At 40.8% G+C, this 1153433-nt stretch overlaps 8 protein-coding genes, 2 long non-coding RNA genes and 2 pseudogenes across 14 annotated transcripts; 7 read left to right on the top strand and 5 right to left on the bottom strand.

Annotated features, from left to right (window-relative positions):
- Positions 1-99767: 99767 nt before the first annotated feature.
- On the top strand, positions 99768-100099 carry LOC119823891 (annotated as a pseudogene).
- An 81332-nt stretch (positions 100100-181431) lies between these two features.
- Kcnq5 (potassium voltage-gated channel subfamily Q member 5) lies at positions 181432-701082 on the top strand. Of its 5 annotated transcripts, XM_038342679.1 has the most exons (15): positions 181432-181832; positions 520329-520419; positions 567154-567280; positions 595025-595200; positions 595464-595589; positions 612698-612808; positions 620844-620939; positions 630844-630938; positions 633511-633537; positions 638594-638650; positions 642361-642581; positions 680706-680814; positions 696650-696781; positions 697961-698087; positions 699907-701082. In XM_038342679.1, exons 1-15 carry the CDS (start codon positions 181432-181434, stop codon positions 700867-700869), a joined length of 2859 nt encoding a protein of 952 aa, XP_038198607.1. In that variant the 3' UTR covers positions 700870-701082. The 5 variants fall into 5 exon arrangements, with proteins under 5 accessions (XP_038198607.1, XP_038198608.1, XP_038198610.1 ...); XM_038342680.1 differs by lacking the exon at positions 633511-633537; XM_038342682.1 differs by lacking the exon at positions 638594-638650.
- A 28230-nt stretch (positions 701083-729312) lies between these two features.
- LOC119822623 (glutathione S-transferase A6) lies at positions 729313-749892 on the top strand. The gene is made up of 7 exons (XM_038342058.1): positions 729313-729450; positions 734834-734941; positions 740310-740361; positions 741593-741725; positions 744699-744840; positions 745558-745689; positions 749562-749892. Exons 2-7 carry the CDS (start codon positions 734855-734857, stop codon positions 749682-749684), a joined length of 669 nt encoding a protein of 222 aa, XP_038197986.1. The 5' UTR covers positions 729313-729450; positions 734834-734854; the 3' UTR covers positions 749685-749892.
- A 3863-nt stretch (positions 749893-753755) lies between these two features.
- LOC119822332 lies at positions 753756-758312 on the bottom strand. The gene is made up of 2 exons (XR_005286773.1): positions 758097-758312; positions 753756-755212 (listed from the first exon to the last, which is right to left on the bottom strand). It is a non-coding gene; the product is annotated as an uncharacterized LOC119822332 (long non-coding RNA).
- Positions 758313-758395: 83 nt separating this feature from the next.
- LOC119822331 (glutathione S-transferase alpha-3-like) lies at positions 758396-778290 on the top strand. Its single transcript, XM_038341450.2, is given in 10 exon segments — positions 758396-758539; positions 767382-767489; positions 770328-770377; positions 771759-771893; positions 773315-773399; positions 773401-773457; positions 776004-776019; positions 776022-776107; positions 776110-776136; positions 777956-778290. Coding segments are annotated over 9 exon segments (663 nt in total). The 5' UTR covers positions 758396-758539; positions 767382-767402; the 3' UTR covers positions 778076-778290.
- Positions 778291-834486: 56196 nt separating this feature from the next.
- Tmem14a (transmembrane protein 14A) lies at positions 834487-853349 on the top strand. The gene is made up of 5 exons (XM_038342927.1): positions 834487-834710; positions 841053-841138; positions 849198-849299; positions 849911-849998; positions 853087-853349. The coding sequence occupies exons 2-5, from the start codon at positions 841069-841071 to the stop codon at positions 853124-853126; spliced, it is 300 nt and encodes a 99-aa protein (XP_038198855.1). The 5' UTR covers positions 834487-834710; positions 841053-841068; the 3' UTR covers positions 853127-853349.
- Positions 853350-866416: 13067 nt separating this feature from the next.
- On the bottom strand, positions 866417-867224 carry LOC119823852 (annotated as a pseudogene).
- Positions 867225-871478: 4254 nt separating this feature from the next.
- On the top strand, positions 871479-875124 carry LOC119822250. Its single transcript, XR_005286758.1, has 3 exons — positions 871479-871562; positions 874266-874400; positions 875018-875124. It is a non-coding gene; the product is annotated as an uncharacterized LOC119822250 (long non-coding RNA).
- A 25191-nt stretch (positions 875125-900315) lies between these two features.
- On the bottom strand, positions 900316-934874 carry LOC119822842 (glutathione S-transferase-like). Its single transcript, XM_038342445.2, has 7 exons — positions 934719-934874; positions 915347-915449; positions 911539-911590; positions 908505-908637; positions 905090-905231; positions 902390-902521; positions 900316-900608 (listed from the first exon to the last, which is right to left on the bottom strand). The coding sequence occupies exons 1-7, from the start codon at positions 934721-934723 to the stop codon at positions 900438-900440; spliced, it is 738 nt and encodes a 245-aa protein (XP_038198373.1). The 5' UTR covers positions 934724-934874; the 3' UTR covers positions 900316-900437.
- Positions 934875-1008669: 73795 nt separating this feature from the next.
- Tram2 (translocation associated membrane protein 2) lies at positions 1008670-1082371 on the top strand. The gene is made up of 11 exons (XM_038343327.2): positions 1008670-1008901; positions 1047903-1047966; positions 1066390-1066499; positions 1067000-1067116; positions 1072066-1072124; positions 1072801-1072885; positions 1073388-1073458; positions 1074749-1074853; positions 1075131-1075274; positions 1076099-1076262; positions 1077444-1082371. The coding sequence occupies exons 1-11, from the start codon at positions 1008782-1008784 to the stop codon at positions 1077515-1077517; spliced, it is 1113 nt and encodes a 370-aa protein (XP_038199255.1). The 5' UTR covers positions 1008670-1008781; the 3' UTR covers positions 1077518-1082371.
- Positions 1082372-1086856: 4485 nt separating this feature from the next.
- On the bottom strand, positions 1086857-1126304 carry Efhc1 (EF-hand domain containing 1). Its single transcript, XM_038343204.1, has 11 exons — positions 1126120-1126304; positions 1121657-1121878; positions 1117444-1117731; positions 1116619-1116768; positions 1114738-1114930; positions 1106285-1106505; positions 1104355-1104495; positions 1100092-1100305; positions 1099329-1099485; positions 1088447-1088657; positions 1086857-1087022 (listed from the first exon to the last, which is right to left on the bottom strand). The coding sequence occupies exons 1-11, from the start codon at positions 1126246-1126248 to the stop codon at positions 1086951-1086953; spliced, it is 1998 nt and encodes a 665-aa protein (XP_038199132.1). The 5' UTR covers positions 1126249-1126304; the 3' UTR covers positions 1086857-1086950.
- Positions 1126305-1138934: 12630 nt separating this feature from the next.
- Positions 1138935-1140013, bottom strand: Paqr8 (progestin and adipoQ receptor family member 8). The gene has a single exon (XM_038343933.1). It carries the CDS (start codon positions 1139994-1139996, stop codon positions 1138935-1138937), a length of 1062 nt encoding a protein of 353 aa, XP_038199861.1. The 5' UTR covers positions 1139997-1140013.
- Between the last annotated feature and the right edge of the window lie 13420 nt (positions 1140014-1153433).

Genomic DNA, 1153433 nt, shown 5'->3' with positions numbered 1-1153433 from the left:
TCCTAAAGTGCAACCTTTCAAAACCTTCATTTTCCACCCCTGTGCCCAGTGGGAGCCTTCACTTAGGGCTTTTATTTCATTGTATGAAACACTGCCATTCTTTTGAAATGTCAGAAACTTGACAATCACCATCTAAGCTGTAATGAAGCTAAGAAGAGAGGCGACAATTGGGGGACAAAATAAGTGCTAGAAGTCAGCAATCAATGGAAAGTGCTCAGATCATTATTTGTGTCTGACAATAAGGCTCAGCTGTAAGTCCAGTATGCGGAGAATAAACATTAACTTCCATTCTAGTACATTGTAACCTCGCAAATAACCATTTACCTCGAATCTGCTCGACACTATGTTGGTGGATAAAAACAAAATAAATGAAGCCTGTGGAGAGGCCAAATGCAAGCTACGAAAAGAAAGTTATTAGAAAATACCTTTAAGTGATCTACTAAAATGGAGCAGATGGTATGAATGGTTGATTGGCAACTATTAAGCAATATACAGGGCAGAATAGTAAGCAGCCATTTGAAAACTGTGATAGCCAGCTTGGAAGCAAAAAGAGTTAGAATTAGGAATATGTCTTAGCCAGGGTCACTTTGGCTGTGATGAAACACAGTGACCAAATTAATTGGAGAAGAAAAGAGTTAATTCAGCTTAGGCTTCTACTTCTATCCTCAGGGGATGTCAGGACCGGAACTCAAACTGGGCAGGAACCTGGGAGACAGGATCTGATGGAGAGACCACAGTGAAGTGCTTCCTACTGGCTTGCTCAGCCCACTTTATTACAGAGCCCAGGACCACCAGCCCAGAGATGGCCCCACCCAAAATGGCCTGGATCCTGCCCATCAATCACCAATCAAGAAAGTGCCCTATATGCATGATCCTATGGAGTCATTTTCTCAACAGAGGCTTCCCTCTTCTCTGATGAGTTTAGCTATAGCAAGACATAAAACTAACCACTGCAGAATGACAGGGTCTGTATGAAATTGGATAATTCGTAATACTTTCCCTCTTTAATATTCAAAGCAGATATATAAAAACTGGCATGGGAGAGTTTGAGGAAATTATATGCAAGACTTCAGAATGAGATCAATATAAAAAGGAGATGATCGAGGGATGTGGTGGGGTTAGACTACAGTTGCAGTGCTGCAGATGGTACTCACATCCCTGGGCATCTGCTGTATGCCACAGCGTCTGCTTAGGGATCCTGGGACATTCGCCCAAATTTTTGTGATAATCCTTAAAGGCTCTCATTGTTACTACTACTCTGCCCACAGGGCTCTTTTCTGGGATCTTGCTTTCTGTTTAGTATAAATGAACGATTCCTTCATCTGTCTTGTAAACATCAGAATAAACATTAAGACCTATATTAATTATCTTTCAGAAACTCTTTTGGAATTCGGCATCTCGGCATGTACTTGTAGTTCCAATCGTTTGGGAGTTGGAATAGGAAGAAACTTGAGCCTAGAAGTCTGAATAATATTGTAGGATATAGGATATTGTAAAACATCATCATCAACAACAAAAAAGCAGAACAAACAAATGAACTGAAAACCTGATGTGCTTACTATTTCTAACTCTATAATGGAGCCTTTCTAACATTTTGTACCTAACATCATTTTTCTTTGTTTGCTTAGTGGCAACCCTTATTTGCTGTGTTATATATAACATAGATAAACAGAGTAATGTCTAGCCGGACATGCAGTGGGAGGTGTGTGGAGGAATTTTTCTGTACCTCATATGGTTTTCTTTGTTTCTGTTTGTTTATTTTAAACTGGGGTTTGAAAGAAAGAAACTGGGAAATGGAATGTGGACTCTCAGAACTCAGCCAGCCTCTCAGGGACCAGGACCAGATGCAGATACTGAAAAGTGTCTCCACTGCTCTGGTCCAGCTATCAGGCTTCCTAATTGTTCCAGCAGCAGATGGTTGCTTTTCCCAGGGAATGGACCAGAAACTGCTAGGTGCCTCTTCAATATCTGCTCTTCTCCCTATTGGTAACAGAGATTTGGTTTCATTTAGTCTCGGGCCACGAGCATGTAGAAGAAAGCACTTGCCAAGCTAGTTGGACTTTGCACCTAAGTAAGACCACCGAGATGATGTGCAGTTGTGGGTGGGACTTCAGGTAATCCTTCTAAAGGAACTTAAACAGCTAGACTTAAAACAACACTTTTCCCTCTCCCTTCCCCTCTTTCCCTCTACTTTGTCCCTTGCTTACTTCTTGCTGGAATTTGGACCTCTTCTTGACTCTTCTGATTTGGAGGTTGGCAACGATGTTGAAAAGAGGCTGTATTTGTTTTAGAACTATGGATGGATGTCCTTCACTGGGTGTTTTGTAGAAAAAAATGCTACCATAACTCTTCAAGTACCCTGTTAGCGAAGGACAGGGGTAAAATGCCTTTGAAGACAAGCCATGTGCTGATGCAAGGCAAGCTTCAGGATGCTCAGTTGAGTACCCACCGGCTCTGCAGATGTCCTAATGAAGCTAAGTAGACACATGCTGTGCTGTAGGCCGACATCCTGGTGGTTTACAGACTAGAAGCACAGGCTTAGAAGAGACGAGCTGAAATGTGTGGGGAAAACATCAAATTTGAGAATGAAAAAAAAAAAAAAATGAGTCCCCAGACAGGTGTTCTCATTCTCACAACGACTAATTACTGAGAAATTTCTCAGACATAGTTCTCTTCAGACTAAATATTGCCACAACTGTTGTCAATCTGCCACTTAGGAAAGAGGGACCAATGGGCCTGACGTTCATAGACTTTATCCACTTTTCCATTCATGACAAAAATATTAAACAATGTGTCTTATGTTTGAGTCGGTACAAAGAGAAACATATTATAAAATTATGTATTCTAAGATTTTATTTTCTCTAAGCATTTGTTCTCTCCTGATATTTTTATGTGCGTATGTTTACATGTATATGCAAGAGTGTGCAGGTGCACCAAAGGCTAGCAGCTAGAGTCCATGTGTGCGGCACACTGCTTTGCATTTCTATTGTGATTTATTTCTGAGTCAGAGTCTCTCACTGAACTTGAAATTCACCAATTTCCCTGGACAACGGGACAGTGAGGCCCCAGAATCTTTACATCTCTGCCCTGTCAGCACAGACGTTTGTTCCACATCCAGCTCAGCTCCTGGGATTAAATTCCGGTCTTCAACCTTGCACGGGAAGCACTTCATTGTTTAAGCCATACCCCCAACCACTTCTCTTCCAGTTATAAAAGAAAAATATTTCAAGGGCTCCCGAAAATCTGGTGTATGGTATATGCTGTGCTTCCTAGGTCTACTTGGCAGGTAAATCCTCATATAGTCTACTTTTTAAACAAGGAGTCTCTGTAAGTATTCTTACAAATTAAAAAAAAAATTAAAATTACCCTTCCCTAATAACATTTTAACATGAAGAATTTACTACCTTAATGAAAAAAATAGCAAACTTTTCATCTAGCTTTGTATTGGAATTAATTAAATTATATAGGACTCATTGGTACATTTGATCAAACCCAATCTATAAAGCTTTTGCTGAATCCTAATTGAAGAACAAAACTCACAACTTTTATATCCCTTTATTGATTACTGGCCTAGTTCATGCTGATTCTTCTGTGAAAGCAGATTTTCATAGAAACATTTTTATGTTATTAATGTCTATTTATAGTAGCAAGAATTCACATATTCAGCATTCCTAAACTTTTATAAGAAGTTAATATTTCACATTCCTAATATTCTCATGGTTTTCTTCCTTTCTCCTTTTACGAAGTATTCCAGAGAGCTGGACATTTTTACCATTCTTCTTAGAGAGATCTTTGAGTTTTCTTCATTGGTTGTACCAATAAACTTCTCAAATATTTTTCGTTTCTGTTTAAAGGAGCCCTTTCTTTCATCTTGGCTCAGATGTTCTGAGAATGTGACTTAATAGTCCTCTATTTATAGGAAAGCCTTCAGATAATGAAATGAGTTTACCAAGAGAGGATGGAACAAGGGATAGAGAAAAAGAGCCCTGGATTTCTCATTTGTTCTATTATAGGTATTTATCATAGTGCCTACCTTACACAAAATGACTCAGTGGATGTTCGTACACTGTGTGGTTACAGCTTCTATATGGTAGTTACACACAAACTTACAGTCTACAACAGTTGATTCATTTCATTCCCTTCCTCCAGACTCTTGAAGCAGAATGTTTGTACCCACTCCCGAAAGTGTGACTGAAGACAGTAGCTCTCCTAACAATTTCACTACTATGTAAGTTTGTGGAAATTAAATTAGAAACAAAATATGTTTAAGGCCATTTCAATACTAGCCACCTACTACTGTCTGGTATCTAGTCTACTTTTTATCCATATATGTTCACTAAAAATCTAACTTGAAAAGAAGTTAAAATATCCTGCTATAAACCGCAGTATCTGTAAATGTCTATGATGGTGTGATGACTGCCACAACCTTGGAAGCTCCTGGAAGATGCACAGAGCGACTCATACTGCTGAAGTTGTAAGTCACAAACAATCCCACACCAGTTTGGAATTATGATTAATAGAATGATTATTTATTTGAAGGGGAAAAACTTACAGGTCACCATCCCAGACAACAGCCCTCTGTGCAATCAGGAAGGGAGCCTAGTCGCCGGAAGCAGAGCCGGAAGCCAGAGCATGAGTGGAGGGAAGTGGCCGAGTTTTTTAAAGAGAGAGACCACGCCCCAATGGGCTGGTATCTCAGCGGCTATTGGCTGAAGGAGCAGAAGGAGCTCCCGCAACATACTGCTTACTTGGTCCATGCGCCCAACTTTCCGTACTTTAAGAACTAATATATTCCTCAGATGATTTTTATTATTTATACAACTTTTGGTATGGGTGTGATTGCATGAAGTTTTAGCAAGATATTTCATCAAAATGAATCTGGTTGTGTGATAATTACAATACTATTTTGTAATGCTCAGAATTTTTACCATAATTATAAAATATTATTACATTTTCAAAATCTATATAATGTATCTTGATGATACATTCAAAGCCACAATTATTCTCTCACAGGTTTCTTTTATATTTATCTATTTTTATATAGATTCAGTATATGAGAAAAATTTATAATGCTTGTCGGAGTTTGAGTTATTTCATTTAACATAATGATCTTCAACTCAATCCATTACAATGTAATTTTCTTTCTCTTGTAACTAATTACTACTCCATTGTGTTTATATACTCTATTTCTTCAATCCATTCATCTGCTGATAGCCACATTGTTTGGTTCCATAATGTGGTTATTGTGAAACATTTCATAATGACCATGGGTACTAGGTACTCTTACTGTATGCTGACTTTGATTCATTTGGGTATGTGAACATCACAAACATCACATTCAACCTATTTGTGCATACATACAATTAATGCGAGTTCCTTTAAAGAAAAATTGTCATAGTAAGAATGAATGGAGAATGCAGAAGGTAAGTGAGGAGGCCATGTTCTGCGTGGTATCTCAGTTGGATGTGATTTAACTGTGTTCTCTAGAATGCCCAGTTGATTGGTGGGTTGGTATGAGGATGATGCTATTACAATCTGTTATCAAGTTTACATGAAAGGGTGAAGGGGGGTCTCTGGGGTTGTATTTCAGAGGCAGTTCTTGTGATGTGCAGGAAAGTTGTCAGAGAAGGAACAAGCCTGGTCTTGTGTCCTCATTCAGCTTTGTTTAAGATGCTCTTCATAGCTGCTGTCGACATCCCATCATATTGTCTGCACCATGGAGTCTTAGAGTTAAAAAGCACTTTTCTTGCATCCTTACCCTATACCATGTTGACATTCAGCCTCCAAAGCTGTGCACCAAATAAACCTCTTTTCTTCATAAGTGCCTGTATCAGATATTTTGCTTTAGTGACAAAATCTGAGTAATATAGATGGGCATAGCTCATTTCCTTTCTACTAATAATTTAACAGTTGAGCTGTGTCAGCCATTGGAAGATGAGCATCCTTCTGTGAGCTTTAAATCAATGAATGAAAAATGGCAATTCAGAAACACTACAGGAAAAATCTGTATTAATTGTGTATCACCTTTGCTTCTTCACTGTGCCTCATCTTTCCTCCTCCCCACCCCACCTCTCATTTTTGTCTGTTCTACTTCAGTTATTAGTCTCTCGAAAAGATAACTCTCTACTCGGGCCGTTGATGAAATTCCACAAGAGTCACAACATAAAGAGAAAATGTATCTAGATTTTCTAGGAAACTGAGAGTCTAAGGACTATGTTCTTAGAAATATAAAAGATAGCATAGCCGGGCGGTGGTGGCGCACGCCTTTAATCCCAGCACTCGGGAGGCAGAGGCAGGCAGATCTCTGTGAGTTCGAGGCCAGCCTGGTCTACAAGAGCTAGTTCCAGGACAGGCTCTAAAAAAGCTGCAGAGAAACCCTGTCTTGAAAAACCAAAAAAAAAAAAAAAAAAAAAAAGATAGCATAGAGTTCACACTTATTTTTATAAATTTATTATCTCTGTTGTGAAAAAATTGATTGGGATTTATTCTAAGTGATATGCAAGAATATTGCATAAATGTCCCTCTAGAGTAAGTGTCCCATGCTTGTAACTGATTGCTCTTTGTGGGTTTCAAGAGCAACTTTTTATTTGCAAACAAATAATAGCTTTACATTGCTTCTTATACAATCCAAAGACATTGGTTTTCAAGTATGTGCTGACAATATGTGAATAGAAATATAATGTTATTAATGCCATAAATTAGTCAAGGGCTTGTTTGTTATTTTAATCAATGAATATGCACATATCAATTATATCAAAGAAGGGATGAGAGAGAACACTTGATATTTAAAGTGTTTTAAGCTATAAGAATATAAGGATCACGCTTGTGTAATATACACCTGCCCATTTAACATCACATATAGATATCTAAGTATGTGAGGTAGAGGAGATCATGCATGTTACATTGGCATGTTGTTAAATAAATAAATATAATATACATATAATATATGTGTATAATTTATAACATGGTATTTATTCATATATGTAAATAGTTGTATATAAATATATACATCTCTCTAGATATACTTTATCTCTACCACAAGGTGGATAAGTAGATACTGACATTTTTCTCTAGAGAAGTGCCTTCCAGTTCTTTCAGAGATAGTGTTTTGAATTATTAAAGAGAACACTTCACATTCTTATTTGAATATCTTATCTGCAAACAGATAAATTGGGCACCACCATTATTCCACAGAATTTCTCATATTGCAAATGGAACATAAGGTTCTTTCTCTGCTGCATCTTTGATAGCATTACCAATAAACATTAAGTATATAACAGAAAGAGGATCAAAAGGCTTAGTTGATTAAATATGAATAAGAAAATTAGATGGAGCATAAGTTTAATAGTGATAAGTATCTCTTACTGATTATTTTCAGTTCTTAAACAAAGTTGCTCTTCAAATTTTTCATAATTAAGCTTTATTACTCAAAATATGCAGTTCTTTCTATTCCACAATATAATTATCAACTGCTCTGAATATAGATGTATACTTATTTTCTCTTCATTTAAACAAAATTTCTTTAAGTAAAAGACTTTTAAAAAGATATACACAACTTAATTTTATAACTGAATTCTTCAAATCTAAATAAAAATCAAAAGATTCAAATCTCACATGGCTAAGGCTTAGCATAAAGATTTCTCCTTTACCCCTTTTAGAAAGCTGCTGTAAAAAATATCTAAATGGGCTTCTGACAGGATTTTCATTTTCAAAACAAAAATATACATGACAGTATTTTCATTACTGTTAATATTGAAAATATTGGTGTCTAAATATTTGTACTCTGGAGAAACATTGAATGGAAGTCTGACTAAATTAAGAGGGGGCAAAATATAAAACATGTACTAGATTTTTTAAATTTCTGAATCAATCAACATTTAATATTCTTTGTAGAGTTTCATTTATTTTTGCCCACTGACATTTAGGAAGAAATTTAAATTGAAAAACAAAGTGAAATAAATATACCAAGGAAAATGATCAATTTAATAAAAGTCTTAATTAGATGATTCATGAGGACTCTACTTGCTCCCACCCATGGGTGAGTCAATAAATAACATACTTGAGAGCCTTTGCGTAAATAGTGTGTTGGCACCAGCGGGAGGTAAGATTAAAACTAACTCCTGGAATAGGTCTTGGCAGTTTCCTCCTCTGAGGCTACGGGTTGGTGTGAGTTGATGCAAAAGTGATTCTATGCAGGACAGTTTGTACTTTGAGTCTGCTCTGTTCTTAAATGTGAAAATATTGATGTTGCTGTGAACACACGAAAGAACATCACTTGAAAACAGTAAACATTTTAAACTCTTAGAATTATTCCTTGCTTTTGCCCTTCAGTGGAAATTTTTACCATATGGAAACAAAATATTGCCAGGCAAAGACAGGCTAATGAGAATTAGTGTTTGCCTCTTGACTGTTTTGAGAATAAGCATGGCCTCAGTTGACATTTAGAGTTGTTGGCAAGCCCTATCAGCTAATAAACAGTGGACATCTACAAGGTCAGACTCTCTGAAGGAGACTAGACTTAAATCTTAGTGATAATTACTCCAGAGGATCTCTTCTACTTAGAAAGACATAATTTCCTTCAGAGTAAGCCATTTCTAAAGCATTAGTCATTATTTCTCATTTGAAAGGACAACTGGAATCCATCTTTTCCTTTGAATGCCTTCACCTTGCCTCAACATTGCAAGCAGATGCCACTAGCTGCTGACACCTACAGAGATAAACCAAGTTCGTCAGTTTATCTTCTGGATTAAGCAGAAAGGTATAACCCATTGCACTTCCAAATCATGCTTCTACTTAAAATATATATTGTCAATTTTCTCATGGATTTGACCACACAGTCTGTATCCCAAGACTGATCATTTATTATCTTTCTGATAAGTAGATAAAATAGATAAAACCTGATGAAAGATTGTTTATCTTTCTGATAGTGTAAATAAGTAAGAACCAACCTACTTTTAATTCTCTGAAACATTAGAGGTAATAAGGTTTTAGCTTTGATCTTTTCAAACACTCATGCCTATTCATGACATTCTAAAATTGAATTGTGCCACATCTTTCTACATTCAAAACATTGACTTATTTTGTATAATTTAGTAATTCTGTTGGAGTGATTAAAAGTTTTCTTCTTGAAAAAAAGGATCACCAAATAATCTTTATACTTCTGGACACCTTTCAATGAGAATGTGGAAATTTGAATATCAAAAATCGTATCTCCTGGAACTGAAGAGTTTCATGTACAGATTTCCTCTAAAGACTTATGAAAACATCTGTAGAAGCCTTCAGAGTTAATGATGATGAAGGACTGACTCAAATAACACTTCTCAAAAAATAATAAAGAATGAAAAAGAATACAGTGGTTTATCTGATTAAAAGAAAAAGAGATGGTTTCAGAAGTGAATTGGTACAGAGGACAATAGGAATCTCTAAAAACTTTTTTCTGGGTTCATACTCATGTGGGTTCTTTGATGAAGGAAAGTTGACTATATCGCTCATACCTTCTTCCAATGTCAACATACCTAAGAACTTTGCTATGTATGGACAGTTCTGATGCTACTACTTTTTTCAACCTTCACTCAATCATTGCAATTAGATAAATATAAAAATGCAACATCCTCTTAGGCTTAGGTCCCAGTGACATATTCCTCCTCAAAAGCTCAGGATGCAAACTTTCCCAGACTGAAGAAGAGGAAAAAGTGAAGCTGCAAGCAAAGACTGAAGGCATTTTCCAGCTTCTAGGGACAGAAAGCATTTACCTTCTTGGGAGTTTTACTCCCATCACATCACACACAGTATCATTTTGTATAATCCCTTACATGTGAAAGATTTTTAAAGGTCAGACATGTAGGTGTAACTTTACAGATGTGATAAACCTGATTCTCAAGCACAAGAAACTATTAGTAAAGCTATTGACTACATTGAATTCATTTTTATTTCTTAAACACATGCAGCCAAAAAACAAAAGTACTATTTCTGTTTACATATATATATATATATATACATATATATGTATGTATGTATGTATGTACACACACACACACACACACACACACACACACACACACATATATATATATATCACTTGTAAACTTGTAACTTAGGCCGGGCAGTGGTGACACATCCCTTTAATCCCAGCACTCGGGAGGCAGAGGCAGGTGGATCTCTGTGAGTTTGAGGCCAGCCTGGTCTACAAGAGGTAGTTCCAGGGCAGGCTTCAAAGCTACAGAGAAACAAGAAAACAAACAAACAAAAAACCCACAAAACCAACTTGTAACTTGAATTCAATATTCAATCTTATTTTATTCAATTTATGTAAATGCTTGTATTAGGATAGCCTATAATTGCCTTTGTGTGAATGAAGTCATGATACTCCTCCCCCTCTTCAATGAAAACATATAACACTGCTTTTGATTACTTTTACTGAAGGTAAAATAACTAGAATACCAATTTAAAAAATACAAAATAAGGGAACTTATGCATACTACTAGATATATGCATTTTAAGTAGTACATAAAAATATCATATTACATGAGTACTAAATTTTCATGGCTTTAAAGGTCTATAGAGATCATTTAATCCTAAAATGATAAATACACTATCAATATTTCCTCCATCAAACAAGGCAGACAGGAATATATTCATGTTAGCATATCTCTATGAAAAATTAACTTTAGAACTCTATGCTCATCCAGATGCACACAATTGCTCCTCAACTCATGTAGATTTTTCATGGAACTCTTATTTATTCTAAGGACTATGGAACCTTTCTGTGCTTTTAACACTGTGTTAAGTGCTGGGATGAGCAATATGTAAACTGCTGTGATTTCCTGTAACTTTCTGTCTGGTGAGAAACACAGGCATTGACCTTGCTATTATACATTTATACTTATTGTACTGAACTAATACTTCAGGACACACTGAAATTAAGTTATTGCAAGGGAATGTCCAATGATCCTGTTATATTGTCTTAGAGACTCTCTTACTTGTTCTGGATGTTTTAGGCAGTTGCGTTTGAGATTAGTGTAAAAATGCGAAAGGGTGGTCTGCATCATATGCATCGGCATGTGATAATCACTCATGTAGAGCAGAAAGAATGCAGTTAAGGGGCAACTGTGGATCATGCAGGGAATCTTAGACTGCAAGGAATTAGTTTTTATCCTAAAGCTAATTCTAAAATGACAGGCTCACTGAGAGCCTTGTCAGCTTGGTTGCTCACCTTCCTGGACTTAGGGGGAGTTGGGAGGACCTTGGACTTAACATAGTGAAGGGAACCCTGATGGCTCTTTGACCTGGAGAGGGAGGGAGACGGGGTATGGGTGGAGGGGAGGGGAGGGAAGGGGGAGGAGGAGGGGAGGAGATGGAAATCTTTAATAAAAAAATGAGAAGAAAAAAATAAAATTTATCTTAGAATAGGCTTCAGCAAAGGTTGGACAAAGACAACATGCTCAGATACGCATTAAATGGACACAGAGACTTGTATTAAAGATGTGAGATGGTTAGACTACCAGAGAAGGCACGTAAAAGCTGGTGGTATAATGGGAGTTCTCTCAGAGAGACAATATTGGAAAAAAAGAATAATGATTTTGATTAGAAGTAAAAGATTAAGTAAAAAAAAGAGAATATATATATATATATATCTATACAGATATAGATATATATATATATTTCTTAGGTGAATTTTTCATTCTTACTATGCATGATATCTTCTGCTATTTCCCTATAACAATTTTACTTTTTTAAAGCATTGGCTTGTCATAGTAATCTTTTGCCAACTTGACCCAAACTAGAATTACCTTGAAGTGAGACCTCAGTTGAGAAACTGAATCCAAACCATTGATATGTATTCATGTCTGTGAATTAATATGAGAGTTCTCAGACCACTGTGGGAGGTGTCACCCCTGAGCAAGTTGTTCTGAGCTATGCAACAAAGGAGGACGGACAATCCGTGTGGAATAACCCTATAATCATAGCTCTTAGATGGTTCCTGCCTCTACTCCTGATGGAGTCAGTTCTTTCTCAGATTTCCCTCAGTCATTGATTGTGATCAGGGTGTGTAAGTCAAACCCTTTCTTCCTTTGTTTGTTTGATTTTTTCTTTCTTTCTTTCTTTCTTTCTTTCTTTCTTTCTTTCTTTCTTTCTTTCTTTCTTTTTCCTTCCCTCTCTCCCTCCCTCCCATCCTCCCTTTCTCCTTCCTTCCCTCCCTCCTTCCTTCCTTATTCCCTTTCTGTCTGTCTGTGATAATTATCATACAACAGGGAAAACTGTGGCTGTCCATCATCTATGCTGCCTCTAGAGACCATGTTGAGGTCTGTGGTTCATGCAGCCATAGGAGGCCATGTAGACGTACATGATCTATGCTGCTGTCTGAAGTCATGTTGGTGTCTATGTCCAGTGTTGTCGCCTCAGGCCAGGTTGAAATCCAGTACCTGTGCTACAGCCAAGAGCAGTGCTGGCCCCAGAACCTGGAACCATGTGGAGGTGCCTGATCTGTACTGCCACTGAGAGGAAATGGCAAGGGAGCTTCTTTTGCAGTGGAATTAATGACTATAGACTTACAGTTGAGAATGAGATACATACAAGGCTTCTGTGTCAACTTTCTTTCCTACCTCTACCTCCACCTCCTCCCAAAATTAATAAGAAGCAGTATTGACAGGAAGACATTGATGAGAACTCTTAAAAATTGGGATAGTAATCCTGAGGATAGCTCTTCATAGTTGACAGTTTCTGGCAGGGGTGGGGATAGGGAAAAACTCAGTCTTTGTTTAAAGGGGCTGGTCACTGGGAGTTGGACCATGCTCTAGTAAGAAGATGGGCAACACAAACTGCACTTGGTATTTTTCTATTCTTCTTCTTTTCCTGGAGATAGGTCACCAGGGAGGGAGTGGACCTGGGAAGACAAGGAAGTGAATATGATCAGGATGCATTAAGTGAAACGCCCAAATAATTAATAAAAATATTATATTTAAAAAGAGAAAGAAGAGACAAACCCAACCAAGACATTGCAGGAAACTGTTGTCTGACTTTATAATTATTTTGGCGATCCCCTACCCTGAAATATTTACCATATTTGTTTCATATATGTTTTCAGTCAACCATGTTTGGTTAATAACTAAGATACTTTAAGTAAACATTTTTGTATAATTTTAGGGCTGTTTGAGGCATATCTATTTTCCTAAATATGTGGTCTATTTCCTAAATATATGACCAACAGCGCCACTATATTTTATCAATGGTAAACAGTTCTTTTATGATCAACTCACATTGAAATCCTGAAAGCTGCTGAATGACCTGAAGCGGCATTACAGTCCATGGATTGGTGGTCCCCACAGTGGTCTTCAGGTCATCTAAATGGTAGATTCAACCCACTTTGCCTGTTATCAAGAAGCCAGATATTCAGTGGTGCTTTTTGTCTGTCAGATGTGATTTTGTTTTAAATTTACATTACAATAAAAGCACACAATTCAATTAAAATAGTAATTTTTCCAAAGCACTCTTTTACATGTGTTTCTTTGCTCTATAGGCAAGTGCATGTATGTGCATGCATTCACGCCATCTCTCTATTCACCATGTGGATCTTGAAGTTCAAACTCAGGCCTTCCGGCTTGGCCGCAAACATCTTTATCTGCTGAGCCATTTCACTGGCTCTGGGGATAATTTTCTTAAAATAAAACTAGTAATAGAATAAATTCAAAGCCTACAATTGAAATCATTGCAGGACATTAATATTTTATTTTTTATTCAAAAGAGTTTTAATATTGCGAATAAATTTCAAATATCTGTCCCATAGCCATGACGTCTCAGAAGAAATTCAACATTTTTTAATGAGTTCAGTGAACACGTATCTGTCAACTTGTGTTCTTTCATGAAAAATAACATTATAATCCATGTGTCAACATTACAGTGACCCATGAATGAAAGATGATCTATCGTTTTTCTAAGTGAAAGATGATTTTTAAATATCGAAAGTATTCAGAAACATGAAGAAGTTTGTCAGTGCTCTGCTCTAAACACATTAATTCTTTTTATAAAACCGTGTTAAAGGAACTACACCAAAAATGGGCATATTTATCATGATATATGTCTTCACAACTAAGGTTGCCAATACCTTAAATCATGATTTTTAAAAAGTACACTTATGTAAATAAGCATTTTGCACTTAAATTATTCATTTATTTCAAACTGAGATTTAGCTGTGTTGAGCTATTTGTCAAAATTAAGTTTCTATCTCTATCCTCCTGCTAAGTTTAGTGCCACAGCTGCCATGGAGCCTAAATTTGAACACACAACTTTTATAAGTGGGACATAGAATGCCGCTCTATAAGTAGAATATGGGGTCCTCTTGACATGTTTCAAGGCCATAAATTCCCTTCCTATATATAGTAATTCTACTAAAACTGAAAAGTTGAGAATGTTGTATAGATTATGCTATTATGTATATGTGTATATGTATATGTATGTATATACATATAAGCTTTTTTAAGTATTTGATAAATTAGAGAATTCTATAAGTTAAAAAACTTCTTTGTTGCACAATTTCATACTGTTTGATGGACAGGGAGATGTTTTTACATGAGAAGACCTTTCTGCATGAATGACACTGATATGCAGGATCAATGAAGTGTTCTCATAGGGAAAGCAGGGTTTTCAATAGCTCTGCCCACCACTGGGGGTGGGTGTCTGAATTAAGAGTGGCACGGAAGATGGTAGCTGCAATGGGAATGTCAGGAGCTGGGGGCCAGAAGGAGAATGGCATTAAAGCAGATGTCAGAGTATAAATAGAGTAAGACAGACATCTAAGAAGTGTGGCAGAGGCATGACTGGTTTGGGTATATGGGTCAAGAAAAGGTAACAAGTGTATTAAGGTGGTTGGGATCATGTTTTCATTGTCAGACAATGGGAGGATAGGCAAGGAAGGACAGGGTACCAGAATGAATTCTGTGATGATTCAGAGACTAGGAATATGAATCTACACTATGAAGATTTAGGTGTGTACATATCAAGGTATATTCTATAGAAACAGAACCTCCAAGAGTATGACAAGGTAATCTCATTACTTGATGAGATTATGTAGAGATCTATGGTGTAGTTCTAGTCAGAAAGTCTGAAGCTTGTAACACAAGGAAAACCTACAATGTGGTGACAGTTTGAAGTCTGGAAAATATAAAAACAGAAACAGCTTAAAGATTTTAAACCTAAAGACAAGCAGGAAGTGATCCCTCCCCCATGCGTATATGGGAGCAAGCATTTTTGTTCTACTGAAGTCTTAAGCTGATTTTCTGAAGCCCACTCACATTAAATAGGACATTATGCTTTCTTCAGCTTCACTGACAGTGCTTACTCTCATAAAGAAAAACACTTTTGGACCTTCTTAGAATAATGTTCAAACAAATATCAGAGAACTCCTGCCCTCATTAAATGGGTATGAAATTAACAATCATAATGTGGGTACTTGAGTATATATGTCTAAAACATCTAAGACCCTAAATATTATTGTGCCTTAAAACTAGCAGTCCTTGGAGAAATGGCTCAATATAGCGTAGGTTGGGAGAGTATCAGAATCCTGAAACAGTTTGTTGTGGCATAAGGTGGTGGGGCAGGTGACAGAAAGATGTTAAAGGACAAAAAGCAAGATCAAAGAGGCTCCCATTAGTCAAATCTAGTACAAATTATAATGGTAATATGTTATAACACAAAATAAGAACTCATAAATCTTTATTCATGAAAGCGAATGAGTTCATTGACAGTAAAATGAGAAAACAGGCATTTACATCATTAGAAACTATGTTCTCACTGAATCTGAAATAATACAGAAAAAAGTTCTAGGCTCTAATGGGGAATTCTGGAAGACACTGATGTAGACAAATAGAAAGCATTCTCAGTAATAAGACAAGCAGCATCATGTATTGGCTGATAGGATGCAATAAGATGAATGCAGTATAGCATTCCAACAGGAAATCAAACAACACGAGGAAAGATAAGGTGTGCTCATATTGAGGGGCATTCTAAAAAATACATGATTTTCTTCTTCAACTATGTCAGATTGATGATTTCAAGGAAAATGTGAAGACTTAATACTACACATCAAAGAAAAACAGATGTGGCAACTTAAATCAACATTTGATTTGGAACTGGATCCTTCTGCTAAAGGACATTATTTGAGTAACTGATACACAAATTATCTGTAAAATTATATAACAATAGTACAAATTGTATTAATTTTTCTGACATTGAGGGCATGTGATAATATAAAGTAACAACTTTGCTTTAAGAAATATTTATTTGTGCACTCCTTATGATCATTTTATTCTCATATACAGAAGTAAAAGATCTTTTTTTCTGTTTCTACAGATTTTATCTATATTTGAAATTGCTTAAGATATACTTGTTTTTTTTTAATGCTTTGGGATTAGAATTCTCAGTCTCATGTCTACTCACACAAGTGTGATATGCAAGTGATTACTACAGCCCTGATCTTATAAAGACTGTGTATGAAGTTTTAAATCTTTATTATTAAACAACCAAGTAGAAGAAGTTGAATATATGTAGACACGGGGAGTACAGTCTCATATTTCATCCTTGGACAGGTCTCTCTTTTTATAGGGACTGTCCCCTATATGGTAATCATGTTTGCTTAACAGCATCCATAAAACTGCCTTAGCAATTGTTCTCACCTATCAGTTTTATAGCTATTAAGGTAAAGTACACTCAGTCCTTAGTTACTATCTCTGAAACTTATATACTTCTGGGCTTTGCTGCCTGGAAACTTATATCTTTCTTGACTTCAAACCAAACTTTCCTCACTCTCCTCCTACCTCTCCAGAACTTTCTTCTTAATGCTGTCCTTAGACTCCCTCCTGGTAGCCCCTAAGATCCAGATGTCTCCCTGGGCTTCAAATTCATGTCTAATTAAGTCTCCATTATGCAGTTCACTTGGGTAATCTTTTAAAGTCTTGATTATCACCCATGTATGGATAGCGCTACATCTCTTTTGTAGATAGTTGTCTTTCTCACGTACAGTCCTAACGACCCCTCTGCCTAGTAAACACAAAACCAAGACACATGGTTTATAACTCTCATGGTTTTTGGTTGTTCTTCTTATTCGCTTGCTTTTGTCAACTTGGCACAAGCTAGAGTTATCAGGGAAGAGGAATCCCAGTTGAGAAAAGGCCTATATTAAATTGCTTATATCAAGTCTGTGGAGAGGGGTTCATTTACTTGATTAAAGACTGATGTAAGTAGGCCTGCCTGAGAGGACAGTGTCAGGCCTGAGCAGATGGTCCAAAAATATAAAGAAAGTAGTCTGGGTAAGCCAGTAAGCATAGGTCCTCCATGGTTTCTTCTTAAATTCTGACCTCAAGTTTCTGCACTGACTTTGTGACATGAGAGTTGTAAGATTAAATAAAACCCTTCCTCACCAAGTTGCCTTCGGTCATGATGTTTTTCTCACAGCAATAGAAAAGCCCAAGAGAGAAATTGGTACCAAGTTTGTGGGATATTGCTGTGACAGACTTGACCTTTGTTGGGGGAGAATAGAGGAAGGGATTGAAACATTGATCCAGAAAATCCCTTGAGTGCTCCAGAGGATAATGGCCTATTGTGGGAACTTGGAAGATAATGCTGAAAGCAATGATAATGATGGCTGTTCAGCTTCAGAAGGATATTTGATAATCTCTTAAAAATTCTATTGGGTCCACTCAATTTGTTGTATTAAGAATGCATGGTTGGGGTTAGCTGGGGCTGAAGAATCAACTGGGATTGACAAGAGAGCAGAACCACTAAAGTAAAATTTGTGCTTTTCTTGGTCAATTGATACTAGAAATCTGGGAATGAAGAATTAGCTGTGATTAAGAAGATATCAGCAGCATATCCTCAGGGTTAGCACACAAAAGCTGTGGTTCATAAGATGCCGAGGCTGTACCTTGCACTAGCACCCAAATTTGTTAATAAGTAAGTTTCCCAGATGATACTGGTTTTGAAGGCATGAAGGGGTCATGGAAAGGAGCTGAGGCTTAGCACTGTAAAAGGCCATGCCAGACACTGGTAAAGGTACAGCCACACTAGAAGTAAAAGACCTGGGAATGTAAGAGTCATCATGATAATTTGAGACTTGATACCATGAGTCAGGGGCAGAGTTCCAGAAGAGAGCCCAAGGATTAAGAAACAGGGCAATTGTAGTGGAGGCCCCAGCATTTTGAAAATTCCACTACCATGGTAAAATGTCAAGAAAAAAAAATAAGGTTTGAAGTGGAGCTGGAATTAGCCTATGACACAGGCTATGTGCACCATGCTATGAAAGACAAACCAGAAAGCTAGAGCTACACAGGCCCTTTGGAGACCAGGAGATCATGAGTGAACCCCAGATGTCTCATACTGAGCTTTTTACTCTGATATACTTTTGTTTAACTTTGGTCTAATTATAACTGTGCCAGGCTCTTACTTTTTGAAACAAGGATTTAACTTGTTTTTGATTTTAGAGGAGCCTATAGTTAGGAGACTTTGGAATTTTAGGGAGACTGGAAATTTAGGGAGATTTTGGATGTTTTACACACTTTCCCCATTGAAAGAGACTTTGGATATTTTGAATAATTAAAAGAGATTGAAGTTGATAAGTGTTCAAATTCTTAAAGTCTATGAGGCAGTTAAAATTCAGAATATGTTTTATAATGAGATAGTGATACTATATGAAATCTTGAGGACAAATAAGAAAGCAAAGTTTTTAGTTCAATAGTGATACGTTTGCTGTGTGTCAAACTGACAAGAAGAACATTGTCCTGATTAGTTTTTGTGTCAATTTGATACAAGCTGCAGTCATTTAGGAAGAAGACATCTCAGTAAGAAAATACTTCCATCCAATTCACCTGTGAGGGCATTTTTCTGATTAATAATTGATTATTAATTAACTAAGAGGACCCAGTCTACTATGGATAGTGCTATCGTTGGGCAGGTGGACTTGAGTTGTATAAGAAATTAGGCTGAGAAAGCTATGAGGAGGAAGTCAGTAATATGCATCCATGACTCCTTCTTCAGTTTCTGATTCCATGTACTTACCCATGTACTTACTTATCCCTCAGTGATGAAGTAAGAGACTTGTAAGATAAAATAAACCCTTTCCTACCCAAGTTGATTAGATTATGTGTTGGGAGCCTTGCAGCCCAGTTTTGGATCAGCATAGGAACACTTCTCCAACGTGTCTACATGAGGCTAGACCCGTGGAGATAGTCTTTAAACTCAGCAATGACTGGTGTACCTCAAGACAAAGCAGAATACTGTTAGGACTATACAGCTTGCACAGTCTCGTCTCTCTCATAATGCCTATGATTCTTTAGGCAGTTTATAGTTTTGCTTTATCAGTCGCACTTGGGACAGATGTGATCTGTTGATGGAGGTTGCTGCCTCACCTGGTCCTGCAGCTATTTAGCAAAAAGAAACACACAGAGGTCTATATTAATCATAAACGGGTTGGCCTATTAGCTCAGGATTCTTATTAACTCTTACATCCTACATTAACCCAGAATTCTTGTCTGTGTCAGCCACATGGCTTGGTACCTTTTATTAGTGAGGCATTCTAATCTTGCTTCTTTTTTTGTCTGGGTGACGACTGCAGACTGAGTCTTTTCTATTCCCAGAATTCTCCTGTTCTTGTCACCCTGTCCTCTACTTCCTGCCTGGCTACTGGCCAACCAGCATTTTATTAAAACAATACAAGCAACAAATCTTTACAGGGTAGAAGACCATTGTAGGAGTTTATGGCAAATCACCGCATTTCTGTAAATGTGCTTTGGTAAGTTTTACTCTATTATTCTTGAGGATGTGCATCTGTTTTTGTGCCCTTTCCCTTTGTAAGGACAGGATATGCCTGACTCAATATTTTACAAAGCTACGAAATTGCTGAGCATCGCTTTTGGTTTAACAGTTATTTTGATGCATACCTTGGGAAAAAACATATTGGCTTTTATTCTGGAGGTTAATCCTGGAGGATGGTAAAAGACATGTTTGTTTTTGAAGTATAAATAAAGGCAGCTTGAGCTATTCAGGGTCATTCACTTGTGTGAAACTAATCTGGCAGTCAGACAGTTCTTCTCGCCAACGCTCCTTCCCTGTGTTAGGACCTGAAGGCAGCTGCAGTGGGACTGTGGCAGTTACTGTTTTATCACAGCAGCACAGCACACTAAGCCAATAACTATCCCACCACCACTCATAGCTTCCTTTCAGTCTCATCATCTTTACTCTTGGTATCAAATGCATTGAAGTTCTATGACAATGCCATTAGTTTTAAAAGCTAGAAAATATTTTTAGTCCCATTTCTTTTGTCTTTCTTTACTTTATACTAAGAGTTCCTGGACACTTATCATTTCCATAAGAGTGAGTTTTATACTTGTATTCCTTTAGGCCTCCATTGTCATGGTGGCAATTAAACTTAAAAGTCTTCAACGGTTATCCAACTCTCACAATAAAGGTAACTTCCTAACTCTGCCTCACAAAACTCTGAGTTACCTTATCCCTCTCCAAATCTCCCAGCTCATCTAGCACCTCTGTCCATTCCTGCCAAGCTCCTTGACTGTAGCAGGTCTCCCTGATCATCAGACACACTGTGTTCAACTTGTGGGTCAACTTCTAAGCTTGTCTATGTGACTAGAGCATTCCTGCCATTTATATCTCATATTAAATAGCATCTTAGCAAAAAGATTTTTGTGATCCCACAGTGTTCTGTAGTTACTGCATCTCTTGGTCATAACTCACATTAGTGGTCATCATTGTTGGATAGTTATCTTAATTATTAATTTATCTTTCTTTAATCTATGCAATCCAGTCACAAAATGGTATCCTTATTTAATTTTTCTCTATTTGCTACAGGTTTCAGGAAATGCTACTCAAAAGTGTTTGTTGAATAAATAAAATTTACCACTTTCAAAAGGATAAATACTATCTTATTTTTCTCTTTGTCTTGTGTAGCCTTTTATACTAAAGGCTATAACTTTACTAATTCATTGAAAAGACAGTTATTGGATTATTGTAGGTGGAATTTTTGTCAGGAGTGCTGGCTCCCCAATAAATTTACAGAGACTTAATATTAATTATAAATGCTTGGTCGATTAGCTTAGTGTTGTTATTGGCTAATTCTTATATTTTAAATTAACCCATATTTTTATTCAACACTCTGCCATTTGTCAGTACTTTCTTTCAATACATCATTTTCATCTTGCTTCCTCTGCGTCTGCTCATGACTTCCCAGACTCCACCCTTCTTCTTCCCAGTGTCCTCTGTGTCTTGCTGTCCCACCTAAACCTCTTGACTAGCTACCAGTCAGTTAAATCTTTTATTAACCTGATTAGAAGGCACCTTGGCAAATATACACCTATCCAGTGTATAAAAAATTTATTTCATAACAGGTTATTTCTATATCTGAAGCACCATTTTATGGTTTCAAGTAATAAGGACACAGTTCAGTAAGAAAACTTGCATTCTACTCAAAAGATTACAAGAATAAAATTCCAATCAATTTGTATCAGGTTGCCCAGTTTTACAGAAACCCACTTTACTTTGATAATATCAAAAAATTCCAGTAACAAAGGAACTCTAGCACTCTTTTTTATTTTTTATTTTTTTATTTTTTTTCCATGGTTTATTTTTTTATATTTAAAAATTTCCATCTCCTCCCCTCCTCCTCCTCCTTCCCTCCCCTCCCCTCCACCCATACTTCCCCCTCCCTCTCCAGGCCAAGGAGCCATCAGGGTTCCCTACTCTATGTTAAGACCAAGGTCCTTCCAACTCCCCCCAGGCCCAGGAAGGTGATCGACCAAGCTGAGAAGGCTCCCACAGAGTCCGTCCATGCAGAAGAATCAGAACCCAGTGCCATTGTCCTTTGCTTCTCAGTCAGCCCCCACTGTCGGCCACATTCAGAGAGTCCGGTTTGGTCGCATGTTCCATCAGTCCCATTCCAACTGGAGTTGGTGATCTCCCATTAGTTCTGTCCCACCGTCTCCATGGGTGAATGCACCCCTCACGGTCCTGACTTTCTTTCTCATGTTCTCTCTCCTTCTGCTCCTCATCAGGACCTTGGGAGCTCAGTCCAGTGCTCCAATGTGGGGCTCAGTCATTTTCTTCATCTATCGCCAGGTGGAGGTTCTATGGTGATATGCAAGAAATTCATCAGTATGGCTATAGGAACTGGCCTTTTCAGGCTCCCTCTCCTCAGTTGCCCAAGGAACTAACTGGGGGCGTCTCCCTAGGAACCTGGGAACCCCTCTAGGGTAAAGTCTCTTGACAACCCTGCTCCCATATCCACCCTTCCTGTATCCCAAGCATCCCATTCCTCCGAGCTCCCCCCATTCTCCCCCTCACGCTTTTCTCTCCGCATCTTCTCTTGGCCGCGTCTCACCCCACCCTCAAGTTCCCAATTTTTGCCTGGCGATCGTGTCTACTGCCAATATCCAGGAGGATTACTATATCTTTTTTGGGGGTTCACCTTCTTATTATCTTCTCAAGGATCCCAAATTATAGGCTCGATGTCCTTTAATTATGGCCAAGTCCCGAATTTTTGCGCGGCAAACTTGTCTACTTCCAATAGCCAGGAGGATAACTATGTTTTTCTTTGCTTTCACCTTCTTATTGTCTTCTCAGGGATCATGAATTATAGGCTCAATGTCCTTTATTTATGGCTAAAAACCGATTATGAGTAAGTACATCCCTTGTTCATCTTTTTGGGTCTGGGTAACCTCACTCAGAATAGTGTTTTCTATTTCCATCCATTTGCATGCAAAATTCAAGATGTCATTGTTTTTTACCGCTGAGTAGTATTCTAGCATGTATATATTCCACAGTTTCTTCATTCATTCTTCCACTGAAGGGCATCTAGGTTGTTTCCAGGTTCTGGCTATTACAAATAATGCTTCTATGAACATAGTTGGACAAATGCTTTTGTAGTATGATTGGGCATCTCTTGGGTAAATTCCCAAGAGTGGAATTGCTGGGTCCTGGGGTAGGTTGATCCCGGATTTCCTGAGAAACCACCACACTGATTTCCAAAGTGGTTGCACAAGTGTGCATTCCCACCAGCAATGGATGAGTGTACCCCTTACTCCACAACCTCTCCAGCAAAGGCTATCATTGGTGTTTTTGATTTTAGCCAATCTGACAGGTGTAAGATGGTATCTCAAAGTCGTTTTGATTTGCATTTCCCTGATAGCTAAGGAGGTTGAGCATGACCTTAAGTGTCTTTTGGCTATTTGGACTTCTTCTGTTGAGAATTCTCTGTTCAGTTCAGAGTCCCATTTTTTAAATGGGTTAATTAGCATTTTGAAGTTTAGTTTCTTGAGTTCCTTATATATTTTAGAGATCAGACCTTTGTCAGTTGCAGTGTTGGTGAAGATCTTTTCCCAGTCAGTAAGCTGCCTTTGTGTCTTAGTGACAGTGTCCTTTGCTTTACAGAAGCTGCTCAGCTTCAGGAGGTCCCATTTATTCAATGTTGCCCTTAATGTCTGTGATGCTGGGGCTATACGTAGGAAACGGTCTCCTGTGCCCATATGTTGTAGAGTACTTCCCACTTTCTCCTCTATCGGGCTCAGTGTGTTCAGATTAATATTGAGGTCTTTAATCCATTTGGACTTGAGTTTTGTGCATGGTGATAGATATGGATCTACTTTCATTCTTCTACAGGTTGACATCCAGTTATGCCAGCACCATTTGTTGAAGATGCTCTCTTTCTTCCATTGTGTACTTATGGCTCCTTTATAAAAAATCAGGTGTTCATAGGTTTGTGGGTTAAGCTCCGGGTCTTCTATTCGATTCCTTTGGTTGACTTCTCTGTTTTTATGTCAATACCAAGCTGTTTTCAATACTGTAGCTCTGTAATAGAGTTTGAAGTCAGGGATGGTAATTTCTCCAGAAGTTCCTTTATTGTATAAAATTGTTTTGGCTATCCTGGGTTTCTTGTTTTTCCATATAAAGTTGCTAATTGTCCTCTCAACGTCTGTGAAGAATTTTGTTCGGACCTTGATGGGGCTTGCATTGAATCTATAGATTGCTTTTGGTAGAATTGCCATTTTTACTATGTTGATCCTCTCAATCCATGAGCAAGGGAGATCCTTCCATTTTCTGGTATCCTCTTCAATTTCTTTCTTCAGAGAATTAAAGTTCTTTTCAAATAGATCCTTCACTTCCTTGGTTAGAGTTACCCCAAGATAATTTATGCTATTTGGGGCTATCGTGAAAGGTGATACTTCTCTGATTTCCCTCTCTGCTTCCTTATCCTTTGTGTATAGATCTAGCACCCTTTTTAATATCACAAGCAGTTCTCAGGGTAAGTATTAATAGCGTCTTAAGTCACGGGTCCAATTCTTGCAGCAAAATCCATGGTTGAACCTTCCTGCTGTATTTTTTTTGCCGTTCTTCACTTTTCCTCACAAAAATAATTTCCTCCTGTATTCTAACAAATTAACCTTGGTGGAGGTAACTGACCTGCAATTGAGAGTTGGCGTGTGGAAGAAATTATACTTCAAAACAGAAAATGAGGAAGTATTTTTTTTAAAAAAATCTGAAATCTCACAGGTTTTTCTCTAGGAAGAAAGGCCCTATTGTAGCCATTTCTTTTTATATTACTCAGCCTGACACATATCTTCCAAACCGGAAAAATATATATTATCTTATAGCATAATCTCCCATGGAACTGCACACTTATTACTCACAATGGAAATCCAAAAACATTTTTTTAAAGGAGGAAAAGTAGCTATTTACTTCCTATACTGGAAAGAAACCTTGTTTGTGCAGAAGACAGCTGTCATGGCTCTTATTTTACAAGATTGATTTCTGTCAACAAAGCACCAAAATGGATTTGGCTATGTGAAACACTCTCCACAGACAACTCATTGAAACCATTTAGATGGAAAACTTTAAGTCCCTCACAAAAGTTCCAAATCAGCCGCATCCCTGAGTCTGATTTATTTAGTTAGAATTTTGTCCAAAGTACAGAGATTTATCGCTGTTAAGTTTCAACTTATTATATTTGGCCCATAATTTCAGCCTGTCAAGATCTCTTAGAATCTTGGTACTGGAATGTAGTCTATTCAGTATCCATGCCAACTTAATGTCAAGTGTATCTTGTTGGAGTATGTTCTCTATCCTAACATAAGCCACCAAAGATGGCTAACAGACAAGCGCTGTTTTTCTACAGGATTCAAAGAACAAAAAGGAAGATGAGATCACCAAGTGAGACCTATAAAGACAAGTATCTTTTGATTCTGAGCAAAGGTCTTCACGTACAGGCATGTCTCTCCTCTTGTTCTTGACAGTTCCTACACTGCTTATTTTGATTTGTGGGTTGATATGTTGAGAGAATAAACACTGAAGTAAGTGGGAAACTTAAAGGTATTTTAATGACTGAGAGCTAGGATATGGAAAATGAGAAGCCAACGATATTAGAATGGTACACTGACTCTTAGGGTCTCACAACAGCACAGATGCATTTGCAGGCTTTTGGTATAAATAGTTTTGTGCCCCGTTTATTTTTTACTTACCTGGAGCTAGCAAATGTAACCTTATATTGAACTTACAGTTGCTTTCTCTGCGAGGATTGGTTCATTCAGTGAGAGAGTAAGCAGTGCAGTGAACAGCCTCCTCACTACTCACAGAAACTCCAGTGAATACATCCAGCAAACATAAGCAATGCTTAAATTTAATCTACTTTCAGGGCATTTCTCTAGTGAATTAGTCACAATACTACTCAAGGGAATTCCCAACAGCAGAATTACTGCTTTACTCTCTGAGTTTATATGAGCTTTGCTTGGTTATTTTAGGAGACCTTTTCCTGGTATTCTCCATACCCTCTGTCTTCCCTACTCCCCACTTCCAAGGGATTCCCTGAGCTCTAATGGGAGGGATTTGATGGAGACATTTCCTTTAGAGTTGTGTGTTTCAAGGTTTCTCTCTCTCTGTGTAGGTCTGGCTGTAAGTCTATTTGTTCCTATCTGCTGCAGGAGAAGCCTCTTAAATCATGACTGAATTATACACCAATTTATAGGTATAGCAGAATATCATTAGGATTCATTTCATTATTACATACCATGGCTCTAGGTCTTTTTACTGTTCCTCAAATGTCCTTCATTTCTGCATGACTTTACCCTCACTCCTCTCAATTGAATCTACTTTCTCCCTCCTCACCTGATTCTCCTGTTCTTATCCCTTTTCCTACTCCTGCTCCATTCCATCCATTAAAACTTATTCTATTTCCTCCTCCCAGGGAGATCCATGTGTCTCTGTAGTCCCATCCTCTATGCTTATCCTCTCTGGGTCTATGGATTGTAGCTTGGTTATTTAGTTAAAGGCTAATATCCAGATATAAGTGAATACTTGCAATATTTATCCTTCTGCATCTGGGTTACCTCACTTAGGATAATTTTTTTTTTTAGTTTCAACATTTTTTTCTTAAAATTCAATGATATCATTTTAAAATTGATTTTATTTAGCTATATTTTTCTTTGCTCCTCTCTCTTCCTCTCCCCTCCTGTTCTACCCCACCCATGATCCTCATTTACTCAGGAGATTTTGTCTTTTTCTACTTCCCATGTAGATTAGATCCATTAGAGTTCACTTTGTTGTTTCGGATCTCTGGGATTGTGAATTGTAGACTGCGTTTTCTTTGCTTTATGTCTAAAAGCCACTTATGAGTGAGTAGTACTATATTTGACTTTCTGGGATTGGGTTATCTCACTCAATATGATTTTTTCTAGATCTATCCATTTTCCCACAAATTTAAAGATGTCATTTTTTTCTGCTATGTAGTAGTCCATTGTATAAATTTATCACATTTCCCTTCTACATTCTTTGGTTGAGGGGCATTTGGGTTGTTTCCAGGTTCTGGTTATGACAAATAATGCTGCTAAGAAAATAGTTGAGCACATGTCCTTGTAGTATGATTGAGCATTTTTTTGGGTATATACCCAAAAGTGGTATGCTGGATACTGAGGTAGGATGTTTCCCAATTTTCTGAGAAATTTCTATACTGATATCCGAAGGGGCGGTAGCATTTTTCACTTCAACCAACAATGTGGGAGTGTTCCCTTTACCCCATATCCTCTCTTGCAAAAGGTGTCATAGTGTTTTTGATGTTGGCCATTCTAATCAGGTGTAAGATAGAATCTCAGAGCTGTTTTGATCTGCATTCTCTGATGACTGAGAATTTTCTGATGTTGAGTATTTTCTTAAGTGTCTTTTAGACAGATTAATCTGTTTAGAGTTCTCTGTTTAGGTCTGCACTCCATTTTGTTATTGGATTATTTGTTCTTTCGATGACCAATTTCTTGAGTTCTTTGTATATTTTGAAGATCAGCCCTGACTGATGTGGGGTTGATGAAGATTTTTTTTTTTCTCATTCTGTTTCTGCCATTTTGTCTTATTGACCATGTCCTTTGCTTTACAGAAGCTTTTCAGTTTCAGGAGGTACCATTTTTTAATTGTTGAATACTGGGGTCATATTTAAGAAGTGGTCTCCTGTGCCAATGCGTTCAAGTGTACTTCCCACTTTCTCTTCTATGAGGTTCAGTTTGGTTGGTTTTATTTTGAGGTCTTTGATCCATTTGGACTTGAACATGGTGATAGATATAGATCTATTTTCATTCTTCTAAATGTTGATATCCAGTTATGTCAGCACCATTTGTTGAATATGCTTTCTTTTTTCCATTTTATATTTTTTGCTTCTTTGTGAAAAATAAGATGTTTTTCGATATGTGGATTGATATCCATGTCTTTGATTCTGTTCCATTGGTACTCCTCTCTGTTTTTATGCCAGTACCAGGCTGTTTTCAATAATGTAGCTCTGTAGTAGAGTTTGAAGTCAGGGATGGTGATGCTTCCAGAAGTTTCTTTATTGTACAACATTATTTTGGCTGTATTGGGATATTTTGCTTTTCCATATGAAGTTGAGTGTTGTTCTTTTGAGGTCTGTGGAGAACTTTGCTAGGATTTTGATGGGCAGTACATTGAATCTGTAGACTGCTTTTGCCATTTCTAGACTATAGATTGCCATTTTTACTATGTTAATTTTACCTACCCAAGAGCATGAGAGATCTCTCTATTTTCTGGTGTCTTCTTCAATTTCTTTCTTCAAAGATTTAAAGTTCTTTTCATACAGGTCTGTTTGGTTAGGATTACTGCAAGATATTTTAATGTTATTTGTGGCTACTTTGAAGGGTAATGTTTCTCTGATTTCTTTCTCAGCACATTTATCATTTGTGTAAAGGATGGATAGTGGTTTTTTTTAAGTTAATCCTATATCCTGCTACATTACTGAGGGTATTTATGATTTGTAGAAGCTCCTTGGTATATACTTTAGGGTTGCTTACGTAAACTATCATCTCATCAGCAAATAGTGAGAGTTTGAATTCTTTTTTGGTTTGTAACCCCTAGATCTCCTTTTGTTGTCTTATTTCTCTAACTAGAACCTCAAGTACTATATTGAAAAGATATTGAGAGAGTACACAGCCTTGTATTGTTCAATGGGATCACTGGGAGTTTCTCTCCATTTAGTTTGATGTTGGCTATTGGCTTACTGTATATTGCCTTTATTATGTTTAGTTATGTTCCTTATATCCCTGATCTCCAAGTCCTTTATTATGAAGGGATGTTGCATTTTGTTGAAGGCTTTTTCAGCATCTAATGAGATGATCATGTGTTTTTTTTCAGTTTGTTTATATGGTGGATTACATTGACAGATTTTCATATATTGAACCATTCCTGCATCTCAGGGATTAAGCTGCATTGATCATGATGGATGATTTTTCTGATGTGTTCTTGAATTTGATTTGCCAGTATTTTATTGAGTATTTTTGCATCAAGGTTCATGGGTGAGATTTGTCTGTAATTCTCTTACTTAATAATGTATTTGTGAGATTTAGGTTTCAGAGTAATTGTAGCCTCATAAAAAGAGTTTGGCAATGTTCCTTCTGTTGCTATTGTGTGGAACAATTTGAGGAGTATTGGTATTAGTTTTTCTTTGAAAATCTTGTAGTATTCTAAGATGAAACCAAAAAAAGCTGGTCCTGAGCATTTTTTTTTTTTTTTGGTTGGAAGACGTTTGATGACAGTTTCTTTTTCTTTATCTGTAATATTTCCTTTTAATTTGTTTATCTGGTCTTGATTTACCTTTGGTAAGTGATATTTATCCAGAAAATTGTCCATTGGCTTTAAGTTTTCCAGTTTTGTGGAATACAGGGTATCCGAATATGACCTGGTGATTCTCTGAATTTCCTCCCTGTCTGTTATTATGCCCCCCTATTTCATTTCTGATTTTGTTAATTTGGATATTCTCTCTCTGCCTTTTGATTACTTTGGATAAAGGCTTTGTCTATCTTGTTGATTTTTCTCAAAGAACCAACTCTTTTTCCAATTGATTATTTATATTGTTTTTTGTTTCTATTTTTTGTTAATTTCAGCTCTCAATTTGATTTTTCCTGACATCTAGTCTTCTTAGATTAATATTCGTCTTTTTGTTCAAGAGTTTACAGCCGGGCGGTGGTGGCGCACGCCTTTAATCCCAGCACTCGGGAGGCAGAGGCAGGTGGATCTCTGTGAGTTCGAGACCAGCCTGGTCTACAAGAGCTAGTTCCAGGACAGGCTCCAAAGCCACAGAGAAACCCTGTCTCGAAAAACCAAAAAAAAAAAAAAAAAAAAAAAAAAAAGAGTTTTCAGATGTTCTGTTAACTCACTAGTGTGGCATTTTTCCAGCTTCTTTATGTAGGCATTTAGTACTATGAACTTTCCTCTTAGCACTATTTTCATGTGTCCCATAAATTTGAGTATGTTGTTTGGTCATTTTCATTGAATTTTAACAAGCCATAGTTGTTCATTGATTTCTTCCTTGGCCCATTGATGATTCAGGTGAGTATTGTTTAATTTCCATGTGTTTGTGGGCTTTCTGGAATTAGTGTTGATGTTTAATTCTATTTTTTAGCTATGGTGATCTGATACACTGGGTTATTGTTTTTTTTTTTTTATATTTTGAGGTTTGCTTTGTTACCTAGTATGTGGTCAACTTTTGAGAAGGTTCCATGAGGTGGTGAGAAGAAGGTATATTCTTTTATGTTTGGATAAAATGTTCTATAGATGTCTGTTAAGTCCATTTGAATCATAACATTTTTTATTTCCCTTATTTCTCTGTTAACGTTCTGTCTGGCAGACCTGTTCACTGGTGAGAGTGGGGTGCTGTAGTCTCCAACTATTAGTGTGAGGAGTTTAACATGTGATTTAAGCTTTAGTAGTGTTTTATTTACATATGAGGGCTCCCTTGTAATTGGGACATAGATGTTCAGTATTGAGATTTCCTCTTGATGGATTTTTCCTGTGACTAATATGAAATGTCCTTCTTTTTCTCTTTTGATTGATTTTAGTCTATTTTGTTAGATATTAGGTTAGCTACACCAGCTTGTTTCTTAGGTCCATTTGTTTCGTATCCAATCTGTTAGCCTGTGTCTTTTTATAGGTAAGTTGAGTTTGTTTATATTTAGGGATATTAATGACCAGTGATTGCTAGTTCCTGTTATTTTAATTTTTACTCTTGGTGATGTTATTGTGTGTGTTTTCCCCTCTTTATGATTTGTTGTTGTGTGATCATCTATTGTCTTGTGTTTTTGTGAATGTAGCTGACTCCCTTGGGTTGCATTTTTCCTTCTAGTACTTTGTGTAGGGCTAGGTTTTTGGCTATGGGTTAAATCTGGTCTTGTCATGGAATTTTTTTTGTCCATCTATGTTGAATGAACATTCTTCTGTGTGTAATAGTCTAGGCTGCCATCTGTGGTCTCTTAATGTCCATATAATGTTTAACCAGTACCTTCTGGCTTTCATTGCTTCCATTGAAAGGTTTAATTCTCAAAGGGATGCCTTTATATGTTGCTTGACCTTTTTCCTTTGCATCTCTTAATATTCTTTCTTTATTCTGTATGTGTTTACTGCTGTTTTTATTTTTATGTGGCAAGAAGACTTTTTTTGGGATCTATTCTATTTGGTGTTCTGTAACTTTCTTGTATCTTCATATACATATCTTTCTTTAGGTCAGGAAAGTTTCTTCTATGATTTTGTTGAATATATTTTCTGTGTTTTTGAGTTAAACTTCTTATTCTTCTATCCCTATTATTCTTAGTTTTGGTCTTTTCATATTTTCCCAGATTTCCTGGATATTTTGTGTGAAGTTTTTGTTAGATTTAATGTTTCCTTTGATCAATGGGTCTATTTTCTCTATTGTATCTTCAACACTTGATATTCTCTCTTCCATCTCTTGTATTCTGCTGTTTATGCTCACATTTATGGTTCCTGATTGTTTTCTCATAATTTCTGTTTCCATTTATGTTTTTTTATTGTCTCTATTTCATTTTTCAAGTCTTGAATCATTTCTTTTATCTGTTTGATTTCTTTTCCTTGGTTTTATTTTTAAATGAATTTGTTGATTCCTTCCAATTTTTTGTTTGTTTTTTTCCTCCATTTCTTTGAAGGAATTTTTCATTTCCTCTTTAGGGACCTTAAACATCCTCCCAAAATTATTTTTAGGTTGTTTTCTTCTGCTTCATCTATATTACGTTGTTCAAGTTTTAGTGTTGTAGAGTCACTAGCTTTTGTTGGTGTTGTGTTGGTTTGTGGTGTTGAGTGTGTTCTTACCTTTCCACCCATCTTTTCCTCTGATTGATGTAGCTGGGGCTGTGTCTGTAATGATCAATCTTCCAGATGCCAGTGGATACAATGCTCAGATAGTTGCTCCTCATGATGCAGTCAGGGTTATGGTATTAATCACCCCAGAGGTCATTCACTGCTCTGCAATTCCAGAGGTTGTTCAGGGCTGCTCCCATTGAAATCATTGGCTCAGGCCAGGCCAGGTCCTGCAGAGCTTTCTGACGCAGGCCTGTTCTCTTGGTATTTACTCTCTTGCATCTGCTCCTGTGGAGGCTGCTGCCTCTGGTCTGCTCTGGTGGATATTGCTAGCTCAGGCATTCTCAGGTGGAGATCGCTGGCTTGGGCATATTCCCATGAATGTCCCTGGCTCAGGCCTGCTTCCGTTGAAGTCCCTGGCTTAGGCCCAGTACTGCAGAGGTCTCTGGCTTAAGCCCAGGCCCACAGAGGTCTCTGACTTGGGCCTGCTCCCTTGGCATTTGTTCCCTTGTACCTGCTCCTACAGAGCTTGCTTGCAAGGGCCTGGTGTGGCAGAGTTTACTGGCTTCGGCCTGCTCCCTCGGAGGTCCCTGTCTTGTGCCAGGTCTCACAGAGGTCTCTGACTCAGGCCTGCCCCCTTGGCAGTTGCTCTCTTGTACCTGCTTCTGTGAAGGTTGCTGCCTTGGGTCTGCTCCAGTGGAGGTCACTGGCTCAGGCCTTCTATGGTGGAAATCACTGACATGGGCCTGTTTCCACAGATATACCTGGCTCTTGCCTGCTTTTGCAGAAGTCTCTGGCTTGGGTCTGCTCCCTTAGCAGTTTCTTCCTTGACACTGTCATTTATCTTAACAGTTGAGTGATACTCCATTGTGTAATTGTGCCACATTTTCTTTATCCATTCTCTTGTTGATGGGCTTTGAGTTTGTTTCTAGTTTCTCACTATTATGGGTAAAGAAGCAAGCAATTGCTTCTGTAGTAGGATGAAGCATCCTTTGGGTATATGCCTAAGAGTGGTACAGCTGGGTATTGAGGTAGATCAATTCTCAACTTTCTTAGGAACTTCCATATTGATTTTCATAGTAGTTATATAAGTTTTCCCTCCCATCATCAATGGAGAAGGACTTGCTTTGCTCTACATTCTCACTTCTATGAACTCTCACTTGTATTGTTGGTATTAGCCCTTCTCACAAGTGTAAGATGAAATCTCAAAGTAGTTTTGTTCTGCATTTTCCTGATGGCTAAGGATGTTGAGCATTTCTTTAAGTGTTTCTCAGTCATTAAAGTTTACTCAATTGAGAATTCTCTGTTTAGATATGTACCACATTTTAAAATTGGATTATTTGTTTGTTTGTTTTTTGATATCAAGATTCTTGAAGTCTTTATGTATTTTGGATATTAGCCCTCTATTGGATGTGAAATTGGTACAAAAAAATCTTTTCCCATTTTATAGGCTGCTACTTTGTTCAAATGATAGTATCATCCTTACAGAAGATTTTCAGTTTCATGAGGTACATTTTAGTTATTGTTGATCCTAGTGCCTGCATTAAGAATGATCTATTCAAAAAGTCCATTCCTATGCCAATGGCTTCAAGGCTATTCTCCACTTCCTCATCTATCAGGTTCAGTGTACCTGGTTTTATGTTGAAGATTTTGACCCAGACCCATCTTGGCTTAAGAATTTCTAAGGTGGTTAGTATGGATCTATTCACATTGTTTACATGAAGCAATTGGTTGAAGATGCTGTCTTTTTATTCCAATGTATTTCTGGATTGTTTATGAAAAGTCAGTTGGACACAGATGTGTGGATTTATTTCTGGATCTCTAATTTGATTGATCAGCATGACTGTTTTTGTGCCAGTACCATGCTGCTTTTATTACTATGGCTTTGTAGAACAACTTGAGATCAGGAATGGTGAGGCCACCCACAGTTCTTCTGTTATTCAAGATTGTTTTATCTGTCCTTAAAAATAAACAAGGACATAGGCTATAGTCTTAATTTTGTTCTTCAATGAATCTTGCAGATATTTCTGCCAACCACTAAATTATTTTCTTCACTGTGGTTTCTCTAGTCCCCTGTACATTTTACCAACGCAATTATCTCCATGAATGTCAAGGTCAAGTATAATTCTTCCTTAGTTAAGCGGATCATTGTTGTCCTGGGGCAGTACTGTGGTGGTAGTTACAGTTGACGCCTGCTTTAGAGACCTATTCAGTCCTGTCTTTTTATTTTTATTTTATTTTAGTTTTAAGATTATAGTATAACTATATAATTTCCCACATTCTTTTCCTCTTCCCAAATACACTCGTAAGTCCCTCCTTGTACTCATTCAATGTCTTGGTTCTCTTTCAAATTCATTTCCTGCTCTGTCTGTATATCTTATTGCTGTGTATGTTTTCAGGGCTGACCATTTGGTACTGGATAAGCAATTGCTATGTTCTTCCCCAAGGAGGATTGTTTCTTCTTGAGTGTCCTAATTATGACTCTTGATTCCATCTCTATTTCACAGACAGAGGTCTAAGATCATATAACCTGAGGCTATGAAACTTCTTCCCTTTTCTTTCCTCATGCCCCTTTTATTATTCTAGCACTGGAGTGTCTGTGAATGTTGTACTCTCCTTTATGAAATTATATGTTGTTTTATATATGTGGTTTTTATATAGAAGTTTACTTGGGTAATAAGGCCCAAATGCTACATCTTTTTTTGTAAATGTTAACTGTTTTATAGATATTTAATAAATGATGAAGAAACTAATGAGAATGAGCAATAGTAATGTGGTATCCAGCATTCCAGAAGGCATGGATTAATTACTTCAACTGCTAATGTATCTGGCCTTATGTAAATACTGGAGGGTCAGGAAGAGGTCAACAGGGATATCTGGGCAATCTTCAGATAATTCCTTACCAATTTTAAGCATCAATTCATTTATGTATTCTAGTTTCCAAAAATATAAGTAATAAGTTCAAAGCCTGGGAAATAGATAAAATAATGCAAATTATATTTCTTATAAAATGACAATAGCATACTGCTATTTTTCATGGACATGTGTGCACATACGAGCAGTAAATAAAAGCACAGCTTGTTCCTCAAAGGGCAGTCCTATTTGTCATCTTTTGTTACTCAACATTATCCTTATGATTCTTCAAAAAACAATTAGATAAGATGGTGTCTTATTTAGCTAGAGTATTATGTTAGCTTATATAAGGTAGGTTATATCTCTATTCAATATTTTGAAGTGTGATCAGAACAGGTTAAAATTTAATGGCTTTTATTTGTATTTTAATATCTTCCTGTGTTGTTTGCAGAAGTTCTTATTTCTTCTTCAGTAACTACACCATATTTCAGAAATATACTATAGGTGGGAACAGTCACAATTTATACATTAATGGAGTAAAAAATACAAGAAATGGGATTATTTTATACTTAAAGAAATATTTGGCCAATGGTGTATTATAACTCCTCTTTAACCACAAAGTTAAGTTTAAATTTTATAAGCTTATTATTTTAAAAAATGTTCATTAGCAGATGAGAGATTTTAATAAGCTTTGAGATGAATTAAAGTAATGAAGAAGTATTGCTGAAATATTTTAGAGGAAATGTTCAGCCTACAATTCACACTAAGTCATATGTCTAAACTCTGGCACAAATCTTGGGAGCAAAAATGCTGTATTCAATTCAGGGCAGTTACACATGGGACTAAGAAATGGGAGAAAATAGAATGCCTATATTTGGAAGAGTTGACTGACCCTATGTATGTATATCTTCCTTCCTCCAAGAGAAATAACTTTAAAAAAGAACAAGCTCTGTTTTTGAGATATGAAGAAATTTCTTCCAGGAGCTTGAAAATTCCCAAAGTACATAAGTTATTCAAAGTTTCTCCAGAACAAGATTCTCAAAAGTAGAATACCTTCTCTCTCTCTCTCTCTGCTACTCAGTTACTCAAAGTAAGTTCTTGCTATCAGCATTGTTTACATATAGAGAAATAGATGAGACCTCTACAAGATTATGGTAAAGATAAACACATTTAGAACTCAGAAGATCAAAAATATCAAAATCAAAAGAAGTTACTGAGTATCCAGAACAATTAATAATGATAGATTTTATCTGGATTCCTTAATTCTGAAAAATTGATGTTCTAAATATGGAGAAAATGGTATAAAACTGGAAAGGGACAATCACAACACCTACAAAGGAATATACTAAGTGTGAGTACTTTTTTCTGTAATATATTTTTATTGACAACAATGGACATTGTAAGATGAAGGAAGGATGTTCATGGCTTACATGATGATTTCAATCATATAGATCTTTATATAAAATTACTATACATGAGTCAATAAATTATTTTTAAAAGCTTGATGTATAGGAGGAAGGTGAAATAATCTCAAACCAAGAGGTGAAGAGACGTTTCTAGACACTAGATGCATACTGGATTCAGAGAAGTACAGTGTACTAGGAACAGAAAGAAGATAGAGGATAAAACAAACCCTATAAATTGGTTCAATAAATCATATCTCACAAATATAGACTGATAAATGTCATACATGGTCATTTTTGACAGCCATTGTTCCTTAAGTAAAATCTAAATCAAAACACAATGAAGATTGTAATTTGACTTACTAATAAAAATGACTACTTTGTATATTTATTTTTTTCATGCATAAGATTCTGAAAGATTAAACTTTAAAATTTAAATATTATTGATAATTTTTTCTTAGAACCAGTACTGTAGCTCAGGGGTATAACAGTTGCCCAGTATGTATGAAGCACTGACTTTAATGACCATAGTGAAAAAAAAATTATAAATGTTTTTCACTGAGATGACAAATGTTTTCTGGTCTATTACTCATTTCCAGTGAGCATCTATCAATTTATGCTAAAGCTGCAAATCAATATTCGGTGGCTGTACAGTTTGGTTCTCAGAAAGCTGCATGCATCCTTAGCCCTCTACAGTGTTGTCTCAAGTTCTCCGGAAAATTTCCTCTTCAACAGATACCTCTCTTGTAGCAAAAGTCAGCAAATGCCTTGTTATTATCCATTCTTCTCAAGCCATTTAAAATTGTTAGTGATTCCCCTCCTCTTTACATCCTTTCTCCTTTGACTTCTCTGATACTACGGCTCCGCGTGCTTCCTTCCTGCCATTCTGCGGCTGTCTTTGTCTCGTGCTTTTCTCCTTGGCCTGTAGTCTTAGTGTTTTCAACATTGCATTGAGTTGAGAGTAACTTGGTTTTAGCTTATGCTGAAGGCTCTTTTCTTGGGATTCACCACTTATTCCTATTAACTGAATGGGGTGTCCATACTTTTGTTCAGATTTTTCCTTTTGTCTCACAAACATTAAAAATCTTTTGAGACCATTTTATTTTTTTCCAATGTTGCATTTTATTGATGATTTGGGAAGTTTACATCATACATTCACAACACACTCATTTCTTAGTTCGTCGAGATCCACCCCCCGTTATGGCAAAGAAAAAATCAGTCTAATTTGTGTTGGCCACATACACACTAGAGCATGGTCAGCCCCTTAAAGGGAACTGAGTCCTTCTTTACCCGCTCCTCTGCCAGAAGCCTCCAATTATGCAGAGCTATATTTTAGCATCTTTAACACAACTTTTAAAGTATTCTCGTCAATGACTTTCTGTCTAGGCTGTTACTGTTCTAGGGGTGATATTATAGGTTGTCACAGCAGCCTTCTCTGTCCCTCTTTCTCAACTGTATACCTGCGGACATTGATATCATTGCAAAAGAAGATTCCTTATCCTTTCCAGTCAGCGAGAGCACTGACAATGAATATTCACATGGTCCCCAGCACCAGCACATGCCGCGGACCTCAGTCCAGTAGCAGGACAGATCATGGAAATCAACACGGCTCTCTGCCACCACAGCACAGGCCACAGATGCCATCCTAACTCTTGGAAGCAGCATGGGCCAAGGACATCAACACGGTTCCTGGGACGATATGGGTCACAGACACCAATGCCATTTCCAGTTGTAGCCTGGCCTATGTACATAAACATGGTCACAGCAGCATGGCAAAGAACATGGACACTGATATGGCCTTCAGGTGCAACATGATCCACGACATCAACATGATTGCAAGTGGCAGAACAGACCATAGACATCTGTCTGGCTCTTGGTGGTGAAAAAGGCCATGTACATCAATACAACACATGGCCGCAGTAGGACGAAGACCCCAACAAGGACCCTAGCAGCAGCTTCATTGGCAGTGTAGGCCACTCACATCAACATAGTTCCTGGCAGCAGCACTAGCCAAGGAAATAAACATAGATTTAGTCAGCAGCATAGACCAAGGACGTCCATATGACCTTTGGTGATAGGTAATATAGGCCATGGACATCTGCAGAGCCATCCACTGCTGCAGGACCATAGATATCAATATGAACCTTAGGCTACAATGTGACTGGGTCAGCAGAGCACAGATATCAATGTGACCTCCAGAGACAGCACACACCATTGAGGTCTTTTGTGTTTGTCTAATCCAGAAAAGGAACTGTTTGTTTAACTCAGATATCCTGTTGTTGCTCAAAACCAGTGCAATCAAGTGGCTGGGCAGTCAGTATTTGGATTGAGTCTGCACAAACTCCAGGCTTCTGCACACCATCCTGTTGGCCCTGCTCAGTAAAGCCATGTTGCCCCGATCCAGTTCACCTCTCTCCACTGCACACTCACCATTCTGTTCCCACATCTCTTCCATCTCTTCATTGCATATTCAGTCATCATAGTGACTCTGGAAACTGCAGTGTGTCACATCGTATTTTCTTATTTTACCCAAATAGCTTTAACTGCCAATATTCATTGCAATGAGTAGTTGATCTGATGCAAGGATTCTTGCATCTGGAACATCTAAATACTGGAAGATAGCTGAGACTCATCTCGAATATCCCATTGATGCCCATAGTCGGGATGATGTTGGGCTTAGGCAGGAGGTCTGGCAAAGTTTCCATGTGAGCTCCTGGCTTAGCAGCACGTCTCCACAACCTCAGCATCTGCTGCCCTTGTCTCACAATCTTAATACCAAATCCCAAACAAATAAGTTCATTTGTTGAAACTGGTTGACCATTTTCATCCTTGCCTCCACACAGATAGAATTCATTAGAAATTCTTATGTCAATTTTGTAGATTTTTCACTCTAATTTATTCTACATGGGGTTGGTATAACAATACCATTCTTACTACTCTTGGGTTGACTCCACCTCAACATTTCTACCACCACGGCCTTTGAACAAGTCTTTCTGTAAATCTCCCATGCCTCTCGTGGTGACAGAATGTCTTCTAAATGATCTCCCAGTATCTACTCCTCATATAAGTCCCATGCTATCATTATACTCATGAGTGCTGTAGTGATCTTCCTAAAATGTATACTTTCCTTTCCAAACATATTGAATGTGTATTGTATTGGTTACTTTTCTGTTGTTGCGCAAAACATCATGATCAAAAACAACTTACAGAGTTAAGAGTTGATTGTACGATTTTGTTCCAGAGAGACAATCATGCTTCCATCATGGCTGGGAAGTGTGACAGCAAGCAGTAGCCATGGTGCTTGGAGCAGAGAACTGAGAGGAAGCACACATCTTCAATTACAGTTTAAAGTAGAGGAAATAGCAGGGAAGTACGCCAAAGCTTTCCTCAAATGACATACTTCCTCCAAAGCTGCACCTTCTAAATCTTGTGAAGCAACAGCACCAACTGTAAAGCAAACATTCAAAAACAGGTGCTCCATAGAACATTTCTCATTCAAAGAATCCCATCTCACAATAGCTCCCAGGGAAAAAACTCTTTAGATATGGGTTTTTGTGCTCTTTTCCTTTATCCTTTCTTCCAGTGAGAACTCCCCGTTTTCCCTCTAACTCCTGTATCCTGTTTGTGTTTATGCAATTTCCAATAAATACCAGAACAGACCAGTTTCCAAAGTGTTTCTGGTACCTTCCACTTCTACTTGACTCCTTCTACCCATCTTTCTGTGTCAGGTTAAGCCCTTCAATGAAGGCTCCATACTTTCCCAATGCTCTGACAACATAATAGACACCAGCAAATTATGGGAGGAAGCGTGTATTTGGGGTTCAGCTCTTCAGGGTATTCTAGTTTAACATGGGGGAACAGCATAACATCAGGCAGCGGTGGGCTAGCATGTGTTTGAAGAATCATAAAGTAGCTGGACAGACAGCAGTAGTCCACCAGGAAGCAGAGACAGGACTCTTGTGCTCAGTCGTCAGAGGCCTTCATAACTTACATCTTACAACCAGTTACTGTGTGCCCAAAGTTTCACAAAGTCTGCAAATTACTCTTCAGGCTGGGACCAAGTATTCAAAGAAACAATCCTGGTGCACAGGTCAGATATACAAACCATAATAGTTTCTGCATCAAATTTATATTTTTGATTATGGCAAGTTTCTTCTGCCACATTTTGACATCTTCATTGAAGGACATACATTTCTCATTCCTACGAAATAGAAGATGCGTGTTGATTTACAGAGAAAAGAAATGCTGAGGTCATATCCTAATAATATGATACAGCTTCATATTACCTTAGTATTTAACACAATAGTTAGCTGTTGTGTAATAATACAGTTAAGAGAATGGATAGATTTTTACTAAAAATAAAGTAAAATCTTACTCTTGAAATCAGAATTTCAGATGTATATAAAATTTAGTAGCTAAAAACTCAAGGTTTCATCATAAGATTTTTCAAAAGTTAGCATTCTAATACTAGAAAGTAAAGTGTTAAATTTTATTTAGTCAAATTATTAATTTAAATTATTAATTATTGATAATTATGGGACAACTGATTATTAAAAGTTCAGTGACAATGCTCTAATCTAAGACAAGAATGACTTTTTGTAACATATGACATGCTAAGAATGACAACAAGTGCACTTGTCCTCAACATCTAAATTACAGGGTACTTTGTATTAACATGTTCTACATGGAGAACTTTTCATGAGGGAGAGAGAAATGAATTTGCTATTGCATCATCTGACTTTGGCTTCCCTGTGGTTAATTTTCACCTAACAGTATGTGGTAAAATCAAATGCAGTTTTCAGTCATTCTTGGCTGACATGGTTGTTTAAAAGAAGGCTACCCGCTGGATTGGGAATGAAAAAAGTATTGACTGAATGTAGCAAAATCGATCTTACCTTTTAATGTTTTACATCTGTTTATTTCCTACTACATTTCAAATGGGTTGACTGATTTTTATAAAATTTCCTTCACTTCACTTTTAAGCATCAAGATTAAAGGAAGGCCAATTACAAAAGAAAATTTCCAATATGCAAGGTTTTTCTCCAAGAAGCTCTACATCTTTGTATGAGATAAGAACATTTTTTGAGCACAATTATAAAATAGATCTAATATATGTGTCCTCAATGACAGCATATGTTTTTCTTCTAATTTCCTCTCTGTATTGTAGCTTTTCCCATGAACAGATCAGGCACATTTCTAGTCAGAACTTGAAGGTCTAGCTTGTTCCTGCCTCAAAAGCGTAAGCAACAACTATAAGATAAGTATGCAGTCACAGATGGAGGCAGGTTTCCTGTGGAACTGTGAAGCACCCCAAGTCCCTTGTTTTATTTGTGGGCCATTATGTTAAATTATTCATGAAATCATGGGAAATAGAGTTAACATGTCATTGATTTTTTTCATCCCAAAATGAACTAAAAAAAATATACCTATCTTGTTAATCTGAAAATTGTAAGAATTCACAATTTTAGAGTAGGACACCTGATATATATTTATGCTTGATGATGATGATTGCTAATTATTGATGTCACTGGTTCCCAACAGACAGTGTCTCCCATATCATCCAAATAAAGCAAAAAGCAATCATATTTCCTTTAAAATGTTGTTTAACATATTTCTTCTTATTGTTATTATTATTATTATTAGTAGTAGTAGTAGTAGTAGTAGTAGTAGTAGTAGTAGTACTTTTGTGAGAACATATCAGAGAAATAATCAGACATGGAGAAATTTTTTGGCACCTATACTTCAGACAAGAAAAAAATTTAATCTAGAAATCCACCTCCTCCTCAATATATGGGGCAATGAACTGGAATGTTCTCAAAAGAACAAATATAAATGGTTGATAAATATTTTCTAAATTGCCAAACATTTGTAGTCATTGGGGATATGCAAATGAAAGCTACTTCAGGACTCCATCTGATCCCATTCAGAATGGCTACCACCAAGGAAATAAATGGCAGCAAATGGTGGTGCAGAGATAAAAAAAGAGTGGGGAACCCTGATGGCTCCTTGGCCTTGAGAGGGAGGGAGGGGAGATATGGGTGGAGGGAAGGGGAGGGAAGGGGGAGAAGGAGGGGCGGGAAGGGGGAGGAGGAGCGGAGGGAGGGGGAGGAGGAGGGAAGGAGATGGAAATTTTTAAATATAAAAAAAAATAAACCATGAGAAAGAAAAAAAATTAAAAATTATAATTAAATAAACAGAAACTGTATTTACTGTTAATAGGGGTGTAAGCTGGTGCAGTTCCTATTAAAATGAATAAGAAAGTTTCTCAGAAAACTAGAAATAAACTACCATATGACCTCGCTAAACCACTCTTGGGCATATAACAGAAGACTATAACATAACCTAGAGACACTTGCATACCTATGTTTATTTCTATACTTCACAATCACAAAGAAACAGAATCAGTCTGAATGTCTTTCAGTAGATGAATTAATAATAAAACCATGGATCATATATATAGTGTAATTTTATTCACCCATAAAGAAAAAATGAAATCTTGAAACATGTAGGAAACGGGTGAAACTAGAAAATTTTATACTAAGTGAGGTAAACCGGGCTCAGATAGAAGAACACCACATTTTCACTCTCATATTCAGACCCTAGTTTGAGATTTTAATATGATTGCAATTCTGTGGAGCTGAGTGTGATAAAGTATGGGAAATTATAAAGGGGTCCACAGGAGGTGAAAGAAGCATTCTGGGATGGGTGTGGGGCAGAGTAATCTATTGCCCTGGAAGTGGGGGGAGGGAGTTGGAGGCAGAAAGGTGAAAGCAGGGAGAAGAGGCAATGAGGTGGAGAGGAGTGAACAAGGAAGTTTGACACAGACTAAGTGCTTGTAAAGCAGCCATAAGGAAACTTGTTACTCTGAGGACTGCATAAACAGTGAAATCTAATTCAATAGGATGGAAACCATAAAACCATTAATCCTTAGCTAATAACAATAATACACAAGTTAGAATAAAATGTTATTCCTTTTATATTTTCTTTTTAAAATTGATGATTTTTCATACAAATTATTGTCATTATGATCCTCCTTTATCTCCCCACCTACAAATATCTGAAACCTGCCTTGCTATCTGAAAAAAACAAACAGGCACTTATATAATAGTAATAAAATTGATAAAACAAAACAAGCAAACCTGGATAGGAGAAAACAAACAAACCACAACAACCAAAGAGCCAAAGAAAAAGTATAAGAAACACATAAAGTCAGAGGAATTCCTACTAGCAAATACAACAGTCCATAAACACATGAAATTCGAGACTATAACATATATGTAAAAGACATGACGGGTAAGAAAAAAATCCAGACCAAGCATTATGAGAGGAACAAAACAAAAATAATAAACAGAAAAAAACTTTGAAATTAATTGTTTTGTTTAACCAGTCTACTGCTGGGCATGGAATGTGGTTTCTGTAATCTATGAAACTAAATTGGAGAAACCGATATTTCATTTTTCAGTGGTTATCATTTGGATATAGCGACTGGATTAGGGATGGGAGTTTATGTCCACTACTTTTTTCATTACGGGAACCCTATTTGGCTCAGAAATGATCAGGCCCCACGCATGCTGCCACAGTCTCTGTGAGTTCATATGTACATCAGTCCTGCTCTAATCAGGAATGAAGGCTCTAGGTAGGCATCAGCTTAAGTTCCTCACTGTCAATGAATCCTGTAGGTATTATCTTCAGCAATAAGACTTTACCATCACCTTGTGGAGAACGACCAATATCCTTGGCAATATCTTGGGTTGTTTATGAGTTCCAGTGGGGTACCATTTGGCCAACATATCAAATTATATCCCCCCTCCCAACGGTGATCCAATCCTTCATCCAGTCCCTTATTCTATACTTAATGATGTGGGATTCCCCTCTCTATGCTGCGAATACCACTGGTTAATAAAGAAACGGTCTTAGGCCTGTGATAGGGTAGAGTAGAGTTAGGAGGTGAAAAGTAAACTGAATGCTGGACTAAAGAAGGCAGAGTTTAGGGAGAAGCAATGGAGCTGCCACCAGAGACAGATGCACTGAAACTTTGCTGGTAAGCCACTACCACGTTGCAATACACAGATTAATGGTGATGGGTTAAATTAATATGTAAGAGTTAGCCAATAAGAAGCTAGAGCTAATGGACCAAGCAGTGATTCAATTAACACAGTTTCTGTGTGGTAATTTTGGGAGTCTGGGCAGCCGGGAAACAAGAAAGGGGCCTCCCTACTACAACTGAGCCTCTGGTTAAATGGACTATAGCCCGATTGTTGAAGACTTGACAGCTAATGCCAACATATACTTTAATACATACCGTATTTGTCTTTTTCAGTCTGGGTTATCTTACTCTGGATGATTTTTTTCTACTTCCATTCTACCTGTGAATTTCATGATTTCACTTTTATAACAGTTAAGTAATATTCCATTGTATAGATGTGCCACATTCATTTAATCAATTTGTCTATCAACAAACATCTAGTTTGCTTCTAACTTCTGGCTATTATAAATAAAGCAACAATAAACATGGTTGAGAAAGTGCCTCTACAGTAGAATGCATTGTTCTTTGGTATATTACAAAAAGCGGTATAGCTGAATCTTTAAGTAGATTCCTAAGGAACACCTACACTGATTTCCACAGTGTTGCTCAAGTTTATACCCACATCAGCAACAGATAAATGTTCTTCTTACCCCATATCCTCAAAGAATGAGCTGTCATTAATTTTATTGATCTTGGCCATTCAAACTAGTGTAAAAATGAAATTTCAAAGCACTTTTTATTTGCATTTTCTTGATAGATAAGGAAGATGAACAATTTTTAAGTGTTTTTCTGCTCTGTGTGTGTTCTCATTTGAGAACACTCCGTTTAGATCTGCCTTCTTTTTAATTGAGTTATTTGTTTTCTTGCAGTGCAATTTTTCTTTGGATGTTTGTAGAAAGAACAGCGGGCTGCGTCCTGCCACCCAGCTAGCTTTACACCCGAAATAATTACATGGAAACTGTATTCATTTAAACACTGCCTGGCCCATTAGTTTTAGCCTCTTATTGGCTAATTTTTCACATCTTGCTTTAACCCATATTTAGTAATATGTATAGCACCACAAGGTGGTGGCTTACCAGGAGAGATCTTAACCTGCGTCTGTCTCAGAGAGGAGAGGCATGGCAACTGACTGAGGCATCTGCCTCACTGCCTTCTTCTTCCCAGTATTCTTTTCCTTTTACTCCACCTACCTAATTTTTGTCCTATTAAAGGGCCAAGGCAGTTTCTTTATTAACCAATGAAAGTAACACATAGACAGATGACCTTCCTCCATCAGATGTTTTAGAGACAGGGTTTCACTGTGTAGCCCTGACTGTCCTAGAACTAGCAATATAGACCAGGCTAGACTTGCTCACAGATATCTGCCTGCCTCTTCCTGGTGATATCTCCTGGTGATGAGCTTAAGGCATGCTCCCCCACTACCCAGCTGATGTCCAGTTTTAGATATTACCCTTTCTAACGTGTGAAGTTGGAAAAAAAACAAGTAAAACCTTTTCGCTCTTGTCAGGCTGCTACTTTGTCATTGATGGTGTTTCTCCTGCTTCACAAAAGCTTTTCAGTTTTATGAATTCCCATTTATAAATTGCTGTTGTTAATGCCTTGCTATTGGTTTTCTATTCATAAAGTATTTTCCCATGCCAGTTGTCCAAGACTATTTTCCAAGTTCTCTTCTATCAGATTGAGTATATCTGGTCTTATGTTGACATGCTTGATCCATGTGGGCTTGAGTTGTATGTTGGGTGGTAATTATGAATCTACTTGCATTCTTCCAAGTGAAGCCATCCAGTTTGAACAGCACCATTTTTAAAAATGTTGTCTCTTTTCCAGGGAGCATACATGGCTTCTTTATAAAAAAAAATGTGTACAGTTGTATCTGTTTTTATGCCAATACCACACTATTTTTATTACTATAACTCTGTAGTATAATTTGATGTCATAGATGGTGATACATTCAGGAATTCTTTTATTATTCAGCATTGTTTAATCTAACCTGGATTTTTCACATTTCCATATAGAGTTGAGGGCTCTCCTTTTAAGATTTGTGAAGAATTGTGTTGAGATTTTCATGAGGATAGCACTGAATCTATAGATTGCTTTTAGTAGGGTGGTCATTTTTGCTGGTAATTGTGCTGATCCATGAACATGGGAGATCTTTCCATCTTTCTATGTTGTCTTCAATTCTTTTGTTCAATATCTTAATTTTTTATTATACAAGTCTTTTACTTGCTTGGTTAGAGTTCCCCCCAATTTTGTTCTTAGGCTACTCTGAAGTAGTTATTTTCCTGATTTCTTTCTCAATTGATTTGCCATTTGTATAGAGGAAGGCTACTGCTTTGGGAGTATTAATTTTGTATTCTGCTACTTTGCTGAAAGTGTTTATCAGCAATAGAAGTTACCTGGTACTAATTTTAAGCTCACTTAAGCATACAATCAGATCATCTGCATATAAAATACTTTAACTTCTTTCTTTTATATTTGTAACTCCTTGATCTCATGCAGTTGTTTTATTGTGCTAGCTGACTTCAAGTACTTTACTGAATAAGTATGTTAGAGCAGACAGCATTTTTTGTACCTGATTTTAGTATAAATGCTTTGATTTTAATTTAACTGCTTTGAGGTTTTTGCTATTTAGGTTGACATTGGCTGTGAGCTTGCTCTTTTCTGGCTTAACTATATTGAGGTATGCCCAGTGTATTCAGTACTTTTATTATGAAGGGGTGTTTGATTTTGTAAAAAGTCTTTTTTTTTTCAACGAATGAGCTGATCATTTGGATTTTGTCTTTCAGTTTATTCATATGGTGGATTATTTTTTTTATCAAACTTGTTTGTTGAACCTTCCCTGCTTCTTGGGAATGAAGGCTACTTGGTCATAGTAGATAATCTTTTTATGTGTTCTAATATTCAGTTTGTAACCATTTTATTAAGAAGTTTTAGATCTATGTTCATAAGGGAAATTGATCTGTAATTTTTTTTGTTCAGTTTTCATGTGGCATAAGGATCAGGGTAACTGTGGTCTTATTGAAAGAATTTGTCAATGTTCCTTCTGTTTCAATTTTTGGAATAATTAGAATAGTATTATGTAAACTGAGGCTGCTCATTTATTCCTGGGCACCCAGGCCCAAATAATCACACAGAAATTATATTAATTGTGACACTATTTGACTGATGTCCAGGTGTATTTCTAGTTAGCTCTTACATCTTAAATTAACTCATTTCTATTATTTTATATTTTACCATGGGGTTTGTGGTTTGTTACCTCTTGCTTTTGGGGCAGCTGCATGGTGTCTGCCTCCTTCAGCTGCTACATGGTGTCTCCTTGACCACACCTACTATTTCTCTATATCTCTTCCAGCCTAGCTATATTGTGCCCTGCCATAGGTCAAAGCAGCTTTATTTATTTGCCAACAAAAGCAATACATATACAGAAGGAACCCAACACCAGAAATGTCACTCATTCTTCTTTGAAAAATCTGGTAAAATTCTGTACAAAAACCATCTTATTCAGGCTGTTTTGGTTTGGAGATTTGGTTACTTCTATTTCACTAGAGATTATTGCTCGATTTAAATTGTGTATATTATCTTAATTAACCATTGGTAAGTGGTATACATTAAGAAAATTATTTATTTCTGTTTGATTTTCTATTTGGATATCCTTGGTGCCTGTTGTTATGCCCCATTTTTTGTCTCTAATTTTGTTAATTTGAATCTTCACCCTCCACATTTTAGTTAATCTGGATAAAAGCTTGCTAATCTTTTTTTTTAATTAAAAATTTCCACCTGCTCCCCACCTCCCATTTACCCCCTCCCCCTCCACTCCCCTTCAGTCTCCTGTCCAGAGAGCAGTAAGGGTTCCCTGCCCTGTGGGAAGTTCAAGTTCCTCTCCCCTCCATCCAGGTCCAGGAAGGTGAGCATCCAAACAGGCCAGGCCCCCTGCCAAAGCCAGTATGCATAGTAGGATCCAAATCCAGTGTCATTGTCCTTGGCTTCTCAGCAGCCCTCATTGTCCACCATGTTCAAGGAGTCCAGGTTTTATCTCATGCTTTTTCAGTCCCAGTCAAGCTGGGCTTGGTAAGCTCCGAATAGATCAGCCCCACCATCTCAGTGGATGGGAGCACTCCTCACAGTCCAGACTTCCTTGCTCATGTTTTCCCTCCTTCTGCTCCTCATTTGGACCTTGGGAGCTCAGTCCTGTGCACCAATGTGTGGTTCTGTCTCTATCTCCATCCATTGCAGGATGAAGGTTCCCTCACGGTCCTGACTTTCTTTCTCATGTTTTCCCTCCTTCTGCTCCTCGTCAGGACCTTGGGATCTCAGTCTGGTGCTCCAATGTGGGGCTCTGTCTCTATCTCCATCCATCGCCAGATGAAGGTTCTGTGGTGATATGCAAGATAATCATCAGTATGGCTATAAGATCTGGACTTTTCCGACTACCTCTCCTCAGCTGCCCATGGAACTAGCTGGGGGCATCTCACTGGATACCTGGGAACCCCTCTAGAGTCAAGTCTCTTAATAATCCTAAGATGGCTCCCTTAATTAGGATATATGCTGCCCTCCTCCCATATCCACCATTTCTATATCCCAAGCATCCCATTCCCCCAAGCTCTCCCTATCCTCCCCTTCACGCTTTTCTCTCCCCATCTCCCCTTGTCCCCAACCCACCCCACCCCCAAGTTCCCAATTTTTGCCCGGCAAACTTGTCTACTTCCAATAGCCAGGAGGATAACTATATGTTTTTCTTTGGTCTCACCTTCTTATTGTCTTCTCAAGGATCATGAATTATAGGCTCGATGTCCTTTATTTATGGCTAAAAACCGATAATGAATGAGTACATCACAGGTTCATCTTTTTGGGTCTGGGTTACCTCACTCAGAATAGTGTTTTCTATTTCCATCCATTTGTATGCAAAATTCAAGATGTCATTGTTTTTTACCGCTGAGTAGTACTCTAATATGTATATATTCCACAGTTTCTTCATCCGTTCTTCCACTGAAGGGCATCTAGGTTGTTTCCAGGTTCTGGCTATTACAAATAATGCTTCTATGAACATAGTTGAACAAATGCTTTTGTAGTATGATTGGGCATCTCTTGGGTAAATTCCCAAGAGTGGAATTGCTGGGTCCTGGGGTAGGTTGATCCCGAATTTCCTGCGAAAGGCTTGCTAATCTTGCTGATTTTCTCAAAGAAGCAACTCTTTGTTTCAATGATTGTTTGTATTGTTTGCTTGTTTCTATTTCATTGATTTTAGCCTTAGGTTTGACTATCTTGCCATCTCCTCTTTGGGGACGTTATTTCTTCTTTTTATTTTAGAAATTTTAAGTGTGTCTTTAAGTTACTAATATGAAATCTCTCCAGCTATTTATTGCAGACACATAGTACTAAGAACTTACCTGTTAGAATTGCTTTCATTGTGTCAATATGATTTCATTTTTATTTAATTCTAAAACTTCTTAATTTTTCTCTTTACTCACTTTTTCCATTCAGTAGTGAACTATTCAGTTACCATGAGTTTGTAAGCTTTTTGTTGTTTCTGTTGTTGACAGCCAACTTTAACCCATGGTGGGCAGATAAAATTCAGGGTGTTATTTCAATTTTCTTGTATCTGTTGAGACATGCCTTGTGTCCAAGTACAGTCTTCCTTTCTTACTCCATCTTCTTGTCTCATTGGGTAACACCTGAGTCAGTATCTCTCTGGAAACCAATTTAATACTTTCAAATCAACAATGTCTCCTAGATTCTGCTTCTTGGTCTTCAAATCAAATGTGATATTTTAGGAGATGTAAGAAAATCTAACAACTCAATTGCAAAAAAGGAAAGAAATACCATTCCAAAGGAAAAATAAATCTAAACAGGTATTTCCTAAAAGAAGACATAAAAATGATGATCAAATGCATTTAAAATGTTCAATGTCAAGGAAATATAAGCCAAAATCGCAATGAAATATCACCACCTACCATTAAGAGTGATTATTATAAAAAATTAAACACAGAAATCATTGGTGAAGAAGTGTAAAAAGGGGAACATTTGCACACGGTCGGTTGAAATCTGTATTGAACTGCTGTTAGAGACAACAGTATGAAGTTTTCTTAAAAATCATTAAGAATAGGGGGCTGGAGATATGGCTCAGTAGTTAAGAGTTCTTGGTATTCTTCCATAGGACCTGAGTTTGTTTCCAGGTATCTACATTGAGCAATTCACAACCATTTCCTCATCCATCTCTGGTAGACCCAGTGTCTCTGGCCTCTGCAACCACTTGAACTCACAAGCACATGCCCACATTCACAAACACGCACACACACACACACACACACACACACACACAGAGAGAGAGAGAGAGAGAGAGAGAGTTAATTAAATAATAAAAATAAATATTTAAAACTGATGTTCTCCAACACAAACAAATGATATGTATTTATTTAAAGGATAAGAAATTATTATCCTAGTTTCCTATTAAAGTTTTATGAGGCTCATGTGTACAGATATTCAGCCTGTGTCTTTTACTTTGGAATTCTGCAGAAATGAACAGGGACTTAAATCTAAATTATACTTCTATATACCTATAACAACCAGATGAGATGTGACTTTAAAACTACATAAAGGCATGTTTCACAATATATGTAATAATGCATTGATCTTTTCCATCATTATTTCATGTCTGTACTTTGAACTGTGCATGACTTATCCTTCCAAATATTTTCTGAGAAATAAAATATTTGTTTTCTTTTATCTTTACAGGTAAGTGTGGAGCAAAGTCTTAGTACTTAAAATTTCCAGTTTGTCTAGATTTAATCTGGTGTGATGTGAGATGCATTGAACTAATCTTCATAATTTGAAAGTCAATTGCTCATGAGCAAAACAAATTTTATGTTCATTTTAGCATTTTAAAACTTAGGTAAATAATTTAATAGGATATTTCCACCCAAACAGTGCTGTTTTATTTTGGAGTAAACTATATTTTAACACTATTAATGCACTGGCAGTTGGAATTGTTTTTTTAAAAAATCACCTTTCAGGGAACACTGCATTGCTGGTGGGAACGCAAGCCGGTAAAGCCCCTTTGGATGTCAGTGTGACAATTTTGCTGAAAATTAGAAAACAACCTTCCTCAAGACCCAGCAATACCACTTTGGGGTATATATCCAAAGGATGTACAATTATACCACACGGACATGTGCTAAACTATGTTCATAGCAGCATTGTTTGTCATAGCCAGAACCTGGAAACAACCTAAATACCCCTTGACCGAAGAATGGATAAGGAAATCTGGTATATTTACACAATAGAGTACTATACAGCAGAAAAAATAATGACATCTTGAAATTTGCAGGCAAATGCATGGAGCTAGAAAATATCATATTGGGTGAGGAAACACAGACCCAGAAAGATAAATAAAGTATGTATTCACTCATAAGTGGTTTTTAAACATAAAGCAAAGACAACCAGCCTACAAATTATAATCCTAGAGAACCTAGACAACAATGATGACCCTAAGAGAGACACACATGGATCTAATCTACATGGAAAGTAGAAAAAGACAAGTTCTCCTTAGTAAATTGGTAGTATGGGGACCATGGGAAAGAGATAAAGGGAGGAAAGAGAAAGGGACTGGAGCAGAGACAAGTATTTAGCTCAATAAAATCAATTTAAAAAAGAAATATAAAAATCACCTTTTGTATTATGCTCTTTTTAGAGACCATTAAAGACATTCTACCTAGCTCAGAGCACTAACTATTATTATAAGAAACAAATTAATTCACTAATTTAATTTATCTTTTATCCCAGACATCTTGTTAGGGGTATCTAGACTACTCCACTGATTTTCAATTTTCTTTTATATATTTTCAGCACTCTATTATATTTTTCTTAATGCAATTCCAATATATTCTTCATTAAATTTAACTCTAGAGATTCTCTAGTCTTTAAGTTGTCCCATGAATAAGACATTTCTCATAAAGCTAATGACCCAATCCCATTTAGGAATAATACTGCTGTGTGAAACTGACCTCATGAGGGTCAGGTCCTGGAAAGCAGGGCCTGCTGACTTCTTATGGATCAGGGGACTCTGGGTAGCAGGGACTCTGACTAAGTGGATTTTTAAGCACACTGAGGCAGAGCTTTTTGACCTGTGATGGCAAAATTGCAAAGCAGGGTGAGAGAATCTCTTAAGCCGTCTTGGGCAAGGCTCTAAGAAGGGGATAATAACTTCTTTTTATACTTTCTCTTTTTATATATAAATTAAGTTTATTCGTTGATTTTATGTCTCATCCTGCAACATGATTGATAAAAACCCAGGGAGAGATTTTGGCGTTCAACCTGAAGATCAGAAAAGCAAAACAGCCAGACAGCCACTGGCTCTTACTGTGACCTCGATCTGAAATGGCATTTTTGCCTCCAGGAGTCCTCAGAATGAGACTGTGTGTGAGAGCTCTCTCCTTCTGTCTTGTATTCCTCCCTAATGCTGGAATTAAAGGCATTCACCACTACTGCCTGGTTTCTATGGCTAACTAGTGTAGCTACTGGGATTAAAGGCATGTGTCACCACTGCCTGGTCTGTAAGGCTGATCAGTGCAGCTGTTCTCCTCTCTGAACTACAGGCAAGCTTTATTTATTAAAATACACACAAAATATCACTGCACCAACCACAATTTCCCCTCTCTCATACCCTTCCATTCCATGTCCCACCTCCCCCCCCATCCACTCCTCTTTGTTTTTGTTCAGAAAGGGGCAGGCCTCCCATGGGTATTAAAAATGCATAACCAATAAGTAAATAAACATAATATAGAATGCCTACACATAAGTAGATGGATCTCTTTGGAAGAGTTTGATTATGGAATAATAAACCTTATATAATAATAAAGATAATAGCTATCTTTAAAAGTAAATAATAACAGGCAACATTAACTTGTAAGTTATGTTTTTAAACACTTTAGAATCTAAGGAGAGAGAATCAAGTAGTTCTCAACCCCCTCCCCCCCAATTTAAAGAGAACTTTTATGCCTGGCAATTGAGCAGGCAACTGTTTGTCCCTACAGATTCTATAACCAGGTCTGCAGTCCCCTTTCCAGTCCACTTTTGTCAGATACTAGAGAGACAAATTATTTGTAGGATGATGATACTCATGGTGTATGAATCATATTCTTTTTCTCCAGTTTCTGTCCAGTAATACTTTTCCCTGGCATGAAACCTAAGCTCAAATGAAAGAAAAATCAATACATATAAATAGCTATTGTTTGTACATTAATTGGAGTTCTGGATGTGAGACATTCTTGCAAACTGTCCTGTTTATCCTGACATCATTCCTACTAAATGGTAGTAGCCCTAGTCCAGCACATTGAAAAAGAAAACATTCATGGATTTGAATTTCTTTTTTTTTTTTTTTTCAGACAAGGTTTCTCTGTAGCTTTGGTGCCTTTTTTGGAACTAGCTCTTGTAGACCAGGCTGGCCTCAAACTCACAAAGACCCTCTTGCCTCTGCCTCCCGAGTGCTGGGATTGTGCCACCACTGCCCGGCTGGATTTGAATTTCAAGCAGGTATCTGTGCTACACTAGTGGTTGTTTCTTATGAGAACTCAAATAAGGAGTTTGTTAGGACCTACTATCACTGATATTAGCCTCACACTTTTGTGATGCTCCTCTATGGGTGAACTCAACCAACCTCTCTTACGTGCCAAAACTGAACGATAGAACAAAATCTGAATGCAAGATTCTCAGGATACAAATTTGCCTTTGACACCAAGATCAGACCTGCTCGTTGGAAGAATCACTTTAAAGCATCTCCAATTTTGCTTTAAAACTTAATTTTGAACTGTGCTAGCTAGTGCTTTATCAACTTGACACATGCTAGAGCCATCTGAGAACTGACACTCTCAATTGAGAACATTCCTCTGCAAGATCTGCCCTTAGGCAAACTACTGAAGGTATTTTCTCACTTAATAATTGATGTGGGAAGGTCCAGATCAATGTGGGGATTGCCACCTCTGAGTGGGTGGCCCTGAATGTATAAGAAAGTAGACTTATGAAGTCATGGGAAGCAAGCCAGTAAGCACTGTTCCTTTATGGCTTCTACTTCAATTTCCGTTTTCAGGTTCCTTTCTCCAGGTTCCTGTCCTGACTTCCTTTGATGATGGATTGTGATGTGCCACCTGAGACCTGAAATAAATCCTTTCCTCCCCAAATTGCTTTTTTGTCACAACAATAGATACTCCAAGGCAATGACAAAGCAAATTTATTTGCTGAATGTGACATATATATGATATATATGTATATATCATATATATATATATCTCATATATACTATATGTAATATATATGTTAACATATTATCCATGCTATGATATTTGACCAAGAACTATAAAACATGGTGACATAAGTAATATTTTGTGTTGTTATGACTTTCAGATTCTTACTGATGTTATTTTTTCTCTAATGAGGTCACAGAACAGGGGTTCAGGTAATTCTTCCACAAAGCCACATGAAAATGATAGTCTGATTGAGGTGGTTGTAAATGTTATTTAATAATTATCAGCTTATTTGAAAATAATTTATATTATAAAGGATAATAAAATGTGTCCAATGTTATAAATATGTAGCTGACACAACAAAAATACTAATAAATTATACCTGTCAAAGTAATGTAAATATGACCTTTCAAATGTCTCATAATGTGTAAGTAGAAACTAAAACGGAATTGATTGCAGTGTTTTCTTTTCTGGGGAGAGACTCTAGAGTCAGGGAGCAGAAAGAAAGAAGGAGGTAATGTGAAGTTCTCTTCCCTTGCGGCTTCCTATGGCTATGGAGGATGCTGGCCAAAATTCTACTCTTAATCAGGAGACAGACTGATTCTTAGCATGTCCTATATCATCCTAGAAGGAAAAACACAGGCCTGACCTTTAAAACTCTCATATGCATAGCACAAAGGTGCTGTCCTTTGACCCCAGTTGCACTCAACCCTTTCAATGACCCCTTTTTCTTATGACCAGCATCTCTACTGTCATTAGAATTTCAAGGGTAGCTGCCTTGCTTTTTCTGTTAATAAATGTACACCCTTCACAACATGCACATATGCACCTCAAACCAGAGACAAACCAAACTCACACTACCTTTAAGAGACTTGGATTCTTGGTATCATATTCCCATTCCCAATGACATCTTTGCATTATATGTAAATTTTCCAGTTTGAACATCCATGGAATTTCCCTCTGCTTTCAAGTGTAAAACCAGGGCTCATTCCAAAACTTGTACAGACACATGCTCTTATGTGAATCTCAGATCAGGGCCACCCCTCCTTCTCTTGGTGTAAAATGCATCAATAAAGAGAGTAGTGAAGGGTCCCATTAGTCATCATGGTCCACTAAAAGTGGATGAGAATACAATAATCAGGAGAGTTATGGTAGAGTTCTGACAGCAAATCATTCTCTATTCTTTCTACTACCAGTTCTCAAGGATATTTCTGTGTGTGTTCCTAGTAAAAAGCTAATCTCAGAACAGGGAATAGCTGAGACAAATCTAAGTCCAATTTACCAAAATTAATGTGGATAAAAGAGAATACATAATTAGGCCTGAGTATTTATTATTTATTTGTTCATTTTTTTATTTTCCCCATATTCTCTTTCCCATTGCCTTTCCCCAAACCTCTCCCACCACTACCATTTGACACCACAATGATAGGCTGTGCACAATCCTCAGTCTTGTGATCTAACAATGACACACCATTATGAACAATTTTCACGGTTCAAATTAGAATTCATTTTTAATGCTAAACTTTTTATAAAGTTGGATATATATATATATATATATGCTTCACAGTTTGAATATTTTAAAGATTTTAAAAATTCTTTCTTTTTAGATTTTCAGATGAGATTAAAATATAGTTACAACAGTTCTCTCTCAAAATCCTAGCGTATACCCCTCCTTTCTCTTTTTTAAATTCATGGCCTCTTTCTTCTTTAACGTTAGTATGTACATATATGTATATAGGCATATGTATGCACCTATGTGCACATATATATTTTAAATAATGAGCACAGTCTGCTCACTTTGTGTAATGTCACTTATATGTTTGCTATCAGGGTTGACAATTTGTTACTAGATAACCAATTGTGTACTCTTCTGTAGAAAACACCATTTCTCCCACTCTCAGCTACCTGTGGTTCTTTGTGTAGGGCTGAGTCCTCCTGGGCTTTCCCAGCCTGCATTAGCAGGCCTGTTGTTGTTTTGCTATTCCTCATCTCATGCTTATGCAGTCATGTTGGGGAGAGTTCTAGGCTTAGCTTCTGACATTCATAGGAGACACAATCTTACAGCAAACTCCTTCTTCCTCTGACTCTTTTAATCTTCCTTACCCTCTTGCCCAATGATTTCTCAGCCTTAGTCTTAGGTGTGAGAATTGTATTACAAATGTATCATTTGAGACTGGGATCCACAATTCAGCATTTTGATTGGCTATGGTTTTCTGTACTGGCCTATTTCTATTACAGAGAGAGGTTTCCTTGATGAGGCATGAGAACTACACTTATCTGTGGGTATAAGAACAAATATTTAGAATGTAACTAGAACTTGTTGATGGCTTAATAAGGTAGTGACAATAGGTTCTCCCCCAAGATCCATGACTTCACTATCCCTGGGTAGTTTGTTAGGTTTCCAGTAGTAGGCATGATTTCCCACTTGTTGCACTGATCTTGTGCCCAGTTGTGGAGTCTTTGTTTACTGGCAAAGGTATGCTGTGATAAAACACCATGAATGCTTATTTTGCTATGATTCCATATTACAGTTCTTTTTAAAAAATTGTATATGTGTTGGTATTTTGCCTGCATTTATGCCTGTGTGAGGGTATCAGGTTCCCTAGAACTGAAGTTACAGACAAATATAAGCTGCCATGTGCGTGCTAGGGATTGAACCTAGGTCCTCTGGAAGAAGAGCAGTGCTCTTAACCACTGAGCCATCTCTCTAGCCCCTCAAGTTTATTATTAAAAGGACACTGGATAGGAACTCAAGCCAAGCAAGAACCTAGAGGCAAGATCTGATGCAACAGCTATCAAAGAATACTGTTAACTGGCTTGTTCCTCATGGCTTGCTTTGTCTGCCTTAAATAGCACCCAGAGCCACCTGCCCAGGAATGGCACTGCCCAAAGTGTGCTGTGCATCTCTAATCATCAATCAAAACAAACAAACAAACAAACAAACTTTTCAGGCTTGTCCACACACCAATCTGGTGAGGGCATTTTTCAACTGAACTTCTCTCTTCCAAAACAACTCTACCTTGTGACAAGTTGACATAAAGCTAGACAGCATACAGAGATGAGATCTACACTGTCCATGACTATCCTATTTAGGACAACCATGGAAAAGAATGACAAAGAGGTATAGCCTGACGATGCTCAAAATTCTGGGAACGTTGGCAGGTATCTTGAAAGAGCATAGGGCAAAAAAGAGAGGGAGGGAGGGAGAGAGGGAGAGAGAGAGGGAGGGAGGGAGGGAGGGAGGGAGGAAGGGAGGGAGGGATTACTAAAGAATTTATGAATGCCTTTTTAGGAATATGTAGTAATTAGCCCTTCACTAAATGTGCTATCTGGCTAGTATCTCCCCATTTAAGCAAATACATTGTTTCTACTCTTGGAACTGGGCCCTACACCTTAAAAGATATCTGTCCAATAACCTTCTGATTCTCCAGACGAAGTTGAGTATTGTTCTTTTGAACTCTGTAAAGAATTGTGTTGCAATTTTGATGGGGATTGCATTGAATCTGTAGATTGCTTTTGGTAAGATTGTCATTTTTATTATATTGATCCTACCAGTCCAAGAGCATGGGAGACCTTTCCTTCTGACTCAAGAGAATAAGTGGGATTTGAGCGTTCAGCTGACTCTCACCCACCATATATGACAGCAAACATCCAAAACCAAGCATATCTCTAAGGAAACATATTCAGTTCTTCATGGCTTAAGAGAAGAAACTCCTCCATATGTTATCAGTTCAAGTACAGCATTGTCAGTCAGGTTAAGACAGCAGAAAACAAAACTGATCTTACTACACCTACTTTTAATTGATGCTACTAGGATTTACTTTTATTGTCTACACTGCCTGCTATACTTATTTCCTTTGATGACATGAATCAAAGACTTTATATTAAGGCAAAAATCATAATGTGAACCTCTTGCCTCAAAATAGGAACTTATCTTTACAGGAGTCAGACACCAAATCTTCATTCTGGCAAGAAAAGAGCTAGAGTTTGTTTCAGTAGAAGGTGTGACAGTGATTGATAGTAGATGGGAAATATTTATGAAGAAGAATCTAGAGTTCCCAAATAACTCTTTCCTCACATTTCCCTGAGCCTCTTGAGAAAGATATAATGGTGATTGAGCAAAGGAAGCTATTAGCAGGCAGGATATTAAGAGAAGAGCCTTGAAATATGACTTCTTAGAAGAATTGATTACTAATAGCCTTAACGTTAGAACGACATTCAGTGCATTTCAGTTATGACTTCCAAAAGGGAAGCTTCTCTTCCTCTTTACATATAAGAGACCTTAGGATCACTTTGTTCCTGTAAGCAATCCTACTTCAAAAGACTCAGACAAGCTTAGGACTCAAAGTATTTTTCTCCTGCAACAGAAACATGAAAGGTTAAGGGGAGAAAACTATTTCCTGATCTAAGTGCTTTTCAAGTCTGGGGACAATTTCTCTTGATTACATTTCATTCTTTACAGAGTTTTTCTCACTGGCACCATCCTCTTAATTCTCAAGGTGTGTTATATTTTTTATTCAGTTTCTAATTCTTTAGCCCTTGTCAGGAAGAGTTATCAATCCCAAACATGTTGCTTTCTTTTTTGCAGGAGTAGAGAATACTAAAACCATTTCGTTGTACCAGGTGGCAAGAACCTTTCAAACTATAGTGCACTGTTGTTTATAGAAGTTAAGTCACTAAGGTTGGGGTCATACCTCAATTGGAAGAGCACTTGTTTATAATGCATGAGGCACTGAGTTTCATTCCTATCACTGCAAAAAATAGTGTGACAATGTACAACTCTAATCCTGTCACTTGGGAGGTGGAGGAAGGAGAATCAGGAGCATAGTGCCAGGCACAACTATATAACATAGCATGTTCAAGTCCAGTCTGGCTGATTGAGACTATCTAAACATAAAGAGGAATAAGATGATAATCACAAAAAAGAAGGGGGAGGAGGAGGAGAAAAAAAGAAAGAGAGAGAGAGAGAGAGAGAGAAAGAGAGAGAGAGAGAGAGAGAGGTGGGGAGGGCGGAGGGGGTCTGAAGGAAGGAAGAAAGAAGGAGGAGAAAGAAAGAAAAAGAAAAGAGAGCCCAGAAGCTAGCCCTCGAAAGAGCAAAGTACGAAGCACTGAAGGAAGGCGCAAAGCCTAACGAAAAAAGGCTGAGGCCCCCAAGAAGACCGAAAGAAAGGACGACGTCGACGGAATGAGGACGGACTGCTCCGCCCAACCGCGCCCCGCCTGCGCCGCACTCCGCCCCTTCCTGCAGGAGCACGCCACGCACGTACCTCCGCGCGCGCGAAGAAAGAACGCCCTCCCGCCCCCCCGGACTGAAAGAGAAAGTGAAGAAAGAATGGGAAGGACGGAAGTAGCGAAGGAAGGAAAAGAAGGAAGACAGGAGGAAAAGAAAAAGAAATCAATCAGGCCATTATTATACAAGTTTTCTTTATATGCAATGTTGACTTTATTCTTCTTTTCATTTCTATATATGGTGTGTGTGTGTGTGTGTGTGTGTGTGTGTTGTGTATGTGTGGTGTGTGTGTGTGTGTAAGGGGATATATGAAACTAGTTACCTGCTGCACATAGGTTGATTTGTACATGAAGCCTAAGGTAGTTTGGGGAATCACCTTGATCTTTACTTCATCCCCATAATATGAAGGCAGGTTTCTCTCAATCAAATGTAGAGTGCATCAACATACAACAAGGTTGGAGAGTTAGCTTGCTCTGTGGAGCCTGTCTTCAGCTTCCAAGACTGGAATTACAGGTGGGCAGCCATCTCTCCATGTTATTCACATGGCTTTGGGGGATCTGACACTTATGCCTGCACTCACAAGCCATTTCCCCACCCTGCAAACCTAACTTTATTCTGATAATACACTTCAAAAATTCTATTCCTAGTTGTGCTTAGTTACACAAAGTCAAGTAATGTTTAGATAACAAATGCTATTTCCCCCAAATTACTCTCATCCTTGGATCCCTGCCTTCCCTTTAATTGTGACTATATGAGTAACTGTGGCTCTCATCCAGGATGCCCGTATATTTCCAGTAACCATTCCTCACAGTGCGTCAGAATGCTTCCTCGGAAACAGGGAACACTAGTCCCAGGCATTGTCTGCTTAAATTCTGCCAAAGAAAACTGATGCCCCTACAGGGTGAAAACAGCACATGGACATGCCACTTACCATGACTCCCTCTAGACCCTCACTCTGTTGTTCAAAACTCCATCACCCCCAAACCCCGATTGCTACGTTTTTCTAGATCACCAGCTATTTCAAGCACCTTCTGGAAGGCCTTTCTGAATCCCTTTAAATACCATAAAACAGAAGATTTCTGGTGAATTCTGATCACCACATAATTGCACGTGACCACTTGGACTCTGTCTCTTCTGGAAACTTAGCTTCAGCCACAGGAGTTCTCTTGGTAAATGTATCTGTCCCTTCCTGATTAAACTCATATTCATCGTAGCCTAATAACTGTACCCAATAGCTGTATAATTTAACTCTTAAACTCAAGCATATAACTTTGAATTCTGACCTCCTACATTGTTTCCATATCTATCCCAATATTCACTTATGTTTTGTTTTGTTTTAGATAAATGTATTATTGACATTGGTCTTGAACTCCTAGGCTTATGCGCTTGTCCCCAGACTTTAGATTTGAGAGTACAGTTGCATACCACAAAACCGAACTATGATTTCTGCTTTGTTACCCAACACATTAATTATCTTCTCTGGTTTAAAAAGAAACCATTGTATTGAACTGAGATGCCGTTGATACTTTTCTGTTCACTGAGGCTGCTGAGTAGAGCAGTTGTTTGGCTTAGCCTGTTCTCCTCTGAGTGTTGCCACTGTAGCCCAGCTGCTACAGCCTGGGCTTCATAAGCAACCACTCCTTTCAGTTGTTTTCTTTAACTTGGGGAGACACTGAAAAAATCTGTCAATGTTTCACCAAGTTCGAAAGAGACACATTGTCTCTTACGACAGGTCTTTAGAGGCTTTACCATGCAATCCGTGTAACCTGAGTTTGATTCCTGAAATCCAGATGAAGATGAAAAGCTAGAACTGAACCCACAAACTTGTCCTCAGACTTCACATGCAAGCAACATATACGCATGGACCCTAGCTCTCAGACTCACATACATTAATCCTAAACAACTTTAGTAAAAACAAAATTAATAATGTCTTATGCACAGCAGCACGGTTTCACTTAGGAACCGTGTTCTGTTTGTTTATTTCTTTGTTGCATAGCATATTCTATACATATATCTATATCTATATCTTTGGTGCCCTGTAGTCTTATATGAAGGAAAATAATCATGTTTGACTGTGAGGCAAATTCTGTGTGACATCAGGCAATAAAACCAGAATCAGTGAGTGGAAGTGTTAAGGCGGCAGGTGCTGGCTCATTCTGAGGAATAATCACAGATAATGTGATGGCAACACCCTGCGTGGAGTCATGATTTAGCAAACATGTTAAAGGCACTGGGAGGCTTGAGATGGAGCACTTGTCTAGCATGCCCAAAGCACTGAATTTGGTCTTCATCACCACCAAAATGAATGAATAAATAAGGAATAAATATATTCCAGGTGTTGCAGTGATTCAAGCTGCTGGTGTGTGGTGTTTATGCTTAAAGGCAGTGTGAGTGTTTCAGAATGAGTACAGTGATGCCTGCCTATAATCCCAGTACTTGGGCAGAAGGCTGAAGCAGAATGATAGCTCAAGGTCAGTTTAGGTTACAGAGAAAGACACAAGTTTTGTTGTTGTTGTTGTTTGTTTTAAATGTTAACAAGTTACTTCAGGAAAGGAAGATAAAATGTAGTCACAATAACGCTGCTAAAATATACTCCATGTCTGAGAAAATAAAAGGGTATTCTCATTCTGGCCACTATCCATCTCCTTCCTTGTCCCATCTCGATCTCTCAATCTAGTCATACTCCTCGCTATTTATTAGCTCTAAACACATTCACACCATGAGGCTACGTTTCACGTTTGATAATCTTAAACGGTGAGCATTTTGGCAGAGCACAGTGGATCAGCAGAAAGGGGAGGTTGAAGGAGGGGGATGTTGGGAAGCAGCCTGGGTTACACAGAGAGTTGCAAAAAGAAGTATGAGCAGCAAAGTGAGACCTTGAATAAAAATAACAACAAGAAGAAAACTGCAAGAAGCTCAAGCATTTTTCTAAATTTTCTGATTAAAATGCTGACAAACCAATTAAAAACTTCTTGTTAATAAAGGCTAAACCAAAGCAATAAACACTCATGTTTAATAGCCAAGTATCCTTTACATCTCATCAAGGAAGCAGTCAAATGCTTGTACCAACATGTACAACTAACACAGAAATCAGAGTCACCTCCATAAGACTGGAGAGCTGACATGTGTCAAAGGAAGTCCTCTAGTGTGAAATGAACTACCATCCTTGTTTATGCTGAAGTACTAACAATAAACGTTCTTATTCTCCTCTAGTAAGAATTAAAATAGGACAGTGACAATTTTCGTTTAAAACTTGCCTACTTTAGTAAAGAACTTGGTTCACAAAGCTTGGCTTCCATTTATATTTAAAATATTCTAATTGAAAGAGAAATGACTAGAAGATTTCAAAAGCACAACTCAAGATGCAATTATCTACAGAAACAATAGCAACAGCACCAATATAGCCAAGGCAGTGCAGCAACAAGCCTTGAATGGCAGCTTTCATTTTAGCTCATTGCTACTGCCTGCATCTTGTCACCAAATTAAAATGTAATCAAGTTTTCAAAAACTGTCAGAGCAACATCTGTTGCCAAGTAATAATTTATCAGATCTGGAAAGTTTATGATACTTACTTCCAATTTAATTGAAATTAAATTAGGTTGTAGACATATATACATACATATATAAATAAATATCTGGGGAGTCACATATAAGAAACCTTAATAAGAACCTTAGCACAATCTTAGCAAATGTAACAATCAAAGTATTATATCTAAGGTTTGCATCACATAATTTGTTTAAAGGAAAAGCTTTCAAATGTGTAAAGTCACATCGTGGCAGAAATTTATCTGGGATTTTGAAAGGCCATCTTAGACTCAACTCTGTACACTAAAGACAGTGGTAAACTCAAAGAGAAATCATTCTTTGATATGGAAACTTAGAGAAAAGTTCTCACAAACAAAAATCTCCAAATATATCATTATCCTACCTGTTTAAAAAGTCTCTTATTGGTGCTGGAGAAATGACGCTGCAGCTAAAAGCACTATCTGCTCTTCCAGAGGATCTGAGTTGTATCTGAATACCCAGACCAGGCAGCTCACAGACACTTGTAACTCCAGTTCCAGAGGAACTGACACCACCTTCTGGTTTCTATGAATGACTGCATTCATGTGCACATGCTCCCACACAGACACACATGTATGCACGAAATTAATAATAAAAATAAATCATGAACTCCTTACTGAATGAGCAGAAGCTACAGCTCTTACTCCCTGATATTGTTCTTTTGCTGATCCTAGAACACACTGGAAGAATAGCATCTGTTTGTTTTAATGCGTTATAATGTACTTGGAGGACCTTAGTCATTGTGACCTATCATTTTCTTAAGCTCATGTTTCGTACAGATCCATACAAAGAGAAACAGAAAATGTGGATTTTCGCAACTTTAAACAAAATAACATTTGTTTACTAATATGGGGGACTAGTCATGCTATAACACACATACAAAGATCAAAGGACAGCTTCTGTCACAGCTTGCCTGGGGAAGACAGAGGACAACCAATGTGGGTTATTAAACTTGGGGCATCAAGACTGTAGCTGGTGCCTTTATACACAGACCCATCTCACCCTTCAGTTTTTACAACTCTGAAGCCCAGTGTTGAGTCTCTTTGTAGAACTAGTTCTGTTTGACAATGGCCTTCTTGTGGGTTGCCACATATAAACAAGGGTTCTTAAGGCTAAGGGGATAGATCAGTGGGTCAGAGCACTTGCTACACAAACATATGAGGTCTGAGTCTGAGTTCCAACCACATGTGGAAGAATCTGGGCATGTCTGCACATGTCCTTAAACAGAGCATTATGAGGGCTGGAGATAGAATGGTTGCCAGGGTTTTTTGCCTTCAGCCTAGTGCCTGGTATAATGAGAGGCCCTGTGTCAGAGGAATAAAGCAGAGAGTGATAGAATGGAATATCCATACCCTACATCTTCTGATTGCTTCTCTGTGAAGAACACATAGGTAGACAAACCTACACACAGATGAGGGCATATACATAGAGAACACAGACACATACACACACACACACACACACACACACGGGTGTATGGTATGAATTTAAATTAAATCATTTGTGGCTTATGATGTTGTTTCACTTCCAAAGTCAGTTGGGATGTTTTCAATTGTTCTCCATGTTATCTTTTGAGGCAGGGTCTCCCACTAAACCTGGAGTTTGCCAATCTGGAAGGACTAGGTAGGTAGCGAGTCCAGGGATCCTCTTGTAAACACCTTCATAACACTGTGATTAAGGTGCACACTGTCATCCCTGATTTTTTCTCTTTTTTTCATTAAGAGTCAGACATCAGGTTCTCATACTTGTACAGAAAACACATTGCCAACCAAACCATTTCACCAAGCCATAAATTTGGATTTTAAAATCGATTTTTATTGAAAATGTTTAATAGTTGGATATCATTTCACCACCTTAAGAGAATGAAAGGGTTTGATTTTTCTGCTAGCCATGAGCTTTTAGCAGTAACTAAATTGCTTCTAATAAAATCTGTCTTTCTGTTGGCCACTTGGATGAGACTGACAATATACCAACTATGCAGCCACAGCACTGCCTTAGTGAGAATATACTATAATCTTGGCTGAGATTGTGCATATCCTAAATAAACATTAATTGGATGTATGCCTTTCAATTTTCTTGGTTGAGTCCAAACCATTATAATCAAGTATTTTTTGCACCTTCAGTAATTTGTGCTTCTAATGCTATGTCATCATCCTTAAAAATTTTTGACTACAGAATACTTGTCTATAAAAATCTTCTGTAAACTAAGTTAGTATGGGTCTGATACAAAGAAAAATTATCATGGAGCCATATGTAAGAGCATTTACAAGTATATTCATTAATATGTGGTGTATTCATTAATATAGGATGCACTTACAAAGCTAAAGCTAGGGGGAACTCATCTGTGGTGAGATGAGCAGATGTAGCAACTTTTTTCATCACTTGATTAAGACACATGCATGTCTGTGTGTGCACATACGTGTGTGTGTGTGTGTGTGTGTGTGTGTATGATTACTCAATCTGTAAGTCTTGACTCTGAAGAGTCTGCTCAGAAAAGAGACATTGCAAAGCAGAGTTTATGTTAAATAACAGATTATTAAGATCTATAAAGATAGTCTCGTTTAATAATGGAAGAACCTACAAATATTTTGTTATCCCTTAAGAAAGGAAGGAGGGGCAAGTGATGCTATCCAGCCTGGGTTGAACCCCTCCTGTTAAATCCTGAGGCTAGCCCTCAAATATTATCGACACCGTGAGCAGTTTTGCAAACTAGCAGAAAGTGTTATGAGACTGTACCAGATTCAGAAGAGCAAGATGCAAAAACAAATGTTTGTGAGCCTCTTGGGCCTTGTGTTGGGACAGGGAAAGTGGATGTGTGTTTCCCGAGCATCACCTTTACTTCACAGCACAACAGCATGACTGCCATGAGGAAGGTACCACTCTTAAAAGTCTCCATTCTGGCTACAAGATGCCTGTCAGCTTTGTCTTCAAATCTGAGCATAACCACACACTATCAGCAAGTTCGTCTCCCAAATATACTACCATATTAAAAGTTGCTTTGTGTCTAGATACTTTTTGTAAAACTTCATTCTTTGGCAGTACTGTATAGGATGATTATTACTTGGGTTTAAGCTCTATGTATTTTCCCAGCATGTTGCACTTAAACAAATAAATTGTAATTACTTTGATAGGATATATGGCTTATGTTCAAGCTGCTGCATTAAACCAATTAATCATCAAAACTTTTTTGAATCTTTCCTTTTCACAAGGGGGAGACAGATAGAATTCTACCATTACCAGATGGGGAAAGGGAGGACATATTTCCAGGTAGGGAATGCCACTGTGGTATCAATTGTCAGGGCCCTGCCTTGACAAATTTGCACATTCCAAGTTAGGAGTCTGAGGTTTAGAATTATTAAGGAAAGGGAAGAGAGATTTGAGAGAAATAAGAGACAGAAACATAGAACAGTGCTGGGAGGGACATTCAATAAATACTGTACTGCCCGTGTTTATTTTCCATATGCTTATATTCTTCACCCCAAAATGGGAGTGGGGAGGCAACAGACTTCATTAACATGACACAAGGAATAGACTTTGGTTTATTCGTTTGGTCCAGGTAGAATAGATCCACCTCTGTATCCAAAATACTAATTAACCACACCTTTGGTTAGGATCTCTTGTTTGTAGCCATACCTGTTGTAAACAACTTTAAAAGAGCAAAAATAAGCTCTTAGCAAAAATAAGACTTAGTGACAGTGAGTGATTAGTAGATCACTAACCAAGTTCAAATTCAGGTCTTCATTATCTGACTGAGATCAAAGAATTCTCAAAACAGTGAACAAAGATTTAAGTTTTCTTATCGATCTCATATTCTCTCTCTCTCTCTCTCTCATCTCCTCTCGCCTCTCTCTCCGCTCTCTCTGGTGTGTGTGTGTTGTGTGTGTGTGTGTGTGTGTGTGTGTGTGTGTGTATGGCATGTGTGCATGCATGCTTGCACTGTATGTGAGGCTACACCTGGAGCTGTAGCTACAAGTGTTTATGAGCCACCTTAGTGCTGAAACCAAATCCCAGTCCTCCACAAGGTAGAAAGTGTTTATAACTGCTGAGACATGTCCCTTCCCAGTTCCTACTGAAGGTTTTGACTTATATTTTCCTGTAATCAGGAAGAAGACAAAGACCAAATATACACTCTTTCTTCATGTCTGCTCCTTCACACCTGGCCCTGGCTATATTATTTGACTGTATCTTTGCAAATTCCCTACATCTTTTGTGACACCGTCTCCCAGGCTGAACCTGTCCCTTAGACTTTGCAGTCTTCTACTTTTCTCCTGTTGCCTCCAATTCAATCTCACTTTACCTAACCTCTTTATTTTCTTTTAGTAGCGTGATTTCAAAAAGCTAATAAGGTAACTTTAGGTCCTTCTTAGAGAATTTGGGTCGGGAATGTGTACTGGATAAAATACAAACACACCTTTTTAGGAAAATTATAAAAACTAGGCTTGATTGGGAATTTTTGTCCCAATAAGATAACCAATATCCCAGTGCTTGGTATCTCCAAGATCAGTTGGTACAGAATGGGAAAAGGTGAGAGAATGGTGAGAAACTGTCTCCTCCCATGGCCAGTGTATCTAAGTGGATAATGATGATAACAATGATTCTAAACATGCCATGCACATCACTGGAGCAAGAAAAGCTTCTGGACCATTTATTCTTGGTCTTACTCAAATTCTACTGGAACCCACTGCATTTTTCTCATTTGCGTATAACTTGCATGCTGCCCACAGTATTCAAATATTTCTTTCACCAGGCCTACATACACAGACACATTTAATAGGGCTTTTGATCTTGGTGTGTAACCTTCTGTAGCATTGGATTTTTGTTGCTTGGGGGTTCAGAAAGAGTGTAATCTGGCACACAATATTCTGCTGTATCTGTCTTGAATTTGCACAGTATTACAATTATCTACGCCACCAAATGTGCATCTGTGTAATTGGCAGAGAGACTTGAAGTTATTTACCTCAAGGAACTCTTTTGAAATGACCGTTTCTCCTTTAAGACTTAGAGATCTGAAGTCAGTAACAAGGACCAAGCACTGTCCTTCAGTGTGGCAGATTTGATGCATCTTCCTCACTTCTAATGCCCAATTAAAGTGAATGTAGATACCCTCTGAGAAGATTTCTGTTTCTGAGAACTTATTAGGTTTTCCAGAGGCTTCATCAATATTGTCCTTGACAATGATACTTTATTACCAACCATGTTTGTAAATAGACTTCAATTTTAATAATTTATTTCTTCAAAATTAGATTCTTTTCTGTGAATAAGGCATCTCTGCTCAGTGACAAGGTCTCAAACGAGTGGTTGCTGCAATCCATTCCAGGCCTTAATATAGAGGGAGGGGCCTCATGGTCACTTAAGAATTTAATCCTGCCATTTCTGTACAGATCTCTCATCCTGACTAATTACCAGTCTTTATCAACTTGTATTTGTGTTTTTTTTGTGACATATTTTTCCAGAAATTAAAGTGGATATTTTGTTTTGATTTTATTTTTCATTTGACATACCATCCCCAATTTTTCCTCCCTCCCCTTCTCTCACCACCCCATGCCTCCCCTCTTTCCACCCCCTCATCTGCTCCTCAGAGAAAGTAAGCCTTCCTTGGGGAGTCAAAAAAGTCTGGCATACCAACTTGAGGCAGGACCAAGCCCCTTCTCACTGTGTCAAGCCACGTCATGCATCTGGGATAGGTCCTGGTCCCACTGACAGTTACCCCCAACAGATCAAGCCACATAACTGTCACCCACATTCAGAGTGTCTAGTTCAGTCCCATACAGGTTCCCCAGCAGCCAGTCCATAGTCCATGAGGTCCCACTAGCTCGAGTCAGCTGTCTCTGTAGTTTTCCCCATCATGCTTTTGATAGCATTATATCATATGACCCCTTGCTGTGGGACAATGGTATTTTATCCTGTCACCTGTATTATTTTTAATAAAATGCTTATTGGCCAGTAACTAGGCAGGAAGTATAGGTGGGGCAACCAGGCAGGAAGTAGCTGAACTGTTTGAGCTCAGTACAGTGCTTGGCTGTAAGTCACTGTATCTGCTTCCATCAGTTACTGGATATAGGTTCTATGATGACAATTAGAGTAATCACTAATCTGATTAAAGGGGAAGGCCCATTCAGACACCCTCTCCACCCAAATGAAAGTTTTAATATTCACAGGTTTAAGTGAAGACCAATGATTCCCTAAAGGCCCTTTTCAAGAACCACAAGGCTATAATGATACATTTTACATACCAGGATGTTTTGGGGTGTATAAACTTACTAACTTATTGAACATTCACATAAGTCTAGATAATGAATATTTCTACAGGACATGTTATAGAAAATGTGCATACTTGCACATTTATAAACAAGGCTAGTTGGAGAAACAGAATTAAGGATTTGTACTCTTTTCCATTTTTCTACTCTCAGTTCATATTATATTTGATTTTGACATATCTCAATATATTTATAGCACAGAGGTAAATCACATTTGGGAGGAGGGAGCAGATGATTGAACCTCAGGTTTTGTGAAAGCATACAATTTACCATTTAGCTACATTTCAAATCTGAAATTTTATAAGCCATTTGGTGAGTTTCTTCCTTTTCCTTAGAGTTTTTACATTTGGTATGCTTCTTCTCTTTGTATCTGTGTCTTTCATATTCTCCTAGTCTTTTGTAAAAAAAAAAAAAAGTCAATCATTATTAGGGAACTGCTAATTAAAACAACAGGATGCTAATACTGAATTCCTATTAGCGTAGCTGAAACCCAAAGCCTGACAACAACATTTGCTTTTGAAGATACAGACTGCTTGAATTCTCACGCATTACTGGTGGGATTACAAAATACAGAGCCACTTTGCAAGAAAGTTTGGAGATTTCTAACAAAGCTGGACAGTTTTACAAAATAATCTCATAGCCATGTGCCTTGGTGTTCACCTAATTGTCTTAAAGACCTGTTCCACACAAAATATGCCATGTGGCTACTTATTGAAGTATTATTCATAACCACCAACCATTGTAAATATTCAAGATATGTTTTAATAGGTGATTGCAATGCAGTGTAACTGGGCATTGGAATTTATATGACTTTGATATCCCTTAAAAATCATGATGAAACTTCCTTGCAAAGTAACAGTTTCAAAGCAGCCCTTATGAATAGGTTGGGCTTTGCACTCAGGAAGGTATTTACAACATACTCCACCATCATGGATGACATATGAAATTCTAATGCTGTTTCTCTGACTTGTGCATTGGGCTTGCTCTTCTGCCCAATGTTGTGACGCAGCTAGGAGGCCCTCGTTGGTTATAATGACATGTTCTTTGAGAACTCAGCTTTTCAGAACCAAAAGATAAATGGACTTTAAGGGTTTGTTATTTCCCAGATTTCTGCAACTTTGTTTGAGGAGCAGAAAACTAAATAAAGAGCAACATTATTCAAATACTAACTTTTTTCTCTGTGTGTGTGTGATAAGTGCATATATGTGTGTGGATATATATGTCCAGGAGTGTGTAGAGCCCACAGAGGAGTTCGGGTGTCTTACTCTACCATCCTCCATCTGTACTCGTCAGTGTTTTTTAAAGTAAAATCTTTATTAGATTTATATAGATTTACATCATATGTGCTGGGTAGGCCAACCATGACTGCCTTACACTGGATAAACAGAGAATCTGGTAGGAGCTCAGTCCACAATGCTGGTTGTTTCAGCTGTCTCACTCGGGACCAGAAGTCATGAAGTATGCCCGGAGAGCTGCTGGTCTTTAGTCCTTATTATAAACCCAAGGAATCTGGTTGTACAATAAGCAAAGCAATGACACAGGAACAAGTTAGAGGAACTTTCCTTTAAGAGTGAAGTCAAAAATTCCATTCCCTTTTTTATCTCAGCTATCATCATTTACAGTTAGTATGCCAACTGCACATAATCTGACCCAGAAAGTTCCCCATGGAGTGCCCAGTGGCTTTAGTTTTAGTGTATTCTAGATCCAGGAAAACTGGCAGTCAAGATTCACCATATCAAGTCTGCCTTTGGTCCACTTGATATCCAATCACACCTCCTTGTGTCATGCATTATTTCCAAACGAAAACAATAATGAGGTCATAACTCTGATTGGCACAGTGCCATAATCTGAACAAGAAATGCACCTAGTAGCTCGTGTATTTAAACATTTCATTCCCTGGTAGTAGTGCTATTTATAGAGGTTATGGAGCCTTTAAGACACGGAAACTTGATAGAGGAAGTGTGTGCCTAGCATGGTCTTTTAAGGGTTTATGATCTTTCACCACCTTCTGTTTGGTCATTCTGCTTCTTGTGTGGATAAAAGTGTGATCTTTTTTCCTGTTCCTCCTGCCATACCTTGCCTTCCGTTATGAATTCCATCCCTCTGGAACCAAAAGCTCAAATAAGCCTTTTCTTCCTTAAGTTGCTTTGGTCACAGCATTTTGGCAAAGCATCAGAAAAGCAACTGATAAACCTCTTATACCCATGATGTGCGGGGTCTCTCTCTGAACCTGGAGTTAGCTATTGTCCTAGTGAGATTCCCATGTCTGCCTTCCATACTTGTGTTACAGGCATGCGCACAACTATCCACAGCCTTTTCTGTAGGGGGTAGGGATTTGCACTTGGATGCTTGTTGTACAAGAGCTTTTACTCCACAAACTGTGTCTCTTCAGCACTCAGACAATATTTTATTTACTAATTATATAACCTAAGACAGGAGCCTCAAGAAAGTTATATCTTTCTGAGCTTCGTACACCTTGTAAATTTAATGAAGTTCCCATGCCTTGCAATTTTCCTGAGCTTCCTAAATCTTTCTGACTTTAGGAGGGAATGTTTCAATTAGAAGGCCATAGCTTTACAACGGAAGTAATTTTTAGATTTAAAAAAAGTGCTCTATAGGAGAACAACAAAAATTGTGCATATGTGTAGTAGTTGAATTGATGAACTTGCAACCTGTGAAAGAACAAGCTTTGATCCCTATACAAACACAGATAATTAGACAGTTAAGAAATATGTGGTGGGTGGTAGGTGTTTGTTATTGTTTGAATGGGAGGGAGGTTATAATTATGCAAGAGGAAATGATGGAGTGGTATGTAGTAATGAATTAGAGTTAGGGGTTTGTGAATAAGAAATAATTTTTGCAACACACAAAAAAATAGTTCTCTAGAAGAATAGAACCAAGGGGACTTATTAAGTGAGCTTTGAAACAGTAGCAATGGCCAAAGCACACTGGAGACACTGAGCATAGAGAACCCAGCACTAAACCCTTGAGACTGGTTGCTTCATGAATCAGAGCATTTCCAGAATAGCTGTCCTTCAATAGACGTTGCAAAAGCCAGTAGTCATTCAGCCCACAAGGCAGGATGCTTCAGTAGTCCGTCTTGTACCTGGGAACTTGAAGAACCCCTGGGCCCTTTTCAATGATGAAAACTTAGAAATTCTGGCTCTATTGTCAACAAAAGAATCAGTAGCAGTAGCAACTAAGTAATAAATCAATTCAGTGGGAAAAGAGGACGAGCAAGCAAAAGGCGAGATCCACTTCCTTCTGCAATACCCTTTCCTGTCTGGGCTCCCACCAGAAGGTACCAGTCACAACTGCGGTGGGCCTTCTCACCTCAATCAAGATAATTAGGAAAATACTTCAGAGAGTCTCCGTCTTCATGTGCTTCTGATTTGTGGCAAGTTACATTAAAACCAATTGTAATGTGATATGCAGAAATTTGCAAATTTATATGAAATATATGTAATATTTATATGAATATAAATATGTGTGAAGCCAAAATTTAGGAGCCTAGAAAAATACAACCTCAGTAACCTTGACTGGGAACCACCAAATGGGTGAGGGCAGAGGCACTGTCAGCCATAATGGATTGAAAGAAATAATACAACAGAATATTTACTTGATATGAAAATGGCTAAATACATTATATGAGAAAAAGATGCAAATCTCTCTGGCAGATGTCTCCAAGCAGTTCATATGGTCAGCAGCACAGCTGCTTAATCCTTAATTGTGGGACACACATAGTAATATTATTTCTAAGAGAACACTGTGAAAGTATATATCTGTTATTTTACAGTAGAGACACTTAAAAATCCTTGTATTAGGTGCTCAAGTTTAGCATCAACAACTGTAACAACATTGGGAAACAAATAAGAGAATTCAAATCAAGTATGAATTTTAGATAATGATAATGTATCAGTATTATCAAATTATTATAGTAAAGGCTAATCTCTATGTAGGAGATCAATAAAAGAAATACTGTGAGCCGGGCGGTGGTGGCACACGCCTTTAATCCCAGCACTCGGGAGGCAGAGGCAGGTGGATCTCTGTGAGTTCAAGACCAGCCTGGTCTACAAGAGCTAGTTCCAGGACAGGCTCAAAAACTACAGAGAAACCCTGTCTCGAAAAACCAAAAAAAAAAAAAAAAAAGAAATACTGTGAAAATAAATGGAAACTGTGGATGACCTTTAAGATTATCTCAATTTATGGGGGGCGGGCAGGGAAATGGTTCACTGGGAGAGTGTGCTGCTCTTGCAGAGGACCTGAGTTTGATTCTGAGAACCTAGTGTGTGTGTATGTTTATGTGCTCTATAAGTTCTTGGGAATTATTGTCACTTAATCCAAACATCTGGTACCTTATAATGCTTTTCTTCTCTATATTTATAAAATACTGTCTAGTACTGCTAAACAAGGCTTCCATTATCCACAAAATATTTACTGTTTTTATGAGCAAAGAACATAAATAAAGCTCAGAATTTTTAATGCTGGGAATTGTTTTCATTGAAAGAAGGAACCTTTTTTTTTTTTTTTTTTAAAAAAAAAGGTCCTCTAAAAATATATTTAAATTGTCCATTACTAGGCACATTTTTGCAAAATATAAAATATTATTTGACATAATTTTAAGACTGCATCTGCTTCTTTTTAATATGGAACTGTTTCTGATGATATTCTCATCATTTAATCTCTGCTCCACTGTGTGCTATATTTAGTTGTGGGCACTCTTACTTTTTAACTTTGAATTTCTGTCATTGAATAATAGTCATTTCCTCACATTTATAATTCCTGAGGCTCCCTGAACTTTTAAAGTATGTTAATTTATATTTTCAGAAAGATGGATAGTTTTGTCATTTTCATATCAAGTAAATGTTCTGTTGTATTATTTCTTTCAACCCATTATGGCTGACGGTGCCTCTGCGCTCACCCCTTTGGTGACCTTTCGCCCTTTAATTGAAGCCAATAAACATATTCTCCATTTCACCTGGACATATGATTATTCTCTTATTTTGGAAATTTTAAAAATCGATTTGTAGTTCTGGTTATTTTGGGCTCATATTGCTAAAAATATATTTGTGTATGTGAGTATGTATATATATATGTATTCATTTATTGCATAAATACATATTAAGTTTACCTTTTCATATAATATATTTTGATCATATTTCATCATCACCAATTTTTCTGAAATTCTTCCCAAATACTGATCTATTCAACTTGATTTTCTCTTTGAAAATAAAAAACAAAGGAAGGAAGGAGGGAGGAAAAGGGAGGAAGAAAGGAAGGGGGAAGAAGAAAGAAAGGAAGGAAGGAATGGATGTAAGGAAAACACACAATTAAAAAAAAGCTGAGCAGTGGTGTTGCATGCCTTTAATTCCAGAACTAGGGAGGCAGAGGCAGTCAGAGCTCAGTGAGTTGGACACTGTTCTACAAAGTGGGTTCTGGGACAGCCAGGCCTGTTACATAGAGAACCCTGTCTCTAAAAACCAAACAAACTAACAAACAAAAATAAAAATTCATTATGACAAAAATACTAAAGCAAAATAGCACACACTCTCACATACACACACATATACAAGAAGATAGAGGAAGGGAGTGAGAGAGGAAAGGAGGGAGGTAGAGAAGGAAGGGAAGGAGGGAGGGAGGGAACAAAGGAGGAAGGAAGGAAGGAAGGAAGGAAGGAAGGAAGGAAGGAAGGAAGGAAGGAAAAAGAACATGGAGTCCTGTTGGTATTGGTCCTGCCCTTGAGTGTGGTTGATATTTCAGTGATGCTCCATTGAAGAAAACTGATTTTCCCTTTCCTAGCAAGTATCAAATGCAAGTAGCTTGTTAGTAGTATGACACTGTATCCACTCCTCCTTATCAGTGCTGGTATTTTGTCTGGTTTGAACATGTGCAAGTTTGTGTATGCTGCCACAGTCTCTGTGAGTTCATATGGGCATCTGTTCTGTTATCTAAAGACACTGTTTCCTTGGAGTCATTTACTACCTCTGGCTCTTGCAATATTTCTGCCTCCTCTTCTGTAAAGATTGTTGAGTCATGAGGAAACAGTCAATAAAGACATCCCATTGATTAATGAGTGCCATAAAGTCTCTTACTCTTTATACATTGTCAGGTTGTGGGTCTTTGTGCTCATCTCCACCTACTGGACTAAGAACGTTCTCTGATGAGGAATGATGATGTTCTGCTCTATGAATATAGCAATAAGTCATTAGGTGTCATTTTATTGTAATATTACTTTAGCAGACTAATAGTAGTAGGTTTACCCAGAAGATCTATCATATCTGTCAGTATATTTTTAGTACTTTTCTATTTTTCTGAATTTTAACTTTTTTACTCTTTAAGTTTTTCATTTACCCTGCATACCAACCACAGTTTCCTCTCTCCCCTGTCTTCCAATTCCCTAACCCAAACTCTTGTCTACACACCTCCCAATCCATTACTCCTCCATTCAGAAAGGTATAGACCTCCTATGGGAGTCAACAAAGCATGGCATATCATGTTGAGGCAGGACCAAGCTCCTCCCCCTGCATCAAAGCTGAGTATAGCATCCCACCATGGGGGAATAGGTTCCAAAGAGCCAACTCATGTACCAGCGACATGTCCTGATCTCACTGTTAGGGGCCCCTCAAACAGACCAAGCTACATAACTGTAACCCACATACAGAGACCTAGGTTGGTCACATGTAGGCTCCCTATTCCAGGGTCTTGTGAGTTCCCCCTAGCTTAAGTCAGCTTTCTCTGTGGGTTCACTCATCATGAATTTGTGCCCCACATACAAAATCCTTCCTCCTTCTTTTCATCTAGACTGACTCCCTGAGGTTGGCCCAGTGCTTAGCTGAGGATCTGCATCTGTTTCTATCAGTTACTGGATGAAGGCTCTCTTATGACTATTAGGGTAGTCACCAATCTGATTATAGAAGACCAGTTCATTTTTCCATTCCCCATCCCCTCCAATATGTCCTCCACCCCAGTTTGCCCATGATATCTCATCTATTTCCCCTTCCAAAGGAAATCTATGCATCCCTCTTAGGGTCTTTCTCATTACCTGGCATCTACTGGGCTATGTATTATAGCCTGGTTATACTTTGCTTTACATCTAAATACGTATGAGTAAGTACATATCATTTTTGTCTTTCTGTGTCTAGGTTACCTCACTCAGGATGATTTTTTTTCTAGTCCCATCTATTTGCCAGCAAATTTCATGATGTCATTGTTTTTATCCCACTGAGTAATATTCCACTGTTCAAATTTATATTTTCTTCATCCATTCTTAGGTTGAGGGGCATCTAGGTTGTTTCCAGGTTTTGGATATTTTACTTCTATAAACATAATTGAGCAAGTGTGTTGGATGTATGATTGAATATATGCCCAAAGTTGTTATATCTGGATCCTGAGGTAGACTGATTTTCAATTTTCTGGGAAACAGCCATATTGATTTCAAAAGTGGCTGTACAATTTTGTACTTTGAGGATGTTTTTACTGAGCATAGAAAAGGAAGGATCTTCCCACTCATGTTTGTTTTAATTAAATCCTCAGTTTTTCTCAAAGAATTGTGTGGTTAAGAGTTCTGACATGCTTACGAAGATGCAAGGAACATATCTAAACATAACAAAAAACAATATGCAGCAAGTCAACAGCCAACATCAAATTAAATGGAGAGAAACTCAAAGCGATTCCATGAAAATCAGTAACAAAAAGACTATTATATTTATATAATATATCAACTCCATATATATATATATATATATATATATATATATATATATATATATATATATTCAATATAGTACTCAAAGTCTAGCTAGAGCAATAAGGAATACAAATTGGAAAGGAAGAATTCAAATATTGCTATTTGCAAATGATATGATAGTATACATAATTGACCCCCAAAATTCTACCAGGGAACACCTACAGGTGATAAATGTGGCAGGAAACAAGATCAACTAAAAAAAATCAGTGGCCCCACAGTCTGTCACTCAGGGCAGACTGAGAGGCCACTAATAGCGACACTGGGATTTGTCTTTGCTGTATGTACTACTTCTTGGGATCCTATTCTCTTTGGATGTCTATTTTGCCCAACCTAGATATAGTAGGGAGGGCCTTGGACTTTCCACAGGTTGGGGTGCATTGCCATCTTGTAGGATTGGGGGTTGGGGTGGCATGATGGATGGAGAGAGTGGGAGGGGACTGGGAAGAGGAGAGGGAGTTGGAAATTTTATTGGTATTTTTTATTTAAAAAGTATTAAATAAAAAGTAAAAAAATTAGAAACACTCTTTATAGAGATAATAAAAGGGCTGAGAATTAAATCGGAGAATCATCACCCATTACAATAGCCAAAAATAACAAACTATCTTGGGATAACACTAACCAAAGAAGTAAAATAATGTGGGATTCCCCTCTGTATGCTGTGAATATGTTTTATTAATGTTGGTTATTGAATAAAGCTGTTTTAGCCAATGTTAGCAGAGCAAAGCCAGGTGGGAAATTCAGATAGAGATATATAGAGGTAGTAGGCAGAGTCAAGGAGATACCATGTAACTGCAGAAGGAGACAGATGCTAGAAACTTTACCCAGTAAGCCACAGCCTTGTGATGTTATACATATTAATAGAAATGAATTAATTTAAGACATAAGAGTTAGTTAATAAGAATCCTAAGTTATTGGTCAAGCAGTTGCAATTAATATAGTTTCAATGTGATTATTCTGGTCAGGAAATAAGCGAGCAGCCTCCATTTACAAAATGACACCCAATGTGGGGCAACTATACCCACATAAAAACTGAGAGAGCTTGGGAAGGAGTCATAGACAAAAAGAAGAACATTAAGCACAGCTTCTTTGTAGCCACATTTTTTTCACAAAAGCTCTATTTGCTAGAGGCAAGCAGAGGTGTGGCTCCTTTAAGAAATGATGGCTTCCTGGTTCATGTTGGTAGCATGAACTCTGGCTCTTTTGGGAGGGCCTGCACTTAAATGGGCTCTGTGAGACACATGTTACAAATTGTTTAATGGCAAAATAGACCTGCTACATCTCTGAAGCTGGGATGGTGAGCATGGCTCTCAGAGGTGTGAGTGTTCCTCTGCTGTGCTGGATTGGGCAGGGCCAAAAGACCAGCCTTAGTTCTAGACATGCTGCTTAGTATTTCAAAAGTGTTCCTGGTAAGAAAATAATTACAGTTATTCAATAAAGACAGATTCAGGTGAAAAAGAACTCTGAGTGTGTCATAGTGTTGAATAAATATACTTAAGCTTGGGAGAGATAAGGGAAATAGTAAACAGTTATGAAAAGAAATAAATTTAAAAAATAAGACAAAGTCTTTTAAGAGACAGCAAAAGTAATATAAAAGATAAAGACACATATTAACAGAGTAAAAGTAAAAAGTAAAGCAACATAAAGAAAATACACAGAGAGTCTGAATTATATGTACTATTGTGTTTTCTTTGAAATTTTTGACTGCAGAGAAATATTTGATTCATGGGGCTGCTAAGCTAAATTAACAAATATTTTAAAGGTGTCTTGACTTCAAAATTTGGGTTTAAGGATATGTTGGCTTTGGAAAAGAGGTTCTACTGTTATTTCCACAGATGCTGAGAACCTATGGATTCCTTCCAGACTAATGTGGCTTGATGGAGCAAGACCCCACCAAAGGTCTTTGTAGACCCTAAAAATATGTCACCCAACAAATAGCAGGAAGCAGTTTGAGGAAAACAATGTCCAAATTCCCAAAATGATTGTTTATAAGTGTTTGCCTTCATTTAAAGGGGGATATGACATATAGAGATGAATCCTTTGGATTTTTATGGATCTTGGTCTACAGATATATGTTTAAGATTTAAGTTGTTACACTGTGTATATGTATTTCTGCTCTTGTTTAAGGTATTGTGTTTGTGCAGCTCATGTAATGTATAATTATGAAATGTAGGTTAATAGATAGTCATCTATAACTATCAAACTTTTAGTCATGTTAGGTTTTCTAGATATACAGAGATGTATTTCAGTAAGATAGATAATCTTCAACACTACAAAGACCTATAGAACATGATATTTAAAATGTTTTAAGAACTTAGTTTTTTCTTGACAGTGGGACATGTCTACTTCTAGCAACACCAATTACTTTAGAGAGGTTGATGGGCATTGAAGAAACTTGTTATGGAGTGTACCTTCAAGGTGACAAGGCTAGCCATTTGAACAAGAAACTGCTCTTGCCTAGGCTCCTTGGTGGTATGCTGTATGAACTGGACATGTAGGACCCACACAAAAATGACTGCTGATTTTGCCAAAAGAAGAGAAGACAGTCCTTTAGCGTTCCTGATTCATAGAAGAAACTGCCAGACATTCTGCAAGACAAGTTACCAATATATGCAAAAAAAAAAAAACCTTTTAAATTTCCTGCTTCTTGGAAAAGTCTGCCTGATGCTATGGGCTATAGACTGAAGATGGATGCCCTAATGTTACAGAAGAACTTTAGGTAACTATCTAGGCAGCGAAATGTCTCTGTCAATTCTAGAGTTTTGGAACTTGCTTATAATGCACTTCCTATTAATTTAATAATATTATATTTTTCTGGAGTCTTTAATGGAGTTGAAGTCTTGAAAGTATAATTATAATTTATTTATGATAAAAGGTAAATTAAATAAAAAACTTTAAATTCAGATACATGATAGAGTATTTTCCTTAATTTGCCAAATGTAAATGGACTAAATATTGTTGTGTGAGACAATTCTGTATTCTGTCAATTATGTTTTAAATAAATGTTGATTGGCCAGTAGCCAGGCAAGAAGTATAGGTGGGACAACCAGACAGGAAGTGGAGGCAGAGCAATAAGAACAGTAGTATTCTGGGAAGAGGGAAGCTCTCTCTGCAGTCCTGTCCAGACACCGAAGAAGCAGGATGTGACCTACCCTTCTGAAAAAAGTACTGAGACATGTGGCTAACATATCCTAGAATAATGGGCTAATATAAGTTATAAGATCTAATACAAAGCCTGAGCTAATGGGCCAATATATATATAGTCTGTGTGATTTTTTTTGAGGTCTAAAGACTGTGGGAACTGAGCAGGACAGAAACCCTAATAAGCAGGCCCTCATGTTACAATATTGCAACTATAATATTCTTGCTTAATAACTATTATGCTTATGTAATTTTACCATGTTAATGTTAAAACCTTCCTTTTAATTAGACAGAAAAGGAAGATGATGTGGGATTCCCCTTTGTGTGCTGTGAATATGCTTTATTACCATTGGTTAATGAATAAATATGTTTGGTCAATGGCTTAGCAGAGCAAAGCCAGGTTGGAAATCCAAACAGAGATATAGAGAGAAAGTAGGAATAGTCAAGAAGATGCCATGTAGCTGCAGAAGGATACAGGTGAATAGAACTTTACCTGGTAAGCCACAACACTGTGGCAATACAAAAATTAATAGAAATGGGTTATTCTAAGATGTTAGATTTAGTTAATAAGAAGCTGAAGCTATTGTTAAGCAACGGTGTAATTAATAAAGTTTCTGTGTGGTTATTTGGGTCTGAGTGGTCAGGAAATGAACAAGCAGCCTCTGTCTACAGCAAAAGACCAGTACAACTAGAAATTTAAGCCTTTGAAGAAAGAAATTGAAGAAGATACCAGAAAATTAAAAGATTTTCCACGCTCTTCAATAGGTAGGATCAACAGAGTGAAAATGGCAATATTACCAAAAGCAATCTACAAATTCAATGCAATACTGTTCAAAATCCTAACACAATTCTTCACAGATCTAAAAAGAACAATACACAACTTATATGGAAAAACAAAAAGGTAAGATAGCCAAAACAATCCTGTATAATAAAGGAACTTCTGGAGGCATCAGTATTCCAGAAAACAAGTTCTATTACAGAACTACAGTAATGAAAACAGCTTGGTACTGACATAAAAAAAAAACAGAAAAGTGGGCCAATGGAATCAAATCAAAGACTCTGATATTAATCCATACAGCTATGAATACCTGATTTTTGACAAAGAAGCTAATATACAATGGAAAAAAGAAAGTATATTCAACAAATGGTGCTGACACAACAGGGTGTCAACATGTAGAAGAATGCAAATCGATCCATATCTACCTCTATTCACAAAACTCAAATCCAAATGGATCAAATACCTCAATATAAATCCAGTCACACTGAACCTCATAGAAGGGAAAGTGGAAAGTAGCCTTGAATGCATGGACACAGCAGACCACTTCCTAAATATAATACCAGTAGCACAGACACTGAGAGCAGCAATAAATTAATGGAACATCCTCAAACTGAGAAGTTTCTGTAAGGCAAAGGACACAATCAATAAGACTAAGCAGCAGCCTAGTGAATGGAAAAAGATCTTCACTGACCTCACATCAGACAGAAGACTGATCTCCAAAATATATAATGAACTAAAGAAGCAAGACACGAAAATGCCAAAAAATCCAATTAAAAAATAGGATACAGATCTAAACAGAATTCACAACAGAAGAATCTCAAATGACCGAAAGATACTTAAGGAAATGCTCAACATATTAGCCATCAGGGAAATGCAAATCAAAATGACTCTTTGATACCATCTTACATCTGTCAGAATAGCTAAGATCAAAAACATCTATGATAACTTATGCTGGAGAGGAGGTTGAATAAGGGGAACTATTCTCTGTTCCTGGTGGTAGAGAAAATTTGTACAGTCACTTTGCAAATCAGTATGGCAGTTACTCAGAAAACTGAGAATCAATCCACCTCAAGACCCAGCAATACCACTCTTGGACTTATACCCAAATGATGCACAGTCATACTACAAAGATGTTTACTCAACTATGTTTATAGCAGCATTATTTGTAATAGCCAGAACCTGGAAACAACCTAGATGTCCCTCAACTGAAGAATAAAGAAAAAAATAATAATAAAGAAAAATTTACACAATGGGGTTAAAAGCAATGACATCATGAAATTTGCAGGCAAATAGATAGAACTAGAAAAAAAATCATTCTGAGAGTGGTAACCCACACCCTGAAAGACAAACATGCTATGTACTCACCCATAAGCCTACTGGCATGTATACCTTATATGACAGACATTCTGCCATCTTGGGGATGTATTTTATCTTTTTCCCAGGCTGAGACTAGATTTCACATTCTTGTCTGAAGAGATCAAATAGATTGATCATCTATGACAGCATCAATTTCCATGGAACATTGTGGTGACATCATCTATGTATAAAAATAGCTAAAATTAAGTAAAGCTGTTAAAGGATTAAATTATATCTATTTCAGGAACACTTCTATTTCTGGGAATTTGTGAATTTGGGGAGTTAAGACCAGAAGAAAATGATCCAAGCACTTCAGAAAAATGAAAAAGGCCTCGAGTACCCATCAAATCCAATCACTTCTCTCGAATGAAATGACCCCCCCAAATCACTTTTATATAGGAGAATGTACTCAATAAAAAAGTTTCCAGAGAGAACAATACTCTAAAAAACATGGCTGTAAAACTGACCGCTTCTGGTGATTTTCTGAGCTAGCCTGAGTCCACCTGACACATCCTTATTTATGGACACCCTCTCACCAGCTGTGCTCTCCACATCTGAAGAGACACACCACAGAGAGCTTGTAAGCATATTTTAGACAGTGACAATAATTCTCTCCATGGCCAAGGAAAAATACTACTACAGGAAGAGATAACAATGGCATACTTCTTTTGTTTTTTTGCTGCAGTCACTACGGCAAACCATCACACTGTCATACCTGGACCGCCCCGTTTAAAAGTTGGTTTTAAAAAGTCCAGCATTTTCTCTATCCTTTAAAACACCCCAGATATCTTTTACTTCCGCAGGTTACTGTTTTCAGGGCAATATTTGATACCAGGTGTTAAATCGGTCTGTAGCTCACTCTCAGACAACTAGATCCTTATTCTTCCCACCTCTTGTCATAGATAAGTTTTTTATGTTTTTGGTTCTCTAATTTTTTTTATTGTTTGATAACTACATCCATGTATATAATGAGTTTTGATCAAATCTACCCCCATTACCTTCTCCATACTTTTCCCCTACCACTCCTATCACTGTTCCCTCCTTCCCTCCCAATGCCACGTGAGTGCTGCCAGTATGTGCATGGGTGTAGGACTATCTACTAATCTACTTTCTATTGCTAACTTCTCAAGGAGCAGCGTCTGTTTTTCTTTGAAAACTCCTCAAGTCTATGCTCCTCTCACGATGAACCATCATCAACATCCCATTCAATCTCAGAAAATATATTTTCCAATCAAAGTTCAGAGGTATGCTAGAGGTATGCTAGGATGCGTTGATACTGTTGTACTTTTTCTTCCTTGGCTCCTTTGTGGACTTATAAACACTCCTAAGTGTTGACAACCAACTAAACGGTTTCTAATTCTAATACAGTTTCAGGATTAAGAGAAAATTTGAAGTAGAAACAGAGTCAGAAGTTAGGTTGTAGAGCTTTAAAGTTAACAGAGAAGCAGCTATGTAATTTTTCTAAATCATGTCATCTTTTTGTAGTAAGTACGCAAACATGTACTTCACAGTTTTAACCACTGTAAGAGTTTAGTGCGCCAGCATTTACAAAGTTACGCAAGCATCAGCATGGTGCAGTTCCAAAACAATGTATAATGATTTTCGTCTCTCTGTGCATAGTGTGAGTGTGGTGTATGTGCAAGTGCATGTGCAGGTGTGCCCGTCCATGTGATTGTCAGAAGCTGGAGGAGGGCCTTGGAAGGCCTGCTCTGGCACTCTCTGTCTTATTCATTAAGGACAGGATCCCTCATTGAGCCTGAAGCTAGGCTAGCAGGCACAAGACCTAGTGACTCTCCGATCTGTGCCCATGACAATGCTGGCATGGCAGACCATCAGGCTTTTATGTAGGTGCTGGGATTTGAAAGCAAGTTCTCATGCATGCACAAAAAGTGTCCTTACTCAGTAGCCCAGCTCCCCAACACTACCAAACATTTCCTGTCATGTGAAAGGAAACTAGTTAAGAAATCTTTCCCTTTCCTCCTCTCCATTTGCCTCTTATCATTTATTTGCTTGATCTCTCGATGAATATGTATTTATGAGTATTTGATAGGAATGTGGTCATCAAATTTTGGGTCTTTGGTATCTGACTTCTTTTAGCATATATCTTCAAGGCTCATCTATGTTAGGTATATATCTGTACTACAATTCTTTTATGACTTATTTTATGATAGGGACATACCACATTTTTGCCAGTATATTGGGTAATGAAAATTTGGATTATACCCATATTTAGCGATTATGCATAAATACTACTTTTATTAAACTCTTGTTAATTCCTGTAGGACCATAGGTTTTATATTTTATGGATGTAACTTAGAAGTGAAACTAGTAGGCCTATGGAAATTGTCATTAAATTAACTTTTTGAGTAAGTACCAATCATTTACAAGGTCAGAGCAAACCACACAGAGTATAATACCTTCGTGTACTCTTAAACAGTCATTTTCCTTAAGAACAATTAGAGCCATCTTGGTGGCTTGTGCAAACCATAATTGTGGTTTGCATTTGTATTTCTCTAATGACAAATAACACTCATTGAACATCTTTTCTTCTACGTTTTTTTTTTTTTTTTGTGGCTACTTGTATGTGTTCCCTGGGGAGTTTGAAATTGTAGTGAGGTGGTTCTTTTCTTGTTTGTTCTTTGTTCATTTTTGTTGCCATTGTTTTTACAGTAGTCTTATGCTTGTAAGTTTTTATGTGGACACCAGGTTTTTAACAGATACATGATTTTACATGATTACTGTAACCTGCCTTTTGATAATATTCCACAATGCTGAAGATATTTATTTTTTTAAAAGAAATTTTGATGAAAAACTCTGTATCTTTTTTCTTATGCTTTTGTATAAGACATTTTGTGAAAATTTATCTCAGTTTTTATCTAATTTTGTAGTTTTAAGTTTTTTTCTCTGCCTTTCCTTCCAGGCTTTTCCCAGACATTTATGCTAATGTGAGCTGTGTTAGCAGCCATATATATATATATATATATATATATATATATATATATATATATTATATATACATATACATATATACCTTTGGATAGTCTGGCTACTGCTATGTTTATAGTCACAGCACTGATTTCTACCATGAAAACCTTCTGTATTAAATAAATGATGAGTCCTTCCTAGTATACTTCAGCAAACTGACAATCAGGTCAAAATAGATACCCACACTTCTTAGAGACAATCATCTGCTCCGCTCTTTCCAACCCACAGGCTTACACAGGGCTTGTAAGATGTCACACTCAAGACTACTGAGCCAGAGGAGGTGGAGCTGAGTTAATGAAGAACTCAAGTGCCAAAAGACCTCAGTTTACCAGGTTTCAGTTAATTTTTTCCTTAATTTAAAGTTAAATTAATATCAACATCCCAATAACATGGCCTTACATAGTCTTTTCCACGTTTTCCAGCATTTCTATGACCTGATATGCTTTTGAAGTTTCCTTCTCTATCATATTGGGAGTGGGTAAACTATTGTTGGGGAACACTTCTAACTTCTTCATGTGAATGAAATTCATATGATTTAAAATAGAAAAAAATGCTAGGTGCTTTAATCTCAGCACTCAGTGGGCAAAGACAGGTGGATCTCTATGAGTTCCAAGGCAGACTGGTCTACATAGTGAGTTCCAAAATAGCCAGGTCTACATAGAGAGACCAAAATTTTGACTTGAAAATCAAAGAGAGAACAAAAGAAAGAAAAAAAAAAAGATTGCCATATTTTAATGGTGTACTAATATACTAGAAGATTAATAAAATCCATGAATAAGATAGTGCCCCAAACCTGGCCTGTGTCTGTAATGCTTTTGAAAACATTTTAAAACACCAAGGTTCTGGATTAGCTAACAAGGACTTGGTAATCAATGTCTGCTTTTGCTAACAAAGATTTATTGGAACTGCACCCATTCCTTCAAGAATTGTCAGTGGCTGCCTTTGAACTACCACAGCAGAACTGAGTAATTCCAACAAAGCTGAAAATATTTTTGAGAGAGAATTGAGTCCCTGTTATATATAGAAGCATATACTAATTTTGAGCATCTTTTACTTAAAAGAAAAACATAAATAGGATAAATTCATATCTGGCCTCAATATTGTAATAAAAAATTTAATTCCATGTGGAAATAATGATAATTTCATTTTCCAGGTGGCTCTGTCTGCAATTCAATCTTTGTGCATGGTTCTGAGATTATTAGTATTGTTTGTATAATACATATTATTCTTTCCATATGATTCTATACTGAAAACTATTACCTGATTATTGACAGAGGATTGATTGTTAAATCATAGAGCCTCAAATGAGATATAGTAAAGAACGTGGTGGAGCAAGCATTTTTGCAGTAAGTCCTTTGGGTATATTCCTATAAACAATACAGCTTGATCAAACTGTAGCTCTGTTTCCAGCTATTAGAGCATCATGGAGGAGGGAGCATAGAAAATATAAGAGGCAGAAGGTAAGGAGAAGGACTCTGAAATGCTGTCTTCTGGAAATACCACAACCAGTGAGCCAGGACCACACAGTATGTGACCTGCAATAGGCCTACTTGGACTAGCCCTTAAGTGTCAATAATGAAACAGGGAGGGGCTTACATGTCCCTGTGCCTCTATACTGAACTATTGGCTACTGATATATTCTGGTGGTATGACAGTGATATTTTCTTCTTTGTACTCATGAGATTTCAATAGATAATCCCAAACTTCAGACCACACAGATGATCTGGCTAAACTCAATGGGTTTTAAGGGGAAAAAAATCAAAATGTAACAAGAAGACATGATGGGAAAAAAGGAACTTGTAAGGAAGAGGCGATGATAATAGATGTGGGGGGAGACTAGAGGGGGCAGAGGATTACAGATACTGGAACGTCCCTTACACACACATGAAACTGTCAATGAAGAAATTCAATAAAAGTTGCAAAAAATGTTCTGTTTATTTGTTACTAATGACATGTGCTTCAGGGGCTATGCACAGTAATATTATTTACTGGACAGAAATAATATTAAGATATTGTTGGTGAAAACACAGAAACTAACAGAGAATTGTCCTGGCAAAGTCATTGCAGCAGCAATTCTCTGTGATGCACTTCTAAATCACAGGACTTTCACTGCTGGGCAAAGAAATTATAGATAAACAAGATTTCTTACCACCCCAGAGAACACAGACCCGCACTAGATAGTGTTCTAGAAAATGCTTGAACTCACCCAACTAAGATCTAAAAGTAATTATCATACAAATAACTGATATATATATATATATATATATATATATATATATATATATAGTCACAAAGCTCTCGTGTATCGCTAGTTCATAAAAAGGTATAAACTAATAAGCTGTGTATTGTCTTCCTTAATCTTGAAGGAACTGTGATTTAATAAAACCCAAACAAGTTTCAGTAAGGCTCAAAATCACCTTCTTACAAAACAATGTGTTTTTACAACTCCTGAGGACACCACGTTACAACTCCTTTAGCACATCCTAAGGATGCCGTTCAGTACCAAATTAAATTCAAGACGGATGTGCGAAATTCCTGTTGGCTTGAAACATGGTATTCAGTTTCTTTAAGCATGTCCCTTCTAGAGATGTTACTAATAATTATTAAGGATGCTGTGTCTCTGGAATGGGATCTTTCTCTCACATGTCTGTGTTGCTTTCCAGACATCTCAGGTGATAAAATATAACTGGAATTTGCAGGGGGGTGATACTGTTGCAGAGGAGAAGCTAGCTGAAGCAAGCAAAACAAGAGACCTTAAACAAGGGATAACTGACATTAGGGGCACGCAGATGTTTGTATTGTTAGCCCTTGTTCAGATGTATTTTGAAAACCTCGGTTACCTGGCAATTCTTCTGCTCAAAACTGCAAATAATTGCAGAAGACATAAACTTAGAAAAGATAGTTTTCTATCTAATCTTTGGGCTCAGGGATTGCACATGTGTATTGTTCACGTAGTTCACTTTTATTTTCCTCACACTTATACGACACACTTAAGAACACAGTGACAACTGGAGGGGCATGGATCTGTGTTTTATCCTGTCAATCTTTTGCTCAGGCTAACTTCTTGTCTTCACCTGGCCTCCTCTGATGGGGAAAGGAACACAAATCTGTCTGAGTTTCAGCAATAATAAATGTTTAATGCCGTTGGTGCAAGGTCAGGATGGAGAGCTAAGAAATCTGTGGTTTGTTCGGGTAATATAATCATCTACTCAATAGAGAACCCAAACTGATATAAGTTGATCTTCACATGAAAGTCAAAATCACAGACTTTAAATATTTAAAAACAGAACCTACCTTGTGGTGGGTTATAAGGGACAGTTCCTTTGGGAAAGGCACAGAGAAAGTAATGTTAGGGGTCAGGTTTTCAGTATATGTACAAGTCAACTCTACATATATATATATGTATATATGTATATATATATATATACACATACACACAATATATATACATATATTATTTCTCAGGTATGTTCAACCATGTTTTTAGGCAAAATGTACAATATAATTGCCTTCTAAAGCTTTATGGTATCCAGTATAATCATAACATGGAGTCAGGTACAATTTTGTAATTAAGCAGAATAAAGATAAGATTTTTAACATCCTGAACTTTTAGTAAAAGTCTGATTGGGAAGTCCTTCTGTATATGCAGTGCTTTTATTGGTTAATGAATGAAGAAACTGCTTTGAGCCTATAGCACAGCAGAACAGAGCTAGGCAGGGAAAACTAAACTGAATGCTCTAAGAAAGAGAGCAGAGTCAGGGAGAAGTCATGGTGCTGCCACTGGAGACAGACGCCTGCTGGAACTTTGCTGGTAAACCACAGCCATGTGGAAATATGTAGATTAATAGAAATGGGTTAAATTAAGATGTAAGAGCGAGAAAATAAGAAGCTAGAGCGAATAGGCCAAGCAATAATTTAATTAATACAGTTTCTGTGTGGTTATTTTGGGAGTCTCGGTAGCTGGGAAATGAACGAGCAACTCCCTACAACAAAAGTTCATGTGTATTTTTTTCTGTAACACCAGATTACAATGCTCACAAAAGGCAGAATTTCCTACTATGACATCTACTATCAAACCAGGTATCCTACAGTGGAGCAATTACTATCAATTCAAATTTTCCTCTGAAAGACAAGTAAGTCATCAGAAAACTAAAATCTTTGTATGAAACAAATAAAGACATATAAATATTTCACAAATATGCTAGAAATAGACGAAAATATAAAATATTAAACCAGTAATCATCTTAATTTAATTAGATCTGTGGTAATTTAATAGGACCTAGCTTCAACTTGTGATGCTGGTTTCTGTAGTTACCAAATTGGGTGTACTTTTTTATATGATAATTTCAATATTCCTACTACAGTATGCTGAAAGAAGAATAAGAACAGAAAATCTTATTAATATAATTCTCTTGCTATATTCTTTAACAGATGCATTGAATTGTCATGGTCGTAGACCTCACAAGAAATATAAAATGCATAGGCGTGTCATAGGCACAGAGTTTCAGAACCAAAAGGAAATATTCTAATTTTGTTTTCTTTAGATGAGATTCTAAGAATTGCAAATTTAAAGCCATTGAGCAATTTAATAATTATTTCAACTGGAACACATGTGCTAATCAACACACACACACATACATACACACGCAAATACCTATATGCAGGCATCCTTATATGTAATCAAAATAAAAGAGTAAAATGCATGTTAGAAAAGTAGCCATCCCATGAGTTCACAGAATCTTTAAGCTATACCTAAGAATCTGTATGTAATTTAGAAATGCTATATTTTATTTCTCTGCTTGTAAAATCTTGCTTTCTCTTAACTACGAACATCACCCAATGTTCCCTAATTACAATTAAATTCTTAATGCTGCTCCTTATAGAGTGGGCAACATTACCACAAATGGTTTTTACCAATTCCCCCATCACTCATTTGTAAACTTTCTATTATCTGCCCTCCTCCTGTGACTAAATCAAACCTGTGAAGTCCCGCTGTGCAATTCTCCTTCATCTTGTATTGAAAAGTGCTCCTATTCCTGCAACCCAACATGCAATTAAAAATCTAAACTGCTAATAAACAGCATGGATCCCTAGGCTGGGAAGCAGCCCATCTGTGCAGCAAACACCTGGGTGTGAAGAGTGAAGCCTTGTCCTATTGATTCAAAAGCTGAATATAAATGGGAAGGGGGCCTGTGTAATAGCCTCTCACTCTATACACTCAGAGCTGCTAATAAACTCAAGCCCCACTCACCACCCTCCAGATGTGGCTTCAGTTTCTCTTTGGTTTTTCTTTTCTTTATTCCTTTTAAGTTAGGGCTTCTAGAGTTGGCAAAAACAGAAGAATAGGATGTCCCGTGTCCCAAACACCCTAAGAATTCTTTTTATTTCCCCCTCAAATTTAGTCAATCATCTTTCAGTTTCTTACGTCAGGCTTACTTGGACACAAGTGCCTATAAGCCATTTCTGAAAATAGCCTGGTCTTTTCTGTTAGTTAACATGAAACGCTCACATAGTTGAAGAAGAAGAGAGATAAGCCATGGCTGACTGAACAAGAACTGACGTTGAAATTTGCCAGATATAGCGTACTGGGTAGGCCACCAGTAAGCAAACAGTTTAAATGCTTCTGCTGGCAAATGCTTCACACTTTATAACTCATACTCCTCCTATCAAACTCTTCTACTCTTTCCTGTAGCATGAAATGGGTATGGCTGTGTTCCAATAAACATCAATTATGGAAACAAGTGTTAGGCTAGATTTGGTCCACAGGTTACAGTCTTTGACCAATGTTACAATTGAGTTGAGTCTAAATCTTGGTCTTATGACATTAAATTTGCTTTACTGGAAAATCAATTCAATGCATAGGATACATGCAAATTCTCCTAATTTGCCAAAACAATATGATTGCTATAGAACAGTTCTCAACCTGTGGACTGCCACCCCTTTGGAGTTGAAGGATTCTTTCACAGGGATCGCATATCAGACCCCACCTATCAGATGTTCACATGACAAAATCAGTTATGAAGTAGCAATAAAAATAATTTTATAGTTTGGGGTCACCACAACTCGAGGAACTGTATTAAAGGGTCATAGCATTAGGAAGATTTAAAACCACTGTTGTAGGAAATGGAAATTAAACTTTTTAAAACTGATAGAGAAGGGAGACGAGATTTAATATACAATAATTTTTATGTGAAACAATTTGAACTAATTAAATTTAGCACACAATACTATTACATAGTTCATACTACAGAGACATGCTGGCATGTAAGCAAATTATAACTTTAGATAAACAACAGAAATATTTAAAAGTAAAAATGGCAATACAGTTGGCATTTCAAAGATGGAAAATTTAAACAAGAAAATAACATTGACGGAGGCAAGGAGAAAGGTGTCTAGTTACACAAGGGCAGCTCAAAGGCAGACGAATAACAGGATATGGCTAGAAGGATAAATGGCAGAAAGGCAAGTCCTCTCCATGACTCACTGCTGAGCTGCAGCAGGGCATCAGAGCTGTCTCAAAATGGGAGACAAGGAAAGTGAATACGGCACACAAGAAGAGGGACAGAGAGAACCAAGGACCAAGCAAGAAGTAAACGGAGTGGTGTCTAGATCTTTGGCAAGATGGGTGGAAAATAGAAGCAGAGAGATTAGCTTTGTTTAGGATCACACGCCAGCAACCACTTGTTTACAATAAGAGGGTTAAGTCCAAGGCGAGGGTGTACCTGACGATGACAGGCAAGGCGTTTTTACTCTAAGTGTGGTTTGCTGTCTAGGGCTTTAGTTCGGTAGGGAGGATATAAGCATATATTTAAAATCAGTCATGCATGTGACAGCCAATGATGTTTCTTCGTCACTGCAACAAACACTAAACTTGAGACAAATAAAGATAGGCGAAAGCAAATTGAGTGGAAAAAATGCTTTATTAAATAAGTTTCTTTCCCCCCCCCCCCCTTTTCATCCGCATTAAGGCCAGAATAAACCTGTTACAATAGTAACTGTGGAATTGACTGAAACGAAGCAAAGCATTTACGGTCATTAGATATCCCCATGGCAATAGGAATAGACCACATACACCAAAGACTGGAAGGAAAGAATGAATAGTGAATTAAAGTGGAAATGCATTCTGTGAGCTCAGATTCAGTAAGGAGTTGTTGGGAGAGAAACATAAGATCAGACTTTGGAAATATCCAAAAGTCTCAGTTTGGTAGAATTTGACTTTTGGTAATATAAAGTTCTCCCCAAATTAGAAGACAAATTTGGAAGCTGCAGTTATTTGAGAATGGCCTCTTAGGCTCATATGTTTGAGCACTTGGTACACATTTGGGAAGGATTAATAAATGTATCCTTGTTGGAGGAGGTGTGTCATTGAAAGTGAGCTTTGAAGTTTCTAAAGTCCATGCCATTTCCAATTAACTCTCTCTCTCTTTGTCCCTCTGCCTCTCTCTCACTGTCTCTCTGTCTCTCTGTCTCTCTCTGTCTCTCTCTCTGTCTCTCTCTCTCTGTGTATGTGTGTGTGTCTGTGTGTGTCTGCTTTCAACTTAGAGATCAAGATGTAAGCTCTCAGCTGTTCCTGCATGTCTGCCTTTGTTTTGACGATGTGGGCTCTGACCTCCTGCAACTGTAAGCCCCAAATTAAATGTTTTCTTTTGTAAGTTGCCATGGTCATGCTGTTGGATCACAGCAATAAAAAAAGCAATTAAGACAGGCACAAGTACTCCAAGACAGGTTTAGCTACTGCCTGGTTATCATCATGAAAATGGTAACTGAACTCTCTCCCAGAAGAATTAATACACCGTGATCAACATAATGTAAAAACATCTCCAGCCCCTGTGTAATTTATTTTGGCATTTGTCACACTGAAATATATTAGAAAGTGTGTATTCTAATGAAGTTACTGCATATCCTCAAAAGAAAAAAATTTGTCTTTGGAGACATAATGACTAACCTTTGCTGAGTACTTCTTCAGCGTGAGGCACTGTGGCGAGTGCTTTGATATAAGTTTTACAGCCATCTGGGGAAAACACAACTATTAATAACTTTGATTTTACATGGAGGAACACAGGGCCTTGAAAGGTTAAGTAATCTGATAATGAGCACAGTGACTATGTGGTGATACAGACATTCTACTTCAAGCTGCCTCATGATGAAGCCTGAATCTTCTTCCCATTTATATGGTAAAGGAGTATCTCTGTGTTATTACTAAATACTGGTCACTAACCACTCAAAACAATAAGGTAGCCAGCTTTAATTCATGTTTGCACCTGGGTTCTGTAGATTAACTGTCCTATTTTGTGTGACAAGTACTTCCTTCCTCCTTCCCCCATTTTTGCTTCCTTCCTCCATCCCTTTTTCTCTCACTCTATCCCTGCCATGAGAAGACCTCTAGAAGACCCTCTTTAGTGATGGTTCTCAAAATTATTAGGCTGTTATAACTGGGATCCTGAGGAAAAGGTGGGTCCTCGCCTTGAAATTTAGATTTACTATCTCCATATCGTTGGAGGCCCTGCAATCTGCATCTTGACAAGATACCAGGATGAGTGTAAACACACAAAGGCACAATAAACTAAGTAAGTTTTCCATGACCATCATTTCCTTACACAGGCAGATGCTTAGGCCTGTTTCTAAGCAGTCTCCCAAAGCCTGCAAGCATATCTCTAGGGAGTCCATGCTGGGTAGTCACTGGCAATCTCATCTTGTTAGAGAAAATATATATTAGCTGTAACCACAGTTTGAGAGTATTTCTTCTTTATGAAATTATGAATTTCCAGGGATTCTCAGTTCTTCCCACATCCCTGAAGAAATGGAAATGGCATGGAAATTTTCACCTGGAACCAGACATGTTGGGGTACTCAGACACTGCTGAGTTTTCAGTATGCTTTAGTACCTAGCAAAGCCCATAGCTGAGCCAAAAGCAAAACAAAGCAAAAATCCAACCTAAAACTCAGTTCATTATTCGATGCTAAAAATGATGCAAACAGAAAGTGATACATCTAATGGAACTTCTATTAATTCTGAGCAGTCTCAAAAATCACCTTTCCCTGAATTCTTAATGAATATCCAGAAATTAAGTTTAGTTACTGATTGTGCCAGAGTTCTAACCTGCCAAATAATTTTGTTAATTGAAACCTAATTATATTACTTCTCACTCTTTCCACTCCTACTTCTAACCCCTACCCCTCCCATGTCCATGTCCGTCCTCTCAACCTCTCTCAAATTGTTAGCTTCTTTTCATTGTTGTCTCACACAGATATATGCCCCCCCCTCTCTCTCTCTCATTATTAGTTGGCAGTAGTTCTTTGTCTTTGTCTAAGGTAAAACCTGTTGAGATTACCCCATCCACATTATCATATTTATTGATATTGTCATTGATGAGGTCTTTTAAAGGCAGCCATTTCTTGAAGTGTCTCACAGCAGAATTCTTGGTCTGACGACTCTTACAATCATTTTGCTGTCTATTCTCTGTATTCTCCAATCCCTTAGTACAGGAGTTATGCTGTAGATGCGTCCATTGGGGACTAACCCCCACCCCCAGCCCATACACACATGTGTAGACAAACATGTCTGATCAATTGATCTCTGTATTTAAGTAGTTATGGTCTTTTGTGATGGTTTTCATTTGTTAAAAAAACATATTTTTTGTTGTGTGTGGGTTTTGTTGTTTATAATGAGTGGTAAGAGCTAACATATCTGTGGGTCAAGGATAAGCTTTAAAATTTGGTTAGGAGTTTTGGTGGTTCATAAAGTGGTTGTAGAAGGTCCTGCTCTTAGATCCATGACCCCAGTAAACTCAGAGAGTAGGGTTCCATGAAGGCTCTTCCTCCTGTTGAGTGGATCTAACATCTAATTAGACAACTGTTGGTTACTGCCAAAATAGGAGTGCCTCTATTGCACCTTTAGGAATATCTTGTATGCTGGTTGTTCATCTGGAATACTGATTGATTCCATCCCTTGGTGATTTATAAGGTACTTTCTGGTACTTTGGGAGCTGGAACACAGGAAACAAACTTTCAAGTTAAATCTAGCTTGAATCTTCAGAGTCCTATGTCCTAAGAATGTATTGCCTTCAGCAATATCAATTTAACTTTGATTTCTAAAAGACATCAAAGAGCAATGTTTATACCCTGTGCTCTTTTGAGAGTCTCGGGGACTACCCTGATCAACAGCTCATACTGAGGACTTTTTATGTCCAGCTCTGAGGTTTTCATTAGAAAGGTTATAGCTCTTGCAGGGAGCATTGTTTGCACAAGTGGCAGTGCACATAGCTACAACCATCTGATATTTGATAGAGACCAAAAACATACACTGGAGAAAAGACAGCATCTTCAACAAATGGTGCTAGCAAGATGGTTGACCACATACAGAACAGTGAAACTAGAATTTGTATATATCATCCTGTATGAAAATTAACTCCAAGTGAATCAAAAACCTCAAAATGAAACCTAAAATTCTAAAACTTCTAGAAAAAAATAGGCAGAACCTGTCAAGATACAGGTGTGGGAAAGAATTTCTTGAATAGGAGTTAATCTACCCAGGAGTTAAGGTCGACAATTGACAAGTGGAACCTCATAATATCAAAACATTTCTGTAGAGCTAAGCAAACAATCTAGAGAGTGAAGAAGAAACCCACAGAGTTGGGGGGATCTTTGTTATCTATACATCTGAAAAAGGATTAATATCCAGAAGATACTTTTGTATATTGAAAAATATATACCTCTGTAACTTGAAAAACAGCCTAGAAAACAAATGACCCTATTAAAAAATGAGATAGGAATGTGAACAGAGAGTTCTCAATAGAGGAAATCAAAACAGCTTAAGAAACATCTTGCAAAATGCTCATCATCCTTAGCAATTGGGGAAATGTAAATTACAACAGCTGAGATTTGATCTCACCCCAGTAAGAATCATTCAAATCAACCAAACTGACAACAAATGCTAGTGAAGATGTGAGAAAGGAAAACCCTCATTCAGTGCTGTTGAGAACACAAACCACTGCAGTCACTTTGGAAGGCAATATGGAGAATTCTCAAAAAGCTGAAAATAAATCAACCATATGATCCAGGTATACCAGCTTTGGCGTATGCTCAAAAGACTTGCTCAAAATGTCCTGCTCCACAGACACCTTCTCAGCCGTATTAACTGCTTCTCTGTTCACAGGAGTAGAGAAATGGAAAGAACCCAAATGTCCTTCAATAAGAAAAATGTCCTTGAAAATAAAGAATAATGGAATACTATTCAACTGTAAAGAAAAATAAAGTCATAAAATCTGGAGGTAAATGGATATACCTAGAAATATTATATTGATTGAGGTAACCCAGACCCAGAAAGACAAGCGCAACATGCCCTCTCATTAATGGTTCCTAGTTCCAAATACCCAGATGGGTTAACCACAAAAAACTGGGACAGTTATAAAGGGCCTTTGATAGGAGCTTGAGAAGAGAATACCAGGATACAGGTGATATTAAGAAGGAAATTAGAAAGGTGATGGAGCTCTAATGGGAAGAGCCGAGGGAGTTCAATATAGAAGAGAAAAGAGGGAATAGGAACAAATTACATTCAGATTTTCTGATACAGCCTCTCAAAGAACTGTATTATTTTATATTTACCTAAAATAATATACATTGCATATCAACATGAATATATATATACACATATATGTATGTGTGTGTGTGTGTGTATATATATATATATATATATAATGAAAGTTATAGACCACTTGAAACGTTGTCATAAGAGAATAAATTATACAAAGTATAAGAATGTAAATTAACAGGACTTACAAAATCACCAGTCATTATCATTCTAAGTTGTGTGGACACTCTGCCCAAGTAGAAGCTTGTAATCAAGTCAAGAGCAAACGTTGGTAAATAATCCAAGATTAATGTAAGCCACTCAAGTTTCAGTTCCAGTCCCTCAGAACCAGCGACTGTCAGAGATCAGAAGCAAATGAAATGGTTAAACTTTATTTCTGAAAGTGGTAAGGATTTGTTTATTTTTATTTTAAAATTAATCTTGCACAGGAGGTTTGCCACACCTGTTTCTATATCTCTCCTCCTTCTTGTCTAGCTCTGTCTCTGTCGCTCTCTCCTTGAAATTTTACATTTTTCACCTTCTAGTCCTGCAACTTATATCAGATAAGGCAGTGTTACTTTAGAAGGCTTCAGTCTGGACAGCTCACATCCAGAGTTCATGTTTATTTTATATCCTGATACAGAACGAGTGAGAGCTTTTTATTGACAAGCAAAACAGGAAAACAGAGGCCAAACACTAGTGGCCTCGAGAATAATCAGTGTCAAGAGGAGACAAAATTCAGGAAAGTAAGGATGTAATTAATAAATGAAAACAGGAAACACCAGTTGTTCACAGAAAATAATGATCCCAACCAAAAAGCTACAGGACTTTGAAAGAGCTACAAAGATAGATCCAATAAATTATGAATATCTGAAATTTGGCATGTATTCTTTAGGATCAACTTAATCACTTATAAATAAATAGCATAATTATTCTTCAAATATGAATGTGCATGTACACATTTTAGACAGAATTGTCAAAATGTACTTACAGCAATGTTAAAATAATTTGAGCTAAAATTATTTTATTTTAAATATTCAGTTAGAATCAACAAAAATATTACATAAGCTGTGCATTACTTTTCAAAAATCAAAAATAAACAATTTGACAAGTAAAAAGTACAGACTATATGGTCTTTAATGTATTTTTAAAAGTTATTTTTGAATGTAATAGTTGATACTAATAGACGCTGATTGCCAACTGTGAAGCTGGCTGGTCTTCTAAGCAAAATTAGCCCCATAAATCTTCATTTTAATCCTCAATGTTATTGATTATCCTTACAAAATTTATTGTGTTTGCTTATTCTTTTGTGTGTGTTCAGAAACTGATTTGTTTATAATGAGTGCCACAATGTGCACAAGCCAATACATGTGTGTAGAAGTCAAAAGAAGTTTCTTACCCCTTCAACTGTGTGAGTCTTGAAAATTAAACTCAGGTCTTCAGGATTGGCAGCATGTGTCTTAACCCACTCAATCACCTCATTGGCCCTCTATTGCTATCTGAGTACTAGCTAAAGATGGCTGATATCTACATTCCATTAAAAAATGAGCTTCCCAAGCAAACACAATTTTGTGAAGGGTTAGGGATATCAACATATGTGAAAGTATTTTTTAAAGAGATGATTAACATAAATGTCAGGATAATGTTACTTCTTAAAATAAAGGCAGTAGAATACAGTAAAAATACATGTGATGTCTTAGATCTGAAACCAAGTGATGGAGGAGGGTCACCTGTCTATGTGTTACTTTCATTGGTTAATAAAGAAACTGCTTTGGCCCCTTTGATAGGACAGAAAATTAGGTAGGCGGAGTAAACAGAACAGAATGCTGGGAAGAAGGCAGTGAGGCAGACGCATCAGGCTGACGTCATAGCTCTCCTCTCCAAGATGGATGCAGATTAAGATCTTCCCCGAAAGCCACCACCTCATGGTGCTACACAGATTACTAAATATGGGTTAAAGCAAGATGTGAGAATTAGCAAATAAGAGGCTGAAACTAATGGGCCAGGCAGTGTTTAAATGAATACAGTTTCCATGTAATTATTTCGGGTGTAAAGCTAGCCGGGTGGCTGGATGCAGCCCGCTGCTCCTACTAGAACCAAGTGATGGATGAGTATTCTATAATTAATCATTACTTACATGGTAGAGTAGCTATTTCCTCTGAATTGAAGCTTTTTCTCCTAGAGGGAAGCAGGAGGCCCATTAGAGTCAGGGAAATAATGAAACTTATGAGTTACAGAAAACTCAGAAACACACATAAGGCTCAGGAAGATAAGAAAGTTACAAGAGTAGCGAGTTGAATCACTCCTTGATGCTCTATAAAAAGTTCACAGTCCCTGCAGAAGAGGAGGGAAAAGGTTCAATGCAGTTGTCTGAGAGTTGAGCAGGGAGCACCAGGTATGCTTCTTTCATGAGTCACCATTCTTGCTGTGTTTTTTCATGACATTGCCCATGAATAATAAACGTTCCTGTGGAGAACTCCTTACGGGAGTTCTCTAGTTGTCCTTGTATGCCCAGCAGCTCACTAAGTTGGACTTGTGTGTAATCACTTCTTCAGTCTGCCATCAGGGGAATAGATGTCTGTTTCCATCTAACCAGGAGATGTTATATAACACATATACTGTATAGTTTACATGCATAGCATTTAAATATTAAATTTTGTATCATCCAAATTTTTTATTTTTCTGCCAAACTAAATAGGATGCAAATTCAGAAAAACATACTAGAATAACAACAATTCACATTTGAACAGAAGCTGTACGGGGAAAGCAAAGAAAGTATGTGCCTTGAAATAAATGCTTCTGTTGATTTGTCAAAGAAATCAGGCAAAGGATACCAAATATTTCTGCTTCATGGTAGTTTATGAATGAATGAATGAATGAAAATTTTACTTTTTTCCAAAAATAATGCATGACCAAGTTTCTTCAGAAAAACTAGATCTTACCTCTTTCGGCCATCTTGGCATCTGTGGAGGCCTGCTGGGAATAGGACTTCTAAAAGACAATTATGTCTGGAAGACTGTGGTGCAAGGCCACGTTTGCTGGCTATAAGCAAGGTCTCCAGAACCAGAGAGAGCACATGGCTCTCCTTAAAATTGAAGGCGTTTATGCCCGAGATGAAACTGAATTCTACTTGGGCAAGAGATGCGCTTATGTGTATGAAGCAAAGAACAACACAGCGACACCTGGAGGCAAACCAAACAAAACCAGATGGTGTGGGGGAAGGTAACTCGGGCCCCTGGAAACAGTGGCATGGTGCGTGCCAAATTCTGAAGCAACCTTCCTGCAAAGGTCATTAGACACAGAATCCGTATGATGCTGTACCCATCCCGGATTTAAACCAATGAAAAGTAAATAAATAAAAGTGGATTTGTTAAAAAAAAAAAAACACAAAAAACTAGATCTTACTTATTGGCCATGATATATCTCAATTTTTCCCTAAATACTTCCATGTCATAAAAAGTCAGTTAAATAAAATTACATCATAGATTGAATAAGCTAATTCATTGAAGAAATAACTGAATAACTACAATTTTCTAAAAGTCTTTAGATTGTTTTTGGAGTTGAGATTATGAAAATAGTTAAAAATAAAGAAGACTTTTTGAACAATAGCTTATGAAAACCTAGAAGAAAGGAGTTTCAGATATGTGTGTGTGTGTGTATGTGTGTGTGTTATCACAAAATCTTTTAAAAACTGCTGTGATTGGAGTCAAGTGTGGTGCATGTCTTTAATTAAACATTTTGGAGACAGAGGTGGTCTCTGTCTTGTCAATTGCTTGGTCTACATATTGAGTTTCAGGAGAGCCAGGGCTATGCACAGAGACTGTCTTAGAATAAACAAACAAACAAATACTTAAAATGAAATTATTGTTATGTTTAATGTCAGTTTGTCAGGATCTAGAACCATATAGAAAACAGATATATCTCTTGTCATTTTTGCAAAGGAGTTTTTAAGATTTAATTTAATTTTTGAAATATATGAATGTGTGCGTATGTGTGTGGGTGTGTATAGCACCCAAAGAGGCCAGCATATGGTATACCCCTAAAGGTAGAAAGGGAGCTGATTTGGGTGCTTGGAACTGAACTCAATTACTCTGGAAGACCATTAGGTACTCTTGAATGCCAATCTCCAACCCCAGTGAGAGTTTCTAGATTGGGTCAATTGCAGTGAGAAAGCTCTATATAGGCAGCACTATTCTAGGGGTTATGTTCATGAACTAAATAAAAAGAAGAAAGGGATTGAGCATCAGCATTCATTGTCCCCACTTCCCAGTTACAGATGCTATATCATGAGCCATTTCAGCTTCCTGCCTCCCTGCTTTTTCTGCCTCAATGGACTGTATCCTCAAAGTGTGAGCTAAATGAAACCCTTCATTTCTTAAGCTTCTTTTGACAAATATTTGTCACAGCACTGAGATAAGAAACTGAGACAATGATGCATAATACCAGATTAGACAGCATATAATTTTTTAGCAAAATAGTTTTCAGGATATATGGTTGATGATATTATATATTAAATATTTAGTATGTGGAGAATAAAATATGAAAATAGTTAATTCCACAAGACAGAAACATTATTGTTAAAATATTTCTCTTTGAAATTTAGGACTTCTCTTACGAGTATTGGAGGTTGCTGGGAAGAGTTGTGGCTTGACTATTATAATTTTATTATTTGTCCAATGTGAGAATACATTGCATGTGGTATAGTTGATAACAAAGAATAAGAATTTTGAAAACACAAAGTGATGCCCAAGGTACAGGAACTAATTAATAATGAATGTGCTTTGCAGATTCCTCAAAGGAAAGAATGTAGTCAATATACATAGAGAGTTTAAGCAGAAATTTATTTAGCAAAGCTAAGCACAGCAAACCCTCCAAAGAAATGGGCTACCCCAAGGTAAAGGGTCACTCAGTAGATACTACCATGTTGATTTTAAAGTTTTCGTTAATATTGTAAAGTTGGTGGTATGTGTTTGGGATAGCTGACTGTTTTCTCTCTCAAGTCATGTTGGGCTAAACATATCTTCCTTTTAGGGCATTTCAGCTCATGCATGCCCAGCAAAGAACAAAATAATGGCAGAGGAGTTCAAGGTCAAAATAAAAGTGACAAGTTCAATCCTTTTGAGAAAGTAGACGACACTTTGTTAACACATACATTTGGGAATATGCTTCAGTTTCTAATATAACCTAATTACAGCTTCAAGGAAATATGACCACAAAGGGCATTCTGACCGTAAGGGGAAAAAAGCTATCAAAATACAGCTGCAATTTTTTCAGTTGTCTCACATCTGAATTCTTGCCTGTTAGAAAAGAAAAACAGAGAGATAGAAGCTAGAGGAAATGACACTTAGAGATCAAACCATGCTGTTCACTAAGATACCCCTCGAATGCCCCTCAAACAGACAGCATTTGAGAGAGGATTTCTCTTGACTGCCCTCATCTCTATTTTGTGGATGGTATGTCTGTGAGGAAATTTTCCTTTGTAAGACCTCCCCTTGTCCCTTTGAAAAAGACACTAGATAGGTTCTGGCAGCCTCTTCCTCTGATGTCTTCCTTCAGGACACTAGAGAGGCACTCACAACCTCTTCCTCTGATGTCTTCCTTAAGAATCTGGAAAGGATCCTTTAAAAACATAACCATTAAAGAAGGAATCTCAGTCTTGGAAAGGGGAAGAAAACTAACTTACTTCAGGGCACCTGCAGCAAACTCAGAGAGCCTAATCATTGAAAGGGCATTTCACATTCAAGAGTAAATGCACTCAGCACATCTAATTGATCAACCTCCACACTTAAATTCTCCAGTTCTTTCCCATCATCTTTCTTCATTCCCAAACTCTCCTTGCCTTTTGTTTTTAGAAGAATTCAGACTAAGAATATTCTTGATATTGCAATAGCATTAAATAAAACTTTTCTTGCCTGTTTGATTTCTACAGCACAATTTTTACATAGAAAATGATTCCAAGATACTGGCAAAGACCTGGAAACTGCAAGAAACAAAGCTGTGTGCTAACAGTGTAATCAAACCAACATTTCCAAGTGTCTGTTAACAAGAGAAATAGCATTTACAGTCTTGAAGTGCCATAAGGCACTGGCACAAATGACTTCAGTACAGAGTTAAAAATATACATTCGTTTGAAAGAACTCAGAGTTGGATGCAAAAGGTTTACAATCCAGTGGTCCAAAAAGAATGTTTAAAACTCCAGCAGTCATAGGAGTAGAACAGGAAGCTTTTGAGAGAGTTGATGTAGTGACAGAAGCCAGTTATTAGAACATCACAGCAGAAATATTAGCAATAGCCTAGGATCCAATATGTTGAGCAGTTTACATGGACCATAAGCAATGGAAAGAATCACAGATCTTGACTATGCTTACTTCTTGATTAGGATGTTGTTACCATGGTGTTTGTGCTTGAGTGTATGTGATGCTCATGGCATTGCTAAGTGTCTCATATGGTTTGCACCACTTAGTGCTTCTAAAAAAGATGATATTAATATCTCAAGTTGTCTGATAAATTCAACTTCAAAGAGACCACACAGTCAGAAGAATGTGGATCTGACATTTAAACTAAAGCTGTTTTGGAAAGCCATATGCTTGTCTGATTAACCTTAGTGGTCTTTAGTTCTAGCTCAACATTACAGTTGCTTGAAGAGCTATTTAAAACATCAGTATCTGTATCCTGCCTCTAGAGACTCGGGTTTAATTTATTTACAATAAGACTCATGCATTAGTATTTTTTAAAAAAAATAAAAATTCAAATTAACCCAAATCATCAAGATGATTGTGATATGGAGCCAGTCTGGAGAACTGTTGCAGGAAGGTATTGTTTCTGTTCCTATCCATTCTGTGACTTCAATAACAGCATAAATCAATACAGAAAGACAACACTGGCTCTTCGCCACTTTATAACCTCTAACTCACCTCAGAAAAACAGCAATCTGACTTCAGAATTTGCCATCCATTGGAACTGCGGCAGGGTAATCTAACCGTTAGCTTCCATCTGACAGATCTAATTTTTAAATACTCTTCATCCCTGCATCATCAGACACCAGAAGAAGAATTCCACTCTAGAATCCATGACCCTGCCATTTTATAGAATATGCTATCTATTGAATTTCTCTGCGTTTTACATTGAATTGTTTTTTTTGATCCGTTGTTGCTTCAGCCTTCTACTCAGAGTTCTGTCTTCGCCCTCCACTTTTCTCACTAGTAGAGTTGTTGCCCTTCTGCACTTTTCTCAATCCACCCTCACATTATCAATTCCTTCCCCAAGAAAAACTACCACCACCCTTACACCACCAGTCCAATTGCTCTCTGTGACCTCAATCCAATATGCACATGGCCATTTGGGATATAACTTTTTTGTTGCAGACAAAGGGCTCCTGAACCTTAGAGGAGGTTACCCAGGAGCCAGCATTACTGTCTACAGGACTTGCTCTATCCAATATGTAAGGCTTAACCAAATTAGGAACCTCCTTAGCTCCTGGGGGTGATAAAAAAAAAACCACCACTCCTTGAAAGCTTATCTCCTAAGCCCCAGAGCATCAAATAAAAAGGTTTCTTAGGCTATTATTTTGATTTAATGTCTGGGAAATAGAGATTAAAGGAGACATGTTCTTGAAGTCTTTTGCTTGCTTTAGTTCCTGTATATTCTATTATTATGCAAGACACAAACCAAGTTGCTATTGTTACAGCCATAGCTGAATGACTGCATTTGTTTAATTGGTACTAAATTTTGTATAAAGAAGTTTTTTTCTACTTCAAATATTTATGTAAGACCGGTAAGATGGCTCAGTATGTAAAGATGCTTGATGCTGAGACTGACAACCTGAGTTTCCTCCCAGAAATCCACATGGTGGAAGGAAAGAACTGACTTCTGCAAGGTATCCTCTAAACTCCACATGTACACTATGGTTCTCACATATACACAATCTCTTTCCTCTCTTTCTCCCACTAAATAAATGAATGCAAGTATTAAGAAAATTAATATTTATGTTAAGAAATAAGATTTATTTTCCAATTAGTGATGTACAAGATTTCTCTACTGTATTTTTTTTTCATTTCTGACTTCACTCTTGTTAAATTAGTCTTGCCACTCTCAATAATGGTGGGTCATCACATATAAGTTCTTGGATTATGAAAAATAAATTTTATTAATTTTACCAGGCAAGGTATCAGTCACTATTCTATTGCTGTGAAGAGACACTATGGCCAAAGCAACTCTTATAAAAAATAGAGTATTTAAATTTGGGGGGTTGCTTACAATTTTAGAGATTTGGTCCGTTTTCATCATGGATGAGAACATGTTAGCATAGAGGCAGGTGCTAAAACAGTAGCTGAGAACATACATCTGATTTGCAAGCACAAAGCAGAAAGAAATCTAGGGGGAATGTGGTAGGTTTTTTAACACAATCCAAAGCCTGCCACCCCCCCCCCCCGTGACACACCTTTTCCAGCAAGAACACACCTCTTAAACAGTTCTATCCACTGGGGACCAAGTATCCACATATATAAACCTGAGAGAATCATTCTGAAAAACCACACTCTAGTAGGTCAGACCAAATGAATATTGCTGCATTCCATTCTTTATTTTTAACAGTCATTAATAAATAATAATTTAAATATGTATAAGATATAGCAGCTGACTCTATAACTGAAGCCCAAACTTATGCAGAATTTTTCCAAATTTACTTAGCAAATTTACAAGTACAGGGGTTGTTTTCTCAGTATAACTTATGTGAATGGATGCAATATTTCATTTATAATACAAGACAAATTCTTTGCATTTTAAATTAAGTCAAAAAATCCAATTAGGAAGTAATCATTCCATTACTGAATATATTAACTTTGCCATAATAAAATTATCTCCCTAGTGTTCGATTTTTAAATAAATTTCTGTCATTTTTTGTGTACAAATTAATATTCATAACGTGCATACTGGGCATCATGGATACAATGATGTTGAATAGACTTCTGTCTATTTGCTTTGTGAGGTTAATACAAAACATCAATTTCTCTGTGTGCCATGTAAGGCTTGTAGAAACTTGCCTGTGTACTCTAGAATTCTCCAATACCTTGCAATTTTTTTTATTTTCCATCTCAAGATAAGCTCTAAACTGAAAGAATCAGGAAAGATAATTTGTGATATAATTTATGATTGAAAAGCTTGAGACAAGAACTGAAATACATTACTTGTTGAAATATTCATCTTGTTTACTGAGAGTTAATGAGACTAAGGACGTTTCAAGTATAATTCAACTCTGGGTTATTCTTGATGTATCATCTAGATATGAAATTGGTGTTTTAAGATAGGACTGTCCTTGTCCTTACAAAGAGGAAACACTCTACCTAGTCTATAAACTGAATGTTTCAGGATAAATGCCATTCACTGATAGTTGTCAATTGAATTTGTGTGCAAGAGTTATAAGAAAGAACCAAAACAATATATCACAGACTAGTTCTAGTCAATGTTACAATTTGGGCACTTAGCTAGTGCCTTCCAAGACTTCTATTATCTACAAAATTTACCCTGACTAGTGTGATGCTATGTCCTTTTATTCCCAAGAGCTTGTGGGCTACAGAAATGCTAGTAGAGATAAGATGATCTGGAGCCATCATCAAAAATTTTAGCTTTCACTATCTAGAAATAGGATTATATTGAAATTAATGCTTTCCTGTGTCTATTCTCTTTTTCGTATTTCCTCAGCAGTAATATCTATAGTTATTAATATTGAAGAAATTATGGTTTAATATGACATCAAAAATTAACAAAAGAATCAGTTAAGTCTATGTGCTTTAAGGGCACAGATCATGAATGCTGAATCCCATGTGTTTATAGACAAGAATTTTATAACTGCGTGCTATGGAAATAAAACATCATGAACAAAAGAATCATGAGAAGTTATATGCTCCTAGTTTATGCTGGCATGACTAAGGTCATGGTGTTCCCTGGGAGAAGAAACATATATAGAGACCACCATCAACTGAAAAATTACCAAGTAAGTGACTGTCGACACACTGCCTCTGTACTAATCATGCATCTTGGACACATCTATTTAGAAGTTAGAGACCAAGCATCTCTGGGTTTCTTTTATTTTTAATTTATTATATTTTTTTAAAAAATACCAATCCAAGTTCCCATTCCCTCCCCTTCTCTGATTCCCTCCACCCCTCCCACCCCCCATCTAATCTTCAAAAAGGGTAAGGCATATTGCTTTGTGGAGGTCTAAGGCCATCCCTACTATATCTAGGCTGAGCGAGGTATACAACCAAAGAGAATAGGATCCTTAAAAGCCAGTACATGCAGTAGAGATAAATCCTGGTGCCATTGCCAGTGGCCCCTCATTGTGGCCCAGTCATGCAACTGTCAATCACATTCAGAGGGACTAGTTTGGTCCTATGCTTGTTCCTTCCCAGTCTGGCTGGAGTTGGTGAGCTCCTATTAGCTCAAGTAAACTTTTTAAGTGGGTGAACCAATTATGGTCTTGACGTCTTGGGTAATATTTTCATTTCTTCCACTCCTCAGCTGGACTTTGGGAGCTCAGTAAAGTGCTCCAATGTGGGTCTCTGCCTCTGTTTCCATCAGTTTCTGGATGAAAGCTTTACAGTGATATTTAAGATAATCATAAGTCTGACTAAAGGGCAAGTCAAGATTGGGCCCCCTCTCCTCTTTTGCTTAGGATCTTAGGTGGGGTCATACTTGTGGATTCTTGGGAATTTATCTAGAGCCAGGTTTCTGCTAACCCTATAATGGCTCCCTCAATCAAGATATCTCTTTCCTTTCTCTCATCTCAACTATCCCATTCCTTCAAGTTCTCCTCAACCATCTCCTTCTCCTCTTCTCTTCCCCTTATCCCCTCCTTTCTCCTTCCACCCCCATGCTCCCAGTTTTGTCGAATAATCGTCTCTGTTTCCAATTTCCAGGTGGGTTAACCTTATTACTTAGCTTCTCTAGGATCATGAACTATAGTTTCAATGTCCTTTGTTTATAGCTAGTATCCACTTACGAGTGAGTACATACCATATTCATATTTTTGGGTCTGGGTTACCTCACTCAGGACAATGTTTTCTAATTCTATCAATTTGCATGCAAAATTCAAACTGTCATTGTGTTTTACTGCTGAGTAGTACTCTAATGTATAATGTGCCACATTTTCTTCATTCATTCTTTGGCTGAGGGGCATCTAGGTTGTTTCCAGCTATGAACATAGTTGAACAAAAGCTTTTGTAGTATGATTGAGCATCTTTTTGGTATATGCACAAGAGTGGTATTGCTGGATCCTGAGGTATGTTAATTTCCAATTTTCTGAGAAACCACCATACTGATTTCCAAAGTGGCTGTACAAGTTTGCATTCCCATCTGCAATGGGTGAGTGTTGCCTTATTCCACATCCTCTCCAGAATAAGCTATTATTAGTGTTTTTGAACTTAGCCATTCTGTCATATGTAAGATGTTATCTCAGAGTTGTTTTGATTTATATTTCCCTGATAGCTAAGGATGTTAAACATTTCCTTAAGTATCTTTTGGCTATTGGAGATTCTTCTGTTGAGAATTCTCTGCTGAGTTTCATACCCCACTTTTAATTGGGTTATTTAGAATTTTAATATCTAATTTCTTTAATTCTTTATATATTTTGGAGATCAGTCCTTTGTCTGATGTGGGGTTAGTGAAGATCTTTTCCCATTCAGTAGGTTGCCTTTTTCTTCCTGACTATGTCCTTTGCTTTTCAGAAGCTTCTCAGTTTTAGGAGATCCCATCTATTTATTATTGCTTTCAGTGTCTGTGCTACTGGTATTATATTTAGGAAGTGGTCTCCTGTGCTCATGCATTGAAGACTACTTCCCACTTTCTCTTCTATAAGGTTCAGTGTGGTCAGCTTTATATTGAGGTCCTTAATCCATTTGGACTTGAGTTGTGTGCATGGCGATAGATATGGATCTATTTGCATTCCTCTACATGTTGACATCCAGTTATGTCAGCACCACTTGTTGACGATGTTTCCTTTTTTCCATTGTATAATTTTAGCTTCTTTGTCAAAAATCAAGTGTTCATAAGTGTGTGAATTAATATCTAGGTCTTTGATTTGATTCTATTGGTCAACATCACTTTTTATGTCAATATCAAGCTGTTCTCATTACTGTAGCTCTGTATAGAGATTGATGTCAGGGATGGTGATGCCTCTAGAAGCTCCTTTATTTTACAGGATTGTTTTGGCTATTCTGGGTGTTTTTTTTCCATGTTAAGTTGATTATTGTTCTTTCAAGATCTGTGAAAAACTGCATTGGGATTTTGATGGGGATTGCATTGAATCTATAGATTGCTTTTGGGTTTCTTGATGTTCTTCTCAGCATATTTCCTGGACAGTGGACAGAGTATGTGATGGAGTGGCTAGGAGCACTGAACAACATAGAATCCTTTTCATCACTCCTATTTGACAAGAGACCTCAATAATTAATTTTGCCTTTAATAATCTTAGTTTTTCTTCTCACTTATAATGTGAAAATAGTAATATCTAACCATAAATGTTGACAGAATTTATTGAGCTGTCATATGGAAAGAAATTAGCTCTATGTCTTATGTTCAATAAATATTCACATAGCAGTTAAATTCTAAGCATTTTTATATTTTTTAATGATTTTATTTTCTTTAGAAAGTAGTATTGTTAGGAGAGTAGAAAATGAGCTGCTTTATCTTAATATCTCAAATTATAGTTTCCTTTCTGCCAGCACTATATTCTTCATTTTTGATAACCTTATTAAAGAGTTTCTCTCATTCCAAGTGCATGGTTTTGTAAGTTCATAGGTTTTGATGAAGTTGCTCCTTTGATTACTGTTGCATTTCGTTTGGGGAATATATTCAATGGTTAATGGAAAACTTTAATCACTATATATATATATATATATATATATATATATATATATCCCTTTTCAGAGTTACTAGCTTCCTTTCTGGTGTTTTTGCAAACTACATAGTGGACATTTTATGGTATTTGGTCATTTGTATGCGAATCTCTCTCCTTTGATACCATATGAGCTCCTTGAGGGAGGAGATCGTGGCTTGCTCGTTATTATTAGCTTTAACAAGGAGAGAGGAAGCTTTAAAACACAGGCTTTGGGATAACAAATACTGTGAATCTTTCTGGCCAGTGATGTCAGTTGTATTAGGAGAAACACAGAAGACAGAAAATATTGGACAGACAAGCTTTTTAATTTTCTGTAGAAATACAGCAGCACACAATAGCTGCATCTGAAAGACCCTTTAAAGCATTATACTTCCAAGTGGCAGTTTTTGAGAGTTGCTTTAGGGCTCATATTTAATCCAGATTTTTTCTAAGTCTTTCCATATTAAATTATAAATATCAGTAAATGGTCTTTTTAATTCTTATAGTTTTTTTCTCTTCACATAAGAGAAAGACACTTGTAGTCATTAAAGACAATTCACTAATCAAGACTCATATGATAATGTTCTATTTTGATCCCACTTCTAAATTTTCAAGATACAAAATGAGTTCACTTAAAATGTGACTTATATTTCTAAAATGCAAAAAGATACATATTTTGTAATTACCATAATGCAATCACAATGACAGAGTGGTCAATGTCATTGTGAAAAACACTTGAAATTAATTCATAATTGTTGATACAGAAACATATAAATCTTATCTTTCAAGAAACTTAGTTTCTAAACAATTACTTGTGCTATTGCTAGTTATGCATGTACTTTCTTTATGTAAGTGTGATCTTTTTTGGAGGAGAAAGTTAAAAAAAATCTTTTTGAGGAAGTCAAGCAACTATTCCAGGAAGCCCATCCCTCCAGATCCTAAGGAAAGAGAACCCATGGTTTTTAATGCAACTCCCTAGCGATGCAGTCATCCTTCTAGAAAAGAGTGGTGGCTGAATAGGGAGCAGAGTGGTGACTAATTCTCTAAGTTCTCTACAAAACAATGCTTATACCACACTTTAAATGAATATACAAAGCATATTATAAATAAAATTGCCTCTTTTAAAACATATTTTAATTTTTTTCCTTAATTCTTTCATACATTACATCCTGATGAGTCCCCCTTTCCATTCTTTCCAGTTCTCTCCCCCTAACTACCCTCTCCCCCAGATCCATTCCTCCTCCTTTTCTCTTTAAAACAAGAAAGAGCCAGGCAGTGGTGGCACACGCCTTTAATCCCAGTAATCAGGAGGCAGAGGCAGGCGGATCTCTGAGTTCGAGGCCAGCCTGGTCTACAAGAGCTAGTTCCAGGACAGGCTCTAGAAACTACAGGGAAACCCTGTCTCGAAAAACAAAAATAAATAAATAAATAAATAAAAAATAAAACAAGAAAGAGCAGGCCTCCCAAGGATATCAACCAAAAGGAGCATCACAAGTTACAATAAAAACTCTTATATCAGGGCTTGGCAAGGCAACCCCTTAGGAGGAAAAATGTCTCAAGAGTAGGCAAAAGAGTTAGATACACTGTTAGGAGTCTTTCAAGAACATCCAGCTACAAATCATAATGTATGCAGAGTACCCAGTCAGGGTTTGTTATTGTTGTGTGAGTCTCTATGAGCCCCTATGAACCCTGATTAGTTGATTCTGTGGGCTGTGTTCTCATGGCATGGTGTTCTCACCATTCTGGTTTCTGCAATCTTCCCCTCCTTTTGTGGGGTTAGTCTGGCTCTGCCTAGTGTTTGGTTGTGAATCTTCACATCTGCTCGCATCAAGAGCTGGATGGTGCCTTCCTGATGACAACAGGGCTAGGAACCGGTTTATGAGTATAGCAGAATATCATTAGTAATTATTACATTGAATTTTTCCCATTAGTGTTTGGTTCTATCCTGGGCTGTACATCCTCAGTTTCCTGGTCATCTAGGCAATATGAAGAGTGGGCTCCCTCTCCTGGTGTGAGCCTCAAGTTGGACAAGTCTTTGGGTGACCACTCCAATAAGTTCTGCATCACCATTATTGCAGAACATCTTGGAGGCAGAAAAGACTGTAGGTCAAAGGTTTTGTGGCTGGCTTGGTGTCCCAGTCACACTGTTGAATACCTTGCCTGGTTTCAAAGATGGTGGGTTCAGGTTCTGTATCCCAGATTACTAGGTATCTTCAAAGGGTCACTTTCAAAGATTCCAAGAAGTTTTCACTGCCTTAGGTACCACATTATCTGTTGAGGTCTAGCCTGGACAACATTCACATGTTCCAGGGTAGGAGTGTGAGGATTAGAATTATTAAGCCAAAAGAACAGAGATATGAGAGAAATAAAAGACACACCTACAGGGCAGTACCAAAAAGGAAATCCAGGGAATGCTGAACCACCTGCATTTATTTTCCACATGTTTATATACTTCACCCCAAAAGGGGAGACAACAGACTTCATTAACGTGATATAACAAACAGACTTTAATTCTCCAACCTTTGGTCCAGGTGGAGCAGATCTATATCTATACCAAAAATACTCATTAACAACACCTTAGGTCAGGATCTCTTGTTTGCAGCCATACCTATTGTCGACAAGTTTGAATGAGTAAAAATAATCTCAGACTCTCAGACCTTTAGTCCAGATGGAGCAGGCTCACATCTATGGGTCCAGACAACCACCACCTCAAATGCCTCCATTTACAGTATTCTGTCTCTCCGTCTTCCCCTCACCAGATTCCTCCTGTTCCATTCCCTACTAATCCCCACACCTTAGTCCACTTACAAAATCTATTCTATTTTCCCTTCCAGGGAGATTCATGTGTCTACCCTACTCTTTGTTATTGAGCCTCTATGGATCTATGGATTATAGCATATATAAGTCTTTCACTTAACAGCTAATGTCCACTTATAACTGTGTACCATGTGTGTCTTTCTAGGTCTGTGTTATATCACTCAGGGTGATCTTATCTAGTTTCATCCATTTGCCTGCAAATTTTATGGTGTCATTGTTTTTAACAGCTGAGTTATACATCATTGTGTAGATGTATCACATTATTTTTTTATCTATTTTTTTGCTTTAGGGGCATCTAGGTTGTTTCCAGTTTCTGGCTATTTATGAATTGAGCCACTATGAGCATAGTTTAGCAAGAATTCTTATGGTAGGATGGGACAGACTTTTGCTACATGCCCAAGAGTGATACAGCTGGGTATTGTGATAGACTGATTCTCAGTTTTCTGAGAAATAGTTATATTGATTTCCAAAGTGGCTATACAAGGTTGCCCTCCCATCAGCAATGGAGGAGTGTTCCCCTTGTTCCACATCCTCTCCAACATGAGCTGTTACTTGTGTTTATGATCTTATCCATTCTACAGGGGTAAGATGGGATCTCAAAGTCATTTTGATTTGCATTTCCTTGATGTCTAAGGATGTTCAAATTTTATATAAGTATTTCTCAGCCATTTGAGAATCCCTTGTTGAAAATTCTCTGTTTAGATCTATGCCCTGCTTTTTAACTGGATTATTTGGTTTGTTGAAGTCTAGTTTCCTGAGTTCTTTATGCATTTTCAATATTAGGTGTCTGTTAGACGTGAGGTTGGTGAAGATCTTTTCCCATTTTGAAGGATGCCATTTTTGTCCTATTGATGGGGTCTTTTGCATTATGGAACCTTTTTAATTTCATGAGATACCAGTTAGTAATTGTTGCTCTGAATGCCTGTGTTATCTGTGTTCTGTTCAGGAAGTTGTCGCCTGTGCCAATGCATTCACTTTCTCTTCTATTAGGTTCAGTCTATCTGGTTTTATGATTTTAAATAAGCCCTAACTCCAAGTCCATAGCAGGGGTATAACAAGATTAACCACACATTATTCTGAAGATTAATGGTTTAAAGTAGATAATGGTTTCTGATAAATTTTAATGGGAATAAAATTTATGAGCTTAAATTACCATAAATTTGACTGTTCTTAGAAAGGGCTTATCTAGCCTCATAGTCAAAGGACATCATTACATTTGGCTTCTGATCCTTAAGGGTAGCTATTAAAATGTGGAACTTATAAGGTAACTGTTTTTCTATCTAAAGAATTTCAGGATATTCAACTTATACGTAGAAAGAAAATTGATTCTCATTTCAGTTACTCTTGCCTTCAATTCTTACATCTCTATTTTTTTTAAAAAAAATAACTATATTTTGAGTTTTCTAAAATAAATATTGGCTTTGAAAACATTAAATAAATGATTAAGTCCAAATTTCCCTAAAGAATTTACATGAAGTAATACTGCAAAAATAACCCTTTATGTGTTGGTATCTATGGGAAATCTATACTTTAGTGAAGAGAAATGAAGGGAAAGTTGATTAAGAGATGGGAACAGTTCGGAGAGGGGGTAAAGGAACAGGACTGGGAGAAAGGAGGGAGGGGAAACTTCAGCCAAGATATATTTTTTTTTCAAAGAAAAAGAATATTAACAAGAGAAAAGTACACAAATGTATTTAATAGAACTCCCCTTTCTTTGTGTGTTGTGTATGACACTGAAACCACACCTCAGGCCTTGTGCATTTAAAACAACTGAGCCACATCTTCAGACCTACTTAATATGCTTTGTGTAACTTTGGACCTTTTATAATGAAACAGAGAACCAAAGAACAGGTATACTTGTGTGTCTTTATGCTTAGATTTGATGAAGAGTGGACAGCTATGGAGACATATGTTTGGACAACGGGGACAGCTATGGAGACATATGATTGGCCAATGGGGACCACTATGCAGCTGTTTGATGGACAGCGGGTAATAGTAACAGACTGGAAGAAATTTAGCAGGAGCTGGGTTCCGATTTCTCTCTGAATTCCTGTTTCTTTAGAGGTAAGAATCTTCCCTTCCTCGGAGACTGCAGAGATGGCTCTGTGGTTAAGAGCGCTGGCTGTTTTTCCAAGCACCTGCATTTGATTCTCAGCACCAATGTGGTAGCTCTCAACAGTCTGTAACTCTAGTTTCGGGGGATCTGATACCATCTTCTAACTTTTTTCTTGTCTGTTATTAACTCTTTATTATTATTATTTTATTACTTTAAAAAAGGCCAATCTAAATTCCTATCCCCCCCCTCCCACCACTCCCCTCGCATTCCCATCATACATCCTCCCCCACCCCTATACAATCCTAAGAGAGGGAAAGGCACTCGGCCCTGTGGAAAGTTCAAGGCCCTCCCTACTACATCTAGGTTGAGCAAGGTATACATCCAAAGAGAATAGGATCCCCAAAAGCCAGTACATGCAGTAGAGACAAATCCCAGTACCACTGTCAGTGACCCTTCAGTCTGCCCCAACTGTCAACCATATTCAGAGAGACTAGTTTGATCCCACACTCATTCATTCTCAGTCCAGTTGCAGTCGGTGAGCTCACATTAGCTCCGGCAAATTGTCTCAGTGTGTGAACCCCTCATGGTCTTGACCTCCTTGCTCATTTTCTCACTCCTGCCACTCTTCAACTGGACCTTGGGAGCTCAGTCCAGTGCTCTGATGGGGGGGTCTCTGCCTCTGTTCCCACCTGTTGTTGGACAAAGGTTCAATGGTGATGTTTAAGATAATTATCAGTCTGACTTCAGGGCAATGCCAGTTCAGGCACTCACTCTCTCCTCTATTGCTTAAGTCTTTGCTGGGGTTATCCTTGTAGAATCTTGGGAATTTTTCTAGAGCCAGATTTCTTGCTAACCCCATAATGGCTCCCTCAATCTAGATATATTTTTCCTTGCTCTCATATCTGTCCCATTCCCTCGAGTTCTCCTCAACCCTCCCCTTCTCCCCTTCCTTCCATCCCCTGCCCCCAAGCTCCCAAATTTTGTTAGGTGATTTGTCTGTTTCCAATTTCCAGGTGGCTCTATACATGTTTTTCTTTGGGTTCACCTTATTACTTAGCTTTTCTAGTATCATGAACTATAGGTTCAAGGTTCTTTGTTTATGGCTAGTATCCATTGATATGTAAGTACATACCATATTCATTTTTTTGGATCTGGGTTACCTCACTCAGGATAGTGTTTTCCAGTTCCATCCATTTGCATGGAAAATTCAAGATGTCATTGTTTTTAATGCTGAGTAGTACTCTAATGTGTAGATGTGCCACACTTTCTTTATCCATTCTAGAGTTGAGGGGCATCTAGGTTGTTTCCAGGTTCTGGCTATTACAAATAATGCTGCTATGAACATAGTTGAACAAAAGCTTTTGTATTATGATTGAACATCATTTGGTCATATTCCCAAGAGTAGTTTTGCTGGATCCTGAGGTAGGTTGATGTCCAATTCTCTGAGAAACTGACACACTGATTTCCAAAGTGGTTGCACAAGTTTGCATTCCCACCAGCAATGGATGAGTGTTCCCCTTGCTCCACATCCTCTCCAGTATAAGCTATTTTTAGGGTTTTTGATCTTAGCCATTCTGACAGGTGTAAGATGGTATCTCAGAGTTGTTTTGATTTGCATTTCCATGGTAGCTAAGGAAGTTGAACATGTCCTTAAGTATCTTTTAGCCATTTGAAATTCTTTTTTTGCGAATTCTCTTTTTAGTTCAGTACACCATCTTTTATTGGGTTATTTAGAATTTTAATGTCGAATTTCTTGAGTTCTTTATATATTTTAGAGATCAGTTCTTTGTCTGATGTGAGGTTGGTGAAGATCTTTTCCCATTCAGTAGGCTTTTTTGTCTTATTGACTATGTTCTTTGCTTTACAGAAGCTTCTCAGTTTCAGGAGGTCCCATTTATTTATTGTTGCTCTTATTGTCTGTGCTACTGGATCTGGATTTATATTTAGGAAGTGGTTCCTGTGTCCATGCACTGAAGGCCACTTCCCACTTTATCCTCTATCAGGTTAAGTGTGGCTGGATTTATATTGAGGTCTTTAATCCTTTTGGACTTGAATTTTGTGCATGGTGATAGATATGGATCTATTTGCATTCTTTACATGTTGACATCCAGTTATGCCAGCACCATTTGTTGAAGATGTTTTTTTCACGGTATAATATTAGCTTCTTTGTCAAAAATCAGGTGTTCACAGATGTGTGGATTAATATGTATGTCTTCAATCGATTCCATTTGTCAACATCTCTGGTTTTATGCCAATACCAAGGTGTTTTCATTACTGTAGCTCTGTAAGAGAGCATGATGTCAGGGATGGTAATGCCCCAGGAAGTTCCTTTATTGTACAGGATTGTCTTGGCTCTTCTGGGTTTTTGTTTTTCCATATGAAGTTTATTATTGTTCTTTCAAAGTCTGTGAAGAATTGTGTTGGGATTTTGATGGGTATTTCATTGAATCTATAGATTGCCTTTGGTAGGATTGCCACTTTTACTATGTTGATCCTTCCTAATCAAGAACATGGGAGATCTTTCCATTTTTTGGTATCTTCTTCAATTTCTTTCTTCAAAGACTTAAAGTTCTTTTCTAATAGGTCTTTCCCTTCCTTGGTTAGTGTAATCCCAACATATTTTATGTTAGTTGTGACTATCGTGAAAGGTGATGTTTCTCTGATTTCCCTCTCAGCTGCTTTATCCTTTGTATATAGAAGGGCTACTGATTTTTTTTTAGTTGATCTTGTATTCTGCCACATCACTGAAGGTATTTATCAGCTATAGGAGTTCTCTGGTAGAGCTTTGGGGTCACTTATGTATACTATCATATCATCTGCGAATAACAAAAGTTTGACTACTTCCTTTCCAATTTGAATCCCCTTGATCTTCTCTTGTTGCTATTGATAGAACTTCAAGAACTATGTTGAAGAGATATGGAGAAAGTGGACAGCCTTGTCTTGTTCCTGATTTTAGTGGAATCGCTTTGAGTTTCTCTCCATTTAATTTGATGTTAGCTTGCTGTATATTGCTTTTTATTATATTTAGATATGATCATTGTATCCCTAATCTCTCCAAGACCTTCATCATGTAGTGGTGTTGATTTTGTTCAAGTGCTGTAGAAGGAATGGAAGTGCTTTTCGGACATCTAATGAAATGATCATATGGTTAATTTCTTTCCGTTTATTTATATGATGGGTTACGTTGACAGATCTTTGTATGTTGAACCAGCCCTGCATCACTGGGATAAAGCCTACTTGATCATGATGAATGATTTTTTGATGTATTCTTGGATTTGATTTGCCAGTATTATATTGAGAATTTTTTGCATTGATGTTCATGAGTGAGATTGGTCTGTAATTCTCTTTCTTGGTTGAGTATTTGTGCAGTTTTGGTATGAAGTTTGTAGCTTCATAAAAAGAGTGTGGCAATGACCCTTCTGTTTCTATTATGTGGAACACTTTGAGGAGTATAGGTATTAGCTCTTCTTAGAAGTTCTGAGAGAATTCTGCACCAAAACTATCTGGCCCTGGGCGTTCTTTGGTTTAGAGGTTTTTGATGACAACTTCTATTTCTTCATGGATAATAGGTCTATTTAAATTGTTCACCTAGTCTTGATTTAATTTTGGTATATAATATCTATCTAAAAATTGTCCATTTCATTTACATTTTCCAATTTTGTGGAGTACAAGTTTTTGTAGTAAGACCTACTGGTTCTCTGAATTTCCTTAGTGTTCATTGTTATGTCCCCCTTTTCATTTCTGATTTTGTTAATTTGGATGTTTTCTCTTTGCCTTTTGATTAGTTTTGATAAGGGTCTGTCAGTCTTGTTGATTTTCTCAAAGAACCAGCTCTTTGTTTCATTGATTCCTTGTATGGTTTTGTGTTTTTCTATTTTGTTGATTTCAGCCCTCAGTTTGATTATTTCCAGTCTTCTACTCCTCCTGGGTGAGTCTTCTTTTTTTCAAGAGCTTTCAGGTGTGCTGTTAAGTCACTAATGTGAGCTTTATCTGTTTCTTTATGTGGGCACTTAGTGCTATGAACTTTCCTCTTAGTACTGCTTTCATAGTGCCCCATAGGTTTAGATATGTTGTGCCTTCATGTATGTTGAATTCAAAGAAGACTTTAATCTCTTTATTTCTTCCTTGACCCAGGGGTGGTTCAGTAGCTGACTGTTCAGTTTCCATGAGTTTGTAGGCTTTCTGGGAGTAGTATTGTTATTAAATTCTAACATTACTCCATGGTGATCCAATAAGCCAATTTACTCCATTTTTTTTTGTATCTGTGGATGTTTGCTTTGTTACCAAGTACATGATCAGTTTTAGAGAAAGTTCCTTGTGTTACTGAGAAGAAGGTACATTCTTTTCTGTTTGGGTGGAATTATCTATAGATGTCTGTTTAGTCCATTTGATTCATGAAATATGTTAGTTCTGTTATTTCTCTGTTAAGTTTCTGTCTAGTTGACCTGTCCATTGGCGAGAGAGGAGTGTTGAAATCTCCTAATAGTGTGTGGGGTTTGATGTGCAATTTAAGTTTTAGTAATGTTTCTTTTATGTGTAATGTGCGGGTTCTCTTTTATTAAGGGCATAGATATTCAGGATGGAGACTTCATCTTGATGAATTGTTCCTGTTATGAGAATAAACTGTTCTTCTCCATCTCTTCTGATTAATTTTAGTTTGAAATCAATTTTGTTAGATATTAGGATAGCCACACCCACTTGTTTCTTAGGTTTATTTGATTGAAAAAACTTTTCCTAACCCTTTACACTAAGGTAGTGTCTGTCTTTGAGGTTGAGGTGTATTTTTTGTAAACAGCACAATGCTGGATCCTGGTTTTGCATCCATTCTCTTAGCCTGTGTCTTTTATAGGTGAATTGAGTCCAATGATATTAAGCGATATGGATGACCAGTGGTTGTTAACTCCGGTTACTTTTTGGTAGTCTTGTTTGTGTGTTTCCCTTCCTTGAGTTATGCTGGGGGGGTATCAGATGTCTGTGCTATTGTGGGTGTATTTAGCCTCCTTGGGGTGAGGTAAGGCTGGGTTTGTGGATATATATTGTTTAAATCTGTTTTGTCATGGAATATCTTGTTTTCTCCACTGATGGTGAATGAAAGCTTTGCTGGGTATAGTAGTCTGGACTTGCATCCATGGTCCCTTGGTGTCTGCAGCACATCTGTCCAAGACCTTCTGACTTTCATGGTTTCCATTGAGAAGTCAGGTGTAATTCTGATAGTGTACCTTTATATGTTACTTGACCTTTTACCTTTGCAGCTCTTAGTATTCTTTCTTTATTCTCTATGTTTTGTGTTTTGATTATTATATGGTGAGGGGATTTTTTTGGTCCAGTCTGTTTGGTGTACTGTAAGCTTCTTGTGCCTTCATAGGAATATCCTTCTTTAGGTTGGGAAAATTTTCTTCTATAAATTTGTTAAATATATTCTGTGCTTTTGAGCTGGAGTTCTTCTCCTTCTTCTACCCATATTATTCTTGGGTTTGGTCTTTTTGTGGTGTCCTAGAGTTCCTGAATGTTTTGTGTTAAGAATTTGTTGGATTTAATGTTTTCTTTTATCAATAAGTCTATTTCCTCTATAGTGTCTTCAGCGCCTGATATTCTTTCTCCTATCTCTTATATTCTGTTGGTTATATTTATCGCTGTAGTTCCTGTTCATTTACCCAGATTTCCCATATCCAGAATTCTTTTGGTTTGTGTTTTCTTTATTACCTCTATTTCAGTCTTCAAGTCTTGAACTGATTCCTTCACCTGTTTGCTTCCTTTTTCTTTGTTTTCTTGGGTATCTTTGAGGGATTTATTAATTTCTTCCAACTTTTTGTTTGTCTTCTCTTCCATTTCTTTAAGGGAGTGTTTCTCTTCCTTTTTAAAGGTCTCCCTCATTTTCATAAAGTTATGTTTAAAGTCGTTTTCTTCTACTTTTTCTGGATTAGGATGATCAAGTATTCCTGTTTTGTGGCTGCTGTGTTCTGGTGGTACCATGTTGCTTTTGAGGATATTGGAGGACTTCTTGCATTGACATCTACCCATCTCTTTTATCAAATGAGGCGGGCAGTGTCTTGGCATTCTCGTCCAATCCTTGCTCTGGTTGTCTGAGTACTTGGAAGTTTTTCTTGATCTACCCTCTTTTAGGTCCCCTCAGAATTGGAACAAGGTGTATTGCAGGGTTCCATGGACCTTGCAAGCAAAAAGGTGCCAGATATAATTTTTTTAAGGCCGAAGAAACAAAAACTCCCATATGACTACTGGTTTCCAACAATGCTTTTTAAAAGTATACTATTATAGAAAAGCAGATATTTGACAATACTTTTTCAATTTAAGAACAAAGAATAAAGGAAACAAAAGTGTAAACCTGAAATATAGTCAATATAAAACTATACATAGCAATAATTATTTTAAATGTCAGTGGTCTAAATATATCAACTACAGGACAGAATTTTTACATGCATAGTAAAAAGAAAGACTCAACTAAATTTTGAAGACAAGAAACCCACTTTACATGCAAAACCACATATAAACTAAAAACAAAGGCAGAAATAGTTATATAATACTAACCCTAATCAGAAAAAAAAACAAGCTATATTAACTTCAGAGAGAACAAATTCCACAGCATGGAAAGTTTCTAGAAATAAAGAACATTATGCAATGATAAATAGTCAATACTTCAAAAATATATAGCAATTTCCAATGTCTGTATACCTAAAATCAGGACACCAAAATATGTTAAGCAAAACCTGTGATGACGATAACTGCAGCCATAGTAGTGCCTCTTCATTTGAAATGAAAAGAAAGTAAAAATATCCCAGGGGAAAGCAAATGGAAAAACGAGGATAAGATTAGTAAATTTAAGGCCACATGGGCAGAAGAAAGGAAATAATGAACAATTGAAAATGAAACTGGCAAACAAAAAATAATAAATAATAAACCAAAGCCAGCTATTTTTCTAAGATACATAATATGAATAAGCCTCTAGCTAGACAGAGAACACAAGGCAGTAATTGATGGAGGAGTGTCTATGTGTTACTTCATTTTTAATAAAGATACTGCCTTGGCCCTTTAAGAGAACAGAAAATTAGGTAGGCGGAGTAGACAGAACAGAATGCTGGGTAGCAGGAGTGGGGAGCCGCTTCAGGCAGTCGCGATATGCAGTCTCCATGATTCTCCTCTCTGAGATGGACACAGGTTAAGATCTCTCCTGGTAAGCCACACCTCATGGTGCTACACGGATTACTAAATATGGGTTAAAGGAAGATGTGAGAATTAACCAATAAGAAGCTACAGATAATGGGCCAGGCAGTATTTAAAAGAATACAGTTTCCATGTAATTATTTCGGGTGTAAAGCTAGCCGGCGGCCGGGTGGCAGGACACAGCCCACCTTTCCCTTCTACAAGTAATAAATTAATAGAAATAAAAGTGGTGCCACAGCTAGAGATCATGAACTAAAATATCAAATAAACAATGCTACCAGTGTATCTATGCTCTCAGTTTTACAATCTAAAGTTAACATCCTTTTTCTCAAACCCATACAAGAAAAAAATACATCACATAAATAGACCTTTAGCAAGTAAATAAACAAAAGGAATAAAAAGAGCCTTATGAAGCATAAAACACTATTTACACATGGCTTTACCAGTGAATTCCAATACAAATCTAAAAAAGACATTTCTGGTGATCTCTTTCAGAAGAAACAACTGCAGAGAAACCTTCCCAGATCTCTCCACTATGCCAACCCTAGACCAAATCCAGTTCAAATACTTGATAAGAAAATTATAGGCCAATTCTCTTATCAGCATCTATAAAAACATTCATAAATTACGAAAACAAACCCCACTCTATTAAAATAATTATAACAACTAAGTGGGATTTATCTCCAGTGAGCAAAGCCATTTTATCACTTATCAGTCAGTTTTTGTGACCCACTGCACGGAAGGGCAAAACCAAAAAAATCTCACCCTTAAGTTCCTATCTAAGTCAAAATTATATTCCCAAACCACATATATATATATGTATATATATATACATATATATATATATATATGATACTTATAGTGATTTTATTTATATTTCCAAGAATGAAAGCTCCTGATAAGTCCATAAGAAGGTGAGTGATAAATCAAATGTGCTACCTCCAAACAAAGAAGTATCATACAGTAATAAGCTAAAAAATAATAATAAGGGAAATTAATTCCACTTAAAGATCTATTTGTTGCTTCATGGTCCAATTAAACAATTTTCTAAGAAGGGGAAAATAATGTAGAAAAAATTATGGTTTCTGCAGGTTAGTTTGTGGGATTATAAATAGAAGGAACTTAATTATTTTGGTTATTAAAACGGTTCTCTGTGGTAGATATATCATCACACATATTTCCCTAAACACACAAAATATAGAATACCAGCAGGAAACCCAGCATAAGAGATAGACTTTAGTCCTGAGTAGGTTCACTAAACATTGCTAGTTGCTCCATTGTGGAGGAGCCTGTACAGGTGTGGAGACGGTTGGTCCACTGTGGGTGGGGGGAGTGTACATGTATGGAGACGGTGGTTGGTCCACTGTGGAAGAGCCTGTAAATGTATGGAGATGGTGGTTGGTCCACTGTGGGGGTTGTACATGTATGGAGACAGTGGTTGGTCCACTGTGGGGGGGGGAGTGTACATGTATGGAGACAGTGGTTGGTCCACTGTGGAGGGGAGTGTACATGTATGGAGACAGTGGTTGGTCCACTGTGGAAGAGCCTGTACATGTATGGAGATGGTGGTTGGTCCACTGTGGGGGTTGTACATGCATGGAGACAATGGTTGGTCTACTGTGGAGAGGGGTGTACATGTATGGAGACGGTGGTTGGTCCACTGTGGAATAGCCTGAACATGAATGGAGATGGTGGTTATACAAAAATTCTCTCAAGTTTGCTTTCTCAAGTTTGCCTGTGGTCCTTAATGTTCTCTGAAGAATAAAAAATAAAATTCATTAGGAAGTGTTCTTTATTTTCTGTAGACTTGTACCTAAGAATCAGAAATGTTACTAAACTAAATGCAACAAAATTGAAAACAGTGACTTTAATACATTTGTATGCAAACATTCTACTTACCAGGTAAGACATAAAAATGTGGTTTCATATTATTATTCTCTAAAGAGTTTGCAGATTTTTGATTATTCATCACTGAATAACTATAAAATTGATGTCTGAAGTTGTATGCCTTTAATGTATTTGATACCAAAAAGACTTTTAGAATGCCATAAACAGAGGCCAGACAGGAACTCATGAATTTACCAATGTTTAACATGTTTTACATGTCAAAGGCATCAGTACTGTATGTGGAAGGCATAAAACCTGTGGGTGCAGCATGAGCTGATGATCAGTATCATTCTAACAGCACCCGGGTACTGGGAGCAACTGCTCTGCTTTTGCACACTGGTACAGGAAAAGTTCTTTCTCTTTGATGCTCGTTGGAAGTTTCAATCCCGAGAAAATTCTAGGAATCTTCTCCTTTTAGAGCTTTGTTCGTTTTAACTTTATGTGTATTTTACCTGCGTGTATGTATATGTACCACATGTATACAGTGCCCATAGAGACCATAGGGGGCGATAACTACCATAGAACTGGAGTTACAGGTAGTTATTAGTTGTCACATGGGTGCTGGTCACAGAAACCAGGTAGGTTCTCTACAAGAGCAGCAAGTGCTCTTAATCCCTAATCCAACTTCCCAGCTCCAGGAATTTGTCTTAAAGTTATATTTTCATAAATGTATTTTTTCTATAGAACACATAATATTTGGAAAGCTGTGCATTTGAATAAGAGAGCATTTTTATTAACAGACACTAAATGAAACAAAAGTATATTGCTTTACAATTGCTAACATGGATGAAAAGATCAACAGTGAAATTTTCTAAAACACACTATATTTTTTTCTCCAAAAATAGTTGATTGAAATAATATAAATTATAGGGGCAGAATAGATGGCTCAGTAGTTGAGCTTTAGTAGTTTTGCAAAGGAGCTGAGTTTGTTTCCAGTAGCCGTGATCACATTCACCAGCAACTCTAGCTCCAGAGAATCTCAGGCCCTCTTTATTCCTCCATTGACACCTGCACACACAGGTATGGGCACACACTCACACAGACTCAAAGAACAAACACGTGATTTAAGGTTTTTAGTTAAGTAATACATGGTATATTGATTTAAAAGTGAGTCATCTTGCTGGGCGGTAGTGGTGCACACTTTTAATCCCAGCACTCAGAAGGCAGAGGCAATTAGAACTTTGTGAGTTCCAGGCCAGCCTGGTCTACAGAGTGAGTTCTAGGAAAGCTAGGGCTAAGACTATACAGAGAACCGCTGTCTGCAGGTGTCCAAGGAGATGTCCCCAGCTTGCTCCTTGAGCAGCTGAGGAAAGGGGGCCTGAACTGGCCCTTTTCTATAGCCACACTGATGATTATCTTGCATATTACCATAGAACCTTCATCTGATGTTGGATGGAGATAGAGACAGAGACCCACATTGGAGCACTGGACTGAGCTCCCAAGGTCCAAATGAGGAGCAGAAGGAGGGAGAACATGAGCAAGGAAGTCAGGACCGTGAGGGGTGCATCCATTCACCGAGACAATGGGACTGATCTAACGGGAGCTCACCAAGGCCAACTGGACTGGGACTGATGGAGCATGTGATCAAACTGGACTCTGAACGTGGCTGACAAAGAGGGCTGACTGAGAAGCCAAGGACAATGGCAGTGGGTTTTGATTCTACTGTATGTATTGGCTTTGTGGGAACATAGTATGTTTGGATCCTCACCTTCCTAGACCTGGATGGATGGGGAAGGAACTTGGACTTCCCACAGGGCAGGGAACCCTGACTGCTCCTTGGACTGGAGAGGGAGGAGTAGGGGTGGTGGGGGGAGGGGAGGGAAATGGGAGGAGGGGAGGTGAAAATCTGTAAAATTATATAATTTAACAAAAAAAACCACACACACACACTCAGTATATACTGTATATACTATTTATTTATTTAGTGAGCATATTGGAATTGGCATCAATTATTTAATCTTTTCTTAATATTGGAGAATATTTAGGAAATGACATTTGGGTAACAGTTTGGTGGATGAACCTCCCGGAATGACTGTCTTCCTCCGTCTGTAAAATTATCCTGGACAGAATGTTTTCTGCATGAAGAAAATGAATAAGAATTATTATCTATCTTTACTTTACATCGGAAGCCAGATTTATTTTTAACTGGGTTATATATAAAGTTAATTTGACTAAAATGTTGAAATCAGTAGGCTGGTCAAATGGCCCAGTGGTTAAGAACACAAATTACTCTTCCAGAGGACCCAAGTTTGATTTCCAGCACCTACCATCTGGAAGTCCAGAGGAACCAATACCTTTGGCTTCCATGAACACCTGAACTCAGTGCATTTATGAACATACATAGGCATACACATACACATAATTAAAAATAAATTTAAAATAATCATACCATGACAAGAGAAACAAAATGCAATACTCATTATACTCATTAGTTTTAGAATGCACAGACAAGAGTTTTCAAGTAGAGTAGGTACAAGTAGAGTAGGAAAGAGGAGTGTGACCATGGGCCATGCATACAGAATGAAGATTGCTATGAAATATTCAGAGGATGCAACACTACAAGTAGATGATCCACATTTAGTGGATGTAGGCATCAAAGGATTCCATGTTCTGTACACCCCAATGCTCTGATAAATATACTTTTTCGTTATTTGTTATTTTCAATTACTAAAACAAAAGGAACCAAAAAGCTTTTCCAATTACATAATAAAGGCATGTCAATACTTATTAGAGTATATGATTTCATATAAATATGGGTTATTGATAAAATAGTGTATATAAACTAGTTATGAACAAAAAATTCAAAGAAAAATTACACTGTGTGTAGAAAGAGAAACAGTAACAGAAATACAGTTGCTTCTTTATTTTCTGCCTCAGACATTAGACTTGTTTTGCCTTTTTCTACGGTTTAGTTTTGTATTATGGTTACTTACAGATACCATAATTTAAATAATTTGGTGCTGCAGCAAATAGCACCTTGCTGAAGGAAATTACCAGGTAGGCACTAACAACATGGCTGTCTGAAACTTCTCTAGAAGCACTTTGATGTATCACAGAGAAGGCAATTACAGAGAGGAAATATGGCTGACACAGAGTGGGAAAAGAGCAGGCATATGTTTGCTTTCTTTTCCTTAAAGTAAACTGTCAGAAACCAGCTTCAACAAGTATGCCACTTACCTAGGTAGGGGTTGGGGATTAGAAAAATAAGTAAAGAGAACAAAGATGCAAGTGAAAATAATAAAATAGAAAACATAGGATAATACCAGGAGGGAGTTCCATCGAATACTGAAATTGCCCATAGTTAATTTTCTGTACACTTTTTGTTTGTTTGTTTGTTTGTTTGTTTGTTTTTCGAGACAATGTTTCTGTGTATCTGTGTATCTCAGGCTGTTCCAGATCTCACTCTGTAGATCTGGCTGGCCTCGAACTCACAGAGATCTGTCTGCTCTGCCTCCCTAAGTGCCTCTGTACACTTTTATATCCCAAAACAACAGGGGGACAAAGACAGAAGACTGCTTTAACATGTTACAAAGGACAGCTACAACAGTTATTTGTTTCAATACTTTGAGGCATCAAGTCATTAGCATTCTATTACTTAGACAGTGAACTCACTCTAGACCAGGTATCCTGAAGGCAGCCATTCCCAAGGTCAAACCCCCTACCTCAAAAGGAGTAGAAGTATGCTTGAATTCTCTGAAAAACCAAATGCACATCTACATTTGTTAGGGACCATGCTTTGACAAAGACACCACTTACCAGGGTAGAGGCATGAGGGTTAGAAAAATAAGTAAAGAGTGTAAAGACATGAATAAAAATAATAAAACAGAAAACACAGGAGGGCAACTCAGCGAATACTGAATGCTGAATTCACTGGCATTTATTTTCCATATACTTTTATATACAAAGAGGGGGATGAAGACGAAAGATTGCTTTAACCATGATACAACAGACAACTAGAACAGTTGCTTGCTTCAATACTTTGAGCCAGTAAGCCATTAATCCACAAGAAAAGCATTCTGTTGTTCAGGCAGTCAATCCACCCTAGACCAAGTATCCTGAAGACAGCCACTCCCAAGGTCGAACCCCCATCTCAGAAGAAGGAGCAGAAGTATGATGACCTTTGGTCAGTCAGGGAGAGAGTGGATCTACCTGTGTGGTCATCTTAATATCAAAAGGATCAAATAACCACACCCTAGGTCAAGATGTGCAGCCCTTGACTGTTGTCAACAATTTTGAGCAACCTCAAATTCTCTGACCTTCAGACAAGGTGGAAATAGCCTCACATTTTGGGGCCTCCACAGTAAGCAACACATAATGTGTTGTATGGTCCAAACAACTGGACAAATTTACTGGAAGAATGGCAAGAGCATAGATATAACAGCTCAGGTTTCAGAGCATTTCACAGCACCCTGGTTTCTGGAATGAGCACCATGTAGAGCTTTCTTCAGGTTTACTCAAAGAAGAATAATCTAGATGTTTCCTTTGAAGCTTGTAAATTCTTCAGAGTAGAAAGTACACCACGTGGAACTTGCAAATTGCATCATGCATCTTGTCTTGGGGAGGATCTATTCAGCCAGCATACTTCAGCTTTCAGATGGCTTTCTGACTCTGTGGAGCATCTCACAATGACCTTCATGATGGCTGCTTTGCTATCTTACTACCATATTAATGCCATCTGCTGCATGATTCCAGCTATTGTGTGGAAGTACTTTGGCTTTACAAGTGTTTATGAAACTTGGAGCTGACCCCATAGCTGCTAATTTCCACATAATTTACATGTGGAAAGAATCACACCTTAATAGATTCTGACGAGGAATAGTCTTGGAAAGTATTGTAGAAATGGTTAGCAACTATTGTTAGCTCAGTGATTTATTACATTAAAGTGTATGTTTAATGAACTCCATTTATTCTGCATTTAGAATGTGTGTGTGTAAGCACTTCATCTGGTAGGTGATTTAGCATTACCTTCATCTCTTTTACAGTAAAGGTATTGTCTTTTAGCTTGTTTAAACAAGTAATTAACCTCTTGGATTTGGAAGGAGCAAAAATAACTCAGTGGAAGTAGTAATGAATTTTATTGATGGAAAATCACACAGCTGAATTAATTAAAGGACTTATTTTTACCTTAAACAAGGAAATGGGACAGATACCAAAAGACATTAAAAGGCAGATGAACCCATTACTCAGAAGATAATTTCCCAAGATACACATTGATAAGCGAGTACTGTCAGTGGAAAGAAAATGCTGCTTGTGATGGGTTTATTCTGATGAACAGGGAGACTTATGTCCATCTATGCAGCACTAATTCCCCAGTCAGTCACACCCTTAGGAGGCAATGTCTTTTTAACTCTTACATATCTATATTCCTTAGATTACTTCCTTAGTGCTGAAAGATCTAGTGGGTACTAGATTAGCTGTGCATTGTGACTAGGATCTTCTGTCTATTGCAGTTTTAATTTGTCCCCTCGCTCTCACTCTGAGAGTTATTACTTCCTTTAAGACTGGAGAGACAAGGCATTAGCCAACTTCTCTGTTCAGCAGATGCTGGTCTAGTGTTGGTATTACCTCATCCTCAAAGTTCTTCAGATTGAGTGCAAAGACCCAGACAGTGAAAGGAGAGTCTTTCAAGTTCTCGTCTTGTGACCCACCTCATGCTTGCCACAGCATCCACGGACATACACATACAAACATGCACAGCAAATAGAATGTAATTTAAAATGAAATAAAAGTATCTGTGTATCAGAAAACTGAAGAGGATTGCCCCTGTCTATATCTCTTAAATGAGCAACTAGCATCATCAGAAGCATTTTAACTGCCTCTTTCTATAATCTAGATCATTGCTTTTCCTTCACGTTCACTAGAGACCACTCTCATCTGCCAGACAACTGGAATAGTCAGGAAATCTGTTCCCTAGAGTGTCTTAAAATCTTAGCTCTCTAAAAAGTACATAAGCCATTTGCTAAACATTGGAAACAAACCAGAATATATAATAATGCAAAATATGTTTAATTATGTATAAAACAAATCATAGTTTGCAAAATCAAAGTAAATTAGGAGCATTCAAGTGAGAGACTGCAAGGGCTAATGCAATCACAAACAGCAAGCACATTGTAAAAATACTTAGATTCAATAAATCCCTTCAAACTTAGTCATTAGGTAGCCTTGTCCAGCCTCAATATGAGGGCTTTCTCTTTGTATTTTATCTTGTTTTATCCTGTTTGACTGTCCTTTCTTAAAGACCTGACCTTTTCTGAAGAAGAAATGAAGGAGTGGATTTGGAGAGGCGGGGATGTGGGTGGTTCTGGAAGAAGGGGAAACTGTGGTTGGAATATATTGTAGGAAAGAAGAAAATATTTTCATTTAGTCATTTATAAAATAATCACTATGAAAATCATGTTTATATTTATCTTCTCAAAATTATATTTTATTTATTTATATTTGTTTGGTCTTTTTTAGTGTGATGTGGTGTGTGTGTGTGTGTGTGTGTGTGTGTGTGTGTGTATAGGTCACAAGACAACTTATAGAAGTGAGTTTTCTCCTTCCACCACGTGGAGCCCAGGGATTGAATTCAGATCATCAAACTTGGCAATAGAAAACTTAGCTACTGAATCATCTTGCTAGCTTTTTTTTCTTTTCTTTTATATTCACTAAGAATAGATGTTAATGTACATAGAACATTGAAATCCACAGTGTTCTGTTCAAATTACTTTCCTTCCTAAGAGTTCTTGTCATCTACCCTAAGGCTATCTGGAAAAGAGAATTTCTGAACACTTCTTTGTTTCTTTCTAAGGCTCCATACTTAGGACTACTAAAATGAAACTATTAAACACAGTCTGCAGGAATGTTCTTGTAGAAGACTCAAGATTGGCTGATGCAGCCATAACAAGCAGCTCACCACCTCCTGTAGCTTCAGTTCCTGGGGACCTGATACCCTCTTCTGGCCCTCATTGGAACACACACACACACACACACACACACACACACACACACACACACAAAAAAAAAAACCTGTGCAAAAATAAATGCTTAAAAGAAACAATTAGAAAGCTACTGTACTCTGCCCTAAATCTCCTTTATTTCAAGGTCTTTGCAGTTTCCAAGTCTTTCTTTATTTATTTTCTTGCCACTCTTCTGTATTCCAAATAATCTGATAAACCTGTCTTTTATCCAATGTAAAACTGTATTATAAGACTAAGCCATATGGATAGAGTTGATTCCTTGGAACTGAAACCCCCTACATTTAGAGGGTACACATAACCACAATGAGTCAGTCAGTTCATTATTACTTATGGGGCTTGTACATATTATTGATTCAGGCATGGTCACTCAACATTATTTAACATAGCACTGTTCTTGAGAAAGTGATAGTTGAACTGATAAAGAACACAATCTACCTACTTCTGATCCACCGAACTCTATAGCATATGCCATTTAAAGAACCTCACCCCCAAATATATGATGGCTACTTCATAAATCGGTATTAGACCAGACCATCACATGGGTTCCTGAGATCATCTTCTGCTATGCTTAAAGTCATGATCAAGAATAAAAAGCCCCAATTCTTTAGGCTTAGTTTTTTTTTTTGGGGGGGGGACTTTAATTTAATTCTTTAAGGCCTCCTTCACAACTGTTTCTATCATGGGATAATATATTGTCTAAATCCTTATGTACGTTGCCTCAAAATATTTTATTTTATTTCTAGGCACTATCTTAACACTCCATTTAGTCTTTCCTTCCTGCCCTGGCCTCCATATTCCTCCTTTAGACACCTTCCATTTCTATAGCCTCTGTCAATGCCTCTTCTGCCTTTCAGAAGTGAGGGTGGGGTGTCCTAAAAGCCTTCCAAACAGAGAAGAAGAAAAAGTCAAGAAATAAATTTATTCCAGCGAGGTGACTGCAGATAAAATTTTGAGAAATAAGCTAGTGTCAAGTAAAACTAAGTTTGGGATTTTGCTGTGATTGAAGCATGGATTGACTATTTTCCAGTCAATAGTGGTCTAACAAAACCAAAAGACCTTGGAAAAACCACAGTGATCACAGGAACAAACTGCTTCTGAGAGTCTTTTTAGTTTTTTTTTTTTTAAAAAATATATAATGAATACCTATCAAGAGATAAACAAGCGTCTATCAGCAGAGGCGTGAAAAGGCATCCTAGGGCTGTATTAGATTCATTCGTTGTTCAACTCTTAAAGTTTAAGTTCCAGTTTGATCTCACAAAAGCTCACACTCTGTTCTGTCCTCAAGAATTGGCAGGTCTGAATCTCTAGGCCTCAGAAAGAGGTTGGTTTCTCCAAAAGGATTTGAGTTTATGGCAATATAAGCATTCTATATTTATTAAATCAAGCATGCCCAACACTCTACACACAAAAAGTGAGATCGATCACTTGCATCTTTTATTCAAAAGAGTATTTTTATTTTATACAAATAATGCTTTTGCCTCTATGTATACATATGTACTTTGTGCATGCTTGGTGACCATAGAAGCTAGAAAAAGGCTTTAGATGCCTCCAAAACTAGAGTTTCAGATGTTTGGGAGCTCACGTGTAGATTTTGGGATTTAAACCCAGGTCTTCTTCAAGAGTATCTAGTAGTTTTAACCACCAAGCCATCTCTTCCAAAAATTGCATATTTGTTGATCTAGTTATTATAAAGAATATTGTTGATAATATCATAGATAATTTGATTTCCTTTATAATTAATTTATCTGATTATAATGTTTATTAATATATATCTAACTAATTCTTATAGAGTAGGAGGAGAGTTATTAGAGGAAAATATACCACCTGATTTGCTACATTCTAGTATCATGTAATATATAACCATTTAACATTTAGTATGAAAAAGTCATTTATAATCAGCTTTTTTAAACTACTGTCTGATATATGTAAAAATAGAAGAAATGGATAGAGAAATGGTTGAGAATTTAAAAATTTGTCCTAATTCTGCTGCATAAAAGAAAGACATCTTAACATCAAAGGTAGACATTACCTCAGAGGCAAAAGTTAGAAAAAGATTTTCTGATCAAGCATACCTAAGAAGCAAGTTGGTGTAGCTATCCAAATATCTAGCAAAATAGACTTCGAACCAAAACTAATCAAAAGAGATGGAGAACAGAATTTCATATTCATCAAAGGAAAGATCCACCAAGATGACGCCTCAATTCTGAACATCCCTGCCCCAAATGCAAGAGCACCTACATTTGTAAAAGAAACATTCCTAAAGCTTAAATAACACATTAAACTCCACACATTAATAATGAGAAACTTCAACACCACACTCTCTCCAATGGGCAGATCATCCAGACAGAACTAAACAGAGAAATAACAAAACTAACAGACATTATGATTCCAATGTACCTAAGAGATACCTACAGAACATTTTACCCAAACACAAAAGAATCTACCTTCTTCTTAGCATCTCATGGAACCCTTTCCAAAACTGACCACATACTTGGCCACAAAGTAAGTCTCAACAGCTATAATAAAAATTGGAATGACCCACTGTATCTTATCTGTATTTTATTCACCAAGGATTAAAGCTGGATTTCAACAACAGAAACATTAGAAAGCCTACAAACTCATGGAACCTGAACAACTCTTTGCTGAGTAACTACTGGGTCAAGGAAGAGATAAAGACTTCCTAGGATTAAATGATAATAAATTCACAATACCAAACTTATGGGACACTATGAAATTGATACTAAGAGGAAAGTTCATAGCACTAAGTGCCTTCATAAAAAAATAGAAAGATCTCATACTGGTAACTTATGAGGACACTGGAAAATTCTAGAAAAAAGCTAGGCTGTATGCTGGGAGAAAAAAGGGCAGAGTCAGAGAGAAGCAATGGAGCCACCAGTGACACACGCTGGGAAATTTAGCCATTAAGTCCCTGTCACGTGGCAATATAGAAATTAAAAGAAATGGTTTAAATTAATCTCTAAGAGTTATTCAGTAAGAAGCTAGAGCTAATGGGCCAAGCAGTGATTTAATTATTATGGTTTCTGTGTGATTATTTTGGATCTAAGCTATCCAGGTGACAGGGAACCAACATGCAGCCTCCTCCAACTGAAATAAAAAAAATCACCACATGGTCATCTCATTAAATACTGATAAATCCTTTGGCAAAATCCAACATTTCTTCATAAAAGTCTTGAAAAGATCAAAGATACAAGTGACAATCTAAACATAATAATAACAATAATATACAGCAAGCTACTTTCCAACTTCAAATTAAATTGAGAGAAATTCATAGTAATTCTACTAAAATCAGGAACAAGACAAGGTTGTCTACTTTCTCCATACTTGAAGTTCAAGTGAGAGCAATAAGAGAACTACAGAAATCAAGGGGATACAAATCAGAAAGGAAGAAGCTAAAGTATCTGTATTCGAAGATGATATGATAATATACATAAATAACCCAAAGAAATCTACCAGAGAACTCTAACAGCTGATAAGCACCCCTTTAGTAAAATGGTTGGACACAAATTTAATGCCAAAAATCAGTAGCCCAACTAATACAAATGATAAACAGGCTGAGAAAGAAGCGAGGGAATCAACACTCTTTACAATAGTCTCAAATAATATAAAATATCTTGGTGTAACTCTAAACAAGCAAGTTAAAAACCTATGTAACAAGAACTTCAACTCTTTGAAGAAAGAAATTGAAAAAGATATCAGAAAATGGAAAGATCTCTCATGCATATGAATTGGTAGGATAAAAATGGTAAAAATGGCAAACTTACTGTTAAGAAAATATAACAAAAGGGCAGCTCCACCAGCGCAAAGAAACCCAATTAGGTCAGATCAAACCAAATGAAAATGCCCATCATTCTATTAAGTACAATGCTCTCAGGTGGCTGAGCGCATGGCGGTGAGACAGGAAAGTGGGAAGCACATGCAAACCTAGAACCATGTGTTTATCCTTTGGAAGCCCACTTAAATACCCTGTGGAAGTGGTCCTCACCCACCCCCAGGGAGGGGTCAGGACCTGGCATGCTGGGATTTGGAGTCCAGACCAATATACTCCTAGGCCAGGGGCATTGGGATGGATGCCAGGGGTTAGAGGCTATGCTCCAGACTTAACACTTACCAAAAGCAATCTATAGATTCAATGCAATCCCATTAAAATCTCAATACACTTCTTTACAGACAGACCATGAAAGAACAATACTGAACTTCGTGTGGAAAAATGAAAAAGCCAGTATAGCTAAAACAATCTGTATAACAAAAGAACTCTTAGAGGTATCACCATTCCTGATTTCAAGCTATACCATAGAGCCATAGTCATAAAATGGTTTTGTATTGGCATAAAAATAAACACATTGATAAATGGAGTTATATCTAAGTCCTATATATAAATCATATGGACTCCAAATTTTCAATAAAGAAGCCAAAATTATACAATGGAAAAAAGGAAGCATTTTCAATAAATGGTGCTTGTTTAAAACTGGATGTTGAGATGTATAAGAATGCAAATAGATCCATATCTATCATCTCGCACAAAACTCAAGTCTAAGTGGATAAAAGATCTCAATATAAATCCAGATAATACACTGACTGAGAAACACTTAAAGAAATGGTCAACATTCTTAGACATCAGGGAAATGCAAATCAAGATGATTCTGCTATTCCACCTTCCACCTGTCAGAATGACTAAGATCAAAAACACAAGTGATAGCTCATGCTAGAGGATGTGGCACAAGAAGAATAATACCCCTTCATTGCTGCCGGGAGTGAAAACTTGTACAGTCACTTTGGAAACCAATATGGCAGTTTCCTAGAAAACTGGGAATCAATGTACCATAATACCCAGATATACTATTCTTGAGCACATTCCCAAAGGATGCTGAATCATACCACAGGGACACTGGTTCAACTGTGTTCATAGCAACTTTATTTGTAATAGCCAGAGAGTGGAAACAACCTAGATGTTCCTCAACCAAAGAATGGATAAGGAAAATGTGCTACATTTAAACAATGAAGTATGACTCAGTTGCTAAAACAATGACAGCAGGAAATTTGCAGGCAAATGAATGCAAATACTGATTGAGAAAAGACAGACTCAAAAAGACAGACCTGGTATGTGCTCACTCATAAGTGGATGTCAACTATACAATAAAGACTAACTATGCTACAATCCATAAACCCAGGGTGGTGGTGTCACCCTGAGAAGTATAAACAGAAAAAAATTCCTGAGTAGTCTGCAGGCAGGCAGGGATAGAAACAGGAATGATCAGCTTGGGGGTTGAGTTCTGAAAGAAACTCCTGGAAAGGGTAGGGGTTGCACTTCATGTTCCAGTAGAAACATGGTGCAAGGGATTTTCTAAAAGTCTACAAGATGACCCCAGCTAAGACTTCTAGCAATAGTAGATACACAGCCTGACAAGAGTATCCAGGAAGCAAGACTTTCTCTGGAGGGATTAGGAAACCAACCTAGCCACATACCCTTTGACCTGCTGCCTATCCAGCCTATTGGAAGTACTGGGGTAAGGGTATCAGAGATATAGAGGGAATGGTCAATAATGACTGGACTAGCCTAAAATCCGTGTCAGGAAAGTAAGCCCGCCACTGACACTGCCTGGAGTGCCAGGGTCCAGAGGCTGGATGACCCAGAGATGTAAGAAAAAAAAAACTAGACTGGAGAGAAAATACTGTGAATGTAATGATGCCTAACAAGATTCTGCTATACTCAGAGGTTGATGCCTACTCCAGTTCTCATCAGAGAGGGTTCATCCACCAACTGACAGGATCAAATGCAAAGACCCACAGCCAAACATTAGATGGAGGTCAGAGAATCCAGCAAAAGAAGGGGGAAAGATTATAGGAGCTAGAGAAGTTAAGGACACCACAAGAACACCCACAGAATCAACTAATCAGGGCTCATAGGGGTTCACAGAGAATGAGTCGACAACCAGAGAGCCTGCATGGGATTGACCTAGGCACTGTGCATGTATGTTACAGTTGTGTAGCTTGGTCTTCTTTGAGACTCCTAATAGAGGGAGCAGGTGCTGTTTCTGACTCTTTTACTGGCTTTTAGGACCCTACTCCTCATAACGAGTCACTCACCCAGCCTTAATACATGAGGAAGGAGGTGCTTAGTCTTACTGCAACTTGATATGCCGTATTTTGCTCATACTCACGGCATGCCTGCCTTTTCCTAAACATAAATGCAAAGGGATGCATTAGGGGTGGGGACCTAGAGGGAGTGGGAGAAAAGAAGTGTAAGGAGAGGAGGGAGGGAAAACTACTGACGTAATGTAAAATAAATTTTAAAGAAAAAGCATAAATAATGACATCTTGAAATTTGCAGGCAAATGGATGGATCTAGAATATACCATATTTACTGAGGTGACCCAGACCCAGAAAGAAAAATATAATACTTATTCACACATAAGTGGCTTTTAGACATAAAACAAAGAAATTCATCCTACAGGCCACAACCCCAGAGAACCTAGACAACAAAGAGGAACCTAAGAGAGAAATACGTGGATCTACACAGGAAGAAGAAAAAAACAAGATCTCCTGAGTAAATTGGGAGTGTGTGGGGGGGGGAGGGTCATGTGAGGGGAAGAAGGGGAAAAGGGGAGGGGTGTGAAGAAAAATGTATAACTCAATAAAAATAATTTAACAAAAGAACTAATTCAAAAGAAGCCTAAGCTGAGGCCAAATTTCACATTAAAAAAATAAAGAGCATGTGCTGGTCTTGCAGAGGACCTGAATTAGGTTCACAATCATTGTAACTCCAGCTCCAGGGGATAAACAACTCTGCCCTCTGTGTGCACTTATGTACACATAGCCCTCACATAATAAAATGTAATAAAAATAACTCTTTAAAGGAAGGAACAATTTGTATTATTTGAGGCCATGAAATCAGTTTTCCCCGTCCTAAAGAAAATATAGATAAAAGAGCAAGAATGGAAAAATGAAAACAAGCACCTAAAATCTCCATGTTTAATGTGACTTGTAGACAGATAGTTCAAAGTACATGTAAGACTAGCTAAACCTTGAAAGTAAAACATTTCAGACTGTTACCTGTAGCACATAAGAATTCTTGTTCCCCTTCAACTCACAAACACTCTGTCTTTTTAATTCGAGTCATTAAACCATGCCTTTAATACAAGTACTTGTGTGCCTGATGCTGGAGGAACTCTGTGAACTTGAGGCCATCCTGGTCTACACTGTGAATTTTAGATTAGACAGGAATACAATGAGACCCTATCTCAAGAAAAGAAAAATAGATATATAGCTATACTTTGTTTGGCTTTACTCTATGATATCTTCATGACTAGTGTTATTTTGTACCTTTCCTTGTTTTTACTTACTGTGTGAGTGTATTTGGTGTGCTACCTAATAAATATTCTGTCCACTTTAAAATTAAGACATATATTTTTCTAATTGTTGTATTTTGTAAATTCAGATTTTGTCTGTCCAGCTAGTGGTAGACAATAATTGAACAAGTTCTATCATTATTCCTTTAATTACATAAAAACCCCACCAACTTTTAGGTACTATTTCTCTGATTATGAATGAGATCAAACTCATTTCCAATGGTGTATTCCAGTTTTACAACAATGTACACTTGTATAGTTTTCCCTCTTTGAGCTGTATCTTTTTTATTATTTTGTATGATTAATTGTATATCAAGAACATTAGCTTTTCCTAAGCCATCTTCTACTCTGGGCTTCATTTTAAAAGATTTTTTTTAAGTACCTTGTTTTTGAAGAAGGATATTATACTATGGTTGAATGTGTTTTTCCCTTTCGTGGTTTGTACTTTTGGTGGTTTTTTTTTTTTTTTTTTTTGAAATACTTGTTCCTCAATCTCATGAGTAAGTTATCACTGCTTCATCCCTATATCTTTACCACTTTGTCTATCACTTTTGTGCTTCTTACTACATATGATAGACACGGTACAAGGGAGGGGCTCACCTTTATTTTTTTCAATAGTAATTACTGCACTGCCTCTTTCTATTTGTGTGTGTTTATGTGTATATGTGTGTGTGTGTGTGCATGTGTGTGTGAAGAGAGAAAGAGAGAGAGAGAGAGAGAGAGAGAGAGAGAGAGAAAGAGGGAGAGAGGGAGAGAGAGAGAGAGAGAGAGAGAGAGTAGGTCAGAGGAAAACAGGACAACCTTCAAGATTTGGTTCTTTTTTTCTATCATATGGGTTCCAGGGATTTAAACCCAGGTTGTCTAGTTTGGCAGTAGGCTCCTTCACCTGCTGAGCCATCTTGTTGTGCCTGGTTTATATTTTAAAGTGCTTTTTCCACTTCTTTATAGTCTTAGTTCAGGTCCTCTTCCATGCTCTACGCCTTCTCTGTCTTTTTGTCATGTTAGACTGTTCTGAAACATTTATTTTAACCTAGTATATTACAGATGACACATTTTCCTCTAATCTATTTCCTGGCTGCCAGTGAATTCTTAATAATATAGTTTTATGATGAAGAGGGTTTCTATTTTTTAGAACAAGTACATTTTTGTAAGTTTATAATTCTCAAGCAAAAATGTGTTTTGCTTGTAAGTATGCATAGTAATATTCTATTTATTCCATAACTTTATTTTTTATGAATTTCATCTGTTAGTTGGTGTTTAGCCTTGGGTCTTTTATCTCTGGTTCTTCCCTACTATGAGATTTTAACTCTTGCTGGACTACAGTTAAATAGAATTTATTGCTTTACTATTTTCAGGGCTTAGGATTTTCCCCAGAGCCTTATGGAAGGTAATCATTAGTTCCCTCACAAATTGTTGGCTTAAAAAATAATTTTTAAAATCTATCTCTTTGGCCCAAGAGACTGCCACAACCATAGCTCAGCTCCTTAAATGCTTCTTTGGGCAGACAAATATCCTCTAGGCAAACTGACCTCAACCTTGTGAACGCTCAGTTTACCTTGTGTTTTGACCAGATAGAGGTTTACTATCTGGTTAGTTCTTTGTGCCTTTCAGAAAAACTTTCAACATTTCATGTTTCCATTTTCATTATCATTTTAAGATGCTGAAGCCCTACTACATAGCCTTGGTGATCTTTGAGGGTATGAACAGTTAAAATAACACCAGTTTAGATTGCTTGTGTGCATGCATACACGCAGACACATACATGCTCCCATGCACGCAAGAACAAATACATAAATTCTACCCTGTGGGACGTTACCAAAGACTAACGTAAATGAGTAGAAAAAAGATGAGAGAACATTATCAGATCCAATTGGCCTATGATAACCTGTAAAATCAAACACACAACTACAGAGTCTGTGATTTGTTATTTATTTTTGAGGTTTTAAAAATTGGATAGAATGCCAAAACTTGGCACAAATACAACTAAAACACTAAATGAAAACATGAGGGTGAAGGAGAAGAGATTTCCTTTCCATATTAAGTCCATAAGTTCACTTACTACTGAAAGTGTAAGGAAATAGAATTTCAAATAATTTAACAACTGTTTTTTATTTAGTTTTAAAGTTCAAACCTTCAAATTAATTACAAGGGAAGGCAATAACTGAGGCTATTTTTTTGAGTGCCTCTTCAGCCTGCTGGATTTTGAAAAAGGTATGAAATGGAGTTTGGGAAGACAAGTGAGCAAGAGGTTAGTCATGCCCAGGGAAGCTCATGCCTAGGTCTACAGTTAATTTAAGACAGATAACCACAAGGCAACAGAAACTTCCAAATACAACAGATAAATGGACCTTAACTATGACTCCTTGATGAGCCTTAAGTGAAGAATTCGAGATTCCAAGCCCTTTTAGGAGTGGAACTATTATGAGGGCATTGGCAAGGAAAGGCATCTGTGCTATGTCTATAAGTAAATGGTGTTCAGTGTCTCCCCAGACAAGAAATTTGCTCACAAAGCTGCACGTCATCTTAAATACATGTAACCGATTACAGCCACTTAGGAAGGAGAAGGTCCAGGAGAGGAAGGATCTGTACATACATATGATCAGCATTGCCTCATTCTTCACTTCTTCTCACTTTCAGAGAAAGACAAATTAAGGTCTTAAGGTCTCCACGCTTAAAAGAATTAAAAAACAACATTAGAGTTGACTTGTTCAAAATCATAGCTACAATGATTGCCTAAAGATTCTGTATAGACTAGGAACAATCTCTCTTCTCAAGATACCATATTATAAATTTGAATTTTCGTTAGAGTCTCATTGAAGACTGCTTCTCAATTGTTTTCATTAAATATGGAATATATTTTTTAAATTTATATATTTAAATTTATATATTTAAAACAATGCACTACAGAAATATTAAGGCCACACTTCACCAAATATGTTTAGCTGCATGCAGAATAAAAAGCATAGCATCACCCTCATTTTATAGTCCCTTAAACACCAGTCTCTGACTTCATCACCCTCTTCATCATCCCGAGAATCCCAAACATCATCATATTTTACATATCGTTTTCCCCTGAATATTTTCAAATATGTTAACAAAAATATTTACATAAACTATAATATTTGCTTTATATTGGTCTATATATGGTCTAGAACTGTATATCAACAGAATTCTCAAACATACCAAATCTTATTTTTTTTCCCTCCTGGGGTTCATCAGTGTTGCATGGAACTGTGATTTATTCATTTTACTGGATTTACTGTTACGTAAGAACCCTCCAGTGTTTACTTAGGTTATTATTGCATAGCATCCATTTTCCCACTGCTAGCAAACAGAGCTTCTAAGAACATTTTTTTTTACATATTTCCAGGTATCCGCATGCATGCAGTTCTGGGAAATAGAGGCAAGAATGGAATTGCTAAGTCACAAGGCTTCTGGATCTTTGGTTCAATTGGAAAACACCAAATCCTCTTGAAGGAGGGTTCTGGGTTTTATATGAGCACTCCTGAGACCTTGTGGCTTGGTATAGAAAAGAGATTGTGAAGCCCTCAGATTTTCAAGACGACTGTTTCTGATATCTATAGATGAGCTTCTTATTGTGGTCTTGATTTTCATTCTCCCTGTTTCCAATGAGATTTAACAAACTGTACATTTACTGGCTTTCTTTTTCTCTAAAGAGAGATGGCTCTAGGTCAGTTACTCTACCCTCCTTTTTTCTTATATTGGGTCATTTGTCTTTTCTTGTAGATGTTTGAAATATTTTATATATTCTAGAGCCCAGCTATTCATCATGTATATAAAAGATATAAACATATAGTATAAATGTAAAAGCATTAATTGATAAATACCTTCTTCTAAAGTTTTATTTTTATGTAATTAATTTTATAAATATACTTTAAAGTATTTATCAATATTTTTATTTATTTATTTATTAAATATTTATTTATTAAATTTTTTCACCTCCTCTCCCATCCTTCCATTTCCCTCCCCCTCCCTCCACTTCCCCTGCCCCTTGCTCTCCAGTCCTAAGAAAAGTCAGGGTGCCCTACCCTGTGGGAAGTCCAAGAACCCCCCTTCCAGGTCTAGGAAGGTGTGCATCCAAACAGGCTAGGCTCCCAAAAGGCCAGTACATGCAGTAGAATCTGAGGGCATACTGAGAAGCCAATGATAATGACACCGGATTTTTATCAATATTTTTGCAGGACTTTGTTTTAATACACTCAGTGCATCTTGGGAGTGTCTAGTGTCATGAAGAACTTCTGATTTAGTGGACAGAGAGGTACTCTCCACACACTAGGAGCCGCTTTGTATATCATCTCTCCATAGCTGTCTCAATCTTTTCTTACAACTTTTTTTATCAGCACTAGTAGAAAATCTCAACTCCTTATCAACCAAGTGTGTATGTAATTCTCTGCATATCAGGGTGTTCTTTAAAATCATGGACTGATCAATTCATTGCACTCTCTGGTTGTTTCATATTATTTATTATATGAAGTCTATTCTTTTCAGGAATGTCTTGGATTCTTGGGGATTTTTGATCATTGATACAGCAATGTCTAAATTATGCAGTGTGTCACATCTTGCAATTGAATTAAAAACTAACAAGAAATTTGTTAGCATTGCCTAAAATTGTATTGAAATTACCAATTAATTAAAAGGAAAATATGTAATCTATAAATAATAAGGCGTGTCAACTCACTTGGTTAGGAATTAATTACAAGTGACAATGTACCTTTTCCTATTCATATCTTTGAGGCTATGCAAATCATTCTTGGTAAGTCTTTAATGTCATGATAAAACTTGTATTTGCTTGACTCCATTTGAGAACTCTTTGAAGCTGATTCTAAAAAATCTGAATGAAGGTTTGAGTTGCTCCATATACCTAGAAGTTATGATAAACTATTCAACCATTCTTTAGCAGAGTTTGCAAATTAAAAAAAAAATGCCATCTGTGAAAAACTATTAGTCTTGGACTCTGGTCAAGGAAGCAGTTAGGCTAACCACAGATCTTCAGTTTTTCCTCAGCTCATCCAAATCAAATTTCATCCCCAGCTGTGCTGCAGATCACTTGTTGCAACCCTTCTTCCCTGCATGTCCATTTTTAGTGGGTCCAACAGATCTTCCCCTCTGAGCCTCTTCCCCAACATATCCACTTTATCCTTGCCTCCGACTCCAGCAGGCTTTCCATGGGAACACACAGGCCACTCCAGCCAGGGAAGTAGGAAGGCTAATTGCATATCTTCACCTCCATACTTCAAGCTCAGTTCCCTATTCTCATTGCTGGCTCTTTGAGAGATCTTCTACTGTGACATCTCCTTGCTCTCTGCTCCCCATTTCCAGGATACTAAGAAGATCCTGGTGGAACACTCTGTTTTTCTCCCTCCTGTGGATCCTATTGGTAATCCCCTCTCAATTCATTCCCATTCCTACATGTTAGATCACAACCTACAAATATATTATGCCTGGAATCACTAGTGATTCCACCTATCAAGATCCAAGAAGCACCTACCAGATAACACACAGCCACCACACTCTCCAAAGAACCAGAGAGGACAACAGAAACAAGCAAGACAGTCAGTCACCCAACAAAAAACAAGATCAGATATCAGCAGCTAAAATCATTTCCAAAGCCAGATGGCTACAATGTAAAAACATAACCAATAATAACCAGAACAGTATGTTTTTACGAAAACAGTAGTTCTCAATCTCTAGATCACAACCCCTTTGAATGGGTAAAGACTGTTTCACAGGGGTCACATATCAGATATTCATATTATGATTCATAACAATAGCAACATTACAGTTATTAAGTAGCAAAAATAATTTATGGTTGGGTCATCTCAACATGAGGAACTATATTAAAGAGTAAAAGCAACTCCAAAATGTTGCAACATAGCTGAAACACAAGAAAAAGACTTTAAAATTGCCTTTGTAAATATCATAGAGGTCCTTAAAGAGGAAATGAAAAAAAATCCTTTAAAGAAATCTAAGAAACACAAATAAACAACGGAAGGAAATAAAACAAACAGTTCAAGACCTGAAAGTAAAAATAGAATCAACAAAGAAAACCCAAACTGAGGGCCATCTGGAAATGAAAGCTATAGTAAATCAAACAGAAACTCAGAAGTAAGCCTCACCAACAGAATCCAAGGGATGAAGGACAAAATCTCAGGTACTGAAGATAGATGACAGAAGAAAAGGATACACTGGTCAAAGATAGTGCTGAATCTAAAAATCTTCCTGACAAGAAACATTCAAGAAATCCGGGACACACAGAAAGCTCAAATCTAAGATTAATAGGAATACAGGAAGAAAAAGAAACCCAAGTCAAAGGCACTGAAAGTATTTTCAGCAAAATCATAGAAGAAAAATTCCCTAACCTAAAGAAGGGGATGGCTATTAAGATGCAGGAAGCATACAGAACACCAAATAGACTGGACCAGAAAAAGAAATTCCCCTTGGCTCATAATAATCAGAACACTAAATTTGCCAAAGGAATAAAATTTGCAGTGGTAAAATACCAAGTAGCACATAAAAGAAAACTAATGAGAATAATTCCTGCCTTATTTTGGGTACCCTAAAAGCCATAAAGGTCTTGACAGGTGGTCTACAGTCTGTAAGAGGGCACAAATACCAGCATAGACTACTCTACACAATAACACTGTTAATCACAATAAATGAAGAAAGCAAGACTTTCCATGAAAAACCAATTGCAAGGAATTATCTATCTACATCAGAAGGTGAAAGAAGAAAACTCCAACTTAAATGTGTTAACCACTTGTAAGAAAACACAGAAAATTCATAATCTCAGACCATCAAATCATAAGAGGGGGAAACACACAATACAAAGACACACATGCACATGCACAAGTGCACACATGCACACACACCACCACCACCACAAACAACAATAACACCAAAATAACAGTAATCAGCAAATACTGCACATTAATATCTCTCACCATCAATAGTCTCGATCCCCCAATTTAAAATAAAATAACACACAGACTAACAAAATGAATGCAAAAACAATCTATTCTGCTGCATCCAAGAAACATACCTAAACATCAAGGATAGACATCACCTCAGAGTAAAAGAACGGAAAGGTATATTCCCATCAAATGAAGTCGGGAAGCAACCTGGTATGGCCATTTTAATATCTGACAATATATTTGTCAAACCAAAACTAATCAGAAGGCCAAAGGAAGGACATTACATACTTATCAAAGAAAAAAATCCATCAAGAAAATATTACAATTCTTATTACCTATGCTACATACCCAAGATCACCTAAATTCATAAAAGAAACACTACTAGAGCTAAAGTCACATATCGATTCTCACACACTGGTAGTGAGAAACTTCAATTCCCTACTTTCACCAATGGACAGATCATCCAGACAAAAAATATAAACAGAGCCAACTTAAATTATAAAATCAAATGAACTTCACAGATATTTACAAAGTACTTCACCTAAATACAAAAAAATAAAGAATATGCTTTCTTTTTCACAGATATTTACAAAGTATTTCACCTAAATACAAAAAAAATAAAGAATATGCTTTCTTCTGCGAAGCACCTCATGGAATTTTCTCCAAAATTGATCACATACATGTACACAGCATGGTTCAACAAGATACAAGAAAATTGAAGTAACACCTTGTATCCTATCTGACTACCATGGATTAAAGCTGGATATCATCAACAACAGAAAGCTAAAAAAAACTCATAGAAACAGAACAACTCACTACTGAATGCAAAAATGGTCACATTTTAAATTTCACAAGAAATTTAAAAATGTTTAGAATTGAATGAAAATCAAGATACAACATATGTGAACCTATAAAAAAACATTAAGATAAGTCCATAGCATTAAGTTCCTATATAAAAAAGTTGGATAAATCACATATTTGTAACTTAATAGCTCACCTGAAGGCTGTAGAAGAAATAACATCCTACAAGGAATAATCTGCAAGAAATGATCAAATTCTGGACAGAAATCAATAAAACATAAACAAATAAGAAAAGCAAGCAAACAAAAAGAATGATACAAAGAATCCATGAGACAAAGAGTCAGTTATTTGAGAAAATTAATAATATTTATAAACCCTTATCAAAATAAACTAAAAAGTGGAGAAAGAATATACAAATTGAATGAAAACAGGAACATAACAACAGACACTGAGGAAATCTAGGGAATCATAGGATGCACTTTAAAAAGCTGTACTCCACTAAATTGGAAAATCTAAAGAAAACATAATTTTCTCAATTGGCACCACTTACCTTTTTTTTTTCTCATGGTTTATTGTTTTTTCTCATGGTTTATTTTTTTTTATATTTAAAAATTTCCATCCCCTTCCCTCTTACCAAGTTAAATTAAGATCATGTAATTGTGCCATTAATTTTTTGCTGTAATTTGTCCACTATACTTTGTTCTACTTATTTTCACACTGTATGCTAAAGTCAAGATAGTTTTCATTTTACTTTGTGATATTGGGTGAAAACTGAACCTACGATCTGACATCTACTAGCTTCCTCGAATAACTGGAATTACAACCCTGTGCCACCAAACTTGAAACCCCCCATAGAAGCTCAAAAGCCATATATTATAAATGGATCAGTAATTACCTTTTATGTTTTTGTTCATCAAATTAGAAAATGTCATAAAAAGCATGAAAAACTCAGATCAATTTCCCCAAAATATTACTAAAACAGCCTGAAAGTCACATAAAGAGCAATGAAATACTTCAGCATTATATAAACTATTGAAAACACAACTTAACAGGTTCTTAAGGCCTTCTTTAATGAAGCCAATATTGGTAATGGGTCTAGCGTGTGTTATGATAATATTGAATACAACTTATACTGAATCTATAGTCTTAACAAAAATAGTTGCATTTGTGTAGCTGCAAAAAATGAATACCAAATATGATAGGGATATGTTCAGTGAGACTGTGAAGTGAGGGGTTCCTCCCTGTATCCAGGCTCTCATAATTTCCATCTGCACCTATTTTTCCCTCAGAAACTTTGACCACTAAAGGTCGAGAAAGTTTGTCTTCTGTTACTTCTTCAGTCCAGGGATCAAATATCTTTACCTTTCTAATCTAAAAGGGATATGAGAGGATCCAAGGTCAGAGGTTCATGACTTGATGGGAATGTGGAAACAGGGATTCAAACCAAATAAACAATAAAACACATAGTAGACTGTTATGACTATATGACTATATGACTGCTTATGCCACCTGCAAAATAGAAAAGTCACTTTATCATGAGGTACCAAATAACCTTGAAGTTATTAAACACTTGAAAAATAAGGCAGACACTGACAGAGAATTTAGCACAGAAAAATCTTAGTTGAGAACACATTGTTGTTAGGTATGTATAGAATACAATTGCTGTACATATATTTCTACATATGTATGCATAGAATAGTGTACTCTAATTGTCTCTATTGATGTCACAGATCTCCCCTTTTTTGCTGTCACAATACCAAGAGCCATTATGTCTGGTAGAGAGCTGTGTTCGTCACCTTCCTTGTGAGCTTGTGGGTGAAATCTCACTGATGGGAAAAGGAACATACTGATTGCTACATGCAAATGTTATGAAAAAAACAGAACAGAACAATTTCAAAAAGAAATTGAATGATGGGATAGAACAGAAAGGAAATGGCATGAGTTTGTAACCGCTAATTATATGAACACATTGCCTAAAAGAAAAGCAGGAAGCAATCTAGAGCATAGAGTGAGATAACTGCCGTCCGTTAGAAATGAAACTTCTCTTGGTATTCAAGAAAAATGTCCTGGTTGCTGCTGTTATTTAAATAGACATTAAAAAAGCAGGTAAGAGGTTTAAGCAACCTTATCCTCAGGATGGTTCAAGGCCATAAAGACTCAGTGGGTATATATTGTCATAAAGAGATAACTTGTTGAATTTTTATGACCTGGCTATGGCTGACCTCTATATACTCTGAGGAAATTTCAGTAGGCATAAGATGACATTTATGAACTTAATATGGGCGAAAATCTGTCAATCCTATTCTTGAAGAAAAAGTGTCTGTTTTTGTACTGGGTTAGGAAAAGTCAATGGCTTAGTTTACCTCATGTTATTATAGAGACATTTCAACTAGGTCATGTGTAACTTTTGCATTGCAGACTTTATACTCTTTTTTATCCCAAAGGCACAAGTGACTGGAATAGTTAATATTTCTCTGTCTAGGTAATATGAGTCATTAAGTCCCTTAATACCTTTTTATCTATTTAGAAAAAAAACAAAATCTTATTGAATTAGCTATACTCTCAGAGTGGTCCATTTTTTTCCCTTCTTCCATATAAGATGGGCTGGATTTTCATTTGGGAAACCAATTTTAGAATGATATCTGTAGCCCCAAGCATTGCTGAAGCTCTTTCAGTCTATGTATCCTGGCTTTCTGAATTCAAGAGTCTAGCTGGGACTCTCGATGCTGTGCCTTGGCTTTCTGTTACGCATAAAGCAAAAGTGCCTTTTCACAAATTAGAAATGTATAAGTCTGAGGGAGTCAGTAACAATTCATTTGACTTTTAGGCATTCCAATCAATGTTGATCAATACAAAATTTGTTTTAAAGAAAATTATAGGAGATAACTAAGGTAGAGACAAAACATATATTGAAAATAAAGTTATTGCTTTTTGCCTATAACATCAAGAGTCCACTCACATACCTGGTAGTTCTTGGAAGCCGCTCAAGTGGTTCTTCTAGCAGCTACATTGGGCAGCATCTTTAAGGCAGCCATCATTGAAGTTGAAAAGTCATTCTTCTTTCCTAGGACAGGGCATTATTTCTTATGGAAATGTCTTTGTTTGTTTCCTAGAATACTGCCAAGAACAGTTATTTCTTCTGTCCTGGTCACACAGCTGTGGCAAACATGTCCCCTTAGAATCTTCTTTTTTCCCATCCGGCGTGTCCCTGGGGAAAGTAGAGTATTTTCTGTCTAAGGAAGAGTAAAGATATTAAATGAATTTGTTCTCATCTCAAAAATCACTTTTTCTTGCCCTTTTGGACTGCTTCAATTTAGTCTGTCTTTTTGAGAACCTCACAAGGCAAATTTAAGTTAGTGAGTCGTGTTTGAGGTCCTAATGTCAGCTTTTGCAACTTGCTCTCTGAAGAAGCAGTTGATAAGCAGAGGATAATAGTCCAGCTATTGTGAACTTCATCACAAGCACACCATGTTCCTTTGGTTTCCTGCTGTAAACCATTTTCAGTATGCATGTTGACTTACACATTCTGAGCCATGTTTAAGTTTTGGAGTTTTGTCCTAGCTTCTATTTTCAGCCTTTCAACTGTCTTGGGAAAATCTTTAGAATAACACTATCATCCTTCCACATCTAAAAATACCTTCTCTTCTTTACCAAAAGCTCTATCTCCTATCAATCGAGTTCTGTGAATTCTTTTACTTGATCCCTTATTATTCTCTGAATTTTCTTAAAAGCTTAAAACCACTTCATACTTCAGTGAAATGCAAGAAGCTGTATCTGCGATACGGGCAGAACAGGTTAAACGTCTTTGAGACATTTTCTTCCCTTACCAACAAATCCCAATTAACCAACCTGTTAGAGATTTGAGTTCAATTATAACAAGCACTCAGAAAGTAATTATGCTTTTTTAAAAAATCCATTTCTCATACAAACTCACCAAATGGTAAGATAAAAGCCTGGCATCCCTATCTTTACTTGGGGTCTGTCTTCATCCTTTTGTATTCCTTGAAAACCTTTTAAGGTAAGCACATTAATTACTCAGGGGAAGTTGAAAGCACAGAAATAAGTCATCTTTCCTTCTGTACTAGAAGAGCCTATTAGGGCCATCACCAGAAGGCAGTTAACATCTATGAGTGTGTAACTTCCCTCTGCAGCAGGAGTATTCTTCTCAGAAACCATCCATCCCATCAGGCAACAGGGCCTCCTTTGTAGAACAGAAATTGAGACAGTGATTTAAAAGATAACCTCTGACTAGTACTTTCCAGTTACATATGCTCCTTGTCCTCTATTTTAATTTCATTTCTCTATTTATATTTAATCTCATGTTAGTACCACCAATGATGGACCTAGGCCATCTTTGCTTCTCCTATGTGACGACAGTGATTAAATCCCCTCTTGTTAACTCTTGTCAGCACTCTGTTGTTTAACTGGCCTTTGACAGCAGGCGACCAAGTCTATTCAGGTGAGGTTGCTGCACTTGGGGCTTTCCTTCAAACTCTAGCTATCCTTCCTATAAACTAAAAGGAATTTGGGCAAACTTAACAGATTTTTAATCTCTGTGAACGGCACTTATAGGCCAATTTAGTAAATGCAAGCAATTAAAAATGATACATGTAAGTAATGCATAAATACACAAATGTGCATTTAGAAAAATAGATCAATAAATTGCAAGGGATGAGTGTCTGAGCTACTGGTTAGACAGCCCTCCTCCTTCAGCCTTATCCCTCTGGGGCACATCTTTTGTTCCACCCTCATCTACTGCGCCCCCACCAACCAGGCAGCAGAATCCTCCCCACCTACCTCTACCAGAAAGAGTGACCACCTGATCATCTCATTAGATGATGAAAAAAATAATCCAACAGTCATTCATGACTAAGGTATTGAAGAGATCAGGGAGACAAGGTATAAGCAGAGACTGGTTTTCATTCCCGGCCACTCAGACCTAAATAATCACACAGAAACTCTATTAAATACAACACTGCTTGGCCTTTTAGCTCAGGCTTCCTATTCACTAACTCTTACATCTATTTTTACTGATTTTATTGAGCTATACATTTTTCTCTGCTCCCCTCCCTTACTTTCCCCTCCCCTTCAACACTCTCCCAAGGTCCCCACGTTCCCAAATTATTCAGGATATCTCATCTGTTTCTACTTCCCATGTAGATTAGATCAATATATGTCTCTCTTAGGATCCTCATTGTTGTCTAGGTTTCCTGGGATTGTGAATTGTAGGCTGGTTTTCTTTGCTTTATGTCCAAAAGAGACTTATGAGTCAGTATATATGATATTTGTCTTTCTGTGTCTGGGTTACCTCACTCAATATGATGTTTTCTAGATCTATCTATTTGCCTACAAATTTCAAGATGTAATTTTTTTCTGCTGTGTAGTACTCCATTGTGTAAATGTACCACATTTTCCTTATTCATTCTTTGGTCGAGGGACATTTAGGCTGTTTCCAAGTTCTGGCTATGACAAACAATGCTGCTATGAATATAGTTGAGCACATGTGCTTGTGGCACAGTTGAGCATCCTTTGGATATATAACCAAAAGTGGTATTGCTGGGTCTTGAAGAAGGTTGTTTCCTAATTTTCTGAGAAATCACCACACTGATATTCAAAGGGGCTGTACCAGCTTGCACTCCCCTAACTTTTACATCTTAAATTAACCCTTTTCTATTAATCTGTATATCGCTATGAGGTTGTGGCCTACCTGGTAACGTTCCCACATGTCCTTCTTCTTCGGCAGCTACATGACATCTCTTAGACTCTGCCTACTCTCTCTATATATCTCTTCTAGCCTGGCTATATTCTGCCTTTTCATAGGCCAAATCAGCTATATTCATCAACCAATAAGAGCAGCACATATACAGAAAGACATCCCACATCAACAAGGAATATAACTACATATAAAGGCAATATACAGCAAGCCAACAGCCAACTAAATGGAGAGAAATTCGAAGCAATTCCATTAAAATTTGGAAGAAGACAATGTTGCCTACTCAGTCCATTTCTATTCAATACAGAACTGAAAGTTCTAGCTAGAGCAATAAGAAAGCAAAAGGAGATCAAGGGGATACAAATTAGAAAGGAAGAATTCAGACTTTTGCTATTTACACATAATATGATAGTATATATAAGTGACACCAAAATATCTATCATACTCCTACAGCTGATAAACAACTTCAGAAATGTGGCAGGATTCAAGAATAACTCAAAAACAAAATCAGTAGCCTTCTTATATTTAAATGATAGAGGTCTGAGAAAGAAATCAGAGAAACATCACACTTTGCAATTCTCAAAAACATCATAAAATATATTAGGATAACTCTAAACAAATAAGTGAAAAACCTTTATGACAAGAACTTTAAGTTAAATAAATTAAAGAAGATATCAGAAAATGGAATGATCTCTCATGCTCAAATGATAGGTTTGATCAATATTTTGAAAATGGCAGTCTCACCAAAAGCAATCTACAGATTCAATGCAATACTCATCAAAATCCCAACATAATTCTTCACAGACCTTGAAAGAACAATAATCAACTTCATATGGAAAAACAAAAAGTCAGGATAACCAAAACAATCCTGCACAAAAGAGGAACTTGCAGAGGCATTGCCATCTCTGACTTCAGCTCTTCTATAGAGCTATAGTAATAAAAAAGCTTGCTATTAATATAAAAACATAAGCATGGATCAGTGGAATCAAACTGAAACCCCTGATGTTAATATACACATCTATGAACACCTGTTTTATGGCAAAGAAGACAAAATTGTACAATGGAATAAAGAAAACATCTTCAAGAAATAGTGCTGGCACAAGTGGATGTTGACATGTAGAAGAATACAAATAGATGCATATCTATATTCATGCATAGAACTGAAGTCCAAATGGATCAAAGACCTCAATATAAATCCAGGCACACTGAACCTCGTAGAAGAGAAAATGGGAAGTAACCTTGATTGCATAGCCACAGGAGACCACTTCCTAAATGTAGTATCAGTAGCAAAGACTCAGAAAGCAACAATTAATAAATGTGACTTCCTGAAACTGAGAAGCTTCTATAAGGCAAAGAATACAGTCATTGAGACAAACCACTTTCTACAGAATGAGAAAAGATCTCCACCAACCTGACATCTGACAGAGGGGTGATCTTCAAAATATATAAAGAACTCAAGAAACTAGACACCAAAATACCAAATAATCCAATTAAAAAGGGGATACGTATCTAAACAGAGATTTTTCAGCAGAGAAACTCAAATGGCTAAAAGACGTTTAATGAAATGTTCAACATCCTTAACCATCAGGGAACTGCAAACCAAAACAACTCTGAGATACCTTCTTACACCTGTCAGAATGGCTAAGATCAAACACTGAGGAGAACTTATTCTGGAGATGATGTGGAGGGAGAGAAACACTCGTAGGAGTACAAACTAATACAGCCACTTTGGAAATCAGTATGGTGGTTTCTTAGATATTTGAGAATCAATCTATTTAAAGACACAGCGATTCTACTCTTGATCACATACCCAATCATATGGATATACATGGATACACAATCATACCACAAAGACATTTGCTCAACTACATTTGTAGCAGCATTATTTGTAATAGCCAGAAGCTGAAACAACCTAGATACCCCCAACTGAAGAATGGATAAAGAAAATGTGGTACATTTACACAGCGGGGGGCTTTACTCAGCAGTAAAAAACAGTGATATCTTGAAATTTGCAGACAAATTGATGGAACTAGAAAAAAACAATGTTGAGTGAGGTAACCCAGACCCAGAAAGACAAACACAGTACCTGTTTACTGATGAGTGGATTTTAGTCTTCAAGCAAAGGATAACCAGGTTACAATCCACAACCCCAGAGAAGCTAAGTTAAAAAAAAAAAAAAGACGCTAAAAGGGCCACACGTGGAGGGCCCCAAGAAAGGGAAATAGTTAAGATCTTCTGAGTAAATTGGGTAGGGGAGTAGAAGAGAAGGGATGGGGGATTGGTACATAAGGGCTAGAGATGGCCAGATTGAGGGAGGGACAGAGAAGCAAAGCAATGAAAGAGTTATCCTAAAAGAGGGAGCCATTATGGTGTTAGGGAGAAACCAGGAGCTAGGTAATCCACAAGGATGTCTCCAGCTAAGCCTCCCAGTAATAGTGGAGCAGGTGCCTGTGCTGGCCTTCCCCTAAATACAGATTAGAGACTACCCTAATTGTCATCATAGAACCTACAGCCAATAATGGATGGAGGCAAATGTGTTGATCCATAGCTAAGCACTGGGCTGAGTTCCTGATAAAGAAAGAGGGGGGAATAACATGAGCAAGAGTTGTCACGATCACATGCCACAGAGACTGTTGACCTGAGCTAGTGGGAGCTCAAGGACTCTAGATAGAGAGCCGGGGATCCTGCATGAGACCTCTGAATGTGAGTGACAGTTATGTGACTTGACCCGTGTGTGTGTGTGGGGGGGTGTGGCTCTGGCAGTGGGACCAAGACTTATCCTGGGTACATGAAGTGGCTTTTTTGAGCCCATTCCCTCGGGTGTGGTACTTTGCTTAGCCTTGATACAGGGGGAGGGGCTTGATCCTGGCTCAACTTAATATACCAGACTTTGTTGACTCCCCAAGGGAGGGCTTATACCCTCTGAGGAGTGGATGGGGGTGGGATGGGGGAGGTGAGGGACAGGAGAAGTGGGGGAGGGGAATGGGGGCTAGTATGTAAAATGAAAAAAAAAGAATAAAAAAGCATCCAAATTGGAATAAAGGCAACTAGTATGAGTAAAACAAAACAAATAAACAAAAACCAAATTGCATTGTGTGACTTGTCAATTTTAAATTAGTTGATGTTATTTTTTACCGTAAAACTAAACAACCACTAATTCTAAATTTCTATAAATAAAGTTTGCTTTTCTTAGAAAGAAGACAATAAAGCTAATAAGGATCATGTAGAGACCAGGTAACCATTTAAAAGGTCCAAACATGGAGCTAGCTATGAGAACTTGGGTCAAACCCTTTCCTAATGTAGGACTTAAGTCACAGAGAAGGAATGTCCTGATGGATGAGAAGATCTCTCTCAATCACTTTAGGCCAAAGAATTTTTACTTTATAATTTATAGTGAGGCTCGGATATATTTTCTGTGCCTGCTTTTGTAACTAAAATAATAAGGAAATGAAAGAGATTTATTCACCAAAGGTGTTTATCAAAAGTCACAGAACAGATCTCTAATATTTAAAATATTGCTGACTTCCCTACCTGGATCAGATACCATCGTTCAACTAGTATAACTTTGGGCACTCATGCTGGGTTCCCAGTCAGGATCAACAACATCAGTCCACCCAGTAGAGCCATTATGCAGGCCTTGAGCATCCCCACTGTCTTAGGGACTGCTTTCCACCCTGAGACATTCTTAGAGACCCGAATATGCGTCATTGCATTTCTTGACTGCATCTAAAAATTGACATGAAGAACAACTGGGTTTTAAACTCTTCTGAAACAAGAACACATGAAATCTAAATTCAACATTTGGGGGTCTTGAAAAGATATGGAGACTCTGTCCTTGGAACATTATTTAATGAGAACAAAAAATGAGAAATTGGGCTGGAGAGACAGCTCAGTAGTTAAGAGCGTTTACTGTTCTTTCTGAGGACCTGGGTTCAATTCCTAGCATTCACGTAGTAGCTCCATCTGTAACTTCAGTTCCAGGGTATCTGGCATCCATCCTCTTCTTGCCTTGAGGACATGGGCACACATGTGGTACTCAGCGACAAACAGTGGAAACACACATATACATAAATCAAAAGCAGTATATCTAAAGCAATTTTTAATAGGAAATCTGTCCCATAAGGAGAAAGGCTTGATTCTGTAAAAAACAGGTCTGTAATGAAACCCAGACGAAGAAAGGCCAGTAGGATTTTCCATTGTCTAAGTCTATAGCTCATAAGAATGCAGTTACAGTAGGCACAACAGCACATACATGGGGAAAACAGGGATGCCTCTAAGACTTCAGGATAAAGAATACAGAACAGGCATTCCCAATGTGCATTTTCATCAAGAGGGAGCGGCTCTGGGAGCAGTTGCTTTTGCTCTCATCCTTGGCAAGGGTGGTTTATGCAATTGCCTTGAGTTGTTGTGTTGGAGGCATGAGAGTCCCTAAAGGTCTTGGTGCATCAATCATGCTAGTGACAACCTCCCTCCATTATGGATATCTCTAAGGGGATTTCAGGTTTGGTGCCAGAAGCACTCGTTCACACTGTCACATGTAAGTCAAGGTTAGAATAGGGTAGCTGAATACTAAGTCAGGGACAGTTGTCAATAGTGTTTCTGATGGGTCTCAGAGACATCCCCAAATAGAATGTTAATGGCATCAGAGAAAAAGCCACAGCATTCAAGGTAGCCTGAAGAGTTCTTTTTCATGGACCTCTGCTCAGCTGAAAGCAGAATCTTGGGCATGCCACGTGAAAAGAATGAACCAGTGTGAAACAGAGCTGGAGTCAGCTCAAAATAGAAAATTTCTCATGGAGAGAAACACACGCACACACACACACACACACACACACACACACACACACCCAGAAGCATGAGTATAGACTTCTCAAGAGGCACACTTAAGTCCTTGGAGGTAGGAGTATATTCTATTCTGGTGATAAGAAAGCATTTTTGTCTCTTTTTATTCTACCATTCTCTCTCTCTCTCTCTCTCTCTCTCTCTCTCTCTCTCTCTCTCTCTCTCTCTCTCTCTCTCCCTCTCCCTCCCCCCTCTCTCTCCGTCTCTCTCTTTCTCTCCCTCTGTTTTTTCCTCTATCCTTCCCTATTTCTCTTTCTTTACTTACATAATTCTTCATCAACTCTTTGGAAATTTCACATCATGCATACCACTCCTGCTCACCTCCCAGTCCCTCCACATCCTTCCCACCCCACACCCCTGTAGATGACCCCACAACTTAATAACAAAATAAACAAACAAAACCCTACCCCACCCATCTATATCTCTCCAACACCTTTTTATTCATTCTAGTGGCATCAGGAGCTGCGGTGTGCTATGCAGGATGCCCTATTGTCCAATCAGCCCCACCTGCAAATGCTCATTTCCACGTTCAAGGCTTCTGGCATAAATCCCTCTTGTATATGCCACTGCTGCCCTGAGTTATGGAGATCCTGCAGTTATCATTCCACAGGAACAGTCCCTTCTCACCCAAGGTTTAGGACGTCTGTCTGGGAGGTAGCTGAGCACTTCCGTCTGGGCCACTGGGACCACTGGGCCACAGGCACCGTTCCCTCAGGTGAGGGGCAGAGCCTCTTTCCTAGGCTCACTCGTTAGGCCTTTAGTGGTACCATGGACCATGGACATCAACACAGACCCTGGTAGGATCACAGATCCAAATAGGGTCCTCAGCTTAGATGTCACCATGGCCCTAGGTGTCAGAACAGGTCACTAGATTTGTTTTGTTTTTGGTTTTGTTTTTGTTGTTGTTGTTGTTGTTTTAAGACAGGGTTTCTCTGTGAAACAACCCTAGCTGTCCTGAAATTTGCTTTGTAAACTAGGCTGGCCTCAAGCTCACAGAGACATGCCCACCTCTGCTACACAAGTGTTGAGATTAAAGGTATGGGCCACCACTGCTCAGTTTACCATGATCCTAATAAATTACTTTGTAATAAATGGGTGGCTGCATTGGCACCTTGGATGGAATGATAACCGGTTAAAATAAAAGTAGGAGCCATAAAGTTTGTGTAAAAGGGTTAAAGAATTTCTTCTTTCTGTAAATGAAATTTCTGTTTAGGTCCCTACAAAAACAGTTTTATAACTGAGAAGAGAAAAATGCTAAAGCAAATGTTAATTGTGTTGAAATCTTTGATTCTCTGCTGGCAAGTGAGAAACTTCAGCTGGAATTGTGGAGTGAAGGACTCCTCTCCTGTCCCTTATTCCCATAATTTTCCTGCTTTTCTGGTAATAATTTTTCTTACTAAATATTTACTTATAATCACCAATTTAAATGTAATTATATGGTATTATAGTCCTATTCTTTTACAATATGATATTGTTATTATTTGAGAATTTCATACATACAATATATTTTCATCATACCACCTATTCCTGCTCCTAACTTTTCCTAGGTCCATCCCACCTTTCATCTCCTTCCTATATTTATGCCTTCCCTTTTCTTTTTAGTAATTCATTGAGCCCAAATTATGTTACTCATATATTCATGATGTAAGGCCATTCACTGGAGTGTAGTTGACCTATCAGAAATCAATTACACCCCTAAACAAAATTTACTTTTCATCCCTAGTAATAATCACTTGTCTATGTATGGCTTCTTAACTATTGACATTCCACACTGTAATGTTGATGGGCTTGATCTTGCTTAGACCCTGTGCAGGCAAGCAGTTTTTGAGAGTTTATGAGTGCAGTGATCCTGTCACACCCAGGATACATTGCTTCCTTCTAGTGTTCTCCAGACCTTTGGCTCTTCAGGTCTTCCTATGACCTCTGACTATTCATGATAGGAAGTGTGATGCAGATGTTTTGTTTATGGATGAAAATTCACAGACACTAATTTTCTGTACTTCGGATACTTCTGAGTTTCTTTGTTAATCACTATCAGCTGCAAAAACATATATCTTATGAGGTAAGAGAGATGCACACTAATCTATGGATAGAGAGATAAATTTTAGAGAGCAATTTGATCCTATGCCCATTTAGTGAAATAGCAGAAGTAGTAGATTCACTCCTGGGGCATGTAAGGCTTCCAACTATGTAGATAGATTTCTAATACCAGGAATGCATTTCCTCTTGTGTAATAGGATTAAATCTAATCAGAATGTGATTTGTTCTGCTATAACATCTATGCCACTGTTATACCCATGGGCATATCTTGTCACACTAGTCATGATTGTACAATGCCGGGCTCACAACTGCGTAAGATGATTGATAGTTATTTTGCCCCAACAATTTGATAGACCACTTTCTGGCAATAGTAAAGCTAGCTGTCAGAAAGAAATCTTCCCATCATGACTTCTCCATGTCCTATGAACAAAGTGTACAGGGTCTTACCAACAGGTCCTAGTAGACAACCAAGAGCAATTCCATTTGTGCTGTGGGATAATGCTCTTGTACACTGTAAAGATTTGTCACTCACATTGGTTTAGTAAAATGCTGATTTGCCAGTAGCCTGGGGAAGGAAGTATAGGCATGACAACCAGATTAGGAGATTTCTGAGAAGAGGAAAAGAAGAGTTAGTCACAAGCAACACACAGAGGAAACAAGATGAGAATGCCTCACTGAGAAAAGGTACCAAGCTACATGGCTAAACATAGACAAGAATTATGGGTTAATTTAAGTTGTAAGAGCTAGTTAATTTTAAGCCTGAGATAATAGGCCAAACAAATTATAATTAATATAAGCCTTTGTGTGTTTATTCAGAACTGAAAGACTGTGGAACTGGGCAGGACAGAAACTTCCATCTACATAATTGTCTATATTATTTTGTGGGTCTCAACTGTACCCATGACCAACTCATGGATCGGTATCCAACACCTAGCACTGAACTTTTTATTTGAAACTTCTGACTTCTGGTGGTATGGGAAAATTGTCTGTATTCTCTCAATTATATTTTAAATAAATGCTCATTGGCCAGTAGCCAGGCAGGAAGTATAGGTGGGACAACCAGACAGGAAATAGAGGTGGGTCAATGAGAACAGAAAAATTCTGGGAAGAGAAAGCAGTCTTGGCTTAGCCACAGAAGAAGCAAGATGTGACTGCCTTGCTGAAAAAGGTACTGAGCCATGTGGCTAACATAGACAAGATTAATGGGTTAATATAAGTTAGAGTTAATAAGAAGCCTGAGGTAATGGGCCAGTCAGTTTATAGTTAATGTAGACTTCTGTGTGATTTCTTTGGGACTTAACAATTGCGAGAACCAGGCAGGACAGGAAAACTCAGTCAACATTCTGGTATAAGCATTATTCCCTGGGTAGATTAGATCCAACTGAACAACTTCTTTGTATAGGTTTATGTGTGTATAAAGAGTGTAAAAATAATGACTTCCACGTGGCTTTTTCAAACATTCTCCACCACTTTCACTGCCCTATCTATCCTGTTTTAACCCTTGGGAGACATTACCTTTTAAATTGAATATTATGAATATTTACCACTTTTTCTACATTTTTTATCTTTCATGTATAACTGGTTGTAAATTAGATGGAGTACGTATTTTTAAATTATTTTAAGGAAGTACTTTTGGGCTATAACTACTTGTAGTTCAATTGTTTTTCTCATCAAAATATGGTTTTCTTTTTTATTCTTCAAAGTTATTCTTAGCTATGTTTGTAATTCTAGATTGAAATGGGTTTCCTCTCATCACAAAGGAAAAATACCACCTTTTTGTTGTGATTTTGTTTTGTTTTGGCTATACTTGCTTTTGCTGAGAAATCAACAGTCATTCTAACTACAGTTGCTTTTTCTGAGGCTGTTGTTCTATTTTGCATTGTTTCCTCACTTTTTTATTTGTTCTTTAAGAAGGATATCCAATGCCTTCCGAACATATTCACCCCCAACTCCTTCCAGATCCTACTCACCCTACTTTGTACAGTCTTTTTTTTAATCCACAAAATACATTTTGTTTGCTCATGTATTTTTTAATGTGGGGTCTTCTCTTGACTATGATCAACCTAGCAGACATGGCACCCCTAAGGAGAACTGAATATCCTCCTAGCAGCTATAAGTTGTCAATAGCTCCTTAGCTTGGGGTGGGACGTCATATCTGCTCCTCTCTCCATGCTGGGATTTTTATCTAACTAGCACAGGGGCAGGGCTTGTGTATGCCTTGGGAGTTACAACCTTAGTGCACTGGAGTCTAGTCCCAATCTTCTTCCATCTTCTGCTTCTCATCCTGAGACAAGAGTCCCAGTGACATGCTCCTGCAGCCATGATCTCTACTGTGACTTCCTAGCCAGGATGAACTCTTCCTTAAAACTGTGAGTCACAGCAGTAGGGAAGTAATTCTTGAAGGCCTCTAGCTTGTTCTTACTTACAGAACTCTATTTCAATAGAACCCTATTTCTGCTTATCTTTTTCTTATCATCTCTTCTCTTTTCTGTATTGAGCCATATTCTTGGTGTACTTTACAGACCTGCCTTTTAGGTAACCATCATCCTAAACATCCTGAAATTGGATCCTTTCTTTTCCTTTTTTCTTTCTTTCTTTGTTTTAGAATTTATGTGTGTGTGTGTGTGTGTGCATGAATGTGTATGTGTATCCAATGCACATACACTTATCTGTTACTGACAACCAAGTTTAGGGCATCTTACTTGCTGTGGTGAGAATCTACCACTGAGCCATGTAGCTCAAACCCTTGCTTTTTTTTCACATTTTGAGACAGTCTCACTAAGTTGCTTGGACTGACCTTTAACTCACTCTATAGGCTGGTCAGTCTTTGTGGTTCTCTGCCCTCATCCTCCGGCCTTAATACTTGATATAATCTTGGTTTTAATTTCTGTGTTTAACTCTTGACATTTCTATTTTATTGATTTTTCAAGTTTACCTGTATAGTTTTAGCATTTTCATTTTATTATAATCCTTGCTTTCTTGAAAATAAAAACCAATAACTTTAAAAACTAAGTGTAACCATTTTATATTCTAACAAATCTCATGTCTAACATTTTTTCTTTGAAAATCTTTGTTTTCATAATTTTTTTTTTTTTTTTGGTTTTTCGAGACAGGGTTTCTCTGCAGCTTTTTTAGAGCCTGTCCTGGAACTAGCTCTTGTAGACCAGGCTGGCCTCGAACTCACAGAGATCCGTCTGCCTCTGCCTCCCAAGTGCTGGGATTAAAGGCGTGTGCCACCACCGCCCGGCTTCATAAATTTTTTATATGAAGAGATGATGACGTTTTAATTGAAGTAAATCATGTATGTACTTTGATCAGTTTTGCCCTACTGCCTTGGGTGTTTGCGATTTTGATGAGCTTTCATTCATTAGAGCTTTCTCTGCAAGTGTTCCTTGAGGGATGGCTGAATTTTGCAAGGACTGCTTACATGTGCTTTGCTGAGTTGTTGAGAACACAGCCAATGTGGGACAGCTCTGAACTAAAATACTACTAATAGTACTTTTTAAATTACCCAGTTGATGTGAATTCAGTCTGCAAATTCTTGTTTTCAGATCTATTAGGAATTATTAGTACACATACCCTTTCCCATAAATCTGTAAGGCAAGTAATTATTCTTCCAATCTTTTTCTTATTAGTCCTTTAATTGGAGTTTCAGCCACCTGAGGTCCTAGGCCGGGACAATCACTTATTAGAATCCACTTTAACTAGTTTTGTTATTTCCTATCGTCTGTCCTCAGACTCAACCCGATGTACAAATAGAATTTTTGTGTCTGTCTAAACACTAGTAAATATTTTCTGAGTGATATTTCCACTTCCCTGTCATCGTCATGATTTCATTAGGGCTTTTCTTCTAAGTTGGTTGGATCAGTGCATATTGTTCGCTGAGTGCCTGAAAGAGAACACTGATTTGGTGCTAGTGTTTCCTTCTTAAGCTAGGTGGCATGTGTGTCTGGAGTCACACGTGCATTCCGCCAGTAAGAACATATATGCTCTCTTCTTCATTAAAAATGAAAAATTTTCTACTTTTAACATAGGAACTGTGCCTGAAGATGAATCCTGTTTATTCAGCAGTATTTTGGGGTCTCTTCTATTTTCTGTTTGCATTGTTGTTTCCGACTCCATGAAAGTCCTCCAAGAGAACAGTCTATCTGGAGTCTGTGACACTTGACAGCTTCAAATAATGCTTTCTACTTTCTAGAAACAGAAAAAATGAAACTTAGAATGCAGAGATTGTGTAAGGCCATCAATTCATGAGGATTTTTTTTTTGGTTGGTTTTGGGATTATTTTTACTTGTCTGCTTATCTTTAAGTTGCACTCATTTGTGATTTACTGTTCTATTAAATAAATAAGGCACGAAATCATCTCAATGTCCCACGTGAGAAATAAATTTGTGTTTGGATGTCACCATGAGTCTACAATTTTTGTCCAGGGAAAAGCAACAAACACAATACCTGTGTGTGTACCACTTTAGTCCATTTCTCTGCCATCCTGGGAGAGTAACCACTGTATGTGATCCTAATCTCCTGTGGGTCAGTGTCAGTTCTGGATCACAAAGCATTCATGTGTTTGAAATATTTCACCACAAACTGACATCTGCAAACAGACTTGCAATATTTAAATATTGGCAAAAGCTCCGTTTGTTGAAGGCTAAAGTGTATGTGAAATTTTGAATAATTGCCTGATGCTCAAAATCAGAAATTTTATTCTCACTATTAAAAATATAATGGAAAAATTTAATTTCGGCTCAGGCTAAAGAAGGCAGGCAGCCAAATGACTGAGAAAACTTTAAAGCATCTGAGGTCTGTGCAGGGGCTCATGGATGCCACAGTGTTTGAATAGTGTGTGCAGCAGCAACAATCCTAATCTGGCATTATCCAGGTATAACCCTATTAATAAAATGTAATTTATTCATACACCTGTTAATTTTTTCCTAGTCATTTGAATGTGATTTCACGAGACTACTGACAGTGGGTGTGATTCTGCTTTGAGATCTATGTATGTGTGTGTGTAAGTGTGTGTATGGGCACACAAGCATATGTACCACATGTGTGCAGATGCCCACAGAGGCCAAAAGAGAGCAATGGATCCCCTATTACAGGTGGTTCTGAGGGACCCAGTATGAGCTCTAGGTATCAAGTTTGGACCCTTTGGGTTAGCAGCAAGTACTCTAAACTGCTAATTCTTCTCTTCAGCTGTTTCTTCATTGAAACCTTGGAGTTCACAATGTGTGAAGCTTGAACTCTTACAGTTTCCTTTTATTTCTGGAGGATGGTGCACCCTGACTTCTCAGTCTCTTTTGAGAGTTTATTTGAGCACTTTCCTGCTGTAACACCATGGGGTTGCCTGGATAAAGGCATGGGAAAAACCAGAAAATTTTTATTTAAGAATCAGGTTTGGAAATGAGAAATGTAAGGAAGAAGGCCAAACTCACTCTCCATTTTTCTGCTGAGGTGGTTGGCTTGGCTTTGTGAAGTAGCATTAGTTTTAAGGTCATTTGCTAGCTAGCTAAAGCATCATGATGTTGAAAACAATTGCAATACAGCAAAGAGCAGTGCTAGAAAATACTGATCGTATCTGTAACACCAATATTGTCAGTTCTATTTTTAGAGGGTTCAGTGTGCTGCTCCTAAATGCTTGGTCTTAGACTTGTCTGACCAGTCATGCTGTCAATAATTTGTTCAACCCAATGTTTTCTAAATAAACACATGTTAATTAGTTGGAGCTGCCTCATCCTGTTCTAAGGACTGGCACTGAAATAGAGTTTACCACCAAGAGCATTCCAAGTGACAATGGGGCCTCAATCAATTATGAACAGGAAATCTGATGACTTTTGATAAGTTATCTTCTTTAGAGCTTTGCTTTCTTGACCCAGGTGAGGTCAATATGCCTATTTAAGTCTGAACTCAAAGAAAATATGGAGTAGCTTCAGCAAGAACTCAGTAGGTAAAAAGCCTGCCACACATGCATGAGGACCTGAGCTTGGGTCCTCAACACCCATGTAGCAAGCTGGGCATGGCAGCATGTAATCCCATCTCGGCAGAACCAGATGGATGGGTCCCTAAAGCAACCTGGTGAGCCAGTCAGCTTGCCCCATGATCTGCAAGCTCGCTCCAGGTTCAGTAAGAGATCTCACCTCAAAAAGTAAGATAGAGAGCACATGAGGAAGACTCGCCAGGTTTTTCCTTTCCCTGTTAACATAGCCTTTGAGGTCAGAGTTGTTCAGGTTTTGTTGTAGGGAGCCATGTTGATGCGACTGCATGGGTATAACTTTCTGGCATTTCTAGGAGACACAACTCAAAGTAAACTTCCTGTTCCTCACTTTTACTGCTTTTGGAAGGGCGCTATGTGACGATGATGGGAAGGCCTGTGATGATGGCCTTAAAAAAGTAAGTAAAGCCATCATCTTTGGAGGCTGAACTAGACCCTGATTAAAAAAAAAAAAAAAAAAAAAAAAAAAAAAAAAAAAAAAAAAAAAAAACATAACCAGCTATCAGTTAACAATTCTATGGCTAGATAGATCAAACTCACTGGATTCTTCTGAAGTCATTCTTCTGAAGAAATTTTCAGTCAATAAGACAAGTTGCCTGCTGGCAAAGATCACAGTAGGGATATTCATTATTGTCTACTGCCTCAAAATATTGACCAAAGTATAGCCAGGGGCTGGAGAGTTGATAGAAGAGTGATATGCCTTTTGTCCTAAGGACTAATGCTATAAACAGAACTTCTGCCTGTGGTGTCTAGCACACAGAATTCATTAGAAACTAATAGACTACCCACCCACAGTAATTATGGCTGACAACAGCCTATTGAGCTCCCAAGTTGGCATCAATAGAAAATGGGCTACTAGAATAAACACCACCTTGTAGCAGTCTCTCCTTTTATATCTCTGTGTATATATGTGTGTAATATTTCTGGACGCGAGTATGTCTGGTTGTGGGTATGTGAGTATAAGTGTGGTTGTCCTCAGAAGCCAGAAACACTGGATCCCCATGCAGTTTGAGTTATAGGTGGTTGTGAGCAGCCTAATATGGCTGCACAGGAACAGCGTGGACTCTTAACCACTAAACCATCTCTGCAGCCCAGTGCACTCATTTTAAAGCTACTGGCCTGCTTAGGAACTACATTTAGAGTCAATGAAGAAGAATGACTCTCATCCAGAAATCCCCTACTGATATGTTAATTAAGGATATTGGTAGCTTTAGTAAGGGATTATGTCTTCTCTATGTGTTTGGAGAGTTGTACAGATGCCGACTTATCATGTGGATGGACTATGGTAGACATTGCTGATTTTCTATTAAATTCCTTTTTTTTAATAAATAGATTTCAATTATTTTTAGTATGTCTTTACCAAAATGGTTCGGTTTCCTTACCTTATGTACAGTTATTATGGTTGACCACTTGACAGCTCAACCAATGGTCTAATAGGTAGGAATCCCTAGAGAAAACCTTTTCTCTAAATAAAGGATAAAGGCCATTTTTCCCATTATTTCCACTGTTACTAGAATTCTTAGGGTCAGAGCTTTGACCCTGGCAGCTCTAACAGTCGAGGCTTGGCCTCCTGCCCTCAATAGGCCCTTTAAACACACAAGTAACAGGGAAAAGTAAAAAGGAATATTTATCCGATATAGTTACATTGGAATGAGGTTCAAAGTTCTGTGAACCTCCCTAGTCCATTTCTGGATCTTGACATGAGGCTTAGATTTAAATAGAAGACATGAGATGAACCTAGCTAAGCCATTCTGGTCAACGTGTGACCCTGCCTATCATTGTGTGGACTCTAGCATCTTCTTTAAAGGAGACTGACAAGTTGTTAGAACCGGATGAAGTCTCTTTCTAAGCATAAGCTCCTCCTCTGATTAGGGTCAGGCACTCAACCATTTCCTTCTCACAAGGAGATTGGGGGACAGGGGACTGTCATGGTCTTACTTCTTAGCATCTATTGTTTCAGTGTTCTAATAGTCAGAGGGAAGGGCACAAGTGTCCCTAGAGTGTCTTTATTGTCGCCGCCAGGACGGTGATATCACCTAGAAAGGACACAGAGCCATGTTATGACCATGCTTATCAATAATATTTAAAATGCAGAACTCTGATCAGAAAAGGGAGCTCTGAAAAAAAAGAAAGAAAAATAAAAAAGAAAAGGGTGGCTCCTCATGCCTTCACTGGTCTTGCATGCTGGACTGACTGGACCTCTCCGTTTAGAACAAATAGAACTTACTCAACACAGTCTTTTCTATCATGGTCTTTTCCTTGCCCTCCTCCAGGCATCTTTTAGTAAAATTTCTAAGCAGGTAATCTGCTCCTCCTCAGAGCATTTCTAGCCTGAGAGGACACTGTGCACTCATCCTAAAGATTCCCACTATTATAGCCAGCCGTGGTGCAAGTCCCCATTTTCCAGCTTTGATTTCATCAACCTGAGTAATCTCTTTATATTCTGGACTTTATTTTCATGCCTTAAAAATGGGAGGCTAACAAATGTCAACCTCATGTATTCGTTTTAAGAAAACTGAAGAAAGTGTATAAAAGAATACAACTCATTTTTCCCTAAGAAGTGTTAAACTTTTAAATGCAGATGGTTTTTCTCCTTTAGTTGAGAGGGATCTAAACTCCATCCTAACTCTTAACATTGGACAACATTGCTAAGTGGAAGAAAGTAGTGTCATAGTGCAGGGGAAGAATGAAGGAGGAGAACTCAGAGCAGAAACTTTCAAAAGGATAGCAAAAGATAAAGAGACAGATTACCTGCAGATGTGTATATAAATGTTTGTGTAAATTCATTTTAATATTTACCTTAGTTTTAGAGCTGCTAAGAACATGATAAATGGTATGATTTCATAATACTGAATTTACAACTCAATCATTATAATTTATAAGAAAAAATAGTGTATATATATGATTAGCATATGCATATATATACATATATATATATATATATATATATATATATATATATAAAACAACAAGTTATGGTTTCTAATTTTCTCCAAAATACTCCCCCAAGCAAAACTGGAAAAGCAATTTTAAGTGTTTTTAAAAATTTATGCAAAGCCTTCCTGGTTCAAAGCACCTTGTATGTATTATATTATTTAGTTCACCTCCCAGTATCTGTTCATTGTCTCCAAGTTTAAAATGAAATTAAACAATGTGTCCAGCTCTACTCATATTTTATGTAGAGTTGTTGGAATTTAAGCCTAGCCCTGTAAATGGCTCTGGGTTTTCCAGTAGAATTCATAACAGAAAACAAACCAGCATAGGTTTTAATTATATGTTGAAGCAAAGTATTGAAACAGTGCCTGTGGTATTAAGGGAATGGGAATATTTTTGTAATAGGTTGAGCGCCCAGAACAAAGAGATTTATGTAGTGTAATAGATAATGTATCTTAAAGACATTATGTGAACACATCTACTTATAAATTAAATATGAATATGCATTAAAATAATTGCATGATGGAGGCAGGTCTTCTATCAATCTTGATTTCATTGGTTAATTAATAAAGAAAACTGCTTGGCCTAATAGGTTAGAACATAGGTGGGTGGAGTAGACAGAACAGGAAGAAGGAACTGAGGTAGATGGCTCAGACAATTGCCATGCCTCTCCTCTGAGCCAGATGCGAGGAAGCTCCAGCCCAAGATGGATGTACGCTAGAATCTTTCCGGTAAGCATCACTTCGTGGTGCTACACAGATTATTAGATATGGGTTAATCAAGATGTGAGTAAGAGGCTGGAACTAATGGGCCAGGCAGTGTTTAAAAGAATACAGTTTGTATGTTATTTCGGGTAAAGCTAGCCGGGTGGCCAGGAGCCGGGCGGCAGAAACGCAGCCCGCAGCTCATCACTACAATTGCATATGGAAAATATCTTTGATTAAGCAAAGAAAGCTTAAAAACAAACTTTATGGTGTAATAGCAGCAGGAACATTTATTTATTTAGTAAGCAAGTTGCTAAGTTGGTTCTTTCTGTTCGCTATTTCTCAATTCCATCATATCTTCCAAGACAAAAGAAGGCCATCATCATAAAGAAAATTGCTATTTTCTACAGTTGATTGTTAACAGAACTTAAATAAACTGCAAGTATGGTCAATTTAGAACTACCAGTCACATTATCTTAGCATTCAAATATATACACAGGAATAACAGGGGATGCAGAGATGGGTCAGAGGTAGAGATCACTGCCTACTCCTGCAGAGGACCTGGGTTCAATTCCAAGCATCTACATGGTAGCTCACATGGCCATTACACAGGTAACTCCAGTTCCAGCAATTCCAGTGCCCTCCTCTGTCTTCCGTAGGTGTCACTAACACACATGGTGCACAGACATGCATGCATGCAGCACCTAAAGAGGCCTCCTACTTCTGGGAGATCAGAGAGCACCAGGAAGAATAGGTCTCTGATTTTGGCATGTTAGAAATAAGATCAAGTCACAAAGAAAGTGACCATCATTCCAGGAGAAGGAGTCTCTGCAAGGCAAAACCTGGCTCTTGATCATGAGGCTATGAAGCTCAACAAAGTAGAGCAGCAAGCACACTTGGAATGTACTTGGTTTTTATTCTAAAGATGGTAGTGTCTGTGTCTTTTTCCCTGTTGATTGGTGTCTAAACTTCCAGAATTTTGAGATTGACTAGTCCTCTTCCTTCCTTCCTTCCTTCCTTCCTTCCTTCCTTCCTTCCTTCCTTCCTCCCTCCCTCCCTCCTTCCCTCCCTCCCTCCCTCCCTTCCTTCCTTCCTTCCTTCCTTCCTTCCTTCCTTCCTTCCTTCCTTTCTTTCTTTCTTTCTTTCCTTTCACCCTTCTTTCCTTTCTTTTTTTTTGAAACAGTGTCTCACTACGAAGGACCTCACAGAGATCATTTTGCTTCTTTCTCCTCAATCCTGAGAGTAAAGGTATGGACCACCAGCCTTAGTTATTAAACCACCTCAAGACAGTTCACAAACTGGAACTTCTAGAACAACCTAGAACTTAAGCCCATTTGACCATCAGTTTTGGAATGAGCATTTTTCAAAAAGGAAAAGGTAGCTGTATTCTTATGTTAATTAGAGTACCACCGGCTTGAGGCAGTCAATAAAAACAACCTATACCTGTGTGCCCTTTAGCTTGTAAGTGGATTTAAACAGCAATAACAACAAAACTTACAGTTTACAACATCAAATCAACCAAAATCCCAGCTCAGAAAAGTGAAGGGATTATGAAGGCCCATTTCTAGCTGACACATTACTGTCAATTGGCCACGGCTGTACCCAGAGTCAGTTTTCTTCATGAATGTGTTTCCATAAACACTGTACTTGCTCCAGTGGATGGTCCCACAACAGTGACCATATAGGCAGCACTATGTGGAAGCCATGGGTTAAAAAAACAAAACTAAACACAAAAGGAGAGGAGCATAAAGAGAATGTTGGAGAGATGTAGTAGGTGGATTAGATCAAAACACAATATATCCATATATGAAACTGTCAAACAACAACAAGGATTAAACAACCGAGACTGTGAGGGGACAGACATGCTTAATCTGATTACACAGTATGTATGAATCCATCCCATGGTCCCTAAGTTAATTTGCACAACTTGGTGGTTTTACATATCAGTCAAAATAAATTTAATTTAAAAATGACAAGAAACATGGCAAAGTAGTAAGTTCTTTGTAATCCCAGCTGTTTGAGAGGCTGGAACCCAGGCTTTAATTAATTGTTCATCTATGAACCTCAGAAATTTTATGCAAATTTATTAATATAGCTAAAATTTGCATTTTCCTAAGGCTTTCAGGAAACTCTCTAGCCTGTGCTACCTACAAAACTTTAGAAGCATAAATTGAGCGAGTCCAGAGTAGTGAATTCAACACATATCACTGACGCATCTACAATTTGATATATGTATTTTAAATGGGAGGGTTATTATTTGAAGATTGCTGTTAGAAGGGTATATAGAGTTGAGGTTTGTTCTGCTCTATCCAATGGCCTTCTATAACTTATGCATCTATGAATGTACAACCTGACATATTACCAGGTGTAGCTGCTGTCATTTACTTTATCACCATTATCTGTAAATTTGAATTTCAATTATCTGAAAAACTTAAAATTTCACCTCTAATTTATCTTGAGTTTGACCACTAAAACCATGTTTATACGTTTATATTTTAAATCTTAGGTTACTGCTCAATGTCAGACAAATGCCAACAATTATATAGGCTTCAATTTTCTGAAAAAAAAAGCAGCAATCCCCCAAATTGTAGGCTATGACACAAATTGAACATAAGGTCTAGATTCTCGTGAGTACTAAGTGCTGCCAGCAGCACTTATTGAGCATTTGCTACAAGTCAGAATTTTGCTACTTGTTTTTATGAAAATGTGTTCATTTGATCCACACAAAAACTCTGGATATGTTTTTGCGACCCCCCCCCCCCCCACACACACACACATGGAAGAACTGAGATTCAGGAACCAGGATGCTATGGACTCTAATTTTTCTCTGGGTGTGTTTTCTGAGTATATTTATGATGTGGGAGTCCCCACTGTGTGCTGTGATTACCATAAATGAATAAAGAAACTGCCTTGCCCTGATAGGGCAGAACTTAGGTAGGCAAAGAAGATATAATTGAATTCTGGTAGGAAGAAAGCAGAGTTAAAAAAAAAAATGCTATGGATCCACCAGAGACAGATGCTGGGAATTTTACCCGGTAAGCCACTACCACGTGGCAATACACAGATTAATAGTAATGGGTTAAATTAAGATGTAAAAATTAGCCAATAAGAAACTAGAGCTAATGGGCCAAGCAGTGATTTAATTAATACAATTTCTGCATGGTTATTTTGGGGCTAAGCTAGCTGGGAGGCTGGGACGAACATATTTATGTATTTTGTGACTCATTCCCCTTCAATTCTTATTGCCCCAAATAATATTGGTATTATTATTTTATAATATTGGGTATTGCATCTCCCAGCTTCTTTCCCATTTTTTTGGCCTTTCTATACCACCTTTGATGTTTATTTTCTAGTAAATTGTCATCGCTGTTGGAGATCACTGAGAAGCCTTCCCTGGAAGTGCAACTTCCCCACTCTCTTTTACCACCATTTAGGTCAAGTGTCCTTCAGAACCCCTTGTCCGAGGATACGGTGGTTCCCATTACACTATGGCAGGAGGGAAGAGAACAGCAACACAGTCCAAGAGTAAAAACATTGTGACCTTGAGAATAGCTAGGTAAACCATCTCTAACCAAGGCTACTTTTGTTCATCCCATGACACAGAAGTGCCTAGTGTGAGGAAGTTCAGTCATCAGAAGCTTGTCTGTGAAGAGAAAGCTCAATGGCAACTCCAACTGCCTGCCACAAGTTCCTTAGTCGATTTCTGGTGGGTGATGATGGATTTGATACTATCCCTGCCTGTTACTCTTTGTCCTTTGGTCTGGAGGTCTCACCAGAAGGAACAATCTGATCTGCCCTGGATTCTATTTATCAGAAAAAAATGCTAACTAACTCGGCTTTTCAAGTTGATTTCTGATGAATGTTTTGAGTACCAGATTTGATGCTTTGTTATCTATCTATCTATCTATCTATCTATCTATCTATCTATCTACCTATCTATCTATATATCTACCTACTACCTACTTAGTACCTATTCACCCACCCATTCATTCCTCCCTCCATCATTTATCTCTTCTCTTTCTCTCTTTCTCTCTCTATACTTCTATCTACCTACCCTCCCAACTATTTGCCTATCCACCCATCCAGCCACCCACCTATCCATCCATCCCTCCATCCATCATCCAGCCAGCAGTCTATCTGTCTGTCTATCTGTATCTATCTATCTATCCACCCATCCATCCACCTACCAAACCTCCCATTCCTCATCCATCCATCCATCTATCTATCTATCTATCTACTATCTATCTATCTATCTATCTATCTATCTATCTATCTATCTACCTACCTACCTACCTATCTATCTATCTATCTATCTATCTATCTATCTATCTATCTATCTGTCTGTCTCCATCCATTCATTCTATCTATCTACTTATTTATCTACCTAGTGTTTGCCACTTATTCTTTAGTTTTGGCTTGCTGTATGTCATAGTTAGTTTTAGCTGTTATCATATCATAAACCTAGAGTTACCTGGGAAAAGGGAGCCTCAATTGAAGAATTGCCTTGATAAGATTGATATACAGTCATGTCTCTGGCATTTTCATAACTACTAAAGGATATAAGAGGTCACAGCCCACTGTGGGTGATGCTATTCTGTGGTAAGTTGGTCTGCTCTATGAAAAAGCTAGCTGAGCAAGCCCAAGAAGCAAGCCAATAAGCCACTTTCCACCGTGGTCTCTGTTCCATTCCTGCCTTCAGGTTCTTGTCTTTCATTCTGACCTCGATTTTCCTGATTGAAGGACTATAACAAGCTATAAGAAACCCTTTCCAATTTGCTTTTGGTCATGGTGTTATCTTAACAATAGAAAATTAACTAAAGAATTATACAATTAATAAAATCAATTATTCCATGACCAAAGTATGACTTTTGTAGACCTTCTCTAGGCCATGCAAAATACCACCAGAAATAGTTTCTTCCTTGGAACAATTGCAAGCTTCCCCTCTTTCTCCTCTTTCGTTAGCACTCAGACTCATTCCCAAAAATAGCACACCGTTTTGGGGGTTTTCTGTTTGTTTGTGGGTTTTGTTTTGTTTGAGACAGGGCTTTTTGTATAGCCTTGTTTTCCTGGCCCCTAGCTCTATAGAACATGCTGGCCTCGAACTCACACAGACCCACCCATTTCTGCATCCTGAGTGCTAGGGTCAAAGGATGCACTACCACACCACCACCCAGCAAAAATAAAAATCTTCAAAACACATGCAGTGCTATTCAGCCTATCTCACTGCCCTCATATTGTGACGCATCAAAATCTTGCATCCGGGTGGAAAACATAGCTTGTTTGTTAGCTCACTTGCTTGTGCCTCTTCAGGACATTTGCTTCTTCTTCCAATGAAGTATTTTGAATAACAAGATTCCAATCAAGTTTAGCAGGGCTCCTCCTAGTATTTTTATCCTGACTCTCGCCACAACTTGGGACATCTCAGCCAATGTGCTAAGATCTCAGGGAGGACATAAATCTCAGGGCTTTCACCCCTGCCGTTCACTGTCATTCTTTTTGACACCATTGGAGTATTCTGGTCATTTGGTAGCTGATCCCTGAGGGAAAGGGGAGAAAATGTTGTTCAGAACTCCAACAGATAGGCTATTTTTGACTTTCATGATGTTCAAACACAATTTTAACAGACTTTCTGTTACTACAATTTTATACTTCAGCACATATGTGAAAGATAAAACAAACCTCTGATGACACTCCCCGAACTTGAATGCCCTTTATTCTACCAATTCCAAACCTGTCTCACTTTCTTCTCTAGCTCTCAGCAGCGCTGGCATTGAATTAACAAGGATCAGCCTTTTACCTTTCTTCATATAGTTTTATTTTCTCCTGAATGATCTGACCAGGGTCCTCAGCTTTCCATTACAAATAGAGCCAAATAAAATATATACTTTATCAATTATGTATTTTCCCTTGATAAAATTAAACAGATCATATACACTATTACATGAATTTTTTCAAAGACTAGCAATCAAATATGACACATTTTACCAAAGAAAACCAATAAAAGATATCAAAGATGTCTTGGACATCACAGTTAACGGTAAAACAGTGTCAGGCAAAAACATATCTCAGTTGTCAAATACCTACATATTCTCAGCATGAGGACCTGGACAACTCAAGTCCTAGATGACTGAATATGGTATTTTGTCTAGAACCATCCTCCAACATAAATCTTCTGCTTGCAAGTTCTCTCTCACCTTCGGAAAATATTCTTTTCACCTTTACATCTTCAATCCCCCTCATATAATTATACAAGAAAATTAAATGATGTCTCTGTTGCTAAACTGAAAATGCCTACCTTATTTGATCTCTTCCTAAAATTTTCCTTTGGGGGTTCTTTTTGTTCCAGGCACAGCAAGGGTCCTTCGTGGTTACTTCATCTTTTCTATCCCTTTTACTCATGTTAACTAATCATGCCTTTTAGGCCTTTCCCCCTCTAGTTTTCTTTTGAAAATTGAAAATAAGTTCCTTTCTTGTACAATATATCCTTACTACAGTTTCTCTTCCCTCTGCACCTCTCAATTCTTTCCCATCTTCCCTCCTCTTTGGATCCAATCCCTTTATATCTCTGATTAGAAAATAGCAAGTTTCTAAGAGATAACAACCGAATATGACAAAATATATTAACATAAAACAAAAATCAAAGCTGGACAAGGCAACCCAACTGAAGGAAAAGAGCCTTAAGAGAAGACACAAGAATCTTTTTTCCTTCCTTTTTACTTTCTTTCTTTTTTTGTTTGTTTTTGGATTTTTTCCTTTCATTGAAAATAGGGTCTTTTCTTGTACAATATAGACCCACCATTTCAGTCACACCCTCAGGAGTTCCATACAAATACTAAGCTAAAAGCTATAACATATGCAGAGGATCTGGTGCAGCCTTATGTAGATCCTGTACTTGCTCCTTCCGTCTCTGTGAGTTCATATGAGCCTTGCTCAGCTGATTCAGAGTTCCTTGTTCTCCTAGGGTCTTCCACCTCCTCTGGCTCTTATGCTCTTATACTTTTCCCACCTCCTCTTCCTCATTGTTCCCTGAACTCCGAGGGGAGGGCATTGATGGAGACATCTAATTTAAAGCTGTGTGTGTTCCAAAAACATTCCCCCCTCTCTCCCTCCCTCCCTCCCTCCCTCCCTCCCTCCCTCCCTCCCTCCCTCCCTCCCTCCCTCCCTCCCTCCCTCCCTTCCTCCCTCTGTGTGTGCTTAGTGTCTGGTTGTGGGTCTCTACATCTGTTCCCATCTGCTGCAGGAGGAAGCTTCTCTAATGAGGACTGAATAAGGCACTGATCTATGAGTAGAGATGAATTTGTATGTCCTTTTCTAGATAATCGTCTTTTTCATCTTTGATTCCTCTGACATGAAACAAGGGTCCTTCCTCAAAGATTCTATAGGCTCTTACTCTCGACCAAGTGCTGTTTTGGAAGTGAAAGTAGGAATAGGTACTGTTTTCTACAGGATAAAAATCATAAAATCCCGATTTGGTCCCTGAGCCATAGAGTTCTCCTGGTGGTTCTCCTGATTCCTGCTCAGAGCTTTGCCTCAGAAGTGGCCCAGCTGGAGTGTCACCCAAACACTTGTCATTCTGAACACACGATCAGTTCTGTTTCCCTCAACATTTTCTCTTTCAAGATTCTGCCCCTTTGTCTTCACCACGGTCTGCTTCTTCCTCAACACCTTGCTCATCTTGCTCTTCAGAAAATCCTCTGTAGCTTCCTATGACACTCTGCAGAACCTTTTTTGAACTCATCACTAAGTAATAACTATAACTACTTGATTTATCCATCTTTCCCGTCTGACTTGGATGGTAAGAGCCAGGACTGTTTCTATTTTTATCTTTGTACCACTTCAGCGAGCAAGACACCTATTGATTGACAACTGCATACAGAAGTAATAAACACATGGAGGGAGCTTCATAAAGGATGTGTCTTTAATTCCTCATTGAAGAACGATGGTAAATTGTCAGTACCACTAGGGGGCATAGAATTATAACACAACATTCCAGTACACTAGCTCACGGGAGATTTTTCACTTCTGTATCAACTTGACTCATTTTAACTGTATGAATCTTGAAATAATGTAATGACTCCATTCAAATTACTTCCTCGAAGAAGCATGTAAACGGTATCTAAAAGACAGACGCTAAGACTGGCATAGTAACATGCTAGAGTAGGCTAAGGAAATAAACAGGGTTTCATTAATGAAATCAAAGTGTTAGGAAACAGATCAAAATATAAATATGATGTCAGAACTTTAATACTGTGAGACTTAGAACTGCTTCAAAATTCTCAATAAAAATTAAGATCTCAGTAAAAATATCTATATAAGGAGACTCTATTTCCACAGGAAGACTGAAGCTATTTCTTGTTTTTAAATATAACCTGAATTTTGGTTTTAAAACACATACTGTGGGGTTACTGTAAAAACCAAATGAAATAATGATTTAAACCAGTGTTAGCAATACTGAACCACATAATAAACACTTAAAATTATTTTGCTATGGCAGTGTTGATGGGGAGAATATTTGGGAAGTTCTTAGAAAAAAAAAGATAGCTTTTTGAATGATAACAGTGAGACCTTTGAAGCCCTACACTTTAGCTACCTTATGAAGCCCCTCTTAACAGCTATGTATGTGCTGTTGAAGCAAAACCATAGTGCTCGCCTCAAAGGGAATGAGGCATAGCAGATTCTGGAGCCAAATAAGATATGCCATGGCCTGAGGACACGAACTTAGATAACTCCAAATATCATGAACCAATTTAGTAACAGCTTTATGCTTTTTTGTTTTGTTTTGTTTTGTAGGAATGGGACAGAAAAAAGGGTATAAATTAAGGCATTTAAAGTCTACATCAGTTGAAATATCAGTTATTTCAGGAATATCAGCAAAACAAGAACACTTTTTGCTGCAGGCCTCTGATGTCATCTGATAACATTCTTAACGTTTGGGATGGTAGAAGCTAAAAAGATTTTTACCTGAAAGTCAAAAGGAATTTATGTCAAACTCAGAGTTGTCAATAAATTACAATTGAAGGCACTAAAGGTAGCCCAATAGCCTTACAGAATTCTAGCTCTCTATCACCAGAGACGTTCCAGTCATGCTACCAGCCCACAGAATGTTCAGAGAGGGTGTGGTCCCTTTCCCAGAACCACTTTCACACCTCCTACATTCTTCCTGTACCCTCAGGCCAGGCTGTCTTCAGGTAGTCATTTCTCTTTGACGATGTAATGCAGGCCTCAAGAGGCCGATTATACAAAACCTCCAGCAGTCTGTCCAGCCTCATGTGGTCTCTGACATTGTGCTGGGTTTTCTGGTATCCGTTTGTTGGAAAAACATCTTAAGAAGTTTCTGTCATATCTCTTAGCAACAGTTTTTCTGCTTTAACAAAAGGTGATACTTTGGTACACCATCCTGGCATTTTTAAGACATGACAATAAGTTTACTGAGTCAGTGGTTATAATGGTAAATACCAAAAAAAAAAAAAAAAAGATGCAGTAGAGTTGCTATGCTTATTGGCTTGATTATGTATTGTCACAGAGGAAATAAAAGCAAAAAAGAAGGGTGATCTAGTTTACAGGGCTCCCTGTTCAAAAGGTAGGGTGTTTGGTACTGCCTCCAGGTCTATTATTATGATTGTGCTTTGTGTAAGTCACTGAGCAACCATGGGGTTCTATTATATTCTGTTAGTAAATTTTCTTATTGTTCCAAGGTTTTCAAGTTCCTATATCATTGCTACTCTCACTAGCCAGGACTCTCACACCAGTACATCTATATCCCTGGAGCGTGCCTTTGACCCCACACAAGCTGATCAGCACAGTGTATGTGACTTTGATTGTGAGTCTATGCTGTGTTGAGAGCATTAAGACAAAGGGTAGTATGGGTAACCGTGAAGAAAAAGAAAAGGAGGACTATAATGGAGTCTCTGGCCTTTGACTGAAGTCCATAGCTATTTAATTTGCCTTTTTGTCCCTAAGTGCTAAAACACTTAAGTGCATCTCTTGCTTACGTGGGTCATTTCTAATGATATTCCAGAGTACTGCTCAGAAAGAAAATAGGACAGAACAGAAAACACATTGGTATGAAATATTTTCTAGTTACTATATTCAACTGAAAGCATCTCTATACATACTTTAGAGAGTTTACTTTCCAAGGTCACACAGGAAGTTGAAAGCAAAACCTTTTTTTCTTCTTTTCTTTTTTCTGTTTTTTTTTTTTTTTTTTTTTTTTTTTTTTTTTTTTTTGTTGTTGTTGTTTTTCAAGACCGGGTTTCTCTGTGTAGCCCTGACTTACCTGGAACTCACTCTGTAGATCAGGCTGGCCTCGAACTCAGAGATCCACCTGCCTCTGTCTCATTAGTGTTGAGACATGTTTAGTGTTAAAGGCATGTGCCACCACCACCCGGTTAAAGCAAAACCATATGAAAGGCCGAGGGACTGCCAGTCAACCCACACGTTCTACACTAGCAATTAAAACTGGTTTTTAAACAAGTGATTCTCTGGACAGGCCTGTTGGCTCTTATGTATAATCCCAGCAATCAGGACACAAGCAAGGGGATAATCACCAGTTAGAGGCCAACCTAGGCTAAATATGTAGCCTTAGGATAACCTGGGCTACAGAGCAAGATCCTATTGAACAAACCAAAATAAATAAATGAATGAATAAATAAATAAATGGATTTGTCAAAAAAGGATTTGTCATGTACCCATACCATTACCTCTTTGTAGTATTTAAATGTAATTATGTTCATGAAATATATGTTACATTATTTTATACATGTCTCACTATGCCTACTCTCTATATTGCTTCTTCAGCAAAAGAAAGAAAAGGCAGTTTCCTAGCAACACCTGTATTCATAGGAATAGGGACAACAAAAAAACCCCTTAATTTACAAATAGTTTATTTTCCTCCAAGTTGACTTTTAGCTATCGAGGGAAGTTACTGGATAGCAAAGAAAGCATGGCAGAGACCAAGGCCCAGCAAGAGGTCTCAACAGACCACTTGATCTTTCTTTCCTGGAAATGGATGAGCAGAATGATTAGTTGGGGTTTGCACCTAGAACAGCGTTTTCCAGAGGTAGATACAGCCCTGCCCTGTGATGTTTGGTCCATTTGCTTGGAGATGGAGAATAGGTCCTGTAACTGGGAGTCAGGATGCTGGGTTCCAAGTGCCTCATCCAGGAACTCCTGCTGGATACACCAAGAGGCTCCCTTCTCTGGGTTTGTAACTAAATGGATCACACTCAGAAGAGACAGTTGAAAATGTCTTCAACAGCTATAACCCTTACTATTCAAAGCTGTCCCTCCCACCCTCCCACCCCAGTTTAATGGCGTTTTCAGAATAGACATCATAGCTTCCCTGGTTCATTCCTGCATCCAAGAAAAGCATTATTTAGAAGTTAGGCAGCTGACTCCCTGGAGCCTTCTGGAGGAGAAACACGCTCTTGTGTCCTGCCTTTCAGAGATTTCCTGCCTGTATGAGGGGCCCAGCCCCTGAGTGAAGTGAAGGTGATCTAACCACAGAAGTAGAAGCTTACAGCAACGAAAACAACTTCGTTAAGGGGAAGTGGCCTTTTCATTTTCCTATTTTCAGAAAAACGAAGATTTTTCACGTTCAAGGCGTGCACACGAGTCATTTTAAGTCTCTACATCTTTCACCCTGAAAGTCCCTGCACAGAAACTCCGTGGGGAGTCTAAATATAGCTGCACCGAACTCTCCCCGCCTTCAGCCAGGGTCTCCGTGCAGCTCTAGGATTGCAGAGCTTATTCCAGGACGCTCTCTGCATTTGCCTTGAATAGCAGGGCGCGGAGCAATCTCTCTAGCACCTCCACGGTGTGTGGGTGTGAAGTGTATTAGGGGAAAGCAGGAGTGACTCTGGGTGTTGGTGCTCGGCTCACAGTCACGTGGTATGGCTGCCAGCTGCACGGAGCTTGGAGTTAGTAGTGCCTACTGCCCTTAAGGAAAGCAAGGTCTTGCTGACTAGAAGAGTCAGGGAGGGGTCTTCACAAAGCAACAACGACAAAAGTAAAAGTAAAACTTTCAGCTGACGATTTGGCTGCAATGAGCAGCTGTCCCTAGGCGTGGGTGTATGCACGGTGTGTGTGTGGGGAGGTGGTGTTGGTAGAGTATTATCTGCTGAGGCTGAAACAACACGAGATAAGATTGTTTTTTGCCTTAGGATTGCTTAATATTAAAGGAAGTGAAAAGGGCACACGGAATAACCACCTTGCTACTGTCTACCACAGCTTTCTGTTGAAAACATAGCTCAGTTGAGCTTGGTGATTTTTTTTTTTTTTCATATTTGGGAGGAAGGTTGCTCTTTTGGAAGTAGTTCCCAAGCCTGGCGTGCTCTCAGTTTCCCCAATCCAGGCTGAATCTGTTGTTTAATCGCTAACAATGTTTTTGAAAGCCAGCGTTTCCAGCCAGCGGTACCTTGGCTTCACTCTCAGCCAAGAGCGCGGGCTTTGGGGCGCCCATCTGCCAGAGATGGTATGAGACCCAGTCAGTGGTTCCCCTTAATAAGTCTCTAACCTTGTAAGCATCCTGGGCAAGTCCTGGGCTCCCCACCCTTTAGGATCCCTCTCCCACTCATTGGGGACGCCACCGCTGCTGCGGAGACTTAAGCAGTTCTGTGACTTTCTCCCACTTAAATGGAAATTTCTTGATTTTCCCAGGCTTCTCTGTCAGGAGCCGCATGGCAGCTCCCTCACCGCAAAGGAACGGTTCTGGAGTTTTACGCCCTCCCCACACCCCATCCCTGGGGATGGGAAGGATGTTCCGTGACTCTCGGGCATGCTGTCTAAGGCTAGGATGGAAAGTCACAGCCCGCAGGCTGGATTGAGTCGAGGGAAGCTGCTGGGTCCCTGCCTGTCGGTCTCCGGGTGTGTCCATTGAATTGCGGAGGACTGGTCCCCAGCGCGGGAACCCAAGCGCCACTACCCGAAGCGTCGCCCTGCTGGCCCGCTCAAAGGCTAGCCAGCACCTGGAGGGCAGGACCTAGTCGCTCCTGCCCACACCCATTGCGGAAGGATGGCAGGACCAAGTGTGGCATAGCGGCGGGAGAAACCCAGAGAACTGCTGGTCCAGTTTGTTCACGAGGCACAGGGCGGACTTCACTCTCCGGACAGCTCCAAGCCTCAGGAAGAACCCACCCAAACTCCAGCCCGGGAGACGGACTTACGATCAGGCTGGTGTTCTGCGGGGGAGCAGGATACAGACTAAGCCAACACGGGCTGGGTGTACACGCGTGGGAGCGTGCTTTGGGGACACCCCGCAAGCCCCTGGTCCGGCCCGCGGACCCTCTGGGAGGAGGGAGTGGCAGCCGGGGAACTAAGGGAGAGCAAGGGACACCTCTCAAAGTGACGCCCCCAACAGGTCCGGATTTGGAATTGGCAGGGGCAGAAATCCGGACCTCCCGGGGCCTGCTCCTCACACACCGCCGCCCCCGCCCGGAGCCCGGGCACTGAGCTCGTCTGCCCCCAGGGGCGCCCCGTCGGTTGAGGGTTTCCTCCAGCAGACCTGCCCGTGCACATGAGGCCGCTGCCCCCGCCGCAGGCGCCGGCGCCCCCCTCGCGGTGCCGGTGGTGATGCCATGCCCCGCCACCACGCGGGAGGAGAGGAGGGCGGTGCCGCCGGGCTCTGGGTGAGGAGCGGCGCGGCGGCGGCGGCGGCGGCGGGTGGGGGGCGCCCGGGCAGCGGCATGAAGGATGTGGAGTCCGGCCGCGGCAGGGTGCTGCTGAACTCGGCGGCCGCCAGGGGCGACGGCCTGCTGCTGCTCGGCACCCGCGCGGCGGCGCTCGGAGGAGGTGGCGGCGGCCTGAGAGAGAGCCGCCGGGGCAAGCAGGGGGCCCGGATGAGCCTGCTGGGGAAGCCGCTCTCTTACACCAGCAGCCAGAGCTGTCGGCGCAACGTCAAGTACCGGCGGGTGCAGAACTATCTGTACAACGTGCTGGAGAGACCCCGAGGCTGGGCGTTCGTCTACCACGCGTTCGTGTGAGTACCCGCCCCCCGTGCGCCCCTCAACCATGCCCACTGTGGGGGAACCCCCTGCGCCTGAACCCCTGGGGTGTACTTGGAACCCGCGCCCTGGCCCGAGGCGCGGAAACGCGCGCGCGGGCGCGCACACACACTCACATACACACACGTGGTGGTTTTTATTTCTTTGCACGTGTTCGCGATAGGGCCCTCTGGAGCCCTCCATCTCTCTTGTCCCACCTCTCGCACTTGTTCAGATTGAACCATTTTGCCCTATAGCACCCAAGGAACTGCCGGACAGTTCCAGGTACCTGTGTGATTGGAGGCAGAAGCAGGATTTAAACGACTCAGATAATCGGGAGTGATTAGGTCTTGACATACGTAAACTTAACTGAGTGGGGCGCCCAGGAGCTGGGAAACGCTCTGGGAGGATGGGCACCAACCTGAAGCTGGAGAGTGTGTAGGAGGGGGGAGGCGGTGTGGGATGGAGTGGAGAAGAGAAGGTGAAGGGTGGGTCCACAGTCAGCCCTGGAGGTCCAGCACAGGAAGCTGCTACATGGTGGAGAGAGAGACTAGGTTTTAAGCGCGCGCGCCCGGAAACACGCCTGGTCACCATCACAGCTGTCACCAACGGAAAATCTGTCAGTGCATGTAGTCCTTGCAACAGAAAGGTGGCCTGAGTGTAGGAGTGCTAGCGGGCCATGCAAGCTCTGCTCCACTCAGCTGCAGCAGCAAGTGGGGAAACCGTGGGTTCGGAAACATGGCCCACAGTGCCAGGGCAGAGACTAAAGGGGTCTGTTCTGACCTGGATCAAGCAGTGGGTTCATTTGGCATTTATGGCACTAAGACAAAGTGTGTGTGTGTGTGTGTGTGTGTGTGTAGGTGTGTGTGTATGCGCGTGCATGTGTTAAGTAAGCCTTGCCATCTAGCAGAGAATGCTTAATGAGAAAATGATTGGAAGCAAATGTTTATTTTTCCCTTAGGCGTTAAAAAACCTTTCAGTGGCTTTAAAGTTTACTACTGTTTTTCCCACAACGTCCATTCATTCCATCTCCTGTTAGAGTTAGGTTTAGCTGGACGATTTACAGTCGTCTTTATGCCATTACACCTTGTCTAATTCACTGTTTTTAAAGAACGCTCGTCTTTTTACACCCTCCGCGTCCCTCCCTTCCTTATGTTAAAGCGAAATATATTATTAGCCTTAGGAGACCTTCAGAGAAAGTTGCAGGCACATGCTGACTGATTCCTTGTTTCTTACGTAGTAAAATATGTTTGGGGCACACAAAAATTCCTCCAGAAATGAAGCATGCCATCCTATACTTATCCCTCCCCTGGAATGAAGAATTGGCACCAACCCAGGAAACTTAAAAAATAATACTAACCGAAGAGAAGGGACTGGTTTTGTAAATAGGCGAACCAGAAATATGACCAGGTAGAACTCAGGAAATTGGTCGTGTCTGCACGCTGGGGCCCTCGATGTCTGGAAATTTTTACGGTTCCAGAGTGATATGAACATGTAGGATTAGGTGGGCTATTCCCGTCAGCTTTCTATGTTTGCAAGGCACCCACAGGGAATGTTGTTTTGTATCATCATTGCACCCAAAAGCATAAGTCCTATCCATTATTGATGGAAGAGTTGCACGGAATTAGATGTAATTAATGACAGGGAAACACCACTGACACTTGTTAAGCTCATCTCCTTGGGTAGATATGCAATTAATCTAGTACTTAATGAGCCTAATAAATTATTTTGACCTGTCCGAATATACTGAAAAATTTAGCAATGATGATGCTTAATTTGCAGGAAATGTCCACAGTATGGATGATGATATTTTTAGAACGTGCTCAAAATATTCATGACTTTGAGTTTTAAATATGATGTGATACATTGCATTTTATCTGGGTAAACTACGTGTTATGGATTCAGAGACACAACCACCATTGTTGAACATATTGATGTCTCCTAAGCATTGTTTATAAACATGAATGAAAATTTCTCAAGATACAATATTTTCTTTTTGATATCTGGTTGTTAAGTCGGTTATTATGGGCTTATGGGACTTCTTACACTTCAACAAATGTTGAAACAAATGTTTAAAAAGATTCTAGTTTTAAGTTTTTGCCTGTTAGCCAGCTTTATCAGTGAATTAGGTGGCAAATAATACATAAATTAAGTGCTTGCCAGCACAGTGTTGCTAATATAAAGTTCTCCATAATGCTTCTAAGAGCCTTGCGGCTGTAGGGTTGGAGCATTTCAGGATGCAAGATCCACGTTAGCATGCAATCAGAGTGGACAGAGTCAGCTCCTGGGAAGATGGCACACGATCACTGCAGAGCCCGGGCAAAGAGGGGTAATCACTACTTATGACTTTAAATGAGGTTTTGAATAGCAGGAATTTACACATTAAATTAATAAAGCAAGGTTACTTTGAGCTGTAAGCCTAATAAGACCTTTACAGGAAACTATAAGAAACTAATTTCTAGTGAGGTGTAACTAACTAATGCCCTGCCAGCCTGGGAATCCTCAAATCTTACTTTAATAACGGTTTTTGTAGTGTATTAAGGTCCGTGCCAAGAACAAGTACACTGTGATTAATGAGGTGCTTCAGGGATGAATTTACTTGGTTAGCCCAGTGTTTCCACTGCCAAGAAATGAGAGAACTATGTTTAATATTATACTTCAGGTAAAGAGAAATTTCTGTTAAAATATGTGAAAATAATTATTATAATGATATTTTAATGGCCTGAATGTGATCTTACGAGTATATATCCCAGACTACTGGTAAGGATGCTGGCAAGAACAGAGGTGACCTGTTTCAAGTGACTTCTTCCTTGAATTTGTGGGCCTTAGGTGATCCAGGCACTTCCTGCTCTTTCTGAGTCCCCTGGCAGCAGTGTGCTCTGTCTTCAGCTGTGATACAATTAACTAGATGAGCTCTTAAAATAGGAGATGATTTCTTTGAGTTGTTTGTTTCTTTTAAATTGCCCTTCTTTGGGGGAAATTTACAAGAATTATGGTGGTTGCAGGAGTTCGTGATAGGGTCCCTAAGGAAAATTTGTGTCGCTATGGCAAACGTGGTCAGTCCTGAGGACTCTCACAGGAAGCGCTGTGAGATGCATCCATGCAGAGATACCCATCTAGCATCACATTGCACAGTGTCTTTGCCTGATTTAGTACTGTGGATGAGAATTCATAAATACTTTAAACTAGAATATTCCATCAAAGCTAGGGACCCTGGAGTCATCCTTCCCCTCCCCTGCCCCCAAATGACCATTAAATTTTGCTCATTTGATTTGAAATATTTTTTCCAGATATATCTCTTTCTGTCGTTTGCTGCTGTCTCTGCCCTTCCAGTTTCTCCCAACCTATCCTCTATTGGTTGGCCATCTTCCTTCTGTTGCCAACCTTATAACTGCCATCCTGACACAAGTATTATGAATAAAAACTAAATATGATTGTATCCTTCATAGAATTCCCCATTTATGCATATTTGAACATCTGAGGAATGTGATGATTTCCAAGTTTATGAGTCAAAGCCCTCTGATTTCAAGGAGGAAAGGCATTTGGGTGAGTGTTAGCCTTTCAACAGGTGTGAAATGGTGCTATCAGTATGATAACAGAGGAGATAAGTTACAAAGCTACATGCAAAAGAGCAGGCAGGACGGCTAAGATCAGAAAAGCTAGCAGTCTTTAAAGGGGAAATCAGACATGGGCTGAGTTTGGACAATTAAGTAAGCTATTTCAAGTGGACATAACAGAGCAAATGAGCTATCTTGACAGAGACAATAGCTTTAGTAAAAATGTGGGGTCGTGGATGTGTTGTAACTGTAAGGTTTTTAAGGGAAGGGGAACTGTGGTTGGTATGTAAAATGAATAAACAAAAAGTCTTTCAGGATAAAGCCATTTTCAAGAAAAGGATGGGGGGGGGCATGCACCTAATTTTTAGTAGTCTATGATGATTGTCGTGGAACCTTGTCTTTGTCCTATAGACTGAAGTGGTTAATGAATGGTGGAAATCAAGAGGATACGTCTTAGGATGGAAAAAGATTTGGGAGAGGGAATTTAAAATAGTTAGGATGATCTGTAATTTTCAGGAGGAAACAATTTTACAAAATTTCCATTCTTTCCTACTATATATTTTTTTTTTATCGAATTCACCCTGAAAATGTCTGTTGGTTCTCTGTGTGCTGGGCTGCTGAAAAGGGAAAAGATCATTGCATAAGGAAGTAAGGGAGTAACTGTGGGGATAAAAAGAGATTCACCCAGCGATGTTTCTTTTTCTTCTAAAATTCATTCTTTGAGTCTTTTGTACAATATATTCTTATTATACCCACTTCCTAGTTTCCCCTCCAGCTCCTCTCAGCTCTCCTCCCACTTTCCCATCCTAACTTCATATCTTGTTCTTTAATAACCCATGAAGTCCAGTTCATGTCGCCCATTTGCCACTGGTGGAGAGCTATGTATATATGACTGGCATATGCAAAACCTAAAGAGGGGCAAAATGTTTCCTTCCCTACCAGCCATCATCAACTCTTCAGTTGGGATGGGGCCTTGAGAACTCATCGTGATCCATGCTGGAACATTATCTGGTTTGATCTTGTACAGGCAACCACTGCTGATGTGAGTTTGTCATGTCTGGAAGGTGCTATGTCATGGTGCAATAGGTTCTCCTAACCCCTGACCCTTAGAATTTCTGTGCACCCTCTTACTTGATGGTCCATACCTTTGATGCGTAAGGGGAGGAGGTGTGATACACATGTCCCATTAAGGGCTGGGTACTCCAGGCATTTGTTTAAAAAAATGTTAGAGATACAGAATTGATTGCATGTTTTCACTCATCTAAGGGGTCAATGAAGATGATTCCAGCCTGTGATTTGGGAAATAGAAGTATCATTCAGTAATTTATGTGGCAAACTGTGAAGACTCAAGTTCACAGGAATATTAAGAGTTCAAATTTGTTCAAGTAGAATTTCAGATGTGCTTAGTTACTTGGGGGACAATTGGAAGGCCTGGGAACAGGAATCCAGCTTAAGTCTTGTCTCATGGGCTTTAGGTCAGCAACCCCTAGTATTTCAAGCACATAGAACTCACACAGGAAAAAATACTTTGAGGAAATCAATTCATTAAAAAAAAAAATCTCGAGATTAATAGAAATGTCTTGATCCTATACCTAGATTATGAATATTTATCAGCTTGTGGCAATTAGAACAATGAATCAAAAATCAAAGAAAAGCAAAAAGGGTGGATGAGTAAGAATTCGAAGATAGATCCAGAACACTGATGAAATAATCCAGAGGCTCAAAAACTGATGAAGCTTTACTAGATTTTTTCTGAATGATGCTCCTGAAGAACAAGGTCTTTGTTGCCAAAGCGTATGTGGAATGACTCAGGTCATAAGTATATTTTAGTATATCCAAGTATGATTAGGAATTATGTAAATTAGGCTCCAGGTTCCTTGGGACAGTTTATGAGAACCTCATGTCATCTTTCTGACTTAATTATAGCTCTCCCCAAGTCTCCATTCCCCTGATTACTAGCCTTGCTTGCCCACGTTGTCCTGTGTCTCATGACTATTCTATTGTTCATGCTATGCTATTTTCCACTAAGTGTACCTTGACTTTTCAACACATACTTTCAATTTTCATTGCCTCTTCAAATTGCAATACAAAAGTAGCTTCATAGGCACATTTCCACGTGGCTGGTATGGATGAGGTAGGTACCACTTTTTTTTTAGATTTCATTGCATTCTGGGAAGGCAATGAATAAATATATCATGGTGCTTCATTTATCTTTGTGGTGGTGGTGATGTCTTTTTGTCCCAGACCTTTAGTACTTTCCCTTGCATAAAGTCTACTTAATTCAGAATCTTATTTATTTAGCAAGGTCTTAGGTATCTCATCGGGCCGTGTTAATTGCTAACTGGATGAATGAAGGAGTGGTTTTTTTTCGAAGTCCTCCATACAGAAATTTCAAGTAGACCAAAACTGAAAGAAATATCAGGTCTTTGCAATTTTCTTGGAGATGCTAATGCCTCAGAATATGATGGTTTGACCTCTGTCTTTTCTAAGAAACTGATGTGAAGCAATCATTTGACCCTTTGGGTTTCTGACTCTTCATCTATGCAGGGCCATAATAGTGTCTTCCACCCATGTAAAATGGCAGAATAGAATGATTCTAAAATACTATCACAGAAGGAACAAAGTATTTGGAATACAAAGTTATTTGGTATTTTAATCATTTCCCTTCTCATCTCTGAGCTGGAATGTAGCGATATTTCAGTTATAATTTTAATAAAGAAAGCTTGCCTGAAGGTCAGAAAGTAAAACAGCCCCACTGGTCAACCTTACAGACCAGGCAGTGGTGACACACACCTTTAATTCTAGTAGCCACACTAGTTTGCCATAGAAACCAGGCGGTAGTGGTGCAAGCCTTCAATCCCAGCACTAGAGAGGAATATAAAATGGGAGGAGACAACTCTCACACACAGTCTCATTTGAGATTCCTGGAGGCAGGATTGCCATTTTGCACTGAGGTAGAGGTAAGAGCCAGTGGCTGTTTGTTTTGCTTTTCTGACCTTCGGGTTGAACCCCAGTTTCTGTCTCTGGGTTTTTATTAATCATACTACATTGATAATTATCTCCTAATCCATGGCTATACCTTCATGCCCTACTCCTCAAGTTCTATGTGCCCTACCATAGCTAATGGCACCTTTCCAATATTTAGCACAACATTCCTCTGATTGGAGAAGGACCCTGGTCCTTGCCTCTCCCCACTCCATGTGCTTAACAGCTGTAGTCCATGTGTGCCTCTTAGTACATTTACTGATATCCAACTCTCCAGACCATACTAGTTCCCCTTTGGTAGATGGAATTTTACTCTACTGTTTGCTTTCTGTATCTGATGTCATTAGACCTAATTAATTGCTTATTATTTGCATAAGAATTCTGTTCCAAATTAAGTCTGTATCTATAGAAACTGATGCTTACATTTTGTTTAAAAGGCATTCATTAAAAAAATACTTATTTTCCTTAGGTGCAGAGGGGTTCAATTTATTCTGCTTTATATTCAGCTAATATAGTAACATAATATATACTTTTGCAAATCAGTCTATTTTTTAAAAATATAAATAAATACTTTCATACTTGAGGCCTATGAGCCAATTAAAAAATGTTAAAATTGTTCATATATCAACATTGGGAATAGGATGGCATAAAAGAAACAAAAATATGAGAACAGTATTTCAAAGTGGAATAAAGTTGTGGTGCAAGAAGCTCTATAAACAAGGAAGATAGCCAGAAGCCTTTTGATAATTGCTTGCAAAGGAGTAATGCCAATATTAATTTTTAATTGCAAATGGCTATTTTGGCAGATGAAAATGCCGGCAGAGCATGTTTTGCCCTAACCCAGTGGTGTGAAACTACTGGAAGCCAAAACATTGACTAGCCACAATCCAGTTTTACAGGAGGATGTGTCCATGTTTGCACTTTATTTTTCATTTTTCTCCAAGCATTTATAAGCGTACTCTTCAACATTCTATTTGGTTGCAAAATGGGAGGCAGATCGGCATGTAACTTCTTTTTTTTTTTTTTTTTTGCATTATTAGTAAAATTCTTTGACGAGTTTCAGAGATTCCTAGTGATTTTTTTTAACATTTTTTTGTATGACTTTGTCAGAAGAATGAGTTTCCTAAGTGTTTGTTAATTCAGCAGTTCTCAAATTTGAAAATAATTTTTACTTTTCTATTAGGTATATGTGTTTGCTAGTCTACACACATCGCTAAGCTTACAACATCAACACACATACTGCATTCATCATCAGAGAGTTTACCTTTCTTCTGTTACTCCAGTAAAAGCCAAATGAGTCAACTGAACAAAAAGAAAGAAAAAAAAGAAAACTGCTAAATTCATTCAGTTATATAAGATTAGCTGGTAATTTTAAAGTTAACTGATTTTAACTGTACGTGAAGAGATATGGCTTTTACAAACACAGTCATATTGGACATTATCCCCTTAGTAATATTTATAAGACTATTCTAGACTGTTTCTTCTTGACTCCATGGTAGGATGATCTTCTATTACTGTAATATTAAAGTTTATATTCCTTGTCTGTAACCATACATCCAGTTTCTCATGTAACTAAAAGCCACAGAAGTTAATGTGTTCAATGCTAGTTATTCCACAAAGTGGATGATATCACAGAAGTACATGATTAGGTTCAAATTCAACCTCAGTTTTGCTCCTACTGATTTGATAGCCACAATGAAGTTGCTTTTAATACCAGCTTTCTTAGTTTGTGAAATGGGAAGAGGACATATTAAATTATAATATTAGAGTTACATGTGAGAGTTGTGTATATTTATATAAAATAATTAAAATATATGTATACTTCCATTAATGTGTTGACTGCTTTTGAAACTGTTAATACAATTAGGAATAATATGGTAGAAGGCTCTATTTCAATTCTAAAATTCTAGGATTTTAAAAAGTATTACCACCTATTGGTCAATCTTTGAAACAGATAGAACTAAGGCAGGCAATAATGACCTCTCTATTTTTTCTTCTTTCCCTCCCTCCCTCCCTCCCTCCCTCCCTCCCTCCCTCCCTCCCTCCCTCCCTCCCTCCCTCCCTCCTTCCTTCCTTCCTTCCTTCCTTGCTTTTCTAATGGAGTCTCCTGATGTGGTCCAGGTTGGCCTCCACATCTGTATCAAGCCCAGGTTGGTTCCTGAGTCATGGGATTACAAGCATGCACCAGAACATGCAAATATCACTAGCTCTCATTTCAGTGTACTTCTTGGCCAAAGCTACAAATGATGGCTTGGAGGAGATCTAAATCAGAGATGGTCATCTTTGAAACTAACAGGCAGTTAGGATGCAGACTGGGGAAATGACGCAGGAAGAAAGGAACATAGGGTTCTAGAGTGAAACGGTGTTTTTAAATTATCCAATGTAGAAGATAAAGAGAGAGAGATTTGTTATTTCTGGTAATTGGGTTGGGTTGTTATATAGATAGTGGGGCCATTAACTGGGACCAGGACTTCAGGTGGCACAACAAGTTGAGGTATGTAAGCAGTGATAAAAATGAGATTAACTATGGAGATACTGAGCTTTCAGTGCTGGTGGAATTCCTGATAGTGTGTTTATAGTAGTAGCTCATGGATACTGCTTTAAAATTTTGGATATAAAAATCACAAGGAAGGCAGTAAAGAAAAAGTTAGTAGGGCATGCTGGATACCTGGATAATGCCTGCAATTAAGGGTAGACGAGGATAGAGGGAATGGAATAGAGTAATAGCAAGATGTAGGGGAAACAGACTAAACATTGGTAAGTAGCATTTAACTTAAAAATATCTACTGCCTCTCCCCCTACCGCTCTTCTCCCCTTCTCCCTTCCCTTCCATAACCACTAAATAGATATCCAACCTCAAAAAAAATCTACTGCATACTCTATCCTAGCTATTAGGAGTTTCTATATGCAAGAAAACATCTATAATCTAGAACCAGAAATCTTAATTTTCCTTATAACTAGGAGGTTAATATATGGCCTTAGAAATGCATGTTTATCATAGGAGAACCTCTAACTTGGAATAATAAAATTATGTATGGCTATTTCAATTCACCAAATAGTTAGGTCACAGAAGTAGAATAGTTACACTAAGGATTCTTGAGGACCCCATTTAAAACTTTCAACATATGCTCCTGAACTCAGAAGTGACTGTTCCTACTCATGCAGATGTTGGCAGATGTTGGTAAGTATAAGAAATGGAGCTTATTGACAGGCTCTAGTTTAACAGTAATGAATACCAAATGGATATTCAAGTATTTAGAAGAAATCTATGCCTCTTCTTGAGGTTCAGATCCAGCAAGGAGTCAGAACACGGAGGATTATAACATTCCCACTGAATTCAGCCTCTGTATGTAACATGGTTCTATTTTATTTTCATGCTGACATGCTGCTGCAGTCCTTCTAAAAGTAGAACAGTACCTACCTTAGGGAAGAAATCACCCAGCCATTGTGTTTCTGCTGATCATGTTGACTTCTAGACTGATGTAGGCTACCAGTTGGGTGTGACCATGCTCAGGAGCCTCTCATGCCTCCCCCCTTTGAAAAATGTTGTCATCACCCTACTGAAATTGGAAGTGCTATTTTCACAGCATCTCTACCAAGAAAAATTCCCTTACATGGTTCCCAAGCTATTGCACCCAGGGTTGAGCCTGATGAGTTGCTTCACAAATTCCTGTCTTTAAACTAGTTAGGTCATGCTGCTGAGAACTATTTTTCAGAGCTCACGGATATGGAGTTCTTTTTTTTCCCTAGGCTTCTGGGCTGGAAGGAGATAATAAAAATAAGTTTATAGATGGCATTAGGTGAAGTAACGTAAGCCATTATAAATAAGAATAGTAAAGACACTATCACACTATGCTGAAGAAAGATACTATTTTTTAATCAAATGATAGTTAACATAATTCACAATGTTATCAAAGAAGTCATAGAATTTTTCCCTCTATAAACGAATAAGCAAATATTTGTCTCTTTTTTCCCTTTTCTCATTTGTTGTTTTCAATTCCCTTTCAATGCTGTAGTCTTAATATAGATTTCCAAAACATGTTCAAGACATTGAAGAGACTTCTTCACAGCCATCTATTGTGTCTTGTTCCATTGGCTTCAAGGACCACATGGCAAGCCAGTAAATTAGTTATCACGACTAAGAGTCAACCAGAGCACTGCATCTGCGGTCATGGTAAAAAGGAGAATAGGGAGATTTCGGAGAAAGACCTGGAGTCCTTTTCCCTTAATTAGCTGCTCACAAGCAAAGGGAATGACAGAATCAAGTGCTCAAGATTCCAACCACGTATGACCATTCCCAAGCAGTAATTATGTGTTCGTCCTTATGTAGAGATGGGGGTGTGCAGGAGGCTTATTTGAGCTATGGGGAGAATTAGCATTTGGCAGTGAAGATGTGTTAAATGAAGAGATAGTAAAGGGGCTGGGTAGAGAGTGCCAGGGGAGAAAACTGGCCTTTCAGGAGACTATCGGACAGAGAGGAAAACACAACACAAACTACAGCCCTGCAGCAGCACCCATAAGAGGGCAAGTCCCAAAGACATTAAAGTATGCCAGAGAAGAAAAACAACATTGTACATGTAAAACTATGCAGAGCTCCAGTAAAGTACAAAGCTGAGATAAGTGAGGGTCGCCAGAAACCAGTGGACAAGTCAAGCATCTTGGAACCAATACAAGAGCTTCTGCAACACCATGTGCTAGGGGGACATCCAGTTTCACAGTAAATACACTCAATGCCCTGGATGAAAACAACACAGCAAGGGGGTTGTGAATGGGCACAACCAATTAGCATCTCCAAGAACACCTGAGAGGAAGGAGTCTCCTGAAGTATAATGTGTAACTAGAGAGCAAACCTCAGGGAAGGGAGCAGTGTAGAACTTTCTTTGCCAGTAGAAAATCTGGTGGGAACATAAATTCCCAATCGCCAAGAGAGAAGTTAATAAGTGCCAAGTATTCTAAAGAGCTTGAGATAAGTCACTGGACACTGTTGCGGGGGTGACAGAGAGGAGAGAGAACAGGCCGTGAAACCAACAACTAAACGGGTGCAGAGAGGAAGGAGAATGGTACATGAGGAAGCAACAGGGCAAAGTGAAACCTTGAATTTCTTCAAGAAGTGCTAGGTCTGTCCAAAATTGCATGGAAAGTCTGTCCTAAGAAAAGAAAGTGGAGTAATTGAAATGAACAAGGTATCAGAGAGAGAGAGAGAATTGAAATTGCGATTAATACATGTTTGATGTGATTTAAAAAATTAAAACTAATTAAATAAAAAAATGAAAAGCGGGTGTAGCAATGTTGGGAGATGTAACAAGACATCACTGGGTAATGAATGATTCCCTCTCTTTCTTTCTCTCTCCCTATGTGTGTGTGTCTCTCCTCTCTCTCTCTCTCTCTCTGTGTGTATATTCACACACTTATGGTTAAATAACATTAAGTTCATAATCAATACTATTGAAGCTTAAAGTACGTCATGTATTTTCTCCATCACAACCCTCTCTGGTTTAGGAACATTTGGTAGTCCTTTAGCCTTGTTCAGAATTAACTGAACATGTGCAGCAAGAGATCTGAAATGTGAGCTGTCCCTCACATACCTACAGAATGACATTAAAAAAATAATACCTTACTGAGTCCATGGACTGTAAATGAATATTCAAATATCGAATCTGTGAATACTGAAGATTAACAATGCATACATACACCGCGTGTGTTTCTGTTCATCGGTATGTTCAAAAAATGTGGGCATAATAAATACCTTCTTATTCCCAGTCTCCTGTCTTTCTGTCTCCTATCATCTTCTTTATCCATTCTTAGAGGAAACTCTGTGCATTTTCTGGGAGGTGCTAGAGACAAAGTTTCGTTTGAACCAACCTGACTACAGTGATTGCCCACTGAAATTCTTGGAAACTTAGTTTGTATAATTTTTCAGATGAAGATTGTTCTAGAATGACTAGCACCAGGCCTCAGAGAACATGAGTTCTTAGAGTAAGTAATTTCTACCAAATCATGTTTTCCTGTCTTCTAAAACTCAAGGATCCAGGGACTGAGGTCACTTCAGATGTTTAATATACTATTGTTTAAACTCTTCTAGAAGGTTGTCAGAATTAAAACAATAAATGGGCAACAAACAACATCACTGATTCTGTAACTATGAAGTGAAGCATTAGCCATTGTCTAGGGTTCTCTTTGGGTAGACCTCCTATATCTGGGCTCACTGTTTTTGCTCTGTAGTAGCAGATGAGTGGTTCCTTTCTTAGACTGGTCCCCACTGACTGCATGATAAGTGCCACCAAGAGCTGTCGGTCACCATCTTACCCAGGATATTCATAATCAAAAGCATCCATTTCTGGCTCAGCATGATTGGTTTCTTGGAATATTTTTGAAATCTTGACGTTTTGAACACGTTATTTCAGCAAACCGAGGAGTTTAAACTTTTGTATCATATTTCCTTCCTGCAAATATAACAGTGCTATTTTCTTTTATTGAAAGAAAACCCAAGGAGAAAGTACTTCTGGCTTCCCTAAAATTCTCACATATACCCAACCCCAGTTAATGTAGTGATTTCCACTTCCCTCTGAGTAACTTCCATGATGTGGTTCAGCCTTTGTTAAAATAAAGCTAAGGCTAAGCGGACAGTGTAGGAAGATGACATATAAGACAAATGAATATTTAATTACAGACTAGATACATCAGTGTTAATGTCTTACACAGACAGATAGGTCAGTGGGCTGTTTAGTTGTATTTCGGACAGCAATGCATCCTTCTAGGTCTTTGTAAATATTAAGGATACTGTCTTTTACATATGTTTATATGCATGTACACATACAAAATCAAAATGTGTGAAACACCCCTTCATTTCAAAACATAAACAAGGTTTGTGTGAATAACTTCAGCAACAAATGGTGAGTTTATTTTAAGAGTAAATTTCACAAATATATGTACCTCTAAAAATAAAAGTAGTAAAAGTTCTAAAACGTTTATTTCCTTCACTAAATATAACAGTTGTATTCAAGTGGAACAGCTTGCAGCTATTGGTGATCTCATGCCTGAAGAACCATAGAGATTTTGAAAAAGGTATGTGTGCATCTGTGGATACACACACACACACACACACACACACACACTTTACTGCTGTTTCTATACACATATTATCCAGGAAGATACCTTCAATGAAGAGAAGCTGTGCATAGATGCATGTATTCTACCAATCTAGATTTGCTGTAGCTTGGGATGTCATCTACCTAGGACAGAGTTCTCCTAGACTGGTTTATTATTAGTTACTTCATTATAAGGTGGCTCTGTTGCCCAAAGACAAGTGCACACCTTTGGCATGTTCTCATTATACATTATCGTCTGTCCATATCCATGAGTACTAAGATACAAGTCACTATTGTTTTTATTACATTTGAAGGGGTTCATCTTATTTACCAGCCCTACAAAATCTTCAAATAACTTAGAATCATCATAGCTATAATAATGGTCTTGCTTTTTTTCTCCTATAGGAAGAACTATAAACAGAATAAAACCATCAAGAGAAGCTGTCTTTGTAAAGACAAGCACAGAACAACAGGGCTAGAGTTAAGTCCTGCAGATCTGGAGGCCACTGCAAACAATATTTATGGGAACACCAATAATTCACATTTATTCCTGTAGTGTCCATGATGTTCTCATGGTACACTCACGTAATTGAGTAATTCCAGCAGGGAACTCAAGTTCAAAATGCTGAAAACGTTTGCTGTGTGGCCTAGTGTTTTCTCTTTTGTGTCCTTGTCCTGTAGGCAGGCAGCTATGGAGACGTGCCTGGCGAGGAAGTTATCCCTAGAGTTGAAGTAGAAACGATCTCACCATTTAAAGTGAGTGAGAAAGAACAAGCAAGTATAAAGTAAACAGAGAAGAAAGACAGGAGACAGAGGAAGATAGAGCTGACCTAGAGTAGAAAGAAAATTAGAAAAGCAATGCCTTAGGATGAGAGAGCGAGAGAGGGAGTGTTGGGGCAGAACCTGAGGCTCAGAGACTCCATCCTGTTCTTACCAAGCCCAAGCGTTCTCATTGGCTGACAGTCAGGTATCCCATAGGTGTGCTTATAAGTGCCCCTCTCCGTCTATAAGAAGCAAGCAGCTCCTTTTTTTGTGGAAAGAAAGGAATGCAAATTTATGTGTCCATAACATGACAAATTTATTTTCTTATTTCTAAGTTCCCAATGGGAGTCGTTCTCTGCCATTAGACACCAGTATTGATAGTAAGCATTAAAAACAAAAAACAATACGGATGAAATGACATTCCATGTGGTAGACAAGGGTGGTGCAGTAGAAAACTTCAAAGGAATATTGACCACAACTATGTCATGCTTTGTGTAATTAGTTGCCATTGAAACTATTTCAATTTATTCACAGTCTGGAAGATCTACTAAGTACATAAAACCTGTGAGTGTTCATATGACAAAACCTACACACAGGGAATGGAAATGACACCATAAGGAGGTTGAGACACGTATAACTACCACACAGAGAAAACTGCAGCAATTGAGTTAAATGGATGTTGATAACAGACATGATGATGTGAGCCCAATGGCATGGCAGTCACCAGGGACGCTGTGTTGGAGAGGCTGATTTTTGTTTTACATTGTAAAACTTGTAGTGCTATTTATGAGAGAACAGTGTTACTTCTCATCAATGTAGGTGGGAGAGCGTCATGGTGTTTCATGCGGATGGCAAATGAGACCTTCTTAGAATACCCACACCAATGTTAATGGAACAAAGCTCACAAGGAAAATAATAGGTGAGGTATGGACAGTGTCATACAGTAATGCCATGTGGTAGTCGAGTTGGATAAACTAGAACTACTTAATCAATATTCATACCTCTGAAACTTAATGTTGAATCTAAACTAAGTGCGTGCAGGCAGGCATGCATGCCCAACACATGATTGTAACCTCAGTTCTCGGGAGGCTGGGTTGAGAAGCTTTAGGGTATAGTGCCAGTCTTGACTTTATAACAACAAACCTTACCTAATCAAAGAAGAGGTGAAATATGGGATGAATTTTTACAGTGTGAAGAACCTATACAGTATTCAAAACCAATGAAACCGATATTCATGGATTACCTAGCATGTGTGTATTTGGAAAACATTTTTTTAATATTTAGCATTGATAATTGGTATCTGCTAGTATAGCTTTGGGGTGATAGAATTGGGAAAGCATATGTATTGGTTTCAACTTAATCGAATGTAATAATTCTTTAGGAATAAAAATTAAATCTGAGCAAACACAACAAAATGAGTCTTTATGTGTGGGGGGGCATATGTGGACATTTATTTTATTTTTTCACACCCTGTATGTTTCAAATACTTCTGAAAAGGAGAAAAACAAGGACAAAGTATATTTGTTTGTATGGCAAAGGGAGGCATTTTCCTGAACTAATCCTCGAAACTGACGATATTGTCTCAGTTTTATTTCTGAGACTCCCGTGTTTTTAGTGTGTGCTGTATCATTTTAGTCACCTGAGAAAAATGAGATTTTTAAAATATGTTCAAGACATGACTTTCTTTGAGCAAAATGAGGTTTTAATAAAATTAAGGCATGACTTCCTTTGGCCAGACTAATGAATGGTGGTTGGAGAGGTCTGTGTTTGGGCACTGACCTTGTTCTGTTCACAGATGGGCAGAAGAAGAACAGCGCTGGAAATGAGTGGCGTATTGGTCATGAACACTTAGTGTGGATTAAGGGCTAAGTTCCCAAATGTTTCAGCTCTTCGCTGTTTGCACAATGCCATGCAAAGTAAAACAAAATCGAACCATGCCCTTAAAAACACATGCACACATGTGAACATACACATGATTGTACACATTTCCAAGAGTTCCCATATCATGAGATCCAAAACCATGAATAGACACATTGTCTTGTCAACCTGTGAGTAGAGATCCTCGAGGATTGAATCACCCTTTACAGGGGTCACCTAAGACCATTGGGAAACACAGATTTTTACATAATGGTTCATAAAAGTAGCAAAGTTACAGTTATGGAGTAGCAACAAAAATATTTTTATGCTTGGGGGTGTTCACCACAACATGAGGAACTGTATTAAAGCATCAGAGCCTTAGGACGGTTGAGAAGCACTGCCTTAGAGGAGATGGTTTAAATCTCCAGAGGAGACAGCTACTGGAGTAGTGTCTGTGAATATATTTAGCCATGGTTGCTGCTGTCCCAATGAAGAATTTGTCTGACTCAAGGAGTCTATAAGTTTGTTGATATTGTTTATGAAAGTCAATCTTGGAGCACAAGTGACCAAAATATACAGTCCACTCTTGATTATTTTTTCCCAATGTTTCTTTCAAGCTTAGGGAATAAAACTTCGGGCACAGAAAACCCATCTACCCATTACTTATGAGCAATAATTGAGGGTGGTGTGAATCACCTGAAGCGTTTTATGTGCAAAAAAGAAACCCAGTCAGATGACAAGTAAGTTCTTGGCATTGAACCCTGACCACCAGCACAGACTATGACTAAGGAATGACACTTTCGTATAAAGTCATGAACACTGTGAGCCTCACACTTCTTACTTACAAAAAGGTGAGTGGACATGAGACCCAGGAGGTTGCTTCACTGAGTGAGTAAATACTGCATTAACTGACAGCCATGGGGAGATAATACAACCCTATTGCCAATGCTGTGATTTTTCTCCTGTCTATACCTATATCTATCTACACACACACACACACACACACACACACACACACACACTTGAGGTTTAAGGGCTCAATACCTTTTTAAATACTAAACCATTTTCGGTTATCTCTCACAAACATGAACAAATACAGATTTTTGGTCTAATCAAACAATTGAAATACACTTATGTGAGATAGAAGCTAAAGGTTTTTTGATTTCTTTCTATCCTCTAATCTGCATTATATCATTTCAACCTGTAATTGACAATCTAATAATTTACCTTAACCATGTTTTTTTTCCTCTGGCCAACTAGCTTAAGTATAAAAAAAATGGTAACTCACAGATAGCTAGGTTAAAACAATTTAAGTAGGTGTGATACCAACACAGATTTTAAAACCCTGCCAACTCAAGTAGTGCAAAAAAAATAAAAGTGCTACAAATACCTTAAAATGTGCTTTTCAAGCTGACTTTCAAATCAAGCCCAGATTTATATAGCTGTATAAAAAGCAGGAAAAGGAAGGTAGAAATTCCAGAATATTTTTAAACTGGTTTAAGCATCTTAACACTTTATTGTTTTCTCTGCTAGAAGACTAAATGAATGCAGTTACCTCTGGGGAAAAAATCCATTTTAAGGAGAAAATACTTAAAATTCTTACCTATGTAGAGGAAAAGGAAAAAGGAACACCATTTTAGAAGTTGGGGGAGCAGATCTCTATGTCCTCTAAGACAATACAGAGTGTTTATGTCTTCTTGTCCCACCATATATACTAGAAATTAGTTCCAAAAACCCCATAGATAACTAAATATTATTGTCATATTCCATAATGTTTGTATTTAACCTACACATTCCTTGAATATACCTTAAATTACTATCAAATTATTATAATATCAATAAAATGTCAGTATTGTATAGTTGTTCTGCTCTATTATTTAAAAGGCTAATGTCTATGTAGAGAATACATATTTAGTACAGACACAATTTCCTTTCACACATTTCAGTACTTGAATCCACTGAATCCATCACCCATGTGGAACCCACATATGGAAGCTAGATCATATCTCATTTCCTTTTGAAAACCCATCATACAGATACACCGTGGGAGTCAGTGATATGAAGATGAAGCCATTAGTTTACGTCTTCAAGTAGTTTCTGTCATAAGGGAGAAAACTTGGCATGCACACAGTCTGGCATGGTCTTTGAGATGCCACAAAAACGCAGTGTGCAGGAGCTCGTCCCACAGGGACGTGCTGAAAGACAACAGGCAGCCAAACTGAGAACATATGAAGGGAGAAAACTGAAACCGAGACCAAAGGCAAAAGAGAAAACTTATCAAATGTATTGGCGAGGTGGGGGAAGTAGGGAGATTTCAGCTTTCATAGTCTTCTTCTCATACCTGTTCATCTATTTAACATAGCTGCCACTTAAGGCTGTGTAGTTACCCCATTAGCTTTTAATCTCTACTATAAAATCTTCAAGAGAGAAAATACTCCATTCCTCTCCGTTCAATAGCACCTAGCACAAGACCAAACAGCCGCTGGGTACAAAATAAATGCTCTTTCAGTTGAACAGGGTGAACAGAAGAACGGATGGATGAATGGATGCGAAGATCAATGGAGAGATACTTCGACAGACAACACAGAGCGATGGATAGATCTTCTGTATTTAGAAAGTCATACACTCGGGCTATGGCTGCTTCAGTGGAAAAACCAACATAGGAAGAAAAATGCAATACACAGGGTGTGGTAGAATGTAAAAATATTTTTACTAGAAATACACTTGGAATGTATTATAAATTGGAAATTATTTCCACCTATGTCTGGCCCTTCCAAAACTTCACATTCATGAACACACTAATATACTTATTAAATTTTTGGACTAAGTCTTGTTTGCTTTAGAAGTCTATTCTTTCATTAAGGTGACAGTATTTTTTTTTTTAGCTAGCAATGAAATCTTCCAGTTAAAATACTAATGTTGCAATGTGTACCTCAATTATGTGAAAATAAACTGCCTATTCCACTGGAAAAAAAATCTAAATTCGGTTAACCCCTTTAAAGTGGTGTTACATATCAAAGAGTACACCTTCAAACTACCAATGGAGGAAAAATAAAACCGTCCTGGAGACGTAAGCAGACCAAGCAGACAGCTGGAATTTTGGGGAAATGTCTGTGGCATTTGAGTTTATTTTTAAGGGAGAGTAAAAATTTTCCATTAAATTTTATAATGCAATAACATTTAAAAAGCTTACACTCAATAAGCACATTTATAATGTTGATGTAAAACTCAAATTATATTTTATTCATGAATTACAGATTTCTTCGCTGATGGGGCCAGCAACATTTTATAAGTCGTTTCCATCCCCTTCATCACTTCCTCCTTTTGCTTCAATGTCCACACTCACACGCATACCTGTTTTTACATTTTGATGAGCTCCCCATGTGTAAACAATCATATAAGGTGTATGAATTAAGAAACACATCAAACAATCTCTGGTAAATTAAAAGGAGCCAAACTTTCTATAATGCCTAGGTAACTTTGAAAGCCCTTGAGAAGGGAAGCGGTGTGGGGGCGCTCTGTAGCTTCCTGTCTTTCTCAGTTGGATGGTTCTGAAGGTGAAGACATTTTAATTGCGTGCTTCCTTAGAACAGTGGGATATTAATTCCTCTGAATCATTCTCTCCAGCTTTGAGCCCCACTCTCATCTTCGTGAAATTCTTTCCCCTCGCCTCCCTCTAGTCGCTCCCTGCTTCTTGCCTTTCTCAGAAAGTCAATTATTGCTCAGTGATAATCTCCTGGATTAGGGAAAGCTTAAATTAGACACCGGTCTCCCTTTGTGCTATCCCTATGTTTTCGAACATGAGTTTCCCCACATCTTTCAGACTTATCAGTACACTATCTCAGTCCAGCTCTTCTTCCAGACTGGCCACTGCCACGGACTGTGAAGGTGGCAGCCACATTTGCTGATAGCAAATGAGTTTTGTTCCTGTTTGGTTTCCACCCTAAACACAGATCTGGTGGTGTTGTGGAGGAGTGAACAGTCAATCCCAAAAACGAATTAAGTTTCGCCTCATGAGTTAGTGAAGTGTAATTCTGAACAAGGGGACTGGTGTGATGACCCAGCTGGTAAAGCTGCTTGTTGCCCAGCCTGGTGCCTTAAATTCTAGCACCCCTGAATTAAAATATTCTTTTTTTTTTTTTTTTTTTGGTTTTCTTTTTTTTTTCTTTTTTTTTTCTCATGGTTTATTTTTTTATATTTAAAAATTTCTATCTCCTTCCCTCCTCCTCCCCCTCCCTCCCCTCCTCCTCCCCCTTCCCTCCCCTCCTTCTCCCCCTTCCCTTCCCTCCCCTCCACCCATACCTCCCCTCCCTCCCTCTCAAGGCCAAGGAGCCATCAGGGTTCCCCACTCTATGCTAAGACCAAGGTCCTCCCAACTCCCCCCAGGTCCAGGAAGGTGATCGACCTAGCTGAGAAGGCTCCCACAGAGCCCGTCCATGCAGAAGATATTCTTAAGGAGGAAAACCAGGTGTTCGTATCCTCACAACATCCAGATATGGTCTCCATCTCAGCTCTTGTTTTTATTCCCAATCCCAGGTAACCCTCGGAATGAGAACCACGGGAGCACTTGTTTGCTGTACTTTGCCTACTCCATTGCAGAGGCTCTAACTTCCTGTACAAAGAGAGCAACGCCCCTTGGGTATTAATTTCTGTTTCAGCTGCCACCTTTTCTGAATCTTCTGTGTCTTAGCCTGTGTGTACTGTTTCATAACCAACCTGCAGGCTGTCAGGATCAGTGAGGCGAGCCATTTCCTGCTAGTCTTAGAAACACGGGATGATGCTCTCCCCCAAATTCTACTTTATTATTACTAAATCTTTTACCTGTAAGGGTCCTTTTTTGGGGGGAGCAGACTTTTCTTCGCAGTCCGTAATTTTCACCACTTGCAATTTTACCTTCATTTCTAAATGTGAAATTCGGGCGTATGTAGTGAATTTTCTCTCATTACTACTCAGAGAGGAGCAGGAGCAGGGAGAGGATGACATACAAAAGCAGAAACAAAACGATGCTCTTTTCTATTGTTTTAAACATTTTGGTGACATTTGGCATCTGAACTATTTTGTAGTTGTAACAATTAATTTAGTAAAAATAATTATTTGTAGTTATTTTACTGGGGTCAGTCCCTGAATATATGCTTGCTAATATAGCATTTTATTTTGAGAGTGAATATATATAAAAAATAACATCCATATTGTTTAATGTATACACAAAACATTATATTCTCCCACCAGACATTCTGATTTATCAAAGCAGTTACATTTTAATTCTTCTCCAAAGCATCGATCTCTAGATATTTCTTACAGAAATTGTTCTAAGAAAATCAAAGTATAGATACCATGTACTTAATTCTGTGATAAAAAACATAAACAAAAATCAGATAATTTCATATGCAGTCAAAAATATTCAGAAGACTCTTTTCACTTATAAAGTGAAAAATCTTCATGACGAAACACTTTGAAAATTAATATAAATAATTCATATAGAATTTAGTGCCATCTCTGGCATGTGACAAGCATTTAGTGAATACTTCTAATTGTGCCCAAGTTCATGTTATAAGCACAGTTCTGGATAAGGGTCTCATGACTTAGGTTTAAATACTTAAATATATGTGTGTGCCTGACTGAATTTACATGCACACAGGAGTCCACATAGGACTCTAGTTGTGAGCTATCATGTGGAAGCTGAGAATTGAACCTGATTCCTCTGTAAGAGCAGCAAGTTCTCTTAACCCCATAGCCACTTCTCCACTCTTAAGAACAATTAATATTTGAACAGCTGTAAACAGAAAGGGAATAACTGGTGATGGCTTAATGGTATTTAAGATCATGCAGTGTAAGAATAGAAATGAAAGGAAGTTGGGGTTCAAGGAATAGTGAGAGTTTGGGGGTTCAGGAAGGCAGTACTAACTTGTGTTTGGGTTATCCTGAATTTGAAGTGACAGAAAGTCATTGTAGTGGAGTTGTGCCACCGTTGTCTCATGGTTTGAAATAGAACTTTGATGTTGCTTACTTTTCAAAAGATTTTCACTGTGGGCCAACTGTGTTCCAGATACACAAGTAAGAAACATAGGACAGGTGTAAGTAAATTCTCCAGCCTACTTCCTGAGGGAAATTTAAGCTTAAGAAAACAAGAAAGTAAAGAAGTCTCCATGGAAGCAACAAAGGAGGCTTAAAGAATACCAAGCACATTAGGCAAAGTGAAAATGTCAAAGAATTGTAGCTGTTGAGGAAAAATGCTTCCATAAGAATGGAATGTGTGATTTAGAGATTAGAATCCTTCAGATTACAGAGGTCACAGCAGATTTTTTTTTGTTTGTATTTATCTGTCACTGCTCTGCATCAAAAATCATTCCATAAGCCTACTTTCTAGTATCTTATTTTTCATGAAAGGTATAGCAGTAGTGAATTAATGACTCATGTAAATATAATTTTCCTAAATACTAATTAGACATGCCTGAGAATAAAAAATTCTTAGTTCTTCACTTTTTAAAAAATTTCTAGCAAATCAGGTACACTTTTGAGAAGCAACGCTGACTTTCTTTTGGCTCTTGTTGTTATACTTAGTAAATAGGATCTGTTTTAATTTTTAAGGAAAAGAAAAACTTGCTTCTTTCTGTGGTGACTGTCTGTGAACAAAAGGGAGGATATGGGTAAAATGCCTACACATAGACTGTGAAATGCTTTCAAACCTTACAACTCAAACTTCAGTCTCTCACAGAGAACTCAGATACCACTAGATTTAGTTTAAATACACAATTAGTTCTTGACTGTTCTGTTTTTTTTTTCATGGTTTATTTTTTTATTTAAAAATTTCCATCTCCTCCCCTCCTGCTCCACCTTTCCTCCCCTCCCCTCCACCCATACCCCCCTCCCTCCCTCTCCAGGCCAAGGAGCCATCAGGGTTCCCTACTCTATGTTAAGTCCAAGGTCCTCCCAACACCCCCCAGGTCCAGGAAGGTGATCAACCAAGCTGACAAGGCCCACACAGAGCTCGTCCACGCCATAGAATCCAAGCCCATCGCCATTGTCCTTGGCTTCTCAGTCAGCCTCCACCATCGGCCACATTCAGAGAGTCCGGTTTGGTCGCATGTTCCATCAGACCCATTCCAACAGGAGTTGGTGATCTCCCATTAGTTCTGTCCTACCATCTCCATGGGTGAACGCACCCCTCATGGTCCTGACTTTCTTTCTCATGTTCTCCCTCCTTCTGCTCCTCATCAGAACCTTGGGAGCTCAGTCTGGTGCCCCAGTGTGGGGCTCAGTCATTTTCTTCATCTATCGCCATGTGGAGGTTCTATGGTGATATGCAAGAAATTCATCAGTATGGCTATAGGAACTGGCCTTTTCAGGCTCCCTCTCCTCAGCTGCCCAAGGAACTAGCTGGGGGCATCTCCCTGGAAACCTGGGAACCCCTCTAGAGTCAAGTCTCTTGACAACGCTCAGATGGCTTCCTAAATTAAGATATATGTTCTGTTTTTACTTTGTCACATGTTGTGTTCTGCAAACCAAGCTTGCAGTCTTCAAATGCAAAGACACAATTATGTAAACAGCAGTAATGGCCTGTTGTCATTATGAGATGACTCCAAAGGTCTATGAGGATCCCTCAGAGAGAGAAAGAGAGACAGAGAGAGAGAGAGAGAGAGAGAGAGAGAGAGAGAGAGAGAGAGAGAGAGAGAGAGAGAGAGAGAGATGTGATTGAGAGGGCAAGGCATTACTCCTGGAGAAAGTAGGATAGGGTAGGAATGAAAGGTGGTTATGAGGAATTGATTGTTGCCATCTTGTCAAGCAGCAGGGGGAGTGAGCTAGAAAGTTATAAGATTCGTTATGGTGTTAGTAAGACATTAATTATGCCCTTAGCTAGAGAATATGTTGGGGGATTAGGACAAGTAGTAAAGAGTAAATGCAGGCTCTGCTGAAAAAAAAAATTCTGATTGTTTCAGAGAAAAATACAGATCTATGAATAGGTGTGGGTAGGGGAACAGTAATTTAGTAATACTGAGATACACCAATGCATGGTGTCTTCTAGACATGGAGACAAATTGGAATTGTAGAAACTGGCTGGGGACCTATTGTTCCAGCCAATAGTTAACAAATGAATCAAGATGCAATGACAAAAAAAGAATCTGTCTACACATCATCCAGAAATACAAATGTCTGGAAATGTCCCACATACCCAAAACTCACGTCTGTGTTTGACATTTCCATATTTTCCTCATTGATAACTAGCAGAAGAGCTATAGTGTGATTTGCAATGGCAGCCTCAGATGTAAAGATCTACTTTGGTTGTGTGTTCATAGTGTCAGTTCATCGTTCTCAGACAACCAGAATGGATGAAGCCTTGTCTTTCATCTTGGAGAGGGACACAACCAAATTTCATTGGCGATAGAGGATCCCAACAGGATGATGTTATGAACTACTACTGTAGGAATTTCATAAGCTTCGTAATTGCTCTGGGAAGGTGCCTCAGTCCTCATTTGTTACACCTTGCACAATGAGTTGTTAACCTCTGAGCTCAGTCCCAAGTGTGTCATTGCGTGGTGTTCTGTTAGGAGCCATGGGTATGCTTGCGAGCACCCCATCGGTACGACTTCCCTACTCATTAATCAGAAAGGCTCTCTGAACAGAAAATGTTGCACTTACTTTCTGTGTTCTATTAATCTATGACATTCTGTTAATATATAATGCCCTTAATTATAATGAACTAAATAATCATGAAGTAAAATTGTCCGTTGATCATTTCCTGCCTTACTTTTTCCTTCCTTTGGTCTAATAACAACTAGATTTAGAATTCTAGGTGTATGAATCTGGTAAATATCCATAGATCCAGTTTTCTTAGATGATGTTTCAGGAAGATTTCTCCAGCACACAAGTGCGTATGTAGACCTCATATCTCTGACTTTTATAGAGTTTGGTCTGAACGTCATCATATCTACGCACCAAGGTCCTCAGGATGAGTTGACTGTGCTACTAGGTTTGCTTATGGTTGTTAATGTTTAACAGAAACCCAAACTTTTACAGTTCTTACTTAATGTCTTCTGAAATCAATCTCCTGACTAGCTCATCTAGTTAATAAATGAGGCTGTGGTTTTTGTTTTGTTTTGTTTTTCGGTGAAATAGACAAGCAATAAAATGTTTTCCCAGACTAAACGTGTTATTTTTAGTACTTCTGATGATTTTGGTTTTTTCCCCCTCATGGACTGTTCAGGCCTAAGGGAAGGAACAAGGTCTGGTTGACTTCAGTGGTGCCTGGTACGTACTCAGGAAATTTACCAGAATTTCAAGATTTTCCAGGGCTATAAAAAGTCTTCTTCACATTAAAGCCTTGCACACAGAAATTCATAGCTTAATTCACACCCTACCATTCCAGTTTTCTATAGCCACTTCTGTCGCTTTCTTACAGTGTTACCATTTTAATGCATCTTATAAAGCGGTATTAGTATGTTTACGCTCCCAAATCTATCCCCTTTCAGGTACTCTCACATTTTTTACTTTTTCTCTTGGGAATGTCCTTAGAATTTAATACGAGTCAGTCACATTAAAGTATAAGTGGTCACCAAAATTTCCCTAGTGTTTACATGTTAATTCATTCCTTAAATTCAAATGATTTCCAGCTATGATTTCTATACTCTGGGCATCGGCAGACTTCTTGGAAGTCTCCGAATCCTTTTCTTTTGTGCTCGGAAATGATGGAGTTACAAGCAGCATTTCCAAAAGGCTGTTGGAAAAGAACAAACGCCCGTGCAAGACCCTTTGGAAATAAAGTTTGTATTAAAGTCAAGATATGTTTATTTTTGTCAATTTACACGCTAAATTCTGCAGTTGAAGGCAGTTCTATTTTAAAAAAATAAAAATATGTGGACAGGATTGAGGGCTGAAGATGGGGAGAAAAAGTCCATAAATGAGTGGATGTCATTGTATTTACGTCCCTCTTCCAGCATGCTGTGCGTAGTCCATGCTCTCCGTCATGAGAGTTTCTAGATTCTTTCAATTGGAATATGACCTCCTTTCATCTAAAGTCCATCCCTGCAATCCTCAGACCCAGTGATTGCTGGATTCTTACTTCCGCAGTGCCTTGGGAGGTGTATGGTAGAACATGTGTACATTTCTCCCTTTGCAGGTTTGTCCCTTAGCCTTTTGTCTCCAGGCTCAGATTTTGTCCTTTTAATCATTATTTTTTTCCTTTATTTTTTATGTGTATGCGTGTTGTGCCTGCAGGAGTCTTTATAGTACATGCATTAATACCTGACTAGGTCAGGAGAGGTAATTGGATACCCTGGACCTTGAGTGACAGGCAGTTGTGAGCTGCCCTGCCAGTGCTGGGAATTGAAACCTGGATCCTTTAAAAGAGCACTGGCGTTTTTGACCTCTGCGCCATCTCTCCAGCCCTGTCTTTTCCTTCTTATTTCCAGTGTCAAGGGATGGGCTGACTGAATAAATAAAGGCTGTGTGTGTGTGTGTGTGTGTGTGTGTGACTCATACAGCTAAGCAACAAATAGTGTGTCCTGGATCAACAGAGGAGATCTGTGAACTAAACTGCTCCCCTTCCTGAGTGGTGGCCACTTCCTCTATCACAGATGTATATCACATTTAATAAACAGTTCTTAAAACATGAGTATTTATAGTAGTCTGTGGCTTCAATGACTGTGAAATATATACACTTCTGAGTGTGCTATACCCTCAGCACTTACTCAGATAGTTTAAGGGTTTAAGAAACACCATTTGGAGGACAGTTAGTTAACTTTAAGGTTAACTGTGCATTTTGAGTAGCTTTCTTTAAAATTGCTGTCTCATACTGGAGCTGCATCTATACAATATAATTTATTCAGTAGCAATTCTCAGTCAGAACTTTCCTGTTTATCCAACGACTGTTTTGAAATCTCCAAGAGTTTTCTTGTTTTGAGACAGGGTGTCACTGTGGAGCCCGACCATCCTGGAACTCACTATTGCAAACCAAGCTGCGCTTGCACTTACTCACAGAAGTCTTCCTTTGTCACCTGCCTTTGCCTCCCACTGCTGGTATCGAAAGTGTGCTCCACCACACCCAGCCTCCAAGGATTTTTGATTACTCTCTTTTGGAATATGTACAAGCCTAAATTCCTGCTTTCCTCATTTGAGATCTAACTACATAATGGTACCCATCTTAAATATCTTGCCAATCCAAACTTTATCCTTTCTCATACTCACAAATGTAAAAATCTTGAGGGAATAAAATGCTCTCATCTTAGTTTATCTCTGCTAATATAACAAAATACCACAGGCTGGATAATTTATAAATACAAAAATATTTCCCTCATGTTCAGAAAGTTAGGGAATCCAAAATCAAGGTTTCAAGAGCTCTGCATTTCTATGATGGCTTCTGTCTGCTTCTAGGATGGTGTTCTGGTGCGGACAGACACTTCTCACAGTGTAGAGGAAACAGGGAGTCACAAAAGGACTAGGGTGCTCTCTTTATAGCCTCTTCTTTGAAGACTTTAGTAGCATCTTTTTCTTTTTGCTGCTGAAAATTGACATACATACTGAGTATGACCTTGGACATACTGATCAAATACTGTATCAGTGGGCTGAATTTCCAGCCCCAACTCCATTTTTAGCCGTTCTTCACTAATGAGTAATTAGCTCCCAAAGGCCCACATCTCTTCGTATTCTCATATTGATAGTTGTCAGCATAAGAATTGTAGAGAAAACATTACGACATCCTCTGTAAGCAAGTCTAATTTTGAATGATCGTGCCTCTTTCTTATGGTACACATTCCTTGTCTTTGTGACCTCCCTTTTTGTCCTGCTCCTTGCACTCCTGTCTTTGTTTCTTTAATAGTGTTTTCTCTTTGTGTTCTTCCTTTCTGTGTGTTCTAATCTGAACACCGAAATTCACAGAAAGCCCGGATCTTGTGTCAGGTCAAGTCTTTCCTGTGCTGTAAACCTTCTTGAAGCATCACTGAAGCATTGTGAGCCTTACAATAATAGCTTAGGCTAATGGACATAGATCACTTACTTTGTATCAGAGCTTTTGCTAAGATTATGTAAGTCTGCCCTCATCTATTCTCACTATACTCTCTCATTACTCTCATCCTATATGTGACAAAAAACAAAGAATGGCAAGATAAGGAACTTATCAAGTTCTCTCAGATGGTGAGGTAGCACAGCTATGCCCTCCTTCCTCTTTGTAATCATTGAGCCACTTCACATGGCACATTGCTATAAACTAAGTCTATTGGATTCTTCATTTTACTAGTGAAAACCAAAAAAATGTATATGATATGGTTCTTCATTTTTTAATAATAGATATATAATAACCACAGGTAACCATAGTCTACAGTGTGATTATTTATACATTTTTACAAGTGTAGGATATTCAAATTAGGGTGATTGGTATTTCTTCCTCCTTAAAAATGTATTCCTTCTTTGTCTTTGGAGCTTTGCCACTCCTCTGTTCCAGGTCTTGATAAAATACATGGTAATTTGTTATCTATAGTGACACATCAGAGCACATTCTTCCTATCCAGCTATATTTGGGTATCTGATGCTTAATCTCCTTCTACCTCTGTGTACTCAACTTCCTGGCAGCTAGTGATGAATATCTCATTCTCCCCTCTCTCCCCTTCCCTTCCTCTCGTTCCCCTCCTCCCCTTTGTGTATGTGTGTGTATGTGTGTGTGTGTGTGTGTGTGTGTGTTTACATGTGTGAAGAGAGTGGTAGTGTTGGGGATTGAACACATTACCTCATGCATCCTAGGTGAGTTATCTATTCTAATCAACATCTAACCCTTTATTATTTGCTACTTCTGTGGAAATCAACATTTAGTTTTCACTAATGAGTAGCAATGGAGCATTTTTCTTTCATTAGATTACATAACAGAATAATGTATTGGTCCTCCATTTTCATCAATGACATTGCAAATGACAATATTTTTTGAGACAGAGTTATTCTCTTGCCTTTGGAGCCTGTCCTGAAACTAGCTCTTGTAGACCAGTCTGGTCTCAAACTCACAGAGATCCACCTGCCTCTGCCTCCTGAGTGCTGGAATTAAAGGCATGCGCCATTACCACCCGGCTATTTTATTTTGACTATATAATATTGCATTACAAGTATGAACCTTGGTTTTTTTTTTTACACATTCATCCATCGATGAACACTTGATTATTGTAAAAAATCTTTAAATTGATTTGAGAGTTTAGGTATCTTTTTGTGGTAAAATTTATTTCGTAATGTCATTTTGAAATGTCATTTCCTATAGCTATGCATTTGGCAATGTGATAGCTGGATCGTTCGTTAGTTTTGTTTTTTAGTTATTCTGAAGAGCCTCCATACTTACATTGCTTTCCCAATGACTATCCTGATTTTCTCTCCCACCAAGAGTAGGAAAGCCCTCTCCTTTCCCTACATCCTTATAGACATTTGTTATTTACTGAGCTCTTGATTATATTCATTATAATTACTGTGATTTGAGTGTTCCCTGTAGTTTTAACTTGCATTTTCTTTATGACTAATACATTTTTATAAGCTCATTGTCCATTCATTATATTTTCTTTAGAGACAGATCTTTGCAGATCATTGTCTTGTTTTAAAATCTGCCTCTTGCTTACGGATCAAGACATGAGCTCTTCTAGTCACTGCGTCTTTTTCTACCCTCAAGAACTCTAACCCCCTGAAACTGTTGGGCCAATTAAACCCTCTCTTTTACAAATTGTCTTGGTCATGGTGTTTTGTCACAGCTATAGAAAAGTAACTAAGGCATATTATTTAGGTTTTTGTAGGAATTTGGTTTTGCCCTGGTAAGTCAGTGTTTCTTATATATTCTACATATTTTTCTATTGTCCAATGAGTAGTTTGCTCCTGTTCTAGGGATCGTTCTTTCCTGTTGCGTATTTCACCTGCTGTGCAGAGCTTGTTATGTGCTTCCTATTTGTGTACTTCTGGTTTTTTGTCCTTGTGATCGGAGGGGGAAAATCCAAAGTTTATTGTCTATACCAAAGTCATGAAGAGTTTTCTTCTAGTTGGGTCATTTTTTAAGGTTTTACATTTAGTCCTTTGATCCATTTTGACTTGACTTTTTAATATAATGAAGGATCTACTTTCTTGTGTATATGTATGTACACTTTTCCTGGCTTAGCTTACTAAAGAGACTGTCCTTTTTCTAATGTATGTTTTTTGTTTTTTCCTGTGAAGTCTACTCAACTGTAGACACGTTGCTTTATTGATATGTGTTGATTTTTCTGGTATGTACTTAATTTTGAGTTACTTTGAGATGAAATTTCTTTGCATACTGTTATGTAAGAAGTAATTAGCAGCTCATTAACAGTCAGGCAATTCTTTTGACACCGATGGCACTAGTAGTGGTAGTCCTCAAGAACCGCCAGTGCTTAGGATTTAATGTTCATCTTATACATGAGTTTTTATAAAATTCTACTATCAATTCTTTATTTTGACTTCCAAATCATAATTTTGCATATGAAATCATTGTTTATTCAGTTGAGATATACATATTAGTGATATTGATTCCATAAAATTACATTCATAAATTCTACCTTATGAAAATTAGCAAGAATTGAAATGAATGTAATTGTTATTAAAGATTTTGCTCATATGTGAACTATTATTACAAATTTTCTAATTAATGTCTATAACCAAAGATATCATAACCCAAATATTGGCATAGAATAAATAGTGCTAATAAAATATATAGAAGAGCTTTTGTGAGTGATAGGATTTATCAACATTCATATTATTTTTTCATCAATTTAAGTAAATGTAAATTTCACCCACTAACCAGTTCTAATGCAGTTGTTCTTTTCCAATTATTCTTGATAGTTGTGTCTGAACAACTGTTGAGAAGGCTGTCATTATGTATAGTGAGATTTAACATGCTCCTAAAAATTAAGACACCATTTGTAATTGCGTATAATTTGTATTATTCTTATTTAAGTTATAGTCATAATAATGTGAGTTCACTAACTGCAGAACAACATGAACATGACATGACTTTATTATAGCCTTCCTAAAACTTGCTTATTTTTTGTGTTACTGTGCAGTTCTATCCAATTAGTTACAGAATACCTGTTGCAGGACTATATTACCAAAATAATGAAGAGTATGTCATGCTGGGAATATTATCCCTAATCTGGGAGTTACTCGCAGAAATAAACTAATTAAAACTCTCTATCCATAATATTATCAAATTACTCCAACAAAGTTAAAAGCATCAATTTTTTTCTTCCTGAGAAATTGGTTTTTTAACACCTGCTTTTAATTGACTCGTTTTCCCCCTTTCATACTGACATAGATCATCAGACTTGTTAAAATGTTGGTCAGTGTTTTAAATAATTAACTCATCATTGAGAATCACTCCACAGTGTAATAATTAGATGGGCTTTGGAGTCATAGCATTTGGATTTATAAACTGATCTTTGACTTAAAAGCTTTATTGGCTTTCTCACTGGAATTTTTTTCTTCTCTTCCTGTGTGTACTTTGTGGTTTTGTTCGTGCTAAGTGTTTAGTGAACTGCTTTGCATGTAATGTGTTACCTTCTGGGACTTATACAATCCTATCATGGGCCAGAATCTCTTTGAGATAGAGAACTGAATCGCCTTCAAGTTGCTTACTAACTTTTAGCCATGGCAGAACTAATGCAGAAGGGAATTGTTGTAGGAGGGTCTTCTATCTATCTGTTGCTTTCATTGGTTAATTAATAAATAAAACTGCTTGGCCTGATAGGTCAGAACATAGGTAGGTGGGGAAGACAGAACAGAATTGTAGGAGAAAGAGAGCAGAGTCAGGCAGTCGCCATGAAGCTCCAGCCCAAGATGGACATAGGTTAGAATCTTCCTGGTAAGCCACCACCTTGTGGTGCTACACACATTAATAAAAATGGGTTAATCAAGATGTGAGAGTTAGCCAGTAAGAGGCTAGAGCTAATGGGTCAGGCACTGTTGTTATTTCAGGTGTAAAGCTAGCTTTGTGGGAGCTGGGCTGGAGGAAAAGCAGGCCTGCTTGCCTCCTCACTACAGGGAATGGCATATTAAATGAGGATCTGCCTTAGAGGAGCCACTAGGCTCCAAAATGTTCGTCTTTTCTCATTCAACACTTATTTTTTTATTCTGCCTTGAAAGTCTCTATGTATGGTCATTTCTATTTCTCTCCTCATTGTCTGCCCTTTTAGGAATGAAGGGTATTTTGTTTTTTATCACTTCATTTCAATATATCTATATCCTTCCTTTTAACTCAGCTGAGAAGAATACATTTTTCTATCACATGAGTACAATTCCTAATTAGTATTTTAGTGAGTAAAATATGAAGCATGAAAATAGTTATTGATTCATTAAGTATGAATAAAAGTAATAAATTTTGAGCATTCTAAGCACAGTAAGATATCTATAATTTTTTTGAGACAGGGTTTCTCTGCATATCTCTGGCTGTCCTGGAACTCACTCTAGGGTGGGGCTGACCTTGAACTCACAGAAATCTGCCTGCCTCTGTCTCCCTGAGTGCTAGAATTAAAGGCATGTGCCACCACCACGTAGCTATCTACAATTCTTTAAAAACATTTTGTTATTTTATGTGTCATGGGTTCTTTTGCTTGCATGTCTATGTACCATGTACACAGTGCTCATGGAGCCAGAAGAGGATGATGGACGCCCTGGAACTGGAGCTACAGTTGGTGATGAACTTCCGTTTGGGTGCTGGGAATCACACTCTGGTCGCCTGAGAACAGTCAGTGCTATTCAAGGCCGATCCATCTCCGCAGCTCTTAGAGTTTCTTTCCTCTTGTTTTCATTTAGTTTCTCAATAGTGTACTGTGATATGACATCTCAGAAATGTTTTACTAGACAGACATTATGCTCATGAAGATAAGAGAGAAATTTACTGTTAAATAACATCCTCAAATAATTAAATCAGGGGCACCCAAGTGATCAAAAACTGAAGGTCAAAACATGTCAAAAAGTGATGTCCTGATGTCTGTCTTTCAGCAAATGCAATAGGTGGACTACTGAAGTACTAACTCACTCCCCATCTTTCTAAAAGTTTTCTTTGTTCTTGTTGTTGCCATTGTTCATGTTTGTGTAAAACACTCTAATTGTTGGTGAAAGAAAAATAAGAAAAGTTACTTTTGAAAGCCAAAACCTAAAAATATATGATCTACTTTAAATATCAAATCATTTCTGAGCGTATAAAACATAAAGAGTAACACCAGTGACATTTTTTTAAAAACCTAAGATGAGATATTTTAAGTGTCCTTCAGGAAGCTTCAAGTATGGATAACAGTTGCCTGTTCATTAAAATGTTCGTGTTTCTAAGGGGAATTAAGATTTCATTCATTAAGCTTTGTCAAGATGTGAGACATGATATATTGCAATTACACTCTAACTTGGTATTTAGCATAATTCCCTTATAAAAAGATGTCCTTTTGTACAATAGCTGTAAAATATTTTATTTTCTGAATATAAATATAGAGTACTCATACCCTGTGCTAAAGCCATATTTTTTTCTCTTTTTTTCTCTAAATCTCTGTTTCCCACCTAAGACCCCTACTCTGCCTTCCTGTGATTATAACCCCCAGTTCTGGCTGCTCCAAACCTGGAGGTGTCATTGATCCTCATACAGACGTACAGGATAGAAGAGTGGGAACATTCTCAAGGTATCAAGTCCTTGCTACCTTCAGACAGCTTTGCTGACTGATTTAGTCCACACTGTCCATTAGGATTTTTCTGGACTCTTAAAAGTATTTATAACTAGTGTAATTAAAGGAATCATTAATGACTTTTTAAATGTCATACTTATTTGAGGAATTTTGTCTACAATCCACTCTTGGGACACAAGAACTTAGCAACCTCATGAGTTTTGCTTTACATAATTTTATTCTAGCACAATGGTAGAATAAACAGAATGTCTATGAAATTAATCACAATTCCTAAAGGTGAAACAGAGGCCTGAGGTATTAATTTAAGGCCCTATGGAACATATTGCTGTGTATTGCAGTGAGCAGTGACCTTGATATTCAGGTGGCAGCTGTGATTGAATGCATAGTGTGATCTCCAAGAAGAAGCCTTATTACCCAAGGCAATTAATTTTAGAGTTAGCTTCATGCTGCACAGCAGGTATTTGGCAGAAGTCAACCAAATATGTTGGTCTTGTTTACAACATTCTGGGATTTACAGAAGACAGTTTCTGTGGGAGGGAAATAACAGAATGTGCAATGTTTTCAAGAGTATATATAAAAGCAAATTTGTCATAAAGTGAATGAACATTAAGTTTGATGGCTTTTACTTGTACAACCCCTGTTATTTGAATGAAAACTCTTTGTCAATAATCTTACAAATTTTCCCTGCCAAATAACTGAAAGCACGAAGTTGTTAGCCACAAAGTTATCTCATCATTTAGGTACCAAAATATTTAATATAAGCAAAGGTATTTTATAGTAAACTCATTATATTTTTAGGATAGAGTATAACCTTTGTTAGTATACAACCAAATCTCACTCATAAATAAAAATGATCTATCTTTTCACAAGGTAGTGCCAGTATGTATTGATCACTGTAATGTGTAAAAATTACAGTTTAAGGCTATGATTTGAAACTAAAACCCATTTATATAGGAGTATATGTTAAAACTACTGGGCTCCAAATGTCTCATTGTCAACATTTGTATCTACCTAAGACTTGCCAAGGACTTGTGAAAAGATAATCAACACAAACTTTTAAAACTTCTAACTCGCTTTTTGTGAATTATCTGATTGCAGATTGACTGGCACATAAGAAACCACTTTCCACAGAAGGATGTATATGATGTCATCAGAAGCAAATGATTTTTGCCCCAAACTATCAAGCTGCTTCATTCCCTTCTGTGTAATTACATTTTTTTCATGGAGAGTTCATGTTTTCAAATTTCTATTTGTTTGTATTCATCTGCATGAATCATCAAGAGCTTCCTGTGTATGAGATGGTTACAGCATGTCAGAAGTGATGTATCTTATACCCTGTTGTCCTGTAGGTACTGTCCTCAAGCAGCCAGACCATTGTTATGTATCTGGAGAGACTTTCCCAACAAAGTTGGGTTTTTACTGAGAGACATTTCAGGAGCATATGAGAATCTTAACCATTAACCATCTAGATATCTTTGAAATGATTTCAGATCTGTGATCAACTGTATGAATTACTTTTGGTATTTAATGCTTTCCTCTTTGATTCTATAATCAAAACATAAAGAAACAATTCTAAGCCAAAGGTTCTATAAATGGGATCAGCTATGGAAGTGTAATAAGAGTGACTTCACAGAATACATTTGCACCTTGTATGAAATAATTTAGGTTTTTTTTTTAAGTCTGGAAACTAGAGATTACATATCAATGTGCTAGCCAAGCTGGCCTCTTACTGGGTCCTTATAGAGTCATAAAAGTGTATATAGGCTTTCTGTTGTCTCTTCTGAGGGCACTAATCTATTGGACTGGGGATCCACCATCATATAATTTAAATCTAGTCAGTCAATTTAATTCCTGGCTTTCTTCCTGGCTTACAGACAGCCAACTTCACATCATGTATTCACATGGCAGGGGAACATTATTTCTCCATTTTATAAAGAAATGATTTCTGTGACTTTAGTTTTTCACGTTTATCTCCCAATAGAGTGGCACGGGGATTAGAGATTCAATCTATGAATTTGAGAAGAGCACAAAACTTAAGTCTATAAGGGAAAGTGGAGTGAATCGTTGCTGAGGGAGTAAGGAAGAGGGGCATTCATATTTCCATCTGTAGTCCGCAGTGGGTGCTTATAGAGTTTTCATGTGCACTTGGTCAGAACCCCCTGAAGTGTTTCTCATACTTATGTTACTATCATTCAGATCATGTTTCAGTAATTAGGAATACTCAGTTTTCAACAATGACATCAGCTCCATCAAAACTACATCCTTCTGTGTATCTGCCCTCGAGTCTTGCTTTCTAGAGAAGAGATGACAGTGAGTGCACTTTTTATATGCCACTTTAAAATAACGATCCCCCTTGGGCTTCAGTTTTGTAATATTATTCAAGTCATAGCATTGATTTTGTAAAACGTGAAGTAATTTCACCTTTAGACATAAAGTATATGAGATCTATAAAAAATAAGTAACCATGACAACAAATACTATTCTAACCTAGTTCATGAAGGCAGAGTACATGAACATGCAAATCTTTGGCAGGAAGTACTTGTCTGTGATGAGACATACTTACCCTGCCAGAAATTTTATATGCATGTACATACATTAACAAGTCTTTTTAGAGCTGAAGGCAGAACGAGCCAAAGAAGGCTACTAAGATGGTATCGCAGGCACAAATAGGCAGCCTAATACGTTTACAAATAAAAGTAGCAAAGTTTTGAGACTGCATAGATGGTTCTTGTAAAGGACGAGGTTCACTTCCAAACATGGTAGGTCACACCTGTCTATGCTCCAGTTTCAGGATGCGCATGATGCAAGACATATATGTAAGTAAAACACTCATACACGTAAAATAAATCTAAAAAATGAGATTTTTATGACAGAAGTTGAAGTTTAGTCTTTAGCACTTTCTAGCTCTAGTTCTTTAAAAAATAATCTCGAGTCTTTATTTTTCACCTCTGAGAAAACTGGCAGGCATGTCCTTCAACTCACCTTATACGTTCATCAGAATCAGCATTAATGCCCCCAAAATAATTTTTAAAATATCACCATTATTTTACTAATCATGTCATCACCACAGTATGATTATTTTCTAAAATTTACTGCTTTCAAGTTTCATGATTAAAGCTAGTAAGTATGGAGATATCAGTGTCACATAAAAATTTATAGTCATGATGAAAAGCCTGAATGAAAGGTTAAAGAATCTGTAGTGATTCTGTATGAGGAAGAGATGGCCAACAGGTAATATGGTAATTGTCTTCTAGCACTTGGGAGAGCTACTAACGATGAACAGAAAGGGAAAGGGCAGGATGTAAGACCTAAGCTAATTAAACAGAATGGCTTCCCGGCAGTGAAAGTCACTTCAAAGTAGAATTGACTTCTAGTGAGGCTATAGAATAGCCATAGGGAGCAAATGTCGTGGGATCTGGGAACAGTTAAGACAGTCTTGCTGGACTCACGGCCTCTCACTGAAAAGAGGTGGAGCTATCTCTTAGCCTTATGTTCTGTGGATATAGGAAACTGTGTGGATCTAAGGTACTGTAAAGGGAGAAAGGTAACTTATTTTCCTGGTTGTTATTGTTGACCTATGGAAAATAGGCAATGGAAAAGTCACACCTGAATATGGGTAATACATGTTTGATTCCTTCCTGGAAAAATGAAGTGTCCAGTATTTAAAATATTAAAATTACGTTCCTATGTATTTACTTGTAGTACATGACTGTGTATGCATGGGCCACGGCGTGCATATGACAGACAACTCGTGAGAGGCAATTGCCTCCTTCTACTTTGTGAGTCCTGGGGTTGAACTCGCGTCCTCAGGCACGGTGGCAAGTCTCTTTACCCAATGAGCCATCTTGCTAGCCTCCAATTATTACTTTAAAACATTGAAAGAATCATTATTTAGTGAGAATAGGAAACAGTAGAATAGTCTTTTCAAGATCATTTAAAGTGATTGAGATGGACAAAGGTCAAGGAAGAGGGTCGGGCTGCTTAGAGGGAGGATAGGAACTGAGCCTGTGGGAAGGGACACTGAAAGGGAGGGGGGCTGTCTGTGCAGGAGAAGACGTAGAGAGGTCAGAGGACAGAGGAGACATGTGTAAATAATTTCTGTTTAGTGAAAGGCATGCATGACTGATTCTTTAGATTTTGGAAGCTGGCTAGCCTTATCCTTTATCTTATTGTAAAAATTTATTTGGAAATTTCATACATGCATATAATGTATTTTGATCAAATCCACTTTCCAGTCCCTCGCCTCCAGTACTTTCCTGTTTCCCCCACCAGTTTTCCTACCCAGCCCATTACGCTCTCTTAAAAGAAAGTTAACCTTGCTGAGTTTATTAGTGCTGCCTCTGTCTGCATGGGTATAGGACTATCTGCTGGAGCATGGTTAGTCTCTTGGAGGCCACATCCCTAAAGGAAACTAATCCAGTGGCCATCAATTGCCTGAGATCTCACCCTTGGGGTAAAGCAAATTAAACTATTTTGAGATTTCATCTTACCCCAGATAGAATGGCTAAGATAAAGTATCTTTTAATTTTGAAGTTTAGTTAGTTGATAATTATCTATGCTCAGATCTTCAACCTTCTAACGCCTTCACTTTGGCTCAATAAGTTGAAGGGTTCCCACAGCAGACCCTGGAAATAATTCCTAGACTATGGTAGCACTAACAAATCTGTTTTATCCATGTTAAATCAAACTAAACGTTCTCCAACAAGATCTTTGCCTCAGCTGCAGGAGGTTAGGCTATTTCAAAATTTCAGGCACTTGCAGAAAATTTACTACAGTAAATCATGGGTCCATATCTGTTTTATTACACAGCACTGTGGTTTTATCAGCTATATTTCTAACTTAAAGATTAAAGCTGTTTTCTAAGTGAAACAGCACAATTATTTTTAAGCAATGGGAGGGAAATCTTTCATCTGCCTGTCTACCTGTCTGTCTATCTAGCCATCCTTTTTTTTTTTTTTAATTCAGCTTCTACTTATTTGTCTTATCTTCCAATATTCTGGGTTTTTAGAGTTTTTTTTTAAATTTTCTCAAATCTTGGTAATAATTAAACTCTTTGGGTATTTGGATTGGAGAATGGGTTGAAAGGGTGCTTGGTAGAGGTACGGAATAAGCTTGGGGTTATTAGGTGCAGAAATTTATTCTTTAATATTCATAGCAAGGTTCTGCTGTCAGCTCATTCTGATCTAGCTTCATAGACATTCTTCAATGCTTCACCATTTAGGTAGCAAATGTGTGTGACCATGTCACAATAGCAGGGCATAGATTCTACTTGCCTTATACTTTTATGTAATAAACAACTCGTTAAAGTTCTGTTTATATTTTCCAGAGGTACCATGTATTGTTACTCAGGGGCTAATTGATTTTTCAAAATTGAGTGTCTAAAACAGTCTTAGGGACATAGGAGGCTTACTCATAAACTAACTTTAAATTATCAAGTTAATTATACTTCTTATCCAATAGATATTTCTTATAAAAGATTATAAAAATTGCTATCTGTCGAAAGGAGAAGCTTAATTCCTAGGGGGGAAAGAACACAAAACCAGCCTGTATTAATTTATTCTGGAACTGCAATGATATTTAAATTAAATCACTATGCTTTTGAATTCTACTGTGGGACCTGGTATTTGTCAATGGGCTATAGATTTTCAATTTTCAGTCCTGGCCCTGAGGTCTGCAGTCTTGCTTATTACTCTGACAAATGGCAGCCTTTTGAGATTAGCCATCTAGCCATGGGAGGCTGAGGCACGGTGGCTGGAGGGAAGCGGGAAGGGCCTGCCAGTGAGATAATAACTCAGCTCTGCTGACGTGCTTCTCCCACCAGCTTTCTGAAGGATGTGTCATCATTTTCGCAGAATGACCCCCAGTGAACCTATGGCTTTATGGCATTTGCTTTTCTTGTTCACTCCAGGTTCTTTATAACCAAGCCTTTGGGATTTATGCTCCTGTAACTTTGCACTATTAATCTTTTGAAGAGATTTTAGGGGTTTTCATCAGATAGGAGCAGTGACTTAGAAAAATTGGTCCTTCACAGAGTTAAGGGGGTAAATCACTAGGCATTACCCAGTATCCTAGCATGGTCTATTCTTTGCTTCTACGGTGTGTTCTTTTAGCCTCGTATTGATCGAAACTGCAGTACTCCACCCATTTACCCAGAGAAGTGTGTCTTTGGTGCAACTGTCAGCTGATAGCTTGTATTAACCCTCACAAAGACCTTCTGACTTTTGAAGTGTCAGGCAATGAATCTGACGTGATCTGCTGAACAAGTCATCTTCATTCCATGAAAACACCTGGTTCTTCTCTCATCTTATCTCGAAAGCAGAGACAAGCCTTGGAATGTGAGTCAGAGTAGAAGCGTGTGAAGATCAGCGTGAAGGAGCGCAGCACGCTTTATCTCTCACGTGGCTCGGTATCTTAAGTGTTGTCTCTCACTGGCGTAAAACGGTAGGATAATGGCTCCATCATAAAGTCCCCACTGGAACGTAATAAGCCTTTCGCTAACAGAGGCGGGGGATGCATTCCTGTTGTAGGATCTCTATTAAGAAACTGGCTTGTGTGTCCATGTCCCTAGGCTCTTGTGGTGGTTACGGTGGCAGTTGTAAGACAGGTATCCCACCCAGGTGGGCCTTGAACCCCAGCTCCTCCTGCCTCGGCTCCCATTGTGCCGGAGTTGCAGAAGTGTGTCATTGTTCCCAGCTTCCATATCTCTAATTGGTTTTTAAGTGAATATTGGAGCAAATCACTTAAAACTCTTTATAATTTAAGGACTAGCAGACATTTCTGTATGGAATGAGTGGAAAACAATGCTCTTGTAGTTATCGAATCTGTTGATTTTTAGTGTAGCTCCTTTTTAAAGAATAAAATACTTTTTATATTAAGTGATCTGTATAGGCTTATGTATTTATGATAAAATCTTATTTATTTTTGATTTACTTTCAGCAGTTCTGAGGATTGAACTGAGGGTTTCACAAATGCTAGGTAAAGCATCTACATCCTCAGGCCAACTAATACTACTTTTAAAAGTAGTATTGTTAAGTATTTTTATTTGTATCTTAATTTTGCTTCTTTCTAGCATTTGGACATTTTTGTTAGAATCTGGGTACATCCTTGTACTAATTTCTTCTGATTAATTATAAAGTGTTGATTTTCTTTATGGAAACGAAATTAGTACATCTAGGGCTTTCATTTTGTTTTCTTTTTAAGGCCCACTGTAGAATGTAGAACAATAAAGGCCTAAATGTTATGAGGTGTGACTGGCTCATATTCAAAGTAGCACTTTTCCATGACAGAGAATATATATTTCTTTGGGGTCCAATTGCTTTTCTGCATAGTACTTGTATTTTGAGCTTGTTTTCCAGTAGAGATAAAGTGTGTGTGTGTGTGTGTGTGTGTGTGTGTGTTTCTATAGCAAATTTAGCATTTACTTGGTCCACCAAACCAGACTAGTTCATTGAATAGGATTTCAGGTAATATTGCCTCTCTAACCACAGGCCTGCCACGACTGGTTGGCGTGATTAAATGTACAATGTGCTACATCGGTTTCCAAGGACCCCATTAGCCTGCTTTCTGTGTAAATCACGGCGAAGTAAGCCAGGGCTCAGTCACTCAAGGCAGACACACAAAATGGAAGCAGCACAGGCTAGGCCTCCCAGAGCTGGGTTCTGGAAGGGCCTGTCCCAACAGATTGTCTTTAGGGAGGTGATGGATGGGGGGTAGTGGCTAGACAACTTTTGATTCTCAAGAATGGGAAAACTTCCATTAGGATGATAGGGGAATGCCTTGGCTATGACTTGCATCTCTGCTATCTATGCTGTGAACTTTTATAGATAGACTGCTTAAATACCCGGATCAAACCTGTACCTGTCTCAGAGAATCAGTGACTGACATTAACATCACACTTACGTTAAGACTTATCTCCCTTATTTTTATTTCTAAACGCAGTATATCTCAGTGTAAGATCTAATAAGATAAACTCTTGCTTTAGGTGGCATCTGTGACACCTGGCATAGTACCAGAACGTTAATTTGAATGATAAATGTTTTCTATGAGACAAATACCTTTGTAAGGAGGAGCTGCTTCTAGAACAAAGGGAATGCTGCTGAGCTGTAAGCTGGAGAGTAACATGCGAGCTGAAGGGAAACATCACACCGATAGATGCCACATGCCTTTCTATAGGTGATGTTTTCTGGGTGGCTAGAAATTATGGTTATTTTTGTTTGTGATACAGCATAGCTCAGATAGCAGCTATTTTACATAATCAGATATTATGTTTGGCTTTGTTTATGGAAAAAAGGACGTATTATGAACTTGTGGTTATAGGCTGGTTAGTAAAAAGGAAGAATGGTTTCTTGGAATTTGAATTTTCATAGCAAAAGAGTAAAAAATATTACTATCCCACTGCAGCACTGAAATGCTTTGTAACGCTGCATTTGTGGGAAACCCATGGACTCTGTCAAACAAGTCACTGGGATAAGAAATGATCCAATGATAGGGGATTAAGCAAGTCGATGCTAAAGATTATGCTGATGACCAAGATGGTATCAATAGTTCAGCTAAGCAAAGTAGCCACTGTTGACATTTTGCAAGCCATATCTTGTTATCTTCATTTTAAAGATACAGGATTGGAAGGCTATAGAGATCAAGAATACTTTTCAAGGGCAGAAATACGAACATCGAGACTCAAGGCAGATATTTTTCACAAGGGTTTGGTCTCTCCATCACCTCAGTTCTTTCATTAATCTACAATTAATACATGATGGAAGAGAATACAGAGCAAAGGGGTGGTGGCCATATGTGTACATGTGAGTTTACTAATCATGTGATTCTTTTTCTTTTTGAGAAAGTTAATTATACAAACAGTCTATAGAGAAAGCCACCAAAGAGAACTTTTAAAAATTGTGATAAGGATGAATTAGAGTTCTCCACAATGATGGCTTCCGAGTGGGTACAGAAAACTGAGGAAGGACTCACTTTTCTTTAAGGATCCAGCTCTTGAGTGTTTGATAGTATTCCATTGAGCGTATGGGCAACACAAATTGGACTTGCATTTTTACTTTTTTTTTCTTTTTTAGAGGGGAGGTAGGGAGACCAAAAGGATCAGGGGCCATACCTGAGAAGGTTGTAAAGCAAGTTTACTTGTAGTTTATATGTAAAATTCCCAAATAATCAATAAAACATAATGAAAATATAAAGCAATGAAAAGAATATGTTTGGCAAAAAAAATGTGACAAGAAGGCAGAAAGATAAAACTTGGCATTTTCTCACCGAAATGTGTAAGATATTCTAATCAGTAGTTAAGATGTTTTCAGGACAACATTTCATTTGCAAGATTTTTTTAAATTAATATGCTCAATTAAGTACTTTATTTCCCACTTTGGATGTGTTCCATATTTGATCTGCTGCTGTTTCCAGAAGTCATACAATATCGTTCTTATTGAATCCCATTTGTTCTCAAAACAAAGAGAAAGACAAAAACCATGAAGCACTTCTTTGATCCCTTTGGAAAAGCTAATGCACTGAGACTGGTCCAAAGCATTTGTTGTTTTCTTTTCTTTTCAGACTTGAAAATTGGCAGGGAATTTTGTTTATAAGACTTTGAAAACCAAACAGATTTTCATATAAGGGTTTCCAACTTTGTCTTGCTAATGTAGTGTCACTTAGGAAGTCATCGAACCTCACACTGTAAGCTCCAGGGGAATATTTGTTCGGGAAAATGATAATAACAGGCAAGACTTTTTCTGGTTAGAAACTTGAGATATAATTTACACACACACACACACACACACACATACACACACACACACAAATACAATCTACATCTATAAAACTATAAAAAGAAATATCACTCTACACTACTGTGTACCAAATTAAATCTGTAAATAATCAAGGTAATTTTATTAAACCAAGAGTATACGTTATCCCAAGGTTTTTCATTGTCTTTGGTGGAATCTATTCTGCTCTGGGAATGAGAAGCATGTATTTCAATCTGTAGTGATTTTTGTGATCTATGTAGTTATTTAACAAGTAGTGGCAAAAAGAAAGTGCAACCGGGTACTGCCAACGAGAAGCACCTAGAATATATATCCCTTACTCCTTCTGTACTGATTCTAGAACTTAAGCACAAAAAGGGTGAACTGGTGTGAAAACTTCCTCCATCCCATTCACACACTTCTGTGAACCATACTGCATGCTGAGTGACCTGAGCCCCAGGTGTGGAGATGACATTGGTCCTTCATGCTTAGAGAATTTTGTTAAGGGCTTGCTCTGTGAAGATGCTTTTCTGTGACTTCTACTGAGATAACAGCAAAGATGATGGGATAACGCAGCTGCTGCTCACTGAGTAATTACTACTTGCTAAACCCTTGGCATCTACATTCGGCGTTAGAATTCTCCAACGTAAGTTTATTGTCATCACATTACAGACAGAAAATGTCGCCAAAGTGAAATGTTTTTCTCTGTGTGAGAAAGTTAATTGGAATTTAAACACCGGTATAATGTTTCCCTCTTTGAACCAGGCAGAGAGGGTAGCCCCACTCTTGATGATAGATACCAAACCTCCACCCACAGCATGAACCTCTTCCAGCTGCTTTGGTTATGCATCTTGCCCCTTCAAGCTTATCCTTGTCGCTTATTCTCCACATGTCACGATCATAGGATATTCTTAACACATAATGTCAGTTTCTTTTAAATGTGTATGGGTGGTTTGCCTGTATGTGAATCTGTGCACCATATGTGTGCTGTGTCTGCAGGGAACAGAAGAGGGCATCGGATCCCTGGGACTGGAGTTACAGATGGTTCTGAGCTATCTTATATATGAGTTTTGGAAATCCAGTCCAGATCCTTTGAAAGAATAGCCAGCTTCACTGATATCCATCTCTCCACCTCCCGATAAGAGCATTTTGATGGGAACAACTTAAGAAGCATTCCCTTTCCATACTCTAAGTGCCCATTTTAGAGAATCTGAAACCAGTCTACATTTTATTTTGCCTTTTAGGAGTCTTTTTTTTTTTTTTTTTTTTGGTTTTTCGAGACAGGGTTTCTCTGCAGCTTTTTTAGAGCCTGTCCTGGAACTAGCTCTTGTAGACCAGGCTGGCCTCGAACTCACAGAGATCCGCCTGCCTCTGCCTCCCGAGTGCGCCACCACCGCCCGGCTCCTTTTAGGAGTCTTAAGATAGTCCCTGATCTTGCTTCTTTGTTGCTTTGAAGGTTAGAGTATTCACTCCTAAGGGAAGATGGAAAAAGTGCTGGAGTTCCTTAAGATTTGAGAATATAAGCTACCTTTCTCTTTATATATCTTTTACATTCACATTGCTTTTTAGAATATGAGAAAATGAACTCCAAATGCATCATTACCTATATCCAAAAATACACCATATCTGCAGCATTAAATGTATCAGACAAATTTCTCTTGTAGTTATTTGAGCAAGTATAATAGTTATTATTAACAGTATTGCTTTTAGGACTAATCTTCCTATGCATATTTTTAGGATAAGATCTATTTTATGATATCCAGCCTTCTTATTGCCTACCTCTGGAGTCACTTGCTTTCAGGGCCTCTGTTCATGATAATTTTCTAAATTCCTTCCTTCCATTCTTTCATACATCAGGACATGTCATTTCTTTCTTCCACTTTGAGCTAACGCTGGATATTTCTGCCTTCCCTGAGCCCCACTCCTTCTCCTTTTGCTGAAGTGTGCAGACATTCCCTCATTCGGATGCTCTTGGCTTGGCGACATTGTCATATAGTACTGTCTCACATCACCCTAGCTCTTAGAGTAACTTCCTATTCTCTCACTCTGCATCTCTGAGTCACACCGTGCGTAGCTGACATCTCATGGCTCATTTATCACGTTAACAAGGAAGATGGGGTGGAAGAGGAGGCACTCATGGAGACCAATGAATCTTTAGTTAGTGGAAGGCCAAGGGTGGTAGTGGTGAAGGCATATGACGGCTGAACTGCTTTGCTATTTTTTTTTTAACCTAGGTCCAGGGCCCAGGAAGTTTTTACCCTTTCTTCAAGGAAAGCAGAAGACGATTGCTGCCCAACCTCCCTTGTGCTCTGTAGTTCATACCTCCCTCTAGGGACGACTCTGCAGTACCTGTTTCGTCTCGTAGGCTAAAGGCAAAGTGTCCGCCTTGTCTAAGAGGCAAAAGATGTGAGACACAGTGCTTGGCTTGCTTCTTTTTGGTTTTTTCTTGCCTGTGTTTACTTTTCGTTTTACTTTGCACAGTCTGTTCTGCAAAGTGTTTCTACCCAGATTTGTAAGTGGAGAAATTAAGGGTAATTAATTCACATTCATTAAATAAATGAAAGTGTTAAAACTAGTCTTTAAAGTGTGACTGAACGCAGACGCCAAACTGCCGTCGCCTTTAGACTTTCTGAGGTGCCTCGAATCCCTCATTGTCGCACACTTGTGGTCAGAGAAGGGAAAAATCCACGTACAGTCCCAGGCGCTGCTGGACTCTGTAGTGAAAGCAGGTAGCACACTCTTGATGCACGTGATAATTGCGCATGCTTAGCCGTTCTCTGTGATGCCATTTGTGGAGCTGCTCAGCAGCTGACTTGCGTGAGTCACATGCTTGGAAGGAACTACATTTCCCTATCAATCTTCCTTTTGTATCCTCACAGAGAGTTCTACTTATAAGACAGCTTTTGGTGTCTTTATTGTTCTGGCATTGAAACTGAGATTTAGACTTCATTGACCTGCAGAGCTAATGTCAGAGGACAGGTCTTTCAGTAATCTGTTCATGTGCGCACTTCTTTGCCTGCTAACACATTGTTGGTGGAAGAAGGCCACTTGTTGGTTCCCAGCTCCTCAACCCTGAAATAATCACACAGAAACCAACAATACATTGGTACGACCACTTAAATAAGAAGCACACAGTGGCTTTTTTTCTTGTCTTTTCCCACTGGCCAGAGACAGCGTGGTTCTTATTCATTGATGATCCTTACCCTGCTAAGCACCGGAGATTTTTGTTTGCTCTACCAGTAACTTCATCCATACTTCCCCACCATCAGTGGTTAGAGAGGAACAAGATTCTAAGTGCTCACAGCTCACACATTTCAAGGTGTCTAGCTTGAGAGTTGGGACTTCACTACAGAATAATTCTGTTTCTTTCCAGCATGCTACTTAACTTTTGCCTGGAAAAAAAAAATCTACTGTGACAGACAGTATATATATATATATAAAAGAAAAAAGTAGTGTTTTTTGTTTTGTTTTGTTTTTTGAGAACTTTATTTCTCTCATGTTAGGTTTAACAGGAGGTTTCCAAGGTTCGTTCTGTTTGTTCTCTAGGCGGAGTTGCCTCTCCTGACACCACAACATGAATCTTCTTTTTTTATTATTTGTTAATACATTGGGCACCAAATAAGCAAGCATGGTAAATACACACAGGGCAATAATAAGTATCAGGCAATAGATATGAGATGAGTGGAGGGGATGTGGAAATGTTTATTGTACATCTTGTGCTTTATGCCCAGTTCAGGTGCAATCAGGTGAGGTTTGTAGCCTCATTTTAATACCTGCATACAGAGCACAGATCCTAAGAACTGAGGTTTTTATGATGTTATTTAGGCCTGTGACGCAATGTTTGTGGCTCATTCTTAGAATCAATAGTTTTGTTAGTGAAAGCATATATTTTTTGAGTTGAAGATCGGTATTTAGTTAGCAAAATTATATGTATACCAGATCTACTAGTGTATTAGTTACTCTTCTTACTGTTGCGACAAAAATGCCCAAGGAAAAGCGATAGGATTAGACAAATGCATTTGGCTTACAGTCTAAGTGTAAGCGTGGTGGAGAAGGGATGACAGCGGAGCTGGACTGTTGCTCAAATTATATCCAAAAATCAGAAGATAGAAAACGGGATACTTGTGTTCCATTCACTTCCTGCTTTTTTTTTTTTTATCAGCCCAAGAATGTATCACATAAAATCGCTGTGCACATTTAGTTCAAGGCTTCTCATCTCAACCCAACCCAAAAGCTCCCTAAAGATACACCCAGAGGATTATGTACTAGGTGGTCAAGTTGTTACTGATGGTCAAGATCTGAGTCACGTGTCTCTATAGTATGTGAGTATGTGGTTCCTTTTTCTTATTTTTTTTTCTGAGACAAAGTTTCTCTGTAGCTTTAGAACCTATCCTGTAAACCAGGCTGGCCTTGAACTCACAGAGAACACCTGCTGGGATTAAAGGCATGGGCCACCCCAACCCGGCTAGTATGTGGTTTCTTATAAAAACAATTGAAGTTATGGTCTCATGCATGCAAAAGAAGCAAATTTCCTGTGTTAGTTGTTTTCCATTGCTGTGATAATCCCCAAGACCAAAATGAACTTGGGAAGATGCGGGGGGGTGAGGGCATCAGGATAGGAACCTGAAGGTGGGAACTGAAGCAGAAATACAGAGGAATGCTGCTTGCTGGCTTTCTCTTGATGACTTCCTCAGTGTGCTTTCTTTTACAACCCACGACCGTCTGTCCAGGGATGACACTACCGCCAATGGGCCCTCCCAAATCAATAAGTAATCAAGGAAATGCCCTACAGACTTGCCTACAGGCAACCTGATAGAGACATTTTCTTAATTGAGGTTCTTTTCCCATGTGACTCTAGCTGTATCAAATTAACAATAAGCTAACCAGGACAGTAACTTAATTTAGATTGAAACAATAATACAGATTATAAAAGAATACGGTGTTGAGATTGGCAGCAGATCACATGGGTCAGAGTACTCAGGGACCCAGTTATTGTCCCAGCCTTTATTTTATGGAACTCAAGAGAAGGATGAGTTTGATTTCTGAGAGGTTTCATTTGTGTGGTTTTCTGTTTTGAATGAGAGATTTAATCATACATTCTCATCTTCTACTGAACATGTCCCTTCCCATAATGCATCTGACTAATCAAATGCATACTTAATTTGTGCACAGTCACAAAAGGCTAAATAGGAGATTCTCCCTAAAAGTTTACCAGATGGCACAGTTTTGCCTTGCTGCCCATGCACCTAAAACCATTTCAGACCAGACTGGCTCTTCTGTTCTTCATATCCTGATACACTGAGAACAAACTTGAATCAAAGCTGTCTGAATTTGATTGTTACCAGGAGTAGGGGAGCTAATACTATTGTTCAGAGTTAGAACTGTGTGTAGTCTGAAATGGGTGGGCACAATGGCAGTCTGAGGAGGACTAGGCAGGTTGTCTTGAGAAGTGCATAGTATACACACATGAAGAAAAGTCCATTACTATAAGAGACAGGGTAGTGCATAACCAAAACTAAACAGGATCCCAGCACACCTGTTTCAATGACAAGTAGTATTAACCAATACAATAATTTATTTTTTTAAACTGGGATTAGTATATAACCCAACATGAAAAAGATTAAAATGGTTAATAGAATCTCCTGCTCATTTCTGTTTGGTTATTTTTTTTTCCAAGAATGAATTTCCTTTTCCTTCAGCAGCAGCGTCCTGGTATTTTTCAAGTGTTTATAAAAGGTGTGTTATGATTTCAGCGTGTTACTTCTTTTTGTAAATATTAGCATATCATAATACTGTATGTTCTACAATGTGATTCTGTATGATGTGTGTTGTGTCATTTGAGTAATTAAGATCATTAGGCAGCACATGCATGTGTATATATGTATGTGTATGTACATTTTAATTACTAGAATTAGCTATATTTTAGTCCTATTAATCAATTAGCCCTTCTGTTTAATTTGGTGGATCTACAGATTCACTTAAACAGTCAAAACGAATTATCTCAAGCAGCCAAGAAAGCAGGAGTATTGAGATTCTATTACAATCCTGAGGTTAGGAGAAGCCTCACCAATGAGGCTCTCTGCTGCTGGAAGCCTTGAGTGGAAAATCTATTTCCTCTTCATGTTATCTCCATTGTGCAAAACTTATCTTCCCCCTTTCCCAGGAAAGCTCTGAAGTCCTTAGCAGAGAGACGGCCATTCGATGTACTCAGAAAACAGTTACAGAGTGTCTGCCATATCCAAGCACAATCCTGCAATTGAGAGAAGCGAAATGTGTAGAAATAGGTCTTGTCGTCTAGAAGCATGGGGTGTAGTGGGGACCCAGACAGAAACATAAACAGTGATATTGCACATGACAGCTCTATTCCTAGAATCTCTAGAAGTTCAGATGAAGACCATCCAGTTTGACTGGCAGGGATGGTTGACTTGAGGAGATACATCGTAAGGACATCTTCCAGTTAGACTGAATGTAGGCAAATATGGATGTAAGTGGTTAGGAAAATCCTTTCCAGTATCTTTTGTCTGTTTACATTGTGAGAACTGTGTCTCAAAGTTGTTGGAGAAGTACTTACTTTACTGTGCTTTTCCTGGAAGAAGAAAAAATATATTTTCTCCCTGAAAGCCCTTATAAACTTGAATTAAAAAAAACTGAACTTTTTAATTGTTTTTTTAAAAGGTGCAGTGGCATGTACTTTTCTCTCTTAATCTGTCTATTCTCAAAGTATCTTGTACCTGATTTAAAGTTTTTGGAATACTCTTCAAGCCCCCCTCCTTTTATTTGTACACCACAGTCCATCAGGACATCCTTGATGAGCTGATTTTTAAAAATCAGTCTCTTGAGGCCAGACATTGTGGTGCATGCCTTTAATTCTAGCACTTGAGAGGCAGAAGCAAGTGGATCTCCATGAGTTCCAGGCCAGCCTGTTCTATATATCAAATTCTAGGACAGCTGGGACTACATAGGGAGACTCTGTCTCAAAATCAACTCTTGGGAGTTGTTTTTCTCTTCTTCTCCCCAGGTTAACACTTGATGTAAATCTTGACTTCCAGTCTATCTTTTCTCACTTGCTGCTTTTTGCAATGTTTTCGTTGGGAAAACACGCAGAAACTGGTCAGAATTAGATGGGATGAGTACAATGGCTGAGCGGTCCTGGAATTCCAGCCAACAAATAACTCTGTGAGTTCCAGTGCCTGAGCATGCATAACTAATTGTGATCGTAATCAAGTCTCCTAAGATTAATTATTTCTCAGCAATATTGATCTCATTTGAGGTTGAGGTTTCTCTATCACACTAACCTCAATCTTGCAACCCTTTTACCCCAGCTTCCCAAAGAGCCTGGTCACAGGCATATGCCACCACACCCAATTGAAGTTTCTGGATAATTTACCCTGGGCATAGACAGACAAGGTGATATTAGAAAAGTATAATAGGGCTTCAAGGAGCATCTAGTGTTATTTTCTTCATAAAGATTGCATTGTGATTTTCTGTAGCTATTTACCATATTTACCTAATGAACTTGTGCTAATGACATAATACTATAAAATACTGATAATCATAAAACATTAGTTTGAGAAAGTATTGGGTTGTAGTAGCTTATTTTCTCTTTGTATTCAAATTGCTCTAAATTACAATATCAATAAATAAATATAGCATGCTGGAATAAAATACATGCAAAGATAAAAATGTTTAGAGGGGAAACATGCTTATGAAGGTAATGGGTTTTTACCAGGAAAAATACTGCATCCCAGCGTTTTCTCATTAAAAGTTCTTTCTTTCAGTTGACAACTTAATTTCCTTACTGTCTATCTAAATGCATATTTAATTTTGAGAGCATTCAGTTATGGCCCTCGGAACCATTGGTTTGAATACAAGCTGTGAGCTCCTACTGCATCTCCAAATGTGTTGGCAGCCAGAACAGTGAGTGAGAACAGCGACTTGGTCCAGTGACTAACAGACCTTCAGTCACGAGTCCAATTCCCCTGTGGCGAGAGCTTGCCTTTGCACAGGAAAAACAACTCAGTTTCCAACAAAAAGACAGCCATAGTCTCAGGCAATCTCCAAAAGCCACCCAAACTTCCCACAGACATGTCCAAAGGGAACTGGGTGAAGGAGCATCCACTCGGAAGGTCAAATAGATTCAGACAGATGGGGGAAGGGGTCCATAGCAGCATCCTAGCCAAAGATGAATCACACTCATGATAAACCCATGCCAGCTTTTAATACCCTTTGGGAAATAAGTTTCTCATGTGAGAGACTTTATGGTATCTAAGAATTTGGATTTAAATATAATTGAAGACAATAAACACCCATGTACATTAAATATTAACTCAGTAAATATTAAGCAAATGATAGCCTCTTTTTATTATATTTTTGTTGTTGTAAGGAATTTATATTCATGAAGCATGCAATTCAGTCATGCTACATGCAGTTTTAAAATAGCTATTATGTTTCATATTTCTAGTCAAAAACAAGTTTGATATAACCCCAATAAAGCAGAAAAATGAGAAACAAAATGAAGCTTCAGCGTAAATTGACTGTAATCTGATTCAGTAACTGATCTGCTGTTTGGAAAAATTGTTTAAGACTGACTTAAAGGATAGAAAATTAAATTCATAACGTGAATTCAAAACTGAATTTGACTAGCTTATAAAATCATGAAAACATTCTCTCTCGACATAATCACACAGTAATACATGGCTTTGTTTTACAATGGTTCATGGTTTCTCTCCCATCCATATTAGTAAAATTTTATCACGTTTATCACCAAGATATTTACACATCTGTTTACCTGAATTTTTTGAAAATTCAACAGTTTTCTATTTATTCTCTGAAAGTTTTATATATATTTAGAATGTATATTTGTTATATCTACCACTAGATATCTCTCTCTAACTTCTCCAGAGACCCTCAAGCTCATATCTCTCTTGCCTTCGTGTCCTTTTTCATTATCGCTGTTATTATCCCTGAGTTCATGTATTGGAATGGGACACATCCACTAGGACACAGGAAAGCTATCAGCAGCCACATCCCCAAAGAAAAGTGACTTGCCCTGTTCAATATCCAGCAACTTCTAGTAATTGCTCAGCCAGGGATCAGGATCCCTTGACTGCCCTGATATTATGAAGCTTTTGCGCAGGCAACTACAGGTGGTAAGTTGACGTGTGCATCAGACATGTGATATCCAGAAGAAAGCATGTCACAGCTCTCCTTCCATCCTGAAGCTCTTCCATTCTTTCTAACCCTTCTTCCATGATGCTCATTGAGCCTTGGAGTCAAGGTTTGCTCCAGAGGTGGCATTCTATGTCTAGTACTGTAGTCTAGTCAAAAGGCCATGAGTGGAGAGGCCATAGATACAAGCCAAAATCCTACTTGTGTTGTGCTAATTGGGCATGTTGTCAAACTGCTTTCTAAATGTTTATGTTTGTACCCATAGATTTGGGCTGCTCTCATATTGTCAGAGAAGCTTCTTTCTGTATGGATCAGCAGTCAATATAGAGACTTATAACTGGTCCAAGGGCTGAGAAGAGGTGACAATACATGCTCAGCCACTAATGAGTCAAATAAATCATCTTCTCCTGAATTTTTGAGCTGTTTCTGATTCTGTGTGATTGGCTTCTCATTCTTTCATTTATCTTTTATTTCTTCTTAAATTTGTGGGTTTGAAAGAAGAAAAGCCTTGTTTAGGTTGTAGATAAGGTACTGATAAAATTTCTTGCCATGTATCATTCAGTTGACTTTTTAAAACATGAAAAGCAATGGTTTTACCCATTAGTAAGCATCCGTACTAGTTACTGTATTCATAGTGCCTGACAAAAGTAACTTAAGAAAGGAGTCATTGGCTCAAGTTTTCAGGAGGGATTATTCGGCCACGTAAGGGAAGGCAGAGTAACAGGAATGTGTTGCAGAGAATTCTCACATCACTATGGACCAGGAAGTGGAGAATGATAAACTTAGAGATAGATAATGCCTTCAAAGCCCTCTCTCCTCTGTGACCTGCTTAAGCACTTCATCCTAAAGCTTCAACAGTCTCTAAAAATAGGACCACCAGGTGTTTGGTGTTCAAAACATGAACCAGATTATAGATTCCAACAGGAACAGCAGCTTTCTAGAAAAGATTTTTTAGTGGGAAAAGCAAAGCTGTGGAGTGTCAACATAAATGATGCTGTTGACTTTAATATCCATTTCCCAAACACCCACAGAGATTCTGAGCTCCTGAGATTGGTTGCTGAGGTATCTTGATAGCATCATGTCTTAGAAATCTCAAGGCACAATATTCAGAAGACTTTAGTGATCATTTCCAGGGCTTTCTGTTCTTCTCAGAATACATACTAATGTATATGGTATATACTGTACATTACTCAGAACACTGTAGAGTGTAGATATAAGTTGCCTTTAAAGAAGTTGTAATGAACTTTAAAGTTTAAAGTTTAAAGAAGTTGTTTGCACTAATGATTTTCAGTAATAATTGTTATTCATCAGAATTTTTTGTAAATAGATTCACTAGATGCCGAGTCATTTGATTGAGTTACTCATACCAATGTAAGATAGAACCCTTCTCTTGCTACATAGCATCTGTTCTTAGAAGCTTGAACTCAAATTAAAAATCAGCAAATTTCTTATTCTTAGCACTTTGTTATATACCCTTTGCTGCTACCCACTGCAAAAGGAAGCTTCTCGTACTCATTTTGAGAATACCCCAGACCTGTGAATAACCCTAAATATTTCAAAGAATTGGACAAGACATCCATTTATAGTAAGATATCAACCATGGTTCTACATTAGGGCTAGTGATGCTCCCAGCCATAATCTTTGATTGGGATTTCAGACAAGGAATTCTCTCTTGCAATATAGGCTCTAGCCCAATCAGAAAACAGTTAATTTCTTAATAACAGTTCTGTCACTACTGTATGAGTAGCCACCTCTTGCCTTCATGTCATTATTGTGGTGCATAGGATCAAGCACTGGGGAGCTCGTTGGGGTTTTTTCTCCCCCAGAAGGCCACATGCACTTTCTGGCACTATGGAAGCTAGCTATCTGGGAAAATGTTATGATGTCTCAGCTCCAAGCAAGACATCTTTAACCTCCTCCCTACTCTGCCAAGGCTCAGTGAAAATCATGGAAGAGGAAACAGAAATAATACAAAAACCATGGGAAACTCCAGAATGCAGTGAAATACTATCATCTGGACATGCCATGCCTAGTACTCATGAATTTATAACTGCGTTGAGTACCTTCATAAAACCTACAAAATTCCAATGTACAAAGGGGAGGTGCTCTCTGAACCTCAGCACTTAATATATAGCTTCTATGGGGAGAGAGAATTATTTTATTTTTGAGGGTGTTCCCACTGGCAGGTTTTTATGATCTGGTGCATGGCTTCACACCAATGCACACATGAACAGCATGGATTAGATTTAGTAGCTTATTGAAAAAAAGAAGAAAAGAAGATATGAAGTTCATAGCGGGCATGTGGTGGTTATATAGGGAGAGATGGATAAGGGAAATGGGGGGAGGAGATATTATCATTTCATTACATAGATATACGAAATTTCAAGAATAAAAGAAATGCAATTGAAAACCATCTAATTCAAGTGGAGCTACAATTTCAGAGTACTTGGTGTATTATATTTCGAAGGGATATTATTCTCTTCACCTGTCTCTGTCTACGGTGGAGTGTGTCAGTTGTTCATCTTCCTAGCCTCAACAATAAGGATATGGGGTTGGAATGCATAGTTCTATTTTTATAAGTATAATTTAGAAGCCAATTTATAAACCCTGTGATTGAAGAAATATTTTGAGGAAAAACTCTCAATGTCACTGGAATGATCCAAATGAAAGAAGGTCTTATATTGAGCAATTTTGCAGTTTAAGGCCTGCCTCACACAATTGCCCTGCAATTGACCCTTCAGCCCTATTTTGAGTTACCAGATGAAAATAAGATTTCCCTTCAAGTGGTAGTTGCTATTGGCAACTGTACTGATGCCAAAAGATGAATACTCTACCTCTTTAGTATAATGCCTACTTTGTAAGCTAAATAAAGAGCTAAATTTTAGAGAAAGAAGGCATATAAATGGGAAATATCTGGGAAGGAATGGAAACAGGAATATTAGAGATGTGAATATAAGAAAAAGAATTACTCACTGAGCATTTTTGGTAGCTACCTGGCAGTTTGTACAAATTTTCTATTCTGGGCATGCTATATTCCATGTGTCAGATCCAGAAGATTAACACTGTTTACTGGCCAAGGTTTTCCTTAAAACATGAATTTATGTCTTTCTTTTTTTTCAGGATTTTGAAAAAAATAATGGAAGTGAAGATTTGAGATAATTGCATAGGGAAAGATTTCTGAACTTGGGTTTGCAAGCAGAAATATTCTATGCTATTAAAATTGCTTAACAAGCCATTTGATAGTCATCCATCTCTAAATGCATTTCACTTTGCTTTCTGAGTGTATTGGTTTGGGAAGAGAAATTCCATATGAAATGTGTAAAAGAAACACTCCACTTATTTGGCCAAATTTTAGTATTTTAATATAGCCATTACTATGTCTATTGGATAAAAAAATAACCCTTTACTCATTGTGCCTCCTGGCACTGATGTCATTGTGGGTTGCAGCCGTTATTTCTTTATTGACATCTGCTCTTTTCATGGTGCTCTGCTTGTTTATAATGAGTTCAGAAACTTATTGGAAAGTTGGATGATAAAAATCAATAATTGCATATACACAAAAACTAGTTGTTGGGAGAACATACAAGATACATTGATAGAATAAGTTTGTTGAGCTCACATTGTGACTTGTGGTTTGCTGGCTGTGGGAAACCACATGTACATAGTCATGTCAATTCCTTTATTATCAGAGTCCATGTAAGTGAAAATATCTTCACTTCTAAAAGTACTTTGTTTGTTAAGGAGAACAATTCAGCTGTGCAAAGATTCATTCTTCTGCAGTAGAGATTCTAGAACGTTGGGACCTGTATGAAAATACAATACAGACTATAGGCATGGCTGATTGACCTCTATAGGAAACATAGGTCCTGTCTTCTAGACTTTCCAGAGGATTCTGGACTCTAAAGGAGTCCTTTGCCCTCATGAATATATGAGGTGTTTATCATACACTTGTGTCTTGATGTACTCAATCCTGACAACTTGGTAATTTTTTTTCAAATACAGAGGGATTAAAGAAGGTTAATGAGGTGCTATTGTGACTCAATGCAGAACTTTAGATTAGAAAACTATGGAAGGAATTTGTATGAAAGTATTTGTATGCCATACTAAGAGAGCTGGATGTTGTCTCCCAAGTCATAAAAGCCACTACTACTCTCCCAATAAAAGAGGCTTCTAGATCATTTAGGCAGAGAGAGGGGGGGGAGAGACTGGTTAGGATAGAAATAATGAAAAAATGGAGAGAGATCTGGAATAATTTGGGGTAGTCAACACTGTAATTAGAATATATTGTATAAAACAATCTATTTTAAGTTAAAGGAAAATGGTAAAAAGAAAGAAAGAATTTGAATTTGGAGATTTAAGTATATGGGCTATTAACTTACAAATTAATCCCTGGCAATGGATGAGAAAGTCCAATGAAAACATATAAAATAAGAACAAGGAAAAGAGCAACAGAGTCCTTGGAAGCTCGTGTGACTGTGGATAAGAGGAGAAACCAGAAATATGACTGGAGGGCAGAAACCCATTGTCTATAGGATTTGGATGAGAACCGAAGAAAACATGGATTGGTCAATTGGGCCAGTCCAATGTCTGTGCTTTGTTTCAGTGGCTTCTTCTGTTGAAATATCAAAGAAATCTTGATGTGATAAAACTATTAATTTTAGGGTAGGTGATTTCTGTAGAGAAAAAAAAGTTGAATTGGAAGAACAATAAATTCTTTGAAAGAAAATGAGAGAAATTTTCCAGAAAAATAAAATTTGTGTGGAGGTAATGGAAACCCCCATCTTAGAATTATAGAACAGTTAGCTGGACATATAAATTGTTTCCCCAGAGAAGGAGAAGGAGAATCTTCCTATATTATTCTGCAGCTGTTAAAGTTTTAATTACTTATACTGGATCTTAATTATGAGCTAACAAAAAGAGACATTCAAACTATCATGCCCCTGACTTGATTTGTGAAGAAAGACATTTCTATTAGCTGTTCTAAGAGGTTTCTCTCTACCCTTCTCATACCCATATCTATCTCAAAATTGTTTGTCAGTGTTATAAATTTATTTTGCACATGTATGTGGTATGTGTGCATGTATTTATATAAACCCGTGTGTAGGGTATGTGTGTACATGGATGTGTATGAACCCATATCTGGAAGCTCTGAAGTAAAGTCAGGTGTCTTCCTTTCTTGCTATCTACCTTATATATACTGAGGCAGGCTGTCTCACTGAATATAGAATTCGTTTTTTGTAACTAGTCTGGGCAGCCCCATCTTGCTCTAGATAGTCCCCATCTTACCCTCCCAACTGCTGAGATGATAGATAGGCTACCATATCCACCTAGCACTTACATAGGTTCTGAGAATGCAAAATCTTAGATTTTCCCAGGCTTAGATGGGAAGCACTTTACCCAGGCCTTGGATCTATTTTTTTAAAGGATTGTTGAAATAAGAAAGAAATAAAATTTCAGATGTTGTAGTTTCTGGGGATGCCAGAAATCCCCTCTCTCTACCTACCTCTTTTTCTCTCTCTTTCTTTTCAGTGGTTTTGGTAAAACATTGATTAAATTGAAGTTTTAGGTTTTAGCTTATTTCTTTGGGCCTCTATATGTCTTCCTTCTGCTAAACCAAAACTGTGACAACCTGTCTCTCCCAGGCCATTGTTTAAGTAGTAAAGTTGCTGAGGATTAGTGAGGAATTACATATTTTTTGACTGTGTAAAATACAGGTGGTGAGCCCTTCCTTGGGTATTTTTCACCCTGACACATTTGAGAAACAGAAACAAGAAATATTCACCCATACCTCCCCTCCCTCTCTCTCAAGGCCAAGGAGCCATCAGGGTTCCCTACTCTATGCTAAGACCAAGGTCCTCCCAACTCCCCCCAGGTCCAGGAAGGTGATGGACCAAGCTGAGAAGGCTCCCACAGAGCCCGTCCATGCAGAAGAATCAGAGCCCAGCGCCATTGTCCTTTGCTTCTCAGTCAGCCCCCGCTGTTGGCCACATTCAGAGAGACGGGTTTGGTCGCATGATCCATCAGTCCCATTCCAACTGGAGTTGGTGATCTCCCATTAGTTCTGTCCCACCGTCTCCATGAGTGAACGCACCCCTCACGTTCCTGACTTTCTCCCTCATGTTCTCGCTCCTTCTGCTCCTCATCAGGACCTTGGAAGGGCAGGGAAAACTAAGCCAAATGCTGGGAAAAGGAGGCAGAGTCAAGATAAAAGCCATGGAGCTCAGGAGGGACAGATGATCTAAAACTTTGCTGGTAGTCTACGATCTCATGGAGATTCACAGATTAATAAAGATAGGTTAATTCTAGATGTAAGAGCTAGCTAGTAATATGCTGAAGGAATTGACCAAGCAGTAATTTAATTAATACAGTTTCTGTTTGGTTAATTTGGGAGTCTGGGCATCCGGGAAACAATCAAGCAGCCTCCCCACAATACATAACATATTTAACACTGTAGACTTTGAACTTAATTGACTATTCTCTTTTCTTCTCTTCTCTCTTGTCTCATTCTCTTCCTTTCCTGTCCTTGCCACTCTGTTGTCCTCCCCTTTTCTCCCCATCCTCTTCTCTTCTCCTCTATTCTTTCTCTCATTTTGTCTCATTTCCTCTCATTTTTTACATTGTAGTAAGTTTACATGTGACTTTTTCACATACAGTTGTTTAGGTTACCTCTCCCTTTCTTCTCAATTTCATCATGCATAATTCTGCAAAAGCTATGCAGAGTTCTTGGGGAGAAAAAAGAATCAATGTTACAAAGTAGCTATGGACCTTAAATACACTAAAATACAATATTCCATGCAACATTTGCCCACTGGTAAATTGGGAGGACAGCAATTATAGCAGAACTAACAGTTTATTGAATGGATATGACTTCTGTTCCAAACTAAGGAATTCATGCTGTTAATAAAAACCTTGTCAAAAACGTATGGCTGATACTTGTGGATTCCTGGGAATTTCCTATGGTTTAGGTAAATAGTCATGGGGTCAAGCTCCTTTTAAAGCTATATGGTTATATCCAAAGAGGAATGTTACTCTCAGCTTTAGTCTGATAAGTTTTTCTCTGCAAAGAATAGAAGTGAACACTGAGAAACATGGCAATTTAGTGTGTGAATATGTAATGCTTGAATGTTCATTCTTAATAAAACATTTATCGCAAATCATTTAAGACTCAGAAAACATTGTAAAAATGGGAGTGGGAAGAATACAAGAGCCAGAAAACTGGGACAAGTATTTTCAAGTGTTATCTTCTGTCAGTGCAATCAGGATCTCATAACAGTTGCTGTTCTCTGCAACTGGACTTCCCATAAGTATTTCATGCAATTCCCTGCCGAACTACTATTACTGATTCATTCTGTGGGAGAGACAGGCATTGCCTTTAGTTATGTACCACGTGATCAAAATACCAATATCCAACATATGTCTTCAAACTCTCAGCCATATAAACACTTTGTGCGTGCACGTGTGTGTGTGTGTGTGTGTGTGTGTGTGTGTGTGTGTGTGTGTGCATGTGCGTGTGTATTGATATCACAACCTTTGGTTGAATTCAACAAGTAACAAAACAAATTATGTGAATGAAGAAAATAAAAGAAACTATTAGGGAAGTAGAAGGTTAAAATATTTTGGGAACTTAATTGAGTGTAAGAGTGACATTAATCAAAATGGAGTATATGTGTACTTGAATTTATCAAAGAACAATTGTCATAAAATTTATGTATTTACAACACTTAAGAATAGATTCACTTAGTCTTACTAAAATGAAGTCTTTTTGATTCTTCATTATTTAAGGAAGTATTTTACAGTTGCACATCAATATACTGGTGTGAATCGCTTGATACCCCACTCTTTTTAATCCATGAATTCTCTTTTTTAAACTCTAATACTATGTTCCTCCTTAAAGTTAAAATCATACAGAGAGCAAGACATTTTTAACACACATAAAAAAAAAAGAAATAGCATCTGTGTCTGTGAGTTCCCGTGTCCAGAAATGGCCCTTAGACAGGCTTGCTGCGCATGTGCCCCACAGTATGGAAGGACTTTTGGAAATTCACTAGCTGGACGGCTGATAGTGTCTGTTATTTTAATATAAAGGCTTGACGAAGTGACACAAATATCCTCTTTGTCTGTCCTTTCTCTCATGGGCTGAAGTGAGAAAGGTGGGTGGTAAGGGTTAGGAGGGCAAACGCCAGCTTAGGAGGAAGCCGTGGTTTCTAGCGCTGACTAGGGTCTTATCTACGGTGGACCTGCTGGTTGATAAGTCGATGAATCACACTCAGTTTAGTTCCACATCTCTAGAATAGAGAACTGTGGCAGGGCTACTTCAAAAAATGGCTGTGAGGATTCGCAGAACAACCTGGGCTCCCCAGGGGAGGAATTGCGTTATCACCATAACATCATAATTCATTATCCTGTGACAGAGAGCATGTGAAACTGAGAACCAAACACATCTGCGGTCCCTGTGAACTGTACAAGTCTCATCATGGCTGTCACAATATGTCAAAACTGATTCACATAGCAACTCATATGGATTTTCATTTGGTACTTTTTAAAAACTGAACTGCCATAAACAACATTCTTATATTTTTTCTTTACAAAAAACAAAGTGATAATTTTCTTTGTCATATTTCTTTTAGATTTTCTTTCCCAAAATAGCTTAGTTGTTTCTGACACCACACCTCCTTATTCTAGTCTTTTTTATTCCCTGAAAGTCTAATGTTGAAATTGATGTCTTCCTGACTATACATTTTGAACTTTAACAACATCTGATTTTCATTTTTATATGTGAAATATAATCTGTATTCATACCCATACTCATTTCATTCAAAATTAATGTTTGGATATTTATCTATCGATACATACAGTTTTTGTTCATTGTAGTTTGACTGTGGTCTTTAAGTTGCTGGGAGGGAGCAATCTTATACAAGTATTTATTAGACCATTTGAAAACATCAGGTTAGTTTAAAGAGCTAGATATTTGTGAGTTAGCAATCACCACTCCCTGTGTAATATTCAAAAGGTCTGACATGGACCAAAGGTTGTATAGAGTTGTGGGAAGCAATTTTTAATAGAAAAACATGGAAGTAATCCATGGCCTCTCATCAGTGAAATAAACAGTGTATGCTTATCAGCAGGGAAAACAGCACTTTAGCCAAGTAATGATGAAATATTTGAATTAGAAAAGCAATGTGAAGATATTACAAACTATTCTTGGTAAAGTCTAAGTGTGAAAAAACCCAAATGTTGGATAATTTATAAGCAAAAGTGCTTTTTCTTATATCCCAGTCATCATATATTTTTTCAAGTTTTTTTATATTTTATTTTTTTATTAAAAAATTTCTACCTCCTCCCTGCCTCCCATTTCCCTCCCCCTCCCTCCACTCCCCCCCCCCCTCTCTCTACAGTCCAAAGAGCAGTCAGGGTTCCCTGTCCTGTTGGGATTCCAGGGTTCTCCCCCCTAAATCCAGGTCTAGGAAGATGAGCATCCTAGTCATCATATATTTTATATGACTGATTTCTGTTTTAAGTGTATAAGAAAGCTACAGAAGTAAAATAAGGCTGACGAATTAGCATGATAATTTCACAATATATTTTCCATTTTCTTCAATGATGGCTGACAACTCTTTGTGTTATTTTTAGAGGCTCACAATCAATGAAGCCTTTACCTTTCTATTCAAAGTTTTTCTATGTTAGAAAAATCTGACATATTAAAACGTTGACTTTAAAACATAGGATAGATATAGAACTTTTCTAGAATTGGAAAATAGGAGATGTACAACCTGAAGTAGCTTTTCCTAGGGATAACCGGAGGATCTTGAATATGACTCAGAATATGAAATGATTATTTAAATCTTTCAGGAGCACTTTTTCAAGAAGAAAGGTAGCTCCACATGACAGAAGGTAGACATTCATCAATGTTTAATGACTGGCTCTCCAACGTCACATAACAGTAGTGGTGGTAAGATTTGTTTATGCAGAGAATACCAAGTTACCCTTTACCACTATAAAGTCTGATGAGTTACAAAAACATCACTAACGCCAAGCGTTATTTGCATTTTGGGGGATTTCTTCATTCCTATCAGAATTTTGCTGTTATGTTAGCTAGTCTCAAGTTCATGAGCTCGAGAGATCTTGCTGAGCCTTCCAGTGGCTACACTTCTGATTATCGACTGCTATGCTTGACTAGGGCTTAATTTTGTCACTTAATTGTATGAAGAATCATTAAGCAACCTTTTCCTTGTGAGACAGCATTTCAGGGAGAGTAGTTTCCACAGTTCCTAACAATTTTGCATTTGCAGTCAATCTGGCTACCAATTGAACTGGGAAAGAAGCAAGTAGGAAAGAGGAGTGGGTAAGTCAATGTGATAGTTATGGAATTCCGTCACTCGGGATGGGTTACACCTTTCTTTCCGTTGCTTCTTCTGTTAAAATGTCAAAGAATTCTTGATTTATTTCAAGAAAAAGTCTTTTATAAACAATTTTCAAAAAGCCAACATAAAGTGAATTTCTGTTTCAAAATTCTAAAGCAAACAAACAAACAAAAAAATGAAAGTATAAAACTCCATAGGCTTGGGTGCAGAATACTCATGGATGGGAGGAAGTGATGAAGAAGAAAGCTGAAGGACTGAAAGACAAATCATTATAAAAATTCATCCATAGCACTTACGACTCAGATATAATTAAAGCAGCTTACACTGATATTTAGTCTGAACACTTTATTAGTCTATGACTTTTTAGCTGTTCTGCTTTTTTGCAGAAAGGTTTCTTTTCAGCTTTACTGAAGTATAATTTATGAGCAGATATGTTAATTAGCTTAGCTTCAGGTTTTATGAAGACAGCAAGTTGTACCCCTTAAATACATACCACCTTTGATAAAAAGAATCTTAATAAAAGAAAAATATCTTTGAAAGATAAGTCAACATATGTTTTCTGAATCATTTTCCACTGAAAAGTTATCAAGTTAGTATTTTCAGGAACATGCAATCCTTTGTTCTTTTTTTTTTTTTCTCATGGTTTATTTTTTTTTATATTTAAAAATTTCCATCTCCTTCCCTCCTCCTCCCCCCTCCCTCCCTTCCTTCTCCCCCTTCCCTCCCCTCCTTCTCCCCCTTCCCTCCCCTCCCCTCCACCCATACCTCCCCTCCCTCCCTCTCAAGGCCAAGGAGCCATCAGGGTTCCCCACTCTATGCTAAGACCAAGGTCCTCCCAACTCCCCCCAGGTCCAGGAAGGTGATCGACCAAGCTGAGAAGGCTCCCACAGAGCCCGTCCATGAAGAACAATCAGAGCCCAGAGCCATTGTCCTTTGCTTCTCAGTCAGCCCCCGCTGTTGGCCACACTTAGAGAGACGGGTTTGGTCGCATGATCCATCAGTCCCGGTAAAAAACAATGACATCTTGAATTTTGCAGGCAAATGGATGGAAATAGAAAACACTATTCTGAGTGAGGTAACCCAGACCCATAAAGATGAACATGGGATGTACTCACTCATATTCGGTTTCTAGCCATAATTAAAGGACATCGAGCCTATAAATTTGGGATCCTTGAGAAGATAATAAGAAGGTGAACTCCCAAAAAAGATATAGTAATCCTCCTGGATATTGGAAGTAGACACGATCGCCAGGCAAAATTGGGAACTTGAGGGTTGGGCAAGACTGGGCCAAGGGAAGAAGGGGAGAGAAAAGTGTGAAGGGGAGAGTGGGGGGAGCTCGGAGGAATGGGGTGCTTGGGATATAGGAAGGGTGGATATGAGAGCAGGGAAGCATATATCTTAATTTAAGGAGCTACTCAAACCTATGGGACACAATGAAAGCAGTGCTAAGAGGAAAGTTCATAGCACTAGGTGCCCACTTAAAGAAAACGGAGAAAGCGCTCATTGGTGACTTAACAGCACACCTGAAAGCTCTGGAAAAAAAAGAAGCAGACTCACCTAGGAGAAGTAGAGGACTGGAAATAATCAAATTGAGGGCAGAAATCAACAAAATAGAAACACAGAAAACAATCCAAAGAATCAATGAAACAAGAAGCTGGTTCTTGGAGAAAATCAACAAGATTGACAAACCCTTAGCCAAACTAATCCTTTGTTCTTAAAGCCAAATATTTCAAGACCCACTAAAATTGAATATATTTGGTTTTATGTTACAATTATGTTGTTGTATGGGCACTATCTGAACCTGAGGATGACTGTGTGCATAGAGAAGAGAATATAAGCTCTTTGAAAATTCTGAAACGGATTTATGCTTTTTTCAATTTATTATTATTAAAAGTGCCAAGTAGAGTTAATAATCTGAAGATAAATTGGAGGGTTAATTGGGTTTTAGTGAACAATCTATAGTATCTATTTAAATAATGTTTAATTAAAATTTTCAGTTAAGGATGATGCTACAGAAATACTAGAGATTACGTAGATGGTAGATGAATGTTCAGAAATCTAGCTCCACCATGAAGGTAATAAGTAAGAGAGAATCTTTAAATAATTTGTAAAGAGTAGATTTTAGACTAAGGAAAGGCTCAGTTAGTTGAGGACCTGAGTTTAATTCCTAATGCTCATTTTTTTAAAGGTAGACATAAGTATGTTGACACACACTTGCAACCCTAGTGCTTACAAAGCAGAGAGAGGCAGGTCACTGGGGCTCACAGACCAGCACTACTTGACAGGCACCAGGCTACTATTAGAAAAAGCTCTATGTGCACATGGAATGCACTGGAAGTTACTCTCTAATCTCCACATGTTCACAGCAATGTGTATCTGCATATATGTGTACACAACATACAGATGAAAACAAATACATACACATGGGTATGTATGGACACACACACACGCATACATACACATGAGTATGTGTGCATGTGTGCATGTGCATTCTCATGCACAGAGGCAGTTACTTTGCAATTTAAATGAATTGGTGATTGAAGGTATTTCAGCAGGGATATAAAACCTGCCTCAGTTCTCAGTGCAGACTACAGCAATTCTTGTCTTCATGTTGACTACTAGGAACCTTTCTTACTTCTTGTCTTGATGTCAAGAGATTACTGCTTAAGAATGTTACACAGATTAATAGAAATGGGTTAATTTAAGATGTAAGAGCTAGCCAGTAAGAAGCTAGAGCTAATAGGCTAAGCAGTGATTTAATTGAAAAAAAAAGGACATACACATGTCTTTCTGTGAAAGTCACATTATTCTACTTAGTTATTAGTAACTAATTAATTAGAAGTTTTCCAAACCTCTCACCTCAGTGTGGAATATGTAAACATCACAATTGGAAAACAGATGATGATGGCTCTGCTAATCCAAACAATTTATACTTTTATGATTTGGAGTTTCAGTTAATGTAAGAATGCTTTAACAATGTAATTTGCATTCTTAGTCATTTAATTTGTTGTATGTTGATATGAAATGACTAATTTGAACTTTGATTAATTTGAAAATTAATCAAATTTGCTAGATCAGGCTTAAGTACCCCTATTTTAGAACACTGCTTATTACTTAACTGCTGGATTAATCACCAGTGAGAAAAATATTTTTAATAAATATTTTAATATTTCTTGATCCTGTATTTTAGGAATCCTGCTTTCCAAGTGTCACACCTTACTTTTGGGGTGTAATTAATTGTTCTTTATTCTACTTCCTCTGAGTCAAAAGCTTGTTTGAGAATTAAATGAGATCATGTATCTAAAGCAGCTAAAACAGCACAGAGTAAGTAGTAAACAAATATAAGGTAGTACTAAGAAAATATAAGGTAGAAAAATCAGTCACTTGGAACATACAAGATACCTCAGCCAATAGAGTTGCCTGCTACCAAGCCTAGGGACCAGAGTTTGATTCCAGAAACTCCCATAGTGGAAGTAGAAAACCAACTGTCACAATTTTTACACTGCCTCCACAAATGCTTCATGGCAAGTGCACATGCTCATACACACACACATATACATGCACACACGCACACAGACACATTCACAAAATAAATAAATAAAATGTAATAAACAATTTCTAAAACAAGTCTGCTATTTTGATAACATTCAGTAAGTTCAAAATTTAAATATGATATTGACATAACCTCTAAGGTATTTTTGTGTATATGTATTTATAGTACAGTTTGCAAAATAATGCTCAAGAATTGAAAAACAAAGAATACATGTGGCTCAATAGCCCAAGTCCATGGCCAGGAGAGGAAGTCCATGTTGCCCCCCACAGATGCCAGCTTTATCATACACTGGTATGTGGCAGCAAGTCTGCAAAGCCACACCTCAGTGAACCTTTTGCCGAACTGACCCTCCCCCATGTCCCATTTTAACTGGTGAGTAAAATATGCAGTATAATTTAAGTTGGCAGATATTCTGTAAATCCAGGGACAAAATGCATTTTCTTTTAACTCTAATGATTTGGTTACATGGCTGTTTCTTAAATTAATTTGTGGTAAGAAGTAATAACAGCAACATTTCTAGGTAGGGCTCTATTGAAGAAATTAGGAGGGGGAATATCTGCTAGCTGTAGTTACAAACATGACTCTCTAAGAGAGGAATAAATTATAATTTCATCCACTTTGTATAAAACACTGTTTGTAAAATAACCTTGTAAGAGAAAAAAATTAATTAAAGCTTTAGTATCCAGCAACATTTAAGAAAGCTATGAGCCAACTATTTTTTGTGAGCCAATTTTTAATGTAGCTGAACTGAACTCACATAAATTTCAAAGCTTTTTACCTTAACTTTAGATCTCCTGAAATTAGGCTACTCATTTAAACTCTGAAATATATCTTTGAACCATTCCTTTTTGTTTGTGAAAAACAAGTGCCAAATATATTATCACTTCTGTAAATAAAATACTATTAAAATTAGTAATAATTTGATAATTTTTTTTCTTTTTTTCCCTCATTTTTTTATTAAAGATTTCCATCTCCTTCCCTTCTCTTCCCCCTTCCCTCCCCTCCCTTCCACCCATACCCCCACTCCACCCCTCTCCAAGACAAAGAGCCATCAGGGTTCCCTTCACTATGTTAAGTCCAAGGTCCTCCCAGCTCCCCCTAAGTCCAGGAAGGTGAGCAACCAAACTGACAAGGCTCACAGTGAGCCCGTCCATGCTGTAGAGTTCACGTTCATTGCCGTTGTCCTTGGTTTCTCAGTCCTCCTCCACCGTCAGCCACATTCAGAGAGTCTGGTTTGGTCCCCTGTTCCATCAGTCCCATTCCAACTGGACTTGGTGGTCTCCCGTTAGATCTGTCCCACCGTCTTAATTTGATAATTTTGAAAATAAATTCTACAGCTTGAAATTACCTTTTGCTTGTGCATTTGGATAAAAACAATTCAAAATATTATGGGATGCTTTTGATGTAGCAAATAAACTCTGTATCGTTCTCCATTGTTTTTTCTTAGACTATTCACCCAAAGTTAACATTTTTTTCAATAGACAGAAATTTGAGGCAAATACGAGTTTTATTTTTATTTTTGGCTAAAGATCTTAGTTTGTACATGTTGTCCTAGACTCTTTCTTCAGAGGAAAGTTAACATCCACAAACAAATGACTTCAACAGAAATACATCTTGGGAGTGAAGCTGAGCAGAGATAAAGCACCAGAATCTGTTTAGCCGTGGAGGGTAGCCTAGATAAGAGGTTGCAGCCAAACAGGATTGCAGATTCGTGTGGCTCAAGGGAAATAAAAGTAGACATTCTTGAGATACTGGCCAAGGCCAAGGAAACAAATGCTTTCTTTTCTTTTTATTCCCCCCCCCCCCGCGCGCCTTTTCTTGAAGAGCATATGAGAGGTTTAAGGAATGGACATTTTTTTAAAACTGACAAAAATATTAAAGCTTCAGGTGATGTAATGAATAGCTATGGCTCAAGGACAGAAGATATGTTTTCACGTTTCAAGGAACAAAGCTTCCCTTGTTTAGAGCCACTCCATGGAAACCCTTAGAGCAGCCTTAGGACTTCCAGCCATCAGACAAAAGGTGATGCTTTTGTTCCATGTTTTCCCCCAGTTGATGTCACAGCATGGTTCCTTTTATGGACCTGGGGGATAAAACATTGTTGATGTTCAGTCTTGTCGTAAGTTCAGCCCCCTCAACTCCTTGGACTCAATCTTGACACCTTTTGCCAATCTTCCTCCTTTCTTTCTACCGACCAGTCTCAAGCCATTTTCAACTTTCTTCTATTCCAACCACCTCCTTCCTGGATCCTTCCACTTCACCCTACCCTTTGCTCAGCTACAGAAATAGTGTGAGGATTCAGATCTGTTATCTCTTTCCTGCGAGGGTCCTGGAGGGTCGCTACAACCAACACAAAGGGCAGCCTCTGTATGGAGCAGACAGTAGCCCTAGTGGACAGGAGTGGACATCATTTCCTGAGCTATTACATCTTCCTGCCCCCACCACACACCTTCTTTTTCACATATTTCTTCCCATTCACTCTAATTTCTTCTTTTAAACTCATGCCACCTCCCGTAGATACTGATTGGGTGATCCTATTTTATGTTTTTGGGATCTCTTGATCATAGTTGATTATTTATCTTTCAGACCTGAGAACAGGGTCTTATCAAGTCTACAAAGCTAGACAGGCTGAAATTAGATTGTTAAACCATTTCTTTAAAATTATTTTATTTGAACCGGCAGTGGTGGTGCATGCCTTTAATCCCAGCACTAGGGAGGCAGAGGCAGGCGGATCTCTGTGAGTTCGAGGCCAGCCTGGTCTACAAGAGCTCGCTCCAGGACAGGCTCTAAAGCTGCAGAGAAACCCTGTCTCGAAAAACCAAAAAAAAAAAAAAAAAAAAAAAAATTTTATTTGGCCAGAACCATGAACCTTAGGTAGACATAAATTGTTGTGAAGGAACATTTGCAAAGAATTCATCTCAGCATGCTAGGGTGATTTAGACAGAACACATATCAGAAATGTTAGATAGTCATTGATTCGGTCAGATACAGTAAAACACGTTTTTCATTTATCCAATTTTACGTAATACGTGCTTTAATTTTCAACTAAATTGAGAGGATGTAACTGATCTTGCAGAGGAAGTGGTTACCAATGAACACAAGCAATTATCAGTCTCCTGAGATTGCTTAGCAGTTAAAGGTTCTTTCCCCAAAGCCTGGCAATCTGATTTGATCACTTTAATCCATATGGCAGGAGGAGAGGATTGATTCTTGAGAGCAGCTCTCTCATCTCCTCATTGCCACACCTGTGCTGCCACATGTGTGCCTGCACAGATGTGCACACATGCATAAATAAAATGCAATTAAAATGCTTTTATTCTACAAGGATCTTGATAACCTTAGACGCTGTTTTTCATAATTCAGTGATTCAAAAGATTTCTGTGGAGGCTTGATCGATGAATGTCCCTCAGAGTCTCCAGTATTTGAATGCTAGGCTCTCAGTTGGTGACCCTGTTTGGGAGGCTTCGGAGGCACAGCTTTGTGGAAGAAGTGCATCCCTGGAGGTGGACTCTGAGGTTTCAGAGGCACTTGCCGTTCTCAGTTTGCTCCCTCCGCTTTCTGTTTGTGATCTGAGATGTGAACTCTCAGCTCTTGACTTTCGGCTCCATCTGCTATGTCTTCCTCCTTCCATGCTCTGCCCCTCTGATGCTGATACACTCAGCTCTCAGGAGCCATAAGCCCAAAGCAAACCCTTCTTTCTATAAAGTGTCCTGGTTATTATTTTATCACAGAAATAGAAAAGTAAGTAACACAGTCATTTTATATTTTGTTTTTTATAAAGGTAATTATAGATGCTCAAACATGTGTTTCTATGCCTATAAAGTCATACTAGAGTATTAAATCAAATGTTTTCTAAAAATTTTTAGATACCAAACCAAAGTATTTGCAAGTTCATCGCTAACTCTTTAAGTCCCACTTTTATAGTATACACGTTCCTCATGAATTGGACTAATTTTCTAATTTTCTCCCTGAGAGGCTGGCACGAATGAATATATGAAATGTAAAGCAAAAAACTTTCAGACATTTGAAGTAATAGCTTTCTTGTAGTACCGTACGACAAATTAACAGTTTTTCTAAGATTAAATCACATACAACAATTTAATATGCTAATAATAATTTTATTATTGGGCTCCTTAACTAATAGAAGTAGGAAATCTTATGAGCTCAAATTTTCTATTCATTTTTTACTGATTTCAAAAAATATTTAATTTTAGTTTCTCTGAAAATTAATTGTAAGCAACAAAAGTGTGATTTCATTATACTTTTTACTTAGAATTGCCATTATAAAACTAGAGCTATTATAAATGCAGATTGCTATCCCTTGATCTTTGTGTCTTTATTTCCGTGCAAACTATTTCATTCAGTGACAAACAGAGAATCTGCTATCATATCCCAGCTAGCTGCTACATTTAAAAGACCACTGTGCTCTTTCATTACAATACAACGATTTCTAGGAAAGATGTTACATTTTCAAGTTTTATTATGGTTCACCTCAGTGTGTAAACACAGAGGAGACCCACAGCCTCCATGGTACTTCAATTTGCCTGCAGATGGTTTGATACTTGACTTTTTCTTGGTGTCTTCCTGACAGCAAATTCAGCTGATCATTGCTTTCTCATTGGTTTCTGTTTTTATTGTCTCTCTGTCTTGACTTAATTTCGTTCCACTACCTAACGTACATGTTAGGGATTTTTCGGCAATTCGCATTCACACAGTGCCTCAAACCCACAGGGAGGTAGAGGGATGCTTTTGACACATCCTGAATGTTTCCGACAACCAATTATCCACTCTTTTCTAGAGGCTAACTTTGCCAACATATCCTGATGAGTAGAAAGCATTGTGACTGTCAACAAGGTTACAATATAGATGCCTTTTATTCTGAAGCCATTACTACTTCTCTTGGTGTTTATTAAGTATGAACAGTTACAATCTTCTTTAGCTGCGCTACATGGTAGAATTGCTTCCACGGAGAAAAAGCAACACTGCTTGCTTCCCTGTGGGGACAATGTTCCCTCTGAGCAGTAAGAAAGGTTAAATAGATAAAGACCGAGGAGGTTAGGCTTTTCACGTAACTATTCTTAAAATATGTGCGAAGGCTTTAATGTCAAAGTATGTTTTTAGATAAAGCACAGGCAATAAGAATTAAAATTTGTGAAGTGCAATTTCTTATAAGATTTTGTCGTCTCTTTAAAATATAAGGTTGGAATGAATTCAAAGCAATTGTCAGATCTAAAGTTTAACACAAAAGACCTTTCATATTTTATGCTTTAATTACTTCAATCTGGGAAGTAAATTGTTAGATTGTTATAATGTTGACAGGCCCAAATTCACTGAAATAAAATAAGAAGTCTTGTATAACATAACCTTTTATGTTCTTTCTAATGTTTCTGTCTCACTAAAAAAATAAAATTATATGTGAAAACCAAACAAAATATAGAATTATTGAAATAGGAAATTATGCGTGCATAATTTTTCTGAAGTTAGTATTTCAGAAATGTTTGCTCTATGAAATGTTTCATTAATTAACTTTGCAATTTTCTTTTAATGAGGCAACAGAAATCAGAAATATCAAACTCTATATAATTTAATTTAATTAAAAATGTCATTCATAGTATAATTATATTTTCTGCTACTTTTTTTGACACAGGGTTTCTCTGTAGCTTTGAAGCTTGTACTGGAACTAGCTCTTGTAGAACAGGCTGGCCTCGAACTCACAGAGATCCACCTACCTCTGCCTCCCGAGTGCTGGGATTAAAGGTGTGCAGCACCACTGCCCAGCCTCTGCTACTTTCAAAATCATTTTTTGGCTAGGAATTTATCTCAGTTGGAAGAGTGTTTCCTTCTGTGTGCATGAGGCCCAGGGTTCAAACCATGATTGAATATTTCAAATCAGAAGCACATTTACCATTGCAAAAATTACATCTTGAAAAATGAAGCTAAAATAAAAATGCATAGGTGTTCAGTCTATTTCATTATCTTTGATACTTTTGGAATTTAGATTATACATTAACTTGGTAATAGTAAACTTAGAACAGACTATAAGCTAGATATCAATTTCAGTTTTTATATGCACTTGCTTAGTCCTTAAGCAGATACAACTCTTCTTAATAAAAATTGGCTGAAAAAGATTCTGATTCTAGCAGCTGCCCAGATGAAAAAAGTTAAGAGTTCAGGGCCCACAGCTGACATACAGTCATCTGGAAAATCCTTCCTGAATCTTGGTAATCTGACCCTGACCTGGCCTTTGACCTGAATTTAGCTCCCAAGGCTGTTCAGAGTTCACCTTCCCCTCAGTTTCCCTTCCTTCAGATCTAGAGATTTTGAATCACTCCCATCACCTGCTAATCCAGTAGTTTAAGAAGTCTCTTTGAGGAAGAAGGACACCACTGTTGCAAGTTGTAGCCAAAGTTTTCAGGAATCTCCCCTCTTACAGAGCCCTGTCTGGTTTTCCTCATCCTCTCTGCTATTCCTTCAGATTCAAACTGATGGCTTTCTGTAAACTTCTAAAGACATCTTTCAGTTTATGTCATTAGTTATGCTCACACCAGTGCTGCCTACTTCTACGTTTCGCCTTTTAGCACTAGGTCTTGCATTCATATAAAATGTGTTTTACCCCTATTTTGCTTTTCAAATAGGTCTCTGAGTCTACTCTAAGACATGCTTTCTGCAAAGGTCTCCAAACAAGCAACACTACTCTGTCCTCTACATCACTGTGTGTTATAAACAGGATTTATCTAGACTCCATGATAATATTGACAGGGATGGGCTCTTAATATGGATTTGGCTTTTAACCAAGGAACTCTGTTGAATCTTTTCCGTACCTAGTACATAGAGATCTAAGTGCTCAGTGATGCTTGGTAATTGAGTACAATACGAAGATTGTAATAAACATGGTAAGTGATTTGGGGGTAGTTTTGATCAGTGAGACATTTGCAGTGTCTTTAAGTTGCGTTTTCATCATTGAGGCTGGGAAGGAGTTTATCATAATTAGTGCCCAGAAGCCAGGGATGCTGCCGAACTTTCAAGGCAGTCTTATGACAAACAATTGTCTCCAGCCCCACCTCCACATGTTGTGAGTGCCCAATTAAATACCCTGCTTAGATGTTAAGTTTGACTGAGCGGTGAAGCTTCAGTATTTAATCCAGAGAAAGAACTTGTAGATCCTCATCTGTTAACAGTCCACTTCCCTGCGTTTGGGGGGAAATCTAAGAAACTCCAGCGACAGCCAAAGTCATTTGGAAGAAATACTTTAACCCTTAGCTTGATCTCTAACACATACACATACGATCTGAACCTACATTGTTTTTGTCAAAGTACATAGGGTTACCTTAATTCTTCATAGCAACTGTCTTTATCCTTGAAATAATTGGGACTTTTCCTTCACAGCAAAGGAAAACAGTGAATTTATAGTCACCAACCAAACCCTTTTCTTTCAAAGTCCCTCTAGATGGGGAAATAAAAGCAGTAAACAATGTTAGTCTTTGACTCACACATTTCTCAACAACCATTCAGATTTTTATCATGATGATATTCTAGAAGAGAACCAACTCTAATTCTATAAATTTCTAAAGCATTATATATATATATAATTATATCAACCTTTGATAAATTTCTAAACAATAAATCATGAAAGAATTATTTTCTTTCACTTGAGATTTTCTAAAATGAAGCAGGCAAAGAAAAAAAGCTCATTTTCCAGATAATACTTGGCTTGCTGTAATCTTTGTCATGTTTTTTAAACATATTCCCTTTAATCTGTATAAAGCATTCAAATAAATTGTCCTGCAGCCCCATTCATTCATAAACTGAAGTACCATCCTAAGAAGTATTAATCTCTGATTACACTTGAGGAAATATCTCTAGAAATGAATTGCTGTGTTATTTTTTTCTCCTACAATTTTCATTGCATTCTGATGGCAGTTTTATGGTCTCTAACAGAGATTTGGCCCAGAAAAGACATGCCTAATCTGAAGGGTGTACCCATGCTAACTGAAATCAACTGTGAAAGAGCCAGAAAAAAAATCACAGCTCCTGTTCATATCTTTTCAAAATGTTTTGCATAATCTTTTTACTTACAAAAAAATCACTTTGCTAATATTTAGTAAAATTAAAACATGTGCCAGCTACTAGGTGTCAGGTGTTTGTCTTTAGTGACAATAACAGATGCTCTTCTCTATCTTGGAGGTCCCAGTCTGGTCATACAAATGGCTAAGAAGCAAATAGCTATGCAAGATATGTTTTTTCTTAGATTTAAAACTTAGATGCTGGAGGAAGTTTCTTAAGATATAAGATGTTCAAAAGTGAGGTGAAATATTCACACTCCAGATAAGCCTCTTAAGTGCAGGACACAAACAAATCAATAGCTTCAGGAAATTGCTGAAACTGACCAGATAAATATACTTATTCATTTGTTCAAATATATCTATTGAGTTTACTCTGTGTTCTGAGCCTTTACTGGACATGCAGTGCCTAAAGCTGTAACATACAGTGTGATTGAATAAGACAGCATCAAAGAAGCATGGCTAGATATAGTGACTGGTGCTAGGAGAAAATCGAAAAAAAAAGACTAAAGGGCATCAAAAGTCTTTTGATTTAGGCATATATGTTTAGAGTCAGAAATGAGAAAGGACTTCTGTTTAGGTTGGTATTTGAACAGAAAAAATGGTCAGAGAGAGGTTGTGTCTTGTCATGAGAGAGATACCGAGGGTTGAAAGTAATACCTGAAATATTAGTGTATTAGCCGGAGAAACATACCAGGTTCTCTTTGTTGTAGAAGGAGCGGGCCGTATCCCACAGCCCTGTTAGCTTAATCCCCAAAATAACCACACAGAAATTATATTAATTAAAATACTGCCTGGCCCATTAGCTCTAACTTCTTATTGGCTAACACTCACATCTTGATTTAACCCATTTCTAATAATCTGTGTAGCACCACGAGGTTGTGGCTTACCAGGAAAAATTCTAACCTACATCCATCTTGGGCTGGAGCTTCATGGCATCTGCCACACTTCCCTTCTTCCCAGCATTCTGTTCTGTCTACTCTGCCCACCTAAGGACTGCCCTATCAAAATGCCAAGATAGTTTCTTTAATAACCAATGAAAGCAACACAAATACAGAAAAACATCCTACACCATTTCTTTCTTTTGGGACACTTCTCAAATCATGACATGCAGACTTGTTTGTTATGAATGCTTAGCCTAGTTTAGGCTCATTTCTGGCTAGCTCTTTTAACTTAAACCTGTTTTTCATTATCTACCTTTTGCCTCAGGGCTTTTTAATTTTCTTGCTTCTGTATATCTTTTTCTCCTTCTGTATTTCCAACTTTCATTGTTTTTTGTGTCTGGTTGGTTGGCACTGCCTGGCTTCTTGCCCTAGGCATGTCCCTCTCTTTCTTGTTCTTTCCTCTTGTTCCTCTTGAGCTAAGATTTCTTCTCCTATTAATTCTGTCTGCCTGCCAGTCCCACCTATGTCTCTTCTGGCTAGCTATTGAACACTCAGCTTCTTATTAGACCAATCAGGTACCTTAGGCAGGCAAGGTAAAACAAACATCACATATTTGCATAATTAAACACACATCCTTATATAGCTAAACAATGAAGTGGAAACAAATTAACACACTTTTTTACACAGTCAAAATAATATTCTGCAGTGGAAATAAATGTGACACATCTTTACCTAGTTAAAAGAATGTTCTACGCCGGGCGGTGGTGGCGCATGCCTTTAATCCCAGCACTCGGGAGGCAGAGGCAGGTGGATCTCTGTGAGTTCGAGGCCAGCCTGGTCTACAAGAGCTAGGTCCAGGATAGGCTCTTAAAAAGCTGCAGGGAAACCCTGTCTTGCAAAACCAAAAAAAAAAAAAAAAAAAAAAAAAGAATGTTCTACAACAGAGGAAGAAGCCAGGCTTTGTTCATGATAAATAGTGCTTATTATCACAGTCTACAAAGTGTATCATTATGAATCTGGGTATTCATCAAATAAGGAAGCCCAACCCTACTGGGATGTAATGGGAAGGCTATTTTCTGGACAGGATTGTGATCTTAAATGTTCAAAATTTGTTTCGTTTCTCATATAACTATTTGTAGATGGAGAATTTTACAAAGCAAAAGTTGAGTGAGGTCAAAGAATAAAAGATGGCAAGGACACATGCACACAGAGAAAAAGTCATGCAGGAAGACAGTGAGGATGGAGCCATCTAGCAGCCAAGGGAAGAGAAACCAGCTCTGCCTAACACCTAAGTCTGGAACTGTGGGCTTCCAAAATGGGAGGACACAAGTGTGTGTATTTACAGCCACACAACCTGTGTTTTTTTAATTAAATGACTGCCTGGCCATTAGCTCTAGCCTCTTATTGGCTAACTCTCACATCTTGATTCAACCCATTTCTAATAATCTGTACGTCACCATGAGGTCATGGCTTACCAGGGAAGATTCAGCATGTCTGCTCTGACAGCTGGCTCCATGGTGGACAACCTGTGTTTTTGAGTTAGGACATCAACATCCAATCAATACAGACTTTCTATTGTGGTAATCTTTGACGTTTGTCTAGGAAATACTCACATGAAGAGAAGTATACCAGAAAAGTATGTGCAAATCTCTAGATTAGGAGATTGCTTGGAGTGTTTGGAATTCTCAGTGTGTTTGAGAATCTGAGAGAAAATCTGCTGATGGAAGACAGTACGAACTAGAGAGGGTTGTTGGAAGATGTGCCAGGTCAGGTGGCTCTGCTGATGATTTGTTTGTTATTCATTCTATAAATATTAGTGAACAACTCTAAGATACAAATTACCAAACCACCAAATGTCGTCATCCTTGTTGCAAAGAGGTCATCATGATCAGATTTACATTTTTAAAAGTCAGTTCTTGCCAACTGGCATAAAAGAAAGAAAGAAAGAAAGAAAGAAAGAAAGAAAGAAAGAAAGAAAGAGAGAGAGAGAGAGAGAGAGAGAGACAGAGACAGAGACAGAGACAGTGAGAGGAAGGAAGGAAGGAAGGAAGGAAGGAAGGAAGGAAGGAAGGAAGGAAGAAAAATCGGTAACAGAATAACTCCTTCAGGGTTCCAAAAGTGAGAAAGCAGCAGTGGAGACAGGATGGTGGCTGTGGATTGGACCACAGTGGATTTATAGTTGAGGTTGGTATTTATAGTTGAGGTTGACAAGGTGAGGACTGTTTTTACATTTGTGGTTTCATCACAGAAAATCTGATATCACCATTAAAATGGAGACTACTGAATTTATAATTTTATACCCAACCTGAACTGTTCCTTTTGAGGCATGTGAATCTTGATCTACTTCTGATACATCTAAGTAGACAATCAACAAGAGGATGCATTGGCCCTCAGAGGACAGTTAGAAACAGACTATAAGAACTTGGCGGGTTACAAGTAAATGATAAACACAGCTTGATATAGTGTAAGTTCTCTGTGTTCAGGCAATTAATTATGGATTCACGGATGTAACAGCATATTGCTGACATGTGAAAGGCACCCCATATAGTTCTGAATGAGTGGATGTGTGGGAGGACCACCAATAAAGAGAGTTCAACATGAAAAGAGAAGTTCTGGAGGAATGCCAGCATTTATTAGTGTTATAGAAGGAAATGAGCTCACAGAGGAACAGCTGGAATAAAGCAAAGTAGTCCTAAGTATGGAAGCCAAGGAAAAAGAAGTTTGAAAAAGGGGAATTGTTCCTTTAAATAAATGGCATGTGACAACTGGGCATGAATGAATCGTTCTCAATCTCTACAGCCAGCTGGGTTTTAAAATACTTGAATCTGTTCATCTCTGTGGTCAATCTTTCACATAAAATAGCATTATTTTATATCTGTTTGCCTTACATAACAACCTGTTGAAACTACATTTAAAAGCATACCTCTGACTCATCGCCATATATAATTGAAGTCCATATATAATTGAACAACTCTTTGTATTAATTCATAACTACAAGGAATTTTGAAAAATGTATCCTGCATAAATACACTTAGACAACCAATATTCTTTCTTGATGCATTCATTTAAAATATCTATTCTGGGGAGCTGTGGAGGTATATAACTCAGCAATTAGGAGTACTTGTTACTCTTGCAAAGGACATGGCTTTCATTCCCAGCATCCACCTAGCAACTCACAGCTGGGTAAATCTTAAGTTTCCACAGGCACCATTCACAGGTTTTGTATATATACATGCACACAGACAAACACTCATACATATAAAAAGTAAATATTTAGCATCTATCATTTGGATGAAATTCCTACTATTTTACTTTTGTAAGAATTCTTTTATATTGTTCTGTACTTCTCTGTATTTTGCCTAAAAAGGCTTCATTAACTTCACACAAAACCACATGATGAGTCCTAAGGTATTGGTAAATAGTAAAAAATTAATATTATTTTATTATTTGCTTACCTTTCTCTAAAAAGCTAGAGTCATCTTAAAAATCAAAGTAAGGTAAAGATCTTAAATAATATTCATGACTGTAGGACAATAGCCCGAGTCATTTTCACCCTGATCTCTGCCTTGCTCGGATCCTGTGAGAGTCCACTGCAGGACTGTTCAGAGCACATACAAGCATGGCTATCTCATAACTAAATTGGGGTCATAGCGCTCAACCTAGAGATTAAAGATGTTTACCCAAAAGTGCTGCCACCCCATCTGATTAAAATGAACTCTTCCTTGAGACAGATAACCCACTTGGCATTTTAGCTATTATTATCTTCAGTGGAAAGTCTTGAAGAAAAGTAATTAATTAGTCCTTGGTTTACTTTCCAACTGTACCATAAATATTTGGTTTAAGGAATAGTTTTCCATGTCCCCTTTGATTTATTTTACTTTAGCATGCTTATCCCACTTGCTATCTTATTAAATGTTTATGGCTTGCTTGGCTTCGGTCAGTCTGCCTTTGGAAGGTAATCGGCTTGAGAACCGGAATCCTATCTCTACTGTTTACGGCCCCCATAGATCCCAAATCATGTTTGGCATCATGGAGGTGTTAGGTAAAATTTATGGTACAAATAAATGAATTGATGCTTGATGTCTGATGGCAGGAAATAAATACAAAATGTTGGTTGGGTTGGGTTGGCAACTTAGCTGGTGGTGCAGCTCCTAATAGCATTCATTTGAAATACAAGCTAGATCTTGTACCACAAGCTGACTTCTCATGAGTCCCAGACCTACATTGGAGGTTCTATGTGAAAATGACTTGCTTATTTAAATTATAAAACATGTTATCCAACTTTCCAACAAATCACAAGTTGCTAATTCTCCTTCTCCTAGTGTATATTATACCTTCTTTCCAAGATACCTTTCTTTCTTGTATATTTTTAATTTCATTTATTTTATTTTGTGCATGTGTCAGAGGAAAATGCCACATCATTTGTGTAGAGGCAAAAGAGAACTTACAAAAGCTAGTTTTGTCCTACTATGTGATTCCCAGGGATCCAACTCGGATCATCAGGCTTGGCATCAAGTACCTTCTGTCTCACTCGTCTTCTGGTAGTCTTTGCTGTAGACAATATTTCGTATTGCCAGACATGGTTTGTTCAAATGAGATAATAAATAATTGATGTGTTCATTGATCACAAGCAAGTTCCTTCTACATAAGTTCCTTTCCTGTGTCTATTTCAGGCGTAAAAAATGAATATTCCAGTCCCACACAGGGTGTCTTCCCTTCCAGAGGAGCAGAGCCAATGGATAAGTTTTTACATCAATAAAGCCTCCTTGGAACTCAAAATGGAAATGAGGCCTTCACTAAACGGAGACAAATGTCCTCTGAGCATTTCTCCTGTAATGTCATTAAACACTCTGATTTCTCATCCTTTACTGCTTTTAGCTCAGGAGCAATTTCTGGCGTACTTCATGCTTAGTATCATGTGGGTTTCAAAAGGACACGGAAGTATCTTTCCGTCGGAAGTGTGGATAGTGGTTGCCCTGGGCATTTTGTTGAGAGCAGTAATGACCACACGAGTCAGAGTTTAACTGCCAGCTGCTGCACATCAGAACTTCATACACGGGCTAATTCCCAACAGTTCCTAAATGATATCTGCTAATGTCAAGGCTGTTCAAAAATAGTGAAAACTCGATTTTCCTCTTAATATCCAGAGAATCATATTCTTGGGCACCAGGGAGTCTGGGCAATAATTCTGATGGATTTTTGCCATCAAATTTAGAATAAACAGATTAATGTTAGAAAACAGTTTTCTAACAGGAGATAATAAGGAAGCAGTAAAACAAAAATAAAATTTTACAAAGAGGAAGAAGGTATACTCAGTCAACAGAGGAATATTTTTTAAACAGGACGACACTTTTGAAGAGTTTAAAAATTGTTCAATAATATTTGCCCCTAATTAATAAGTATTTTTTCTTTTATTGAGGGTAAATTTGATATTTAAGTATATATTCTTCTGCAGTAAAGTATTGATGGTATTATTTCATAGTGACTCTTTCTTTAATTGCACTGAGGTAAGTAAAAATTTGGTTTATTCCTATAGGAATCCTTTTGGGCAGGTCATCTCAGGATCAGAGGTACAAAGATTGAAGATGCGGAGAGTTCATGTACCGTTTGTAGCACTCCGAATGGTCATGTGTGCTCACAGTGCAAGGTTCCCCGATTTGTCCCAAATCCCCCATGGAATCCCTTGGCTGTTGGAGTCTTGCACACTGTGAACCTTAGTGAAGTGTTGCTTTCTGATGACTGCAAAGCCTTGTGCAATACGGAGATGTAGGCAATATGCTGAAGCCTGTGACGAGAAGAGAGGAATGAGCAGAGCGAGCCATTTCTAAACCATGTTCCTCTTAGATGTAGACCCTGCCTAGTGCTGAGAATCCTGCATCCCTCACTGATGCTTAACCAAGGAGAATTTACAGTTCTCTTTGGAATACAGATGTGTTTAAGTATAAATAATGACAACATTTAATTTGTAAAACCCCTTTAAAATAATGTTTGCTTTTACTCTATGATATTCTAAAGATATTAACCAGTAATTATTAAATGCTTTGAAGATCTTATGTTATGAAAATACTAACTAGTTCTTAGAAAAGATGTCACAAAATCAGAATATCCTGAAACAATTATAATTTTCATTAGTAATTTTTTTATGAAATCCAAAAGCTTATGATGGATATTTGTAGTATTACAAATGTTGTTACATGTGAAACTTTAAAATTATGTTTGTAATCATAATGAGTGCCTCGTATTTCAAGGCAGTAAGAACCCCGGTAGTGTAGGAAAGATGATAAATGCAATGAAAATTTTTTCTCTTATAAAACTAGAGTTTATATCCAGAAACTTGATATTTGTATGTATTACAGATAAAATCATGTGGTAGATTTTTATGGTGTTTTTAAGTTTGGGGAAAACAGTTTTCATGCAGAGTAGTTGTAGTTCTGTCATGGGAAAAGATCTTAACAGATTAGAAATACCCAAGAACCTACATTGGTGTTTTTACATTTAAGTCTTGTGATGCTAAACTTTCTGTATCTTTGACTGGATGCATGTAACAGATGAGCACCTGCTTCAAGACCCCGTTAACCATGTGTCCAATAGCTTAACGATAGTTCTACCAGTGCTGTCTGATCCAGTTTACACACTAGGTGCGATTTGCCGAAAACAAATTAGAGAGCAGTCTGCATATATCTATTTGGTAGGAAGACCTTGAGTTTAAAGGGAGCGATAGAATTAATCATCTGTGGGAAATGATGAAATAGAATGGAAATAAGCAGATTAAACAGATTGGATCTTCTTTTCCCATAGGCCATTGCATGGGGGCATTTTCCACTCTTTTATAATTTAATACATTTTTTCTGGTTTATGAATTTTCAGCTTTAGCATTATGATTAAGTTTCCCTTGGAAATGTATAAGTTTTAAAGGCTTTCCACCATGGTTGCATGTGATTCCCTTGGGAAATAATGATTGTTTCATTTACAGTATGAAAAGTTCATGAATTATCCTCTTAGAATTCTTTTCTAAAGAGCAAGCATGATAGCGAGATTCAAGAACACGCATGCTGAAATTAGATGGTGTAAGTTTAGCTTGACATGGTAATGCTAATATGTTTTCCAGTTTTTTCCATGATACTTCTATTATTCAAAAGCATTCTAAGCCGGGAATGCAGCTCAGTTGTGGATTGCTTGTCTAGCATGCAAGAGGTCGTGGATTCTGCCCACACATGCACACTGTATATATTTATATATTTGTATATACATAGATTCATGTGCACAGTCTGAAGCCCTTGTTTTGAATGTGCTCTTTCAATCAAATTATCAATCACACAAACATTCACAAGATATTCTAATTCCATCCCATTTTACTTCATGTGTTATTGTTCACCTTAAAGATTTATATTACTTAAAAGACTCTAAATGTTTTCTTGAAGGTTCTCAAATAAAATCCATCATTTGATTTCATGGAAAAATGGAGCCTAATATCAAAAAAAACTTATAATATGATTTTTATGTATTTAATTAACTATTTGCAAGAAAATATGTAACCTCACAAAGTCACTATTTCCCAAAGGAAAACAATTATTTATATGTGTAGTTTATGGCAGACATGGTCATGTGTTTCATGTACCCATTTGCTTATGAATGTTCTACTGTAACAGAATCAAAAGCTCTTTTAGCATCAAGGAGGCATTTACTTTTTATTTGGATCTTATTTTAAGTAACTTATTCAGTGGAGTATTCAGCTGGCGTTGGCTGTCCCACCATAGCAGTAATTTAGGGCTTTCTTTCTAGTGCTTAATTACTGGAAGAGCTGCCTTTCTGTCAATCAATTCCAGCACCAAAAGTTATATTGTCTGTAGCCACAGGTTCCATTTATGTTCATGGTGCTATGTCATGAGTGGTACTGGTTCATTTTCCTCAGTGGCGTATATGCTAGGTGTTTAATTATTGTCTCTTGGGAGGATTTTAGATGGCAGGCCCTCACTGTCCTGACACTGGAAAACAGTGCTCAATAGCAATGAGACAAGGAAGAAAAATGCATTTTGAGAAAAATCAACCTTCAGAAAACATATTGCAGGACTGTTTCTTCACAGAATGACACATGCACCTCCTCTTCTGCTTTGGCCATCCTTACCTCATGGCCATCTCAAAGCAGAAATTTAAATTCATTTCCACATTTGATCACCACAATATTTATTAAACCTCTACTATGCACCAGGAGTATTTTAGGTATTGGGGGAGTGCCAAAGCTTTAAACAAAACAGATAATCTTGTGGAATTCTCATTCTGCTTGGAGAGGGCATGGAAATGATTTTCACAGATATTATAGTTGTGTGTACTGTTTCTGATTACTGCCATAACGTAAGTAATGACCCCTGTGCAGTGAAGTCCCAATGGCATGTGCTGATGGACTTCAAAAGCTGCTACACACAGAAAGAAGCACTGTTTATCTAGTCTGAGCAGAGCCAGATGATTTAAAACCTAACACCTAATGTTCTTTTACTAATGGCATAAACAACCAACTTAGAAAGGATAGCTGACCACAGAGATAACCAGAGTTGTCAGACTCACCAAAAGCATGTCATGGGAGAATGTTTTCAGATGAAAAACACTTTTAGAAATTTATATATGTCAATATTGGTGCAGAAATCTTTAGCGGGGACAAAAACTTTAATATAGGCCGTGTTTTTGGGGATTGGGCCATTGTTTTATTTTTAATCATAATTCAAAATGTACTAGATGCTATTGAAGTCATTAGTTTAGAATTCCTTTCTAGGAAACTACCTACAGATTTTGGGTTTTAATCATTCAGAAAACAGAAATAAAACTTAACTGAATGCTTGTATTAGTGTAGTCATGAATATATTCCCATAAAAGCATGAAAAAATTCATAGAACTAAGAAAGCACTTAAAACAATTTTAAATTTTATCTTTTAAATGTATTTTCACTTTATTTTATATGTATTTTTGTAAATTTTTCGCCTATGTGTGTATGCCTGTACACCACGTGTATACAGTGAGTTCCTACAGAGGCCAGAGAAGGTTTTGGATACCCTGGGACTAGAGGTTCAGACGGTAGTGAGTTTCCATCTGTGGGTGCTGGGAATCAAAGCTGGGTTTTCAGCAAAAGAAGTCAGGGCTCTTAATCACTAAGCCATGTTTTCAGTCCCTTCATTTCTTTTGAAAGGTTGAGGTTTAACAAAATATTCTCTCAAGTTTTTCAGTATTTTTAGTATCAACAGTATCTGCAATTCCACCTCAGAGTCTTTTCCAGCATGACTTCACATGACTGCTTCCAATTCAGTGTCATCTGCAAATAATTAGCTGCATATTAATATAATACATAAATATATATTAAAGAATGGCAACACTCTGTGTATATATTCTCTATCTATCTATCCATCTATCTATCTATCATCTATCTATCAATCTATCGATCTCTCTCTCTCTCTCTCTCTATATATATATATATATATATACTCAACATATGTGTATATGCTATACTATGTAGCATATATAGGGTGCCATACATGGAACACACTTATGGATTTTCAAATAGACTTTGGAGAAAAGCCACAAGGAGCATTGTCTTCTGTACCTTGCACTGTAAAAAAAAAAATGCCTTGGATGGCTCTTCTGGGAAACTGAGGTTGCCCTGACAGCCAATGCTTGCTTCAACTAAATTCCTTTAGCTACCCTGATCTGATAAGAGTGTACTGGTAGCCGATCCCTGAGAGGGTGTGAATAGTTAATTATGTCAGAAGCATGTGCCTTGTCCTTTGCTAGTCTCCGTACTCTGCTTGCCAACTTGCATCAGCAGTTGGTGGCATTAAGAAGCGGCTGGCTTCTCCTCATCTTGCCTTCAGTTGCGGATTCAGGAGGTAAGCCAGGTCCTGGGGCCTCTTTCCTTCTGTTGCCTCTTATGGTCTTACATGAAATCCTCTCACTTGTTTGTGGTACCCAGAATGGGAAGGACTAAAAATAAACACCAATCTTTTCTCAATCCCCAATATATGTTTCCTTTTGGGTTTCGTTTTGCATGTGTACGTATTATGTCAGTTGCTCTTTTTGAATTGAAATATAAAAGTGTTCTAGCTTGTTTTCCTGAAAATAATTCAATAAATAGTTCAAGCATGAATACAAAATGCTGAAAATAGTGGAGTTAAAGATGGTGTTGGAATCAGTGCATAGCATTTGTTCATCATTTACTTAATCATTCATTCAATAAAGATTGCATGAAGATCTCTTATTTATTAGGATAATGTAAAGCATAAAAAGGATAATTCTACTTTCATAGAATGATGTCTAGATGGAACAAAATTCTTATCTTTGTCCTGGTGCAGGTATCCAAATTGCTGCTCAGATCTTTAGACCCTTACTTAGCCAAAGTTTTTTATAAAAAGGTTTTTCTGTCTTCATCATGAAAAGTATTTTGAAAAACAGCAGTGTCCACTGCAGAAGATGGATGCAGAACTATATTTAAATATCAGGCACTCCCCAGTACCAGAACCAGTACCAGTGCCCCCTCCTAGGGCAATACCACTCACTTGCCTACTCTCGCATATCCTTCTGGTGCAATCTACACTGATAATGAAAAGTAAACAAGTTCAAGTCATCAACTTTCAGCTACCCCCTACATGATTTCATTCAGTTTTCAATCTAATGCAATTGTTTGCTTAATCCCAACTCTGTGGACAGAGAGATAAGAGGATCATGAGTTCAGGGTCTTCCTAGGCTACAGAGTGAGTTCATGGACAGCCCAGGCAACACTTAATGACATCCTGCCTCAAAATAAAATTTAATATAAAAATTCTGGCAATGTAGCTAAGTAGTTGTTTGTTTCACAAGGTCCTAGTCCTAAAAGAAAAATAATGTGTTCACAGAGTCATGATGACCTCTCGCACTCTCAGTCTGAAAATAATAGTTCTGTGGCCCTTGATTAGAGCTCTGTGCAAAGTATCATCTATTGGCAGTGGTGGTGCAGTGAGCCCTTGGGGACGGCCCTCACTCGTTCTTTCTGTGTTTCCTTGGTAGCTCCCTTGATTCCCCAAGCAGCTCTTCATGGATTAGGCAGTGCAGTGTTACTCTCAGAACCATCGGAACACAAGTGTCACTATCATTTCTCCTGATCTGTCCCTAAGGATCTGCTCTAAACTCAGAGACTATCATTGTATCTAGACTAATGAAGGACTTGGCAAGAATCTTATAGTCCTTTTCATGCTGATCCTTCTGATACCTGATGTGTAAACTGAAGTCAGGTTGTGACTCCATTAAGACTAAGTCAGCGTTAGAGACATGATCCAAAGCCCATCTACCAGCACTCAAAGTAGAGAATGTATCACCCTTATCATGTTACCCTTTGTCAGTTAATGAAGAGCTTCAGACTGCATTTAAGTCCTGCATTCGTCCTCCCTCCCTCCCTCTCTCTCTCTCTCTCTCTCTCTCTCTCTCTCTCTCTCTCTCTCTCTCTCTCTCTTTCTTTCTTTCTTTCTTAGCTTAGATATCTTTGCATTTCCATGAACACACAGCTTGTTTTACCTTCTGGTGTGTTTGCTACTTTACAGTGGATGATCATATTTCACCATGTTTTCAATAGGTTTGAAAATAAAAGTAAGACTCACAGGCAAGGACTTCTCTATGAATTATAACCTTCACTTTACATTCTATGTCAACCAATTTTTTTTTTCAAAAAAGTTTTGCTTCTTTTGTTTCTCAGCTAAATTGTGTCATTTGTATCCCTGAATCCATAGACTAGGTAATGAATGAGTAAGGATATTTTCTTTGATCTCATTTACATGAATATTGAACAGGGTTAGAGTATCTGGTTTTTCTACATTTCTTTACTAAATTTAGCTATTTTTAAATCAAAAGAGTTTCTGCTAATATGCAGAATTCCTTCCATTGGGAAGGTTTGATCCTATTAGTGTGTACTGACCATATTTGATGTGATTCATAATTATTATATTCATTAAATATTCAGGCATGGTGGGGCTAGAGAGATGGTACAGTGCTCAAGAGTACTTGCTAATTTTGCAAAAGACCTGGATTCAGTTCCCTGTATCCACGTTGCGGTTTACATCCCTTCTCTGACTCCAGTCCCAGAGGATCTGGCTCCTTCTGGTCTCCACCTGTACTGCATGCACATGTTGCAGGGAACTGCATGTGGGCAAAACAACCATACACATAAAATAAAAATAAATAGATCCTTAAAATTTACCAAGCATGCAGAGTGATACAGGAGTTTGGGAATTTGTTTATTTGGTCTTATAGCAAGATGGCAGAACACAGGTCACAGATGTTAACAGATCTGCTCAAAGTCTGGAATCAGTACAGAGAGATGGCAATCCCAGTCCCTGGATCTTGAGTGATTGCTTTCACTTCTCCTTTTTAAAACTATCAGGGGTAGGTGATGGAGAGATGGCACAGAGGTTAATGGCACTGGCTGATCCTCTAGAGAACCTGAGTCCAATTATCCGTATTCACATGGTGGTTCACAATTGTTACTCCAGTCATAAAGGATCTGATGCCCTCTCTACACCCCTGTAAGCACTATGGACACCTGTGGTGCACAGGGATGCAGGTAAAATATCCATAATTGTGTACAATTTAAAAGGATTACCAGGAGGTAATCCTATTGAAGGATTATTAGTTTTAAAATGAATTTTGATGAATAACTAATCTTATGTAGATTACCACCTTGCTGGAGACACAGCAGCAAAGTAAATAACATGTGAATTTATAAACCGGAGGGACAATCACCAAATATGAGTTTTGACTTTTTCTAGCTTTATCATGTTGGTAAAGCTATTTAATCCACCTAAATTCTTGACCCATAAAATTAATATAAAATGCTAAACATGTAAGGATATTGTGATCATGAAACTAGACTAATTAATTCGACACAGTACTTGTCTACACAGACAGCAGCAGTAAGTTCCTAGTAAGTGGGATCGCCAATTGTCACATCTCTTTCACCTGTATCAGAAGCAAATAACTTATCTTTTATGATTGGAAGAGTAGCTTCTATTGCCTTGTAATTCCCAAGGGTATGTGATAAATTTTATTAATACATTAGTCCATAAAATAAGTGTCATAGCCTAGTCTTTCTCAAATAATGATCCTAGACATCACCTCTAGTAATTATCTTAAAATGGTGATTTCTGAGCTCTGTAAAGGAATCATTAATAAGAATCTCTAGCAATAAAAGGTCTCGGGAGCTCTTATTTTACAATAAACCCCAAATGTGGCTTTTATAGATGCTATTTTTTGAGAGCTATAGCTATAGGTGAATCATTTCTCAAACACCAGGTCTGATGTAGGAAGTCTTTCTGTGTACGTGTTGCCTTTATTGGTTAATGAATAAAGAATCTGCATCGGCCTGTGATAGAGCAGAATAGAACTAGGTGAAGAAAACTAGACTGACGCTCAGAGAAAAAAGGCAGACTCAGGAAATGTCATGTAGCCGCCAGAGGGGAAAGGCGCAAGCTGCCAGTTGGAACCTTGCTGGTAGGCCACGAGCTTCATGGCAAAATATAAAATAATGGAAATGGGTTAATTCTCGACGTAAAACCTAGCTAGCATTATACTTAAGCTGTTGGCCAAACAGTATTGCAAATAATATAGTTTCTATGTGATTATTTCAGGAGTCTGTGTAGCCGGGAAACAAACCAGCAGCCTCCTACTACACAGGTCCATATACCTAATGAATTACTTGAATTATGATGTTTTCCTACATAAATCACCTCCACTAGCTTTCACTAATCTCTCATGACCTGTCGTGAACTTACCCGTCCTCTCTTGTGATAGGCTGAAAATGCCCCCATTCTATTTGCACATCCTAGCCCTCAAGATCAAGGAATGTTATATCTCATGACAAAAGAACATTGAGGAGGTGCTTAAATTTCATCCCAGGCCACTTCAGTGGACCCAGTATTTTCACAAGCATCCTTATATGCGAAAGATAAAGGGTGAGAATTAGTGCAAAAGAGATTGAAGTGATGCGAAGAAGGAGTCCTGAACTAAGGAAGACACTTAACATCCAGAGGTTGAAACAAGAGGATGCTCCCTTTGTTTCCTTCCAGGTTGCCAGAAGGCCTGGCCTTATGGGTGGTTTGGGTCTGCACGATGAGACTGGCTTTGGACTTCTGGGCTTCAGAACTGTGACGTGTAAGGACTGTGTGCTGTTTTAAGCCCTTAACTACACTGTGGCTTGTTATAGCAGGAAGCCGATGATCTTCATTCCTCTCCACCATCCTCCCCGGTTCCTGCATTTCCCCAGAACCAGTCTTGCACTTCCTCATCTCTGGGCTGTGCTTGTTTTCCTTCAACTCTGTATACTTCCCTCGCATTCTCTTTTCTACTCAAGACACAAGTATAAGCCCACTTTCCTTTTTGTCTAAAATGTTCCCTGGCTCCCACAAACAGCAGCAACTGCCCTTCCTAGGAAGTACCAAAGTAATCAGAATCTGTACAACAGGTTTGGGGTTCAAAAATGAAAAGCTCTGTGTGTGAGTAAGTAAATGGAAAACTTCTCAAATCAGAACTCCTGGGTTTAAATTTTGCCACTGGAACTTTCTAGATGTTCCTTAAACTTCCTTGCATCAGCTTCCTTGGGATGTGAAGTTTAGACAGGCGTTGCACAAAACCGAGTCAGCATGGTGACCCCCCAAACACGCAAGACTCTTCTTGTTTTGTCAACCTAATGAATTCTCTTTCAGTGTGCGAATATTGTGCTAAGCTGCCTGCCACTCAGAATATGAGGCTTGTATTCAATATGTGTTTCTGTTTCTTACATGAAAGTAAGTGTGGTCATTATAATAACAGCAGAAATAACAATGATAAAATAATAATAGCAAAGTGCAGTCATGAACAGAACCTAAAACTTCGGCAGAACATGAAGTCTTGTTTCCTAATTTATTGGTCACATGAAAAGAGAATAAAATGGGTTCTTCATTCATCTTCCCTAGCAGTTCAAGGCTTAGGTCTGCTTACAGTATTGAGACACTGATAAACAGAAAAGAGATAGACAAACGGTATGTAGATTGGTGGGTAGGGATATAGATGATAGAATTAAAATTATATTTGCCTTTTAAAGAAGTCTTCTCAAAATATACAACACATATAGTATAAATTCAACACATATTGCAATCACGACACTTGTCTTTCAGTTATTACTCTTACATATGTAAATATATAAGTAATAAATGTGTTTTTTACATACGGCATATTTATATATGATAGGAGGGAAAGTAACAAACTAGATTTTCACTTAATAATTAATGTCATGCTTTGTTACCATGTGCTATAGAATGTTATTCCTATAGCCTTTTAGTACATGATATTAGAGTATTGCTCATACTATAGAGAACATTTAAAAATTACAGAGTATATCTAAATTATCTCCCTTGCCTTTCCTTTTCTTTCCTTTCCTTCCCTTTCCTCCTTTCTTTCATGTTAGGCAGCTGCATGAATAGTTTGATATTTTTAGTGCTTTAAATATATTGGAACTTTTTGCAAAAGAAAAAAATCCATGATTCAATACTTTGCTATTAATCATTAACTTTCCTTACAACCCTTCATGCTATTTTAGTGCAGATGAGAGCACTCCTATCACAGCTAATTTGAATTCATTTTTCAAATGAGGGTTCATGAGCTTGTATGCGAAAATTAAGGGCTGCTACATCTCTGCACTTCCTTTGTCTACTAGCTTGGTAATATAATTTTTATGTAATTGAATTTCTTCTGACATGCCTTCTTATTTAGAAACCCAGACTTACTAGCAAGTCTTTCACCCCTATAGATGTTTACATTTTTCTCTGTAGTTGTCTAACTTTGATATATGTGAAATTATTCACTTTTATTTAAAGGATATAATATTACTCCATATGAGCAATATAGTATGGTTCAAGAATATTAGGAAAAATTAACGGTGAGAACTACCTTTTGTCATTAGAAATAAGAGGGAAAGTCAAGCTAACATTTATAAAACTAAGAATACTTATGTGAAAGTAATATAAAGATACTTCATAATTCAATACTTGACATCTCATTTTTTAAAAACAAAGATTGATTGTTGTCCTTGTGATAGTTTAAATGGAATGGCCCCAGGCTGATAATGTTGGAGTACTTGTTCTCTAGTTGGTGGAAAATTTTGGGAAGAATTAGGTTGTTTGGTCATGTTGGAAGGAATGTGTTAGTGGGAGCAAGGTTTAAAATTTCAAAAGACTTGGCCATTCCCTATATGCTCTCTGCCTCCTAATTATGTTTGAGATATAAACTCTCAGCTGTTCCTGACACTATGTCTTCCCTATGCCATCATGGACTCTAATTCTCTGAAACTGTGAACCCAATTAAATGATTTTATCTAACCATTGCTTCATGGAATAGTTGCTATAATAGAAACAATACATTTATGCTTTAAAAGTGCTTAAAGAATAGACTTTAAACATTGTGAAAAGAAATAATTATGTGAGGTGATATATTTGTTAATTATCTTGATTTATTCATTATGAAATATCAGTGCATTAAATATACCCCATAAATATATTCAATTATTAGTCAAATAAAACTATAAAGAAACCATTGTCCTTGCCAAAAACTCTGACATAGTATTTAAAGTCTTATTATGGCTTACTTTTTAAATTAGGATATTTGAATTTTGCAGGATAATAGCCTGTAAAATAAAAAAAATCAATGATACATTCCAATAGCTCATTATAAGTCTAAAACAAATGTTTTTTCAGCCACAATGTTGTTAGCATGGCTTCCTAAATTGCTCAACTCCCAAAGTCATTTATATGCATCATGAATGGATTCATTGTACATAAAAATTACCATGTTGCAGAACCTAAGAAAAAGCTAAAATATGGTCAAAGTAATCTAATTAATAAGAAGTAATTCCTTATGGTTCTCAGAAAAAAGTAAATATTTACATCAGATAGATAAAATATACTTGTTATTATTGCCATATACAAAAATCTTTTATTGTCATATATTTTAATTTTCAAGACAACCAGGAAATCTTTTAAGATTCTCACTAAAGGTGATTGTTAATTCAGGGGCGACAAAAGGGAAGAAATGGATTATTAGAAAATTATGTTAGGTGAAATATAGATTATAAAAGTTATTGACTGAATGCAAAGAAGATCTAATATTCCCTTATATGCTAGTGTGTAGTTAAGAAACATGATAGAGAAGATACAAAATGAAGGAACAAAGAAAACTAAGCCCTTACCCTGTAAGGTATGTGAGTGATTATTAAACCATTCAGGCCATGCTTACACTGACCCTCAAGGGAGTAATTTCTTTGGAATCATAGGATAGTTTTGAGCTGAGGAGATGGTTCAGTGGGTAGAGCGGTTACTGTTCAGCCATGTGGTTTTGATCTTGGATCCTCCAAGTTGAACTGAAGCAGTTGACATGACACAGTAGTGTGTGACGAAAGATGGGAGATGGAAACAGGGGATCCCAGGAAGCTCATGAGCAAGGTAGCCCTGAAGTATTCCTCAACAAACAACAACAGATCCTGATGCAAACAAGGTGGAAAGCTAGGATCAACACCAAGTGGTTTCTCCAGACTTCCACCCTGTGCCACAGCACATGAGCACCTCATACACACAGGAACACACAGATATACATGGCAGTATGTATAGCAAAACTAATGAATCCTGACATGCACTGCTACTTCCTGACATGGAACACATGGAGCATTTAACTTTCAGTTGATGAAGTGTACCCTCTGAGCAACACAGGACAGTACAGTCTTATTGTGACCTGCCATGGGCACAGAAGGGATGACTGGTATGCTGTGTCTATGCAGAAACTTCTCACTGAGTTACTTTTTTGCTCATGGGCTCTAGATTTCTACTCTTCATCTTGATCAAAATTTATGGGGAAATAAAAGGTAAAGAAAATGCCAAGCTCATCTCTGAGGGTAATGATTTATGGTTTGTAAATGAGCTTTCCTTTATGTTATCAATATAACATTATTAGGGCTAAAACTGTTTGCACAATAATGTTCAGTTGTGGTATATTTACATAGACACTGTCCTGTCCTTTGAGAAGATATATATTCCCATTGATCTCTGAGTGGCAGTCAGCTGGTTTCAATTTTTTTCGAGATTCGTTGCTCTTGCATACATAAGAATCAATTAAATAAATGACTTCCAACATCTGCCTCTGAACTAAGTTGGGATTCATTTACAAGTGACTTTTCATGCTCTATGATTGTTCTATTAGCTTACTGTCTCCACAACAATAGTGTGTAATTGATGGCCTGACCAAACAAATTGGATATCCTGGAAACATTCTTCTGTTCAGTAGTTGGTTGGGGTGTGGCTAATCTGGGTCGTATTTGCTGAGTGAGGCTGTAAATTGCAAATTTACAAGGACAAGGACAGGTTAATTCAAGACCATTGCATTATTTTTTCCTCTGATCTTTGAACTAGGGGCCACATGAAACCTAGTGCCTCATGGCAAAAGAAGAAATGTTAAAGCCCCTCTGACCAATTCAAATTTAATACATTTCTGATGAACAGTAATTGTGGATGTGATTTGATGAATACTTTGATCTGTATACATGTTTTAGAAAGATCCATTAAGGCTGATCACCTAACCAATTTATTTTTGTGATGAAAATGTTAGTTCATTCTTTTAGCAGTTTTGAAATATACACTGTTGTTAAAATTGTGGTCACCATGTACAGTAATAGATTATTAACAGTTATTCCTCCATTCTAACTGAAACTCTGCAACCTTGGGTCAACATCTTCTCTGTCTCCAATGCATCCCATCTTCTTGTAATGAGCAAGGTACTTTGCTTCTGAGTTCACTTAATATTTTTAAATTTATTTAACTCTCTCTTCCTTTCTTTCTCTTTCTTTCTTTCTTTCTTTCTTTCTTTCTTTCTTTCTTCCTTCCTTCCTTCCTTCCTTCCTTTCTTTCTTTCTTTCTTTTTTCTTTCTTTCTTTCTTTCTTCATTCATTCATTTATTCATTCGTCTACCAATCCATTCATGTGTGTGTGAACTGAGTTATAATGCTCTCCTTCCATCACATGTGTTTCAGGGATTGAAATCAGGTCATCTGCCTTGACACAATAACCTCTATGTGCTGAGACATCTCATTGATTCCAATACTGACTTTTTAACATGCCACATACAAGTGAGATCATACAATATTTGCTTCCCGTCGTAGCCACATTGACACAAATGACAGCATTTTGAAGACTATCTGTGTCCTCGTGTGTCTGTACCCTGTATATTCTTTATGCATTTATCACTCAAGGGCACAGGCTAGAGTTCTTTGCTGTCTTGACTTAATAAATAGTATTGACATAATCGTAGAAATACAAGTTCTCCAGCAATTTCTTTAGATTTATGTCAAGTAATGGTGTTATTATTGAATTATATAGTGATTCTATTTTCATGTTTTGAAGAACCTCCATATTTTTTAAAGTAATTGTATTAGTTAATATCCCCATGAACTGTGTACCTTAATTCTCTTTTTCTGCATCCTCATTAGCAGCTTTTACCTTTTTGATAACAGTTAGGGCAACAGGTATTAAGTAATATCTCATTGTGCTTTTCATTTGAGTTTACCCGATGATTCTGCCTAGCAAAGGAAATAATTAAATCTCATAGATTATAAAACAATTTGCAAATGCTTTATTTGGTAGAAGTCTTACATCCAACAATCTATAAGAAAAAGAGATAACTCAGTTGCAAGAAGATAAATCACCTACTTTTTAAGAATATCTGAATAGTTGTTTCTAAAATGTTGAAAGTTGAACTGACCACAGACATTGGAAAACACATATCAAAATATTTTGTGGCTGGAGAGATGGCTCAGCAGTTAGTCTTGGCTGCTCAATTCCCAGCACCCACATGGTGGCTCACAAGCATCTTTATCTCCAGTTCAAGGGCAGCCAGAGCCCTCTTCTGGACTTCACAGGCACAAGGCATATATAGGGCCCACAGACATACAAAGAGGCAGAACATTCATACACATAAAGCAAATTAATAAAAATTCTAAAAAATTAAAAAAAAAACTTTTGTCCTCTAGCCCCATGTTTTTGTTAAATTTTGCATACCAAGCTAAGTCGTGTGAGTGGGCCCATGATCAGCAAGGAGAAATATCTGCTTTTGTTTCTGTGAGCGGTCTTGCAGAGTCATACTTACATAGCTTTGCTAAAGAGTTCTGAACTGGAAAGAAGAATTCACTCATCTGTACTAAGCCCTCTATATCACAAATTCTCAGAGGATTTTCATGCTCAGATGCCTTTATTTTGACAGCACTCTTGACCAACACATCCTTGACTTATCATTAATTCATGGATCCAGATTCAATACCCAGTATCTAGTGATTTGTATCCGTTCCAAATCTTGTTCTAAGAATCTACTTCTCCCTGACACATCCTCCCCAGAACTTCCTGCACCGTGTGCCCCTCACTGTCCTCTTGTGTTAGCATGTCCATGGTGATGACTCTGTAAAAACTCTACTCAAGGGTGGGGCCAAGGCAAGGTGTATAATGCTTACCAGTTTGTAACAGTTTTGAGATCTGATGGGGATGTCTACAGAATCCCCCCTGAAATAACAGAATATTTTAATTGCATATTGTTTATGCCTCGTAATATTAGAGAGAAGAAATTACACCAATTTTTGCCTCTGTGAGTGTAATTGAATCACACGCTCTCTTTTCTTCTTTAAAATCCAGGCAACTCAGCAAGCATTTAAAATTGAATCCTAAAAATGTACAATTTTACAGACCTCCCAAAGAGGATTAAGACATAATCCTTGCCGTGAGTGCTGTGCAGTCAAATGAAGGAGGGTGACCAATGAGAAGTACTGTTAGCATGGGGTGATAAGTGATTTGACAGAGGTGTGCACGAGGAGAGACAGGACACAGACAAGAGGCACTTGGGTAAGTCTAGGTAGAAGATTTGTATTACAAAGTGAAAACTGAGCAGAGTTCTGAAGGTCAGTTGCAGGGGAAGATTTGAATGTTTGGATTGTTCAGTGGGGTACTGCACAAAATTGAGGATCAGAGTTCAAATCCCCACCATTCACATAAATTTCGGGCATGCTGTGTACTCTTCTGTAATTCCAGAACTGGTGATCCCAGAGAAAGGGAGGCCAGTGAAGTTTTGTTGCTGTCATTGATATTGTTGCTGTTGTTTGATATCCACAATGCAAACACTCTATGCCAAGGGAATAAGATGGAGAATGGTAGCACAGGACATTAGCCATCTTTTTCTGTCCTCCATATGGACATACATATCTGAACACATGTGTGCATGGACCCCATACATACCATACATATTTACACATACACACACACAATTGTTTATCTGGTTGGCTGGAAAGTACAGCTAATCGGCAGCAGACAACCTGCCATGCATGAGCATCGCATATCCAAAAACTGGGAAGTGAAAAGAGCCCAACCATGTGCTGCATAACTTTGCCAGTTCTTGCATTCTTTGTCAGTTGGGAATGACTGAAGAAAGGAGAGTGGTCATGCAACCAGATCTAGGAGCCTCTGTGCCAAACTAATTAAAATTTATATTGTCCTTGACTGTAGAACTAGAAACAGGAAGTGATGTGCTCAGCCGTGCATGCTTGGAAGATCATTACCCAGGCAAAATGAAAATAGGTTGGGGATAAACAGGCTCCAAACAAAGAGGGTGTCAAAGTAGTTTGCTTAAACTACATAAGAAATGATGATGCCTTGCACAGTGTAACAAGTTGGGAATGACAAGTTCTTCAGATGGAAGAGCCTGCAGGAAGGACTTGGTGTGCACTGAATATAGCAGTGAGGAGGTGGGTCAAATGAAGCATGGAGATGCCCTAACTTCTGTTCTGGACAGCTGCATGAAATGTGCTACTTTTCACTGAGATTTTGTAACTAAGGTATCTCTAGTTTCATGGGAGATTAGTTTCAGGTGCTAATTAGACACCCACACAGGTCTAGAGAAGGCTTTGAATCTAGGAAAGGAACAGAACAGGGCTGTGAAATGAATTCGGTATAGGGCGAACCATGTCATTTTTAAGGATGAATGTGAAGAAACCAACAATCTGGGCAGAAAAACCAGGTGAGAATAGTACTATCGAAGGAAGACACTTGAAAAACTATAGATACCGTGGACATGAAAATCAATATACCTGTTGAATTTAGCTACCAGAAAACTACTGGAGACCAGTGTAATTTAGCTTTGATAAAAAGACAGGGGCAAGAAATAAGCTCTGAGGGAAAAAAAGATAATTATCTATTAAATGCTTTCAAGCAATGGTACCTATTGGTTTAGGGGAAAGAAGATTTCATATACATCATTTTAAAGATGGAAGAGTTTGTGATAAGTTTAAATTTTGATGAAAAAGAAATATACAGATGAGAAACAATGGAATAGAAAGAGGGAATATTGAGAAAAGCTTCTGACTAGATTAAATAAGAGGATTCTAAATTCTCCTGCATAATCCCATGACTTCACTAGCTTTAGGTGGTTGGCTAGGTTTCTATAAACCAGCCATGATTTCTTTTTTGAGTGGCCCTTAAGACATTTTAAGTAGCTGTTGGTCAACGCCAAAGTATGTAAGCCTCTATTACACCCTTAGGGTTATTATGTCATGCTGGACATTGTTATTAATGGACATCATAGCAGGGTAGATGGTAGCTTCCTTGCTCTTAAAGCTTACATGGCATCTTCTGACACCATGGAAGGTAGTTATCAGGGATAAGGAATTTTAAGTCAGATTCAGCACTTATCCTCTGAGTCTTGTGTCCAAAGTGCATGGTGTCTTCAGCAATAAAACAGAGAGAGAGAAAGAGAGAGGGGGGACGGGGTAGGAGGAGAGGGAGAAAGAGAGAAGAGAAGAGGAGAGGGAAGGAGAGGAGAGGGGAGGGGAGGGGAGAGGAGAGGAGGAGAGAGAGGAAAGGAGAGGAAAAGAGAGGAGAAGGGAAAGAGAAAGAGGAAGAGAAGAGAGAAAGGGGAAGAATTTGCCTTGAAGCATGGGAAACAGACTTTTGATGTAAGGGAGGAAAGGGAACCTGGATGGCCATTACCAAGGGTTGTCTATGGCAGTAGTCACATAGAGAGCTAGAAAGTTAGTGGCTGTCAGTCCCAGTAAAGGGTAACTTAGGGAAGAGTTGACAGGAACATCTGGGGAGGCAGCTCTGCAGACTGTGAGACCAGACACCACACAGCTTTAGTTATTTGTTCCATGTGCTTGTGTCATTTTCTCCAGTAAAGCTCTGTGGGGCACGATGGGGCATGGGAAGATGGGCAGTTAGCTCTTTCCTGGGTCAGTGTTCTCCCAGATGGGTGTAAAGGAAAGCGAAAAGGACAAGGTCAGCTTTGAACTGTTGCATATGGAAAAAGGATGAAAGCAAAATAAGCAAAACTTTTACCAGGAGGCTGGGGAAGGAGATTAGAGTTTGTTAGTATTAAACACTACTGGTAGTCACGATGAGAAGAGTGGGCTGGAGGACTGCTAACACTTGACCTTTCAGGGGACTGATTTCTCTTGTAAGATTAACAAATGACACTTACGTGACTACTGGGCTGCCATGGATTGCTCCACAGCAAGTCCATTTCATAGGAGAATAAAAAAAATTAGCACACTTACCATATTTAAAATATTTTCTAGTTTGTTTAACTGACGGTTTTATATTTTCATTGCATGGGGCTATATAAACCCATTTTTGTACAAAAGTATTTCCTCCCATATTTTTCACCCTCTTCTCTGTCCCTTCTCCCCACCCATTAGTTTCCTTTGCTCGTTGAACAATTCTAGTCTTACTTTCATTAACTCATATTGTTGTGAGGACGAAATTTTTCTGTACTGAATGTAGGTCAGACTGGCTTGAAATTCACAAGTCCCTGCCTCTACCTGATCAGTGCTGGTGTTGTAGGCATGTATCACCCTACCTGGTTTGACATACAGCATTTCTATCTATCTATTAGTTATATCTATAACTAATTTTGTCTGAATTGGATGTTTAAACTTTTAGTTGTGTGCTACTGAGTTGTATTATGATGACTTGTTTTGCTTTGTGGACTCGCATTCTGCCTAAAAGGCATATGCTCTGTGACTGCCATAGAGCCTTTAACACAAATAGATGGTGCCACGGTTTTACCTTTATGGACTATTAGTGACTTTAGGCACTGTCAGATGATTTTAACAATTTAATTCAAAACTTAAGAGTGCCCAGTTTCAATAGATTGCATCTTGATTAAGTTTCTCAGCTGTAAATATCAAGACGTTTTGGAATCTATCCGAACTCTGATTCTATGTTCTCTATTCCAGTCTTATGTCAAGGGTCATTTTAATATCATAAAAATGCTAATACCTATCACAGCTAAAGACTCTACAACATTCTCTCTCTCTCTCTCTCTCTCTCTCTCTCTCTCTCTCTCTCTCTCTCTCTCTCTGTGTGTGTGTGTGTGTGTGTGTATATGTTTCTGTGTGTCTGTGTCTGTGTGTCTGTGTCTGTGTGTCTGTGTGTGTCTGTGTGTCTGTGTGTGAGTGCATGCGTGCGTGCGTGTGTGCTCTCAGAGGGACTTCATATGGACTATTGAACAAATATTCAAGAACAATCTGGGGAGAAAACCCAAGGCCTGAGACTCATTTTGCATAACTTAGCCATCAAAGCTCACATTATTTTCTGTAGTTAAACCCAAAATTAACCCTGTCTGTAGGATGGGTCCAGCAGAGCAGGGCATCCTTGAGGCTGAAGCTGAACTGTAGATAGGTTTGTTTCTGTTCCACCAGCCAGCTCTCAAATAACCACTTGGAGTCTCCTTATTAATTATGAAACCTTGGCTGATAGCTTAGACTCGTTTCTAACTAGCTCTTATACGTTAAATTGACATTTTTCTATTACTTTGCATTCTGCCTCATGGCTGTGTTACCTTTACTCTTTACTGCCCATGCTGCTTTTCTGATTCCCCTGTGTCTGGCTGGTGACTCTGCCTTCTTCCCAGCATTGTCTCCGCCCCCAAACTCCTGCCTAGCTATTGGTTTTATTAAACCCGTCACATGTCTTCACATGGTGTAAAGGAACATTCCACAGCACTGAACCTGCAAAGGTAGGTACTTTATTTTGTCGGAATTCAGTGCAACAGTTTACCATTTCTTTTAAGAATTGCACTGAAATTGTCATGTTCACTTCAGATGTTTAGAAATAAAAATTTCTAAGATGGGGCTTAAACTATTGCTACAATAAATGATTTATTAAGTTTCTCTTAAAAGCCAATGTTCTGGAATGAACTACTCTTCATATTTTGCACATCTTAATAAAATAATAATAAATTATCCTATATATATATATATATATATATATATATTTTAAAAAAAAGTCTATACTCTTTTAAAGAACCAAAGAGAGTCTTCATTTCAAGAAACTCTTTAGGTACATTGGGAGAGCTGAACAAGCAAAGGAGCTGCCAACCAAACCTGACAACTTGAGTTTTGTCCTGGAGATCCATATGATAGAAAAAGAAAACCACCCCCAAGTGGTCCTCTCAACTCCACAGGAGCTCTGTGTCACATTTTAAAATATTTTAACCAAAAGGTTTTAATTAGAGAAGTTTAAACACACCATAGTTTTCCAATCCTTAAGGTTTATAATTCAGTTTATTGCTGATGACAGTTTTGTTAGATGTTTATAAAGCAAATTAAATCATTTTTCTTTGGATGGCTTTATTAATCCTGTGTTTTGTATGCTTTGAAAAATAAGGAAGTAGAAATTTAACATCATTTGTTGCCATTTAAATAACACTTGAAAACATCTATATAGTTAGATTGAGGAGTATTTTATATCTGGGCGAAGTAATTTAAAAACAGTATATTTTTATTGAGTAATTTATTTATTTTACATCCCAACTTCAGCTTCCCCTTCCTCTTCTCCTCCCAGTCCTCCCACCCATTTAATCCACTTCTCTTCAGTATTTGTTTAGAAAGAGGCAGGCCTCCCAGGGGTATCAGCAAACCATGGCATATCATGCTGCCATGATAATGGACTAAACCTCTGAAAATGTAAGCCAGACCAATTAAATATTTTTCCTTTATAAGAGTTGCCATGCTCATGATACCTCTTTACAGCACTAGAAATCATAACTAAGACAGTGACTTTGTGGAGAAAGGGTCTATATGATCTATAATTCCAGGTCACCGTCCATTATTTCTGGGAAGCTGAGGCAGGAACTCAACACAATACATCCTTAGACAATAGCAAAGGAAGAATAGATACATTATTGCTTGCTTGCCTACTGACTCTTGTCTGGCTTCATTTTTCTTATATTGTTAAGAAACCCTTGCTTGGGAAATAATGCTGCCCACAATGAGCCCGGCTTTCCTGTCACTTAACAAGATAGTCCTCCCATAGACATGCCCACTTACCAACTTGGTCTAGAGTCCTCATTAAAATCCTCTTACCAGAATCTCCCAGCCCAACCAGGTCTTGCACATGTTATGTCAGAGATCAGCTGGGTAGGTGTGGTTCTCACCCTTCATCAAAGAAATTTCACTTTGCAACACAAAGACCACTAAAGAAAGCCACAACTGGTCAAAATACAGGTTACAAGTGACCAGAGAACAATTTCTGCACCTAACACTCAGGGAACATCATGGAAGAAGATGCAGAAAGAGTATAAAGATAACCAGGAAATCTTCTGGGATATTGTCTCCTAGAAATGACAAAGAGGCTTTCCCAAAGATACACCAGAAGTATGGCTTCCTCACCAAGACCTGAAGAAATACCCATTAATATCTATGCTAATATAGAAGGGGGAAATCTCGTTGGGCTCTGCTCTTAAAGAACTACAGTCAACTACAGACTACTGAGAGCAGGAGGGAGAGTTCTCAGCAGGGATGAGCTCCATAGTTTGTTGTCTAATACCAGGTGGTCATGCCTGACCTCATAAACACGCATGTATACATACACATACACACACACATATACAGTCATATACACATGTGTGCATGCACATGCAAAACAACTAAATAAAAAGAGATTATGATTTTTGAGAGAAAGCAAATGTCATGGACACCTGAGAAAAGCTAGAAGAAATGGAAGAGAAAAATTATGTTATTATATTTTAATTTAAAAATAAATGAAAGATCAAAGTTATTTTCTTTCCAAGTGATCTTAGGGTGTGTCAAAGTCGCCAGTTAAAACTAAACAACACATCAGAACTTTGGGAGCTCAGTCCGGTGCTCCAATGTGGGGCTCTGTCTCTATCTCCATCCATCGCCAGGTGAAGGTTAAGGCTCACAGTGAGCCCGTCCATGCTGTAGAGTTCGCATTCATTGCCGTTGTCCTTGGTTTCTCAGTCCTCCTCCACCGTCAGCCACATTCAGAGAGCCCGGTTTGGTCCCCTGTTCCATCAGTTCCATTCCAACTGGATTTGGTGGTCTCCCGTTAAATCTGTCCCACCGTCTCAATGGGTAAACGCACTCCTCACGGTCCTGACTTCCTTGCTCATGATCTCCCTCCTTTTACTCCTCATCGGGACCTTGGGAGCTCAGTCCGGTGCTCCTATGTGGGGCTCTGTCATTTTCTCCATCCAATGCCAGGTGAAGGTTCTATGGTGATATGCAAGATGAGGAGCAGAAGGAGAGAGATCATGAGAAAGAAAGTCAGAACCATGAGGGATGCGTTCACCCACTGAGACGGCAGGACAGAACTAATGGGAGACCACCAAGTCCACTTGGAATGGGACTGATGGAACATGTGACCAAATCGGACTCTCTGAAAGTGGCTGATGGTGGAGGCTGACCGAGGAGCCAAGGACAATGGCGATGGGCTTGGTCTCTACGACATGTACGGGCTTGTCAGTTTGGTTGCTCACCTTCCTGGACCTGGAGGGAGTTGGGAGGACCTTGGACTCAACATAGTTTAGAGAACCCTGATGGCTCTTTGGCCTGGAGAGGGAGGGAGTGGGGGTGTGTGTGGAGGGGAGGGGAGGGAAGAGGGAGGAGGAGGGGAGGAGATGGCAATTTTTAATAAAAAATAAATAAACTGGAAAAAAAACAAAAAAACAAAAAAAACTAAACAACACTTCTTATTATAATTAAAATTTTTACAGTAATTATATCATGAGTATTTTTTCATGAAACATGTATTGATTCTATTTAGGGGAGGTAAGTAGAGGAAAACAACAGATTGACTGTCAGACAAACAAAGAGAGAATATAAAATGCACTAATCATAGTCTGAATGAAACATGCTGAAAATACTACCTTACAGGAAAGAACAGTTTATTACCAAGAAAGGACTTAAGAAGCTTACTTTCCACCCCACCCCACCCCCATTCAAAACAGCCTCAGGTCCCTGTGGCTTGATTGACCTGAAGGGGATGTGCCAGGATGACTGTCAATACTTAGAGAGTTCCCTATCAGATCTAGATCATTTAGGATGTAAAATAACATTATCCCTTAAGTAACTATAAACATTTAAAAATATTATACTTTAGATTTTTAAGTATATAGTATTAACTTTTTTAATATATCCAAAACTTTATGATAACCTTATAAAACTTTCAATACACATCATCCTTAAATATCTTATTTTTGTTAATTTTCATTTTCTATTATGTATTGATTTACTATATTACTTTCCTTAGTAACAGGAATATACATTAACATAGAGCATAATATTTTTAAAAGGAATTGATGCTATATAAACTTATACAAAGAAACTAATTATTAGACTATGAAATTAGACTATACCAGATAAAAATTTAACATAAAAATATTAGCTACTAATTTCAGAGAAGACTAGAAGAGGTCTTGAGTATACCTTACTAAATGAAAGTAGAAAATCTAAATGGCTACATATTGTAGGTCTGCAAACTATATGACATTTTGGAAATGGCAAACCTATGGAGACAGAAAGATTCATGGTTTCAGCAACACCAGAGTACAGAGGATCCTGTCAGCGAAATCACTGCATTTAATACCACAGTGCTGGAGATATGGCATTGTACAGTTTAGAACCCTATAGACCATTGCATGGGGAGTAAACCATGATATAAACTATGGATGTTGGAAGATAATCTAGGTTCATCAATTCATTGCATTGAATGCTTCCTTTAGGCGAAGTCTTCTTACTGCATGATACAGCACATCTGTAGGAACATAGGGCACATGGGAACTCTAGACTTTCTGATCAGCTTTGTTGTGACCCCAAATTGTCCCAGATGATGCATTTTATTTGTTAGATAATATTTTTATGCTTTTATTTGTGTACTTTTGTGAACACAAGCATGGGTGGATGCATGTTCATGTGGAGGCCAGAGGTCAGGTTTCAGTGCCATCTACCTTGTTTTTTAAGACTGGTTCTTTCACTGGCCTGAAGTTTGTCAAGTAGACAAACTTCAAGTAGTCTGGGAGTTCCAGAAGTCTGTCTGCCTCTGCTTCCCCAGAACTGGGATTCCAAGTGCGCACCCTTGCTTTGCATGGTGGCTGGATATCTAATGCTGGTCATCATGCTTTTGAAGCAGACACTTCGCTTATTGATCTATCTCTCCAGTCATCTTTAAGTATTCTTAAAGGAACTAAAAACATACATGAGAATTATGACTAATTGTTGTCATTATAGAAATACTGTCTTTTATCATGAAATTCCATGATGTAACTGTGCTGGAAATTTAACAGTGTTGATACATCATTTTTATATTTGAATACGTTGTTTGTCACATTTGGGGGGCAACAAATACGGTGATGGGAGTCATGTCCACATGTTCACCACATGCTATTGTATCAAGGACTTTGGCACTAGCTTCTCATTCTGCTTCACTCTGCCTCATTTCTATTGTTTCTGAAAATTTCGTCTCACAAAGCAAACACTCGGCTTCTGCTTCTTGTGTATATTTTAGTTCAAACCTAACCTTTCTCAACAGTGATAAAATAGAGGACACCTGTATACACACCACAATGAAAGAAAACTGTGGTTCTCTGAATAATTTGCTGCTCTATCAGAAAAAGCAAGAGGGCTGCAGATGGCGCGTTCATGAGCCAAGGAGCTAGGATGGAGAATCTATTGATTCTCCCAGCAGATCTTCGCTATTTTATGGTCCCAAGAACTCTTAGCATCTAGAGGCTGCTTTATATAGCGCAAATCCATAAAGTGAGAAAATAAAATTGACTTATATATTTTTAGAATATTTACAGTGCTCTAAGTGTAGGCTGTTCTATTAGTTATTTATTGCTAAGCCATAAATCATTTAGTGACAACAACCAATGTAAATGTGTTAGTTCATGGTGTTTGTAGATTGTACATTTATATGAGACATTGAAATTTTCTTCCCAGGATCTCACTTTATTGAAATCAAGGTACTTAGCAAAGCATTGCCCCCACACACAACATTTTTAATCATAGCAATATCATGCCATCTCAGTAGGCTCTGATACTTTCTGGGGATAATAATGTCTACTATAGTTGCTCTGGTTTTTATTCAATAACTCTAGGTTCAAAATATTTTATGAACACCTCTTATTTTCCACTTCAAAGGTAGGGACTCAGAAGTTTCATAAGAACATGATCTCAGGGGATGAGGGGACGGGTGATAGACTACTGAAGTAGCTTCATGAAGAATGTTTTGAGATACCATGCCTGAATCCTTTGAGAAGAAAGGAACTCAAAGTGGCTTCCAGATCAATGTGTGTTGGGAGAGCCTTCCCTGTTTGTAACTAAAAAGTTTCTGAAGATGATACATTGACCAGGAGAAGCTGTGGTGTGGGGAGATTTTTGAAGCACTCTGCAGAAGTTGTCAAGTTGAAGATGGGAGCTACAAATCAGTAAAGCTAAAATGAGACTCCAAACGTAGGATCAAGCCCACATGGCGATTTTTTGACATTTATAAAAGATTCCAAGAGATGCCAGATGAGTTAAATGCTTAAAGATACAGACTCACAGTGGAGTTGTATTATCCAGTACAGTGAACAGAAAATTCTGAGTAGAGAATCAGACATTGAATGAAGACTTTCCCAGAATAATTAGGCAAGGAAGGAGAGTCTAGAGACTGGAGTTGAATAATGTATCAAGTTTGTTTTCTTTCCATTTTACACCAACAGCTGAGGTAGCTGAGGGCTGTTGGCACTTACTCTCTGCCCACACCCTTTACCTCTAATGGTGACATCATTGCTGTCGCACGTGAACTTCTGTGACGGATGAGTGAATTGTTCTAAGAATTTTGGCTATTACAAAACTCCCAACTAGGCCGGGCAGTGGTGGCACACGCCTTTAATCCCAGCACTCGGGAGGCAGAGGCAGGCGGATCTCTGTGAGTTCGAGGCCAGCCTGGTCTATAAGAGCTAGTTCCAGGACAGGCTCTAGAAACTACAGAGAAACCCTATCTCGAAAAACCAAAAAAAAAAAAAAAAAAAAAAAAAAAAAAAAAAACCCTCCCAAATGGAGATTGCATTATGATCAACCTGGTGCTAGAGTAACCCTGCAAAAGGCTTTTTTCTTTGGAAGAAGGGCATCAAAGTGTGAGGCTGACTTTAGATACCTGTAAATGAAGCTGAGATTATAATGGATTCATGTTTAGTCATTATAATATTAAGATCTGTCTCAGCCATGAGCTAGAACTCAGTCTGTTTGAATTTGCATGCTAGATTGTATATTAAATCGTCTTTTAGAGGGTGTTCCATGCTTAAGACTGAAAGTGTTACCTTTGATCATATAATGTTTTTATTGTCTCTGACCCTACTGAAAATAATGAATAACCGGGGAAACACTGTGTAATAATTGAATAAATAGTCAATGTCCCTTTACATTCTACCACCTTTGGTAGCCAAGCTGTGAAACTCCTTCATCTGAAATAAAAGAGATACAAATATCTATTCTGGCAAGGATTCTTGATGCTTACATGACATGCCAAACACCTAGGTATGTACCAAAGTGTGGTTTCCAATGCTACATTAAAAAGGAATCCACATTTCTACATTCCCAAGCAATTTATATTGAAGTGTATCAGAACAGAAAAAAAACATTCAGTAAGCCCACAACACAAAAATCTTTATGTCAACCAGCTGAAATATGAATTATAGAACTCTTACAGATAAAGGAAGGAAGGAAAGGAGGGAGGGAGGAAAGGAGGGAGAGAGGAAGGGAGGGAGGGAAGGAGGAAAGGAGGGAGAGAGAAAGGAAGGGAGGGAGGGAGGGAGGGAGGGAGGGAGGGAAAGAGGAAGGGAGGGAAGGAGGGAGGAAGGGAGGGAGGGAGGAAAGAACAGAACTAGAGCTGGAGAAATGGCTCAGGGATGAGAGGTCACACTACTTCTCTGCCAAGGCCCTGGTTTTTATTCCCAGCACTCACAACAACCATCTGTAGCTCTGGTGAACTGGACGCCTCCAGCCTCGAAGAGAACCAGCTCTTGTGTACATACCCTTGCAGAGAGATGCACATAGAATAATAAGAACTAGTGTATTTGCTAAAACTAGTCTCTATCCCCATAAAAGGATATGTTATGGGAAAACATAAAATGCATAGTGACTAGAAGATTGAAACCAATTTCACTGCCCCCTAATGTTGGAATACACCTCCTTCTCTTCTGGGATTTCATAGTCACTTCTGTTTTTCCATGCAGATGGAAGCCAGAGTGACTCACATGCTAGGCAAGTGATCTACCAGTGAGTGACATCTAGGGGTCACTTCATACTAGCAGCTTAAAGACTTCTGCCTGACATAACCCTGTATCCTTTTCTTACCTACCCTCCTCATGCCCTGCTATTGAACCTATACCTCCCCCTGGTTCTCTCTTACTTTCATACATTGGGGAAACTTCTGCAGGTTGACATAGGGATGAACCTTATACTTGTATCTCAAGTCTTCCAGAATGACTGTTTTAGGGAAAAGAGAGGGAGAATCTTTCAAGGGATGAAGGGATGGTAGAGCCCTTTCGTCTCCATTGCAATTTGAATATTTAAGCTGTAGAATTCAAGAGTTGCCGAAAATGTGTTATTTATCTTAAATAAATAGCTGCATTTATTGTAGGCAATGTTCTAAATAGATTTCAAGGTTCATAAGGGTTGTAAATGTTTTGCCTAATGTTCTCACACATACAAATGATTTTTCCCCTGCTCCTATTGTGTTGCTGTTTATATCAGCTAACCTACAGGAGATGAGATCTCATCTCAGTGTCTAATATAGAAAGTAATGATGTTCAAACTATGATATGGTGTGTGGAAGAAATCTGAGTAGTTTGTATATAAACATAATGCAACACTCACATATCGTCAATGCTAATTTGTTAGTATTTTTCAGATAAAGTACAATAAAAGATTCACCTAACCTCAATGATATTTTCATTTAAATACCAGTGCTCCTAATGAGCTGCATGGTGTTGACCCCTTTCAGGTACATTTAGAAATGAACCACGGTGGCGGTCTTTGAGGCTATGCCCTTGGGGTTGAAATTTGCCCTGGGAATGATGTACAAGTGCAGAAATGAGCATAATAAACTTAACGGGATGCAACCGTCTCGTTTGCCCCACATCTGTTCTGATGTCTTCAAAGAGGCATGTGAGCATCTGCCTGTCTTCATCTACCTTGGAGTGTAACGCGAAGAAATCTGGAAAACAGCAGATAAAATGATTCATGTAAACTGTCCTCTTGAAGATGAAACAAACCAATATCTTCTTGCTCTAAAAAGTATCTATTCTAATAGCTCCTCAGTTAGCTTTTGCCTGATATTCTTCATAATTCTTTAATCATTTTAACCACTTTAAACAATTTTAATATAAAATAGGCCCTTGACCTTGGATAATGTGACTATAATCATTAAATACTTAGACAATATAAAGACCAAAGTTTGGGTCAAAAATAAAAGTTTTACCGTATAAATAAAATTATTACAAATAAACTACACAACTTTTCAGTACTTGTAATGAACTTGAATATTATTAGACCTAAATAACAAAATATTTTATAGCCTAAATAATGCATTTGATGAAATATTTTTATTATTTTAATCACTAAACTTGAATTTAATTATGCTAATATAACTTTAATGGGTTTAAGGCAACTCTACTGTATAGCTTCATAATTTTAAATTTAATATGAAATTCAATAAGTACAAATTATTTTCATTTTATAATATAATGAATTGAAACCCAATGTAAGGGCAATTTGTCAGTCTTGTTTTGTTAATATTATTTGTAGTAACCAATCAAGCTTATGAAATAATAAGCTTTCCATCCTGTGCAGGCTACCAGGACTGTGCCCAAATTCACTTTGTTTCTGTTTCGGGAAATTTAGTAGAGAAACAGTACTGGACCCTGATTCAGTTTCTGATGTGCAGTCTTGCGTGCTCTTTTCCCGCTGAGCATTCCCTGTCTTTGGTGAGCTGATAATCCTAACATGAGCTGTCCCCAGCATGCTGAACATATTAAATGAGATAAAAATAAAGTGTTGGGTGTGATGTAAATTTTTATTACTAAATCTCTCATGATAGACTCAGTTTCTCTGCAGTCACAGCAGAAAAAGCCCAAGTCCCAGGGACTGTGACTCCCTCCTGGATTTGCAAGCTCATCTACATCTCATGCTCCCTTTGAAGGGAGCTTTGCTCTTGGTGATCCCTGTGAGACCCATGCAAATGGAAACTCCGTGTTAGCAGGTGCTTCTGGTTTATCTGGGCTGAGGAGAGGTCCTGACAGATCACACACTGGTAATTAAATCTTTTAGTTACCAATGACGCCCCTAACTGAGTTTCCAATTCATTACCCAAAGTCAATCCCATGGCTACACCTAAGTTCAGAGCCAACAGGAATGTGCCCTTTAGCCAGGTGTCTGGGAAGGAAGGAGAACTGGCCTATTTCTTATGATAAGTGATGCTCACAGGTGTTTAAATGCCTTGCTTATCTATTAGTTCCAAGATTAATCCAGTGAGGAAATGATCTTTCCCTTGCATTGGAAGAGAGAATTATTAACAACTGTCTACTGTAAATGATGGATGTTTGAGGCCCAGGTTTGAGAGGGTGAGATATCTTCATTTAAAAAGAAAATATCAGAATATCTTTTCACCTCCTATGCACTATTATTTTCTTAAAACTATTATTTTCTTAATAAAATGTGAGTGATATATAAATAAAAGCTAGCATAATATAGAAATAAACTAGAAAGCCTGGTGTGTGTGTGTTTGTGTGTGTGAGAGAAAGAGTGTGTGTGTTTTAAGAAACCAGAATTTCAGAAGAACCCTACAGACTAAGAAAAGTATTTGGGGAAATGTGTGTTAGTGGTAGTATTGGAATCCTGGAATGGTAATACATGTGTGTAATCTTAGCACTTGGGAGGTAGAGGAAGACAGATCAAGATTTCAAAGGCATCCTTTGATATTTACTGAATTTGAGGCCTTACTGAGCTATATGGTACTGTGCCCCCCAAATACATAAAAAGGCAAATGAGGAAGAAAAAAACTTTAAAAATTAAATACAATATTGAAGAATGGAAGGGATATAAATTTATCTAGAAGAAATTATGAACTATTATATGGAAAAGTAGTATTCAACATAGAAATTTTGATCTGGGCAATTTATTTATTTTATTTATTTATTTATTTATTTATTTTTGTTTTCTGAGACATGTTTTCTCTGTATAACAGCCCTGACTGTCCTGCAACTTGCGTTGTTGACCAGGTTGGCCTCGAATTCCTTAAGACTACCTGCTTCTGCCTCTCAAGTGTCACCACTGCCCAGCTGATCTAGGTTATTCATAATGAGGATATTTATGTTGTTTTTGTTCTAAATATCAGGACCTTTAATGACACAACTTTCATGTTCTTCAGTTTCTACTGTACTTTGTCTTAATGCTTTGCCATTTAAAATCCAGCCACAAAAGAAGTTCTGGAAAATCTGTCTGTTTCTATGTGTGCAATTCCTCATTAAAATTTTAAAAATATGCAAAATAAATGAACAAAAATTATTTAAATTAAGAAAAAGAAAAGCAAGTGTTGGTAAGGGAATGGACAAATGAGAGCTCTATATACTGGTAATAATGTAGAACAGTATATCCACTGTGGAAATATATAATACAACATATAAATAATATATATTATATTTTCAGTCATGAAGAATGGAGTTATGGCATTTGCAGGGAAATGGGTGGAACTGGAGATATTCTTATTAAGTAAATTCAGTGAATTTCAGAAAGATAAATATTTGTGTTTTCTCTTATTTGCAGGTCCTAGTTTTTATGTAGTCACATAAATTCATATATTGTCCCAGTTTGCTTTCTGTTGCTGTGATAAAACATTAATTAAAGCCAACTTGAGGAGGAAAGAATTTATTTCTCCTTATAGGTTACAGTCCATCATCAAGGGAAGACGTAACAGGGGTTAAGGCAGGAACCTTGAGACTGTAACTGAAGCAGAGACCATGGAGGAATGCTACCTACTGGCTTGTTTGCCATGGCTTTTTCACCATGGCTTTGATACAAGCATAACCACCTACCCAGAGAAGGTACCATGCACAGTGGACTAGGCATTCCAACATCAATTAGCAATTAAGACAGACAAACCCACAGGCCAATCTGATAGGAACAATTCTTCAATGATGCTTCTCTCTTCCCCGGTGTGTCTAATTGATAACAGATGCTCACTATGACATCTATGCACAGATGACAGAGAGTAGATGTGGAAGTATATAATGAACAAAGGGAAGAGAGGGCCAAGAAGGGGAAGCCGAATGGTTAATGGGGTGTTATGCTCAAAGTGTGTCATATGCTCGCATGAAAATGGCCTGATGTAACCCAGCTATAAAATGAAATAAAATGATCCTCTAAAACAATTTAGAATATTAATTAAGAAATTGTTGCCTCCTTCATACTTCTTTTATTGACTCTAATTAATGAATTGCTTGAATTGGACACTTTAGTGTTAGCTGTTATATTATCAGATTGACAGCAGGCTAAATACTTAAATCAAGTGATTGTGCACTTTCACAGTACTTGAAATTTCTAGGATGCTCCCGAGATTATGCAGGATTGCTGTTTATTAGCGGTAGAAGTCAATGTTAGTCAATTCTACTTGAATACTAGCAATTTTCCACAGTTCTCCCAACCTTAGCCTACATCTATAGGAGTGTTCCTGTGTTGTGCATTCTTTTTGCATCATTATTTATCCTTTGAAAATTTTAGATGCAAGTATAATATAGTTTGATTGTTCCTAAATAGAGTTAATGCTGACCAAATGGCAATTAGTATGGGACCACCTGCTGGGGCAACAATAACCTACCAGAGACCACATCCCTAAAGAAAAGTGTCTCTCTCAGCAACCACCAATAGACACCTGTTCTTCATAGTCTTTGAGGCCAGAGATTTGAAATCAGGAGGAATCAGAAGGTCGTATTCCCTTTGCAGACTAAAGGAAAGATCTTTGTTGCCCCCTCCCCCTGTTTCTGATGGTTCTAGAAATCTGTGACATTCTTTTGTCTTGTGGTTCTCATCTATCTCTCACCAGGCTGCTTTTCCTCTGGGCCTGCATTCCTGACTACGAATCACTCTTTCCTTATAAGGACACTAGTTACTGAATTTAGTGACTGCTAAAACCCAGTATAGTCCCTTCTCAATTCTAAAACATGTTCCCATCCATAGGTACCTGGAGTCAGAACTGCAACACACAGCTTCTTCAGGGGTATAATTCAATATTTAGTAATGGCATCATTGAGTATTTTATAACTCTTTATCATCAATTGGTAGGATTCCATAAATTACTGTTAAAAGCACTCTGTAAACAGCCAAAGGTAAATCACGATCTCTCTGGACTCCTCTTCTTGGGCTGCTGATTTTCACTGAATTGATAAGTCATCATGCTGTTCATTCACCCTGAGACCTGGTTACTGTATTAGCCCTTCCCTTGCTCACGGTTTTCTTAGTGAAACTCGTCAAACATCACCTTTGTTCACGAAGCACTGGAGGCAGTTCAGATGTGCCAGAATAGACAAGCTGGTGAGCAAGGATGAGTCACTGTCCCCCTCCTGTGTCAGGGCTTTGCTGACAGATACTAATGGCTGTTGTCACTGAACTCAATCTAAAGCCATGGTGAACAAAAACAAGGCCTGATCATGTCAGCCAAGACAACTTAGATCTTGTTTTCTCCTTTTTCCCTTCAGTCAGCTCCTTTGGGTATATAGATAAAGGCTTCTTATCTTTAAATATAAGCCATATTTCAAGGCCTCATCTTTTTAAAAAAATATCAATATAGTTTTGAGTATAGAAAAGGGGAAACAATAAAGAATATCATTAAGGATAATCTATTGAAATCCAAAAGCACCAGATGTTAAGTCAAGATTCGGTGACATCCTGCCATATTATCATGGTCCTCAGCAATGTTGCAACCAAATTAGCTACATGTAACATGAATTATCTTTCTTAAAATAATTACTTATAATTGTGAAATGCCTTTAAAATATTCCTGGAAAGTTGTCCTATATAATAACTCTTCAGGTATCACCTACACTGTTTTTCAATTGCTTACAATATCATGAGCATTTCATAAAATAAATAAAATTATTTTCACATATTCTTAAATTCTTTAAGTAGAAGATGAATTAGGGAAAAGTCAATTCTCACAAGTTGTAGTTCAGTGAGAGTTTTCATATCACATCAAAATTTACTTGGGGAGAAAATAATCTACATCAGAAAACCCTCTTATTCCATACTGTGATGATTTAAATGACAATCGCCTCCACAGACTCGTGTATTTAAATGTTTGTTTCCCAGTAGGTGGACTGTTTTTTGAAGGATTAGGAAGCATGGCCCTGTTGGAGGAGGTGTGTCACTGGGGCTGAGTTCTAAGGTTTCTAAAGGTCATGCCATGTCCCATCTCCATCTTTATCTGCTCCCTGCTTGGAGATCAGGATGCAAGTTCTCAGCCCCTGTTTCAGTGCCATGCTTGCCTGATTGTCACCTGCTCCCAGCCATGACGATTCTGTACTAATCCTCTGAAACTGTAAGCAAGCCCCCAATTTAATACTTTCTTTTAAAATAGTCGACTTGGTCATGGTATCTCTTCATAGCAACAGAACAGAGAAACTACGACACAATATGAACAATAAATATGCAAGGGGACTGGGCATAAGTGGGCTGATTCTAAGATGTAGATGTCCTAAAAAGAGAGAGCAAGGAGAATGAAGATAGAAGTGAGAAAGTGGTTTATGATAAAGTTGATGGATAGTGTTTTTAATTTATATTTGTATTTAAAATTATATATTTTTTAAATTGCAACCTGTTTTTAAAAACAAATATTTCTGTCATTAAAAAAAAATAGGGTCAGAGATGGAACCAACTTAAGATGAACTCAAACTGGCTTCAGTATTAGCTTCTTGCTTGTAGTAGCCTTCCTATTAAAACCAGGCCCCAGGATCCTCTTTTTGAGACACTCAAACACATAATAAAACCTTGTTGGGCATTGTTTGGAAGCCTCGTTTAAATGAGGATCTTGAACCCCCACCCCAGGCTTACTGAATCAGCATCTGACTTTTAACAAAACTTCTCAAGTGGTCTGAATTCCTATTAGGCTTTGAGAAGCACCCATGACTTGAAGTAGAGTTGTAATAGTTGGGAGGTGGATGTTAATTGCTAATACTTGTTTCCTATTGGTTAAGGACATTTCTTGCCACTTTCTGTCTCCATCAAGAACAATGACGATGGTACTAGAAATGTATTTAATAATGACTTTGGGTAAATAAAAAAAAATCTCATTAAATCAGGCTGTTTTCCTTAATCTTGTAAAGAGTTGGGGTTTTTTTTTCATCACTGAGGGCACTGTTGTAAGAAAACTCATCTCTGTTCCCGCCGCAGGCTTAGCAGGAGAATCCTCCTCAGATGGGCAACAAGGCCTAGGGCTCGCATTTAGACTGAGGGCAACGGCATGCTGTGCCAGGGAGAATGAGTGTTTTTCCTGCACCCGCTCTGACATGTTCACACATGAATGTATTTCATTCAGAAAACGTAAGGGCTCTAGAAGGGCACCGGCTGCTTTAATGGGAAACAGATGTGCCTTGGTTTTCCCACTCCCTGACCACCTGTGGTTTGCCCATGACTCAACTTTCTTCAAGAAAGGGAGTTAACTCTTGGACCCTGAACAAGCTCTAAATTACACATTTGCTTTTGCGCTCCTCGTATTTCTTTTCCCCGTTCACTGCCGTCACAGACTCTTACTATTGAGATGTTTCCATAAACTACACAAGGAATTCTCAACACTCCAGCAATTTTCACTTAACAATGTGCTCCGGTATTGAGATTGAGGTTCTGTTAAAAGTATAGACAGAATGTCAATTTACCGGGCTAATTAGAAAATGATGTTTATTACATACTTAAGGCCACCTGGTTATAAGGTATTTTCCACAATTTGTTTTTCAGCTGAGGGTAGGAATTATTTATTTCCTCTTGGCACAATGCTTCGGGATCCTTAGATTGGTCGCTTACTCTCAGCTACCCCAGCCATGGGATGATGTAGACAAACCAATATCATTAGTAACTCATTAGTACGTTACTCATTAGTACATTTCAACTTAGGTAATAGCTGCAGTTAAATCCCACAGTGACCCATGTCCGACAGTTGCTTACGAATAGTCAAAAGGAAAGACTTGAACTTCATCCCACTTTATTTCTCCTGCCATGCCTGGCTTTCCATTCACAGAAAACATTCAGGGAAATAGTTCAGTCACAGGTAGGTGGATGGAAAAACATGAGGCGTAAATAGCCCACATGGGAAATAACCTTGCCTTGAAGTGTCACTGACAATATTTTAAAAGACATTTTTATTTCCATGTATGCCATCAATGTGGGGTGGCTTTTAAACATGATGTTCCCACATTTGTGTTTCCTTCTCATAGCATTATCTAATTAAAAGTAAAATATAAACAGTGTAGCTTGTCAGGGAATTATATGCCATTCGTGGGCCATGTTATGATTGAAATAATCACACAGTGGAGGGGGGGAGAAGCAAAAGTAGTTTTTGAAAACTCAGTATTATGTCATTGTTTACAATTTTCAAATGCAAATGAACTTAACTTTAAATTTTGCAAAAGTTCAGCTGGTGTATCTTGATGTCAAAATGCTATCCAAATGACACATAGCGAATTTTATACACCTTTTATAAATCCACAGACTTAAATGATAAAGAAGCAAGTAACCTATCACAGTGTGATTCATGGGAAACTTGGTTATTTCCCTGGTGTTTTTTAGTCCAAATGTGCTTCACATGCCTATCCCAATGTCCTATGAGATCAGATAATACCAATTAGTTAGACGTAAAGGGTTCCTAGACAGCTACTTCAATTTCATTTTGAGATTTAGTATTAAGATTAAAACAATTATAATTCAAAACAATAGATTTTGATCCGCGGGGCTAATTAAAAGTTCACTTAGGCAAGGTAACTCTTAATGACTTATCAATATATTAATTTAGTAAGCCTTAAAACCAGTGACAGTGTATTTTGGACATAGACTGAGGTTTAAAAATGATGAGAGTTCTAATATTGATCGCTTTTTAAAAGAAATTTAATTTTGATGTCATAGGCATAAAATGATGCTTTTAAGTACATTTTTTTACTTTTTTAAATTTAGTCTTCTCTAATACAATACATCCTGACAACTTCCTCCTCCCTCCACTCTGCCCAGCCACCTCCACCTCATCCCTACCCCAGATCCACTCCCCCCCCCCCCTTGTGTCTACCCCCCAGACAAGAGTAAGCTTCCCAGGAATGTCAACTGACACAGTACAAGATACAGTTAGACCAGGCGCAAACCCTCACATCAAGGCTGGGCAAGGCAGCCCAGGAGGAGAAGGGTCCCAAATGGGCTTACAAAATAGGACATCACAGGCATTTCAGAATGTCATGCTGTGTGCTCAAATCTACCTTTGTATGATACATTGGTGTCATTCTAAATAGAACTATGATTATTAAAGATTTTAAAAATTAAGTGCATGAATATTTTGCCTGTATGTATATATGTGCATACTTAGTACCTGTGGATATCAGAAGAGGATGTCAATCTCCATTGATGTTATTCTAAAAAGAACTATTCGGGAGGCAGAGGCAGGCGGATCTCTGTGAGTTCGAGGCCAGCCTGGTCTACAAGAGCTAGTTCCAGGACAGGCTCTAAAAAAGCTGCAGAGAAACCCTGTCTCGAAAAACCAAAAAAAAAAAAAAAATAATAATAATAATAAAATAAAAAGAACTATTATGATTAAAGATTTTAAAAATTAAGTGCATGACTATTTTGGCTGTATGTATGTATATATGTGCTCATATGCATATCTAGTACCTGTGGATGTTGGAAGAGGATGTCAATTCCCTGGAAATGGAGTTACAGATCATTGTGAACCACTACATAGGGGCTGGGCACTGAACCTGGTCATATGCAAGAACAAGAACTTTTAACTGCTGAGCCAAACCTCTATCCCTATTTAAGACTTTTAAATTTTCATTTCTTCAACATATTTTTAGTGCATTTCATCATTTTATGTAATTTGAAAATAAATTACCTCCTAATTCCTCCAGTTGACCCAAGATATTCTTTGGGATTTTTATGTAAATTGAACTAGTAATAAGGTACAAAATATGGCAAAGAGATGGCTCCTAGCGTTAAGTTGCTTGTATTTGCTGAACAGGAAAACCTGTCTAAAATTAGCTTTAATTTTAAGAAAGGTTATTCAAAAGGGTGGTAATGTTGGAGAAACAGAGAGGGGATTTAAAAATAGCCTTTGGGTTCAGATTTAGAGTGAAAGGCAATGCATTTGAAAGAAGGCAATCTCAGGGAGACAGTACCGTGTGATCCAAGGCCTGCATTAAGAAAAGTGCAAATTGAGTTTAGGTAGTGCACTGTTGGGTGCGACTTGGGTTCAGAACAGAAAAACTAATATATTAAAAATATAAATGAAAACAGAAATTGAAGTCATATCTGAGAAGGCATGAAAGGCATTCTATATGATTTAGACAAGAATAGACATTGTGTTGTAAAAATCTTACTACACTAAAATTTCTTGTCTAAAATGAATGAATCTAGGAGTAAAAATGAGTGAAAGTAGTTAGCTCTATTGTATTTCAATATCTTCATAACTTAGTGGGTAGCCAAAAAGAATAGAGCTAAGTCTTGGCTTTTTGTGCTAATTCAGTCTTTTTCTGTTAATACAATAAAACACTTACAAAAAGCATCTTGGGGAAGAGAGGGTTGACTTCAGCTTGTGGTCATAACCCATCCTGGAGGGAAGCCAAGGCACTCATTCAAAGCAGGAACTTTAAGAATATTACTTACTGCCTTCTTCCCAGGACCTGCTTCCTTTCTGGCCCCGGGACCACCCTTCCCAGGGATGGTACCAGTCATATGGGCTGAACCTTCCTATACCAAACAGAAATCAAACAGTGTTCCACAGGCCAATCTGATCTTAGATTCCAGCAGTGTGAAACTGGCAGCAAAAGTATGCAGAACATCCACTAACTTGATCTTAATTATGTATCCTAGTAAAATCTTTTCATTAAGTAATTCACTGATAAATAACCATTCCTGATTGCAAACTCTGCTTTTAAGGAGACCTCTCCAAAACTGATGGCATTTGTTTGTTCGCTTTTTAAAAATGGTCATCTCAAATAATTCCAACTGTTTAATAAATTTGCATCCTAAATGTGCAACATATTTCTACGTATATGAAAAGAAACTAGATGGAATAAAATAAAGAATTAAAATGGAGTTTTTTACGTGACATAATCACAAGTCAGCCATTTGGTGAAAAAAAAATGTAGTCACTTCATATTGTAACAACAGTGAAGGATAATACATAATTTCCCAAGTGAGTCACCCTCAGAAAAATCTTTCATAAATATCATCCAGTCAGTAGTACGGAAGGCATCATGGGAAAAATATATGCACCTTTCATTTCTGTACATTTATTATTTTATTTGTAAAATGTTCTTCTATGAAGAAATTAAATAACTGGAAAAATAACACTTGCTTTATTTTTAATTTTTACATAATGTCTTTATTTATTTAAATAGGGTCTCATAGTATTGTCCTTTCTGGCCTGGAACTCACAGAGATCTACCTGCCTTTGCCTCCCAAGTACTGAGATTAAAGGCATTTGCCACATCAATAAAGCTGCTAGACACCGGAGGAGGAGGAAGGAAGCTTGCGTATAAGATGGGGTGATGGAAGCTGCACAAAAGGGTCGAACACTTGCTTTAATATATTCCCAAGAGCGAAAGAAAACAAGGAAGTTACTTTCAATGTTATTAACCCAAGTGTGTGTGTGTGTGTGTGTGTGTGTGTGTGTGTGTGTGTGTGTAATATACAATTTTCACAGGGTCCCACTACTAGCCACAGAATTACTGGCTTCTGATGACTTCTGGAAGGAACATTAATTAGCCTCTCCTAGGGATGAGTACCATTCTGGGTTGTCTAATACAAAGTGGTCAACCCTGAAGCAGTACTGATCTTTGTGTGCTGATTTTGTATCCTGCTACCTTACTGGATTCATCTTTCAGCTTAAACAGTCTTTTGGCTCTTCTAAGTAGTGAATAATATAATCTGTCATGGGAATAAATTAGATTTCCTCTTTTCTATCTTTATGTCATTATTTCTTTCTCTTTAATTAATCTTGCTAAGGTTTCTAAATCTTGCTAAAGTATATTAAATATGAGCAGTGTGAGTTCACATTCTTCTCTTATCCCTTACTGTAAACACTAAGGATTTTTTCCACTTAGTATGAGAGTGACTCTAGGTTTGTCATAGAAAGGCTTTATCATGATTACATATTATCTTTCTATTTCATAATTTCTCAAGACTTTCACCATGAAGGAGTATTGAATTCTATGAGTTTCTTTCTTTGCACTTAATAAGATAGTCACATGATACTTTAACTTTTAACTTTATGTTAATGTAATGTATTGCAATTTTATACTTTTACTTGTTAAACTCTGGGTAAAAAAATCAACTTAATAATACTATAAAAACCTTTCTATGTTTGATTAATTCAATTTCTTAATATTTTAAGAGTATTTTTATAACTAATTTTGTCAGAGATACTGGTTTATAATACTCTTTTTAAAATTGTACTAAGTGCCTGAACTAACCTTTGACTGTTCATTTATTCGAGATACATACATACATACACACATTATTTTGTCATTGTAACATATAACCAACCTTTTGTCTGTAGCAAGAATGCATGTCAGGTTAAGTTAAAGTCTTGTCTGACCTGGCATTCCTTCTAATATGCTTGATCTTAAGTTACTATCATTAAGATATGATTACTAAAAAATCAAACAAAATAAACAGAAATCTCAATGAACAATCACAAGTGAATTTATTTAACCTAGAAAGCTAAAAGTGAGAAAAAGAGATCTTTGACTTTCAAGAACTTTATATTAGACAAAACAACCTAAAACCAAAGCAAAACATAGACACCACATTTTCTCCTATTTCAGATACTAACCCTGTTTGTGCAACCAGAAACTCATTAATGAGACACACTGAGAGCTGCATGGAATCCAATACCTTAGGAGAATAATGACCTCCGTGCAGACATTCTTCCATGAAACTAAAGCAATGTTGTTTAAATGCAGAGACTGTGATCTATTCATTTTAACAAATAAATGGTATCTACAATGCTTTCTAACTCTTGGTCACTCACATTATTATTAAAAGGTTATTTGGTAGAAAAAAGAATGATCAATTCAAATTGATTTTGGCTATGGCTAAGGAGAACTATATATAAGCTCAGCTTCATACTATAGACTGGCTCTTTTAAAAAGAATTGCTTAGCTTTTAATCAGGATCATATAGAATATTCCAGAACGTGTTTCTAGTAGAGGCCTTCATTGCCCAGATCTCATGTGTCTATACATAGAGTATTGTATTATACCAATGTGTAGAAAGTCATGCCTCCTGGTTTACACAGTTTAATCCCAGCCCATCTCTCCTACATTTGTAAAACATCATGTTTTGAACGAAAATATAATTGTTACTGTGTTAATCACCTACTGCTTAAGAGATGAATGTAATCCGCAAGAGAAACCAGCTAACTGGACATAACTAAAGAGAATATTTAAAAATCACTGAGAAGTGAGCGTTAAATATTTCAGTCAAATTAAAGTAACCAATTACTTTTAAATAGTATAATTAGCTACTTATATTAATAATAAAGGAATAATTCTTTACATATTCAGATACACAGGCCTTACCTAGCCATCCTTTTTTTAAAGTGAAGAATTTTTGTCAAATAAAATATAAGAAAAGGGAAGAAATTGGACGAAAAATGCAGATATTACTGAACAGAACATGCAGAAACACTCAATACATCTGTCCCAATATAATACAGAGCTCTTGAAGGAATGATATGGAAAAAAGAAGTACTTTCCAGAAGACAGGATTTCTCCCCATGATGAGGATGTGTGACTGCTGGGCTTTGCCTGTAGTTTGTGACTTTCACTAATAAACCAAGTCCACCAATTCATGAAGTACCGGAAAAGGCTCTAGGGGAAGAACTCTATTAGTGTTCTGCAATTACATCTAAAAGACAGTCTAGCATGGCCTCCTGGGTAAAATTTTAAGAGCAATTACAGCTAATTAAAGAGACAGGGCTGTCAGCACCTGAACAATGTGAGAGAAGAGTTGATGCCTTGGCTTTTGATTTGGAGTCATACCAAAGCTAAAGCTGAATACTGTTGGTTTCTCAGAAGTATTTCTGTGAGTGTGTGTGGGGTGAGGGGCCGGTCAACGTAGATACAGTTCAGCTTTGGAATAAAAGTGAAAGGCTTTCTTAGTTACTTTCAGATTCTCTGAAAATAGCAACAAGCCTCTGCCAAGGCTAATATAGACAGAATTCCCATGGAAACCCTAAAGGCTATAAGGGGAAGGTAGTAAATTTTTTTTGCCAGTTTTTGGTCCAATGACTACTGCCCAATCTTTCTAAGTAGAAACTGGTAAAGCAGCACCCAAATCCTGGTTCCTGCTGTCTGCTTATCAGCAGTCCATGAGCACATCCTACTAGGAAGCACTAGGGGAAGAGAAAAAGCCTGTGGCACCTTGCTTCACATTGCGTGCTAGGGCTGCTGGTTGACTAGTTTGCAGCTAGAGTTTGCTGTCTTTGTTATCAGCCCTACACATTGTCTCCCACATACATGACTCTTCTTTGCAGTTCTCAATTTGAAGGCAGTGCCTCTTCTGGAAGCCTTTCTAGAGAATTAAAGGGTGTTGAGATTCAGCTGGAATTTATCTGGTTTTGTACATTATAATTTTCATTGTCTTAATACACAGGTAAAAATTCCAAAACCTTTAAGGGCTAACATAATGCATTTCTTATGTGAAGATTTTTGTACTTTGGGGGTTATTATAATTATGATTTTTCAAAGAAAGAACTACTTTAGGATTGTTTTAACTTTGCAAATGAAAAATAGAGTAAAATTGAAAATTATTTCATAAATAGTTTATAGTACAAAATAAGCTGATTTAATGATTAATTGTGATTTTTAAAAGTAAAGCATCAATTCTTTCATTTCTTTTCCCTATTTGTATTTTTACTAGTAGTATGTGTTTTCTTAGCTACATTATAAATAATATTTGGCATATCAACCTTTTTAATAACATGTAAAGCCTTCCATATGGATCAGACCTAATCATCATAAACAGTGAATTTGGAAGGCTGTAAGACATATTTTTATAATTCTAATAATCAAAGTATAAGTTTTCTTCACTTGTTATTTTATTTCCTCTTGTAGTTAATGTTATTTTCCTCACATCTCCAAAAGACAATCTTCATCAGTAACTATAACATGAATTTTTCATTTTCTGGTATTTGAATCTTTAAATAAAATTGTGTTGAAAAACCCCAATATATGCCTACTCAGATAATATGCCACCAGGCTACATATTACATGGTCTCATTTCTAACTGTACTAGTGCCTAGAAACAAACTTGAAGTAAGAAGAAAACATGTATGTCCCTCATGGATCTACATGGGAAGTAGAACACGACAAGCTCTCCTGGTAAATCGGGAGTATGGGGCTCATAGGAGGGGGTAGAAAGGGATGGGGGAGGAAGAGAGGTGAGCAGAGAAAAATATATATAGCTCAATAAAAAGAATAATAAAAAAGAGTTTAAAAAAGCAATACTGTAAAGAATCAACTGCAGAGATCATGTCTTCGCAGCACTCAGCGTCGGGTAAAGTGACAACTAGGGCTTGTCCTCCCATCCATTTCCCTGGCTGTTACATGTAGACTCATCACACAAAGGATTGCCAAGAACTTTGCTAGGTTCTAATGGTCAGAATAAAAACTGATCATGACTTGTTCACTTTAGAATCCATGTGGAACAAGGTGCCCAGTTGGTCTTCTGTCACCCTAAGGCTTGGTTAGACATAAATGAGGCCACCTGGCACAGAGATTGTGGGAATGTCCACCAATGACTGGTCCAGCCCGAGACCCATGTCATGAGAGGGAACCCACTCCTGACACATCCTGGAACATCAGGACCCAGAGGCTGGATGTCCCAGATACCTAGGATAGAACCAAACATGATAGGAGAAAGCAAAACATGTCAGTGGAATGATGTCTGCTATACTCATAAACTAGTCCAATAGTTATCAGAGAGGCTTCATCCAGCAACTGGTGGAAACAGACGCAGAAACCCACAGCCAAACATTAGGAGGCACTCAGGGAATCTTGCTGAAGAGAGGGAGGAAGGATTGTAGGAGCCAGAGGGGTCAAGAACATCATAAGAAAACCCATAGAATCAACTAATTTGAGTTCATTGGAGCTCATAGAGACTCAACCAACAACCAGGGAGCTAGCATAGGACTGACCTAGGTCCTCTGCATATATATGACAGTTGTGTGACTTGGTCTTCTCTTGGGACTCCTAACAGTGGGAAGAGGGGCTGACTCTAACTCTTCTGCTGGATTTCTGTACTCAACTCCTCATACTGGGTTGCCTTGCCCAGCCTTCATACAAGAAGAAGTGCTTAGTCTTACTGCAACTTGATATGCAATGTTTTGTTGATATCCATGGAAGACCTGCATTTTTCTGAAAATAAAGTGGAGGAAGAGTGTATGGGGGTAACAGATGGGAGGTGAGGGAAGGGGCTGGAATGAGAGGAAGTGGGGAAACTGTGGTTGGGACATAAAATAAATAATGTTTTTAAATTAGAAAAAAAGAGAAGAAAATATATTTCCATAATGTATTTACAAACTTCCAGGGCAATGGCTCCAAAAGTTTGTTTGTTTTTTTGTTTGTTTCTCAACGAGACCAATGGAGACAAGTTATGGGTCCCCTTTGCGGCTGACCTGTATAGCAGCTTTAGTGGTATAGTCAAGAAATACATTCTTTGCTTGTTCATTCTGATAAATCTAAAAATATTGGTACTGGGCCTGTGGAGATTGGAGATAGCTCAGTGGGTAAAACAATTTCTGTGAAAGTGTGAGCTCTAATCGTCATTTCACATGAAAGCCAGCGTGATTGTTCATGTTTTTAATTTCAGTGCTTGACACCAAGATGGGTGGCAGAGACAAGAAAAATCTCTGGGAGCACACAAACCAGTTAGTCTGTCTCAGGCATCTTTGAGGAACAGAAACGAAGGCTGAAGGCCAGGACTGACATCCAAGGTTCTGCTCTTACTTTCCCATGAGCTCTGTTGTATGTAGCACCCACACTGAAACATGTACACACATCATGCATTCAATACACACACACAACACATACACACAACACACACACACAACACACACACACATACACACACATACATGGATTTTTATTTTGTTATAATTTTATAAGTAATCAGAGGAGATGAGGGATGGGAAAGGAAGGGAGGGAGGGAGGGAGGAAGGGAGGGAGGGAGGGAGGGATGGAGGGAAGGAGGGAGGGAGGGAGGGAGGGAGGGAAGGAAGAAAGATCATTGTAAAATCAACAGATCTTACACATAGGCAGACCCAAGTTTGAAACCCTTTTTGTTCACAGACTATCCAGGAGACCCAGAAATTTTGTTGAAGGTCTGATTTATAACTGGGGAGATAGGTCTGTTGGTAAAGTGCTTGTTGGGCATGGGGACCTTAGTTTGATCTCTGGAACTCTTGTACAAAGTCCAGCTGTGGTGATGCCTGGTTGTCATCCCAGCTCTAGGGAGGCAGAGACAGGTGGATAGCTGACACTCAGGCTGGTCAGCATGAGCTGTGTGGTGGGCTTTACACCGGAGAGAGAACTTGTCTTATAAAACAACGTGTAAAGCAGCTGAGTAATGGCACTAAGATTGTCTTCTGGCCTCCCTGTACAGGCTAACACACATGCACACACCTACACAATCTTCTAATTAGTTTCCTCTGGAGTTTGTTTGTTTTCAAGGCCAAGTCTTTGTGAGTATGCAAGTCTCTTGTCTAACCTGCAGTTTTTCTCACTGTGTCTTCAGAGTTCCTGGATTGCAAATTTATACCATCATCCTCACTCGTTTTGATGGAAAGTAGTGCAATTCTAAATATAATATCAAACTGTTTGCCATTTCATTGATACTTCAGAATTCACAATGGTCTAACAAGGCTTGACAATGAAGCACTGAGAGAAGATCAGGACCAGTGGCTGGAGAAATGGTTGCACGGGTAATAAACCTTGCTGCTTTCTTAGAAGACCCGGTCAGTTCCCAGACCCACATGCTGCCCCATGTATGTCTCTACCTCCACTTTTACGGACTTTGGCTCCTTCTGGTGTCATTATAAACATTAGGCATGGGGAACGCATTCATGCATGCAGGCAAAACACACATATGCACAAAATAAAAATAAAATATAAATAGCCCAAAACTGGAAAAATAAATATCAGGACTAAAAGATTGTACAGGATAGCCAAACTGGTATTTCTGGGTAGTGTTTCCTTAAGTATTAGAATAAATACACACAACTTTCCAAATGAGGAACAGATGATCCTAAGGCAGGATTAAATGAGTAACGCTTTATGGCATTGGCTACTGTTTAAATAACTAGAATTTACTGCTATGTCTTACCAATTATTTAACTAAATCACATTTATACATTTTGGTGAAATTTCCTTTTTATGTCGTGTGCTAAATTGGTTTATCATTGTCTTCTGAATCTCATCGAAATGTTTAGTCTCATGTTCCCAAGATAGATGAGAAATTGAGCAACACTGGACCACTTTAGTAGCTCAGGGAAAACACACAGAGAAGCCTACACAATTGAATTGCTAAGTTATTATCCCAGAAAGCAGTCTGTTTTCATAAACCATAATGAAAATCTGTTCCAGAAGTGGTAGAATTTCAGCCATGTGGATTGAGGCATGCCCGTGATCACAGCACTTGTGCGGAGGAGGAAGGCGATCAGAAGCCCAGAGTCAGCATTACTCAGCTTGAGGCTAACATGGAGTGTTTGAGGAACCATTTATAAAAACAAATTAAGAGGTATACATTATTTAACTATGGACTATGAACAATGTAGTATTTCCCTTATCTATTACAACCAAAGAAATTCGTGTTCACATAAATATGCATCACATGTATTTCCCTTAGAAATTACCATGCTCCGGATGCTGAGTGTGCTCTTCGAGAACACGTAGAACAGTATTCACAGACCTTCCATTAATTATTTGTTGAACAAGTCTGATATCCGCATAGGCCATGTTGGCCTCAAGGGGATGAGTTATTATAAATACTGTCTGTGTACACATTTGAAAGAAAAAAAGAGTGGGAGGTAAAATTGTAGGTTCAAGAACCTATTTTCCTTTTTTTCCCACACATACACTCATTCTCATATTCTTTCCCACTGTGATTTTTTTAAAACATGTGTGCACACTGACAGTTGCTGCTAGTGTGACGAGGCTAGTCATTCATTGACTTGTATCATATCCAAATGCTTAGGATGCGAGCTGTTGCTTTGGGCAGATGCTCACTTCGGGCCAGTGGCTCTGTTTTAAAGGGGAGCGCCTGGTAATGCCTTTCCCCTATTCCACTGTCTCAGCTGTTCTACTAAAGGTGTAGTAAGTCTGAAAAAGGACGCCTATCAAGAGGAGCATGCATGGATGGACACTTTTAAAGTGCCATGTTTCCATAAGGTGTCATATGCTATTATGGAGAGAATATGCCTGGTGAGAGAAAAAGAAAGTCTCTGGTTCTGGCTCTGACGTTTTCATGTCGTGTGTCCCCTGGGAACACTTAATCTCTTTTCCCTTTTGTTTCTGTCTCAGGAAACATACTAACGAAAACAAGTATTTTTGAGCAAATCCAGAACTCTCTTATAAAATAACTGTAAACTCTAGTTGTGTGGGTGGAAAGTCTTATATTTATTATTTTGGTAATAACTACCTAAGAAAGAGGAAAGATATCTAAGCACGTCAGGAGAATGTTTGCATTTGCCAAGGTCATACTCAGGACTCCACGAAATGTTGTCAGCACGTGATTTTTAATCATGGCTAAGCAGTACTGATTTCAAATGTACTCACTTGGATGGACAAGGACAAAGATGAAAGTAGACAAGAAGTGTAAAGGAAAATCTCTGAAGTTTTGATCAGAATGTATTTTCAACTTACTGTTTATAAATTGGATGTCTTTGTCATATAAGGGGAAATAACAATAATCGTTTGATGCAAAACACACACACACACACACACACACACACACACACACACACACAGAGTTTCCAGTGGTGCCAACTGACATAAAAGTACCACGTAGAAGTATTATTTTTAACAGGGAAAGCAGAAGCCTTGATCTTATAAAAAATATGTTTAAAATGTAGCTGAGACTGTATTTTAGTAAGTGAAGATTGGTGCATAAAATGATAAATAATTGGATATATTAGATTAAGATAAGTGTGATGCAGGGACATAAAATAGTCATTTGTCTAAGTGACCAGTTGGGAACTCGACACTGGGTAGTCTGTAAAGTCCCTTGATATTTAAGTTTCAGTCTTGGTCTGCAGGGACAAGCTGTTCTGTGAAGACTGCAGTAAGAATAGACCATGCAGAGGGACCAAATGAAACACCCTGCCCCAACAAAAGGAGACCCAAGCGTAAGAGTGCCCACGGCATTCAGAAAGTTCAGCAGTAGTGTACTGAGAGGGAAGGGTAAGTGAACAAACTGTCTGAAGCCTACCACTGAGCACACACATTGTCAGAAGCATAATGCCATACCACATTTAAGATTTGGATTTATATTACAAGGCTAGTGAGTGGCCCCTGTAAAGTTTTATAAAAGCAAATGAGTCTGTTAGCAGATGTGAAACATTTCTGCTCCCTGATACTGTTCTGACTATAGGAGACAAGAGCGCAAATTTGTCTGATTAGAGGATGATTGACCTGTTTAAGCCAGAGAGCACAGTGGCTTGAAATAGGTTGGTTGTAATATAGGCATTTGGTCCTTCATTACCTAATTTGATACGTATGTACTAATTAGTTGCTATGTACCCAAAACTGGTGACGTTCATCAAGAACCAAGAATCAAAGTTCCCTCTGTAGCTTTGATTCAGGGTGGGCATAGACGACCAAGAGGAGCAAAGAGTTCTGAGGCTACTTTTAGTTAGACTGGTTGGAGAGCATCTCTCATTAACTATCAATGAAGAATGAGCGTTGTAGTTCTTTGGAGCCATAAGCGTTTGACCATTGGGACCCTAGGATGGAAATTGAGTGGCAAAGGCCAAGCTGTAAAGAACAGATAAAGGCTAGATTGCGACCATTTAAGTAGGTCACGTTGAGGAGTTTGTTTTATTGTAATTATAAGCGCTTTGATTAATGGAATCACTTAGATCCAGTGTGTATTAAAAGTGATAAATGAAGAAAGACAGTGGGTGTGAGCTATACATAGAAGGTTTAAAAAAAAGGAAGTTATTTGGAGATCCTCTGAGTAAGCAAAGCAAGAGATAGTGGTGCACTGGGCTACACTTTAAGCAGAGAAAATGGGGTGAGATTGGGTGATGTTCTGAAGAGGATGTGAAGGTAGAGCTTGCTGTGCTTCCTGAGCACACTGGAAATGAGTGTGGCAATATGGAGATAAAATAACTGCCAGGCTTTTATCCTGAAAAATTGCCTAAGTGAATTGTCGTTTGCTGAAAGTAAGAGGGGTGAGTATAGTATGGAGCAAGGGAGAACTGAGCATCAAACATCAGCGTGAGGAGACACAAATTTTGCAATATCTGTGGAGTATTTATGAGTAGAGATATAGGATAGAAGAAACTAAAGTTTTTCCTTTGGATTATTGCAACATACATTATTACATCAAGGTGTAATATTTTCTGAAATCCCCTGAAAATGAAGTAAATAGAGAAAAGGAGAGGAAGAGAGTAAATTCTGAATTTAATATATATATATATATATATATATATATATATATATATAGTAATGCCAAATTTAGTAATTAGAAAATTTGAGATAAAGTACACCAGCTTGTAACATTTCTATATACTCAATGGTCACTCATTTTTTTTTTACATTAAACAGATAATTTTTTTATTTCGATAAAATAAATGGCTTCACAACAGTAAAACTTGCTTCTGTGAAGACACAGATGCCTCTTTCGGTTATTGTAACATGTGGTTACTTAAATAAAATGGCATTCTCACTTGCTTCCCCCCGGAGCTGCTAGAATCTCATGTGCTAATGTAGGGAAAGTGCCATGCCTGGAACACGTTGTCCAACATGAATTCCGAATCCTATTAAACATCAGTGGGCTTATGTATGCTGTGTCAGTGTGCTATTTTTCTGCTTTTTATTTTTTAGTGAGAGGATTCTTTATTGTTATCATCATCATCATTATTATTTAATTGAAATTGTACATACCATCCCGTTTACACTCCCTTCCCTCCTCTGGCTGCCTCCACCTTCCCCCCACTTCCCACCCCCATCCACTCCTCAGAGAGGATAAAGATTCCATCAGGTGTTGCTCATTTGGTCAGAAGGCTTATTACTTTTAGGAGGGCCTCCCTGTAGCCTCTAGGCACAAACACTGTAACCTGAATGGAAAACACTGAGAAATGTGCAAGGAGAGATTTTTCCTCAAGTCGTTCGATCTCCCAAAGAACTTGTTCTTTACTGAATAGATGGGGCCTGCCTACCTGTGAGAACTGAATCAAAATGGCTCTCATTTACGACTGGAAATTTTAAGACTGAATTAAATTGCCAAAGATGTCTGCAATGTCAATATCATAGATCATCATCCAAATTGATTTGGTAATGTTGCACTTAATTAAATGCAGTATTAGACATATTATCACTGTAAACATATTAACCCGTGAACATCTAAACAAACTTGTTTAGAAAGTATGCCCAAGTTTAAAGGATTTTGAATTTTAGTCTCATTTAGTTTGTAGCATTTTCTTATAGCAGAAAAGTATAGACTTTTTATCTTTTACCTTTTAACTTTTGATTTATTTAATATATATGGGTGTTTTTTTGCATATATGTGTATGCATCATGTGTGTGCCTGGGACCTGAGGGGGACAGAAGAGGAGGTTAAGTCCTTTGAAACTGGAATTATCAACAGTTGTGAGCCATTATGTGGGTGCTGGGAATTGAACCCAGGTCCTCTGGATAAGAAGCCAAAGCTCTTTAACCATTAAGTCATCTCTCCAGTCCCTGAAAGTATGAAGGTTTAAAAATGGCAATCCATTTTTCTACTTACCTAGCAAGACACTGTCATGATCTATATCACAATTTCTAAAGTGTATATAAAAATGCAATTGGAGAAACATAGTCAATGTCTCCTGGTGCATCAACTGTAAGACCTACAATAGATTCCCAGTAATGTTCTTAAACTTGACACTGGATTCATGTGTATTTAGTTTGTGAAAATTGTTTGATTGCACATTAACACTTTCCTATGAGTATTTTACTCTGCTGATGTTTGCTGTATAGATGCTTTAAGTGAGTCAAAGAGAATTAACAAGTGAACAACAGAACTGATGGATCTTGCTTCCTGTTCTATCCATGTTTCACATTAATTTTGTTCACTTCATGTATATTTCTTCTTTCAAATTTAATCTATAAATCCATGTTGATGTAAATAAACTGTTGTGCATGAGCAACCTTGATATGACTATTTACATTTCTGTGTCCTCTCCAAACTCATAGCCCTACTTTAGTCATGAGATTCATAACACACACAAACAAACACACAATATACACACACACAGAGAAACACACACTCGCACACGCGCGCACACACACACACACACACACACTCACGCATGCACGCAAACACACAGTATCCACAAGATAGTTTACCATTAAAGAATATCAAGAGTAAAGAAAACCTGAGAACTGGAAAACAAGAATCGTCTTATATACATCACCTAAATGTGATCTGGTATCAATAATGGTATCCTGGAGGCAGGATGCTAAATTAAAAAAATCTGAATAAAGTATTATGTCAGCAGTCATGTATAAATAGTGGTTCATTAATTGAGTCACATGCACCATGTAAAATATTAAAAATAGGAGAAGGTTGGGACAAGGTAAATACTGAACTCTTTGTGACAACTTTGCAACCTATTGCAAAATGCAAAATTGCTCTAAAAGCAACAGTAAAGATAACACTTGTAGTAAGTATCTAGTTCTACTTGACCCGTGACTTTAAGTAACTGGCAGTGAGAAAATATAAAGACTGGGCACAGTGAATGGGTTTCACAACCCAATTTCCCCTTGTAATGCTGGATTTATTATTTGCCTTCTCAGCAATTCTGAAAGGATTTCGGTGATTAAACTATAAATGTGAATTGCCTGTTTACTCCAGCATATTAAGATGGCAGCTGTGTGAGTTATTAGTTACTCACGGATATTTTAGGTTAAACTTTTTATATGTCACACTTCATGTGCAGAGCTGAGTGATGAGATGAGGAATGTTTTGTTGGTAATTGCAGTCTATTAAAAATTAATTTACACTCCATTACACGCTTTCAACAAATATAATAGAAACCTCATGGAATGTTGGAACCAAAAAGGGACATTTAAGAGATTAGTTCAGCTCCTTAACTTTCTATGAGACGTCTGAGTGCCAGGAAATTTGGGACTTGCCCAAGGTCATAATAAATGTGTGGGATTAGGCTGAACAAGCATTTATGGTGCTTCAGGAACTGGGATGGGTTGCTAGCCACATACCAATGAGTAAAACTTTATCCTTTAACAAAGAGAGACAGAAGCAGGAAGAAGTAAAGGATGGATGAAGGCAAATATATGCAGCCAGAAAACTGAGTACAGGGTGTCATGGGAATTAAGACCATGTGATCTGCCTTAGGCATCACCTGATTCTGTGAAAAAGGGAAAGAACTTTAACATTTGAAATAGGAAGGGGACAGATAATTATTCCAAGCAAAGCTGATCACACAGGTCAAAGGTGGAAGAGGTCAAATACTAATGTGTTCTCTGGGAAGGGCCCTGCTCTGGGCTCTTACTGTAGAAGGGTATGAATAGGGAGAAGGGACATATTAGCCTGAGAAATGGTGCATCTCCAGAGAGGGCTGGCTGTATGCTGTTTAGCATCCTCAATTTTCATCTATTCATTTTGGAAATTGAGTCAGTGAAATCAGTGCAGTACTCAAGAAGAGGGTAGTTAGGTAGTAGGTAGAAGAATGCTGGCAAACATGGAGGAGAGGAAATTCATTCAGGAAGTATATGAGAAAATGATAACTAATTAGATGACCGGTAAGGGGGGTAGGTAGGTGAATGCGCTGGGCAAAAAGTCTAACAGTTCTATGGAATTTCAGATATCTAGGAGGGCACATTAGCCCTGGGCTCTATTCACCCCTTTTCCAATCTCCACCCTAGGCTATGGCTCTGACTACCAGCAACTTAAAAGTGTTTGATACAAAATTAGAGAAATCAATCGAGATATTCCTTATAGTTATCCTAGCTTATCCTGTGACTAAAAAAAGTACGTTCTGGTCCTATACACCTATTGCCAAGAAAGATCATTGGCATGATTGAGAGTTGCTTACTGTGCTCCTTTCCCTGTGGCTGAACTCCGAGAACTCACTCTAACTTTTAAATATACCCTTTAAGGTGCACCAATTTGAACCTATGCCCAACACCGGTGTTAGGCTCTGACCCCTGGAAAGACTGTGTTGCCTATGGAAGAAGGGATGTTAGTGACCATGGTAACTATAGCTGATCTAAGAGAATAGGTCTTAAAGCTCATCACACACACAACGAAGCACTAGTTAGCTTGAGTGCGGTCACCATTTGTACAGTGTCCTCATATACCAGCATTACACTGCCCATTACACATGCATATAACTTACCTTTGTTAATTGTACCTCTGCAAAACTGATTGACTTCTGCAAAAGCAAAGGTTGACACAACCTTTGAAAAAGCTACCGGAAAATCTTAAAGAGGGGAGTCTTACCTCAAAAGAAACGTTTAGAAAAATTTTAGATCACAAGATCTGGGTGATCAAGAAAGAGCATAGAGAGGAGGAGGCATTAAAATATCTACAAAACCTAACAATAGAGAAGCCCCGGGGGACTATTGTGAGAACTGTTTTAGCAGTAATTGTCCTCGGTCATACTCAAGTGTCCGAGGTATGCACATGTGATGAGGTAGAAACTGCTTTTCTGGGTGGTCCTTTGAAGGTTTGGCAGAAATTTGAAGGAGAGAAGCAAGAAAATATCTAGAGGCCGAGCAAAAAGGAGACTAATTTGCTATGTGATTCAGATGGGCTGTTTAGCACATTTGTGGGCTATGGGGAAAGATGCTGGCTGGAAAGCAGGTGTTGATGGCGGAGCACAAGGGGCAGCATCCTGGGGAAAGATGCAAAGGCAACTGAAGGGAAAGGTGTGTGCAAGCTGGGCTGGCATCCGACAGGTGGAGAAATATTTCTTTTCTAAAAACCAGAAAGAGCTGCAGCCCACATGGGTGATTATGAAAGCAAGTTTAAAGGCAGTTTACTTGAATGTGGACACAGACAGACGGAGATACAGACAGTGAGTCTGCCTTTTCTGTGGAGTTGTGGAGTACTGAGTTGTGGAAAAAAATCTTGATGCCTTTGATTGATATCATATTTTAGTTTAGTTATTCATATTTTATTCTAGTAGCAAGGAAGGTAATCTGCTGAGAAGGAGATGAATTGCATCCCTAGTTGTAGTGTCTAGATAAAGATGAAGGGAAGCTGGGAAGAAGGGAATTTAGGAAGACGAAATACAAACAGATCAATTGAGTGGGTGACAATTTGAGGAGGTAATGTTCTCAGGCTTGAATGATTTTTTCCCAATTGTTCCTTGCTACTTAAAACTTTAGAAGCATTTATTGGGTATAAACTACAAACATCACCTCAATCCCAATAGGCTGCAAATTCTGTTACTTCAATTTCTGGGTTAAGTAGTTTCTCCAAGGTTGCATTACTAACTAAAAGGCAGAGCATGGGTCTGACCAACCTCAAAACGTATGTTGTTAAATGCAGTGATTTTGTCCCCCAAGGATTTGGAGCACTAAGTATTACTAATAAAGTTTCCCTACCTTTGTGGATTTTCTACTACAACCGTGGCAGATATAACAGTGAGGAATCAGTGTGCTCAGAAAGGAGAACAGTGGATTTGTCAATGGTACTAAGGCTTTGGGGACTCCTCCCCAATGGGAGGAGAACTAAGCACTGACTACCACTGAGTTGGTATCTTCAGATGAGGAGGAGTCAGACAGAACTGTATATGCAAGGGCCAAGAGGCATGAGAAGGAAAGCATTTTGGATCAGTGCATCTGAGGCATAGTGACAGTGGGAAGGAATTGGCAGACTGCGGGATGAGAAAAGAAGAGGCGTTCTCTCTACTGAGATCTTACTTTATCTAATAATCAACTGGAGTGTACATTCCCAAAGGAGAGAATGACATCAGAATTGAGTTTTTGAAATATGACCCTGTCAATAATTAGCAGGATGGATTTCAGAACAAGGAACCTAATAATTATAATTTGTCACTCTTAGTCTGGCACCATACAAGTGGTGTTTGCAGATGCAGCAAATTAATCACAGAAATGTTATGAAGGAAGTATAATTTTGATAAATAACCTTGGGCTTTGAACCTTAACTTCCACCTTATGGGATATAAGATGTCTATTTCATTTGTCACTGTATGTGCCAGACTAGCTGGCCCATATTTCAGGAGTTCTCCTGGCTCCACCGAACATCTTACTATAGGGATGCTAAGGATGACATACATTTGTTATTGTTCCTATGGTTTCTGAGGATTCAAACTCTGCTCCCCACACTTTCACAGCCAGTATCTTACCAACTGATAATCTCCCCAGACCTATTCTGTTGTTTTCAAATGTCAGCTTTGTAGGAATTTATATCAGCAACCTAGTAAATATATAAACTCAAGCCATTTTCCAATTAAGTGTAAATTCACATTTATTTGTAATTACTTTCAAAGAAGTACATAACATTCAAGAGAAAGGTGATTCACTGTTGATGATTTTCCAAGTCTATGTTTCTATTCTTATTCTCTTCCACTCTCCTTTGCCTGGACATAAATCTCATTTGGATTCCCCTGGGGAAATCTTGCTTTCCCCTGCATACTGATATTGTTATCCACACTTTCAGTCTTTTGAGTAATTTTCTGTGTGTGCTATAATCTTTAAATCCCAGCCTGGAAGTAGCAATACTCCAACCTTTATAACCAGATAATTTCTATACTTGAAAAAAGCATGAAAAAGTTCTCAAGCCTACATTAGACTTGTCATGTGTACCAACCCCAGGATTGGCAGAGCTCTCAAGACTGGAAATGTCAGAAATCTTTTGGAAAGGATATTAGTAAGCCAGGCAAGCAATGCAGCCTGATAAGTCCTCACATCTTCTTTGAAGCCCTGCATTTTCACAAATATAGAACTGTAGAATTTCAGAACTCGCCAAGTTCAATTAATAAAAAATAACAGAGGTTAATATCATTTTACTATCAAGACAAATAGTCACATGGACTCAACTTTAAGTCTACCCCACTTGTCCCTTTGCTGTAAGCCATCTTCTTGATGATGTGACACATCTGTACCTTCTTCTCATGTGTTCCTGGAAATCATTCTCTTTATTGTTTATTCTTCACAGAGAGGAGTTGTAGAGAATCAGATTTGAGATTTCCCGGGGCTGCCCATCCATTCACACTCATCAGATGTAGAGACATCTCCGCACAGGTGTGTACACAGACATACACATACCACAAGGGCTGCCGGGTTCATCCAGAGAGTAAACATGGGCCTAATGAACTGAAAACTTCTGCCACTCTCCAGTTCCCATGGCGACTTCCCTAGCACCATAAAATGTCGTGCATCTTATACATCTCAACAGTGCATATGGAGGAAACGTTATCCTGTTCTCCACAAACCAAAATCTGTGGTCACAAAGAAAGCATGGTTCACTTCCTTTTGAAAATTTGCTCCTGTGAGGGCTTTGGTCTTATAGGACAAACTAATAATGTGTGAGTCAGGGTATGGATTTTAGACTCACCAGTGAGGAGTTTCCAAATCGTGTTCCTTCTGAAATGACTCCTTTACAGGAAGTCTTCTGTCATATTGTCAGCCATTTAATTTTATTACAGTCCCTGGATTTTGCTATTCCTTCATTTATTCACTATTTCTACTTGAAAACTCATAGACACCCATGTGCCTCATATACTCCAGTAACTACAACACCAGGAATTAGAACTGCTGTTATTCAGAAGGCAGCCTGGTAGTAAATGAGTTAATTCAATCTAAGTGACCAGGAGCCAAACAGAATAGGGGTTGAGATGAAGGAACAGCGGATAAAACAAATGGGTGTTGAACTTGCTGGTTCTTTATTACAGAAGAAGAAGGAGACCAGGGAGGAATTAGGGGTGGCATTCAGGCTAGTGTTGAAGAAGGGTCTGCCTTCAAATTACTCAAAGTTTGTATAATGTTAATTATATGTATGTCTTCAGAATTGACCATTTGGTATTGGATGACCGATTGGTGTGCTCTTCCCTGGGAAAGACTTTCTCTTGTTCTCAATGTTCCTTAGTTGCCTGTAGTTTTGTGTGTAGGTTGAGGCCTCATGATCTTAAATTTGCTTTGCCATGTTTATTGTTGTTGGCTCTTTTTGCTCATGTTTAATCATTCATGTCAGTAATTTGGTGAGACTTTATAGTATAGAGTCTGGCATTCCTAGAAGATGAAAAATATTGTACAGACTAAGTAAGTTATATATACATGCACACATACATGCAGACAGGGGGAGGAGAGAAAAATGTATGTACCCTTTGTAAAAACCTAAAAATAAAATACATGACAAGTGTATTTTATTGTTTCCAAGCACCACTGTATATGATTCACAACATGCTATATCTTTTTAAAATCCTTTATTTCTGCTTCTGTGAATGCTGTGAAAATGAGCCTGTAGTGTAGCAGTGCTATGCAATGCGAGTGTCACATTAGGAAAACCTGATTTGGCCAAGTTAAACTACGCAAGACACATCCAAACAAATGCTCAGTCACCAGGCAAAGGGATGTGCCTTGGCCTAGTATGCCCACATGTGCTCCTATGTGGCTTGTTATAGAAAACAAGAGAGGTTTATTCCATCCCAAATATCCTAGGTGTGTGTTCATTGCCAGATGAAGAAAAAAAAGCAGAGGTTATCAGGGCATTGAAAGAAGAGTGGAGAATTAGTGGTATCAGCACTTCCATGTGTCACCTGGTTATATTAACCATTCTGAATAAACAGCTCCGGGGGAGAATGGCATTCTCCTTTCATGAGCTCATCTGTCTCTGTGCTGTCCTCTGGGCATCTTTTTCAGCATCCTTCTGTTGACTTGGCTGTTGTGGACTAGAGGCTTCTTCTGCTGGTCTCTGGGGAAAACACTTTTCTAGCTAAGGCCTGATGCTTTGGCTGAGATGAAGAGGTTTGTGTGGGTTCACCTAGAACACAATAGACTATGTGGCTCACAAAGAACCACAGTGTGTCCTAGAGTGCCCAGGAGAGGAGCAAATGCCTCTCCTGCCGCCATAGCTCCTGTGTGACTTCATTCTGCCTAGCATCCTCCCCCGGTCTTGTGGAGAGTGTGGGCACACACTCAACAATGTGTTCTGATGGTTGTTCTTCCTTTAAAGTAGAGCTCAGGCAGGGCGTCAGAGGGAAGAAAGAGAAGTTCATCTTTTCCTGATCATTTTGAGTCAATGACTTGAAAAGGAAAAGGTAACAGGAGAAAGACATTTGAATGAAAGATTCAAGCAAGGCCCAGTTATAAATTCTTTGCAGTAAGAAAAATTTTATCACAAAAATGGTGCTGTTTTGGTTAAGGTTGTATTCACTGCAGATAGTAGAAAATTGGGCTAAGAGCAAAAACTCAGAATTTATTCTTATATAAGAAGAAATATGGGGGAATTCAGCCCCCCATATCATCCAAGACTGCAGCTCAGTCATACTGTGACATCCTCATGTTTTTTTCTCCTTTTTTTCCCTCATGGTTTCAATATACTGTCTCATCTTCCACCTGAAATTCTATCCCACTTATGTGACAATGAGACCAAGTAGCTCATAGCATTGCTTTATCCTTTTATAGGAAACTTCTCTTCTGAGAGCTTCTATGCATATCCAAAGTGAGTCATATTGGGGCTCTTTTATGTGTTTCCTTCCTCTGAGATAGAGGCTGGCTCAAAAGAGAAAGGAGAGGTGCTAACAGAGTTTTGAATGCACTATAGTGGGTTTGATTTATCAAACAACCAAAGACAAACAACAGCAGACTAAATCACAAAATGAACAAGAGCTGTATGATGAGCAAGCTCTATCAACCAATAAAGATATATAAAATAATTTGTGAAAGCCCACAGGGTCAACTTTATATTATAGAATGGAATAGTAGACACTAAGGACAGGGAAAGCAAACTGGATGATCAAGAAAAGGCATCCAGTAATGGATACCAAAGAATCGGAGGGTAAGAATAAGAATCCCTGCTGGTTCTTCTTCTGGTTGATTCAGTTCAAACTGAGTTGTAAGAATGATTGTATTAGTTCAGGTTGCATTCCCAACACACAAAATGATTAATTGTTGAATTGATAGAAATGTGTTTTACCTTTTTTGCATACTTGTGTTGAATTAGCATAATTCATCTAATAAAGATGTACAAATTAAAAAAAATAATAAAGTTGGTGACTATCAAAAGCATTGACTAATACCAAAACACTTTAGGTTTTCCCTGCTTCATTCTAGATCCCGTAAAACCATTATGCTCTTACATTAGCAAATAACATAGAATATAAAACTATTTTATATTGTGTGTGTGTGTGTGTGTGTGTGTGTGTGTGTGTGTGTGTATATATACACACATATGTGAAAAAGTAAGAAATGCAACTGAGAGTCCCTGACACTATTACTGTGCTCCCTTGCCTGGGACAAAAGGTCCATATCTAAGATTTATGATGTCATGGAACTGAGGTAGTGTCTGAAAACACTTCATGACCCTTGGCAAAGAATAGGAACATGGCAGAAATTAAGTTTTCTTTTCTACTTGTCTTTGGCATCTTTAAGTTCAAGCATAAACATTACCCTTCCTAAAAATCCATTTGCATCTTATGTCACCTCCACTGATATAAAGGAGTTGCCCCTACTGTGTACATATATTACAACTGGTGTGCGCCTTTACCAAAGTAATCACTACCTTGGAGGTTACCAAGAACCTAAGCCCTGCTGTAAGCCTGAATTTAGAGTAGTTCAATTTCTGCCTTCTACAGCAGTGTTGCCAAGAGAAATAGAATGTGAGTTCTATGGGGAATTTTTAGTGTTCTATTTTTAAATGTGGCAAGAAAGAATGGCTGGAGGGATGGCTCAGTTGGCGAAGTGTTTTCCATAGAAGAATGAGGACCCGAGTTCAGATTTCTAGCATCCAGGTCAAAATAGCAAAAAACCAGTGTAGTAGTGCATCTCTAGCCCCAAGGCAGGGGGAGCAGAAGCAGAAGTTTCCTTGGGGTTCATTGGTCAACACCCTATCAAATTAGTGAGCTTCGGATTCACAGACAGGCTCTGACTCAAAACATAGGCCAAAGTGGTTGAAGAAGCTATCTGACATTAGTGTCTAGTCTCCACATTTGGAATCAGACATGCACATTACCCAGCTACATACACATACACACACAACACACAGGCACATTACACATACACACATACACACACATACATATACACTCAACACACTCACTACATCTGCACAAACACACACACATATACTTACACACACACGGACACAACAATACCTCCCACAAACGCACACAAATAAGAGACAAAAAGAGGGCAGGCATGGTGGTTCCTACTTGTAATCCTCATAACTAGGAGACTGAGCTAGGAGAGCTACGAATTCAAAGGCAGCCTGAACATAGTACATAATAGCAAAAGCAGATATCAAAAAATCAAAATAAGATTCATAAAACAGAGAAATGTATAAAATTATAGTCACCTTTAATAATATGTTTTAGTCCACTGTACCAAAATATGATCACTTTACATTATTATTACTGCATTTAACAATTTTTAGTAAGATTTCTTACATTTTCTTCATATTGAGTCTTTACACTTCGTGCATTTTACACATCCAGTTTGGACCAACACAAGTTGTCCATAGCTCCAAGTGTTGAACGCCCACCATCTTAGAAGGCTTGGAGACATGTTGATTATGCCTAATACATGTACAACAGGGAGAGTTCATGACATGAGGTTCTGATGGAAGCTGTTTTACCTGAGGAGAAACAGTAGTTTTCCTGGTAAGTTCTCCAGTAGCGGGAAAATGTTAGTCTTAATGATTTCATCATTATCAGACTGTAGAACTCAGCCACGTGAATCAAGGAACACTCGATTCTTTCAAAGACTGTTGGGGCTGGAGAGATGGCTAGTGGTTAATCATACTGGCTACTATTGCAGAGCTGCCAGAACCCACATAGTAGCCTACCATCATCTGTAACTCCTGTTCCAGGGGGATCCAGTGACTTCTCTGACTTGCATTGGCACCAGGCACACACATGGTACAAAGACATGCACACAGGCAAAGCAGTAATACATATAAATAAAAATAAATTAATCTTTAAAACAATCCTACAATTGATTTACTCCAGTGTCCTGCTGGTGGAATATGCTGTGGGTAAAGATGCAAGTTCCATTGCATCTGTGTGGACTCACACCAAGAGGTTTCTGTGTTGAAGGTATCCCTGTAGAGGGAGATGTGAATTCTCTCTACTCTATGTTAAGCTATGTCCCTCCTAGCTAAGTATTTTTTTATAGAAATAAAAGCTGAGGTTGCTTTTTAACATTTCAAAATAGTTGGGGAGAAAACAACCTAAGTTTGAGATAGATAAAATGAACTGAATTAATTTTTATTAGCCATAAAGACTTACTGTATTCATTCAAGTATGTCCTATAGATGATTTCGTACCACAGTGGAGAAGCGGAGCCGCAATAACCCACACAATTTGTCCCTATAAGCCCAAACAGTTGACTTACCTGGCTCTGAATTGTTTACCAGCTTCATGTTCCGTGTGTCACTCACTTGAGCTTTAGAGAATTCCAGTATCCACACCCCACACGGAAGTAATTTTAAGTCTTTTCTGAAACATAAATATGGGTGTTAATAACAATAACAAGCAGGTTCTAATACCGTAACTAATCGACACAGAAGACCAAAGTGAATAGTTTTATTTTTATAGGACTCACACACTAGGGCCATGACTGAGAGAAGAAATTAACCCTAGTCTCCATCCTAGACCTGAGCCTGTCAGCACAGAGGCCAGGAGCCAGCGTGCCAAAGCACGTTCCTCTGAGTCACAGCTCAGTCCTGGTTATGTTTACCTCTGCGACTTGGTCTACCTATTCTTCCAAATTTAGCCAGTTCCTCTGCCAATTTACACATTCTTCCTCTGCACTCACTAGTTAATCCAACTTCTCAGCCTGGGGGCCGTTCTGTACAGCTCCAACAGGATTTTTTTTTCTGAGTCATTGCTGCTTTTCATCTTTTCTTGAGGCTAATTTGATTTTCCTTTCTTTCTTCTTTGTTTTCCAGTTGCCTCCAAATATGTCCTGGTTGCTCCAGAGCCTCTGCTTTAGAAAACCTAATCTTTACTTTCCTTGGTTAACTTTGAGGCCCCTGCCTATCACGCACTAAGTCACTTGTTTGTTTAATTCACTAGAAACTGAATGAAGGTGGGTGAATGCCAAAAAAAAGGTGGGAAAAACATGAGAGGGTTTTGTGTGGCACTCTCCCCATCCTTTGTCAAAGGAAGATTTTCACAACCCTAACTGTCCATAATCATTTGCAACTATAAATATTTTTATCTTATTTATTATATAGCTAAAAATATGAACAAATATTACTCGGTAAACTATTTTATTTTTCTATACGTTTTTCACAGTGCATATTTTAAAAAAAATCTAGAAAATATAATTCTATAATAACTGATTATTTTTTCTATAATAGAATTGCCATGTAAACCTATTGATTTTTGGTGGATCCCATCTTTTTGGGTAGAAAACTTCAATTCATTTTTTTCTTCAAAAGTCTTTTTAAAAATTTTATAATAGAAAATTACTTAATGTTAACTGGATTTCAAATATATTTGTTTATAGAAAACATGATCCATCTGGTTAAAAGAAATTAGTATATTTTGGTATTTGTTGGTTCTGGGATAGCCAGGCCTATCAGAACCTTTTGATCTTAGCTTCACATTAGAATTATATAAGGATAATGGAATTACCTGTTTATGGTCTACTGGAAAGTACCAAGTGAATCTATGTCTGGGAGCCACTTGTTTATCTTGTCTTCTATGTTCAGCATCTGTGCTAAATGAACCTGGCAGTTACAGGATTGGTCCTATTCTCCTAAGATGAACTGGAAGTAAGACCCAGGGTTGCAGTTTGCTACCCCTGGGCCAGTGTTCCAAGTTGAAACTGACTAGAAATTTTAGACAATATGGTCTTGAAGTGTACAAAACTTCTCTAAAGAAATATTGCTGAAATTAATTAAATATATGAGCATAGTACACTATCAGTGATAGAAGATTTAAAAATATATGTTGAATTAGTTTTAATTGAAGTCATTGAACATATTTATCTGTGGAAGGACACTTAAAAGAATTCCCACACTAACTCAGAATTGAGAAATAAAGGGTTATTTATTTAAGGGTAGACTCACAAATCAGAATCCTCTGTTTGAACGGAGATCAGAAAACAAATCCCACAACCGGAACAGAGAGGCCAGAAAAGAGGCTCTACATTGGCATATATAGTATAAGAGGCCACGCCCCTGTTGGTGGGTAACCACTAGCTGTAAGTCTTCCTACAGTATTTATCTATGAGGCATGGTGATATTATTATTTTTATTTTTCAGTAATAGAGCATCAGTTAAATGCAGTTTCATATATTATTGTATATAATCAAATATTTCCCAGTTAGTAAAAATTTCCAGTGTTCATTTTAGTCACGAATGACCCACTGTTTGCCCTTTCTTCTTTTAAAAGTCATAAAATAGTTTGCATTTGGATGGTAGGAGAGGGTAATGTTCAAAGAGGTAGATAAACTTATATTAGTTTATATAGCATGTGAGAGCCACTCAGAAAAATGATCCAAAACTATTTAATTTCCTACCTTAAAAGTATACTCTTGTGTTTATAAACCCTTTTACCGTTTTATGAATTTTTTGAATGAACTGACAACCTCAATTGATTTTGTTTAGTAATTTAATTAACGCGATTCGTTTGTATAGGAAGCTGGAGCTGAACTGAAGCTATCGCAGGATGAAACCGGTAGTGAAAATCATTGGTAAGATGCTACAAGACTGTTTCCAGGCACAGCCAGTGAGTGGCAGGCAGAGGGAGGGGCCTTTTTGTTTTGTTAAGCTATTTGGAAGCTGAGTGGAAAAGATCCCTTGTATTAGGAGTGATGTCCAGAATAAGCTTATATTTCACAAAGGGCCATTTTATGATGAATCTGGATGGGACCCAAAGCAAGAGAATAGAATAGTATTGAGATGTGGGTATCCTTCAGTGGCCAAACAGAGTTATCACTAGACTCAACTTGTCCAGATAAAGGTTTGCCATAACTTGCATACCCATTAAAATGTTGATTTAAGCATTAACACATTCTTTGAAAAAAATAGTGTTGGTTCTTTAAAAGATGGGTTCAGAAGTTCTTTTATGTTATAACTTTAAATCTAGTCTTCTGTGGTCTATAGAATGATAGTAACTACCATATTACTTCCATGGTAATGAAAATTTCTCTGTGTAAATTAAAAAAAACCTGAAGGTTGGGCTTGGGGCTTAGAGGGAGAACATTTGTATGAATGAGGCCTTAAATTCAATCCCAAAGTGTGGGGGAGAGAGTTAGAGAGAGGAAAAGAGAGAGAGAGAGACAGAGACAGAGAGAGAGACACACACACAGAGAGAGAAAGAAAGAGAGAGAGAGAGAGAGAGAGAGAGAGAGAGAGAGAGAGAGAGAGAGAGAGAGCGAGCTACTGTACCATAGGAACCAAAATGAAGATGAAGTTAGTGGCTAAAGCAGTTAAGCATCATTGAGCCACAGATTAAATATAGAACAATAAATTGTATAATGTTTTTCTATTTGGAAAAGCTACAAATATTTAGAAAGCTAAGAAAATTAATAAAGCACAAAGCAATAAACATAAAAATAAAAAATAGAATTCTTGAGTTAAAAGAATTAAACTGAATGTTTTTCATCCACTAAATCTTTTTTTCAAATAAATGGTAAAATTTTTAAACATACTTATAAATTTCAGGAAAAAATATTTTTATGCTTAACTCTGAAATTATAAATGCCACGTTAAATTATTAATTTTAATGTCTTCCTACAAATCTTACATTATAGCTTAATATTTTAGTATATTTAATAACGTGTTCCCTAAGAATCTACCTGTGAATCCTTTCTGCATGTCTTCATTTGAAAGAAAAGTTTTCCACATTTCCATTCATCTGAAATCCTATTAAGGCAAATCCCACTTTTCCTGTCTTGAAAACAAGATGCATTGTTTTGTTTTGTTTTGTTTTTGTTTTTCAAAGCATGGCTTCTTTGTAGCTTTGGAGTCTGTCCTGGAACTCCCTCTGTAGACCATTCAAGCCTTGACCTCACAGAGGTCCCTCTGCCTTCGCCTCTGAGTGCTGAGATTAAAGGCGTGCACCACCACCGCCACCAGCAAGACTCTTATTTTCTAGTCTAGTCTGTTTGCTACAAAAGCTTCATGCATTACAGGAGGTTGTTGTTCAGAGTTTTAGTGTGTTTATTGAGATGCAATTTCTTATTTTTCCCAGTCTAATCTAGAGCTAAAAAGCTCAGCTATCCCTGCTTTTCTCAGCATCCCAAGCATATAGGACTCCGGCACATTACACCACACCTAGTTTAATAATTTTTAATATCTTCAATTAAAATATAATTACATGATTTCTCCCTTTCTCTTTTGTCCTCTATTCCCTCTCATGACTCTTCCACACCCAATTTTTCTCTAATTCATGGTCTCTTTTTTAATTGTTATTTTTACATACAAACACACATACATTAGTAGAAATGCAACCTCTCACTGTTTAGTATCATATAAATTCAGGGCTGACCACTTGTTATTGGATAACCAATGAATGACATCATCCCTGGAAAAGACTGTAACATTCTTTAGTTGATTGTAGCTCTTTGTCTATTGGTATGGCTCCATGAGATGTCTTCCTTTCATGTTAGTGTGTCTACCGATATTGTGCTTCTTAAGTTTTAGCCTATGCGGTCATTTTGTTGCGTTATCAAGCATGAAGCTTCCCTGTCATTTTTAGAAGATTAAGTTTCACAACAGGTTTCCCTATCTTCTGGCCCTTCCAATCTTTCTGCCTCCTCTTCCGCAATGTTCCCTAAACCCGAAGTGCAGGAGCTGTGTGGTGGATGTATGAATTTGGTCTTGGCACTCTATGGTCGGTTGTTTCCCACATTTTGACTGCTTGTGGTTTTCTGTAATGGTCTTTTTCTATTGCAAAGAAAAGTGTCATTAAGTTTCTTGATTTTATGTGTATGGGTATTTTGTCTGAATGTATGCCTTTGGAGAACAGAAGAGGGCCTGGGACTCTCACAACAAATACTGTAAACTGTCAAGTTGGACACTGACATTCAAACCCAGGTCATTTGGGTGGTCAGCCAGTGTTGTTTTCTTTAAGGAAAAAAATAAGGCATCTTCCCAGCTTCTAAAAGAGAGAAGTTTCTTTGATGTTTGAGAACATACAGGGGCCGGAGAGATGGCCCAGTGGTTAAGAGCCCTGCCTGCTCTTCCAAAGGTCCTGAGTTCAATTCCCGGCAACCACATGGTGGCTCACAACCATCTGTAATGAGGTCTGCTGCCCTCTTCTGGCCTGCAGAATATTGTATACATAATAAATAAATATTTAAAAAAGGATAAATACGTAGACTGTAGCTAGCAATTGGTTTGGTTTAGTAAATTGGCAGTAGCAGGTTCTCCTCTAAGTTCCATGGCCTCACTAGCCCCTCCAGTTGGCTGGATTTCTAGTACCAGGCATAATACAGTGTCAGAAGAAAATGAACAGTGTCTCATCTCAGAAAGGAACTGAGAGTGCCACACAGTCACTTATGGGTGCCATTGGTCCCTAATATGGATAATTAAGGAAGGCTTGGCAGAAAAATATGATTATTTAAAATCACTTCTCAAGTGGCCTCAGTACAGCTCATGGAGGAGTATGTCAGGCAGAGGGAGTGGCTCATATAAATGCCCAATACAGCAGCTTAGTGCATGGATATAATGTAAGGGAGGTCATAGCATACAGTCATACAGACATGCATTCACATCACACATGTACATACACACATGAATGCATGCACAATGCAGACCCCAGCTAGGCTACTGTCTAGAAAAGAAGATGGATGTATATTCTTCGTATTTAGGATATGCTAACTATTTCCTCTGATATCCATTCAATTCCTTTATCCTAATCACTCACATCTAATGTGGTAAAAAGATGAAAGATAATTATCCATGGAAAGAGGAAATGTCAGTGCAGAATGTTCTCTCAAATGATTCTATGCTTGGTTAGTGCGTTGATTTTAAAAAAAAAAAAACTCTTCCATCTGTATATCAATCAGTTTCACTGGACCTGTATAGAGAAAGAGAAGAACACCATCGTTTCATAGACATACATATCTAAATGGAGGCTTGTAAAATACCATCACATTGGGTACTACGAAAATTAAATATTTTTGAGCATGATTTCTTAGTCCTGGTGGGGAATTCAACCGCTCGACACATTTATGATTCAGTAATAACTCTTCAGACGTAAGTAAAACTTTCTTTTATGTTGCAAAAATTTTAAATACTTTTTGCTCCTTTTTTAGCTAATCTCTTACTCTTTTAAAAATCTCTTTCAGTAGTAGTTCCTTCACCATGCCCTTTTGTTTCTCTACATCACAGTTCACAGAATTTCCTAATTATCAATACAAGCACAAGGTGGCCCTTACGCTCTGTCTTCTTGCCCTGTCATTCTTCAGCACATTCTTCAGGACAGTGAGCAAACATAGAGGCCTCCTCTTGCATTGGTATTCTGGGAACAACAATTTTCTAACGGTGTTACAAGTAAATCAGTTCTTGAATGGGAAAAAGTTCTCAAATAAATGTAGTCCTTAAGATGTCTATATTCCAAAATTACAAAACATGGGCACAATGGGTCATTTGTTCATCATATTTATGAATTTATTCAATGGGCTTTGAGATGCTATTTCCAACCCACATGCCTCTGATGTTTTATTTGTCTGAAAAGTTGATGCTATTGTATAATAATGAGGCTAGCATTGCTTCAGGGTTCCAATGACTCTGGTAAAGAAACATTATTACATTGTCTCCAAGTAAGCATATAAAGAATGACTCTGTGTCAAGGCCATCCAGCAAATTGAAACTTAGGAGAGTACACCATATACATATAGGAATACAAAGAAAGACTTTTGAGGTCTTTACTGTAACATGTTCATGGCAGAAGACAAGCAAGCCAGGTGATTGGAACACTATTCTGCAGCAATTTTATCATGCCTAAGTATGTGACTTGAAATTAAATGAATAATGTCCTGAGATGGAAAGAGCCATCCTAAATATGAGTGGTTTCCTTTCCTGGGCTGAGGTCCTAGATGGAATTGAAAGAGCAACAGTGAGCTGAAAGCAAACATTCATCGTTCTGTTCCTTGACTTCAGGCACAATGTGACAGGCTGTTTCAATCTCCTGCCACCATGACTTCCATGCCAGGATGGACTGTATCTCTGATATGTGAGCCAAAATAAACCATTCCTGAAAGAGATGACCCGATAAATGTGGGCTCCTTCTTTCCCTTGCGGAGAGTTTTAAATGGCTGAATGGTCTTCAGGTGGCCTTAATTCCTGGGTCGAGTTCAGCTATCTGTAATATGGGATACCTTAGTGGATTTCTATGTAGTTAAAAGATCAATTTACAGACTTCTGAACTCAAGCCTACTTTCATTTTGCAAATAAACAAAATTCTAATATGTAACAAATTTTGCAGGATTTCATCTAATATAGTAGCTACTTCTACTCAAAACTTTACTGTGAAGATTGGGGTTTTTTTGCCATTTAAAAAAATTATACCATTGATGGCAGCACAGCTTGTAGTGTTTGAGTTGCCAATAAAACATGCCCACGTTATTAAACATTTGCAGCAGCTGCAGTTGAGAGGACTCTGTGTCTATGTGCTGCCACCCAACAATTCAATTGTATCATCTCAACAGGAATACCCTGTCCAAACATTTACTATCTGAAGCACATTATTACTCTGAATTACTTTCCTAATGTTACAGGAATAGGAAGAAATTATAATTTTAGACAAAAGAATATGGATTGCCTTTTTTCATTTATTAATTTATTTCTACTATACCATAAACACATTATAAAACAAGAGAATTTTAAGAAAGAATTTTTGTGTGATAAGTGAAGAATGATTCTAAAATATTGCATTCCTCTAAAGAGGAGGAATGTAGTGCATATACACACACTCCAGATAAAGAAAGAAAGGGGAAAAAAAAGAAGGAGAAAATCAGCTTGATTTCAGCCTGGTTGTGTGTTAGGCTGTGTGCCCAGCATTTCAAATGCAGGTCCTCATTTGTGTGCATGGTGCAATGAAGCGCTTTGAACAGTGTGACCCTGTAGTGCCACATTCAGGGTTGGTGCTTGACGTTTGGAGAAGAGAAAAAGAGGAGAGGAGTAAGTGAATATTCTTGGCATTCCTGGGATGTGAGAATTATTTAAAAGTTCTATTAGATAAGTGGCAGTCTCACAGTCTGATTTAGGGTAGATGATGAAATTTTCACAAAAATGTATTATGAGGAAATTTGGGGAAAACATAGCTGTGTATAGGAATTTATATGCATGAATATCAGTGTGCGTTGATGTGCTTGTGCTAACTATTTATAGCCTCTGGGACACATTTGCAAGTGATAAATGAACATTGAAATGCTACACATATGTTTATATCCACTTTTAGATATGGAGTTTTTTCAAAATGTGGTATCTTCACAGAGCCAAATCCCAGGCATTTGAAAAGGACAAAAAAATTAAAATTTCAAAGATAAAGGCAAGAAGTAAAAGCAAAAACTGACAAAACAATAATACATTTGATGAAATTGCTTTTAAAGAGATGTATATATGAAATAAAATATACCACAAATCATAACCAATTAACTGTTAGTTGAGGTAACAAAAGAAGACTTTCATAAATCAGGATTGCCTTGGGATTTTTAAGCACTAAAGATAATTTTTTCTGTTTAACACTTCAAACATATTTATCTAACCCATGGTAAATTTGGATAAGTGAGAGATTGCCTTCCTTTCAAGATGGCCAGGTACAGCCAGGGAGTGCGTGACAGGGCATTTTGTCTTTTATTCAGCCGAGTATTAATGTGAGGAGAAACTGAACAAGTTGGAGAGGCTACGCTCAGAAGAGATGAAACTCATGTTGAGACAATGACATTTTGCAGTCATTGCAAAAAAATTGAAGATTACTAAAATCATAAAAGGCCCTTGCTAGCAAAGTTTGGTAGCAAGTTTTAGAAACACAAAAAGATGAGTTTAATGAAGAAAGAAAATAAGGTGGTGGAGAGGTGGCTCAGCTGGAAAAGGTACCTGCTGCCAAGCCTGAAGATGTGAATTCAATCCACACGACCCAGACGATGAACGATGGAAGGATAGAACCATTGCAGCCAGTTGTCCTCTGACCCCTCCACATGTACCTCACTCCCCCACACAGGAGTCCTGCACAAATGCACACATGTATGCATACACACATACTGATTATAAATATTTTGCAAAGGATAGACTATATTCATTTATTTAATTGGAAGCCCTGTGAAAAATTGCAACCTTCATGCACAACTAGATTTTACAAAGCTGAGACATTGTTATTCTGCCCCCATACCCTTTGTTCTGCTCTCTGTTTATGTTATATGTTGTATAAACATATAAGCAATCTCAACATGGGGTCATCAAAGTTCCATGTCTCAAGTATCTTTATCTAATTAGACTAAAGCTAAACAAAGCTCAGAGATGTCTTCTTGTTTTATTTCATCTATTTTTGTTGGTGTTCTTTGTTTCTTTGTTTATTAAATGGATCTGGGTCACATGTCCACGGAGGGAATAAGTAGCCCTCTGTTTTGGGGGAATGTATAATGCTAATTGGTCTGACTGAGAACATGTCTCTTTAAATGGGAGGTAAGAGATAGGACTTTGGCATCAGCTGTACACACAGCCCGAACCAAATGAATTCGTGATGGGAAGTAATATCCTGTAGATATTGATTGCTGGTGACCTCACCACGGAAGCAGCCCCAGAGATTGAGAACCTTTAACATAGCACAGTCACAGAAACCTAATCTCACTCCTCTTTTCTTTTTAAAATGTTTAATTTGCCTCTCACACAGTACGTCCTAATCACAGTTTCCTCTTCGCTCCCACTACCACATTTCCTTTCATTTATATCCACTCCTCCTCCATTTCCCTACAGGAAAAGAGTAGTCCTCCCAGGGATATCAACTGAACACTGCATAACAAGATGCAAACAGACAGAGTAGGGACAGACCTCATGTCAGGGCTAGGCACAGCAGCCCAGTAAGAAGAAAGGGGTCCCGAGAGCAGGCTAAAGAGTCAGAAACGCTTCCCAATCTCACTGGTAGGCATCTCACAAGACCACCAAGCTGCACAACTGTCCCATATATGCAGAGAACCCAGCTCAGACCAACACAGGGCTGGTTATTGTTGCCTAATGTTTGCCTGTAGGTCTCCATCTGCTGCCATGTGATGCTGGATGAAGTCTCTCTCATGATGCTTGGGCTACTCCACGATCTAATAACCCAGCTCTTTAGGGCGGCTTAATATGGAAGTGACAGAGTTTTAAGAACACAAGAGACTTTGTAAATAAATGATGCCGCTGAATATTATCACTGTCAATGTTTCGTGAGAGTGTGCTCACTTCTCAATTGAGACTTGCTGATCACAATAGTTGCTTGTGCCGTGCCAGTGTAAACCACTTGAGAAGAGTAGTATAAAATATGAATCCAGTGTGACTTCGGTTGATCCTGCTGCTATTCCACCTTCATTAACAGACTACTCAGTACCATTCCACCATACGCCAGTGTCAAGCATGTCATCAGATTTGCCAGGAGAACAAAGAAGAAATGATATTAATAACGAAGTGCAGCTTGGAACATCTTCTGATACTGTGCAACAGTGAATACAAAATAAAACATAATTTGTATTTATGGAGTGGAAAACAGCTTGATTATTTCAAGAAAAAAAATAAAATAAAATATGAATCCAAATTTTATTAAATATATCCACAACGTATCTAAAAAAGTGTTTTGGAAACTGCACCTTGATTTGGATAACAGGAATTCCCAAAAGCTTATATAAAGTCGGAAAACCAAACTCTCTTTTACCCTTTTCAGCCACGCTGTCATTTATTACAGTTCTGTTTTAGAGTATCTGCCTAGTCTAAAACATGTATTGGAAAATAATTTCACTTTCTGTTCTTCAATCTTATATTTTTGTCCTAATTACTACTGATAAATGTAACCTCTGTTTCCAGAAAAGACACATTCCTCAGTCATATGAGAATATAAATAATTGCATTTGCCGACGGCAGGCAGTTTCTTTTTAAATATAAATTATGGAAGGTGTTTCAAAATATTGAGTGTATTTCGAGGTAACGACTGGTGCTTTGAAGACAGATATCTGCGGCTTTGCCATTGCCAGCTTTGACCCACATTGGAAGATTCGGTGGCTGTAATCCCAGAAATCAGATAAGATCTCAGGATCAGAGAGACTTTTTGGTGTATATAACTGCTCATTTCAGCTCAAGAGAGCTGGTGACACTGCATCAGAAGTGATGTACTTGCTCTCTGGAAATGCCCCGAAGCACCCTAAATCTGAGACTGAGACCTTGACGATGTCTCTGTCACTAAGATATGAAGGACTTGCAGGCTACATGTAAATAATGGTGATTGCTCCTCAACCTCTTTGAGTTCCCTGCAGAACACACTGCCCTGTGCAGCTGAGAAGGCTGCTCCTTTAACTGGAAACTTGGGAACTACAGGATGATGGTAGTTTCACTGACCTAGGAAGGCTTCTTTGAGGATCCAGTGTAAGTAGAGGTCTTTGTCATATTTAAGACCACATTATTAAATTTTATAAAGATTACTGACTTTTAAAATTCCAAAGGTCAAACATTGAAATACAAATAGATACTGTAATAGGATTAAAAGGCAAAAAGAGAGAATAGTGAATCTGTTCATTGAATATAACAAGATTATTCCCAGGCGGATGAGGCCTTAACTTAAGCAAGAACATGCACTACAGAAACCAGATGTTACTCGGCAGTTTCTATGAACTCATGGCCTCTGTGGTTTGCTGAAGATGGTAATGCAGATTTCCTTAACGAATGAGAAATAATTGTTATAGTCTCCGAAACGTTTTCAGGGAGATAAATAGATTGTTATGAATCTGAAGTTGATCTATAATATAGCTATTTTAATTATGATAGACAGAACAGACTATTAAGTCAAAATCCATAATCATTGCCAACTATGCCAAGTTTTAAAAATATAAAATGTCTTAAAGTCAAGGTCTTACACTGCAGCCTAGACCAGTCTGGAACTCAGTAAGTGGCCTCAAACTGTCCCCAGTCTTTCTGTCTGAAGTCTATCAAGTGTTCTTACTTTCAGGTGTTGTGACCCACCATGCCTGACTCATTCAAATCTACATTAAAATTATTGTTTGTTATAGTTACATTGATTGGTGCATATAACAAACTGTCAGAGCACAGCCAATTATATGACTGTTTTATTGTGATATTATTCAGCTCAATGGTGGTTTTCGCTCTGTGAATAAGATAGATTTCAAATTAGGAAACTGCTCTCGACCTTTCTCGCATGGTGACTTTTTGCATTAGCTGTAATGGAATTTGTGACATGACTAAGTAAGAAGAAAATAAGGTTTAAATTTTGTCTCACAGTATAGTCTGGATTTGGAATGTTGGTCTCCAGGACAGAAGTAATAAGAGATGGTTGCTTTTTAGGCGGTGGGACCTTGTGGTCGATCCTTAGGTCATGGGAAGTGTTCCTTTAAAGAGGAGCAGAGAGTCCCTTTCTCTTTTCTTTGTGCTTCTTAGTCAGGAGGTGAGCAGTGGATAGATACTGCATATTTTTGTGATTGTCATCCAGCACCTTGTGAGGCACAAATCACAGAGGGCTTACGCATTCCTTCACTAGAAAATTTAAAACACTGAGTCAAGCTAAACCTTGTCTTTCGGTAAGTTACTTATCTCAGATGTTTGTTATAGTAACAGATCTGACTTGCAGATAGATTTGGGGCAGGAAGAATTTAATATATTATTTTAAATTCTTATACTGTTAAGTCAAAATACTATTTATGATTCTTAAAAGCATAGATTCTTTATTAAAATTAAACCTTCTATGTTCAGTATTATTGACCACCATTCAACAGTTGAGTGCCTGAAACGCTAGTGTTGCGGTGTATAGGCAACAAAGTCTGTCACTGTGAGAAACAAATGAACATAACCATCACTGGGGATCTTCATCTCCAGTTCTTATATGGAAAATGATAAACAGCAACTTAACAGGAATGGCCATTCTTCAAGGACTCTGTGTCAATGTTTAGCCTATTCTCCACAAACGGGGCATGGTGTGCACCCAAGAACACTGCCATTTAGTGCAGATAATTGGAGACACTTCCAGAGATCGTATCCGAGGCTTAGTCCTTGCCAATGCCTATGTGAAGTTGCATGACTGTAAGAATGTCGCCATACTCAGCAAAGCAACTGCTTTGTAAGAAGCTGGACATTTAAGAAATGGAAAAAGTCTGTCCTCAGCAGTAATAATAAAATCAAAATGATATTTAAAAAAAAGAGAGATTGAGGCTGCAGAGATAACTCAGTGAGGAATTTTCTTGCCATGAAAGTATAAAACCTGACTGAGTTCGGATCCCCAGCATACACATACAAAGCCAGGAGTGACAGTACACATATGTATAAACTGTGCCTGGGAGGGAGAGACAGGCATATCCCTGGAGTTCACTGGCCAGCTGGTATAGGGTCATCAGTGAGTACTAGTGAGAAAGCCTGTCTGAAAAAAAAAAAAAAAAACTAAGTGGCTGTCAACATAAGGAAGATACCTGATGTCACTTTCTGACCCCCATATGGATGTACACACACGTACACACTCAGAAACACACACACACAAGTCACCTTTAGAAATTGAAAAGCCCACAATATATGTGAGATATGAAATATTTAAGATGATGAGGACAAATACAAAATAGTCTAATAGCTGTTGCATGGTTTGAGAATGAAATGCTCTAATCATTCACAACAAAACAATCATGAAAAGTGTGCTAAGTCTTGAGAAGTGAGTGTGCTTCACATAGTAGAATGAGGGTGACTTCACTGCTGTGTCCCCAGGCGGCTTGTCCCAACACTGTCCCATGCAGCCTCACATGTCATTGCTGAAATGGTTTCTAAGCTTAGTATTTCAGTTTCATGAGAGAGTTTTCATCTCGGCCCACTGAGATATAGGACATAACTTACAGAAACAAATACATAACACGAAAGACTGCTCAGTCCCCCAGTACACAGAACACTGATGTTATTCCATTGTTTAATTTTAAAAATGGTTTAATGTTTTGTAACCTATTCTCAATACTATCTTTTCACACAGACATCTTTCTTACATATTTGATGTAGGACCTTAAACCCTATTTTTAAATTGTCTTACATATAACCACATATACAAATACATATAAATAGCATGGAATATATGAGATATGTCTTTAAAAATGACTTTTATTTATCTAAATGGGAGAGAAAGTTCTGTCAGCTAGTGGACTCCAAAGATGTGGAATTGAAAGAGTACTTATGATATATAGAAAGGAAATAAGAGACAGAGATAAACAAAAAGTAGCCAGAGGTGGCGGGAAAAACAAAGCAAAAAGAGTGAGATTATCTCCAGGGACTCAGCATACAGACCTGTGGATTCAGGTGACACTGGAATCCCTAGAAAAGGCTAGCAGGCTGTAAACTTTCAGGTGGTAGATGACAGTTCAGAGTTCATCAGGGAACTCTCTGCTTTGGTCTTCAGGCATTTCTGCTGGTTGGCTGAGGCCTACCTTCATAGTCAGGGGAACGTCTTTTACTCAAAGTGGGCTGGTGACTGATCTTAACCATATCTACAGAGGGCGAGCTAGGTTAGTATTTGAATGGTGACTGGGGGCTTGAAGCTTGCATGGGAATGAAACAGCAACTGGACATAGGCACGGTCATCCTGCATTGGGTTACTGCCTCAGAGTCGTGCTATTGGATAAGATAGACAACCCAATGTCACTGAGCATAGTCTGTGGCCCAGCCTAAGAGCTCTGCATGCATTCACTAGTCACAGCAACATCAGATGGTGGAAGAAAGATGCAGAGTTGCATCTGTCTAAACGATGCTGAAGAAGCAGGCACTCTTTAAAAGATGGGTTTGTGATTTTACTTAATTTCTTTTAGTGTTCTAATTACTGGGTTCTTTGAATTTCTTATTAAAGCAAGGCACAGGAAGCCAGTTTGCTCTGGTTATTAATCCTTTGTCTTTGTACATTTTATCATGTGCTCTTAATGACAAGGCTAATAAATAATTATCAGAGAAAATTCACCCTTTCTCCTACCGTTGTTGTGCTCTCTGAGTTACAGCTTGAGCTTCTCGGAGAAACAAAAGGCTCTTCCTAATGAAGGCTTCTTTGACCTCCCTTTCCCTGTGCAGCAGAACAATGGTAGCACTTTTACATCACCCACACATTCTCCTACCAAGAAATAAACAATCTTGAACTTAACGTGATGATAAAATTAGCTCGTTGACTCAGTTCTCTCCCTCGTGGTGAAAGCTCTAGTCTCCTAACATTATTTTGTCTTTTAAGTAATTTTGCTTGTGTTTATTCTACTGTTGTTCCATCATTTTAATTTGTGCTAATAAAAAGTCTATATAATAGATGAAGGAAGGATCTAAACTAACTACAAATACTTAGTGGGAGAAGCTTCCAGACTGCCTCCTTGCAATGTCTTAAAAAATGTATTTCTGAAATCTGGTGTGGGTATTGATGGATATATACTCTAAAGCCTTAATTTCTCTAATCCTCCCCCAAGACTTTATATTTAATGGTTCAGTCTTAAAAGTTGGTACTAATGAGCTTTTTCCAAGGTGCCTGTCACAGTATATCCCTTACAGACATTGAATTTGTACTATACATTAGTCACATACCAATTTTTCCTTTCAATTCTGAACCCTGACTACATCAAGTAAATGTTTTAGCTTTGTGGAATCTTTCCAGGAAGAGCAGCGTTATTCTGAATGTGTTCACAGAGTATCATCATCACTGGTGAGTGTTGCCCATCAAGTTCTCTACACTTGGTTAGTTAGTTTTTTAACTAAATGTTTAATGTATTGAGTATTAGCACCTTTTTTTATTATTTTCCAGAAGTAGCTTTTCAGAGGTCTTTGAAGAAAGATTTTTCATTCTTACAGTTGTTTTTCTTTGGGAGTGATAGAAATCAAGTAATCATTCAGTGAATAATTTGAGTTTCATTTTAGGCGAGGAAGAACAGAGAACATTAGAACACGTAGTCTCCCAAATATAAACAAACCGATGTTAAGTTTTATTCTCATGACTGTGCTCTTCTCAGTTTTGAAGAACTTTGTTTCTTCTCAGAGACAAAGACACAAAGGAAGAGCACGATGAAAGTGGAGCCCAGAGTATCAGAGGGTTTTGACATTATTCCTTTGCTGATGTACCTCAGTTTTCATTCATTAACTTCTGTAGCAGGCTGCAAATTGCCTCTTTAATTACAGTCTGTGTGAGTGTCTTCTTTTTTACTTGGTACTGAAAGAGGTCCTCATCACATGATGTTAATTTCCACTCAAGTCTATGAACATAAGTTGGAATTTTCTGAGTGATGTTTTTAGCGTTTCACCAAACAAGAAATACAAGAGGCCAATAAACGTTGGAAAAAATGGTTCAACATTTCTACTCAGCAGGGATACGGGAACTAAAACAGCATTTCATCTCATTGGAGTCAGAACGTCTGTCAACAAGAAAACAGATTGGACAACCGCTGGTGAGGATGTAGGGAAAGCACCCTGATACAATGCTGGTAAAGTGACACTAGCCACTGTGTGTGTCAATATACAAAGTGCTCAAAAACACTCAATGTAGGATCACCGAGAAAAAGTAACCCACTGAATGTAGCTATTCTACTCCTGGGTGCATACCTAAAAAACTCTAACGACTATCACAGAGATGGAGGCATTTCTTTTTATTCCTGCCCCATTCACAATAGCTCCAAAATGGAACCAACAGAGACATCAATCAATGGATAGGTTGGGGAAAAGTATAGTACATATACACAATATAATTTTATTAAGACACGCAAAAATAAAATTGGGATACATAAAGGAAAATGAATACAACTGGATATTATGTTAAGTGAAATAACTGAGGTGCAAAAGGACACACACATTTCTCTCATATGTAGACTCTAGACTTGAATTGTGCACATGTGTGTGTGTGTGCATGCATAGGTGCGTGTGTGTGGAGGAAAGGAGGGAGGGAGGATGGGAGTAGAAAGTGTACTGTGAGAGAGGAGAAAGAATTTTAAAGGAGAAGAAGGTAATATTCGATACATTAAAATAAAGGTGGGGTTATTTAGAAGATGGAAGGGACCATCAAAATGAGGAAGATGGTTAGGAAGGGGTGATAGGAGGAGGGAGGTGAGTAGGAACTACCGACAATATATATAAGGATACCACAATTAAACCCATTATATTTCATTACATTTTTAGAAAGAAATAGTTACCATTCCAGACAGTATTCATAAAAGTGTTTGTCTCAGGAAATAACATAGGCAAAAGTGCAGAACACGTGCTCCGTGAGAGAAAGGCCAAATATCACCTAATGCTTGGCTGCTAAGCACTGAATGCCCTTAGAGGTGCGCTCGTTTCCGTCCATGTCTTGCCGACTATAAAAACCATGTGGCTATTGAGTAAAATTTTTAAAAAAGTATGTTTTACAAATGTTTTCACTGAACCTCATGACTTGTAAGTGTAACTTGATGTCTTGTTGATATTTTCAGTGTGTTTGTTTCCCCATGTTTTATCATGATGCATGTTCTGCTCATATTCACTTCACTTTGCAACATGATCATTTACCTACAGTATTAAATATTATAGACAAATTTTACTCTTCATCATGGGTAATAATCCATCATGTGGAAATTCACAACTGCCTAACAATTTAATTCATTGTAGTTTCTCACAACTATATATTTTAAATGATATATGCATTTGTGCTAAAGTCATTTTGAGTCCCTGTGATCATGTGTGCATTTATATACCTTAGATTATTTCCTTAGGACAGACTTTAAAGAGGAATTGCTGGATCGTAAACCTAATGCCCTGCATATTGTAAAACTCAGGATCCAAAGTCTTGCTGTAATTTACCACATCCACTTTTAGTGATGTTTTAATGAGATCTGTGCCATATAGAGGAGGTTAAGTTTTCAAGTATTAATATAAATGAGGACTTTAGAAAAGAAAGAATTCATATGGGAATTCTTTTGTAATGTGAAATTTAGCTGTGAAACACTAATATTGAAAGAATCATTAATTAATGTCTAAGTACCAGTGACTGTCAAGAGCAAATTGTATCAGTATACTGATGGATCTAATCACTCAGAATGTAGATGAACTTAATATGGCATGATGACAGATAGCTCTGTTATTGCTTGTTGTTCCTGTTCTTAGCTCTTTTGTTTCATATTAATGATTTGTGGCTTTTCTACAAATCGTACAGAGTGAGACAAAGAGCGTTCTTTTCCTTCTGTACTATTCGTTCATGGCTGGTAATCACTTGCACATGCTGCTCTTGCCTTCTGATTGCTTCAAATGGACTTTCAGGGAGGGTTGTGAGCTCCGCATCAGGGTACTTCATGCAAGGCACAGAACTGAGACTTATTCGGGGAAACAGGACTAGTCACTCAGCACTAAAGTTACAAGCTAAATCAAAATTACTGGAGATGCAAGACACGCCTATGACTACTTCGCTACAGGTACAGTAAACACATAACTTGGAGTCTTGAACTTTCAGGAAAAAAAAACTTTATATCTTAATGTTGTGTGGCTTTTACTAGGTAGATGTGAAGAAACTGTACTCAGACAAGACCCTGTAAGCATGAAAGATAAATTAAATAAATAAATAACCAAAGAATAGATAAATAAGGAAAACTGATCCACTCAAGTCCAATGTGGTGAATGAATCAGCTTACTCATTATACTTATAGAAGCATGACTACTGAGCAGCTTAGTCACTGAAAAGCCCCCCCACACACAGCACACATGAGACCCCATAAAAGCTGCACCCCTGGAGCCTCCAGCACAGCTTGCAGGCAGCTCTATTGAAGAGCCTCTTCTCCTTAAGCAGTTATGTTCTGGTTATATAAACTCAGCAAAGGACTTTGCAAAGCTTGCAAGTCTCATGAGCTTTCTTCCGAGTCTTCCTGGAGGCACAGTTCTGAGGTCCGACATAGACCACTTCATACGCTTCCTGGAGCATCTTGTCAAATAGACATTCAGGTAACACCTCAACTCTGAAATAGTGAGGCTATGTAGTGAGGACAGCTCTAGAACCCACAAAGCTCTAAGCTCTGTCGCCTTGCATTTTTCTATGTGTTAGTGAGAAAAATTAATGTCATTGGCTATCTGGGGCTCTCACCAACATCAATCCCTTAGAAGTGATACCTAGGATACGAATTGATGAGTAGTAAAGAATTGCTCTAAGTCGTGAGCTGTGTCTGGATTGGAAAGTGTTCCAAGCAGAGGAAATTCTAGTTAGAATGGCATGCAGAGCAAGCGAACACAGGCTCTGAGTGTCTAGTAGTGAAAGTACGGTGTGGAGAATGTGTAGGAAATAAAGTAGAAATGCAGAACAAAGAAACAAGGGCAATTAAATAACTCAGACTTTATCCTGAGGGCATTATCCCTGCCACAGGAACGATGGCAGGGGACATACGTGGTAGTCTGTGTGTGTACTGGCATTAGAGTAGAAGGCTGCCCGAGGCAGGGTAGAATTTGGAAGGACTTTCCATGGTAGTGTTGTCTATACCAATAACAGAAGAACTGCAGAGAAATGGCCAATTTTAAAGATATGCAACAATATATACAGAAGATGTTTTAGAGCACAATTTTGAATATTCTACTTCAGGTAACCGAGTGCATATTCCAAACATAGTTCCACTTTGGGAAAAATGGAGAGAATTATCATAAAGAAACAGAAAATGAGTTGACTATCTTCCTTCAGTAATAATGGGCAGTGTATCTGCATCAGCCAAATCAAAACATTTTTTCTAAGACTTTTTGTCCTCATGTGAAGTAATGCCATTGCCAAGTCCTACTACCTTTCAATTATCCAAAATTGTATCCTATTTCCTGTGTTTCTCATCTCAATGACCTGCTCATTGTACCTATTTTTAAAAACTTGACTTAATGTTGAGGGAAAAAATGAAAGGCCCTTTTCTTTAATGTTTTAATTTTACGTCTGGAGCCCTGGCACTTGCAAAGAGCCATTCCCAAACCAGGTGGTGAGTGGAGAATGACCGTCAAAGTGACTCTGTCTTCTGAGTCACATCCATGTTGACATGGCAAAACCTTATACACAGAAGAACATGTGTAAAAACAATAATCCGAGTGGGCTGGCTACTGACCATATTTGATGGAAATTTCACACAGACTTCTCTGTGATTTAATCTAATTACACTAAGACAAAGAGCATTTAGTGACAGCCTATCTGCCCAGATAACAGAGATGCACGGCTGGCTAATGGTTCCCACTCCTTAGACTTTTTCTAAACTTCTCAGATGTGCCCTTCATGTGGACCGGGTATTTTTGTGAACTGCTGGAAAATTTCACTCACACGCTGATGGTTCCAATGAACACAAAATCCTTCTTCCAGAAGGCGGTTGCCAATAAGCAGTATTTTTAGAGGCACATGTCACCATCCCTGTTTGCCTCTGTTGTGACTGTTAATGGCTCTGAATGATTAGAAAACAGCCTCCGATAAAAGGCATTACCCCACCGTTTCATTACATACCGTCGGCAGTAAATGTTTACTACACGTCCGGATCAAGCTAACATGTCATTAAACTGTGTTCAGTTAAATCAGCTCCCAGACCATAGCTGCCACTCCAGTGAACGTTTGTCATTTGCCTGTGTCTGAAAGAGCAACTCGTTCTTTCCAGACTCCTACAAAGAAATACCCCTCGACGAGGAATTCAGTTTTCTTCTTGTTATTGTTGTTGTTATTGTCTTGCAAAGATGCCACTGAGTTCATTTTCTGTTGGCCCTCTACTGCTGAACATGCAGCCAAAGCTTAAGAGTAATTTGTTTCCCCGGTGAAACCCCCCCTTGGTGGAAACGAAATTTTCTTTTGTAAATTGGTTATCGATGTGTGTTGCTTCTGCCTTAGGGATGGAGCCTTGTGTCCCTGCCTCTTTGCAACTCTAGGACCCTAACTGGTGACACCAAGCAGGCGTTGTGCATATTCCTCAGACCCTTTGAGTTCACATGTGTGCTCATCATGTTGATTTAGAGGGCCTTGCTTTTTGTTGTGCTCTTTTCCCTCTGGCTCTTACACTCTTTCATTCTTCTCTTGCACATATTTCTCTGAACCCTGAGTGGGAAAATTTGATGGAGACATCCCATTTAAGGCTGAGAGTTCCAAGGTCTCTCACTCTCTGCTTATGGGCCCATCTGCTTCAGGAAAAAAACTTTTCTGAAAATGGCTGAGCAAGGCACTGATCTCTAAGTATAGCAGAATGGCAATTAGTAGTCTTATTATTGCTATGTTGCTTTGTGTTTATTTGTTTTTAAAACAGTCATATTTGATTTTACCTTAGGTCCCTGGGCTATCCAGTCTTGGGTTCTTGGTCACCCAAGCAGTATCAAGTTTGGGGTTTCATCTTAAGAAATGAGCCTTCAGCTAAATTAGATATTAGTTGGTCACATGCACAAAATTTATGCCACTATTGCATTAGCTTATCTTGCAAGTAGGACACCATTGTAGATCAATGGGTTTGTGGTTGGGTTAGTGTTTGCATTTCTCCTTTGGCAGCAGGTAGAATACCTTCCTGTACCAAAGAAGCTAGAATGTATGTTCAAAGACTCTGTATAGGTACCAGCACAACATCTCAATGTTTAGTGAGATATGGATGTGTTTTCTTTGGCAACAAAGGCTTGTCATAAGTTTGTGGAGGGCAACCTATGGTCATGACAACAGCCTATGCTGTTTGGGGGTTCCCCGGGGACACCTTTGGCCAACTACTTAATTAAATATGACTTATTCCTAGTATTGTAAGTTTCAGTTAGTGATAAGAGATGTCCAGTTGCTGCTTTGTCTGCCCCCATTATTTGGTGGTTTTATTTAGATGGCCTTTATATATTTTATGATGTTCCTTCTGTAATAGATGTCTACCATTTCCCTCAAATGGCCCTTAATTTTAGCTGTATCTTTCCTTATTCACCTATTTGGCCTCTTCCCTCTTTCCCCTTTAAATTTGATCCTCATATTCCAGCCTCCCTCCATACATCCAAAACTATATGTTCTATTTTCATTTTCTGTGAAGATCTGTCTGTCACTCAGTCCCTTACTTTATTCCTAACCTTTGTGGTTCTAAGAATTGCAACTTATTTATCATTGACTTAAGAGTTAATATATACATAGAAGCAAATGCATACCATTTTTCTTTTTCTGTTTATGGGTTGTATCACTCAGGGTGATTTTTTTGTTGTTCTATCCATTTACCTTTGAATTTTATATTTTTATTTTTTAATGACTAATACTCCATCGTGTAAATGTACCTGTGATGGTTTTTATTGGTTGTCAACTTGACTACATCTGGAATTAATTAAAACCTGAATTTCTAGCTACACCTGTGAAAGATTTCTTTCTTAATTAAGTCATTTTAAGTGAGAAGACCCAATTCTAATCATGATCTTTGAGGTGGGAAAATACAACCTTAATCCAGATCTTTTGAGGTGGGAAAATCCACCTTTAATCTGGACCACCACTGAGCTGGTAGTTCTGGGTTTTATAAGAAAGCAGGTTGAGTAAGCAATGGAAAGCAAGCCTTCCATATCCTCTATATAAATGCCTGTCTCCACATTTTGATTTCCTGTCATAACTTCCTTCACGGATGGACTATGGATATAAAAGCACAAGCCAAACAAACCCTTTCATCCCTAACTTGCTTTTGGTCATAATGTTTCATTATAGCAATAACAACCCCAAATAAAACAGAACCAAATTTTCTTCATCCATTCTTCTGTAGTAGGACACCTAAGTTGTTTCCAAATCCTGGTTATTATGAATAGAGCAGCCATGAACTTGGTTGAGCAAATGTCTCTGTAGTGAGACAACTTTTGGTTATATGTCCAAGAATGGTATAGCTGGCGCTTGAGGTCGATGGATTCCCATTTTCCTGAAGAATGGCCAAGCTGATTTCCATAATGTCCATACAAGTTTGCACTCCCACCGGCAATGGATGAATATTCCCCTTGTTCCACATCTTCACCAGCATGAGCTTCTGCTTGTTTTATGGATCATAGGCATTCTGATGGGTACAAGATGAAATCTCAAAGTAGTTTTGATTTGCATCCCCCAGATAACTAATTATGTTGAACATTTCTTTCAGTGTTTCTCAGCCATTGGAGTTTCCTCGTTCGAGAATTCTCTTTAGATCTGTACTCCATTATTTAATTTGGCTATCTGTTTTTCTTGCTATCTACTGATTCTAGTTCTTTATATATTTTAGATATTAGTGCTCTATAAAGTGTGTGGTTGGTAAAAATCTTTTCCCTTCTCTAGGCTCTGGGCCTGCATGCTTTTTCAGTGCAGCATTTTTGTGAGCCTTTGGAATCTTTTTGTAAACTTAGCCATTCACTCTAAAAGGCTGTCCTTGATTCGTCTTATTTCCCCTAGCCTATTGGGAAAAGGAATCCTTTTCAGAAGGAAGAGGAGAGAACAAAACTGCATAGATCTTATCACTAAGGCAGACAAATCATTATACTCTATATAGTGTATTCACTATGGAGGTTGGTTAGAGGGCTCAGAAGTAAATAACAAACACTTCTCTTAAGGGGACCTGAGTTCACTTCATCCTTATTAGCCACTTACAACAGACTGTAACTTTGGTTCCAGGGGAGCCAGAACCTTCTGGTCTCCATAGGCACCCACACAAACAAGGCCATACCCATGCATAGACATAGGCATACACAGAATTAAAGAATGTAAATTTTTTAAAATAAAAAATGTATATGATAATGTATTCTGCTGTGACAGCTGGAATTGTTTTCCTTTAAAATTTGGCGAACCAGAAATTTTAGTATCTGGCAAAAAAAAAAGTCTGTTTCCATTCACAGAGTAGTAATGAGAGTATCAAAACAGCAATTCCACAGAGAACCTTCCGTTTCTTCTACGGTGTGCTTATATGAAGAACGGAAGTGCTTTTTTTTGAAACCACCCCAATGCTACTATGATGTCAGCTTTATGAATTATGACTGCAAGCAATTAGAGGGGAAAAATATTTTGGGTGCCATTGTAATTTTCAGTAAGCATAGCTATAAAAATAAACGGCATGGTTGGACATGCTTAGTCATAACTTTGAGGTTAAGTATGAAGAGAGGACAGAAAAGCTATCAGGAGCAGAAACACGTTTTTCATTCTCATGTATGGAGTTCAAACTATTTTACACACCTCCAACTGTGAAAAGTTGATATCTTTTCAGCTGTTTTTTCTCTCAAACAGCATACTATCATTCTGTGCCAGTAAAGTCAGAGACACTAAGAATATTGTGTCTGGTTCTCTTTGCTCTACTGAGTTTTCCCTGAGAATGATATGTTGACACAAAAATAAGATTGTGTCTTTCTCTCCACATTCCATGCATGACAGAATTGCTTGTGACATTACCCAAGCAAAGACACTCTAGAGGACTCCAAAATGCTGGGGAAGCTGGGGTTATGAAAGTCAGCCTGTGTGTCAAACTGCCTGGGGTGCCATTCAGCATAACTTGTCCTTAGACTGGGAAAACTCAGTGAATGGTGAGTTCTGAAAAGACGGGTCAAATCGAATGAATCATGAAGGAAGATGCTGAGCCTTATGCATTCCCTCCTCTCTCAGAAGAACAGTTTTCCTGTGTCTTCTGAATCATAGGACATCTTATAAAAATCTCACTTCTAGAGATTCTCTCATGATGTCATCTGTTGCTCAAGGTCTTTGCTTCTTCTCATCAGAATGGGTCATAATTTCTTTTTCCCATTTGTGGATAAGTAGTTTGTAAATGATATGTGAAAGTATATCTTTCCTAGCAGAAATGCATTTCTATATTCTGCCGGCAGTTTTCTTAAAAGAGACTTTGGCGAGACTTCAATGCATGTCTCGTGTTGGGGTTGTCATGTATTAGAGTCATTTAAGGGTGGTTCTCTCTGTGACATTAGATTGAGAGCCTGTCCGTTCATCACTCATTACGGAATATGGGTAATGCCTAGGCCAGTTCTTCACCCATAGTAGGTACTAGAACCTTGACCATCAAATGAAATTCTATTGAAGAGGGAGCCTACAGGGAAAATAACATATGTCATGTCAAAAAGAATTTAGCGTTAAAATGTATCTAGTGGCAAACTGTTATATATTCCCATTAACTTAGAGACAAAACCATGTACAATGAGCTACTTGTTTTGGTCCTCATAAAATATGGTCGAGAAGGAGGATATTATTCTTTTTGACTGAAGACCCTCAGTGCTCAGGAATGGGAACAGGGGAACTTATTAACTGGAGACGATTTGATTGAACTGGCTTTAAAAGTTTGATTTACTTAGAAACCAAGCTAAGGTTGCCCTGGTATCTCCTGGTATAAGAGTTACCATGTCCTAGAGGAATCTTTGAAATGGAAATCACTTTTTTTTCTTTAAATGGAATAAATGAAAAGACTTTCCCTGGTGATTTATAATCTATTGAGAATTTTTTTGCTGTTATGTTTTAATAAACCTTAACTGTTCTGAGAATATTCCTAAGGTGATTGTTCCCTGGGGAATGGTGATTTTTATATTAGCCTTCATATCTCTTCCCAAGATGCGCAGTAAGGACACACAGTGCTTCAGCTGCATTATTTTGCAGCTCACTCTATGTGTTTGTATTGGGTTCTTGTGGCTAAAGTGAACATCCCGGGAAGTGTGTATCTAAACCAAAGAGATTTTCTTTCAAAAGAGTGTTTTTCCAGAGGCTTCCTTCCAGAATTCTACCAGTGTGGAGGTCTCACCCTGAAAATAAGTCAGGACAACTTAAAAAAAATCATTTTAGGAGCCCACTCAGGTATAATTAGATTTGCAACAGTGGTGTGAACACACGGTTTTATTTCTGTTTATGTATGCTGTACATATCTGGGGCTAGAAAATTAACTGTACTTCACCTAAATCTCTTTCTCAGCTTCCCACCAGGAGTAGATGCTACTTCATCTCTATCATGTCTGTCTCATGTGGCACCTTTTGAAATGAACGTCTTCCTTGAAATGACTACTGTAGTTCTTGGAACAGGTATTTCAGAACAATCGCTGGGCTAACGAGAGTTACTGAGAGTTTGTTCACTGCACTGTTCTCTGGTCTTTGCCAGAGTTACCTGGAAAACCTAGGAGTTAGTCGCCCTCGGAGCAGAAAGTGAGCAGATGAGGTTCTGTCAGAAGAGCATGGCCAGCAGAGAGGCCACCTTGGGGATGTTGATGAGTACTCAGAAATGCACAGAGAAGAAATAACGCATACGGTTCACAACACAGAAAGTGAGCTGGAATTACAGAACAGTTAGGCTGGCTGAAAGGGGACCAGGCTTCCAGGTGTGAAACACAGGGACATCCCCCCTAGAGATAGTAGTTCTGTCCATCACAGGAAGAAGACCCCTGTGAAACTGGGTTGCATCAGCTCCATCTCGTTGCATGTCTTGACTAAAGTGTGATGGTTCATTTCCCAACCTGCAGATGTTCACTGTGTTAGTTGCTAATTAAGTCCCTCGCCTTAGGAGCTCACTCAGGCTCGCTTTTCTGATGTCTTCATCTGTAAAATAAGGGTTACATGCTGTTATCCACCTCACAAGCACCTCTGGAAAATTACATGACTCTGTAAAGTCTCAAGCTTACTTCTGCAAGGCGCAGTCTCTGATACAGAAAGTTGCTGCATTTTTGCATTATGTGGACTGTTGGAACCAGATACGTGTCATTAAAGTCAGATTTAGTATAACTTTCCTCCTTCTGTTCACCATCAGACTCTGCTTCCATCTTTGCTACCTTGTTCATCCCTCTCTGGTCATTTTTATTTTAAAGCTAATAGTTCACTTGTGTGGCACACCTGAGCAGGTGCGCATTATCTCTTTCCTTTCTCATTAACTGGCCAAGTGGATAGGAATTCAAGCAGTGAAAATTGCGGTGATGATAAAGAGAAGAACATTTTGTCTGTTGTTTTTGTGTCTATTTTTTTCAGGAATATCCTTACTTTGGGGTTTTAGGTAGAAGAAAATTTGACGGAACAGAACCCTTAATTGGTGTTTTAAGGAGGAACCAATTTAGTGTACTGTTCATAATTTCACATCAACTTGCACACAGAATCTTTTCAAGTGAATTCAGGAACCAAATCAAATATCTGTCAGGGAAGCAAATGGAAAAGGGGAGAAATAGACCTTTGGCAGGATGTATAAGGATTCAGCTTTGTTTCATCGATCCTAAAACGCATTCAATGTCTGGAGTTATAATACAAAAAAGAATTAGATCACATTTAAAAAATATTATTCCACCCCCCCCCCCCCGTGTGTGTGTGTGTGTGTGTGTGTGTGTGTGTGTGTGTGTGTGTGTGTGTGTGCTGTATGCCAAAGTGGGCTGTGGAGGTAGGAAGACAGCTTTTGCCGATTGTTTCTCTTCTTCCATTTTGTTTTAAGGCAGTCTCTCTTGTTTCTGAGGGTGTTTGTACCCCAAAGATTCAAATGATTCTCCTTTCTCTGCCTCCCATCTCATGCTAGGAGTGATTGGCTTACGAATGCACATTGCCATGTCTGGATTTTTTTTCATGGTTTTTTTTTATTTAAAAATTTCCATCTCCTCCCCTCGTCCTCCCACTTCCCTCCCCTCCCCTCCACCCATACCCCCCCTCCCTCTCTCTCCAGGCCAAGGAGCCATCAGGGTTCCCTATTCTATGTTAAGTCCAAGGTCCTCCCAACTCCCCCCAGGTCCAGGAAGGCGATCAAACTCAGGTGGGCAGGATTTCATGGCTAGCACATTTGCCCATTAAACCATCCGACCAGCCCTTGACATATTTTTCTTCTCAAAGAGCCTACAAACTCTGTTGGGCAGCAGGTGACACGTATGCAGAAGTCTATGACCCAAGAACCCATATACCTAGCATGCTCATGTTTTGTCTCCCTGGGACAGATCCAAATGAGCAAATATTATAACGGTTAAAGGTATGTTTTTATAAATACCTTAAGGGAGATGCACACTTTGACGAGGCAAGAAATAAAGAGAAGACATGCGAGGGCAATCAGGCCCAGTCTTCTGAGGCTTTGTGGGCAGAGCAGACTGAAGAGAGGCCATGGTGTTGGACTGTTCTCCTGAAGTGTGGGAAGTGTGGTGTGCACTCGGGTAAGAGTACAGTGCTGAGAAGACTGATCGGAAAGCAGATCAGCTGTTTGAGTCAAGCTTCATGAGGATCAAATAATCAAGACAGATATGAAATTGTAAATGACGAATACGATTAATAGGAGCGTTGAACCATTTGGCAATGAGCTGAGAAATTAGAAGTCTAGTGCAAGAGAAAACGTTGATATGACTCATTCTGGTGCCATTAGCACAGTCAGGTGGCCAAGGCTCGGATTGACAGGGAGATGAGGAGTTTAACTAGGGACGTATTAAGTTGAAAGTACTGGCAGGACATTTGATATCAGAATGCACTCGAGCCTCTTAGTGGAAAGAGCACTCACACAGCGGAGACGACTGACGCCTTGGAATTGTTGCAGGAGAAAGTCTTTGATCACAGAGGATAAAGTCCTTTCCTTGAACATCTCACTCACAAAACAACAGCGCACAAGCGATGAATAAACAGAGATGAAAATGTCCTGGAGTGTGGCATAAGGACGGGGAGAGAGTCTTTAAAATGAAAGACTATGTAGAACTTCCACTGTTCCAAATTAACGTGGAATCTGAGACGAGACGCCAACTTCGGAGACTAAAATGAAATGTGACCTTTCCTGGGAGCAGCACAGAAGCGAGAACCAAGGATATGCTGTAATAGGTTAAAGAGGGAAGATGCAGTGGCACAGTAGGGGCAATGACCAGGAGATTTCATAATCATCACGTTTGGTAGCAAGAGGAAAAAAGAAAGAGCTACATTAACTGTAAGACACCCCCAAAAGTGAGCAACTCCACTTTTCAGTTTAAAGAAGCAGTGGATTTTAGGGAGCTTTAAAGGAACGGTGACACTTCAACAGTGCTGTAAATGTCAAGAAGCATCCCTGTGGGTGACAAGGGAACTAACTGAGAAACAAAAATGGAGAGAGGGAGCTCCCTGAGCAAATGGGGAAGCGCACTACCATGAACACAATTGAGCTGTCCCAACTTTGTAAGACCAATTGCAAATCCAGATTGTCATAGCATTAGCAGGGTCTCCAAATGGCTCAGGAATGGTTTTGAAGAGAATCCCTGGAGTGGTAAGTCATTTTATGATGCAGCTTTGTAGGTCTGGTTTGTCTTTTCCAGGATAAAATACCTTACATCTCTGTTATCATTGTCTTGCTAACATCACAGAAATGGAACAGTAAGGTCTCTGTAAGACTTCCTGCTGAGGAAGAACTCACGCTCCCACAGTGCATTCAGCAAGGAGTGGGAAGGAAGCCTCCCAACCCCTTACCCATTAACAACAGGAATCAGGTACCAGCACTTCACTGGCCTGAGAAGTATAGGAAGATCGTGCGGGTATTGCCCATGCACTTCTAGAATACATGTAACCATCCATGTGACTTAAACTTAATAAAAGTTTCTGTGTTTTCATGTGCAAGAAAAAATATATACAGGAGGCTTCATCTTGGAAATAAAATCATATTCAAATGCCATGAAATAATGTTAGAGTTGTATTATTGTCAGAGTTAACAGTTAAGATGAAAAGGTACTTTCCTGCTTACTTTCATCAAACTGTAAACTGGCCCAGATGAGGCTAAGCAGAAAGAAATGACAGGTGCTTCTACACTACTCATGCAGGAAGCTTCAGTCACGTTCAGAGGAGTAGAACAACAGCCACTGGGCAAAAGATGAGAGCTAAGAGGTTCCTCTGGGGAGGGAAGTAGCCAAGGGCAAAGGATGGCTTGTCTGTAAACCGGAGCCCTGAGGCCTGGACTAGGTAGGAGGAGACAGGCATCCCTGCTGGAGCATTGCAATCCGCCCTTCTGTCCTAACAGTTTTATTAATTATTTAGTCTACCATTCTTCTGGAATGCGGGATCATTTTTAGCTTTAAATACTCTTGGATTAAATTCTAAAGATTTTTTATTTCAGTTTTAAAAAAAGCTTTAAGTTACAATTAAATGTATGTGAATCATAGAAAACACGACAATTTCACTTTAAATGCTGGTATTTTATATACATTGTGCAGTTTTTAAGAAGGTGTATTAATGGGTATTGGCTCCCTGCAGCTCTCTTACACTTACTAACCCTGCAGCTTTATAGTTTATAAAGTAATGATCACTGGGATTTGTAGGGACTTTCCCTTGATAAGGAACATTTGCACAGACACCAACGTGTCTTTTTAGAACACATATCACCTCTAAATCACACCCATAACCCTAACTGAAGAAATGCTACAGAAAACTTCAAATCCGAACCTGCAATTTTAACATCACTATGTATTAATCAGATAAATATCTAAATATATTTAAAATAACGTGCTTAAAATATAAAAGAAATAGAAAATATTTTAAATGAAATTTGAGTTGCCCTGGAGACATTGATTATTCAACTAAAATAAGTCTTTATTAAATAATTACTAGCTAATCTTGTTACAAAAAAAATCCCTGAAGGCATCTAGATGTTCCAGATTTCATATATAAAATACTTGCTCACTAGAAGGACTCAGAGGTATTCATGTGTAAAATTTACCTTATCATAAAATATCAAATGTGAAAAGTGCACTTAAAACAATGCTAGGTCTTTTAGGCTTGCTTCTAACTAGCTTTCATAACTTAACCCATATATTTCCTTCTGTGTGCTGCCACTTACCTCATGACTGCTACCTCTCTTCTTACATATCTTGCTTGTTCTCCGTCATTCAACATCTCTGCGCTTTTTCTTCCCAGTGTCTTCTCTGCTCCCCAAACCCTTTCTACATACTGGTTGGTCAGCTTTTTATTAAAACAATCCAAGCAACACATCTTCACAGGGTAAAAATGGTTATTTAAGACAAGTCACTTGCTCAGATATTACACAGCACAGAAGGGAGGACTTGGATCGCACCAATGTAGTTGAGGAAGCAAGAGGACTGTGACTCAAATGTGGTCTCATGGAGTGTCAGGGCTCAGGGTTCTAGAAGTGAAAGAGGAATTAGAATGAGAACTTAAGTCCTTGTCCTGTGAATCATGTGACCAAGTTTTAACTCTTCTTATCTAAGCTGCTCTTATTCCCCAGTTAGTTTAGAAAAGGGAAGAGGTCACCACTCCTCCTCCAGTGGATTGTTGCTTACTGCTCTGCTCCCAAGGGTCTCCCTGTACTGCTCTTGTTGACAGCACCCAGGGATAATAAATAGAAAAAAAAAAAACAATGCTAGGTCTTAAGTTCATTGCTGATCGCAATGTTTATGTAACTTTCAAATTAGTTGATCTTCTCATGCTCAATTGTTTCATCAGTCATAAGAGCAAAACCACAGCAGAAGTGTATACTATTTATAAAAGTATCCTTTCCTAGTTTCTACATCTAATACACTCATTTTGTGTGGCAGACATAGGCTCTTAAATTGGTAAAAATGCCTAAAAGATTCTGCAGCAATTTGGTCTATAAATGTTAATAAAATTAATTGAATGAGGAAATGTATGGTTTTACAGAGAACATAAGTTGATTTAAAAAAAAACTATGCTGAAATTGACATACGTTTTTAAAATTAACATTTTATCACATTTAATAGACGTTTAAAATTGCAGGCTTATTAAAAATATTTTTGAACTTTTGACTGTAAATGTTTTAACATAAGCTCCATTCAAACTGAGTTTGGAGTTTTTTCTTTAATTAAATGGTTCTAAAAATGTAAACTCTATCACAGCTTAGTGCGCCTCCCGTTTTGCAAGGGTTTATGGGCTCCATCTGGAACTATTCATCAAATCGGGTTCCTTGGGCGCCTCAGCATCCTTGTGTATAAAGCCAGGGGTCTGCCAGGGCACACTTCCGCTCTGCTTCTGTGATGGCGCTGTATTTTCTTAACCTCATTCTCAATGTTAATGTATTTTCTGAAGTGTAGCTCCTGCTTTAAAACTGCATCTTCAATTACCGTTGGGTTAGTGCTGTACCATTTTCTTTCTGTAATGACTTTAGACTCTAATAAGTAATAGATATTAAGAAATATTGCATTTATGCATTCAATGAACATATAAAACTTTTTAAGCTTTTATTTTCATATTTAGTGATATGTGTCTGTAAGACAGAGACAAAGAGAGGGAGAGAGAGAGGGAGGGAGGGATGGAGGGAGGGAGGAAGAGGGAGAGGGAAGGAGGGAGGGAGGGAAGGAGGGAGGGAGGGAGAGGGAGAGGGAGAGAAGGGGGATGATGAGCCCAGCATTCAAGTGGAAGTCAAGGGACAACTTTGGTTCTTTCTTTCCACCACGTGGGTTCTAGAGATTAAACTCAGGCGGAAAGGTATTGAGGCAAGCACTTTTACCTATTCAGCCATTTTATTGCCTCCTTGATATTTTGCTGTTATTGTTTTAATTAATTGTGTTATTGTTGAACTAGAATTTAGACTTGTGCCATTTTTCAATTTGATGAAAGTAATCAGGAAAGCACCTTTCATCATATCTATTAAGATGTTCTGGTAATAATGCAATCAACACTATTTTGTAGCATTTGAAGATCATTTTATTTCCAAGATGAAGCCTCCTATATATTCTTTCTGGCACGTGAAAACAGCAGCGTTTATTAAGTTTAACTCACATGGATGGTTACATGTATTCTACAAGTGCATGGGCAATACCAGAAGTATCTTCCTGTACTTCTCACGCCAGTGAAACGCTGGTACCTGATTCCTGTTGTTAATTTGTAAGGGGTTGTTAGGAGGCTTCTTTCCTACTCCTTGCTGAATGCACTGTGGAAGCATGAGTTCTTCCTAAGCAGGAAGTCTTACAGAGACCTTACTTGTTCCATTTCTGTGATGTTAGCAAGACAATGATAACGGAGATAGAGTTAAGGTAATTTAGCCTTGGAAAGACTGGCCAAACCCCTAAAGCTGCATGATAAAAAGAGTTAGCACATCTAGGATTCTCCCTGTTTCTGAGCTTGTGAGCACAGTTTCGCAGTTTTTCCCCAAGTCCTCCCTGTGCCTTCTCTTATCTCTTATCTTCCATTTCTTCCTCTCCTGCTTCACTTACAGACTCCTTTGTTAAGGCTTCCCTCTGTTTTTCTTTTTACCCAGACTTTGTCTCTCTACACCTGGAACCTTGGACCACTGTGTGGGAGTAAATGCCAGTAGGGGGCATGTACTTTCCCTTTCTGAGAGGGTAACACCTCTTGATGTGTAGTTTTGTTTGGGGTCACCTGTTAGCTCTTGCTATGATGGTGTAGAGAAGACTAGATTGAACTGACAGAAAGTATTTTCTCACTGATATATCCAGGTGCTATTATAAGCAATTGGAAGTTTGGTGAAATAGATGAAGGATGTGGTTACATCACCAAGAAAAGTTGATTAGTTTATAAGAGTTGAGCTGGGATTCGAACCGGGGCATGCTGAGATACAGGCCTACTAGAACATTAAAAAGTCTAAGAAACCTAGTCATCTTTACATACTCCACCCAGCACTTCTCTTGGAATTTTTGTAAGTAGGTTGATTCTATATACATAAAAGAGGTTGCTTATATGCATAAAGTTAACATATTATTTAATAAGGCATGCATTTAAAAATTTTACTTTTCTATAATATAGACAATAAAATATATTTAAAACAAGGTGGCAGGAGTCCTGGGGAGAAGCCCAGGGAAAATGACAGGCTAAGTTTTCCTTTCTCTTTCTGGTGTCAAATCAAGAACACTCATAGAAAAAGAGAAGCAGCTGCTGAGACACCAACACAGCGTATCATTTCCTCTCTGGAGAGACTCTGTTTTGCTCACCAATTGAGCCTCCAGGCCACACTAGATGTAGCATTTATGAATTTGAAGTTTTATGGAAACATTATTGGAATTGTTGTTTTCCAAATTGTTTTCTGTGTTCATCTTGTGCTTACTGGCTTGTTTCATGAGTGACTTCTAATCCTTCACACTGGAAGTTTTGCCTGTACTGTGAGGGAAGGCAATGCTAATATACAGATAATGGCCGTGCATTGTGGCAGGAGTGAAAGGGCAGAGGTAAGGCAGTGAGAAACTTTCAAAGTCCATGCAGCTCAGAGGCTGGTGGAAGAGTGGAAATATAAGGATCCTGAGACTAGAAGTAGAGCCAAAGATGGTAGCAGTGTTTTATAAAGGGTGTTGATATTCAAAATTATAATCCAATATTAGCGGTTTCCTAAGCAACTGGAAACATCGTCACCAAAACTACTTTCCACCAGGTTTCAGATTCTATGCTCTGCAACCTCTCTCTGCTGAAGCCATTCTGATCCAGGTCTAGAGAAAGCCACTCCAGGTCCCCCCCCTTCTCCTTTCAGCACTGAGAGCCATTCTCTTCTCCCTGTGCTCAACTGCAGCACGCATATAAATGAGAGACAAATTTACTTGTCTCCTTCCCAAATTGCCTTTCATTGAGTTTCGCATATTCTGCTCTGGCACTGTGGAAGACATTGTGAGCTAAGTATTCTATCTTGACTGAAATGTCACAGTCATTTGTCTCTCCTTTTGATTACTCTTTATTGCAGGATGGACGCTCAGAAGGTTTCCAAGGGCTTTTGAAAATATATTACGGATTTCTTCACATCTGATAAATTCCCTCACATCTCCCAGTCCAACCCTACTCTCCCTTTGCTCTTCAAGCAGTTTCAGAAGGGTGGCATAGTGGCCCAAGCTCGTAATTTGAGCTCTTGAGATACTGAGGCAGGGGACTCATGAGTCCCAGATCATGTTACCATGGTCCCCACAGCATGAATGTGTCTCAAACAACAAAAGCATTTTTTTTTCCTATTTACTGTTTTGCTCCTCTTCTGTTTCTTGGGATCTCAGTCCCTAGCACCTCTGAGCTTTATGCCTCATGTGTTTGCCACTGCCAAATCACCTCCCAGAGGGCTTTTAATTCAGTCTTTTCTATGCTTTGCTTTTTGTCCTCAGCACCCTCGCTATGCTCCTCTTTACTTAATAAGGGCCTCGGGCTCTGAGTTCCCCTCTGAGCACAGCCCCAATGGAAGGCACATCCTTTATGCTTTCGATTTGCTCCTCTGATAAGAGTGGTTACGGTTCCAGTCTGTCTTTTCTACCTGCTGGATTGTACCCTCCTTATTTCTCTTAAAGAAGCTTTCAAACTATCATAGAGACTAGGGACTCTCAAATCTCTGAAATAATTAGCTCTGGATACAATGCTCAGGTCTCCTTATCCAGAACACTTTTTATCAACTGTTAAATCTGTAGTGTCTTATCCGTTCCCTGATCAACTCTTGTTTATATGCGTGGTCATTTGGATGATTATATTTCTGCAAACTCTTCTCTAGAAGCAAATGATCTTTGTAATTGATGCTTAGAATTCATTTCCTGATAAAAGTCAGTAAAATATACATTTCCCAAGGTAATCTCTGTCAGACATCTTTCCTTATGTGCCTGCTCTCCATGTTCACAAGGGTGTTCTGCATTCTGGCAACCAGGTTTAGAAACACTCGTTATGGGAAGAAGAGAGGGACTCCCAAGATGCTTCTCTGAGACATACCTTCTTAATCTTACATCTGAGATCCTGTGGGTGGCTCATTTTGTTTTGTTTTCTTAAATAAACATGGTCATATTTCTGTTATTACTAAGTACCTAGTACTTGGAAAGCCTGAGACAATACATCAATATATAGGCCTCATATACTATTTTCCAATTGCTCCTGAAAAGTGCCTCAAACTTCATTGTTTAAAGCAATATGTATTTGTTACTGAATTGCTCTGAAAGTCAGAAATCCAAACTAGGTCACATGAAGATAGATAAAACTGAGGTGAAGGCAAAGTTTCTCTCCCCCACGAGTTCTTGGGGTCATTCGTCTCCTCTCCATCATTGTGATTCCCCCGGTACTTGCATTCTTTGGTTCTTATCCCAGCATCACTGCCGTTCTGTGCCTATTGCAACTTCTGTGGATCTCTCCTCCCTGCTTCTCTTTTACAAGAACCACTGTGATTACACTGGGTCTACCATTAGTTTTCAGAATAATATCACCATCCCATGATTCCTGCCTTAACCATAATTCTGAAGGTCATTGCCATGTAAGACAGCATATCCACAGGTTCTGGACATGAGAACATTGACTCTCTAATTACTCCACTTTATATAAGTATTAATATGAAATGTATATATTTTCTTAGACTGAATAGCTGCATTCATATTCAAATGGAAAGAAGACAATTTTAGTTGATATTCTTGTTGTTATGAGACTCTTTAGCTCAGGATGGCCTTGAACTTGAGAACCTCCTTTCTCAGCTGAGCTCAGGATCCTCCTGTCTCACCTTCTTGCATGCTAGAGTAACAGGTATGCTGCAGAAAACCTGGAGGGTAACTTTAAGCTCAAATGAGGCAGATACTACATGACTAATGGAATGGTATGTTTTAAATCCTTATGGAGGATATTTACAAATGTTTCTTAGTTCACCATGCTGGTTATATATAAGACTGCTGTTGCTGACTGGTTTATATATATTATAGAATTAAGGTGAGTGAAATCTATTTTTTCAGAGTTAATTCAATATATACTTGCAAGAATTGACCAGAATTTTTGCTTATAGAATAGTCACAATTTAAAACATTCTGTCCAGTGACATGACATTTTCCCTTCTTATGTGTCTCCTTCATGCTTTCCGTCCGTCCTTCCTTCCTTCCTTCCTTCTTTCCTTCCTTCCTTCCTTCCTTCCTTCCTTCCTTCCTTCCTTCCTTCCGTCCTTCCTTCCTTCCCTTCCTCCCTCCCTTTCTTCCTTCTTATCTTTCTTTTTTCTCCTTTATTTTTTTGTTTGGCATTGTATGTGGACATAGGCACTTTGCTGTATTACCTAGGTGCCAGTAATAGCTGTCCACAGGAGCCCCACATGTTGTCCGGCAGATGCTGGATTTGCTGGAGTCCTTGACCCAGATCATTTCTTGTCTACCAGATGGATCACACATCTCTCAGTCTGGCTTCTGTGTCACAATTGAGGTTACATTTTATATTACAGACTATATGCAGGATCAGGGATTCAGAAATGAAGAACACTGGAATGAGAAAATCTCTCAATAACTGCATAAGCCAAATTTAGTGGGTAGATCATGTAGGTTATGAGAGTATCACGTGAGTGTTCATCTCACTTAGCGAAGTTGGACAAGCTTCAAATCAATCATTGGAATGTGTTTTGTCCAGTGCATCAATGTAACACCACAGAATATAATAACCAAACATAGAAAGCACTTCAATGTGTCTATATGTCAAATCTGGTTTAATGTCTCCAAATTATTTTTATTAAGTTACCATTTTTATTGTTCTCTTAGGAAATTCATGGGTTTTTAACTTGTGGAACTTAACGTCTTTTTTATTGATTTTTATTGAGCTCTACATTTTTCTCTGCTACTTTCCCCTCCCCTTCAACCTTCTCCCAATGTACCCATGTTTTATCCTGGGTGAGTATACTCTACTGAGAAAGAAACTATAGCGGGGCATCTATTTTGTTTTAGAAAATTAGTCTCCCTTTTGAAATAATTACTAATAATTGAAGATTCTAAATAATTTCTAAGTAATTTCAAGCTCCCACCTTCTACTTTGAGTCCAAGTGAACAATAGAGCATGTGTCGAAAATTATCAGATATAATCTACAGAAAGCCTAGAGGTTGAATCTGTGCCATAACAAAAAATAGTTTTACTTTTTTAGAAAAGTGATAACTAAATTTGCAGTTCTCCCTCTTATATCCAAGCCTTTGTAGGCACATGCCTGTAGTTCCAACACTGGAGAGCCTGAGGCAGGATGCTCATTTGAGTATTTGAGGCTGTAAATTAGAGACTTGCTAGGCAATGTAGTAAGACTTGGTCTTAATTTACCTTTTTTCTTTTTTTTTTCTTGAGACAGGTTTTCTGTGTTGCTTTGGTGTCTGTCCTGGGACTTGCTCTGTAGACCAGGCTGGCTTCAAACTCTCAGAGATCCTTCTGCCTCTGCCTCTGCCTCTGCCTCCCAAGTGCTGGGATTAAAGGTGTGCGCCACCACCTCCAGCTGATTTTACCTTTTAAAGTAGACTTTGTGCTTAATATTTATTCTTAAATATTTTCAACTATAAATCAATACCAAAAGGCAAAAACTAAAACCTTATATAGATTTATTTTCTCAGAATCTGAACATGATTTTCAAAATCAAACAAAATTTAACCAAACTAAAAAATACTTTTCTTATAAGTACTTCTCTTTTTTGCTTGGCAGATTCTCATATTTGGCTCAGGTAATTTACAACTCTAAACAAATTAGCCTACTTTTCAACCTACACTTTTACTTATTTGGGTAAAAAAAACAGCATTTTTTACAACACATTAGGAATTGATTATGCACATTGTCCTCTCATGTTAAGAGCAAAACACCCACCCTCAGAAAACCAAACCATTTCAGTCAACTGCAGTGATTTCGAGACAGGGAACAAATGATGTCATTGTACCTGGTGATTGTTAGCTAACAGCTTGATAAATACGATTGTAGGTCCTCTCTTCTCCCTCCCCCACTGTCTCATCTTTGTAGTATGTTTGATAGCATTTGGAAACAGGGAAAAGTCTCTCCCTTCTTTCTACCCTCGTTCTGCAGTAATGATGCCTTCGCAGTGTGTAGAGCTTTCATGGTCTTCAAAGCGCTGCCATAGCCATTTCTCCCTTGATCTTCAAGATGCATTTAACTAGTGAGGGGAGACTCTTCCTCTTTCAATACAGGAGGGGGAACTCTTCGAGCCTCAGCATCTTAGGGGACCTTAGGTAACATTGTCTGCTGATGCCTCCAAGCCTTTAGCTGCTAGGTGGACTTTGCCATAGACATAAGCTAGGGGACAAACAACACGCAGCAAGGCGTATTTGCCTGATATGCTTTAAATATGACTGGTTCCTCTGTGTGTTTCTTCTGCTATTCAGTAAGTAAATCCACATTTTGCTTCAATGTTTCTCCTCCAAGCATTTGATCCTTTTAGTCTGCTTTCCAGCTTTCAGAATCTAATCAGCAAAAATAATAATACTTGCCTATCCTCTGCAATTTTCTCAGGTCTCGTTTGTTTATTTATAATCCCCCACAGAACTTACTATTTTCAGATATACTATGTCTTTCATGTAGCTATCACCTGGCTCCACAAACTAGAAAGAAAGTTTTTTGATGGTGAGGCTTGTCATTTGTTTGTGCATGTCTCCCCCACAGCTCCGATGGTGCCACTGGCAATGGGCAGGCAGAAACACAAAAAGGAAGCCCCCAGAATGCAAGATGAGTCACTAGAGCATGCTCTCCCTTTCCTGGGTGAGGGTGAGGACTCTTGTATGCAAAGCACTGATAGCCTGACTCAGAGTAGAAGTCTGACCTTGGGCGATAGCTATTTAGCTATTAATACCTTGCAGCATGTGTAGCCTGGAGGGTCTTCAACAAGCTGACCTTAGGAGTGGGCTCCTTGATTGCTTGGAACTCAGGCGACGGTGTGCTGTGTCTACTCTCATTAAACCTGGCACCGGTGTTAGGGTCAGTTCTGCTCCTCTACTCACTCTAATGCATATGAGGCACACTGGTGTTTTTAAGGAACAAATACAGAAGAAATGAAACCAGTTGGCCTGTATTAGGTAAGCAGGTAGTAGTCAAGCTTTATTTATGACTTTCCAATGAAAGGGTGGACCAGGCAAGAGGGCAAGCTGAGTTATTTGGAATCTAGGAGACCAAGTGATTTGCCTAATCATGGCTCTCTTCTTGAGGTCAACGTTAGGTGTTATTGTGCTAGGCCAGAAGGAGTTTGTGCTTCCTCAGCTGATAGGCCACTCACTCTGCATCTGAGGCCCCTTTCCTTTCCTCACTTTCCTTCATGGATCTATGGCAAATGCTTCAGCCCTGGGCAATTTGCACACAGCAACTTAGGGAATAAAGCTAAGCAGCACGCTTGCAAGAGAAAGATACCAACTCAGTTGGCCCTGTCCATTAAAAGACAAATGCACACATATGTAGCATTAGTCACCAGTTATTCTTCCTGTGAGATTAGTCATCAGACCCCCTTATTAGCCTTGCTAATGTATTGGGAAAAACCAGATAATTATAATGAGCTAAATTTAGAAACAACAGTCATTTTTGTAGATTAGAAACTGTGAAAGCCAGTGCCTATCAGTCTTTTCAAGTAGAAGCTCTAAGGAAGCTGTAAGAAGCGATGAATGTGATAAGCTATACTTCTCACTGAAAAAATGGCATTTATTTCTGTTCCCATTTGTGCCAATCTGCTTAAATGAAAGTATGTTTATGCTTGATAATATTTTCTCAGTATTCCTGATAGCATAATTTTGTTTCAGAGAGTGCTTTTGCCTTTCATTAAAGCCATAAAATGAATGTATTTATGTAACACACACAATTTTGTATGCATAGGGTAATACAGTAACACACACAATTCTATATATTTATGTATAAATGTATACTATATATACATGTATGTATAATACATTTTCATATTATATAGACATGTATATGTAAGTATATGCATGTATATATGTATGTATATATATGTACACACACAAAGGCCATTCTTTTCTTAATCATGTAATTAAGAAATTTGGATCCATGTAATTAAGAAATTTGTCTTTTCTTTAGACTTGGTGTCTCCTGGAAATGTCATAGAATTTTCATCAGTGTTACCTCATTCATATGTCTGCCTAAACAAGATATGACTAGCTACAACACTAACAGACATGCTAATAGGGAAGGACAAACCTCACAGGATCCCATTCACAGACACAGAACTACGCAGAACTAATGTATGCTGAGAGTAGAATAGTCTTCTTCAGGGATATGGATGAGCTTCTCAGTTGGCTATCCAACTAAGTGAATCACACCTGAAAACAAGCACGCAAGAAAGACCAGACTGAGTAGATTGTATTTACATGGTTAGGCCTATAATGGAGAGGCTCTTAGCAACTCCTTATTGCTAGTATCAATACATTTTTACAACCTGAAAATCCCCAGACATCAAAGGCATTTTAATTTTTTTTATTTTTATAGGTATGTGTACACACTCATGGGTACGGCATGCACACAGGGGACTACAGAAACCAGAACGGAACTTGGATTCACTGGAATTTGAGTTACGGATGGTTGTGAGCCTCCATGTGGCTGCTAGAAACACTGGTCCTCTTCAAGAGCAGCCAGTACTGCCAACCTATGAGCCCTCTCTCTATCTCAAGCACAGGCGTTTACTTTCTAAAATGTAATCTCATAGAGAAATCATGCTAAAGTGATCAATTTAGCCCAGATCTTTTTTTTTTTAGCTCACACCATGTGAAAAGGCCCACTGATGTAGCTTACAAATGGCTTTGCAAAATAAAAGTTTCTTTTCCCCACATCCTCCATTTATTCAATATATTTTTCCTGAGTGCATTCTGTGTGTGCCTAGTGACAGGAATCATAGAAAACATTTTGGACTATTCTGCAGGTACTGTAGGTGTTCGAGAAGAAAGAAAGCCCTTGGATTAAAGCACCAGTAGCAAGAGCATATAGAAAGGAAGTAGCACCCGAATTACCAATGAGATTAGTAAGTGTAAGTACAGCTTCAATAAGCAGAGGAAAAGACAAAGGGACACATGATAAGTAAAAGCATGCATGTAACAAAGGAATAGATGTTTGAAAGCGGACAAAATCTGAAGTCAATGTGAAGGAAGGTATCTCAAAGCAGTAGTAACAATGAGGGCATAAGAAGATTGTGACTGAATGGATCGTGGACAATATCAAGTATAGTCAGAGGAACTTTAACTCTTTGTATATGTAGGTAAAGGAGCCATTAATGATGTTTCCCCAGTAGCTTGATGTCCGAGTTTCTATTTTATGAAGATCCAAGTAAGGTTTAATGAGGTGATGAAGGCCTGATCTGGAGGGTGTAAGAACGAGGAAATAATTAAGAGATCCTATAGGAGGATAGAGGGGATGACTAGGAAGGAAGTGTCAAGTCCTAGGTGTCAGTTCCAATGTCGGATAGGACAGTGTGCCCTTTAAAGGAACCAAAAAATGAGGAAGAGAGAAATCTCTATCACAAGGTGATAAATTGCCCATAGTTACATATATGGGAGGGAGGTAGCAGAAATGACAGAAGTGGGACTTGGGACAGAGTCTGTGCAGAGGGGCAAAGCTAGAGAGCTGCGCAGAGAAATGAGAGTCAATGAGCTGCATCTGGAGACGTGTGTGAAAGCATGACGAACAGAAGCTTACTTCTAAAACCTATATATTAATGAACATTCCTAGCTTTTTGTTATCACAGTTTTGAATGACTCTACACACAAAGGCACCAACAAAGAGGATTTTGTTACAAATATGGGAGGAGGAGGTGGGGCTCCCCTTGGGTTGATGCCAAGAGCACCTCCCACCACCTTATTGTACACAGCCTTCCATGACTGGGAATGATGGGCCCTAATGTGTCCAGTGCCTGATGAAATCACTTCAATATTATGTTTGATCTAACACACATCATCTCCCAAATGTGTGTGTGTGTGTTCCAGAAGAACTGAAAAGTAGAAATCCCAATAATTTTCCTAAAACACTCTCTAACTCTCCACTCCAAATTTGTGCATTTTTAAAAAAAAATAACGAAATAAAACAAAATATAACTTTTCTCACATTTTTCTACAAAAGAAAACCCATAGATCCAGATAAGAATGATACATTAAAGAAAAAAATTCACAAAACAGGCATGCCTTCACTCTCTATTTTAGAAAATTCCAGCTGAAAAATATTTTTTTTTTCGAGGCAGGGTTTCCCTGTAGTTTCTAGAACCTGTCCTGGAACTAGCTCTTGTAGACCAGGATGGCCTCGAACTCAGAGATCTGCCTGCCTCCGCCTCCCGAGTGCTGGGATTAAAGGCGTGTGCCACCACCGCCCAGCTGAAAAATATTTTGAACAATCAAAATCACTGGGATTCAAAGTAGGAGAGAGCTTACACCTGGTTGTTTTGGTTGTACATTTGGTGTCCAGAGATGGGATATACACAATAAGTACTGCTCATGGACCCTTGTATGAAAAACTTCTGCCTCCTAACAACCAAAGCAATGGTCACCCTGGGCAATGATCTGAATCTACTTCATTGTGCAGGTTCCTAGCCTTTCTCATTTGAAAAGAAGGTTTAAGTTTACAATGTTTTTTAAGAGCTGCATCATTAATTTTGCTAAAATTGGAACTGTAAGAATAAGGAGTCAAAATATTGATGACCTTTCCCACAAGCCCCTCAGCTTGTCTGGGTGACAGGAGCACTGCTCAGAGCTTACAAAAGGAGATTCTGGGCCATTCTTTTTAGATCCTCATCTCAGACACGTTTGGTATTGGCTTGAATGACACAGTATCCCTTCTTAGCTTTGTCATCTGTAAAGTGAGGATGGCATTGTACCCATCTCAGAGTTACCATGATGAGTAAATGTCTGGTATATAGAAACTATGCAGTGTTTTTTCTTTATTTCTATATTTATGGCATAAGCTATGATCAACAAACTAGTTACAAAAAATTAAAGATGGGACCTAGGACATAGTAAACACTCAACAAAAAAAATTGTCTGTCTCCTTTAGCCTTAAAAACTTAGAAATTGTACATATTTTTAAAAGATTTAGTTTTATTATTTTACATTATATACATGTGCATGTCTCTGTGTGTATGTGTGTAGTCCTATATTTAAATTATATCAATATATAATTAATTTGCTTAAATTGCTAGATAATAGGATTGGATATTTGTTTTTTGCTTGAATGATTCTTAATTTTTTTGGAATTAGTTTTTATTATTTTATTAGTTCTCTTAGAAATTGCCAACTAATTTAATATCAGTGCATATTTTAACATTTGTATAAAAAATATAAACATCCACGGGAAAGTCGAAAATATATTGTTCTATATTTATATAACAGAATAGCTACGCTGCAATTTTAAATAATGATATATCTACAGTTGTCAGCATCAGTAAATATCAAAGCAAAGTTGAAATAAAAAGTGAGGCACAAAATAATATTAGAACTGCAGTGTTTGTACAAATATAATAAAATACATTATGCAACACGATAAATGAATTGCGAATTGCAGTCTTATCCGATGAGGAATTCAGAAGAATAGTCTGGGGGAAGAGTAAAATTTCAACTTAATCAAAAGTTTTGTTGTTCTTTTAAAAAAACAAAATAAATGAGTAAGAAGCAAAATGACAAAAGAGCGACACTGAGTTTGGAGGTCAGGGTGTTTGTTGTATTGTGTTTTGCATTTTCAAGCTTTTGAAAAAGTATTTTGCTAAGTGGGGATTGGAGCAAAACCAGAATTGAATAGATTGCATAGCACTCTAAATTTGGGATGATTTGCTAAGTCCTGTACTGCTCAAAAGGAATTCTTATTCCAATTCCTGAAAGACTTTAGTATTGACTAACGTGGACATTTGCTTGTCTCTGAAGTATGTGCCTACATAGGAGACATCTCTTTCTTTGCTTTGAAACTTTCAACAGAATACCTTTAAAATGCTTACAGACTCTGGGAATTTCTGTAGTTTGAGCACCCATGAAAGGAGATGGTCTGGCTCTAGTCATGGGCTTGACAGAACATAATTTTGCACAACATAGATGCCCACTAGTAAGATCAAGACAAAATTCCTGCCAAAGTCACTCAAGGAAACTCTATAATTAGCTCTCTATTGTAAGATCGTTTAGGACTTGCTCAATGTATGTGGAAAAAGAATTGTTATGCCACTTAGAAGAAAACAATGCAAGAGCCCAGTATTTTCTGAATAGCCACAAATGATCTCTATTAACACATCTCAATATCAATATTCTAAAATTGATTTTGTGTAGCTCTGAAATGCAATACAAGAAATGAGCCAAGAAGGACTTCCCTTTGATTCAAAATTCATTTTACTTTATATGAATTTTCCATCCATTTTTATCTCTCACACAAACCTGTCTAAATCAGTTTAATTCTGTGCTCTGGTTCTTTGGTGTATAGTATAGGTTTTACAGGTCACCAGCATATTTAGTCAACATTCCTCAATGCATGACAAGAGTATCTTCAAATGATGATGTTTTCATCGTTTGTTTGTTTTTTTTTTTTTTCCAGCAAAGTAGTTGAGCGCTTTCATGGTAAAGATCTGCCAGTCCAGGGGCATGGTGTGTGTTTCCATCATTTAGTGTCTATGATTTCCTTTTGCAGCATCGAGAAGTTTTCGTTGTAGAACTCATCCATTTCTTTAGTGGTGCTTATTCCGAGATACTATACTTTTATTGTTGTTGCTTTTACAAATGAAACAATTTTGCTAATTTTTCCTATTCAAGTTCACTGTTAGTATATTTAAAGTGTATTGATTATTTAACATAATTTTCTGTCCTGAGAGTTTATTAAATCTAAGAGTTTTCTAGTAAACTATATAGGGTCTTTGATGTGGAAATATATGTTACCTGCAAACAGACATAGCATGACTTCTTCCTTTCCTATGTTTGTCCCTTTTATATCTTCCCTTGTCTAGTTGCTAGAGCTAAGATGTGCACACTGTTTTGAATAAGAGATGTAAAAGTGAGCATCTTTACTCTGATTTTAATGGAAATTCTCTCTGTCTGTCCCCATTTGGTATAATATTTGCTGTGGGTTTGTTTAGAGTATTTTTTAAAATCATGATAAACACAAAAGTATATGTATTGTCTTTTTAATCGCTAACCATAATGGCTATAGCCTAGGTAAATTTATTAACAGTAAGTAGAAACAGATAAATGGAGAGATAATAATAGATAATAGATATATAGGTATGTAAGAAAGTGGATTTTTACATTATTATTAATTATTATTAATAATAGAGGATTATTAATATTTGTTTGACAGAGGGGGTTATATACATACACACACATAGAAATGTTTATATCTATCCATATATATATATATATATATATATATATATATATATATATATATATGGATACATTCTCTTACTGGCCTATTCTAGAGACAGCCTAGGAATCTTTATCATTATGAATTCCAATTATTCTAGCCAAGGATGTATTTCAGAATCCCTTCCACTTTACAATCCAGGTAATTAAATGTTTTATCAGTTATACTGATTGAGACTTGAGAGCAATTTTCCCTTTTAGTTTTGGTAATAGATTGCCTTCAGATATCCAGAAAGCAAATTTTACCAAAATTGTATAATATTTATGCCACAAAATAGTAGTGAGCTACTTCTTAGACATGCCCATTGTTATAAAAGATCAGATCTGAAATTAAATTATATACAAGACAAAGGTAATAAATATTTACATCACAGTCATTCCTTGATCATTGCTTGTATTGTCTTGTATTGCTTGTCTTGTATTGGTATAATTATTCAGATTTCTTATATGTGTTGTATCTATGAAAGACCGTCTTCCCGATTCCATGGTCAGAGACTTCACACTAATAATTTGAAATCACTTATATACAGAAGAATTTGTGACACATAAATTGGTAAATGTTGTGAGTCAGTGTTTGTTTAATTTTTGGTATCTGATTGTCAAGCCTTTACCAGCAAGGCACACTATGCCAAAACCAGAGGAAGCTTACAAAGTTGATACCATAAAAACCCATCTTTATGACCAAGATATTTATTTTATAGTATCCAGCTGCTGGCAATGTCTGAGATTACTGACGTTTGATAATCTGTTTAGTTTCTAAGAGAACACTGAGACTTTGAAGGTATGGAGAGTTTTTTGTAAGATTTATTTTTAGCTATTTGTATATGTGTGTATGTGTCTGTGTGAGTGTATGTCACAAATTTGTGGGTTCCCATAGAGGCAAGAAGGTGAATTTGGATGTCTTGGAATTTGAATCACAGACAGTTGTGAGCCACCAGACATAGGTTCTGGGAATCAGTCTTAGGTCCTCTGATACTCATAACCCTTGAACAATCTCTCCAGCTCAGGCCTTGTCCATTCCATGTCTTGCCTCTGTGTTTGGATGAAACATTGCAGTTTGTAGCTAATGATAAATAACAAATTCATATGGAAATCAGATTTGATTTTGCTATTCTTTTTATAAATATTATATAATGCATTTCCTGGAAGTCAGCTATAGTTTAGAAATGAGCAACAATTTCTTCATATGTATTTCCTTTTCTATACCATTTCTATTCCTAACTATACCTACATCTTTTCAATCTTGATAAAAATCAATAAAGGCTGGGAAGATGGCTTGGATGTTAAAGCACTTGCCTGGCAAACACGAAGAATCTAATAATGACCCTCACAACTCCCATAAACAGTACATGTGTTTGGCATCCCATATGTAACGCTAGTCTCAGAAGTTAGAGTTGTATGATCACCATGAACAAGTTGTCAAATGATACTAACCCTATTGGTAAGCTCTGGATTGATTGAGAGACCCTGCTTCAAAGAATAAAATGGAAGTATGGTAGGGGAAGATTTCCAGCGCCAGGCTTGGGGTTCTACATACATGTCTACAAGGAGTTCATCCACTGAAAACAGAGACGTGTTCTAACCCACATGAAATACTCATATGCAGAAAACACATAAAAGGAAAATATTGCGAATCTTTATAGCTGATTCTCTCTGCTCTTTTTTAACATTTGTAGAGCATAATGCAGTTTGAATTGATGTGAATAATGAGACTAGAAAAAAACTGATAGTATGTATCGATTATCAAGTTATTGGCAAGATATTTGATTGCTACTTGATAATATTTTTCAGACAACACTCTTGATCACTAAGTTTCTAATTAGAGCATCACCAGCCAATATTGTGCCTTTCTTTTCTAAACCATTACTGATTAATTCCCCTGCATTTTCTGGAGTGTGCTAAAAACTTCTCATCAAAGCAGTTTACAAAGTTGATGTCTGTATTCCATGAAGATATAAGCAATGATGTTAAAGCTATTAGTTTTGAGTTATGTTGTTTATGTGTTAGTCACAGCAAAGATGATAAGGAATATTTGTGAAGAATTACCGAGTCTCATTTGCCCACTTTCTTTGTACCCAGTACGTGAACAGCATAACTGAATAACAATAGCTTACCAGAATTCTTTTAAATTATATAGCTTTCATATTATCAATCATTTTATATGCCTTGCATTATATAACCTAGAAGAAATGACAGTATTTAAAAAGTATGCATACCAGAAACTTGTGAGAAAGTTTAAGTTCACTTTAGTCTACTTCACTGATATTCTCTTTATAAATGCTGTTAGACATTGTGTCTGTTTTGAAGCTGCTAGAATATGGAAATTGGTGAGGAATTTGCATATTTTATTCTTACATTGGGTTGCAAATATATCTTAGTTCAGTATTTACATTTGAGTGAGTCTATATACTTAAAAGGAATTTTTCTTGGGCTAATTTAAATTATTCTGTGGCTTTTCAAGAGGAAGTACTTTTAGGCGTTTTTGTCAAAAATATGAGTGGAAGGCCCAGGCCATTGGAATAAAGACACCGAGATGAACTGCATAGGACGTTAGGCCAAAATCTTAGAAGCAAACAGAACAGAGGCCACGTTTTAGAGATGTGTCTTGACATCCCAGGCCTAAGTTTACTAAGTCATACTTGCCATAGCACTTTCCAGATCAGAAAAAATTATCTGCTACAGTTGAAGAGCTGAATTCTGCTGTGGGTGGACATTGTTAGCCTCCGCGTGGAAGATCTCCCACAATATGCAATCATAAAAGAAGAATCTGAGCCTTCACCACAGTCAGTTGTTCTCTCAACTATAGGATCCATCCTTGGCCTGGACACTTGGTTTGGGCCTAGGCTAACACTAGCCCTTCCTGCTAGAGTTGCCTGCATGCTATGCGAAATTCCTGGGGCAGATGGAGGCGAGGTGGTGTGACTCACCCTGCTGAGTCTTCTCAGTGGGCATAATAGTAACAAATGCCGTTTCCACGCTAAAGTCTTCAGATTAGTTCTCCTTTTAAGTCTAGATCCTGCACCAGTAGACTGAAATTCTCTGTGATTCCCAAACTACTCCACTGCAAACGCCCAGCAGTAAAGATGGCTGTAAACTGGGTTCCTGTCTGCAGTGTGTGTGTGTGTGTGTGTGTGTGTGTGTGTGTGTGTGTGTTGTAGGAATCCATATGCCTTTGCCTAATCTCAAACTTACAAGATCTTATTTTGTTTTTATGTCAGGAGGAGTTATGGTCTTCAAACAGGGAAAGGGAGCAATAGAGACAGACAGACAGAGACAGATGTGATAACACCGCGGCTTTTGCCCATTCTCCCTGCCAGGAAGATTTAAAGTGTGAGATTAGAAAACTGCTGGTATTGCTGAAGACATGGTGAACCCTTCCCTTGCTTCATTTGTGTACTCAGTGACTGTGCATTGTATTGGGAACAAACGGACTGTACTCATGGTGAGCTTGCAGAATTGAAATATGGCTGTCCATTATTAGAGAAACTTCCTACTGCAGCAGATAGGAACAAATACAGAGATCCACACTTAGATATTATGCAGACAGTGAAAAACTTTGGAACACTAGGCTTCCAATGGGAAGTGCCCATCAAATCCCTCTCCTTAGGGATCAGGGAACCCTGCAGAAGAATAGGCAGAAAAAAATGTAAGAACGAGAAGGAATGGAGGGCACTATGAAAACATGGTCCTCCAAGTCAATATGATCAAAGCTCTCATGACCCACAGAAGTGAAGCAGCATGTGTAGGACCTGTATGAGTCTGCACCAGGTGCTCTGTGTATATAATATCACTTCCAGTTTAATGTTTCTATGGAGTTCTTGAGGGTATGAAAGAGTGGGTCTCTGTTTCTTTTGCCTTCTCTTGGGCTCCTTCCTTCTTTCTGTTGATTTTTTTGTTCAATACCAAAGTGTGAGTTTCTGTATTATATTCTATTCTATATTGCTATCTCTTAGATAGCAGGCTGCTCTCAGCTTGCACAGCACCATTGAGGAAGGCAGAATAAATACGTAGGTAAAGGGCTGTAGAAAAAGAATGGAAATTGTGTCGTCCTGGTGGCTTTTGGATCCTATGGATTAGAGTACGATGTCACTGGGAAGGTCTAGGTGGATCTAATTTGTGTAGAAGTTTCCTGTAGATAAATTAACTATTGTTCCACCAGTCATCCCCCCACACGTAATGGCTGATTAATATGTAAGCAACTGCATTGAATGTAAAGCCTTGGAACTAGTAAGGCTCTCCTCCTACCCAGTATCATTTCTCACCCTCTAATTTTATCTGATCTTCGACAAAGCATTAATGATCTTAAGGATAATCTCTATTTTGATGTGCTGTTTTGTAACTCATTTAAATAAATCAACATGAACTATAGGGAAAAAAGGATATGCATTGATTCTTGGTCCCCTGCAGTGCTTTTCTTGAAATTAGTGAAAGAAACTTTTCCTTTCAGATGTTATTTCTATTCCAGAGGCAAAATTGTTTTAGCATTCATTTTCCCCTGCTGAGATGCCACAGCATTTTCTTTATTATAAGTACATTTATACCAATCATGCTGAGCATCTTCCAAGTTGATTAAAAGTTTTTATCTTATCCTTCCAGAATTAGGGCCATTTTAATGGTGGCAGCTACTGTTTTTTTCTTGAAAATACGTCATGTTTTCCTGGGCTCTTGTCAAAAAATTTGAATTATATCTTGAATGTTGTGAGACTGGTTTCTATCATATTGCTTAAAATGGCATTATGTTTCAACAGTAATGGGTAATTAACTTTGTTACTGCCAGGTTGCATGTGATCTCTCCTACGGTTCTTGGCAACTGAAATCACCATTCGGTTTGCTTTTATTTTATTGCTCATTGTTTTTCTTCATTTTTGCCAACAAACTATAAGTGTACTGATATACAGGTACAATGTGATGCTTTAATATATGTCTATCCTAGGAAAAGACTGGAAAGTCAACGCTGACTACTATTTTTTTTTTTTTTTTTTTTTTTTTTTGCAGTAAGAACATTTGAAATCCCCTGCCTTGTTTTTGGTTATGTATACATTAGTCCCTATTAATACCTATGACTATGATCTATGCATTTGACCTCTGACACATTCCTTGTAACATCCAACAAGGACCAGCAATAATTTCACCTACTTAGTTACAGTTCCCACCTAGTTTTGAAAGAGACTATTAAACCTGGTTGTCTCCCATACTATCAATTTCCTCACGATGGTGTCATGCATGTTCTCTCTCTTTTATTCTATCACATTTTATTCTATCACTGTCTATTGCAGGACATTGAAAGGCATGCTACTCTATTTACACATTCATTTTGTGTTTATGATTCCCCAAACTACAGTTTTTGAAGATTGCAGGAGTGCTGTTCATAATAGTCAAAACGTGGAAAAAAAAAACCCTATGGTTATTAATTTACAAATGAATAAGGAATAGGTTGTATATTGTCAATGGAATACTATACCCATAAAAAATGAAATTCTGTCATTTCCTACAACATGGGTGGGTCTGGAGATCACTAAGGTATGTGAAGTAAGCTAGGCACAGAAAGACAAGTTCTGCATGATTTTACTCATGTGGAAAGTAAAACATTTGATTGCCAGAGGCTGGGTAAATGGATTGGTGTGGGTGCTGGGATAAATGGCTACTTAGCCACAGTTACATACAAGGATAAAATATTCAGATTACTAGTATATAATATAGTAAATACAGATAGCAAAAGTTTACTTGTTTTTTGTATATCTTTTTTGAAAGTTTTTGTCTTAACGATGATGGTTATTTGAGGAGAGAGAAATTTCAACCTGATTTAAACATTGTATACTAAACACATACATTGAGATACCATTAATTATTCTATTAATATATATATATAATTTTGCTTTTATGTGTCAGTTAAGATAAATTTGATTTTAAAAATTATAGTGCAGCATTTCTTCCACAAAATGAAAATAAATTAAAATTTGTGCCCTGACAATGCTGAAGCATGCATGAGCAGCCTATATGGTGGTTCTGTTGAACTTGTCCATATTGGGTTTCATGGTCTAAGTTGAAGAGGACGACTGACCAGGTCTCTTCCTCAAGAGGGCACCAGATCTCATTACAGATGGTTATGAGCCACCATGTGGTTGCTGGGAATTGAACTCAGGACTTTTGGAAGAGCAGACAGTGCTCTTAACCACTGAGCCATCTCTCCCTCTCATAGTTATTTTTCTATCAATATTATATCTGCTTATTCCTTAATATTAATGTGTGTATGAAAATGTACATGATCTCATTTAGATACAGTACAACTGGAACACTAAGCTCTAGGGCTTACTCAAAAGATGTGGAACGTAACACGTTCATTAGTTGTCTGCAGCAGGCTGGTTCTGTGCATCACTGCACTTAATGTGAGACATTGAACAGTTGTATTATTGAAATACAATGCAGCATCAAAAGACACTGCAAAAAGATGATGCTGTTAAAAGTCCTGTGGGCAATTGTGGATCTTGGTTGTTATGGTGTCCCTGATTGGTATGAAATAGCCTCCTAATTAATACACATAAGTTGTTAAAAGGAAAAGAAAACTGGAGTTAAATGGACTCAGTAACAGAATGGATATTAAAGACCACAGGCTCTCCAAATGCTGTTCACTAGTTAGCCACACATATCACATGAAAACAGTTTCTGAAAAATGCAAATAACAAGGTTTTTTTTTGGTGACAAAGTATCGGCTCTGAGGAAGAAATAGGCAGAATTTGGTGTGATGTAGAAATTTCTGGCTCCAATTTACTGATTGCTTATCTGTGGAAATGACTGCCAGGAAGGAAGAGAAACACTTGTCTCTTCTTTAGTCCATTGTCAGGTGTCCCCTGCCCATCCTCAGTTGCCCATCTTTATTCTATAGCTGTTCCCTGTAGGGCTATCCAGCAGCAGGGATAACACGGAAAATGATGCTCGTGCGCTGGGCTCATTTGTGTGCCCAGATAACCTGTAACTCGGATATCGTGATTCTCCTTTTCCAGAGGGGAGACCTGATGCTCAGAAACGTGATGTGATTTATCTGCCATCACAGCTGTGGTGGGACTGGATTATAGCACACATCCATGCAGCTCCCATCGAGCATCTGTACCTGCTACCTGTGATGTGCTGTTTAGAGGGATGAGCTCATCTGGGAAGAACAGACCTCTATGCCTCTCAGGAAGCTTTCACATCGTAGATTTGGAAAAGTCGCACACGCAGGGCAGCGCTGGAGAAGCATCGTTCCTTCTAATTTGTTCTCTTTCCTTTGTTCTCCCTCTTTTCTCTCATCACACTTGGTAAATACGTGAGTCATCTGAAAATGTGCGCTTGGCTTTAGGTTATTCTTTTCTTGATCTGTTCTACAACGAAACAATCTTCAGTGGCTGAAGGCAGCATAAAAATAGTAGAACTGTGAGAAAATAGAGCTCTGGAGCCCAAGCTGTGTGCTAATCTTTGCTTTCCACTAATCTAACTTTATGGGACAGCTACACTAAAACCGAAGACATCAACCTGACTCACGGGTTTACCTTTTAAAATTGCACAGAATCAAAACAGTCATAATGGACAGGAATAACCCTGCGTACTACAAAGGTTTAAAAATAAATCAAATCATACACTGATCAGTTCCATCAACACGGCATCCCTAACCTTCTAAATTACATGAAGGTTGTGGCATTTCTTGGCCAGCGGTGCTAAATATAAACAGATTATTTTGTGCCTGATCCTTGTGCTTTTGCTGACTGACACAACAATTAAGGAAACAAGTTTCCTTTGTAAATTACAGCTCCATGCAGCTTTGAGTAAGCAAAAGTGTACATTGGAAATATTTTTAGCTTGACACGAAACTTTCCAAAGGCTCCTAATTAAGCATTTAAGACTGAGAAACTATAATTGTAGATGCCAAAGCAACTGGGAAATCAGACCTTTGGTGGGATCAATCTTAAACTAAAACTATTGCTTGGAAATCCTCATGAGAAGGCCTTTTTATGTATCAGCATTTTCTTAGGCAGAAGACTACCTCTCATAGTGTCCACACGATAAGAAATTCAGGTGTTCAGTTCATACGCAGAGAGTAAATACAGAGATTGTGTACCGTGTGCAAGTGAAAAGATTGCTGTGAGCTCTGCTCACTTTGGGGTGAGGAAAGAAGCCTCCAGAGCCTTGTCCTAGGGAAGGAACTCTACAAATGTTCCTTATCTTCAGGTCAGATGTGGATTATTGCTATGAGGTTCACATATTAGAAACTGCATTTGAAAACTGCCTTACCGGTAACTTGATTTCAAAACTACTTAATCTCCTGGGCCACATTTGTAATATAATGATAAGATGATTATTAAGCCAAATGTTCCTATTCAGCTCCGATTCCCATTATTGTTCTGTGAAGAAAATATGCTTTCTATAGTTAAAAGGTAAATAGCTCTCTTTTCAAAGAATATTTTGCATTAGTGAAATATTTGGGACAAGTACCATAAATTAATTTAAATTACCAATTATTGAGATACTGTTGTCATAATAAGTCATGCTGTGGTGACTGGTGCAATTATTAAGCTAAATCTGTGAAAATGCAAGATGATTTTATATTCATGCAATTTTGCATCCTCATATGAAACAGTGTTCTTTGACCATCACTGTCTAACTTATTCAGATTTTTACTTGATGTTTTATTATTCCTTTTGATTGAGGTTGGATTTTCCTCTGTACACTGTGAATACTATTGGTGAATAAAGAACCTGCCTTGGCCTGTTGATAGGGCAGAATTTAGGTAGGCAGGAAAAACTAAACTGAATGCTGGGAGAAAGAAGACGGGGTAAGAGAGAAGCCATGTAGCCCCACCTGAAACAGATGCTGGAACTTTACCCAGTAAGCCACTGCTATGTGGCGATACACAGATTAATCGAGATGGGTTAAATTAATATGGAAGAGTTAGCCAGTAAGAAGCTAGAGCTAATGGGCCAAGCAGTGATTTAATTAATACAGTTTCTGTGTGATTATTTCTGGAATCTGGGTGGCTGGGAAACAAACAAGCAGCCTCCTCCACCATTTGATTTCAACCCAGTAATTTGGGTAGCTGAATGAGTGTCACAGAATACACTGTAAGCAAAACTCTGTTGGTACCCCTGATTTGGAAGCATTTACTGTGAGTACCAGTAATGAATGCATTTACTCAGTGCATTGCCCAGCACTAATACTGAACCACTTATATCTAGGTGAGGGGACTGAGGTCACCTTTATGTAATGAATTAGATTTCTACCCAGTTGTTGTTACTAAAGTCTTTCAGATAGCATCAACATTGTGTTCCTACTCTCCCAATCCACTCCTCTTCTGTTTCTGTTTAGAAAAGGACAGATCTCCCATGAGTATCAACAAAACGTGGCCCATCAAGTTGCAGTAAGACTAAGCACTTCCCCATGTACCAAAGCTGAGCAAGGAGACCTAGTATGGGAGTTGGGTCCGACAAGCCAGCAAAGAAGTCTGACAGCCCCTATTCCCACTTTTAGGAGTCCCACAAGAAGACCAAGCTACACAACTGTAACATATATGCAGAATGTCTAGGTTAGTTCCATGCAGGCTCCTGGTTGTTGGTTTAGTCTCTGTGAGCCCCTGTGATCCCAGGTTAGTTGATTCTGTCAGTTTTCTTGTGGTTTCCTTGACCCCTCTGGCTCCTACAATCCTTTCTCACCCTCTTCTACAGGATTCCCTGACCTCCATCTAATGTTTGGCTGCTGGTCTGCATCTGTTTTTATCAGTTGCTGGATGAAGCCTCTTTGATGCCACCTGGGCTTGGCACCAGTCTCATCACAGGAGATGGCTGGTTTCAGGCTACGTATCTGCTATTGCTAGGAGTCTTACTTGGGTCTTTCTTGTAGATTCCTTTGCACCAGTTTTTTTTTTTTTGCCTGACACCAAAATGCCCCCTTTTCCTGTATTCTCTTTCAGTACTCTCACCCTCTATCCCTCCTCCAATCTGATCCCATCCCCACCTGCTCCCGGTCCACTCACACAATCTCTTCTATAAACGAACAAAGGAGAAAATACTAGCGTAGTACCAGCACACATAGTGTGATGATCAAGCAATGAGACTCTCCCTTAAGCATTAAACAGCACTGGTCTCGTGCACACAAGGTTTCATCACCATAACCCCCTTTAGGACATTCTCAATGAGTCTGGAGGTCACCAATATTTTTTTTAAGACAGCTGTGGAGCTTTTCTTGGGAATTAATTTTAGAGCCATTTTATGAACCACAGTCATTTATAAAAATCTAGCCTCCCTACTTTAAAGTCCTACTGTAGTTTCAAAAACAACAGCAGAAGAAAGGATTGCTCACGGTTCGTTATCTACCTTCCTCCTCTGATTTGTCTCTACAATACACTTGGCAATTAAAATATTAAAACTGAGCCTCAAAGGCAAGAGAGGAGTCAGCTGTTTAAACTCAAAAGGTACTGTTGACATTCATTGTGAATACTCTCCGAAAGACTTTAGCTAATGAAGGCATTCCAGTTTTTATTCATAGTCCGTTAAACAGATTTGAGTGGTTGCTTAGGAGAACCCCAAATGGGCCTTACTCTTTTACACCTGATTCAGGCAAATGTTTGCCTTTCTCCGTAATCTTTGCTGGAAAATAACGAAGAGAACAGAGAGATAGTAAGGGGTATAGCCATGAAAGTATCCTGAATTTAATAAGACCAAGCCCTTTGGGAATAATTTCTTGTTTTCCTTGAGTCCTTAGTGGTTCTGAGAAAAAGACAGTCAACAGCAATTCCCAGGAGAGGAAGGGATAGAGTTTACTTGCAAACTTTCTTCAGGACAAACTTAAATCCTGAGCTTTGGTCTTCACCCTGCCTCTGTTTCCTCTTCTAAATAGCTGATGGTACAAAACCTCCCGGGGAATTAATTTCTTATTATATGATTGCTTTCTGGAAGTGATAACTATAAACACCGTGCCTTTATGCTTATGGCCAACCATTTATATCTACCTAAGAAGAAAATTTCATTGAAAAAAATGCAGCCTTTCTTTGACTGAGAAGAAAACTTACTTTCTCGGCATTGCTTTCATTCACCAGATACATCAAAGAAAGACTTGCAGTGGATCAAAAAAGGCAGCGTGCAGACTAAGTCTAAGTCAGGCCTGCAACTTGGAAGGAGATTCGCGACCTTTCTTAGAGGAGGGACCAAATAGTTTAGAACTTTAAATCACCCCTGCTGTTGGAATAACATCCCTAGGTTGTGAATAGCTTAATAGAACCGAATTCTAAAATTATAACTCCATCTGGAAAAGCCAAGACAAACAAGTTGCAATGAAAACCACCCATTTCCACAGGAAATATATTAAAGTAATCAAATCCATGTCCCAGAGGTAGTAAGGATACTAGAGTAGTGATATTTGCTGAGCTTATGAAAGGCCAGATGTGACTTACTACTACACCATATTCATAATAATCTCACAGGTCAATGTTGATTCAATACCGATACGGTCTACTATTGATAAGAATAAATGTCTGTAGACACTCACATCGATTATCTCTAATTCATTACTAACAAAGGTATTTAATTAGCAAGATTAAAATCAAAGATTTTTGAACAATTTTGAATAATAATTCAGATTCTGACCTGGTTTTGTAACTCTAAGTTTCTTTTATCTTGAATTATATCTAATCCAAGAGAAAAATTACTAGTAAGTAGCATTCAAGCCTTCAGACATTTGGTAGAAGTTAAACATGACTATTTGATTATGCCTTGCTATAAAACAGCCAAGAGAAAAAAGAAAGAAAAGATGAATGACTCGGCCAGTTTAAACAGACATACCAGAGCATTTAAAATTTAAACTGTTTGACCTCAATGTTCCCAAAGTGATCATGAGTAATTTAAATAAATGGACAGCAGGTAAAACAATGACCTATACTATTAAATTTCAGGGGTGAATGAAGACAGGTATTTCAAATCATGCAAAGACATTCTTAACCAGATGTGAATTTATGAGTGAGTCATGAGTTTGAGGCTTCATGTGAGCATGTGAAAACTGATTGTGAGGTTTGTATGCGCATCTTTAGCAATAAATCTTGAGTGCTCTAAAATCCAAACTTAGACAACCATATTCATTTTTAAATACTTTCTTTTATTCTTCAAAATACGTTGTGTTCATATTATTTCCCCCCTTGCAGCTCCTCAAATTTCTTCCCTACTCACCCAACTTCATGCTCTTTAATTTAATTTTAAAAAAAAAGCAAAACAACAAAATCCCACACGTGCGTGCACACACACACACACACACACACACACCACACCACACACCAAAATACAGAGTCTAATTCGTGTTGTTTATGGGGCCCACCATGGAGTGTGGTTGATATACCTGATACCACTCAACTGGAGAAAACTGATTTTCACTTTTCCATCAAGCATCAGTGGAAACAGCTGCTTGTTGAGAGAGGGACTTTGTGTCCACTTCCCCTTCTCAGTGCTGGGAATTTGTCTGGTTTGACCCTTGCAGTCCTGTACATAATGTCACGGTCTCTGCGAGTTAGTGTGTGCGTACGCCTTGCCGACTCTGAAAGAAGCTGTGTCCTTGGAGTTGCCCATCACCTCTAGTTCTTAAACTCTTCCCGCCCCCTCTTTAGCATACATCCCCAAATCTTGATGGAGAGAATTTAACAATGACATTCCACTCAAGGGTGAGCACTCCTCATGTGAAGACTGCTCTACATACTGACTGTGGTATTTAATATCATTTATGCTCATACCCTTCCTATAAACTTCATCAGTTAATGATTTTTTTAATGAAAGAGATTTTATTTTATAATCTGTTTTTTAATCCAAGAAAGAAAATATCCATTGAGAGATCTGTGTGATGTTTTAAGAGATTTGCTTTTGGGTGAGGGATGTAAGGCTGTGGCACTATTAGAACAGTTAAGCAGAGCTGCTGTCCAGCTCAGACGAAATGAGTCAATGTCTGGCCTTTACTTGGAACTGAAGTAGTTTGCATTTTCGGCATGACTTGCTCAGTTGGAACAACCTGTGATACCATGTATTCATAGTTGCTCCGGGTGCTTTCTATGCACAGGAGAGACAGACCTGTGGGATTTTCGCTCTGATTTTGACTCAAGTTCACTAAGTGTTATTTATTGAGTGACTACTGTGTGCACAGAGGAACTGCTTTATCAAGTTCATGTGGATTCCTGCTGAACACATCTCTGCATGACTCTTGCCCTCAATTCTCCCGTGGGAATAATAATTTTTCACACTTATCTAGTTCCTGGAGATTCTGTGAAAGTTGACAAGGGAATGTTTGTGAAGTATGTGAAATTCTCAGATGGATGTATTATATAAACATAGAAGAATGATGCCTTCCCAGGCTGCAGGCAGAGCCTGGCGTTTTGTTAGCAAACTGTGTTTTCCTGATGGGGTGTTATTGGCCTGAGGCTGTCTTATTCTGAGATAGCTTATACTTACTTTATTAATACATTTACTGACTCATGGCCCAGTGAAAGATAAGGATATGGAAATTAAATTATATTTTGCTAAAGTATAGACTAAGGTATCTTAATCTTTTTCAGTCCTTTTGAATGGAGGACCTCAAATCTTTGTATAGTAAAGAAAATAATGAAAAGTCTTGCTTCTTGCCTAACAGATACTCTTTATACTCAGGAAAGATCATGCAAAAGATATTCAAAACCCTAAAGTGATTGAGTGCTTAGAAGTATCTCATAAATAATTTAAAAGGATAATTTCTAAAGTTTTATTGAATTCCAAAATAATTTTGCAAGCCACCATATTAAAACAATGTATTATCAGGTTGAGGATGCCATCGGTGAAGGCTATTCAAAATGTAGTTCATCAGAAAGCAAATCACTAGAAAGTTTTAGTGGACACACAGAAGAACCTGATGAAAACCTCTACCATTTAAACTTGTCAACATGCATCTGAAATTATCAGTTCAGTAGCACTTCCTGTAAAATACAGTTTTGCACCTCTTTTTGTATGTGCCAAGAGTGAAAAGTACTAACTGCCACTCAGAAGTCAGGAATGGAGCTCATCCTCATGGTTAACCTGGATCCAAGTCAACAAAGACTTCTGTGATTGAAAAAGGTCTAGCTACTGGTACTTCCACTCAAAACACTTCATACCCTCTGGGCAAAGTTTTATTCCCATGTTTAAGTACTAAACAACTACTACCTTGAAAGTTACTGCAAAGACCACCCCTGAAAATATTTGTATATGATATACAATATTATATCTGAAGTAGGCTCCAAGTTATTCCAATGTATACATCATTTTTGTACATACTAACATATGTGATATATATATATATATATATAGACTGAATTGATTTGAATTCTACCAATATAATTTTGATCCTCTGCACAAAATTAGGTTCATGCTTTCAACACTATTGAAGCAGAGCAATACTTCAAACAATTATCTGTTCTTATTAACCAGTAAGACTAGACCATCACTATAAATTTACGTTTTATAGGATCATTTCTTTCAAAATGATGGAAATAAGTTTCCTAGAACATGGTTTTACTAGTATATATATTAATGCTGATATATTTCACCATATTAAAAAGCTATATATAGGTAGATGTGTTGGGAAAGGCTGCTTGTTTATTCCCATTAGTCCAGACCTGAAATAATCACTCAGAAACAATATTATTTGCAATACTCTTTGGCCAATAGCTTAAGCATATTTCTAGATAACTCTTATATCTTAAATTAACCCATTTCTATTAATCTATGTATCACCGCATGACCGTGGCTTACCAGAAAGTTCTCCTCTGGGCAGCTACAGGGCTTTTCCTGAATCTGCATTCTTTCCCCCAGCATTCAGTTTAGTTTTCCTGCCTAACTTTACACTGTTAAGCCATTGGTTGAAAACAGCTTCTTTATTAATCAATGACAATAAAAACATATTCACAGCATGCAGAGGGGAATCCCACATCACATCCCTTTTCTGTCTAAATGAAAAGGAAGGTTTTAACTTTAACATTGTAAAATTACATATAACCAAACAGGTATCAAGCAAGAATTACAGTTACAACATTTTTGTTTACTTTATCTTATCTCCTAACTTAGGAAAACTATAATTATAACTATCTATTCTTCAACTCCATCAAACACTCCAGAAGGATATAATATTCCCTAAGTAAACAGGAAGTACGTTGTAAGAAACTTCCAAAACTCTAGAATTGACAGAGACATCTTACTGCCTGGACAGTTACCCAAAAATTTTCTGTAATGTTGCAGGCATACATTCAGCCTATAGGCCCATAGTATCTGGCAGACTTTTCCATGAAGCAGGAAATTTCAAAGACAGTTCCACCTATATTGGTAGTTTGTCAGTCAATTTATTCTGTGTCCTTCAGAATGTCTGGCAGACTCTTTTATGAAGCAGGAACCCTGAAGGACCATCTCACCTTCTTTAGGAAACGGCAGCAGTCATTTTTCTGAGGGTCGTGCAAGTCCAGTCAAGCAGTTCAGGCAAGAACAGTTTCTAGCCCTAATGACTAACAAACTCCATGAAAAGTTTCTTTGATGCCCATCATCTTCTTGAAGTAGATTGCTGCTGCCAGGAGCAGATGTATCTCGTTGTCATGAAAAGTCTAAGTTCTTAAAACATTTCAAATGCCATATTCTGTTAATCTTACTATCCATCTGAAATATATCTCTGTACATCTAGGAAACCTATTAACATGACAACAAGCTTACCTATTATAGGGGACTATCTATTAAGATACATTCTTAATTATATATTATACTTTTAAGTGAGCTGCACAAATACAATAGCTTACATATAACAAAACTGACTTAAAATTGTATCAATAGACCAAAATCCACACCAGTGTAAAGTATTCTGCTCTATAGTATATCCCCTTTAAATGTAAATAAACATTTATAAACTATATTGGGAATTTGGGCATAGTTCTCCACAAACTACTTCCTTCTGTTTATTGTGTAACACATTTCTAGGGTTGATGGAGTCCTCTTAGAGGTGGGGATTTTGTTCCATCAAACCACATTAGTCTGGAAGGAATTCACAGGTTCTCATCCTTTGTAAAAAAAAAAAAAAAAAAGAAAGAAAGAAAGAAAGAAAAAAAAGGATCTCTTTTTGAAAGCAACAAATCTTTACACCAAAATTTTGAAGTCAAGATGTCTTTAAAATATATATGTTTGCTTAGCTTAGCAGCCCATATGATGAAATGTCTTTCCGTACTTAGGTCCTTTAAGTCAAAAAATTTAAAGAAAACACAATAACATACATAGTGGAGACTCTCTGTGTATATTCCATCTTTACATAGCTCGTTTTTCTTTATTCCTTTGACCATTTTGGCTCCAATTTGTTGACAGAGGCTAACTCATAAGTATAGGTGTACAGAGATTCAATTAGTTTGCTGCAGGTACATATATATGTTAGTGGATAATAAACTATTTCTCCTGTTTCTTATTTTTCTTCTACCAAAACTAATACTAAATAGCAAGCTTTGAACTTCTAGCAAAATTTAAAAATAAATTGTAATATTAAAATTAAAAGAATGCAAATGTAATTAAAGAATGCATAAGTAGGTCTATTTCATACATTTCATATATTTATAAAACATAAAAGTTGAAATATTTCAATAGTGTGAAAGGCATGGCTCTAACAAGCCTATGAAAGCCAAGTGTTTAATTTTTAGATGTGTTAATCAGTTGTTAATTTTATACATTTTAAAATTCTACACTATATGCAACCAGTTAAAGAAATTGCATTAAAATAATGTAGTAAAAACCCAGCAGCTTCAAATATTTGTTGTCCATATTCTTGAAGTTATGTTTTATACCTGCATTGTGGGTATATTAAATGTCAGTGAGCTCTCTTCTCAACTTCACGCTTAGGAGCATGAGACTGTGAGCTCAATGTCAGACATGGAAGATGAATTTTCACCAAAGAATTCAACAATGTCCAGAAAAGATTGTATTTCTCCTCGAGAGTTGATTATTAAACATTTACCAGCACACCACTTTTTTACTCTAACTGAATTATTGTCAAATATTTAATGCTGTTTAACATTTATGTCAACTTATCATTCTACTTCTGGCAAACTTGGGTCAAAGTGAGAAAGTGTTTTATAGTCCAACCAACTCTGCATTGGCTACATTCTATAAAACAGGTTTTGTGATTTGAAGTTGTCTTTGTTTTCTTTTTGATGACTGTTTTTCATGGTAGATTATGTATGGGGCATTACCATGGAATGACTGTAAGCACAAACAGGGCGAGGATGACATTTAAGCACAGAGTATATGCTGAACAAAGCAGGGTCCTTGGAATTTCCCTCTCCTGCCCTTTCTAAATATTTGTAACCTTTGTGCACCTCTGAAATCAGGCCCTTATACATGAGTAGACAAACATGCTTCTGCAGTCATGTTCTGGGAAAGGGAGGAGTGTAGAAATGTAAATAAGTTATTTTACTAATAGCCAGTCACCTCAGATTTTCAAAGTAGCCTTATATGTAAAATGCTTAAATGCATCTTTTACATCTAGTTCTCTAGAATGGCCTAAACATAAAATTATCTAGGCTAGAAAATGGTTTAGGAATTATGTTGCTTTAATTGGTGGAAAAAAATGACTTTTAATATGTCTTCACTTGTACAAAAAGAGTCAATGTTGCTGTTCAATTCTGCCACAGTTGTTTTTCCACAATCAAGAAATCTGTAAAAAGTCTCATCATTCATTCCTAAAAGAGGCCAAGAATAAATTAAGGTTAAAAGGACATTTTATTATATTTAGTTCTTTTAGGTGGTTATATTTCCTATTGTTTCTTTCATTTAAGACATGCTGTAGGTCATACTGAATCTTGATCTCCTCTCCTTTTTTCCTTCCCTCCATATATACTCCCACACACACGCATGCACACAGATGTAAGCACACATGTATTACACCCTGGTGCCTGACTGATTAGAACATAAAGATTAATTCTGTCATGCCAATTGAGAAATGTCAGTTATGAGCTCTCAGTTTTCCTATTATAATTATATGGTCTTGTGAAAGAAAAGATAATTATCATTTTTCAGTGTCCCTGGCCTCACTGAGCAAATGGCCCTTAATATCGACATTTTGTGCCATGGATAATAATATTCTTCCCTAATTCAGAGGAACAAGAAGTACTCACTCATCAGTGGCCATTGTTTTATATTAATTATCAAACAATGGAAGAGAAAAAGCACCAAACCTTACCAAATGCAGAGTTATTATGTTCTCATTATGTCTTCCCCAGATTAACAAATTACATTCACACATTTAAGAGAAAGATAAGAAGCAATGCCACTAAAGACCAAAGTTTTCCTTTTAGCCAGTTTTAACATTTTAAGTGGAATTAATTAAAACTATTTTAAATTTTAACCCCTATTTCTACAGATGATGAAAACTCTTATTAAATTTAACCTGCACTTTTAAATTGTCTAATAAGTCAATTACTGTAAATGAATTATTTTACTCTGTTGAGTTAAAGGGAGGAATTATTAAAAATAGTAGTAGAAATGTAGAAAGGCAGCCTCGGCTTCTGCGTGTGTCAGTACATACACATACATGCGTAGAAAAGTATCTAAACCAATGGAATCAAGTCGTAATTATATTTTTTCTCTTTGATTAAATAACATTTTTTCATTTATTTTACATACCAACCAATTTTCCCTCCCTCATCTCCTCCCCTTTCCTACCTATCATTCCCCCCATCCACTCCTCCTCCATCTCCATTCAGAATGGGACTGGCCTTGCAAGGTCTTGTGTAAATTGTATACAGTATATACTCCATTATGTTTGCAGGCAAGTCCCGAATACACAACATTTTCATTTAATTTGTTAAAATATTTTCTGGTACTCTGACAGGACACCAAAAAAACTGGTGTTCACAGAGCTTGATGTCATTTGGAAAAGAACTTGATGAAATTTTCACTAATGTTAGACTTGGGGGAAAAGAATTACAATGAAAACCAGGGACTTGGAAGTGAGCAGTTTATGAGTCAGAAACAGATTAAGTGATAGAAATAATGAGTGCTACCAGCTGAGACATAAAATCCACTATGCCGATTTCACCCTCTGGTACAGATGAGATTTCAAATTAGATTTTAGCTAATGGCCCATTTTCTGAAAATCTTAAATAAAAATGTTCCTTCAAATTTATCAGTACAGGCAGTTACTCTCTATATCCATAAATTCTGCATCTTTGGATTCAACCAACTGCCGATAGGAACTAAAACAATATCTCTATGTGCTTAACATGTACTGACTGTTCCCATTACTCTCAAAAAACTACACCATAGCTACGTTTATATGGATTTTACATTGTGTGGGGTGTTATAATTAACCCAAGGATGATTTAAAGTATTAGAGGATGCATTAGGTTACATGTAAATTTGTCATTTTCTATGAGACCTAATTATCTTCATGCTTGGATATTTATGGGAAACAGGAGCCCTGAAACCATCCCCCACCAAGCAAAACCCATATATGACAGATAATCTTTTTACACTCAACGACTGTTATAGAAATATCTATAAACTAATAAGCTTAATTTTGGAGTGTTCTCTAATTAATCCCTCACTTCAGATAAACTGACTGCCCATAGATTTATCAGAGAAGGTCTATTTGTAAGATATACTTACCTTATGTGTGTTAGTGTTTTTCCTGCATGTATGTCTGTGCGCCACATGCATGTCTGCTTTCCACGGAGGCCAGAAGAGTGCATCGGCTTCCCTGGAACTGGAATTTTATATGGTTATGAACCACCATGTGGTTGCTGAGAACTTAATCCAGGTCCTCTAGAAGACCAACCAGTGCTCTTAACTTATGAGCCATCTCTCCAGTCCCTAATAGAACTTTTAACATACATGTGACATACTTACTATAGGTAAGCCTGATTTTATGCATTTACAACATTCACAGTCTCAATTGCCTATCATTTAAATTACAACAGACCCGAAAGTGTCGGTTACAATTCATGTTGTTAAAATATGTGAGCTTTGAGTAAGTCTATAAAGCATGGATTATCTCAAGACCTTTGCTAGCTACTTAAGTTTGTTGATTACAATGTAGACAATAAATATGCATCATCTATTCTATAACCAATATTTTTGACTAATAATCCTACTTCTTTTATGGTTAGTGGAAATGTTGATCCATTATTCAGCTCACATACAGACAGCAAGGAGTATAGTTGTGATGTAGCCTTGTCTCCTAGTGTTGAGCCATATAACAATATAAAAACTGGATACTCTAAAAAGGGACTTCCAGAGTAGTAGGAATAAATTCACACCCCCCCAAATGCAGTATGCATTTTATTCACATTAAATAAAAGATAGCCTCTGCATTTTCCTACTCAAGGGGAAATGTTTCATTTGTCTCATTCTGTAGTAGGAAAACGAGACAAGAAGGCCTTCAGTCATTAGAGGAGAGTGAAGTTGCTTGAGACATTGGATCCCTTTATGTGTGTGGGTAGGGTACAAATGAGAGGGCAGGAGTCAGGGTTTAGAATATTAGAAGTCAGAATTCTGAGCCTCCCTGCTGTCCCATCTATGCATGATGAAGCAACTGACCTCTCTGACCTCCATTTCTGCTTCTGCGAAAATTAGTTCCAACGTCCTAGAGCCACTCTAGGCATTGTTTGAAGAATAAAAATCATAGCACAGTATATTGTTATTCAGTTTTATAATGTTTTTAAAAAGAAATTCATATCAGAAGAAATAAAGAATGGCTTGTCTAACCAAAATGAAAATGTCAAAATTAAGTTTAAAAAGTCTTACTTTGGCAAATGAAGTTTGAATGAAATCTAAGTGGATTTATTGAGAAAAATCGTTGGCAGCAGGAATGATCCCATGGCAATTTGTCAGATGCTAGGAATCCAGATGCATGAACTTGGTGAGAACACCTATCGAAACATTGGCACCTAGGAGGATTTTGAAGAGGATGGTATTGATAAGCCACACTCCCAACACAAAATACTCACATTCATGAACACTCTGAGGTAGTTCAGGTCATAAAAGTGCAAAGGGGAAAATGTGGAAGCTATCTCAAATTTACAAGGAGTATAATTTCCCAGGCCATAGAAAAGACCCTTGCTCCATATCATGTTTCCTTGTTCAATAGTTGGCCAGATAATATCGTCAGGGTAAAAAGGCAGAACCAGCTTCCTAGAGATAGATCAGTGAGTGACATGTTAAGACAAATAGCACCAGATTCAACTATTGTAGTACTTACAGCAAGAGCCAAGAGAGAAGGCACAGGCCCTAACCTTCAGCAATGTGATGGTTGCTTCAGAGACCCAAGCATTTGGTAGTTGACTGGGGCAGTGTAGCAGCAAATCCCATTCTTCATGCTACAGTAAAAGGACTGTGAACCCTACCTGACCCCTTCATTTAGGGATTTGAAGAGCACAAAGCTTAGGGCATGTCTGAAAGACATAGACACAAGCACTGATGGAGAACAAAAGATTATGTGTGAAGCCTGGTACAAGGAAAGACACTCCCTCATAAGGCAATGATCCCAGCACAGGCTACATGGCTTCTTCATTGCCCAGTAAGGAAATACTCTGTTTCCAAAGCCATTTTGAATGTGCAGGACAAGCTGTGCACTGATGCTTCATCCAACAGTAAATTATATGACCAGGAGGAGCCACGCACTAGTCAAACTAGTCTCTTTGTGTTTTGTCTTTTTTATTCTGTATCAAGACATAACTATACATATTCGAGTTTTCAGTGTGTATTTAGATTAGTAAGCTCATTATGCTTGAATCCAATCTGAACACTGGGATAAGTGAAATAAGCCAAGGAATAGAAGGCTTACATGCTTTCATTCATATGCAGATTCAGAAGAAGAGTGCACTGTCTTTTGTAAGATTTTCAATTCATTAAATTGCAATATTACTTTCAGACTTTTCATTCTTTTTTATAACTAGTAATGGAAGCATTTTATATATTGATCCTAAAGCCTTTAAAAAGTCACTAATCAATAATTTTCCTGTTGATTACTGATCATATCCCATGGTTCAATTCTATAGTCATACTTAGAGTCCTTAATCTCAGCATCTTCTACAGAAGTACAGTCTTACATGCGCAGCAAATTTGAGAACACAGACCTGTCCTTGGAATTAAGAGTAAAGCTAAAGGACCTTCAGTTATACAGAACCTTTAGCCCAGCAAAAGCATTCATGCTTATCACAGGTTTACAGGTCAGGGAAGTTAAAGCAATGGTTTATTGACGCAAAACATTGACCCGTGAGCAAAAGCAATGGGAATTTGCTCAGTGTGTTGTATGTCATTAGATTGGCTTGTTAACAGTTACTTGTTGGTAGTAGCCCACATATGCAGGACAAGGAGTAGAGGTAAACAGCATTGAATACAGTCTCAGAGGGTATTCAGTAGCACTGTAGATGAGAATATGACCACTGATTTATTCAATAAGCATTTACTGAATTCCTAGTCTGTACAAGACAAGGTGCAAACTCTAGGGATACATAAGAAAACAAAACTCCAAGAATTCAACACCTTTAGAATGCATTCAAAACCTTCAGAAAGACAGTTAATTTTGAAGTATGATGTGGATTGGAGAAATAAAGGAGACATACATGGATCTAATCTACATGGGAAGTAGAAAAAGACAAGATCTCCTGAGGAAATTGGGAGCATAGGGACCATGGGAGAGGGTTGAAGGGAATGGAAGGGCAAGGTAAGAGAGAAAAATGTAGAGCTCAATAAAATCAATAATATTTATAAAGAATAGCTTTGAATGTATAATTGTGAGAGGGATTATGGATAAAGCTGTACTTCTGTCACACTGTTGCAATACCTTCTGATTTCATGATAAACACTTTGTCCTTTAAATATTGCATAAAATGGCAAGCTTTAAAAATAACGATAAATAACGTTAACTTTATATACACCTGTGTGGGAAAATCAAAGTACTACATACTGCCTTTGCCTTGTTCCAGTGGCTACCAGGCGGTAACAGTTCTCATTCTTAAGACTGAATTTTCCAAGATTTCAGAGAGGCGATTACCTAGAAAGGACATTGTGTCTCTCATTTAGAACATAATCATTTTTGATTGGCAGCTGAGGTCCAACTTCACTTCACCGTAGTCAATAAATGAGGAGGTTTAGGTTGAAAAAGATGATGGGAGTTGTAGAGAGATGTTGGTACCTCCAAGGGGAGAAAATGTTCTCTCCTGAAAGAAAGAATGCACAGTAAAGAGATCTCTTCAGGCATAGAGATACAAATACAAATACTGTAGACTTCCTATCTAATTGTCACAATCCCAGTGACACTTCAGTCCTGCTCCCACTGTCCTCTGCTGGTATCTTATCTGCATGGTAGTCAACTCTTAAAGCCTACTGAGACCTTCAGCCATAATTTCAGTAAGACATTTGCTAGACACTTGGACCATCTCAGATAAAAAGTCCTTAAATCCTTGGGTTTTCGGAGTCTGTGGCCTGACTTCACTGTACAATGCAAATTCACCTTCCTTGATTAATGTTTTCTAAGCTTATGAATACTCATCTCTAAAATCACGGGTGCAATAGCAATGAGAGGAAGATTTAAACGAAGAGAAGATCAGAGGAACTATTTGGAAAATACGGAATACACAGAAAGCACTTATTATAATACCCAAAACTTAGTCTTTTAAGCTGACCATGGTCGGTGACTTTAAGAAAATCAACTTAGATATTTTCTACTGTTATAACTTAAATCATCCTTCTTTGTGACAGACTAGTTGTTTTTAGAACAGTGATCCTCTCAGAAATGCTATAGTTCATATATTTCTTTAGTGGTATGAGCTTAATTCTGGTGATTTTTATTTCTGTTTCATCTTGTGTTATTGTTTTTTTCTGGCTCACTATTATCCTGAGAGAGAGGGGGGAGAGACTATCTTGAAGAGGTTTCCTTTTGATTGCACTTCGGCTGCATTCTTGACCCATGTCATAGAGATTAGCATTGATACACACTCTCAGAAGCTTTATCTGAAGAGTCCTGTGGATATTAAGTTGGAGAGATCACATATTTAGAGAGAAGCTAGAGGGTTGCTGTCCCCTACATTCCCAGGATGATAGGATTAAAGTGTTCCCGCCAGGCTATTTGACACCCTTCAAAGACATGACCAGAATGGAGAAATACAGCCAAAGGGAGGAACAGCATGAGTCTCATGAATTTTCCTCTTTATTCATAATGACTCAAGGCAAGAACAGGTGGTTGTAGCTGTGCAGACCAAGCAGAGAAATTCTAAACACAAAAATAAACTTTATGAACTGCTTAAAGGAGACTCTCAAATACGGATAAACCCCCAGATGGTCAGGAGCAAATTGAAATAGGAGAGCCAGTGAGGTGTCTGTGGATTTAGCAAATTGGCTGTGTATGGCAACCCCAAGACCCAGGAGCAGACAGGCTCTGAGTGATTTTCCTTTTTTTGAAATTCTCCCATGGTTCATAATGTCCCTACTTAAAAGTTTTTAGTAAAAAGCTTCCTCACAAATAAGTTTAAGAGTCATCCTGCCCTCTTAGAGAACTTTTGGATGTCTGTGAGAAGCTGCGTGGTTATCAAAGGACGTGAAGATGAACTGACAGAGCATAAGTTTAAGGGTTCTCACTTATGCTGCAACTGTAAATTCTGTTCAGAAGAAGGCTTTGAAAATGATTCCGCATTCATAAAACCATACCTAGGGATCCATGGTCTATGCCCATTTTATAGGTAGAGAAAATCCTTTACTTCAAGTGAAGAAACTTTTCTTTAGTGAGGTCTCTTGTTCTTTGTTTCCAGTCTCTTCAGTAGCTGTCAGTTTCCTTCCCTCTGCAAAATAGTTTCTCAGTCTACGATTGGCTTCATAGACCTGATATGTCTTTGCATGTCATTCTGACTGAAATGGGTGCTAAGTCCGGATCAGACTCTGTGTATACTTTCATGCCATCTCCTTCCCCAGGCAGAGGCTTGAACCTGTCCTTTCCCTCAGTTCTGAATTCCTTGGACAGGGATTGGATGGTCCAATTGAGTCAGTTGTCATTTATCCAGTCGGCTGTAGATGAACCTATTGGAGGTCCAGTCACAAGCTGGGAGGATTGCCCCATTGAAGAGTTAGAGAAGGCACTGAATTCCTGACTACTATATTTAAGAAGGAAGTACTCAACTTTTTAGTTTACTTACAATATAGGAATGAATGGAAATGGACAATAGCAAGATGTTTTTGTTATTGTTGTTAGAATTCTCATATGGTCATGAAACCATGTGTTTTGGTGAGTATTTTATTGCTGTGAAGAGATACCATGACTGTGGCAACTCTCATAAAGGAAAATATTTAACTGTAACTTGCTTAGTGGTTCAGAGGTTTAGTCCATTGTCATCATGGCAGGAAGCTTGACAGAACACAGGCAAATGTGGTGCTGGAGAAGGAGGTGAGAGTTCTACATCTGGATCCCCAGGCAGCAGGAAGAAAAGAGAACATTGGGCCTGGTTAGAGCATTGGAAACCTCAAAACCCAATCCCCAGTGATATGCTTCTTCCAACAACACCGCACCTACTACAATTACTACTACTCTTTAAGTATTCAAATATATGGGCGCCATTCTTATCCAAATCACTACACCATGGTTTTCCTCTCCTATCTTCTCTACCCTCCACTCCCCTTCCTCTCTCTCCTTCAATCATTTCTTTTATTCCTTACTTGCCAAATATCTCAGTAGGTGGCTTTCAAAAATAAGGAAACATTTCTGAGACAATGTCCTGAACTCTCATTGATAATTGATAATCCCTATAATAAAGAGGTTCTTGCTGGTATCTCATTGTTTTGGGGGTAAAATAAAAACTTAGCGATGTGTTTTATATATTCAGCAATAGTCTTTGTTTCTTTCCAAGCCAAACACCTTTGCAACTTATATGAAAACCAACAGAGAAAGGGGAATGATATCTTTTATCTGGAGAAGATAGACTAACAACTGGAAGCAGGTTATGACAGACTAATTGACTCTGTCAATGCTGTATTGTGCACAGCTCTATAACATATGGATGATGTATAGCTTAACAAGGAATGATGCCTTGAATGATTTCAATGGCAAGGAGCCCAAACAGCTGATAAAATAAAACAAAAAAGCAGGCTGTTTCTTATTTCCTTATTTATATGTCCAAACTTATGAAAAAATGATAGTTGATAGTCTTTCAAGACCCCTACAATGTTAGTCCTTATGAGCATACAGCAGAATACAAAGTGGATCAAAGAGTTCTGCTTTTCAGAAGGTGTGATCCAACAGTTGACATGAAAAATTATGTTCGACTTTGGCAATATTTTTTTGATCTAATCACCTCTTTGTAATAATACATTCCTAAAATTTATGTTTTTGGGTTTCTGTTTTTGCATGTGATTTTATAATACTTCTTTTTCATTAAGCATAATGTATTTTACTGAAAATAATTTAGAGGGCTTGGAGAAAAGAAATTTAACTGCTAGGAAAGCCAGTTTCACAGCCATTCTCAAAACTAATGAAAACCATTTTTTCTTTAAAATATCTCATGGTAGGTAAGGGGGAATAAGTAGATCCAAAAAAGAAAAGGCAATTTCTGCCTGCACAATAAAGCAGAGAACCATTACCATCTAGATATATGTATTTCTATATCAAACATTTATTTCGGAATTATTCTTTTTACAGTACTTTATTCATTTTAAAACAATTTTGTGGTTGACAACGGTAAAAAAATGATAAAGCTGAAAATACTGAATATTTAAATGCTTATCACACAAATAAGCAGTGTGTGTTGTAGTAAACATTATGAGGACAAAATACTGATTCACCACCTCTCAAGGATATAATGGCTACTTTATGGGAAAGGTTTATTATTCATATTTGTCTAATTGTGACATTGCAGAGGACCTTTATCTTTTCTCTGCCAGTACTCATTGCCCAGATATCAAAGCTGTGTCGAGATTTTCTATCTCTATATTAATTCTTATGCCTCAACATCTCTTTTTTCCTGATTTCTTCTTATTCATAGTTTTTTTTTCTTTGCATTTCCTTTTTCCTTCTACTTCTATTCATGATTTCCTTGACTATTATCCTGAGGATACAACTTTTAGCAATTTTCCCATCTTCCGAGGTGTTATTTTTCCAGTCATGTAAGAATGATCCATCATTATTACTCAGGACACAAAACTGCCTCATACATGCATATAAGAAAGCATTATCTAGCAATCTTACTAATTTAATGTCAATTCAAAGTCACAGACTCCTCTATGAAGCACTGTTGACTCGTTATGGAAGTATGGGCCAGTGTGCCTTACTTAAGGTAGTTGTCCTTTGTTCCTACTTTCTGTCCTTTCTCTTTTGCCTCCTTTTTTTCTTAAGTCCTTCCTTCTGCCTCTGCTATATTGGTTTAGTTGCTTGCAAAAAAAAAAGAAAAAACCAATGGTCTTATTAATAATAGTTACATCTTAATACATGGAAGCTTGAGTGAATTTGATTTTATGAAGACATGTAGAATTATTTGAATATACTATTTCTGTTGGTTATAGCATCAATACATGATTTGATTACAGAGCAAGAATGAGTCTCAAATTTCAGCAGTTTTTAATCATTTGCACTTTTAATTTACTTCTGCAAATTTTGAGTAATAAAATATAGCTTTTATTTATTGTTTCTGTTATTTCAGACATTTACTATGTTCAGATGAATGTATGGAGAGGAAATAGAAAAAATAGATTCCAAACAGTTACACAGAGTTCTTCACTTCTGAGTCAATACTGGAACATGGTTGTTCACAGCTAAATATTTTTTCTGCCATTTTATAATCTACTCTATGAAGGTTAATTCAATTCACATCCTTAGACCATTATGCTCTTGTTGCAAACCTTATTCCATGAGGGTCTGTATTATAAGAGCCCCATTCCTTCACTTGATCCTTATAAAATTTTTGTAGATAGATACCCTAATCCTTAATGCAGATGAGGAACTAGAACCCAAAGTAATGAAACAATTTTACCACTGTACTACCCAGACCATAAATTATAAATTGTTCAGGTCTGAATATCAAATTTTCTCTTCACTGTTCAGTTCTGTCTCTTTGTCAAAGTTCTACTGACAGTTCCGCTGTCATTCAAGAACAGGTCTAAAAGTCATCGCAGAATGCCTGTTGGAAAGCAGCCTTGGCCAAAATACAGGAGGCTAATATACAAAGTACCTCAATGACATAATCTCCTTTATCCAATCACAATGATAGCTACTAAGTGCAGTTCAGGATCCACTACAAAACATTGGGCCTGTCTCAGGGTTGCATAAAGGTCCACCATGCTCTGTAAGATTGAGTGCATTATATCTTTGGCAGGCTAGTAATCCCTATGCTGAGTCCTTTGATCATAAAGGATCCTTAACAGGATGTTTTGCTATCAAAAAAGAACAACACCATTCAGATGCTAGCCTATTCAGATGCCAGCTGGAGACGCTGGTCCTGAGTTCAGGGCCAAATGTGTTGAAATCAGAGCATATCACTTACATGGTTCCTGGCTACGTGTTTTTCAGCTAACAACTGGAGATTAGTAATGTTTCCTAGTGTGTGCTCCCTTGACCTAGAAGATCCCAACTGTGGAGCAGTGAGTGGAGCACATTTTAGTCCCTAGAATCTTTAAGAGGAAAGGCTGATCGTGCAGTAAAGGTCATGGTGCTCATCCTTGTGCTGATGGAAAGTGTACCACATATCAATTTCAAGTGAAAGAATAATAGCTAGTATTTGTAACCAGGGCCAAAACCAAGGCAAGTCACCTAGAAAATTCACTCCTGCACACACCTCTCACGTCATTGTATCAGGCTTCCTGGCAGGAAACATAATAGCAAGCATGTATATATTATCTCCAGTGAGCTTTTTATCATGTAGTGTTCACAATTATTCCAAATGCTTCAAAATAGCTATTATTAGACCACTTTATAAATATTACTATTGAGAATTAGGTAAATTGGGTAACTTCGCCTCATATCACATCAGAATAATAATAGGCATGGTCAAAACTGTCTGATTATGGAGTTTGGATATTTCCAAGTTATTTATGCCCTTTTGAAATCTTCCCTCACCATGCTCACTCTGGCTTTTCTTTTTTTACACTCTGTGCTTCAGGCATTTTCTTCTTATTTCTGCTCTGTGAGGATTTTAGTATTTTTTAAAATAAAAAGAAGGGAAAGAAAAAAAGGAAGGAAAGTACCCGACGTGAAGATCCAGATATGTTTTTTTATATGTATATCTTCTCTAAGGCAGATTTGTCAAGTCTTTAGCTCAGGTCTTCCTTGCCATGTGCTTGCATTGTCAAAGAGTCTGTAATTTAAAGAAAGGAGGTACTTAAAACTTCACGCTTTACTTTGTTCTAAGGACACCACCTAAGGATATTAAATACCATAGCTTCTATTGTCAATATACTCATAACCTCTTGAGAAATGATTAGAAAGCCTTTCATTTTTATAGGAAATACACAAGCTTCTTCATTTTGTTTCTTCCCCTATGTCTGCATGAACTTAAATTATTTGACTCCAAAATATATGTAAATTTTTTTCAGCCTGGCTTTTAGGAAATTATTCTAATTCATTAAGCTCTGATACTTGTACAGCAGCTGCAGAAAGGGAGTGCATATAACTTTAATAATTGAATGAAAAATGCAGATGTGTAAACATACTTGAAGAAATTTAGTTTGAAATTATATGTGTGAATACTCATTTGCCTAACAGAAGGAAATAAGCTACTAAACTTTAATTAAATAGATCTCTCAAAATCGGCTTAGGTTTTACTTTGCTAAAATTCCTCACAACATTTTTTATATATTCTCTTTTAAAAGGAGAACGTAAAAAAATCACAACTTTGGATTTGTTTTCTGTAGTAAAAATTTGGTGTAGAGCACTTGATACTTAAAAGTTATCTGTAGATGAATGGTAATTTGACAGGAACTCAGAATGCTATAGAACAAGAGAACCAAGCAAGACTAATGTCATGTTCATTTAGATGTTTGAATAGATAGATGATGATGGTGATAGATGATAGATAGGTAGGTGGATGATAGATAGATAACAGATGATAGATGATAGATAGATGTTAGATAGATAGATAGATAGATAATATATATATATATATATATATATATATATATATATATATATATATAGAGAGAGAGAGAGAGAGAGAGAGAATTGCTAGGTGAGTAGATGGCAGATAAGAGATAGGTAAGTAGATAGATGGTGGATATTGTGATAGTTAATATGTAGGTAGATGATAGAGATGAATAGATGATAAATAGGCAGACAGAAAACAGATGATAGATAGATAGATAGATAGATAGATGATAGATAGATAGATAGATAGATAGATGATAGATAGCTATAGATAGATAATAGATAGATAGATAGATAGATGATAGATAGATAGATAGATGATAGATAGATAGATGATAGATAGATAGATAGATAGATAGATAGATAGATAGATATTCAAATAATCAATAGGAAGTTGAGGAATTTAGAAATACTTTGTGACAAGAAGTAGTAAAAGAAGAGAAGGTATCCAGCCCAGAGAAGAATACCTGCAATGACTGTTACCAAACAATTGGAAAAACCCTGTGTAGATGTAAGCAGAAGCAGTAATGAAGTAGAATTCTATGTCTGATGTCAAGTTATACAGCAATGTTCTGTGCAAAGACACCTAACCAAGGGGGTACATGTGCTGAATTTTTTCATACTTCTAAGCCCCACTCTGCAACTTGGATGAGGCTGTGCAGGTAAAGGCTCCATCTAGAAAATGATCTGTTTTCTGACCGCTAGATATCCTGACTCTGTGCTGTTACAAGGTTTTTTAGTTCTTTCACCCCCTCCCCATCTTTCCATTCGCTTCAAATAAGTACAGGAGTGCTGTTTCTTCAGCAAGCTCCCTGGCTCATCTTTCATAAGCTTGCCATTTATAAAAATGGAACATTTTGACACTGTCTTTTTGACATTCAGTTACTTTAGATGTAAAACTTTTAGAAAGCTGTTTTAGAAGGTGGTGCTTTTTAAGTGAGGAGCAACAGGAAAGCTGTACTCCTGTATTGTTCCTCAGGAATTTAGACCCTTTGTCAAGGCAAACACTCCCATCAGCGCAAAAGCCAGAGACTTGATAACAATGGTCAGACAGAGAGTGCAGTGGCTTTTTTGTGTGTGGAGGACTTGGGATTTGAGAAGTTGCAAGTCCAAAGGTTTATGTTCAGGACATATCAAACAGTTCTTTTGCAAACCCTGTGACACGGAGAAATCCACACCATCAAAATTTGCCTATCAAGGCACGGGACCACACAGCTTCCAAAGTGTTGGCTTTGGAGTTAAAACTAATTTGATTATTCAAAAGTATTGAACTTTGAAAATGTGTTAAAAATCATTGCATAATGTACTTAGATACCCGGAGTTTTCTTGAGGCTAAAATGACATCAGGACAGTTAGCCAAAAAGATTGGGTGACTGGCTTTGTTTCTTAATAGTTCTAGACTGAAGATTTTTTTAGCTAATAAAAAAAATCTCAGTAAATTTATTTATTTTTTGTCATAAGTATGTGTCTGATCATTGAATTTATTATCCTGAAAAAAGTTGACTCAAATAGTTAAACCACAACTCTTTTTAAATACTAATTTATCATAATCCTATTGCTGGAAAAATTACTTCATTGAATGGCCCTTTTGGAGACAGTCTCCATGTAACAGTTTCACAGCAAAGCTTACTCGCGCCACTGTGCCTTACGCGAGTCGGACAAGGGCCTGGAGATTGAAAGAACACACAAAGAGACCTGGGTCATTCAGAAGGAGATCAGCCGAATGCCGTTTATTTATCCTTGGGGAAAATCTTATATACCCCACTCCTGCCCAAGGAATTCCATCCAGGCAGGTGGGAAATTACCATTTTGGGCTGTCTGCATCGAAATTCCTTGCAAAGTAGCAAAGCACAGTGACCATTCCATTGAGAATGACTTCTATTGGCTGATAAACAGAACTTTCCATTGAGAATGACTTCTATTGGCTGATAAACAGAACTTTCCAGTGAGAATGACTTCTATTGGCTGAAAAACAGAACTCAGGACAAGGGCCTATGGAAGAAGGATCTGTGATAAGCATAAGCATCGTTTCTACTGGTGGAGGATTCAAAGTACATGGGGCCTCTTTCATACGGATGTACTCTCTTCACTGAGGGCTAATGCTCAGGATTGAGTCTAAACATTGCTGGGGATACTGGGGGTGGCAGTGGTGGTGGTCAGATGGTAACTGTCTTCTGATGGAGCAGCAGAGAATCTCCAGATTGTTTGAGCACTTCATCCCAGCCTTTCAAGCTATCAGCCTCATTCATTTCCTTCTGTTGAATAGGCCCAAGGGAATAACAATCCTAGTTACTCCAAGGCTAAGCTGTGCTTCCTACAGTTTTCCATCCTTTGTAATGCATGTACATATCTATATAATAAATGCTGTTATGATATGGCTGCCAATTCCCTCATGATTAGAATTTGTTAATAAACAAATGTGATTAGAATCAATTAGTAAAAAAAAAAAAAAAAAAAAAATAGCTACCCACTTCAGATGAAGGCTATTTTTAACTTGAGTACAAATCCCTATGGTAGTACCTAAAAAAATGATGCAAAAATATTGCAAATTATGTTTGCCATATTAGTCCATAAGGAACAATATTTTACCCTGATGAAAATGAAAAGGCACCTTGTGTTGGGGTCTGCAAGAAGTCCCCAAACGACCACGATCACAAGGCAATCAGCAAGAACGTTTTTATTATACCACATGCATGTGGGGGTCACACACAGAGAAACAATATTGTCACAACCTAAAGAGGGTTGGGTAAGTGCCATTTAAGCACAGCTACAGGAATTTTTAAAAAAGAGCATGACCATTCGATTTAGTATTGGGTTACGCAAGTGGCAATCATATGAGTACACTTCTAATTGGTTAGGGCTAACAGGGGCGGGCCAAGGCTATAGTTCTTCCCTTCTTGGGGCAACTCTGGACAAGGCCCAGGCTTTGTCCTTATTTGGATATCACCTGTGGAGGGGGAGGGTGTACAGACCTTGTCCAGTATCTGGGGTGTTGATGATTGATTGCCTTTTGTTTGTGAACTGAGGTCTAATTCTTAACTGAGTTTTTAGAGGCCTGTCGTGATGTTTGCCTGGCCCTCTCCCTTGTTTAGTTCACCAAATTCAGGCGTTAGAATCTAAAGGGAAGTTAAAGACACTGTCATGCTTTCTCTAACTCTCTAAGTGAAGTGGCCTCTCTCTACCTGTACCACTCCTCTGAGAAGGGGCCTACTAATATTCCCCACACGACGAAGTCTACGATTGGCCAGACATTCATCTGTACTCATATAAATAGAGCTTTGAAGACATGAACATATAATATGGGGAGTTTGACGTAACTTGCATCTTTAGAATCTTTTTGTCCTTCTGCCAAAATGAGAAACTCTTAACTATCAAACAAACAAACAGAGGACAGCAAAACACCAACAATCCTTGTTCTCCGGGGAAGGACCAGAACTAGTTGGCTCTGTCCTCAGTCTTCACAGCTTCAGTTATATTGTCAAGGATGTTTGATGAATAGAGAGATGTAGTGCTCGATGGAATTTTCGATGACAAGATAGACAGAAAGTAAATGAATAAAATTAGAAAGAATTTGAATGTCATTTTTATTCAAGCCAACAGCCTTTGTTTTACCATGTACTTTTCACTGTTCCCTGTGCTTCCTAAAAGAAGTCTTTTCTGAACATGTCTGAGTCATGAGCTGCTATGATGTGTGATTAGCCTGCTTCTAAAATTAAGGATTTAAGTTTTAAAAGTACTTCTCATTTTAAATTGAAACAGATTCATGGGTAATCTCTGTATTAATGTCACTCTTAGATGTTTGCATTTCAAAATGACACTTGCCAGGAACAAGAACAGAGGGATGAATTCTTAGTAAAGAATGGATTAAAGGAATGCACTACATCTATTGAATATTACCTGTCTTATCAGTCTCAAGGAAACATGTTGGAATTACTACCATCAAGTTTTTATCACAGATGATCCTTGAGTGATTTATGCACTTCAGAAAGATCTTCTTAGGTGTTATTTCATTCAGTCTTCTCAAACATTCCATTACATTTATTTACATAGCCTCATATGTAGAAGTAGTCAGACAACTAACAATCCTCAAGCCCGAATTTTCATCTAGGCCAATGTCACTACTTTACAATGGATTACCCTCTCCCAAATTTGTAAGTAAATTTGAAGCGGGGGGGATCTATATTTCAGTAACCCTGGCAAAAATGTTCATTATTACTGTCTCCAAAAAGTGTTCAAATTATATAGTCTATGGTAAATTTGAAATGACAAAATCTTGGAATTGATGTCCATGTTTTATAATGAATTATTTTCATGTAAAATTAAGAATTACAGTGCCTACATATTACGGTACCCATAGCCTATAAGAGAAATCTTCTACTGAAACAGATTTAGAAACAAATTGGGCTTCTCTGTTTAAAGCTTCCAAAAAAGGGAAATGACAGTTTTCTTAGGGACTCACACAATCATCTATATATACTTGTCTTCTAGAATCAATGGACCATTCACATTCTTTCCAATGGAGTAGAATTTCTAATTTTTATTCTCAATAAACAGATTATATTCATATAATTTTCCTATTCACCTTTTCCCCTCCTGCACTAATATTATAAAAGTTTGGTTAAAATATGCTAATTTCTGATAGTAGGCAAGTTTAAAGGTTTAGTCATATTCTCTAATTTTTAAAACTTGCAAGAAAGGTTCTTTTTCATTGTGATTAAAGAATAATTAACATTATTTATAATTATATATTGTACCTGTCATAAAATATGTCTTTCCTAAAATTTGCCCTAGTTTTGGTAACAAAACAAAACCTCAGACTCTGCTTCACAAACCAGTTCTGAAGTTCCCTGTCCAATCTAAGGGAGATTGCATTTGTTCTCATCAGAACGTGTACTCTAATAGAGTCCCTCAACCTTTTATGAGCAGGAAAAGAAAGAAATGCTTACATGGTATTTCTGCTTCCAGAAATCAGACATGATTTATTACTGACTAGAGTGACCAGCACCACGGTTTTATCTGGCTTACAAAAGCCTACATTTTCTTTCTCCTTCATCGTGATAGTAGCCATCTTAGCATTTAATTCCATTTACAGCAATTCTCAAAAAGAATAGTGTGGTTTTAGTACATTAAAAATAATACAGATCATTTCTTATTTTTTTCTTTATAAGTAATTGATGAACTCAAGTTCCTTGAAAGAAACACAAAGCAGCAATTAAATAGACACATACATACATTTCTACATTCTTCCCCTACCAAAGTACATACACACACATATATATATGTATGCATGTATATATGTGTGTATATATGTATATAGTTATATATACCCCATAACTTACAAATTTTTGTTTACATAAAAATTGATATAAAAAATATAACCTTGAACCAAAGCTACTTATTATATGAAAGTAAACCTGAATTCCATTGATATTCCATTTATTATATTAACTATGCCATCCTATCAGTATTATGATTTTAAATGAGAATTTTTCCCTCAAAACATAGGAGCAGATATTCGAATACTACCAGAAATAATTTAACTTTTATATTTTAACTTTTAAATTTTATATTCATTAAAGAAAATAAAGGAATATCATGATTTTTCTTTCCTAGAAAACAAATTGTGAATATTATTACCAATTTAGTTAGCAAAGATAGAGACTGTGTTGCTTTATACTTAGGAGAACTTGATAAAGTAACTTCACTTATCCCCACAGAGAATAAAAAACAAAACACCGAATCCCTTAGGAAAATAAGGTGGTAAATACAAGACACAGTGAAAAATACAGTTTAGGGTATCTAAACTGATGGTAGACTATCCACCTAAGTATTTATTATGAGTGATTTAATAATTGTACAAATGATTTTTCCCAGGAAACTGGTTTTCTTTTCAGATGATGAAATTGTCAGAATCAAGACAGAAAGGTCTGTTCATGCTCAGGTGTAATGGGGAGTGAGTCCATGGAAAGTAATGAAGCTATGCTTGGATCAGATGAATAATAACGTGACTGAGTGGCCATCACAATCCACGGTCCTTTGCACTGCACATCACCCCCATTCTCAGAGCCCCAGTGTATGAACCTCCCTTTTTCGTGGTGCAGAAGAGCTTGGGTCTCATTCACCTAAGAGCAAGGTGCAAAGTCTGCCCTTCCTCCACATCACACCCCTCTGGATATCTGTATTTAAAAGTTTGCTGAAAAAATGTGAAGTGGCTATATATGCACAAAATAGAAAGACGAATTCCTACAAAATAGGTGTGTACATCATATATAGCCTCCTTTAAATAATGCTATGCACATTTTTTTCAGTTCCAAAATATAAAAGTACTTTGGGGATCATGTTTTGGGATCTCCTGGGAATTTCATAGTGTACTTATTTTCAGTGATAAAAGGCCCTTGATAGAGTTGAATTTCTTCTTTGTACATACCTTCAAAGACATTGATTCCACGTTTTATGAGTAAATTTGTCAACGTATTATACCTCATTGAAGAAAGTCGTTTCAGGGGCATCATCATAATAAAGTCAGCGATGTCCACACAAGCCTTGGCTTTGTTATGTTATGTATATATAAAGTACATTATGATTGCACCACCACCATAATTTAACATATTTTACTCAATATTCATGACTTCTCATTTTAAAATTTACCTTGCCTTTTACTTAATCACTTTTGATTATAATCAGAACTGGCTTATTCACAGGAGCTGTCAAGTAGTGTGTCAGTTTAAGTGACAAGAAGAACACTCTCCCTATCTCAAAGTCTTTTCCTTTATTTTGGCTTTGCTTACTTCTCTTTTCTTTTAGTCTCTTTTTTCTTTTTAGCTAGCATGTGTTAATTGTGCAAAGGAGTTTCGTTATATATTTCCATGTATGTATATAGTGTACATTTAACATATTACTTTTTATCTAGCCCTTCTAGGTTGTTCCTGTTTTCTCTATGAATAAAATCATTGATTTCACAACCAATATTCAGTTGACTTAGGTTTCCACAAGGACACTTTTGTCTATATTGGAGTTTTCACTTCTGGATCTTGTAATTTTATTTCAAGTTTTCTTGGAACAGTATAGTCCACCTATAGCTGTCCCCAAAATCACCTCATTTTATCCATTTCCTTTGAAGGAATACCATAAATGGCAAACTATCACTCTGTTCATTCATCAGACATGGTATGTGAGGCATCATTGGAAACTCCATCCTTATTTTATTTTGTTTTCAATGGCAATTATGATTATGTATAATTTTAATTACTCAGAAATCAAATTCACAGTTAACCTAAGCTGTGAATGCCTGAAATTATCTCCAGTTTACCACTTCTATTGGTCTCTTGATGTGGGAGTCCCCTCTGTATGCTATAAATACCATTGGTGAATAAAGAAACTCCTTTGACCTACAGCAAGGCAGAACTTAGCTAGGCAGGGAAAACTAAATTGAATCCTGGGAGAACAAAGGCACAATCAGAGAGAATTCATGTAGCCCCACCAGAAACAGATTCTGGAGCTTTACCCAGCAATCCACAGCCTCGTGGAAACACACAGATTAATAGAAAAGGGTTAAATTAAGATGGAAGAGTTAGCTAATAAGAAGCTAGAACTAATAGGCCAAGCAGTAATTTAATTCATACAGTTTCTGTGTGGTTATTTCAGGAGTCTGGATGGCCGGAAAACAAACAAGTGGTTTCCCACAACAGTCTCTTGGGTTCTGCAAGGATCTAAATTCAAGTAATTTGATTAGAGAGATGGTAACTGGTTAAAATAATACACACACACACACACACACACAGATACACAGACACACACACAGACACACACACACACACACACACACACATATATATATATATCCTTTATATATGAAGGAAAATATTATAGTCATCATTTTGCTTGTCACTCAGAAGCAAATTTCAACTTTTTGGTGCAATTGAGAATTTTTTGACACAGGAAATATTTCAGATGAAATGTTATTTCTCTTGCATTTACTTATTTATATCTTTACTATTATGACTATGATTACTCCCATGTTTATGACTCATCTGTGCTGCTGTTCGTCTATAAACACCACATATTATTCTCTCTATTAGTTACTTCTTCACATAAACTATCAATTTCTTTTTTTCATGCCTGGGGGCATATGGTTGTTTAGTTCAGAAAATGCCTACAGGTAATTATTGGTATTTAAATATTAGTCCCATTCAATTCAGTTCATTTTTAAAGAAACTATTGAAAAATGAACCAAAATATTATTGTTCAAATCTAGAAACTTAACAGATCAATTAAATTTTAATTTTTCTTGGATAATGTTCAGCTTATTTAGTAGATCAATGTCTCCCTACATTTAAAAGCACGTTTAAAACATAGCAATTTCTTGTAACATTTTTTTTCCTAAAACCAAAAATTTGATAGAACTGATTCTGGCATCTCAAATACCCAAGGGGTGGACTTTTTGAATTCATTCAGGAACAACAAAATCTTCCTAGATTCTCAAAGATATCTTCTGCACAACAGACCTAAATGGATGGTTCTAATTAATTGCGCTGCCTTGAGCATTTTACCATTGATTGAAAAGTCACGTCGTGTGATGGAGAGCTGTAGGCAGTTTAATGCTGCTGAGGAGAGTAATGACACGCGGGTCCTCCGCTCCCAGATACGTCATCCAGTGTCACGTGGTCAACCCCACACACATCTCCATAGGAGCAGCACTAAATTGACTCAGGATGTTGTATTTGTATATGCATACAAGCACACACATATCTATGTAATCTTAGTTAAAGGAGAGGTCATGAATTAGAGAAGGAGTGAGAGACAAAAGAGGAGTTGGAGGGGATAGAAGGAAAGGTAGAAATGATGTGAATTCAGTAGTCATGTATAAAAGTCTCTAAATAAACAAATAGCGACGTTAAATGTCTCTTTGTATTTTAAAACAATGTCTTATGCCAGGGCCCTTTAAATGCCTCTCTTTAAAAAAGCAGTTAGGACAAAGACATTAATGAGACAACTCCAGATGATCACTGTGCTTTTATTTAATATAGACATATTTACATTGAGCATTTATATCACGGCTTTATCATCTCCCTCATTTTTCAGGCCATCAAGTGTCAGAATCACTTGCAATTGAAACAAAATACCACCACACAGTAGGTGCTTAAAAATAAGGCTTACACTTCACGGAATTAAGACATCTGCATATTTATAAAGATAGAGTGCCATCCAGAGATTTGACTAAAATAAGGGACATGGTGGGCATCCCTTCGTGGCACATCATTGTGATGGGGGTGTACATGTACAAATCTGCTGCAGCATCAGCTGGCCCTCAGGGAGGTTTCTCATGGCCTATCCTGTGGACTTCCCCTCATATGCATGCATGTGTGTGTATGCATATGTATATATTTATGTATTTGTGATTTTTTTATTTTATGTGACTGCTTTGCCTGTATTTATATGTTTATACCACTTGTGTGCCTGGTGCTTGTGGCTGTCAGAAGGGGGTGTAGGAATTTAGACACCCTGGACTGTACTAACAAATGGTTGGGAGCCATCATGTGGGTGCTGGAAACCAAATCCATGTCCTTTGCAAGAGTTACAAGCGCTCTTAACCTCTGAACCATCTCTTCAGTTCCCAATGAGTATCTCTTAATTTGACTCTTTGCCTCTTTCTTCTTGAAACTGCCCACACAAGGCTGGCCATGGCTTCCTCCTTTCATTTTTACTGTCTTATTTTTCGTAATGGAACAAATGTAATTAAAATACAATTTACTTAGCTTTAAATTCATGGTATATTTTCTGAAGTCACCAGGGAAACTCCATAAATGCCACTGCTTCTGTGTAGCTGTGACCATCTATTCTGAGTAGCCTTTTAAAACTTGTGTTTTTGACAGGATCATTATTTTCTTTTTTGGAGTGCCATGTTATAACCCCGGAAAGTTTCTTTTGCCTCAGGCAGTCCCTGTTCTAACAGGATTCCATGGCATTCTTCTTTCTTTCTGGTAGCTATATCCTTCGGACACAGCTTATTTTGCTACCTCATGGTAGAGAATGTATTTCTTTCCTAGGGTGCTAGATTCTTGGAATATAGTCAAAAACCTAAACAAAAGGGCTGCACATCTGATTGTTAGTTATGAGAACTACAGGTATGGTGATGTTTCTCTGCATGACCTAACCAAGCTGAAAGACCCCTTTTGAAGTTCATATGCATGCATTCCTTGTAGTTAATTTTGCCTGTAATTTCGCTTCTAATAAAGCGTGTTAACTTTTTATAATGTAAAATGTCTTACCTCATATCTTCTCCCTTCGCACATTCTTTTACCAGTCTGAATATGACATTTTAAAGCTGTCATATTGAAGTACATGATTAGACCATCTAACTTTTTGCAAAATCAGCCACGTGCTATTTGGATCCTGCAAGTGCCTCATCTGCACTTGAGTCTCTTCCTTCTTCATATGTGTCATAATTATGCCATCATTTTAAATACATGTCATGTTTTCAAGATTTTTCTATACTTTAGTACCCTGACTTTTAGCGACAGTGCTATATTTACCATCAGGTGCTAGGATTTTTCTCTGGTCTAAATCTGGAAGAATGATAATTAGGTTCTAAGTTCTGTAATGGGTATTGTCAAAGCATCTTTCAAAATGGGTTGAGAACTCGCATTCCCTCAAGAAGCATATGAAATTTACTGTTTCTCTTCATTCTTAACAACACTTGATATTGTCATTTGTTTTAGGTCTTTGTCATTTCTGATCAGAGTAAATGTTCTTTTCTTTCCTCTACCTCGTTCTCCTCCTCCTGTGATTGGAAGTGGTTAAGGATCTCTTAGGCTTCCTTTACAAGTGCACTAATCCCATTCTTGTAACTCCATTCTCATTACCTAATCATTTCCCAAATCTCTGCCTCTTAATACCAACTTGGGGCTTAGGATTTCAAAAAGTAAATAGGGCCTGCAACAAAGGGCACAGTCATTACAACTATAGCAGAATGTGTTCGTCAGTTTGTCTTGTTCAGTTTTTTCTTCCTACTTCTCCTCCTCCACCACCATCACCTCCTCCTTTTCTTCCTTCTTCTTCCAATAATTATATCGTTTCTCTTCCTCCTTCATTCAAACACCCACCCATACCCAAAACTTACTTTGTAACGTAGGTTGGCCTCAGGGTCAATTTCTTCACCCCTCTATCATTTGAATGCTGGGATTATTGTTATCATGCACTACCAAGTCATCTCATATATCCAGTTTTCCACTCAATCTAGTCATCTGTGAACAGGAACTCAGGATATAGACACATGCATGTCCGTATTAATACATATGTCTAGGACTTTAAGGATTTTGTTAACACTGTGGACAATGTCTCTTTATTTTAACTTATTTATGTTTGTCTGTTGATACCATCTAAATGCTAATTTTTATATTTAAGTCTGAAATTCAAGAGCCTTGCTGAATTGCCTTATGAATTTTTCTAAATAGATTACTTTATACTCTATATTGAATATAGGTTATCAAGTAAATCAACTATATCAGCATTCTCCTCTTCCTTTCTCAACTGTGTTTCATGTGTTGTTTCTGTGATGTAAATCTCTAGGGCAACCGTAGACAGTAGAGTTGAGAGCTCTCAAAGGGAAAATGACAAGAATAGGGGAAAATGAGCAGTTGGGTTCATTCAAGGTTGTTACACAGATGGCAAATAATGCATTTGTATGATTATATTTGAACGCAATGATTGACTATCTATCTGGATGTTAATGCGCTGCTGTGTTGCTGCTGCTGCTGCTGCTGCTGCTGCTGCGTCACATTAATGACAGACAATATTTCATGAGTTGCACTGCATTTGGGAACTATACCAGGGAAAGTCATACAAAGATCTTAATAATTCTTATTGCAGTTTTAAGGATAAAAAGTGAACCTTGGAGAACTTTTGTAACCTATTCATGGTCACACAGTTGGTATTCGATAGAGGGAACCAGCCCAGGAACTCTTCCTTGGGAGCCTCAATAATCAACGGCTTCTTCTGTTCTTTGACAAAAAAGAGATAATGAATGGGTTTCAATGGAGCTTACCCATAACTCTGGCTTTTAGGATGTTGAGGAGGGAGGATCATTACCCTTAAGAGCTGAGTATCAACCAGAATCAGATAGCAAGGTCCACCTCAAAAAAAAAAAATAGTAATGGATTTCAACTGTAATATAAATGATTTTGAGTACATTTTACTTCTTGCTCAAGGAGTTTTTTGATCATGGAACAGAAACCTATTCAATATGTGCTAAATATGGGAGGGGCAGTCTAAGAAACCTGAAACAACATTCTTCAAACATGTTTATGTATTACAAAGCAAACAAAAGAGGATGTAGCCAACTATGATTTCAATCACAGTTATTTTTTTGTTTTAATTTAATTTTTTAAACAAGAAAATAAACTATCTTTTTTCATTATACTTACCAATCCAAGTTCCTACTCTCTCCCCTCCTCCCATTCCCTCCACTTACCATCCCACCCCACCCCCCATCCACTCCTCAGAGAGGGTAGGCACATGGCTTTGGGGAAGGCCCAACGTCCTCCCCACTATATCTAGGCTGAGCAAGGTATCCATCTAAAGAGAATAGCTTCCCAAAAGCCAGTACATGCAATAGGGATAAATCTTGGTGCCACTGCCTGTGGACCCTCCCATGCAACTGTCAACCACATTCAGAGGGTCTAGTTTGGACCTGTGCTTGTTCCTTCCTTATCAGACTGTAGTTGGTGAGCTCCCATTAGCTCAGGTAGACTGTTTCAGTGGGTGAACCCATCATGGTCTGGATCTTTTTGCTCGTATTCTCATTCTTCCCACTCTTCAGCTGGACTTTGGGAACTCAGTCCAGTGCTCCCATGTGGGTCTCTGCCTCTGTTTCCATCAGTTGCTGGATGAAGGTTCTATGGAGATATTTAAGATATTCATCAGTCTGAATTCATGGCAAGGCCAGTTCGGGCACCCTCTCTTTTATTGCTTAGGGTCGTAATTGGGGTCATTCTTGTAGATACCTGGGAATTTCTCTAGAGCCAAACAATGGTGTTATGAGAATGCTTCTAGAAACATACATAAACAGATTTGTGCCCTTCCACAGTGTAAAAATGCATTGAATAAGAATAAAGTCTCATGGTACACTTTCTTTGGCACTAATTTGCCAAATAGTCTCAATTCCCTTGATATCCATCAGAGGCAAAACTGGATTTCTTTAGTCCAATATTAACTGCTAATATTATCTCAGATCACATACTACACATTATACATTACTCTACATATGCCATGTGCATTCTGTTTGCTGCAGAATAGCTACAAAGCATTAGGGATGTCATATCAGAATTCAAACAATTTAAAAGAGGTCTGAGCTACAGAAGCCTGAAGCCAAGGTAAGTACAGAGTCTTTACAGGAGTAAGATAACTAACCCTGCTGGCATTTTACCTGAGCTGTTCCTGCTGCAGCAGCATTAATCTCTGCAAAGTCAGAGTTGAACCAAGCTTCAGCATTGAGTTAAACTGCTGAAGCAAGGTACAACAGACATCAGTAAGGAATCTTTTTGCAGGCTTTTATACTTTAACCATGAAGGATATAGAGGCAAAACATAGGACCAGGTTCAGATAGACCTACATACACAAGGATGGATAATAGTTAGAGTAGCCTATGTCAACAGTGGGAAACAAATTGCATATGTCTATGGTTACAGCTGAGCTAAGCTGAAGCCCATGGGACATTTGGAAGTTCTCTGCTTGTTGGTCAGTGGAGATTACACGTGTAATGTTCAGCGTATGGGGTCCCAGTAGGGGTATTACACTCTTTCCTCATTCTGGTGTGTTGGATAAGTTGCTCGGGACTGGTTTCCCTGGTGTGACTTTAATACACTCATGTGCACATAAGATTCTAGTTTACTTTGATAAATGTATAGGATAGCAACTCTTTTTACTTAGTAGAGCAAGTTTATCAGTCTGTGGTTTGGGAGTGCTCTTTATACGCCATCAAAGTACAAAATCATCCTTCTGCATTTTCACTCAAAGTGGAGCCAAATGATGCTTATAAAATAGAATCTCCTAGGGCAAGAGCAGCCTGAAAAAAACCCATCATTTTATACAATGTCTTGTAACTTAGAACAAGCACAGTTTGACTTTAAAAGGCAGACGTGGACATATTTCTTTGGCAGTTTTCCATATAAAGTTTGACTTTATAAAAGTGAACAGAAGAAAAATATATTTATCATTAAATAATAATTTTATAAATCATAAATTTTTTGCTTCAAAAGATGTAATGCTCCAAGTTAAATTTTAAAATGCCAGTATTATCACATATATATATATACATATATATATATATATATTTAGACCCACAATTTTAACCTTGCCATACAAGAGCATCATGGTTAAAAGTGGGTGTGGTACTTCTAAGAGTCATTTGCATATCTGTTAGTAAGACAGAGTAAATTGCAGGCATCAACTAGGAAATTATTTAAGTATAGTATATGCACACACAAGTATTTGCTTCTATATATGCATATTGACCACATGAATATTAAGAGCCACAGAAGTCAGAACAAGTCATCTGATCTTGGGAAACTGAACCTGCCAAACGGATGCTGGAAACTGAACCAGGGTCCATTACAAGTCTTTTTAATTTCTGATCTATCTCTCCAACCCAAGAAATGATCATTTCAATGGCTTAGAGAGCTGAGGACATGGCTCAGTGGTCAAACTTGTACTTATCAAGCACAAATCTTGGGTTCAATCTAGAGGAGAAAAAAATAATTAAAAAAAATCAGTAATAAAAGTGCTGCACTAAGACAAGCTAGCTGTAGGTGAAACTTCATCAGTACATAAAAAGCATTAAAAACCTTCCTTATACACACGTCCTAGCTATAGTGTGCATGTATATATGTACACATGGGTATATATAACATTTAGAAAAGAGAACAAAAGAGAATAATTAAAAAGAAAAATCCATGATAATACATATAAGAAGAAAGAAAGTATCCCAAATGAAACAGAATGAATTTCAAGAACCCCTGGGTCAGTAACATGCTCAGGGAAAGCTCAAAATACCAACCTTAGAAAATTAGTTTACAAGCTTCGAATTTTTGAGAACACTCTGTGGCTTGTCTTTAATTTATTTCCAGGTTTCAGTTCTTCCTACAATCAATACTTTCATTCACATTTTAATATTTTAGGGTCATGGAGCTCGTTTCTGTATATTGCTGCTGCTGTCTTCTTAGCACACAGCCGCTGTTCCAAGGATGGCTGCTCTCTTTGCATTCCAGTTGGTGGAGGTGGCTTGTGAGATAATCGCTCCATGGGATCAAGGAAGGCTTGACAGCAGTGCTTGCGCCTCTATAGAAGCTCGTTTTCCTCTCGCGTTATAAGCAACCTTTATTATTTTTATGGGAAACAGGCCTGTGTCTCATTTTACTTTTCACTGGATTCAGATAGTTTCAGTGTGACTAACAAGTGATGACTCATGCCGCTGAGAATCTGTAATTAATCATAGTCCTAAGATCCATTGAAAACCAATCTTCTAGAAGATTCCCAGTGGTAGTGGGCCTTAGTTCCAGCCATCTTTCTTCTCCACCCATTAAGTATGTCTAGTCATCATGGTCTGTTGAAAACTGTGGACAATAAGAACAGCACCTCAGTTTGGTGCATCTCAAAATCTTAAGACCATTTCTTTTTTGATAGTTCTTGTCCGTTTTCTTGTGGTACCATTTCTTTCAAGAGCTGATGATGTCTCCCTCCTGTTCTCAAATGAATGAAGTGTTTTTCCTGGGTGTACTCACTGTCTTTATAAAACAAAGAGCTAAGTTATAATGTGAAAAAAAACGATAAGAGACCTTTTCTGCTGAACTCAGGTTCTATTAAAAAGTCCCTGAAGCATCCATTGTTGGGTTCTGTAGCCTCCTCTTGAAAACTCAAAGCTAAAACTTTTAAAGCTTTTAAGAAAAGAAGAGAGGGAGAGGGAGGGAGAGGGAGACACAGAGAGAGAGAGAGAGATGCACACATACTTAGAGAGAGACAGAGAGAAACACTGTGAAATAATTAACACTTGGAAGGGTGTTGACTTGGCAAACAAGCGTGGTGAGAATATAACATTGATGCATTAGGGTAAGATCATGTCATTAGAGCATGGGAAGATGCTGGAGAACCCAGGAAAGACCCCTTGCTGTCTGCAGAGTGAGCGTCTTGCTACAGTTCTTCAAGCAGCAGGTAGTGTAGGAGAGAAAGGGAAGAATATGCTTCCTGGACGCTGGAAAAGATAAGGAAATAGAGAGAACAAATGAGGCAAACACCCAAAACCTAAAATAAGGCAGATGAAGAGGAATGAGGGGTGGTTTAAAATGTCACAGAAATACCATGAGGTGAATAAAGTATAAGTAGCAACGTTTAGCAAAATTAAGTGTAACTATGTGTTACATAGTGATTACTATTCTTATATCTTACCGAGTATTAAGAGATCAATATCCTAAGGATATCTGTGAAAACTGCTAAGCCATTTCTGAAACTCAGAATAAAAAGAAGTCATGGAATTTAATAGTAAAATACTTTTCAGCACCTTAAGTTTTCCAAAATCCCTTCAATTTATACCACCTTCATATGAACCACTAATTTATCCAACAGAGCACTGAAAATAATAACTGAACATTGGTTTTTAATTATTTTTGAGTCATGATCTTACTATATAGAGAATTGCTATGATCTAACCTTTTTTTTATTAACTCCTGAGACATGCTCAAGCAAAGACATATCTTGCATTGTACTGCTACCCTACATTCCTTCTCTAGCAACTGAAGGTATAGAATGAAGTGATTTCATCAAGGAGAAACTCAGGTCCTAGCCGGAGAAAGAAACTGGTGTGCACTAAGCATCTAACATGTGCCTAGCACTGTACATGAACTCGGACCACTATGCTACTTCAGTAATAAAATCAGTTCATCAGGATTCAGGGACATAAAGTGTTCAAAGGAACACTTTAGAGATAATTACTAATTCTCGAAATTCTCCAAGACTTCTTGCTAATTTTCCCAGGATAAATCTTAAAACAGAAACATTCATTAAAAAGAACCCTGATGGCTGTTTGGCCTCAAGAGGGAGGGAGTGGGGGTGTGGGTGGAGGGGAGGGAAGGGGGAGGAGGAGGGGAGGAGATGGCAATTTTTAATAAAAAATAAATAAACTGGAAAAAAAAAAGGAGGATCCAGGTAGGCCCATTTGTCCAGCGTGATTCTGAGAATGTACCCACCCTCCAAAGAGATAACCCACTTCCCCTCAGTCAACAATGACTGCACCCCCTGCCTTGGGAGATAAAGACGAGCTCTTACTGATCACTGATACAGTAATACATACATGTATACATTTTGCTAAATTTGAGCAAATGTCTACACCCATGATAAAATCACCACAGTCGAAGCATTATACATGTGCTTTGCCTTTCAGGTTTTCTTTGTGTTCTTTTGGTTTGCTTGTTTTTATTTCATTTTTTATTAAAAATTTCCACTTCCTCCCCTCCTCCCATTTCCCTCACCCTCCCCCAATCCCCCTTCTCCTTCCTCTCCAGTCCAAAAAGCAGTCAGGGTTCCCTGCCCTGTGAGAAGTCCAAAGTCCTCCCCCCTCCATCCAGTTCTAGGAAGGTGAGCATCGAAACAGACTAGGCTCCCACAAACCAGTACATGCATTAGGATCAAAACCCAGTGCCATTGTCCTTGGCTTCTCAGTCAGCCCTCATTGTCCACCACGTTCAGAGAGTCCAGTTCGATCACATGCTCCATCAGTCCCAGTCCAGCTGGCCTTGGTGAGCTCCCATTAGATCAGTCCCATGGTCTCAGTGGGTGGGCACACCCCTCGAGGTCCTGACTTCCTTACTCATGTTCTCCCTCCTTCTGCTCTTCATTTGGACCTTGGGAGCTCAGTCCAGTGCTCCAATGTGGGGCTCTGTCTCTATCTCCATCCATTGCCAGATGAAGGTTCTATGATGATATGCAAGATATTCATCAGTATGGTTATAGGACAGGGCCATTTCAGGCTTCCTCTCCTCAGCTGCCCAAGGAACTAGCTGGAGATATCTCCTTAGACACTTGGGAACCCCTCTAGAGTAAAGTCTCTTGCCAACCCTCAAATGGCTCCCTTAATTAAGATATATACTTCCCTGCTTCCATATCCACCCTTCTTCAATCCCAACTGTCCCATTCCCCCAAGCTCTCCCCATCCTCCCCTTCTCACTTTTCTCTCCCATCTCTCCTTACTCCCACCCCAGCCCCCATCCCAAAGCTCCCAATTTCTGCCTGGCAATCTTGTCTACTTCCAATATCCAGGAGGATAACTATATGTTTTTCTTTGGGTTCACCTTCTTATTTAGCTTCTCTAGGATCACGAATTATAGGCTCAATGTCCTTTATTTATGGCTAGAATCCACTTATGAGTGAGTACATACCATATTCATCTTTATGGGTCTGGGTTATCTCACTCAGTAAAGTGTTTTCTATTTCCATCCATTTGCATGCAAAATTCAAGATGTCATTGTTTTCTGGGTTTTTTTGTTTTTGTTTTTTTTCCCACTGAGTAGTACTCTAATGAGTATATATTCCACACTTTCTTTATCCATTCTTCCATTGAGGGACATCTAGGTTGTTTCCAGGTTCTGGCTATTACAAATAATGCTGCTATGAACATAGTTGAACAAATGCTTTTATAGTATGATTGGGCATCTCTTGGGTATATTCCCAAGTGTGGTATTCCTGGATCCTGGGGTAGGTTGATCCCGATTTATTTTTTGGTGAAAACACTAAGCTTTAGATGTGAACTTCTCAGTTATTTTAAACTGGGCAATAATCATATTATTGATTGTCAGAAATTTATTGCACATTGAGCTCTAAAACCTGTTTTGTGTAACTGAGAATATTCATAGGATTGACCATGCCTATGGCAATTCCTTGTCTTTCAAAGATCTTTGAGGTGTACTGGAGGATGTTGGGTTTATGAGGTTGCATTGAAAAAGTCCTTAGAAAAAAATCCTATAACCAAGGACGTTGTGGCCGCATGAAAGTGGTTTCCCCTGTGGGTAGCTGTGCCTAGTGTCCCCAAACTGTGACATAATGTGTACCATCTTAGGAGATGGAATGCTGGGACACAACAGCATAGGAACTACCTTGCCTTCTTAGTTCTCATTCTTGATGGGAACAGCTTTATATTTCAGAAATTATCTAATAAAAATCCATCACATTTTATGTAGAAGTAAAGCATAGGTTGCAATGACAAGATTTGGAAAAAACGCCTCATAAAAACACTCTGGAAAGAGGGATAAATATTAAGATTAATAAGAAACATTTGGCTCTTCCAAGAGAATGCATGGCTGTCCTAAGGGAATTCCAGTAATTAGAATAAATTCAATCCTAGTAGCTGTGAGACTCTTAATGATATTAATAAACTATTGTATAGAATATTGGAGGGATTTTAGGGAATATAAAAGGTATTGGGTGAGTTGTATCTGGCAATTTTATTTTATTTTACAGGACTTAAAGATAGAGCAAGATTCATTTGATAAAAAAGCAGTACTCCTAAGAGGACTATTTAATAGATGACCATGTGAGCCCCAGGCAAAGCCAGTACCCATGAGAACCTATATAGACTCACCAAGAATAAATCATGTCAGACCTACCTTATCCCTTCCTTGCCAGATTTCTGAGACCTGTGACCCAGGTATTGTTAGAGTTAAACTGATTTCAGTAATGCTATGGTGAAGTGAGGTATAAAAGCCTTCAGAAAGTATATGATTATTTAATTATATAGTCTACAATATTTATAAACAGTTGTATTAGCATATTCAAAAAGAGTCAAACCAAATATTGTAGAAAAAATATTAAAACTTGAGTGAGGTTATTTGTATAAAAGAGCCTTTGTGTCCAAATAACCTGTGTCCCAAGACTTCTGGTACTCTATCTGATGACTGTTATCACTTTAATCCAGGACAAAAATGTCATAAAAGTGTTAAAAATCGAGACAATTTACAAAAATATGTGTAACTAAATTTGTCTTCCCCATAAATCCTGCAACAGGATTATGTAATCCATGGTTATACAATGAATATTTCAAAAACAATGAAATAGTGTGACTTACCATTGAGGTTGGCCCCACACATACCCACAGAAGATGTAGGCCCGCCATCATTTTTAATCCTTACACTAATGAGAAATTATATTAACTGAGGTTTTAAAGGTTTAATTTAAAACAGAAGACTGTAATTCCTGCCATAAAGTAAGACCATTTTACAATTTCCTGCCCATCGGTGCCCATTCATCCCTAAATCAAAAAAAAAAAAAAAAAAAACAAATTGGATGTTCACATATTTGCAAATAGACATTTAGATATTCTAAGATCTCAGGACAATAGTAATTATCATTTTCCTGACAACATCATGTACACTGTAGCTTATAGTCAATTTAAAAAGTGGGCATTCTTTTTATTGTGTATATAGTTCACCTTTTCCATGACATGTTGCACCTAAACTTCATGTAATATAAATACATCTACCATAATATCTCATCAGAATATATTGTATGTACTCTATCACGAATGAACAGAAAATGATGTTTGCACTCCACCACAAGAAGCAAAGCAATATGAAGAACACAGTCTCGAGGTCTCTAATATCCATAACAGAATGACCTTTTAAGGTCAAAACTCACCTCCATCACCATCAACCCCTTATGTACCCTTGAAAGTAATTCCCTTTGTCTTTTTTCCATGATGGAGACAGAATCTATAACTTTGTGATTACTGAAATAAATCCAAGCCCTTCCTATTTTAAGCTCATATTGCTCTAAGTTATCTTATGGGGAGCCTAGAACACAGATGCTTCCGTCATTTGACTATTTTACTAGCTCTGGTGCAAATTAAGCTTAACCCGGTAGTTTGCACTGACTTAACTTGGCCACTCTATGGCCTTGTGATGCAATCTCAACCCACACAGTTGCCAAGCTGTGAAGAGAAAAATTGTTAACTCACAGCTTTTATGAACTGAGGTTCACTCTGACACCTTGTCAGTAACCAACAACTACATCGTTGACCTAACTACAGAGGTAACTCTCTAGTGGATTTGGAAAATTTAAGCAGAAAAATGAAACTCTAGTATTCTGTGAGAAGAAGATTTCCTGTACCAACCACAGGAAAGATGATGAGGAACTGTGATTCAACATGAATCCAGGATTATCCAACTCAAAAGGAATTTGCAGACGGACACTGCACAGCAATGATTATAATTGTTCTATGTATCCACCTTTAGAAAAAACTTCCAATGTAACCTAGGTAGCTTGACTAGATTTTTAAACAAATCATAAACAGCAGAAAATATGTTTCAACAGCTTCATCTAGTCTGAATTAAAACTCAGGTTAGATTTTTTGTTTTGTTTAGTCTTCTGTTTAAGCAAGAAGAAAGTATGGTGCCCACAACAAGTCCAGTTGATTTTTCAGTCCTGATATGAATGCAGCTTCTGCGAAGTTGCAATGAGAATAGACCTGTGGCTATCCCAGGGAAGGGGCAGCCACTGATGTACACATTTCCATTTACCTACAGCATGACTTTCCATATTGAATAAAATTAGCCATCCATGTACGAATCAGAATTGAACAATAAAGACTGTAAAGGAATCCGCTCAGCACACTGCAAACATAACAGCCAAATAGGTCTCACTGGTATATATCTTTTAACGTAAGGGAAGTTGGGCAGCAGTAAAGACTCTAGGGCACAAGTTGGAAAGCAGATATAAAATTCCTGGAGACTTCAGTGCTCTCAGCTGTATTGGAGGTGTATGTATCAGCGGGTTGTGCCTTTTTAGACTCTTCTTTTTAAAATAAAACTATCAAAATGAGGGATGGAGGAACAGTGCATCATGTTGGGGGTATCTGTGACAAGCTAGGATGCCTGGCTCTCTTCAGTCGAAAGAGTAAGAACCATCAAGAAATTAAACTATTTGTAAAGAGCATCAGGGAAAATTTGGCACTTACCTTCCCTGTGTTAGGAGCCCATTTTTAAATTGAATTAAATGCTGCAGTTTTTTTCTCTAAGTAAACATTGACTGTGTATTATCAAAGTAGTGTTCTCCTCTACACGTCAATTATTTTCTTCTGGGATAAGAGTGCATTTTGGAGGTCATTTTTCTTCCTGAATTAATGATCGACATTCACATATTTATCCACACCATTTTGCTTCTGTTTCCAGTGGTCAGTATCTGGACTAGTTGTTTCCAGGTTCTAGTGTCTTATTCAAAGAATTTGAGTGAGGGGTGTGCATAGAAATTGCAAAATGCCAAGAAAATTTTATTCACAGGCAAATCAACAGTACAGAACAGATTTGTTACCAAGAGAGACAGGGTTTATTTTTATGATATTTGGTAGAAGAGAACATAGTGAAGGTGATCCTGGATTTTGATTCACAGGTTTGCATTATACAACCTTTTTCTACTTCACATGTCCTTTCCCTTTCCCACAATGCATATGATTTGAATTATACCAATTATAACCCAATTATACACAGGTATAAAATAATAAATAGGAGATTCTCCTTAAATATGCCCAGAGGACAGAGTTTGTCTTGAGGCACCTGTTCCCCAAACCAGTCCGGACCAAATTACTTCCTTCATTTCCACATGTATATTGCCGTTGTCCTTGGTTTCTCAGTCCTCCTCCACCGTCAGCCACATTCAGAGAGTCCGGTTTGGTCCCCTGTTCCATCAGTCCCATTCCAACTGGACTTGGTGGTCTCCCATTAGTTCTGTCCCACCGTCTCAATGGGTAAACGCACTCCTCACAGTCCTGACTTCCTTGCTCATGATCTCCCTCCTTTTGCTCCTCATCGGGACCTTGGGAGCTCAGTCCGGTGCTCCTATGTGGGGCTCTGTCATTTTCTCCATCCAATGCCAGGTGAAGGTTCTATGGTGATATGCAAGATATTCATGAGTATGGCAATAGGATCTGTACATTTCTGGCACCCTCTCCTCAGCTGCCCAAGGACCTAGCTGGGGGCGTCTTCCTGGACACCTGGGAACCCCTCTAGAGTCAAGTCTCTGCCAACCCTAGAATGGCTTCCTTAAGTAAGATATATAATTCCTTGTTCCCATATCCACCCTTCCTATATCCCAACCATCCTATTCCCCCAAGCTCTTCCCATCCTCCACTTCACACTTTTCTCTCCCCATCCCACCCCACCCCCATGTTCCCATTTTTTGTCCAGCAATCTTGTCTACTTCCAGTATCCAGGAGGATAACTATATGATTTTCTTTGGGTTCGGGTCAGTGTGCTGGTGCACACCTTTAATTCTAGCACTTGGGAGGCAGAGGCAAGCTAAACTATCTGACTTGGAAGCCATCCTGGTCTACACAGCAAGTTCCAGGCCAGACAAGGCTACACAGTGAGCCCTTGTTTCAAAAGAAAAAAGCAATTTGAGAAACAGCCATCAATACAAAATTCCCTGGTGCCTGGATGTTTCTCTGTTTCTCAGCAGGCATTCACCCCAACAGCTGTCACTGTTACCTCTGTATGAATTTGGTTCTTGTATGGCAACTTGAGTGGCATTTGAGCTTTGACAAAGGGTCATAACAGCTTTGCTGGAAATGACATGTCAATTTTTCCAAAAGATTGTATCTTGTGCTTTATTATGAAAGCAAAAAATAAAAGCTGCAGGACAAATTACTTTGTAAACCAGATATTAAAAGGTGATGAAAATGAATTGGCCTCCAGCCTTTGTCTTTGTTGACAATTCTTCTGGGATACGATTGATTATGTTTGTAATTCCCCATGGAGAATGTTAGGATTGTTTGATTAAGTGAAAAGCTAGCATAAGGAGATTGTATGAAGGATATTACTTGTACAGATTCTTCTCTTAGGGAATAAAAAGAGATGGAAATGGGGTCACTTTCCTCGGTTGTCTTACTTTGATTATCAAATATAGTAGTTTTAATCCTGTAGGATAATTCCCATACTTTTAGAATCAATTGGTATCAAAGAGAGTAAATTGCATTGCCATACATTTACAGTGTGTTCAGATGTATTTGCATTAAATCTTCCCCAGAAAAATAAAATCAGTACTCTAAAATAATAGCATATATATCTACTTGTGGTTTTCTGTCTTAAATAAAAGTTACCAATATTTTTGTGTCTGTGCACCAACTTGTGCCATAGCATATGTGTGGTGAGAGGACAAGCAGTGGGAGTCTTTCCTTCTAAATTGGGGGTTCAGGGGATGGTATTTGGGTTGTGAACCTTAATGGGAAATGCCTTTACCCACTGAGCCATCTTGATAGTTCATGGTTTAGGACTAGTGAGCATTGATTGTTGCCCAGGGATTCTGAAGAGAACACACACACACACACACACTCACACACACACACACACACACACACACACACACACACACACAGGTGTCTCGGTGCCATGGGCTATAAATGTTGGTCCAATAGCATCTTCAGTTACACAGAACTCAACAACTGGTTTACATCTTCATCCCACTTGAGCATCACTACATAGATAGGCGCTTTAAAGGAAGCTGGGTAGCGAAATGGCACAGATGGTGTTCATACATCTGATCGGCAGTTCAGAATGCCAGTGAGAACAAAAGAATGAACAGAGGAATTTTCAATAGAACATTACAGGAAGAAAAACACAGTAGGTAGTCATGTGGTTCTTGTTGATGATGATGATGGTCCGGGCTGGGGACCAACCCCGGAGCACTGTGCTTGCTAGACACACACTCTACCTCTGAGCATTGGCCTCAACCTTACATGGATTTTTTTTATAAAGAGAATACAAAACTGAAAAGAACCGGAGGGAGACAAAATATTACAGAAACGTTGAATTATTCATTACCCTACACTGTGTAATGAACTCAATCTACATGTTATTCAACCACGGAAGATATTTTTTATAACCTACCCATAATATATTTAGTGTGCTTAGTTAATGTTTTGTTCTGTATAGTGAAACTCTTAGTCTTTTTAAAGACTAGAGGAGTTCGCAAGGCTCTTATCATCTACCCGGAATAAAGTCTATGAATTCTCAACGACGGTCTAATGTGCTGCACCTCAGCACTGCTCGCACCCACTCTGTGAAACCTAGTGATGGCTGGTATGCTGGCACACGCTTTTAATCCCAACACTCAGGAGGCAGAATCAGGAGCATCTGTGGGAGATCAAGGCCAGCCAGGGGTACATAAGGAGACCTTTAAACATTAAAAGAAACTTACACTAGAAAATTCAATGCGATTGATACTGGGTATTTAGGACAAATTCAAAATGTGAGACCTGGATACTGCAGGGGAAAATGCACTTTAAAATAATGTTCACAAATTCAAATTTAATTGTTCAGTATAGATGTAGATTGAGTTCTAGAAGATCATTTACAAACAAGGCTGCTAAGTTATAGTGAGATTATCTGTAACTAGGATAAAGTGCCCAATGAGAGTTTGTAAAAGAGTAACGGAGTAGTCGAAATGCCCTGTACTTGCCCTGAACAAACGCCTCAGAACAAAGCCTTTATAATTATTTAAAACAAGTCTCTAAATTAGGCATCAATGTTTTCGTATGGAACATTACTGGAAATATCAAGGAGAGCGAAAAAGGGGGGAAGAGGAAGGGGAGAGAGAGGTTTTCAACTTTGTATATTAATCACAACTTAGTGACTGCTACTTCGATGGTGAGCACCATTAAATGTTTTGGAGGATATTTCAGTTTTTCAACAGGACTATTTTATTGACCACTTGGCTGCTGGCTGGTGGTGGTGATGTTTTGGAAGGTTGTGGAACCTTTGGGATATGGAATCTTGCTGGCAGAAGTAGGAACACTAGTGTATAGCTAAACAAGGTTGTAACTGTTCCTGAGTTCAGTGCCACGTCTCTGCTTCATGATAATCTGGTATATAACAGTTCACCCTATAAGCTTCCATCATACAGAAGGTGTCTCTCTTCCATGACACTATGAGTTAGAATAAATCCCTTTGTCCCCAAGTTGTTTCTGTCAAATGTTTTGCCCTACAAAGGAAGATTAGTAGACAGAATTATAAGCAAATCCTTAGACTTTTATTTAAAACCCCTTTTACAATGGTGGTTCTCAAACTTCAAGTAATAAAGAACAGTCCAGCAAGCAGAATCCAGGCTACAACTGCAGAGATTCATACAGGGCAGGTCAGAAATCCAGAATCTACATTTGATGTGGGATTCCACTCTGTATGCTGTAAATATCATTGGTTAATAAAGAAACTTCTTTGGGCCTATAGCAGAGCTATAGGGGAACAGAGCTAGGTGGGGAAAACTAAGTTGAATCCTGGGAGAAAGGAAGAAGAGTCAAAGAGAAGCCATGTAGCCCTGCCAGAGGTCAGACATGCCAAAACTTTGCCGATAAGGCACTGCCACGTGGCAATACGCAGATTAATGGAGATGAATTAAATTAATATGTAAGAGTTAGCCAATAAGAAGCTAGAGCTAATGGGCCAAGCAGTGATTTAATTAATAACAGTTTCTGTGTGATTATTTGGTGGCTAAGCGGCCAGGAACCAACAAGCTGCCTCCTCCTGTATAAATTTTTAACAAGTGTATACTATGTGGGGGGAAACTTGTCTACATTGCTTGTCTTGTACTAATTTTTAATAAGAGTATAATTTTAATAATGTTGTTGGTATATTAGATTAGATAGCAAATTATGACAGAAATTTAGAGAGCCCAGAGTTCCCACATGTCTCCACGTTGTAAAATGTGATGCTTCTAGAATCTTAGGAACCTCATGCATTGTCTTTCCTCCCTTTACCATACAGTGTTTACAGGATCATCTGTCAAACCCTCACACCTTTGGCTCACTTCCTATCTTTTACATTGGATAAAAGCTCAACTATTGCAGAACATTCTGAAAGCAGTACCTTGTGGTATGCTCTTGACAGGGAATTCTGGGTCCTACTAATTTTTTTCTTATTAAATTTTTAAGGACCACAGCCTAGTATTGGAGTCATCTTAGGTTATCATTCCAATCAAAGCAGAGAGAAAGGAGTCTTCCTTTAGAGAGGAGAGCATGTTTGGATGGTTGTGATAGGGGAAGGCACAAAGATGAGAATGTGAGTGGAAATTACTCGTATCCATTGGTTTCCTTTTGTTTGTCAATGAATGCTAGCACTTGATAAACAATTAAGCAAGGTAACTGAGCACCCAGTAGAAACAGAACAAAGGAGAGAGACAGAAATAGAAAAGACTAATAGAAGAGGAAGTATGTTGGGTGAGAGCAAGATATGCCTGGTACCTTAGCCTAGACTTTGACAGAAGAAACAAACTTGCTAGGATATTTTTTTAGGTTTCCAATACAGGGTTTCTCTGTGTAGCTTTGGAGTTTGTCCTGAAATTCACTTTGTAAAGCAGGCTGGCCTCGAACTCGCAGAGATCTGCCTGCTTCTGCCTCCCTATTAAAGGGAGATAGATTAAAAGTATTAAGGATGTATGCCCGGCTATGGATATTTATATCATATAATAGATAATATCTTTTATTTCTGAATAAGATTATGCTTACCCCATGGACACTACCCAAAACTGTATTCCACCAATGCTGCAGAACACAGGAGTTGAACATTCTCCCTGGAGAGTTAATAGTTTATATGTAATATGTTTTGTGCTCATTGATGAGTAAAGGCTATTACAAAAATGTCTGCATACTTCCATGAGGGAAATGCATAAAATGTTTTTGAAACATTCATGAGTAAATAATCTATTGTTCTGATATTTTGTTACCAGTTTTATGATAGTATTTTTTCTTTAAAGTTTATCTTCTCAAAATTATTTTAATGACTCTACAACCTTTCAATTTGCATATAGACCCAACCATCTTTATCCTTAGTTAATAAATCTCAAATTATTTCTTCCATGCAGTGTAAAGCTTTAGGAAATTGACCTAATAGAGAAATGGAAGAATGAGGAAAGGACAGACACATGTCCAGAAAAGATGGGATCAGGTGGGATAAGTTTTCTCTAGTGGGAAGTACCAACTACATATTTATTTTATGCATCTATGTCAGGAAGCTGAGTTTATTGCATACAAAGATAAGAAGGTGGGTTTGTGATATGTAGTTGAACAGAGACAGGCTTAGCTAATGTCTATAGAAGGCCTCTGTAGGGTAGCAGTCTCAGACTGTAGTTGTCTAGAGGAAGAAGCTGTTGTTGGCAGGTTACGTATGCATTGCCAACATTCACCATCATTTTTGCCATTTTTCCCTGAGCCTATGTCAGAAAAGGCCTTACCAATTCCTATGGGTCAGGGATATTGGGGACCTGATGTGGCTGTGCTCACTACATAATCCCTCAGGACTTTACCTGTTTCTTAATCATTCTGCCAAGCTTCCTCCACTTCCCCCACTTTTCCTCTCAAAGATTGCTAGGCGCAGGGGTTTTCTTTTCTCATACCATTTCCTGAAACTAGATGAACAATAGTTTGACTACAGAGCGAAGAACATCACTCTGCAGGACATGCTGCAACTCTCCTGCTTGGGATACTTTCTGCATTATAGTAAATTTTTATTTATCCCAAGTTCAGTTGGCTTAATAATTAAATAATATATTTTTCTTAATTTATTTGTTTTGATTACTAGTCAACTCAAACATATTTACCCATCATCTTCCTATCTTTGTAACTTCTTTATATTAATTTCAGTTCTCAATTATTTGAAGTTGTATAGTCTGTGGCTATCCTCATATTATTGACTTTGTTATATATATTCTGATAAATTAATACACCTTTTAGACTTTAGTGTATTCCTTTGAGTCACATAGAAATTTGGAGTTTTATTAGTTTTGCTGTGTTATTTTTGTATGCTTCTAAATGTCAACCCTCAAATTGATTTCCCATGTGTTTTAGAACTTTTGAGATGGCTACTCATTTATGTACTACCTACACCTAGTTCCAACATGCGTTGTATCTCTGAGAATGCTGCGAGACTAAAGGTTCAGGTTGCCTTTTCTTCATAACCGTCTAGGTGCTAAACGCATTGCAATTTATTAACTTTTTCTTTTTCCACTAACAGTGGCATTTCTCAATTCTAAGTACAATGAGTTTTCTGTGTGAGTTTTTTGCATATCATCTCCATTGTCGCCTGATATGTTTATTTTTCTTATGAAATTGTGCACTTTTTTATAACTTGATGAAAAAATACTTTTGAAACAGTTTAAAATAAATGAACATAAATGATTATATTGCTAACCAATTTCATCTTCAACTAGTTTGGAGATTCTGAGCAACCCTGTAGTGAATTTTGATAAATAATATTCTATATATACAATATTTAAATATGTATATATTTTTAAGTTTTATATGCTTTTGTTTTTAAAGAAAATGAGTTCACTTAAAAGACGTGATGTTCCAAATTAACATTAAGAGAAAACAGGTTTATGGGGCTATGTGTAGCCATCCTCATGCTGTGACTCCACTGGAGTTATGAACTTTTCTTTTCTGTGATTAGCACATGCAAGGTACCATGACAAGTAACCATCATGACCCTTGACAATTTTAAACATTGTAACATTACTACAGTGCTAATTTTTTGATGGCTCTCTTAAATGGTTTCCTGCTTAATTTTTTTTTTTGCTGGCAACTTGTACTTTAAAAATTCTTTGCCACCAAATTAGTTCTCAGTTGACCAGAGTGCAGTTTAAACCTTACTGTGGAGGAAGAGGGCGTCTGTTCCACCCTCAATGGCACAGAGAAATAGCGCTGCATAGAGATGAGTTTGAATCCGCAGCACCTCCAGGCTAAGCCAGGACTGAGCCTACAGCTCCTGAATTCCATCTCAGCACTGTCTCAATTCTGCTCTCCCAACTTTCCAGTCTTCCTATGCCAGTCTTCTACGGCCTGGTTGAGTGCGTCGCCACTCGAGATCTGTGTGTGTTTCCGTGCACTGGGAGGTAAAAGCACTGCACAGTCAAGTCTGATCGAGCAGTATTAATAGAAATGTGCTAACAAGGAAGGACAGTTTGTTCCCCAAGTGCCTTTGCGATGTGTGAGCATTGCTTCAACGTTTCTACCATCAAAAATTTGCAGTTTTTACCTCTGTGATCTCCAAAACATTAAACTACATCTATTTTATCCACAGCAGATTGCCCATATCCATTTAAACTATGTCTCCGGAAAGTTATCAACAGAAGGTAGGCATATGGACTTTTTAAATTTAAGGAAACCTTTCTGGAGTTTAAAGATACATAGGGTAGGACTGGACCTACCAAGCCATCGTGAAAGACTCAAGAGGACCAGAGCAATAGGATAGAGGAAATAATTCTGTGTTATTCAGGGACAGCTCTGTAAGTTGGTATGGGAAGATATTCAGTAACATTTCATTTGGTGGCCGGAAAGCAAATCAAATGAATTGAAGAAATTCTTCCAAGTATTTCCATCTTCCTTTTTAAATGTAAAGATGTCTGCTGATTTAAATCCACCACCTGTGCTTTACACCAATATTCAGCAACCCCCTTTTTCAAAGTCGGGAGGGGGAAATTCATTTTCACAAACCCAGCCCATTCTCCATAATTAGAAACATATACATGTAAGTTCATCATCTTTTACAAATTATTATATAAAATATAACTCTAAAACTGATTTTATTTTATGACCATCTGTGTAATAGTTTAAATTCCCACATATGTTAAAATTATTTCAATAGAGACGCTTTCAAACAAAAATCAAGCTAGATAAAGAGCTACAGCCAATTGATAGTGACCGAGAGAAGGAAAATTGATTTTCTCAAACCTGACAGATTATCAGTTATCAAGCACAATATCTGAATACATGCAACACTAAAAGGGCTCATTATATGTATAGGTACATTATAAATATACACATACATACATATATAATATCACATACATATACAACATTTATGTAAAATAACTGTAGAATAGGTGACAAATTCAAAGAGAGTGGGGAATGTGGAAGTAGTAGGAGATAGAAGAAGGAAGAGTTGAAAAGATGTAAATGTGTTAAATAATACTCATGTGTAAAATTCTTAAAAATATAAAAAAATCTAAGTTTAAAAAGTAAGCTATAGAAGCATATTGGAATCTTAAATCACTTGAAATAAAAATGTAGTTGTAAGGTGAAAGTCATAGGTAACAATATTGAGTAGCTGGAGATGATAGGCGACAGACAAAAACAGATACCATCTTCTAGAAGCACAGCTTTGGGGCAGAGAAGAGAAATGGAGTGGAAAGAGCAAAGATTTAGAAGTAAAATTAACAAAAACAAGAATGGATAGGAAGCAAGCAACAGTTAAAAAGACTAGATCTCAAAACCTTTTCTTGATGAAGAAAATGGAATCACTGTGATGAATTTTATGAAATGGAATATTGTTCTGCTCTGCTTCTGTGGGTGGGGCTTTGGGAAAAGTAGCAGTCATGACATCCCAGCCTTAGATTCCAGGGTCTGCATCCCAACAACTGAGAGATACAATATCCAAACATAAGCCAATAGGATTCCTAGGACCCCTTCTGGCATTTCCTTGTCTTTATCATTTTAAAAAGACAAATTTGAAGCAGTAATATCTTTGAAAAGCATAAATTATTTCTAAATGTATACAATGATAACAACTAAGAAATTATTTTAAGCCTGATAACCATGTGTAATTATAAAAGTATTTTATTGTCTTTCAGAACCACATGCATTATTTTTTAGCACATTCATCCCCAATTCATTAGTTTTTGCCCCCATGTTTTAAATCCATAGGGTCCAATTATTGCTGGCTATATAACCTTGGATGTGTGATTCTACACTAGAATGTGTTAGTTCCACCAAGAGTCACATCCTAAACAAGCAAACAAGTAAAAGAAAAATCACCATTCCCTACAGATATTACCCCATTGCATGAATGTACCACATTTTTTTATCCATTCATCTATTGATAAGCATTTTGATTGCTTCCATTTCCTGGCTATCATGAACAGACCAGCAATAAACATTGATGACCAAGTATCTCTGTAGTAGCATGTAGAGTCTCTTGGTTGTCTGCCCAAGAATGGTATAGCTGGATAGTATGGTGAATCAATTTTAAGTATTTTGAGTAACCTCATTAATTTTCAAAGCGTCTACTTTAGTTTCCACTCTCACAAGCAGGGAATAAGTGTTTCCCTTCCCTGCTCCCATGCTGCTTGCATTCCTCATCATTGCTGCAAATTTTAGGCATTCTGACTAGCATAAAACTGTGAGATGAATATGAATTCTAGATTGTAAATTCCATCTGTTGCATAGTTAGTAAAGTTTTTTCCCCATTCTGTGTGCTTCCCTTTCACCAAAATGATGTGTTCCTTGTTGTGCACTTTTTAGTTTTCATTAGTCCCATTTATGTATTGTTTGTCATGATGTCTTTACTTCTTAGGACCTATCTAGAAAGTCCTTTTTTATGCCTTTAAAAGCAAAGCTATTCTCAATTTTCTCCTTTATGATGTTCCTGGTATCCAGTCTTAGATTGGGGTCTTTATCCATTTGGAGTTGAAATTTGTGCAGGGCGAGAAATAAGGAATCAGCTTTTCTTTGTGTATTTATCTATTTAACAGCAGCATTTCTTGAACATGGTATCTTTTTTTCCCAATGTGTTTTGCTAAAAACCAGGTGTCTAGAATGTGGGCTTACATATAGGCCCTTCAAAGCAAGGAAATGGCAAGGTGAAACCTAGGCTCCTAGTTATAAAGTGAAAAATGGAGAGATAACTGTGTAACAGGCAGAATGGTTGTTACCACCCAAAATTCACATTTCCATCTGAACTCACAACATGAGAACATTAGAAAGAGGGACCTCCCAAATATAGTTAGGTCATCTGAATGGAGTCTTCATAAATGCTTCCAGGTCGCTAGTGGAAGTCAGATCTAGTATTGCTGTTTTGCCATTACAGACATTATTACCATGGACCCCACCATACTAGCACCCTGGTCAGACAGCCAGCCTTTGGAAGTGTGAGGAATACATTTCTGCTGTTCCTGAACTGCTCAGCTATTAGTGATTTACTGTAGTAACCTGAACTAACTTAGACAAATGGTGACAGACTGAATTGAGGATATAAGACCAGAGCTTACAACAGTGCCTGACAAACAGGAAGTGTTAGAAAAATTGATGTTGTGGGGAAGCAGAGACCAGTTTGGGTCCTTAAGAAATTACGGGAGAAGAGGTTATTGAGCCTGTACGATGCCTGTCGCCCAATGGTATGAATTAGGATTAAGGATCTGATGTGGTTCTGAAGTGTTGTGTGTATTTCTATGATAAATCTGAATCCAGAGCAAAGAAAAAGTCCTAGCATTGATTGTCAAGCAAATGCTTCCTTCTCATCACTTTCCTTAAAGATATTGTATAGTTTCAACACAAAAAAATCTATTACCTCTGAGCTTGCAGTTTTGCTGCTGGTTTTTGTGCCCAAGAAGGCTGGCACATTCCCTTTCCAATTCTCACATTTGGCAGTGAACACGTCTGCCCTCAGTCTTCCCTACAAGGTTCAAATATATAAATGTTCTAATTACCAGCAGGCAAAAGAGAAAGAAGTCAGAGTATCCAGAATCGAAGAGCTGATGCACAGTGTGCCTGGCTGAGTTAGGGTTATTCTTGCTGTTATGAAATAGGATGACCAAAAAGCAAATCAGGAAGTATTTGTTTTGCTTACACTTTCACATCACTGTCCATCCTAAGGAAGTCAGGACAGGAACTCAAATATGGCAGGAACCTGGAGCTTGTGTATGGCCAGGGAGGGGTGCTGTTTACTGACTTGCTCATCATGGCTTCCTCAGCCTGCTTTTCTATATAACTCAAGACCACCAGCTCAGTGAAGGCCCCACAAACAATGGGCTGGGCCCTTCCTTATCAATAACTAATTTTAAAAAATGCCTTCTAACCTACCAGCAACTCGCTCTTATGGAGGCATTTTCTCAGTTGAGGTTCCCTCCTCTCAGATGACTTTAGCTTGTATCAAGTGGACATAAAACTACCCAGCACAAATGATATGATAGTTTACATAACTGACCCCAGAAATTCTACCATGGAACTTCTACAACTCATAAACACCTTCAATAATGTAACAGGAGGCAAGAGTAACTCGAAAAAATCAGTAGCCCTCCTTTACACAGAGGATAAATAGGCTCAGAAAGAAATTAGAGACAGATCACCCTTCACAGTTGTAGCAGCAGGCTGCTTGTTTGTCTTGGCCGCACAGACCAAAATAATCACACAGAAACTGTATTATTTAAAACACTGCTTGGCCCATTAGCTATAACTTCTTATAGGCTAACTCTTATATTAATTTAACCCATTTCTATTAATCTATTTATCACCATGTGGCAAAGATTTGGCATGTCTGACTCTAGTGACTTCATGGCATCTCTCTCTGCCCTTCTTTCTCTCAGCATTCAGTCCAGTCCTCTCTGCTTACCAAAGTTGTGCACTATTAACAGGCCAAGGCAGTTTCTTTATTCATTAACAGTAATCAGAGCACACAGAGGAGACTCCCACATCACACAATAGTCACAAATAACAGAAACTTTCTTGGATTAACACTAACCAAACAAGTACAAGGCCTGTATGACAGGAAATTTTAATCTTTGAAGAATGAAATTGGAGCAGACACAAGAAAATGGAAAGATCTCCCATGCTCTTGAGTAGGTATAAATAACATAGTAAAAATGGCAATCTTACCAAAAGCAATATACAGATTCAATGCAATGCCCAGCAAAATTCTTCACAGACCTCAAAATAACAATACTCAACTTCATATGGATAAACAAAAAACTAGTTTGTCATGGCCAGAACCTGAAAGCAACCTAAATGCCCCTCGACCAAAGAATGGATAAGAAAAATGTGATACATTTACCCAATTGAGTACTACACAGCAGAAAAAAAAATGACATCTTAAAATTTGCAGGCAAATGGATGGATCTAGAAAACATCATATTGCATGAGGTAACCCAGACCCAGAAAGACAAATATCATATGTACTCACTCATATGTGGCTTATAGACATAAAACCAAAAAACCTCACAATATAATATAATTCACAATCCCAGAGAACTTAGACAACAAAGAGGGCTCTAAGAGAGACATACATAGATCTAATGTACATGGGAAGTAGTAAAAGACAAGATCTTCTGAATTAATTGGGAGTATGGGGACCATGGGAGAGGGTAGAAATAGAGGGGGAAGAAGGGAGAAGAGCAGAGAAAAATATATAGCTCAATAAAACCAATTTAAAAAGATAAAAATAAAAACTGGGTTCAAATAAAAAACTACCCAGCACAGTCCATGACAGTTTTTAATGATTATGAATGGATTAAGTGTGTTTGTTATATTTATAGACACTTCCACTAATGAAGAAACCTTTCCAACACCTTAATACAACATTAATAATCCAGGATACTTTCTGATTAGTTTCATCAATATTAGTGATTTCCCAAGATTAACAGCTACTGCTTTGTTTCCTGCTGAACTTTTGGTGGAGATTTTTTTTCCGGCTCATGTAACATGAAATATCAAGGAACTGTCATCAAGCTGAAATAAGTTTAAATTTAGGCTAAGGACACTTGATCTTGGTGACAATGGCTATGTTGTCAAACTCCTGAGACTGATCATTTTCATAATTATCCCATTCTCAAAGAGGTACTTAAGTGGTTTGATTAGATTGTGGTTTTGTAAAAGTATAGCAGAGGGAAGAAACCTAAAAGGGGTGAATATTCACAACCATTGAACCAGTAAAAATGTTCTCCAAAGATAACCTTGCTGTGTTTAAAATATGAGAAAGCCTAAAAATCCAGAAGGACCACTATGGTTACATTTGCATTCTATACTACCAGTTACATGTCTTCATTAAACTGTTTTTCAATGACACATACTCCTGTGTTTATTATTCATGATGTGGTAAGACTACTTTAAAGGAAAAATACTAATCTTTTGGGCACTGGATACCACATGAACTTCCAGAGATATCTTTCTAGTTTCTGTTTTCTCAAAACACATAGAATTTGGTAAGGTTTTACTCAGTGGCATTGCTGACCTTGGTCAATTCTAGGAAACTAATAAATCATCTGTTGTAAGACTGCAGAAATTGTATAAATTAAGGGCTAAACATCGGAGGCCAGCAGGTCATAACAGGGGTTTAAAATGGCATTAATGCCAAGTAATTGCAGATATTTCCCAGGGGTTTGTGCTGTGTCCTGAGGATCTCTCAGTGATATTTGCACCCATAGGAAATCACATTATATAATTACAAAAGAGAATAGATTTACATGTGTAAAGAGTTGTTTGCTCAAAACACACAGTTGCTTTTCTAGTAAAAAAGTAAAAACTAAGTCTTTACTGGATTTTTTGGTGGTTTGTTTACATGATTTCTGTACCAATAGTTGAATAATGTCTGTGTGTTCTCACAGAAAACCTTTCCACATATAAAGTGATATAAGGAAAAAAAAACAAATTTATTTTCCTCTTGTCTTAGTTTCATAGCTGATGTCACTGTAATCAAACATATAATAAGAGAAGAGTTTACAAATTTATCTAAATTCCCATGGTTCAAAACCAATTTTAAGAAAATTAATACACAAAGAAATGCATATACTTTTCTGTTTTCATGGTTTTCCTGATGGAAAAGCAAGAGCCATGGAGACATGTGATTAGAAGATGAAGGGGTATGATCCAAAGTAAGCACCGTGGGACTTTAGCAACTGAGCTGTTTGATTTTCTTCTCATATCTGTGAGCTACGGATGCTTTTTCCCATTGGTAGAAAGAAAATAGCTCTGGAAAGGGGTCTTACGGTTTGCTTTAGGAAAGAAAGTGCGGCTTCCCAGGATCTGGTGCCTGTTCCACTACAGAGAAGAAGGTGAGCAGTGAACATGACTTCTGCCACTTTGCTTTTGTAGATGCCAAGATGCTATAGTTGGGAGGAGACTGTTCCGAACCCATCAATGGAGTCTCTATCCTTGAAGGTCAGGGACCAGAAGGTTTTCACATTAGGTTTAGCAACATGTATTGGAAAACCTGGCACATCCAGATGACATTTGGCAAATAGTCTGCCTCAGGCCATTCCAGGCAAGAAAATCACAAGGAATATGATAAAATAGAGTAATTGGGGCACAAAGCCTGCGGCAGATCCATTGGCTTGTGTCACCAGTGAGGGAAAGGTGGGAATGTTGATTTTCTGCCTATGGATGCATCAGTTTCTGTTCCTAGAAGGGCTGTCTCAGAGGTGGGTGTGATGGGTTCAATAGATGGGATCCAGGCAAGGTCTGAATGATGAACACAGCCTCTACAGTGATACTTTTGTGCACTGAAGGACCAGATACTTGCTGACACATCTGCCTACCACTGGACTCCCTCATCCCGATTTAAGTCCAACCTTTGAGCTCCTCTAAGAAGCATCAAGCCGTAAAGGGATGAAGAATAAACTTGAATTTCTTTCGCCATCAGAACCTCTGGTTGTGCTAAATTAATTGGGAGTAGCAGTGCTTTGCAGCTGAGTAAATAGTCCTGGGAGAGCCACTGTCTGAGTCCTCACAATCTAGGCCCAAGCCAGGGACTTAAATGGCATGTGTTTCTATTCCTGGTATGCTGGTTAACTTTATGTCAACTTGACACAGGCTACAGTCATTTGAAGGAGTGAATCCCAACTGAGAAAATGCCTACACAAGATTGGGCTGTACGCAGGACTGTACTAAGTGTATTTTCTTAAGTAGTGGATGATATAGAAAGTCCCAGCCCATTTCAAATGATCCACCCATGGACTGGTAGTCTATAAGAAAACAGGTTGAGCAAGCCATGAAGAGCAAGCCAATAAGCAGCACTCTTCCATGACTTCTGCATCAGCTCCTGACTCCAGGTTCCTACCCTGTTTGACTTCTGGTCCTGACTTCCTTCAGTGGAGGACTATGATGTGGAAGCATAAGCCAAATAAGCCCTTTCCTACCCAACTTGCTTCTGGTCATGGTGTTTCATAATAACAAATAGTAACCCTAACTAAGACACCTGGTAAGAACAGATCCTTGGGGAGAATGAAGCTAAGAATGCCCACTAGTCCAAGTAAGATGCAAAACCCAAATTAACTCACATCCCTGGCTCTCTTGCCTCTCTTGGCAGTAGAGAATGCTGCCTTTCTTATTGCTCTACATTTAGAAAACAGATGTATGGGAAAATCATAAGAATGAAACAAGAATCAAATAATAGAACCTATTAACTTAGAAAGGTAAAAGGCTTATGTTGTTTAAAAGAAGAGATGCTGAAAGGAACAAATTAATAGTTGGATTTTAGCAAAAGAGAAAAAAATATGTTACAGCATTTCTTTTCCCCCACAGAAGAAACTCAAGGAGAATTAGCCACATTTGGCAGTAGGGTATATTTAGATTAGGCGGACTTTTTAGATACAAGGATTTGCTTTCTAATAGTTTAACAGCTTCAGACATGGCCTGATTTCTAGGATGTTTGCCTCCTATTTTACAAAAGTTTGTGGCTACTTAATCTCTTTTCTGAGTTAAAGAAAAAGAAAAAAAGAAAAAGGTCAACTGCTTTAATTTCTTTTAAAAAATCACAAGAAATCAGAATATTGATCAAATAGTTTGATTTGAGCAGCCATCCATATACACACTGCATACATCTTCTTGAAAGTCATAGGCTTTTGTCCTCAGAAGGTAAATCTTAGTAAAACTATCTTATTAGATAAGAAAAGTTGATGCTAGGTATCTGAAGATTTAAATCACACTTTTTTTCAGATATCTCCCCCCTCCTCTCTCTCTCTCTCTCTCTCTCTCTCTCTCTCTCTCTCTCTCTCTCTCTCTCTCTCTCTCTCTCTCTCTCCTGTCTACACACATACATAAAGGCATAATGACTGGATGTTATTGCTGTATAGAATCTGCACCCCTACAGTCAAATAATGGCTGCTGAGAGAGGGAGAACCAGTCTTCTCCAGGCTCAAGCCCCATGAGGTTATTCAATCCCAGGCATTCTTTCCTAAACACATAAACATATGAGCAGCCTAATGAAACCAGCAGGTTGTGTTTATAAGTGTATATGTACAGCAGTAATAATTAATAATTGGAGGCTATGAATTGGAATCGGACTGGGTTGGGGCTATAGGAGGAGTTGGGAAAAGAAAAGAAACAGGGAAGTGATATTAATACAGCGCTCTTACTGAAATGTTCAAAAGTAGCTTAATAAAAATAATAATAAATTTGAAAAGAAAAAAATAGTATTCTAAAAAGTGAAAGTTTTCTGTAATAGTTTCAAAAGTCTGCATCTATTACAAAAATGACAGGTTCATTACTGTACATGTGTTTCACATCTAACCTTATATAACAATTTATGTAAGATCCTGCCTTTGAATATTCACACATAAAAATAAATCTGTCTTGAAATGTAAGATCCATGAAATTCATCACCCCTGCTAAAAAACATAGTCTGTACCAATGCACTCAACGCAGTCTTTGAATTCACAGGGAGGTTGTAGCACCAACAGAACCCCCACGTGAATCTGCTAATTGAATCCTTTCCAGGCGGAGGAAATGAGGTGGCTTTGGCTTTGATCCCTGGTAGATAATCTTGGCGAATTGACTCATCACTTTAGAATTGGTCTTTTAGAGAAAAAATACTTTTAATGCTAAATTATTAAAGCTCAGCTCTTTTACACAACTCTAAGAATGGCACTGGCAGTGTAGAGTCTTTGGTGGTTTCTATGGCAGCAATTCCTCATTTTATGTCCTTTCCCCAACCATGTTATTGTTTACACAGTATTATTAATAAGTATTAATTCCTAAAGCGAAAAGAACTCAGGTTTCACCCTATTACAAAGCTATGTAGCAATAGCTACAAGATGGCCTTGCTGCCTTAAAATATTTAGGATGCCCATGATATTAACACCTACATTTCAGGGGACAATAGATTCAAAGAAAACTGGAATGTGCTGGGAAGGAATGAGGAACTGGATCTGCACCAGTGATTTAAAAAAAAAAAAAAAAAAAAAAAGAATTGCAGTGAGGTGGCTCATTTTCCCTCATAGTTTTATACATGCCCTGCTTCCTGAACGCCATCATACAGCAAGGGCATGCTCGCTACAGCATGGTTGTTCTGCCCATCGGTCTTAGCAAAGAGGTGTTTCTAATCTACAAGGGCGACATTTTTCCTCCTCTCACTTCTACTTGTGTGGAAGTGAATTCACTCTCTGTAGGGAATAACGCAGACTTCAAATAACTGCAGTCTTCTTTGATTATTCAATTGAGAGATATTTTTGCTTTTGTGAATCAGAACTGGTTGAGTTTACTAATTAATTTTACAGTGACTCTTACAAAGCAGATGCAATAAATGTTCTAGGATTATTTCATTAATTAAACTTGAAAATAACATGAAGGAAGTATGTAGCCACTCCATCTCCATAGAATCTTCTTTCTCACATCGAATGCTCCAGCAAATCTCAGAGGAACTGGGATGCAGAGTTACTTTTAGAATTACTGCCCCCAGTTAATTGAAAGATATCTTTATGTGAGGAAAACTGTAGATCAGTTGGAGGCAGAAAGAAGTGCTCTAGCCTACGGAAGGCACTGGTCCTGTGGAAAGATAGCCACAGGAGCTGCATGACTCAGGGCCACAGCAGGATTCTTTGGAGGAGTTTCATGAGGGTCCAAAGATGATGGTTTGCTAGATGCCTTGAATCAGACCAATAACTTATTGCAATGAACATTTTGTGGGTAGGGTTGATTGAAAAAAAAAGGTTATATACTGCATGACACAGGGCAGCTCCCAATGCCAATAGGGTGAATGAAAAGGTTTTTGGAAAGATGGAGAAGTGAGGTCGTTTTTTTTTTTTTTTTGGTTTTTTGTTTGTTTGTTTGTTATTAATTTGTTTTGGGGGGATATTTTGGTGGAAACACTGCAGGGGTGAGGGGCAGAAATGGAGGGACTTGGAGATGAGTGAGATTGGGGTACATGATGTGAAATTCCCAAAGAATCAATAAAGAATTATGTCATTTTAAAAAAAAGTACTCCAGTGTTGCTGAGTAAATGGAAAGCCCTTTGCTTTCTGGGTTATTTCTGCTCATGGCAATGATGCTTCTCACTTATGAAAATGCTTGTAAGTCTTCCTCAAGCATTGGAAGTTTCAACTCTTCAGTCACTCACAGGATACCCTTGGGAGATGGATGATGTACTGAACTATCCCTGTAAATGCCTAATGCTTCCACGTGAATTTTCATTTCTTTGTTCTCCCCTGCAAACAAACTGTGTTCCCTCTCCAGAGTTTCCATTGTAGGAAGTGGACCTGTTTCAAACTAGATGCAGTAGCCATATATCTGTAATCAACGAGCGATGTTGGGAGTTGCAGGTCAGCCTGAACTGCAAAGCTGGAGCTACATAAGAAGGAAAATAATAGAAAAGAAGGAAACAGAAATGAGAGAGGAGAGAGAAGAGAGGAGGAAATGGAAAAGAAATGGAGGGAGGGAGGAAGGAAGGAATGGAAGGAGGAGGAGCACGAAGAAAGAAGAGAGAGGATGATGAAGGACTTAGGGATGAAAATACTGCCAAGGAGGAAGCCGTAACGCAGGCGGGAGTGAGGGGGGATGTGGGGCGGCTGTCTTTCTTTTTCAGAGGGAGGGACGGGAAGAAGGAAGAGAAAGGGAAATCAGCTTTTCATTAGAAGAGAAGCAGGGAAACTATTAAAGAAAGAACACATGACCCCTGAAGGAAGAGCTGAATGCATATGTCAGGGATGTAGGCGACAGTCCTACAATCACATTTCAGTATAGAGCACGATAGCTCCACTGCCACTTGTCTCTTGGTGCTTGTCACTGAAACAAATCAGACTGAATACATCTTGAGAAAGAAACACATTAAGGCTAGAAAAAATGCCAATCCTTTATTCACCCTTACTTTCCCTTTATGTTGCAAATTTGAAATGTGCTTAAAACAATGACTGGAATAAGACTGGAAGGCAGTTTTATAAAGCATTTATTAAACAGGAAATGCTAGGACTTTGGGAGAACTAAATCTGGTACAGGCTCTGGGAGATTGAAAACTGTTTTTAGAGTGTGTTTTGCCCCAGAAAAGGTGTTCCTTTTCAAGCAACTTAGATCCAGTCACTACAAACTGGAAGAGGGTTTCTGAGGACTGGCTCTCTTGACACTGGATCATGTGATTCCTTGTGGTGGGGACTGTCCAGAGCATTCAGAGCATCTAACAGCAGGCTCTACACAGTGGCTTCTGAATTCTGACAACCAACACTATCTCGAGTCATGGCTGAATGTTCTTGGAGAGATTCCAGATGTCCATGGAGGACCAAACTGTACCCAGTTTAGAACTAGTGATAGAGGTTAGAGCTTCCAAACAGTATGTCCTGTGTCACATGAGAAGGAGAAGGCAGCACTTCTTGGAAACATGTTCCCAGTCTTTCCTCTTCATAGAGATCTTCACTGAACATGAGACCATTGTGTTCAACCAGAAGCTTTTGTTTCTACTGGTATTAATGTGTTTAAGTATAGATCTAGTTTACAAGAACATCTTTTGGTGTTCCATGCAACTTTTTGGGCTTTAGACACTCTCTGGAATGGCTTTGAGTAGCATAGAGCCTAGGACAGAAAATTTTATTCTGCTGTTATTTTATTCAATCTTGTGTTCAAAATTGCGGAGCAGGAAGGTAACTATTTTGCGATTAAGTCTCAAGATCATGAAATAAACATCTTTAAATGAAGCAAATTTCTTTCTTCCCAGGGCTTAATAGATTTGAAGGAAATAAAGCTACATAGAAGAGGAAAAAAATGGAATGAATAGGAAAGGCCCTACTCATAACTTCCGAGGATTGAGTGCTGACTGGCCTATATTCATTTTTCTTGCAAAAACAACTACATGAAGTCACAGAAATCAATATCATGAGGCAATAAGTGAGAATACTCTGCCTAAAATATGGTGAAGTCACACTGTGGAGTTCTGGCCTGAGAGTGGGTTCAATGATAGCACACTAGAACAGCATGCACACAACACTCAGTTCATCTCCAGCACAGCAAAAGCAAAGCCTATAACTCTGGGGTCCTATGTTCTACCTGAGGGTCGTCATGACATGTGTTTTAATGATACTGTAAAATGGTTGGCAAAAGAAAAATAGCATCCAGATAAGTAAGTGTCAATTACTGAAAAGGTCTCCCTGACTGGAGCTGGGAACCAGCAAGGTTTGGAAAGGGGGTCTATCTATTCTCTCCTTCACCTCATTCTTCTTCTTCTTCTTCTTCTTCTTCTTCTTCTTCTTCTTCTTCTTCTTCTTCTTCTTCTTCTTCTTCTTCTTCTTCTTCTTCTCCTTCTCCTCCTCCTCCTCCTCTTTCTCTCTCTTTCTCTCTTTTTCTCTTTTCTTTCTTCCTCCCTCCCTCTCTTCCTCCCTTTCCTCTCTCTCTCATAATTTTTATATTTCTTCTTTTCTCTCCATAGATAGACTCAGGCCTCTTTTTCATGGTATTTTAGGTTTAGGTTCTCATGACTTCATTGAGAACAAGACTTCATCTAGCTATGGATTTATGTTAAGTTTAGCCCAGATTCTAGACCACCTTGCTTTAATATTTTAAATGCATTGAGTTTTCATGACTCAAGGGGACTAGTTGCTTCCAGATCATAGTTTGCTGTTCATCAACTGATATCAGGGGACGTGGAAACAGACACAAAACATGTAAAAGGTCACATAGACAATAAGATATATAGAAAAATGTAGTACATCCCAAATAAATTATGGCTAAATCAGAAAGCCTGAATTGTGTGTATTACGATCCACTGATATGTTTAATGATATTAATAACAGTAACACGAACCACAGTAATAACATTCAACATTGTCTGGCATGGGTCAATCACCTTTTTGTGTGGTCTTTGCTCATTTATTTAGTTAAATACCATAGCAAAATTCCCATTTTAAAGGCAATGAAATAAAAGATCAAAAATATTTAGGTCATAAACAACCAATAAACAAAAGTTAGAACTCAAACCTACACGTCTGGCTCATTATCTCTTAACCATTTCTTAGAATAACAATTGATATGAAATATGACTTCAGCAATCAGGAACTTGTAATTTTGAAAATTGTATAAGGTAAGATGGCATTTCAGAAGAAGTATCAGCCAGTATTAAACATGTCTATAGTTATTGACCAATCATGTATGTTGTGACTAAATTTCTGTACCGAGAGGAATGTGTTTCATGAAAGTTAGTGTAGTTTGATTTGGCTCACTAATATTTTGCCTGATGCTTAAAGTCCAGAGGTGTTAGCCCAACAATTGCCCACCATACCCAGAACTGTGTTCCCATTGCTCACTTGAAGCCGTCTTGTGACACTTGATCTCTGCTTCCACCTACCTAAGAGAGAAGGGGTTGTCACCTGAGTTTGGGCATACCCCTTATCCTCATTGGTTACTCAGAAAAAAAATGGCTTGATCCCATTATATTCAGCAGAGCATTCTGAACCAGGTATTGGACTCTATCTACACCTACAATCAGAGGCCTTCTTCAGTTCATGTGCTTTCTCCCCCATATGTGCTTTAAGTATGGTGGCCAATATGGCCACATCCTGTAGACTTCTACTCCCAGGTATTATTTCAGGATCAATATGGCCACATCCTGTAGACTTCTACTCCCAGGTATTATTTCAGGATCAATATGGCCACATCCTGTAGACTTCTACTCCCAGGTATTATTTCAGGATCAATATGGCCACATCCTGTAGACTTCTACTCCCAGGTATTATTTCAGGATCAATATGGCCACATCCTGTAGACTTCTACTCCCAGGTATTATTTCAGGATCAATATGGCCACATCCTGTAGACTTCTACTCCCAGGTATTATTTCAGGATCAGGAAATGCTAGCTTTTCACATGTTTCTGACATTTATTTCAGTGAAGAAAAAAGTTGATGCACTTTTCTTTTTTGTGTGTGTGTTCCACAATTGTGCCCAGAAGAAGGCTTAATGGTTCTGTTTTCTCATGCCATTATTTTCATTATTTTTCTCAAAAAAAAGCAAATCTTTTTATGTTTGTATTTAATGTGAGTCTTAAGAATTAGGGATGATACTAAGCACGGAAATGTAGATTAATCTGCTATTTTTTTTTTAACTAATGGGTCAAGAGGATTGGCTCTGCTTATTGCCTAACCATTTTATCTGACTTTTATAGAAGTACTCTCAGGCTCTATTTTTAACTTCGTGTTATTTAATTTTCCTAAATTTGTTGTCTAAACTCAGTAGAATAAACATTTATTGAAACATGTGAAATGGAAAAACCACAAGGATGCCTCTCTAGTGGACTCTAAGAATGGTGACACCAAGCCTAACAAAAGGGCTAACTTTGGTTTGGGGAAGGAAGACAACAAACGAAAATTTACATGTCAAAGTAAGCATACCCAGATTGCAAACTAAGGATGTGTCACATCAGGGGTGAGATGCAAGCCAAAGGATCATTATACTAAAAGGACACTCTAATAATGTCATTTGAGTTAAAAGGAAATAGCAGTATTTGATTAAGAATAGACCAGAAAAGCCTTCATTGTTAGACAATATGCATGAAGAAAAAAATGGTCAAGAACTATGGACAAATACATATACGCACAAGTTAGAAGAATGATATGATTAAGTTCAATAGTAGACTAAGTATTGAGAAGAATGAAAATGCTGGCAGGATATTTCTGGGAAGTTATGTACAATGTGATTATAAATAAGATGATGGTTCCAAGAACCCGAAGGCTCTTGCCCTTGTTCTGGTACTAAATTTATAACCTTACTGGTGTAATATAACCTCTGAACTTCAAGGTTCTCCTGTGTAAAATGGGAAAAATAACAATATTCATGTATTAAATTCTCAAAAAATGTATTTAATTTACATTTTTAAAAGTCTCTACTATTCTGTAAGAGTTAAATGAGCTAAACCATTTAAGGTTTAGAAAAACTAAGAATTTGTTGCTTAATCATTTCTCCTACAAACTCTTGAGTCAAATAATTTGATAGATAATTTTCCAATGAGTAAAATCAAAACTGGGTCTTTTATTGAATCACTTCACCAACATCTAGACTGGCTTTGTAAATGAAGTCAGTTTAAAATACAAGGAAAAGTTTAAGACATGCAACGCCTTCAACTTGAAATGCTTTTTAAAATCAAACATAGTTTGGATCCAATCCACTCCCTATTCTCTTCATTCCAATTATTTCTCTATTGTACCCACTTTTCACATCTAATTTCATGTTTAATTGATTTTTATTGAGCTCTACATTTTTCTCTGCTCCCCTCCCTGCCTCTCCCCTCCCCTTCAACCCTCTCCCAAGGTTTTCATTCTCCCAGTTTACTCAGGAGATCTTGTCTTTTTCTACTACCCATGTAGATTAGATCCATGTATGTCTCTCTTAGGGTCCTCATTGTTGTCTAGGTTCTCTGGGACTGTGATTTGTGGGCTGGTTTTCTTTGCTTTATTTTTTAAAATGTCTGTTCTCTATTATCTATCTATCTATCTATCTATCTATCTATCTATCTACATATATGCATACATACCTATCTACCATCTATCTATATATCTGACTCTTTAAATTTGATGCATACTGAGTTCACTTAGTATTTCCTATATGTTCGGGAGTATAGAATCATCTACTGAAGTATGGGTACACTCTCAGGACCTGCCCTTCTGAACAAAAGTGACCCCCACTTGCTCAGCTGTGATCAACTACTAATAGCTCCTCAGCTAAGGGTTGGACTTCATCATCCCTGTTCCCATCCATGCGGGGAATTCCCTTGACTTGATCTTATGCAAACTTTTGCTCGCCATCTCAGCCTCATGAATTTATGTGTGCAACAGTGCTGTCCTATTTGACAAATGATGTTCCACTACAGAAATCCACTCCCTTCTGTTCTCACAATCTTTCTGCTCTCTCTTCTGCACTCATCGCTGAACCTTTGAGGAAAGGGGTGTGACATAGATATCCCATTTAGAAATGGAACACTCTACAGTATCTTATTCTGCATATTCATCAGTATTTGGTCTCCATTAATTGCTCTTTTGAGAGCTGAGAGGCACACTGATTTGTTGGCATAAAGATACTAAATTGGGGGAAATTTATTACTGTGTACATTTAGCAAAATGCTAATACTATTTCCTCCCCTGGGATCTATGTCCTTAGTCAGCCATGAGTTCACAGCCCAGTTAAAGGTACCAGGCATAGAGTCTACCTTATGATTAGGAAGTGGTTGATTACTTCTGTGGCATGCAGGACACTATGGCATCAGTGGGATCAACTTGTCAGGTCAGTCATTCCCGTAGCCTGCGTGATTCACAGCTGGGCGAGACTGATGACGACTTTTCTCCTCTGGGAGCTCTCCTAGCACCTTCCAGCCCTATGAAAGCTAGCTAGTAGGGAGGACGCTTCCGGGATGGCATCAATTTGATTTCCTCGTGTTCTGTGATTCAGGTGTGTGGTGACCCCTCTTGATGCTGTTAATAAGAATGTCTTCCGAACAGAAGTGGGTGGGCAGTTCTTGGAAAACTTATACTCTGGCATCTGATGAAACCACATTAATGATACTTTAGAGCTAGTAATACACTCTGAAGACACCGAGTCTTGAAACCCTAAGTCTACAGCCTTCGCTCGGATGCTGTCATGCTTTACTTTAAGTCTCATTTCATATCTGTTGCCTTATTTCATGCATAAACTTCCTAAAGAACCAGAGCATATAGCAAAGAGCCAATTCTCCTGGATTTTTAAATATAACCTCAAAATAAATAAATAAATAAATAAATAAATAAATAAATAAATAAATATAACCTCAGGTTGGTTTTGTGCCTTTTAGTTACCAAGTTTGTAATATTTTTCTTTGTATGTTACATTTATTAATTTAATTTTAATTTTTATCAATGCTGTGTGATGTATGTGTGGGTGCTCAAATGCCATGACACATGTGTGAAGGTCAGAGGACAATTTTGTGAAGACAGTTGTCTTCTTTTACCTTTGCGTAAATTCTAGTGGTCAAACCCACATTGTCAGGGTTGAACAGAAAATTATTTGAGTCACCTCCCCAGCCCTTAACTCTTTTTTAATTAACAAATAAATTGTGTGTTTGCTGTGTATGGTGACATATGCCAATGTTATGGAGTTAACTAAATCATGATAATCATCACAGAAATGATCCCACAGTTCTTTTAGAAGTGGGAACAATCTGGTCTCCTAAGGATGGGCTTGTAACTCAGTAGTGGAATGCTTGTCGAGCTTGTGTAAGGATCTAGATTCAATCCTCAACATCTGAAAGACACACACACACACACACACACAGAGAGAGAGAGAGAGAGAGAGAGAGAGAGAGAGAGAGAGAGAGAGAGAGAGATCTATAGCCAATAATTTTCAAGTTTGTTGCATACTGTTATTAACTATTGTCGCTGTGCTGTACAATGGATCTCCTGAAAGTTATCCTCCCTAACTGAAAAGTTAATCTTTGACCAGTATCTCTGCAATACCCTCTCCACAAAAGGCATGAGTCATCACCATGCTACTTGCTGCTCCTATGAGCTCAGGGTTCTTAGAGCCCGTGTTCAAACAAAACAAAACAAAAAGTGTGTAATATGCTTCTGTACCTGGCTGATTTCGCCTACCCTCATATCTTGTGTGCTGGTGCTTGTGGGTGGAAGTACACATCTATTATGTACTGCTTGTGGAGGCCAGCGAGAAATCCGAGGTAATCTTTAGACTCTGTCCACTCTGTTCTTTTGAGTAATGATTTCTCATTGACCTGAAGCACTCCAGTTAGGCTAGGCTGGCTGACAAGCAAGCCCCAGATATTCGTCTTTCCACACCACTTTGGTGCCAGACATTTTATGTGAACACTAAGGATTGAACTCAGAATCATGCTCACTTTGTAACTGAGCTTTCTATCCATCATGCATAATGTCCTTTTCTGCATCTGATGGTCCATTGATGGACACTCAGGCTGACCCCCGTATCTTGACCCTTGTGAAAACTGCTGCAATGATCACTGAAATGAATATAGATCACAGACATATGTATTTCAAGATGTTTGGGTATAAATTCCAACTTAGAACAGCTAGATAGATGTGATGGTTAGTCTGTGTTTTAGTAAGAGATTTCATTCTGTTTCTCATGCCAGCCAAATGCCCTTGTTTACATTGCCAGTGACAGGGTGTGAGAGTGGATTTTTCTCTACATTCTTGTCAAAACTTGGTATTTCTTTGATACTACCTCTCCTGACTCACGTGAGGTCTGTCACTGTGGCTGCAATTCGCAATTCCCCGAGGAGCTTCACATACACACTGCTAATTCATTTGTCATCTTTTGAGAAATGTCTATTTGTTTAGATCCTTGTTCGATTTTAAATTGAGTTATTCGTTAATTGACATTGAAGTGTGAAAGAGAACTATATACACAGATTTTGTGATTGTGAGCAGCACGGTTTCCCTCTTAGATCAAGGTAAGTCTGAGGAATGTTGAAAAACTTCAATCAGAATTTACTAAATGAGAACATTTTGCTGATACTGTACGAATAACATGATTAACACTCAACTTGGGAGATGTTAACATTACTTTTCACTCTAGTTCCTTGATCTGCAAGAATCATTAATGTAAAAAGAAGTTCTATTATAGCTCATCCTCTGCTTATAATTATACTTCATAACTTGCTCATCTGAGTTTCACAAATCATTTTCACAACTTACAATGTTGCTGAGAAGTGAACTTGTGACAGCACTTTTAACTTTTGTGCTTGAAACACATATTTCAAAATAAAGTATTGCGCTAATCAGAGTAATCATGAGGCTGAAATGGCATTTTTTTCTTAACAGAAATTAATATTGTAACTATCAAGTCAGTAATTTGTTAAAAAAAAAAAACTCAAATCTACAGTCATCAAAAGTCCATTTAGAGGTCTTTACTCTAAAGACTTGAGTAAATACATGAGCCCCATCCCTGCTTTGATTTGTGGATCTTCTCATATCCTCACAGTCCCTACAGCCAAATTGTCATCTATGGTATATCTTCATCCCTATAACCAGCAAATTGTTGCTCTTGAGGGCCTCAAGTGACAAATTCTAACCCTTTCACCCCAAAGCCATATAGTGTCCATCTCTCCTCTTGTTCTCTTTCCACCCATAAAGCAGCACACGTATATTTAGACTTAAGACCTCCCTTTGAAGGGTGAGCAACTGGCATTATGGTGTGTGCACAGCTCTAAGGTTTTCTTGAATCTGGAATTGTTGCTAAAACCAGGATTGTAACCCATATTAGTAGAGAGAAATTTAAGACAGGGATGCTGGCAGAATCTCTTTCTCTCTCTCCCTCTTTCTCTGTAGTCATTGCTTCAAATTATTTTTATTCCCTAAAAAATTATTCCTTTGGAAAATTATCCATTTAAAAGCTGTGCCTGGTGGCACATGTCTATCATCACAACAGTTGAGAAGATGAGGTCAGTGGCTACTTTGTGCCAGGAGTTCAAGACTAGGCTAGACCAGATAGTGAGAACAATATCTCAAAAATATGTACATATTCATGAGTAAAAGAAGAGAGGATTCTTACTGTTCAATGGGCTATCTTTTTGTCATTGTAGAGTGTGACTCTGAATATACTTATTACCTATTTCCTGAAAACTCTTTTTTTTTCTCATGGTTTATTTTTTTTTATATTTAAAAATTTCCATCTCCCTCTCTCCTCCTCCCCCCTCCCTCCGCTCCTGCTCCCCCTTCCCTCCCCTCCTTCTCCTCCTTCCCTCCCCTTCCCTCCACCCATACCTCCCCTCCCTCCCTCTCAAGGCCAAGGAGCCATCAGGGTTCCCCACTCTATGCTAAGTCCAAGGTCCTCCCAACTCCCCCCAGGTCCAGGAAGGTGATCGACCAAGCTGAGAAGGCTCCCACAGAGCCCGTCCATGCAGAAGAATCAGAGCCCAGCGCCAATGTCCTTTGCTTCTCAGTCAGCCCCCGCTGTTGGCCACATTCAGAGAGACGGGTTTGGTCGCATGATCTATCAGTCCCATTCCAACTGGAGTTGGTGATCTCCCTTTAGTTCTGTCCCACCGTCTCCATGAGTGAACGCACCCCTCACGTTCCTGACTTTCTCCCTCATGTTCTCGCTCCTTCTGCTCCTCATCAGGACCTTGGGAGCTCAGTCCAGTGCTCCAATGTGGGGCTCAGTCACCTTCCCTATCTGTCGCCTTTCTTTCTCATGGGGCTCTGTCATTTTCTTCATCTATCGTCAGGTGGAGGTTCTATGGTGATATGCAAGAAATTCATCAGTATGGCTATAGGAACTGGCCTTTTCAGGCTCCCTCTCCTCAGCTGCCCAAGGAACTAACTGGGGGCGTCTCCCTGGAAACCTGGGAACCCCTCTAGGGTCAAGTCTCTTGACAACCCTCAGGTAGCTCCTTAAATTAAGATATATGCTTCCCTGCTCCCATATCCACCCTTCCTATATCCCAAGCACCCCATTCCTCCGAGCTCCCCCCGTTCTCCCCTTCACACTTTTCTCTCCCCATCTTCCCTTGGCCCAGTCTTGCCCAACCCTCAAGTTCCCAATTTTGCCTGGCAATCGTGTCTACTTCCAATATCCAGGAGGATTACTATATCTTTTTTTGGGAGTTCACCTTCTTATTATCTTCTCAAGGATCCCAAATTTATAGGCAAAAAGATGAACATAGGATGTACTCACTCATAATTGGTTTCTAGCCATAATTAAAGGACATCGATCCTGAAAACTCTTAGTAGGATTTTAGAGCTATGAAAGTTTTGTTTTTCTATAATATATAATATAAAGAATAGACACATTATTAAAAATTATCTTCAATAAAATATAAGGTCCTCTTTTCCTCTTAATAAAAAGAATGATGACATTTTTCCTAGAAACTTATATAATTAAGTATGACAAACATGCCAGATAAGATTCTTCACGTGCCACATCCTATGAGCAGTGAGCTGGGAACAGTACATTGTATCAGCGTACAAAGTGCCTTGAAAATATAGAGGAACTTCCAAATGAAGTGCTTCCATCCAAATCTGTCAATGCAGTGAAGATGTTTATTAAAAACAGTCAAAACAACTGCCTACCATCCACAATGCATAATTAAACACGTTATACCCCAACTCTGCACCTTGAATTTATATCCCAAAAAGGCTGGCACAATTAGAATAGCTCTAAAATTTATGTTTTCACCCATTCACTGAGAATGCACGGAGTCAGTTGATCTGCTAAGCATGTTCTCAGCAGTTCAGTCTCAGTGCCTGTCTCCGAATGATTCTGATATACTAAGAGGTCTAACACAATAGACACCATAACTCGAACCTATGATAAGAGCTTTGGAGGCAAAAGGTAAAGGGTGCAGGGGCATGAACAACATTGCCTTCTTGAAATATGAAGCCAGACATGAGGGATGAGTCTTGGTCAGTAGAACTGTATGTTGAAGGGAGGAACTTTCTTTGTGCTTCCAGGAAACCAGGAGAGATGTAGGCATGATGCTTTTAAAGATGGTAGCCAGAACTTTGTAAGCACTACTTTCCTTTTTCCACCAAATATAACAAGAAGCCAATAAAACCATTATGCTTAGCATTGTAGTCTGACTGATGTTGTGTAAAGAATACTGACTGTCCCAGAGACAGACATTAGAATGTGTTATATAGAAGAAAGCTGGAAGAAGCTACATCCAAACAACATAGGTACAGGAATTATTCTTTGGGTGTGGACAGGTAGAAGTTAAGACCAAAGATTGTCTACAGTGGACTGCTTGGCCTTCATGAATCCATCCTCAACCATCTTATTGATTGCCAGAAAGATGATTAACTCCTCTGCTCCACGGAACTTTATTGGTTTGGGACTTAGAACTTACTAGGAAAGATTAATTAATATTACATCTGCAAGAAATTATCAGCTCATGAAAAGTTGATTTAAAATGCACATTTTGCATTGTTTATTGGAAACATCTGTCTATTTTTTGCTGATACATTGTTTCTTCCCATTTCTCTCTTTCTCTCTGGTGTTTTATTCTTAATTCTGGAAGGTGATATGCTGTGTAATCCTTATTTCTGATCATGTAGGTGGTAATTTAAGTACAAATAACTAATGGCTCCCCAGGACTCAACTTATATTAAAAGACAGTGAGCAATAACTAAGGAGTAACAGCAAATTCAATGTTGTTTAAAATTTCCAACCTATTTCCTTGTGGGGAAGAAATGCCTCTAATTTTGAATGGTCAAAGTGTTTTTCACGTAATATTTTTAAGGCAATAAGATTTTCTGTTTCATTAGTAACATGTAGAAACACATGAGGTACTCCAAATTACTTGTTACCATGGTGATATCCTGTCCTTAGGTCCAATGTATCATTCCTATTACTTGATACATGATTGGGAAGAGTTAATACTCACAGGTTTTGTTTAGAAAATGAAAATCGAAGCGTCCCAAAACATTGACATAAGAAATTACATTTTACAAAGCTGTCTAACTTTGGTTCTCCCAGGAGGACGATTTATGACCATTTTAGTGGTACTTGGTGGTTCTTTATTAGCCATGTGGAAACACTAAAATTTTTACAATGAGGATTTTGTACTTTTAATATGTGGCAAATATCCCTGGACTAAGTCCCACTGAGCTTCTCAAATATTTCAACTATGACACACTTAAGTAGTTCTTGTTTTGTCTTTTTCAGAAAATATGACTTTCTCCGATCTCTCTTTGGGAAACTGATGTGTAATACTTCAAATCAGAAAGACAAGTCATCGTTTTTATGATGAATCATTTTTGTCAGTTGTCGTTTTTGTCTCAGAAGTCCTAGAGATTTGTTATAAGCAAAGGATCTTAAAGTTAATACTGGAGACAGTGAACTAATATAGTTTTAATAAGCTTAGTGTCTCAAACTGAATACTTCTAGTTTACAGAAATGAAAACTGGGGCACATAACAGGTAGGAAGCCTGGCTAACATCTCCAGCTATTAGAAAAGAAATATTTAAAAATTATGTAAATGGGTGCACACTCAGCTAGGCTGTGTTTTCCTTCAATAGTGCATTCTTCATTGTTTTTATTAACCAAATTTTCTAAGATTGCATTACGTTGAGTTGATCTTTTTTTTTTTTCCTGAGACAAGGTTTGTCTGTGTAACCTTGTCTGTCTTAGAACTCACTCTGTAGAGCAGGCTGGCTTTAAACTTAGAAAGATCTTCCTGTCTCTGCCTTCCAAGAACTGGGATTAAAGTGTGTGCCACCACACCCAGTGAGTTGATCAATTTTTATTGAAGCCTATTAGCATTGATTTTCAGTTGTTTTATGTGGCCAATGCAAGTAGTTGTTTCCACAAATGAGTCTTCTAGTCTCAGCTAGGTAGGCATTGCTACTGGCTGCACAAAATTAATTGGTACTATAGCTTTCCTTAAGGTATGTAAGCAGTAGAGGAAAGAAAACTTTTGCAGAAGTTGATCTAGGGAGTAAATAGATTTTAGAAAAGAAGAAAAGTAGTATATTTATGATTTTAAAATGTTGACTGCTTGAAATCTGTTCAAGAAACAAAATTTTGTCTCATTTAGAAGCAAATTGGTGAGTTCACCTGGTACCTTACTATTAATCTTGTTAATATTACCCTTAACTTTACAACTGATGGTGAAGCTTTTCATATTTCTCTTTAGTTCAACTGTCTAAAATTTAACCAGTTATCTTAGAGAAATGTTTATGGATATTCATTCAATTGAAAAAAGAAAGAGGAAAGATGTTCTTAAATTTGCCCAGCATTCAGAAGCTGGAAGAATGTTGGTAATGGAAATAACTCACTACAAAAATCTCTGAGGAATCCTCAAGATGAACTCGCATTTTTAAGATTCCTCATTATGTGCATCTTAATTGCCCTGTGTGCTACACTTGTATTAAAATTATGCCATCAGAAGAATCTTCGAGCTAAACAATTTTCAGTTAGCCTCTCAAACTTTTTAAAGAAAACCCACTTTAGTTATCATATGAGAAAATCTAAACAGAGGGCCCAGAACTTTCATATCCATGAGAGCATGACCAATGTTCATTTTGTTTTCAAATTAGCCTCAATTTAAGCAAAGTGAAATAAATAGATAGATACAAATACATTAAGATAAATAACCATAGAGTAGGCTCTATGTGTATCTGTACCTATGAAGAACATTTAGTCTAATTGTTGTGGACAGAAGCTATTAGAATAAATTACTTATACACACAACATGACTGTCTAGTCTGTGGGTGTCATTAAGCTTTTAATTTTTCATTCATTAATATTTTGCCCAGTCATCCAATCAGAATTAAATATTCTGACATTTTCCTATGTACTGGAGAAGTAAAGATAAGTGAATCTTGAGAGAGTATTTAAAGACTGACCAAAACAAACGTCCTGGAGGTGGTTCCTCATTCTTGAGTAGTGTGCCTGAAATATAGAATAGCTCTTATGATAAAGAAGTTGTCCTTAAATCAGATCTATAAGGTGAGATGTAAAGTCATAACCACTTAGTGCCTAGTCATTCAGCTATATACAAGTCTCCTAACCACTCAAAGCACTGAGTTTTATTTGTAAAGGAAGGATGCTGAAACTAGAAACTCTTCTGTATGTTATCACTTGAATGGGTGAATGGCATTGCAATTCATAGTTGATGTTGTTGAGAAAGCATTTGAAATTGTGTGTCCGTTAACAGAAGAATGAGGAAATAAAGCACAGTGGAATAAGATCAAACAGTCACGGTCTGCCCATTCCCACCAAGGCATATATATGACCACCAAAAACTATGTTTTTGTCCTCTGACCACCAAAAACTACACTCTTGTCCTCTAGGTGAGAGAAATATAATCCTGGAGTCCTCAAAATCCTAAACGCAACAGTTAAGAACCATGTATTTTTGAATTGCAAAACAAATTGCATGTGTTTCATGTGGTTTTTAAACTGTAAAGTTATGGATTTATAAGCCTGAAATTGTGTCAAGGGGAATCATAGCATAGATTAGGTTATATCAGAAACGTAATAGTATAGAGGAAACAGATCTAAATCAAGAACACAAAAGATCTAAAACTTTTCAAATGTTCATTTCTGGCTGGGGAGGTGGTTCGGTGTTGTGCAAGTGTGAGGGCCTGAGTTTGACTCTTCAAATGCTACTTTAAACCAGATGTGGCAGTACAACTGCAATCCCAGTGCTCCTACAGGGAGATGGAAAAGAAGAGACAGGAGAACCTTAGGAATCCTGTGGGCGTGTGACCTGCTGGATAAGACTCTGTCTCAAACAGAGTAGAAGGGGAAGCCTAACAGAGCATCAGAAATTGTCATTTCACTGACACACCCACACATACACACATAGACACACATAGACATACATACATATGCATACACACACGCACACATACGTGCATATATGCACACACATAAACACACACATACACACATATACACATAGACACACATAGATACATACATATGCATACACACACGCACACACATACACACATAGACACACATAGACATACATACATATGCATACACACACATACACACATAGACATACATACATATGCATACACACACGCACACATACGTGCATATATGCACACACATAAACACACACACATACACACATATACACAAACTCATACACATAGCTGCTCTCTCACTCTCACATGCACACAAAACTTACAAACATACATATAATGTTCATGTATGCCAGGTGATTTCAGAGGAGTATAATTTTTAAGGTTTTTTTTGGTTTAATTTTTAAGTTTTAAGTATAATCATTGACCAAGTCAGTAATGAGTATAATGAGAACCTTTGCAGATGGTGACAGAGACACTATCTTGTGACAGGAAACACCAAAGACAAGGTTATGCTGTGTGTTTTCTGCTAATTTTTCTGAAACTCACGTAATGTCACTGGCTTTCTTTTGGCTGCAATTATAGGGTATTTTTGTGAGATATCAGACACCGAGTCATAATAACTGTTAGCTATTTTTCTGTCCTCCTTTTATTGTAAATTACCATTCTATAATATTTATTTATTTGTTTATTGAGATAGGTTAACACTGTGTAGCTGTGGCTGACCTGGAACTTGTTATGCATTTTGTTCATGCTGGTCTCAAACTCACAGAAATTATCCCACCTCTGCTTCTGCCTCTGCCTCTGCCTCTACAGTGTTGGAATTAAAGGCATATAACCGTAGGACTGGCCCCATTTATGTTTATCTTGTTCTATGAATGAGCACTGTAATGTGTTCTCAATTGAGTTTTGCAAAGTACCAAATTTCAGAAACAATGTAAAATTGATGACATCAGAGTTGACCCAAGTTCCTTATGTAGAAGGGAAGCTTGGCACATATTTGCCACATCCAACAGTAACTAGTAAAATCTTTCATAACAGTGCATGACAAGGAAATGTTACCAACAAACTGACTAAAATATTTTTGTGAAATAAAGCCATTGGGGAGGAGCAACTGGCAGGAAGGGGATTACCCTCAGACTTAGAAGGAAGCATTTTGCTTCGAATAAATATACATTATGAACCTTCCTTTGACTTTTGTGTATGGGAGAGAAATCTTGAATTGTAAATCATCTTAAATAGAGAACATGTAAAGCATGCTTGCTGTTAACTAAATAATTAACGAGAAGCCTTTGACTCATTTAGAGGCCATTATCACAATGCAGTTAATCCCCTTAGTTTTGACATATAGACAGTTTGCAAAAAAAAAAAAAAAACAATGACCTGTGCCAATGCATGTTGAAAGAATGTTAAGTAGATCTAATTCATGGTGAACTTTAATTAACCATATGTTCTATTACATTATAACATCCTTGCATATTCCTGCATATGTTGTTTACATTAATTGCTTTTATAAGTTAATTACTGCAAGATACTTTGGCTTCTGTTCATTTGAAACCTAACAAATGTTCACATCAGCTGTGGAAGTGATTGAAGGCAATAAATTAATGAGTCAACTCTCGGAACACTTGTTTAAATTAAACCTGTTGCATCAAGCTGACCTGTGTTTAAGTACATCAGAAAAGTCACCGGGGAACCATTGATTATGCTAGTCCTCTCATTTAGTCATACTGATCTAAGTAACAGAGACATTAAGCCTTTAGATTTGCTTGCTAGCCTATGCCCTCTATAGGTAGTTAGGTTGTCATTTTGTATTTGAGTTGACCAATGCTATCATATACTCAGAAATACAGAGACTGTCAGTCTTAATGTATTTTATGACCCCCACTAATTAGATTCTAAAGCTTGTATCTGAAGAGATGATTCATATAGACATATGACATCCTTGAAATACTGGAGTTCATCTTTTATTACAATTAAAGTTTGTATTTTAAATTATGTTTATGAGAGAATAATAGAATATGGATTACTTCAAGGGGAAACCATTTACAATTTAAAAAAGGGAATCAGGGAAGAGACAGGCATGGGGGAGGGTGGGGGAGGGGCAAGATCAAACAGAATATGATATGTATGTATGAAAATGCTTAAATGAAACTCATGGCTTTGTAGGTTCACTTGTGCATCCTTCCCAGCTTCAGTGATTGTCCTAACTGAGGCAGCAATGGAATGAAAACAGAAAAGACAAACACACAAATGCGTGTGCAGAGAAGTTGGGGTGGAGAAGTCCTAGCACTCCAGAAGCTCAATATGTTTATTTTAATCTATTGAAGAGGGAGCCGGGGTTGTTGCTGACAGCTATACAAGGAGAAGGGACTGTTGATACAGATAAACAAGGACACAGGGGTATTTCATAAAGGGTTCTTACAGGCTCAGCTATCCTGTGTAGGAATAGTCTCTACTCTCCAGGCAGTAAACGTTCAGTGAGAGAAAGCTATGATGGACATTTGCTGCTCAAGCTGCTAACATTCTCACTGGTACATGAGGACAGCTTTGCTCTTCCTCTGAGCCTCGCCTGGAGAAGGTTTGCCACTCCCGTGGTGTGGAGGTTTGAGGGTCCTTGACATGACTGTGCCCATGTCAACAACACATATTCACATAGAACTTCACTTGCTCCCTGCACTAACTTAAAATTTAAAAATAAAATTCGTTTGTTTGTTTGTTTGTTTGTTTGTTTGTGACAGGGTTTCTTTGTAGCTTTGGGGCCTGTCCTGGAACTAGCTCTTGTAAACTAGGCTGGCCTCAAACTTACAGAGATCCTCCATAAAGATTACTTTTATTATACCAGTTTGGTCGCCCTGAATCTGGGTCATATTCGTGTGCAGTACATTAATCTGTAATGTGTTGGTCTATAGTGCATTCTTGTATGATAATAAGCTCCTATTAGTTGAATTTTCATATTTATCTTATCTGGAAACACATATTTTTCAAAGTATCCTTTAAGTCGCTTTTGTTAATAATAAAACTTCATAGTGTCTTATTAAATACGGCAGGAGGAACACTTGCATAATCCTCCGATGCACATCTGAAACCAAATAAAAAAAACTACAGTATTTTTAAGCTCTTAAATCACTAGGACGCAAGAAATAAAAGGGAACACAAAACATCAACCCTGGAAAGCATGTGGACAAATGGTAACTGACTTAGCAGAACCTCGAAAGTTAAACCCTAAGTCAGCAGCTGGGAAAGCCAGGATCGAGCTGATTTATATGACACACCAAAAGGCTCAGAACTGGTGGCTGTGGAACAGACAGTAAACGGAGGCACTAACAGAAAATTTCATGTAGATTTGTTTAAGAGCATTTTCCATCCCCACTCCCCGGCTTTCCATAACCAGGTACCTGAACCTCCACAAAGCTAATAAAAGAGAAGATGCCCTCTCCGGAAAACTGTCGTGTAGTTCCCCAGGCAGGTGAGGAATCCCAGACTGAAAGCAGGCAGATGAAGAGAAGCAAACATCTTAGCTAAACTGTTGTCCACTTGGGCGCTTGGAACCTCCTCTCGGGAATTGGTGCATCCAAGATCAAGATCTGAATCCATAGTCATAAAATTGAGAGGAAAAGGACAGATCATAAAAATGTAAAAGGACACATTCAGATTGCCTGCCGCTAAAGCCAGTTGAGCTCCATGGATCTGTCGGTAAGCCGCCGTGTTCCTCAGTACTTGGCTCAGCGGTGGATAGAGATTATAGAGTCTTAATAATGAAAACACTGAACATGGCTCTCTCCAAAGGCTATTGTCTAACAAGAGGTGCAGAGGCAGAAAGACAGAACTCTTCCGTGGAAGGACCAGGGTAAAAGAAAAGAGGGAAATCATCTTCATCTTCCCCATGAGGATTCAATAAATGATGTCCAGACACAACAATGCAGAAGCAAAAGACTTGATATTTAAATTAGACTCGAAACATTTGGCTCAGGAAAAGAGCAACAATTATACACATGTAACACATGATGAGAACAAAAGATAATAAAATTACACAGAAATCCTTACTTAGTTCTCACTTTGCAAGTAACGATAAAGACTGAGCAGATTATCTTTAGTAATGTATGTATATAGACATGTAACAACAATTAACGAAAAATGAGCTTGAAAGAGAGCAGGGAGGGTATGTAGACGAGTTCAGAGGGAGGAGACAGGAGGAGAAATTATATAATTCTGTGATAATCTTAAAATAGAAGAAATAATAAAAATAAATACAGTAATAAAAGTCTTATTTTTCACTAATGTCTTAAAGTTGGTCTTTTAGAACACTTGCATATAAATCTGTATAATTGACATTTTAAAATTTCAGAACCCTGGAAATGATGCTATTTGAATGCTCTATTACACATCATATTTAGTCCTTTTAAAGCATGTCTATACCATGTTAATAGAAAATGTATGTAGTATAAAATGGAAGTCTTCTTATAAATCAGGTTTACGTTATTGTTCCTTCAAGGAAGTCATTGTCTCTATGTTTTGTCAGGATTAGCAACTCTTCTGTGCCTTCTTTGATATTAAAACTGCTTTTGAAAAATGCTTGGAAATGCTTTTTGAAAGTTCACATGAACTTATTAATGGATAGCATTGTCCTCTCAACAAAATAAACTAAGTCCCTCAATTGACTATAACTTATATGACACAATTCTCTTGCTTTAAATACATTTGAGCATGAAGAAGTTTGATATCATTATTGCCTGTAGAAATAAAGCATCAAGCAGAAAAATCTTACATTTTTAATGATGCAGTATAATTTTGCAATAAAAGTATTTTCAGACGCTCATATATGAAAGAATTCTGAACAGTAATCATTATGTTAAGTATTTTAATTCAGAAGTTTTTGTGACATTAGAAGTTTTCCTTGAGGGTTATGAAAGCTTAGTTGAGCATTGCGGTGGTTTGAATAAGAATGGCCTGCTTAGACTCATATATTTGAATCCTTAGTCATAAGACAGTGGCACTATTTGAGAAGGATTAGACAGATTGGGAGGTGTGCCCTTGTTAAAGTAAGTGTGGCCTTGTTGGAGGAAGTGTGTCACTGGGGGTGGTTTTAAAGTTTTCAAAAGCCCGTGCCAGGCCCAGGTTCTGCCTCCCTTGGCCTATGCATCAGAATGTAGCTTTTAGTTACTGCTCTAATGCTATGCATGCCACTATGCGCATCACCATGATCACAATGGGCTAAATCTGAAACTGTAAGCAAGCCCTTGATTAAATACTTTCTTTATAGAAGTTGCCCTGGCTATGGTCTCTTCACAGCAGTAGAACGTGGCTAAGGCAAGGATCAAAGGAAGCACTGACAGAATTTCTTACTGACCAGGGCATTTTATCTCTCCATAAGCTCAGATTCAGTCAGCTGTTGAAGATTTACGCCTTTGCCTCTGGCAGAATTCCCCACGTAATTCTTAGAGAATGGTTATACTCCCTTGCTGCAGGGGGCATGGTCAGAGGACACACTCCTCTTCCTTGTTTCTGGCCACCTTGGGTTAGATCAGTCTGTATTGTGAGTGCCAATTAATGATTTCCTGTCATCCATCAGAGGGACTTAGGTCTACTAGATCATTTCAAATTAGCTCTAATAAGGTGGTCATTATGTGTGTTCTCCATAATCCTTTATCTTCAGATTATGAAAATAACTTACCACACGTCAAAACTACAATGTATAAATGAACTGATTTCCCTTAGTTTCAAACTGTTATTTTCTTTAAAGAGGTGACATTTTCTATTTCTTCCTAATGGGGACTGAATTCTTGGCAGAGGATGGATGCTGGGGAGGGAGAGCCACTTCAAGGATGTGTCTTCTGAGAGAACTGGTATACCTTTGTAGAATTCCCCTAATATCGAAAGTCCCCCTTAGGTGTTTCACAGATACTTACAGGAGCTGATGCCCTGCAAAAGGCCCCTGGAACTCCATATTGATCACAAACTACTGTCCTTTTGTCTGGGCACTCACGATCCTCATGACCCAACTGTTCTGTTTTACTCCATTAACCAACCATGGCATTAACTTCAAAAACTTGATTTTTTAAGAATTATATTTCTCCTCCTGCAACACATACTTTGGTATTCTCTCAGTCCCACAAAATCTGGAACTCAGTGGAACCTCGAACCAGTGACTCTGATATTTACCCATCACCACCCTTGTCTGCTAATTTTCTCAATGCATCTAGTGGAAATTCCATGTACTTTCACTCCGACACTGCCAGCTCCATAAAAACCCCAGCCCTGAGGAAACCCATATGTTGGCCAACTCCTGCATGAGAAACTAAAATCACATTTGAGGAAATCTCACAACCGTGCTGCCTGGCCTCTTTAAATTCATATCCATCAGTCTCACTGTGGTCCTCACTTCCCTGCAAGCAGATTTTCACACACACACACACACACACACACACACACACACACACACGTGCGTGCGCACACACATGTGCAGAGAGAGAGAGAGAGAAGGCTGCATTGAGTCTCTTATGCATGAGTAACTGTTTGCTTTCAACTACACCATTCTCACCATTAGAAAACATGATCTTATATCTTATTGTAGACAAGCACTCTATTCTATTCCCACCTCCATTCATTTATGCATATTTCTATGGTCTTCTTCACAGCAAAACTTCTCAAAGGGCTGACCATTTTCTTTCTTAGCCACTGTTCATTAAATCTGGCTCCTGCTTTGACCAAATTCAAAATCTTCACAGTGGCATCACCTGTACTATGCTCAGGGTCTATCTTGAAGTTTTATATCCCAGCCTGCCCTCAGACTTGTGATATTCTTTCTCTCTCTCTCTCTCTCTCTCTCTCTCTCTCTCTCTCTCTCTCTCTCTCTCTCTCTCTCTCTCTCCCTCCTTTTTGGTATGTGGGGTTTTTTTTTTTGTTTTTTGAGACTGTTTCTCTGTGTAGCCCTGACTTTCCTGGAACTCATTCTGTAGAGTAGGCTAGCCTTGAACTCAGAGATCCACCTGCCTCTGCTTCCCAAGTGCTGGGATTAAAGCTGTGCGCCCCCAGTTCGTATCAGTCTCTTAAATGCCAGGATTATAGATTTGCCTAGCCATGCCCAGCTTCAGTCTCTTTGACACTTCCATGTCTTACATTCAAAGGCTCCATGTTCTTAGGTTTTCTCCTGTGCTAGTAGGAGACTTCTCAGGCTCCTTGTACACTTTGTTGGCCTTACCTACTTATGTGCTTCAGGTTGACCCAGGAAGCAGCACTGATTTTATTTTTAAATTTTCTCTAAATAGTCTCACTTGATGCTTTGATGCTGACTTTCAGTTCTCTTCTTTATATTAAGACCTCTGTTTTTATTCACTATCTTGAATCCTCCAAGAAGTTGAGACTTTGTCATTTCCAGTTACTTGTCTAAGAACTATCTAAACAGCATGGCCCAGACATCTCAGTGTATTTCAAATCCATGTTTTCTGGAATTCTCTTATAAGCAACTGGCTCCTTCCACTCAGCTGTTCATGCTGTATACAGTCATTGCAAATTCTAGACTCTTTTTCCTGGTTTTCACAGTCCATCCGCAAAAGTTCTCATTCCCCTTCTAAAATAGTTTTGGTCTATTTGTTTCTCCAACACCATTCCCTACCTCTTTCCCTAATTAAGACACATATTCTCTTTTCTCGTACATGAATTATACAAATAGCATACTGCTTCCTGAGATGGGCCTGTGTATTAGTTATTTTCTTATGACTGTGACTAAATATCTGGCTAGAAGCCACTTCAGGGAGGAAGGGTTCATTTCTGTCCATGTTTTGAGAGTACAGTCCACAGGATGGAGAAATGGGGGCAAGAGCATCATGAGGCAGTTTTCTTACATCTCAGGAAGCCAGGAAGCAGAAGTAGCATTGGATTGGAAGAGTGGTAAGCTAAAAACCTCAAGGCCAAGCTCCATCGACTTCCTGCAGCTAGTCTCTACCACCCTAAGGTGTCACAACCTCTCAAAACAGCATCACCATCTGGGGACGAAGTATTCAAACACATAAACCCTGAAGAACTTTTTATATCCAGTCCATAACATTCCTTATCATCCAATCTCTGAACAACAACCAAAAACCACTCTAGAAATATAAATCAGACTATGGCTCTGTTTTGCTTCAATTTCTCCTGACCTTTTGAATTCAAAATCTCACCTCCTTATCATGTCGTATGAGAGGTGGTGATCTAATTCCTGTCTCCCTCACTGGTTCCCAGTCTCCTTGATCTCTCTCTGCTCGGGTGCACTGGTCTTGATTGATCCTTTGGAAATCCTAAGCCCATTGAATTCAGGCCCTTCCTTCTTTGCTTTTCTTAGCTCCCTTTTCTTCAGGCAGGTCTCTCTTGAGATTTTCCCCTGCCACGAGAAACATTTCTAGATCCTTTTACCTGAAATGACCTCATCAAAGACTCCATTTATTATTCCTAGGTTTCATTTTCTTCACCGAACACGTTGGGGTCAGTAATTTTTACACATTTATTGATTTTTCAGGTGTTTGATCTACTACTATGCCAAAGAATGTAAGTTCCACAGACCACAGAGCACATCTGTGTCATTCTGGGGATTTACTGCAAACTCACTGAGAAAGTGAGTGAAATTGAGACAAATTTTAATGCAAATGTATAGGAAACATTTCCTAAAGTAAAGCAAGAAACAGAATTTAAATTAGATGTTGTATTAAAATAAGTCACATGCAGCTTTTGAGCCGAGAAATGATTGATCATTTTTCCAACCTTGCTTCAGAATATTTGTTTAACTCTGCAAAGATGTGTTGCATTTGTTTAATTATGTAAAGATGTGCTATCTTACATTTGATTATGTTGCAGAATATTTGTTTCATTATGTAAAGATGTGTTACATTTGTTTAATTATGTAAAGATGTGCTGCTGTTTTACCTCGCCTGCCTAAGGCACCTGATTGGTCTAATAAAAAGTTGACGGGTCAATAGCAAGGGAGCAGGTATAGGCAGAACTTCTAGAAAGGCAGACTAAGAAGGAGGAATTTAGGTTCAAGGAGAAAGAAAAAGAGATACCAGGGAGATGTAAGAGGCCAGACCGGCAGACATGGACGAAGCAGTAAAGTAAGACATACAGAATAAAAGAAAGATAAAAAGCTCAGAGGCAACATGTAGATGAATAGAAACAGGTTAAGCTGTGTTTATTATTATTATTATTATTGTTATTATTATTATTATTAACCTGAAAGAACTATTGGGACAAGCCTAAAACCTAAGGTAAGGTCAAGCATTCATAATTAATAATAAGCCTCTGAGTCTTTATTTGGGAGGTGGTTGGCAGGCCAAAGAAAATTCCAACTATGCAGCCTCTTACAACTAAAATTAAAACCATGAAAAAAATGTTATATTTGGTAGTTTATAGTCCATTATAAAATTTTATATACATTAACATACCCCATTTTTTATGAGACAGGGAATTGAACTCATGGCTGCACAAATACTGTCCTTATTATCTTTTACTGTCAACTTGACAAAACCTTAACTCGGCAAGGAAGACAGAGCCTCAATAGAAGAATTGTCCGGATCAGATTGAGCAGTGGCCATGTCTTTTGGGCACTATCTTAATTGCTAATTGATGTAGGAGGGCCTAGACCACTGTCTGCAGTACAGGCAGAGTACCCTGAGCTGTGTTAGAAAGCTAGCTAAGCACAAGCATAGGAATGGAACAGAGAATGAGTCAACGGTGTTCCACCATTAATTTCTGCTCGAGTTCCTGTTTATGATCCTGCCCTGGCTTCCCTCGTAATGGACTATTACCTGGAAGTGTAAAGTAACAGAAACTCTGTCATGCCCAAGCTGCTTTTGGCCAGTGTGTCTTACCAGAGCAAAAGAAATCATACTAGAACGCATACTAAGCATGTGTTATTCTACCCGGCTACAACAATATCCACTTATCTGATCTTTAATCGATAAATTTACTTAGCTCATTAAAATATAAATTACATATAGGTCCCTGGCTCTTGTCGAAATCTTCTAGCCCCACTTAAATACTCGTGTGTCCTTATTTCTCTTTCATCCTTGTCTTCCTCATTTTTGAACCTGATGACTTGGAATCCCCCAATTCTCTGTCTGAATCTCATCATTACCATCACATAAATGTACTCTTGTTCGTGTGATGCTGGTGTCTGTAATTTCCAAGTAGATTCATCTGTGTCATTTGCATAATTGTGTTAGAGCAGCAGCTGAAACCATAACTGGGCCTGTCAGAATCCCAAGGGAGCTGAGGACACAAACATAGCAGCTAGCTCAGAAAAACAATTCGTATTGATAAATTATACATGCCGACTAGGATTGGAAAGGAATAAGGCAAAAGCTTATTGTAGTAATTTATAAATAATGCTCCATAAAGAAGAAGCATCGCTTCAGGGACTCAGGGATTCTCACATTATGCATCAGTCATTCTCCCCTTGCATTTGGGAATATATGCAGAGAACAAGACTTGAAGGGCTTGGGTGATGTTTTGTAAGCACAGTACAAATTCAGCTGCCGACTGAAGCCCTAAAGGAACCACGGCATCCTTTGCTTACACCAACAAGAATTTACCCATAGACAGGGTAAGAAACTATCACAGAACTGAGCCAAGCAGACCAGTTTCTAAAAGGGAAGCTATGCCTGTTTCTATCACCAAACCAAAGGTTCATGTGATGTATCACACATTATCAAAATGATGATCATATACACAGGAAGAAATGCTTCAGTAAAACATAAATTTTTATTTTGTGCCTCTTTCAATAATTATCTACCCACTTTGCTTATTTAAAAGTATATACTTCATCCTTGCTCCAAATGAAGGATGATTTTAAAAAGACAACCACACAATGAGATCTTCAGACAGTTAAATGCTCTCAAATTTTCAAAACAACATAGAAAACCCCTTATTTCTAAAACTATGAATTTCTTGTTACTGTGTTATTCATTTGTATGCAGGCCTTTACATTTAACTTTACAAAAAGGTATGTGTATAGGTGTTTTGCCTGCATGGATGTCTATGCACCATGTGCATTTCTAGTATTCATAGAGGCTAGAGGAGGTCATCAGACCCTGGAGCTAGAGTTACAAATGGTTGTGAGCTACCATGTGGGTGTTGGGAACTTAACCCAGGTCCTCTGCAAGTGCAGCCAGTACTCTTAATAACTGAACCGTCTCTCCAGCACCACTGCGAAACTCAATTTAAGATAGGAATTTTTTATTTTTCTATAAAAATAAACATTTAGTTAAGGAGCAGCTGGCAAGATGGCTCAGATAGTAATGTACTTCTCAAGTAAGAATGAAGACCCGAGTTCAAATCTCCAGTAACTGGTCTACAAGAGCTAGTTCCAGGACAGGCTCTAGAAACTACAGGGAAACCCTGTCTCTAAAAAAAAAAAAAAAAAAAAAAATCTCCAGTAACCATTAAAAGAAGCTAGATATTTCAAGTACAACCTTAATCGCAGCTCTGGGGAAGAGGACACCGTTAGATTCCTAAAGCTCACTGAGAAACCAGCCTCATTCTAACTGGTGAGCACTAGGTTCACAGGGAGATACTGCCTCACTAAAGAAGGTGGAAAGTATTTGAGAAGACACGCAAGGATGACCTCTGAGCTCCACAGCACATGCGTAAACACGCGCACACACACACACACACACATACATGCATCCACTGCAATGATTTCTTTATGTTTTCTCTCATTCGCTCAACAAATATTATCAGGCCTTGTTTATTTAAAGTTTATCCAAACCTGTGCAATCAAATCATAATCTAAGCAGCATAGATCTATGCATGCCTGCCTGTTCTTCAGAGTCCCTTTGTATCTGCGCCAGCCGGTCCAGGAGGCCACTCCAGGAGAAGCACGTATGTCTTCTTTCCCCTAGCAGAGAGAGCCTGTCAATTCTTTACATTTATTCCTATGGAAGACAAACATGAAGATAAACTGCAACAATCTCTTATTGCCTGCTTTTCTCAGTTTTGTGACTACATGGGCAAGTGGAAGATGAAAGGTGCTGTTCTCCAGGGTCACATTCTGAGTCATTTTAAAGTTAGAGAGAAATACTCATTTTTTTCTTAAGCTGCCTCCCTGGGCCTTACTTTTGTCTTTTCTAACATGGGAGTACTGAATTCACTGCCTTCAAAGCCTCTGTATGCTTCAACATTCTTTGATACTCTCTAAATCTAACCCGAAATCCAGCCCAGAACTTCACAGTAAAAAGTGCAAACAAGTCTGACTACCTCCTTCCCCGACTCTCCACAAGAATACTTAATAATTTGACTCTCTACCACAAAGGAAGCCTTTTATCAATGTGAATTATTCATGCAGTTTTTAAATGGTTATCGCCTTAGTCAAATTATTAAAATCTTAACAGGAAACTTTTTGCCAAGCTTTGATACTCATTTTCATGAATATCATGTCACCCAAAACTGGTCTAAATTTCATCTGACTGGGGAGTTTTTCTCTAGCGCACACCCCAGTGGGTCACATCCAGATACTATTGCTGGTATGGTCCTTCAACTAATGGGAAGGCAAGCTAGGTGTGACCAGGATTCTGGAAGACTTTTCACTGTCAGTCGGTATTCCCATCTGTAACAGAGAAAAGCATTACTGCGCATGCCAAGAAAACTGCTGGTCAGAATCGGAAGAAGATACATACCAATCATTTACTTCCTTGCTCAATAATCTGCCTGTTTTAAGAAGAGGAAATATAAAATAATGGCTAAGCACTGACCTGGGTTTGCATCAAGGCTTTTACCCTTACTAACTCCATGACTTGGGGCTGGAGAGATGGCTCAGAGGTTAAGAGCACTGACTGTTCTACCAAAGGTCCTGAGTTCAATTCCCAGCAACCACATGGTGGCTCACAACCATCTGTAATGAGATTTGGTGCCCTCTTCTGGCCTGCAGGCATACATGGAGGCAGGAAACTAAATATAATAAACTCCATGACTTTCCTTGAAATAAATGAAAGGAGACAATTTTGTCACTCTCTGTACATTGTGAACTCTCTGTACATTGTGAACTCTCTGTACATTGTGAACTCTCTGTACATTGAACCTCCTGGTGATAAGAAAATTTAAAAGAAGCCACCATGGAGAAGAATGCTTATATAAATCAAGAAAACATAGTATAATATGACCAATTTGACACTGGTGCAATCTTAATGATCAGTCATTTTAAAATCCTTGTTTTAAATTGCCATGGGACCAAAAGTACCTAGGCTAAGGTAGTATCTCTCTACTCATTTTTTTTAGTGTGCACATGCGCATGTGTGTATCAAACTCAAGTCTGAACCTTGTGTATGCCAGGTAAATGCTCTGTCATTGTCATTGAGCAGTATCCCCAGGCCCCCTCTGCTATTTCAATTAATATTTAGTAATCCTCGTGGCCATGCCAAGTACTCTTGATATTTGGGGGATAAAAATCACAGAACAAGTAAATATGACTCCGAGTCTCTCATACTCTAATGGAGGAAAGAGGTTTTATCCAGTTGTCTCACAAATGAATGCAAACTTAGGATAAATAGCCTGAGTAAAGAGACGCTTGCTTTGAAGGGGCTGTGTAGGAAACACCTAGCTTGTCAAACAGAGAAGCTGTAGAAGTGTTGCCTGGCTCATGAGAGGTGAAGGGCTTTTGCTTCACCTCTAAAGCAACAGCTCACACAGAGGACCTGGCCTCTGAGCTACGTTATAAGTTTGTAATTAGCAGGCTGGGAGGCAAATAAAAATGCTGAGGCTCTTAACAGGCAAATTGTCAGAAAATCCATGAAGATGTCTAACAAAGGTTTGCCATCTAGAGAGCCGATCATTATCATTAATAAAAGTGTCCTTTTCCAATTTAAAAATATTACACAGTATAAAATTTGTAAAAAAATATTCTTTTCTCGACATAAATTATTAAAATTAAAACCATTTGTCTTATTCTTTATGAATTGTGTTAATGTGATTATCGATAACTACCACTATATATAAGATATTCATCAAGGATTTCATAATTACTCTAAAAACTCAAAGGAATATCATTGGTGACACCTCAACTCTGTAGATGTCAGGTAGATGCCTGAGATAAGCTTAAAATATTTTTTCCTGATAAAAAAATATTTTTAAAAGATTGACAGTTAAAAGTTAAAGAAATCATACTTCAGTTGCAAAGAAATTCTTTTTTTAGATTGATAATTGCTTTCTAACTTTTCAAATTATTTGGGAGAAATTTGACTACAGAGTTCCAGCTTCGAAAGTATAACTGAGCTTTCCAAACAGAAATACAGGTTTTTTTAAAACCTGTCCTGCTCCTGACGGTGTGTTAAGGTGTCCAGGAATGGCTGTGTAAGAGGGTATGGTATACACCTAAAATGGCTAGCTTTAGTCACCAAGATCTCGTCAACACTGTCTGCATTAGTGTGTGCTGAACTGTTTGGCTGATCATAACTTAGAAAGTTAAACTGCTCAGAAGAGTGAGACATGGTGATCCATCCTCATAATCCCAACTTTTAAAATGGCTGAGGTAGAAGGATCACAGGTTTGAGGCGGGCCCCAGCTACATAGTGGTTTCAGAGCCAGTACAAGTGACCGAGATAGACCAGTGTGAACAAATCCAACTAGAAAGCTTAGAGGTCAGATTTGTAGATCAAAGAAATATTTTATTCTTACATACTCATGCCATTCATTAAGAAGGCAAATTTATATTAAAACCGATACATTTTTCTCCATGATGTTGAAACATAGTCTACACTGTTGGTGTTTGTTACTTTCCCATGGTTCTTTTAAAAATTAAACGTGGTTCAGCCATCTTTCAGAAGTGCTGACCTGTTGCTTTTGAAAACACATGGATGTTGTAGGGTGTTCCTGACCTTGTCTGTGTGCTGTAGAATTTGAATGGTTATATTCTAGGCTGTAGCTCTCATAAAGATCCGTCGCCACAGCAGGAGAACTGGGCATAAAGAATGGATTAGTGTCAGATGGATATAAAGTTGGTTTCACTGAAATGAGGTTTATTTTTAGTTACTAACACTGTTTGAAGACTAAATTACAGAAAATAGCAATCATTTTCTAGCACATTGGCTCTTAAAATTAATCAGGCAACTGGGTTAATAATAGCATTTTCTTATTAATAAACCACAGAAACACCTGTACTTATTCATCAGACATCTTCAAAATGATATTCTAGTGAAGGGGTGTCAAATTACCATCTGAAAATTCTTGAATAGATTGTATGAACACTTTATTAGTAAGAGTGAACTAAATAGCCTTCCAGTGCATGCATTCTAAAGCTAAATAGCCCGAAGGTTAAGAGTACAATTTTCAAATTTAGGCAACCTAGATTTCAACCTCAATTTTAATACCAAGTGGTCATGTGCTCTAGAACAAGTTAATTCTTTGTCTAAAAAGTTCCTCACATATGGAATGAGAATGAAGGTCAAGTGGTGACAATGAAGGAGGAGGAGGAGAAGGGAAGGGTAAGAGAAAGGAGACATGTAGACAGATGATAGATAGACAGACAAACAGATAGATAGATGCATAAATGGAGGGATGGATTTTTGGACAGTTGGATAAGTGGGTGGGTAGATGTATGTATTCATATATATTTATACATACATAATAGCTGTTAACATTCATACTGTTTCTACTTTGCATTGGGCTCTGTTCTATGAAATTATGAGAACTTTTATTTTAAAAGGAACTTTTATTTTAAAAAGAACTTTTATTTTAAAAGAGAAAATTGATCTATATTCTTTGTGCTCTTCTCAGATCTCATTATGTGCCTTACTTACCCTTCCCATTGCTTTGATAAAACACCCTGAATAAAAACAACTTAAGGTAGAAAGGGCTTCTTTTAGGGCTCTAAGGTGAGGGTACCCTCCATCACAGTCCTGGCAGCTGACGCTGTAGACTGCTGGTCATGGTATACCCACAGACAGGAAACAGGGAAAGATCACTAATTGTGCTTAACTCACTCTTGTCTCTTTTTTTTTTTTTTTTTTTTTTTTTTTCGGACTAGGAGCCAAATACAGGGAATAGCACTGCCCACTTTTAAGGTAAACAGTCCCATCTTAATTCCACTGAACAAGGTCATCCCCTACAGACCTGCCCAGGTTCCCGGGTGATTCCAGGAGATTGCAACAGATTAACAATCACTAGTGGCTGTCACACAAAATATTTAATTTGCACAACTGTTCAGGTTGCCAGTGTCATCTGCCCTTTTGCAGATAAGAAAACTATAGAAACAAGAACTCAGCTTTCACAGGAACCTCCATTCCAGCCTCAAAGTGTGGTTTTATCCTCTATACTGCCGTGCCCAATGCACACATCAGTATAAAACTGGCATTTAATGAGATTTCCACATAAACCACTTTCAACCATATCCAACCAATGACCAGGATAGGTTTGATTGCGGCCAAACAGAAAAACACAAACTTAAAATATTATAAGAGTCTTTGTAATTAAAAAAAATCAGTTTTCTGGTTGTTAAGTATAAACTTTGTAAGTGAAATTGTCATTTTTTTCAAGTCAAGATATTAGACATACTTGTTAGACCATTATGTGGGCCTGTCAAATATTCAATAAATGTTTATTATTTTATGGTTTATAAAATTATATGCATATTTTACTCTATTTTATTCTGAAGAATTTTGTCTTAAAGAATTTTTCTCTAGAATTTTCTTACTAAACATTTTCTGCATGCCCACTATTTTTTCAAGACTTTCTCTAGGGCCTTCAACAGGTTCTGCCCATCACAGCGTAAATGCCTAGTGAGTCATTTTTTCATTAACTTTATTCATATTTTAAACTTAAGGCTTGGGAAATAGAATACAATGAAAACTGAAACATTAGGCCAATGAGATGACTCAGCAGGTAAAGGGGCTGCTTCCAAGCCCAATGACCAGAGCTTGATCATTTAGACCCATATTCTGGAAGAAGGAACCTAGTCTCATTGGCTTTCCTCCAATGCCCATATTCATGCCTCAGCATAAGTGCCCACACAGACACACATGAATGAATGAACTGATTAATTAATTAATTAATTAACAAAAACTAAATTAACAAATAAATAATAAAAATAAAAATAATATTTTTAAGAACTGAACTATTTCAATGCTAATACTTGGGATATTGCCACAGAGATATGTAACACAAGACAGTCTTCTCTCTTACTAGTTATCTCTCAGATACTTAAGAAGATTGCCAGTCTCTGAGGAACCTTCCTCCCTGCCGTGACAATCCCCTCAGACCAGCAGATATGGGACAAAGCAAGGGTCATCTAGGACCTTTCCAAATTCCATCTATGAATAAAACCCATAGTGTCAGTAGGTTGTCTTTCATGGATACACAAGAGGATGTTTCACAAGCCGGGCAGCAAGCCATTTTTCTAATTACTGCCTACATAAAAATTATAGAAGTTGCAAAATACAACTGGAAGTTTCACAAATTGATTCCAATTTGACTCTTCATCATGTTTTCTTCCATTCATCTTTTGCAAAGACAAATTCTGTTTTGCTATTACCAGTATCATGAAGAACAATTATTCACAAAGGTTATTCATTTCGGATAGTTTTCTCTGATTACAAAGAAAAATAGCTCGGTAATGTATCAGTATTTGAGATTCCTTCATCAATCATCTCTTAGTATCTCAAGGGAAAGAGGTTTACAAAAATATGTCGTACCATGGATTTGGAAGTGTAAGCCTGTTTCTTTTGATTTTTCTTTTTAATGGACCAATGAGATTTTATATGCTTAAAGAGAGCAATGTGATATGTTGTGTATTTTTAGACTGTTGAATGATTATTATACTGACCTAGCTAGCATACCTGTGCTTCGTTATTCTGCTGTCCTAGGTATTCTCAGGAGATAAGAGGGAAATGGGCACTTGTATGCACTGATCACTTAAAAACTGAATCTTTTAAACACACATACAATCTGTAAATATGAGAATGTAATACATTTAATTTCATATAATTTTCATATCAAACTCTAAGTTTACTTAGCCCCAATTTAGCTAAATAAAAATAGAGATTTAGGAAAGCCCTGCAACTGGCCCAAGTTTACTGAGAGGCAACAGAGCAAAGATTGGTCCAGCTATGCCAAAGGCTATGACCGTATCATGAAGCCTCATTATTCAGGAAATGTTATACAGATGATGAGGCCACTGTTACCCAAATGAAAAGAGTTCTGAACAGCTTTTATACTCCCTATTACTGTATATATCACACTAATACTAGATGAGGAAGCATCTCTACATATTCACAAAATATATTCAACTAATACCCTCTTGAAACAACTTGAAATCAATTACACCTGTCAGATAAAGTGGAACATTTTTGACAAATTATATAATGATCCTATTAAAAAGCATAAAATAATTGGTATGAATGAGATTCACAGTTCGCCTTAATCACTTTTTTATATACCATTTAAAGTCATCATCATAACAAGCATATTTATTACACAATAAATTTCTAATACATCAGTATTTATTACACAATAAATTTCTAATACATCAGTATTTGGACTGGAAAAATATAGCTGAGCTGTAAGCAAGAATTACTGTTTATTTAATAAGTCATGAGCCATTAGCTATTATTCAAGTACTGCATTTTTTATAGTGAGTGGGGGAAATCTTTGCTTTAATTTTCAAAAAAGCAGAGAAAAACCAAGAGCTTTCAAATATCTTTGTACGATTATGAATTTAGATATTTCTTCTAAGAAACAAAATGTACAATTATTTTTTATTTATGTAACATCTGTTAGGTCTAATTGAAAAATATGCAAAGGAAATTAATGTGAACTTATTGGTCATATTTAATCTTGGTATTAATTATATCTTGACTATAAAAGAGAATATTCATGGAAATATTAAAATCTTTCAAATATGATTTTCACACAAGATATGAACATAGATAATGCCAACTCCCAACCTCCTCATATGGCTGTGAAGTAATACACATAGAGTTCCATGATGGATTTCATGATTCCCCCAACTCTGAATGCAGAAGTCTTCTCAAAGAGCAAGTCTCACAGCTTTATTCTTAGGCTTTGCTCTGTCATTATCCTACCTGTGCTTGCTTTAGTAATGTCCTAAGATGACTATTGTCACAATATCCTGTGACCAGAAATAGATAGTTAGTGAGGTGGCATGTTCTTACTGAAAAACTTAAGGGACAATGTTTATAGGAGAAAATTCTTCAAATTCTACTGTTGAAATTAGTACAAATGTTTCATTTGCTATGTAGTCTCTCAAGAGCTTCATACATGAGAATAACGTTGTCCCACATGATAAAGCTCTAACCAGACCATCCTTATGCTGTGATATGTGGTTTTGTTATCACTGTCAAACAAAAATTTACTCATTGCATGGCCAGATGGCCAGGCTGCTGAGAGGAGAAGCACGAGCAGCAACTCAATGGGCCAGACCACCTGGAGAAAAAGTGCGAGCAACTGCAGTGTGTGCCAGGCCAGAACACCAGGAAGAGAAGGACAAACAGCAGCATGATAGAATGGGTTGGGGCCAGACAGCCAAGGGGAGAAGCATGAACAGCAACTCAGCCAGGGGCAATAACAGCAGTGGCCTCCAGAAATCATCTGTCCACTGCAGCCTCAGCCTCAGCCCCACCAGGAGGAAAAACCGTCTGAACCACGGGACCATAGGCACCTGGAAGACCAATCACCAAAGGCTCTCCTCTGCCTATACCTGAAGGAGCAATCAATAGAGCCACAGCCCCCAACTATACCAATTGGAGGAAAAGGGAACTCCCCTTTGGAAACACAACGCTACCTGTTCCAATTGGAGGAAAGAAGGGTAGACGACTGAGTAGGAATATACACAACAACGTAACGAGCAAGATGGCACTACCAGAAACCAACAGAAACTGAGGGAACCAGCAAGATCTGAATGCAGATAAAACAGAATAAAATGACCTGAAAATTAACATTATGAAGATGATTGAGGCTGTTAAAGAGGAAGTGAAAAATTCTGCTAAAGAAATGGAAGAAAAGACAACCAGAAAATATGAAAGAAATCAAATACTCTTTTAAAGAAAACCAAGAAAAAGCAATCAAACAGGTGAAAGAAATGGTTTAAGGCTTGAAAACTGAAATAGAAGCAATTTTGAAAAACACAAAGTGAAGGAAATCTGGAAATGGAAAATCTGGGTAAAAAATCAGACACTACAGATACAATAATAAACAACAGAATACAAGAAATGGAAGAGAGATTTCAGGCCTCAAAGATACGATAAAGGAAATAGATTCATTGTTCAAAGAAAATGGTAAATCCAACAAATTTTAACACAAAACATGCAGGAAATATGGAATACCATTGAAAGATTGAACTTAAGAATAATAGAAATTGAAGAAAGAGAAGTCCAGCACAAAGGCACAGAAAATATACTCAACAAAATCATAGATGAAAACTTTCCCAACCTAAAGAAGGACATGCCTATGAAAATACAAGAAACTTACAGAACACCAAATAGACTGAACCAAAAATATCTTTTGTGAAGCCAGTACATTTGTTGTTAATATTGTTGCTGTTTAATTTTTTTTTATTTGTTTTGGTTTTGGATTTTTGAGACAACTTCTCACTCTGTAGTCCATATGCTCACTATATCAAATTATACACAATCAAAAGTCTAGTTACAGAATTTTATTATATGGCAAAGTGAAGAATAAACTGTGTCTATATCATATACCTGTGGCCATTGTTTATAATGTTGTACAGCCTCTTGGGTTGAAGCATATGTGTAGGTTAGAGGACTAATACACATCCTTTCTGTTGTTTTTGAAGCAGTAGTGCCTCTAGATAGGGAGTGGTCATTTCTATACATGAGGATCTTACAGTAAAAGTGAGACATTCCAGACACTATCATTGTTCTTTATTAATAATTCATCTGTGACCTTTAGAAATTCCAAAATGGGAGTTAAGAGCATGCTTCATACCTCTATTCTAGTTAAAGTGACCTATTGAGTAATTATGTACTCTTATTTACATTTAAGGTCTATAAATATCAATCTTGCTCTTCTAGTAAGTGTAGACTACAGCAAATAATTTTTATTGTTTTTAATTGAACTATATACTTTCCCCACTTCCCTTCCTTCTTCCCCTTCCACCCTGCCCTCTGCCCCCACATGCTCCCAATTTACTAAGGAGATCTTCTCTTTTTATCTTTCTTAGGTGGATTCATGTATTTCTCTTTTAGGGTTTTCTTTGTAATCTAGGTTATCTGGGATAGTACTGGTTATTCTTTGCTTTATGTCTAAAAACCACTTAGCACTGAGTACATATTATATTTCTTTCTGGGTCTGGGTTACTTAACTCAGTATGTTTTTTCTTCTAGTTCCATCCACTTGCCCACAGATGTCATTCACTGTTTTTCAACTACTGAGTAGTATTTTTGTGTAAATGTACCATGTTTTCTTTATCCTTTCTTCAGTTGAGGGGCATCTAGGTTGTTTCCAGGTTCTGGTTATTACAAACAATGCATCTATGGACATGGTTGAGCAAATTTGTAAATGTCCTTGTGGTGTGATTCAGCATCCTTTGGGTATATGCCTAATAGTGCTATTGCTGGGCTTGAGGTAGATCAATTACTAATTTTCTGAGAAATCGTCATCCTAATTTCCAAAGCAGCTATACAAGTTAACACTCCTTCCAGCAATAGGGGAGTGCTCCCCTTACTTCAAATCCTCTCCAGCATAAGTTATCATCAGTAATTTTGATCTTGGCCATTCTGACAGGTATAAGTAGCTCAGAGTTGTTTTAATTTGCATTTCTCTGATGGCTAAGGATGCTGAGCATTTCCTTAAGTGTCTTTTGGCCATATGAAACTCCTTTGATTTTTTGTCGACTGTGTCCATTGCTTTACAGAATCTTCTCAGCTTCCTGAGGTCACATTTATTAATTGTTCTCAGTGTCTGTGATACTGTAGTTATATTTAGGAAATAGTCTCCTGTGCTTATGTGTTTAAGTGTACTTCCCATTTTCTCTTCTATGAGGTTCAGTGTGATTGGTTTGATATTGAGGTCTTTGATCCATTTGGACTTGAACTTTGTGTATGGTGACAGATATGGGTCTATTTTTATTCTTTTTCATGTTGCTATCCAGTTATGCCATTACCCTTTGTTGAAGATACTTCCCTTTTTTCTATTTTATGATTTTAGCTTCTTTGTCAAAAATTAGGTGTTCATATATGTGTGGGTTGATATTCGGGTCTTCTTAGATAGATAGATAGATAGATAGATAGATAGATAGATAGATAGATAGATAGATAGATAGATAGACAGATATGAATGAGGGAATTATTGGAGCCTAAAATTATGCAGGTATATGATATAGACACAGTTTATTCTTCACTTTGCCATATAATAAAATTCTGTAACTAGACTTTTGATTGTGTATAATTTGATATAGTGAGCATAAGGACTACAGAGTGAGAAGTTGTCTCAAAAATCCAAAACCAAAACAAATAAAAAAAAATTAAACAGCAACAATATTAACAACAAATGTACTGGCTTCACAAAAGATATTTTTGTGAAGCTTACACACTCAACTCATCTGCCATTCCCTACATTCACAGCTAAGCATGCAGACAACTTGTTCCAAGCCTGCTGGCTGATGCCCCAGAAGAGTGAGCATCAAATAGCTTTTCTGATTTTTCACATAAACAGCTACATTGGAGTTTGCTTTCTTTCTCTTAGGTAATGAACTGTTCATCTTGTTTTCTTCTTAAAGGATTTTTATGATGTCAAGTTTCCTTTTAAAGGTATATCTTAAAAGACAAATGGAATCGGATTTTATAGTATTGCCCTAAGCTTGAGTCCAACAAATGATGTCACATATTTTCATATTTTTTCTTTTGACTTTAGGTATTTCTATTTTTGACTTAGTAGTAGATTAACTGATAGTAGTAGTAAAATAATTTGTCTTACTTTAAATAAGTGGAGGAAATTCTGAAAGATCTTGAGTTTTGTGAAAATAAATATCTTTATGTATGATGAGTAGTGAAAGCAACATTATCTACCTGAAATTCCATAGAGGTAACAGATATGATGGCCACAGTAAAGTTAAATAACCAACAAATACATACAAATGACCTCAAAGCCTCTATTTCCCCAACAACTCATTTTGCAAACTCCTTTGCTCTTTTCTGATTAGTATTGTTATTAAGTCGAAACTCTATGTAGTAATCCTCGACTGAAAATGTTTGTATTTACTTACATTCATGCAGGAAAAAAAGGTGGGAGGAAATAATTATTTTAAGTCATTACAATTGCAAAATACTTAGATAGAAGATCTTGTCCCCTACAGATGGCATTCAGGGCTGGAAGGCAAACCCTGGCCTGAAGCTAATTTTACTTCCCTGAATCACTCTACCAGTCACCTGCCTGTGCAATACGCAAGATGAAAGACAATCACTTCCTGTCTTACAGTCACTGTAACACTTGTTTTCATGGTCTAGAGCCAAAGATTGTGAAAAAGAGTTACACATGACGATTAGAATTTCCAACTGCCGTGGCAAGTTGAGTAGGACACATAGACCTACCATGTTGGAACCCAGCCTCCTGGGTATAGTGATCGACAAGGACAGCTGTACATATCTGTGAATTTTCTATCTCTCCCATTCCTGTGACCTATGGTAAGAAATATCAGCAACCAGTGTGCTAACTTTCTGAATTCATTTCTCTATGAATACTATAGTGTTTAATATTATAAACTTTTTAGAAAATATTAACAACATTGATGGCACCAGAGCAGCACTTTATTGCCCCCTTTTTCACATGTGGCACAAATGAGTGTGTTATTCTAGTCAATTTTGGCATTTGTATTCAATGAAATGTGGCCATTTCTGCAAAAAAAAAAAAATGAAGTAATTATTCTTTCTGTCATCTTTTCTCAGCACTGATAGGAAAAAGTTGCCCTTCTATTTCTGCCTTCCCAACTCCTCTGATAAACCTAATTTATGTTTTTACTGGTTACCATTTGAATGTGATATTTAATCATGAAGAAAGATCAGAGGTTCTTTTTTATTCTACCACACCCTTTCAAGATTGTTTTTTTATTGAAAACTCTCTTGAGCAACCTTTTTTTATTAAAAACTCTCTACCCTTTTCAAAGTCCCAAGAGAGAAGCAGGAAATTTGCATTTGTTCTTTTGGGAGTATAATTAGTATGAGAATATCACAGAAATATGTCTTGAATAGTTTTTTAGCAAAGATTCTATTAAGTCACACCACTAAATAAATCAAAAATTGCTAAGAAAAATCAAGAGATGTACTCTTAAAAGTCCTCTTAGAAATTTTGTTCTTTTTTTTTTTTTTTTTTTTTTTTTGGTTTTTCGAGACAGGGTTTCTCTGTAGCTTTTTTAGAGCCTGTCCTGGAACTAGCTCTTGTAGACCAGGCTGGCCTCGAACTCACAGAGATCCGCCTGCCTCTGCCTCCCGAGTGCTGGGATTAAAGGCGTGCACCACCACCGCCCGGCAAGAAATTTTGTTTTTTTTCTAAAAATTCAATTGCTTAAAGAAATCAGTCTTGATAGTAGTTTGGCATAACTTATAGAATATTTGATATCATTTCTTTTGGCATGCTGCTCATAGCAAATCTTAATTCATAAACTGGTTGGGATGGCCTGTCACCAATGGCTCCATCTAAGTCACTGGCTCAGTTGGGGAACTGTGTGCAGCCCCTGAATGGAATTGGTATGGATAGTGGGCTTTACTGAGTAGGAAGTTTAAATTGTCTAAAGCTCGGGCAGAAAGTCCTCGCTGAGGATTGTCCACTGGCGAAAAGCCACTCGGCTTATGAGAATCCAACTGTGTGGTCATAGGAACTCATGAGTCATGGGAACCACAGTCTTCAGCCGAGCCCTTCAGCTGTCTCCTTGCCTGGAGTGGCACGAGCCATCTGTTCTGATTCCCTTGCTTTCTGTTGTTCACCTGATGCCGGACACTGTCTTGGGACAGCAATAGCAACTGTGGTGTGAGTAGTGAAGTCACAGCTCTGTAGATGTGGGAGGTGAATTCCAAGGGCTGGGTAAAAGACCACAGCTGCTCTGTTTGGGAGAATGTTGGCAAGTCTTCAGATCTTGGAGGAGGTCTGTTATCACAGAGTGAGGAAATCTCTGTGACTCTTTTGCCTACTGTGATGTCATAGGGTTGATTATGCAAAGGCATCTTTCTGAACTGTTATCTGCGAAACCAAGTGTCTGTTAATGATTAGATTACCCACCTGATCCTAAGATATTAGCCTTTTCTATCATTGCTGCTGAGATCTGAGAATTTTTACCGGTTGCCTGAAAGCTTTCAACATGTCCATCTCCTCTGCTGTTTCTCAAAGCCTGAACATCAGCATTAAGGACTTAAGTGTTTTCCTGTATAGTGTTGGTATCTGAACAGGGAGCAAGGGTAAATGATTTTTTGGTGACCAGAATTTGCAAATTTTTTATTCTTCCTAGGTCATCTTTCCCCTAAACACCAGCCTATTAGTTATGAATGTATATTCCCATTCTATTTTTGTTTAGTAAATAATGTTTTTTTTTAAAAAAATATTTCATTGTAATCCACAGCCCCTTCTCACAGAAATTTTCAGATAAAAAGTAGATAGGTAGAAATCAGCATTATGTACCTAAAATGAAGAGCAAAGTCTAATTCTTAGCAAATTTCAATGCTGATCTTCACCCTCAGGAGGGTGTTGTCCTTTTCAAACTTCAAATTCTTTCCAAGTTCATTAAGTGGAGATAGAAGGAGCTATGTGGAAATAAGTTAGCATTTCAACAAATAAGATCTGACTTTCTATAATTCTAGCTACATAAGAAGGGACTGACTGTGTGCCTGTCACATGGAAGTCATAGCTTAAAAATGACTACTGTATATGGGGTGAATTGTCTATGCAAAAGCTGCAAGTTGAAGTCAAAGAGTGTGTGGTGAAATGTACACAGAAAGATCCAGAAAAATTAGTTGATCTATCTTTACATAAAGCAAGATAATTGATGTGTCAGGCAAATAAGTTTAAAGCTCAACAGCTCACTTTTCCCCATGCATACAAAGTAAACACAGACACACAGCACTCACCATTTGCACTGGGTCAAGAATTTTCCATTTTTATTGAACATGTGTTTTTGTTTTGCTTTTGGGTATGCCTCACTTTATACACCACTAAAGATAAATTTTATTAGACATGCCAGACACAGTTCATGATCTAGTGTTATATATTGCCTTACTATACATAACTTAGAGTCTCTTGTTAGACCACAGCAGTGGAGAAGATGCAGATTCTGAAACTCTCTTTAAACAGATTAAGACATATTTTCTGAATCAAATAATTTATACCATTGTGGTTACTTTAATAAGTCAAAAATTATTTAGTCCCCTAAATCAATGCTATGTTTTAAACCTGCATCTATTTTGTAAATTATTCTCTCTTTAAGTCAGTTTAGACACTGGGAGACTCAAGGCCAAATCACCAGAGGCCACATCCTCTGAAATCCCTGCTTCTTTCTCAGAAATTTTCTGATTAGCTTATGTGGGATGTCTTTTGGTATATGTGTTGCTTTTATTGTTTAATGAGTAAAACTGTTTGGGCTAAGGGCTTAGCAGAGTTAAAGCCAGGTGGGAAATGTGAACAGAGATATAGGGAGAGAATTGGTGGAGTCAAAGGGAAACCATACAGCTTCCCAAGAAGGACATGCCAGAACCTTACCGGTAGGGCAATAGCTTTGTGGTGATACACAGATTAATAGAAATGGGTTAATTTAAGATGTAAGAATTAGTTAATAAGAAGCGTGAGCTAACAGACCAAACTGTGTTGTAATTAATATAGTTTCTTTGTGATTACTTGGGTCTGGATGGCGGGGAAATGAACGAGCAGTCTCCGTTTACATTAACCAATTTCTTAATGGTCTTTCAAGGACCCTTTCTCCCATCCATCCCCTCTTTTAGCACATTATCAAAGGTATTCCTCAGTGGAGGGGCGTTTCCCCTTTACATACTTCAGCTTTATTGTTTTAAATCAAAAGTCATAAACCTGTAGGCTATATCAAGGTTCTAAATGCCAGGAGACAGGATTCTGTTTTCTTCCTGAATTTTAGTGTGTGTGTGTGTGTGTGTGTGTGTGTGTGTGTGTGTGTGTGTGTGTGTGTGAAGATGCAGCAGGTGTTGTGGGATGCCCCTGGAAACATTTCAGTGGTCTACCATTTGATGCCTACATCTGCCTGTTCAAGTAGTCAAGTTCTCGGTGGAGGTCTCAGATAGTGCTAGACTCTAGATACACAAAAGACTGAAGTTCGTGCTCTAATAGATCACATAGCATAGGTATACATAATAAAAATTTCTCATGACATATCCTTAAGCCAACAAAAATGAATGTATTGATATAAAAAAAAGATTAATTGATGATTTCCCTTAAAGCCTGGCTGTAAGCCTATCAGCATTAAAACAGGATTTTTGCCTTATGAATAACAATTTCAGTTGGCAAAATATGAATTATACAACTATTCCAGTCCTGAAAATAAGAGTTAGTAATTTATACTGTGTATTCCAAAAGGGGTGTGGTGGCCTTAACAAAATCCAAACAAACTCAAAATCATTTGTATTGGATTTATGTGCATTTTAGTTGCTACATTTCTCATATTGTAGGAAATGACGTTAATAAATTAACAAATTGAAAAGTGTTTCAATACAACTGAAATACAAATTTTTTTAAATTCTGTATTCAAATCGAATGAACTACACTACCTGTGTCCCTCTCTCTCAACAGATTGAGAGGTCCTCGCTTAGCACAGGACTCCCCAACTCTGGTCACCCCCTTAAGTTTCTTCCATGTTTGTCTCTCTTGTAACTGAAACACATTCACTGTTGGTATCTGGTAATAAATTTAAAGGAAACCCTCACCTTTTCAGTCACCTGAAGACAACGGAGTAGTGAGATGTCAATACGTGCATATTTTTAACATGGTGACTTTGAAAGGTTGAGGATGTGTTACCCATCCCAAACAGAATTGAGATTAATTTTTTTATGTCTTCCTGCATGTCAAAGCTGTCAGGGGTGACTTATGATCATCAATCATGCACCAGCAAATAAAAATAGCAAAACTGATTCCACAAAAGCCTTTTGCCACCTCAATTCCAGTTCCTTGGCAATCTTTCTGTGGGTTTTCTGTGACATATCTCACTACAGCCAAGTAAGACTAGATGTATAGAAACTCATCTTCAGGTATTTCATGCAGCTTCTTTTTCTGTGGCACAGTATAAGATTCACCAGACAGGTGAAGGTTTGGCTCCACCATCATCCCATGGCTGCAGTCTCACCTGACCATCAATGTGTCACATCTGAGTCTGGATGATGTCAGTTGGGTTAGAGAAGAAATAAAATGCATGGGGGTTGGAAACTGAGGTAGAAAAGGAAGGAGGAGTAAGAGACAGGGGCTTGATTGAGTGGACATAAATGGAAAATAATGATTAAAATCACTACTAAATAATGTTGCCAAGCAACAATTTGAGAAAACTGAGGCAGCATGTACCCTTTGAAGGAAGGTTTCTTAATGCAGTTACAGTTTGTGGCTAAAGAACTAACTTACTATATTTGTCTCCTGAGATATTTCAAGACTTGTGTAAGTGTGTAAACACATGAGTATGTTAAGAAAAATTCCTTCTCGGTAATCTCTCTCATTGGTTATAAAAATATCACCCTATACTTAAGGATGGCAGGACTTTAAGTTATGAGCATGATTAGCCACAGAGTGTTCTCTTCTCAATGTGCAGCACTCCTCCGAACAAACTTGGCTCGGGAAAAGGATATAAATGACGAGATCTATCTGTGTGATGAAATTGTGTATGACATCTGTTTAAAACGAGCATGTGATGCTCCAAAAAGAAGGACAAACTCCATATCGAATGAGACATAATCTAAGGAGCAAAGCCCCCATGTGCAATTGTGCCAGCTCATAGCACCATTCACCAGGTTTTGTTAGCTGTTACTGCCCTTTTATCTGGATCCTGTTAACTTCAAATTTGTTCTTAGCTCATGGAAAAGGTCTCCCTTTGTTTTTCTCCTGTAGATAGGAAAAGTCTCTTGGCAGAGTTCTTCAAAGGCAGTTAAGTCAGTAGCATCATGGAAATTTGGCAGAGGCTAAAGCACTAAGACAGATTAAACATTAGTTTAGATTATTCTCGAAGGCAATTGTTCCGTGATTTCTCATCCCTTTATTTTAGCAGTTACATAGTCACTCATATCTGTCCTTCGTGAAATGAACCTGCTAGGCCATTCTTATCACTGTGCAGTCAACTCAATGAAATTTGAATTTAAATTGGATACATAAACACGGAAAAACGTGAATAAATCATCCAAACACCTTCCAAATTGCTCAGTTTGTTCCTCTTATGGTTAATACAAAAAGTCAAATTCAGACCTTTTATTATATGAAAAAATTGAGCAACTGAATTACTTTGTTGTACTTCATCTCTGGTAATTTTCTTCCTCTGCCTTTTAAATCATTTTTAATTGCTTTGAATAGTGCCAAGGTGTATGTCCATGCTAATCTATTCTAACTAAACACAGGCACTAACTCCAGTCTCTAATAAAAAGTGGATGTTTGCTCTAGACAACTTAATCCACCTTAAACTATTTAGGCTACTTAAAAAGAACTGTGGGATGGTCTGAAAAGCCTTCAGACTCAGTGTTTAAATACTGTTTTATAGATTAACAATATTCAAGCTCAATTATGCTGCACTTTGGACTTTGTAACCTGTTGTGGAATATTACTTTAACTTTGTAAAGATGTGTTACATTTGTATATACAGCTTTTGTTTAACGATGTAAAGATGTGTTTCTTTGCCTGCATAAGGCACCTGATTGCTCTGATAAAAAGCTAAACAGCCAATAGTTAGGCAGTAGTGGGATAGGTCTGGCTGGTAGGCAGAGTGAATAAGTAAAAGGTGAAATCTAGGAGAAAAAGAAAGAATAGAGAAGAGAATATAAGGGAGAAAGAGAGGGAGAAACCCAGGCCAGTCAACTGCCAGACAGACAGACATAGAGTAGGACATACAGAATGAAAGAAAGGTAAAAGGCCCTGAGGCAAAACGTAGATGAAGAGAAACAAGTTAATTTAAGTTCTAAGAATTAGTGGCACAAGCATAAAATAAGACCAAGCATTCATGACCAAGTCTCTGTCTCTGACAACATGATTTGGGAGATGCTTGGTAGCTCAAAAGAAACCTGCTACAGGAAGCGTTATGTTGCACCACACTAACATAAAATCGGATCTCTTGTGGTTTATTATTTTCCAAGTGTACTATACAAAAAATGTTCCCAAAATCAAGCAAAATCTTTAAGAGATAAATTATTTAGCCTAAAATTCTGTTTCATCATTAACCAAAAACTCTTCGATTACTTTCAACTAAACAGAAGGTAGAAACTAGTGAATATTCAGCATGTGCTTCAAGCTGCATAAATCCAGTGATTCGCATTTGCTAAATCCTTTACTAAATTTATTATTTCTTATAGGAGTGATAAAAACCTGGTGGATAATATCTTCATCTTCTATATTGAAACAAAATCTTCCTAAGCCACACAATGTGTCAGTTATTAGAAAAGGATCAAACTAGGGCTGAAATACTCCAGCAACTTCATATTAAATTATGTTTGGTGCTTGATGTGCCTTTATGTGTAAATAATCTTTCAAAGATTGGGAAATTAGGGATGGGTAGTAACTCAGCAGTAGTGTGTTTGATGAACATGCTCAAGGCTCTAGAATGAATGCCCACCACCCTCTCACCTGCCCCTGAGAGACTAGGTATAATTTTAAAACCCTGAAAATGAAAACTCAAGCCATTATATTCAAGAGTTGAGGTAAAAACTTTCAGTCCTTGGTTTCTTCATCTTATTTTGTTAAGTGGACTTTTTTATTGACACCATGTCTTTTGTGGAAAATCAATATATTAAACATATCATGAGATCCCGTGGTTAAAAGATAGGAGGTGGACTTCTGACAGAACACCTGAGGCTGTCATTTTAGCCCTTTTGACATTTTAGAGGGACTGCTGATTGATGCCAGACACATTCAATGTATAAAAGAGTTGTTCCTGTAGACTACACAAAGGCTCCTCAAACATCAGCACAGAGGCAATATTTGGAGAACTGGTGTTCAGGTCTATTGCAGTTTCTCCCACTCAAGACTCTAAGATACCCTAAGAGAATTTCACTTTACTCTTTGACTCTCCATTTTAGCTCTAGGTGTATGAAAGTTGATCTGCCACATTGACTCTCAACTTTACTGTTCAGAAGTCTGAAAATCTTAAACAGTATCCATACCTAAACCTTTCTAAAAGTGGTACCAGCTTTCTTTTCTCTTTGGCTAAAGCCTGAGCATGAGCATTAATTAGTAGCATTTGCTATTTAAAAAAAAAACTATGCTAAAAAGTTAAACAGCCAGTTGGGAGGCTTTTTCTGCCCTTCTTTTCCAAACTGACTGTTGCCATTGCAGTTAAATAAGGACATTTTTGCAGGTCTTGTCCATCCTGTATAGCACTAGAAGCTAAGGACCATCACTCTTTTTTAATCTTTAGTTTTGTGTTTAGATTTTAAGTATATGAGGGGTCGGTGACTCTCTGGGCATATGCATGTGAGCACAAGTGCCTATGAAGGACAGAAGTGTTGGGTACCCCCTGAAACTGGAGGTGTAGGCAGTTGTGAGCCATTCATTGAGGGGGTTGTGAACCAGATTCAGGTCATCTGCAAGAGTAACGTGTACTCCTAAGCAGTGAGTCATCTGATCAGCTCATGGGTCATTCTTTAAATGTCACTTTCTTTGGTGACCACTTATTCATGAACTGGTTTTAATCACAAGCCTGGCTTCTGTCCCAGAAAACTTAAGGGAAAGAATGACAGCATTAGAGGTTTCACAGGGAAAGATTTTCATTCTTGATTTCACCTTCCTTTTCATTTCTGTGTTTTCCAATGATCACTCTTAAATACGCCGTCATACAAATCATGAAAAAAATTAAATTGCTAAGTCTTTTTTTAGGCCTGCCTACTCTGTGATACCGGACTTCTTGGGATGAGTTCTGGGTCGCATGAGCTGATGTGCTCTTGGGATTGAGTACAGTGAGCACCTGGCACATGAGAGGCAGCCAATTTTCCTTGTAGTTTTTATGTTTCGTTTTGTGTAAAGTTAAAAAGCATCCAAATTTTAGCCAATGGGATTCTGACAGACAAACAATGGTACAAGGCTAGAATTCCTTCATGTGCTTTCCAATTGCCCATTGCTAGAGAACAGCTGAACATAATAGAAAACAGTTGGCAGAGGTGGTCAACTCTATATGGCCTCCCCACATCCCAAATGTACTAGTTGGTCAGATGAGCAGTTGACTTCATAGGACAATGGTACCAAGGGCATGCATTAACCCAAATATCCAATTTACAGCATAGAGTTATTAGGCATATAAAACAATTATTGTGTTTGATTTATAGGTACCATTTAACAAGTTTTATGTGATATATAGTTTTGCCAGTCTAACCCCAGAAAACCATTCTATACTTTCAAGCATCGTGTTTGTTTGTAAACAAAAACAAACCAATTTCCTTTATGAAAAACATGCTCATTATCTAGGTTCTCACTTTATATTATCTGACTGTAAGCTATCCAAATCAAATATTGCCTATATAATTCAACAATATGGTCAGGAATTGAGATTATTTTAAGGAGACATATTAAAGTACAACAAAATATGAAACCCATATGTGGCCACAGACATGAATAACCCATTAAGTAAGTGTTTGGCTGATGTTAAACAGACCTTAAAGTTAGGTCAGGAATCAGGTAACAATTCCAGTGTCAGTAATGGGAGAATTGCCTTAACTTTAATCACAAGAATTAGTGCTCTTACTTTTCCAAAGTGCAATACGTTATCTGAAAAGAGGAAAATGTGTTAACCATCCATTAGTGGCATCTTATGCAGAGATGTTTGTGTTCCCATACCCCATAGTATTGACACAAACAGAAGAAAATCTTCATGGAATCGTGTTTTCAGTGAAGAAGAGGTTCCAAAAAGTATGTATCCTTTTCTTTTCTCCTATATAATTCTGAGTAATATTTGAATATAACCCATAGGTGGTACCCAGCAGACAATATTCCTCACTCGTCTTTCTGAAAATGTAAACTTTAAATCAGATTTTTCTTTGCAGGAGAAAATGAATTTAGCAATCTCTGTTCTTACTGTGAGGCATAGCATGAATCAATCAGCAGAATAAAATGCATTTAGCTTTGGCCTGGATCTGGACAATAATAACCCTGCACATAAGAGCTATGAATATGAAATGCTCTGCTTGGGAAACTTGTCTGTGGCCTCGCTGGCTCTTCTTGCTGTTTCACACTTGCTACTTTGTTTATATGCATCAGATCAGCACATTCATATTTGGACAAGAGAAGGGAGATTCATTTCAGCTGCCGGAATGAGAGAGCTCCAGGGAACTCTTGAAGGAAATCAGCTTCTGTTTTAGGTCTTTGGCTGCCAAACTTTTAGGAAACATTTATTTATAATATATGAATTTTCTGGAGAGACATTCAGAATACATCCTCCAGGCTAGGACATGTTCCCCCAACTAATGAGTCCATGAAAATAGCTTGGACTCATGGTTTAGTATAGCATACCTGAATCTAATAAGTAATAAGCAATATTCATTTAGTTATACAGTGTACTGGGACCCTTACTATCCCAGTACATTAAAAAAAAGTTTCTTCTTGTAGATGAAATTATGAATAAATCATAGTTTTTCATTTTAGAGTTCACTGTACAAAATGATGGTTTCTGTCGTTTTTTTTTTTTTTAAGTTTCTTCAGGGCAAACTCAAGCTGGAATTGTTTGGCTGAATAAAGTTTATTTACAAGCTTGAGGGTCTAGAGATTCATAGTACAGTTTACATCTAATGACAGAAATTGTGCTCATGTCATAGCACAAAAGTCCTGGAAGTGTCCTTAGTCTGAGTGTATTTAATTTGTAACTAAACCTTCACCAATAACCCTTTCCATCTAAAACTATAAAACAAATATGTAGAATGAGTATCTGTTGCTAAGGATCTTTGGAAACATGTTGGCAGAGGCCTATATGGGGAAAAGTGATTGCGCACAACGTCTGTGCACTAAGATCCATCTGAGACTGGTTCGGATGATAACGATAAAAATTGATCGCACAGTGCTTCTGTTGGCATTGGCACACTTGTACCCACCAGGTAATGAGAATGACCAATGTGAGAGTCACTATGAGTTAGAGATTCCCAGATAACCATTCAGTCAGCCATATTAACAGTAATTCAATGATCAAGATCTAACAGTAATTCAATGATCAAGATCTAACAGTAATTCAGTGATCAAGATCTAACAGTAGTTAAGTCTTTTAAGCTATTTTTGATGTCGTTTTATAAAAATATAGCAATATTTTGTTTTTACCTTTGATTAAAAACAGATTCTATTCTCATACAATATATCCTGATCACAGTTTCCCCTCCCTCTACTTCCCCTAGTTCCTCCCTACCTCTTCTCTTACAAGGATTCGCTCCCTTTGTCTCTCGTTAGAAAAGAACAGAATCCTAAGAGATAACAATAAAACAAAACAAAATATAATGAGATAAAACAAATCATCACATCAAAGTTGGATAAGGCAAACCAAGAAAAGGAAGAAAGTCCCAAGAGAAGGCATGAGAACCAAAAACTAACTTGTTCACACGTTCAGAAGTCTTGTAAAAATAATAAACTGAAAGCTATAGTATATATGCAGGGCATTTGCTACCCATGTAAATAAGCCCTGTGCTTACTGCTTCAGTCTCTGTGAATTTATATGAGCTTTGCTCATTAGACTTAGAGGGCCTTGCTTTCCTGGTATCCTACATCTCCTTCGGCTCCCACACTCTCTCTCTCTCCCTCTCCCTCTCCCTCTTCCTCCCCTCCCCTCCCTCCCTCCCTCCCTCCGTCTCTCTGTCCCTCCATCCCCCTCTCGCTAGTTCTCTCTCTCTCTCTCTCTCTCTCTCTCTCTCTCTCTCTCTCTCTCTCTCTCTCTCTCTCTCTCTCTCTCTCTCTCTCTCTCTCTTTCTCCTGACGGTGACTCTCTGTATTTGTTCTCATCCACTGTAGGAGGATGATGACTGGAAAAGACACCCATCTATGAGTATAGCAGAATATCATTAGGGGCCATTATATTACTACTTCCTTTTTTAGACTAGTATTATTTAGTTGTACCATAGGTCTAATCTACATGGGAAGTAGAAAAAGACAAGATCTCCTGAGTAAATTGGGAGGATGGGGACCTTGGGGGAGGGTTGGAGGGGGAAAGGGGAGAGGCAGGGAGGGGAGCAGAGAAAAATGTAGAGCTCAATAAAAATCAATAAAAAATGAAATTAAAAAAACATTACACCTACTTCAAATCAAAGGAAACTGATTTAAAGGGACCTTTTTTCTCTGGCTGCTAATTTTCATTCAGTGCGGATGAGGAAGAAAGATGACTTTTCAACTGACCAATGAAATGCTTGGACATCATATGAGGACCTTATACATGTGAAAGTTCTGTTTAAAGCATGGGTAAAAATATGATTTAAGTGTTATTAATATAATTCATCTCTGTTTTTCACACAACAAAATTTAGACTTAATGAAATTAAATTTATTATTATTTTGTGTTTATCCTTTCTTGCTAAATGCTCAAGAAACCTGTATTTCTAGCAATACAAAAATGCCTAAAATCTGGTAGAAATATTGCTTTACCAAGTAGGTCTTACTTAAATTATAATAGAAAAAAATCATTTTAAGGACTAAATTTGAAACCTTCATTTAGATTTCTGTGACTTTTAGTGAGATCCTTTAAGTTACAGGAAGCATAGTGTATCTCTTGTCAAATTAGTCATAATAAGTTTCAGTGCCTCATTTGATTTGACACAATTTTTAATTTGCTGTGAAGAATCATTTTAATTTGTCACAGTAGTGTTACCCTGGCCACTTCTATATTACTGCTCAAGACAGTGAGTGCTTGACTGCTGCATATTTATCCAATCAATGAACTGAGGGATTGCAGTTATAGCCTGATAGACTTTTAACTATAAGCTATGGAACATTAAAAACAGTGGCATCGTGTACAGTGATCATTTTGCTCCTCTTGTGACCTTTGCAATTATATATGGATTATAAGAATGTGTCAAAGACTGGTGTTAATCAATATTTGGAACATGCTTCATTACTCTCAGGTTCCATTACAGCTTTTATTGTAATCCTTGTTGCTACTTATGTTTATTTATTAATGTTAAATCTTTATCTAGCAATAATGTTCACTAAGGCATAGAAAGACATTATTTATATATGAATTATTAATACTGATTTTATTACTCTGTGTTTATAGTGAAGTATTATTTTAAGCTTTTAGTTTTCATAAATCAACAATAGTAATTCTGCTATTTGCTCTTTAAATAAAGGAAGTTATGATATTTGAGCATTTACTTATTTTGAGATTTGTATTCAGTCTATGCATACAGTCTCACCTCTTTATTTGTCTTTTCTATGCACACACAATTGTTTGCTCAAGGAAATTAACCTGTAAGGCAAAAATCACAGAATTAATTTGTGAGACATTGTAGCAAAAAAAAAGAAAAGAAAAGAAAAGAAAAAAGAACTTGGTCTCACTATGTTACCAGCTGAGGTCCAGCAAGGGGAATCTACTAGCTTGCTTCCGCTCTCATGCTGCATCCCTTTCCAGACCTCTTCCTTGGCTTGCTTTTTCTTTCTTGTGTGTCCACTGAGAATCTCATCATTTAAAGTGACCTACACATCAGTCCTGATGTGCTTTGTCATGTTTCAAAGTCCAAAGTTGTGATGAGCTTCATGAAAAAAAGCATGTCATAGACGAAGTCCTTTCAGGCACAAGTTATTGGAACTTGCCACACGTGTATCAGTTAATGGGACTAACCAAATCATGGGGGATGTGCTATCCCTGGGAGCAATGATAATGTATTTGCTATCTCACTATTTATGGAATCTTAAAAGGTAACTACTGCCCATAATGATGTGACATAATAGTCTCCCACTTCTTATTTCATAGAAGCCATTCATTTCATGAACTTTTGTGGCTGCTTGGGAATAGGAAAGCAAATATTCTTATTGTTGTCCTGTTTACAAACGCCACCCATCAAACCATTTATATGAGAAAAGCGACTTCGCAGTCTGCATAGGATCATATATATATATATATTTATATATATATATATATATATATATATATATGATCCCACAATCAGGCTGCTGCTGTGGCTTAATTTACTACACTTAGAAACTGTTGTTTAATTATTGTTAAGAAAATATTCATAGCTGTATTCAGCCAATTGGAATTCTAATACGCAAAATCTAACAGTCTAAGGCCATGGTCTGTAGTTTTGTGTAAAACAGAGTAATGAAAATAGCTTTGTCTGTCTTGGAAGGTAACACCTGATGGAGCACACATGCTCAGATTTTTCTAGAAGTAGGCTGGATGCAGAAAATAGGTGCCGGTGCTAAGGAAGTTAAGAAGCCTCCCAGGGCCATATGTGCAGCTGGGTAGGGAGAGATACTACTGTCCAGCGATGCAGCATGGCTCCTCCGCCAAATGCAGAAGACCACATGTTCTGTACCGCTGCTATTGCCATCCTGAGCCCCACAGAATCCCCTCGAAGTCACATAAACAGGGTATCTATTTCTTCTTTTGCTACACCAAACACATTTAATAAAAAAGAAGCCACATATTTCCCACGGGCACAAAATGGTATTTTGCCCTTCATTATGAAAATAAGAGTAATATTTTGGAGGGTACCTCTCCTTTGCATGTTTGACACCCTTCACGTATTTGCAGTCAAGCTGAACTTCCATTACAGAAACAGAAACCTGACTGAGTTCAACTGGAAACCCATAACTGGATCTTGAGAAGGAAGGGGAGACACTATGAGACATGGACAAACGCTCTGAGCAGGGTCTTCTGTGTACAGTGTGTTCTCTGGAGCCCTGCACCCCTTCTGAAACTCAGTCACTGGCAGGGCTATCCGTAAGGACTTACAACAGCTGATCTCAACAACAAAAATAGACCCCTCAATTATGCCTTGAAGAGTTGTTATTTTGGAAGGAAATTGGAGAAATTAAGGAATGAGATCTGACTTTTTTGTGTGCGTCTTACAGAACTCACAGAAAGACAGATAATGTCAAAGATAAGTTTAAGATGAACCATTTCTTTTATTGTACATTTTTTATTAGATGCAGCAAAATTTTAACATCATTCCCATCATCTATGACAGAATGCCTGCAGTTAGGCAGTTTTCCATTAGACTCCATTCAAACAAAGGAAATGAACTGCCATAGATGTAATGGCATTGCGCTTAAGGTTTTATGCACCATCCACAATTTTTTAAAATCTTCTTCAAGATAGATACATTCATTGCTGTATGAAGATTTTAGTGAGTAATGGGTTCAACTTATTTTTTTTTTAGTTTTTAACACATTTATTTGTGTATGTATGTGCATGTGTGCTTGTTTATGTGTCTGTGTCTATTTATGTGTGTGCCTGTGTGTATGTGTGTCTGAGTGGTGCCTGTGTGAGAATGCCTCTGTGTCTGTCTCTGTGTGTCTGTGTGTGTGCATTTGTGTGCCTGTCTGTGGTATGTGTATATGTGTGTGTGTATGTGTATGCCTCTGTGTGTGTGTCTGTGTAGGTACGTGTGTGCACATTTGTGCCTGTCTGTGTCTATGTGTGTGTCTCTATGTATGTATGTGCCTGTCTGTGTGTATATGTGTGTGCCTGAATGTGCATGTGTGTGTATGTCTGTATATGCCTCTATGTGTGTCTGTATGTGTCTGTGTGTATGTTCCTGTCTGTGTGTGTATGCCTCTGTGTGTGTTAGTATGCATGTGAGTGTCTGTGTGTATGTATATGCCTCTATGTGTGTCTGTGTGTGCCTGTACCTGACACAGCAGTCAGAGAACAACTTGCAAGAGGAGTCAGTTTGTTTCCACAATGAAGATCCCAGGAATGAAACTTAGATCATCAGGCTTGGCAGTATGTGGCTTTACTCACTGAGTCATTTCGACAGTCCAACTTCCCAACTCTCTCAGGGATTTGATAATCAGTCACCCTTCCTGTGAGATGACTTTGTGAACAATAATGACAATCAGATACTAAAAGTAGATGGGTGGGGACAAGGGGACTTTTGGAGTTGCAGAACTGGGAGTTATATGTGGCATTATTATGTCAGTATTTGAGAACAGGTTCTATCTGCTGAATGTGTGGGGCAGAGAGATCATTATGATCTGAGCTGATGAGGAGAAACAGTTCAAAGGAGGTCAAACTTTTAACATGAAAAGTATAGCGAAGTGCAAGCAGAACACTGAGTAAGGAGAAAGGGACTGGGGTTATAGCCTCAGAATTGTTGTCCTCGGCGATTTGGATGGGCAAGGCAAGAGCTGAGGCAGGGATTTCTAGGGACCTGGACTAAATTTTAGACTTCTGTATTATTACTGTTCAGTGCTTATTCCAGAACCATTAGAACCTATTCTTATAATCATCAAATTTCTCCTAAAAGTCAATAGCATTTACCTATGAAATTAAGTAATGGCTTCTGAAGGACTTTTTGCTTGTTTGTTTGCTGTTGTGGTGAGTGTTGCTTTTGTTTCTATAATCACACATAAAGATGGATGCAATATTTGTGAAAAAAAAAAGGGTGAAATGTAATAACTTAGCCAGTAGAATGAAGCAGCACTGTAAACCCGAGCAGCACCTGCTGCCTATTCAAGCCTCCATGCAGCAGGACTCTGGAACGACAGTAAACAATGTGGTCTCACCAAGAAGTTTCTCTTTGGCTGTTCACCCAATTGGTATGTGGTGACCACATACCTGATGCTGATGATTTGAGGCTGAAGCTAAAAATAGCCCGACTAGAATTTCCTAACTGTTCTTTGGTTTCTGTAAGAAGTCTCATTATTTGTTTATTTTTTGCACCTTAGTTTTGAAAGACTCATTTTTAACCATATTTTAAAGTGAAATACTCAGTTGTTCCTTCATAGTTGTTAAGCATTTTGTGCCTAAAACACAAGATACAAATTTTTTAAAGATAAGTTATTTTTAATTGTGTTTCTGTGCCATGTCAGTAGAAGAGGCCAAATGTGTCAGATCTTTTGTAACTAGAATTACACAGTTAGGAGTCACTACATAGTGCTGGGAACTGAACCTGTATCCTCTGCAAGAATAGCAAATGCTCTAAACCATTGCACAGTCCTTTTAGCCATGAAATAAGTGTTTGAAAAGAAAGCATAACCAGGTTTCCAACTGACTGAATTGATATGCCTATACACAATGGAGATAATTTCAAAGCAACAGCTTGGAAAAGTTGCTTTTCTCATCCCTTTGAGAAGCTGTCTTTGTAGCCTGGGAAGACGTGCACAAGCTTCGTGTTGGATTTAAATGTTGATCATATGTATACCACAAGGTATGACAATAACACCTATGTATCATGTAAAGCTGGATCATATGAATTGCTGAAATACAATTGTTTCAGGCTGTCAGCAGTGGCAATTTTTTATAGTTGAACCTGATGGTTTAGCTCACTCCTTGGGTAAGTCACTGCCCCTCTTCTTTGGACAGAAAGTTCTCTGGTTGTGTTAGAATAGTTCAAAGAGTCCTGTCGTGTTCAAAACTTGAGTCAGACTTCCCTTCTTGCCCCTCTTTCGTGTATCCTCTGGTCTGCCATTCTAAGTGCTAGTGAACAGGCTGTTTCTATGCTTAACTGTCCACTTCCTGGCAGTCAAATTCTCAGACGGCTGAATTTAAGGGAAAAACTGAGTCACTGGGCTGTGTTTGATTTCACACATGAAGTCAGCTGTTGTCACCCTTTTCCCTAATACCTACCCTGATTTCTGTTTTTATTACCCTTATCCAAAGTATCTATATGATCCAAGAAATACAGGTTTGAAATCTTTCTCAATAACAACCTCTGATCATCAATATGTGTCCGGAGTTTCCAACTTGCATGGATTATTGATTTGAATACTGTTCTATAATTCAAGCTTGTATAATTACAACTTTTGTTTCCTTTCCATAAGATGGACACACACAGCGAGAAAAATATAACTATCAACTTCATGGGTTAAGAATCTAAAAGTTTATGTGACTGTTTGGAATTATATTGATTGCACCATGTATATTACATGTGCACGTGTACAGTTCATATACACTGATATTAAAAAATACTGCAAAACACATAGAGTTTTAGTAATGTAAAATTCAAAAGAGAGAATTAGCTGTTAGAGAAGGTACTACGTATGATCTGGTGAGTTTTATAGAAGACAAACTGAGTAGAAATAGGGTCTTGTTAGATTTCTCTTAGTGGCAAAGGCTCGGCTGCCTTTCTGACTGCTGATAAAGAAGTTTCTAGCCCTAACATTTGCCAATGCCTTTCCTTTGCAGTTGCCATCAGTCTAAGGCAATCTGTCATGCTCGAAAGCCAGTTTATAGCCTTCCTTTCCAAATTACAATGTTTGAATTAGATGCAATCTCGCAGTGACGTGCATTTTCTATTTCCGATGGAACAGGTGAACACGTATTTGTCATTAAACATTTACCGATACAAGGCAGCAAAGGATCTTTGGAAGATGACTTCCTGTACAGCCATGGTGAAGAATAGGAGTAAAGCCCAGGCCTACTCTCAAGAACTTTCTAATTCTCTGGCGGGAATACCCCATATTAGCACAACACTTTCATTTCCAATCCTATACATGTTTTGGGATCTAGGCTTCCTTCTTACAAAAGAAGAAACTGAAGTTGAAGGGGTTAAAATGCTTGTCCAAGAGTTCTAAGCTAGGAAATGGTGAAGCTGAATTGGACCCCAGGTCTTCGATGACTGACACAATGCTACTTCTGATGCATAATCTGAGCTTGCAAAATAAATCTGAGAAATAAAAGCATCTGTTCATTTGCACATTCATTCACTCATTCGTTCACGGATGCCCCCAAGAGGGCATCCCATACACCATAGGTCCCTCAGTTGGTATTTTCTCAGTCGTAAGTTACTGTTAATCATAGCTTATTCATATCATACTGGGGGGGTGTGAATCCCTAAAGAGTAAAAAGAAAATTTATATCTTAATTTTTTTTTTTGAGACAGGGTTTCCCTGTAGTTTCTAGAGCCTGTCCTGGAACTAGCTCTTGTAGACCAGGCTGGCCTCGAACTCAGAGATCCACCTGCCTCTGCCTCCCGAGTGCTGGGATTAAAGGCGTGCGCCACCACCGCCCGGCTATATCTTAAATTTTTATAAAACTCAATGAAAAGAAAATTTAAGCTTCAAGGCCATGACAAATCTCTACACCTTCCTCTCAACTTTTCTGGGAAACCAAACTGCTTTAAAGCAAATAAAATCGTAAAATAAAATTAAAAATCCTTTGGGTCAAGGGCACATTTTTAGAGATGCTATAAATTATTCTCAATGATTATACGCATGTGAGAGTTGTTCTCAGAGAGGCTTAAAAAGTTTCATGTATCTGTATACATGCAAACATTTGAATACACTTTTTCCCACTGGAGGTAAGAGTTTTGTGAAATTCCTTTAAAAGAATCAAACTCTTAGAGAAAATTGTTCCAAAATTGGAGACAAAGTTATTTTCTTTCCCAAAGCTACATGGTGAAAGAGACACGCTCTGGAGAACCATTCAAGCTCAGACTTTTGCAGCCGGGCCCTCGTTGCTTGACATCCATTAGGGATAATAGTGCCTGCTTAATCTCCTATGACTTTTTGTTCCAATTATGGTTTGCCACCAGGCAACATTAAACAGAGAAGACAAAGATCAAATGCCTTTCTGATTAGCTGATGCTCACTTTATCTAATGCACATGACAAAGCAGGAGTAATAAAGAGGGCAGACCGCCTTCTTCCTAGTCCTGTCAGTTGCAAAATATTACGAACTTAGTATAGAACCTATTCCAAGCAGTGGAGCTATAGGCAATTGCTAGATGCAGGGAGAGGTGGGGGACAGTTTCCTCTAAGAGTGTAGTCCCTGATGATTCTGATACTCTCCAGTAGAAGACACACAGACAAGAATATTTGAGGAGAACAGATTGGTCTTGAAGTATTAAAAGAATTAATACAAAGTTACATGAGTAAGGAAAGGAGGGTGGTTTGGGGGAGAGTTGGAGAGAAGGAGTAAATATCAAAACACATTGTATAAATTTCACAGAGCACTAATAAAAATTAGAAATAATTCCAATTTAAAAAGAAATTTCAAAATATTCAATACCACTTGTTTCCATCTATTTTTTTCATCTGGTAAGTTTATATTGAAAAGGGAACACAGAAATCGCCCTATATTTCCACCCTACTCTACTTTAAATCTACAGTGGATTCCGTGATAAAAATGTCCACATGATGTTTTTCTTCAGAAGTACATAGAACAGAGAGAGAGGAGGGAATGAATGATAGAACAGAATTGCTCTTTTATGTCCAGATCGGAGTGAAAAGAACATTGTTGCCTTTAAGAACAAAATAATTCTTTGAGAATTTCCTACCGTGAATTTTCATCACATTCATTCCCAACCCAACCCCTCAAAGATGCAGGCCCTTTCCTTGTCTGCTCAACTTTAAGTCCTCTTCCTTTATCTTAAACCTGTAGAGACTGTCTGTGCTGTCTAGATACTCGTGGGACTTCCACTGAACTGCAGGGGCCACTTTCTTAAAGGAAATAGACTCCCCCTGTCCCAGAAAATATCAACTACCAGTAGTGCCTCTGGTTGGGGTAGGATTTCATAGCCTTCAGTCTAAAGCCAACGTCAGCCACCTGTTTTGCAGATAAAGCTTTATCAGAACACACATCCATTCATTTCCAGCCTGTGGCTGCTTTTGCTTTTTGCTCCAGCTGTAGCATTGAGGAGCTGCAAGAGAGGCCATATGCCTCCCAAGGCCTAAAACATTTACTATCTGATCTTTTACAGAAAAAAAAAATGCTTACCACCTCCTGCTATAAAGCTACCTTCCTTTCCTTTCTTGCAAATGGCAGTAAGTGGGGAGGAAAACATAGCCTAGATTCTCTGGTAAGCAGTGGAAAATAATGCACTTTTTCCTGGATTGTGCAGGTGATACTTCTGGGTTCCTGACAGCCTTGTGCATTTTCAAGATCCCAGAACTGGAAACTATTTGTGGCTTTTCAACAGCAGGGCCTTCTTGCTACTGCTTTCTGAACGCAAGTGAGAGAACAGAGTTCCCAGAAACGACTAAAGTTCTAAGTTATGGAGATTTTTTAAGGTTTATTTACTGTGTCTCTGTCAACCACCAATAAGAAATTTGAGTTACATTTCTATTGAAAGCTGTGAGGGGGAATGGAGAGGGATTAGAGAGATATACCAGTGGTAAGGAACACTTGCTGCTCTTACAGAGGACCAACCTTTGATTGCCAGCATCTATTACCTCAGTTCCAAGAGATCCAGCACTCTCTTCTGACCCGAGAGGGCACCAGCCAGGCACATATACACATAGACACATACAGGTACTCACTCACATACGCACTAAATCAAAATAGATATTTTCAAAATAAAATTTCAAGCAAAGTCAATATAAGCACAGAATCTGGAGAGATGGCTCAGGGAACAGATACTGCTCAAGTTTGATTCCTGACCTTGCTGGGCCACATACAACCAGCTCCAGACAATCCCAACACCCTCTTCTAAATGCAACTGGCACCAGTACACACACATACACGCACACACATACACACACACACACTCACACGCGTGTGCGTACACATGCACACACTTACATATAAACTTAAAATAATAAAAATCTTTAAAAGGAAAGATAAATGAGTATTCATGAAAACAGAATTTAAGGCCAAATAGCCATACAGATAACACTTTACTATTTTACAACATCCACATCTACCATCATAGTGTATAGGAAACAAAGCAGAGCTTAAGGAAAAGAAAATCTCTAAAACTCTCTGTGGCAGGTAAAATATTAGAGACAGCTACATTTCATCTTCCTTTTGGCTGTCTCTCTACATATTATCACCGCCTTTATTATTTTAACTACACAAAATATTTGTGTGAAGGGTATTCTTAATGTCTATCAGTATAGCAGCATCAGAAAGAAAATACACCTCTGTGTTCAGTTACCAGTCCCTGGAAGAATGTCTACCATTGTTAAAACTGTCTGTAAATATATTTCTGGAGAGGGGAAGCATGTGCTGTCCGGTGTCTGTCACTGCTTGCCAAGTCCTCTGGACTATAAAACACGTCAATAACTCCACACACACTGAAATTTCCTTTCAGCTTTCTTTCAACTCTGGTCACCGAGAATAAGAAGTGCCACCGTAGGTCAGTCCCTAGAGCAATGTCTAGCTTCTGTATTCCGTGGGCAGACCCTTCCATGTGTAGTCATTTCAGAGTTTATGGTGATTACTCTCTGGAGACAAGTGTCTGCTGGATTTATTTCTTCCCAATGCTGTACCACATCATAAAGTCTACTGCCAAGACTCCTTTACTCAGGGAGAGTCTGTTTCTTCTGCTTTAGTTCTTTTACTTCTCGACTTCCATAGACAAAGGAAAGGAGCGGAAGCAGTAGTCATTCTCCACGCCCTGGGCCATAGAGCATGGCTTGGCTCAATCTGATTTCAAATTCTTACTTTTTGACAGCTTTGAAATACTCTCATTGCACAAGAGAGCTCCCCTTGTACGTATGTGTGACAAAGAGCCTGCTGGGATTTTCCCATGGAGTGTGAATGTTCTCAGAAAGCCTTTCAAAGAGAAGAAAAAGAATCGTTTTCAATAAGTGTTATATGTGGCTCTCCCCTGCTGAAAGCAATCAAATTCATAGTTTTTTATTATTAAGTATTGTACTTTTAAATAGCTTTTGGTTGACTGACAAAAAAAAATATTTTAAGATATGCTTTTGTCAACTCTTACTTTTATCTCCAACAATAAATAAATGAATAAATATACCTCAAAAATTCTAGTTTTCATTTTCAGGTGCTATGATAGTAGAGGAAATTTTGCAATGATTGTCGTGACATGACACTTAATTTTATGAAAAAATTATTTCAGCAAATAAACATGTTTGAAAATATGTTTAAACCTATACCATACCTCATTTTCAGTCATTAATAGACCCATAAAAACAAAGCACAGAGAATTTAATCAATATGGATTTGTGCTATCAAAATTACTAGACTAGATTGTTTCCATGGTGTTGCTTTTCCAGTGACATTAGCATCTTAATTGTTCTTCATGGACGGGCTCTGTGGGAGCCTTCTCAGCTTGGTCGATCACCTTCCTGGACCTGGGGGGAGTTGGGAGGACCTTGGTCTTAGCATAGAGTGGGGAACCCTGATGGCTCCTTGGCCTTGAGAGGGAGGGAGGGGAGGTATGGGTGGAGGGGAGGGGAGGGAAGGGGGAGAAGGAGGGGAGAGAAGGGGGAGAAGGAGGGGAGAGAGGGGGGAGGAGGAGGGAAGGAGATGGAAATTTTTAAATATAAAAAAAATAAACCATGAGAAAAAAAAAAAAGAATATAACTTTAGTGGGCATGTTCACATAGACTTTGCAAAGGTCTTTCTCTCACCCTTGCAGATAATTTTTATTTCATCCATGACAATAATTAGTGCATTCTTCTGAGATGGCCCCTTTCTCATTGTGTATTGTCTGCTAATTTACATAACAGCCGGGTTCAGCAGGAACATTTGTGGCCCTTTTAATGATTGAAAATGCCTGGTGAATTTGACTAAGACTCATTCCTGCATATCAGCTGCGGCCAAGAAACTTCTTGGGGCTTCGGCACATTTAAGACAGCTGAGTTTCCAAGGAACTGGAGTCATCAAGGGCTGAACCCTGAGGTCCAACTCATCAAAGCTGACATCTGTGGAGATAACACAGTAATAAATCAACCTCAATCATTTACTCATGGAATCCCGAGCCATCTCTTACACTGGCAGTGTGCTGGTGGATTTGCTTAGACTGAGTCAAGCAAATAGTGTGAAGAATTTAGATCTTGCTACACATTGTTTTCTATTTTACACTCTTAAATAGCTCACTATAAAGACATTTATAAAATCTTTATAAAAAGAGAGAGAGAATTCCAATGGCAAAGTCACTTAATTCACTGTCATAATTGTGTCCATGTTGATGAACCCACGTAGAGATTCTGTGACAATAGAAATTTTAAACTCAATTTTGTATTTTTTTTTCATGGTTTATTTTTTTATATTTAAAAATTTCCATCTCCTTCCCTCCTCCTCCCCCCTCCCTCCCCTCCTCCTCCCCCTTCCCTCCCTTCCTTCTCCCCCTTCCCTCCCCTTCCCTCCACCCATACCTCCCCTCCCTCCCTCTCAAGGCCAAGGAGCCATCAGGGTTCCCTACTCTATGCTAAGACCAAGGTCCTCCCAACTCCCCCGAGGTCCAGGAAGGTGATCGACCAAGCTGAGAAGGCTCCCACAGAGCCCATCCATGCAGAAGAATCAGAGCCCAGCGCCATTGTCCTTTGCTTCTCAGTCAGCCCCCACTGTTGGCCACATTCAGAGGGACGGGTTTGGTCGCATGATCCATCAGTCCCATTCCAACTGGAGTTGGTGATCTCCCTTTAGTTCTGTCCCACCGTCTCCATGAGTGAACGCACCCCTCACGTTCCTGACTTTCTCCCTCATGTTCTCGCTCCTTCTGCTCCTCATCAGGACCTTGGGAGCTCAGTCCAGTGCTCCAATGTGGGGCTCTGTCATTTTCCCCATCTATCGCCAGATGGAGGTTCCCTCACGGTCCTGACTTTCTTTCTCATGTTCTCTCTCCTTCTGCTCCTCATCAGGACCTTGGGAGCTCAGTCCGGTGCTCCAATGTGAGGCTCTGTCATTTTCTTCATCTATCATCAGGTGGAGGTTCTATGGTGATATGCAAGAAATTCATCAGTATGGCTCTAGGAACTGGCCTTTTCAGGCTCCCTCTCCTATTTATGTATGAACAAAGATTGTCGGTTTGATGTTCTTGATTACATTTACTTTTATGTTCTTTCTGTCCTTAATTTTAGATTAGCCTATAAATAATGAATTACATTATGGCATTATCATGCATCTGTGCCATTGTTCCCTGTGCCCCTTGTCCTCCTCTGTCTCCTTTGCTTCCTATTTCTGCACAAACAGAGCAGGAACTTGAGGATGAGTTGATGTGGGACTTGTTGGCATGCTGGTAGGGAAAGCAGCATAGAAAGGCATGAAGGCTCCCTATTACGTCACACTATTGTGTCACAGGATGATGTTTTACAGAGAGCAGAAAGGAGACAGGCCTTCTTAGAGGGTGTCCAGTGAGAAAAATGAGGAGTTCATTGTTCTTGTGCAGATCTTAGAAACAAAGGAGTTTGTGTGGAGGTAGCGAGAGAGGGGAGCCATAAACCATGCATTCACGCATGTATGTATGCATATGTGTGTTCATGCATATGTGTGTGCATGTGAACACAATGTATGTATATGTGTGTTCATGTGTGGAGACCAGAGGAGGCTAAAACAACCCTCATCTGTCATGCTTGTCTTGTTCCTACGTCAGGCTCTTGCAATAACCTTGGATCTCCCAGTTAGGGTTTTGATTTCCTTTTCTGACTAGCCTCCCTATTCAGAAAACTAGGTTAGCCACCCTCAGTCTCCACTCCCAAGCCCTGGAGTTACAGACTAATGCAGCAATATTCAACTTTGTATGTGAGTGCTAAGGATCCAGGCGAGGTCATTGTGTGATGTACCCTAAGTGTTCTTGCTTGCTGACACATCTCCATGGAGCCAACATAAATTTTAAAGCAAGGAATTAACAGAAAAACAATATAAAAATGTCTGTTCATGAGCAATATCTAAAAGGCCTGTGGAAGATGACCTCCAAAGTCATGTTGCTTTTCTTCATAGATCATGGGATTTATGTTTCAAAGTTTAATAACTGACACCAACAAGGTGAGATGTCCCTAGGCCACTTTATTCAAATGTTCTCTCTCCCTGCTTCTTTGTCCTACCTGCCTTCTATTTTGTGTTTATTCATCCTCTTTCTCAGTTTTTTCTCTCTAGTATAGTATAGTTTGTGTTTGTGTTGCTTATTGCCTGCCTTTCCCAATATAAGTTCTATAGAGGTAGAGAATTTTGATGGTTTATTCACCGCTGCCACTATAGATTTAGGATCTAGAACATTGCCTGGGACATATGAGTCCCTGATGAATGTGTAGTATTCACATGAATAAATCGATTGATCAGTACCTGTACCACAACTTGATTCTTGATAACAGAAATATAAAGGTAAACAACAAACACAAGATTCCTGCTGCTACAGAGGATACAGGCTAGCAGAGAAAGCAAAACATGCAAGCAAATATGTAATTCCAGATGGAGAAGTTTTTCTCAGAGGAAAATATAACAGCTAACAAAAATATAAACATCAGGCCGGCTGCTGTCTTCTTTCTCGATTGAATATAGAACAGTAGGAATGAATTTTCATTTTAGATTCCCCATCTCAGAACAACATACTCTGAGCTTCAATCCCTATTATTTTTTCTGGAAAAGACATGGAAACAGTGTGCAAAGACAATGCCCTGATTGATGAATTTTTAAGTTGAAGACCTCAAATTATTTAAGACAGTCTCATTACCTTATTTTATTAAGCAAGGCTATGTCCAGACATTACATTCAGACATTGTCTGTTCTTCTCAGAAGGGTGAGTCTTTTGAAAACAGCTGTTGAGGATGAACAGAGATAGTTCAGCAGTTAAGACCAATGGATGCTCTTCTGAAGGACCTGGGTTTGATTATCAATATCCACATGGTAGTGCACACTGTCTGTAACTCCAGTTACAGGGAACCAAATGTCCTCTTCTGGTCTCTAAAGGAACTAGACATACACTTGATGCACAGCATACATGTAGACAAAACACCTGCACACATAAAAAATTAATTGTAAAGATAGCTATCAAAATAGTTTTCCTAGAACCCTTATAATAGTTTTTTTTAAAAAAAAAAGACCTACAGGTAGGCTTGACCAAGAATGTAGAAGAAAATCTTAAGATACTGAAGCCATTAAGAAAGGCAATAGAAGGTAAAGGCTCTCTCTCCAAAGCTGATAAATTTAATGAATTAATATTGTGAAAATATGGCTAACTGACTGAACGTCATCTATAGCTTCAGTGCATTCTCCATCAAAATAATATTCTTCGTCACATAACTAGGAAAGCACTGCTAAAATCCATATGGAAATAAAAAGACCCCAGGTAATCAAAGCAATCCTTAAGCCAGTGGTTCTCAACCTTCCCAATGCTGTGACCATCCAGTAAAGTCCCTCATGCTGTGGTGATCCCCAAACATAAAATTATTTTTGCTGCTGCTTCATAACTGTAATTTTGCCACTGTTATAAATAATACTGTAAATATTATATATCTAATATGTAACCTCCAAGGAGATCACAACCCATGGGTTAAGAACCACTACCTTAGAATTTTAGAATTAGCATTAAAATTGCTTAGAACCAACAACTTTTTTTGTTTTTGTTTTTGTTTTTTTCGAGACAGGGTTTCCCTGTAGTTTCTAGAGCCTGTCCTGGAACTAGTTCTTGTAGACCAGGCTGGCCTCGAACTCAGAGATCCGCCTGCCTCTGCCTCCCGAGTGCTGGGATTAAAGGCGTGCGCCACCACCGTCCGGCCTGAACCAACAACTTTTTAAATTGATTTTATTGAACTATACATTTTTCTCTGCTCTCCTCTCTTCCTCTCCCCTCCCGTTCTACCCATGATCCCAATTTACTCAGCATATATTGTCTTTTTCTACTTCTCATGTAGATTAGATCCATGTATTAAATCCCATGTATCTGGGATTGTGAATTGTAGGCTGTTTTTTCTTTGTTTTTTGTCAAAAAGTCACTTATGAGTGATTACATATTATATTTGTGTTTCTGGGTCTGGGTTACCTCACTCAATATGGTGCTTTCTAGATCTATCCATGTGCCTGAAAATTTCAAGCTGTCATTTTTATTCCACTGTGTAGTACTCCATTGTGCAAATGTACCACATTTTCTTTATCTATTCTATGGTCGAGGGGCATTAGGTTGTTTCCAGGTTCTAGCTGTGACAATGCTGCTATGAACATAGTTGAGCACATGTCCTTGTGGTATGATTGAGCATCCTTTGGATATATACTCAAAAGTGGTATTCCTGTGTCTTGAAGGAGTCTGTTTCCTAATTTTCTGAGAAATCACCATACTGATATCCAAAGGGGTTGTACCAGCTTGCACTCCCACCAGCAATGCAGGAGTGTTTCCTTTACCCCACATCCTCTTCAGCATAAGTTGTCATCAGTGTTTTTGATGTTAGATATTCTTACAGGTATAAGATGGAATCTCAGAGTTGTTTTGATTTGCATTTCTCTGATGGCTAAGGATGTTGAGCATTTCCTTAAGTGTCTTTCAGCCATTTTAGATTCCTCTGTTGAGAAGAACAAGCAGTTTTTGAGGAATAAATCTGTGCTTTCAAATTACACCACCAAACCATATAACACAAACAGTTGGAATGGCACACTGTCAGACAAAAAACAAATAGTTGAGAACAAAGAACCCAGAAATTTAAAAAAAAATACCTACAGCCACCCAGTTTTTAACAAAGGAATTAAAAAGAGAATGGAACAAATCAGCCTCTTTAACAAATGGTCCAGGGAAAACTGAATATGCATATGTAGGAAAAAACTAGATCTATATCTCTCACCATGCACAGAATCAATTAAAAAGACATCAAAGAACTAACCATGAGACCTGGAACTTTGAAACTGTCAGGGAAAGTCATGAGTAGAAAGCTCACAGTGCTAGACACAAGATGTGATTTTCCGGAGAAGACCCATAGCATAGGGTATGATCCAAAAACTTAATAAATACAATATGAGAAGCTTAAAAGTTTCTTCACAGCAAGAAGAACAATGAGCAGAATTAAGAAACAGCATCCAGAATGGAAAGATGACTTTGCCAGTTATATACCAGATGAGGGGTTTAATATCTAGAACATATAAAAAAAAACCTGCAAAAGTTGAACACCAAAAACTGCTTGCATGGGTCTGACATAGGCTCTGTGTATATATGTGACAGTTGTGTAGCTTGGTCTTCTTGTGGGACTCCTAACAGTGGAGCAGAGACGATCTCTGATTCTTTGGCTGGCTTTGAAATCCTATTCCTCATAATATTCCTTGTCCAGCCTTAATAAAAGGCAAGGCGTTAATTCTTATAACAACTTGATATACCATGTTTTGTCAATGTCCATGGGTAGAAAGAGAGGAGTAATGGATTGATGGGGAGGGGACAGAAAGGAGGGAGAGACTGGGAGGAGAGGAGGAAGGGAAATTGCAGTTGGGATGTTAAATAAATAAATAATACTAATTCAACTAACAAGTAGGCTAATTGCCTCAAAACACAATTTTGATTATAAAGGTGAAAAACAAGTGACAAAAACTGATTTATCAAGGAAACACAAATTAAAACTTCATTAAGATTCTCTCTCACCTGGATAAGAATGCTAATCATCAAGATAGCAAATTAGGCCACACACCCCTCAAAGCACTTCTGCTCAGGCAAGGGCTAGCCAGTCACTAGCCAGCCTGCGCCCTCAAGCCCTGGCTGGCAAGAAGACACTGATGGGCCTGCCAGGCCCCTTGTGGGGCTGGGCAGGTGGATCTTGTCATGATGAGCAAATCCGTGGTGGAGAAACGGGAGAGAATGAGAAGATGGATGTTTCGTGTGCTGTGGAGAGAGGGAGAAAGGAAGAAATGAAGGCAGTGAGGAGTAGCCTGATGTGGGAGCATACTTACCACCTTGGGTCATGGAGGTGTCCAAGCCATGCTGCTGCTAAGGACCAAATATGGTTCCTTGGTCTTATCACAGCCAGAGTCTGTGTGGATGTCCATAGCCCATGTTGCCACCAAAGGCCACAAGGACGCCCAGTATCTGGGCTGCCACCTGTGGCCATGTAGGTTTCCAGGGGCCATTGCAGAGCCACTCTGATCTAGTTGACCTATGTTTCCACCTGGGGCCATGAAGCTGTCTCAAGCCTGAGCTGCTGTTATGGACTGTGTCTGGGTCTGTGGCCCTACAGCACCTAAGGTCTATGCCAAGGTCCCAGGCCCATGTTGCCACCAAAGGCCAAATAGAAGCCTAGGGTCTGGCTACTACCTGTGGTCTTGTTGGGATCTGAAGGCTGTGCCACCACCAGAGCAATGTTGGCCTGGGTGACCTGTTCTGCCATCCCAAGCCTGGGGTCTGACAAGCCACTAGGGATCATGTTGGTGCCCTAGGTCCATAGTACAGCAGGGGTCATGCAGATATGAGTGGCACATGCTACTACTTTGTGCCATGGTGACGTCCAGGCCAAGACTGCAGTTGGGGGCCATGTCTGGGTTTGTGGCCCTACTGCAGCCAGGGTTGATGTCTGTGGCTCCTGTTGCCAATGAGGGCCATGCTGATTCGAGGACTTTGGGCCTCCACCTGGATTAGTAACCTGGGACCACACTGCTACTAGGGCCATGTGGATCTGGGGTGATCTTTGCTGCCACCTGGGACCATGGTGGGACATTCAGACCAGGACTGCTGCTAACGACTATGTCGAGGTCCATGGCCCTATAGAGGCCAGGGTCTGGGTAGGCGTATGTGTCTCCTGTTGCTCCTGAGGGTTATGTGGATGCCCAGGGTCAGGTCAGTCACCTGAGTCCATGTTGGTGTCCAAGGGTCATGATGCAGCCAGGGCCATGCAGATCTGTGTGGCCTGCACTTTACCCAATGCCCTCACGATGTGCAGGTCAGAGCTTCAGCTGAGGGCCATGAATGGGTCAATAGCCCTACAGCTCCTAGGGTCTATATTGATGTCCAAGACTGCTATTACCGTCACAAGTCATGTGGATGCCCTGGTCTGGCTGGGGTCATGTTGGTGTCTGAAGTATACACTGCCACTGGAACTGTGCCATTCTGAGTGACACACACTGCCACCTGGGGCAATGGAGACATCCGAAGACCATGTCTGGGTCTGCCATTCTACTGTACCTGGGGTCTGTGCTGAAGTGCAAATCACACATCACCATCAAAGCTCACACAGAAGCTCGGGTTTGGGGCCACAACCTGAGTGCTTGGTGGTGTCTAGGGCCACTTCACCACCAGAGTTATCCTATCTGAGTGTCCAGTGCTTCCACCTGGAAATGGGATGTTGCCCAGGCCCAAGCGGCTGCTGAGGGCCATGACTGGGCCCATGATCCAGCTGCAGCTGGGGTCTGTGTTGATATCTGTGGCTCGTGTCACCTCAGGGAGCCATAGAAACCATGCATAATGAAATCAAAGATCCATCTTGAGCCAGCCCCACCTTTCACCAGCACGGGGAAAGCTGGTCCTGCCTCTCGCTGGACACCTCAGCAAGAGAGCTAACCCTGACCCCTGCTCTTGGGAGAGATAGTCCCACCCTTCACCATAGGTGAGAGAGAATTCACCCTGTAGACATGGGCATAGGGGAGCTTACTCTGCCCTCTTTCTTGAGGTGAGTAGCTCCAGTGGCCCAGAATAAACAGCTCAGCTAACTTCCAAATCCACAGATGGGTCTTGGTTTGGACCACCCAGGCATCTTCCCCATCTGGGACCTGTTGGAGCTTGTTAGGGGACTGGTAGGGTAGAGCAGTGGCAGCAGGATCTCCTCGACTCAGGGTGGTATCAAGGTATCCCTGAGGAGTTCCAGTGAGGATCCAGTGATGATAGTGTGTCAGAAACCAGGGGCCTTGAACCACACTTGTGACTCATTACAATGAGCACTTAATAGTGCAGCTGATTGGACAGGGGGTTGTACTGTGTGGCAGGCTACACACAGTGCCATCAGGACAAATGAAGGTGTTTCAGAGGCAGGGGAGGAGAAACGACAAGGGTCTTTTTGTTTTGTTGGTTCATTGGTTGGTTTTTTATTTTGGTTTATTTTGTTCTTGTTTTCACTTGTTTGTTTGATTGTTTTGTTTGTTTTGGTTTATTTCTTTATTTTCTTTTGGAGTGATGCTGCAGGGGTTAGGGGATAATATGGGGGGACTGGTAGGTGAGCGAAATTGTGATGTGAAGTTCCCAAAGAATCAATAAAGAAAATGTGTTTTAGAAAAAGAAAAATAAGTAAATTAGTTACAAATAAAAGTCACTAATTTTTCACAAAAAAAGAAAGGAAGAAAGGGAGAAAACTCCAGCAAACATTGGCGGTCATGTGGTGGAAATAAAAGTCCTCGTACACAGCTGTTTGGAAGGTGGACCCCAAGAGCCAATAAGGAAATCAGTGTAGAGGCTTCTCACAAACTAAAATTAGAACTACCACGCGACCTAGCTATTTGAGAAATGTACCTAAATGACGTCACATTATGCCACAGGGAAAATTAGACGTCTGTGTTTATTGCTGTGAGCGTTAGTCTAGGTATCCATCAGGCTGACAAGTGAATAAAGAAAATGTAGAACATAAACACATTGAAGTTTGATTCATCCCAAAACGTAATTGGAACCATGACAGCTACAGGAAAATGCATGTAACCAGATGTCATGGTGTTAAGTGAAGCAAGCCAGACTCAGACAAACTGTATGTTTCATCTTATAGGTGGGATACAGACATGTGTGTGCATGAGTGTGTAGGTGTGCGTGTGTGTGTGTGTACGCAGGGCAAGAAGGGTACAGAGAGAGAGGAGAATAAGAACCTAAGGGAGGCCAGACTGGAGGAGAGAAAGAGGGTGATTTAATACTTGTAACATGAAAGCATTCAGGACTGTTTATTGGGAAGAAGTTAAGCAGCAATGAAGGGCACGAGTAAGCATAAAGTATGGTACATATATATCAAAACGCTATAATGAAAGGTGTTACTTTGTATGCTAACTTTAAAAATTAAAATGAGGCAAAAATGAGATTTTGAACATTATATTACTTTTGTATAAAATAAATTTACATATGTATATTTTTTTCATTGATTTAAATCCCAAAAACAATTACACAGAAATAAATTAAATATGTTAGCTGAGAGCCATGTGATATTTTATAGATATAGTTTTTAATTTTACTAATTATTATTACTCTGTTGGGGGGCACACCATAGTGCACCTGTGGAGGGTTGAGGACAGGTTTGCAGAGTCCGTCCTTTCCTTTTGTCTTTATGTGGATTCTGGAGGTTGGACTCAGGACATCAGGCTTGTGTTGCTGCGTAGTAGGCACCTTTGTCTGCTGTGCCATCCTGCCTGCCCTCACCGTATGATAGATCACAAGCCATTCAGTTCATCTAATCCAACTGAGTATCTTCAAGTTCAGATACGTGAGTGACACCAAGGGATGGGACAGCAATGGAGGAGAGTCTCGACTTTCCCAGCCGAAGGTCTTGCTCTTGAGGAGGTCGTGACCCTTTTAATAGCAGACTGAAGGAGAACAGAATTAGCACATAGAAATGGAACAGGGAAAAACAATTTTTAAATCCTAATAAAAGCAAATGGTGCAGAAAAGCTAGACAGGGGCCCTGTAAGAAGAAGTAGGAAGAGAGACCACTGGGAGAAACCAAAACCACTCAGTTTTCTTTCCTTTTCTTTCTTTCTATTTTTTTTTAAAGGAACCGTTTTACTATGTTATCCAGGATGTCAACTTCCATTCCCCTGCGTTAGCCTCGCAAGTGTGGGGAGTGTAAGCGTGAGCCACCACTCTCGACACTGGCTTTGTTTTGCTTGGCTTTGTGCAGTACTGGGAATGAAACCCAGGGCCGTGTTCATGCGGGCAAGTGCCCTACAGCAGAGCTTATCTTTAGCTCTTTATTTCAGTATTATTATTATCTTGACATAGCTTTCCAAGGCTGGCCTAGGCAGTCCTTAACTATGGTCCACTTTCTTTAGCCTTCCCAGCAGCTGAGATTGCAGGGCTGAGCCACTATGCCCAGCTTGCATTTTTTTTTTTTTTTTTTTTGGTAGTGGAGATTTTTCTGTTGTTTCTTTGTTTGGTTTTTGAGACAGGGTTTCTCTATGTAGCTCTGATTGCCTTGGCTTGCTTTGTAGTCTACTCTGGCCCCAGACGCGGAGATCTACCTGCCTCTGCCCTCTGACTGCTAGGACTGAAAATGGTTTTTGCACCACAACACCCAGCTTCAGTTTATATTTTTAACTAGGAAGAGAGCAGAAGCTCTTTCGTTTTATAAAACATGATTATAATTTGATTTTTAAGATTTATTTTATGTTTATTTATGTGTATGTTTGGGGGATGCCCAAGAAACCCAGGAAGAAGGCATCAGATCTCCTGGGTTAGTTTCAGGTTGTTGTGAGTCACCCGATGTGGGTGCTGGGAACTGAACTCACATCTTCTGGAAGAACAGAATGCAATCGTAACCACTGAGCCATCTTTTCAGCCCAGGAAATTTATAAGCCTGTTAAACCTGTCAGCCCAGATATCTACAACCCTCAGTGGAAAACCTTTTGAGGGACTGAAGAGAGAACTTGGGGCCATCTCTACTCACATGGGCATACACACATATATACACAGATACACGCACACATACACACTCACATTAACATACACACAGAGACATATACATACATGCGCACATATGCACACACAGAAATACACACACATACAAACACAAAGTACATACACACAGACATACAGTTACATACACGTACATACACACAGACACATACACATATGCATACAAGCACATACATACACACAGACATACCAGCACACACAAATGCACACATATACACACAGACATACATATACACACACATACAAACATATACACACAGAGATACACACACAATTCAAAGTAATGGGGTGAAGTTTTCAAATCATAAAGCCTTGTTTTATTTTCTTTCTAAAGATAATTCAAATGAACTTTTAAATTAACGTATGTGGTTGTTTGTGAGGAAGTAAAGATTAGGACTAGAGAAGAAATATTCCCGTGACTGTGTGTCACCATTACTATGATCGCAGACAAATCAGAGCTCTTCAAATCCTAACTGGGTCCTTCTTTTCTGTTGATGACATCATATGTTTTCACACTTAAGCAGTTTAAAAAAAAACTGTGACAAGAGAAACTGAAAATATAAAATGGTTTAAAATGTTGGCTACTTGTGAGTTCGTATTTCTGGCCCAATATTTACTTTACTATAAAAGAGTGAAATTCTTGTGCGTGATAATGAGTGGTTTTAATTAATAATTTTTAATAATCCTGTAGAAATTTAATGGCCTCCAAATGCTCAGAGAGAGGGAAACATTCTGATAATCAAAACGCAAGTAAGGAAAAGCAAGTGGGGTGTACTCTGCATACCAATAAGCTCAACAGCAATCCTTAGAAATACTTCAGATAGAATATTAAGCAATATTTTATAATAAATTCAGAAGAGTAACTGTGATTACTAGAAAGTAACACAAATTTGCCAAGAGCAAGAGCATTATATTATGCTTATTTTTCAGTTGGATAGGGTAACCAGCTTGCTGTGACAGAGTCATAGAGTAGATAAAATGTCTTGATTTCGGCAAAGCAATGAAAAGTGTTTTTTAATGTGCTTAAGGAATAGAAAGAGAAATTTAGACAGGATGACAGGACCCTTCATAGACCATGTCCCTGGGAAAAGCTCCCCAGAGACAAACAGCATTGAAAGTAAAATCCAGAAGACAACGTCGGGCACTTGAAGGTTCTGAGAAAATGGAGTTGGCAGCTCCTGCTAAGGATAAATGAACTGAGATTAACATAATAATATAGAGAGTAAGAAATATGAAGACTTTTGAATGCGAGGGACCAAAGCCTCTTCATTTGAATTTGCTTTAAATTTGAGCCCGTGTACTTGATTCTCAACAAAGAATGGAACTCTAAGCTGTACTCACAATCTCATTTCAAAGAGTGATGAGAGAAGAAAACATAGCTTCATCACTTGCATCTTGAGTCATTTGGTTGAGCTTGCCCTGAATCATGCAGAAAAGAGCTGAGGCTATTGAGTGAGTGAGTGAGTGTGTGTGTGTGTGTGTGTGTGTGTGTGTGTGTGTGTAAATGGATAAAAGCAAAAAGAGGTCTATCTTCCTGCTGAAACCGAAAGCCTATGAGGGCACAAACTATGTCTGAATTTAGAGTACGATGCTCTCTAAGCATTACAGACAGGAACAATGCAGAAAAGATCAAATGATGATAGGAAAGCACATAGAGGTTGGAAAGGAAGAGCAGCCATGGGCATGCGCATCCTTGTTAGTAACTGAATGGACCATTATTAGCGTGAGTTCCAGTTTCACATCTGAGCATCCTTGCAGCCAAAGCCATGATGCAAGCATATTCAAAGATACCTGTCTTTGCCATTTTTTTTTCCAGAAGCAGGATAGATAAATAGATATCTTTGGCAATAAAATACTGACAAGGATGTCTTAGAAACCAATATAATGTGAAATACTGGGAAACTCTCAAAATGTTGGTTAAATGGTCATTATTCTTTTTCAAGGAAGAAGCAGAAAATCAAAGATAGTTTACAAAAAGTAATTACATTAAGGACCAGTATGGGTGTACTCTCAGGACACAGGTCAGTAGGGTTCAGGTTCACTCCAAGTTCTGTGTTGTGGCAGCAAAGAGACAGGAACTAAAGGGTGCTTAAGATAGTCCTTTTGAAATCAGAGGTTTGCTATTATCTGGGCAGTGGAAAATTTGAACTTGAGTTTCCTGGCAAAAACGAACAGTGGCGCTTTTTCATATTGGTAACTAAATGCCAGATTTTTTGCTTACATTGGAGAGTCACATGTTGTCAGAGTCTCACATGGAGGGACGCAGGAGCAGAGTGAGTGTATTTAGGGCACGGTGGTGCAAGATCTGGACATGGGTTCCTATGCACATCAGACAGTCAATAGCCTTGGTGTATTGAGTCAGAAGACTGCTGGGGAAGCCAGGATAAAACCGGCTCTAAGTATATCATGAACTCTCTGGGGGAGGTAAAGGTGCACGTATTCTGTAGTTGTGAGCCTGAAGGACCAATGGCAAAGGTTCTCGATGGAGTTGATTCCAGGGAGGAAACGGTTTTCCAGACGTCGGAGTTGTCTGTAACAGGCCTGAGAGGGCATAAAGTAGATTCAGGACACTAGATGGATTTAAAGAGAAACAGACCAAATGTCTTTCACTGATGCTTTAAGATAACTCCAATGGGAAGTGAGAGAGAAGCTTCTGGCCACGAGTTCACTGATCACTGAAGCCAGCTTCAGTCTGAGCATGCCCAAGATTGTGTTTACACACAGTCTAGCCTTCGCTCTGATAAAAGCATCTTGGTTTGCTTGTGGATCCTTAGACCAAGTTCTCAATCATTTACATTCACCAGAGCCTTGCTCAGAAACACAGTAAAGAAGCAAAATCCCTATTCCCAAATCCTCTGATTGCCTTCTGATGCCACATGTAATGTGTAACATCTCCTATTGGAACTTCACAGGTATTATAATGATCATAATATTAGGGTATTAATACATAGGCCTCAATGAACTCACTATGAAGAACATTAAAGTGTCATGTTAAGGTTTTGCTGCCTTGCCGTGAAAGGGGAGATGTTCTGTGATGAGACTTCAGGGGGAAACTGTATCTCTCATGGGAAAATTATATACCAAGGGCATTTCATAGAGCACTAAGTTTATAAAGGGAAATAAACTTAGGATAAAAGTCAACAGTAAGCTTCAGCCCCACCTATCTGGTCATGAGGCTTTGATTTATTAGACAGCTCAGTTCCAGGCACATGCATGTGTGGCCAGTGGGTCATGTAAAGTCAGTAATATAAGCAAGCATGCTTCAGTTATCACAATCTGTGATGCACATATAAACATCTTCTATACAATATACTAAAGTGCCTAACTCATCATAGAAGTACTTGAAATTATATGAAACATCATAAGTGTGGCTAATTTATTTTATAAATGATTCCTCCAAATATTTCTCAGCAAAGCCGAGAGTCCACCAAAATATTCACAGAAGAGTACCAAAATATTCACAGAAGAGTACCTTCTGGGTAGATTGACAAAGCCTGTTTGTACCTGCTGAAGCTGCATGAAATGCCAACGTGAGATATAAGCTCTGTGTCTTGTTTGTGTATTGAATCATTCTTAGTTGTTTATGAATGACTAGAGGTGTGTGTGTGTGTGTGTGTGTGTGTGTGTGTGTGTGTGTGTATTAATGACAATAATGTAACCTGCTGAGGTTCCTCTGGAAAAGTGTCAGCTGAGCTTTTCTGAGTGCTTTATTTGCATGTCATTTTAATTCTAGCTAAGTGCACCTGTTCTGAAAGTCCAGGCTTTGGAATCAGGACATCATTTGTTCAAACAAGAACCTGTGTTTCTTAGCTCAACCTTCTTGCTAAATTAAATCTCAGAAACTGATTCTTAATTAACTAAAAGAAAAAAAGTTGATGGCACTTTTCTTAGCTAAACAGAGAAGCCTTGAAACCGATAATATTTACTTTCTCATAAATGCTCTTCTCATCTTAAATAATCAGTGCTTTCCAAAAGGAAGCATGGCATAAAAAATTTGGATAAGCATGAATTTTATCTGAAAAAAATAGAAATGCTTCAGGTAAAATAAAAGCCAAAAGCTATTATGGAATAATTTTGGAGGAATATGTTCTTCCCATGGTAGTTTTAAGCTGATCATTGAAGTTACCTTGGCAAGTTGTTGATGGCTACTGAATAAGGCCATGCACTAGGGTATTCCTTCTCCCCAGCCATTCTGCTCACTAGCTCCATCTATCCCTTCAGGGCTGTTTGGTCAGTATCTTCTCCAGAAAGTCTCCTTTAGCCCCAGGTTCAGCCCCACAGACATGCAACCTCTGTGTTCTCATGAAGACCCACAATTAAAATAGTGTCCAGCTGTGCTCCATGCTTGCTTATCTTCATCGTGAAATTTGAAATAATCTTAAACAACTAGCCCCTCATCTTCGTTTTGCACTGGAAGTCACAAATTGAGCAACCCATGCTGCCTAAACCTTCTCTGTTGTGATCCTATGTCCCTATATTTTCCTACCACTGCAGTTAGTACTCGTAGATTTAATCATGTTTACTTCTGTTTACTCTTTTGGCACCTCAATAAACCTACATGGGCAAAAAAACGGTTAAAAGAATTTACCTTGTTTATTGTGATATCCCCATGACTCTACCTACCACTACATACTCAATATTTGCTGGTTGGATAAATGGATAAAAGTGGTAGAGGAAAAAGAAGGAGTGAACTAATGAATGTACTTGACCATCCTAACCTTGGGCAGCTAGAGCTATGGAGGTATTTTGCTTGTAGCCTTAAACTAGGTATCTCCAATGATGACAGAATGCTGGCACAAAAGCCACCAAATATTAGAAAAGAAGGCAGTTGCATTAGTCAGCTTTCTTACTACTGTGACAGAATGCCTGACACAAAGGACTTTAAGAGAGACCTTTGTCTGTCCCACAGTTTCAAGGTTTTCATTCCACCACAATAAGGAAAATTATCAATCACAAGTCAGGAAACATACTCTAAGGAGCCAGGTAGCAAATATTTTATTCTTGCATGTATTGAGTCTTTTTATGTCCTGCCAGCCAGTTCCCAAATACTGACATAGAGACTTCTTATTAATTGTGAAAGGTTGGCCTATAGCTTAGGATTGTTCCTAACTAGCTCTTATAACTTACATCCATTTATATTAATCTACATTCTATCACATGACGCTACCTCTCTCCCATCTTGCACCTCCTATTTCCTTTCCATGTCTTCTTTCTTCACCCACATGCCTAGATTCCTACTCCTCCTTCTTTCTCTCCCTGGAAATTCTGTCTATACTCCCTGCCCAGCTATTGGCTGTTTAGCTTTTTATTACACCAATCACAGCAATACATTTCACACAAATACCCCACAACACTTGCAGTTCATTCTGACTGTTATAACTACTTTGTTTTATGCTATTAATATGAAACCTGACATAGACAGCATGCCAGTGACAATAAAACTTTATTTATAAAAACAATCATTCGTGGTATATCTGCAATGCAACCCTTGTATCCAAGACTCTGGGACCATTGTGGAAGAAGGAGCAGAAGGACTGTATAAACCAGAGTTCCAGCACACCTGGATAGTGTTTGAATAGTGCTGGATGGTGACAGGCATGCTGTACCCATTAGATCTCAACAACATTATTGCCTAAACAAGACCTGAAAAATGACAATGACAGTCAATACAGTAGTGTTTCACAAGGCCAACTGCCACATGAAAAACTATAGGCAGTCAGTGGCTGTTGATGGGGAGGAAATCCATTTTCTCTAGGGGCTAACTCCCCGATAGATTATCCAGGCCCAAGTAGTCTGCCCCTAATACATATGCATATGACCAACAATGAATGGGTTCAGTGGGTTTTATGTATTTACACATATACATGATATATGTCATACACATTTACAAAATAAAAGGTCATGGATTTGAGAGGAATTGGGACCAACAAGGGAAGTGTTAAAGGGGGAAAGTGAGGTTGGAAATGATGTACATACATATAAATGAGATTTTCAACAAATTAAAAAAATAAGCATTAGGAGGCAGACTTGTTTTTCCATCCATAATTAGCCAATCCCTGATAATTATCAGGGTACTGTTAGTCTAGGATGGTAAAGGGACTTGTAAGTCTTTTTGGTGCAAGCTACGAGGAGGTAGAGTTTAATTCCTCTGTAATAAGGAAGATCTTGTTATATGAATTTTCTGGACACAGTAATGGTGAGATCTATTCTATAGCACTTCACCATGGCTCTGATTTATTTTGATAGCTTGCCTTTTAACTTCAACTTTGAACAGACTTCAATTTTATTTGAGATTTTCTGTGGGTGCTCAGTCCCCATCCATAGCCCTGTCTTGATTCTAGAAGTTCCATATTCATAGAAACATCACTGAAGTAAATGATAGAAAGTACTTGCTCATTACTTCTGATCCCTGCCATTAAAATGTGAGTAGCCAGAGCTTCAAGTTCGTTCTCTAGTTATTTGGCTGCAAAGAGCAGCAACGTGCGCCAGTGCACCTTTTTCCCCTTGCTCTTCCTATCAATATAAAGAAATTACAAATTAGAGTTGATAGGCACTATCAGACTCTGGCAGTGTGTGCTCAGCTTAGCAATAATAGCGTGCAATGCCTCATGATTTACAGACTTGGCAAGTACAAAAGTGTGTTCTGCTTTTTAGAGTGGCTGCAATAGACATCCCCAGAACAAAGAACCCAGTCTTCAATCCTGCTTGGGGTTCCTTTTAGGAGAGGAGTTGTGTGGGAAATTCACAGATTCCTGAATGTTAACATTTAAATACAGCATCACACAACACACACCCGGCACAGCACATACAATCTTGTCTTTGTTGGTAAAGTTACAAAAAAACCCTCTTATAGTAAATATCATACTGCACTCTGGTATTTAAAATGCTCAGTAATTATTTAGCTCATTCCTGTTCAAGTGGATCTGGTGCTTTGTTTTGTGATGATTCTGCGTGGTTCTCATCAAGCTTCTCTTTTCTGTTATTTCGCAGTTTTCTCCTTGTATTTGGTTGCTTGATATTGTCAGTGTTTTCTACCATCCCTGAGCACACAAAATTGGCTTCAAGTTGCCTCTTAATTCTGGTAAGTGAATCATATATCTTTATAAATTTATATGTATATACGTGAATATGCATACGGTTTCTGTGATGTAACAACTGTGTATAAAATTTATGCTATTCACTTTATCCTATATGTTATCCAGAAAGATTGTCACTGCAAAACATAAAACTATGAAAGATCATTGAATGTAACCATTAGTCAAATATGGGAAACCCTTGCGGAAATATTCAGGATTCTAATAGGCAACAATACTATGTCCTGCAGGTATGTCTTGAAAGGAAGGCTGCATTTAAAGGCAGCTTTGATTATGTTTGCCTCTGCTAATAAACAATTATAAAATAATCAGCATGCATGTGATTTCTCATTATTGCTGAAGGCAATACAGAGTAGAAAGCATTTTCCAATAACTGAATTTAGCAGTAGCTAAGTATAATTAGCTAAAAACTGTGTGCATGTAGCTCCTCATAGGAAAACAGAAGTCTCTTTATGCTTTTTTCAGCTAACAGACTTTATTATGAGCTCGCTGCTAATGTAGTTACCTGGTGAGAAACTGCAGATTTCTCTATTTCTATTATGCTGCCAGTCCTCAACCACACAAAATTATCCAATTCTCTTTAAAATGGAAAAAGACCCCAAGATATTTTAGTCTGAGTTATTCTGAGCCTTTTAAACTCTTGTAGTTTCTATTACAATGAACCCATAGCACTTCATGCTCCAATCACATCTGATTGAAAGTTTGGTTCATTTACATCCATTTCAACCGGGCTCACATAGTTCAAAATTATTAGACTTGACATCCTCAGAATAAGCTGGAACAACTCAATTCTGTAAAGCACAGTGCAACAGAGGAAGGAGGGGAAATGGGTAAACTAAAAAAGATTGGCTGTGTATAAGATTCATTTAATATGCAAAAATTCTGTGTTGTAGAGGTAAGAAAGGAAAGACTTCAACTCTTGTCATATAAGAGGAGGCAGATTCTTTCCTGGCCCTTGCTTTCATATGGCTAACTTGTGCTTGATGTTGCTAAGACAGCACCAAGTCCTAACGTCTTGTATTAGGGAGCACTCACTTTTGAATCAAGAAAAATATACTCCATTTTTGTCTCCATAGACATTAAGCTCAGTGGTATAGTGCTAATGTTATGACTTCAATTTCCAAACCCAAGGAAGAGAACAGAAAAAGGAAAAGTACTCCGGGGGTTTGTTCCATTGCACACTTTCCATTTGGGGAGCAAGTAGACTTTCAGTTTGATCCACCCCTCTGCTTATTACAATTGAAACCTGAGGTCTAGATGATTTTAGGTCCATACAGAACCAAGAATCATAGATTGAAAATGTAACCTGACCTTCTGATCTTAGAACAAAATTTAAAAAAAAAAGTTGACTGAATGATTATATGTCTATAATTATCAGCCTTCAGGAATCCTATAAAAACGTTTAATTCATAACCAAGTCAAAACTACAAACCTGATGGGTCATGTTCTCAAAGTCCCTAAACATAAGGGTCACTATCATTAGTCCATTTTAAATAGCAAAAAGAAACCCGTTTGACCCATGTGACTTCAGCCTCTGTAAACCACGAGATGATTCAAACCTTGACTTTTTAATGATGCTGTCTCATGAACAACTGATTATATTTGGCCAACAGGATATATTTTAATAAATGGAGATGTTGATGTTTTCATCATTTTTATGAGGCTGAAGGCTGAACCTGGAACATCATTCACGCTAGGTAGGTGCTCTGCCACTAGCTAGCCAACCAGGCCTAACCTTATCAGTCTTAATGGCTTCAGATTTGGCAAAGCAAAGTCTTTCTTCAGGTGAACCTTCATTTTGAGCAGTGACCTCGTGCTAAAGACAGATATTTCAGAAGGGTACTGCTATGTGGTGTTCAGTGGGGAAAGGATTTATTAATTTTCCTATTTGGGGCTGTAGCATTACATTTTCAGAGTGTCAGTTGTAAAACTAAAGTGTGTTCTAAATACAGACCAATCAGAAATAAGTAGAGTATTGCAAAGCTAAGAGTCAGTGCTGTCTCCAAAAATTTTATTTTCAAAGAGCAACTACAATAAAACAATTGTGTTTTTATTTTTATTGGAAATTGATGAATTGAAAAATTGTGCATCTTTTCATATTTTTCACAATGAATTAATACAGACATTCAGTTATAGAATACTAGAAAACCTGAGAACCCTTAATGATTTAGAAATCCTCTTGCTATTTTATAAAATTTAGTTTTGAGATGGCTAATCAGATTTCGAAGACTGTCTGCCCTATGAACATTTAATCAAACAGAATTCAAACATATAATCAAACAGTTTTGTCTGACTGGGGTTTTATTTGTTTCTTGGTTGGTTGGATGGCTGGCTAGCTGGCTGGCTAGTTGATTGGCTTGCTGATTTTAGCTGCCAACAAAGAGAATACCTAAACTTTTTAATTCAAATACTAATAGGAAGATCTATTGAAATATAGACAAAATTTTATAATAAATTACCCATTTTATCAGACAGGCTCTAGCTATATACCTTGAACTGGCTTAAGCAATTCTCCTGCTTCAGTCTCCTAGTAGCTTGTATTGTAGATCAATGCCACCATGTTCAAATAATGTGATTTTTAAACCTTTGGTGTACATAGTTGGTGTACAAACATAATACTAAATGAGTAGTTATAATTACATATAAATAATGAATTAGTTTATATATTTTGTCATAACTCTATTTCTTTTAGATTTTTTTGAAATTTGGTAAGGGATTTTCTATAACTCTTGTGAAAATAATAACACACACTGCTGGCAAACTTGGCCATAAGCGAACTTATTAGAGGAGTCTTGTATACTCTTCTGGTTCCACTGAGATCACAGTGTAAAGCATATAGGTCATACATGGATATTGTCTTGCTCACTGACTAGGGCCCCATAAAGAGTCTAGCTCCTCATCCCATGACCCAAAGAGAACACTCCAATATATCATCCATAATTGCACTTCCAGGACTAGCATAAAACTAAAATCCATAAACTTGTTTATTAACAAACGGAGTTAATGTTTTGCTCATTTGTTCACTTACTCTTTCTGTTGTGTAAAATGCTATTGACCTCTTTCCTTCAAGGATGTGATAAAAGTGTCTGCAGATAGGCACCACGTGAGCAAACTCTATTTCAATCTTGTTTTTATTTTAGCTAAGTAATTTGTGAAATTAATTTCTCACCAAAGTTTTCTTAGTAAATAATATTTGAGGAAAATTGTAAAATAGGTGGCACCAGTCATGTGAGAGCCTACCTTGACAACAGCTACATCAGTACTATCTCACGTGACTACGTCTAAAACTCCAGAGTCTATCAACTGCTTGAAAATTCTAAAAGAAGTTTAAGACAATTAGTTGAAATTAATTTCAATTTCAGCCTTTAGCACAGTAAGAGCTAATTATCCACAAAGCTATATTACATTGCCTTAAGTTCAGACTAGCCATACAACTTGAGCATGTTCCTATGGAAACCACAAAAAGGTAGCTATAGAATGGAGGAAATGCAAAGGGAGTTTGAAACACTTCACTGCCAAATAAAAGTTATTGAAACACTAGCGGAGAAAATGGTGTGGGAAATGAGGGACCCAGAAAATGCACTGTATGTAAGACAAAGAATTATGTAGAAAAAGCAGATGTTCGCCAATCACTAATTTTTTAACTATAAATGGGCCAGTATTACTAGGAAAAATACAGTTTTGCAGAAATGAGTTTTACACATGTACTGGCTGCAAGACACTCCTTTAGATCAAAGACACAAATATTTCAATAATAAAAGGATCAGAAAGGCATACAGATGCAAATAGTAACTGAAAGAGAAGTAGATACACTAGATGGAATAGATGAAATATATTTCAAAGCAAAATAGTGTTATATAAAAATGGAAACACTTTGAAGAAAGGACATTATATAAGGTTCAAAGTTTCATTATAAAAATATAAATTTTCATCATATAAAGGCCTGAATACAGCAAAAAAATAAAGTGTAAGTTTAAAGCCATGCATCTAATAACTGACCACAAAATACATCAAGTAAAAGCTGGTAACATTGGAGAAGAACACGGGAAAGAAGAAAGAGAAGGAAAGCTGACACATTGCAACAATATGACAACTAGATCCAACAGGCATACACAAAACACTCTATCCAAGAGCAAAAACTTGTTCTCGAGTGCATGTGGGACATTTATCATGACAGACACATGTTAGCTTACAGATTAGGTTTCAATAGATTTTAAAAGATGGATATTAGAGAAAAAGAGAGTCTTCGCTTTCCATGACAGAATGAATTTTAAATCCAGTACAAGAAACAACAATGAAATGTTCACAGATCTGTGGAAAAGAAGCAATTTACTCAAACAACAAGTGGAGTAAAGAAGAAATCTATTTTGTCAAATAATAAAATGGCTACATCAGCTTATTTATTGGGTCCATTTGCTGGGAATATCTTTTTCCATCATTTTACTCAGAGGTGACATTTACCATTAATGTTAAAGTGTGTTTCTTGGCTGCAGGAAAAGGATGGATTTTTTAATCCAATCTGTTAGTCTGTTTCATTTTATTAAGAAATTGAGGTCATTAATATTGAGAGTTTCTAATAAGCTGTATTTGGTGATTCCCATTATTTTGTTATTATGGTGTTGTTGGTTTTGTTTTTGTTTTTGTTTTTCTGAAGAGAGGTCGCTGGATTCTAGTGGAGACATATTGTCCTGATGTTATAGATTGTATTTTTATGCTGGTGTAGAGGCCCCTAAGTTTGTGATGATTATTTACTGGATGTTGCTAGCTGCTCTTACCTTTGTTGAGTGGTGTTCAATTCCTCGGTTTCCGTTGCCCACTCTGGATATTAAAGACGTGATAGCTTCAGAGTCCATGCTAGGTACAGCTATTGGGGTGATGGATAGGTCAAATTTCTAGACATTAGGGTCTACGACAAAGGAATGGGGATATGCTAGAAGTGGGAGCTGAAAGGTTTCAAAGGAAGGAAGAAATCTGGGACTGCCATGAAGTTTGGAGGAATCCCAGGAAGTAGAGTCAAAGAGGAAGGACATACCCCTGAAGATGATCTGCTACAGGATTAGGGGTAGGTAGGGTTTGATTATTATTATTATTATTATTATTATTATTATTATTATTATTATTATTATTATTATTTGTCAGAGAAAGAACATGAAGTTGGATGGGTAGGGCAGTGGAGAGAATCTGGGAATACTTGAAGGAGTGGAGAGAATATGATCAAAGTATCTTATACAAAATATTTTAAATAAAAATTAAATGTGTGTGCGTATGTGTGTGTGTATGTGTGTGTGTGCATGTGTGTGTGTGTGTGTTGAGGTAAACATTGGGCAGGACAATTCTGGATCAAATCAAGTTCTTTGATGTGTCCTCCCTCTAGTGATAAGGTTTATGACTCTACAGCATATGTGTTTCTGTTTGCATAAATTCCAAGGCAGATTAAAAGTGATCTTAATCCCCTATATTTTAAATTTTCAACAAACCTGAAATGGAAGTGTAGCATATCAATACTGTTTGTTTGGCTCTTTGATTCCTTATATAAAGAAACAAACAAGAAAAGCTCTTCCAATGGAAGTATTCCTGTTCTCAGTTTTACCATTTGTTAAATTAGTCATTTGGCTAATAAATAGGGCTAAATGAATGCCAAGTACAAAACAAGCCATGATTTCAACCTAGACTTTACCAACTAAAAGCCACCAAGTAAAATGCCCAATGTCTTCAAGTACCCAGATGACTCTCATCTTCTTCCTTCTTTCAAGACTACCCAATGTGTTTGCCACAACCCAGTGAAGCTTAATGTTCAAAGCCTCTCTGTATTACCAAAAATGCCAAGCGCTATTCATCACACTTGTCCCTGCCGTCAGTGAGTTCACTTTCTTGTAAAGAATCCACTTACAAAATTATCACAAATGGCTGCATCAGCTACAAACTATTTTGCAATAGATCACCAGATCAGTGGAGTAATCAAGAGTACTTTTTCACCTTCTAGCCCCAGCGCTCTGTTTGGGTGGGGTAGGGGGCTCTTATTTGTTAGGTTATTGAAGGGAACGTTTCTATTTCCAGATAAGACTGTGATGGACAATGGCGATGGGCTTGGTCTCTACAACATGGACGGGCTCTGTGTGAGCCTTGTCAGTTTGGTTGCTCACCTTCCTGGACCTGGAGGGAGTTGGGAGGACCTTGGACTCAACATAGTGTAGAGAACCCTGATGGCTCTTTGGCCTGGAGAGGGAGGGAGTGGGGGTATGGGTGGAGGGGAGGGGAGGGAAGGAGGAGGAGGAGGGGAGGAGATGGCAATTTTTAATAAAAAATAAATAAACTGGAAACAAAAAAAAAAGACTGTGATGGAGAGCATTATTTTGTTTTATTTATTTTGTTAGCCCGGGGTTATGTTTTAACATAACATTTCCCCTCTTTTTGAGAACAATACTATTTGAAAATATATTTCCCACCTTCTAGATTAGTTTTAAACTATTTATTTTAGACTTGTAAATGAAAGTATTTCATCACATTTAAAACAGACAGCCTTCAGCTGAGTGAACGTGACATATTATTTTCAATTTTTATTTTCAATTTTTTAGTTGAAAATGGTCATCTCTAAAATGAGCAATAAAGGAATGCCCGTATCAACATCAGTAAAATAGCACAGACCGTCTTGTGTGTTTTCTCAATTACATTCCTACATTTTTATTGACTCTAGACACCAAGTGGACTGTGCCAACCATCTGGATGCATGTTATAAAAATGGTCTAATGTCCAGATCATCCCAAAGATCTGAAGGTTTGACCTCTTCTATGTAGATCCTGTGTGTACTTGCTGCTTACCCTTCATATAGCAAAGCAAACATGGATTCATTGGGGGAGGTGATGCATAGTGAGTTAATTCCTGAATGTGTAAAATCCAAATTAAGCAGATCTAATTATATTCTAAACACACTAGTAACACTAACTATTTAAAGAAATTGCAGTGAATCTCTTTACAAAATGAAGAAGCCCTTGGAAAAGCTGATAACAACATAATTAATCAGTGATATCTATTTCCTTTGTAATTGTGGGAGCATGTGAATTTTTACTTTTATGACTATCCACTGTATACCATAGTATTGAAGAATTAGATACTCTTGCCATTTTCCACATTCCAGGACTGGTGCACAGGCACCAAAACACTGGCCAGTCTGGCGGTGTGAAAAGGTTTGCACATGAAATTGTATGGATTTCACATAAGATGAGATTCCATTATTCTTTGCATTGAAACCTTCTGGTACTAATCATTGTGAGAGAAAGATAACAGCGTGTAAAGATAAGAAGAACCCATTCAAGGGTATAAATCATGTAATTGTAACAGAAGTGACAGACTATGAGATGCCAAGCTACCACATATGAGAAATGAGGGATGCTTTCTGAGGATCCTCGCACCCCTGTAATTTACTGAAGAAAGCTCCCAGAATATCCCGACGAACACTGAAAACTGCAATTATTTTCCGGAGCTTTCCTTTCATCGAGGAAACCGAAAGTGAGCGTTAGAATGATTCATGGAGAATAACGGCCCTCATCAGTCTGCTGATGACTGAAAGACAGGAGTGGTTCAACACCTACACGGGACGTCACTGAGAGATAATCACAGAGTAAGTAAGTTTCCCTGGGAAAGGCAGTTCAGATACTAGAGGGAAGAGTTGTCGAGTTCAAGCAAATGAAGCTGTACCTGGAAAAAAAAGACTATTAAGAAAGGAAGAATTTTTTACATTGTGGATCCAAGAATGAATATCTAACCAAACAAACAAGGCATGTCACAGAACTTACCTGTAACACTGCCCAGCAAACACTATTAACAGTACCGATGAGCTCTCACCAGCAGATGGTCTATGCTTAGCTCCGATTGAGCTCCACAACAGTACATTCAGCTCTGGTAGGGACAGGTAGTACTGTAACTTTACAAGGTTTTAGAAAACAGCAGAATCCAACACCATTAACAATAGAAAGAAAAAGATGCCTCTCACCTCCCTTCTCTCCTAGAATGAACTGTCCCTTTCCCCAGCTTCCTTTCCCCATCTTCTTCGCACTATGTCACCTTCATTACTCACTTATACAAGTTTTTAAAAGTATGAGATTTATGTGCCCATAAAGGCTTTCTCCTTTTTTTATTTTTTATTTTACACATATGGTTATGTTGTCTGTATGAATGTCTCACATGCATGAAAGCTCCTGCAGAGGGGTCAGATCCCCCTTGTTTGGAACTATGGAAGGTTGTAAATTGACATGTGGGTGCTGGGGATCGAACCTGGATCTTCTGAAAGAGCAGCCAGTGCTCTTAACCACTGAGCCATCTTTCCATCTCAAGGATGTCTTTAAAGAACTGGCGGGATTACAATGAATAAAGAGTCACAATCTCTGTCTTCACGGAGAGTCTCTTTTTGTATGGAAGATGTATAGTGAACAAATAAATAAACTGACATTTTCAGAATAATTTCGGGCTCCAGAAATGGTTCAATAATTAAAAGTGCTTGCTGGTCTTTGCAGAAGACTCAAGGTTAGTTTTACACAACTCTCTATCCACCTATAATTCCAATTCCAGGCAATCAGATGCCCTTTTCCAGCCTCTGGGAATACTAGGTATATACCTGGTGAGTATGTACACATGCAGGAAATACACTAACACACATGAGCTTTTTAAAAAAAAAAAACAATTTTCTTTTAAAAAAAAAAGAAGCAATGTGTGGTGGCACACATCTTTAATCCTAGCATTTGAGAGGCATGGACAAACTGGCTGATATCTGAGTTTGAGGAGAGCCTTGTTTACATACTGAATTCATACCAGCATAGTAAGGTGTGTGTGTGTGTGTGTGTGTATACATGTTAAAGACAACAAAGATATATTTCAATAGTATATTTATGTTTATGTTTAGAGAGGTACACTGATAAATTAACAGGTTGTCAGAGGGTTAAATAAGGCAAGGTGACAAGCTACACCACAATATTAGGGAAGAGAACATTTTAGGCAGGTGGAGTCTGAAAGCGCCAGACAAGACTATGCTACTTGATGTTGTAGGAAGCCACTCGATTGTTCCTGACCACCCAGACTTCCAATATAACCACACAGAAACCATATTATTTGCAATACTGTTTGGCCAATAGCTTAAGCATATTTCTGGCTAACTCATATCTTGAATTAAGCTATCTCCACTAATCACTATATCACCATGAGGCTGTGGCTTACTGGGTAAAGTTCCAGTGTCTGTCTCATGGCTTTTCCCTGACTCTACCTTCTTTCTCCCAGCATTCAGTTTAGTTTTCCCTGCCTAGTTCTGCTCTGCCATGCTATACGTCAGTTTCTTTATTCATTAACAGTAATCATAGTGTACAGAGCTTGAACTTGTAGCACTTGAGAGTCGAATTCAGAACTGAGTTGGGGGGACCTTTAGTATAGTGATACCATCAAGAAAATTATGGTAAATATTTGATCAAAGATGACAAAACTTAAATTTCTATGCTGAAATTATCATAGTGCCATGAATATGGCACACAATGTAAGACCTGCCTAAGAATGAACCGAGCAGGCGGGTTATGGACTGCAAACTATTTAGAAGGCCACCGAAGTAACTCATTAGAAAGCAGTGTAGATCTAAACTCAATTGCAGCATGTGTGAACCCAAAGGAAGGAATGCCCTGAAGAACTTATGCAGTTTAGAGGTCACAGTAAAACTCCAAATTCTGTATAACATGCTTGGATTTTTCCTGAAAGTTTGTGGGAGCTTTCCTCTTCAGAACTAGGGTATCTTGACTCTGGCTACCGAGAGCTGCCAATAGCTTGCTTCCTGCCACATATTTCATCTGTCATTCTTTGCTCATTGCCTATCTGGTTTACCTTTTTACTCTGACTGATCTATGGAACCAACTTCAGATTTCCCAAATATAATTAAGACATTGCTCTAGCTTAGGAGAATTACTATCTTTACCTTGTTACTATGCACAGTGACTCTTGCTCTAGCAAAAAAAAAAAATAAAGAAAGAAAGAAGCTCAGCATCATGAATTTATAGACAATGAATGGTAAAGAATGCATGGGATAAATGCTTTTAATTGTCAACTTTTAAAATCTCCACTATCTACATAAGCAAATCTACATAAGTAAATACTCCCGTCTCATCTTTTCTTCAAAAGATCACATTGAAATCATGGCAAATCATTTTGAATTTAACACTATTATGTGACTATATCAGATATTAGTTTGGTGCCATATAAAACCAAAGTAGAAACAAACAAACAAACAAACAAAATCCCACCTTTCCCTTGGTAGATATATGTCAGAACCTCCATGAACATGAGAAGATACACGATGTGGCTGCAAAGGAGATTAGAGAAAAAGTTTCAGTGCTGTAAATGGCAGTTTGACAAACAGCCTTCCAGTCTAGATTCAATGAAAACACTGCAGATCTGGTTTTCTCTGTTTTGTAAATCAAAATGAATTCGAAGAGCCTTTACTGGAAAACAGAGAATGGAAAAGACACCCTACAAATGCCTCAGGCCTCCAGCCATGACTCTCTCATAGCTATTTGAGAGAGATGCTGGACCACAACATTTAAACAACTTGGGAAAACCTGAAAATTCCTCCAGAGAAAGGAGCCTTAACAATGCAGTGGACAGCATAAATGGTGACAGCCTTTGAGGGAGACAGCAGGATGGGAAGTGTGAGCACTATCTTTATGCTACAAGGTAGGAGGGAGGACTCACTTGGTTCTCATTACCATCGCCTGTTCTCCTGATCATAATTATGAAAATAAGGTGGAGTCAAGTACAAATGAACATCAGATGTAATCTTAAGCAAAAGGGCCACTCTAACATAAATCACTGGGGTCTAATGTCTATGGAACATTGCTGATCTTAATGGTTATAAAGATGGGATGACCTATTAACTAATTGTACATCCATGACTCTGGAAAGTTCTCTAGCCTCAGCTAGTCAACTCATATGTCTCTTTCATAAGCTACCCACTATCTGGTCTTGGCCTGTGTCTCACAAAAGTAGGGTCACTGTAGCTAGGCAATGAATAAATGACAGGCACACACTGACTGAGGAGAATGAGTTTTTGATGAGGTCAGGAGTTGGGATTAGAACCTAGAAAAGAGCCATGAATAGTTCCAGGAGGCCCAGCACTGTAAAGACGAACATTTCCTTGAGTCACTCTTTCAGATTAGAGAGTTGTTAAAAAACCGTAGATATTCACTGATTTGTGCATTAATTTGCTTCCTTACAATGTATTCATCAAGCAGCTACGAACTATGCTTTCAGTCAGAAGAGCAGTACACATTACGTCCCATCTATATACTGAAATAGTCATATAGTCCTTAATGGTCCTTATCCTTAACTGTAATGGTTTTTTATTTATTTTTTTATTTTCGTTTTTTGAGACAACATTTCTCTGTGTAACAGCCCTAGCTATCCTGGAACTAGCTCTTGTAGACCAGACTGGCCTCAAACTCACAGAGATTTGCCTGCCTCTGCCTCTTGAATGCAGGATTAATAAAGGCATGTACCACCCCTGTATGGCTGTGATGGTTCATTTTGAGGTGTGTGTGTGTGTGTGTGTGTGTGTGTGTGTGTGTGTGTGTGTGTGTGTGTGTGTGTGTGTGTAGATCAGAGATCAACCTTGGGCTTTATTCCTCAGTGTAACTATCATATTTATTTTGCTTTCTTCTTTTTTCTTTTGTTAGCATAAGTTAATTATATATAACAATGGAATATATATATATATATAATTAGGACATTTCATGTATATAAAGCATTTTATCATGCTCACCTCAATTACCATCTCTTGTCCCCCAACAATGCCCCTTTCCTTTCTCATCCACGCTCCCTTCTATTTTTAGTCCGTCTGCTTGTTTTATTAGTTGGTTGGTTGGTTGATCAAATGTGGAACCCAATGAGTTCAATTACAGCTGCTGATATCATGAGCACATGTGAGTACTATTTATTGTAGCAAGAGCAATTTATAGGTAGCTACACCACTTAAGAAGCCCCCACCCCATTCACCAGCAACTATTAACTGTCTATTGGTCTTCAGGGAGGAGTGGTGTCTCATTAACCCCATCCTTAGCAACTGTTAGCTGGAACAGCTAGTTCAGAAGGAGCCTTCCCCTCATCCATGACAGAAGGTTGATGCACCCAATCTTGTGCAGGTCTTGTTCAGATAAGCATATAAGTAAGGAGTTCACAGGCATAAAGCATGCCAGGCCAAGAGAGCAGCACTCCATGACACTCTTCCCCTTTGTTGGGATCATTTGTTTTCTTCTGTTGTCTTCCCCGATGTTTCCTGTGCCTTAGAGGGGGCTATATAGAATCCCACAACAGACACTTGTTCTCAGCACTGTGATTAGTCCCAAGTCTCTGGTATAACTGCTATATACTACAAAACGAATCTTCTCTGACAAAAGCTAATGGCAGCACTAATCTGTGGCTATAAACATACATAGAAGACAATTTGATGTGTATAATATGTCCATTTAGACAAATTGTAGTCGCTTCACTGCTAGGGCAATTGACCCCTATAGCCACAGGCTTTTGACAGACATGAATTTCTTTACATGGAGTGGTTCTACAAATGAAGTAGTTGGTTTCTGTCATAACAACCATGCCACTGTTGTGCGAGCAGGTGCATCTTCCCTGTGGATTGGTATGGTAGTGTGTAGAGTCCACCACTGAATAAAATTATTAATGATTTTTCTCCCCAAGGATGGCATTTTCCAGTACTAGGAAAGCCTGCTTCACTGGGGAAGCTTTAAGCTCAATTCCAGCTTAGTTTGATGTCCTGCAACCAAAATGTATGATGTCTTCAGCAATAAAATCTTTACCATCTAGCTTCAGTGGGCCTCAAAGAGCAATGGCGATAGCATGCACTGTTAGTGGGTCTCAAAGTACACCCTGAACAATAGCTTGCAGCAGGGTAGGCCATGCCCACCACTGGGATTTCAGTATAATGATGATGGTTTCAGAGAGCATCTTTATCTACTCATGTAGTGTACATCTGCTCAAACTACTTTTATTATTTTATTTTCAAATTAGTCTTTAAAGTAGGAGGTTTCCTTGTGGCTTTTTCATATATCCCAACTTTGGATTAACCCTCACTTCCTCTTCATCTTCATTTCCCAGGACTCACATCCCCACTTAAAAGTTCTACTTTTTGTGGATTCCAAAAGCATGGGTATTCTACTATTCTCTCACCTCTGAAGCCTCTTTATTCCCCTCTCATGGCATCTTGGTCTCTACACATAATCTCATACACAGACACAGACACACAGACACACACACACACACACACACACACATAAATTAGAAGCCAAGTTACACATGAAAGAGAGTATGGAATGTTGTATTGAACTGGATTGGGTTACCTCATTTAACTCAATATTTTGCTCTATTCATTTACCTGCAGATTTCATGGTGCTTTATTTACAGCAGAAACGATTCATGTGGGGTGTGTGTGTGTGTGTGTGTGTGTATGTGTACCGTTCATTGTCCAATCATCAATTGATAGGCATCTAGGCTGATTATATTTCTTAGCTATTGTGCATAGAGAAACAATGAGCATGGATAAGCAAGGATGGCTATGGTAGGACAGAGTCCCTTGGGGGTAGGCCAAGGAGTGGTTTACCTTGGTTCAGTTTTCAGTTTTTCGATTTTCGTGGTGGCTGTACCAATTTATACTGCCAGCAGCAGTCAATGATGGCTCTCATGTCCCACATTCCTGCCAATATTTGTTAGCCTATGTTTTCTTAATGGCAATCACTTTGACAGGAGTGAGATGGGATCTCATTGTGGTTTTAATTCTTATCCATGATGGCTGAGGAGATTGAGCACTTCTAAAAGTATTTACTGGTCATTTGTATTTCATTTTTTGAGAACTCTCTGCTTCACTTTGTAGCCCATTATTACTGGATTGTTTTCTTTCTGTTTAATTTTTTAGTTCTTTGTGTGTTCTATACATTAATCTTCTGTCACATGAATAGCTGAAAAAAAATTTTCTTCAAATCCCTAGTTTGTCATCACTCAATTAGCTGTTTACTTTGTTGTACAGATGTTTTTAATTTCATGAAGTTCAATTTTTAAGTTGTTGGCCTGATTCTTAAAAGACTGAACTTGTATTCAGAAATTACTTATGTATGCTTTTATATAAAGTGTTTTTCCAACGTTTTTCCTTTCTCAGTTTCAAACTATCAAGATATTTGATCCATTTGGAGTTGGGTTTTCTACACAGTGAGATAGAAGGAGCTCATTTTATTCTTCTATACATAGATATCCAATTTTCCCAGAAATGTTTGCTTAAAATGGTATCTTTTGCTCCAATAAGTATTTGTTGGTATTTGTGTCAAAACTCAGATGGTTGTAGCTAGCAACATGAATTTGCATCTGGTCTTCTATTCTGTACCACTGAATTACATACCTGTTATACCAATACCAGGCTAGCGTTTAGTTTTTTGAGCCAGTGTCTCTCAACTGAAAGCTCATCAAGCTGGCTAGTCTAACTAGCAAGGACGCACTGGAGAGCCAGCTGCCTCTGTGTCCCTGTTAAAGGGGGTTACTTGTTCATCCCAGCTGCCCAGAACCGAAATATTCACACAGAAACCATATTCATTAAATCGCTACTTGGCCCATTAGCTCTAGCTTCTTATTGGCTAACTCTTACATATTAATTTAACCCATTTCTATTAATCTGTGTATTGTCACATGGCTGTGGCTTACTGGCTAAAGTTCTGGCATCTGTCTCTGGCAGGGCTACATGGCTTCTTTCTGACTCCGCCTCCTTTCTCCCAGCATTCAGATTAGTTTTCCCCACCTAGCTCTGTTCCCCTATAGCTCTGCTATAGGCCCAAAGCAGTTCCTTTATTTATCAATGATAATCACAGCACACAGAGGGAAATCCCACATCATGTCCCAGCTCTGCAACTGCAAATGTGAACCACCACCATGCCTAGCTTTTTTTTTTCTTACCTGAATTCTGGATTTTGAACTCAGTTTCTCATACTGTGCAGCAAAGCATCTTATCACATGAGATATCTCCCCTGCCCCACCTTTGTTAGTTCCTTTTTCTTTTTTTAATTATTATTATTAAAAATTCCCACCTCCTCACCACCTTACATTTCCCTCCTCCTGCCTCCACTCCACTCCCCCTCCCTTTCCAGTCCAAGGAACAGTCAGGGTTCCCTGCCCTGAGGGAAGTCCAAGGTCCTCCCCCCTCCATCCAGGTCCAGGAAGGTGCACATCTAAACGGACTAGGCTCCCCCAAAGCCAGTACAAGCAGTAGGATCAAAACCCAGTGCCATTGTTCTTGGCTTCTCAGTCAGCCCTCATTGTCTGCCACATTCAGAGAATCTGGTTTGATTCCATGCTTTTTCAGTCCAGGTCGCACTGGCCTTGGTGAGCTCCCATTAGACCAGCCCCACCGTCTCAGTGGGTGGGCGCACCCCTCGGGGGTCCTGACTTACTTGCTCATGTTCTCCCTCCTTCAGTTCCTCATTTGGGCCTGGGGAGCTCAGTCCTGCACTCCAATGTGGGTCTCTGTCTCTATCTCCATCCATCACCAGATGAAGCTTCTATGGTGATATGTAAGATATTCATCAGTATGGCTATAGAATAGGGCCATTTCAGGCTCCCTCTCCTCAGCTGCCCAAGGAACTAGCTGGGGACATCTCCATTGGATACCTGGGACCCCCTCTAGAGTAAAGTCTCTTGCTAACCATAAAATGGCTCCCTTAATTAAGATATCTTCTTCCCTATACCCCATCCACCCTTCCTCCATCCCAACCATCCCATTCCCCCAGGGTGTCCCCATCTTGGAGAGGTTAGGGATACAAGTTTCATACCTAAATATAATAAAAGCTATTTACAGCAAGCCAACAGCTAACATCAAATTAAATGGAGAGAAACTCAAAGCCATTCCACTAAAATCAGGAACACAACAAGGCTGTCTACTCTCTCTCCATATCTCTTCAATATAGTGCTTGAAGTTCTTGCAATAGCAATAAGACAGCATAAAAAGATCAAGGGGATTCAAATTGGAAAGGAAGAAGTTTAACTTTTGTTATTTGCAGATGATATGATAGTGTACATAAGTGACCCCAAAAACTCTACCAAAGAACTCCTACAGCTGATAAACACCTTTAGTAATGTGGCAAGATACAAGATCAACTCCAAAAAATCAGTTGCCCTCCTATACACAAAGGATAAAGAAGCAGAGAGGGAAATCAGAGAAGCATCACCTTTCACGATAGCCACAAATAGTATAAATTATCTTGGGGTAACTCTAACCAAGGAAGTGAAAGATCTATTTGACAAGAACTTTAAGTCTTTGATGAAAGAAATTGAAGAGGATACCAGAAAATGGAAGGATCTCCCTTGCTCGTGGATTGGGAGGATCAACATAGTAAAAATGGCAATTCTACCAAAAGCAATCTATAGATTCAATGCAATCCCCATTAAAATCCCATCAAAATTCTTCACAGACCTTGAGAGAACAATAATCAACTTTATATGGAAAAACAAAAAACCCAGGATAGCCAAAACAATCTTATACAATAAAGGAACTTCTGGAGGCATTACCATCCCTGACTTCAAACTCTATTACAGAGCTACAGTATTGAAATCAGCTTGGTATTAGCATAAAAACAGAGAAGTTGACCAATGGAATCAAATAGAAGACCTGAATATTAACCCACAAACCTATGAACACCTGATTTTCAACAAAGGAGCTAAAAGTATACAATGGAAGAAAGAAAGCATCTTCAACAAATGGTGCTGTCATAACTGGATGTCAACCTGTAGAAGAATGAAAATAGATCCATATCTATCACCATGCACAAAACTTAAGTCCAAATGGATTAAAGACCTCAATATCAATCTGAACACACTGAACCTGATAGAAGAGAAAGTGGGAAGTACTCTACAACACATGGGCACAGGAGACCACTTCCTATGTACAACCCCAGCAGCACAGGCATTAAGGGCAACATTGAATAAATGGGACCTCCTGAAACTGAGAAGCTTCTGTAAAGCAAAGGACACTGTCATTAAGACAAAAGGGCTACCTACTGACTGGGAGAAGATCTTCACCAACCCCGCAACAGACAAAGGTCTGATCTCCAAAATATATAAAGAACTCAAGAAACTAGACTTTAAAATGCTAATTAACCCAATTAAAAAATGGGGCACTGAACTGAACAGAGAATTCTCAACAAAAGAAGTTCAAATGGCCAAAAGACACTTAAGGACATGCTCAACCTCCTTAGCGATCAGGGAAATGCAAATCAAAACAACTTTGAGATACCATCTTACACCTGTCAGAATGGCTAAAATAAAAAACACTAATAATAGCCTTTGCTGGAGAGGATGTGGAGTAAGGGGTACACTCATCCACTGCTGGTGGGAATGCAAACTTGTGCAACCACTTTGGAAATCAGTGTGGCGGTTTCTCAGGAAATTCAGAATCAACCTACCCCAGGAACCAGCAATACCACTCTTGGGAATATACCCAAGAGATGCCCTATCATACTACAAAAGCATTTGTTCAACTATGTTCATAGCAGCATTATTTGTAATAGGCAGAACCTGGAAACAACCTAGATGCCCTTCAATGGAAGAATGGATAAAGATAGTGTAGAATATATACACATTAGAGTACTACTCAGCGGTATAAAACAATGGCATCTTGAACTTTGCATGCAAATGGATAGAAATAGTAAACACTATTCTGAATGAGGTAACCCAGACCCAAAAGGATGAACATGGTATGTACTCACTCATCAGTAGATTCTAGACATAAATAAAGGTCAATGAGCCTATAAGTCCTGACCACCTTTATTAGTTCTTACAGGCATTTTTGTAATTAAACCAAATGGGGAATCTGCAATATTAGCAAACAGTCTGTCTACCACTGTCTTACTCAATAATCTATTGCTATGTACAGACACCATGACCACAGCAACTCTTACGAAGCAAAACATTTAATTGAGACTGGCTTACAATTAAGGTTATCATCATAGTGGGAAGCATGGTAATACTCAGGCAGACATGCTGCTGGAGAGGTAGGTGAGAGTTCTACATCTGACCTGCAGGCAGCAGGAAAAGCAAGTGATCATTGGGCCTGGCTTGATCTTCTGAAAACTGAAAGCCCACCCCGACTGACACACTTCCTCAAACAAAGCCAAACCTACTCCAACAAGGCCACATCTCCTAGTCCTTTCAAATATTGCCACTCCCTGTGAGCCTCTGGAGGCCATTTTCATTCAAAGCACCACAGCAACTTTCCAGCAGTTTTAAATAAGATAATGATGTCAATGCAGCACAGAAATTGGGGGTAAATTTTTTCCTCAAATTATAAATTAAGCATGAAGCACCAGCCCTTGCCAAAAACAATACTGCTTTTGTCCATTGCTTTATTTTGGATACTTGCTCAATCCAGGAAGTTATGTTTAATGCAATCCTCCCTAGTAATTGTGCAAAAGACATGGACACAGGATGAAAAACCAATTCCTCCTTTGTGCCAAACAAATACCTCTCTTTCTACTTGTGACTTAAGATACGGTGTTTCATGGTTCCATCATTCTGAAGTCTGCCCATTCTTCCTGATGAACAATTCCATTAAGCTCTCTTCACCCTAGAATATGTGATGGCCAGAGTTTCTGCAACACTCATTGCTAGGCTTTTATGTATCTTGTTAAAACTATTCTGGTGTTTTTTCGGTAAGACTATAATAATCATTATATACTGTATGTAGTATGTGAGGATTATGGAAACAAACCGGAACATATCTTTTCTAAAGCACGTGTACCTCATTGTTTTTCTTGGAGTTCTGGTTTCAGCATTTGGTATGCTTCCAGTGCTTTACAGTAATTCTATTTCTGTCATAATCCCTGCCGTTTTGACTGTGAAATCCTCCCTATCCAGGCTTTTCAAGGATGCTAATATTGCCTTGTGTTACTCTGGCTGTTCACGCACACATTGGATTCTGTTTTATTTTGTTCTTTCAGAGTAAAAAGATGAACAAAGCAAAGTGATGGTGTCATCCTTATGCCAAGTATAAAAAGGAAGTGATCCGATGAGATCATGGTTCCAAATATTATTAATCGAAATTAAACTTTCCTAAGTTTCCCTTTCTAATGCTCAAGTTTTCACACAAACCAGTTAATCAAAATTCATGTTTTTGGTATATATAGGTGTAATAATAATAATCAAGGAAGGTTATCCATTTGATAGTGGGGTCCATAGAAAAAGTTAAATGGGAAGTGTCTTGGAGGAACCCAAGGGAAGAAAGGTAAAGGAAAGGTGGTGGGATTCTATGTTCATTAAAAACGCGTTAAAAATAAAATTTGTAGTTTTAAGTAGTCTAAATTTTAATGAAGAAAACTTTTAGGATACTTAGATTAAAAAACACAGTACCCAGTAAATAAAGCTATATGCCTGGTTAGAATTTTACCCAGGTATAATGAACATAATCATGTCATTTGAGGAAAATTAGTAGAACTAGAGATCATTGTGCCAAACAAAATAAGAGAGTCAGAAAGACAAATACTATATGTTCTTTCTCATAAGCAGAATCTAAGCTCATGGATGTAGGTTTCACATTTATAACAACATGAGAGTTTATTTTCCTGCATTGTTTCAAACAATGTATACATTAACAAACATTATCTTCTCATATGCCAAAAAGATATCTATAAAGTGTGACAAATTAGACCAACATTACAATTTTGCCAATTTTTTTCCTTTCATGTCAAGACTCGAGATTCTATTCAAGATATCTACAAGTAATACTCTTGTTCTTGTAAAAATGTTGTCATATTGATGTTCTTATAGCTTTTATTTTGATCTTAATTTGTCTCTCACTCCTCATAGCTAAAAGATATATCCTGAAAAATAGTGTAGGAGGTTCTTCTGTTTATGTGTTGCCTTCATTGTTGAATAAAGAAACTGCCTTGGCCTTTTGATAGGGTAGAACTTAGATAGGTGGAGAAGACAGAACTGAATGCTGGGAAGAAGGGCAGTGTGGCAGATGCCATGAAGCTCCTGCCTGAGACTGACGCTGGTTAGAATCTTTCCCGGTAAGCCATGACCTCGTGGTGTTACATGGATTGGTAGAAATGGGTTAAATCAAGATGTGAGTTAGCCAATAATAGGCTAGAGATAATGGGCCAGGCAGTAATTTAATTAATACAATTTCTGTGTGGTTATTTTGGGTGTACTCTAGCGGGGTGGCTTGGATGAAAAGCAGGCCCGCCCCTCCATCAATAGAAAATTTAGCTGCCATCTTGCCAGAAGCTAGCATAACATGAGTTGTAGCAATAACTCAATCATTCACTATTATAAAATGACACCAGAGTAGAAAAGTGACCACTTAGGGGAACAAAAATGAGTAATGGGAGTGGGTATATTTGTATTAAATGGCATAATAAAACCCACAATTTTTACAGGCTTTTTGTTTGTTTGCTTGCTTGTTTGTTTGTTTGTGGAGGTTTTTGGTTTTATGGGTTGGAGTTGTTCTTTGGTTTTGTTTTTGTTTTAAGACAGGGTCTCTCTTTAGCCCTAGCTATTCTGGAACTCACTATGAAGACCAAATAGCCTCCAACTTAGAGATCTGCCTGCCTTTGCCTCCTGAGTGCTGGGATCAAAGGCATGTGTCACCACTGCCCAGCTGGTAATTTTAAAAACTTATGTGGGTATCATAGCTTGCACCAGTACTCCAAGCAACTCTAAAGGGTGAGGCAAAGGAATAATTTAGCCCAGAATTTGAAGGTCAGCCTGAGAAACAGAAGGCAATCAGTCCCAATTATTAACAATTTATTATATATTACCAAAGTTAGTAAAGAAATGTAAAGTTTTATTATAAACCAAATAGATTATGTTTTTATGTAACATATAAGTGGTTAGAGACATGACTCAAGAGTAGAGAACTCATTCCTCTACCAGAGGACCCAAGTTCATTTCCTGGCACCTACATGGTAGTTCAAACCATCTGTAATGGAAGTCTCAAGGAAATCTATACCCTCTTCAGGGTTCTTCAAGCACTACACACAATTCAGATACACGTTCAGAAAAACACTAATACACTGTGGTAGTTTGAATGTAATTGGTCCCCATAATCACTTAAGGTATGACTTTGTTGAAGTTGGTATGACCTTGTTGGAGGAAGTGTGTCACTATGGGGGTGGGCTTTGAGGTTTTCTATGCTCAGGATACTGCCCAGTGTCTCAGTCAAATTCCTGTTACCTGCAAGATGTAGTACTCTCAGCTCCAGCATCATGTCTGCCCGCCTGCCACCATGTTCCCCATCATGATGGTAACAGTCTGAATCTCTGAAACTGTAAGCAAGACACACCAATTAAATGTTTTCTTTGTAAGAGTTGCCATGGACATAGAATCTTTTCACAGCAACAGAAAAACTAAGACATACATATAAAATTAAAATCATTTAATGGGACCTTGATTGGGATTGCATTGAATCTATAGATTGCTTTTGGTAGAATTGCCATTTTTACTATGTTGATCCTCCCAATCCACGAGCAGGGGAGATCCTTCCATTTTCTGGTATCCTCTTCAATTTCTTTCTTCAAAGACTTAAAGTTCTTGTCAAATAAATCCTTCACTTCCTTGGTTAGAGATACTCCCAGATATCTTATGCTATTTGTGGCTATTGTGAAAGGTGATACTTGAGGGAACCTCCAGCTGGCGACAGATGGGGAAGGTGACTGAGCCCCACATTGGAGCACTGGACTGAGCTCCCAAGGTCCTGATGAGGAGCAGAAGGAGCGAGAACATGAGGGAGAAAGTCAGGAACATGAGGGGTGCGTTCACTCATGGAGACGGTGGGACAGAACTAAAGGGAGATCACCAACTCCAGTTGGAATGGGACTGATGGATCATGCGACCAAACCCGTCTCTCTGAATGTGGCCAACAGCGGGGGCTGACTGAGAAGCAAAGGACATTGGCGCTGGGCTCTGATTCTTCTGCATGGACGGGCTCTGTGGGAGCCTTCTCAGCTTGGTCGATCACCTTCCTGGACCTGGGGGGAGTTGGGAGGACCTTGGACTTAGCATAGAGTGGGGAACCCTGATGGCTCCTTGGCCTTGAGAGGGAGGGAGGGGAGGTATGGGTGGAGGGAAGGGGAGGGAAGGGGGAGAAGGAGGGGCGGGAAGGGGGAGGAGGAGCGGAGGGAGGGGGAGGAGGAGGGAAGGAGATGGAAATTTTTAAATATAAAAAAAAATAAACCATGAGAATGAAAAAAAAAAACCAGTAGCCAGTGACTTTGGCTCATGGATGGACTGACTTGACTTGTATGCCATAGTTCTCTCCAGCTTGCCATATATTTGGTAAGAAGAGATAAGAAATAATTTACTAATCAAAAATAGTATGTTGCATATCATACAATAAAAGCATTGAACCCATACAAAAAACATTAAAATCATTTAAAAGATCACAAAAAGTATGTGTAACTAATATAATGATTTTAAATTTTCTTTCACAATTCAACTTCAAGTATTTTAAAATATTTTCAGTGGACCATCTATCTGTTCGTGTTTCCAAATAACTCCCAGAGTTAAAACATGTCAAATCTCTGCTTGCCAAATACAGTCTTCTCATAAACATGCCTTTCCTACATATGTAGGCTAATTCTGTAGCATTTTGCCCTGGAAACACAAAAGGTACCAGTGTACAATTTACACACATGTGCACACACACATATTCTCAGTCACATGTTACTCCAGACAGTAAGCCATTCATTTTCACATTTGCTGCCTGTGTGTTTTTAAATGATATCCATTCCAACATAAAGCATTGTGTTGCCACCTGGGTAATTCCTGTTCATTTCTAAAGTCTTCACGTTTATCTTCTCTTCTCAAAACATTTCTCCATTTCCCTAACGGGTGCTATGCTTCTCGGCAGAGCTCAGCGGGTCTATAGCAGTAGATGGTCTATAACAGTATCCATAGTGAGCAGTAGCTCCATGGTTTTGCTTGTTTGTTTGTTTCTACTTGGTCTGCAAGCTGTGTAAAAAGGGGACATTATGTTCACAGGGCCTGTACTCCCCAGTGCCTATCACAGTGACTTGCTAGTAGAGGGTCCCCTGTGAACTGTGAAGACTAAAGAATCTGGCCATTCCATCTGAAAATAAATTAGTCTGGACCTCTGTTTTGCGTTTATGGCATTTGTCATTACTTGCATCTGTCTTGCTTTTCTGTCACTGGTTTCTGATATTGGTTTCTGACATCTGGAGTATATGCTCCCCATGAGCTTATCCTTGTTTTATTTATAGCTTTAGCCTCCAAACACAGAACGAAGTAAGTGCTCCATGGCTAGAACAAAAGAAATCTGAGCTAAAACTCTCAGCTACAGGAAATGGACGGCTAGAGGTTTTGCTTTCCCATACTTGTATCAAGCTTTTAAATAAATTACGATACAGGTTCAGTCCTTCCTGACGATATTCAAAATACTCTGGTTTCAATTCGTCTTGTAATTTTTTTTTTTTTTTGTTTTTTTTTGTTTTTCGAGACAGGGTTTCTCTGCAGCTTTAGAGCCTGTCCTGGAACTCGTCTTGTAATTTTAAGAGTATTTAATTTTAAAAGCAATTTCTCACTAATTTGGAAGACATATAAAGACAAATATAAGTAAGTATTATAAAACACAGCTTTCAAAACAAAATAAAGTGATTATTTGTAAATGTTTGCTTCTTTTAAATTTTTCTCATTTTATTTGTTTCATTTAACTTCGGAGTTTTAGCTAATGAAGTATTTACATTATTATCACTAGGAGTATCATAAAATACCAAAGCATCATGAACATTGGAGAATAATATGTGTCTACAGCCAACAGTAAAAATGGATAGGGTCAGATGACAATACTTATTGCAAGCTCTAACCACTCATTCAATACTAATATAATTTAAAGTTGTGTAGTAATGACTGAGTCATTCACTACTGATCTCTACAGGAAAGAGAGAGAGCGCGCGAACAAGAATGTGCACATGCGTGAAAGAGAAAAAGAGAAAGAGAGAGAGACAGCTCCCCATAATACCATTTTAGATCAACAGAACCAAATGAAACTAAGGTGACTATCACTACCCCTTCACCCCGTCTCATGGCAACTTCACTGTTTTTTCGCGTTCTCACCTTTTTAACCATGCACTTGAAGTTTCCTGAGTTTCCACTCCTTCCTAAGCTCAATGTTCTATTTCACCCCTGATTTCACTCATGATTAAATGAGAGAACCAAAATTGGAGGCTACATAATTCATGAAAATGATGAATAAAAAGATCAATTGATTATAACAGAGGAGATGATTCACATTCTACCAGTGTTAGAAAAGACTCCCACAGGTAGTGACATTAAACTATAACTACAAGACAAAGACTGGAGTCAGACTGTCTAAAGTATAGGGAAGTAGTGGTTGCACACAAAAACTCAGAGGAAAGTTGCAAACATTCTTTGACTTAGTTTACTAACTAGAGTAGTCCCTTTGTTTCTGTGGTTTTTATTATTTGTGCTCAACTGCCATCTGAAATATGAAATATGAATCCTGAATTTTATATTGTGTGCCTTTCTGAGTCTATGAGGAAACCTCACCCTGTATCCTGACCCTTTTGTGATGTGAGTCATCCGTTTGTCCAGGGGTATCTCTTCTGCATGTGCTACACTCTCACTAATAATTTTTCATTTATCTTGAGTGAAGATCCACTGTATTTACAGTAGTCAGTTAACCCCTAGTTTAGTTATTTCCCTAAAACACAAGAGTAATGCTGCAGGAAATACGGGTATTTCAAAAGTAAATGGTAAATACTTCCTTTAAGTGAAAAGGTAAACATTTCCACTTGATAAGGGAAAAAAGAATTATATGGTGAGCTCATTATACGTTCATCTCAATTCATCTTATCACATAGCCTCTATATCATCACAATCACTTAGAAAGTAGAATCAGTACAGTTCAAAAAACTTTAAAAAGTGGGGTAAAGAATACTGGTTGGTCTTCCAAAGAAACTGGGTTTGATTCCCAGCACCCACATTATAGTTAACAACCTCCTGAAACTCCAGTTCCAGGTGATTCAGTGCTCTCTTCTGGCCTCTGCATGGAATACATAAAATAATGTGCTAGTTTTTTTTTTTTTTTTTTAAAAAAGAGAGTAAAAGAGAAAATCATGTTTCCATAAATTTTATCACAGGGCATTCTTAAAATTTCTTACTAATTATAATTTTTCATCATTATTATTATGTTTAATTTGTAAATTCATCTTTAACATAGAGCCGTGAATAGGAAAGAATAGTATATAAAAGGTTTGTTGAAATCTGCAGTTTTAGGCTTCAAGGACGAGACTGAGAATGAATTCCCCTTAGAGAAGTTGTTTAAAGTTTATTCTGGCAGTGATAGACACCAAAAGGGGGTCTATAAGTAAGTATCATAAGAGAATCAAATTTCATTTTGAGAGCAATGCCTACTCTCTGGAGGAAGAGTGAAATGGAGCAGGACCATGGTGGACAGAAATGAAGGCGGTTGCATTGCCTGATGGTTGTGTATGGAGCATCCGAGCTAAGGCAGAGAAGATGTAGAGGAAAGGGCAAAATCAGGAGACCTCTCTGAGATGAAGCCAGAAAGAGGGGGCATTTGGGATGTGAGATGGGATGTGAAAATGTCAAACCTTACCACCTGCTAAGACTGAGAATACAAGGTTTTGGGTGTGTTTGAAACTCATTTTCAAAAACCTCTTCTATGAAATTTAATCTTTAGACATTGCATTTTAAACCTAGAATATTATTTACTTTTTGTGTAATCTTTAGCTAGTCCTGAATCTGAAAGTTTTAAGATATTTGCTTCCACACAGCCTTCATCCAATCATCTCAGTCCTACACGACCGAAGAAGCAACATCTTTACAATGAAGCAACATCTGTACGAAGAAGCAAAATTTGTATAATGGCTCAGTGAGGCCTGTTGATTTACCTAAGTTTAGGATTCAAAGTCATGGAACATTGCAGGAAGCTACATGGACCTCTGCCCGCCCATTTTCCTGCAGAACTAAGGAATGGAATTATTCAGAAAATGGAAGCCAAAAGGCTGTTACTTTTATCTACATAAATACCAAACTCATGTGGGATCAATGACTTTGCAGCAATCCCAATCCTTCCCAAGAGTCCATTTTTCTTCCAACAAGCCTCAAATATTCCCTGGGTAACATCCTGCCCTCTTCAGAACCACTCACCTAAAGCTTTTGAGGACTAGCAAAAATCAGCCTGTCTGCCTGAGCTGCTGACACCCTGCAGTCATGCAGTCACCGGCCCAAGGAAATGCCTCCTGAAGACAGGATGACAGAAGCTATCAAAGAAATGAATGGAAGGCCTTATTTTACCCAGTGCTTGTGAACCTCCCTCACTACGTTGTCGGACGATCACTAGAGATAAAAATAAATTCAAGGTTTGGGATTTCAGATCAGGGCAAAGGAGAACAGTGCTAGAAAGCCTAAAGAAGAAGCAAATCTCTGAGATGAGGAAGTTACTTCCTCTTGACTCAGTAACATCCAGCAATAGGTGATGAATATTGTTTTAACATAGTTTAACTCTAGTCAGACCAGAATTCATGAATTCTTATGAATTCTGTCAATTACCAACTTCCAAATGGTAAGATCATCCCTTTTAAGCACTGCAGTGATAAGCCACTCCCGGGATTTCAGATGAGCTAGGGTGTCATTCACCTGGATTCACTTGAATCAACAAAGCAAACAGCTTTATTATCCTGGGTAAATCAGATTCTGGTCTGTGGGTGTTGAATATACTCTGTGCGACATCCAAGCCCACTGCACATTTTCCCACAGCATAGTCTGCTTGAAACACCTCTCAACAAGCGAAGATTTAAGTAACAGTATTAATTATATGCCACACACCTTTCTTTGTACCTTGAACATGCTTAAATGTATCATTGAGTTGCATTTATTTTGTACTTCTTCCCTTTGTCAATAGTCTCACTTTATGGCGACTTCCTTAAAAGCATCCGAAAAGTCAGACAGACAGTGGGAGACAACTGAAGTTCCCCCTCCCAAAATTTGGTTTAGCTGCCATTCAAAGTGGAAAACCATCGAATCCTCACTGTTCAACTGTCATTTCTCGAACCTTCTGAACCAGCTTTGTAAAGGAAGAATTAGCAGTGTTACTAAAACTGCTGCAGCACAGTTGATGTTGCAGACTTCTTTCGAGAATCAGAATGGCAGGGGAGGAAACACAAGGTTTGTAGGGCGTCAACCAAATTTACATTTAAGCTCATCTTAGAAATAAAGATCATAAACATCAGTGTGAGATGCTCGCCTTCAGATCTGTTTATGGCATGGCATTCCTTTAGTGTTAATCAACACTATCTGTGCTGGCTGGCTCTTTTGTCAACTTGGCATGAACTAGAGTCGCCAGGGAAGAGGAACCACCCCATATGAAGAATTGTCTCCATCAGATTGGCCTGTGGGCTTGCCAGTGGAGGTATTTTCTTGATTAATAATTGAAATGGAAGAGGATAGCCCTCAGTAGGCGGTGCTACTCCTGGACAAGCGATCCAGGGTTGTACATAAAAAAACAAGCCAGTAAGTAGTGGGCTCTGCTTCAGTTCCTGCCTGCAAGTTCCTGTTTTGAGTTACTGTCTTGCCTTCCCTCAAGGACAGACTATAACCTGTAAGCCAAATAAACCCTTCCCTGACCTAAGTTACTTTTGCCCTATCATAGCAAGAGAGAAACTCATTCGAACAACATCAAATCTAACATTGCTTCTTATCTCATTAAAGCCACTCTTGGGGAATCATTTGTTTATGACCATGTTGAAGAACAAGACTGACGATCTGTGGGTTGACAGTTGGCAGTGAGTAGAATAGTGGGTTCTATTCTGACAGTTCTGACAATTATGGAAAAGCATTTAAATGAGGATATGATATATTTATGTTTCCAAGATTCTTGTTTTAGAATGTGTGGGGAATGCCTTGTTCTCCACTTAGATTCTCAATCCTGTTCTCTAGCTCCAAAGAAGTATACAGATGAAACCTGTCCCAGCTTCCATGTTAAGCTCATTTGGGTCATCTATGAATACCTGGTTCTTCTTGGAGAGGCCTCCCAAGAATAAGGACCAAGATAAGGACCAAGACCAGAGAACCCACTAGTCATACCTTTCAGTAAAAGTCAGAGTTTGTACAGTTACCTAAGAGAGCCATGGAGGCTGTTTCTCATTCCCACCTACACTGCTCCTCCATGCGGTCTCTTTCAGACTAGTCTCTTCCTGTTCCTTGTTCACATCTCAGCTGAGCCTGTCCAGCATCTTCTTCTGTCAGTGAGCTGCTTTGGCAGCTTTGTCTCTGCTTGGAAACATCTGATGTGAATCCCCAGATGAAAGCTGTAATCCACCATCACTTCACAGCCCTCTCCCCTTTGTAACCAACTATAACTTCTAGCTCCCAGTATTTATTACCTGCTTCCTTCCATTGGAGGCATCTTAAGCAGGGATTCTTCATTCTAGTTATATCCCTATACACAAAGTCTAGAAAAGAACGTGACACACAGAAAGCATTCAAAAAAGTTGTAATAGATGGGTTTTTAGATTTATCTTATTAACTAAGTATTATGTAGTTTCTGTATGTCGGCATTGTTTGAACACTCTGCAAATGTTAACATAATTTAACTGGCAACAGCCTATTTTAAACTCTTGTGACAACTCTAGTGAGAATCTCTACTTAAGAAGAGTTGGGTTTTTGTTTGTTTGTTTCATCTGTTTTGTAGAAAACAAAACTGAAAAGCAGAGGAGCTTCAGTTAAACTGTATGTACTTTGTGATTAGAACGGGTGTAAGTTAAATTCTGTATAGCTTATGAATGAGAAAGCCGCTCAGCTCCTAAGCCCTGGATTCAACTAAATGAATAGCAGAAGTATGGTCAAATCACCATGTTCTACATGTTATCTTGAGCAATCCAAGTATCAGCCAAATTAATCAGTATAAAACTAGCTCAATGCAGTGATTTCACTGTCCTTAGACTCCTTGAAACTTACAGGTTACAAGGTATATGAAGGCTATTATCAAGAAGAAAGGGGTAAGAAAGTGTATATACTTGGGCAGGTCTCTATAGACATTTGATAGTGGTAGGAAAAAGAGCACAAGAGATCATGCATCTTCAGAGGAAGGGACCAGGTTGTGTGGGGCTACCAGAGACAATTCTCAAGTTCCTATGTCATAGGTCCTATGGGCTTCCAATAGACTGTCCCTTCTTCTCTGGGTTGTTGTTCTTCTACTAGGCTGCGAGCTGCCTCTATGGATCACAGGATTTTAGGAGCCACCTATGGGACACACTAATATTTATTTACATGATGGAGGACTCTCATTGGTTAATAAAGAAACTGCTTTGGCTTTTTGATAGGGTAGAATTTAGGTGGGTGGAGTAGACAGAACAGGAAGAAGGAAGTGAGGCAGATGCCTCAGGCAATCGCTATGCCTCTCCTCTCTGGGTCAGATGCGATTGAGCAAGCCACCAGGTCAGACATGCTGAATCTTTCCCAGTAAGACACCACTCGTGGTGTTACACAGATTATTAGATATGGGTTAGTCAAGATGTGAGTAAGAGGCTGAAACTAATGGGCCAGACAGTGTTTAAAAGAATACAATTTGTGTGTTGTTATTTCGGGGCATAAGCTTGCCAGGCAGCCAGGAGCCAGGTGGGAATGCAGCCTGCAGCTCCTCACTACATTTACAATTTGATTTTTTTATTCCCAAATTGCTGTAGTTTATTGGAAAAAAATAGCCTCAGTGCTTGGGAAGCACTAAAGATTGTAGGAAGGGGAATTTGAATGGGGGAGGAGGCTAACCTCTTACCATTCCATCTCATCCCTGCTTAGGGAGCCTCTGCTAACAAACTGTTGCCAAATAAACGTCCTGCTGGGTTTTCTCTAATTAACAAGATGACTTGGTTGTAATTATTCCATTAATTGTTTAAATGCAAAGAAGTGCTATTTAGGATCTTGAAAAGTGGCTCCTTTTAAATATGCTAACCCCCACCCTTTCCTCTCATATCTGTTCTAAATTTGCCTGACAAATCTGCTTTTTATTCATGGTTAAAAAATAAGCTTTTTTCAAACTCTAGTGGAGCTAAATTCTGAAGTAGTCAGGTCTGAATGGAAGTCATGCATTGAAACTGTGTGCTTTAAAAAGATGGGTTTCTCTGAAAAGCTTCTGTCAAGCAAAGGACATGGTCAACAAGACAAAACAATATCCTACAGAATGGGAAAAGATCTTCACCAACCCCCACATCAGACAGAGGTCTGATCTCCAAAATATACAAAGAACTCAAAAAATTGATCATCAAAAGAAAAAATAATCTAATTAAAAAATTGAGTACATACCTAAACAGACAACTCTCAACAGAGGAATATAAAGTGGCTGAAAGACACTTAAGGAAATGCTCAACATCCTTAGTCATCAGAGAAATGCAAGTCAAAACAACTCTGAGATTCCATCTTACACCTGTAAGAATGGCCAAGATAAAAAACACTGATGACAACTTATGCTGGACAGGTTGTGGGGAAAAGGGAACACTTCTGCATTGCTGGTGGGAATGCAAGCTGGTACAACCCCTTTGGATGTCAGTGTGGCGATTTCTCAGAAAATTAGGAAACAATAAAGACCCAGCAATACCACTTTTGGGTATATATCCAAAGGAGGCTCAACTGTGCCACAAGGACATGTGCTCAACTATGCTCACAGCAGTATTGTTTGTCATGGACAGAACCTTGAAACAACCTAAATGCTCTTCGACCAAAGAATGGGTAAGGAAAATGTGGTACATTTACACAATAGAGTACTACACAGCAGAAAAAATAATGACATTTTTATGTTTGCAGGCAAATGGATAGAACTAGAAAACGTCATTTTGAGTGAGATAGCCCAGACCCATAAAGACAATTATCATATGTACTCACTCATTAGTGGTTTTTAAACATAAAGCAAAGAAAGCCAGCCTACAAATCACAATCCCAGAGAATCTAGACAACAGTGAGGACTCTAAGAGAGACTTAAACAGATCTAATCTACATGGGAGGTATAAAAAAACAAGATCTCCTGAGTAAATTGTGAGCATGGGGACTTTGGGAGAGGGTAGAAGAAGAGGGGAGAGGCAGAGAGGAAGCAGAGAAAAATTTAGAGCCCACTAAAAAAATCAATAAAAAATTTTTTAAAAAGGAAAAAAAGTTGGGTTTCCTTTGAAGCCATGTTTACCATGAAAAATTTAAACCACAGTGAAGTACTGAAAGAAATCAAAATGGGAACTTTCAAAGCAAAAGTCATTTATACTTTATGATGAGACACCAATCTTGGCTATATGAAGTTATTTTAACTAAACAGATACGTTTTCTTCTTTGGATGCAGCTTGCTCCCTGTTTTGTTCCCTATCATAAAAGAGATGAGTTGCGAGAGTCAAACAACATGGAAGCACATATTCTTTATCACACCTGCATAGTGAGTCTTGAGCTTCTGACATAACAAGAGATTACAATGGGCCCAGCTACACAAGCAGATTGTGCATAGGTGGCCCATATATGGTTATCCTCCACAGAAGCTTCCAGAACAATCTGGAGTGGTAAACAAGGATGTAAACTAGGATGCAAGCAAGGGAGAGATGAGAGAACTGCTTCCTTTTCAACAGTGGACATTGCCCAGGATCCTCTTTGCTTCAAGAGGCAAATTCAGCCCCGTAGGTCCCTTCTCCTTTTCCTTCCAGAACAACACTCCCAGCCCCACCCCCAATCCCCACTGCCACATTCACTTCAACCAGATGGTAAATTTATTTCCAGTCCACCTTGTTCCAAGATTCCTTTTGTGTAGATTTTACAAAAGGTCAACCTGACACTGCTGTATCACTTTGCATCTATTCAAGCATCCTGTGCTGCCCAGGGAATGGGAGGACGTGTGCTTTCGCTCGCTAGTGCATTCTTTTATTGAAATATTGGGGCAGATTTTACCTTTAAACAGACTATTAGTTTTGTTTAGAACCCACTTCTTGTTAAGCTCCCACGGAAGCCACAAGCAGATAAGCCTCTTTTTCCATGACTCGGATCATTAATTGTATTCAGGAGGCTTTATTGGTTAGCATTGTAGATCCGTCTTCTCCTGTATAATTATACCACTACTGTGAATTTCAAAACAAGCCTCCTGTTGCCAGGTAGGAATAAATCTACAACCAAAGAAAGGGGCAACAGAGCAGAACCGTTTCAAGTTACTGCCGCGTATCGGTTGCCTCCTCCACGGAGTGATTTTCCAAATCAGTCCAAATGATAGCAATTCATCCTACGGAGGGAGGATGTCACCCATCAAAAGTGGCTTGGCAGGTGTGTGTAATCAGTTTGAGTAAGCGGTGGCGTGTTAATAAAGAGACGCTGGTGATGCGAGATTTGATGCCAATGTGGTTCTGAACAGTCTCATTGACGAAGAAGAGTGATAGTTTCTATGCAGAAGAAGCCATCTCTGAGTAAGATGAAGGCTAGGCCTAGCAAGATGAGGCACTTTCTCTTCGAGGAGCAGCTAGAGAAACCAACAGTGGTCAGAGAGTGAGTTCATGGGAAGGAAAGGAAAGAAGTTGATGGTGATGGGAAGAAAGGGGGCACTGTGCTGAGAAATATTTGTCCTTTGGGATGTCATGTGTAGAGGCACTAAAAGTTGGCATTCTAAACATTCTAAAACATTTGAAAAATTCTCAAAGATCTTCTTGGTTTTAACCATCATCTCCATTTTTCTTAAGCCAGTGGGCACAAAGGACTTCTACTCTCCATCTGGTGTGTGGTGGTTCTGATGGCCAGCAGGCTGAAGGAAACATTAAATTCGCTCAGGATCTGCAGTCAGGGCCTTCCTCCCACTCTGCTCAAGAGTCTACGTGATTTATAGCTTGACTGGTTTTGAATGATTTTGATGGATGACTTGAAACAATTAGAAATATAAGTAAATATCTCAGAACCGTGACAGATTTCATAAAGGTTAGAGTATGAATAGTTACATAGATAATAGAATTTAAGCTATGAAAATAAATGCAAATCTGTTGAAAACTTCTTTGTCATCTAGATGTTCAAAATGATAGAAAACTTCAAATGTTCCCTCACTTTAGGAAATGTTATTAAGGGGATATTGTGACTGTGACATTGATGTATGTACTTTGAGAATAGTTAACTTTTCTTATGGCTTCCGGAGCTTACACTGAAAGCTAATATGTACTTTCTATTTGTGGGTATGTTTGATTTCTAGACCCTCTGTAGATGTGGATTCTCTTTTTAAAATATTTTAAAATTGTGAGTGTGTGTGTGAATGTATTTGTTGTGTGTGTGTGTGTTATATGTACATGTGTTTTATATATGTGTGTTCACCTGTGTGTACAGGTACACTTACTTATGCATGTATATTTTAGGGTCAGAGGTTAAGGTCAGATGTCTTCTTTTGTCTTTCTCCACCTTGTTTTTACTGAAAATGTTTTCATACATTATATTCTTTCTTATTGATATTTATTGAGCTCTACATTTTCCCCTGCTCCCCTCTCTGCCTCTCCCCCCCCCCACTTCAACCCTCTACCAAGGTCCCCATGCTCCCAATTTACTTAGGAGATCTCGTCTTTTTCTACTTCCCACGTAGATTAGATCTACATATGTCTCTCTCAGGTCTTCATTGTTGTCTAGGTTCTCTGGGATTGTGATATGTGGGGTAGTTTTCTTTGCTTTATATTTATAAGTGAGTACATGTGATAATTGTCTTTCTGGGTCTGGATTATCTCACTCAAAATGATATTTTCTAGGTCCATCCATTTGCCTGCAAAATTCAAGATTATTTTTCTGCCATTCTGATCATACTTTCCTCTTTCCCAACTCCTCCCAGAACCTTCCCACCTCCTCTCCCATCCGACTCTATGTCTATGCTTTCTCTCTCTCTCTCTCTCTCTCTCTCTCTCTCTCTCTCTCTCTCTCTCTCTCTCTCTCTCTCTCTCTCTCGCACTCAAGCAAACAACAGCATATACAAAAAGAAAGAAAACACACAAGAAACATACACAAAGAAAGCCCATAAAAACACAAAATGGGAAACTATAATATATAAGCTAAAGTTCAGCAAGACAAAAATGCCCAAACAAAGCAATATCAGAGAAAAAGTCTACAAAAATGCCATTGAGTTCATATACCCAATAGTAAAATATGCCCAATGAGACCCCATTAGAGAAAACTCATTTTTCCTTTGCAAGCAGGTATCATTTGGAGACAACATCTTGGTTAGGGTTGGGATATAGACTCCTCTTGTCCCTCTCAGTGCTGGGATCCTCTCTGGCTTGAACCTGAGCAGGCCCTGTGGAGGCTGCCACAGCTTCTATGAGTCTTATCAGCCTGTTGTGTGTGGAAGACACTGACTGTTTCCTTGGAACCATCCATCCTCTCTGGCCCTTACAGTCTTTCTGCCTCTTCTGCACAGCTGCTTGTTCCCTGTGGGGAGAGGTTTAACTACATATTTCCATGAACACTGAGAAACCAAAGTGGAGCCTAACTAGATCCACCCCATTGACTAGTGGTCATGGTACTCCTCATGTTACCAAAGGAGAAAGGTAGCCACCAGCCCATCTACAAAACCTACAATCTACCAAGGTGGCCTCTTGCATGATATGCTGGGACAACAGCAGGACAAATGTGGGAATAACCAGCCACTCTCTGAATGGACTTAAGGCCCACTCTGCATGATGGAACCCATGCCTGACATTGCTCAGGTGACCAAGACCCTGAAGCTGGATAGGCCATGGACATAGGGCAAAACCAATTACTATTGTTCTACTAAAAGAACAGAGCAATAAAATGACTCTTGGAATGACATTCTGCTGTACCCATAGTGGCATGTGTCTCTCAACCACTGGCAGAGAAACTTTCTCTTATAGATGCACAGAGATGCACAGCTGGAAAATATGCAGAGAATGAAAGATTTTGGAACATCCAGTCCTAAATGCGATGTCTTCATCAAATCCCCCTTAATTTTTGAGATCGTCTCTCTGAACCCGGGACTCACCCTTTCCACTAGACTGACTTGCCAATGAGCATTTACAATCTGCCTCTCTCTGCCCTCTTCCGCAATGAGGTTGCAGATGGGCTGCTGCCACCACCCCCACCCCCACCCCGCTGCCTTTTACATGCTTGCTGGGACTACATTCTCAAGTCCTCACTGCGGCTCACCAAGCACTTTACACCTTGAGCTGCTTCTCCCAGCCTCTTTTCTCCCAGCAGAGTCACCTTTGATCTTTGACTATTCTGTTTGACTGCATGAGTCTCGTTGGCTGTCTCCCAGTGCCAAGTTCTGAAAGCTCCTGTGCCTCCAGGTGCACATGTAGTATGAACAGAGTGATGTGTATGTTTTCTTACCTTTAAATTTTACCAGAGGATATAGCGCTTACACCGAGCTCCTTACCAACGGCAGCGCATGCTAGGGTGATAGGGCACAAACGGAATTTGAAGTAATTGAAATGCACTCTCTTTCATGCTTAGAAGGGAAACAACATCCATGAGTAGAGATGAGGGAAGCATGTATAGGATTTGACTCAAATGGCTCTTGATTTACAGATTTTGAAGGAGGGTTGGGTGACTCAGGCATTTATATAGATTCCTTCTCCTGCTGACTTAATGAAGTTCTGCAATGAGTCCTGGGGACGGGGATAAAGACCATAGAGTGTTATTCCTGGCTCCCTCTAATACTGCATAGTCTTTTTCCTCTTTGAAAGCCATGATCTCCAAGGCCTATGTCTGCTATTTCCATGTTCTGCCAACCCGCCTATCAACTCAGGGTATAGTTTCCAGGGTATAGTTCATCCAATAGCACAGCATGGGCCTTCAGTGAGACCAAAATAAACAGAGGCTCCTTCTGTGTGACCTTCAGGAACTACTTTACTGCCATCTTGAAGTTCTCTTTTCTTCCAAAACGCAAGATATTTGAGATCTGTGTCTCAAACCTGTTCAACATGAGAATAAACTCTCTCCCTTTCTTCCATTCTCATCTGAAGAACCTGAGGCAAAAATCTGTCTTACAGACACAATTACATGACTTCCTTTCCACAGGAGACATACTTCAAACAGTGACAAACTTGGAAGGCTAAAAGATGTTTAGAGAAATGTAAGACTGGATTACCCAAAAGAGGGGAGCTTGACAGACACCGCGTTTTTCTGCTTTTACACAGCTCTCCCATCTGTGTCTTCCTGTCAACACGGTGCCTCAGTTACGTGTTTGAAAACTCTCCGAGGGGTTTGAATTCCAAGGCTGGAAGCGCTGGTGCCCCTTCACACCTCATTTTACCTTCTTTGTCCGCATCCCACACCCACGGCTCTGTCCTCATCCACATACCACCTCCCACAGGCTAAGCACTTTAGGAAAGTTCCCTTGTCTGCTCGCCACCACCGCCGCCACCACCTCCACCACACAGACCTGATTTGAAAGGCACCCATTTGTCTTCCATCCAGAATTGGATTGTTCTATCCAGTAAAACATTAGCTCCCTCTAGATCTCCTCAAATACACTAAGAGTCTATGTGATAGTCAAATGTCTCCTTACTTACAAAGGTTGATAACAGTATGTGATGCGTGTTTTCTTTTTAATTATTTTAAATTATTTTATGTGTAAGGGTATTTTACTTGCTCAGGTGTCCATGTACTGTGTGAGGGCAGTGTCTATAGAGGACAAAAGAGGGAATCAGATAACCTTTAAATGGAGCTACAGATGGTTGTAAACTTCCACGTGGGTGCTGGGAATTGAACCCAAGTCCTCTGAAGTATAGCGTGCATTTCAGACTACTGAGCCATCTCTCCGGGTCCTAACAGGCATGCTTTCAATGATATTTTTCCTGAGCTCCAAAGAGGCAAAGTTCCAAGAAGTGATTAGTTTTTGTTTATTTTTATATTTCAATTTAAGCAAAGGGTTATTTCTAGATCCTCATGTCATCCTTTCAATATGTATTATTCTGGTGGAATTTTCCATGTTACAGTGACAATAACCAGCAATCCTTCTGACTGGTGCCTTCCCTTACCCTTCATGTTCCCAATCCTCTTACTGCAGAGATTATGTGAGGAGGCACACTGGCCCCCTAGCTCTGTGCTGCTGTAAATATACGCACGCACAAAAAACTGAGCAGAAATAGCTGAGAATTGATGAGGGCAATACTCTGAATATAAAGCAATCGTTCCATTTTGCGTGCCTAATTAGGCACAGCTCTTTAAGAACTGGTGTAAATGTCAGGAGGTTTGGAATGCTGGCGGTTCATTTTCACAAACAAAGAAAATACTATTTGATGGCAGGAAACAAGACACAAGTAACTAATAGTTGTAGCAGACAGCTTGTAAATTAGAAATAGGTCACTGTTCTAATTAGCAATGCTGTTGTTAGCTAATGAAAAAACAGCTAATACATGTACCTTTAGGAATCCTGAATTTGTACCAAAAATAGATAACTCTTCACCTAAAAGTGTTTTAAGAGTAACCTATAAACAAACTAGCATCAAGAATAGACTGTGACTATCAAGCAATATACAGCAAACATCTCTATCAATGAAAAGATTTTTATATAGACAGACGACCTTATTATCTGGGAAGGAGGCTTACCAAATTCAGGACTATCTGTATCACTGCCTCCTAGGTTCCTTGGTTTTTTTATATACATTTTCTTATTAATTTTTAAAATGAAGTTAACTGGTTGGTTATTTGTGGGGGGATGGGTAGATGAGTGGGTGACCTGTGGATCTGTGCCTGGGCACGTGTATGGAAACCATATGAGAACTTTAAAGAGTCATTTCTCTCCTTCCACCATGGAGGTCCTAGGGTTTGAACTCAAGGTGTCAAGCTTGGTAGCAAGTGCCTTTATCTACTGAAGCCTCTAACTGGTCCCTTCCTATTTAAGGAAAATAAGAAAGTTGTCCTAGGTTTATCAAAATTATGTGATGAATAATGGTGAGATTGGACAACTCCTTCAAAAGAGATGATGAAAATAAGTATCATTGCCCTTGGCTTTATTGAAGGCTCTCAAAGCCAAGCTGCTAGGGGCTTCAATAGAGAATAATAGACCTAATATTAGCAACATCAATTTTACTGTAACTATTCCTCCAAGGAGATCAAGTACTTTGAATATTTTTACAAAATCTACATACAGTCACTTCACTAAGTACTGCACAATTTAGTTCAACCAAGTGAGAACTGATTTAACCTAAGATTGGACAGGAGAACAGGAGAACCTGTCTCACAGCGGCCAAAAGCTTTGCCTCTAACTTTAATCATTGTGTGAACATTTGAAGTCATTTGGAACATTCCAACTGAGCAGAGTTTTAACTCATTTGAAAATAATGTATGAAGACCCTACATAAAGGGTGACCTAGAGAGTGCATTGACCCAGAACATGACAAAGCTGAATCCTAGGCAACTGGCCATGAAGAACCATTCCTTCTCATGAATCTACCCTGTAGTTGGATCACTAAGAGTGACTTTTTTCACTGAAACTTTCATCAAGATAATTGTATCCTCTCATGTAGGAGTAAGGTATACCCTATGTCCACTTTGTAAAATTTCCCCCAAAGGTTAGCACTTGGTAAAATTATCATACAATATCACAACTAAGGTAACAATATTGCTAGAATCCATGGGTCATTTTCAGGTTTCTCAAGCTTTACGTTGCTTGTGGGTATCACAGGTGGAGGCTTGTGGACTTAAGGAAAAAACCTCGGTTCTGATCATTTCCCTTACCTCAAGGCTTCTTATTTTAACAATTCTGAATGGAGTGATTTCTCATTGAGGTTTTACTTTACATTTTCCTGAAGACTAATGATGACAAATACCATTTCAAGTATGTTCTTGTCATCTGTCACTTCTCTTCAGTATATATATACATATATGTATATATATTCTTAATAAATAATATACATTAAGGTATATTAATAATAATATCCTTTGCCAGTCTTGTAATTGAACTTTTGATTTGAGCTTTATTGATTTATCGTGTTTTTTCATGTCTTCTAGATTCTGGCTTCTCATCAAATCCATAGCTTGTAAATATTTTCCTCTAACCTGTAATTTACTTTTTCACTTTTTGACCTAGGCTTTCTCCAAACAAAAGTTTTTAATTTTGACAGAGTGCAAATTTCCTTATTATATTTGTGTTTTTAGTGTCAAGTCTAATGACACTTTTCTTAGCTAAAACATATAAAAATTTCTATTATACCATTTAAAGTATTTTATTTATTATTCAGATGTTCAAGCAATGCATTTTGTTCATATTCTGTCCTCTTCCCCAGCTTCTCCCAGGTCCTTCCCCACCTCCTTATGCACCCAGCTTCATGGTGTTTTGCTCTCAGAGACAAACAAGCAAGCAAAAAACTAACAACAGCAGCAAAAACAAGAAAAACAAGCACACATAGAGAAAAGCAAAATAAACCCTGGAGTCAGGCTTATTTGGGCCAGGCATTCCTGAGCATGAATCAGTTGCTAGGGGTAGGAATTTGTGATTTGTGTCTCTTCACCTTCTTTAGTTGGGGGATATTGTCTACCTTGAGCTTGTGCATCTCTTATGTGTGGTCTTCACTGAAAGTTTCATAGTTTGTATAATTATGCCCCTCTTTTGAGACAAGATCTCTCTACGTAGTTCTGAGTGACCTGGAATTCCCTTGGTAGGCCAGGCTGGCCTTGAACTAGCAGAGATCTGCCTGCCTCTGCCTCCCAAGTACTGACACTAAAGATGGGTTGATACTTTATACCCAAGTTTAGTGTAAACTGTGAGTTGTACAGTTAGGAGTCATCCTGCTTCTTTCCCTTCTCTCTTTTCCTTTCCTCACCTATCCCTGCTTACTCCTGCCATCCTCATCTTGTTTATTTACTTATGTATTTATTTATATATCTATTTATGACCTTGCCTCCTTCCATTCTTCCTCCCACCTTTCCTTTCTGTCTGTTGATGTGGAGTTGGAAGATTGAATTGTCTCCGTTCCTTTGACAAAATTCAGTAGAACATATGCTCATGGTTCTATTTCTAAGATCTCTTACCTCTCTCACTGCTCTGTGTGTCTGTCCTTCTGCAAATACCACACAATAACGGTGCCTGGAGCCATGTAATAGACTTTAATATTGTGTAAAGTCATTTCTTTCATCTTTACCAGACTGTCTTAAGATTTCCAAGGCCTGTAAATTTCCATGCACGGTTTGGAAAAAGTGTGAATCCCCAGGAAGATTTTCTGAGGTTTGGACAGGATGCTTTTATATTAACTGCACTGGTTAGTAAATCTGGTCCTTCTACCCGCGTATCAGAGTCTTCTCTTGTTTCTTTCCTTAATAGTTTGTAATCTGCACTACATACAAAGCTGTACATGTTCTGCTAAGTGCACGGCTAAACATTATTTTTATTTGAAATGATTGTAAATATTACCATATTGTGAATTTGGGCTGCAACATGCTCATTGCATATGCCAGGATTTTGTGCAATATGATTGACATTTTTATGTATACTAAACTTATTTATTTATTTATTATTAATTTTATTTATACTAAACTTACCATAGACTGTAGACTCCCTGGCATGTTATGGACAATCATGTCCTCAGATTGCACAGACCGTTCCTGTTCGGCTTTCTAAACTGGACCTTTTACTGACTTAATTTGCTTCATTCCAATCATTACAGCTTACCGTAAAATATTTAATTAGAAGGAAGAACATAGACATCTTGCCTCTATCTTGATTTTTGAAAATGTCATTCATTTTTTAACATTAAATATGTTAACTGCAAGGGGGTTTATAGATGATATTTATCAGCTTGGTGATATTAATCACACTCTTTCTCAGCTGTTGTATGTTTTATAAAGGAAGAGATGACTGGTTCTTCCTGAACTGATTGATATATTTATGTGAAATTTTACCTTTTTTATTTTATTCATGGAATGCATTGGATGGGTTTGTTTCAAACACTGAACAAATCTTACATGCCTCAAATAAATTGTACTTGGTATATTATTTACATACCAATGGGTTTCTGTTTGCTAATATTTTTCATATCTACGTTTATGAGAGACATTTGTTTTTAATTTTAGTTTATTTTTCTTTTTTAAGATTTTTATTATTTCAAGTGTGTGTGTGGTATGTACACATGAATGCAAGTGTCCACAGAGATCAGAGGTGTGAGATCTCCCTGGAGCTGGTATTACAGAGGTTTGTAAACCACCTGATGTGGGTGCTGGGAATTGAACTCCGGTCCTCAGGAAGAACAGTATGTGCTCTTAACCACGGAGCCATCTCTCCAGGCCCTTGTTTATTGTTCTATTAACATTAACCATGCAGTAGTTTGCATGCCTGTCATCTCAGCTCGCTAGGAAGGTATGGCAGAAGAATGGCTTTAGTTCAGGAATTCAAGGCTAGCATTGAATTTCCTTAACAAGTGAATTGGGTGTAAGGCATCTGTTGACATATGCCTCTGGTCCAGCACTCGGGGGTAGAACAGTGGGTGTCACAAGTTCAAAGCCATCCTGAGCTGTACAGTATGCTCCAAGCCAGCATGGTTTACCCACGAAGAACTTGTGTCAATGGGGCAGAGGGGAAGAATTAGGAAGGTTTCTTATTTCCTGGAAGAAATTGTGTGAAGTTAGATAGGAAAAATTAAATTTTTCTTTGTTTTCTGTATTCTAGGAAAAATGTTGTGGAACCAGCATTATTTTTCTTGAACTATTTGTCTGATTTCAGTATTGAAACTGTTTAGCCTAGACACAGCTTTTACAGAATCTTTTTAATTTATGGATTCAAATTTTTATAGATTATAAAACTATTTAAATTTTTATTTGTTTTATTTTCATGGTGTTTTTCCAATTTTCTAAATTGTGAAATTTATCTGCACACCATCATTCCTAGCATCTCTTTATCAGGTTCTTAATTGCTTCTTTTCCTTTTTGAAATTATAACCGAGAAATGGTGGTGCACGGCTTTAATCCCAGCACTCAGAAGGCAGAGGCAGATTCGAGCCTAGCCTACTATACAAAACAAGTGCCAGGACAGGCTCCAAAGCTACAGGGAAACCCTGTCTTAAGAAAACCAAAAATATAAAAAATAAAAGAAGAAAGAAATTATAATATAATCACGTCATTTTCCCCCTCCTTTTTTCCTCTCCAAACCTTCCCTTACTTGCTCTTTCTCAAATTCATGGCCTCTTTGTTTTTGGTGTTGTGCATGCATATCTGTATGTGTATATTTATTTCCAAATATAACCTGCTCAGTCTATTTGTTACCTCTGTGTCTGTTTTCAGGGCTGACTGTATGTTCTTCCTTAGGAAAGACAATTTCTCCCACTCTTAGCATTCTTTAGTTCTTGGCATAGGGTTGAGGGCTTATAGGCTTTTCCCTTTCCTTGTTCAGCTCATTGTTAGGCAATCAGATTAGTAAGACTTTCTGGAATTATGCACCACACAGTGATTAATCTGGCACAAGAACCCTAAGAATGCCGTAGTGGCACACATACTTTGGCAGGAACCAACAGCTCTCTAATTGGATTTAAGACACACTCAACAAGAAGGAAATCATGCCTGGTACTAGAAACCTAGCCAACTCTCCTCAGTGTTAGTGCCATCGGGAATCAGGGAAAGAACCTACAACCACCACCTTACCAAACTTACATAGAAAACTTCCCTTTAGAACAGATGGAGCTCACTACAGAACACCGTAGCTGATCAAAATGCAGAGCTGTGAGACCCAATCCCAATGGATACATCTGCAAAACACTCCTGCACCTAGGGCCTAGGGAACATTGCTGCATAAGAAGGCATGGAAAGGTTGTAAGACCCAAAGGAGCAGGGGTTTGCTGGGAGGTTCTGTCTTCTGGTACTCGCAGAAGCTCCACCCATGAAGACTTCTTACTGATTTTTCACAGCCACTGTGTCTATCAATTCTTGAGATTGCTTTACAAAAGATTTGCCAATTTTATTGATTGTTTTCATAGAAGCAGTTTTTTGTTTCATGGATTTTCTGTTTCCTTTCAATTGCACTACTTTCTTCTCTTATTTTCCCCCTTTTTTATTGGTTTTATTGAGCTATACAATTTTCTCGCTGCCCTCCCTTTCTCTCCCCTTTTCTTCAACCCTCTCCCATAGTCGCCATGCTCCCAATTTACTCAGATCTTGTCTTTTTCTACTTCCCATGTAGATTCATGTATGTCTCTCTTAGGGTCCTCATTGTTGTCTAGGTTTTCTGGGATTGTGATTTGTAGGCTGGTTTTCTTTGCTTTATGTTTAAAAACCACTATGAGTGAGTACATGTGATAATTGTTCTTCTGGGTCTGGGTTACCTCACTCAAAATGATGTTTTATAATTCTATCCATTTGCCTGAAAATTTCAAGATGTCGTTATTTTTTCTGCTATGAAATATTCCATTGTGTAAATGTATCACATTTCCATTATTCATTCTTCAGTTGAGGGGTATTTAGATTGTTTCCAGGTTCTGGCTATGACAAACAATGCTGCTATGAACATAGTTGAGCGCATGCCCTTGTGGCACAGTTGAGCATCCTTTGGATATATACCCAAAAGTGGTATTACTGGGTCTTGAGGAAGGTTGTTTCCTAATTTTCTGAGAAATCGCCACTCTGACATCCAAAGGGACTGTACAGCTTGCACCCCCACCAGCAATCCAGGAGTGTTCCCTTTACCCCACATCTTCTCCAGCATAAATTGTAAGAATGGCCACGATCAAAAACACTGATGACAACTTCTGCTGGAAAGGTTGTGCGGTAAAGGAAACACTCTTCTTCTCTTATGTTTGCTATTTCTCTTTTCTGTTTTCTTTGGACCAGCTTTATTCTTCTATCTTTAGTTTTTCAGCTGTGGTCCTAGATTATTGTTAGTCTGAGACCTTTATTTCAAATGTGAGGATTTCGTGATATAAATGTGACCCTCCTCACTGTGGTGGTTGCACCTGTACATTTTGGTAGGTTGTAGTTTCATTATTTTTCCGTTATTTATATTTTGTAATTTTCACTGAGATTTTCTTTGACTAACAAAATGCATAAAAGTATATTTTTCAATTTTCCACATTTAGATATGCTTGTCTTTTTACTATTGATTTATAATTTGAACTCCCTTATAAGTTGACAACACAGTGCACATGATTTCATTGATAGACTAGAGTGTGTTCTATCGTGAATTATTTAATGAAGAAAAGAATCAAATCAAGAACTTTGTAACATGAAGATGCATATTCTGTTGTGGTTGTGGAGGAGGCAAATCTCTATCCAGATCCCGTTTCTTTGTTATTCAGATAGTCTTTAGATTTGTTGGCTTTCTCTCCACTACTTCTGTTCTAGGACTTCTAAGAGAAGGGGAGGGTGATGCTCCCCAATATAACTGTGGGTTTCTCTGTTTTCTGTGCAGTTCTAGAAGCTTTTGTTTCACAAAGAAAGCATTGTTGGCATTTCTCCCTAATCTCTTTTTAAAACAAAACAAAATCAGAAAGCATCAATCCATATTCCTGAATAATGGGCATTAAATAAAGACTTTGTAGACATAATTGATCCTGCCTCACTGCAGCATAGAAGTAGACCAGTGGTTTTTAGCATCCTCTTCTTAAGAACAATCTCATATACCTACTGGTGTTATCTGGGGGGGGTTTCTCACTCTCACCTGTGGCTCAGTGGGGGCGGAGGGAGAGAGATGAATTTCCAGGAAGTGGGGGAGGAGTGACTCATAATCAGTTCCCGGAAAGCAGACTCTAGAGAGCGGCATCTAGGTGCAGATCTGGTTTAACGTGTATGCTGCCTGGTATACACGCACACATTATCTAATCAGCTATGGTCATATCGAGTTACTATGCAATAAATCCGAATGGCAAGCAACCGGCATCATGTGATGGTGGGAGGGGAGGGCAGTATGTCTGCAGACAAAGGGACAGGAAGCAGGCAACACACTGGGCTTTGGTGCCAAATTAGAGGGTCACCAGTTAGCTGGGACTCCGTTATGGGCTTACCTAGTGTTTCAGAAAGTCAGGTCTGCCCAAACAGTCGCAGGAGGTGTTGGCGCTTCTCACATTCCCTGCCTTTTAGTGACACCATCTGAACAGGGACTGGCCCCTCAGTTGTCTGCTTACATGAGACAGAAGTATCGTCACATGGTGATGTCTGTGTAATGAGGCCACACACCAGGATTTGTGGGAAGAAGGTTCTCCACCGTGTGAATTCTCACACCTGGAGTACGAACCTTCCTAAAAGAGGAAGAACAGTGGGGGGAGGGGCAGAGAGGCTGCTAATGAACTTAGGCTGTGCGCAAGCTCAGATAAGTGGGCATTTTATACTTAAGCATGGTTTGTAGACGTTGGAAAATGTGCTCTTCAAAACAGATGATGTAACATTTTGACATCTTAATAAAGGAACAGACTCTACTCGCAAGCTTTCAAAGCCCACAACAAGCCAAAACTAAATAAAACCCTCGGATTCCCGCCGTTGCTATATTGACCATAGATTTGGTAATCTGTGCATAAGTTATTTGCAGATGTTGATCCAAGAAGCACTCTTATGTCATCGTGGGTGACGATGCTGTAACACATCATGAGAAGTGTTTGTGGGTGCTTCAGTGCAGTGTAACAGGAGGATTGGACAGTGTGCCTCTGGGGGACATTTCAAATGCATAGCATGTCATCACATACACTAAAGACATGTTTGCATGAAGTATGTACAAACATGTAGTTTTCGTGAGTTTGATAACAACTTTACCTTCATGGAAAACAAGTTGCATCTTTGATATTTCTACAATCTACATTTCTGTGATGTGAGGCAGCTTTAATATAAACAGTGTATCAGTTTTATAATCCATCCATTATCATGACCTTGTTTAATGTGTATCATCTGTACTATAAATAATGACAATCCTTGTTGCCAAACAGCAAAGGTATCTTTAAAAACCAATTTTAATAAACTCAGGTTCTGCCTCTATAGTACCAAGTGACTTTGCTAGGCTTATCCAGAATTATTTTCTCTGACAAACCGCCTCTGGGACTGTCTGTTTAAGAGCTGCTGTAATTGGCCTTTCCCTGGGGTTAACTCACAGTTCTTCCTAAATAATCTCCAAGTCATTTTGCTGGCGCAGGTGTTGTTTCCAGGCAGCTATTGCCAAAGGGCAGTATGATAATTAACACGCTTCAGATCTAAAGGATTCTGGGTCTCATTTCTGACAGCGGATATATGTGTCACACAGATAGTTATTCATCTGAAACTGTCTGTGTTTGAAAACTCTGCTAATACTGTATACCAAAGGGTGAATACTCCTAAAACTTATTTCTTATTCTCTGGGAGGAACTCACAAATTTAGGGATTATGTCGTTCCTTGCAGCACAATGAAGTTCTGCTGTCTATAACACTTGCCATTGTATTTCAAGAGTCTCTATTTTCATGTTATCAAGCAATTAAAGCCAGCTATGCTATATATCCCAGGTGAGGAAACATTACTATTCGACCTTCGTGTTTTCTATTAAAACTGACACCTTCACAGTATTAAAGACCTGAGGAGGCGTGTATCCCATGATAGGAGACCAGAAAATAGGAGGCTTTGGTAGTCTTCAGGCTAGTTTTGTAGAGAAGAATGTTCTATAGCCATCAGCCAGATGTTCCAAGCACAGTACCTTAAGGTGCAGAAATATTCACCCAGGTTCTTAGAGTAGGTTACTCTATAATGCTTCTCTCTGACATCTGTTCTGTTACCATAGGAGTTCGTGATGATCGTTGTCTTTGGCTTGGAGTTCATCATTCGAATCTGGTCTGCAGGTTGCTGTTGTCGTTATAGAGGATGGCAAGGAAGACTAAGGTTCGCTCGAAAGCCTTTCTGTGTAATAGGTGAGTATCAGAGTCTCGGGATGGATGGTACTGCACATTTTCTTCTCTCTCTAGCTTTACAGCATTCAGTTGATACTAGAAGGCAATATCCAGGAATTATTGACTGTGGGCTGGCTCTCTCTGTGTCTCTCTCCTCTCTCTCTGTCTGTCTGTCTCTCTGTCTCTGTGTGTATGTGCATGTATGTTAATTAGCTCTACAATACACTACTAGGTTGTGTTCAAATCACACCAATGTACATCATCAGTGTATTATTTTTAGTAGCACGTACACTCTAGCATGCCTGGAGACCACAGCGTGGCTTATGCTCTGAAAACTTTAAGTGTGATCCTGAGTTCTACACTCTGAAATATGATACCCACAATTCCTATTCAAATAGCAGACTTCATTGGCCCTAGCTTCTGAGTTCAAGGAGGGACTCCATTCTGTTGAGATTCAGTGTGATGTGGAGTTAAGACCTAAGCATCTCTCAGTAATATATTTAAAACCATATCTTAAAACTGAAAACTCTGCATATCAAAACTATTATTAGACAGCTAAATTTGGTTTCCCTGCTCTTTTACCTTTCTCACTTGCTAGGCAACCACTCCAATCCAAATGCTGGAAGTTCTCCTTGGTGAGGCTTACTCCAATTATTTCCAAGCTGAGAAAGTGGGATTTAATTTATAAGAGAGTTTGCTCTCTTGTTTGAGGAGTTAGAAATTGCTGAGCAATCCCTTTGATCACACCCCTTAATCATTCTCCCCTTGTAAGTGGCAGGAGCCATAGAGTGCTTTCAAAAAGTAGAGTTTCCACCTCTGCAGGCTCTGCTAACACCAACCTCTCTCATCTGGAAACCATCGTGCTAGATGTGGAGAAAAGCAAGTGGCAGCTTACAGCCCCACAGAGCAAGGCACTGGGCATTTGACCCCCCCCCCCAACACACGCCCCAGATGTTTTTTCTCATTCTGAGTCCTCTGCTCAAACAAGGCTATAAAGGATTATCACTTGAAGTGAGACTACCACAAAACAAGGACTCTCTGCTCCATGAAAGACTCAAGCAAAACAATTCCTAAAGCAGGTGATTGGCCAAGACTCATGCAACTTCTGCAGGATAAGGTTGGTTCATGGATGACTGCAGGGATATTCCTATCCAGGTTTTAAAACCAATTAAAATTTGGTTGCCGTCCCATCGCAAGGGCAACGCCAATGTATTTCTGCTCTTTAAGCTAGAAAGAACGTTCTTTTCCAGATGCCCGCTGCCTCTTGATAGTTCGTTCCAGCCATGGATGAGTCAGCACATGGTAGTCTTTTAATCGTTCTCTCTCTGCCTCAGATCTTTGAAAGTCTTGCTCAGAACATGATCTTCTGGTCTCCGTCACCTCACTTGCCTCAGTACACCTATTAGTGGTGATACTGACCTTGCAGATTTAATATGGTTTGATATTGGCATTATTTCGGTTTTGTTAACTTCGAGAGATTTTTTTATTTAAGTGAGGATTTTACATTTAGTAAATTAACTGCTTTTTATGGTGTCACATATAAATATAATATAATGAATTCCCATTAGAGCGTGGATCAAATATGAACTTGCAGTGCCGGTAATTGTGTGCGATTTTCAGCATTCTGTTTAATGTGCACGTGACAGTTTGATCTGTGTTTCAACTGAATTGATACAATAATGAAATATATTCGCATATGGCTTATTGGTATTATATACCTGGGATTACCCTACACTGATGAATCAAATATCCCCTGCTGAAGGCAAGGGCGATACCACATTACTGTTGAGACCCTTCCTAGATCTTTTTAGGACTCCATAAAAATGCGGTATAAACTGGTAAAAATGGTGAAGTCAGCCCTATAGTCCCCTTGTTCAACCAAATTTACCCTGCTGAATGCAAAAAGGAAGACTGCGCCTTTCTTATCTGTCTCAGCATGATACATGTTTTCAGCAGGAAGGAGTCTGAAATACAACAAAACTTATTAATACTTTATATGTTTGAAAGATCGGACTGCTCTGACTAGGCCAGATACACACTCAAGAAACTTTTTTTGAACTCTTGAACACTGGGAAAGGATGACAGCTCGCCTGATATGCCTTCACTGTGGGAAATGTTCTTTCCAGGCACACTCTCAGTTAGCGTTAGCTTTCATCTTGACACAGCCAAGTTATCTGAGGGAGTCACTGGTGCAGATCACCTCAATCATATTGGCCTATGACAGTCCTTGCGGCACGTTCTTGATTGGTGTTTGATAAGGCAGGGTCTAACCCACTATGAGTGGTGTTATCCCTGAGCAGGTGGACCTGGGTTGTACTGCAAAACAGGCTGAGGAAGAATGAGAGAACAACCCAGTAAGTAGAGCTCTTCAATGGTTCTTACCTCTGTTCCTGACTCGAGTTCTGGCACTGACTTGCCTCAGTGACAGATTGGGAGCTGGGAGTTAAAAGGCAGCATAACCCCTTTTATCTTTATGTTTGTGGCCAGTGTTTTATCACAGCAGTTGAAAGCAAACTAAAACACACAGCAATGTTGTCACCTCGCATTGGAAGCAAAAGGAAGCGACTACCAGGGTCAGACCTTGCACAGTGTCCTTGTTTACCAACCAGTAATATTTGGACACAATTCAACAGAGGTCCCATGGGCTGATTCCAAAGACCGGCATTTCCTCTTTCTGAATCACCAACCCTTTATTAATTAAAGAAATCATGCAGTCATTGCACACTTGTGTTTGGAAAACAAATTGTAAGTGCTTAACACTCTAAGAAAAATAGCGAGTGTTACAGCTCTGGCAAGAATGATATCCTGACTCATTGGGGAGCCTGGCTATACCTGGAGCTGCAAAGAGACAGCTCTGGAGACTGGAGCTGCAATAGGACAGCTCTGGAGAGAAAGGGATCTCGACTTGTTAGGAAGTCAGGCTATACCTGGAGCTGGAATGCAGTGAGGAATGGTCTCTGTGCAGGATGTAGCAAGCCTGCTCTTCTAGAGAGAGTTATTGCAGCTGAGCTCTGCTCGGTTCCTCTAAGGGAATGTCCTAGCAGGGCTATCTCTTTCTTCTGCTCTGCTCAGCTCCGGCCCAAGATATTACTTCTTCTGCTTCACTTTCCTCAAAGGGAAGCTCCAGTAGAAATGTAGAAATCTCCTCTGGCTCTGTCAAAAAGCTACTTTTTCTGCTCAAATCCCAAGGGAGTTTGCCAGCAAATATAACTGTTTCTTCTGGTTTTTCTGCTCAGCCCCCCCCTAAGGGAACTTCTCAGCAAAGGCTCTTCTTTTCCACGCTGGCAAAAGATGTCTACCCAAAACTCTTTTAAGAAACACATTTAATTGGGAAGGAGGAATCTAGGAGAGTGGCTGTGTCTGCCAGGGTGGGAAAGGACAGCCAGCAACTGAATAGACAAAGGGCTTCTTAGAGGCATAGTTTTTCAAGGGAGAAGATTTTTCTGCTCAGGGATTGGTTAGTTTTCCTGATCAGGGATTGGTTGGTTTAGTTGGTCAGGGGCAGATTTGGCTCTAATTTCACTGCCAAACTGTGTTGCTTTTACTGGTCCTTCTCAGCCTTCCGTCTCTATTTTCACAGTAAGGCATATTTCTTTCACTGGCTCTGGTTGTAGAGTCAAAGTGTATTTCTTTGGCTCTGGTTTCAGAGTCAGGGTATATTTCTTAGACTCTGGGTTTAAAGCCAAAGTGTTTATTTTACTGATTCAGGTTTCAGATGCAGGATGTGTTTCTTTCACTGGCTCTGGGTTCAAGGTCAGAGTCCTAGATTCCATGCTCAGAAATTGGTAGGTTTTCCTGATTGGGGATTGGTTGGTTTCTTGTTCAGTCAGTCAGGGGCAGAGTTGGCTCTGGCTTCAGGGCCAAACTCTTTCTTTCAGTGGTCTTTTTTATCTTTTTGTCTCTAGTTTTGGGGCTAGGGCATATTTCTTTCACTGGCTCTGGATCCAGGGCCAAAGTGTGTTTCTTAGGTGCTGGGTTCGGGACTACAGTGTTTTCCCCACCGTTTGGGTTTCAGATCCAGGGTGGGTTTCTTTCACTGGCTCTGGGTTCAGGATCAGGGTGGGTTTCTTTGGCTAGCCTTTTTACCCTACAAAAATAACATGCATTTTTTAAGAAAATAAAATGCTTCCTTTCATTACCATTTCGGATTCTTTGCTTAGTTCTGATGTAGAATTACAAAACTCTTCTTTACCCCTACATGTTGAACCAGCCCCATACATATGACTCTGCTGTGAAAACATACCTTTGGCCAATCCCTGCATTCCTGCCTCACAGAGTTAAAGCACATCTATAGTAACTACCTGGGCTGTCTCCCTGATGGTTTTTTCAATATCCCAACATAAATCCCGCCTTCTATAGCATGAGTAGGAGATGCCTGAATCACCTCAAAGACTGCTAACTCAGTCATTCCTTTTCATCCAGCTTTTTCTTAATGGCCTACTTGAGAATCACAAATAGTATCAAATCCCGCTACTTAGACTGCAGTAATGAGCCTGATATATCAGGCAGCCTCAACTTCGAATAGTGCCTATTTTTGGAGTCCTTGGTGACTACTTTTAAAAACAGTCATAACATGGCTATATTCTTTTTTTCAGTCTTGCAGTGTGTCTCAGTGCAGCCGAATATGTCAGCCTGTTATTAATCTTGTATCTATACGTGATGTTAAATGTAGGTTGACTCCCTATCGCTCTCTTAACCATTTCCTGTGGCACTTCCACGGGTGAACAAAGGGGGTAAAACCACAGCTCAGATGTTTCCCACAAACTAAGCATGTCTGCTTTCACTTGAAATAGCAGCTCCTCTGGAGAGTGCCAGCAAGTATGTGTATTTTTTTTTATTAGAAAATGTAGCCAGCGTCTTACTTGGCTGAAAGAAAATGGAAGACTTTATTAGAGTCAAGCACGTGGCTGAAACTATTCAAATACATCTGTGATTTCATCATATTATGGGGTGAGTTAAGTTGTTAATACGTTCACAAATTAGAACAGAGACTCCTCCGAGAACTGCCACTGGCTTGCCAACTAAAGATTTTTTTTTCTACTTCTGTGCCATTCTCACCTTTTATTGAAATAGACCTATTCTTGACCTGAACCATTTCAGTACCGTCAAAGCTTTTTACCCCCTTTAGTAGAAACTGCTTTCTCATAGGCTGTTGCCTAACAGTCACGGATTCTTCTGCCACTTCTCTCGATATTCACGTTCTCCTGTAACACATAGTTTCTTTCCTATGAGAAGCTGAGGACAGTTAAAACCTATTTATTCAGACTATTAAAAAAAATGTCATTATCTTTCTAGGAGCATTATTTATTGAGAATTGTTACATGCTACCTACTACTCCGAACATCTTATAAATACTATATTTAATACTGCCTAAGTATTATAGTATACTTTTTATTTTTATTATTATCTTTCTATTTATATGGCTGTTTTCCCTTCATGTATTTCTATGCATCACATGCATGCCTGGTGCCTACAGAGGCCAGAAAAGGGCATTGGAGCCCCTAAAACCAGAGTTACAGACAGCCATGATCCACCATGTGGGTGTTGGGATTGAAACTTGGGTGTTCTTAATTACAGAACCATCTCTTCAACCACTTATACCCCATGTTCCATATGAGGAAGAAAGACAGTACTCCAACCTGCGCAAAGTCAGAAAGAAGGCAGGAAAACAGAAATAAAAACAAGATTTTTTTTCTAATGACTTTACTCTAAAAAATGATCATTTCTCATTGTTTACTGGCAATTTAAAATTAAACTTGATTGAACCTTGCCCATCGGCATCAACTAGCATTAGAAATTCAAAAAGTCGGTTTATTAAATGACATTAATATTAAGATTAGCTTTATTTTTAACAACTACACCTCTTGCTGCTCTCTAGCTTGGAGGGGAAATTAGGAATAAACAGGTTTCTCTGCCCAGTATCTACTTCTTACTCTCCTATGTAATGTCATTCTGAGGGTCTCTGGGCATTTGCAAATTGGAGACACCCTCTAGGGTAAGTATTCTCCCTCCCAGGAATGCCTCTAGCTGCTCAGTAACAGTATGGTAGTTGCTTAGACAATGGTTGATGTGGTATGCAAACTTGACTAATATGGAAATGTTATTATTTGACTGTACAGAAAGTCTTCTAAGAGGGACATGAAAAACTGCAGATTGTTCCCCATTTCTTTTTATAAACTTTAGTAGACTCCTATGATATATTTTCCTAATATTCTTTGTATCTCATGTTATATAAGCAAAATCATTCAACAACTTGTGTGTCAGACACACTCAGTGCAAATGATGCAAATCTGAATGAAAATAGCCCCTACCTGTAAGGTTACAGTTTCACATATTCTTAGAAGGTGCAAAGCCAAAAGAGAATTGAAAAGTTACAGGGAGAATGGTATGGACAGCCATGACTCACTGCATAAGACAGTGGAGCAAAGAAACTGAGTCATCCAAAAAAGATATTATGTAATTCTTCCATGTCCAAACAGAGTTCTGGGTGCTGAGAATAGAAACATAGAGAATGGAGGGGAGGTATCTTAGATTGTGCAGTTCAGGAAAATCTTTCTAAGTAGTAGAATATTGAGTTGTTCTTAATATTTTTTTTAAAAAAGAAGTCAGTCTTGAAAATATTTAAACACATATCTTCCCAATCCAAGGAAGAATACCTGCAAAGTTTCCTCCGAAACTTATGAGCTTGGCTTGTGCTGGAGGCACTGGGTATTGAGGTTGGAGGTCAAGAACAGTAGGAAGAGGAGGAAGAAGAGATGATGGGGGTGGGCAGGGGTCATAGACTCTAGAACAGCGTTTCTCAACCTGGGGGGATGGCAACCCCATAGCAGCTGAGTATCAGATATCTTGCTTATCAGATATTTACAATTCAGAACTGTAGCATCATTACAGTTCTGAAGTAGCAATGATGTAATGTTATGGTCTGAGGTCAGCACAGCATGAGAAACTGCATTAAAGGACCTTAAAGGGCCGCAGCATTAGGAAGGTTGAGAACCACTGGTCTAGACACAGTAGCTTCTAGAAAGACAATGCTAGTTAAGGTCCTGGAAGCTGCAGACCTAATATGAGTGCTTGGGTTAAAGGCAACTAAAAGATTGACTTGCAAGGCCCTGGGTCTTTTGGACCTCTTTGTCTACTTGAACTCTGTACCAGTAATGTATAAATTACTACACAACCTAAGGATAAATTATAGGGGAATAATCTGTAAAGTAGCAATCCTTGACTTCTCCATGTATGGCTGGATCTGCCCCTGAGAACATAAAATTTCCACTTTAAAAAGAAAACGTGTTGTTTTCTGTGTGCAACCAAAATTATGATGTGATGGAAACTTTTTACGGTCCCCTTGGCAACTGTCACTAACAAGCAGTTCCTGGGAGCTTTCTTTCCAAATGACTGTGTCCCATACTTGCTCATTACAATGATTCCAACGCAGATTTATTTCATTAAAGATTATTTATTTCCTTTGAGAAATAGTCCCTTTTGCCTCAAGATGTTATCTGGAAACTTATGATCAATAAGAAGCATTAAACTGTCACTATGGGGTAAATTTTCAAAGTGGTGCTTAGAATTTACCAGTATGAGTCCCATTAACTTCAGTGGAAGTCCTGCAGTTCAACCGCTACACGTGGCTTTGAAACTGTTCTGCGCTGTATCTTTGCAGTGTGTGTTTTTAATGTTTAATAAATATCACAGAGAGACTTAAGGCACAGCTGATTGCAGTGTTTGAGCGCGTGGATAATACAATATGTTGTGGGAGGCATTTACCATTCGATTTTAAGCCTTTGTGTCTATCAAGATTCACAACAATATAAGTATACCTTGATTTCATCATAGAACACCCATCTATAAAGGAATCTGGAGCCCAATTAGAATACAGAGCTCAACAAGTGGAACTATATCCCTCTGAGACACTCTTTATCTCACTCTGTAGGTGAGAATCCATGGGTGGATGAGGGGGGGGCTTTATCCTCAGTCGTAAGTCATCCCTGGAACTAGGAACAGAACGATGCCTCTTGTGAGAGTCAAATTTAATTACGGTGTAATCCATTTAATCTACACATGGAAGAATAAGTAAGGAGCAGAAAAAAAGAGTTTATTAATGGATTAGTGGAAGATTATATTACATTGATTAGTGACTTTCTTTGGGGGTCCAAGTTTTCAGCCTATCCTAGAAGGTATCCGACACTGGAAATTTAATCTCCACTCATTAGCACTGAGAAAGAACTTTTTGATTTTCTCACACTGAAACATAAGCAAAGTTTGCCCTCGAAAATGTCACAGAATGCTCCTCTTTGTTAGTAAACAACTTGATTAAAAGCATAAACATGGCCTTGTGTTATAAACTGGTCGATTGGGGCGGGGCGGGAAGATTCTAAGAGCTAGAGGAATAGGGTGCCTGTTGTGAGATTTCATCTCTGAGAAATTCAGGGAGAAATCTCATCATCGTGGCAGCCTAAGCAAGAGCTGAACAAGTGTGACACCGGTAGACTTACTAAGTGGAAAGAGGGAAGTCTTACACATTTCCAATACTAGACGAAGAATTACAGGCAACCACAGAATGTTGAGAGTGGGGGAAATTTTCTTCTTCAGGAAGAGGGCCCAGTTAGTTATTCAATACAAAGTGGCCAGCTCTGAACACAAGTACCTTTATACAGACTAAGCAGGCACACACATGTAGAAGGTTCTTTTATTCATGTATTGCTTTCATTGGTTAATGAATAAAGAAACTGGTTTGGGCCTGATAGGGCAGAGCTTAGGTAGGCAGAGAAGACAGAACTGAATGCTGGGGGGAAGAGAGGTAGAGTAGGAGAGAGCCGCCATGCAGCTGCCAGAGTCGACAAGCTGAATCTTTCCGAGTAAGTCACTGCCACTTGGCAATATACAGATTAATAGAAATGGGTTAAATCAAGATGTGAGAGTTAGCCAATAAGAGGCTAGAGCAAATGGGCCAAGCAGTGTCTTAATGAATACAATTTCTGTGTGATTATTTCGGGGCTAAGCTAGCCAGGAGTCCAGGAAGAACAAGCAGCCTCTCCCCTTACAACACACACATACATATGCACAGCAAAGCATACACATAGACCAAACACCCTCATATATAAAATTTTACATATATATGCATATCACACCCACTTATGTATGTGTATTTATATGTGTAAGAAATGGAAAGGGAATAATGGTATAGTTATATTTTTATTTAAAAAATTAATGCAAATTCAAAAAACATAAACTTGGGAGCTGGAAAGATCAGATAGTTTTTTAAAGCAGCACTTGTTGCTTTTGCAGAAACCTGAGTTCAGTTCCTAGCACCCAAGTGGGGTGTCTCACAACTGTCCAGAACTCTAACTCCAAGGGATCTGATACCTCTGTCCTCCACAGGCACATACCCCCACATACAGACACAGACACACAGGCACACAGACAAGACATACACAGACACACAGACACACACAAAGAGAGACATAAAGAGCGAGAAAGACACTTTAAAAAGCAAGCAGGGGCTGGAAAGATGGCTGAGGAGTTAAGACTGCTTGCTACTCTTCCAGAGGACCCAAATTCTTTTCCTAACGCCCGCATTGCAGCACCCAGCTGTCTGTAGCTGTAGTTCCTGGGAATCTGACGCCCCTTCTGGCCAGAGCCAGCATCAGGCATGCATATGGTATATAGACGTAAATGCAGCCAAAATACCCATAGAAATAAAATAATTTAAAAAATTACAAAAAAGCGCACATCATGGAAGAAAAAGTGCAGGTATGTTCAACTTTCAGATGATGTGTGTGCCCTTCCTCACTTGGCTTCTGATGACTTTTGTCCCACATACATAAATACAGTATATACACTAGTGTATTCAATTTGTATTTCCTACACTAGAAAAAAGGACAGTAGCATAAAAATTGGATTTAAAAAGGGTTTTTCCCTTAAAACTGAACATAATAAAAGACCAGGGAACTGGCTTCCTAGTTACATCAATAGGGACAAAACTTCATGGTTTTAATCATAGGTGAAATTTATTTCATGTAATTCCTACAAAAATCATACAAAAGTAAGTAGGGATCAAGATCCTGACTTTATGCTTTAAGAAACTGGAATTTGAGTTAAGAGCTTTCATCTGCCATATACCAAAGATCTGGGGTCAGGGAGGGATCAAGTCCTGACCTCGTGACATTTCATCATGCCTTGTGCCACGTATGTGCAGCACAGGCTCAAATTAATAAAAAACATGCGGTAAAGCTTGAGCCTTACCCCTAATCTTCCTCCTCCTCCTTGGAGACAATATGTAAAGTTCAAAAGAGAGCCCCTGACAGTATCATAAAGACAATAATTTCTTCCTAAACAGTCTACAATCTGGCTTTCCCCCCCCCCCCAAATCTTATACAACAAAATATTTTGAGTCCTTCTTAGAAAATGTAAAGCTGTTAGTGGTCCAAGTTAGAATGTGTCCTCTGTCTGTCTTCCTCCAACAGGAAGCTGACATGAATACCTACTGTCAGCTGACCTCATTCAGAGAGCTCCCGTTTTTACACGCACTGGCTTGCATGTGTATGCCTCTATACATTCTTACTGTATGGACAGAGTTGTTTAACTGCGACTACAGTCAAGGCACAGAATCTTCCCTTCAGTCGACGGCAGCAAGGGATGCAATCACTACCATTAAGTTTCTAGAGCCGCCCTTTGCCCCAGATCATGTCTGTGATCCACAAGTTTGCTCATCCTCACTTTCGCTCTCTCAACCCCACAGAATTAGATCTGTACTTGTGCAGTAGCAAGCTCCAGACATTAACTTTTGTTCTCTCAAAATATTGGCAATTGACATCAATAGTTCATTTCTTTTTACTGCTGAATAATATTCTGTGGTATGGATTCACGGCAAATTGTTTATCCATTTCCCTATAGGAAGTCGTTTGGTTTATTATTTAGCTATTTGTAATGAAACTGCCATGAACATTCTTGTACAGATTTTTACGTGAACATGAATTTTTATTTCTTTAGAGATTACTGGGTTGTGTAGTAAGTGTTTTTGTTTAACTTTAGCAGAAAAAAAAAAATCGTATTCCAGAATGTGGCTGTTTCTTTTAAGATATATATTCACAAATGAAAATTTTATCTCGGGTGAAATAAATGTCATTTATGAAAGCTAACACATTTAAAACTTATACCAATGCCCAGAATATCATATAGAGCTGGGCCCAGTACTCACAATTCTTGTGTGACTCATAGAAAGGTTTGTTGTCCTCACCTCTCCTAAGGCCTCCCTGTCTTCTATCTAACACTACTATTTCTCAAAACTCCCCCCTTTTCCCGGTGCCTTTTTCATCATAACCAACTGGAAAGTCTTTTGTTCTTGGAATTGAGTAAGATGTCCCTAGGTGACCGGATTCATGGATTTTTTTTTTTTTTACTTGCTGAGATTCCTCTTCCATGTTGAGCAACCAACCATTCACATGGTTAAAGGTCATGTCAGAATCCATGTCTGTCTTACTTGAGATAAATTCCAAGTAGTCAAAGATGTAAAACAAACAGAAAAAAAACAAATGGGCCACAGAAATAGAAATCTCTGCGACTTGGAGGCCTGGGAGCCTTTCTAACCGCAACTACAAATATAAACAAAAACAACAAAGAATGCTGGGTGAGACACAAAACAGAAAGTAAAGCAACATCAGGGAAATGTTTTCCTAATGCTTATACCTCCTATCAAAGACACAGGACTGATCTCTGTAAAGTAGAAAGAGCTCTGATAGCAAGAGAAATCTGGCAGCCCAGTACAAAGTAAAGAATGGGAAGGATGAGATGCAGAGAATCCACCAACAGAAATGCACAGTCATATTCTCTTAGCTATCCGAGTGACAAGAACCGGTGATTCCATCAGACACTGTTTCAGTGAGGCTGTGGTTTAATCCACATCACTGAATCAAGCCCATATATACTACCGGAGTGCTAATTTGTATCACTTATGAAAAAGAACTTATCTGCTTAAACAACAAAACACATAATCATGTATCTTCTACCACAACTGAGTTCCTAGTAATCTTATCATCACTAGTTCATGTTCAGTTTAGCTAAATCAACTAAAGATTTATCATGTCCACATGATAAATCACAATTGAGACCTTTCTGCATAGCCAAGCTATACTAACTGTAAAGGACAGAGGCATAATGTATAGTATGCTGGTATTTGAGTAAGAAAGAATAAGAGGAAGTATTTGTGTTGCTTTGTATATGAATTTAAAAGAACACACATTGAAAAACTATTTTAAAGTCAAAAGAATTAAAATTGTTCTCCTAAACCCATTGAGCAAGCATAGAGTAGAAGAGGCAAAATTTCTCACCATGTACCCCTTCACACCATCATCAAATTGAAGTATAAATATATGTATAGCTTCCAAAGGCTGTCTAAAAGCATGGCTTTTTTGGACCACAGCACAGCAAGAACTCTAAATGCAGACTTCTTTTCTTTGCCTAGCTGTACTGAAGCAGGTAGACTGGCCCATAGGAAGTATGGTCCCACAGAATCTAATTTCACTTAGCACGAAATTTTTGTCATTACCAAGGACAATGCAAAGAATAAACTTATCACAGGATTTTTATGTAAATGCTCTCATTCCGAGGCTAAAGAAGCATATAATAGTGCTTTTAACTCTCTTAAACCATATCCTAAGAGGTGTTCTCTGATTTGCTTTGGTTTGGCCTGCACATGTTATGTGAATTTTAAACTTGGAACTTCAGGTGTTTCAGAGGATTTCCGGAAGAAGTTGAAGGAGAGATGAGATGACAGGGAAAAGGAGCATCACTGAACACTTGGCATCTAAGCAATACCTGGCATGACCAACCATGAGCATGGTGGGTTCAAAGTACCCTCCCATCAGCCCCAGGCCAGTAAACATAAACAGAACAAAGTTTTCAATTCAGTAAGACGTCTTTGAGTATGTTTTATTAGTTTTCCTCAAACTCTTACTAATTCTGTATTCCTAGAGTTGAGAGTTCATATGTTAAATATGAATAAATTCTTTCAGGGAGAGAGCAGGAACCAAGCTATGTATTTTTTGGAATCTAGAGACCATTAGATGTAACAACTTCAGGAATGGTGTGTGCTGCAGCTAAAGAATTTTGCATTAACTAGGGTGTCTTTTAAAACTGGTCTTTGGATTACAGTTTACCCAGATTGAACCTGGGTAGGATTCACGAACTCTTAACCAGGTCAACTATCTCTGCAAGGTTCTAGTATATTTCCCTTTTTTAAATAACCCTCAGCGTAATTGTTTTACGCCTCCCAGTGTCTCCTCCACTAACTCTTTCCATCCTTGTGAGTATAGACAGGATGTCTCTGTCTACACTGGTCTGAAACCAGCTACACACCTAGCTCTAAATCCAAATCCTGGGGTTTTCTAGCTACATTCACTATGCATTTAATGAATTGAAATGTCTGCAAACTGCTAGCTAGAAGACATTCACTGAAGACATCCCCGCCCACCACGGCAAGGCATCCCTCCATACACAGTGAAGCTAACACATTTGTCACGAGCGAATGAAAAGGAGAATGTGGCAAGGGGCTGTGCAAGGCACAGCGGAAAGTGACCCCTTCACCTCCTCACCGGGACCTCCTTTTGCTTGGCACATGTGCTCCTTTAATTCTCGAGTTCGGCCATGTGAATGTGATTATACTGTTTACTGAAGTACTTGTTTTACATACTCTGTAATTCTAGATTCTTCTACTAGAAGCTCTCTACTCCTGTACTGCCCTTTCCTCTCTCTCTCCCTCCTCACTTCTGCCTTTTACAAAATGTTTCAAATATTTGCTGTCAGCCCCTACCATGGACTCCAAATCTGTGCGTGGAATTTGGACATCAAAGTGCTGTGGCTAATCCTTGGGACATTTGCCATCTTGTGACTTCAGAATCCCTCTCTTATCGGGTTTCTGTGGTTTTCTGGAAGTACTTCTGCTAAAATGTGCACATCTGAAACTATTTTTGAAATATTTCTCCCTGATGCGTTCCCATATTTAGTTGCTAGGAATGTGTAGCTCCTGAGTGGCTTGAACTCCATGCGGCCAGCTTCAGGCTCTTTAGAAGGGAATCCTAGATTATAGTGTCACGTGCTTTCAATAAGCCTTAGGGTCCCCCCCAAAACACACTCACTTTAAAAGAAGTGTGACTTCACAGAACGCTTAGGGCCTGAAAAGATCGATAATGAGAAGGAAGCATGTCCCACACAGTTTTGCTGATAGCTCTAGCGTTTTTAATGAGAGTCTGTTCCGCAGTCTGAGGCGCAGCATCAAATACTGTGAATTCTGAGTCTCTCTCTGAAATAACGTACCGTATCAGCTTGCTCAGGTTTCTCTGGGACACAGATTTTTTTGAAGCACAGATAAGAACATACACAGATCCTTATGGATCATAAAAAATATTATTATTAGAAGAGTTCAGAAACTCTATTAATAATAAAGAGGGCAAAGTTTGACAAAGATTTTATAAATAAAGTTGGGGTTTTCACAGGTAATAAAACACGTTTTTCTTGGTTAATAATCTCACTAAAACCAAATATGCATACACAGAACTTATGTATATCTCCAAACAGGAGTAAGTGGGGCTTTCAGAGTTACGAAAAGGGCTAAACATTTATCTGTGGCTTGTATTTACTCAAATTTATTTCCTTAAAGTCCTCTCCCTTCATTCTCCACAGATGGAAAATTCCATTTCCACACCCCAGTGTTTATCCCTAAGGATTAGCCATGTGCCTAGACGGTATCCATTTCTTATTTCTAAAATAAGAAATTGTGCATTGGAAAAGATTGAGAGGCGGGTGATCCAGGTAATTCTCAATTTCCCAGGAAGAAACGTAGAATAAATTCCCACCAATAGGTTTCCTTTGCTCGGTGACATTTAAACTCAAATCTCAGCTCTGCTGCAAAATCCAAATAGCCCAGTCCGGTCTGAGAGCTTCCTGAATATGTCCTTTCAAAAGCTTTTAGTAGTAGGTGATGATTAATCATAACCTGAAAGTCATCCGAAAACAAGGATCAAGTTTCTCAAAGAAAAAAAAAGAAGACGATATATCCCAACAGCAATCAGCTTAACCATCTGCCAAAACTCGGCTATTCTCATAGAACTGCTACGTGCTGAACGTAGGTCCGAAAAGCGAGGCACCGGCGTTTGCAAACTGAATTGAAATGGCCATGGTGACATTGCCTGTCGGTGAACAAGCTTTCGGGTTACGATCCTGTGTGAGATACTGAGCGCTGAGTTCTGTCTTCAGAGGTCAGGGGATTTCCAGTGGAAGTTTCAACACTAATCACTCCTTGGTAGGACTCCAACTCTTTCTTACAGTCTGTGGTCAAATACTATTTGGGGCTCTGTTCAGGAACTGAAACTGGCTACTGTTTTGACCTTTGATGTTTATGAAAACAGGTGCTAGAAGGAAATTGTAAACAACGTGAAGTTGTGACTTCTACAAGCCAGTCTTATACTCTCTTTATAAAATAACATAAAACCCTAAACCACATTCTTAATCATCCAAAGGTACTTGTAAGTTCTCCTTCTGTTGACATTGAAAGCTGTGAAATACACTCATAATTTACGCAAGATGGTGATCCACTGGGCCTTTCGTAGGACGGGTTCGCCTCACCTCCCACTTCACGATGCCTCTCGGGGGACAAACACTTCTCCTGCCTTAAAAACACAGAAACATGGCTTGCTTATAGCCTCCAAACTGTGACCTACATTGGAAAGTAAACATTTATGATCATACTTTGAAGCAATAGTTTTAATAGATTACTGATAGTAGAGGAAGTTATTTCTGTGGTTAAAACAAACAAAAGCATGCTGCTGGCATCTGCAGCCCAGACTTCTCCCTTGCCCCTCACCCTTGTTTGCTAAAAACCAGTTATCTGGTAGGTACAATAGATTTAACAAGATTCAAATTAAACCCTTAATTTGGCCCCTTAACCGTGGGAGGGGGTTGAAGGAGAGGGGAGAAGCAGGGAGGGGAACAGAGAAAAATGTAGAGCTCAATAAAAATCAATTCTTTGGCCCCTTAAACAGCTTTCCTGTCTCTCTTGCCCATTCACTGCATTTCTCAACAAATAGCACTTTGCTCACCCAACTATTCCAACTTATCAGAGAAATGCAAATCCCAACAACTCTGAGATTCCATCTTACACCTGTAAGAATGGCCAAGATCAAAAACACTGATGACAATTTGTGCTGGAGAGGTTGTAGGGTAAAGGGAACACTCCTGCACTGCTGGTGGGAATCCAACTCAGAATCTTGCATGCAGCCTGGGCCTCTTGTTTCTCACAAAAGGAATTTGAGCAAGCCTCGGCCTCTCCATCATCATATTCCAGGCTCCACTTGGGCTGCTTGCCTCTCCACTGTGTCCTTGATGGTGTGGAGCCGACCTCACCTTCTCCTAGAACATGCAGGACTCCTTAACTGGCCATCCAAGTTACTCCTGTATTGTGTCTACTATCAACAAAAATGGTCTTTATTAAGCACAGATCTAATATTCATACCCAAAAGCCTTCCACAACTGCTACCAAAACCCAGTCCTCGCTGCGCTCAGTCTTCAGCTTCATCTCTTTATGGCGCCTTAAATCAGTGGTTCTCAACCCGTCGATCGTGACCCCCAGCCCATGGCAACCACTGTCTCCAAACAGTAGCAAAATTACAGTTATGAAGTAGGAGGTCACCACAACATGAGGAACTGTTAAAGGTCTCAGCGTTAAAAAAGTTGAGAATCACTGGGTTAGATATAGATGCTACCTCTGCTTGAGTCCTTACAGTCTGTGACTTGGAACACTGTCTCTTAAAATAAAGTCACAGCCACTCCCTCCCTGCTCAAAGGTCACCTCTTCCCCCAAGACAGATTCCCAGACCATCACATTCTCCCTAAAGCCACACACATGGTCCTTCTGTTTCATTGTTCTCTCCCTGGTACTTCCGTCATAGCCACAGAAGAATTTGTCGAGGGGATGTATAAATTGTACATGGTAGCATCTTAAACAAATTACCCGAGTGTGTTTCCACCAGTCCTCACTAAATCAAATGGATGAGAAAACTCGGGAAGAGATCTTTTTCCCAAATGTTCTTGCTGATGTCTCATGATTCAACCATGCCTAGCGTCCCTTAGAATTCTAATTCAGAATTAGAGTCCTTGAGTGTTTCTAGTTTAATTCATCTCATTTTAAAGATGGAGAAAGCAGCCGTGAGAGATTAGAAGGGCCCAAACTACATTGCAGAAATGAGGCCTACACCAGCTCTCCTTATCTTGTTGCTCTGTTGGTGATAATATTTGTGCTACATGCTATACATATGTCAGTAAATAGCAAACCCATGCAGAAATGGTCACATGCAGAGAAAACAAGCCTACTATGTCGTGATCTGTTGTAATATCAGAGTACTAAACTATATATGTGTGTCAAATATGAGTTTTGACAATCTTATTGAACAGCAACCATTTTTAAGTTGACAACATTCCCTACTGTTAATACTTCTTGGAATTTGGGTTTAAGAATTAGTGACTGCCTACATAGCTATTTACTGACATTTCTACTCTGTGAATTACTCAGCAGAAGCTTGTATAGCATGAATACTAAAAACCAGAGACAGATATTGAGGTTCAATCTGAAGATCAGAAAAGCAAAACAACCAATCACTAGAGAGACCTTTTACCTTCCTACCAAATCTTCAGACCGAAAGAGCAATCCTGCAACGTTCTACACCAACCTCAGACTCCATACTCCACTGAGTTTCTGTCTCTTTTCCTTTATATCCTTCTCTGTCCAGCCATATCACTCCTGTCTCCACCTCCTGAGTGCTGGGATCACCTTTGTGTCAGCTCCGGTCTTCTTTTAGACAGATTCAATCTAGAGTAGCCCAGGGTGGCCTTGAACTCACCAAGATCCATTGCTCTGTCTCCTAAGTCCTGAGATTTAAGGTGTGTGCCACCACTCCCTGGCCTGTATGATTGTCTAGTGTGGCTGCTTTCCTTTCTTATCTTCAGGCAAGCTTTCTTTATTAACACACAAATAAAATATCACTATAAGCCTAGGATAAGATGCAAGCTGGGATCAGAGAGCTGTGAGTTCGATTCCTGGCTCCATTTATTAAATGACAGTAGAGATACAGGCATATATTTAACATTTTTATTTTTTCAGATTAAGAAGTTATCAAACACCAAGCAGACTAAGGCAGACACAGGGCTATCTCGTTTAATTCTTACATGAGCCTTATGAGAAAAGTGACTCTATGCCTATTTATAAGACTGAGCAAGATTTATAGCCCTGAGACCACACAGCTAACAAGGAGCAGAACTAGGACTCCACACTGATAACCTCTGGGCTTCCTTGGAGAACAATTATGGGAAGTAATGAAATAGATTCTGGATACGGAGCTCACGGCACAGGCTCATGTATCAAAGGTACTCTATAAAGGTTACCCATTTCCCTTCGCTTTGCTTACCTCCAACTAAATAAATTACCTTGGTCAGTGTGTTAACCTTCCTGAGCCATAGCTTCTAATTTAAAATGAAAATATAGTTCTCCTTTTTCATTAAAAGAGCAGTACATACATGCTTGCTCTAGATCATAGTGGATACACACACATCCGCAGTTTTATACAAACTTTTATCCAAAGACAATCACCACTGAGATGGAAACATGTAAGTTCTCTCTCTCTCTCTCTCTCTTTCTCTCTCTCTCTCTCTCTCTCCTCTCTCTCTCTCTCTCTCTGATTATAACATCCTTTTATGAAGCAAATTAGAATTATCCTCTGTATCCTCCTGTTAAGTCAATTCTCCAACATAATGGTATATTGGAAACTGTATCTCAAATTCTAAAATATGATATAACATTTCTTGTTACTGAATGATATCTAGCTAATAATAACAGCGATAACAAGTTAGCTATTTGTTATGCACTAGCATTTATTTCTTCCTCAACGGAGCTCCATGACATGGGTATTTGTGCATCTTCATTTTATAACTAAATTGAGCCATGGAAAGGTTCAGTAACTACACTCAACAAGAGCAGCACATCCAGGGTTGGAACCCAGACAGACAGGTGCCATACTCCTGCTCCTACTTCCTTACTCCTTACCTTTTAGAAAGGAAATACCATATTATTTTCCATTCAGCCATTTTTTTTTTTTTAGAAAACTGGGTTTTCTAAATTTTCATGTTATAAAAATAGCTGAGTGATGCTAATAATTACAGCATACAAATCCTCAAGTTACAGTAACTTTAAAGTAAGAGTTAATGTCCTACTTGTTTAATGAAGGGGTTTCAGGCTGAGAGCAGGTGGTGATGGGGACTTTGCTGCTCTACACAGTCACTCAGGAATTTTGGCTGACAACAAGCCACACACGGCTTCTCAGAACATCCTTCATCACAACGTGAAGCTGATGCAGAAAGAAAGAGAAGCAATATGTTGTCTGTGCTTCCCCTCAGCCTACAAGTGCAAATATTGTGCCCACTCACTTCCAATTAGATATTAGATATTAGATCATTCCATTCACAGGGGCCAAAAGGTAAATAAAGCCCCTGCATAGACACCCTTTTCTCAAGGATAGCTTTCTACATTAGAAGATAAATTACCTGTTTTGGACAGTTACAAAAACCAATTCTGACCATCTATGATCTAAAGAAGCAGACAAATTAATGAAAATAAAGTATGGGGGGAAAATGGGCAAAGTCATTTTGGATAACTCCAAATAATGTGAAATCAAAGAATCTGTAAACACACACATACACACATACAATTGGTAAATGTTTATAACATACAAGGCTATGTGTGAAAATCTTAGAACAGTTTAATCACATGCTTAATCACATGTTTATTTAAGCTATTATTATTATTATTTGTATTGATATTGCTTTTTACTGGCAAGGAGAGAGAAATTAGTGTTTCCAAACATTCTTTGTGAAAATTGGTGCCATCATTTTGAGGGCATTTTGATATCAGTCCAAATTTAGAATATAGCAATCCTCTAACTAGAAAAAAAAAAGTCCTTTGAAAGAATTCCCCAAATGGTCAGCCCTAAAAACATATACAAGTAACATTCTACAAATGAACTAGTTATTAGTATAGGTTATGCCCAAATCCGTGAAATCCCCCAAAAACTAACAAGGAGACTGAGTCTTGTATATAAAAGCAAAGAGCTTTTATTTTATACAAGTTTGCAAACTTGGTCTCTCTGCACGTCCAACATATTGAATAAACGGAGAGCCCCAAGCTTAGTTAGAATTGGGTTTTTATAGTAGTAAAGGTGGGGGTGAGGGGTTTCTAAAGTTCAGGACCCCTGATTGGCTGACATTTGTCTAGGGGTGTCCTGGTGAGTGTGTGCTGGCAGGTGATCCTACCTACAGCTGTTGGATCATTAGGCATTTCCTTTGGATGATCTGTTCTTGGGTAGTGCTCAAGTAATCTGTTTATGGTCCTTCCTGCAACCAGGTATTGCTTCAGGGTAAACTACTGAGACTCGGGCCTCTATTAAACTTATCGATGGCTGAGTCTTACACTGGCAGGTGATAATGGTTGGAAGTAAAGGATTTCCTTTGGGTGATCTGTTCATATTTAGCTTATCATGGCTGACTCCTACATTATACATATGCAGATAGCAAAAGTTAATGAAAAAAGAAGACATCAATTTGAAAGAGACCAAAGATTGATATATGGAATACCTTGGAGAAAGGAAAATGAAGGGGGAAATTATGTAATTATAGTATAATCTCCCCAAAACTTAGGAAATAATTTTTACTAAAAGATAGGTTAGCAGATATACTGACTTGACAACATTTACATAGCACAAACAAAACTAAGCCAAAACTTCATTAATTAATCGATAGGTGAAATAAATCCATTTACTCTCTTTTACATACTTACATATTTCGGTGCTTGAAAAGATACTTTCTAGCTTTAAAATATACATTTCATTAACATCACTCAAATTTGGGGTTATTAAGACCTCTCAAAACAGCTCAAAGAACCCAAACAAAAAAGGGAGGGTGAGAGGTGATATAGCCCATAGGAGGACTTGTTTGTTTTGTTCTAGTCTTTCCAGAAACAAGAAAATGAAAAGAATTTTAAGCAGAAGGGAGAAATCCATGATATTAGGGGAAACCTGAAATTTCTGAATTTCTGAAAGATTTCTAGGAATCCGGAGAGAATTTTAGAAGCCTAGCACCTTCAGAGTGTCTAGGTCTCCAGCTGCCACTTCTGTGGCTTACTTCTAAAACGTCTCTCTTCTTACCGTTACTAGTGTTAAGTGTTCAGCCATGCTTTTCTGAGTCCTTATTCATTTCTTCCCAGGGAGCTAAGTCCTAATAGACACATGGGGTAGTGTAATTGTGGCAACGAAGCGAAACCTCCCAAGTACAGATGTAGAACTGCTCTTGCTTCGGCCTAGGCATTGGATCTACAGCCAGCCCAGTAGCTTTGCATGTGAATTTGCCTCACAATAGGAGCTGCTGGTGACTGTCTCCTTTAGGCACCATCTATAGTGATTGATTCCTATTGATCTTGCTGACTACACAATACTGGAGCTGACTTAGAGGAGTGTGGTGAGCTCCTTCACACCCCAGTGTGTCTTAAATACCATTATGGATTTTACTTGGTTCAAATCTTTTGCAGTTTCTTCACGTCTCAAATTTAAAATCATTGACAAATCCTTCAGAATGACTCAGTACATTGTGAACCTCCTCCATAGCACGGCATTAGTCCATATTTTATAGCTTTTCTACCTGGCTGCTTAGAATCACTAAGCGGTCTTTCAACATTTCCCACAAGGTCCATATCTGTTTGCCTGGGAAGAGGTGAGCATTAGGGCCTACAGGTTTTCTTTTTTCATACAGTCTTAAGCTTTATATTAGTGGTTCTATTTCTTTCTGTGACCCCATTTTCTCTTTATCCATCCCTTCAAAGACCATCTGTTCTTAGCTTTACTTTATGTCTGCTCGACCCTCGCTGCATTCTCTCTTTCCTCAGTGCTTTACGTGATAGCGATTTATTCTTGATTCATTACACACTTGCTTTCATAACCTCCCACTTCTCTTTCCCCCACTGTCATCCTGCCCTAGACTTCACTCAGCCAAAGACTGATGTCGCGATGTGGCATAGCTCTTAGTAGCACAGCCTCAGCATCATCTCAGCTACTTAGAGATGATGAGCCTTGGTTATTGACTGTGGCAACTGCAATCTTCAGTTTCTCAATGTGTATGTAGAATGGTCTGAATGATTAAATCCAGTAACATACATGCACACATGCTCTCTCACACACACACACACATTCATGATACCAATATCAATTTTCTCCCATCTGTGACAAATATGTCTCTGGACACTTACAAATGACTCCTGCAAGGCAATAGAAGGATTGATTCTTGACCCTCCATTACTGCTTAGCACATAAACCAATAAACAAATGAATCTGAATACCTTTTAATAACCCTGTGTACAATTAATCACTCGCTTATAGGAGCTAGCTGTAGTTTTTACTGACACTAAAATGGAGCATCTTCACAAAACACAAAGTTCCAATGTTTCAAAATATATCTTAATATTTTCAACAGAATATATTTATGCTTCAATTGTTTTATAGAGTGAAACAATGAATCTTGATCTTATGCACCTTCGAACCCCATCATCCACTCTACCCACGAACACCCAACTTTTCTATCCTTCTCCCCCTAGGCACCTCCATACACCCCGTCTCCTTTTTGTCCTCTTCCTGTTGTTAATAATGAAGCTCAGTTAGTTCGTCCTCCTGTTGACTGATCCTAAGCTGGCAGCCATAGCCGCAGAGAGGCTGTGAGCACAGTGCCATGTCATGTCTAGAACAAAGTGTTTGCAGCACCCTCCCCATCTTGTCTTATCCGTTCCTTCCATTCCCTCTTTTGTGATGCTCTCTGATCCTTGGGTGGTGTTCCTAGAGCTGTCCCATTTCAGGCTGAAGACTCAAGAGTCCTTGATTCTGACGCTGCAAGCAATTATGAAACTCTCAATTAGCTACTGACTAGAAAAGAAAATTTTCCTGGCAAAGGTTGAGGGCAGCACTAATCTGTGAGCGTAGCATAATATTTAGAAGACTATCTAACAACATGTCACTTAGCAAAACTGTAGTAGTTGGCTCCTCTTTAGGGCCTATGACTTCTTAAGCCATGAGCTTTGGATTAAGTTTACAGTACCAGACATAAATTCCTTCCAGGAGAGCATGTCACAAGTAACTTAGTGCAGGCACGTGAGTTCACATTGGTCCATGAAATGAAGACTCAGAGACACTGGAGAATTAACTTAGCCTCTGTGGCTGCAAAGGGCTCAATCTTGGTGAACTAAAGTCCCTTTCTTTGCCTCTTGGCATTTTACACGTATCCAGCAGATTTCTATATGCTCAAAACAACCTGAATGAAGTTTCTTTAAATATAACTGCCAGGTGAAAGTGCCTGATTCATGAGACACCACGTGTGCTGGGTTCCCTCTAAACCAAGTTGTGTATAGGCTTTGTATCCATGGGAAACTCTCAGACAAGATTTACTTAGGGCAACAAAAGGTATCTGTAACACAAAGGATTAGGGGTTAAGTGAAAACTCCCGGAGGTAGGCCAGGTATGGCCCAATGGGGTTTCATGGTCAGTGGAGATTGCTTCCTATTCTTCTAGCACCAGGACAGTGGGACATTATGCCACAAGAGCGGGCCTCAAATCCAATCCGAAAGCACTTGGTTACTCCCACAACCTTTGTGCCACTATTGTACCAGTAGCATGTCTTGCCTGGAAAGCTAGTGTTTTAGGATATAGGTTTGGTCATAAGGCAACATTATTGTCCTTTTCCTCCCAGTGGCCTGCATAATATACTCCAGCACCATAAAAGCTAGTCAGCAGTGAAGATGTTTTCGTGTCAGCTCCAATTTGAATCCCCTATATCCTGCTACCAATGTACATTGTGTCTTTAGCAATAGAATCTTACCAGCTAGCTATTCTGAGCAACCAAGAGCAATGAGAGAAGCTTGTATTGTTTCAAGGACCTTTAAGTGTTTTCTGGCCAAAAACTTGTTAAAGATGTATCCACTCCTGCCCTGACACTTTTATGTAATAACCTAGTTTTTCTGGAGAGCCAATGTCTACTTGGGCAAAGTATCTCTGTTCAACTTCTACTGATTTATATAGTCTAATTAGCTTACAAAGCAGTATGGGGTTTTTATTCCTTTATTTATTATTTTATGGGGAGGGTTGCCACAGCACATGTGTCAATGTCAGAGGACAGCTTAAGGGAGTCCATTCTTCCACCATTTGGGTTCTGGGAATCAAATTCAGGTCAGCAAGCTTGGGCAGCGAGCACCTTTACCTACTGAGCCATCTCACCAGCCTTGCGCTAGGAGTCTTACTGAGATGTATTATATAAGCTCCATTTATGTATTTGTTTATCTAAGGTTGATCTGTAAGTCTCACATCTCATGTGCTGTTAGAATTACTTAGGAGATCTAAAATAGTTCTTGGGCTACCTAAAACAAAACTAAAAGAAAAACAAGAAGAAAACAAAGATGCAATCCTGTGGGATCTCCAGTCTATAAACTTACAGACAACAATGTCATAGATATATGAATAAAAGCAAAGATCACTCCTAACTTTCAGACTATCTTAGGAAATACTGCATAGGAAAAAAGTGGGTTCTCTGTTTGCCATTTGGCCACTCATTTTTACTGAACTCTGGCCTCCTCTTCTGACCTGAATTACAATGAGAGTATTGAGTCCAATCTGTAGCTGCCGTTACATATTTTGTGACTTCAGACATTTAGAGTATGATTCATTGTGTGACTAATCTTAAAATTTCTCCAGACCAACAGTGTTCTTTTGACTTTCTCTAGCTTACCTATAACGTGCTAACTTCACAGCATGCTTTTTGAGGTATTAGTCTAATGGATTGGCAGTTCCTTTTAAAAATTCAATATATTCATTCCACACTTCATGTCTTCATCTGGAAAATGAGATTCAATTTCTAATTAATAGGTTTAATGACAATTAAGATAAGTCTGTGGGACTCCAGAAAGGTCTTGGTGACTAAGATCACTTGCTGCTTTTGCAGAGACGCTATACTCAGGTCCAAGCATCCACGTGGTAGCTCACAACCATCTGGTACTCCAGTTCCAGGTTGCTCCTGTCCTTTTCTAGCCTTTCTAGACAACAGACACACGTGTCATGCACAGACATGCATGCAGTCAAAGCAGTCATATGTGTAAAATAAAAATAAGTTAATCTCTAAAATAGCTTCAGAAATAAATTTGAAGTCTAGAAAGATCATGCATCAGTAAAGAGCACGCACTGCTTCACAGAGAACTAGGTACAGTTCCCAGCAGTCAAGGTGGGGGCTTGCAATGACCTGTAAGTCCATCTCCTGGGTATCCAGTACATGCTGGTTTCTGTGGGTATCTATCTGCACTCACATACACATGACTCCACACAGACCCAGACACACACACACACACACACACACACACACACACACAACATTTGAAACTATTGTTTAAGCATACAGTCGTGAAATTATAAAACATGCCAAGCGTGATAGTCAGCTGTGTCTCTTGTGTATTGGGCAGCATGACTAGCTATTTGTTTATTTCCAGTGTTCGGAGTACATTAGAAATAATGGAGTGCATACTTGGCAATATGCAAGCAGACAATAGTATGAAAGCAAAACTATCCACTAGGGTCAGAAAAGCAGTGTCTTTTCTAAGTCACTATTGGCACAGTCTCTCCAAATTGTGAAAAGCATGATTCTTGGGCGCACATAACTTTTCCAATTTGTTTTCTGATTTCAAATTAGACATCTGTGTAATAAAACTTCAACATTGTGGGAAATTTATAACTTCAAAAATTAAAAAGTTCCCATTTCTAATGTTACCTGGTTGTCGGCCCCCTACAGCTAATTAGTGGTGAGAGCCTAGGCAAATTTGCATGTGCTCCCTTAGCCTACACTAACTGATGCACATGCTTTCTTAAATAAGATTACATCACACATATGCAGATGGCTTCTACTCACTTAAAATACATCTTTGGTATCTGCATCAACACGTTTTGTACCTTCTCAAGAGCATAAACTCAAGGATGCATTTTAGGCTCTCGGGCACTCCTCACACAGTAGAGTTTAGGCCTGACTGGAAGAGCCCTGTGGCTAATCCTTGCACTGCCAATCACTGATCCTTTCTCTCCAACTAAGAACCTGAGAAGGGACAGCAGGGGAATTAGTCAGATGGGTCCTTTCAGTTTGTACAAAATGGTCCCACCTTCATGAAAGAAAAACTGAACGAAGAAGACACATTTGTACATCAGTGACTCTGGAGGATCATAGGAACATTTCATAGGCCACACGTGTTGTTCTTCTTTTTTTTCTTAAAGACTTAGTAGCTGGGCAGCTGCGCGTAGTCCTGGGGAACACGTGTGACCAGGGCGGCGGGTGAACAGGCGGTGCAGCGGCGGGTTAATGGCACAGACACAGAAAATAGACATAAAGCTTTATTGAGAGAGAGAGAGAGAGAGAGAGAGAGAGAGAGAGAGAGAGAGAGAGAGAGAGAGAGAGAGAGAGAGAGAGAGGGCGCGTGTGCACACGCAAAAGGGGGCAGTGAGAAGAGAGAGATGGAAGAGATTCAGGATGACTCCAAGAGACCAGAGGTCGCTGGGAGTGGGCGTGGAAAGGGGCGGGGACCAAAAGAATAACAACACGCTGTACCCATGGAGCATAAAACAGCCTTGGAGTGTGGAAGTCTTGTCACGCGTACAGCCTACTTGAAGCAAGAAGGAAATTTGACTTGAGGATGTGGAGACAAGTGAATGCTGACAGGATGCCATCCTTTGTCTCCCTGTGTTTGTTGCCTCAGAAACCTCTGCCTACCATGTAGATTTACTTTCGAGTGATTAAGTCCTCTTTGTCTTTTCTATGCCTTTGCTAGCTGCTTTTCGCCTGTTTCAATTACAAAAGAGCTGATTTTTTAAGCCGAATGCCAATATATCAAACATTAAGCATCCATTTCCATGCAAAGCACACACTGCATAATTGCATACTGTCTTGCAACAGAGGTGATATTTGATTTGTGCTCCAAGCCCTCCCCTAACCAACAGACCAGTTAAAAGAGCATATTCAGAGCCCAGAGTATTGAGATTACTAGAGCCCTTCCTTAGGCACAATTGCAGACTCCACAACAGGAGAAAATCCTGACACAAAAAGGTTGCTATATTGTTTGCAAAAACAATAAGCATTATTACACTGAGTAGGACATTTCCTGAGTGCATGGATTCCTCTATCCAGTCAACCGGGAAGCCAGAGCCATGGTGTTAGGGACTGAATTGGGAGCTTTTGCTGCAGCCTAAGGAATTAATGAAAACAGGGTTATCTTGAAAGAGGGCTTTATTAACCCTGCAGCTCCCCAAGACACTAAACCCTCTTGAGGCTGCTGTTCAAATTGTTGAAGGTTATGTGATTCAGAATTGTACAGGTAAACGTGCAGAGTAGTCAAGGGACCAGGGTTAAAGTAACAGGAATGTCGTGGTATGGTGTTACCGTCCTTTTTACTCTACAGTCATAGGCTCCTGACCAAGTGCTGGTAGGTAAGGCTGGGTGTTCTGTTCTGTTTACTATGGCCTCAAACTGAGGTGCATTAACTTTCCAGAAAGAGAGAGAGAGAGAGAGAGAGAGAGAGAGAGAGAGAGAGAGAGAGAGAGAGAGAGAGAGAGAGAGAGATTAAAGGTATTAGTCATGTGACTTACGGCTGTCCCAACCTGTTTCTTTCAGATACCATTGTTCTTATCGCTTCCATAGCTGTTGTTTCTGCAAAAACTCAGGGTAATATTTTCGCCACCTCGGCTCTCAGAAGTCTCCGGTTCCTACAGATCCTGCGTATGGTGCGCATGGACAGAAGGGGAGGCACTTGGAAGTTGCTGGGCTCAGTGGTTTATGCTCACAGCAAGGTAAAAAATGTGCTCTCTGAACTATACAGCAAAGTTTTGGGGGAAAAGTTCCCACTGATTACAATAATATTTAATAAACAACACAGGCAGTTACTTCAAACTGTGGCTCAAGCCATTTGGGGCAAATGGTAAATAATGCATTACTTTAAAAACCTGCATATACTCCTACAAGTAGGAAAATGATTGAACTGTACATGGATTTCTTATTTACTTTTTCAAAGATTCTTCCTACCCCTAAAATGCTTCTTTCCTTTTATCCCTAGGAATTAATCACAGCTTGGTACATAGGATTTCTTGTTCTTATCTTTTCATCTTTCCTTGTCTACCTGGTGGAAAAGGATGCCAATAAAGAATTTTCTACATACGCGGATGCTCTCTGGTGGGGCACAGTAAGTATAAGAATCTGTCCTTAATCTATTGGCTATTGTGACTATAACACTGAATATAACAACAATGGTTTTCAGTAATGGTCTCAATGAAAATATTAACTTCCAAAAGGGATGAATGTGCAAATGCATGGTACTTATAAGTTATCTGTGTGTTTTCTGTGCCTTTGGGGGAAAATCAAATTAAATTTACACATAGACTATCACTTATGATTTTGGGGTGCTCAGTTGTTTCCAAAGTGAAAATATATCATTTTTGAAAATAGGAAATGTTAACAGAATTATTTGTTTTAACATTGTAAGTTTAAATAGACAATTAATAAATTGATTTACCACTTGGAGGGAAATAGTTTCTGATTGTCGAAATAATAAATAAGAGAAGTGTGGTGGCACATTGCTATAGTCTCAGCACTCTGGAGGCTGAGGCAGGAGGATGGCAAGCTTGAGGCCAGTCTAGGCTACCATAGTATAAAGCTTTCAAAACAGATAACTGAAGCAGAAACTTGGAACAGCAGCTGATTCAAAGTGAGAAGAATTAAATGCATCAGTCGATCAAGAAGAGAAGACTGGGAGCAGCCTGTGAGAGCAGAGACCATGGACACATTAGTATAAAACTTTCCATTCAAAAACCCCACTTTTCCTTTTTATCATTACAAATGGTTTCCAAACAAGGAAGAGTAAAACTCACAACAATCATACAAATGGAAAGCAATGCAGACTGTCTATTATATTTAATTCATTATTTAAAATTTATCAATGAAGAAACCAATAAAGTGTCACAGTCAGATCAAAGTACTGACCAAAGTCGAGAGAATTACTAACTGCTGGAAATGCTGGGATACACAGAAGAACAACTGGAGGAAAATCTCGCTGTTTTCACAGTACGGGCAACAGATCAGTGAACATTCCCTGGACATAACTTATTTGTATGTGGATAAGGTAAAATTATTTTGCATTGCTATGTGTTACCTTCAACTTACAGGATTGTAAAATAGCTCCAAAGTCATGAAGATGCAGACTCCAATAGTCTGGAAAAGGTGTGTTGTGAATAATGCATTTTCCTCTCAGGTAAAAGTTTTCCCTGCATTTACAAAGAATTTACAGAACAGTCATTTGGAACTTAGACCCTAATAAGAAGTTTACAGTATATAGGGTATTTTGTACAACATGAAAATCACATTTCTTTTCATTTTATACTTTTATGAGATTGCAAAAGGGAGTAATATGGAACAAAAGAAGCTTTAGAATAGTGTAAAAATTGTTTTTCTTTCATTCTTGAGATTATAATGTAATTACAACATTCCTCCCTTGCATTTTCTCCTGCCAACCCCCCCCACATGTCCCTCCCCACTGTCCTTCAAATCATGGTTTCTTTCTTCAGTAATTATTATTGTATGTATATGTATTCCTGAGTAGTACCTGCTCAGTCCAGATAACGTTACTTGTGTACATGCTTTCGGGGTTGACCATTTGGTACTAGAAAACCAACTGGCGTATTCTTCCATAGGAAAAACCATCTCTCCCACTCCCAGCATTCCCTCAGTTGCCCATAGTTCTTTGTGTAGGGTTGAGGCCTCATGGGCTTTCCCCCACCTACTTCATCATGCCCATTGGTGTTCAACTCATGTTTGGGCAATCGTGTTAATGATACTTTGGGGGTATAGCTTCTGCTATTACTAAGAGACACATTCTCACAGCAAACTCCCTGATCCTGTGGTTCGTATAATCTTCCAACCACCTCTTCTGCAATATTCCCTGAACCTGCAGAGGGTTTTGTAGATGAATCCACTGGGACTCAGCTCCACAGCTCTGCACTGTGATTGGTTGTAATTTTCTGAAGTGGTCTCCATCTGTTGCAAAGAGATGTTTCCCTGATGAGAGGCGAAGACTACACTTACCTTGGGGTATAAGTAAATGCATGTATAGACTGTTGTTGGAAGTTATGCTGGTTTAGTAAGTTAGTAGTTGTAGATTCTCCTGCAGTGACCATGGTGTCTCTAGCACTGAGAGGTTATCCAGGCTTCCAACACCAGGAATCCTTTCCCTCCTGTTAAGCAAGACTAAGTCCAATCACAGTGCTATTGGTTACCACATGCCACTCCTGTTCCCATAGAGTTATTGTGCCATGCTGTTCTGTAGATGTGGTTGGCATCACAGTTGTATAGGGCTATTGGTTGCCTCCCTCATTTAGAAGCTTGTGTGATGCCTTCTGGTACCATTAAATCTGATCATCAAGGAGGGCAAACCTTCAAGTCAGGGGTTTCTGGAGTGTATGGTGTCTTCAAGCAACTGGGACATAGCTTCCATCCCTGGGAGGTAACCGTGGGCACCAGCAATGAGTTGCATGTCTGGGGAGTCTCTTGGATAGCCCTATTCAATGGCTAAAAAGAGGGCTTTCTCATGTCTGTTACTGAAGCTTTTGTGATGTGATCTTTGGTGCAGATGAGCACCTTTGGCCCAGATGAGAAAAGATCATTAAAACCCTGTATGTATATTTATACATGGACTTGCATTGCTACAGGTTTCTTTTAGCTAATTATTAACAGTGTGCTTCCTTGTGGCTTCTTCAAAATCCTTATTGGTATTTTACCCACCCTCCTTTTTCTGTATTTACCTTCCTCCCTGCCTTCTCCCTAAAAACCCATCCATTTTCTTATTTCCTCTCTCAGAAAAATTGTATCTTGCTCTTCCCCTTGACTCTCCTCCCATCGTCTTTTGTGTTTCCCTCCCTCCTTCTCCCTAAAGAGCACCCTTTTCCCACTTACTTTTTCCACTCCTTTTACTCCACAGAGGAAAATTCACTTACAAACCACCCTTAATGCCTCCTGAGTGCCAGCCAGCTGTTTGCTGAACTAAGAACATAGAATCATCTTAAAATATCCCTGAAGCACTGGGGGGTTGTGTTTACCCTTCATGGAGCACAGATGGAAGTCAGGGTTGTCTATTAATCCACTACTCATCCAAGGGCCATTCACGTAGACTGGGTCCTGTCAGAGACAATGAGAATTTTTCAGGACTAAATAAAACAGAACTTGGTAAATGTCTTTGTTGTATAGTAGTGATTAAATAAAAATTAGAAATAAATTCTTCTAAATTTTAGGCTTTTAAAAATAATATCAGGGCCAGGCGATGGTGGCATATGCATTTAATCCCAGCACTCAGGAAGCAGAAGCAGGATCTCTGAGAGTTCAAAGCCAGTCTGTTCTACGGAGCGAGTTCCACGACAGCTAAGGCTGTTACACAGAAAAGCCCTGTCTTGAAAAACAAACAAACAAAAAATCTTATCAGAACACATCTCCAAGATTATGCTGCTGGTGACAGAGTAGTCTATTATATTAATAGATTGGTTTCCAGAACTATTAGGTAAAAAGACAGGTTACACGATGAGAGGAAAATCTTTGCTGAGTGCACATCAGTCAGGAAATCAATATCCAAAATACATAAATTTCAAAAATTCAACACCAAAATTCCATCCAGTAAGTAAATGAGCTGATGAACTAGACAGATACTTCTCAAAAGAAGTAATAAAAATAGCCAATAGATACTTGAAAGAAATGTTCAGAACTTAGCCATAGAGAAAATGTACAACTGCCTTGGAATTTTCTCACCTCTGTCAGATTGGCTGTCTTCAAGGAAACAAATGACATTGTATGCTGGTGAAGACAGGGGTATAGGGGGAAAGGGGCAGAGAGATACACTGTTGCTTGAAATGTATGCTGAATAGCCACTGTGGATGTCACTGTGGAATTTCGTCAACAAACTAAAAAGAGGACTATATCACGACCAGGTATATATATGCAGGAACTTTAAATCAACACACCTTGGAGACACATGCACACTCATGTTGATTGCTGCACTCTTTGTGGTCCCTAAGAAACAGAATCAAAGTAGGTGTGCATGATTTCTCTAAGATGGGGAGTCTAGATATAAATGAGTATGTGTGGGTGTATATGTACCCTCGACCCCATAAAATTAGATAAATGTGGATTATTTTTCTGCTCCAAAGGAAAATGTAAACATGACATCTGTAGGAAAGTGGACACAAACGGAGATCATCATAGTCGGTTAAGTAAGCCACATGCAGAAAAACAAACAGTGCATGCTTTCTCGAACATGGGAAGTCTAGCTAGAAATGTGCACACACACACACACACACACATATATATATATAATGTGGAGCCTTAGCCTAATGAAAGTAGAAAAAGAAACATGGAGGAAAGAAAGAGATTGGATTCAAATGCTAAGGAGAAGAGAGAGTAATGGAATACGTGTGACATAAGAGCCAAAGGTGGGGCTGCTTGTGGGGAGAAAGATGGCCACAAAAAGTGACACAGCTGGGGTGTCAGAGGAATTAGGAAGAGGAAGGAATAAGAACAAAATACAATGACAGGTGTGTATGAGAAGTGCCGAATACTAAAAGAAAGGGAGTGCCATAATGAAACTCATCACTTTGAATGCTTACCCACAATATTAACTTAACCAAAATGGCTCCATTTCCAGCTCTTCCTCCCTACTTACAAGAAACATTGTGCATTTTGAAAGAAGGATGGAAATCAGAAGGAGACCTGACACTCTTGAAATACCGCTAATATGTAGAGTAAATGAAAACCCGTTACTCATGGAACAATAAAATGCAAGCTGAGAAAATGGATGGGTTTTCATATGAGTGAGGGAAAGCAACCTATATCCCAGCCTGTTTCCAGCAATCTGGATTCAGGTTTAGTGTTTGCTTCTCGTGGATAATTCAAATATATTTCAATTAATTGCACTACTCAAGGGCACCTTTTTCCCTTTGAGATGCAGTTGTTGGTGAATTAAGTCTGGCAGCTTTTTCTCTGTCTTTCCATTATTCTTCTTTTTCTCCTTATTACCAATACAAATTGCTGTATTGTGTGCTAAACGGTATGTGGGAAACTCTTAATATACTCTCGCTTAGTCACCAGCGAGCTTCTCCTCCGGAGAGATGCACAAGGCAGGCTTTCAAAGGTCATATCTGTGATTTGCAGTGAGAAGCAGTGTGTTTTCAGTGATTTCCACTTCAATAAAACTGTTTTGACTGGTGTTTAACCTGTACTTTACAGGTTTCTGAATGGCCTAATTATGTTTCCATTTAAAAAAAAAAAATCTAGCCCTGATAATCAGAGTAAAAAATAAAAAGATCTTCCAACATGCCAAGCTTCTAGGAATGAAAATAAGGGCTTGTGACTCTAAAGCAGTTTTGTTTATATTGGCTGACTCATTAATGGAGTTGTCTGATGCTTGAAAAAAACATGAAAAGCAAATAAGAGGGCTTATTATTTCTATTCATTACAAAAACAGAATATATTAGATCTTAGTGTTGAATAAATTTAGATTATTGCACCACTTACTATGTGCCACTGAAGACTTCTGTAGAAAGTTTGTTAGGATAATTCTGATTGAAATTGCCCATGTTGAATGTAATAGGCGCCTTAATAACTCTGTAGTGTCTAGATTAAATGGGAAAATGAGACCACCCTAAACTGGAATGTTTATTAGTTCTAAGCTTTAGAAAAAGGAAAATTATCTTTAGTAGGAGTCCAAAGTGTCAACATAAAATATCTGAATTCTATTTGTTCCGTCTAGAAATATAGTGCCCAGTAAATTCCAAGTATTAGAAAACAAAGGTCCTTGCTTTAGAAAGGGAGGAGTGTCACCATCATCATCTTTTAGGGATGCAGGAATGTGATCAGCTGTGATCAATGCAATATTCAAATATGATCCCTGAACACAGTTCCATGCTAAGGAACAAATTCTGTGCCCACCTCACCATGTGAAATAACAGGTATGTGAGAGCCGGTGCCAAGACCTCAGCAGGTTCACAGACATGGATGGTAGCTGTTTGGAGTACGGACATTGCTCTGAAGGATGTTCAGTATAAGTGTCTGCCCAAACGGAATGAAGGAGAGCTGTATTCTTCATTGCAGACACACAGTGTAAGCAGAGAGGAGATTTGGGAATTGGAGGTTGTGACGAAAACGTTTCTGGGCTCTACAGTGGTGGCTAAAGGGGCAATGCTGCAGGCAGCGGAGGAGGAGTGAACAGACCAATCCAAGCTGAGATGCTCCTTGCTCCTGGAATCAGGGTCTTTTGAATGCTAACCAGAGCTCCACGTGATGACTTTTTTTTAATTCTTAGCGCCATTTTCTCCTTTTTCAGTTGCCTCAGATTTAATCAGAAATAATTTAAGAATAGAATTTCTGAAGTTATTTTCTATTATTATCTCCCCCTTTCTTGTTATTTTTTTCACCTTTGATTCACTTTAGATTTATTCTGAAATAACTTCAGGTCGGGTTTTCCTGAAGTAATTTTTTTTCTAATAATGATCTGCTCTTGAAGAGCACTTTTTATTATTTACTGTTCATCTTGCAATGAAGCTAGTGTTAGGTTTTGTAATGTGTATAACAGCAGATAGAAGGACTCCACTATCTAACGGCAGGTCGAATGGCATCTGAAGACAGATTCCATTTGAGATTGTATCCTTGAAGAGACTACTTCAGACAGACATAAGAATTTGTATCAGCCAAGTAAAGTCTCGGAATCCATGCCAATAATCTTACAAGCTTTCACAAGGCAAGTCATGCAGACGGCTTCTATATGCAGTCCAGAGCATGGTGTGCTCAACGTGTCTCACATCCCACAGCGATGCCAAAGTAAGATGCATGGGAAATGAGCACAGGCACCAATGTCCTTGATAATGCTAGGTCGACCTTCAGAGAATCAGCTCTCCTTATTTTGGATTCACCCATAAGATTCTTTTCTGCATCGTTGTACAAAGTATAATTTTCTAAATTAGTACCAGTCTGGGAAGTTAAAGTAAATGATTGTTTTTTACTGTCAATGTGTTACCTAAAGCTATCAAAGCTTTGTTTAGTCTAAGAGAATCAACATAGCAGCTCCTAATGATTCAAGAGCATTCTCAGCTACCATACACCCAACACCCAGCCACCCACCCCAACCCTGCTCTAAGCATCTCCAAGGCTCACACTTACCTTGACAGCATGTGTTTATGGAGCATACCACTCTGAAGGCTCTTGAGGAGATTCTTCATTGAGAATCCTGGTCCTTTAAGAATGTCATCCCAAACCTGTGTCTGTACCCTTGTTTTTGATAGTATTATTCCATAGGCATTGATAGACACTGTTTTAAAAAAAAGAGGAAATATGCTCCGTGGACACGAGTTCTAGACCCAACACTAGGATTTGCTAAGGCATTAGTGTTTGGTTTATTTCTTGTGTATGTGGGTGGACAATTGTGTGGGTATGGGAACCCATGTGCATGTGGAAGCTAGTTGAAGGTACCACGTATCAGGCTCTACGGTTCACCACTTTGGTTCCTTGACACAGGATCTCACACTAAATCTGGAGCTAGGCTGGTGGCCAGGGAGCCACAGTAATCCCCCTATCTCCATCCTCCACAGCAATGAGCTTACAGGTATATTTAGCCACTCATATATTTTCACATGGGCCCTGGGGGTTTGAACTCGGGTCCTTATCCTTGTGTAGAAGTCTCTCTTATCTACTGAGCCATCTCTCTAGTCCCTGGAGATTGAAGTTAAGCAATCATTTCAATTATATCATTTCATATTATATATATATATATATATAATAGAAAAAGTCATATTGAAAAAATACAGATTTGCTTATGCATGGAATGAGATTGGGACACAGAGTTGGTTTGTCAAACACTAGGAAAATATCACTCATTATTATTATTATTATTATTATTATTATTATACGTTTTACCTCAAGTTTGGAAAAAAAACATTATGAATGATAATATTGCAAGGAACCTGCCATAGAGGAATCCATATTAGATGATGCTACCCACCACAGGACACTCTGATGTTTGGACAAAAGAAAACTCCTCTGCGTCAGTAGTTCAAGTCCCAAAGGTGACTCTCAAATTCTAGGACCGCACACTCTCTGAAATCAGGTGCTATAGGAAAAGAAATAAAAAGGGGAAGGAAAGAAAGAAGGGAGAGTAAAGGAGGATATGACAAAGGACTTGTTCTTCAAAGACCCTGTTACGAAGAAGTTATGTCATAACTGTAAAAAACCGACTGTCTAGTCTTAATTTGTTCACATGAATGCATTAACTAAAAACTAGTATTGACAATTAAGTTTTTATAATCATGTCAAGAAATATTCATTGATTTCCTCCCTAAAGGAAAGAGAAAAAAATTATTTTTCTAATGGAATTAATCAACTTGAAAGAAAAACTCTCTAACCTCGTCAAATTTGACCATAGCGTCTTCCTTCTTGTTTATGTTGTTGTTGTTATTGTTGTTTTTCCTTTGTTTCATTTTGTACCTTTTGCTTGTTGCATTTTCTTGTTGCTTTTGTAATGGTCTTATTTATTATCCTGACTGTGTATGGTATGTTTCTGTGGACATAGGGAAGCACATGCCACATACGTGTGGTTAGAAGACAGCTCGCAGGAGTGGGTTCTCTCCATCCACCTCGGTGAGCCTGGGTCTATTTTGTTTCTGCCACTGTATACTCAAGGCTAGCTGGCTTTGAGCTTCCAGGTGATTCTCCTGTCTGCACCCCTGTCGTTCCATAGGGCTACTGGAATTACAGACACGGGTCTCTGCATATGACTTTTAAATTTACCATCTGTGGATGAGACTCACGTTGCCAGGTTTATGCTGAAGGCACGGTTACCAGCTGAACCATCTCATTTCTGAGACAGATTCTTAATAGGTAGCTCAGGCTAGCCTAGAACTTATGGTCTACCTACCTCAACTCCCTAGGTACTAGGATTATAGACAAGAACCACCAGGCTGACCTCTGACACTCCATCCATTTTTTTAATCAAGAAATTTCTACCAGAATTGGCATTTCTTTTAGAATACTGTTCCTGATGAAGAATGATTGCTACACATTATAAGGTACCTTCAACTCCACTACATGTGATTACACCTACAAGTCAAAGCTTTCAGAGCACAGACTTTCACAAATGTGTCTTCTTAGTTGGATGACTGCAAATTGGTGTGTATAACACATGGGAAGAACTTATCTGGGCTGTGCTCATCTGCTTAGTCGCTTGCAGTAAACAGAGCTGAAGAGGTGGCCCAAACTACCACCACCTGAGGCCTGCCAAAGGCCGGCAATAGGACAAGTGATCCGTGTGCCCTCTGACCCTGGGCTACCTGCTGTTCTACACCACAGATTGTGTCTGCCACCTTCCAGGACAGATTGTGGGCTATGCGGACAGGCAGAACCTTCTCGACTCAGAAAGTGTCATTCAGCCTAAAATAGCATGGAAAGAGATACCAAAGAGGTTTTGTAAGAATTTTTAGCTTTATTTGAGTTTTTGTTTATTTGCTTGATGGATTTTTTTTTAAATTTTTCTTACTCTTTGTTTTTCAAAGATAGGATCTTGAGGTTTAGCTCACTCTGACCTTGAACTCACTGCCATACCCCTACCTCAGCTTCACAGTGGCTAGGGTTATTGGTATGTGCCACTTTGCCCCCAGTAAATTCATCAGTTTCTTCGAGTAAACTTAAAGTTTGATGATCTCCAAGTGTTAGAAATATACTATTTGGAAGTTGTGTTTTACATATTTGTCTGCTCATATAACTATTCATTAGGAATTTGAATGGATGATCTCATAACTTACTTTCTCTACACTGACTCATCTGTGTGCTGGCCCAACACTCCCATGCAACATGAGGTTATTAACAGAGGATGAATGTTGTTTATTGGCTTGCTCAGTCTGCTTTCTTATTGAGCCCAAGACCACCAGCCCAGGGGTGGGACAAGTCTACAGTAGGCTGGGCCATCCCCCACAAATTGTTAATAAAGAAACAGGTTTGCCTACATCCTAATTGTATATAGGCATTTTCTCAACTGAGGTTCCCTCCCCTCTGAATACTCTAGTTTACAACAATCACACTGATGCAAAACTAGCCAGCATACTGATAATATGTGGTACACAGAGATGGAAGGTTTATGAAAATGCAGTAGAACGTTGTATTGGAGCTCAAAAATGCAAAATGCTAAAGCATTATTACTATAAAACCAAGTGTGAAAACACAGCTCTATTGAGGGAAAAGCGTACGGTCTAGGGACTCTCTTATCTTTAGATTACTACATGATATGAGTTCATGCTACACACAAGCAAACAAATAAATAGAAATAAACATAACTTGATGGGAGATAAGCGATTTAAATCATTTGTTGTTCTTGCAGAGGGCCTGGGTTTAATTTCCAGTACTTGCAGAGTTACTTACAACTTTCTGTAACTCTACTTCCAGGAAATCTGATATCTTCTGCCCTCTGTGGACACAAGGCACACATGTGTTACATATACATACATGTATATATGCTGGCAAAATACTTAGTTGCATAAAAGAAATCTTTTTTAAAAAATACCTTATAATAACATCAAATATCAATGCAACATGGCTGAGATTTATGCAAATAAAAATATGAAGTAGAATCTCAATTCTTCACAAAGAATGTTAGGAAATGAATATACCTGTATATGTTTTAGTGAGCAATAAAATATTTATAATATTATGTATATATAGAGTTTAGTTTTGTGATGATGTATTATAATCAAACTTTAAGTAGACAAGTAGCTACCATAGAAGTTTTGATTACAGAGCCTTCTCTGGAGCTAAGAAGATGACTCAGAGACAGGGCATTTGCCTATATTAGAGAGGCCGTTGGTTTGTTTCCAAGTTAGGGGAGAAAAGAAGAAGGCGTCTCTGTGTATTATCACATATTAATATGCTATCAGAAAACGATCTCAACTACAAAGAATTACAGGCCTTTCTTTTCATTGATTATGCAGCACTATAGTCCAGCTCATTCCTTTAAAATATATTTGCTATGCAAAACAAACCTCTAATAGACAGTGATTCACTTTTAGCATTGTAGGTATCAGAAAATAATGACATCCTTTCACTCAGGAATTACCCAGAATGTCTTAGTAAAATCAGAACCTATCAAACAACCACACTTTAGTTCTCTATATCATCCTGAACCCACCCAAGAGTCCCTGTCACCCCCACCCACCAAGCCTGTATACAACAATGAGGCATCTACATGACTCACCCAAAATACACAGAGGCGTCGGATCTGATTCCAGTTCTGTTACCACTATGCTCAAGCCTTGCATCCTAATGTCCTATGTGCATGAAGAGCTGACGAGGAATTACACAACTCGGGTTGCCGGGGCATCTGAAAGGAGGAAGTATACTATTAATTTCTTGTTGGATTGCTGTTCTAAAGAGACTGGCATTTTAAAGAGATGCCTTGTTCATTGTTTCTGTCATAGAAACATTTCACTATTAGGCTTAGTTTCTCTAAAATCAATGCTTTTTAAAAGCATCCCAAATCAGTATGCTAACTGCATACTATAATTAGTAGTTGCTAACTTCCCTTACGACTGAAACTGCTGAGATACTCTGTGTCATGGTGGCTGCAATATGAAAAAGATATGGCATGATAAAACAAGTCGTCTTGCCATACCAGACTAGCAGGCCACTGCTTGATTCCTAGAAATGTATGAAATCTTTTCCAGAAGGGAAATCTTTCCAAAAGTCCCTCAAACAAGCGAGAATACTTTTTGACTCAGGATAATCCTGGTGGCCTATCACATGTTGTCCCATCAGTGAAAATCATTCTTTATTTAATCTTCCCAGGGCTTCTTTCTGTCTTTTAGGTCTTCTCCCAAATATTCCCTCCTGGAATGCCATCATTAAAATACACCAAGCAAACGTGAGAGTAGTATGTCCTCTGCAGAGACCAGATCATGTGACCACGGTCAGGAGGCAGGACCTTTTCCGAACTCAAAGAGAGAACCACTGAAATATTTTATTAGAGGGGAGTGAGAAAATGCCATCCACTTTAGGTATACGGAAAAAGAACTAAAGGAAAAAAGCAACAGAAGCAAACAGAGCAGGTAGAAACTAGTATATCTGCCTGGCCTCTCAAGGAGCCAGGGATGACAGACGATTGGGATGAATTTGTAATGTGGTACCCAGAATCAACAGGAATCACTGATAGGTCCAGTGACGTGGGATAAGGACATATGCCCTCACTAGCATATATCCAAACATGTGCTACACAACTAATTGAAATAAAATCCTTTTTTTTCAAGGAAAGAAATAGCACATAGTATTTAATAATATTGAAATAGAGAGAAGAAAATAAAATATAAATGAAAATACATATGTGCATACGTACATAAAATATATGCTATATATATAAAGAATAGTAATAGTAAAATAAATGACAATATTTTCAAATGTAAAATGGACCTGTGTTTAATGACTTGACTATTGTGTGAGTATCTGTAGTAGTAATTAAGTCAATAATTATCATGTGCTGTGATCTTACTCAAAGAGAGAATTTAAATAGTTAAAATAGTACTCTTAAGACAAATGGGAAATGAAAGTATCTATGATAAGATGAACAGACTTCATACTTCACACATAGGAAGCTTTTTTGCTGCTAATAGTACATGCTAATTAAAGAAAATTAAATCAATGTATTGAGTTTAATAAAATCCTTTTTTATTATTTTGAAAAAATAGTAGTGAATGGGAGGCATATGACATGGTTCAGCAAGGAAAAGAACTTGCTGCCGAGTGTGACAAGGTGAGTTTGATCCAGGTACCCACATAGTAGAGGGAGAAAACCAACTTCAGCAAGTTGTCCTCTGACCTCGATTTTCATGTGGTGACACCCACCCCACTGGTTTGCCCACACACATTTAAAAATGAGTACTTATAAAACTTAAAAGAGAAGATAGTATGGGAAGTCCTTTCCAGGGCAATTAGATAGAGAAAGAAATAAAGACATTCAGATGAGAAAGGCAGAAATGACTTACTGTTTGCTGACGACAGAATCTTATGACTGAAGAACTACAGATCACACACACTCATGCACACACCTGTATATGAACACCCATACATGCACAGGCACGCACACCTGTACACACACCCACACACATAAACTTGTTAGAACAAATAAACTAATTCAGGTTGGGAATGGTGGCATACCCTTTTAATCCTGGAAGTCAGAGACAGACTGTACTCTGTAAATTTAAAGCCAGCCTGGTTTACATAGTGAGCTCCAGGAAAGCCAGAGCTACACAAAAAGACCTTCTCAGCAAGAACTTTAAATCTTTTTTTTTATTTTTTTATTATTATTATTAAAAATTTCCACCTCCTCCCCACCTCCCATTTCCCGCCCCCTCCCTTTCCAGTCCAAGGAGCAGTCAGGGTTCCCTGCCCTGAGGGAAGTCCAAGGTCCTCCCAGCTCCATCCAGGTCCAGGAAGGTAAGCATCTAAACAGACTGGGCTCTCCCTAAGCCAGTACAAGCAGTAGGATCAAAACTCAGTGCCATTGTTCTTGGCTTCTCAGTCAGCCCTCATTGTCCGCTATGTTCAGAGAGTCTGGTTTGATCCCATGCTTTTTCAGTCCCAGTCAAGCTGGCCTTGGTGAGCTCCCATTAGACCAGCCCCACCGTCTCAGTGGGTGAGCGCACTCCTCGCGGTCCTGACTTCCTTGCTCATGTTCTCCCTCCTTCAGTTCCTCATTTGGGCCTTGGGAGCTCAGTCCTGCGCTCCAGTGTGGGTCTCTGTCTCTATCTCCATCCATCGTCAGATGAAGCTTCTATGGTGATATGCAAGATATTCATCAGTATGGCTACAGGAAAGGGCCATTTCAGACTCCCTTTCCTCAGCTGCCCAAGGAACTAGCTGGGGACATCTCCATGGATACCTGGGAACCTGTCTAGAGTGAAGTCTCTTGCTAACCCTAAAATGGCTCCCTTAATTAAGATATCTTCTTCCCTGTACCCCTATCCACCCTTCCTCCATCCCAACCATCCCATTCCTCCAGGGTCTCTCCATCCTCCCCTCCTCACTCTTCTCTCCACATCTCCCCATCACCCCTTACCGCCACCCCACCCCCACCCCCAAGATCCCAATTTTTGCCTGGCAATCTAGTCTACTTCCAAAATCCAGGAGGATAACTATATGTTTTTCTTTGGGTTCACCTTCTTATTTAGCTTCTCTAGGATCAGGAATTATAGGCTCACTGACCTTTATGTCTAGAATCCACTGATGAGTGAGTACATACCAAATTCATCTTTTTGGGTCTGGGTTACCTCACTCAGAATAGTGTTTTTTATTTCCATCCATTTGCATGCAAAGTTCAAGATGTCATTGTTTTTTAGCACTGAGTAGTACTCTAATATATATATATATATATATATATATATATATATACATTCCACAAATCTTTAAAGAAAGAAATTGAAGAAGACACCGCAGAATGGAGAGATCTCCATGCTCCTGGATAGGTAGAATTAACATAGTAAAAAACGGCAATCTTAGCAAAAGCAATCTACAAATCCAAAATCCCAGCAAAATTCTTCACAGACCTCAAAAGAACAGTACTCAACTTCATATGGAAAATCAAAAATATAGCCAAAACAGTCCTGTACTATAAAGGAACTTCTGGGGTGACACAATCCCTGACTTCAAACTCTACTACAGAGCTACAGTGCTGAAAACAGCCTGATACTGCCATAAAAACAGACAGGAGGACCAATGGAATCAAATCATAGATCCGTATATCAATTCATACACCTACAAACACCTGACTTTTGACAAAGAAGCAAAAAATATCAAATAGAAAAAAGATATTTAACAAATATTTAACAAATGGTGCTAGCATGACCAAATATCAACATGTGGAATAAATGAAAATAGATCCATTTCTATCACCATGCACAAAACTCAAGTCTAAATGGATCAAAGACCTCAGCATAACACCAACCACAATGAACCTCATAGAAGAGAAGATGAGAAGTACACTTGAATGCATTGGCACAGGAAACTGATTCCTAAATATAACTCCAGTAGTACAGACACTGAAATAAATAATAATTGGGACCTCCTGAAACTGAAAAGCTTCTGTAAAACAAAGGACACGGTCAACAAGACAAAACGACAGCCTACAGAATGGGAAAAGATCTTCATCAATCCCACATCAGACAGAGGGCTGATATACAAAGAATGCAAGGAATTGATCACCAAAAGAATAAATAATCCAATAAAAAAATGGGGTACAGACCTAAACAGACAACTCTCAACAGTAGAATCTAACATGGCTCAAAGAAACTTAGGGAAATGCTCAACATCCTTAACCATAAGAGAAATGCAAATCAGAACAACTCTGAGATTGTATCTTACACCTGTCAGAATGGCCAAGATCATAAACACTGATGACAGCTTATGCTGGAGAGGATGTGGGGTGAAGATCATAAACACTGATGACAGCTTATGCTGGAGAGGATGTGGGGTGAAGAGAACATTCCTGCATTGCTGGTAGGAGTGCAAACTGGATATCAGTATGGCTATTTTTCAGAAAATTAGGAAATAACCTACCTCACACCTCAAGACCAGCAATATACTTTTGGTTACATACCCAAAGGATGCTCAATCATACCACAAGAACATGTGCTCAACTATGTTTGTAGGAGCATTATTTGCCATAGCCAGAACCTAAAAACTAACTAGATACCCCTTGACTGAAGAATGGATAAGAATAATGTGGTATATTTACACAATGGAGTACTACACAGCAGAAAAAATAATGACATCTTGAAATTGGCGGGCAAATGGATGGATCTTGAGAACATCATATTGAGTGAGGTAATCCAGACCCAGAAAAACAAATATCATATGTACTCACTCATAAGTTGCTTGTAGACATAAAGCAAAAAAAAAAAACCTATAATTCACAATCCCAGAGAACTTAGACAACCAAAGAATACCCTAGAGAGATATAAATTGATCTAATCTATATGGGAAGTAGAAAAAGACATGATCTCCTGAGTAAATTGGGAGCATGGGGATCATGGGGGAGGGTAGAAGGGGAGGAGAGTAGACAAAAATATATAGCTCAATAAGAACAATTTTTTTAAAAAGTACATGCTCTACCTACAAACTAAAAAAAAAAAAAAGACCCTGTCTCAGAAGAATGAAAGGGAGGGAGGGAGGGAGGGAGGGAGGGAGGGAGGGAGGGAGGGAGGGAGGGAGGGAGGGAGGGAGGGAGGGAAAGGAAACAAAGTGAGGGAGGGGAAAGAAAGAGAGAGGGAAGAAGAGGGGAAGAAAGATATAGAAAGAGAAGACTGAGAACAAGAAGGAAGAAAAAGAAAAGCAGAGAGAGAGAAAGGAAGGAGGAGAGGAAGAAAGAGAGAGACAGAGAGAGACAGAGAGAGGCTAAGAAGCTAAGACAATTTCATTTGCAATAGCCGCCAAAGAAAAATTTCACCAAAAGCTTAGGGACATATACACGGAAAATTTTTAGCTTTAGTGAACTGTTGTTAAGAAACCACTGCTCCTTTTCAAACCCACTGTAACATCAGTCCAGCTGAACAGCTTCTGCTTTCCAAAGCCCACTGGAGATCCCTTTATCACTTCTGCCTTTTAGCCAGAAGGATGGGTACACTCTTCAAAGCCTTCAATATGGCAGCAAACCCCAGGTAAGCCATCTTGCATGCTGGTACCGGTCAGACCCCTTCAAACCCTTCAGCGGGTTACTTGACCCCATTAGAATTTTTAAACAGCTCTGTATGTCTTGTTTGAGTTGTTTGTATAGGCCTTGCCTCTTCCATGTTATAACTATCTCAGGACAAAAACTATGTACCTTTCATTGTTGTTTCCCTGCAAATCATAAAACATATCTTGAGTATACGAGGCTTTAAGAAAAGGCCAGTGACGAACAGTCTTAATTAGAATAAGTCATTGTTCGGGCTACTAGCTTGTAAATTCACAGGGTTATCTCTTCTAGGTTAGTGATGGTGATCTTAACCAAATTAACTTCCTTTGAGTGCACATAGACAATCCGGAAGACTATTAGAAGAGAGGACCAAATAGTCCTTCCCTTGAGCAAAGAGAGGTTCTATTATGTCTCATGAAAAAAATCAAAGCACGGTAATAGATGGGCCAACAAGACTTCTCGAGTCATGGTTTAGTGGAAATAGTGTCTTGCCTCCTAGTCCTGGGTCCTAACTTCCTTCTCAAGTACTTAAACTGGCTGTTCTGTTGGCTTTGTTTCTAGATCACACTGACAACCATTGGCTACGGAGACAAAACGCCCCTAACTTGGCTGGGAAGATTGCTCTCTGCAGGCTTCGCACTCCTTGGCATTTCTTTCTTTGCACTTCCTGCTGTGAGTATCCTTGCAACAAGAAAGCAGCTTCAATTGGGCCCTCAAGGCTTCCTGGAGTCAACCCTCCACATGTCTGTGTTCCTATGGGTCCTCATTAACCCATAGGATTCTTTTAATAAAAAGTTGACTTTTCTAAATGCATCCGGGTATATGGTGGACAGAATATGGACCAGAGTCTTCATACCGGCTAAGTCTGTATTAACAATAATCCAGATTCTTTCAGTCAACATGCCACTAATACATATGGAATGTTTAGAAAGATTTAAAGATAGCTTCATTTAAATTAATTACTGCAATTTGCTTCATAATGTACACAAATGGAAAGACAGATGTGCACAGGAGTTCATTCCTCTTCCCGAACACTTGAATGAAAAGCATCTGACCTTAAGTCTTGTAAATGTGTCAGATGATTTATTCCTGTGCCACAGCCATTGATTTTTTTTCTTAATGAGCAGTTTCTGCATTTCGTCAGAATGAAAAACACATTTATCTCCCTCTAAGCTTCTGACTAGTTTTTCTTCAATGGACGAAGCTGGCCTCTCTAGTAACTTTAGTCTCTTGCTTCTTTAAAGGCAGTTGGACATGACATTACAGTTTACCTCTTCCCTCCGGACATCATTTTTGTCCACTCCATCTAAGCTGGGCATCAGGAAGCCAACAGTAAAGAGTGAGAGTCCAGCCTCAGCAGGTGCACCTAAGGAAAACAGTCTCATCCCGGCTCCAAGCTGCTGGCCATGCCATGTGCAACCTCTGTCAAACTGAAACCTGAGGTTACACGCCAGAGAAAGCTGAGCACATGGGAGACAGACGGGGGTTTTTTGGTACCCCAGTCTTTAGCTCTCAGTGCTTCTTCTTTGACTGCAAGTGACCTCAGAGGGCACACTTGTTCTTCTCACACTCAAGGATCACTCCTGACTAGCCAGATGGTTCAGGCCCAGACCACCCAAAGCCATGGCAAAGAGACTGCCCAGTCTGTGCCCAGACTTGTAGAACGCACCTCAGTTTGAGCGATGCAGTGAGCTAGGAGTACCATGGCAGGATACCACAGACTGTAGGTCCTCAACAGTAGAAATTTTTCTTGGGGGTTCTTGAAGGCCAGATATGCAGGTCTAGATCCAGATCCACATCCACATATTAGCAGGGTGAGGCCCTTCTGAGAGCCTGGAGAGAGAGAATACTGTTTCAAACCTCAGTCCTTGTGGTAGAGAGGGTCTTTACAATATTTATATCTAAATTATCTGATAAGGATATCATTTGCATGCTTAGGACCATCTTAATGATGTCATCCTAACCCCAGATGACCTCTGGTGAGGACCCTCACTACCTTCAAATAAGTCACATTCTAAAGTACTTGCAACACATGAACTTGAGGAGACACAATTTAGCTCAGTGATTTTTTTCCTAGTATGTTTCCTCCTTGAAATAATAGAGGAAGAATTAAGTTCAGATAAGTACTGGGCAGAACAATGTGATAATGTAAATCAAGTGATTAGTATGCAGAAAACAAAAACACTTCCCTTCATTTGCAAAACTGTAGAAGTGTGTGGTGTGCAGGCCTTTAATCTCAGGGGCAGGCAAATCTCTGAGTTCAAGGCCAGTCTGGTCTACAGAGAGTTCCTGGACAACCAGGGCTACCCAGAGAAAAACCTGTCTAGAAAAACAGCAACAACAAATGTTTCCTGATGCAAAATGATAATATAAGACAGATCGGGAGCAGAATGTCCCACATTCACATCTTGTTTCTCTGGGTAGCCTGTCTTAGAACTGGTGCTAGCCTGGTCTACAGGGTTCCCACCCCCAGCCCAAAGTCAGTTCCCATAGCTGGCTCAACAATCCAGAAAAGAACAGAGAATCGATCATTGGATTCCCTGCAGCAAAATACCTTTGGAAACAGTGAAATGCAATCTTAGATTTATTCCCCAAAAGTAATGGCATAAAATACCTGCTGTTTTTATTTCACGGAGATAAATGGACTATTAAATAGAGGTCAACATAACATACTGCATGGGAACCGGTGTTGCAAGGGCAGGAAATGCAAATCCACAAGAAGCAAGCAGAGATGAGTGTTCAAAGTATGTGAAGACTTGGGGATCAGTTAGAGTCAGAATCAGGCCCCCTCTGAACCCTTCTCAGTGAAACACTAGGCTCCTATAATGAAACTCTGAACCATTCCAGGGAGGTCAAACTATGTTGTTATATAAGGTTACAGATCAGAGGCTAAACGGTCATTCACGGGAATGTTTCCAATAAAACGTTGCCGTTTTTATATGCAAATTAAGTTAATCTATGTGAGAAGTCTGTAAACTGTGTTTGCACTAAACAGAACATTTCCTAACAATGCCAAGAAACACAGCCTCTACTGTGAAACATTTGACCATGGTCCTGAGTTGTCATTTTGTCCTCTATTTCTGCTAACAGTGCAGCCTGATTGAAATTTTGAGAGCATTTTGCCAGGAAAGTGTCCTTGTTAGGGTTACTATTGCTGACCAAACCATGACCAAAAGCACCTTGGGAAAGAAAGGGTTTATTTTGCTCACTCACAGAATACATAACTGTTGATCATCAAAAGCAGTGAGGGCAGAAACTCAAGCAGGGCAAGAACCTGGAGGCAAGAGCTCATGAAGAGGCTGTGGAGGGAGGCTGCTTACTGCTTGGTTCCCTAAGGCAGAGCTTGCTCTTTGCTTTCTTATAGAAGCCAAAACAGCCCAGGGATAGCACGACCCATAATGGACTGGGAAATCCCCATCAATCACTAATAATTATGAAAATGCCCTACAGGCTTCTCTAGAACCCCATCTTCTGGAAGTATAATTAAGAGAGTTTCCCTCCTCACAGAGGACTTTAGCCTGTATTAAATTAACATAAAGTTCTTCAGCACAATTGACCCCTTGTCAACTTGACACATAAACAACTCCACATTAAGCCAAACCTTTCCTTTCTTATTCATCCCCAAGATTACACATTAATATTGATATCACAATATAAAATATCTTCAAACTTAAAAGTGCTACAGTCTTACAAATTCAAACACTTTGAAACTTCAGTCTCTTTTTAAAATCCAAAATCTGTTTTAAAAGCCAAAGATCTTAGCTGTAGATGCCTATAAAATAAAAAATAAGCAAAGCACTTTCTTACTTCCAGAGTGAAGAGCCAGGGGATAGTCATAATCTGAACAAAGCAAAACCAAATTGCAAACGTGTAAATAATTTAATAGCCAATGTCTGGGTTCCACTCACGATCTTCCAGGTTTCTCCAAAGAGCTTGGGTGGTTTCTCCAGCTCTGTCCTCTGGAGCACACACAGCTTGTCTGCTAGGCTCCAGCTGGCTCCACTCCACGGCTGCTGCTATTGTTGGTGGTCATCCCAAGGAGTCCCTTGGTACAACTGGGCTGCACTTTCACCAGAAGCCTCTCCTGGGCTCTCTCTGGGGATTCCATCCTTTTCATACAGTGCCAACCCCCAGCTGTTCTCCATGACCCCATGACCGTTCCATGCCTTCAAAACCAAGACCAACTAGGTAACTTACACTACCAAGTTTGGCTGTCAGGATGAGATGGAACCTTGGCTGCCTCTGGAACACAGCTTCTGTGGCTGACTCTGAGGAAACACTCCCCAGGAGACTTCACCTCAAGGATGCTGGTCTCTTCTTAATCACAGCCGATCCTTCACTCCCAGCTGCTCAGCATCCATTGTCCCAGCAAAGCAAAGGCTTCACTTCAGTAGCTGTGGTCCGCTTGTTAATCACAGCTGAGTCCTCAGCTGCAGATAACCAGGCCCTGCAGACTGTCCAGTAGAATCTTTGCCTCCTCTGAGACTTTAGGAGCCAGGCCTCCATCATCTACATTGTTCCCAACAGTCTTATCTTCCAAGCTCCTATAGATCAGCTTATTGGGCTCTCAACGCTCAATGGGTTTTCCAGGCCAGAGTTCCACAGTCCTTTCCCAGTCTTCCCCAGAGCAACACCATCAGGTCTGTAACAGTGATACTTGCTGTCCTGGTACCAACTTCTGTCTCAGTCACCATTTTGTCCTGTTGCTGTGAAGAGACACTATGCCCAAGGCAACTCTTATAAAAGAAAGCATTTATTCGGGGACTTGCTTATAGTTTCAGTGGGTGAGTCCATTGTCACTGTGGCAGGGAGCATGGCAGCAAGTGTGGCATTGGAACAACAACAGAGAGCTACATTCTGATCCCCAAGCAGAAAGAAAGAGAGTCTGGGCCCAGCATTGGCATTTTCAACCTCACAGCCCACCCCCAATGACACACTTCTTCCAACAAAGGCCACACCTTCTAATCCTCCAATAGTGCCTTTCCCTGATGACTACACACTCAAATATAAGAACCTATTGGGGCATTCTTACTCAAACTACCACAAGAAGGTTGAAGAGGATTGTAAGCCTTTCCTCTTTGAAGGTCCTGCAGCTAGGAAACTCAGTGATCATGGTTTCCTGTGTTACCTTGACAACAGAACGTCTCTGGCACACCTTACAGGGTCAACAAGTCATTATCCCAAGCTCCACTGTAGCCCACCCTTCTCTAACTCCCTCCATCCCTAGGCTACTGTGCTGCTGTAGGCCAACCTGACTTCTTCATAGCAACCTTATAGGCAGATCTTACTCCCTCCTCCCGCTGGATACCCTAGCTATAAGTGGCTTTATTATGAAGAAATTAGCCTTTATGGAGAGTGAATTCTTTTACATATCCAGCTGGTTTAACTCTAATACAATAATGAGATCTGCTTGACTTGAAATGTTAATTATTCCACTAACACGTTTGCTACTATCTTCAATCATTAAAAATATTAGCAAAAATATTTGCAATATTTGTTAATATATTACAAATACTAAAATATATTTTAGCCAGGCAGTGGTAGCACACGACTTTAATCCCAGCACTCGGGAAACAGAGGCAGGTGGATCTCTGTGAGTTCTAGACCAGCCTGTTCTAGAAGAGCTAGTTCCAGGACAGGCTCCAAAGCTAAGGAGAAACCCTGTCTTGAAAAACCAAAAAAGATGATAGATGATAGATAGAGATAGATAGATAGATAGATAGATAGATAGATAGATAGATAGATAGATAGATAGATCAATAGATAAGTATTAATATATTACAAATATGAACAAATATAAACAAAAAAGATAGCAAAATATAAACAAACACCAAAAGTCAGGATAGTTTGGTTGCCATGTTGAGGGTACAAACTCTGATCCTTAGAGTTGAATGATAAAAAGAGGTAAACATTTTAAATTTTTGTCAAGGTATTTTCCCACTTGGTATTTATGTAGCATTTATTAGCCTAGAATCAGACATTAAGACCTAAAATTTTAATTCTTGTTAGTTTAAAAAATTAGTGAAAATCACTTTTGTAAGATTTGCATCCATGAAGGCATGGGGAATGAATGAGATAAAGATACATTATGTGAAAAAGACAAAGAATAAATGAATTTTATAAAAAAGGATTTTTCACCTATTGTTGCCAGTATTTGAAGAGTTGTGTGCATATTGAAAGATGAAGCCATGTTACCCCTGTGTGTACAAATCATGACTGACCGGCTTAGAGACACTGAACTGCATGTGACTAGAGGCAGATGTAGAGATAACGAGACAGCGAGCAGAGTTGGTTAATAACTGCTGGAACATGCAGCCTGGCACAATAGACATGTAGTAAACAGTCACCAGTTCTAAGAAATGCCAAGTGATTTTCCGTACATTTTATCTTGCTTTGTAGATATTAAATTGTACTGTGTAGGACCTGCGTCCATTTTCAAAAGGGATGTAAAACTCTCATACACTGTGCTCAAAAATAATAGCTATTGCTGTTAACCCACTGTCTATAAAAACCTGAATTATGTTCAGAGCAAGTGATACACAAATATTCACTTTACAGGTAGAATACATACCCTAAAGATATTTTTATTCTCTCCTGTGTGTTTATGCTTAATGGGAAATGAAGTTAGAGGAAGAATCGATCAGTCAGTCTTTCCCAAATAGCCTCATTTAACCAAAAAAATAAAAAAAAATAAAGGATTCGGAAGAGGAGAGCATTTGTGATACCAAGTGGAGACAATATTATTTAAATCTATAAGCCAGACCATCCAAAGCAGGGTTTTATAAAGCTTAGCTTGTGTAATCACAGCCTGTATGAGATGGAGACATGAAACAGCATAAGAAATACACTGCAGGCTGAGATAGAAAACAGAACCCATGACTCAATTGCTTGTTTCAGGGCACAGTCATTTATCTTAATTAATAATAGAGGAGGGCACTGCATACTAGTAGCAAATGGTATTATTCTACAATTCTGTATTTTAAACACGATTGCATTGCTTACTCTCTGGTTATTGTCACCAATGGGCTTAGAATTGTGGAATCTCAAGATAAGATGAAAGGCTACCTAAAGCCCCGAGATATCTCAGCAGAGTTGTCTTATGGCCAAGACTTAATGCCTTCTAGAGATAAACAGAAACCTTGTCCAGGAGGTACCATCTTTTACCTGACAAAGGGTGCACATTGGGCATTTCTTACCTGCAGAAGACATTGACTTAGCTCTTAGAAGATACCCATCTCTAACTTAAGGGTGAGACTCCTGAAAGCTTAATAAAAGGCTAATAATTTATAGCTAGCAAGCAAAATGGACAGACTTGAAAGCAGCGGAGCTTGCAGTGTCGTGCTAATGAAGTCAAGAACGTAGACAAAGACTGAATTTAGCAAGCTCTGAATGTGAACAAAATGTTGAGACAAAAGGCATCTTGATTTCACAAATGTCGGACCTACACAAACTGAAAAGAGAAGCAAACATCAAAGAACCAGAATTTTTGCAGTTCAGGATAATAAGAATGAAGCCAGGTGGTGGTGGTGGTGCACGCCTTTAATCTGAGTCCCTGGGAGACAAAGGATCTCTGTGAGTTCAAGGCCAGCCTAGTCTACAGAGCTAATTCCAGGACAGCCAGGACTATACAGAGGAACCCTGTCTCAAAAAACCTAAAAATATTTTTTAAAAAGTAATAGTGAGTGAAAAGAAATTAAATTAGCAACAACAACAAAACACCTGGGTTGAGAAATGGCTCAGCAGTTGAGAACATGCACTATTCTCGTAGAAGACCTGGATTCAGTTCCCCAGTACCCATACCAAGGAACTTGCAACCACTCTCATCTTCAATTCCCTGAGATCTGACTCTGTCTTCTGAAATCCTCTTACCTGCACACACACATGCACATACACACAATTTAAAAATACAATAAATCTTTAAAAGAACACAAAACAAACCAAAAACTGAGGAAGGTATGTTAATCTCACCAACCACAAATTTCAAATAGGTGAAGCAAACCAAAAAAGAAAAGAAAGAAGAGAGAAAAGTAAGACATGCTGAAAGCACCATATTAAAACTGAGGAAACAGGAATAGGTTTTTCACGGAGTCATGCTTTGTTTGTTTGTTTGTTTGGTTGGTTGGTTGGTTGGTTGGCTGGAGGTTGTTTATTTGTTTGTTGTTGTTGTTGTTGTTGTTGTCATACAGATGAGCAAAACCTACAACTCCAAAACTGCAAACCCATCTTTAAGGTCCTCAGCTGGGATCGGTCTGAACCTCACCTCTATCTTTCCCAATTTTTGTGTATGATGAATGTACCATCCCAGGGTCTTATCAGTGCTAAAAGTAGCCACATGTCTATAGCAGCAAGACTTTAAATCTCCCAAATTTAAACCCCAGTCCAATCCAAAGCAGAGTTCACACCTCTAAATTCTATCACTTAATATCGCTTGAATTTAGTGATCATTTCTCTTCCTAATTATGATGCTTCTTATGGTACCAGAAATCAATTAATGATAATGTTCAGTTGATTTACTACAGAACAAGACTCATAATCTTCAGGCAATATTACCCAACAGCTTGCTACTCCCTGGAAGTGTTAGAACAAAGACATATAGTGGTTTTTTTATAAGTAACATGTTAATGGGCAACACATTACATAATGTTTGTCTTTTTGTAGATTCGTTTTAGAGATCTTTAAAATGGTATTATTTTGTATTTTGTTCCAGGGCATTCTTGGCTCAGGTTTTGCATTAAAAGTACAGGAACAGCACCGCCAGAAACATTTTGAGAAAAGAAGAAACCCAGCTGCCAACCTCATTCAGGTAAATGTCAGCGTGATGGGGAGATGGCAACATCTGTCTCCAGAAGTGCTTGCTCGGTCATTTTCTAGTTACCATGCTTCATTGCTTCTTAGAGTTACTTACTGTTCTGTGCTAAAAAATAAACAAAACAAAAATAAAAAAATAAAGTCAAACTTTAATGAACAAGCCAGAGTTTGAACAGGTGTTGTCCCTCTCCCAAACAACAACAACAAAGTATGTTTTTCAGATTAATTAACCATTACCACCAACACTGTGCAGAGGTTACCAGCCCTGCCACTCCTGGAAGGACCCTAATACACTTTATGAATCACTGTGTGAAACATAATTGGTCATTAAGTGATGGAGCAGAATGCAGCACCATTCCTGGAATTCCCATGACTTGCTCTAACCCGTTGTTTCCTTCTGTTGTGAAAACAATACAAGGTTTAGAATGTTGAGGTTTAGTGTCTGTGGAATTACTTTTCTTTTTTTTTTTTTTTTTTTTTTTTTTTTGGTTGTTTCGAGACAGGGTTTCCCTGTAGTTTCTAGAGCCTGTCCTGGAACTAGCTCTTGTAGACCAGGCTGGCCTCGAACTCAGATCCGCCTGCCTCTGCCTCCCGAGTGCTGGGATTAAAGGCGTGTGCCACCACTGCCCGGCATGGAATTACTTTTCATGTCTTGTAGGGACATGGCCTGAAGTGCATTAGATATTAGAGGATATATATATATATATATATATATATATATATTAGATAATAAACATATTGTGTGAAGCTAGTTCATAATACATCGAGTTTGTGTTAGCATTTCATTTTCTTTCCAGCAACCCAGGATTTGTGTTAACATTTTTCTAAAATATTTCACTTTCTAAAATATTTCTAAATATTTCTAAAATATATTTTCCCTAGATCAAGGATCTGAAGTGAACATTTCACGATGAACACAGTAGTCCTGAAATCCCAAGTTATCTCCCCTCCTTAGAAGCAGCTGAGGCCCCAGACTTTGATCTGGAGATGCTGGGATGCAAATATGAGGGACTCAGAGAATTGTTTGCATGCAGATGTAGCGAGTGCATTGCTTTAATTTAGATCTCAGCTTTGAGTGGCTGAACTACTTTTTAACCGTCCAATTAGCCTTTCCCTAGGTCTGTGGCATGCCTTACTTCCAACAGAAATGGAGCTCTGAAGAGGGTGTTGAGTGTGTAGCTTAGGTCTATCCTAAAGGAAATCTGTAGCTGATGACTAAATTGGATTTAAACAGAGTGCTATTTTACAACCGCTTATGAGAAGTGGGCCATTGGGCGTGAATTGCAAGGCAAACCACTGACAATAAAGGCCAGAGAGATGGCTCAGCAGGGAAGAGCACTGGTTGCTCTCCCAGAAAACCCTGGTTCGAGTCCCAGCACCTCCGTGATTACTCAGGTCGGTCTGTAACTACAATCTCAGTAACTTGACACCCTCCACCGGCTTCTGCAAGCACCAGGCACCCGCATGATACACAGACATACATTCAGGCATAGCACCCATACACATAGAAATAAATTAATAAAACTCTTTTTAGAAGATGACAAATAAAAACAGTAAAATTACTTTCTTGATGAAAAGGTCCTTAAGTTAATAATAGCATAAGCACCATAGCCAGGAGCTAGGAACGTAGTTTAATGATGAGGGTTTCCCTGGCATGTATGAGTCCTTAGTTGAATCGCCAGTATTGAGAAGTCTGGAACCAAGCAGCGATCCCATAATGACAGAAGTGCACAGTACAGCCACACAAAAGCTCACCACTGTCCATCTGCAGTCTTCACCGAGGTGCCTGCTCTCAGATTTCTTCAGATTTGTTCTCTCTTTACTATCTTTACCTCCCTCTTCCTTCACTCAAGAACAGCTCTCCCACCTGGGAGCGCACCATTTGTTCAAAGGGCTCCCAGAATCCCACTGAGCAACAAGCCCTGCTTATATATAGCACCAATAAACCCTCACCCCGATATTAAAGCTCCTAGAACCTGGGCTGTTCTGCCGAGAAGCAAACCTTTGCCAGCTCTCCTGTGTACATCAGCTGTGACAACACGGAGTTGTGCTGCCAATACAGTAGCCACCAGCTCCGCGTTGCTATCAAAGCTAAGCGAAGTCAAGATTAAAAATTGATTTCTAGACACTTATCAAATGTTCGGTCCCTTTAAGGAGCTGTGAGCTGCCATGGCACATTGAACCTACCTCTAAGAAGCATGGCAGGGCCTTTCCTTGGCTTCTGTGTCCTTGTCAACTACTGAATCGTGAGGAACAGTTCCCAACCGAACTTCAAAACAAATTGGTTTTCATGCAGCAAATCATTAGAGAAGTGGAATTTGTCTGTCTCCAAAGTGAGACAACCAATAACAGGTAGAGATGTCAACTGAACAGTTTAGCTCAGAGGAATTGAACTCCGTTGTGTACAACTTGATCGTGTAACATATATTGTGATTAGCAAGTGAACTTGTAAAATTAAATTAATAGCAGAGGGGAGTTATAAATTTTGCTTAAAACTCCGAATTGTTTCTGACAGGAAGAAGCACAAACTTCGCGACTTAAAATGTTTAAGAATACCTTAAAATCTATGCTTAGTATCAGGAATCAAAAGTTGAATTTGAGGGCTGGGCAGTGGTGGCACACACCTGTAATTCTCAGCACTCGGGAGGCAGAGGCAGGTGGACTTCTGTGAGTTTGAATCCAGTCTGATCTACAGAGTAAGTTCTAGGACAGTCAGAGCTGTTACACAGAGAAACCCTGTCTCGAAAACTCAAAAACAAGATTGAATTTGATGAGGTGGGAAGTAGCTGCCCCCTCATTCCAATGGAATGTATTTATTAGTGCTGCGTAGGAATAGCATGGTATTCATTTGCCCATTGTGTCTCCTTCACGTAGTCTGAACAGAATCCAGGGAGTTAGGCTCTCACTAGACATTGTAGAAATCTATTTTTTAATTTAGCCATGAATTTTTTAAGGATCAAGTAGGTTGAAAAACAAGCTTTGCTTGCTGATCCTTTCATTCTTTACCCCATAAACCTGCAGGTACACTGTATGTATATAGCATCGAGATCAAAGGCAATTTCATTTGTGTTGAGGCTGAACCAGGCTCTTGCCACCACGGCGAGTGAGATGCTCAAATTGCTTTGTCATTTGGTTGGTGAAAGAACTACATTAACCAGAATCTCAAGGATTTAGAGGGAAAAAAAAAGTTGAAAAGCCCAGAAGCTCACAGCAAACTTAGCTGTGTCAATATCTTTGCATGACTCATTTAAATTAACTTTTCAAGTGGAGCAGTCTGGGAAACGAAATCAGCTCTTGGTAACATTCTGAATACCTGCCCAAATGTCACAACTTTTATTAATAATGCCTAAGACTCACAGAGTCTTTTACAGTTTGCAGAGTGCTTCCAACACATTATATCACATGATCATAAAGATAAGCCTCTTCATTGCTAGGACTAAATCCTTGCTGTCTGAGTCCGAATCCAACACTCCTTAACTTTATTTTAATTTTGGAAAATCTCATACATATATACAATGTTCTTGATCAGATCCACCCCCACTCCCTTCTTACTCAACCTGCTCCCCACCAACACATCCATTCCCACCTCCTCTCTCTCTCTCTCTCTCTCTCTCTCTCTCTCTCTCTCTCTCTCTCTCTCTCTCTCTCTCTCTCTCTCTCTCTCTCTCACACACACACACACACACACACACAACCCATTAAGTCCAATTAGTGATGTCCACATTCGCACCTGGGTCTTTCACTGGGATGACCGCCATCCACCCAAAGAGAAGTGATAGGACCTCCTGCCCAATCCCTGCTGGAATTTTTAAGAGGATTGATCTGTGTGTAATCACAGCTGCTGTGAGTTATTTGCCATCATCATGTCACATTCAGAGGACAGCATTTCACAGCCCTCCTCCCCATCTTCTGGCGCATACCCCCTTTCTGCCCCCACTTCTTCAATGTTCCCGGAGCCTTGGGGCAGATTAGGGGTAGGGCTCAAAAGTCAACCTTGTGCCCTCCACAGGCATTACCGAGTTTCTGGGCAGGCTCCAAGAGATTCATCAGAGGCCTATAATAGAGGCTTTTTCTGGAGATAATGAACCTGTTCTGTGTGGAGTAAAAACAAAACAACAATTCAGTGAACTTTCGTAAGCTCAGCCCTGACAGGACAGCGAGAGGAAGGCTGCAAGATTATCCTGCCAGAGAGAAGCCAACTGTTCCCGAAGAAAACAGGCTGCACATTGAAGCTTTTGCTTTGCTTGGTAAAATAGCTTGGTCTTCATGCAGCCATCCTAAAGGGAGGCTGCCAAACGCTCTGCTAAAGCCCAGTTATACAAGTTGACATGCCCCTTTCCATGCTTCAATCACAGAGAACAGATCATAGATATTAAAACATGAAAGCAAAAAAAAAAAAAAAAAAAAAAAAAAACAGAAGGAAAAACAGGTTTGTGACAGTATCTCAGAAAGTGCAATGAAAAGACAAGAAAGAAAGAAAATCGAAGGACCTTTCATTGAGGTTCAAGATCCAACAAACACAGGTACCTCAAAGTACACAGAGTCCAGGGAAACAAAGGAGAGGGTTTTACCAGGGAAATAGTACGCTGTGATTTTCTAGAACTGGAGAGCAGGAGTAGCCGTGGTAAGACTCCACCAAATGCCTGCTTTAAGAACCAAAACCTTCATACCAAGATTATCATGGAGAGACATCAGAATGCTTGTAAAATCGGGCATCTTAAATGCTTTCAGAGCTGAGCATATCCAAAGGGTGAAGAATCCACATGACATCGGTTACCCACCCCGCAGAAACCCAACACTTAGAACGCACGGAAATAAGCCTATTAAGAAGAAAGAGTACTTGCAACCTAGCATTCTCCACCAAGCCAAACCATTCTAGAATCATTCCAAGAGCCCCAAAATTGATTTACTTGCTGTCTGAGTTTGCTTCCTGTCGCTGTGATAGGGCACTTTGACAAAAAAAAAAAAAAAAAAAAAAACCTTGGGGAGGAAAGGCTCACATGTCCCTGTCACGGTCCACCATCTAGGGAAGTCAGGGCAGAAACCTGGAGTCAGGAACTGAGGCAGAGGCCATGAAGGAGTGCCAACTACTGGCTCTCTTGCCGTGGCTTACTCAACCTTCTTTCTTTTTTCTTTTTTCTTTCATTCTTTCTTTTTTCTTTTTCTTCCTTCCTTCTTCCCTTCCTTCCTCTCTGTCTCTCTGTTGTCTCTCTCTGTGTCTCTATCTTCTCACCCTCTCTCTCTCCTCTCTCATCTCTCTCTCTCTCTCTCTCTCTCTCTCTCTCTCTCTCTCTCTCTCTCTCTCTCTCTCTGTATTTTTAACCTAACTGCAGTTTCCCGTCCTTCCTCTCCTCCCAACTCCCGTCCCCCCACCCCCACCCTCTTCACTCCTTTCTTTTAAGGCCAGGCCTCCCATGGATATCAACCAAATAATGCATATCAAGTTGCAGTAAGACCAGGCATCTCCCCTTCTGTTAAGGCTGGACAGGCAATCCAGCATGAGGAAAAGGGTCCCAAAAGCCAGCAAAAGAGTCAGAGACAGCCCTTGCCCCCAGTGTTAGGAGGCCCATAAGAAGACCAAGGCACACAACTGTAACATACGTGCAGGGGCCCTCAGTTTGTCCCATGTGGGCTCCCTGGTTGTCAGTTCAGTCTCTGTGAGCTTCTGAGTTTTCTTGTGGTGTCCTTGACCCCTCTGGCTCTTAAAATCCTCCCTACCCATTTCCTCAGGATCCCCTGAGGTCCTCATAATGTTTGCCTCAGCTTGCTTTCTTATGCCTCCCAGGACTACTTATTTGCCCAGGGGTGGCACCAACTACCATAGGCTGGCCCCTTCCATAGCAATTAGTAACCAAGGAAATGCCCTACAGATTTGACTATATGCAATCTGATGGAGGCATTTCCTCAAGCAAGCATGGTGAGCCCGGAGCGTACAAGTGAAAATAGAACGGATGGAGTCTGTGGTGCATTTGCTGCTTCTTCAGGAAGGATCAGAAATGCCATAACTTTGTAATGATTAATAAAAGCAAATCACAAAACGAAAATAAGACAATAGTAACTGCAAGTAAAGCAATATATGCATACATTGTTACATATGCATGAATGATTATGAAAGAAAAAGTAGTCACAGCACTTAGTGGATAGTCAGACTAGATATTCCTGGCCCAACATATACACACACAAAATTGAATTACACTGACATTTTTATGCTGGAAAACTGGGAACAATGCTGGCATGGTTGTGAGAACGCAAGCACTAATAACCAAAAATTGAGATATAAAAATGTTGGCAGGATGAGAGAAAGCAAAGATGAAATGTGAGTAGGCTATTTTATTGTCTTCCATAGGCAAAAACTGGTTAATACCACCTAAAATTGAAATAGGAGCATAACCCTTCAAAGTAAGGATTCTTAAAAGAAAAAAAGGAGAATGACCATATTATTCATTGACCCACCCATGGATAAATTTCATAAGGAACCTAAGTCATCACACCACAGAGATGATTGCACGTCCATGTTTGTTGTAGTGCTATTCACAATAGAAGAGACAGAACCAATCTAGTCCCCATCAACAGAAGAATGAATAAGGAAAATGTGATATATGCACACACACACACACACACACTCACACTCACATATGTAGATTTTTGTTCAACTATGAAGAATAAAATTATGTCATTTGCAGGAAAAAAAAGGGTGGGACAAGAAATCATCCAGTTAAGAACAACAAGCCATACTGCAAGCATAGTCCATATTTAAATAAACAAATCAATAAATATATGTATATCATAAAAGTAAACAAGAGACTATTGAGAAGAAGAGGGCAGTCATGGGATGGGCAAGAGCAACAAAGGAGTGTGACAGGAGCCTGAACATGAGCCAAGCACCTGATAGGCATGCGTGAAGCTGTCATAATGCAGGGCATTATTGAGTATATTCATTACTAAAATAGAAATTATAGAAGGATTTAAGCGTGGGAAAAGAGAAATGATTGCTGGTTGACACACTAAGTCTTTTGGGACTGGTCTTCTAAAACATGCTCCTTGAAAATGGAAGTTCAGTGTTAGCCTGTCTTTGGGTGGTCATCCAAAATATTCTGGGCTAGTTTTAGAAAGAGTCAAACCAGTCATCCTTGTACTAATCCAAACAATACAAACCGAACACTCCCCACATAGAGAACTCCGTGGGCTTTGTACTTTCAACTCACGACTAAACTTCTGATTTGTTTGCCTGCCTACGCTATCAGAATCGCCCAATAAATAGCAAGTATGACTTTAATTTGCTTTTGGTTAACTTTGCAGTTACATATGCCATGTAAATTGGTTAATTTAGATCCACAGGGATCCCTGGAGGGAACTCTTTTATTTTATACTATGTGATTTGGACTTTAAATACGGGAACATCAGGTACTGGGGCATATGAACGGGGACTTGAATTTTAACTGCCAGCATCAATTAGCAGAGCTCAGGGACAAGAGATGGGTACTAGGAATGTAAGATGATGTGCAAAGTGCACATACACGCAACATAGACTGAGCAGGTTGCAGTCGGGAAATACATGTATACACATGCATGTATATAAATGTAACAACAGTTAATAAAAGGAGGTGCCATAGATTTGAAAGAGAGCAAGGAGGGGCGTGTAGAAGGGTGTGGGAGGAAGAAAGGAAAGGAAGGGAAGGGAAGGGAAGGGAAGGGAAGGGAAGGAAAGGAAAGGAAAGGAAAGGAAAGGAAAGGAAAGGAAAGGAAAGGAAAGGAAAGGAAAGGAAAGAAAAGAAAAGGAAAGGAAAGGAAAAGGGAAAATGCTATCATTATGCTACGTTGCCCCCAAATCAAAGACATCACAAAACAAATGCAAGAATAGTAACACTGACACTCCCCACTTCCATGTTGACCATTAACTCATTTCTAGAAGAGATGTCATGTGACCTTTCTATGTGTCCCCCTTACATGAATTTTTTACAATAGAAGATGGGCCTAAAAGCTCAGCTCTTGAGCTCAATTCAATAGAAAAAGATGAAGAAATTAGGTCAGATTATAAAACAAGCCCTTAGTTTCTCAGGATCTTTTTGTCCCCCCCCCCCAATGGTTTATGACACTTAACAGGTAATATCCAGCCCCATTTTTTTAATGTATTGTTGTCATGGATTTTTTTTTCCCACTGGTGTTGAATGATCCACGATCCTGGCCTATGTGTCTAGTTGTACGAAAGTTTTACTTTCAGGTTCTGGATCTCATAAATGCATCATGACTATATGGACACTGTTTAATTAAAATAACCGTCTAGATGTCCCCACCAGTTGAGGATCCCTGGGCCTCACTCCAGCAGAAATGATGTCGGTAAGTCTAGCCTGTAATCTCAGCATTTCGGAGGATGAGGCTAGAGCATCCCCTCACCTTCAGGACCAGCTTGTGCTACAACATTGGGACTGTCTCCAACAATCAAAACTGATAGTAATAACAATATCTCTGTGTCTTATTGGTTAGTCTAGATCCCCCTAAAGATTTTATGTAAACAACCCCACACACTAAAATTTCAAGACAATAAGATGCTAATTATCTTATTATCTATAAGACATCAGGATGCTTGGCACAGATTTTCACACATTTATCGGTTAAATAAACACAAGCCATGTGGGCAAGCATTCAGGCAAAGAATCTTTCTTGAAAAATGTAAAATAAATAAATAAATAGCCTTTGAAAACATAAAATCCTTCAGCTTCTACTTACTATATGTCTTTCTAATTTTTTCATGTCAGTTCCTGAATATTTCACTGAAGTATAATGTACAGGCAGAAAAAGAGTCCATTTCCTAGGGGAACTGAGCAGTCTTGTGTAACTAGCACTCAGACAAACAAAATATGACTTTTCAGATACCTTTCTCCATCCCTATCCCACAAGGGGTACTGCTACGCTAGCTTCTGACAGCATAGAAACTTTCCCTCACTTTGTGGAAAGTGCTCTGTTGAGTCTTGTTTATAGTTCGCGACATTAGTCACAGGAGGCCCATCCGTAGTGTCAAGCGTAGTTACAGTGAACCGTAGCTATGTAGACACATTGCAGTATGTGACCATGTGACAAGACAGCTATTTACACTGCTGTTGATAGGTAGATGTGTGCACCTTTCCAGCTTTAGTTTAAAAGCCAAGATGTAGTGCCTACCTTTTGGTGAACGTATTTAAGCATACCTATTGTGTTTACCTGGGGAAGAATGTCTATATCATAATATATCCATACATTCAACTTCAATAATACTGCCAGACGGTTTTTCAAAGCAGTCATAGCAATTTTTTTGTCCAATTCAATGATATTCTTAGAAAACAATATAATGAGGTTACTTTTTTCTTCCCTGTGCTTGAAAATAATGACTGATAGCTGTTATACAGTAGGGATGTGACCCATTGAGATGAGCTTGCCTCATGAAACAGAACTCTCTAAGTAATGAATCATAATACAAGGTTTTCTATAAAGAAATTGGAGCAAAGGCTTGGCCATGTGCTTAGCGTTCTTTGCACGCTTACAGCAAAAGAATGAATTTACCAAACTCTGCATGGAAAAGTAAGTACAGGTGATTTCTCAAACAGACAGAGCAGAAGTCCTTCCAGCCACTGCGGTAAAGCAGTCAGAAAAGTTCCCAGGGGAGGTTGTGACCAAGAGACCATCAACTGAAGACACTTTCTCGACCTTCCCCACCTTGGTTGAACCTCTGTACCTGACACCCACTGTCTCATCTACCAAACAGGGCTTTTAATTCACGCTTTGGTTGTAAGGACTGCATCCCAATGCTTTCCGTTCTCTATCCCAGGAATGGTTATATAGTGTAGACAAGCCTAATTAAACAAACCCCTTTTCATTTCGCTGTATTTTCTGCTCTCTTTTGTGCCCCTCTTTGCCACGCGCAGTGTGTTTGGCGTAGCTATGCAGCTGATGAGAAGTCTGTTTCCATTGCAACCTGGAAGCCGCATCTGAAGGCCCTACACACCTGCAGCCCTACCAAGTAGGTATCAGGGGGATAGGTGGTGCTGGAGTTGTGTCTTTTCTAGTTTGTTAAACAATACCATATACGTGCAGGAAAGTCCTGGTTTGGGCCTTCTTTTATTCTCTTTGTTGCTCTTAAAGATACCTAGCCCTATTTAACAGCAACTCAACCATATAACTACGTGGAATTGACATCATTTTTTACCAACCATAGGCCATGACTGAAGTCTGAAAGACTATAAATTGTATAGAGATACGGTAGTTTTCTAATGTCTCCTCGTAAAACCATAGTTCTTGAGAAACAAGGACCACCTGACACATCACCTAATTTTACAGGGAGATTGCTTGGAAAGTAATATATATGTGCATCATAGTTCTCATCTTTAGGAAATTTCCGGATAAATGTAAAAGAGGAAGACTAGTTAGAAAGCTGATAGAGCAACTCAAGGGACGGAAGACGGTGGTCCATATTCGATTATCTGACTTCCCTCTTAACAGCAGTTTTGGATTGAAAGTTATTCTGAGATCTGGAAAAATTAATGATGAGTCAAATTCTCTAAGTGCCTCACCTAATACGTTGCTCATATACCACTTTCCTCTCATTTTCCCTGTTTTACCTGGGGGTGGAGGCGAAGGAGGGTTGAGTCAAACAAGTGCCTCCTCCTGTCCCCTTGAGCCCATCAGCCTTGCCTTCATTCACCTCTCCTTGCAACCTCATGTCTCAGCCCCGCTCACTGAAAACCAGTGACTCATCAGGACACAGTGGTCATTGGTACCATCAGGGAACCTGGGGTCCTGATACAAATCACTCCAGAGATACCTCATGGCTCTTGTGGCTCATAACCATTGCTGTTGTTGCTGTTGCTCTTTGTTTGATCCGTGAAATGTGATGGAAATGGTGGCCTTTTCCCAAGAGCAACACCCAACACACAAAGAAGAAAAAACCCAAACGCCGCCTACAATTTTAATATGTCCTCAGACGCCTAAAGCCAAGTTCAGAACCTTTGCTCAAAGCAAACCCGCTTCAGTCAAGTTTCTGTTTGTGAGAAGAATTTTCAATGAGCTAGACAATAGCTTTACTTAAAACTGACGAGCTTACTGAATGCAGGTTGAAATAATTTTTTAAAAAAAGACTAAAACTTCTTTTAATTTACGTAGTCTATTTCTCCATAGCATTCAGATTGCCATGGCTCTCTCTGGAAGAGAAAGAACATCCACTCATCTGTGCATCCATTCTGCCAGTGCTCAGTGAATGCTTACTATGCGCAAGGCTGAGTTTCTGAGACAAAGCAGGAAGCAGCCAGAGAATGCGAAATCAGTTCAAGTCTTTTGGTTCAGGAGCTAGACAGTCAAAGAATGCTGAGAGTAGACAGTAAATGTAAATATTGTAAAATGTAAGTAAGTTCAGAGGAGAACTGTAAATAGGAAGGCAAGTCAAGGCTCATGGGGTCTGCAGTGTTGAAGAAATAACCATTGTCAACCTCATTGTCACCACCACCAGTGCCGTCGTTGTCATTAAATCACACCAGGCTGGCGCTCTGGTTCCCCAGCATTCTGAGATGTGCTTGCTGCTTTCACTCCCCGAGCCCATCTCAAGGGGTAGAACAAAAGCTCGGTCTCAGAAAGACTCTTGGAGACTGGAAGATGCAGGGAATTGACACCCTGAACCCTCGTCACACCTTCCATGCTTAGCATGGAGCCGTTTCTTTCTTGTTCCAGGCCACGGTTTTCCTTTTATGTACAATATACATGAGATTTGAGCCAGTTCTATTTCACAGCTCTGGTTTAGTGAGAGGAGGCAAGTATTTTTTTTCTGCTTTCTCCTCTCAAAATGAGCGAAGGTTCTGCAAAGGTTGAAGCCCAGCTAAATGAGGTATCTCAAGGAGTGAGTCAGATACTTTAAGAAGCTGTGGGCAATTACCAAGCTGCAGGGTTGCCATGAGGTGTTCTGAGAAGCCACAGGTCAGTCAGTCTCGATATAATGCCTTCCCATTTAACACTGGGACCCAGGAGAAAGTGAGCCCAAGGTCCACAATTCATTGCAAATGAGCCCTCCACCATGCTCCCAATGCCCAACCCTGCCCAAATGAGTGATTTCCAGTGCCACCCAACAGTGGGATGTAAAGACTCAGATTTTCGATGTACCTTTTTTACTCCAAGGAATTCAATTCTTCATATAATCTGTCTCAGTAAGTGACTGATAGACAAGAGAATAGTCATCGATCAATGCCTGCAGGTCTAGATGCCAAAAGTCTGCCCAGGACACTGGAATCAGCAACTCTCTGAGAGCCTTTGCCAAAGCTTTGACCAGAACCACTGCTTCTTAACCAAACAGTGTGTGGTATTCTGCTGTGTGTGGGCAGTACTGGCCTTGCCAAGTAATGTTGTGCTGTCTCAGATCTGCCACAAAGAACATATGTTTGAAAGCTGTGTGCAGTTCTTATAAATAGCATTGCTTCTATGGACTGTACTTAAGAAAGGTGACTTAAGGTACCTGATTTCCCCTGTCTCCCGTTCGGGGCCATTATCAAATGCTGTAAATGTATTCACTGGTTTATCGTCATTTCTCTTCTGTCTGCGCGCACCTGAAGGAAAGAACAAGGGGAGGCGTCCAGCAGGTTTGTGATTTCTCTTTCGCTCCATGTTGTTTATAAATCAGATGCCTCGCAGATGTTTTAAATGTGCCTCATGGGTAAAATCGATCAACAAATACGGCCTCGATTAAAAGTGACCTTTCACAAGATTGCCTGCAAAGTTTACTGGGTTTTATTGATTTTTTTTTTTTACCCCCGCCTTGGGAATAGAAGTATCTTTACCTAACCCACTCAGTGCTTCTGAACAATCTAGAAGGCCTGGAACGTTCAGGGGCATAATAACCACAGACTTTGACTGTTCCTGCCTGCCACTGTCCCAAACAAAAGTCCTTCCAAACTATTCAAATGCAGTTATTGAAAGACCTAACAGGAGAAAAAAATAATGGTTGAGAATGTTGCGGGCATGCGCAGCAGTCTAAAATAAACTTTCCTATATAGGGTGCTTGCCTTGTGATCAGATATTTGTCTTTTCTTTTCTTTTTTATATTCGGCAAAAGGTAAACTAGAGACAAGAGATAAGGACTGCCTGTGTGGGATATTTCCAGCCCAGAGAGCAGTAAAGTTGACTTGGGTTATCAGTTCCACAGAAGAGACCTCATCTTCAGGGGAAGGTAGCCCTGCCATGAATTCCCCAGATGACTGGCAGCTGCTCCTCTAGAAAGACTCAGAGGAAATAGAAGTCAAGAGAGAACATTTTCATCTATGGATTAAGTACCAGGAATGGTCTAGATTTGCAAGTAAAGCCTAAAAGGCTGGGGGCAGGAAGATGCCACACTGAAGTATAAGTAGGAACAGACAGAACCGACAGGAAATGTGAGATGCCTGAAAAAGGAAGACCATAAAGGCATACGGGTTTGCTTTTTGCTTGAGTTTTCTTGGTTTTCCCCATCATCGCCATTTGCTTCAGTAAAGAGAAAAGAAGGTATCCTGCTGCCCTGAGATAGCTTCTAGTGAGGGTCTATAATGGGATCAACTATAAAATATAGATACAGTACTGAATTCGTTCTCAAGCTTTCTTTAGAGTGATATGACACTATTAGCTATTTCTGCATTATTACTATAAAAAAGAAGCAAAGAAAAGGATTCCCTGACCCAGACCATAACTCACTTGCATTCATCCATGGCAGGTGCTGGATACAATACAAGACACAGCCTCGAGTTCTCCCTTGGGGCAAGTGAGCCAGTGCATTCAGAGCCCTCTTTTACTTCAGAATGATAAGAGTTCGAGCAAAGAATGCTAGATATTCCTAAGGGATGATCTCCAGAGAGTTTGAGCTACCCGAAGAGTTCTGTTTCAGAGACACCTCTAACCAGAGAACCTTAGTCTTTAGTCTTTAGACCAAGCACCATCCTTGCACACGACACCTGTCAACTGAGTGTCAAGTTGGCCGACTCTCACCATTAGGCCTTTTCCCATATCCCACGCAGACCACACCATCCTCCGCCATCACTACTAACTTGGGAAACAGTTAAACAAGACAATTCCTCACCATTACAAGTTACGTTTTACTCTTCTTCGAGATATTTAAAGGGCTTCATCTCACCACTCTCTAGCTACAATTTATCCGAAGAGTAATTTACCTCCCAAGTCTTGGAGCAGAGACTCTTCTTGGCATGGGTTACAGAACTTCTTGTGGGAGGTTCACCTTCCTTGCTTTCAGCCTCCATAATGGAACTTTGACAACCAGAGGAGAAATTATAGATCATGAATCTATGCTTGAATAAACATAACATGACCTCTTTGGCAATCCAATAATAACACCACCAAAGCTGCATTTCCCCAGTGTTAGTAGATCAGGAAACAAAGACAAATTTCAAGCTGAGCTTCTGCTCAAGATCAGAAAATGAAACTTTAACTCAGCTATCACGATTCAAAAGCACTTAGCAATCAAATCTCTCAAACTTCATGCAATCCTGTTGTATCTAAGAATGTTAAAATTTATTCAATAGACTTGTGACTAAGGCTGTTAAAGAGAGTTCACTTATAGACTTGGAAGTGTGCAAAGCTCTCACCTGGGTTCATGACTTAGAGAATGACGCCGAGAAACTCTTCACTTCTCAACAATCATCGAACACTTGACAAAACAACTTTGAAACCGTACCCATGCCACCGCTTCATTTCCCAAGCCTCCGACATGCTAGTTTCTTGCTCCCCAATAACTCACTGCATCTCCCGTAAAGGGATAACAGAGAAGATGCTGAACATTATTCTTGCTTGGAAGAATAAAATGTTCCTGACCCCAAGTACTTTTTTACAAAATACAACCAAAAGGAAGAGCAGAGAAATAAATAGAAAGAGATAACGTTAGTAATTACCATTATTGCAGTGGGACTGGAGAGATGGTGCAGCTATTGTGAGCACACACTGCTCTTGTGGAGGGCCACATTCAGTTCCCAGCATCCATGTCAGGGACCCCATACCTGTAATTGCAGTTCCAATGGATTCTCCACATTCTTTTCTGGCCTCTGGTAGTCACTGCACTTAAAGTTCACATATGCACACATAGATACACACAGAGAGAGTTAAAAATAACCATTAAAGGGGCTGGAGAGGTGGCTCAGAGGTTAAGAGCACTGGCTGCTCTTCTAGAAGTCCTGAGTTTAATTCCCAACAAGCACATGGTGGTTCACAACCATCGATAATGATATTTAGTTCCTTCTTCTGGCATGCAGGCATACATGTAGACAGAACATTGCATGCATAATAAATAAATATTTAAAATAATACTAATAATAGTCATTAAAAAGTAGACACTGTGACAACCTGAAGAAAATAGTTGACACTTGTAAAAATTTATATGCATTGAAACTCCCATTGTATTATTGCCTCAGCTTTTCCCTTGTGTTCCATAGACAACAGAATTTATAATATTGTAATAATGAATACAGAAAGACTATTGTAATGGCAATAACAACAACACCATCTTAAAAATAACAAATCTGTCTTTACTGAAGCAAATTATACACAACAGAAAATGAATTTATAATGAAGCTCTCCCTTAGAGAAGAGCAATTCTGGGTTCAGAATGCTGCTAATTAATGTTTGACCTCATTTCAAATGAATTAATTAATTGGTACCACCCAACTCCAGAGTCCTTCACTGCCTTTGTGGTCATCAGGTTATTGATGTGACTTAGATAAATAGAACAGACAAGTGTCAGCCCCAGAGCCTGGAATCTCCTAAGTCCTTCCTCTTGGTGGTTTCCTTTCTGTTAAAAACTGCAGACAGCACCTCACACAGGCAGTTGCCTCTGCCCCTGAATAAGAGGACCAACTACAGAGGAGGAGACTAAACACAGCATGCAAACAGATGGAGGGCAAAACCATTCAAGTCACCCTTGATTAATTATGTTCACTGCTTTGGGGTGTTCTTGTTGGAAGGAGAAGTTCTACTTTCTACGAAGTTAAAATATGCTTTCAACAAAGCTCATCTATGACTATGAGATCTAAGTGAAGCTTTTCATAAATATAGCTCAACTGGGTAGTAATGAAAATAATGATTCTTTGGCTACCTTGGATACAGGGTCAGGTACCTCCTCTTCTTAGACTATAATTTTATCTTCCTTGGCAAGGTTATTCCATTACACTTCTTCCCCCCATCTTCTCACTAAAATGGTTTCAATAAAAAAATATACGGTGATATGTTTATTGATTCTATTCTAATTAATCCTCTCTCTGAATAGACAGGGACAGTCCTCCCCAGAATGGTGTATGTTGTCATTTTCGGCCAAGAGAATTTACCTTTGAACTCATCTGGCCATCCTACCACCGTTCTATCTCTCCTCCCTTCCTCCTTGACTAGGTCATCTAAGTGGCCAACAAATTGTTGCATTGATATAAGGAGGGTTTTACTTCTTCCTGCCTAGGCTTCTATCCCTACAAGAGCAGATGATACCAATGGAGAGTGAGGGGTTAATTGGAAATCTCCCTGCCTGTCCTGTCTTCTGGGTAAACAGTGGCAGACTGGTACCTCTTTCAGTCAGAGTCTTATTTTTAATTTTCCATGGATAAAGCATCCCTAAAGCTTCCTCAGCCTTCTACGACAGCCGACTGTCTAAGCTTGCTTTAGCAAGCTCCCGTGAAGCTGAATGAAGATGCATGTCACACATGCAAAGGTGGCACTGTCTTGTGACATTGCACTCGTGTAGTGTCCTCGGTTGAGTGCTCTGTCCAACCACTACAGTGTGTTAGATCCAGTTGTGTGGCCCCTGGGAGATAACTCTCGAATCCCTGTGAAAGAGACTGTTTGTCCTCACATTTCTTCTGCATTTATTTCTCTTCTACTTGCTTTTCTTTTGTGTATAGGGAATGACCTACACATATCGTTAAACTAAACTCAGTGAGACTAGACTCCACTTTTTTCCCAGCATAATCAACTGCTCCTCGCTAGCAAAGTATTAGATGGTTTAAGAACCCTCTTTCCATCTGTTCACATTATTCATAGGAGGGAAGGATTTACTCTTTTATAAATAGCCAGGGACTTAATAAATAAGCAAAGTTTCCGTGTTTACAAACTGGTGATCAGAACCCTTTCTTCTGATTACTTTTGACCAGGTATTCAACCTGACAGCCATTTACTTATACTAACTCTAACTTCATTTTCACACAAACCAAGAGCTTGGGTGTCTGTTTGCATGTGTGTGTGGTTTTCACTCCAGACCAACTAATGTTATCTACTCCGCTGATTTGTGAAAAGAGTCATCCTTAAATTTCCTGAAATATTTGATTCTCCGTTACTTATGCTATATTCACTGATACTTATTACAGAAGTTGCTGTACTCTCCTATATTTATTTGCCCACTTCATATGAAATATATCCTAATACATACTACCATCATTTGTAATGCTTGTTTCCGATCTAATTGTTTCAGCCTAACCATAAGAGCCCTGGCTGTGTCTCAGGCGGCAGCACAATTGAACTGCAGAGTACTTACTGCTTTCCTGCTCTGTTTTCTCTTGTACATATATATGGGGGAAAAAAGTAAAATCTAATGGCTTATCTTTAGACAAAGAAAGCCCTCAGCTCTGTGCTGTCGGAGAGACACATAGTAATGCACTGCTCTATTTCCCTCACTCCTAGTAAGTTCTGTAATAATAAGCAGAAGTTCTTCAGAGTGTACACCTCACGGAAGCAGAGGTACCCAGCATCCCAGCTGTTGACATGAGATTTGAGAATGCCAACTAACCTCAGGTGCATGACCAGGTTATGCCACTACACCTGGGCCCTGTTTACAGACTCACTCTCCTAGGGACTTCTTGGATGAGGTTTTCAGCGCGCTTGTAATTTTCCTTGGTGCCTGTTGCCTGCTTTAATACTCTACCACTGGGACAAAAGGGGGGGGGGGGGAAACAAACAAAAAAATGCAGGCATAGTTCTGGCAGTCAGCCTGTTGGCGCCCCCTAGTGGCTGGACAACTGCTAAGCTGTTTGCACGCGCTGGTTTGTTAATGGCTGGGTTGCCATATTGTGCCTGAGGCGACAGTTTGTAAGAGTGCTTAACCTCTGAAGGGCTAAAGCCCTAATTATGTATAACAATAGCGGAGGCTTTGTCAGCCCTAGTGGATTACTGCGGAGGTACAAGGCCACAAGATTCCCTGGCAGGGAGCTTCTAACAATGACATGCATGCTGGGCCATCAGAGTGATTTGGCCATCTGGTTCTGGAGAAGGATGAATTCCCTTACAGAGCAGTTGCTCGGGCTCCCTTGAGCGTGGTGCTCAGCTGGGAACTTGGGATTGCGTCCTAAGATGCCCCAATCAAGACTATCGCGACCTTTTTCTTCCTTTCTCCAAAGAGAGATTTACTTGCTCTCCTGGGGATCATCCTTGGCATGCTTCCTGAAAATGGTGTGACAGAAAATCTTCCTCAAAAGTCATCTTTATAAATGTCAACAAAAAACAAGAAAGTAATGGAAACTTTTACGCAGCAGTGAAGTGTCTATAATGTTAATTGATGTGTATTTTCAGTAACAGCTATCTGATCAGTTCACTGGTCATCTAATCAAGATGCTCCGTTGATTTCCGAAGGAGAAATAGAACAGCAAATAAAGAAGACTTTCCATTATTAGGGGATACGAACAAAACTTTTCCTTGGGAAAAATTTGATCTGGATTAGGCTGCTGTTCTAAACTTTCAGATTCTTAAAGATAAAAGAAAACATTACATTGTCTCTATTTTAGATTGCAAATTGTTGAATTTAATTTAGACTTTCCCTCTGGTTAGTTTGATTTGCTTTGCCTTGGTCTGGTTTGGCTTTGATTTTTTGAGACAAAGTCACCCTACCTAACCCTGGTTGGCCTGGACTTGCTTTGTAAATGGGCTAGCCTGGAATTCACAGAAATCTGCCAGTCTCTGCCACACAAATGCTGAGATTAAAGCAAGAGCCACCACACATTAACTTAAATATTTTTTTCATGTTCTTTTCTGACCTTTGAACACTGGGCATGCACAGGGTACACAGATGTATAGACAGACAAAACACCCGAACATACAAGATAAATTAAAGAAAACTAAAAAGGAAATGGTGCCTAGAATTAATTTATATCAATCTTAATGTGCTGAGATGTAGAGATTATCCCCCCACTTTTCACTTATGTTTAGAGGTGTCCTTAATACATTTTATAGGAGCAATTTCTAAACAGTCTTGTCCTCATAAATCATGGTAAATTGGATGCTGTTTTATTTTAGAAATTCCCTACCCTTTTTAAATTGTAGTTCTTAAAAAAAAAGGATAAAATAGAATCTATGTTGGTTTTTTTTTTTTTTAACAGTTTCTTGTTCATTTAGTTAAGATAGGAAAGAGGTTCATCTTGAGAGCTGGAGACAAATCACTTTCCAGCTTCTAAACTCAACCTTCTATGTAATTAGCAGTTCCAGAAAGGTTAGAGACAAGATCAAACACAGTGAGACACTTGACGCGGTGGCCGTGTCTACTGGAGGCAGCCATTCATCAACATAAAGGTGCAGAAGTGAGCATATGTCTTCTGAACTAGATTGTCATAAATTTAAATTATGGTACAGATGCCCTGAATTTAAGAAAAAGGATTGGAACTTTTTATAATTAAAAACTTTTTAAAGAGTGGTTTTAAACATTTTTGACCTAACTTGGACAGATTTCTCTAAATAGCAATAATAATAAATAATAACTAAATAAGTCTATGTGGTCTTGGGATGTTTTCTGTTGCTGTTGTTTAATGTAATCTCTCATTTTATCATACATTTGTCAAGTACAGATAAACCCCGTGACTGAGGGGGCTGTTGTACAGATCTCTTGAACCCACGTGACCTCATCACAAAACTGCCCAGCCTGCATGCGCCTTCAGCTGGTTATGCTGGAAGTAGCTGTGTCTGCATTTGGGACAGGAGATGTCCGTTGCATGGTCAACTCCTTTAGTGTTAACCAAACTCTCTGGCCACCATTGTTCATGATTTGATGTGTTTTCATGTGAGCAAATTCACACCAAACATGGTACCTTTTTTCGAACCCCAGATGTTAAGCAACTAGGCATGGAAAAGCAAATGTTACTATCTCTTGTGAGCTGCCAAACACATATCCACTAAATACATTTGCTGTTGGCATGCTGCAGCTGGGGACAGTGGACACTGCGGTAAGTGGAAGAGACAAGGCCTTCACTTGGTCTCAAACAGTCCTCCTCCATAAGCACGCTGCCTTCATCCCCCACAAAGGCTGCGGCATGACTCACCAAGAGCTGGGCTAGGCGACTCACCCTCAAATCCATTGCCCCATTATTTCTTCAGTGTCTGAGGAGCCCTGGGCCCCTCACCTTGATAACAATGTGGTGCTTTCTCATGAAGAGCACAGCGCTTTATAAATGAGACAAGAACATAAAATTGGGGGCGTGCAACACTCTCCGCAGTTCCTGGGATGACTCTAAAACCCCCTTTAGCTATGTTATTCTTGTCTTCCCATGAGCCAGAGACCTCGGCAGCCCATGTCTGTAGGATTCCTACCTGCTCCTCCTAGCACATCACACATGACACATGCCTGAACCACGAAAGCATAAAGATGCATTTGGGGTTTTGTTGTTAATACATCCTCGATCAGCCCACGGCAGCTCGATCCTACCTCGCATCAGAGAACAGAACGTTTAAACAAACGTGATTTTACCAGTAGCTGCCACAGCAAATCAATAGCTTGTTTCATAGCAGGAAATTGTGCTAGTGAACATTGCATCTCCTTCTGTCAGTCATCCCATTCATTACGTGTTGAGGCTGTTCCACCCTGTGTGGTTTCTCTTCCCAAGAATGAAGAATGTAACGTCAAGTGTTGCGTGTTTAATATGTGTGTGTGCAGTGCTGTCAATTGCTTCGAGATTGCATGAATTTATGGATATCATAATCTTGCCTGGGATATACAATGCATGCTGAAATGTAGGTACATATGTAATCATCATCCCTGTTTACCTGTAGGGATGCTTAGGAATTACAAAGAAAGATCTCCCAGACAAACAAAGAAAAAAAAATCTCAGCAGTGGAAGGGAAAGCTACAATCACCCAACAGTTTTTAAAGTGAATTGCACACCCATTCTTGATTATATTCAGTGAAATTGGGTACAAACTGCTGTACCTGGTCTCTTTTCTTCCTATGTAAATCCAAGAAGCATGCATTTATCCATAAGAGTGAAACGAATCCCAAATGAATGCAAACACCACAATCAAATACAGTTAATTTCTTTTTTTCAAAAAGGAAACTATTTCTATGCTCCTACTTGCTGAACACACTCTTGCCTATTGATGTGTATGACCTTCTAGAGTTCCCTCCGATCATTTGCCCATGTGGAACGGAAGGAAGTTTTGAGATGGGATAATCACGGCTCTGTTCTTCACAGTCAGAAGCTGAGTTTCAAGGAGCGAGTGCGCATGGCTAGCCCGAGGGGCCAGAGCATTAAGAGCAGACAAGCCTCGGTAGGTGACAGGAGGTCCCCGAGCACCGACATCACTGCCGAGGGCAGCCCAACCAAAGTGCAGAAAAGCTGGAGCTTCAACGACCGAACCCGCTTCCGGCCCTCACTACGCCTCAAGAGTTCGCAGCCGAAGCCAGTGATAGACGGTAAGCCTGGTTTTCCTCTCTGTGTAGGTCGTTAGGCTGTGGGGCGGCTGTGGAATAATTCATTCTCTGTGGTGCCATTGAAGGGAAGAGAAATTGTTTCCTTCTATTGCAAATGTATTCGTTGCCATGGGTGAGTATCCAGAACATAAGTTAGTTCTGAGAGGCAACTTTGACAGCTAAATTATCTCAGAGAAGGCAAGGAACTGGAAATATGGAACAAGGTTAGAATGTATCACATGCAAGACTCTGGGTGCCATGCCTGGTACCACATTGTTTTAAGAGAAAGAAATGAACCATTTTGTTAATTCTTCCCTCTTATCTAGACTATATTTATTTCAAGAGCACTGCAACCTCCTTGCTGTTATATGTGTTATGCGTGGCCAGCAGAGACTCCAAGTAGAAAGATGAGCAGGCCCCTTGTGAGCATCCTGGAACCAGAGTAGCAGCAGCACCTTCCTAGGCGCAAGGAAAACTCTCTTCTCTCTTCTCCCATGAACCAGCTACCACAGACACACAGCCTCTGCCCATTGTGAAGGGCTCCCGTGCAAAGCTCTGAGCCTTCTCATGATAAATACAATTCTCTCCTAAGAGGAATTAACCTATTTTATCATCTCCCGTGACAGAAGGGTTCCTGCCAACATTTTATTGAGTGACACATATTTTTTGTGTTTATGAAATACTCTTTTTTTCATTCAAAAATTAACTCGGTTTTCCTTTTAAGTGTGTTCCCTTGGGATCCTTTATGCTGGGCAAAGAACCAGAATCAAATAGCGTCTTCCATTAACGCATACAAACTGCAAAGGCCACCAAGCCTTATACTCTCATTCCCTACCATAACCTGTGTTTTCCCAGGCCCTCAAAGCTCAGGGGACACGACGAACAACCAGAGGTCATAGCTGCAGTGATCACAGCTCCCTGCAGTGAACCCCTGGAACCTCTGCCTGCCAGCTCCTCCAGCTTCCTCAGAGGTCCTCAGAGACCTTCGTTCCCCTCTCAAGAGAGCAGCACAAGTCCTTGTTTCACACTTCCTCACTCTCTGCACTCTTAACTAGTGTCATGTTCTCTAGATAGTCTCCTCAATGCTGACCTGATATGGCCCTACCTGGCAGAGATACTGTCTCCCATCTTAGTGGCAAGGACATGCTGATCCTGCCACACTTGCTTTCACCTGTTGCTCCGCTAAGCTTGGAAATGCCTTGTTCTCCGGTGTTGTGCCCTCCTCGTCAAGCTGCTTGCAGCATCCCAAGTCACCACTAGCCCGGTTTTCAGTGTCCTCCTGTTCCCTTCCTCTGCTCCCTAGGAGGAAATTCACAGACAGCCTATGGGCAGCTAGGTCTACAGTGATTGGCAACAGGTAAAGGATGGTTATTGGACTTGAAATAGATGCCAGTAGGAGCTTGCTGTCTGTAAGGTAGTTTGGCAAATAAATATGAAAGCCGTAGCATATGCCAAATACTAGACACATCCATCTACCAGCTCCGTCTCTAGACTATAACTGATGACTAAAGCAGTACCAGATGTTGGAAATGATTCTGACTGATGTGAAGGGTGAGCCCAGGCCAGATGTCATGATGTGTGCCTGTAATCTGAACACTTAGGAGGCCGAGACAGGACATCATGAGTTCAAGGACAGGCTGACCTACAGATCTACGCAGACCTACACCTATCATAATGTTTTTAGACATGTACATTTACATGTATGTTTTATGCTGCATACACAGATTTGTGTGTGTGTGTGTGTGTGAAAAAGTCTGGAAAACAAATGGGGCCACAAACACTGTTTCTACATTTTCTTCACCTGTGTTTCCCAGTACTTCTTACAGTGAACAGGTGACACATTTGTAATAAGAAATCCAAGGAGGACTTTTTGGTACATTAAAAAAGAAATTTACCCCTTTCACTTACTGTTTCTCCCTTCCTTCTAATCTAACAGTCCTTGAACTATTGGGTACCAAAATTCCTACTTCAAGATATCCTTACTGAGCAGTGCAAGAAGTGCCTGGCCTCTGCTATGGCCCAGCATTCATTCAGTGCAGGGATCCTCCAAGGATGCTTGACAGATGCAAACACAGCTTGTATGAGTTCCTTGGGTTGTCATAAAAAAGTACCACCCACTGGACTTTAAACAGCAGAAATTCACTGTCTCACAGTCTGGGACTACAAGTCTCAGCCTAAGGTGTTGGCAAAGGTGGTTCCTTCTAAGGACATCTTTCTTCATGGTGCTTCTGTCTAAGCATTGTTTTTTCTCTCTTCCTGTCTGTGTCCAAATTTCTTCTTTGTATGGTATATGAATCATAAACTTAATAACTTCATTTTAACTTAATCACTTAAATACCCAGTCTCCAAGTATCATAGCATTTAGAGTTACTGGGTGTAAGGATTTCAACACATGAATTGGAAGAGACACAGTTCAGCACCTTGGCAGATCCTGTGCTTATGTAACAGGTTCCCTGGCAGGCTCAGGGGTGTCCATGTCTTCTGCCTTGACCCCGGGTTCACGCTGTACTAAATGTATAATTAGTACACATTGCAATGGACCCTTATTCTGATAATGTGAGATTCAAAACCTTTCTCCGTCTCCTCGTCGTGAGGTCAGTATGGTTGGCTAAGCACATTTAATTATAAAATTTGTAGAAACTAGATTTGGAACATAAAAAATGAATTTTAGTGGTAGTGTTTGGCCAGAAGGAAGGACAGTTCCAAAGACTTTCTGGAATTGGCACGACGTACCCTAGCATTTCTGCATCTCCATACATATCTCAGAAGTCAGATACAAAAAAGAAAAAAGGGAGTTCTATTCTTCGCAGATTGGAAAGGTCTCATGTCATATACTTTCTAGATCATTTCATACAAGTGCAATTCTGTTTGCTTAGAAAAGAATTACTTTCCACTGGCTGAGCCCCATCTCAATTGATTCTGAACTCCCCAAGTGAAGACAGAACTGATTGCTGCCCTGTTGAAGTAGCTTTGAGGACTCCTCACTGGCAGGAGATGGGAGCTCCTGACTCCTCATTTAATCCAATAGCCAAGAGTCTTTACTTATGATTTAGCTTGAAATTGGGTCTTGGAAATTTTTGAAGTACTTTTTCATAGAAAAAAATAAAGTAGCTATCAAGTAAATGTGGCCTTCAATTACGTATATATATAATCTTTAGTGTCTCTCCAGGTTATGAGAAGATCTAAAATCCACTTTTTGCCCATAGAAAATAATACACAGCAACACTACAGCTGACTCGCAGTTAGCCAAGGTCTGTCCATTTGTTCATGTCCAGAGCGCTTTTCAGCTGTTCCTTTATATTTCATTACTCATTAGCATTCTCCAAGAGTGTGCATGAATAGAAGGAAGAATAATGGAAACCAGGTATGCCTGTGCGTTAATAACTAAAAGTTACATTTTATAAAAATCTCGTCCTTTTCTAAATGGCAGAAGTTTATGGTGAGTCTCTAAACGCAAACAGTTCCTGGTGAATCTGGTATAATGTAACAACTCATACACAGCTTATTAAACATCCACTTGTCTTCTTCGGTATGGTTTTAATAAGATTAACATGTCATACTTAAGAAAGTCCCAAGTGTCTCCCAGTAACTCAAACACATGATTATCAAAGAAATGGCAAGGAACTGGCAGATATTGGATCTAGAAATGTACAAATGGCAGAATAAAGAAAATCAATTCTAAGGACTATGGCATATATTCTTATAGCAGATATATTTTAAGCAAGGTGATCTGAATGATATCTTCTAATCTGATAAATCCTAGAATACCTGGCAGAAATGCCACGCTAGGAATTGAGTAGCATTTCTGTCTCTGAATAATTTTAGAATCCAGGTAGCATAAAAATTCCATTTTTATCATGAGAACATCAGATTATAATGGTAAATGTAACTTCTGTTGACTCCTCCATGACATACATTGTTCTATTTGCTTTATCTCTATAAATGGTTTACATTCCTGAGTCATGAAGTAATTAACATTATTTTCACCATTTCTAAGATGAGGAAACTAAGCTTTAAAAGGAAGTAACTAGCCTGAGACCTAACAGGTATAAGGAGGGGAATAGCAACACTTGCCCAGGCAATCAAATGTCATAGTTTTAATGTACAGTCATAGTATAGCTGGGCTCCAGGTAGATTTGCTAATTCCTCCTTGTGCACCTTGCGCTTATTCTCTCTCTTCATTAGCTGGCCCTTGCTTTCATCCTTCAACTTTGATTCAGACCAAATTGCCCCTGCCAACAAGTCTGTTACCCTGTCACTTGTTCTGCCCCCCCTTCCTCAAAGTCCCAGCTGCTTCCACACACATGAACCAGCATGCTTGATTTAACACGGTCTGCATTGCTTCTGATTAGGGGAAAATACTCTCCTGCTACGCAATACCCAAGGATACTGCTGACTGCTAGGGGAGGTACTTGCATGTTGGGGCAGCTGTCTGGAGTCTTTGATGGAGTTAAAAAATAAATAGATAGTTATAGATTTCCTTAGTTATGATAAAAGATAAAATAGATTTAAATATTGTAACTGTAATACTTGCTTAATAACTGTTTTGTTATATATAATTTTGCTATGTTAAAGTTAAAGCCTTTCTTTTTTGTTTAAACAGAAAAAGGGAAAATGATGGAGGAGAGTTATCTGTCTATGTTTCTTTCATTGGTTAATTAATAAAGAAAACTGCCTTGGCCCTTTAAGAGATAGAAAATTAGGTAGGTGGAGTAGACAGAACAGAATTGTGGGAACAAGGAAGTAGAGTTGGGGAGACGCTTCAGGCAGTCGCCATAGTGAGTCTCCATGCTTCTTCTCTCCAAGATGGACGCAGGTTAAGATCTCTCCTGGTAAGGCACCCCTCGTGGTGCTATATAAATTATTAAATATGGGTTAAAGCAAGATATGAGAATTAGCCAATAAGAGGCTGAAACTATGGGCCAGGCAGTGTTTTAAAAGAATACAGTTTCCGTGTAATTATTTCGGGTGAAAAGCTAGCCGGCGGCCGGGTGGCGGGACACAGCCCCGCCGCTTCACACTACACTTGCAGTCTCACCAGATGCTTGTGAAAGATTGACACCATCTAGGTGCAGAGGATAAGACAGGTTCACATTATTGGAATCTCGGTAAACTAAAATGATGAACACCTTTTCCAGATACTGGATTCCCTTAAGTCTTGTCTCTTCATTCCTGCCACTATTGATATCTTTCCTCTTTTCTATCCATGTTCCTATCCCTCCTCAGCTAATGTACCGTCGTGGATGTGTTCTGCTGTGGGCACAAATCAAGCATATCAGAATATCTTAAATAATAATGTGATTCATATTATGATACCATTATAAAGGACTTGGTAATAAGAAAGTTCAAAAACCCTAGCTTCACTTCTCTACAATTTTTGCTATCTTTCTTTTCACTAACATTTCTTTTGTGTAAATTTGCTGAACAAAGTGGTGGATTGTGTAAGAAATTTCCGGTGACTGGTATGGTGGCATTCTTCTGTGATCCCAGCAGGGCAATCAGGTTTTCAAGGTCTAGCCTCAGCTATGTAGCATGCCAGAACCCAGACTGGATTACATGAGCCACTGAGACCCTTTCTCAAAAGAGGGAGGAAGGGATGGGTGGAGGGGGCATGGGAGAAAAGGCTTATTGGATAAGAGCACTTGCTGCTAGTGCAGACGACTTTGGTTCTGTTCCAAATACCTATGTAGTGGGTCACAATCATCACTAACTCCAGTTCCATGAGATCTATCGCCGTCTTCTAGCATAATGGCAATGTATGCACACATATATACATAACTCTAGATACACACACACACACACACACACACACACACACACACACACTAGATAGATAGTTAGATAGATGATAGATAGATAGATAGATAGATAGATAGATAGATGATAGAGATAGATGATAGATAGATAGATGATAGATGATAGATAGATAGATGATAGATAGATAGATAGATAGATAGATAGATACATTCATGCATACAGATGAATACATACATATATACTTGCATGTATGCATATATACTTGCATGCATACATACATACATACATACATACAGAGAGAGAGAGAGAAAGTCTTTTGAGACAGAGTTTCATTGCATAGCTCTGCCTTGCCTGGAACTCACCTTCACCTGCCACAGATCTCTTTCATTTTCCCAAACAATTCTCCTGGTTTCAAATATCTGTATCATTAAATCTAGATTAGGCATATGGGAGAAAATGGGTGTTCTGTACAAAGAATGGTCTACATTAAGTGTGGTTGCAGTTTTGAATGAGCAAGTGTGTTAAGTAGGAAACAAAAGAAAAACAGCAAATAGCAGATAGATAGGGAACCATTGTCGGGTCAGTTTCCAGCACCCAGCAGAGATGGTTCTGGCAGCCTGACCGAGAGAATAAACAAAAGTCACTTTATTAAATCAGAGGCTTCAAATATCCCACAGAATGCAAACAGGGAAGTCGAGGTAGCCAGGCGGGCTCCCTGCTGAACTTTGTCTCCACAGGTGAGCTTTTAGCTTCTGTTTTCCACCATGGACATTTTTAGCCTGTGGATGAACAGAAGTAACCTTTACTGGAAATACTTTACCTTCTAGCTGTTCTCAATGATGGAATGGTTTTTAACTCCCTTGTGGATGCTTGCTGTTTGCTGTGCTTAGCATGGGGGTTGCGGGTGTAGCCTGACACAGCCTTTATTATCCTTTTTCTGCTAATTTGGAATTCAGCTTGTTGTTGTTGTTGTTGAAAGTCCCTGAGATGCATATTAGGTTATCTGTGTAAGATCTCTCTGATTTTTTTAATGTGTTTGTAGCTATTAATTTTCTCTCTCAGGACCACTTTTATTGTATCTTTCAGGTTCTGAAATACTGTGTTTTCATTTTCATTTGATTCCAGGATTTTAAAGTTTTCCCTCGTGATTTCCTTGATGGCCCACTAAACATCGATGAATTGTTCAATCTCTTTATGTTCTTCTATTTCCTGCTCCTTCACTTACAGTTAATTTCCAAATTTCCTCTTGTGACTAGATAGAATATGCAAGTTTTTGTTTTTCAGTTTCATTGTTTGCAACACTTGCTTTATGTCCTTAAATCCAAGACAACTGGAAAAACTAAAAGTAGTGTACAGTTTGTTTGGGTGAAGATTCTAGAAGCCCCTAAGAAGATGTATTCTGCAGCTTTTGGACAAATTTTTGTTGATGTAGATATTTTGTAGATACTTCTTGATATATAGGGCCATTTAACTGATATTCCTTTGATTTTTTTATTCAATTTTTGATAATTTAATATACAAGTACTGTAGTTACATGAGTTCCCAATTTTCTTCCCTTCATTTTCAACTCCTTCCATTTCTTAATTTCCTCTCAAATTCATGACCTCTTCATATTTACTATCAGTTTGTGTGTGTGTGTGTGTGTGTGTGTGTGTATGTGAACACTGCCTGATGAGTCCACCTAGTGTTGTTCATATCCATATGCATATGTGTTTAGTGCTGACCCCTTGGGGTTTTTTTAACCTATTAAGAGGCCCTTTCATGGAGAAGATTCATTATCTCAGTTGATATTTCCAACTCTAGATTACCTGTTAGTCAGAATACAGTACCAGTGTCGTCCATTACGATTTTGTTGAAGTTGATGAGAGTCTTTATGCCCAATCATATTTGCTTTTGTAAAATCGTTTGTCCTGCAGACTTTGTTGACTCCCCAAGGGAGGCCTCACCCTCTCTGAAGAGTGGATGGGAAGTGGGGTGGGGAGAAGGTGTGAAGAGTGGGAGAACAGCAGGAGGGAGAGGGAAATGGGGTTGGTATTTAAAATAAGATTGTTTTTAAAATGTAAAAAAAAAAAAAATGCTTGTCCTGATGTCCAGAGGACATATGTGACTTGAATTATTACATCCTCTTGATAGTTTGTTCCTTTCTGTGATGTGGCCTCAGTTATCATGAACTGCTGTAGTTAGTGTTTGTCGTGGAGAGATGACTCTTCTGAACAAAACACTCTGGGTTAGCGGCTGTTTTCTTTCAGTGCTTGATGTAGCATTCTATCTGTTTGATGTTCTAAATGCCTCCTAAGATCTAGACAACCATCTCTTTCCCAAGGCTCAAGAAAATTTCCTCAGTATTGTTGAATATGTTTTATATGTCTTTAAATTACACTTTATTGTCCATGCTTAGTAAGCTTTGACTTTTAATGGCATCCAGGAACCTGATGTGGGAGGGTCTTCTGTTTTGTGTTGATTTCATTGGTTAATAGAGAAACTGCCTTGGCCATTTGATAGGCCAGCCCTTAGGTGGGTGGAGTAGACAGAACAGAATGCTGGGAAGAAGAGGGAAGTGAGACAATCGCTATGCCTCTCCTCTCTGGGACAGTTGCCATGAAGCCAGCCACCAGGTCAGACATGCTGAATCTTTCCCGGTAAGCCACCACCTTGTGGTGCTACACAGATTATTAGAAATGGGTTAAGCAAGATGTGAGAGTCAGCCAGTAAGAGGCTAGAGCTAATGGGCCAGGCAGTGTTTAAATGAATACAATTTGTATGCTGTTATTTTGAGTGTAAAGCTAGCCATGTGGGATCTGGGAAGGATGAAAAGCAGGCCTGCTCATCTCCTTACTACAGGAACCTTGCATGTTCTCTTCATATTTTGCTTCTTTTTTTAGTGTTACATGAATTGTCCAGCTTATCCACCTTACCTTCAGGCCCTGGTAATCTGTACTCCGCTACATCTGTTGATGAGGCTTTCTTCTGAGTCGTTCAATGTGTTGAGACACTTGTTCTGAAAGTTTTTGTTTAATTTTTTCAGTGTTTCTATCCCTTTACTTAATCCCTCTTCCTCATCCTGCATTATCTTTCTTGATCTACTCAGATGTTTATTTATATTATCTTTGAATTAACTTAAAAGTTGGTTTAAATCCTTTTTATTAGGTTGAGCATCATTTTAATCATATTTTGCCATTCTTCAGGGTTTTAGCTACTTCGTTCTCAATGGAATCCATTACAGTAGCACTGTTAATTATTATGTTAATTATTATATTATGTTATTATGTTATATTGCCGTGATTTTTCATTTCTTGTGTTCCTGTCCAGACGAAGTCCCTGTTTGGATTTGTTTTGTTAATATAATGTATTTTAATGACCTATGAGGCTGACATCCAGGGCTGCCTTCCAAAAGCAGGTCCCCAGAGGCTCAGGGAAAGCAGTCTATTTAAGCTGTTGCTGAATCAACAGTCAAGTGTCAGATGTCTGCCAGAACCTTTTTCTTCGGGAGCTTCCCTTCTTGTATAACAGGAGCGTCTGCTGGCCACACTTCCCTTTGCAGCCTATGGGCTCTACGGTTTCTTCCCTCCTCCAGGACTCTCCAGTTCATAGGCCCTGAGTGGTCGATGCTTTTTCCTATGAAGGCAAAGCAAACAATATCACTGGGAACTCTATAGGTGAATCTGTCTCCATGCTTTTGAAACCCACACAGCATTGGACTCCTTGCTGGAGGAATGAGGCTGTGGAAGCCAAGTGTTTAGATGGTGCTTCAGCATTCCTCAGTCCCAGTGACAAGGAAACTCATGGCAGATATGTGAAGCAGAGTCTAGGTTATTCATTGATCCGTTATTTCAAATTCCACAGTTTCCTTCAGTAGTGGATACAGTTCCTTGTAATTGAGGGTGGGGCTACAACTCGCTGTCCACTTCAAAGTCTTAGGTTTGAATCCTTTTTGTCTGAACTTGTTGTAATATCAATGTCTACCCTTCACCATTTCTATGACTGCTGCCAATGACTCTCTTGCACCCTGGGGCCATGTTGTGACCTTTCATTTGATTCTGTATATTAATATGCTCACTTCTTCAGGGAAGAAGTAGAATAGCTGAAGGAGTTCTAAGCAGCTTGCAAGATTTTCAAAAACAGTAAAAAGGCCACCTTTTGTCTGTATTTCTAAAACAGTGGTACTCAACCTTATTAAGGCTGAGACCCCTAGTGTTCTGGTGATTATTTTTGTCAAAATTATTCCTTTAATTTTGTTTAATCTCAATAAATTTATTATTATACTTCATAACTATAATTTTGGAGATAGAGGTTTGTCAACGGAGTCGTGACCCACAGGTTCTAAAAACTGCTATAACCTATCCATTCACATCTGATTTTGTAAAATTCTTCTTATACTAGGGAGTAGGACCATTATTGGCAGCCATGAGTCAGTAGCTTAATTTGAGACCAGACTTTCCTAAGGCATCTGATCAAGTGGGAGGGGAGGTAACCGCATACACTGGAAGCTTCAGACCTAAGGACCGGATATCGGAAAAGCAACATATAGGAACTTCTAGTTTAGTCAAGAAACTGTTTTGACCTTCAGGTGAGGAAAATACATTGAACATATTTTATCCTAAGTATTCTGTCCGCGTGTATTTTGTTCATCTAAATGTCTAATCTTCTTAATTGAGTTTTAGAAATGTCATACACATATACAATGTGTTATGATTACATTTCATGCCCATTATGCAATCTAATCCCTTTTCCTCTCTCTCTCTAAATGGTTTCTTCTGCCCAATTAGCCCTTTTGTTCCTTTCATGATTTTCTTTGGGCCACTGAGTATATGAAGATTGCTTGCATAGCATGCATAGGGGGTAATTTGGTTGAGATTGATCCAGTCACCCTCTCCCCTGGCAATCATTAACTGCCAGTAATTCCTCAGGAAGGGATGGGGACTGGTTAATGGAGCTCCTGTAACATGGTAGAATGTCAAAGAACCCAGTCACGTACAGAACCTATGTGGATATACTTAGCTGTTCTGTGTTTATGATTACAGTGGCTGTGTCATATCCAGATGGAGGGATTTCACAGCATTTCTCCCCATCATCTGTCTCTTAGATTCTTTCCAGCTCCTCCTCTGTAACATTCCTTAGGTCTTGGAGAAGATGATATGATGTCCCATATATATATATATATATATATATATATATATATATATATATATATCTCAGTCAGGTATTCTCAGCTATAAGTCTCTGTATTAACCTTCACCCATTGCAAGAGAGCAAGAGCTCTGCCCAAGGATAACAGCTCTGGCCTAAGGTTATAAACATAAATATTTAAAATATTTTTAACAACATATCATCAGTTGAAATAGCAGTAGCAGGTCCCCACCTGGTAGGACCTATGACCTCCACAACCATAGAGTTTTGACTTGGCTTATCATACCAGGCATGTATTCCTTCCCACAGTATGGACCTCAGTTTTAATCAGAAAGCAATTAGTTACAACCACCACCCCTTCTTCCATTATCACCACCAGCAACAACAAAAAGTTATTGCACCAGTAAGCATGCCATGCCTGGCAAGTTGGTCTTATAGTATACATGGCCCATAACTGGGCAAAACTGCTGACAAATTCTATCCTTCAGCAGCTGACATAGCAACTTCCAGCACTGGGAACACTAGCCAGCAGGGAGGGAGCTTCCAGCTTTATTTCTCTATCCTCTGACCAAGCAGCGTGGCATCTTCAACAGGAGGATCTTACCATCTAATTCTGAAAGGCGGTTAAGAGTAATCAAGGGCAATAGCCTGCGTTGTTTTGAGAGGTTCTGGGACATTTCTAGCCAGCAACTCTAAACGAGGTGTCCTTAACTTGAGATTTTAGTTTAAAAACTCATGATTTCTGGAAGCAACGTTTTCCACCCATGTAGCATACTTTTGTCCAAAGCTCTTTAAGAGAGAGGCGTTGGGGGGGGGGGGGGCGGAAGATTTATTATGTGCCTGTGGGTCATAAGAGGACAACAGAGCTCATTATGGATGATTGTGAGACACCATGTGGTTGCTGGGAATTGAACTCAGGACCTTCAGGACCTCTGGAAGAGCAGTCAATGCTCTTAACCACTGAGCCATCTCTTCAGCCGACCAAAGCTCTGTCTTTTACACTAGTGTTGTAGTTAGCATATCGAGTAGGTGGTTTTCTTACGGCACTTGCATATGGTCTTTGTTCCTGTTATCCCTCTGGTCCACTCTCACCTTTCCCCATTCTCCTGACTCATCTTTATTTAACGTTTCTCATGCCTATTATTCCCTACCCTTTACTTTGATAGGCCTTGTCTTTCACTCTCTTCTCCTCTTAATGCTTCCCACATCCCTTAGCTCCTTTATTGCTTCCCAAACACCACCAACACTTCCTCCAGCTTAAATGCTGAGATCTAAACCTCTGAAGCTGGGCATCACATGAGACAGTGAATACAGTGTTCATGTTTCAGGGCCTGAATTACTCATTCGGTGTCTTTTCCAGTTCCATCCATTCCTTTGTAAATTTCACAGCTTCATTCTTTTTATTAATGAATAAAAAACCACCGTGCGTGTGTATCACATTTCCACTATCCACCCGCCAGCTGATGGGCATCGAGGCATATCCCATTGCCCATCACCAATAAAGCAACAATTAGAATAATAGAAAATGGGCATCCAGTCGTCTCTGGCAAGGTAGAGTTTCCCTTGGTTTTGTTTTAATACAAAAGCCAGATTTAGAAGAGGGCATCCCTTCTGTTATTCTCTGTTAGAAGCTTTTGATGTCCTAACTGTTGAATTTCAAAAGGACAAAGTGGATAAAGGAGGGACGAGAAAAACATAAGTTAGAGGCTAGGCATTAGTGCATGCTTATAATCCGTGCCCTGGAGAGGGAGAAGCGGGAAGACTGCCAGTTAGAGACCAGCCGGAGATACATAACAAGGCCCTAGCTCAAATACCAAAAATAACTAAATAAATGGGAGGAATTTCAACTATGCATCCTTCCTCATATACAACCCGTGTGTTTGCCATCTCCACCACTGCCGGAAAGTGGACTCAGTCACCTTCCTATCCACCCATGAACAACCCTGTAGCACCTCATTTCTCAAACTACTTCCCTTTGACACTGCTGATTATGATTAGCTCAACTGTGCCTACAAGCATAGCAGATGCCTGCGTCAGAGGAGAATTTCACTTGTGAGCACTCACCTCGCATTACACAGAGTTCTGCAGTGACAAGCCAGAGCACAGCAGTACAAATACCCAGGACAAAGTACCCAAACCCTCAAATCCTTGGGAAGGGAGGTTACTCTCTTTCTCTCTTCTTTAACCTCTGTCTGGGTCCAAGACACCAATCGACTAAAAACCTTATGTGAGATACTGATTTGAAATCCCTGAGAACACTGACAAATGAAAGCATTTTTGACACAATGATTTTGACAATTGCTGTATCCTGAACCTGTACTCACCTATACAGCTAGGGGGATATTTTCCTCCAAGAAGTAGAAATCACAGTCTCATCATTTTACCTTTGACTACTTCATGTATGTGAACTTCAACCTCCCTGATTTTTATACTAGTTTTCCAATAGCATCTTCTTTGCTTGTGTTTTTCTCAGTCTCCCCCACTGACATTTTTTGGTGTTTCTACAAAATGACAACTACTGCACAGTAGATTACATTTTTCATGACTTGTCATAATGATGACTCAATTTCATTCTGACCTTGATTATAACATTCTACAGTAGATGGTGTTGCTTGGCACTATCTGAAATTAACTGATAGTATCTCAGCATTGTGATAACAGATAATTTTTTTGATGTCTTAATATGTAACCCTGACAGGCCTGGAACTCACTATTAGACCAGGCTGGCCTAGAACTCACAGAGATCTGTGATTGATGACATGTACCACCCACACCCAGCTCTGAAATAATTATTTTTAAGGAAACCTCCAAGTAGGGCTTCTACATAGCTAATTTGTATGCAAGTCTAGCCTATTGTTCTGACTGAGGATTTTACACAGGCCTGTGTTGAAAGTTGAGGGTTTGCATTAATAACAAAAACAAAAGGTTTTGATAAGAGCGACCAGATCCAAAGCCTGGAAGTTTACACTCCATATATCTTTCTATTGTATGGTCCACTTAACAGTTACCTAGCTATGAAGAAAGCTACAAAGAATATTCAAAATTCATCAGGCTTCTAGGAGGCCCTTTCAGTCCTTCATTGTTATTAGTGAAAACCCAGAGAGGTTGCTTCAACTTGGCCCCTTCTGTGTCTTTCTCTTTCGACTTGCTAGGTTCTTTATTCATACACACACCCTATTCTTCTTTTGTGTCCCCCACACTGCTAGTAACCCTCAAGATCTGGTCCAGTGTCTCTTACTACAGACTCCAAGTAACAGCGTTGTTTGCCTGAGAAGGTCGTATCTTAAGCAGTTTGAATGCTATAACAATCACACCATGAACTAGGTAGCTTATAGACAGTAAACATATCTCATTCTAGATAGTTCTAGAGGCTAAATGTGGTGACATTGGTGTATACTTTGTCTGCTGAGACCCAACTTCCCCATGACAGGAGAGCAAGGGACCTCTTAGGTCTGTTTGATAAGTACCTTAATTCCACTCACTCAAGAGGACTATTCCCTAATGGTTTATTAACCTCTCAAAGACTTCACCCTTCTTTTGATTTTTTTTTTTGAGATTAAGATGTAGTTACATCTTTTTCCCCCTTTCCTTCCTCCAGCCCTTCACATTCACTCCCTTGCTCAATCAAATGCATAGCTTCCATTTCTTTGTTTATATAGCCATATATTTATATGCGTAGGAGTATACACATATACATATATGTATATATATATATATATATGAATATACATACAACCTACCCAGTCCATATAAAGTTACTTGTATGTATATGATTTCAGGACTGACCACTTGATATTTGTAGTAGATTTAATAAAAATGGCCCCATAGGCTCCTAGGGACTGGCACAATTGGGAGGTGTGGCCTTGTTGGAGTAGGTGTGGCCTTGTTGGAGGAAGTGTGTCACTGGGGGTGGGCTTTGAGATCTCAGATGCTCAAGCCAAGCCCAGTGTGGCATTCTCTTCCTGCTGCCTGCTGATACAGATGTGGAACTCTCAGCTCCTTCTCCAGCACCATGCCTCTCTGCGTGCCACAGTGCTCCCCACCATGATGCTAATGGACTAAACCTTGGAAACTTTAAGCCAGCCCCAATTAAATGTTTTCTTGCTTAAGAGTTGCCGTGGTCATGGTGTCTCTTCACAGCTACAGAAACCCTAAATAAGACAGTATTAGATAACCAATTTGTGGGACCTTCCCTAGAGAAGACTACTTCTGTTGCTGTTAGCATTCTTTAGTTGCCTGCACTTCTTTGTCTAGTATTGAGACCCCATGAGACTCACCCTCTTGATGTCATTGCCTTTAGAACACAAATATTCATAGCCCACAGACCACCATTGCTTTCATTAGTTTTTATGAAGCACCCATTTCTACAGCAGACATGTTTCGCTACTTCAACGTGGATGAAAGTTTTACTGAATATCTAATCTAGCCCAAGCTCTCTGTGTATAATTAAACATGACGTTTGACAGACAGCTTTAAGTTCTGTTAGTGTTTGTTGCTGCTCTCCTATGATAGAGGAAATTGTTCTGGTCGGCAGGAAATGTAGTTCCCTGCCTGAATTGTGCACACATTCTACAGCTTTCCTTCCAGAAGACCCTAAGCTGTCAAATGGCCTCTGGGTATAACCTTAGACCTACCTTGTGCCTTTATAGACCTAAGGTTTATGAAGAAACTCAAATTTGAAAACAAGAGTTATGTATTTTGAGTCAACAGCAAAATGCATCTGTGTACTGTGCAGTGTGCCTAGCAGAACTTCTAAATGAGTCAGAAGGCTTGCCACTTGCCTATTGTTGCTTAACAAATTCCCAGGTTATTGCTTTAAGACATGCACACTCATAAAATTTACATTTTCTGTGGCTGGAAATCCAGGAGCATCTTGGCTGGACACTGTTGCTCATGCTCTAATGGGATTACAGTCTAGTATCTGGTGAGGGATGCTGTCATTTCAGGACTGAACAGGAAAAAGCATGGTCCCTCAAGTATGAGCCACTCCACAGGTTGTCCGAGTGCCGACATGGCAGCATGTGCCAGTCAGAATCTGCAGTGTTTATCCCTCACCTGGAGTGACAGGTGTCCCTCCCTCCATCTGAAAATGATCACACTGATCATGCTCTAGGATGTGGAGGTCATTAGCAACTATCTAAAAGGCTATACCTCAAATTTCTTGCAATCTATTTTGTCTCAAGCCGTATATCTTCACCATTACCTCTTGTCTTTGCCATGAACCTTACTCTCTAGATCTCCTTGACTTTAAAACATTTCCTCTACTTTTGTCTGAGTATTTGGATTTGTGACATTTAGAATAACCAAGGATCTCATTATATTCCTCCTAATATATATACATATATATGTATATATATTATTAAATTATAAAATTTTTACAAGTTTTCACCTCCTCCCCTCCTCCCCTCCTCCCATTTCCCTTTCCCTCCCCCTATTTTCCCTCCCCCTCCCTCTCCAGTCCAAGGAGCAGTCAGGGTTCCCTGCCTTGTGGGAAGTCCAAGGTCCTCCCCCCTCCATCCAGGTCTAGGAAGGTGAGCATCCAAACAGACTAGGTTCCCACAAAGCCAGTACATGCAGTAGAATCAAAACCCAGTGCCATTGTCCTTGGCTTCTCAGTCAGCCCTCCTTGTCAGCCATGTTCAGAGAGACAGGTTTGATCACATGCTCCATCAGTCCCAGTCTAGTTGGCCTTGGTGAGTTCCCATTAGATCAGTCCCATTGTCTCAGTGAGTGGACTCACCCCTCGCAGTCCTGACTTCCTTGGTCATGTTCTCCCAACCTTGCAACAGACAAATATATATAGATTTATATACATACACACACAGACACACACACATATACCTCAACCTTGATTGTATAGCTACATAATTATGTTCTATTCAATGTAACCTTTAAAAATGAATAATATCAAAAATTTGTCATATTATTTGTGGAACAAAATAAATAAAATAAAATGTGATCACAGAAAACCAGTTACTCAGTTGCCAAATCAACGCTTCTGACATACAGCCTAGCACACTTTCCTGTGTACTGTATAGCCCCTTCTCAACCTCATCAAGAGGTTTTAGATGTATTCTTGGTCATTTCAAAGAGCATAACCAGAGCCATGAGATAAGAAATATAATTTTTAGTTCCGTATCATGAAAGCCTGACCCCAGCTGTTAAACATTACACATCAATAGAATGGATTCTACAACCGGACACATTCAAGCCAAGCTTTGGAAGACCAGTAGGTAGAGGGACTGCAGGACCCTAAAAGAGATCAATCAGATACCTTTTAAGAAATGTTCTAAGCATAAGTTTCTAAAACCTGCTCTGCTGTCCTGATGGGAAGTAACATTCTTGCCCATTATCCTCAGAGTAATTCCATCCTGAGGAACAGCAGAGGGAGGGAATGATTGACTAAGGGATGCTAGAGATAAAGTATCATTACCTGGGCTTTGTGTATTGCTTCCCACCGCTCACTGTTTCTAATTTTCTTCCAGGATTGAACCTGGCCCTTAATGTTCTGAGAATTATTTGAAGTGTTCCATCTATTGTGATGTATATGTATGTGCACACAGTGGATCCTTTTTACAATTTGCATAGGCCCTCACTTGGTATATTCCAAGAAAGGGATTTGAGAGGTGCCTCTCGGGGCTAGAATTTTTGTGGATTTGGGGGTGCAGGGCTGTGAGAAGAAGCGACATTTGTGAGTTCTACTGCGCCTCTTCTCAGTCACAGTACTGCTTTTGCACTGGGGTGAACAAGAAGCCTCTTCTTCACTCGCAGACAGTCTACTCTTTAAAAACAACCCAGGTGACTTCTGAAACTTGCACAGAAGATGCAGAATCTTAACCATTACCCAAGTCACAGAATTTAGCCCGTATTTAGAGAAGTATTTTTCCACAAATGGAGGGATTTTTCCCCATCTGTATTTCTCAATTATTTCCTTCAAAGGCGCACTTAGTCGTCTGCTGCACAAAAGGAAACCAATATGACACAATTTTAAAATTATATTTAATCGTGCTCATGGTGCGTTCTACTTGGCAAGGAAGGGAAAAAAAGGTTAGATAAAGGCCAAGGTCCTTTCTCTGCAATGGACGGCTGACATAGAAAAAGACAAGCTACTCAGTCCTTGCTTTATGTGGGCTGCAGCAGGATACTTTCTTTCATTGTCCCCAGTTCCCTTTCTTTCATTTTCAGTGTCCGGCCTTTCCAAATCTTTCTGCTCTGCGGTGCTCTCCTCTATTGCTTGTGCTGTGCAGAACCGCTCTTCCTGTACTCCAAAAACGTTGAGGCCCTAGGTCATTGCCCCCCCCCCCCGCCACTTACAAATCGCCATTTGCAAGCAAACCCTTTGAGTTCCCACTTGTGAGAAAGCTGCATCTTTCATTAATCTAGACCGACAGCCACTGGTTTGCACGGCATCCTGTTGGACTTGGTGGCTTTCCATTGCCAAGATCATTTCAGACTTGTGTTCCTACTTCTTGTGTTTGGGTTGGAAAATGTCGTGAGTGGGTATCTTCTGCACCAGTTGTCTATTTTGCATGAGTCTCCTCTCTCAGATTAGTGATTTACAGCAGTCCACACTTAGCCTGCGATTCTGTTAGGCGGGTCTTCAGGTCTTGGTCCAATTCATTTCTAGTCTGTGATGATCCTTCTCTGTGGGCTGGAGGCTGAGAGGAAGCTGCAACTGAGATTCCTTACCTCTGACTGACATGGTTTCTCACCATCCAGTAAGTGGACTGGGTCACATGGGAATGAACAATGCAGATTTGCAATGTACAGTTCTCTGGACCATTATAAGGTCTTCTATTATTAAGATTGGAAATCCCTAAATATGGTTCACAAGGAAACACTTCCTATCACCTTAGAGATGGGATAAAATAAGGCTCTCTGTATCATCTCACCCTTAATTCAAAAGCATTCTAGAATGTTTAGATGTAAAAGGGTTAGAGCAATTCATTAGCCTCTCCTAATCCAACTTCCTTCACTTACATCACCCTAGGAGGGGGTCCCTATCTGGGGCAATGAGAGTCCCTGAGATCTGAATGTGACTTATCATCTACTTCACCAAGACTGCTTCAGTACTTGTTCTAATAGAGGCAATCTTTCTAAGCTAGGAATTTTTCAAAAAAAAAAAAAAACTTTTATTATCTGCTAGTAGATTATTTTTTAAAAGTCTGTGAAAATTGGTTGAGGGGTTAGTGGGGTTAGAGACAGGGTTTCTCTGTGTAGCCTGGCTGTCCTGGAACTCACTTTGTAGACCGGGCAGATCTTGACTTCAAAGATCTGCCTGCCTCCGCCTCCTTAATGCTGAGATTAAAGGTGTGTAACTTCACTGCCTGGCTGAAAGTTGATTTTTGTGTGTGAGAGGGAAAAAAAAAGAAATGTTTCAGAACTGAGCTATGAGATTTATGATTTTGCTTTTAATGGAAAGACTCATGGACAAGGGCATGGAGATAGTAAGTTCTGAAGAACTTTTATTAAAATGGGATTAATTACATACTGTGGCTGGGATCATGACTTCTGAGCCAAATAAAATTCTTTTTAATCCTAGTATTCCCAACTAGTTTGAATAAGATAAGGCAACTGACAAACTTACTATACATTCATATTCACTCTCTCCTCCCCTCCCCCTTATTCTCTCTCTTGCTCCAATTTAACAGGGTCATATGAATAATAATGGCATGTAATATATGGAAAATTGATCAACACCAAGCACAGTATAGATCCTCAAAATTTTAAGTTATTATTTAATAATTCCCTAGTACCAATGTCTGCCTTGATGTTGAAGAATTGAACTCTTAGCATTGATTAATTTGCATGTCTTCTTTTTCCCTTTTTCTAGTACTTGATAAAGTTCCTGTCATGGGGAAATGGAAGGTTTAAGGTTCTCACACTGAATAATTCATAGAAATTTAGAAAAAAATGGAGCTGTCTTTATTATATTATGTGCCATGACTATTTCTCAGGAATCACTGGCTTTATTAAATATGGCATAGATAATTGGTCTGGAAGAGAGGCCTTGGCTTACAATATGACAAGACAGTGTATAGCACTTAGAGGTTACTTGCAAATATTGATTCAGTGGCTGAGGATGCAGCTTAGTTAGTAGAGTGCTTGCTTAGCATGCATGAGCCATAGGTTCAATCCTAGCACTGCATAAGCCAGGTGTGGTGGTGTATGCTTGTAATCTTAGCACTCAGGAGATGGAGGCAGGAGAATCAAAAGTTCAGGACCATCCTCTGATACATATGGCATTTAATGAATAAATAACAAATGAAGAAATAAATATAATAAAAACTATTTTAAATGAGCGAATAATCAAAAGGTTATGAGCAGAAAAGTGATTATGCATTTACTCGAGATCCAATTAACTAAACCTATTGATAAAAATGTCTTTGGGGAACCACAGACAAATGCAACGTATCACTAAGGCAAAGTACTATTAAAACTGTTATTGCTGAGACACTGAGGGCTGATTTGTACAACAAATGAAAATCAGGGTGGTTTTAAGAGGATAGCAAAACCCCTGCCTTGGTTTTCAGCAACAGTTTATTGTAGCTGTTGTCGCTGTTATTTTTTTAAAGATGTATTTTTGTGTGTGCATTGTGTATGAGTGCAAGCACATGCCTGTAGGCACCTGAAGACTTCAGAAAGATGGCATTGGATGCTCTGGAGCTAGAGTTACAGTCAGGTGTAAATCACCCAATGTGAGTGTGGGGCCTACACTTGGGTTCTCCGGAAAAGCAACCAGCACTCCTAACTGCTGAGCCATCTCTCCAGGCCCAGGATCATTGTTAAAGAACCTGTACAAAGCCTATTCTAATGGTCCTGTTTGAATAAAGACAAAAAAAATAGGTGCAATTTTAAAGAAAAAAAATACCTTTTCTCTTTTTCTCAGCTGTTCTCTTTTCCCTTATTGGCAGCTGCTAAGCCATTATTTTGCTGCAATCAGCAGTTTTAGCAATACAGACTTTAATTGTTTTTGAAAACTCTCTAGTTCTTCACATCATCACTCAAAGCAAAAGGACTCCTTTAATTAAGCGCCGAGAAGTAGTCCATGAAAATTTGCCAGCATTTCTGCTAGCCAGTAAAGTTAATTGACAATCTTTAATAGAGAATCTTAGAGAAACTCAGATCATAATTAACATAATTTAAGGTGCTGAGGAGGCATGAATTATTCACAAATGGCATCTTTGATCTTTAAAAGAGAGTGCTCAAATGGAGCAGTATCTTACATAGTAGATTTGTGAAAATTAGTAGTTACACTCGTTAGTATAAATTAGTATTTCTGAACGTTGCTAATTAGCAAGACTGAGAACAAACACAATAATAAAAAAAATCCCAGCATCACTACTAATCAATGAAATGCAAAGCGGAGTCACTATCATGAAGCACCTCTCTCCACGCAGCATGGCTCTTACCAAAAAGATCAAAGGTAGCAAGAAAGTAAAGAAAAGGAGACAGCAGTTAGTGGGCGTATCAATTATCACAGCCACTATGGAGAACAGTATGAAAGCTACTTTAAAAATTTAAGCTATCTATGGAGAGATGGTTCAGCAGTTAAGAGCACTTGCTGTTCTTGCAGAAGACCCAAGTCCAGTTCCCAGACTTCAAGTGACAGTTCACAACCGTTACTCCTGTTCTAGAGGACCCAGTGTCCCCTTCTACAGGCACCAGACATACAGGTGGTACACAGACACACAGGTGGTCAAACACCCAAACACACACAACACACACACACACACACACACACACATTAATCAATTTCTTTAAATTTAAAATAAAAGAATCATGTGACACAGGGATCCCCTCTACTGAGTAGATGCCCAAAGGAAATGAAGTCACTACACGGGGAGTTATCTGATTCCTCTGTTTATTGCTGCACTCTTCACAATAATCAACTATCAGAACAACCTAAGTATGCAGCAATGAGTCCATGGGTAAGGAAGATGTGGTGTCAGTGCACACACATGCAATACTTTTCAGCTACCTGGGACAGAAGGACCGGACCTGGGACATTGTACTGGGTAAAATGAGCAAGCTCAGAAACATCTCATTCACATGTGCAATCGAAAACTGTTGAACATTTTTAGAAATAACAGTAGTTAATCGTAGTTACCAGGGAGGCCTGGAATATGTAAGTAGGAAGAAAGAGGCAGCAATGTTGACCAAAAGAGTCATAACTAAAAATTAGAGAAGATATCTATGGCTCCATTTACATTAAGGAAACTGTAGTTAGTTAATGGCTTTAATTAGTTTCCTTAGAAAATGCAAATATTAGCTGGGTGGTGGTAGCACATGCCTTTAATCACAGCACTTGAGAGGCAGAGGCAGGTGGATCTCTGTGAGTTCGAGACCAGCCTGGTCTACAAGAGCAACCACAGAGAAACCCTGTCTCGAAAAACCAAAAAAAAAAAAATGCAAAAATGATATTTGTGTTTTAAATGGCAAAGATTCCAGGTTTTGTAGGCAGATGTTTTGGAATAGGAAAAGATGAAATGGGAGATTCAACATTGAAGTCTTTGTGCTTAGAATGGAAGGGTCTCTGAGCTTAGCAGATTACTGAAGGTACTTGATAGGACACAGGCAGTAATTTTGGAAGGCAGTCCTATTGTACCATCTTCTATTAGGACCATTACATAGTGGGAGTTTAGCAGCTTAGGAACAGTACCAGATATCATGAAAGACCTAGCTGGTCCCTTCTACAGGGTTAACTTAGTCCTCTAACAATTTGTTAATTAGCTGGACTTAACCACTGCAAATGTGGATAGATCCAAAAAATACTATAAGCAATAATTTAACACAATGCTATCTCTCAAATTCTTAGATATAAGTAAAATAAAGCATTAAGATAAAGTCAAATAATGTGAGCCCTTTATAAGAAAATTTGATGGAGTTCTTTTTCTCACTTTCCTATAGCAGGTCATTCTTTTGACCACCAGTTCTCAAATAATGACTCAGAGACTTATTATTAAGCATGAAAGCTTGGCCTTAGCTCTGGCTTGTTCCCAACTGGCTCTTATAACTTAAATTAACCCATTTATATTAATCTACATTCTATCATGTGGCTTATTACTTCTCCTCCATACTGTACGTCTGACTTGTTCCACACCTCACTGGTGAATCCCACCACTTTTCTTCCCAGAGCTCCTATCTCTGCCCGAAAGTCCTGCCTATCCTCTTCTGCTTAGCTATTGGCCCTTCTTTGATAAACCAATCAGAAGGAGCTGTGGCAGAGACACATCTTCACAGTGAACAAAAAGATCATCTCACAACACCATCCTACTGTACCCACAGTATTCTTTGTCAGAAACACCAGGCTCAGTGTTTTAACTATTTCTTATGAAATTTACATATCTCTGCCTTCCCAATGAGTTCTGAGGGTTGTATTTTGCTCTTACTAATGACAGTTTAGCTCTTTTTACTCTTTTTTTCTCCTCAAGACCTTCCCATCCTCCTCATATAAATTACAATATTTTTAACATATGATTATTTAGAATCTCCTTGATATTAATATCTTTACAGTTCTTTGAAGAGAGCACTCACCCACCTCAGCACCCATGCAGTAGGTATAGAGTTTACTGTTATCACTAAAACAGTGTTTCAGTTTTATCTAAAGTTGCTATGTTTAAAATACTCTGGAACAAGCAACTTGGGGTAGACAGGGGTTTCAGCTAAGGGATTTAGGCTACACTCGTGACTGCAGGAAAGTTAAGGAGCTTAAACCAATTGATCATATCCACAGTTGTGAGCAGAATAAGTTAATGCAGAGAGGACTATGTGGCCAATATGATGCAGATTATATCCAGTCTTCCTCAGCCTAACAAGTTCCCATTTATTCTTGCATTGAAAAGAGCGCAGTGCTGCCAATTCCTCCGAGCCTTAAGTTTTCTGAAGTGGAAATCTGGCCTCCCCATTTATCCTGTTGCTGATATAGAGTTTTCTTCCTGGTTTCAGCTACTTAGTTACCTAACTTGTCCATCTGCTTCCCACCTCCAAAGTTATGTTTCTGCTGCCTTTTCTTTTATTCTCTCTTTTTATAGTTTATCTTTTAAAATTATCTCGTCACTGCATCTTAGTGAGTTTTCAGAGGGAACAGGACTAGACATGTATATTCATTCTGGCACCTTCTTGTCTTATTTACATCTGTGCATTTGTGTGTGTGGTGTGGTGTGTGTGTGTGTGTATGTGTGTGTGTGTATGTGTGTGTGTGTGTTAGATCACAATATAAAATGTATTTCTCTTTATGGATAGAAGACAAAAAGTCTGAAGAATAATATATAGAACAAGTTAACAAAAACTAAAGTCCAGCCAAATGCTAAAAATACTTTTCCTTGATATAGAAATCTTTTTGTAGATTTGAGAAGGGCATTCACAGAAAATTCTAGATCTCTTTTTAGGGGAAGAAAGGTAAACTTCACTTTCTCTTGTAATATACATTTTCTTTGAATGTATTGCCTCATTTTATTGTTCTGGGTACTGGACTGTTTATCCAGGGTTGTAAGTTTTTCATTCTTTGTCAAGAAGTGCATAACATGGAAGTAGAAAATAGGCAACACATTCACTAAGTCACACCAACTCTATTTTTCTATGATCTCCAGTTGTGCTAATGACTGCTAACAAAGCAGATACATTTGCAGTGTATTTGCCTTGAACGTGTGTGTGTGTGTGTGTGTGTGTGTGTGTGTGTGTGTGTGTGTGTAAAGGTAAATACCTACTCAAAATGTTGAAGGTGAACCTTTAATTAGAATTATGCTTTAATAACTCAAAAGGTTCTCAGGACTCGACAAAAATACCTCTTGCCAGGGTAGGGGCATGGGAATTTAGAAATATTAGTGAAATTGTGGAGATGCATGAAAAATAATAAGAACAGAAACCATAGAAAGTACCGGGAGGGCATTGCAATCATAGAAAGTACCGGGAGGGCATTGCAATGAATACTGAAATAGCCCATGTTTATTTCTTCCATACACTTTTTATACCCAAATACAAATGGTGGAGGGATGTAACAAAAGACTTCTTTAACATGATACAAAGGACAACTCAAACAGTTAGTCATTTTAACACTTTGAGATATCAAATTATTAGCATTTTGTTGTTTAGGCAGTGAAGCTGCTCTAGACCATGTATCCTGAAGACAGCCACTTTCCAGATAATCTCACAGTTACCAAAAAAAAAAAAAAAGGAGCAGAGGTACATTTGTATATCCTGACCACCTGTCAAGATTGAATGAAACTACTTGTATATGCTATTTTAATTTCAAAAGAATTAAGTAATCACATCCCGAGTTGAGACTGCAACTAATTATACTTGTCAGCCACTTTGAGCAACCTCCAACTCTCTGAGCAGCAGACAAAGTGGAAATAGGCTCACATTTTTGGGGGCTCCACAAAGGCTATATGATTTTGAAATTAATCTATTCTGTAAATATGAATAATTGGAATCATTTTCAAAGAGAACACTTTTTCTCCTTTTTTAGTTTTTTAAACAGTGTACTTTTTTAGTGCTATAGTCTTTACATATTGATGGATATACATTTCCTCATCACAGTCCTACTCTATAGAAACTCAATGAGATGGTTTCTTAACTTTGCATATAAGCTGTCTACTCTCATAGTAGGGTTTTGGGTTTTACTTATTCATGAACAGTCACCAAGAATAAATAATAAGTAGATGATAGATAAGTAGCTAGGTAGGTCAAAGATAGATAGATAGATAGATGATAGATAGATAGATAGATAGATAGATAGATAGATAGATGATAGATAGATAGATAGATAGATGATAGATAGATAGATGATAGATAGATAGATGATACATAGATAGATGATAGATAGATGATAGATAGATAGATAGATAGATAGATAGATAGATAGATAGATAGATGATAGATAGGTAGATAGATAGATGATAGATAGATAGATAGATAGATAGATAGATAGATAGATAGATAGACAGATAGATAGACAAATAGATAGACAAATAGACAGACAGATAGATAAGTACGACAGATGATGAACCCATGAAAACAGTATTGAGAAATCAGCTACATAGATAAGAAGAGAATGCCCTGGTTCCATGGAGTTAACTGCGTATCAAGTAAGAGGGCTTCTGAACAACCAAAAATAATAACATATAGTAATTATTACTGCACTGGGGGTGTAGTCCAGAAGTAGAACACTTACTTGCTATGCCCAAGATTCTTGGTTCTCCCAGAACTACAGAACACAAAGAGAAACAATACCCAGCAAGGAGCATGTGTACCCAGTACAGGAAGAAGAGGTTAATCCATCCCTGAGTAGCAGGAGCCTGAAGGGCTTGGCACTTATATCTGAGTCTATGAACTCAGAGTGATTTTCTCCACACCCCTGTCTGTTTGCTTAGGACAACTGAAAATAAAAATGAGTGCTAGGGTGCAAAATAAAATTACAGAGTTTCCAAAGTGGCACAAGTTGCGTGCATTCTGAACCTTAGACAGTTTCTTCTGCTTATTCTGAGCTTCACCCCATTCAGATTTTTTTTGGGTACTCTCTGCACATTGCAGTCTTCCCACTGTGAACTGAGCACACAGAGATTACCAGCCAGGTAAAAACAAAAGGGAAACAATGGGTTGCATGTGTGACTAGCACTCCTTCAAGAGTATCCAATGTTGCACCAGAGGACCTGGGAGTCACTTGGTAAATCTGGAGCACGGGATGGAAAGACCATAACACAATGAGGCAGAACAGAAGCTCTCAGAATAAATTTCTCTCACGTGACAACCAGAAATGCTTAATTCTGATCTGTTAAGAAATTGACTTTGACATAAAGCATCAGCTGATGCAGAGAAAATGTGATTACAGGCAGGATATGCCAAATTTTAATAAGATTTGCCTCTGAGTGTTCAGACCAAATTTTTCCTTATACTTTATGATTTAATTTAAAATGCAAGAAGGAAAGATAAAGACATTGGTCTAACAGGTAAAATGCTAACATTAGATGGGAATAATGAGTTCTGGTGTTTATGGCATGCACTGATGAATATGGTTAATATGGCTACATGGAAAACGTTAAAAACCAAGGAAATGGAGCTATTTCCTATGTGAAATTGCACGTGGGCCATGAAAGAATCTCTTAGCACAAAGGATTAGGGTAGCACTGATGATTTGGGGACTTGATCTTGTTGAAGAGTTAGTTTACTCTTCGAGTTATACTGATGGAAGTGTCTGTACAGGTTGAGTATTCTTCTACAGAATGCAGGAGAAGGGTATGGCGTTGTGGAAGTATTGGAGCTTGTATTTAATCAACCCTGCAGTGTGTGACAATGAAATTGGAGGATTATTACAAATGAGGGGTAGAGAATGTGGAGTAACTGCTGGAAAAGAAGATGAGGCCAGATGAACTTCGCTGTCCTCAGCTGTGCTGTTCCCTATCAAGTGGGATGTTTTGGACACATCTGTAGAAGCCAAAGCTGGAACTGCTTATAAATTAGACGTTGAAATAACATCCCATTTCCTAGATAACCAAGAAGCCTTAAATAAAATGGGAATTAAGTATTAGATTCCTCTTGATGGAACATAAACACCAAATGCAGGCTTTTTTTCTTAAATAAAAAGCTATCTGTCGGCAAGCAAAATTATATTTGACTTGAACATGAAATTTGAATTCCAGTTAAGTGGGTACTGTAGCTAATTCCGAGCATCTGTTCTTCCAGTTTGTTAAGGATTATTGTGATGCCCAAAGCTCTCCTGAGGTGGAGGGGAAATTCTCTTAATGCATTCTCTTGGACATACAAATTAAAGGATAACCAGATTGAAGTCGATGTAGACCAGCAGTTGTTGGTAGCCTCTGACGGACAGCCATTGCTGAGATCCAGTAGCACACTGCTACACCCACTTTTCTCGGCTGCCATGACTGCTCAATTGTCTGCTGCTCCTGCTGCTCTGGGTGCTGTGTTTTGTTTTGTTTTTTTCATGTTTACTAACAGTGTAATCTCTGTTGTTGGAAATCTAGAATTATTGTCATTGTGTATTTCTCTTTTTTCCTTTATTTGGTAGCAAGCACAATTGCTACAGATTCACACACACACACACACACACACATTTCTTTTTTGTTCTGTGGAGAAAGAAAATACCCCTTTCAAAGGGAGTGGCACTATTTAGAGAACTGGCTTAGTTGGAGTAGGTGTGGTGTTCTTGGAGGAAGTGTGTCACTGTAGAGGCAGGCTTTGAGGTTTCATATATGTTCAAGCCACACCCAGTATCTCAGACTGCTTCCTGCTTTTCTGCAAGATGTAAGACTCCCAGCTACTTCTCCAGCACCATGTCCCACCATGATGATAATGACCTGAACCCCCAACTGTAAGAAAGCCACCACAATTAAATGTTTTCTTTAAAAGAGTTCCTGTGGTCATGGTGTCTCTTCAAGGCAATAGAAACTCTAACTAAGACACATTCTGAACATTCAGTTCTGTCTTTTTTTTTTTGTCTAGAAAAGTTTGTGGCTGCTGAGGGTGTAGCTCAGGTGGTAGAGAACCTTCCTAGCACACAGGAAACCGTTGTGCAGTCGTCAGCACCATATAAACCAGTAGCTTGTACCTCTAATTCTTGCACTCCGTGGGGAAAGAAACAAGGGATAAGAAGGTTAAGGTCATCTCAGCTCATACAACAGCAAGTTCAAGGACATAGGGAGATACATGAGACATCGTCGGGGAAAAGGAAGGAAGAAAGAATATGGAAAGATAGCATTCTGTAAACTTTTGTAATACTATGAATTCTGTTTAAATTGTAAGCTATATATATTTTATGCTAACATCATTGGAAAACTGAACTTTTTCTGTAGGGACACATAAATTCTTTCATTTGTACAGAGCACAAAATGTAGCCTGCCTTCAAATTACTCAACACTATGAACATTTAATCAAATGCTTTTACATGTTTCTATAAAACATTATTTAAAAAAAGTAGTCATTGAAAGATGTATTGTAAGACTAGGTGTGTTAGTACACACCTGGAAGGCAAAGACAGGCAGATCTCTGTAAGTTCAAGGCTGGCCTGGTCTACAAAGTGAGCTCCAGCACAGCCAGGGATATTACACAGACTCTTTCTCAAAACTAAACAGAAGCCTGGCAGTGGTGTCACATGCCTTTAATCCCAGCACTTGGGAGGCAAAGGCAAGCGGGTCTCTGTGAGTTCGAGACCAGCTTAGTCTACAAAGCGAGCTCCAGCACAGCCAGGGCTATTACACAGAAAGACTCTTTCTCAAAAAACCAAACACAACTAAATAAATAAATTAATAATAATAATAATAATAATAATAATAATAATAATAGAGAGAAAAGAGGATCTGTTGTGAATTTTGGTGGGCATCATTTACTCTCAGCCATTTTTTACAATTTTATCACATTTATCTTTTGTTTATTTGTATGGAGGGCATTGCACACAAGCCACAGCATGAGTGTCGAGGTAAGGGGACAATTTGCAAGAGTCAGTTCTCTCTTTCTACTATGTGTCTTTTCAGGACTCGAACTCGGGTCACCAACCTTTACAGTAAGCACCTTTAAAAACTGGCTGATATCACTAACCCATGATCTCATTTATTTTCAGGCCCTAACTCAAATGTACATCTTTCTCTTCTGAAATTTTGTTGTTTAAGAATTACATACATGTGTATAATTTTTTAATCAAATCCACCCCATTTTCCCTTCTGATTATATCTTTTTTAAATTATACCATTATACCTAAGGCTAATGGATGGATTTTGCAATATCATACTTGCCAATATACCTGCAAAATCATCTTATACCACCCAAATGAACCCAAGCTGTGAGCTGTAATTTTGATCATGCCCTTATTTCTTCTTTTGGAAGAAACAAGGAGGGGCTTGTCTTGACAGTTAGGCTTAATGTTGTGGTGTAGTGTGTACTATCTTTCCATGAAGCACTGAATATATATATTAGGTGTACTTTTATTTTTTATACCATCAGTAGTCAATTAAAAAGAACGAAATAATTCTGGGAAACAAGAAATGTTTCAGGTGTCTGATTTGATAATTTTCCAGTGTGTATATGAATACAAAACTGGATCATACTGGATGTAGTGGGCATGGCTAATTCCCAGCATGCTGGAGGTCAAGGCAGAAAGATCAAAAATTCAGATGTAAGCATGCAGCATAACAAGATGCTGACTCAATAACAGGGACCAGAAGGCATCATATTGTACCTCATTAAAGCATGCCAATATTATGTGCTTAGTCAAAGAATAAAAGTGATTAACGATAAAATTTTAATGAGCATTTATTGTTATTATGATGGGAGCTAAAGTGAGTATTTGAAATTAGAAAAATCTAGGCCAAAAAAAATTATTATCTGTTTCTTGGGTTGGCTCTTTGTGCCTGAGGGATGCACTCAATCTGTTGGTGACTTAGCAGCATCTAACACAAGACTGAAAGGGGCAAAGCCTAGGACATAGACAAGTGAGACTGTGTTCCAGGTCCCAAGCTGTCACTCTAAAGTCTACTCAGATCAAAGGAATTATCCTTGGCCTAGTACCTGTCTAAGAGGAACCTTCTAAATTTAAGAAGATACTTATGGTGTTGTGAAATGCTATCAGGTAGCAGAGCAACTGTAGTCCAACCAGCAGCAAAGGAAGGTACCCTTGAAGAATAAATTGTAATTTATGAAAGAATGTAACAAATTGGTCACTACCATTAATGGTGGCTGTTTTATTGTGTTCCCTATGACCCAGAACTGAGATCTCTCACAGACATATTGTAAAGAAATGTACAACAATCTCGGTTGCATGTTAATGAATGTGAGTGCAGCACTAAGTGTGTGTATACACACACGTGTGTGTAGACATCAGAGATCAGTCACAGGTGTCAGCCTTTGTCCTCCACTCTGTTTGAGATACAGTCTCGTGTTCACTGCTGTGTGTGCCAGGCCATCTGCCATGAAAGCCTTTAGGTACTCTACTGCCTCTACCCCCACTGCCCGGTTTCTATGGGAGTTTTTGAGATTCACACTCAGGTCCCCAAAATTGTGTGGCCATCTTCCCAGGCTAAATTGTAAGTTTTAAGAGCCATAAAAATTTGTTCTGGTTTATGCGCGTTGCTATCAATGCTAAAAGTGTGCCAAGTCCGTCGATTTTGTCATTACTAGTTACTGTTCTTGTACAAGTTACAGAGATAAAAGTCCATACTTTTAATTTGTGGATTCTTATACGTAATAAGGCTGAATAGCTTAGTGATTTTAAAATGATCATTACTAGTTTCTTTTGGATATGTTTTTTTTTTTCTTATTTGAAGTCCTGAGAATCAAACTGAGAAGCTTGTGCTTGTTAACCACTCTCTATCACCAAACTCCATCCCCAGCCCAAGTCATCTCTGTTAAATAATGTATTTGTTCATTTATATGTGTATCACAATTAAGCCTGATAGACATATCAGTGTTATTTGTAGTTTGCAGGGTTTCTAAACCAAACATTTTGGGTATTATAATGATTTATTATAATGATTTCTGTGGGTACTTATTTCCTGTCTTCATGATCATCGCTGTGACTCTCTCCACGATAATCTCCCTGCTTCCCCAAACATACCAACAGGATTCCTCTTCAGCAGAAAGAAAATAAGTGTTTTCTGCTAGATTTCTGACAATTTGACTTTATGTTCTCTGTGAAGATGAAAACTTCCTGAGGGTAGAACAGTGGTTGCTCCTTTAGGAGTGAGGTTTAGGCAGCATTAGGGACAGGAGATGGTAGTTGGAATCCATTTGAAGGCTGGCACCTTCAAGCTGAACTACACAACAGTTAACGTTTCATGATAGCTCTAAGCCCTGGTCTTTTTTTTTTTTTTAATCAACAATTTGTCTGGTGATTTACTTTTTAAATGGAGTCATTTCCTGTTGTCTTGTAAAAACACTTATATTGTCTCAGATTGCAACACTGTAAAACATCTGCAGCACACACACACACGCACGCACACACACACACACACACACACACGGGAGAGAGAGAGAGAGAGAGAGAGAGAGAGAGAGAGAGAGAGAGAGAGAGAGGGAGAGAGAGAGAGAACAGAGAATCAGACTGGGTATCATTAGTTCCCCCCATGTTCAGCGCTTCTTACCACTGGCTGCACTTGGATTCTGCTGGAATCTGAAAAGACAATGTTTTTAGGTCTGATGCCTATTTCTGGTGGTATTGATGTGGTTGCACTGGACTAGAACCAGAGGCTCCAGCAAGCGAGGCAACTCCATGGCCAGCCTGTGTACCCCTTTTTTGAGGCCTAGCTTCCACCCTCACTTTCAGTGTTAATCTTTGGGGAGCTTGGGAGTTCGCTGGGTTCCCCCCACCCCCGTACTCCCAGGTGATTCTAATATGCAGCCAAAACTAAAGCCAAATGTATTACTTCAAAATTCCTAAGAGGGACTGAATCTTAAAAGAAGGTGTTTTACTAAGAGAAAGAGCTAGAAACTTCCTATGCTTTCATAAACACCTGCATCTTAGAATTAGAATTTCATGAGAAAAAACTATTTTGGATATAAAAAAGTTTCCAGAATTCTTTCTTTGCTGTCTTCTTCCTTCATTACTTAAAGACTATAAAAAGTAAGAGTTTTAATGAGGATTTTTTTTTTCAGGTGTTTATTTTAGGTTTTTCAAAATGCAGGGGAGCAAACCCAGAACACTGATAATTAATAAGAAACAGGACTATGGGTACAGTTCAGGGGCAGAATGCTCAAATGATCAAGGCCCTGGCCCCCCAAAAACAAAACAGCACCAAGGAAGGAAGGGAGAAAGGAAGAAAAAAGGCAAGAAAGGGAAGGAGGGATGGAGGGAGGAAGGGAGGGAGGGAGGAAGAGAGAAAAGGAAGGAAGAAAGAAAGAAAGAAATATCACAAAAGCATTGTGGCAACAAAAAGGTTGTATTTTACACTTCTTATTTTGTGCCAAGAATGAACCAGCTCTCACAGGTTGTCCTCTGGCCATCACACATGCGTGTACATACACACACACACACACACACACACACACACACACGATAAATGCAATCTATAAAGCAGAAATGACTGTTTATTTTGTGCCTGAATAATTGAATTATAAAGTGGTATGCTAAAACTCCCCGGTAAGACACAGCTGAATATAATACAGTTATTGTCTCACTCCCTGTAACCCCGCCGGCAGGGTCAGCTATTCAGGGTCCTCTGAAGGGGCGCTAACCTGCAAGACATGGGCTGAAGAAGAGGAAGGAGACCAAGCAAGATTCTATTGTCAAGGTCTCCGTTTATTGGGGTGAAAGTTACAGCTTATATACCCTTGAATGGGGTGGAGGTAGGGGCAGGCAGGAACTCTGCCGGGTAACTGAAGGTCATCAGCCAGCACCTGGTGTAAGCCGAAGCATGTGATTTATTAACATTGGAGTAAGGGGCGGGTTCCGTTAACAGATGTGATCCATTAGCATTGGAGTAAGGGGTGGGTTCCGTTAATGGATAGCTCTCAAGATAGTGGGATGAGGGGTGGGTTCTCTGTAAACATCCTTAGGGCAATGACCTCTGCTATCCCTCTAAGGATGGTGGTCCCTGAAAAATCTATCCTTTAGGAAAATGGTCCCTGACAACTCCCATTTCCAGTCTAGACTTCCTCCCAGTGAGTTGGCTGGACCATATGTAGTCTTAACACACAGACTGGGGTTGAAGAAGTACAACAGTAGCTTAGGAAGCAACCATCTTGTGAACATTTGGGAGGGTCCCAGTTCCATCTGCAGTCAGCCATGAGCACTGGTCTATTACAGGAGCGTGGGGGCCCTTTGTTTGTCCCAGCTGCCCAGCTAGCTTACACCCGAAATAATCACACAGAAACTGCATTCATTAAAACACTGTCTGGCCCATTAGCTGTAACTTCTTAATGGCTAATTTTTACATCTTAACTTAACCCATTTTTATTAAACTGTGCATCACCATGTGCCAGTGGCTTACCGGGAAAGATTTAGCGTGTCTGACTCTGGTGACTCCATGGTGGCTCCCTGTCTCCCCTGCCTCTGCTTCCTTCCTTCCAGAATTCAGTTCTGTCTCCCCGCCTACCTAACTTCTGCCCTATCACCAGGCCCAAAGCAGTTTCTTTATTAATCAATGAAAGCAACACAAATACAGAAGGACCTCCTACACCACCAGTCCCATTGTCTTCACCTCATCATTTTTGTGACAATCCACATGTACTGTTGTAATAGGGCAAAGTCCATTCTTTTCAAGGATGCAGTCCCTGAGGACCCAGGCTCCAGCAGATGGCTCTGTTATACCCATGTACCTCCTGGTATTGCTGAGTGAACTCAATGGGGGAAAAAACAACATGAAGTTGGGAGGGCACAGTAGATCAAGGAAGAACTGGAACAGTGGGAATAGGGGATCAGAATTGACCAAAACTCATTGCATGCCTTATAAAAAAAACTCAAAAAATAAAAGATATTACTTTTCAATAACAAAAAAAAAATGACCCTGCATCTTATGCTACCAAACATCAGATTATGGCTGATTGTGTTATATTTTCAAGAGAGGTTCTCAAAACGGTCTTGCCGCATCCACCCTCCCCATGTCCTCTCTAGTGTTCCCTGGTTTTCTGAAACATAGGATGAGAAGTATCTCTCATTAGCAGTCAGACAAGCAGCCACATGCCTCAGTTTTGAAAAATATAAGACATTCTCATTAATTCTATATTGGAAATCCTGAAAAGTGTTATTGCCTGCGAGTGACTAACATCTGGGCATCTCAAGGGTGGTGGTCTTAGCTCTGCCAGGCAGCTGCTCTGTCTGTGCCCCCTGCCTATGTGTTTGCTTATCTACTTATCCTTTCCTTCTCATACACTCTTCCTAGAAGTTCCAGCTTGTCCATGGAAGCCCATGGCCAGGGCTCCTTCAGGTTGTGAGTGGGCTCAGCACTGCTCTTACATTGCTCCAAACTGGATCTCCAGTCAGTGTGCCCATGGCCACATAAAGGAGAAGGTGATAGAAAAGAAGAGAAGTAAGAGGTCAAGAATAGAGGCAAAGGGGACAAATGAGCTGGGGCCAGAGGAAGCTCAGGGTCCCAGATGAACAGGTTTAAGTTCTGGTTCTATTAGTTAGTCTGTATGTGTCCTTGGACAAATTTCATAGCCTTCTGTGCCTTACTCCCACACTGTGAAAAGCCGAGGGTAATAATAGACACTTCACAGGGGTTTGTGGCAGTTAATTAAAGTTCTTGGCACATAATTAGATTTCTCTAAAAATCCTACTGCTATTATGATGATCATCATTATTGTCCCAGAGTAAAGAACTGGAAACCACGGAGAAAAATGTTTCCTGGATTGTCGTAACAGATCACCCCATATTGGGTGGTTTAAAGCAAGAGTACTATATTGTCTCACAGCTCAGGAGTTCCAGGGTCCAAAAGCAAAGTATTCCTAGGTCAGCTCATTCCGGAGACTCTGGGTGGAGAGTCCGACCTTGCCACTCAGTGAGCTTACACAATGGGGTACATCACATTTTCTACTTTCAACTTTTCTGCATCCCTGGTTCTTTTTCTTTCTGTTTCCTACAAAGGCAGTTTTTGCTGCACTTCTTTTCCATCCTGACCCAATATGATTTCAACTCAAGCCATGTTTTAATTATGTCTGCAAAACCCTTACAACAAATAAGGTCATGGTCTCTAGCAACTACCAGTTGATTGGGATCAACAAGGTGAAGTAATGCCTCTAACCTTGGAAATGAAGTTCATAGGCTCCAATGAATTTGCTGTATAAGTCAACAATTAGGTAAAATATGCCAGCAACTTCCGGGTCATCAGCTGTGAGTTAATTAATATTCTCTTGTTTAAACTGTAATAAACATCTTTGGAGGAAAGGTGGAGGTACCCAAAAGGGCAAACTGTACTTGTCTGCTCCTGTGTCATCTCTTCTGACATTGCCATTTTATTTTATTGTATTTTAACCTGTTCTCTGATACCAGATGATAGATACAAAGTGTTGACCGGGGTTTCCATCCCACCAGGTTCCACATCCATTTAGTAACAAATAGTCTACATTAATCATAAACTGGTTGGCCTTGTAGCTCAGGCTTCTTATTAACTCTTATAACTTGTATTAGCCCATTATTCTTGCCTGTGTTAGTCGCATGGCTTGGTACCTTTTTTCGGCGAGGCAGTCACATCTTGCTTGCTCTGTGTCTGGGAGACAACTGCAGACTGACTCTTTCCTGTTCCCAGGATTCTCCTGTTCTCATTGCCCTGCCTCTACTACCTGCCTGGCTACTGGCCAATCAGCATTTTATTAAAATACATTGACAGGGCACAGGCCATTGTCCCACAGCATGGACTGTGACGCCTCAGGAAACTAGATTGTAATAACAGGTTCTCCAATTTCATAGCTTCACTTACCCCTTCATAGCCTCAGACAATGTATTTGTCTCATCCAACCTTTGATTTCCACACAAAACCACCAACAATTTGTAGAGTGACTCTCGTTATAAAAACGAATGCACAAAGAGACTTCATCAAAGAACTGAAATACATTTCAGGGAATGATTGCTATTTCATGCAGTCTGTGCTTGCTATAACAAAATCCTGACACCTTAAATATATTAAGAATAAGAATTTGTTTCTCATGGTTCTAGAAACAAAAACACTCAAAATCAAGTCACCAATAGGTTCGGTGTCTGGAAGGAACTGGAGCTCTCTGTTCCTAAGACAGTGCTTTATTGCTGGTTTCTCCTGAGGTGACAAACTCCATACTCATCTGCTGACAAAAGGTCCCTTAGTCCTGCTATACATTTTCCAAGCCCATTCCTGAGCGCTGTGGCCTCTATCACCTCCCAAATGTCCTTCCTCCTACCATCGCAGTACTAACCAAGTTTCAACACATAAATTTGGAGGATAAATCCCGACAGTCCAAGTATCATTATTATCATTTCAGCAGTTCATCGCTGTCTTCCTTCCTTTGAGAGAATGACTGGCAAAGGGACCCTGAGGAAAATCTAGGAAGGTTCACAAGTTACAAGGACGAATCCCACCTTCTCTACCTTCACCCACTACCACTCCAGCACAGAGTGCATAGACCAAGCACTCCGCCAGTATTCATGGAACGAAATGCTGTAGTGATTGCATTCCTAGCACAAGCACAGATCTCAATGAAAAAACCTCCAGTAGCCTATCAGATTGGAGTCAAACCAGGACAGTCTATGGCAGATTCCTCTCATTCATGGCAAAGAGTAGGCTGCCAAGCAAAGACAGCATAGCAGCGTGAGGCTTGTAATGCATGTCAACATTCAACAAGGCTTGGACCAAATAGCAGCCTTTATTGCCCATTTCTCACGAGTGTGTATTTATTTCTCTATTTACTTTATGCTATAAAGTTAAAGCATATTCATTGCAGAAACTGCGGAAAATATAGTAGGCAAGAAGACTAAGATTATTCCTAACCTCATATTATTTTTCTTTAACAATATGACATTTTCTTAGTCCTTAGTCTGCAACATCAATTTTAACAGCTTTGTAGCCTTCTGGTATATATTTAGGCTATCACTCAGTGCATGAATTTACTTGGTTCTTAATATTTTGTTGCTGAAAATAAAAATATAAAGATGTGAATTTATTATTTATAATTTTATAAAGTGTCAGTGACATGGTATTTATTGTAGCCCTGTTCCTTTTCCAAATGTTACAGTTAACCAAAACATTAATCTGAATGGTTTATGTGGAACTGATTTTCATAGGCAAGCTAGTCTTCTCTCAGCTTTGACTAAATTATCTTAAGCAAGTGCTCTCACGACCCCACCATTGCCAGCCCAGCAAGCAATAAGTAGTCAGCCTTCTCCAGTCTGCTGCTTAAATAACTTGTTCAGCATAAGGGCTAATGAGGCCAGTGTCGTGGGGTTTGAGCTCTGTCTAGGCAGACTGGTGAATTAACAGTCCAAAGGCAGTGTTCTCAACTCCAAACAGCTGCAATTTAAATGATGTCTATTAGTTTCCAAAGAGCAGGGCAGAAAGCACGGGTGGATCAACACAAATTCATCACCACCCTCCTCCAGGTGGAAAGCAGCTTAAGAAAGTATCTGTGTCAAATCTAGAAAGAAAAAAAAAGAAAAAGGTGGTTAAGGTTGCAGAAGGACAAGGCAAAGACTGGGGGACACAATTGACTGGCCTTGTACCTCAACAGCTGCTTATAGGCACAGTCTGTATGTGCCCCTACTCTCAATATGAGACAAATGACCCCAGATGTATTAACAGAAACTGGCATATTAAGTGGTATCTTCTCTTGCAGCTGACACAGCCCTGGGCACCGACGATGTATATGACGAGAAAGGATGCCAGTGTGACGTGTCCGTGGAGGACCTCACCCCACCACTTAAGACTGTCATTAGAGCTATCAGGTGGGTAAAAACCATGAGCCAAATGAGCCTGGCACATCTCTGATTATTTGTATTACTATGTGACTGTCACCTCTTTCCAGCAGGTAAGTCTCCTGGAATAACTATCTCCCATTTGGGGATGCTTTTTTAACTCATGAAGTGTTTTTATTCTTAATTAAGGAGCTGTGCTGCATTCAACACAAGATATATTAGAGATGGTGGGTGGGATTTGAAAACGCAGACCACACCAGGAAGATTACATGAGAACAAGTATGCTGTGTTGTATTTGTTGCTTTGGGAACATTTGGTTTATTGGTACAGCTGGATTTTTAAAAATTATTTTATGCCTTTATTCGATGACATATGTTTCATATTTTGTACCAAAGGAAAAACCCTCTAGGCTATTTGAAATAAGGTTGAGCTCTGAACAGGGGAAGCCCGAGATACTCTGCAGCAATGGCTCGTAGGGAATCTTAATCTGCTTCTTACACTGGCGGATTTTTACTCTCTACGCTGGCAAAGAGCTAAGAGAGGACCCATGTTAGCTCCAGCTCACATTTACAAAACCTCACATACATATGAAAAATTCACAATGTATATGAACAAGTTGCTGTTTATTCTGCCTTCCCGACTTAATCCCTGTGGGGAACCTGTATCTGTTTGTTTATACTGGGTGACTGGTTTGGCTTTCTTGCTTGACATGTCCTACATCTTACCAAGAAGCCAGGAAATGGCTTAAAGTAGCCACCCTAACTTAGTGTGTTCAGATATTTGCTCTAACCTCCAATATCGGTGAATTAATCACTTGCTGCTAGTTTGAGTTGATCATTTCACATGATGTTAGATGGGACTTTGTGGTTTCATTGGGAAACACTGGGCAAGCAGAAATTAGTTACCAGTAATAATGGTGGGGGTAAAGAAAACCATGATATTATGAATATGCATAATGCTCCAGAAGACACTTAGATGATCTGTATGCACAAGCTAACCCAAAGTGTAGAAAAGATTAGTTGCCCTACAGAAATGGAGGTTCCTTTTCGGGCCAGATGGTCTCACAGTATGCCCCAAATCATATTGTAACTGTACATAGTACTACAAGCCTTCCTCACTCGGTACCAGTTTGAGCAACCAGTTATATAGTTACCACATTCTCATGGACAACCTAGAAGTCCTAAGAGGCATTTAAGGGATGCATGATAGCACATGTCTACAATCTTAGGTATAAGTCTGAGGTCAGCCTGGACTACTTAGGGAAACCCCACCTCACAAAAAAAATATACGTATGTATTTAAGTCCAGGAAACTCAGAATATGTGGGGGAATAATGTCAGGAGCCTTCAATTAAAGGATCGTGATAGGGCTAGCGAGAGAGTTACAATACCCAAACTTGATTCCCAGTACCCACGTCGTGACTCACTGTAATTCCAGTTCCTGTGGGTCCAATGCATTCTTCGGGCCTCTTCAGGCACCCAGGTCCTTATTCAGAGGACAGACAGACATACATGCAGGCAAGACACCCATACACATAAAAAATTTTTTCTTTTTTCTTTTTTTTTTTTTTTTTTTTTTTTTTTTTTGGTTTTTCGAGACAGGGTTTCTCTGCAGCTTTTTTAGAGCCTGTCCTGGAACTAGCTCTTGTAGACCAGGCACATAAAAAATTTTTAATTTAAAAAGAGACAATTGGGACTGGGAAATGCACTGTTTGTTATGGAAGCTCCTTGTTACAAAAGGATATTTAGACTTGAATTAGTTAAAATGAAAGACGATTGAAAATTTAATTTCTCAGTTGCACAATGCACATTTCAAATGCTTAGTATCTAAGGACCCAATATAACAACCATATTGGACAAAAGGTAATAAGTAAAATCAGCAACATTCTATCATCACAGGAATTCATATTGGACAGTCCCGCTCTGTAAGTCACCTTCAGATGCTTTACATGCTTTGGCTATTTCTATCCTAGGCCTGGACATAAAGGTCGGAGAATTCAGTCCACAAATTCATCCAACTTGCAACAAGTACCTTAAATCTTATCTAGGAGAAACAGATCAGGCTTCATAAAAGTCAGACTTAACACAGTTTCGAGCCATTTCCGCAGACCCTCTGTAACTTTTGCTTTTGCCTCACAGCCTCTAATAAAAGGATCGTGGGCTGCTGGAAAGAAAATGAGTTCAGTTTATTCTGCTGTCCTGAGCACTTTAGCGACAGTTTAAGATTTACTTTGCCCTTACTGAAATCGGCTGATGTTTGTAAAGTCTTTTGCCAAATTCCCTTGTTTTTCAGAACTCTTTCTCTGTCCACCCCCACCCCCCTATTTTTCCTGTTCATTGTTTGGTCTGGGATCTTGTATTTTGTATTTTTGTTTGGGCTTTGTTTGTTTTTTCGGGCAGGGGCTCGTGTAGCCCAGGCTGGTCACAAACACAAACATATTATGTAGCTAAGGCTAGTCTTAAATACCTGATCCTCCTGTTTTTATGCCCCTAAGGCTGGCATTTCAAGGGTCTGCCACCACACCCAGCTTGGTTCTTCTTTGTGTGTGTGGATCATGCACATGTGAGTGTATGGGATAGAGGGAGTCTGCACACCAGTGCGGATGAACAAACGCCAGAGTAAAATACCATGTGCCCTGCTCCATCACTGCCTTGAGTCAGGGTCTCCCATTGAACCTGAAACTAATGTTATTTTTTTGGGGGGGGGGGGGGGTTGTTATTGTTGTTGTTATTTGGTTGGCTTTCTGGTTGGTTTTTCAAGGCAGAGTTTCTCTGTGTAGCTTTGGAGCCTGTCCTGGAACTAGTCCTTTAGACCAGGCTGGCCTGAAACTCACAGAGATCCATCTGCCTCTACCTCCCGAGTGCTGGGATTAAAGGCATGCGCCACCACTACCCAGCTGAGTTAGTGATGTTTTTAGTTAGAATATCTGGTCAACAAACCCTAGCAATTCTCCTGTATTCACCTTCTAACCATATCCTGCTGTGGGGGTTACAGGCTGGTGTAGAAACACTTGGCTTTTACGATTAGTTGCTTAAGTCTGAACTCAGGTCCTCTTGCTTAGGAGCAAGCATTGCTACTGACTTAGCCATCTCCTCAGCCAGTAGTCCTTATTTTTAGCTGAACTTCATGGCTGAGGTGTCTGCTTTTGCGGGGATTTTGAAGCTTTTGATGGTGATACTTGGTACCTGGGGGATATCTTCTCCCCTGTGTTCTGATTCTGCCTGGGGTTGTTTAAATCACTCCCAGGTTCCACTTAAAAGAATTAGATACTATTAAAAATGTAAAAGCCACTAGACTAAAGAGTTTAATAACAGTCTGGAGTTGTTCATCCATGAAGCATGTAAGTTAAAGGTTTCCCAGCAGCCACATGGTGGCTCACAGCCATCTGTAATGAGATCTGGCGCCCTCTTCTGGCTTGCAGACAAACGGATGTATACATAATAAATAAAATCTTTTAAAATAAAAACTATTTTTGTAAGACACCTGTTTTCTGATCACTGACAAACATCACCCACATACTACACATAACAGCCAAGTTACAAGATTACTCTGTCTGCCCGACAACAAATGGACAGGAAACTGTGGGATACACACACAGCAGAGCACTACCCAGTCATATAAGAAGAACGAAATGTCATTTACAAGAAAGCAACTGACGAGACTGGATTGCCCTTCAAGTGAAATAAGCCAGACCCCGAGGAAGGCTGATATGGCTGCATTTACATTTTCAAAAAAAATGTATAAAGTTTGTAGGGGGAAGATTTAGAGAAGGAGAAGGGCTGGCAATAGGAGGAAGGGTCCAAGGGACGCTATAGAAAGTGAATGCTATTGGAGTAAATTGTATACATATATGAAAATATCAAAATGAAGCCAGTTATTTTGTATGTCTGATTTTTTTTTAATGACAAAAAAAAAAAAAAAAACGAAATGAGGGATAGTTACATTTCATGCTTGTATTAGTACTGCAACCACTACAGAAGTGTGAATCTGGTCTTGATGAGATAGCTCAGTGGTCAAGAGCCCTTGCTACTCTTACAATGGACCAAAGTTCAGTTTCCAACTCCCAAATTGAGTGGCTCACAACTGACTACAGTGCCAGCTCCAGGAGATCGAGACCCGTCTTATGGTCTCCCTGGGCAGCTGCTCTCATGTGCACACGCCCCACACAGAGACTGGTATACACATTTTTAAAAAACTATAAATATTTGGCAAATTCACACATTTATACTTGTCTTAACAAATCTTTGAAAGTCTTATCAATGCAGCTAGATTCTTTTAAATGTCTCAGAACAACAACCTTTTTAAAATGCAAAAGAAGTTACATCGCTTGTTGTATTGCACCGAGCAAGGTTATTTCACAGGCATGAACACCAAGGCACCATGAGAGTATTGTTTAAAGAATAGGGCATTCGGGGAAAGTGCTTTGCTCAATAGACAATGTGGTGTTTGTATGCTTCTTGCCAGTGTGGTTTCACAGAATTATTATGTCTAGGATGAGAGTAACTCTTAATGAGGTCCTCAGTGACCATTGCTCTTGCATAAGATGCTGTTATATATGCAGAAAATGTATGTCTTTTCATATTATTATCTCAGTAGCAGACTGCCTACCTAGGATGTGTGAGTTCCTGGAACTGATTCCCAGGACCACAAAGCAAAAATCTGAATGAGAATACTGTGCAACCTATTTTTCTACTAAAGATAATTTAAAAACAACCCAATTCACTTACTCATTATTTATAAAAACTGCAAGAGAAGCTAATAATTTTATTATGTTCTTAACGTCCCTTAATATTTATATGCAATAATCACCATGCCTGTTATGTTTTGCTGTAGGCAACCACTCATATCCCAAGTAAAGCCAACTGTTTGAAGAATCAAATGAAAAAATAAAGTCATGAGTAAAATCTCAAAGAATTCTCTTTCTGTATATTAGCTTGCAGTCCTGAGACTGCAGCCCAAGGCCATGCATAACCAGACAAGCAAGCACTCTACCAGTGAAGGACATCCCTAGTCCCTCAAAGATTTCTTTAGCTGACTCTATCCTGGCACTATGGGTTATCCACCCCACATCATTACCCTACTGAGCTAGCTACTTGAGAAATTTGATCCAAGAAACAGGATATCCTGTATCCAGCCCTGTGCCTCTCATAGGGAGATGGTGGTAGTATTGTCCTAGCTGTGGAGAAGATTAAATGAGATAATATTTACAACCACTGAGAGCTGTGCTGGCTTATAGTAAGCGCTGGACCAGTCCTAATGATTAGCCCTTCAGATGACTGGGCTTCTCTTAATGCCTCACAGTGGGCCTTCTCCACTGTCCCCCTTCCACTGTGCAGAAGAAGGCTTGCCTTTTCCTCCCTACCTGCTCCCATGACAAGTCACATGAGAGGAATGGTCCTTTCCCTTTGCTAAGAAATGCTTTTAGTTTCCAAAATAATTACAGCCTTCTTCACCTATATCCCTTCCCAAAGGTGTGCTAACTCTGACTCCTCAAAAGTTATCTATTATTTAGACTGATAAAAACTCAGAATTAAAGGTTAATTTGTTTTACTCCATCACAAATCAATATCCCAAGTAGATTTCTCCTCCCTTCCTGCTCAGGGTGTGACTGCCTTGATTCACCACCACCCCTGCCACACACACACACACACACACACACACACACACACTCACACACACACACACACACAGAGAGGGGGGGGTACTTCTAAAGAAGTCAGAAGTTAGGTGTGGTGGCATGCAACTGAATTATTCAGGAAACTAAAGGAGGAAGATGACAAGTTTGGTGCCAACCTGGGCCACAAGGTAGAAGAAAAGAAGAGGAAGGAGGGAGAAAGAGGAGCAGAAGGAGGAGAGGAAGAAGAGAAGAGGAGAGGAAAGGGGAGGGGAAGGGAGGGGAAGAGAGGGGAGAGGAGAAGAGAAGAGAAGAGAAGAGAAGAGAAGAGAAGAGAAGAGAAGAGAAGAGAAGAGAAGAGAAGAGAAGAGAAGAGAAGGCTTTGCAGTCATCTCTCTCCCTTCTGTACAGAGGTCTAACTACAGACTTTTTGAAATTAGTATATGCACTCTTAAAATGTAAGCTGAGCTTCTCCTGTTCACCAGACACAGGGATAGACATTAACAAGAGAGACAGGTCCCTGCTTACAGTCATGAGGACCAGCAGGAAAAATACAATCAACCATGATGCCCAGCAGACTAGCATAGTCAGAGCATGCATACATCAACAGGTATTCAGGATATGGCATTCGGAGAAGGGTGGAATGAAGAAATATGGTTGATATGTAGGTACCACTAAGGTTATTTAAGGGGAGGTTATTGAACATGGATGAACCACAATTACAGAAAAGTGAAGAAGTAAAAGTGGCATTTGAAAGAGTGTGTGTTAGTAGAGGGTGGCAAACCAGGAAAGTACAGGTAAAATCGAAGACAGAACATGAACTATTTTAAAGAGTAGGAACATGAGAAGTCTTTAAATACAGAAGCACATTTATCTGATGGATGCTTTATTCCGAAGTTTGAAAAGATGCTATGATTGCCAAGTAAAGAGGGAATTGAGAAGTAAAGGCTACTGTTTAATACTGTACAAATAATACTATATAAGATTGTATTTATAACAAATATAATATATAATTCATATTTAGTACTGTATATAAAATACTATATAGGCTATGGGGAGGGTTCAGTGGATAAGTGTTTGATGTACAAGCATAAGGGCCAAAGTTAGACGTCTGTACACTCATACTAAAAGTCAGGCAGGCGTGACAACCCACCTGTAAGCCTCATGTTCAACAGAGAAGACAAGAAATCTCTCAGGATATGTCTGATAATTAGAGTGGTTGAATCACTGAACCTTAAATGAAACCAGAGACCTTTCTTCAGTGCATAAAGTGGTGAGATCAGGGAAGACACCCGATTTCAATCTCTGACTTCCTTATACATGCAGCACACGTGCACGTACACAAATGTTAGTATTTGTCAGGTATAATAAACAGACCTGAAATCCTAGCATTCACGAGATAGAGGCAAGAGAATCAAGAGTTCAAAGCCAGTCAGGGCTGAATAGTGAGACTGTGTCTTTAAACACAAAACAAAACAAATAAATTACATCTGCCTTGAAAGACGCAACTGTTGAATCTAAAGGATGGGACTCTAGAGCAGAGTGCATCTCTGGTTCTGTGGCCCAGTAGGGAAAGATGTGGAATGGAAACAACCTTGGTAGCCATCAACACAATGACAGCTGTCTTACTGATGCCTCATCCCAGGCATATAAAAATAAAAATGGTCTACACAGATTCCAGTGCATTAAAGCTTGCAAAGGAATCCAAAGGAAAAGGAGAATGACTCAAAGGGAGCAAAAAGATGACTGGCAGACAGAGGAAACCAGAGAGGTGCAGCAGAAGACAAGCTGGAGGAACAGACTGAGCAGGAGAGAGAAGTTAAATGTGCTAAGTGCTGCTAAGAGAAAGATCGAATGAGAAGGTCCTTGGGAAGTGTCCATTAACGGGACTCCAGGTGGAGGGGAGGCAAGATAGGGGTAAAGGTTTCAAGTCAGATGGCAAACGGAACACTTTTAAAAACTTGATATTGTAATCTTTCACTCTAATATGAACACAGGTGTCAAGAATTTCTTTGTGACTAGCAAAGACTCAACTCCTCCAAAATAGCTCACATCTGATCAGCCACTGAGGAGTCAGTGATGGCATGTCAAACCTTCTGAAGTGGATATGCAAATCAGACCTCATTGTCACCCTGGTTGGATGATAGAGTTTCCCAGTGTTCTTTCTGTGGAACCTGTGTTGGGAAGCGCACTTGTGACTGTTTGTTCTCCTGGTCCCTTCCTAAAATGCAATCTCAACTCTGGATCCTTCTAAAGGCTCACTTTGTACTTCAGATAAAATCACGTCACAAGAGGAGCTGATATTTGCCATTGTAGATTGTTGATATTGCTGTTGTTACTGACTCTGCAAGCTGTTTTATCATCATCAGTTCTTAATCTTGCTGATGGCACCTCCTCTGCTGTAGCCAAGGTGATGGATGTGTGTTTTATGTCAAGATTAAGACATTCTTGACAGCCATGCCACAGGAAAGGGTGCCGCCAACAGATGTTGTAAGGATCATTTTAAAGGTTTTAGATGCTATGGAGACCCAAATATCAGGAAGTGGAGTTTCCCAGACTTGGAAGAAGAGCTGTGAAATACAAAGTCACAGAGCAGATGAACCCAAGAAAGCGAGACAAAGTAGAGAGATGGGCCAGAAAAGAACCCCATATGTACTTCAGAAACACAAGGCGGGGGCTGGAGAGATAGCTCAGCGGTTAAGAGCATCGCTTGCTCTTCCAAAGGTCCTGAGTTCAATTCCCAGCAACCACATCTGTAATGAGATCTGGTGCCCTCTTCTGGCCTTCAGGCATACACGCAGACAGAATATTGTATACATAATAAATGAATAAATAAATAAATAAATAAATAAATAAAAGAAAAGAAACACCAGGCGGGAATATGTGGTCATTTTGGAAGCTTTAGAGATCAACATGCAGAGCCTGTGAAGGGCTGTCACCTCCAGAAATCACGCCCTGCCATCTTCTCCAGTCCAACTGAACCATCCATGTTTGTGCTCTCAGACTGGCCAGGGTTCCCAGCTGCCTTCTGCCCATCATTCAGCTGCCTGACCAGATTGAAAGCACTCTGGCTTCAGGGCATTATCTCCTACCCTGGCTGCCCTCAGTGATGAACTGTGAGAGGACATTAACCCTTTCCACTCCAGCAGGTGCTGACCACAACAGCAGGCAAACAAGAACAAGAATTTCATTAAACATCCTTGGCTTAGAGTATAGCTCAGTGATAAAGCACTTTCTTAGCATTTATAGGGCCCTGGATTCAATCCCTTGGTGTAGGAGGATCTTCTTTCTACGTGTTGCTTTCATTGGAATGCTGGGAGGGAGGAAGCAGAGTCAGGCAGACACCATGGCTCTCCTCTCAGAGATGGACACTGGTTAGACTCATGCCGGTAAGCCACAGTCAAGTGGAGATACAGATTATTAGAAATGGGTTGAATCAAGATGTGGGAGTTAGCCAATAAGAGGCTAGAACTAATGGGCCAGGCAGTGTTTACATGAATATAGTTTCTGTGTAATTATTTCGAGGTTAAGCTAGTCGGGCAGCTGGGAGCCAGGCAGGCAGGATGCAGCCCGCCGCTCCTATTACAACAATCCCTAGCACTAGAAAGGTGTGTGTGTGTGTGTGTGTGTGTGTGTGTGTGTGTGTGTGTGTTGATGATGTGGTAGCTACAGCCTATATTTCCAGGTACTCAAACCACTTGAGTCCAGGAATTCAAATCCATCATGGGCAGCATGGTGAAACTCTGCCTCAAAATAAGAGAAAAAGAAGGTCAAAAATCTCCGGGTCATATCCTAGACCAATTAAATCAGAATGAGAGTCAGGGCCCACACTCCCCGGGTGATTCCGATGAGCTGCCAAGCTTGCAAAGTAGACCTGCCCTTCACAGTCAATCAAACGCCTCTTCGGTTCACAATCGGCTGGGCCCTCTCTGCCCTGCACATGGTTTGGCTGCTGGCCGGGCCCGTCCATCTGCTCGGTGGCAGCAGTAGTCACTGCTGATTCTGTTTTCCCCTTATTCTTCTCTCTGCATATTCATGCCTTCACCCTGATTTAGAGGACTAGAACAAGACTCCTGCAAGATTTTATAACTCATGGCAACACAACAAAAAATGCACCTACGTTTCCTTCGCTCCTCAGAAGCGCACATGTGTTTGTGTGTATTTATAGACATATTCTACCCAGAGTTTAACTTTGCTGTAGTTTTTTCGTTCTCAGAAAATGTGTGAGCAGGCTTCCCGTTTCTGGAAGAGATGCCAGTTTGGGTCTGTGGTGAATCTTTTCCACCCTCTAGTGGTGTTCTGAGAGCATGACAGTCTTGTTCAACAGGATTTCTTCCACCCCCTATCCTCCTGCTTATCAACAGGGTTCATAGGAGGAGACAGAGCTTTGGATGAGTTCTTAGCTTTTGTCTGTTGCATTAGTCCACTGAGGCAGCTCATGGAGAATCTGCTAAGTGTACCTGACTTCTCACCTTTGTATTTATCCTGCAAAGGGCAGCCAGAAATTGCCAGAAGAACAGGTCATCTGCTTAGCAAAGTTTTGTTGAGTATGTTACGAGCCAGGCACATGTGAGTCTTTTAATATCAGCCTTACTCAGCCTCTCTCTGTACCATGTGTTCTTAACTGCAAAACAATCATCCCCCTCCCTCAGGGAGCATTCGGAAGGGCAATCTAATGTTAACATCATCCTATTTATCAAATCCATTGTTACGGTCCTAATTTTACCCTTGGAAAATGTCCTCAAACACTCCCCTTTTCCCAGGCAATGAAAAAGCTATAGTCAAGTTCTTTTGTAAACATGGAAGAGGCCCCCAAGGTCTTTGGCCTCTGCCAAGCCGGTTCATAGACTTCAATTTATTCCTGTTTTCCTGGCATTTCCTCATAGTTCCTATCTAAACCATGGTCAGAGAGGACAGCTAAAGGTCAAAACTCGAACCCAAAGTTAGTTTGAAGCAAATTAAATGTTATTGGGCCATATCTGCATTTGTTTGATTATTTTGTCTAGAGGTCTGTCTCTAGCAGAAACCATAAGACCTTCAGGACAAACGACTTTCACGTGCTGGCCCTTCTTCTTCTAAAATACCTTCTTGACCCCTCAGTATTTTGTTTTTCCTGCATTTACATCCATCTGTGTCTGGAAAATCAAGACATAGAACTTCCAGACAAGCCCAACAGACAAAATCAGCTTTCACCCTTCTCTCTGCCAACCCAGGACTTCCTAAATCCTGATCTCTCTTCCTTCCCCATTCTTTCTTTTCTTTTTGCTGTTTTGTTTTTGTTTTTGTTTTTGTTTTTGAGATAGGGTTTCAGTGTAACAGTCCTGGTTGTCCTGGAACTACCTTTGTAGACCAGGCTGGCCTCGAACTCAGAGATCCACCTGCCTCTGCCTCCCAAATGCTAGGATTAAAGGCGTGTACCACCACTGTCTAGACCATTCCTCTATTGTTATAGCTAAAAGTCTTACTACATGAAATACAGTTGTCTTGGAGGAGGGAAAATTCAATAACTATAAGACCTTTTAAATTCATCACTGAAGGGCTGGAGAGATGGCTCATCAGTTAAGAGCATTGGCTGCTCTTCCAGAGGTCCTGAGTTCAATTCCCAGCATCAGTTCCACAACCAACTGTAATGAGATCGGGTACTGTCTTCTAGTGTTCAGGCTGACATGCAGGCAGAACAAAGTATACATAATAATAAAAAATACAGTTAAATAAGCAGTAATTTGGGTAAGTGCATATTTAACTAATAATGATATGAAGATTTAAAAAATTCATTACTAAAGAGCCCTTCAAGCCAAGTGTGGTGACACACGCCTTTATTTCCAGCACTTGGGATGCCCAGATAGGCAATACTTTGAGTTTGAGGCCAGCCTACAGAGTGAGTTCCAAGACAACCAGTGCTACATAGAGAAACCCTATCTCAAAAGGCCACACAAACATATATTCCCTCAATTTTCAGTACCCTCACTTCTTCCTAAAGGTCTAGAATTATTAAGCCATGAACTTCATTTCACCCCTAGGAAACTAGAGAAATGGCATACTCTCTTCTCAGAGGCTAACAAGATTGGCTTTTTAAAGTAGCGGTGCTCTCTGGGAGCTCGTACATTTCAAAGCGAAACTGGTGGGCGACACTGAGAGTCACAGACACATCCTGAAGTGGGGTGTAAATGAGCAAAGGACCCCTTCGTTTGTTGGAAAGGGAAATATTGCAATTAGTGAGAACGAAGACAGTGAAGCAGAGGGGCAGAGGGACTTCCAAGCATGGGTCCCTTCAGAAAGACAGAGATGAAGATGGATAAAGCGATTGGTGTGGCCTTGGATTCACTTGGGCACGTGTCAGAGGTCACACGCCTAGCCTGTACCATCCTTTTACAGTTTTAAGGTCTCCTGCCTCTGAGCCCCCTGTAAAGCAACTCTCTGGATTGGCGGGCTGAGGGCCTTTGGCATCAGCAATAACTTGCCTCTTGTGAGCAGGTTACCCAAACTCCTTAGCTTTCTCTTGACTCAAAGAGCAAAGGTGGGAAATTATTAGTTCTGCATTGGTATGATGCAGATAAACTGCTTAGCACATTGCCACACACCCAGAGAGGTGCCACTATTAGAGAGCCAGGCAGCATTTAGTTGTCGAGGGCGCCCGCTATGTTTTGCTCAGTTTTTTGCATTTACCACCCAGCTGTACGTCCAGCAAATGACGCTGTCTGCTCACATCTGGGTCACTGCATTAGACCTCAGGGGTAATTTGGGGGCATTTCAGGGATGGGGCCAGAGAAAGGAGGAACTGTTGCAGAGAGCCAGGATGGCGAGATGTGCCCAGAGATGCCTTCTCAAGCTTACCTTCACCTCTGAGGTTTTCCCCTCTCCACCTCCGACTTTGATTATGATAATTATGTCCGTCCCAAAAGAACTGAAAGGAGATCTGTTATAGAAAAAGGGCATCACTCATGCCTAGTCTTCCTTAGAGTGAACCTGGCAAGATCATTTCAGATATACTTACAGTAGTGCCCCAAACAGGAATCTAAGGTTATTGTTGTTTCTCTGTTGTTTGTAACAGGGCCTTTCTATGTTGCCCATACTGGCCTTGAACTCCCGACTCAGTAAGCCTTCTGCCCAGTCTCCTGAGTAGCAGGGACTAAAAAGAGGCACCGTGGTGCTCAGCTCAAAGTTTTATGCTCTTTTAGATGCTTGGCATATTTTCTTTCCTATTGTGTTGATGATTCTAAAATGTGGTATGTACAGTTTAAAAGCAAAAAAAGGGCAACACACATTGAAATAGATGCCATAGAAAACTAATACAACGCTTTATAAATTAAATAAGGAGAGGTCTTCATGAAGGAAAAAAAGGTGATTTATCTGGGGTGGGTGTCTACTGCAGTCCAGACACAGCACAACAGAGGCCGCTGCACCCACGTTGCAGCCAGTGGAAGCACACTGGCTTATACAGCGGGCTCCTTTCCCCTACTGTTGGGAGAAAAAGAGGAGCTGCTGAAGATGCCACTCTGCCTTCTCACCTCTCCAGAAAGGTTACCGTGCGAGTCCAGTACATAAGGTGGGAGCCAGGCAGACCTGGGTGTGGTTGTGCTTTGCTACTGAGTGCTTGGGGGTGTCACTCTAAGACCTATGTACTTCTGCCTCCCCAAACATATTTAAAGCAGACATGAACATCTACCCCAGTGCTGGTGAAGCTAAGACATGATGTACTATGCATGCAAGTGTGGTGTGTGCGCATGTTCACGTGGGTAGTCTATGGAGGTGCACACATGCAGATGGGCATGCACAGGTAGAGGCCAGAGGCTGGCTTTGGATATCTTCCTCAATTGATTGCCTGCTTATTTTTGAGGCAGGGTCTCTCACTGAACCTGGAGCTCACTGACTGGACTAGGGTGGCTGACTAGTGAGCTCCAGGTATCTCCTGTAGTGGGATTGTAGACACACACTGATTATGCCTGTGTTCTTGTGTCAGTACAGAGGATTTAGACTCAGACTCTTATTGAAGCAAACAGCTTACCAGCTGAGACATTTTCCCAGCCCCACCCAGATTTCCTCTGCTTTCTACTGAATGATTTCTTCCTAAATGTCTTTAAAGGAAAGAAAAGAAAAAGAAACAAGCACGTTGTCAAATGTGGTGGCAAAAGCCTTTAATCCCAGCTCTCCGGTGGCAGAGCAGGCAGACGCCTGTGAGTTCAAACTATAGAGTGAGTTCCAGGAGAGCCAAGGCTGTTGCACAGAGAAACCCTGTCTCAAAAAACCAAAAAGGAGGAGGAAGGGAAGAAGAAGAGAAAGAACTAACAAGCACAAAGTCTCTTTTCTGAATAAAGACATTGGTGAGAAACTGGTGAAAAGAGCTGGAGAGCTGTGGGTGAGAGACTCAGCAGCAATTGGGTCATAATTAATTTGAGGTTAATGATACAGCTAGAAGATAGGGTTTAGCCTTTTTGAAATGCTAAGCAATTTGAACTCAATGAAATAATCTGTCACTTCAGGTAGGTAATGGATATTTTCTTTTAAAACTCTCATCTTTCCACTTTTCACCAGGGGACTATAAATCTTAGGTTTTAGAACCGAGACCAATTCCCTACCTAGAATCCATGACTGTGATAATAGGAATCAGTGAACTATTTAATGGTTGAAAAACACCAACAGGTTTTACATTTACCAGCAATGAGTCTGCACAGATTAATTAAAATGTCACACTCCCTTGCTTTTAGCAGGCACTTTATGACACTACTGCAGTGTCTGATTACCAAAACAAATGAGCTACTGATGCCATCACCACAGTGACTGAAGAAATATTGTTTTAAAATCTGGGGCTCGTGCTAAGGGAGGCATTATAATGAGGGATCTCTTATTCGTAAGAAAGGTTTATATCCAAGTTCCACGGATAATAGTACTTAAAAGAAAATTGGCTAGCAAACCCAACACTGTAATTCAAAAATAGTTTATGAAATTTCCACAAATTTCAAAGAGCTAGTATGCATTACTTTAGAAAGAACAGCAGAGATTTGCAAACACATTTGCATCTCAAAGACACATACAATTAGCAGGCAGAGATGTTTGCAATCAAGCCTGATAACCTGAATTTGATCCCTGAAACCTATATGGTAGAAAGAGTAAATGGACTTCTGCAGGTTTTCCTCTGACTCCACACAGGTGCTATGGCATGTGTGTATTCATATATATATGCATATCCAGAAAAGGAAGGAAGGAAAGCAGGGAGGGACGGAGAGATGGAGGGATGGAGGAAGGAAGATGTAATTACATAAAAGAGCACTTGGACAGCTATTCTATCTTGTATTTGGGGTGGGAAGGGTGCTTAAGAGTGATGTATGCTTGTTTGTCTCTGTGTGTGTGTGTGTGTGTCTGTGTCTGCATGTGTATGTATGTGTGTGTGAATACACATGTGCATGTGGAGTTCAGAGGTCAATATCAAGTGTTTTCCTCAAATTCCACCTTATTTTTTGAGATTAAAAAAAATCCTGAAGCTCACCAATTTGGCTATGCTGGCTGGTCAGTAACTGCAGAAATCCTCCAGTCTCCACCTTGCCAGTGCTGAGATTACAGGTGTACAGCTTTCTACATGGATGCCAGGCGTCCGATCTCAGATTTTCATGCTTGTATGGCAAACACTTTACCAAATAAAATCATCCCCCCAGTATGCCCTATTTTTTAAGAGATATAATCCAAGATGTTGTGGTATCTTGGATGTCTCAGATCACATAGAATTGCATTTGACTGTGGTTTTAGCGGGAGATTTCCATAGATATTAAAAAGAGAAAGCACTTAATGTTTAGTTTCTTTTTTATCGTGGGTTGCTATGCTGAAGGTGTGTCTCATAAGAAATGTTCTTAATAATGCCCTCTTTAATGTATCTTTTATATTGCATTACCATAGAAGCATAAAATATTGATACATGATTTCTGCATCCCAGAGTTTTATATATGTTGTACATATATTTCAATATTGGGAATTAAATTTAGGGTAGGGCTTTGCACATGCTAAGCAAGTCTCCTACCACTGAGCTGTACCCCCAGCCCTGCTTTGGCCTTCTTTGTTCTGAAATAGGGCGTCAATATGTTTTTCAAGCTGGCCATGTTCCCCAGGCAAGTCTTGAACCTGTTATCCTCCTGCCTTGGCCACTAATAAGTGAGATTACAGATCTTTACCACTATAAATTTCTTGATATTTGCTGGTAAAAATATTGGTAATTTATTTTGATGAAGTTGTTCAGAATCATATCTAATATGTGTTTAAACAGAATTATGAAATTTCACGTGGCCAAACGGAAGTTTAAGGAAACATTGCGCCCATATGATGTAAAAGATGTCATTGAACAATATTCTGCCGGTCATCTGGACATGCTGTGTAGGATTAAAAGCCTTCAAACACGGTAAGCAAAGGGTATGGAAATTGTCGGGGGTTTCCCATGATAAACAAAGCCTCTCGATTCTGTATTGCTGATTCATTTCTTGGTAGGCAGCTGGGAGGTTGCTTTATCACAGATATTGTATTTTTCTTTTCATTCTTCCTTTCGGGTGTAAATCAGACTCCACATACCCCTCTTCTGAGAAATGGGGAGACTGTCAGGGGTGCTGCATAGGCTTGATGTGACCACTGACTCGTCAGTGTAGGTTGTAACGTGTAGGAACCTTGGAACCTGGTACTTGGTAAATGTTAATGACGGCCTAGTAATATCACTCCGTGGAACACTTCACAAAAGACCATAGCTTTCCCACCTGCTTACCAGGCATAAAACAAATCCTCATGGAATCTGTTCTGTCAGTGTAAAATAAACATAATTATGATTTCACGGTTTTTACTGTTGAATTCAGAACTGACTGGTCCAAGGTAGAAACAAGTTATTTGGCTCGCTCATTTTTTTCCCTCTATCAGGTCCATCCTAAATGATTTCATCATGGATCAGAGGGATTAAAAAAAATATTTAATCCTGTGTTAAAAAAATAATCAGGGGCGAGAAAGGGGAGTCAGCAGTTAAGAGACTGGATGCTCTTCCAGGGGATCTGACTTCAGAACCCAGCACCCACATCAGGGGGTTCACAACTGCTTCTCTGTCAGCTCCAGGGAATCTGACACCACCAAAAGAACCTGCACACATGTGGCACACACACACACACACACACACACACACACACGAATAAATAAACAATACAACCGACTCTTTTCTAAAAAGATAATTGGATCAATTGACACGCATGCCAGCTTGCTTTACCTTTTACAAACTGGACGCTTGCCTTTCCTTTTTTGAGCATGCCACTTTCGTTTCGTGCAGCGACTCTCAAACTATGGGTCTCCATCCCTTTGAGGGTCGAATGGCCCTTTCACAGGGGTCGCCTAATACCACTGGAAATATCAGGTATTTACATTGTAATTCATAACAGCAGCAAAATTAGTTATGAAGTAGTAACGAAAATAATTTTATGGTCAGGAATTCCCACGACATGAAGAACTATATTAAAAGGTTGCACCATTAGGAAGGTTAATCACACCACTGGCCTACTGTAATCTGAACAATCAGTGCCTATAACCAGGTATCTCCTTTGTGTGGCAGTGTTGATCAAATTCTTGGAAAGGGGCAAATCACCTCAGATAAAAAGAGCCGAGAGAAAATAACCGCAGAACACGAGACGACGGATGACCTCAGCATGCTTGGCCGGGTTGTCAAGGTGGAAAAGCAGGTATAGCTCACCCACACAAGTTAGCTTTCAGCCATGATTTGTTCCTCAAAGCTAAGTACATGGATGCAACTTAGGTGTTAAAGTTAATCTTCTAAAATTTTATTTTATGTGTATGAATGGTTTGCCTGCATGTATGTCTGTGTTTGATGCCCAAAGAGGTCAGAAGAAGCTGTAGATCTGGAACTGGAGTTTTAGATGGTTTTGAACTACCATGTAGGTGCTGGGAATCAAACCCAGGTCCTCTGAGAGAATAAGTGCCCTTAACCTATGCTATGCCTCTAGCCCCTAAAGTTCATCTTTTTATTTGTTTGGTTTTGGTTTTGGTTTTGGTTGCGGTTGCTGCCTTGGTTTGTTTGTTTGTTTGTTTGTTTGTTTGTTTGTTTGTTTTTGAGACAGGGTTTCTCTGTGTAACAGCCCTAGCTGTCCTGGAACTAGCTCTTGTAGACCAGGCTGGCCTCGAACTCACAAAGATCTACCTGACTCTACCTCTTGAGTGCTGGGATTAAAGGGGCGAATGTTTGTTTGTTTGTTGAGACGGAATCTTTTCTATGCGTCTCTGGCAATCCTGGAACTTGCTTGGTAGACCAGGCTGTCCTTGAACTCACAGGGATCTGTCTGCCTCCAACTCCCAAGTACTGGGATTAAGGGTGTGCCTCACTATGTCTGGCCTCCTAAAGTTAATCCTAATGATCAGTATATGTCAAAAGAATGAAGTAGAGAGTGGTTGAAATTTATGACTTCTTATGTGTAGACAGTGTCTTTAAAACACTTTTGGATTTCCATTGAAGGATAAGAAATGTTTATCTTGCCCATTAATACTTAATTCGGAAGCAACTGTAGAATTTCAATAGTAAAATAGCAAAGATCTATTTATCATTGTGTCTCTTTTAGTTTCCTTCATTTAAAATGAGATTTAAAACCTCACCGTACTTGTGGCAAACAGTGATTTTTTTTTTGACCCTGAGGCTGTGTCTTCTCAGAGAGTATTCTCAATGGAATTGTAAACATTCCAAGTATTCATTTGAAAACATTTATTTATGTATTTTTTAATCTATTTGTGGGGGGTGTTGAGGGACACGGTCTCACTATGTAGCTCTGGCTGAAACTCACTGTATGGACCAGGCAGGACTTGAACTCTTAGAGATCTGCCTGCCTCTGCCTCCTAAGTGATGAGGTTAAGGGCATGCACAACCACGCCTGGTCTTAATTTTAAATTTAAATTCTCAGCCCAGCCTTTATTGCTGGCGAGCGCCTTTATTCCCAGGACTCGAGGTGTGTGTCTGGGGTGAAGGGGGGGAGGTCATCTCAGAATTCAAGGTCAGCCTGGTCTACAGAGCAAAGTTCCAGGACAGCCAGGGCTGTCAAACAAACAAACAAAAAACTTCAAAAAAATTTAAACTTTCTTAGAGTGATACTTAAGTTTTTTAATTTTATTATAGAGCACGTTCCTTCTAAAATTCGCTGGCAATCCGGAAAGAAAATCAACCGATAAGAAAAACATGCTGATTGAAAATACCTTGAAATGCACTTCAGTGGTGTTTATATGATTTTTTTTTTAAAAAAAAAAAAAAGGTTTTGAAGACTAGCGTGGGGAGTACAAAGAGGGTCACACAAATGCGGTTCTAACCCCCTCTCCCCTTCCTTCTCTGGCCCTGTCTCCCCTAGTGTTACCCTCGGTAACAAATCAGAACTGCTTTGGCCTTCATAGTATTTCTTTGACTGTGTCAATAAAATCTTATTTCACCTTTGAGATCCCAAGAGCAAAGTCAGTTCTTCCTAAGAGAGTGTCCTCATTTGTAACTGTTTTCCCGGTTTGCAGGTGCAGTCCATCGAATCCAAGTTGGACTGTCTGCTGGACATCTACCAGCAGGTCCTCCGGAAAGGCTCCGCCTCAGCCCTCACTTTGGCCTCCTTCCAGATCCCGCCTTTTGAATGTGAACAGACGTCTGACTATCAGAGCCCGGTGGATAGCAAAGACCTGTCCAGTTCCGCCCAAACCAGTGGCTGCTTGACGAGGTCAGCCAGTGCCAACATCTCGAGAGGCCTGCAGTTCATTTTAACGCCAAATGAGTTCAGTGCTCAGACTTTCTACGCGCTTAGCCCTACTATGCACAGCCAAGCAACACAGGTGCCAATGAGTCAAAATGACGGCTCCTCCCTGGCGGCCACCAATAACATTGCAAACCAAATAAGCGCAGCCCCCAAGCCAGCGGCCCCGACAACTTTACAGATCCCACCTCCTCTCCCAGCCATCAAGCACCTGACCAGGCCGGAGACTCTGCACCCGAACCCCACTGGCTTACAAGAAAGTATTTCCGATGTCACCACCTGCCTTGTTGCCTCCAAGGAAAATGTACAGTTTGCGCAGTCAAATCTGACCAAGGACCGTTCCCTGCGGAAAAGTTTTGACATGGGAGGAGAAACTTTGTTGTCCGTCCGCCCCATGGTGCCCAAAGACTTGGGCAAATCTTTGTCTGTACAAAACCTGATCAGATCGACAGAGGAACTGAACTTGCAATTTTCGGGCAGTGAGTCCAGCGGCTCCAGAGGCAGCCAAGATTTTTACCCCAAGTGGAGAGAATCCAAATTGTTTATAACTGATGAAGAACTGGGTGCCGAGGAGGCAGAAACAGACACTTTTGATGCCACCCCGCAGCCTGCGGGGGAAGCTGCTTTTACGTCAGACTCTTTAAGGACTGGAAGGTCACGGTCATCTCAGAACATTTGTAAGACAGGAGACAGTACAGATGCCCTCAGTTTGCCTCATGTCAAACTGAACTAAAGTTCTTTGTTCCCTTCCTAGGCATAGCTGTTCTTTTAGCCATACATATCACTGCATGAACTATTCTGGAAGCCCTTCTAAAAAGTCGAAATCGCAAGAATCAGGAAGAACATGAACGGCAAACTTAGAAGCCTGTTATCTTTTAATTGCATGAAAATGCATGTTTAGGGATGGCAGAAATTCCAAGGTGCATCGACATTAACCCATGCATTTAGTAATGTACCTTGAGTCTAAAATCCCAAGCAAACAGTCGCTGCTGAAGCTATGGGGTGCGCGAAGATGTCAGGATTAGTTCCATCACAACAGTTGATGCTGTGTTTTGAAATTGGAGTAAACACCTTCAGATTTCAGGCATTTCTGCTTTATGACTAGACACAAAGTTCATTTTCAAAATTAGGCCATCATGTATGTTTAGACACAATGGCTAGCAACAGCTGCTAATAACACAACAAGTAAAGCAGAATTTGGAATATAACAGAAACGACTGCTTATTTCAAGATATCTTTGCCAACCCATTCCTCCTCAGTCATTTCATTAACGTAATTTGAATGTCAATCTGTGTGCTTTTGGTGACTTAGCTCTGTGGCAAACAATTTTTTGCACATTGTTTTCATGTTGTCCTGTATGCCGGGGAATGTTGTCTAATTAGAAAATGGGCAGATAATGCCGTTCAGGGCCAGTGGGGCAGGAGATTGGCTCTTCCCTTGACATCTTCAAGTTTGTGAAAAGAGTCTCTGGTTGAGGAGTCAGCCCTGTAAAAGTGCGGTCTCCTCACAAGCACATGAACCACCGATGGGTTGAAGAGTTTTTACAGTTGGACTGGTCTCTCTGTGAGAACACAGTGACAGGCTTGCCCATCCTGCCCACTCAATGGCCAGTGTGACCAGCTATTCCCATTTGGTGGACATGCCCATAGGACCTGGGGAAAGGGGTATCTCCGTGAGGCGGAGGGAAGGAAGACTTGGAAAGACTACAAGCATTCCCACAAGTGGGTGGCATGCAAGAAAATGACTGCCCACCCGCAAAGGGCAGTGAGGAGAGAAGCCAAAATGAAACAACTAGATTTTATTTTAGAATATAAATATTGCTAGGAAGTTCAACTACCTAAACATCCCTTATTCTTGTATAACAGAGAATTTTGCAAGCTATTTATTTTTACTATTCCCTGGATGTCTTTTTTTGCTATTGTGTAGTAGTACATTTTGCACACGAAAGGCTAAAACTAAACCTTCCTTTACTTTTTATACTATAGTGAACATTTTTCTATTCTCCCCAACGATATTATCCCAAATGTGAAATGATTGGCTCAGCTTCCAGGTTAGGAACATATATCATTACAAACCAGATAGCACTGGATATGTCTGTAGATCAAAATCCCTTAATAATATATTGTGATGGCAAAGAATCAAATAAAAAAAATACGTATTAAAAATGTATTCCCCAAAAGGCAAGCAATACTGGTTGCCTGTTAGAATTCAGCCCTGCACCTGTAATCACAGCCCAGGGGAGAGTGAGATGGGAGCATGGGTTCAAGGCTAGCCTAGATTATACAGCAAAACTGTGTCTCAAAAACGGAGTGAGTGAGAACTCAATCTTGGGTCGTCAGAGTATTGACCAAAGTAATAACATTCAAATAAGCTGTTGAGAGCCTACCATGTGTGTATACCTGTGATCCTGCTATTTGGGAGGCAGAGGCAGGAGGTTCTGGAGTTCAAAGCTAGCCTTGGCTGTGTGAAGCCTAGTCTCCAAAAATTAGGAAGGAAGGAAGGAAGGAAGGAAGGAAGGAAGGAAGGAAGGAAGGAAGGAAGGAAGGAAGGAAGGAAGGAAGGAAGGAAGGAAGGAAGGGAAAAAGAAAGAGAGAAAGAAATCTGAGGGAAGTTGGTTAGGCTTGAATTCCCGAAGGATTCATGAAAGAAGGCATTTTTTTCTTAACAACTATTATCACTGGGGGGACTTTTTTCAGCATCCAGGCCAAATGAGCAGGATCTAGGGATTTCAAGTGGTTGCTCAAGGAAAGGAGACCTTCAAGTCCACCAGCCCTTCCCAAACCTCTCCCCCAGCAGAATGTTCTTGTCACCAGGTCATCCTTATTTTTCTGCTCCTTAACTGTTTGGTGGTCCCTCACCCTGGTTTAATCTCGAACTTCACCAGGCTTTAACCAGCCTTTACCCTCAAGCAAACCATTTTCCTCTTCCTCAAGTGTGCTTCTCAACCTCATTTTCAACAGTGAAATGTTAAGAAAGGAAGGAAGGAAGGAAGGAAGGAAGGAAGGAAGGAAGGAAGGAAGGAAGGAAGGAAGGAAGGAAGGAAGAAACCTTCCTTATTTTCACACTTTAAAGGTGCTGTGCGCACCTTTAATCCCAGGGCTTGGGAGGCAGAGGCAGGTAGATCTTTTTGTTTGTTTTGGTTTTTCAAACAGGGTTTCTCTGTAGCTTTGGAGCCTGTCCTGGAACTAGCTCTTGTAGACCAGGTTGGTCTCGAACTCATAGAGATCTGCCTGCCTCTGCCTACCAAGTGCTGGGATTAAAGGTGAGGCAGGTAGATCTTTGTGCGTTCCAGCCATCCTGTCTACAAAGCTAGCCAGGGCTACATAGAGAGATCGTATCTTAAAAAAAAAACAAACAAAAGCTTTCTTGGATTCCAATACGGTCTCCTGGAGTATAGCATTCAGGATCTTATGGCCCATGAAAACACAAATGAGATTAAGTGTGAATTTCTCACTCTATTGAAAAATGTTCATCAAGCCTTTAAAAGCTATTCTTCTCATTTTCCAAACAGAATGCTAGGCAGTTATTAACATGATTTTTCATTTACCAATGTCTTCAACCAACTCGAAGCAATGATGTACCCTCCAAAGGACTTACACATGCATGTATACACAAAACACATCCCTCCACTGAGCAAAAGCCAGAGCCACCTGATGGCACTCAACAAGGTTCACTCCAAATAATGGCTGAGGAAGAGAAAGGAGCTGACAGCTTCCAGACAGCACTGATACTGTCTCAGGTTGAACCCCACTGGCAGCAAGAATTATGAATGTATTGAGGACCCCTTCTTAGGCTTCCTCGGGTCTCAAACACAGTACAGTTCATCTAGCATAGCTGAAGACTGAAGAGTCAGAGACAAAGCCAAAACACATCACTGCAGTCTTAAGCAAAATGTGAAAAACTGCATTGTGAAAAATGTTTGTACGTTGAAGCCATGGCCATTTTGTGTCTATTTCATTCTAGCACAGAAACTCTTGGACATTGCAAAATAGGTTTCTTGGCGTGTAAACTTCAGGGTTATGTCTATTATGCCATTCTCTGGGCGGGGGAGGGGGAGGAGGAGGAGAGGGATCTCCCAGTTACAATTAGCAGGGACCCATTGCTCCATCCAAAAGGATGTCTGGGAGCACAGTTCAAATGAGCACACTGAGTAGCCGTATGCTGTCTCAGATCAAGCCCGTCTGCCTTCTGCAGTGCAGAGGGTTGATCACACTAGTACAAACAGCAGTCATCCCTTGTAGGAGGTTAACTAAAAAACGTTGCCACGTCTACTCTAAATGTTTGCATTTTGTTCAAGCAAGTCAATATCTGGAGATGGCAAGTTCATTTAAACCAAGATGCTTTACTGGGTTTCCTGATTCTGTAATAATGTCTTGTTCTTAGGTGCCTTTCTGACCTCCTGTTGACTCGGTTTTGTCTGGAAGGGTCTTAATCTGAAAGTCAAACAAGTCTAATAGAGGAATCAAGGCACAGACTAACTAAATATTCATACCATTTCCAGAGCAAAACCATAAAGAATGATGAAACCCAGGCAAACTGATCATTCAATCAGATCAAGGAAATATCATAAATGCTAATTCCCCAGAACCCGATTTTTTTTTTGCCTTAAATGACATGGTTGTGTTTTTGTTAGGAAATTTAATTTAATATAATTATGTGCATTTAAGTGAGCAGTTCTAAAAGTCATGTAGGAAAACAATATAATTGTCTATTTCCTGAAAACAGCTAAATCAGGAATACCATACCCATTTCAAGCTATCGTTAAAATGTAATTTCCTTTGTTCTCTTTTACTGAGATATTTGTTTTAAAGTAAAATATTAAAAAGATGTCTATAAACAGCGAGTGTGACTGTCTTTATAGAGAACAACGGACTGACCAAACCATACTCAGACTTAGCAGTGAAGTGTGTTCGTGACGCTGGTAAGGGACTGTTGCATTTGGGAATGTAGATTTGCTCATGTTCTCAAGGATGTCATAAGAAGAACTGCTTTGTTTTGCTTTTCTGAACTTCTGAGGAGTCAGCTCAGGTCTCTGACCATGTGATCCCCAGGCCAAGAAGAACATAATTGGATATGGTTCATAGCTCAGACAGCAGTCTGTGTGGTTGTGTGTTGACTTCACACAAACTGAATGGATAGCCCTTATCTTCTCTTGGAAATAGTAGTTTAGATCACAGATTACTGTTGACTTTTAGAATATTTGAAAATATATAATATACTTTAAGGATGAGATCCAAGTTTAAACACAAAATTCATGTGTCACATACTCTCAAATCTAAATTCTTACCAATGCTAGGCGTGTACACAGCCATGAAGCTCACCCAAATATTTATGTCTCTTTTTAATAATTTGTGCCATGGAAGAAAGTTTCATAGAAAGGAATTTCCTATATATGGAAATATCAGCTCTCAAAATCTTCGGAGAGCCTTTGGGGATTCAGCCTTAGAGATACCCAGCCAGTATAACACAGGAGTTTGCTAAACAAGTAATAAGAAACAAAAACCAGATGGGTGCCCAGCACAGATCATGTGGGTGCCTGCACCCAGCTCTGCCTTACCAGGAAAATGTTTCTACCTCAAAGAGACAGTGTCCTTTTTTTCCATGGGAAACTCCATTATACAGGGCCTGAAAAACTGCCTCAGCAGTGCTTACTGCTCTTGCAGAGGACCCAGGATCACTTCCCAGCACCCACCACTGCGTAACTCACAACCTCCTATAGCTCTAGTTCCAAGGACACTGCACACCTTTGGCACACAGAAACTCAAGGGGGAGCACAGGCATATATCTTTCGTGATTCGTTTGTTTTGGTTTTTCAAGACATAGTTTCTCTGTAGCTTTTTAGCCTGTCCTAGAACTAGGTCTTATAAACCAGGCTGGCATCAAACTCAGAGACTCACCTGCCTCTGCCTCCTGAGCGCTGGGATTAAAGGTGTGAGCCACCAAAGCCTGGCTGAACAAATAAATGTTTTAAAAAATAAAAATAAGAGTCTCTACTTCAGTCAGGCACCGTGGCTCACATTCTTTGGAAGCTAAGACAAGAGATTTGCTAAGAGAGTTGGAGGCAAGCCTGAGGCTACATAGACTCTGTCTAAAAAATACCAGTAACAATAAAAAACTATTACCAGCTGGGTGGCTGTAGTACATGCCTTCAATCCCAACACTCGGGAGGCAGAGGCAGGCAGATCTCTGTGAGTTGGAGGCCAACTTGGTCTACAGAGTGAGTTCAGGGACAGCCAGGGCTACACAGAGAACCCTGTTTCAAAAATAATAATAAATAAAAATACTTTTTATTGTCTTTAACTACTGGCAACTCTGTGCCAGGGGGCTAGTATTAATTCAACAATTTCTTCTTCTTCTTCTTCTTCTTCTTCTTCTTCTTCTTCTTCTTCTTCTTCTTCTTCTTCTTCTTCTTCTTCTTCTTCTTCTTCTTCTTCTTCTTCTTCTTTTTTGGTTTTTCAAGACAGGGTTTCTCTGTGGCTTCGGAGCCTGTCCTGGAACTAGCTCTTGTAGGCCAGGCTGGGCTCGAACTCGCAGAGATCCGCCTGTCTCTGCCTCCCAAATCCTGGGATTAAAGGCGTGCGCCACCATCACCCAGCGAGTTCAACAATTTTCAAGCAATCTCAGACTCTTACAAGTCCAGAATACACAGGCAAAGAGCCCTTAGGGAGATAGATATCTTTAGACCAGAAGTGGATTGAACAGTGTTGAGAAGGAAGCCTCCTCCATGGCTTTAGAGATGCCAGACAAAAACATTTCTCAACTACTAAGTTAACAAATGATAGAAACAAAACTGTGTCGGGTCTTATTTTATTGCTGTCATACAAACCGCCTGGTAAAAGCAACGGAAGGAAGGTTTGTTTTGGTTCACAGTTCAGAATACTGTCCATCATGGCAGTCAGAGCTCAGAACAGCTGTTTGCTCGACATCCACAGTCAAGAACCAGAGAGCAATGAATCTGGGGCTCAGCTAACATCTTTTGATGCAGACCAGGCCCCAAGTCAAAGGTTTTATTATCTTGTGTCTCAAACTAATCAACATAATTCATCACAGATAGAATCAAAAGTTAAATAATCCGTCACAGGTGTGCCTTGCCTGCATAGGTGAGTCCTGTCAAGTTAAAGACACCGACCATCACATGGAAGGACTATGCTTGCTCTGCCATCTTTTGAGCATATGACTGCTTCTAGTGGCTTGGAGAGATGGCTCAGCAGTTAGGAGCTCTAGCTAGGCCAGCTGTGGTGACACACTTTTAATCTCAGCACTGACACAAGTAGATATCTGTGAGCCTGAGGCTATCCGGGTGTACAAAGCAAGTTCCAAGCCAGCCAGAGCTACACAGTGAGACAAGAAAAAGAAGAAGAAGAAGAAGAAGAAGAAGAAGAAGAAGAAGAAGAAGAAGAAGAAGAAGAAGAAGAAGGAAGAAGAAGAAGAAGGAGAAGCAGAGAAGAAGACGAAGAGAAAATCAGCAAGAGATGCATGAGAAAGAAGAAGGAGGTAGAGAGAGGTAGGATCGGAGGGGAGGATTGGGGAGGAGGGGAGAGGGAGGAGGGGGGGGGAAAGGAGTGAGGGGGGGTGGAGAGGAGGGGAGGGGGGAAGACGGGGGGAGGAGGGGGGGGTTGGATTGGCAGAGGATGGAATTGGGGGGAAAGGGAGGAGGAATAGGGGGAGAGGGAGAGAAGGAGAGAGGGAGGGGGGATGAGGGGGAGAGGAGCGAGGGAGGAGAGGAGGCGGGTGAGGACCGGGTGAGGGAGGGGGAAAGAGGGGGGAGGCGGATGAGGGGAGCAAGGGGGGGGGAGGGGGGATTCCCCAGGATGACGGAGGGGAGGGGAGAAGGAGGGGGAGGGGGGGAAGGGGAGCAAGGAGGGGAGGAGCGGGGATGTTTGGGGGAGGAGGGGAGCGAGAGGAGGCGACTTGGGGGGAAGGGGGGGGGAGGGGGAGGAGGGGGGGTGGGAGAGGGGGGGGGAAGAGGAGGAGGGGAGAAGAAGAAGAAGACGAAGAAGAAGAAGAAGGAAAAGAAGAAGAAGAAGAAGAAGAAGAAGAAGAAGAAGAAGAAGAAGAAGAAGAAGAAGAAGAAGAAGAAGAAGAAGAAGAAGCAGAAGAAGCAGAAGAAGCAGCAGCAGCAGCAGCAGCAGAAGCAGAAGCAGAAACAGAAACAGAAGCAGAAGCAGAGACTACTCTTGTAAAGGATCCAGGGGTTCAATTCCCAGCACACACATGACAGTTCACCACTGTCTGTAACTCCAATTCTGGGGGATCCAACAGCATTTTCTGGCCTCTGCAGGCACAAAATTAACACTGAACACAGACATGTATGATAGCAAAACTCCTATACACATAATATTTAATAAAATTTCAAAAAATGCTTTTCGATATTTTTGGAACTACTTATCAATGCCTCAAAACTACCTTCTAAAAATTAAAACAAACAATTATTCTGCCTTAACTACTGGTAAAAATCTTTTGAAGTGGCAAGTAATATTTCCCTGGTTTCAAATACTTCAAGTCTGATGCAAGTATATCTTTGAAATTTTTAGATTCTCATTAACATTAAGACTTCTCCTTAAAGCTCATCTAATTCTAAATTATTCAGGTTTCTCAGATTTATTTCATTTTTATTCTCTGGTGTGCTTTGCTTTTGGTCATGGTCTTTATTAAAGCATTGAAAACCAAACTGGAACATTACCATCAGCTACATATTGAAGCTCTACAAAATCCCTCAAAAAAAAAAAAAAAGATTGCTGCCATATTACCCCAACTATATTATGAAAGTTAATGGGGCACTTAGGAGACATTTGACTTAAAACGTACTAATAACTTTGCTGACAAGTGGAACAGGGAAAAACACTAATGAAGCCAAAAGTAATGGTACATGCCTTTAATCCCAGCATTCCAGAGGCAGGCAGATGTGAGTATGAGACCAGCCTGGTCTACATACAGAGTGATTTCTAGGGCAGCCAGGGATACACAGAGAAACCCTGTCTCCAAAATTTAAAAATGAAAAAGGAAGGAAGGAAGGAAGGAAGGAAGGAAGGAAAGAAGAAAGGAGACTAAGAAATAGTGAAGCAACCACGAGCATAGAAACAAGCCAATCTCGTAAGGCTAGAGATAAAGACAGGCTATCCTCTATTCCACTCCATCATGAAGCTGCCAAGGTCTTATGTCTCCTGTGCCTTGGACACTGCTGGTGTCTCCTTTATCGCCCACATGAAAACCACCAGTGACCACTCACACAGCATACCTCTTTAATTACTTCTGACACAAAAGGGAGACAAATCAAAAATAAAATATGCTGTCCTGGCACCTCCTGAAACCAACACCAGTCAAACACGAATTCTCGGAGCAGTGACATCAGAAAGTACATGATCTGACTGGCTGTAGCCTTAGTTGTTGGAGCTAAGGATTCAGAGTAGAGCAAACCACAAACACTGATCTCATGAGAAAGGCAGTAAAGGTGTGGTGGCACACGCCTTTAATCCCACCACTCAGCAGGCAGATCTCTGTGAACTCCAGGATAGCCTGGCACTACCTAGGGAGACCCTGTCTCCAAATAACAAAGACAGTAAAAGAGAAAGAAAAGAGTAACATGGCCGAGGTGATTTCTATTCTCTTCGCTGTGTTGGAGATCATGGAATCTATGTATACTGAGAGATCAGTAACTTGCCAGAGATGACCAGGCATCAGGAAAACTGCAGTGTAACCAGCTCATCACTGCCACATCCCCTTCAAAAGGTCACTATACCTAGGTGCTTAGAGCACACAAACCATTCGGACTGGAATTTACAGACCTAAACTGTAGCCTCGAGAAGAATGTTGACTTGCTGATGACTGATGTGAAGGAGAAAATAGCATTTCTGCATTTTTTGAGACAAGGTCTATGTAGTACTGCCTGGATTGGAACTATCCAGGTAGTTTGAATCGCAGAGATCACATTGCCTCTACCTACCTCCCTAGTGCTAGGATTAAAGGTGTGCACCACTACACCAGGTCTTTTCTTTTAGAGGTGATATTACATCATTTTACCCCTTCCCTTTTCTCTCTCCAGATCATATATGCCTCCTTGGTCTTTCAAATTCATGGCCTTTTTTCCTTAGCTGTCCTTACATGCATACATGTATATACATGTTCCTAAACAAACACTCAGTCTGTTTTTCCTCTGCCTCTTAAGATTTAAAATATTGAGTTGGAGAGGTGGTTCAGCAGTTAAGAGCACTGACTGATCTTTCAGAGGTCCTGAGTTTAATCCCCAGCAACCACATAGTGACTCAAAAATCATCTGTAATGAGATCTGGTGCTCTTTTCTGGCCTGTATACACACACACACACACACACACACACACACACACACACATACAAAGTAAAAAATTGCCAGAGGGCACACCTTTAATCCCAACACTTGAGAGGCAGAATCCCAGGCCAGCTTGGTCTGCAAAATGAGTTCTAGGACAGTCAGGATTGTTATGCAGGAAAAAAAATCTATTTCAAAAACTAAAAATAAAAAAGTGAAATTATCAAATAAAAATGATATTCTCCTTTGAGAGTAGTTAGGTTGCTCCTTCTACTCAGGCTAAGAAGTGTTTCTAGTGTGAAATCGAACCACTTCCTGTTCAGCAGTTGGCAGTGTGGAACTAATGAACTTAGTTCCAAAGGATGTGCCAATATCAGCAATTGTCTGACATTTCTTCCATTCTACTCTGGTCCAAGACATGATGCTTCTCTCCCCAGTGGAGTCCCTTGGTAAGCTGCAGGCTGCAGTATGAAGAAGAGATGACTAAGGAAGGAAATGCTTGGCCAGCTATACGTTAGGTGGAGATCAACAGAAGGATGGTACTCAGGAAACTCTTGTTACTAACTTACTCATGGATCCCCAAAACCACTTTCCAAGTCCACCCTCCGAACAATTGACAGTCAGGGATAACTCGAGCAGCTGTGTGTTGAGAAGCTTAATCCAATCAATGGTAAGAAGCAGAGACCAACTGGGCTGCCTGGAAAAGAGGATCAGGCCAACTGGGCCTCTGGGCAAGAACACCTGCCAACAAGTTGGGCTGCCGCTGCCTAGTCAGTGTGCTCCAGGTTCCCCAGCTCTTGTGAGCTGTCACCCCTGCTGGGTGGTATTTAGTGATGAGTCCTTTCTGCTCCTATGGGTAACCCCTCACTCCTATTCCTGAGTAACCCCAATAAATCTCACTGGCTCACCAAGTGTCACACAACAACTGAGACAGACAAGAAAAAAGGAGAAGGTTGGAAAACCATGAAAGAGAAAGAGATAAAGGAAAGAGCACCTACCGAATATGCACCTCTCCTGGTCCCAATCTATAGAGAGCACAAGTGGGGCATCAAAGTTCTCAGGACATCTCCACCAGGCATTCGGGTTGTCAACACCATTGATTTCCATTGCAAATGCTCAAATGCTCCTCCTACTTCAGAATAAGGCAAGTCCAAGCAACTGAAGGCAGAATGAAGCTGAGCAGAAGGGTCCAGGCCCTGGTTTATATAAATACTCACTCCAAAAGCCCAGCCCTTGCTGGGTGTGGTGGGGTACGCCTGGAATACCGGCACTGGGGAGACAGAGGTGGGTGGATCTCTGTGAGTTCAAGGCCAAAATCCCTGTCTTGCAACAAAAAAAAATTCTCTTGACCGACCTTAGGGCAACAGATCTATCCCCAAGTTTCTCCTATTAATCCAACCAATCAGCTATCGGCTCACTCTTTTATGACATCATCTCTGGTGCCCAGGAATTCAAATTTTCTTCTAGGTAGTATCAAAGATGCTTGAGGAACACTACTGAGTGTGGACTAGAAAAGAGATTAGGGACTTATCCCTAGGTGGGTCTTACATCTGTTTGTTTGTTTGTTTGTTGTGGTTTTGGGGGGGGTTGTTTTGAGACCATTTTGGCCATGATAACTTTGTTTTCTTTCTCTTTAACTTGTCTTTGTTTGCTTTATCTCATTTGAGGCAGGGTCTCTGTGGAGATCAGGCTTATGGGTAACTCACAGGAATCTTCCTGCCTTAGCCTCCTGAATGCTAGGATTAAAGGTGTGCTTCCCCACCTCCACCCCAGCCTTTCAAGAAATGTTTGTATTTGGTAGAAAACATTAAACAGTAGGGCAGTGGTGATGCAGGTCTTTAATCCCTGACCTGCCATTGGCAATTTTGTAGATTAATGCAATTTGCATTTTTTTGGTTGTTTTTTGTTAACAGAGGTTTGACTAAATATGGCAGGCTATACTCAAGCTTGCTGTCTTCCTTCCTGAACCTCCACGGACAGCTAGCTGCCATCATGCCCAGCAATAAAACATTTTCTTCTTTGTTGCTTGTTTCTGGTGCTGGCCTGGAACCCAGGACTCCCAGTCCTGAGATACTTCCCAGGCATTCTTGTGAGTTTTGTTTCAGGACATCCTTGCTATCTAATTTTGATCAAATTTTTGTGGTCTTGCTTCATTCAAATACTTTACTGGAGAGCTTTCTGTTTGTTCATTTGTTTTATTGTGTGGAAGTGGGGTTTTCGGTGGCTCCAGCTGGTCTGGAACTCTTTAGATAGCACAGGCTGGAACTGCATTTTGATGCTCCTGTCTCGGCCTCCCCAGTACTAGGATTATAGATGTGTGCCTTCACCTCCAGCTTTTGAGGATTTTTATTTCGTTTTGTTTCGTTTTCAAGGCAGGATTTCTCTGTAGTCCTGGCTGTCCTGGAACTCACTTTCTAGACCAGGCTGGCCTCAAACTCAGAGATCTGCCTGCCTCTGCTTCTCAAGTGCTGGGATTAAAGTTGTGTACCACTACCACCTGGTCTGGAAGACATATTATGTTTAGGAAGAAAGATTCAAGTTTTCTTGTCAGCTTACAACAACTTCCAGGGTTTTTTTGTTTTTTAGGTTTTTTTTTGTTGTTGTTTGTTTGTTTTGTGTTTTTTGATTTTTGTTTTTTTGGTTTTTTGAGATAGAGTTTCCCTGTAGCTTTGGAGGAACTAGCTCTTGTAAACCAGGCTGGCCTCGAACTCACAAAAATCTGCCTGCCTCTGCCTCCCAAGTGCTGGGATTAAAGGTGAGAGCCACTACCACCTGGTTTACAACTGCCAGTTCTTAGGATTTGATTTGTTGGACACTGCCATCTCCAGCTGCCTTCTTTTTTTCTAGTTTTTTTACTTGTCTGTTTGTTTTGTTTTGTTTTGTTTTTGATACAGGGTTTCTCTGTGTATCCCTAGCTGGCCTGGAACTCCCGCTGTAGACCAGGCTGGTCTTGAACTCACAGAGATCCACCTGCCTCTGCCTCTGCCTCTGCCTCTGCCTCTGCCTCTGCCTCTGCCTCTGCCTCTGCCTCTGCCTCTGCCTCTGCCTCTGCCTCTGCCTCTGCCTCTGCCTCTGCCTCTGCCTCTGCCTCTGCCTCTGCCTCTGCCTCCTGAGTGCTGGAATTAAAGGCATGCACCACCATGGCCCAGTTCTTATTTCTTTTTTTTCCCCTCAAAATTCTCCTTTTGTCCCATGGCATTCAAAGTGAGCTCTCAGGCCTTTCAATCACAGGATGTGATCTACCCTGGAAAATCACAGAAGCTTCCAGAAACCGTTTAGGTAGTGTGGGATAATGATAGACCTTTTAAACTTGTTCCTTAGTGACTGAGCATGGTGGTGCATGCCTTTAATCCCAGTGCTTAGGGGGCAGAGGCAGGTGGATCTCATGAGTACAAGGCCAGCGTGGACTAGTGAGTTCCAGGGGAAAAAAAAAAAAACAAAACAATTCCCGTCTTTTATCCTATCTTGTTCCCTCACTAACCTTGGACTTTTTCCCTCTAAGCTCAGAGACCACCACCCTCTGTGCATGTAAGGAATTTTGTGAGGTCTGTGCTGGTTTTTCAACCTATTGCAGCCCCTATTGCAGAAAGGAGGGAAGGAAGGGGGAGGAATACATCCTCATAGTGGTGTCTGAGTACCCAGTGCTCCGGAAGCAGAGCCAAGATGGTCATTAGTACTTCCAGCCTAGACTAAACTGTAATATGGGAGTCAAGCAAGACCCTGTGTCAAAACAAGATAAGAACAGAACAAAGCAGTAGCTGGGATGAAAGGCAGGCACCACCACCACCCTGCCACTGCAAAGTAACTTTGTGGAAGGTGAGGATTTCTGAGCCCAGCATGAGACTTTAGTTCGGCGCTAGAGGGCAGCAAAGCACGCAAAAAAAAGTGCAGCACTGTTTTAAAGGGCCTGGTTAGGAAAGTCGTAAAAAGAAAGAAAAAGGAAGAAGGAAGGGAGGGAAGGAGAAAGGGAGGGAGGAAGGAAAAACAGAAAACATCTTGTTTACTCTCTTGAAAGAAGTACCTATTCATGGTCATCGGATTCCTTATCTGAAAATTTGTACAGGTCTCCCGTAGCCCAGGCTTGCCTGGACCTTCATATACAGAGAGAATAACCTGGAACATTGGATCCTCCTGACTTTATCTCTGATAGACGTGTAAAACCATACCTGGCTTACACAACACACTGGTTACTTAAAAGAAAAATTCCTTGTTGGCTCTATATTGGGGCCATTTCTAATAGACTTTATGGGATATATTGAAAGCTTTGGTATCTATTAGTATCTCGTGCCTTTAACCCCCAGCACTAGGAAGATGGTGGCAGGTGGATTTCTATGAAACCAGGCCAGCCTGATCTACACAGGGACCAGGGATCTGTTGGGATATGTTAGTACCCTTACCTGTCATGCTAACTCGGCATCCATGCTATTAACTGACAGTTGATGCCATTTGATCTGGAATTAAGGAACTATCCTCAGCTCCATAGACAGTTCTTCTCAAGAAAAAGAAAAAGGAGAAAGAAAGAAAGAAAGAAAGAAAGAAAGAAAGGAAGGAAGGAAGGAAGGAAGGAAGGAAAGAAAGAAAGAAAGAAAGAAAGAAAGAAAGAAAGAAAGAAAGAAAGAAAGAAAGAAAGAAGTTTGCTGATGAGAATGGTGGTTCTTGCCTAGAATCCCAAGCTAGGTTGAAATAGAATCAGATAGAAAAAAAAAACCAGTTGTTAGATATTGCTTTATTGATTTATTTCATGATTTACTTAAAGCACCAGCTGTACTGCCTATTTGCCAAGCATGACTTCACTTGCTCCTGGAACAGAGTGACCTGGAAGAAAAGCTGAAACAATGGGCCATTGCCATTAACTGTGTAGACTACTATAAAATCTTGCTTGCTTGCCTGCCCCATCTTGTGGCTTTAAATATAAAATCTGAATAAAAATTAGACCTCTAGACCTGGTTCAAAGTCTTTCAGTAGTTTATCCCAGCTTTGGTCCACCAGTGACATCACCTCTCTCCCAGTCTCAATGGTGTCAGAGTGCTTGTTCCAGAGAGATTCCCCGAGCAGGGACAGTTATGAAGGAAGTTTGGGACACACAGAGATTGTTCCAAAAGGCCAAGGTCTGGGGAAGTCGCCTGGTAAGAGAGGCTACTGTCACAGGCACAAGTTCTGAGTGCTACCCCAGCGCCAGAAAAGTCAATGTTTTGACTTTTTTTATTGTTGTTTGGCTGTCCCAGAACCCTCTCTGTAGACCAGGCTGGCCTTGGACTCACACAGACCCTCCTGCCTCTGCCTCCTGAGTGCTGGGATTAAATGTGAGCACCACCACTGCCCAGCAAGGAGGGAACTTTCAAAGACTTGTTCCTTGACACACTCCACACTGGCTCCAATGGCCATGCCTCCGTTGTAGAACAGGGTGAGAGTTTCCTTGTGGGAAACAGACGGCAGCAGACGTGTGAGGAGAAAGAGTCCACAGGAGGAGGGGCTCAGCAGAGCAGGTTAGTGGTGTAACATTCTGTCTTCATCTGCACCCCTCACTCCCTCTTCTTTACTCCCCATTTGTCTGTATTTTATGATGAGAATCCTCAGCTTCTTGGGGAGAGCCCTTCACAGAACAAACCCGTTCTCTCATAGGAGAGCAGCCTGCCAGACTTCTCTTCAGAGAGAAGCAATTCATACAAGAAACACGTAAACTCTGCTTCCTCGCTTGTCATGGTCCTCCCTCACAGTACTATAGGCTACCCTTGCTTTGGTATGACCCTTACAGTAAAAGCCCTGTTCTGGACTGGATAAGAGAGGCCAGCACATCAAAGGCTTTAAGTAATACAGAACATGCTTTATTGGATATGTTTTCTGGTAGAACAGTTGTACACTTAGCAGTCTTCTCTCAGAGATGTGAGTAGAAGGCCTGAGGTGGACTGGACAAGTCACAGACTTGTAACTTCTACCAGCACTCTTCGTCCATTCTCAAGTAAGAAGACTGTTCGTGACTTCTACTACTCCTGCTTCCCAGGGGAGAAGCTTCCATTATGGACAGAGTTAATGCTAACAAAACCTAAAACAAATAGCGAATTAGCATAAGGAAGCCATAGCAATGTCCAAAGACATAATCTCTTCGCAGCCTGGTAGCCAGAGACAGGCCTCAGATATCTGTTTGCATCCTGATAAAGGTGTCCAGGTCAGTCTTGACCAGCAGCTGGTTTGGACATGGACTACTGTACATGGCTTGTGAAGGGAATGTATAGCCATGACGAAGTAGGACATTATGTAACCTGAAGAAAGGTCTTCTTGGGGACATTGTGACAAACTAAATCATTTCAGCCCCAATCCTCTCACATGACTTACCTACTCCTCCCTTCTATCTTCTACTTCCTTGGTGAATTCATGCTATTAAAAAATGTCCAGTTGGGAGTTGGAGAGATGGCTCAGAGATTAAGAGCACAAACTGCTCTTCCAAAGGTCCTGAGTTCAATTCCCAGTAACCATACTGTGGCTCACTACATCTAAGATGAGGTCTGGCGCCCTCTTCTGGCCTGCAGGCATATATGCAGACAAAACACTGTATATACGATAAGTAATAAATTTTTTAAAAAAATGTCCAATTATTTTAGGCTCTTCCTTTTCATATAAATTTCGAGGACTATATGAATTCTCAGACACCTTAGAAATTCTTTAAGGATCTATAATGTCACAGGATTCTACCATAATAGGCACCAAATCCTTACAAGCCAATTAAGGAAACCTGCTTCCAGTCTAACGGTAGCACTTCAGATGGTGTCTATCACTCACTGCCTTGACATCCATGGTCACTGCAACTATGACTCAAGTCTGGCCTGAAGCTGAGAACCACTTCTCCAACTTGGTGTGGCATTGCACCTTGATGTAGTTGAAGTATGTGTTCCAATGACCTGAGAACAGAAGAGAAAGGAGGACACGTGAACCACCACAATTTAGTGGGTGGATGGGTAGCTTGGAGGGTGGCATTCTAGGACAGACAGAGAGGAGAAGAGTGGAAACTGAGAGGAGAGGGAAAGGGAGACATGGGCAAGAGCTACCAGTTACATATCAGTCCCCCCACCCCCTTTTCCACATAGAGCAGCAGCGGACTGGGTATTGAACTTTTCCGGCAAGGACAATACTTCCCTGCTGGGAGAACTCATTTCCCTCTTCTGTGAGGCTCCTACTTGCTTCAGAACATGACAAGTCTAAGCAGCTGATATGACACAGGGCAAAGAAGGGCCCAGTTCGAACACACAGCCAGGACTTGGGAGGCAGAGGCAGAGGCAGGCAGATCTCTGTGAGTTCGAGGCCAGCCTGGTCTACAAGAGCTAGGTCCAGGACAGGCTTCAAAGCTACAGAGAAATCCTGACTCAAAAAAAACCACAACAACAACAACAACAACAAAAAGAGCTACACAAATAAACCCTTTCTCAAAAAACAGGAAAAAACAAACAAATGAAAAAACACACAGCCATTGACCCACCACTGGGAAATGGTCCTGTCCCCATACTTCCTCTTAGCAAATTTTATTTAATCAACTATCTGATCTTTTTTTTTTTAAGGCATATTTATTTTTGGTTCTTTGTGTGAGTGTTTTACCTGAATATAACGATGTGCAACACACACATGCCTGATGCCCATGAATCACAGAAGAGGCTACTGGATGTCCCGGAACTGAAGTTACCTACGGAGGTGAGCCACCATGTGTGTGCTGAGAACAGAACCCAGGTCCTCTGCAAAATCAGCAAGTGCTCTTAACTGATGAGCCATCTCTCCAGTCCCAACTGTCTATGCTTAACTTAATTATTCAGGCCAAACTTGATAGCTTAATCCAGATCTAGTGGTTCTCAACCTCCTAATTAATGGTGGTGTGACCCTTTAATCCAATTCCTTCTGTTGTTGTGATCCCCCAACCAACTTTGTTGCTTGGGGGTTGGGGGGGGCTGGTTTTTGAGAGACAAGGTTTCTCAGTAGCTTTGGTGCCTGTCATGGAACTAGCTTTTGTAGACCAGGCTGGCCTCAAACTCACAGAGATCTACCTGCCTCTGCCTCCCAAGTGCTGGGATTAAAGGCATGTAAAACCATCACCTGGCTTGTTGCTATTTCTTAACTGTATTAACTGTAATGCTGCTACTGTTATGTATCATAATGTAATATCTGATATGCAACCCTCAAAGAGATCACAACCTACAGGCTGAAATAAACACTGGCCTAATCAGTACTTACCTCTCTAATTTTTTTTTTTTGAGACAGGTTTTCTCTTTGCAACTTTGAAACCTGTCCTGGTACTCGCTCTATAGACCAGGCTGGCCTCGATCTCACAGAGATACACCTGCCTCTGCCTCCCGAGTGCTGGGATTAAAGGCATGAGTCAGCACTGTCTAGCTTGCCTCTCTAAATTTAAAGAACCCCAAATTTCATACTGTGTAGTAGCAAAGAATTAAGAAGGAGTCTACAGAGCGTGGACTAGAGCAGGGGTCAAGGGTTGGCTGTGCAAGCCCTCTTCCTCCCCAGGGTGCCTTTGGTCACAATATTTAACTAGGACAATTGGCTTCCTTTATTTTGTGTTGTTTGTTTTTCTGGTACTGAGTCTCTAACCAGAGCCCTGTGCTTACTTGGTAGAGACACACCAAGCTACTACCCTCCAATCTTTAAGACAATATTGTAAAATTCTAGTTACAAGTAGTTTCTAAGTGGCCTTTCTACATCTGATTCCACTACTATGATTTTGACTCACTAAAATATCATTCATAAGTTATTTTATTTATGTTTGTCAAGGACCGGCCTCGACAAAAATACCTCTTGCCAATGTAGGTGCATGGGAATTTATAAATATTAGTAAAGAATATGAAGACACACGAAAAATAATAAGACAGTACCGGGAGGGTATTCCATTGAAAACTGAAATTGCCCACATTTATTTTAGGTAGCAAAACTGCTCGAGATTATGCATCCTGAAAGAAGCCACTCCCCAGATAACCTCGTAGTTACAAAAGGAGCAGAAGTACATTTCCATATCCTGACCGGCTGCCAGAATGGCATGGACCTACTTGTAAGAGCTATTTTAATGTTAAAAGAGTCGAGCAATCACAAATTTTATTTTATATGTTTTCATATGTTTATATTTATACGTTTTCTTGGGGCAGGATTGTCCCATTTTGTTTGGTAGGCTTTTTGAGTTTTGGGTTGTTTCTGTTTTTGTTTTGTTTTGTTTTGTGCTTAAATCCTGGTTTCCCTTTTTATTCATTTATTTTTGCCTCCAACAAATTACTTTTTTTTGCCTTGAATACATTCCTATTTTTATTTTGTCCGTGTTTTAAATTAATTTCTTAAAAAAAAAAACTGTTCTCATTTACACACCAATCCCAGTTCCCTCTCCCTTCTCTCCTTCTATTCCCTCCACCTCTCCCCACCCCCATCCACTCCTCAGAGAGGGCAAGACTTCCCAAAGGCTTCAACAAAGTCTAGCACATTGCTTTGAGGAAGGACCATGGCCCTCCCCACTATATCTAGGCTGAGCAAGGCGTCCCTTCAAAGAGAATGGGTTCCAAAATGTCAGTATAAGTAGTAGGGATAAATCCTGGTCCCACTGCCAGTGGCCCCGCAGTCTGCCCCAGCCATACAACTGTGTTTGTTTTTGTCACATTACCTTGCTATGAATCGCACTAAGCTAGAACTCGCTGTGTGTGATCCTCCTGCCTCAGCCTCCAATGTTGGCATTATAGTTATGTAGTACCATGCCAGCCTTGCAAAAGGTTTATTATGGTCAAATAGAAGGGTGCTGAAGGAGATTAAAGTTTATCTGCTGTCTTCCAAACAAAGGTTCGTGGGTATTTTGTTTTATTTTTGAGTCTCTCTAGTCGAACAGAGGCAAATAAAATCAGCCCTCTGGATTCTTGTCTACAATGCTCAGAACCATCCTACTGCCAGAAGCCTTAACTACAAAAGGACTCGGAAAATACAGTTCCCTGTAATGTCTATTCATGGGCTTTTGTTTCTAAACCATGAAGACTCTGTGGTAGTAGTTAGCCAGCTAAATGTAAGTCACTGCTCAGATATGCTGGAGCTAATTATTAGAAAAGAAAACTTATTATCAACAAAATAGCTGGGATGTTAGGTCCCAAACCTAGGACGAATGACTAGCTGAGGATGGCCAGTAACATGTCAAAGTGGACCTGGTCCCCAGGTACTCCTAGCCTTCCTCAGTCCCTACCTGGTATAGGGCCCTCCTGTCTGGGAAATTCGGGCCCCTGCCTAAACTATGACAGCTCAGGGCCTGGTCTGCCATTTCCAAAGCTGCCTTTCCCTATATAATCTAGCCATTCTGCTACAGTAGTCCTTTAGGCTCTTTGGTCTACCTTTACCTTCCTGGTCTCTCGGTCTGGTTCTCTCCTCTCTCCTTCCCACTCTTCTCACGTGGCCCAGCTCAGGGTCATGTTCCTCTGAATTCTCCCAGATGTCCCTGACTCTGGCAATGCTCTCTCTCTTATCTACGGTAAATCATCACCTCCACCATACTGAGAAGAAGTTATGCCCCTTCCTTCCTTCCTTCCTTCCTTCCTTCCTTCCTTCCTTCCTTCTTTCCTTCCTTCCTTTCTCCTTCCTTCCTTCCTTCCTTCCTTTCTTTCTCCTTTCTTTCTCCTTCCTTCCCTCCTTCCTTTCTTTCTCCTTTCTTTCTCCTTTCTTTCTCCTTCCTTCCTTCCTTCCTTCCTTCCTTTCTCCTTCCTTCCTTTCTCCTTCCTTCCTTCCTTTCTTTCTTTCTCCTTTCTTTCTCCTTCCTTCCTTCCTTTCTCCTTCCTCCCTTCCTTTCTCCTTCCTTCCTTTCTCCTTCCTTCCTTTCTTCCTTCCTTTCTTTCTTTCTCCTTCCTTCCTTTCTTTCTTTCTTTCTTTCTTTCTTTCTTTCTTTCTTTCTTTCTTTCTATTCATAGTCCAAGAGATAAGACCTAGACACCAAAACCAAACCTTCAAATTTTATCCACCATATTGATCTGTTCTAGAAAGGAAGGTCATTTCTTTTTCTTTAAGCCTGGTCACAAAACTGTTCCTCCTGGAGAGTCATGTCTTTGTGTGATGCTATGGGTCATGCTTGCTGCAAAACGAAGTCCCAGCACAGCCAAATTCTATGCTGTCGCCTTATGCTCAATGTGCGGCTTTAAATTAATCTCATAAGGCGGATCTCCTGGACACAAATTAATATTTCTCCTTGCTTCTTTCCTCTGAGGAAAACAAATCTGCCCCAAGAGGAGGAAGGGCAGAAGAAGGTGTAGCAGTAGGACAGAGTCAGAAGAAGGGGGGAGGAGAAACTGAGGCAGAGGACTGAAGGGGAAGGGGAGAAAAGGAAAGAGAGGCTGGGAAGGAGGGAGATGCTTAAAACCCCTCATCTCTTCAGCCCTATGAAAGGCACTTTTGCAGGAGACAAGCTTTCCCTTTGAGAACGGACCACTCACGGAGCCTCCACAGACCAGCCTGGCTACACTGGAGCCTACCCAAATGAGCAGAGAAGCCGGCAGATTCATCCAAGCACACATACACAGCCAAGGAGTCAGCCCAGTACTTTCCTTGGCAGGGAAACTAAAAAGTGGGACCAAATGTTGGTTCAGTGTTCCCCTTTGGGCCAATGCTTGTTACCTCCATTCTTGGGAGCCCAGCCTGAAACACAATAGTCCTGTGTGTTCCTGAAGGAGGTTTTCCTGGTCATCTGGACCCCTCTGGCTACCCCCAGCCTACAAACTCCAGTCAGTGAGGGGGACCCTGCAGGTGTCAATGCAGGCAGTGATCTGCGGAAAGATAAGAATGAAAACCCAGGGCAGATTGATTTTGTCAACCTAGATGAGACCTTGGGAGTCTAATGCCAGGCGGTTCACTGTCAGCATATTTCAAACAGTACAATTTGGGGAAAGGCTTCCGGGCAGGAGTCATTTCCATTCCAGATGCACACTAAAGCTCTTAAGGTGTGACTACTTTGAAACTCGTCTACAGAGTCCATGTGACCTTGAGCGTGGGTTCCACAGCTAAAAAGCTGAGAATCTAGTGTGGTCTCTGACCAAGATAACAGAGACAGCAGCAGGCCATACGTACATGTGACATCTCCCCTATGGATAGATGGGTAGCGGTCTAGGGAGGGAAGCATCTGGGGAAATCATTCTGGGGAATTAGGATGAGGTCTGCCTCTATACCAAAAGGAGAATGAGGTCTCCTCAGATATCAGAAAGGTCAGGGTTCATTAACAAAATCTAATTCCAGTCTTCTGTGCAGGAAAATACATTTGTGGTTTTTTTTTTTTTTTTCTCCTTCATAGAGAAGAGGTCCCTGTGTGTTTAACACTCCTGGCTTCCTTAACAATCTGTGGGCACCAGCCAGGACCTCTGTGCCCCCCAAATCCTGGGAACAGTTCACTGACTACCTCCTTGGTGTTTGCAGGAGGCAGCCTCACACTGGGAGTCTACTGCTCTGGAGAAGGAAAAGGTCAAAGGGCATGGGTGGGGCTGGGAAGTGCAGCTCCATTTAGAGTGCACAGCATACTCAAGGCCCTAGGTTTCATTCCCAGCACCCCATGTACGAGGTGTGGTGGCTCAACCTGTAATCTCTGTGCTCGGGAGGTATAGCGAACAGGCTAGAAACAAAATAGTATACAACCTCCGGGGAAGCTTGTACTTGGTGAGTTTGAAGTAGCCGGGTAGGAATAGATAAGAGCAACAGTCCCACTCACATACACCCTTATTCCCACCCACACTCCGACTCTCAGGAACAGGAAGCCTTAGAGCTGTACATGGTGGCCGAAGTCTCATCCCAGCCCTTGGCTAGGGAGACACCTGAAGATCAGGAGTTTATGATCACCCTTGACCACATAGTATAAGGAGAGGAACTGTCAAAGACAAAGCAAGACACGGCCAGTGCCAAGCTTGACTTGATCTCCAACCTCATTCTTTCAAATGGACAAAACTGAACAGAACGCAGCCCACTTTCAACTACTTGGTTGCTGTTGCTTTTAAGTGCCAAGCACCTGACTTCCGGCTGCCACTCGTCCTGTGAGACTATTTGATATCGGGTTAATGCCTGAGTTTTGAGGGTTTATTGAGTTTAAAAAAAAGAATTACAAAACTATTACTCTTCTAAGGTTTCTTGTATGCCCTTTATATTAAAAAGTAGGGGTAAAGTTTCAAAAGCATATCTCTCTCTCTCTCTCTCTCTCTCTCTCTCTCTCTCTCTCTCTCTCTCTCTCTCACAGACACACACACAGACACACACAACACACACGGACACACACGCATGCGCACACACACACACACACACACACACACCAAAAGGCGTGAATTTTGCCTTTGAGAAAGCTAATCCTCTAGTCAGCTTTGTGGTCTCTTTCTCAAGTATTAACCCTTTGAAGAAATGAAGCAGCCATTTAACGTTGGTGTGAAAACTAGAAGAAAAAATCCCTCGGATTCAGTGACTACAGTAGACTGCAACAATGTGTAGCTATGATCGTAGCATTAGCAAAAGTACCACTAGGTTTGGAAACAGAGAGTCAAAGTCGGCAGATGCAGCGTGGTAGCTATTGCTAATGCACGGCTTTGCGACTTTTTGTTTGGGGAAAGGCAAGGGCTGCAAATGAGACTAATGGGGCCAAGGATTGTTTTAAGATACCTACTGAGTGTGTACTCACACTCGAAGGACAAAGACCTCCAATACACTTGGGATCGCCCATCTCCTAATGGCTGTGAACTCACAGCCTAACTGCCAAGTCTGACACCACATGTGTCAATAATTTTCTGGTATCAGAAAAAAATTATGCTAGAGTATAGTTGCAGTCCACATTAGGGTCTGGGGATTTTAATCCTTAGCAAATAAACATTCTGAGAACTATATCACTGTTACTCTGCCCATTTCTGGCTGACACCTGGGGTTAAAAATATGCAGCTGACCTCAAAATACAGAAGACAAGAACCTTGTAGTTCTGTGATGACTACTCACTCAACTTCAGCAGATTAGGTTACACTGACGGAGACAATCCCATCATCCTTGCCAGTGATTGGCTAAAGAAGTAGCATCGCTTAGAACTAAAGTAAAATCTGGAAGTTTCTAAGGAGACAATCCAGTTATTTGAGAATGTTCTGTGCAGAACTATATAATGCAGTACTAAGTTGACCTAAATGTATCTAGTCTTTCCCCAGATTTAAGACTAAAGACTTCCAGGGGCTGGAGAGATGGCTCAGAGGTTAAGAGCATTGACTGCTCTTCCAGAGGTCCTGAGTTCAATTCCCAGCAATCACATGGTGGCTCACAACCATCTGTAATGAGATCTGGTGTCCTCTTCTGGCGTGCAAGCATACAGGGGAGGAATGTTGTATACATAATAAATAAATAAATAAATAAATAAATAAATAAATAAATAAATAAATAAATAAAGACTAAAGACTTCCAACAGTCATCATGAACAGAAGCACAAGACTATAAAAGGAAAAAAATGGGGTGCCAGCTGAGCTCTCAGAATTTGGACACCTATTCCCAGAACCCACATGAACATCCTCCCCATTATCAGCCTGTTGGTTACCTCATTAAACCTGTCCTGTATCTGTAACCCCCAAGTTACTGATCCAAGTAAGCAAAGTCGTTGTCTCCATCCCTCGGCCATTAAATAAAGTCACCCTTTACTCCTAACACTTGAATCTCAGACATTTCTTTTTCCTGGGGGATTTGTTTGTGGACTTGGGGAGTCCCTGCATCTCTTGGATCCTCTTCTCAATGTGGCCACACTGAATACAATCCCCTTTTCTGCTTCCCACTATTACCTGTTGATCTATTTGGCTCACTAAGGAAGAGTGGCTGTATAGCACATCAGGGCTGTCAGGGCCCAGGCTCTGACCCTCTTTCTCTGGTAACAGTAATTGTTCTGGGGAATGTCTCTGCATGTACTGACCTTGCTTTCTGGCTTCTGTAGTTCTGTTTTATACTAACTGTTCTTGCTAACTGAAGTGTGTCATCCCAGGAGGTGAGTGTAGGGGAATTTTTTTTTTTATTTCTGCTTAAGCATTCACCCTGAGAAAGGGTCAGGTCTACACTGGGATCTCAAATACCCAGTGTAGTCCCTAGCCAGCTAGCAAAGACTTTCTATTGACTTTAACTCATGTCTGAGTATTCTTCTCTGGTGGATACCACACAACACTGAGATGTTCCTTCAAGCCTCCCCAGAAAATGTTAAGGTAGAAACATGATTTAAATGAATCTTACATATATTTTAAATGTGAATTAGAGACCATTAAGCATTTCTTCTCTAAGAACTAAATGGGTCAATCTACATGGTGGCATTCCTTAGAATATTTCAGCTAAGGTGTCACTGCTGAAGTGGCAGGTTCTTTTTTTTATTTGGCCTTTTATGTGTGATCACCATTGCTGTTCATCTTCTCTGGTCTTGGCTTAGATACTACTTTTTCTTCTGGCTTGTTTGGTTTAATCAATTCGCCCTTCTCTACCCACATAGGGAGAATGTGCATACTTTTATTTGATAAATAAACTAGCACTTAATGGAGGATAAAACACCTTCTTCCAATTAAAATGAGGAGACTGTGACAAGGCACTTCACAGTTTGTATCCCAAGAGAGTGTTTGTTCTTCATTCTGCAGGGAAGAATACATTGTGCTAGTGGTTTGTTGTTCTGAACTGACCATCAGTCTAGCACATCCAAGAAGAATGTGAGAGTGCATGGCTTTGGTGTGTGGGCCCTCCCACCTGCCAATCTGAAAGAGACGACAATGAGGGAAAGGGGAATTGTAGTGGTAAGGCCCAAATGGTCAAAAAGATAAATTTAACTCAGCGTTGGTTTGTTGCCTTGATTTGCATGAGAAAACATTGCAGGAATTGCTGCAGTAGTGTCCCGAATCCTAAACTCAAGGATGTCATGATTTTCCTACTTGCTCTCTTCTCCTCACGTCTCTAGGAGCCCAGCTGTGACAAGACTGGCCTGTTCTGAGTCACTGACCATGGCACTTACCCCGTGAAGCTAATGATTACATTTCCCAAGTTTCATTCTTCTTATTTTATTTGTTTGTTTGTTTGTCTTTTGAGACAGGGTTTCTCTGTGTAGCCCTGCCTGTCCTGGAAATCACTTTGTAGACCCCAAGAACTCACAGAGATCCGCCTGTCTCTTTCTCCCAAGTGCTGGAATGAAGGGCATGCACCACCACTGACATTTCCCAAGTTTCTTGTAGCTGGTTGTAGACATGTGAGTATTGAGTTGTTGGCCAGTAGGATATAAAGAAATATTAGAACAATATTACTAGCATTAAAACTTCCCATCTGGTCCTCTGCTGATAGCACTGCTTCAGAAGGACATAGGACACTGAGAAGGAGGAACCTCAGTCGAGGAAGGGGCCACTGGAGTCCCGCGCTGAGCTTCTTACAGACTGTCTCTGCTTGTTGCTCTTCTAGACTGGGAGGGAGTAATATTCCAGCTGTGCATTTCTGCCACCATGAAGCCACCTGCCCCTAGGCCTTTCTGTGGTAGACTGTGTCTCATCAAACTGCAAGCCAAAATGCGCCCTTTCTCAAAGAAAAATAAAACAACAAACCCCCCAAACAGCATCTGTTGCTTATCTATCATTATTAGGCAGCTTTGCTCAGAGTGCAACACCTGAACTCAAAGGGCACCTTTGACTTTTTAGTTTCTAGCTCTCCTTTTGAATATTGGCCCAAGTCCTATGACTGCTTTCCCTGACACTGGCATTTTCTCTTTGTTTCTGAGGAGAGGGTTATACCCCTAACTCACACCAAAGATGCTTGTAGATTTGCGTTCTGAGCCAGTCTACCTTCCTGACCTCTAACTCTGAAAGCGTGACTTCTTTCCTCTACCTCCTCTTGCAGCTTCTGAGAGCTCCAATTGCCTGTCCTATTGTTTTACCTCAAACTCCAGTCAAACAGTCCCTTAAGTTTCCTTCTGAGTCTATTTTTAAGCATTGTTTCATCTATTCATCTATTTATTGTTGTGGGGGATGGGTAGGCAGGTGTGTAATGGTCCGAGGACCCTCTGCGTCAGTTCTCTCCTTCTAGAATGTAAGTCTCTAAGATCAAACTCAAGTTATCAGGCTTGGCAACACGAGCACTTCCCTGCTGAGTCATCACACAGACCCTCGGTTTTAAAATTCTTGTAACTATGAGTCTAAAACCCAGAAAAATGAGACCCCATATTCCCTGATAAACAATGGTCAAACCTCTTCATGCCTTTTTCCAATGTAAGGCTTTTTATGTCTGTGTGTGGGGGGGGGGGGGGTTACCTTTTCCTAACTTAAATCCTGGCCAAATACCAACACAGTTTCCACCACCCCACCTCCACCCACCATGGTAAGCACAGACCCTTAAACTATATAAAGGAAACTCTTACATATTATCAAGGGTTTATTCTGCTGAAGTATGAGTGTGTGTGTGTGTGTGTGTGTGTGTGTGAGAGAGAGAGAGAGAGAGAGAGAGAGAGAGAGAGAGAGAGAGACCATGCACACACACACACACACACACACACACCTGAACACCTGAGGGGGGTGGTATGCATGTGTGCTCCTAATGCGGAAATGGTTAGCATATGTGCTTAACATGCTCAAGTAGCTGGATTAAATAACCAGCAAGAAAAAATGGATTCTTTAGTGAGAGAGTGTTTCACAGTGTGCTCCTAGAAAGAAAAAAGAGCAACAAGAACAAATCCCAGTATACCCATAGTTTAATGTTTGCAGACTTTGTTCATTACAAATAATTTCTTATTGAGGACTCCCTCCAACCTAGCAGAAAGAGAAAAATTTGCACCATAGAAACCACCAAGCATCCCTCTGTGGGACTGATTTATCCAACAGACAAGTCTTTTTTAGCCCCAAGTCTGACTCATCTGTCTGTCTATCTATCTATCTATCTATCTATCTATCTATCTATCTATCTATCTATCTATCTATCTATCTATCATCTGTCTATCTATCATCTATCTATCATCTATCTATCTATCTATCTGTCATCTATCTATCATCTATCTATCTATCTATCTATCATCTGTCTATCATCTATCTATCTATCTATCTATCATCTATCTATCTATATCTATCTATCTATATCTATCTATCTATCTATCATCTATCATCTATCTATCTATCTATCTATCTATCTATCTATCTATCTATCGTCTATCTATCACCAATCTATCCTAAAGCCTTATGTTCTGCAGCTTCCAGGAATCCTCGTATCTCTCACCATTCCCTGGGATGTGAATCCTCGGGAATGAATCTTTCTGGGACAGTGTGATTTCCTTCAGGTGTCAGGAAATGTTTACTGAAATGATACTAAAAAAGTGAAAAGAAATGCAGGATGATGGAAAGAAAAGCAAAAACACTTTCTAAAGATTTTTATACAGGGGGTGAATTGCTACACAAAAATCACTACCAGTGACTTGCACAAGCTGACAGAACTGCCTAGTTGCAGAACTATCATGGCCCATGTCGCCTTTTGAGCTGGATTCTGACATAGGCTTAGTAAACACACATCCACCCGGAGTTGTCGGGTTCCTGCTTATCTTTCTCCTAAGAACGAGAAGCAGCTGTGCTAACATCCTTTCTAACAAAACCCTCAGTTCTCATTCATGTTGGTGGTTTACATGGGTGTCCAAACCAAACCAGTGTCACTTGAGAATCCATCCGGCCCTGGAACAAAACTGTCTTTATGTCTGTGACTTCTTGATTTACGGAGCTAACTTCAGAGTGGAAATTTTGTATCTGCCTTTGTTCCCAAGCCCAATCGCCACCCAGAGGCAGCGTAAAAGTAGCTGAGATTATCTATAGTATTTAGTGGTCAACCTTGAAAAGCAAAATATTAACCCGTTGCTTTGTAAAGTTAGAATGACTTAGCACTTTTTCTTTCTAATTACAAACAACAGAGAACCTCCAGCCTCGAACGCTGTGGGTGTGGCTTCTCCCTAACGGGACTCCTCCCCCTTCTCTCAGAAGAACTCACACTGAGTTATAAACAAAAGCACTTGGGTCTCTTTCCTGCTTAGGGAGCAGAGAATTTTCTAGCGAGGTAAGTCTGGCAGAATCGCTTTCCCTACAGGTCTGCATGTCCTGCCTTTTAGCTGCTGAGAAACGTGCTTTAGCTTCACGTTCTTCATACGTGAAGGAGTGTTTTACACTTACGCCGAGCTTTCTTGTGCATGTGCCTAGAGAGCAAGGCAGAAGTCCTTCCTACCATTTGTTTGACAACGGATTTCCAGAAATGTTCAAAAGAAGATTATAGAAAATGAGGAAATGGGAGTCTAATAGTCTGAGAAATTTATTATCCTTATTACCGGCTCTTAGGTTTCTGTGACTTCCTCACAAAAATTGGCTAGGCACGGTGGACTGAAGCCTTGTTCCTACACTTGGGCAACCGGGAGGATGTGAGAGGAATCTGGAAAACACTGGCAGCCAAGTTACAGACCTCCAGTTGCATCTCCCGAGGCAACCGGCCTCGTCCTCTTCTTGCTTTTTACCCCGCATTCCTGGAGCTGCAGTCCCTTTTCCTACTCACAGAGGGGGAGGGACGAGGACAGGGCCTGCGGCAATGCTTGGGCCTTTTTTAAAATTAAAAAATGTTGAATTTATTCTTTGATAATTTCATATGCGTATGTAACCCGGCCTGGTCATAAGCATCCATTCCCTCCCCCCCATCCCCACGTTCCTATCTCTCTTTTATATCTTTCTGTTTTGGTTTGGTGGGCTTAAGCAGAAAGCCAGGCCGGCGTGGGTGGCCCCGTCTCCTTGAGCCCCTCCCCCGTTAGGACACAGTGGACAGACTTAGTCGTGGGCAGGACCAGTACTGGGAGCGCAGCAGTTGTGACTTCATGAGAGCCACTTCCGTGTTATGCTCCGAAGACACTCTCGGTTCTCTGGTTTTTCTTTTCTTTTTTCTTTTTCCTGCTTTGAAGACTTTTAAGCGTGGAAAAAATTTTCACCTAACCGTGGAGTTTTCTATGTTGTGGAGATACTTTCAGTTTCTTTTGCGAGCAGGGTTTGGCAAAGTCCCGAGCTCCTAGGGTTTAGGAGAATTTAAATAACAAAGTTTGAACCCTTGCTTGCTTAATGGTTTAGCAAATTAGGGAGCTGGGTAGCAGTTTCTCTAAACCCTAACCTTTATCTCAATCTGTCTCCTAGTCTCATTATAAAAAAAGAGCATAGCGGTTTCACAATAATCGCTGCCCTCTGCATGTACATTTTAGATTCGTTTTTAAAGGGTTTATTGTATTTATTTGTGTGTGCCTGTGACTGTGGATGGGAGCCCAGAAGAAGTCTTCAGATCCCTCCAAGCTGGAGCTGGAGGTGTTTTGGGGAACACATGTCTCATTAGGTGGGTGCTGGCGTTCAAACACTGGTCTTCTGCAAGAGCTGCAAGCGCTCTGCCGCTCCTTCTTTCTAGAACTCCTTTATTAGTTTTTAAAGGAAAGCAACAACCAGGGACTTAGAAAACAAGGGCAGAGAACATGATGGGTTGATAAAAGTAGATGGGCTATCACCTGCAATCTGAGACTAACAATCCTGTGGTGTGTGCGCCCAGGCTGAAGTGCGTGACTGCAGGGCAGAATCGAAATATGGACCTCATGCGGCTTTCACAGAAAATGTTAATATTCAAGTGAGAACAAAATAGAAACTGTCTCTTCTCTTGAAAAAAAATGAAATCAAAGCAAAACACTGATTATTTATTAGCTAACTAGCTAGGCTGTAGTCTATTGGCTGATTTGATTGCCTCGCTTAGTACTGATGTTGTTTCTTGCCCTTAAGAGCTATCACGTTGTTGGAGCTGTCAGAACTTCATAGTGTTTACCTACAATGTGTGTAAGTGTAGGCACACATATGTACGCAGAGGACTGCTTTGGGTAGTTGGTTCTGTCCTTCCACCATAGGATCCGAGGGCGGAACGCTGGTGTTCGGCTTGCGGGCCAAGCAGTTGTACCAACTAAGCCCTCTCAGGGGCCTTTAATTTTCTCTTCCTCTTCCTCCCCTCCACCTTTCCAGTCCTTTCCGTCTGCTCATTAACTTCCCTGCTTTCTCCTTCTGTTACTAAGCCTTCCTCCTCCTTCCTCTTCCCTCTCCTTCAATATTGAGAGTCGAAAGAGGAGCTGCGGAAAGGTTGTGGCTGGAGGCCAGGGTGGGGGCACGTGCGGGGCGGGGAAGGCGGGCTTACTGCATCCACCATTATCAGTAAAGCACGCCCAGAGCCTGCCAGCTTACTTCTGATTGGTTCTTTACCATTTGGAGGGTACAGGGCTGTTTCTTCCCAGTAATTAGGGCAGGGTCTGGCCAGGTTGGGGGCTCGCACATCCTGCTGAGCTAGGAGCTTACATCTTGCTGGGTGGGTCTTTTCTGCAGTCGATCTGCCAAATCCAGGGGGCGGTCAAAGCGGGGGCTGGGTGAGGGTCTAGACCCTTCAGCTTCAAAACTAGAGCTTGTCGGGGCCCTTGCAGCTCAGTACATAGGGAGTTATGAGGGGAAAGTAGCTAAAGGAGAGGATGCTTACATTTGACCTGGTATGTAAGCCACCAAGCAGAGTCGGTATTGCCTTGGAGTCACTGCCAATAGAAGAAAGAATGTGACTTATGTCTTACTTAGGAAAAGTCACAGACTCTCAGACAGACCTTGTGGGAAAAAAAAAAACACAATAATTTGGAGTTGCACAGGGTAAACCGAAATTCAAATAACCTCTGGTGCCTCTGGAGGGCACATGATGCTGATAACTGCACGTGCACGCCTGTGTGCGTGCGTGCGTGTGTGTGTGTGTGTGTGTGTGTGTGTGTGTGTGTGTGTATGAATGTCTATGTGCAGAAATACTCAGGTGTGAGTGCAGGCACCCATGGAGGTCAGAAGAGGTTTACTGGATCCCAGGGAACTGCAGTTATAAGCAGTTGTGGGCCACCTGATATGGGAACCATTTCCAGGTCTTCTGTAAGAACAGTAAGAACTCTCAACTGCCCACTCAGCTCTCAAACTTTTCAAGCAGGTTTGTTAGACACTGGCGAGGGGCAACGGTAATCGAAGGATAAGAAGCCTGACCTCTGAGGGGTAAGAAAAGTGCCGGATGATCCGGATGATGTTGACTCCGCAGGCAGAGTACTCCCCTCCAAAAGGCTGGGGCTTTATTTTCATGCGGGCAGATGTCACCCATCTCTGACAAGCTATGGCAATGATATCTTCTGAATGGAAAACTACAGCTACTTCAGGGCACATTCTGTTTCCTCACATGGACACAAGTCCGTAGTCAGGAGTGGATTTAAACATAGTTAGCGCCTGGTCTACAAGAGCTAGTTCCAGGACAGGCTCTAAAAAAAATACAGAGAAACCCTGTCTCGAAAAACCAAAAAAAAAAAAAAAATCATAGTGCAGAAACTGGATCAGGTGGGTGTGTCACTCTCTGTCCATCATCATTGCTTGATACATAAGAAATGCCCCACGGGGTTGTAGAAGGGAAATGGCTTTGGGCTTTGAAGAAAGACTAGTAGATTGCATGTAAACTAGAGGTGTGTGTGTGTGTGTGTGTGTGTGTGTGTGTGTGTGTGTGTGTGCAAGACTGAACAACCCAACAATCCAAAAGTGTGGTTTGCTTTTGTGTGTGTACCTCATGCACGCTTGCCTGAGCCTGCTGTTGACCTTGCCTTTTATGTATGTATGCATCTTGCACACAGCTTGCCTGAGCCCGCTGCCCATCTGGCCTGGGCTCAGTCTGAGGTGCTTTCTGACTCCTTTCTATATGCCAGTCTTTCTCTTGGACAGCTCAGAACAGAGCCCATTCTGTCTCAGCCTGAAGGGAAGTGACTAGGTGGTGCTGCACCAAGAGAACAGCGGACAAAGGCTGTAGGCATTTTTGGCTGTCATAAATGAGTGTTGGGAGATGTAGTGAGGAGCTGCGGGCAGGCCTGCTTTTCGTCCCGCCTGGCTCCCGCATGCCTGGCTAGCTTATGCCCCAAAATAACAACACACATATTGTATTCTTTTAAACACTTCCTGGCCCATTAGTTTCAGCCTCTTATTAGCTAATTCTCACATATCTTGCTTTAACTCATATCTAATAATCTATGTAGCACCACAAGGTGGTAGCTTACTGGGAAGATTCTAGCATACGTCCATCTTGGGCCGGAGCTTCATCGCATCTGACCCAGAGAGGAGAGGCATGGCCGATTGCTTCAGGCATCTGACTAACTTCCCTCCTTCCCAGCATTCTGTTCTGTTTAATTATTATTAAAAATAATAATTTTTATTATTAACCATAACTCCACCCACCTATGTTCTGACCTATCAGGCCAAGCCGTTTCTTTATTAATTAACCAATGAAATCATCAGATAGATAGAAGACACACCTACATCAGGGAGAGACTACAGTATAATACCGGCGGTTGCTTAGTTAATATCCTGCAGTGATTGGCACAGACTCCTAAAACAAAGATTACCTCCTTGGCCTAGAAAGTCAGTCATGTGGGGGCACTGCAGGAAACAACAAGCTGCATGAACCCCTATGGCTACTACCAATGAGGAGTGCTTCTTTCATCTTTCCCCCAGCCGTAGGTGCGTTGTGCAACATGAATGGAACCTGGATTGTTTACCTTTAGCATACAAGACACACTCTTGAGATTTCCTATGATTTATAATGCAAATGCTACTTAGAACCTATGGTGTATTTTCCAATTCACTAATAAATAATGACGTGGAGCTTGCAAACCATGTGGACGGGGAAATTCCACATTAGTGGAAATGAAGTGTGTGTGAATGTCAGGTTTTCCACATCATTTTATCTGTAGAGATGCCAGTGTCTCTTCTAGTAATTAAATGAGGATGGAAATGACAAGCTGCCCGTTCCTCTCCAGACACTAGACAAACCAGTCATGTTCCTCTCAATATAAAGTTACTGTAGGGACTGCCCTTCTCCTAGGTTGTGAAGTAAAACTCAGTGTAGACGTGGGAAATCTAGTTGCAGTAGAAAAAGAATCCCCTCCTGCAGTGGGAAGAGTTAGGCTTTGGCTCCAGCCAGAGTGAAACTGAGCTAGACCTTCTGAACAAAGCTACACAGGAGCCAAAGGGCTAGGGAGGGGCCTTGTTCTGGCCCCTTCCCCTTGTCAGTGGTGTCTCCAGGTTTCAAGGCTTGCCAGATCCCAGGCTCCTCCACTGTGGGCTTGAGGCTGCTCTGTTTTACATCCTCCAAGTGAGGGAATGGGAGTGGTTTGGTGCAATTTCAAGATGGTGGTCCTTAGAGGGTGAGCATTTGCATCAAAAGTCTGACTAGTATTCCTAGAAGCCTTGAGGAGAACTGATAGATAGTTCTTCTACACTAATTTTTCTTCTCCAACAGTACAGTTTTTCTGTACTCTTTTATTATTAACCATAATTCCAAGGTACATTTAGCTTCTGTACATTCATTCATTCGTTCATTTATCCATACTTAGTGACTCCGAGGAGCTACTACCATGGCGGGAAAACCTCTGTTCCATTATGATGAGGCCCGGGGTAGAATGGAGTCTGTCCGGTGGCTCTTGGCTGCAGCTGGAGTAGAGGTAAGGTTTGCATCCTCAGATGGAACTAAAACTGACTGTGTGGGATGTTTTTCTCACATCAGTCAGGAGGTGTTTCCTGTTGCACAATCCCTAAGAACTGTGCCCTGGGGTTAAGGTATACATTTAATCTGAGCAGTCTAGGCAGGAGGATTGCCAAGTTCAGTGTAGGCTGTGCTCTAGAGGGTGACCCTGAGGAATAAAAACGGACTCATACCTTAAATTAGAATTATCAGTTTTAAAGACACACGTGAACAGATATGACATTACAAACCATGAGACTGTTTTCTTCACACAGCACACACAGGAAAGAACTCCAAAGCCTTAGTCAAAACATGTACACCACGTTTGCATGGAGACAGGGTGGAAAAGAAAACTCTGACAGGCATGTGATTTTTCTTTTATTTATAATTTTTTGTATAATAACGTTTAAAATAAAAAATAAAAATAACCAAGTGTTGTTAGTATTTTACTCTTCTGGACTCTTTAGATGTTCCGGGGGCTAACCACCCAGCTCCCAAGTAAATCACACACAGAGGCTTAGTCTTAGCTATGAATGCCTGGCCTCAGCTTGGCTTGTTTCTAGCTTTTCTTAAATTATGCCATCTATTTTTAGTCTTGGGATTTTTATCTTTCTCTGTTCCTATGTACCTATTTTCCTTCCTACTCCATTTCTGGCTGGGTGGCTGGCCCCTGATGTCCTCCTTTCCTTTTTTTTGTCTTCCTTGCTCCCTCCCTTCCTCGTTTCTCCTTCTCTTTATTCTCTCTGCCTGCCAGCCCTACCTATCCTCGCCACTGCCTCACTGTTGGCCATTCAGCTCATTATTAGGCCAATCAGGTACTTTAGACAGGCAAAGAATCACAGCTTCACAGAGTTAAACAAATGCAGCATAAACAGAAAGTCACACAGCTTAAAATAAAATTCCCCAACAAACAAGTAGTAGCTCGTGGCATTTATATAAGAATTAGAATTATGAATATTGGATATTTGAGTTATTATTGTTTCAGATGTGGTCATGTCTTTGTGGGAGGTTTCTCGCCTGAAAGAGTTCTTATAGTGTAGAGAACATATTGAACTAGAGACAAAATACATTGTATCTGATGTTTGGACAATGTAAGAGGCATTTTGAGAGAACTGCTCAGCACATCCTAAGAGAAAGGGCCCCAAAGGACAACAATATATTGTAGTTATTATCACTGTAGCAAAGAATTAATATGTCAAATTTTGACAAATGAAAGCAAAGTGAAAACGCAAACCCGAGTTGAGAAACAGGCAGGAGTAGGCAGCAATAGACTGCTTCTTTCTGCTTTTTCAGGGTGGGGACATGTATACCTGTATAAACGTTCTCTTCCTTCCTTCCTTCCTTCCTTCCTTCCTTCCTTCCTTCCTTCCTTCCTTCCTCCTTCCTTCCTTCCTTCCTTCCTTCCTTCCTTCCTTTCTTTCTTTCTTTCTCTTTTTTTTGTTTTTTTGTTTGTTTTTTGAGACAGAGTTTCTCTGTGTAGCTGTCCTAGAACTAGCTACATAGACCAAGCTAGTCTTAAACAGACAGATATCCACCTGCCTTTGTGTCCCAAGTGCTGAGATTAAAGGCCTGAGCCACCACTGCCTGGCAACATTATTTTCTTGAGCACTTAGTAAGTGCCAGGTTCTTTAAGTCCTGAGGATGCACAGTGAGGAAGACAGTTAGTTGGTTCTACCGCTCCATTCAGCATCTTACATATCTGTGGAACTGCAAAGTGGTTTTTAAAAAAGTGGCCCATTGTGAGAGGGTTTTCTTTAATGGCTCTCACTCAATGTGTAGATTGGGTTGACCTCAAATTCCAGCAATTTCCCTATTTTAGCTTCTTGAATACAGCTATACATTACCACGTGCAGTTTTAAAGAGGAGATTTAAATGAATGGTGGAACATCTAGAACACTCAAGCATTTCACAGTTTTAAAAGAACAGGTCTGAAATTATTAAGAGGTGCTGGTACTTTTCTGTATGGCCCTGTTGAGTGCTGCCTTCTAGAGGCATCACTGTGTAAAACACCTCTCCGTGGGTTGCCTGTTATCTGGGAGGGATTTTCCTTGAGTGGAAATGGCAGACTCAGATTTTGTCCTTGGATAGAAGATGGGAAGAATGACTCAGAGTTAAGGAAGTGTCCTGAGAGGGAGGCTTGCGGTGCTTCCTCCAGCCTCCTGGAGCCTGTTTCCCTGACCCCGAAGAATGCACTTCATCTTTGCTCCTGGCATGACTGGGACTTCAGCTTGATCCTTTCTGGTTTCAGAGAAAGCAGTCCACGGATATAGACGGAGTGCCCTTCCACCCTGTGCTCTTTTCATGAGGAATCTGCTTTCCCACCATTCAGATGTCTGCCTTACGGTTCAGCCTCTGCAGCAAGGAGTTCTAGTCAGAAGAGTGAAGTAGAAGCCATGAACTCAGTAGCTAGGCCTCCTCTTGTCTACCCCAGGGAAAAGGGAGCTGAGCTCAAGCTGCCTTGGACCCTTGTTCAGACCTTCTGGGTCTTCTGTGTCCAAAGGCTGATCATGACAGGCCCATCCTTTCCTTCATCCCCACCATAACCATCAAACTCACCAACTCATCCAAGCTTGGTGACCCACTTCCAATGACTGCTCATCACCCATGTCCCCTATGTGTTTCCTGAGTGAAGGCTTGGCTAATTGGTGACATTCAATACCTCACTGTCTCTGTCATCTAATGTACTGTGACAGTGTGTATCTACAGTTAAGCATTCCACCAAGAGGCCAGCGATGAAAATATTCCTGTCTATCACTACTTAGACTTATAATAAATCATCACAGCCTCTGCAGCCAGAATTATATGTGATGTGGGGAAAGCCATATACTGAATTTTGAAAACTCTCAGCTCAGCTGGGTGCAGTCAGTGGCAGGTGCTTATGGCCCAGCCACTTAGAAGGTTGAAGTAGGAGGAGAATTACTTGAGCCTAGCTGAGCAACATAGTGGGACCTGTCTCACATTAAAAAAAAAAAATAAAATAAAATAATAGATGAACAGAAAACACTCTCCGTATCATAAATGAAGGAACAAATACTGTGAGGTCTTCAATGATTGTGCTCAAACCGCACAGCTATTTATGAGTTACAGCCTAGACCATGAATCGTATGAGCATCGAAATGCAGAAATACTCGTAATTGTTTCTAATGACTCTAGTTTTGAAAGGTTCTACTAACTCAAATATAATAATATTTGATATATGATATAAGTATAAAAGGTATAAAGGCATTTGAGGTTTTTATTTTATTTGTGTGGATGTATGTCTGAACCACAAGCATGACTGATGCTCTTGAAGGCCAGAAGAGGGCATCAGATCCCCAGAACTAGAGTTACAGACAGTTGTGAACCAACATATAGGTGCTGTAAATTGAACCGGGATCATCTGGAAGAGCGCTAAACCACTGAGACATCTTAACTCCCTAACTGAGGGTTTTTATACAGTGTGCAGTGTGTCCAAGGCTGGCCATGAACTTATCATCCTCCTGCCTCAATTCCAGAATGGAGCCATTGTGTAGGCATGTTCCCTCCATATCTGGCCAAACTGATTGCATTTGTAACAAATACCGGCTACTACTCAGAGCATGGGGGTCTGTCTCTGACAGCCTGTCATGGTGGCCTTTCATAATAAAGTGCTTGTTCTCAGAATGAGCTTTAATTTCTAGAGGCAGATAAAAAGCAGAGAAGATGGCCACCAATATTCAGTTGCTTTAAGGAATAAGGAAATGAAATCATAGTGTGAGGAAATAGCAAGGCATCATTAGAATTCAGATACATCATCTGTCTAGAGTACACACACACCTGAATATTTGTAAGTGGTTTGAATGGCTTAGTGAATTATTTTCCATAACAAAATGAATTATAGGTCATATAACTGTACTGAGAGTGAGATTTAATAATGACTTCAAGGTCAGAAAAACACAAAAATATGTAGGGTTATAATGAACCTGTGCCATCATCAGAACCATTTTTTTTCACATTTTTTATTTTGTTTGTGTGTTTTCATGTGTGTGCATACACATGTTATGGATGCACAGGTAGAGTCTGGAGGATAACTTGTGGTTGCTTGTTCTATTCCTCAACCTCACAAGCCACAAGGGTCGAGCTCAAGTTATCAGACATGGCAGCAACTGCCATTACCAACTAAGCCATCTTGCCAACCTTGGTTAATATTCTTAGGAAACGTCCAACCAACCACAGAAGATCACTAAAATCATGATCCTTTTACTGTTTTCCTATGAGCACTATGAACCTTTCTTTAAACTGAGAATTCTATCATGAATTCCAGGAGAGGAAATTCTAGTTAATACCATACTGTGTGACATACTGTGTGACGACCCACAGCAGTCATGTAAATTATAAGCTAGGTCTTATAGACACTGTCCTGGTTTGTTTTCTGTTGCTATGATAATTCCCTGACTAGGTGCATTATTCACTGACTAGGTGCTGGAGAGATGGCCCAGTGGTTAAGAGCATTGGCTGCTCTTCCAGAGGATCCAGGTTTGATTCCTAACACAGATACACAGTATCTGTATCTCTAGTTCTAGAGGATTTGATGCCCCCTTCTGGCTTTTGAAGACACAGGCATATAGGTGATATACAGATACATATTCAAGCAAAACATCTATATACATAGTTTCTTTAACTTAAAAACAAAGCACTGGCTAAGACTTAATTTGGGTGAAAGGGTCTATTTGGCTTACATGTCAAACCCAATCATTTGAAGGAAGCTGAGGTAGGAACTCAGGCAAACCCCCTGGAGAAGTGCTGCACTGACTTGCTTAGCTAGCTTCCTTTTGTAGCTCAGACGTGCCTGCCTAGGAATAGCACCACCTATGGTGGATTGGGATACATCAATTAGCAATGAAGGAAATACCTTACAGACATGTCCATGAACCGGTCTGATCAAGGAGAACCTTCAATTGAGATTCCCTCAAATAACTCTGGGCTGTGTCAGCTCAACAGCTAAAGCTAACTAGGACAGGGACTGTTGGTCCACGTCACATCTTGTGCTGCAGACCCAATGATCTCACTTGGAGAAGGAGACTCAAGTGATCTTACAATTTCACCATGAGAAGACTTGTGTTGGATTTCCCTTAGTGTGAACTCCCTCCCAGATTGGGAAGTTGCCATAGTTCTTGGTGGGGAGCTGGGTGGAAGTGAAACAACCTTTAGGATGAGCAGCTACACGCTGTGAGTTGTGCTCTCTTGACAAGTCAGATGAGTATTCCAAACAGTTATAAGGAGATTTTTGCACATACTGCCATCCCCCAAAGTGTTGAGAATGCATGCAAGTTAAGAAGCCTACAAGACTAAAGAAAAACTTACAACCCTTTGCTGTTCCTGCTTTCTAGTATGAAGAGAAATTTATACACACCAATGAAGATTTGGAGAAGTTAAGAAGTGGTAAGTCCAAGCTCCTGAAGACTCCAGACAGGGATGTCTTACAGATGTGTTAGACTCCAGATCATGTGGGTGTGTTTATAAGGTTCCCAGGGATGCCAGAAAGGAGAGAGTAGGAAAAATATGAAGGAAAAGGGTTCTTAGGGCAGATTTGAGACTTACTTAATGGTAAAAAGGGCTAGGCCTCTGAGTATTTGCTAATGAAACATCCCCAGTGCCTTCCCCTGACTTCCCCCTTCTTCTCCAGTTTTCTTGGGCTGTAGAGAGCTCAGGGTTCCATGCTGCTGACTTGCTGCCTTAGGGAAGAGAAAAGAAGCAAGCACAGCACTCACCTTGAGTTCTTCAGTCTGGTGGCTTGACTAGTTAACTCCCTGCTAGTCCTTAAGGCCGTATAGTGAAAAGGCTCTGAAGTACTGGACTCTCAGACTAGAGTGTGAGAAGGTAAAGAAACAGGAATGGGTAGCAGTCATGGGGCTGGGCACTTGTGGCTTCCTGGGACCCACTGCCTGGTGCTATGATTGGAAGAGCACCCAAGAACCCTACCTAGAAATTGTTCTCTGGACCAACCTTACTATCAGTTGATTACCTTATTGCATTCTGTCCTACTTTCCTAAAAATAGCTATGAGCAGAAGTCAACATGAAAAAACAGAAGTTCCTTAGCATATGTCTGGATAGGTAACAAAGACTGAAATGAATGAGCAAGTTACTGAACAGGGGTTGGGGGAGTAGGAGAACTAGGAGATGCTTTTCCTTTTGTGTTTTTTAACTTTTGATTCTGAAAGCTTATGTACAACACACAGATTTTTGTTTTTGTTTTTGTTTTTTGATACAGGGTTTCTCTGTGTAACAGTACTAGCAGGCCTGGCACTAGCTTTTGTAGACCAGGTTGGCCTTGAACTCACAGAGATCTGCCTGCCTCTGCCTCCCAAGTGTGGGGATTAAAAGCACCAAGCTAAAAATCTGGATATTTTCTAAAGCTTGCTTTGTTTGTTTGTTTTGTTTGTTTGTTTGTTTGTTTATTATGTCTACTGTGTTCTGCCTGCATGTATGCCTTCAGGCCAGAAGAGGGCACAAGATCTGATTACAGGTGGTTGTGAGCCACCATGTGGTTGCTGGGAATTGAACTCAGGAGCTCTGGAAGAGCAGCCAATGCTCTTAACTGCTGACCCACCTCTCCTGAACCCACAGATTTTGTTTTCTTAACTCTCTCTTTCCGTTTTCTTTTCTCAAAAGATGGAGTTTTGATGTTCCAACAAGTGCCCATGGTGGAGGTGGATGGAATGAAGCTGGTACAGACCAGAGCCATTCTCAACTACTTTTCCAGCAAATACAACCTCTATGGGAAGGACGTGAAGGAGAGAGCCCTGTACAGTATATTTCTATTCTGATACCAATGGATATCATGAGAAGGATTTAAGTCCTTCATTGAATGATCAGATCAATGGCAGGGGGTCATGGCCACCAGTAGGCTTGCCTTGGTATTTATACTGGGTTGAAGTACAGCAGAGTCCTGTGGAGATGAGGGATTAGTAATGTTATAGTGGATCCTGGTGGCCATGATAGCCAAGGACGTTCTGAGACACAGCACAGGGTTAGAGGCTTGAGAACTCCCATCAGCTTTGAATTCAGGAGAACAGTGAAGCCATTTCTCCAGGAGCTCAGGCTTTGCAGAAGCTGGATGCTCATTACATGGAGTCTAGAGATGGAGTGGCCATGGAAAAATTTCATCTGCCGACTTTAGTGTCCAAGAAGGATCATGGTCAGGACCAGGGAACTAAGCTACTAGACAATTATATAGACTAGCCCAGTCTTTAGAATTGAGGTGCCCAAGATTTTGGTGTCCCTTGACTCATGTCACATAGAACTATAGCAGCTAGATTGAGTAAGTGCCACCAATCCTGGCAGGTTGCTTCCCAGTTGTGGTAGAACTGTTTCAATAACATTCAGTCAAGTGTGGTAGCCAGGGGCATAGCTCAGTCAGTAAAGGACCTCCTGTCCAAGCATGCACATTGAAGGTGCGATATCCAGCACCCATATAAAGGCCGTGTGCAACAGTATGCATCTGTAATTCCAGGGCCGGGCAGCAGAAACCAGTGAATCCCAGGTGCTTGCAACGGGTCTAGCAGAAACATTTGAGCTCCAAGTTTGTTTGAGAGCCTAACTCATTAAAGGTGGAAGGCAATTGAAAAATATACTGAGCATTGACCTCTGACCTCCATATGCACATACACTGATGAGGAGTAGGCAGAAGCTGCTTGTTCATTCCTGGCTGCCCAGTCCTGAAATAATCACACAGAAACTATATTAATTAAAACACTGTTTAAAGGAAGTCAGGACCGCGAGTGGTGCGCCCACCCACTGAGATGGTGGGGCTGATCTAATGGGACCTCACCAAGGCCAGCTGGACTGGGACTGATATAGCATGTGATCAAACCGGACTCTGAACATGGCTGACAAGGAGGTCTGACTGAGAAGCCAAGGACAATGGCACTGGGTTTTGATCCTACTGCATGTACTGGCTTGTGGGAGCCTAGTCTGTTTGGGTGCTCATCTTCCTAGACCTGGATGGAGGGGGGAGGACCTTGGACTTCCCACAGGGCAGGGAACCCTAACTGTTCTTTGGACTGGAGAGGGAGGAGTAGGGGATGGGGGAGTGGGGGAGGGGGAGGAAAATGAGAGGAGGTGGAAATTTTTAATTCAAAATAAATTAATTTAAAAAAAGAAAATGCAAGAACAAAAAACACTGCTTAGCCTATTAGCTCAGACTTCTTATTAACCAACTCACATCTTAAATTAACCCATTCCTATTATTTTGTATTTTACCATGAGGCTTGTAATTTACCGGTAAAGTTCCAGGATGTCTGCCTCCCTTACTCTACCTTCTTTTTCCCAGCATTCAGTTTAGCTTTCTTGCCCAGCTCTATTCTGTCCTGCCACAGGCCAAAGCAGCTTCTTTATTAACCAATAATAATAAAACATATTAACAGCATACAGAGGGGAATCCCACATCAATGAGGGAGTACACACACACACACCACACACAAACACACACACAATTTTTTTTAAAGAAAGTAAAATCTGATAGGAAATGTTGATATGAAAAGATTCCAGATAAGTTCAACAGAGCAGATCTCTGAGGCCTCTTACAGCTAGCCTGTCAGAAATGAAAGGACATGGAGACAAACGTGTGTCAGAAACCTGTGAGAGAAGCTACTAGACCAACAGGAGCAGAACCAAGGGAGTTCATCATTAGAGGCTTGGTCCTACTGCGCATGCTTACAGGATCCCAAGGATAGTGTCAATCACTTCCATCAGGAAAGCCAACGTGAGTGCAAAAGGTCAAGGTAGAGCAGAGCCACAAAGGAAAAAGGGGGGAGTCAGTTCCAGCCTCAATAGAAAACCGTCAGGACACAGCTGAACACAAAGGGAAATGCACGGGCAGGCAGTACAACTAGGAAGACAGAACTATGAGTGTGTGTCTGCATCTTGGTCCCAACCTGGAAGGTGAATGGATTAAACTTCCCAATTAAAAGATATGCTATGTGAAGAACCCCCGAAATAGCAAAACTGGGCATCACAGTACTGACTTCAAAATGTGCCACACAGCGGTGGTCTCCAAGCTAGTATGGGACTGGCGTGAAACCGGATGCAGTGCAATCGAATAGAAGCGAGAGCCTGGGCACCCGTGCATGTGTATCCACTCGGCTGCTTTGCAACAGACGCAAACACCTACGCTGGAGTCACGGCTATCTACATGCATGCGGGTGAAATTAGACCTACATATGCCACACTTGGCCTAGATAGTACGCGTTACAGAAAATAGCCCCAGAAGAATAAAAGACATATGCAAAGCTTGAAACTCTAGAGTGATCGAGAGAACTTGTAGCATTAAAAGAATGTGGACTGTGTGGCAGGAAAGGAACCAAGGAGCACCTGAGTTCTCCCAGGGATTGGTGAGCTCTCAGGTTTTACTGCTGATACCCACACCCTGTTTGTTCACAGAATAATTCAAAGCAGATGAGGGAATCCATTTCAATATTGTTGGTAGATGTATGAGTCCTACCAACTTCTCTCCCCATACCAACTCTGGAGAAGTCCACGTAGCTTCTAGTTATACTTGGCCACATATACAACAAAGGTTTTAGACACGTGTGTTCCTTACAGATTTCTCTAAGAAACTAAACCTGCAAATAAAGTCATAGCTAATGTCTGACAAAGCCCAAGAGGAAGGGGCAGGAGGTGGGGGTGGTGTCTACCGATGCTCTGTTCTCTTAAGGTTTTCAAACTAAAAAATGTCAGGCAGGACGTGGTGGACAGTTGTGGTGTTCTTGTCTTTCAGGATTGATATGTATTCGGAAGGTTTAGCCGATTTGAATGAGATGTTTATTCTTTACCCATTCGACCCACCTGGGGTCAAAGAAGCAAATATTGCCCTGATGAAAGAGAAAGCAACAAACCGCTACTTTCCTGCCTTTGAAAAGGTTTGCAGAAGCTGTTTGTACTTCAAGACTGATAATACTGGTGGGGACATGATGCCATATACCTGTAAGCCCAGCACTCAGGGGGCTGAGACAGGAGAAATCGGGCTGGGCTGCTGAATAGCATGCTTTAAAGGGATGGCATTAAAAAAGACTTTCAGGGCTCTGTAAAAAGAGTTTAGAGCAGTGGTTCTCAACCTTCCTAAGGCATGGACCCTTTAATACAGTTTTTAATGTTGTGGTGACCCCCAACCATAGAATTATTTCTGTTGCTACTGTTATTTTGCTACTGTTATGAATTGTAATATAAATATCTGGTATGTGACCCCAAAATTAGAGTGTGGTCTAGCTATTGCCACACCAAAAAAGTCATACACTGTGTGAGTTGTGCAACCACTGTTATGTTTTAACTATTCTGGAGCCTGGAAAGGAGATCAAAGTGCTGGCAGATGCAGTTGCTGATGAAAGCCTGATTCCTGTTTCATGGGGAGCCAACCTCTAGAAGCGTCCTCACTGAGCCAATGGGTTAAGGAATCCTCCACATCCTTTTATAAGGGAGTTGGTGCCAGTCTTCAGGGTCTCCTGCTTAATTACTAATTTGAACCCCAGAGCCCCAGTCTACTAACAGAACGATGCTTAGAGTTAGGGTCCCAACAGGAAGTAGCAGGGGACCCCATCCTGGCTCTGTGGGTTCAGGAAGTCTTCTCTTGAATTCTCCAGGTGTTAAAGAGCCATGGGCAGGACTACCTCGTTGGCAACAAGCTGAGCAAGGCTGATATTCACCTGGTGGAAATGATCTACAACATGGAAGAGCTGGATCCCAACATCATAGCCAACTTCCCCCTGCTTCAGGTGAGCTGTCTTACACTTCCCCGCCAGGGATCTGATGTTTAGGCTCAGACAGGTAGCATGTGATCTCTAACCTTCTTCAGGCCTGCACACTTATCCCTTGGACTCAAAACTGAACTTACAGGCATTGTTCTAAGGCCTTCAGGAAATCTTGTTCTGTAAGAAAACTATTTGGATGCTATCCCAGAGGACGCAGCAACTCCTCCCCATCCGCCCTCTTATCCCATCGACATCTGTTGTCTTGGTCCCTGCATGTTCCGCATCCTAGGTGGGGCTTTGTCTTTGCCGAGTTCATCAGACTGGTCTCTCTCCGTCTGACCTCAGCTTTCACCCCTACTTGTCAAATATCGATTTCCCTCTGGTATAGACACCCACACATGTGCACGCACACACATGCACATCAAAACTGTCTTTATCTCAGTGTAAAAGTTTGGTTATTATTGACACTTGATTGGTGTAATGTTTATGGTCTTTTCTTCTTTTCAAAGAAATGGGTTCCATTATGACTGTCCCATCCCCTTTCTGCCTCTGACTAGACAGACCCCTTACCACCTGAAATAATTCCACTTTTGCGTTCCTTAATATATTCCACTACTCCTCATTATCCTCTCCATTATTTATTTATTTATTTATTTATTTATTTATTCATTCATTCATTCATTCATTCATTCATTTTTAGTTTTAGGGGTTTTGTTTTATTTTTTTTCCTTTTTTGGTCTTTCGGGACAAGGTACACTCCTAGCTGTACTGGAACTCACCTGGTAGACCAGACTGGTCTCAAATTCACTGAGATCAGCCTGCCTCTACCTCCCAAGTCCTGGGATTAAAGGCATATGTCATCATTGCTCTCAGCAAAATAGATGTAAAATTCCTCCTTTTCCTCCTCTTCCTCTTCCTCTTCCTTTTTCTCCTCCTCCTCCTCCTCCTTTTTCTTCTTCTTCTTTTTTTTTTTAGTGTTTTTGAGACAGCATTTCTCTATGTAACCGCTCTGTCACTGCCTCCCAAATGCTAGGATTAAAGGCATGAGTCACAGTGCCCAGCTCTTCCTCTTCTTTTAACCCCCCACAATACATTTTCTATATTCATGTCACACATATAAAACACATTGACATCCATGCATTTAAACCCAGTTTCTGCATGTGAGTGACACATGTTCTTCTGTCCTCTTCAGCCTAGTTTGTTTTGCTTAACACGGTGATCTCCAGTTCCATTCATTCTCCTTCAAATGTCCTAATTTCATCTGTTAGGGGTGAACAAAAGTCCCCTGTAACTGTCCCACGTTGTCATATTTATTGATTTGTATATACAGAACCAACTTTGCGTCTCCAGAAAGAAGCAGAGTATATGATCTTAATGTGTCCTTAAATTAGATTGGGAATTGACATTTAAAAAAAAAAAAAAAACAGCTCCAGAACATTTCTGTGTTTCACTAAGACTTCTCTAGAGGACATGACAAACCTGTCACCACTTTACTCCCACACTGCCCACAAAGAGCTAGTGAGCTCGAATGCCATGAAGTAGTACGAACCGTTTCAAGGATTGGAACCTTGAGTGGCAAAGAACACTTTCTATTTAAATTATAAAAATGTTTACATATAGAAGGAGAGAGGAAGGAAGGGAGGGAGAGATGGAGGGAGGGAGGGATGGACGGACGGAGGGAGAGAGGGCAAGCAAATGGACAATGGTGGTTTCAGACTGAAAAGACCACACACGTTTCACATCATACATCTGATCTTAGCTAGCTTAGATAGAAATAGAAATAGGCTAACTATCTTACAAAATATTCACCACAGCAGGCTGTATGCACCTGTTCCAATCCCTGGTGCACCTTTTAACTCTTCCAGCCCAATTACTTCCCAGCCTGTTGGGTCTGCCAACAGAGGGACACAGATACTCCCTTTGATCCAATCTTTCTTGGTTATGAAGCTGCTATGTCTGTCCATCAGCTCAGTAGACGAGACAGCCCATCTGCCAGACAATCAATAAAATCAAACAAAAGACCGATACATGTGTGGAGGGACTGTTGGGATTCATTCCTTTCAGATGCTCATGCATTTGACAAACACCTCCCATACACCCATTCACAGAGTCATAGCCAATGTAGTTTCTGCTGTCTGGCCTCGTGGTGGGCTATACCAGCAAAATGGTGTGAGACTCACACCAAATGCTTTGTTGAAGCCACCATAAACATTTATTGACAATTTCTATGTCTATGTATATTGAGAAATTGTACTGTAGGAGTCGTGGGCAGTTTCTTCATTCATTTGCTTGTTCAGTTTTTGGTGTTGTCCTTAACCTGGTTTTTTTTTGGGGAGGGGGGTTTCGAGACAGGGTTTCTCTACAGCTTTAGAGCCTATCCTGGAGCTAGCTCTTGTAGACCAGGCTGGTCTCAAACACACAGAGATCTGCCTGTCTCTGCCTCCCCAGTGCTGGGATTAAAGGCGTGTGCCACCACCGCCCGGCTCTTAATCTGGTTTTGATATCGGTATAGCACTCTAAATGAAAATATACCCCCTCAGATATCTGAAAAATCGGTTCTCAGTTGGTAACACTATTTGGGGAAGTATAAGAGGTGTGGGCCTTGCTGGGGGAAGAATGTCACCCGGGGAGTGAGTGCCCTTTAGGGCATTTATAATCTCACCCCACATCCAGTTTGCTCTCTCTTCATTCTTGGGGTTGAAGATGTGAGCTCTCAGCACCCTGCTTTGGTCACCATGCCTACTGCCTGGTGCATGCCTCCCGCCATGATAGACTCCTATGGATCTGGAATCACAAGCCAAAATAAACTCTTTCCCCATAAGCTGTTTCGATCATGGTGTTTTATCCCAGCAGCAGAGGAGTGCCCACTACAGAAGTCTAATACTGACTGAACTGATAGGATCCGTGTTGTAATGTCCCTCACCTTCTATTTCTGTCATCTGTGAAGCATTAGTGTTAAGTCATCCTTAAAGGTTTGGTAGGATTCAGCAGTGGTATTCATGCAGTCCTGGGATTGCTTTGTTGGGAGATTCTAAATTACCTTCGTTTTTTTTTTTTTTTTTTGAGGATTGTTTAAGTGGCTTACATTCTTTGATTTGATTTTGGCAGATAACATGTCTAGTTATTCATCTATGGAATATCTTTTCAAAATGTTCTTAATGATCATTGTAATTTCATTATAATCCATTATACTACCCATGTTTTCATCTCTAATGCTGTTGATTTGCGTTTATTGTTGTTGTTGTTGTTGTTGCTGTTTCTCCAGACAGGGTTTCTCTGAAGCTTGGAGCCTGTCTTGGAACTAGTTTTTGTAGACCAGGGCTGGCCTCGAACTCACAGAGATCCGCCTACCTCTACATCCTGAGTGCTGGGATTAAAGCATGTACCACCACTGCCTGGCTCCTCCCTGTTATCTTTTATGACACTCTTCATTCAAGGGTGTATCATGAGTCCCCAAGTACTTGCTTACTCTCTTCAATTTCTGTTTTAAGATGACCATATCAGATAACACAGTAAGATATTTGTTTTATTTGTTAATATTTACTCAGTATTTCCTGTCCTTGGTTCCAGCTCAGGTTTCCCTGAGTCGATATATGACAGACTGGTTTTCTTCCTTGAATTCTTCCCAGAGTCTGAACTACAAGGGTAGGGTGTAAGGAAGACTTTAAGGGGTGACGGAACTCAGTAAAGCCTTAACAAACCATACAAAGTGCTAGTTGGCTTCATGTACAGTGTTCTGCCTCTTCGTCTTATTTCCCTTGTCCTTGCCTCTCGTAGCTGCCACACTCAAGCTGGTGGAGGAAATTCAGCCGTCCCTAGGCTGTGCTACAGGTTGCCTTTATCTTTGCACTCCTCCATAAGGCTATAGTTTATTTTTTTTATTTTTTTCTCTGCAGGCTCTGAAAACCCGAATCAGTGACATGCCCACCATAAAGAAGTTTCTGCAGCCTGGCAGCCAGAGGCAGCCTCCTGTTGATGAGAAAAGCATACTAAAAACAAGGAAGATTTTCAAGTTTTAATGAGGTGACATGGGCCCTGTGCTACACCTACATTGATCCTGAAGACTAGGAGACAATGAGCCTCCTCGCATATGCATATTAGTGAAACAATGGGCTCCAGGACACAGTTTAAAGAAAAGTCTTTTACTTAGGGTAGGCTGTGGGATTGCTTTTCTAATTTCCTGACTTAACTCTTTCCTGTAATAAAAAAAATTAATACAAAAATGAAGACTATGTGACTTGTTTTATAGTCTGGGCATCTATCAGAGTCAAGTTTAGAAATGTCACTTGATGTTCTCAGGTTTACAGAGCCATGGCTGTAATTCTAGAGTAGTGCCCGGAGTGACCACGTTTTATTTTCTTCTTAGAAACTTATTTTTATTTTGGTCTTGCTTGTTTATTTATTCATTTGATTTGAGACAGTACTTCTCTTTGTAACCTTTGCAGTACTGGAACTTGCTATGTATACCAGGCTGACCTCAAACTCGCAGAGAATCGCCCACCTCTGTTGTAAGGGAGAGGGCCACTTTTTTGTCCCAGCTGCCAGGCTAGCTTACACCAGAAATAACCACACAGAAACTGTATTAATTAAAACACTGCTTGGCCATTAGCTCTAACTTCTTATTGGCTAACTATTACATCTTAGATTAACCCATCTCCATTAATCTGTGTATTGCCACGTGGCTGTGGCTTACTGGCAAGATTCTAACCAGCATCTGTCTGAGGTGGAGGAGGATCCATGGCTTCTCTACTCTGCCCTTCTTCCTCCCAGCATTCAGTTCTGTTTTCTCTGCCTACCTAAGTTCGGCCCTATCAACAATGCCAAGGCAGTTTCTTTATTCATTAACCAATGAAAGCAACACACAAACAGAAGGAACTCATATACCACATCTCTGCCTCCAGAGTACTGGGATTAAAGGTGTATGCCACAAAACTGTCTGGGAAGACTTATTTTTAATAATAAAAATTTTAGTATTTATTAGGTATTTCTCTGAAAACCCTTCAGCTTTATTTGGTGATCAAAGAGATTTATGTGTGTGAGTGTTATACCTACAAGCATGTATATGTACCGTGTGTGTCTGGTATTCAGAGGTCAGAAAAGGGTGAGGATATCAGATTTCCTGGAATCAGAGTTAGACTTGGTTATGAACTACCATGTGGGTATTGGGAATTAAAACCATGTCCTCTGCAAGAGCAGCAAGTGCTCTTAAATGTTGAGCCATTTCTCCATCCCTAATGGGTAGTTTTAATTACTAACTCAACACAGTCTATAGTCACCTGGGAGGGAGTCTCAAGAGATTGTCTAAACAGGTTGGCCGATGGGCATGTCCGTGGAGATTTGTTTTTCCTGTGTGAAGTGAATTGTTATGGGAAGACCCAGACCACTGTGGTGATACCATTCCCTGGGGTTGATTCTGTGTAGAATAAAAGTGGTCTCTGATAAATAGAATTTATAGATCTAATATCACCTATCATGCTATGTTTCTATGTAGTCATTCTCAAGAAGGAAACTATATATGTCTGTGTAACCTCTTATGCATTGTGCACTGCTCTTCTAATTTGCAAAATATCAGTGATGCCATGGTACAGCTGTGTGCAACACTGTAATGATATTTTATTTGTATTTTAATAAATAAAGCTTGCCTAGAGGTCAGAGAGTAAACCAGCTGCACTGATCAGCCTTATAGACCAGGCAGTAGTGACATATGCCTTTAATCCTAGTAGCCACACTAGTTAGCCATAGAAACTGGGCAGTAGTGGTGCATACCTTTAATCTCAGCACTAGAGAGGAATAAGAGAAGGGAGGAGACAGTTCTTACACACAGTCTCATTCTGAGATTCCTGGAGGCAGGATTGCCTTTTCAGACTTAGGTAGAGGTAAGGGCCAGTGGCTGGCTCTTTTCTTTTCTGGAACTAGCTCTTGTAGACCAGGCTGGCCTCGAACTGACAGAGCCACCTGCCTTTGCCTCCCGAGTGCTGGGATTAAAGGCGTGCACCACCACTCCTTGCCTCTTTTGCTTTTCTGGCCTTAGACTGAACCCCAGTTTCTGCCCCTGGGTTTCTATTAGTCGTGCTATACAACACACTGGAAAATCTCCCCTCTGAGTTCTCACAACCCACTGGGAACATAAAAGAGATTAAAAAAAAAAAAAAGGTCTAATACTGAGCTCTGGTCCTGGGGCAGTAAGGAACTCTCATTTGCTGAGATCCTATTAGATATCATGACCACTATCTCAAGAGTCTTAGAAAAAAATATTTTTCTTAATTTTCAAGAAAGGATTTATAGATCTGAATTTCATCCACTTTTCCAAGTTTGTTCAGCTCCTCATGCAAAGAGTTGGGATTTACCTTCACTCTGGTAAGAAACAAGGAACCTTCAAAAACAGAATTCCTTGAACTTCCACCTAGAATTGACATAGGTCACATTGATTTCAAAACAAGTCCATTATATTATGCAGATAGATGCATGCCCTCAGTTCAACCAGACTTTTTGGTTTGTCATGCTAAACCCAAGCTGAAGTATACTAATTTTCTATTCCCATAAAAAGCCCTGAAATGCTGTTCCCAGAGCAGATATCACAGTACACAGGGCGTAGTGGTGCACACCTTTGAACTCAGCAGTAGAGATGCAGAGGTAAGGGGGTCTCTGTAAGGTCAAGGACACTCAGGCCATAGTGATTTATATATAGTGATTTCTGAGCCATAGTAAGATCCTGTCTCAAAAAGATTAAATTTTAAAACAATAATAAAAAGGAGCATGTGAATAAAGATGAATGGGATGTTCCCTACCCCCCTCTATTCCAACTTTACTTGGCTCACACGCTCATACTGGGAAAATCTAGAGCAGGGTTTCAGAAGACTAGGAAGACTTGACTCCATGGAGGGGTGGAGCAGCTGACCTGAAGCCAGGCCCAAGCACATACCGACCCTCTGTGTATATGGGTGAGTAGGCTCCCTTTGAGCCTTGAAGACTCGTTAGTAAACGGAATACAAGTGCCTGTGCTTAGGATGGTCATGGAGAAGACAGCCACTCTGAATTCTGAGTATGCACCAGGAGCATGCATGAGACCCCTGCCATGAGATCCCTTCGTCTCATTTTCTATTGATCCAGGAAGCTATGTGCTCACCTTTCTTTTAGTCATAAGCTGGGCTTTGGGATCCTAATACTGATAAGTAGGAGCGAGTGGCTTCTAACGAAGGGCATTGTATAAAATATTACATAAGGTAAATTCATTTCCGTTGTAACATGGCCCTCAGCCACTAACAACAGAAAGCTGGTGATGTCTGAGCTTTAGTCCCTAGTACTTCACACACCAAAATGGTTAGCACCAGCTTCATTGTCCCTTGCCTTCTGCCAGACTTTGCTGTTCTATTTCTCTGGCCAGAAAGAACAGTGTAGAGTCTCCAGTCCGTGCACAGAATATCCAGTTGCAAAATAAACAAGCAAAGCATACTTCTAAATTTTCTGTTTTGCTTTGTTTTTTTGAAACAGGGTTTCTGTGTAGCTCTGAGGACTGTCCTGGAACTCACTTTGTAGACCAAGCTGGCCTCGAACTCAGAGAGATCTGCCTGCCTCTGACTCCTGAGTGCTGGGATTAAAGGCGTGTGCCACCACCACCCAGCCTCTAAATGTCTTCTTTAAAAAAAGTATTAAGTCCAAGGTCCTCCCAGCTCCCCCTAAGTCCAGGAAGGTGAGCAACCAAACTGACAAGGCTCACAGTGAGCCCGTCCATGCTGTAGAGTTCACGTTCATTGCCATTGTGCTTGGTTTCTCAGTCCTCCTCCACCGTCAGCCACATTCAGAGAGTCTGGTTTGGTCCCCTGTTCCATCAGTCCCATTCCGACTGGACTTGGTGGTCTCCCGTTAGATCTGTCCCGCCGTCTCAAGCTTTGTCTTTGGAGAGGGGTGGAGTGGGGGTATGGGTGGAAGGGAGGGGAGGGAAGGGGGAGGAGGAGGGGAGGAGATGGAAATCTTTAATAAAAAAATGAGAAATAAAGAGCCATCTAAACCCAATACAAATATATATGTGTGTATATATATATATTAATATATATATGGAACACATATCAAGTATAGCAACATAAACAATATTAAGCAAGAAACACATGATAAATGTTTTAATAAACATTCTATTTTAAAGAAAAAAAAGTATTAAACTTTGAATCCCACATTTAAAAATACAGATACTTAAAACATGGTATCACATCTTTCTTTTTAGAAATTCTTCCTGGTTATCTAGAAATAGATTTCATTTAAAAACTGCATTTGAAACATGATCTCACGGCAGCTGCAGTTGCCTGCACTGGGCCGGCACAAAACTGGGCCTGACAGCAGTCTTAGGGAAGGGACTCACAACAGATGGATTCCGAGGAGGGACAATATTTCTCTTCAGTTGTATATGAAGCCCATAGCAGTGAGCACCCTAGGTTCCAATGGACAATCCCAAACCCATAGCCACACTGCTGGTCCTGGATAAAATCAGCAGCTCCCAAAAACAACAAAAAACGCAAGAGTGGTGGAAATGTCCTTGTGGGAGGAAGAGAGGGACTTGTGGGAGGAGGGGATGGAGAGATGATTGAGAGGAAAGAGCCAAAAGCAAACAAAATGCAATGTACGCCTGTATAAAATTCTCAAAGAACAAATTAAATTGATAGAAAAGAAAACCGAAAAATCATTAAAAAGTTATAGCTCTGCACCATGTAACTTTGCAAGAAAATTTCTGGGAGTTTTCTGAACACAGTTTGTTCTTTGCTATGTTTTGTAACAGTTTGAGGAGTTGTGTAACCATGTGTAGCTGAGGCCAGGCCTTGGGAATGCTGTTTCCAATAAGTCCTTCTGTTTCTATTCAAGCCACAAGAGGCAGGGGAGTCACTGAATTTCATTGTCTGGTTCTTTGCTCTGTCCCCTTTTCCACGTGGCTAAGACAGAAGAGCATCTATCCGATGTTGGCTGGACCTAATCAGCACATCCCTCTCCTTCACAAAGACCACATAGTACATCCACGTGCACACATTTATAGGCAGAACAAAAAACTAAAGTATACTTGTTGTTCTTGTTTTTAAATCTTGCAAAACTAGTTTTGTAGGGTCTTGAGGTATGGATAGGCAGTTAAAATCAGAGGCTGCCCTTCCAGAGGACCCAGCAGCCTCATGTGACCACAAAGATCTCTATCTTCAGTTCTGGGGGAAACCAGTACCCTCTTTGGCCTTCCTGGGCACCAGGTGCACATACGGCAAACACACATACACACAGGACACTCATCGACATAGAATAAAAATATGCTAAAACTGGTTTGTAGACCTTCCTGCTTTTGGTTGTAGTGTAGAACAGACATCAGGATGAAGCACGAAGATGAGGATGCTCTGGTCCCCAGCATAGGTGGTGTGGATTGTAAACAGAGCACAGAAAGCAGAGGACTAGAAGGGACCTTCCATCACAAGGTGGGTGTGCGTTGCCGATCCTCTGGAACTGCAATTACAGACCGTCATCCTCTGCAACAGCAACAAATGCTCTTAACTGCTGAGTCATCTCTCCAGTCCCCCTGCGGCTTTTGAAAAGATTGATTTTTTTAAAATGATGTCTAAATTATGCATATGTATGTATTTCTGTATATGGGTGTGTATATGTGAGGGCAGGAGCTTGCCGAGATCCGAGCTCTCAGATGCCCCTCAAGCTGCCTCAGTGGGTGATGGGAACCAAACTTAGGTCCTCTGTAGTAGCGGAATGTGCTCCTAACTGCTGAGCTGGCTTTGTAGCCCAGTTCCTAACATTTGTTAAAGACAGTAAGCAACTGGATTTGGCACATGTATTTGCTATAATATACTGTTCATTGCTATTTAAAAGCATAATTCTTTGTATAAAAATGGGCTGATGGTGGTGGTTGTGCCAGCTGGTGCCTCACCCACTGCCAGTTAACTACATCTTCATCATATATATCAAGAGGCTCTGTACAATCTCTGGCCTCCTCCATCCAGGTTTCAGAAGTACACTCTGTGGTGGTCATACGATAAAGAAAAGGCACATTTCTCAACAATGTCCTGACCTTTAGTGATGCCTGCCTACAGTTCATGAGCCTTTTACACAGATTGTGAGAAATACAAGAAGCCATACAGACTACCACAGTGGTGGGATCACTAAGAGTTTTAAAATAAATATTGCCCTCTTCGGTTTTTTCTCGTTATATTAACCGCCATGCATTTGTTATTCCAGCAATCTCTCACCTGAGAACCTGCCAAGGACAGTCACATTTCATCCTAGAGATACATGAGGCTATTTGATAAAATCTCATACATTGGTACCATACTAATACATCTGTACCAGGAAGATACTTCAGAAATTCCTCTGAACCTACCATAAAGAAGATAAACATGGCTGGGCGGTGGTGGTTCACGCCTTTAATATCCCAGCACTCAGAAGGAAGAGGCAGGAGGATCCTCTGTGAGGTTCAAGGCTAGCCTGGTCTACAGAGCAAGTTCCAGGCTGTTGCACAGAGAAATTCTGTTTTGAGGAAAAAAAAAAAAAAAAGCTACACAGTGCTTCAGTAGAGGTTGCGACTGTCTAACCATCTTCCATGTCATGCATTTATGCTATCATGGTTTAGTTCACTGGTATAGGTTATTTATGCGTGTGTAACAAACGGAGGGACTGTTGAAATGCCAGGGTAGAAAGAAGGGCATCTGGTCACACTGGGCTTGTCCCTATGTTAGAGATAGACTCGGATTGGGACAGTTGAAGTTGGTATTAAATGTGACTCTGTCTAGTACTTTTATTGTATCAGTGGGAAGTCAACTTTGCTGCAAGCTAATCCTAGGGTTATGCCTTAAATAAAACTTCTCAATTTTGAAGATACACATAAATATACTTAAGCCATGTCTGGCGATGGATGGAGATAGAGATAGAGACCCACATTGGAGCACTGGACTGAGCTCCCAAGGTCCAAATGAGGAGCAGAAGGAGGGAGAACATGAGCAAGGAAGTCAGGACCACGAGGGGTGCGCCCACCCACTGAGACGGTGGGGCTGATCTACTGGGAGCTCACCAAGGCTAGCTAAACAGGGACTGATATAGCATGTGATCAAACCGGACTCTCTGAACGTGGCTGACAAGGAGGGCTGACTGAGAAGCTAAAGACAATGGCAACTGGGTTTTGATTCTAACTGCATGTACTGGTTTTGTGGGAGCCTAGTCTGTTTGGATGCTCACCTTCCTAGATCTGGATGGAGAGGGGAGGACCCTTGGACTTCCCACAGGGCAGGGAACCCTGTCTGCTCTTTGGACTGGAGAGGGAGAGGAAGGAGGGTTGGGGGGGGGGGGAGGGAAATGGGAGGAGGGGAGGAGGTGAAATTTTTAATTAAAAATAAATAAATTATATATATATATATATATATATATATATACTTAAGCTTATGATTGTATTTCTACACACCAAAGAATATATACATTTAAACAACATTAGGAGACTTACCACAATTTGAGATTCGTATTTAAATGTGATTCAAACAAAGCATAAAGCAATTTGCACGTATTATTCTGGGATTACAACCACAAATAAAGAATAAATATTAATGACATTATCCAATTTTTACTTTTTTGGAGCTGTGGATTCAGCTCAGTGGTAAGAGCACTTGGTTAGAGTGTACAATTCACTAAGCCCCATTCCAAGGCCTGTTTTTTTTTTTTAAAAAAAAAAAAAAAGGAGAAAAGAGAAAAAAACATTGCCCATGCACATTAAATGAATTGAAGAAAGACATCTGTAGAAATGCCACTGATCTGTTATCTCTACCTGTTTACCTTGCCTCATGTTTGTTTCTGCTTTCTGCGGTGGCATCCACCACTAGATTAAACCACATCATAATGTGGTTTGTTAAAGATGGCTGTATCTTGAGTTTCCGCAAATTAAGTACATCTGTAAAGAATGTTTTCCAAATTATATTCATAGTTATAAGATCCTGGATTTGGTCTTGGTCCTATCTTCTGAGGTGGGCATATTATTAACTGACTCTTCAGTATAGTTCACAAAACATGGCCATTTCTGTGACATTGAGTGAAAGATGGGTTTGGGGGTTGGCTATATATACTACTTTATTTCGTATTTGTTATAAATTATTTACTTGAGTTGATACGATTGCCCATTCCAGGTCCTTGACACTTGCAAAAGCCCATGAGAGAAGCACATTCAATATATAATATGAAAATAAACCCAAGACAGCATAACTGAGAAAACGCAGCAGCAGCTGAAGGCAGAAGAGTCTGGTCGAGCACAGAGAACATCTACAGGACTTTTGGTAGAAGGCAAAATCCAGGACAACCATGTCAATGTGACTTTCAAAGGAAGCATCTTTTCAGAATGATCACATTCCCACAATCTTTGGGACATACTTATATTAGTAATCACTATTTGTCTGAAATGCAGCTTTTGTCCTGTTCCTCACCTGGTGGCCCATCAACAGGACACTCCCCGGTGCCATCAGCTTCTTTAACTGTGCATCTCCCAGCTTACTTAGAGATTTCCCACTTGCTTTAGCCCTTGCCTGTCATGCACCGAAAACCTCACAGGGAGTTTCTTGTGAGTACATCCTCACTGACAACACAGAGAGTTAAATCTGTCTGAATGCCATTCTTCAAGGTCTCCACTAACAGCATTGAAAGAGGTAACACATTAACCAAAATTTTAGCAACCCAGGCATGACTTTGCACTTTTCTTCTAATCTCTCACAGAACATTCTGGCCATTAGGGCAATGTGGGTGCAGCTTTTCTCTTATTGGATTGCTCCCTTTACCTGGAAGGGCTTATTTAAATTAAGAATAGCTTATAAACAACAGGAAGTCTTTTCTTCACTGTGGAGTTTTTTAGCGTGAACAGCTTTTTCACAAGGTAGTACTGAATCAAAATCAATTTTCCTAATACACACATATGCACACACACATATCACAAACACATGCACACACAGAGACACACAAAGATACATACACACAGACACACACTCAAACAGATGCACACACAGACACACATAAACATATACACATAGGCACACACACAGACACACACAGAAACAACACACACACAAACAGATCCACAAGACACCCACAGAAACACACACACACAAACAGCCACACACACACACACACACAAAACCTTTGGCACCTAGAAAATACTTCAGCACAAGAAAGCTTGTGTTTTGTACTTGCATTACGCAGGCTTGTTGTGCTTCAGGACTGCCTAAGAATTGTTGATTTAATTTCTGCTGAATGCATTGTTACAGAGATGCAAAAATGAAGGATTTAGAAAAGTGGGGCAAATTTACAAATTTACAAATTTAGAAAATTTGTAAGAGACAAATTAACTTCATAAGGAAGAAATAGAGGGACAACAGCCCTCACAAACTGAAGTTATATCCAGGGAAGAGAAACATGGCACTGACACTAGAGTTGCTTTCTCTGTAGAAGAAAGCAGTGTGCACTTGGGAACTGTGATGTTGAGGCAGAATATAAGGACAAGGAGAATTAAATAGATGAGGAGCAAAGATGAACTCCTCACTTTTGCTAGGTGAGATTTTGGTTAAGATCATGAATTATGTTTGCAGTCAAAATATTTGCCTTGATCATTGACAAGTTTTGACTTGTATTCTATCTTATCTGCCTATAATCCAGTGGAATATGACCCGTAAAAGCACACATCAGAGCAATCAAGAACCATGCACAATCTATTTTTACTATGGGAAAACTCTGTATAAAAGCAAGCATCTCTAAATGCTGCCTAACTTTTTAATGCCTTGGACAATTATAACTATGAATTTAATGTAACTATGTGTGTGGATAACTATTGTTAAGACAGCTCTCTCTCTCTCCCTCTCCCTCTCCCTCTCCCTCTCCCTCTCCTCTCTCTCTCTCCTCTCTCTCATCTCTCTCTCTCTCTCTCGGTGTGTACTGTGTGTGTGTGTGTGTGTGTCTTTCTTTCTCTGTCTTTATATCTTTCTACCTATACAAACACTTGTGTGTATACAACTACATTTTCTTTTTCAGAAATAGTGGTATCAACGCCCTATATAAAGTACTGAGTTCATCAAAATACTTGCAACTGAATACATCATTACACTTTGACTTATTTATCCCTGCTGTCTTCTTGCCGCTCTCTCTTTTGCTAGTCCTCCTCCTTGGCCCAAATAGTCCTCTTCCTCCCGTCCACCTTCCCCTTTCTCTCTAACCTCTGCTCCCTCTTCCCTCTCCTTTTTAACTGCTTCCCTTGCCACCCTCCCTTCTTTCTTCTCCAATTTAATCTACGCTAAGACCATTTCTAGGCAGTGGATTTCGTTTCAGAGTTTATTTTCTTTTCATTAGATGTACAAGTATCTGGCCATATCTACTCCCCATCCACTCTCTTGCTTCCTCTTTCACTCCACCTGCCACGTCTACATGCATCTCTCTCCACTCCCCGGCCGGCGTCTTCTTGCTTTACCACCCATTGAGTCCTATTAGTTTTGCCCAAATGCACATAGACATGGACCATTCACTGGGTCATGAGCCAGCCTAAACCAAAGGTGACCCCCAAAAGAGAAGTGGCTGCCACTTTCTCAGCAGCTCTCATCTTCAATTAGGTGTGGAACACTAGGAGCCCCTTCTCTCTCATACTGCATCTTTTAACTGCATTGATTCTGTTCAGGTAACCGTGATGGTCATGGGTTCAATTGTTCAAGTATGCAACAGCCATGTCATGCCAGGGGAGGAGGCACTTGACAGCTCCCTTCCTCCCATTTTCCAGTTTGTAGATTCTTTCTACCTGCTCTTCTACTCTACTGTGCTCAGAAGTTGGGCTGAGCCTTGAGTGGAGGACAGGGCCCTTTCTTTATGAGCTACAACTTTGTGCTTATGCTGACATACGCAGAAATCTCTTCTCTCCAGGCAGTCAAGTCCAACATCCCAGCTCCAGTGAGCAGAGTCCTGAGTAAAACCCCTGAGCAGCTACACCTGGCACCCATCGAGCTGCATCCCCCACTGCCAGCAACAATGTCCTAACCATGTAGGCTACGAAATCCAAGCTGAGATTTATTGATATAGAAACAATTCGTTTTACATGTTAGGATTTTTATCAATTTACCGCTAATTAAGCAGATCACCAGTCCTCCTCTCTGTAGGATTCAGGCATCTCCTAGCACAGCAGAACAATGGCAGCGGCAGAGTTGCCCAACCTAGCACCCACTGTCAGTTGTGTGTCTTCCTGGGGAGACATGAAGTAGTATCTACTCACCCCAGACAGGGCACCACTGACAAATGAAGGAAACTCTCTCATCCACGTCCAGCTTGGTGAACTTAGGACTTTACTGAGGTGACTTCTAGAACCATGGGTGACTCAACGGTGTTTGTAATGACTCAAAAGCTGCCTCCTAGAGCTTCCTGTCTGGGTTGTCAGCAGCTCCACTGAAGACGATCCTTTCCCAACAATTGTTCACTACTTTTATCAGCCTGGGGAGCGGCCTTGTGAATCTTGTAGATTTTATGATCTTCCTTAAACTCTTGGGTTTCCTTAGCTTCCTTAGACTCAGTTCTTTTCTTTTTTTTTCTAATATTTATTTATTTATTTATTATGTACACAATATTCTGTCTGCATGTATGCCTAAAGGCCAAAGAGGGCACCAGACCCCATTACAGATGGTTGTGAGCCACCATGTGGTGGCTGGGAAATGAACTCAGGACCTTTGGAAGAGCAGGCAATGCTCTTAACTGCTGAGCCGTCTCTCCAGCCCCAGTTCTTTTCTTCTAAGACTATATTTTAGTTCAGAGGAAATAGCTACACAACACTACCCATTTTGATAGGCTTACCTTTCTTATGAAGGGATTCCCTCCCTGTTTGAGGATGATGAGGGGATTCTGACTTCCACCACCCAAGAGTATTTCACATGTATATTCCCTACCATCAGCCTTTGACAGCCCAGTGTCTCCCCAGTCTCAGCAGCTGGGAAGCATGCTGAGCTCTGGCTGAAGATCAGGGCAGGACCTAACTTCTCAAGGGCTAGCACTTGAGAAGCATGAATAGAAGAGACAAAACTGGAACATTTGGCAGTTAGCTAGAATGCACAGATTATTAAATGTGAAAGTCAACAATGTCATGGAACAAATGTTACCACTGGGGGGAATGGACTCTTATAGAAGGGAGACTGTGAGATTTTCTGAAAGTCCAAATGTCAAAGTAACCAGGTCGAACAATTCACAGGAAATAATTCTCTGGAAAACGACACTGAATAGATGTTATAGAAGATCAGACTGGCAGGATGCTGCATAGTAATGCTTGTGTGAGATGTGGTCCTGATTTGAAGGGAGGAAGGGGCATGTCAGATCTTCAAAATCAACTCTTTCTAGCACATAGCAACCCAGTCAAAGGGATAGTGTCCCCTATTCTCTTAGCTGACTTGCCCTCCTATGTGTGCACTTGCTTATTCCATCTGAATCAGGGGATCTGTAGGTAGAGGTTCCTAGAAACGGGAACAGTGAAGTTACTTTTAACCACATTCTGCTCTGCTGGTTTGCATAAGCATATGATACCTGCAAAGCCTTACATGGATAGGGCCAAATCAGACATGTTCATTCCCTGATGCTTGCAATTGCTCTACATGGGTTGTTGATATGTTCAAACACATACTTGTCTCCCTGGACCTAGGGCAATAGCAGCATGCTTGTACTATGGCTTCTATTATGAGTGTTATATAAATCATTCATTGTACTATGTCCATTGGTCCATGAAGGTAGCAGTTATACTGTCCTCATATTCAGAAGAGAACTGAGACTCTGATTCAGTAAGTCTACAGAGTCAACATGTCTCTAAATAGATGGGCTTATCTGTAAGACTCCCTTCTACCTCTTAAGCATTGGATACTCTTAACAAGATGTTGGGATTCACCAAAGATATGAGTTTACTTAATACTGGACTCATTATAGATTTATTCTTTTAAAAAAGAATCCCATTTTTTGAAAGATTTTTCTTCTTCACATTCTGTTAATTTGTATTTTGTTTTGTTGTTTTTATTTTGAGACAAGATCTGACATATATATATATATATATATATATATATATATATATATATATATATACTTGGCCTCACATACTTTATCCTTCTGCCTCAACATCCCAAGTTCTGGGGTTACAGTCATACACCACCCACACAGAAGCCAGTTGTCTTAATGGAATAAACAGAATTCTGTTAATTTTCATCATACTGAGTTTCTTAAGCCTTCAAAGGAAAGTACTGAAAATCGTTACCAAACTTTCTTTCCCTGCAGTTGCCGAAAAGCTGTTCACAGAAAGGCATTCATGAACTAGAGGCTCCATTTTTCCTTCTTCAACCTTGACTCAGCTGAAGGACTCTGGAAAAATAGGCAGTAGGCCCTCAGGAAAGCAGCATGGGGCTCAGGGAGGGTTCCAGGTGGACCAGAGAAGTCCTTGACCTGTAGTAGAAGAAAAGTCGATGATCAAATGCTATGAGAGTGTGGAATGTATTGTTTCTCTCAGAACCTGAGAAACCTTCTGTAAGTGGAGCACCAGGGACCATTCCCACGGTGGTTGCAGACAGGCTTTAGTCCTCAGAACTGACGGTGACTGAGCATCATGTTGAGACCCCATCATTCAGTCTCTCTCGTTCTCATTCTGTTGACTTTTGTGAGGTTGAGTGGTAAGCCTTCATTCTGGCTGTGAATTGACCTTTGGAAGGCTGTTTGTTTGGAAATGGATGATGTTAGCGTGGAGAGCATTATGATGAAATACTATGAACACGATCCTCTATTAATGGTAATAGGATTAGTGAGCAGACTTGAATCATTGGGTTCGTTGTCCCCAAACAATCAAATACCTGAAGCCAGTGACTCTACTCTCCCTTTCATCCTGTTATTATCTCCTAAAAAAGACATGAAATATTCACATTCTACACTGTAAGAACGATGGAATTGTATTGCATTGGGGTCTGAATGTTTTTATAACATAAAGGGTGGAGCTTAGGAAATTTCTCGAGATAAGCGATGATATTTAAATAGTAGTTTCGCTTTTTCTTCTTCTTTTTATTGTATTACTGAGTTACAGAAATTTCTCACCTCCTCTCTCCATTTCCTCCCCTCCCCATATCCCCGTCCCTTCCCTCTCCAGTTCCAAAGAGCAGTCAGGTTCCCTGCCTGTGGGAATCCAAGGTCCTCACCTACACCCATCATCCAGGTTCTAGGAAGGTGAGCATCCAAACCAGACTAGGTGTTCCACAAAGCCAGTACATGGAAAGACAGCAAAACCCAGTGGCCATTGTCCTTGGCTTCTCAGTCAGCCCGCATTGAAGCCAATATTCAGAGAGTCCGGTTCTGATCACACCACATGCTCATCAGAACCTCGTCCAGATTGCCGTGGTGAGTTCTCAATTTTATTTTTTTTTCTCATGGTTTATCTTTTTTATATTGTAAAAGTTCCAATCTCCTTCCCTCCTCCTCCCCCTCCCATCCCCTCCTTCCTCCCCTTTCCGTCCCTCCCCCTTCTCCCCCTTCCTCCCCTCCCCTCTACCCTCCCCCTCCCCTCTACACCCATACCTCCCCTCCCTCCCTCTCAAGGCCAAGGAGCCATCAGGGTTCCCCCACTCTATGCTAAGACCAAGGTCCTCCCAACTCCCCCCCAGGTCCAGGAAGGTGATCGACCAAGCTGAGAAGGCTCCCACAGAGCCCGTCCAGTGCAGAAGAATCAGGAGCCCAGAGCCAATTGTCCTTTGCTTTCAGTCAGCCCCAGCTGTTGGCCACACTCAGAGAGACGGGTTTGTGTCGCATGATCCATCAGTCCCATTCCAAACTGGAGTTGGTGATCTACCATTAGTTCTGTCCCACCGTTCATGAGTGAACGCACCCCTCTCGTTCCTGACTTTCTCCCTCATGTTCTCGCTCCTTCTGCTCCTCATCGGGACCTTGGGAGCTCAGTCCAGTTGCTCCAATGTGGGGCTCAGTCACCCTTCCCCATCTGTCGCCAGCTGGAGGTTCCCTCACGGTCCTGACTTTCTTTCTCATGTTCTCTCTCCTTATGCTCCTCATCAGGACCTTGGGAGCTCAGGTCCGGTGCTCCAATGTGGGGCTCTGTCATTTTCTCATCTATCGCCAGGTGGAGGTTCTATGGTGATATGCAAGAAATTCATCAGTATGGCTATAGGAACTGGCCTTTTCAGGCTCCCTCTCTCAGCTGCCCAAGGAACTAACTGGGGGCGTCTCCCTGGAACCTGGGGAAACCCCTCTAGGGTCAAGTCTCTTGACAACCCTCAGGTAGCTCCTTAAATTACGATATATGCTATCCCTGCTCTCATATCCACCCTTCCTATTATCCCAAGCACCCCATTCCTCCGAGCTCCCCCCCGCTCTCCCCTTCACACTTTTCTCTCCCCATCTTCCCTTGGCCCAGTCTTGCCCAACCCTCAAGTTCCCAATTTGCCTGGCGATCGTGTCTACTTCCAATATCCAGGAGGATTAGAGAGTTCCCATTTTAAAAAAATGTAGTTATCCTCCTGGATATTGGAAGTAGACAAGATTTCCAGGCAAAAATGGGAGAGCTTGGGGGTGGGGGTGGGGGTATGATGGGGTAAGGAGAGATAGGGAGAGAGAAGTGAGAAGGGGAGGATGGGGAGAAACTTGGGGAATGGGACAGTTGGGGACTGGAGGAGGAGTGGATATGGGATCAGGGAAGTATATATCTTAATTAAAGGAGCCATTTGGAGGGTTGGCAAGAGACTTGACTCTAGAGGGGTTCCCAGGTTCCAAGGAGTTGTCCCCAGCTTGTTCCTTGAGCAGCTGAGGAGAGGGCGCCTGAACCGGCCCTATACTATAGCCACTCTGATGAATATCTTGTATACCACCATAGAACCTTAATCTGGCGATGGATGGAGATAGAGACAGAGACCTCTACAACTGGAGCACTGATTGAGCTCCCAAGGTCCTAATTGAGGAGCAGAAGGAGAGAGAACATGAGCAAGGAATTCAGGGCCGCGAGGGTGTACCACCCACTGTGACAGTGTCGTTTGCTATTTTAAATACAATGCACATACTCTAAAAACTATACCTGCTGGTAAGAACAAGGATATTGTTTCAACACTGCACAACACCAAAACTTTCCAAGAGAAAATGTAAGGTTTTCTGACAGCCTTTGAGTGTGTACAGGGAAAGGGAGATTCCCCCAGGTCATAGCACTGGAGCCTTTGGTCTCAGTGACTCCTGGTGTTTGGTTTACTCTCCTGACCTCATTGGCTCCATCTCTCCCAGGTTCCACTGATCTTTTTCTCTGATATTTGCTGTGTTCTACCTTCGAGCCATCTGAAATAGGAGCATCAAATTCCCTTGGCAGACTCAGCAGGATCTCTTATCCACCACAATGACCAAATGAGCATAGACACATGCATGTATCCACACATACAAGTGGCACAGACAGCTAACTAAAACAACCACCACTTACTAACCCTTTCTGCACGTTCACACTTCCTATCCTCTTCCATTTCTTTAAAAAGTGGATTTCATAACACACCTAATGATTTCCACCATATTTTGGAAAGCCAATATCATAATTAATAACATGTTTAGTTTTGAATAGAAGAGTGCATACTGGAAAAAAAAAAGAACACTTCCTTTTTGGCAGGCTGCCCTTAGAAACCTGTCTCTACAGTCTTGTACTGGCAACTAAGTTTCAAAAGTCCCATTAGGTGATTTTTAATTAGGATAAAATGAAGATGAACTGATGAGGGTGCCCACTGTGGCAGACAATGGACACCCCTGTACCTGGCTGTGTAGTCTGTAAAATGAACTCAGCAAGACCTCTTTTTCTTGCTTTCACATAAATGCAGACACACAGAGAAAACCCACATTCCAAAGAAGCAAGTAATCTATGTCTCTGGGAAAATATGGCAGTTTTAGAGGACAAACTGAGTTATTCTTAGCAGCACACACTCTCCATGTGGTAAAACACATTTTTGAAGCCTAATCTCTTGCTTTTGGATCAAATGCAGTCTAAACAGCCAAACGGCTGAACAGTGGCCTGCTGCCCTGGTCATTGCTGCAAGCCATGTTCTAGGGTTTCGATGTGCTCAGTTATGAGCCTTCTTGCACGAGGATACAGATCCTTCTTGGTTTTATTCCTCTCTGTGAGATTTCATGTGGTACCATTGGTTTGCTGTGATTGTGAACAATGCATTGAAGTTATCTGATATTCAGTTTCCTTAACTGAATAACGAGAAATAGCCAGTTCATGTGGTCATGTGATTATTAAAGACGGTGTGTCAGAAAGGATCTGAGCTGGGCATGTAGCTCAGGAATATAGAGTTTGTCTATATATGCAAAGCCTGGGTTAGAACCTTCACCAAGATTGTGGAGGAGGAGGAAGGGAAGACAAAAAACAAGAGTGGGGGTGTAATGGGTGGGACCATTGGAGGGCTACAATGAACTGTAGTTTGCTGGTACTCTGTCTGCCTCTTGGGTCCACACATTATTATCCGCCAATCTGACAAATAAACCAGTTTTTAGAAAGTCACGTTTTAAAACCAATGGAGACACTCACTGGTTTGGCACAATCAGAGGGTGGTTCTGGATGTGTAACAATTTTGATCAAGGAACATATTCCTGCAATGTCTCCAACCCTGCCAATGAGGAAGGCAGGCATTCTTCAGTGTAGCTGCTGTCCAGACACCCTGACAGGACAGACATAAGAATAAGGTGTGTTTCATTCTGTCTAGGAAAACCAACCGATTGCTGCCATGGCAGGGAAGCCCGTCCTTCACTACTTCGATGGCCGGGGCAGAATGGAGTCTATCCGGTGGCTCTTGGCTGCAGCTGGAGTAGAGGTATGTTCTGACCTGAGTCATTTTAAGTTGAAACCTGCAAACTGATTTTTACCACACATTTTCCTCATATGAGCCATCAAAGTGTCTTCCTGGATGACCTAAATTAAAGCCTGCCAACTATTAAGTGACCCACATATTTATCCTAATAAATTATGTTTTCATTAGCAATTAACTTCTCAGCAGTTAAGAGCACTCTCAACAGACGAATCTAAAATGGCTGAAAGACTCTTAAGGAAATGCCTTCAGAAAAATGCAAATCAAAACAAGTCTGAGATTCCATTTACCACCTGTGAGACTGGCCAAGATCAAAACACTGATGACAACTTATGTAGGGGGAGGGTATGGGGTAAAGGGAACACTCCTGCATTGCTGGTGGGAGTTGCAAGCTGGTACAGCCACGTTTGATATCAGTATAGTATTTCTCAGAAATTTAGGAAACAACCTTTTTCAAGACCCAGCAATACCACTTTTGGGTATATATCCAAAGGATGCTCAATTGTGCCACAAGGACATGTGCTCAACTATGTTCATAGCAGTATTGTTTTGTCATAGCCAGAATCTGGAAACAACCTAAATGCCCCTTGACTGAAGAATGGATAAGGAAAATGTGGTACATTTACACAATGGAGTACTACACAGCGGAAAAAAATAATGACATTTTGAAATTTGCAGGCAGGTGGATGTAATTACAATGCAAATACACGCTCCAGAAGAGGGATGGGCAGGAGACAAAGTACAAACCTTCTGTTAAAACATGAAACAGGTTCATTCATATTATCCAGAGAAGTCAGTCTGTCTGCTGGGTCCTTCAGATATAGGCCGGGAAAGGACAGATGCAGTGCTGACCTTTGGGACGCAGACTGTCAGCATAAGAGCCACAGCTCTCATCTTAAAGGAATCAGAGACAGTTTATTCTGGAGCCATTCCAGTGACCATTGCCGGGGAACACAGATTCAGGGCTACCCTAAACTCCATGTTCTAAGATCGTCCTAGGGTTTCTACTGCTGTGAAGTGACACCCATGACCACAGCAACTCTAACAATTAGGTTGACTCCCAGTTTCATGCAGGCAGACCATGGTGCTGGAGAAGGAGCTGAGAGTTCTTCATCTTGACCTGCAGACAATAGGAAGTGAACTGTCTACCACACTGGATGTACCTTGAGCATATGAGACCTCAAAGCCCACCCCCACAGTGACAAACTTACTCCAACAAGGTCACACATACTCCAAGTAGGTCATACTTCCTAATAGTGCCACTTCCTATGGGCCAAGCACTCAAATACATAAGTCCTTTGGGGCCATAACCTATTCAAACCACCAGAAAAAATGAAAATGACCAAAGATTACTACCACAAAAAAACAGTTTTACTGGGTTTTATAGTTTTAACAGAACAAAGAAAGTCATAAATCAAGGCAAGTTTCAAAAGCATTGATGGGCACACCAGAGAGGCAGGGACAGGGAGATGAGGGGAGCTATTTTAACAGGCCTAACAGAAACTCTAATGACATTTCTTCGCTCTCAGATTGGTGGAAGCTAGTGTCCTGATAAGTCAATACCTTCTAAGACATTTTTATCTATTCCAAGATATTAAGTCCAAATTAATAGCTTCTAAAAGAAACAGAAGAAAAACTGTAGCATACTCACAGACTGTTTTCTTTATACAGTCAATCATTTCCCAAGTAACCAGATGGCAGCCTTGTTTCAAAGAGTTCCAAGTCTCTGGGCAGAGTGAGCTCAGTGCCAAAAGAGCAAGTGGCGGTGATGCCAGCTTCCCTCCTGCCTCTCAGTGTGACTGAAGAGCCGCTGAGAACAAGTCACCAGGATCCTCCGGCAGTGATCTACTGTGCACACACGATGATCACTACAGCCCCACCCCTAGCAGCAACCTCACCATCAACATCACACTCCAGCCCCATCCCACCTTGCTCCCTTCCAGGGTCCCTGAGAGTGATACCATGTGATCATATAGATCCACAAGAACTGATCATGGAGCAGGCTCATTAATACCCCGATGTCCTGACATCTTACAACCAGAAACTCCAGAAAGAGTCGAAAAGTCACAGACAATAACACTACTGTATTATGTAATAATACTTGCTTTCTGTGGGGCAAGAGAGGTACTGACTGTTTTGAAAAACCCACTGTTTTTCTTTTTTTAAAATTGCTTTTACTGAGCCATATATTTTTCTCCACCTTTCCCCCTTCCTTCCCTCTCTTTCTACCCCTGTCCCATAATCCCCATGAGTCCAATTATTTCAGGGGATCCTGTCCTTTCTACTTCCCATGTAGACATAGATCTATGTATGTCTCTCTTAGAGTCCTCTTTGTTGTCTAGGTTCTCTGGATTCCTAAAATTCTTCCAAAGAAGAATACACTTTCTCTATTTTACAAATGATCAAAGGAAGTCTTTCCTGTGTTGTTACAACACCGTCTCACTGTGAGCATGAGCCATGACCACAAGTGGAAGCAAATATGTCAGCAAGATTCTTCACACCATGATGACTCTTTCCATGGACATTTAGCTGGGACTGTGCAGTATTTCCCTTCCTCTGGCATTCCCTATGCCCCATGCCTTAATCAGCTACATAGGTAGAGTTCATGGGAAAGATGGTGTAGACTACAAGAAGGAGAAGCAATGTGTTGTGACCGACAACTCCTTTCTTAAAAGATACTGCTCTCGATTCCTACGAGCCCTGATTAGTTCACCTGTGGTCCTTGATAAATTAAAAAATACCTTCCTTCTCTCTCATATTATCTTCAGATCAGAGGCATTAAAGTGAAAAGCCTGAAATACAATGAAATTAATTAAGATGAAATTTATTCTTTCTGTATTCTAGTTTGAAGAAAAGTTTCTGAAAACTCGGGATGATCTGAAAGGTTTAAGAAAATGGTAAAAACAAAGATCTCAATGTCCCCTAGAGGGTTTCTCATGGAAGCTTTAATCACTAGACATTACCTATCTAAGTGGAGGAAATTATCAGATAGTAATTGATGAAAGCGTGGTAAATTGTATGTCATGGGTCGCTGTGAGCATTTGTATCTGGAGACTTTTCTGTATCTTACCCAGTCCCTGCAGCTGCTGTTAAAACAACCACTCTGAGGCTAATATTAATTGCAAACTGTTTTACCTATTAGCTCAGGCTTATTAGAACTAGCTCTTATAACTAAATTAATCTATTTCTATTAATATGTATACTGCCATGAGGCCTGTGGCTTACCGTGGTGCTCCAGCATATTGTTTCTTGGGTGGCTGGATGGCGACTCTCTTGATCCTACCTTCTTTGTCCCTATATTCAGTTTGGCTTTCCTGCCTAGCTATATTCTGCCCTGTCATAGGCCGAAGCAATTTTATCCACCAACCAATAAAAACAACACATATTCACAGCATACAGAAGGCCATCCCACATGACAGATCTGGTAAATATCTCGGTTAAAAGGGCTGAAATTCTCTCTGTGTTTGCTGAAACATCCCCAAAGCCCTATAAATGACCTGTCTCTGTTTTCCCCTGCTTGTTGCAGTTAGCTTGGGTTCCCACACAGTCTTCCATCCACAATAAATTCACTAGACGCCAGAAGCAAATATATCAGCCACTTATCCTAAGTTCTAATGGGTTTTACAAACTAATTCCCTAGCAATACTGCATTATAGGATTAACAGAAAGGTTATGCTGATTGTGTGGAAAACTGAGGGAGGATGAGAGAAGTTAGGAGGAAGATCACACAGATGTGTGAGGGTTTTGGGGCCTACCCAGCACATATTGACCCTTGGTGTCAGTGGAAACACACAGGAAACCTACACAGAAGCACATTTATGACCTTTTCTTGGATGTCATGAACAGTCGGAGACTCTGAGGCCTTCTTTTATTTTCAGGGCACCAGCTAATGATACAGTTATACCTCCTTCAACTTCATCCCAAAATACACTTGAACATGAGTTAAACCACACCATCACATCCCGTGCAACAATACAGAAGTACTGTCAATATGAAATTGAAAACATCAATATAGTAAGATTCTAGAACGTAGACACTAAAGACACAGAAAACCAAAATTACACAATGCTATTCATTGAAAAGTTAGTTATAAAGTAATTAATTGTTTTAAAAATATTTTCTGTTCTTTCAGTCAAATACCTTTTGTTTTGAAGTCTGGAGTTGTGTCTGACCATGGATTAACATACACATATGTGTCTGTGGTATGATGCATGTAGTATGTATATAATATGCCCATAAACATCTTATGCTTTTTTTCTCTTTGATTCATCTGATAGATGGGAGTTTGATGTTCCAACAATTGCCCATGGTAGAGATCGATGGGATGAAGCTGGTGCAGTGCAGAGCCATTCTCAACTACATCGCCACACAATACAACCTCTATGGGAAGGACATGAAGGAGAGAGCTATGTATGATGCGTTTACTCTGGAAAATACTTATATTCTATCTTGAATGAACAGAACTCTGGCAAAGGACTTATGACACAATGCCTGGTGTTTGGGCATGCATACACTGACTTCAGTTAAGAAGGAACGCTATGGAATTGAGGGAAGATAGGAGGGGTTTGGGTGTGTCCTGTAGAATAGGAGATGGTGGAGTCCGGTTTCCCTTTGACTAGTCTTCAGAAGCAACATTCTAGCCAATAGCTTTAGTCACAAGAAAAACTCTTTGTGTAGAAGGTGTAGTATTTGTTTTTAAGAGATAAATCTGCCTGGAGACTCAGAGGCAAAGCTAAAGCTACCAAAGGTCAGGTAATGGTTGACACCACCCTTTAATCACAGGATTTGGGAGACAGAGGCAGATGAATCTCTGTGAGTTCAAGTCACCCTGGATTACACAAGATCATGCAGAAATAAATCCAGGTGGCGGTGGTCTACACATTTAATCCAAGTACTAGAGATAGTAAAATATGTAGTAGAGACCAGAGGCTTAGGCTGCTTAGTTTCCAGTCGCTCAGCCTTGGTAGAGGTAAGACTTCTCTAGTGATTTGACTGCTTTACTTTCTGGTTTTCGGGTTGAACCCAATTTCTGTCTCTGGGTTTTTATTATTCATGCTACATCTTTGACTAGCAGTAAAGAGAAGTTCCAAAGGGCTCATAATTACACATCGTGGCCCTAGGTTACTATGTGAATCTACATACAGTCAGATGATTTGTGGTTCATAGAGTCTGGTACAGAGACACCAGGGTTGCATGAAGCTTTTTCTGGGAAGGCTGTTCAGAGCTGTCAAGACTGATGGAGAGGGCTCCCCTCTCCTATGTTAGAATCACACCCATTTTGCCACCAAAATCTTCTGTGGAACTGTGGGTTTTTTCTCAAAAAGTGAAGCATCAGGTCACCAATAATCCCGAAGTTTTCATTACCAGGTAAACACACAAAAGCAATAAAACACATCCTTTGGAGTGATTGTTCATAGATGTGTTTTTTTGTTCAAGAAGTGCAATGTTCAAAAGTAGAAAAATGAGTCAAATTTTAACAAGAAGAATCGATCACGCAAAGAACATTGCTTACTAGCCCTTCGGGTCGTTCAGAAAGGAATTGTTACTGGAGGTGGTGGCATTTGCCTTTATCTCAGCATGCAAATGACAAAGGCAGGAGAATTTTGTGTGTTTAAGGCCAGTCTGTCTACATAGTTTACAGCCATCAAGCTGCATAAAGAGATCCTGTCTCCAAGAAAAGTTCTAAAACGATTGATAATCAAACAATAAAATCTTATTATGGGCTCCATATCCCCATCAGAGGAGAGCTCTTTAACGCGCTGCCTTTTATGTTTATCAAGTATAAGATCTGAGAGCAAGAGGGATGTGGCAGAACACATGTCTGTTTTCAGCATTGATATGTATACTGAAGGTATGATGGATCTGGATGAAATGGTTCTCTATCAACCTTACCTTCCCAAAGATGAGAAAGAGGGAAAACCTTGCCAAGATCAAGGACAAGGCAAGGAACCGTTACTTCCCTGCCTATGAGAAGGTGAGTGCAAGTTGCTTGACCTTTAGAGCATTCAGCAAGGGTCTATTCGTCAGAAGGGTACATCTGAGGCAGCTAACATAGCTGCAGCAAAAATGCCTGCTTTCTGTCTGCAGGTTCAGTGGCAGGTGGGGGTGCGAGCTCTCCGATGCCCTCCTTTCTAGGAGAAGGAATGCCATTCGTGAACCCTTACCTGGAGGATCTATTCTCCCCTCAAGTGTCCTATGTACTAACAGAATCATTCTGTGGACTAAGGTTCTCACCATCTTGATTTTGGGGAGAAACAATCCCAGTCCCAAAGGAGGCAAGAGGAAAAGGGTCTGGGTGTCCTTGGGTTGTTGGTCTTCACTCCCACAAGCACTTCACTGTTGTTAATTCAGCACCCCAGACACTCCAGGCATTGTGTAAAGGGGGAATATAAAGAGGTATCGACATAAGCAAATATCAGGCTTCATGTTCCCACAAAATTCTATTTTGCTGTGACTGACCATAGAATTTTTCTGACAGATTTCACAGTCACACTTAGAACTTGGACTATGTAAGCATCTGAGCCACACTAGAGGCTGGACCTGACTGAACAGAACTCTGCAATCTTTGACTCAGGGGCACCAAAATGAGAGTAACACATCAGAAAATATTCTTTTACCCCAAGTATAGGGAAACCTGAAACAGATTCCCATTAGAAGAGTATCGTACTGCTTCAGGACGGATGCAGAGAGGCTACACAATCTTGACAGAGCCACGGAAGGAAAGAGACAGTGAGGAGATGTGAAGAAAATCTGATTGCCAGAATTAGCAACACATCTCTTGGATTTCTAAGAGAGAGTTGCATAAGAATAAGGGAATTAAGTTCTATTTTCATATCATGTGTACGTATGTTTGTTGTATGTGTGCCATCCTACTTAGAGTTCCAGTTACAGGTGAAGAGGCCATGTTTTCAGAAACACCCTATGTCAGGCCAAACCGAACAAGAAGGAGTGTCCTATGTCAGGGAGGCAGGAGTCTTGCAGAAAGAAGAGGAAGAAGCATTTGGCTTGAAGGCCATTCACCTCTACCTCACTACCCACAGCATTTCTCCTTGATTCTGCAGGTTTCAGCAATGCTGAGATATTTCAGCAAATAGCTCATATTGTCCTCATTTGTTCTGTAAAAACTTATTTAGCAATAGATTATTCTTCCTTCGTTCATTCAACAAATCTGAATTCATTGATGTGTATCAGATCCAGGGCGCAGATAATAATACAGATGCCCATTTCCTCAGATTCTCTCCTCTTGGCCTTTGGAATCTGACAGATTAGGATTTATCCCGTGAGGAGATGCTCCTCTAGTCATTACAGCTTGTCCCCTATACAGTGAAAACAAGTCCCTTTGAAGATCAATAAAACATGTAAATTACAGTATCATTTGGTTCTTTTATCAAGAAATCATTCAGATTTCTATAAGGTATACATTCTATGGTATGTATTTTATAACATATTATTTTTAATTGGTAGTTGCTATGGTGAACTTTTTCTCATGACTTTACACTGAAGGATTATTTTAAGAAATATTGTATATTACTCAAATAATTTTTAATAAAGACTTCATTCATCTATAAGGGTAGAGATAGGCATGGTGAGTGCAAGCCTATAAACCAAAGCTCAGACGTAGAAGATGGATGATCAGTTCAAGACTAGGTTAATTACACAATGAGTTTGAGGCCAGCCTGGGATGCAGGAAACCCTGTCTTCAAAATCGGAAAAGAGGAAGGAAGGGAGGAAGGAAGGGAGGGAGGAAAGAAGGAAGGAAGGAAGGAAGGAAGGAAGGAAGGAAGGAAGGAAGGAAAACTGGTTAGATTAAAGATAGACATGAATACATGGTATCATCTACATGATCCTGAATTCAGCATCCTGTGGGGCTGGTTTTGATGTATGAGTTCATTTTCTCCCCTCTCCCAGCCACACACTCTTCTTCCATGATATTATCAGCCCCCCAACATTCTCAAATTAATTGGAGACACACACACGCAGTGAACTCTTGGTTGCTTCAGCACTGCAGAAGGAGGGATGCTAGGATAAGAGCCTAAGCTAGTGTTGCAGAGGAGAAAATGATCAAGCTCACTCTTGATGCCGTACATACAAGGGAGAGCACAACAAGAAGAATGTAGTCACTGAGTGCTCGACTCGGGTGTGAAGGGAGTATTCACACGGGTGACACCACTTCCCACTAAGAGACTGCAGAGTACAGTTAAGGGATACCGTCAAATGTCAGAGCTTCGGCCCCCTTTCAAACCGGCGAGAAGGCAGGAAGAAACAGAGAGGCTAGAACGGAAGTTTCGAACATGTATGAAAAGCGAGCGACGGACAGGATGGCAAAAATAATGGTGAAAGCTCTGGTTCATGACTTTGTTCGTGAGTCAGAATTGACAGAAAAGTGTGGGGTTCCACACACACATGAAAAGGCCGGGATGGAGAGAAGGGAATTTGATTGAGAACCTCAGAAGAAGCCATAGAGGGCCCCGGTTCTGATGGCTGTCTTCAAGATCTAACGAACATCTTGAATCCCCACAGGTGCTAAAGAGCCATGGACAGATTATCTCGTGGGCAACAAGCTGAGCAGGGCGGATGTTGACCTGGTTAAACTTCTCTACCATGTGGAAGAGCTGGACCCCCAGTGCTATTGGCCAACTTCCCTCTGCTGAAGGTGCTCTATTATCAAACACTCTGAGGGGCAGCCCAGACCTTACCTCAGGGGATGCATAGTTTGACCCAACTTCTAGTTTCCCTCCTCCTGCCTCATAGCTACTGCCTTGTCCCCGGTTATACCTACAAAACGAGATTTTAGACCCTAGGTCTGAGACCACCTGGCTATCTCAGGAAGTACACTTTGTCTTGTATGATGAAAAGAGAGAGCTTAAGGCTTCGTGCTCTCTCCCCATAACCTATTCCAGCTTGGTTTTGACCCTGATTCAATAGATTCTCTCTTTCACTGCCCATAGCCTTGTGCTTCCACACTGAACCTATCTGGGGAGGTCTTTTCAAACTTCTATGTTATCAAACCTTGCATTTCTCTCTACAGTGGCCTCCCTCACTGACAATCCAAAAAACTTCCCCTCTCTCCGATGTGCGCATGGCATGCGTATGTGTGTCTGTGCATGAGTTGGTATGCATGTGTTCATCTGGTGTGTACGAATGTTCTTATGCATATGGAAGGCAGGGTTTACATAGGATGCCTTCGTGGAACACTCTCCATCACGTCTTTTGTGGGAGCCCCACGTGGGACCCAGCTTCTAGCTGGAGTCATTACTGACTTAACGAAGTCATTTGAGTTCAAGCTGCTCACTCTGCCTGTATCCTTCAAGGCTGTGAGAAAGTTCTGATTAAGCCATAAGAAAGAGCATTTTTGCCCAGATGAAAGGACAATTATCTGTTAAGAGAACACATTATCTATTAAGATTTGGGCTGGGTGCCATTTGGAGGCACTCCCTCTTTAGAGATAGAATGTACTTAGCTGAATGAGATAATGCACCTGCTTGAGTTTCCTCCCAAGGACAGTGCAGGGAGGTGGGTAGCTGACTGGACCTGCCCTTTGTTCTGGCCCTTTGCCTGTTATTAGTAATTTTGCCCTGGTGAGAAATAAACTTGGTGCGTTTTGGTATTTATCTTCAATCCTCCTGGTCTATCCTATGTTTCTATCTTTATTTCTCTTAATCTGCCATTCCTGTATCCCCTCCCAGGGACCCCTTGCTGATCCCTGCCGCAAAGGGTTCTGACAATCTTTTGAGGAGTCGGCCACTGAGCCAAGAGCTCATCTATTCAGTTTGGCTGATGGATCAATGAATTTCAGAGTTGTCTGTCACTACCCTCTGCACCACAGCCCTGGGGCAAAGACACATACTCTTGTACTTGCTTTTGTGGGTCCTGGGCATCGAAACTCACATCCTTATGCTTGCATAGCAGGACTTTGCCCTCTGAGCATCCCGCAGCTCCTTTACTGACTTTATTTGACTTTGTTTTGTGTGGCACTAGTGATTAACCCTTGCATCCACCAGGCAAGGGCTGGACCAGTGGACCTCTCTCTTCCAGCCCCGGGCACTTCCCACTTCCCTTCCTCAGTGTGACAGCTGGTTGTGACTGGACCCAGGTTTCCATTTCTATTCTCTACCACTGTTCAGACGCTATTGACCCAGATCTTTGCTTTATCTATTTGGGTCTGTCTAGGTGTCAACAGCATCTAGGAAATAAAACTGTTCATCCTTAAATCATAGAGAACTGATGAGTCTACGGGATTAAAGTGCAAAGATGAGGATGCCAGAGATCAGAATGAGTCTTAAGATACATGAAGGAAACTCCATTTGTTTCCCCTCTCAACTTCATCCTCAATGAGTATCTGCCTTCAGCCTCCACCTGCTGCCGATGCAGGAGATACAGTTGGTCTTTTGACTGGCAGGGTGCAGGACTGCACATGTAATAATAGCTTTTTCTTTAGCTGCTCTCTGAGGTTCTGATTTGTTTCTAAACAGGCACTGAAAACCAGAGTCAGTAACCTCCCTACAGTGAAGAAGTTTCTTCAGCCTGGCAGCCAGAGGAAGCCTTACGAGGATGAGAAATGCGTAGAATCAGCAATGAAGATTTTCCATTAAATCAGGCAAACACGGCTGCGTAACAGCCCCAGGCCAACCTTCTAAAGCTTTGCAACAATGAAGTGCTTTGATTAAATGTTGATCCTGCTTATTGTGAGGCCAACAAGTTTTCTGCGAATTGTGCATTTTGCTATTTGGTTGTAATCAAAATTGAAATCATGCTCACTTCCTAGACTATTCTCTTTGAATTTCAATAAAACAGAACAAGCTTCTTAGACTCTGGAGTATTCAAATATCGTCATGAAATAGTTGTCATATCCTGGTTTAAACACAAGTAAGTAGAAACCTTCATGTCAAACCTTGGCTCATACAGATATAATCTTTCTTGATGACTAGTGTCCCTTCTGCCAATACACGCATGCGTGCACATACTCACACAGTGAAGAACTGTGAGCCTTTTTCTTATTCAAGTTCTCAAACAGTATGTTAATGTTCAATATAGAGCAGCCATTCCTCCTCAGGCCGCACGAATGACGCATAGCGCAATACAGTCATTTCCCTAGCCCCAGGGGCTCAAATTATTGTAATGACTGTAATAAATGTTGTAATAAAAGGTCACTCAAGCCTCTGTCTCAGAAACCAAGAACATTCCCCCTGTCCCTGTGTGTTAGTTTATTGGTGCTGTGAAGAAACTCCAGAGGGGCAAGCCAATGGGAGGAAAGATTGACTTTTATTCCCGGTGTCAGGGTCTCCACTCTATGGTCAGCTGGCTCCATTTGTTTGGGGACAGAAATGCAGCAGAATATCAAGTAGAGAGGATGCAATGGAGAGAGTTGCTTCGATCTGGACAACTGAGAAGCAGAAAAGAGGAACATTCGGGCCAGGGGACAAGATATGCTCCCCAAGCCATGGACCCCTGGCAACCTAGTTCCTTCCAATTAGACCCCTACCTCCCACAGTTCACTATCTTCCAACAGTACACTCAGGTTTTATTTAATCAATCAACAGATTACTCCTTTGCTTAGGTTAGACCCGTTATTATTCACTCACATTTTAGGACTGGATAACATGCTTGGGAACCATGATTTGAATCCATGAGTCTGACGGCAGCATTTTGAATCTGCATCATGACACACTAGAAGTGGTGGTTTAAGTTAGAATGACCCTAGAGGCTCATGTATTTGAATACTTGTTCCCAGCTGGTGGATCTGACTAGAAGGATTAGGAGGTATCCTTGCTGAAGAAGGCATGTCACTGGAGATGGGACTTGAGATTTCAAAAGCCCATGCCATTCCCAGTTTCCCAGTTACCTCCCTCTGCCTTGTGCTTGCAGATCAGAGGTAAGCTCTTGGTGACTACCCCATGTCTGCCAGCCTGCTACCCTGACCAGTGCATTCCTGTAAACCAGGAGGGCATGAGGTGTAGAAAAAACAAAACAAAGAGATTTGGGGAAGTGAGAGTCAGAGAGACAGCACACAAAGGCATGCTGAAGTAAAGAGAACGGAGGGAAGCCGTTGGTCCGGAGGAGAGGAGGGCTTGGGAGAGATACAATATAGATGGCATCTTCAGCACAATCCCTCCGGTGATGTTATCTTTATGGCACCCAAACAGATGTGTGAGGACTCACATCTACTCGTTATCTCACATGGAAATGACACAGATTTCTATCAGGCTCATCCGAAATCCTGGCAGATCCTGACAGAAAATGTGTGCTATTCCTGAGATGAGATTTTTCAATAATGCAAGATACATATATGCTGGGTTTGGGAAAAGAAGAGGGCAGGGGTGCTTTCCTCTTGTTACGCTTGATCTCTGACCTTATTCTCTCCAGTCTTGCTGTAGATCACACTGCACTATGAGGAGCTCTGTTCCTGTGGCCTCGGCCTGGAGCTGACCAGCAATCACCTACACACTCCATCCCATGCTAAGGTCTCGCTCCTCTGAACAGCCCTCACTGCTCCAGCTCCTGTCACTCAGGGATTCCTCACAGCTTCCATGCATTCTCTACTCCCTTCGCCCAGACTCCAGCGTCCCTTTCTCTCCATCATCTGAAATGCACAGTGAAAGGAAAGAGCATATTTGTCCGAAGCTGAGCAAGGCTCAGGCAGCCTGCAGTCCAGAGCAGGCAGTGGGCACCATTTGCCTCTGAACTATGGTAACACCGTGTGTAAGATCCCCAAAGCAAACACCCCCTTTCCCTGGGAAGACAGCCAAGGACTGGAGCCCTGGGTAGGAAATCCCACATGAGAGGCCTCTCCTGATCCCCACAAGAAATTGTTCTTTCATGTGTTCTGAGTCTTCTTCCTTACAGCCGTAAATGTCCACACTGCAATCTCTTTCTTGGCCTTCTATACACAATTTACTTGCTGTAAAGATACTTTTAGGGGAAACTTGTATTACTACACCTTTAACTCGCAACAGAGCAAACCCAGTGGCCTTGCAGTCTGCCATCGTCAGAAGACAAGCAGAGCACACCCAGGTGTTTCTGTCTGCTAGCTTGTCCTTGTCAGCATGTATTCCTTGACTTTGAGCTAAAGGATAACAACATTGTGTCCTTCACTTTTTCATCTTGAGCTCTGACCCTGAACTGGGCATGCTCAGAAATGTGTTACTGTGTGTGCTGAAGAGCATGCCCATACTCAGGTGCTTTCTACATAAATATGCAGAGACTCAGCTGCATACATTCTGCGCACTTCCTTTGTCTGAGGAAGACCTTACACTCCACTTCCCAGCAGCAGATAAGAAATCTTTGAATTTTAATTATTTTCTTTGATCTGCATTGTCTTAATTAAATGTCTACATGCTGATGAAGTTGGTCCATTAACTGTGCATTTCGGTATTATCTACAAAGGCAGTGTAGATACTCTGTACTGCCAACCTCTCCCTCCCCACACCATTCCCAGGCTCTGGTAACGTCTTAGCTTCCACTGTGAGGAACACACAGGATTTGTCTTTCTGTGCTTAGAACAGCTGATGTGCATTGAATGCTCCGTGTGTGCCAGGGACTATTCTGGGGAGAAAGGTGCGGAGGACAGAGGGCACAGGTGCTGGCTGTGTGGTCATAGGGCGAGGGGAAAGGCCTTGCAGGCCTGGAGTCAAGGAGGAGTGGTGATGTCTAGACTCTACCAGAGCAGAAGTCTCATTTAGAAATGAAACAGCTGAGGGTATGGCAGGTCTTGAAGAGGGCAACACAGAATTAGCCGACGTGTCCCCACTGCGCATGTGTGTTTGGAGTGTTGAGATGGGGAGAGTAGCTGGGTGGTACAAGAGAAAAGATGGAGCTTCCTTTCTGTGGTGGGCCAGAGAAAATCCCAGAGCTTTGTGGGATACCTATCATGTGTACACATTCTTCTCCAGAACGCTAAATAATATACCCCTCACTCTTTCTTTAGACTTGAATCCCCACCAGTGGACCTGGTTGGTTTTGGTTATGCAGCCCTTGTGACAATTGGAGGTATTTGGGGGATAGAAGCAAACAGATAAGCCAAAACTTTCCTGATTTCTCACCCTCCCTCTCTTGCTCTTTTCCTCTCTCTCTGCCTCACTTTGGATAGAGTGTCTAATGTAGCACAGGCTGGCTTCAAACTCACTGATCTGCCAAGTGCTGGCAGTGTAGGTGGGCACCACCACATCCTGCACAAATTCAACAAAGGAACTTAGTGGGGGAGTTGGTGACTGTAGTGGGGATTCATTGGCTATAATGGGGAGTTGGTGGCTATAGTAGAGAGTTGGTAGCTGTATTCAGATTTGGGGACTGTAGTGGGAAGTTATCAGCTGTAGCAGAGATTCAGCAGCTTTAGTGGGGAGTTGGTGGCTGTAGTGTGGGTGGGGTTTTTTATTGATTTTATTGAGGTAGACATTTTTCTCTGCTCCCCTCGCTGCCTGTCCCCTCACCTTCAACTCTCTCTCATGGTCCCCATGCTCCAAATTTACTTGGAAGATCTTGTCTTTTTATACTTCCCATGTAGATTAGATCCATGTACATCTGTCTTAGGGTCCTCATTGTTGTCTAGGTTCTCTATGATTGTAATTTGTAGGCTTTTTTTCTTTTGCTTTATGTCTAAAAGCCACTGTGAGTGAGTACATATGCTGTTTGTCTTTCTGGGTCTGGGTTACCTCACTCAATATGATCTCTTCTAGCTCCATTCATTTGCCTGAAAATTTAAAGATGTTGTTATTTTTCTCTACTGTGTAGTACTCCATTGTGTAAATGTACCACATTTTCCTTATCCATTCATCAGTCGAGGGGCAGTTAGGCTGTTTCTAGGTTCTGACTATGATAAGCAATGCTGCTATAAACACAGTTGAGCACATGTCCTTGTGGTATAATTGAGCATCCTTTGGGTATATACCCAAAAGAGGTATTGCTGGGTCTTGAGGAAGGTTGTTTACTAATTTTCTGTTCCAGTGGTGGGACTGGTTACATTCAATTGAGTTATTGTCCATGAATGTCCCTAAACAACCTAGGCTGATGCTAGGATTTAGGTCACCCTCTGAAAACTGACAATGGGGCCCCATTGCCAAGGACAGCTTTCATACAGCTCACTGAATACAGTTATGTTGAGCTGGTGAGGATTTGGAGCCTTCACCCCTAGGTTCTAGAGTCTTTGGAACCAAAAGGTACCATGTAGGCTATGAAAAGAGAGACCTGGACACCAACTGAGTCATAAAAGCCTGAGCATACAACCTGTCCTGCCGGCAAGATGTGCTGGAGCAATGGTGGCACAGAACTTGTGGGAGTGGCCAACCAATGACTGGTGTATCTTGAGGACCACACCACAAGAGGGAGCTCCTGTAGGGACACTCCTGAATAGCCAGAAGCCAGAGACTGGACAGCCCAGAGACCTACGATACAAACAAACACAACAGGCAAAAAAAAAAAAATGATATGATTCCTAATTCCTAATATTGTGCTATACACATAGATTGGAATCTTGTCCAGTTGTTATCAAAGGGGATTCCTCCTGCAGCCAATGGCAGTGAATGGAGTGACACAGTCAGGCATTATTCAAAGACAGAGTCTAAACTTGAGGTCTCCATCCAGTTCCTCCCTTCAGCGATCAGGAAACACCAAAGAAGAGGGGGAGTAAGACTTTTGGAGTCAGAGGGCATGGAGGACATCAAGAGAACATATAGTCCACTGAATCAAATATAAGAGCTCACATGGGCCCCCAGAGACTGAAGTGGCAAACATGGGACCTGTATTGGTCTGTACCAGGTCGTCTCTGTATGTAATGGCTGTTAGTTTGTTGTTTTGTTTTTTGTTTTTGGGTTTTTTTTTCTGGGACTCCTAACAATCGGAGAGAGAATATCTCTGATTATTTATAATGCTTTTGGGACTTTTTTTCCTTCTATTGGGTTCCTTTGTCCACTCCTGATATGGGCGCTTTTGTCTTGTTCATTGTTTCTTATTTTATCCTATTTGGCTGTCATCTCTTAGAGGCCTGCTTTTTTCTGAAGAAGACATGGAGAGTGGATCTGGGGGAGAAGGGATGATCTGTGGGGGAGCTAGGAGGAGTGCAGGGAGGGAAAACTGGTTGGGATGGATTGTATTAGAGAAGAACCTATTTTCAGTTAAAAGAGAGAGAGCATGGTGGATGGTTCAACTAGAACTTCTTGCTTGCTTGCATACTCCACTAATCACACACACACACACACACACACACACACACACACACTACTGCATGCTGTAGTACTTTGTTCTACGGGAACACATAAGGCTCCCAGCTAGCATGCTTTCTTCAAAGTAATGTTAATAATCTAAAACTAGAACTCCAGAGATAATGCCTCCTTTTCTGCCACTCTACCTGCCTCACCATCAACCAAAATAAGACAAAGACATCTACCTGATGCTTTTCTGTGGCCAGATACCCTTTGTGTGCTTGTTTTAAATGGGTATATAAGATGGGATATGATGAAAGTGTTCCCACAAAACTCATTCTGAAATAAATTTCCATTTCTTAGCTACTTAAGAGGGTATAACTGCAATCTGACTATGGTTTGTGGAAGTCAGACTTTTGGGGAATCATGATTTGGGACCCTTGTCTCAAGGGACTGGTGGCTTTACAAGAGATCTAAGCTAGAACAAAGGAGAGAGAGAGAGAGAGATGAGAGAGAGAGAGATGAGAGAGAGAGAGAGGAGAGAGAGAGAGAGAGAGAGAGAGAGAGAGAGAGGAAAGAAGAAGGAGGGAGGGAGAGAGGGAGGGAGGAGGGAGGGAGGAGGGAGGAGGGAGGAGGGAGGGAGGGAGGGAGGGAGGGAAGGAGAGAGACTGGGCCTGTTGAGCATTTGATACCCTAAAGACCAACTCCAGTAACACACTTCCTCATCCCTGTCAAGTAGCACCACTCCTAAAGACCAAGCATTCAAATCTATGAATCTGAGGGGCCATCCCTATTTAAAGCACAAGGGGAGTCAGATAGGAACACGGAATGTACTGAAGGCTTAGCATAGTTCTCTTAAATCATGGTTCAGATGTTATCACTGAATAACAGGACACTCCAACTGTAGGGTCCTTCAAGTTGATACCAACGGTTAGCAGCTATGATTGTGAGACTACCACACCTGGGACTGAAGAATTCAGTCTATCCAGTCTTCTGTCTGTCCATCCACACAACCACCCACCTACCCAGCCACCCAATCACCGGCCCATATATCCATCTATCCACCCATCCACCCACCTACCCATCCATCCACCCACCCATCCATCTCTCCATCCATTCATCCATCCATCCATACATCCATGCATACATCCATCCAGATTAGTTACATCTGTGTCTCTATGCAGGGACTACAGTGGGGAGGAGGGATTTGTCTTGGCTCATAGTCTCAGAAGGGCAATGCACTTAGACCACGACAGCAGAAAGAATGTGTGGTGAAGGATCTGATCATTTTTCACAGATACAGAGCTGGGAAATGGGGAAATTGGAAACTAAACATAACCACATGTTCCTATGGGTTGTGCTTCTCCAGGGATGCCCCATATCCTGAGGTCTCCACGACCTTCCCAAACAGCCCTACCAGCCAACAACTATAGAGACTATGGGGAACATTTTATTTTTTTTATTTCTTTTTATTTCTTCTCTTTTTTCTTTTTTTATTACTTTAAAAATAATACCAATCAAAATTCCTACTTCCCCCCTCCTCCCACTTCCGTCCTACCCCACACACACACCTTCTCCTCTCACCGCCTCCAATCCTAAGAGAGGGCAATGCCCTGCCCTGTTGGAAGTGCAAGGCCCTCCCCACTACATCCAGGTTGAGCAAGGTATGCACCAAAAGAGAATAGAATCCCAAAAGCCAGTACATGCAGTAAAGACAACTCCCAGTGCCATTGTCATTGGCTCCTTTGTCTGTCCCAACTGTCAAGCACATTCAGAGGGACCATTTTGATCCCATGTTCTTTCATTCCCAGTCCAGCTGGAGTTGGTAAGCTCCCATTAGCTTAGGCATACTGTCTCAGTCCGTGAACCAACCCTCATTGTCATGACTTCCTTGCTTATGGTCTCCCTCCTTCTGCTCTTCAATTGGACCTTGGGAGCTCAGTCCAGTGCTCCAATGTGGGTCTCTGTCTCTGTCTCCATCCATCGCAGGATGAAGTTTCTATGGTGATATCCAAGAGAGTCATCAGTCTGACTACGGGACAAGATCAGTTAAGGCATCCTCTCCTCCACTGCCTAGGGTCCTAGCTGGGTCATCCCAGTGGATTCCTGGGAAGCCTTCCAGATCCAAGCCTCTTGCCAACCCCAAATGGGTTCCCTCAATTAAGATATCTCCTTCCTTGCTTCCATATCCATCCTTCCTCCATCTCAACCATCCCACTCCCCCAAACTCTCCCCAACACTCTCTTTCTCCCCTCTCCCTCCCCATATCCCTTTCCCTCTACTCCTCACTTCCATGCTCAAACATTTACCAGGAAATCTTGTGTGCTTCCAATTTCCAGGTAGGTCTATATATGTTTTTCTTTGGGTTCACCTTATTACTTAGCTGCTCTAAGATCATGAACTATATGCTCAATGTCCTTTGCTTATTGCTAGAATCCACTAATGAGTGAGTACATACCATATTCATATTTTTGGGTTTGAATTATCTCGCTCAGGATAGTGTTTTCTATTTCCATCTATTTGCATGCAAAATTGAAGATGTTATTGCATTTTACCACTGAGTAGTACTCTAATGTAAAGATGTGCCACACTTTCTTTATCTATTCTTCCATTGAGGGGCATCTAGGTTGTTTCCAGGTTCTGGCTATTACAAATAATGCTGCTATGAACATAGTTTTTGTAGTATTATTGGGAATCATTTAGGTATATCCCCAAGAGTGGTATTGCTGGATCCTGAGATAGGTTGACCCCCAATTTTCTGAGAAACCACCACACTGATTTCCAAAGTGGTTTTACAAGTTTGCATTCCCACCAGCAATGGATGAGTATTCCCCTTACTCCACATCCTCTCCAGTAAAGGCTATCATTGCTGTTTTTCATTTTAGCCATTCTGACTGGTGTAAGATGGTATTTCAAAGTTGTCTTGATTTGCATTTCCTTGATAGCTAAGGAAGTTGAACATGTCCTTAAGTATCTTTGGCCATTTGAAATTCTTCTGTTGAGAAGTCTCTGTTTAGTTCAGTGCCCCATTTCTAATTGGGTTATTTAGAATTTTCATGTCTAGTTTCTTGAATACTTTATATATTTTGGAGACCAGTCCTTTGTCTGATGGGTGGTTAGTGAAGATCTTCTCCCACTAAGTAGGTTGCCTTTTTGTCTTATTGACTGTGTCCTTTGATTTATAGAAGCTTCTCAGTCTCAGGAGGTCCCATTTATTCAATGTTGCCCTTATTGTCTGTGCTACTGGGGTTATATGTAGGAAGTGGTCTCCTGTGTCCATGCATTGAAGGCTACTTCCCACTTTTTCTTCTATCAGGTTCAATGTGGTCGGCTTTATATTGAGGTCTTTAATCCATTTGGACTTGAGTTTTGTGCATGGTGATAGATATGGATCTATTTTCATTCTTCTACAGCTTGGCATCCAGTTATGTGAGCACCATTTGTTGAAGATGCTTTCTTCCATTGTATAATTTTAGCTTCTTTTTCAAAAATCAGGTGTTCATAGGTGTGTGGGTTAATATCCAGGTCTTCAATTTGATTCCATTGATCAACAGCTCTCTTTTTATGCCAATACCAAGCTGTTTTCATTACTGTAGCTCTGTAATAGAGTTTGATGTCAGGGATGGTAATGCCTCCAGAAGTTCCTTTACTGTATAGGATTTTTGCTATCCTGGGTTTTTTTAATTTTTCTATATAAAGTTGATTATTCTTTTCTCAAGGACTATAAAGAATTTTGTTGGGATTTTGATGGGGATTGCATTGAATCTATAGATTGCCTTTGGTAGAATTGCCATTTTTACTATGTTGATCCTACCAATGCAAGAGCATGCAAGATCTTTCCATTTTCAGATATCCTCTGCAATTTTTTTCTTCAAAGACTTCAAAGTTCTTATCAAATAGATATTTCATTTCCTTGGTTAGTGTTATCCCAAAATACTTTATGCAATTTGTGGCTATTGTGAAAGGCAATGTTTCTCTGATTTCCCTCTCTGCTTCTTTATCATTTGTGTATAGGAGGGCTACTGATTTTTCTGAGTTGATCTTGTATCCTGCCACATCACTGAAGTTATTTATCAGCAGTAGGAGTTCTTTGGTAGAGTTTTTGGGGTCACTTATGTACACTATCATATTATCTGCAAATAAAGAAAGTTTGACTTCTTCCTTTCCAATTAGAATCCCCTTGATCTCCTTATGTTGTCTTATTGTTATTGCTAGAACTTCAAGCACTATCTTTAAAAGATATGGAGAGAATTGACAGCCTTGTCTTGTTCCTGATTTTAGTGGAATCACTTTGAGTTTCTCTCCATTTAATTTGATGTTAGCTGTCATCTTGCTGTATATTGCTTTTATTATATTTAGATATGATTCATGTATCCCTAATTTCTCCAAGACCTTTATCATAAAGGTGTGTTGAATTTTGTCAAATGCCTTTTCAGCATCTAATGAACTGATTATATGGTTCCTTTTCAGTTTATTTATATGATGGATTACATTGATAGATTTTGAAATGTTGAACCAGTCTTGCATCTCTGGAATGAAGCCTACTTAACCATAATGGATGATTTTTTAATGTGTCCTTCGATTCAGTTTGCCAGTATTTTATTGAGAATTTTTGCATCGATATACATGAGTGAGAATGGTCTGTAATTCTCTTTCTTGGTTGAGTCTGTGTGCGGTTTTGGTATCAGGGTAACTGTAGTTTCATAAAAAGAGTTTGACAATGACCCTTCTGTTTCTATTATGTGGAAAACATTGAGGACTATAGGTATTAGGTCTTCTTGGAAATTCTGGTAGAATTCTACACTAAAAACATCTGGCCCTGAGCTTTTTTCGGTTGTGAGGATTTTTTATAACAGCTTCTATTTCCTCAAGACTTATAGGTCTATTTAAATTGTTCACCTGCTCTTGATTTAATTTTCATATATTGTATCTATCTAAAAATTATCCATTCTTTTACATTTTCCAATTTTGTGGAGTATTGACTTTTGTAGTAGGACCTAATGATTCTCTGAATTTCCTCAGTGTCTATTGTAATGACCCCCTTTTCATTAATGATTTTGTTAATTTGGGTGTTCTCTTTCTCCCTTTTGATTAGTTGGATAAGGGTTTGTCAATCTTGTTGATTTTCTCAAAGAACCAGCTTTGTTTCATTGATTCTTAGTATTGTTTTCTTTGTTTCTATTTTGTTGATTTCAGCCCTCACTTTGATTATTTCCAGTCTTCTACTCCTCCTGGGTGAGCCTGCTTCTTTTTTTTCTAGAGCTTTCAGGTGTGCTGTTAAGTCTCCAATGTGTGCTTTCTTTGTTTTCTTTATGTGGGCACTTAGTGCTATGAACTTTATTCTTCACACTGCTTTTATAGTGTCCCATAGGTTTGGATATGTTGTGTTTTCATTTTTGTTGAATTCAAGGAAGACTTTAATTTCTTTCTTTATTTTATCCTTGACCCAGGGGTGGTTCAGTAGTTGACTGTTCAGTTTCCATGAGTTTGTAGGCTTTCTGTATTGTTGTTAAATTCTAACTTTACTCCATGGTGTTCCGATAAGATACAGGTGGTTACTCCATTTTTTTTTATCTGTAGAAGTTTGCTTTGTTACCGAGTATATCATCAGTTTTCGAGAAGGTTCCATGAGGTGCTGAGAAGAAGGTATATTCTTTCCTGTTTAGCTGGAATTTTCTATAGATGTCTGTTAAGTCCATTTGATTCATTACCTCTGTTAGTTCTCTTATTTCTCTGTTAAGTTCCTGTCTGGTTGACCTGTCCATTGGTGAGAGAGGAGTGTTGAAATCTACTATTAGTGTGTGGGGTTTGATGTGTGATTTGAGTTTTAGTAATGTTTCTTTTACATATGTGGGTGCTTTTATATTAGGGGCATAGATATTTAGGATTGAGACTTCATCTTGATGCATTGTTTCTGTTATGAGTATAAAGTGTCCTTCTCCATCTCTTCTGATTGATTTTAGCTTGAAATCAATTTTGTTAGGATATTAGGATAGCCACACCTGCTTATAGCGTAGGTCCATTTGATTGGAAAACCTTTTCCCAACCCTTTACTTTGACGTAGTATTTGTCTTTGTGGTTCAGGGGTGATTCTTGTAAACAACAAAATGCTGGATCCTGTTTTCATATCCATTCTCTTAACCTGTGCCTTTTTATAGGTGAATTGAGTTCATTGATATTAAGAAATATTGATGACCAGTGGTTGTTAACTCTGGTTATTTTTTGGTGGTAGTGTTTGTGTGTTTCCCTTCTTTGAGTTGTGCTGGTGAGGGATTATCAGATGTCTGTGTTATTGCGGGTGTTGTTAGCTTCCTTGGGTTGAGGCTTCCTTCTAGTACTTTCTGTAGAACTGGGTTTGTGAGTACATATTGTTTAAATCTGTTTTTGTCATGAAATATCTTGTTTTCTCCATTGATGGTAAAACAAAACTTTGCTGGGTATAGTAGTCTGGACTGGCATCCATGGTCTCTTAGTTTCTGCAGCACATCTATCCAAGACCTTCTGGCTTTCATGTTTCATGAAAGTCAGGGGTAATTCTGATAGGTTTCCCTTTATATGTTACTTGACCTTTTTCTTTTGCAGCTCTTAATATTCTTTATTCTGTATGTTTTGTGTTTTGATTATTGTATGGTGAGGGGATATTTTTTCTGATCCAGTCTACTTGGTGTTCTGTAACTTCTTGTACCTTCACAGGGTTATTCTTCTTTAGGTTGGGAAAGTTTTCTTCTATCATTTTGTTGAATATATTTTCTGGGCCTTTGAGCTGGAGTTCTTCTCCTTCTTCTACCCCTATTATTCATAGGTTCTGTCTTTTCATGGTGTCCCATATTTCCTGGATGTTTTGTATTAAGAATTTGTTGGATTTAATGCCTTCTTTGATCAATGGGTCTATTTCCTCTACAGTATCTTCAGCTCCTGAAATTCTTCTATCTCTTGTATTCTGTTGGTTATACTTGTCTCTGTAGTTCCTGTTTTTTAACCCAGATTTTCCATATCCATTCCTCCATTTGTGTTTTCTTTATTACCTCCATTTTGGTCTTCAAGACTTGAACTGTTTCCTTTACCTGTATGATTGCTTTTTCTTGGTTTTCTTGGGTATCTTTGGGGGATTTATTGATTTCTTCTTTTGTTTGTCTTCTCTTTCATTTCTTTAAGGGAATTTTCACTTCCTGTTTAAGGGTCTCCATCATTTTCATACAGTTATGTTTAAAGTCATTTTCTTCTACTTCTTCTGGGTTAGGATGTTCAAGTCTTCCTGATGCATGTTCACTGGATTCTGCTGTTACAATGTTGCTTTTCAGGATGCTGGAGGAATTCTTGCATTGGCACCTACCCATCTCTTCTTTCAAATGAGGCCAGCAGAGTCTTGGCATCTTGGTCAAATCTTTGCTGTGGCTGACTGTGTACTTGGGAGTTTTTCTTGGTCTGCCCTCTCTTAGGTCCCCTCAGCACTGAAGCAGGGGTGACTTTTTTATGCATTCTTGTATTGTTAGAAAAATTTGCTGCCTACATTTGTTAATTTTATTCTGTTGATTAAACAATACAATAAATACATTTTAGAAAATATCACATTAAACACTCTTCCATCTTTCAAGGACTAGCTGACATCCACCCACCAAGCTCTGAGAGTGCATTCCAAGGCTTCCCACAGACATGCAGTGTGGCAGTCAGCAAACCCAGGGTTCTCCACAGGTTGTACAGAGCTCAGCTAGCTGCCCTTCTGGAGTGATCTCTGGGCACTTGGGATGGATGTCTAGTGGCAGTCTCATCATTTGCCCCATGCTGTGGCCACCGAACAGTTCAGTGGTATGATTCATGACGGGGGAGGTGGATCATGTGGTACCAGTTCCACCAGCAGAAGGGCAGAAGACTACAGATCAGTCACCAGGACAACATAGTGAAGCCCCAGCAGAAAGTCGGGATGCCAAAGGCTCAGAGGAGTCTCTCCATTGGCAATGCTTCAGTTTTGCAGTGGAATGCTGTGGGACGAGAGTGGCATTGTAATGACCATTGGTGTTATTCTCTATTCTAGTTTGTACCTCTTCCCAGAATATCTGCTCCCATCCTTGCCACATTGTTTCTTCCATTTTGTTTTTTTTTTTTTTCAAACTTGGAATTTCTTAAGAAGCAATGTTGGGATGGGGAGAGCTTGCTTTGTAATGTGCTTGCTGCACAAGCCTGAAGACTGGGTTCAATATCCAGAACTTCATTAGAAAGATGTGCTTGTGAACCCAGTGTGGGTCAGGAGTCGGGGACAGAGACAGGTCATTGGACTTCAGGAAGTCACTGGCCTGTTTCCATGAGCTGCAGCCCAGTAGAAAATACTGCCTCAAAAACCTAGGTGGAGCCCAGCAGGGGTGGTGGTGCCCAGCAGGGGTGATGGAGCCAGGCAGGGGTCATGGAGCCCAGTGGGGTGGGGGTGCGGGTGCATGCCTTTAATCCCAACACTAGGAAGGCAGAGGCAGGCAGATCTGCAATTTCAAGGCCAGCCTGGTCTACAGAATGCATGAGTTCCAGGACAGGCGGGGCTACACAGAGAAACCCTGTCTCGAGAAATAAAAATAAACAAGCAAAAAACCAAAAAGAAATCCAGGTGAATAATTTTCAAGAAACAACATTTGAAGTTAACCTCTGTGTGTACATGCAAACCTTCCCCCAACACACACATGTGTACACAAAGAAACAGTTTTAACACAGATTAAAGTTTAGGCAAACCGAAAGAAGGAGAAGAAGATAGTAGGCAAGGACCTACCCAAGTCATGGGTACAGGATGCCCAACCCAGACCCATGAGACCATTCCTAGGGTGAGGCACCTAAGGTATGCATGATGTAAGGTTTAAAAGGCGCCCACTTTCAGAACCAATTCTGTATTTTCATGATCTCAACAACAGCATTTATCTTCTGTGTCCTCGAGGCCGACTTGCTTCAACCTGGCCCAGCCTCCATTTCCAGCCAGGTCAGGCTCCCTGCCCCTCCCTCCTGTCCCTGGTGACCCATAACCCTTCCACTACAGTCACATTTGTCTTCTCAAGCAGACTCCATCCACATTAGTGCCCTCCAATGCTGTCTGCAATGAGTAGCTTCTCTGCCCTTCAGGCCTCCACATGTTGTTCCCCTGCTCAGAACAAGGCTGCATCTTCATTCAACATATGGCCCTGTGAGGACTCTAGTGACCCAGTTTACACAGGACCTTCAGGAAGTCCATCCTGGTGGGTCTCCTCCCTGTCCTGTGCTGTCTGTCTGTTCCTCATCATGCAAGATTCAAAATGCCCTTGCCAATGAAGTTGGTCTCAGGAAGCCAAACCTCACATGTTTGTTTATTTTTTTCTTATTTGTGGCTACTGGACCTTATTGATATATACAATCACAAGACACATTGTGGTACTGATGACAGGAATGTCTGGGATGGCAGAGAAGCAGTGGGAGAAAGAGGGGCTGGGTAAGAGGAAGGGGGTTGGGTAAGGGCAAAATATGATCACCATATATTATATGCATTCATGGCCACACATGATGCTATGGACTTCTCTGTTCTCAACACTTTGGACATAGAGGCAGGTGGATGTCTGTTTGAGGCTAACCTGGTTTACACGGGAAGTTCCAGGCAGCCAGAACAACATAGAATGTCCTTGTCTCAGCAAAGAGAAGCAACAAGTTATATATATTTGCATTTCTATAACTCTGATAGAGAACCCTCACCAGATGTAGACCCTCAGACTTGGACCCTCAAACAAACACAAGTGAAATAAACTCCCATTGCTTCTACTTTACCCAGTCTGTGCAATTCAGTTGCTCAGCCGGGCACAGACTCAGCTGGTCCCCTAATGCCAAGGATGCTGTGTGAGAGGATGGAATTGGCAGGTGGAGGCACTCTGTGATGAGAAAGCAATGCATAGGAAGGAAGTGAGAAGTTCTCATCCTGAATCTTTCTAGAGGGAATCTTAGCCCTGAATGAAGACTGGAGCCACAGGGGCTGCCTGGAACTCCTTGGCTGAGGACCAGTCTCCTGAGCCCAGATGATCCAACAACCAGACTGCCTGGCTTCCTGAAAGGATTAAATGGTCTCCAAACAGGAAGAGCTCTTTCCTAGAGCATACCCAGACCACAAAAGCATTGCCCCTAATTGTGTTAAAAACAAAATAATGACATTTTGATAGCAAAATGCTTTCTTTCATACCCGAGGGTGAAAGGTTTATTGGAACTTTATTAAACTATATGAGATAAATTAAAAAGCTGAGATCTTCTGACAAATGGAGGAGCCACCACCTTACCTGCAGATGTTTTGGCTTTGTATTAAGAAAGTTGTCACAAGTCATTTGGACCAGAAATGTAGCTATAGACCGCAAAATGTTTATTAATTAACCTCATATTGGATTAGTTCTGATAGTTTCATTAGGGAAAATAACTGAAAATGTGGAAAAAAATACCAAAATTATTTCAAAAAAGAAAGAGAAAGCACCACTGAAAAAGACTACAGAGGAGGAAGACCACACTGTGCTCAGAGCAGGTGTGTGAGCGTGTTCGGGCATGCAGGCAATAGAAGGGTCCCTGACCATAAAGAACACTGATGATTCTATAGATTTAATTGTTAACTTGACAGGGTCTAGATTCACCTGGAAAGGATTCTCAGTGAGAGACTGTCTAGATTAGGTTGCCCTGTGTGCAAGTCTTGGGGGTAGGGGTGGAGTATCTTGATTGTTTTAATGTAGGAAGACCCACTGTCTGTGGGCAGCAACATTCCCTGGGCAAAGGATTCTGAACTGCATGCATGAAGAAGTAAGCTAGTCACAGCACACAGGCATCCATTGCTCTCTGTCCTGATAATAGATGTGATGTAAATAACTCCCCCAAGCTCCTGCTGCTATGCCCACCTTGCTATAATTAACTGGAACCTGAATCCTGATATAAAAGATTATTCTTCATATTATTTATTTTTTGTTGCTTTGATAAAATACCATGACCAAAAGCAACTTACAAAAGAAGACTTATATGCACTTATGGTTCCAGAGGAATCAGTTCACCATGCTGGGAGAAAATGGGAGCAAGCAACAGAAGCCAGAAGCCTAGAGCTCACATCCTCAGTTGTAACCATGAACCAGAGATAGCACACTGAAAGAGGGGCAAGACTGGAAAACATACAGCCATCCCCAGTAACACACTTCCAAAGGCTCCATAACCTCCCCAAACAGTGCCACCACTGGGAACCAAATATGACAGTTCTCAATTAAATCTTACAGTGTTGACAGAGGTTTCTGTCCCACCTGGTCCCGCATCCGTTTAGTCCCAAATAAACACACAGAGGCCTACATTAATTATAAACTGATTGGCCTATTAGCTCAGGCTTCTTATTAACTTTTATAGCTTATATTAGCCCACATTCTTGTCTGTATTAGCCACGTGGTACCTTTTTCGGTGAGGCAGTCATATCTTGCTTGCTTTGTGTCTGGCTTCCTCTGTGTCTGGGTGCACCCACCTTCCTGAAGACAGAGATGGTCCATGCTGAGAACAGGAGGGACTCACAATAGAACCGTTCTCTGCATGTGCTGAACGGCACTCCAAGACCTCATGGACCAGCTGTGAGGGTCTGAATCTCCATCAACCAGAGGCATCTCCTCTATACCTTATGTGGTGACCTCCACATGTCCCACACTCGGCACTAGGCACAGAGCAGGCGGACGGCATGAGAGAGTCGAGGTTGAGGCGAGTGGAGATGTAAGGAAAAGGGTCTCCAGACCCGAGGTCATGAACAGTGACCAGGTAGAGGGGACTGTGCTACTTACAGGGCTTTGCTAATGTCTTCTGAGTGAGTGAGTAATGGATGGATATATCAGTGAAGACAGAATGTTCATCTGAATGCTTCCCAGGGACCCAAGAAGACTGGGGACAATAGGAGTCTTATGATCACTGTCACTATTTGGAACAATGGTAGCTCTCCAGTTCTCACTGGGATCAACCAGAGAAATCATTAATCACAGATAAGATACTAACTAGCATTTCTGCACCCTGCCTATAAGCCCGGCCCCTGTCTGAGCTCTTGGTCATCCTAACACCTGTTATCCTCACAATGCCTTTTACATCCTCATGCTCTTCAGCTACAGCTGCAGACTCAGAAACCAAGTGGAGAGACGGCCTGCAAGGGGAAGGCTGAGATGTGAGCCCGCACAGTCCAGCTCCAGAGTCCAGGCTCATCACGGTGCATACTATAGTGGGTTTTAGAATCATTATAATTTCTTCATTCTCTGTGTTGTGTTTCTGGAGATTCTGGGAGAAGCATATTCAAATTTACAACCGGCATGATCTGGAAATAGTGGATACTCCCAGGGGATGGGGGACACTGATATTCCCCAGCCCAGGGAATGGGGGACACTGATATTCCCCAGCCCAGGGAATGGGGGACACTGATTAACTCTGCAGCCTGGGGCATGGGGGACACCGATACTCCCCAGCTTGGGGGACTGGGTAGAGGGACATGATAACCTGGTGACAGAAACAGTCATGGAAAGCTGTACCTCCCTCCAACCTTCACTGTTGGTGTCGGGATGGCGCCCTCCACGTTGATGGTGACCTGACTCTCCAGGCAGAGAACTACTGGACCCACCAGACCCTGCCAGAGTCATTGCAGAGGGAGCTGAGGGACAGAGGGAGAGCCTGTCCTTCCTCCTGCAATGGCAGTCTCAGGGACCAGATGTGTCACTGCTGACCCCAGTACAGCCTGCAGATGGATGGTGACCTATGGAATCTTTGCACCCCGAGTGCAGAAATGCACAGAGCCTTAAACCAATCTCCACCTACCTTCACATGCTTCTGTCTCCAGCTCAAGCTCCCAGCAGGGGAATAAGCAGACAGGATTCTCCTGGTCTCAGGCTGGTGAGGCCTAATGGGTCTCTGCCCCCTTGCCCCTCCTCCTGATTTACTTTAAGCCTAGGACTGTGCAGCATGAATAATAAAAATCTAGATATAGCTTTTGTAACCTGAAAATCAGAAAAGCAAAGCAGCCAAGCCAATATAGAAGTCTTACTTCTACCATGGCTGGGCAGAATAAGCAGACTAAACCTCTCTCTCCTCCCATTTTATATTTCCTCTAGTGCTGGAACTAGAGGCATGACTACCTAGTCCTGGGATTAAAGGTGTAGGACACCATCACCTAGATTTCTTTCTACATTGATCTTGTTTACCCCAGGGTAGCCTTGAACTCACAGAGATCCATCTGCCTCTGTCTCCCAAATTTGGGGATTAAAGGTGTGTCACCTTACCTGACCCCTAGTGGCTTTAGCTTTGCCTCTGATCTTCAGGAAAGATTTATTTATCAAAATACAAATAATATAACACTACATAGCTGTGTTAAAGGGAAATCTGGGGATTGTGTTACCTTTTCTTAATATCAAAATCCATGCATAATGATTACAAGACAAAATGAAGAATCTGGGCCATGTCACCAGCTGCTCGGCAATCTTCGTTTGCAAAAGGTGATGGGGAAGCTCCAAGCAATGACTAACTGCCAGCTCAACCACCTTCCAAGAAAGCCTGACCCCTTGCTTCCAGTTGTTATAGAAGATCACGCCCATTGGGCCAAGCTGCCACAATACAATTGGCTAAGGGACCGAATTCCCACAACACTGTCTCACAGTTCTGGTACCAGCCACACTGTCCAGTAGCACTGGAGCTGCTTTGCTTTCCTTTCTGGTAGCCTTGGACCCGCTGCACCTGGAAGGGCACAGTGTTGCAGTCTGCAGGGCTTGAAGACAGCTAGGGAGGCACCTTTTGGGAATGATGTTGCAGAGCAGCCTTGGAGAACTGAGTGTCTGAGTTCTCTGTCTTCTCATGTGGGGATGGCCATTCACTCACTCACGGAGGAGCCTCTGGTTCCCCTCCCACAGTGTTCCCAAGGATCTTAGAGCCGTCCCTTTGCCACTGATAAGCCAGCCAGGTATGGGCTCTCCTGGGATTTGGTTCAAGGAAGACTGGATGGATAAGGATTCGGCAGTGATAAACAGAAACAAACACAGAGACAGTTTAAATCCAAGTGTATTTTGCAGCTCTCAAGCAGAGCTTTTTATACAAGAAAAACAGGTATTACAATTCTAAAAGATGTGTCCAGTGAACTAGTCACAAAGAATAATTATCATAATCATCTGGCACAAGAAAACACAAAATCAATCAGGTATTGCATTTCATAACAGTGAGTTCAAAGAATCAATCATGAATGGAACAGACAACATCATAATCACTAAACAAAACAAAATACAAAAATATCACTTAAAATTAATGGAAAACTTTTGGAAGCGAGTTTAAAAAGTCTTTAAGGGCACTTGGTTATGACCCCTAGCTCCTGATCAAGTTAATAAATTTCCATGAGTAATCTTTATCTAAGATCTAGCTTTTGTCTTATAAAAATCCTCAAAGTTCAATTTAAAACTCTACTCAAACAATACTTTCTATACCACAATGTCATAGCCAATCTCATCTACACACGCACAGCCATACAAATTCATATATTGTAGGAGGATATTCTATCAAAGTATTATTTTGTAATTATGTAAATTATTATGAAGCAAAGCATTGAATCTCTTAGAGAAGAGGTCATGACCAGTGACCCCATTTCAAGGGGTGGCTTCTCATCCAATTTTCTCACTTTAAATCTTAGCCCAGGCTATCAGGAACATCTCATAAATATAGAAAAGGAATAGAAGAAGATAAAGCAGACAAATGCCATGAGAACTATGGGTCTATATTTTTCTCCAGCTAGAGGGTTCCACAACCAGTTCCAGGAGACCTCCTCCCTTTGGAGTCTAACACCTCAGTCTGAGGAACTTGTCCCACAGAATCTCCTGGGGTTGGTGTGGCATCCCTCCTTACTACACAGGCCTCTGTTCTGCTCCCCCTAGAGATTGTCCTGGGTGCTCACCTGCAGGTGTTGCCCCCTTCAGTCACTGCCATGTGTATAGTCTGTGTCCGAGATCTAGCTACAGGGACAGTGGACTAGCATTGGTGTGGTGGGTTCTCTATTTTGCCCTGCTCTCACACCCTACAGCAGTCTCCATTCCTGTACTCCACATAGAGAGGGAGTAGCTCTGGATTTTTATAAGGCTTTTGGGACTCTATTCCTCCTATTGGGTTCCCTTGTCCACTCTTGATATGGCGGCATTTGCCTTGATTATTGTTTCTTATGTTGTCCTGTTAGGCTGTTGTCTCTTAGAGGCCTGCTCTTTTCTGAAGAAGAAATAGGGGGAAAAGGAGGATCTGTGGGGGAGCAAGGAGGATGGGAGGGAGGGAAAACTGTGGGTGGGATTGACTGTATGAGAGAAGAATCTATTTTATTTGAGAGAGAGAGATGGATTGTTCAAATAGAACTTCTTGCTTGCTTGCACACCTCCACTAATCAGACACACACACACACACACACACACACACACACAGCATGCAGTAGCTTGTAGGGGGATTGTAGGGGGCAACAAGAGGGTGGAGGTCAACCCTTAGGTAATCAGTTCTTTCCTTCCACCAGGTGGGTGCCAGGGATCAAACATAGGCCATCCATATTGGTAGTAAGGGTCTACACTTACTGAGCCATTTAGCTCTAAGGGCTCTAAGTCCCTCTAAACTGACTTTTTTGTTTTTCTCTTGAGAGAGGGTTTCTCTGTGTAACAGCTCTGGTATCCTGGAACTCACTTCGTAGATCAGATTGGTCCCGAACTCACAGAGATCTGCAGTCTGCCTCCTGAGTGCTGAGATTAATGACATGCTCACCGCCTCCTCCCAGCTATCAGTCTTTAAGACAGCAATAACACACTCACAAAGAGGCTTTTGCTCCATGAATCCCTCACAGGAAACACTCCCAGTGAGCCGGGCAGAAGCTCCACTCCTTCTCACAACCTATCCTTGGAATTCCACAGCAACACTTGCCCTCACTCTGCTGGAAGAGTTCCACACCCACCCATATTCAAAGACAGACACACCCATCGATCGGGAGGAGCAGCCCTGAAAGAAGAATATGGAAGAATATGGAGGAATTGCAGCTGCCATATTTGAAATTACAAGTCATAGAGGCTGAGCTCTGTAGAAGAAAAGCTGAAATTGGGAGTCATTTGTGAAGGGACAGGGGAGAGGGAGGAGGTGTGACATGAAGAGACATCTCCCTGGTACAGGTCACCACTGGGAGCCCACTGAAGGAACTTTGGCCATCTCAAGCATAGAAGCATGGCTCTGGCAGTCCTTGCCCTTCTCTCCCTGAAGGGGAAGCCTAGCCCAAAACCTTGTTTTGTAAGGCGTGTCCCCCTTGGGTTAAAGGCGTGTCCCCCTTGGTCTAAAGGCGTGTCCCTCTTAGGCGTGTCCCTCTTAGGCGTGTCCCCCTTAGGCTAATATTGACTTATAAAATCTTGCGGGCCTGCGGCCCGCGCTCTTTTTGTTTTCCTGCCCTCCTCGCTGGAACCTTGGATTTGTAAGTTCCCTTTCCTTTCCTTTATTAAAATTGACATATATATATTAAAGCTTGTCTGGTGAATCATAATTGCCGATCAACCACGCACCTTCATTTGGCGCCCAACGTGGGGCATTTGGGAGCCTTCAGCTCCAGTTCCCACACTGCGTGGCAGGGATTCGGCCTTGGGCTCTTGATTGCTTCAGAGCAGTTTCCCAGACTAGCCTGTCCCAGCCCCGCTTGTACGGAGCAAAGGACGTGTGTGTGCTCGGGTGACTCAGTCCGAGCTCGCTAACCCCTCAGGCAGCACCAGTCCCGGCTGAGTTCGGCCTGGGCCTTGACCTGCCAGAGACTAGCGGTTACTGCCGGAGTCCCAACATTCGAGCTCCTCAGGTACTGCAGACTCGGTTTGGCCGAGCGGTTATTGCCCTAGCAACCTACTGGCAGGGAACGGTCATTTCAGGTAAAATTTCTTTTGATTAAAAAAAAAAAAAAAAAAATGTCTGACCATATCACCGTTGAAAGCTTCTGCAGTCTATTTAATTGTACTATGGTAGAAATATTACAGGATACATATGATATTCCCATAACTTGGATGTTTATAGGGCTTGCAATTTTTCTCGTATTTGGTTTCTCCCTTACATGGTTTGAAAATAGAAAAATGATAAAGTCCTTACAGAATGAAACCAGGATTCTTAGGACAGAGGTTGAATGCTTAAGAAAGGGCACAACTGTTTTGAGTAACAACTTTAAGTCGGTCGAGGTATTTGCAAAAACAATTCAGACTGACACCAAGAAAGAGTTTGAAGGTCTCAAGGAAGGGAATAGGGCTTTGTCTGATATGACTCGGTCAAATGAGCAAAATTTAGAAAAACTACAGTCTGATATTAAGGAGAGATTCATTGCTGCGGAGGAGAGAACAGCTGATTTGGATCGTAAACTTCAGTCCCTGTCTGAAACATTATCAGAGAGAATTAAAACTGCTGAATGTGAAAATCGGACTTTGACTAAAGGATATGACAGATTGGCTGACAGATTGTCAATACAAGAAGGCACAATTCATGCCATGAAAATTCTATCCAAGGATGAGATACTAACTCTACTGGACAAACTTCATGTTTTGGAATCCTCCATGAAGGCCTTGGAGCATAATTCTGGACAGGAGATCCAGGCCTTACAGAAGGGAATAGTAAGCAGATTAGAAAAGATTGAGGAAATTATAGAACAGGAGCAAACGGTACAAAGGCGAAATTTAACTCCGTCAATGAGTAAAACTCTCCGGGATAATTTCCATAAAGTTCTACCTGCCTTTCCAATAGTAACGTCAGAAAAGGTGACTGGTTCCAAAAACCCTAAAGTCATCAAGGAATATACATGGGAACCCGTCCGTATGAATGATCTCAAAGAAATTAAACAAGCCATTATGAACTTTGGGCTACATTCGTCCTTTGTTAGAGAGATGCTCAAAACTTGGTCTATAAGCAATAAGGCAATGCCCCATGATTGGGTACAATTAGTATCAGCTGTTCTAGAGAGTGGGTCACAATTAAATTGGAAATGCATGTTCAGACAAGAGGCTAAACTTTTAGAACAGCAGGAAAGAGCAAAGGGAATTGAGATCTCCCTAGATCAAATTCTAGGTGAAGGACTTTTCTCCGATCCTCTGGAACAAGCGAATTATGATGAACACACCTTATCCATATGTACTACAGCAGCTTTAAAGGCTTGGGACAGGGTTCAAGACCCAGGACAGAGACTGGAATCATATATCAGAGTTAAACAGGGTCAGAGAGAACCCTTTAGTGATTTTTTACAAAGGCTAACTAAAGCTGTACAGATAGGGATATCTGACCCAGAAGCAAGACGTATAATAATTGAATCTTTGGCTTATGAGAATGCCAATGTGGAGTGTAAAAGGATCCTGGGGCCTTTAAAGATGAGATCAGCGCCCTTGGACGAATGGGTCTTACATACAATGAATGTTGAATCATTTGACTATGGCACTGAAGCATGGGTCGAAGAAGCAATTTCTAATGCAAAAAGGAGGCATCAAGTTACCAAATGTTTTAATTGTGGCAAGATGGGACATATTAAAAGGAATTGCAGACAACGGATTTTCAGAAATAATAATAATAATAATAACAACAACAACAACAATAATAATAACAATAATAATAATAATGCCTCTTCTAGAAATAACAGACTTAGGAGGACTCAGCCTTCAGGTATATGTAGGAGATGTGGAAAAGGCAGACACTGGACAAATGAGTGCAGGTCAATAAGAGATAGACAAGGCAACCTGTTGCCACTGGGAAACTCAATGGGGGGCCTCTCGCAGGCCCCCATGACGAATGTGGTCCAGTCATTTCCGGTTACTGCCGAGAACATGCCTCATCAAGAAAATTAGAAAGCCCTATGCCTGCTGTTAAAAGCAAAAATGGCCTGAAAGATGAGTTACGTGTATTTTGGCAGACTTTTATAAATGAACAAAGACCAAAGTTGAGAGTGTGTGTAAATGGCGTTTTTATTACTGGCCTACTGGACACAGGTGCGGATGTAAGTATCATTACTCCAGAATCTTGGCATCCGCATTGGCCTCTTCAGGATGTAAATGTTCAGTTCCTGGGAATTGGAACCCTATCTCAAGTAAGGCAGAGCACGAGATGGGTTGAATGCATAGGGCCAGAAGGACAAAGAGCAAAATTAAGGCCATATGTAGCCAATATTGCAGTGAATTTATGGGGCCGTGACCTGTTGCAGCAATGGAATACCCAAATTAACATTCCTGCTGCTTCTAGAGCCTATATCACCGAGGGAAATATTAAAAGATATTACAGAAGGCAGAAACCGGCTGTTCGGGCTGTACAAGAATGCAAAGCAATTGATGGCCCTTCAGAGATACGAACAGCACTGCCTCTAAAATGGTTGACTGAGAAACCAATATGGACAAAGCAATGGCCTTTAGCTGAGGAAAAGTTGCAGGCTTTAGAACAGCTGGTACAAGAGCAATTAGATGCTCGACATATAGAAGAATCTACCAGCCCTTGGAATTCTCCTGTATTTGTTGTTAAGAAAAAATCTGGTAAGTGGAGAATGGTGACAGATCTCAGGGCTATCAATAAGGTTATTCAACCTATGGGCTCTCTGCAATCTGGAATTCCTCTGCCATCTTTATTACCAAAAGGATGGCCTCTCATAGTAATTGATTTAAAGGATTGTTTCTTCACTATACCTTTACAAGAAAAAGACAGAGAAAAGTTTGCCTTCACAGTGCCTACTTATAATAACTCTCAACCTACAAGGAGATACCAGTGGACCGTCCTCCCACAGGGCATGTTGAACTCTCCCACCCTGTGCCAATATTTTGTAAATCAACCATTGCAAATAATACGCAAGCAATTTCCCAAGTCGATAATTTATCATTACATGGATGATATTCTGTTATCTGATTCAAACATGGCTACTTTAGAAAGACTGTTTGAAGAAGTAAAAATACTTTTACCTAAATGGGGATTGCAGATTGCTCCTGAAAAAATTCAGAGAGGAGATTCTGTTAATTATCTAGGTTATAAAATAGGTTTACAAAAAATTAAGACACAAAAAGCACAAATTAGGAGAGATCGGTTACGGACTCTCAATGACTTTCAAAGGTTGTTAGGAGACATTTCCAGCTTACGACCAGCTGTTGGCATAACACCTGATATGATAATTCATTTAAATAAAACCTTGGATGGTGAAAAAGACTTAAACAGTCCCAGAGAATTAACAGCTGAAGCAGAAAAGGAGCTGAGAATGATTGAGGAGAAATTACAAGAGACACATGTGGACAGGGTGAATCCAGAGCTCAGTTGTATTCTCGTCATATTGCCTTCCAAAATTTCTCCTACAGGAATTTTAATGCAGAGAGATGATATTATCTTAGAATGGATCTTTTTACCACATAAACCAAGTAAGAAAATAAAAACTTATGTGGAAAAAGTCTCTGAATTAATTATAAAAGGCAAATTGAGACTTCGTCAACTAGCAGGCATAGACCCAGCAGAAATTATAGTTCCTTTCACTGCTGATGAACTAAAAAAATTGTGGGAAGATAACGAACCATGGCAAAGAGCTTGCGCTAATTTTTTGGGAGAAATCAATAACAACTATCCGAAAAGCAAGAGGCTTAACTTTATAAAGAGAACTTCTTGGATTCTCCCCCGAATCATCCGTGATGCTCCAATAACTGGAGCACGTACATTTTATACTGATGCTAATAAATCAGGGAAAGCAGGTTACAAATCAGAAGATTTGAGTAAGGTGGAACAAAGCCCTTATGATTCTGTCCAGAAGGCAGAATTATATGCCATTCTTATGGTGGTAAGGGATTTTAAAGAACCGCTTAATATAGTTACTGATTCACAATATGCAGAAAGAGTAATCTTACATATTGAAACTGCTGAATTTATACCTGATGATACAGAACTAACCTCATTGTTTATCCAGGTACAAGACATGATCAGGAACAGGCTTTGCCCTATGTATATAACACACATCAGATCCCATACGGGTCTGCCAGGTCCTCTAGCAAAAGGTAATGCAGAAATTGATCAATTGTTGATTGGTAGTGTGCTGCAGGCCTCTGAATTTCATAAAAAACATCATGTCAATAGCAAAGGCTTGAAGAAAGAGTTTTCTATTACATGGCAACAAGCTAAGGAAATTGTAAAGAAATGCCCTACTTGCTCTTTTTATAACCAAACACCACTGCCTGCAGGGGCTAATCCAAAGGGCACTCAAAGGAATGAAATCTGGCAGATGGATGTGTTTCACTTTGCAGAATTTGGCAAATTAAAATATGTACACCACACCATTGACACTTATTCAGGTTTTCAATGGGCAACTGCTTTAAGCTCAGAAAAAGCTGATTCAGTAATCACTCATTTATTAGAAGTTATGGCCATCATGGGTATACCTACACAAATAAAGACGGATAATGGTCCAGCTTATGTGTCTAGGAAAATGAAACAGTTTTTTGCTTATTACAATATTAAGCATGTTACAGGTATACCATACAATCCTACAGGTCAAGCAGTCATAGAAAGATCAAATAGAACTATAAAGGACATGTTAAACAAACAGAAAGGGGTGGAAAATACCCCTAGAAATAGGTTACATAGTGCTTTATTAACCTTGAATTTTCTCAACGCTAATGAGAAGGGGACAACGGCTGCAGAAAGACATTGGATAATGGAAAAGTCTGCTGAATTAAATCAACCAGTTTATTTCAAGGATGTGCTGACCTCGCAGTGGAAGCCAGGAGATGTGCTGCGTTGGGGAAGGGGTTTTGCTCTTGTCTCCACAGGAGAGGAAAAATTGTGGATACCGTCAAAATTAATAAAGGTTCGGTTTGAAGAGAAGAAGCCCCTTGGAGAAGAAAAATAATTCATTCACAAGGATGATGATCATACTGATGGTAAGAAAAGCATATAGGTTGGGGGCAGGGTTCTTTTCTTATCTCCACAGGAAACCACTCATCTTCAAAGAACTTAAGGGACCCTGGATATTTAAATACTGATGCATGGACACTAGTTACAACCTAATATGGATCAACACAGAACCCGAATATGTTTAGTAAGTATAAAACATTTTTTTACATATATACTGTGCCTTTATTTATATGTATATAGAGCTGGTTTTGGAGTTGGACTATGGCTCAGTCCTTCTTCAATTCCAAGCCTGTTTATAAGAGATATCTCAGAGTTTCTGTCTCAGGTCAGGAGCCATGAAATGGGACAGAATAATAATAATAATAATAATAATAATAATAATAATAATAATGATAATGATGATGATGATGATGATGATACTTGATAAACTTTCTTTGCCTTTCCTCATATCTGTCTGTCTTTATTGTACCTTCCATCGAATATATATGTCTGTATATGTCTTTGTAGATAATGTTTACCTTTCCTGTAACAAACAACAAATTTTCCTTCAGTAATCTTTGAAGTTTCCAGGATGAAGATGGGGCCCCACAACATCAATTTCACCTGGCTACTATGACGTCATGTTTTTTAATAGCGCTAAAATTAGACCTTTTTTTGGTTTTTTTTTTTTTTTTGGTACCAACTACACAAGACAGTTTCAAATGGTGTACAATTTTGACAACACTCTGGCCGGACCTCCTCAAAACACTCAGAGGAAATTACAATTTCCTCGACAAAATGTTATTCTGGGAATTTTACCATCATTTGCTTTCATGGAACCCCCTGAGAAGAACGTCGCCCCCATGTCAGCTAGAAGCAATCTTAGAGGACGACGCCCCCTCTCCCAACAGAGTTTGCCCTCTGGTTTAGGGACATCATTTGGTAGATGGTATAGGGTTGAGGGGATGGGGGAGGTATTATATGGACTCAGGGGTGTTTAAAAAAAAAAGGGGGGGGGGATTACCTGGTTTGATGGGATGATTGGTATTTGTGAATTATTGTTATTAGAAAATTGCATTGGTGTTGATTCTTGTATATTGAACATTGTATATGAATATGCTTCTACCTCTATTGTATGAGAGTATGCTTCTACCTCTGTTTAAAACAATTGTTATATTGAGATATTTATCATATTGCAATGTACATTTCTACCTCTGATATTATTTGTATAATGACATTGTTTACGTTTGGGGATATTGTCCTCATTTATTGCACAGTTGTTTTTCAGGTTTTTTAGATACATAGAAATTATATTTAGTATAGATAGTATAATCTTCGACCTCTTTGAAGAGCTGTAGAACATGGCCTTTAATCTAACCTAGAGTTTGGTACTTATGAGACACAATCACTCCTGGCAACACCACTCTACTCCCGAGAGAATGTTGAGCACCAAAGACACTCCACTGGGAGCTTGTCTTCTTCTTGGCAGAAGTGGCCTTTAGGCAAAGAAAAAGCCCATACCTCGACCACTGACAGAGTTTCAGAGTATCCGTAAATGGATAAAAACAGGATTGTCTTATCTTGCCAAGACAGGGTTGGACAGTTCTACAAAAAGTTCCTTGCCTTTGAAAAATGTTATGTCAGTTGTGTTAGGCCTTAGCCAAAGTTGGTTGCCTCAACATTGCAAAACGAAACTTTGGGTGACTGCCCAGGTAGTTAGTTGTCTCTGTCATTTGTTGCACATTTTGGAAGTTTCTTGTTTGTACTTCCTGGTTGCTTAAGTAATATTACTTCCCTTCTCAGATCTTTGATGGGGTTGAAGATTAGATAATTGTAGTTACCCTCTACATTATTTAGACTCCTTGAAATAGAATGCTTAGTAAAACTTTTGTTATATGTTTCTTCTTAATATTGTTTGTAATTTTATATTTATTATTTGTTCCTATTGAATATAGTTGTATTTGGTTTGGTTCTGCCTTATTTAGACAAAAGGGGGAGATGAAGGGGAAGCCTAGCCCAAAACCTTGTTTTGTAAGGCGTGTCCCCCTTGGGTTAAAGGCGTGTCCCCCTTGGTCTAAAGGCGTGTCCCTCTTAGGCGTGTCCCTCTTAGGCGTGTCCCCCTTAGGCTAATATTGACTTATAAAATCTTGCGGGCCTGCGGCCCGCGCTCTTTTTGTTTTCCTGCCCTCCTCGCTGGAACCTTGGATTTGTAAGTTCCCTTTCCTTTCCTTTATTAAAATTGACATATATATATTAAAGCTTGTCTGGTGAATCATAACTGCCGATCAACCACGCACCTTCATCTCCCATCCTCTGCCTTCTAAAAACTGTGAGACTACATTCCCAAAGGGGGCCACCAAGGTCTATTCCCTCTTATGGCCACTTTTTCCTCCTGCAGCTAACTACCAAAGTCCAGCTATCAAAAGTCACCTTTGGCTCACCTAATTGACATGCCCTTTTAAACATCTCATCCTACAAGAGGGATTCCCATTTTACCTTGGTAAAATATTATTTATCTATAGGCCTCATCTGTCCCTCATCTATCCAGAGGTAGTCTATTGTCCCCCCCCCAATATAAACCCCTGCTCTTCTCCATTTTCCCTTCCCCCTTTTCCCTTGTCATTTATCTCCTTTATTACAGCATCCTTGGCCATTGTAACACAGTCCCCCCTTTCTCCTATATTTAATTTTACCTGCAAAGTCATTTGCTGCTGTTTTCCTGCCAGAATAAAAAAAAATCAGCCACTTTTTTTTACTTCCCTGCTTAATAAAGAATCTCTCTGTGAAGCAGGTGTTTGGGTGTAGCTTGTACCCAGTTGGGGATCTGGGAGGGAGCCCCTGTTGTGCAGGAACTTTTTGACCACAACATCTGGATCTCTGGGAGGCAAAACATTGGCTCTCCTGAACCAAATCAGCCAACTTCTAGCTAGGGAGCTGCAGGTACCTCATAGAGAGTTAAGTACCATTCCTTTAGAGCATCTGTTATTTGTGCAAGTTTTGCTGCCCGGGACTTCAGCAGCAGTAGGTAAAAGTACACCGGGAAGACTGAGTGTGACCCAAGAGCCTCTACTACAGTAGGAAACAGGCCATATTCACGAGCTCTCAACCAATGAGCAAAGACAAGTCCATTATGAGAACAGAGGTCAGTTATTAGGGTGTGAGATATTGAAGACAGGAGTTGAACTCACATGAACAATGTGATTAATTCATAGAGATGAAGGAGCTTTAGGAGTTATATCTTCACCACTGAGACAATATAAAGGGAAAAGTACTCGTTCTGGTTCAGAGTTTCAGAGGTACTGGCTGTTTTCATATAACATCACGACAGCAGCAGCACCCCTCAGAGGACATTCTTCAGGCAGACAGGAGGCAGAGAAGAGACATCCCAGCTCCTTGCCCTTGAGTCCATCCAGTTCTCAACCAACAAAGTAGCGCCATCCATATGTACGGTGGCTCATCCTTGACTTCCTTCACAGACACAGCAGGAGTGTCCCTCATTAGGTTCCTAGGTCATTCTAAATCCAGGCAACATGACAAGGAGTAACTCTCATGGGAACCCAAGGAGAGGACAGGTTGACAGGCTCTCGCCTGGGATCCTAGTCCTCGAGTGCTGAGGAGGATTGCCACAATAGTGAGGCCTACACAGTGAACTATGGAGTAAGACTCTGTTCAGGACAAGAGGGGAGGAGAAAGAAGCCAAAGAAAGTGGAGGGAGAGGAGACGTGAGAGAGGGAGAGGGCGGAAAAAAAGGAAAAACATGGAGAGATGAGTAAGAGAATCCATTAAGTGAACATAAGCAAACACTAAATGTATTGATCCATAAATGGGTGAGTTAATCGAAGCTGCTGGGCTAAGCACTGGGCCAAGCTCCTGAAATCCAGTCAAAGACAGGGAGGAGGGATTTATATTAGCAAAGAGGTCAAGATAATGATGGGGAAACCCATAGACACTGCTGACCCAAGATAGTGGGAACTATTGACCCTGGTCTGGCAGATAAGAAATCTGCATAGGACCAAACTAGGACCTCTGAAAATGGGTGACAGTTCTGTGAATTGGGCACTCAGTGGGGCCACTTTGACAGTGGAACCAGGATTTATCCCCATTGCATGAACTGGCTTTTTGGAGCCCATTCCTTATGGAGGAATCCTTTTCTGCGTCTCAATGCACGGGAGGGCCTTCCGAACTCAACTTGAGATGTCAAACTTTGTTGATTCCCCAAGGGAGGTCTTATTCCTTTTGAGAAGAGGATGGGGGGCGGGTGTTTGAAGAGAAGGTGTGGGGGGAGCATGAGGAGGGTAGAGAGTAAGAACTGTGGTTGTCACATAAAAGGGAAAAACCTTTTCAAAAACTTTATTTAAATGAAAGTCAGAAGGGGAAACAACAACTATAGCAAAATTGTGTGGCTTTGTTCATCCGTGATTGGCTCAGTGCAAGTGACATCACAGGGAGTCATTGTGAGGTCAGCTAAAGCTGACCTCACATGGAAAGCGCTACCTGAGCTGGGTTTTGTCCTTGTACCCCAGAGGAGAAGTTGGTTGGTGGATGAGGATTTGGACTCAGTTATTTCTCACAGACTTGGACATTCCCAAGTGGGTGGATCCTGAAAAAGTGAGTGTCCCTTGCTTTCTGTTTGCTTTTCAGTGTTTGATACTTATTGATTCTTTTTGAGGAAATTCTATTTTGTTTTAAAATGTGGCAGTTATTTCTATTCTTCTTTCACTGACTGAGAAGCTCCTTTTTGAACATTTTTTGATGAATTGGATTATTTATAATAAAACTTTCACTCGGCCGGGCGGTGGTGGCGCACGCCTTTAATCCCAGCACTCGGGAGGCAGAGGCAGGCGGATCTCTGTGAGTTCGAGACCAGCCTGGTCTACAAGAGCTAGTTCCAGGACAGGCTCCAAAGCCACAGAGAAACCCTGTCTCGAAAAACCAAAAAAATAAAAAATAAAAAATAAAACTTTCACTCACTCCACGGTTGACCCTGGCAGTAGCGTTTATTACTTTTTATGAGTGACTATGTTCACTTGGTGTGGGACTATGCTATGCTCTTTTGTCAGTTTTTGTATGTACATTGATTCTTTTGTTCCACCAAAGGCATCTTGATCATGAAGAATGATCGTTTCAGTGTGTCCCATACTGAGAAAGAATGATCCATACTCTCCGTAAGGACAATCCCATGTTCTTAGTCAATGACCCATTCCGATACTCATCCCTTTTCAAGGGGTCTTTACTTGGCTAAAGAGTAGCGGCTTTATAAGAAGAGTTTGTTTTATAAAAAGATTTGAAAGTATCCCTTTCCTCAGTTTTATGAACTACTGGAATACTTGTGAATCTTTACAGTTATTTCTTTAGATTGTGGGATTCATCAGTCAGGTTTCCCGGTAACAATACAAGAGAGTGTAATCCCATTGGTTCTTTCAGATTGTGTTGCCTAGTTTGATATTTCAACTTTTAAGTTTTCCACAGATTCTTATACCTTTTCTTGTTATATGAGTATGCATTTTTAGTAGGGAGCAAGAAAACATCGGAACTTTAGAGAGACAGGGATGCTAGGAAAGATCCTCCATCCAGGGACAAGGACTCTAGCTATGATGGCCACGCAGTGGGAGCAATTTCATACCGCTCAGACAAAGCAGTTCTCCAGAATTCCTGGTTTCTGGGGGAAAGGGAGATCCTATACCAACGAAGCAGGTTTATTTAGTATGATACCTGCGCTACAACTTAGAGGGCAAAACCTCGCTTTCAGGCTACTTGAAGGGGTCATTTTTTTCTCTGGTGAAGCTCGATGGAATAGACTGTGTGACAGCATTGAGTCTGCGTTGGCTTTAGGCAACATGGGTATGGAGGGGATGGGGACCAATCAGCTTTGATAAGACCATGTTTATTGACTACCATTCTGTTGTGATAAAAGTTTGTAAACATGGCATCTTAAGAAAGTGTGGGCATATCTGTCTGTCTTAGTTTGGAGGGATTATCGTCCATGGGTCAGACGCATGGAAGCTAGCTAGAATTCTGAAGGCAAATGTAAGAGATTGAGATGTCACAAAGTAAAACTCAAGCAAGAAATAGGAGAAGACATGAAGACTAGAATCTAGGTGATTCTAACCCAGGCAACATGACAAGGACTAATTCTCATGGAATCTCAGGCATAGGACATGTAGAGCCAGGTATATAAGCTCATGCCTGTAATCCTTTTCCATGGGGGCTATGGAGGATTGCTACAACCCTGAGGGCTACACAGTGAACTTGAGGCCAGCTCAACTACAGAGTAAAACTCTGTCAAGGACAAGAGCTGAGGAGAAAGAAGCAAAAGAAAGTGGAGGGAGAGGAGAGGTGAGAGAGGGAGAGGAAGGAAAAGAGAAAAACCCTAGAGGTGGCCAAGATTATCCGCAAAGTAAACATAAGCAAACACTAAATGCATTGGTCCTTAAATAGTGAGTTAATCGAATCTGCTGGGCTAAGCACTGGGCCAAGCTCCTGGAATCCAGAGGAAGATAGGGAGCAGGGATTATATGAGCAAAATGGTCAAGATCACGATGGGGAACCCACAGAGACAGCTGACATGAGCTAGTGGGCACTCTATGATACTGGGCTGACAGATGGGAAAACTGCATAGGGCCACACTAGGCCCTCTGAAAATGGGGGACAGTTCTGTGACTTGAGCACGGTTGGACCAGGATTGATCCCAATTGCATGAACTTGCTTTTTGCATCCCACTCCTTATGGAGGAAACCTTTCTCAGTCTCAATACAGGGAGGTTTTGTCTTGCCTCAACTTGATACGCCAGGCTAAGTTCACTCCCCAAGGCAGGCCTTACCATTTCGAGGAGTGGATGGGGGTAGAATGAAGGGATGGTGGGGGTTGTAAGAGGAACAGTGGTTGTTATGTAAAATGGAAAAATTCTTTTTAAATAAAAAATTGCATTTAAATGAAATCGAGAGGGGAAACAACCACAATAAACCCCATGGTTTTGTCCAGCCTGATTGGCTCAGTGCAAGTGACATCAGAGGGAGGCATTGTAAGGGCAGCTAGAGACCAGTCATGTAAGGTGCTACATGGCACTGGGTTTTGTCCTTTTACCCCAGAGGAGGAGCTGGTTGCTGATGATGATTTGTTCTCAGTTATTTCTCATAGATCTGGACAATCCAAAGTGGGTGGATCCTGGAAAAGTGAGTTTCCCTTGTTTTCTGTTTGTCTTTCAGTGTTTCACACTTATTTATTAATTCTGTTTGATAAAATTCAATTTTTTTAAAAATGTGGCTGTTATTTCTATCTTTCAGTGACTGAGATTTTCTTTATTTTAATTCAATATTATGTGTTATTCTTAGCTGTCCTCTTTTTAAAAAAAAAAAAACTTTGCCTGTTTGTAGGCATACAGTGAGGAATGAACTGTGCTATAAGATTCACCAGCCGCGAGTCACCTACCTGCCCATTTCATGTGACCAGTGCTTGTATTAACAAGAAAGAATGAGCATATCTGTCTCTCTTAGTTTTGAAGGGGTAAGAGCCTTTTGGTATGGGTCAGAGTCATGGAATCTAGCTGGATTCCTGAAAGCAAACGCAGGAGATTGAGATGTGACCAACTGAAACTCAAGCAAGAAGTAGGAGAGGACATAAAGTCTATGTTGATTCATCAAAGAACAGTTCCAACTAATGGAATTTAAGGCTCCACCATACAAAAGTCCCAAACTGGACCATCAACTGACCTTGTGTGTCCATGTGTTCAAATGCCGCATTTGTATGAGACATTTCTAATTCAAATTACCACAGTGGAATTCTTGAATATATGTCAAATGTGCTGAGAACTTGGGTTCTAGTTTGGGAATTTGTGGAATACATAGATGTGGGGTAGCTGGAGGAACTGTCGGCTTGCGGCTAGACCCTTTTTAGTTCAATGTGAACAGCCACCTAATACCAGCTCTATTGGAAACAAGATGCTCCTCAACCATGGTTCAGCGTGTCTTGAAAGCACAGACACACACACATACACACACAAACCCTTCCTCTCTGGAGTTGATTTGGTGGCAGCCATGAGAAGAATACTCAGGGCACTGGTTGTGGTACAGAATCTGGTCTACCCACTGTCAGTAATGATAAGCCATTATTGGGCGACTCCTTGGGGTGACATCACAAGAAGGCATTATGAAGTATGCTAACAACTACTCTGTTTTAGGCACTGCCTGCATTCGGCTCCTGTCCTTGTATCTCAGAGTAGCTGTCTGTAGTCTACAGAACAAGTGTACTGAATATGGACTGTGACAGAGTATGAATCTCCAATCTATTGAATTCTGCTACAGTGAGTTCCTTTCCAGTTCATTGGTTTGGTTCCAGGGTTAAGTTTTGCTATTTCCTGTTTACATTTATGCTATTAGTTTGCATCCTAGGTTTGATTTGTGAATGCTTTATCTATTTCTTCATTATTACCCAACTTCCTATTTGAAAAATTCATTTAGCCTTCATATTTTTTCTACTGTGGTTTCAATTTTCTTCAGATAGAACACGCGTTACTGTAAACTACCCATAGCAACTTCATTATAGCATTCTACCCATGCCTAGCCAGCATTTTGGTCAAACTCTCCTACTTTATCTCTTGCTCCACTCCATCTCTGTGACTAATACTCTGTCTTTGTTAAAGGCTCAGCCCTCTTCCTCCTCAAATCCACAGCAGAAGAAAATATCATATTTCTTTTTGTAGAATTTGGTTCTCTTAGATGAGAGTTTCTCTGCTTGCAGCTACTTCCACAGAGCAGAACAGTTCAGGGCCACTGTGTCTGAGCATGGGCTCCGCCCCTGAATCTCACCAGAAGCTGCTACACTCTTGTTCAATCTTTATGTCAATTATCCTCTGAATGATTCATGTATTTCTTGGGCTTTAAAGGCATCTTTAGGTTGTGTGGGATATCTCAGATTTTAAGACAGAGAATTCATACCTATAAACTTCCATCCTAAAACTATATCATTTTTCCCTAGCTTCGTGTGTCCCTAAATTTCCAAGGAAAAACAGAGAACGTAAGGTGAACATCATGGCCGGTCTCCTGGAAGAGGATATCCTCGAGAAGGATTTTAAAATCCTAACATCTCTAGGTTGTGGTTCATTTGGGGAGGTGATGCTTGCCAAACACCTTCCCACATATACACAGGTGACAATCAAGTCACTCCAGAAAGCACATAATACTGTGGCAGACATCAGATTTGAAGTAACCATCCATAAATCTTTGCAACACTGTAACATCATTCAGTTCTTCCATGCCATTAACACTCTGAATGCCATGTATGTGGTTATGAAATACCTTGAAGGAAAAGACCTGGACATGGTCATCAGGGAGGTGGGCTGTTTAAAGGAAGAGAAGTCTAGGCCAATATTCAGTCATTTGTCATCTGCTGTGCACTTCCTACACCAAAGAAGGATCACTCACTGTGACATCAAGTTAGAGAATATCCTGCTGGGTGAATGTGGCAAAGTCAAGCTTTGTGATTTCAAGTTTGCCACTCAGCTTGTAGAGAGCCAGATGCTGCAGGATCTCTGGGGCTCCTAGCCATATTGGGCCCCAGAGATCCTAGCACTAAAACCATACGATGGTATGGCAGGGGACATGTGGAGCTTGGGCATTGTTCTCTATGCCAAGGTAACCGGACACTTCCCCTATGAAGAATCCACCATTGAAATTATGTACCGCCTTATCACCACCACCGTGTGCCCCATTCCAAATCATCTTACTAAACCCTTTTGCTCATCTTGGCGAGATTGCTCACGGTTTATATCTGGTTCAGGCTTACATCATCAAGGCTTGTCGAACAACCATGGCTGGGTCATATTGAGGAACATGTAACACCTGAAAAGGAAGTCCTTCCCAAGGTCGTGGAGGTGATGCATAACATTGGCTACACCTGCAAACAGGTTGTATCATCCCTAAAACATCAGCAGTCAAATAACTTAACAGCAACCATGAACATCATAAAATTCAAACTGAGCTCTGGGGACAGCAGTCTGCAAAATATCATCCCTGCAGTTCCTAGTAGTCTCCCTGACACCATGAAGAAAAGACATAGCAAATCGGCTTTGCTGATCAGATGCAGAAGCAATGCAAGGCTACACACATACAGCTGCCCAGAGGAGATGCACTACTCAGGTAACATGGTTACAGAAAAAGATTTATTGACCATCAACACCATCAACCCTGGTACAGGGGACAATGCATTCAACATGAATTCAGTGGATAGCCTCTCTGAAAACAAAGTCCCAGAAGATTCCTTGCCTGCCAACACCATCAACACCACTACAGGAAACAATGCATCAATGTGAATTCAGTGGATAGCCTCTCTGAAAATTTCTCTGCCCCTAAGCCATCTCTGAATGGGAAATGCATAGGGTTTGTGAATACGGCCTTCACTGAAAAAGAAACAATCCTCGGAGCCAGACACACCCAAGGAGCAGACCCAGATTGTACCCACAGCCTCTGGAACCAGGCCATACAAGGGCTGGCAGCTAATGAAGAAGCAAATTTCCCATGCACTCAGACCATTGTGATGCTGCTGCCTGCCTCCTCATGTGGGCAAACGGAAGTATCCTAGGAGAATTCCAGCCTTGGTAAGGAGTGCCAGCTGCAGGAGGGAGCCAGGACAGGAGGGCAGATGTCTGTGGCCCCGCAACCCAGGGCAACAGGCCCCTGCATACTCCAGCTACAGGTTCTGAACTGCCAGTCCATTTCTCCTTTAGCTTACTGCTGCCCAGGCACTGCTTGCCAGATCCAGAGCTGGACAGAAGGCCCATCTGCCCAGTGAGCCTCTATCTCCCCATCTTTGGTTGTACTTTTAGGACCAGTACCCACAGTGTCTGAAACACCTCCCTCTACAACCAGCAATGACTTGGATGCCCACCTCATGCTGATCATCATCTTGGTCACTTCATCCTCTCCAACTTAATTTGGGTCTGTCTTCCAGACAGAACTGCAAGAATGCTCTTACTTCATCCAGGGCACCTGTGATTCCCAGCAATTTTAATCCAAGCTCCTTGCATTATTTTGCCCATGTCACAAAAGTGTTCACAAATTTGACGGTATTTCACATTGTCCTGCTCTTGTGTGGCAAGGGCAACTTCCATCTAGGGTGCAGCTATATAATCAAAGAAGTCTCCCTACATGAAAGGAAATCCAGGTGCCCATTCTGTGTTCACTCTGGACCTGATAAGATCCTATTTATAATGTGTGGGGAACATGCATCCCTTTAGATTTGTCTGCAAAAGAACAATGTCTGAAGACACTAAGAACAGCACTCCCTGTGCCACACATCCACATGAAGAATGCGGACATTCCTTCCGAGCATTGGAAAGGAGTTCCATGTCCTTGAATCTCATTGAGTAGGAACAAAGTGTACAGATTTGGAGTTTTAGTTTTTATATATCTCTAAGAAAAAATGTTTTCATTAGTATACCTTAGAAATACTCAGGTAAGTTCAATTTATAGAGAAAGTAGTAGTGCATATATGATTTTTCCCTCTGTTGCTCATGTTTCATTTTAATATCATATATTTATTTGTAACTTTGAAAGCCTTACATGGACAATTACATTTAAGGAATAGCTCACAAAGAGAGAAGCTCCTGGTTCAGATTTGCAGGAGAAACTTTGGTCAGCCTTCCCAAGCCTCAGTTACCTTGACAAAATGAGCCAACATGAGCATGCATGGCAGGAACTTTCTTCCTGAGCCAACCTAAGGGCTGCTGCTATACCCAGAGACTGCTGACAAAGAGAAACCTGACCAGAGATGCCAATGAAGAAAGGACAGCACAGCAGTCTTGACCACCTGAGCCAACGGAAACTTGGGATGGAATATGAGAGGCCTGCCCATACCCTCAACAAAGGAGTTGGCCTTTGGTAGTCACCTGACTTCCAGAGTCTATGTGGTTGACTCCAGACAATCTTGTCCCCTCCCACAAGTGGTGTCCCTGCAGAGTCACCGCCAACACAGGTTGATCTTGGCTCAATTTTCTTTCAAATATCTCTTGCTCCTTCTTCTCCCCTTCCTCTGTATTTTCTTTTATGGCCTCTGTTCACAGGAGGCTCTCAGGAGCTCACCATCTCAGACTTGTCCTGGTTCAGCAGGAGCCAAGGCAACATCAGCCCACTATGTCCTCCCAGGCCACCTATGACAAGAGGATGTTTAGTCCCAGTCAACCTTATAATAAGTCCTATCACTGAGTATCTTCAGCTCCAAATGCCCAGATTAGTCACTTGGCTATTGTTGAGCCAATCACTGTATCCTAGGTAATGTGATGATCTGATTGTCCAGGCTTGAGTCATATGACCATGCAGGCTGAAGATGAAATTAATTTCTTCAGAACCACAGACACTGAGAGTTAAGGCAAAGCAAGGGAAAGGAAAAGAAGGGCAGTTCTCAGATGTGGGTGCAGGCCAGCTTCCTGCTAAAGAAGGAGGCTGTCACAGGTCACTAGTCCCAGGGACAGAAGGGCCAATTAAGGTGGCATGCTGTTCACAACAACTCCACTCGAAGACTGACCCAAACCTCTCTGCCCAGAGAACACTTAAAATTTCTTCTTTTTTTTAGAATTTTAATTTCACATGTATGGAGTTCACAGAATAAATGATCCAATTCTCTCCTGCCATGTGTGTCCCAGGCCTTCACTTTGGCAGCAACAATATACACTTGGGGAGACTAGGTGCTCTGCCATGTGCTGAGAGCTCTGACTTCAGCAGGAGAGTTTCAATTTAGGCCACAATTATCAGAGTTTTCTTTTCTAGCTAACCCAGAGGGGTCTGTTGTGACCATAGATGGTTTAAGAACTACCCCTTCTTTTCATTTGATAAAATCTCTGATAAAGATTGGAGGTTTCTGTAATCAGATCTGTGAAGAAAATAAAAGGAATAGATTTTAATGGGCCAGGATGACAATGCCAAAACACACAACATAAATGAAGATACACAAAATGAACTCATCTCCTAAGAAAAGGAGAAAAAATGGCAGCAGCCATTCCTGAGGTCAGCTGAGGATGGAATAAAAAGCAATCCAGATAAATCAAGCCATTAGCCAATCAAACATGAGAACACATCTTTGTTCAACCATGGCCCAAATTTTAGTCTCTACTTGTGAGGCTCCTGAGGGCAGCAGATTAATGTAGTTTTCATCTTCGTGTGGCAGAATGGATGGAGACCACAAAACTGCTGATCCGGGACTCTGTGAAAAAGGTTCTACTGCCTTTGAGACTTGATCTATAGGTAAAAGTGTCTCCAGTGTCTACAGTATAACAGTAAGAGTATTTGGGATGTGAATAGCAGATACCTGACTTTATTGGTTGAAATGAATGGGGTGTGGAGGGATTGTTTTTCTTCATAACAAAATTCTAAAGGAAATACTTGATGGCCCTAATTTGCAGCTCATAATTTTGGCTATTTCTTCAAAGTTTACAAGATGGCTACTTCAATAACAGATACCATCACCACCTTGCTTCCTCCTTTCGCGAATGCTTGCATTCCTGCCTGCGAGTCCTCAATGGCAATGTAATGTCAGATTCATTGGTTTGCGCATCTCTGAGCCCAGCACTCCTACAGCAAGATGGGAGGTAGAAACAGGACAGTCACAGGAGCTCACAGACCACTAGCCTGGATATACAGTGGCCATGAAACCCTGTCCTAAACAGGTAGAGGACAAGGAACAACACATAAAGATGTCCGCTAACTTCCACATGTGTGCTGTGGCACAAATAGCCCTGTCTGTATTCACATATATTCCACACACGAACCTTCTCTCTATATGTGCCTCTCTGTCTTGTCTCTGTTTTTCTTTCATACATGTTCAGACACACACACACAGACATACACAGACAGACACACAAAGGCACACACGTACACACTATTGAGAAGCAAAGAAATAGAGTAAGAGGAAACGTAATCAGGAAACTTCATGCCTGCCAATGTGAGCTTGTTTTGCTTGTCGCCTCCATGTGCAATGTGACTAAGGGGGAGGTGTGAGAACGTGGTTTACCAGTTCACCCACAGTAGCTGCATCATCTCCAATACCCACCTGTGAACAAGGTGAGGACATGTTTTTTCATAGCTAATGTTCTCATCCCAGGAATATCTAGACCACTACTCTCTCAATTTCAGTTTTCCCAGCCAATTAACCCTTCACAGTTGGCCCTTGTACTTGTCAGCGTTCTCCGGGGGAGAGTTGCGCATGGAAGGAGATTTACTTATCTTTCTTGCTATTAATATTTTAGACAATAGTTTAATTCTTATTAGAATTTTCCTATTGTGTGTATGTAAGTTCTGGAGTTCAAACGCAGGACATCAGGCTTGATGACAAGCATCTTTACCTGGTGATCCATCTCACTGGCCCTGAAGATTTCTTGGACTGATAAAGGTTAACAGAATGGCTGGCATAGTCCAGCATTGGCAACAGACATGCTCAGTGTGGAAGCTGAATGCTTCAGCAGTTCTAGTCTGCTGCTGCATACGTAGACTCTCCCTCGCACTGAGTTCACATTGAAGGAAAAAGGAGTTGGGATGATGTCCTTAGAGGATTGCTACAGCACTGGGAAAATTCCTCAGAGAAGGGGCTTGCACACCCAAGTCTTCCTCTTCCCCTAATCTCCTCTCTGGGCTCCCAGCCCTTTGGATGGTACCTTTAACAATCAGGGTGTGTTGACTCCAGTCACTGTACCACATGCCAACCCTCTGGAAATTCCCCTATAAATGCACAAGTGTGTGCTGCCCATCCTAGACATTCGTTCAGCCAGGTTGAGAACCAATACTTCACAGTTCTGCCTGTTAGCTTGAGAAATGATTACCCACAAAATCATGGTGACAGTCATTACCCCAGGAAAGATCCATCCAAGGGACTGGACACATGACCAGAAGTCCTGGTCATCTGAAGACCTGGTCCAGGTGCCGATCCTCCAGAAAGTCAGGTGCGCTGGGCACGCCAATCAGCATCCCTCCACAAGGCTTCTGGCACACAGAGAGAGACAGAGCTCTCCATATTCGGTAGTAGATACAGAAGCAGGATCTTCTGGTAGAGAAACTGAATCCTTAGAAGGGAAAATTGAGGGTGGGATGTTAAAGAATTGCCTGTGGTAGACAGCAGCCCAAGACAGACCAAGGACAGGCTCCACCCAGGCCAGAGTGGGGAAGCAGGAGATTCCTAGGGTTATTTATGGGAGTGAGGAGGATGCACAGGCAGCTACAGGAAGTTCACGGGGTGTCATGCAGGCAGTTACACCACTGAAGATGCCCCACTCTGAAACCCCAGCAGCAACCTTGAATCTGATTGTGAATGAACCCTTGCAAGCCCAAAGATCCCACTTTTGACCAGCTGGTATTAAATTTCTGCCCACTGTAGATAAGAGTCATGATTGTGTCAGAATGTGTACAAACACTCCGAATGTAAGTGCAACTGATGTGGGATGAGGGTACAGGTTGTCACATGGCAGCAGGGGATACATTTATGCTTATGCAGTTGGTGCAGGGTCAATGGTGCTACAGCATGCAACTGCAGCCTTGGTTATGCTTTGGGAATTGCCCTGCCTTTCTCCAAGGTTGTTCAGGATCCCTGGGACAGCCTGCACATGCCGGATGCCCCATTTTAGTAATTATGTACATAGTGAACTACATTACTGTAAGGACTTCATACGACATCCTGGACCAGTGCCTAGAAAGGAGCCAGGAAGTATCTCTCATCTCTGTGGTGTTCTGTGAGGGCAGTGTGTGTGTGTGTGTGTGTGTGTGTGTGTGTGTGTGTGTGTGTGTGTGTGTGTGTGTTTGAGTTGCTGCCCCTCTGGGCTATAGCTTTTCATCTCCTTTTTTGGCAGCAGGGCTTCTAAGAGCATCAGGACCCTCACTCCTGTACAACTGAGCACCGGGGCCTGACTGTGACTTTTCCATAAGGCCAGGGGTCTTCTGAGGTAGGACAGTCTGGACACAGTCTCCAGGGAACACCTCCTGACTGCCTTATAGATGTCCTTGTCTACACCAAAAAGGGGTTGCTCTACTAGATGGTTGGGACTTCCCAAGTATGTTTGCTGAATCTGTTTCCCATCAAGAAAAATGAAACCAATGGCTACTCCAGTCCCTACACAGACCACTTTTCTGTACACACAGAGACACCCAGGGCCACCCAGGAAGGGAATTGCAGTTTCCCAGACACAGGGGCATGGAGAGAAGTGTATATATTCTGTAGATTCTCTGCGAGGTAATGTTGAAAAACAATGTGATATTCATGTCCAAGGTGCAACAGGAAGGGACACATAAAATGCCCATGCGAGAGGGTGAGCAGATAAGAGATGATGGACTCCTCCTTCACCCCTCACACCAATGAGATCAGTGTGGTGGGGAAGCCATGGAGCAGAGTGAGTCTGGCCCCTTCTTCCCCACACCCATGGCCAGGGAGAAGCACTGTGCTCCAATGACCAATAGTAACAGGCAGAGTTCTCTGTGTTCCCACAAGTTAAGGAACTTGAGGTGTCTCTGTCTAAAGATGGAACCTATAGATGTCCTTAACAAGGTTCTGCAGGTTTCTGAGAGCACGGGCCTCTCATTCAGTGTCAGGCTGCAGTTTAGTCAGCTGTTACCTGAGAAGAGACCGAGCATGTGAGCTGTCTGTGTATCTGTGCGAATGCATTTGCACTGTGGCTGCGTTCTGCCTCCAGGGCTGTGGTCAGAGTGGCACAGTGACGGCTGGGACGTATGTGACCCACTGTGCCCTTCTAGACAAACCCACATTCATGTATTCTAGCCATAGATGTCAAAGCCTCATGTTCTCTGTACCCGCCTCTTATCAACCTGTCTGTGATGAAGCAAGACAAGGCTCTGAGTGTCTATGTATTTGTATGTGTGTGTATGTGTTTGCGTCATATCTCTAATTGCAATCCTTCCTGTAGTCAATCTATTGTCCACCCCTCCCTTACCTTGAGTATCTCCACTAGAAAGATCTTCAGGGACTTTGAAGGTTTAGCTTCTGCTTAGCATGTGTGCTGTATAGTTTTATGTCAACATGATACAAGCTAGAGTTATCTGTAAAGAGGAAATCTCTGTAAGATTTAAGGCATTTTAAAATTAAGTTTTATAAGGGGATACTAGCCGATTGTGGGTGATTGGGCTTGTGGTTCTGGGTTCAATGAAAAAGCAAACTGAGCATGCTATAAGGAGCAAAAGAGTAAGCAGCACCCTTCTATGCCTCTGCATCAGTTTCTGCCCCACATACTGCCCTGCTTGAATCCCTCTGACTTTCTTCGGTGATGAACCACAAGAGGGCAGTGTAAGTCAAACAATTCCTTTCTTCCCGTAGTTACTGTGGTCATGGTGTTCCATCACAGCCACAGAACTCCTAACCAAGGCAGTACGTCATCGAAAACCGAAATGTTTTCTGGAGATGTGGCTCAGTGAATAGGAACTCTTGCGGCATAAGCATGAGGCCCAGAGTTCTACCCCCAGCATCCTTGAAAGAAGCCAGGCATGGAGGTGTGCATCTGTAACCCCAGCACCGGGGAGTGGAAACATGTAAGTCCCTGCAGCTCACCAGCCAGCCAGTCTAGACAAATCTGTGAAATCCAGGCTCAATGAGAGACCCTGTCTCAAAAATAAGATGGCAAGGAATGAGAAATAAGCCAGGCTGTTCCTTGACCTACCTGGTTTATTTCCTTTAGAATCACCTTGTACAGAAGCCTCTGGGCGTGCTTGTGAGGGAGTTCTTATTGGGTTGATTGACAGGTAAAACCCCACTGAAAATGTCTGCAGCAGCAGTTATGAACTGGAGACCTGAGCTGAATAAAAAGGAGAGATGATGGAGGACCAGCATCCATGTCTCTGATCCTAACAACAGATGCAATGTGACCAGCTGCCTGAAGCTCTTTCCTGCTGTGGAATAAGCCTCTTGTACATTGTAAATATTTGTCACTTGAATTGATTTAATAAAATGCTGACTGACTAGTAGCCAGGCAGGAAGTATAGGCAGGACAACGAAACTAAGGGAGATGGAAGTAGAAAAGTGGAGTCAGAAATTGCCAGCAAATGGAAAGAGAGCAGGAGATGAATGTGCCATTCTAGTAAATGTACTGACATATGGCAGAGCATAAATAAGGTTTGTTGGTTAACTTAAAATATAAGAGCTATTTCTTTTTTTTTTTTTATTTTTTTTTTTTTTGGTTTTTCAATAATAAGCCTGAACTATTGGCCAAGCATTTATAATTTATATTAAGCCTCCAAGTCAATTTTTTGGGAAACCCTTCCCGGTATTTGAGAACAGGTGGCAGGAGAGAAATCTTCAGCTACACTTGGAGCTGTGCTTCCCCCTCATGATGAACTGCAGCCTTGAACTGTGAGCTGAAGTAAACCTCCTTCCTCAGGTTTCTCCCTCTGGCATTTTTTGTCACAGCAAGGAGAAAGGTAACAAGTGCCCCTGCCGTGCATGCAGGCGCACACACACACACACACACACACACACACACACACACCCAGAGAGAGAGAGAGAGAGAGAGAGAGAGAGAGAGAGAGATGCAGGTGTGCGCGCGCGCACACACACACACACACACACACAGAGATACAGGTGCGCACACACACATGCAGACACACACACATATGCAGGCACACACACACATACATACAGATGCAGGTGCTCACACACACACACACACATACACACATATGCAGGTGTCCACACACACATATACACACACAGATGCAGGTGCGCACACACACACATATGCAGGCACACACACCCTTCAAACACGACATAATAGTGTCGGAATATGAGAGTATAAAGACTCCCAAGGTACTTTCCCAAGCTGGAGTGACTCAGAGGGTGGTATCATTTAGGAACATTTAGCACCCTGGTGCATGATGGGGCTTGCAGGAATGCTCTGGGTGCTGGCACAATTGTCTACTGCTTATTTGGCTTCAACCAATGGGGCGCATTCCTACAAACTGAAGAACACTGGGGACATCTTTGTCTTACTGAGACCTCAGATCCTGTTGTAGAATATTATTTTAAGGTGGGTTACATTTGTTTATGTTGCGGAACATTTGTTTAATGATGCAAAGATGTGCTGCATTCTTTTAAGTTGCATTTGTTTAACTCCGTGAAGTTGTATTACTTTGCCTGTCTAAATCACCTGATTGATCTAATAAAGAGCTGAATGGACAATAACTAGCAGAAGGGACAGGTGGGGCTGGCGGGTAAGGAGAAAAAATAGGAGAAATCTGGGGAGAGAGATCAAGAAGTAAGGAAAGGAGAAAGAGAGAGGCCAGTAGGGGCCATGACTTCCTGGATGTGCCTGAAGGTGAACTTGGAATTTTCTTCAGTCCCGCATGGCTAGTGCAGGTGATTGTTTGCCCTCTCCCCACTGCTGCTCAGAAGTTAACAAAAAAATAGAGGAACTTCTAAGCTTCTCCTCCATCTGTCCAGCTTCTCTTCCAGGTATCCAGCTTCTCTTCCAGCTGTCCAGTGTCTCTTCCAGCTGACTCCCTCCCCCATCCTTCAGTCTGTTGCCTTCTAAGGCTGTTGTGAAGATTGCTGGGAAATAAACCCCAAGTACCCTATCCTTGCCCTCCCTATGATCAAGTGGGAACAACTGGAGCTCTAACCAATTGTCCAGAGCTATTTTACTCAACTTTATTTCTGCTCACCTATCTTCAGGCTTTGTGTTTAAGCACTGTTCTTCTGTCTCTTGTTTCTGTTGTGTCTAAAACTGCAAAAGAAAGAATAAGTATTTTGACATACAAATTCCTGGGCACTCTTTATTAGAAAGCTGACTTGTGAATTCAGTTATGTATTGACGCATATTAGAAATGAATGCAAGCTGTACATTTTTTGATAAGTGATTCTTATGAATCTAATTAAATGCTAGTTTTAGGACTAGAGATATAGCTCAGTGGTTAAAAGTACTCGCTGCTCTTCTAAAGGTCCTGAGTTCAATTCCCAGCACCCACATGGTTGCTCACAACTGTTTAGTACCCTCTTCTAGTGTGCAGATGTATATGGAGAAAAAGCGGCCATATACATAAAATACACTATTAAGTAAATCTTTTTTAAAAACAGAAATTAATAAATGCTACTGTTTTTACAAATACAGCTCTTTGACCTTGGAATTAGTATGGACAGTCCTTGGCTCAACCTTTGCTGAGCCTTTCCCAGAAATGAGTATTGTGAACTTCAGAAGTAGAGGATGTGTATGCAGGTATGGACGGACCAATATGAGATCTGAGATCCAATCTAGGGTCCTCTGGAAGAGAAGCTAGTGTCCTTATCATCTGAGTCATCTCTCCAGACCCCTGTGTATATGCACATGTATGCACATGTTCATGTATAGAGTTGTGTGTATATTCAGGTTCACATGTGCTGTTTTGTGTGTAAATCAAAATACAACCTCAGCTGGTGAGCCACCGGTGCCATCAACCGTGTGTGTGTGTGTTTGTGTGTGTATCCTCAATGGAGAAGGCATGTGCATACAGGGGAGGGGTCCAAGTGTGCCACAGTGCTCATGAGAAGGTCAGAGGGCACCTTCAGTCACTCACTTTCCACATTGCTTAATCCATGGTCTGTTTGTTGTGTACTTCTGTAAATTAACTGACCCTCAAGTTTCTGAAGAGTTTCCTATCTCCACCTCTACCTTTCTCACCATAGGAGCCCTGAAATTATAGGCACACCCTACTGTGTCCAGCTTTACATTAGTTTGAGTGATTTGAACTCAGGTCCTCTGATTTCTTGCAAGGCAATTGCTTTACCTACAGAGCTATCTGCCAGTCTGGAAAAGGCTGAATTGCCTTAAGGCAAGTACATAAAGGAACCTCTACCTCCTGAACCTCACTGAGACTGCCTAGAATCTTGTATATGTGGAAAAACTCTAAAACATATGGACCATGTACAAATACTGTAAATTTGGTTGGCAAGAGAGATGGCACAATGTACTGGCTGTAATTGGAAGGACTTGGGTTCAGTTTCAAGCAACCACTCAGGACCTTTGGAAAAGCAGGTATTGCTCTTAACCAATGAGCCATGTCTCCAGACATACATGCAGGAAAAAACTCATAAACAAAAAGCAAAATACACAAACTTTTAAAAGAAAAAATAGTCTGATTTTGTCTACAATTTTGCATAGAAATTTGTCTGTGCGTTTATGACAATCATGTGCACATAGACTGAAAATACTCTGCTCTCCAGCTATGCCACCCTCAGCTCCTGTGACTAGTTTACAGCCAATGACACTAGCCTTTTGTCACACACCAAACTCAGAGCTGCAGGCTCCAAACCCAGCCACGGAAATTCTGACTTGAATCCACAAGCATCTTTGCAAGAGAAACTAAGGAATCCAAGTTAATCTCCTTTATGATGCCATTACCAGAGGTAACTCATCTTTTGGTGATAAAATAGGTGAATGAGGGACAGGAAAATGACTGAGTTGAAAATCTAAGGAATGGATAGCTCTGGGGGTGTCTTGGTGCAGTGTTCTGATTTACTGACAGGATGTAATGGCTGAGGATTGTAGCATTCACCATGTGTGAGGCAGTTGTAAAGACATGGGCTTCAAGAAATAAGTTACTCCACAAGACTGGCTTCAGTGAGTCTCAGCTGTATTAAACCATAGTCCACAGCTACAGTGGGAGAGTTACAGTTACTAGAGAGAGGGAGCTAAGGATCTTGAACATCACAGTAGATTCTGAGGTTTCAAGATCTCCCAAGATCAAATTTTTGGTGAGGCCCAGATAGTCAAGCTCTATACACTGCACACAATTTGTCCCTATGTCATGTGGCAGCCTTGAATGCTTGGGACAGGAGTCAATAACCAGTGAAAAAGAATTGGATATACACTAAGGCTATACAAGTTCCAGGAAAACAATTCATTGTCTTTTGCAAATATTAACTAAAGCTGTACAAATAGAGGTAGCAGATCAGAAGTTAGATGAGTACTCACTGAATTTTTGGCATTTGAAAATGATAATTTAGAATGTAAAAATATAATTGGGCCCTTAAAAGTCAGATCAGCACCAATGGAGAAATGGATCCTACACATAGTCCATGTTGAGTCCTTTGACTATAACATTAAGGGTAGGAGAAGCAATTTAAAAAGATATGAAGAGACATCAAAATACCAAATGTTTTAATTGTGGTAGAATAGGCCATCTGAGAAGGAATTGGAGACACTATTCCTAGAAATACTTCTTCTGGGAATGACCCAAATAGAAGGCCCAAACCTTCTGCATTATGCAGAAGGTTATGCAAAAAAGGCCAACAATGGACCATGAGTGTAGATCAAAATAAGACAAACAAGGCAACCCATTACCATTGGGAGACTTCTTGTGGGAACTCTTACTGGAAACCAGATCAAGAGTGTTCCAGTCATTCTCAGTCACTGTGGAAGAGACACCTCCCCAGGAAAATTAGAAAACCCAGTGCCTTTTGTAAAAATAAAAAACAATATTACTCTGAATGACAGAATAACTACGAAGGATGAATCAAAAATTCCAAAGGAAAATAGAAAATGTATATTTTGGCAGACTTATATGAATGATCAAAGGCCAAAAGCGATAGTAAAAATATATACCATTTTAATTAAAGGATTATTAGACACAGGTTCAGATGTGACTATTATTACCCCAGAATCTTGGTATTCACATTGGCTTCATCAAGAGGTAAATGTCCATATCCCAGGAATTAGAACCCTACTTCAGGTAAAGCAAACCAAGAGATCAGTTGAATGCATAGGCCAAGAAGGACAGCAAAGAATGCTGAGGCCATAAGTGGCTAATGTAGCAGTGAACCTATGGGGTCATGATCTGTTACAACAATACTATATCCACATTAACATTCCTGCAGTCACTGAAATGGACCATAAACAAACTCATATTTCTGGAAAGGATGTTATAAGGTACCATAAAAAACAGTCACTGACTATTTAGGCTGTACAAAAAACAGAACAACAACAGGCAATCTCTCAGAGGTCGTCTAGTACAAGGTAATGCAGAAATCAATCAATAATTGATTGGAAATGTGCTGAAGGTCTCAGAATTTCATAAAACAACATCATGTCAAAGGGAAATGTTTCAAAAGTGACGTTTCCATCACATGGCAACGAGAAAAGAAAATTGTAAAAGAGGTCTGACTTGTTCTTTATACAACCAAACACCACTGCCTGCAGGAGGTAATTGAAAGGGAACTCAAAGAAATAAAATCTGACTGATGGATGTGTTCCATTTTGTAGGAATTGAAAAATTAAAATACGTACACCACACCATTGATACCTATAATGGTTTTCAATGGGCAACTACTTTGAGTTCAGAAAAGGCTGATTCAGTAACCACACATTTCCTAGATGTTATGGCAATCATAGATATACCTGCACAGAAAAAGACAGACAATGCTTCAGCATATGTCTCTAAGAAAACAAAACAGTTGTATGTTTATTATAATATAAAGCATATTACAGGTATATCAAATAATTCTACAGGTCAGGCACTTATTGAAATATCAAATCAAACTATAAAGAATATGTTAAAAAAGCAGAAAGGGATGATAAATCACCCCTAGAAATGAATTGCATAAAACTTTATTAGGCTTGAATTTTCTTAATGTTAATGAGCAAGGAAAAAATGCTGTAAAATGACATTGGACAATAGAAAAAACTGAATTAATCAGCCAGTGTACTTCAAGGATGTGTTGACCTCAGAATGAAAACCAGGAGATGTGCTATGTTGGGGAAAGGGGAAAAACTATATTCTGCTTCACATAAAAAAAATCTGTCAGATATGCTAGGTTTGTTGATGAAGATGGATGCCCCTATGCTGCAGAGGAATTCTAGGTTGGGACAGCTGTTTCTGTCATTTCTCACAATTTAGAAATCGCTTGCTCGTACTTCTTACTTACTCAGTTAATAATATTTCCTTCTTGGGTCTCTGAGTGAGTTGAAGTCAAAATAGCTATAGTTATAGTTTTTCTTGTTTAACAGGCACAGACATAAAGTTATGGTAGACAGTAATTTAGGTACAAGACTTTGGACTCAAAAAGATAGGACTGATACGGAGTACTGTCTCATAATTTGTCAAATGCACATGAACTAGACATTGTTGATGTATTTCTTGCCTCTATATATTGTATATACTTATTGTACTTCTAGTATATAGTTTTTTTCTTCTATTAGTTATAGCCTTCTTTTTTAATTTTAGACAAAAAGAGGAAATGTAGTGATGTTTTATTCGTATTTTAATAAATAAATCTTGCCTGAATTCTGAATGCAAAACAGAGACACTAGTCAGCCACATAGGACAGGCAGTGGTGGTACATACCTTTAACCCCAGTACAAGAAAGGAATATAAGGCAGGTAAGACAGGGCATTTCTCTTTCAGTCTGGGCATTTTATAGAGTTAAGAGCTCTGTAGTGCCATGGTTTCTGTGCTTTTCTGATCTTCAGGTTGAACCCCAATATCTGTCTCTGGGTTTTTAAATAATCGTGCTACAGAAAGAAATGGTAGTCTTATGGTAGGAAGAAGTTGGCTGAATGTACTGCATTCACACTGAGATTCTTTGGATTGGGAAGAAGGTGGGAACACAGAGGCAGAGATCAGCAACTGGGACAATAAAATCGCAAAGCCCAGGACCTGTAACTTCCGCAAGGTTCCATCTCTCAAAAGATCCATAACCTCCCAAACAGAGCCACCAGCTGGGAACCAAGTGTTCAGACATAGGCATCTGGAGCCGCTTCATCGTCAACCACAAAAGGCATCATGGATTTACATGAGCGCTGGAAAACCGAAGGCAGAGGTCTCAGAAGAGCATCTCCCACAAGAGCCTGGGATCCACATCATCCTCCGCTCTTCTCAGTCTCCCATAACCTGCAACAGAGTAGGAACATCAGAGGTGCACTGAGTGGTCCATGGGGCAGCGGGATGTTAGGAGCAGTGGTGACCACCAGGGAGGTGCTTATAATCCCGGCACCCAAAATAGTGGGCTGTTCGTTTGTTACACTCTGCCCAGTTCTCGGGCTCTCCCTTCGCACTGCAACAGAAAACAAGCTGCGGCTTTCCCTTCTCCACTGTCCACACCTCCTGTGGATTAATGTCCACACCTCCTGTGGACTAACACCAGCAAGCATCCCCCCACACCTGCCCCTTTAACACACAAGTCAAGCAGAGCAGTAAAACAGAAAACACACCCACCACCCTCTGAAAATATATAGAGGAAAGAGAAACCAAGGAACAAAACACCCATGCCACCCAGACAAACTCAGAAATCATCCCCAAACCTGATACCTAGTTGGCAGCATAAGAACAGAATCAAGGGTGGTGGCGGTGCGATCGTCCATGCTGTAACAGTTGTTCATCTAGGAGCGGCTGGAGCAGCAGTGGCTGCTGAGAAGGGCGCGAGGAGGTGCCAATGGACAGTGGCAGTAGGGGGGGATGCAGAGGCGGCAGAGCAGCAAGCTGGACTCGTGGACATGCACTGCTGCAGTGTTGCTATGGTGACTGAGGAGAGAGGGGCCTCGGAGCTCAAGCCTCCTTGGGCCTTCAATGCCCAGTCCCCAGCTCGCCAGCGTTTTTTGTTGGAATATACTTTGCACATTCATGGTGATTCTCAATGTGAGGGCAGACTTGTGCCAGGCTCAGCACAGCATTTTCGCTGACAACTGAGCTCGGCGGATATATGTGTCATAGCTAACATTTCCTTGAAGACTCTGGACTCTGAGAATGGCCTCTGAAGTGGTAGGGTTTTTTTTTTTTTCACTTGCAAGCAAATTTCTTTTAAGGACTCCAGTAAAATTAAGCATCAAGTAAACAAAAGTTTTACCCTTTTAACTTCTCTCACTAGGGCCTAAACGTAGTTTAAAGGCTGCTTAAAATTTGTAAGTCGTTGGATTTCTTTCTTTTTGGAGGCTGAAAGTATCCAGCTGCAGACACTGAGACAGAATTTTGACTTGGATTGAAGTGGATTCTGAATACTTCTGCCTGTGTTGAAGAGAGAAGCTTTGTAAGGAGTAAACAAGTTGAATAGAGAAAGTAGTGATCAATAATAGACATTTTATGGTCATTTTAATGTTTTCCACTGAGAAACATTTCAAGATTTATTGAAGCCCCCCACCCCATGTTCCCTACTACGCTCACACTTTTTACTTGCCCTAATGAACATCCAGCCTCTGTGGAGATCTCTTACGAGAACATGCGCTTTCTGATAACTCACAACCCCACCAATGCTACTCTCAACGAGTTCACAGGAACTACAGAAGTACGGAGTGACAACTTTGGTTCAAGTTTGTGGTGCTACCCATGATAAAGCTGCAGGTGAAAAGGAGGAATCCATGTTCTAGATCGGCCATTTGATGATGGTGCTCCACCCCTTAATCAGACAGTAGATGACGGGCTAAGCCTGCTAAAGCCAAGTTTGGTGAAGACTCAGGTTGCTGTGACAGGGTTGAGAGGGGCCCCTGTGCTAGTGGCACTTGCATTGATGTGGGATGCAGTGTGATAATTGTCCTTCTGGGTCTGGGATACCTCACTCAAAATGGTGTTTTCTAGCTCCATCCATTTGTGCGCAAAATTCAAAATATCGTTATTTTTTTCTGCATTTTGAGATTCCATATTATACCTGTAAGAATGGCCAAGATCAAAACCACTGATGACAATTTATGCTGAAGAGGTTGTGGTGGTAATGGGAACACTCCTGCATTGCTGGTGGGAGTGCAAGCTGGTACAGCCCCTTTGGGTGGCATTGTGGTGATTTCTTAGAAAATTAGGAACCAACCTTCTTCAAGACCCAGCAATACTACTTTTGGGTATATATCCAGCCACAAGGACATGTGCTCAACGATGTTCATAGCAGCCAGAACCTGGAAACAACGTAATGCCCCTCAACTGAAGAATGGATAAGGAAAATGTGATACATTTACACAATTGAATACATTTACAAAATGGTGTCATTCCACTTTATATTCCTCTTTAGAGCTGGGATTAAGGGCATGCACCACCACCACCAAGCCTCTATGATTAACTAGTGTGGTTCCTGGGATTAAAGGTGTGTTCCACCACTGCCTGGCCTGTGTGGCTGACTTGTGTGGCTATTTTGCGTTCTGATCTCCAGGCAAGCTTTATTTATTAAAATAGAAGTGAAAATCACTATACTTCCCTCTCTCCCTATCTCCCCCATCTCTCTTCCTGTACTCAATCTATGGAAACACCCATTGCTATAGATCTTTCGCATCTGCCATTGCAAAGTGGTCAAGGATTGGAATCAGGAGGTGTAAGAAATAAGCAGGGGAGAAGAAATGTCGGTTGTCACTAACCTCTAACTTAAGTTCATCACTTCCATCAGGGGACCAGACATCAAACCACAGCAGCAGTATCATGTGTCTCTTATCCCCAGGGAGCACAGACAGTCCCCTTACAGACACTTTAAAGCACACTAGCACATATGTGTACACTGCTCAATATGTGTGATCAAAGAAACAATCATTTATGGAAATCATATTGATATTATGCATAACCCAGATCTTTAATCCTTCAGGATATTCATAAACTGAGCTTCCTTTGAAATCTTATATTTTTATCTTGTGCATTCTCCAGAATACAAAAGATGCTGAGTCCACACAGTACTGTTTGTCTCTATTGATGTGGATCATGATTACACAGTCTTAGAAATTTGGTAAAGGTATAAGGTTTTGCTGGACCCCCATCTTGGACGCCATCCTGACCATTGAATGGAGTAAGTGGCAGGTGATGGCTTGAGCTTAGATGACAAGTTTTCTCCACTGAGAACAATCCTATCCACATACTTGACAGCATGGAATCTCAATGGCACACAGAGCGATGTTCTTTGAGGTTAGTTTACAATATCTGAATAGGAGCCTAGGAGGCTGCTATTGCCTTCTGATACTTTAGTAACAGAAACCTCAGAGCATCTAGTCTGAGCCATTGAGCCCTGCTGCTGAGGGTCATGGTGTAGCCAAGTGGAGGAGTGTTTAAGTCACGGTGCACATGAGAGATTGTGCTCCAATTCAATAATAAAGGCCAGTTTCTTTTAAGACCAAACTCTTCGAATATAAATGTGTGATCAAAGAAACAATCATTTACCGAAATCATATCATGGACATAATAAAGCTCTCCATAGAGTCCTCATTTTGTTTTGGATAGGGAAAGGGTTCTATGGAGCAAGAAGGCTGGGGTGAGGAGGGACATAGCGGGGTGGGAAGAAGTTCCCGGAGAACTCAGAGGCAAACAGCAGGATGCTACTGCCTCCACATCCCTGTGTGTTGCTGTCAGGGCTCCTGTGACTCTTTCAGGGCTTGGCTAATCCCCTAACCCAGCTTAGAGTTCCCAGCTGTCAAAATCCAGTCATATTATTTCCCCTAAATACTCTCACTGTGTACGGAATAGGGCTCAGAAAACTAATGCATAAGCTTTAATGTTTTTGTTAGGTTCGTTTGTGCATTCTGGGGCATTCTGTTATTCCTCACACCACAGAATCCTGGAGTTCCCCCCCCCCCCCGCCCATACCCGACTGCAGCTGTATAATAGCAGAGGGTTGGTCTAGTTACCATTTTCAGCCTAGAGTGCAAAAGCAGAGTAGCATGAGAATTTACCAAGAAGGTTGGTTTCCTGTCAACTAAAGACTCGTTTCTGGGACAGGTTCCTCTGAACTCGAAGACTCAAAATATTTTCCAGCTCTGGCGTTCTGTACCATTCTTCCCGGACATCTAAGGCTGGCAGCCCTGGTCTCACAGCCCAGGATCTTGATGTCATGCCCACATCTGTCCGATCCTAGAGGCAGTAAACAGTAAGGGAACTCGGACTTCAACCCAGACCAACTTGAATTCTTTGGACATCCTACTTCACATTTTGGAACGTCAGCTCCTCCACTGAAAACAGAAACAATCTGCAAATACCTAGTGCATTCCCTGGCTTCCTAAAAAAAACCCTCTTAGTTCATTTGGTAATCCCAGTCAAACACAGGAGTCTCGCTGCACGCGTCGGCCCGGCCGGGAGGGGGCAGCAGGCTCCAGCCCTGCTCTCTGGGACCCAGGAATCCCGGTGACAAGCAAGTTCCCAGGGTCTCGGTTCCCGCAGCCCTACAGCAGCTCCCCGCTTCCGGGCACAGGAAAGCAGGAGGGTGTGGAATCAGGGATGCCGGGTTGCACAAAGCAGCTCCGAAGAAGACGCTTCACTTTCCACTAAGGTAGTAATCGGTGAGGGAATGCGCAGGCTTGGAAACTGCTTCCGGAATGAAGTACTGCGCTTGCGCATCCCCGCCCCTTTCCTTCGGCTGCAGCAGCGGCTCAGGACTGCAGGTGAGCCATGCATCCGTCTCATAAATGGAGGTTTCCTTGCAACGGGGAGGTGGGGGTAATAAACGGGTCTTTGCTGAGCATGCGCCCTCTCCTTCAATCTGTCAATCTCCGCACTAAGAAAAAATTCAGAGGACCTGTGGAAGGAGAGATGGAGGCTGCCCTTCCAGAGATCTCTCCTGTCATCATGCTGGCAATTTCCTGAATTCTGCCTTCCTGGGTCCCTAAGTATAACACTTATTTCACCTTCTACCTCCCGAGGGGTGGGGTATGGTGGTCGGTACGGTTCAGCCAGACTTCCTTCAAAAATGACTTTCATGCCTGCATAGCCCAAGATAGGCAGTTGTTTTGTTTTTATGGGAAAACGCGTTGTATATATTTATCTACAGATCTCTTAGTGGCCATACCTTGGGGAACTTGGTACTGGGCAAGGCAGGGATTTGCCCTTCGGCTTTGTTTGCCAAGCAGTAAATCATTTCGCTGCATTGCGTCCAGGATGCTCTTTGGCCCTAGCCTGTCTGTTTCAGGAACATGTAGTGAACATGCCTCCCTCTTCCAGCTTCACCCCATTCCTTTCCTGTTCCTACAGCCTCTCCCTTAATGCTTGGCTGTGGTGGGGACAAGTGGCCTCTGCCATGGGGAAGAAGCAAGAAATATGATTGACATGTGTGTATTTTCTCAGTGTGCATAGGTTGAGAATGAATTTCCTTTAGCCTTCTTTAGGGCAATGATGCGTTCCCTGTGGATTCCTGACAGTGTGTGTGGGGGCGGGCACTGCATGTGATAGTTTCAGCACATTGTGTGTTCCAGCCATCCCGTTACTCATTCGTTCGGCGCAGTGAGCTTGGTGCTGTCTGTGTGCAGGTCAGCAATGGACGCGAGTGTGGCTTTGTCCTCAGAGAACTTGACTGACCTAGAAAAGAGAATCGGACAAGCACCACACCATAAGCGGTTTTATACCAAATTAAAGGATTTATGTCTAAGAGAGGATCACAGGAGAAGATTTGGGGTGCTCAGGAAGAAGATGAATCTACTTTTCACACCTGAAGAAAAAAAACTAAGTCCCTAATATTTTTTTAAATATTTATTTATTATGTATACAATATTCTGTCTCTGTGTATACTTGAAGGCCAAAAGAGGGCACCAGACCTCATTACAGATGGTGGTGAGCCACCATGTGGTTGCTGGGAATTGAACTCAGGACCTTTGGAAGAGCAGGCAATGCTCTTAACCACTGAGCCATCTCTCCAGACCCCCTAAGTCCCTAATATTATCCAATGATAAAGGAGCTGTCTTTTCAGCTCCCGATTTCTAAATCAGAGTGTCTTCCTGGCTGTTGGACACCTCAGTCTATATTCCAAATGTCCGCACCTCACACACATTTGCTACTGCCCCAGGGCTCTGACTCAGGGAAAAGCATCAAGGCTTCCCACCCCCACGTCTCTGAGAGGTCCAGGCCAGAGATCTGTAGGAGCCATCCTTGAAGCTTCCCTGCCTTTCTGGCCCCACCTCCAGTTTGCCAGTTCTAACTGCCGAATCTCTCAAGTTCGTCCAAGTTTCTCCACCGCCATTGTTTCTGCAGGGTGGATCACTCTCATCAGCTGACTAGTTTACTGCATCAGCTTCCAACTCATGCCCCCTGCCTTTCTTATGTTCCACCGCCACAGCTAGGAAGCACCGGGTAGACTTTCAGTCAGATTGCAAGGGTTGCTCATTTAACCCTTCGCTGAGAGCAGGGTGAGATTTCTGAACAGGTGCTCTTCTCACAGTCCATTTGTTTCCACTTTTTAAGATTTGCTTTATTATTTATTACATGAGTCTCTGGCTCATGAGTGTACTTGCCCTCAGAGTTCAAAGGAGGTCATCAGATCCCCTGAACCTAGGGTTACAGGCAGTTGTGACCTGCCCACCCGTGGGTGCTAGAAACAGAGCTCAGGTTCTTTGCCAGGAGATCCCCAGCCTTCCTCCACCCTCCGAATTTCATTTTATTTGCAAGCAAGCCTTCCGTCCCAACTCCTAGAAGCCTTTGCACACATTCATTCATCCGCCTGGAACACTTGCTCGCTGTGCTTATTCCTGCTTTCTCACAAGATCCCAGCTGGGACCTTGCCTCTCCTGGACATCCTTCCTTGGGCTCCAATGTCCACCATATGCCTGACATCTTGGGGCTCCTCACCATCGACTTCTCCCTGCTCTGTTGTACTGTCCACTAGCTTGTGTCCCCAACCTATCCGAAACTGCTTCCTACTTCCTATAGAGATAATGCTCAATAAATACTTGTTGAAAGGGAAGGAGTTTAAATATGCTTTATCCAATTTTCACAAGACAGATGTACTCTGTCAGTTGGTCACTTGTGTGCGGAAACAGTAATGACCTTAAAAGTAAAAGTAAAAATGAAAGAATACTATTACTGAAAGCTAATATTTGTTTCAAAATATACTTTTATTTTTAATTGGCACGTAATAGTTGTACACATTTATGGGATAGACTATGGCATTTCAATATTATATATTTAATGTTTTATCAACAGTTTAGAGCAATTGGCATAGCTCTTACCTCAGATATTCATTATTTTATGCTGGGACCATCCAGAATAATCCCGTATACTAGCTATTGAGGAATCTGTGGCCAACCACAGCTATTCCACTGTGCTGAAGGACATTCCAAGCTGTCTCCTTGACAGTGATACTCTGTACTGCTAACCTCTTCCTACCCACACCATTCCCAGGCTCTGGCAATGTCTTAGCTTCCACGTGTAAGTGAGAACACACAGTATTTGTCTTTCTGTGCTTAGAACAGCTGATGTGTATTGAATGCTCAGTGTGTTCCAGGGACTATTCTGGAGCTTTAATTAATTTTTAAGTAACCATGGGAGCTAGACGTTTCTAGTTTCCTTCTGTAAACATGGAGACATGGGATTACAGAGCAATTGAGGATGCGCCTGATTTTACACAGCCTGTAAGTCTCGGGATCAGCTTGATGCCCAGGTATGTGGTCCAGCGTGGCTCATCCCTACATAGTGCTAGGAAGGACTCAGTGTGCACTGTGCACAGGGCAGAAAAGTGTGAGTCACCAGGTGGATGATGCATTGTGCTCACAGGTGTGGGGCCATTCAGGAGAAGAATTCACAATGGAGAACTCTGAAGCGCATCCCTTCCTTTGCCTGTTCACCTTGCTCGGCCCAGTGACTCAGTTCTCGGGTATGCTATGGCGCAGTTTCCAACAACAAGACATCCCTGGTCCCCAGATCTTGGCTCTGTGTCATTTGGACATTGTTTGCCTTCCCTATGCCTGTTTCCCCACTTGGGAAATGCATGGTAGCACTTCCTTCCTAAATCTACACAGTGATTTACTGAGATGGTGTGGAATCTAATGCTAGTAGCTCAGAATTGTATTTCCCACTGCCCCTGAAGTTTTCCATTTGTTTATTGGTTTAGTTTTTAAAAGTTTAATTAGTTATGTACTCCCCACTCCCACATGAGGGTTCATGCAGCACTGGATGGCCTAGAACTCAGGTGTAGTTCAGGCTAGCTTCAAACTCACATTGATCCTGCCTGGGATTTAAGGCATATGCCACTAAACCCTAGCCAGTACCTACCACACAGCGTGTGCGTGCGTGCGTATGTGTGTACTTCAGCACAATGCTTATACATTCCTTGTTTTTATTTTTTCCACATCACAATTCTTCTCTAGTTTTCTGGTTTTTTCTTGTTTTTTTTTTTTTTATGTTTTTGGGTATTTTGCCTGCATGCATGTCTGGACACCAAGGAAATTCCTGGTGCCCATGGAGACTAGAGGAGTGCTCCTGAGCCCCTGGAACTAGAGTTACAGGTAGTTATGAGCTGCTCTGTAGGTGCTGGGAATTGAACCCCCGCATTATGGAAGAGTAGACTGTGCTCTTAATCACCGAGCTGTCTTCAGCCCCTCTTATTATATCTTATCTCTTTTCAGGCATCAAATATTTTTTAATGCAGGTCCTTCCTGTAAGTTTTGTATCTTGATGCCACTTCTTGGGTACAGATGACATCTACTGGATTAGTTCTTCATGTCAGTGTGAGAGTTCTTTCCGTGCTGCCTCCTTTACTGTGACTCTGTATGTGTGTGGTGTGTGTCCATGTGTGCATGGGTGTATGTGTGTGCGCGCACGTGTGTGTGTGTGTGTGTGTGTGTGTGTGTGTGTTTGGTTTTTTGAGGCAAACTCTCATTCTGTAGCCTGACTGGCCAGGAACCCACTGTGTAGTGAGGTTGCTCTTGAACTCCTGGCCCAGCCTCCTAGACGCTGAGATGACAGGTGTGAGCTACTACATTTGGTTTACAGGACACTAAGTGACTCTGGGATGAGTTTTGCATCTATCCGATTCTGAGTCAGTCTCATAGAACTGGTTCATCTAAAGGAGCACACAGGTGAGCCAGGGATACAGCTCCGTAGTAGAGCGGTATGTGAAGACCCAGATTAGCTCCCCCATTAGACACACATGCTCTTACATATGCACACACAGAATGCACAGGAAACCTCAAACACCATTACCATGTTCATATTTACTAACACCAGTATTTTTCCTGTGGACAAATAGATATAAAAATTTTAAAAATATAAAAATGTAAAGATCCCGTGGGCAGATAAGTCCTAGGTCCTAGGGAGAGCCTACTGCTATTCCTCTGCTGAATGGAAACTGTACGACAATGACTCCTCATAGCTTATTGCTGTGCCTGTAGATAAGTGCGGGTTTCAGTCCTCATCAGAGAAACTCTCTGCAGTAGTCAGTGGTTAACACAGAGACTCCCAGTTGGTCACCATCCCGAGAAGAAGTGACCTGTGCTAAGCACTAAATGGGATGCCTGTTGTACCCCTCCCTGCAGGCTCAGGAGTCATCCAGGAAGGAGGGGTGGAGAGACTGCTGGAGCAAGAGGTTGTAGATGCTGACAGTGTTCTCTAGACACAGCCGGGCACTGGTGGACTCACACCGATTCTCAAAGTGTGCACAAGGCCTGTGCAAGCTCCAGGCTAACAAATCTCAGGAGGGAGATGGGGAGATGGGCACAATTCCCATCGTTACCTGAGGAGCTCTTAGCATTTGGTTGTTGTGTTAGAGGGAGGGTCAGTTTCCTAAGTGGATGACCCCCGGCAGGTAGGCCTGACACCCAAGAGCATTTTAGAAACACAAATTGGACTTTATGAGAAAAAAAGAGAGAGAACAAAGTGTGGTAGATCTGGGAAGATTTGGGGGAGGTAGGAGAAGGTTAAAAATACATTATATGGAATTCTCAAAGAAATAATAAAAGTATTATTTAAAAAGTCAGTAGTCAGTATAGACTTTAACCAGATGAAGAACTACATCTCATCTACATCCCTCACTTTGGGGACATGGGGAGATGAAGGGGTATGACCTATGGATTCACAGCCACCTAGAGCAGTGGTTCTCAACCTTCCCAATGCTGAGACCTTTAGTACAGTTCCTTATGTAGTGTGGACGCCAATCCTCCTATTATATTCATTGCTGTTCTGTAAATGTAATTTTCTGCTGTTGTGAATTCTAATGTAAATATCTGATACGAAGATGATCTTAGGTGACCATGTCAAAGGGTCACCCGACCCCCAAAAGCACTACAGCCCACTGGTTGGGAACCACTGAGCTAGAGGCTGATTCCTTTTCCCCTGAGTCTATCTCACTTCTGTTGCATCTTGGGAGATTGAGGGCAGGGCTCCACTGGAACTTCTCCTCATCACTGAGGGTGCTGTACCGGTCCCAGGATTCACAGGACAATGAATTTGGGGGAATGGCATTATAATGCACAGTGATTTGCTATTGGCTGCAAGTGGATGTCTTGGCCGCTGGGATGTTGGTAACAAAGCATGTGGTCAGAGTGAACCCTCATTTAGAGGAGTCAGAAGCCACCCACTGCAGAGCCCTCTCCAGACAAAGTCCAAAGAGTCTGTGAAGAGGTAATTGAGAGCAGAGGCAGGGGAGAAGGTGCAGAGGAGAGTGGGCACAGGTGTTGGCTATGTCTCATGGGGCGAGGGGAAAAGGCCTTGCAGGCCTGGAGTCGAGGAGGAGTGGTGATGTCTAGACTTCTACCAGAGCAGAAGTCTCATTCAGAAATGAAACAGCTGAGGGTATGGCAGGTCTTGAAGAGAGCAACACAGAATTAGCCGACGTGTCCCCACTGCGCATGTGTGTTTGGAGTGTTGAGATGGGGAGAGTAGCTGGGTGGTACAAGAGAAAAGATAGAGCTTCCTTTCTGTGGTGGGCCAGAGAAATCCCAGAGCTTTGTGGGATACCTATCATGTGTATACACATTTCTTCTCCAGAACGCTAAATAATATGCCCCTCACTCTTTCTTTAGACTTGAATCCCCACCAATGGACCTGGTTGGTTTTGGTTATGCAGCCCTTGTGACAATTGGAAGTATTTTGGGATATAAGCGAAGGGGTAAGCCAAAACTTTCCTCTTTTCCTTCCCTCCATTTCTCCCTCTCTTCCTCCCTCTCTGCCTCACTTTGGATTCAGTGTCCCATGTTGAACAGGCTGGCTTCAAACTCACTACTATCCGCCAAGTGCTGCACTACCACATCCTGCACAAATTCAACAAAGGAGTTGGTGGCTGTAGTGGGGAGTTGATGACTGCAGTACAGCATTGGTGGCTGTAATGGGGAGCAGATAACTATAGTGGGGTGTCGGTGGCTATAGTGGGGAGTTAGGTCTGTAGTGGGGAGCAGTGGCAGAAGTGTTTAGTCGCTGGCTGTAGTTGGGAATTGGTGGCTGTCGCAAGAACTTGGTTGCTGTGCTGGGATCTCCTGAAGATGTGTTGTAGATGGAGTGGAGGGGCACTTCCCGCCGCCCCAGCTCCCGGCCACCAGCTAGCTTTACCCAAAATAATTACACAGAAACTGTATTCATTTAAACACTGCTTGGCCCATTAGTTTCAGCCTCTTACTGGCTAATTCTCACATCTTGACTAACCCATATTTAGTAATCTGTGTAGCACCATGAGGTGGTGGCTTACCAGGAGAGATCTTAACCTGCATCTGACTCAGAGAGGAGAGGCATGGCGACTGCCTATGGTAACTGCCTGAAGTGTCTGCTTTCTTTCTCCCACAATTCTGTCTACTCTGCCTACCTAATTTTCTGTCCTATTAAAGGGCCAAGGCAGTTTCTTTATTAACCAATGAAAGTAACACATAGACACTCCTCCATCAATGTGTGAGTAGCACAAGCAGCTGTAGATGTTTCTACGGTGACTGAGATCTAGCATGCCTTGGGAGAGATTCATGGAAAGGAGAAAATCATTTTGGAACCAAGCATAGTAGATCCTTCTGGGCTTCTGTCTTTCACAAAACTAATTTCATCAGCAATTATGGGCTGCATAATTAACTAACCTTCTTCAAGGCAACTTATTCCTCCCATATTTCATAAAAAAAAACTAAGGATACTTAATTGTAAACAAAGAGGTTGGGAATGTTAGAGTACTGTCCTGAAAATGTTCTATTTCATAATGTAGGTATTAGTAATATTAGTGTTTTATAGTAGCTTATTACATACCTACTTATGCAGGGAAATAGATCACTCAGCTTTTGAGGAACAAAATATAATTTTCCAACCTCATAAAATAAATAATAAGTATATAAAGCACTTTTTACTTAGATTTTACAGTTATAAGTACTTAGGCTTTTCTGAACTTCATAGTCAAATTTTTATTGTTTTGAAAATAAATTCTTATTTTATTATTAATTTTGTTTGCAGAATGGGTCTGACTGTGTAGCCCTAGCTGACCTTGAACTGACAGATCTGTTTGCTTCTGTCTCCTGAGTGCTGGGATTAAATGTGTGTACCACCACACTCAGCTAAAAAAAAATAAAAACATTAATTATAGGCAGATGTAGTTAGCTTATGGAGCATTTTAGAGGTGACCCTGTGAGCTGTAGAGAAGAATGTGTGTTTTGCATATCTGAATATCTCTTTAAATCCATTTGATCTGTGGTGGAGTTTAACAGCATTTCTCTTTGTAGCCCTATCTGTCCTGTAGCTCACCACGTAGACCAAGTTGTCCTCAGACTCACAGAGATCCTTCTACCCCAGCCTCCTGAGTTCTGGAATTAAAGGCAGGCACCACCACACCTGACCTAAATCTTATAAATTGGTGGCTGTTTTCTGATTGGTAGGATTGTCGTCTATTCTCTTCTGTCCCCCCCACCCATAGTATCAGGGAGTTTGCTGGTGTGCTGTTGGACAAGATAGACTCCTTCCTAGTTCTCCTTTGCTCCTATCACAAAGCTTGTCCTTTGCTGTGCTCGTGATCGAGCTACCTTCTTTCTGTTCTGTGGTGTCCCCTGCTGCCACAGCACCTGGTCACTGGCCTCCAGGTCACAGGATGACAGTCTTAGATTCCTTTCTGTGGTGTCTTCAACTGTTTGACAGAACAAATAATCCATATCCCCCAGAACCTACGACTGGGTGAGATCTGTGAGGACATAGGGCTTTCCCAGGCCTGTGAGGCTTAGGTCTGATGAGACCTCTCTTTCCCTTCAGCCATCCTGGGACCATGTGTCTAGAGCAATGTGGGCTTGGCTTACTTCAGTATACTTCTTTTTTTTTCTCTGCATTTTTTTTGGGGTGTCTTATAACCATCGTTACAAATTTTCAATGTTCTTCTCTGGTTGTCTTTAGAAGTCTCTATTTTTTTTTTCATTCTAACTCTGGGTCACACAGAGGTGGCTTCTAGCCTGCTGTCTTACCCAGAATATGCTTTTTGAGGTAAAGATTTTTTTAAAAGATTTTTTTTCAAATATAATTTCTCTCTCTCTCTCTCTCTCTCTCTCTCTCTCTCTCTCTCTCTCTCTCTCTCTCTCTCTGTGTGTGTGTGTGTGTGTGTGTGTGTGTGTGTATGTGTCTTTCTCTTGCCCTCCCTTTCCCTCCCTTCCCCTTTCCATTCCACTCCTCTCTTTCTCTGCTTCTAAACTATATGAGCTGAGAGAAGCATCCTGGGTCACACGCTCCCGCTTCCTGATGCTCTGCGTCAGCTCAGACCCAAAGCAATGGAACCACCATCTTTGGGCTGAAATATTTGTAACTGAGCCAAAATAAATATTTCTTGCTTTAGGTGGATTTTAAAGTATTTTTCCCACCACGACAGAAATGTAACTTTCAAAGGCTGAAATTTTATAAACCACCATGGAATTACTGTGGAAATAAGTTTTGTTAAAGATTTGTGTAAATGTCTTCTATTGCTGAACTGAAAAGAATTTCTAAATATTTCTGCCTTCCTTTTTAAAGGGTGGGCTTTACCCCCCCCCCCCCGTGTGTGTGTGTGTGTGTGTGTCTGTCTGTCTCTGTTGTTGTAGGGTATTCTCCAGGCTGTTTGAACATGGTTTTATTTAAACTAAGATAGAAAGTCTTTATTAGCTGGCTCCCAACTACACTGGGTGTTCAAGATTCCAGTATAGTGGTGTGGGTAGTCATTTTGTATATGTGTTGTTGGTTAATAAAGAAACTGGCTTGGCCTGTGATGGGGTAGAGTAGAGCTAGGTAGAGAAAACTAAACTGAATGCTGGGAGAAAGAATGCAGAAGGGTATAGAGAGCTATAAAAGAAAGTAAATGAGCCGGGCGATGGTGGTGCACGCCTTTAATCCCAGCACTCGGGAGGCAGAGGCAGGCGGATCTCTGTGAGTTCGAGACCAGCCTGGTCTACAAGAGCTAGTTCCAGGACAGGCTCCAAAGCCACAGAGAAACCCTGTCTCGAAAAACCAAAAAAAAAAAGAAAAAAAAAAGAAAGTAAATGATTTTAAAAAATAAAACAAAGTCTTTAAAGAGATAAGGCACAGACAGTGAAAGATTAAAAGGAGTAAAAAATGAGCCACGTAAAGATGGAAAATACACAGAGAGTCTGGATTACATATATATTATTGTGTTTTCTTTGAATTTTTTGACTGTGAATGAGCTCAGTACAGAGAGACATATTATTAAATGGACTGCTAAGTTAAACCAACCTGTATATTTTAAAGATATCTTGATTCCAAAACTTGGGTCTAAGGATTTGTTGCCTTGGAAAGAGGTTTTTCTTTTGTTTCTACAGGGGATGAGAATCTGTGTAATCCATCCAGACTAATGTGGTTTGATGGACTAAGACCCTCTGAAAGGTTGCCATGAACACCCCCCAAAAATTACTTGGTCCAACAAAAGCATGACATAGTTTGAAGAGAGCTAAGCCCAAATTCCCCCCAAATGATTGTTTATAAATGTTTGATTATATTTAAAGGGGATATACTATAGAGATTTGCATTGGAATTGATCTTACTCTATTGATACAAATTTAAGATCAATTTTGTTATATGTATATTTCTGTTCTTGATTAAGGTATTGTGTTTGTGCAGCTCATTTAAAAATGTAATGTATAATTAAGAAATATAGGTTCATAGAGAGTCATCTATAATAGTCAATCTTGTAGTCATGTTAGTTAGGTTTTCTAGATGTACAGAGATATATTTCAGATAGATAGCAATTCTTCAAATCTTTCAAAGATCTTCAGAATATGGTGCTTAAGAACTTAGGACTTTTCATGACAATGAGACACATATGCTCCTGGCAACATCAATTATTTCAAGAGGATAATGGGCATTGAAGAGGCTCCTCATGGAGTTTTCTAGCCATTTGGGCCAGAAATTGCTCTTCCCTGGATTCCCTAATGTTATATGTATGAATTGGACATGCAGGACCCACATAAAAATAACTGCTGGACGTACCTAAAGGTGAGATGATCCTTCAGGATTCCTGCTTCATGAAAAAGTCTGCTAGACATTCTGCAGTGACTCACAAATAACCAATAGAGGCAAAATGGTCTTTAAAATTTCCTGCTTCGTGGAAAAGTCTGCTGGATACTATGTCCCGTAGGCTGAAGATGGATGTTCCAACAGTACAAAAGGACTTTGGGTGACTGGCCAGGCAGCAAGATGTCTCTGTCAATTCTAGAGTTTTGAAAGTTTTTTACAATGCACTTTTTGTTTACTTAGGTAATATATATCCTTCTGTGGTCTTTGATGGAGTTGAAAAATAGATAGTTATAATTACAGTTTCCCTTCGTTATGATAAAAGGTAAAGTAGGTATAAATATTATAACTGTAATTCTTTCTTGATACCTGTTATATGTAATTTTACTATGTTAAAAATTAAAACCTTTTTAATTTAAACATAAAAGGGAAAATGGTATGGAAAGTTATTCTGTATATGTGTTGCTTTTATTGGTTAATGAATAAAGAAACTGCCTTGGCCTGTAATAGGGTAGAATAGAGCTAGGTGGAGAAAACTAAACTGAATGCTGGGAGAAAGAAGGCAGAGTCAGGAGAAGCCATGTAGTCCTGCCAGAGACAGATGCTTAAGTGGCGAAACACCTATTGATAGAAATGTAATAAATTAAGATGTAAGAGCTAGTCAGTAAGAAGCTAGGGCTAATAGGCCAAGCAATGATTTAATTAATATGGTTTCTATGTGGTTATTTCGGTATTCTAGGAAGGGAGAAACAAGCAAGCAACCTCCTACAACAGTGTAGCCCCAAACCCTTTTCAGGGTGAGCTTTTGGCTACAGAAACTATGATCTGAGTTGATACTTCAGTTAACAAAAACAGTTAGGCAGAAGCAGAACTACTGAAGCCCAAAAAGCAAAGTTAGTTACCTTTAGAGACTTTGCTAGAACTAGGGATTTTCATGGGTTAGGTCTGTTTTCATTTTGGCAGGCAGGACTCTCTACATGCTGAGTTTTACATGTACATGAATGGTACTTCCATCACTGAGTCAGTTGTTCTAAGATCTGGGGGCCTACTAAGGTCTTGGACTCTGTTACACTATGTCTGTCTGTCTACATGCATGCATGGATGGCTACAGCTTGTGACCCAGCTGCATAGCTTGATTCTCTATGGGTATTTAAAATATAGAGATACTTCAACTTCCACCTGGGACTTCTAATCTAAAAGAGTTTAAATTAGTTGAAATCTCTAAAGCAAGAATTACACACAAATTATTCACAGTGTCTCCAATGTGCAGCTCTCTGTCTAGAGCCTGGGAAGTGCTTAGTATTTATCATGGTGCATTGTGGTTGATGGCTTGACTAAACACAAGGTGGCTGTGTCTTCTACTCTCTTCTTATGTCTCCTTTTGTTTTTGAACGCTGATATCTTGAGGCTAGATTATTATAGATGATTATTCAAGACAAAGCCATTGCTTGACCTGCTCAGCACTCCTATCCTCACCCTTGTAAGATAAAATATTTATAAAACCCATTTCCTGTTGTTTAACCCCTTAGTAAAAAGATGCTATTCAGGCAACTGGGGACATGATGGAAGAAGACGAGCAACTGAGGAAGGCTTTCTTACTCTTATACATGATGCCTACCTGTGCAGTGTAGTGTTCATGTTCTCCCGCCTTGCATTTAGTGTTTTGCAGGAAACTACCTGTGAAGAGGTTCATACTTCATTTGCCTTTATCTCTGTAGTGGTTTAAAAGAAAATGCCCCCATAGGGGTGGCACTATCAAGAGGTATGACTTTGTTAGAGTATATGTAGCCTTCTTGGAAGAAGTGTATCCCTGTGTAGGCAGGCTTTGAGATCTCATATATGCTCAAGATACCACCCAGTGTCTCAGACAACTTCCTGTTGACTGCAAGATGTAGAACTTCTCATCTTGTTCTCAGCTACTTCTCCAGCATCGTGTCTCACTGCCATGTCCCACCATGATGATAATGGATGGAAACTGAACTATAAATGAGCCATGCCAATTAAATGTTTTTTTCTTTATAAGAGTTGCCATGGTCCACAGGAGACCACTTCCTAAATATAACCCCCGAAGCACAGACACTGAGAGTAACAATAAATAAAGGGGACCTCCTGAAACTGAGAAGCTTCTGTAAAGCAAAAGACACAGTCAGTCATACAAAAGGCAGCCTACTGAATGGTAAAAGATCTCCACCAACCCCACATCAAACAAAGGACTGTTCTCCAAAATATATAAAGAACTCAAGAAATTAGACATTAAAATTCTAAATAACCCAATTAAAAATGGGGTACAGAACTAAACAGGGAATTTTCAACAGAAGAATCTTAAATGACTAAAAGATACTTAAGGAAATATTCAACATCCTTAGCCATCAGGAAAATGCAAATCAAAACATCTCTGAGATACCATCTTACACCTATCTGAAAAGCTAAGATTAAGAACACCAATGGTAGCTTACGCTGGAGAGGATATGGAGTAAGGGAAACACTCATCCATTGCTGGTGGGAATGCAACTTGTACAACCACTTTGGAAATCAGTATTTCAGTTTCTCAGAGAATTGGGAATCAACCTATCTCAGGATCCAGCAATACCACTCTTGGGCATATACTCAAAATATGCTCAATCATACTACAAAAGCATTTGTTTAACTATGTTCATAACAGCATTATTTGTAATAGCCAGAACCTGGAAACAAACTAGATGCCACTCAGACAAATAATGGATAAAGAAAATGTGGTATATTTACACATTAGAGTAATACTCAGTGGTAAAAAAAACAATGACATCATGAATTTTGCATGCAAATGGATGGAATTAGAAAACACCATCCTGAGTGAGGTAACCCATACCCAAAAAGATGAATGTGGTATATACTTACTCATAAGTGGATACTAGCTATAAACAAAGGACATTGAGCCTGTACTTCATGATCCTAGAGAAGCAAAGTAATAAGGTGAACCCAAAGAAAAACATATAGACCCACCTGGAAATTGGAAACAGACAAGATTGCCTGACAAAATTGGGAGCATGGGGGTAAAGGAGAGAAGGCATGGTGGAAGGGGAAGAGAAGGGGAGAAGGGCAGGGGTAAGAAGAATTTGAGGGAATGGGATAGTGAAGATGGAGGAAGGACAGAGATGAGAGCAAGGAAAGAGATATCTTGATTGAAAGAGCTATTATAGGATTAGCAGAAATCTGACTCTAGAGAAATTTCCATGAGTCCACAAGGCTGACTCCAGCTAAGACCCTAAGCTATAGAGGAGAGGGGGCCTAATCTTGACTTGCCCTGAAGTCAGACTGATGAATATCTTAAATTTCATCATAGAGCCTTCATCCAGCAACTGATGGAGGCAGAGGCAGAGACCCACATGAATTCCTTTCATTTTTCAGGTTCTCTCACTCTTTAGTATTTGCCTCTTTTTTCTTTTCTTTCCTTTTTGCTCTTTTTAGGCCAGGTCTCTGTATGTAGCCCTGGCTATCCTAAAACTCTGTATAGACCTCAAAATCATAGAGTTAAAAGGCGTGTGCCACAACACCTGGCTGTAGTTCTCTTTTCCTCTTCTTCATTTAAAAAATACATATTTTCATTATTTTTAACTGTGTGTATGTGTGAGTATGTATGCATGAACGCAAGAGCCCGAGGAGGCCATGCAAGAGCAGTGCTTACTACTAACTGCTGAGTTATGTATCCAGCTCTTGTAATCCTCCTCTCTGTCTCTCTCCTCGCACAGGTGGAGTTCCATCCTTGATTGCTGGTCTTTCTGTTGGAGTTTTGGCTGGGTATGGAGCCTATCGTGTCTCAAATGACAAACGGGATGTCAAAGTGTCATTGTGTAAGTGATATGTTTTCTGCAGTTAGAAAGGTTCAACCTGGAAGATGTTACCTTCACACTTTGTACCAGGCGTACTAGAAAATGAACTGTCAAACTTAAGTGTCCATGAGTCTGTGTCAAGACTGAACATAATTCTTGTTGCTTTGTAGACAGAACTGATCAAACTGATAGTACTGATGGCCTAGCCTGCCATTTCATTTCTTTGCTTCCCCTCCCCAAGACAGGGTTTCTCTGTGTAATATTCCTAGCTGTCCTGTAACTAGCTCTTGTAGACCAGGCTGGCCTTGAACTCACAGAGTTCTGCCTGCCTCTGCCTCCCGAGTCCTGGGATTAAAGGCATGCACCACCACTGCCCGACTCTACTTCCTTCTATAACATGCGTTTCAAGAAATTAAATCAGAATTCTGTTTAGTGCACAGATAGCTTGTATGTACAGCTATACCCTGATTCTCTGAAGAACAGTACTTTTACTTGCTTCATAGAATATTTCTTCCCCTGGGCACAGCAGGAGAATACCTGTTGTTTAACCCCCCGGGTACCTGGTTTTAGTTTTTTTTGCTAGCAAACATTGATACTGTTTAAAATTCTAATTCACGGTATTTGGGTTTCAGTTACAGCTTTCTTCTTGGCCACCATAATGGGTGTGAGATTCAAGAGATCCAAGAAAATAATGCCTGCTGGGCTGGTTGCAGGCTTAAGGTGAGAACCTTTCTTCTGATCTGTGCTTTCCTGTACAGTGTTTCAGAGTGGTGACAAGCTACAGCAATACTCCTAAATGTGCCCAGTCTTGCTAAAGTGTGGTGACTTTTGTGAGGAATTCATTTTCAATGGGGGTGGAGAGGTGGCTCACTGCTCTTGCAGAGGGCCATGTTTGGCTGATGACCTTCTGTAATTCTGGTTCTAAGGGATCCAACCCTTCCTTCTGGCCTCCATGTGCACCAGTTACATAGAAATATATGCATGCAGGCAAACCATTATTACACATAAGATAAAAATAAATTAATATTTTTTAAAAGAAACTGATTTTCATGCTGGGGAAGTGACTCAGCAGTTACAAGCATTTGCTGCGTTCCCAGAGGAACTGGATCTGGTTCCCAGAACCCACACTGAGTGAAACTTTAGGTTCAGGATATCAGGCAGTGTCTTCTGGACTTTGCAGGCACACACACACACACACACACACACACACACACACACTGTATTAAATCTTTTAAAGTATTTTTAAAGGAATTAATTTTCATCTGAAAGGTCAGATAATTATTACAATATTTTAATTATAACAGACATAAGCCACCATGAATTCAGTCATCCTTTGATGTGACAACATTCCCCTCTGATGTGCTTTGTAGTATCCAATCAGATGTACACATTTATCTTTATCAGACTAAAGAGTTAAGCTCACCCTCAGTTTTCCTCAAGATTTCTCCACTTGTAAAATGATTTAGTGACAGTCTGAGTCATTGAATTTCAAAGGGAGATAATTTTATTTTTAGCTAGTAACCTTAAATGTCTCCTATTTTGAGCCAGTATATGCATTTCATTTCATTTATTTCTTTGTTTTTGGTTGGGTGTTTAGTGTATTAGTTACTTTTCTCTCTGTCCCTGTTATAAATTATTCTGACAAATGACAACCTAGAGGAGAAGAGGGCTTATGCCAGGGGGGTGTTCTGGAGGGGACGCTGTCTGTCCGTCATGTTAGCATGTTCCAGAGGATGCTGTCCGTCATTCAGCATGTTCCACAGGGGATGCTGTCCATCATGTTAGCATGTTCCACAGGGGACATTGTTCATCATGTCAGCATGTTCCAGAGGGGATGCTATCCATCATTTCAGGTCAGGCACAGCAGCAGTAGGTGAGACGGTCTCGGAATCTGGAAGGGAAGTGACCATATTCTGTGTACACAGAGAGAAAAGGAAGAGAACCAGGCTAAAAAAATCTCAAAGCCTGCACCTTGGTAACACACTGCCTTCAGCCAGATTTCTCTTCCTAGAGGTGCCATTGCCTTCCCAAACAGCGCCACCAGCCGGAGGCGAAGCGTTCTACATGTGCCTGTGGGGAAGACTTCTCACCCACAGCTAGTTATTAGTTAGGGACTGCAGCTCTTTCAGTGCTGAGGACCGAACCCAGGGCCTGGCACAAGCACTCTGCCACTGAGCTGCATCCCAGCCCTGATTCTGTGGTTCTGTCCATGAAATTAAACAGATTATCAATTAAAATATAGAGAAAATGTGTCTAATTCCTCCTGGAAGCTTTCCTTGAGTGTTGAAAACCATAAACATTGCCTTCCTTTGGTACACATTTTCATTTCTCAGAAATTATTTCAAAGAAGCATGGAAAGCCTAATGTTCACTCAGACTGCATTTCTAATAGAAAATAGTTGAGCTGAAAATTCACCAGAAAATAAATGTAAATATTTTATCTATTTAAGGAATACTAAACAGGCATTTGCATATCATGATTGAAAACTATTTGCCGTCACTGGAACTTAATAATGTCATAATAAAGTATACAAACAGGATGAAAACACAGCAAATACAGTTTGACCCAGTGTTTAAAGATGTCTGTGGCAAAAACCAAGACAAGAAGGAAGTACTTCAAAGTATCGGTAGTATTTAGCCCTGGGTTAAAGCCTCCTGAGTAGTTTCATGCACTTGTATTGCTGTTGAATTTTCTAGAGTGGCTCTGTAATTCTCTAGTGTGGTGGTTTTTATTTGGGGGGGGGGGGTGTGCCAAAGGCAACTTTCTAACTGTGCCCCTGACATGAAGATGGTGTTTGATGCTGGGAAGGATCAAAAGTGGGGGTTAGTGATGAAGAAAGGACCCTGGGCAATTGAATGTACCTCATATTCTTTTAAAAAAATACTCTCACTGAATTACTCCTTGTTCCATTTTCTTTTTGTGAATAGATTTTTCTTTTTCTCTTTGTCTGGATGTGTATACATGTGCACACACATGAGTGTATATGTCACAAGTGTACAGGTGATTACAGAGGCCAGAAAAGGTCATCAGATCCCTTGGAGCTAGAGTTTCATGTCATTTATTATTAGGATTACCTGCCATGGATGCAGACTGAACTCTGGTCCTCTGGAAGAGCAGCAAATGCTCTTTAATGGAGGAATGTCTATGTGTTAATTTCATTGGTTAATAAAGAAACTGCCTCGGCCCTTTAATAGGACAGAAAATTAGGTAGGCGTAGTAAACAGAACAGAATGCTGGGTAAAAGGCAGTGAGGCAGACACTTCAGGCAGTCGCCATAGTGAGTCACCATGTCTCTCCTCTCCAAGATAGACGCAGGTTAAGATCTCTCCTGGTAAGCGACCACCTCGTGGTGCTACATAGATTACTAAATATGGGTTAATTAGCCAATAAGAGGCTGAAACTAATGGGCCAGGCAGTGTTTAAAAGAATACAGTTTCCGTGTAATTATTCCGGCTGTAAAACTAGCCAGGTGGCGGGACGCAGCCCCGCTGCTCCTTCTACAGCTCTTAACTGATGAACCATCTCTCCAGCACCCTTGACTTTTTTCCAGTCACTTTCTTGGGTAGCTTTTGGAAGTTTTCATTTCTCCTGACCTTTTTTTCTTAATCCCTCATCCAAGGTTTTCAGAACAGTGGGTTTGATTTCACTCATCTGTTCATGGAATGTTTTTAAGTTACAAAATAGGAAAAATAAACTCCCCCTCTGCTCTAAGGAAGGCTGCGGAGCATAGGAACAACATGACAGGGAGTACATGACTGTCCTGTCCATCAGAGTGACCTTCATCTTTCTTCCTTTTGTATTTATTCAGCCTCGTGATGATCTTAAGACTGGTCCTGCTGTTGCTTTAGCACCCAGAGAAGCCAAGAGGCAACCTCCTATCATTCTACTGTACCCGGCAGAGCAGCTTCTTGCATTCAAAAGATCAGTTTAAATAGGTGGTAAATTTTTTACACTGAAATGAAAATATGTTTGTCTCCCCGACATTTAAAAACTCATTGGCAATATTTGCTTGCCCTCCCCTTTTTCATTTAAAGCACAAGTTTCAGCTGTTCTTTTTGTTAACCCTGGGTCTTTAATATGGGTTGTTATGTAGTCATTGCTTTGTCTCATCTCTTGGTGGTGGAATTTGGGGGCCCGCTGTTTTCTGCTCTTATGGTTCAAATAAGATGAATGGCAACCTGTCATGTCATGGGGTCCCTGCAGTGAACCACAGACTGTTGATGATTTGTATGTTCACTGATTACATTAGCGATTCTATTTGTATTGTTGTGAGGGGATTTTTGCGTCGAAGCAATTTCCATTCTCAACTCATCAGTGTCGTAACAGAATGCATTCAGTATTCAAATAAAATACATTTTATCTTAAGCCTTTTTATTCATTTTTATGTCCTTTCTAGAAACTCAGTCATCGTTGACATTTACATGTTTCATTACTAGTAAAAAGGATGTCAAGGGAGGGTTTGCACCAGCTCTCTGTACTTTGCAGGAGCATCTCCCTCCCTTCCACATCCATGTCCTTTTTTTTTGGAGACAGGGTTTCTCTAGCTTTGGAGCCTGTCCTGGAACTACCTCTTGTAGAGATCCTCCTGCCTCTGTCTCCCTAGTGCTTGGATTAAAGGTGTGCAGCACTACTGCCAGGCCTCACCTAACCATTTTAAGAACAGTTTTAGCTTGTGATGTTCAAAGCAGTCTTAAGGACCAGATAGACCACCTGGAGAACCCCCCTCATTTTCCACTGTCTGTTGTGGTCTCTGGGAAATCAGTCTTTCCCCTGAGGACTCAGTGTCTCATCCCTGAAGGGTTTCAGTGATTTTAGCGTGCCCTCCAGGGCCTCGAGGCTCACAGGTTCAGTCCTTCAGACATCAGCCTTTCGTGAAATGGAAGGGGTGGAGAGTTCCAGATGCCAGGCTGGTAGGCAGAGGAACTTACTCTGCTGACTTACAAGCAGGTTGTTAAACTCTCAGCCCTATGGAATTGAGGGAAGGAGAAAGCCAACCCACTAAGTGAACCAAATAGGAAACCCATACAAACTTGTTTGGTATACTTTAAGGGCTCCCTTTTTAAAAAGAAAAAAAAAGAATGCCCACTGACCCAGCAATGCCAAAAAGATTGCTACCACAGCTGGGCTGGAAATTTCAGGTGCCTACCCCTTTGCCAACAGCCAAGGTTGACAATGGCTTCTATTCACTCTGTGTCTAACACTGAAGTAAAGGTCAATTGTGTGACTGACTGTAGACATTTACTATATGTATAAGATATAGTAAATGATGGAGAGTTTCAGAAGGTAGTTGAACCTATGCTGTATCCTGGACTTTTACCTAAAGGCAGTAAAAGTGAATGATGGTGATGTGTGTCTTTGTTATTCTTGTGTTTGTGTTTTAATCTGTGAGGGTCAGCAAGATGGCTCACAGCTAAACCTGATAACCTGGGAAAACGAACAGGAACTACAGAGACAAGTATAGCCAACAGAATACAAGAGATAGAAGAATCTCAGGCGCTGAATATACTATAGAGGAAATAGACACATTGGTCAAAGAAAACATCAAATCCAACAAATTCTTAACACAAAACATTCAGGAAATCTGGGACACCATGAAAAGACCAAACCTAAAAATAATAAGGGTAGAAGAAAGAGAACTCCAGCACAGAGGCCCAGAAAATATATTCAACAAAGTTATAGAAGAAAAATTTCCCAACCTAAAGAAGGATGTCCCTATGAAGGTACAAGAAGCTTACAGAACACCAAATAGACTGGATCAAAAAAAAAAAAAATCCCCTCACCATATAATAATCAAAACACAAAACATACAGAAAAAAGAAAAAATTTTAAGAGCTGCAAAGGATAAAGTCAAGTAACATATAAAGGTAAACCTATCAGAATTACACCTGACTTCTCAGTAAAAGCCATGAAAGCCAGAAGGTCTTGTATAGATTTTCTGCAGACACTAAGAGACCATGGATGCAAGCCCAGACTACTATACCCAGCAAAGCTTTCTTTCACCATCATGGAGAAAACAAGATTTTCCATGACAGAAACAGATTTAAGCAATACATATCCACAAACCCAGTCTTATAGAAAGTACTGGAAGAAAACCTCAACCCAAGGAAGAAACAACACCCACAAGAGCAGACATCTGATAACCCTCCACCAGCAACAAACTCGAAGGGAAACACACAAACACTACCACCAAAAAAATAACCGGAGTTAATATCGCTTATATCAATGGACTCAATTCATCTATAAAAAGGCACAGGTTAGAGAATGGATTTGAAACAGGACCCAGCATTCTGCTGTTTACAAGAAACACACCTCATCCTCAAAAACAGACACTACTTCAGAGTAAAGGGTTGGGAAAAAGGTTTTCCAATCAAATGGATCCTAAGAAACAAGTGGGTGTGGCTATCCTATATCTACAAATTGATTTCAACTAAAATCAATCAGAAGAGAATGGAGAGGACACTTTAATATACTCATAACAGGAACAGTTTCATCAAGAAATGGGAATTCTCAATCATGAATATCTATGCCCCTAATTATAAAAGCACCCACATATGTCAAAAGAAACATTAACTAAAACTCAAATATCACACATAAACGACACACACTAATAGTAGGAGATGTCAACACTCCTCTCGGCTCGTCAATGGATAGGTCAACCACAGACAGAAACTTAACAGAAAAATAAGAGAACTATCAGAATTGTAATGAATGAAGACTTAACGACATCTATAGATATTCCACACCCAAACAGGAAAGAATAGGTACCGTCCTTAGTACCATCACGGAACCTTCTTGAAAAGCTTAATCACATACTCAGTAAACAAGCAAACATCCACAGACACAGAAAAATTGTAGTAACCACCTGGTGACTTATCAGAATCAACCAAATGGTAGTAAAGTTAGAATTTAACAATACCACCCCCAGAAAGGCCTACAAACTTATGGAAACTGAACAGTCAACTACTGAACCACCCCTGGGTTAAGGAAGAATAAGAAAAGAAATTAAAGTCTTCCTTAAATTCAATGAAAATGAGACACAGCATACCCAAACCTATGGGACACCATGAAAGCAGTGGTAAGAGGAATGTTCATAGCACTAAGTGCCCACACTAAAGAAAACAAAGAAAGCTCACATTAGAGACTAACAGCAACCTGAAAGCTCATAGAAAAAAAGCAGACTCACCCAGGAGGAGTAGAAAAACTGGAAATAATCAAACTGAGGGCTTAAATCAACAAAATAGAAACATAGAAAATAATCCAAAGAATCACTAAAAGAGCTGGTTATTTGAGAAAAATCAACAAGATCACAAAACCCCTATCCAAACTAATCAGAAGCAAAGAGATACACTCAGAATAACAAGATCAGAATGAAAAGGGGGACATAACAACAGACACTGAGGAAATTAAGGAGGAATCATTAGGTCTTACTACAAAAGCCTGTACTCCACAAAATTGGAAAATATAAAAGAAATGGAGTATTTTTAGATAAATATCATATCCAAAATTAAATCAAGACCAGTGAACAATTTAAATAGACCTATAAGTAACAATGGACATAGAAGCTGTCACCAAAAACCTCCCACCAAAAAAAGCCCAGGCCAGATGGTTTTAAGTGCAGAATTCTATCTACCAGAACTTCCAAGAGACCTAATATCTATATTCCTTAATGTGTTTCACATAATAGAAACAGAAGTTATTGCCAACTCTTTTATTGAAGCTACAGTTACCCTGATACCAAAACCACACAAAGACTCAACCAAGGAAAGAGAATTACAGACCAATCTCACTCATGAACATTGAACACAAAAATTCTCAATAAAATACTGGCAAACCGAATCCAAGAACACATAAAAAACATCATCCATTATGATCAAGTAGGCTTCATCCCAGAGGATTCAGGGCTGGTTTCTACATATGAAAAATCTATCAATGTAATCCATCGTATAAATAAACTGAAGGAAAAAACCTTATGATCAGTTCATTAGAGGGGCCGAAAAAGCATTTGACAAAATTCAACACATCTTTATGATAAAGGTCTTGGAGAGATTAGGGATACATGGATCATATCTAAACATAATAAAGCAATATACAGCAAGGTGAACAGCTAACATCAAATTAAATGGAGAGAAAACAAAGTGATTCCACTAAAATCAGAACAAGACAAGGCTGTCCACTTTTCCATACTCTTTAACATAGTGCTTGAAGTTCTATCAATGGGCAATAAGACAACATATGGAGATCAATAGGATTCTAATTGAAAAGAAGTCAAACTTTCATTATTTTGCAGATGTATGATAGTGGACATAAGTGACCCCAAAAACTCTGACCAGAGAACTCCTACAGCCGATAAATAACTTCAGTGATGTGGCGGAGTAGAGATCAACTAAAAAAAATTAGTAGCCTTTCTATACACAAAGGATAATGAAGCTGAGAGGAAAAATCATAGAACTTCAACTTTCACATAGCCACAAATAGCAAAAAGTATCTAGGGGTAACACTAGCCAAAAAAGTGAAAGATCTATTTGACAAGAACTTTAAGCTTTGAAGAAAGAAATTGAAGAGGATACAAGAAAATGGAAGGATCTCCCATGATCTTGGATTGGTAGGATCAAAATAGTAAAAATGGCAATTCTACCAAAGGCAATCTATAGATTCAATGCAATCCCTATCAAAATCCCAACAAAATTCTTCACAGACCTTGAGAAAACAATAATCAACTTTTTATGGAAAAACAAAAAACCCAGGATGGCAAAAACAATCCTATACAGATAAAGGAACTTCTGGAGGCATTACCATCCCTGATATAAAAACTCTGAGTACAGATCTACAATAATGAAACCATCTTGGTATTGGCATAAAAACAAGAGATGTGACCAATGGAATTGAATTGAAGTACCTGGATATTAATCCACAAACCTATGAACACCACCGATTTTTATGAGAAGCTAAAATTATACAATAAAAGAAAGAAACCATCATTTAAACAATTTTGCCTTGAAATCTAAGGATGTAAACCTGTTGTAGAAGAATGAAAATATGATCCATATCTATCACCGTGGCACAAAACGCAAGGTGCAAAGGATTAACGACCTCAATATAAGCCAACCACATTGAATCCTGATAGAAGGAAAGTGGGAAGTAGCCTGCAATGCATGGGCACAGGATTACCACTTCCCTACCAGTAGCAACAGGACATAATAAGGCAACAATGAATAAATGGGGCTCTCCTGAAACTGAGAAGCTTCTGTAAAGCAAAGGATATACAATCATTAAGGACAAAAAGGCAACCTACTCTGAATGCGAGAAGATTTCCATACCAACACCCACATCAGACAAAGGTCTGATCTCCATAAGATAGTAAAGAACTCAAGAACTAGACATTGAAAAACTCTAAATACTTAATTAAAAATTGGTTGTGTGGAGCTGCAGGCAGGCCTGCTTTTCATCCCGCCCAGCTTCCAACCACCTGGCTAGCTTATGCCCAAAATAACAACACACAAACTGTATCATTGAAACACTGCCTGGCCCATTAGTTTCAGTCTCGTACACCACATCTTGACTACCCATATCTAATAATGTATGTAACACACCACGAGTGGTGTCCTTACTGGGAAAATTCAGCATGTCTGATCTGGTCGCTGGCTCCATTGCATCTGTCTCAGAGAGCAGAGGCATGGCGATTTATTAACTTCCCTTCCCAGCAATTCTGTTCTGTCTGCTCTCCGCCCACCTAAGGGCTTGGTCCAATCAAATGGGCCAGGCAGTTTATTTATTAACCAATGAAATCAACTCAAACAGAAGACCCTCACACATCAAAAATGGGGTACTGAACTGAACAGAAAATTCTCAACAGAAGAATTTCAAATGGCCAAGAGATACTTAAGGACATGTTCACTTCCTTAGCTTATCAGGGAAATGCAAATCAAAACAATTTTGAGATACCATCTTACACCTCTCAGAATGGCTAAAATCAAAAACATCAATGACAGCTTATGCTGGAGAGGATTTGGAGTAAGGGGAACACTCATTCATTGCTGGTGGGAATGCAAACTTGTAGAACCACTTTGGAAATCAGTGTAATGGTTTCTCAGAAAATTGGTAGTCAACTACCTCAGGACCCCAGCAATACCACTCTTGGGGAATATACCCAAGAGATGCCCAATCATACTACATCAGCATTTGTTAACTTTGTTCATAGGAGCATTATTTGTAATAGGCAAGAACCTGGAAACAACCTAGATGCCCCTCAAAAGGAAGAATGGATAAAGACAGGGGTGGAATAGAGTACTACTCAGAGGTAAAAAAAACAATGACATCTTTACTTTTGCATGCAAATGGATGGAAGTAGAAAAACACTATCCTGAGTGAGATAACCCAGACCCAAAAATATGAATATGGTATGTACTCACTTATAAGTGGATTCTAGCCATAAACAAAGGACATTGAGCCTATAGTTTGTGATCCTATAGAAGCTAAGTAATAAGGTGAACCCAAAGAAAAACATATATAGATCCTCCTGGAAATTGGAAGCAGACAAGATTACCAGGCAAAAGTTGGGAGCATGGGGGGAAGGGAAGGGGGAGAGAAGGGGAGGGTTGGGGAGAGCTTGAGTGTATGGAATGGTTGAGATGGAGGAAGGACGGATGTGGAAGCAAGAAAGGAGATATCTTAATTGAGGGAGCCATTTTGGGGTTGGCAAGAGGCTTGGCTCTGGACGGGTTCCCAGGAGTCCACAGGAATGACACCAGCTAGGACCCTGGCATGAGGAGAGTGATGTGGGAGAGTCTTCTGTTTGAAGTTGATTCATTGGTTAGTGAAGAAACTGCCTGGCCCATTTGATTGGCCAGCCCTTAGGCGGGTGGAGTAGACAGAACAGAATGCTGGGTAGGGAAGTTAATAAATCGCCATGCCTCTGCTCTCTGAGCCAGACTGCCATGCCTCTCCTCAGGGAGACAAACACGATGAAGCTCCGGCCCAAGATGGACGTACGCTAGAATCTTCCTAGTAAGGCACTGCTTCATGGTGCTACACAGATTATTAGATATGGGTTAATCAAGATGTGAGTAAGAGGCTGAAACTAATGGGCCAGGCAGTATTTAAATGAATATAGTTTGTGTGTTGTTATTTTGGGTGTAAAGCTAGCCATGTGGGATCCGGGCAGGACGAAAAGCAGGACTGCCTGCTGCTGCTCACTACATAAGAGAATGCCTGAACTGGCCTTGTCCTATAGTCAGACTGAAAAAAAATGGAAAGAAAATGCTGATCATTTCTTCTGACTATAATTTATAAAATTTCAGCCTATTACCAATGAGATCAGAAGGAACACTGTGTGTCTCCAGCATGGAATATGTCACAGGCCAGTGTCTAACATCTGCCAATAGGCATGATCTGTCATTACTTTAACTACAATACCCTGCAATTATTTTCAAACACAATGTTAGAAACATTAACAGAGGTAGGTTACAGTAAGTGGTGGAATCTCAGCTACTGGACTCTGGTACTATCTGTTAAAATTTTCATCCCTTCCATTGGTGGAGAATCAAGTTTTTATTATCAGACCTGACATAGAGGTAGACAAAGAATGCTCTAAAATGGGCTAAAGATTGCCCAAGATGATAGGAATTGGCCTCTGGTCTGTGACCTGCCACACTCTTCACTAGTTTTAATCATCCTCTGCAGACTTAGCTTCTTGTGCAGAGATTCTTGTTCACAGGTGCTTTTGATCTCATTCTTTTAGTTTTTAAAATATAGTTTACACAGGTATCATATTTGGGGGATAAGTTACTCTGTAACTGGATCCATATCTAATAATTTGAATATTTTTCTGAATTCTAAGGTCCATCCAAAAAGCCCATGGAAAAGATGATCAAGGCATGGTCTCTTGTGGGCATGCCTCATGTTGGAAGTGAGATGGTATAATTAATAACACAGGAAAGACTTTATTTGATCATTTGTGAAGTTAGAGGAAGTATATTCTTCTTCTGAAGAATAGTGGGATGTTTTCAAAACACTCAGTACCTCTCTTGCCCCACAGAAAGCAAGTATTCTTACATAATACAGTGGTGTTGTTTTCAGTGACTTTTTGACTTTTCCGAAGTTTCTGGTTATAAGATTTAAGGACATTGCGGTTATTTTGCATGCTCCATGGGTCAGTCTCTTGTGGATCTATATGATCACATGGGATCACTCCCAGGGACCCAGGAGAGCAGGCAAAGTGGGCTGGGGCTGGAGAGTGATGTTGATGGTGAGGCTGATGATGATGGGTTAGACTGTAGTGACCATTATGTGTGCACAGTAGATCACTACCGGAGGATTCTGGCAGCCTGTTCTCAGCAGGCTCTTCTGTCATATTGAGAGGCAGGAGGGGAAGCTGGAATCACTGCCACTTGCTCTTCCTGCACTGAGCTCACTCTGCCCAGAGACTTGGATCTCTTGAAACACAAGGCTGCCATCTGGTTGCTTGGGAAAACCATCTCATTTGTGTGATGGTGCTACAATTTTCTTCTGTTTCTTCATTACTTTGGAACAGGATTTAGAACAGGATTAGGAATATATTTACAAAGTGGTTGTGCAAGGGTGCTAATCTGAGCCCTTGTAAATACTTTGCTAGGAAGCTGAGGAGGCAGTGGAAACCCAACTGAAAGATGGGGCCTCATAGTTTAGCCCTGCCTTTCTGACCACTACCTCCCAGGAACAAGACCTCTTGGCAGTTTGCATGACTTCCTTCTCAGGAAACCTCTCACTCAGTTGTGGGGTCCCTCCGGCCTGCACTAAGTTTTTGTTTTCCTTGTGAGAATTCTAGAAAGCGGTGCTCAGCTGGATCACGAAGATCCTCACTGGAGTCAGCTCAGATAGTTGGAAACACTGCCTTTTATCCTGTAAAAAAAAAAAAACCTAAAGTCCATGTCATTCATAGATTATGAATGAAAATTCTGCAAATGAAGCTGTGTCTGGCTGTGGACAGAACTCCTGGAAGAGGTCTAAGTCTGTGGACACTGGTAGAGAGATATAATTTTATTTATTTGGAAGAGATTACAATTGTTTTAAATTACAAGATATCCTGAGTAAATTGGGAGGATTGGGGAGCAGGGGGAAGGTAGAAAAGAGATGGGAGGGAGGAAGCTGGGTGAGAAAAAAATGCATAGCACAATAAAAACAATAAATGAGAGTCTAATTACTTTATCATTGGCTAGTTTTAGCCTTGAGTTATAGTCATTACTTGCTCCACCTTGTATTTGAACTAACATCTTGTGATAATACATAAAACCTTTTAGAAGATATTGACTTAGAACTCACATGTAATAATAAATAATAATTTTTTATAAATAGATAATAAATAGAAACCTCTTAGAAGCTATTGACTTAGCAGGACACTAGCTTACCGATCTGAGAGTGAAGAATCTTATTAGAGATTCTGTTAGGCCTGTAAAATAGTTCCCTCACCCCCTCACCTCCTTGTCCCTACTTCTCTGGTGTGCCCACCAATGGATTTTTTTTTTTTGGTTTTTCAAGACAGGGTTTCCCTGTAGTTTCTAGAACCTGTCCTGGAACTATCTCTTGTAGACCAGGCTGGCCTCGAACTCAGAGACCCACCTGCCTCTGCCTCCCGAGTGCTGGGATTAATGGCGTGCGCCACCGCCGCCAGGCTCCACCAGTGGATTTTTAGCTTACCTTAATTTAAGGCTTTCTTTGTTCTCTAAAACCATAAAACATTTGTAAAACTGCCTTCCTCTTTGCAGTGGTCTGAAAAGGTATGGCATTCATGGATTCATATGTTTGAGTGCTTGCCCCATAGGGAGTGGCACTATTAGGCAGTGTGGCCTTTTTTGGAGTAGGTGTGGCCTTGTTGGAGTAGTATGTCACTATGGGGGCAGTTGTTGAGGTCTCATATGCTCACGGTATGCCCAGTATGGTAGACAGTTCACTTCCTGTTGCCTGCAGATCGGAATGAAGAACTATTAGCTCCTTCTCCAGTTCCATGTCTATCTGCATGCTACTATGTCCCACCATGATGATAATGGACTAAATTCTGAAACTGTAACCCAGGCCTTATTAAATATTTCTTTGCTTGAGTTGTCATGGTCATGGTGCCATTTCACAATAATAGAAGCCCTAACTAAGACAATCTTAGAAAACAGAGTTTAGGGTAAGCTAAAGCTGTGTTCCCAGGGCTGTGTTAACTCATAATAAACTACCCAGAATAAACTATCTCTTATTACATTTAAGATGAGTGCTTTGGCTCTTCTGTTGACAATATGCTTCACAAAGGTCAGCATTGCATCTGTGTTCTCTTGCCTGTATCCCCAGGACTTTGTTGTAGGGGAGAGGGCCTGTTTGTTTGTCCCAGCTGCCTGGCTAGCTTACACCCGAAATAACCATACAGAAACTGTATTAATTAAAACACTGCTTGGCCCATTAGCTCTAACTTTTTATTGGCTAACTCTTACATCTCAGTTTAACCCACTATTAATCTGTGTTTTGCCACACGGCAGTGGCTTACCAGGAGAGCTTAGCATGTCTGTCTCTGGCGGCTCCATGTTATCTCTCCCCTACTTGGTCTTTCTTCCTCCCAGCATCCAGTTCTGTCTTCCCTGCCTACCTAAGTTTTGCTCTATCAACTAAGCCAAGGCGGTTTCCTTTTTTTTCCTTCATTTTGTTTTTATTATAGCATGTTTGCTTTATTTACAGCAAGCAGAAAATAAGCTGGGTCTTGTTTTGGTCAAACATTGATGTTTTAAAGGTTGCACACAATATTTGTTAAAAAGAACATATAAAAATACCTTTTTAGAAGCTTCTATTAGAAAGAAAATATAAAGTTTAACCCCACAACTTTCCTCTTTGCTAGAGCTGCAAACTACTGCTACAGTTTTAAATAGCCTTTTTATTGTTTAAACTATACATCCATGCCAGGAATCCCTGATCTGGTGCAGTGGAGTTCCATCTGGACTGAATCTTCATCTGCCGACGGATGGAGCTAGAGACAGAGCCCCACAATGGAGCACCGGACTGAGTTCCTAAGGTCCTGACGAGGAGCAGAAGGAGGGAGAACATGAGAAAGAAAGTCAGGACCATGAGGGAACCTTCATCTGGCGATGGATGGAGATAAAGACAAAGCCACACATTGGTGCACCGAACTGAGCGCCCAAGGTCCAAATGAGGAGCAGAAGGAGGGAAAACATGAGCAAGGAAGTCTGGACTGCGAGGAGTGCTCCCACCCACTGAGGTGGTGGGGCTGATCTATTCGGAGCTTACCAAGCCCAGCTGGACTGGGACTGAAAAAGCATGAGATTAAACCGGTCTCCCTGAACATGGCAGACAATGAGGGCTGCTGAGAAGCCAAGGACAATAACACTGGATTTGGACCCTACTACTCATACTGGCTTTGGGGGTCCTGGCCTGTTTGGATGCTCACTTTCCTAGACCCGGATCAAGGGGGGAGGAACTTTGACTTCCCACAGGGCAGGGAACCCTTACTACTCTCTGGACAGGAGAGGGAGGAGGAATGGAGGAGGGAGGGGGGTAATTGGGAGGCGGGGAGGAGGCGGAAATTTTTAATAAAAAAAAAACTATACATCCAGGAAAATCTAAAAAAAAATTAAAGAAACGTGCATATAAATGATTGCATAGCAGAACAAGAACATTAACTGCAAATAGTAAAGAAATGAAAGTTAAAAATACTATTAAATATACAAAGATTCTGGAATTAATCCTCCAAACACATTCCACAAACAGTTCTTAAAAACCATCTTTTATTCTCTACAAGCAAGGCCTAGATTTCTAAAATCAAAATTGAAAGAAAAAAAATCAGGTAATCCTCTAGAAGGATCGCCCCCAGGCTAATTCAACTCACCTCCATAAGCAAGCAGTCTGAGATTTTAGAGATGCTTGCTTTTAATTCTGAAATGACACTGGACATTTCAAGTCACTTTACTGTCTCCTAACGATCTTGAAGAGAAATACTAGAAATTATAAATATTTAAGGGTATCACTTCCTTATTTTAGTCAAGTCCTACATTATCAAAAACTAAATGATGTGGCCTTTGCTTAAAACTCAACATTTTCCAAAAATTCACGGCACCTAGGAGTGTCATCTTTTCAACTTGCCTACATTAATAAACTGAGGTGTAAAGAGCAAGCCTTCCTCATGAAAAGGACACACAGACTCTGATACAAACACACACATACCAAGTGCTGTAAGCATCAAAATTCACTTTGTTTTACACTATGTATATAAACAAATTGTACTTTCAAACAGTTTACTTGCTCCTAACAGAAAAAAAAACAAACAAAATAAAACCCCTAAATAATAATAGTTAAATTTTAGAGAAACTATGCTAAAAAAAACACTCTTTTCCCCTTAAAATGATTCCTGCCATCACTGACATGTTCAAAACTTAAGGGGGAATTCTTTTCTTATGTATAATTTTACGTTTCAATTCTTTGAAAGCAGTGGGGCGTTGGAAAGGGGACCGCAGGGAAGGCTCTCCATGTTTCACTGAAAAGTTCAATCTCCCTGAAAATACTATTTAACCCAGTTGGCATCATTCCCCAGACAGTGGAGTTAACAAAAATCAAAACCAAAACAAACAAACAAACGAAACAAAACTTATTCCACAATGCATCATGAATAATCACCATGGGCTTAGACATCTTGACAAGACATAAAGGTCCACCCTGAACCTAAATGTGTCTGAGCAGTCAGTGTTGTAATGAGGCTACAACTTCAGTTTTGTATCATTCTATCTTCTTAGCAAGCTACATTTCTAGGTTAACACTTCTACCAAATATGGATATGAAAATTTATTTTTAATAAGACAATGTTGCAAATTATGGTCAACCAACATCTTTTCACCAAATACTTCAAGCATTAAAAAAATGAGGATCTTTACAAAAATATGCAGAGACACCACAAATTGGTAGCTGCCCATAACATTAAACACACTGGACTCTTAAGAGTGGCTTCTCAACAGCATATCATTTTAATTATAACCATTGCCTGGTACAGGGGAAACGAACAAGTGTTTTTTATTTTATTTTTTTTAAATGCATCATTGCAACATTGTATTCCTGATAATTTAAGTATACCAAACTATGAGTAAATGAATGATACATGCCTAGAAAGTATCATGATTATACTATCAGTGGCCACTGGACTTGGGACTAGTCCAAGACCTTGACCTAGATTTTGACCTAGACCTAGACTGTGATCTTCACTGAGATTTGGATCTAGGTGGTTCTTTTTTCCTTGATTCCTTTTCATATCTTGAGCCAGACTTATAATGTGTTTTGGAATCTGTTTTAGAGGTGCCTCTAGTTTTGGTGTGAGATGCAGACCTAGAACGTGGTTTAGCCTTCATTTCTTTCTTGGGCTGGCTGGGACTTGGACCGTTATCTTGAATTGGATTTAGATATTGAAAAAGATCAATTTCGGTGTTTGAATCTATCATTGTCGGAGTGGCTTCGACTACGCCGTGGTCTTCCAGTTGGGTCTACTGTTTCTAGGACTGTAAGATCTCCTATCATTGTAATCAAAAGAGCGACTCCTTGATTTCCTCCTTTCATAACTTCGGCTCCGAGAACATCTACATCGATCATAATCATCATATCGTGAAGAGCTGTACACATTTCTCCCTTCCTTGGCTTTCATTTGATTTGGTGTCTTCCGATCCCCCTGTGAAAAACTGTATTTCAATCTGATGCCCACAAATCCATTTTCTGTCCAAATTATGTAAAGCATCTTCAGCATCACGAAAATACTCAAATTGAACATAATGCAAATCCTCTTGGCCGTCGAGTGTAGAAATCAAGCGGAACATAAACATCTACTATTGGACCATAACGACCAAATTCCCGACGTAAATCTTCAGACCAGGTGTCGACCGCCAAGTTCCTGATGAGCAGAGACGTGTTGGGGGGGGGGGGGGGGGGACGAAGGTAGCGGGACATGGCGGCGGCAGTAACGGGCTCAGCAAACCTTCTGCGGCTCTGCCGGCTCCCAGCCACTCACACTCCCAAAGCAGTTTCTTTATTCATTAACCAATGAAAGCAACACACAAACAGAAGACCCTAGTAAATAACTTGACTTCTCTAAATAATATGAATGAATGTGTTTCATGGTTATCAGAAGGTGTGTACTGTCTCCAGCCTATCTCTCCTCTGGAGCATGCATTTTAATTGTAATTACATTTATTTCCTAAGAGTATATGCTTCAGTCCTTTTATTGTTGCCATGTTGGATACATATACAAGTAACAGAAAATTATTGTGTTCCTCACTATACCCCTCACTTCATTCAACAATTGTCAACTCGAGCTACAGAATTTTATATACACCTCTTCTTTTGTAATCTCTTGAAGGAAATCTCAGATTTCATGAACTCTCACACCCTCTATAACACTGTTTGGGGCAACCATAAATTGTGCAAAGGTAGTCCCATAGGTTATAACGGAATTTCAGAATTATCATAGCATGGTGACTGACACAGAATACAAAGGAGGCTTGAGGAATGGCAGTGTAGTGGGACATTTAGGAACAGTCATTTAAAGCTGAAAACGTGGACCACAACATGGAAAAGCCTCTCGTTTGCAGAGAGGAAGATTATGCTCTAATAGCTGCTGTCAAAAATGTCAAGAGAGCTCATGCCAGAGTGACATCACCTCAGATGAGCCTCAGGCAGACGCCTCAACAGCTGCTCTAGATTAGAAGAAGACATTGTCCTCATAGAGGACAACAATTCATGCATGTCACTGTCCATGACTTTCCAGTGGGACAAGATATGGAGGAGGAGGATGGTTACTCCAATGATCCAGGCCTCCATTAGACTGAGGCTAAAATTTTTGTATAAGTACTGATAAATTAGATATCTTTTAGTGTTTTTGTAGATTTATTTTTATCCCCTCTCTCCTTCCTGGTTTGTGTGTGTGTGTGTGTGTGTGTGTGTGTGTGTGTGTGTGTGTGTGTGTGTATGTGTATGTGTGTGTGTGTGTGTGTGTGTGTGTGTGTGTGTGTGTGTGTGTGTGTAAGTACAGGGAGGCTGTGAGAAGAAAGACCTGGATTTGAGATACAGGGGTTGTCAGCTGCATGAAGTGAGTACTGGGAATTGAACTGGGGTCCTTTGGAAGTGTAGCAAGTGTTCTTAACCGCTGAGAATATTTTTCAGCGATTATTTAATGATTGCTAATGAAAACAATAATTTATTAGGATAAATCTGTGAGTCACACTTTGATGGCTCATGTGAGAAAAATGTTCTCTCCATTTAATTTGATGCTGGCTATAAGCTTTCTGTAAATTGCCTTTGTTATGATTAGGTATGTCTACAGCTTTCCTAGTCTCTCTAGGACTTTTATCATGAAGGGCTTCTGGATTTTGTTAAAGGCTTTTTTGTTGGCATCTAATGATGATCATGTGGTTTTCTCTTCAGGTTTATTTATATGGTGGGTTATATTACTGACTTTTGTATATTGAACCATCCCTACATTTTTGGGGTGAAACTTTCTTGATTGTAGTTGATGATCTTTTTATGTGTTCTTGGATTCAGCTTGCAAGTACTTGAGTTATTTTATACCTATATTCATAAGGGAAATTGTTCTGTAATTCTCCTCCTTTCTTGAGTCTTTATATAACTTGGATATCAGAGTATGTGGTATCATAAAATTAATTGGAGACTATTCTTTCTGTTTCTGTTTTGTCAGTAATTTGAGGAGTATTGGTGTTAACTCTTCCTTGAAAGTTGTTTAGAATTCTTTGCTAAAATCATCTGGCCTTGGGCTTTTTGGGGTCGAGACTTTTAAGGCCTGCTTCTATTTCACTAGGGGTTGTAGTTGTATTTAAATTGTTTATCTGATCTTGATGTAACTTTGGTAGTGATGGCTATAGAGAAAATTATCCATTTGTTTTCTATTTTTCAATTACATGGAGCACAGGTTTTGAAAGGAAATCCGTATGATTCTCTGGATTTCTTCAGTGTCTGTTGTTGTAACTCATTTTTTATTCTGCTTTTACTAATTTGGATATCCTGTGTTAGTCTTTTAGTTTGTATAAGGATTTGTCTCTCTTGTTGATTTTTCTCAAAGAACCAACTTTTTGTTTCATTGACTCTTGGTTTTGTGTTTGTTTTTATTGATTTCAGCCCTGACTTTGATAATTTTTTACCACCTACTCTTTCTACTTCTCTTTGTTCTATAACTTTCAGGTGTGCTGTTGAGCTGCTAGTGGGAGATCTCTGCAATTCTTTTATGTAGGCCTTTAGAGCCAAGAAATTTCCTCTTAGGCCCGCTTTCATTGTGTCACACAAGTTTGGGTATGTTGTATATTGATTTTGATTGAATTCTAGAAAGACTTAATTCTTTTTTATTTCTACCTTGATCCATTTTTATTGACTAGAGAGTTGCTCAGTTTCCATGAGTTTGTGAGCTCTCTGTTGTTGCTGGTTTTGTTGATGTGCAGCTGCACATTGTGGTATCATAGGATATAGGGGGTTATTTAAAGTTTTTTGTATCTATTGAGTCTTGCTTAGTGTCCAAGTATGTTGTCAACTTTGGAGACAGTTTCATGTGGTGCTGAGAAGAAGATATACTGTTTTGCATTTGGGTGGAATATTCTGTAAATATCTGTAATATCTGTTAGATTCATTTGGTTTATAATGTCTATTAGTTCCAGTATTTGTCAGTTTAGCTTTTGTCTGGATGATCTATCCATTGTTGAGAGTGGGGTATCAAAGTCTCCTACTTTAGTGCATGAGGGTCAGTGTGCGGTTTTAGCTGTAGTGTTTCTCTTACAAAGGTGAGTGTCCTTCTGCTTGGGGCATAGATGTTAAGAGCTGAATTGCCATCTTGGTAGATTTTTCCTTTGATGAATATGTATTGTCCTTCCGCATTGCTTTAATTTTGGTTTGAAATATATTTTGCTAGATAATGATATGCCTACACCATCTTGCTTCCTATGGACATTTGCTTGAAATATCTTCTTCCAACCCTTTATTTTGAATTTAGATTTACTGAAAAGATGCAGTCCAAACCAAGAAGGTTAAGTAATGTCTATCCTTGATGTTGAGGTGTGTTTCTTACATGCTGCAGAAAGATGGGTCCTGTTTTCATTTCTATTCTTTTAATCCCAAATTATTTTCATTTGGAAAATTGAGACCATTGATATTGAGAAAAATCAAAGGACAATGATTGTTGTTCCTCTTATGCTGTTGTTATTGGTGGTGGGGGTGGTGGTAGTTTGGGGTGTGTGTGTGTGTGTGTGTTTCCCTTCTTTTGTGTTGCTGGTGTGAGATTATTTATTCTATGCGTTTTCATGTGTGTACTTAATCTTGGTTTGGACTACATCTATTCAGTAAATGTAAATTAGGCAATGTAAATTATGGCACATGTATCCCCCCAAGCTCACTTGTCAGTGAAAATGCTGTGTTGAGCCTGGCACAAGTCTGCCCTCACATTGAGAATCACCATGAATGTGCAAAGTATATTCCAACAAAAAAACGCTGGCGAGCTGGGGACTGGGCATTGAAGGCCCAAGGAGGCTTGAGCTCCGAGGCCCCTCGCTCCTCAGTCACCATAGCAACACTGCAGCAGTGCATGTCCACGAGTCCAGCTTGCTGCTCTGCCGCCTCTGCATCCCCCCCCCCCTACCGCCACTGTCCGTTGGCACCGCCTCGCGCCCTTCCCAGCAGCCACTGCTGCTCCAGCCGCTCCTAGATGAACAACCGTTACAGCATGGACGATCGCACCGCCACCACCCTTGATTCTGTTCTTATGCTGCCAACTAGGTATCAGGTTTGGGGATGATTTCTGAGTTTGTCTGGGTTGCATGGGTGTTTTGTTCCTTGGTTTCTCTTTCCTCGATACATTTTCAGAGGGTGGTGGGTGTGTGTTTTCTGTTTTACTGCTCTGCTTGACTTGTGTGTTAAAGGGGCAGGTGTGGGGGGATGCTTGTTGGTGTTAACCCACAGGAGGTGTGGACATTAATCCACAGGAGGTGTGGACAGTGGAGAAGGGAAAGCCGCAGCTTGTTTTCTGTTGCAGTGCGAAGGGAGAGCCCAAGAGCTGGGCAGAGTGTAACAAACGAACAGCCCACTATTTTGGGTGCCGGGATTATAAGCACCTCCCTGGTGGTCACCACTGCTCCTAACATCCCGCTGCCCCATGGACCACTCAGTGCACCTCTGATGTTCCTACTCTGTTGCAGGTTATGGGAGACTGAGAAGAGCGGAGGATGATGTGGAACCCAGGCTCTTGTGTAGATGCTCTTCTGAGACCTCTGCCTTCGGTTTTCCAGCGCTCATGTAAGTCCGTGATGCCTTTTGTGGTTGACGATGAAGCAGCTCCAGAAGCCTGTGTGAACACTTCATTGCCGTCTGGTGGCTCTGTTTGGAAGGTTATGTATCTTTTGAGAGATGGAACCTTGCGGAAGTTACAGGTCCTGGGCTTTGCGATTTTATTGTCCCAGTTGCTGATCCCTGCTTCCGTGTCCCCACCCACTACCCCCACAAGATGTCTCAGTATGAATGCATGTTTAGCCAACTTTCTACTATTTCTTTCTGTAGCATGATTAATTAAACACCCAGAGACAGATATTGGGGTTTAACTTAAAGATCATAAAAGCTAAGCAGTCAAGGCACTAGAGAGCTCTTAACTATGAAATTCTCAGAATGGGAGAGAGTTCCTGTCTTTACTGCCTATATTCTTCTCTAGTGCTGGGGTGAAAGGCATGTTCCACCATTGTCTGGCCTATTCTGATCTCCAGGCAAGCTTTATTTATTAAAATATGAGTGAAACATCACTACATTTCCCTTTTTTGTCTAAAATAAAAAAGAAGGCTATAATTAATATAAGAAAAACTATTTACAAGAAGTACAATAAGTATATACAATATATACAGGCAGTAAATACATCAACTATGTCTAGTCCATGTGCATTTGACAAATTCAGAGGAAGTACTCCGTATCAGTCCTATCTTGTTGAGTCCAAAGTCTTGTACCTAATTTACTGTCTATCATAACTTTATGTCTGTGCCTGTTAAACAAGAAAATCTATAACTATAGCTTTCTTGACTTCAACTCACTCAGAGACCCAAGAAGGAAATATTATTAACTGAGTAAGTAAGAAGTGCGAGCAAGCGATTTCTAAATTGTGAGAAATGACAGAAACAGATGTCCCAACCCAGAGTTCCTCTGCAGCATAGGGGCATCCATCTTCAGCCAACAGAGCTAGCATATCTGACAGTTTTTTTTTTCCTGTGAAGCAGAATATTCTGAAGGGCTGTCCCTCCTTGTCTCTATTTTGAATCCTGCTTGTCCAATTAGGATAGCATACTGTTAACAGTTGAGGGAAGGATGTTTTCTTGCCCAGTGGATTATTTTGACACAAAGAGGGTAATCGGGGTTTATTTCCCAGCAGTCTTCACAACAGCCTTAGAAGGCAACAGACTGAAGGATGGGGGAGGGAGTCAGCTGGAAGAAATGCTGGCCAGCTGGAAGAGAAGCTGGATATCTGGAAGAGAAGCTGGACAGCTAGAGGAGAAGCTCAGAAGCTTCTCTATTTTCTTGTTAACTTCTGAGCAGCAGTGGGGAGAGGGCAAACAATCACCTGCACTAGCCATGCAGGACTGAAGAAAAATTCCAAGTTCACCTTCAGGCACATCTAGGAAGTCATGGCCCCTGTTGGCCTCCTCTCCTCCTTCTTTCCTTACTTCTTGATCTCTCTCCCCAGACTTCTATTTATTCTTCCTGCCCACCAGCCCCACCTGTCCCTTCTCCTGCATAGCTATTAGTCATTCAGGTCTTTATTAGATCAATCAGGTGATTTAGACAGGCAAAGTAATAACAACTTCACGGAGTTAAACAAATGCAACTTAAAAGAATGGAGCACATCTTTGCATCATTAAACAAATGTTCCTCAACATAAACAAATATAACCCATTGTAAAATAATATTCTACAACAGGATCTGAGGTCTCAGTAAGACAAAGATGTCCCCATTGTTCCTCAGTTTGTAGGAATGTGCCCCATTGGCTGAAGTCAAATAAGCAGTAGACAATTGTGCCAGCACCCAGAGCATTCCTGCAAGCCCCATCATGCACCAGGGCGCTAAATGTTCCTAAATGATACCACCCTCTGAGTCACTCCAGCTTGGGAAAGTACCTTGGGAGTCTTTATACTCTCATATTCCAACACTATTTTTTGTCGTGCTTGAGGGTGTGTGTGCCTGCATGTGTGTATGCCTGCACGTGTGTATGTGTGTGTGAGAGAGAGTACCTGCATCTGTGTGTGTGTGTGTGTGTATATGTGTGTGTGTCTGCATGTATGTGTGTGTGTACGCACCTGCATCTGTGTGTGTATATGTGTGTGTGGACACCTGCATCTGTGTGTGTGTGTATGTGTGTGTGTGCCTGCATGCACGGCAGGGGCACTTGTTACATTTCTCCTTGCTGTGACAAAATGCCAGAGGGAGAAACCTGAGGAAGGAGGTTTACTTCAGCTCACAGTTCAAGGCTGCAGTTCATCATGAGGGGGAAGCACAGCTCCAAGTGTAGCTGAAGATTTCTCTCCTGCCAGCCTGTTCTCAAATACCGGGAAGGGTCTCCCAAAAAATTGACTTGGAGGCTTAATATAAATTATAAATACTTGGCCAATAGTTCAGGCTTATTAAGAAATAGCTTTTACATTTTAAGTTAACCCATATAACTTATTTATATTCTGCCATATGTCAGTACACTTACTAGAATGGCACATTCATCTCCTGCTCTCTTTCCATTTGCTGGCAATTTCTGACTCCACTTTTCTACTTCCATCTCCCTTAGTTTCGTTGTCCTGCCTGGCTACTAGTCAATCAGCATCTTATTAAATCAATTCAAGTGACAAATATTTACAATGTACAAGAGGCTTATTCCACAGCAGGAAAGAGCTTCAGGCAGCTGGTCACATTGCATCTGTTGTTAGGATCAGAGACATGGATGCTGGTCCTCCATTATTTCTCCTTTTTTTTCAGCTCAGGTCTCCAGTTCATGACTGCTGCTGCAGACATTTTCAGTGGGGTTTTTACCTGCCAATCAACCCAATAAGAACTCCCTCACAAGCATGCCTGAGGCTTGTCTACCAGGTGATTCTAAAGGAAATAAACCAGGTAGGTCAAGGAACAGCCTGGCTTATTTCTCATTCCTTGCCATCTTATTTTTGAGACAGGGTCTCTCATTGAGCCTGGATTTCACAGATTTGTCTAGACTGGCTGGCTGGTGAGCTGCAGGGACTTACCTGTTTCCACTCCCCGGTGCTGGGGTTACAGATGCACACCTCCACGCCTGGCTTCTTTCAAGGATGCTGGGGGTAGAACTCTGGGCCTCATGCTTATGCCGCAAGAGTTCCTATTCACTGAGCCACATCTCCAGAAAACATTTCGGTTTTCGATGACGTACTGCCTTGGTTAGGAGTTCTGTGGCTGTGATGGAACACCATGACCACAGTAACTACGGGAAGAAAGGAATTGTTTGACTTACACTGCCCCCTTGTGGTTCATCACCGAAGAAAGTCAGAACAGGGATTCAAGCAGGGCAGTATGTGGGGCAGAAACTGATGCAGAGGCATAGAAGGGTGCTGCTTACTCTTTTGCTCCTTATAGCATGCTCAGTTTGCTTTTTCATTGAACCCAGAACCACAAGCCCAATCACCCACAATCGGCTAGTACCCCCTTATAAAACTTAATTTTAAAATGCCTTAAATCTTACAGAGATTTCCTCTTTACAGATAACTCTAGCTTGTATCATGTTGACATAAAACTATACAGCACACATGCTAAGCAGAAGCTAAACCTTCAAAGTCCCTGAAGATCTTTCTAGTGGAGATACTCAAGGTAAGGGAGGGGTGGACAATAGATTGACTACAGGAAGGATTGCAATTAGAGATATGACGCAAACACATACACACACATACAAATACATAGACACTCAGAGCCTTGTCTTGCTTCATCACAGACAGGTTGATAAGAGGCGCGTACAGAGAACATGAGGCTTTGACATCTATGGCTAGAATACATGAATGTGGGTTTGTCTAGAATGGCACAGTGGGTCACATACATCCCAGCCGTCACTGTGCCACTCTGACCACAGCCCTGGAGGCAGAACACAGCCACAGTGCATATGCAGCCGCACAGATACACAGACAGCTCACATGCTCGGTCTCTTCTCAGGTAACAGCTGACTAAACTGCAGCCTGACACTGAATGAGAGGCCCGTGCTCTCAGAAACCTGCAGAACCTCGTTAAGGACATCTATAGGTTCCATCTTTAGACAGAGACACCTCAAGTTCCTTAACTTGTGGGAACACTGAAAACTCTGCCTGTTACTATTGGCCATTGGAGCACAGTGCTTCTCCCTGGCCATGGATGTGGGGAAGAAGGGGCCAGACTCACTCTGCTCCATGGCTTCCCCACCACACTGATCTCATTGGTGTGAGGGGTGACGGAGGAGTCCATCATCTCTTATCTGATCACCCTCTCGCATGGGCATTTTATGTGTCCCTTCCTGTTGCACCTTGGACATGAATATCACATTGTTTTTCAACATTACCTCGCAGGGAATCTACAGAATATACACACTTCTCTCCATGCCCCTGTGTCTGGGAAACTGCAATTGACCTCCTGGGTGGCCCTGAGTGTCTCTGTGTGTACAGAAAAGTGGTCTGTGTAGGGACTGGAGTAGCCATTGGTTTCATTTTTCTTGATGGGAAACAGATTCAGCAATCACACTTAGGAAGTCCCAACCATCTAGTAGAGCAACCCCTTTCTGGGGCGGACAAGGACATCTATAAGGCAGTCAGGAGGTGTTCCCTGGAGACTGTGTCCAGACTGTCCTACCTCAGAAGACCCCTGGCCATGGAAAACTCACAGTCAGGCCCAAGTGCTCAGTTGTACAGGAGTGAGGGTCCTGATGCTCTTAGAAGCCCTGCCGCCAAAACAGGAGATGAAAAGCTGTAGCCCAGAGGGGCAGCAACTCAAACACACACACACACACACACACACACACACACACACACACTGCCCTCACAGAACACCACAGAGATGAGAGATACTTCCTGGCTCCTTTCTAGGCACTGGTCCAGGATGCCGTATGAAGTCCTTACTGTAATGTAGTCCACTATGTACACAATTACTACAACGGGTCATCCGGCATGTGCAGGCTGTCCCAGGGATCCTGAACAACCTTGGAGAAAGGCAGGGCAATTCCCAAAGCATAACCAAGGCTGCAGTTGCATGGTGTAGCACCATTGACCCTGCACCAACTGCACTGAGAACCATAAATGCATCCTGCATCCCCCTGCTGCCATGTGACAACCTGTCCCCTCATTCCCACATCAGTAGCACTTACATTCGGAGTGTTTCTACACATTCTGACACAATCATGACTCTTCACCACAGTGGGCAGAAATTTAATACCAGCTGTTCAAAAGTGGGACTTTTGGGCCTGCAAGGGTCCATTCACAATCAGATTCAAGGTTGCCCTTTCTGCTTTCTCCATGGTCTCTTAGATTCTCGAGTCTGTAAGATGGGAGCTTTGGTAGTGTGGTTATTTTCTCTGGCTTGGACATGAATGATGTCATCTGGAGACACAGAAGTTGTTCTGATCGAAAAAGAAAAGCCTCACAAGAGCATGCATTTTTTACTTTCTCTTGAGGAGGGAGGAGAGACCCACAAAGCCCTCCTTCTCTGAGGTCATATAAATGGCGAACAGCTGCTGGGGTTTCAGAGTGGGGCATCTTCAGTGGTGTAACTGCCTGCATGACACCCAGTGGACTTCCTGTAGCTGCCTGTGCATCCTCCTCGCTCCCACAAATAACCCTAGGAATCTCCTGCTTCCCCACTCTGGCCTGGGTGGAGCCTGTCCTTGGTCTGTCATGGGCTGCTGTCTACCACAGGCAATTCTTTAACATCCCTCCCCCTCAATTTTCCCTTCTAAGGATTCAGTTTCTCTACCAGAAGATCCTGCTTCTGCATCTACTACTGAAAATGGGGAGCTCTGTCTCTCTCTGTGTGCCAGAAGCCTTGTGGAGGGATGCTGATTGGCATGCCCAGAGCACCTGACTTTCTGGAGGATCGGCACCTGGACCAGGTCTTCAGATGACTAGGACTTCAGGTCATGTGTCCAGTCCCATGGATGGATCTTTCCTGCGGTAATGACTGTCACCATGATTTTGTGGGTAATCATTTCTCAAGCTAACAGGCAGAACTGTGAAGTATTGGTTCTCAACCTGGCTAGACAAATGTCTAGGATGGGCAGCACACACTTGTGCATTTGTAGGGGAATTTCCAGAGGGTTGGCATGTGGTACAGGGACTGGAATCGACACACCCTGATTGTTAAAGGTACCATCCAAAGGGCTGGGAGCCCAGAGAGGAGATTAGGGGAAGAGGAAGACTTGGGTGTGCAAGCCCCTTCTCTGAGGAATTTTCCCAGTGCTGTAGCAATCCTCTAAAGACATCATCCCAACTCCTTTTTCCTTCAATGTGAACTCAGTGCGAGGGAGAGTCTACGTATGCAGCAGCAGACTAGAACTGCTGAAGCATTCAGCTTCCACACTGAGCATGTCTGTTGCCAATGCTGGACTATGCCAGCCATTCTGTTAACCTTTATCAGTCCAAGAAATCTTCAGGGCCAGTGAGATGGATCACCAGGTAAAGATGCTTGTCATCAAGCCTGATGTCCTGCGTTTGAACTCCAGAACTTACATACACACAATAGGAAAATTCTAATAAGAATTAAACTATTGTCTAAAATATTAATAGCAAGAAAGATAAGTAAATCTCCTTCCATGCGCAACTCTCCCCTGGAGAACGCTGACAAGTACAAGGGCCAACTGTGAAGGGTTAATTGGCTGGGAAAACTGAAATTGAGAGAGTACTGGTCTATATATTCCTGGGATGAGAGCATTAGCTATGAAAAAACATGTTCTCACCTTGTTCACAGGTGGGTATTGGAGATGATGCAGCTACTGTGGGTGAACTGGTAAACCATGTTCTCACACCTCCCCCTTAGTCACATTGCACATGGAGGCGACAAGCAAAACAAGCTCACATTGGCAGGCATGAAGTTTCCTGATTACATGTTTCCTCTTCCCTCTCTCTACTTATTTGCTTCTTAGTAGTGTGTGTGTGTGTGTGCCTGTGTGTTTCTGTATGTCTGTGTGTCTGTGTATGTCTGTACATGTATGAAAGAAAAACAGAGACACAGACACAGAGAGAGACATATAGAGAAGGTACGTGTGTGGAATATATGTGAATACAGACAGAGCTATTTGTGCCACAGCACACATGTGGAGGTTAGAGGACATCTTTATGTGTTGTTCCTTGTCCTCCATCTGTTTAGGACAGGGTTTCATGGCCACTGTATATCCAGGCTAGTGGTCTGTGAGCTCCTGTGACTGTCCTGTTTCTACTTCCCATCTTGCTGTAGGAGTGCTGGGCTCAGAGATGCGCAAACCAATGATTCTGACATTACATTTGTGTTGAGGGCTTGGACATGGGTTCCTAAGTTTTCACAGAACCACCTTCCTGCTTCCTTCTGATGGAAGGTGGTGATGGTACCTGTTATTGAAGTAGCCATCTTGCAAACTATAAAGAAAAAGTCAAAATTTTGAGTTGCAAATCAGGACCATCAGGTGTTTCCTTTAGAATTTTGTTATAGGAGAAAAGCAGTCCCTCCAAATCCCATTCATTTCAACCAGTAGAGTCAGGATTCTTGTACTTGCATCCCAAATACTCTTACTGGTGGGTATGATGGAGACACTGGAGACACTGTTAGCTCTAGATAAAGCCTCAAATGCAGGAGAACCTTTTTCACAGAGTCTGGATCAGCAGTTTTGTGGTCTCCATCCATTCTGCTCCCTAAAGATGAAAAATACATTATTCTGCTGCTCTCAGGAGCCTCACAATTAGAGACTAAAATTTAGACCATGGTTGATCAAAGATGTCTTTTCATGTTTGATTGCCTAATGGTTTAATTAATCTGGATTGCTTTTTATTCCATCCTCAGCTGACCTCAGGAATGGTTACTTCCATTTTTTTCTTTTTCTTGGGAGAGGAGATGGTAAGTTCCTGAGATGCAACAAAAGAAAATATAAAGAGGAAATGGAGGATGAGGAGGGAGAGAGATTTAAAGGAAAATTGAGCCAAGATCAACCTGTGTTGGGGGTGACCCAGAAGGGATACCACCTGAGGGAGGGACAAGAAGGTCTCGAGTCAACCACACAGAATCTGGAAGTCCAGTGATTACTGAAGGCCAACTCTTTTATTGAGGGTAAGGGCAGGCCTCTCATATCACATCTCAAGGTCCCACTGACTGAGGGGACAAACTCTGCTGTGTTGTCCTTCCTTCATTGGCATCTCTGGTCAGGTTTCTCTTTGTCAGCTGTCTCTGGGTATAGCAGTAGCCCTTAGGTTGGCTCAGGAAGGAAGTTCCTGCCTCACATGCTCTTGAGGGCTAGTTTGGCAGGCTAGCTGAGGCTTGGGTAGGCTGGCTGAAGTTTCGCCTGCAAGTCTGAACCAGGAGTTTCTCTCTTTTTTGGCTATTCATTAAATTTTATTTTCCATATAAGGCTTTTATAGTTACAAATGAATATCTAATATTAAAATGAAACATTAACAAAAGACGGGAAAATCATATATGTACTACTTTCTCTCTTTAAATTTAACTTACTCGAGTGTTTCTAAGGTATAACAATGAAAACATTTTTCTTAGAGATATATAAAAACTAACAAATAACAAGTACAAATTTAAAAAAACAAAAAACACCTAAATCAGAACTAGTGGAACATTGGGAGTTCATATTGAAGCATAAACTCCAAATCTGTACACTTTGTTCCTACTCCGTGAGATTCAAGGACATGGAACTCCTTTCCAATGCTCGGAAGGAATGTCCGCATTCTTCATGTGGATGTGTGGCACAGGGAGTGCTGTTTTTAGTGTCTTCAGACATTGTTCTTTTGCAGACAAATCTAAAGGGATGCATGTTCCCCACACATTATAAATAGGATCTTATCAGGTCCAGAGTAAACACAGAATGGGCACCTGGATTTCCTTTCATGTAGGGAGACTTCTTTGATTATATAGCTGCACCCTAGATGGAAGTTGCCCTTGCCACACAAGAGCAGGACAATGTGAAATACCGTCAAATTTGTGAACACTTTTGTGACATGAGCAAAATAATGCAAGGAGCTTGGATTAAAATTGCTGGGAATCACAGGTGCCCTGGATGAAGTAAGAGCATTCTTGCAGTTCTGTCTGGAAGACAGACCCAAATTAAGTTGGAGAGGATGAAGTGACCAAGACGATGATCAGCATGAGGTGGGCATCCAAGCCATTGCTGGTTGTAGAGGGAGGTGTTTTAGACACTGTGGGTACTGGTCCTAAAAGTACTACCAAAGATGGGGAGATAGAGGCTCACTGGGCAGATGGGCCTTCTGTCCAGCTCTGGATCTCGCAAGCAGTGCCTGGGCAGCAGTAAGCTAAAGGAGAAATGGACTGGCAGCTCAGAACCTGTAGCTGGAGTATGCAGGGGCCTGTTGCCCTGGGTTGCGGGCGGGGCCACAGCAATCTGAGCTTCTGTCCTGGCTCCCTCCTGCAGCCGGCACTCCTTACCAAGGCTGGAATTCTCCTAGGCTACTTCCATTTGCCCACATGAGGAGGCAGGCAGTGATCTGAGTGCATGGGAAATTTGCTTCTTCATTAGCTGCCAGCCCTTGTATGGCCTGGTTCCAGAGGCTGTGGGTACAACCTGGGGCTGTTCCTTGGGCGTGTCTGGCTCCAAGGATTGTTTCTTCTTCAGTGAAGGTCATGTTCACAAGCCCTATGCATTTCCCATTCAGAGATGGCTCAGGGGCAGAGAAATTATCAGAGAGGCTATCCACTGAATTCACGTTGAATGCACTGTCCCCTGTACTGGGGTTGATGGTGTTGGAGGTCAATGAATCTTCTGGGACTTTGTTGACAAGAGTATCCACTGAATTCACATTGAATGCATTGTTCCCTGTAGTGGGATTGATGCTGTTGGAGGTCAATGAATCTTCTTCTGAGACTTTTTTATCAGAGAGGCTATCCACTGAATTCATGCTGAATGCATTGTCCCCTGCAGCGGGATTGATGGTGTTGACGGTCATTGAATGTTTTTCTGGAACCTTGTTAACTTGAGTAGTGCATCGCCTCTGGGCACCTGTATGTGTGTAGCCTTGCATTGCTTCTGCATCTGATCAGCAGAGCTGATTCGCTATGTCTCCTCTTCATGGTGTCAGGGAGACTACTAGGAACTGCAGGGATGATATTTTGCAGACTGCTGTCCCCAAAGCTCAGTTTGAATTTTATGATATTCAGGTTCGCTGTTAAGTTACTCAACTGCTGATGTTTTAGGGATGATACAACCTGTTCACAGGGATAGCCAATGTGATACACCACCTCCACGACCTTGCAGAGGATTTCTTTTTCAGGTGTTACGTGTTCCTCAATATGGAACGCCCAGCTATGGTCGTTGGACAAGCAGAGATGATGTAAGCCTGAACCAGACATAAACCATGAGCAATCTTTCTAAGATGATATAACAGGGTTTAGTAAGATGATTTGGAATGGGGCACACGGTGTTGGTGATACCCCAACCGTGATGAAGCGGTACATAGCTTCAATGGTGGATTCTTCATAGGGGAAGTGTCCGGTTACCATGGCATAGAGAAGCTCCACATGTCCCCTGCCATTCCATCGTATGGTTTTCTTGCTAGGATCTCTGGGGCCCAATATGGCTAGGAGCCCCAGAGATCCTGCAGCATCTGGCTCTCTACAAAAGCTGAGTGGCAAACTTGAAATCGCAAAGCTTTACTTTGCCACGTTCACCCAGCAGGATATTCTCTAACTTGATGTCACAGTGCGTGATCCTTCTTTGGTGTAGGAAGTGCACAGCAGATGCCAACTGATTGAATATTGGCCTAGTCTCTCCCTTCTTTAAACAGCCCACCTCCCTGATGACCATGTCCAGGTCTTTTCCTTCAAGGTATTTCATAACCACATACATGGTATTCAGAGTGTTAATGGCATGGAAGAACTAAATGATGTTACAGTGTTGCAAAGATTTATGGATGGTTACTTCAAATCTGATGTCTGCCACAGTATTATGTGCTTTCTGGAGTGACTTGATAGCCACCTGTGTATATGTGGGAAGGTGTTTGGCAAGCATCACCTCCCCAAATGAACCACAACCTAGAGATGTTAGGATTTTAAAATCCTTCTCGAGGATGTCCTCTTCCAGGAGACCGGCCATGATGTTCACCTTTCGTTCTCTGTATTTCCTTGGAAATTTAGGGATACACGAAGCTAGGGGGAAAATGATATAGTTTTAGGATGGAAGTTTATAGGTATGAATTCTCTGTCTTAAAATCTGAGATATCCCACACAACCTAAAGATGCCTTTAAAGCCCAAGAAATACATGAATCATTCCATAAAGATTGAACAAGAGTGTAGCAGCTTCTGGTGAGATTCAGGGGCGGAGCCCATGCTCAGACACAGTGGCCCTGAACTGTTCTGCTCTGTGGAAGTAGCTGCAAGCAGAGAAACTCTCATCTAAGAGAACCAAATTCTGCAAAAAGAAATATGATATTTTCTTCTGCTGTGGATTTGAGGAAGAAGAGGGCTGAGCCTTTAACAAAGACAGAGTATTAGTCACAGAGATGGAGTGGAGCAAGAGATAAAGTAGGAGAGTTTGACCAAAATGCTGGCTAGGCATGGGTAGAATGCTATAATGAAGTTGCTATGGGTAGTTTACAGTAACACGTGTTCTATCTGAAGAAAATTGAAACCACAGTAGAAAAAATATGAAGGCTAAATGAATTTTTCAAATAGGAAGTTGGGTAATAATGAAGAAATAGATAAGGCATTCACAAATCAAACCTAGGATGCAAACTAATAGCTTAAATATAAACAGGAAATAGCAAAACTTAACCCTGGAACCAAACCAATGAACTGGAAAGGAACTCACTGTAGCAGAATTCAATAGATTGGAGATTCATACTCTGTCACAGTCCATATTCAGTACACTTGTTCTGTAGACTACAGACAGCTACTCTGAGATACAAGGACAGGAGCCGAATGCAGGCAGTGCCTAAAACAGAGTAGTTGTTAGCATACTTCATAATGCCTTCTTGTGATGTCACCCCAAGGAGTCGCCCAATCATGGCTTATCATGACTGACAGTGGTTAGACCAGATTCTGTACCACAACCAGTGCCCTGAGTATTTTTCTCATGGCTGGCACAAAACAAACTCCAGAGAGGAAGGGTGTGTGTGTGTGTGTGTGTGTGTGTGTGTGTGTGTGTGTGTGTCTGTGTCTGTGTCTGTGCTTTCAAGACACACTGAACCATGGTTGGGGCTCATCTTGTTTCCAATAGAGCTGGTATTAGGTGGCTGTTCACATTGAATTAAAAAGGGTCTAGCCACAAGCTGACAGTTCCTCCAGCTACCCCACATCTATGTATTCCACAAATTCCCAAACTAGAACTCAAGTTCTCAGCAAGTCTGACATACATTCAACAATCCCACTGTGGTGATTTGAATTAGAAATGTCTCATACAAATGCGGCATTTGAACACATGGACACACAAGGTCAGTTGATGGTTCAGTTTTGGACTTTTATATGGTGGAGCCTTAGTGACCAAACTCCATTAGTGGAACTGTCCTTTGATGAATCAGCATAGACTTTATGTCCTCTCCTACTTCTTGCTTGAGTTTCAGTTGGTCACATCTCAATCTCCTGCATTTGCTTTTAGGAATCCAGCTAGATTCCATAACTCTGCTCCATGCCAAAAGGCTCTTATCCTTACAAAACTAAGTGAGACAATCCCCATGGAAGAGGATCGCAGGCAAGAGCCTGTTGACCTGACTCTACATGTCCTCTACTTGAGATCCTATGAGATAGTCCTCATCATGTTGCCTGAGTTAGAATCACCTAGATTCTAGTCTTCATTTCTTCTCCTATTTCTTGCTTGAGTTTGAGTTTGTGACATTTCAATCTCCTGCATTTGCCTTCAGAATTCTAGCTAGCTTCCATGCCTCTGACCCATGGACGCTAATCCCTCCAAACTAAGACAGACAGATATGTGCACACTTTCTTAAGATGCCATGTTTATAAAATTTTATCACAACAGAATGGTAGCCAATAAACATGGTCTTAGCAGAGCTGGTTGTTCCCCTTCCCCTCCCTACCCATGTTGTTCAAAGTCAAAGCAGACTCAATGCTGTCACACAGTCTATTCCATCCAGTTTCACCAGAGAAAGAATGATCTTTACAAGCAGCCTGAAATCCAGGTTTTGTCCACTAAGTTGTAGCACAGGTTTCATACTCAACAAACCTGCTTGCTGTTGTTATAGGACCTCCCTTTCTCTCAGAAACCAAATTACAAAAAGACATGCTTTGACTGACAGGAATGAAATTGCTCCCACTGCATGGCCATCATTGCTAGAGTCCTTGTGTCTGGATGGAGGATCTCTCCTAGCAACATTGTCTCTCTGTAGCTCCGATGTTTCCTAGCTCCCTACTAAAGATGCAGGCTTATGTAACAAGGAAAGATATAAGAATCCATGGAAATCTTAAAAGTTGAAATGGAAAACTAGGCAACACAATCTGAAAGACCCAATGGGATTACACTCTCTTGTCCTGTAATCAGGAAAACTCACTGATGAATCCCACAATCTGAAGAATTACCTGTAAATATCCACAAATATTCCAGGAGTTCATAAAACTGATGAAAGAGATACTTAAAAATATTTTTATAAAACAAACTCTTCTCATAAAACCCTTACACTTTAGCCAAGACACCTTGATATGAGATGAGTATCTGAAAGGGTCATTGACTAAGAGAGCATAGGAATATCCTTAAGGAGAGTACTGGACCGTTTACTTTATATTCTGAGTCAGTGACACATGAAAATGGTCATTCTTCATGAGTCTTACTCTGTAGTTCAGCTGGCCTCAAGTTCACTGTGTACGCCTCAGTGTTGTGGCAATCCTCCTCAGCACTCGAGGACTAGGATCCCAGGCGAGAGCCTTTCAACCTGTCCTCTTCTTGAGTTCCCATGAGACTTACTCCTTGTCATGTTGCCTGGATTTAGAATGACCTAGGAACCTAATGAGGGACACTCCTGCTGTGTCTGTGAAGGAAGTCAAGGAGGAGCCACCGTACATATGGATGGCACTATTTTGTTGGTTGAGAACTGGATGGACTCAAGGACAAGGAGCTGGGATGTCTCTTCTCTGCCTCCTGTCTGCCTGAAGAATGTCCTCTGAGGGGTGCTGCTGCTGTCGTGATGTTATATGAAAACAGCCAGTACCTCTGAAACTCTGAACCAGAACGAGTATTTTTCCCTTTATATTGTCTCAGTGGTGAAGATATAACTCCTAAAGCTCCTTCATCTCTATGAATTAATCACATTGTTCATGTGAGTTCAGCTCCTGTCTTCAATATCTCACACCCTAATGACTGACCTCTGTTCTCATAATGGACTTGTCTTTGCTCATTGGTTGAGAACTCGTGAATATGGCCTGTTTCCTACTGTAGTAGAGGCTCTTGGGTCACACTCAGTCTTCCCTGTGTCTTTTTCACCTAGTGTTGGTGAAGGCCTGCACAGCAAAACTTGCACAAATAACATATGCGCTCAAGGAATTGGACTTAACTCTCTGTGAGGTACCTGCAGCTCCCTAGCTAGAAGTTGGCTGATTTGAGCCAGGAGAGCCAATGTTTTGCCCCTGGAGATCCAGATGCTGTGGTAAAAGGGGACTCATGCACAACAGGGGCTCCTACCCAGATCCCCAATTGGGTACAAACTACACCCAAACACCTGCTTCACAGAGAGATTCTTTATTAAGCAGGGAAGTTTAAAAAAAGTGGCTGATTTTTTTTTATTCTGGCAGGAAAACTGCAGCAAATGACCTTGCAGGTATAATTTTGTGTAGGAGAAAGGGGGGCTGTGTTAGAATGGCCAAGGATGCTTTGGTAAAGGAGATAAATGACAAGGGAAAAGGGAAGGGAAAACGGAGAAGGGCAGGGGTTTTATATTAGGGGACAATAGACTACCTCTGGATGGATGGGGGACAGATGAGGCCTATAGACAACTAACATTTTACCAAAGTAAAACAGGAATCCCTATGTCGGAATGAGGTGTTTAACTTTAAAAGGGCGTGTTAATTGGGTGAGCCAAAAGGGACTTTTGATAGCTGGAGTTTGGTAGTTAGCTGCAGGAGGAGAAAGTGGCCATATGAGGGAATAGACCTTAGTGGCCCCCTTTGGGAATGTAACCGTTTTTAGAAGGCAGAGGGATGGGGGAGAAGGGCAAGGACTGCGAGAGCCATGCTTCTATGCTTGAGCTGGCCAAAGTTCCTTCAGTGGGCTCCCAGTGGTGACCTGTACCAGGGAGATGTCTCTTCATGTCACACCTTCTCTCTCTCCCCTGTCCCTTCACAAATGACTCCCAATTTCAGCTTTTCTTCTACAGAGCTCAGCCTCTATGACTTGTAATTTCAAATATGGCAGCTGCAATTCCTCCATATTCTTCCATATTCTTCTTCCAGGGCTGCTCCTCCCGATCGATGGGTGTGTCTGTCTTTGAATCTGGGTGGGTGTGGAACTCTTCCAGCAGCAGAGTGAGGGCAAGTGTTGCTGTGGAATTCCAAGGATAGGTTGTGAGAAGGAGTGGAGCTTCTGCCCGGCTCACTGGGAGTGTTTCCTGTGAGGGATTCATGGAGCAAAAGCCTCTTTGTGAGTGTGTTATTGCTGTCTTAAAGACTGATAGCTGGGAGGAGGCGGTGAGCATGTCATTAATCTCAGCACTCAGGAGGCAGACTGCAGATCTCTGTGAGTTCGGGACCAGTCTGATCTACGAAGTGAGTTCCAGGATACCAGAGCTGTTACACAGAGAAACCCTCTCTCAAGAGAAAAACAAAAAAGTCAGTTTAGAGGGACTTAGAGCCCTTAGAGCTAAATGGCTCAGTAAGTGTAGACCCTTACTACCAATATGGATGGCCTATGTTTGATCCCTGGCACCCACCTGGTGGAAGGAAAGAACTGATTACCTAAGGGTTGACCTCCACCCTCTTGTTGCCCCCTATAAGCCCCCTACAAGCTACAGCATGCAGTGTGTGAGTGTGTGTGTGTGTGTGTGTGCGTGTGCGTGTGTGTCTGGTTAGTGGAGGTGTGCAAGCAAGCAAGAAGTTCTATTTGAACAATCCATCTCTCTCTCAACTGAAAATAAATTCTTCTCTCATACAGTCAATCCCACCCACAGTTTTCCCTCCCTCCCATCCTCCTTGCTCCCCCACAGATCCTCCTTTTCCCCCTATTTCTTCTTCAGAAAAGAGCAGGCCTCTAAGAGACAACAGCCAAACAGGACAACATAAGAAACAGTAATCAAGGCAAATGCCCCATATCAAGAGTGGACAAGGGAACCCAATAGGAGGAATAGAGTCCCAAAAGCCTTATAAAAATCCAGAGCTACTCCCTCTCTATGTGGAGTACAGGAATGGAGACTGCTGTAGGGTATGAGAGCAGGGCAAAGTAGAGAACCCACCACACCAATGCTAGTCCACTGTCCCTGTAGCTAGATCTCGGACACAGACTATACACATGGCAGTGACTGAAGGGGGCAACACCTGCAGGTGAGCACCCAGGACAATCTCTAGGGGGAGCAGAACAGAGGCCTGTGTAGTAAGGAGGGATGCCACACCAACCCCAGGAGATTCTGTGGGACAAGTTCCTCAGACTGAGGTGTTAGACTCCAAAGGGAGGAGGTCTCCTGGAACTGGTTGTGGAACCCTCTAGCTGGAGAAAAATATAGACCCATAGTTCTCATGGCATTTGTCTGCTTTATCTTCTTCTATTCCTTTTCTATATTTATGAGATGTTCCTGATAGCCTGGGCTAAGATTTTAAGTGAGAAAATTGGATGAGAAGCCACCCCTTGAAATGGGGTCACTGGTCATGACCTCTTCTCTGAGAGATTCAATGCTTTGCTTCATAATAATTTACATAATTACAAAATAATACTTTGATAGAATATCCTCCTACAATATATGAATTTGTATGGCTGTGCGTGTGTAGATGACGTTGGCTATGACATTGGGTATAGAAAGCTTTGTTTAAGTAGAGTTTTAAATTGAACTTTGAGGATTTTTATAAGGCAGAAGCTAGATCTTAAATAAAGATTACTCAGGGAAATTTATTAACTTGATCAGGAGCTAGGGGTCATAACCAAGTGCCCTTAAAGACTTTTTTAACTCTCTTCCAAAAGTTTTCCATTAACTAAAAGTGGTTTTTTGTATTTTGTTTTGTTTAGTGATTATGATGTTATCTGTTCCATTCATAATTGATTTTTTAACTCACTGTTATGAAATGTAATACCTGATTGATTTTGTGTTTTCTTGTGCCAGATGATTATGATAATTATTCTTTGTGACTGTTTCACTGGACACATCTTTTAGAATTGTAATACCTGTTTTTCTTGTATAAAGAGCCCTGCTTGAGAGCTGCAAAATACACTCGGATTCAAACTGTCTCTGTGTTTGTTTCTGTTTGTCACTGCCGAATCCTTATCCACTTAGTTTCGAGGAGCCACCTCCTAGGAAACCCCATACTCGGCTGGGGTGGTCAGTGGCAGAGGGATGGCTCAAAGACCCTTGGGAACACTGTGGGAGGGGAACATTTGCGCTGAGTTACTGGGAGAAGTGAAGTCATACAGAGACACCTGAAGGCACCTGCACATTTTCTGAAGTTGCAAGGTGCATGAACCACAGTGCACCTCATTTGGGGGAATCACACATCAGCTGGGTTCATGTGTCCCTGTTGGACATCACCTTCATTTTATTGACAGAGAAATTGAACCTCTGCATTTGGGAGACAGAGACGGGAGGATTGGCACAAGTGTGAAGCCAGCCTATCATATACAACAAATTCTAATGTAGCCAGCACCAATAGAAAGGCCTTGTCTTTTAAAAAAAATGATACTTCAATTATTTGTAGGTAGATTGGAGAGACACTCATAAGAATTAAATAAATCATGACGACCACATTGGGTGTGTACGTGGTTAGATGTCCTGGAGTCAAACCAGAGGCAATTGCTGGCAAGTCTCTCTTCCCATTCTGTCTCTTGGGTTGCTCTGGTCTGGGTGTCATGGGTGCTAGTGTGACAGCTGTGGGGAACTGTGAGACACAGTCCTGGGGTGTAGCAACAGAGACACAGGGAGCCTAGGAATGAGCAACGTGTTTCTTTCCTACACGGGCTGTAAAAAGTTACCAAGACTTCTTCCCGTAGGCTTTCTCATCCCAAAGACCTGACAGAGATGTGTATTTTGACTCATGGCTTTAGAGGGTTTATCCCATGGTCATTGGTTAACTTTGCTTCTGTGCTTGGAAGGAGATCAGAGAGGCTTCATGGTGGAAAAGAAGCAGAGCAAGGAGCATGTAGGTGAGACCAGGGTGATGTGTAGCCCCCAAGGATGTGTCCCCACTGACATACTGTCCTTAGTAAACCCCACTGTCAGTAACCCCACCGTATTATGGATCTGCCATGAGATTAAGCTACCGACTGGGTCAGAGTCCTAAGGACCTGAGGTCTCTGGAAACGCTGTCACAGAGCTGTCACACACCCCACGGCTGAGCTGCACTGTCTCCCAGGCCTTTCTCAATCCAGTGGAGTTGACCGTCAAATGAATCATGATACTTGGTGACATAAAATAGCTTGAATCTGGGTTGGTGGCAGGGTTCAACTGGTAAAGATTCTTGCCGCCAAGCCTGATGACCTCAGTTTGAGCCCTGGAACCTACATGGTGGAAGCAGAGAACCAACTCCCACAAACTGGCTTTTGACTTCTACACATGCATTGCGGCATGTGTATCCCCCCCCCCCTTCCCCACTCCTGCCCCTGCAATAAATAAATCAATTTATTTAAAAACAGCTTGAATCTATTGTACTCCTCAGCACAGAAGTTTTAACTTAAATCAGGACTCCTCCCAGCCCTGCTCCCTTCATCTCAGCCTTTGCCTTCCTCACCATGATCTTGTCCTTCTGCTCCCCGGTCTTGCTCTGATTAGGTCTCATGATTATATGGAATACAACAGATAAGCCAGGGAACTCCCGTGGAAAGACCTTTAGCTGAATCGAGCTAGAACTTCTGCTTGCCACATAGGTTACAGAGATCAGGGTCCTGATATCATTGTTGATGATACTCAGTCAACCACAAACTCACACCGAGTTGCAAACCTCAGCTCCAGGAAGGCTGTTGATGGGCCAGGTATCATCTTGCTCTTATAGTACTGCAGGAGCTAGCTGGTTATATATAACAATGAGTCTGAAAGGTGAGACTCAAAAAAACAGATGTAGTATTGTGGTCCTGGGAGATGAATGGCAGAGTAGTTCTCTTGGATGCCAGGGTGTGTAGCTTGGAGATGGCTGCCCACAGTGCACACTGAGTCCTTTCTAGTACTATGTAGGGATGAGCCATGATGGAACACATACCTGGGCATCAATATGATCCCATGGCTTAAAGGCTGTGTAAAGTCAGGTGCATCCTCAATTGCTCTGTAATACCATTCTCCATTTTCATGGAAACTAGAAACGTCTAACTCCCATGGCTACTTAAAAATGAATTCAAGCTCCAGAATAGTCCCTGGCACACACTGAGCATTCAATACACATCAGCTGCTCTAAGCACAGAAAGACAAATTCCGTGTGTTCTCACTTACAGTGGAAGCTAAGACGTTACCAGAGCCTGGGAATGGTGTGGGGAGAGAGAGGTTGACAGTACAGAGTATCTACACTGTCTGTGTAGATAGTAACAAAACGCACAGTTAATGGACCAACTTCATCAGCGTGTAGACAGTCAAGTCAGGAAATTTAAGACAATGCCGATCAGAAAAATAATTAAAAGTCTAAGATTTCTCATCTACCGCTGGGGAGTGGAGTGTAAGGTCTTCTTCAGACAAAGGAAGTGTGCAGAATTTTTGCAGCCGAGTCTCTGCATATTCGTGTGAAAGCACCTGAGTATGGGCATACTCTTCAGCACACACAGTAACACATTTCTGAGCATGCCCAGTTCAGGGTCAGAGCTCGAGAAGAAAAAGTGAAGGACACAATGTTGTTATCCTTTACCTCAAAGTCAAGGAATACATGCTGACAAGGACAAGCTAGCAGACAGAAACACTGGGTGTGCTCTGCTTGTCTTCTGATGATGGCAGACTGCAAGGCCACTGGGTTTGCTCTGTTGTGAGTTAAAGGTGTAGTAATACAAGTTTCCCCTAAAAGTATCTTTACAGCAAGTAAATTGTGTATAGAAGGCCAAGAAAGAGAATACAGTGTGGACATTTACGGCTGTAAGGAAGAAGACTCAGAACATATGAAAAGAACCATTTTCTGTGGGGATCAGGAGAGGCCTCTCATGTGGGATTTCCTCCCAAGGGCTCCAGGCCTCTCTGCTGGCTTCCCAGGGAAAGAGGGTGTTGGTTTTGGGGATCTTACACACAGTGTTACCATAGTTCAGAGGCAAATGGTGCCCACTCCCTGCTCTGGACTGCAGGCTGCCTGAGCCTTGCTCAGCTTCGGACAAATATGCTCTTTCCTTGCACTGTGCATTTCAGAGACCTTTGAGAGAAAGGGACGCTGGAGTCGGGGCGAATGGAGAAGAGAAGGCATGGAAGCTGTGAGCAATCCCTGAGTGACAGGAGCTGGAGCAGTGAGGGCTGTTCAGAGGAGCGAGCCCTTAGCATGGGATGGAGTGTGTAGGTGATTGCTGGTCAGCTCCAGGCCGAGGCCACAGGGACAGGGCTCCTTGTGGTGCAGTGTGATCTACAGCGAGACTGGAGAGAATAAGGTCAGAGATCAAGCGTAACAAGAGGAAAGCACCCCTGCCCTCTTCTTTTCCCAAACCCAGCATTATATGTATCTTGCATTATTGAAAAATCTCATCTCAGGAATAGCACACATTTTCTGTCAGGATCTGCCAGGATTTCTGATGAGCCTGGTAGAAACCTGTTTCATTTCCATGTGAGATAACGAGTAGATGTGAGTCCTCACACATCTGTTTGGGCGCGATAAAGATAACATCACCGGAGGGATTGTGCTGTAGATGCCATCTATATTGTATCTCTCCCAAGCCCTCCTCTCCTCCGGACCAACCCCTTCCCTCCCTTCTCTTTACTTCAGCATGCCTTTGTGTGCTGTCTCTCTGACTCTCACTTCCCCAAATCTCTTTGTTTTGTTTTTGTCTACACCTCAAGCCCTCCTGGTTTACAGGAAGGCTTTGAACAAACTGAGGAATTCTGCAGAATCCAGGGTAGGTGTTGTGAAGTCATTGTGGGCAGGGACGAGCTGCCCCAAACCATGAAAACCTTTTTATCCTTCCCCCAGTCCTGAGAAATGCCGTGTAAAGACTTTTGACCTGCCCACTAATCAGAATCCATCCTGAAAGGATATTTCTGGATATCTAATTGATTTATACAAGAATGAAATCTAATGTTTGTTATAAGGACAAAGAATCCGAATGTGAGGTTGTATGGGTCCTGTCAAGATGCCCTTGGGTTCCTTAAATATTTCTCTCATTAGTGTTTGTGTTCCGTTTTCATTTCGCCTGTGGTGCGTGGTAGGTGAAAGGCGAGTGACAAGGACCTATCATAGGAAGCTGTGAGCGCTGTCTTTCAGGTTCTCCACCACCGCAAAACAAACCAGCGTCAAGCGAAATCTAGCTCCCTGGGCAAAAGAATAAACTTTGGCTCTTTTTGCCTTTTATCTATTAGCAGATTTGGGAGGTATCAGAATGATTTTCACTCTGTGTGATTTTTGAGATTAAAGCATGTTTGAAGATAAGGGAGAGACAAAGTGGGAGGGAGAGAGAGAGAGAAAGTGAGAAAGAGAGAGAGAGAGAGACAGAGAGAGACAGAGAGAGACAGAGAGAGACAGAGACAGAGAGAGACAGAGAGAGACAGAGAGAGAGAGACCAAAAATTAAGCAGCAGGGCAGAAGGGATCTAAGAGTCCTGGTGTTTTTTTGCAGAAGACATAGGTTCAATTCCTATGCCAATACCCACATGGCAACTTACAACCATTTATAGCTCTAGCTCCAGGAGATACCACTTGCTCTTCTGGCTTTTGTGGGTTCTACATGCATATGATGAGTGGGAGCGCGCACACATGCGTGCGCGCGCACACACACACGCATACACACATGTTCACACACAAATAAAAATTAATCTTTAAGTGATCAAACCAAACTGCAGAATAACATTAACAAGACTAAGGGTGAGGCTTGTGTGTTATTTCACAATCAGAGCAAGAAGCAAAACTTTGAAATGGATCAGGGACTTCACAGTGGGCAGACATGCAGTTACCTCTGGAGGCTGAGGGAATAAATAACCGCTTACACTTAGCAGATGCTCAGTGAGGAAGGAAGAAAGTGATTGCCAGCTCCTTCCTGTGGTTGCTCTGAGACACATGCATGACCAGGGGCCGCATCATTAGTGGGCAGCTCAACCTTGACTCTGGAATAGATGGTCACATTGCTGCACAGCTGCCTTTATTTTGGGGGCTGAGGAGGTTGAGCGTAGGGCATGTCCAGAGGTCTGTCTGACCAAGATGATGATATTTTGAAGGGCAGATATCAATTGACCCACTTAAGATTTGTAGAGATCACCTTAAAGGGACAGAGTTGGGAAAATTGTAGATCTTTAAACTGCTCCCCATGTAAAATGTGCTATATGTCTTCTTCTGTTCCTCACCTTGGTTCACAGTTTTTAAAAAAATACATTTTTAAGTGGGGTGTCATAGGCAGCAACTGAGGTGTGGCACTGTGCGGCAGGGCTGGAGTCCCTAAAGAGAGCCCAGGAGAGGAACCCCAGCAGTTTTGTGGATGCTGATGCCAAGTAACGGCCCTCAGAAACAACAGTCACGATGAAATGGAGCCTGCTGGTGCCAGAAGATAGGCTGTATGTGCTGCCAAGTGCAGGGCCAGAGAGGTGACCCGGGCCCTTTGAGGGAGCCCAGAGGATGAGCGAATCCCTGATGTTGAGCTTTGAGTCATGTGCACTATTGGGAGTTTGATTTTTGCTTGTCTAGATTGTGACTGTGCCCTATTTCATCTTTCTTGAAGATTAAAATTAAAAAAAATCAAATAAACCAACAGGACTTAATTTTTCATATTGCACAGCCCACAACTGAAAGATTTTAAACCTTTTTTAAATAAAGTTTTAGAGCGTCACAGACAATTGAAATTTAGAAACTGAATATTTTCTTTAAACATTTAAGATTTTCAGGCTATGTGGCACTTTAAGTTTTTTAGATGATATTATGATGTCTTTATTAGCATGTAATCTTAGGGAAAATAAAAGGCTAAAGAGTTAATGTCCTAGCTATGAGCACCAAACACTAAACATGAGAAATTGGGATGTTTCTATCTTGTGATGCAGCAAAAGTTTCAATTTAAAAACTATTAATGTTTTTAAGGATAAAGTTAATAGGAATAAAAATGCAAGTCCTAATCTTATAAAAGCTACTAATTTATTGTTAGTAATGTAATGATAGAAGATAATTAGAATATGCAAATTAGCTGACACCTTATACATGACCAAATTCTTTAATGTGTTCAGAACTAAACTTGTAGTCACACTTAGCACAAATGTAATATTTTTTTTACAAAAATAAGCTTAATTTATCTTCTTGTATAGGTTTTCAAGGTTAAGGCTAAGGCAAATAGCTGAAAATAAGTAAAGTTTACTTCAAGTCAGGTATGCTTAATAGATGGCCTTCAAAACTCTTCAGAGATCTGCTGACCATGGCATTTAAAAGGTTAAATGGAAAAAAATTTTTGCAAGAGACACAAATGCCGGTCATAAAGACTTAAGAAAGTGATTTAAGGTATATAAAAATGTTTCAGCTTTCTTTCTCTTTGTATGTTATTGTTATACTAAGAATTCAAAAGCCATAGCTTTTGCTCTGACCCAAAGGCATGAGTCTACTTCAGCTGTTTTATAGACACCTGTTAGCTGCTTTTTCTACAATGTGGATTGAAGTGCAGATTTTAAGGAGTGGACTATAGGAAAGACTATGTATTTTGCATCTGTAGCATAGGATATTCTGAATATTTTCCTATATCCTATGATCTGTGGTGAGTTTAAATCTGAAGTGTCTTGGTTCGATTTTGAGCTGTATGACCCATCTAAAGATGAGGCTGGGCCGTTAAAGACAAGGCAACCTGCTTTTGTATCCAGACCTGCCTGGTCTGTATGCTCACTAGTATTTGTTTTATGCAGTTGCTAACTCGAATTTTGGTATGTGTACATATTTATAATTGCTATGTCTTCTTCATGAATTTTTCTCTTATTATTATGTAGTGACCTTTATATTTTCAAACTTTTGCTTAAGACTGAGTTAGTTCACTATCAAAATAATACACTAGCTTATTTGGGGTATTTGTTTTCTCAAAAAAGTATTTTTGACATTTGACTCTCATTTTGTGTCTTCACCAATGAGGTGTGCTTTTTTCACTATCTCTCTGTGTAGCCCTAGCTGTCCTGGACTAGCTATGTAGACCAGGCTGGCCTCAAACTCACAGAGATCCACTCTCTTGCCTCTGCCTGTTGAATGCTGGGATTAAAAGCATGTGCCACCACATCTGTCTTATAAATTGGTGGCTGTTTTCTGATTGGTAGGATTGTCGTCTATTCTCTTCTGCCCCTCCCCCCATAGTGTCAGGGAGTTTGCTGGTGTGCTGTTGGACAAGATAGACTCCTTCCTAGTTCTCCTTTGCTCCTATCATGAAGCTTGTCCTTTGCTGTGCTCATGATCGAGCTACCTTCTTTCTTTTCTATGGTGTAACTAGCAGATTCTGTCCCCTGCTGCCATAGCACCTGGTCACTGGCCCCCAAGTCACAGGATGACAGACTTAGATTCCTTTCTGTGGTGTCTTCAACTGTCTGACAGAAAAACCAGTGTCTCTCAGAACCTACAACTGGGTCTGAGATCTGTGAGGACATCGGGCTTTCCCAGGCCTGTGGGACTTAGGTCTGATGAGGCCTCTGTTTCCTTTCAGCCATCCTGGGACCATGTGTCTAGAGCAATGTGGGCTTAGCTTACTTCAGTGCGTTTCTAGTTTTTTTTTTTCTCTGCACTTTTTGGGGCATCTTATCACCATATTTCCAAATCTCAGTGTTCTTCCTCTGGTTCTCTGTTGAAGAATCTACTTTTTTTCCTATTCTAACTCATCTCCTTTAGTGAATCACACAGAAGCATCTTCTAGTCTGCCATCTTACCCAGAATTTATAAAACTCAATTATGTTGATATTACAGGCTTCAAAGAAAACGTTCTCTCTCATTCCCTCTGCATCTTGACTACTTCCAGCTACACAGCCTCCTGGGTCACATGCTCCCCTTCCTGAGACCCTGTCTCAGCTTAGGCTCAAAGCAATAGAGCTACCATTCTTGGGCTAAAATCTCTGAAAACAAGCCAAAATAAATCTTCCTTTAGATAGCTTTTTAAGTAATTAAGCCCAAATCTCAATGATATCCTTCCAAACAGTGCAACCAGCTGGAGACCAAGTGTTCTTCATGAGCCTGTGGGGAAGACTTCTCCTCCACAGGTAGTTATTAGTTAGTAACTGTAACTCTTTCAATGCTGAGGACTGAACCCAGAGATGTTTACTTGCTAGGCAAGCACTCTGCCACTGAGTTACATCCCCAGCCCTGATCCTCTGGTTCTGTCCATGAAATTAAACAGATTATCAAGTAAAATATAAAGAAAAATGTCTCTAATTCCTCCTAGATGCTGCCCTTGAGTGCTGAAAGTCATAAACGCTGCCTCTCTGAGGTACAAATTTTCGTTTCTTAGATATCATTTCAAAGAAGTACATACAGCCTAATGTTTACTGTGACTATATTTCTAATAGAAAGTAGATAAGCCAGAAGATTAAAGCTGCCCAGAAATTCAACAGAAAATGAAACTAGTTTAACCATTTAAGAAATATTAAATGGATATTTGCATATGATACTTGAAAGATGAGTTGGCATCATTAGAAATTAATAAAATCATAAAAATATAAACAGGATGAAAACACAAAATATACAGCTTGACCCAATGTTTAAAGATGTTTATGGCAAAAACCAAGACAAGAAGGAAGTACTTCAAAGTATCAGTAGTATATTTTGTCCTGAGTTAAGGCCTCCCGAAGAGTTAGATGGATTTTGGTTGCTGCAGAATTCTCTAGGGTGGCTCTGTATTTATCTAGTGTGGTGTTTTTTACTTGTGGGAAGGGGTGCCAAAGACAACTTTCCAATAGTATCCTAACATGAAGATGATGTTTGATGCTGGTAAGAATCAAAGGTTGGGGTTAGTGATGAAGAAAGGACCCTGGGTGATTGAATGTCCCTGATACTTTAAAAAAAAAAGACTGCCCATTGAATTACTCCTTGACTATTTATTCTTATGTAAAAAGGTGTGTGTGTGTGCGTGTGTGTGTGCATGCGTGCACACACATGAGTATATATGCCATGAGTGTGCAGGTACCTACAGAGGCCAGAAGAGGTCATCAGACCCCTTGGAGCTGGACTTCCGTATCATTCATTTTTTACGAGCACTTGCCACAAATGCAGACTAAACTCTCATCTCTGGAAGAGCAGCAAATGCTCTTAACTGCTGAACCATCTCTCCAGGACTTTTGATTATCTCTTGTTTTTTTAAGTTGTTTTTCTTGGGTAGCTTTTGGAAGTTTACATTTTTTCTGACCTTTCTCCTTTAATCCCTCAACCAATGTTTACAGATCAGCAGGTTTGATTTCTCTTATCTCTTCAGGGAATGTTTTTAAGTTGCATATGGAAAATAAAGCCCTCAGAGGCCACAGCATAGACATAGTCATGACCTTCCTGTCCGTCAAAGTAATCTTCATCTCTTGTCTGTTTCTGTTTCTTCAGCCTCGTGATGATCCTGAGACTGGTTCTGCTGTTGCTTGAGCACCCACAGAAGCCAAGAGCCTACCTCCCATCATTCCACTGTACCAGGCAGAGTAGCTTCTTGCATTTAAAAGATCAGTTTAAATAGGTGGTAAACGTCTTACACTAAAAATAATAGTAATAATATTCTCATGAAAATATTAAAAACTAATTGGCAATATTGTTTGCCCCCTTTCATTATTTAAAGCACAAATTTCAGCTGTTATTTGTTAACCCTGGTCTTTAATGGGTTGTTATGTATTCATTTGCTTTGTCTCATTTTGTGTGTAGAATTTGGGGGCTTGCTGTTTTCTGCTGTTGATAGTTCCAATCTCTTATGGCTCAAATAAGTTTAAGTTAAACCACAACCTATCATGTAATGGGATTCCTGGAGTGAACACCGGGATGATAATGAGTTGTACTCACTTTGTACATTAGGGGATTTATTTGTATTGTTGCCAGGGGCTCTTGCATAGAAGAAATTCCACTCTCAGCTTATCGGTGTCCTAACAGAATGCAGTCAGTATTTACAGAAAATACATTGTATTCTAAGCCTTCTCATTCATTTGTGTGTCTTTTCTAGACACTCAGTCATCGTTGACATTTACACATTTCATTACTAGTAAAAAGGTTGTCAAGGGAGAGTTTGCACCAGCTCTCCATTCTTCACAAGAGCATCTCCCTCTCCTCATATTACCAGTCCATTTTAAGAACAGTTACAGCTGCAATGTCCAAGGTACTTTTAAGGACCAGATGGACCACCTGGAGATCCACACGCATTTTCTACTAGCTCCTGTGGTCTCTGGAGAATCTGTCTTCCCACTGAAGACTCAGTGTCTCATTCCCAAGGGGTTTCAGTGGTTAGCGTGCTCCACCAGGCACCAAGGCCTCAGACAGCAGCCTTTGTTGAAATGGGAGCGGTGGAGAGCTCAGGCTGCCAGACTGGTAGGCAGGGGACCTTACTCTGAGGACTCACAAGCAGGTTGTTAAACTCTGAGGCAGGAGGGAGAAAGCGCATCCGCTAGGTGACTAAATAGGAAACCAGTACACACTTCTTTGGGATACTTTAAAGGATTCCCTTTAAAATGGAAGAAAGGCATCCCTACTGACCCAGCAAAGCCAAAGAGATTGCTGTCACAGCTGGGCTGGAAATGGCAGGTGTTCGCTTCCTTACCAACAGCCAAGTTTGATAATGGCTCTAATCATGCTATGATTGACACTGAAATAAAAAAGACCAATTTTGTGGCTGCTTATAGAAGTATTTACTGTATCTGTAAGCTAGGCCAGCGATGGGGAGTCTTAGAAGCTAGATGGAGCTGTGCTGCATTCTAACTTTTTGACAAAAGGCAGCGAAAGTGAATGATGGCGACGTGTGTATTTTTGGTTTTGTTGTGTTTTGTTTTTTAATCTTGGAGGATCAGAAAGGTTGCTTGCAAATGAACCTGATAACCTGGTTGGTGTCTCAGCTAGGATTTCTAAGGCTGTGAAGAGACACCATGACCACAGCAACTCTTATAAAGGAAAACATTTAATTGGTGTGACTTACAGTTCAGAGGTTTAGGCCATTATCATCATGGTGGGCCATGGCAGTGTGCAGGCAGACACGGTGCTGGAGAAGGAGCTGAGAGTCCTATATCTTGACCCAGGGGCAATAGGAACTGAACTCTCTCCATGGGCATAGTTTGCATATATATGAGACCTCAAGGCCCAACCCCACAGTGACACACTTCCCCAAGACCATACCTCCAAATAGTGCCACTCCCCATGAGGTTGTGGGGGCCAATTACATTCAAACTACCACACGTGATTCCAATCTCCAGAGCCTACAGGGTATAAAAAGAGCTGTTTTCTGACCTGAACACATGTGCCACAGCAAACACATGTGCACACACGCACGCACACACACACACACACACACACAGTGAAAACCCTTTGGCTTCCACTCACTACATACAAGTCTACTCTAGGACTGTACAGAGAGCAGAGAGCCCTACTTGGGTTTTCTGGACTCATTCTTTGTGGCATGTCTTATTTGAAACAGGGGTTGGCTTTTCTGGCTTATTGATAAGTTTCCAGTAGTTTATTTCCTTACACACTCATCATCAACATAGCACCAGGATGTTTACCTGGTCATTGATACACGCACAGTGTAAAGTGTTCTCTGACTTCCATGGGCCTCTGTGTCTGTTAATACTCAGCTACTATGGTGCTCATGTTTTTAAGAAACATGCCTTGTTCAAATTTGAATATGTCCTTCGCGGTCCCAATGGACTCATCATCCAATGGAGGCTTCCTCTGGCTTCCAGGTTGGAGAAATCTGTTAATTGTAGGGATCTGGCTGGTTCTGACCTTGAAGTCCTGCAATGTAAAAGGCCACAATCCATGAGTAAAGAATGTAGCGAAATAAATACAAGGAAGGTGTGTTCTGATAAATGAAAAAAAAATGTGTGAGATTTGTATTCCCTGGAGAGATGGCTTAGTGGTTAAGGAAGTGTCCCACTTTTCCAGGGGACCTGAGTTCTGTCACCACCACCAGGCGGCTCACAGTCACCTGTAACTTCTGCTCAAGGGGATCTGATACCCTCTCCTGACCTCCTCCAGGACCCTCACACACACATGTGCATGTGTATGTGTGTGTATGTATGTATGTGTGTGTGTGAGTATATAAGCAAGTCTGTGTATGTGAGTGTGTGTATGTGTATGAGAGAGCGTTAGAAAGTGTATATGTATGTGTGCGTGAGTGTGTGCACATTTCAAAAGAAACAAATACAATTTGTTGTACACACTGTGGGAAAGGGTGAGGATAACGGAATTTTCCTTCATTGTCTATTATTGCCAAATGATAGTACCCTTGCACAAGGCAGGTTTCACTATTTTATGAGTACCAAAAGTATTCATAAGCTGGAATCAACTGATTTCATTTTAAGAATTGTATCCTAATGTCTTAAATGTGAATAGCCCACCCCTGTAATGATGCTGTTGACATATTATCCATAAAAGCAATATCAGCACATCACCGCGAGTGCCACAATCAGGGGAGCCCTCACTTTTAGGCCATCAGTGTTTTTCTTGCTGCTATGTGGTCTTTTAAACAACTTTAGGTAGCTGCGTAAACTCAAACAGTGGGTACTTTTTAGTTTGTGTAGCCATCTCTCAGAGAGTAGGTGCTTCTGACTTTCACTGTTTAAGATAATCACAGTGGAGCAGTATATGACCAACCAGGAAATGCTCGGAAATATAAATTAGGCAACATTTAAAAATATGAAGTGAACCATATAGCTATTCCAAATAAGTTTACACTGTACTATGAAGTGAAAAATGAGACTTTAGAATTGTAGCAAGTCTTGAATATTTTAAATTTAGCTTTAAAATGACAAATGGGATTTAATCTATATGATATTTGTGTAATCAGACAGATTAAACTGTGAGTTCCAGTCCTTCTACCAACCCACAATGGAGAAGTTTCCTAACCTCCAAATACTATCTCTTTACTCTGAGATGCATGAAATGAATGAGTAAAGGTGTATTTGGTTCTTGGTGCAGAGGAAGGAAGATGAGTTTTATCCATGGTTGCTGTTGGTCTTAAGAAACGACCATGTTACATGGTATTGTCTTACATGCTCCTCTCCCCTCCCAAGGAGAAAATCAACTGTTTGTTTATTCTTGAGAAAGGGGTCTTGCTCTGTACCCCACTGCTGATCTTGAACTTGAGATCCTTCTACCTCAGCCTCTACAGTGCTACAGCTGCAAGTGGGGGCCACTGCAGCGGTTTAGGAAGCAACTTTATTAAGGTTCTACTACAGGCCAGGCAAAACCACAGAGGCTCACTTCCTGCAGAAGCCTCCTTCAGGTCCTTGAGACGGTCCAGGTGGCCCATACAGATGGCCCATACTTGCTTTTCCATGTTTTTACCTTAGCACACTGTGTGGAAGGTACCTGCCTGTGTGCTCCTTTTCTGCACTAGATGTGTTTAATGATGGCATCTTTATATTTCTAGCACAGGGTGTGGCACAAATATAAAAGTGAATTCTAAAACAATAAAGGATGACTGGGTGAGGGAATAAAGCAATAACACACATTCATTCTCTCGGAAGCATTACCTGTAGCAGACAGAAGTCTGGCCTGCATCTTTACGTTACCTGTAACAGAGGGAAGCCTGAGAGAACACCGGCCTTGCATTCTTCAACCATTAAGATGACTTCAAGGAGTTGCACATCAGCCCAGCTCAGTCGATTGCCCACAAGAAAATGTTGCTTGTTGTCTCTTAGGGCCTGTAATGTGGTTGGGATGGAGGAGGCAGAAGGTGAGGGCCACTCTCAAAAATTTAAGTGTTATTAGTTTTGGAGAAGATTTTTGAGAAGTTAGACCTATTTGTTAATCTGTTGTTGTTGTTGTTGTTTGGGTTTTTTTTTTTTTGTCCCCAGCTAATAGCATAAGCTTAAGTCCCAACCCTAGCTTAATTTAAGCCTCATCCCAAATCTCTTAGATTTTTAACTTAGTTTCAACCCTCCAGTGAGCTGAGCACAGAAAACGGTTTAGACTCATTCTCCTTTGCCTCCTTATCATCTCCCCGCACCTACCCACAAGTTATGCAGCACCCTGTCTGGTGGCTTTTCTGGGCATGTGGTGACAATCTATCCTCACCCCATCTCTGGGCATTTTCCTTGGGTGTGCTACTCTTTAGAAGATTCCCTGTGTACAGGGAGAATGTCCCCCTCTAAGGACACAACCCCAAATTTTATTAGCAAGTGTTCTTTCAACATATCTATAAACATTGTGTCATGTTGATTTAAAATTGATTGAATACAAAAATGAAAAAAAAATGGAATAGGCATCACTGGTATATGTTCCAGCCCCTAAGTCCATGTTGTATTATAGACTTAGACATGGGATAGGTGTCTACATAGCTGTGAATGCAGGTATTGACTTTTATCAACCTGGCATTGGTCAGGTTGTTCTATGTCATGATTTCCTTATTTATAAGTGGAGTGATAACAGCACCTCTTTCTTGGAATTAATACAAATATTAGAAGTCAGTGATTACAAAATGCATATGGCCCCATCCTTGGCCTTCAGTAGAGATGAGTCATCATTATTCCTGGCTTTGTTGTTAGAAATGTTGGGACTGTCACCACTTCTCTCCGTGAGTGACACCTCTGTGCTTCATAGTATTATAAGGGGGGCTGGATTTGAAATCGTAGTATTTGAGGATAAAGCCTTGCACATGTGAAGGTTTTATCCTAGGTTTTAATCTCCATCAGCAGCACAAAAAAAAAAAAAAGCAAAATAAGAAAGGAAAATAGTGGCATTAGCCATCCATGCTATTGGCACTAGTTTTTAAAATTAGAGAGCAAACTATCTTAAATTACGTGCTAATTACAGATGGATATACTTTAAATACCTTTGAAAGACATTTGTACTGAGAAAGCCTGCAGTATTTAGGATTTAGAGTTTGATACATTTTGAACCAAAAGGACAGGAAATGGATTACTAAATGTATTAAGAGAAAACTATAACTTAGGAAGGTTGAGTACCTGTAATTTGTGACACAGACACAGCAACAAATAATATGCATGACAATGATGTGTTCACGACCAATACATGTAAACGTGGGTACGAATCATTCAGTTCTAAGCATGTCGCACAACTCAGAAAAGACAATGAAATCAGTTTGCAAGTGAGCTCAGAACATGCATCTGATTTTTTTTTTTAAGCAAGAGTCAAGTTTTTCGCATTCTTCCCCACATCTGTCCTTAAGGCAGTGGATGCACCTGGGAGGCAGAGCACGTGATACTGAAGAACCACCCACCCGGAGCAAGGGAAGCACTTTAAATGTGTATTTGAGGCAGACGCTCTCCAGGAATCAGTTTGCAGATGTGAGAACTGCAAAACAAAACGTTTTTTAAAGCTGTCCTGTGACTCAGAGTCCTGCTGACCTGATAAACTCCGTGAAGCTCTGGTGTTGACCAGAACATTAGAGAAACCACCTTCATCCTCACGCTCCAGTGTGGGATGCCCTGGAGGATCTTGTGGAGCAGGTACTATGTTACTTCAGACTTAATTAAGATAACTGAAATTCTATCAGCACCAGAACCATAAACAGTACCACAGCTATGTGTAAAAACCTTAAAAACAAAACAGAAGCGTTTCCATAGGGGCTGCAGAGAAGGCTCCAAGGTTAAAAATGTTTCTCCTTGAAGGCTGGAGTTGGCATCCCAGCACCCACAATGAGAGAGTCACCCCCAGCACCAAAGCTGTAAATTCAGCTTTGACGTGGGTAGAGAGAGAAGATCACTGAGGCCTGCTGGCTTCCGGACTATCTGAAAACAAGAGGTCTAGGCTCAGGGATGACCCCATCTCAAAGGAGACCTAAGTGCAGAGTGATGGAGGGTGGGTGGTACCTGATGGCCTTTTCTGGCCTCTGTATGCATGCCTAGGTGTGCACATCTGCACGCTCATACAGACACATACACATGAGTGCACACACACAATGTGCACACCCACAAAATGTGCAGGAAGGAAGGAAGCAGAGAGAGAGGGAGAGAGAGAGACAGGGGAAGAGAGAGAGAGGGAGGGAGAGAGAGGGAGGGAGAGGGAGGGAGGGAGAGGGAGGGAGGGAGGGAGGGAGGGAGAGAGAGAGGGGGGAAGGGAAAGGAATCCAATGAGAGGGAAGCCACAGTGGAAGAAAGAAATGTCCTACAAGTGAAGGCAGACGGTCAAGTTTTCACAGAGGGTTTGCAATCTTTCATCCACCAAAGGAGCTCTGCTTTCAATTTCATTTGATGGGTTTTTTTTTCTCTTTGATGCAAACCATAAAACAGCCAAAGATTGTTGCTCACCTTCTCATAAACAGGAAAGAATCTTGTTGTGGCTCGATGGAGGATGTATTCAAGATTCATCTCCTTCTCCTCCGGCAGAGAGAGGGGAAAGAACATAATCATGTCACTCAGGTCCCGCATGCCTTCCACATACATATCAATCCTAGAGAAAGGGAGATCATTTACAAAAGAATTACCAATACCAGGAAGACATTCTATGGACCAGTGATACATTTTATATAGTGTCTACCTCATGAGCCTGGTCACTGGGGGTCCACGAGGGGTATTTCATGAACTCCAGTACAGTATTTATACCAGCAAGTGATTCCTTGAGGATACTAATAAAGCTCAACCAGACACAGGTGCCGTGGTACGATCCTGGAATCCTAGCGCTCAGAAGGCTGAGGTGGGAGGGTCCTGAGCTAGGTAGCAAAACTCTGCCCCCAAATTAATCTGGGAAATAAGAAGAAACACCACACCAAAGTGTTTGCGCAATGACATGTGTGTTCACATTGATCATGAAGCACTGCTATTAATAAAGTGTGATGTGCTCACACAAAGTATTAAAATAACGATGAAGTAATGCATAGAGTAAATATGTATGGTACTTGCCTATTTTAATATAGTATACATCTGGAAAAAGAGGTTATCTAGGGAACTCTATCTTGTCTAAAACTTCTCTGCATGGAATCAAGATTCTCAGTCAATCAAAACGTCATTTTAAATGGCACAGAATTCGTTCCACAAGTCTCCACTTGCTGCTACCCACAACTTTTGAAAGGCCCTGCTGGTCAGACATTGCAGTCTGCCATAGCCTGGCAGTTTTCTCCGAGCTGGGCAAGATGAGGACTCCCTCCCCTGCGTGGGGGTGGAGGGAGGAGGTGGCTTCCTGCTCTCTACCCTACCTTATCTGGAGAATATCTCTAGGCCTGGATGCCCGACTTATCTCTAGTGTGATGCTTGACACAATTCCCTGCAGAAGCTTCCCCTGATGCCCATATGGTAATTAGACTTGTACTAGAGTCCTTATGATAGGCACCTGCTGTGTAATGCAAGTTAGGTGATGCCCCAGCCTCTGTCCCCATCCTTTATATCTCCCTTCACTCTGAAATAAAGTTGAGCTGTCTCACCAAACTGTCTCTCAGAAGGCTATTTTATGCCATGTCACCAGCTGTACAAAGCTCTCTATTACCACTTCTGTCCCTTTGTCCTCCCAGGCTGGTGGCCAACAGACCATGAAGGAAGAGGGGACCCCACACACAATCTGCGCGAATGAATGGAAAGGTAGACACCGAAGCACAGTGACGAGAATCTTGGGGTCCCACAGCATGTCTAAGTCCTGATCTAAGGTGCATCTCTGATCTTTTTCAACCTCTGGTTCTGTAGCTTCGCCCTGAGATAGCAAGCACCCAGTGTCTGGAAGGTAGTCTTAAATTTTCATTGCCTCTGCCTCACGTTGCAATGGGTCTCAGAGATTCTGTTGAACAGTAAAAAGCAAAGATTGATGTCTTGCAGCTTCCACCAGATTATCATTTTACATTTGCAGTTAGCTTCATTCTAAGACATTCATGATGAAAATCACAGGATTTGAGGAAGCCTCATCCAGCCACATGGAAAAAGAAAGAAATGTCGGGCCATGTATTCAAATGTCCCAGCCCACAGCCCAGACTTAAGAAAGCACTACTGCATGAGAAAGTCTAAAGACTACAAGCTGAAGCATCAGCTCACAGATTTGAGAGAGTGACTGTTCTGTAGCAGATTCCCAAGAGGACCACTCAGAGTGTCAGGACCACTGTGGGATTATAGGTATAGAGTTGAAAGTATACAATAGCATATACAAGGCTTTATCATCATAGTGGTGTATCAGTGAAATCACTATGACTAAATTACCATCTCACCTTCAATTTATACACATTAGGTCTGTGACATATCTACTTTAAAACCAGTTTGTGCTAAAATTAATAGCAGCTCCTTTAAAAAAATGACTGGGTCCATAGCTGGAATGAGAGATGCCCAGGGCTGATCTGGATCCTCAGGTAAACATACAAAGAAGTTACCAGAAAGCATTATGGTAATTTAAATTATTCTAAGGAGTCATTAGGCCCCATTGGCCAAAAGTAGGACATTTTGAACATAAATGAGAATAGGAACTGAAATAAAATTAAATATATCAAAAAATGCTTAAAGGGAAAGTGACGCTAAAATGATAAATATTAATACATAAAAATAATAAAATAAGAATTGGTCTCTGTCACAGAATACAGGTGAGCCCACTCATTTTGTGGAAAACAGGTTGTATTAGATAGTAAATGAGAGAAAACGTTTTTAATATAATTACTCTAAATGCTAAATGTGGAAGGAATGGTAGCATTGAGCACCAATAGCTACTGATATCATTAAAGATGAATTGCAGTTTCTACTTCTTCCTAGAGGAAGAGCTTCCTGGAGGAAGAGCCTTGCAACACTCCATAGATCCCGAGTCTGAGCATCTCTCCAAATGCAACCAGCAATGCACAAACATGCAAAGACTGAGGAACACAGTAAACTGCAGTGCAGCAAAACAGCCAGAAGAAACTTAGCAAAGACGACTGGGGAGGGAGGAGTGCTTACAGCAAATACTTAATGGTAGGGCACTCTGAAAATTGGCTCTGTGTCCCTTTTTTTTTTTTCCTGGACATGTCTTAAAATGCAATCTGATATAAAACAATGCCACGACAGTCACTTAAAATACGGCTCATCTAGTATTAAGGGATATCTTTTCTCCCAACAACAGTGTTTATCAAATACACACAATAATTTTCAACTTAAAGTTGCTGCTTTACCTCCTAGGTAAGAGACAAACTTAAGGTTTAGAGATAGGCTTGCCAATCATAGAAGGCCTAGTGCTTGCTGGAGTGATTTATTTTGTGTTTAGGAGGCCGGGGCAATGTGAGTTTGGGGGCGGAGCAGTTGCTGTAAGCAGAGTTCTGATGAGATGGTTTCCTACAACACTTTGGATTTACAAGGTTAATTGAACCCTAGCCCCAAAAAATAAATGTAGAAGTGGGTTTTCTTTATTTTTGTGTACCATTCCCACATGGTAGAGGCAAACATGGATTTATGAAAACATAGCTAACTCCCTCTACTAACAAAACCAAACAAACAACTAAAAAAATATTAGAACCCTATTATTAGTAGTTGCCCAAATGAATTATTGCTGAAGGTAAATATTGTGCAATGGGCTATCATGGCATCTTTCTCTTTGGAATGGGTTACAATAGATTCTTCCAGTCAAGAACAAAAGCAGGGCTTTGTTTCAGTCTATCAAGAACTATACTTTGAACATGGCTTCTAGTGATGCTAAATGTTAGTGCCCTGGTTTGGGTGCTTTTGCTGTTGTTGTTGTTGTTGTTGTTTTGCTTTGTCTCTTGCTCTAAGTAACAAACGGTCTTTTTACCAGGCCTGTTCTTCCAGGTTTCTTCCATACAAGCCGTACTTCCCAGCTATGTATCTTAAGATGGCTCTTGTTTGCACCAAATTCATTCCGTCGATTTCAACCATGGGCACTTGTTCATACATCAGGGTTCCACCTTGAAATGCACAAGGAGAAGCTAGATTATTTCCTGCTCTCCAGAGTGGTAACTACATTTCCTTTAGTTCTAAATGCTTTATGAAATAGGACCATAGAATCCATTTATCAAAGCACTTTCTAGAACCTAAGAGGAGAAAGATGCATTCTTTAACCAAAAATTATATAGAGTACAAAACATGACAGCTGCTGGGAGTCATGGGACTTCTTTGGGGGACAAAGCCTGAGAATAACATGAACAAGTTCTTTTGTTGGTAAGATCTGGGAGAATTTAACTCAATTTTGGCAAGGCCAATGGGTAGTTCGCTGTATAATTCGGGGCATAACCCCCAAAAGCCTAAGTGCTACCTGCTCTCCTTGCTTTCCTTACACAAATTGTATGGCCTGCTGCCTCTAGTTTCAGTTTTTTGGATCCATAGATGAAATGCTCTGAGATTGCATTGAGAAAACTTTCCCCTGATGAATCTCTGCTGGGTAAGCCAGAGAAGATGTTGTTAAAAATATACAGTGAGCCAGGAAGTGGTAGCACATACCTTTAATCCCAGCACTTGGCAGGCTGAGGCAGGCAGATCTATGTGAGTTCAAAGCCAGCCTAGTCTACAAAGTGAGTTCCAAGACAGCCAGGGTAGTTACACAAGAGAAACCCTGTCTCACAAAGAGAGGGGGGGGGAGAAAAGAAAAGAAAAGAAAAGAAAAGAAAAGAAAAGAAAAGAAAAGAAAAGAAAAGAAAAGAAAAGAAAAAATATAGGATACACTGGACCTGATTTAGCCCCTAAAACCTTTGACGTTTCAAGTGTGACCATGAATTCAGGATTCTGAAGAACAGGATGTTACTTGCAACACTGTTTATGCTTTTAACATTGAGTTATGAATCAAGTAGGTAGTGATTCCGGTGGGAAAGTTGGGGAACAGAAGGGGAATGAGGTAAGGGAACAAATGGACAATTGTTGCAATTATTGTTAGAAACTTGAGAAAACAAATATGATTTTAAAACTGTTCATGTAGCCGGGCGTTGGTGGCACACACCTTTATTCCCAGCACTTGGGAGGCAGAGGCAGGTGGACCTCTGTGAGCCTGGTCTACAGAACAAGTCCCAGGACAGGCTCCAAAGCTACACATAGAAACCCTTGAAAAACTTAAATAAAAACTGTTCATGCAAACTATTGAAACTGTATGACTAAAAATGGCTCAGTCTGTCTAGAACCACTTGTTTGAAACAGGTGATCAGCATTTCCTTCATTCTGTCAACTTCACACATCCATCTCAGGTCATTTACCCATTAGGAGCAAGGCTCCTAATAAATATTTGACATTTGGGGGCAATTTTGAAATATTTATGGAAATTTTGGATTCATGTAGATGCAAAGCATCCCCTTGGATCAGTGTTCCCTCTACTTTCGTAGTCTCTTTCCCTAGGGCCAGGGCACTCGTTTAGACAGCCTTTACCTTTGACCTCGGGCAGCACCCTCTGTTGTCATTCTGAGTTCAGTCTCCTTACCCATTCCTCCTCTGCATCTGGTTACCTCCTGAAGTCATAGCTGTACCACTGTTTAGATCTTTCTATCATTTGCCATTGCTTCCCAGAGAACACACATAAATATTGACCCTCACTCTGAATTCAAAATCTTTCTTGAAATTTGCTCTTCTGTACATAAGCTCCTACCTAGGTGATGTTATTTACTCTGGGATTATCTCTTCAATGTTCCCAAGATGCTTTGTAGCAAAACAAGCCAACCAAGAAATCATAAGTGTAATAAGTGTAAGAAATCATAAGTGTAATAAGGAGTATAAGATGACAATGGTTCTTTGGTTAGAATTCTGCCTCTGTCTCTCGGTCTCTGTCTCATTCTCCACATACACACCACCCCCAGTGAGGGCAACAGTGAAGCTGGGTGGGTTGGGCCAGTCTCCTCTCATCATTTCGCATCTAACCAAGAGGCCAAACCACACAACTTACTTAGCAGAGAGAATTTAATATAAAAATGTTATTTGTGCATGGTGGTGTTCATCTGTAATCCCAGGACTCAGGAAGAGTGCAGGTTCAAGGTCACTCTCAGCTACATAATGAGTTTGTGTAGCCTAGGTTACATGAGACCCTGTCTCAAAAAGCAAAAACAATAAATCTTAAAAATAAATAATAAAGACAGTAACTTTATATCCTGGAAAACTAAAAAAATAACAACAGGGAGGCACCATGAAGCAACCTCACAAAGGATCACTGCGAATTATGGGGGGGGGGGGATAAAAGTCATAATTATCACAACTTGGAAAGTTTAGAGTGCACTCTTCCTACTTGCAAGTTGTAATGGTCTGCCCTGTCCCTTTAAGAGACAAGCCCTGCCCACTCCCTCCCCTGTCCCCTGGGGCAAGCAGATCTACCTTCAGCTTCCTGCCTGAGCTCCTTCCTTTCTGTCTCTCTCCTGAAGAGGCAGCTTCTGCCTCTCTCCCTTCTCCCCACTTCTACTCTTCCTGCTTCTGTCTCTCTCTCTCTCTCTCTCTCTCTCTCTCTCTCTTTCTCCCTCTCTCTACTCTTCCCCCTTCTTCCCTTCCCTCTTTTCCCTTCCCTTCAATAACCCACTAAAAAAATATCCAACCTTACTCTACACGGCGTGCCTATCCAAGTCTCTGTCTCTCAACCACCATGTGGCTCCCTGCCTGAAACCCACTGACCCTTGTGGCCTGATGCTGCACCCCTTGGGGAACTGCAACATTTTATTTTTACCATAACACAAGGCTCAGGGGCTGCCTTCCTTACATAGAGATAGGGTCCTGGTAGTCACTGTCCACATGACTTGCACTGTTCTCTTGGAAAACTGAAGAGAGGAGCAGAAAGGGCCTTTCACAGCAGGGGATGACCATTTCAGGTCTCAGGCAACACTGGGAGTGAAAGGGTTTTCTCTCACCTTGGATTAACTTCTCAAATTCTTCACGGTTTTCAAAAAGTTTTTCTTCAAACTAAATGAGGCAAAGAACACAGAACATAAGATTATGTTATTTATTGTTATTGTGGCATGGGAAAGTTAAATAGGATTAAACAGCCTAATCTCCTGTTAGACCAGGACTTCAGTATACAGGACATGGCTCCTTGCTCAGCATTCTTGAACACTTAGATGGTGTTACTTGTGTGAGGCCTCCTTTATTCCTGATTCCTGAAGACTTGAACTCTGAAATCCAACCACTGGATTATGGATTACAGGTTCGGGGGACTCTCGCCACCTTATAAAACAAAGACGGATACAAAAACTTACCTTCTCATTCTTTCAACATAGTAACAAAACTTTTATACATGTTATAAAATGCTTCATAGAAAAACTATATTTAAAAGTATTTATTGCTCCTCAAAATAATGAGAGGGTTTTTGATGAGTAAGTATTGAGTTCACTTTATCTGCTATGCATGTCTTATATAAAATTTCATATTCTAAAGGAAAAATCCACAAAAATAAGATTAAAACTTATTAATAAAGTATTAGTATCTCATCTCTCTCTCTCTTACACAGAGACACACACTCCATAACTCTCTCTTCATCTATCACATCTACCCAACCTATCCAACTCTATATGACTAGATATCAAAACACATAATATTGAGTATAGGAAGAAAAAGATAGAATGAAATAGAAAATGGTAATTTATATGCATTGTTCCCAGAGGCACACAAGAACAGGTTGTGAGTCTAGGTAAAGGTGCAAAAATATAAAGGCTGGGCTGACACTGAGCTAGAGGTGATGGTCCTACTGAATATTGGCTTTCTTATTAATTTTCCTTTTAAGAGAAGGTTTTATTTTGCTCTGCAGTCCACCAGGGTGGGGAAGGTCTGGCAGAGTTAGTAATAGGGAAAGCAGGTGCTCCTTATGACTCCCTAGGTCAGGCTGCACAATAGGGAACACTGGCACTTAGCTGGCTTTATTATGTCATACTCAGTCTAGAACCGCAGTCCTCATCTGCTGCCCACATTCTGGTCGGTCCCACTCCCTCAGTTAACCTTCTCTGAAAATGGTGGAGGAAAAGGTAGGGAGCATGATGGTAAGATTTCTCAGGGGGTGGGCACTTGGTAGCATACTTGATGAGCTGAACCCAATCCCCATATCCCACAAAGAGGAAAAGAACCAATGCCCAAGAGTTGTTCTCTGCCACCACATGACACTATGGCATGCACACTCCTGTAACCATGTGAGCACGTGCATACACACACATACACACACACACACACACACACACACACACACACACACGAATTTTAAAAAGACATCTCTATTTCTTGGAACCTTGGTTCCTTCTATTAGGGCTGAGACAGAATATATAGTTTCTACAAATGCATCCTATTTTTATGTTAAAAACACTCTGGGGCTGACCATAAATTTAAAGAAAGTTCTCTAGTAATCCACCCTTGGAGATAAGACAGCATGTTTTAACTTATAGGCACAAGAGGGTTTTTTAAATAAGACTCCAATAGCAATTAGAACTAATCAACAAATGGGATTTCAGCGGGGGTGGTGGGGGTGGCACACGCCTTTAATCCCAGCACTCAGGAGGCAGAGGTAGGCAGATCTCTGTGAGTTTGAGGCCAGACTGGTCTACAAGAGCTAGTTCCAGGACAGGCCCCAAAGATACACAGAGAAACCCTGTCTCAGAAAAACAAAAACAAAATAAATGGGATCTCATAAAATGAAAAGGCTTCTATAAATCAAAACAAACTATAAGCAGATGAAGGGGCAGCCCATGGAATGAGAGACCATCTCTTCCAGCTCTTCAGCTGGCAGAGAATTAGTGTCTAGGGTACACCAAGAACTAAAATAATCAAACTAAAGACAGGCATAGAGCTGAATAAAAAAGGATTCAGGGCTGGTGTGGGCAGGGAGTAGAAAAAAATGAATGGGCAATGGGCTAACCAAAATTAAGAATACATGAGAAAACCTTTTGGAGATTTAGTAATCAGTAAGCTAACTTCAGACTATGACAATAAAATAATAAATAAACAGTTAGAATTGAATTACCCTGCATTGGTGGGCAATGCTGCACCAAAAAGACAAGGATTGTAAAAGGAAAATCACACTGCAAGACATGGGACACCTCCCTACAAGTTATTGCTTAAGACGTCTCAGAAGTCTCTAAAACAACACAGGCTATCATCTTTGCTCTTGGTTACATACCATAACGGTATGGTAAACTTCATTGCTGAAGATATGGCACACTTTGTTTATAGAGTATAGAGAAATCAGTTCAAATACACTGGTGAGCCTCTTCCCTGCTAGCTAGCTTTTGCTGTACTAGAACATGGCATGTGCACCTAAAAGAAAAAAAAAATCAATGGTTTTACCCAGTGCTGGATTCTACATGCTGTAGCACCAACATGCCAAGCAAGACACTAAAATAGTGGATATGATCATTGTGTGTCATAACACAGTGACTTGACTGTCATTGGGTAGCTAATCGCATTCTGATTGTATTGGAGGCCAGCACTACAGGAATGAATCTCATGTCTGGATGTGTAATCCTAGTCAAATGCACATGGCTGGTAAAGTCATAGGCCTTGGCATAGAACTTGCTATTGATATTTTCCTAAACAGTCATGTTATCAAATTGCCTGTTGAAAATAAATGTCATACCCAAATACTCTGGGCCACATTCTGAGCCACTCTCAACTTTGGAAGGAAGAGAGAGAGAGAGAGAGAGAGAACTAAAAATGAAGGCATGAAGCTGGAATGGGTGTGCTGGGGGGGGGGAATATGATCATTGTTCATTCTATACATGTATGAAATTCTGAAGAACGAAGAAAGTTTATTAATTTTTATTTTTAAAGAGAGAGAGATAAAGACCAACTTGGGCTACATGGAGAAATCTTGTCTCAAAAAAAGTCATAAACAAAATATATTGAATAAACAATTTTTAGTAATTTTCAATTTCATTAAAGCATGTGACAGCTACACTTTTAGTGGCAAATGGTATGTTCTTACATATCTTTGCTTATTTGTTTTTTGAGGCAGGGTCTCATGCAAGCTGTGTTGACCTTGAACTTGCAGTGTCAGAGAGCATGACCTTGAACTCTTGATCCTCTTATCTCCACCTCCCAAGTGCAGAGTTTACAGGTGTGTGCTGCTATACCTGGTTTCCACGAGATGCTCCACACTTTTAAGTACAGTTATCAGAAGACGAGCAAGGTGGCTCCATGGGTAAAGATGCTTGCTTCTAAACCTAACAACTGAGGCTTGATCTCCAGGATCCAAATGGTGGAAGAAGAAAGCCAAACTCTCACAAATTGTCCTTTGCCCTCTGGATATGTGTGTCACATGCCTCCCACCCAAAAATAATAATAGATGTTTAAAAATTAAGTATTTGCCTCTTAATGCTCTTTAGGCAAATAGAATTAGGTGGTGCTTTCACTAGACTGATAAGAATGACCTGAGAGACGCTGGGAGGCAAAATGAGTCTTCCCTTCCTTCTCACCCTTCCCTCCTTAGCTTTCTTCTCCTTGTTAATTATTGTAGAACACCATTTACACTATCTGAATGAACATAATATCTATAATAGGTCCCCACAAGATTTTGAGCACTTCATAAAACAAACACACCAACAGCCCAACATTCAAAGAGTATTTGTCGAAAGTTACTTTTGGTTTGAAAAGAACATGAAGTTTTCTATGACTTTTATCCAAGTAAGCACCCAGTGAATAACCTGGAAAGAAAACTAACCTTACTATCGGGCATCTTACCTCCACTCCAGCTGCTGCCAAGAGCCACCGGATGGACTCCATTCTTCCTCTTCCATTGAAGTAGTGAAGCACGGGCTTCCCAGTCATGCTGAGAGATTCCTCACTAGAGAGAGAGAGACACAGAGGACAGTCTCAGAGGAGTTTGTAGAGCAGAAGCACAAGGCTAAGAAAGCTTTCACTCAGAATTTTGGCCCCTAAACCAAGCTTCCCTCTGCCCCAAGACTGTCTGCACTCTGTTTCTCCCTGCCAGCGAAGTATATCCCCACAGACTGATTTCCAAATAAAAAACCTAATTGAATAACTGATAAAATGAAGAAGCGACAAGTCTATGCAAGCCAACAGCTGGAAAGAATTCAACAGCAAGGCAGAACCGCCCCTCTTCCTGTGGCAGGTGGTGCAGATCAAATGTTCTGATTCTTTCTCTCCCTTTCTTTATGTATGGGTCCCTGAGGCGACAGCGCTACCGCAGTAAAGAGCTTGAGAAAGGAGCTGAGGATTTAGAGAAACACCACGCAGCAGGTCATTGGTGCTAAGAGAAGGCCGCTTATGGAAGAGCGAACATGGTCTATATATACAAGATTGCAGCACTGTGGAAAAACCCAGGGTTCCGAAGTTCATTTTATTGAAGGGCCGAATCAGTTAACAACTAAGCGGAACAAGGAGCTTGAGGTTAGGCCAGGAGGTGCAAGATGTACCCCCAGGAGGTACAAGGTGTACTTGCTAGCAAAGGTCAGCAATAATAATAAACAGACATCCCAGGGGGAAGGGCCCAACAGATCTCTCTCCTCCCTTCCACAAAGGCAAGCCTAGACGGGAGAAACAGTATGAAAAAAAGAATGGGATTACTGGTATTATTTTGCTTTCAAAATTAATCTTGATAGTTTAATCAGTGTTCTCTGAAGTCAATAGCAGATTGCAAAAGGACTTTCCATCATTCATGGGGATTTTAATAAAAAATACAATTAAGCCAAGGGCTCCTTTCTCATAGCTTTTTCCTTGGGAAGCAAAAGTTCTTTCAGGGACATAACTGATGTTCATTTTGAAGTTGTTGAAATAATAGACAAATCTAGAGGTCAAAAGCCCATCTCTGTGTCCCAAGATAAACTATGAGGTTTTTGACTAGGTGATAGATCTTGGACATTCAATAGTACCTTGAGGTATCTGGACAGAGTTTGCCACAAACAAAAAGGGCTTCAGTAGGTGGGGGGGATGATGGTGTCATTATTAGTTAGGTGGTCTTCATGGTATACATGAGAACTGATTTATTATACAGCATATTAACTGTCTCACCTTCAAATCCCAAATCTCTATACATGAAAAGCCTAGTGAAACCAATGTAGAGAAAGCAATAGCTTATGGAAAAACTCTAGTCCAAATTTCAGAATTAAAATAATAGTAACAAAACAAATCTAGTAAGTTATTCAACCCTACTGATGGAGGAGAGTTATCTGTCTATGTTACTTTCATTGGTTAATTAATAAAGAAAACTGCCTTGGCCCTTTAAGAGAACAGAAAATTAGGTAGGCGGAGTAGACAGAACAGAATGCTGGGTAGCAGGAGTGGGGAGAAGCTTCAGGCAGTCGCCATATGCAGTTGCCATGCTTCTCCTCTCCAAGATGGACGCAGGTTAAGATCTCTCCTGGTAAGCCACACCTCGTGGTGCTACACAGATTCCTAAATATGGGTTAAAGGAAGATGTGAGAATTAACCAATAAGAGGCAGAAACCAATGGGCTGGCAGTATTTAAAAGAATACAGTTTCCGTGTAATTATTTCAGTTAAAGCTAACCAAGCGGGAGCCGGGCGGCAGGAACGCAGCCCGTCTGCTCCTCACTACAGATTGCTAGCCGGGTGGCGGGACACAGCGCAGCCCGTCTGCTCCTCACTACACCCTACTGCTTCATATTAGAATTTCCTGAGGGGCATAATATACATGCCAGTTTCTCCATCAGGAAAATGGGAGTGGACGCATCAATACCATAGGTTACTGAGATTTGCAACCTGCATTCACATAACTGCGTCTTTAAACTAAGACAAGGGCTGGAACTCCATAAAACCCATCTTTCATGTCTTCTTTCTATTCATTTCCTTCCATAACCATCGACTGCTCCTAAGCATCCCCCATTATTTAGAGCTACAGCAAGTGGAGAGACACATGGCTAAATTTCTTGAACAAATCCAAAGCTATAAAACAAGAAACTTCCCTCCTCCTTAGGAAAATATGACCTCAAAGATGGGGAATACTAAGATCAAAAACTCCTGTGGGAGTTACTGGAAAGGAACGGAATTGGCAGGAGAGTTACCTATGAGGACTTTCCTTTTAAGGGCAGTCGGAGGAAGTAGATAGCTAGGCAAACAAAGTAAGTTCTTCCTAGGGACCTCATGATTATGATAGACCAACTGATTGAGTTTGGGAACCATTATAGAAAGTGATTCAGCCATAACAACATTCTCAGTAAAGACTCCAAGTTGGAAGGGTATCACATAGCCTATCAGCCTAAGGCATGAAGAAAATGAAGCTCTTACATATTTGTTCATGTGAAGGTCTTCATGGTGTCTCTAGGAAGAGAAGGCTTTGATGATGAGTCTAAGAAGAGAACTAACTATCACCCACTGCTTTTCTCGTGATAACCATCACTTACTAAGCACTCAGTATGTAGAAGATGCTTTACCGAGTAGACAGCTTTGTATTACCTACTACAGCTTCTCTAAGCTTCCCTAAGAACTGCTCTATAATCCCATCTCACTCCATGTGGATTCTTGCCAATCATGGGTTGTAGCACATAGTTCTTCCCCCAAGCCCTGGCTGGTTGGACAAGACTGATTGACCCACCAACTGAAATCCAAGAATGAGATCTTTGTTGTAGGATGTCATTAGTGTTGAGATACTGAGGCATTGCTTTGTCATAGGGGTTTGTTCTGTTTGGTTTTTACTTTTTGCTCTATGGGGAGTCTGCTCTGAGCTTTTACCTTTCTCTATTTCTGTACATCTTTTCTTTCCTTCTTACTCCCCAGCTGGGTGGCTGACCCCTGGCATTCTCCTGTCCTCCTTTGCTTGCTCCTCTCTTTCACACTCTTCTTCTATTTATTCTCTCTGCATCTCAGCCACACCCAGGCCTCTCTCCTGCCTAGCTATTTGTCATTCACCTCTTTATTAGACCAGTCTAGTGTTTTAGGCAGGCAAAATAACACAGCTTCACAGAGTTAAACAAAAGCAACATAAAAGAAGGCAACACGTCTTTGCAGCATTAAACGAATGTTGCACATCATAAAAGAATGCAACACATCTTTAACTAATAATCCACAATACTCTGTCAGTAGCTCAAACTGACCTATGCATCCTCAGGGACAATGGGACAGTCACAGTTCATCATGCAGAGTGAGGAATGCAGACATCATTGGCTAAAGGAGCAAAATAAAGCTGAAGGATGGAGAATAGTAAAGAAACTGAAAGACAGTAATAAAAAATAGTATTTATGTATGTCGTAAAAAATTGGGAAAGTCTAATAAGTCACCTCTTCCTCAGATCCAGAAGGAATGCTTCCTATAAGGCTATCTTCAAGAGCCTGCATATGAACACAAATAGGTCCTGCCCTCTCATCAGTTGAATTGCCGGGCTTTCCACCCCAAGGCTTCAGTCTGTGCCTAAGTGCTCACTTCCCATGGTTTTTGTAAATATGTAGGGTCTGTAGGGGACACAAACACACAGAAGCCACTGGCTCCACCCGGGCCTGAATCTGTGATGGACACAGATGGTGCCCCCTGAGACTTTAGGGTCTGAGGGACCACAATCAACCAGCATTCTGCCTGGTACCTCTAGAGTCAGGCAATCAGGTAACATTGTACCAAGTGCAGGGAGGGAGGAGGAAGATAGAGAGAGGTGGAAGGGCCTGTGGGCTGGGGAGAAGCTGATCCAGTGAGTTGAGAGTGAGGAATGGGCTGATGTGAATGCCCAGCTGGCTGCCCAAGTACAAGGAGATGGCTCGGTCTAGGCTCTGACCAAGGACCGGGTCTTGATCCTGGAGCAGCCAGGCCTGAGTTGATGTCTGTGTGTTGATGTCATTACTGGGGGCCATGCAGGGTTCTGAAGTGGGGCCACATTGGTGTCCAAGGACTGTACTGCTGTGGAGGCCAAGTCAAACTGGGTGACTTTCATGGCCACCCGGGGCCACAATGACAACCTGACCTGAGCTGCTGCCGAGGACCATGTTAAGATCCATGGTCCTGCGGTGGCAAGGGTCTGTGTTGATGTCCCTGACCCATGTTGCCGCCAGGACCCACGTGGATGCTCAGGGTCTGGGCCACAAACTGTGACCATGTTGGTGTCTGAGGACTGTGCCACTGTCAGTGCCAGGCCAATATGGGTGACCAGTTCTGTCAACTGAGGTCATGGTATTGACCAGACCAGGGCAGCAACCTAGGGCATGTCTGGGTCTGTGACTTTGCTGCATCCAGGATCTTTGTTGATGTCTGTGGCTCCTGAGATCAAAGATGTAGGGCTATATTGGTATCTGTGGCCATGCTGGTGTGGGGGCCATGCCAGTGTGCATAACCTAAGCTGTCACCTGGGACCATGGTGACATCTGGACTGGGGCTTCTGCCTAGGACTATGACTGTCTTTGGTCCTATCACAGCCAGGGTCTGTATAGATGCCCATGATTGCCACCAAAGACAACATAGATGTCTGGGGTCTGGACCATAACCACAAGGGTCATGCTGCCACCAGGAATATCCTGATCTGAGTGGCCTGTGATGTCACCCTGTACCATAGTGTCTTCTGGGCCAGGATTGCTACAGAGGGCCATGTCTGGGTCCATAATGCTACAGCAGCCAGTACCTAAGTTGGTGTCTAGGGCTCCTCCTGTCACCAAGGACCATACCATTGTCTGAGGATTGTGCCATGCCCAGGGTCATGCTGATCTGGGTGGCTGGTGCTGCCACCTGGAACTATGGAGACATCTGGGCATGGGTCACTGCCTAGGGTCACATCTGGATTTGTGACCCTTTCCAAGGGGGTCTGGGCTGATGCCCAAGACCCCAGTTGCCACTGAAGGCTCTGTGGATGACCAAGGTCTGGCCAGCCACCGGGGACCATGTTGATTCTTCAGGGACAATGCTGTTGCTGGAGTTGTGCTGGTCTAAGGGGCCTGTGCTGCCACTGGGGCCATGGTGGTATCTGGGCTTGAGCTACTGCCAAGAGTCATGTCTGGGTAGTGATTCTACTGCAGCTTGGAGTCTGTGGTGATGTCCATGGTTGGTGTTAGCAGTGGAGTCATTGGAGCCATGCTGTGCTGAGCCAACCATGTCCTTCATTGGCCCTTGGATGACAGGTCCTGCCCCTTGTTTGATATTGTAGCAGGCAAGCAGGCCCTACCCTGCATGGGAGAGTTTTTAAGTCCTGCACTTGAGAAAGATGACTCCAACCTAACCATGGGTAGGTACCTCACCTGGGAAGCATACTAGAACTGACCCAGGCAGGAGTCAGGGACACCGGTGAGCCGACCCTGAGGGCATGAGAGCAGGAGAGCCACCCCCATTTTTGTCTGCCACGTGGTGGCATAGGTGAGGGAAAGATGCCCTCCCCCTCTGCCCCTTACCACCTGTCGCAAGTAAAAGAGCTGGCCCCTGGGTCAAGAGAGTGAGAGAACTAGCCCTGCCCTACACCAGCTCAGCACACAGGAGAAAGAACCCTGCACCCTTCCTGGGGAACACTTAAGTGATAGGCCAAGCAGTGATTTAAATAATAGTTTTGTGTGATTATTTTGGGAGTCAGGGCAGTCAAGAAATGAATGAGAGGCCTCCCCCAACACTTAAGGACAAAGATCAACTGAGTTCTATTCTCTCCATTAGTATCGAGTTTGCAAACAGAAAAAACAATGAGGAATTAATGAAAGGGGAAGAAAATACAGCTCAATACATTTTCCATGAAGACCTCTTTAAGAAGTTACAGATTTCTGGCCATCCTTATCATTTCATTTTACATTAACTCTCTTGTGCAAGGTAAGGAAGAAGCTTGTGCCTCTCAGACAGATAATGCAAAGAAGTCTCCATTAGGAATATTGAATATATTGGGGAAATGAGTTGAAACTGAAGACAGAAAGTCATAAAAGCTAACTGAGAGCCAGTCAGCCACTTTCCCCGCAGAGATATGGAGGTGGGGGCTATGGGAGAACAAGAAAAGTTATGCAGTGGGAACACAAAGTCCAGCAGTAGAAGTCTGGGTGCCTGGGAGGAGAAGAGATGGATAAAAAACCAGCTCTGATAGACTCAGACAAAGACAAGACATATCAATGATAAGAGGACCCAGCAGAAACCAGTAACAGAGCCCACATGAACTACAGAAGCCAGGAAGAGAGGCGCAGAGTCAGGGTCCCTCCCACAATATCCTTCTGAAGACAGTTCACCTCAGGGTTGGTTTTTTTTGTTGTTGGGTTTTTTTTTTTTGTTTTGTTTTTTTACATTTTTCTTTTGTTGTTTTTTCCTGAAGAAAATTTGATCACTGTCTTGGAGCAATGGTTTGAAAGTTCATTGGAAGCCCTCAGTTGGCATGCTTAGACCTAAGAGCACTCAAGTCTCTAAGTACTGGGTTGATAAGAAGGGGTGTGGGCTGCCAATCTAAGCACATGAAATAGCACAGTTGCTCCAGAAGGGCATTGATCACACTACTGGAACTCTCGTGATAGGGAAGTCCACCCAGGTGAAGGGCAGCTTCGCTCACTCTGTTGCCAGCAAGGTAATCTTGCCCTTTCCCTTAACACCTACAGAGTTCAAAGTCATACTATGAACGCAAAGGCAGACCCTCTTTTCCCTGCGTTTCTCAGAACTACTCTCCCCACCCTGCCATCTCCTCGGGCACGTGTAGAGTACCACACCTCTCTCCAGTCCCTGGTTCCTGAAGCAGAGTGAGAAGGGGGTCTTCTCTTGTGTTCCAGCTCAGGTGACCCTTCATCCTCATCCCCGCAGCCCTATGGTACTCCCCCGCAACCCTGCTACCCCTTTACTTCCATACGTAGCAAGGCCCAGTCCTACTGAGCCATGTTTCTGTTTGCTCTTTACCCTAAGAAGAAACAGCCCTGAATTTCAAGACAGCCCTCTCCCCTCTGGTCTCTCTCCCCAGTCTCCCCTGGGAAGAGTATCCACCTTCGTGGCTGCACCTTTCTTCCAGGAGCAGATCATTTTGTGCCTACACTGTTTTCTCTGCCCTCCTCTCTTATTTCTCTTACAGATTTCTGAAGTCAGCATGGATTGAATGATACGTATCATCTCTTTGCAGTACTCTTTCTGATTCCTCACTTATACCCCAGCAATATCTAAATGTTGAAGGATTGGAGGTGAACAAAATGAAACTTTGAAATGCTGGGGAAAAATACAATCAATTAATGCACAGAAGAGTGAAGATATAGACACATATGATAAGACATTTAATTATGATGTGCAGGGGATAGAACATGCAGTTACTTTGGGGGACATACAAAATTTTTATTAAAAATTAAGGGACTATGAGCTATTTACTAAAATTCCAAGAAATAAACAGTAAAGAATAAGGACAAAATGTAGGACATAACCAACTAGAGACAAAGTTAGAAAAAAAATGATATTTTGTTTGAAGAGGGAAGTATGAATAACTACTTGGTGCAAAAATGTAACATCAAATGCTCTATGGCAACGTGAATCATTAATTTGTATTTAGGTTTGTTTTTATTTCATAGCATCGACGACCAAACTGTAACCGGGAAGGCTAGGACCATCATGAGACACACCCTAAACCATAGGTAGGTACATGAGATGAACTGGAGAATCTTTGGACCTGACACAGAGACGATGAATTAGCATTTGTTAAGCAGATGGACGAAGCAATGATGAGATGTAGACCAGCCAGCCAGCTCATCAGTAAAGATATGTGAAGGCCTGAGGACACCAGGGACCTACATGGTGGTGGAGACAACCAGCTCCCCACTGGTTGTACTCTGACCGCCACATATAACCTACGCCGTGCTTGTATGAGAACACACACACAAATAAATAATATAATATGTAATTATGTATAAATGAGAGTTTAGCCCTTCATCTCTAAGTCACCTGAATACCTTACAAATGTTTTACTTGTTGTTTTGTTTGGGATAGCCCACACTGTCCTGAAACTCACTATTTACCCCAGACTGCTGTCAGATTTGTGGCAATCCCCTTGCTTTAACCTCCAGAGTGTGGGTGTTATAAGCATGAGCCATATGGGCTGGCTTTCTTTGGAGGGGATCCATAATTTATTCAGCTGTGATCTGAAATTTTCTTCTTTATCCTCAAAGATAGACATGGACAGCTGGTATGATATTTTTTAAAGATTTATGTATGTGTATGAGTGTTCGCCTATGGTCATCAAAAGAACAAATAATCCAATAAAATTGGAGTACAGACCAAAACAGAGAACACTCCACAGAGAATCTAAAATAGCTAAAGACACTTAAGGAAATGTTCAACATCCTTAGTCATCAGAGAAATGCAAATCAAAACAACTCTGAGATTCCATCTCTTTTTTCCTTCTTTTTATTGATATTTATTGAGCTCTACATTTTTCTCTGCTCCCCTCCCTGCCTCTTCCCCCTTCAACCCTCCCCCAAGGTCCCCATGCTCCCAATTTACTCAGATAATCTTGTCTTTTCCTACTTTCTACTTCCCATGTAGATTATATCTATGTAAGTTTCTCTTAGTGTCCGCATTGTTGTCTAAATACCCTGGGATTGTGGTTTGTAGGCTGGCTTTCTTTGTTTTATGTTTAAAATTTTACACCTGTAAGAATGGCCAAGATCAAAAACACTGATGACAACTTATGGTAGTCATGTGTAGAAGGAACAGCGGGCTGCATTCCTGCCACCTGGCTCCTGGCCACCTGGCTAGCTTATGCCCCGAAATAACGACACATAAATTGTATTCTTTTACACACTGCTTGGCCCATTAGCTCTAGCCTCTTACTGTGCTTTTTGTTTTGATGCTTTTTTTTCTTATTGATTTTTATTTTTAGCTTATTTGTCTGTTTTGATTTTTATCTTTTTCATTTTGTTGTTTTCCTTTCTTTTGATAGGTGAAGGGCATGAATTTGGGTGGGTAGGGACATAGGGAGGATCTGGGAGTAATTGGAAGAGTGAAGAGTATGATCAAAATACAGTGTAAGAAAAAAATTAAAAAGAAGTAAATAAAAAAGATTAAAAGAGTTCCCAGTTTTAAAAAGAAAGTGATGTAAGCATGAGAGACAGGTAGGTCTTTGTGGGTTGGAGACCAAACCTGGTCTACATAGTGCCTTCCAGGCCAGTGAGGATTAAAGTGTGAGACCTTGTCTCAAACAAACAAAAAGAAATACAAACATGACTACTGTAGAAGGAGCTGCGGGCCACTTCCCACTGCCCAGCTCCCGGCAGCCAGCTAGCTTTACCCAAAATAATTACAAAAAGCACAGAAAAAGCCATGGAGTCAATTTTGTGTTTGCCAATTCTTCCAGAGCATGGTGCCTGACCTGGAGTATGGTTGATAGACCCAGTGACTCTTCATTGAAGAAAACTGATTTTCCTCTCCCAGGAGATATCAATAGCAAATTACTTCTTGTTTAGGGGTGGGACTTTGTGTCCATTTCTCCCTCTCAGTGCTGAGATTGTTTTTGGTTTGAATCCGTGCAGGTCTTATGCATGCTGTCCCCCTCTTTGTGACTTCATGCTGTATCAATCCTTTTGGTCTGGAGCCTCTCTTTCCTCAGAGCCACTGGCTGACTCTGGCTCTAACATTCTTTCTGCCTTCTTTTCCATAGAAATCTCTGAGTTTTGAGAGGAGGATGTGTCAAGGACATCCCAGGTAAGGCTGGGTGTGCCAAAGTCTCTTACTCTTTGCACACAGTCCAGTTGTAGATCTTTGTTAATTACCATCTACTATAAGAATAAGCTAAGAAGATTTGAGCCATGCTCTCACCTATGGATATACTGTTAAGTCTTTAGAAGTCATTTTATTTCTACACTCCTTTAACAGAATAATAAGAGTAGGTTTCCCCCTAGGTTAAAGACTTATCTAATCTCAGGTCCTTTGCTACTTTAGCATTATCAAGTATGGGTTCCATCTCATGTAATGAGCCCTAAATCTGAATGAATAGTGGGTTGCTCCCATAGCACTTGTGTCACTAATGCACAAGTATATCCTGCAGGCAGGTCACTGTTGTAGGTTGCAGTGTTCATATCTGGGTGGTACTGGCAGTTACTTTTCTCCCCCTGCAAAGTGAAGAGTACATTCCAACATCATGAATGCTAGTCAATAGGGGTGAAGCTTCTAGTTGAGAATCAGCTTGATTTCTCCATGTCCAATGACATAAGTAAATTGTGCCTTAAACAATAGGGTCATACTCTCAGGTTATGGAGAATAACCAAGATCTTTGGTAACAGCCTGTAATGTCTGTTGGAGAAGGCCTATGGAACTCCTTTGGATGATGACTCAACAAGATGTAACCCATCCTTAGACCTGGAGGTTTGACATGATGGCTTAAGATATATAATTGGGGCATTGTCTCTCCCATTATATTGTGATTCCATTTAATTTCCTTTCATATATGTACATGTTTTGGGGAACTTCTACAGTTAGTAGGTTTTCCTATGGCTTTTCAAAGGACTTTTAATGTTATTCTTCTCCATATTCCCTCCTTTACTACCCTGCCCTCCAATCCTCTTTTCAATTTAATCTTTTCTAGTGTCTGCTTTATCTCTTTATAGCATTATACTCTACTTCCATTTCCTCTTCCTTTGAAGACCAATGTTTTCATTTCTTAAGAACCTGACCAAAACTATCTCCTTGTTCAGTACAATTCTTTAGACAAGTATAACTGTGTACATTACTAGCTTCCATCTCTGTTTTTCCTGAAATGGTCTTTCAACATACTTTTAAAGTAATACACTACTGACATGCATCACACACTAGAATTGTCACCCCGCAAATGGATCCCATGCAATGGTTTGACACATTCATAGAATTCTGCAACTATGGACCATCTGGTACTAGAACACCCTTTTCACCTCAAAAGTGATGACAGCAGCAAAATCTATGTACGTGCTTTGGCAGTCACTCCCTTCTCAACCCCTTCATCTATAGCCAACACTAATCTGCTTACCACTTGTAGGGCTTTAAATGGTGTTGACTTCTCACCAGATGACTCACACAGGGCAGGCACTTCTTGCTTGCTTTCTTTTGTGTAACATGGATTTTCAACGTTAGTCCATGAGGCATACTTGCTTGTATCGCTATAGATCATTCTCCCATCTATTCATCTCCTGATGGATTTTTGGTTTATTTCCAGATTTTGAACACAGTGAATGATGCTGCTATAAGCGATTTTAAATAAGTACTGGAGAGGGTGTGTTTTGGTTTATATTGGGTATATTGTTAGTACTGAGTTTTCTGGGTCATTACTAGTTCTATTCAATGTATTGAGAAACTTCCCACAATTTTACGCGTCTTTTTAGCAATCAAGGAAGGTGACCACATGCTTTAACAGTGTGGGAGCACTCTGGGGCATTAGTCTGATAAGAAATCCTCCAGGTAAACCCCAAGTCTTGTATCAACCTGTAAGAAACATTGTCAACTTGAGCAGTTCATACATTTGTGGTCCTCATTTTTGAGATATCTAAAATTAAAACTCAACTCTTCTAATCTTTCTCTTCCCCAATCTTAGTCTCTAGACACTCACTTTGTTCCTTGACCAAAGGTTTTTTTTTTTTTTTTTTTTTTTTCCCGATCCTAGCCCCTAATGGCTGAGCCCCTGCAATGATGGTTTCAGCATTCCTGTTATTCCTATTGATATGTTTGGGGAAACCTCTGTCCCTATGCCATGTTCATGAACTACATCCAGTTCAATATAAACACTCATTTGGGTTCATCTCAAGTATGTTCTCCTCTCATCTCCGCTGGGCACTCCCATATTGGTGATGCCAATGTAGAAGAGACTCGTGGTCTCTCATGGCTGTTCAACTCACTTCGGCTGGGACCCAGACCCTTCCTGTGGTGCCCATTGAGGTAAGAACAGAAAGGTACCATCCAAGGTTCTTTCCCTGACTTCCCACAGAGATTCTGTTTGGTAGCAATGAGTTGAATACTGCTCTGATCTGAACCAGCTTCACCCCATCAGAGTCTTCTGTGACTGTTTACTGGACCACCAAATCTTTACTTTTTCATTGTTTGGGGGTTTTTTGTTGTTGTTATTGTTTTATTTTTGTTTTGTTTTGTTGTTGTTTTATTGATTTATTGATATCCATTCTGATATATTGTACATTACTTATTTCTTTGTGGTTTTAGTTCATCTTCATATTTGAGGGTTTTGTTTAATTGTTTGAGACAGTCTTATGTAGCCCAGGCTGGCCACATACCAATATATAACCAAGACTAACCTTGAGCTCCTGGTCCCCCTGCCTCCACCTCCCCAGTATTGAGATTACAGGTATGCACCATAATGGTAATTAAATACAAACTAAAAGGTCAGGTTTTACTTGATTTAAAATAGTATCTATGATTTGAAACACTATTAACTGTAGCATCCAAGGAGATAGTCATGAGGATTTAGTGGATTTTGTGTTGGCCTGACTTGATTCTAAGCTTGGTTCTGTCTCGTATAAGCTCTGTTATGCAGATAAAGCTAAACCTTAGTTTATTCTGTAAAATGGAGGTGGAATCCTGTTGGTTTTTTATTTGTTTTAGCATGCTCTGTCGAATAGTTTAACATTTCTACATGGATTACACAGCTATGAAAAGCAGGGTCTGTCTGGGTCTGTAATTTACACACCAGGTAAGCAAGCAGAAGACAGCTATGAAAATAATACCTGCAGGCTCTGACCCTTCATTCATACCCAGTTGTAGGGCTGACCCAGAGAGAATGAACCATAGAGAGTTTGTTTCTATAGCTACTGTCCCTATGTATTGTGGATACACAAACAGAAGTTCCCAGGTTTTGCCACAAACACCTTCCCAGATCTTAGAATCCAAAGGCCTACAGCAGGAAAGACATAGACTCCCAGTAAGACTCACAAGGTTTGAGGAGCCCTCACACTCTAGCTCATAGCCAAGTCAAGCAACCATTAAAAGTATCACAGGAGCAGCAGGACATTTACATTATAGTGTCTGTCGCAGCCTACACAAGCTGTGTGATGAGCAAACCCAAGCTAAGATAGTGGCAATTGTAAGGAAATATTTATTTTACCAATTCTTTTATAAATCAGCTTTATTTACTGAGGGTTTATTAAGCCACACAAACAAAAATCATTTGGGTTAATTACTACATATAATTTTAAAAGGGTTATTTTATTTTATTGTATTTCAGTGAGACAAGGTCTCATTGTGCTTTTTAGGCGTGGCTTGCTTAGAACTTGGTATGTAGTCCAGTCTAGCTTCGGACTCGCAGAGATCCACCTGCCTCTGTGACACAGAGACAGAACTAAAGCTTTGTGACATCATACTCATCTAATTGTTATTGTCTTAGTGCCTAATTCATCTAAGGAAATTAAAATATATTATAAATTTATTATGAAACACATATACATCGACACAAATTCATGGATTCTGGTTGTTTCTGACAGGTTTTATTCTATTATCTATAAAAGTTAGAGTCATATCTCAGGTCATATAATTTAAAATTTAATCATTGAGTTTGGCAAATGAGACAGAGCATGCTAGCAAAGGTGGCTTAAGTGTTATTTGCTCAGATTTCAAAGAGTCAGTGAGTATGTCAAGAAGGCTTTATAGTTTTAAGTTTGCTTCTCTTTTTAAGCATTTGGTTCATTTTAACTCTGTCCATAAAGCAGGTAATATATTAACAGAAACAAAAAGAGTTGTTGCCAACCTTTCTGGAGTCAAGGCAATTTTGTTTCTTGTTTTGTTTTGTTTCATTTTTCCAGACAGGGTTTTGTAAACAGAAGTTGCTGTCCCACCTGGTCCTGCAGTCTTTCAGACCCAAAAAAAGACACATAGAGGCTTATATTAATTATGAACTGTTTGGGCTAATGTCTCAGGTCTATTATTAACCAGCTCTTACCATAATCCTTGTCTATGTTTAGTCACGTGGCTTCGTATCTTTTCTCAATAAGGCATTCTCATCTTGCTTCCTCTGTGTCTGGCTGGTGACTGACTCTCTGCCTTTCCTCTACCCAGAATTTTCCCAGTCTGGTTGACCTGCCTATACTTCCTGCCTGGCTACTGGCCAATCAGTGTTTTATTAAGCCAATATGGGTGATAAATCTTTACAGTATACAAGAGCATCGTGGCAAAGCAGGGTTCTTGGAATTCACTCTGTAGACCAGGTTAGCCTCAAACTCAGACTGCCTCTTCCTCCTTAGTGCTGGACTAAAGACGTGAGCTGCCACTGTCGGGCTCGAATCAATTTTCTAAGGAAAGGAATTTAGAGACTGCCTGAATTTCCAGGTGCTTGCTTTATCTTATGTCTTACGGTACTGGGGATGGAGCCCAGGCATTTGCACATGCTAGGAAAGCACTGTGTCACTAAGCTAAGTCCCTGTCCCTGGATGCTTCTATTCAAGGTCATGAATGGCCACTGATTGGCAGAAAAGCAGAGCCCAGGTAGAAAGTGAATGGGGGGGGGGGATAAATAAAAAAGGGGGACATGACTGCTCCTAGGCATGGTGGGGTGAAGGTTTCTTAATAGATAAAAGAGAGAGCATAGCCAGAGGCAGCAACATCTGGGAGAGTTCAGAATGAACATGACCCAGAGCTGGGCCACATGAGGGGAACCAAGGAAAGTACAGGGTAGAGCAAATGGCTGCTTTACATAGGGAAGGGCGGCTTGGGGAAGGGAAGCCCAGCCCCTGGGGTAGACAAGTTTAGAGTGTAGTGAGGGTGTGTCAGTCTTACCCTGTAGCAGGTAGGGACTGAGGGAGGCTGGAAGAACCTGGTCAGGTCTGCTTTGGTATGTTACATTAGCGCATCAGTTGCCTTTGTCCTGGGTGTGAGACCTAACAGAGGCTCCTCTGAGAGAGCTGGCGGAGGTCATCTTCTGAGATATTACTATGCAATCTGAGAATTACATTTGGGGAAGCATCGGTTGCCTCGAATTTTTTTTTTATTTTAAACACCAGTTTCTTATGTTGGGTGTTACTCCCTTTTTTTCACCTGAGTGCACAAATTAAACTGTCAAAATATCTCCAAGCAGTTTGGAGTGTGTGCCCAGCAATGAAACTAAAACACACTCACTCTGCCTTCCTCCCTGCCACCCCTGGATTAAGATGAAGAAAATTTAGGCACCACCTTATTTTGTCTTAAAACTGCTACAGTTTGACTGTGAAAAGTTTCCACCAGTTCACAAAACTAAACCCTTATTGTTGAGCTGATGGTGCTGCCCAGGGAGGTGGCATAATTCTGGCTGTGTGGTGCAGACATTTGAAAGTTACAGCCTGGCCCTGCTTGTACCCTGAGCTCTCCAATTCTTGGTCACCATGATGTCAGCAAGTCCTCCAGCAAGTCCCACTGTCAGACTACGCCAGTCTGGCTGCCATGCCTCTGTACTGTGACGAACTAAAGCCACTGAACCGTGAGTCAAGACAAACTTCTCTCCACCCCTTAATTTGTTTCTACCAGTGGAGTGCCACAGAGAGAAGAAAAGTTAGCCAGTATATTACCTGGGCCTGAAACCCAAACAATTCCCACACAAAGCCAAACTGTCTGCCACACTACAGACATACTCTCCCTTCACTCTGACGACTCTTCAGCACTCCAACTCCTTCGGTTGTCCCTGAGGATTTTCTTAAAGCCAGATCATTTGTATCAAAATCCAAACAAGGTCCACACAAAGCAGGCACACATCATGTGTGAACACAAGACTAGGGGACCCTGAGTCCCAGTCAGGCCCTGGGTCACATTAAGATGATCTGAGGATAAACACTGGGGAAACCAGGAAGAATGCGTTAAGTCAGAAGGCTCTGAGGGACAGGGCAGAAGGGCTCCCGACTGAGCAAGTGCAGACAGCTGTCTGAAAAGAGGTGCTGACAGCTTACGCTCCCTGGAGGCAAGGCTGGGTGAGCTCAGAGATGAATGCGAGCAGTAGCTCCCAAGGAGTGGTCTCTGGTTAGAGGCACACAGCTGGCTAAGGAGAGCATTAGTCATCCCGTTCCCTTGCCATGCCCTCGGGCATGCTGTCTTTCTTTCTGGCTTGTGGCCTAGGCTGGTCTTCTTTCTGTCCTAAGTGGAACCCGATTATCTAGTTAGGGTTTCTATTGCTGTGAAGGGACACCATGACTTTAGCACTCTTCCAAAGAAAAACATTTAACCGTGTTGGCTTGCTTACAGTGCAGAGGTTCAGTCCATTATCCTCACGACTGGACATGGTGGTGTGCAGGCAGACATGATGTTGGGGAAGCAGCTGAGAGTCCTACATCTTGTAGGCAAGAGGAAGTGGACTGTCTCACTGCTGTGTCCTGAGTATATAGACCTCAAAGCCCCCCTCCACAGTGATCCACTTCCTCCAACCAAACCACACCTGCTCTAACAAGGCCACACCTCCTAACAGTGCCACTGCCTTTGGGGGCCCTTTTCTTTCAAACCACCACATCAGTGAATAGATAGCTACAGAGGTCCTTCACTTATTCTCTTCCTTGATATCGGTCCCTACACTACAATATATATCAATGAGCCAACGAAAGCAGATCCATTCCTGCAGAGGGTATGAAAATGAGTAGGGAGGAAGTTCTTAAAGATGGATGTGAGGAAGGAGCGGGCATACACCCACCGCCGGGGCAGAGTCACTGTGAGGAGAGGACAGCAGGGTGTCTCTTATTTTTCCCCCAAAAACACTTTTTTGCTAAAACTCATCCAGAAGAGCCAATTGTTATCACAAAGAAAAATGAATCCCCAGAGAAGGAGAACATTTCATCATGCCATCACTCGGAAAGGCAGGAGACGCTCAAAATAGAAGCTTCACACTTTCCGTAGTCTGTACTGCGTTCGTGAAAAACCACACTATCCAGGTTCTTGAAGAAGCCCACCACATAGACAAAGCAAACTCTAACTGAAACCTTTCAAGCTTTAATCGCAGCTTTGAGAGGGAGCAGTCAACCAGCTGTTTTGTAAGAGCAGCGGCAGTGGTATAACTGTAAAAAGCAATTGTGGGTGACCTGGAATACTTTCTTGCTCCATTGTTGCACAGGATGCAGAACTTCAAGTCAAATAAGAACATCAGACAAAGGGGTAGCTGCCTCCATAGTGGCAATTAGAAGTCAAGGCAATAAAACACAGACCTGAGTCCAAGGGGACAGCTGGGACAACAAGAAAAGGGGTGGTAGGAATACAGAAGGCAAAACCTAAATTTCTAACAAAAATGATAAGTCCCCCAAATACTCATCATTCTGACAACGACTTCTTTCTTCCACACATCGAGGGTAAGTCAAATTGGTCCCCCCGCTCCAAAGCAAGCCCACGTTGAAATCCCTGCGTCCTGTGAATATGACTCTCCCTGGGGAAAGGTTCTGGAAAAATGCACGTAAGGGTTTTCCAATAGGAAGATTGTGAATTATCCAGACAAACTTTAAATCTACCGATCGGTGCCTGGATAAGAGAAAGGACAGTCACATGGTAAAGAGGCAGAACAGAGACTGGAAGGATGTGGCCACATCCCATGAGCTGAGTGACTTTTCCTGAGCACCGCCCATGGGGAGCAAAGTAGACAAGCGTAGGGAAGCCATGTGCAGGGTGACTTCCAGCAGCGTGGGTGAGAACAGACTTGGAGAATGATTTGGGAAGGATTTTCTCCTAGAGCTTCCAGAGAACTGAGGACCCACGGACACCTTCACTTCTGACTTCCGACCTTCACAGATAGAAGAGGTTATATTTCCCTGGAGACACCAAATGTCTATGAATCTACAAAAGGTACCAAACAAACTCAGATACGTTCCTGCACATCCCAGTTACTCTAGGACTCCTGAGACCAGTGTCAGAGACCAGAGCACATTGGTCACGTTATCACAATTAGTCTAGAAATTAAGGATATTATTTCCAGACATAATTATAAAACTCTCTTAAAATTTAAACTTCCATTATTCCGCCTACCACTCAACTCTCCAGTTTCTTCAATTATACCATAAAGGTCCCTTCCCAGTTTACTTTAGTATTTGAACTCGAGCAAGGTCCTCATACAGCACCGGAGCAATATGAAGAAATATATCTTATAGCTAAGAATGAATGAATAGAGACAAAGTCAGGGACAGGCTTTGGAAATGTGTGAGAAATCCTCAGAGCCCAGACTATTCCCTAGGGTCTCGATGTCTGCATGCCTTTGCTCAAGGTGCATTATCTACCTGTGCTGACCACAGGTGGCCATGAGACATAACTGGACTCCCGGGGTGTGGACACAACACAGTGTTCTTTGGGTACTTCATGTTTCCTAGGGCTCTGTGGAAAAGCAGAGGACAGACCAACACTGTCTGAGATGTGGGAAGGTGGGGAAGTTAAACACAGCCAGGGGAGAAAGATTTGCCAAGCAGGGTCCAAATGGCCTCAGGACACTCAAGAGACAGACTGTGCTGGAGATCGAGGGAATGGGGAGGGTTACAAGAAAGCGACCCGTAGGCAACAGGGACTTAAGGGGTTTAAAGAAAGAAAGTCTATTCAGATTGATTTTGAAAAACTATTCTGTTGCAAATGGAGAAAAAACTAGTGCAAGGGATATGCATGCCCCCGCCCCTTGCCTGTTTGCCCCCTTTCTCTTCCCAGCTCACTAACACAATTCAGCTTCCCATAAGAGGCCTTCTTTATTTTATTCTATCATCTGGGGACAGTAAAAGCCACCCCTGACCGCTGTGTCCAGGCCTAAGACAAGCCAGGGAGAAGTGACTGCATCTGGCTTCAAACGGATACAACTACTCACGGACTGTGAAAAACAGGCACATTCTGTAACCGTTCTAACTTTCTATGTGCATTTTTTTTTTTTTTTTTTTTTTTTGCATGCTAGGGCTTTAACCATTACGTTCCCTGGAGGGCCCTGGAACATGTCATTTTTCCAGCGACTTTTGTATGATTCTGAAAAGATTAGAATTCATGAGCTCAACCTACATCCTTCACCAGAACTCCAGCTTCAGAAGTCCGGGTGCGTGGCTGGGAGATTTAGGTTTGTGAGAAGTTAGAAACTCAGAATGTCCGCAGGTGGCATGGGGGTGGGGGAAACTGTCTTGGGACCATGCTTTACAGTCGGGGAAGGACAGCGAAGGCCTCTTTATTTCTGTACCTTAGCAAGGAAATACAGGGTAAGGAAGTCTGCCCTGTGCGATGTAGCTACAGCATAGGTTTTCCTGGGCCTGAACTGAGGCTAAAGAGAGAAAAGAAACCGCGGACGGGAAAAGAACTACACGCAAGCGCAGTACCTCATTCCGGAAGCAATCTCAGCTCAGGCGCACTCCGGCGGGAACCCCTCTTAACCTGCGGGCGGGAGCCCAGATGCGCGCCTGTGCGGTTCACTAAATTCAGTTCTGTCTAGGAATGTGGGTGCCACCCAGCAACCTAGAGAGTCCTTGCAGGCAACTCTCTCCTAGATCCAGACTGGATCCTGCTGCCTCCTGCCGGGCTGGCTGACTTCTGCAGCGGGTGCTTTATCTAGTGCATCATCAACTAGATCCCAGAAGGAAGAAAGATTTTTAGCAGGAAAGAAGTTTTTGTTTTGGGGGACCCACCCTGACGGAACCTCTACCAAAGCCAAACAACGTACTTGCTGTCTATAAATTGTTCCTGTTTTCAGTGAAGGAAACCGACGTTCCAAAAGGTGAAGTACGGTGTCCAGGTCAGAGTCCAATTTGATGTGTTTTAAAGCCCAATTCCCTTACAGATTACTGTCTCTAGGATCTGACAGATGTGAGCGTGACATCAAGATCCTGCTTTTTTGATATGAGACCAGAGCTGCCAGCCTTGAACGTCCAGGATGAATAGTAAAGAACGCCAGCGATGGAAAACATTTTGAATCTTGGGATCCGGGTGAATCAGTTCCCAGAAAAGAACTTTATATTGACAGGAAATCATCCCTCTTGGTAAATTCTCACGCCACTCCATTTTGCCTTCTAGGCTGAAAATAGTAAGCAGGACAAACCCTCTGCTCTTCTATTACACAATAGCTGTCCAGGTACTGAGGGATGCTTCTGTGGGGGTTTCAGCCACAATCAAACCTAACACATACATTACATCTTGTGAATTTGCTTGCTGAACCTATTCCTTCGACAGTGAGAGTATTTAGGGGAAATAATATGTCTGTGTTTTGACAACTGGGAAGTCTAAACTGGTGCTAGGGGATTACCCAAACCCTGGAAGACACAGGGATGTGGAGGCAGTAGCATCCTGCTGCTTGCCTCTGAGTTCTCCAGGAACTCCTTCCCACCCCGCTATGTCCACCCTCACCCCAGCCTTCTCTCTCCCCCCAGAATCACAGAACTCAAAATAAAATGAAAACTTTCATAGAATTCCTCATTGTTTCAACAATCTGATCTGAATAAATCGATACCTTCCCCTCTGGGAATGCAATTTTCCTTTTGAAAGACTGTGTCTCAGACTAGCTGCTCCAAGTTATTTTTTCACCTCGCTACTAAAAACTGGGCGCATGCTGTTTCTCTTGAACGCACATTATTGAAGTCATTTCTTTAACTCTCTGTACGCTATGGAAATTGCACACTTGCAAACATATGGGGAAGAGGAATTTTCTCAGGCTGAACTTCCAACTGCCATAGCCAGCAAATGTATTTTATAAACTGATAAAAAAAAAAAGTGCAAACTAAGGCACTTCGTGTCCACCAAGCTGGCACTGCAGAAAATAGTCTCCGGGCACAGGAGAGGACGAAATGAATGAGAAAGTGAGTGAGTGGGCAAGGGGAACCAGTGTGCAATCATGTGTGCCCCACACAGTAAACCAGCAAAGCCATCACACGAATGGGGACAACAAAGAGGAAAAAATAATCCAGCCAATAAAAGTCCACCTCTTAATAATAACCTTAAATGTAAATGACTTTGGCTTACCAATAAAGGCACGCAGACTGGTTGGCTGGACTTAAAAAACTGGATTTGGCTGGTGGTCGATTCCTTTAATCCCAGCACTCAGGAAGCAGAGGCAGGCAGATCTCTGAGTTCAAGGCCAGCCTGGTTTGCAAAGTGAGTTCCAGGACAGCCAAAGCTACACAGAGAAACCCCATCTTGAAAACACATACACACACACACACACACACACACACACACACACACACATATAGTCTCCAAGAAACACACCTCATGGGTAAAGACACCATGGATGGACAGTCGGAGAATGGAAGAAAAAACAAGTTGGCATGGCTACTCTGATGTCTGATAACATACTTTAAGTCAAAATTAGAAGAGATAAAGTAGATACTACATTATTAATAAAGGGAACAAATTCATCAAGAAGATATAACAATTATAAATATATATATTTACCACACAGTAGAGCCCTAATTTCATAAAGAAACATTAAAGGACAAAAAAAAAAAAGTCAGACATGCCCTAACACAGTAATAGTAAGTAACTTCAACACACTATCCTCATTTTTTGTTGTTGTTTTTTTTTGTTTTGGTTTGATTTTTTTCAAGACAGGCTTTCTCTGTAGCTTTGGAGCCTGTGCTAATAGACTAAGCTGGCCTCAAACTCAAAGAGATCCTCCTGCCTCTGTCTCCCGAGTGATAGAATTAAAGGCATGTGCCACCACTGCCCAGGCTTACCCTCATTTTTAACTAATGTTCAGTGATGTGTAACAGTATCCTCTGAGTTGAAACATTCCATCCTGGAGGGAGGCTCCTTTAAGACTCAGGACATTCTAAAATAAAATGCTCAAGACTACTCAGTAAGCAACTCATAAGTCTTAGGAAGTCCCTGAAACTTAACAGATTCACAAAGATTCACCCCCTCCCCAAGGTTATATAGACAGTAAGGATTGCTGCAAAGAAGGGAGTCTCAAGCATGTTGAGCTACTTTCAAGTCATACAAAGAAGTCCAAAAACATTTCACAAGTAGTGACTTGTGGGTCACTCTAAATCATGCAGCTGACTCTAAATCATTCCTACTCCTGAAGATGACCCCAATAAATTCACTGGCACACCAAGTTAAACATTAGTAGAATCCATTCTTTGGTCTGTAATCAGTGTCCTATCTAGGGTGATATGAAATACACACACCAGTTTCTTTCTCTGTAAATAGCACTCATACCTTTTTAATACCTATTTAAGAATCACATTGAAGCAGTCAGTATAGTGTCCAAGCAGTCATACAAACAGGTCCTATGTGCCAAGTGTCCTCTTCCTGGACATGAAGCCAACATACCCTGCAGAAACAAGTACTAGAACTCTTACTCCAGTGTATACTTGGCCACATCTGGAGCTCAGACAAGTCAATCTTGATCTTTCTCCACACTGCCTTCTGCTTTCTAGAATATACCATTCTGTCCCTTTGATCTTCCAGTGTTTGGACCACTTTTGACAGCCTAGCCAGTGATAACTCCAAATTTGACTGGATGATCTTTTGGGTCCCTTTTGCTAGTATTCTAGCTCAGTCTATCACCAGAGAAGTCATTACAGGATCCTGGATAAAAGAGCTGATGCAGATTCATGGAGGGGTGCTACTTACTGGCTTACTCCTCAGTCCACTTTCTTATAGCACCCAAGACCACAAGCCCTGGGATGGCATCCACAACTAGCTGGACCATCCCACATCAATCACTAGTTAAGAAAATGCCCTATAGGTAGAATTAACATAAGAATAATGGCAATCTTACCAAAAGCAATCTACAGATTCAATTCAATGCCCAGCAAAATTCTTCATAGACCTCAAAAGAACGGTACTCAACTTCATATAGAAAAAGCAAATATCCCAGGATAGCCAAAACTACCCTGTACAATAAAAGAATTTCCGGAGGCATCACAATCTCTTACTTCAAACTCTACTACAGAGCTACAGTACTGAAAACAGTCTGGTATTGACATAAAAACAAACAGGAGGACCAATGGAACTGATTCGAAGACCTGGATATTAATCCACACACTTTCAAACACCTGATTTTTGACCAAGAAGCAAAAAATATCAATGGAAAAAGGAAAGCATATTTAACAAGTGGTGGTGACATAACTTGATATCAACATGTAGAAGAATGATAATAGATCCATATCTATTCCATGCACAAAACTCAAGTCCAAATGGATCAAAGGCCTCAACATAAAGCCAGCCACACTAAACCTTACAGAAGAGAAAGTGGGACGTACACTTGAACACATTGGCACAAGAGACCACTTCCTAAATATAACCCCAGTAGCACAGACACTGAGAGAAACAATTAATAAATGGGACCTCCTGAAACTGAAAAGCTTCTGTAAAGCTAAGGACACATCAACAAGACAAAACAGCAAACTACAGAATGGGAAACGATCTTCACCAACCCCACATCAGACAGAGAACTGATCTCCAAAATATACAAAGAACTCAAGAAATTGGTCATCAAAAGAACAAACAATCCAGTAAAAAAAGAAAAATGGGGTATAGACCTAAACAGAGAACTCTCAACAGAGGAATCTAAAATGGCTGAAAGACACTTAAGGAAATGCTCAACATCTTTATCCATCAGAGAAATGCAAACCAAAACAACTCTGAGATTCCATCTTATGCCTGTAAGAATGGCCAAGATCAAAAACACTGATGACAACTTATGCTGGAGAGGATGTGGGGTAAAAGGAACACTTCTGCATTGCTGGTGGGAGTACAAACTGGTACAGCCCCTTTGGATATCAGTATGGCGATTTCTCAGAAAATTTGGAAACAACCTTCTCAGGACTCAGAAATACCACTTTTGGGTGTGATACCCAAAGGATCATACCACAAGGGCATGTGCTCAACTATGTTTATAGCAGCACTGTTTGTCACAGCCAGAACCTGGAAACAACCTAAATGCCTCTTGACTGAAGAATGGATAAGAAAAATGTTCTACATTTATACAATGGAGTACTACACAGCATAAAAAAATAATGACATTTTTAGATTTGCAGGCAAATGGATTGATCTAGAAAACATCATATTGAGTGAGGTAACTCAGATCCAGAAAGACAAATATCATATGTACTCACTCATAAGTTGCTGTTAGACATTAAGTAAAGAAAACCAGCTTAGAATTCACAATCTCAGAAAACCTAGGCAACAATGAGAACCCTAAGAGAGACATACATGGATCTAATCTACATGGGAAGTAGAAAAAGACAAGTTCTGCTGAGTAAATTGGGAGCATGGGGACCATGGGAGAGGGTAAAACCAGAGGAGAGAGGAAGGGGGGAGCAGAGAAAAATGTAAAGCTCAATAAAATCAATAAAAAAGATTTTAAAAAGAAAAAAAAAGAAAACACCCTACATACTTCCATACAGACCAATCTTAAGGGAGTGTTTTCTTGATTGAGAGTCCTTTCTCTCAATGACTCTAGCTTCTGTTGAGTTGACATAAAACTAGCTAGCATGTTGATAAAGAATTTACTCATGAAAGATATTCACAAATCTTCATAGCTCTTCATGAAAAAGACCTTAGCAACTACCTTGTTACTAGAGGGCAAGGAAAGAGCCTATCCACAGTGCTGGCCCTGGGCACACTGGAGGTTAATCTGAGACCCCTCTTACAAAAACAGGCTTCCTCTGGTTCTTTTTTTTTCCTGGGAATCCCAGAAGTAGCCCCCAGAGAACCGTCTTCTGGAGGTTGGAGAAGCAAATGGCGGGAGGGCTGAGGGCTATAGAAAGCCTTGGGGATCCAGATCTCACCTGCCTGGGCTCCCTCTAGTTCATTCCACTGGCCCTTTCTGTCAGGAGGCTCCAGAATAATGCCAAATTCCACCCCCAATACTGCAGTTCCAGGATGCCTCCGTTTCTCTCAGACCCTCCAGCTGATCGCCTGTTGGACCGTGTCATTAGTCCTGAGAGGCAGGTAGCCTACTGCTGCCACTTCTTGCAGATTCTTGGTGGTCCACTATTGTGGGCTGTTCATTGTCACATGTTCCTGACATAGAGCTAACACAGATGTTTCTCCCACCACAGTCCCGTTGCAGTAGGGCCTCTCGTCCACCCTTCTCAGCATTCCAAGGGGATTGTGCTGAGTTTATTAGTCCCAAGAGGAGGCTAATCCTAGCGGTCCAAAGGTCTCTGGTCAATTCAGTCTGCCCAAGATGCATTGCAGCCCCCATCTGCCGCAAGCACCTCCTTTAAATCCAGTTGGGTCTTCTTTAGCCTGCCTGAAGTCACCGTCCTGTGGGACATCCACGAGGGCCACTTGACCCCACTCTCATTGGAGATGTCCCGGACGCTGTGATTTGCTGCGTCATCCACCTTATTGGAATTTGCCAAACTGAAAAAGAGACAAATATAAGACAACATTTTAAATAATCAGAGCAAAACAGCCAAAACTCAAGAGAAAAAAAAAATACACAAAGAAAGGCCTGATTAAGAAAAAAATAGATCTTACAAAAGAAAAACAAAGTGGCAAAAGTTAAGTTGGGGAGACCAAGGAAAGGTTAATATAAATCTAATTTCAGGTGTAGTACATTTGCATGGAATTTATAGTAGGACCTCATGGAGCCTTTTCTCATTCAGTTGCATTTCCGTTGGCGAGGCAACAGGGGGCGCCAGAGGCCGGTGCTTTATTGAGCAAGGCGATGCCTTAGCAGTTCTGAGATAGAAGGATGGTCTGAGTGGAAGACTATGCAAAAAACAAAATAAGTAAATAAATAAACAAAACAAAAATATGGCAGGTCGCGGGGGGGGGGAGACTATGCAAAAAAATAGCAGAGGGGGTGAGAGATTTCTTCATTGCATCCTATTGAAAGAATACAAATTTCTGAAGTTCTGTATAAGGAAAAAAGAAAGAAAAAAAATTACAAGAATCTTTTCAAAGATGGAACTTTCAGCAGAGCAGTGGGGAATGACCGGAACAGGCCTGACCCTCTATCCTCAGCCAGCCATCTTGACTAACACGGAACTTTAGCCAGGGCTGTGGGTCCTTTCCTTGTCAAGGTTTCCTCAAGACGGAGAACGAACGTTCCGATAAGCACTAATGGTATACGAACCGCAGCTGCTGCCAAACATCGTTGGCGTTCTAGCCACCTTAAATATTTTACAGGTAGCAACTGTTACCTTCACAGCCCTCTGAGGCAGGTGCCACTGTCATCTCATCTTACAGAGGAAGAAACAAGCGGCCCTCCTTAGACCCCGCAAAGAGGCATCAGATCCAGGTTTAGGAAGAGCACTAGCAGAATCTGTGGTCGTTCGTTCACCCGCCTGCCATATGTCTCTCACAAGTTCCTGGAAAGGAAAGCACTGACCCACCGTTTGGAATACACAGAAGGAAATACACATCAATATTTACTATTGTTATTAACACAGTGAGTAATGCGTGCTCTCTAGGAGCTTAATATCTAGATAAGGAGTTTGGGACGATTAATGCATGAGAGGAACCAAATGAATGAATTAATCTGTTGGTCAATCAAACCAACTCATAATAGAGGCATGTCAGCAGTCCAAAGGGGAGGAGGGACAGAGTGACTGTCTGGGTCTGGGTGGTAGCTGGCTCAGTGCCCTGTGTGCTTAAAATTTTACATGAGACGCCTCCACGCCACAAATAGAAAGCAGCTTCCGATTCTATGTGGCTGATATAATTACACTCTGAATGTTTGATTAAACACGTTAAAATAAAATCCTCACATGAGGTACCAAAATTCAGTCAGTTTGAATGCACTGTAATGATAAACTCCAAGTTACCAGTAATGTGTTGGTATGGTGACATTAAGTAACGAAATCAAAGCACTTTCCCTTCGTCATTTAACCAAGCACAAGCCCAGATTTTATTTCTGTGCTTCAGAATCCTTGTGTCTCCCACCTTCTTATCTGTCTGTTGTGTAGGTCAGATGAATCTGTGCCTGCCAGAAGGCTGGCTTGTGACCCTGTGCCTGTCTGTCTGCGGAATGTGGGGATATGTGTCTGTCTGAGTGACGTTCCTAACAAACTGTTTCACTCTGTATTTACTGAACAAAGCTGACAAACACCGCATGGGGAAGGAATGAGGGACATTTCACAGAAACCTTGAGCAGAATTTTGCCGGAGATTATGTCACTGGCTTCGATTGATTCCAACTGATGCAGATAATAGACATCATTGTTTATCAAGCTATATCTGTATGTCGTGTCCAGCATTTATGGTGGATTTTCATTTTACAACATTGCTTTCCACCTCTATTCTTGCTGCTTTCAGCAAATGATCATCCGAACACTCATGCCTGGTTCTAGGTCGGGGATGGAACAGTACATAAATACAGATTGCAGCTGTGTACTAGCTCAGGTTGAAAAGGTGATCACACTTCAAATCCAAGGCAAGTAAAGTTGATTCTCTTAACCCCAGTTAAACAAGCAAGCCGAGTTCACAGCAGGGTGGAAGTCTTGGGTGACCTGCAAGTGAGCTGTTAACTTCATTTGTAGGGTCTTTTCAGCACAGTGCATTGCCACATTTGATCGTCATATGCTTATGGGTTTGACTAAAATTATCTTCCTCATTCTCTAGAGCAATAGTACCGCACAGTAAAGCACCTAGCTGCTGATTTTGAGGGTCCATTATTAATTTCACAGATATTTTTCTATTCGCTCTGGAATAGGATTCAGGCCTGAACAGGATGTCAATTCACAGCCTGTGGAATAAGGAACATGGGCAGAAACACCTTGTTAATTGAAACTTGAAGTTTGAGAGGGAGCCACCAGGCAATGAGCCAGGTGGACCACATATGGGAACCTCACCCTGGATCCCTGGAATGGGTTGAGCCAAGGTGCTGGTGGGGAAAGGGCTCTGTAACTGGCGGAAAGAAACTAAGAGTTCCTGGGGCTGCACAACTGTGGATTAGAAGCCGAGTGAACAGATTCAGTAACAAGCTGTATTCATAAAGGATCTTGGCTGAGCAGGGTTTCCTGCCCCTGAGTCATCTACTTAAGTCATCCGGACTCTGCCATCTCCAGATGTTGCTGAGCGGAAACTTTGCATCATGGGGTGAAAGGTAATCTTTGTGCGCAGCTTGCCTTTCATTGGTTGTCATTCGCTGAACTCAATGCTCTAAGTGTCTGTGCACATACAAGCCCAGAGGAGCATCGCTCTTAAATGGTCCCTCACTTTTGTTTAGCAGTAAGAGGAGGGGCTGGAAAGACGCTCAGTGGGTAAAGATGTTGTCCCACGACCTAATAACCCGAGTTTTGTCCCAGAACCCACATAAGAATGAAAAAGAAGAAAATGAAATGTGTCCACATAAGAATGAAAAAGAAGAAAATGAAAAAGTGTCCTCTCACCTCCACATGTACACCATGGCATGAGTGTACCCACACACATGCACTGTCACATGTAGTCATAATAAATATATACATAAATAAAGTTAACCGTAAAGCGCAAAAGAATCATGGCCAATGGGATACATGCATCCACTAGCACCCATAGGCAGCATAACTTTATCTTATCTGGGATAAATGAAAATACTATGGGCAGCATAACTTCATCTTATCTGGAATATGAAAATAAAATGAATAAAATAAAATTAAAAATCTAAAACAGATGAAAATTGAAAATAAAAGACAAACACTAAACGCAACTCAACTTCCTGGTGCGCTGTCTCCACCGAGCTGCAGCTGTTACTGTGACTCTCAGAATATAAACATCACACAGATGATGGGGAAGAAAACCTGATGCGCAGGGTTAATTTATATTTCTTCCTCAAGTCTTTTAAAGCAAAGTAATCCTAATGCAATAAGATTGGCATCCTTAAGGAAAAGCATATTATTGCCTCCAACAAAGCTTCTCCTCCCTATAGTATTCCACTAATACATTGAAGAATGGTTTTAATCTAAAGGGAGGAGTCCCAAGAGAAAGTTTTGGGGAAAATAAAAATGAAAGAAACAATGTCTAGAAGCATCCATCTGCTGGAACAGGAGTTACTACTGAGGTCCAGTCTGGTACAAGTTCAATGAGAGGAAAGATTCCACCCTGTTTCCACTCCTTGATTTTCATGGCGTGATGTAGCAGGCTGCTTGTCATAACAGGTCCAAGTGGAATCTCTAAGAAGATTCTTGGGAAGAAGGGAGGAGAATGTTAAAGGCATCGGAAATCCTGCCCAGGTGTGTTGTGGAATTAACACAGCTGTGATATCTTGAGCAGGCTCTGGTTCAAAAGCAAGGCAGGGTCAGCGCCCTAGCATGTGTCCTGAGTCTTCATGCTTGAATTTTTCACCAGAGCCAGGGAGCATCTAGGCTTCTATGTCAGCTGGAGTCAGGTATGAGGCTAAAGAGAAGAGATGGCCTGAAGTCTATCAGTAGCCAAACGTCAAGATAGAATCACTGTTTTCCAGGCATGGTGGCACATACCTGGCATCTTAGCACTCAGGGAGTATGGGGTCAGCTTGGACTTCATAAGGCATTCAAAGCTAACTGGATCACATCTAAAACCTTATACAAAGGGATGTAGATGGAAGGGGAAAGAAAAGGGAATCAAAGAAGGAGGAGGAAGAGGAGAAAGGAGGGAAAAAGGAAAAAGGGAAGAAAAGATGAAGGATAAAGAGGAGGAGAGGGAAGAGGAGGAAGAGGACAAGGAGAGAAACCAGATTTTTTTTTTTATTACAGAGGTCTAATGTTAAGGATAAACCAAAAACAAAGCCGAAACTTTTTACCATCCTTCTAGAACCAGAGCTTCCTCCAACCCCCACCCCCCACCACACATCAGATTATGGGATGCCTGAGAACCATCGCAAGCAGGCCTGTAAGAACTGTTGTAAAGAAAAGGAAGGAAAACTAAGAAGAACTTATGATCCCCTTCTCTACTCCTGTATCAGAACAATTGTCTGCCCTGCCCTCTGTGACTGACAATGCCCACTTCTATGTCCAAGAGGCTCATGGATGGCAAGTCAGGGGACATCAGAGCGGGGATCAGTTTTAAAACTGCCACCATGAAAATAGTAATCGAATTCCAGTCTATCTGCTACTGTCTAGTTTCCATGCAATCTCATGATATTTCACAACTGCATTAAGTGGGAAAATAAGGATACATACTCCAGCTTAATATTACCACGACCCACAGTTTCTCCAGTCAGTCTTCATGGCGCTGTTCATTCAGTTTTTTTTAATTTTATGCACATGAGTGCTTTGCCTGCATGTGTGTATACTACTTATGTGCCCGATACCCACGGAGGCCAGAAGCAGGCATCAGATTCCCTGAAACTGGAGTTGCAGAAGGGTGTGAACCACCATGTGGGTGCTGGGAATCGACTTTGAACTATCTAGAAGAGCAGCAAGTGTTCTTAACCTCTGACCCATTTCTCCATCCCTAAATCAGGTAAGACTTACGGAACCCCAAAGTTTTCTGTCTCTAGACAGTTTAGCACGCCCAAGTTTCCTTACACTTTCTTAAGCCCTCTCCCTCCCTTCCGTATTTGCAGATTAAAATGAAACAAAACAAAATTGACAAAACTTCTTGACACAAGCACTTCCTTTAGTTTATAGTTACCACCCAAACAGGATGGACTGTGTGTTTCAAAAGGCCACTGTCTGCTTCCCCTCAGTGGTCTGCTGTAAATTACCGGATCCACTTACAGCCTGCCTGCTAGGAAGCCCCAAGGATCTGAACAGCGGGCCCTTTCATTTTTATCCCCTCAGTGCTAAATGACTCTGACCCGTAACAGCATCAGAACTTAGCCATGGACTCCAAAACAAGATAGACTCCAGCTCCTCTCTTCATTCTCGAATTTGGTTTTGATGAGGAACACGGGAGCCAACAGGACTCCTGTGTGTGGATGAGATTCCCAGGAGAGGAGAAGGGCCTCCTGAGACCTGATATAAAACACCCCAAGGGCGTTCTTCTTCTCTTTGATTCTTTAGTGGATTTTGAACAGAGATGCCGATAAAGACAAAATTCCCATCAAGAGCTAAACAGGATCCGCGACACGGAGGAAACGTGAGCTTCTGCGAACAGATCCAGTTGAATTAGCACAGAGGCTCCATCAACGCGAAGGCAAGCAGCCAAATAGGGTGCTCAGTCTTCTAACAGTGTCGGGGATGTGACCCCTTCTAAAGAAGCCTTGCCCACTGTCTGATTCTAAAAGCGCCGTTATCTGCCCTTAGTCATCAGACTCTCGTCGTTTCTTTGGCTCCCTGGACGATTCAGCCTCGTGAATAGCGTTTTCTGTCTTAGTTTACCACCGAGGTGAGTTGCATCGATACTGAGTGTTCTCTCTTGTGGCGGCTTTGAGGCTACACAGAGGAGCTAAAATCTTCCATGAGTCAAATCCAAGCCCCCGGGAGCTCCAAGGAAGTGTCCAGAAATTCTGGCACAGTAGCGTTGGTTTCAACACTGGGGCTTTTTTTTTTTTTTTTTTTTTTTTTTTTTTGTTTTTTTTGTTTTTCGAGACAGGGTTTCTCTGTGGCTTTGGAGCCTGTCCTGGAGCTAGCTCTTGTAGACCAGGCTGGCCTCGAACTCACAGAGATCCGCCTGCCTCTGCCTTCTTTTACTGCAACGTGGAACTTGTTTAGTTACGGAAGAATTTCCACTGGAAAAGCGTTGGTTTAGCCACAGAATCTGTCCTGATATCACAGTAACCTGTCATGGTTCAGTCCGTGAGAAGGGTTCTGGGATGGCTTTGGTCCTCTGAAGACCTGCTCTCCCTCAGGAGCCCCTGCTTTGCTTCTGGTTGCTCACTGAGAATCGCTGCCCCTTCTTTCGTTGCTGGAGTCACCTGATGGGGAAGACAGCGACACAGTCTGTGATTTTTTTGTTTGTTTGTTTGTTTCAATAGCTTTGTGTTTAATTTCCTCTATCTTTTCTTCCCTCCAAAAACATGTAAGGGAGGCTGTCGTCATAAATTCATCTTTACCATAGATACCGAGTTACTTTTTATTGCAAAAAAAACCTACCTGAGGGGCTGGAGAGATGGCTCAGAAGTCAAGAGCATTGCCTGCTCTTCCAAAGGTCCTGAGTTCAATTCCCAGCAACCATATGGTGGCTCACAATCATCTGTAATGGGGTCTGGTGCCCTCTCCTGGCCTGCAGGCATACACACAGACAGAATATTGTATACATAATAAATAATAAATATTTTTTTAAATCTACCTGAAATAGTTGTACATGATAAGAATGTATGTAATCGGAAAATTAGATGAAGGGATAAAGAAAAAGAAAGTAAAACATCCAAAATGTTTTCACTGGTGCTGGGCACACTCCTAGAATCCCAGCATCCTAATGTTACCCTAGCAACCACCCGGGATTCCACTAGCAAAGTTGCTTTAAGAAAGTTTTCTCCCAGATAAAGTAAAAAGGAACATTCAGGAACAAGGAGGGGTAGAGAGGGAGGAAGGAAGTGGGAGAGGAAGCGAGATAGAGACCATATATCTCAGGCGTCTTCAAACTCATGAACTTTTGCCTCAGCCTCCTGAGGGCTGGGACTACAGGCCTGTTTCACCAAATCAAGATAAAACAAATGTTTTGAAAACACAATTCAGAGACTCCTCTGGGAAGCCAGACTGCACAAATCCTTCCTGTTTCTTAGGTAGCTTCTACCAACCTCAGTCTCTGTGTTTCTTGACCCTTGAGAACTTGCAGCTGACTTTGAAATGCTCTGTATCCTTGAAAAGCAGTTGCTGGCCAGCCAAATCAGTCACTCCATCCTGCCTCACTCACATTGCTGGGAGAGGTTCCTTCCCTTGAACAGTCTAAACCCCTTCCAATCCCCCCCTTTTTTTGATTTTTCAAGACGGAATTTCTCTGTAGCTTTGGAGCCTGTCCTGGAACTGGCTCTTGTAGACCAGGTTGGCCTCAAACACACAGAGATCCGCCTGCCTCTGCCTCCCGAGTGCTGGGATTAAAGGCGTGTGCCCCCACCGCCTGGCCCAATTCCCCCTTTTTGAGCTCTAGCACATAAAAACACCTCAGTGTTCAAAAACAGGCATATAACAAATTTAAGATTCCTTATTTTCTAATATCCTAACTTATTTTCTGCTTCAGTCCTCTATATCACCCAAAAACAAGAGCTGAATCCATCACTATGGGGTTTAGACACATGCTCACACTCTCTTGGCGTGGGGGACTTGTTTTGAGTCACCGCCTATTTATACAGGCCTCTGCCAAGGCCTCCCTGCTCCTCTCCCCTTTAGACTTTGTCCCAGTGACCATTGTGTGATCCTGGACCTGACATTCTCAGTTCCACCTCATTCTCCCCTCAATTATTTACTTCCTTTGCGGTGCATAGGATAAAGCTTTTGTTCCCACACAAAGTTCGGGAGAGTGGACATTTGTTAAACTGTCAATGGAATTTGATTACTTCTCTGTAGTTCTTGGTCACAGAGGTCTCTGTGGGTTATTTTGGACCAGAGTCAAGACCTTTCACACCCTAAAACAAGGGGTATTTTTGTCGAGGCTGGTCCCCAACAGTATGTACTCACTGATAAGCAGATACTAGATGTAAAACAAAGGATAACCAGACTACAATCCACAGCTCCAGAGAAGTTAGGTAACAAGGAGGACCCTAAAAGGCATGCATGGATCACCCTGGGAAGGGTAAATTGATGAGATTTCCTTTGTAAACTGGAGGAGGGGGCACATTAGAGGGAAGGGGATGGGGGATAAGAATATGAGGGAAAGAGATGGTTGAACTCAGGAAGGGACAGAGTGGGAGAGCAATAAAAGAGATATCTTGATAGAGGGAGCCATTACAGGATTACAGAGAAACTTGCTGCTAGGGAAATTCCCAGGAATCCGCAAGGATGACCCCAGCTAAGACCCCTAGCAATAACGGATAGGGTTCCTAAACTTGCTTTCCCCTGTAATCAGATTAGAGAATACCATAACTATCTTCATAGAGCCTTCATTCACTAACTGATGGAAGCAGATGCAGAGATTCACAGCCTAGCACCAGTCCAAGCTCCGGGAGTCCAGTTGAAGAGAGACATGAGCAAGTGGAGTCAAGATCATGATGAGGAAATCTACAGAGATGACTGAACCAAGCTCGTGGGAACTGATGAACTCTAGAGCAACAGCTGAGGAGCCTGCATGGGACCAAAGTTGGCCATCTGCATATGGGTGACAGTTGTGTAGCTTGGTCTGTTTGAGGGGCCCCTGAATGGGACCAGGATCTTTCCCTGGTACATGAGCTGGCTTTTTGAAGCCCATTCCCTTTGGTGGGATGCCTTGCTGAGTCTTGATGCAGGGGGAGGGGCTTGGTTCTGCCTCAACTTAATGTACCAGACTTTGCTGACTCCCCATGGGAGGGTTACCCTTCCTGAGGAGTGGGAGGAGGAAGCTGGGGAGCGGGGAGAGCAGGTGGAGGGAGTGGGAGAGGGAACTGTAATTGGTATGTAAAATGAATTGAAAAAACTTTTTTAAAAAAGCACAAAAAAAAATTTTAAAAAGGAAAACTGGTGAAGATATGGAGAAAGAAGATCCGAATTCACTGCTGGTGAGAATGGGAATTTGCTCAGCCACTGTAGAAATCATGTGAATGCTTTTTTTTTGTTTTTTAAACAGATGTGTCTGGTTTTTTTAAACATCTCTACCCAGATGTGTCACTCCTGGATATAGTCAAGGGAATCAAAGTCAACACACCACAGATACTAACACATCAATGTACTGCTCTGCTACTCCCAGTTGCCAGGAAATGCAACCAGCCGAGACAGCCACCAGCATATGTGTGCATAAGGGAATTGTGCACATGCTTGCGCAAGTCCAGCGAGCACATGCATGCACACACACACACACACACACACACACACACACATGTATGCATGCATACATAAGGATTTCTGTAAAGAAAAATGAAATCATAGACTTTGCAGGGAAATGATATCAACTAGAAGCCATGATGTTACATGATATTAGTCAGACTCACAAAGATAAATATCTTAGTCTCCCTCATATGAGAAACCTAGATTTCAAATTTTACAAATATATTTATGTATGTGCACAGGGGTAGGTATGAAGCTTGAAAAAGGATCATATGGGGAGGAAATGGTCTTAGAGAGGGAGGAAACAGGGGAGAGGAGAGAGGGTAGTGGAATGTGTATGATAAGACACAGCGGGTCAGAATGTTGCTTCACCGAACAGTTTGCTGACTGCATGTCCTAATCCTCATGTTTATAATAGTAAATGAGCACTGCTCTCAGCCTGGCTTAGAGAAGCTTCTGCTTGTAGGAGGCCACCGCTAATGCAAAGACCCTTGACTGGTCAGGGTGCTAAGAACAGGGAACTACCGAATGTTCAAATATATTAAATATACAACATAATCGTGCCACAGACCTCCCCACCCACAAGACTCAGGGAACACAGCAGAGCAGGAGATGGAAATGCCAGGACATTGGAAGGAATGTGGCAAATGCTGTCATTAGGACATGACACATGACATGGCATTGCTCCCAGGAGCTCACTGCGGATGGGCATAAATGGGGCCTGTCAACATTCTATCCTGGATAGGAGGACAACTCAGGAGGCTCCACCCCTCCTGGAGAGCAGCTGACAGCTGGGGGAAGGAGGACCATGTTCTTCAGTGTTGTAGCTACTGGCAAGTTGACCATGCTCCAGCCATCACCCTCACCCTTGCTCACACAAGCAGTTCTAATTAAAGTCAGTGAGTCAAAAAACTTCTGTGTTTTGTTTGTTTGTTTGTTTGTGACAAGTCTGTCCTGGAAATCACTCTGAAGACCAGGCTAACCTAGAACTCAGGGAGATCTGCCTGCCTCTGATTCCTGAGAGCTGGGATTAAAAACATGCACCACCACCAACTGGCATAATTAATATGAAAATAGTCAGGGAAATTGTTGGGAAAAAAAGGATTCATCAGGAATGGGGGCATAAGAAGGAGTAATGATGCTTGAAAATAACCCAAATATATTATATTCAGGGCTGAATTTGCCAAAGAATGAAAGGAAGAAAGAAAAAAGAAGGAAAGAAAGGAAGGAAGGAAGGAAGGAAGGAAGGAAGGAAGGAAGGAAGGAAGGAAGGAAAGAAAGAAAGAAAGAAAGAAAGAAAGAGAAAGAAAGAAAGAGAAAGAAAGAAGGGAATATTGGTTAAAGGAAGAAATATAGAGGAGTTGGCAGTGGGGTTGGGAACAAATAACAAAATATAATGGCACAAGTATAGATGAAGATAACATAGGAAAACACATCACTCTGTATGCTAATCTGAAATTTTAATTTAAATACATTATATGTAGGCTGGGGATATGGCTCAATGGTTAAGAGCACTTACTGTTCTTACGGAGGACCTGAGTTTAGTTGCCAGCACCCACATGGTGGCTCATAATAATATCTAACTCCTGGTATGTGGGTTCTAAAGCCTTTTTTGACTTCCATAAGCAATGCACACGTTATGGTGCACATGCATACATTTAAAAAATGTATTTGTAGAAATGTCTCAGTGGTTAAGTGCACCTCTTCGAGAGGACCAAGGTTTAATTCCCAGACAGTTACATTCTCAACTGTCTTTAACTTCAGTTTGAAGAGATCCAATGCCTTCTGGCTTCTGATAGCCCTACATGACCATTATACATAGACATACATGCAAGTAAAACACTAATAAATGTTTATGAATAAAAGAAGGATTGATTTGTTTTTCTGGATTGGGGGTGTGCACACTTTTAATCCCAGCATTTGGGAAGCAGTGGCAGGTAAATCTTTGTGAACTGGAAGCCAGCTTGATTTATATAGAGAGCTCTATGCCAGCCAGAAAATTGGTTAGTAAGTGACATCCAAGAGATTATGCCAAGTGGGATTTATTTGTGGGCAGTAGAAAATACAGTCTGAACTTAATTTTTTTAGAGTAGTCTATTGGCTTTTGTAATAAAAGGCCTAAAGATAGTTTTGAAACAACAGTTCAGAAGAGAATTGTTCAATTAGCTGTCTGCTATTCCATGAATTACCCTCATTCTTTAGTTCTTTGTGGATACAAGATATAGCCCCAGTTTAGTCAAACACATCTGTTTTGTAAAATAATCCTTCTGTACACTGTCAATAGTGACTCTCATTAGTTAATAAGAGCTGATAGGCTGATAGCCACACAGGAAGTTAGGTGGGAAAGCCAAACTGAGACTGATAGAAAGAAGGAGGACAGAGTCAGAGGGTCACCAGCCACATGGAGAAAAAGTAAGACACACAAAATAGGATAGAGGTAAAAGCCACAAGACTCAGGGCAGCACACAGATTGACAGAAATGGGCTAAGTTGTAAGAGTTAGTTTGTAATAAACCTGAGCTACCCCCTGAGCATTTACAATTACTTTAAGCCTCTGTGTGATGATTAGAAAACAGTTCCCAGGACGGAAAAACTCCACCAACACATCTCAATGCTTTTAGCAGAGATTTGAGGACAAACCCTGAAGCCCCAGCTACCCCACATAAATGAGACTCGTGGGCTGACATTTCCTTTCCTGAGTTATATACCTATCCCTGGAGTTTCAAACACTGCCTCCAGGAGAAGCTAGTCATGGGAGATGAGGTGAGATTCCATCAACTCCAGAGAAGTCACAGGAGCTGGAAGTAGGGGAAGGGTGACTCTGCCCAAAAGCAAAGGCTCTTACTAGAAATATTAAAGACAGTAACTAGCCAGGAAGTCACAGACATTCACCTCAAGGACTTCGGTTCCAGTTCCTTGCAACTCTGTGAGGTCCCGATGGTCTAGAGCTAAGGAAAAGCCAAGTTGTTGGGACTCCCTGCAGACGGAGCAGGTATGGGACGAGCAGAAGGCATCCCACTTCTGCTTAGAAGACTACAAGTGTGCCCTCCAGCAGCCCTGGTGAGGAAGACTGAATGTTCCAGACAAACCACACCAGTACTTGGGTTCTCTGTGAGCTTTCCAAAATGCAACCTGGCAATGTCACCCTATTCCCCCCACCCACTGCTGCCCTCTGTGCTCAGCGTGACTGTCAGCATGACTCTCTGTCTCCTAACCTTCTCTGGTTCTCTCTACTCAGCCTCGTCTCCCACCCTATCTGTGTGTTCCTCTCTAAATTTGCCCCTATCACTTGTCTGCCCATTTATGTTTTCAAGTTTTCCTTTCTCTGTCTGCTTTTGAGACCACTTTTCTTTTCTCATAAAACAGTTCGCATTTTACCAAAAAGGAGTCCGAAATGCTCACAGGTTTTGCTTATCCAAAACGTTTACCAGCAGACCAATCAAGTTTGTGAGGACTGAGGAGACGCCTTTACAGGGAAACCAGAAGCAGCAGCAAGACAGGCAAGACATTCAGTGCAACAGTTACCCTGCACACACATACAGAGAAAGTCACAGCCGCCTGGCCTGTGGCACTGAAGATCACAAGGAAAGTTGGATTCTGTTGAAGAACTTTTCTTAGCCATGTAGTTGCTTCCTGTATCTCTTAGTGTAACTTTGTAGCAGACACAAGCTCGATTGCCTCAGGCCTCCAGCCTATGACAGTGGCACCTAATTACATGACCTCCTGTGCCTCCGTGAGTCTCACCCAGTTGGCAGTGCAGCCCCTTTGAGGTAATCACTTCGCTGCTCCTGCTCCCTCACAGCTGGTCTCAGCTCTACTGCTCAACTCAGGAAGCATTGATGCTGAATTCTTCTGAACACCTGTCTATAGTTTTCAAGTCCATAGAAGACATTGATGAGATGACATTGTCTTCATGATCCAAGGTCATCATCTGTAGTCACCTGGTCATCTGTAGTCACAAATATGTTCTTTGATTATGGAATATACGGAGTAAAAGGTTGAGAGGTCCCAAGGCTTCACTGACTGCTAATCATGTTGAACTAATCAATTTCTACAAGGATTAGTCTTTGTGCTGGTCCAGCATGAATCCCAGCGCTTTTTAAGAGTTGAGTAAATAACATCCATTCATTTCGAGACCCTAATGGCCAGATTCTTTCGTCTATCAGAACTTCCTGATTTGCTTAGAAAACTCAGAAGACCAGGGTCTGTGTTCTGATATGAAGATAATTATGTTCCTTAAAAATATCCCACTGTGCATCCCACTGCAGTGGAAATCCAAGTCTGATGACAACCGGGTTTGGAAGAATCCATTAACTGTGTGATTATTTTATACTCAACAGTCAGTGACTCCTGTATTAACTGTATGTTCAAGGACTCAGAATTTACACTTGGGCCATCATTCACAAGAATTAATTTCTTCAACTTATAAATATTTCCTACTCATGTAAAATTATTTAAAACAAAGCAAAAAGACTCTTTATTTGAAAATAAGCACATGCTGAACATCCCATTCAGTGGTGTGCACTGAAGGTTTATTTTCTGCACAGAATGAGCATTTCTTACCCAAAATTCATAGAAATTTTGTAGTCTTTGGCCATCCTGTCATTTCTTCTAACCACCAGCACCACACCATTCCACTCTGTTTCTGGAACTCTAGTTTTAAATCTAAAGACAGAAGGGAGTGGAGATGTTCTATGTGTACGTGTACAGAATTCTTTGCTTGGTGACCCCGTTGATACACTCTAGAAATGGAAAGTGTGTCTGCTTTTCTCTACTCTTCACTGTTGCTCTCTGTTCAGAGATGAGAGGCCGGCATAGAAGGAGACACGTAAAAGACGACTCAATCAGGAGACTCCACACGAGTCGTGTTGAACGTTTGCCCTTCAAGCCATTGCTGGGATGTCTGTGTGTGTCATCTTAGCCCTGGTGCCTGAATCTTCACCTTCCTTCATCACAGACTGTACTTGAGGGGAGAGTACCCAAGTTTGTTTGGCTGGACCACCTCATTGAAAAGCTCTAAAAAGTAATTGAAGGAGCACCCAATCCTGATGGCCAGTCTAGTAAGAAAGATGTAAAGCGAGGAGGCCAGAGTTCAAGGCTTGGGTTTGGTCCTTGCCCTCTATACAAGACCAAGCATGCACATAAACTCATTGAGCCTCAATTTCCTCATTATGAAATGAGAGGGCTTATATTCATCTATTTTGTTGGCATAACAAAATATCTAAGGCTGGGTGCTTTGTAAAGAAAAAAAAAGATATGTGTAACTCCTAATTTGAAAGCAGCCCCACTTGTTGGATCTCTGGCAAATGATCTCTGCTGCAGCATGGAGGAGAAACGGCATGCTTTGTCCAGAAGTGGACAAACACATTGGAGGGTCTTTAAACAATGTAACTTAGACAGGGCTGGGGAGATGGTTCAGAAGTTAAGAGCACTTGTTGCAAGTACTCATCCCATGAGAAAAGTAGAGAATGAGGACAATATTTGCACCAGTTGCTGTTATGAAACCTTCATGATGCTCTAATGCCATGGTTCTCAACCTGTGGGTCATGATCCTTTGCGGGTCAAACAACCCTTTTACATGGGCCATATCAGACATCCTGCATAGCAGATATTTACATTATGACTCATCTCAGTAGCAAAATTACAGTTATGAAGTAACAATGAAAAATCCTTTTTTGACTGGTGGGGAGTCACCACAACATGAAGAACTCTACTAAAGGGTCACAGCAATTGGAAGGTTGAGAACCTCTGCTCTAGTTTGATAAAAACTGGGGACATCTCACTCTGCCCAATGTCACCTTCTCCTGTTCATTGCCACCTCATTCTAAAACAGTTCAAACAGTTGTGTATAGTTTCCAAAAAAGAACGTCCAGATTTCTGAGTATCTTAGCTCTGCTATGGAGAGAGAAGGACAGTGCTTGTCTGAGGGTTTCAATTGCTGTGATAAAATACCATGGCCAAAAGCAGTTTCTAGAGGTGAGAGGATTAGCCACATGTTCAAGACCAGCCTAGACAAATAATAGGTTTTATGTACCCCAATAATAGGCTTTTCCACTGACACAGTAAGCCAGATCAAGCCGAAATGAAAAAGTATAACAATAGGTTTATTTGAGCAAAGGAACTCCCTGGCTGGTTCTCCAGTCCCAGAGACTAAGGCCTGAGAAGCCACAGGCCTGAACTAAAGCAGGGAGATTATATAGCCTGTAGGGAAGGGGTGATGACGCCACCACAAACTGGGTTTGTGCCCAAGTCAAAAGCTGGAACGCTTAGGAGAGGCCTTGGCTACCGGAAGCAACAGTGAAGGAAGTTGCAATAGTCTCCAGGAATGCAGAACTGGGCTTTTGGGGGCCTTTTCTTTGCTGGAAATTCTCTGAGAGGGCAGGTTTGAGAGACAGAGAGAGAGAGAGAGGGGGGGGGGGGGGAGAAGAAGAAGAGGAAGAAGAAGAAGAAGAAGAAGAAGAAGAAGAAGAAGAAGAAGAAGAAGAAGAACTTTCAAGATCACGTGGGGTTAGCTGAAGATTCCAACCAAACAACACAGAGCAAGACTGTCTCAAAATTCAAAACAAATTAACAACATGAGGCTTAAATCTATTACTTGAATTAAATCATTAATAATGTTTTGCATCCTTTGATTCTGCTATGCTTCCTTGTATGAATGAAAAGCAGCACACTTAAGGGTAATGTGCTGCATATTTCTAATCCCTTTCAGGAATATTTTGCATTAACTAAACTTTCAAAGGCCATTATTTGATTATCTGTATGACCCAGAAAGACTATTCTGACAATACATAAAACTCCCTTCCTCCACCCACAAAGATGTGTTTATATCTCTTATATCATAGCAGAAACAGGGAGTTTCCTCGTGACCTGTATGAGAGACTTTTACAAAATCATTTTACAGAAAGATTGTTAAGATTCAAGGTAAGTGGGAGGATTAGTAGCCTTCGGGCTACCCATGTGGGACCCGTGACAGAGATCCAGTACATTGCTTATCAGGCTTCCTTTGAGCACAGCTCTGCTTTCTTAGGCAAACAACAAACGGCAGCACTTCAACTTCCTCTTTGGAGATTAAGCTTTAATTTAAACAACTGATAACATGAAATTAAAAGCCACTAGGCAGTTGTGGTTCCTGCCTTTTCACTTAGAGTAAACAGAATGGCCTTTGCTCACCTAACGTGCCTGTCACTCCACCTTTGGGCCACCTGCGTGCCATGGAAGAAACAGCCAGAGTGTGGGGTTACCATGGTATAGCGCTATGACCTTTGACATAGGAGTCAATAAAAGAGAAAAGCATTGCAGATTGTGATGTTGACACTGGAGTCAAGGAGAACATTACCTCCTTTGAAAACATCTGAAATGATATCACTGTGTAGAAAGCGTGGGAGAACACGTTGCCTGAACAGCTTATGCAGGGAAAGTGATATTATACAGTCCACACTGAAGGCTCTGGGAAATCCTGTGATCACGATGGACGTTCTTGGTCTTCTGATGTTATTTGTCTCCAACCAGAATTAATCACTGCAACAATTTGCCTTAACAAACATTATCAATCTCTCTCAATTTGTGGTCAACAGGAGGTTGGCAGTTTACTTAATACAGTAGGTTGCAAAAATTACAGTCCCTTAAAAACTATCAAATACCACAAAAAGCTAAAATGTCCAGACTAGGTCCCTAGATGTCTGAGTTTTTACTGAGACTTGATTTCTATCACCCTAGTAGTATGAGGTTTTTCTTTTGTTTTAACATGAACTAAGACTCAATATTCTTTAGACAAGTTTTCCCAGTAACCTCTTCCATGCTAACTGACTCTCCTGTGACAAATCCTTCTCTGCCTTCCTTATCCATCACTTTCTTCCTGTTCCTAACTAGATTTTAACCCCCTGGGCTCTAGCACACCTGTACATACCTGTAGCCTGCCCAGATCCCGAGGACTCCAACTCCAGGCTCTTCCTCAAGTGTCTGTTCACTATTTCCTTTGCTTGTTTGTTTGACTGTTTTAGTTCCTGGTTGACTGTTTTGGTTGGGTTTATTTGGAGTTTTTCCCTTTGGGTTCTTGGTTTCTGATGAGACCTTCTTCTGGGGTTGACAATATCACTTTTAAAAGGCTTTAAATCCTTTAAAAATTACAATCAATGGCTTGGATCAGTGGTAGAACACTTGCCGTGAATATACAAGGTCCTGAGTTCTATCCAAGCACCACAAAAGTGAAAGGATGAAGTTAATTAATTAACTTAAATAAAATAAAATGAATTTATAATCTTACCTTAAAATCTAAAGGGTTTTATTGTTTGTACAGGTTTGGTTTTGTTTTGAGAAAGTAACCTCTGCTATGTAACTTTAAAACTGAGGTCCTCTGGTTTCCACATCCTGGGTGCTATAATAACCATTTGTAGTTCATTTGTATGCAGTACATCAGGATGGGATCTAATTTCAGTCTTTTGTCTGTGCACATCCACTTTCTCAGCACCGTGGTCTTGGCCACCTGTCTTAGCTACTGTTCTATTGCTGCGATTAAAAAAAAAAAACACAGTCAACATGACTAAACGACAGCCTACAGAATGGGAAAAGATCTTCATCAACCCCATATCAGACAGAGATCTGATTTCCAAAATATACAAAGAACTCAAGAAATTGGTCATCAAAAGAACAAACACCCCCCCCCCCCAAAAAAAAAAAAAAACAAAAAAACGGAGTATAGACCTAAACAGAGAATTCTCAACAGAGGAATCTAACATGGCTGAAAGACACTTAAGGAAATGGTCAATATCCTTAGTCATCAGAGAAATGCAAATCATAACAACTCTGAGTTTTCATCTTATACCTGTAAGAATGGCCAAGATCAAAAACACTGATGACAACTTATGCTGGAGAGGTTGTGGGGTAAAGGGAACACTTCTGCATTGCTGGTGGGAGTGCAAGCTGGTAGAGACCCTTTGGATGTCAGTGTGGTGATTTCTCAGAAAATTTGGAAACAACCTTCTTCAAGACCCAGTAATGCCACTTTTGGGTATATATCCAAAGAATACTCAATCGTGCCACAAGGACATGTGATCAAGTATATTCATAGCAGCTTTCTTTGTCATAGCCAGAACCTGGAAACAACCTAAATGCCCCTCGACCGAAGAATAGATAAGGAAAATGTGGTATATTTACACAATGGAGTACTACACAGCAGAAAAAATAACGACGTCATGAATTTTGCAAGAAAATGGATGGAGCTAGAAAACATCATTTTGAGTGAGGTAACCCAGACCCAGAAAGACAATTATCACATGTACCCACTCATAAGTGATTTTTAAACATAAAGCAAAGAAAACCAGCCTACAAACCACAATCCTAGAGAACCTAGACAACAATGAGGATCCTAAGAGAGACATACATAGATCTAATCTACATGGGAAGTAGAAAAAGACAAGCTCTCCTGAGTAAATTGGGAGCATGGGGACCTTGGGAGAGGGTTGAAGGGGAGGAAAGAGGCAGGGAGAGGAGTAGAAAAAAATGTAAAGCTCAGTAAAAATCAATAAAATTAAAAAAAAACAAAGAAAACAAAACTAAACCAGAAGATTCTTGCAGCAGCGCCCACTTGAAAACAAAAAGTACTTCATTTGGTGCTAACGGTTTCAGAGGGTTAGAGTGCATGACCATCATGGTAGGTAGCTTGGCACACATAGAGCTGAAGCAGTAACTGAGTGCTGACATCTTAAGATACAAACACAAGGCAGAGAGTGAGACTTGGAAAGGTTCAAGTCTTTTGAGACCTCAAAGCCCACTCCCAATGACACACCTCCTCCACTGAAGCTCCACCTCCTAATCCTTCCCAAACAGCTTTACTAACTGCTGTTTCAAACATATGAGACTGCTGGGACCATTCTCATTCAAACCACCATAGCAGTTTTGACAAAGATCATTTGATTTGATACATGAGGGCTCACCTCTGGGTTCCATTCAGTTCCACTATTTTCTATGCCTGTACATACACCATACTGTTTATAGTATGTCATCATTTTATGTAATCATTTTGAAGTATAAGTGAGGTTAAACATATTTTTTTTCAATATATGGTGCAATCATTTTGGGATCCATAGTGAATTCAAGCCCAACTTGAGCAATTTGGTGAATCCTTGTCTCAAAAACATTTTTACAGGAATAGGGAGATAGCTGAATGATGGAGTCCCTGCCTAGCATGTGATGGACCCCATTTGATACAAAATTGTTTGCTCATATTTTTACATTTTTAAATTCTGATTAAATGCCATAACCAAAAGAGCTAATTTGGCTTACATGTCCTGATAACAGTCCATTATGAAGGGAAATCAGGACAGGAACTTGAGCAGGAACCTGGAGGCAGAAACTGAAGCAGAATCCAGGAGGAATCCACTTATTGGTTTGTTCAGCTTGCCTTCTTATCCAACCCAGGTCCATCCGCTGAGGGCTGGCGCCATCCACCATGAGTTGAGCCCTTCCATATCAATCACTGATCAAGCAAAAGCCCCACAGGCTTGTCTATATGCTACTCTAAAATGAGATTCCACTTCTCTGGATGACTAGAGCTAAGTTGAAAAAAATTAGCACAGGCACTAAAATGTTTTATAACTGAACTGAAAATTAATTGTACAAAGTAGATACCTACTACTGGCAAACCTACTCACATCTTTGTCCAGAATTCCCCTCTCCTCTAACCACAAAGATGAAGTGGGGCAGCCACCATTTCACAGTGTATACTAAGCTCCTCCCTAATGTGGCCACAGTCCATGGTCTGAACTCCAGTGGTTAGATACAGCTTCCACCTCACCCTGACACAGCCTTAAATTTGTTCCAACAGTTTTCTCTTGCTTGTACCAACAATTCTAACTAGTTCTGTTCTTTCTTATTTCTGTAACCAAATATCTGACAATAGCAGGGAGGGAAGAAGGGAAGGAGGGAGGAAGGGAGAGAGGAAGGACTGAAGGAAGGAGGAGGGGAGGGGGGAAGGAGGGGGAGAAGGAAGGAAGGAAGGAAGGAAGGAAGGAAGGAAGGAAGGAAGGAAGGAAGGAGGGAAGGAGGGAAGGAGGAAGGGAAGGAGGAAGGGAGGAAGGAAGGAGGAGGGAGGGACAAAGAGAGGGAAGGAGGGAGGGAGGGAGGGAGGGGGGGAGGGTTTACTCTAGCTCATGTTTTGAGGGCATCATTTCGTCATTGTGAGAAAGTTCTGGCAGCAGTTGGACAAGGCATGGTGGTGTAAACAGGAAACTGACTGATCACATTGCATTCACACACAGGAAGCAGAAGTTGTACAGGAAGGGAGGCTGGATTGTAAGTCTCAAGTTCTGCCTCTAGTGACCCATACTCAGTGAAGTTCCACAGCCTAAAGGTTCCACAACCTTCTCAAACAGCGCCACCATCTGGGGACCAAGTGTTCAAACACAGGAGCCTATGGATGACAGTTTACATTCAAATCACAAGTGCAAATGTTCAGCTACTCACTTGGCAAATATCCTAAACATAAGATGTAGGCACTGCTGCAGATTCAGGGCATATAGGAGTGATCGAACTGGGCTGTGTTCAAAGGGCAGGGTCATGCAAACAGAGAAAAAACAAACACACAGCGCATCAGTGGCACGTTTGTATTCTCGGTTTCATTTCTGTTGCTAGTATAAAACACTATGACAAGAAGGGACTTAGAGGAAAGGGGTTTACTGCAGCCCACGGCAAGGTTATCAGGGAAGGCTGAGTAACAATGAGCAAAATATGACACTCATGTCTAAAGATGAACAATGAAAGCTGTTCATTTAAATGGGTGTTTTTTTAAAAAAATAAATTTATGGGCCTGAGTATTTTGCCTATATGTGTGTAAGGACACCACATGTGTGCCTGGTGCCTGTGGATGTCAGAAGAGGGTGTCCTATCCCCTACAACTGGAATGACAGGTGGTTGTGAGCTACCATGAGTGTGCCAGGAACTGAACCTGGATCTTCTGCAACAGCAGCAAGTGCCCTTAACCACTGTGCCATCTCTCTAGTGTCCTATACGTTATGTTTTTCTCAAGAGGATATATCAGTGCCAGCAAAGGGACAACCTATTAAAAAGCAAGAAGTCTAAAGGCAGTAAAGAGGAGAGCCTAGAGACAATGGGAAGAGTTCATGTAAAGGCCAGGTACTGGCATCTGCTGGGTGGATTGAAGATAAAGGAACAGTGAAGCTGGAGTCACCTAAGCAAAAGAGAAGGCAGAGAGAGGGAGCCCCGGGAAGCTAGGGCCACTGGATTCTGCTCTTTGCTTAGAATACTACAGATGTCACTGAACAACTCTGAGCAGAGGCAATCTGCTGGGTGTTGGAAGGATCACTGTGTGATTTGCTGTTATGTACGTTGAAGAGACACTTTTTGCATTCTACATATATTTGAGAAAGCACACACACACAAGCCCTGCAAGCAGATATGTAGATATGCAGGCTTCAAGAATCTCAGCTTCTTTCCCTGAAATTTTACAACCCAGAAACCCTCAACAACTTGACCATCCAGGCCAGGCATGGTAATGCACAACTTTAATCCTAGCGCTTGGGAAACAAACTGGAGGATCTCTGGGAGTTTAAGGTTAGCCTGATCCACATGGTGAGTTCTAGGGTAGCAAGGGCTACATAATGGAATCATGTCTCCAAAACTAACTCCCCCCAACACACACTTTTCTCTGTCCTCAAAATGCAATCTTTCAATTTTTAAAGAACAGCTTTATTATTTTAATCAGTATAATAAATGGTGGGTTCCTGTATGACATTTTATACATACATGTGAGTACACTTTGCTCATATCCCCCTTTCACCTCTACCCCTCTTGTTGGCTTCATTTAAGCAGTTAGTTGGTTGCTTATTTATTTATTCATTTATTTTGAGACAACATCCCATTATGTAGCTCACATTAGCGTGGAACTCAGTACATACTCCATGCCAGCCTTGAACGCAAAAGTCTTCTACCTCAGACTCATTTGTGTTGGTATTGCAGGCATAAACACTCATGCCTAGTGAGCCTTTTAAAATATCAATGGAAACAAGCTTTTCTTTTCACCATTGGAGTGTGATATTTTCCATTCATTAGTAGGCAGACAGGCAAACCGACTTGCAGGCCATCTTCTATTCTGTTGCGCCAATCCATTTGATTTTTCTGTCGAAAATAGAAATACAAAGCTTGAAGCTCTGTACGCTGTACTTTATAATAGCATAAGTGAAGAAGTCACATCTGGGGTGGGATGGGGGAGCTGAGGGAGGCAGGAGAAGGAGAGGGAGGAGAAACCGAGATAGTATTTAAAAATGGAGAAAATTTAAATAAAAAAAATAAGCATCTTGATTTTTCTCATCAACATGTTTTTTGAATTCAAAATCATGTCTTCAAATTAAATAGAGTTAAGAAGATGAAATTCCATTGGGGTTTCCTGATTTTGTAATGAATTCAGAAAAGTTTGTTCATCATTATATCACTAAGGAACATAGTCCATCTTTCCCAATGATTTCAATCTTCTGGTTGATTTCCTAATTAAATTTTAATCACATAAGTCTGCTACATCATAGGACAATTTACTTTTTCTTTTTTTTTTTTTTTTTTTTTTTTTTTGCTGTTCTCACTGGCAAAAGTTCCCATTACCACTTTTTTAAAAATTGTTCTTTTTAATTGTTCTTAACTTGGAAAATGAAACAAAACACTGGATATTTCTTAATATTATTAAATTTAGGGGGAGATATTTATTACTCCAGTATAATTATTAAATGTTTCCCAATGACAACATTTTGAGCTGTGTGTGGTAACACATCTCTATACTCTCAGCATTTGGCAGGTAGACACGGAAGAATCAGACATTCAAAAGCAGCCTCAGCTACAGAGCAAGTGGGAGACTAGCCTGGGCTACATGAAACACCATTTCAGAAAAAATGAATTAATGAATAATTAAATTGAATAATTATCATAAGAAAATCTTCAAAATTTCATTTTGTTGCTGATTTAATAATATCAAAACAATACTTTACAACTATGATTTTTTTTACAAACTCTTTCTTCTTTAACATAATTTTCTGGGACTGAGGATGTAAGTCCTATAATATGTTTAGCATATGTAGGACCAAGGTTTCAGCCCTGGGTATCACCCAAAGGGAGAGAGATTTCTTTCCAGCATGAATTTGCCAGGCTGTCTAAGTAGGATTCTCGCATTACTAACCAGAAGATGGTTTTTAAGATGTTACATTGTCATAATGTATTTTATAACGATCACTAATTTCTAATTACGAAGCAGATGCACGCATATATCACTGATTACAATCCTGAAAATCCCTGCCTTGTTCTCAGTTCTAATCTGTCCTACAATGTCCAAAGGAGTCATTCCTACCAATCTTCCAAGTATCCAGGGCGTTTGCTCTCACAAACGACAGAGATGCTCAAGATGCTCAAGTTTAGTTCCACCCTCATTTCCTGACTCTGTGTGTGTGTGTGTGTGTGTGTGTGTGTGTGTGTCTTAGTTTGGTGCCGTTGTTTTTTTTTTTTTTTTTTTTTCTAATCTACCAGAAACAAGGGCGCCGAGCACGGATTGGTACCATCACTTCCCTTTTCTGTCTGTACGCTGCTCCTCATCACGGCTACTGTAGTTCATGAGCCCTTCCCATCAGTGGATGCTTTGGTTTCCAGTTTTTGACACTCACACACACCCATTGTAGCTGTCATTTACACCCTTGCCTCTAATATGGCCAGTTGATATTAGAACAGAAATTTTTGAGAACTTTTTCTCTTGAGGTTCTAGCCTATTGCTCAGGAATTTTCATTAATATTTGTATTTTTAAACAGTACAATAAGCCGGGCGGTGGTGGCGCACACCTTTAATCCCAGAACTCGGGAGGCAGAGGCAGGCGGATCTCTGTGAGTTCGAGACCAGCCTGGTCTATAAGAGCTAGTTCCAGGACAGGCTCCAAAGCCACAGAGAAACCCTGTCTCGAAAAACCAAAAAAAAAAAAAAAAAAAAAAAAAAGACCAAACAGTACAATAACGTCGACCCCCCCGCCCACACACACACACCGATGCAGAGTTTTACTCTCAGACTTGAACTGGCTAACGTGCAGACTCGGGCGTTGTTTTCGTTACTAGGCAGGGTGATTCCTGGAAACATCGCGCAAGCGAGCTCCCCGTGTTTGTTTTGCACTCTCCACAGTTTGGCTTGGAACATTGATGAAGTCGCGCTGTTCCTGCAGAGATAAAGGAATGACTGTTTCTGGGTACAGGTTGGTTGGTGGTTTTTAAACCTGGCCGTGCGCCTGTGTTTTGGGGGCTGGGTTGTGTGCCGCTTGGTCAAACTGTACAAGGGAGCCTTATGTAAGGAGCCATTCATGATGCTTCTCAAATGGGCCATGGGAGAGGAGCCATTTCGCTCCTGCCCACAAGTTATTACCATAAAGGCTGGGTATGATAGGAAGTTGGTGAGAAACACTAGACCTACTCACTGCATAGCTGACATTCTGCTAGCCCGTGTCTGAGCGATGCAGTCACCCTGGGGTGCCCGTCCTCCATTGCCTAGAGTAGCTTCGCTGTGCTCATTTCTTTGAAAAAAAAAATAGTTCATGTGTAGGAGCGTCTTGTCTGCATGTATGTTTGTGCACCACATCCGTGGCTGGTGCCCTCAGAGGCCAGAAGACGGTGTTGGAACCTCTAGGACTGGATTTACAGATGGCTGTGAGCCCTGAGGGGGGACTTGGAATTAAACCCCGGTCCTCTAGAAGAGCAACCAGTGCTCCTAACCACCGAGTCCCCACCCGTTTCTTTGTCCAGTATTTCGCATGTTTGCTGCATGCCGACCACTCTAGACAAAGTCTAGAGTCACCTGCCAACCTGGACATGAGAGGAACGAGGAACCATGGCTGGAAGGAGCTAGAGGCACCTGTGAAGCCAGGTGTGGTAGCTCAAGCCCATAACTCCGGCACTAAGAAGCCTAAGGCAGAGAGGATCGGGACTTTGAAGCCAGCCTGGACTAGATATATTGTATTTCATACCAGCCTGGGCTAAAGGGTGAGATTCTGCTTCAATTTTTTTTGAATAAAATAAAACATCTTTGATCCATGGGATAAAGTTCAACTAAACTAAACCTTAAACTTCCCACCATTTGAAGTCAGATAGCTCTAGATTTGAACCCCAGTTGGACTGTTCTCAATGAGCAATTACAAATACTTCATCTCTTGTCAGTTATGTTTTCTAGCCTCGATTTCCAGACTACAGGATGGCAGGTGCTATTGTACATGTGTCTGAAAGTCGATCCCCGATACAATAATGCTATGGGATATGGCCTTTGAAGGGTGACTGAGTCATGAAGAGTCTGTCCTCAGAATGGATAACTGGCATTATCCAGTGTGTGTGTTAGTTATCATGGGGCTGAATTCTGAACAAGAGAATAAATTCAATATTCTCCCTCCCTCCCCTCCCCTCCCTCCCATCCCTCCCTCCCATCCCCCCCCCCCCCCCTCCCTCCCTCTCTCTCTCTCTCTCTCTCTCTCTCTCTCTCTCTCTCTCTCTCTCTCTCTCTCTCCATTTCCCTTGCTGTTTTCCCCCTGTACTTTCTAGCCTCCAGACTCACAAATTAAACACTGGGTTTTTTTTATTATAAAATATCAAGTCATAAATATTCTATCATAGTAACACAAAAGTGGTCTAAGAAGAGAAGAGTATGGTGTGATGAATACTTGTAATACCAGCCTTTGGGCAGCAGAAGTGGAAAGGACACAAGCTCACAGCCACCAAGGGCTACATAACAAGATCCTGTCTCAATTTTTTAAAATCATTGAAGGCACAAAAGGTATTGAGAAATCAGTCCGTAGACAGACATTTCCCCCCTTTGGGCCACCAGATCACAAGAAACAATGCAGAGACTTATTATTTATTATAAAAGCTCGGCCTTAGCTTAGGCTTGTTCTTAACTAGTTCTTATAACTTAAATTCACCCACATTTTTAAATGTATGCTCTCCTATGAGTGGCTTGGTTACCTTTAGTCTGTATTGCCATCCTGCCTCCTCTGCATCTGGCTGGCAACTCTGCCTTTCTTCTCCCCAGTGCTCTCTCTCTCCAGAAGGCCCTGCTATATACCCCCACCTAGCTATTGGCCGTCTCACTTTTTATAAAATCAGTCACAGTGACACATTTTCACACAGTGAAGGAATACTCCACAGCATCAGTCTGCTGCTGTAACAAATGCCTGGAAATGCGAGAACATCCTCAGATCTGCATAGTGAGCAGAGCCTAGAGGCTTTGGACGGTCAGGCTGGAAAAAGTCTAGGATGCCACAAGTGGAGTCATAAGGAAGGTTCTGGTGATGTAGAAGAAGAGAAGACATGTTGATCACCTGCCACTTCTTGGAAATGATGCCAGCGGTGATGAACAGACTGGAGAGAGAGAGAGAGAGAGAGAGAGAGAGAGAGAGAGAGAGAGAGAGAGAGAGAGAGAGAGAGAGAGAGAGAGAGAGAGAGAGAAGCAACCCTGGAGAGACCTCAAGTTGACAGGAGGAGACAAGGACTGGGAAAGAGAAGAAAGATTGTCCTTGTTTTCACAAGCAAGCAATCTGCAAAAAGTGTGTCCAGTGCCTAGGACTGCGTGGAAGGCAGAATTCAAGAGCAATGATAGGAGATACCTGGACAAAGAGTTATCTGAACAACGAAACACCAGAGGGATCGTAATGGCGTGTCTCCACACCTCATGTGGGCATGGGTGCTCACCGACACCCGGGGGCAGACACTGTCTCTATCACAAGAGCCACTGATCAATTACCTATTTACCTCTATATTCAACAAGGAGCTTCAGTGTTCTCAACCCCGACAAGCTGGAGGCTCAAGGCATGGTTCAAACAGAGGATTTAGACTTTCAGAATTAATGCAGGAGAATAGATAAAATAATTTTAAAAGATCATTAACAATAATCCTGGAAAGAAGTCTTACTTGTCAATACTCCAGAACATTCAGTCTTTGTATCTGTATTCACCTCATGCATCTTAATTGGGCATCTGTTATATGTTGGTTTCTGTGAGATATGGGTCATCAGACTACATACTTCAGGACACAGCTCACCTGCAGCCTGTTTTTATAAAGTTTTATCAAAACATATCCATTTGTTATATATTTGTCTGTGGCTATGATAGAAACTATATGTGGCCTGAGAAGTTTCAAATGCTATGTGAAGCTGGGGGTGGTGGTACACATCAATAATCCTAGCACTCAGAAAGCCAAGACAGGAAGATCTTAGGTCCCACCTCAGCCTGAGCTACATAGGTTGAGCCCAGTCTGGGTTACATAGCAAAACCTGTGTTACATGACCACACACACACACACACACACACACACACACACACACACACACAGCTGTCAAGATCTTCATTTTAAAAGCTCGCTAAGGTAATACATAAAGACACGTCTATCTGAGCAGTATTAGCAACACTGTTGTAAATATAAGACACACGCAGCCAGTTGAATTTCCGCACAAACCTGTGCATGATTAATACAAACTGTTATGAGGAAAATAATACATTATTTGTGAGTACGAAAAGGGTTACCTGCATGCTGATAATGGCTAAAAGAGAGACAGCCTAGGATGCGGGGCTTGAGCTTCCTGTTAGGGGAAGGTTTGTGTAAACAGTGAAAACAGCACAGACTGAGAGGCATAGTGTGGCGAACCCCCCTGGCCAGCAGGGAAGAACGACCACCGAGTCAAGGATTTTTTTTTATTATGTTTTATTGGAGCCTCTTGGTTGTTGGGAGAGCAGGAAGCGAAGGGCCCAGAGCACTAAACGGCAGCCGCTTATATAGGGAGAGCGGACACGGGTCATGTCTGGATTGGCTACTCACTCATCTTTTGATGTCCCCGGCCACGGGATTGGCTAAGATTACTGCACACTACTGCGCATGCGAGAGGTTTCGTCTACAGCCTTACCATATATGGAGTTGTTTACTCGGTGGTGCAGGGGCTCAGCGCCATCTTGTAATGGCGGCTAGCAAATCGGCTCCCTGCAGTTCCCCCTTTTTTGTTTTATAGGCAACAAGGGGTCTTATTTTTGTTTTGGCTCCCACCTCATGATGTGGGGGCCGATCAAGGGAGGCCCAGGCTCGTGGTACTCCTTCTCCTGTGTAATGGGACAAATCCCTAGGAGGTGTAAAGGCAGTACCTCAAGCGTTGTCTCAGCACACCTTTTTTGGTGTAATGGGAACAAGCCCTACAGGGGTGCAAAGGCTATGTAGGACAGACAAATGTCTATTGGTTTTTAAGAACCGATAACCATATTTGGGGAGAGTCACCACACTCCAAAGCGGCTAGGGCCTGTAGGACAGCAACCTTGTCTCTATTTGTTTGGGCTCGAAGACGGCAAATCAGCCACAGGCAGACCACGCATCCTCCCAGACAGCATGTCAGAAATATCTCAACCCCTATCCATTTTTTGAAAAAGGAGAAAGCAGAATATAGCCAGTCAGAAAATTGTCCAAGGGTGATAGGCTGGACACGAGTGTTATTTAGGATAGTGATCTGGAACAATTGATTTTGGAGAAACAGCTCCGCTTTTTGTGACCAGTTTTTTGTCAGATACTCTCCAATTTTTTGTGATTTATTTTTGGAATTATTAAAGACAAGAGAAGTAATGTACACATGTTTTTGATAGGAGACACATCCGATCTGGACTAGGCGGGTCAACTCATCCACCTGAGTCTGTACATAATCTATCTTTTGATTGGCAGCTATTATGTCAGAAAGGATATGATTATTAATTTTATTTTGAGTTTTTAATGTATCAGCTGTTTTTGAAACCACGTTGTTAATTGTGGTTGTCGTTTGTACCTGATTAGCCATGGCTATCCCAGCCGTGACGGCAGCCGCCGCTGACACTGTTATAGCGGTGACAATGGCTGTAGTAATACCGAAGTCACGTCGTTTACGCAAAAGCGTTGTGATGGGAAATTGGTCTGGGTCAGCTTGGACCGGGAGTGGTACGAAGGTTGGAACCTTTACCATTATAGCCAGCTTTTGAGTGCCACTCCAACATTTAGACAAGTGGCAATTAACTGATCCATTTGTGTAATCTAAGGTACCCGAGGGATCCGGGGTGGAATTAGTAAGCAAAAAGGAAAAAGGAGGGGTCACGCAGACCGCAGCTCCCCCTAGAGTAGCATTATTTAATTTTTTTTTTTTGATAAATGTGAAGCCATCTCCCCTGGCCCAATGACTCTGATATGTTACCAGAAACATTAAGGAGCCAAGTCTTAGTTAATTGTAGCGTTGTCAGGGCTGAGATATCTGTAGTGGCTCCTACTTTATTAGAGAGCAGCCATTGATACCAGGACCATCCTGATCCAATAGCAGAATCTTGATTAGACTGGTTATAAAGGTATCTCCTCATAGATGGGGATAGGGAGAACCCATAGGCAACCTGTGTCTTTTTTTAAGTCTTAGCTTGGCAGGCTGTAAATGTAGGTGGAAATGAAAAATCTGGAACACAGTGTGGTGATGTCCTAAAACGAGTAGCATTTTTAGGAGTGGATGTACCTCCCAATGGTACCAGGGACTCTACTCTCATAGCCAAGGTGGTAGCATTGATAGATGTAGCATTACTGGGCCCTCCTGACCCTGAGGTGATCCCCTGAGTCACCTGGGCTAATACTGTGCCCAGGGACCCTAACCCTACATTACTCTGTATCAGGGGATCCATCCAATTGGTCAAGTTTTTGTGTAAAAGCCTTATGTAGGGTCCTTTTTTTTTAAGGGAGAAGCACATAGTCCCATTTAGGGCTATCTTTGTAGCATTAAACAACTCCTGTTTAGCATCTGAGTTAGGCAGACAGGGTGTCTCCAGATCGCAGGAGGTGGAAAACAGTGTGGGCAATATAGAAGAGTTAGCATGAACAGGCATTGGCATGGGCCAGGTCTTTGTTATCGCCCATAACGTTATTGGACTCGCGTTTAGCAGGGCTGTCTTTATTGTCAGGATCAGCATCCATGTTGTTGTAGCCCTCATCTTTAACTGTTGGTCTCAGGCTCCTTGTCAGCCGTGTTGGTACCCAATGAGGGACTTTTTGACTCTGTGGGAAAACACAAACAGCTCCCCTGGATCTCGCAACAACTGGATCTGGTCCATACCATTTGTTATCCAACACATCTTTTTACATAACAGACAATCTCTTATCTTTGGGGGTCATGTTAGCATGTCTATCAGCCGTTGTTTGGCCTTGACCATCAAAAATTAGAAAATTAATTGTAAAAAGTGTCAAAGCAATTTTGTCCCTGGGGGAAGCTGTTTTTGTTATTTTTTTTTTTTGTTTTGTCAGAATATCTTTGAGGCTTTTGTTAGCCCTTTTAACAATCCCCTGGCCTTGGGGATTATATGGTAGGCCAAAAGTATGTTTAACTTGAAGCTGTGTGTAAAAGGAACGAAAGCCGTGGGAGGAATATGTTGGGCCGTTGTCTGTTTTTAAGCGCAACGGTTTGTCCCAAGCTGTCCAAGCTTTTAGGCAATGGGTCTTTACATGGGTGACCTTTTTTTCCGCCAAAGGGGTGGCATGGATAATGTCTGAACAGGTATCAACAGACACATGTAAATATTTTAGCTTTTTAAATTTAGGGATATGAGTCACATCCATCTGTCACAGATCAGTCGGGCGCAGGCCCCGAGGGTTAACCCCTGTGTGGGGAGGGTGAAGAAAAGTTACACAAGAGGAACAGGCCTTTACAATATCTCTTGTATTGTTTTTGGACAAGGCAAATTTTTTACGAAGAGTATCAGCGGGTACATGATAGAGCCTGTGAAACTCTCGAGCAAGCTCCATTGAGTCCGCAGCAACTAAGGCCATAGCTCTGGTTGTCTGATCAGCTCTTGTATTAGCCTCAGACATAGAACCAGGAAGTAGAGTATGGGCTCTAATATGTCCAATATAGAATGGATTACTCCTTTGAAGTATATGTTGTTGAATCTGTATTAGAACATTGGAAACCGGACTTGACTGGCGAATGGAAGCGGCCACCTCGAGAGAGGACACCGCATTAACCACATATTGTGAGTCCGAAAACAAATTAAAGGGCTCAGGAAATTTTTTAAAAACTTTTAATACCACCAAGCATTTTGTAGTCTGAGGGGCATCGGGTTGAAAATTAAATATCACCGGTGACTGATTATCCACCACCATAGCTCCTATTTTTGTTTTTGAGCCATCAGTAAATATGGTTACAGCTCCCAATAAGGGCTTAGGGGAGGTAACTCGTGGAAAGTACACTAAATTTTTTTTTACAAAACTCAAAATTGGATGTTTAGGAAAATGATTATCAATAGTATTAGAAAAGGTGCAAAGCAAAATAGCCCAATTGTCCACAGTGGCGGCCAAGACCTCCACTTGTTTTTTAGTATAGGGTATAATCAACTTATCAGGCATCTTTGCAAAACAGGTCAAGCAAAATTTTATTTTTATTAAGGCTTGATTAGCCACCAAGTCAGGATAATATCTAAGCGTTTTTGTTTTAATTGAATTACCATGTAGCCACCATAGAGGTCCCTCTTGTCATAAAACTCCTGTTGGAATATTTTTTGTTTTTAATATACAAAGAGAAATTGGCAAAGACGGGTCATGGCGGCATAGCTGTGTCTTGGATATAGCTCCCTCAACCTTGTGTAAAGATTGCACAGCAGCAGGTGTCAATGTCCTCGGGGAGGTAACATCAGGATCACCCTCTAAGATAGAAAATAAGGGCAGTAGCTCTGACCTTGGTACATGTAGATACCCTCGGATCCAATTAATATCTCCTAGTAACTGTTGGAAATCATTAAGGGTCCTTAAGTTTTGAGTACGAATAAGGACCTTTTGTGGTCTGATTGTATCTGGGGAAATAATAGAACCCAGAAACCGTGTTGGTGTAGAGCACTGTACCTTTTTAGGGGCTACAATTAGCCCTTGTTTTTTTAAGGTCTGAACAGTATTTTGAAAAGCTTTTTTAAGTACCTGTTGAGATGAAGCTGTCAATAGAATGTCATCCATGTAATGAATGACCTTTACAGTGGGAAACTGTCTCCTTACAGCCATCAGGGCAGAGTCTATAAATAGTTGACACATAGTAGGACTATTTGACATCCCCTGGGGGAGGGTTTTTTACTGATAACGAGCATCAGGCTGTTTATGATTTACAGAAGGCAAAGTGAAAGCGAACCTTTTTTTATCCTGGGAACACAGCGGAATGGAAAAGAAGCAATCTTTGATATCTAGTACTATAATTGGCCAATCCTTTGGCAGAGCAGAGAGTAATGGGAGACCCTTTTGGGTTGTCCCCATGACTTGTATCTGACTGTTTACAGCCCGCAAGTCATGTAATAACCTCCATTTTTTTGATGTTTTTTTGATAACAAAGATCGGGGTATTTTATGGTGATACAGAAGGCTCAATGTGACCTAGTTGTAATTGTTTTTTAATTAGTTGTTTAGCGGCTTTTAATTTTTTTTGGGAAAGGGGCCACTGGGGGATCTATACAGCCTTATTTGTTGTCCATGGTATGGGTATGGAGCCCATTGTGGAAGCCGATATGTCAGTGGCCCCTAAGAAAAACCCAGTCCTTTGTGGTCTGTCTTACTGACCGGTATTATCGGGTCGGGTATGTCTTGAAGATTTTTTTTTAGGCCTCGAGAAGGAACAAATCTTTGTAACCTCATCATATCTTTATTTTTATCTGAAAATTTATTAGTCAATCTGAGCTGTAATTGCTGTTGAACATCCCTTTTCCAGAGGTTAATGGGGAGGTCTACTACAAAAGGTTGTATTTTTTTATGTTGATCTTTAATTTTTTAAGTCAATTTTTTTGAACTGATGCACGGTGTACGTGCGTACCCTAGTCCCTGTAGGGACTGGCAGGATTGTTGTAAAGGCCATTGTTTAGGCCATGATTGGGTTTTGATAATGCTTTGATCAGCGCCAGTGTCCACCAAGCCCGAAAAAACTTTTTTTTTAATAGTCAATTTTAAGATCGGTCTATCATTAAGGGCCATGGACAAACAGGCAAGATCAACTCCTGTGGACCCCAAGCCCTCATTTCCTCTTACTCTGTCTGTAGAGGGGAATGATTTATGCTTGGAGGGCAAAATTAACAATTGAGCAACCCGGTCACCGGGAGCAACAGAAATTACGCCATGAAAAGCGTGACAAAGAATCTTAATCTGTCCCGTATAATCAGGGTCAATAACACCTGGGTGAACTACCAGCCCTTTTATAGTAGATGAGGAGCGCCCCAAAACAATTTTTACATGTCCCTCCTGCAAGGGACCCGACATGTCAGTTTTTATAATCTGAACTCCCATGTCTGGTGTTAATACCATTTTGGAGGTGGCACAGAGGTCCAACCCTGTGGAACCGACGGTGGCCCTCCGTACTGACGTGTCTGCCTCTGGTAACTCAGAGGTGGGGCTGAAGCCTGAAGCGCCCCGAATATTTTTGGGCCCCGGGGACTGGGGCCCCTCATCCCGTTTTTTGTCTCAGAACTAGAGACTTGTGGGATAGGCTGACCATTAATGTCCCTTACTGAGCGGCACTCATTGGCCCAATGTTTTTCCTTCTTACAGCGAGGGCAAATGCCTGGCATACGTGGACCACTGCCATTAGGACAATTTCTTTTTAAGTGTCCCATCTGGCCGCACCGAAAGCAACCTTTGTTTTTTGTATCCCGGGCCGATCTAGTGGTCGAAAGCATCGCCGCTGTTAAGCCTGCATTTGTTAAAGGACCTCCAATTTCCCTACAAGCCTTTAACCAAGCATCTAGTCCTTTATGCCTGACTGGTCCTATGGCTCGCTGACATTTTTTAGTGCTTTGTTTAAAAATTATCTGTTGCACAAACGGCAAGGTCACATCTGAATTTTTAAAGATCTTTTTAGCGACCTCAGTCATCTTGGCCACAAAGTCCGCGAATGGCTCTGTGGGTCCTTGGACGATCTTAGTCAAATTGCCTGCCACTTCCCCTTTACTGGGTAGGACCTTCCAAGCACTGAAGTAAAGATTACTAATTTGCTGGTACACCTCAAGAGGATAATCAACTTGGTCTTTAGCAAACTCCCCTTGTCCCAAAAGCATCTCAGCAGTCTAATCTGGGTGGCCATTTTGTGCATTAAGTCGAGCCTGAACCTGTGTCTTGTCAGCAGCCAGAGATTTGAATTTTAGAAATTGTCCTCGGGACAGGCATGCCCTAGCAACCTCTGTCCAGTCTGTGGGTGTTAAAACCTGGGTACAGAGTCTGCGCAACAATGTAATGGTATAGTCTGTGGTGGGCCCAAAGTCCTTAGCCGCAGTCACCATGTCTTTCAGCTGTTTATAGGGCACCGGCTCGTACCACCTATGATGTGTATCAGCATCCTCAAACACTGGGAAGGCTGAGGCCAAACGAGCCCAAGTGTTATTGCTGATGAAATGATAACCTCTGGCAGGCTTTGCTGCCTGTGCGTAAGATGGCGGCGGCGCTGTGGGTGGAGACTCACCCAGCAGCTGCCTAGGCCCTCCTCTGGCCCCGCCTCCAACTGTAGAAAATTGCGGCAGGCGTCTCCGCCCACGCCGCTCCTCAGAAAATTGTGGCAGGCGTCTCCGCCCACGCCGCTCCTCCTCACATCTAGCAACTTCCTCCTCTAAGTCCTCCTCTTCCTGAGGACTGAGCTCATCCTCCGACAAGTCTAAGTCGGCGAACTCCTCAAGAACCGGATAAAGCCGGTTCCTCTCCTCCATTTTTGTGCCCAAGGGCTCTCTTTGGCCCTTTTCCCTGGGCTTAACTTTTGAATCTTTTTCCTTTTCCTTTTCTTTTTCTTTTTCCTTATCTTTTTCTTTTTTTTTTTTTAGGCCTATCTAAGTCTCCCCCTTTTGATTTCGATTTTGATAAGCTGTCCTGGTGTGCTATTAATGCCTCTCTACCTTTCCTAACAAGATCTGCATTATCACCCCCTCGTAAGCAGTTTCTCACTAGTCGCCATAGCGGCATAGTGCCACGGCTTATTTGGTTTTCATGTTTTGTCTTTTTTAAGTCCCGTCCTAATTTTTCCCATGAGGGCAAGGTGAAATCCCCAGAGACCACGAACCATGGTGCGTTCTGGTCAATGTCCTTTACGACCTTATCGATCGTGCTCCGAGAAACCTTTAGGCCACGCTGTTTAAGCAGCGCCTGCAGGGGACTAACGAGGTCGATGGGACCAGGACCAGCGCCATGAGTGTTGCCCATAATGAGGTCTTATGCACGGGCACCCTACCGGAGAGCCGCTTAAGCTACAGCGGTCTTATTTCCCCTCAGAGAAAAGCCGTTTTATTTACGACGGACTTACTTTCGATTCTGACTAGGCGTGGTCGCAACAGCAAAGGCACTCTTGACCAGGCTTATGGCAACGCAACCAAAAGCAACACAGGAGCACACAGATCACCATTACCACAAAAACAAGGCAGAACACTCCAGGATCAACTCCAGCAATCATCATTTTTTTTGAGACTTGCTTACCGACGTCGCCGCCCCGCGTGTGGAGTTCTGGATCCTTTTTGGCCCCTCGCCCGGTGACCGAAGGGTGTCCCGGCGTCCCGGGTTTCGGCACCAGTTGTGGCGAACCCCCCTGGCCAGCAGGGAAGAACGACCACCGAGTCAAGGATTTTTTTTTATCACGCTTTATTGGAGCCTCTTGGTTGTTGGGAGAGCAGGAAGCGAAGGGCCCAGAGCACTAAACGGCAGCCGCTTATATAGGGAGAGCGGACACGGGTCATGTCTGGATTGGCTACTCACTCATCTTTTGATGTCCCCGGCCACGGGATTGGCTAAGATTACTGCACACTACTGCGCATGCGAGAGGTTTCGTCTACAGCCTTACCATATATGGAGTTGTTTACTCGGTGGTGCAGGGGCTCAGCGCCATCTTGTAATGGCGGCTAGCAAATCGGCTCCCTGCAGCATAGCATTGACGAGGACTGTTTCTAATACAATCCAATCTAATAAGGCTCCAGGACTGTGCAGCAAAATGCCTTAGCTGGCTTATGAGCCCTCCAGTTATCTGGCCTTGCTGGCCTCTTCCCCTCCCATCTTGCCTTTTCCCTGACAGTACATACTCACGCACATATACATGCATGTGTGTGTACTTCATAATCTGAATTCCATTTTGAGTGAAATTTTCTCAGTTACTAAAATCCATATTCTCACAAGGGCACTGAACAGTTTTCCTGTCTGATGCAGGCTGTTTTAAAATCATGCCAAACTTCTGCTCATTCATGTATCTCACATGATTCTCTCTCTCTCTCTCTCTCTCTCTCTCTCTCTCTCTCTCTCTCTCTCTCTGCTGCATACTCTGTTGTTGTTGTTTGGGTTTGTTATTTTTCTTTTTTGTTTTTTATTTGTTTGTTTGATTTTCAAGACATGGTTACTTTGTGTGACCCTAGCTGTCCTGGTACTCGCTCTATAGACCAGGCTGACCTTAAACTCACAGAGATCCGCCTGCCTCTACCTCTTGAGTGCTGGGATTAATGGAGTGAGCCACCGCCACCCAGCCATGGACTGCCTTCTTTCACATCTCCTGGGCTAGATTAAGGACAGTGTAGACTCCTGCCACAGCTCCTCCAACACTGCCACGGTCAACCCCTATGTCCATATCCTTGACACACAAGGAACTCTTTGTGTGCATAAGCCTCTCATCATAGCCCAGCCACACAGAAAGCAGCCAGTGCGTTCATGGATGTGGTGGCTCGTGTGATGCCGGCTTGGACTATTTAGTGAGTTTTCTGGCGGCTACAGAGCGAGAGCATGTCTAGCAGGAAAATGAATCCTGTCTTTGAGGGTGAGCACTATGACTCTCTGGATGGATAATTAATGTGAACTTCAACTTTTCATCCCGCCTCAAGGAGATGAAATTCTAATCACTTTATCTGAGTAAATGGCTGTAGTGAGAAGAAATAAATCATGTTGTTCTCACGGTTGTCATTTTCGAGGAAAACTCTCTTGGGTAAGGTAGTAAAATGCGGTAAAAGCGATTAAATTTCCCCCAAATAAAAGGGCTCCAGCAGAGCCTAGAGGTCTCTATAGTCCAAGTTGAGGTTAAGTAAATGGTAATGACCCTTCATGCAGTTTTAATGAGAGCTGGTTTCCTTCCCTTGCAAGGCATCAACTTTCAAACGTGCTTGGTCCAGGGTCTGTGAAGATTTCACCACAGCTGTGAACCACATGCTGCCCACCCAGACAGCCTGCCCAGCCTTTCTCCAACAAACACACGCACAAAGTCACTCTCCTGCCACTGAGGTGGATGGGCCCTACTCATACACACACACACAGAGATACACACAGAAAGATGCACACACACATGCACACAGACACGCACGCACACACAAGCATAGACTACCCACCTCTTGCATGACTGCACTGCCTTTTGAAAGTGGGAGAAGACACTAAGGACCAATATGGACAACATGTTGCTAGAACCCCTGAAGAGTTCAGTCTTCTCTGGCAGCCAAGGGCATCACCTAGAGAGGGAAACAGTATGAAATGCTAACCGAGTCTTATAGATGGTGTTCCAAAGCACCAGAGTGCTCTTTTATCATGTGTCAGGAACGATGAAGAAGGGACCTGAGTCTGTAGGACAAAGATGCAGCACTTACCGAAGAGACCAGAGTCCTGCTGGACATACGCTGTTACTGCTCCAACCTCCCCTCCCTAAGGCTAAGCAAAAAGAAGCCAACTGACTTACCAAGAGACAAAGCAATTGAACAGCAGACTTTCTGGCCTGCCACAAACCGTTAATCCGTCTCAAGACTTCTCTTCTGAACCATGGCAGATTCTAATATAATATTTCTAGAAGTTCTCAGCTGACCATTGTGTCTTTTACTGTGTGATAGCTTCAAGTGTGCCGAATTTACTCTCACAGGGCTGATGGCAGAAAATAATATTCATCATGGAATTCTGAACCATCACAGCTTCTTAATAAGAACCCAACAGACCAACAGAACTTTCTAGATAGGTGACCTCAGTGCTGAGATTCTGAAATTCAAAGAAAAATCCAAGACTGCCACTTTATTCTCAGTAGAGAAGACTGGTAGGGAGGCAACTCAACAAGTGTAATATAAAGTATATCCTCCTTCCTTCGACCTTATAAATGAGGGAAAGCAGGCCCAGGTGCAGATTGTGTGAGGGTATTCATCTCCTCTTATAATCTGAAAACCACAAGAAACCAAAAACCCATTACAAACTTCCCAGCATTGTGGTTGTTCGAGAACCTCAGAGAACACTTGTCTTAGTTAGTATTATTATTTCTGTATTGAAACACCATGACCAAAAGCAAATTGGGAATTCTAGCTGTGGAATATTCATGGCTGAACCTTATGAGGCCCCATTATTCCCTGACCAATCTTCTGCAATAGTCCATCACATCTCAGTGCAATGAGGCCTTCTCCCATGTTACTTGGTGTCTATTTTGCTTGTTTTTCTGCATTACTGTTCATCATTAAAGGACGTCAGGGCATGAACTCAAACAGGGCAGGATCTCGGAGTCAGGAGCTGATGCAGAGGCGATGAAGCGGCGCTACTTACTGTCTCGCTCATATGGCTTTCTCAGCTTGCTTTCTTATAGAACCCAGGACCACCAGTCCAGGGGTGGCACCACCCACAATGGACTGGGCCCCCCTGCCTCAATCACTAGTTAAGAAAATGTACTACAGACTTAGCTATAGTCTGATCATATGAAGATATTTCTTCAGTTGAGGTCACCTCCTCTCAGATGACTCTAACTGGTGCCAAGTTTACTTAAAAACTAGCTGGCACACCAAACCAAGTGTGTTCTTTTGCATTAAGTCTAGGACAGTTAGATGTTTGGGCATAGTGAAAAGATTTCCATAGTTCCACCTTGAGACTGTGGTCCAAGACGGGTGGAGCAAAAGAGTGGTTTCAGATGCAAGGGCAAGTCCCAGCTCCTTTTTTGTTCAAGTCTCTTCTAGCTGTGGGACATTCATGGCTGAACCTTATGAGGCCCCATTATTCCCTGACCAATCTTCTGCAATAGTCTATCACATCGCAATACAGTGAGGTCTTCTCCCATGTGATCTCCTCCTTGGATATAGACTATGTTAATCTCCTTTAGATTCTCAGGGCCTGCTTCATGCCTGACATGCTGTCATTATCCAACACTACCTACTGAATGAGTGTGTCACTGGAGGAAACGTGGACAGACTGGAGACGTCGTTCTCAAGCAACAATTTGCAGGAAGGGACCTTGGAGAACACCGTGAGGATGTGTCAAAGCAACCCTGATGCTTCTTCCTCTTCGTGGCTCTCTTGGATTGTACACTTTTTATTGGCTTTATAAATTGGGAATTCCATGTCTGTTTCTGTTAGTTCCTAAAAAAACAGTACTAACTTTGGGGAAAGAGAAGAGTCTCTACTGTTATTGGACCAAACAAACTCACCCAGCATGCTACCATAGGACCCTGGAGGAGACACTGTTGCCCTGTCATGATCACTCAGTGTGCTACCATAGGACCCTAGAGGAGACACTATCGCCCTGGCATGATCACCCAGTTTGCTACCATAGGACCCTGGAGGGACCAATATTGTCCTAACATAGTCATAGCCTCAGCTTGTCAGCAGAAAAGAAGAAAGACCTCAGGAAAAAGCTAAAGGTGACCCAAGAGATAGTCTCCTTTCTTTCTAAAGTTGTCTCCTTCATCTTTGGTTCTCAACCGAATTCCTGAATGAAAGCGACTCTCTCACTCTTCCCACGCCCTCACCCTGGACTCCAGAAGCTCCTCTCTCAGGTGAAGCTGTTTGCTTAGGACCTTTGCACAGATCATCCCCTCTGTCAGAGAACTGTCCATCCTCCCCTCCTGTCTTAGTCTGCCCTTTTACCGCTGTGATAAAACACCAACACCCTAATCAACTTGTGGAGGAAAGGGTTTGTTTCTTCTTATAGCTTCAGAGTCCATCATTCAGGGAAGTCAGGGCAGGAACCCGGAAGCAGGAGCTGAAGTCGATGCCATGGAGGAACACTGCTTACTCACTTGCTCCTCCTGGCTTTCTCAGTTTGCTTTCTTATTCCACCCAGGAGCACCTGCCCAGGGATTGCACCACCCACAATGGGCTGGGCCCTCCTGCATTAATAGCTAAGTAAGAATATGCTCTACATACGTGTCCACAGGCCAATCTTTTGGAGGAATTTCTCAATTGCAGTTCCCTCTTTGCAAATGACCCTAGTCTGTGTCGACAGGAAACTAACTAGCACACATCCTTTGAAAACTGTATCTTCCAGTCTCCATCAATATATCCCTCTTGAGGGCCAACTTCCTCATCCTAGACAGGTGGCTCCTTTTCTTCATATATTACCTTCTATATTGTTTAGTTTGTGTGTATGGGGGTGCATGTGTTTATGTTCATTTGCGGGCAGTGGTGCACATTGGTTCACATCTGTGTAGGTGCCCATGTATACGAATTCCAAAAGCTGTTATTTTGTGTCTTCTTCATCCTTTGCTTTCCATGGGAGCCAGGGTCCCTTCTAGAACACTGGACTCACAATTGGGCTACTCTAGCTAGCCAGTCTGCCCTGGGGAAATCCCATGTCTCCATCTCCTGAGCTATGGGATTATAGGCGGATCACCAAGCCCACCTGACTCCAGTCCTTATGCTTGCATGGCAAACATTCTGTCCACAGACCCATCTCCCCAAGCATCTTGTGTTTTTATGCATGTTTATCAAAATCACAAAATTATATGCTCCTGGTCCAGCCACTATGAAATCAGTATGAAAGCTTCTCCAAAAAGTAAATATAGAACCATCATTTGACCCAGCTATGCCACTCTTGAGCACATACCTGAAGAGTCTAAGTAAGCACACAAGAGGGAGACTTGCGCATCCTTGTCTATTATTCACAACAAGGAAGTCATGGAATCAGCCCAGCTGTCTGTCAGCGGATGAATAAAGAAAGGGTAAATGTGCACGGTGGAGTACCAACTGGCCATAAAGAATGGAGTTGTGTGGCTTGCCGGAAAATAAATGTAACGAGATCATCTTGTAAAATGAAGAAGTCAGATTTAAAAAGACAAATACTGGCCAGGTGTAGTAGTACTTGCCTATAATGGCAGCATGCTGGAGGCGGAGACAGGGGACTAGACTGGGCTGCGTAGCAAGTTTGAGGCCAGCCTAGGTTATATGATGAAACTTTGTGTCTGGAAAAAAAAAATAAATAAAAGGAAGGACAGAAGCAAAAAATAACATGTCTTCTCATTTTATATGGATACTGAAAATTACTTACATCAAAGTAACTGATAAACTTGGAGGATATGAAAATGTCTTTATGAAACCCATTTCTATATAAAATGAAGACACACTGATTAAAAAGAAATTAAAACCCAGGACTAGAGATGTTGCTCAGCCCTTCAGAGCACTTAACTGCTCTTTTAGAGAGGTACAGGGCCAGGGTAAAAGCTGCAGAGATGGGGCCCTGCCTGAGCTAAGGGGGTATCCGTGATGTAATCGGAGTCAGAGCACCCTAACACTGAAGTAGAGCCTTACGAGACAAATGCCTGTCACACTCTGGCTGGGGGCAGAGCCTGACTAATGCTCTAAGCTGTGAGCAGTTATTTCTCCAAACTTTTCTTCATAGAAGCAAACCTGAGAATGCTGGACACCTGAAGGGACGCGATAGAGGGGGTCGAAAACCTAGCAGAAGGAGGATGAGAAGCAGGATCAAGTGGTCCTCCTATTTACCTTTGTATCCCAGAACATGAAAGATTAGGGACTGAGTGGGACTGGAAGAACTCAACAGTTCTTGGCCAAGGTCAGGACTCAGGATCAGGCTTCATCCCCACAGTGGCTGAAGGGATTCATGGAAGGCATTCTCCTTGAATTCTGTTTCTTCAAATATTAGAAATCAAGGGCTTGGATCTGTATAGCCATCTTAGATGCTTCAATCAAACAGAATCTTGCTACTTTCAGAGTTGTCGGTTCTCCTACCTTGTACACGTCTGCTGTTTTAAACACCCCAGTCTTATTACTTCAGTGTTCTTTATAACAGTTAGCAAGAAACTGTGAATGACGATTCAGCCAAACTTCCTGAGAAACCTTCCTGCTATCTATAGGAATGGGAACGCCCTACCATCTCTTTGTGGTATATGCTTGGACTATCACTGTGGAAAAAAAAATATTCAAAAAGTATGTAAAAAAAAAACTTCTCTGAAAATTGAAGCCAGGCATGGTAACAGATGTCTGTAATTTCAGTAACTGAGAGGCTAAAGCAGGAGAATTGAAAGTTTAAGGCCAACCAGGGCTAATGTAATGAGGCCCTATCTCAGAAAAAAACAATTGTTGTGTACTTACTGTATACAAAATTATAAACTCTAACTGGGGGGTGGTGGTGGCGCACACCTTTAATCCTAGCAGTCAGGAGGCAGAGGCAGACAGATCTCTGTGAATTCAAAGTCAGCCTGGTCTACAGAGACAGTTCCAGGATAGCCAAGGCTACACAAAGAATCCCTGTCTTGAAAAGCCAAAAAATCCAATCCAATACCCCCCCCCAAAAAAAAGATTATAAAATCTGACAAAAGAGAAGCATGTTTAGCCAAAGGCTTGCTACCCAAGCGTGTCCAAAGATTGATGATGCCTTATTTATAGACAAGCCCATGAAATGCGAAAGTGAATTATGGATACCCCGTCTCCACCATCCTCACTACCCAAGTTCCCTCTCCCATCTGTAAAACACACAAGACCATGGACCACTGACGTCAATCATCTACTCATCGGTCTGTAAGCGTGCATCAAAATACAGATAACTACTCATGTAAATCGGCTATGCTTCCAGAAAAAGAAACTAAAATAAATCAGAACTAGGGTCAGCAAGCAGTCAGTGTGACCTGAAGAGGCAGAGATTGGGTGTCTATCATTGGCTTTCTCTATCTCCTTTCAATGCCAAACATACACTCACCAATACTGCCTTGACAGCTGGAGGTTCGGCTACCTGCAGAGGAGGCCTACAGTTTCAACCCTTAGCTATTATCGATTCCATCCGGATCAGCTAGCTCCATGGGAAAAAGAGGCCTGTGACCTTCAACAGCACAGGAAGTTTCAAGTATACATTTTAAGAAAAATAAAAAGCAATGTGGATTAATTTGCAGAAACTTTAAGAAATAAAAAAAAAACTCACAGACATATTAAAGTTGATTTTAGACCTGCTCATGAACCCGTCTGTCAAAACTATTTTTAAAATGTATTTTGAAGCTAAATAAATAAATAAAGTAGTTGAAATATTATCATCTGTGCTAATTTGATAAAACTGCCCAAGTGAGGGTGGGGGATGATAGCAGTGAACCTTCTTTGGGTTTGTTGTTATTGTTGCTGTTTTATAATATATTTACTTGATACCTCTGGAAGCCAATTTCAGGGCTAGGGAGAAACCTGATGCCTGGGAATTTCCCAGGAATCCACAAAGGTGACCCCAGCTAAGACTCCTAGCATTTAGTGGAGAGGGTGTCTGAACTGGCCATTTACTGTAATCAGATTGTTGACTACCCTAATTGTCAACAGGAAGCCTTCATCCAGTAACTGACGGAAGCAGATGCAGAGACCCACAGCCAAGCACTGGGCTGAGAGTCCAATTGAAGAGAAGGAGGAGGGATTGTATGAGCATGGTGGGGGGGAGGGTGTCAAGGTCATGACAGGGGTGAGGGGAGACAGAGACAGCTGACCAGAGCTCCTGGGAACCCACGGACTCTGGAAAAATAGCTAGAGAGTCTGCATGGGACCGACCTAGGCCCTCGGCAGGTGTGTGACTGTTGTGTAGCTTGGTCTGTCTGTAAGGCTCCCTGGCACTTAGCTGGCTTTGGGGAACCTATTCTCCACACTGAATTGCCTAACTCAGCCTTGATGCAGGGAGAAAAACTGGGTGCTACCTCAACCTCAACTTGATATAGACTCCCGTGGGAGGCCTTCCCCTTTCTGAATGGAGACAGAGGAGTGGAAGGGGCAGGTGAGAGTTGGGGGGGGATGGGAGGAGAGGAAGGAGGGGAAACTGTGGTCGGTATGTAAAATAAATGAAAAATCTTAATAAAATTAAACTAAATTAAAAAAAGAAAAATTTTAAAAATATAGTTGTATAAACTAAAAATGTATTTTCTTTCTTATTTGGGGTGTGTGTGTGTGTGTGTGTGTGTGTGTGTGTGTGTGTAGATTGCCACGGCTTGCAAGTAGAAATCAGAGAAAAACTTTAAGCAGGAGCCAGTTATCTCCTTCCACCGTGTGGGTGAGAGGGATTAAATTTAGATGATAAGGCTTGGCCAGCAGCAAGCTCCTTTCCCTGCTGAATCATTTCACCATCCCCCCCCCCCCCCCCAAAGTAAAAGCTCTTCATAATACACCCTTCCCAGTTGCCTGAGATCATGTAAGCCATCCCCGGGAAATGCAGTCTCTCAGCTTTAGTTTTGTTATGCGTGGGTCAGGAAGTTAGGAGGACAGAGACTTTAAGCTCCAGTGTGGTCCTCCTGCAGCAAAGGGAGTTGGAAAGGCCTCACGTTGCAGTTGGACCCACTAGTTACAAATCTACAATGTGCAAGATCCCAGACACTTAGTGCACAGGTAGTATGAGAAGCCAGGCACTTGGAGCCCCTTCCTGTCCCCCTGCCCTCTCCAAGGTGGAACCCCATTGTCAAGATTGACTGTAACTTTCACACCTCCCTGGTGTCGACCTAGCAATAAAACCTTCAGCCCTGTGGGAGTAAAGGCCTCCTGCTCAAGCCACAGCCCTGAGTTCTAGGAAAGCCCTGAAGGAATGACCTTCTAGATCCCCTGAGGGTTGTGGAGCCTCCAAAGGGAAGCCAAGGTGAAGAGACAACTCTTTGCCTCCCTCATCAAAGTTCTTAGGAGAGGCAGAGCCGTTGTGTTTGCTGCCCCTTAAGTCACAGTAAATCATTTACCTATGTGGGACAGTAGGGAGCCACATAGCACAGCTCTTTGAAGTCACTGGGAAAACCCAACACAGCTCCTCTGATCCCTTCCTGACCACATCCTTTCCTTCCGGACCCAGATGGTGCTTTTATCCTTTGATCTTCCACCAGGGGGCGCCAGCAGGTGCTTGGGTTGGCCACCACCTCCAATCAGATCCAGGACCTTGAGTGCTCATCTGGTGATAGAGGAAAAATAGAAACGACAGAAGCCAAAACAGTGGTGTCTGTCTGGGCTGCCAGCCACAACCATGCGTGATCATGAGAGCTTGTCAGAGTCAGAGTGGCCCAGACAACGCCTGCCAAAGGGCTGTGTCCCTCAGACCTAAGCTGTGATCTTAAAGCAGGCAGCCACTGCAGCCCTTGCCAGAGCAGCACCCTGCCTGGAATGGCTGCCTCTGTGGGAAGAGCCAGCCTTCTCGCCTTGAGTTTGTTTTCTTCCTGAAAATCGACAGCCGTCACAAGTCTGTGTGACCAGACACTGTGGTCCCTCTGTGTTCTGTCATCCACGACTTCTGTCTCTTTATCACTACCAAACAATCCCGCTGGCCCCAGCCCTGGCCTTGGCTACCCAGTGCACCCCTGCATCTGCCTCTTCTGAGCCTGGCTTCTTGAGCTCTTTGGAAATTTACTTGCAGATCCTTCCATGGGAGTATATGGGTCACCTGTGGGGGGTCTAGTGCCGGGTGCAGAGGGAGAAGTGAGGGATGAGAGCAAAGACTGTTGCTGACCTTGGGGAGCTCACAAATGTCACCCCATTTGTCCTGGAAGCTCTCAATTATTTATAAAGTAGCAGTATCAGAATTCTCTCTCTCTCTCTCTCTCTCTCTCTCTCTCTCTCTCTCTCTCTCTCTCTCTCTTTCTCATTGTAGACATCACTGAATGTAAATGGTTGAAACCTCAGACTCTGGATCTGCACAGATTTCATTCAGGTTCTGGCTGCCTATTACCAGCAGACTGACCCACCTGGCCTTCGGTATTGTTTTAATTAATTGTGTGTGTGTTCATAGGATGTGTGTATGTGGGCACACATGCCACAGTATGTGTGTGGCGGTCAGAGGACAACTTTGTGGAGTCAGTATTTCACTCTCTAAAATGGGACAGCAGGGGCTGTAGAGCTATCTCAGTGGTTAAGAGTGGTTACTATTCTTCCAGGACACAAAAGCATGTTGAGGAACTCTCAGTGACATGTCTACAACTCCAGCTCAGGTGATCTGATACCCTCTGCTGGCCTCCATAGATAAGTATATGCACATATACACACAATGTGCACACACACACATACACAAAATCACAGAGTAAATTTTTATAAATAAATAAATCAGGTCAGGATAGACAGTTCAGTGGTTAAAAGCACAGACTAGTCTTCCAGAGGACCCCAGATTGGTTCTCATTACACACATGGTGATTATCAGCCATCTATAGCGCCAGTACCAGAGGGTCTGACCTCCTCTTCCAGGCACTGTTGGAAGTTCCTCTTGTGCTAGCTTTTACTCCTTACTACATCCCCATTTTACATGTGAGGAAACTGAGACAGAGAAGTTGAGGGTCAAGCAGCTGGTGACAGACGGAAGTGACAGTTCTGAGCCAGGCAGTCTGGCCCAGAGCCTGCCTTCTTATTCCTTGAAGCCTCCAGTAATGTAAGGACACCAATTGTGCCTGGGGAGCAGGGGACACTGTGTACTCATGACAGATTGTGACTAAGTACCCGATCTCTTGGTGTTTGGTCTTCAGCTGGGATTCTTAACCAAACAAGGCATGGAGTTGGGGGACTGTTCTGAATGGCCCCAAGTGTTTGTCTCAGTGGCTAAGAGTCCTGAATTCTGTGGCTAAAGGAGAAATGTGACGGCTTCTTAAGCCCCAGAAGCACAGAAGGTGATCTTGTCAGGAAGTGGAACCTTTGCAAAGGTCATCGAGTTAAAATGGAATCGCTGGAGTGGGCTCTCACAGATACTACTGCTGTTCTTTTGAAAGGGACAAGTTTGGACACAGACATGTTCTAAGAGGAGTCTCCATGGAGACTCAAGCAGAGCTATGTGCTGGCATGGTAGATTACAAAGCCAGGAGCACCTCAGACTACAGAAGAGGAGACAGTCATGGGAAAGATGTTTCTCATTCTCACTGAGCCAGAGAGAGCCTTGTAGACATACCTTCATCTTAGACTACTAGTGCCCACAACTGTGAGACAAACATTTCTGTGGTCCAAAGCCAACCAGTTTGTCATGATTTATAATAGTAGCCCAGTGTAGCAGCTGTGTGTGTATGCATATGTGTGTGTATTTACATATGCATATGTAGAGTGTGTGGGGTATGTACATATTTATGTGGATAGACACACATGTGCATGGGGGTACACTGTTGTTCTCTACATTATTGCTGGAGACAGGATCTCTCATTACCCTGGTGCTCACCAATTAGACTAAACTGGGAGACCAAAGAGCTTCAGAAATCTTCAAGTATGCCTCACCAGATTTGAGACTCTATCTTGGGTTGGTACACAGGCGTTCACTTTTCCTGCAAGCCCCAGTTTCACAAGATTCCATTCTGGTTGCCTACCTGCTTGCCTTCCGTCTTTCCTGCCTTCCTTCCTTCCTTCCTTCCTTCCTTCCTTCCTTCCTTCCTTCCTTCCTTCCTTCCTTCCTTCCTATGAACAGTGGATCGAAAGATAGCGCCTGCGGCAATGGCACAGTTCATCAGGGGATAGCCAGCATGTCCACAGCAACAGCAACAGTGCCTCGACAAAAAATGAGGACCTTAGCAGCACCCCTGGAATCCTCCGACCACTGGCCAACAAAGGAGCCACTATCCTGACTTCTAACATCGCAGATTGGTTTTGCCTGGTTGTGAGCTTGACATAAATGGGATTTCACAGTACTCTTTTGTGTCTGGATTCTTTGCTCCGCATTATGTTTGCGAGATTTGCCTGTGTTTTGCATAGCGAGCCATTCATTCTCACAGTGGAGTAGAGTGCACTATACTTCCAGACTGTGGGATGCAATTAAGAAGTGCAGGGAGAAAGAGAAGAGCTAGGGGTGGGGGTGGGGGTGGGGAGAGATAACTAAATTACAGAGAGAGGAAGAAAGAGAGAGTTCTTTCATTTATAATGTAATGGATCTGTTAAGAGTCATTTTCCGAAATCACTACCCCATCACACACACCCCCATCCCATTTCTTTTCTTAGATTCCTAGGTCCTAGCTGTATCACACTGAACAGATAGGATGGGACTGGCAGGTAAGGAGCTGTGCTCCATGGGAACGAACCTGCCTTGCCCGCAGAATAATTCAGAGCCTGGACTATCCCCAGTTGGCAATAGGGCCCCCGTGTCTTCAGTAGCAACAGAGTTGTTCACCAAAGCCAGAGAGGCTGACTGTTGTATCCAACACTTCGGAGTTAGTCCAGTCAGCCCTGCTAACTCTGACCTGAGTCTGCCTCTGGCCATCAGTGGCTGGAGGGAGTCCACAGAAAGGGTCTGCGGCTCCCCTTTGAAGCCTCTACAAAGAATCACTCCCACGACTTTCTCAGGCTCGGCCCTTCATCGGCAAGCACAGCTTGACTTCACTGAGGCTGTGCCCTCCTCCTTATCTTTGCCAGACTATAAATCATCTCAATTTCTCCATACTCACCAACTTTTCTGGGGTCTCCCTTTTCCTGGGAACAATGACCTAATCCCAAAATGCAATTTAAGAGGATCCCTGGGGCAAATCGGCATGACTGCTAGTCCTGAGCCTCAGTCCATATATGGTACAGTCTCTACACCAACAGTAGAATAGACTATAATGCAGCACAGCTGATTCTCCAGCTGTCCTTCTTGCTCCCTAAACTGTGCTGGCCCCCTCCAGTTTCCCTGGAGGTCAGCACAGCATTCACAACCAAAGGTTAAGATAGCTAAAATGCAGGGCTTTGTGCTTTTTGGTTTCTGCAGTTTACTGCTGGCTTCTTTCTAGGATCCCAGTTCCTGGGAGGCTGTCCTTTCTGGAATGTAATAGAATAATATTCTGGTGCTCCAGTTATCTTGTGGGTGTTGCTGGGATCTGGGAGGAGAGGAGACAGTTCTAGCAGAGATGCTTGCTCAAGTCCAATTGCGGCTGAGCTCAGTTCGGTGCTGGAAGCGCTCAGAGAGCCCCACCCTGACCCTAGGCAGAGGTCAGGATTCCCAGCCCAGAACTGTAGCTTTAGCTCTTTGTTCCTTCTCTGCCCTCGAGTGCATTTCGTTTGTTCGAGATTTTGTAGAGTATAAAGGAGACAGCGGGATCCTCAGACAGCAGAAACAGCACAAACCTTGGTTGCCAGCTATGGGAAAGTTCTTGAGAATATAACCACACTCTTTATATTACCAGCTGCCCATTCATCCCAGGCCTATTACAAAGCACAACATCCTATTAGACTCTACTAGTGTGCGCCGAGGCTGGCTCAGACCAGACTGCCAATCTGGTTACGTTTTCAGGAATTTGGCAAACAGATTGCTAAACATAATTATTAAAAAATTGAATGACATAGAATTACAATGGGGTAAGTGAGTTTTAAAACAGCTATGACGGATGAAATGGCTCTGTGGGTAAAGACACTTGACACTCGTGCTGGTGACCCGAGTTTGATCTCCTAGACCTGTATAATAGAAAGATAGATCGACACCCAATGGTTGTCCTTTAACCTTCTCACATGTGCTGTGGCATGCACACTCACACACTCACACAAATGCACACAAAATACATAGATAAGAAAGTAATAAATAATAAGCAAATAAGTAATAAATAAGTAAGTAATTTAGAATTTTTAGTAATTTTAAACAGCTGTAGAGATAGCTACATAAGCATCAGGACCAGAGTTTGGATCCCAGCACCCATACCACAAGCCAGGCTTCGGATCCTAGGATTCCCACCCCCTCTTCCTAATTCCTGGGCCCACAGGCATGGGTATCTCCACACACATGTGCATATGTTCACACTGACACTCACAGAAACAAATAAGTAAAATAAAATAATCAGCTGTAACACAAACCCTGACCCATCCCATCCCCTGTGTTTGCTCAGCGGTTACTCACTGTGTGGTATCTGTATGGTGGCAACACTTTATGCCGTTTGCCATCTCACACATCTTCCCAAATCAGTGCCCTCCATGTTCCAGTAACTTGTAATCAGTCAGGAGGGGACTACTTACTCTAAAGGACTCGGACGTGTGACCAAGGACTTCCGTCTCCCGCTTGGACAAGCTCACTGCTGCCAAGATGAGATAACAAATATCCTTGCCTGGAGGTTCTTATAACACATGAAGGAAAACAAGTCTGTCAAGTCCTGGGTTGGGCACAGTTTCCTGAAAAATGCTAAAGAAGAGGGTGAGAGGACAGAGGAGAAGTCAGGGAGACTTGCCTTAGCTGTCCCACACTGCCTTGCGCTGACGTGCACTGGCCTCGCCACCTGAACAGCAAGCTCTTGGTTTCAGTCACTTGCAAGTGAGGGATGGTGGCTTCTTCCCATTGTGCATAAAAAAACCCAAAAGCAAAAGATAAATTCCCACACTCCACAACCAGGCCATGACTAAGTGGCGTTCATGTCTTAGCTACTCATGCAGACACCTGGAATCTAACTCCTAAGAACCCATGTTGCCAGTTTCAAGAAAAAAGCTCAAGTTGTAAAATTTACTTCTTAATAAGGAAACGAGATGCCTACCTGTCTTTTTAGATGTGGACACTACTGTGCCAATGGCCTCAAAATATGACCAAGTAACTTACTCCTCAGCTGTTAGAAAGAAAGGAAGGAAGGAGGGAGGGAGGAGGGAGGAAAAGAGGGAAGGAGGGAGGGAGGGAGGAGGAGGAAGGAAGGAAGGAAGGAAGGAAGGAAGGAAGAAAGAAAGAAAGAAAGAAAGAAAGAAAGAAAGAAAGAAAGAAAGAAAGAAAGGAGAAAATTCCGTTCATGCTCAGCCCATGTTCCTTCTCTGGAAACTCATTCTGCCTCCTTCTAGTGTATTTCAATAAATTCTCTCTGCTCTCCCATGTTCTGGTAAATTCTTTCTACTGCTTATATTACCAGCTTTACTTATGGATTTCACACTCACCTCCTCATGAGACATTCCCAGGAATCCAGGGGCAGAGGCAGAGAAATCAGAAGTTCAAAGCTAGCCTCTGCTACATAGTAAGACCAAGACTAGCCTGAGCTATATGAGATCCTGTCTCAAAAAATCGAAAAAGTGGAATTGTGGGAAAGCTTTCAATGAAGACTCAAAGAGCTGTGGCCTCGAACTTGCCACAGTCATCCTTCCTTAGCTTCCTGAGTGCTAGGACTAGAGACGTGAATCATCACACCTGGCCAGCTAGAGGCATTTCTGACTAAGGGACAGAAACGACGTAGTAGCACTAAAGACTAGTCAGAGAATGACTAGGGGGCCAGCCTATGGAGATATTAAGATATACCAGGAACTTCGAGTGGGCAGAGTACAGAAGGTGAACTCCAGTAGCTCAGGATTGACAGGAAGGGCAACGCTGGGACTGGAGGAGACAGGACCAAGGAAACTAGGGAGCCCAGCAATCCAATTACTTGTGTTTGAGAGACAGCCGGGAGAAATTCAGTTACAAGGCTTAAAACATTTAACTAACAGGCAAAGGCTGTTTAAGAATCTCACGAGTACGGAAGTGGAGGTAGGGTTGGCTCAGAGCTCAGCACTGTCACCAGCTGGCCAATCTCTCCATTCTGATATGGTCACTGCTGTTAGTGCGTCAGTTTTCATTCCTGCGGTTGACGTCTGTCACAACCCACATCGTCTGAAGCAAAGCAGATGTGCCTGGGGCAAATCCCAACATCTCTGTAATCAGGGAACAATATTTTCATCTGGTTCCCAGCACATGTCTCTTTATGCATGTATTATTGGCCAGAGTGATACGGACAAAGATGTTCACACTCTGGCCTCCTGCAGACGGTGATGGTTTTCCTGCACACAGAAAAAGGGACCTTGGACTAAGGTGTGAGCCCTGAGATAGGCTATCCTACCAAATGCTGTATTGCAGCATATCGGCCCAGCTGGGGAAGGGCAATGGCAGCATCACAACAATTAACTCCTGATTCTGAGATCCAACGGCTGTGTGTGAGAACAGGAGGGAGGCTGCTAGGAACCCAGAAGGGGCTTGAGTTACAGCCAGCAAAGAACCAGGTCAGCAGTCCTAGAGCTTCAAGAAATCACAATTTGCCTGCACCCAGAAAGTAAGGAAACCAGGTCTCCCTTGAGTTCCCAGAAAGGAACATGTCCATGATTTTAGACAGGTAAGACTCAGGCTTACCATCACAAATGCAAAACTATAACAAAATAATGTGGTTTAAGCTTTGCTTGTAGTGGTTATTGAGACAGCAATGGAAAAGTAATACACACGGCCACTCCTAAAGCCAATAGTGGTATAACCACATATAGTTTAGACCACTGGGCATTTGTGGGACTGGAGTGGCACGCTCAGTTTGTTCATGTGCTGTCAACTATCCATCAGTTAACTATTGAAGGCAGGTAGGTGAAAGGTTGGGATCCAACATTAATGAGAGGGACAGACAAGCAGCAGGTGAGATCCAGGACAGACATGTCAGGTGCGTTCGTGTGTCTTCTGTTCTGGTTGTCATTAAAAACTTTGAACATCCCCCGTGGGTACAACTAAGGGAAGCCTTAATGCAGGTACCAGGGACCACTCCATAACCCAGGCACCTATCCCTATACTGGGAGAAAAAAAAATGTGTCTAAGTTTGTTCTTCCCAGTTCCTGGCCTCTGACTAAGCAGCAAGCACTTGAATCTGGATACTTCATTAAATATGAGGTGTCTTCAGCTGTAAGAGGGAATGCTATTACATTAAGAAGAGAGACAGCCAGCTGTCAATATGGCTTCCTGGGTAAAAGTACTTGTCATGCAAACTAGGCAGACCTGAGTTCGATCCCCAGAACCCAGGTGAAGATGGAAGGAGAGAACAGCTCCACGAAGTCGCCTTCTGACCTCCACATTGTGGAAAGCGCGCACACACACCCAACACAAACTACACAGGAATACACACAGTGGTAATAAACAGGACAATTTTAAAATCAAATGCTGCGAAATGAGCAATGGCAGACCAGTGCATTTAACATCCGTGCTGAAGTGAGGTGTTAGGAAGAGGGAAAATGTGCATTTTCTGCTCTCTCAAATGTTCTAGACATTTTCCAACAGTGGTGAGTGATATTCTTATGATTCTGTGGGGATGTCTAGACACCAGCTGCTTGCCACTTTCTCAGGAAGTCAGGGGCCAAGGTAGAATGGGGGCATGAAGTTGCTTGAAGCCCAATAAGGGCCTTCCTTCCAGTTACAGAAGGCTCTTACCCTGAGAAGCATCATGCCGGCCGTATGGTCTCTAATACCTGAAACCGTGCTTAGGACTCCTGTGTCCAGTCAAGGTTGAGAGGTCTGTACCCAGCACAAAAGGACTGAAGTAACTGCTGGGTGACCTTTGATTTTTTTGTTGTTTTGAGATAAGGTCTGGCTGTGTAGATCAGGCTAGCCTTAAATTCCTGATCTTCAACCTCTGCCTCCTAAGTACTACAGCTACCAACATTCAGCACGGCATCTGACCTGAGGTCAGCTTTGAATAGCACCGGCCAGAATGCTCACCTCTACGCCAAATGAAAACACTCAAGCTCCCTTCCCTTCCTTTCCCTTTCTTTCCTGTCCCTTCCCTTCCCCTCCCCCATTTCCCTCCCTGCTCCTCCCGTTCAACACATTGCAAACAGATACTCACATAGATGGAAATATTGGCTACACTGAACCCCAGATCCATCCCCCCCCCACCTTTTGCCATCCAATAATATCTATAACTTTGATAATGATAGAAGCAAAACAAATTTCAAAGTAAGCTCAGTTGTTCTTGGGGGGGGGGGACGTCTTAACTTTCCCGTTCAATTATTGAAAAGGCTGTCATGTATTTGCAATGATGTATGTGTGTGTGTGTGTGTGTGTGTGTGTAGAGGGGGAAGTGTGTGCATGTGTGCAGGTACTTGAGGAAGTCAGATGGCTCCTGGGGCTGGGGCTACAGGTGGTTGTGAGTTCGCCGACTGGTGCTGGGACCCGAACTCCGGTCCTGCATAGGAGAAGTACGCGCTCTTGATGGCTGAGCCATCTCTTCAGTGCCTCTCAGTTTTGCAGCAGCATTCCCAGTATCCTCGCTGCTGCTCTGCAGAGCTTCCACGTCCTTTGTTCTGAAGACCTGCCCGAGTCTAGGCCTTAACGTCCGCACCCGTTTCATTGGTTTCTTTCTCTCTACTCTTGTCTTGTACACATGGATGCTGAGTGTATTTTTGAATGTCTGAGACTTCACCTCATGCATTGAGTTTTCAGAGGTGACTTTAGAAACCCCTGCCTCTGGTGGACCCTAGCCTGATCTTATTCAACTTCAGCAGTTGCTGCTATCTACAAGGGTAGCCTGCTTTTATTGAGGCATTCACATTTGTTCATCCTGATGTGCAGGGCCCCTGTGTACTTCGTCCATTCCTGATAGACAAGTTCTCTTTATCCCCACCTTGAGACTCTGATGGAGTGTACGGGAGCAACCAAGCCTGCCTCAAAGACTTGATCCGGGCAGAGAATATTGCACAAATGGGAAATTTTAGGACCAACCAAAGAACCATTTGTTTCTTTTATCCTTTTGCTTGTGGTTGGTTGTGAGTTCAGAAACATCAGAGATTGTCCTGAGCGCTTTTATCATTAGGACAAAGCATCGTAGCTATGGAGTAGACTCTAAGACAGCATTTCAAATCCCATTGCTTTCTGATGAGGAAACCGAGGCCTGGGGAAAGGAGGGCTAGACTCAAGTAATTAACTTTAAGGATGACAGAACTGACCTGGAATTCAGGTTTCCTGACACTTTAGGCCAGAAACCATGAACGGTAGTGGAGAGCTTCATCCCTTGGGGAACAATTAGCCTGTCTCACTAACCTAGTGCCTTAGGTGAGTTCTTTAATACCACTGGGCTCCCAAAATGGTGATATGGTGTGGGAAGTCCTTCTGTATGTATGTTGCTTTTATTGGTTAATGAATAAAGAAGCTGCTTTCAGCCAATGGCTTAACAGAACATAGCCAGGCTGGGTGATATATCTATAGAGAGAGTAAGCAGAGTCAGGGACACGCCATGGAGCCATCAGAGGAGAAAGACTCAAGCTGCCATCCAGAACCTTGCCAGTAGGCCACGAGCCTCATGGTAAAATATAAAACAAGAGAAATGGGTTAACCAAAGATAAAAGAGCTAGCTAGCAATACGCTCAAGTGATTGGTCAGGCAGTGATTTAAATAATATAGTTTCTGTGTGGTTATTTCAGGAGTCTGGGTGGCCGAGAAATAAACAAGCGACCTCCTCACTACAGTGACATGGCTGTCACTGTCGTGACTCTTTCCCACCATCCCCAGGGCTCCCTCTAACTCGGTGTCTGAGAGCTGAACTTTGAGATTTCAAGATAGAGACATCTGTGGAATTTGTTCACCTTTCTAAACTCACAAAATAAACAAGTCATTTCTGTTCAACCCGAGAGGAGCCTCTGGAGTTGGAGGGTCACAGCACGGGGAGGTTTCAGGTGAGGGGCCCCAAAGCCTGCACAGAGAGATGACAACGGTAAAGCTGGGGAGGGGAGAGGCTTTCTCGGAACAAAGATGCCATCTGAGTGTAGAGCGAAGGAAAAGGGGATCTATGAGCCATGAGGAGCCTGGGTGGGGGCACTTGGCATGGGAATGGGGTGGAGAAGGCCAGGGAGGGGGATGTGGTGTGGACATTCATGGCTATAAAATAAGGAGATCCAGAGCATATGAAAAGAACCATTTTCTGTGGGTCTCAGGAAGGGCCTCTCACAGGGGATTTCCTACCCAGGGCTCCAGGCCTTGGCTGCCTTCCCAGGGAAAGGTGGTGTTTGCTATGGGGGACTTGAGCACTGTGTGGCCACAGTTCAGAGGCAAATGGTGCCCACTCCCTGCTCTGGACTGCAGGCTGCCTGAGCCCTGTCCAGCTGGGAACAAATATGCTCTTTCCTTGAGCCATACATTTCAGATGTCTGAGAAAAAGGGAGGCTGAGTTCAGGGCAGCAAAACTGTGAGTAGTGTTGGAGGGAGGGAGGTGGAGCAGAAAAGGCTGTTCAGAGGAGCGAGCCCTTAGCGTGGGGTGTTGTGTGTAGATGGTTGCCAGCCAGCTCCAGGCTGAGACCACAGAGACAGGGCTCCTCATAGTGCAGTGTGATCTAAAGCCAGGCTCCTTGGAGACAAGGATTTCAAAATTAGAAACAGAACAAAATCAAAACACATGCGACCCCATTGTTTTTTCCCCGACCTCAATAAAAAATCAGTACGTGCTATTGAAGAAAAAAAATCTATCTCAAGTGTGGCAGATGTGGTGGAATTCTCTCTTAGCACGTGCAAGGCCCTGAGTTCTATGTACACGCAGGACTTTTTAAAATAGGGGGAAAAGTCACATCTCAGAAACAAGGTGCACTTTCTGTCGGCATCTGCGGGGATTTCTGATGGGAATGATAGAAATGTGTTCCATTTTCATTTAGGATAATGAGTAGTGAGGCGTTCTCACACATCTACTCAAGCAAGGTAATGATGACATTACTAGAGGCACCAGGCTGTAGATACTACAGTTGGGATTTTCTTTGGGCCACCAACCAGCTCCCAAATAAAGACATAGAAACTTACTATTTATTGTGAATTCTCAGCCTTAGCTTAGGCTTGTCTCACTAGCTCTTTTAACTTAATTTGTCCTGTTTCTATTCATCTATATTTTGCCTCTGGACTTTTAACCTTTCTTTCATTTTATATGTCCCACTTTCCTATTTCTTCTGTGTCTGTCTGTATAGCCTCTGTCATCTCTCCTGAGTCTTTTTTCTTTCTTTGTTCTAGCTTAAATTCCTTCTCCTATTTACTCTCGGTGCCTGGAAGTCCCACATATACCTCCTGCCTTGATATTGGCTGTTCAGTTTTTTATTAGACCAATCAGGTGCATTAGGCAGGCAAGGTAAAACAGCAGCACATATTTACATAATAAACAAATGTAACACAACTTTGCATAGTTAAACAAATATTCTGCAACAAGATGCTATGTGCTTTCCAATGGCTGCTCTTTTCTGCTTCACTCTGCCTCCTCTTTTCTTTCTGAGCTGCTTCCTGCCTCCTTCCCTGGGCTTCCCTTTGTACTCTCTCTTACCCTATCTCTTATCCTTCTTCTCTCTCTCTTTAATTTCATCTGTTTTCTTTTCTCCTTCCTTCCTATTTTCTTTCTTTCTTTCTTTCGTAATTTTGAGAAAGGATCTCATTATGTAGCCCAGGCTGACCTCTCAACTCCCCCAGCCTCAGCCAACTGAATGCTAGGGTTGTAAGCATGAGCTGACAATCTCTTATCTCCTCTCTTCTTCTTCTGCCATGTCTCGGTGCCTGCTCAGTTTTCAGAAATTTACTGGACAAAGTTAGGAATTCCCATAGAATCAGGAGTGGGGGCTGCTGGGACCAGGGACTGGTTGCCCAAATTCATGATAAAAGGGATCTGAGTTCTTCCCCAACAGTGATTCCTGTGGAAAAGACCCTTGCCTATGTCTCAGCAAGAATCCATCATCTTCGTCAGAGAAATTTCTGGCCCTTCCCCATGCATAGCCTCCTCAACAAAGAGTCAAGACAGGCAGAGGTAGTATGACCAACTAATTCCTACGAAAGAAAGAAACAAATAGAAAAGGCCTAGTAGTTTTTTTTCTCTTTTTGGTAGTAAGCCTAGCCTTTAACAACTGAGACATTTCAGCCCAGGTCTAATGTTCTAAACATCCAGGAATGTTTTGTACCATCACTGGGGTCTCCTGCATTCCCAATTAAATAATTAATTCTGAGGCAAAGTCTCTCTCACTGTGTATCCCAGCCTGGCCTCCAACTTACTAGGTAGCTCAGATTGGCTTCAAACATGAAACAATACGACAACTCCAGCCTCTGAAGTGTTGGGATTATAGACGTGAGCTATTTACTATGTCAGGCTTAGTCCATTTATAATTATCCTTTAATTTTAGCACATACACTAAAGTCAAGTGTGGGGTTGAGCTTAGTATCAATGGGGAAATCTCTTGTGTTTTTGAATCACTCGTTCTGTTTTCCATTCTGCCTGTAGCACATGGCAGAGAGTAGGTTACTAACTAAGGTGCAGAGATAAAAAGCTGTGATGCCTGCCTTTCAGGTTTAAAGTCCACCTGAAGCCAAACTTCTATTAGGTGTCAACATAGCTTTGGTCCTGGACATGCCTCCTGAGGGAGAGCAGAATCCTTTGAGGTTCCTTCACTATGGCAAGTCCTCTGGGTATCACTGTAAAAATGCAGTAAAATGAATGAGTACACACTCGTCCAATATGCCAGCTCTTCCATATATGCAACCATCCATTATGCAGCCATCCATTTACTCATTCATCTCTGTACCCACTGATATACCCAACCATCTGCCCATCCATTCAAAATATCCATCCATACACCCAGAAATCCCTCATCTGTCTGCCTTTCTATCTATCTATCTATCTATCTATCTATCTATCTATCTATCTATCTATCATTCATCTATCTATGTACCTACCTCCTATATTTATCTATCTATCTATCTATCTATCTATCTATCTATCTATCTATCTATCCATCTATCTACCTACCTACCTATATCTATCTGTCTGTCTATCTATCTATTTATCTGTCTGTCTGTCTGTCTGCCTGCCTGTCTGTCTATCTACCTACCTACCTACCTATATCTATCTGTCTGTCTGTCTGTCTGTCTGTCTGTCTATCTTTTCATACAGCGATGGATTCTTTTATTCATCTATTTGCTTATTCCAGAGTGGGGCAAGAGGTCAGTTACTAATCCAGTGAGCCTTGGAATACACCTGACTAATTGTTAAAAAAAGGTATCATCAGTGCAAAACAGAGCCCTTTTTTTCACACAGTGCCCACGCCTTATAATTCACAACTAAATATTTCCTCAGCACGGGGCAGAGATGGTGGGATAAATGTGGAGAAGAAGTTTAACTTTAATCAAGATGGCATTTAAGTTTCCCTGCAGTCTAAAGAGAGTTGCTCTGAGAAGCGTGGCATAGCAGCCACGTTTGGTCAGGGCGCCTCTTCTACTGCAGTTTCTCCTCAGTGTGACAGCCCACTCCATTGCTGCGTAACTCTGACCGTTTCCTACTTTCTCCCCATACATAGGAAAACTAAGGTTAAGCAGTTTATTGGGCAGATTTAGGCTCACAATATGTTTTTCTTTCCCACCAATCAAAATGATCCCATAATTTGGAGAACCTGGTGTCTTGAATTGTTGCCTGGCTTCACAGATGTGTGTTAGTATTTTTCTTGTGCTGGGAATTCTTACTGGTTTCCTCATCTCTAACACAGAGTTGTGGCCCTTTCTAAACATGCAACCTCTTCCCATCTGAGGGTCAGGCTGTACAGTCTTTCGTCACCAGGAATTTTTCTGGAAAGAGGAAATGAGGGGCAGTGGCTAGTGCCCTGGAGCCGTCAGGAGAACTGCTTCCCATGCCTTAGGCTGGTATTGACTCAGTAGGCTGTGCTAGACAAGGAAGTTCATGTGTCTGAGAGGCTGCCTGTCTGCCAAGAGGGAGCCAGCACTGGATGCAGTCGGTGCTGGGAGCGACATGCCAGCATGCAGGGGGTGCTGCACTCAGCCACCTCTCCAGATCCTTATTAGTAACAGCAAATTTCTGGGTACTTCTTTTCCTGTCTCTGAAGTGAGAGAGTGGATACATGACATTTAAGGTAGCTCCTAATGCATTGGGGTCTTAATCTTCTCACTCTTATACATAGTCTATTTGATACCTGGGGCAGATCATGAGGGACACCTTGCATCTTTCTACAACGTGACAAATAAAAGAATTACAGACATAATTACCCCAGGAAACAACTTTTTTTTCCTAGAATTAGAAATTTGACTACAAATGAAAGATTGAGTTGTGGAGGGTGGATAGAAATAGTGTAACTTCTGTGTTTTCATCTTGTAACTGGAATGCAAGAACATGCAGTGCCATAGAGTTTACAGCGCAGATGATTCCCTCTAGGTAAGATGACCGTGGGCATTTGAGGCTGTGCATACCAGTGACTATGTGACACACGTCATAGGGCTAAATTGGGTACAGAATACAGTGCTTATTAAGGAATAAATAATAACATGTGCTAAATTAAAGGTTAAATACCAATGAAAGCCAGGTGTGGTAATGAATATATGTAATTCCAGGAAGCCCTGACCAGCCTAGGCCACATGGTGGAACTCTGTGTCCAAAACCAAACCAAGCCAAAGGATCACACTTAAAATGAAGCAAATCCCTCACGACAGTACCTCTAACAGTTATTTAGAATTTAAATAGAAGTATTTGCCGGGCGGTGGTGGCGCACGCCTTTAATCCCAGCACTCGGGAGGCAGAGGCAGGCGGATCTCTGTGAGTTCGAGACCAGCCTGGTCTACAAGAGCTAGTTCCAGGACAGGCTCCAAAGCTACAGAGAAACCCTGTCTCGAAAAACCAAAAAAAAAATAAAAATAAAAATAAAAAAATAAATAAATAGAAGCATTTGAGGGAAGAAAAGGAACTAGGTTATCATTAACGTTGCTTATAATGGGCAGTCAGTTCATGTAATAACAAAAGCAGACCAGTTTTCAGTCCACTTCAATGTAAAAGAAATCGTAGTTTGAATAATTTTAGGTTGGCAGAAAAGTTGGAAATCTAGTATGGAGAGTTCTCATATATCTTTCTTTAGGTTTACTAAAACAAATACCAACACTGGCACAACATGGTTAACCAAAGGCAGACTTTATGTGGATTTCTCCAGTGTTTCCATTATAATCTCTCTTCTGTTGTGCGTCAGTTCAAGAATTACACTGCATTTATGGGTTTATTGCTATTTAAAAATCCTCTGCCTATCTACCCACAGACCATTATTACTTATCCTGGAAGGTAACCATTCCCACCATGCTCCGATCCTTCTTATACCATGAATTCCCCTAAGTTGTGTTACTTTGGGGACCTGCAGACTGCGGAGTTTCTTCACCTCTGGACATCTCAGCCTCTCTGAGGATGTGTTCTTGGAGATGTTAGTCTAATCAAGTCTGCCAGTGCTTGCTTTAGGAGAGCATTTGGAAGGTGATTCTGGCCAATGGCTTATGAGAAGCCTGGGGTTTCTGGGTGAGTTCCCGTCACTCCTCAAATTACTCCTTTTCTTCTTGTCTGAATTTTGAGCCTTATGGTCTGAGTTATCCTCGGTTAAAGGACAGAATGCCTGGAGCTGTAGCAGCCGCTTTGTGACCATGATGGACAAACCTGAGACAGAAGCAAATATGTTCCCAGAGGGAAAAACAGTGAAACCCTAACCTTAGAGGCTTTCTTTATTCCTGGGAATGAACCACCTCCTGACTTTACGTGAGGAAATACACTTTCCTCTTCTAGGGGAACCTGTGGTTACTGACGATGGATGGAAAACCTTCATCAACACAAAAGCGTGCTGTGAGGCCAGGTGTGGAGCACGTCCTTAATCCCAGCAATCTGGAGACAGAAGCAGCTGGATCTCTGTGAGTTCAATGCCAGTCTGGTCTACAGAGGCAGTTCCAAAGTAGACAGGATCCTGTCAGGAAAGGGGGGGGGGAGGCGTGATGTGCTCCAAGTAGACAAGGCTAGAAGCAGTGGTCAGTGGTCAGCTTTTATAGAGTCCACAGCAGAACCGTCTCTCCCTTCGATCATGAATTCAACACTTCCCAGATGTGGGATTCCTGTGCTTTGCTCTCTATCAATGTGACAGCCATCTAGTGTGACATTCTTGCCCTGTCTTCTCTTTCTCTACTTCAAGAATGAGTTCAAAGGAGAAAGGGCTTGTTTAGGATCCTGCTTGTTGGGGGATGGGGGTGTGTTCAGCGGGGGGCGGGGGTGGCAGGCTCTATTGTTTCTGTAAGTCTGGTGAGGCTCCAAAGCTTGGCAGATAGCTCACTTCATGGCCACTGGAAGCATGAAGCAAGAATTGTCCAGGGAGCCAGGCGGTGGTGGCGCACGCCTTTAATCCCAGCACTCTGGAGGCAGAGGCAGACGGATCTCTGTGAGTTCGAGGCCAGCCTGGTCTACAAGAGCTAGTTCCAGGACAGCCTCCAAAAGCCACAGAGAAACTCTGTCTCAACAAACCAAAAAAAAAAAAAAAGGAAGAATTCTCCAGGGAGAAGATATGCCCTTGGTGACTTAATTTCTCCAGCTAGGGCCTACCTCTTACTATTCTATTCTGCTTTGGACTCTTCAATGGATTAACCCACAGGTACAGCCACCATCATCAGTCCCATCACCTCTGTATGACAGCAGCAGCCGGGGCCCAAGGCATCATCATGAGAGCCTTTTGAGGGGATACTTCATATTCACCCCATAATACTGGCCTATAAATATCACACCATCCAGCGTGGAATGCAGAGGCATGCACACCTCATACAGGAGCACTTGGCACTATTTGGGAGGTAAATACACAGTGCTGTAGATGCCACCAGACTGGAATATGGAAACTTAGCCATGGGTGCAGCATCAACGTCTCGAAAAATGCTTTCCATCTAGGCAAAGGGATGCAGAACACAGGCGCAGAGGCAAGCAAAGATACAGGGACTGGCAACTATCAGGTCTTTGGGAAAGCAAAATTGGCCCGATTTAGACAACTTTTAATTGTTTTATTGTTTGGCAGTTCCATACATTTATATTATGAGTTTTAATCACGTTTACCCTTTAGTCCCCTCCCTTATCCTTCTTCCTCTTCTGCAGGAAGCCTTCTTTTTCATAAGTCTCTCTGTTGTTTTTTGGTCCTCTTTTTGTTTGTGGTCCCCTAGGTTTAATAGGAACTGTTTACAGAGCATGAGGTGGCTGGGGGTTATTTTTGTAGAGCTAGGGCAACTGACCCATGGCTGCACCACTGAAGAAGACACCCCTCCCCCAACTACCATTCATTGTCAATGGGAGGAGTGAGGTGTCATGGCTCTCTCCCCCATCCGTAGTGAAATGTTAGTGTCCAGTCTTGTGCAGGTCCTGTGCAGATAAGTGCAGCTGCGGTGAATTCATGGTTGTGCCTGCTTTGTCATACCCAGAAGACATGGGCCCCAAATTTGGTCTTACGCTCTTTCTACCCCCTCTTCTGTGCTCTTCCCAGAGCTTTAGAGGGGGTGATGAAATAGCTTTTGATGTAGCAAACTGTGGGCAGCTGTCACTGGGTCCATACAGTGAGATCCCTAGAAGCCTTCCCAAGCAGCAGTGTGGACCATCACCTGGATCTGGCCCCAAGAGATGGACTCAAGCGTCTGAGTCCAGGTTTGCCACCCGCTAATTATGTGGTCCTTGGGCATCCATGTGTCTTGGCACAGCCAGAGGAAGAGGTTGGCAATCGCTGCCGTTCTTCCTCACAGGGCATCTGCAGAGTGCAGTGTACGTGTAAGGGGTTATTATTCCCCCACTTCCAGAAGTACCAGCATGTCTGCCCACACCGAGGTCCCTCTTCTGTATCAGAGTCTTTCTTCTTTTTAAAACGATTTATTTGTTTTGAAGCAGGTTCTCAATCAGTGACGCTTTCTAGGCTAGAACAAACTGAGTAGCCCAGGCTGGCCTGAAACTCATAGTAATCCTCCTGACTTAGCCTCTTCAGTGTTGGGATGCAAGCATGTTTTAAGATTTCCCATTGTTGCAGAATAAAGTCACAATCCTTAGCACAATTCTCAATCCAACTCCAACTCTCTCCAACTTAAGGCGAAGAGAGGAGGAAAGGAGAGACAAGTGAGAGAGAGAGAAGAGCAGAGTAAGAGAGAGAGAGAGACGAGAGAGAGAGAAGAGAGGAGCGAGAGAGATACAGACCGACAGATCGATAGAGAAGAAAGAACTCCTCCTTCCTCCTTCCTCCTCCTCCTCCTCTGCCTCTGTTCTCCCATTTTGTTTTGAGAGAAAGCCTACCTTAGTAGCTCAGGCTGGTCCTTGAAACTCTCAGTCCTCCTGGGTCAGTCTCCAAAGGGCTGAGAAAACAGATGTGGCAACCTCCGCACATGGCCTGCATCTCTATCAGTAAAATGTGTGCAGATAAAGACCCCGGCTTAAATGTCCTCTTTTTTTTTCTTTAGAACATGATCAAAATGAGTCTTTATACTCATAGTGTACATATTTCAAATTATTAGATGGCCACTACTATCCCATTCAATTGTAATGGTGTCTTTATTTTCTAAGTACTGGAAGCTCCAGCAATGTGTATTAGTTACCTGTTGCTACAAAACAAATGAGGAAATTTGATACCTTTAGATATCAAATTCTTATTATCTTATCATTGCAGTGGGTCAAGAATGTAGGCGTGGCTTACACCTGGCCAGTTCTAGCTCAGGATGGTTTACGACTGTGGTCAAGAGGGTAGCTACAGGACTTATAGGGCTGAATAATCTGCTTTCAAAATTGCTCCTTCTCATGTACGATGCCAGCACTGGTTACTGGCAACAGATTTCAGATGTTGCCAGGTGAACTCTTGCCATAAGTCTTTGGGTATACATAAAATATGGCAGCTGATTTCTCCCAGAGAGGCTGATCCAAGCTAAAGGAGAAACTCAAAACATGTTAGGGAAAAGAAAAAAAAAATCACATACCATTTTCTGCTAGAAGTAACCCCAGCAACTCTTTCTGTGGGATAATGCCCTTGTACTCTGTAAAGATTTGTCACTCATATTGATTTAATAAAATGCTGATTGGTCAGTAGCCAGGCAGGAAGTATAGGCAGGAAACCAGACTAGGAGAATTCTGGGAAGAGGAAATGCAGAGAGGCAGTCACCAGCCAGACGCAGAGGAAGCAAGATGAGAATGCCTCACTGAGTAAAGGTACCAAGCCACATGGTTAAGCATAGACAAGAATCATAGGTGGATTTAAGTCATAAGGGCTAGTGAAATAATAAGCCTGAGCAATAGGCCAAATAGTTTGTAATTAATATAAGCCTCTGTGTGTACTTGGGACTGAATAGCTGGGGGACTGGGCAGGATAGGAACTTCTGTCTGTGTAGTCTAGCCTACCGTCAAGGGACGTTTAACCCACATTTGGATTTGAAGGCATATAAAACCACCACACCTAGGTTGTCATATGTCTTTGTTCTCGTAACTAAGGTGTTTGCCACCATGATAGATGCCCATGGACATTCCAGATGAAATGGGTAATAAACAGGATAATAATGAAGTTAGAGAAATACATGGGTGATACGTGAGGGTCATGTGTAGAATGATGGAGCTGAGGATTGGTGAGAGAAATTCTGCCATAAGAATTTACAGGACTCTGAGTGAATAAGAAGAGTTGGGAATAGGCTTGCAAAGTTTTTGCAAAATGTGGGATGCCATCAATTCTCAGTACTAGTATGTACTGAAAGTACAGGGAGCTGGGTAGCGGTGGCGCACACCTTTAATCACAGCATTTAGGAGGCAGAGGCAGGCAGATCTCTGTGAGTTAGATGCCAACCTGGTCTACAAAGGGAGTTCCAGGACCACCAGGACTGTTGCACAGAGAAATCTGTCTCAAGAAAACAAAAATTAAAAAAATATATATATATTTGCAGAAATGTTTAACTCATTGCTTGTATTAAGATGGCTTGGGCAGTTTAGAGACAACCAAGATGGTTGAAGGCAACTTTCAGCACTTCCTCTATTGGTGTCATTGTGATGCACTCACTATCAAACATCATCTCAAAATCTTATGTCTGACTGCTCAGCTGTATTTCAAAGGGAAGAAGGACAGGCTACCAGCAGCAAGAGTATCGTCTAAGCCATCTCTTTTTTCTCGTGTCTTATTTATAAATGGGGAAGCTCTACTGTCTGTTTTCCCAGGGTTTTTGATCTAAAGTATTGATGGTAGATTGATACTATTACACGTTGGAAGGAAATTCCTACAGATCATTGTGGAATGTGGGGGGACAGTTAGGCAGCATCACTTCAAATACTAAGATTCCAGTTTTCATTTTTTTAAGAGCTCGGTTTCCCAGAGCTCAGACTGATTGGCTGGGTTGCAATTTGACCATTAGAACATGTCAACATAGAAAGTCAAGTTACTCCAGAGTTCTTAATCCTTTTGTTCTTAAAGGCTGGGGACCTGTTTAAGAAGCGTCTTGGTTGAAGGCCAGCTCAGTGAGTGAAATGATTGCACAGTTATGCAAGCATGAGAACCTAAGTTTGAGTCCCCAAAACTGCTGTAAGAGCTGGCCACATAGCAGGAACATTTCTACTGGGGGAAGGCAGGTGGAGACAGAAAAGTGTTCAGAAGCAAGGGGAATAGCTAGCCTGGGCTACGTAGTCGGAAAAACCAACTAGAAGAGAGACCTTGGATCAATCAACAAGGAAGGTGAGGCCTGCAGGGTCAGCTGATCTCCATGTGGAGTGAATATCTGCATGAAAATGTTCTAACGTGTGAGCTCCTGTGTGTGCACCCCCTATACATCACAAACCAAACACAGACAGACAGACAGACAGACAGACAGACACACACACACCCCAGTCTAGGCATTAAGCAAATGTTAGTTCAATATAGCCATTAATATGCCTTTTCTCTTTCCCTGGGAGTTTGAAGACCCAGGGCTGTGTACTAAACAGTGAGCAGTATAGAATATAGAAGGTAAATTTCTCTAGGAACGCCATTCAGTTCCAGTTGGGCTCACACTCTGCCATTTTTTGCCAACTCATATTTACTCAGAAGTGAAAAATAACTGTGGAACTAATTTTTAAAAAGAAATTAAACAGTTCTTTGTTCATTTTGCATTTCTGTACATTTAGAAGTGATTAGTTGCTCCTTCATTAATGGCAGGATTAAATCCAATATTTGCCAGTATAATTTAGTTTTAAAAGACCTTTCCTTCCGGAAGTATTTTAAAAACTTAATGATTAAATGGAAACTTTGGATGAGAAAGTTTTTTCTTTCTTCAGTGTTTATTCTTCCACTTCTGATCAATTAATACTGACTAGTTGATTTTGGGTGAGACTTGGAAAACTAATTCAGGGTAACACCTGGCCTTTTAAATGGGGGGGGGGTCAAACCTTGGTTACCTGCACCCCATTGCAAAGTAGGCCCTACAAGGGCAGGGCCTTTGGGGAGCTGCAGGGAGGTTCTGAGCAGTTGAACTTAGCCTAGTGCAAGCCCTCAAACACTGGAGTAGCCTAGCGTTCATTTAAGGTCCAGTGTGGGGCTAAGGCCAGCAAGCAGGCCAGCACAAAGCTTCCCGCTCCGGGCCCTTCCTGCGGAGGAAGAAGCTGGGAGCGAGGAGTGGGATCCCGGCCCACTTCCTGTCCGGCTTCGCGGGCACCGCCTCCTCTCGGAGCCGGAGGACAGGGCTTCTATTCCCGCGTCTCAGCGAGCTTCACCCCTGCGTACCCCGGCCCAAACCTCAACCTAGGCAAGGCCCGAGGGTTAAGTACTCCTGGCTCGCTCAGGGGGCGTGGTCGGCGGCGCTCGCTGCTGGGGCTTAGGGGCGGGACGGACGGAGGACGGGGGCGTGGTTGGAGCGCGCGCCTTTGCGGCCCGGGGGCGGAGCGGGCGGAGGAAGGAGGCGTGGCCAGAGGTCCGCGCCTGTGCGGCCGTGGCGGGGAGCGGGCTGTGGCCAGGGGCGGTTCCGGGCGGCAGGCCGGGGGCGGGGCGGGCGGAGGAAGGGGGCGGGGCCCCAAGTTGTTCCGCGCTGGGCAGCGGGGCTGGCGGGCGGACCGGGCCGGGCCGGAGGAGAAGTTTTTGCTGCGGCTGTTGAGCGAGGGTGCGGGCCCCCGCAAGCAGTGCACGCCCGCTGCCATGGCTTTCCGTAGGAGGACGAAAAGTTACCCGCTCTTCAGCCAGGAGTTCGTCATCCACAACCATGCAGACATCGGCTTCTGCTTGGTGCTCTGCGTCCTCATCGGGCTTATGTTCGAGGTGAGTAGAGCGGGGAGGGTACTGCAGGGGCAGGCGGTCCCATCTCCAGGACGCCGCGGTGAAGACAGGGATTCCCTGACCTCATCTGGCCTGGAGCGTGCCTGGCTGTCCCGCACGTTACCTGCACCTCTGGCTTTGTGCACTGTATCCACCCTGGCCTGGACCTAGGACATGATGGACAAATACCCCTAGCTCCTGGTTGTTCGGGCCATGCCATGCTCTGTCGCCCCCCTGGGCACCCATGGTACCCTGCAACTGTCTCTCTGCATCTCTGAAACCCACGCCTGGCTGGCCTCGAACCAATTGCAGCGCTGCCTTCTTGGCCCCAGGACTGGGGTTTCCTTTCTGGCGTCCTAGTGCCAAGCTGGGAGACTCCCAGACCCACAGTAATTGCACAATTCCCCCTCCTCCCAAGTGGTGGCCGCCAGATCTTCTAGGTTCTTCCAGTGGGAGGGACCCTAACCCTTCACCTTTTCTGTAGCCTTCTGGGCGTTCTTCATCCTAACCTCTGGAGCTTGCTCCAGGTGTTCACATGTGGCCCTGGCTCCATTCCAGTGGGGGCCTTCTACAACCAACCTCTCTTTAATTATGACCTAAAGGGTTAGTTTTAAGATATCCTTTGGCACTTTGGTCTGTTGGTCTCTTCCTGTGGATGGATGTGTGAATTAGACCCAGAACCTCATGGCCCCCCCACTTTTCAGGTTCGAGGAGAGGGGCGGGGATACCCGCTGCTTTTAGGTGAAAGGTGATTCTCTTGTAGCTGCAGGCGAATGGGGTGGGAGCAGAGAACGGAACTCTAAAGTCAGCAGTGTGCTGGTGTAGGCCTCAGAACTGTCTTTGTAAACCAACGGGTCAGAATCCAAGGGGCTGGTGGTCCCTACTGCAGAATGGGAAAAACGATGATACTGAAAAGTGGGAAGGACTGGAAGACACTGAGTATGGGTTTGCTGTGTTTTGTGTGTGTGTGTGTGTGTGTGTGTGTGTGTGTGTGTGATACACTCCCGCACTCTCGCTGTAGCCTCCAGGTCCTGAAGCTCCTGTCCTCCCTTCGGGGTAAGGTTGCTGATCTGCATTCTGAAGGATATTAAGAAGCCATACCTTTTAAAAGTTGCCTGATCATCCCTACAGCTACCCGTGTCTCCCTTCTGTTACTGACACAGGTCCTATTTGACTGATGAACCTGCCCTCTAGTAGTGGGGGGCTTCTTCTGGTGGCCAGCTCTTGGCTGGATGCATCCCCTTGGCCAGGCTGTAGGGTTTGCAGGAGAGAAGCTGTGACTGGGGTCCACACTCTATCAGTAATGTTATCAGTTCACTCTCTCCCTTGCAAAGTACCAGGCACTTACCTTCCCTTCCCTTCCGGAAGGACAGTCCCTTACCCTCCCTTCCTATCCCTTCCCCTCCCCTCCCCCTCCCCTCCCCTCCTCCTCCCCTCCCTCCCCTCATGTTTCCCTTGAGCTTCTGAAGAAGACTGTTCCATTGAAGACTGATTGCAGCCTCAGTTTCCCCATCATTGAAGAAGCCATTAAAACCGGTCTTCCTTACAGCAGTTGTAAAGCTTTAGAGCTGAGGTTGTATCACCAACAAAAGCCCATTCCTCCGTATCAATGAGAGAATCTGTTTCTTGCTCCTGGCCCTTTCTTATTATTTAACATAGTGGCTTATTGAGAAAGCAGAGGACCTGCTCTGCTTAGCGTTTGCTTTCTGTCTATCTTGTTGTCCTCCATTCTAGGAGACTTCTCAGGGCCTTGCTCCAGTTCTTGAAGGGTAGGGTTGGAATGACACATGTGTCAATCATAAACCTCGTAGCCATGTGCTCCGCAGCTGGCCACAGCGTCTTGCTTAGTCCGTGCTTCTGCTATCTCTAGTGTTTAAGATTTTTGGGTTTTCCTGCCTTCGTGTGGTGCAAAAAGAGACGCCTAGTGTTTGCACTCCTGCCTCCTTTGTTTGCTATCTTTAGCCTTGCGGGAAGTCCTTTGCCTTAGGTCTGTGGAATCTGCCACATCAGGAATTGTCATTGCTAGTACCTGATGGAAGAGAAAGAGCCAAGGTGAGAAAAAAAGAAAGCCATTTTCCTTCAAGTGGCCTTAGGGTTGAGAACAGACTTGGTAGAGATGCCAGGAGATGCCAGTCTTTCCACTGCCCCATCTTTTTCTGTGGTACTTAAGCCCTTTGCGACTCACAGGACAGATGTTTCTTTCAGAAGACGCTTTGAGGACTTAGCACCAGTCTGAGCTGGTTTAGGAGGAAGGGGACTCTCCCCTGAACCTCCTCTTCAAAGGTTCCTGACCTGTGCCAAGTGTGAAGTAGGGTCTTCACCATCCATTCTCACTCACTGACTGTAAAGAGATTGCGTCTGTGTGTGTGTGTGTGTGTGTGTGTGTGTGTGTGTGTGTGCGCGTGCTGTGCATGTGTGGTTATCCTAGAACTCGGTTATCCTAGAACTCGGCTATCATTGCTAAACGAGAATAGAACCATCCTGGAAAGTAGGGGCTGGGGAGACACTGACATTTTCTAGGATCTTTCCAAGGGTAGTGTTGGTGGTGCTGAGTGTGTATGTGTGTGTGTGTGTGTGTGTGTGCCTGTGTGCATGTGCGTGTGTGTGTAGCCATCTAGTAGGAAGGTTTCTCTAGAAGTGAGGACAGAGGGAGCTGTAGGGAAGCAGGGATAAAAGTTATCAGACCCCTGGATTTGAATCTTGGGCCAGGTTAGGGTTCCTTGATTTGGGAAGCTGAACCAGGAAAGCTGTATTTTAATTCGTCAAGTAGAATGTGACTTTTGTCATCACCCCCTCCCAAAAGTCCCCTGCCTAGTCTCTGTTGTTTCCTATACCCCCTACCCACACTCTGGCAAGCCAGACTTCATATCCACATCCACCTTCCCTTGCTGTTCACCTCTGCAGCCCTCCTGGGTTTTGATTTCCCTCTCAGGGTCCCCAGGGCTTCAGTTCTGTCTTTAGGGAGATGTTGACGCCAAATTCCTTCCCTTGGGATCACTTCCTTTTGGGAACACATGAAAGACTGTCTGGCCCCTCTTCCCCCGAGCCACACTCCGACGCATTTTTAGTTTAGTTTTGGGTTGTCTTATTTCCAAGGCAGGGACAGCTTCTTTCCCATCCCAGGTTTTGTACCATCTCATGTCTGTTTGGAGTAGAGCTGTTCTGTGCAGCCGCTGCACTTGGCTAAAAAATGTCAGGAATGTGGAACTTTATCCCCCCCCCCCCCCCCACTTTCCAGCTTTCTCTTTCTTAACTCTGCTTCGGGTGCTAGAGGCCGTTTTCTTCTCCACAGTTCAGACTTTCTTAGGCGGAGTGTGGTTCTTCAGGGTGTGAGTGGCCAGCTGGGATGTGTGGAGAAGTCAGATTTGAAAGTAGCCACCCCTCCCCTCCCCTTCGCTTCCAGTGCCTTGTGCCACGTTTTCAACCCGAAACAAGCAGGGAAAGAGGACAGCTCTTTCATTAGCGACCGGAGAATGAGGAGTAGGGGCACCCTGAGCAGAGGAAGCAATTTCTGTACCACCTTCAAAACGTCATCTCAAAACAAAAACTAGTTTCTTCTTCGGTTTCTGTAGCTGCAGGGAAATGTTTCTGAGGTTCTGAGGGTCATTTGTCGATTTCGTGTTTGGTGTTTGTATCGGCCGTGATAAGGATGGGAGGGTTTAGGATGCAGAGGAGTTTGGGAATGGTAGCTGGGTTTCTGAGGCAGGTGTGGGAGGTAGTTCCTTTCTTCCAGGAACTGCTTTCTTCCCTGTTCCTGACCCCATGGCAGACTTGTCAGGAAGAAGTATCTGCAGCACATACAATGGAAGCCCACTGCAGGTGTCATAAGTGTTTGGACTGGCGGGGGGGGGGGGTGTGGGTCTGTGGCACCAGTTCATACTCATGGACGTACCTGTGGATGTCACAGCCTGCAACCAGACAGGCACTCCTGTCTCCTGATGCTAGGTGAAAAGAAACGTTATGCATTGTGAAAAGATTCTTCTCTTGGCTTAATAGAAGCATGTTAGTGGCACATAGGTACACCTGTGGATGTCAGGTCTGTTTTCTTTCTTTTTTTTCTTCTAATTTCTAATGCATTTTGGAGATGTTACTTTGTCAGTTTTTATAATTTCTGACTTTTGCCTCCAGTCCAGGAGCTTGAAACAGCAGTCTGCTAGGGACGCTCAAGGCCCCCAGGATTCCCTCATTCTCATGGATGCCGTGCTTGGGTGAATTTCTGCATGTGGAACTCAGTAATTTGAGCAACAGACCAGGAGCTAGGGGTTTGAGCTTCTCTTGATCAGGATTCCAGTTTCACCCTCGCCTATGGGATGAGGGGGAATATTTATTATTCTTCCCTTGGCAAAAGTGAAGGATGCTATTGGTCAGCTGGTGAAATTTTGACTTCAAGTACAAGATGAAGACTGATATGTTAAAGGTCCCCCAGCACAGGGGTGCTTCCCCAATTCTTCCACAGTCGCACTGGTCACTGTTGGCTCCCAGGGTCTGCTTTTCATCCTTAGACCTCTCATTGAGGACTCTGGCTATGTGTCGTTGTAGGAATGACATATTTTGAGATGGATACCTTTCTCCTAAATTCTCCCGTCCAAATGACTGTCCCTGGGTCCCCTAATTCCCCTTTCCCCCAAAGGATTCCTGGGCTGTGGCTGTGCCACACATAATACGTTTTTCCTCTTGGACATTTGTCTACTTAGAGCACAGGGTGTGGGTTCCAGAGGGTCTTGGTGCTGCCAGTGTCAGCTCTGGAGCAATAAAGACTACAAGGAAACCACCCTGGAAGCTAAAGAGGTATCTCTTCTCTTGCTGTCTCTGTCCTGTGAACCCTCAGTGGCTTCTTTCTCAGAGCCCCTATCCAGGCTGGTCACAGCAGAGCGACTCAGTCCCGACTGTTTGTGGAATAACATGTGTTGCTATGGTGAAAGCTTCCCTCTGGCCTGGCAGGCATGGCTTTTTTTTTTCTATTTGATGTGCTTCATTGTGGGCAGGGGCCCCAGAAATCATCCTGTGGTATAGCTGATGTACCTCTCAATCCAAGCGCCTGATAAGGGATGAAGCCAGAGGTCTGATAAGAGCAGATTAGGATTCCCACACGGCAGAAACGCTTTCTAATGGGCCACTGTGCTATTAGCTAGCCTCGGTGGGAAACTCTACTGATCCTATCTCTTAACCTGCTTATCCAGTGCTGTGTATCTGGTATCCATTGGTACCTAATGGTTGAAGAGAGGAGGGGCTGGGGTGGGGAAGAAAGCAGCAGAACTACAAATAGGGCTTCTGAGCAGGTCTCCTTCTTTCAGGGGCAGGCCTTGATCCTCCAAGTACTCAGTTACTTTGCCCTGATTTACCCCCTGCTGTCTCAGATGTCCTGCTGTGGAGGAGAACCAGACCCAGCTTTGGCAGAGCTGATTATGCTGTGAGCTAACTGTGTGGTTTAGAGAGCTTTGCAAGGGGTTCTTCTGGATGGTGTAAGTTCACATGGCTTTTCTTGCTTTTGAACAGAGAAAATGGAATCCTGATTTTGAGTTGGGGGTGCCAAGGCCTCTGGGTCCTCTGGTGAATGTGTTGAGCCCTGAGGTTGTAAGGAGGGCTGCCACATTGCCTCTTGATGTCTTTCATTTGTCTGAAGGGACTGGCAGCGTTTTGCATCTGTGAAATGTTTTTACTGACCTCACCCTACAACCGGGATGGTTTATGGGGGTTGTTGCACCCAATCCAGAGCCTTGGCTTCTTGAGGAGAGATTTGGCCAATGACCGTGCACTTTAAGTTAGAGTCAGAGCCAAAATAAGAACTCAGCAATTTAGAACTCAGCTCCATTGCCTCCACGAATGGGTTGTCCGTAGAGCATAGGCACAGGCTACTTTGTTTTCCTTTATCTGAATGGATCTGTTTATTACCTGGAAGTAACATCTGTGAGCCATTCCACTGGGAAGCCTTTCTGCCTAGAACGATCCTTGAAATTCATATCTCCCTCAAGGAGACTAAAGAAGAACAACCTAAATGTGTGTGTCTGTCCTGTGTGAACACAGAGGAATGAACAAGAGCATTGCCTGCCACTGCCATTATCCAACATCTGTGTGAGATAAGAGGCTTCTGGTTGTAGTTGGCTCACTGACTTATCATCCAGTTAATCCTGTGGTCATAGCTCAAGGGCATATCTATTTTATGAGTTTCTATTTTATGAGGTTCATGACCTTAGAGGGCAACTTAAGAAATTATCTGCTGTTTACAGCAGGGAAAAATAAGCCCCACCTCCAAAGAGGTTGAGAGATATGTCCCAGACAATTAAAGTAAATGTTTCACAAACCTGAAGCCACGCCCAATCCATCTCTGGTGCATCTTCTGTATCTCTGCCCTGAACTCTAGACTCTGACCTTGAATGCCAGTCTCCATGTGAAGTCTTGAAAGTAGCATATGATACTGAAGAGCACTGGGCTTACTCATTTGGCAAATGCCTATTAAATGGCAGAGTACCTGTGAGGTGCTTGTGTGAGCTCAGGGAATGCAGAGATGAAGAAGGTTGGGGCCCCGTCCTCAAAAAGGTCGGGGTACCTTAAAGCTGATACACTGAGCTGGCCATGGATGGTCGAGGCCTGTGAACCCAGCTACTGAGGAGGCTGAGTCCAGAATGTTAAGAGATCAAAGCTAACCTGGGCAGCATAGTGAGATACTGCATTCAAAAGTAGAACATGGGCTGAGATATAGCTCATTGGTGGAATGCTCGCCTAGCATGCGCAAAGCCCTAGATTAAAACCCGTGGACCACGATTTAAAAATAAAAAAAAAAAAAACTGGATGAGAGTCAGGCCTTAAGCTTGATGTGTGTGACGGGTGCAGCCTTAGACTCTTGGGCTCAACCTCCAGCCGGTGTGCTTGGTGGAAGAGCACTTTTTAAGAACTAGCATCCTGGCGGTGGGCACCAGGGCTTAGGGGAGAAGAGCGAGAACTTGCCAGGCACATCTCGCACCCGTACATCTGTTACTACTTTGAGCACGTCATAGGGGCTGCTATCCAAATCCCGTAGGTTTGCAGGCTTTAGAAAGCAGCAATTCTTTATCACTGTTTTCAAGTCTCAGTAAATCTAAGACCAAGCCCTTCCCCCCCCCCCCCCCCTGCAGACCTTGTTTGGGGGAAGGTCCGTTTCCTGGCATGCAGTGGCAAATTTGTATCTTTACATAGAGAGAAGGGAAGGAAGAAAGGACAGAAAGGGGCGCTTGATTTCTGGGATCTCTTTAGTAAGGGCACTAAGCCCATAATGAGGACTTTGTTATTGTGATTAATTATCCTTCAAAGTCCTACCTCTAAGGCCATCGCACTGGGGATAGATTTTCAGCCTAGGAGTTTTTGGTGGCAGGCATCAAAAGTTCCATCCATAACAGACTGTGGGTGTGGGTGTGGGTGTGTGTTTTGGGGGGGGCGAGTCCCTGTGAGCACATACGTGTGCATGAGTGTGAAGGCCAGAAGTCAACCTGAGTGCCCTCCTTTACTATTCTCTACCTTAGTTTTTGAGTCATGGTCTCTCACTGAACCCACAGTTTAACGATCTGCCTAACATCGCGGGCCGGAGAGCTCCGGGATCCACTTGTTACAGTTACAGAGACTTGCTCCCATGACCAGCTCTGATGTAGGTGCTGAAGATCCAAATTTAGGCCCTCATGCTTGTGTGGCATGTGGGTTATGGACTCACCTGTCGCCCTAACTTGCCGTATGGTGTCTTTAAGATTTTTGTTTCCAGGACTGAAAATAAAAACTAGGCTTTGTATATGCTAGGCCAGCATCCCGCCACTGCGCTACACCCCGCTCTGGGATTTTGTTGTTGTTGTTTATTTATTTATTTATTTAGAGACAGCATCTCCCTCTGTAGCCTTGGTTGACCTGGTGCTTGCTGTGTAGAACAAGCTGACCTCCAACTCACAGAGATCTACCTGCCTCTTCTTCATGCCTGGCTCCCGGCTGTGCTTTTGTTGTTGCCTGTTTGTTTGCTTGAGGTAGAGTCTCACCAGTGGCAAGGCTGGCCTTAATCTCAAGGCTGTACTCCTGTCTCAGCTTCCCAGTTACTGGAATTACAAGCATAAGCCACCATATCAGTGGGAAGGAACTTCTCAATAAAACTCCTGGTTTTTCCAGTCACAGAGTTTTGCTTAACCAGGCTGTTCCACATCTTCATCATAAAGATAGACTCTATCACAGGGAGTGTTTCTTCTTTTTCTTCTCAAAATTAATTTTTTTAAGAACTTTATTATTATTTTTTTTTTACAGGAAATTCTGTTGAGTGGCACACCAGCGCAAAGCTGTCTGTGGCTAGGGAGGAAGAAAGACGTGTCCTCCAGGACAGCGGGTAGATACCCTGCTGACCTCTGCTCCATGGAGGGAAGATCTCTTTAGTTAATCAGCACTTAGCGATTTCTGTTTAGTACCTAGTGTGCTGCGGGAATCTTTACCAAGTGGGTGTTGAGTCAGTGAGAGCATGGCTCGTGTTTAAAGGGACCATGGATAACATGAAGAGCAGTCTGGGGCCTCTTGGATATCTCTAGTCCTTGGGAAAATGAGCCTCCCCTCCAGCAATCCTTACAGTTCTTCAGGAAACCCCAAGGTCTGCTCCACAGTGCCCCACTTCCGGCTGACACGAATTCCTCAGACCTCGGAGCAGAGTTGAACTTTCCAGACCCCCATACTTCTAGACTTAAGAGTATGTTTTCAACTTGTATTGGTGCCGGATCAACTTCTGACCTCAGTAGGCCAGGGGTAACTTGCCTGTATGGAGTCTGTGACTGCTGTGTGAAATGGAGATGGCCAAGTGGCAAAGAATGCTTGATGGTTGATGGATTGATTTTCTTTGTGTTCAATAGCAGTTTTGTCTTTAGCTTGGGCAAAACGTCTAGAGAGTTTTCCTCAGAGATGGATTTGTGGCTAGTGTCCTGTGGAGACAGGCAGCCAGGAGGTAGGTGTATAGTAGAAGCAATGAACTCTGGGATGTGAATTCTTCCTGTAATTGTTGTGTGGTCCCTACAAGACCCTTACTTATTTCTCTGGGCTTCCCTGGCTTTGTGTGTGTGTGTGTGGGGGGGGGGTGGTGAGGTGAGTGAGTGGGGGTGGGATGGATTGGCTTTCCTGTAGCTCAGCTCCTCTTCCTACCCTGGACCTGAACAACAAGGGCAGAGCCTAAACTGCCAGGGAGGAAGAGGAAGGGATTGAAGGAGGAACCTGCCTTCCTCCGCCCACACAGATTGTGACATTATTTAGCTTGAGCATGGCAGTGCCTCCGTTAGATTAAAGCTTCTGCTTCTCTTTTTGATTTGAGCTGGAATCAGTGTCACACTGAAGTTTTGGTTTGACATGTAAATGCAGTGTAGCAGAACTCAGGAAAGGAGAACATCCATATTGAAAAGGAGTCATAGTCTGACCCCTAATGTGTTCTCCCAGGTTGACCAAGGAGAGCACAGAGTAGCTAGCCTGGTCCATGCCTGGGTTGACTGCCCTATGCACTTTGCTCGGCAAGGTCCCGTTTTGTCACCCCAGCCCTCTGAGTGTACTCTGGGACCTTAGACTTCAAAGACTACTCTTCCCATTTCATGATAGATCGATGCCTCGCTCTATGTGTTTCTGCCCCTCTCTCTGCCTTTTTCTCTACCCCTGCTCCTACTATTCCCCTTCCCCCAGTGTTCTAGCTTGACCTTACTTCCCACTTCATCTCTCCTTTTCTACTCTGACCAACAGTGGCATGCTTGCTTCCACACACACACACACTATTGGGGATGACAAGGGGCAGGGTAGAGTTTTTTTTGGGGGGGGGATAGGATCTCCTGGTCCATGCTAGCCTGAAACCCACTTCTGAGTGCTAGAATACAGATGTGCACCACCGTGCCCTCTGCATCACTGCTTAATGCTCTTCTGATGCCTGCCTTCAAGTAAGAATCAGCCATCCCGTCTGACATTGAAGTACTACAGTTTGGGGAACCAGGAAGATGGCTTTCTGTGGGTAAAGGGCCCTTGCTACTAAACCTAATAACTTGAGTTCAGTCTCTGAACTAGAGAAAAATGACTCCTACAAGTTGTCCTGTGACTTACATACACACACACACACACACACACACACACAAAGTAAATGAATAGATAAATATAATAACAAAATGAAATACCGAATTTTTATTAACTCCAGGTTGTTCACACTTATGCCTATCAAAACCATAGCCACTTAATTAACTACTGTCATACTTAACTATGAATTAATTCAAAAAAAATCAATAACGCAGTTTTAGAGAGTATTTGGTTCACAGAATGTTCTTTTGGATGGTGCTATTTACCACATTGCTTTTCTGACTTTGTTTTTTGTTCTCATAGTAATAAGATAGTAAGAGGTCCTTGTGACCTGGCTCTGTTAGGAAACTATTAGAGGCTATAGTTTACAGAGGTCAAGGTCAATCATGAACCTACGGCTAGACTGCCAGAGTTTGCATTCTGCCCTGCCATAGTGGGTAACTTATTTAACTTTTGTATGCTTCATTTTCCTCATTCTTAACATAGGATTAATCATATGCCATCGAGATATGGGGAGTGCTGGAAGGATTACTATAAATACAGCGCATAAAAGGGGGGTAGATGCAGCTCTTTCTAAGAGCCCCGTACCTGCTGCTTAGGTTATGACAATCAGAAAGTGCTGGGTGACAGCTCAGCTATGTATAACTTCTCTTTGTGGCTGTGTCATCCACTTGGAGCAGAGCCAAGGAACAGGATGCAGATCCGAGTTGATGATGATCCTAAACCCTTGCAAGGAACTCCATACTCACTGCCTTCCAGGTCCAGTTCACATCTCACCTGTAAACTTGAATATGTTTCTTGGTTGATACTATGGTAGGGGTTGAACACAGGGTATTGTGGATGCTAGCAAATTCTCTGCCACCAAGCCAATGCCCTTCCTAATTACAAATGAATTCCATGTTTGTGGTTGGGTTTCTTCCCCAAGATATCTCAGTACATATTTGCAATTATATTCCAAGTCCTGAAGAAAGAGCCTAGAATATTTTCCAACCTATGTACAATCATAGGGTTTTTTTTTTTGTTATTGTTGTTGGTTTTTGTTTGTTTGTTTGTTGTTGTTGTTTTTACAAGACAGAGTTTCTCCTGTCTGTCCTGGAACTCACTTTGTAGACCAGGTTGGCCTTGAACTCACAGTGATCCACCGGCCTCTTGCCTCCCAAGCGCTGGGATTAAAGGCGTGTGCCACCACCGCCTGGCTAGGCATAGGTTTTTATACATCCACAATAACTAATATTGGAGTTTGGAGCCTAGAAACGGTCCTATTGGAAGTTAGGCAGTCTGGGACCATTCATTTCTAGAGTTCCTGGGAAGCACTGGTTTTACCACATTGAAATAAAAAGTAGAGCTTGTCTACTGCCTAGTTTGTTGTCACACCCCCTCCCCTCAAATGTGAAAGAAACAGTTTTGGCTTCTTATCACACTCCCTGGAAGAGGTCCGAATTAAGCACTCTTTACCCACCTGACCTCTTTCTCCCTTCCCTCCCTCCTTCTTTCACCCTTTCCTTTTCCCATTCATCAAACCCCCCTACGCTGCACCAGGCCCTGAAAGCTGAATGGGAAGGTAGCTGACGTATCTGTTGGCATACCTAGCTTGAGAAAGAAGAGAGTGAGCGTGGTGTGGCCACGTTTCCCTGAGCTGCTTGAGTGGACACGACTCCAGGGATGGCAATTTGGGCTTACCAGATTGCGACGGATCACTTCTCATGCCTTTAGCATTCAGCTGTTCCATAGCCAGGTGCAACTTGTCCTGTGTCCCTTGCCTCAGGGAGGTGAGGCGGGAGTGAGCTGCTTCGGTCCCTTCTTCTGCAATGCTGATTGAATGCTATTGGTCTCAGCCAGGGTGTCTATTGCTGTAATAACACACCACAACCAAAAGCAACTTGGGTAGGAAAGGTTTTATTTCATCTTATAGCTGCTAGTCCATCATCTATGGAAGTCAGGGAAGGAACTCGAAGCAGGAACCTGAAGGCAGGAGCTGATGCAGAGACCATGGAGGAGTGCTGCTTACTGCTTGCTCCTCATGACTTGCGCAGCCTGCTTTCTTACACATCCCCAGGACCACCAGCCCAGGGGTGGCACCCCCACAATGATCTGGGCCCTCCCATGACATCAGTCGAGAAAAGGAACACTAAAGGCTTGCCCACGGCTGGTAGGGCATTTTCTCAATTGGGGTTTCCTCTTCTAAAAGGACTTTAGCTTGTGTCAGGTTGACCTCGAACTACCTAGCGCAGTGTTTTTGTAAAGCCATCACTTTTAGGTGCTGAAAGCAGAGTGGAAGAGGATGTATTGTATAACCTCAAAGACATTACCTTTGCCCCCGGAAGGGAGGCAGATCAGAAGCAAACAGTCACATCCACATTGAGTTGCCATATTGGTATTACATGTAGCCCCGAGTAGTGATGAGGGCACGGTCATCTACCAGAGAGGATGCTTTGAGAACAGGAAGGAAATATTCCCAGTTAAGGAAGGGTAGGAACTGGAGTGGATGTGGAAGGACCTAGGCAGAGGAGCAGTATGTTTTCATGAAGAGTGGGACTAAGTATGGAACCAGCATGCTCAGCCCGTGAGTAATGCTGGTTGTTCTGGAGGTAGAATGGAGGGGAGAGAAGATGCCAGGGGGAAGGTGGGCTCGGTCCTAGAGACCTTGGAGGTCATACCCAGAGTTGAACTCTTATCCTACATGCAGTCGGGTGTTTTCAGGTGTTTCAGGGCCGTGGTGTGATGAGGTTACTCTGGGGCTGTGGAGAGACGTAGGGAGGGTGAGCCTGGACGTAGAGCCTGGGAAGGTGGCTGTGGGGCTGGTCCGTGTGGGAATTTCCATTTGGGAAATCTTTCTGTGCCTGTCTCTCTGGCCAGGAAATAAGTTGTAAGAAGTAGCAGGGACCCACATCGCTGGGTGCTCCCTAGTGCTGATTCTCCATGGTCTTTTCCATATGCTTTCTATGACCCCTGTTGGCAGCAAGGCTCTAGTGTGGGTGTGGGGTGGGCTTGTGTGGTTGAAACTGTCAGTTACCACCTGAAGACCATACTGATAGAGGTCTTGCTATTTAACAGGAATGTTGCTTCCCAAACATCTGTCTTTCCTACCTTCACCCCGTACACCCTGCCCTCTAATCTCATCCTTAGCTCCCCCTCTTCTTTAATTCTTATTAGCACCTGCTTCTCCGCTAGTGCTCCCCCACAGACCTCACCAAACACCTCTGCTTAGGACTCTGTCCTGGCCTTCCTCTTATGGAATTCTTTCCTCTAGGCCATTTTTGCCATTTCTTACTCCCCCAGTTAGCCAGGCTTAGATGAGCATCTGCTGTCTACCAAGAGTTCTCGGGGCTGGAGATAAAACATGAATAGAGCAGGTGGGGGTCTGACAAAGTTATGGGCACCTTGTGTATTTGAGGTACAGTAATGAAGGGAGCCCACCCCAATAGTTTATATTTAAAAAGAGGCGCTTATCTAGGCCTAAAGCATGTTGGCTAGGCACACTTGTGTTGGATAGAGTGTGAAGCAATGGGTATCCAAATTCTCAAAAATATGCGCTCGGATATTTGTTATCCTTTAGAAAGGGTTTTACTTTGAAGTTGAAGCCAACCTTGAGCCCATGGCCCTCCTCCCTCAGCCTCCCAGCGCTGGGATCACAGGTGTGTGCAGCACACCCTTGCCCTTGCTAGGCCTCTCCCGCAGCAAGGGAAGGAAGCGTTTCACTCACCGTGCCCCCGGCACTGCACCCATAGGAAGGAGGTGGGAATTTACTGAGGTGGTCTCTCGTGTTCTTTCTGTCACCGATGGCCATTTTGAGCATTCCATGCTCTCAGGTAACCAGTTAGAGGTGCTTGAGAACCCTGAGAGTCGCTGGCTACATACATCCACAGACCCCGGGAGCTTGAAGTCTTAGTTTTCAAAGGCCAGGGGAGCTGGGGCTTGCAGTAGATACCTTTCGGTAGTACGCTGATGACTCAGAAACAGAACTGTGCCCCCAACACCTGCTCTCATCCATCTCTCCTCCTCCCCCATCAAGAATCATTTTTGCTATTTTTGGTGTTTTCTTGTTGGGTTATTTATGACTGTGTAAGGAAGCTGTAAAAATGTTCTATAGGGCCAGCAAGATTGCTCGTTGAGTAAAGGTGATTTCCACACAAGTCTGGTGGCCTGAGTTCGATCCCTGGAACTCACATAAAGGTGGAAGGAGAGATCTGACTTCACAAAGCTGATCTCTGACTTCAACATGAATGCTGTGGCACATGGGTTCACACAAAGGCCACTTGAACATAATAGGCATGCACACACATGCACACACACACATACAAATAACAATAATACTGATAATAAGAATGATGATGATGATGATGATGATGATGATGAAAAATACGTTATCAGCTCAGTGTATCAGTACCTGTGCGCATATCTGTAAGTACATATATTGTTGTATCCTTTATGGTGCACAGCAAGACAAAATTATCTAAATTGATTTTTACCTAGTATTTCCTTTACGTCTGGGAGGATGTCCTGTCAGTGCAGAGACTGCGCACTCATGTGGTAGAGCAGATGGTCTTCCATTGCACAATTCACCTGCATGCATTCACTGGGCTCCCTTCTGATGGACACACGGACTTGTTTCCCATCTTTCACCCATATAAGCCGTGCTACAGAGAATGTGTGGGCATGTGCTTCACTTTGCTCCTGTGTGGAAATACCTTTCAGGGTGTTTTGTAGAGAGGGCACTTGGTTTAAAGTATAAATGCATTTGTAGTTTTGAGAGGTGGTGGCATTTCCCCCCTGTCTTTTTAATACTCTGTTCATATCCACTCACTGGTCATGTAGCTATGTGACAGTGTGCAGTCGTATGTAGCTAGACACGGAAAGCTCTGCCTGTTTCCACAGTGAACTGTTTGCTGTTTCATTCATGTTCTCACCATCAAGCATAGCCCTGGATATGTAACAGCAACAAAAATATATTGAATTTTTAAAAACTGTATTGCTTCGTGCCTTTGGATAACGGATATGTTTCCTACTAAATTTCTTCTAAACAGTTTAAAAATGCATTTTTCTTTATTCTTGAGAATTTCATACATTTGTATATGAAATATGATCATATCGACCGCCATTTCCCTTCTCCAACTCCATCCTGGTCCCCACTCAGCATGTCCTTCTTCCACTAAATAATTCACTAAGTTCAGTTAGTGCTGCCCACACGTGCATAGTGTGGAGCCATCCATGGGAGCATTGGAAACCAACCTACCAGTGGTCACAGTGACACAAAAGAATGATCCCCAGCCATCCTCCCCAGCCATCCCACTCCCTCCCACTGACTTCCTTGCCCATCTCCCTGCTGTTTCTCTTGCTCTGGCCCTCCACAGTCTCCTCAGGACCAAGTCTGCTCCCTCCGCAACTGTTTGTCCTTCCTCACACTCCACAGGCCTTTTTCTGGAAAAGCCTTCTTTTTCCCCTGGGCTGTGTAGTAACCCTTTCCTCAGCTCCCAGGTTCCCTGCACTTCCCTTCTGATGACACCACCTCTGGGTGACATCTCTTTGTCCCACTTGACTGGCAGTCCTTGGAAGATGGACGTGTCTGTGGCAGAGCCTCCAGCATCCTGGCTGCAATCATGTTATATTCCACAATTCAGTGGTGAGTTAGGATTACCAGCTGATAAAAACATTTTCGGGAACTTTTGCCTGAATTTTAAATTATGATACAACCCACCGTCCGTTTACTGCTCTGATGTCAACAGGCCAGTGCTTCTCAGAGCGTTCGCCAGTTTTTCCTGACGCGCATTATCACAGCCCAGAAGGTTGCCTCATTCCCCAAAGAAACTTCAGCATTCATTTCTCACCGCTGCCTCCCACCCCTGTCACCACTCCAGAAACCACTAATCCTTCTCTGGACTTGCCTCTTCTGAACATTTCATATAAATGCAATCATACAACATATGGCCTTCATGTCTGGCTTTTATTTAGCATTATGTTTTTGAGATTTAGGCAGCTGTAGCATGTATCAGTACTTCATTCGCGCTGCGTCTGACTCGTTCCATGGTATGGAGATAGCGCGTTCGGCTAACCCGCATGTTGGGTGATCAACATTTGAGTTGTTTCTGCTCTCTGGAGTTTTGAATGATGCCCCTCTGAACCCTCCTATGTAAGCATGTGTGTAGATAGCATGTGTTCACTTCTCCTGAGTATATTCCTATGAATGGAATTTCTGGGTCAGTGAATAATTTCCTTGTAGGCAAGGAGCCAGGGCTGAAAGGATATTGAACAGTTTATCCTTTGAATTCAAGAGTTTTTTTTAATCTCCAGTCCAGGATTGTGCATATTGCCCATTATTCTGCCTTCCCACGGCAGCTATTGAAGTTATACTTGACGGACTGTAGGACACTCATCTGTAATTCACAGGCAGATGTCTGAGTTCATACGACACTGTTTCCTGCTTCCCAGGCGGGCTGTGCTTTACTGACTATGGGGATGACAAACGCCTATCTTGCCCCGATACTATGATTCATTCCAAGCCACCAAATACCCATCTGTGTTGAGCCACTTAGTAGGTTATGGCTACAGCCATGCAGGGGAACGTTATAGCTGTTTAAAACAGGATGAAGCCATGCTTTATGTATGGTCATGGACTGATGCCTGTGAACTAGATTAGCATGTATAGTATCAGCCCATTTTAATACAAAACGTTTGTTTATGTCTGCAGAGGCAAAGCCAGGAAGGGTTGAAACAGACTGTCAACGTTGATTTTGTTTCCAGGAAGAAAGACTAAAGAAAACTTTTTAGCTTGCATTGGTATGTTTCTCTTTTTAAAAAAGGTCCCTCAGCCCCCTCTCCCCAGTACGTGTGTACAGCTTTTAAATTGATTTCACATCCCCCAGTTCTCTTTTGGGGAAACAAAACACTTCAAACAAATCCCTGTCAGAGCCGGGTGGTGGTGGTGCACACCTTTAATCCCATCACTCAGGAGGCAGAGGCAGGCAGATCTCTGTGAGTTCGAGGCCAGCCAGGTCTACAGGAACTAGTTCCAGGACAGGCTCCAAAGCTACAGAGAAACCCTGTCTTGAGGGGAAAAAAAAGTCCTATCTGAAGCACCAGGCATCAATCAGTGTAAGGTGTGGACTCCATTGTGAACTATATCTGGGGGCCGTCCATTTGCAGCAAACACATTGACTCACCAATTTCTTCCCAGAGGACAGAGAAGAGAGAGCTTCTAGGCTGAAGCCTGCAGGAAGTCTTCCTGAAAGACACTGGGGTTGGGACTGGCCCTCAGAGGGTGGGGGCCTGTGTGTGGCAACTGACAGTTGTGGAATTGGAGGGTACCATCATGCATTGTGTTTGCTTCCCTGAGCACTGTAATAGGCCCTTTGCCTCTGTCCTCCCATCTGGTCTTTGCAGCCATCACAGACTGTAGTTGTTATTGTTCTTGTTATACGCAGGGGTGACCAAAGGGTTAGAAAGTGAAGATGACCAGGTGACTTGCATTGCTCGTAAATCCTAGAGCGAGAATTGAAAGCCATATGTCTGAATTCTCAGCACTGTCCTCTGCTTCGTTTTAAACAGGAGATTGAAGCCCATAAAATGCCGTGCACTGGCCCCTGGTGACAGACAACTCTATAAGTTTGGGAGCATATGGAGCTAAAAGATTTTTCCCAGAAAAATGTTGTTTCTGTTACATGTATGATTCCTTGGGAGTTCCCGGACTGGTTAATGGGCCTGGTAGGTTCTAGTCGGAGAGGCATGTGGAGTCTCTTGGAGATTCACTCATCATAGAGATTTGTGGATTGTTTGGGGCTTTGGGGCTTTTGCAGGATCTCATGGAGCCCAGGCTGACTCCAAACTTCCTATATAGCTGAGGCATTGAGCTCCCAGGCTCTTGCCTCCAACTCTTAGTGCTAATATGATAGACATCTGTATTCTTCTCAGACCTGAGTGACCGTCTCTCTTCAAGTGGTACGAGGTGGCTTCTGACAGGTTTCCCTTCCTGGATGGCCTCTTTGTAGCAGGTGCTGGACCACTGAACAAGCTGAGTGGTCAGTGCTTGCTCATCTGTACAAATCTCAATAAATGAGTGTCAGTTGACGCTGGTCTGGGTTGAAGTTGAAACCCAGAATTTTGGGATAAGTTAGGGAGGGTACCATTTGCGTGTGTTTGGGCTGTCTATCTAGCCTTCTGTATGTTTTATTGAATCATCCCGCTTTAGGTCATGTGGGAGAGAACCTGCTTGTGGCATTTTGTTTGCATAGATCATGATTCATTGTTGATCAGTTACTTAATTGATTTTTCTGTAGAGCCTGAATTCTTCAACCTACAATACCAAATTTTATGCAAACAATTATTTCTTCCTCCCCGACTTTCCCCTCCTCCATTGTCATCATAATATGTATCAATATGTTCATAAAGAGAATGTAGGAATGTTTATATATATGTATCATATATAATGAAATATATATAATATATAATACATATAAAATGTAAAGTCAGCCATCTTGGCTGTTTTGAGGTATAGCTACATAGTTCTGAATATAGTCACAAAGTATAGTCAGTCTCCAAAACTGTCCTCGCTGGTTTCTCAGGCATTTATTGAGCACCTCCTAGGTGACAGTGAAAACAGACATACTGCTGGGTGTGATGGTGCACACTTGTAAGCCCAGCAGTTGGGAAACCGAGGTAGGAAGGTTGCCATGAGTTTGAGGGGAACCTAGGCTACATAGTAAGTTCCAAGCCAGTCTCAAACAACAACAGCAACAAGCAAACAAACAACAACAAAAACAACAACCCAGAAAGTAACAGACACACTTCTACTCAACCTGGGGAGGATGCTTCAGAAGCAAGGTTAGAGTTCAGCATAGCCTGAGAGGTGAAGCGTGGCTTAGCGGACTGGATCCTGGGGGATCGTCACCCAGAACTCAGGGCTGCCGATCCTCAGGCTCCCTGTCTGATGACACAGATTGTCACTCACCCTCTCACTCTCCGGAGGAATGGCAGTTTGTGCTCTGTGGAGCTGAGGGCTATCACCAAGTCTGCAGAATGGCCCGTGTAATTGTCGGGAACTTTGCTTTGTAGCTGTGCCCATGTGGCCTACGATGGGGGCAGGGTAGGAGAAGGACAGCTCTGCCAAAACCAGAACTTTACCAAACCCCAAATCAATGGTTTGCCCAAATATAGTGTCCTGGACCTTCAGCCATGATGCTTAAGCTAAATATACTGTCTTTCTGTTTGGAGGCCCAGCTTCCTCCAGGAATGGCTGCTGTAATTATTATAAAGTGCTTTTCTCAATTTGTCTTAGAAGAGTGTCCATGGTGATGTGGCCCAAGTAGTAAAGGCAAGAACCACATGTAAGACTAAAGTAGATTAAAGAGGACTGGCCCCAGGTAGCCTATGGCTTTGTGCTTTTCCACAGCGATAGACAGTGGTGACATCGTACGTGGTGTGTGGCTGGTGCTAGACTAGCTCCCAGGCAGAAGGAGGCTGTTACTATGGAAGCTGTCTTGCAAGCTCATTCCCCAGGAGAGCCAGCCTTGAGTCCCCATTGATTTCTCTGTGGTCATGCACTTTGAGCCTCTAGTTCGTGTTGTGTCAGGCTTATAAACATGGGGGTCGTGTGTGCACAGTGCCACGGCTGACTGAATCCAGAGCCCTCGCTTTTCTTCTAGCTCCCTCACTTAAGGAGACACCTTGGTTAAGTCACTTAATTGGGCCATTTTCTCAGTAAAAGGGACTGAAAGTACAAAAGGGCTTGTACTGCCCCACTGCAATCTCCGCAGGAGCAAGACCGCATGTGGAGTGCTCGTCACAGCGCCTGATATACAGTGACGGCTCGGGCCATTGAGTTATTCATTGTGCATAATAACTGATTCCATGAGTGTTGCCTCTATAGCTAAGCTGCTCTTTTTCTGCATTTCTTATTTTCCTCTTGAAGACAAGGTCTTGCTACATAGCCCTTGGCATAGCCTTGGCATGGTACTGGGTAGCCCAAGCTGGCCTCAAACTCACTGCTTTCTTCCTGCCTCGGCTTTCTGGGTGCTGAGATTTTAGGGCTGTGCTGCCTGCATGCCTGGCTCTGATTTTCATTTACATTACCTTCAGCCTGTTCTTCTCAGTGTGTCCACTCCTCCCAGACACACCCTTCACCCCCAGCAGTGCTGGGAGGGCCACTGAAATCAGAATGTGCAGCCGGAGGCTGTCTGCTCCGTGGTGGACTGTGGATCCCTTTCCTACCAAGTCCCTGGAACTGAGCTCCTGTCTCAGGAGGCCTCTCACAAGCGCTTTAGGCCTCAGAGTTACCACTACCCTTTTCCTTTCTCAGGGATCTTGTGGCTTTGTCCTGCTGTCTTTCCCGCTGGGAAACAACTCTGAGGTTAAATTACACGGGAATCAGCTGCTTGGAGCATCTTGTCCTGAAGCATAACCTGACCACCACAGCGTTCCTTTTTTAAATACAAGGGATTTGGCATTTTACAGGGTTCCTATTGTTGAAAGGCCTTTTGTTTCTTAATTATGACTTCTGTAAATGGATTTCCTTAAGTATTTACATACGGTTTAAAAGCAGTTCTGCCACCCTGAGGGGCAGGGTGGTGTTCAGTGCATGAGCTCACGGGCGACATTTCCTGATTTAGCCAGAGCAGTCAGAGAAAGGCTCGGTTAGGTTGCTTCTTGTTGGAGAAGGCAGGGAACAAAGTTTGGATTCTTGGCAGGGTCATTTACTTGGAGAAGGGAGAGGTGTATGGGACAAGGGCGGGTTGGGGGAGCTGGTACACCGGGTGGTGAGGAGAGATGAGGGGCAACAGAGCAGCTGGGAAGAGACTCACACCTTGACCTCAGAGACACCATTCCCGCCTACTGTGATGAAAGCTTTGACTCAGAGGTGAAAAACAGATATTCAAAACTGTTGAATGAGGCCTGTAAGAAAGTGGCAAGAAAAAAACTCAAGATGGGTTTAGGAGTGGAAACCAACTTTTGTGTTGTCATTGTGGAGACAGGGTTTGCCCTTGAACTCCTGATCCTTCTGCCTCCACCTCCACAGTGGTGGACCCGTTACAGGCCATATCTGGTTTTCTGTGGTCCTGGTAGGTGGGGGGGGGAGGAGATGATCAAGTGCTAGATAAGCACTGTACCAATTGAGGGACACTTCTGAGTTCCAGAGAGTAAGTGTATAGATAGGGTAGGTGAGGGAAATGGCCTCTGGCCAATTTTAATCTTTTAAAACAGGAATTGTGGGCCAGCAAGTTGGCTCCTGTTCAGTGGGTAAAGGTGCTTGACACCAAGATTGGTGACATGAGTTTGATCCCAGAAACTCACATGGTAGAAGAAAAGAACTTATCTCATAGGTCCTCTGACATTCACACACACATATTCAATAAATAAGTATGTGTGTGTATATATATATATAAATACATTATAAAATAATGTAATTATAATTAATATATTGGTAATATAATATCATACTATATATTAATAGTATATATTGATATATATCATTAGTAACATTTCAATAGTATACTATATATACTGTTAGTATAGATAATATTAATATATAATTCTATATTAGATGATGTAATAGTATTAATATACACTAGAATGTTGTATAATATGTGTAACTTATTATATCTCATAATGTTATATATTATTAATGTATTAATATGTGTAATAATACATAAATAAACAAACCCAACAGTGATTGAATAATTAGTTTGTTCGTTGCTGCCTGATGGTGGTTTGGTGGAGTGGGTCTCCCAGGACAAAACTGTGTCCTGGGAGTCCCTCTAGCAGGGAGGAAGGGGGAGCTGTGGGTGGGGTTGGCCTAGCCACTCACTTGTGAAACCCAGTGTATGGTGCAAGGGCAGGAGAAGACCAAATCACAGGAAACAAAGCAACAATTTTAAGCAATGAAATGAAACCAGGCATGGTGGTTCACCTTGTAATCCCATCACACAAGAGACCAAGGCAGGAGGATTTGTGAGTTTAAGGACAGTCTGGACCATGTAGTGAGTTCCAGGCTAGCTTGAGATATAGAGCAAGACCTTATTGAAAGAGAAAAAGGGGAAAACATACACTTTAATTTTTACTTGTTGAATGTCTCTGATGCTATACCCTGCTCTGGCTTTGACCTTCTGATTCTGCTGCTGATTATCTCAGCTGTCTTTGTGAGTGTACACTTTCTGTCTGCACCAAGCAGGCTGAGCAACTCTCCATTTAGAGTTGCTGAGGGCAGAATTGGGGTTTGGATGTAAAATCCTGGCTTGTAGTTATTGCACTCTTCCGTCTCTCTAGGCCCAGAGTACATAAGATGTGAAGTGGACTTGGGGGGCTGAGGTCAGTCTGGGAAGAAGGCTTCTAGAGGTGGTGAGGCCAAGGCTAGCCCTCACAAGAAAACCAAGACAGGTGGGAGGGGCATACCTTGAAGGTGACAGTTCCTACCCATGATTAACCCCAATAAACACACACACACACACACACACACAGAGAGAGAGAGAAAACCAAAGCAGCTTCTAGAGGTGAGGCCAAGGCTAGCCCTCACGAGAAGGCCAAGGCAGCTTGAGGGCAATTACAGGGAGAGCAGAGAGCCCATGTTTCAGGCTAGAAAAGACATTTGGAGAATCATTGAAAAATAGTCAGCAGGGTTAACCTGACAAAAACCGTTTCTACAGCCAGATAGGCTGGGCTAAACCCATCTCTTTATTGTGAGACTTGTCAGTGCCTTTAACATAGTACTGACGCCTATCTTGTGTCTATACCAAGCATATTCGTTGTCTCTGGGAAGCATTTCATGGAGTGATGGTATCAGAATTTCCTGTCTGTACCCAGGGCAGTGGTACTGAGTCTGTACAGGGTTGTTATAATCAGGGATAGACACAGAAGGAAGGCATGGTGAGCCCTGAGCAGATAAGCTAGTTACCGTGTGTGTGTGTGTGTGTGTGTGTGTGTGTGTGTGTCCATTACAGCCCTGGGATGGGAAAAATGAATGCAGTGAAATTGAGAGAGGGGCCATAGAAGTGGCTCAGTGGTTACAGAGGACCAGAGTTTTCTTCTCAGCACCCATGCTGGGTGGCTCACAACTGTCTGTAATTGTCCCTACAGAGGGATCCAAAGCCTCTGGGCAGCCTGGGAAGGAGCTTGAGTGGCATTGCTTTCTGGGCACCAGTGCTCTCACGTCTTATGGGAGTTACTGAACACTGCTTAGGAGATAGCTGGCTAGGGAAGCTAGATTAGGATGTCATTGGAATAGAGATATTCAACAGAGCAAGAAATGCAGGGGCTTGTTCCCCCCTCCCCCCAGAGACATGTATGCCTCAGAGGCCCCTGGAAGAATTCACGGAAGCAAAGGGACTCTAGAGAGTGTCCTTAAGCGATGGGGACATCTGGCGTAGAGAGGGGAGTGTCCAGAGGCTGCAAAGAACAGGTGTCCTTGCTGCCTGCTTCCTCTTCTTGCTGATGGAGCTTGTATGTGTATTATATATATAGCCTTTTGAGGTGGAGCTGGCTGCAGGTGGCCTTCCCAGCAGGTGTGCTCACACAGTGCCGCCAGGCCAGGATGTAAGGCTTCATCCTGTCCTTGTCCCTCTTAGCATCTGCAGGGCAGTGGGAGGGGTGGTGTGGCTGGCTGATTTGCCCGCTGAGCTATCTTTTCTAGCTGTTTGCCCTCTGGGCCTTGCCAAGGCAGCTGAAGTCTCCAAGGCTGGAAGCCAGTGTGGCTGCCTGGGACTGCTGGCTCTCAGTGTGCTCCCCTCTCACCCAGCCTCAGTCGGAGCTGCTGGTGGCCCGGGCCCTGCTTGTCAGCACGTGGCTTGGGTTTCTATGTTACAGGTCCCAAATTGGGATCCCAGGGGATCAAGTGTCCCCTGTTATGTGATCATGCTGAGTCTTCCCATGCGGCCAGCTGCAAACTCTTCAAAGGGCTCTGGGTATTTTGTCTGGGAGATGCTGCAGGAGACGGAGACAAAGAAGTCCCTTTTCAAACAGCGAAAATAGATGAGGGCTACAGCCTTGGACTCTGGGTAGGGCGGGGTGCTCGGGCACATTGGAACCCCTTCCTCGTTTCCACTTCTACAGCCCCTCTGGCCAGTCCCTGTCAACCCCCACAGACCCTGACCGTGTAAATACAGCCTCTGTCTCCCCCCCCCCCCCTATTATGCATTCCTTTAATCTGACCCATCTTCAGGTCGCCAGCTGGCAGAGAGAGTGGATTCCAAACCCCAGCTGGTGCCAGAGTGTTTACACGGGCGGGAAGCTTGGCAGACTACTTGCCCTCAAGCTACTCAGCTGGAGGAAAAGGTAGAAAGACAACCCCAGCGGGGGCGGTGGCTCACGCCTGGACTCCCAGCAAGGCCAAGGCCGAGGAGCTACTGAGAGTGGAGGCCAGACCAAGTTACAGAGTGAGGTTCAGGGCAGCCGGAGCTACACAGTGTGAGACCCTGTTGCACTCCATCTATGCACACACATCCCAAAAAGTGAAAGTCATCCCTGAGACTTTTTTTCAGCCCCCTTCCCTCTCCCCTGTCCACTTTCACCTCATCCTGTTCTGTCATGAAAAATAAGAGGAGCATCCCTTTGTGAAAGGAGGTGAAGGGCTGAGATGCCCGGTGGCCCCTCACCCCACCCCAGGCAGCCCTTTATATAGCATCCTCTGAGCACATGAAGGTCCTTGCCTCCTGCTGTGGCAGATCAGATAGTATTTACAAGACATGATTCAGCCGTATATAGCCAGTTCCCATTCATGATGGGTGTGGTCTTTCTAAAATAGTAATAAAAGCTATGTGGCAGAGTGTTAAGCTGGCACTGGGATTTGCTGCCGCAGCCTGAGTTCAGCTCTCCTCATCCTATTCCTCCTTTCGTCCCCAGCAAAGCCCCTGAGACACCCAGAGGCTGCCAGCTCTGGTGGTTCACCGCGAACAGTGTGTGAGCAGCCAGATCCACGGTGTTGTGTCCGGGAAACCATGATAGGAACTGGTTCTCAGCCTTCAGCCTTTTGGGGGATTGCTTGATTCCCATTGGACAGGCATGTATGTTAGGAAGGGAGCAGTCCTGTGGTTGTATCTGGCCCATAGTTCTGCTGACTGGATCCAGTATTCTCATGCGGTGGTGTGCTGTTTTACTTGAGAAACATGGCTGCAGCAGTAGGCTCCTACCAAGGAACAAGGGAAACTGAGGAACCTTGTTGAAAGTACTGTCAACTAAGTACTGAGTGGAGGGGGGAAGTGGTAAGAGCAGGGGTGGGGTGTAGGCGGAGACTTCCTGTTTGTTTCCCGATCACCCTGACCCAAATAATCACACAGAAACAGTATTAATTACAATTTCTAGCTAACTCTTACATCTTGAATTAACCCATTTCTATTATTCTGTGTATCGCCACAAGGCTGCAGCTTACCGGGTTAAGTTCTAGCATCTGTCTCCTTTGGCAGCTACATGGTGTCTCTCTGACTCCACCTTCTTTCTCCTCTGTCTCAGCTTGGAATTCCCGCCTTGCTCTGTTCTGCACCGCCATGGGCCAAAGCAGATCCTTTATTAACCATATGGTAATAAAAACATATTCACAGCATACAGAGGGGAGTCCCACATCAGTGGGGTGAAGGGGGCACATCCTACCTAAGCTGGGAAGGGCAGCAGATAGAAGGCCGCAGAACTGGGTGGAAGGGAGCTGGAGGTACCTGTGGCTCAGGAAGAGGACTGGAGCACTACTAGAGTTGCCTGTTAGAGAAGGAGCTAAGAAATGGATACTAGGGTAGTTTGAATAAGAACAGCCCCCTTAGGTGCAAATAGTGGAATGCTTAGTCACCAGGGAGTGGCACTATTTAAGGAGGATTAGGAGGTGTGGTCTTGTGGGAAGAAGTGTGTCATTGACTGTGGGCTTTGAGCTTTCCAGAGCCCATACCTTGCAGGTCTCACTCTCTCTGCCTGTGGACCAGGATGTGGACCTCTCAGCTACTTCTCCAACACCATGTCTGTCTGTGTGCTGCCATGCTCCCTGACTTGATGATAAGGGACTAAACCTCTGAAACTACAAGCCAACCCCCAGTTAAATGCTTTCTTTGATAAGAGTTGCCTCGGTCATGGTATCTCTTCACAACAACAGAGCAGAGATATCCTACTCATGATATTTAGTCTTCTGCAATCCAACCTGAGCTCCCCTCGATGTGTCCCGACAAAGCCCAGCTCTGTGTTCAGGTTGGAGGGCACTTAGATTCTACTTTGCCTCCTCTAAATTCTAACCCCGTCTACAAGGGAGGCATCCGAGACGAGGTCCCTGAAACACCGCACTCTCTGGCAGCAGGCTCTTTGAAGAGGCATTTTCCTGATTGTAACAAGCCAAATAATATCGGTGTTAAGCTACTCCCTGGCTTAATTTCTGATGGGATAGTATTTCTCTTTCTTTTTAAAGTGGCAGCACACTAAATGCCTCTACCTCCATCTTCTGCAGCAAGTTCAGATAACACTCAAGTGCCACTTAGACTCTTCCCCTCCTATTGCTTCCGTGTTGTGCACACGGAACCTTGGAACGGACAAGAGCTTTCGATGTAGGCTGCTTAGGGCTCTGATCCCCAAGACAGTTACCAGTAGCTTTCAAAAACAATTATTTACTTACTGAGGTAGGATCTTACTGTGTAACCCTGTCTGCTGTGGAACTTACTCTGTAGACCAGGCTGGCCTCCAACTAACAGCGGTGTGTCTCCTTCTGCTTCTCAAACACTGAGGTTAAAAGCATGTGTCGCTGTGCACGGGCAAGGAAACTGCCTTCTTGGCGGGTCTCACGACAGGTCTCACAGGGAAGCCTGGGCTGACCGAACCATTAGACAGCCAGTTCAGTTGGTAGAGTATCCAGGGAGCATTTGAGGCTTTGTTACAAGGTGGCCTCCTTTATCTTGAGGGAAGCAGTCATTCCTCCCTTTGAGCTATCCCCGACAGCAAGGCTTTGAAATGTGCAAGGCGCTGGCACAGATGGTGTCCTTCCGGTGAACAAGGAGACTGCCTGGTTCTACTTTGGGACCAGGAAGCCAGCTAACTTGCTTTCTACCTTCTCTGCCTTATTTTTTTCCTTTTTCTTTTCAGTTTCCCTCCTCGTGTGTGTGTGTGTGTGTGTGTGTGTGTGTGTGTGTGTGTGTGTGTGTAGGCTAGCTAACTAGCTCTCTGCCTCTTCCTTTCTCTTTTCTTTTCCCCTCCTCCCATGTATGTGTGGTGGGGCAGATGACTACTTTGGGTATTGTTTTTCCTCAGGTATCACCCACCTTGTTTTTTTTTCTTTTATTTTTAGACAGAGTCTCTCCTTGGGGACTCTCTGAGTAGGCTAAGCTAGCTGGCTGTCTTACAAGGGTGGCCAGCTAGTGAGTCCCCAGGATCCGCTTGTCTCTACTTCCTCAACTCTGGCATCACAAACGTGCGCATCAAATGCCCAAACTATGGTGGGCATTTCCGTGTGGATTCTAAGGCTCAGACTCGGGGTCCCCATGCTTAAATAGCAAGCTGTAGCATCTGAGCTATCTCCTACCCCCTCACTGCCATAGCGACGTCAGGACAGTACCTGACGGAAGTAGTCAATGAATGCGTGTCCATAGGGATGTGAGGGTGCATTTCCTTCCCCCTTCTAAGCCAGTGTGTTCAAGACAGATGGGACACCTGAGAACTGAAGTTGGACCACACTATGGGCAACACGACTGCCTTCACCTGGATCACCCCACCTCAGGCCCCCTTCAGCGCTCTCAGCAGTGTGATGATGCTGTCCTAAGCAAGCTCTCCCCTCTCCTTACCCGAGGCTACGTTGTCTGACTTAGGCCATCCCTCCCAGAGTGTCTGAGAAAATCTGTAAGTCCTCGCCAAGTCCACAGTACTACCAGGTATTTTCTGCCCCTCCTTTGTGACAGGGATATTGAGAATGGGATGATGAAGGGACACCGTCTGCTTTTGAGCAAGGGACGGAAGTTCCCTTCACGGATCCAGTCCTCCTGGCTCACCCCATCTTCATCACCTTTGAAGCAGCTTGCATCACAGTCTCACTGGGTCATTAGGTTCTGGGCACGGTGCTCAGGTAGCACGGGGATTAAATCTAGACATCCCACACAGGTCAGTCTTGGGTTCCCGTCCTTCTGGAGTTTATTAGCTGTACGCCTCTGGGCAGGTTTCTTAAGCTGCTTGAGCCTCCCTCTTTTGTGTGTTTTCAGGGCACATGAGGAGTTTAAAGGAGAGATTTCTGTGGGTGTTCAGAGCAACCCTGTGCCCAGAGAGAGGCAGTCACTCACAATTCCTGGTAGAGCTGGAGGTCTGGAGGTGAAGCGAGTAGCGCAGTCTTACCCATTCAAACGTCGTTGCCGCACTTCCTGTCAGGTTTAGGAGCCAGACGGTGCAGGGAAGGTTTTTGGTTTCAACTGGATTGCAGCAAATGTTCGGAACATTGTGGTTTGCTTGATGTCTCCATCTGCGAGGCAGTTCGTAGGTTGATACCACAGCTCCTGATTTTGGGCCTCTGTGCCTTTAAGGCAAGGGGGTGACCATGTCGTTATTTGAACCTCTCTAGCACTCAGTGTGTCTTGCACAGAGCACATGCTCAACAAACACTGAGCGAAAGATTGGTTTAGTCTGTGTACTGCGTGTGTGTTGACACAGTCTCACATTGTAGCCAAGGCTGGCCTGGAACTGACTATGCAGCACTGACTGGCTCAGCTGGCTCACACTGGCTGTGATCCTCCTGCCTCAGCATCCTGAGTGCTGGGATTTTATTGTCTTAAAGAATATTTCGTTTGAAAGATTTCGTCTATCTGGCACCTAAAAGCATGTCTAATACTGTGTAAAGATGAGTTTGGAAGGGTCGAAAGTCGCTTACCATTCAGCTCTGTGGGTGCATACACGCCTGTTTGTGTAAACACGCACTCCCACGCTTACCTGGATGGATGTGATTAGCAAACTGATCAGGCCAGTGTAAGGTGGGGGAGGTGGCCCTGCTGTGGTGGTTCTCAGTGGGAACTTATCTGTGTCTGATTGCAAACCCAGCAGTCAGTCAAGAGATAAAGGCAGATGGACTGTTGGGGAGGCTGCAGTTCTGGCCCCCGGACTTGCAGGCTCCCTAGCAACCGTCCTCCTGGGAACTCCCAGAGCAAACCGATGCGCATGAGAAAGTGAAGGCAAAGCTATGGAGAGTGACGGCAGAGTGTGAGTTTAAAACGAAACATTAAATGAAAACAAACAAACAAACAAAACAACGCAAAAGTCCTTAGGCCTTTGTCAGGGTAACAGGACAGGATGCCTCAGTTTGGTTTGTTCCCCTCCCCCATCCTCCTGTTCTTCACCAGCTCAGTCTGTGACCCAGTGTGACTGGGCATTGTTTGTGTCTAGTGTGTGTCCAAGTGGCTGTACTGTAGAAGGCTCCTAGGGCCTTGGTGTCTGAGGAGACGAAGTTTCTGGAAGCGGTGTACCCTTTAGCATCTCTTTTCTGCTATAATCCAGACTCCCAGGTTTTACCTGCAGTCCCAGTTTTTCTGTCTTGGGGTGGGGGGGGCTTCCTTCTTCATGGTCATTCCCCTCCCCCACACAAGCTCAGGCATCTTTCCACCCTTTGCTTGCTGTCCTTTGCTTCCCTTGGCAGACGAGCAGCCCACAGCTGGTGCACCAGCTCCTGATCTCTCCTCAGCTCCAGCGTTTGACCCTGCGAGCTATGACTTAGCTTCTGGGAGAACATGGGGAGAGGGGAGAGCTCCCACCCTCAGGTAGCTCCCACCCCCCACCCTCATGTAGCTCCCACTGCAGTCCAGGGTTGACCCATGCTTTCTGAATCACCCATTGGTGCCCAGTGGACTCCTTAGAACTTTGTCTTCTCTTGGCTTCCAGGACCATTCTAGGCCTTCCTGCTAAGTTGTCTGTGTCTCCTCCATCCACTGCACACTGAGTGACTGTCACCACATGAACATGCTTTATTTATACATACATTCCTGTGTCTTTTCTGTGCCAGACCCAAGCAGCACTCCCAACCACTTCCTTACCTTAATTTCCATACACCTGAGTCTTTCAGGTTACCCACTGCTGTCCTGCGTCTGTTACCTGAGCCATCCCTTCTCGTACATGGTAGCTTCCAAGTTCCTGTGTCTTCTTATATCTCTTTAGAGTAGAGTTGTTATATGCGTCTGATGGGGGCTGGGGAGGGTACCTGGCTTCCTGGACCTTGCTTAAGACTGGATTCATCAGCAAGGGGGAGTTTGCACACTGACCACTGGGTGAGAAAGCCTGGTGCCCCTTGTCAAGTTTAGGCGAGGTCCATCCTCCCCCTTGGCTGTTTGGTTTTCCTGCTTGCTCCCTGAAGTCCCATACTGGGCACAAAGGGCTGTGATGGGAACGGGCCCAGCTGCCTGAGAGTAAAAGCACCAAGTCTGTGTAGGCATTGGTTTTGCTATTATTGTTTGGCTGGAACCCAGGGCCTTTGCACATGCTAGGCAAGTTCCCTAACACTTAGCAATAGCTCCAGGCCTTTTGCAGTGTCATTTAAAACATTTCATTCAAGTTAGAATATTGAAATCTCACAATGATGTATATAACATTCCCCCCACCACACACAGTTTCCCTTAGTTCTGGCTATGTGTACTAAAGGCTCATTTTCCTAGTAAGCTCCAATCCATAAGCCAAAACCCAGGGGTCAACATGCTGAGTGGGAGGGTTCCCAGATGACAAACAGTTCCTGAAAATAATTTCAGTAGCTCACCAGTGACCTGCGTATCTTCCTAGAAATGTGCAAATACGCAAACAAAAGGCAGAAACACCTGGGCCTTGCCTCCCTTTGGCTGCTCTGGGTCCATGGACCCTGTGAAGTGAATTGCCCTTTTATTTCCCCCAAATACCAGGCAATGCCAAACATTCCTTGGGCTGTTTTTGCCTGGCACCCAGTCATAACACTTGCCTGCAATCAGTGACTGGCTGGCTGTTGCAGACTTATCTGAAATGTTCTAGCCATAGCCCCCACCCCTGTGTGCTTCCCTCTCGTGGTACTAAACATTCTTAAACCTACAGTTAAAACAGCTCGGATACACTGGTGAAGTGGTTCCTTTTCTGCTGTCAAGTCTAAAAATGCTACCTAATATTGACTCTTAAAAAAATCACTCACAACCCCCAGTTCTACACGCCAAGGCTCATATCTATGTTTAAAGTCACTGTAGAAATTATATTGCATCTTGCCATTCAGCTTTGGATCAAAAGTAAAATACTTGTTTTTGACTAATATGTGTGTCCTGCTTATATCCATAGACAGCCAGTGTTCTACACCCTGATGTGTGCATATGTGTTTCAGAACACTGATATTCTTTTTAGAAATGTTTTTGCATGAGCAGTTTTTTTCTGCTTTTGTTGTTATTTAGTTCTTAGCCTTCACAAGAAATGTTTTTGTGGACATGTTAGACTGTCAAATCATAGGAATAGCTTTGGGTGGGTTTAGGTAGAAAGGAGGATGAAGTGTGTGAATAAGTAATGACGGTTTGGCTAGTTGTGGTGGCACACACCTTTAACCTCAGTGCTCGGGAGACTGAAGCAAGTGGTTCTTTGAGTTCAAGACTAACCTGGTCTACACAGCAAGTTCCTGGTAGGGCTACATAGTGAGATCCCATCTCAACAAGGAAAGGAAAGGATGAGAGAAAAGAAAAACATCTTCTAAATATCTACCTAGGGTTCTTATTTTGAGAAGGTGTGTGTGTGTGTGTGTGTGTGTGTGTGTGTGGTGTTTGTGTTTGTGTGCACACTTGCATGTTACATGCATGTTGCTGTTTGTACCTCTTGAGGCCAGAAGAGAGCAACAGCTCCCTGAAGCTGGAATTACAGACAGTTGTGAAGTGGGCGCTGGAAACTGAACTTTGGTCCTCTGAAAGAGCAACGAATTCTCTTAACCACTGAGGGCTTTGGGTGCATGAATGCATGCACTTTTAGGAAAGGGTTGCACTTAATTTCCTGCAAATGATGTGAGATTTCACACAAGCACAGTCTCCTGGAGGTTATATGTTGCAGATACAAAGGAAATGGAGAAGGCCATCCCTCAGCTACCTCACACTTTATAGCATTTGAAATTGTGGGTGTAAATGGCAAGTTTGGGCTATCTAAGCCCTTCTTTAAAGATATCGAAAGAGCTGGAGAGATGGCTCAGTGGTTAAGAGCTTTCCTGCGCTTGCAGAGGACCCAGGTTTGGATTCCAGCACCCAAATAACAGCTCACAACCATATGTTATTCTGGCTCCAGAGGATCTGGTAACTTCTTCTGGCCTCTGCAAGCAATAGGCATATACACGGTACATATACATACATATAGGCAAACAGTTACAAAAAAGAAAAAATTGAAAAGTATCAAAACCTCTGCATAAGGCAGGTATGATGGCATAGTCCTCTAATGCCAGCATTCCAGAGGCCGAGGCAGGAGGATGTTAAGTTTAAGGTCCTGAGGCCAGCCTGGGCTACATAGCAAGCTCCTAAAACCACCAACTAAACACCTCTCCTTGTGCTATGGTATAAATCCCTTTTTATCCTCATATAGTTTAGACTTTGGCCTGATGGGTATAAATCAGAGTATCATAACATTGTCATAGCCACTGCAGCAGCAAAGTTTTCCCCACCCAAACGATCAAGCCTTAGTCTACGGCTCCATGCCTGGTAACAGCTTTTCTGGTCAACATCATGAGCACAGGCTCTAGAGAACCTGTGGGGTCTGTCTGCTTGGCTTTGCCCCATGCTCGCATCAAGGCGGCCTTTCAGCCACGGAACCAGAATCCCCAGATGATGCTCACAAGCCACACAGAAAGGTACTGTCAGAACTGTGTCCCTTGTGTCCCAGCCACTCACCCCTTTCCGGTCATCCAAAACGGAGGCTTGCAGAAAGCCAAAGTGAAAAGCATGTTTGTCCCAGCAGTCTGTCTTCTGCAGAGCTGCAAGGAGTTGCAGGCCTCAGACACTGTGTTCTACCATGACCATTGTGCCCACATGTGATCCACCAGGATCTCTGCCGGAAGCAGAAGCTTGGGGCGCTCCAGAAAAGAGAGCTAAAGAACTCGTTCCCCCTTAATTCTCCTCCTCACCAGTTGAGGGTAATTTTCCAGTGTTTTCCTGTCTTACTGAAGTTTTCCTATTCACCACCTTAAGCAGAAAGATGTGAAACCAATTTCAGGACAGCTTGCTGGAACCATTTGACTTCCTGTGATAGGGGCCAAGCTTGGGAAGGAGGCAAGTTCCCCAGCCTCAGCAGGATAGCTCTCAAGCCTTAGCTCAGTATTTCCAGTGAATGAGTGTCTGTGCTTTCAGCTATGGGACCTGTGCCACTCTGCATTTCGGCCTCTTGGGCAGGACCCCAGAGGTTCACAGGGCTTTCGCTGCCGTGAGTTAGTTTCTCGTGCCTTCAGTCTTGCATAGTGTACCCACACAGCATCGTACAAGACCCGTTATGCTGATGTGTCTGTTGAGGAGCAAGTCAGAACTAGCTGAAGTGAAGGATCCAACAATGTGGTTCCTTTCATCTTAGTTTTTGGTTTCTTTCTTTGGTGGCTGCCATTAACTTCCAGCGAAAGTGACTGTGCATTTTGAAGCCCTCCCTGGTGTACCAGTGCCCGGGGTTGGCTAAGGACTTGACTCTAATTGCCTGTGCGGCAGGGAGGACACCCAGACTTCCGTTTTCAGGGGTAGAGAAGCAGCACTGTGCTTTAAACTTGAAGGTGGGCACTTCAGTAAAGCTGTGATTTGGGCAGTGAAGGTCAAACAAGCTCAAGAATGACAGCTCTGTGAACCGGAACAGAGTCCTTTACAGACAGTCGTTCATTCCAGCCCTCTCCACGGGCCTGCTCATTTCCGTGTCTGTCTATAACAGTGTCAGCGCTTACAGGGCTGTTGAAGGAATGAAGCAAGCATCGGATGGCATTCGTCGTCACTATTGTTGGTACTGGGGAAAGGAGCCCACAGAAGGGACATACTTTACCCAAGGGTAATTCATTGGTCCACAGCTTACCTCGGAATGGACTCTGCATCCTGATTGCTTCACGGAAACAGCAATTCCGCTGGCATTCTTAGTGTCTTTGTAACATTAGGCTACATGAGCCTCTAATAGAACATGGATGTGGGATGGTTCTGGGTTTGGTATGGCTGGGAGTTTACTCAACATCTCTGATGTTGTGTTTCACACCATGTTGTAGTTAAAGCTGTAATGGAGCGTGCTCTCTCTCTCTCTCTCTCTCTTTGTGTGTATGGGGGCGGGGAGTCCCTCCTATGTAATTTAGTGCCTTCCCTTTGCATTAGTGTATTAACACGTTGTCACTTTTAACCTTCCACCCACAGAGCTTGGCATTTAATATGCTATTAAACTCAATATTGTTTCCTATAAACAGCCCTAGAGGGATGAGAAATAATTGGAGTGACGTTTTTAGTAGGCCCCTGTTTCTCAGCCTCTGTGCTCTGTGAACCCACATTGCACAGTCCCTGACCTCAGGCCAGGGGAGAGTGATGGAATGAAGATTTGGGGTGCCAGGGGGGCTTTTGAAAGTACATAGAATGGTTTTTATGGGGGACAAGTAGGGTTACCCTTTGTAGCTAAGGCTGCCACTGCTTCCTTCTCCCCCTCCCCCATGTTTGCCCTCTCCCCTGCCCCCTTCCTTTAATGGATGTAGCGGACTTAGTAGCTGATCTTATTTTCCTCTTCCAGATGCTCAGGACGGAGTTTGGACTCCGGATTTCCGGCCAGCTTGAGATGATGTGTAGGGCTTCTTGGTCTGCGTGCCTGTGGCCCAGCCTCATTCTCTAGTCTTTCTTTCTAGGCTTCCGGCATGTGATTTCTTTGGTTTGGATTTAGTGTTCTAGTTTTTGTTAGGTTTCTGTTAAGGGCTTTGTTGTGTGTTTGCTTAAGTTGTTTCTGGAACAAAATTATAAAATCCCAAGATGATGGTTGCCTGTTGTACTCAAGTGCTTACTGGGCAGCAGAGGCCGCTTGGTCTCTCTGTGTCCAGACTTTAACTTCTTTTCCTATGAAACAAGAAAACTGGCATTTAGGATACACTAACATGGGAATAACGATGGTTTAGGATTTGTTTCTACTGCCACCACCCAGAGGGCAAGTATGGAAGAGTACTGGGATCTAGTATGTTTTGCCTTAACTCTATTCTCTTGGACTTACATTCAGGAGGCATGTGGTAGACATTCATCTGGGGCCGCTGAATACTACAGTTGCTTACAGTGTGAGTTCATCAAGTGGGCATTTGTGGGACTGCGTGGGTAGTTCTGGGTGGACGCAGTGAGAGAAAACAGTCGTACAGAAGTAGAACCGTGAGCCGGTCACAGGCTGCAGATCAGACAGCTCTCCTGCAGGGTGGCTGTGTTGGTGTGTGAGCATCATGTGGCGAGCGTGTATCACCCAGTCAGCTCTGTTCTCTTGCCATTGTATGTTGAAGGTTTTCAAGGTTTTCTTCTAGAACTTAAACCCGGTGGGGTTAGTCTCTACCAGGGGCTGTTTAAAAAGATCTTGATGACCAATGAGACACCAGCACGTGTAATGCCTGATGACCCGAGTTTGAGCAGTGCAACCCATAGTATAAAAGCTGGATTTGGTGGCTCACAGCCATAACCCTAGCACTCTTGTGGGGCCATAGAAGAGGAGACAGGAGAATCAGCTGTGAGTGTACATATGCAATAGCAGCAGAAACAAGAGAGACTGAGTTATAAATAGGCAGAAGACCCAACTCCTGAAAAGCTGTCCTCCGACCTCCACATATGTGCCCGTGCATGAACTTGCGCACATGTGCGTGTGCACACACACATACCAAACAAACAAACAAACAAACAAATCTTGGCCCTAACAGGTTTGTCTTGATATGTTCATCCGTCGCTGATTGTGGATTTCATCTTTGGGAGTCTGCTTACTTTGCTAAAATGTACCTGTAACCTCCAAATTCACGCTTGGCTCTCCACAGCCGTACGCAGGTGCAAACCTTGCTGCCAGCTGAGGTGAAACGAGGCTCTGCCTGCCTCCTGTTTCAGTTCTCGCACCATAAACAAATCATCCCCGTTGCAGTCTATTTGAGGCCATAGTTTTGCATTTTCTGATGTTTATGGGATTTCGATGACCCCTAAGTATTTTTCCTGAAGTGCTACCTAAGGTCCTAATCTTGAGAAGGAGACAATGTGCTAAATTAGGGAGAAACAGCATGACTTTATTTGTCTCACTCGGGCATGAGTTCCAGGGCTGTTGACCGTGAGTTCAATCTTAATGAACCAACAGTGTGTATTAAATATGTATTAACTAGGGTGTCCTTTAGAAACGTGCATAAAGCAAGGTTAAACGTTGGTCTCTTGGTCACATGTGACTGGTTTGTAGTAACCCAGTTCTGTATTTCTCTTGGACGCGGTGTTTCCGTGTTTGCAGCGGTTCCATAGAAGAGAATTGGCTACATTTAGAGGGCTTGAGCAAAAATGTATATAATTCACATACCAAATACCTACTTCTCGGGCTTTATTTATTTGTCTTACCTTGTTTGTTTGTTTTAAGTGTAATGACTCTCAGAGTTGGCTGCAGGCTAGAATGCTTTGGGAGCTGGACAAGACGCTGATGAGCCAGCTACTGAAAGGGTCTAGTTTAGTTGCCGGGGGGGGGGGGGGGGATGGCCTGGATATAGAAAAGTTTCAAGTTCTTTTGGGGACTCCATCACAGGCGTGGTTGAACAGTAGTGTTCCGCACATAGAATCATAGTGCTTCTGAGAAATGGATGCTGGCCAGCTTAAAGAAGCCCTCTGGGGGCTCACGCCCCTGAAGGCACACAGCTGCTCCAGGGACAGGACAACAGAAACCACAGCAGACTTGGGGCACTGACCAGAATACTCGCCAGCCCCACTCAGGAGATACAAGCCAGGGGAGGATGGAGTCAGAGGAGATGAGTCCCAAGGCAAAGGCCATTGGTGGCAGAGGGTGGCTCCCAGTAGAGACTGGGGACCTGTGGTTAAAAATGAATCAAAGTGCATTTCATTAAGTTCTTATTCAGTGAGCAGTACCTTGTAGATGGAGGCTGCCCGTTCGTTTCCAGGCCACACACACACCTACACACCTGAAATAAGTACATAGAAACTATATTAATTATATACTGCTTGGCCAGTAGCTTAGGGCTTCTTATTAAGCAACTCTTACATCTTAAATTAACCTTTCTTAAAAAAATTAATCTGTGTATTGCCACATGGCCGTGGCCTACTGGTAAGGTTCCATCCGTCATCTTATCTCCTTCGGTGGCTACATGGCGGCTCCTTGACTCTGCCTTCTTTTCTCCTCTGTCTGCTTGGAATTTTTGCCTTGCTCTATTCTGCCCTGCCATAGGCCAAAGCAGCTTTATTCATTAACCAATAAAAGCAGCACATATACAGAAGGACCTCCCACACCAGTACCTGAGCACTCACCTCGTCTGGGTTTAGCTATTTGGGAGGGCATGCAATGAAAACCGAGGAGATGGGATTCCCTGCCTTCTAGGCGGCGATGTCCCTCTGTGTGGAAATGATAGCACAACAGGGGATAGTGTAGGACTGCTGCCTGGGAAGGGGTGACCTTCTCCAGGAGTAGCCAAAGGCCTTGCAGAGTGTTCACAGTTGAGGGGCAGCGAGATGGATGAGAGAGAGATATATATTGACATGTTGTGGGGAGTTGCAGAGGAAGGGGGATGTATGAGTTGTTGGGCTTGAGCCAAGCTTATTATTGTAAGGAAAAAGCAGGCAGTTGAACTGGTTGGAGGTCAGGAATGTAGAGCAAGGTCTTCAGGACCAAATATCAATCCCAGTGGTGGGGAAGTGAAAAACAGCACCTTTATATGCCTAATTTTATTCGTTCTTTCCCTACCAACTTGATAGAGCACACATAGGCATGAACACAGATGTATAAAGACTTTGTACATAGTTACCTATAAGAAGTAAATGATACATAACTATAGAGTAACAGCAAGTCCTTGTCTCCTTAAAGGAGAGGATTGACCCCGTAGAATAGGCTAAGGGCAGTCATCTGTCCCTGGCATGCCCAAGTAGCCATCCTTCACTTGTTACCACACTGACTTGGGTGTAGCCTGGTACATCCCCACTTCCTGCATACAACTGTCCTCCACACTGGAGGAGAACCCATAACCCCTGACTGAAGGAGTATCTTCAGAGCCTCTGGGAAAGTGACCTCTCTTCCCCAGACCTCGTACATGTCTCTCAGAGTGCTTCTTGGTCCTGACTGTAGTCTGGGGAATTTGAAACAATGCAATCGAAATGGATGCCACCCCAGTCTGTAGTATGCAGCCGAGGAACTGCACATAGCCATGGCTGTACTAGACAAGGGATTTGGCTCGGGGTGTGGGATGACTTCCTCGTGGTTACATAGCCAACAGAGTCAGCATTTGAACATGGACAGTCAATTCCTGCATCTCAGCTTCAAACCCCCACATTTGGTCATCTCACCCCTGCTGTAAACGGCCCCAGGATTGATTTGACTACTAGAAACCAGATTGGGACCACAGCCGTCTAAAGATAGCTTTCATAAGAACCAAACCAGTATGCTGGGGTTTCAGAGGTCCTTTCCCTGTTCAGTAGAAGGGTAGATGTGAAATTAGCAGCTGGAATCTACTGTTTCGGAAGCTTGTGTTTAAAACTTCAGGGCTGCTGTCCAGGGTGCAGACAACTGAAATGTCTGGGAAGTCGGCTTCAGGGCCTTTAAAAGCTGTGACCGTCCACAGAGCTGGGTGTCAGGAACTAAATCAGTACATGAAAGAGTGAATGGCAGAACCGTTTGTGCTGCCTATGGCCAACACAGCTCCCTACATTCTGTCTGCAGTGAATACAGTGTAGCCATCATTTGGGGCCCAGGATTGCTTTGCTCTGTAGTGCAGGTCCTGGGAGGGGTGGATCAAAACTGGTGCTTTGGGGTGGGTGAAAACCCTGTATCCTGGAGTGGGAGGACTGACATAAAGGGATGGGCCCCAGGGTAGGGAGCAGCCTCTTCCTGTTCCTTTTGATGTGGCCAAGAAAGTGAACAGGAACTTTTCTCCTTTGTTTTCCAGGTCACAGCCAAGACTGCCTTCCTATTTATCTTACCTCAGTATAACGTTAGTGTGCCTACAGCAGGTAAGGACACCGTGAAAACCTTCTCGTTTGTGCTCTACCTGGGACCTCTTAGATATTACCCCTCAGGCTCCAGTGTTTAGGTGGCTGGGCGCTTCCTTCTGTTCTCCACTGAAGGACCAGGAGAAAAGTACTGCCCCATGGGGTGCTAAGTGTGCCTCTGGCTCCTTCCTTTCCCACCTCTGACCACTGAGGAAGAACACGGCTTTCTATTTAGTTTTCCACAAGGGAAGTGGGTCAGATGTTGTACTTCTATGGAATACGGAAACATGGCGGGAAGGGAGCTCCGTATTGTGACTAGGGTGAGATTAGGAGTAAACCATGTCCTTCACACAGAGCCATCTCATGAAGGCCTCTGACCATAATTGTAACATCACAAACTGACCTGCATCCAGTATTTGCATGGACAGCTGAAGGCCTAGCCACCGTGGTTCCAAGTACCACGTGACCTGCACTAGCTGCTTCCAGTGTAGTTATGGTGCTCCAGCTTCAGGAGTAGCATGGCTGCACAGAGCAGAGCAGGGAGAGAGTGGGCCTGTCCTAAAACGATAGTTGCTGCTCTATTCCAGCCAGCCACTGGCCCAGGGGTTGCTGTGAACCCCAAGTGCTTGCTTCATCATCACTGTGACCAAACCTAACAGAAAGAACCTTAAGAATGAAAGGGTTATTTGAGCTCACAGCTTCAGAGGGTTCCTATCGTGGCCACGTGGTTCTGCGTACTTGAGCCACAATGGTGGCAGAAATATGTGGCAGAGAAGAGCTGTTCAGCTGTGGCATGAAGGAAGCAGAGAAAGAGTGAATACAGGAAGGGGCCGGGGCAAGATACCTGCAAGGGTGCACACCCAGGAATCTGCTTCCAGGAAAGCCTCTGCTCACCATTTTCCAGCGAGGCCATCAGGTCTGATATGGGACCAACACACAGGAGCTGTGCTCCCCCAGTCTCCAGGCGTTTCTCCGCCTATTCAAGTAGATGGTCAGGTTAAATCAGCACAGTCGCTGGAGTTGTAGCCCTTGAGATAATTTTTATCCAAAGAGCATCAGAGAATATTTCTCCTGGTGTATGAACTCCTCACTTTTTAAATGTTGACAGCTAATTTTGTAAATGCCACGGAAAGTCAAAATGCAGGAATGTCGGCGGAAACAAGTCAGTACATCCGCTGGCCAGGATCAGCTTTGGGACCATGTTTCTGCAGCCTTCGGGTTTTGGGGACTCAGCCTAGGAATCAGGTTTTCCTCCCTCTCAGCTGTAAAATACTGAGGGCCCCTTGAGGAAGGATGAAGGGAGTTTTGCTTGTCGAGTCTAGGTCTTCTCTCATTTGGTGTTAGGGGAATGGTCTTGACTTTTCTATCAGGGAGCTTTATCTGGCTCCACCAGGTGTACCTCGAGGATTTGGGTGGTGGGGGAGAGTAAACGGGTGACTCTTTGGCCCGTGAAGGGGTAGCCATGGATTTTGCCTGAGCTCATCCCTGCAGCCAATCCTTGCATCTGGGTATATGGTGCAGTTCCCTTTTTGGAGAGTCAGATTAAGAGACTGTGGTAAGAGAGGAAGAATGTTCTTCACTGTGGGAAGAGAAACTTGAGAGCATCTCTCAGCCTGGGGATCCAGGAAATGCCATGGCCAGACACACATGCGTTCCAGTGCACACTCCGGTACTGGTGGGCACAATGAATTTTGTTGCTCAGTCCTGTGCGGTCCGAGATCAAAGTCAGGTTTCTCTCACTGCTGTCACCTGTCAGTTGTGAGATTCACACACAACCAGTCGTACTTCCAAGTGAGCAAGTTAAATATTTAGTTTTTAAAATGTGGTAGAATAGGTGTGCACAGTAGTGTTTCCCTAGTAGCTGGGCACGTTCCACTATCCGGTTTTAGATGTATGGTTGTAGTAAGTACATTCACATTGTGCTGCTTTCTATATTGAGAACTCTTTTCATCTTGCAGAACTGAACTCTTAAGCCTTAAACAGTAGCTCCCTATAGCAACCACCATTCTCTTTTCTCTATGAATTTGTTGCAGTAAATACCTTATATGCATAGGAGTGTCGTGTGTGTGTGTGTGTGTGTGTGTGTGTGTGTGTGTGAGAGAGAGAGAGAGAGAGAGAGAGAGAGAGAGAGAGAGAGAAAGAGAGAGAGAGAGAGAGAGAGAGTGTGTTTAGATTTTTGCGATGGGGTCTCCCACAGTTTTAAGCCAGGCTGACCTTGAACTCAAGGCAGTCCTCTGGCTCAGCTTATCAAGTGCCAAGAATACAGGGGAGTCAGCACACCCAGTCATAGAATCATATATTATTTAACCTTCGGGGTACTGGTTTAAAATGTAGATACATGTCCCCATCTCAAATGCATTTACACAAGCATTACATAAGTCTTAGAGAAAATGTATACAATATAGACAAGAAGATAGCAATCACATATGACCCCATCACTCAGCAAGAACTTCCGTTCAGTTCGATCCTGATTCATACCATGAATGTGATGGAGCCTCCCCATGTGATAATAGTTGCTGTGCTGTGACAGTTTGTAAATCTTAAAAGTGAGCAACTAGTTCACCCTCCCTCCTTTTGTCCCCTCCCTTTGTTCATCTGCTTCTCTCCTCTCTTGCACCCCTTTTTCTTTCTTCTTCTGGAAGAGGGCTCTTAATGAAGCTGGCTTGGGTAGGAACATCCTATTTTTCCTTTTCCTTCTCTCCTGAAAGTTACACACAATTTTAGGCGTTCCCTTAACCTTATTGAACTATGAGATAACGTCTTTTCTCGGAATGACAAAAAAGAAATGTGGCCTCATGACAATATCCCACAACTGCCACCTACCCTTGGGCTCACTGCCTCCGGTTTTCTTTCTCTCCTAATTAAAAACATATTAGATCATGTGTATGGTGGGTTTCCCTGTATGTGTGTCTGTGTACTATGTATGTGCAGTGTCCTTGGAAGCAAGACACCGTCAGATACCATCAGGAGTTACTGACAGTTGTGAACTGCCATGTGGGTGCTGGGAATTCAACCTCAGTCCTCTGGACAAGCCACCCATGCTTCTAATCCCTGAGCCATTTCTCCAGCCCGAATTATTATTTTTTAAATTAGCTTCCCATGGGCTTCATTAGCATTACACATTTGTGTCATTATACTCTGTTCTCATTCTTCCCTCTCTCCATGGTCTCTTCCCATGCCATGCCTTTCTTTTCTTGTTCCCCTCCCTTCTCACCACAGACTCCCTTTGCTTTCCTAGAACAGGTATTATATTACTTCTTTCTGCTTTCATAACATATATACACACACACATTCATATACACACACACATTCACATACACACACACACTTATGTAAGTTTAAATATAAGTTCCTTGGAATTGTCTTGTTTTCCTTTATTTAAAATTTTTTTTTAAGACAGGGTTTCTCTGTAACAGCCCTGGCTGTCCTGCCCATAGACCAGGCTGGTCAGAAACTCAGAGATGCACCTGCTTCTGCTTCCCAAGTGCAGGGATTAAAGGCGTGTTCTACCATGCCTGGCCTGTCTTGTTTTATTTAACATAATCTTCAGCTCTGTCTATTTTATTGTAAATATCCCAATTTCATTTGTCTTATGGCTAAATAAAATTCCACATTTACTTTGCTCATGTATCTGTTGATGGACATCTCTGCTGGTTCCATTTCTTAGCTATTGAGAATAATGCAGCAATTTAACATGGATGTGCCATGGTCAGTAGTGGGATGCAGACAGGGAGTCCTTTGGCTGTGTACTTCCAATGGCTGCATGGATTGCGTTCCCAACAACACTGCCCTTGCCAGCATTTATTCTTTGTTTTCTCCATGATAGCCATTCTGACTATCATGGTGGAGTCTCAAATCCGTTTTAATTTGAATTTCCTTAGTGGCTCAGGATGTTGGACATTTTTTCCTTTCGTGATTCTTCCTTTGAGAACTGTCTGTTTAGTTCATGAACCCATTTCTGATCGGATGTTTGGGGTGGGGTTGGATGTTTAATTTTTGCAGTTCTTTATTTATCCTAGATATTAATCCCATGTTTAATGCATAGTTTGCAAAGAACTTTTCCTACTCAGAGGATTAATTTGAGACAGGGTTTAGCTAGGTAGCCCTGACTGAGCTGGAACTCACTAGACTCAGTAAGCCTTGAACTTACCATCATCCTCCTGTCTCTGTCTCTCTGGTGTTGGGGTTACAGGTAGGCACTAACGCAACTAACTGGTTTTTTAAGTTGATCCTGGCAGGTATTGCTACAGCAGCGCAAAAGTAATAAAACTGAACATGTATTTGTCTAAGGCATCCTTTTAACTCCTTGTTGGAGACGTTAGACAGTAAGCAATGCCTCAACCATCCACTTCATAGTCAGGAAGACAAGTGTAGACTGTTTCAGGTTAGGCCCAAGCCAGAGCTGCTGGGCATAAAGAAGTTCCTATTGAGTCTTGGGAGTGCGCCACCATCATGGGTTCATTAGTTTAATTAGTTAATTGCTCACTCTAGACAAATATTTCTGTGTCTCTCGTATGCTGGCCCTAGTTGTAAAACAATTTAAGGAAGATATGGGTAATAAGTAAGCAGATAATTAAGCAGATAATTATAATTGCAATAGGGTGGTGAGGGAAATACACAGAGCTACAAGGTGAAGGAAAAAAAAGCCCAGTGACGTGTCCTTCCAAAAGGCTGACTTTATGGTGGGCATGGAGAACACGGAGTTGTGAACATAGAAGATGGGGCAGCCCTAGTGGAGGGGTGTCAATGTAGAACTCTCTAGAGAGAAACAAATGTCTAGGGTGTGCTAGTGGCTGAGTGTAGCCACTGAGCCCAGAGAATCCCAGGGTTGGCTGCTTCCAAGATGTGGCTGTTGAACTCTGCTCCTGGAAACCTCTTCTGGGTTTGTGTGCCCTGGGTGAGGGTCCATTAGAGTGCCTACCAGATGGAGGGCTTCAAGGACTTTAGAAAGGGCAGAAGGGATGGTTTTACCGTTTGGGGCTATTTGAAATGTGACCAGTCCAGCATGGTAATGCCTGTTTGCCTGGCTTGCAGGAAAGCAAGCTTCTCACGGGACAAAACCATTTGACAATAGCAGGTTTGTTAAGGTTATGATTTCTAAATCCCTACTCATAAATCTCCTTAGGGGCTGAAGTGCTTAGAAATCTATCCTCCCCCCTTCCCTTTCGTATAACCAGAGAAGTTCTGCCTTCTAAAATCTCCTCTTCATAATGTATATGTCACGAGGCAGTGTTTAAAGTTGGGTTCTGGTAAAGTGGTGGCCTTGTACTCCTGACAGTCTCAGAGCCCCTCTCTTCCCTACCCCATTGAACCAACTCCTTCCTCAGCCTCTCAAATACTGGGAGGATAGATGTGAGCTTTCAGGCTTCGTGCTCATTTGTGAATCCCTGGGTCGTCCTGGCTGGGGTTTCCAGGAACCCAGCACATCCACGATATTGAAGAGGCTCTTTCTTGACCCGTCTTCCCTGCTGCACTGGTTTTTCCTACTCTGTCGTCTCCATTTTCAAGAATCCCACTCTTCTTATGAGTAAACCTAGCTGCCTAATCACAAGTCATTTATCGTCTCTCAGTTTGGAGTCTTGACAGCTGAGATCCATGGGACTTGGGCCTCTCTCCCTCTGAAGGTGTGAGGGAAGATCTGTTCCCAACTTCTTTCCACATCGGTTTGACATGCCGTTCCTGCCTGTGTATATCAGCCACCGTCAGATTTCCTTAGTCCACCATGGCTTCATTAACGATGATGTAAAGACGTCAGTAAAGAGCCTGTTTTCAAATGAGGTCAGATCCCAGCGTCCTGGGAGCTAGTATGTCAAAGTATGAATTCTAGGAGAGACACAGATGAACCCAGACCACATTCTAGTTGCAAGATAGACTAGCTGCAAATTGATGGTTTTGTTGCACTGTCCGAAAAAAAAAAACCAAATCCCAGCTCTTCTTGCTTCTTCTATTTGGCATCCTGTCAGGGTTGCCAAAGTTTGCAAACACAAAAGCCAGGACTATTTGAATTCCACATAAACACATTTCAAAACTATAGCTCAAGTAATGCATGAAACACAAATACAGAAAACATAGTTATGACTATAGGAAATTAAAGTGTTTTGTTTTGTGGGAAATGAGGTCTTGTTGGGTAACTTTGACTGGCCTGGTATTTGATCACCCTTTAGTCCAGGCTAGCTCAAACTCACAGGAATCCTCTTGCCTCAGTCTTCCCGATGTTGAGATTACAGACATGTGTCACACACCCAGCAGAGATCAATCATTGTTTATATGGAATTCAAATTTAACTCCATGGCCTGGATTTGTTTGTTTGTTTGTTTTGTTTTTGCTTTTGTTTCCTTATCTTAACTTCATTAGACACTTTAAGTATGACTTTCTATGTAGAATTCCTCAAAGTATCTAGTATCGTGGTCAGAAATATATAGACTATAAGAGGTTGGGAAATAACAGAGGTTTGTTTCTTCCTATACGTGACTCCTGACCTGGTAGCCTCCCTTCTAACATAGACTACTTGAGCTTCTGTGTTGGGAGCAGTGAGACCCCAGATTCTGAATTTCTTGTAATCCCCTGATCTGAGTGCCTACAGCTGCTCTGAGCACAAGACCTTCAGGAGTTCCTGATGGCAGGAGAGTGGTTTCTGGTGGGTTTGGCTGGGGCGTGGCTATCTCTATATAATCTGCCCCTGAACACAATAAAGGGGGCATTCTTGGGGAATTCAGGGATGACCCGTGTCTCTGTCTCTCTGTCTGTATGTGTTTGTGTATTTTAACCTCCTGTCCCTTGCCCGAATCTCACGAACTGGGTGCCAGCGCACTGAACGCAGACACGGGGGCGCTGTGCACGGCAATTGGAGGTTCCCACCAAGATATCGGCACTTCTGGGTCCCAGCATTTTTTTACATGGTTATTCGGGTTATGTCTCTGAACTGCTAAATGTTTTCCACAAACTGTTTAACATCTGGGGCATACCCATTCTTTGCAAAATGGGGACTGATGGTCATTGCCTCAACTCAAGGTCCCCTGAAGTATTGGCAGCATAGACCTTTAGCATGACCTGGGAACTCATTAGAAACACAGACGTTTAGGCCTCCTTCTAGAGCAGCACCCACCTGTAGCAAGATCCCCAGTGGAAACCGTGGAGGAGACTGTGCCCAGTAATGCTCCTGTGCTCTCTCTCAGTGGTGAGATGGGGAGAGCCATTAAGTCTAGTTACTCATTTGGATCTTTCTTTTCTTTTTTAGTTTTGGTTTTCCCACATATCTTAGTTACTTCCTTATTGCCGTGAAGAGACACCATGGCCAAGAAGAAGAAAGTTTATTGGGAGCTTGCTTATAGTTTCAGAGGGTTGGAGTTCATGATGGGACTATGGCAGCAGGCAGGCATGGTGCTGAAGCAGTAGCTGAGAGCTTACACCTGATCCACAGTGAGGGGAGAGAGAGAGAGAGAGAGAGAGAGAGAGAGAGAGAGAGAGAGAGAACTGGGAATGCTGTGGACTTTTGGAACCTCAGAGCCCACCCCCAGTGACACACCTTCACAACAAGGCCACACCTCCTAATCCTTTCCAAATAGTTCCACCAACTGGGGATTAAGTATTTAAATATATGAGCCTAATGGGGGCCATTCTCATTAGAACAACCACACTATAACTATTTGATGGGGGTGGGGTGGAAGAGGTGGGGAGTATGACTGAGTAGATTTGGGTTTCAGCTGGGGCTACAAGTTCCCAGAAGTCATGAACACATATGTGATACAGTGTATGTGCCACCTACATTTATATGCCAACTTGGCACAAGCTAGAGTCACCTGAGAGGAGGGAACCCCAATTGAGAAATTGCTTCTATAAGATAGGGCTGTGGCAAGTTTGTAGGGCATTTTCTTAATGAGTGATTGATGTGGGAGGGCCCAACATTGTGGTGCTGCCACCCTTGGGCTGATGGGCTGGCGTGTTGTAAGAAAGCAGGCTGAGCAAGTCATAGGGAGCAAGCCGGTAAGCAGCACTCCTCCATGGCTTCCAGGCTCCTGTCCTAGTTGAGTTTCTGCCCTGACTTTCTTTGATAATGAAGAGTGATGTGGAAGTGTAAGCAAAATAAACCCTTTCCTCCCCAAGTAGCTTTTGGTCATGGTGTTTCATCCCAGCAATAGAAAACCCTGGCTAAGATAGGATAAGGGAGTCTTTGAAAGTCCTGAGCCTGCCTGCTGCTCTACTCAAAGAGCTACAAGGCTGGTACGGAGGGGTCTCTTCCAGAGCAGGGCTTATTTTACAGTGGCTAAGGTGATAGATCCATCCTATCTTGCTGCCCATTTCTGCTGGTTTGATCATTAGTATATACCATGTTGTGTTTTGTATCAGGAAGAGGTAGAAAGCCCGGGAACCTCCTTCACCGCACCTTGACTGTTGTTTTCTAGCCCTTTCTGGAATGAGCCATACCGCCTATGAAAACAGCCTCATTCAGCCCAAGGCTTTTGCCGGGGGATCTGAACGACTCACATATCACACCAAGCCCTGCGGTAAGATGAGCTCAGAGAGAACAGAAAAGGGAAGGACAGGTGGGCAGCAGTGCCTCTGGAGCTGCTTGGAGTGAATGCTCTCCAGCCCAGACCTGTGACCCTTACAGCTGGGGGGGGGGGGGGGGAGTGGTGCGGCCTGGTCCTGTCATAGTGGGCGGAACTGGACCCAGAGAGTTGATTGATGTTCTCAAGGATGACCAGGAAGGGCAGAGAGAGACAGGGCTGTCTGGACCTCATACAGAGCCCTAGTGCTCAGAAAGCTATGGAAAGGCTGGGTTTGTCATGTAGAGATGCCAACTTTTGAGACACGGAGCTGGCTTTGTCCTCACCTTGTGCTAAATGGCTACCAAGACCATTTTTGCCTCAGGGTTCCTCTGAATGAAGAGAAACTAAAGCAAGTCCCCCACTGTGTCAGCTATGGGAAGCCTCCTCCCAGGAATTATGGTCAAGTCTGGACTTGATTTTCATTTGAATAACTAAAATTTAGCAAGCAAAACAACTCTTCAGAAGACAGAACAAATCATAAGCACTCTGCTTCCTGATGCTTCAGACACTGAATACGTCCCTGTAAATGTCGATATGTCACCTTCCAGGAGAGACATGATTCCATCCAATTCCCTGTCTACAGCCTACAGATCCACGCCAGTGGTTCTCAACCTATTAATACAGTTCTTCATGTTGTGGGGACCCCCAACCATAAAATTATTTTCATTGCTACTTCATAACTTTAATTTTGCTACTGTTAGGAATCATAAGGTAAGTATCTGATATACCACCCTGGTGAAAAGGTCATTTGACCCCTGGAGGGTCGCAACCCACCAGCTGAGAGCTGCTGGTCTCTGCCATTCATTAATTAGCAGAATCTCTGAGCCGCTGTGTTGACTGACTTGATGCTTGAGATGGATGGGAACACTGGTGTCTGACAGTTTCCTTCCTCTCCATACCCCTCTGACCCGGACCCCCACTGCTCAGTGTGATATAATTTTGGTTTTGTGGTCTTTACTCTAGACTGGAACTTTCTTATGGTTTCTTATGCTGTCTCGCTGGCATATTTTCTTTTAGTCATTTTTACAACAATGATCTTTTTGTCCTTCAAATTAACACGTTTGTTCAGATTGTTATTTTTGCATAAGTAAAAGCCCTGATTAACTTTTTGAATTTCACACATAAAGCAAAGCTCTGTCTTTTGTTGTTGTTGCTGCTGTTCCATGTGATCCTCAAGAAGTGACTTTTCCTACCTGACTCTTGGTAGTCTTTGCCTGAAGTCTGTCCCCAGACATGATGTTCTGCGTCGTGATAGTCTCCGGAATGGCACATCGTGTCCAGGGTGTCACAGGAAGCCCCCGGCTGTGGACCAGAGGGATCAGTACTGCATGTCTGATGCTGAGGAGTCCTTGATAGATTTCCTTCCAGCCTTACAGAAAGTGCTGGTTCTTCAAGGAGACAACCCAGAAGCCGCGACCTTCTACTCCTGAACCCTCTAGAGTCTTCTCTCACCCTCGCTACTTCTTTTTATGCTACAGAAAACATCCTTTGTCTTCTTACGTTGCTACCACATAGAAGAAAATAGATTCCAGAACATGCAATAAGAGACCGAATGGTAGTCAGCCAAGTCTGTCTTTCATTTTGTGACCCTTGTGTAGAGAGAGAATGTGTTTCTTAAGGCCGTGGTTACAACATACCACAAGGCCTGATTCTGGGGGCTAGCAATCTAAATCCATACTGCCATCAGCAGTGGTTCCTCCTGCACCTGTCAGGGAAAGAGCCCTTCTCGTTGGCTTGTGGGTGTGGATGGCTGCTACCTCCACGCCTCTTCCTGTCATCTTCCTCCTGTGTGTCTGTCTCTGTGTTGCTACTTCCCAGGTTTTTGAGGGCATAAATCATATTGAAATGAGTCCCCACCCTAATGACCTCATTTTAACTTTTCACCCCCATATCGATCCTATTCCAAGCAAAATATTATTGTGAGGTACTAGGGACTTCAGCATAATTTTTGGAGGTGAAGGGACACAGTTTAACTCATAGCTGTGTGTATGTATGTCCATGTGTATGTGCACACATGCAGTCTGAGAACCATTTTGATGCTTATAATGATGATACCAATCGCCTTCATATTCCATGTTGGGAGGTCAGAATCCTGCTCCTGAAGGCTGTGCATGTGTCCCTGCATATATTCTAGAGCTTTCTCTCTCCTGCCTTCTCAGGGAGTAGTTTAAAGCCTTCAGGACTGAAGGAATGTACCGTACCTCTGACATTTGAAGGGCAGTCAGAAAGCAGAGGGGCCTAGTGAGGAGAGAATGAGTTTGGCCCCTGGCTTCTGCGGTTGTGGCCCACTCTAGCTACAGATCACTTGAGTCCAGTTCCTGTTGTCTCTGAGCCACAGCTGCCATGTCAGTAAACAGGGATAATACTCGGGATCACAGCACGGCATAAATGATGTCATTTACCAGACACGCTCGGTGTAGTGCCTCGCTAATAAAGGGCTTATAATTGCCACTTGCGGTATTTATTCTAAATGAGTACGTAGGACTGTTCTGTTCATCGTCTTTCTGTGGGGAAGGGTAATAATCGTTCCATCTATTTGCACAGCACTTTACAGTTTTATAAGTTCTTTTATTCTTAGAGCTTTGTGGTGAAGGATAGTTTTATTTTATTTTTAGGGCCTTTTCAGATTTACTTTTAATTATGTGGATGTATGAGAGGTGGAGTGGGGGTATACACACGGGTGCCGCGCCCGGGAACTCCAGAAGAGAGTTCTAGATCCTCTGGAGGTGGAGTTTCCGGTGGTTGTGAGCATCCGATGTGGGTGTGGGAACCAAACTTGGGTGTTCTGCAAGAGCAGCAGTGCTCTAACCACTGCGCTATCTCATCAGCCCTGACTTTTTTTTTTATTTGTTGTTGCCGGGGAGGGTGCCATGTTGCGTGTCAGAGGACAGAGGACCACTTGCAGGAGTCAGTCCTTACCTTTTCCTCCCGATCCATCTCACCTACTTTACTTATTGCTGGATGGGGTGGAGATAAGGCTCCGTGTCCCACACGGACCCTGAATTCCTCTGTTCCTCCTGCCTCTGTCTCCCAGACTGAGATGACAGGCATGCACCACCAGGACCCAGAAGGTGGTTTGCTTTAGCCTCACTGCCCACGTGGGTGACTGAGTCAGAGAAACATGGATACATGGTGGCAAAGAGCAGCTCTAGAAATGAGCTTTAGACCTTTTCGTGCATGGCCTTTCATGAAACAGTAAAATAAAATAAAGCAACAAAGTAAAACATACCGCCCTGTGGCTCTGCAAAGATACCTCAAGTGTAGCCTCTCGGGGCTCTTTCTCTAAGGAGCCCTGATGCATTGCAGTTTGAGCCTCCCTTGCTAGGCTAATACTTGGAGCCAGGGTGATCAAGATTTTCAGTGTCTTCGGTTTGAGGAATATTTGCATATATGTATTAAGAAGTTTCAAAGGGGACCCATGTCTGAACTAGACTCCATTTATGTTTCCTCTTTACCTCTCATTCTCTGAGAGTAATTTTGCACAGTATTTCTAGTGCGCTTGAATTTTAACCGCAGTCTCACGGGAGCTTAGGCATGGAATTTTCCAAATGTGGCTTCGTGTCCATACTTAAAATTTTTCAGATTGTGGACTTCTGTCTAAAGAATACTGAGCCTGTGTATCTATGCGTAGTTCCCTATAGATGAAAACATCACAATGCTGTTGTACTTTTGAAAGCAGAGCTCTGGTTTATAACCAGGAGAGGAGCATATGCCCTGCCGACCGTGGGGCAAGTACTAGCTAGAGGGTAGGAAGTTCCCAGAAGTAGAATTGTCGTATCAAAGGCTCAGTGCCTTTGTAACCTCAACAGCATGGCCACATGACCCTCCGTGAAGATGGTACTACTGTGCACTCCCACCAGCGCTGTGCGAGCAGAGATTTCCCCATGGCCTCAGCAAGGCTGCATGGTTAGAATTGGGACTTTTGCCCATCTGGTCAGGTATGAAGTGTTATCTCAGTGTGGTTTTCATTTACATTTTTCTGGGTAAAGCCGAGCATCATTTTCAGTTACCAAGAGCTGCCTGTGTTTCCTTCTTCCGTGAATTGTCTGTTCATACACTTTGCCCATTTTTCTGCTGAGTTTTGATCTTTCGTCTAAGTTCCATGAGCTTTTTACATTCTGACAAGATGAAACATTTGTCTGAGAACTGGAAACATTTGCCCCAGGTGGTTGTTAATGCTTTTCCCTGCTTTTCTTTTAATTCTATGTCTGTCTGTCTGTCTTTCTCCCTTCTTTCTCTACCACATGCCCCTCCCTTTCTTCGTCTTTAACAGGACCAAGGTTCAAGCATCCATACTCAACCTCTGACCCACATCCCCAGCCCCAGCCCCATTTGCCTCTTGATTTTGTTTAATTTTTCTCATGCCCATATTCTGGATTTATATATATGGGAAAAGATCTGAAGCAATGTGGGACCTGTCAGCACAGAAACCCATAGAATGTCGGAACTGGGAAGGGGTCAGGGGACAGCCCGGCCGCAGGTTGCAAACTGGTAGCTTGTGGTTGGAGTTTTCCTGCAGATACATTTTCTTTGGCTTATTCAGTGTTGGCCCACGCCATGTTTACACTTTTATGAATTCGTCTCCGGTATTGTAAAATCAGATGGTCTCTGGTTTGAAAGTACCGGGAATTGGCCAGCACTGGGCTGTGCCTCTCCCTTGACAACAGTGAGAAAGAGGCAGCCTCCATGTCCTCCCCACCCCGAACGCATGCTCAGTTCTCTGCTCTCCATTCCTTCCTCCTGGGCCCCCCCGAAACAGACAGTGCCCATCACTCACCATTTATTCAGCCCCATTTAACTGTGTGTTTCCTTTTCCACCGATGAAAAGGAGGTGGCTCTTTTGTGAACTTGTTTCCTTCTCTAAGTAGACATGTGACAGATAGGCCGAGATGGCGATATGGAAAGAAAATTAGGTAAGAGCATATCTCTTGGTTGAAATGCAGAACACTGGCTGCTTCCTGCAGGTCTCCATGTGGGGAGTATGCACTTAACCCACCGGGACCATTTTGCTTGCTGGGCTCTGGAGACAATTTGCTGTGACTCTTGACTGTTCACATCACTGATTTAATAGCCTAAAGATGTTACCCTTCTAGAACCATACAGTACGCCCCTAGCAACACTGCCCTTCATGAGAACCGTGGTCCATAAGGACCAGTCTAACTTGGATAATAAGAACAATGTGATTTTTTTAAACAATTCCTTTTTTAAAGATTTGCTTTTAAATTTTATGTGTATGAGTATTTGCCTGCCTGTTTATGTGCCACATATGTGCAGTACCCACACAGGCCAGATGGGGGCATTGGAGCCTCTGGAACTGGAGTTAAACATGGTTATTAGCCAACATGTAGGCGCTTGGAACCAAATCTGGGTCCTTTAAAAAAGCAGCAAGTCCTCTTGATCTTGGAGCCATCTCTAGCGCTGTTTTTGATGTGTTATGGAGCAACTGATTTTAAAAGGTCAGGTATGGAGCAAAGTCAGGAAACTGGAGCAAAGTTCCAGTTTCCATAGCTCTATAGAAAGTAGGAACCAGCCCGGGTGGTGGTGGTGCATGCCTTTAATCCCAGCGCTCAGGAGACAGAGACAGGCAGATCTCTGTGAGGTTGAGGCCAGCCTGAAAAGAAAGTAGGAATCAGAGCATCTTTTTTCCCTCTAATCAAACAGAAAGTAGATAAGGAAGAAAGCAACAGAGCTGCTATGTGACTCGGGACCTTTGGAGAATCTGGGTGTGATGTTGGTCCTTACTACTGTCGACTCAAAGGAGCATCATAATGCTGGTGATGAAGCCAAGGATGGCATGGTGGAGTGGGGTTGACCTTGGCATAGCATTAGGGGGGCCGGCTGGGACTCTAGAAACTAAGAGAGCTGAGAAATGTCCACATCTCTGAAGCCACCGTCCTTGCTCAACTCCTGAGACAATTTTAAGGTTCCGTTGTGTAGCATGAAGTTCCTTGAAGAATTCTGAGGTGGTGAGCAGGGGGCTACAAAACACAGGTAAAGTCCTGAACCTGCAGCCAGCCCAGCATGCTTTGTCTGTCCCCATTGTTGCACTTGCACCCTAGAGCAGAGGCCCTGTCCCTGTCCCACCATCTGGAGACCCACCTACTGACTGACCACTGTCTCCCTGCCACCCTTGTGACTGTATGGCCAAGTTGATCTTTTTAAGACTTCTGGGGCTTCCTGCTGCCTTAAGGAAGTCCACAGAGTTCACTGTGGTCTATAAAGCCCAATTGTGGGTTCCCACTGTGCAGCCCCCGCCTCTGACCCCAGCCTGAGTCTATTTAAGCTTGCATTATTCCTGGCCACTGTTATTCTGTTGTATTTTAGTTATGGCAAAACACATAATAAAATTTCTCATCTTAATTATTTTGAAGTAAACAAGTTAGTAATGTTAAGTACATTCACAGCTTGCTCAGCCAGTCTACATGAATATCTCAAATAATCGGAAGCTATAGCCATTGAGCAACGGTTCTGCATTTCTTCTCTTTCTGTCCTGAGTGACTGCCTTTATCCTCTCTCTCTGGAAGAATTTGACAGTCTTAGGAAGGCCTAGGGAGCCTGTACCAGTAGGATCAAATATGTCTTACCATTTGGTGACTGCCATATGTTACCCGACATAATATCACTGTTAAAGCACGTGTCTAGATTTCCTTTCTTTGAAGGCTGAGAAGTATGTCAGTGTGTGTACACGCCACATTTTATCTATTTATCCCTTGATGGACACTTGAATTCTTTCTACATTTTTTGCCATCCTGGTACCACTTTGCATGTGTATGTACAAATATTACTGATGTCTTTGCATTGGGGAATACTTGCATATATGTAAAAATCTTAAGCTGGCAGGGGAACCCATGTCTGAACTAGATTTCCTTTATGCTTTATACTTACTTTTCATCCACCAAAAGTGATTTCGTATGGTATTTCTCGTGTTGTTTTCTTTGTATGTGTATGGGTATGTATTTGTGGGTAGGTATGTTTCTCATTGTGCCTTGGGGTCAGAGGTCAGCTTTGGATATCATTCCTCACGAGCCTGAGACAGTCTGCTGTTGGCAGGGAATTGCAAGCGGGTTAGATTGGCTCATCTACCCATCTGGCTCTTCCTGCCTCCCCGACGCTAGGATTACAAGTACATGCCACCATGCCCAGCTTTTCATGTAGGTTTTGAGGGTGGAACTCAAGTCCTTATGCCAGAAATGCTTTGCCAATTGAGCCATCTCTCAAGCCTTGAAATCCTGTTTTTAATTCTTTTGCGTTTTTACTTAATGGTAATGCTAGGACCCAGGCTAATTATTATTTTAGATTTTCTGAGCAACTACCATGCAATTTTCTGTAGTGGCAATGCTGAGTTACAGTCCCACCAGTGAGGCACATGGTTCCTATTTCTTCACATCCCCAGCAACAGATTTGATTTTCTTTAATTGTGGCTAGCCTCGTGGGGAGGTCGTTGTGATGTGCATTTCCCTGATGCTCAGCGATGTTGGACACCATCGTATTTCACTAATTTTAGACTACACTAACTTGGTTGAATGTGGGTCCCAGTTTCCCTAATGGTGATTTTGACCATGAAACTTTGCATGTTCCTAGTTCTTCCTGTAGTTCCAAAATATGGTGTAGTTTCGCTCCCCCTTGCTCCTCATTTGTGGAGCCTAATCCTACAGGTGGTAGGACAGAGATGGGGGTTGGTGCTCTCTCTCCCTCCTTCTCTCCCTCCCTCCCTCCCTCTCTCCTTCCCTCCCTCCCTCCCTCCCTCTCTCCTCCTTCTCCTCTTGTCACTGTTGGATGGATTAGCACTTCCTGCTCATTCCTTCTTTATCCTTGGCTGCCTTTCTCTGCCTTTCCTCCTGCCTGGATTGGCTCCTGCAGTTCCTCAGCTGGATCCTGGCATGTCCTCATGATGGTGTCCTTACCCGGAGGCCTGGTTTTTTGTTCACTGCTTCTCAGGACAGTTTCCATAATACAAGTTTTCCACGCAGCTGCTTATTTCAAGTTCTTGGATGTTTCTCTGTTTCTTTCAGGATAAAGACCACACCACTCCCATGGCACATAGGTTGCCTGTGGTAACCCTGGCACTCACCCTTCTCTTGAGCACCTTTCCTGAGCCCTGGGCCCAGAATGCCCAGACAATGTAACCAGATTTCCATAACTTCCTGGTCTTCTTGGCCAATAAGACCCAGTACCTGCACCCCAGCCGCAACCCACCCTTGCCTGCTGAGCTCTCTGCCTACCTCTCTGCAGTGGGCCTGATTAAAGTGTAACTGTTCCCTTTTCCACCCCCAGTTGGATTTGGCCCCCAAGGGCAGAAACTTAACGTTAGCCCAGTGCCTTTCACAAAGGTAGGTATTTGTAGAGAGGTGGAGAGAGATGGAAAAGAAAAATGTGAGATTTCTAGATCTTGTCTCTGTGCTAGACACTGCCCTCTGTCACGTTCTCCCAGTCCAGGGAGGCTGAAGTTAGCAGAAACTCCCATAGTGACCCAGTTCAAAATTGCTTCTTTCTCTGGCCACCGTGAAGCAAGCTGACCCTGGCCTACCTTCTGGTAAATGCATCCCAGCAGAGATGACTCATCCGTGTGTGACTCAGGCTCAGCCGCACAGCTGGAAGGGCAGCCAGCACGTCCACAGGGGAGGGCAGTCACAGAGCCAGAGCCCCAGGCAGGCGGCGTGTGCCAGCCAGCCTCCTGCAACCTTGTGCCTGCTCACCGGAGCAAGCCTGTAAGCTGTCCTCTCTCGGCTGGCATAGCTGCACTGGCTTCTGCTGGGCAGGAGGCTGAGGCAGGAGGATTGGCACAAGTTGGAAGTCTACATAGCAAGGCCCTGGCTGTAAAAACAAACAATTCTTCTGCCTGATTTAATAATTTAATAGGGCAGTCCACCATCTGCTGGAAGCCTGCTACGATTTTAGGTACTGTGCTGTAGACCTTGTCTTGTTTAATCCTCACAGTAGCCCAGCAACAGAAGTAATAACAAATATGTACCAGATGCCCACCCCCACACTACACATGTGCTCACGCACACATACATACTCATGCACACACAAATACCCGAACATACCCCTCACGTGCGCGTGCACACACAGGCACACACAATGTGCCACACTTACTATTTTACGTACTTTTCTCAGTGTGGTAACAACCTAGCTGGTTAAAGGAGAGAGGGTCTGTTTGGGCTCACAGTTGGAGAGCACAGCCTATCATGGCCAGAGGACATGGTATAGGACTTTGCGGCAGCCGCTTGCATTGTATCCACAGTTGGGAAACACAGAGGCAGGTGCTCAGCCAGCTCTCTCCTTTTATTTCATTCCTTGGGGTGTGCCTTCTCCATGCACAGAAGGTCTTCCCTCTCCAGTTAAACATTTCTGGGAGCACCTTCAGAGGTAGATCCAGAAGTGTGTTTCCATGGTGATTCTGAATTCAGGCAGGTTGTCAGAATCATCGCACGGTACTTCCCATGAATTCATTTATTTTTTATAATACTCTGTGATACCGGAGCTCTTATCCTTACTTCTGACATAGAAACCTGAGGCACTGAAAGAGACCTTACAGACAGGTGCCTCACAGTGATGTAGGAAGGACTACATATGACATATGAAGAAAACTGAGGCCCAGAGAGGTTTGTCATTTACCCAAGACACATGGCCGGGCACTGCCTTTCTGCCAGTACTATAGAACCATGCAGACATCACCATATGGACTGCATTCTCCAAGGCCCTCCCGTGGGTGCTTCCCAAGGACTGAGTCCAGAGATAAGGCAGGGTGCTGGGGCAGAAGCTTTCTTCTGAACTTGGGTGCAGCAGAGGAGGGGTACTGAGAGAATGCTGTGTTCTCCATCTCTTTCCCCTTTGGGGTCTTAGAGCATCTCCTCACCTGGGGCGTGCTGACAAGATCCCTTTTATCCCACAGACAGCGAGACAGTCCACTACCACTATGGCCCAAAGGACCTGGTCACCATCTTGTTCTACATCTTCATCACCATCATCTTGCATGCTGTGGTACAAGAGTACATCTTAGACGTAAGTGACACGTTTGGATTCTGGGGTCAGAAGCTGGGCAGTCCTTTAGGATGGTCTGTCTGCCTTACCTTGAAGAAAAGCACAGCCCTGATTGCTTCTGTCCACTAACTTAGATCCTTTGGTTGCCAGAGGCTAGACTCCGCAACTGCTCTGTTTCTGTCCTCTTTCTCAGATTTTTTCAGTTCACACGCGGGGCAACAGTTCATAATGGGGCAAGCTGTCTCGAAGGCAGCGTGAGCATATCCTCGGGATCCCTCAAACACAGCATGACTGAGAGATGTTTTCTTTCCACAGAAGCTAACGGTCCACACACCTACTGCTTTCTCAGAGTGCTTACCTGAAACACAGCACCATGGGCACTCAGTAGTCTTATACTCAATAGCCTGGGCTGTGAGGAGTTGGAACTACTAACTCTTTTGTAAAGGAGAGGCACGGGAGCGTGGAATCTGCCAGGGATCCGCATGCTCATGTAGTAACGTGTGGAGTTTTTTCTTCTCTAGAAAATCAGCAAACGGCTTCATCTCTCCAAGGTCAAACACAGCAAGTTCAATGAATCTGGACAGCTGGTCGTCTTTCATCTCAGCTCGGTGGTATGGTGTCTCTACGTGGTGGTAACGGTGAGTAGTCCTCGTGACTGCTGAGGAGGGAAAGCCAAGCCACCGAGCATGCCCTTCATTGCCGATGAAATGACCATGGAGGGCTTAAAGGGAAGAAATCGAGCTAGGAACAGGTGCCTTGGAATGGAAGCTTGTTTTGCATTCTCCTGGAATTGTAGGGAGCGCCTAGGTTAAGTAGTAAAGATCTCACTGAATGGAGCCATCGTCTTTTTACAAAAGTAAGCACTTTTTACACTTTCTGTCTGTAATACGTGATAGGCACCCACATAGCTCTGCGTTGTTTTATCAACCCTGTCTTCAAACACCATCTCACAAGGTAATTCCCCCCCCCCCCCGCCCGCCCCAGTACTGGGCAGATAAATGCTCTTCCCATGAGCTACATTCCCCACCCACAAGATAAACTCATTCTCTCAGAACCTCTGATGGTGACCCAAGGCTCCCAAGCTTGGTTTTTCCAGTGTGTCCACAGCCGTGTACTTCCAAACATGGCTCGGACACGGAGGTCTGGCTCTGTTTGCGTCGCTGCGACACAGACCACGGGAAGGAGGGGCGACTTATGCTGGCTCCTAGTTTCAGTGCGCTCCATCTGTGGTGACTGAGCCCACTGCTCTCAGCCAGAGGAAAAGCGAACCATTGTATGGACCTGGTGGAACCGAGTGGCTCACCTCACAGTGGGCAGGAAGCAGGGACTCAGAGAGGAAGGAACCAGGGTCAATGTACCCTCTTCAAGGGCATGTCCCAGTGACCTACTTCCTCTGTCTAGGAACTACCTCCTAGCATCTACCACCCCCTAACCGTACCACAATTGATGCCACACGATCCAACCACTTCTCCAAAGCCCCAGCCCTGAGCATTGCACCAGGGATCAAGCCGTAAATACACAAATTTTAGAGGCATACTTCATGTCTAGCCGGTTAACAAAGGCCAGCATTGCCCTTCTGGACATCAAATCCTTTGATAGAGAAAAAAAATTCCTTCAGACAAGGACTTTGATTTGTCAATTGGGGGTTTACTGTAAGGAGACCCTGCCTGTTTTACTGTTGTGTTAGCTGCCACTCTCACCGGGAGCAGCTTTTGTCTATAACCAGGTCTAGGTTTTGTCTATAAAGCCAGCCTAGGATTTGGAAATATCAGCTCTCTGACCTCAGACATTCTTCCCTGCTCTGCTGCCTCCCCTCTGCTCTCACTGACAGAGATGGAGCCCTGTCTCCAGAGCTGACCTCGGAGTAACCGCATAGAGTCGAAGCAGGAGGCAACATGTCCCCTTTGTGTGTTGCTTTTATTCCTGTTATCATGTTCATCTCAGAACACTTTCTAAGCAGCACACTAGGAATTTTAAATGAGAGACCAAAGACTCTCAGAGGGGCTCCCACATTCCTGCTCCCAGGGGACAGAGTCACATGGCACCAATAGGACCTGCTGCCCTTGTGTAGTGAGTCTGTGAGCATTAGGATCTCAGGCCCCTCCCAGCTTCCTGACATTGAGTTCAATCCCATCTCTTGGAGGCCTTAGGCAAAAAGGCCTCCAAATACCAAAGACAGTGGTCTGTGTTGTGGGGAGCGTTGCCTCGTCTCTGAAGCCCTTCTGCCTTTGCATCCTCATTATAGCCTCCCACCCCGCCTGTGACCCGACTCAGGGTCTTCTTGGGGAAATTCTCAGGTCCTTTATCTGGGGAAAGCCTTTTCCCCACTACTACTGAACATGCTCAGGAAGACATGGAGACCAGGAACCCATGCAGGCCCCTGGCTTTGCTTTCTGCTCTTACCTCCTCTCTCCCAGCCATCTGCATGAGAGAAGGACCCTGAAGAACCTGAGAAGCCATTATGTAAAGAGAGCAGAAACACATGGTTTTCAAATCACGGTTTTCTGTCGCAACAGAAAAGTGTCATGATTCTCCCCTTTCCTCCACTTCCCAAAGTCATCAGATCCTGTCTGCTCTGCCTTCAGAATTCCAAAATTCTGAACACTGCTTTCCACATGGGCCACTCCCCCAAGTCTGTGGACCCCCACATAGGTCAGATGTTGGTCATATGCCCCTAGCATCTCTAGGATGCTCTTTTCTTTCAGTTGACAGGAGACCCTTCCAGGGAAGCGCCTCTGGCTCCTGCTGGCACTAATGTAGAAGATACCGAACTCAGGCCCCTCCCCGCTTTTGCCCCTGCTGCTCATTTCTTCCTTTCCTGGGGAGTGCACTTCCATTCTGGGTCCTCCACTCAGCCCGGTATCTGCTCCTCCAGATGGATCTCTTTAAAGTGTGAGCCAAATCCTGTGCTCTCCAGCTTGAAATAAGTTCCCTTCGCAGCTGCAGTGAAATTGTTTTTCTCTTCCTCGCTTATGTGGCCTGGGTCCTGGGACCTTGCTGGTGACATCGGCGCAGACTCTCACTCTATGCTCAGCTCCTCTCCTCCAGCTCTTTCCTCCGCCAGCCCTTTCCTGCCATCCATCCTCCTCCTAAGTGTGGCTTCCTCAGGACCTCCCTCCCCCGTTGCACTTTTCACGCCACGCCTGTAACGGTGTTTTACTGCTTCACGCATGTATTCTGCGTGTGTGACTCAAGCTGCCTCCTCGCAGGTTCCTTGCTCCCTGCCGTACCCTTAGTGCAGCCCCCTGCATGTGGTAGGACAAATGACACTGAGGATGTCCCAGTCTAGGTAGCAGCTGGCTGTGTTATGTCTAAACACTGTTAGTTTTACGGTTCTTGTTTGGATACCAGAAAGGAAGGCAGCTAGGGAAATCGGAGGAATTGTTCCGGCATGCTGAGGCTTCGCGTAGGTAGATGTCAGGAATTGGAAGAGAACAAAGTGTTTCACAGGTAGCCCCGGGCCACCTGTCGAGGCCTGGTTTGGGCTGGAAGGGGTTACGGCACACGCGATGTCGCTTGCGACCCTGGAGCTCAGATGCCTTGGCATGCCCGAACTCAGCAGCCAGCCCCAGCCCTCCTTCATCCTCCCTCAGACAGCTGCCTAGACAGGGCTGGAAAGGGCTCCTCAGAGTGTGAGTCACTTTTCCTTTGACTCTCAGCTCCACCTCCTCCAGTCCCAGCGGACCGGACATTTGCAGGCAGCCAGCATTTTTCTGAGGAGTTTTTTTGGCTCGTTGTCTTCCAAGTTCTGACCTCTCTGTCTCCTAAGCGAAGAGGCCAATCGAGAATTTCCTGTTTAAACACACAGACCCACCCAGGCCTTGGGTCTCTGGGGTGCCACGGATCCTGGCCTTTTGGGCAGAAACGCCCCCCCCCCATCCACTGCCGGCCAGTCCAGGAAGTACCACTCTTCTTGTTAAATCCATAGCTGCTTCCTCTAGGAAGGGGCCATCTCACCCTCAGGGTTTCCTGGAATGAGGCCGTGTGGCTCATCGGGTGTCACTGTGCCTGAGGACAGAGGTCTGATAAAGGCTAGAGCCAGGCACAGAGGTGAGACAAAGCAGCAGTGTGGTGTGGGTTAAAGCTCACTGCTACCACAGGCTACCACCCCAGTGCCCCAGTGCCCAGAGCACCGCACCTCTGTGCCTCACTGTGTGTCACGGAGGCAAGAGGGAGGTAGAGGTTGGACAGAGATTATAGTCGAGACGATGTGGGTTGGAATTATACCTCTTCCTCCTATTTTAGGTGGCAGGTTCTGTCTGGTAGAGGTATCTGATTGACCCTGTCACTGAGGTCACCTAGCTCCCTGTGCTCCTGGAGGCCCAGGGTTGTAGCTTCAGGACTGTGGACAGTACTTACTCAGAGGGCTTGGCGTAGGGGAGAGGGCCTTAGCGACTTGAGGGCAGGTGGGTCAGCTCTGCTTGGAAACACAGCTTGCATCTCCGGCCAACACTATCTTTGAGTGACGATGTCACTGGCTCTGTCACCTTTCTCATTCTCCAGTGACGATGTCACTGGCTCTGTCACCTTTCTCATTCTCCAGTGACGATGTCACTGGCTCTGTCACCTTTCTCATTCTCCAGCTCAGATCGCAGCCGGGCTACTGGACAGACCTCACCTCGGGAGATCTTCTCCTCCCCCCTTAAATTTCTTCAGAGAAGAGCTGTTTAAAGCACTCATTCATTCATTCCGTTGACTAACATTCTTTTTGGACTTTCGCTGGGCATGGGCTCGTTTCTCCTATGTCTTGTCATCTTACGATAAAGATTCGTCTTGCCTGTTTTTAGGAAAGCTGTAGGCCTTTGGCTGAGGAGAATGCCTTAGTTAGGATTTCTGTTGCTGTGATGAAACACCATAACCAGAAGCAACTTTGGGAGGGAAGGTTTATGATCTCAGAGCCTGCGTCCATCATCCAGGGGAGTCGGGGTCACGGTGTGCCCAGTTAGGAAGCCGAGCACGATGAATGCTGAGTGGTGCTCAGCTCTCGTTCTCCTTTTTATCCTGCCATAAACCCATATGGCGGTAACAACCACAGAGGAGTCTTCCCTCCTTAGCCTAATTTAGAAACTTCCTTCTAGACATGAGCAGGTTTGTCCTGTTGGTGAGTCTAGAACCTGTCAGTATGGACCATCACAAGGATGTGAAAAGCTTTGGTCTCCAGTGGGTACTGTGATTCTAGTGTATTTAATCCTTCGTTATGAAAACGATTCCAGAGTGTATGTATGGCAGATACCACATTAGGTACGATCACATAAACTCACATTTATAATAACTCTATCAAATTAGTACGTCACTTTACAGATGAGCCTAGAGAAACTGGGAAGCTCACAAGCTGCTCCAGTAGATGTAGCCACTGTCAGTCCCATCTTCAGACACAGGTCGCCAGACCTCAGAACGTGGCATGTCCCTTCACAGTTGGAGAAGTGCCAGTGGGTCCTTCACACTGGGGTCCTCTGTTCCCAAAAGCTGTTTGTTCCTCTTGGCAACTGATGGAGGCCAGATGTATCCCTGATCCCTGAACCCGTCACAGACCCCAGCCGGTCACATGGCTACGTCTCTAAATGCTTTCTCTTTTCGCCCACCATAGGAAGGATACTTAACGAACCTGAGAAGCCTCTGGGAAGATTACCCACATGTGTACCTCTCGTGAGTATTTGTGTGACTCACTAAGGCCACTGAGGACCAGGTTATGACCTGACCTGTCGAGCATGGGGTTGTAGGCAGTAGGTCTGTCTTCGAGAATCTCCGCTTGGGGCAGCATCTGTATTAGCTCCAGCCATAGAGGTTCCCAGTCTGCTTACAACAGATACAAACAGAACTCTCCATCAGGGTCTCTGACTTTGTGTCTTCCTGGAGACCCCGGAAGTTCATACATCTTCCATACTCCTGTTCCTGTTTGTGATGCTGCCAAGACCTGGGCCTGTGTCCCTCTGGAGGCCACCCTGTGTCCCTAAGGGATCTCAGAGCAGCAATAGCCAAGGGTGTGGAGCTTTAAAACCTAGAGCCTCTCTATTGTTGCATTCAGTGGTTGTAATTCACTGTGCTGTAATCGGCTGCCTCCTCAGCTTTTCCTTTTCTGGGCTGAGAAAATGAGTATGACCTCTACTTCTTCCTCCCATGCATGTACCGTGGTCCTTTGAGTGGTCTTACACAGGTGCTGTGGGTATGGTGGTCTCTGCCTCCCTCCCTCCCTCCCTCCCTCCCTTGCTCCTGGTCCTGCTGGTTACCGACAACCTTGGCTTAAACCTTTCCTTGTGTTCCTGGCAAGCACCCTGGGGATGTTCTCGGTCCCACTCGTGTTTCTTAACTCCCTCATCTCCAGCTTCCAGGTGAAGTTTTTCTACTTGTGTCAGCTGGCCTACTGGCTGCATTCGCTACCTGAACTTTACTTCCAGAAGGTACGGAAGGTGAGTACTCCCTTCTCCTGCCCCCCCTCCCTGAGACCCCCTCTTCCCTGCAGCCCTCCTGTTGTTCCCGGTGACCTCTCCTTTCCCTTCTTCTGGAGGCATGATGTGTTGGCTCATGACAGAGTCAGCTCCTGTGATATTTCCACACTGACCCCCAAGAGAGAAGTGTCAGTCTCTGGGCTCCTCCACCAGATGTGTGGCCACTGGCAAAATCTCATCTAATCTGGATACTGGACGGAGGAGAAGATCTTGCCATCCCCAGTCCTTTTTGTTGTTCTCCCTGGAGTAATGCTAAAAGCCCTCCTCCAGTTCCCGTGTCTTTCCCAGCCCAGACCTGCTGTCTGGCTCCAGGCTCCAAGCTGCTGGCCCACCCTCTTGACACTAGCCCAGGGTATGGGGTGACTGCGGGTAGGGAGACCTGGCCCTGTCTTGTTCCGCTTATACATCCCCTCGGTCCTCTGCATATTCCTTTAGAGAGTGACCATGACCGTCTCTTTTCCAGGAAGAAATCCCCCGCCAGTTGCAGTACATTAGCCTGTACCTGCTTCACATCGCTGGGGCATACCTCTTAAAGTGAGTGAGAGTGGAGCCAGCCCCAGTTCCTTGACCTTCTGTGCCCCTGTGTCTGTCCACGCGGTCTCCAGCTAGCAGGCATTTGGTAGATACCAACTGTTGGAGGAGTATCATGCTGAGGCTTGGGAATACAGCACGTAGAGAAAGCTTCTCTTGTCTCCAGTGCTTCTTTCTCCACCTCGTCAGATGAGCTCTGAGATGCTAGGCATCGGGAGCCATCAGAGCCCAGCGCGTCAGCCGCCTCAATCTGAGGCAGAACCGAGGAAGACTTCCAGCAAAGCTGTCCTTTTAACTACGCCTTTGTAGCCACCAACTGGGCTCCTGCCACATGGCTTCCAAATGTTGCTGGAGCATATAGGCCTCGAGTTCATCTCAGTCTGGCTCGTAATGAAATAGAGAGCAGCTGACTGTACTGTTGTCTTAAAAGTGGGAAGGGTTTCTGCGTTAGACCTTGAGTATCGCTTTTACGAATAGTACCCTGATGAATGAGCTATACCATTGGTAACTGGGTGTTCCATGTAGGGAGTAGAACCCGAACTTTGTGTAGGCTAGCCTTTGAGACCTTCACTGTGGTGCGCAGGTGTCCTGGTTCTGAGGAACTCTTAACAGGCTTCCTGTGAGAATGACTGACGTGTGTGTGTGTGTGTGTGTGTGTGTATGTGTGTGTGTGTGTGTGTGTGTGTGTATGTGTGCGTGTGTGCGTGCCTGTGTGTGTGTTTTGGAATCCACCAGATCTCAAGCTCTGGCTTCCTGTCTCTGGAGGCCGAGGGTCATGGCAGCTGTTCCAGCTGTGCTCCTACTTTGGATGCTCACAGCTCATAGGCAGAGGGGTTATGGTCACTGGTTTGCTCCCCAGCAGTGTGTATTGAGCCATACAGGGGGAGAGCTTCCTGCTGCCTCGGATAGTAGGAAGTCTGACAGCAGGAATTCTTCATCTGTGTACCCACAGAGCTCAGCAGCCTTCTTCAGGGCCCCCTTTTGTGCGTGATTCTGGCAGACTGAGAATGGACAGTGCAAGATACCGTGGCATGTATGAGTCAGGTTCTTTGTGGGGACAAGTAAGGGTAGCTGACCTAGAAAAAACCAGGTCAAAGGTTGGGAAGTCTGTCTAGGGAAAGTACCTAAAGGTTTAGCAGCTCGACTGTCAAAAAAGATAAGGTGTAGTCCGCATGCTCCTCCAAGAAGTAGAAAACAGAATCCAGGCATGGGGAACAGCCTGAGTCACCACAGGCCAGTGGCTTCTGCTCTCAGGCATCTTGCAGGGAAAGTAAGGCTTGTCTTTTTTCCCAGCCTGAGCCGCCTGGGCCTCATCTTGCTGCTGCTGCAGTACTCAACGGAGTTCCTCTTCCACATGGCTCGACTCTTCTATTTCGCAGATGAGAACAACGAGAGGCTGTAAGTGGGGTGCTGGGTGCTGGCCTCTCTAGAGACCTCTGAGGTGGCACCTGGGCATCTCCCGAGGTCTGGATGGTTGGAGGCTTTTGCTTTGGGTGTCATCTGCCCCCTTGTGTGCAAGCAGCACCCTATACGTATTCATGTATTAGGACATCTGGAAATCTCTCCTGGGTCCTGTCTGATTCCCTATCCCACTCTGGGTTGATTCTGGACAAGGGGTTGAAGGTTCCTTGAGGGGCTCTCAAAGCTGACACTCCTTTTCTGCCCCTGTGAGCAGGTTTAATGCCTGGGCTGCTGTGTTTGGGGTCACACGCCTCTTCATCCTCACTCTCGCCGTGTTGGCCATTGGCTTTGGATTGGCTCGGGTGGAAAACCAGGTGTTCGACCCTGAGAAAGGGAACTTTAACACCTTGCCTTGCAGGTGAGTTGGCAGAAGCCTGAGGTGGTGAATCAAGGCTCTCTGAGCACTGCCAGGCACCTCTTGAATATGGCACATCTTCCCAGGAGGTCAGGGAGGAAGAGACCCTTGAGGCTCCCACACAGTGACATTTAGGAGCAAGTCTGTTGACATCAGTCTCCTGCTTCCATCAAACAAGCTTCTTAGCTTCACTGGGCTCAGACCGCAGTGAGGACCCATGCAGTATGGACCCCTCATCCCCCTTCAGCACATCACTGTGCAGAAGATGTTTCTCATCCAGGCTAGGTTGATCGTGACACCCTCATGAGACTTTGGAGCTTTGTCCTCTGTGTCTTGCTCTGTGGCTTTCCCTAGTGTCAAGGAAAGCAGCCAGAAAGCTACGTGGTCCATGAAGCTATAGGCATTGGAGTGCAGGCAGTCTGTCTAGGGTTGTTCCACTGTCACGTGACATGCTAGAAGAGAATCATTTCAGTGCTCTCATAATTTAGTTCACTTGAATGTCATAACATTAATATAACGTTACAATATTTGTATAGCTTATATTGCCCTGCTTGTGGGCCATGCACACAGGAGAGATACAGCCGTGGATCTGTAGGATGACTATGATTGTGAGGGCTGAGTGTGTAACTGGCACCGTCTCCTTCCCATCCCCTTGGGGCCTTCATCTCCCATTGCTGAAGTGTGCTGGAGCAGAGACGAACTGAAGCATGCAGCCTTCCTGGTGCTAGCGGCTGTGGTGGGGATGGGCCGCAGGAGCTACAGGCATCTGGCCCCGCTGCCCCCACCCCTCCTTCCTCACCCTCGAATCCTTCTCTCCCCGTCTGCAGGCTCGGCATGCTGCTGCTGGTGTGTGTTGCCCAGGCCTGGCTCATGTGGCGCTTCATCCACTCCCAGCTGCGGCACTGGCGGGAATACTGGAAGGAACAGAGTGCTAAGCGCAGAGTCCCAGCTGCCCCCAGGCTTCCAGCCAGGCCCATCAAGAGGGAACCTGGTGAGTGCCGGGGCTGTGGCAGAGAGCCAGTGGGTGGGGTCTGTCTGCCATGGGTGAAGTAGAGTTGGGACCTGGCTCTTAGGTACTACACAGACCGGTCCTTCTGGCTCCTCCTTCTGGATACTTCTCTCAGGCCTGGGGCTCGATGACCAGCATGTGGCTGGGCATGAGCCGGGGACCCAGTATGAGCAGGCTGGCCACAACAGGGCCTTGGATCCCTGGCCACTATGCTCCAGGGCAGCAGTGGGTGGGGCCTTCTGGAAGGAAGTATGTCCTCTGGGTGGCTTCTGGCAGCCAGTCAGGTTCTGCTGCTGCTGCTGCTGCTGTTGCTGTCACCCATGCCCTGTGCTACACGGTGGCTGTGTCCTCACCTGCTCTTGTGGCCTATATCTCAGTCCACCCCTGCCTCCCAGGCTGTTAGCTTCCCATCTCTCTTCAGGAGTGACTCATAGTGATACAGTGTTAGGGATAAGCGGCAGGGATGGGACACCCCCATCTCCTTTGACTCTTGAGCCTTCTTGAGAGATCCCCTCTCCCCAGAGGTCCTCAGACATCCCAGCCCTAATCTACTGCCCAGCCTGGGGGCCCATCTGCATGCCTGGCTTCTGACTCACCTGCAGTTTTCCAGGCAGCTGCCTGCCTGGCAAGAGCTCCTGAGCTGAGTGTGAGGAGGCCTGAGGGAGGGGTTGGGAGGAGGGGTTTCTGTGCGGCTGCAACTCAGCGAGTTCGTGGAGATGCTTTTCCTCAATAAAGGCTTGCACAGTTCTACAAAAGGAGTGTCAGGCTTTGTCCCTGAAGCAACTTGTCCCCCATCTCTCCTCCCCATCACCAATTTGTCTTCTGCAGGGCTAAGGGATCAAGGATGCTAGAGGTTCAAGCCAGCATTGCTCAGATGTCAGCGTAGGTTGCTTCTTGGTTTTTGGTTTCTGTGTGTCACCCCAGATGCTCTCCACTAAAAGACAGTCAAAGACCAAAAACCTGAGGCCTTCACTTATCAAAGACACTAGGACAGGCAGCAACCCTCCCAGGACTGACTGCTGGCTTCCATTGGCTACAGATTGGTTCCTCACTGGATGATCTATGCTCAACAAGGCCATGTCCCCAACCATAAGACACTCCCACCCGCCACATCTCCACTTTCCTGCCTGCAGGGCCCTCACGTGGTCTCTCTCCGTTCCCAGGTTACCATGAAAACGGTGTGGTGAAAGCAGAAAATGGAACCTCCCCACGGACTAAGAAACTCAAGTCTCCCTAAGGCCAAAGTGCTGAGAAGGGGATCCACTGGGTGAGGGCCCAGCGGGAGGCGAGAAGCACTGGCTCCCGTTCAGCGCCTCCGTCCTCCTAGCTGTGCTCCACCTCCATCAGCAGAAACCTTGGCGGCGTCACAGGGGGAGTAGCTCTCGACCTTCTTGGCTTTCTCTTCTTCCACAAACCATTTTCAATAAAGCCAAAAATCTTCCTCTCTTGCTCCCTTGAGCCACCTCATGGCCTCACTTCTGTCCTGTTTTGGGTCTTCTCAGAGGCCTAGATTTTCCTACATGTCTTTCTCGCTCACCTCTTTCTCTTCCTTCTCGGCTGTTTCTTTCTCCTCACTTCCTGACTTCAATGTGCAATTTCTCTGATTTTTTTTTTTTTTACAATGAGAGGGAGCTAAGATGGCAGCAGTCCTGTCCGTCAGTCCCAGGACCTGTCTATCTGGAAGGCCCTTGCCAAGGAGCTTCCCTCAGAGCTGGTGACAGATCCTCAGTGGCCTTTGTGTGGATGGGCAGGAGGGGGAAAGGCCATCCCTCTTGGATCACAATATTCTTGGTGCTGACTGACTGACAAGATGTAGGATTCTGGTTCTACACGTCCCATCCCCAAGTGGTTTGCTTTGGGACACAGTGACTTAATCCAGAAAGACAGTGTTAATTAACTTTTGAGTCCCAGGACTCCAAAGAGCTTCCAGTGCTGCATTTGAGTTGGAAACCAGTCTGCCTTCACTGTGGGGGGACTGTGCTAAGAACATGCCTTCCCACTTCTACCGCAAGAGCAAAGCATGTCGGACAGCTGCCTCTCCTGGAAAGGTAGCTTGATGAGAATGACAGAGTCCGTCTGGACCTTTCTCCAGCTGTGCCAGCAGCTGGGCTTCCTTAACCCGTCCACCAGCATCTAAAACCAAACCAAACAGCAGTTAAAAACCTGCCCAAGATACGCTGCTCCCAAGTCCAGAAGCTGCCTGCCCATGTAGGGCCGGACATGCATCTTAGACTTCATCTCTCGAGCTGCAGAAACGTGAAGCCTCAAGGCCTCCAGCCCTGTGTGGGCCCCTGGTGTCCCCGGAAGGGTCACCTGGCCACCCTTCCTCTGGCTGCACCTGAGTGTTCTTTAAAATTGTGTCCTTTGCTGACATTGTCGAGCACACCTAGAGCCTGGTAATGGGGCCGTGCCTCAGGGTCACTCTTCCGACTGTGTGAGCAGACACAGTCATGTCCACAGGAGTTGTCTTCTGACGTCATAGTAGAGACCAGAGCTTGAATTTTTGCCCATAAACAGGGAGATGGGTCTTCATCAAGGCAGCTTCCTTTCCAGTATTTGAGGAATTCGATTCCAAACATCGCTGTGGCGTTCTTTTCCCCTCTGTGTCCAGGATAAGCATACAGAATAGGGATAAGATTCTCTTGGCTTCTTCTGGGTGCACTTAGGAAGCAAGGCAGAATTTTGAAAGTACGTTTCTGCATTCTCTCTCTCTCTCTCCTTCCCGGGCTCATGGCGGCCCTCACAGAGTTGGTCTGGCATGTTTTAGCCAGTGTAGCCCAATATTCTGGTTGTGATTTTAATTAACCTCGTGCTTGGGACACCGCCTAGGCTGTGTGGAAGTTCAGCCAATGGTTCCCAAATTCTCCTCACGCCATTAGTCCAGGTGTCCTCCCGCACCTTCCCCAAGCTATGTCACTGGCCAGCCATTACCAGCTGTTGGCAACAGGTTTGTCGCCAGGCTGGGCTGTTGATACTTGTGACAAGCATGTGATATGTAGAGGTCTTGCAGAAAGAGGTACAAAGAGAAGGTGGCATTCTGGATCCAGCAGCCCTATCACTATTTGTCACTTGCAGCTTCTTTCCCGGGACACTTGGAGGCCTGACATGATGTGGCTTCGTTCCTTAAATGTCTTGCAAGCTTCCTGTGTTGCTAGTCTGGGGGATGCATTAACAGGGATCCAATATCTGGATTAATGTAGGCTCTTCTAGAACATAAGTATTTGGTCAATGGTAAGAGTTAGGACAGTGTTCATTTCCAGAGGAAAGGCCTGAGTCCAACGGCCATACCTCACCAGCCTCGACTTCAGGGATGTTTGTTGGCTTTGGAAAACTACAGGCTACTTTCTCCTCCACCCAGGCTCTCTGGAATTGATGTTGTAGGAAAGCCAAGACTTTGGTAAGTTGGCACAAATCATGTTGCCAGAATTCCAGTAACTAAGTTCCACATCATCCTGTAAGCATGCAGGCTAGCTTGTTCTAATTTGAGCACCTTGGCCTCATTCTTCCTTCTTACGAAGTCTCCCCTGTCCCCAAAGTGCCACAACCCTAGTGAAGGACCTGCCACACTCCTCTATTCTAAGATGCTTGGCAGCGTCTGCCAAGACCAGAAGATGCTCTTCTCTACCTCAGCAGCCATTGCCTGTTTCTCAGCATCCCTGGGATGCCAGCAGGCGGGAGTGGCAGGAGTGGTGGATGGTGAATTCCCTGCTGCCAGTTGCCCTCCTCAGAGGATGGATGATGGAACGTTTATTTTTACAAGTTGTCCAAGCATGGGTGCCTACACTATGAGTAAGCTCTGTGTGCTATGAAGGGAGGCTTTCTGCCATTCCAGTCAGTCTTAACCCTGTGTGCCTAAATGGTTGTGGCTAGCACCACCTAACCTATATAAGGGTGACCTTAAATCACTTAAATTTAGATGCCTGTGCCCTGGCTATGGAACCATGCTTTTGTGGAATACCTGGGACCGTATGAGTCCATGAAGGTAGATGCCTCCTCCTTTGTCCCCATTGACATTTTTCCTGAGTGGTTAAAAAGAGGCGTGGGGAGAAGAAAGATACATTCTCCAAAAACGTCTACAATGCTCATGTAAAATCCCTGCATCCTTAAAGAAACCCACTGACTCAGCTAGGGAAGGCCTTTGTATGTGTTTTTGATGGGCTTCAGCCTTCCCAGTTGGGTTTGCAGAAGTCCGGAGTGGGAGAAAGTAGAGGGCCTATCTAGGCATAGCTAACCTTCTCTGCTTACAGGCCTCTGAGTCTCCAGCAGACAAATTTACATTCTTGATCTCTGGCCTCTGTGCTTCACTGGCATAGATTGGACTTGAGTAAGGCCTGTGGGTCAGGACAGTGGGGTGGTCACCCCCCTCCCATGACCTCCTGAGCTTGCAGCTTCTTTCCTCAAAAGAGGGGCAATATTAATGTCAGAGTTGGAAACACCTATAGGATCCCTCTCTGGCCCCCGGTTAGCATTAGGAGGACGCTGTCACCATCTTCTCACCCTTCACCCTGTTGCTCGTGCAAACGTTACTTCCTTCATGCATCTTTCAAAGCTCCGCAGATGAGAAGCCAAGTCCTACTGAGCAGCCTCTGTAAACTCTGTCCTTGTTCTTGTCCTCAGCAGGTCCTTGTTCTTTTGTGTAAAAAGTGCCTTATAATGCCTTGTGGCCTTCACTGGTACTGTATGGCCAGCCCCCAACTGCCAGGGCTCTAGGGCTGACCGTCACATGCAGCCAATGACACCATACCTCAGCATGGCTCCAGGTAAAAGGGACATGGGTAGACAGTTTTGACCCTCTTCTCCTCACACACAGATCTCGTGTGTTCTCCTCTTCGTCTCAAGTGTTCCCTTGTCTGTTGCCTTTGGGCTTAGCTGGTGGCTGTGGAAGCTTGGTAGATGGCCCCACTGCAGGCGCCCATGCCTCATGTAATAAGGAAAGCTTGGGGGTTGGGAAGAAGGTCACTTTGTACCTCCGCAGCAAGCCCCGCTCTTCTGGTCCGCTAACTGCCACCGCAGACCAGATACAGCATCCTCCTCCCATCTGCTGTTCTTCCGTGTCACCCCAAGTTTGTACAAGGAATGCATTCACTTGAACTTCTGGGTCCAAGTCTTAGCTCATTGGAAACTTGCTTGGGTACCTATGGTCTGGTAGCTGCCAAGCTCCTGGTTTCCTGTCAGGGTTACCTTGTGTTCCTAGCACCAACCCCCTCCCTGACCCTTGCCTGCCTGTCTGCCTGTTCCCAGTCCTCTTCCGGGTTGTGCAATAACCCTCCCAACCAGTGGTCTTTCCACAGGCCTTTGTCCCTTGCTGTATCCTGCAGAGTGGGAGAGAGGGGACCCATGGGAGGGGTAGTCATCATCCCTTATACAAGAGTCAGCCTCTTCCCTTGTTGCTGTCATTCTCATGGTCCAGGTAGGTTGCTGTGGCAGTCTTACAGAATGTGTAGCATGGTCTTAGAAATTCTTATTTTTTTTAAATGTGTTGTCAAGAAAAACAAAATCCTCAGGCTGGGACATTATGGTCTGCTCTGGTGTCACCATCACCGCTGAAGGCATCCCAGAGTTTCTGTCCCTGTGGGGAGGATGGAGATTGTTTCCAAGAATCAGCCACAGTGGTGAGCACAGTCCCACCACCCCACCCCCAACAGAACCTGGCTGTGACCGTGAGTCACATTCTTTGGGGCACAGATTGGCGTGTGATGAAACCTCACTTTTCAGTTACCTTGTTTAACAAAACACCTGGAGGATGAGAAGAGGAGCCGGTGCCCTGGGCAACGCAGAAGGCAAGTGTGGACACATGGACTGTTTCTCTACGTTGGCCTGCCCATGTTATGGACCAAATTCAACAAGGAACTCAAGGAAAATGTGTAACTGAGTATTTATGCTTTCATGTAAAATGGTTGGGGGGGAGGGGTGTCTTTTTACCTTTGGTGAATTTTTTTTCAAAGTCCTTTTCTCCACTGTTTCTCTCTGGTTTTTGAAAACAAGCTACAGTTTTGTATGGATTTTTTTTTAAATGTAATTTTGGAGCAAATGATCAAATATTTTCTGAAATACCTGAATAAAGAGCATAGAATTATTGGTCGTAACCATTTCTGGTAGAACTCACTGGTGTGGTTTCATAGGATAATACTGTTTAGTCTTTATTCTTCCATTCGTTTTCGCTTTGGGAAAAAAAAAACACATCCATGTAAACTTTAGCTGTTGTGTCTCAAATGTTTCACTGTGTAGTGATTGGGTTAGAAGAGGGGATTTCCTAACAGGTTTTGTAAGTTGGATGCCCCCTCCTCCAGGTAGTCCTTCCCGCTTTCACTGCTCTCCAGCGATGTCACGCAGCTTGAAGGAGATGTAGGTCTTGGTCTCTCTGAATGCACTGTCCCAATTTGGTAAGAAGGGCAGCAATAGGGTGGCTGGTGTGGCGTAAATGCCCTGCTATTGTATGCAGCTGTGGCTGCATTTTCCAGAACAATCCTTGGGGAGTATGCTCAGGAGGTGGGTGCAATTGCCGGTGGTAGCTAGCCAAGGGAACCCACAGGGGTAACCACCACCCAGAGACTTACTTGAGGTGAGTGGTGTTGATAGCAGCAAGCTTTGATGCAGATGGTTTCCATCCTGCTCCCGTATGGCATGCCGGGTGATATCCGGCAGTGAGCTAAGGTAACCTAGCCCGTTTCTCATCTGTGTCCTGCCAGTGTCCCAGGATATGGCCACGGCAACAGCGTTGAGTTCATGGTACACATAAAACTATATATCATTTCGTTTTGAGACAGGGTGATTCTACATAGCTCTGGCTGGGCTGTTGCTGGTTTTCTAGCCCAGGTTTTCTAACTCCTGGCAGTCCAGCCTCAGCCACCTAAGAGCTTGGATCACAGGTATGTGCCACCACGGCCATTTTTAAACTGGCTGATTTGTTTTTGTTTTTGAGCCCGGGTCTTGCAGTATAGTCCTGGCTTGCCTCAACTGCATTGCAGACTAGGTTAGCCTTGGACATAAGCAGTCCTCCAGCCCGAGTGCTGGGATTGCAGGCGTGCATGCCCTTACCTGGATAAACTGATGTTAATCAACGTGCTTGTGCTTGTGTGCCAACAGGATATTAAAAAATCGCATACCCAGGAGCCCTTGGAAACAATATTTAGAGAACTCTTCTTCGCTTGTTTGTTCTGAATACACTGAAGCTTTGTAAACACAAAGGGAATCCCCTTAATTACAACAGTATGTTCAAGGCCCCCTAGTGGTGTATTTGGAGGACATACCCTGGACTGAACAGTGGCTCACCACCAAGCCAGGCAGCTTTTTTTCTGTTCTGAAGCAATGAACTATCCTTATTAACCTTGAACACATCCTTCAGTTAAATCTGATGGCTGTGGCTACCAGTGTGCTGCCCCTGCAGACGGTAACTGGCCATGCTGTGGCCTATTTGAAGGGGTGGTCATCTCTTAGTGATACTCACTACAGTTATCACTTAGCTGACATCTATCACCTGAGCCCAGGCCTCAAGATGCATATATGCAAGTATCATATAGTACTTAGTGGCATCTTGTGGCCGCACGCCTCTTCAGGGACTCAGAAGTGATCTGCTCTGATTGTGTAGTGGACAGTGTGCATGCTACTTCCATAGGCATTCCTGTCAGTCCCCGGTCTTCTGTGAGATACCTCTCATACCTCGTCAGGATATTTGTTATCAGGTCTGCTCAATCTTGGGTCAGTTTGAAAGATGCGAGACGAGGCATGGAAAACAAGCTTATGGAATTAGTGTGCCAGCCTTACATAAGACCAGTGTCTCTTGAGACTACAGTGAGCAATGGAAAGTGCTATCTGTATGGTATCTCATGGAAGAGAAAAGAAATAAGTGTTTAGAACTGAGATTGAAGGGGGTGGTGGTTTGGATAGGAATGGCCCCCATAGGCTCATATATTTGAATACTTAACTTGCTCATTAGGGAATAGTGCTACTTGAGAGGGATTATAAGGTATGGCCTTGTTCGAGTGGGCATGGCCTAATTGCAGGAAGCGTGTCACTGGGGGTGGGTTTTAGAAGCCCACTCTTCTCTTTTCCTGTTGCCTGCGGATCCAGAGGTAGAACCCTCAGCTCCTTCTCCAGCACCGTGTCTGCCTGCAGGCCACCATGTCCCACCATGATGATAATGGATGAAACCTCTGAAACTGTAAGCCAGCCCCAATTAAATGCTTTCCTTTGTAAGAGTCCCCATGATCACGGTGTCTCTCACTGTAACCGAACACTCACTAAGGCAAGGGTGAAGGTGCTTAAGCTTCAAAGGGGAGGAAGAAGATCTAAAAGAGATCACCTCTATTTCAGCAAAAGCCCAAAGCCAGTGGGAGAAGAATAAGAAGGGTTTCCGTATGCTACCGGCTGGACACATCTGTGAAAGATAGCCAAGGACTGGGCCATCGCTTCTGTAGGCTTTCTCCTTCCACAGAAGGCAGGGATGGCTGGGAATGATAGACGGTATGAATTTCTCAGGGGGCTTTCAGAATGCTGTGGGTACTATTGCTCAACTCACCCAAGTTTAAACTTTTGAAAAATATCTAGTATACGTGCACATATTTGAGGGGTGCATGCCGTGGAGAGCTTATGGGGAGCAGAGGACAACTGTGCTCAAGTCAGTCCTTGTCTTTTACTTTGGAGTCTCTCGGTCGCCATTGCACCGGGCAATCGAGTATAGCTGGCCTGTGACTTCCCTGGGGACACTCCCGTCTCCGCAGCTCATGTCACTGAAGAAGTGCTGGGATTACAGATGCATGGACTGAGATGGCTCTTACTTGGGGGCCATGGATTTGAACTCAGGCCGTCAGAATTTCACTGCTAGCACCTTCACCCACAGGGCCATCTCCACGGCTCAGTCCTCTGGAATCTAGAAAGCGTATTTGGGGTGGCTTATTCTTAAAATAAGTCCAAGGAAAAGGAATTGACTTCCCTAGCTATAAAGCCTACCCTAGATGGGCATAGTACCCTGAGGTGGCCCCAGCCAAGAGACCCTTCTGAGGAAGCAAAGGAGCCTAGGGAGCACGTCCTTAGAGCTCAGTAGTTGGTGACAGGGATCATGCACAATATTTCTTTGAAAAATGACCTAAGAGCTTCCTCAAGAAAAGCGCCCTGTGAGTGAGAATAAGCCAGTTTTTGGCACATGCCACTTAGCCAGCCCTGGCTACAAATGATATTACTAACCAATGAGAGAAATACTCTATTGCTTCTCCAGCTTTCTGGATATTCTTAGATATTCCAAAGCTGAGAGATGGGAGGCAGCAGCCAGAGGAGGACTCTACTTGTCTATCACACTCTGTACTGAAGGCTCCCAGGCCTGGGGCAGGACTGGATGGAGCAGGCCGGATAAAGCTTGGCTAATTTAGACTTAAACAGATTTTCTAAAGCACTGAAAAATGAAACATCAAACAGCTAGAAATGACAGGAGGAAATGAACGTGGTTTCTTCCTGAGATAGCCTAAAACTGAAAGGAACCCTTCGAACGAGCTACTTAGATGTGTCTTAACGCCTTGCAAAAGGCAAAACCAGGGAATCCCCCCTAATAATTTTGAGAGGAACTGGGCATTGTGGTCCTGTATGACCTCATCCTCACCGTGGCATGTTTTGGATGACTGGGAAGAATCTCGCATGGCTGTTTTCAATAGAAGAATATCTATGGCTGTCAATCCGAGGTCATTAGAGAGCCGGAAAGTGCTACTAGTCTGCCCCGCCCGTCTTCTAAGTGAAGCTCTCTTTCTTTTCTAAAGATATTTACATTATATCCCAGTAAATACACAGATTTTATGAAATCTACTATGTAAACTGCACTATTCTCTATCCCATTTTTGGTAAACTTTGTTTACGTACTACGAAAGTATTCTCCCCCTGAGCCGGACCTCAGGCCCCCAGTTTTTATTCTATTAATGGGCTTAGGATTACACTCTGAAGAGCATGTAGTATATTTCCCTACGATACTGAGGGGAGCAGATGGGTGGGTAGAGAGGCCCTTGGCTAGCAGCAACAGTGCTGCTGTGAACGTTATTTTCGACGTTCCAGATGTTTCCAGAGAAGTCTACCATCCCTTCTGTTCTTCAACCTTCTATGTCTGTATTAAGCTTCCCAAAGAATCAGAAAACTAATTGTGTGTGCCATGGTGTGTTATGAGGTAGTGTGTGTGCTTGTGGGGGCTGAGTCTGCAAGCTGAACCTAGCTCAGGGTCCGGCTCCAGTCTGTTGGCCTGCACACTCGGTACACGGCAGGTTTGCATCTGAGGGCCAGAGAAGGCTGTGTGGCAGTTTAAAGACAGCCAGGCAGGAAGATTCTCTTACTCAGAGGTGGGTCAGTTTGTGTTTCTATTCAGGTTTTCAAATTACTGCTAGGGGTCTGCTTACTCGTCTACCAATTCAGATGTTAGCCTCATCCCAAGCACCGGTACAGACATATTCAGGATACTGTTTGGCGAATCCTAGAACCCCCTGGACACCCATAAGCTAAAACTACCATAGTATCTCTGCCACTCCAAATAAGGCACCGGTCTTCCATTCTTTGAAAATCAATTTACTTTAGACTTCAGCAATAGTGAAATAGAAGAGCCAAAAATGAGTGACGTGAATACTTGTACGGTAAATACAAAGTAGGTTTCTTGACGTCAACTCAGTGTCAAAGATTTACATTGCATTCTCTCATTCAGGTCAGTTGGAGAAAGCTCGAACAAAGTTATAGTAGTTAATCTTGCCTTCTTCGTGGGTGCACATCCTGATTAACTGCAAGGGAACAAAGAGGGTAGGTGAGGCGGGGCTTCCTTCAGCTTAACTGCGGAGCGCACTTACGCATCAAGAGCCCCAGTTTTTGCCAACCCAAACAAAGTTCAGCCTTTATATCCTCAGCTGACTGTGAAGTAATCCTGTGATCCTGGAAGGTAGGTCAGGCATTAAGCCCCATAGTATACATAGTGAAACCACAGCAGAAATATCCATATTTATAAGGGTGTTGGTGTCACAGCACTTTCCTTTTTTATCTTCTGTGTCAGTACCTCACTTTGTAGCCTGCATTGACCTTGAACTCATGATCCTCCAGCAGACCCAGCTTCAAAATGCTTTTATTGATATATTCAAATATAAATCTTTTTCCCCTTCCCAACTAAACACTTTTAAACAGCAGCCTCCTGCTATTGCAGCCTAGTAGAAGAATCTAGTTAGAGCACTGCTTTAACTGTCCCCGGGACTCAACAGTGATGCTGCAGGTGTCCATGGGGCAAGCAGATCTGCCCTCCTTGCCCCGCTTCCCAACGGCTACAGTGCCTCTCTCATGTCTGCTCCCATGTCTCCCAGTACGAATGACTTGAAAATTAAAAAGTGAATTAGCCATGCTGTCAATCAAAGACTTCCAGAGCTAACTGGGTATTTGGTCCACATGAACAGGTACCCTCCTATCTGACCTTTCGTACGCCTTGACAACATTCTGTCAAGAGACCAAACATTTAAAGAGACCAAACAAAACCCTCCATCTTAACCTAGTTACTTCAACAAAACGATTTCCTAAATGAATCTTAATTTCCAAATATTTCTCTTGCTTGAAAACCTTCAAGAAGGTCAATAAAGCCCCCATGTTCTTAGTCAATGAGCATGTCTTAATATTAAGCTAGAGTCTTGGTGGTGGGGGGAGTGGATTTTGTTCTAACTTCCAAGGGAGTTCTGGCTAGTGGGATTTGTAAAGAATAAAATGACACCCTTATTTAACAACCATGAACATTCTAGGAGGAACACTTCCATCCCTTCCCCCATCTGTAGCGAGCCATGTTATCTTACAGACACTGCTGCCTCAGGCAGTGGTCATACCAGCTTCCATGACAGTCCTACTAATGGGTTGGCTTGGAGGGGTCTCACAGCCTGCAATATCTGTTCATTAACTTATCTTCGGGTCCCTTCTTGGCAGCTGGTGCCTCAGGATCACCTATACTACCCTCTAACCCTAACATGCTAGTCTAGCATCTTCTCTGCTGTGGGTTTCCAGCCCATCTGACGATACACCCTGCAGCAACAATTTGAAAAGGCAGTTGATGCTGCCACATGGGAAATCCCATCCCCGTTCTCAGGACAGGATGGGAGATCTGATTCTTGTAACTCCTTAGGGAGGAATGACCAGCACTTAGTCTCGGCAGTCAGCCCAAGCCACAGTTCATACTGACCTCTTTAATCAAAGAGTCATCGACTGGGACGTTAAGAGTGTCACAGACTTTAAAGAACGTCTCTTTGTCTACGTATCCAGAATCCTCCTTATCATAGATTTGAAACGTTTCGCGGAGGTTATCTTGGCAGGAATGGTCTTTCAGGTGCATCTGGATTGTGTCTATCAGGGTCTCCAGGTCCTGTGCCTTGGGTTCCTCCGTAGCTTGTTGGCTGTAAAGAAAAGGAGATGACCATATATATATAATACATATTATATATATATATACATATATATATATATATGTATATTCATTCTTGACCAATTGTACCTCAGTGACCAAAGCTATTAATTGGTGAAATCAGCAAAGCATTTTTAAAAAAGCAAAACAAAAACCAGTTTTGACACAGAGCTGATTGGCTGCTGCTAGTGGCTGACCCCCACATCGTAAGCGCTGATCTAGGACAGTGTTTGAACGGCATCGCTTCTTGCCATCAGTTCAATCACTCCACCACAAAGTGCCCGGTCTCATATACTGTCATTCCCTATTTGCTATTTGTGGGAATCTCATTGGCCTCTACCATTGCAGACTAACATTGCCTCATCCAAACCCAAGTGCCTGAGTGCTTAGAAGTTCTGCATGTCATTATGCAAACAGGAATCTCTCGCCCTCCCTTCAATTCTCAGTGAGTTATAAAAGGCCATCAAAGGGAGCTTAGAGACTGCTCTAGGGGATCGGCAGGAGTGTAGGCTTTGCATTGCCGAAACCATGGAGAGATCAGCAGCAGAGTGTTAGGAAGAGGAATGTCTGTCCCTTCCCAACAGGACAGTAAGTAGAAGCTCAATTTGTACTTCCTTAATTTGTACAAAGCTGGTTCTAAAACTAAGGAATGCTGGTGCCAGCGAAGACTCCCTCACATTCCTAAGTCCTTTCAGAATAAAATACATTTCAGAAGTTACCCCCACCTCCTGTAAGCATATGTTTCTCAGTGATGAGAAAACAGAATTGAAGATGTGCTATGACATAATCCTGATACCCCAAGAGGCAAGATCAGAACTTGTGTTCCGTCCCATTCCTAACAAGGTTCATTCATATCCTAATTCCCTCTCACTGAGTCCCTCCCTCCATGACTGTGAAACCCTGACTCCCCCAGGCCTTCTCTGCTCTTCTTTTGGATAATATTCAGAACCTCACTGGGTAAAACAACATGACTTAGCTCCTGGTTCATTCTGTTTCTTAACCATTCGTTTGTGTGTGGTTGTGCACACATCCAGAAGAAGGCATCTGGTCCCTCAGAGCCAGAGGGAGATGGTTTCAGGATTCCAGTTGGTTGCGTGCTGAGCCATCTCCACAGCCCTAGGTTCCACTGTAGCCTGCAGCCGCCGTTGTGGGCTCTGAGGCAGGGGAACGTAGTGTGATCTCTCAGGGTCTTTTTGGAAAGAAGAAACAAAAATCTAGCAAAGACTTTTTTTTGAGGCATAGTGTTACTGTGAATATCTAGCTGGCCTAAACTGTGTAGACAAGAATTGTCTCTAATTCACTGGGATTACCTGCCTCTGCCTTCTGAGTGCTGGGATTAAAGGTGTGAGGCACCAAAACCAGCTCCTAGCAGTGAATTTCAAACAATATATCCTGAGAAAGAACCACGGACTGTATGGAAAGACTGTTCTGATCAGCCAAACAGTCCAAAAGTAGGAAATGAGCTACATAATTTGCACTTTATCAAGCAATACAGTAAAGATGCAGTCACTGACAATGCTGTAGAAAGAAAATGTGTTGTTAGCGAGAGATTTGAGGAACCTAAGTGTGTATAGAGTGCTAACTTTTGTCTAAAACCTACAGAAGTATAAAAAGATATATTTGAAATTTTTTTGTTTAAGGAAACTGCTTTTAAAGTGAAGAGACGCAGAGCGCAAGGGTGGGCTCAGCAACTAAAGCACTTGTTCTTGCAGAAGACTTGGGTTCTGTTTCCAATGCCCACATGGTGGCTCACAACCATCTGTAACTCCAGTTCCAGGGGATCCAAAGCCTATTCCTGGCCTCTTTGGGTACCAAGCACCCATGTGATGCACATATATTCACACAAGCAAAACATACTAATGAATATATATTTTAAAATAAATTTAAAAACAGGGCTGGAGAAATGACTTAGCAGTTAAAACTGCGTCCTGTTTTGGGGGAAGACCTGAATTCAGTTCAGCAGCTCAGAACTGTAACTCTTACGAGTCTAGAAGGACAGTGGTGGCCACACACACCTTTAATCCCAGCTCTCGGGAGGCAGAGGCAGGCAGATTTCTGAGTTTGAGGCCAGCCTGGTCTACAGAGTGAGTTCCAGGGTAGAGTTAGGACTGTTACACAGAGAAAACCTGTTGGAAGGAAGAAAGGAAAGAAGGGAGAGAGAGAGAGAGAGAGAGAGAGAGAGAGAGAGAGAGAGAGAGTCCTAGTCAACAGAGGGTAGAAGTACATAGATAGAAATGTGACTGTAATGTTTTTCTTAAAGCATTTAACTATTGATGCTTCATAATAAAATGTTCTAAAATATCTGAAATGTTCATGATAGACCTCAAAGCCAGTAAATAGAACCCAAAGCGTATTATATTTTATATGTCTGTTAAACAACCAAATACTAGAAATAGTTGCTTTGGGTTGCTTAGGGTTTTTCAACTAGTTTTGCTTCCTTCACCTTTTACAACCTAAGTTTTGCTCCCTCTGCCTTGTTTTCCTCGTTGCTCTTGAGACACAGGCTCACCATGGAGCCCGTGCTGGCTCTTAACTCCCAGTCCTGCTGGCGAAGCTTCTACGCGCTGGATTGTGAGCATGCACTACCACCCCGGGTTACTCCCTTACATTGCAGATATTACTTTTATAGCAAGGCAAAAGCAATTAAAATGTCATAAAACTCCCTAGTAGAGAAAGAGTCCCATGAATCATCTATTATAGAAGCAGAATATGATTATCTAGTTCACATATATTAAAATGTACGTGAATAGGCAGGGGGCCATCTTAATGACAGGAAGTACCTATGCCTCCATATTCCACAGGCTCTCGGGACATAAATTCTTCTGCCGGCCACTATCTTAATATATAAAATTATCAAAGCATTTGAGGGAAATTCATACCTCTGTCCTCTCTGAAGGACCCAGAAACCACACTCCTCTTGAGGCAGCAGAGAAAACACCCATGCAGCGTGGAAGGGATGCGGGTAGATGGCAATGGGTAGTGGAGCTTAGCTTCACGCCAAAGCCCCATCTGGATACCTATGTGGGTCCAGGTGTTCCCTAAGGCTGGCTGCTTCTCTGCCTGCTTTTGTCCTTTTTGTTCATAGATGGCTTTATATGACACTTTAAAATATTTTGTCTCATTTCTATTTCAAAATTAATTTCTTAAGTTTTTCTGAACATCAGCATATCCTTTAAACATTTTGAAATGATTATTTTCCTAAAACCAGCTTATTTTGTTGTTAATCAAGTGCCTCCTCTTACAACTGGATTTGCCTGTTATTTATATTTTTTCATACAAGAATTTAAATTGCTTCAAAAAGTCATGAACTGTTGGGGGAGGGGCTTGGGTTTTCTTTTTCTTTCTTTCTTTTTTTGTTGTTGTTTTTGACTTGGATTTCAGATGCCAGAAGAGCCAGAGCTCTTCTCAATATTTTATTTTTCTAGTATTTGTTTGGAGTGATATAGCCCAGACAATAAAATGAAAAAAAAAAAAGAAGAAGAACTTGGTAGGTAGTAGGTACAGGATTCTGAGAAAGTCTTTTTAAATTTTAATTAATGAATTATAGTTTTTGTTTGCTTGATTGGCTGTTTTGATTTTGTTTTCATTTGTTTTTTTGACACGGGCTTTCATAAGTTCAGGTTGGCTTTGAACTCCTGTCTCCAGCTGAGAACAACTGTCTGCCTCTAGCTAATGTAGTACCTGAAAAACATAAACCCATTCTGGGCTAAGCCAATGGGAGATTGTTTCTGCTGTCACTGTTGTAGGTACCAAGTGCGTTCAAAAGCAACTCTCATTAGCAGCTTGCTTTAAATCAAGAGGAGGTGGTGATATTGAAAAAGAGAGATCAGAAGCCAGAGGTATTTTAGGGTCAAACTAAAGGACACAATAGCTTTTGGATATGCTTGAAAATTTAAGGTTCCAGTGAGGAGAAAAGGGTGGAGCTAACCCGTGTGGATAGCCTCCTCTACAGGGCACGAAGCTGCTGCTTCCCATGTCACCACAGCTCCGTATCTCAGGCATAGAAGAGAACAAGAGAAACGGAGAGGAAGAGCAGGGATGCTGGCGAGGAAGTGACAAATGGCTTTTCAGTTGTAACCAGCGTTTCAAAAGACACCGTAAACAAACGGAAAAGTACACAGGCATCAATTCAGAATGTCTAGGACAGAGAGCGACTCACACTTGTAAGGTCTAGTGAGTTTAGAGGATCAAGCACAAGGACAAACCCAAGATCTTGAGAAACAGCAACCTGGACTACCTAAATAGAAAGACATACCTGATGGTATCAGAGGGGATACCAGACTCTAACTCCCCAGCCTCCAAAGGAAGGTAGTAAAAAGTAATTAATACTGTTTGTACACCAAACTAGCTAACTGGGAAGGGAGGGGTCAGGAAACTATGGAACGGGCCAAATCCAGCTGAAGACTACTCTTTATTTGGGAAGATCTATTGGAACACACCCACTCCTATTCATTTTCCTTTGTCTGTGGCTGCTTTCATGCTGGAAGGGTGGGGCTGGGGATTTCCAAGAGATGCTGTGACTGAATCGCCCAGTATCCGAGCCTCTGCAGACAAAAAGCCTGCCAGCCTCTGCTCCAGCTCACAGCCTCCTATTGTCTCCCATATTTGCTTAAGCTAGTATTAATGTAAGGTCTGATGCAGGGGCAAGCTCAAATATCAGCTCAACTACTGAGTAAGCGAGACTACTTTGTTTGAAAACCATCGATGATCTTCAGAAAAGCAATTCATGCAAAGTGTCCGGATTCCCAAGCAGGCAGGGAGGAAATGGTCACAGATGCACAACTGAAGCCTCGCATTTAGAAAAGGTGAAAAGGGATGAAAGCATGGACATTCTGAAGTAGAGACGAGGGAACTGGGGAAGGGCCCACTCTGTTGCTTTATCTCACATTTGGCTTTTTTTTTAAGGCTTACATATTTAATGCATATGAGTATTTTGCCTGTGTGAATGTATGTGTACCACGTGCGTGAAGTCTGGTACCCGTGGAGGTCAGAAGGCAGCATCAGCTCCACTGGAACTGGAGTGAAGGATAATTGTGAGCCATCCTGTGTGTGCTGGGAACTGAACTGAACTGAACCCGGGCTCTCTGAAAGAACAGCCTGTGCTCTCAATTGTGGAGAGCCATCTCCCCGCTCCTTGATTTCATATTGGAATTGCGACGCGATCATTAAAGAGTGGGGGCTTGAAGGTGATGGGAGAGTAAAAGAGACTACCTGACTCTCTATAGATGTGTATTCATACTGGCTATAGAGACAGACTTTGTGTTCAAAATGAGCTTATGAGGCACATACATGACTTTTATCCTTGAATTTGAGTTCACAAATTCTTTCACAAAGAAAGGTCTGGAGAGATGGTTCAGTGGTTAAGACTCTGGCTGTTATTTCGGAGGCCCCAGATTCAGTTCTCAGCCCCCGGATAATGGCTCACAACCATCTATGACTCTGATTTTAGGGGTTCCCGTGCCTTATTCTAGGCTCTGTGGGTACCAGGCATGCAGACATATGCAGGCAAAATATTCATACACATAAAATAATTATTTTTTAAATCACAAAGGAGATCCTAGACTCCCTAAGAACTTCAAGCTGAAATCAGTATTCAGTTAATTTCCTGTGTGCTATGCTAATTTTCTGCCCTAGGGGAAAAAATGGCCAGCTGCTCCAAAATCCATCCTATTGTAATTGTTACCTGCCATAAAAAGATGCAGACTTAAGCCAGATGGTGGTGGCTCATGCTTTTAACCCTAGCACTCCAGGGGCAGAGGCAGGTGGATCTCTGAGTTCAAGGCCAGAATGGTCTACAGAGTGAGTTCCAGGACATCCCAGGCTACACAGAAAATCCCTGTCTGGAACAAAACAAAAGAAAATATGCTGGTCCCTGGGAACATCTTAAAATCATTAGTTGGATGAAGGATGTGCATTTCCTATTATAGGGTTTATTATAGATTGGGATACATAAAGGGCCAAAGCTGGAAGGGTCTGAAGACACCCCAGGATTTATGTCATTTTCAAGCATTTCCTTTCTTAGAGACCTCTATAACAATAAAAGTAAGGGGGGAAAGTGGGATTTGGATTGAGAGGGCTGCTGCTTTCCGTGTTTCTGTACTTCCTTCCTCCAGCTGTTCTCTAAGAAAGGAAATGCTTGAAAATGACATCAATCCCTCACTGCTTAATATAAAATAAGATTTTGCTGGTAGCGTGCTTAAACAAGTAGCTCCCAGGGCCCAGTGGTATTTGCGCAGCACGGGAGAATAGAAGGGACCCTTTTGAGAAAGAGTTGAATTGAACATAATGGCGATGAATACCAAGTGGGCCCTTAGAGCGCACCATGCAGCCTCCCACTTTCCTAGACAGCCACACTGTTTCTGCAGTTCTCACGAACCAGGGCGGAGAGAGGGACGTTAAAGGGAGAAGGGAGAGGGCCACAACCCTCATCCTCGGGTATCTGGATTAAGCTTCTCACTGAATCGTATCAAGTCACCTGTGAAGGACTTAAAATCCCATTCTTGAGAAAAATCTCATGAGCAAGATAATGAACAGGTTTATAAGCAAGACGTGGGCCTTGGCTCCGTGTTACTGTGATGCAGTAAGAATCCCTTTGACCTCTCTGGGCCTGTGGCTTAGTCGGAACTCTTTCTTTTCTTTAAACATTTATCATTCATTTCATAAACCAGTTGATAACCTCTGTTAATTAAGATGCGGTCTGTTTATTATCTATGAACTTTTGTGATACTGGAGATTAAACACGAGCCCTCACACACGCTAGGCGAATGTTCTCCCTCCGAGCTACATCCTCAGGCTCATTCTACTTTGTTTTCGAGACATGGCTCCACCACATCCGTCAGGCATGCTTGAAGCCCGGAGCAGCCAGACCACAGGCCTGGGACTAAAGACTGGCAAGGAGAGTTCTTTAGAGAAAATAATTATACCAAAATATTTCCAGTTAATCTTTCAGATCCTCTGAGCAATGTGTTCTCAGTAGCCACCAATATGCATGCACTATTATTAATACACTTAAATATGACTTTCCCTCCCTAGGGTATGTATATAAGTCCTTTTTTTCCAACATCTCCTCTAACACCCTTCTCCCCACTCCCCCTCCTCTCTTCTCCCTCTCCACTTCTCCTTTCCAACCTTCTTCCTCCCTTTCTCTTTCCTTCCCCATCCTCCCTCCCCCACCTCCTCCTGGAACTCTCTCTCTTTTCTCCTTCCTCCCTCTTTCTGTCCCTCCTCTATGCCTTTGCTTCAAATTCTATAAAAATCTCTCTTTTCATAAACATCTTAACTTTACCCACTCGCCTAGAAATTCTTTCCATCAGCAGACAGTTCTGGTTAACCCATGAGCAGAGCTCTCCTAGGGCCACACTGACACAAAGACCACTTACACACACACACACACACACACACACACACACACACACACACACATTTAACATCCCTAGAATTAAGATACATTTGTTTCCTTTTTTTAATTTTTGTTTTGTTATTCAAGACGGGGTTTCTCTGTGTAACAGCCCTGGCTGTTCTGGAACTCGTTCTTGTAGGCTATGCTGGCCTCGAACTCACAGAGACCTGCCTGCTTCTGCCTCCCAAGTGCTAGGATTAAAGTTGTGCCCCACTGCTAGGCTAAGATATACATTTTTCAATTGATGATGAATAAAGATTATAACTGGTCATATTTTTTCTGTTGCAGTAGTAAGTAAAATGTATTTAATTTGGTGTTCATTTCCCTTATGTTTAAGATATAGCCTATGTATTCAATGAAGTAAAACATTTCACAAATTCCAGTTCCTACTGTACACCACACTAACACAAACAATTAGAAAGGCTTGCCAACCACATTTTTCCTGTTTATCTGTGCCTGTTCCCTTAGGTTCTGACTTCTTGTCACCAAGATCAAAGTTTCCGGGAATAATGCCTAGACTCCTGGGGTCCCCCAAGGCCCTTGTCAGGGTCTTCTACAAGGTGAAAATAACAACACTGTGACTGTTTGTCCTTTCGCTCCTTTCTCCCCACAAGCAGTCAAGAATTTCCCCAAATATTATGCAATAAATGATGTTTTTCCTGGACTGAATTTAAAAACATAAAAATTCAGCTGTCTCCTCTTAAAAAAAAAAACAGACATTAAAGGTATTCTCAAAAAAGTAAAGTGCAGTTCTTCCCAACAGCTATTTTTGTTTGGGAGACAGAAAACATTGTTATTTTCCACAGAAACTGTTTTCTTTTCCTGGCTCAGTTCATAGTGTCTTGACTAGCCTGTGTGAGGCCCTAAATTCGATCCCCAACACGGTATAAAGCCAGGATTGGTGGCACATGCACGTGCCTGTGATCCCAATGTGTGAGAGGTAGAGGCAGGGGGATCATAACTCCAGGCCAGCCTCAGCTATGTATCAGTTCCCAGGCTAGCTAGGCATACATGTAAGCCTGTCTAAATAAAAGTTACCTCTGTTAGTGTATTCTAAAATGAAGTATTTTTACATTGTCAGATAGGACTTCTAACATGCTAACTACAGACAGACTAAAAGCCTTTATGGTCCTGTTGTGGTTTTGATGACAAACGCCCCTGGGATGGCTCTTCTTGGTTGTCAGCTTGACTACATCTAGAAACAACTGTGAGGGGTTTCTAATTAAGTCTCCTGAGGTGGGAAAATTCACCTTTAATCTGGCCTGCACCTTCTGCTTGCATCCTATATAAAGGACACGGAAGAAGAAACCTGGTTCTCTTTGCCGCCTTGACCTTGGTCTTGATGGCAAGTCCATTCCTTTACTGGCACTAAAGAATAGCCCTAGTTCTTCGGGGTTCTGGTGTATACTGAAGATTAGCTGAGACACCCAGCCTTGTGTACTGAACAACTATTGGATTTGTGGATCCTCTGCTGCTAAACAGTCACTGTTGGACTAGCTGGACCACAGCCTGTAACCCACTCTAATCTATCCTCTCTCTCTCTCTCTCTCTCTCTCTCTCTCTCTCTCTCTCTCTCTCTCTCTCTCTCTCTCTCTCTCTCTCTCTCTTTCTTTCTCCTGTCTCACTCTGTCTCCTCTACCTCTCTCATATACACATGATATAGGTGGGTCTTCTATCTATCTGTTGCTTTCATTGGTTAATTAATAAAGAAAACTGCTTGGCCTGATAGATCAGAACATAGGTAGGTGGGGGAAGACAGAACAGAATACTGGGAGGAAGAAGGCAGTGAGACAGTCACCATGAAGCCAGTCACCAGGTCAGACATGCTGAATCTTTCCCCGTAAGCCACCACCTTGTGGTGCTACACAGATTATTAGAAATGGCTTAAGCAAGATGTGAGAGCCAGTAAGAGGCTAGAGCTAATAGGCCAAGCAGTGTTTAAATGAATACAATTTGTGTGTTGTTATTTCCAGTGTAAAGCTAGCTATGCGGGAGCCAGGCAGGACGAAAAGCAGACCTCCTTGCCTCCTCACTACATATACATATGAGTTATATTCATATATCTATATTCATTCTGTCAGTTCTGTCCCTCTAAATAACCCTGAAAAATACAGTCCCCGAAAGGCTCATATATCTGGTCACTTGGTCCCCAGTTGGTGGCACTGCATGGGGAAGCTATGGAACCTTTGTGAGGAGGAACCCTGCTGAAGGAGGTACTTCACTGGGGGAGACATTGTTTCTAGTCCAGTCTCACTTCCTGTTCTTCTCTTTGGCACCTCCTGCTCCTGCTATGGTGCCTGCTACTTCCTGCTATGCCTCTCCTACCGCCACAATGGACTCTCACCCTCTGGAGTCAGAAGGTAAATAAACTCTTCCTTCTATAAGCTGCCTTAGTCACAGTATTTTACCACAGCAACAGAAAAGGAACTGAAACAGGTCTACAGTGTTGCCCTCTGAGGTGGTTCTCATCTGCCAAGCAAGTGCCCACCACTGCCAGCCTCCAGAAATGCTTGTTACCTCTATGTCCTTTATTTTGTCTGGTATTTATCACTGACTGTACTGTACGATCTACTTGTATTACTCTCTCTCTTCATTCCTGCTTGGGTCAGTCCAGAAAGACAGCAACTTCTTATCAGTTTTGCTTACTGAACAGGCCAGTGGCCTGGTGATAACGTCTGAAACGGGTATGACAGGCATCCATTCAACCATTAGTTGCTACAGGTATAAAATGGGAAAACTTCTAAGGTGGTAGTTATCATGTCGAGCCAAGAAACCATCTACATCTGCCTGACAGCTCCAGCCTGGTAAAGGAAAGCTAAAATTCTAGACTATCATTATGCATTGATTTCGACAAGAATTCCTTTCTGGCGGCCTGCAGTGATGGCTTGGTGGCTCAGAATGCTTGCTGTGTGAGCATCCAGTAAGAGCAGCTCAGGTCCCAGCCTTTGTGTAAAAACAAAACAAAAAATCCTGGTGGTGGCTGCACCCTCAACCCCAGTGCCATGGGGAGCAGAGACAAGGGGATCATTGGGTTGCTGGCCACCAGCCTAGACCCAGACTTAGCGAGAGGCTCTGCCTCAAAGAAGTAAGGTGTAGTACGATGGAACAGGTATTCAATGTTCTCCTCTGGCCTCTGGACATGCATGAACAGCCCTGTGTACCTATGTACCTATGCACATATACCACATACAACACACACAGAATGGAATTGCTTTCTAAATAGCTTGCACATGCCAAATCCCGACCGTAGGCAGTCCCACATACTTTTCTGATTCTGGTGCCGGAGCCTCCTGCACATCCTGCTTCTGGACACGGTTCTTGATGGAGGCGAGGGCTTCTGGGGAATACTGGGAAGCGTTGCTCTCCATGTATTTTAAAACGTACTCATCTGTATCGAGGATGACGAACCGATGGCCGAACACTGAGGAGAGAGTAGCGTTACACTTAGTTCAGCTTTGCTTCTCTCATGCAGTCAGGAGCAAACACTGTTAACCTTCTAGCAATAAATCCAACGGGAATCATTTGTGGCCGACAGGTGAATCCATTTGTTTTCTTGTTGTTGTTGTTCTGTTTGTTTGCTTGCTTTTGAGACAAGGTCTCTCTACAAAGTCCTGGCTGTCCCGGACCTCACTATGTAGACCAGGCTGGCCTTGAACTCACAGAGATCCACCTGCCTTCTGCCTCCCAAGTGCTGGGATTAAAGGTAGGTGCTAACACTGCCTGGCCAGACTGGTGAATTTTGAAAAGCTGTATACATTAATATTCAGTGATTTTCTTGGGTTCCTCATGTTAGCATCTAACAAATGGAGCCAATATAAACAATAACATAGTATCAACGAATGCAATCAATTTAGAATTTCACTGATAAGCAAGGAGATTAAGAAATGGAAGCATGAATACCTTCAAATTAGCATCATCTGAGTCAGAACACAGCCCAGTTGATTCTTATAAGGCTTAAGAATGCATTAAATCACAGCAAGACCATTTTTCAAGCCATCAGGAAACTCTAAGCCATGTTTAGGCTTACCTTCAATCACGGCACCGATGAAGAGGTCACTTGGTCCATAGTAGATAGGGTTGTCAGCCGTAGAGAACGGTTTAACAACTTTAGTTCTGCCCAGGAATTTACCCCCAATGATACCAGAATTTCGAACAGGAGGCTCAAAGATACTGATCATATCGGTGGCAAGAAAATAAGAGAAGATAAAGCGCCGGTCTTTGTCTTCCGGGATAGGGGATTCCTAGAGAGATGGAAAAAGAGAATGTCAAGGCTCATAGTCTTTCCAGGAAACCCAAAATGAAACCAAGCTGAATTCATATAAACATGCCATATATTGAGGGTTTGGGCTGGGACAAACAGGCTTCATTTTGGGAAAGGAGGCCACCCCAATTTAGCTCTGGTTGATTGCTGCCTGGTGGGAATGTAGGCCCAGAAGAAAACTCTGGGTTTCTATATAAGAACCTCTGGCTTTCATATGTTGACTTGAGAATTCAAAGCAAGAAAGAGTAGAAGAGCTTCAAGTCACAAGAGGAGGACTGGAATGCAGAAGAGAACCACAGGGCAAAGCACAGGAAAGACACCAGGCTGAGCACGGTCCTTCAGTCACATGGCTCCCAGGAACATGGCCCCCCAGCCGCATGGCCCCCCAACCACATGGCCCCCAGCCACATGGCTCCTCAGGCAAGAGGCTCCCCAGCATGTGGCTCCCAGCAGAGGGGAAGTCTCATCTGAAAGGTAAGCCAGGCAACGCAGCAAGTCTACAGACTTGACAAGGCTCAACAACAGTACAAAAGAGTCCCCAGCTCAGAGGACAGGCGGCTGGGCACAATTTTGAGAACTGTTTTTTCAAACTGTTGTTTTAACACTGAGTTGTTATCTGGGAGCCCGAGAACAGGCCACATACACAAGTATAGAGTCAGCTTGCCATGGGGGGTAGGGTGGCTAGAGATGGCTCCATTGAGCAGCAGCGGAGCGCAGGAGGCCCAGATGTTGGCAACCGAGAAGAGCAGGTGACTAGAGGCTGAACTGAGGCAGGAAAGTGTACTGGAAAAAGAGCGCCAACCTTGCAGAATCTCACCAAATGAGAATAAACCTGCTTTGTAGCCTTGAGCCTCCGCTCAGGGGCTAGATCAACATCCAGGGTTACTATCTGCTGTGAGGTCCCTGCTGGAGAGTCCAAGAATTGTCTGACATTCCAGTAAACTACCTGTACATGCAAAGGTATGTCCCTCCCACAGAGTGATTGCATTGTGTTTCTATTGCTGGGGGGGGGAGGGGAAACGCCACGAACAAGGTTTGTTTTGGGCACATGGTTGTGGGGCATTAGAGTCCATGATGTTGGAGCAGCTGCTGACGGATCACGTGTCTAAACACTATCAGCCGGCAGAGAGAACTAACTGGGAACGGCGTGGTGCACTGTTTCTGAACCTCAAGGCTCCACCCCATCCCCGGCTGTGACACACCTCTCCCAGCAAAGCCACACCTCCTAACAGTGCCAAAAACTTGAAAACCAAGTAGTCAAATGTTCATGACTTATTGGTCACATCTTGTTCATACCACCACAGTGGCCAATACTTAGGGTGGAGGAAGTATGGGACAGGTCTTCTGCCACTACCGGACTCAGTGGGGTGCAGTGGGTGCCTTTTCTACCCCTAAGGCACTTAGAGCCCATTCACGCCTACAGTATTAGCTACCCTGAGGTTATTTCCCTTTCCTTCTCCCTCAGGCTGTTCTAGCTAGAAGCTCCAGAACAAGGTTGAACATAATGGGTGTGGCAGTCACACCTCCCGTGCTCTCCCTGAAGGGGGAGTCTCAACTCTTCGTTACTCTGTTTACAGTAGGATTGTAGATATATTTTATAAGATTAAGAAAATTCCCTTTACTTTCCAGTACTTAAGAGATTTATTTTAAAATGCAATGGATTTATTTTATTTTATTTATTTATTTTTTTTGGTTTTTCGAGACAGGGTTTCTTCTGTAGCTTTTGGAGACTGTCCTGGAACTAGCTCTTGTAGCCCAGGTTGGCCTCGAACTCACAGAGATCCGCCAGCCTCTGCCTCCCGAGTGCTGGGATTAAAGGCGAGCACCAACACCGCCCGGCTTTATTTTTGGTTTTTTGAGACAGGGTTTCTCTGTAGTTTTTGGAGCCTGTCCTGGAGCTAGCACTTGTAGACCAGGCTCTCACAGAGATCCGCTAGACCCTTATCTTGAATTGTTTCTAAGTCAACAGAACCCATCTCATAGACAAAGCCATAGTTATGTACTTTGTAAAGAACTTCAATGTAAAGATGCCTTAAGATTTTCTGTCCTCACAGGATTGACTTAATTGTTATCAGGAAACTAGGAAGAATGACTGAAGTAAACACAATGCCTGTAGGCAACGGGATTTGGTCTGGCCCTAAGATAAAACAGAAGTCACTTGGCTGTTGTAAAATACAAATGACATCTCTCATAAGGATGAGTTTTATGGAGTGAAAGTAACACTCAGGGTTTGGGGTGAAGGGTCTGAGGTAGGTAAACATAACTCTAGGGGAAAGGTGGAGCCTGGCTCATCAGACAGCAAGGGATCACCAGGTTGAAAATTAGGACCATTTCCAGCATTCCAGGAGAAAAACTGGTTAAATATCTCCTCCTTTGAAGGATGCCTTTGCGTTTAAGCTTCCTGGCTTCTCCAGTGCTTAACTGTGCGCACAAGGGCCTTTTGTCCTCTACAGTGCACAAACCTGAAGGCAAAACACTCATAAAATAATTTGAAATTTCAAAAGGCAACCTCTATTAAGTTAGTATAATTCAACTTTTTATACTTACTATAAAATAATACATTTAGATATCATAGCTAGTACTAAAAATCAATAAAACATAATTTCTATTCTTCAAGAAATATACTCTGGAAGGGTCTATCAATGCACAAATGTTTAAAATATGGTATAGAATCTACAATTGCTTAACAGGCAAAGTGGATGAAAATTTTGAGGTATAGAAAGGAGAGATTATGGATCTAGGATGGCTCATGGCGGGGGGTCAGGAATTGAGCTGGGTCTTGGTTCAGAAGCACTATACTTAGTACTACCTAACATTTCTGAAGGCTGACTACCATATATAGTGTTTGCTGTAGGGAACACGTGACTGTCACACCGTGACTCTATACACTACAGACAAAATGAACACTTGTCCAGCGTGCCGAGATAGAGGAGAAACATCTTAGGTATAAAATTGGCCTCACCACAAAAAAGATATAGTAATCCTCCTGGATATTGGAAGTAGACACGATCGCCAGGCAAAAATTGGGAACTTGAGGGTTGGGCGAGACGCGGCCAAGGGAAGATGGGGAGAGAAAAGCATGAAGGGGAGAATGGGGGGAGCTCGGAGGAATGGGATGCTTGGGATACAGGAAGGGTGGATATGGGAGCAGGGAAGCATATATCTTAATTTAGGGAGCCACCTGAGGGTTGTCAAGAGACTTGACCCTAGAGGGGTTCCCAGGTTTCCAGGGAGACGTCCCCAGTTAGTTCCTTGGGCAGCTGAGGAGAGGGAGCCTGAAAAGGCCAGTTCCTATAGCCATACTGATGAATTTCTTGCATATCACCATAGAACCTCCACCTGGCGATAGATGAAGAAAATGACAGAGCCCCACATTGGAGCACCGGACTGAGCTCCCAAGGTCCTGATGAGGAGCAGAAGGAGAGAGAACATGAGAAAGTCAGGACAATGAGGGAACCTCCACCTGGCGATAGATGAAGAAAATGACTGAGCCCCACATTGGAGCACTGGACTGAGCTCCCAAGGTCCTGATGAGGAGCAGAAGGAGAGAGAACATGAGAAAGAAAGTCAGGAACGTGAGGGGTGCGTTCACTCATGGAGACAGTGGGACAGAATTAATGGGAGATCACCAACTCCAGTTGGAATGGGACTGATGGATCATGCGACCAAACCCATCTCTCTGAATGTGGCCAACAGTGGGGGCTGACTGAGAAGCAAAGGACAATGGCGCTGGGCTCTGATTCTTCTGCATGGAGGGGCTCTGTGGGAGCCTTCTCAGCTTGGTCGATCACCTTCCTGGACCTGGGGGGACTTGGGAGGACCTTGGTCTTAACATAGAGTAGGGAACCCTGATGGCTCCTTGGCCTGGAGAGGGAGGGAGGGGAGGTATGGGTGGAGGGGAGGGGAGGGAAGGGGGAGGAGGAGGGGAGGGAAGGGGAAGGAGGAGGAGAGGGAAGGGGGAGGAGGAGGGGAGGAGATGGAAATTTTTAAATATAAAAAAATAAACCATGAAAAAAAAATTGGCCTCACCAATGCAGCCAGAAAGCGGAGCACCTTGTTATCATTCACCAACATTTTAATGACATCTTTTCTGGGAGCTTTGGGAATGAGAGCAAAACAATTCTGAGCAGAATCTTCGATCAGTCCATAGCCATTGTAAGGAGGTAACTCCTGAAGATAAACAGGAAGAAAGAGGTGAGGCTGTTGGTACTAACATCACACAGGAGGTCAATGTGCGTGTCTTCTTCAGTGTTAACTCAGAAACACGTACTCCAAAGCAACTCCTGAGGACTGCACATTCGTGGCCAACCTGGGTTACATAATCAGACCTTGTCTCGGAAGTAAATTAACAAACATCCCATTCTCAACAAGTCACAAGACATATTTAAAAAGTAGGAAATTGGTACATTGAAGGGAAAAAGTTAAGAAGCAGAGATTCTCCCTGGGAAAGATCCCCGGGAGGGGATACTTGACTATGGCTTTAAACCAACTATCTTAAAAATGCTCCAAGGGGGGCAGCCCACATTGTGCGGTGGGGGGGGGGTGCAGTACTTGCCACAGAAGCTCACAACCTGAACTTGAACCCTGAAATCCACAGTGAGAGGAGAGAGCCAACTCCCAAAAGTTCTCCCCTGACTTCCACATACAGAAAGATTACTAGTCAATCTCTCCCTAGTAACTCTAGAGATCATAAGGCAGTGGGGACCAATATATCCAAATTGTAAGAGGAAATAAAGCACAACGGAGAATTCCATACAGAGCAAAGCTGTCCTTAAGAAATGTGGGGCAAATTAAGATATTTCTAAATAAAGCTGGGAGAGTTAGTTACCACTGCACCTGACTGGCAAGCAATGTGCCAGGGAGTCCTTCCAAGTTAAGCAATGGGACAGAACACTAGACAATACTGAAACAGTTCCATAATGGTTAACTGAGAGACATTACAAACTAATCTACAAGTAAGCGTTCTTAGGATCTGGGGTTGCAATGCCATAATTGCTCTGCTATGTAACTTAAGAGAGCTAGAGATTGCTATGTAATAGAGTATGGGCAATATCCCAGGCTTAACGGCTACCATTAAAAACAAGAAAACCTTCATGATACGGGAGACTAACTGACTCCAAGTGGGGAATCCATCTGGATCTACAAAACATGCTTTAGTTTCATACCACTGAAATAGATACTTTAATGTAGTTAAGAGGCTGGGTGCATTTGCACATGATTTAAAATAGAAAAAAATCAGAACTTTTTTAAAAGAGCAATACAAGCTTCGCTATAAGAATAAAAATTAGAGCCGCATAGGGGCTATCGGAAGCGAGTTCCCTGGTCCTCTCCTTGCTTGACCTTCCCATTCCCACAGGGAGAACCGGAGACCACAAATGGCGTGGCAGCTGTGTCTGACAGCTGTTTCTCAGTCTTTATGCACAGAGGCTATGCACAGAAATGTAGACACTTATCACTTAAAATATGCGATGGACATTTCCCATGCTAATATACGTAGACTTACGTTATCTTACAGGCCTTACAGTTTTCTACTAGTATGGACAGATGTATTTTGCCAACCTCTCCTGTCTAAAACATATTCCTTTATAGTCCTCAATGCATATTTTGTAAACTAAAGATAAACAATAGTCTAAAGAATTAAAATGGCAACAAATGGCACTTGAGAAAGGTGATTCTACTTGGCTTTCCTAACAACAGCATATGAAAATTGTGTTTTCAGAGAGACAAACACCAGGTACTGAAGACCTTTCAAATTGAGCAGAGCATAAAACCTCATTACTATCATTCTATTTCTTTGATTACAACTAGACTGCGGGTGTTTTCATATGGTGATGGGCTCTTCGTATTTCTTCTTCTCTGAGCCTCTATCATATAGAAGTCATCCGTGTTTATTGTGTTCTTTCCTTCAGTTTTCTACGTCGTTTTTTCTTATCACACTCGGGACTTCTATTCCATTTACCTGTTTTACAGGAGGTGGCTCGTGCTTGCTCACATCAATGCGTGGTAAATCAGGCATCCCAAACTTGTCTCTGTAGTACTGTCGGGTGAACGGATCACAGTCATAAATGAAGAAGGTCCTCCCGAGGATGGTGAGTGGCTTCCCCACAATGAAGTCCTTGGCAGTGTACCACTCCAGCACCTCCTGATCGGAGATCTCCAGCACACACTGAGGGAAGTTCTCTAATAGCACATGGGGTTAGAGGGATGAAGGAAGTACAGGGAAGAAAGCTTAACACAAGAACTGGATATTCTTGTTGCTGGCTCTGGCTAAGGGTTGAGTACCCACTGATATGTCAAAGGAATAGGTAAAGCTATATATTTCGATCTTTCACAGAATACACGGATAATATGCCATATATTTTTCATAAAATCTCTCTTCTACATTCAGTTAGAGCTATCATCAAAAGCCTTCAAGATCCACAGAATTAATGTGTGGCCATGTAAGACATATAGTAGAGTTGGCTCTCTATGGGAACCAAGCCACTTGGTTCTAACTCATCACCCAGTTTTCTACATATCCAACAATTATTAGGGTTTACATGTATATACAGTGCATTGCTAACTACTGAGACTACACAATTGAATGTGCAAAATAACTCCTACCTTTGAGTTTGTTGATACAGACAATAAATAAGAACATAGATAACGGGTTTTCCTACACACACACACACACACACACACACACACACACACACACACGCACACACATACATAGTCACCACTGCTATCAGGAGAGTATAACATAGCCACACACATGATGTAGGAGCACAGACAATTAATGAAATGATTGCAATAATCCACTCACATAGGAATCACCTTCAAATACTGAATAAATCTTGCATTTTGGAAATAAGTACACTTTTATCAGTATGTTGTGCGAACTAAGGGTTAACTCATTTCTGATGGATTAAATGCAGCATGGCTTCTATGAACATCACAAAAGTCAGTGGTGGGGTACCACACTACATAACCACAATCACAGAGCTGGAATGCATGGAGCCAGAAGCAGGGCAGACCTCTCCTGACAGGTAGTTACTGAGATGGAAAATTAGAAAAAAAGATGGAATTTCTTAAGTATAATAAATAAATTCTCATTCAGTAACCCTGTCACTTTTCCAACAGATCCATAAAAACATAAAAATTATACATCTTAATAGAGTACCATGTGACATTCTGATACATGTATATATTGCATAGTGATTAAGCCAGGTTAAAAACGTATTGATATGTTTTATTTCTCTATGGTAAAAATAGTCAAAGTGCTTTTTTTTTTTTTTTTTTTTTTTTTTTTACTTTTTCTCCTTCTTTTGTCCTGTTTGAGACAGGGCCTTGTTATGAAGCACAGGTTTTCCCTGAATTTGTCGTAATTATCCTGCCTCAGCCTCCTGTGGGCTAGAACAAGCATGGTCTGGTGTGGTTGTCATAGCTTTTTGAAATATTAGACTTGTGGTCTATAGCCAGGCTGCTGTGCAGTAGCACTAGTCAACTCCTTCCCATCTCTCCTCTCTCCTTCTCTGTTCATGTGTGTGTGACATGTGCATGTGTATGTGTGTGTGTATGTGTGAGTGATGTGCATGTATATGTATGTGTGGTGTGTATGTTTGTGCGTGTGTGATATAGGTATAGATATTTGAAAGCATGCTTGTAGGTTCACATTCATGTGTATGCACTACCCATCTGGAGGTCAGGGATCAACATTAGATGTCTTCCTTGGTTGACTAGAGTATTGGGCCAGTGAGTTCTGGGAATCAGCCTGTTTTCTGCTCCTGTGCCCCACGTCTGGGGATACAAATCGGGTAAGCTGTTATCCCCACCAGGTTTTCTCCTTGGGATCTAAACTCAGACTCCAATGCTTGCACAGCAGATACAGTGCAGAATGAGCCATCTCCCCAGCCCCTCCCCACATTACACTTTCCACCTTCTGAGAATCACCATTTGACACCAACTTTCCCAAGATCAACTTCCTTAATTTCTCTTGTTTTAAGACAAAGGTCTCACTATGAAGCCAAGGCTGTCCTTACATTAGTGAGTCCCCTGCCTCGGCCTCCCAAATTTACAGGTGTGTGCCACTGAGCCCCAGCGATTCACAGGTGAGAGCATGTGGTACTTATCCTTCTGTGCACGATTTATGTCACTTAGCAAAATGATCTCCAGTGTTCTATCCCTGTTGGCACATATGACAGGGTTTCACTCTTTGTATGGATGCCTAGTTTCTCATGGTGCGTGTACCACATTTTCTTTCTCCATACATTAGTTGATAGATACTTAGGTTGTTTCTATTTCTTAGAAACAATGAATCGTATTATATTAAACATACATGTACAGATATTTCCTCTACATACTGATTTCATTTTCTTTTAAATGACACACACACACACAGGACTGAGGGAAGTTCTAGCTTTAACTTTCTGAGGAAGTGCCATTCTATCTTCTATAATGGCTGTATTAATTTTCACTCCCATCAGCACCTTGTAACTGGAATTACAGATGGCTATGAATTGCCATTCTGGGTGCTGGGAATTGAACAAACATTCTCTGAAAGAACAACTAGTTCTCTTAACTGCTGAACCATCTCTCCTGCCCCCAATAAAGCATTCTTAATGGAGTGAGGTAATATCTTATTGTAGTTGAAATAGTATGATGCTTACTAATTTTGAACACTCATTCATCTAGCTGTTGGCCAAGTGTCTTTTTCAAAAAAATCTTCTGCATTTATTTATTTATTTATTGGGGGGACAACATACCATGGCAAACATGCAGAGATCAAAGGGCAGCTTGTGGGCGACAGCTTGCTCCTTTTACCATGTGGGTCTCAAGGACTAGATTCAGGTCGTCAGGCTTGGTGGCAAGAGCCATCTTGTTGGTCCTATATGCCTTTTTTATATATATAACTATTCATTTAGGTGTATTTTCTATTCCTTTCTTTCTTATTTCTCTTCCTTCCTTCCTTCCTGTAGTGTGAAGCGGCGGGACTGCGTCCGGCCACCCACCACCCGGCCGCCAGCTAGCTTTACACCCGAAATAATTACACGGAAACTGTATTCTTTTAAACACTGCCTGGCCCATAGTTTCAGCCTCTTATTGGTTAATTCTCACATCTTCCTTTAACCCATATTTAGTAATCTGGGTAGCACCACGAGGTGTGGCTTACCAGGAGAGATCTTAACCTGCGTCCATCTCGGAGAGGAGCAGCATGGAGACTCACTATGGCGAATGCCTGAAGCGTCTCCCTAACTCTACTTCCTTGTTCCCACAATTCTGTTCTGTCTACTCCGCCTACCTAATTTTCTGTTCTTAAAGGGCCAAGGCAGTTTTCTTTATTAATTAACCAATGAAGGAAACATAGACAGATAACTCTCCTCCATCACCTTCCTTCCTTCCTTCCTTCCTTCCTTCCTTCCTTCCTTCCTTCCTTCCTTCCTTCCTTCCTTCCCGGACCTATTTTCTCTCTTCAACTGGGTCACTTGTTGTCTGTCTGTGTGTCTGTTTTTGCTAGCAAGTATTTTTAGTTCAGTAGGTATTTTGGATAATCATCCCCTATAGAAGTCTAGTGTGCAAATATTTTTTTCATTTTATTATATACTGTCTCTTCCAACTTTCTTTGTTTCATTTGTAGCAAGAAGCTTTTTAATTTCATAAGTCCCATTGGTATAATTTTGCTTTTGTGTCATGGGCTTTTGGGATCTTTCTTGTTAAAAAAAAAATTCCTGTGCTTAAACCACTTGCCCCTCTTTGTTTCATGTCTTGCGTTTACATCGTTACTCTCATCTGAGTTAGTTTTTGTAACTGGTAAAAGTGAGAGTAACCATGTTTTCTTTCCCATCTTAGAGAAGAAGTGCAGCTTTTCCTCATTCAGAATAATTCAGAATAATGTGATGCTTATCATAGTGATCCATATTGCACTAAAGCACATGCCCTTTAAATTTAATTTATTTAGTAATTTTATTATGAAAGGATGTTGAATCTTATACAACACATTTTCTGCAACTACTGAGATATGGTCATGTGGTTTTAATGGAGGACTTATTACTAGCAAGTCAGTCATGGTGCTTGTTATTTTTTTAAAAAAAATTCTTATGCTGATTCTAACTTGGAAAGTTTTTTTTTTTTAGTTTATATTTAAATTTATTCAACACAGAGGTACTGGGACTGATAGTGACAGCCTGGAACACACTCAGGAGGCAGGTGACACAGATGGAGAGGCCTCTCATCAGTCTGCTTATGTAAAAAGTTGTCTTACATTTGAAGTCATTCTCAATATTCAGTGACTCAACTATGTCCCGAAGCCAAATATTCCCTCCCGTGAGGAACAGCACGATGTGGATGAAGGTCAGTTTACAGATCAAGTCCGTGGGCTTAGATCTGTGCCTAAGATTATGGAAGTGTAGGGAAAAAAGGAGAAAAATGTTGGCTAGGGACTCCAAGTGCAGCTTGGAAATTAAGGACATTCTTTAATGAGGACATACATGGAAAGTGTACTCATCTTAACATCATAGCAGAAACATACTTCATATGCCTGGAATAAACAATAGTGTATACATCAGACTCGAGTTTCACTAGTCAGAGTCTATATCACTATTCAATTGTCCCTACTTATTCTTTTTTAATGATTTTTATCGAGCTCTATCTACATTTTTCTCTGTTCCCCTCCCTGCATTTCCCCTCCCCCCTCCAGCCCTCCCTCAAGGTCCCCATGTTCCAATTTACTCAGGAGATCTTGTCTTTTTCTACTTCCCATGTAGATTAGATCTATGTAAGTCTCTCTTAGTATCCTCATTGTTGTCTAAGTTCTCTGGGATTGTGGTTTGTAAGCTGGTTTTCTTTGCTTTATGTTTAAAAACCCACCTATGAGTGAGTACATGTGATAATTGTCTTTCTGTGTCTGGGTTACCTCATTCAAAATAATGCTTTCTAGCTCCATCCATTTTCCTGCAAAATTCAAGATGTCATTTTTTTGTGCTGTGTAGTACTCCATTGTGTAAATGTACCACATTTTCCTTATCCATTCTTCGGTAGAGGGGCATTTAGGTTGTTTTCAGGTTCTGGCTATGACAAACAATGCTCCTATGAACATAGCTGCACACATGTCCTTGTGGTACAATTGAGCATCCTTTGGATATATACCCAAAAGTGGTATTACTGGGTCTTGAGGAAGGTTGTTTCCTGATATTCTGAGAAATCACCACACTGACATCCAAAGGGGCTGTACCAGCTTGCACTCCCACCAGCAATGCAGAAATGTTCCCTTTTCCCTACAACTTCTCCAGAATAAGTTGTCATCAGTGTTTTTGATCTTGGCCATTCTTACAGGTATAAAATGGAATCCCAGAGTTGTTTTGATTTGCATTTCTCTAATGACTAAGGATGTTGAGCATTTCCTTAAGTGTTTTTCAGTCATTTTAGATTCTTCTGTTTAGGTCTCTACTCCATTTTTTTTATTGAATGATTGTTTTTTTAATGACCAATTTCTTGAGTTCTTTGTATATTTTGGAGATCAGACCTCTGTGTGATGTGGGGTTAGTGAAGATCTTTTCCCATTCTGTAGGCTGTCATTTTGTTTTATTGACCATGTCCTTTGCTTTACAGAAGCTTTTCAGTTTCAGGAGGTCCCATTTATTAATTGTTTCTCTCAGTGTCTGTGCTGCTGCGGTTCTATTTAGGAAATGGTCTCCTGTGCCAATGCGTTCAAGTGTACTTCCCACTTTCTCTTCTATAAGGTTCAGTGTGGCTGGCTTTATGTTGAGGTCTTTGATCCATTTGGACTTGAGTTTTGTGTATGGTGATAGATATGGGTCTATTTTCATTCTTCTACATGTTGATATCCAGTTATGCCAGCACCACTTGTTAAATATTATTTTTTCCATTTGATATTTTTGCTTCTTTATCAAAGATCAGGTGTTCGAAGATGTGTGTATTGATATCCAGGCCTTCAATTCGGTTCCATTGGTCCTCCTGTCTGTTCTTATGCCAATCTCAGGCTCTTTTCAGTACTGTAGCTCTGTAGTATAGTTTGAAGTTGGGATTGTGATGCCTCCAGAAGTTCTTTTATTGTTCAGGATTGTTTTGGCTATCCTGTTTTTTTGTTTTTTTGTTTTTTGCTTTTCCATATGAAGTTGAGTATCATTCTTTCAAGGTCTGTGAAGAATTTTGCTGGGATTTTGATGGGCATTGCATTGAATCTGTAGATTGCTTTTGGTAAGATTGCCAGTTTTACTATGTTAATTCTGCCTACCCAAAGAAAGGTTGTATTGTCTAGGAACCTGTCCATTTCTTCTAGATTATCCAATTATTGGTGTATAGGTGTTCATAATAATCTGCAATGAACTTTAAAAGATATTTATTTTCCTTCTGATTGTGTGCATGTATGTGTGTCTGTGGAGAGCAGAGGTGTTAGCCTCTAGAATTGGAGTTACAGGCAGTTGTGAGTCACTCTTTATAGGCACTGAGAACTTGACCCATGTCCTTTGCAAGTGCAGGGTGCATTCTCAACTGCTGAGCCATCTTTCTAGGCCTGAAGTGAGCTTTTATACTGCTTTGGTGTCTATTGTAATGTCTCTCTTCTCATCACTGATTTTGAGTCTTCTCTCTCTCTTTCGCCTTAGTCCAGCTACAAGACTGTAGGCGGAGATTGCTTGCTTCCTGGCTGCCCAGACCAAAAATAAGTATATAAAAACTATATTAATCACAACACTGGTTGGCCAATTAGCTCATGCATATTTCTAGCTAACTCTTACATCTTGAATTAACCCATTTCTATTAATCTATGTATCACCACGAAGCTCGTCATTTACCAATAAAGTTCTCTGGCAACTGTCTCCTTCGGCGGTTACAAGGCGTCTCTCTTGTTCTGCCTTCTTTCTCTCAGCATTCAGTTTAGTTTTCCTGCCTAAGTTTATTCTGCCCTGCCAGATGCCAAAGCATGTTCTTTATTAATCAATGATAATAAAACATATTCACATCATAAGAAGGGAATCCCATATCACAAGGTAGTCATCTTTCTTTGTCTTTTTAGAGAACAAACTATTTTAATTATCTTTTGCATTTTTCTTTTTCTTTTTCTTTTTTATTTTCTTTTTCTTTTTATTCATTTATTTTTGCTCTGATCTAGTCTCCTTTCTTCCTTCCCCCTCTTTCTCTCTCTCCAATTTATGGGTTGATTTGTTCCGGTTTTCTAGTTCTCTGGCATACCTTGATTGCTTATTTGAGATCAGGATGAACCAGAGAGTATGCAAAAATGTTTTTTTTATCTCCCCAAGTCTCTACCCAGAGTAAAGATAGGTCTAGACACTTCAGCCACAGGTCCCACCCTGTATCTAAGCTCTAAAGTTTTTTTTTTCTTTCTCTGGGCAAAATCACCACAGAGAAACCAGCTCTAGGCTCCTAAACCACAAATATACAGCTCTTTAAATGAATGTCCACAACGGATACTAAGAGTGAGTTTTACTTTATGCAAATGTATCTCATTTTACTCTGTTTTTACACTACTGAATAATGCTTCATAGGACCTAACCATTTATTTTTGTGTAAATCTCATTTATTGCTTCCAATTACTGTATATGAATCAAGATATAAAGCTAAGCATGGTGGCACACACCTTTAATGCCAGCACTTGCAAGGCAGTCCTGGGTCTACACAGTAAGCTCCATGCCAGCTAAGGTTTGTAACATGCGGGCCTGCTTGTTGGGGTTTCTGTCCTGCCAGGTTCCCGCAATCAAGTTCCAAAAAAAATCACAGAGTTCTATATTAATGATAAACTGATTGATTGGCCCATTAGCTCAGGCTTTTTGTTAACTCTTATAACTTATATTAACCCATTATTCTTATCTATGTTAGCCACATGGCTCGGTACCTTTTTCAGTGGGGCAGGTTACATCCTGCTTCTTCAGTGTCTGGAAAGGACTGGGGAGGAATGGGCTTCCTCCTTCCCAGAATTCTCCTGTTTTCATTGTTCTTCCTCTACTTCCTGCCTGGCTACTGACCAATCAGCGTTTATTTAAAACATAATTGACAGAATATAGAATTGTCCCACACCAAATGCTATGTGACAAAACGCTTTACCAGCATTCATAAGACACTGGATTTAATCTCCAGCACCACTGAGACAAACAAGCAAACCTAATACTAAATGGGTTCATTTAAGAAGCCTTACTCTACCTTTCTTTAAAGGAATCACCTGTTGCATTTTTTGTTCTGTTTTGCTTTTATCTGCTCACTCATCTCTACTAGAGTGCCCAGGACACATGCCTGGACTAAGGTAAATCATGGAGGAAAGTTGCAGAAAAGAAAAAACGTTGTTAAAAACTTAGGAAAACACTGACAGAGCCAAGTAAAGAAGAGTGACCACACCTACTATTAACTCCCTAGAAGCCCCAAACCCCCCAAGTAACAGAGGCTCCACTTAATGAAACTTACTTGCATTCTCCACAAAAATCTTGGGCATGCGCTGGCGGTTCATGAGGAGTGGGAAAGGGTCCCTTCCGTTGTTCCGTTCATGGACCTCTCGGATCTCCACTGTATCATCCATGAGGTAGTAGTGAATGATGTAGTGTCGGCACTCCCCAAACAAGCTAGCCGTGTCGTCCCAGATGGCATAGAATCGAAGAACCTTTGAGGAGTCCAAAGTGGTGCTTTAAGATTCTAAAACAGAGTCTTAACTTCGCTATGGCACATGTCTATCAGACAGTGATGAACAGTAGCTGAAACACTTTCAGACAGTAAATAAATAAAAACCAAGGATAGGAAAATATACAAAATCATGCACTGCATATTAACATACCAAAAGAATAGCACAAGCTTTCTCAGTTTGTGCCCAGACTGGGAAAGAGAAGCTGAACAAAAGGAAAGGGGGAGGCTTGCCTATAAAGGTAATTAATGCATAGTAACAAAGATATATGGTGAATTGTGTGTATAGAACTGGTATGGAAAGAATTTTCATTAATAAACCTATCTCTCCTTTGGGACTACTAAAACATATCTACTACAGGATGGACAGAATCTTCTAATTTAAGGTAACGGCAGAAAGCCAGGTGTTGTGGTACGCACCTGTAATCTCTGTACATGGGATGCAGAGGCAAAAAGAACATGAGATCCAGTCCAACCTGGGGTGCACAGCAAATTTGAGGCCAGCCTGGGCTATTTAGAGACACCGTGTATTCTGGAGGCAGAATTTCCAGGATTTCTGGGACTTTGAAGCACCTCCACCCCCATAGCAAGCTCTGAGCCAACCAGAGCTACATATAGAGAGACTCTGTCTCAATAAAACAAGCCAAAAGTAAACAAATGAACACACAAAATCTCAATCCTAAATCTATGGTAACACTGGGTAGAACGTTCTGAAGAAAAAGAAGTTAAGATTGCAGGAAATTAAGGCAAAAATTTCAGAGTAATCGCTATTATTTTTCCTCTTTATTGGTGAATGAAGATTCAGCTCTACTTCCCCACTGTAGTTCACAGGTGGTGGGGCTGCCAGTCTGGGCAGAGTCAGAAAACACGCTCAGAGCATTCTGCTCTCTAACACTAATGCAGTATTCATCAGGGATGCATTTGAGATGGGGTTCCTGGGAAATCAAGTAGCATAACTATTTGAATTAACTACTTTATTTCATTTTAAGAGCTATTTAGTACCAGAACATGTAACAGTGTTCTCCTAAGCCTGCCCAGAGGATTCTGTGAGATTAACTCATCTGGGGGGTAGTGTGCCAGCTGGCTTTTGTGTCAACTTGACACAAGCTAGAGTCATCAGAGAGGAGGGAGCCTCAACTGAGAAAATGTCTCCAAAAGGTCTGGATGTTAGCAAGCTGGCAGGACATTTTCTTAATGAGTGATTGATTCTGGAGGGCCCAGTACATTGTCGATAGTGCCACCCTTGTGCTGGTGCTCCTATAAGAAAGCAGGTTGACAAGCCATGAGGCATGAAGCCAGTAAACAGCATTCCTCCACGGCTTGTGTCAGCTCCTGACTCCAGATTCCTGCCCTGTTTAGTTCCTGTCCTGACTTCCTTCAATGATAGACAGTGATGGAGACGTGTAAGCGGAATAAACCCTTCCTTCTCCAGTAGGCTGTGGCACACACAACATACATTTACATATCCCATAATTAATAAAATTTTAAGATAGTAAAAAATGGAAATCTAGACATTGGTATACTTTTAGCCTTACAGGAAACTACTATGCTCCAATGGATAGATTATATATATTTTGATATACGATATACATGTAGGGTATCAAAACTTCTTTCCAATAAACACATATCCTTACTCAAACAGATGGAAACCTCCTCTATTAGGTCACTTACTTGTTTGTCAAAGGTGAGAAATTGCTTCAGTTGGTCAAAGTCTGATGGGGTGACGTATTTACGAACAGGTTCTCTCCGGAGTTCAGTGTAAGGGTCGAGAGGCATCTTCTCTGATGGATTCACTTCAATTCCTTGACTTTCCAGAAATTCCTAAAATTTCAGGATTAATGTCAACATCCTCCTGAAGGTTTTAAATGTCATACACTAACGGCCTGAAAATAAGTGCGAGGAACGAATGGTCTGCTGACATATTGGGCATGTCTGGGAGATACCACTTCCAGCGGCCCAACCCTACAGTGCAGGCAACACCTGATAACTGCCTGAGGTCTTCTTTATCATATGTATGCTAAGCTAGTTTTGGAGGTATCATAGTAAGATAACTGGGTATCTTAACTATGAACTTATATCACGTTAGATGCCTAGGAACAAAATCTTGGCATTAGTTTAAGACAAGCATCTGGTACCCAAGTATGGTTTCACAAGACATGTGTCTCACTTTTGCTATGGAGGTGACTGCACCAGGGCCAGGTTAAGATGGAATAATGTTCTTAAACTTTATCATTCACTTAAAATAAGTATATAATCCCTTTTTTAAAAAAAAAAATCTAAGACAAAGTTGGCATTGTTTTCCTAATGTCTACTCTGTACTGAAGGAGTGTGTGTGTGTGTGTTTGTGTGTGTGTATGCACAGTCGCACAAACACTAATCTGCTTAGTGACTCCCCCACAGCCACCAGGGTCTTTCCCCATCCACTAATGGATGAAGTAATTAAACACATCCCATCAGCTTCTGCAGAGTCACAGCCCACAATGGATAACACCATACCTGGGTGAATCGGTCACAGTCGACAATTCGGAAAGTTTTGCCATAAATTGTGATGTTGATTCCCCGATTGAGGTCTTTCCAGTGGTAATGGTCTCCCACATTATTCTTGGCTAGCCGCTGGCGTTTGATTAGCTTGCCCTGTGGGATCCCGGAGTTCTCCACAACTGGCTCTATGACAGACATGCTGTCATCCTCTAGATAGTAGTAGATATTCACATGGCGGATTCGATAGTGCTCCTCGCTTGATATAGGAACATCTTCTTGGAAGTAGGCGCTAAATTTCAGCACCTGCAATACACAAGAGAGGGGTTTCCATTGTCATCTGAGAAACACAAGCTACTGTCCTTAGAGAAGAACAATACAGGAAAAGTGGAACCCAACCTGCCACAGACCCATGGGACAGCATCTAGAAAAGTGCCCTCCCACATTCAGAAGCATGTCTCTTCTGTACAGACCAGAGCTTGGTCTCTGAGGAGTACTCATTGGATGTGAAGTCAGAATAGATTACAGGGTGCACATTCAAAACTAAATTAAAACATATGATGAAAGCATATATTGACATGCTGTGGGATTACTTTCCATTTTGGGTACTTTATTTCATCTAGTGTTTCTGTTCAGACAGACAAGGCATTAGAATTATGTTCGACATAGCCAAAAGTGTTTACCCATACCTCTATGTAAGGGGAGAGTGGAGGAAAATTAAGATCCTTAAATTAAGACATATATGTCTTAATGGGAAAATAAAAGTACAGATTTTTACAAAGTAGAAAATCAAGGTGAGAACAAAACATAACTGGCTTCTGTTTGGTTGGAAGTGTCACCTCAGCCCCCTGGAACCCTTTTTCTATGAAGTATCTGGGTTGTTTAGTTGGGGGCTTCACCCCAGCTCCTGGCATCCATTTTGGCCGTAAAACTCCATTTCAGGCCACCTCCCCTGGAAGTTGCCTCAATAAAAACTCCACCTCCAAGAAAGCCTGCCAAATGGTGACCCCTCCCCAGGGAAGGTCAAGACCACTCCCACAGGCTGTTTAAACTGCCCCCAGAGAATGAACACGTGGTCCCCCCTTTTCTTTCGCTGGTGGTTGGTCTGGTTCTCCTTTCCCCTCTCTGTGTTTTCCCGGGGGCCACCTGGGAGCGCTGGCAGCCATTAAACCTGGGCATCTTTTAATTTGGTCTGATTTGGTCTAATTTGGATTCTTGCATCAGCGGAGAGGCTTGTGAGTTGAGAAAATACTTAACAGATACTACTTAAGAAAGCTATGAAGGTAAAGAAGAAAAGTCCTTAAAATTCCAAAGAGAAAGAGGAATAAGACACATTCAGTGGTATGTTTAAAGGAAAAGAAAGGGGGGAAAGAACAATTTTAAAGTGATATATTGAATCAAATGGAAAAAGATTCCAAAGGAGAACACCACTACAGTATGGCATAGAAAACGGGGTGCGTTTGAGTCACAGAGCTATAAATACACAAAACATTGAAGCCAGAATTCATCAGCTCACTACTTTTACATAAGAAGAAACCTAAAATCCAGAAGGTAACATGCTGGCTTTTTCTGAGGACATACATGAGCCAAAGCTGGGACCAAATCTCTGCTGGACCCATGTTGTCTTCACACACTCATATCTTCTTAGATAGGGGCTACTGATTCAGAGGAGGAACCCACCCGTAAGGAAAAAGTGGTCAAATTGTACTTCAAACTGAGAAGTGTGGAATTTGAGGAATGAGGGTGTTTTAGACTAAGCTGAGTGGGTAAGGGAGCGAATCTAGACAACACGGTGACCAAAGGCAAGGGAAGGGAATTTGGGAGCATGCATAGCGTGGAGACTAAGTGCCAGTCCTTCTGAAGAACGGGTCTGCCATAGGGAGCCAGCACAGTGGGACAGCAGGAGGAGTCTGCCAGGATCAGTGGTGGGGTGTGGAGTGTGGGGCAGTGGACACCAACCGAGGTACTGAGGAAAACACAGTACTAACCATACAGCGTGACCCCGTAGAAGGGTAAATATGAGGGGAAGACAGCATTAACCATGTGAGCAGTAAGGCAGAATCTGAACGTTATAACCGACCCGATAGCATACGCTGATACTGTAGGGAGTGATTTAAGATACTGACCTGGATTGCTTTTAAAAAATACAAGAGATAGCAAATTCATTTAATTTGTTTTTAGATTTGTTTAGTTTGCCTTAATGCGTATGACTGTTTACTTGTGTGCTTGCCGAGTCATCTGGCACTGGGGTTACAGATGGTTGTGAGCTACCATCCGGGTCCTGGGGATCAAACCCAGGTCCTCTGCAAGAGTAACACATGTTCTTAACTGAAGAGCCATCTCTCTAGCTCCTCAAATTCTTACGAATATGCTTTTCAGCCCCTAATATAAACAATCGATGTAGATTAATCTCGATCTCCTATCTTTACACATCTACAAATGAACTGCTTCTGTAAGAAAATTTTGTAAAAACTTTTTTTACAAAAAAAAATTTTGTAAAAAGGATAAATAATGTACATGCCTTAGTTCTTGCTTTAAAGTAATTTTATTGTATTCAGACTCTTAAGTTTTATTTTATTTATTTGTGTGTGTGTGTGTGTGTGTGTGTGTGTGCGCGCGCGCACGCACATGTATGCAGGTACCTGTGAACGCCCGAAGGACATCAGGTTTCCTGGAACTGGAGTTACAGACAGTATGGTTGTAAGCCACCAGGTGAGAGCAGGATTGAACCTGTATTCTCAGGAAAAGCAACCGGTGTTCCTAACACTGAATTCTCTCTCCAGCCCATTGACTGTTAATTTCAAAAGTCAGTTACCTCCTTCCTATTAAGAATAAAGAGTTCTAGACCCCTATAAACGAGCAACTGAGAATAATGCTAACAAAGAGGCTCTTAACAGGTGTTAGGATAACACCAGCTGTGCCAGGTAGGATGAGAACTGAGTAACATGTAGAAAGGAGGGGAAAATAATACTTAGATACTCTGTTTAAAAATGTATCTTTTCACTGAATTTTTACGGTGGCCTTGGCTCCTGGTGGTGTGTTCAAACTTCCTGAGTTTGTAGAGATCATATTGCTTGTTTGAACTTTGAAAATGATAGCAGAAATGAAAGAGAAATACTTGGCTTGGCATCTTATTGAATGTGGGGAGAAAACGTCAAGCATGAATGCTCAGGATCCAAACCGATCTAGCTCAGGATCCAAAGCAGATCTAGCAGTTCTCGGGGCTGGGTAATGAAATACAGAGGTTAAGTGTGAAGCACAGCTCACCCAGGGGAGGGTTTCCCACTTTCCGGGGCCGCCTGTGGCTAGGGCCTGGCGCTCAGTGAGGACAGAGTTTATAAATACTGACAGTGGAGACCACTAGGAAGACAGTTGCAGCCACAACAGTAGGTGAGGTCTCCTAAGACGGGAAATTCGTGAATAAGCACAGAAACTTGCAAATGCCTACATCAAGGAAGCAGTGAGACCAGAGAAAGAGCAACCTGACAGACAGGAGGGGGAACCAGGAGAATGAACAACCGTCTGTACAAGCCAAGAGCAGAGCCTGGGAGGGAGAGATGAAACAGGGCCTAGAAGGGCCATGGATGGCTGTCCAAACTCAGCGAACAGGGCATCACCGTTCGTTGTCTCAGAGAAAGCAGTCTGGGGCTCGAGGGCGGGACAAAATTCTCTTCCTAAAGGGGTGCTAGGTAGGAGGGGTTTGTTGTATGTTTTGTGACAATGTGAACTTTGCTAGAGAAAAACAGTCACTAGAGTGTTTGAAATAGAAATAGCACCAATGATGAAAGGAAGGATGGATGGATGGATGGATGAATGGATGGATGGATGGGTGAAATCTTGTGAAAAAATAATCAAGAAACAGATGGGGATGTTCTCGGACTATTTTGCACTTTGTAGAGATTTAGGACTCATTGCTGCAGAATAGGTGGGAAGCAGAGAAAATGAACATAGTGCACCATGAATGTGGGAGCTGGAATTCAGGGAACTTGCCACTGTATTTGGAAAATATTCTGGGGAAGTCTACAGGGAACTATTTTCTCTAATCTGCTTCCTGCCTTGAGAAAGCCTCTTCCAAGACCCAGTTCCGTTGTCTGTGACTAAGGGTTGAGGCATCTGAACAATTTTCTCTCTGAGTACTCAAGGAATTCTGTGGTTTGCTGATAACATTTCTGCAAGCGGTCAAGTCTTAGACATCTGAAGTCAAGGGGGACCCTAAAATCCCAGACGATACCTTTTTGTCAAAAGCCACATGCGCAGGGACAAACTCTGCAGGTGGGGCCTGCTTGGGTGGCCCATAAGTTAAGACGGGGGCTTTATTGGCCAGCTCATCCAGCTCGGCCTGAGACAGCTGATTGTAGTGGAGCCGGTCTCCGCCTATCCCCACCGTCGGACGTCGAACAACTGCATAGCCGTTCCTGTAGCCGAGCGTCTGGCTTCTGTGGAATGCTGTTTTCTGAAGAAAAGATGGACACCATTAATGACCCCCATACAGATCTTTAAGGGAAACAACTAACTTCCTAAGCTATCGCAGCTTAAACTCTTGCTTTAAAACATATTTTTAAATTATGTATGTATGTGGGCAGATGTGTGGGTGTGCGCGCAGATGCCCTCAGATTCGCTGAACCAACATGGATAGGAGCCACCTGATGTGGGTGGTGAGAACTGAATCCAGGCCCTCTGCAAGAGCCGTTCTTGTTCTTAAACACTAAGCTATCTCTCTAGCTCCAAATGTTTGCTTTTCAGCATCACAAAATGTGCATTAAATTCTGCTGCATCGAGAGAGTATTTTCTTAAAATAAACTTATTTCTTCATTTATTTTACATCCTAGCTACAGTTTCTCCTTCCTCCTCTGCTCCCACTCCCTCCTCCCTAAAAGGGCATTTTAACCCAAAACACTTGATCTGGAGCAAGGAAGGAAGGGGAAGCCACCCAAGGTTGAGATAAAACAGCCATGCTCTGTGATGTCAGGCTCACCTCACTTCTACCTCACCTCACCACTTCATCTGTACTGCAATTTATTTTTATTTTTGCTAATCTTGCTTTTCCTCTTCTCTTGGTGGCGATGAACGATAGCCTTAAAGATCTGGTTTTCTGAATTTTAATTTTACCTCCAGCAACAGCCTTTCTTATTATATCTCAGCCCTTCTTATTATATTGACACAGATACATTCATGGAAGTCAGTGGAGAGCGGCTTGCCAGCATATATGTCCAAAAATCCTGCCCCTTTTTTAAAAGATACATCCCAAAAGTATGAGAAAAAAATGATATGCTTGAAGCTGGTCATAATAGTGACAAATATATGTGTTTATAAAACAATCTAAATGACAAACAAAAAGAAGAAAGGAAATAATGGAAATTTCACTCATTGGATTACTATGCAGGAATTAAAGTAGTTTTTAAATACTATGCAGCAACTTGGTGAAGTATTCACAATTTATTAAAACAAAAAAGAGCATCATATAAAATTATATAAATACACTACAACTATAAGCATACATACTGGATTTAGTGAACATTCTGTATTCTATATTTCTGGATTATGCTCATTTTCTGCAATGAATATCCATTTATTTGTCATTGTAAATGTAAAATATTAAATAAAGGGGCAGAATGAAATTGAAGTTATATTAATTTAGTGGGTTTTATGTTCTTTGTAAGGTTATTTTCAAATTGCATATGTGTAATATACTTATGTTATGCATATATGACTTATAAATTATCACAAATTTTATTTTTATTAAGAATAAAATGATTTGCTTGCCTATCTGTTACTTTATAGGGTCCAGCCTACTATCCTTCAAGATCTGTACAACCATCAAAGGAAGCGCAGCACAGACTAATGCTGAAAGATTTATAGAGCACACGCCTTTCTTTAAGGGTCATGTGTTCTGGGTTCCAATCAGTTGGCAGGAGCTGCCCCAGATGCACTACACACATACACAGAATAAAACGCACTGAGTTGGGCAATGTGTACAGCTTCAGGTTCCACTGTGACCCCTACAGACAAAGGCAATATCACTAGGGGCTAAGAGTATGACTTGGTGATGGTATACTTAGCACATTCAAAGACCTAGGTTTAATTCCCAGGACCAAAAGTAGGGAGGAGAGCTGGGAGGTGGCTTGGTAGATAAGGGTTACTTACCACCAAGACTAACCACCTAAATCTGATCCTTGGAACCCACATGGTGGAAGGAGAAAACTCCCAGGCACTGTCTTATGGAACCTCTACACGTTCTACGGGAATCCCTTCCTCCATTGATGTGAAGTAAACCATCAATGACTTCAGTTCATTTTCTTTGTGGTTAGCAACGTCTCTAGCATCAGTCAACTTTATCATGGGGTGCCCTAGGCAAGGTATTTTCAGGCATCCCACCTTCTTATTTATTGGGTTCACCTTCTGGACACGTTTCCTTTGGAGCTACAACATTCCTTCACTAATGAGGATGCAGTTACCAAGGTTTTCAAATTTCAAGGAAAGATAATGAGTTGACAGTCACTCAGTATATTTCATGTGACGTATGTCCAAGGCAGTTCATCTTTTCATATAAATATTTAAAGCCTGACATTTCTAGCCATATATCCATATGGTCCCAAATTAACTCCAACCCTGCCTGGTGGGTAACCCACACTCACCGACACTGAGTGCTTAAGCTGATTCTGTACAGCATAGGAAAACTTCTACAATTTTTAAATGATATAAAATATACATAGCTCATTGTAATGGCAAATCTATAATGCTGGCCAGGCACAGTGGTTCACACTTTAATCCCAGCACTTGAGATGCTATGTCTGGAGGTCATTGTGAATTTGAGGGCAATTTAAGTTACATAATGAACTTCAGGCCAGCCTGGCTAAAAAGGGGAGAGGCCAAGTCTTAAATAAACAACAACAGCAGCAGAAAAACACACTCAGGGAGTGTGTATCTCTTAAAAGTGACCATGCTATATGTTAATGCGGGAGTAGAAGAGGGTCGGAATCCAAATTCTCTCCACACTTTCCGTTGAAATTGGTGTCCCCTAGAAAACAAGTAGACTAAATAATTTCCCTTAAAAATTTGAAATTTAAGAGTCTGAATTATCAAGCTATACAAATATAAATTGCTTCTGGCTCACCTATGTTCATCAGTCTAATGATTCTCACTGTTGATTCTCCGTTAAAATTGAAACAAATGCCGAGAGCATTTAAGAGCCGGGGTTGGGTATAGCTCGGTGGATAGTGTTTGTCTATCACTGGCAAAGTTCTGGCCTTGGGGACCTGACTGTAATCTTAGCACTCAGGGTGCTTGAACTCAGGTTCAAGATCACCCCTGGCTATATAGTAAGTTTGAAGCCAACCTGGGCTATGTGAGACCCTGTCTCAAAATAAATAGTAAGTAAAAAAGTTAAACTATGTCAAGAGGAAACCGAACTCCTGTTACAGCTGGGCCTTGATCTGAGGCATTTTTATTTTGGTGGTAGTAGTGGCAGCATGTTTTTCTCTGAGCGTGTGTGTTGTGTGGTGTGCACATGTGTGGTCTGCTTGCATGTATGTGGGCATCCATGTGACAGACCTATGTTGATATGGGGAGGCTGCATAAGATAACTAGCTAACCGGCTTGTTTGCAGTCTAATGATCCAAATTTCACTCCTCACATGTGAGCAGCAGGCACTTCCTCCTCTGAGCCACCGTCCCAGCCTGGTTTATGCTTTCTTTTCATGCTGTTCTTGTGCTGTCTGATTTGGATTTGGTGTTGCTTGGAGACAGGGACTGGCTGTGTAGCCCAGGCTAGACTCAAATTGGCCATCCTTATGACTTAGCTTCCTGAAAGCCGTGATCAAGGATGTGTGCCACCACACTGGACTATTATTAATTATTATTATTATTATTATTATTAATTTCATCCAAACAGTGAATTTAAGAAAAACAGTCAGAGGAAAGGAATAAAATACAATCTGAATAAGGACACTTCGTGTTGGCATGCTTTTAAACCGAGCATTTCTGGAGGCTGAGGCAGATGACTTTCAAGTTCAAGGCTCCTCTGGGTTGCATACAAGATATAACAAGCAAGTCCCCTCCCTCCCCAAAACACACACACACAGTCTGAAAATGAGTTATATATAATATACAATATATGCAATGTTAAGAATGTTAAACACAGGCTAGGGAAAGAGAAAGCACCAAGTGGTCCATGAGGCTGAGGTAAGTGAGATGAGAGAAATGCAAAGCAGAGAGGAGGAAGATGGGCACGCTTTTTAGAGAAACTACAAGAAAACCAAGATGAGCTGGGGAGGGAGTCAATTCTAGAGAACGTTGAAGCTAGAGAGAAAAGTGACCCTTAACTCAGAAGCCCAGAGACCTGAGGGAATGACCCATCAGGAAGGAGTGCATGGGAAGGGGGCTGCAAGGCAGCAATCTTGAGGATTCAGATGAGGTTGCTGGGGAGAAGAGGTCAGAGAGGATGAAAGCAGAGAGGCGCTGAGGAGGGTAAGAATGAATCTGGGGAGAGGCGATGGCCTGGGATAATGGGGCCAGAAGGCAGGTTAGGTGGGGTAGGAAAGAAAGAACAAGACCGCAGTGAGGACCCATAGGTGTGTGGACTACCAAGAGGCCGAGCAAAGCCCGCAGAAGCTGGTGTGCAGGAGGGCTGTGGAGCCTGCGTGAAGGAGGAGAACAGAGGCGCGCGGAGTGAAGAACCCTTCCGACTGGCCCTCACCGTGGAGTCCGTAAAGGACGAGCCTGGGAGAAAGGGTAGGCCGTGCACCGGGTTGGTCACCATCGCAGCCCTGCAGCCGCCGCCACGGTTGCCTTCTGCCGCTCGGGTTACCCTGGCAACAAACAGCATCCGCGGGCCTCTCCAGACTCCATGGTAACGCCAAACACTACGCTTGGGAGGGAAGAGGCGCGGGACGGGGGTGGGGGGAAGGGATCGTGAGCTGGGAGGCGGGCGCGGAGTCCAGGTCTGCGCGTGCGCGTAGGACCCCTGAGGCTCCTGGTCACTGAACGTGGCTAATTGGTGTGACAGAGGCGGCTCCTCCCCTTCCTTCCCCACCTCTTCTCTTCCTCCTCTGCACCCATTTGGTGGCTCCCTGGGAATGCAACCTAGGAGCGACTTATATGCGGGGCTGAAGAAGGGTGGTGTCCTCAGGCCTTGGCTCATGCAGTGAGGTCACGTTCTTTTACGGAGGAGAAGTTCCTTCTCGCTCCACGTCACTCCTCCCAAGAGCTCAGGAACTCATTCCCAACTCTGGGAAAAGAGCTGCCGTCCTAGTTCACACCCAACGTAAGTGGTTGCTCCCCAGTGAAAGCGCTAATTACTTCAAAGTCATGGGACGGGTCGTGAATTAGATTATAATTGACTGCATTTCTGTTGCTCAGACGTGATTTGGACCCCCACCCCCACCTTCCCCATACGCACTTCCTCAACCTCTCCCCAGCTTCCTGGTCCCCTCTCAGATGTCCGTCCGCCCCACTTGTTTGTGCAGGCTGTGTGCTGAGGTCTCAGAACTGTCCCGAGTTTCTGTTGACTACAGAGCAGGATAGTGGCCATGTCAGTCCTGCTGTATAGGTACAGCCCAGTGATAAATCAGAACCACGGAAGAGAGCACCTTAGAGAGACTGAGTCACAAGAAAGAAGCAATTAACGACAGTGAAATACCGCTGAGTACGGCACTTTCTGGACAACTTAATATTTTTCCTTAAATATAAAATGGCCCTATTCCTGAAACATCATCGAGGAAAGAAAAAAAAAATCAAGAATCCATCAGCACTGAGAGCTTAAAAGTAAAAACAAAGCCAAGATGCCAAGGGTTTGGATTCGTCGTGTCTCAAGTTTTCTCAGGAGTCTGGTGTTCAAAACATGCATTTCTGACCTATGAATTTAGAGACGCAATAGATAGATAGATAGATGATAGATAGATAGATAGATAGATAGATAGATAGATAGATAGATAGATAGAGCCTGAAAGAGAAGACATAACTTAGCATCATGGGTCACCTGCTGCCACCAGCAGTTCGGATGGCAGCTGTATTAGTCAGGCTTCTCTAGAACAGAACTGATAGAATGAATACACACACACACACACACACACACACACACACGCGCGCGCGATTTATTAGAGTAGCTTATAGTCTGTGGTTCAACATCTAACAATGGCTGTCTACCAACGGAAGGTCCAAGAATTTAGTAGCTGTTCAGTTCTTAAGGCTGAATGTTTCAGCTAGTCTTCAGTGTATGCTAGACTCCCAAAGAAATAGGCTCTAACGCTAGTGGAGGAATGGACTTGCTAGCGAGAGTGAAAGCAAGCAGGCAGAGAGCAAGCTTCCTTCTTCCATGTCCTTTATGTAGGCTGCCAGCAGAAGGTGTGACCCAGATTCAAGGTGGATCTTCCTACCTCAGAAGATCCAGATTAGAAGTGGGTCCTCCCACTTCAAAAGATTTAATTAAGAAAAAATCCTTCACAGGTGTAGCCAGCCACTTGGGCTTTAGTTACTTCTCGATGTAGTCAAGTTGACCATAAAGACTAGCCATCACAACAGCTTTGCCTTTGTGGGTGCTTGCCACAGCAAGTCTTCCTGTGTGTTTCAGTAACTGGCATGGAGCTGCACGGGCCAGGATAAGAATACAGGAAGTGGTATCTACAGCCATCACTGGTATTATACCTACTCATCAAAATTCTCATCTAGTACCTCTTCATTTCTCCTTACTACTGCTTCTTATTCTTGCCTGTCTGCAGTCTCTTGTCTTCCTCCTCCTCCTCTTCTTCTCCTCCTTTTTTTTTTGTTCTTTTTGAGACAGGGTCTCATTATGCATCCCTTGCTGGCCACCTGGAGCTCTCTATGAAGCCAGACTCACAGAGATGTGCCTGTCGCTGCCTCCTAAAGCTGGGATTAAAGGTGTGCACTGTACCTAGCATCAATGCCTCCTCTTCTTCTTGGGACAGTCTGGGTTGTGTGTGCCACCATAGCCCGCTCTTGTCCCTTAAAAATATCCTTTCTCATTTATTTTTCTTATGTACATTAGCTTAATTAAGACTCCCCCAGTATCTGATTAGAACCCTCCAGGAATTGATTAACATCATGGCAGGTACTGCAAACTTTAAAAGCCACTGCCGTTGTACCTGAGACACTGACAAGGATGGTGACCGGGAGAATTAGTCATGATGGTAAATGCAACTCTTCAGTTTTCCATTCCTCTGTACCTCTCTGCTGCTGGGTAGCCAGCATCGCTGGTAACTGACTTAGTGTGAGAAACTTAAGCTATACAGGCCCACTGTAGTCATTTGAATGTAATGGGCCTCCATCTCTCATAGGGTGTGGTAGTTTGAATGCAATTGGCCCCCATAATCTCATAGAGAGTGGCACTGGATGTGTGGATTTGTTGGAATGGATATGGCCTTGTTGGATGAAGTGTGGGGGTGGGCTTTGAGCTTTCCTATGCTCAGGGTACTTCCCAGTGTCTCAGTCAACTTCCTGTTGCCTGTAAGATGTGGGACTCTCAGTTACCTGCCCAGCACTATGTCTACCTGCATGCCTCCATGCTCCTTACCTTGATGATCATGGACTGAACCTCTAAAACTATAAGCAAACCAGCCCAGTTAAATGCTTTCATTGATAAGAGTTGCTGTGGTCATGGTGTTTCTTCACAGCAATGAAAACCGTAACTAAGACAGGGAGAGGCATTATTAGGAGGTGTGGCTTTGTGGGAGTAGGTGTGGCCTTGTTTGAGGACGTGTGTCACTGTGGAGGTGGACTTTGAGGTCTCACATTCTCAAGATATCGCCTAGTGTCTCAGGTCACTTCCTGTTGCCTGCTGATCAAGATGTAGCCAGCACCATGTCTGCCTGCACACTGCCATGTCCTACCCTGATAATAATGGACTGAACCTCTGCACTGTACACCACCACAATCAACTGTTTTCTTTTATAAGAGTTGCTTGGTTATGGTATCTCCTCACAGCAATAGAAACCCTAAGATACTCACAATCTCTCCATCTGTATCGCTTCTCTTAAAGGAAATCCCAGGACATGTAAACATGCTTAGAAGCCTTTCTGGTTGATCTGCCTGGCTGCTCTGCATCTATATTCCCTGGTTTGGGCAGGGAAGGAGCTTGCAGGCCTGGAAGGATAAGTCACACCTGAGCCTACTGCTCATGAGGAACCTGTTTGTGTTTGAGGAGTGACTTCTGTCCATGCACTTTTTTTTTCTGAGGAAATCCTACTAGTCAAATAGTTAATGGAGTATACCTTGATTCTGGGTGGCCGTGAGGACAGTTGGCTGGTAGTGTGCCCTCATAGCACCCTCTCATATTCGTCTCCACCATCCTCATCCTCCTGGAGGAAATGTACCCTTAAAATCTGTCTGGAAGGCATCTTCTTAATGGGTGACTAATGGGGGAGGGTCTAGGCCACTGTGAGTGGTACCATTCCAGGGCTGGTGGTCCTGGGCTCTATAATAAAGCAGGCTGGGTGAACCAAGGGTAATAACCCAGTAATTCCTTCATGGCGTATGCATCGGCTCCTGCCTCCAAGTTCCTGTTTGAATTCCTGTCCTGACTTCCTTCAGTGATGGAAGAAATAAAGGTATAAGCCAAATAAAGTGTTTTCTCCCCAACTTGCTTTTGGTTGTGGGGTTTCGCCACAGCAACAGTAACCCTAACTAAGACACACAGTGAGGCTTTGCCTTAAAAAAATAGCGATTTGTTGAGGGAATGCCTTAGTCTGTAAAGTCTTGCCAGGCAACTATGAGGACCTGAGTTCTGCCCCCTAGCACCTATGATGCCTGTCAGTTAGATAAGAAAATTCCAGTGACTTCACCTACTGTAAATAGAAAGGCAAAGCCTAAGGCTCACAGTACAGTTACCTCCGTGGAGAGTGGCTAGGCAAGAAGTCCTTTTACTCCTGTTGGGAAAGTGATAATTATAATGGCCAATTGTAAAGTACATTGGAGTGTTGAGGTCTAAACCTAAAATCAATATATGATTAACTCAAACAGGATGCAACTTAATATTAGAGCTTAGACTATCCCCACTGTGGTTAGAATAAAAAAAAAAAGGCCCCCATAAGCTGGTCTAGTAGACTGCTTCGTGATAAGGGATTGGCACTCCTTGAGAAGGATTAGGGGGTGTGGCCTTGTTGGGGTAGATGTGGCCTCGTTGGAGGAAGTTGTATTACAATTTGGTTCAATTAAAAGCATTATAATGCCTGGAGCTAGGGCTGATAATAAGAAAAGAGGTACAGCTGTAATAAGAACTGGTCATTTGAGTAAGGAATTTGATACTGTGGTGGCAGGGGGTTATACTAATAACTGTAGTCATAAAATCAATTGCACCTAGAGCTGATGACACACCTGGTATGTGGAGAGAAAACGCTTCAGTGGATGCTTTGCTGTGGGCTAGGTTTCCCACTAACAGTGGATGCACAGTTTACACTGCACCTGGTCTTACTTGAACTCTAGGGAGAAGTCAGGAGTGTATATTATTAACCTGAAGGATTGCTGTACAGTATCAGTCACGCAAGGCACCAATTAGTCACTGGAAATCGAGATGAGAAGAATAAGGGGACCGTGAGGTTTATTTATCCTGTAGACCAAGAGCACTTGGAGACCACAGTGACAAAGGATGAGTAAGCCAGCCTGCTTGTGGCTTGGATACTGATAGAAGACTTTCCCTGCCCCCTGATGCCTGTCAGAGTCTGTGATCACTGGTGCTGAGCACAAGGGAAGAAATATGGAAGAAAATGAAAAAAAGAAATTGCTCCCCAAGACACAGCAGGACGCCCTCTCTACCCTCTGTCCCTGGGATGATGAAACTCATCTCACTCCATACTGGAGGGCAGAAATCCTTCCCAGGAGCAAAGGACGTCTGCTCTGGAGTGAGATGGCTTGGATCCAGAGAGAGGGTCCTGGCCATTGGAACCCACAGCGTTCTGCTTTGTAACAGCAGAGACCGCAGACAGCATTTGTCAAATGCAAACAGCCCCAGGAGCTGAGCTAATGTATTCTTCCCACAGAAGAAGCAGAGCCTATGAGAAAGTCTGTGGGGTGTTTGACATACTTCCCTAGCTGTCTTTGGGAAAACAAAATTGGCTCAGCCTGGAATAGTGCTCAGATTTACTTTGATGGGGAATGGGATCCATTTACCACACTGTGTATTGATCCTCTTCGGTCATCTTACGCACACTAAAGAAGTACGGAGAGAGAATCGAGGCCAGTTGGTGGTTCTTTTAGCAGGTTTATGGTCTAGGAAGTCTTTCTGGTGATTATAGATGAATCCCAGCACTGCGCACATATGGAATTTCATCTTTGGTACCAACCACCCCTGCAGCATCACTTAGAGGAAAAGTGTGGGCAACCTGTATAGGAATGCCAACAGGACCACACGTTTAGGTTTGCTTTACTTACTGAGGGACATGAGGGTGGGGAAGCGGGGAATCCGCATCACATGTTCCTCTCCGTTTACAAACGTTTCCAATTCACACAATGGTGTGTGTTAAAGTATTTTCTATGTTCCCTTGATTCTTATGGGGAAGACTCAGGTCCAAAGGCCCAAGTTTCTGGGAAATGTTGTTACTAACCACACAGTCCTGGGTTAACCTATTTGGTGTATGCCTCATTCCTTATTTGTAAAACAGAGGCCATAAAATGGTAATTAACACTGGGTAGTGGTGGTGCAAGGCTTTAATCCCAGCACTCCAGAGGCAGAGGGATCTTCGTGAGTTCGAAAGCCAGCAACAGAGTGAGTTTCAGGACAGCCAGGGCTATACAGAGAGAAACTCGGTCTCAAAAAACAAACAAACAAAAACAACAACAACAAAAATGATCACTACCAATAGGCTTGTTATGATGGGGGAGTGAGAGCTCATCTCAGGATAAGTCAGATAGTGTAGTGTAGACCACATATGCTGTTACTGTTGTTTACAGACTCTACCCAGGACATGTGAGTCCATTTCTGCCCAGAGAATTACTCAGAGTACAACACTAGCATCAGCAGAATGAAGAAACATTCAAAGTCTTTCTAGGAAGTGGAACCCAGTGTCTTAGGCAGTATAAAAATACTCTGGGAACAATCTGCTACCCTCAAGAGTGTGCCCACAGGAAGGCAGGGCTGGTTGGGCCAGGCCCATGAATCAAAGAACTTAACAATAACCTCGTTTTGTGTAAATTGAAGGAAATAGAAGCATGATGAGTAATAGGTAGCGAAAGAAATTAACAGTGACCCCGAATACCCTCCTCTATTTCCTGAAGTTACAATGGATCCTCGTAAGATAGGACATGCTTTGTCCTCACCCCTACCTCTGCTCTCGCCTGTCTCCCTTCCAATCTGGCATACTTTGGACACAATCCAGCTGGTTTCACCTCCCTTCCAGGGGTCTTCCTTAATCCTAGCCAGAATCGATGGGACTAGAGAGGTAGCTCAATTGGTGAAACAGTTGCCTACAAGTAAGAGGCCCTAGCTTTGTTCATCATCATTGCATAAAAGCTTGCACGGAAGTGCAAGTCTATGATGACAGCACTCTGGAGTTGCAGGAAGCAGGCCATCCTCAGCTATGGAGCAAGTGTGAGAGGCTAGCCTGAGCTGCCTAAGACTCTGTATCAAGGTCAGATGGGCTGCTCTGATGGCTCTAATGATAAGCGGCTGGCAGCTCTGGCAGGGTATTTGGGATCCATACAGGAGACCCAGTGCCCTCTTCTGGCTTCCATGGGGTCCTGCATAAATCCGGTGCACAGGCAAAATACCCGTACACATAAAACAAAAAACAACCTGTACACTCACCCCAGCCCTCCAGCCCCACCCTTCTTTGCTCTCTTTGTCTCCTGGACCAACACCTTCAACACACCAGATACTTCATTTATGTGGCTTTCTGTTGATCTACCACTAAAGGGATTAAATGTTTTCTTTGCTACTGTGTCCCAGGTGCTTAGGGCAAAGCCCGGCTTCTGGCAGTGCTCGCTGTTTGGGGGATGACTATCAGTGAATTCACATACTCAGTTCACAGGCGGGGCTGGCTGGGCTCCAGCAGAGGTCTCTCCAGCACAGCCCTTGCTGGCCATTTGACTCCTGGAAGGTATTTCACACAATTCTTTCAGCGAGTGTATCCCTGGCTTTGTTTGCTAAGCTGGTGTCATCAGATTACCTACACAGTGTAACGTCAGAAGGGAGTGTAATGGAGCTCTTGGCCTTGCTGTAAACTGATCTGAAGACTGTTGGGTTTGTACTTTATAAAATGAAAGTACCAGGTTGCCGAAAAATTTGACTTCCTTTTTGTCCCCCCCCACCAGGAGGTTTTAGATGGCATTACTAGCTTACATTTTATGATTGAAAATATTTTGATGAAAGCATTGCCCCAAAGTTTCCCCCAAAACATTATATTTTATTAGTGGCTCCTTGGGTTAGCTTTTCTTCCCACTTTTCTACAGTTCCTTCAATAATCAGATATTACTTAAAAAAAAACCTTTTACTAGTCTATGAAATCTACACAGCTCCTTGAAAGGCAGAGAAACTGTTTAAAGTTCCATCCTTATATTCTTATCTCATGTGTGTGTGTGTGTGTGTGTGTGTGTGTGTGTGTGTGTGTGTGCTAATTGCTTGAGCAACAGACCAGTGAAATGTGAGAAGGAGCCGGGATTAGGCAATTATCAGACAAGACGATTTTCTCATGTTAGGATCCTACGTAATTCTCAAACCCTCAGTGGGTTTGACTTTGCAATCCAGGCTGACAATGGACAATGGGCCTATGGGCTTCCGAGAGACCTCTGTGGTACACGCAAAGATGGTGTGAAGTTCGCTTTAGCTGAAAAAGAAACAGCAGCACAGCCTTGACCACTTACGCGGTGTCTAGGGCCAGAAGTTCCAGCGAAATTATGAAAGGCACAAAACTGTTTTACACGCACCACCTAAGACCGCGGCTATTTGGAGTTGACCTCTCTGATTAGCTGGGCCCTGAAGTTTTCTGAAAATGACATTAGAATGAGTCGTGTAGCTCGGAAAAGTCACCACCTTTAGAGCAGCGGTTCTCAGCCTATGTCTCATGACTCCCTTTTACAGGGGTCACCCGAGAACATTGGGAAACACAGGTGTTCCTGTGACGATTCATAACAGTAACAAAATGATAGTTATGAAATAGCAACGAAAATAGTTTCATGGTTGGGGTCACCACAACATGAGGAGCTGTATTAAAGCCCTGCTCTACAGCAATGGAAACCCTTTGTCCTTACTTGGCTCCGATGGATATGGAGGGGAAAGCGTGGTGTGTGTTAAAACCTGTTTTGGTCAGGCCTCCTGGAGTCTAAGGTAACATGAACACGTCTTCCTGGAAGAAGCATGATATAATAGAAAAAAATCCTACCTTAGATATGCTAGCAAGATTATTCTATATTCTTAAAGTCATTAAATCAGAAACATGTACTCTGGTGGACAACCCACATTTCCTTCTGCGAAGGGTCAAGCATTATGTTCCTAGAAATCCTACATTGCTCTCTGTAATTCATAACATTTTTTTTTAATTTCAAAAACTGTAGGCTACCAGTTCAGAATGTCAAAATCTTTAATACAGTTGTGAATGCAGCCAGGAGTGTTTATGTAATTATATTGAAATTCTCATAGAAATCAACTCCATGGCTCTTCAGGTAGTTTGCTCAGCCCAAATGTAGACAGGTTAGCAGCAGACTTATTTTAAAATGTTTTTATATCATCCTACTTTTAGATGGATAATGTCCCCACTTCCTCCTCCTGGCAACCCAGTGAACTACAACCCAGCTTTTGAATGAGTTTTAGGTCCAGGTAGCCCTTGTCAAGGGATCAAGGAAGGTAGCTTTCTTTATATTGTTAACACGACAAAAATCCATGTACAAAAACTGTTTAATGATTATTCGTGTAAGTAGATTTATAGAGATGGAAAATAATCCCACATTTTCTTTACCAAGCAATCAAGCAAAACAGTAGTACGAGAGGCAAAGCCTTGGCAACAAGAGTTGAGAAAGCATCAAGTGAGACTACACTGCCATCTGGAGGACACAGGTGGAACTACAGAGCAGTAAGCAGAGACAAACAGGGCAACAGAAACAGAAACAGAAACGGCCCTGGTGTCATGGCTCGGAACTGTTTCAAGCTTCCAGTCGACGGCCACTTAAAAATTGAAATTGTAACCCTATAACACCTTTAAGAACTTTAAAATTAGTTCATTAGAATTGAGTGTGATGTGGGCGCAGCCTGTATTCCCAGCTCCTTGGCTGACTGAGATGGGAGAATCAGGAATTCCAGACCAGTTTGGGAAACACAGTGAGACCATTCTCAAACACAACACAAAACAAAACACCCCCAAACCAGAAACAACAACAAAGACAACCTTCACCAGCAAATAAAAGCCAGGATTCTGAAATGGGAAACAGGTACTTTCCCAAATGCATCCTGTTGGCCCCTCTTCTTGAACTAAGTAGGGCCTTATATAAATCTATAGGAATTTTATTCATGAGAGAATGTACATGACTGACAGTTTAATTTTATCAGAGACATCTACATGTTAATGGGTTGCAAGTCTTAATTAAAAGACGACAACCACTATTTTTCTTTCACATTATGCTGATTGGGGGGGGCAGCAATCCCACTGTAAATCAATAGGCATCCGTACTCCTTTGTATAATTCTTAGTTGCTACTTTAAAACTAACCATACTGAAAGACTTATTTTAACGGCTGTTGGAAAGGGAGCATGAAGACCTAAAATCCACCCATAAAATCCACTATTCTAACTAGATACTGATGTTTTGGGGGAAGATCACAGCCCCCTCCACCTCAGTGCCTCCCAAATATCTATTATACATACACTGTTCCCTGGCCTGGGGATGTAGGCCAATGGAAGACCTCTTGATTAGCAAGTCGGAGGTCTTGGGTTCAAGTCCCAACTCCACAGAAATCGCTTTTTTTCTTACCAACTTCCAAACCACTAGTTAGCAATATTTGTATAATTAAACTAAAAATTGAGTGCCACTATCTCATTTTTTACACGTATGTTGTCATCATGAACCCACCAGTGACAGAGTTCAGCTCGGCACTGGCCTGCAGGTGCACGGAAGAGCACTAGATCTCTGTTCACAAGGCTAGGAGTGGTGGCACACACCTTTAACCTTGCCACTTGAGAGACTGGTTTATTTCCAGAGTTCAAGGCCAGTCTGGTCTGCATGATTTCTAGGCCAGCCAGAGCTATAGAGTGAGATCTTATCTCAAAAAAAGAAAAAGAAAAAAAGAAAAAGGAAAGGACAAAAATCTCTGTTCATAAACACCTCCACAGTTACAGTCAAGAGCACCTCCCCAGCCCTTCCCTCTCTCATGTTTCCACCAACTTTCAAAAGAATACCGAGTCTTTGAATCCATAACAACAAGGACTCCCAACAGTTTCCGGTGCCCGTTTTAGACAGACCCTCTACCTGTAGCATTTCCATGACCTCCACCCCTACCCCTCGCCGATCTCCAGCCATCTTTTGTTCAGTTCAAACCGATTCAATTTTGCTAACATTCCTTGCCATGAACTTGGCCTAGACAAGTTTGTATAGACACTTGACTAGCGTGGAAGTTCAGATTCTTGACCATGAAGAAACCCACCTAGTAAAACAATGCAGTAGACACGTGCTTTCCTGCTTTAAAGGCAGTGGGGAAGTGCCAGTTGGCCCTGCCCCCCTCCCGTACAGATAAATAGTTGTTTGACAAACACTCTAGCTTTCTGGGGTTCTTCTTCTTTTTTTGTTTCTTGTCTCAGTAAACCAAAACATGAAATTCCATGGAGCTTATATTAAATAAAATGTCTAGACATACCCATGTATAAGGCACGAAACTCGCAAATCTCCCACAGAAAGATGAACAACACACAGACAAACAGAACGGAAGGTTTAAAGACTAGCAAGTCACTTCACGGAGGAGAAAGTTCATCAAACTGGAATTGAAACAGATCACTTCTCTTTTTAGTACAGAGGGACCTTATACTGATAGGAAGCGCAGCCTGGGAGCGGAGGGTGTTGCGGCTCTTCCTGGGGGCATTGCGGCTCTTCCTGGACCACAGCCTCCTTCACTGGGTTAACACGGAAGTCGGTCCTCAGAGAGAGCAGTGTGGCCAGTATACATCAGCCACAAGCACCACCTGTCTCACAGTGGCTGCTCCCAGCAATGTGACACACAGTTCCTTTGGCCATCGGGTGCCTCATTCTTACACAAAGGACCTTCAGGGGCCAACCACAGTGAGCACATATTACCTGTCCTAGGACCTGTCTTAAGGTTTCTCCTCAAATCTGAGGCAGAACTGCCTGTTTGAGGACCTCAGATTGTGGTAGCTGTGTGGATCCTTCATAGGACAGCATCTAACAGAAATTTGAACCTTGGGTCTTAGCTTCCTCTTGAAATAATCAGACCCCTCGAGCAAGTTTAGAACTAAGCTTTTAAAAGAGTCTGTTCAAATCTTCAGATAAGTTCCTGACCTGCAAGACAACCCTAAATATCTTGCAGCTAATACTGCAGTCCACACATAGAAATGAAAAGGTCCCCATGGATAACAGACAGACAAGGGTATCCATGTTTGCTGGCTGGGTCTCCCAGTAGCTCTTGGCACACTGTTGCATTTTATGACGTTTACGTATTACGTATTACGTAAAATCAGCTTCCTGAATGTTCACATGGCTCCAGCATTTCCTGGAAGTGTAATAGCTTTGGAATTCTTTATGTCACCATGCAGAGTAGGGGTGCGAACAATCAGCCAGCTAGTTGGTTATCCTGAGAAAGGGACCAGTGCTGCAGTGCATGGGACCAGTAATCAGGGAAATTGAATAGCCCATTTTGTCTAAGGGTTTCAATGAGTCTTCTTGAAAATTATGACTTTTCCACCCTAGATGATCTGAAATCCTAATCAGACAAAGTCCATTGGTCAATTTACTCAGTAACCAAGGCCAGCAGCATAGGGTGGCTGTTCTATTAGGGTGAGGAACACCCATGTGGCAGATCAATTAGATTATCTGTCCAGTTCAGGACTCAGCTTTGGGAGCCACATCCAGAATTCTGCTAAGTGTTCGTGGGTAAGGATGCTTTTCTTTAGTTTGGCATCTCATGAATCTCAGCCAGGATCCCTCCCCATGCAAAGCTATAACCCAGACAGAAGATGGATATTTCTTTTTAAAACTCTCAAATGCCTTGAATTTGAAATTTTGTATACCATGCCCTTGAAAATATGCAATGATCTTTTTTTTTTGAGATAAGGTATCATGTATCGAAGGCTAGCCTTGGACTCGCTATATATCCGAGGATGACCCAGAACTTCCTATCCTCCTGCCTCTGCCTCCTTGAATGCTGCTGCTGGTCTGTGGGGTACTGGGGATCGAACCCTGGGCTTCCTACATGCTATGCAAGCATTCTCCGCCGAGTTCCATCCCCAGCCTGTAATACATATTAATTTAAAAATCAAGCCTTAAAAACGAAAAGTCCATTTCTATTATTGTGTCAAGTTTCTCTCCAAATCACAGTAGGACATTGCTATATCTTTCTGCGCTTGCAGACCTCAGGAATCTCTCTTAACCAGTCTGGCCTTGACTTTGTGCCTCAGGAGGGAGGCGGTGGCCGCACTGCAGGCAGCTAAGAAGAAAAAGGAGAGGCAGGCCGTGTAGACGGACAGGGGACCGTGGCGCTGGAGGAAGATCTCATGCCTTCCCTGGTAGTCTAGAAGAATGGCCTCCAGCTGGGAGAGCGTGCAGATGGAAAGGAAGGCGTGGAAGATTTGATGTCCGTGGCCCACAATGTCACAGGAACCTGGGAAGTACTTCTCGGGTACCGGGCAGGAGAAGAAGTAGGCGCTAACCAGGAAGAAGACGATCTGGAGGGTGTGATACCAGGCCGCCTGTTCCTGGCAACCAGCCAGGTGACAGAGAGCCACCCGGTGGGCCACAGGGCTGATGTCGAGAATGAAGGCCAGCCCGGCTGGTACCACTTGACAGATCTTCCGCATCACTGGATAAGGCCTTCGGTAGCGATACTTGGCATAGCAACAGCCAGCACAGGAGAGCCAGCCACAGAAAGCAGCTGCTGGCAGGAAGAAAAGCCAGAACCGCTCGTACCACGCCTGGTCCGAGCTGTAGAAAAAATGAGCCAATGCGCTGCCATACTGATAGACGCTGACCCCGACGTAGTCCACAAAGTAAAAGGTGTAGTGAGACAGCTCTGACTTGGACTGCAGCAGGTGGGCCAAGAGGCTGCAGGTGAGGTAAGTGATAGAGGACAGGATAAAGAGGAGCAGGGGTAGGGTGTGGGGAGAGCACTGCAATGCCCCAGCCTCCGCAAAGGCCCAGAATCGCAACAGGACCGCTAGGGCCGCCAGCAAGTGGGTCCAGACGTTGACCACCTCATTGTGCTTCTGAAAGAGGCTGAAGAAGTAGTAACGCCACTCGTGCCCCGTAGGGCGGTAGCCCGCGTGGATGTAAGGCTCCCTGAAGAGTTGGGGCACGTCGCTTTCTGGGACAGTGCACGGCATCTTGGGAAGCCCTTCTTCGAGAATCTTGGGCAGGCGGCGCAGCTGCTGCCCGCTCACAGACAGGGTGCTCAGGCGTTCCAGGATGGCAGTCGTCATGGCAGCGGTGGCCCGGGCTCCACAGGATTCGGTAGGACAAGCTGAACGGATAAGAGAGGAAAACTGAGAGACAAACGCAACCTAGGTGGCCATCAAAAAAGCACAGTTTGCACAGACAACCCGGAAAGCTAGGAGGTCCAGATGGATTCTCTGAGCCTCGCTTTCATCTGTACCGAAGAGTTGCAGCATCCTGCCTCACCCTGACAACACTCTGACGCCTTGGTTACTATTCACCAGTGTGAGGAAGAGGCATCTCTTGTATAAGGGCCACGATAACCTAGGATGACCTAACGATAAGTATCAGAGACTGGTGCCTAGAAGGTAAAGATACTCTGAAAGTTCACTATATTCCCTAGATATCGCTAAATGCCACCATCAGATGCCCTTGGATTATTAAGTAGGTTGAAAGAGAAAGATACGCTTTAGCTGGGCATGGTGGTACATGCCGGTAAACCCAGTACTCTGAAGGCTGAGGGGGGAGGCTGACAGTTGGAGGCCAGTCTGCCCTCCTCAGTGAGTTCAAGACCATTCTGTGCTAGATAACAATGCTTATCCATAAAATAAGTAAGGTGTCTTATTTCTTTAGCACCAGCTCATCTTAAACTATTGACTAATCTTACTGGAAACTTTAAGCAATTAGCTGAAACTCAAATTAAAGGCAGATTATTTGTCAATGAGACTTGGAAAGAGCGGTGTACACAATTATGGAAATTATTTTAAGGTGTTACATTTGTTTATGATATGGAGCATTTGTTTAATGGTGCAAAGATGTGCTGCTTTTGTTTACACTGCGTTTGTTTAACTCTGTGAAGCTGTGATTCTTTGCCTGTCTAAGACACCTGATGGTCTAATAGAGAGCTGAACGGCCAATAGTGAGGCAGGAGAAAGGATAGGCGGGGCTGGCAGGCAGAGAGAATAAATAGAAGGAGCAATCTGGAAGAGAAGGAGGGGACTCAAGGGGTCAGTCACCCAGCTACACAGTCAGCCCGGAGAAAGAAGCAAAGAAAGGGATACAGAAATAGAGAAAGTTAAGGGTCCAGAGGCAAAAGATAGATGAGATAATTTAAGAAAAGCTGGCTAGAAAGAGGCCAAGCTAAGGCCAGGCATTTATAAGTACTATTAAGATTCCAGGTGTGATTTATTTGGGAGCTGGGTGGTGGGTCCTCCCCAAAAAGCCAAAGGAGGAGTAAAAGAAAACAAACAACAGCACACCGTGGGATATATTAGCAGTGCGAAGCCACCAGCGCTTGAAAAACAGGCATGCTGGGTATTTTGGGTAACCCATTTGCAAAAGCCTCATCTGGTTCTAGGCCATTACTTCAGCACTGACACCAAGTAGGTCAGTCCCAGAAGCTCAGGAAAACAGATCCCTCTGCTGGCCGACGGTGGAAACACAGCTTAGCTTTTTCTGCCTGTTTTTAGAGGACTATATTCGGCTGATTGCTGATGGTTTTCTTTCTTCATTTAAAAACTAAACAAAAACATTGATTTGGCTTCTTATTCGTGTGTGTGTGTGTGTGTGTGTGTGTGTGTGTGTGTGTGTGTGTGTGTGTGTGTCTGTCTGTCTGTCTGTCTGTCTGTCTGTACATGGGTGCCCTGTCAGAAGGTGCTCAAGATTTGCCTTTCCCGGGAAGCTACATCTGTGCGTGGTGAATTTCAGACCTCTGAAATGTTTGCTGTATCCGTCAGGTTTCTAGGTGATGGTTAGGACAGGTGCACACAAGAATTACTTCAAAAAGGGATGAATTTCTACTGAGTGAATTGTGTTTTAATATGCAGGTGTTTTCTGTGTCTTTTATTTTCTATGCTTTTTTAAAAGAAAGTTAAATCCTTGTTTTATCTAAATGGCCCTCTTCCTTCAAAGGTCTTCAATTAAAGAGAATATAAGAGGTACTTCTCAGGAAATAAAGTCTCTCAACCTCACTTTTTTTCTTGTTTTTTTTTTCCCTTTAGTTTTTCAAGACAGGGTTTCTCTGTGTAGCCTTGGCTGTCCGGTAGCTCACTCTGTAGACCAGGCTGGCCTCGAACTCACAGAGATCTGCATGCCTCTGCCACCCAAGTGCTGTGTGCCACCAATGCCTGGCTTGCACCATTACTGCTCAGCTAACTTCACGTTTCCTTTTCCTTTTTCTTTCTTTCTTATGATTCCTTCCTATTTTTATTTTTTATATGTATTGGTGTTTTGCCTGCATGCATGTCTGTGTGAGAGTGTCAGATCCTCTGAAACTGGAGCTACAGACAGTTGTGAGCTGCCATGTGGGTGCTGAGAATTGAATCAGGGTCCTCTGGAAGAGCAGCCAGTGCTCATAACCTCTGTGCCATCCCTCCAGCCCAACTTCACAGTTCTTGATGCTGAAAGAAAAACATCTAATCAGGAAACAAAACAAAAAACCCGTGAGGAATGAAAAGAACAAAAATGGGAAAAAAGGCTGAGTGGTGGTGGTGGCTCACACCTTTAATCCCAGCACTCAGGAGGCAGAGGCAGGCGGATCTCTGTGAGTTTGAGGCCAGCCTGGTCTTCAGAGCAAGTTCTAACACAGTCAAGGCTACAAAGAAAAACCCGTCTCAAAAACAAAGCACAAAACACAAACCCCAAAACAACAACAACAACAAAAACAAGAAAATCAAAGTGAAGGAAGTTTAGGGAAACCTAGAGTCAAGCCTGGTTTTTGCTGCTTCCTGAATGGCCAGTTAGAACGTTACAGGTCTCAGTCTCTTCTTCATAAAATAAGGGTAAAAATTTTACCTGTTGCATACCTTGCTGTCATGTCTAAGTTTCCTGGTTGGGGATGGTGATCAGAAAATGCTAGGTCATTCTGCACTAGGCTCTGTGCTCGGTACTAAGTACCAGGTACCAGGTACTGAGCTCTAGGTAGTAGGGATGCAATGACCAAAACAGGTAGCCTACTTGCCTTTGTAGAGTTTAACGTCTGTAGTGTTACTGGGTCGAAAGCTACGTCATGGGATTATGGGAGAAAAGTGCTGTCCATGTTCCATCTGAGGCGTGCGATAACCCCCAGGGTCTCTGCAGACAGGGTGGGTGGGTGGATTGGGAGAGAGGCTACTTCAAGTACTTCAGTCAGGGCCTGAGGAATTCCTGAAACACGAAACAAAACATAAGACTTCAGGCAGAGAGCAAAGCGTTTACCTTTAAATTTTATTTTATTTTATAGGTGGGTTTGCTTTCTGTGTATGTTATGGAATGTGTTGCCTGCATGGGTGTGTGGGCATCACACGTGTGCCTGGTGCCAGTGTAGCTCAGAAGAGTGTGTGACTCCCTTGGAACTGGAGTTACAGATGGGTGTGAGCCAGCCTGTGGGAACTAGGAACTGAACCTGAGTCCTCTATAAGAGCACCGAGTGCTCTAACCAACGAGCTCTCTCTTCAACCCCTCCTACTTTTATTTTTGTGATGGGGTTATGTTCTGTAACCCAGGCGAGCCCTTGAATGTATGAAACTCCCACTTTAGCCTCCCAAGTATGGGATTCCACCATGTCCTGCAACTTAAAGAACTTTTCTTTAGTCAAACCCCGCCTCTGAGTGAAGGCCCTGTACCACAGCGGCACCAGAGACCCGAAGCTCCAGTCCTGAGCACTGTTGTTCATAAGTCATGTGCCTTGAGTCTGCACTCTCTGTCTGTGAAAAAGTTAATGAGAAGCTGTTTCGTATGCTGACGTAAGATCTACGAGACATAGTCTGCGAGGTATTTTAACAAACTGTTTCCTTCTAAATCCAAAAACGAATTCGCTGTACTTATTGCCACAACTTACCTGAAACACAAGAATGGTTTGTGGGTGCCTTGTTCCTCTGTCATAGCACCCATCACCCTGTACTGACACAGTCACTCAGCCAGCACCTAACAGAGGTGTCTCACCAGGTACAGGCTCTGAACTAAGTAAAGTTCAGTGTAGGAATTGAAGGTACCCAAAGAGAAACAATAAGGATTACAGAATCAATCAGAAAGGGACACAGAAAAAGATAAAGCAGAAAGTAATGGTCAGGATACCTTGAGTCACCTAAAAAAGGGTGGGATACTCGGTGTCTCTCCTGTTGGACCAGCAGAGATCAGTGCCTAGGCTTCTGTGCTAAGTTTAAAGGGCATCATCTACAGGATGCCAAGGAGGTAGGCTGACTTTTCAATACGCTCTGCTGCTGTCAACCACATCCTTTCAGGAGATGCTCGGCTTTATGGAACTCTGCCGTTCATACATAAGCTCCTGTGATCTCTCTTGTAAAGCAGGTAAGAAAATGAGACGAGGGGACTGGAGAGATGGCTAGCATTCAAGAGCTTGCTGCTCTTTCAGAGAGCCTCAGGTGGCTCAGAACTATCTGTTATACCATTTCTAGAGGATCTGGTATCCTCTTGTGGCCTCTGTGGCCACCTGCACACATGCAGCATGCACACACACACACACACACACACACACACACACACACGAATAAATTTAAATCTTTTAAAAAAAGAAATAATGACTACCATTCCAGTTTATGGTTAGGAGAAACTGAGGGTGTCAAGCTGCACAAAAAGACACTTCCCAGTAGACTTCATCTGGATATCATGAATATAAGGATATTTCCAATGTATTGAGAGACCCATGTCAATCACCTACAATTCTGTATGAAGAATTAAATGATGCACTATTGTGCAAATCCATCCTTCTTATCTTCCTATCCTTTAGGATGGGGTGACTATTCAATGTGTTCCTATGACCCGATGACAACAGAATTTCTAAAGACTAAAACTTTAGGGTTTGGTTAATGGATGGAATGAACTGTAATTCAGTTCTGGGAACTAATGGCTGCCTTTCTGCTCTGAGGGAGAAGATAGAATGTGATGCTGTCCTTTTGATTCTCTTCAAACAGTTTTGGCTGCTGAGCCATTGCAGTTCCTCCAGTCTTCCTACTGCTCACACCCCTCTTGACTCTATATTGAATTTCTACTAAGACTGAGTACTTCTACTTTGCTTTCACAAAAAAGCAAACTAGAAAGAGCTTTATAAAAGTAGGAAGTGGAAAGGGATGAGACTGAAGGAATATTAACTTTAATTTCAAAGGAAATCACATGTGCATGCACACACACACACACACACACACACACACACACATACTCTCTCACACACACATGCACACACAGCAGAATCACTATTCTCTTTGAAACTAGATGTTTAAAATGCAGCCACGCCAGTCCTTCTTAACCCTGAGTGTTGTATAACCTGAAACTGGATCCTGGTAATCCAGGAATAAAGCCGCCATTACCTCCAACCCAGAACGTGATTCCTTATCTGGCCCAACAATTCCAGGATCCCAGGGATTGAGTCTTCTTTCTAAGGATGGGAAGAGCTTACATTTCCTTTGGGAGTTCAGGGGTATGAAATTCCAAACCTGTCAGAAAGACAGGGTGCTATTTCTGTGTTATTTCCTTAGTAACTACCTCTTTGTCTGATATGAAATTCTCCCTCTAAGAGTAACCAAAGAAGGACAGTCATATAGAGGGCACTTAATGCAGTTTTGCTAAAAAACCATTGACCCCTCATTTGGGCCTACAAAAAACTGACTATAAGACGGAAGTCTGCCATTGCTGCCTTCGTGTTAGACCTGTCATCTTTTCTTTGGGACAGTCTCCTGCCTGAGTCTCTAAAAGCACATTCGTCACTCAGAGTGTCTGCCTGCCTAACCTGTTTCATCTTCCTTCACAGAGATCAGTCACTGTCCTAAACCTGCATTCACTTTAAATTCCACGACAAGAGAACTTCCATGGCCCTCTTCATGCCAACGGAATCCGTGACGCAACAGACCGTCTTATCCCATTTAAAGATAGGTTGATCCCTTCAAGAAACAAGGACTTCTTCAGACCACCTCAAAGACCCAGAACTGAGACTGTGATCAACCAGACCACACCTGAACCAGGATGGCTCAATTATGAAGACCTCTTGCCCCTTCGCCTCAGCTCTTCCTCCAGTCACACCTAAATCTCATGCCAGTGCCTCGAAGACCAGCTTGGGAGTCCCTAGCCTCATTTGTGTGCCCCTCTTCCCAATGAATCCCCCATCTCTATTTCCACCACGACTTGAGTCTTTACTTGGCATATTGCGATAGGTGGCTAACCCTAACTTATTGTTGACACTGGAGCTGATATTTTACCTCTTAAATTTCAGTTACATACCGACCACAGTACATTATAAATGTAAGGCTTGGTTTTGTTTATCTAGTTTAGACTGCTGAAAACCACATAGAACAAAATGATGAGTTTCTGGTGTAATTCCCTGAAAACAGTTACAATACATGTCCCCCCTGAGGAAAATCCAGCTTGCTTCCTCCTACTGTGGCTCACCCCTCACTTGTGTGATCCCAGGGATGTGAATGATTTCTTCTAACCTGCAAAAATCAGCTCTCACGGATTGATGAACTCATGGTCTCCAGAGATTTCTCGGTAGTGATTCTAGTGCCTGAGGGGCCAGAAGAGGGCATCAGATTCTCCTGCAAGAGGAGTTTCCAGGTAATTGCGAGCCAGTGTGTGAGTAGGGGAAACTGAGCTCCAGGTTCTCTGCAAAAGCAGCACGATGCTCCTAAGAGTGGAGCACTCTCTCCAGACCCATTTGTGGCTAGATTTTCAAAACTAAGACACTGAGACATTCCAACCTAAAGACGCTGGTAGAAAGCACATAGACACAAAAACACATGTATGAGAATGCCATAGTGAAATCTATGATTTTATATAATTAATGGGTGTTAATAGAAACTTAAACAGAGAACAGCCACTGAAATCTGCTACTCATATTCCATGCATTCCAAAAAGCCTCTCCCAGATCAACAAAGAAGAAAATTAAGTAGATGTTCCATATTTGGGGAACTGACATAGCATGGTATGAAAGACATTTCAACTGGTAACCACCAAGACGCCCTCCAGAGCCATGGTGTTCCTTGACCCATTCCAAAGATCCCACACAATCCCACCACAAACTTGGGCTTGCCAATCCTGTGGGATGAACCTGGATAAGAAACAAGAAGCTCCAGCTGCTAATTTGACTCTTCTACTAGCCACAAAACTTGCGGCAAGTCATTCAGCCTCACCGCATCTTAGCGTCCCTGGCCATAAAACAAGGGTATAGTCTGTACAAGGGTAAAGTCTGTACACGCTCAGTTACAGTGTGATTTTAGAATTCACTTGGGATACATTTCATACTGAAATCATCAACAAACAGATTCTATGACATCACCTCACGCTATTATGGGCAGGACACACAGATGGCAGGCAGGTGGCCCTGCTGATTGTTGGGCAAAGAACAGAAGAGTAAACACTCTCAGTAGAGGTCAAAAGGAATGCTTCCAGAATCCCTGGGTCATCCTTGCACATCGCTGCATAACCATAGGGGAGGGGCGGAGAAGAAACAACAGCTAAAGGAACAGCATGGGCTCCATTAGAACCAGAGCCTTGCCCCAGAAGCCTTGGAAACTGAGAGACAGAGCAGGGTACAGTTTCAGATGCTTCCAGAACCTCCAGTCACCCATCAAGCAAGAGAATGCTGGGCCCTCCCAGATCTTTGTAACTTCTGCCAAGAATCGGATCACTGTTTATAATGTCATAGTTTAAGGCTTAGCATTGCCAACCAAATACTATTATTAGCAGAGGTAATTTTAACTTGGATTCACCAACGGTCAAGGCATGTTTTCCTTATATTTGAGAAAACCCAACGAATAGTATCTTGACATCCCCAAATGGAAGACTAGACTAATAAATTATAATTCTATGCAATATTTATTACATCTCCATTCTGGAAATATGCACACAGTAGACTTGTGTGCCCCCATTTTCCTCGGAGTGACCATGCACTTTGAGCAGTGACTGGTGAGCGCATCGTATAAGCTCAGAAAAGACTTGCTGAGTAAGTAAATAAAAGTCACTATTACAAGGAAAAGATAAATCCAAAGTATGTCCTATTTTTGCAAACACAGAAGTGTGGCACAGAAAAAATAGCTGTGCACAGAATCAGTGTGACAATGATAACCGTATATGGTGGGATTTCAGGAAATTTACTTCTTGGGTAAACACCATCATTACAGTCTTTGTCAGTGTTTACTTGTATAATTGGAAAGTGAGGGATATTTCCATTTTGCAAATAAGAATATTTGACATAAATATGTAAAAACTGATAAAATGTGATTAATTAGTAAAACAAACACTAACAATTAAGCTACCATTCTTCAAAAAGCATTCATTATTTTAAGAGATATACACATGTGCATTATTCTGTGGATTTTGAACTTGTCTGGTTAACATCCTAACGAGGCTGTTTGGAATAACTTGACCAATCCTGCTATAATATAAACCAATGGTAAGGCAGCTGGGTTAGGAGTGGGGTAAATCACATTTGTGAAAGTAACAAACATGTTTTCTTAAATCAAGAAAGGCTGGACACACAGGAACAGAACAGGCTGAACCAGCCATCTTCTGTAACCAGGCAAGGCTTCCAGTGGTAGGACTGGGACACCATCCTGGCCATAAAACCTTCGACCTACAATTTGTCCTGCATGCAAGCTGTACTGGGGAATGGTGGCCAGACTTTGTGGGAAGTGACCGACCAATGACTGGTTCAATTTGAGGCCCACTGCCACGAGAGTGAACCCATTCCTGACACTGCCTGGATAGCTAGGAACCAGAGTCTGAACAACCCAGAGACCCAGCATAGAACCAAAAAGGGGCGGGGGGGGGGGGGGAGTGGAGAAGTCAATGCTTCCTAATGATACTGTGCTATAGTCATAGACTGGAGCCTAGCATAGTCATCAATAGAGAGGCACCATCCAGCAACTGATGAGAGCAGATGCAGACACCCACAGCCAAAGGTTAGGTGGAGCTCCCAGAATTCCACAGAAGAGGGGGGAGGAAGGATTGCAGAAGCCAGAGGGGTTGAGGACACCAGAAGAACATGGCCCACAGAATTAGTTAAGCAAGGATAATAGGGTCTTGCAAAGTGGCAACCAGGGATCCTGTATGGATCTGACCTAGGCCTTCTGCATATATGTAGTAGTTGTGTATCTTGGTGTCCTTGTGGGAACTCCTAACAGTGTGCGTGTGTGTGTGTGTGTGTGTGTGTGTGTGTGTGTGTTGGGGGGGTGTCTCAAGCTTGTTTGCCTGCTTTGCGGACCCTTTTCCTTCTACTAGGTTGCCTTGGCCAGCCTTAGTATAAGGGGATGTGCCCGGTCTTGTAGTAACTTGTTATGCTATGTTTGGTTGATATCTTTGGGAAGACTGCTCTTTTATTTTTTTAAAAAAATATTATTTATTTATTATGTATACAAGGGCACCAGACCTCATTACAGATGGTTGTAAGCCACCATGTGGTTGCTGGGAATTGAACTCAGAACCTTTGGAAGATCAGGCAATACTCTTAACCACTGAGCCATCTCTCCAGCCCAAGACTGCTCTTTTCTAAAGGAAAATGGAGGAGGAGTGGATCTGGAGAAGAGGGGGAGTGGAGGGAGGGGAAATTGTAGTCAGGAGAAGAATTTAAAAAAAGAAAAAAGAAAAAGAAAGGCTGGACCCACGGGAATCAAAGATTTTCCATACAGCACACAAATACAAAGGGCACTAGCAAGCAAGTCAATCCTTGACTGCGTGGCTCATGGCATGACAGAAACTTTCCTATTAAAACTGCTCTGTGGGCAGTGGGGAGCCGGGGGACTGGAGAGAGGGCTCAGGAGTTCAGAGCACTGACTGCTCTTCCAGAGGACACACATTCAGTTCCCAGCACCCATTTGGCAGCTCAGCACTATCTATAATGCCAGCCCCAGAGGTTCTGACACCTTCACACAGACACACGTGCAGAAAGAACACCAATACAGATCAAATAAATCATTAAAAACAACAACAACAGCAACAAAACCTACTCCTTGGGTGTAGGAGGAGTCCTTTTAGCTTGGTGTTTGATTTCTGGTTGGAAGAACCGCCCTGAGCCCTGTGCTATGGGAATCTCACCTGGAGCGTGCCCTAAGGTTTTGTGTGTTTACAGGTGCTGTTCTAAATTTAATTTGATTTGATTGTTGTGCTTTGTCCTTACATGCTTTGCCACCACATCTCAGCTAATGTCACTCGAGCAGATCCTGCCCTCAAAATGCGTCACTGTACACATAGAATGCATCTACCCTGCGCAGCAAGCAGTATCTGTGTCACTGGGAGGAGAATTCAGGGTAATTGGGAACAATTCAGAAGAACACACTCAACAGTCTACCACCAATCAGCTACTCAGTTGGCTGCCTAAGGGGCCTCATCTGCTCTTTCTAGACTTCTTGTTTGGGTCCTGGTAAGCTCTGCTGTCTGAAACACCTGCTAATTAAAGGCTAGGGACAAGAAGTCTCCATAGACGTCCCTGGCGAGCATCGCTATTGGCTTTGCTGGGTGTGGTTTGGCTTTGCTCCTGCAGCCTCTCAGCTTGTTCTAGCTTCTGGCAGGCAGACAACTTCCAAGGATCGGCAACCCCGCTGGGACCCGGGCCAGCCCAGGTGAACTGCCGGGAGCAGCTCATCTCCAGTCATGGGTCCATCTCAGGAACGTCCTTGCTTTCTTACCATGGAGTCAGAATGCCACACAGCTGCCTGTCTTCCCTTGCCGCCCTAAGGTTGGCATCAACCCTTCTGCTGTTGATAGGGTGCATTCTGCAGAGGGTCCCCGGATCTGATCTTTTTATTTGCTCTAAGTTCAAGCAAATCACTTGTTTATCAGTTTCTCTTTCATTAACTAGAGGGTTTTTCAGTTCTGAATCATCAGGAAGCTTTCTTCGGGCCGTTTTGATGACTTTCCCTTCGGAAATGCTTGCTTACCTGTTTCACAGGCTAAGGCCTGAAGCTCATGTTAATTCACTGCGTAGTACAGGGAACCTTGTCCCTACAGCCCAAGCTCTTTTGAGGCTGTAACATGGCCTTGATTCTCCTTTCTCCTGTTTGTAAAGTAGCAGGGTAAAAAAAATGTGAGGATTCATCAATAGATAACAACGCTTCAAAGACAAAATGAAGTAAGGCATCCTTTGCCTGCTTCTAAAGGTCCCGTCAATGAACAGGTGGCACATACCTAGAATCTCAGCACTTGGGAAGTTGAGGCGAGAGACTGCTATGAGTTCAAGGCCAGCCTGATCTATATTGTGAATTCATGACTAGCCTGGGCTACGTAGTAAGAAGGGGAGGGGATAACTAAAAGCAGTTGTCGTCAACAAGATGGCTTAGTAAGTAAAGGCATCTGCCAAGCCTAATGACCTAAGTTCAACTCCTGGGACCCACATGGTGAAAGGACAGAACCAACTGTCACAGTTGTCCCTTTATGTTCACGTGTGCTCTGTGACATACTCCTGCTTACATCCACACAAAAGTGGTGGAATTTTAGGTAATGAAATGGGGGTGCATTTTGCAACTGGAAGCAATGGCTGTATTGGACACTGGAATCTGTGTGTGCTTCATCTACATGGTAGAGATCCATCACGATATTTAAATTGCTGGCTGAATTTCAAACCATCAGCCTGCTTCTAGTCTTTCATCTCCTATTACTGGTAATTTTGTGTCCCAAGAATGCCTAATAAAGATACAGGGAATGGAGAACTAGGCAGGGGAGAGAAAGAAAGGCCAATAGCACTGGAGACGAGTCAGGGAACCTAATTTCTTATTCTTGGTGCATAGAGAAAGCCAGAACAGCCTGTCCTGGTTCCCCGAGCAAGCCAGACACTGCCAATGTTACTGTACCCCACTGTGCCTGGCAACTGCAGCTTCCTACTGACGCTAAGGTTCAGAATCTCCCTGTGATGTTTAGAGCTTCCCCAGGCAGAAGTGACTACACCTGCCCCTACCTTCGGCATTTCAGGTTGCTGTAACGTAATATCACAAGCCAAGTGGTTTTTTTTTTAACAGCAAACATTTTATTTCTCCCAGCTGTGGAGATTGGAAGGCCATAACAAGGCCCTAACAAGCCTAGTGCCTGCTGCGGACTTGTGTCTGACTCTCAGACAGCCCTCTTCTAGCTGGGTCCTTGCAAGGCACAAGGGCTTCAGAGCTTCCAGAGTGAGTTTTATAAGGTCGTGGATGCCATCCATCTCCTAACATCCTTACATTGGGATGAGGGTTTGACCATGTGGATTGGGGGGGAAGGGACACATTCAGTCTGTAACGCCATCTTAGCATTACGCTGTAACTTGCATGTTTCCCTTTACTTGGAATTGTGAGCGTCACCGAGATGCATATGAAGGTTGTACAAACACTGTAAAGTTTTAATTAATTAATTAATTAACTGAATTCATTATAGTACTGGAGATTGAGCCTAAGGCTTTGAGCTTGGTAGGCAAGTACCCTATCACAAAAAATGGCCCTTCCTCCTTTTCTGTGGTACTCCACTGAAACGATTGAGACAGAGCATTAAGCCTTACAGCCAAGTGACAATAGCGCACAGAGATCCCATGCTTTCAACTCTCCCGTCCCAAGAGTCCAACAACTGACGGCATTTCAGTAAAAGAAAATCCATCAACCACAAATGAACAGGAAGACCTAGATGGCAAGCAGGTGGCCTCTGAGCTGATTCTGGGTGAAGAATCCTAGGAAGTCACCCAGAAGCTCAACCTAGACCTTCATTTCCCGGGTTATTCTATGAGGGCTCTCTTGAAGGTACCTCTGAAGTCACTATTCCATCTCCTGAAACCATTAGGAACCCACAGTGGCCTTTTCCATAGCCGTTAGTAGTAATCCATAGTCGCGTTTTCCATAACTGCTAGTGGTAATTCATAACCAGCAGTTAGTTGAAATCGTTAAAGGTTATTAGTTATTTGACGGAGGGGCTTTCATTGAAAAGTCAGCATGTGCAGTTCACAGCAGTAAGAGCTGCCACACGGGACGGCTTTCCTGGCCGTTGTACTAACTGCCTGCTGCACTGTCTTCAAAGGTGGTGATTGTTCATCACTCAGAGTCCCTCTGGCTCCGAGATATCAGGTTTATGATCCCTTCTAATTACAGGGGTCCAAACTTCTACCCAGTGTCTCTGTGTACCTTGGGTCCCTTATAACCTGCAGTCCCCCTTCTTCTCTTAGTCCAACTGCATGCCTGGAGCCTGGGGTATCCCAACACAAATGGGACTCCCTTCATCCCTCGCCAGCACACCTTGCCTCCATCCCTCCTCCATTACCGTTGGCTTAGTCTGCCTGCCCTCTGCTGCCCCAGTTACACATAATTTCTTTTCCTTCTCATCTGGTGTGCTGTGGGAAGTCCGAACATATTGTGAGACCATTGTGGCTTTGACCTTTTAAACCACGACTTCTCTAGATCCACCTAGCCATCCTCACCACTACTGCAAGCAAACTTCCCCTCGCATACCTAATTTTGTTACTGGCATGGCTAATTTCTTTCCTGTAGACCCTTGAGGTCTAGACTGACATCTGCCTCCAGGTTTGGTGGTGCAGGCCTATAACCCCA

Source organism: Arvicola amphibius, chromosome 9 (assembly GCF_903992535.2).
Source record: "Arvicola amphibius chromosome 9, mArvAmp1.2, whole genome shotgun sequence".
In the NCBI taxonomy this organism is placed as follows: Eukaryota; Metazoa; Chordata; class Mammalia; order Rodentia; family Cricetidae; genus Arvicola; species Arvicola amphibius.
This window is presented reverse-complemented; position numbering and strand designations above follow the sequence as displayed.

What these genes read in the sequence shown, in the direction of transcription:
- Paqr8 (XM_038343933.1), bottom strand. Translation starts at nt 1,139,996, where the DNA reads ATGACGACTGCCATCCTGGAACGCCTGAGCACCCTGTCTGTGAGCGGG.
- Efhc1 (XM_038343204.1), bottom strand. Translation starts at nt 1,126,248, where the DNA reads ATGCTGTTTGTTGCCAGGGTAACCCGAGCGGCAGAAGGCAACCGTGGC. An exon ending in ATGTGGCTTTTGACAAAAAG is followed by an intron (nt 1,117,732 to 1,121,656) that starts GTATCGTCTGGG and finishes TGTGTATTGCAG; the next exon opens with GTGCTGAAATTTAGCGCCTA. An exon ending in TCCGCTTTCTGGCTGCATTG is followed by an intron (nt 1,100,306 to 1,104,354) that starts GTGAGGCCAATT and finishes CCATCTCTCTAG; the next exon opens with GAATCCCCTATCCCGGAAGA.
- LOC119822623 (XM_038342058.1), top strand. Translation starts at nt 734,855, where the DNA reads ATGGCGGGAAAACCTCTGTTCCATTATGATGAGGCCCGGGGTAGAATG. An exon ending in TGGCTGCAGCTGGAGTAGAG is followed by an intron (nt 734,942 to 740,309) that starts GTAAGGTTTGCA and finishes CCTGCTTTCTAG; the next exon opens with TATGAAGAGAAATTTATACA. An exon ending in GACGTGAAGGAGAGAGCCCT is followed by an intron (nt 741,726 to 744,698) that starts GTACAGTATATT and finishes CTTGTCTTTCAG; the next exon opens with GATTGATATGTATTCGGAAG.
- LOC119822842 (XM_038342445.2), bottom strand. An exon ending in TGGCAGCAGCTGGAGTGGAG is followed by an intron (nt 911,591 to 915,346) that starts GTAAGATGCCCG and finishes TGCCTCATTTAG; the next exon opens with TTTGAAGAAAAACTTTTTGA. An exon ending in TCTTTCCTGTTTATGAGAAG is followed by an intron (nt 902,522 to 905,089) that starts GTGAGCAACAAT and finishes ACCACATTACAG; the next exon opens with GCCCTAAGAGACAACAAGCA.
- Tmem14a (XM_038342927.1), top strand. Translation starts at nt 841,069, where the DNA reads ATGGACCTGGTTGGTTTTGGTTATGCAGCCCTTGTGACAATTGGAAGT. An exon ending in GGATGTCAAAGTGTCATTGT is followed by an intron (nt 849,300 to 849,910) that starts GTAAGTGATATG and finishes TTTGGGTTTCAG; the next exon opens with TTACAGCTTTCTTCTTGGCC. An exon ending in GGGCTGGTTGCAGGCTTAAG is followed by an intron (nt 849,999 to 853,086) that starts GTGAGAACCTTT and finishes GTATTTATTCAG; the next exon opens with CCTCGTGATGATCTTAAGAC.
- Kcnq5 (XM_038342679.1), top strand. Translation starts at nt 181,432, where the DNA reads ATGCCCCGCCACCACGCGGGAGGAGAGGAGGGCGGTGCCGCCGGGCTC. An exon ending in ATGCTCTCTGGTGGGGCACA is followed by an intron (nt 595,590 to 612,697) that starts GTAAGTATAAGA and finishes CTTTGTTTCTAG; the next exon opens with ATCACACTGACAACCATTGG. An exon ending in ATTAAAAGCCTTCAAACACG is followed by an intron (nt 696,782 to 697,960) that starts GTAAGCAAAGGG and finishes TTTGTGTGGCAG; the next exon opens with TGTTGATCAAATTCTTGGAA.
- Tram2 (XM_038343327.2), top strand. Translation starts at nt 1,008,782, where the DNA reads ATGGCTTTCCGTAGGAGGACGAAAAGTTACCCGCTCTTCAGCCAGGAG. An exon ending in GTCTCTACGTGGTGGTAACG is followed by an intron (nt 1,067,117 to 1,072,065) that starts GTGAGTAGTCCT and finishes CGCCCACCATAG; the next exon opens with GAAGGATACTTAACGAACCT. An exon ending in GCCCATCAAGAGGGAACCTG is followed by an intron (nt 1,076,263 to 1,077,443) that starts GTGAGTGCCGGG and finishes CTCCGTTCCCAG; the next exon opens with GTTACCATGAAAACGGTGTG.